The sequence below is a fragment of the Corvus cornix genome, chromosome 6 (assembly GCF_000738735.6).
Source record: "Corvus cornix cornix isolate S_Up_H32 chromosome 6, ASM73873v5, whole genome shotgun sequence".
NCBI lineage: Eukaryota > Metazoa > Chordata > Aves > Passeriformes > Corvidae > Corvus > Corvus cornix.
Genome location: NC_046336.1, coordinates 27,532,311 through 28,573,316, shown reverse-complemented (window position 1 = coordinate 28,573,316; position 1,041,006 = coordinate 27,532,311). Strand labels below are relative to the sequence as shown.

General features: G+C 40.2%; 1 protein-coding gene and 4 long non-coding RNA genes across 12 annotated transcripts; 3 read left to right on the top strand and 2 right to left on the bottom strand.

Annotated features, from left to right (window-relative positions):
- Positions 1-51,938: 51,938 nt before the first annotated feature.
- Positions 51,939-280,145, top strand: LOC109144761. The gene is made up of 3 exons (XR_005602200.1): positions 51,939-52,001; positions 263,049-263,155; positions 280,062-280,145. It is a non-coding gene; the product is annotated as an uncharacterized LOC109144761 (long non-coding RNA).
- A 101,113-nt stretch (positions 280,146-381,258) lies between these two features.
- Positions 381,259-392,375, top strand: LOC120410196. Its single transcript, XR_005602161.1, has 3 exons — positions 381,259-381,546; positions 386,239-386,479; positions 392,182-392,375. It is a non-coding gene; the product is annotated as an uncharacterized LOC120410196 (long non-coding RNA).
- On the bottom strand, positions 390,575-481,250 carry LOC109144760. Of its 2 annotated transcripts, none has more exons than XR_005602160.1 (5): positions 480,942-481,250; positions 411,585-411,655; positions 407,815-407,907; positions 392,369-393,431; positions 390,575-392,244 (listed from the first exon to the last, which is right to left on the bottom strand). It is a non-coding gene; the product is annotated as an uncharacterized LOC109144760 (long non-coding RNA). The 2 variants fall into 2 exon arrangements; XR_005602159.1 differs by having other exon boundaries at positions 392,369-392,586; positions 480,942-481,246.
- A 33-nt stretch (positions 481,251-481,283) lies between these two features.
- On the bottom strand, positions 481,284-977,991 carry GRID1 (glutamate ionotropic receptor delta type subunit 1). Of its 7 annotated transcripts, none has more exons than XM_039553667.1 (18): positions 977,573-977,991; positions 975,252-975,407; positions 780,750-781,034; positions 706,009-706,214; positions 602,464-602,517; positions 590,433-590,606; positions 577,975-578,136; positions 576,619-576,738; positions 537,019-537,120; positions 535,460-535,657; positions 533,216-533,540; positions 531,693-531,831; positions 513,234-513,429; positions 504,996-505,162; positions 503,402-503,642; positions 503,053-503,139; positions 494,519-494,554; positions 481,284-486,438 (listed from the first exon to the last, which is right to left on the bottom strand). In XM_039553667.1, exons 1-18 carry the CDS (start codon positions 977,649-977,651, stop codon positions 486,010-486,012), a joined length of 3,156 nt encoding a protein of 1,051 aa, XP_039409601.1. In that variant the 5' UTR covers positions 977,652-977,991; the 3' UTR covers positions 481,284-486,009. The 7 variants fall into 7 exon arrangements, with proteins under 7 accessions (XP_039409601.1, XP_039409602.1, XP_039409603.1 ...); XM_039553673.1 differs by having other exon boundaries at positions 486,409-486,438; positions 503,053-503,144; XM_039553668.1 differs by lacking the exon at positions 494,519-494,554.
- A 109-nt stretch (positions 977,992-978,100) lies between these two features.
- LOC120410183 lies at positions 978,101-981,535 on the top strand. The gene is made up of 2 exons (XR_005602140.1): positions 978,101-978,418; positions 978,667-981,535. It is a non-coding gene; the product is annotated as an uncharacterized LOC120410183 (long non-coding RNA).
- The last annotated feature ends 59,471 nt before the right edge of the window (positions 981,536-1,041,006 follow it).

The following is a 1,041,006-nucleotide window of genomic DNA, read 5'->3' as shown; positions in this document are numbered from 1 at the left end:
AAATCCAGCCCAGCAAATCCTCTGTCTTCTCAGGGAGGGAAAGTAAGAATCTGTATTCCTGTTATGTGCCTGCTACTGATGGAAACTCTCCCATCCTGCCCTTTTCTTTCCTCTAGTCACTGGTAATATAAACAGCCAGGGTATCTGAGATGGGCTTGATGGGGAATTAGATCCCATGTAAATGTTGTCAGTGTGCTTGCCTGACTCTGAATATCAGTTTGTACCTGGCAAGGTGATGAAGAAGGCTGGAGAATTTAAATTTAGCTCCTGTTCAAGTGGCTGCTCTTTGCTGGAGCATTGATTGGAGTTGTAGTTGTGGGTGTGTGGAAGGGACATGGGGACATGCAGGGTGTGTGTTTGTGGCAATCTCAGATGGTTACCATCTAAGGAGTTAAGGAATATTCAAGGATGGCAGTCAACCCTAACATTTAGCTTATGTAAATTATGACAAAGAGAGTTCAAAAAAATCTGTTCTCTGCATCACGCTTCCACTGATGTGGGGTATGTGGGTAAAGATATCAAGGATCAAGTAATAGTCATCACTAGAGCAGTGGAGATTTCACCACTGCTGGCAGTTAAATCTATTTATGCAAAAAGTTACAGAAAGTAACAGAAAGTTACAGAAATATTTCCCACTCTGTAAGAGTTCCAAAACATGCTCTAAAATGAAGGGTTTTGGTTTGGTTGCTTTTTTTTTTTTTTTTTTGGTTGTAACTGAGAGCTGATTCCGGGGCACAGATCCTGTAGGAAATAGGCTGAGGGCTGAGGTATCCTGTTGGGGACCTGCCATGTGGTCCTGGGAGAGGGGCCCTGGGGGAGGCACAGGGTTTCCCTGCCCCTGGTCAGCCTCATTCCCCATTGGTTGTTATGTGTTCCCCTGCGCGGGCAAGGACCCTCGGGTCCCATGATTGAGCAGTTCCTCGGCAGAGCTCCGGCCATGCGGCGAGAAATAAACATCTCTGAAACATCTACCAAGAATCAGTCCATAGATATTTCTTTTCCACGGGCCTCGTTGTCTGATATGCGTGTTACAGTATCCCCACTGTAACAAATGGTGGGTAATGCGAGCAGAACGATCCCCGATCCCTAAGGACAGTGACTGATTTGTGAGTAAATTCTGGATTTCTCTTCTTGCTTTTGTTTTGTTGTTCCATCTCTAAATTATGGAGGGACCGTGGAAAGACTCTTGCCTCTCAGAGCCGCATATGGACATTTATCTTAAACTTGAAAAGATTCTTGAACAATGATTTGTAAATTTTAGCTTAATTCAAGCTCAAAAGGAACTGAAACACTTCCTGGAATGGTTGTTTAAGAACTTTGTCTACGTTTCTTGGAATTTAATTCTTACCAAAGACTTTTGGAAGACTGTTTGGACACAGTTAATTTCTGAGTCAAAATACATGCCGATGGAAGAATATTTTCGTGAATATTATTTAATTACCGAGACTGTTGAGCAATGTCAGCTGTGTCCTGGCGAAGGGAAGCCTGGCTCAGAGTCTGTGTGACCCAGGCCACATGGACCAAGCACTCTGCGAGCAGCAGCGAGGCAGTTCCCGCGTGCAGGCGGAGCGAGGCGAGCCGCAGTGTTGGCAGCAGAGAGAGGTGCAGCGGGAGTGGCGCAACCCAGCGGTGCCCACCTGGCCCGCGCAGCGCGTGGTGGAGCGAGCCCCGGGAACGCCCAACCAAGAGGGGTGGCACACGGGCGGCGGCTGGCAGCGGTGGAGCGGAGCCACGCCCAGCCAGAACGCGCGCTGGAGCAGGGCACGGGGGGGTCATCGCTCGGGGGCCCGGCTGAGACGTGGGTGTGGCCCCAGGCAGTGACAGCACAGCTTAGAGCAGAGGAGACGGCGCACAGGGAGCTGAGTGGTGTGGCCCGGCCTGGCCCGCGTGGCCCCGAATGCAACCCCAGGAGGAGTACGCAGGCACCAGCAGCCCTGACGGCCCCAGCAGCCCTGGTAGTTCCAACATGGGAGTGAGGGAAAGAGAAACCAGGAACGCAGCGAGACAGAAAACAGCAGCCACTCGGAAAAAGGAAAAAATCATCGTAGCTAAGGTTTTAGGAATAGTAAAATGGTATAATGTTAAACAAAATTATGGTTTTGTAACAAGATGTGACAAGCAAGAAGACATATTTGTTCATAGAACTGCTATTAAAAGGAATAACCCTAAAAATTACCTGCAAAGTGTAGGAGACGGGGAAGTTGTACAATTTGATATAGTGCAAGGAAAGAAGGGTTTACAAGCAGCGAATGTTACTGGGCCTGGAGGTATTCCCATCAAAGGCAGCTGTTATGCACAAAATTATAAACAATATCCATCCCAGCAGCTTCCCTACCCACAGCCTACTTTCCCCTTTTACCCTCTACCCAGTATGAACCCTTTCCTAAGTTTACCCCATCCCCAGTTTATTCCTAATCCGTTTTTCACCCCATGGCTTCCCTATACAATTCCCTTTCCCTACAACTCCTCTCCGATGCCGAGGGGGGGATGAAAAGGGGGAGGGAAGAAATTAAACCCTCTCCTGCCTCAGTTTCCCCACAAAGCATGCCCGGAGAGTCTTGTCTCCCTTCTGTCAACCTTAAGATGTTCCAGAAAATCTGTTTGGACATTTAAAGACTCAGGAGGGTGGCTTGTTTTATTTTGAAACTGTTCTTGTTATGTTTATCCACTTGTTTTCAATGTTAAGTTTTAAATCTCTTTTTGTTAAAAATAAACGGGTGAAATGTCGGGGTCCCTTCCCCCCCTGCCGTGGGGTCCTGGGAGAGGGGCCCTGGGGGGAGGCACGGGGCTTCCCTGCCCCTGCTCAGCCTCGTTCCCCATCGGTTGTTTTGTGTTCCCCTGTGCGGGCAAGGACCCTCGGGTCCCGTGATTGCCTCAGTTCCTCGGCAGAGCCCCGGCCATGCGGCTGGAGAAATAAACATCTCTGGAACATCTACCAAGAATCTGTCCATATCTATTTCTTTCCAGGGCCTTGTTGATTGATACGTGTGTTGCAGTATCCCCACTGTAACAGTATCCCTTCCCAAATGTCAGTGAACCAAGTGCTACACTTGGTGTTTTGTGAAGTGAACATGAGCCCAGGCTCAGAGTGCACCAGATGTTCCTTGGGATGGCAGGAATCTCATGCATTTGAAATGGCTCTACTTTAGCTATTGCACAAGCTATTTTTAACTTTTTACTTCATATTTATCTGTCATTATGTCCGAAATCATCTCATAACAGTCTTGGTGTCACCACTCCAAGCTCCAGACTCAGCAGTCCCAAAATTCTGATGTTCTGTTTGCCTGATCTCAGAGACAGTGGATAAAGAAGCCCTGAGGATGTGTAGGCACCACTCACCAGGAGAAATGGGATTGCAGAGGCTTTTTCTGCAGCAGGATTTCCTCCTCAGCATTTAAATAGGGGCAAGGAAACTGGTGAGATTCAAATGTACAGTCCAGCTGTGCTGCAAGCTTTCCTGGCAATGCTAGTACTTGATTCGCTCAGTCCAAGAAGAAAAGTCAGATTTTTAAACAAAAGTCCTTAAGAAAATTCTGGTCCCCAGTCTTTTCATGCTAGTGTCCCATGAAGTTCACTGAAAGAAGGACAGAAAGTAAAGACAGGAAAGGCTGTGACTTACTTTTGCTTACGTTATTGCATCCTGTCTCTCCTTGTTTCCCAGAAACCACGAGTGTTAACAAAATTTGGAGAATGCAGAGCCTGACTGATTACATCCAATGTTTTCTCTCCTGCTTTAGGCTGTCATGCAAGTCTTTTGTGACAGTGCTTCTGAGAGACGTAAGGAGGGACAAGTCTTAGGTGATGTTTTTTATGTTTCATTGAAGTTTCAGCTTACTTGGGTTTGAAATTCACACTGAAGACAATCTGAGAAGAGACAAAGGCATCTGTTTCTTACTGTCAGTATTTCATTCTCATTCAAATCATTGCAGGACAGATTCGAAACTCAGCTGACATCTTCCTGAGGTGTTGACACTGCTTGATAGTTCTTCATCTCTGTGAGATTAATAGAGGGGGAATACTGTGGTTTTTCTTCCCTCTGGCACTTTGCTCCAGCGTTTCTGTTTTTGGACACATGCAGTGCATCAGGCTGAGCCACTGGAAGATGCGGTGCAAGTATTTTGGGAGCACCCGTTCTCTATGAGACTGGCTTTGAGAAACAGCATGGTTTGGAAATTCATCTGCGTATAACACACCATCTGAGGCATGGGAAGGTTTGCAAAGCATGACAGGGGTTTTGGTTCTCATGACAAAGAGCCTCCTTTTGCAGCTACCATGCCCTGGCTCATTTTCAGGAGCTGCACAGCCAGAGGGCTCTGGGGGAGCACCCTGCAAGGCTGACCCAGCCAGGGGCTCCTTCCCTCACACACAAGCCTGTGTGGCCTCACTCCTGCCTTATCCTGGCAGAGCCAGGAGCCAGCACCCAGGAGTTCCAAACATCCCTCCCAGCCATGCAGAACAATGGGTTGGCAGATGAGAAATATCTTTGTGAGGCTGTCCTTGTGTGCAGGCGCTCTCCGAGATGGGTGACCTCAGGGAGACTCTGGAGACAGTAAAAGGCAGAAAATCTTTCAGCTGGTGCCATTTAATAATGAAAACACATTTCAGCTCCTCATTTGCAGTCACATGGATGGGCTGCCTCTTTCACTTGAAAAAGAAATCTTCCAGAGAGGAAGAATTAACTGCTGTTTTTGAAAGAGTTTTGCTACATGAGCTGTAACAAACTGACAGCACTATAAAGCTATTTATAGATCCGTAGTTTCAGACCAGGATGCTCAATAAAGGCTGATGAAGTAGATTTATTATGTGAATTTAAGATAACCTGTGCAAAGGCAGTGTTTCTCTGGGAAATCTGGTTCTTTTTTCCCCTTTTCTTAAGTAGTTCTTCCAAGCAATACTTTGACACCTTCTCCAGTGCAATGGGAATGAGGAAGGAGGGGATGCCCTTGATTGGCACTAAATGGGAAGTCACACACTGATAAACTAAGGGTGAAGAAAATTTCTTTGGAGAGTTCTGGTCCTCAGTAGTGTTTGTACATCCTCTTTGGCTCTGCTACTTCCCACATAGTGGCTACTGACACACTTCCCTGAGGTCAATAAACATTTATCTGGTTCATTTTGGGAATAGAAGCAGTGAGAATTTTCACTGTTTTCCTCCTCTTTTTTTCTCTGTCAGGGATGAGACTTAGCCCATCTTCCTACTTTCAGTGCTTTGGTTTGATCACTAGGCAGTGTCCATCTCATTCAGCTGCCAAAATATGCCTCGTTGAAAATCTGCGTCCTGCCTGTTCTTGAAATCAGGCACACTGGACTTGCTCTGCTGCTTTCCCAGAGCTCAGTTCCTGGGAACAGCATGGGAAAGTTGTGCCACTGGCAGCAGTACACATCTGCTGGCATGACTATGGCTGTGTAGGCACCCCTGTTCCTCACCAGGATGCTGCATGCCAGCGTGGGGATGAGCTGCTTCTGCTGGAACTGCCCTCCAGGTGTGCATTCCTGCATTCGACACAGCATGTGTGTAAAAGCTGCAGGATTTGCAGGTTGGGCATTTTGCACTGAAGGTTTTGCACACAGGTACAGATATAATGTCAATTCTTTCAGGAAGAGACTTCTACAGCTGGGAAAGTGGCGAAAAATATTATCTTAAACATCTAAACATTGGGCAATTTACTAATAATGAGATATATTTGGTATGTTGGCCCACAGCTTTTTCAGACCCAAGGCTTGCTGTGAGTATTATACTTCTTCCAGTGTGGGAGTCCAGAATAAGACATTATTTCTTCTAAGTGTGTAGATATAAAAATTAAAGGTCTTTTGGCAAAGGAAGGCCATGCTATTCAAGCAAAGAGCTACAGCAAACCGCTTACTCCACCACAGAAACCTAGCAAATGTGTTTCTCAGCAGAGGAATGTATCTCGGTAAACTAAATCTTTTGCCTGCACAGATGCAACAGTGATTAAGAAAGCTGTATAGCTGTGTCTGTTTATACAGGTCAGAGGGGCTTTGTTCAGTGTGGCTAATTATGTTGATTCTCAGAAATTTAGAGGCAACATGAAAAGAATGTTGGGAGGAGCTGTGATGACAATGGATATTAAGGAAAAAATCCCCTTTGAATGGGTTGTCAAGTATTAGAATAGACTGCTCAGGGAAGCAGTTGAGTCACCATCCCTGGAGGTGTTTAAAGATGTGTAGATGTGGCACTTAGGGACATGATTTAGGGGTGGACTTGGTAGTGCCAGGTTAGTGGTTGGACCAGATGACTCTAAGGGTGTTTTCTAAGCTGAATGGTTCTATGATTCTATGACAAGAGTAACAATAATTGGGAAATTGTGCTGCACATCACATCTTTCTTTTGGTTGCCTCGTAATTGGTTTTGCATAAAATGTTCCCAGTGTTTGCCTGAAGTCTGTTTACAAACACAGGAAAAGTCCTTTGAAGGCTCGCTGGAAGGGCAGTTTGGATATTTTGTTGTTACTAAAACCCTCCTGGTTGAGTTTATGCTGGTATGTACAGGCCATTCAAAAAGATACCTTCTAACAGGAAAAAACCTTCTCACAAGGGAAAAACCAGTGTAAAACATAATAAAACCTGAATTGTAGGGGGCAAAAAATCACAGAAAGATTTGTTTTGTCCATTCAAATCAAAGGTTTGTGTCTGGCTTTGTGTATAGCTTCAGGCATCCCAAATTTTCCTTTTAAAAAATCCTACCAATCGGTACAAAGGAGGTTTAGCTCCTTGCAACAGGAGAACTGTATGAGTAAAGAGTTATGTGAGGCTCCCCGAGTCCATCCTGCCAGAGAGATGACAGGGCAGCCTCCTGGGTGAGTGTGTGCAGAGCTCTTTGATAAACGGCCTGAATTTGTGGGGAGCCAGCACTAAAAACTGGCAGATTTACATTCTTTTGAGCACTCAAGCAGTCACCAGGGAATATGTCCGGCTTAAAGCATTTCAAAATTCATGAGCCAGAATCCCAAAATCATTGCGGAATTTGTGTAAAGTAATGATTAGGAAAAAAGTTGTGATCCTCTGCTTTTTGATGCTTTAAACTATATGTAACCACACTTTCTTTGTTTGTTTTCCACTGAGCACCTGCAGTTTGTCATGAGGCTCACATCTCTCACATTAACACCTAATTCTACCAGAATAAGGTTTGAAAATGTGAGTGCTCCTAGTGAAACTCATTAAAAAGTATCACTGGTCCTCTCCAACACTTTGGGGAAGAGATTATATGCTGTTTTGAGGACCTAAACTCCAGAGTCAACCCCCAGGTTTTGCAGTGTGGCTTATTCTAATCAGTAAGACATTCATGTTTTTCACTTTTGCCTCAAGTTTGCTGTGCAGTCTTCAGCTCCCTCCCGACTGCCAGCCAGGGGCTGGAGATGTCACTGTTGCTTTGACCTAGACAGGTGCAGATATTTCTGTACTAATCTTGCCACTGGCTTTTCAGCCAAAATCTACCAGAAGTCCATAACCATCCAGACTGGGAAAAGCGAGATGGATTCTGTTTGTGCCCGGGTCTGCCCTACATGAGCTGACTTTACGCATGTCCCTGCTCAGTGTGAGCTCAGCATCGCCGCTCCCCGCCCGCATTACCGCCAGCTCTCACTTGAGGGCCGCAGATCTTCAGTTTAGCAGCTCCTGCCTCCGTCAGATTCATTCCCTTGGAAAGGGAGCGGGATTGCTCTCTGTCTCGCGGTAGCGTTAATTTTCAAACAGAAGGCAGGGTGATCAATAATCTATTCTTCTGGCAGTTTTACTTAGTTTATTCCTGTGTCAGATGCTAGTTTCCTCAGCAATTTTACCACCTGCAGGGTTGATAGCATCTCTTCAGTCTGGCATGACCATTGGCCTGTCCCTAACTCTAGTGTGTCACACCAGTCTCCACGTGGCCCTGAGCCACAGCAGAGCTTGGCATAGTGGGTAAGATTAAATAATTACGAGCTGCATGTAACTGGCCATCCCTGAACTAAGCAATCATTTGTGATTAATCCCAAAGCATTCAGAAAATGGAGCTGTTTCCATCTACCTGTACAGCTCTCTTAAGTTAGGGAGCTGCAGGAGCTGAACCCAGCAGTTCTGCTTGTTACAAGCTGTGTTGTGGTGTGTTACTCATTTGCTGAAGGAACTGAAAGGTCAGATTTTGAGGTCCTTACTCAGAAAGGTTAAATACAAAAGGCCTCCCTAGTAAGAACACAGATTTAGTTTCTGTTTTAGCATAAAAAGGGATATTGTCAAAGTAAAAGCACCTGAAACTAGTGAAATGAAGGGCTTAAGGTCATGATTCTATTTTCCTTATTCAGAACAAAATTAGCAAAAGTTGCCAAACAGACCAAGAAGGATTCCTCTGCAACCACCTAAAGCATGGGCTGTGCCTGGCAGAGGACCTGCCTGTACACCTGCCTTTCCAGCTCTGAGGAAGGAAGCTGTCTGTCCCTCATGCTAGGTCTGTCATTTAATACTGTTTCAAACCATAGAACACAATGTAATTTTGTACTGTTAAGCAGCAGCAGACAGACAATGACAGAAAAAATGGGCAGTCTCTAAACTCTTAGAACAGTCACATTTTTGTGGCAGATATTCTCTGTATTTCTCTTTCTCTCTTGTTTTTCAGAGTATTTATGTACATGGAAGAGGAACCTCTGTTTCCTGAGAGATCATCTGTCCCTGCTGCTTATATCCTGTTTGATGTCATGATCTTGGTTGCTGTGGAAATGATTAAGCTGTCATCAACAGATTCAGATAGGGAATAAGCTCTGGGAGAAGATGATAAACATTCCTTCTTTTATGCAAATGTGTGCAGTTAAGAATGGCAAACAAACAAACAAGCAAAATACAGAGGCAACCTCCCTTTCCCCTCGCAATTCACTATTCAGACTGAGCACACTGTTTTAAATAAGCAGATTTGTCCCAGGGGGTGTCAGATGGTGCCTAGGAAATGTCACCCACTGCTGTGGAAGAGGCAGAGGAGAGCCAGAGGCTATGAAGGTCTCCTCATCCCTTGGAAGGGTACAAATTCCAAAGCAGATGCCAGAACCCTTTTAGTCCTGAGCTTTGAGCAGGTCATGACAGGTGCAATAAGTTGCACAGGTAAGTAAAAGTAGCACCTTTTTTGTGAGTGCAACCAAATATGCAACAGGCAGAGCACCAGAGCTGTGTCCTCTGCCCTTAAATAGCTGCCCAGGGTTGTGTTAAGCACAGCAAGTCACAGTGGGAAAAGTGATGCTCCCAGACATTAGATGAGGTTATGTTGACTCAGGAAAATGAAATGCCGCCCAGAAGTATCTCTGGGTTTAATTAATATGTGTTCAGAGTAGATGGCCATTCTCCAAAGAGGACTGGTGTTAACCACCACCTGACTGCATCTGCAATTGCACAGGGGATTTTTCAGTGTTTGGTGAATATAGATGGGGAGCGGGGCACCTAGGTTGTGTATTTGTAGGTGTAATTAGAAAGACAAACTGTGTGGGAAGAGAAAGTCAACAATGATCCTGATAATGAGTTTAATACTGCTGCGCACGTCTGCTGTGTTCTTTGAAGCCTGCAGTGCTCCTGTCTCAGTGGTGGGTGTAAATACCTTACAGTAAGTCAAACCCAGCTGCTATGACTTTCAAGTCTTGGCAGCACTAATGTCTCAAACATAGTCTATATTCAGGAAAGGGTCAGAAAACGCTCAAGAGGAAGCAAACTAGGGTTGTTTTCTCATTGGAGAATTCTCCTAAAAATTTGGGGCTTTTTTCAGGATCTCCTGGATATAAAGTGCAAAGCCTTTAGCTGCTCTTTACCTTCAGCTAAAATTATACACACAGCATAAGGAAGAGTTGATATGTGACTAAGGTGCTCTTATTCAGACATCAGTAGGACATTATAAGGCATCAGGGTTATAAAGATTAAGGGTAACACCAGGAAAATATTTCTTGAACTTTTTAAATAATTCCTGATGCTTCCAGAAATGTGTTGGGGGAGTTTCCACTCAAGAAATATGTGCTGCTGCTTTGTTCTTACTGATAGTAGCTTCTCAGAGAGGGCACGGCCTGACACGTTTTGAATCAGGGACTTCACTCTCTTTGGATGGTGCTGTGAAACAGCGCAGAGAATTCATTTTGGATGTCATTTTTGTTTCTTGATGTTATTTGAGGGCATTATGGGAATGTTTGGGTCCCAGGCTTTAGAAACCCGCCTACATCTTACTCTTTTCCCTCACTGAACATCTTTAAGACACCTCCACGGGAACTTTTGAAATGGCAAAATGTTGTATTGCAGGGTGAAAATAAGCCCATGCACAAAGGGGAGGGGGTGAAACTGAACGTCACACTAGGTTATTCCTTGCATTTCTAGTCCATAGCACACAGTACTGTAATATCAGAACTCCTGCCTCTCTCCAGGAAGGGGAAGGAGACAGATTGTATCAATGTGCTGTAGAATATTGAGCCTTGTCCGTCAGGCTCTTCACACACCTTCACATGCAAATGCACAAGAGCAGTGAGAGAGAGAGGAATGCAACCACACGGCCTCAGGAGGGATCTCAGTCCCCTGACCCAGAACAGCACCTTGTTTTCTGGTGTCAGCTCCTGTGCATTTTTCTCAGCACAACTCCTCTTTACAGCCACGTAGAGGTGAATTCTTCCTCCCTTGGATGAATATGCAGTTCATATACACACACCACAGACATGGTATTACCCAGTTACCAGGCATGTCTGACTGCAGACATGAGAAATATGTTCTCATTAAATAGCAAGACAAAGCAAAGTTTCCTTTTCTTTGTTTTTGACAGGGGCTGAAAACAGATTTAATCTTGGATTTAGTCAAAAGTGCAAGGCTCTATCTGCCTTTTTGTTTTATGCTACACAGTCTTTCCTCCTGCATGTTTTACAGCTGAGAAATTCCACTGAGTTCAGGGGAATTCTTATTTACAGCAAGAGAGGCAGCAAAGTCATTCGCAGTGGAATGTGAGAAAGCCTTAGAGTATGAGGTGGGCTTCTCCTCAGGAGCTGATGTTATTCCATTAGAAATATCACAGGGATTTCTTATATGGCCTCCTTGTTCCCACTGCCTTTTAAATGCTACACTACAGTTCTTGGTTAAACAGTGGGACACACACAGCACTTCCTGTGGCATCCTGGAGAGCCAAGAGTTGTCACTGGCAGGCCAGTGAAGGAGAACAGGAGAGGCTTGGTCCCTTGGCAAGGCTACAAAGTGCCTTATGTTTTAATGACAGAGGCTGTCAAACACTGCACAGATATGCCTCAGAATTAATATATTAGCTGTTAGCACAGAAGGTCCTTGTCCATGACTAGGAGATGTGGTTACAGAAATCATGCAAATATTGATAGCAATTAATCATGGGACTCTCTGTGTAGTTTCTCCTTACCCTTATATCCTTTTTCTTAGTTTTTTTTTTCTTGAGGATTTTTTTCTTTCACAATGTCATTTCTTTAAAAAATCAGTGCCTTCCATGATAAGTCTTTGCACTTGGAAATTATATCTTCATCATCCTTTAGTCCAGTTGTTTAGTTCTTGGGGGTACAAAGACTGCCCTATGTAATGAATGCTTCACGTGTTTTAGAAACTATTTAGTAGATGAGTTCAGAAGCAGAAGTTCACAAATTGGCAGGGAGAATAGTCACAGCAATGGTCCTATGCAAGGGGCTGAGGGCATGTGGGTCAGTTTTGGTGGAGTGACTTAAGCAAAGTGGGGTTCTTTGGGGGGTTGCAGACCTCTCACATTCCTCTCCTGGCTAATGTAGGAACAGGTTTGCTACAAAAAGAAGAAAGTGCTGCTGACACCTAATTCTATGGAGAGTGCATGGCCACTGGTCGCTTAATCACCTGTCAACACCTTGCCGAATGGCAGGGGGAGGTATTGTTTTACACCTGTGGGGGAGCTCAGCAAATGCTCATTTTCTGTCAGAGGCTGCACGTTACCAAGGAGAAAATATTCGCAGTCTCAAACCCTCTTACTGTCTAAGGCCCCAGGCCTGTGGGTGTGGTTTGGGTTGGCTGGCAGTTTTTCAGTGCCTCAGCACCCCTGTTCAGAGCAGTGAACATGGCTCAGATGGCAGGACTGTCCACAGCCCATAAGTCAGGTGCACCTGCTTCCTGCTTGTTGCAGCATAGGAGAAGTTTGATGGATTGCCTTTGGTTCACACAGTAAACAGATCCCATTAAAATCACTCTTCTGAATCTAATGTTTTTCTAATAGATTGCTTTCCTCACATCTCAACATATTTAACTCCTACTAAAGAGTTCAGGCCTCTTGGGAGGCCTTGCTGTTATTTGGCATCTTCTTAGCATGAACAGAAACACAGATCTTACAGGGACAGAACTTCCTCTGTACTGGAGCGGTTTTGTCAGATGCTATTCATGCCCTGAAATGGGAGGTTTAATCGGGTCTCCTCATTCTGAGAATCAGATTGAAGAGATAAAGAGTTTATCCCTTTTCCCTTGCTGCAGCCTTGCGTTCCTGAGCACTGTCTTCCTTGAGGGTTCCCGTTACCCTGCACCAGAGGCAAAGCCTTGCAGCAAATGCACACGAGAGGGGCCATGTGCCAGCTCTGCTGGAGCCCTGCAGGCAAGCAGCTGGAACGGAGTCACTGTTCCTTTTCCTCTCCTCCTCCCTTGCTGGAAAAATACCCATTGAAATCCATGTCTGGCAGAGGGTTGGTGCCTGGACTACCAAGATGTAGGGCAAGGGAGATGGATTGCTAAAACACAGCCAGGAGGCAGATAGGGGCTTTAACAAGATGTAAAATTGTTTGACATCTTGGTTAGGGCTGAAGGACCTCTAGCAGCACAGCACTGGGGACTGGCAGAGCTCAGCAAATGCTGCTGTGTGTCACCCTTGGTTCTACCATTCCTTCCAGGTAAGGAAAGAAATGCCTCAGGTGAGGGACTGGGAACCTCAATGGAGAATCCAAGAGACAGACACATCTAAGAGCACTGTTCTCTCTGCTGCACTCAGAGCTCAGCCATCATCCTGGGCAGACCCTACTACTACAGGCTTTGAAAGTGTTGTTTGTTTGTTTGATTTGAAGAGAAACCTAAAAGACGTAATCACCATACTGCCTCTATCTCTGTTTTAAGCAGCAGCAGAGATGAGCCGATTACACCAATCCCCCTCAAAGTATGGAGCTTACAAGAGAGGTAAACAATAATCCAAGGATTTTTTAATCACAGCAAAGTTAATTCCCTCCCTTCAATTTCTTCATTAAAGCAATATTTTTCTTTCCTGGTTTAATCAGGTTTACTCTGTGCTGATGTACTGTTTATCTAGATTTCACCTCCACAGGGTTGCCTTGCTGTTCTGTAAGTATGTCTAGCAAGTGAATATTTATCCTGAGATTTAATGTTTTGAAGACTGAATCATCAAACCACAGCTTCCATGTGTTCAGTGTAGCATCCTAGCCCCATCAGTGTTACACATGCTTCACTCCAGGCAGCAGCTCAAACAGAAAATAGATTATTCGGACTGAATGTCAGAGGACAGCAAGTTTCCAGATTTGATTACTTCCAGAACTTGATTACTCATTGATGCCTTTGTAGAGGCAGCATTCTGAGGGACGGTTTTCATGTAAATACTGTCTCCTTCAGAGTCCTGGGGGCTTTAATAGCTCACCTTCTTCCAGGTGGAAAACAATGCACTTGGTTTCTGTTTTTCTGGTTTCTATATGTAATAAGGAAAATAGAAAGAGTGATATTAAAGAGAAAGAAGGTAGAAACCACAGAAGATCTCAGAATGAAAAAAAGTTATGAATTTTAAAATGAAGCTCCAGATGTGTGTTTCTTGATTAAGTAGCAAATATCTCAAGAGCCAGGAATTCATTGTTCATGTGCAGATCCAGAAATGCTGAGACGAAAATCAAGAGATTGCTTAGCAAACGCCTTGCACCAGGTTCAGCTCCAGTCAGTGGATTTGGTGTTATGATCTGTTTTGTTGTCAGCATTTTAATCTGATGCTGAATTTTTTTGCTGTTACTCCACAGGAATCTCCTGCGTGTGCAGTGTGGAGGGGGGCACATGGGTGTGCAGGCTGGTGAGTGTAGACAGCAGTTTGATTATGCTCAGGAGAGATTCATGTGGCTGCAGTGACACAGCTCTAACCAGCTGCCAGCTGATTCCACACTCCACAATCCCCCAGGTGCATGAAGATGCAGTGGGATCTGGAGTCCCACTGAACAATTGTGGTGGTTTCTCTCCTTTCCCCTCATTCATGCTGTGACTTTGACAGTTTCATCAGGCATCAGAGAGATCTCTGATGAGCAGGGGAAGGCAGAGGAACTCCAGAGGTCTTTACAGAAATCATTCAGATGTGTATGCTATGCCTGAGTTCATTCTGGATCTGGTTTCCCTGTCTGAATGATGCACGGATAAGTAACAAGTATCTCTCTAGAACCCAGTTTATGTGGGCAAAATCTGAGATATAATGCTGTCCTCCTCCAGAAGGCAGCTTGAGAAAAAGAAAACAACCAACCAAACCACAGCCTTATAATAAGCAGATTTTTTAAATTATACCTTGATTTGCCATTCCTTCTTTCCCAGTTTTTTGGTTGAACACTTTATCACCCACACATCTATTAATTTAAAGTTATCTATTTGTCTGCTAATTTCTTCACAAAAATCTTTGCAAGAATTAGATTAGAATCATCTTATTATAGATGCTGGTTAGTGGCATAGTATCTCAAACTGAATAGCTTTGTCCTTTTGACTGAGTCTGTCTTCTGACTCAAGGCTATGTGTAGCTGCTGTTGAGAAAGCAAAAAGGAAACTAGATTCCACTGATTGTTTCAATGTAACTGCTAAAATATACAGCTAGAAACCAAGGGAAAAGCTTTCATTTTCTTCAGAGATCCGGAAATCAGATATAAAGAATGAAAAGGTACTTTTCAGCTTTAAATGTGCTTTTTCTGTTCTGATGTGTCACTTGACAAATGTCAAAATGATGTAACTGCAGTGGAGTTTAAAATCAGGGAGCCACTGAGTGGTTTGGTACAGCAGTAATTGTTTCCTTTTCAAGTTCTTACAGATAATTATCATGAGTGACAGCAATAAGTTTTAGCGGAGATACCAATTGCCGGAAGGGTTATATCATGACCCTCTCTAATGATGATGTTGGACTGGTGAGGTTCAGTTCAAAATGATACAGTGTAATTGCTGTTTACCCCAGTGGGTGTGCTGGACAGCAAATCGGGAACAAAATGCTGAAGAGAAAACCAGGGTTTTTTGAGCTCACATTCTGTTTAACAGAAAGATTGCTTAGAACAAGAATCCACAGGCTCCTGGATCAAGCCCAGTGCCGAGCAGAATAAAATCTCGATTGAAAACTAAAATTGCAGTTCTCAACTGTATGCTGATCGTTGCATTTTAAAACCAATTCCACCAAAAAAATTCCTTAGATGGAGCTGCTCCTGTGATGGACAGCACTGGTTGCACCTGAAAGCTGCAGAGCTCTGAGGTCAGCATGGTACCCGCCCACTTCTCACTGCAAAGCTCTGGGAAGGGCTTTGCGCTCTAGAAAAGCCTTGTTGAAAGAGGTGTCCCCAAACCACTTTCTCAGGAAGCCTAAAAGTCAGGACCTGTCAAATAAGAGGAAAGAGAAATTACGTGCTTAAGGCCATTAACAGCCCACAACACAGATAAAATAACAAGAATTAACAACGCTGAAAGCAGGATTAATCTTAAATAGAGGGTTAAAAGTGTCAATAAACACGCAGTTTCCCACTGACTGAAGTGATCAAGTGAAGAGGGGTAAAAACTTGCTCTGCGTCAAGTTCTTCCTAATCAGGGCAGATTCATTACAGCTGGCTCCAAATTACAGGGAATTGAGACAGGTGATCTTGTTACTCTGTTGCTGAGGGGATCTGCAATTAGGGCCTAGGGCAATGTATTGGCTATTAGTGTATTTTTAAGACATTTTAACTATGTCTTCTGCCACACTGCACGCCTGGCTATGTGCACGAATATTAAAGTTGCATTGAGGAGAGGACAGCACTGATGCAACAGGTGCAATCAATTCTCCTGATTGTGTAAGTTATTAGGAGCTTGCTGGTTCTTTTGGGTGAAAGGTCAGGGTTGAGGGGAAACAGCTGTACCTTGTTTATTAATTAGTGGATGATGATTAGGGGAGGAGATGAAAAGCCAGCAGAGCCCTTGCTTGGGGGCTGGTGTTGGCAGGTGACTGGGAAAGGGTGAGTACTTTTTTAGGAGGCTTTTTGGCGTTTTCTTGTCTGGGCTTTTTTGTTTGTTTGATTTTTTAAAATAATGTCTAAGTAATAGGCTAGATGTATTTACCAAGTGTAAAGTATCACTGCAAGGGGGGCTGAGAGTCTAGGGTCTCTTTTTCTTTCCTGTGAAGAGAATGCTGTCTCCTCCGGTAATTGGAGGATCTAATTGCTGATGCCAAGTGTTGCTGGAGTCTGTATGATGGCAGTCTGCCTGCCTTCAGGAGGGTCTGGGAGCCTTCGTTTTGCTTTTTTACTGTGAAAAATGTAGATTAGTTTTCTGCCCGTGGCTTCCTTGTGCTAGCAAGTTGTGGTCCCTCTCTCCTCTTCCATGGTGGCTTTTCTTTTCTCCCTGGAGTTACCCCAATCAGCAGTGACTGTGTTGGGCCTCTCAGCCCCAAACTACTGCTCTTTCCAGGGCTGTTGGGATGAGAGAAATGAGATACAGCACTAGCTGTGATCCCATGAGCTATTTTTTGGTTTCTTAGAACACTTTAAACTTCTGTCTGTGTTTGAAAACATATTTTGGCAGACTTGTGGGGAGCAGGGGCTGCCTTAGTAGATGGAAAATATTGTCCATTTAGAGTTCTCCATCGCAGCATCCCTGAGCACCCTGTGCTGCTAACACACTAACTGGATTCCATATGAGTGCAGCTTTTCTGTGTGGAGATTTAGGAAGCATAGCATGAGAGATAATTAGAAGAGGTTAAGATGCAAGATACAAGGGAACTAGTGTTTCTGTCTAATAGAAATAAAATTCTTCAGATTAAACTGAAGAACTGTTTGTTGTGGGGTTGTCACTAATTTATTATTCTGAGAGAAAAGTAAGCTCCTGAATTTCATATAGTGCAGTACTTGGCTTGCTGAGCACTTTCCATAATGACTCATTTGTAGCATTCTCCTGGTGCAAGGAGGGGAGGATGATGTTCCTAACTAGACATGGTCTGTCGTTTCCTGTGTTGGCAATTGTATTGTAACTCATAAGTTGCAGATGGAGGACTTGAAGTACTCAGCAGCTTTGTGATAAAAGGGGGAAATGTAATGCTTTTATGAAAATAACCTTGAAGGTAAATGAAAACCTACATCCATCCAAGTGCAGGTCTAGTAAATGTTCCCTTGGTGCACATCACAATAGAAACATTTAAGCAAGCTGTATAGCAAAAATTGAAAGAAATATTAAGTGTCTGAAGTCACTGTATTACCTCACTTTTTTCAGGGCTATTTTTGTGTCAAGTAGGTTGATTTTCATAGTTTTAGTTGCTGTCTTGGTAGTGGAGCAGTTGTCTTGTCCTGTGGTCAGGTGGAGAAAACGCAACTGCAGAGATACAGGGCTTTTTCTATGTAAGAATATTTAATTTCTTTTCAACTTCATAACTATGTGTGCTATTATATGAGTATTCAAAATGTTTCCCTGTACTGCCTCAATTTCATTACTTATTGTCATTTTGGAAAGGCAGATCTGACCTTCTGGGCTTTTTCTTTAGAAGTGATTTATTTACAGCTGGCTATTAATGAACATGAGGAGGTTTCAAGAAAATTAGAGAGGCAGGGGCTTAGGGCAGTGGGAGAAGAAGGAAGAAGAACCCAATAATGTGACACTCAACTGGAGGTGGTGTTTTGGATGTGGGCCCTTTCTATGGCTGTTAGAGTGGCAAGAGGTGTGTGTACATATGTATATAATGCCTTAAGGTCCCTTAAGCAACCATGGTGTGAAATAGCCTGACTCAGGCAGGTAATAGCTGAGTTTATTGGTGCTAGAATGGGAAACTTGGCCTGAAGGTAAGGATGGAAAAGTTCATTCAAGTTTCTGCCTCAGTACCTGAGAAAGTGCCCTGTCCCTAACGTAGAGGACAGGTGACTTGCCCAGTAATTCTCCTGCCATGAGAACTTAGTTGTGGAGAAAACCTTGGAAGGGTGCCTGGTCTGAAAGAAGTTTAAGGACAGGGCCCTGTGAACTGGACAGTCAATTCATGGCTCAGGGTCTGGGAGACACTGTTAGCAGCCTGAGGGCTCCCAGAAATGTGTGGGCAGCCCCAGGGCCTACAAGGACAGAGGTATGGGGAAGGCACAGGTGTTTTCCTGCTCTCTGGACACTGAGGGGAATCACTGCCAGATCAACATCGATTGTAGCTTTGTGGAGAGGAAAGGGATGATGAATTATCAGCTTGATGCACCATCCTGGTCCTATATTAGCTTCTTCTTTTAAGTGATGTAGATGTGAATTAAAGAAGGAAAGAGGACAGGAAAGGGTCACTCCAAAAGCAGGTGCAGTCTTTTACCTTTCATCCCACAGCAGTGTCTCTAGAAAGGACATTTTCTGTGTTTCTGTATGTTATCTCTACTAAGTTAAACTTTCAAAAGCCTATGGACAGGTGCTTAGACACAAACATTTCATACAGTGCTTTGGGTTGGATGACTTAAAAGTCATCTGGTTAAAACCCTCCTGCTATGGGGAAAAGGTGGAAGCATTCTAAAAAATAAGCAAGAACACCGTGCTCTTGGCAGTGGGAATGCGTTTCCTGACTGCTGTTTCTCTCCTCATTCAAAAAACCATGACTCTCCAAAGCTTGTTTCAGAATTGCTACTACCCAGCAGAAGTTGAAGGTAGGTCTGCCTTTCCAAAATGACACTAGGTAGTGCAACTGAAGCAGTACAAGGCAACATTTTAAATGCTGGTATTTAAATAATGGCCCATATAGCTATAAAATTGAAAAGAAGTAAAAATTATGACTGTCACACAAAGCTATCCCTTTAAGGTTGAATAATAATGACGTGAATGACTTGTGTGAGTGGTTAAGAGACATTTCCATATATTTTTGCTAGGAATACCAAGGCATCTTCTCTGAAGCTAAAATGAATAGAGGAAATTACAAAACAAAACTGATAATATTTACATTAAAAGATCTGAGGTGCTATCAAGTCAATGTCTCCTCCCACAAACTATTACTGCACAGAAATAATACATATGAAAATGATGGGGTTTTCTTTTTTTTTCTTCTGCCAAGTTCCTGGGGAATGAAAAGTGAAAATAGTCTTCATTGATACATATGGAGGTTTTGAAGCAGCTGTAAGGGCTCAAAACGGCTTGTGCAGGGTTTAAGTGTTGCCATGGGCCCATAAATTTCTGTAAATGGACATGGCCCTAACACTGGAAGATGTGGTCCCAGTAAGAGAGATGAATGTTAGCAATAAAAGTTAATTTTGTCAGCATTAAATTCTTATGTCTCATTGATAATAGTAAATTCCCTAATAAGAACAATGATGAGATTTAGTATCTCTCAGCAGCCAATGCTCTCATGGCCATCATTGAAATGGCCATGTTGGTAATAACACTAGGAAATATTTAGAAGACAGAAATGCAGTGGAGGGTGAAATTTTTGTGTAGATAAAGTGCTCTAGAAATCACACAAATGTTTTTTGACTGTTCTCAGTTCCTTGGTATCAGGATATTTGGACTAAAGTGATTTCTAGTGGCTTATGATACCTTCTGGGTCATCATGCTGTTAGGATCTCTCTTACTATCTTGGCAGATTCTCACAGAACTGGGCCCACTTCTAATTTCAGTGACCTTGGATGTGTGTGTGGGAAATGCACTCAAACATTAAACTACCTTTCTAGGTAAAAGACTGAGATGCTGGAGCCTAGTTGCAGTACTAGGTTTTCATGAAGATCTTATTTTAAAATAAATCAGGCACTCATTTTTCTTAGAAAGCAAGGCAAAGCACTTGTTGCCTTTTGTTTCCTTTCCTCAATTGCTTGTACAGCCTGTTTTCTGTAGAATTTAAATGGTAGCACTTATATTACTTTCTTTCCAGTACTATTCTCAAAAATAAAATTAAGTGTTGTGACTTGAGCTCAGGCTTAGATGGTGGTTCTTAAAAATATGAGCTTGGGTGCAGCCAAGATGAAGTATTTGCTTTCAAGAGAGTCCATCTTAGAAAAAGGTAAGGATACTTAAGAGTAGCAGATAGCAGAAATCTGCATTTAAGTAGACTCATGATGGGGCAGATTACATGTGTTTTCCTCTGTGTAAAGCTTGATATTAGTTTTTTTCATAGCTTAAATCTGAAGTTTTATGATGGAGGGTTAGTGGGTACCTGCAGGGATCAGGATGATTTACTTGGTTATGAACTGGATGTTGTATTGGTGAGGGTGGGGGGCAAGACCAACAAAGGGAATTGTCCTGAAGCCCTGAAATTAAATCAGATACAGTTCCCATGTTCTTTTTTTCAAGAAGATCCTAAGCAAAGGGGATTGATGAATTTAATTGGACCATGTATGTAAAGAGCTTGAAGGCTGAATTATGTAGTGTTTTGAGATTTTCTTTAGTGCTGCTCATGTATATTCGATTTATGTAATTGGGATTGAAGTGGGTGTACTTTCTGACAGCACACTCTCCAAACAGCAGCACTGTTTTGGGACCCTGATAAAAATGAACCAAGTGTCAAGAATTTTTCTAAACTCTGAGTTTATAATGAGGGGAGAGAAGGGAGGTCAATGCCTTGTGGGTCCTAAAAGCAGCCAAAATAAAACCACCTTTTTTTTTTATTAGTCTTGCTTGAGAACAGAACCTGCTGCTCTGGTCAGCTCATGTCTGTGGCCAGGGACACCTCCTGACCCGTGGCCGTGGAGGCAGAAGTGCCACCATCTCGTGTCTCAGCAGGTGTGGCTGGGCAGCAGATCCTGCCAGTGTCACCTCCCTGAGGGCTCTGAGGGGTGCTGGGAACCTGCACACAAGTGGAGTTGGGCAAGAGGGAGGAGAGGGGAGTGTGTGTGTGTGTTTTGGTTTGTTTTTGCAGTGCAGGGGGTGCCAGGGGTCCCTGCTGTCCCTGTGGGGCTCTGGGAGAAGGTGGGAGGAGAGGGGAGTGTGTGTGTGTGTGTGTGTGTGTGTTTTGGTTTGTTTTTGCAGTGCAGGGGGTGCCAGGGGTCCCTGCTGTCCCTGTGGGGCTCTGGAAGAAGGTGGGTTTGTGGCATTGGTAGAACTGTGTGCCAGGGCTCTGTGGGGGCACCTGGAGCAACAGGGGGTAGGGGCCCTGAGACAGGGCTGTCCCCACCTGTGGGATCCTGGAGTGCTGGACTGGGAGTCCTGGGGCTGGCTCTGGGGTATTACTCCACAATTGCCTTTACCAAAAGGGTGGCCAAGCAGTGGGACAGGCCACACAGAGAAGCGGTGGAATCATCATCCCTGGAAGTGTTCAAAGACATGTGAATGTGGTGCTTAGGGAAATGGTTCAGTGGTCGACCTGGCAGTCTTAGGTTAATGGTTGAACTTGATCTTAGAGGGGTTTTCCAAACTTAATGATTGTGTGATTTCTGGGGAGCAGTGTGAGGTGAGAGGGTGCTGTGGGACACAGCAGGGCCAGGGCAGATGGTCTTTGGGTCCTGCCACAGTGCAGCTGCTTTTGAATCTGAACTGGTTCAAGCAGCTCCTTTTATTATTTCCCTCAGTTAACGTTTGCTTACAGGCTTCTTCAGATGCTGCAGAGCAAGTCAGTCATGATGAACTGCTACAAGGCACAGGAACAGTACAAAATATCAGGAAAAAACAGTTTCTGTGACAGGAGTGGAACATGAAGCTCTGAAAATATAAAAGGGTAGCATCAAGTGTCAGAAATAATACTACTTTGAACTTTACAGACCTAGAAATTTTTCTGTAAGTCAAGCTGTTTAGGATCATAAACAGTTATTCTCAGTACTGCTGGAACCACTGTCACACTCGTATCATCATTTTGATGTCTGTCATGCATCAGAAGGCAAACACAATTACATATCAAGAATATCTCAGAGCTGTTTAAGAAGTCAATGTTAGTCACAGGATGCTTTTGATGCTCTTCTCCTCATGACTGTAGAGTTCTAAGTGTAGTGAGGATGTTCTAGTTAAGGTTTGAGAGATGGTTGTTGGAGAAACAGGGCAGACACTTCCACTTACATGTCTAACAAATGACAGAGTCAGTGACCTCTTGTCAAACTGTGGGGAGATGATTAGTAGTACTGTGGGCTCTGGGAATCTAAGGTGAAAAGGTAACATTTCATTTTGGAAGAAGTAGAGTTTTTTAAATGAGCCTTGTGCTGTTTGGGCCATGTTTTGCAGTTACCATGCATCAAAACACCCCTGGTTTGGATTCTGTCCCAGTGATGCAGCCCCCTGCAAGAGAAGCTACTTTGCCTCAGTAATTTTGTTTTGTGGTTTGAAGGAAAATGGCTCCTATGGTGTTGAAATTTCTTCCATGCATGCTCACATTTATGTGCTGATGTAAGACAGAACCAGAACTGCCCTTTCATCTTGGCTAAGGGTGTGTGCAACAGGTTCACTGTGTTGTACTCAATCTATTGTTTTAAAACTTGGGGGCAGAAAAGGTAAGGACAACATTAAGTCTGTTTTGATTATTAGGCCACAGTTGTTTCAAAGGGACTTTTTGAGAACCTGAATGTGTTGAAAATCCTTGAGAAGTCTACAGCAGTCCTTGGCATATTTCCTTCTGCCTCTCTTTCCCATGCCCTTCAAAACCAAGTCCTACATCTTGGTGTTGAGATCATCAGTGGTGATCAGATGCTGCTATTATTGCTGCTGTGTTATTCTTTGGGATTGTTTCATCAGTGTGTAAAGTCAGGCTGCTATCTTTCAAATGTTTTCAGCGCCTTTTTTGTACACAAGAGTCCCTTCAGAGACAACAGAATGGCTTGGCAAGTGCAGTGCAGCACATGTAGAAGCACTTACAGAATGAGCCCATCAGTATCATTAATATGCAAGATGGAAAAGCAGATCGTGAAAGCTGTGTGGAAAGAGCAATGCGAGAAGAAATACATTCACACGAAGAAATATTTCATACACAGGAAGCAATGTTGCACAGAAACAGGCGATGCTCCAGTAGTGGGGATTCAGGAGTGAAATTGCCAGATATTTGGAGAACCCACTAATCCTTAGCAGTTCTACAGACACAAGAAAATTTCCTTAGCAGTGTTGGGCTTTCAAACTGGTGTGATGGACCATTTAAGCTTTGGCGAACTCCTTGTATTTGTGAGCAAATTGGAGTTGTAAGTATTGATCTGGATCTTTTTGTTCTGTTGGGTTTAGTGCTGTGTGCAGAGGAGAGAAAGCGAACTGGGTACTAAAAAAATCCAACACTGAGGGTGACTTTTGGGAGGAGTTTGAAGCAGGAAGTCAAAAGGTTTATTCAGCTAAAAGTAAAATATCAAATAATATGAGAGAGATGTGTAGTCAGTCTGCCAGAGGAATTTCCAGAGAAGGAAAAGGAGAATGGATTGTGGTTGGAATACTGTTTTGACCACTGGATATAATCAAATCTTCCTGATTTAGCTTAGGTTATTTCTCACACCAGTAGTTGTCTCCTTCCTTCTTGCTACCTCCTTTATTTTTACTTGCTTTTTGATGGGGAAACTTTTTTGTTTTAAATAAGTGGTCCAAAGACTGGATCATGTCTTTGTGAGGGAAGTGTGGAATTCACTTTGGTCTTTAATACTTTCCTCCAAAAAGGTTATAACAGCTGTAATATTTTGAAAACAGATTTAATAATGAAGAGTCAGTGTATCATGATGCCTTCCTGAGAAGGAAGTAATAACTAAGAAAGGTTTCTGTTGGATACCTGGAAATGCTGTTATATGCCAGTGTGCTGACGTGGGATGTGCACTCACTTTATGGCTGTTACGTTACTCATGTACATAGCAATAAACGAAGCTTTTTTCCCTGCTGTAAATCACATATTTACAAGCACAATACAATAATGCAGGTGACTGATAGTTTGAGCATAGCTTTTGTTGGCTGTTGCTAAAAAAAAAAAAAAAAAGGCCAAAGAAATAAAACTGAGCTCAGTCTGATTGAGGTGCTTCCTCATGTGGCTGGCACAGCCTATGAACTCTTTATGCCACCATTTAGGAAGTTTTCTGGCCAACCACAGAAAGAGAAATCAGCTCCAGCCAGATTCCCTCAAGACTGATAAAATCAGAAGTTTTTCACCCAACAGCAGGTTATAAGATGGGCAGATGTAACCTTGGCTGTTCCACCAAACACAGAGATGTGAAATGGAGTAAGGTGACTTCCTTCTTTTCTCTGTTTGATCCCCTAGTTGTTAATGAATGCATGGAAATAAATGCTGACTACAAAACAAATCTTGTTAAATTTGGAAATTTCACCTCACCAATGCTGCACTTTTGTTGAAGCAGGAAAAATAATACAGAAAAATATTGCATTTCAAGGCAGTAATTTTATCTGGAATGATATATGTAATATAGGAGACAAAGATGAAAGGGTTAATCAGTGTTCTGCAGACACAGCTGATTAAGCAGCTCTACTGTCAGCAGAACTAAAGTCAGATTTCCATATTGAATATATATTGTGGTTCAAGTTTTCTAGTAACAACTAAAACACCTTTTGTTTGGAGTTTCAGTAATGTCTCTTCTTTGCACGGAGTCCAAGATCTGCCTATCATGAATTGAGCTCACATTACAGCCTTTCAGGAGGTAATTATTAGGAATTACCTCCTTTGCTGGCTGTAGTTCCATTAAATGTTTAAGTACTTAACCTTGTCAGATCTTGTTGTCAGATTTAACTGAAATAAGTAATTGGATTCAGGAGATATCCTGTCCCTTGGTCTTGTTATGGAGTGGCTGAAAACACTTGTTTGTTTCTCTGACTGGCCAAATGGCTCTAATATTCTCAGCAATATTCTGCAACAGGTAACTTCAGGTGCCAAAAATAACAGGCTCCGTTTTAACCAATTTCTTCAGTGATCTCTACTAAGCCCTGCACATGGAGGATAATGTACAGTAAGATGTAGGTTATTGCTCCCAATGCAATCTCTACAAGCTGTATTATTCTGGTACAATTTAATAGTTTTCGGTTTTGTCTGCTGGGAGAGCTTATTGAGATAGTTTTGGTTTTTGTGAAGGTCCCAGGAAAAGGCAGCTGTACAATGTCACTTGTCATACTTAAGCATAATGAAATGCTGGCTGGAGTGTTGCAGTGGCAAGGATAGAGCAGTGTGCTGCATTGTCTGTTCCTGTCTGGAAAAGCCATTCCAGTCTGTGTCCTGCTTCTTCCATAAAAGTGGAAGCTACTATTGTAAAAGCAGCCAAGTTCTTTCAAAGTGCAGCCTGGTTCTCCCAGGGTGGGGTGCACATCTTCTGTCCTGCAGAGATAGCTGCTGCTGGCGTGTCGTGGTGGGCAGTGGGGGAAGAAAAAAGATGGATTTGCTTTGTTGTTCTTGGTTTTAAAATTCTTAGAATGAAACAAACCCAAACAAAACCCTGAAATCAAACTGCAAACACCAAAACCTCAAACCCAACTCCCCCCACCCAACGACAAGCCCAAAACCTTCAGCTCTTTCCAGGACCACTTTGTTCTGGCAGTTCCACACAGCACACAGTATTGTGAGAAGTGAGCAGATACATTGGATGAAATTGAGGAGCTGGAGGAAATCCAGGTGTGCTGCCCAGCTGAATGGGGACACAAACCTGTTTTACACTGCAGAGGGCTGTGGTGCTGAGCCATGGCAATTTGTCCAGTCCTGAGTCTGAAGAGCTGCAGACCCTCCTGCCTTTTGTGTGCTGTGTCTCGTGGGACCGTCTGCTTTATGCCACCAGATGGTGAATTTCTGTTGTGAATGTGTGGTGAAAGGAAAATTTGGTTCTGCACCAGCACCTTCACAGCTAACTAATTGAAAAACATGTGTGCCAGGGATGGGTGAGGAACTGAAAGGTGAAGTCTTTACAAAGGCAGGGGAGATGGGAGGTTGCAGTACAACCTGAGCCCTAGGTCTCACATTGGTAAACAATTGTTTCCTTAATGTTGATTTTGTCTTGGGACTTCTCTGCTGGTTAAAGATATCCTGAAATGATTTGATGGACCAGGGAACTGAATAAGAAGTGATAAACTTGAAGTCTAACTTGGTGTTTGTGTTCTTCCTTCCACATCTGATGGGGCTCAACAGTTGTCAGTATGGCTTTGTACAAACAGGAAGAAAAGCCCTAAATATTTTTAATAATAGGGTAAGGATCTTGTGTTTATGAAACATTTAATGCAAGATCTAGCATTTCATAACCACCTTTAGGCCACCCCATGAAAGGCCCCATGAAGCAGTTCAATTTTAGGTATGTTTAGGAAACAAAGGGAATGACAAGAACTCAGTTGTCCTGGTTATAGATGTGGTGGGTGATAAGACCTGAATCTATGGTGGCTGCTTGCTTTTAAAAAGAAAGCTGTGTTTTTATAACCTAGGTATTTCCTATTAACCCTGTGATGTTTACAGGAACAAAACCTACTTTTTATAAAAACTTATCTTTTATTTTAATCTAGTGTACAAAAAAATTTTAATTACTTTTATTGTTTCAGACAAATCACACAGGTTTAAGTAGCAGTGTCAGAACTTAATTAGCATGATTAACAGGGAAATATGCATAGACAGTTTTAAAGAACTTAGGTTTTGGCCTCCAATCTTTCAGTCTTTCTATTTGAGAAATGTTCTGCCTTAGGGTCTGGATGCCTCTGAGTGACAGTAAAATGCATCAGCCTTTTGCCTTATATCACTGGTTCAAGTAGTCAGGCAGGGTGGAGGACTGAACCAGTCTGCTTTTCCCAAACGGAGTTCTCCAGCAGCTCTGAGGACTGTTACAGATAGAGGAGATGTAGTTCATGCTTGTTCTCTTGCCCTCGGCCTGGGCAGTTGTTATAAAATGTTAGTGCTGCTTTTAGATTTTTAGAATTAGTCAGGAATTTCTATAGCAGTGTCAAGCCATTAAGGAGCCATCACATCATTATGGTCTGAACTTCCAACTTCTGAGAAGCAGCTTGGAGCTGAGAACATTCCTTGGATCTTAGTTTCAGATTTGCCTTCCACCAGCTTTTGTACAAAAGCGACTTCAGCATGCACACTTGTTGCACGTGAGCACATGTTCACTGGCCACATTTGTAACAGTCATATGCCAAAATGCATTCAGTCAAAATGTCTTTGCATGACTTCCCAGGCAAAATCTCTTCACAGCTATCAGATGTTTCAACCCCCTTTTAAGGGATGGTAATGAGCTCTATGTCATGTCTGGAAGCCAAAGAAGTTGGCTTTGTTGCACCTCGTCCATCTCTGTGGTCCTGGGTACTATTTACTTTGTCATTCCTAAAAACACCTTTTGGGCCTTTAGGTGCTTCTGGGCAGTTGTGACTGGTGAGGGAACTGGTGTCTGGTCAGCTGTTTCAGGTGACTTGTGTAGTCATTTATCAAAGGGCCTGTGGTGCTCACTGCTTTCCTTCCCAATGGCTCTGAGTGTTCCCTTCTCAATTAAAATTCCAGCCTGTAGAAGAAATAGTGGCTGCTGCCTTCATGGCTGTAGTAGTTCCATGATTGCTTGAGGAAATAGGTGGCCAGCTGGGATGAGGATAAATCAACCATTTGTCCTCCTGTCTTTCAAGCAAATGGTCCATTAATCACCTCCTAATAGTCTTGTTGGACTAAGTCAAGGATCTGAACTGTAGCACTCCACTAAAATGGCAATTCATCCTGCAGCTATGCAGGTGCTGTTAATGGCACCAAATGGGAAAGGCTATGAAGAAAAAGAATTCTTTAATTTTTTTTTTTTTTGTATAAGGCAGAGAGGGAATGCATCCTTAAGAAAGCAGTTTTGCCACAAGTTTTCTTCTCCATAGAAAATCCTCTGACATGGAGTTACTCAGCCCTGCAAGGAGGTGTAAAAATGCATTCTGTAAACAAGCATGTGTCCCACTCTTTTCTAGTCAAAATAGTGAGTTTTTTAATTAAAAGGTGTTATAATTTTGTTCCCTCTTCCCTTTCAGTCTAAGCACCTTTTTTGATTGTATATTTTTCAAACCATTTCAGTTGTGAAGCAGGAGAGGTTACTCTGGGTTGCTATTTGGACACTTGAGTCTTGAAGGTACAGGAAGACTCCTTCAAAGTTGAGAGCTGCTAAACCTTTCTCCTCCTAGAAAACTCCATCTGTTCATCTGAACAAGCCCTTTCAAAGGATGCAGGATGCACTTCAAATCAGACTTTCTTATCTGGAGGAGAGTGGCTTACACAGAGGTTGCATTTCAGACTTAAATGCAGGGCAAGGAACAACAATCACACCTAAGGCCTTCTCAGTGCAGATATTCAGACCTGTTCCTTTACTTTGTGTTTGGAATTTCCATTAAATTAGCTCAATACTTGGCTTCTTTCCTGATGTCCTATCACGCTTGTCTGAAGATATTTTCTGTGATCCATAATGAGCCTTGCTGCTATTCCAATACTAATCACTGCTGAATATCAGCCAGGTTAAGAGGTAAAGCAGGGAGCTGGGTAGTTTGAATTGAGAGAACTCTGGGCCCAAAGAGTTTGTCCCAAGTTCTTATGACTTCATGTCTTGTATTTGAGACTGTAGATCTGTGTGGTGGGGAAGGAGTTACTGGGGTTTGTTAAAAAAACCCAAAACATCATATTTATTAGCTTCGTTTTACTTTCATTTCATTTTGATGTAGATGCAAAGTGGTACATGCTGAGAAGTTAGTGGGGAGGAGGGCGACATTGTGGAAGAACAGTGAATAGCTCTGGGTGAGGTATTTCATCCAGGGTAGGGAAGACCCCCTTCTCCCTTAGGGGGTTTGTGCACCTTGTTCCTCTTGATACCATTGATATTGTTAGAAACTTTTCATTCCTTCGTGACAGAATTTATGTCCTTTATTTCTTCATATTTACACTGAAAGCAGATGCTGTAGAATTGCACAACTTGTCTCTTTATGTACAACAGTAGGAGCTACTGACTCTTCTCTTATTTGGGAAGGAATTTGTCAGCCAAAGCCAACCACTGTATATATTTCATGTAAGTTCCATTTCCTAAAGTGTAAATTAGAAGCTTTTAAAGCAAACTCATCTTGTTATTTATAACAATCGTAAGTGGCTTTAAGATGTATTAAAGCATTTATTAGTAATTAAATATTGATGTCTAACAGCTACTGAGCTTCCACAAGGATAAAGGAGACAGATATGGTCTGCAGGGTGTTATCTCAAATGTTGCTGAAATGTTGAGCACACAATTACCATCTTATTAGGATAATAATGTTGAAAGAACTGTTCAGACATTTAATTGGTATCCAACAACATGTGATTGTCTGTTGATTAGATATCAATTGCAACAAGGCACAAGCTGACATTTGATAAGCATGGTGAGTGATAGCTTGCTTTTGTTACGCCAATTAAATGTCTAAATAGAATGATAAATCATTAGAAAAATCTCTAAAGTGTTTGGCAGCTTGTCAAGTGATCTGTAAACATGGGGGGTTATGTCTGTGTGTGGGAACTTGGACATTTTCTCACAGATTGGGACTGCCTTTAGCACAGACACTTTGGATAACCAAATACCCAATTTCATTGAAGTTATGCTATTCCTCACTAGCAAATTAATTTGTTGAAATGGAGGTATAAATATTTACAGAATTGAGTTAAACACAGTAAAACCAGATAGTTCACAAGATCTTCTTACCCAGCAGACGTCCTGTCTGAAAGTTGTTCCTTGCTATGGTTTAATCTATGTATATCTATATACGTATCTGCCTACACGTTGATTTACATTTCTCCATGTAAATTAAGATTTCTTCCTTTGTGAAGTTGACTAGAGCTTTAAGACAGAGTAGTCTGAAAGTCTTGCAGGAGAGAATGTAATTTTCTTTTGCCATGCAAGCAGGATGTTATTTTCCCACATGCTCTGTAGAACAAGGATTTTGTTTCAACCTTGAAACCACTCGGTGCATGTTATAACTGTGACAAGAGTTTAATATAAAAAGTAAATTAATGAACATATAGGAAAGGGAACTTCTGAGGGAAGGAGAGAAATCTATGGGCATAAACCTCGATAAGGCTCTTCGTTACCTGGTATAAATGAAAATATTTCAGGTGTTGTGTTTCAGCCCAAGGCTTACTTGGTTTAGTTGTGTTCTCATGCTGCAGCACGGAAAGGTAAGGGATGTGTGTTCCTGGAAGTCTTGTGGGAAGATGCAATGTCCTGCTCTCTCTGTAGTTAAGTTTACAAACACACCCAGTGCACCTTTCCTCTTCGGAAAGAAGCTCCAAAGGGAAAAGGGCAGAAAAGGAGTGTGTCCCATCAAGTTCCAGTATAGATTTCTTCTGGCTGCCCTTTACTGTGACACTTGTGAATACAAAGGCAGAAGCTCTTAGTCCTGTGACTGACACTTGGCAGCCTTGTCTCTGTGTTGAGCCAGGTGAGGGTGGCCAGGACAAGAGGAAGTGCCAGTGACCCACAGGGACCACTATCCCTTTTCCCCTTCTCTGTCCTGAGCTCCTTCGTACTGCCTGGGGTTTCCTGAGACAGCTGATGGCTGATGTGGGTGCCTCTCCTCTTTCATATTTGCTACCCTGCAATGGATCTGGCTTTTTGGACTTCGCATCTGCACTAAAGAATATATGTGGTTTATACTATTTTTTTTTTCCCAAGTTAACTCAGAAGGAACAAAGGAAGCATTTCTGTCAAATGACAGATGATGGTGGTGTTTGTCTGAATTTAGTTCCCCTGCATGTGCAGCTGTGTAGAGCTCTATCTTTCAAAATGCCACCATATTAACTTCTCAAGCTCCTGAAGGTTGTGTCCTATGGCATATTTGCTCAAACAAACAATGCATCTTGCCCAGAGCAGTGAGAATAGCTGTGTGGGTAGCATTTTGGTGCTTTTGTCTGTATGAAATGAAATTATATTTACTGCCTATGAAAAAAAATTAATTCATCACAATGCAAGAAGGCTTGTCATTGAAATGTTGTAAATGTCAACAATTGTTTTTATCATGATGTAATGTCAAAATTAACTTAAAATAGCTCTATTACATGCAAATGAAATGTTTCTTTGGGAAATGATCCATTCTGTGTCAACTTAATTACCTAAACTGACTTTGATTACTTTGATGTATAACATCTTGCTGTAATTCAAATACCTTAAATGAGTTCTCTGTAATCATGGTGATGCTTTCAGCAGAGGGAAGATAGATGATTATGTGCTGCAACCTGTACAGCAGAGCACGTAGCTCTTGGCTATTGTTTGCTCAGCTGGGTTACTGGCATTTGTTTAAAACAATGTTGCTGTCCCGTGGCTGGGAGGATGGGCAGGTGTGTGGTTTTGATTAAGTTTGGAGTCCTTTGAAAAGTTGTCGCTAGAAGAGTTGCTGATAACTTTGTATGAAGTGTTCCAAGCGCTACTGAAGCCAACAGCAATCTCGCTTTTTGTTATGGTATTGAACAGAAAGGTTATTCCTCTCCTGTTTCAGATACTAAATATGCAGTCTTGCAGCTCTTCTGTGCAAAACGTTGCTTCTGGGGAGAGAAATGTGCCAGATGGAACATTACAAAGTTGTTGTGTTTGATGGTTTGTTTTGTTCGGTTTGTTGGGTTTTCCTGGTGGCGTGGTGTTTTGTTGTTGTTTTTGTGGTTTTGTTTTTTGATTGGGTTTTGTGAGTTTTTGTTGTTGTTTGGGGTTTTTTTCTGTGCTTTCAGGAAAGAAAGAAATCCAGACAGACATGAACTCTGTGACTTATTTTTTTTGTTAGAGAGTCTTGCATGGAATCTGGGCTCATTCTGTGCAGACCTGTCTACAGTGAAATGCATTATGTGAAACTGTGGTGATTCACTGGTATATAATTTTAGAATAGAAGAAATAAAACCAATCTGATGTTAGAACATTCTATTTCAATGTTTCCCAAATGGTGCTTTATTTTCTTTTGGCTGTGATTTGAATGTTTTGTCTTTAGATATATTGATACAGACTGGAGAAGTAAAAATCAAAATAAGGCTTTCCAATTCCCCTGCAAAAGTGTTTTGATTAGTCAAAAATGAATAGAAATAATCCCTCCTTGCTTTCCCACCTACAATTTGTCTTCAAAATGTTTAATCTGTATGGGGTTTTTTTTTTCTATATTAGATGAAGCAAGAGAATTGAAACAGAACTTGTTGCCTTACTGCTGCTGTCTGCATTGCCTCAGCTGTGCTCTCTGATATGTGCCTCTTCATATTGAGTACTTTGTGCTTCACAAATATACATCAAATAAATACATAACTGCTGTTAATTTTATAACTCTTACAGTACAGCTTGTACTGTAAGAGAGAGTCCCAAAAGTGTGTTGCTCTGTCAGCTCACTGCACTGCAGGAGGTAAGAAGTCCTTCATTTCTCCCCCTACTCCTCTTGCAGACCAGATTTTCACCCCCCCTGTGTCCCATGCTGAGTTTCCTGGGTACTTGAAAGATGTTGCTGTGAGTCCTTTTGACCAAGAAGTCACCCAAAATGAGGTAAAGTTGTCACAGCATCTCACTGTCTCTTCACTATCCTAGGAAAAAAATCTTCCCCTCAGAAAACTTTGGAGAAACACTCCTGCTTGCAGCAAATGCTTAATTTCTCCAGTTAATTCGCTTCAGTGTAGCTTTGAGCAATCAATCTCATGCTTGCATTGTTGGGGTAACTTCTGTGTCTATCGGAGGATCTCAAGTTTTGCTTGTGGCTTGTCAGGAATGGTTGGGGAGGGGAGAAATCCTGTTGTGAGCTGCTGGAGGTAATTAATGCTGACAAGGGTGGTAATTCTCCAGCTGGAGACGGGAGATGGTGTTAAGGGGCAAATTTCTGGGCCCATTCAGGTCACTTTTGGTGCCAGTCTGAGGCTGGAGGTGAGGTGAGAGGCGAGTGCCATTTCCCATCGCCTGCTGCTGATGTGAGACAGCCTCACAGCAGGCACTGTGCTCACACACTCCTCTGATTTGAAAGGACATGATGAGAACAAACAGGGCTTTAAAGAGCCTTCCCACTTCATCGTTCTTCCTAACCTGTGACATCCTGATCCACCTTAGGAAAGGAGCCCTTTTTCTGTTGTGTTAGCTGAGATGGATGGAGCTGGATTCTGCTGGGATCTTGAGTTTTCTGTTGTTTCAATTTGTTTCCTAAAGTACTCGCTTTCCATGAGGAATTTGTACAGAAATGCAATTTGCCAGTGAGTGAGTTTGTGTTTTCAGTTAGCTCTTTTCCTTATAGTACGTGATATATGACAATGAGATACCAGTGCAGTTCTCAAAATCACTAAAATGGAGCTGTTCTGAGTGGGGAAAGAGCACTAGCTCTTAAGTAGCTCAACTGTTGATCATTTTGCTTTAGCAGAGGTTGCTTCTTGAGAATTTAAGAAGTGTTATCACCTGGATGTCTGCTCTGCTCTAGCTGCACTGTAAATTGGCTGTGTAAGACACAGTGCTTTAAAAGAAGTACTTTTATCGATGTAAAGCATGGAGTGGAGATGGTGTTGATGGCATTAGGAATCCCCAGTTTCTCAGCCTGTACTTCGAGGAACGTGTGAAGCTTGTGTTCCTGCTCTCAGTAGGATAGGTGTGACCCTCTTCCCATTACAGATGACTTATCCTCAACTTAAATGCCCTTTCTTCCTGGCAGAGGTTTCAAACACTCCTTTTCCCTGGTTGGCTCACAAAAGAAGGAGGCTGCTGGTGCATTGCTGTGAACAGTGAGAAAAGCAAACCTGCACCTTTTGAAATGTGTGTGTTGGGACTATGGACTCCTGTTAACTTCGGTGGCTCCTAGATCATAGGTGAAACTGTATTCATGTTCTTTTGGCTTAGTACTAGCAGCAATACCTCAAAAATAACATAAGAAGTAACAAAAGATGTGGTCATGGCAGACTGTTAATTTGAGTGCTCTGTCTTAACAAAGAATGTTCATTAGAAAACTCAAAATTAAATGTAATTAGTTGAGATGCTGAAAACTACCTACCAGGAAAGATCTTTCTTTTTACACAACCTGCTTAAACTTAGAGAGGGGCTGAGAAACTGAGAGAGTAGGGGAAAAAGAAGGCAGATACACCCATTAATCTTCTTTGGATCATAAAAATAAAGGTGGAAATACCATTTACTCAACTAGGATTTGTTTGAATGGTATGCACTGACACTGTAAAACCCATTACACAGGTCTGCCTGGAGAGAAAATAAAAACACTTTGTAAGAGATGGATAGGATTCTTTTATCCAAAAGCAGATTTTTTTTTTTGCCCTTCAAAATCTGCTGCCCAAGGAGCAAATTTCATCAAAACTGTTTGATAGTTTGGGATGCTTGTGTGTCACCTTACAGAGCAAACAAAACTTCACTTCCAGAACTGCCACACTACTTGTTGCCATAATTGTACTGAAGTTGAGTGGAATTAGCTAGTTAGCATCTGTTTAACACAGAATTATATTCTGATAAGTATGTAAGAAGCATCTCTTCTTCAACACAATCAATTTTGTTCTCTTTTCTTGGAGCAAAACAGCCCAGGTGCTTGTCTTGCATCCTCTGCAGCACGTATTCCAGCCCAGGAAAAAATGGTTGTACAGAGCCAGAGGAAAGGATCAGAAGCCTTGCCATCTGAAAAGTGTATCTGAATAATGAATGAACCTTTTTTTTTTTTTTTAAATCAGTTGTCTCAAACCCAGTCAGCAGCAGTCAGTTTAAAGAAGCTTGCCCTTGAGCTGAGAGTAAGGATGATGAATTGCATAAAGGAGAGCTTTTCAGTTTGAAGTATTTGAAGAAAAACTTTTGAAAAAAATAAGTGTAAATTCCTGAAAACAAACCAGCAAAAAATAGACGGTCTTCTGTGACAATGATCAAAGCTCCAGGACAGAAGATGAGCTTGCTGTTCTTCTCCATGCTCTGTTTTAGCTCACTGTTTATAGGTAGGTGTGTTGAACCTGTCATCTTGAAGGACTCTGACCCACAAGCACTCAGATCTACTGTTTGCACTCCTCACCTTCTCCTGGGGAAGAGAAATGCATGCAGCTTCATTATAAATACAAGCAAGGACTGCTTAAAGAAACTAAAACCTCACCTTTCAAAAAACCTGGAAATCACAATCTAGAAGCATCCCCAAAACTTGGATTCCCAGTACCTTTCAGTGAGTACTACCACTGGACCAGATTTATGAAGTGTGTCTTACTTTTCCTGATGGAGTCATCTGATTTTGTTGCATTTAATTGATTTGACAGTGCATGTTGCAATATGGGGACCCAGTTGAATACCTCATAACTTCCATGTGATCCCTGGACTGCTGGATCTCCCTTTGGGATCCACAGTATTGGTCTAGGTGGAGGAAGGAGAAGGCTGGTGCAAATTTAGATCTTGTCTTTATAAGAAATATGGTCATACCTAGGAAAGAAGCCATGCAAAAAAGTTTGGTTACAATCCTTGTGGTAAAGCTGCTTTAAAAGCTCAACCTGAGCTTGAGTGTGCAGTGTCTGGGGTGTACTTTTGCTGAGTGCATTTTAATGTTTTCAGTTCTGAAAACATCTGTATCTTTTAGTGTAGTCCTATTAGACATCATCATTCCATGGATAAAATCTGTACCTTGCTGAAGCTAGCAGCAAAGCACCTACTATTTTATTGGGTCATGATTGACTGCCAGCTTATTCTGCATTTTACTGACACTAGATGGCATTTAAAACTCTCATATTAGCTGGAAATGGTCCATTGTCTAGGAATTCTTTCCTGTAGTAGTCCCAGTTCAGTGTAGTACCCTTTTCTTTGCCTCTTTTGCTAATAGAAATTGAATTCCATACCATCAGACTGTTTGTTTGTTGTTTATTGGATTTAGTGCTACTTGCTGAAACCCAGATGCATTTTCTCTGCTTTTATTCCTCCTCATGATCCTGTATATTGTGAAAATCCTTAACTTGCCCTGTCCTTTGCATACAGACAGTCCTCCACTCTTTCAGTGGTTGTAACACAGTTGTTATCCCTTCTTACAGTTACAAATTGGGGTTTTTTTTGACCCCAACATTGTGCCCATTGTGGAAGTGGAGTGTTATATGGACAATTCTCACCTCTGTTGAAAAATAAAGTGAGGCTGCAGTGGTTGGTGGGAAATGGAGCTTATGTGTAAATTTATTAGGCCTATATTTATTATTTCTAGGCCTTGGATTTTCATTTGAGACACTATTTCTTCCTCTGCTGTGCTTTGGAAGGCATTCTCCATTCAGCTGATTTGTCTCTTTCCTTGCTTGACTGTCTGCCTCCAGTGTGATGTGAGAAGTGCACTTGGACTGCAAAACTTCTGTTGAAACTTGATAACCTTTTTTACCAAAGAAAGTCCTAAGACAGGTGTTTATATTTCTTCAAGATTAGTCATGATGAAGTGGAAGACTGGAGAAAAAGAGGAAGGCTCTCTGCAGACCTGCACCTTCTAATAATTGTGAGGAGTTTGCAAATGCACCTCTCCCCCATGAATGTTTCCAAGTCCAGGTACCACCTCACATCCAACAAAAGCTCATGTTCTGACAGCCCTTCTGTCCCAGTTCCCAGCTTCCTTGGCACTGCCGTAGCTATTTGCACTCACTGGTATTTTTAATGATAAAAGAGAAATAGTGGAACAACATCAAGCTAGAAAGCAGGGGAAACACTTTTTGATTTTTCTAGTCTAGTTAGTACTTTAGTTCACTGATGTTAATATCCCCAGGGTGAAGGTACGTGGGCAGAACACCCAAAATTTCTGCAGTGCTGAGACCTGTTTATGCAGGCCAATATTTTGCTTTGCGAAGCTTGAGTTAGTTTCTCGCAAAGCTTTTGGTGTCTTGAGCTCCAATCTTACCATTGCCCTGAAAGTGAGTATCTCTTACTCCACTTTGGGTTCTGAGATCATGAACAAGGACATGTTAAGCACTGTGTTATGTAACCATCTCCTCTTGTTGCGGCCTGACCCTTGAACCACCCCTGCAGCCTTGGGTTTAATTCATGATAATGCTTCTGAGATGCACTGGCTCCATTTAATAGTAGGAAAAAAGGTCCAAGGCCAAAAGTTCAGCCTTCTCTGAGGCCTCCAGTTGAGTCTGGAGTTCAGCTGAGGGCCTGTGCTGCCTGCTTACCCATGTCTTGTCTCTAATTCTAGTCTAATTCTCTATTTTCCTATTTCTCTAAGTCTCTAATTCTCTATTTTCCACCTGTGGTGCTGACGGGGTGCTGGGCAGCCTCCTCTTGCCCCATTTACTTGATTTGCTGTTTGCTTTGGTACATTCAGGTCATTTAAATATCTCCACAAGGGGCTCTGAAAGAATTCAAATGCTCAGACACCTCTCAAGTTGAGAACTGCGCAGATGCCCAGGTGTGTCAGGCAGCGGTGTACCAGACTTAATGAATTCCTAAATTCCATAAGAAGGGAGTGTTCTTCTCCGTCGCTGATAAATGCAACAAACCAAAGGTTGAATTGCAGCCTAGAACTTCAGTCTTCCATCAATGTGCTTAAATATATACAAGTTGCTGTACTAGTTTGAAAACAAACCAGTGGGAGGCACCAAGTCAGAATAACAATTTAATGGGGAAATTAAAGAAAAGGGGAAAAAAAAAAAAAGAGAACACTGGTTCAAACTGACAGAGTCAAGATACAACCTGAGTCCCTGTTGTAGCAGTCTGGTAGAATGGTGGCTGCAGTCCTCCTGAAGTGGTGATCCTGTAGAAAAAAGGGTCTGCTCCTCCTCAGGTCCAGTGGTGGCTGTGTAGCTCCTGTCCTCTGGAAATCCAGTGGAAAGGGTTGTCTCTGGTGTTCAGAGTCTCAGATTATATCCACGATGGAATGCTTGGTTCCTCCCTCTGGGTGGAGCATCTCACAATGGGGTAATGAGTCATGAGGCCAAGTGTTGATTAGGCTCATTAACAGAAGATAGTCCAGAGGGAGTTATCTCTGAGTCAGGTGGCAGGACAATGATGGGCCATTAACAGAAAGATAGTCTGGGGGGAGGAGGCAAGGAAACACTGCCCCTCCTGATTTCAACAGCTCATGAGGATGGTGATAGAATACACTGCAACCCAGGACAGTTGCTTACATAAGCATTTACCAATACAATGACGGCTGCACCAACTTGTTCTCAAGTTTGATTTGGTGTTTACAGATAAAAATTTTCTTCTGACACAGCCAGGAGATTACACTGTTTGTGTGACATGGGAAGAAAAAGATTACAGTAATCTTTTCTTGTTTTACAGCTTTATGTAGGAGGAGAAAGATTATAGCATGCTTCTGTAGGAACGTGGAAATGGTGGGGGAATTATCTGCAAGGTTTTGAATAGCGACCTGGCATACATTATAATATTGTCACACCACTGCTTTTGCCACGTAATCAAGTCCCTTGTGAGCCACTAGGCACAGCTCTTGAAAGGGAAGAGAATTATCACTTATTTGAGTGCAGACAGTAGCAGTTTGAGTAAAATCAGGCATTTCAGTGGCATGAAGGAAAATGCCTGGCTGTTTAATAGAAATGCAGATTTTGAATGAACTGACAAAGACATCCTATTACTTGAATGTGTACATTCCTTGTTTTTTCCTCCTTAAAGAAGTCAGTCAGGAAATAGGGACACATTAGCATTATAAATGGTATTGGCAAGGAAGGGAAAGGGCTAGAATGATTTATTTTTAACTTTATATTCAGTGAAAAGCTGTAGATACCTTTTTTCTATTATTTTCTTGATATTTGGTGTTGTTTTACTAGGGGTTTCAAATGAAAAGTGTGTGGCCTCTGATCAAAGGATCAGAAAAGGGTGTTTGGTTTCAGAGAAGGAATTCTTCCTTCTTTTTTTTTTTTTTCTCCCCTTCATGGAAATCTCCTTTGTGAGCTCTGATAGCAGCGCTCATCAGGGGATGTCCCAGACTTTGTTGCAATTACATGAACAAAACCAGTACTAAGCTGAGATGTTCTTCCAGTCCTGCAGGATTGTTTCCTTACAAGTGTCTGAGGTCTCTTCTCTGAGGAAAAACTTCCTTCCCTCCTTTGCTCCCACCCAAAGTCATGGAAGGAATACCTTGGGCCACAGGGTGACAGCCCCGTTGCCCTGCATACCTAAGTCACTTGGAACACCATCGTTTTCTAGAGCCAAAGCATGACTTTTCTAGTGGGTTTGGGTGGGTCTTCTTTCTTCTTTCCTATCTTTACTAATGCAATATTCAACCATGTGGCAGTAGTCCGAATTGGTGGATCCCCATGGAGGTTCTGGTGCTAACTTGGTCTGGAGCCAGTTCTCCTTGCCTGGTGCTGTTTCAGCAGATCTTTGACTGGGCAGTGAGGGATTTTGTTGGGCTGCGGTTACCTGTGAGACTTGTTATTCAGGAGACTGGAGGACAGCAATGTTATCACGTTGGGGTCTGGTTTCTTCAGCGATCAAGCAATGTGGGAGTTGCTCCCTCTGCCTTTGAAGCTGGATAGAGAATCTCTTATGAAAAAATACTCTTAGCTACACACCTGGGACTCTTGTATTAACACTATAAATCATCAGAGACTTCTGCTGGGTGGATGATGTAATTTTTCTTGCTTTTTTTCCTGTTTGATGTTTATAAAAAAAATTATTTGGTACCGGAGAGAAGATGGAAATAGGAGTGCTAGTAAGAAGGCCAAGAGACTGACAGCAGGAGTGAAAAGCAGACTGTAACAACTGGTGGAACAAAACTGTGAATATTAAAGAATCTTGTTACCTTGGTAATTTAGAAACAGTGGGCTGCAGTGCAGAGAGGGGAATAAAAGGAGCTTGTAAATATGAGCAGGTCAAGCCAAATCTGAAGCAGGAGGAACTTGTCTATAAATGTGGTGTATCCCAGGAGAACATTAAAGTCTCTGTTAAGAAAACAGTTAATAAAATTCCTGGGCAGCACAGCTGCAGGACTGACATGATACATAAGGTTCCTGCCTGTAGCTGCAATGCCATCTCTGCTCCAGGAGGGCTTGTTAAACACCTTAAGTGCCTGGTGCTGCTGAGTTTGCAACCTAATGTTTGCCCACAGTGGGTTTCCCTTTTATGTTAAGGACCTTTGACTCTTCGGATGTTGCAGGTTTCAGGTTGGCTATTGGGTTTCCTTCATAGATATTTATTAGGTCTTTGCTATTTCAGGATACAGATAGAATTCTTCCTAATTTTCCTTTCTTCATTTTCCATGTTGTTTCTTTACTTCTGATCCCTTCCCAGTATCTTGCAGCAGAGGTAAACTAGTATTTTGCTTTCTAGTGAAGATCCAGTTCAGACACTCAAGGGTATGAGAACCTTAATACTATGCTGGAGCTGAAGCCTGCCATGGAAAAATCATTCATTGCAGGCCAATTGCATTCAGTAAATTAGACTGTTTTATGCTGATTCTTACCTGGCAGAGATACCACTAGCAGTGAATCCAGTCAGAAGTGTTTTTCCTTCTCTACTCTGTTTTTGCTGTCGTGTTCTGCTTCTATCAGCAATAAACTAGTCTGACTGAGCCACTCTAATAGCAGAAGTAAGAGATTCTCACTAGAATTAGGGACATTTTGTGGTAGTTTCCCTAAGAATTGTGTGATTTTTTTTTTTTTTTTTTTCCCCCCTTTTTGCCTTGATGGATGTTTTTCTGCAGGTTAAGAGTTTGAGACTGCCTCTTTCTTCCAGTTGTTAAAACCTGTTTTAGAACAAAACCCAGAGACCTTTGAACTGTAGAAGATTCTGGGCTGCCAGAATGTTCCTGTCACTGCAATGTCACAGCTACCATAAGGACAGGCAGCAGTGAGAGAGCTGCTGCTTCTCTTGTGTCTCACCCAAGCTACACATCTCAGAAACTTTCCTTGGGGTGTAGTAGGAAGAAGTGGTTTGGGTTTGGTTTTTTTTTTTTTTAATGTAGTTGAAAGAGAAGGTTATTTTTACAGAAGATCCTAAAAATACACTCTGAAATATTTCTTCAACTCCACAGAACTTTCTGTGATTGAAATGTGTTTTAATCAAGTCCCCATGGAAAGATTATTTCCTCTGCTGAAGAAGATAGGAAGATCAATGTCCCACTTCCATTCTTATAGCCAAAAGACACAGAGTTGATTAAAGCTGCTTTGTACACCCTGCTAAAGCTGAAGAAAAGCAGTGTTTCCTTTTAATTTGGAGATGCCAGAGGCTCCATCATATGGGATGGACAAAGGGCGGTCTGGGAAGCTCTGATTGCAAAATCTGAGATTTACATAATTGCATTCATGTTTACTTTTGCCCTTCAAAATCCCAAGAACAAGAAGAAAAAGGTGCCCCAATGATATCTGTTAAGAGTTGCAAAACATAGTCTACAATTTAAGTTGTTAATGGGCATCCCCATTATGTTGTAATTTTTATTGATTTTTACATGGTATATCCATTTTATGCACAGCACTCACTGAATGGATGCAGTAGTCAGCAAATTTTAAAATCCTCTTATCTGACCCATTTTTATCCTCTCAAGCCAGTTGTATAACAATGAGATTTTAAATTGTCATAAATGAAAATCAAAGTAAGTGGAGAAATGGGCAGAAATAATTGGTAGAACATGCTGTTGTTGTTTTTCCCTTGCACTCTGAAAAAGCATGTGTGAGCCAAGCCCTACCAAAAAGCTTTCATGGTACTTCTGCTTCTTTACAATTGCTTCATTTTCCCAATAGCCCATATAATCTTGCATTCTATCCCACAGAATGGCCATTACCAGATGCGTCAGAGGATAATTCAGAATCTGTCAGGGAGATAATCAGCTAACACTGAGAAGCAGAAATTTTTTTAGTCCTACAGGCTGAATGTGAAATGCAGCCTGGAAAAGGAAATAACTGTTTTACCTACTAGGTAGTGGGGTCACCACTGGCTGAATGCCTTGTATTCACCACTAGGGTTTGACCCCAAGATTTACACCCATTCTTAACTTCATATCATCAAAAAAATCCCCAAAACCCCCTAAAAACTTTGGGAAATATTTGAAGAGCTGGCATTTTCCACCTCTTTTTAAATTATTTATTTCTAATTTGAAATTTGTCTGTGCAACAATTTCTTTCTCCACTGGGCAGGATAGTTTGCAGTATTTCACGTATGTCTGCATGCACACAAATGTGCAGAATAATTTTATGGATTGTTGGCTCAAAGAAAGCTTCTGCTCACTTTTGGAAGTCTTAGGTTAATAAGAAAATGTGGGTTTGGTATCTAAAATGATACTGGGGAAGCTATGAAATAGGATTTAATGCTTATGAAAAATAAAGCCTGTTAATAAAATTGACAAATTCCCATCACCTCAACTCGTGGTGGGGCAATTATCCTTTGTGACGTTTCAAACAGCCCTTGCTTTATTGCTCCCATAAGCCTCTTGACAGACCATGGGGTTTTATAGAAATAAAGCTTGCTCTGCCTTGCCTCTGTCCTTCAGTGCTCTTTAATCAAATCAATGAAGGGACTTGAGGAACTTGCAGCTCTCAGCCTTGTTTTGATTTCTTTGGTGCTGTGACTGAGGGTGCCCTGTTGCCCTCTGAGGAGCCTGCACAGCAAGTGCAGTCCAAGATTGTTGGCTCTGTGACTTCTCATGTAACTGTCATACATACTGACTTTTGATGCATATCTCTTGTAAAATTTGCAGACAGGTCCTCTGGGGATCAAAGAAACCTCAAAATAGAAGCAGAGAAGTAAATTGCTGTCAGGGCAGAGGTCAAAGCCCTTCCTCTTTCCTTCTTCCATGTATATAGGGCAAGAGCATGTTCTTTTACATTCTTTGAAAACTCAAATTCTCTCCTAGGCAGACAGTGTGGCACTATCCTTGTGGGGTTTTACCTCCAGAAGCTGTCACTGAAGACAAATCTGCAGGCTATGAAGGAGAGACAGCACAGGATCAGCCCTTTGCTGTCCTTGGGGAATGACAAATATTTTTTGCTGAGGAGGAGGCGGATGACAGAGATTGCCAGAAAGCGCTTTTTTATGGTAACTGAAGTAATGAACTCAAATGAAAGGAATAAAATAGAGGTTTAGAGTGGAAGTGCCATTTCTGTTTTAACTACAGTGTTGCTACTGCAAAGCTATAAATTAGAGCAGGGTAGTTAGGTAGGGTGAAATAAAGGAAGAAAGGCAGAGACCTTGGTGATAAGAAACTGAGAGGAGCCCAACCTCTGGTAATTGCTGTACATCCCCCACTGGCATGGTCTGCTCTCAGCTGGTAATTAGCAGGGTTGGCAGAAAGATGCAAGGAACAACTTGCACAGGAATGCATGTGCTTTCTTAGCTGGGAAACTTGGTTTTGCTGATGATTAAGTGCCTGGTTTTCCAATCTTGGACTAGAGATTTGTAGCTGATTCCTACAGCATGTTTTTCTGACAGTGATACTTAGAGAAATCCATAGGCCACTGTGCCTATCCAATAGACACTCCTCATATTTTTTACCTTCAGCTGTTCCAGGCCCATCTTTGTGACCCAGAGTTGTTGAGATCCTGGTATTATACCATTTTTCTCTGCCCAGGCAGGGAGAAGTCTGTGGAACTCATTGGCCTAATCAATCTCAGTATCATCTATTTTTTCCCCTTCTGCTTTATTTTCTTATGGGCCTTTCTAAGAGTTCATGGAAACCTGGGGGGTGCTGGTTTAAGAGAATGGGGAAAACACAGAAACTTTTCTTAAAAATCAGAAAAAAACCTCAGAAAATATTAATGTGGGTCAATTGGTAGTTAATAATGGCTTACAGATAAAGGATGAACAACAGCCAAATCCCACAGAACACAGAAAATCTATTTCTTTTGATCGATTTAGTGTTGCAGCAGATGGAACTGCAAGACATTCAGATGCAACCTCCCTGACTTTTTGCTGCTCTGTAGTTTACCCCTGCTTTATTGATAGTGCTCACTGTAGCTGAGAGGGTACCTATAAACATTAAAAAGAAGGTGAGTTGAGGAGGGAATAAAGGACTGAGTTCTAGCATGTAAGAAAATGCTTTATTTTCTCTAGAAACCTTTAATTTCCAAGAACTCTCCTGTATTTCAATTACTTTGGGGGTTCTAGGCCAGCCTTCCAGCTTGCCTCCATTCATTAGGCTCTCAAATGAGACTGCTATGCCAATTTACACTTGTGAGAATGTGTCCCTGTGTATAAAGTACCAGCTGTATGTTGTCCTACAACTGCCTGGTGCCTGATACTCAATGAAGGGAAGAATGGAAGTGGAACAAACAGCGATAACCAGTCATACTTGAATATGTGCAAGGCTGTGGGTAAAATTCAATGAGCTGAACTCGGTCAACTTCTGGATGTTCTGTCAGGTAGCTGAAAGCCTCATACGTATAAGGATGAATGTCTGTCAGAACTGCTTCCTTCTTGTGGCAAACCAGAAATGCTTCTATAGTTCTCATGTCACAAATGAAACATGTGCTGCTCAAGGTTAAGTTGTTCTTGTCACAGAAAGCTGGTGAGTGTCTCGTAAGTGGATGTTCCTGGAGAATTGATTGCAGGTAACTTCCTACAACCTCTTTCATTCTGAAAAAATGCTGAGTCACTTAGCAGACAGAGGTCTGAATTTTTTGAAGGAATGATGAGATGACTTCAGTGAGTTTCTGGTTAAATGTGTCATCTGCTACTGCGTGATTCAAGCAGGATGTCTCTGAAGGACTTCTAGTCACCTCATAGTAGAACACTTGCTTTCCTTGCAGGGGAAGGGTTACAGCCTTCTTCCAAATTAGGTAACCAAGCATTAGTTCTCAATACAGCTTGATCTCTACTTACTTTTCAAGTTACTAAATAGAGTGTCCCCAAAAAAGCTTCTACAGTTTAGCTTGGACTTTTTCCTACTCCTCACCCCAACCTGCTGTAGTCCTCATGCCTAGTAATTCTGTGTAATTATGGCCAGAGATTTATGAACCTGAGTCATAATAGCTATTCAGCTTTGTCCTACAACACAACAGGATAGAGCAATAAGCAGGAAACTTGTACTGAAATGGATGGGGGTTTTTGGGCAGAACTTCTGTTCTGGAATTTGAGTAGGACAGAGCTCTTTTCCCAAAGTGCATAGAGACTACAGGTATCAATTGCTTTCACTTCTCTCTGCAAATCTAGTCCATGGCAACATCTTCCACTTCTTTGCTCAGCACAGGGCTCGAGACATCTCCATCTGTTGTGTCATCCTGATGCACTGGCCTGCACCAGAGAGAGATTGCTTAAAGCCCACACGCAGTTGGCAGCAGGGCCTCACTCCTGCCTTTCTGAGAGCTAATGGGATCACAGCCCGGGATCAAAAGGTTACAGTAAATCAATAGTCACAAATCTGCTCTCATAAATCTCTGTGCAGAGAAGAGCTACATCAGGGCCTCTGTGCAGGGTCTTACAGATAGATCTCATTCATAAAAGACTTTGCCTTGTTATTGGGGTGCAGATACCTGTTTTGACAGAGTATCAATGGGTTGGTGAGCAGCTTCGATCAAGCTGTTTGTGCTGAGCTTGCTGGAGATGATGTGCACTTGCCTGTCATTGCCACAACTTATTCTCCCACTAGTTCTCTTCAATTTAGTTTTTATATTAGTTCTCATACAGTAAAACTTAAGGGAGTGGGAGGGAACACCCCACCTATCACTGCAGGAATTTCTGGGAAAAGTGAGATACTTTTTTTGACTGGTCTCGTTGAAGAATTTGGATAGCCACGTGTGAATTATTTCAAGGGACAAAGATCTTAATGTGTGGATGTTTTCTGTGCAACCTCATCTTTTATGGGATGGGGGCAATTTTACAGGGACAACTGACACATGAATTAGGTTGACTCTTAGAAGTAAGCAAATATCTTGTGTTCAGGTGTTAGATGTGTCATCACATCTCATCTGGTCCTCTTAAACACTTTTAGAGTGATTTTGTACAATTCAGAGACTACTTTCAAATTTTTGGGTAAGATTCAAGCCTAATATACTCTCTGCTGCTGGAAAGCAAGGAGACAATGTTCCTCCCATGCTTGGTGTATCTGGGGTCAAAAGCTTTCCTCATTGTACTGCAATGCCAGCTTTATTTCAGTGGTGGGGTTTAGCTGGTCCAGTTCTCTGCCCTGCAGATGGGCAGGAACAGCAGGTGCACTTCCTCTCCCCTCTGTGTCAGAGGGCCTCCTGTATCCCAGGAATACTCTTTATGGAGATGTAGCTCATATCTGAGGGCAGGGATAACAAACCTGGTGTGACCAAGTACAGGTCAGTGCTGCTTGGGGCACTGCCGGAACAGCTTGCAGGAGCACACGGCAATAGATCATCCTTTCCTGTCTGCTCCATTTTTCTTGAGGAAATAAATCACTTGGCTGTAGGTGAGAAGCCATGTGGCTTTGACACATATTCACTTCCCTTTTTGTCTTAAAAGGACTGGGCTTATGAAGGGACAGGACAATGCTGTGCCCTTGATTTGCTATTGAACATGGAAGGGATTTAAAATAGGATAAAAGATACACCTAGGAAGTGTGCAAACTGCAATGCACAACTTCATGTGTTTTGAACTGCAACATACATAGGGCATGGACTTGGGGCCCTTTGCAATGCACTTACCACAGAACCTGCATGAAAAGTAAATATTTTTTTACCTATAACTTTTTGTTCAGGAGATGAAAATCCACTAAGCCACAGAAAATGGAACTTTAATTTGGTTTCTCTGGAAATCTTTGAGTGTCACCTTTGGGTTTCCAGAAGTTTATCTCCCACTGTGATTTTATTGCTTGGTTCCTGGCCTGGATTTTTCCAAGGACTTGAGCTGAGACCGTTTAGGAACCTCAGGTCCAGTAGTTGGTGAGCACTAGATGACAAAAGCCAGAGCATCTAAAAGATTTGGCACTGTAGTTGAAGCTGTACTGATAAGCTAGCAACAGAAATAGCAGAGGAAAAGAGAAAACAGATGATTATCACTGGTGTTACTGACGTTCCTGATAAATGCAGTTTTTTATAATCTGAATTACAATCTCTACAGTCTCAATGTTGGGGGTTTTTGGGTTTTCTTCCCTCCATTGAAAAGACTTTTACAATACGGTGGGAGTATCTGTTTACTGCTGATTATCTGAGCCTGAGCAGCCTCTCTTGGCCAGCCTTTCACTATTTCAGATTTGTCTTGTGCTGCCAGCATATACAACTCAGAGCTGGATTTCCTTTCTGAATCCAGCATTGCACTCACAGGTTCTGTAATACACTACAAACATCAGGTTTCTATGATTGTTTTTTCTGATTTTGTTTTTTTCCCCCCCCCAAACTCTTACAGGAGTTGTGCTTTCATGCCACAATAATTCAAGTGACCCTCATCTGAACAGGGATTCAGGGATTTGTTCCCTGAATACTGCTTACAGATAGTTTTGTTTCTTGAGTTAGTGTTGCTTCTCTTTAATATTTTTGTTTTGTCAGTTTAAATCATGTCATTTACAAGTACAGAAATCCCTTGTTGTGCTCTTTTCTTTGGCATAAAATGCTATTTGAAACAGAATTCTGTATTTTATCTCCTGAGATATTAACTTTTTCCCACATGTGCTTTTAGGCACATGAAGAGTCTGCCTGCAGTTGTTCTAGGGCAGCAGGAGGTCTTGTCCTATGGAACTTACTACTCTTCCTTGATTAATCATGAGCTCCTGGCAAATAACTAAAACAGTGAGGGGGAATTAAGGGTGAGAATTCAGGATGCTCGGCACTGCAGGGACTGGTGCTGAGTGACTTGACTCCCCAGCTAGACCAACACCCTTGATGTCAGTCTGAGCTCCCTGGAGGTGAATTGGAGCATGTCCCTGTAGTCAGGTGCAGAGCCACATTTCAGAAGGAAGGGCAATTGGCTGGGTATAAGCAATGCTTTGTTTCAATATGTAAAGATGAGTCCATGTGATTTGGCTTTTTTTTTTTTTTTTTGGATGGACTCTTCTCTGAAAAGCTGTGTGACCTCTGTGTTGCTTTGACTGCAAAACCTGACAGATGTGGATAACAGTTCTTGTTTCAAATTTGCTTTTCTGTGTTTTATTTGTGAGCTTTTAGTATGCCTTTGCTTAGGCCACGGAGTTAAATTACTTTGCTTCTGTTTTTATCACCATGCCAGTGTGTCAATGAGTTGGAGTCTGCACTAACTTACAGGATTCCTGTTTCTGACTCCCTTCACCTTTTCAGTTGTGCTTATAATAGGTGAATAAAAAAGCAGGAAATGTAAAACTATTAAAATTGAGCTTCCAGAACTACTGCAGGGATGGGGAGAGAAAAAGCTGCTTGTACTCAGATGCTGGAGGCAGTGCAAGTTTTATGTTGGTGTCTCTGCATATATGCAATACTTGAAACTGCTCTGTGTTTATCTTAGATCCTTCTTAGGCTATTTATGACTCTAGTATGTCTATTTCTGTCTTTGCATTTAGGAATAAATTAGGTTTTACTTTAGAGTGCTAATGGGACTAATGTGTATTTTAAGTACCGAAGAGCCAAGACATTTCACTAGGCAGACAAATATTATTTTATTAAGGAGATGGGAGTCAATAAGTAGATGAATGCCTTTGCAAGAATTCATTTAATAATGGACAGAGCTATGAAATCAATCAGCTAAAGTGCTAGTGGCAGACATCCTGGCTTAAACATTCACTCTGTGTTGGCTGACTCATGCTTGGAAGTGTTGTAGCTTCACTTGGGACAGTATTTTTTTACTCAAGAATATCAAACATTGAAATAGATTTTTTTTTTTTTTTTTTAATTTCTCTGTGCTTTAATTAGACTTGGGAAATAGTTGTTTTATGATTTTCTGGTGCTGGGAGTCCCTTAATACAGCCAAAAGCTGGTCCTCCCTTTGAGGTTATCCTGTAGTTGTCATAAATGTGTCCAGCTTCTTTTAATCTAGCAAACAGCTGTGGGGTTTTTATCCTTTTCATTGTTTTCCTCTGAACTCATAATCATAGCTATTTTTCTAGTTATATTCCTAAAAATTAACTCACTAATAACCACATAGCTTCTCGAGCCTGGAAACTTAACTGACACAAACTGGACCATGTGGCATAAACTCAGGAATGAAGTTTAGTTTGTATTATGAAACTGATAGCACAGTGTTACTTTCCTTTGATATTAAAGGTAAACTAAATATTAAATAAATTTTTGTCAAGGGACAAAATCAGTTTTGGAAAAGTTCAAAATTATTTTTTTGAAAGTGGTCGTGTTTTTCTATCAGAAAACAGTAGTTTTCTGATAGTCCCATGAGTTTTCTTCTAATCAGAGGATTTCTGCCTGTATATGGTCCATATATCTATATAAACACACACATTATGAACCTGTCTCTCTACAGGAATACATACATACATAAACACATATATTTTTATGATGTTATCAAGTTCCAGCTTTCCTTAATACAGAAGATGTGCAGACCAGCTTTTTGGATTATTTTGCTCCAGATGTTTTAGCCTATGACTTTCCAAATTTCATTTTGTTGGCAATTTCTGCTCATGTTTCTAATCCCTCTAATCTGGAGTTTTCATTACCATGCTGTTTACTATCTTCCTGATCATTATTAAAAGTATTAAATAGGACTAGCAATGATGCCTCCAAACCTCAGTCATTCGTCATTTAATATTATCTTTTGTTTGCACAACTAAGCTGTCTTGTATTTTGTAGGGTAGATCTCACCTCCAACATGATAAGAGTTAATTGAGAGGAAATTTATGCAACACAGTTTTGAATCTCTAAAAGCCACATCTTTTAAATCTGCTAATAGCCTCCATCTACTAATCTTGTTTTGCCAATAAAAATAGTAATGCAATCAGCTCAGTTCAAAGAATCTGCCTGTTGCAAGCTCATTCTCTTCTAGAATTTGAGAGTTGAGGTTGCTGCTGGTTCAAAGATGTCTGAACCTGTTTGCTCAAATGAAAAAAAATGAAGCTGTGTCTCTATTCTGTAAGAACAGAATTCCAGTGGCAGAAAAATGTATTACGTGTTCTAAAGCTGCTCTACAATTATTAGCTGTGCCAGAGCATAAAATAGTGTGTTGGCAGGTCTCTGGGCTTGTCAGGAAATTTATGAGAAAAGGATAGAAATCTCCACAAGGAATACAGGAATTTAAAAGTATTCAGGTGTATCACCTTCACTTCAGGTGTAACAAGCGAAGTTTGGTCCCATGGTAGTCTTTCCAAAGCAGAAAATTAATTTCAGCAATAGTTGCAGGTGGACGAGAACAATGCAAGATGCTTGAAAACTTTTACAAAAAGGCCATAGCGAAAATTTTACTCCTGCTTGTGAGGATTGACACTCCCTTCTCTCAGCTGCATTTGCCAAAACTGTTCTGTGGTACTGGCTGTTACTGGTTTGTGAAGATCTCACTTACAGAAGGCTAGTTTTTACTTCTGTGGCTTCTTGCTGATGGTCCAAGTAGTTATTTATTCTCTGTTCATGCAGTGAATGTCTTGTGTCCTTTGGCTCTGTCAGTAGGAGCTGAATTTCAGAACTGATTTGTGTGAACATACTGATTGGGAATTCAGCTTTTCCTGCCTGCTTGCTTGAAGACATTGCTGTGATAGAGCTGTCTGCTCCTCAGAAAAATGCTGCAGAGAAGTATGATTTTCTTTTTTTTCACCACACCGGGCAAATTTTTGAATTCTAGATCAACTGAAAAATCGATTCTGCCTGGCTTTCACAGAAGAGCATTAGCATTGCTGGAAGGCCCCATTTCTCAGGGACTTCAGCAGCAGCACCCACCATAAGGCAGAGGATAATGTTCTTCTCTGTGGTCTTTGTTTTCTAACCAGATTATACTGAGTTAGTGGGAGGTTTTGTCTCCTTTTCCAAAACTGAATGTCTCCAGTTTTGTTGGATCAGTCAGAGACCTCAAAGCAGCCAGTCAGGACAAGCAGAATTTCTGTTTTCTTTGTTAGGGTCACTCTACTCCGGTTACTTGCTTCTCAGGCCCATCTTCTCCTAATCACAGCATCTATTACTCAGCTGGAGGTGAAATCTGGATATTCTGTAGTAGCAATGTTCCACATTGAACAGCCATGGCAGGAGTAAGACATCTGTAATTAGTTCATAAGACTGAGGAGAGCATAATGCAGATGTAACCTTCTGAAGGATTTGACCAACACAGATGCGAAAAAGTCTTACAGAGCTTTCTAAATTGAAGTTTTAGGCCTTTTCTTCTAGATTATTTGGTATTTAAGAAAGGCTAGAGAAGAAGTAGGGAAAGGAAGGAAAGAACTGATCTAGTCTGTTGCTTCTCTCTGCAAACTACAATTATAATCACATCAGGAGCACAATTCATCTTCAACATTTTCTATTCTTTGTTTTTCACTGTGTGTGTTTAGACATTTCATCTTGTTTAGAGACTCTGGCTTCAGTTACTTGCTTTTGTAAGTTTGGAAAAGAGGTGAACTTTTGGAATAATCAATGTGTTGCCCCACTGCAAAGTTAAGATGAGGTGCATTTTGCTCTTATCTCTGTAGATTGAGCCAATTAGTGCTTATTGGTGCTACTTAGAGAAAATCTGGTTTCATTAAAGTTAGTAGTGACAATAATATGCAGTTAGTTACTGACCTTTTGGGACAGCAGCTATTTCAGAAGAGAACAGATTAATTTTTAAAGAGCTTCTGATACCCTATAGTACAAAAATTTGTTTCAGACTATACATCTGCCTGGTTTTGTTAACACAATTAAAACGCTGTGCCTAAATAAAAAGTTCTGCTTCTCTGGCTGGTGTTTTAGTATATCCCTAAATCCTTCTGGACAGGAAAGGAATGGCAATGCATGCTTGCATTGTTTTAGAAGCACTGTGCAAGGCTTTTTAAACTTTCCCTTTCCTCAGATTGTTCACCAGGAAACTTTTTCCAGGTTTCTTTCACTCTTGCTTTATTTGCAGGCTTTTAAAGTATAGATATTGGTGTTCTCAACAGTGCAAAGGCTATGGGGGTGGGGGGGGAAGTTACTGTGGTTCCTAATGTTAGCTAAGCATATTTCTGACAGGCCATGGGGGAAATGGTTTTAAAGAATTGTCTTTTTTGTTGTTGTTGGTTTTTTTTTTTTTTTTGTAGGTGGGAAGAAAGCTGTGTATGGATGAGTCAACCAGAGGCTGACTGACATCAGCTCAAACAAGGTACTGCTTTGTGACTTACATGAGCTAAAGTCATAGGAGAAGTCAATTTTTGAAGAGAAACCACTTTGTTACAGTTTTGGATATGCTGCTGGATTTTGAGTGTTGGAAATGTTTGTATTTTTTCCTTGCCTTTTCACTGTTCCAAGTGAATTCAGTGAGGCTTATGTTTATTGTTAAATCTTTGTATTAGGAAGATGCCTGACTGAAAGGTAAGTGTTCCACTAATGAACACAAAAAGGCAGATTGCAAATAGTTGGAAAAGCACGGGATGCAAACTGTTCCTGCAGATATCAAGGTTCTGCCATGTGTGGGATAATAGATAAAATACTGTTTTGTCATGTTGCAGTAGTAACATCAAAATGCCCCAGAACTGCCTCAATGCAAAGGAACTTGAGTCACAAACAGATTGTCTCACACAGAGAATTGTATCAGTGTTACATTTAATTTAACTTCATCCATACTTGGAAGCTGTGCCTATATAAATGCTTGTCTCACCAGGATAATTTGTTATAATGTGGTTTTTTGAGTTCTGCTTTAGCTTGCTAAATTGAAAGTACCAATAGAAGGATGCAGAATGCTGTGGGGGTGACAGCATAAACCAGAATGCTGATGGCTTGCTAAAGCCACAAGGTAGCCTTTGAAATATGTGTTCAGATTCCCAGTTCCTGGCTTTGTCTGTATTCATCCTTTCCCTGGCTCAGTAGGTTTCCAGCATGGTTTAGGTTTTGAGGTCCAAAACAGTGACTTAATTTAGCCTTTTTAACCTTTAAATTTACCTTCAGTTCTTACGAACCTGAAAATGGCTAAATACATCTGCATCTTTCGTCATTTTGGGTTCTTTCACCTGGTTTTGGGCTGTACAGGTTTGAAGTGGATCTTAGTCTATGTTGACCTTGTCTGCATGTAGACAAAGAAAAGGCTGCAATTCAGTGTGAGTGGGTGTGGAGGGAAGCCTAATTTAATTCACTCTGTGGTGTTGTCAGAACAAGTATAGTGCTGGGAGTTGAAAAAGAAACTAGAAAAATCATGGTTGATATTCCTTTTACAATCTTTTCTAAAATTGTGATGCAAATCTGCAGGCAGTCTAGAGTAACAATCACTGGATGTATTTTCTTATTCCATTATTCATCTCTTTCACAAGATTTTTTTTTTTAATGCCAAAGACCCCATAAGTCTTCACTACAAAATAGGATATTAAGGCAAACTTTTATATGTCTCAAAATAGTATGGAAAACTGTGTCTCTCAGTTATTTTGGCCCTTTTTTTTTTTTCCCCTGGTTAATGAAGAATGGTCTTTACAAAACGTTATGTCCCTGTTTTAATTTTACCCTTGTTTTCTTTTGACTTGATATATGCTCCTTTCTTATAGGTATAATTTATGTTCTGTGATGTTAATTAGAAGGAGCACACACAGCAAGCAGGGTAATTTAGCTTGCATGTACAGTTAGAAATCAGATTTTTAGGCAAATGACTGCATTTTTGGCATGGAAAGCATAGGGACATATGGCCATGTGACTGAATGTAAAAGAGCTAATTTAGTTTGTAACTCTTCTGACCATGTCTCAGAATTAAGGTGAGAAATAAGCCACAGGTTTGTATAAATTAAGGCTGTAAATTACTACAGTGATTATTTTGTGAGCCCTAACCTCTCCTGCATGCTGGTTTTCAATCCAATACCTTTGTTTGAATTAGACCAGGTGCTGTGTTTAAACCTATTCAAGTGTGATTTCAAAGTGTGCAGAGATGGAGAATTCTGGGTAACCTATTAATGAACCTTACCATAACAAATGTATCTCTTACTTCTTATCTGAATATGCCTGTCTTCAGGTTCAGGTATTGCAGCCTTGTTCTCTCTTTCATTATGACACTGAAGAGCTTTCTCTGCCATCAGATTCTGCTGTCCCTGAAGATTCCTGTTACAACATGATGAAACCTTCCCCTAGCCACACCTCTAGGATAAACAACATTTGGAGATTTTCCATTCAAAATCTTAAGTAATTATTATGGTTTTGTTGCTTTATAAATATTTTCAATTCTTCCACATTCTTATTAAAAGCTGTGCATCAGAACTATACGCAGCATTCCAAGAAGACTTTTTCTGTAGACAAGTACAAAATGGAAATACTTTACATCTCAGTGTTTCTTTGCTTTAGAGTGTGTAGCTCTTTCAAGCTGTCACAGTCTGTGCTCAGTTTTCAATTTTTGGATGTCTGATACATGTAAATTGGCTATGAAAATTCTGCCCTTAGCTGCACCTTCACTGCTGAAGAAAGATAGGCACGAATAGTTGCTGTTATCAGAAACTTCAAGACATTGGAAACCTGTATCACCATCTGAGGTATTTAAAGATTTGTTATATCTGTGGTTTTGGTCACAGGTCTACAGCAGTATTTCAAAAGATACAATCTTGGGTGTAGAGCCTTTTGAAAGCAGGCAAAGAGGGAACTAAAGGGAGGAAGATGTGAAAAAAGTTGGTAGCAGGGATGCGAGTTTCATACAGTGATTAAAGTTTGGCAAAACATGATGGAGATTGTGATGCCATCTGTTCTCTCTGTCTCCATTTGATTACATCCTCTTGGGATCAGTGACAGCTTGATATTCCAGTGGACTTGGGGACAGCACTGCACAGTAGATCAGTAGCCTTGATGGTAAACTTTGCTCCTTTCCATCCTGCTCTTCTCCTCTTTAGTGTCAGATTAAGGGCTGCAAAGCCAGGGGTGAGGCATGAAAAAACCCACTTTGTCCATGTTTTGTTCTCATGTTAAACTTCATCCCTGCCCTCCTTGTGTCTCTGTGTTGAGTTGTGCCCCTGTCCCCTGTCACTCATGGGTCAGAGGCTGCCTGACTGCAATCTCTTTGTGATGCTTCATTGTTTACCACTCCACTTTTTAGTCACCTGTAGTCTTCATGGTAACAATTTTATGGATAGCATTTTATCAAGTTATTGACAACATTTTAAAATAGATGTTCATTAAGCAATCACTTTGCCATTCACACTTAAAACAGTCTCTTAACAATACTTATTGAACTGTTAAATTTTTATTTTGAGAGCTCTCATCTAATTAGATGGATTTAAATTGATTTATGGCCAGTCACACACTCTTTGATATTTTTAGCCATATTCAACTACTCTTACACATTAGAGTAAAGTTTATATTTGGTACAGCAAAAGAAAAGTAGGCTTATGTCAAGGGCTTCTGAAAACCCTCCCTCAGAAAGAGTTTAAGTGGCTAAACTGTTGTTTCATTTAAATGACAAACACAAGAAACTAATAAATACAGCTTACCTAAATAAATCAAAGTCAGGATGCTTCTGTTGAAGTGCAAATCTGCTGTCATAAAAGTTTCTATAAAGTTATCTAATTTCCATAAGCAGGCTTTCTATTGGATAATGATTTATTCATCTAATGTTTCTCCAGAGGTCTTAGCTAGCTGAAAGAGAAGATATCTTGAATAAAAAGAAATCCTTACTGTTTTTTAGTTTCTGTAGAGAAGGTTGATGCTACTTTCCAAAGATGTGAGAATAAATGTTTTGTTTCTATTATAGTTTTGTTTCAGAAAAAAGAGGTATCTCAGTCTATTCAGCTCTGTGGTCCATGAACTTTCACTAGTCATATCTGTACTTTTGCAGCTGTTTCATCTCTCCAAGGTGTGAGAGGGGACCTTTTAGGTGTCCTGTAAAACTCCCAGTTAAAATTGTGTTCGAGACGACCAGACTGAACGAGAGCTGCTCTTTTGTTTCAGTCCTGCAAATTGTATAAAACAAGAGGCAGGTAAATGCTTAGGTTTGCTACTTGAGATTGGTTTTAGTTCTGCAAGTGCACGTCATTCTTACTGAGTGACAGTGGGAAGGGCAGAGAGATAGGCTGAGGTGAAATCATTGAAGTAATTGTGATTGGGGGAAAATTGTGGTTGCAGGCTTGAGCTGTCTCTGCTATTGTCTGCAATAAAAGAATTTCTTACTTCTGGTTGCTTTTTTTTTTTTTAAACTCTATTATTCTACTGGTGTTAGCAGTGTACATTGTAATCCTTGTGGTAGACTTCTGACTAAATGCTTAGGTAAAGCTTTTATTGTCCATAAGTGGAGATGAGAATGAGTTCATCAGGATATTTCATCTCTTGGCAAAGCAGTAGGAGTACTTGGAAAGGAATAGGAGGAATACTGGTAACATTAAGCTTTGGTGCTTTTGGAAAGAGGGAAGGAATCCTGAAGACTGGTGAAAGCACTCAATGCTCTGCCAGGTGTCATCCTGCTATGTTATCCAATAAGCAGCAAACAACAGCTTAAAGGCAGAGGCTGGCTGGAATATTAGTCAGATCTGTTTGCAGGCAAAATAACTTTCTAATATTCCCAGGTGGCTGGAAACAAAAGCAGAAGCATATCCACAGGCCCACCTTTTCAGGGTGAGATAATGCACTTCCTTGCTCTTAAAGCCACAAGCTGCCTTCCCAGAGGACTGTTCTCAGAAGAGGCACATGGTTGTGACAAATAATGGACCTGAGGAACTCTTTGCTGCTTAAGCACAAGCAATACATGGAGGTGATGAGAGTATCTGTGCTCACTGAGCTGTGCAGTGGAACTGCACTTCAGCTGAGGTACCCTGTCAGTGAGCACTAAAACTGCTTATAAAAAAGTCCCCCACTGCTGCAGATAATGTTATGACCGTGCCTTGAATATGACAGAACATCAATGGCCCTTGCTGAAACAGGACTTCAGATAAAGTGAGCCTCAGGCTATATGTACTCATTGTTATGGTCCTCTTTCAAATCTGGCATTTCAGAAAATCACTGCAAGTATTTTCTGAGGTGAGCCCCTTGGCTGGCTGGTATTTGCCAGTGCAGCACTCCTACAACACAGTGCAGCTCCTCAGCTATCACAGGAATGCTTTAGACTGCTGTGTCCTCAATAAGCGAGCAACCTCTCCTCTGCAAAGTCGCGTCCAGAAAATGTTTAGTGATGAAACAGTTCATTTCCATAGAATGTTTGGAATATCTTGTCAATGCAGTGGTCTTGCAGTGAAGTGAGTAATGAAGCTCACTTGAAGGGACTCATTTTCAGAGGAAGCTTTGTATCCCAGGTGAGGGCAGAGAAACCTTCTGAGAGGTTGTGCCTGGCATTTGACCACTTGCTTGTGAAACCCTCTGAAATCCAGGCACAGTGAGAAACTTTTGTACACTCTATCTTCATATGGATGAAAGTTGGGGGGTTTTAGTTCTTTTTTTAAATGTTGTGGCTTCAAAATTATGGTCACAGATATTTAGACACTCCTGAAAGCCAAGTATGGGATGTTTCTTGTAGTTGCTTACTCTTTCAAAGGTAATATCCAGGTCTATGTGGAAAGGTTTATTAGCTACTTGCTTTCTAGTTATGTAATAGAAATGGAGTTTGATACACATGCAATTGCTTGAGAATTGACACATTTTAAAAAAGTGTCAGATTATTTTTTTTCTTAACATTAGGTTCAGAGGTACCTGGATCTTCACAATAAGTAGACATTAAGTTGGATAGTGTGCTGCAGTGGGGCATAAATGTGTTATTTTTTCATTACTTCTTAAAAAAAAAAAGGTGCTTTGTAGAAATAATTTAAAAGAAATGGAGTGTGATCAGTCTTCATGGCTTGAATACTATGAAAAAAATTCCAAGTGATATTCACAGAGTCACACTCAACTTAGGATGTGAGGCTTTTTGTGTGTATTTGCTGCTCAATGGGGACAGTAGGAAATGTTTGACATTATGTAGACAATATTGAAGTGAAGGAAAAAGTTGTTTCTGCACTATATCTTTCTGTGAATTGAATAGCAGCACTTGTGCTGTGGCATTGTATAAATGACAAATATTATTTAAATGGTGTGCTTGCTACTGTAAGAGTAAAACAATGCTACCTACATGATGCTAATAATTTTTAGAGGTGCTGCAATTTCTCAGTATCTTTCAAGGTCTCACTAAAGAATTTATATGAAATGTCTATTTTCCTGGGATTTTGTCTTTCTTAGATCCTGTATACCTATATTCATTGTATCTGGCTTGGTAATGTTGTCTGTCTTTTATAATCTCTATCACCTTCCTGGCCCATCAGTGCATTAGCTGACTGCAGGGCTGGTGATTTTGCTGTGCCTAATGGAAGGCAAATGCTTTTTATGTTCTTTTTTAGCCAAATGAGGTTGGGTGAGTTGTGAATTAAGCAATTTGTACGAGAGGAGGTGGGTAGGTTTACACCGAGCGTGAGGCCTAATAGCAATCTCCAGGAAAGAGCTTGAAAAAGATGCAAGTATTGTGGACATTTGAAAACTTCTTGAAATTGTATTGACCCCAAATTGGATCCATTTTCTGTGGCAGAATAGTGTTCTGCTGGCTGTAGTCACCACACTTTTGCTAAAGCTTCAGTCTCTTTCTGTGAAGAGATTCTTCAGTGATCCAAATTTGCCAGTAAGATTTCCCTGGGCACAGGAAGGAAGTCCTTACTGTAGTGGTTGTCTTTATTCAGCCATATGCCAACATTCTTTTCACTTGTTTTAAGAAGGAAAGAAGCTGGAATAGGTGCTGATTTCTAAAAGGCTGAAAATACAAAAAAAGGGTTGGATTAGCTGTGTTAAGTTGGTGCCAGGAGGAGGAGGTTTGGTTCTAGTTCTTGCTCTTAAAAAAAAAGTAAATAAGACTACTTAGCTTGCCTTTTAAAAAAAATTTTATTAAAGCCATTAAACTGTAGATGCAATAGAATTTAGCAAAACTACTCTCTGTAGAGCTAGATAGCCAAGATATAATGAAATATAAATCTATTATCTTTACACCAAATGGGACAATCAAATGCAGAACTAATCCTCTGTGTACAATAGTAAATAAAATGAGCAGTATGTATTAGCTGCTGAGGAGGAAAAAACATGTGGGAAAGGAAATTTTGGCATCACATTTTAATCCTGTGGCATTTTTACATTCCTCAAAGGCACTGGCCATGTCCATTTCTGGACCTATAACATTTTAAAGAGAGGAGCCACCCCAGCTAATTGATTTTAACTATTCACTGTCAACTTTCAGGTCTGGAGGTTGTTTCTCTTTCTTTTTTTCAAACCCTTTATATTATTAAAAAAATACGTAGAACTTTGTTCAATTGACTGCAGTGCTCAAACAGTTTACAGCTTCTCCTAAATTGATTTTACTGTTCTAATTAAACCTGCTTCTGAAATCTACTGTATTAGTACAGGCCACATGAAAATGAGACCCTCAAATTACACCCCTTTCACATCTTGTATCTCTTGTTTTTGGTAGATGAAGGCTCAGCAGCAGTGACTCAGAGCTGTGACTGGATGACTGAGAGCCAGGTAATGTGACAGTGAATCAGTCACCTCTGCTTTGCTTTGCCTGCCTTCCAGGGCAGTGGGGGACAAACCCACAGCAATCTCCCTGCTGGCTTGAATTGGTGTATTCCTGTTCCTGTGGTCACACATGAGCTGCCATAACACATGGATCCCTTGGTCAATCTCTTTCCTGTCAAATTGTTCCCAGAGCTGCCAACTTGTAACAGTGAAGGGACAGTCTAAGAGAGGTGTTGTGGGTTTGATTCCAAATCATTATCTCATTGTGTGCCTTTAAAACTAAAAGGTGATCATTATGGAAACTATTTTGCATGATGCATTAAGCATAGTCTGGATCCTTAGCAAGCAAGAGAGCATCTGGAACCAGATAATTCTGAGGAAGGTGGAAAACCATCTGTGCTAGGCAACCAATCAAGCCCAGGACTAAAAGCTCCTCAGAGTCCCAATGGGAAATATTGAAGTCCAGCCTTGAAGTGTCAAGGCTGCTTTGTCTTCCTGGGATCACTGCTTGCTATTCAATGCTTCAGCTCTTGTGGCTCAGATCAGTCACACCAAACACTACTGCAAGCCTTGCTGCATTCTAACTGTCAGAAAAAGTTTGCAGGAATAAGTCCCTCAAAGTTTGCAGTAATGAGTTGCTTAACTGTGAAAGATATGTGAGCAGTACAGACAGCAAAACAACAGGAGGGGAGAGGTGCTTGCTTCTGCTGCTTCACTGAAAGTATTGATGAGGACTGTGATTATGTTGGTACAAGAGCAGCATTGGTCAGAAGGGGAAAAAATTAAGAGATATACCTTTCTAAAACCTGTTTGGAACTGATGAGATAGCAGGGAGCTAAATGCATTATTAAATACCATTTTCAATAAACAGGTTTTGGGGCTAGTTTCACTACTACAGAGTTGGCTTGTATATCATAAACAGTCCTTCACTATAACCTAGAATTAATCATCTCTTCCTTGGAGCTATTGCTCCAAGTACAAAAATAAATACACCAGAACAGATAAAGGAATGTCAGCATTCATAAGTAATGCATTGTGTGCAGTTCTTTTATGGCACCTGTGGCAAAGTTCCAGCAACAAAAGCTTTGGTGCTTTTGAGCTGCCTGTTATCTCTGAGGGAAGTAATTATGGTTATTTAGTGCAGGAGACTTAGATTTAGAGACTGCAATAGCCATGAGGACTGCGTGAGCTATGTGTGAGCAGGAAGCATGTATCTGCTAACTGTATGGATTATTACTCACGGCAGGCACACAAGAAGATCTTTAGATTTTCAGGCTCATGTTTTCTATGAAATGTTTTGATTGTTCATTGGGTATGTGTCAGTAGAAAAGTGATTCACACCCTCTAATTCATGCTTCCCATCAGAAGTGCAGGTTGATGGTGCTCTACAGGAGCCTGCATCTTTATCTCCCTGCAGAAATGCCAGCACACTCCAAGAGTCCCTTAAATCCTCAGCTTTCTGCCGTTTAGAGCTGTGGTTCTCTTTGCCTGTTGTTTCAAGGCCAGTACAATGCGTTGACTGTCTGTGCTGCCAAATTGCACTAGGTATGCTTGGAAAGGTGCACCCCTCTTTCCTTCCTGGCTCCCTCCCTCTCAAAAAAACAAAACAAAACTCCAAACAAACAAAACCCCCAAAACAAAACAAAAAACCCCCCAAACAAACAAAACCCCAAAACAAAAAAACCCCCAAACAAAACAAAAAAAACCCCAAACAAACAAAACTCCCCCCCCCGCCAAAAAAAAAACAAAAACAAAACAGTAGAGAGAACAAGAGTTGCCATTTCTTACTGTTCTGTTTTCTTGTCTCTGGTAATGGAATAAAACTAGGCAGACTCTGATGACTCCTTAGACCCTATTTTATCTCCTATCTCAGGCTGTTTTGCTCTTCTAAGAGCCTTGGAGGGCCCTGGTTCTTCACAGATTTGGTGAAGTAAGGCCATGCGTGTGCTGTGGTCGGACAGTTCACCCTTTGTCCTGCCTCCATGGTCATATTGACTGAAGCCCTCTGAAGGACTCTATTTCCCTGTCCAGGTTTTCCAATGGAAACTAGATGTTCTGGGCAGCAGATAACCACCTTTTGACAGGAAATTAAGACCCCAAAGTTGGGAAGTATTCCTGGGTTCTTTGCTGCTTGCAATAGTAGCCCCTATCTTTTTCTTCAAAAAACACTCTCTCCTGCAATATAGATTATTAATTTTGGAGACCAGAAGAAATAAAAAAATGACTTAGTAAGCACAGAATTAAGAGATCAAAACAAATTACTTGGGCAATTTGCAGAATGGGGAGTTAAATAGATTACAGATAAAGCCTTATTAATTAGTATCAAATCTGCTTTGGTGCCATATGGATCACAGTACTTTCTCCCTTTGCCTCTTCTTCCTGTCATTATCTCTCAATTTCCTTTTCTCTTTCTGATGATTGCAAGTGATTGTGTTACTCTGAAAAGATTAAAAAATGGCTTAATCATATTGAGGGAAAAAGTTATGAATCCTCTTGACTTTAATAGCAGCGAAATCTAAACCCAGAAAAGTGCTCTAATTGGCAGGTAAAAATTGTTTGGGTCAAATAATCTTTATCTGATGGAGAAAAGATCAGCAAAGTGGTCCCAATTAATTCTGTGGTTCATTTCATCAGGTCAGCAGAGTGTAGTGCTCTAGTTGTACTGTAATTAGCATTTAATGTTTTACAGAAACATGCAAAAGTGTGCTTGAATACCTAATTTTTAATTTTTTTTTTTAAACAATGTCCTACAGAAAAAAAAACCAACAACACATAAGTGTAGTACAGGAGTTCAGAGAAAGGCAAAACTGAATTTGTTAAAACAATAGAACTTGTGGTTTGGGCTTTGGAGAAACTTGCTTAATTCATCTGTTTCCCTATTTTTTAACCTGTTTAATTATGTGCTGTGGTAGTAATTGAGCTCAATGCTAGAAAATTTTATGTATAAGTAGATTCTATCTGTTAAAAGCAAAACGAAACAACACCCCAAGAAAACTTTTATTTCTAGATTAAAGGAGCAAAATTTTGATGAAATTGCCAAAACTTTGATTTTGAAGAATATGCACAGGAGGAGGCATCCATAACTTGACAGCCCCCGTGAGTTTTACTGTTTGATGAATAATCCTCTCACAGCTGCTCTTCCATGGAAAGCTAGAGATTAAGTTCTCCACTTTACCTTTTCCACTACCAGTTTTAACCTCCATAAGAGACAAGAGATTTTCAAGTCTAGGAAAAAATATATGGGACCATATAAATTGACCAACAGTCAAGTTACCGCAGAGCTGGTGGACTTGCAGCTGCTCCTGTTGCAAAATACATTTGTATCATTTCTGTAAAAGAAATATATAGGTGTAATTCTGCAGCACAGAAGGAAAGTTGGGAAAAATGTGCAGTTATGGCATTTTTATATGTACACTGATGTATGTATTCTTATTGTATTATTAGACACTGAAATCACACTCGATGTGCCCATGATGAAAATCAGCAGATTTGATTTTTATGAATGCTTCCCTCAAGAAGTGAAAGATCAGAAATTATGTGAACAAAAGCACATGCTGAAATACACAAAAAAAAAAAAAAAAAATCCTCTTTATTCCAAGTGAAAAGCTGTATCTTCCCAAATCTTGGAATGCTCGGGGAAGCAGCAGCTTCTGTGAGGTGTAGGGTGAGTAGCAAGGTTGTTAAAGAATTAGAGAGGACAGGGAATATTTTTGAAGGAGTGGGAATGCTGCGTGGAAATAGACAGCCATGATGTAAAGTTATGACATTTGGCAATAGTGTGCAGCACAAATTGGGATTTGTAATGATTCCAGAGAGCCTTCCCAAACCTTTATAGAACTTGAATTAATCATGTACCAGAGAAGCACATCAGAGCTATAGGAAACCAGCAGACATTATGGCTCTGTTCGCTTTATATATTGTTTTAAGTTCTGCTGTGGCGTTTGAGGGCCGGAATTCAGAAATTGGACTTATGCAGGAGCGTTATATATTTGTAAGCTCTGTATGTGAATGTAGCATAAATTTTTATTCAAGAGTAGTATCTTGCTGATGGTGAGCGCAGATCGGAGTGCTCAGGTGGATTTTTGGAATTTGCCACTGTGGTAAAAAAACCCCCATATATATACATATATATGTATAAACAGCATTCAGGCAGCAGATTCAAAGAACTTATAAACCACCTTCTCTTGTGTTAGTTTTGAGCATGGTTTAGATAAATCTATCTCCATATGTAAAATAGCATCTTAATTGATATTGAAGCATTACCTTTTTGTATTAATTTAGGTTACTTGAAAACTGGATTTGTGCTCATAAATAGAGCAGCACATCAATAGTACTAGAAGGACTTGTTGATCTGGAAAGATTAGTCAGTCTGGAGACTGAACATTATCTATGCTTCAAGAATCTTGTTCTGCCCGTTGCTTCATTCCCTCATTGGAAATTCAGAACACTATCAGCTTGAATAAATGTCCAAATTCCTGTTCCACCTTGGAATTTTTTTTCTTTCCTTCATCCCACAATATTTCAGAGAACATGTTAGAACAACATGGACGTTTCTCACACTTTGATTTAGCTTAATCAAAAGCATTTGGCATTGCTATGTGTACTGGCACTTGGTTGCTCCTTCCACATCAGATCCTGATTGCACAGAAGCCTGCATCATTCTCCATGCTTCCAGGGCTTGCCCTAAAAGCGCACAAGGAAATATGTACTATGTAACACCTGTCTTCTGTCTTAAGCTAAATAAGTGTTAATTAAAAGCAGGAAAGAACACCTAAAGTTAAAAGAAAGGAAAAAAAAAATCTTTTAAGGCTTCTGGGTTTTGATTTAATTAAAAACAAAACAAACACAAAACCTAAACAGAAAAAAACCATGGGAATTGCATGTCCAATGTAAAGGTAAGGGAAAATAATTACATCATGTTTCTGCTTCAATACCCTCTAGTCCATCAGAAATGCTTTTAGTGCAATGTATGTAATTGCTGCTCAGCTGCTCTGATTGCTCATTACATGACAGGCTCTTACAAGGAGAAGGGATCATTTGCCTGTCAAGATTTAGTCACAGTCATTAGCACTCACCTTTATCTTGACAGAGAATAAAATGTTTTACTATAAGCTGCTAGTGATACATTCCATGCACTGCTGCATTTCCTAAACAGGGAATTAAAACTGCTATTACCCTGTACCCTTTCCTGGTGTATGTGGACACTAATTTTGTTTCACTGAGCAGTATTTTCTTATTATTCACCCTTTCTGTTACACTTAGATATGCACAAGCACAACGTAATGAGAAGGTCACAAGTGCTATGTCAGAGTAAGGATTGAGATGTGAGATAAATCTCAGGTGTTCACTTCTGATGCATTTTGGTTACATAATTTCATACTGACTGCCCAGTGCCAGAACTGTAGTGCAAAGAATTCAGGCTCTATATAATGAAACTATATAGAAGAAGGATTAAATATATTTTACTCATCTTTGGTGATATGTGAAGCTGTCTGGTTCTTACCAGGTGTTTTGTTCCTGGTTCTAGTGCCCCTGCAGTGTGAAGGTCCCACAGAGGCAGGCACATGAGTAACACTGTTCACAGTCCTGTGATTTCCTTTGGATGGAAATAACTGCACTGCACTTGAGTGCTCCTCCACCGCTCACTGATACCAGCTGGTGATATTGACAGTGCTCAAACACCCTCGGAGCTGTAATTTCAGAAAGGATTTTTGTTGGTATAAACTAATACAGCTCTGCTGGCTCAAAATTTTGATTTAGTCTGAAGCCTTCAATTATTAAACAATTGTGTTTTTACACATTGGGAAGTTCAACTCTCAAGTACCCTTAAAAATTTAAAAGGAGTGAAGTCCACTGTGTTAATTTTAGATCAGCCCAGTGAACAGGGAGTGTGTGATCTCCTCCAGTCCTAATTTCAGGGAACTAAAATTATTGCATCAGGAACATCTTCCTTCCTTGTCATATCTGTCCTTTTATGCCTTTTTCTGTTGACATTAGTACCAAAAGTGCCAGCAATAGTGCTTTATTTAGTCAGGATTGTTTGAGGTTTTTTTAAGGATAGGTCTTGACCCATAGAGAAAATCCATCATGAAAGAATCAGCTTAGTTGGAGAAAGCTTTAGTCTGAGAGAAGGGGGGTATGTGTTTGTACTGGGTTGTGCTTATGGAAAACAGGATAGAAAAATGTAAATACATTTGGAAATCATAATTTAGTGCTGTGCTACGCTGAACTAAAACCTGCTGTTGAATCCTTGTCCTCAGAATGTACTATTCACTTTACCTGCTGAGCTGGCCTCTTAGGGCTGTTCAACAAAGTGTTCTGCATTGCATTTGGGCTGATTTTTTGTTCGTTTTCTTTTCTGATTACTGGAATGAAGAGAAGAATGAGATTATCTAACAGTATTGGACACATATAAAATCCACCCCTTATTTTACTGAGGCTGTAGCACTGAACACAGACCTGCCTGGGAAGAGGTTATGGAGAACACCTGATGGTGAGACAGGAGTAAACTCTCTCCCAGAATCTGCACAGCACTGGGCAGCTGTGTGGGCTAGTGATGGAAGGAAAAAGGCAGCAGGAGGGCAGGGAGTGGTGTTGTTCCTGTGCTCAGGGCTTTGTAGTGATGCAGCTCTTGTATGGACACATGGATCTTGCAGTTTTGGAAGTATTTTAACACTTCCATGAAGCATACTTTATGCCTAATGTGAATTTGGCCTAGATGTCTACCTGTTTAATACTCTTCATAGTTGCATCTGAGGGAGAGTTAAGGCTTTTGTTTAAATTTTTTTAGTGTCAGGAGTGAGCTGGGAGAAGGCAGCCTACGCAGCATACAGCCCTGGGTGCCTTCTTCAGTGAAATATTGTCAGGCATTCATTGGCATAATACCAGCACCTTCAATTCAGTTTTGTCGATGTTTTCTTCCACTGAGTAGCCAGGAACAGACATACATAATTTCCAAGTGTGGAAGAATGCTCACAGCAACTGAAAGTCTTTAAGAACTATGAGACTAAGTGCTTGTGAGAGTGCCTGGGGAAGGAATGAGATGTCTGCAGCGTGTTGCTTGTGCTCTGTTTCTGTTTAGAAAACTACAGCCAGCCAGTTAGGAAGCAGAAGCAGTGGCAGCTCAGGTGCTCAGTGTGAAAAATGGAGTACAGATAGCACAAATAGATGTTGTTTGATGTATTAGTTGCAGTGGATTGTTTCTGCAAATCTTTGTCTGTATTGGTGGTTGGTGGAATAACTCAGTATCAAGTTTATTAGCAATGGTTTTTGCTCGTGATTGGTTTGTGGACAGAAAAATGAGCTCTGTTAGTTATGTAAATGGTGAATACCTCAGCAGAGGCATTTTGTCAAACTGCCTCACCATTTTCCAGGTATTAGTCAGAGCAGGATCTGACCAGTGCCTGCAGGACTCCCTATGGCAGTGGGAGAACTGAAGCCTTCTCATTCTGTAGGCTGACAAGACCTAATTCCATAGAAGGAGTGTGTCCTTAGTCAATCTAACATTTTTATGGTTGCTTTCTTTATCTTTATCATAATCTTCCAGCGTTATGTTCAGTTTCATTTTGAAATAAATATCACTCAGTTTAGGTTGAGGTTAAAGAGGGACTCAAAATTTGTAGTGAATGTGTTTCTGATCAGTGGTACTGAAACCATTACAGGAAGTCACAACATGCCAACTGCAGGAAGGGTGAGCATCCTTTAGCGCTGAAACTGAACCAGCTTGTTTGTCTTTTTTACCCAACTGCAACCTGGTAGGCCCAGGACATCTAGAAACATTGCTCTGGTGAAAACTCCAAGGAGCTTTCCTCTTTGGTTTGTGCACTGTACCTTCATTCATTTATGTGCTTTGTGTTTCCCTTGCTACTGACACTGCAGGGTATCCAGTTCTGATTTGCCACAGGAACTGTCACACTTTTGTTGCCTCCCACCCTCCTGTGTGGCTGCTAAGAACACACTGGAGAGAGGAGAGTGGGGAGAGTTATGTGACCAACTGAGCTCTTTGCATGATGCCTTCCTGAACCTGACTCACAGGCTGCCAGGGACAGATCTCCAGGTAAAACAGAAACCTGAACATTTCAGTCTGTGCATACTGAACTCTTAGTGGTGAGTTTTTCTTGTGTTTAAATGAAGCACAACTTGAACCAGGGCAAGAGCTATGTCAGTGCACAAGTGGAAATCAGGACTCTTTAAACAGCATAGCAGTAGTCTTCCAAAATACCCTGATGCTGGGCGAGAACCCCAAAAGTTGCTATTTTCACCATAACTGGTGAGCATTAAGAACATGGATCATTTTTTGTGGATTTTCTTTTCCATTTCTCAACCACATCTGAAGCTGCCATTGCAGAACAGAACAATTCTTTCCAGCTATTCACACTGGATAAGTGGACAAATCTTGTTAGGCACACTTAACTTGTCGTGGTTTGTGATTAAGCCAGAAAGCACTTTTTTCCTCTCTAAAACACGCATTATCAAATGAGATTTAAAATTCAATCCATGTAAAGTAATTCATGGAGCCCAGGAGATTATCCTGGGAAATTTCATCTGATGCTGGAACCCTTTGGGCTTCACAACAGCAGCAGTAGCAACAACTTCATAGTAATAGCCATATCTACACAAAGCAAAACAGAAACAGTGGTCTGAACAGAAAAAAAACCCACTAGATCCAAGTATCTATGCTATAAAGCATTATTAATCCAGGAATGGTGCATATTTCTTGTGGCAGAATGACATTCCTAAGTTTTTCTAGGGAATGTTTTCTCAAAGCCACGTTTAAGGCAAGTAACACTTGCAAACAGATACAGCTGGTAGCGTAATTTGCTTGTATTTTAGTTATAGCTCCCATTTCTTCTTAGAAGTTCTGTTTCTGTGCTCCAAAACACTAATGCTAACAGTTTAAAAATAGATTTTTTGACTGGAATACAAGTACTGTTAGGGAAAAGGATTTGTTTTGCCCTGTGAATTCTACAGCAGAGATTAGTGGTGTGCTGTAACAGGTTCTCCATACAGTGAAATGGGCCTTGATTTTGTATTGTATGGTAGTATCTGCACACTCTGCTTGATACTGGTCAAAAATAACTGGCCTGTTTTAAATGTATCCTCCTTAAGTGTATCCTTTATTTCCAGATCTGAGGTGGAATAAACAAGGGTCATAGTTCCTCAGCAGTCTGAATTTGTGAGTCTGTTGAAAAGTTAACACAGCATGAGGAAAGAAGCTCTGAGAGTTAAAAATTATGTTCTGTTGAACTGTGACTTCTTCCTCATTTTACTTACAGAACAACAGTCCTGGAATTCCAGCATCTCAAGAAAGATTTAAAGAACTTTAGGATCTTACCCTTTATGACAGAGCTGCAAAGTCTAAATTGCTCTGAATCCAACAGGACTTAATTCAGGAATTCTTGGAGAGCATTCTGTGACGTAGATAAAAGCTGGGACACTGCTCAGCTGAGAAAGCATTGACAATATGTCAGCATATGAGCACAGAGATGTGACAAAAGCAGTAGGTGAAACAGCAATGTGTAACTGAGATTGCTAGAGTGAGTAGTCTGAATTCGGAGGGGAGGGAGAATTTGGAAAAAGAAAAGGATCACAATCAGTTTCAACTGAGCAAGCAAAAAGAGATTTCATAAATATTACATGAAAGAAGAAAATGAAGGGACGTGTGTAGTCTTCTTTAATAGAGGGGAGGAATAAATTGGTCTCGGGGAATTCAGGAGAGTTATACTGCTAACAAATCCTGGTCCTTCTTTCAGAGAATAGTGGGAATATAATTTGGACAGCATGGTTTTGGGCACCAAGACTCCCCATAGGACCAAACCCCACATAGTGCCAGTTGCTCTCTTCCCATAGGCGCATCAGCTGAGGCTTCATTTTTCAACACGCTGGTTCCCAGTCCTGACAAAGCAGGAGCTGTGTCAGTGCAGCAGTGCTAATCTGTCTGACAGCTCTCATGCAGGACAGTTGGCATCTCTGAATTTTGCATCAGTGTGACCTGGAATGAAATACCAAAAATGGGCAAATGTCTGACAGAACGGAATTAATTGGGACTGAGCTTGCAATCTGTTTTCCTTGGAAAAAAGGAATTTTTACCAGTGCAAATACTATATAATTATTTTTTTAAAAAAAATACCTAACTAATGAACTTCCATATGGTAACACTGTAAAAAATTTCCACCACAGGGATCAGTGTTAATACCAAAGCAGGTCACTCATCAGCCTCACAGAAATTGAGGAGATCCTTTCTTAATGTCTCCATGCAATTTCAAAAACAGGTTTACCGTTTTGTTCTCTTTAAAATGAGAGTTTTCAGGTCCTCACAGTAAGATTTGCAGACAACAGTTTGTAAGGATGAAATAAAGTGAAAAAGTAATGAAGCATCAGAAAAAACAGCACAGAAAAGGGTTCAGAGTTTCTTTCTTTGTCTCACTTGTTTCTACACTCCTATTTTAAATGCAAAGCAATGCCTTTTCCATATTTCATGCTGACATTATAGTTTTTCTGACGTTTAAAGTATACTGTTTTTACTGTAGAAAAAAAAAAGAAAAGGAATAAGAATTATCTGAGTGAAAAATTATCCAAAGAAGAGTCAGAACTAGAACAGGTAGTCAGGATGTGCATGTGGTCCTGGAGATGTGCCCTAAACATGGAAGTTGGATTGGAATCTCACACCAACGAAAAAAAGAATGTATAACTAAAACTACTCAGAAGCAAAATCTGAGGGAGAAAGCCAGAAAGGCCAAGACTAAAGAGAATTAAAAACCAACCAAACACATGTAAACAACCCTAGCGAGATTTTATTAATATACTCAAAGTAAGGAAAATGAAGAGAAATACAAGCCCAAGTATGTAAAAAGACTGAAATATTCTTTCTGTTTTCATTTAAGTCATTCCTACTTATATTGGGCATGTATTTAATGAAAATGGGATTAATGAGAAGACAAAAGTGCAGGTCAAATACACGAAATAGTAAAGAATGGTGTAAATCCACAGGGACAGGACCAAGAAAGTCACCCTAAGGCATTTAAAACCAGGCCAACTGCTAATGAATTCCCAAAGGAATTCACTTATTTAAAGGGACTCGAGTAAATTTGCAGCTGATCATCTTCACTCTAATCCCCAGGAGTGTTGTGTACTAAATTATTACCTAGGCAGTTGTTGTGTAGCTTCTGGATAGAGAGGCAGTAAAGTTAAATCCAGCCAAGGTATATTTACGAGTACCAGATTACATTAATTTATCCCTCACTCTCCTTTTTTTTTTCCCCTTGGTCTTGTAGTCTTGTCTCTAAAAAAAAAACCAAGTTACATTTTTAAAAGACAGAAAAGAAGACAGTGATAAATGGTCATTTTGGCCAAGTGGTAAAGTTACCAGAAGGACTCCATGATAATATGTTGCGGGAATTACATCATTCCATGCATTTGTAGCTGAGCAAAAAATGAGGTTGAGGATTAAACCAAAAATATTTACAATTGAAGAAAAAGGTCTGGGTCGTTCAATATAAGTCTGCTTAGGAAGAGCTGCAAAATGACTTTTCAGTGCTGAATGACTAGGTGATGAAATGGCAGATGAAATCCAATGCTGATAAATGTAAAATAAGGATACCAGGAAAAATAACTTCTAAGGCATATGCCGTGGTAAGTTTTACCTTAGCTACTCCCTTTCAGAAGGACCTTCTTTAAGGTCACTGAGTGTAGTTCACTGCAGACATCATTTGTGTGCTCAGTCACACTGAAAAGGCAAATAGACTCATAAAAATTATTAGGGGAAAAAAGGAGAACAAAATAGAAAACATCTTTATGCCATCTATAAATCTAGGCTTTCCCTGCCCAGTGAACTCAACAGGCAGTTCTGGTCACTCCTTGAAAAATGGCATAGGGAAAGCAAATACAGAGAAGGGCAGCAGAGATGCTGAGAGGTAGGAATGCCTTGTTTGTGCAGATCTGGCTAGGCACACCCTGAGGACTTGCAGAGGGAACACAGCTGGGACACACAGACACAGAAGGCACACAGGACATTTCAGTGATTCCCATGGTGTAGTCAGTGGTGCTGAGCACTGCTGCATTCAGTTATAGCTCCTCCTTCGTTCAGCTGGAATTGAGTATGGATATAGCCTCTGTGAAAGTACATGCCTTGGTCCATGAAACTTCACTTGTTTAGGCATAAGTATATTTTGGTAGGGTTTTAAAGAAATGTCTGTTATGGTAGGTATTGAATGTATTTGCACAAAGTGATCTCTGCCCTGTGGGAAATTAGATGCTTTAATAGTGCTCTGGGTGCTCCTCCGGCACGACTCACATGAGTCTCAATGTTTTGGTCAATGTTATGATTCTGCAGTATGAGCACATCAGTCCTTGAAAGAGGACTGAGTCCAGGAAGAGGAAAGACTGGCTGATTAGTGAGTTCTATTCTGTCAAATGTAATGTTATCTTTACCACTGACTTCTGGGTTGAGTTGGTTTTTTTTCCTACTGTGAATTTTTTTTTTTTTTTTTTTTTTTTTTTTTTAATAAAGCTGTAATGTCATCATTTTTGGTGTTAGGGACCATAGCTACTAGAATAGAGGACATATGTAGTATAGGTATAGAAGAAATTGTTTCTCATGGGGAAAGTAATTAGCTGAATTAGTATGAGTTCTAATGATCTAAATATATTTTACAGGGGTTAGGGGTAATTGCTCTTGCTTCATTTGCTGGGATAATAGTGACTGGCCGCAGTTCCGTGGTTCACAGTGAAGTCTGCTGTAATGATGCTGCTAAGAAAGTATTTTACTTATTTATGTGAGGGGCACAGCATTGCCTGGCCAAACCTTCTGCCTTCCCCACTGATTCCCCAGCCTTGCTCACTGAATGTAGCCTGAAAGCTGCAAATCTCACAGACCTGTGCATGAGCTTGTGTCAGTGCCTATTACACCACGCTGGAAAGGTGTCAGCCTTCACCATTATTGCAGAAAAGGCACTGAATACTTCAGCCTTCTCCATCTCACTTTCCCCTGAAACAAAGTTTGTGCTAAAATGCGGCAAACTTAGTTTGGACAGAACAACTCCATGCTCTATTCCTTGAATAATGGTAGGAAATTGTGGGCATTTTTCAGGTTAAAAAGCAAGACATGAGAGTTAATTTTTACATGTCACTGCTTGGACTAAAGGTTTGGCAGAATCATTTGTCAGAGACATACTTATTTTTTTGACAGTAAGACCTCTGTGCATACACTGAAATCTCAATGCTGCTACCATTCATTGATATTTTGAGTTTGCAGCGTCCAATGTCAGAGTCAGGCAGAGAGTCCCTTGGGACTGAGCCATCTCTAAGGCAGGCAGCTGCAATATAGAGGCGTTGGAATTAATCCTGAGAGGTTGTCCTTGTGCCTCACATGTGTCACAGGGACCCCTCCTGACACTGGAGACCTGGATGACAGATCTTGGAACAGGCATAATCCCAGTTCACAAAAGGCTATGTCCAGTGATGAAAAATTTGTCAGGAAAAATTAGGCTTTGTCCCAGGCACTGCTTTTAGTCAGCTTAATCAGCGGTATGTGATTCTGTGGCACTTCATTTGTTTTAAACCCAAATTAACCTCTGTTACAGAGCTTCTGCTTAGTTTCTGTAAATTAACAACAGGATGTGACTTTTTCCAGCTGAGGTTACGTTAAAAAAAGTACACGTGCAGAAAATAATAGCCAGCTAAATGGGAAGCTTGTTATGCTTCTCTAGCAGTTATGTTCCTAATTACTTATTTTAAAGACGAAGTGAAGCTACGAGTTTTCTGTTACCTTGGTTGAAGCAGCTGTATATTGCTGCCTACTTTTAATATAATTTTCCTTCTCCTTTCCCTACTGCTTCTTCACCTCCAAAATGACCCACCCCACTCAAGCAAGCACTGAAAACACGGTGCAGCAGGACACCATTGTCTCCTCTCTGCAGCGACTGGGTGAAGTCAAGGCCAGGATCTTGCAGAGCTGGGAATAGTACAGTTCCTTCCCAGGGCTGGTGTGCTGTTTGCTCCAAGCCATCTGGCAAAAGAAGCACTGCAGTTCACAGGAGTTCCTAAACCTATAGCTATAACCTGTACAGGAGTGGGGTTAGGGCACGGCTCAGCTGTGGGGAATAGTGTGGTGTTCTTCTGTCACCTGCCTCTGTGAGACTGAGGCTCCTTGCTGTAAGAGTTATTCCAAGTGCTGGCTTCAATTTTGAGATGGCTCTTCTGTTATGACCACTTCTTGTCATCCTTCTGCATAGTGAGCTGTTCCTGCTCCTCCCACCAGTGAGTTCAGCACACAGGCTGCCCTTAGAATTGATCCATCTGTTATTTGTCCCATGGATGTCAAAAGAAAGAGGCCAGATATGGAAATGGGCAAGTACAAGTCTTGTACAGCGGCTGTTTGGAGTAAACTGGGGTAGATAACTGGCAATACATGTTAAAAGAGCTTTTCCTTTGACCTTGTGAAGTAAGTAGGGGAAAAAGCATTTGAAAGTTAGAAACAGACTAGGAGAGAACAGAATATAAATAGATTTATGGCAGTGTCAGTGAGTGAAGATGGAAGACAAAGTACTGTTACAATGCTGCTCTCAAGATGAAAGCTGTTAGGCAGAGCGAGTCCTGTGCTGGCCATCTCAGCATGGTAAAGCTGCCAGGACACAGTTCCTGGCAGCACCAGTGTGTAATCTGAAACCCAGAAGCATTGGAAAGGATAATTTACCCATCCTTGTGTGCACTTCAGAGCTGGTTAAGCATGCAGGTGGGCAAATTAATCCTTATGTTGGAATTAAGATTTGTTAAGAATCCAACTGTTCCTTTTTAATCTGTTGTAATGGAGGTTTCTAAATATGCTTGTATTGCAACTGGTTTCCAGCTTTGTCTCACGAATCTGTGGCTCCACAGTGAAACACAGTTTACAGCACAGCAGTCACTCCTGAACTATGCCTTGAAGTCACATTGTGAGAGTGCAGAACTCCATCAGCTGTAATTCCAAGGAAGGATTGTGGTGATATTACAGACACTATCATTGCCAGTGAGTAACAATCTTGAATGCAAAAGGCCCAAACCTTTGGTTTCATTTCATTACGAAATTTTTAAAGACTGAGCTAGTTACCTGTTTAAACTGTTTTCTATGATCATATCAGTAAATGGAAGAAATCCTGAGTCTGCTGTGGACCGCTGGAATTTACCAGCATATGCATTTTAAATAAATATTTGTGGAGCAGCTCTTCAGCTTGTGTGAAATGTCAGAGTATTAAAGGTAGCTTCCCTTAGCTGCATGTCTCTCAAGACTCTTCAATCTCTAGCTGTGAAAAATAAAAAAAAACAGTAATAAAAAAAAGTTGGGAGGAGGGGAAATGTGCTCAGGCTGTGATTGCTTCCCACCTTAGTGGTGGACTTAGATGTGCCACTAGTGATATGAAGTAGCAAATGCATTTAGATTTCACTGTCTATTACACTCCTTTTGCACTCAAGTGAGTAACAGGGATGGTAGGGAGCCAAGAACCTGTATGTTGTTACTGCTCATGCAGTATTTTTGAACTCTGCTCTTTGCTGGAGCCACAGGACTTATTTCCCACTCAATGCACCTAATCAGTGAGATTATGCAGAAACTCATAGGCCCAGCTCTGGAAACTCAGGAGAGAGGTGCTCAGGAACAGCAGAGGGTGCAGGGTACAGTGGAGCTGTGAGATCTTTTCATGGGAGGCAGATTTTAGCCAGAACACTCAAGGGAAAGCTACCCACAAGGGAATGTTTGTCCATTTGGTTGAAGGAGAAATGAGAGGAAGGATGGAGACAAGGCAGTTTTGCAGCTGCCCTTTTGACTGAGATTTCTTTAATGATTCAAGTCTCCTCTCTGCTGTGCTGACAGAACGGGATTACAAGAAATGTGGGTGGAGAGAGAGGAGGAAGGCATACTGAGTAGATTTTAAGCAGGCCAGCTTCAAAGTTTGGAAGAGCAAGCACCTGTAAGTACATTCATGAAAGCATTGAGCATTTAATTTAGAATATTGATAGGTTGCATTTTTCTGCTGAGTTTTGCTACTGAAGTAGGAAGTTACACTGGAGTCCCTTCACAGCATGTCAGTAATAGCACGTTATGCAATATCTGAGTCTTGATGTCATGTGTGTCATTGAGGGCTTCAGAAAGGTGGTGAAGAATTAAAGACAAAGCACAGACAGAGCTCATTCAGTCACACCAAAGCTCCCCTGTAGTATGCAAGTGGTACAGTTGGTAAAGAGATGGTGCAAGGCTGTGCCAACCTGTACCTTTCTGTGAACACTGGGGTTGTGCAGGGTAAGCAGGAACTCGTTGTGAACTTCTATTCAGTGGCATCTGCCCTGAGCCCTAGAGGGAAATAGAATGGTAACAATTCACTCTGAGCAGAAACTGAGGGAGTAAGGCTGCAGCTGACTCCCTGCCAGCAGCTGCTCAGTGTGATTGGGACCATTTTACGAGATTTTCATGATGTTGGTACAACTGAACTAGTGGGTGCTGAGACTTGTAGGATTTGTTATCTGTTCTTCGCTATAGGAGAATTGCAATCAAAACAAGTCAGGTGTTCCTAAAGAAATGTGGGACTTCACTCAGAGAGCTGAAGTAAGATAAAAACCACGAGAGCTCAACATTTCTCAGTGGGATGCCAAACCTGAAAGTGTAAGATTAGATCATTAGATTCAGACAGTGGTTTATGATCTAATAAAAACACTAATGTGGTTTGGTGCAGCAGAAGCAATAGGCGTGGGAGAGACCCTATGTCTTGTGTGAAGCAGCACGTAAAAGGATGAACTGTATGGTGTAGCAGATGAAACTTCACAGAGACAGTCAGGAGCTGTGGACTTTGCAAAGTACAGCTGGAAGGGCCAAGTAGATTTCGCTGCGTGGAAGAGAGGAGATACAATGTGCTTGGCTGGTTAGTGACTGAATATTCAGTGTATTTTTGCTCTTAATCATTCATCTGCTTAGTGTCAATGTCAGCTCTGTCAGCTGCTGTAAAAATATTTTTAACTGGAGAGCTGATCACCAGTGAGGTGATCACTCTGATATTATAAACTGCTGGTATTAGTAATTTTTGGCTGTTTTAGCATCCTTTATATCATAACATAGGTCTGAGAGGGGCATCATTCTGTATCAGAATAATTCCAGTAAAAAGTTTTAAGTACTTTAAAAGTATTCATTTAATTACTTTTCTTGATTGAGATATCATTAAACGAAGATAATTAAACAGTTGTTCGCAAGCCCAAATTCAGGTCTGTTTGGCAGTGAATTAGAATGAATGTGGTTCTCTTGGTCTAGTTCTCTTTTGTAACTATTCAAGGACCATCTTTTCCTGGCTATATACTCCAGGGGAAATATACAGAGGATATTCAGAGTAGAAAATGCATTGTAAGGGCACTTAAACAATGTTTCCCTCTCCCCTCATACTGACTGTAATCATGTGAAATGCGGAGAGACTGTTAAGGTTGAACTGGAGTCGAAGTAAGTATGCTTGGATAGTTAACATGCTTACTGTGTTCATTAATGGACAGATAAGCTAGTCAAGAATGAAAAATCTTTCTCTGTATTCTTTCCCTCTAGGAAAGAAAATGGAAATAAAGTGCTAAGTTTGTATGGAGAGGTTATAAGTAGAAACTGGGGAAGATGAATTATAGAGGATTTTTTTACTCTAAACTTTTTCCTAAATGTCTTTTCTATTTAGTCTCTAAAAATTCTATGAATACAAAGTTTTTTAACTTAAAAAATGTTTTGACAACATTTTTCATTCTTACTTGCTGCACAGTTTACAAACACTTTAAAGCTTTTATTTTTATCATCACTGTGAAGGCTGATTTTTTTTTTTTTTTTCCTGGAAGGTAAGAGGAGGACAACTTCTATCAAAGGCACAGTCTGTTTGCTATAAGGCAGAGAAATAAAATATCTGCAAGTTATCTCAGTTCTTAATAATCACTCAGAAAGGACTACAATTTTAAGGCCAATGGTGAACATTTGGAGAAACTTCCGTGGAGTAAAACTATAAACACCTGATTGGAATTAGTGTGTGAACAATTCAGCAGCAGAATTTTCCATCACATTTTTTGGGCAGAGACGATGCCTTAATTTTTCTGAATGTGCCTAGAACATTTGTGTTGTATGTTTGTAAGTGAACTGAATCTTTAGTCTCCTATGAAAGTTATGGTATTTACCTCCTGACAGGGAGATTCCTAAAATCTTATTACCTAGGCTACATAAACTTTTTCTTCCACTGCAGATCAATCCCATACATGGGAAGATGACCAAGTCTTCTGTCCAGCGCAGCCTCTGATTGAATAGATGAGATGTGGTTCAGGGAATTGTGAGCTTTAACTTGATTTTACTTCTGTGATATGACAAACAACTTGGCAAGTCTGTTGATTTGGAGTTTTTTACCTCACTAGAAAAGTAGGATTGATGCTCCTGCTGTTATCTCCATCCTAGGGAAGTATCTCTGTAGATGGCAGGTTTGGACCACAGGCATATTTTCTATGGCTCTTTGCTGAGGTCATCTGGATGTATTTGGGCCAGTTCTATGCAAACAGAATTTCCTTTGAGGACTATTTTATATATATAATTTTCTCTTTGCATAATGCTACTTTAACTTAATGGTAATTACCGCTATCTTTGCCCACTTTGCTAGTATTATTCTAGCAGGTAAGTACTAGAAAAGGACCCTGAAACCATGGACTAGCTTTGCTTTAAGAGCTGGTGGTTGGCTCTACTTACCGTTCAAAACAGCGTGTCAAGTCAAAATCAAAGGCAGAGTGTTTTGGATTAAATCACGGGGGGAGCTCTACAGTCTGCCAGGGAGAAAGTCTGATGAGTACAGTGTGATCCTGATGCCTTTCCAACGGCCTGATGTTATCCTGCCTGACATTATCCTATTAGGTACATGATGTGAAATGGCATTGTGTTGCATGCGATAAAACCATGTTGCATTAAAAGCTAGAACGGTAATGACAAAGCCAAACAGGCTAACAGTAACTTCCTTGAAAGCCAACAAATAAGAGTTTTCTAATCTAACTATGGATCTTCCCATTCAGCTGAAGTTAATATAATTTCATGGAGGCTTAGGTTTTTACCATTACATGTACCTTCACACCCACACACAGTTTATTTCTGGTTCTGCTTATGAATTTATAATGTTTAAGGTTTAATAGGAAATGCACTGGCTGAGTCAATTAGTGCTGCAGCTACTACTTGTTTTAGCCCAACTGTAGCTGTTATAAAAGAAAATGTTATAACCTTCACAGCTGTCTCCTGTATCAGTCATGAATAAAACAGGATCATCTGCAAGTTCATCTGGTTTGCCAACCCTCCTGCGTCTTAGCAAAACACACTTGAATTTGATACTGCTTCTTAAAAAAAATCAGAATTATTTTGCCATCCAGCCCTTCTCCAGGCTATTGCAGCAATCAGCATGTCCAGACCTTGCCTTGATCCATCACGAATGGAGAAGTTCTATGACTTGGACTTGTATGAAATTATCACTGGCATTAGGGGAAGAGGGAGGTTGGCCTGCGCCTTTGTAGTACAAGTGAAATGTCCCAAGGATTTTCCCATACGTAATCTGCCACATTCCACTATTTGCAGCTTTCAGGATGAACTCATGAGGGGCTGCTCCTTTATGCATTAATGGCAGAAGCAGAGCACTTTTTTTTTTCCCCACAATGTGTGTGTTTTACTGAGTCGTTCCTCAGTTTATCATTTGCAGGTGTCATGTAATTAAAGTTTAGTCTAGCCTAAGGTTTTTTTAATAGTACTTTTCCCATTCAGACTATCTCAGGGTACTTGGTTGGATTGGAGAATGATTATATAGGCAATTAACTCAGTCATTATGCTCCCAGCAATAGTTCACACACAGCTTTGTACATTATGACCTGAATTTTATAGATGAAACTAATGTTAGTCTAGACATCAGGGTCATTTACTCCTCTTTTCAAAGAAGCCCTGTGGGACATTTAAACTTCTACTTAGAGGCCAACAAAGAATCTGGCTTTGATTGCTATTAACAGAGAACAGCAGCTGGACTTGCCTAGATGTTAAATGCTGCAGTGTCAACAGCTGGTTATAAAACCATGTCCCTACTCCCTCTAAAGCCCATGACCTACTCCCCCAAAAGGAAGAAAGTCAATCAGTGAGCAGGACTGCGATGATTGTTAGCTTGGAATTGCGGTTGGCTCTCTTGGATAGCGTTATAGCTCCAGATGCCCTGAAAGTCCTTTGCTGTTCTTTGATGATGAGTATTCATCTGTGATACTGTGATTTTTAGGCCCAGCATTTTGGCCAATAAATTTATGCCCATCAGTCACACAGGGTGGATAATGAAGCATTCCCATAAAAAGCCTTCTATGAGAGGATCTCTCGGTGAAACAGTCTTGAATTATATGTGAGGAGCTTGTTTGTGTGATTGACTTTCTGTTTCAAGAATGGCATAACCACGAAAAGATCCTTTTCAGTCTTAGAGTCCAGAGTAAGGCAATGCACCAGATCCTGCTTGCTCCGAGAGTAGGATGCTGATGTCCTGATTGACAAATCATGCAACTTACCCTCTTACTGTAAGAACAGAACTGCTCTGTGGCCACGTGGGCTTAAGGCATTTTATTTGGGGTAAGGTAAGAGCTATTGAGGTCTGTACACTTGGGAGACCCTCACTGAGGGCAGGGAACACCATCAGTCCTGGTCAAAATTAATAAAACTCTTCCACATGTTTGAGATGTCCTTTGCTCATCTTCTCCATGATGGTGAAGGAAGCACCAGGAGAGGGACAAAATTAAGTATTTTCTGAAGAGAAGGACACACCTGGAAGGAATGCAGGTTCCTGCTCATTGGCGAGGAAGGGAAAAGAAATTAATTGTGAAATGTGTTTCAAGAGCAAACAGTTCTAGAGCACAAAAAAAGGTCAAAACCAGAAAGAGTGGATGTCTGTCCAAGAAGGGGTAGGCTCCACATCCTTGGAAGCAAGTAGAGATGGAGAGAGAACAAACTGAGCATCTTCTCAGCAGTGGACAATTTCTTTCACTTTTTAGGGAAGGGAGAAAGTCATTGTAGCTGTGCAAGTTAGAAAGGAATTTACAGATGTCATAAACACCCACTGGGCCTAGCTAAGATGATTTTCTACTGCATGTCTATAAGCAGTTTGAAGACTTGATAGTATTTCTGGCTGTGGCTTTGCAGCAGCAGGAGCCATGGGACAAAATATATCTGCTGCAATTTTCGACTTGTCAAAAAAAAGTTGATTACCCTACAGTTCATGTATAATTTCACAGCATTCATTCATACTTTGTCTTCGTGGCACCTCATCTGTTTTGTGGCTTGTCTCAGATGTATGTAGGGAATTTTTTTTTTTTTTTTGCACTCCTGTGTAAATGAACCAGTTCTTTAAAACTTAGCTCATTGACACAGTCCCTTCCAAAGAGAGTCCAAATTGGGTTTGTTGACTGGAAGGTGATTGCTTTGATAGTCTCTGTGATCTGGCTATAAACTGGAAGCGCCTGATGAAACCCAGGGTAGTTTAGAAGAGCTGGCATGTAAGAAGTGCTTTCATAAGAGAGGATTTTTTGACAGCAACATTAGGCAGTGAGATTTCTCTGAATGCATGGATCTGGTACTTGTCTGAGAAATACCAGTGCGGCAGCTCTTGGTAAAACTGTGTGTGTCACCAGCTGCATTAACACATGAATGGAATATTATTCAAACCTCAACGAGCTCTAAAAAGGGGAAAAAACAACCCACATCCCTCTGGCTTGCAATTGATATTCTCACAGGTGAAAGTGGATTTGTTTTCAAATACTGTCTGAAGTCAGGATGCAGCCATCAGTGTCCAGCTAGCACCAGCTCATTTTAGTCTCTGGAATTTTTTTGGTATTTTTTTTCAGACATTCTCCTATGTTAAAATATTCTGTCAGGGACTTCTCTTGCCTGACGATTTTTGAAGTAATGTTATCCCCATGCTTGTTTTTAATAGCCATTTGGCACCTGACTGCATATATTTTCTTATATATCGTCTTCCATTCTGTATGCACAATGGTTTGTTTATTTTGTTGCTATTCATAGGAGGGTCTCCCACAAGGCTGTGGGCACTGGTAATGATTTTTAGAGAACAGAAATATCCTTGGAGGAATTTCATAAATGGAAAATAACACAGATGATAAACAGATGCAATGAGAGAGCTAATATATGTTATAAACTGGCTTTTCATGCCCACATCACTCAGAGGAACCTGTCAGTCCACAGCTGAACTATTATGGATCTGTCTCAAGGAATATATGCTTTATCCTCCAAATATGATTATTTCTCTTGCCAAAAGAAAATGGCAGTAGACCTACATTTCTTAGGCAATCCAAGTAGTTTTAATATGGAAAACATGGAAATCTCTGTAATTTACATGCAACAATCATTGCTTTAAGTGCTTTCCATAAAGGACACCACAATCTATAATGCTTTCAAAGATAACAGAGGAGGAATTAATAAGTTTGCTGGGATGGGATGAAGCCAGTCATAAAGACTCTTTTTTAAGACGTTGTAGATGTTGTATATGCGGAATTATCATTGAAGAGAATATTACACTGAAATGCTGTTGTGATTCCAGCATGATAATAACAGTTTAGTGCTTAGCCTGTCCCAAAACACTGGCAGTATTTGAATTCAAGACCAATTGCTCACCTGGCCCCGGGTGACACAAGTCAACCCTCTTCATTTACGCTGGCAGCGTGCTGGAAAGTTTAGCAAAGCAAATGCCTCCTTCATTTAGGCTCAGCTTTCAAAACTTTTGTCATGTACCTCTCCATGAAGAGGACAAGCAGGCAAAGAGCTTCAAGGACCTCTCACTCCTTCCTAACTTTCTCCCGTGGCTGGTTCATAGGGATCCCAAAGCCAGAAGTGCTGGGACATACTTTTGTACTCAGAACAGGGATTTTTTTGTGCTGTCTTCTCAGAACACAGCCGTCCCCTATGTAGCTTTTGAATTCTTAATCTTCAGGGTCCGTATTTGTGTGAGCACACAATGTGTTTGCAGTGTAAATGAAGGAGGGCTGAACGGACATCTGCTTGACTTTTAATAATTGCTTACATTTCCAAATATGTTAGTTCTAAAGTATCCAATCTGTACCCAAATCTCAAACTAGGCATTCACACACATAATTATAGAGTAAAGCAAAACATTTAGATTAGGAACAGATGCCTCATATTAAAAGCCGAATTTTGAGTGTGCTGCTTTTCTTGCTTTAAGAGGGCAATTGAGCTGTGTGAGTCATTGTAGCCTTCAGGTCAGGTGTTGGGGCATTATCTCTGGACAGAGCCTTCTTTCTTTCCAAGCCAAACAAAATGCTAATGGCAACTAACTGGTAACAATGGGCCAATCTATGTTTAAGGTAGGTCTTTTCCCTCATAAAGCTCTAGGCCTACAGCTCTTCTATGTTAAAGATAGCTTAAGAACACAGGATGAAACCTTTCATCTGGAATAAATGGAAGTTTGTCCAAATGAATTCACAGGTGTGATTTATAACAGCTTCCTCTGCTCTCCAGCACTTTCCTTTTCTGCCCTGTCAGTATTCAAATAGACAAAATTATTTTAGCTGCAGGTTGCATCTCCATTCAGCTGTGTACCTTAGACAGTTGTTTTTTCAGGTTCTCACTGTGAATTTGCCCAGGCTATTATGTAAGCATGAAAATGTGGGCTGGTGCTTGTAAACAGTTTGCATACTTTAGGTATCTTATGTTTATGCTGGGGTAAGGCATTAGTAATAAGCTGTCTCTTCCCAAGACAATGAAGTGGGGTTTTAAAATTCCAAACATGGGAGCCAGCATGAAGCAAGCCACAACTTTTGTACATTAGATCAAATTTTTTCTGTTTCAGTGGTGCTGGCTGAGATCAAATGTCATGATACTGGTGGGAACTCCTTTTTTACCAATATCTGTTAGAAAAACTCTGTCAGGAATTGTGATTGGGCATGTATCTGTGGATATAGATACAGGTATTGGGCAGAATACCAAATGCAGTTAATAATCAGCTCCAGCAAGTTCCTCATAGAGAGGAGCACCTAACAAGGGACAAACGATCAGCAGTCCCCCACTCCCAAACAAATTGGTTGTTTCTGATTTTTATCATGTTTATTCCAATAATGAACCTTTTTTATTTTTTCCACTTGAAACACAAATTTTAACTTCAAAAGGAACATTTCCCTGAGCATGGATCAGTGGTCAATCCAGAAGGCACTTTGCATGCACCCACATTTTACTAGATAGAATAATTACAGCCTAAAATCTGCAGCTTTTCTAAAACTGGGAATGTGATTAAACCCTGTTAGTTAAGAGAAATATGAGATAGTTGGCAATTTAGAAGTTACTTGTATGTTTTGTTATACTGTTTGTATGCTCAATATATGCTCTCCTTAATAACAGTCAATAGAGAGGATCAAATGTTGTGCTGATAAAGACTGGTGAAGCTCTGTTGAAGTCAGTCCAAGTGTGTCCATTTACAAGTGTTTCACTTCTTTGGACTCACTAAAGGAAATTTTCCCCTTTTGTATGTATAAACTGAATGTTCAAAAAAGCCTGAAGAAGACGAACAACGGATTTGATTCAAACCAGTAAGGAATGAGGGAGGATTTCTTAAAAAGAAATGTTTGCTCTGGTCCATAAAGCAAGGAGGATTCCAAATTTTCTTTGGTCTTCTGCCTCTCCTAATCTGGTTAGAAAATCCTGATGCATTTTTATGGCAACAGAGCTCTGATGTTGCCAGTGCTGCAGAGTCTGGTGATGAATAGTCCCTGACATTTTACCTAGCAGTTTTTTCAGCAATATTTAGCTAAGTCTTGGAGAAATAACTTTAAAGGATTATTTGGGGTTCAAGGTGACATTCTGCCCTGATGGTGTCTTTCTCCTGCTTGTAATTAGTTTAACTGGTTGGGAGTGTTTGGGGGCAAGGTGTAAAAGCTAGTTCACCCTGCTGTCTGCTTATCGTTCATTTGAGGGAGCATTGGCTTTCTCTGGAGCTTTCTCTTCCTCTTTTGCCTGGATTCCCCACTCTGAGTGGAATTTAAGCATTTGTTTTCACATGTCTCCATCACAGCAGAGCTTGGGAACTTTGCCATGTTGCATACTTGAATACCATGTAGGAAGTGATAACATCCATGCATGTTTATGGTGTTCGTGCTGCAAAAAAGTCACACATTCTGGAGAGCCATGGCTGGATGTGGTTATTTCTAAGGAGCTTTTCCACATTACTCCTCAGTTTCCTTCTCTTCTGTCTCCCTTCTCTAGAGGCTGCTTTTGCCAAGTGTGGCAGTAGGAATGAAGTTCTTCGAGCATGTGCAGAGAGCTTAAACAGCATCACTGGCTTATTAAAGCCTGCTTATTCTGCATCAGAGGCTTCAAATTTGGCTGTGGTCTCTAGCCAGACTGGCACAGAGTTCATGTTCTCTTTCAAAATCTGCTGGGTGTCTTGGTGGAAACACAATTTTGTCAGTAATAAAACACGTTCTCCCAGCATCCAGGCCTCGTCCTCTGCATTGATTTTTTTTTTTTTTCCCTTCCCATTTGACAGTCTACTAATCATAAGAACAAGATTCTACTTTTGTGCTTACTGATTTCTAACATCCTCCTGGTGCCACACATAATATCCTTCTACATAATATAGTGGAATATAGTTATTTAATTATAACTCAAAGAGTGCAATTCAATTTATAAAGATACTTTCCAGCAACTTATGTATCAATTATCACCCACAAAAATAAAGTAAGAGCAAAGAAAACCCTCTCCAGCAAAACTGGGATTTATGTATCAGCCACATTGTTGGTTTAGCGGTGGATATTTGACTAATTGGAGTGTCTGTCACAACGAAGAGCTTTCCTTAGCTGGGCTAAGTTAGAGAGCCCAGGAAACCTGAGGCAGGGCCAGATGTGAACACAATAGATGGAAAGTTTTGAGGGTTAACAGAAACCCTCACTTCTTCATCCAAAGTGCTCAGACAATTTTTATTCTATTCTTAATAAGCACCGTGAGTATTTTTGTGGAATCAAAATTGTTTCCTCATTGTCAAACACCTCAGCTCTTTTTTGTTGATCTGGACTGACTTGGCAAAACACCAAACTGGGTTTAACATATTTTCTGTTCCTTTAGGGTCCATTCATCGCTGACAACTGCAACTACTGAAGGGCTGTGTAGGGAGATAAAAGGGTAGGTGGGGCAAACAATCTTCCCTTGCTAATACCTCTAGGGTGGCAGTGTGGCAAACCTCCCCTCCTAATGCTTTCTAGGAAATTCCTGATGTTCTCTAAGTAATTTTTAAAGGCCTTGCTTTGAGTTCCTCCACACTGAATGAGAACCTGGTACACTAGGGAGAAGTATGTACTCCTTCTTGCTGTTCTTACTTGGGATCTAATGTGGATTTCTCTTGTTAATGGTGGACCTAAACCTAATCTCTGCATCTCCTGGAGCCTTAAAAGCCTTTTATACTTCCTCTGTTTTCTTATATTCAGTGACTGATAGCTGAAAACTGATTAATTCTTATGAAACTCTTGTTTACATGGAAGGTTTCACCAGCACAATTTTTATGAAGGACTGACTAAATGATTAAAAAGCTCCTTTAGAAGTGATTGGTCAAAAGTCATAGGTTTTCCAATGCATCAGTACCATGATTCTCATCAGGAGTCTTGCTTTTAACGTTCTGTGTTGCTCGTGGAGGAATCAGCCTCTCCTGTTGGGCATAGCACCATGCTAAGAGGAGCTCAGGCAGATAAGGCAGATGCCAAGAGCTTTGTAGCTGACTCAGGCTTCTCCACTCCTGGCCTGTTTTGAAGCAAAACCTTTCCAGGATCCTACCTGAAAAATCAGGGGATTTTTCTCTTGTGTTGTAAAATAAGCTGAATTCCTGGCTCAGTATTTTCATGGTATTGCAGCTGGACAGCTTAACACATCCAAACAGAATTATTTGGAAATTGTATGTGAGAGCTTGCTTGTTTATTCTCATTCTCTTTTGAAACACAAACACATTTCAAGATGTTAGAATTTTCTGGGGAGCTGAAGGTCTGAATTTTGGTTAGTTCTAATGCAGGGAGCATCTGTGGCTCAGTGTGTTCTGTGGGTGCTGCAGGATTATTCCTGTAACTCTGTACCCCAGTTGTAACATTGATAGCTCTGCTCAGTGCTCAGGCAGCTTCTGTCTTGCAGCCAGGCTGTTTTCAGCTGAAGTAATCACATCCAGAAGTTCATCATCACTTTTAATAAAGAGAACAGAAGTTTGACAAGATAAGAAATGGTTCATTTACACTTTCCCTCAGAAGAAAATGAAACAAAAGACTTTACTTATTTTAATGGGATTACAGATTCTCTTGAGCATCTGGGGTTAAATTTGCAAAAAGGAACCTAAATTGTGAATTTTTCTTTTATTATTTTTTTCCAGAGAAAAAACCTCTTGCAATAGTCTGTGCCCTATACTCTGTGTCTGAAAAATCAGCAAACAGGCAGTAAACAATCCAACAATGCTGATCTCTGTACTGAGGTTTTGGCCCCCATACTGTAGTGTGTCTTTTGTTCCTGAGGTGGGCAGGCTCACTGACACAGGTGCTGTGGGACAGGGACATGGAGAGGTGTTCAAATGGAAAGCAAACACCTTGGAAGTGGATGTCTCTTTTATCCCTGTCCTGACATGCTGGGCTGCACACTGTAGCATTTCTCCTGCATGCTCCAGTGTTGCATTGATGGTGTAATCTGCTGCTTTTCTCACAATCACTTCTGTTTAGCTGGAAAACTGCAAGTGGTCACCACGGGGGGGGCTGGCCTGCTGCAGTCCATCCTTTCCTCTTTGCTGTGTTAGACATTGGTTGAAGAGTTTATCATTTAGTGCAAAAGGCAGGCGTCCCCACCGTGGCCTCTCAAGGGCTCTGCTTGTGTTTACAGTGCCAAATGTCACCAGATCCAAAGACACCAGGCATTCACCTTGCTGCTTGTTTCCTTGTGCTGAAAGGAGGGAAGGTCAGTCGAGTCAGACCTGTTCAATGCACAGTGGGAACAGCCTGTGGTGAAGGGTTATGAGCTGAACAGGAAACCTTCTTTCTTATTCCTGGGATCCCAGAAATACTCCTTTTGAGAGGGAAGAATATTCACAATATTGCAATGGAAAAAAAAAGAGAAACTATGTTTTGGTAACTATGGTTACCAAATTTTAGTTTGGTTTGGTTTAGCTTAGTTTGGTAACTACGGTCTGTGTCACCATTCTGTGCCTGAGATGTAATCAGTAACCAGCCCCTGGCAGCAGTGACCTGCAAGACTGAATAAACCAGTTCATTTGAAAGCTCTACGCTGTGCTAGGAATTGAAAACATGCTCAGCTGCCTGTTTGCTCTGGATCCTGACTGGCTGGCTTATAATACCAGAATCATAAGCCTGTTTTGTTTTGATTCTGCAGAGGGTGGAAAAAGAGAGACAACAGGAGGAGGCAGGAACTGTTTGTTATTTATGACCATATGTCATTGTACGAGCTATGCAGAAACCAGAACAGTGACTTTAGAAGGAAACTCACTGAAAAGATTTGAAAAGGATTTAATTAATTCCTCCCTCCCTCTCTTTTATCTCTGTCTGGAAAGAGCTGGCCTGAGTGGCTTTTATATGGTTCTGTGCAGGATCAGGTGCCATACCCTGGTAATTAAAATTGGGATTGAGGAGGATGTGGTAAGACAAAAAGCCATTTTTCTTGGCACGCACCGCTGTTACAGTATTATAGTTTGCTCACAATTTTATCCAAATTTTCAAAGCTTCAAAATCTCCTTCAAACCACCTCCTCACAAGAGGAGGGGAAAAAAAAAAGGCAAAATTCCACACATTAATTATCTTCTTCAAACTTGCACATCATTTCAGAGCCTGTTCTCATTATAGGCGGTTTTGAGAGGACCTGGCTTCAATAATGGGTAAATCTAGACATTCTGAACAGGGAGTGTTGCTTCTCTAAGTTGTTCATACCTGTAACTGGCACATCCCTGCTGTGCAGTGTGTTCCAAAGAAAACTGTCACTAAAAGGTGGCAAGCTCAGTAAGTGCTGTTCCATAATCAATATGAAGTGAGGAGAATTTGTACCACTGTGTGTCAAGAATTTGAGAGAAACAAAGATTTGTTCCCAAAGAGAAATGCAGGCTGAAATGATACAGGATAAATCAAACAAGTGCAGAAGCACTTACCTGCACTCCACAATTTCTCTTAAAAGTGACTGTAGTATGTTTTTGACACTGTTGGGGCTGCCCAAGGCAGGGCAGCTGCAGACGTCCTGGGCTTCTGCTGCTGCAGGCAGGGGTCAGCTGCAGCCTGCAGGGAAAGCTGTCGGCTGCAACAGGCAGGGGTTGGCTGTAGCCTGCAGGGAAAGCTGGCTCCTTCGCAAGGAGTGAACCCCAAACAAAGGTGGCATAAAAGCGTTGGCAAAGGATAAGAGTGGGGTTGCTGTCCAGGCTCCAGATGATTTGCAGCCTGGGGAAGCACTAGGGACAAAGACCACAAAAAAGCGGCAAGCACAGCATTATATATAGGGGTGGAACAAAGGGGAAACAACCAATGGGGATCGACTGAGGGGGAGGAGTGGATAACAGGGGAATAACCAATGGGGATAACTTAGGGGAGGGAATTATGTGAGTAGACCAATGGAACATCGAAGAAAGGAGAACTTTCCAGAACTAATACAGAAGCAACTAGGGGAAATACGTAAACATGAACTTATACATAAAACTGGGTGGAGAAGTCCTGAACCAATAAACTTAAAACATGTAAGAACTGCTAGGAGCATGGGAACTTGTCGTAAGCGTGGGGTGAGAATCGGACTTCTGTGTTCTGGAGGCCTGTTCAGCAGTCCTCTGAAAGCTCTGCTGTAGTGGCCACAGCCACATGCACTGCAACATGTTTTATTATTTGTGGACAGTCTAAACAACAGTCGCCATCACTGCTCTAGAACAGCAAAGGAAAAAGAGCCTATATAAAAAAAACCCCCATTAATAATATACAACTACATCCTTTGCACTGTGTCTCAGCATAGCCAGCTTTGCTATGTTTTTATTTGTGGGAATCTTTCCAAACTCTGTCAGTCTGACTAAAAGCCCTTTGCTACACAATATAGCTAAAGAAAGCCAGATCAAGCTATTCTGTAGCTTGAATTTCTTATCGTAGTAAGTAAAAGTCTGCTGAAGTGTGTGAAAGGGTAGAAACAGCCGTTTGGTCTCCCAGCCCACTAATTTCCAGTCCACCATATGGGGATTGTAGTGTAATAGCATTATAGGTAGGCAGGGGATTTGTCCTCTACGTGTAGGGTGGCTGCTGCTTGCACAGTTTATGCAAAACCTCACATTTATTTGAAGCAAGAAGGATATCCTGGTTACTTAGTGAGAGTAAGGCAAAGCCTTACTCTCATTAAGGGTAGAAGCATCATTGCTGAGGTGAAAGCATCAGCACAAGTCGCTTAAATAACCCCAAATATTTTTGTCACGTTCTGCACCCTTTCCTAAGAAGTACTTCACAAGAAGGGTTCTTCAAATGCTAAATAGATTGTAATATTTAAATTCACATTCATATGAAATTTGTCACAGCTTCGACACCATAATGAGCTATTCAGAAAGCACAATCAAGTCATGTTTACAATGCTTTTATTGGCATTCTGCTGTGAGTTACAAGGTGCTTGACAGCTTTTTTCTCCTCCAAGTTGTCCTTTTTGCTGTTTAATAAATACTTATTTGTGTCTCCAGCCAGCAGAGCTTAGTGTACTGTCTCAGCTACTGTGACAGCATCATGTTGCTTTATCTTGATGAGAAGGTGTCCTTTGCAAGCAATCCTGGGGATGGTCACAAAGACAGATGGGAGGCAATGGGTGCAGAGGTGGAGGGCAGAACTCATGAGTGCTCAGCCCAGTGCTGGTGCTGTTTCACTCCAGAACTACTCTGTGCTTTGCCGCTGGTGAAGGGCAAGTATAATTCAATGTATTAAGTATATAAGTGGCTTTGCAGGATTAAATTAGTTATTTAGCTATGTGGAAGGAGAGCCAAAATGTCACCCTGCCTTCCACCTGGAGATGAATTTGTATCTGTAGAAGCTGTTGTTGGAAGAATGTTGAGATTCTTACTGAGATGGCACGGGTGAAGTTTTTCTGGTTGGACTCTAGAGAAACAGAAAATATGTCTGGAGGCTACTGGAAATGAACCTTCTTGATGTCTGACATGAAATGAAGGCTCCAAGGAGATTTAGCTGAGAATAAAGTTGTGATAGAGGTATTAAAATGTCCTCAGAGGCAAATCCCCACACATGAATTTAATGGCTTTTGTCAACTGAACTCACTGTGTGTGTCAGCAGCCTCCCACCACCTCAACAGGTATCTCAGGACTTTGACCCATTCTGGTCACAAAGTCAAAGGCAAGGGGAAAGTAGCAAATGGCCTGAAAAAAAGTGTGTTTCCAGAAGATATATTTGATGAAGTTGTGCCCGTTTTTCCTTATTTATAGCACTTGTTGACTTCTTTGAATGGGAAGGTTTACCTTTGCAGCCAGGGATGCATGTGCACCTTTTCATCTGATGTCTCACCTTGTCTGACTGTCTCAGAGGTGGAGACTACCTTGGACTGGTGCCTAAAATGAATCACATGTAACAGGAAGAGTGGGCCAGCCCTGGTGTGTTGGTCACAAGCAGGTGTTGCTCCTGGGAACACACACATCCTTTTCATAATGTGCATTATTGCTGGTGTAGGCACAAGGCTGCCCTCAGAGTTTGTCTGTTTTTCTCTGCCCAGGCAGATAGTGGGAGTGCTGGAGTACCAAAAAGCTTGGTAAGTCAAAGAGCCTAGATATATATCAATGTAAGAAGAGTTTCTTAAATCAAGGTCCAAAAAGAGTGAGAGCAAAAACACACTCAAAACCCTACAGACCATTAAGCATTGTAGGAGAGCAGTTCATTGAGGAACAGCTCATCCAGCAAACACCTGCACTGTGTGCCTTTGGCAGTAAATGAGAGAGAAATTGCTTCCCTTCATGCTACACCCCTCTCCCCTCTGCATTACTTCTTGAAGCACAGGACCTGTGAAGAATGCCAGTGGTTTAGCAAGAAATAGTTCTGATCCACAGCAAATAAAAGAACTCGGCGTACTCTCCACCGTGTGTGGTAGAGATGGATGGAACACGTAGGGTGATGCACTCTTGCTTTCTCTGCCTCCTAAATCTACCAAGCTAAGCATTCACTTTGAGATAAGCCAGTGCTTTGTACAGAAACCTAGACACATGGGAACATGCTGTCCTGCGGAGTGACAGGCGGGCGATGAAATCCCCAGAACGTGCCTTTGCAGAGAATGGGTCCTTGGTGCAACCTGACAACTCTGTCAAACAGCAGTTTGAAATATCACCAGAGGAGATGTTGTCCTTTGCCTCCCCTACATGGGCAAAAAAATAAAAAAAAGCTTTGTTTGCTTTCTACAGTGACATCTTGCTAGTTGTAAATGCGAAATTTCCAAAGTCTGTAATTCACTGCCTTAAAAGCACTCTCTCTGCGTTGTGTTGGCAGCTCTAGATAGGGAGGTGTGACATGCCACGAAGGCTGACTATCAAATGGTGGTCAAAAGACTTGGGAGTGAGAAAGTGACCCAGACAAGTGCCAGGATTCAGTCAGTTTCAGTCTTGAGTTGTCATTACTTGATGTACTCTACACAATTACTTTGTCTATCACCTGCAGTGACAGTCTTGTATTTACTGAGAATTATTTTCACAGGAGTTTCTGAATACGAGGCATTAGTTTATTTCAGATTCTCTTATTTTCAAAGAAACCTTCTGCTATCTAGCCCTTTCTGGATTCTCTTCTAAGCTTAGCTGAAAAGGAAGACACTACTTTCTTGAGGAACTCTTGAAGATACCAGCATGTATTGGACTGTCAAGCAATTGAAACAGCTTCTGCTCTGAGCTGCTGGATGTTACTGGTGCTGCAGAAAGCGCTGCTGAACAGGACATGTACCTGCTCTGTCACACTGTAGGTCACTGTCCAGCACAGGAACAGCTCCCCCTTGGGGGTCTTCATGGACCTAATACATTCTGTTATGTTCTATTCAGCTGAGAGGGATAACTGCTGCTGCCACTTAGTCAAATATGCTGGAAGGCATTAAACAACGAGGTTTCCATCTTGCCCAGCAACTAAATTCTCCATTGCCCAGCCAGCAGGCAGTCAAAAATGCTGCAAGACTTCCTTTAGTGCCACACTGTGTAGTGTAGTGATTGGTTTGTGAGGAATGTTATTTATTATTTGAACCTACAGCTCATAGGTTGCTTTGTGCTTGCTAGACACTGCAAGCAAGTTTTCAGGAGATAAGAGGCACTGAGGCCTCACACAGTTTGCGAAATCGAGCCACAATTCAAAGTTACAGCATGGTTGATTCCCATTTATCCAGGTCCACAGGTTTCTTTTCTTTTATCTCATTGTTCACAGGGGTGCAGAACTGCACATGTGAGAAACAATTTGAACTTGACTTTTGGTGAGACTTTCAGAAATAGATGTAAGCATGTTATCCTGTACTGCTACCTTTCCAGATTCTTGTACCCTTATTTTGTTTGGCAGTAGGTTTTTTTTATGGCAGAAATGACTCACCTAGCTGGTTCTTCAGGGTAAATATGAATTAAATTAGGTTTTTCAGGTGTGTATATATGTTTATAATCGTGTATTTAGCCAGAAAGAAACCCAAACCACTCTAGGATGCTACTAATGGCTTATGCAGTTATAAACAGTATTTTGCTTGATTAATAATAAAAATCAAGATTTGTGGAGATCAGTAACCTTTCCCCTGTTTGGGGGGAGAGGAGAAGTTTTTCAGAGAGACAGCAGGTATTTTTGAAGGCAGAATGTACACCTGGATAAAGCTTAGCTTTCTTTTCAGAAATAACTGAAGCGCTTTGGCTAATATTGAAAGCAGCAACAATATTAAATTAAAACAACTAATCAGGCCAAGAGAGATGCCAGGAACAGAAACCATCATTCCAGAGAGTAAATTTCTAACTGAGCCCAACTGCTCAAGAGGCTCTGGTACTAGAAAGCATCAGAAAAGGCCTCCTTGTTCCGTGATTTTGCCAGCCTCCTTTCCTCTCTCCTCTCCCTCTGCTTCTGCTCTTGTCAGATGCATCTGAGTTGCACATTCACAAACCAGGGAGTTTCATGGGTCAATAGATCTTTTTTAGACTCTTTGAGATTACACAGTATTACTAATCCACTTTGTTGTTTTAGTCCAGTGAACCAGTGACCTTGTGAAGGAAAGAAGTGCTTAAAAAAAAAAATAAACCTCCCCCAAAAAACCCAACCAAAACAAAAAAACCCCAAGACATTGGCCTCTTTATTACATTTGTAATATTTTATAACATTTAAATCCATTAAAAGTAGAGTTTGGGAGTGCAAACAAGTATAGGAAGGTGGAATACTTGCTAGTAAATTGCTTGGCTTTTGATCCTTAAAATTCCGATTGTTAAGGATAGAGATAAATTTAAAACAGGATCTCATTTTAAGGGAACCTGTCAAGATACTCTCCCATCATGTGTGGAAAACATCTCCCCTCAGGCTCTTCATTATATAATAATACCCTAAGTATTTTGAAATTGCAATCTGTTTTGACTTTGGTTTTAGCTTTTATTTTTAAAAATGGCTACTTCTTAAATGTTAAATGTAGTTAGTTTGCTTAGTGTAGGATAATACAGAAAACATCACTCTTGTTTTAGTGTGATAAGATAAAGGAATTCCAAAGAATATGTTTGAAAGGAAAACCTGGAGAAATAAAGAATCTGAAATCCTGTTTAAGAATGCTGGAAAATTAGAAAAAATGTATATATTACATATGTTTATATAATATACATTACATTATATAAATTCCGATTCTTTTTTGAGTATGTAATCACATAAGTGAATTCATCAAAATATTTCTTTCTGGTTATGCTGAAATGAAGCCAACACGTGCTGCCAGTATGCATTGTGTGTGCTTGTACAGTTTGTGTGCCTGTGCTCACATAGAGTAATCCACCTAATAGAACCTGAGAAAGATGGAACAAAATGTCCACTTCTGTCTTTGAAATTCCTCTGGTAGCTTCACTGAAACTGGCAGGCTCCCTCCCAAACTCCTTCGCTGCAGTCAGAACATATTACCTGTGGAGGGAAAAAAGAATCAAGCTGACTAATTCTGAATGCAGTTTTCAGGATGCCGTATGAAAAAGTTTATTTAACTTAGATATTATCAACATTGCGTAGAAGGGTGTGATGTTATTTTCAAAATAACTTTTGTTCTTTGTTTTTGTGCATGCTTAGTTATCTTAATTTCAGAAACACAGATATTATTTTGAAGTCTTGCCCAGTGCATACGAATATTTTTATCTGAAATGATAGAAGAGCTTTAATTTGATTGGTGGCAAAGAAGAAAGGAAGCTCAGGCTGGATCAGGCTTGTATGTCTGTCAGGCAAAGGGTGCAGGAGAGTTAAGGGCAAGTGCATTGACTTGTTTGACTGAAAGATAGAAAACATTAGGAGCATTAGCTTTAAAATGTGATTAGGAGTGCTTGTAAGGTAGTATTTCCATCTTACAGCAACTCCCGAAATGAACAGGGACAGCTAAATTTTAGTACACAAACATTCTGCCTTTCACGTGTACAGTGATTTATTCAGCTTCTTAAATCACTTTATCACTTCACTGTTTAAAATATTGAACCCAGATCAGATGTGGTGGACTTTTCCCAGTGATATCAATATTTAGCTTAAACATCAGCAAAAGCAGTCAACACTGGTCCCTGTTAGACTTTACCACTGTGATCCTGAGAGAGCAGAGGCAGGAAGAGCCATAAGCTGTGTGAACAGCTCAGGGGTGGTGGGAGCTCTGGCTTGCCTGGTTTTGTCACAGAGGAACCCTGGGCAGGAATTCAGACTTGTATCTGCACAGGTCCAGCAGATTGTTGCACAGTGTTGCTCTCAAACACAGCCTTAATTTTAATAAGTCTCCTCCAGAAAGTCACTGAGCTGTAGCAGTGTTTGGATGGGCTTTTTACGTACAAAGTAGAAATTATAATAACCACCCTTTTCAACACCCATGAAAAGGAACCATGTCCTTCATTAGCTTACATTAGAAGTATCTTGCTAGCTCAAATATTTTATTTTAGCAACAAGGCAGGGGGTTGAGTTATTTTTGCATTTTTATTGGTGTCCATAATTATTTTTCCCTGGTTTTGCTCATCTTTTCACCACTGGCCACAGCGTGCTAGTGGTTGCCCGCAGGTCAGTTTGCAAATGAGACAGCTGTTCCGATTTGGACACAGAGTGGACAGCATCTCCCTGGCAACTGGAGCTGCACAAAGGCTGCCTGCATGGCTCTGCCTGATACTTTTGTTTCTTCCCTCATTTTCGTACCCATCACTCACGTGGGAAGGGACACTGCAGGATTAGGTAGGACATAATGCACAGATAAGTAAGGAATGGAACCTAAGCAATGGCATATGCTTTCATTTCCTGCACAATGGGACCCTGATACCCTTTCAAAACTTGTTTTGTGCTAAAAACGTATTCTTGTGTGCTCAAACATGTATGCATGTGGATGGGCTTCATTGTGTGTGTGTGAAAACACTCTCCAGGCACGTGCCATCAGTGTAGGGTTTGCTTTAGTTACCTACAGCATTGAAGCCAGCGCGGGGAGCAGGGGGACGTGAGCTGCCTTGTTGAATAAGAGACCTTTATGCACGTAAATTATAGTTCTGCTTTTTAAATTCTCTGTTAGAGAAAATTAGCAGTTGTTTTTGTTGGCATAAACCACTGTTGAATTATAGGAGGCCTCTCTTTCCTGACATCAGCATCCCCCCTGATGCCAACTCCTTCACTCACCAGTGAATCAGTGGCAACTAAACACTTTGAAGCCTTCTTTTCTCGCTGTGTGGACACTGTCCCGACCGTAGGAAAGGGAAAACCTGAGGTCATGTGTGAGCTTGGTGTATTGTCTAGAGACAGAAACAAGGTAGTTGTACCTGGAAAAATGTCTTGAAGGATGGACTCTCCATTTGCTGCCAGTGAAGCTATCAGTGAATCCTCTCCACTCTGCCCCTGTATTTCCTTCTGAGAACTCCCAGATGCAAAACTGGAGAGGAAGGATGTAAAAGTAAGTTACCATGGGTGTTACCAAAACCTATGGTGGCTGTTCCCACAATTAACATCTTTCATCCTGTCGGTTCAATTCTCTCTCCTCATGGAGATTTGCCTTTTAGACACCCTTGAAAGCATTTTAGTTACTTTTTTTCATTGGTTTGTATACACTAGATGGCTTTGGATGTAATTGCTGACAGATGCCTCGTTAGCTTAGGAGTGAAACATACACTACAGGAAAAAAAAGCCCTGCCAAGAATCCTTACCTAATGACCCGGCCTCTGCTAATTGCTTGCTACTGCAAACAAGAATTTCACTTGCCCCATGTAGTGCTGAGTGGTGCAAAACCTGAAACAAAACCATGCTCGTACAAAAAGATATTTTTGGGGGATGTGCATAACAGCAAACCCAAGACCCTTCACCCTTCTTGCCTCGGGGTGTGATTACTCCTTTCTAGTGCAAGTGGGTGCTAATTACAGCTTTATGGCAGCGCGGGTGGTTTGGGAAAGCAGGGTCTTGTAGCTTTGCTGCCTGAGAGCGGATCTTTGCTCAGGACACAGGGCTTTTCTGTCAGGAAGAAGTAAGGAAATAGATTTCCCTACAGTCATGAGGTCTCTGGCATGCCAGAAGGCATTGTACCGCTTTATTAGAGAAAGGGAATAGGAAAGCAGCATGAGATGGATATGACTAATAACAACGGGAGCCCTCCGGCCTGGGTTTTTGGTTCGTTCTTTTTCGGTAGTTTGACTCTCTCTTGTGAAGGTTAACTAGGGAAAAAGCCTCTTCTCCACCAGCAACCTTTCCAGACTGAAATATTGCAGCCATGTCTCCTTGTTCTCTGAAGGTGGCAGAGCCGATTTTTTGGTTGAACAGCTTTGCGAAAAATAGAGGCAATTCTCCTTCTCTTCTGAGAATTTAGGATTTAAATAGCTTTAGAGTCGCTTCCATGTAGGAAAGTAGCACACATGTGGGCTAGTCACCTGTGTTATTTTAATATAAAGGTACTGTGTTGGAAACCTTAAATGGAAAGGCAGAGAACAAGAGAGCAATCCTAGTATAGGATTTTGGAAACCAACAGTTAATACAATTAAAATGTTTGGGGGAGAAGTTTTGGTGGGAGACTTAAAAAATCTAGCTGGGAACACACAACTGCCATCCATCTATGGAAGCTTTGGAAAGTATCAGCAGCAGAGTAGCAAAGTAAGTCGGTGTCTGTGGCAGCTGGGCTACCCCTGCCTGTGTATCCAAACATGGAACAGGCTAGTTGGTGTAGCTAGGACTTTTTTGGGGGAGGTGGATCAAGTTCTATGGGCGCTGAGGGCTTCCCAGGTGTCCAAGAGAATGGGTCAGGTGGTTGCTGGCTCACCTATAAAAAGGCTCCTTATTTCCAAGGGCAGAGGAAATGGCTCAAACTGGGTGGCTCATGTGCTCCTCTCTTCTCACTGTGCGCTGGAAGTGAAAGACTAATTCTCTCGGCATGCCTACTTAGTGTTTCATCTCTCTTGCAGAAGTTTTAGGGACCTTTCTGTGAGCTGGTGTCAATATTTTTGTGCCAGCAGCTGTTGAGAGCTCGAGCTCCTGGGAGGAGCAGGGCTTGTTAAAGTGCAGTCCCTGGCTGTTGCAGATAGGCTGCTTGATAGAGTGCTGTTTCTTGGTGATTTCTCATTCCTCTGAGGTGGCAAATGGAACAATGGAAATAATTTATGCTTGACTCTGATCCACATCTTTTGTCAGCCCTTGGCATATATCCATTAGGAAACAAGTTGTCCTGGCTGAATTCCCTAGTGGAAAGGAGGTGAGCACTTCATTTAATGCCCTATCAGTGTATATCACAAAAGCAGTCTGGCATTAATTGCACAGCAATGGTTGCAACAAAGCATCTCCTACTCCAGCGATGGGAGGAGAGAGGGTGTCACAAAGCAAGCCTGAAGTGCCTGGAGTTTCCTCCTAAACCTAATTAGATTTAGAAGATCTTTCTGTTTGGAATAGACTTGGATCTGACCCAAGAAGGGCAGCCTGAGGCAAGGATGATCAGTAAAGACAGATTCAGAGAGCTGGGGGAAAACAGTCCAGCTCTTGCCTGTGCTGCTCTTGACTGAGATCGTTGTTAGAAGTCCCAGCTTGCACCAACATTAAAGACTTTCTCAAATGCTACACTGAGTTTAATTTGTAATCTCTAGTGAAATCTTTTTTTCCACTGGTACTTTTAGGAGGAGAAACAATCAAGAAAAAGTTCTTCATGGGAATGCATGAATCCTACAATATCCCATGGAAAAAGCTCTGTTTTTACCTGCCTACTTCATTTTTAAGAAACGTTTTCTGTCTCTCCCTCATGGAAAGGAGAAGCAGGGAGAAGGACTTTAAAAAAGGATCAGAGTTCTCAAACTTTAGTAGTGATCAAAGCAGAAGTCTCCAAAGGCCCCAAGAAGATTATTTTAATAGGAAAAATTTGGTTTTGTATATCCAAAATTGTTTATTATTGTTTATTATGCCTTGCTCCATGCCAGAGGAAATATCTGTCAGTGTCCAAAAATCTTTCAACAGCAGCACTCTTGTTTTTACAATTTTCCATTGATTTACTTCCTGCTGCCTGCCAATCACGTAATTCTGGTTACATGCTTCATCTTTCTGCTTCCCAGGGCTCTTTGTATTTCTCTTGAGTTCTTCTTCTTCCTTTTCAACCTTGTGTACGTGTTCCGGTCAGTGAAATCAGAATTCATTCAGTTTTCTTCTGGCTTCCCTGTTTCAGACATCAGTATCCTTGTCTTCCATGTTTTTCCTCTCCTCAGAAATCCAGAGGGACAGTTGTGCTTTACAATGTGAATGCCTTCCCCTGTTTATTTACTGTTTTTCTGAAATCTCTGTGACTTCTTTTGCTAAGGAATTAAAACATCCACAAAGAAAGCAGCAATCCTAAAACTTAATCTTTTGAAAATTAGAAAAAAAGAATGAAAACAATCAACTGATTCTGTGCTTTTTCTTTAGTAGTCTCTTTTGCTTTTTTTGATAAACTTTATGGATATCTATCCAGCTGTGACAATTCCTCACTAAGTCTTGGGAGGAAAGCTAATCAGATCAAATGATGTAACATGACATTCAGTCTCAATTCTGAAGAGTAACAGTTTTGCAGTCCCTGGACATGCAGCTCCAGATTCTGGGTATTTTTTACTTATTGGAGTAGATAGCTACTTTAGTTTTCAGCGAATTCACCATGTAAGTATGGAATCATACTCGCATGTGATCGGGGAATGCAAGATGCCTGACTGTCTCCAGGTCAGTGATATATGAGAGCAGAAACAAGACAAAAGGGCTAAATTCTAAATCGTTAAGATTAATCAGGTATCTGCACCAAGTGTAAATTACCTCAGAATTGCTACATTTGTATAGTTGTGGAAAAACCTCCTGGTTCAAAGAGAAATAAGCAAAAATGATTGGGGATTCTGGAAGAAAAAGCAGCAAACATTAGTCATAGGGAAATAGGATCATCCTTTTTTATTTGCTTTTAAGCAATTTCCTAGAATTTTTTACCAGAAATACATGCTCACATGAAAGTGGTGTTTCTCCATTGAATTTTAAAAGGGTATTCCCCCCCCGCTAAATCTAGCTGAACTATTGGTTTTCTCCTGTTTTCTCTCAGAATTGTTCTGCACAGCTCATACTGCTACCTTTAGGCAAATTAAGAGCTGGGGAAGTTTCTCTAAGAGGCATTCACAGTCCTCTTTTAAAAATGCAACGAAGATGCAATCTTTAAGGAGGTGGAAACAGCACCTCAAATTCTCCAGGGATGTTTTGACTCAAGGAGCAAAACCTATTTTCCCCTCAATTGACTCAGTAATGAAAGGATGGAATCCTGGAAACATTTATTAGCTGTTAGGTGAACTGGAGAGAGACAAGCACTTCGGTGTGGTCTCACATCTTTATCAATTAGTAAACGCAGGTGTCAGAGAGGCACGGGACAATACAAATCCTGTAGCAGCAGTGGTGCAGTTGCCATTACCTGCCTGACTTTCTGCAACCTAAACAAATCCCCTGCACGTTAGTTTGGAGAGAGGTGATATTTTAAAAATCCATTTTTCTGAAATGGTTGCTATTGACAGAAGATCGGTCTTCTCAAAAGTGTTAGTAACTCATCAAAGCACATTACCAGCTGGCTGGTTTCAAAGATGTCTCAATGTGAAATCTAAATTTGATTCCACTGGTGTAATATGGTGTTTGTGTTTGTCAGAGATTAATTGCAAACAACGTTTCACTTGCTTGCAGTGTTGCTTACAGCAGTTTCAAGTTGGCACGCTCAGACAGGCAGGGAGAATGAGAAGATAAACTTGCAAAATCTGCAGCTTGGTCGAGTGTTGTGGCTCTGCCTTTTGTCCCTTGTCCTGTTTGTGAAGGGTCAGTCAGCAGAACCATTGCCACAGTCTCAGTCTTCTTAGGGTGATGGGCCAGCCCAGAAGCTGCATGCTGGCACCAGCACAAATAATTGCAGTGCTGACATCATCTGTCAGGAAATAAATACATGAATAATGGTGAAAGACAGCATGTCTCAAAATCCAAGCTGAAATAATGAGTCGACCCTTGTCATTATTTTGTTAAATATTTTCCTTCCACTTGAATTTGAAGTACCCACCGCCTTTCTGTGACCTTACAAGATATGTCCCTTGCAAGATTTCTGGCAACATTATCACAACTGAACGTTGTTCCTACACCTGGGGAGCCTGACTTTTACAATTAAGAACTATTTTTTTCTCGACTTTTTCATACACACCTCTCACTTTACATGTTTGCTTCCCTGGGCTTCATTCCGTGGCAGCTGGGGCAGCACGCCCAAGCAGCCTGTTCACAGTCCCTTTTAGCAATTCTCTGTCAGCCTTAGCAGGTTTCTGGCCACCACACACCCTTTGGGCATGTTATTAGTTTTCCTTTGTTTATTCATCCCTCTGCCAGGGTAATCCTGAGATTAGGGTACGTGAGAACATATGTTTGGTGCTGCCGTATAGAAATCGGAGGTACCGATGGGAGGCTGTTACCTCAGAGAAATACCAAAGCGAGACCATCATTAATCTTTCATTTAGGATCCAAACCCTGGATCCAGGCATTCTGTTCTTTTGCCTGGAAGAGAGATATGCAAAGCATGGATGCCAGAGATTAATGTACGCTATTTCCCATGTTTCTCTTTTCTTCCTTGTCATTTCCCAGCTCTGGTGTTCCGCTGCAGAGTAAGTGAATGTAGAGTTAAAGGCACTACTATCCTTCTCAGCCTATTGAACAGCACATCTGTAGTTCATTAGCATCCAAATACCTTTAAGCTGATTGTCTCCTTGGTCACACTGCTCCAGAGCTTACAGGATGAAAGTACCAAAAGTTCAGAAATAACGGGTTGTATTGTTGCTGGAGGGAATATCTGATTAGTGGAGGCTTGCCCATATGCTGTATAGAGGAAATAAAAAAATGCAAAGGAATTTTCTCTTTATTATTCATGTGTAATCATATTTTAAAAATACTAATAATTAGGCAAGTGTTTCTGGAAAACATGAGGCAGTTTATTCATAGTCTTCCCATGTTTTGCAGAGCTTTGATTTTTATGTAGGTAATTAAGAAAGAGGTTATGAACTCTAATAATTGCTAGGCTGGTCTCTTTTAAGGAATTAGTTTGAATAGGAGTAAGAGAAAGGGTTCTTGCTAACTTCTCTCAAAGATTCCCACCTGTGCCAGGCTGGAGTTGAAGTGAGGATGGACTCATTAAGAAGAAAATGGACTAGAATAATGGCTGTGTTTGGTTAGCAGGTGTATTAATCTGTGGTAATTGAAGCACAACTGAAGTGTAACATTTTTTTTATCGGGAGAGGGGCTCTAGTCATTCAGTAATGGACTAAAAGAAGACGCTGCAGTGTGAGAGTGAAGTGCTTAACGTGAGTGCCGAGCCTGGGCTAGCTGGGTGCTGTGCCTCGGCAAAGAAGTGTTTTACGGATTTGTATGAAAGAATTTCTCATGCCTGTTCTCCCCAGGTAGCAGCATCAGAGGTTCACTCAGCGATATAAAAATATGGTAACCAAATGGTGCAAAGAGATAAAAGCTGCTATCTGCTCAGAATAAAAAGGTCACTGGGGTCATGAAAAAAACCTTAGCAGGAGCCATTTGCATTGTCAGCTCTTTCCGTGGAAATCCCTGACTGCAAAACTTGGAAGTGGCCCAGCCCAGCAGCTCTGGGATTTACCTTCATAAGGAAGGATAAGAAAATCAATCTGTTAAAGTGTTGGCATGTCTTGCCCATGAAAAATTATATATTCTGTCTCCTGCAGCAGAAGAGCATGGGAAATACCTGAGGTGGTGGGTGGGCGAGAGGCAACACCCAGTGAGCGGCAACACTGATCTGGGGCCACAACCTGCCAGGTTCTCTGTGGCAGCCCCATGCCCCCAGGTGTGGTTGGAGGTTCTGTTTCTCCTTGTTTTGCTGACTCAGGCCCTGGCAGCTCACGCAGCCAGGTTGATCTGCAGCAGGAATATACCCAGGACCTGCCAGCCCAGCCTGTGCGAGGAGCACAGCGTGGCCTCTCCTCTTGCTCAGCTGAATGCTTTATGCTTTGCCTGGTTGCACTGCTGGGGCATTCTGTCATTTTTCAGCTTGCTGAACACAGATACAAGTAAGTAATGTATACATTTCAGGCCTGCCACTGCCTGGGGTTATTTATGAATTAGTATTTTCCTTTATCATTAGGTAAAAGTAGTTTAAGCGAATACATACTGAACGCATAAATCTGCCAGCTCCGCTCAAGTAGGGGACAGCAGCTGGAAAATAGCATGCCAATTTAGGCAAATTTCAGGGAAAATATTTTTTCTATTTTCATGGCCCGGGGTCAACCTGATTTGAAGGCTCATTTCTGATGCAGTGGTACAGAGGTATAGCTTCTTTAAGGAAAATAAACCAGGATAGCAAAGCCTGCTGAGGGTATCAGAGAATCAGTGATGCAGGAGAGCTGATCTGTCTCAAGATGCTCTGCACCAACCCAAACCACATTTAACTGATGCACTGATTTCTGCTTCTAGATAAAGGAATCTAAAGGGGCTGGAGATCAGCTGGCTATTTAAAATAAAACCCCATTTTGTTGAGACATTTCTTTCTAAAGCATCACAAATTTAGTAGACAAGAAAGAGAAAGGCAAAGATAGTGTTATAATTTGTTATCTCCATTTTACATACAGGGAACAGAAACCTGGGCTGTATTTACTCCATCTTTTGTGAAGCAGGCAGACCTACTGCAAGCTGCAAATTCAGAGTTACTGTCTGTCTAGACAGCTGGAAATGAGTCTCCTGTGCTGACTAAAGGCTTCTCTCCAGCGAATGCAATATATGTCCCCAAAAGTGCCTGGCAGCCTGGCTCTGTATGGCAGCAGCACACAACCAATATACTATTTGCAGAACTTTGGATGTAACCAGTTTTCTGCAGTGTGAATTTCCATCACGTGCTGACTGCCTCCTTCGTATTTTTGGGGAGAGAAGATGGATGGATCTAATGTCGCACTGTCCACAAGCTGTGCCATGGCATAAACCTTGTCACAGAGATTACATGGTTTGTTGCTCTGTCCTCAGAATGCAAATTCATTGCCTTAACAAAAGGCTTCTATTTCTTGTCCGTCCCCTCAGCTGTGTCCCTCTGGCAGCTGCCTTTTGCTCAGGTGTAGTTTAACACCTCAGCAGAGCTGGCGTTCAGATGCTGTTAAGGCAGGCAGGTAAATTGAGTGTGTCTCCTTCATGGCACAGTTCCTCCCCAGTGTGTGGCAGTGAGCTATGCTGCTACTTGGAGCTGTAATGCTGTAAAGACTTTGAGACCATCTGTTTGAAAAAATGCCTCTTTTACCTTGCTGGGCATGTCTGATGGAAGCCATCACAGCAGAACAAGGTACTCTAAAGCCATTTATCTCATCTAATGCTGCTGCTGTTCTCCCTTTATCTTTTTATCTTTCATTCTCTCTTTCCTTTGTGAAATATCAAGAAACAATATCAGCACATTACACTAATCAAGGAAGCATCTGTAGCACCTGCTTTAGCTTTTGCATCCGGCCTGAATAAATGCAAGATGTGACAGGTTTGACAGATGTAGTTGCCACAGAAAGGAAAGAAGGACTTGCACTCTGGGGCCAGCACGGGAAGAAAAATAGGAAGAAAAGAGTGAAAAGGACATCCTTTATGTCACACTGGCAATTTACATCCAGTGCTTTCCCTGTTAGCATGCAGCAAAGAGGAGGGTTTTGCTCTGGCAGTGACTTGGGGAAAGCTAGGGAGCGGTCAGAAGGATGCAGTACATCTCTTCCCCCCACAGTCTCGGAGGAAATGGACCCATGGTCAGCTCTCTGAGTCCAGCTCTTGTTCTGTAGCACTGGCCAGGAGGTCTTATGGACAGTGTTTTATATAACTGGTGGAGGTCTAGCCCAGGGCCCTGCACTGATTGACTTGACAAGGCACCCCTGTGGGCAGAGCTGCTGCTCTGCACTTCATCTCGGCCTGTGGAGAGCTGCAGAGCAAAATGTGTGGCACTCTGCAGTCTGTCCCTGCTCCTGCCCCACGCTGCTGCCATGGCTGGGACAGACTGTCACAAGGACAGGCCTGTGCTTGGGAGGAGGCAGCAGCCCAGCTCTCCTCTCCTCACCCTGCCTGTGCTGCTGCCTTCTCCTGCAGGGAAGCCAGAAACACAGAAGTGGGGTTCTGCAAAATCTGTTTTGTGCCATAGAAGTATCAGCCGTGTTGTAAATAGAGCAGTAAAGCTCCACTGATCTAGGAGAGAAGCACAAAAAAAGGAGAAAGCTGTGTATGTGTGTTTTGTTTCTTTTTTTTCTAAGTACCAACCTTAAATCAATCAGATATATTGGGTGGTTACCAGGAGTGGCCAGTAAAAAGACAGAAATTAGTAAGCAGATACATTTCCCTGCTAGGCACAGTGTCATTCCATATGAAAGCAATCGTAGGAGATGTTCTGACATGTTCATAGCCCAGAATGGGCTGTGCTGGCCCAAATTATCTATAACCCTGTGAAAAAATCTCTTCACTTTGTAAAGATTATGTACTGTTATGAGTAATGAGGATTATATTCGGGGACAGTTAGAAACTTTAACTACTGCAAGCATCTGAAGAGAAATCGGTGTGCACAGACTGGGTTATGTTTCTGTTTAAAGGCAAGAGCAGATAAAATACTGCTATAACCAAGTAGTATTAAACTGCACATTAGCAGGGCTTACTATTCTCAAAGGTACTTTATTTGATCAAAAGCAGGCTTTTGCCTCTAAAGTTTACGTGTCTCCATCTTTCTTTCCTCAACTTTAATTCATTTTATTGAAATGGAAAAAATCAAAGTGCTAAGGTATTGTGGACCCAGTTCAGTCAGAAACTTTAAAAATATTTTTAATCTTATGCACTAAGGAAATCAATAGATGTGTTGAATCTTGATCTACAAAGCACATTGGAATGAGGAGGACAAAGTGACTGGGAAGAACGAATTAGAGAAATGACAGTTCTGGCTGCCATCAGTTTTCTGCAGAAGTGACATGTTTATCATGGAAGTCACTCCAGCATGCAGCTGCATACCCAGCGAGTGTCACATATCTGGGATGACGCAATCTCTCTTTCCCTCGTGTCAGATACATACGCCAGCTGTAAAATGGCCTTTGGAGACAAGCAGGTTTGGGCTTTTTTTTGAGCTGACAACACATTATTCATGTGTTAGACACTGTCAAGATGGCTGTGATTGCTGTCAGACTAGGGAATCTTCTTCCAATTTTTTTATAGGCAAGCATGAGCAATAGCATGAGGGTCAAGCCTTTTCTTCCCTTCTCCTTTCTGTTGTTTCCCCAGTTCTTCAGGCTGTGTAACTTTTTGAACGTGACATTTTGATGAGTAAAATACAGAATACGATTCGTGAGGAATCCCAAAAGTCAGGCAGAGCATGGTACTTGACTTTCATGTCCTGTTCACCTTCAGCAATAATTTGGTGTCTTAAATGGTTTCCATCCTGTAAATTTGATGATGCGTGATATGGGAAGGGGAGGCAGTGTGAGGGGGCAGGCAAAAAGGAAGGATGAGTAATACAGCAGCTCAAAAATGTGGTAACTACTAGAAAGTTCCCTTGAGGTGGTTGTGATTTTTGAAGGAAATAGTTTCCAAGAAGCAAAAAGAATTTTCAGACTCGAAAAAAGAAAAAAAATCCTTCTTTTAGGTTTTATACTTGACAGAACTTGCAGGCAGTTGTAGTAGTTAGTGCGGCATTTATGTTAGATATGAGTTTAGTGCTGCAGGGTCCAGGCCACAGAGTGGAAAGAAAATGGAGTGTGCCATAAGCTTTGAAAGCTCACAGTTGTTCGGGCTCTTGTGGAGATGCAACGTGAGGGCATCACAGCAGGACAGTCTGGTTTTGGCACTAGCACAGTCTTCACCATTTTGTTAGTTTTTCTTCTGTAAACCAGAGGTATACTTTAGTGATTAAAGACAAAATCTGTTATGGATTATTAGTTGTGCTCCCTGCTTGTCACGCAATTTATTTACATAACAGTGCTATCTTTAATTTGAACTAAGTGTGTAAAAAAGTATGTTTGTTGCAGGGTATAAGTGCCTGATGAACAAAGTCTTGAAAGAAAGCAGAAACTACGTCAAGAGGAAGTGCTTTATAAATAACTAACACATTTAAAGTCCATTAATGTTTATAAGTCATTTGCATCCAGGCTTAGGTTTCTGAGCATCTGAATTGCTTTTAAAATATATGCCTTGCAAATACTTTGGAGTTTAAGTAGTTAGGGTTTTGTTGTTTGTTTTTACTCCCTCAGGACCGTGGAGCAGTTGGGGGACTATGAAAAAAAAAATTAATGTTGCTGGTAGATAAAATGAATATTATAGAGGGATAGCCTACGCAGTCCTTGCCAGAGCTGGGAATGTGAGACCTGCAGGAGGTGATTTAACCTTTCTGACTCTATCAGTCATTGACAGACTGAAGTTTGCTCAGAAATCTTCATTTCATTCCTTTTCATGATCCAGTGGTGCTACTAGTCACCCATTTTGCTGAGAAGGGTGCACAAGGCTCAGTTCTTAGAAAACATATCCTGCCAAAGCCAAGAAGAAACAAACAGGTACTGCAAGAAGCATGCCCTGCTGTAAAAGAGCTGTGAAGGTAAATTTTCATCATTTGATTTCAACAGATTTTACAAAAATGCAAGCATGTTTACCCAAAGAAGCTCAATCAGACAGAGAGTTGAGTTACAAGTAGGAAATCTCAGAGCTAGTTAAGAATTTGTCCTGGAAACTCCTTGGAATGGTTAATTAAATTGTTTTTTCTTGTCTCCCTCTTTCAGTACTTCTCTGTGGAAGGAAGAAAATTTACTTCAGGGAAATGTTTAAAGTAGTTTAAAATTTATCCAGGCCATGTAAATCCTTTTAGTTCCATTTTTATGCCACCAATGATTTCTGTGAGCTTTCAGTTTGAAATGCACTTAGGCAGTGTGTTTGTAGAAATAAACAAATGAAAGTCCCTCTTTTTGCACGTTGTTCTTTTCCCACTAAAGGGGTGCAGAAGAAACATTATATATGAGAGAGACATGGGGCAGATGAACCTGAAAGGGACCAGGATTTGCTATGTTTGCTGGGCCTAGGAGACGTCATTGAGAATGTATCTTTATTTTCCATCTTTGTAAATGTTTGCCTTTACAAAATTGCTGATAAATTGATATATAGCCTCTCTTATACAAGTCCATCCTCATTTCAAGACCTGTAGAGACTTCAAGTCCTGCATAGGAAGTAGTATAAATTGTGTGGTAAACTTTCAGGGCAGCTCAGTCACAGCAGAACATGAGAGACTGTCAGTTCAAATGGCTGAGAGTGTGGTGGGGAGCAGACTGACATCGTTGTTGAGGTTCTTTAAAAAAAAAAAAAAAAAAATCAATCCATGGTACCTTTTTTTTTTTTTTTTTTTTTTTTTTTTTTTTTTTTTTTTGTTATAGAACTGGCAGGAATCAAAAAAGGATGCCTCAAAAATAAAAAGGCTTGGAAGATGTAAAATGACTAAACCATAGTGCTTGGGGACAGAATATTCAGGCTGTTGGGGAAGTTTTGCAGTTTATAGTGGCATTTCTGTTTCTGAGCTTGTATCATGAGCCACTTCTCCTGTAAGGAGCTGTGGTGACAGTGGAGGTGGGAACGAGCCAGTGGCAGCAGTGATGATTCGGCAGGAGGTAGAAATGGGTGGTTTATTTAAATATTCAGGCATGGCCACTGAGGTGTCTCCAAGTATGGTGGGTTTATGCCATTTACTCATCCACGGCACAGTGAGGTCTCATCATCCGGAGGTACAGCAGGGCCAAAAACCTAACCAGAAAAGAGAGGATTCCCCAAAACCCAGAGGAGATGCTCCAGCATGGCTGAGATGTTTTCCATTTTCATATTTTCACTTTCAACTAAGAAATTGAAGTGGCTTGGTGAAAATGCAAGTGTTCAGTTGCATGCCTGGAAATTATCTTCAAGTGACTTTGGAGCTAAAATGTAGATATAGAAGCAGGAAAAGTACAAACTCTGATTTGTCTTAGGATGTCATTATGGGAAAAATCCTTTTTTCCTTTCCTCTCCTGACCTCATTTGAAATGTTTCTGAACTGCCACCTGTAAAAACAGGAACCAAGTTGCAGTAGATGAGAGTGCCTGAGTGTATGACTGAGTGTTGCCTATGTTTGTTGGTACAGTTACTCTAACTTTGGAAACAAGATGCTGTTTTTGACCTGAAAAGCATTATCTTCTGCTTCCAAAGTTTTGAAAAGAAACAGAGAGTTCGGAATTAATTTCAAAACATCATTTCTATTTAAAGTACATTTTGGCTAAATGTTTAACAGGTTTGGCATTTTTAAAATAAAAATACTTTGTGAATATTATTAATACTGGGTAAAATGTAAATTATTTTGGCAGCTGCCTTATATATCAGTTTTTCTTACTTAAAAAGAAAAACAACCAAGAAAACCCCTTCTTCGTGGAGATTTCTGCTTGTCCAACTCTAAGCCTTGTCAGATGCTGTCAGCTAAGGATAATTGCAGAGCAGCAGGTCAGACAGGAGAGCTCAATATCCATATTGCAGGCTTGTCTCTTTTCCAGATTTGCTCCATGATACCTGGAGTATCATCACAATGAGTCAATCTTGCTTTGGAATTACAATACAGCATTTTTCTTTAAGACCAGAGAACTGCTGTGATAGGGATCTACACAAAACCAGAATAAAACAAAATCAGCTCCCCCAAGGAAACAATCCTTCCACACACAACAAAATAAGGAGCTTGTTTATTGATAAAAATGGGAGTTTGTGTTGGGATATTTTCAATTATGGTGACTGGTTTAAGTTTCCGTAAGGCAAGTGAATGCTTAAGTTAAAAATTCTTGCAAAGGCAGAATTCCCTTCTTCTCACACCTGTGCCACCTGCTTTATCTGTATTTATACACATGTGCTATATTTATATATTTTTCTAGACAGTTCTCATTATTACCACCAACCAGGGTTGGGAAAAAGAAAGTACAGATGATGAAATAAATTGGAGTGGGGGATGAAAATTCTGCTTTTTCATAGGAAAGCTGTCAGATGGATTAATGGCTGGGCTGAGCCAAATAGCTCCATTATCAGATCAGATAAAGACCTCTCCCCTCCCTGACTAAAATAATTGAGAAAGGGGGCTCTGATATGGATTTTGTGAGAGATGAACTCCTTGAGAGTAAATTAAGACAGGATAATAGAGTCCCTCACTACGCATGTGTAACCACCACTCTGATAAATTGGGATGAATGTAATCTTATCTAGGCCAGCAACATCCAGGTCTGTCCAAAACCCAGGTATATTTGTATCTATCAATACAGATGTGTTTTATTTTCTTGCAGGACTAGGTGGGAAGCTACAGAGCATATGAATGAAATGGAAAATCACTGCAGTGGGTATGCCATACCCACACAGACAGAAAACTCCATTATCTTCCACTCAACCATAAATAACACCTTTGTTCAGGAAAAAGTGTGTGTGGGGAAGTGCAACAACTTCTCCCAGCTGAGCACAAGGAACATAGGGAAGAAAGCAAAGCAATGAAGGGAATGAATTCAGTGACCCATCCTGGGGGAAGTGTTTTGGGAGGAATTCTAAACCTCTGTGCCCACAGGGGTCACTCAGGCTCTGAAGTGCCATGGAGAGCTGCCTGGATGTGAGCATTGGTGCTGCTGGGTGCTGTAATGCCTTGGAAGGAGGTGCCTTGCACAGGCACGGTCCTGCCCCTCATGTGGGACCAAGGGAATCAACTCCTCCCAGGCCTCACAGTGATTGCACTGTGGGCAGGGATGGAGAGAGGCTGCTAATCTCTACTTACCTCATGGGGGTGTACTGAAAAATTAATAAAACAAAGTGAAAGGGGAGGTCAGAGAAACTAACTGAGAAGATGAACAATTATAAAGGAGGGGGGAAGAACTGGCTGGCTGTGTGCAGAAGGGCTGCAGATGAGATAGGAATGCTCCAAGCAGTGATTGCAAGGTGACTTGGCAATGTTCTGCAAATATTTGAGGGAATAAACATCGCTGGGGAAGAGAAATTAGTACAACAAGTTTTATCATAGAGAGCAGGGAGATGATCTGCCAGAAAAACTTTTTGAAAGACATTAACAAGTGGTGAAATGAGCTTTTCAGGGGCAAGAGGAGGTGTAACACTGGGTGAGATTGTTTTAAATGAAATTGGAAATCAACCACAGAAAGCAGTCCTGCTTTGGGTGAAACAATGAAGGTGTGGTGTGCTGATGAAGGGATTCTCTAATGTAGGCTAATGTAGGTTTTGATTCACCTGTGCACCACTACTTCACGTAGGTTTGTCCCTCAGGGATGTGGGTTCTAGAAAAATGTAATAACTAAGAAAAGCAAGTTGGACAAAAAGCATCAGCCCTTTGACAGCATGAGAACTGAATGTATAATCATGCTCAGTCTTGTTCAGAAGCCCAGAATAACAGCTTGCAGTTGTGTGTGTAGGGGCTTTGTCCCTCATTTGCAGCAGGAATGCTCCATGTTGATGACTTTTTTCAAATTGTGGATGTATAAAATCACTGAAATTTCTTGATGTACACTGATTCTTTAAAACCAGAGTGCAGCACATCTTTGTGACACTGCTTGTCTTCAGAAAAGCTGTGTTAATTCCCCACCACTACATTTATTTGTATCTCCCGATTTTGTTGTTTGTTACAGCTTCTAACAATTTATACTGTGCCATGCTACAACTATAGTTGTCTCTGGCTCCTCATGCCAGTGGACCCATGGAGGATTGCTCTCAGCAGAGTTGGGTTTAAATCAGAATCTCTGTCAGATTAATAGGTTATGAGCAAGCACAGAGGCAGGAGTTTGCTCTCTGGAGCCCTGTGATTTCTGCCTTCTCTGCCTGGCAGTGCTCCTGGCTGCTGGGGGAGCTGGCTCCCTGTTTCTGCTCACCAGGTGGAACAGCAGATGAACATGTGTCTGAGCATCCCCCCTGGCTGGATCTAAACTGCTTCTTTTTCAGGAGTACTTTACTTGTCACAAAAATATTATCTGTATTAAGATCTGAACACTGATATTTTTTTCCTTCATCTGTGTTCCTGTGTTTTTCTGCTGTTTATCTGGGTATGCTGTATGTCATCCCTTTCAAAATACTGTATCTTCCCTTTTCTTCTGTTGAATCTCTGCTTAGGGATTTGATTTCCCTCCTGATACCTGGTGGTCCAAAAATGATTTATTGGTGAAAGCTCTTAAGGGGGATCTGATTACCTTCAATGAAGTCCACAGTCATCATCACAGCTTTTGTTTGCCACTGTATCTATCATTCCTGAGTCATAGTAACAATTCAGAGATCTCACTGCAGACAGAAGAACCTCATGCTTGTCTTTACATATCTCTTTCCAAGCAAATGTTCCATACTACGAAGTGTCTTCTCTCTGTTTTGCCTTCATCTGTTTTTTAATTTAGCATAAATTAGTTACGTAGCCTTGGTAAGAAATGCTTTAGCAGAAATCTCTCTTCAAATACAGAAGAATTTTCTCATTATCTACCCTGCCTTTATTCTGTTCCCCTTTGAAGAAAAGAAGGGATAGATGGGTGTGAGTCACAGCATGCTACAAACTGCCACCAGAATGCTCTAGCAAGCATTTCCTGTACCAGGGGTAGTCCATCTGACCCCTGTTAATTGCAGTGGTGCTTTCCTCTTGCTTGTTTGCAGATGAATGCTTGAAATGAGGTGTAGTGCTATAATCTGTTCTGAAAAACCTCTCCAAGAGGACTGGATTTGTGGATGTTGATTGGCTTTCCCTAGCTGGGAAGCCAAGCAGAACAGATTAACACACTTAGTGGTAACACACTTCTGAATCTCAATGGGTGCAACTTGTTCTTCCTTCTTCAAAGCAATTAACTGTATATAAATTTGATTCTGTATGGTGTATGCCTTTTGACTGTTTCAAGATCTTTTCTTGGGGATGGTGAGGTTTTCAATAAAACATGAAATAATTTACGTGACCGGATTACCCAAGGTCCTTTTTCTTACAGCCCAGTGTGAGTAATAAAAATGTGAGACCTGAAATATGTCTGTGATCTCCAAAGCCATAATATCCATGCTACTTAAAACTTATTTAAATTGAAAAGAAAAAAAAAAAAAAGAGAATGGAAAAGTGAGCTGGTTTTGCTCCATGCTTCTATCTGAGAAAATGACCTGCATAACAATCAGATGCATTTTACTACTTAATTCTTTATTACAGGGTTTTGGAGAGCCAAATTATTTTCTATCTCCCATCCAGAGGTTTTGCTCTGAATGTTCAAGTCTGTCACTCTCTTGTTATCTTGCTTTCCAAGTTCTCACTTTCAGAATATTAAAAAAATGAAATAAAATTTGCTGCTCTGTATTTATATAGAGGGAAATGGAAGGAAGGCAAAATAACAGGAAAAGCTTGTGGGAAAGCAAAGCAGTGCTCGCTTCATCTCCTATTTCTCTGCTGTGACTACATGCCCATTTTGTTTCCCAAACATCTCTCAGCTGGGTTCCCTCTAGGCTGTCTCAGATGCACACATCCCTTGTGTGTGCTTCCTGCAGGAGCGGCACCGGCTCGTACCCGCGGATTGTGTGCCGGTGTCACAAAGCATGTCCTCTCTGTTTGTTAGCAAGATGACCAGCACTAGCAGGCTGCTCAGAAATGCCAGCTTTAATTACAGATTTTGCTTTCAAGGGGAGCACACAGATTATGCCTGGGTATCTTAAAAGTGCCTCTCTCCTTTTGAACTCTCGTTGTTATGTTTTGAAAAATAATAAGGCTTCTGTTCTCAGGGTTACTGGTCCTTGCTGTCACCCTGTCCTGGGAGGAACCCAAACAGAAGCAAATGACAACAGACAACCTTGTGAATCTTGAGCTGGATGATGGTAGGAAATCATGCAATTTCCCATTAAAAAGAAATAAGAAAAAAGCATTGGGGAGTAAGCTACTTGTGTTGTTTTCTCCAAATAAAACTGACCCTTTGGTTCTTGAAGTTAACCATTGTAGAGGGTGTCTGAGAAGTGCTCAGTGTGAAATAGAGAGCACCACATTCCTCAGCTGGCATGACCCACAGCTATAGACTCATCACTATGCACAGTAATGTGAAAACAACTGGCTACTAATTTCTTCCTGGATGATGAACTACCTTGTGTGTAATCATGCTTAATAAATGAGTACATAATAGTTGTATTAGTTACCATTTTGGCAGAGTAAAGTGAGTGAAAGTATAATGATGATATGATATATAGGCCTATAAGAGTTTTAGAGAAATATAAAGCAAATTTGAGAACTGGGTCACAGAAAAACATATTGCCTGAGGTATGCATCTATTGTATTATCTTAAAAAAAGAAAAAATATATATAAAATCACATACACTTAGCACAACACAGGTCCAGGCATTAGGTGATGACGTACTTCAGATTTGACAAACTCAGTACCAATACTGACTTCAAACTCTTACTGTTTTGGGCCAGTTTTACTGCAATATATAACTCAAATTGTTGAGTCTTTCTATGCAATGCTTGAGAAAGATGGCTGGAAATTGATCTGCTTGTTCAGAGTTTATTCTTCAGGGACTTACACAAAGAGGCATTGTACATGGTGAGCTGACCAAAGAGTTCAAGGTCAGTCCAGAAGCTTGGCAGGGCTGTGTTCTTTCACCCATGTTATTCAATTATCTTGCTGACTGGATGTGGAGGTGAGCCCTTGGTGATTACAAAGGAGAAAGCAAAATTTGGGGATTTTATTAGTCTGTTGACAGCTTTTTTAGACTTTGCTGCTGACCTTGGGTATAATCAAACACACAGAATTTGTAGAGAAATCACTGCTTTAAAGAGGAAATAGAAATTATCCTGAAATAGAGGGCTAAGGGTTTCATGGTCAATGACCAGGAGAACTTTTCTGATGTCTTTAAAATTATAGGGGTAAGAAAGGCTGGAGGAAAAAGTCATTTAAGTGGCTTTCTTTCAAACTAGCAATACTTAATCCTTCGTAATTTTCTTGGATTCTTATCTTCTCTATGCTGGTATAATTCCACTAATTCTCTGTAACATCTCAAAAGAATGAATTGTCCCTCACTCAGGAGGTACTAAATAAAACCAAAGAAGGTGATTTTCATCACTCTGAGCTGCCTACTGACACTATTTTTAGCCATGGAAGGTGATGGCTGCACTCCAGCTTTGAGGAAAACAGAGATGAGTGCATTGATTCATTCAAACATTTATGCACATTCTTAATGTTTTTCCTGGCTCTCAAACTGGTCACTCAAAAACAAGTTGTTGGTGGTCTTTTGGGGGTCTTGTTTGTTTGATTGGTGTTTTGATTTCTTTTTTGGTTTTGTTTTCCTGAGACAGCATAACAGGATGTGCCCCAGGCTGCGTAGGTTCTCGAAAACAAAGTGCAGGGCATATATTCAAGGGATGAAAATCCACAGCCCTAAATTTGCTTCTTGTTGGTTTATGGGCTCAAAGGTGCGAGAAGAAGAGACAGAAGTCAAGAGAGTAAGTTTGTTGCTTGTTTAATTGGTAGGGATGCAGTCAGGTGAGGTACAATTCTGATTTGAACAATTTATTTTTTGTGCCATAACTGTCATTGCATTAATAAGATGAGAAGAAAAAGATTTAAATTAATTGTTATGGGTTGATTTTCTTTATGGATCTTTTAGGAACAGGTCTAAGTTAAAATCTGTATATTTTTAATGACCTTCTGCAACTTTTAAAAGAAGATTTCTTCACCTCTCCTTTTTTAAACAATTTAGTTCTCTGGTTAAGACTTTTGAGTCTACTCAAAAGAGTACTTCTAGAAGAGTCAAGCTGCCCTCATACATATTCCATTGCAGAATATTGACATCATGTGAAAACGGTGGTGATTAGTCCTAAAATACTCTAGAGTAAGTCACTGAATAGCTACTGCCAGGGAAATTAATTCTAGCTTTGAAAATCTATACTTACTCTGGGTTGAAAAACAGGGAAAAGTACTACATGAGATTCAGGCAGTAGAAAAGTTTTCTTTTGAAGGTAAATAATATTTTCTCATCCATTGCAGCCATTTGGAACTAGTTTTTTAGTCTTAAGAACCCCTCTGGCACTCCCCAAGTTCTCTTCCTTCCCCACAGTCCGTGGGTTTGATTAGTGCCGTAGGGGCTGGATTTAGGTGACCAAACACACACTGATCAAAGTCTCACTTGAGAGCCACCAGAAAGAAATAAACACTTCCAGGGCCTGTGTCCTCTCTCCTAAAGTGTCTTTATGAAAGTCAATTCTGTTCTAAATCATCTCTTTCCTTCTGCTGACTCCCAGGGAGTTTCTGGTCATTAGCACAGGTTTGGGTGTCTGTACAACAGCTGCCTGAACCTCCTGAGCTCCTTGTCACTGTGTCTGAGACAATGTCCACCATGGTCATTAGCAGGTTCCTTAGGCTGACTGTATGAAAAAGAAATAAGTGGAAAACATCTAAAGAATAAAATGGAAACATTTGTGCTTTGATTAAAAAAATGGTAACATTTTCTACTTTGGTTAGAATTTCCTCCATAAACAAAATGCTTGGTGGTTTTGTCTGGTTGTAACGCTAAGGATATTTATGCTAAATCTGGTCTTTGAAATACGAGAGTCTGTGGATCAGGGCAGTGGTCACCCTTTTCAAAAAACCAAAATTAACTGCCCTTATTATAGATTAAAGAATATTCTCACAAAAAACCAAACAAACAAACCCCCAAAAAACCAGAAAAACAAAAAACCCCAAACCAAAATTAAAAAAAAGTGAGGGAGCCATGTAGGCTGCTCAGGGTATTTTCTAGCTTATTTTCTGATTAAAAAATGACTGTGGCAGAAGTCAATATGCCTCGATCTTATAAATCCTTTGCTACCTCTACCCAATTTTATCCTGATTAAACTTCTCCTAGAATAAACATTAAATACTAACTCAACCAAGAACCACGTGACTGATGGACTGAGTGAAAAGTTGTATTGTCTTATTTTAGCTAGCCCTGGTTTATTCAGGAGTGACAGAAGCTGCCAGCTAGAGGGGCAGTAGTTGAATATCCATGGCAGAGGCAGCAGGCACAGTGGTAGAGCCTGTCTCACTTGTGCCACCCTCCCAGAGGTAGATCCAGCTGTAGTGAGAGGGGGAGAAGTATTTTCTCTTCCAGCTCAGTCAGTCTTTGGATCTTTATAGGAGCTGGGGAACAATTAGAATCAATGTAGCATCAAATCAAAATAGTGGGAATATTAATAGGAAAACCAAATTATTCTGTATTAAAGGAAAATGAAAAGGTTTTTTAATAGTTTTGTGACAGTGAGTGCACCCAGCATGTGTTAGTTTTGACTTCAAGAGAATAAAAGAGCAGCAGCCAAAAGGCACGGAGTTAGCCTTGTTCCAGCATATATTATGAATAAATGAAAGAAGAAGAAATGGCATGATCATCCTGCTCAGGTACTGAGAGGTTCCTCTGTGCTGCTTAGCAGGACAGGGGAGGGTGCTGGTGTGCAGTGGTGTGTATGACACAAGTGGAGGGGGTTGCTCCAAGCAGCTCTTGTGGCTGGAGCAGAGCGTTTCAGAAGAAACCTCTCAGGGCTTTCTCCATGTAAAATAAAATGCCTACAAGTTTTTTCTCTGGAGGAATATAGCTGTGGTCTCTTACACTCCATTCAGCCTGCTGCTTCACAGTGTGTTTCCCAGAGCACGGTGCATGTTGTAGCACTGGCTGGGAGCTGCCCAGGACACAGTGCTGGCAGACAGCATTCATCTTCATTGCATCATCTTAAAACTGCTGGGAGGCCGCTGTACCAGCCTAAACATGACTTTGGGTTTTTGAAAATTGGAAAGTGCTACTAGTCACCTGTCTAGGATCAGCTTTCCAATATCCTGATGATTCAAAGTAAAAAGACTGATATTCCCTTTCAGTCTGAGGCTCTGTTTTATCTCACAGTTGAGATTTTTTTATATTTAAAATGTCTGTTTTGCTATAATAGCATAAGTAAGGTTAGACTAGAAAATGGTTCCTGTTCTGTAAGGATACAGTTTGATATCACTAAACAATATGCAGTAAGAATGATATGGATGCATTACCAAAAAAATGTTCATGGAAGTTTGCTTCCATCAAGCTAAAAAAGTAATGCAAATATAAGAAAATCTCTGTGGGAGAAAAGTACATAAGGAAACTTTCAAAAGAAATTGTTTTTAAAATAGATCACTGAAGAAAAGATATTTTAGGCATTGGTTGTATTGTTAAGACGTAGCATGAGAGTTCATATGCCTGATCCAGGCATTGTGCCACAGAACATCACACTGGGCAGGGAAAAAGAATCACAGCTCTATCTTTTTCTCCCTAGGAAATACTAGGGGGTATTTTTTGAGGGGTGAAGCCATGCAGATGGTTTCTCCAAAGCATCCTACTCGAGTCACAAGAGCTATTTGCAGTAATTTGTTTCTCCCTGTGTTGAACTGGTTCTGAACAGGCACAGTGCTCATCTAAATATTTTTATTTCCCTCCAAAATAATAGAGAGATGCATTTAAATGTATGTGACAAATGAGTTCATTCAGTGCTGTTTCTGTTCATTATTCATAACAGGCCACTGAGGATAGGTTTGCAAGCAGTAGCACTTCAGATAGTGCTGACAGCCCTGTGACTTGAAATATTCTCGTGCTGTACCTCTTCCTCTAGTCTGGCTTTTTTTGACAGTCACAAAGCTGAAAAGCTTTGAAGTCCCAGAATCGGACTGCACTTCATCTACTTCTGGCTGTGGCCCATGCTGGGAGTCTGTCCCTCCTAAGGAAGTGCTTGTCTTCACCTGGGCAGTTCTAATGGCTGTAGCTCCACCACGATTTTCCTCGAGAGCCTGGGATTCACTATTTGGCCTTTTTTTTTTTGGTGTGTCTTTCTTTTTATATCTTCATTTCACATGACAGGAGGATGTTTCCTCTTTACAAGTATCTGGGCCCAGGGATGAGAATTCACATTTTCAGGCACATTCCCATCACCACGGATGTGTCAGAGGGAGGCCAAGGGCTGGCTGTGTGGGAGGCAGAGCTGTCTGCTTTCTGCATTGCTCACCTCCCCTGGGTCAGGCCCTGGTGGGAGGGCAAGGGGGAGTAAGTGGAGTGGGCTTTGCCTCTGATTATGCTGTGTTGACTTGATTGGTGTCAGATAACAGCATCTCAACATGTGTCAGTCCAGCAGCTTTTTAAAAAGCAGAATTGCTGTTTAAATCCCTATTGGAGATAAAGTAAGACTTGAAGATCAAGCTCAACTATTTTCTTTCTGTAACTTTTGCCACCAATCCTTTTGTCACCTGCTACAGCCTGTTTAATGTAGTACTGGGGCCATTTTTATGCACCCTGCCAGTTTTACTGGTCTGCTTTTTTCCTGGAGTGCAGAGAGAAGTGGATGTCTCCAACAGAGTGAGATCTGCTTCTCAGATTCTCTGTTTCCTTTATAGCTTCTCTCTAACAAGAAGAGAGCTTGTTCTAACTCACATCTGCTGATGGCAGATTTCAAGGGCTTCCAGCCTGGGATAAGGAGTGGGCTTATACTCCCCCAGTGCATTCCCTGTGGCTGAGTGTCATTGGAGAGGGCAGCTTCAGGCTGCCGTGAACCTGCTGGAAACTTCTCTCTGTGTTAAGACTATATCTAACAGAGTAGTTTGCCAGAGTTTCCCGAGTGGTTTAAAAGGAGCAGAGTGTGACAGCATGACAGTGAATTTTTTGGTGTAGCTGAAGTCTTGTTCTTGTTGCCACCTTCATTCCATGCTCAGTTTCTCAGTAAATTCATTTGTATTTTAGCTCCACAAAAGTCTGCTGACCTCACAGAACAAGTGAAGGAAAAGCAGTCACCTTTCCAGTTCTGGAAGTGTTGAAGTGGTTCAAACTCCAACCTTGAAAATGCTCTAATCTACTGACATTTTATTTTCTTTCCCTTTTTTCTGGCTATCATAGGCATCATAAAAAAAGCTATACTAATTCAAATTCTGATTTCATATGTCTGCCAATGAAAGATTTCTCCCAGAAAATACCTCTTAGTTACAATTAATCTTCAACTTAGTTGTTCCTAAAACAAATTCAAATGAAGTTTCTGCCATTTCTGCTACAAAACTAAAACCCAATGATGAATAACTTTGTGTGGGCAGTCCTTGACGCTTTTTCTTTTAATGTGATGTGTGGCAACTTATCACTACTCGTATTTCTGATTGCTTCAATGGCTTTCAATCCAGAAGATAGTATTAGTACAGCACATTTTTCTGTTTGATACAGAAATTTGGGGTATGGGATATTTGACTCAAACCCAAACACTTGCACCCAGCATATTCTCATTGATTTTGTCATTGCAATATCCCAATCACTTAGGACACCGTGGTTTTTTTGCTTGAGTTGCTTTTGCAGGTGATAGCATTGCTCACCAGGAAGAAGTTGTGCCTTAGGTGTGTAGTGCCTCAGGAACAGGAAACCTTTCCTGACTGGTGTGGTGAGAGAGGTTTGCATTGCTGTGACAAAGGGGGATCTGATGTGACAGGCTGCTGTACCTGCAAGAGGCAAAGGTCTGCCCAGGACAAGTAGCGAACATACGAAAAACAAATTATTTCGAAGGCATTTCTGCGTGCAGGGTTATCTTGAGGTCTGGAAAAACAGGATCAGGATGAAATGGAGAGTGAAAACAAGCAGTGTAAAGAAAAGGAGGCCCTCTGGGCTTGCCTGTCCTGTACAGCCCTTAGGAAGGATGAGTGATGCCTCAGCCTGTGTGGGGACAAGTGTTGCCTGTGCAGAGAGTGAGGTGCTGCCACGACTGGAGAGAACATCTGGAATCCTGGCTGCAACTCTGATCACCCACAGTGCACACCAGAGGACTCTGAAGCACCACAGGCACAGTCTGCTGCATTGACAGCCCTGATATGAGGAGATTAGAAAGGCTTTGTCTGTTCATTTGAGCCTAATGAAGGCTGAGAGACAATATGGAAACTGTCTGTAAATACATCAGGAAAGACGAGAGGTGTGTGGATGAAAGGAGTGTGCTGGCGTAGAGGCCAAGAGCAGGTATGGTGTCTGTGAATAAACATGGGCTGTAACAGACAAGCAAGTTCTGATCTATAAAGGATGGAATTCTGACAAGGTGGAGACAAACTGTAGCTTTTGGGGAGGAATGTGACTGGTTTAGGGGAGAGTTTATTTCCTAGGTTGTCTACAATAGCAAGGGGACCAGGCTCAACTATTTTATCTAATCTAATCTAATCTTTTGTCACTGTCCTGGACTTGCTCTGAGTTGGAGCCCACCAGTCAAGTCAGTCCTCTCTCTCTTTACCTTCTTCCTCTGCTCCCGCTCTCAGGAGTCTCCTATGCAGGGATGTATACCCTCCTATAGCCAGTGACATCTGCAAGAGGGGACAATGTCTCCTTGCAATGTCTCTTTTTGCCAGTGATTTCATCAGACCCAATGATAAATCTGCAAAATATTTGGTTTTCTTTCAGTATTTTTCTAAGAAAAAAAGTTGAATCCCATAGGCTGGATTTTTCAGTGAGATCTTCCTTTATTTTCTGTATAGGGAAGCCCTTTTAGCACCTGTGACTCTTTGTGTGTCTCCCACATTGCTTCTGTGACGATCTGTCTAATGTTAGACACTGATAATTTACTAGATAAGAAAAGGAACATTACCTGGCATAGTAATAGGAATATAAAATGAAATGAAATTGATTGACTTGGATTTAGCTATTTGACTACGCATGTAAAGATCCTCTCCCTTACCCTAAAATTCAGCATCCCATTTATTTCAGCTGTGATACTGTACCCTGTTTATTTTAGCTGCAGTACTTTGCTAATAAATAAGGCGTGGGACCTTAGTTCTAGATGCTTCTCTGAAACACTTCAGCTTGTAGCTTTTAATCTAGCTAGTTAGATAACACAGTAATTACTCACAGGAAAGATCAATGCCTCCAAAGCTCAGTGCATCCAAGGAAAAGCTTCAGTTATCCTACAGAAGAATATGTTTCTGCATTGACCTACCCAGCAGCACCAGAGATCCTGTTTTAGCTGAGGTGGATGAGTGCTTAGAGGAGTGAATCTGGATTGAAGTGTGGTCTCTCATGTTTTACAATACTAAAATCCCTTTTACTTGCTGTATCATCCATTACTGCATTTCAGCTCCAGGCCTTTTCATATTTTGTTTGTAGCTGTATAAAAATCTGTTTAGGGTTAAGGAGTTATGCCCAACTCTATGGTGTCTGGTTTTATTTCTCCGCTCCCCATAAAGATAAAGGCAAAGAAAGGGAAAGTCTCAGTTTGGGTATATTATGACAGTATGACAGCCCTGTCTCTTAACAGGCATGTGATTTAATCTTAGGTAGCTTTAATATGTGGATACAACTACTGGCATTGTTTCCAAATAGGTTTTCTTGCTTCTGTTCTTACTATTGATCTTAATTATGGTGGCTAAATAGTGCCATATCACCCATATGGTTTAGTTCTTGGAAATTTTCTTGAATTACAGCTGAAGTAAGGGTGTAGGTACTGTGGCAGCAACTTAAAATCTCGGTTTTATAAAACCAAGGACAGGGCCGGCTAACAGAATATGAAAGCAGTAGGTATCTGTAGACTCTGCTTTCTTCTCAGCCTGAGAAGTAGCTTCCATCTGCACAAGGGGTTCCCCCCATGCAGTTCTGGTTCAGCTTCACAGTCTGTTTGCTACTACTTTCAACTTGATTATTGTTTAATTTGAGATACTTCACCTAAATGTTTGTTACCAAATGGGGGACACAAAGCATTGGAATATGAATTCAAAGAGACAGGAACCGAGAGGGAAATCAATGCTGGTTTTCCAAACTTGATGTTACTGCATCCTTGCTGAAACATTCGGAAATCTGCTGGCCTCGTTTACTGTCTCAGCGGGGTTAAGGGCCACAAGATGTCAGTGTAGCACCAAACATGAAGGAATGGCAGGAGGGTTTTCCGCAGCCCCTTAAATTGTCCTGCTGGTAACAGCCTGTTGACTCTAACTACAAAGAGAGGCACAGGGGTCAGGAAGTGGCCCATGTGATGAGGAGCCACTTCTGAGCCTGGAGCACGGGGAAGCAGCCGGGGAAGGCAGGCAGAGCAGGCACTTCCTAGGGCTGTGTATGGAGGTAAAAGGCTGCGTGTGCCTGCAGGAGCTGGGCAGCGCAGCTCCCAATTTCCTGTAAAGCACAATCCTCTGGGCTTGCCCGGCTCCGTTAGTCGCACTCAACCTGTTGGTTGCTATTAACTAGCAGCAACAGTCAGGAGAAGCGTGTTTCATTTCACAGGTCCTACTCTATTACTACGTATAAGGTAGTAATCCTTGATACTGTGGGGGCACGTTATTGAATAGTGGTGAGAAAAAGCAAGTGATAGAAGAACAGTTCCCTGCATTGTCCTCTGGGTGACTGCTAAAGAAAATCTGGTTCCTAAGTTCTGAGACTGATCATAGCTAAAGAGACATCTCCAAAAGCTTGGGTTTGTTGTTATTTTTTTTCCCCGCTTTTCTATTTCTTGGAGAAACTATAGTATGAAAAGTACAGTATGAGTCCAATACTGAACAACCAAGCTGTTTGGAAAAGGCATCTTAGCACACTGGAACTGTGCTTCTCCAGGAGTCACTGTTTCTGGATGCAAAAGGAACTGTTTACCTGTGTGTATCTGTACCCCCAAGTGTGACAACCCAGAGAAAATGGCACTGAAAACAATGCAGAGGTGTCTGGGCCTGATTCTGTAAGTTAAACCAGCTGTACAAGCTAGTCCATTCCCTCACTCATTTCTTTGTTCTCTTCCCTTTGCTCTTGCCTCAGAGGGGGTGCCTCTCTTGGCCTTGCTTAGTTTTCCTTCTATGGTTTCCTTTTCCAGTTCAGGTTTGTTCAGTCACAGTATGGATGATTACAGAAATGAGAGAGAAATTGCAAATCATGGCCTCACTGTTGGCTATCGGATTTTAAAAAATAATTAAAGGAAACCAGATATTTTATGATGTGCCAGATGAATAATTCCAGAACATATTTTATTAAAGAAGATGAAGTGTGGTGCTAATCTTTGGGAAAGTTTCCCTTCATTAATACAGAGCTGTTAGCACAGTTGTGGCCTGGAGCTAAAGTTGTGACTGAGCACCACTCTGAGACTCAGACATCTGTGTTTGGGATCTGTTTGGCACAGGGGCTTCCAAAATAGTCCCTGTCTCTCTTATGGACTGAAGCTAAAGCCAGTGCTACAGATATGAAAGACTGAGAACCTAAAATCCAATGCTTGGCCACCATTTTCAGTTTGTACCTCATTAAATCTGTGGTTTTTGAATTATGATTTTCTAGGCCATTTGTCCATGAAGACAGGTTATGGATATCACTGAGAATTGGGAAGTGGGAGCCATGGCTGGGAAATGAAGACCCCAGTGGGAGCTGCTAACCCCTCTCTGTTTCTCCAGGGCAGAGACAGAGCTCATCTGTAATGATCGGACATAATGACATGCATTTCTCTAACCCATATTTTCTCACAAAATTTGTGTTTGGTTTAAACAAATCTCTCAGTGTTGTGATTTTTAAAGCTGCTTGGGAAATCTGAACTGAGGGTAACAGAAGCCACGGCGTTTCTGTCTTTAAGCTAAGTTTGAAGCAGTACTTCATGCAGAGCTACCAGTCTCATCCAAAGCAAACTCAAGCAATCTACATGACAGAAATGATTTCTGAACATCACCGAAGTGTGATTTCAGTGTACATAAGTATAGTTTAGTTTCAGTGATGGAAATTGTGAAAAAGGTCAAACCAGATAATAGTGACACAAAGACCAGACTCGCTCAAGCACTTTTTGTCTCTGTGACCATGCAAGCCAGCAGCTACTGAATGTTGCAGGGTGAGTGCCGAGCTCTCAGCTTGGATGTTTTTGTACAAACCACTGGTTCAGTGACAAAATGATGACCTGATCAAACTTGTTTTATTGCTATATTACTCATTCCCTTTTTCATTAGATCTGTGCTATGGTAGGATATAACCCTCAGAATAACCAGGTAGTTTTGTTTTGCACACTAAAACCTAATCAGGCATTACCTAAACACTTTCTTAGCATTGTAAGTGATAGCAACATTTGATCCCATTTCTGCCAAAATCAATACATGAAAACTCACAACGATCATGCTTTAAATGAACTATGGCACTTATCAATTATCCTCTTCTCTGATTTTATGAACATAAAATATTCGTCTTTAGATTGGGGCTTTTAGAACCCACATATATTTGGACTTTTTTTGTGGTGAGAATACAAAGTGCTAAGTCTTCACTAATGTAGGGGCCCCTCTAACAGATGCATGTTGATAGATACTCTGGTTTTTATTACAGCTTGTTAAATTATTACTAGTCTGCTCAGCCAAAGTATTATGCCTTAGGTAGAGGAATTAAGTATAATTAGCCTGCTTTGTTATCTTCATTATGGTAGCAGAGATGGATGAGTAGATTGTGCTGGCAAATATTCTTGACAATATTTTAAGGTTGTTTCTCTTTAGTACTAGTTAAGGACAATCTGGTGTTGGTGAAACATAGCAAAGTGAGCTAGGAGAAAGGAAAATCAAACAGCTTGGCTTGAGGTAACCTTCTTTTCAGTTTTGTCAGATGTACGTTACACTCCTTTTAAAAGCTGCTCTTTGATTTCATGTAAGTGCAGCAATCACATATTGCTATCACCCCAAAGGAAAATGCAAGGAATCTTCTAATCATATGGTAGATAAGAAAAATGTGAGTTACTTTGAAGGCCTCATTTGAGAATGCTAAACTGAAATACGTGTCCTGTGATTAGTATCTATCCATAAATCCAGGCATGAAAAACTGGGAGTGCTGATGCACCTAAAAGAACACATCCAAATGATACAGAGAGAGCTTTATGCAGTGCATTTGTCTGGCAGAGACATGAATGGATTTCTGTTTCTCCTCCTTTTGTATTAAAACACTTTGGTTCACCACACAATCCAGTCACCTTTTGGTGTGAATGGAGGTAATTGCTTCATTGATGTCCTAATTCCCATCAGGCTGTATTGTTTTCAGTGACAGATGATCACTGTATACTTGACCACAGACTTAAAAACCCCTTTGTCCTTCATGTTGCTCTCATATACTTCACACCTGGCACAAAATCTGCCATCTTCCTTTGTGCTTTTGGGAAGGTGTCATTTGCAGGAAGGCTGGGATTCAGAGGAAATCTTTGTCATTCAGGCTTGCATTGCTGCTTTATCCTTTCAGTTCCCTGTTCCTCTTCAAGCCCATTTTCCCAGCCACTCCAGAAACAAGAAAAAACCTGAAATCTTCTTTGACCAAATACCCACCAACCCCACCTCTGCCAAGCTGCAGCTCCAGGAGTTAAAGGCTCTAAAAAAAGTTTTGGTCCTGAATTTGAGCAATCTCAATTGCTCAGTAGAACCTGGTTATTAAAAGTACACGCTGCTCCTTTCAGGGCTAGCTTTGGACTGTATATGATGTCAGCAGCTGCTTGTCCTTCCCTATCTCAGTCTGGTTCTAAAGAAACGTAGCTGTGGGCCCCTGCCTGCCTGGCACTTTGTGTCCTGCCAGGTGATGCAGCAGCTCAGAGATCAGTATTAACGAGTGTGGGAACAGAGCCATAGCTACATGATGCTATCAGCAGGTTGTGCTTTCCTTGACAAGGGATGACAAATTGTCCACGTTGTGTCTCCTCACTGATTTGCGTGCGTGCGTCATGTTTGTTTCCAGCACAGATGTATTTCAGATTTGCAGTATTCTGATGTGGCAAGTAAACCAGGCTGAATGCCATGCAGATGAAGGCAATCTCCACTTCTTTGGCAGCAGAGTTTTGCAGTATTGGTGTGTTTATAAATACTCTGAAATGGGACACTGAAAACTAATTACTGTAAAAAAATGCAAAAAGTTAATAATGCCCAAAGAGAGCTTATGGAAAAATGGAAGTGCTGTGTTCAAGAGCTCTCCAGTGTAATTGCCCAGATAATCCAGGGCCAGATGATATCAACAATATCAGTGCTGCTCATGTCACTGCATTGTCCCACTGCCACCAACAGCACTGCTGGGAGTGCTCAGCCTAAGGCTGTCAGCACTGCTGCCCTACAGAGATTCTAGGAAGCTTCTAAATGTCATTAAAGCTCTGCTAATCCCAGAGTCACCTCACCAGCAATGGGACAGCTGACTAAATACAGCCATTGTAAACCTGATTTCAGGTACAGTTTATAAATAAAATGGGATGGATAAAAGTGTTTCTGATATGTGAATTACTGATGACAATGTATTTGTGATTTTTATTTCTTACTCTACTCATGCTGGGCCAAAACCATACATACCATATCAGGGTCTGTTGCAGATTTCAAAACATGCAAATTTACCCAAGGATAAGGACAATCTTGTGTATATCAGTTTAGGTCAATATTCAGGTCAATAGCATGAAGAAATTACTACAACGGCTGAGCTAAATTTCAGTGAGGATTCAGGTTTGGGTGGATCTGAAACTTGTTAAAAGCTGGATAAAGAAATAGGAATGGTGTAGAATTGCACTGACCTGTATGAATACCTGTAGTCCTGAATGCTGCTAATAACTGGTGTTCTGAGCAGAAGTGTGTGTTCAAGTATAGCTGCAGTTTAATTTAGGAGAAAGGCTGAGTAGTAAACTTAAAGTAAGCTGATGGGAGGCTTGTTCCTCCTAGAAGTTTACAGGAAATCGACAGCATGTGTTTTAATAACCCATGTAGGCACTGATTTGCACTTAGCCTCAAATAGAAGTGCTTAATTTCCTTTATTATTACATGAAATGCTTTCCTCCTCTTTCTAAAGGAAAGCTTCAAAGTTGTCAACCCAAAGTGACAATAATGCTGTTTGGAAAAATTATCTGTGGCATGAAATTTCACACCAAATGCTATGAAGTGAATAAAATCATCCTGAAAAATAGCACTTGGAAGGCCATCTCAGCATGTTTGAGTGATTCATGCAAGATATAGTCAAGATTTATTTGATCTGAGTTTTTCCTAAGAGCATAAAAATTCCTAATAGCTAGAACAAAAATTCCTCCAGTAACATCTTTGGGATACTTGGGACGCTTGTTGGGAAACATCCTGGAGATCATTTAGGTTTTATTTCACCACTAATAACATGGCTACATCATTCCGCGTCTCTCATCTTTCTTGGGAATCAGGAGGAAGGTAGTCTGCCTTGTGATTTAACCCAGAAGACAGGTTGTGCACAAAGCAAAACCATGCTGGGATGTGCATGTAGGTACTCATGAATCATGACCAAATCTATCTTTAATTTCAAAATCAGCAGCCACAGCCATCCCTTTCAGTGAATTTCAATGAATGCAGAGTATTTCAGAAATAATCTTATAAACTGCATTTTTACGATGGAGAGCTTTCTGTCCTTCTGGCCCTTTCTTGGACATTCTTTTCAACAGATCAGCAATACCAAAAAAATCTGTTCTTTGCTCTTTTACTTTCTTTTTTTCGTATTTTCTTGAATAAAGCCAAGTAGGTATCTGAATTAGGAGCTTTTCGTGTTTGGGGCTTTTTTAAAATAATAGCCTGTAGAAAGAGGTTTGAACACCTGCCGTCTCTTGATGGAGTGTTACAATTTGATTTTCCCAAGCCCTGATGTTCTTTCCCTTTCCTCTCTCCTCTTTGGTGTCAGGCTAATATTTGTACCTTTTTTGATAAGCAGACCTCCACAGGGACTTCTGGGCCTTAGCCCCAGCATTCTCAGGCTGTGTTACTTTTGATAAAACCAGACAGTTTTGTGATCGCTAAAAGCTTTGAAGAAAAATTCCAGAAAAAGTCTTTTTTTCCCTCTTCTCTTTTTTCCTTTTTTTGGGGGGGATTTAAGGCCCCTTAACACTTCTCCAGAAAAAGGAATAAATTTTTTAAAAAAGAGGAAAAAAAAGGGAACGAAGTGCTGTTCCCTTGGAGCCCTGAACGAAGCAGAGCAAGGAGCACAGAATACTTATGTGCCTGATAAATGGCTGTGTTGCTGCAAGCTAAAACTCTGAAATGGAAAGACAAGGCACTGAGGTCTTATCTTGTATAAAGGATGATGATGTACACATGTTTTAGGGAAATCAGATTGTTAGGCTGACTTAGGGCTTTGACTTACCTGGAACTTGATTAATACTGCAGATTACATATAAAATAGTTCACATGATGGAAATCAGGAATAGTTCTTTGTGGAAAAGCAAAAGCATTTGATAATCCCCTAACCAGCCTATGAGAAAGGAAGGTTTACTGAGCTGATTCTGATGCCTTGAGAGGCCACCTAAAAACAGAGACTAGACAAGAATAAGGGAACAAAGGTAGGTATTTATTTGAAGGGTCTTCAAAGCTACACCCTGGGGAGCCAGAGGCTATTGCCAAGATGGACCCCAAGTTGGACAACAGGTCACGAGTTCTTCACACTTTTATAAGTTTGGTTCATATGTGTATCGGGGTTAATTCTCCAGTTAAAAATTGAGTTAATGATGCCGTTTCCCCAAGCTTTCCTCCCCTTTTTAGAGGCTTTGGTTTACACATTTTGGGCCTAGGACAGTCTGAGTGTCCTTGAAGAGCAGGCCTGGAGAGGCTTTGTTATGTCTACCTAGCATGAGAGAGCAGAAGCCAACAGGCTGCAAGAAGCTTCAGAGTTATACTCTAGGCAGTACAGGATTTGAAAAATATGAAAGTTAAAACCTAAGGCATGAATTCCCTTCCATATGAATCCAGTGATGTGGGACTACTTAGGGAAACTCTCTTAGTACCCTGTAAAGAGGCCAGCACCTCATTGGAGCCATGCAGCTTCCCTGGGGATTTTAATTCTGGGGAATTTTTTTTGCCAGCTTCTCCTCTAATTATATTTGGATAATACTTCCTAGACAGAAACACTGGTTGTTGGGAATGTGGTAAGAGATTTTACAAGTCCTGCACTTTAATTTATGCCATGTGGAACTCCTGCTTTGTTTACCTGCAGAATAATGCATGCTGTTTTCCCCTTTGAAACTTTAAAAGTATTGCTTACAATTGGAGGGAATGAAGAGTAGGGCTGCAGTAGAGCATGCATGAGACTGGAAATGTGAGCTTTGAAAGGTGGGGGCCAGACCATAGATTGAATCAAATAATGGAAACGTGAGTTCCACCAGAACAGAGCAAAACAGGGCCAGGAACTGGGAGATGTACAAATCCTGGTCATCAGCAGGGACCCAGAATACTTCTGGAAATGATCCCTCAAAAGCAGAAGGGACATAAAAAAATGAGAAACCAGCAAGAAAATAAAAAGCTTGGAAAAGAAGAGGTTAGGTTTTCACTGTGTCTCCTCCACAGGATGGGGATTATGGGTAATGGGGCTGAAAAGGCGTGGAATGAGCAGTCCATTTTGAACTGGATCAAAGCTACTGATTTTGGACAAAGTAGGATTTGTCAGGATTGTGACAAGGTTAGAATGTGGGCCCTGAACTACTTTAAGGCATGCTCAAAGCTCTGCAAAGTGAGAGAAACTAACCTACTGCTACAGCTCTCTCAAGGAAAACTGCTGTGTGACAACTTTAGGAATTTAGGACAAAATGAGCAGGGAAAAGCAAAAATATCTTTAAAATTTACTTTGCTATTTTCAAAGTCCCATTGTGTTCCAGAAATTTCTCATTTCCCCATTTTTGCACAGAACTTATTGTCTCCCAATTACAATAAGGCATTCAAATTTCACTTAAAAGCTGGCCTAAAAAGCAAAAAACTCAAAACCTCTCAGAAAATTGAATAGCACCAAAATCATAGTATAGTGAGAGGCTTCTGTCTTTCTTAATTAAAACTCCCAGCAGTTAAAATAAATAAAGTGATTTGTATTTGATCTAACCTTTTTTAAAAGTTATGTTCATCCACCAAAGTTAAAAAAAAAAAAAAAAAAAATCCATTGTTCCCCCTGATGTAATTCATTCTGGATACAGGTACAGATTTTCTGCCCTTTTTTCTTTTGGTTTCAGCATTCACCCAGCACAGTATCTCTTGATCTGTCAATTTTTCTGAGCCTTAACTTAGGGAAGATAGAGTTATTGTTGAAAAGTCTATTGTAAAAAAAAGATTGATCTAATGCTAACAGAGGCATTAAACCCCAAGGAATTGAAAGACACCTGTGGATTTAAAATAGACCACTTTCTGTGCCAATAAACTGTGGAAAGAAGAGTTCTGTTTACTGCATCTGGCCAGCAGTTGCCCAGTACCAAGGTGTACGCTTCAATGCTGCATCCAGGCAGGAGCCAGTGCTTCAGAGAAAAGCTTGGAGCTTCAGCCCTTAGCCAAGCAATCACCAAGTCATTTAAGCAGCACTTCTGATCCTTGAGACAGCTGTACAGGTTACATAAATTTCCTTCTAGAAAGGCCAGTAAAACTACCCAGGGCAGCACCTAAGCTTTCCCTGTGCAATGTCACAGAGACAGACTGGCTTTCTGCCTTACAGAACATCCCCATTTTCCCTCCTGCTGTGCTCTCCCAGCTGAACCCCCCAGGCTGCAGAGATGCTCTCGTTTTCCTTCTGCCTCGGTGAATGCCTAAGCAGAACCTGCTCCAACAGAGAGAGTAGGGGACTGTGGACTGGGTCGGGGTGGAATTTGCCATTCTTAGTGGACAGTGAGGATTTGCCTACATGTAAAATTGCCGTTATGTAGTGGTGCTTACAGGGCAGGAAGACGCTTGGCCTCAATACGCACTTACTTTGTCCTGTCAGTGCAATAAACTGCTGTAAGGGCCGTGTTTGGAGTGAAGGAGCTCAGAGACTCCAGTCATACTCTGGGATTCTCTCTCTTCCTAGCAAATAACAATTAGTGGTCAGTGCACTACAGAAAGTTAAACCATTGCCAAGCCTAGCAAATCTGTGGAAAGGCAAAAGACAATTTAATTCTGCAAAATTTCCCCCTACTCCTCCAGATGAAACCCGTGTCTTCTCTCCTTCTCTCAGTGTTATAATCTGTCATACACTTGTGGTTCAGACAAGGACCAAGGACCTGAGTGCTGAATCTGGCTGAAGCAACTCAGTCTGCTACCAAGCCCTGTGTTCTCCCTCCCCCGTGGCAAGAAGTTGCCAGGTCTGTAGCAGGGTCGCTAGAGAGGAGCATATGCAGCACCTCAGCAATGACTGTAGCAGCTCCTGCATAATTGCAAGCATGTTGTCATTGACTCTTCAGGCTAATTAGGCCAGAGAGGTGAGATCACACTGGTTAAAGAGCCTGTGAGTGGGAATGGCTGAGATGTTTGCACACATTCACTTCTGTTGCTTTTCTTCAGGCTTTCGGGAGGTCAGCCAGGGAGCAGGGAGGTCAGCAGGGTATGGGAACAGCTTTAAACACTTCAGCTGGTTTCACCAGAGCTCAGGAGTCAAGCCCTAGGCTTATCCTTGTGGGCTTGATCAAATTGCCTATGGTTTCAAGGTCTTTCTTGAAGATATTTTTTCCTGAAATTCTACTTCTTAAGGAAAAGTTGGAATATTAAAAGTCAGAATTAAAAAACACAGTCACACAACAGGAAATTTGCAGGTCAGTTTAAATCCTTCTCTACCTCACCTTCCCATAGAGCAAAAGCCTTTTTTTCTGTCCTCCTGAGAATACAATACTTTTCAGACCCTTTTTTTATTTTTTGTTTTTAGTTCCTTTACCAGAATAAGTCCTCTTCACTCATTCTCCTTTATTTAAGAAAATAGCATTACTCAAAACCACCGGTGCCAAATTTTCAGCTCCTTGCAACACTCCTCTGTAGCAAACATCATCCCGGGGAATGTTCCATCTCCTTGTGCCTGCTCTGTTTGCTGGCCTGATAACGTTTGGACAACAGGAATATGTGACCAAGGATTCATGGCTTGGATTACAGCAAGGGATGGGCATCCAAGTCCAAACTTTTAGACTTGCTTCTCTCCTTCCAAGCGAAAAAAGAATGCCATTGCTTTCCCTCTAGTTTTCTGTCTCTAGGAATGCCTGGTTAGAGTTCACATATTTGTCACTGCCACCAAAGCTGTGTCGTACCAGGCAGAATGATGAAGAAATGAAAAGAGCTGGTTAATTCCTTTGTCGCAGTTCCCCGGCTGTGGAGAGGCGACATCATGCTAGAGCATCCCCTGGTAACCTCAATGTTGCTTGAGCCAGAGCAGATGTGGATTTTCTGAGAGGCTGAGCTGTGTGACAGGGAACAAGCTGCTGGGATAGTGTGGACATCTGGTATGGGCTGTGCTTCAGAAGATGTACAGAAAAGTTGCTGCAGTTTCTGTGCTGCCTGTAGCTGCCCGAAGCAGCACGGTGGGGGAACTCTCACCCCTAGGATGAACTGTGGATGGCAAGAACAGCTCCTCTCCTGTCTTTGCCAAGAGCAGCAAAACCAGGATATGAGCTGGCAGAGGCGCAGGCTCAAATGTCTGTGCAATTAAGATTTTTTACAGAGATTTCTGTGCTTGTATAATAAAACCACAACTTTTGGAAACGCAGACATAACTCTTCCCCACTACATTCATCATGGAGTGATGAGGCAACTTTTGATTTTTTCTTTCTGATGCCATTTCTCTGATCCAACAAAAAAGGAAAGGAATCAGTAGAGATAATCCCTTGGGAGCACAGTATTTAACAGTCATTTGGCTGGTGATATTTACCCTGTTTTAAGAGGATTAGACACAGTCATAGTCCAGAATACTAGTCAAGGTATCTCCAGCATCAGTGATTGCTTTGCACAGCCTTTGCCCTTTTAACCACCTCTTTTGTAACACTGGGGGCCACTCCTGGTTCATCCTCTGTGCAGGGCCCAAGGTTTTTTGAAAAATGAGTGTGAGAGAGAGAAGCTCTGCAAACAAGACCTATCAGTGCAGTTGTATTGAAGTTGCTATCAAGGCATTTATTGGTATGCCAATTGCACTTCAGCTTTCCAACAGTACAACTTCCTTGTTTTTCAAACCCGCTCTTGCTTGTAGCATTTGAAAACACACCGTGGACAAATCATTTAAAGGCAGTAGTGCAAAATGCCAGCAGAAAAATAAACGGGAAAGTAGGAGAAATGAAGAGGTTTGTCAGTTCTTGGTTGTTTCTTACTTATTTATTTATTACTTAATTTGTATTTGGAGTGGAAAGTACGTGTAATCGTGTGGAAAGTAAATTGACAGCTCACTTGTGGGTGTTAAAGAAACACCTAATTTTTCTGAAAGAGGTGTCTGTTGAGAGATGATAAGGTAAATCACATTTCCAAGCTGAACTCCACTCTAGAACCTTTTGTAGGGGAGTGAGGGTCCCTCCAGCCCCAGTGGTAGCACCGGGGCCAGAAGATGATCCCGACTCTGTGTTGGCAGGGTGTGCTGTGAGGCACAGAGGGGAAGGGGGACTCTTCTTCTTTTTGTTTTCTTTCTTTGCTTTTTCTAAGCCTTCTGCATGTTCCCCTCCTTACCTCTTCAGCTGAGCTGCCACTGTGCCTACCTGGCTGCCCAAGCAATGCTCGGCTGGCAGCTGTGCCGGGCAAAAGCCTGTGGAGAAGGAGTGTCTGAGACCATGCCTGTGGCTTTTATCTGTGTTATAGAAAGGGAAACTGGTATTATTCAATCAGTTATCTGAATTCATGAATGGGTGATGAGAGCAATACTGCAGCTCTTGGTTAATGTTCACTGCAGTCAGACCTGCTCCCGTAACTGCACCAAAGGACAGCGTGTTTAGATTCTCTTAAAGCCTTGGCAGAAGGGAAAAGGAAAACCTTTTATCACTATGTCTTTATCTCAAAAGTATGAAAAATGGAGCAGGTTGAAAAAGAAGACTCGAAGGCTGCTACATCTGTAGCAGACAAACAGATGGGGAATACAAACAGAGGAGGGATCAAGCCCAGGGCAAGCAAAGAAACAGTCTCTGCTGAATGCATTTCTTGGTCTGGGTCAACCCTTTTAAGCAAATGTGTCAGATGTTTGAGGCAGTGCACACCTCTTACATCATACATGGAAACTGGGATGTGGGGCTGACTTTGGCTTGAAAGGTTTGTACAGTGTTCCGTGTTCAGGACTGTGCTAGTGTGAAATGACGCTACAATAAATGGCAAATACTGCCTTTCGTGCATGTGCTTGCTATTCCAGCTGCTTGAATAAACATTCCATCAAACCTCAGCCTGGGGATTGAACCTGAGCTCAGATTATATTTTGTTTTGCCTACCTTATCCCTGAGCTTCCCGCTAAGGGTGGAACTGGCACCTTGAGGCCAGGCTCAGTCAGTTATTTATTGTGGCACGCAGTAATTAGACATCTGACTTAGCAACCTCGAGCCCAGGCAAGGTATCTCCGTGTGATGTATGGAGGGTGAGGAGTTAGTTGTCTCGGAATGGGAAAAAAGGCAGAGGATACACCGAGTGGGGAATTTCAGTCAGAATTCGTCAGGCATCAGGCAGAGCAATAAAGATCCTGGAAAGGTTTTACTGCCCATCAGGGAAGTTCTGCACATTTTCTCAAATCTAAAAAGATACAGTGGGAAAGACTAGGAGCTTAATGGCTCATTTTCTGGCTTTCATTAGGTCATTTCATCCATTCTGGGGAATATTTCCCACCTATTCTTAAACCCTCTTTTCATTTACATTTCATGTGCTGCGTTCTGCAAGCACATCTGCATTAATTATTTTCTTGAGTTGCCCAAATATGAAATAATGGACTGAAATGATGAAAATGTTTCATCGGCTAAGACGTGCATTTTCTATTAAATTTAAATATGTGCAACTTTTCTTAGTCTAATAAATAAACTTCTGTTGAAAAATCACTCTAAAAATACTTAATTTAAAAAAGATACTAAATTAATTACTTTATCTGGATTTTATAATAAAATAGTAAGAAAAAAACATTTCTAAATGCTGTAATTGTAACAGATTGTTTTTCTTTCTTTTTGTTCAGGCAACTGCTTTGGTAAATATTTCCAGTTAGTCATAAATTCATTATGAATTTGTACTAATAAAATAAGATTTTCTCATAATTATTTAACATTACATGGAATATTTTTGGGAAAAGCTATAGAAACAATAACTGTGATTACATGAGCAAACAGAAAATCTGAAAGGTACTCAGTGGGTATTTTTATTGCTTGTTGCATTGTGGGTCCTTTTTTGGTTGGAAATGCTGACAGGGAATGTGTGTGTGTGTGATATGAATGCAGAGTTGTGTCCACAGCTAAGGCTACGGTTGAGTGGGTGGGATTTGAAGTGTGCTAAGAATGTTGTAGGTTTCCAAAGGAAGTTTTTAGCTCTGATAGTAGCCAAGCTCTTAGGATGAATTACCTACAGGGGTGTTGGGAGGCAGTGGGAGAGTTGGGGAGGCTGTTTAGGGGAATGAAAACCTTTATCTCACTTGCCAAATATGAAATGAATTGATGGAGCAATTTTGGCTCTCTGAGTCAGTGAAAATGCCACATGTGCTCATTTGCTAAAAGGTACTTTTCTGCCTGCACTTGGAGTGCTGCTGAGTTCGGTGGGAGGAGTAATGTATATAAACATGCATTTCATGTGCCCCCAGTGCCTCCAGAGTGGGGCCCCTGTGCAGAGCCACGCGTGTGCTCAGGCTGTTGTATGTCACCTCTATCTGTGTGAGCATGGGGACCGGGGGAGGAACACCAGTGGGGTGGTCTTGCCTCTGACAGTGACTTGCTCTACGGCCTGTCTCACTGTCTCTGTGAATTTTATGTCCTTGGGTTCTAAAATGAGGATAATAGTAAACACCTTGAAATGGGAGCCATGCAGCTTAATGAGGCTGTGTTTGTGAGGTTTCCAGCTACAGAATGTGCTACAAAACTCCAAATAGTCACCAAAAGCAGGATTTGAAGGGCCGAGTTAGTGACACGAAGTACAGGATGCATAGCCTTTGTAACATTGGGTGACCATCTGGAGATGCTGCAGAAGAAAAAGGAAAATCTTACATCATCATTAACTGTAGATTGAGTCTTCTGTCTTCTAAACCAGGGGGGTAGGCACGCCCTGCCCTGGACATCAAAGGGAATGAGATGCTCCCCCGTGGTTACCCTGGTCTGGGCAGCCTCACTTCTGGTGCTGAGCTCTGCTGGGAAAAGTTATTCCTATGCTTTAAATGAGAGCTGTATCTGAATTATTCTGCTGGATGTGAGCTTTTAGAATGAATCTGTGTAGTGCTCTGCCCCACTGCTGATCCACAGCCAGTGATGCTGGAGTGTGGCTGGCAGCCTCCTTTCTGTGCCAAAATGCTTGAAGGAGCACCAGCAGGGCACTGGCCAGCCTGATGTGCTTCCTTTCTGGCTAATGCCAGTGTCACTGTAACATTAATCAGGGCACAGAAGAGAAATGAGCCCTGGAAATGTTAGTGGTATACAAAATTTTCTTTACTGATATGAAATTTTCCTCAATTTAAATAGAATTTTTCATGTGAAAGTTTTGTAGGCCAAAAGAATTTAGCCAGCTGTTCTATTGTGCCAAGGTGCTGGCTCGCATTCAGGGTATGTTTTTTGCTGTTCTGAAGTCAAATAGGAAAGCCAATATTCCTTATCATATTTAATGTGTCTGCCTTGGGAAAACCAAAAGGCTCCTGCACCAACACAGCCTCTACAGCAGGGCCATCTAGGTCTGCTCTTCTGTGAGTTTTAATATGCCGGTGCTGTGCTCACGGCTCTCGTTCTTTACCTACTTTCTACCTGGCGTATCAGGAAGAAGGTTTTTTTCCCTCCCCTTTTATACAGTGCTGAGCTGATAGATGTTTTGAACAAGGTAGCTTTGGTTCAAATTGGGTGTACTGCTAGGGCAGGGCAAACTGGTGAATTGTAAATGCTGCTTTGGAAAGATATGGGCAAGGCACCGCATGTCGTTTGAACTCTAGGAGACCACTGCATCTTCTCACAAAGAGAGGAGAAGGAGGAGGGAAAGGAGGAGGTATCTGTAGCAAAAATACCTGGCAGTGTTACAGAGCATGATAGCCATAGCAAGAATGAGGGATCTGATGTTAAGCTGGGCGCTGGGGTGGCAATCACCTCACCTAGTACTGGAAAGCTGCTTCTCTGCTCCCGTGCTCTTAGCCCAAATTCCCTTTCAGAGACAACTCATTTGGCCTACTTCAGTGTCAGCTATCAAATGAGATTAATTAGGATCTAGGAAGAAGCTTTGGTCAATACAGACAAGCAGGACATGACTAAGGAGAGCCTGGCTGTTTCTTGGTCATATCAGGTGCTTTCCACCTGGGTCCTGCACTGGGGTCACAATGAAGCAGGGGATTTTTGCGCCTGTTTAGAAACACTTCAGCTATTCCAGGGAGTGCTGGTCCTCTGGGCCAAAGGACAGGGACCTGCTCAGAACCCCCTGGGTCAGCAGGGTAAGGGCCACATGGGGAAGTACATGGACACCACATACAGCACAAGCTGTAAAGGATTCTGTCCATCTGTGCAGTAAAGCTGCTGCTTTTGGGGACCGTTGACACTGGCACATGTGCTGGCTGTGTGACTGGAAGGGGCTCACAAACACACCCTGTTCTGACACTGGAAGAAGCTGGATAATTCACTTCAGTGAAGAAGGAGAAGCCAGCAGATTTCAGTAGTTCTGTACCACCTTTCTTTATGTACCCTGAGCACAGTTCTCCTCTACTTCACAGTGCATAGCACTGTATTTCCCAGTGTAAGACCCTGATCTGAAACCAACTCAAATAAATAGGAACATTTTACACAGAAACATAATTGAATGAAATTTTTATTGCGTTTGCTTCTCAAGTTGCTCCAAAATTCACTTCACAATAAATTCTTAGAGCTGGAGGATGATTCCATAGGTAAAAAAAAAAGGGGGGTGTGTTGGGGGTGTATGTTCCTAATGCAAAATCAGGAAATGTATAATTTCTTTCTAGTTAGGAACCTTGTTCAGGTTTTCCCTTCATGGATTAAAATACTACTACTGCTGTTACAGTGCACATACTGCAACACGCATATCAATCAACAAGGCCTGTGGAAAGAAATAGATATGGACAGATTCTTGATAGATGTTTCAGAGATGTTTATTTCTCCATCCACATGGCCGGGGCTCTGCCGAGGAACTGAGGCAATCACGGGACCCGAGGGTCCTTGCCCACGCAGGGGAGCACAAACCAACCAATGGGGAACGAGGCTGAGCAGGGGTAGGGAAACCCCGTGTCTCCCCCCAGGGCCCCTCTCCCAGGACCCCATGGCAGGGGGGAAGGGACCCTAACATTTCATCTGTTTATTTTTAACAAAAGAGATTTAAAACTTAACATTGAAAACAACTAGATAAACATAACAAGAACAGTTTCAAAATAAAACAAACCACCCTCCTGAGTCTTTAAATGTCCAAACAGAATCTCTGGAACATCTTAAGGTTGACAGAAGGGAGACAAGACTCTCCGGGCATGCTTTGTGGGGAAACTGAGGCAGGAGAGGGTTTAATTTCTTCCCTCCCTCTTTTCATCCCCCCCTTGGCATCAGAGAGGAGTTGTAAGGAAAGGGAATTGTATAGGGAAGCCATGGATTAGGAATAAACTGGGAATGGGGTAAACTTAGGAAAGGGTTCATATTGGGTAGAGGTTAAAAGGGGAAAGTAGGTTGTGGGTAGGGAAGCTGCTGGGATGGATATTGTTTATAATTTTGTGCATAACGGCTGCCTTTGACGGGAATACCTCTAGGCCCAGTAACATTTGCTGCTTGCAAACCCGTCTTTCCTTGCACCATATCAAATTGTACAACTTCCCTATCTCCTACACTTTGCAGGTAATTTTTAGGGTTATTATTTTTAATGGCAGTTCTATGGATGAATAAATCTTTCCCTGTATCATCTCGTGTTATAAACCCATAGTTGCTTTTGACATTGTACCATTTCACAGTTCCTGTGATTTTCGTGGCTATAACTCCTCCTATCACGTGCTTGCGTGTTCGTCGTGGGTGCCGGTCCCGCGTGGCCGCCGCCTCGCCGACTCCTATGTCTCAGCCGGGCCCCCGCGTTGCGGCTGCTCCGCGCTCTCCGAGCGGCGCTGCTCCGGCGCGTGTCTGGGCTCTGCGCGGCCCCGCGTTGCCATCGCCGCCGGCCCTGTGCCCTGTGAGCGGTTCCGCTCTGCCAGCTCCACACTGCTTTGAGAGCGGCCCTGTTTCAGCTCGGCGCTGCGCGGCTTCTCGTGTCACTGTGGAAACCGCCGCTTCTCCCTCCGCAGGGCTCTCCGAGCCGTGTGCTCAGAGCAGCCTGCCACGCCAATGCCCAGTTCCTGGCTGCACACGGCCCACGGCACCCGGGGCACCTGCGGCGTCGCTCCCTCACTCGTGGCCACGTGGCCGGGACCCCGAGGCAGGGATGGGGTCCGCAATAAGGCGCGCGTTCTTGAGGGGGCCGGGTGCATCCAGCACAGGCACCTCCGCCGGCATGGCTGCAGTCATGTGCTCCCGGGATGGCGGCCGCGCGGTCTCAGCCACGGGAGTACGGCCATCCTCTGCTCTAGGGGTAATGGGACCATACAAACGCTCCTCAAGAGCTTCGCTGATTACAAGGGATGCACAGAGAAGTTCTATCACCAATGCATGTTTTGTTTGATCCCTTATCTCATCCCAGATCTCGTGCCAAAACCAACCGTGATTAATTCCAGTAATTCCAGGGGGATTAATATCAAAAAGTAAGTTCCGAGAAATAGAAAAGAAATTTCTGAAAAGCCAGTTAAAAACTGTTCTAGATCTCCCAGAACAAATACTTTCTTGTTTTGTTGTTCAAGGATTCCTTTAACTTCTAGATACATTTTTTTCTGTGGCTCAGAGAGCCACATTTCCCACGATTCTTCCATAAGTCCAGAGAGAATATCCAAACCAAGGTGAGAAGAGAGAGATCTAGAGTGGTTTTTACTCACGAATTTTCTGTCCTTAGGGATCGGTGTCTTCCCCACAATTCTCTACCATGTGTTACAGTGCAGATACTGCAACACACGTATCAAACCAGGAGTCCCGTGGAAAGAAATATCTATGGACTGATTCTTGATAGCTGTTTCAGAGATGTTTATGTCTCCAGCCGCATGGCCGGGATCTGCCCAGGAACTGAGGCAATCCCGGGACCCGAGGGTCCTTGCCCGTGCAGGGGAACACAAAACAACCAGTGGGGAATGAGGCTGACCAGGGCCAGGGAAACCCCGTGTCTGTCCCCTCAGGGCCCCTCTCCCAGGGCTACATGGCAGGGGAAGGGACCCTGACACACCGTAATCAGGCTTTTTGTTTTTATTGTGCATTTAGAAGGTCCATTCATTCATAGGATTAATTTATCTAACTGGAGCTAAAAGCAACGTGTCTTTCATTATACAAATAACTATGGAGGCTTTTCCTGCAAGTAAGTACATAAATGCTATCTAAAATTTCTGTTGTCATTCCTGACTAGGAAATACAGGCAAAAGCTAACAAAATGGCCAACTTCAAATAAGCTGAATCTTTCTGCTTTGGTTGTGTTTTCTTTCTTGATCAAAACCCAGTAAAGAATCAGTGGCCTTCCTGCTCTATGTGTGTTCCACAAGCTTTCTTATTTTTCCTCTGTAACCATTATAAGCATCTGGCAGGGGATGAACACAATTATATCCCTCTTCTTCTTGTGCAATCCCCTTTTTCATTCTCCCAGTTCCCCTCTCAGCTTTCACCGGAGCACCAGCCATCTGGTTAAGAACTGGAATGTGTCTCCCAAATGGAGACCTGGATTTGTAAAGACCAACCTAACTGTAAGTTTTTTGTTTTTTTTTTTCTTTGCTGCTGATGAATAGAACATGGGCTTGAAAGTGGGATTGCCTTTCTGCTGATAGACTCCAGGACTTATCTGTAAACAAAAAAGTATTTATGGTAGTAGGTGTTAGTTGTGGCTTTTCATAGCTGCCTTGAGGTATCGAGGAACTGTGGGTTTATCTGTTTTCGGGGGTTCTTTTTGCCCCTCATCTCTCCAGTATCTGTATATCTGCTGTATAAAACAGACTAGGAGAACAAAGGCCATTGAGGATCTCATGGATGTTTGACTCATCAGAGCTTTTTCTGCCCACAGAAAGTTTGGCCTGGTTGAAAAATACTGTTTATAAGTGGCAGGAAAAGCTTTCAGTTTCTCTGGTCTAGTTTGAGATTTTAAAACTTTTAGAGAGTAAGGAATTTAGAAGCATCTTTTAAAAATAACCACTTACACATCCAGCTATTAGATTGAGAAAAGTGTCAGGGAAGAAACCTTTCATGAGCTAGCAACCAGATTTGTTTCCCGAGCAGCTTTCACTGCAGTGTTAACAGTGTCTAATGTGGCAAGACCAACATTCAAACAAAGGTCCAAACCACAAGAAATATCAATAGGGAAAAATACATTGTTTCTTTCTCAGAATTTCTTTTGGTGAAGACTTTGCATGACTTGTGATTTATTGTCTAGTTCTGTGCTCAGAAAATGCTTTGTCTCTCAGTTTTTTTCATATCAGCTCTCCATAATGTATGACTATTGGATTTTATTTATCTCCTAATTTACAGTCTAGAATCTTTAAAACAAGCTTAGGTGGTTTTTTTCCTTTCCTTGGTTACCACCAGCAATAAAGATTATTCAGGCCAAACTAGAAAGACAAGTCTTAAATTTAACAGAGAAGGAGAACAAAACAAATGAAAAAAATTGAACATTAGCTATTCTCTCATATTTTACTCTTTAAATGTGCCTGCTAGTTTCACTTCCAGCCCAAGCCAGTGCACTCTGGCGCTTAAGAAAACACGGTAAGTAAATAGGAGGGGAGACATGGAATGAAGAAAATGTTTTAATCAAGTCAGGTTTACCTGCAAACAGGTAGGCTCAGCTGGGCTCAACTCTTACTGCTGAAGGATAAAGGAAAGGATCAGGGATGGTGGGTCCTCTCTGAGTTGTGAGCTGCCCAATATTGCATCCCAAAGCAGGACTAGCCCTGCCAGCTGACCTGCTCTGGTTGGATAAGTCAACTTTGCTGAAACAGTAGGGTTTGGTAAACATGGATCATTTTAAATGAAATTGCTGAGGGGATGATTATGCTGGCAGCTTAGCAGCCAGATACAAGGGACAGTGACTTTTATTGGGCACAAAACTGCTTAACTGGGTGGGTTTTTTTTGTTGTTGTTCATAAGTAATGCCCTAAATGGGATGTATCCATTTTGTATGGCTTTTCTGGCTCTTTCTGTGTATTAAAGAGAGCAGTCATTTTCACTGGAGGCCTAACTGGAAAAGAGAAAATGGTCATGTGGTCTAAACATCCCATTGGGGAAGGCAGCAGCGATGCTCTCAGGTCTCTGAGAAAAGAAGCTGCAAATGTGAGACTGGAGGAGGAAAGGAGAACGATACAGATGCAGATAACTTGTCCAGCTATGGAAAAAGTAATGCTTAGGAGTATCAAAGTCTGTTCTGTGGTTAGTCAGCAAGTGAAAAGAGGACATTGGACCAGCACAAGATGATGACATTGAAAACAAAGATTTTGAGGTAGAAAATGGGAAAGGAAGTTTTGCTGACAGTAATGGCCAGATGGTGACATATAAACTTTTTTTTAATTCCACTGTTCTATTCTTTAATATTGAAAATTTTTCTCATCATGCCAGTTAATCAAAGTAGCTGCATATCAGGGCTACAATTAAGACAATCGCACAAAACTGGTTTTTTCTGGTGGAAGGTGTTCTGTTGAAGCTAGCATGTCCTTGCTCATTACTACTAAAAATAATAAATACATAAATAAATGTGAGATCTTCCAAAGCCCAAGGCTGGCTGTGTGCAGCACATGGTTCACCTGCTGGCGGGGTGTGTGCTTCTGGGCTGTGTTTACTTTCCCTCCAGTAACAGTCTGCACTGATGTCTTTTTCCAAAGCAGAAGTGAAATCCTCCATCAGAGATGTGCAATGCATTGGAATTGCTGTTTTCTGGCCGGCCATCCTTGCTGTACCTCTGTGTTAGGGGGTACTCACAAATACACTAGCAGGAGAATAGTAATTCTTTTTTAGGCATCCCATAAATCAGCAACATTTGTATTCTGGCTTCATCTCTCTGTATTGTTTGGTGCCTATGCAATTATATTTTGTCTTCTTCTGGGGTCACTGTTATTGCAATTTTTTTAATTGCAGCTGATGAGTCGTGGGCTTTTGAAATCATTAGTGGTTCCTATGAGATCTAGAAACAGAATAACATCGTTTCTTCCTTGCTGTTCTTAGTCTTCCATGAAAGTGAAATCTATACAGAACTTAATTACATTTTATATCTTATGTGTTGTTTTAACTGAACTAATATTTACAAATGGATTTGACGAATATCATTGCATTTAAAGGAAGGACCCCCTCTGTGTTGTCTTTTTAAGTTGCTGAAAAGAAATCAGAAAGAATGAGTTCTTCAGCAAACTTTAATTACTAGCTGATTTCATTGACCTGCTAGGCTGGTGGCATCTGCCTTCCAGTCTTTTTCAAATCATTTCTCTTTCATTTAGATGTTTAGGGATGCATTAGCATGTGGCCATAATAATTACAAATTATAATGTTTAAAAATTAGGGGGTTTCTGCTATCAAGAGTTTTTCTCATTCCAGCCAAAGGCAAAATACAAGCACAGATTTCTGTTCTCTTCGTTGTACTAAGGGGATGAGATTTGCAGATGAGTGTAGGAGGAAGGAAGCAGCTGATGGCAAGTTTGAGGAAGAAAGGAGGCATTTTGTGGGGACTTTTTGAAATCCCTGACTCACGTCCCTCTGTTAGAGGGCACTCTGGTTTCTTGTTTCTGGCCACAGTCTGAAGCAGCTCTTGAGCAGAAGAGGTTGAAGTCTTGGTTTCTGTTGCACTTTATGATTGCAGTTCTCTGACTTAGCCTTGTCCATCAGTTTTATGTTTTGCCTTCATGTTTCTAAACTTTTAAATGTGGTAAATGAGGTGACTGCAGGCATTTAATTAACAGATACTAACGAGTTCATCTGCTGTATTCAGCCTCTTTACAAGTAACTGCTTATGGCGAGAAAAGACAACTGTGTGTTGGTAAAAGCAAACTGTGCATTTTCATAAGTGAATACATCTGTCATTAAAGCAATCCTTGGGGTGCTCCCTGAACCCTCTCTGACCAGTCTTTTGACCCCCTCATCTGCCTTCAGATGTCTTGTTAGGGAAATTGATTTTTTGGACTTTTTTCCAACCTAAATCTTCAGAATATGCAAAGGTATGACCCATCTTACAGCCGCTCTACGTTTGAGATGGGAACCTTCAGCAATTAGACCAATTACATGAAGACGACTGTCCTGTTCCTCTCCTAAATGGGATAGAAGGAATTTGGTTAAACTAAGCAGCTGGGAGATGGGAAAAAATTGCCCCTATTCTTTCTCCAGTCCTAGACTTTTCATACACAAGCCCAAGAGAGGAGTTGGGGTAGAAGCTTTGAATTATTTCTCATTCTCTGGCTGTGAAAGGTGAAGAGGTTGGTTTTCCCCACACAGCCAGCACTGCCAGAGCTTCACACTTTGTAATAAAATTTCTGACTGTTGCAACCCATCTGTAATGAATTCTTCAGTAAGCAGAGAAGTCCACGACACCTCAAGCGTCCCTTGCTTGCCCTGGCATTCCTGACTGCGGAGCCCTGCTCTGTTCACATCCTGCAGAAATGGAGGCTTGGTGTGTGCAACGCTCAGAAGTCTCTGTTTGCAAATATTGGACTATGACTTGCATTTTTAACTCTACCACTTGCTTGTCATTCTCAATTTAATAGTAGCAGCTAAGTAAAAGTTACTTTCTGAATTTTTTAGGAAATATAATGATCAAATTCATTTTTAACCTGGCTGCTTTCTCTGTCCTAGTTTTAGCTCCATACCTTTGTTGCTTTTTTCTTTCCTTTGTCACCTTTGTAGGCAGCTGAAATGTTCACTTTCCTTTAGTAATCCAGGCCTTACATTGTACATTAGGCTGAATCAGGAAGGGAAAAACCCCTACACCAACCTGAAGACAATTCTTGCTTGATAAGTGAATTAATATCTTTCCAAGGAGAAGAGAGAGGAAACCAAACCACAATTAATTTAATAAATTTTCCATCTTAGTGTTTCAGGGGAGGTTGATGCCTCTTACGTAACATGGGAACTTGCCTACCTTTGTTCCAACACAGCTGCTCTTAGCCAGATGTGACCAAGAGTTGCCCTCAGGGCAATTTTTTGTTTAATTGGGCAGTATATCTCTTCTGGGGCATGTAAAGTGTGACTGACAAACATGTGCCATGAACATGACTGCCTCTGCACTAGAAATATGCAAATAGATCTGCCCTGCTCCAACAGCCACTGGCATCTTCTGGAAACTTTTCAAACATATTAGTGAATATTTAGAAATATTTCTGACCTGAGTGTTCTATTTTCTCTCATTTTATTCTCTCAGCATCCTTTATTAGCACAGTCATTTACAGGAAAGTTGAGATGCTGCAGGGATTCTTCTGTTGGTTTTGCCTTTGCTGATGCTGTTATTGGTGTCTTTTTTAGTATCACTCACCTTTATTACTTAACTAAAATTTGCAGTACCCTGGCTGTGACATCTACTTCATCACTGCTGCAATGTATGAATTTTTCCAAGAGTTTACTTTTCTTCTGTTTAAACAGAGCTGTGTTGATGTACGTGGTGAGAGCTGTAGGCAAAGTAAGCTGTGAGTGTCTGTTATAAAGGTGATTTTTTAATTACTTTTTTTTAGGTAGAGTGGGGTGCTGGTTTCTAGTGACATTGCTGTTTTTCCCCGGGAGTAGGATGCAGGTGTGGCTCTTTGAGGAGTTGAATGAATCAAAAATCCCCATTGTCCACACCAAATTTATTTTTTGTTCTGTTTTCTGGTGTGATTCGGAATGGTTACTAACAGTGAGGCCAACATGCTACAAAGCAACTTGGGAAATGGTGTACCTTTTCTAAATAGACCATTTAAGAGAAGCTGCTGTAGTACTGTGCTTTCATTTTTTTATTTGGTAATTTGATTTTAAATGAAACAAATCCAGCATTCAGAGTATAGCTTTCTGTGTGTTGGGTTCACTGTATTGTCTGTGCCCACTTAAATCCCAAACTTGTAGCATTACAGTTTGAAGCAGGATGGAGTTTTCTGAATTAAGTGTTAAGGATTGCAGAGAGAGTGAGGCAAATTCAGCAGTCACTACTGCATCAACACAATGGCCATGAAAGTAAGTTTTATTGATCCACACCTAAATAGGTACATAAAATATTTTTTGTTTTATAACTAATCCCTGTAGAAAAGGCTAAGATATATTTCTAAATAAAAATGTTTCCTGAAAGAGATGAGTGTAATTCAATTCTGAAATATTTTCCTTTTGCAGTACTTATAAAACAGCACTAATAAAAATCCCAGAGTAATTGGTCACAAAACAACAAGCTGGTTTATGAAATACACTCTCTTGTGTAAATAGATAACCCGTAGATCCTGAATGAAATTGCCTTTCCTAATAAAGGATCCCTGTTTACTTGCACTTCCTTCCAGATATCTTCTCTTGCTGGTAGAAAGCAGCCTGTGGCTGCCTTCCACACTCCCTCAGCACTGTGCCAATGAAAGCTGCTTCACTCTCATTCTGTTGTCACTCGCAGGACATTTTGTGGTATAAATCAAACTTTCCTGCTTCACGTGTGAAACCTGCATGGAATTAAACCAGGCCTGTGTTTCCTGGGGAAGTGTCAGATGCAGACTGTTCTGCAGTGTTCTTCTGTGCCAAAGAGTTCCCAAGTAACAAAACAGCTGTGACAGGCTGGGGTTTGTGTGTGTTGTGGCAGGGAATCCGTCCTTGTCAGGCATTTATAAGTTCTGCCATGGCCACTGTAAGGAGTTTATCTATCCAATTTGTGCTCACAGATATGAGGTCTTCAGGGAGGAAAAGGCTGCATTGTGGCTGAAGCAAGCCTGGCACAGAAGCCTTCCTGCAGTGTGAACTCACACTGTCAGAGCTGAACTACGGTTCTGTTCCTGGAGAAGCTGCATAATGCATTAAAATAAGAGCTGAGAAAGGCTGAGCAAAATTTTGACTATTTCTGACACAAGGGCAAAAAGACAATTACACGAATACTTGTTTGAATTTCTGCAAAGGGCTGATATGGTAAATGTTGTTACATGCAGGCAATCACTAATGCTTTTGCTGCTGTTTTTTAATGGGGTGTAGACTCCTGGCAATACCCACATCATCTTTAAAGCAAGAATAAAATCAAGTAATATACCATATGCATTCCTTTTTATATTAAAATGTCTTTTGGGATACCATCCTAGACCAAAACAGTTTCTCTCCTATGTAAACTAATTTCGTTGAGCTTGCTTGGATATATACAAAATGAAGATGAAATATCTTTAACCTTTCACAGGTTTTTCCAGTTGTTAGAGTGGAAAAAGACAATTCTTTCTTCTTCATCCCTGCAGACAGTATTTCTTGAATAAAGCAGGAAGCCCTTCCATATTGTTTACCAAGTAATTCAATGACTGATGAATTTCAAACTGGTATCAAATATTTCTGCAGTTCTGCTCAATGAGTTCAGTCAAAACTCAGTTTACCTCTGAAAAATATTTTAGGTGAAAAATTTCTAATCTGGCCTAGATGTTTTCCAAGTAATGGATCTGACACATTTCTTTCAAGTCCTTATTCCAAAAGGCTGCTGCTTGCTTTTCCACTGATTTCTACATTTCTGCAAATAACTTGGATTAGCAACAATCTGTCACTGTGAGAAAATAACGATTTGGTTAGCTTTGGAAGGTAAAACACCCTGTACTCTTGCAAAAGGGGTCCCTACTTCGTCTTCTTGACTTGGTGATTTTATCAACTGGTAATTGAAGAACGAGGGATGTCAGCAGGTCGCCTGCATCAGCTAAAAGGAAACACATCTGGAAAAGTGGGGGAATTTATAAGGAAAAACTGTTTTGAGGGAGTTGACTGTTTTCTCTTTCTTTTGTTAGTTCTTCCTGAAAGGAAGGAAATGTCATCACAACATGCATTTCCAGAAATCTCAAAACCAGCAAAGTATGAGGTTTATGGGCGTATTTTTGTGTCCACTGCTTTTCTCTAAATACAGTAGTAATAGGCACAGACAAACCTTTTTCAGCTGTAGTCTCTGAAGACTTTCCAGAACAAATATTTAATGTTCCAGTTTTTCTTTCAAAGTTCATCTGAGCATAGAAATCTCACCAAGAGCTTCAAAAATCATGGGGAGTTTCCTCAGCAGTTTTTGGTTTAGCACTATATAATTCCTGAAATTGTGTTTTACAGCTCTCCTCAATCTTACAGATACCAATTTCCTACAAAATGCTTATAATTTTTTTTTTTTTGGTAACAATTGGTTTGATCATGATTTGAACAGCAAATCATCAGGCCTTTTGGATCTTGGCCTCTGTGTCCATCTCGCATTACTTGTGCTCCACTGTGGGTATGTAACAGCTTCTCTTTCTGAGACAAAATAGAAAAGAGATACAACACTTGCATGTATTTTGTGGTAGAAGAAATAGCAGGAAGGAAAGGAAATTTAATAATCTCTTTCAAAAAGCATGAGAGAGAAAAGTTCCACACATCCTTTGTCTCTTTTAGGTGACCTTATTAAATTTTTTGGAAGCTAGAAGGCAAGTTAAAAAGAAAATCTAGCCTACTTAAACACTTGCACTGCTTCAAGGAGAGTTCAAGATATAGTGCAAGGCACAATTAACATTGGCCCTGGCAGTGGCTGTAAAGTGTAAGTTTAAAATGAGTCATAGAAAAAAAATATAACAAGTAGTTTTACTATTACTGTCAAAAATGCACTTTATTATTAAAAAAAATAAGTAGACTTAATTTATTCTGATTAGGATGCCTGTTTTAGAGAGGAGCATGTAAAATAGCGGCCAAGCACAGCTGAATTTTGACTCGTGTATTACTTTTATTACCACCTGAAACCCATATTTAACCTCCTAAGTACAGGAAGCAGGATAGATGATGTGAGAGGGGGACTTCTGTATTAGTTGTGTTTGAAATATTAATGCCTTCCAGTTGGTTTTTTTTCTTTTTCCTATACACAAGCAAAAGGAAAAAAAAAAGTGCAGAAATAAGAGATAGTCTGGTAGACAACAAGGAATGAGGTGACAAAACTAGTGAGAACTGTGGTAAGATAAGGGATGCAGCTGGTGAAAGAGTGGTCCTAAAGACTGAAAAGAGAATGGGTGTGATTAGTGAGCCAGCCCTGCAATACCAGTTGTGCTAGTGACAGGAACCTGGGGAAAAGTGGAGAAATGGGAGCTCCTGGGGCAGAACCTGAGGGTGGATATCTAGGATGGCAAAACCCACGGTGGAATAAAGGTTTTAATGGGAATTTCAAAATTGATGGACCTGTGCAAATCAGGAGAAACAGAAAATGCTTGTAATGGGATGGAAGCAAGATGGTAAAGCATGGCTGAAATAGACACTTCTGGACTGAAACTGCCTAGGGAGAGGGCGGTAAAGGAATTTTCAGGTACAAACTACACTAAAAATTGTTATCAACTATACAAGTTAAGGAGAATTAGAACAGAAGGATAAAAATTGGTCTGTAAATAAGTAAGATTGAATTGGCAACCTTGCACTAGAGAGCTGAGAAAAGGACCTTGAAATGGTTCTGCCCTGCTCTCCCCGCCAAGGCAGCACATAAACAGGGATGACTGGGAGCAGGGTCAGCCTCTGTGGGAGATGGGCATTTGGTGAGCTGGCAGCTCAGAGGCAGGAGCAAAGTATTTTAGGACAAGAGGAAAATATTTGAGGGGCCATTGAAAGAGCGGAGAAGAAAATGGCCTGGGAGGGCAGTGTGGAAATGGCAGAGAAACTTTCAAGGAGCTGAGGAGGGAATTTCATGGTGCAGAAACACCTCAGCTTGTGCAGTGGTGGATGTGCCTGGACACAGTCAAGTGCCTCCCTTAGTCATGGGTTAAGAACAACAAATTAAGAGGATTAAGAAGGATGTGTGAGGACTCTTTGGGATTGCTCTGTTATTATAGGGCTAAGTAGCTGAGGCTCTGTGGCATCACTGTTGAGGAACAGAGGAATGATTAAACAACCTGGGGCAGTGCCCATTGTATTAAGGCTCTTGAGTTCAAAAAAGCTTTGAAAATATGTCATCTACTCTAAAGCATTTAAATACTAACAGTGTCCTCAAGTTACAGGTAGAAAAGTCATCTGGAGTTTATTTTAGGAACAGCAGAAAAAGCCTTCCAGGCAAAGGGCTGTGTGTTCAAAAGAGTTATGAAATCACTGAAATAGAAATCAGGAGTTATGAGTTAAAGTAATGCAGAAGAATCTAACCAGGAAGTAAGGCTGCAGCACAGAAAGTCAGGACAAGGTGATAATTATTTCATCATGTTGACCTGGACACCAATGTGGCTAAAGAAGGGCAAAAACCTTATCAGTGATATAGGTAGAAAAGAGGAGGGGCGTGCAGGTGTTACTCGTGGCCCCAGAATAAAATGCCTGTTTTCAGCAAGGGAGAGATTACTGAACCTGAGACCAGAACAGAATCGCCGATGACGTGGAAATACATTCAAGGTAGAAGAAAACCCAGAACAAATCCCAACAAAGAAGGCAGGGAATGACTGCAATCACTTGGTCATGTGTTAGACCAGCTCTGAAGGAGGGCATTGAGCTCAGACTTGCAAGAGAGTTCCAGGATGCCAGCTGGGGTGCCCCAGGAGGCCGGGTGTGTACCTGCAGCCTGCTCTAGTTCCAGATAAAGGCTGTTGTCTCGAAGCACAGGGAACACTCAACCCTCAGAGAAGAAGGGTGATGTTTCCTGCTGGAGCAATGGGCGCCAGACCAAAAACAATAAGCTTGCTGCTGGATAGTTCAGTCATCCTAAAAGGCAGGTATGATACCATAGCCTGATCCAATTGCCCAATACAACAGGGAACTCAGAGAGCTCTTTGCTGACTATTTTTCTATTGTAGCCAATAACGACATTCAGTGCAGGTCTAAGATGCTGCTGCTCTGACTTCATTATTCAGTGGCTTAAATACTTTGACCTAAGATTCTTGACTCTTGATCCTGTCCTGTCTAAAATGAAATCTGTAACCAGAAAACACCTTGAAGCAGCACTTCAGAGCTCTGTGATAACCAATGAGCCTTATCAGGTCAATGAATTAAAGCTGTAGCAGAACTTGTTAGCCAGAGCCTTGCAGTCAGTGATACAACGTAAAGTCAATTTTAGAAAACTTCCTGTGCTTCCAAAAGACAGCTGCAGGCTATAAAGTTATTCTAGTTTCTCCTAATTTTTGTACACAAGGTAATGGAAGACAACTGGAAGGGTTTCTCACATGTCTCTCTTACAATTAATGCATTTGAAGGCATTTGCAAAGTCCTAAAGCTCCACTGGTTCTTGAAGATGTTTATTGAATATGAGAAAACAAAACCATACAATTTGCCTCAGAGCCTAACCAGTGGAGCAGTGGGTTAAATTAAATGCAGGTCTCTATGCTAACCTGTTTCTCTAAATCTGGGAGGGAATCCTCAAAAATAGGCTATTTGTACAAAACTCTGGTGTTGAGGGGGTCAGTCAAAACCAGCACACACGCTGTAGTGCAGCCACTGTGTGAGATTTGGGTGGGATAGTTTTTTCTGAATAGTATCTGCATCTTTTCTTACCTCTGGAAGGTGTCTGTTCCTAGGTAAGCTTTGTCCTTTATTTATGTATTCACGTGCTTATTTTTGGAAATTGCTATTTTACGTACTCGTGTACCAAAGTTGCTGTGCCTCAGCTGTGGACCGCACTGTACTGGCATTTAGTACTTTTGCCTAAATTCATGCACTCAGAAGTGAGACCACAACAGGATGGTGTAGGTGGCTGTGCTGAAGGGTTTTGCCTTTTCCAAGGAACCAGAGGTGCTGGCTGCACTCATGTTGCTGCACAGCTCTCTCAGCACTTGCTTCTAAGCAGAAATTGGCCCAGCATGCATCGATTCCACACTAAGGATTGTCTGCTTTCCCTTTTTTGGCAGATATGGGTCTCCCAACTGGTTCTCCAGAGCTGGTTCAGGAGAACTGAGTCTCCAAGGAACAGTAAATGCTCAAATACTTTTCATTCTGAAAACTGTGAAACAACAGCTTCATCAGGAATAAAAACTAATCACAAAATGCAGTAAACAAGCTGATAAATGACCAACTGAGTATTATCTAAGTATTCATTTGATTGTATAACACTGCTGGTCTCTCAGAAAAGCCACACCTTTGGATGAGATCAAATGCCCAAGGTGAAATCAGTCGAGGTAATTAGTGAGCATCTGAGAAGCATCAAGAAGCAGAACTGTTCCATTGTGGTATTAGAGGTTAAGTGCCCTGGCCGTGAGTGTCACAGGAATGCAAATATGTCCACATCTTAAACCAGAGAGAACATGAAGTATTAAACATAGACTGCTTAATTATCCATCTGTGAAATCGCACAGGCTGCTGTTGATTATTGTTTTAACCCTCACATTTCCCTGTCGATGTCTGTGGGGCTGCTAAATATATGTTGCACTGCCTTATTTGTTTCAGAAAAAGGGAAGCAAAATGGATGGAGTAGGAAAACAGAATAAAGATCTTTTAGGCAATTCTTTTTCTACATCCCAAAAGAGGGCTGAGAGCTAAAGGGTTCTGATCCAGATCAGCAGGGTGTTACAACACCGAAATAATACACTGTGTTTTGAACGAGAAAATGCGTTGTATAAGTCAAATTAGAATTCTATGCTGAGTCACAACATTTTAAACCTTTTAATTTACTTTTGTAAGGTGATCCAGCTCAAGAGACGTTTGACAACAAAAAAAAAGAGAACCTTTTCGAACACATACTTCCTGTTAGCTGCTTAACAGACTTTTTTCTTTTCAAAGCTGAAATAAATAAAAGATGGGAAAAAATCAATATGTAAACAGGTGGAGAAATTTATTGGCTGAGAGTGTGGGCAGAACTAATTTAGATAAGGCTATGCTTCTGCAGTAATCCAAGGTTTCAAAATAACCTCCTTTCCAAATGTTTGACCTTATGAGTAATCCACAGTTGATGAAGGTGTACCAGAAAAGTTTGCTTCTGTTCTGGTACTTTGATTAAGTAAAAATTGATTATGTAAAAATATAGGTATTACTTGTTTTAACCAAAATTTTCTTTTGGTTTGTTTTTGTGGGTGGTTTTTTGTTTTTTTTTTTTTTAATTTCTCACTGAAATGTTATAATTGCCTAGCAGCTTGGAGAATGTACCTTCTACTGCCTGGCTTCAGGGAGAGCTCTGAGGAGAGTGGAATCTGTTTTGCCATGTGCTCACCAGAATCCATACAGGAAACCATTCAAGCTGCTCTCCTGTGGCCTCCTGAAAGGCCTGAGACACGAGAATGTGCTACTGCCCCTGTGCCAGTTGTTAGCCTAAATGTTCTTCCTGAAACAAGATACCAGTTCTTTCACCGGTATCCCATTTAGAGGTTTTATTTGAAATTAGGCAGAGGAAAGCATTTCTGTCCCCATGGTTTCAACTTTATAAAAGTTCAGTAGCAAGGATCTTTTTTGAGACAAAAGTTAAAAGAACTTAGAGTGTGATCCTTTATAAACAGTTTTTCCATTTGAAGATGCAGCCTAATTGCTGCTCATTCTCATGAAACAATTGTATCTGACAATCCACCTGTTAAAATATTTTCAGTTTGGGGCAAAAACCAACAACTACAGAAATCAATGATTCCACAGAAATTGTTACACCTTTCAAGACTCATTACAGACCCAAGGTATCAGACTTTCAGTGTCCCTCCCACAAAGATACTCAGTTCTGCAAAAAGTATGGGGACAAATAAGGCAAGAATGTTACTTTAGTAGGGCTTGCTCCATAGACCATAAAATCTCTAGGATTTTATTATTTATCTGTCTGAGTGGCTGTGCAAACTTTATGAAACTTCAGCACTTAAAACTCAAGTGAAAATGAGTAATATTTAATTGGTGTCTTTTTCTATACTGTACTGGGCCTGTCACCACTGATTTTAAATAAATGACTAGACTAGCAAAAAACTTAAATTTTCTCACATCCTCTGCTGCCTCATTATAAAGACATTTCAGACAAGAATACCATAATTTTTTTTCAAGTCCTTTTATTTCCTCAGATAGTAACAAACACTGGAGGGGGAGAGGCTTCTTGGATGAACCTGTCTGCCAGATACAGGAGAACGTGAATCTTGACTTATCAACAGAGTTATCAGATCTCTCAAAACTTAAGTTCTGGCCTGGGTAATATGCACATATTATTTCAGACCACTGACTAGCAGTATATTATCAGAAAAGGAGAGGAGTTTGAGATCGGTTTCCTTCACACATTGGCAATAAAAAAAATCACTGTTTTTTTATGTTCTTTCACACTTCTCAAAACAAAAATTCTCTCACAGATGTTTTGTTCAGAGCTCAGCTTGATAGGAAAAGACATATGTGGGGAATACATGAATCAGCATCTCCACACTCAGACTTGTTTACTGCCACATGCTGTAGAAAGTCTTGGCCAGAAGGTAAGGGGCATCACCACCAGGCAGTGACAAAAGTGTGACTCTCTATGATTGAGTGTTTTCCTCTGGTTCTAGTACTAGGAATTTCTGTAGTTTTCTTTTCACTCCTGTACATCTGTGTGATGAGAGACACTCCAGCAGGAGTGAAAGAAGCACTGCATGGCAAGGGTTCAGTGAATTCAGCCCTCGGGTTTCCCTGGTGGAGCCTGGGCACTGGGAGGAAGGCTGGCTGCTGATAGGAGCGTGAGCAGCACACCAATCCACTGCATCCTTTAGAGATGGGTACTTTCAGTTCTTCTTTCCCGCAGCTGTAATCCCAAAAGGAATAATTTCCTAGAGCTGTGCTGTCAGTGTCAGTAATGGGGATGAGATTCTTTCCTGCAGGAATGGTGAGAGCTCAGTTCAGCGTGGCAAGCCCCATCACAGAGGTCCCTCAGCAGCAGAGCATTGCCCCAGGCATCACTGAGTGTGGGAGCTCAGCAAAGTTCCCACAAATCCTTTTAGAGTAGAAATCCTGTAAAGGTCATAAATCCCAGTCTGGAATAGATGTGAGGATGCCAGTCACAGGTATTTGCTTTAATACTTCAGCCCTGCTTAGAAAGGGAAAGGTTGCTGCTGATTTGAGGGCCTTTCTGTGAGTGCCCCCATGAAGATGGTGAGGTCTTTCTGAAGAGAGAGCAGCCAGCCACACAGCTGGAGTCCCCACCAGGCATTGTCCTGAGTGGCTCTGTGTCACTGGAATTGTTTGGCATCCTGTACCACAGTTGTAAAATCTCAGTCTGGGAAGAGCATCGCTGCATAGTACCCTGCTGATGTCAGATACTGTTTGTGCTACTTCAGAACATCACTGTAATGGGCACAGAGCAGGGCTCTGGAGCTTGTGCTCTGCTTTTCTCCTGCCTTCTGGAAAACAGTGGGTGACCTGAGGCTAGGAGTCAAGAGCATCTAAATATCAGCAATTCTGTAAAATTCCTCTCAGGCTTTTGGTTTCTTTCATTAAATCCCAGTATTAACATTTGCATTCCATCATGGGGAGTTGCAAAAAGGAATTCTAACGTTAAAGAACTTGAATATCTGAATTTGCTGTCCTGAATACTCTGTCCTTTCCTAACTGCAATCCTGAGTCTGTGTCTTTCTGAACTGATTGCATTCCATAGGTTATTTCCAAGTGTTTCTGTCTCTTTTCCATCTCCTCTCAGAGATGCAAAATAATGGTTTCCTCTTTGAGAAACTTAAGAATATCGTCAATTTCTCATTTCTTATTGTATTCAAGTTCCAGTGAAGTATTTTCAGACTAAAGAAGCAGAAATTTTACAGTGACAGTAAAACTGGAAATATTTATTTGAATCTATATTATCTAAATATTTTACTTCTGGGTTCCAAGACACAAGGAAATTGTTCTTTGTTTCTTTTGCTTGAAATCATAATTACTACACTGATAATACCTCATTTTCAAATACACCAGTTTCCTGTTAGTAGACTCATTTTTATCATCAGTGTCTGGCCAGTTCAATCAACTGTTCCCTGTAGGATATTTTTCTGTGTTTCTGTGTATTTGTTAGAGAGGAAAACAAACGAAAAAAAAACCCCAAAACCACACATTAAATAATCCATCAGAAATCTCAGGAGGCTGAAAAAGCCCCATATTTCTCTTACTCTTTTGTTTGTTTGTTTGTTTAGAAATAAAATACCAGAACAGAGCTTCTTCTCCCCTCAAACTCAATACAATTTATATAATAGGGTATCCTATTGCAAATAATTTAAACATGTTGAAAATAAAAATTAGGTTTATATAAACAAGGCAGGTTGAGTAGCCTGAAGGGAGCATAAACTGAAATAATCTTATCACAGGCACGATTTAGACTTTGTTTTGGTTTACTTTAGAAGATGTATATTTTTAAGTTATGCTGTATTAGGTATTTCTTTGCACATCATTTAACATTAAAATACAAAATAAGCAAGGTAGTGTCTCATTTAAATATCCATAAGTGGCTGACTCTGTGTGTCTGTGTGTGCTTTCAGAGCTGTGCTGTATCTCTAAAGAGATGAAAAATAATTTATTATTAGTGCATATTCTTATAATCTAAATATCACCCCAGAACAGGAAGTTTTGGCAACACAAAGTCTGTCTTGCACACTATTCCAGGAAAAGAATTGTCAGGAGATATTTGCTTGTTCTGTATTGTGAGTTCTTAACCTGATGAAAGGCAAGGTGACCATTTTCTCATACCTGGAATGTCAAGGTTTCAAGACGTCATCAGGAGTCCAGAATGTGTCTTCTGGTGGTCACTGTGCTTTCTAAAGGAAATATATAAACTAAATCAGGAAAAACTGGCCTGTCTCTTTACCCCATTACTGAAATGAAAGTGGCAGCCCATATGCTGCTTTAAGATCAGCTGAAAGTAATGATTATAGTGTATCATATTTTGTATTTCTGAAAAGAAAAAGTAACTGCACTTGGGTTGGTTTTTTTGGGGGGGATACATTTTTTTTAACCCAGTAGCAAAACAACTTTTCTCTCAAGGAGGATTTCATATTTTTGAAGATGGAAAACTAAGGGCTGAGAAATATCTTATTTCTTCACTTCAGAGTCGAAAAACCTACCAGAAGAGCTTGGAAAATTACAACATATTCAATGTTTGATCCATTCTGTTCTCAGCCTTAAAAAGAAATGATTAAAAATTCATTTTGAAGTTAGCTTTGCATGTATCCTGTAGATACAAGCCTGGTTGACAGAGTGGGTTCAGATTTGTAGACATCTTTGTACATGTAAGAATAAATAAACAAGAGGGCTAAGAATAGACCAGAAAGTGCAAACCCGTTTGTTGGGTTTTGCTGACAAACTCTCGGGAGTGACATGTAATACATTGCACCTGATGCAAATTTATCATGGGGAGGTGGCTTTAAATATTTAATGTGATTGTACAGGGCAGTTTTTCTCATTAGGGATTAACACAGATAATGTAGTTTACTTTGCCTGTGCAGCTTCTTTAGATAAGTTACTTCTGAATTTTACTGCTTCAAATACTCATAAGATGAAACCTAGAATAAGCCATAACCCCTGGTAGCTGGAAATCTGACTAATGAGCCATTCTTATACCTTTGCATGCTATTTGCAGGGCTCTTGTGGAAATTGAAATGCCCAGGTCGATCCTTTTTAGAAGGATGGGTGGTGGAGGCTTGGAACTCGCAGTCAGACACAGGAGTCCTGCCCTTTGCCAGTGTATTCACTGCAAAGCGAGGACGCTCTGACAGTGCTGCACTTCTGAGGAGCTACTGCAGTTCAGAGAACTGACTCAAAGTTGGTTTTGAGGACTTTACATTCTCAGTTAATGAAAAAATGCCATAATTAGCAGACTTAGCAGGAAAAAAGCAATAATAACTGGAGAATGCTTTCAAGCAGCTCATTTATTTATTGCTCTTAAAAGACATCATTAAACTCCATAAAGTAAGAGAATATGCACCATCAGAAGCTTAATATTATTCTATTACAAGACAAATTTTGGCTGTAGTGTTTTCACCTTCCTCTTTTTTCCTGTGGGCTTTCTTCTGTGTAATGATGAGGATTAGTTGGGAGGGCAGAGGCTCCTTGTTCAGATGAATGTGATGTAAAGTCAGTGTCACTCCAAACCCAATGAAAAGTGACTCAGGGTTGATGGAGAATTGCCAGTCCCATCTGGTGGTGACACTTATTCCCTAAGTGAAGTCTGAGCTGAGTGTATGTGATTTTATTTGGGATGTACCTTCTGTAATTGAGGCAGAAATGACAGCATAGACATGAGAGAATCTTCATACCCTCCTCGCTGCTCTCTACACTTCAGCCACTTTCCTTCAGCACAGTTTTCTTTTCTCCTTATTCCTAAATTCGGATTTGAGTGTAGCTAAGAACTGCAGGACATATTCCTCCTCTGCTAGGGTGAGAACTGAACCAATGAAACAGTCCAGAATGCAGGAGGGAAACTGAATTATGGGAATTCACCTGGCACTTCACCTGATACTTTGCCCTTTAACGTGTAGGATTTTTCTGACACAGTAGCCTCATATTTTTCAATTTCCCTTCTTTAGCAGGCTGATGGGCTTGCCTGTATCAGGTAGCAGAAATTAGGATGCAAGAGTGGCCTGTGGCCTCACAGAGTGAATGGTGGTGTGCTTTGTGTGGTGCTGTGCTTGGGAGCTGGGGGGTGCTTTCTCTGGAATATCATCTAAGCATTGCTTCAAAAGGCGAAGACAGTAAGTGAGGGGGGAGGAAAAATAAAATTAAGTTTTAAACACACTTAGGCTGTAAGATTTGTTTGAAGATCAGAAAAGATGACACAGGGCTAAGAGCCCTATCCCTGGACAGCAGTACTGGAAGGTGAAGCAAACAAAACAAACAGCAGTGACCGTTAATTGTCAAGTATTTGATATGTGGGATTCTGGTTCTGTCGTCAAAATAGCTTGGTATCTACAACAGCCACTGTTGCTCCATGTTTTAGTTTCAGCTCTCTGGAGCAAAAGTTCTAGGGAGAAAAGGCCAAGGTAGTAGAAGTTTGGACACATGATAGATAGATGCATGGCGGGGGGGGGGACAGGAATGGGGGACGCAGGATTATTTAACATGTGCTGACAGAACTAACACGGCATGTGAAATCCACATTTCAGTACCTGTCCTGAAGCCTCTGGTTGCCATCAAGAATGTACTAAGACCTAATTTTTGTCTAGACAAGCAGTGAAGACCAGCTGCTGTGATTTCTCTAACAGTTCATGCTACCATAGTACTCCACTGCATTATTCATGTTTCCCTGACGCATGAAACATTTGGTGTCAAGTCCAGAACATCTTTCAATTTGAAAAAAAAAAGAGAATGGGAGGGAGAAAGAGTGAGAAAGACAAGAAAAAGGCACCAGGCCTTATGCAGAACTGTGATTAGTTGTGTTGGCATAACTGCCAGTATGAGTAGGGATCTTGAGTTCCTTACAGAAATAAAACCAGAGCAGTTAACTTTTTGCTTCTTTGCTCTTTTTCTTCCTCTGTGTTTTTTGGCTTCTTAAGGTGTTGCTGAAGAACTAAGGATGTCCTTGAATTTCCATTCTTGATGATGAGGCTAAAACTCCTCTAGATGGGGGAGTTTTTCAGAGAGACACTGCATCTTTGGCTCCCAGCATCATCCTGACAGTGTTGCTTTGTGCCACATTTCTGATGTTCTCCAACTTACTGCCTTTACACGACACTTGGGCACATTCTTTATTTTCCTTTCTTCCTGAAAAACCTTCCCACTCCCCTTTCTCTGTAGGCTTCAAAATTTAAGGCTGCACATTGTAGCATATATGATACTTCTGTATGCCTGCCCCAACAACTGGGCTCTTGAATGATATTTATCATTAATTTGGCCATCTGGTTCTTCCCTGCTGGTCAGCTGTCAAATAAAAATTCTCACTTTACTGTGCATGTCTTTGAGTTGATGGAGATATTTGAGCGTTTTCAGGAAATGCTTTAGTGCATTGATTTTATTGTCCATGACTTTTTTTTTTTGGTGATGAAAAATGTCATTCAGGGAGCAAGAGAGACCAAAACCTTCCAAGTTTCCCCAGAACACCACAAAAACATTGAGCGGTGCTAGTGGAAGTATCCTCACATGAGTTCAGCCTTTCTGCTCATTCTAAATCACTTTGACACAGGGCATTAAGCAGTTTCCTGTGGTGGTTTCTCAGTCCTTGGTCTCTGGTGAGATTGCAAATAGAGGTGAGAATTTCTGTCAGCTGTGATTGTGTTTTGGAAGGTAGAGACGCTCCTTTTTAAAATTCTGTAGTTTCTCTACAGTTTTCTTTTAGCAGTAGCTCACTTTCTCCACTCCCTCCTTGCGACTTGCATGAAAACTAATTAATGATACAGTCTAATTAAGTCTTTTCTTTTTCTTTCCTGGCAAAAAATGAGATTCTTTTTCAGTAATAGGAAGATCTTCAGAAAATAAAAAAAAAAAAAAAAAGAAATCAAATATAAATATTAGCTTTCTCAACTGTTCTGCTAAGGTCAGAATTATCAGAGAAAGTAAAAGGAAGATGTCCATGTCTTAGTAAGGAAACTTTTTTCATCTTTTTGGTATCAAAACTGGACTGTGAGGTTTGGGTTTTTTTGGATAATTCAACCCTTTCTCACTTTCTTCAGTATCTTGGGACAAAGTACATGGTGTCTACTTGTTGCTAAATAGAAAAAAAAAATAGAGACATTTTGGGGCAATCTTTCTTTTTCTTCTCTTCCTCTCCTTCTGTCTTTGTTCTTTTCTACTGCATCTGCTTTGAATTTTATTTTTTTATCTTCATTTTATTCCCGGGCTTAATTTTCTCAGAAAATTAGGGTAAGGCTCAGTCTGTGACCAATATTCTGAAGAGACATCTGTGTTGTAGTAACAGTGGGGACTGTGTTCTTTGCTCATATTAACCAGTTTGTGGTAGTGCAGTGTTTTTAAATTTGCAGGAAGGACAGCAGAGCTTGCAACTTAGAATAGTGATGTTAGGGATTAGCCCTTGTTGGATTCAAGTTGTTAAATAAGGTGAAGTCCACAAATCACGTGTTTTATCTCCTATTTCATTTGACTAAGCCAAGCCAGTTGTCACACCTGTTCTGTGCGTGTGTGGACAAGGAAAGAGAAGAAATGAAACAGGATGAAAAGGAGTTTTGCGTGTCTCTTCTGTTGGGATTATGGTTGGAAGCTTCCTCCTAACATTCTTGCAAGATCAGAAAGCTTCTGTGTCCAAAGCTGAGGTTGCCTGGAATGTTGCACAAGCACTATAATTTAAAGAAGAAAGACTCCATAATTTAAAATTCAAAACAGACAATCTATTAACTATTTCATTTAACATAAAATTTTGAAGAAATATAGAATGGAGTAGTAAAGGTACTTTGCCACAGTTTATCATTTGATGTGGATCTGGGAAATTGGGGCTTTCCTGGTCTCTTATCTTTTCTTCTATTGCAGCTTCTCTAGTTCTCTTCTGGATTTTTTTTTTTAACTGGTCTGCATAGACAGCTTGTGAATTGAAGAGTTTAACAGCCTAAAAACAGGTCCTCCAACATCTGCAGTTGTAGGTGAAGGACAAATCAGCTCTTATTGGAAACTGGAGGGAGCAGGGACCACGATGGTGAGCACAGACTTGAATTGCAGGAGTATCTTTAAAAAACCATTGAATGGCTTCCTGAATTCCCATTTCTGCTTTTCAAGCTTGCTGTGTCACATTAGGAGCCTTTCTCCTTCATCAGTTCATTGCCATGAGAATAAATGAGCTGTCACACACTGAGTACTCTGGGCTAAATCCTGCCTTTAGATGTCTGAAATTTTATTTGTGTCAATAGAAGTTTCATCCACATGCACATCCATGCATTTTTGTGCCTTTGGGATGGCATTTGCTTAACATTATGGATTTAGTAGATGGAGATTGGGAGGAGCTTTAATTTTTAAGGGAAAGTCACGAGTTACTCATCTGCAAATGGGATACTTCTTACTTTTTAAACCATCACATGAATTAATGAAAAAACAAATTTGCAAACAAATTTATGGATTTCTATAAATGGATGGTCTTTGCAGCAGTAAGTTAGATCAGATTTATTTTGTGTTGCACGTGCATTTTGAAAACCTATGATGTTGCAGCTTTCGTATGTACAGCAGGTATCTGTTACAGCAAAATGTATTAAATGCAGTATTGAGCATCAGAGGTGGCCAGATGATTAGAGCTGGACTTAGACCTTATTGAATCCAATCAAATGTTTTTGTTGACTTCATTAGAGATTTATTTTTTTAATGATAGACATAGAAATAAGCTGTTGCTATTATGATATTTTCTGCTTCATTGCTAACACTGAAAATACAAGGATCTATAGCTACTTCCTAGAGTAAGTCTTTGAGAGAATGTGGAATTCTTCACAAGCATTAACTCTGTAAAAATGTATTGTCTTTGCAACAAAGTAAAATCCCACTATCTAGACCAGATAAAATAAAATTTATTATTACAGCACTGAAAAAAAAATAAAATCAACTTTTCTAAGGCTAACGGAGTTCCTGAGATGAAAGTGTTGTATTTGAGAAATAATAGATATCATGAAAAAGTAAATCAGTTTTAGCAGAAATAGTACTCAGTGAAAGATCAAGGGGGCTGGGGGAGAGTTTGGTGACAAATTTGTTGTGACAATGCTGTAATAAGGTGTTTTCATTAGTACTGTGTTTCCTCCTTCCCCTTGCTGCCAGAGCATGGTGGGTTTGTGTCTGGAAATGAAAATAAACCTTAACATGATGGATCAAAACTTGGAAAGAATATTTCTATTTACTTTTGGGTTTTTTTAGTTTGTTTGCCTGAGAAAGTAAACTCCCCTGCACCAGACCCTGGCAGCAGACTTGTGATAAGGACGCTGAATGTGCTAAACCAACACCAAGATGATCTATAATACAAAGGTCAAAATAAACTTTACAGGGTAAATAGGAAGGATGATAAGTGCAGCTATTTCAGAAATTTTTAGAGTGACTCAAAGCCTGCTGACTAAAATCAGTGGGAGCCAAGGCTGGGGCATCAAAGAAATGTGAAGGAAAAGTTTGTTTCTAGAGATTCTCTTGCTCACCACGCTATTCTTTTTATTTTTCTCCCTGCTTTGTAGGTAGGGTTGGACTTTGTTAATTTGTTTTTTAAAGTTCTTTTGTTCTTATTCCATAGTTCTCCTCTTAAAAAGCAATAATTTGAGAACTGAATTGCTTCCATCCCATTGGAATGAAAGAAAAGATTATCTGATTACCCTATACTTCGAGATAAAGTACGTTAGTGTTGTTTCCATTTTAAACCTAAAAACTTAATAAAACTGTGTGCAGAAAATTACAAACAGAAAATACTAGCAAATCCTCCTGAATAACAAGCATATCCCCCAACATTAATTTTTTTTCAAGAAAAAAAGCTAAACAAATCTAATAAATTAATTGACAGCTTTAGTTACATCAATATATATCAGGGATAAACTGCCAAGAAAAAAATTAATCGAGAAATAAACATTGCAATATTTATGCAACTATCCTCAGTATTAAAAACAAAAGGACAGACCCCAGAAAATGTGTGATGAATAATGGAGTTCTCTCTAAATGGAATTAGTTGTTATTTTAAGTTCTCTGTGTCACATCACGGTAGTTTGTTAGGATGAGAAGTGACAGGGAAGACTGGGAGGCCAGTCTCTCCCAGTGAGTGCCTGTCTGCTTCTCATGCACTTTGTAAAGGTAGCAGGAGCTTCATCTGGGAAGTCCTGGCGTAAACAGCCCTGGATTTTTTTAGAGCTGGCTTGGTTTGAATCTATGATTTCAAAATTTTGGAGGAAATAGCGGTCAGAGAGGGTAAGACTGCGCTAGAAGCTCAAAATGGAAGCAGCATGTCTGAAATTTGGGCAAAGAAGCATTTTCCACCCATCTTGCCCAGTATTCCAAGCGTATACTTGAAGGACTTGGCAGTATTTTAAGTATCCATTAACACACTTCCTTTTTGGAATTACTGCCACTAAAAGGGTTCAGGCTCAGTGGGTATATTCAGTGTACAGCTGCAGAAGCTGGCACCAGCGCCACCACCTGAGCTCTTCTCTCGGTGGCAGCACAGAGGTCAGCCTGTCACCCAACCTTGCTGGCCTTGCCAGCCTTGGAAACATTCACCTCTAGTCTTTAAAAAGGACATCGTAGCTGAGCTGTGGCAAACAGCACAGGATGCCTAGAGCCACCTGTGTCTCCATACAGTGACACAAGCAGCTCTTCCCCTGTGCTCTTTGTCACTGTCTGCTCTGTTTTGCTGAGCAAGGGAGGAAAGAGGAGAGAGAGGAGCTCTGAATTACACATTGCTGGCCTGGAGACTGTCAGGTTTGCACACTGGACCCAATGTGTCCAGTATGGTGGCTACATAACATCCTTTATCAGTCAGGTTCTTAGCTTCAGGGCACAAATAGCATTACTTATGCTATGGAGGAGGCTGTGTCACGGGAGCCAGGTGTATAAATAATATTTCTGGAAATTAATTGTGACCTTTTGTAATGCAGCCATTGACAGTAGCCCTAGAATAGATGAATCTGTGGGGTGTTTTTGCAAAGAGTGAGACATGCAGATATATGAAAATTTTTCATCTTTATTTATCCCTACCTGTCTGTATTTTCTGAACCAACACCCAATTTTCAAAATGCTGTTTGTTCCTCTGACCATAACTAGGTCCTGGCTAAATAACTTATGGTTTTTTTGAGTGGTATCAAAAGATATGCTCACTTCCAAGGTGCTTGGAAAAGTGTCAGGTGATTTTCATTATACCACCTACCCTGTTTTGCATGAGGAAAACAGGCATTCAGGAGAAGTTTGTAGAAGTTAAGAGTTCTCAAACTGCCAAAATGACTTTCAGATTTCAGAGCCTGATTCTGCCTCCTTTCTTGGAACTTTCTGACATCCACAGGTATTCCTTTGGAGTCTGCAATATTTCGTGAGCTGGAGCACCTTTTTTATCCATTCTCTGTCTCTGAAACAAGGGTGGATGTGTCTCACTGATTCCATTTCCTGAGAGGAGGGCATGTTATCCAGAACTTCACACATGCACAGCGTGTATGCCCCACGCAGTACATAGCCAAGGTTTTAGCTGAAGCTGTAGATTTTCATCCTAGGATGAAAGGCTAAGTTAAGTTTCCTGAAGAACTTGCAACACATTTGAATGATGTCACTGCTATTTTTCTTCCATGTGTTCAGGGACTCTGAATTGCCATAACTTTTTCTAACATTAGCAGCCCTTCAAATTTCTCTCCTCTGTGCCGTGAGTTCCACACATTAATCTCTCTTAGATATTCTAGGGAAAAAGAACATGTTTTCATTTTATTTGCTCTTTCTGACATATGTCAAAAATGTGCTTGTATTTATTATTTTTTTTTCTGCAAGGAAAGAAACCTTTTAGCTTTCGTTCTTCTCTCTTACAGAAATCAGCAATGTCAAGTAAAGTCTTCCCTTTTTACGCTGATGTATGTCCCTCATGATAAAAGTAAGCTATGACTCATACATAGGGTACTGCAGAAACATCTCTACACAAATGGGCTGAGGTAAAAGCACTCACTGGAAGCTTCTTATGTATGTGTAAGAGATGGTCTGAAGATCCCTCATCTGTGGGATGCAGCGTGTGTCCGGATTGAAAAACTGGCCAAGGTGTGAGTGGGTCTTGTATGGGGCTTTAGCTGAGGACGATTTCTAGTGAAGCTCTGGCACTGACTGCAGTGCAGGGCCACTCCAGGATCCACACCACAGATATATGATAGAAGATCCCATCCTAAACAGCTGCATCTAGCACGTAGGGTCTCACAGTGAGACAGGGAGCAAAGATGTGGCAAAAATATGCCCAACTAGAGGAGCTGGAGAGAGCTGGAAAGGGAGGGATTTGACATCTGGGAGCACTTCAGTAGCTGGGAAACTCTGTGCAGCCCCTTCAGACTGCTGACAAGGGAATGACAGCTCAGAAAAAGTTGACTAACACCAATTTGACAGAATTTGCTTTTGACAGACCATTTTGTAGTTTTAATTCCTCCTGAGACTCTTTTAATAGCATAAAATATCTCAGTTATGATTTTACTTATCCCTGTAGCAAGCAAGGGATCAGGATATCAATGTTGACTTCCAGAGCAGTAATTGAACAGCAGGGTCACCCCTGACAAATTCTGTTCATAGGTAGATGGTTAGGTGCAACTCTGGACTTGTTCTGTATCATTTTATCATGGTACAGTGATCAGAAATGTATCACAAAATATAACCCTCCAGGCTACTCATGCTAAAAGCAACTAAATAGTAATCATATCATTTTTCTCTTGGTGCATACCTAATGGGAACAGAGTACAAGTAATTATTGTACAAGGGGAAAAGCATCTGTTGTGAATACATCATAGGAAAGACAAGTAGTTGAACTGTGTATTTGAGAGTGTTTCCAAGAACAATAAATGTACTATATGTATTCAAGCTTGAAATGTGTTGCTATGGTAGATACATTGGTTACTAAAATAGCAGCACATCAGTGTAAAAAAGGCTTAAAAGTCGTTCTGATATTGTGGGGGGAAGCAGTGTGGAGCGAGGGGGATCTGTCTTTTTAAAGTAAATACGTACCTGAATGCTTTTTGCTGGCACAAAGGCATTTTGAGATTATCTGGTCTATTTACAGCTCCTTCTTTACCTGCCTGATGCAGGGGGGACTGGGAAGCAGGAGGACAAGGATAACATCTTCATGCCTGTCCATACCTCCATCAATCTGTTCCCATTTTTCCCCACCTCTGGTCAACAGGCTGTCTCCCATCCAGCACTGAGCAGAGCCTTGTTTCCAAGGAAGTGCCCATTCTCCCATTTGACAGCAAGCAAAGCTGTTCTCTGTCACTGAGCTCTGCTGTATCTGCATATTGAAGGGATTTTTGAGATTTTTTTTTATTGAGCCTCACAGTGACCACTTTCTTTGAAAAAGAAATCTGTCACCTGACTGTGTAAGCAGACAAGTTTCCTGACTCCAGAGGCACTGCAAACTATTAGTAGTGGAAAAAAGTGATCTGTCAGTATCTAGTTCCCTGGAAAGCTCATGGTCTGTTCAGGTGTTTAGAGAAAACAGCTGTAATGGAAAACTGCTGGACACTTAAATAGTCTTTAGAAATTACTCAGGTGCCCCTGAAGAGCTCATAAGCCTTTGCACAGATGTTCTGAACTGAGAACTTGGTGCCAGAGGCACAGTTTTCTCCCAAATTAAAATTGGTGTCAGATCTCATCTTGAATGGCAATCTTAGAAGAAAATGTCAGTAAGATCTAGTTCAGCCCTTCCTTCAGAGTAAAAAGCAGCAGTGTAGGAACCTCTGTGGGGCAGCAGCAGAGCATTTTCTCAGTTGTTCACCTTCCCATCGCATGCAGTTTAAATTTCTTCTTTTGAATTATGCTAAGATGTAAAAAGGCCCAAATGTCACACAAAATGTTGGGTTTATGTAATTCTGAGATTAGTGGAAGAAAAAAAAAATGCCAAGAGAAAATCCATGAGGAAAATCTATTTTGTAGTCACAGAACTAAAACACAGATCTAGAACAATATTCCAGATTAAAAATATTTTTATGCTTTACATAAAAACATGTACACACACACAAAATGTGTCTGATGCCAAGTATGGTAGTGGTGCCCAGCTTTTATGGATGCAGAGGTGGTGTCCAAAATGTAAAATGACTTTCAATGAAATAAGTTTTGGAAGGGCAGAAAGAATGGCCTCACTTTGTCTCTGGCTCTGAAACATAGCGATGACTGTGTAATTGTCAATGAATAATCCGTATTTTTATAGTTTTTTGTTGCTGGATGCATGTGAAGAAACAAGATGGCCCTACAGCACAGCTTGCTTTTACTGTTCCATTCCCTTTCTCCTCACAGAAGTCCACTCTGTAACATGAGGCTTTCCTGCTATGTTATCCATAGCAGGAAAGCCTCAGGATGCTTCCTGGAATCCTGCACACCTACCTCTTTATCAATAACCACAAAATAACAAATCTACCTGTCATCCAAATTCTTCTAATAGTCTATGTTAACTTCTATAACATTTGCAAAATGAAATTTTATCTGTAAAATAAATTGAGGGGGAAAAACCCCCAAAGATTTTATGGAAACAGGTACCACAAATAATCAAATACTAAAACAGAGGAGAAAAGACTAAAAAAAGAGAGAAAATAAGAAAGAGAAAAGAATATATTTCTTGCAATTTTTCTTAAAGCTTTGCCATTTCAGCATATGACAGAGCCCAGTCCTCCTTGGCCATGTGTCTCAGGTATTTTCGTATGAAGCTGAGCTCTTATAAAGATACTCAATATTTGTTCGATGATTATTCCTCTTTTAAATACTGTTGTGATTTCTGTGAACCTTCCATCCAGGTGGTTTTTGAATACAATATAGTAGTTTTATTAAAGGAAAGAGCTGCAAGCAGAACTCTGAAGAGATCTTATTCATGCACAGTGCAAGAGAAGGAACAGAAAGTCAATTAGTTAGCTGTAAAATTCTTGAGGAAAGCAATTTTAGGGGATAAATCCAGAATTGGAAGACTGGAGAGGAAGTGCACTGGGACTGGGTGATTAAAATTTATCAGGGAGGCTAGAGACCAGCAGTTATGTTCCACGAACATACACCATCACCTCCCTAATCCACTCAGCTCTAATAACTACAGCTATAAAAGGACTGTTAATGAGGGGCTAGTCAAACTAGATTGAAGGGACTTGGCCAGACCCCAAAGAGACTTGGTGCAGCACCCTTTCCATCAAAGTTTCTGATTGTTCTCTAGCCAAGCAGTAGCACAGCTGAATATTGCAGCAGCAGTTGGTTCTGCTGACTGTGTTACCCTTAGTGGTTCATTAGAAGTGCAGCGTCAGTGGTAGAAAATCAGCAGTGGTGAATGTTTAGCTGGTGAAAGAAAGCTGGTATTTCAAACTCTAGAGAAAGAATGAATAGCTGGTTTTATTTCATTTTTTCCTCATGAAAGATAATGCTGTAACATTCCTACCACTGAAGGAGGTGAGGATATTAGATATTTGCTGTAATAGATTATACTTCTTTTTCCTTCTTCCCGTTTTCTTTGGGGAAACGGATGTGAAGCTTGCATTTTCACTTACTCTGCTGTTGACCTCAGTCATATTTACTCATTGCTTGGTTATTTTGTTTCTTTTAAGATATGTTTCTCTTTCCCTGTCTCTAGTGTCTTGATGTGTTTTTCCAAATAAGTGGCTGTCGGAATGAGCTAATAGTGAGAGTCACAGATGGACAGGCTGCACTTCAGAGTTGGCAGACGGGGACTTGAGACAGGAAGATAAATCTCTTGCAGACTGCTGGGTTTCTGGGGAGAGTTGATTAGGGGGTCTCTGAAGTAAACACACACTGCTACGTATCTGAGGAGTGGAGAGATCAAATGATACTTTTGGTTGGATTGACTCACTGCTGTGGGCCAGTGATGGCACAGAGCAGGGTGGCCCATGGGAGCAAAGCTGCTGTGGTCACAGCCCTGCAAAAAGCAAGCCATGGAATCTGAAAGCACCAGGGAACAGAGTCAGGGACTTAAGGACTTAGGAGATAGAGACATCCTGCTTTCAAACACACTCTGTCAATTCCTGCCTATTCACATTTATGTTTTCTTCCTTCTTGTGTGGAAGGAAAATACCCTATATAAATAGGCAGAATGGCATTTAAATGTCACCACTTGCTGTCCTTTTGACTTGAAAGGAAAATGAGAAAAAGGATTAGTTATACCAGGGCTAGAGGTGGGAGTCCTTTGCCTTTCCCTTCCTCCTCAGTGTCAGAAGAACAGCCCAGAGAGAGCTGTGGCTTGGGCTGAGCTGTGGCTGTTCTGCAAACACACTAACACACCTGCAGACGCAGTCCTTGGTGACACTGGCCTCCCAGGAAAGCCTGCAGATAAGCAGGAGACCAATTTACTGGTTTGGTTCTTTTAATTCTGCTTCCCACCAATGCCCAGTGGCAAGGCTTGGGAAATGTTATTTTTACCAAAGCTGAGGATTTTGTGCATATTATTGAACAAGCAAGAGTCAACATCCGAAAAAGAAATTAAATTATTTACCCTCAAGCTTTGCAGAAGTCAGCCAACATGAAAAACCTTGCATTTTCAGAGCACACGAGGATATGCCTCTGTTCTTTAACAGTGTTTTATATGTCCCTTACAAACTGCCACTTTCAGAAACATCATATGTGTTCCTTGGTAGTTGTTGTAATCAAGAAGTTTTGTAACCTTCTTTTAGGAAGACAGAAGAGTGGGAACCACTTGCAGAGATACTTAGTTTTTCTTTTCCATGAGTAAGTCATGGCAATACAAGGGGATGTGGTGGGAATGCTTTTAACAGAGCTTCTACAGCATTGTTATGAAATGTGGGAGGTCAGAAAATATCTACTTCATATATGCACCATTGTGCTGATCCTTGCTTGTTTCCCGCAAGACATCCGTGATGGTCTCTTGTGATCTTTCAATTTGAAAAAAAATGCAAAGAAGGAGGTTTTTTTCTGACCTTTAAAAATATAATTTGTATAGTCTCAAGCTTCCACTGCGAACATATTTTGTGACTGCGCTGCATTTCCCTCCCTTCCTGTTCAGCTCCAATTTCTTTGCTTTAATGTTCTCTGTTTCCCCCAACAGCAGCATCATCTGTGGCCATACACAAGGATTGGACTTTTCCACATTTTCCTTGCCTGCATTGGTATTGACAGGCACATGCCTATAAAAAGGAGGCACCTTGTATTTCTTAAGCCGTGTCAAATCCTGAGGCAGTTCTTAGTGTCTTAGGGCACAGAAAAGCAAAGGGAAAAAATTAACTTGGTGAAGTGACCACTCCTGTTTCTGAGTCTCACAGTGAGTGTTGGTGCTTTGTTTATGTGCCACAATAAAAGGCAGGGGGTTGGACTTATTTGATATTTCCCCCTGTCACATAATGAAAACCTTAAATTGATAAAAAAGAAAAATCAGTAGAAATTGAACCGAGAGGAGATAGATATATAAGGCTAAACTATATTCTTCATTTTGTTCCTGCTTTGGAGTTTGGTTGGACTTTGGCCTGAGCAGAAGAAATGCCCAGGAAGTTTGGACGTGGGAAGACACGTGGAACAGACACCATGTGGCCTTCTGGCCATCTCTTGGTGGATGTGCCCTCTGTGCAGGCTGAGATCCATAGAAACGTATTTACTAAGTGGCATTTGCTGTTTCTAAAACACAGAACACAATGAGTCCTGCTGTAGCCCATGATCAGAGAGAAATTTCTTTACTGTTATTATTAGTTAAGCATTACTTCAGTATCAGCTGAATATGCACAGCTTGTTAAAAAATTTTTCATGTTTTAAAAGTAGATGAATTTTAAAGGGTTATCCCTTCAAAATCCCTTTGCTACCCTTTAGAGTTAGGGTTATCCTTCTAAGGATAAAAGGATAGCAAAGACTCGTGGCTGTCAAAAAGAGAAATTAGTATGTATGGATTTATTGACTTCATTTCACTGGTAAAACCTGCTTTTGTGAATAGCAGTTGTCTCAGCCCCTTGCTGGTCATTGGTTTGTCACATCCTGCTAACAATACCAATGCTGTCCCTGTGCTGACAGGGCAGGTGAGGAGTACTGGGACTCCTGAAGACCTTACCAGATCTTTGGTCTGGGCACAAAAAATTAATCTGTTTTTTCTATATAACTTCCAGGGAAGTGATGATAATTCAAACTCTCTTTGATCCCTATGTGTAGACATAAATTTGTGATTTTAATATAGGTCTGTGTTCGAGTAGCTGGAATCCTCAAATATAACATTTTTAGGTTCTACCTTTTAAAGGCTCACAGCAGTAAGCTTTATTATTTATTCTTGGAAAATTGCATTTGGCAAAAATAGAGGGTGAGCTGAGATTTGAAGAAAAATCCAGAAGATGAGTGCAATCTTGAGAGACAAAGCGTGGAAGAGTGTATGAGTGTGTTTTTGTGTCTCTTCACACATCTTACGTTAAAGTTAATAGAAAGGTACTCCCATTGTCACCCACTTAACACAAGTGTTTTCCAAAGATAAGGGAAGACTCTGAAAGTTTCTTTCTGAAGTCTCAGAAAGTTTTTTTTCCAAGCTAATTCCAAGTGTGGTGCATGAGCCTGGTTATAGAGTGAGGACAGTCACCTAGAGATGTCAGGTTACTGTAAAAAAGAAGTTAAAGTTTTTTTTCAATGTGTATTTATGCCATACTTCTTAAAAAAAAACCTGTAAATTTTTTATTTTAATAATAGGCTTTTCATTCTCAATAATTCAAACATTTAATGTTCTATCAAACTTTAGTTTCCTTTTTAATAGTATAAACTACATAACATGCATAGTATAAGGGAAAATATTTTTTGCTTTCATATATTCAGGGACACACTTTAAAATGTTTTCAAGTACACTTTTCAGGGAAATAGGAATTGCACAGAATATTAATTTCCCTGATTACGACTCAGAACTTATCTAAACACTTAAAAAGAGGGGAAGGTATATAGAGAAAATGTTGCACTTTGTACTGAACCTTAAATCAGACTTTAAGTGTTTGCAAGTGTTTGTGTTCATATTGGCTTTCGTGAATCTGAGGCCACATTTATCATTCCAGCTTTTTTTAGGATGGCCCTAATGCTTCATTGCACCATACTTGAAAGAAGGAAATAAATTTCTAATAAGCAGCCTCGGAATAAGCATCGAGAGCAAAACAGTTGCCTGCCCACTTAAATGAGAGCCAGGTCCCAGCTCAGAGGTGCAGGGAAGGTGTGGTGTTTTCTGAGGGTGGGAAATGGCTTCATCAGAGAGACCTTTCTCATCACTCCTGCCTGAACTTAATGCATCGAGGGGTTGGCATTAGTTTTCATAAGCGTTCTGAACCAGTGACATGTGCCGTGTTCATCATCAAAAACAGCCATAAGTCACACAAATGGTTTGATTTTGTTGTTATTTTGGAGTTTATTTATAGGATTTGTTGCCTGCTGTACAAACAAGCTGTATTGTTTGAGCTGCCAGTGTAGGACATGCAGACAACGCCAAGGTGCACGCTTACTTGCAAATGCTTTTTCTTAGAGCTAGTGGCCATAAAAGTTGCACATAAAAGTTCTTCAGTGTTGACAACACACGATTAGAGTTGCACAAGGAAACCTAACTGAAGATCTTATCCTTTTGATATCTGTTCAGGATTTCCACTGGTGCCAAGAAAAATTGTACCTATCCCGTATCTACAACAAAGCAGGCTGTGCAGGCTAACAAATATACTTTTTATAAAGGAAGGCAAATTTCTGAAAAATCTGGGTGGTTTTTTTCCCCCATTATTTCCTCCTATATCTTTTGGCAAAGTGCACTTGATTCTTCATGAAACAAATTTTCCATTCTTCATTAGTGCTCACGCTTGACTAGAAAAGCCATCACTGCCAGGTGTGTGAGCCTAGGTTGTGTGATGATTAGCAGGAGGGTAATGAATCAGCCTGCGCTTTACATCTGTGGGATAAATGATGGGCTCCAGCTGAATGTAAACAGTGTGTTGTTCTTCTGTTTTATAGCATTTCTTCCTACCAAAACCTTGTGCTTAAGAAAGAAAGAGGTTACTAAAATCTCCAAAAAGTAAGGATGGGAAAACTTAATGTTGCTTTGCTTTCAACAAAGTCTGAAAACTATTTTCAGCAGGTAAGTTTTGTAAAATCCTTTCTTGGTTCATGATCTTTTTCACTTCTAAATATGAATGTTATGTAAAGCTTTTTTAATATGGTGAAAAAGCATTTACTTTTTCTCATAGACTTCATAAGGGAATAGTGTAAAAACAAACCCAAACCAAACCTTTATATTTTCATAAAAGCTAGATTAAATTAAAGCTTCAAAAGTTTCGAGTTCTGCTCAGAAATTCTGATTTTTATTTACATTGCCTCTTTGTCACCTTGGAAACAGTACTCTATGCAGAATAGCACTGTGGAAATGTGGGTTCCAATTGCAGTTCTTAAATTTCTCCTTTGCAGAGCACCTCCCAGAACCTGCAGATGTAGAGAGAAACTTTACCTATGAGTATTTCAGTCTTTTTCTCCAGTGTTGGTGTTTACATTTATTGTTTGCAAAAGGGAAAAATTGACCCTGAAATGCACACGCACATCTTGCTCCACAGTCGCCTTCCTGTAATACAACAGAAACCTTTCCCCATAAGGCAGAAAACTGCACTACATGAGCAATACAGGCTCTTGTTGCTGATGCTGAAGTATTAGGTTTTTCCTGAGACACTGATGGAAGAGAATAGAGAGAGAGACACATATTTCTGCAAAGCAATAATTCAGCCCAGAATTTTAATATAAAGAACACCAAGGCAGTATCCTGTTATCTGAATTTTAATGACTGTATCTTTTTTATTCTGTCAGTTGTAGCAAGGATGTGAGAGGTTTCATGAAACATTAATGGCTTTAACTGCAGTCCTCTCCCTTTCCTTTTTTCTTTCCTTTTTGTGTTCTCCTGATGTGATGTAAAATATGAATTTGTGCAGTGGAACTGCTTTCTGCACAGGGCTGTATTGCTTGCTTGATCTTGCAGCAGTGACTGTGGTTCCTGTTTGGGTTGGGAGCTTCCACACAGGCTGCGTAGGGAGAGGGAAAGGGCTGGAGGTGCTTGGAGAGGGAGATCTTGCTGATGACAGATCATAAACAATTTTAAATGCTGTCCATATTTTAGGGACTTTTAAATAAAGGGCCAGCTGGATGCTCTGCAGTAGCCTCAGTCTCATCTGTAGACTGCTGGTTGGTGGCTGGATGAACTGCCCAAAAGGTGAAAAGCCACAGGGGATGTCAGATTCTCTCTCCTCCCCAACCCCTGAGAAATAGGACTGAGAATGGGGTAGAGAGGGACTAAACCCGAATAATTTTCAGGGTTCATTGGGTGCAAGGGCACACCAAAGATGTGGAGATTCCTGTACGTGCCAGGCACTGCAGTGGGGCTGCTGGGCAAAGTCCTGAGGGATAATGAACTCCTCCGACAGCCAGCCTCTCAAACCTAAAACCTGTGCAAGGAGTTGTTGGCATTTGACTGAGTGCTCTCCCATTATAACTTCCAGGGGAGTGTTGTAGGAAAATAAATAGTTCCCAAGCCAAGTGAAGAAACCTAGAGGCAAACAAGCATAGTTTTACACAGGCACTGAGGCCAAGCGTGTTTGGAATCCAGTAGGTGAGGTGCTGCAAAAAGCAAATTCAGCACTCTGATCCACAAGATGCATAATAGGAAATGCTCCTATTTATTCAGAGGAAGCCTGCTACAAGCATAAATATGCATTGTGTGATGCCATAATATAGTGACTATAATGTGGCAGCAGCAGATGTAAGCCCTGATGTGTTTATTTTCATCCTAAGACAGTATGACACTGACACGTTCGGTGACAGGGCTGTCACCACGCCACTGTGACATGTTTGTGCCATGCTGTGTGCCATTTCCTGGGACTGGGATATTTGCTAGCAAATGTTCTGCCCTCTGTGGACATCATCCTGAGAAACAAACCCACAAGGCTTTGAGGAGCAAACACACCCACAGTGGCTCTCAGGCTCTGTGCTCTCCTTACCTCCCCATTCCTTAGGCACCTCCATGACTTGGGAATAGCCTGGCCTCCAACAGTTTCCCTTTTGTTGTCTCTGGAAAATAGATGGCAAAAATATGGCTTACTCTTCCAGAATCTGGAGAGCAGTTTTCTTCGCTCTGTTGGAGTTTGTGTCTGTCTGGAGGCTCTGGATGAATTGGGGATAGCAGGGATACACTGAATGAGGCTGAGGCCTGCTACCATGAGTTCATTTTAATTAAAGCAGAGGTTTATATGGAAAGGTGGATGGACTGATGAAGCATTAGCTGCTTTGTTTTGTTTTTCAATAAGGATTCTTTCAGTTTTCTGTGATTTGCTGCTCTGGGAGCTGTGAGGAAGGTCGGACAGGTGCACTGGGTGTATCACGGCCTGTGCGCACCAGGTGTATGATGGGCTGCGAGAAGGAGCTTGGGATTTTGGGTCTGCACTGGTACAGCAATATTTTGTAACAGCACAGGCTTTCAGCACTGAATTTGGTTAGAATGGGCACACTGAACAGCTGGAGAAGCAAATGGTGTGGCAATGTAGTGTGCAGTTTAGCCATGGACCAGTGGAGTCTGCTGCCGTCCACAGAGCTGAACTGATAAATGTGGGTGTCAACAGGTCTGATGCATATTTAGATTTCATCCATTAGAATGATCTATTTGGGAATAAGCTTGCAAACAAATAATCAAGTTATGTTCTCTGTGCAACAGACTTGACTGCTGGTATACTGCAGAGCTTTGATAAAAAGAACTGCAGAAAAAGTAAGGCCCAAAGAAAGTCGATTTGAAATAAAATTCAGTTCACCCTGACTATGCTAATTAAGGGAGCTTACACATTTCACCATGAGTAACTGAGATGCAGTGGTAGAGCTCAATATATGTGGGAGTTCATTTAGTTATCTGTAGTTCTACCTTTTTGTTTAACAAATGCTTCTTGATTTAAATGGAAATCTCTAATTGCAAAATGATCTCTGATGCAGCGTGTCACAACAAATACACACATTCTGTTACAAAAAGAAAACTTTGTTTATATTATTTTCACTATTGTCCCAGGCTTTCTTAATTCTTCCACTTTCCTTCATTCAGCATAAAGTTTACAGTATGTCCATCTGAAACAACAACAACAGCAAAAAAATGGGATGCCTGTTATCAATGAATCAATGGCATTTAGAAGTGGGATGTAAACAAATCTGGTGTAGTAATGGTGCATGGTTGGTTTGAAATCTGAGTTTTCTTCCTGATACAACTAGAAAAGATTTTGATGGAAAACAAATACAGAGAAGGAGACATTTTGTGCTAGGTGACATGAATGCATTTCCCTGGACTTTAAAGAGATTCTCCTTATTGCAGAACCAGAGATTAAGGGTTTATATGACAGGCAGTTAATAGAAGGATGTTTGTGGGAGGAATGTCTGGTTGTCCTAGAGTAAAAAACAGAGGGAGAATATAAAGTGAAGGAAAGGAAGGGTAAAACAGGAAAAGCCAGATAAAACGAAGGGGAAAACCCTCAGAAATGGAGTTAGGCCAGTCTGAGGGCTTCCAGGCACTGCTGTTTTGAGGAGGAGAGTGGATTTGCGTGCAGTGTAAAGAACAGTAGAAGCATCCTGTGCCTGGCTTGGTGTGTCCCCTCAGTGCAGCAGCAGAAATCCCTTCAACATTAATCTGGATTCGCTGAAAGCAGTACACGCAAGGAAGGGAAATGCTTCTGTTGCTGTAATATTCTTTGGGAAAACAGGAAGCACTTGTAATGGAAAATGTGCAATACGAGTGATAAAGAAGGTCACCGAGGTTCAGTCCTGCAGCAAAATGACCTTCATTTGTTTTCTAAGTATGAAGCAGGAGGGAGATAATATTTCCACTGTGTCAAAGCTGATTGCTCTAGAACTAATGTGAAAACCCCAAATTAAGAGGAAGGACACAACAGCCAAAGAATAGAACACAGACTAAGACAATACTTCCTGTACCATTTATTAGATGCTGTTTGTAGTTTCAGCTAATATACATGCAAGGCCTGATCATATATAGAAAATCACAGTACACTGAAAAAATGTTTTTCTGATTCTATTTAGGACTTTAATAATAACTGACAGCTTTATCACAATATAAGTTAATTACATGTAGAGCTACATTTGCATAACACCACAGCTGCCATTTGAAGCAAAAGCACACTCAGATGTTTGGTAGATCTAAGCATTTTGTCTGGATTTCAGAAAACGTGGCTGTTAGGAGATTTAAGTAGACCATGAAATAAGACAATTTCCCTGCTGGTTTTGCCTATGTAATTTATTCAGCACAGGTGATGAAGAGATACCAAATACTGAAGGAGGTGTATTCCTATTGCCCTGTGGTCACTGGGGAGTCTGTTTTTTTCCATTTGGCATTAAATTCACTGCAAAGTTACTACTCAATGTGGTATGCTCAGAATGTTTAACAGATGTAGGGGATTTTGGGGGTTTCTGTTTTGTTGGGTTTTTTTTTTTCATTTTTTTCCTTCTGCCCAATATCAAGTCCTCAAACAGGAAAATAATGATATAGTATATAGAATTCGTCTTTCATAGTGATGGTCTTTGTCATTACTGTATAAACCTGTAAATTAATGTCCTGCCAGGTGTGTAATATTTTAAATAATAGCTGGCTGTGGAGGCAGGAGGTGTCATTTGCCTCAGGACAGACAGACAGACAGAGGAGAGCTCCAGGTCTGTCCACGACGAACCATTTCCAAGCTCATTTTAGATGCTGTATGGTGCCACATCCTGCATCTGTCACACTTCTTTGCAGCCCTGCCTATGAAGCCTGCAGTGAGACAGGGATCACTGCCATCACTTCCTGTCTCTGGTGGAGCTCCTACTTCTTCCTGAGTTAGTGTGCTGAAACGTTGACTTTTTAGAAACTCCTGGCATGTGAGTAAGCGCAAGAGTAGCAAGAAAAATAGCAGCAGTGTTGAATACATTGGTTGTTTCCAACTCAGCTGCTGAGTATGCAATGCTGTTGTTTCTGACATACTACTCTCTTGCATAATACATTTGTATTTTTCTTTTCTTTGCACTGAAAATGAGTCATTGTGCTTATGGGCCTGTGTGTAACTGGAGCCTCATTCACCATTGCACAGAGCACAGTCCCCAGACAATGAGCTGAGCATTAGGTTTCAGACAGGTTTTGAGTATGTTTGGGGATCTATCATCTTCACACAGCTGCTGCTCTCTGTAACAAATTCGTGTTAAGTACTTGCCCTTAAGTGTTTCCATTGCTGGAGATCCAATTTCCAGAAAGTCAGCTGTCCATTAAATACTAGTTGCACAGTTTTTTGGTCTCAATATCCCTTGTTCAATTTCCATTGAGAAAACTGACTTCAGCTGAGTTGCTCCAGGTATAAATCAGCGTGATAGAAGGCAGAATTTGTCCCTTTCCTTTTCAGCCAAACTGTGTGCTTTGAGTGTCTGGAAAACCATAATCTTCCCTCTTTCTGCCTTGTTTGATGCTTATCAGAATCCCCTGAAATGTACAGCTGAGATTAAATAATGCACTTTAGTTGCTGCCTCAGTGATGTAATCCCACATCTTTAAATATTTGCACTGCTCTCCATCTTGGTATTTCAACATTCTGCTGTTTAAGTACTCCTTCTACAAGTGAAATAACTGTAAGACTGATGCTTAAAAAACACATATGGGGAGAGGTGCTCTCCTCAGAGACCAAACAACTTTTTTCCCTGTTTGCCTCTTGCCTTTCATTTTTGCCTTCTAAGCAATGTGCTTTTCTCTCCAACCCTTGCACATTATTCATCCTTCTCACCTCATTTTCAAGGCCTTCTCCTGAGCTTGGAATTTTCCCTGGGACCGGATAGTCTGCCACCACTTTTCCCTCTAAGACTGTCAGTATTCAGTGCTAATTCAGTACCATATTTCCACTGCTCATCGGCAATTCAAAGCTTTTTGTCCAAATTTCATATTAACCTGAAAATCTAACTATCAAATGTCAGCTTCCTTTTGGGTCAGCTGGTAGAAACTGATGTAATAGGCTGGAGCTGGGAAAGTATGGTGCCTGGTGGCCTGGGTATGTGCACTGTATTCCTTTGCACTAATCCAAATGGAAAGCAATGAATAGAGAGCTCCTGAAAGTGAGATATGGTTTGGTAGAACGTGTTCTGGGTGCATTCCACATCAGCACGTGGAATACTCCATGCTCCCCTCCCTGGGGCTGTCTGGCACTGTAAACAGGCAGCAGTTGCATGTCTGAATTTACACCAGAAGTAGGTTAACTGCAAGGAGAGACGAGATCAGCCCCAGCTAATCCCTGGTCCTGAAGCAGCGGCAGCTCTTACCTTCTTAAAGTGAAAATGGGCTGTGCATAAAACGTAATCTCTGTATTAAAGATGGTATTTATGTTGAATATAAGTGATGATAAGCCTTGTGGATATATGGCAGAGTGCCAGGGTGACAGCAGCCTGTTCTTGCTCTGGTAATCAGGAGGGCTGGCAGAACTCAGTGTGGGGCAGATATTTACTCTTGTCGTGTGTACAGGAGCCACCCAGTGCTGTTCCACGTACTCTCATTTACTAATGCCTATCCTACAGTGAATGGAACTGACTCTCCCTTTCTCACCAAGTAAACAGGTATGCAAACAGGTCCCCTGGCAAACCAAGCAAACAAAAATGAAAACCCTGATGGAATCCGTGTGATGATGGAACGCAGTCAGTTAGTGAAACCACATGGATTTCTGGATTTGTCTAATACTCACCCAACTTTCACAGATGTTTAGAGCTTAGGAAAATTTCCTTGACCTGGGTTCAGATCTGGGTTTAGGTTCCCCTGCCCTACGAATTTTCTCATTTCAGGGAAAGCTATTGGAGAAGATCAGATATTTTGAAATTCTTTTGTACTAGAGGTTTTGGGGTGCAGAAAAATAACCTGTAACCACTTCTGCTTACTTCCTTGTTATTTCAGTCATTTAAGCAGCTATTCTTAGGTTCAAGCAAACAAAGCTTTCCTGTTTTCCATAGCTGCATAATTAATCTGTAAGAACTTTGACATTTCAAAGAATGTGCTGTTCCTAGCCTTTGCTGGTATCTGCATATTTCTCTCTAGATTTCTGGCCTGATATTTACACTTAATGAATGAACATGAACCCAGACTCTTGAGGTCTGATCGGGTTTTTTATGATTGACTAAGCCACAGAGGATAAACATTTAGGTATTGTTTCCTTTATTAATATCTAGTCCAGTCCAAACTGCAGTAGTGAAGAACTTGCTGGATCCCTTAGGAGTTGTGAACAGTTCAGGATTTGGGTCTCTTGGCTGCAATGGTGAGCTGGAAAATTCTCCATTTTGGTGTTGACTGCTGTGCCTCAAACTGGTGTAAATTTTGTTACAGCACAAAACTTTGTAGCCTTGTGAGGACCATGGGTGAAAGAACAATGAGCCACAGCTGGGCGTTTCTAGGCCCATACAATGAATGAAATCACAGACCATTGGTTGTACATCTCACAACGTGTGGTTTTATTGGGAGAGGGCTGAGAAATTAAGAAATTTGCTTTTCATGACCTTCTACCTTGTTTTTTCATGGGAGTGTGAAGACTGGTGCTGCTACCCCAAGGCATGTGGTACAAAAATAATCACATTCCCCCAGTCTGTTGAAAGTTCAAAGAAAAATCAGTGTACTTTTTTGCCCCTTTTTTTTTTTTTTTAATATTTTGGTATGCTAAAGGGAATGGTGCACGTGCCCCTCTGAAGAGCAGTTGTTTAAGAACAGTGTTTGGTACCTGAAGCCCAATGGAAAATTGCAAAGAGTTGCCCTTTGCACCCTGAATTTCAATCCCCAGGTACCCACTGGGTAAGAAGATAGTGTGTAAGTCAAGGCAAAGATCCAGTGAGATATCACCCAGACTGCAAAATCCTGGTCAGTAATTATATAAAATCCTGGGTGGCAATTATATAAGATATTGCACTTCCTGGTTAAACTTGGATTCAACATGTGTAGCTGAAGAGGGTAAACTACCTCAGCATTTATTGGTCTATTTATTTAGGCAGCACTAGTCCCCCCACAGATCAGGTTGTTCCTGTAGGTCTGCTGCAACAAACAGAGGTGATTGGCATTAACTTCAGTGGTCTTTGGATCTAGCACAGGAAGAGCTGCAGGGAATCCCTGGAATGCTAGGCTTTAAAATGCTGGGCAGTAGTGGCTGGTGATCAGCTAATGATGAAGTGCAGACCGTGCTTGTTAGCAGTAACATTTTCCTTGGGAGGCCTTAGCAAATCAGCCCTCAAGAGACTTCAGTGCAGCTACAAGAACCACCTCCTCCCACCTCAACACCTGTGGGCTCTGCTCTGTCCTGCTGCATTCCAGACAGGTTTCTGTGGTGCCACACCAGCTCAGCTGTTGGCATGAGCGGAAGGGAGCTGCTCAGCAGCAGCTGGCAAGGGCATCCCAGCAGGCCAGATCTAACCTGGTACCAGACACTGAGCCCACTGATCCAGAAAGGGTTGTCATTTCAAGGTTAAGTGCACAATGTGGAGATGTTATGTGGGAGAGCCATTCCTGTGTTCATAGAGTGTGTGCCTAACAGGTATTTAGCTTTACTACATCCGTACAACTTTCCTTCAGTTAGTAATGCTGTACAGACTGAGTGCTGAAAATGTTATTTACGGCTGAGGAACAGGATAAGTGTTTAAGAATAAGCCTTTGAGAGTGGTGTGTGCAGATGCTGGTGTTGAACCATCAGTGAAAACAGTCCTTTAATAAATATGTAAGGTATTTCATTGAAATCACATATAATTTCATACCCTGGTAGTTCCACAAAAGGCAATGGAGTGGTCTGTGCTGCTAGAATAAAATCAAAACATTAAACTTAATCTACTCATAAAATCAGGGAAAAAATGCTAACTAGCTCTCTTTGGTCTCTGTATGTGAAAACCTTCTGTCTCTCCTGTAAATACATACACACATACTCTTCCAGGGCAGAAAAACTGGAATTAAAAGTGGGAAGGAACTGCTGTTGAACAGAAAACTGCACATGTGGCGTTTCCGAATATATCTTAATCTTTGACTGTGGGGGTAACTCTCAAGAGTGGTTCAATTTTGGGTTTGTCAGTCTTCTGGGAAGAAGTTGTCACCATCTGCAAAGGCAGCAAAAAATCGGATAGAATATTTATAAGAGTATGTTTTTGTTTTACTGTGTAACTTTGATAAAATCATTTTCTTAATAACATGTAGCAGTTTTTATAGGCAGGAGGTGACATCATAAAACATTTTAATGAGAATTAGGTGAAGGTATTTGTAGAATCTGTATTTCATTCTTGAATACAATAGAGAATAATTCACTTTCGATCATTCGACCAGCAGTCTGTTTTTAGGGGGTTTTTTTGAGTAAAATAGATGAAATCTTGCATCTAGATGTTTTCAAAACATCATTGGATCTGCTTTTATTTTTTCCTCGTATCATCTTAGAATATGCTGTAGGACTACCAGCACAGGTTAATCATGAGCAAGATACACACACAGATAAATTCAGTCAAGAAGGATTATCAGCGGGTCACTGCTAAATTTGAATCATGCTAAAATGGAAATTCTTCAAGTATATGACAATTTTGTTGTTCTTCATAAAGCAATGAAGTAGCAGAGTGTCCAGTGCAAAAAGCTTAGCTTTACCCCTGTGTAACTGAGCTAAGAATTCCGAGTGAAGGAAAAACTCCTGTGCAGTGACACTAACATCTTTTTCACATGCTGAGACAGAGTTCTAATACAATTATCATTAAACATGTCATAATATTTGCAACACAGATGTTCATTTTTGCAGTCGTTTAGACAGGTTATAAGAAGTAAACTTAGAAACCTCATTATTCTTTACTTTCTTTCTGAATCTATTGCAGGTAATAATTTTTCTCCCGACAATAGGCTGTAATTTTGTTATGGCTGGAGAAATTTCTGTATCAATGTACTAACAGGCATAATTCTCTGATAGCATAATAGATCCATAACAGATTAAGTTAATTTTCTGTAGTTGCATTGTCTGTGATCTGTGCTCGTTAATTAAAGTGAAACAGCGCAGGATTATGTGTCTTCCATTAAACTGCTGTTGCTGGGGTCTGGCCTCATGTAGGGGCTGCCCCAGTGTCAGGTAAAGTCAAATCACAGCTCCCATTAATGTCACTGCACAAAGTCTGTGTCAGACAGCTGCTGCTGTCATAGGAAGGTTTGTGTTCTGCCTTAGTGGGGTAGAGGGGAATGATCTGTCAGGCCCCTGCCCCAAAGAACACCCAACATAAAGAGCACGAGAAAATGGGCAGAAGCAGGAGGGGAGGATCAGTGTTGCAAGGGTACTTAGATTTCCTGCCAAAAAATGCCAGTATTTCAGATTGTCCTTCAAATTTTAAAGGATTACATTTGACTTAACGGAAATTACTGAAAATTGCTAAGAAATATGGAAATATTTATTTTCTTAGCATTTTAAATGTAAACAAACAGTAAAAAAAAAAAAATCTCAGTATCATAAATTGGGTTAGGCTGGGGATATTATAGAAATATTTCCAGTTCACTTTGTTCAAAATCCCCCTGAGTGTCCGCTCACTCTCAAGTATCAACATTGGAGTGTTTTAATACCCAATCTGCCTTTCTTGCTGAGATCCTTCAGACAACTTGCACATATAAATTTCAATCAGCATTCTCTACAGGACTTTTTGAAAATACTACCGAGATCAATTTAAAATAACATTTCCAATGAAATTGTAAGCTTCCTACAATTATTTTCAAAAAGTACTTCTCATATACAATTATGTTATTAAATTGTTGTCCATATCATAAAAGGAAAGACAACAAAATTGCTGTTAAGTGGAAATACAGAACAGTTTTGTACTCATTAAAGAACAGGATTGCAGAAATGGGATCTTGATATGACACATCAATTTTAATTTCCACAAAAATGTACCTGCTGTATATTTTGGTTTGTGTGCTTGTTAAGCTCTGAAATTCTACAGGCTGGCCTTGTCTTCAGAAATGCAGGAGTTAGGATCACTGAAATGGAAGTGGGGAGAAATGTGTGGGAAGCAGGTGGATATAAAGAAGAGATACACCCTAACACCCCCCAGCATAAATAGACCACTGCAAAGAATAAATTTGCTCTTCCTTATTAGATTCCTCTTCCTTATTTTGCTGTCATTCTCCCTCCATCCCCCTAACCCCCCAGTTGCCAGGCAGTTGCATCCTACTCTTAAAGAAAAGCTTTACAGCTCTCCTCTGGCCTTCGCAGGCAGAGTCACAACCATCTCGTACAAGTGGCTCTGTTGCAAAGCTTGTGACGTGTGCCAGAATAATGTGCTTAATAACGATGCTTAACTCAACACTTTGGCTAAGGGATGCTGCCAAGGTGATATTGCCTTGGACAGACGAGGCTGGGGGGTTCTGAGCAGCTGATAGAAGCTTCCGAGAGGCAGAATATGATGCTAATGGGATTCCGGGGTTAATTAACCCCAGATAACGAGGTTAATTAACAGGGTAGCAGTCAGAAATAGAATATGACAGGTTACTGATGGCTTACCACGTTCTTATATTGTGTCAGACAACTCTGCATGTCAGGAGATGGGATTCCAGACCAGTAACTCATTTAGGCTTGTCTCTCATCAGCAGGAAATAACTGTTTGATTAGTTTCAGTGGTCAGGAATCATTTGGGCGACAGTGATTCCAAGATGAGTAGGAAAGGAAGGAGTGAGAACAGCAGGACTAGATGTAAAAGTCCTCACAAAGAAAATTTTAAGAAGTGTTTGATAAGTTGGGTTTCCAAGGTCATTTTGGGGATTGAAGTGTACAAAATGCTAAACCAAACCAAACAAAGAAATCCCAGCAGTTGCTCTGAGGGACTGGGCCAGAAGAAAATCAGTGATGTCTCTGATGAAAGGGAAAGAGAAACTGAACAATCATAAGAAGTACTGTGGTTCCATCAGGAGTTTAGAAAAGACTGGACAGTGAAGCAAAAGAATAAACAAGGTAAAAATGAACCAAGTATAAATAAGACACAAGGTTAAGGATGATTGGCATGAACATGCTGAAAGAAAGCTGGAAAAGCTGAGGCCCAGAATTAATTACCAGAACATAAAAACAGAGTAGAGGGCTGGCATCCTCACAGAGTAGATCTCAGTGCAGGAACAGCAGCCAGCCCAGAGCAAGGAAGGACTGAGATGGAGAACCTGTAGGCTTGAAGTGACAGGATATGAGGATTTTCATCAGACTGAAGAAGGATTCCTTCTTGGCCCTTGATGTACTCAAACATCCCCACTGAAAAGAGCAAGCTTGTGCTCTTGCTTGCCTGGAGATTCAGTCTGGCTCACTGGTTACTGCTGAGCAGTCTGTTGCAGCAGCCAAGTTCTCTCTGCCTTGGGCCCTCTCCTCCAGCCAAACACCATTATTCACAACAACAGTGAAGTGTTCAAGAGTTCTGCTTTTCTTTCAAACACGATCTAAATTGTTTTCCAGGTTTGCAGGCTGGGTGTCTGCCAGCTGTTTTGCAGAAGCATTGTCTCTTTAGGAACCCAGGATAAAAAAGAATTGGGAAAATGATAAATCTCAGTTGTAAAAAAATACAAGAAAAAGAATTCAGTAAATTTCTTCACACCAGAAGAGTAACTTGTTGAGAAGCCTGCACTAGTCTTCCATTTCATCAAAACAATATCTAGAGCAGCTATGATGTGTTTTCCAGATATCTTCAGTTGAACTGTGGGAAAATCTTCAATAAACCCCTGTTTGTGATTTCTGACAGCCAACAGACTTGTCCAGCAAAAAGTGGTTTAAGTAAAAAAGCAAATATGCAAACCAGTTCTCAGGCCAAATAGGTTGCAGCACTTCCAGTGAAATCAGCATGGTTTCTATAATCTGTAGGCAAACTGCAGTTCCTTGCTTGTGCCAAAGATGTGGCTTTATACGGTGATCTCTAAGTTCTTAGGAAGCCTCAAGTAATGCTGTCCTGCATGGCTGAGAGTGTGAGGCCAGCACACATCTTCCTGCAGAGGTTTCAGCTTGGGGCTCATGTTCTGTGAGGAGAAAATTGCCACTTCCCAGCTGCTGCTCATGGTCATGTGTGGTTTGAAAGAGACCCAGAGCTGCCGAGGAGGTTTGGGCCCCATAATATCAGGCTTTTTCTCTTTGCTAGTAAAACCAGTTATTCTCACAATAAGATGCAGTACTTGCCAAAGGAATAAAAAATGGCAATTTTTACCTTAACAGGAGCAATTTGGGAAACAGGAGTCATTTTAGGAGCACACTCCAACATGGCTGGAAATGCATTAAAGGTGTTGGCATTTGTTGAAAATGAGGAGGGCTAGCAATAGCAGCAGCCAAGTTGAAAGTGAGTGCTGCACTGAAGGAGCTCAAGCACACCAGCAAACCTCGAGCAGGGTCTGAACCTTGCTGCAGCCTGAGCAAGGAGACTTCAGGGTAGTGTTGCTTTTGTCCAATCTAAGCATTAATTTTTAATAAATGTGACTTCAAAGATTCATTCCTGTCCACTTGTATGTGCACCTTTGCCACTTCCATCCAGCTCTCTCATCCCATGTTTAAGTAAATACTGTTTGCAGTGGTGCTCCTGTGACAACCCTGGTGAGTCAGTGGCAGCAAAGGCCTGGGACTGGGTTGATGTTTATCTATGAGATACTGGAGTCATATCTAGCAGAAAAATCACACTTTGGTGGTTGCAGAGAAGATGAGCTGGTGTCTTGGAGATATTGTTGAGACTGCTGGGAGTGCATTGTGGAGCATTAATACATCTTCCCTACACAGACAGTGTCTGGTACTACAGGAATCTTAGCAATAGCACAAGGAGTGAATAACAGCTCTGGAAACTGTGATTTCTTTGTCTTCAGCACAGGCACCTCCTAAGCAGTAGCTTTGGGTCCCTTTCACTGTCCTTTTCATGAAATGGAAACCCCCTTTTCCTGCCTTCTGCTCGTTTGTTACTGTGGCAGGTGACGCTCCTGATGCCCCTCCCTGTCCCATCCTTTCTGTGCCAGGGTCAGCAGCACAGCCATGGTTATGGGGGGTGATCATTACCTGTACAGTTATGCTGAGCTGTATTCTGTATTACATTGTTACTATCAATAGTTAAAGCAACACATCATCTTTAAAGTACAGAACCACTACATTTTAGAATCCATTAGCGCTTTAAAAATAATTGGATATCTTCTCATCTCTGTTAATTTGCAGCCTTTGGTAATTCACACTGGGTGATCTAGTCATTAGTGCAAATTATATTTAAGAAGTAAAACTTAAATATATTCCGTTCTACAAAACCTTCCAAGTATGGTAGGAAAACAATTGTGCTGCCTGTTACTTGATTCACGTGGTATTATATTAAAGAAACCCTGGTAGAATTTAATTTGGTGCTCTGGGTTTATGGTGTATCACAGGTTCTGTTATCCTCAAAGAAGTAAAATTTAATTATAACTGAAACACTAAAACAAGCATTTTAAAAAAAAATTGTCAAAAGAAAGAGATTTACTTATTTTCTTTTTCTCTTCCAATATCTTGTTGGAAAGAAGAAACCATCTCTCACTGAATTTTTCAGAGTGGAATAATAAACACACAGACAGACTTGCAACACTATTGTTAAAGACCATAGAATTATTGTTTCAAAGAGCTACACAATTGCTACAGTAAAAAAATTCTTGCAGCTCTGGTGCCAGTATAATTTCTTTTTGCCATACAAATAAACAGGTTTTTAGCTACAGAGTACAGGTAATAAAGGTGTTGTCAGATCAGAAAAGAGGGCTTTGCATTAGCTGATTCTGAAAATATAAGTTGATGTTTTTCAAATGGATAAAATCAGAAGAAAAAATGCTTCTGCAGCTCTGCAGCTTTGAAAGCAAAGAGTGCTAATGGAGAGAAGGAAACTGAAGTTACAAAATAAGTTGAAGGAAAACAAGATATCGGAGGATGTTCTTGTACACATGTTCTTCTTCTTATAGGGCTGATATAAGGACAAAAATACATCTGCAGATCTTTACTTTTTACTGTGTGAACCATTTAATACAGGATCCCAAACAAGGCTGGTGGTAATAAAGTGTAAATTCATAACATACCTCTTCGAATTAGCAGTCAGAAAATGACAGGTAAAAAAAGCAGCCCTGCTATTTCCAAATTTTTTGTTTGTTAGTGCTTTGGTAGCTCTAGATCAGCCTCAGGGCAGGAAGGGAGGCTGCAAATTAAACCTGCAGGGTTTAGGATGCAAATCTCTGTTCTGTATTCTGAAGAGTAAAAGGACAATTTTCCTAAGTAATGAAGCTGGCACAGCAGTGCAAATTCTTCTCTGTTCCTTGTCCTTCTGTTATTTATCAGGGAAATTAACAGCTGTATTTACAGCCTCTGAAGTGCTCGGCTGAGGAGGAGTCCTTGGAGACTGCCGAAAGACTCCTGAAGGATGGCATCTCACACACCACTCAACTGTTAATTCAAAGGAAACAAGACATGAAATGAGAGCAGACTATGGGCACAACATCAGCATGGCAGCATCTGCAACAGTAGCTGCCGCTGCTGTTGGCATGTGAGACCCGGCACGATCAAACAGCTCTGTCATGGTGGGTGGATGCACCAGCTCCCACATGCTGCTGCCAGCTTCCCAAATTGTCACATTCCCCCGTTCTTTATGTTTTAGGACTAAAGGCTTTTTTTCACAGCCTTCTAAAAGTGTGGTATGGAGAATCGAAGTCAGCTAAGTGTTTGTTATTTCTATATCATGGGTAAATAATTATTGATATTGCTGGGTTTAAGTACCACCCGTGCTGTGTTTAAGCTGCAGCAGGGGTTGCTGTAGGTCACAGGGTTGGCAAGGGGAAGGAGGAAACTGGTGACAGCAAATGTCAGGTTTTTTCCACATAGAAGAAATAAGATAATTTACAGGGAGACCCACTATAAATTATCCAATGAATAGACATAGTATGACCTCCCTTACCCTGTCCTGATTTTCTGTCTTTCTGAGGGAGCAATCTTTCCTCTGCTTACTTCAGTTGCTGCAGCGTGGAGTCTGAGGCTGCCCCTCACCACTGTCCCAAGAATTCACACAGCAAGTGCTTGCTTTTCCTCTTGAACTCAGTAAGTGGCAGGTATTGGCCCTTCCCAGCTTGAATGTGTAAGGTGAAAAGTCTTCAAGGATACTTCAGGGAATTTCACAGGGTCACAGAATCACAGAATATCCTGAGTTGGAAGGGGCCCACACCTATCCATAAAATAAGAGGAAGGCAACCCTGCTTTTTAGTAGCAATTGTCAATTGGCAGATTAAATCTATAGTAGCTATGGGAAGCTGGCCCTTATAAGGAGCATTTATAGCCCCTTTAACCTGTTCCAGGGGAAGCTCTGTGTTGGCACAAGAGTGGTTGTTCTAAAGGTGTTACAAGCAAGTGTCTCTATAAAGTGGGCAGAGAGGTCAGTAAATGACTGGGAACTATTGCAAGGATGATATAAATTTTGTGCTGGCCTCCTCTGAAGAGTCAGCTTCAGAAAGAAACTAAGTTTTGTAATATAGCCCAGTAAAAAAAAAAAAAAAAAAAAAAGATGAATTTGCCAAGTCAGAGACTGTCAGAGACAGGAAAATTCTGGTACACTTGATAAAATAATACAGATTTATTCACACAGATATGGGGGAGCAAATCCCAGCAGTTTATTTATCATAAGCTAGTGTTTGGCTATGCCTCTTAGCATAGTTGTATTAGAAGATTGTAGAGTTCAGCAGCTGATAGCTTGTACTAAATCTGCTTTTGCTAGCCATGGTAAATCTGACATAATTGTCAGACAACAAGATGCCATTTCACAAGCATATGCTTAAGCCATTGCAATGAATTATGGCACAGTACATCCCCATTATCCTCAGTCTAACTTGTTGATTGAAAACAAAATAATAAAGTGTCTACTAAAATGGCAATGGAGCCAGACTCTGACCCATATTTAATGTTGTTAAATTACAGAATGACATCAGTGGAGCATGGGTTGTCATCTGCTGACATCTTGTTCAACAGAAAACTGAAAACAGGGTTGTCTGGGCTGCTAGAAGTGTATGTCAGAGTCAGTGGGTATTTGTGGACGTGCAGAGCGATAGATAAGACAAAACAAAGATACCCAGTGTGATTTAAGGCCCCAGAAGCTGCAGCTGCCTCATGAAAATGAAGCTGTGCATGTCTGTGCTGGGCAGCCGTGGCTGTGAACGGCACAGTTGTCAAAACATGTAGCCTTGTCTGACTGTATGTGTCATCACTCAGGTGTGTGCTGGGGAGAACCAGGTGACCCTCTTCCAATCCCAGCAGGCAGGAGATACAATGAACTGGTGCCACAGAGTTAAAATCTCCAAGGGACTGCAATGAACAGGGTCTAGAACAGAACCAAACCAGAACAGCTGAAATCAGAAGACAAAAAGGGAGTTGTGCTTTTTTTCTCAGGGAGTCAGTGCAACCCCAGTCTGAAAGGGATGACTGTGTGGTCCTGTGTCTGCACTCCTCTGGAAACAGCTCCATGTCATTCCAGGGGAGCTATGCCCAGCTCCCATCAAGTGCATGTTTCCTCTGCCATTGGAAATTACCTTGTCATTATTGGGTGATGCTGTTCCTTACCTTCAGAGGAGTTCTTAATTGTAATGGCTCTTTCAGCTCGTAGGAAATGGCATTTTCTCCTCTTTCTGTGGAGTCTGCTTTGTGCAATGGAGAATCAAACATTGACTTTAATCATAATACGTTTTCTCTGGCATGCAGTGGCTAGTCTGATATATTTAACTCCAGCACCATTTCCTTTTCTGCTCCTCCATTCTCCCCCAAAAAGGAAAGGAGATTCTCAGGCCTGTCATGGAGGTTGAACTGTCAGCTGGTGAACTCCATCAGGTTAGATTATTCTTTGTTACATTTTCTCCATAGCCTCATACTTTGCAATAATATGCTATATAAAATGTAGGGACAGAATTAAATCTTTAGGAAGCAGTGATAATTCAGTAGATATTTCACTCCTTTCTCAAAAGCAAAGCCTTCAGGTTGCTCCTTGGGGCTTTTTGTTGTTTCTTTTTTTCCTTTCTTTCTTTCTTTTTTTTTTTTTCCTGAGCTTATGTTTATTTTCAGCATCTGGAGATACACAAAAGCAAAAAAAGAGAAGGAGGGAAAGAGAGGAAATGGATGAGACAGGTCTTAAGGTGTACAAGCATTCAGACCATGAGGTTAATGGATGCACCAGCATCCTGCCTAGCTGTGCTAGATCACTAACACTGTCTCAGTGGTGCCATTTGAGAGTTGTTTTGGGACATCAGCTTCCTTTAAGAAATACCTCACCTCACCACTGACCTTATTTTTTAAACATAATGTTAGAGGATAACCTAGAGGATAGAAGGTAATGGATAGGAACTAATTTAATCTGAGCAGTTGTGAGTGTTGGATGAAGCTGTTCTGACTGCATGTTGACTTTCCAGGTACTGTCAAGGTACAAAGTTTTGTTCAGATTTCAAAACTGCCATCAGTTCAAATTGCTGTGACAGCACATCGAGTCAAGTAAGGATGTTCCAAGCCTCTCCCTTAGCCATCCTGACAAAGCTGCTATTTAGCATCCCCAAATGCTGGTGTTCATTTCTTGATCAAATCAATCTGGGTTTCAGATGTGGCAGAAATGCCATGCAGGAACTGAGATTACTAATATTTTTTGTTACAGTTGTTTTTTCTTATTTTGCCTTCAAATTATGACTTCAGAGAAAATCTCTTTAAAAATGCAGCTGGGTTCTACTTCATGCCATACTGGTGTAGCTTCATTAATTTGGTGCTTTTTCTCCTTATTTCTGTGTTAGCATCAAAAGAATACAGCTAATTATTTATGGAGCATGGAAACAATTCTGAACAGGCCACACTTGCCTCTAGCATATCCTCTCAAACTAAATATGTTTTGATATCTAAAAGAGTCATTAAGAAAAAGTTCCTTTGTTACATGTCTCCATTTTATTGATGTTTGAAAATGCTAATGGTGAAATATATCATAAAAGAGTAACTTAATTGTGCTTGTAGTCCAACAGAATACAGATAATACAGGTTTCCTCTACAAAATGAAGTAGTTTGTTAAAATATCAATGTATTAACGAGAGATCGCTGAGTGGTTTAGTAGCTATTGTGGGAGACTGCTAAGGGTTTCTTGCTTAAATAATCAACTTTCTGCTAATGATGATTACTGCTCTTAGGAGGGAGAAGTAGCATTAGAGAAAAATATCTTTTTTGTCTTTTATGTGTCATTTTCCAGTATTTATAAATTACTTTATAGCTCCTAGTTATAAGTACTAGTGATTAAAAATATTGAGCTATAAAGTCAGATTCTTTTAAAATTAAGACACTTTCTGGGGTGGAAGCATATGTAAGCATATTTCACAATCTCTGAAAAAAGGTGAAAATTTGCAAAAATATAGATCTTAATTACTTGATTTTCATGTGCCTGTGATCTATAGTACCAACTGCTTGCCAAACCTCATGTCATATTATGATCCCATATGTAATATAATTGGTTTCAGCTACAGACTGCCCACACAGGGAGTTAAACGTGCTCAGTGCTCTTTTGGAAGAGGCCCCACATAGCAGAGATGATGGTTCTGCTCCAACAACACAGTTTTTGTGCTCATGCCTTCAGCCCAAAAGCAAACCCCTACTCACAAGTGTAACTCATGGCAAATACTTGGTTTAGGTTTCTTGGTTTAGGGCCTATTCCAAAAATATCTTCCAGCAACCACTAATTTGGGTCTCTCTCTTCAATCCAGTCCCCAGTTAATAAGTATCCAAGTAGTTTTGGTTGTTTGCTTCTCTTTGTGACATCTCAAGACATTGGTAGGGATAAAAGGTCCACATTGGCGGGTTGTGGGGTCTTGTGAGCATCATTTCCCCCAAGCACTCCTGGGAGGTGTGGCACACAGGTAGGGGACCACAGTATTTCTCAGCCTCCCCTTCTCCTCAAAGATATTAAACTCTGCCATTCCCCCTCCAGGCTTTCAGTCTGCATCTCTCTGAGTTCCTCAGCCCTCTCCAGGGAACTAAGTTTGCCAGGGACCCTGTGTTTTCCAAGCTACCTTTCACCTGTTGCTGGATGGCATCCTATAGCTCACCTTCACCAGGAAGTGACAATGTATTACGGTACCAAATATCACCGTGTCCCGCAGCCGTAGGGAGGAGAGAAGATCCAAGGCAGGAATTGTGCAGCAAGATTGATTGATTTAATTATTTTACAAACTCTTTTATAGACTTTTTTCTTCATAGTCTAATTGGACAAGGATCACCCACCCCCTGGGTGGATTGGCTAAAATCCTAAAGCATCCATTGTCAAAATATTTTTCTACTGTACCACAAACAGTTCTACAAGGTCACAGGTGTTCATGGTTTATAGAACTTCTGCTGATCTCTTCATGACAGAGAAAAGTATCCCACGGGCTTAGAAAGAAGCAAGAAAATTCTTGCCAGCAGCGATATTGTATCCACAACAATGGATGTCACTTCCTTGCTTATTATGTGGTGACTGGGATATGGAAATCACCCTCACAGAGCATATGGGGGAGGTGAGAATCACAGAGAGCTGCTTAGTCCTGAAGTGGGATACTTTAGAGATAACACAAAAGGAAATAAAATATTTAACCTGAGGGAACTTATGTAGTGTGGCTCAGGGGATGGGAGAAGGCTCCAGGGCACAGAGGGGGAAACTGTCAGGCTGGAAATAGTGGGGTTACAAGGATAAGAAAAGATGAGCCTGATGTGACAGAGAAGGCTTGGATATACATTTCAGCTTTGAGTGCTTGGACAAGCAGAAATTTCTAACAGCTTTTGGCTTCTTCCATTACCAGGTTTTCAGTGCAGCACTCTGAAAACAAGTGGTTAAACCAGCAGTGGAATAAATATTTTTCAAGCTACATCTGAGAATCTTCATCTTTCCAGGACAGAGAGCCTCCTGCACTGAGTAGAACTGCGGGATCTAAAATTAACAAATGCTTTGTTCCTTGCTGTTTTTGGAGAGAGCTAACAAGGAAAAGCTCTTTTACTTTGCCTAAAAATGGGTTTCAGGTCTCACAGTTGTCTAGAGAAAGGAGAAGGGAGAGGAAAGGAAATGACATTTGCATTTTAACTACAGACAGGGGAAACAGATGTTGGCAGAGTTGAGTACTCAGAAGTACAAGGGATGTTCAGGCAAAGTTGCCGTGGGTTTCAGTTTGGTTTTTTTTCAGAGTGGAAAGAAGGGCTCTTTGTTTTGTTTGTGTGTTTACTCAGAAGGGACAGCACTGGGGGGGCAGGGGGAAGAGGAGGCCTTGAGACAGTACATGAAAAGGAACATGAAATGTGCCCTAGGGTTTGCTCTACCTCCTCACCAACAAAAATTTGTGCCTGGCTCAGGTTCTCCAGACTTTGTCTGAATGCTTTCAGCAAGTTGAAAGCAACCTTGAGGGGTGTCAAGTGGGGCGGAGAGACTGTCACACAGAAACCACCATTTGATTAGTTTGGATACACAACTGCCCTGAAATCTGCTGGCTGTGAGCAGAGACATTAAAGTAAATTAAGATTTCTTCCCTGTTTAACTCTTCAAAACCTTAACTTTTCCTTTCCACCCTTTAATTGGGAATAAACCAGCACACTGTTCTTTGAAATATCACTGTAATCAGCCTTTCTTTGTCCCCTGCCCCTGTTTCTGGCAGGAATACAACCAGTGAAACTCTGTGGTACAGCAAACGAGCGGTCAGCTATATAGCAAATTACTTTTTTATGGACTTGGGGTAAACAGAAACACATTTTTAAAAAAGTGAATAAAGGAAAAGGCAGAAGTAATGTAATGTATTGTATAAATTCCAGAGATTAAAGAAACTCTTTTACAGTTAGGAAGCAGCAAAAAACTATCAGTGATAAAATTAGAAGAATATTCATAGTACTACTACTAATTAATGTGTGAAATATTCTGAAAAAAGCTTTTGAATTATGTATGATAGCTCATTGCTTAACTAGAGACAAAAAAACTTGGCTTTTAATTCTGGCAAAGCTTTTATTATGCAGGCTTTTGGTAAATCACTCCCTTTCAGTTTACCCTTTAGTGTCAATGGGGAGCAGAAGAGCCAGAATTCAGATGAAGCCCCAGCCCTTGGCAGGGAGGTTGGAATGAGCTGATCTTCCAGTTGCCTTCCAGCCCAAACTACTCGATGATGAGATGAGGCATCACCCCGACACCCATTTCTCTCCCAGGCAGCAAAGTCACCTCCAAGGACCAGAGAGATGCTTGGGACTGGCCCCTCATGCTTCGACTCCAAGTGGCTGCTTTCGCTGGCAGCAGAAGCTCCCAAGTACTCAGCAGGCAGGAGCAGCTGAAAGCACAATTAAGGAGTAAGGCTGGGGAAGCGTTTTGCCCATTCTGAAACCTTGTGTTTCCCTCCCTGGCAGAACCTGCCTAGTGCAGATCAGGACATTCCTTGCTTGACTTTGCAGCAGATCTGCTGAGTCCTCCAGGCCTGCATCTGCCTATTACCACATTTGTGCCACGCACCAGACATGGCTGGATCTGGAACTTTTTGCAAGAATACTCTGTAAGGGAAGAATCAGCCACTAGCTGTTCCAAAGTGTGTTCGTGTGTGTCACAGGGGCAGTGATAAATCTGTTCTGTTCTTCCCATCTAAACATACGAAAATATGTTTTGCTGGTTTGGTCTGGTGTTTTTAACAGGTGAAGGGTCGCAAGACTCTGAGAGACACACATAGACAGGCATTAATGAATAAAGTATTCCATAGTGTTGCATCTAAGACCTAGACAAAGTTTTCCCAGCGCCTTGGTTTTCTTTTCAGTCCTATTTTTATTTACATAATTTGTTAACTTCAGTGCTTCTGGGCTCCTGTTGGAACAGAAGATGTGCTCATCGCACTGGCGTTGGTCACCATAGTTACTGGCTGCTGCAGGGAGGAACGCTGCTCCTATCTCTGCAACTTCGGGGAAGTGAAATTAGACATATTATAACCCGAAAGAAATACACGAAAGCCAGACAATTGAGGTTATGTTGTGCTGGTTTGCAGCGGTGTGTCTTGAATTACAACCATCTTCCAGGTGATTCATGCAGCAGACCATTACTTGAAAACAAGGTGCTGGTGATTAACATTCACGGGGAGTAACAAAAGGCAGGAGTGAGTGCGTGTGCTCGCTGAACACGGTGAGCTCGATGAGGAGTCAGGCTCCGCAGCCCACATGGCGCAGCCCACGCAGGGATGATGTGCACAGCACAGGGATGATGTGCACGGCGCAGCCTGTCTTAAAGGAAATGTTCTTGTCCCCGTTAATCCCATCTGCTGCTTCAGGGAGTGGTTTCTGTGCCACAGGAGCAGGCAGGCTGGGGCAAGGGAAGAGTGTGCTGCTGTGGGCTGTCCAGAGATGCTGACAAATGCAGGCAGTGCTGCTGCCTCTCTTGGCAAAAATGGAAATATTCACAAACCCTGATCTTCGAGCTGGTTTTTTCTCAGCATCTTCCACTTCCTCCTCTGGAGCTGTGTGCTCTAAGCGAGGCGGGTGCCTGGTCTCAGGGAGCTGCACAGAGCTTTCACATGCAAGTCAAGCACAGCATCAGCAAGGCCCTTCCCACTACCTGTTGCTCTAATAATCCCTCCTTGCTGCTCTGTGCTTTCCAGCCCAAACTCTGGCTGCTGCCTGCAGAGTTAATCATTGCCTGAGTTGTTCTACAGACAGGCAAGTGGGTGTCTGGTCAGAGATTCCCCAGCAGCCAGGCCACCACGAGGGGAATGATTTTGCCTTTGTGCAGCTGGTCGATGGCCACTGGCCAGGCACCACTCTATATTCATTCGATTTTCACTGGGCAAGTCTTCTTGCTGATATTAGTGCTGAAGCAGAAGCGAATCTGCAGCTCCTTCCTTTCCCTAGTGACATTTTGATCTAACAATGCTATCTTTCATTATTTTGGGAGGGAAAGTCCTTTAACTTCTGCTCCTCTTACTCTGTCACTACTGTTTTGTCAGCCTTGTAGCCAGCTCAAGAGACATCTGAGCAGCCAGAGCCTGCTTCAGGCTGCAGAAAGGCAAGGGAAAGCCAACATGGCTTTCTGAAGCTGAATTTCTTTTAATTTGAACTTCATGTTCAAGTGGCAGAAAAAAAATCTAAGCAGAATTAAAACTAAGTCAGGATTGCCCATCTCCTGTGGATTTGGGAACACAGTGACCATATTTTGCCCTGGTGAGTAAAATAGTGACCATTTGCTTTAATTATCTTAAAGATACTCATATAGAAGTTCCATGTCTTTTGGAAGTAACAGTTTAATTAATACTTTGAAGTCTTATCTGGTAAAATCTAGCAAAGCTAGTTCATTCTTGCTGCCTATTTAGGGATAAAGGAATATTTTGTATGGTACGAATACTAGAGCTTGTGCAGGACCACCATAACAAGTTGCTCTGGGTTACCAGGCTCCCCTTTTTGTATTCCCCAAAGCGTCTCACTGATGTGTCTGCTTCACTACTCTTGACAAACTACTTCCACAGAGTAACCAATTTCTGTCGGTACCTTGAGCAGAAATTTAAGAGGCTTTGCTGTACTGTACAACTTGAATGCTCAGCGTGTATCACCAGGGCTTTTTGGAATTAGTTTCAGCCGAAATTACTCACAAAATGATGAGCTCTTTTCTTCCTAAATTCAAACACTTTGAAAGCTAAGGTAAATACTTCTGGATAAAGAGAAGAATGATGGAACCTCCAGGGATACTGACACCAAGATTTATGGCTGAAAAAAAAAAGAAACTGCCTTGCTCCTGGAGATGCAGAACACTGAGTTTTGCTTCAATTGTCTTCATTAGTGTGCTGTAACCAAAATTTCTCTTCTCTCACTTATTTTATTTTTTTCCATAATTAAAAAGGTTTTCTGAGAAAACAAAAATACATTTAGCAATAAAATAATTATCTATAATTTTAAAAGGGTGATGTATTTGGAAATTCCCAGACTTGAAATCACATTTTGTCCTCTTCATCATCTAGCCTCTCCTTAGAAATTTTGACCTTAATTAAGTTCAAATACACATAAATGAAAAAGAAAGAATAAGCAGAACTTCAAACTTTAAAAGATGAAAGTATGCAAAAAAGCTAAGCACAAAAACGAATGCAACCTCACTGAGATTTTTTTGGAGAGCAGACTACAGCCTCAGCTGGGTCTCAAGGCAGTGCTGCTCTGAGACGAGGGTGATGGAGGAACTGGACCTTGTGGTGCTGCTGAGGGCACAGGCAGCTGCTCTGCTCACAGAGAAGCCCAGAGCAGATGAGAGCAGACAGAGAGGTCAGGCCGTGGCATTCAGTGTGAGACAGGGAAGGAAGCCTTAAATGCACTCCTTGCTGAAGCTGCAGTGCTGTACCCTCAGCAGAAGCTGTTGTGGGTTTGGGGGTGGCAGTGAAGATTATTTTCTGTACATATGTCTTTCTACTCTTTTTGGGTTTGGCATAAACAAGCAAACAATACCTGTTTGTTTGCTGCTAAGCTATTGTAATTTGTCTCTAAGAATTGGAAAGTTACCAGAAACTTGTGTGCAAAACTGATTCTTGTTTCCCTCAAGACCTAAGCAATTAAAGGCTTATCTTTTTATTGCCAATTTTTCTAGAGTCATTCCTGTGCACAGTTCTGAGACCACTCTGAAACAATTTAAACAGTCTTAATATCCCTGCTTCAGGAAGCCACAGCACTGTGGCAGCTCCACCTTCAACCTCAATGACTAGGAGTCCTTCTGCTGCTCCTACAGATCTGTCAAACATATCTGATCAATTTTTTTTTAACTTAATGATACCAACTTGGTAGTGTTTAATGAGGATATTTAACATTGTCTAATGACTTTTCAGTAATATTTTCTCCAAAGTGTCTAGATCAGTGATCAAAATATACTCTTAGAAAGAATTTTGTTGGCAATAGACATTTTGTAGCTCACCTGTAAGGCCTGATGGTTTCTTTTAAAAGTATCTGTCTGTACTCTATACTACAGAACAGGATGAGACTGCAGGAAAACTCCAAACCCTTCAGTTTCAGGAAGGAATTTCCTAACCTAGAGCTGGGAATTTTTAGAATTCACATCTCTGAGGTGCAGTGGTGAACAGGAAAATGATACACATGGCTAAAGAGATGGCAATGCAGCCATGCCTTATGTTAGTATCTAGTTTTAATGTAGAATTGATATCCATCATTTTAATCAGTGTATGACATTGCTACAGTAGCAAAATCTGGAATATGATGTTCGTTCTTTCGCAGTTTTGGTAAATATTTTGGCAGGTGTCTTCATGCCTGTTTCTATCTCCAGTCCGTAGTGCAAGTGCTACCTCGCAGGACCCTGTGCAGTTCAGTGCCCTCTGCTGCACCTGCTGTCTTTCTCCTCCTTCCTCTCCTCACTGACTGGCCACTTTGGTTTCCCACTTTGCTGGTCCTTGCCCACCAGTAGTTTGTGCCTTCACCCCAAATCAGTCTTGACAATAGGAAAATAATGAAGCTGTTTCTGTCACCCTGAGAAGATGTTTTCCAGGACTGCTGTGTTCCCAGCCCTTCCGTGTGCTTGGTGTTTGTGGTGGTGGCTTTTGTCTTTGCTCTCTGCTGCACAGTGATTTTTGCATGACAGGGCCCTACACTCGTCATGTCCCTGGGCATAACTGTAATGGATATAATAAACAAAATAACTTATCCACTTCCTTCCACTTGGCTGAGCTTTGCTTTTCACTGTCACTTCTCCCCATTCGTAATATGTGAAGATAGGTCTGAGTGAAGAATGTGTTCTTTATTACCTTCAAATCCTTCTCTGGAAAAAAGAAAGCCAGGTGGGATATTCCAAATGTCCACAATAAACTGTGTTCAGAGGAGGCTTCACTGGGCCGGTTTCAAGTAGTATAACCCTCAGTTCAGGGCTCTCCTTCTCTTCTCATCACAAGTGATTGGAAGGATGTTTATTTTTACCATGTCTCCTGATCTTAAACTTCTTACCCTTAATATGACATCACTACAGCTGCCATGGATAAACATGTATTCTTACACTCCCTTAGCATGGGGAACATTGAGAGGGTGACCCTACTGTAGTAGAAAAACAAGGGTTGTGTCATAGAGGGATCCATCCTACAGTAGTGGGTCTAGTACAGCCTAGGGTCTAAGTACATGCCATAAGAAAGTAGCAGTCTTTGAAATTCATTATCAGTGGGCCTGAAAAATATCCCAGAGGAGCTTTTCCTTTTTGGTTAGTATCTCTTCCCTCCTTGTCAGCTGTGTTGGCTGCAGTTACTTAAACATCTTTAGGGAGAAACAGATGTCAGCAATAAAGGCAATAATAGAGCTGATTCAGTTTTTAGGTATTTGCCAAGATCTGCAAACACATATCTTGATGATACTCTGCATTTGCCATGATAAATGTGAAAGCATTTAACCTGGAAAGCCTTCAAGACAATGCAGCTATTTCCACAGGGATTTGATGTAACTGGACCATAATCATCTTCAAAATCATCTTGTTTTGCCTTTGGCAAAGGTTGGTCTTCGCCTTTTGAGCAATAAGTGGTATTGCCTAAAGACAGCCACATCCAGGAATCCTCCCTTGGAAATGGCATCAATGTGACTTCCAAGATTTTTTTCTCTCTTTTTAAAAATTTTTGCAAGGAATGGAATTTCAGGGAGAAGAATTGGTTGTACATACTCTGAATAATTAATTCTCATACTGAGTATGTACCAGTGCTGCATTGCATGGGTTAAACACCACAGGAGGTGGTGATCAGCACATGGAAATGTATTACTGGGAATAAATTCAGCTACAATACTGTGTTTATTCTCCTCTTGGGGCTCGAGTGCTCTGGGAAATGAGGTCTCTGAGCCAGCCCCTGCAGCCACCCAAGGCATTTACTGCTTGTGTTACACAGTCAGGACAAGTGTGAGGCAGAGAGATGGGATGCAGAGCCCAGCTGAGCCCAGCTCTGCCGCCTGCGTGGGAACGAGCTGAGGGCAAAGCCCAGGCCAAGCAGGAAAAGTCTGACTTTTCACCACTTCCCCTTGTTTTGGATGTAAGAGGTGCTGCTGCTGATCCCTGCAAGGCAGTAATCACATGCACTCCCAACACGAAGCAAGGTAATCAACTGACAAAGTGAAATAATCTAAGAAACCATTAGCTTTCTAATGACTCTTGGAAGTCTCATTAAAATTGGTCACTTACTGATTGTTCACATTACTGGAAATTTGAGCAAAACGTTGTGGGCTTTTTCCATGGCTGAAAAGTTAGGACAATTTTCTGTTTTCTACAAACAAAATTAAAAAGAAAGAATAATGGATTTTTCTCAAGAGGCTTTAAGAGCTCCATTTGCAACCCCTCCCTTTATTATTATAGTAATCCCAGTACCAATATTAACTTTTCTCTCTCAGTTCCTCCATTCCAAAACACTCCCCTGCCCAAAGCCAGTCATGTTTAAGTGTAAGGTTTATTACCCATGCTTCTCTTGGCCAAGGAACTTGACAGTTCCCTGAGTTTTTAGTTCATGTTTCCTGATCAGACTGTCTCCTGCTAATTACTTTTTCTGCCTAATCATCACTAGCCAGTTTTACTCCCTGATATAAACTCCCTTCATGGATGGCAAATAATATGGGAAGTGAACAAGAGAGGGCTCATTCTCTCCAACAGGGTGCATTGTAGGCTCCATCAAGGAGAGAGAAAACCATTAGTGCAATACAGAGTTTACAAGTTTTGTGTTTTCCTCAGAACTTAGAGAGTCTCAGTTCTTCTCTGGTTTAGACCTAACTCCTCGATGACTAAATTAGGATAAACATTCTTTGCAGACATTTTGGCCTCTCTATTTTCATGACTGCTCCTCAAAGTGCTCAAAACCTCTTTTCCCAGACTGGAGGAATCATATTACAAACCAGGGCAGTTCTCCCCAGCCCCACACGGGAGCAAAATGGTCTCAGGGCAGTGAGGGGGACTGTCAGAAGAGTCTGCTTTGAGATTTGGGAGCTAGATAAACAAATTGACATATGTATTCCTGAGTAGCTGAAAAGACCCCTCAGTTTAATGCTTCAGTGCCTTAACTGTCAGTGCATCAATAATCAACTTAACAGGTGTATTTGTAATATTCTTAAAAATAATGGAGACATGCTTCTCCATTTTCACTATCACGTTTTTTATTTGTTTGATAATGGAGTGGAAAATTTTTGTGAGCCTGGAAAATGCTCTCTAATTTGCTAGAAATGCAGAGAATTGCTTCCATCCTGTTATACTGCGCAGCATTGAGTGATTGCATCCAGTTGACTTCCCCAGCTGTTAGATGAAATTTCACTGGCACTGGCTTTTCCGTGTTGTCTGGCCTCAAGCAGTTCTGTGGTTTGTTTTTGATAGTGTCCATCAAACTGAATCCATACTCTCAGGCAGCAAATGAAGCTTGATTTGTGCCAAATACATTGTACATTTACAGGTAGTGAGTGGGCTGTCAATGCATGTTAATAATAGGGAATTGGTTGTTAGGGAGTAGGAATTTAATAATGCCTGGAAACTATCTTCTAGCAAGAATGCTGGAAATAAATAACTACCTGAACTGCCTCTCCAGATGAGAACTGTCTGGCATGGTTTGCTAGAACTTTGCTACTGGGACTATAGAAATTGAAGTATTCTGTGTTTTGTGATGTATGCAGCCTGTCTGTGCATGTTACACCTGGAAGGGCCAGCGAACTATAACCCCTTTGATGGCTGCAATACTGAAATCTGGTGTGTAGCTGTATGCCCTCGTGGATAAATACCACAGGATAGGTGACACAAACCCTGCCAACGTGTGTCATCCATTGCCTGGCTCAGGGACCATTCCCATGATACACTCAGACTAAACTCTGCTTTTGCTATTCACTCCAAATAATGCCTGAGTTTGCTGAATTGTTCTTCGACAAACAGTGCTACTACAGCCTATGCTGAGTGGTACCTCTTTGCCCATGTGCATTCATTCCAGAAAGCTTATTCGAGGAGCAAAGCAGTATGGTAGGTTTTATTAATGCAGCCTGAACCTTTAGACAGTCTGGAGGCTTTATATTAAAGCAGTCTTTTTTTACCACAGTAATGAAATGTAGTCACTGACTATTTTATCTCTACATGTAGTGTCAAATTTAATAAAATTGCAATGATTTCAGACAGGCAGCTTCCCCAGAAATCTGATTCAATATTCAGATAATCATGTCCTGTTGTGTTTCATTGTCAAGTCACAACTGAAATCCTTGGTCTCACTCCTAAACCACAAAACGATACGTACTGGATTTGGGATTCCAGATAGCCAGGGAAGCACAGGTGTTGCCCTTGTTATGACAGACTTGCTGCTACTGTGCCCTCTTCAGAATAGTTCCAAATATCTTTTGAGGATGTGTCTTGATAAGAGCGACTGGGAAAAACATGCACCAGGCAGGGAGTTGGAGGATCCTGTTTGAGGGCTTTGTTGTATATCTGGAATAAGGATTCTTTCTAGCATTTTTCTTATCAAGGTATTCTGAGTATTACATTAAAAAGAAACACAGGCTTTCAGTGATACACTGCAACTGAATAATGTTTTATTATTCAGCTCGAGCTATCTTTGTCACTAAAAATACACTGTATGTAAGTACGGATACCAAAGTGACTGGATATTTATTGATATTTTATGGTGTAACTTCAGTTACCAGGCTGAGAAAAAACTTGCAGAAATTGTTGTGATATAAAGGTGACCCTTGAATCTGAGCTCCTTAAGCAAGTCCAGAGCCTTGATCAACGGAGGATTTTCCTTGCTCATAAGTTTAATGAAAGTACAGACTAAGCTTCTTGTGCCAAAACCCAGCCTTTTTAGCAAAAAGAAAAATTCTACAATAATTTCTACTGCTGGATTTTGAGTAAGAACTTTCCCAAATGCATTAGTTTAGTAGCCCACTAACAGTTTCTAAAGTACTTTATCTGAATTCTATTACTTTTTTTTCAAGAAAGTTGTTTTAGTTTTTTTTTTTCTGCTACATTTTGTGAAATTCTGTTTGTCCAGTTTTCATTGATCCAAAGCATAAAAATCTTCTCTTTATTTCTTTTAAGAAGTTTTTTTTTGCCATTCTTTTAAAAAAATCTTCAGGAGCTATGTATGCACTCAGATAACTCAGAAATAGATTCTCTTAGAACTCCTGTCTTGCCATGAGCTTGCCCCTCAGTCAAGGAAAAGTGGCTTTGACTCAGTTGAAAAAAATGTGTCTCAGATGTTGAAAAGTCAGTGTTTGAGGAGCTCATACTGTGCATGGGCAACAGATTTGCCACAAAATTAGCAAGAAGCTCCTGCAGAGTCCCTGGTGTGGAGGGAGTTCACCAGTGCGAGATAAAGAATTCTCGGGGACTTCTCTCTGAACTACACCTAATCAATTCTAAACCACAGCTGAAACCTTTGGCCATAACACAACAGAGTAATACCAGAATACTGGAGTTTGGTTTTCCTCTGGATTTGTATTGTGGATGTCAGATTCTTAGCTTTTCCCTTAGAGCCTCTTATAACCCACCAGTGAAGGCAGGACAACAGACTTCTTTCTTCTCATTTTTATGTTGTGTGGCTGTCCCTGCCTCATTCTAAACTGCTGAAATAAAACGACAGTAATAAAATCATCTTACTGTAGAGGTTGTGGTAGATAGCACATTTGAAATACACATAATAGAAACTGGAGAAAGGAGAAAAACAGGAAAGCATTGGTAGCCGAATTCTGAACCTCAAAGCCAATTTAATTTAGTTCAGGATCCTAATTGAAGGCTCTGCCTTTATTTTGCATTTTTGGAGTTGATATTTTGTCTCACTCTTGCATGCATCACAGTGCCATTTTACCTTTTAAAACATTTTAGAGGTATTCAGACATTTTTAGATAGTGGAAGTACAGTACAGCTGAGGAACAATACCAGTGTACATTCACTTTCAGAGTTCCATTTTTCCCTGGGATTTTAAGGCAATGTAAGATCTAAAAGTTGTTTGTTTATGTGCTGTGCAGACTATGGCCTTGACTTTCAAAAGCAGTTTTGAAAGCTTCTTTTCAGCAGCAGTTTTGAGGTCTGAGAGCATGTCAGTCAAACACACAAAGGCTGTAGCTTGTCCTGATTGCTTCTGAGTGCACCAGCCTTGCTTCTAGGAGTCTGCAACTTGCCCTTCATACGTGAGCTTTTTATCAAAAAGGTATATTTATCTGGAAGCTAATCACAGGCTTTATTTTAATATGTGTATGGTGGGGAGCTGAGTAGAGGAACTGTAGCTTGTTGATACTGCCAGAGATTCGGAATAGAAACTATGTGAGGCTTTTTCATCTCCATCCCTGTAGAAAGCTTGGGGAGGAGGAGCTGTAAGAGCAGCCACAATGACCATGAAACCAGAGAGCCCCTCACACACGTGAGCTTGTGGCTCTGCCTGGAATTGTGTCTGCTCTGAGCTCTTGGTCCAGCTCTGGCAGTTCATTTTCCTGAGCTCTGACACCCTTACTTTCCACTCAACACCTGGCAGCCACTCAGCAACACTTCAAAGGGAAACTTCCCAATGGAATATGTTATTAATTTAATATCCAGTGCCAAGGTTAGTTGTCATTCCTCCAAGAAAAATGTGATCGAACCATGAATCTTGCCATTGTATTTTTACAGAACTGTTATGGTCTGGCATTTCTAATCATGTCCTGGTGGTACAGTATAACAGAACAGAGATGAGATGTTTTCAAAAGCAAAGCCAGGGTTGTTAGCTGATAATGCTTTCCTTTGGCTTGATGGTATTGCAAGGAGTTTGATATCAGCTGGAGATTAATAATGAATAATGTCTGTTCAGCCTTGCCTTTTTTATGATGATGCTTCTGAATGCAAGTGCATCTTATCCAGTGGGCTCAACACAGCAGACATCTCTGTTCTGGCCTCTAGATAGATTACGTTTTATATAAAAATATTTTCTTTCATGGTCTTTATATGTGTTCAGCCAATAAAAGTAGACATAAAATTGTATTTTACTTCCCAGAATGCAAGGAGAGGTAACAAGAATGAATGAATGTGGAAAATGTACGAGACTGGTTTTAATATGAAATTAGCTTTTGCAACAAAGAGGTGGCCCATAAAAACTTGAAGTGTCTGAGTTTGGTGGGTACGATAAATTCAGGTAGAGGAACATATATATATAAGTTACTGTTTGTCAGGTAGCAACAGGCTGGGAATATCAGGATCAAAGGAGTATTAACAACTTGATAAATTCCTGAGTTTTATGTGAGACCACCAAACAAATCAGTGATGACAGAAAACAAATAAAGCTAGTCAAAGATAATTTTGGAGGTGACATTAAAATCAGTCTGTGCAATAGTGATGAATTGGGAAATTTGACAGGCTGAACCCCCAAAAGGTACTTGGAGCAAAATCTATTAACAGAGAGGTGATTTTATAACAAGTGAAGAACATGAAACTGTGGGACACGATGCATGTGAGTGTCTGCACAAGGATTGCTTCTCCATCCATTCAGGTTGTCTCTGTGCTTCTTAGGGATCCTTTTAACAGAGGCCTGATCAAAAAGTTGCTATTAGAAGCACAAAAAGACAGGGCTAGGTTGATGAAAAGGAAATTTGAAGTTTATTATAGCAATTTTACCAAAAGAAATGAAGACAAAAAGAAAATGAACAGGTTTTATACATTTCAAGGAACAGCAAATGCAGGAGGCTTCTTTTTTGATAAAATACCTGAAAAGGGATGAAGTTTATGAAGGAAATGGCAATTTCCCCCCCTCCCCATATTATTTTATAGCCAGATTTGCAAAAGTTTATGCTGTTGATATAAGATGGAGTGTCATCAAATCACTGGATAGTGAGGAAATTCAGAGTTTCTACAGTTGGTGAATAAGGCAAGATCACTGGCTTGGCATTTGCTTCTGATCTGGTCATTTTAAACACTTCAAGTTAAGAAGAAAATTATTGTTAAATAAATGAAGCAATGTGGAAAATTAAGCCGAAAATGTGCCATAAACTTTGTATTAGTCAAATTCAGGAGGCAGGTAAGGACAGCAAAGTGGGGCTACCTGGATCTGAGAACCTAAATATGACTTTTGGGGGTGAAAGGTTATAGATATTATAAGATATTAGAGATATTATATGTCTCTACATGTATGGAGGTAGTCAAGACTGTTCTTTGTGTGAACTTAAAATTCAGGAAGGATCTCCCTCCCCTAACTGAAATTGGATTTACTGGACAAGTTTGCAATTTTAAGGTTTAAGTAAAATATCAATAATGCTGTTTCTAGGCCAGCCTGCTTTCTCTTCATGTATCTAAAATATGGAAAGCTGTCAAGAAATGGTCAGAATCTTCATAAATACTTTGTTTCATTTTAGTCCTATAAATGAATTCGTTAACTGCAGTGTGGATTTCTGTTGCTGGAGGTGAGGCATGTATCGATTAACCTAGTAAAAATATTATTCATTGTGCCGTTTGAGATGAAGATATAGATCTGGGATGTGTAAAACTATGGATCTGGGCTTGTGAAAATGAAAGTCAAATATTTTCAAACCTTTTGACAGCTGCATTAGCATCAGTCATTTGAGAAGCTTTACATGAAGACCTAACTAAAGAAGCATAATACCACTGGAAAAAAATATATCCTAAGCAGGAAAACTGGAGAAATAGTTACTTGTACAGAAAAAACCCACAAGGACTGAATACTTTTTGAAAGATTGAATTAGTAATAAAGGTAAATGCAGAACTATTTTTAAAAGTTGCTCTGGAAGTTGAAGTGAAGTATGCTTTCCCCGGAAATTTTTATCATGGGGTCAGAAAGAAAGTAGAAAAACTTCCTCTGGCAGAAGTAAAGTTTTTCTTTACATGTAAGGGGACTCTTGGGAGTCTTTTGAGGCCAAAATTAGGAGGTATGGCAACTTGTATTCTTTTGAGACAGAAAGAAAATAATAGATAACATATTATAAGCATCATAATATAGATATTAATAATAAATATGAGAAGCCAGATTTGACTTTGTCAAGTCTTTTATCATCTGGCCTGGGGGCCAGTGTGAAACTTGGTGTGAAAAAATAATGTTCTTTTCAAACCCAGTTTTTCAGAAAGTGCTGAAAGTCTGCGCTGCTCTGCACAACCCATGGCATCGACCAAGCCCCAGGTGTGGCTCTGCTTGGCTTCCTCTCAGAGCCAGGCACACACAGGGGTGACCAGACACTGTCAGGGGCCTGGCTGAAGGAATGCCAAACAAGGCTCAACCCTATATATTGACATTATAAATAGATTGTTAGATCTGTAAGATATGGGCTGGTAGCATTTATTTTCTGGTTTGTATTGAAAATGTATTTGTCTCTTTAGTTTCACTGTGTCATTTTATGATTTTCGCTTGTTCACATGATTAAAATTTTCTCTGTCTTTTCTCCCTGTATACTTTTATTTTAATCTGGGGATCTCATAGTGATTCTCTATTGATGGATCTTTACATGAACTTAGACTATGGTGAATGAACCTTCCTGGTAACTCATAGAAGGTTTTCTCCTTGAGGCAGATCTTCATGGAGCTTTTTGAACAGGTACTTAAGTCAGTTCTTTCACAACCTCTCTCGTAATCCGGTCCTCTCCGTGTGGCAGAAGTTGTTACACTCAGAGCCTGATTCTGTCGCTTTACTGCTGCTCCAGGCTGAGGTACCTGACACTTCACGTGCTGAAGGTGGCACGTGGCTCCTGGCTCCTAAATCTGGCTTTGCTGCTCCACGGTGCTGTGGATCTTTGAGCAGGAATGTGTGTTCCTCCTTTTGCTGCTCCGGGCTTGGGGCCCACGAGTTCCAGCCTGGCACAGAGACAAGAGGGTGATTGGCAGGTTTGGGTCTTTTTGAGAGACAGCAGCTCGCCCCTCCTGCTGCCGTTCTTCGCTTCTGCTTTGGGAAAGAAGAGTGCAGTCCAGCTCACTTCTCTGGAGAGCTTGAGAAATTCCGTGAAAATAAACAGGGTTGCAGAGGTGAGGTGTTTCGTCTGAGTAGAAGCACAGACCTGTCCTACCTGCTGAGCCTGGGACAGCAGTGCACAGTTTGCTGGGACTTTATTGAATTTCCTGGGGGATTGAAGCGCAGCCCTTAGGTCTGGCATTGATCCTGGCGCTGGAGGCTGCACCAGGATTGTTTCTGTGGGATCACATCCACGTTTCGCAAATGAGTCACCGCAGTAAACTCTGCTGTGCGCAGAGCAGTCCCTGCGCCAAAGCGGGGCCGCCGTGGGAGGGGGCACCAAGGGCTGCTCGGTGTGTTGCTCTGAGTCCCTAATTTATCCATGGAAGCAACACATTAATGCCATCAGCAAGGGAAGAACAAGCGTTGTGGCGATGATTTACGTGCTGTGAGAGGAGGTTTCCACAGGTTCCTTTTGCTTAGTCACCCGCAGGATGCTCATTTGAAAAGGAACAAATATGGAGCATGATGATTACTGCAGGTAAAGCCTGTTCAGAAGCTGTTAGGTACAAAAATCAGATACACATCCACAGCAGTCTCACACAGCACAAGCAGCCATCTTTTAACATGGATATATGAATCTTCTTTTTTTCTCCTGCATATAGAAAAATATTACATGAACATGCTTCTCCTCTCTTGGAGGAGAAGAGAAGGAGGGATTTTTTTACCTCTTTGCAGCAAATAAAGCCAGTATGATCACCCTCTTTATTGTACTATATCCACTTATACTCCTATATCCATTTACATACCAGAGATGTGTCTTTATGAAGTTCTTCAGCATTAACCCTCATGTGCAAAGAGCTTGAGTGGGCAGTCTGTCAGCCAAAATGTATCAGAACATTTGTAGTAAAAGCATCCCTTGTATTCAGGTGTGGGAGTGTGTCTTGTTTGGTTCAGTCTGGGTCTCCACTTTGGGTTTTGTGTTACTGTACCATCCCAGTTTACACCCTCCTGGTTTCGTGTTCATAACCCTGCTTTCTCTATTTGTCTCCTCCCAGACCCCTGCCAATCGCTCCGGCACCCCTCCCAAGCTTCTAGAAAGTTCTGGCAGGGGCGTCGAGTGATTGGTCTTGGGGGGAGGATCCCTCCCTTCCTTTCCCAAGATAGGTTCCCTTGTGTGTCCCTCATCCCGCAGACCCGTCCTTCTCCTTCCCTGATTCGATGCCTTTGTCATCCCTCCCCTGTCGCCACCCCCCCATAAAACCCCTGGCAGGCGCGTTCAGGGTTGCTCATTGCTGGACACCCCCAGGGGCGAGGTCCCCTGTTCGGAGACACAATAAACCTTCCGGATTTCATCCGCAATTGAGCCTGCCTCCTTCTTCCACCACCTGCCTCTATTGCCACGGTCCTGTGGAAGGACCCACGAGCCAGACCTCTGGTCTCCCGGATTCCGGAGGCTGGCCCCCGCAGTCTGCTGCGTCCAGAGCTGACCGGGCAAAGTGGGAACTGCTCCAAAAAGGACGCAGAGGCATTCAGGAAAAACCTTCGAACAATAAAGAAAACCTCTAAGCTCAACAAAACCCCAAGAGGCAGTCTGGCAGGGATGGGGCAGCATGGGATTTGCCTGTTGTAGGCTGAATACCCTGTCTGGAGGCACAGGAGCAGCTGGTGACTGATTCCCTGGGCAGCAGCATCTGTAGGAAGGTGGTCAGTGACAAAGAGTTGTCCCTGTGAGGAAGCAAGAGTCGTGTAATGTGCAAGTAACAAAGTCTCCAGTTTAGATTATTTTATTTATCTGCAGCTTGGTCTCTTACAGATGGGAAACTTTTCTGTTGCTGAGGATCAAAGGTGTGGTTCACATTTATTTGATAGGATATAGAGCAATATTTACCTTCATATTACCCCACAGTAACATGAAGGACAATAAAGCCAGAGACATGAAATGTGTGAAATGAAGACTCTGCCTGTATGCAAATTCATCCGTAGATTTCCAAGTCTCTCCTGCATTCTTTATTTCCACTTTCTTCTTTCTGGCCCCAGAGAAACTCCTTTGGGAAGGGCCTTGAAATTACTTAGCAAAATGGGATGCTCTCTTCACTCATTTTTACTGAATAAATGCTGCTTTCAGGCCTTAATGACATCAACTATCCAAGTTCCTACCAACCAGTGTGACTGTAGGCAGAGTTGGCAGAGGTATCTTATCCCATCGAAGGCTTAATGAGGGAATAGGGGCTGGCTATGGGAGCACTGGTATGGAGCAGAAGGCTATTTCCACACCTGCATTAGAGTAGCTGCTCAACGAACACAACTGCTCTGCTTTCACACAAGAGGTGCAATTAATGCTTTTTAATGGAAATTAAATTCTATAGCAGCTGGTGATCCAAAATGTTGACCAAAAAAAATGGACCCTAATGAACTGTGCAATCCTCTTAATTCAGTTAGTTTACATAATTACATTTCTACCTCCTACTCAGCTTAATAATGGCACCAATGCCCTATCTTGAAAACCCATCTTCATGCGTTAATGGAAAGGTTTAAATTATGTTGATCCACTCTGCTAATAATAGTGATCAATAGCACTGCTTCATCTCTGTTTGTTTGCAAAGAACTATCTATGTTGCTGTGTTGTTGTCACTGTAATTGGGATCTGCAGTTCCAATCAGCTCTTCCAGGTGTTGCAGAGATGGGGAGGATTGTTTCTGTTCTGGCTGTTTGGGACAGTTTGAGGTTTGTTTTCTTCCCTTTTCCTTTTGCTTCCTCAGTGTCTGAGAAATCAGTGAGCAATCCACTGTTGTTCTGTAAACATCTCCTTGGGAGCAGCTTAAGTTTACAAAATAGTAGCTTGATGCCAACCAGCTGGTGAGAGCAGCTCTTCTCATGCCACGTGGTGACACGTGAAGTCAATGCCAGGTCACTGTTTATACCAGCTGGGTGTCTGGCCTTACAAACCTCCAGATGCCTCTGTCTATCTGGGATCTCTCTCCTGATGTCAGGTGTCACACATGAAATCCCTATTTGTGCTTGGTCTTTGCATATTAAGTGCTTTAATTAATTAATTTTGAGTTAAATATTTTTAAATTGAATCTTAAAATGAACCCATCAGCCCAGGTACAAAAATCCAGTTCCATTATCAGTGTTTTCAATTGTTCAAAATAGTTTATTAAGAGACTTGCACCCTTCCCAGTTAAAATTTCCCCAGTTAAAAATCACTAACTTGCCCTTTTCAAACTTCAAACCACCGGTACACCATAAGCGCTACCTTTCCTGTGTTTACTGTATACTTTTACAAGTGTTTTGAGGTGTGTTGGGTGTATTTTAATACTTTTTTTAGGTGTTTCCACTTGCATTCTGATTCCAAGGCCAAAACCCCCAGTCTAATAGCCAGCAGCTATTTTTAGCCATGGCCTACTCTGCAGGCAAGTTCCATGGCAACCTGAATACCTGAATTTTAATGAAGGCATTGTAGCCCCCTTATCTCAACTAATACCACGCCTCTGACAACGATGAGCCATTGGTGGACAGAGATGATCTATCAGAGGGAAAGCACCAATCACTTTAAACCGAAGGGGTGGGCTGTGGGTGGGCTGGGGGCAGAGCAAAAACTATAAAAAGAATGAGGCAGAGAGGCGGGGTCTCTTTTCCCCTCTTGCTCTCTCCAGACTAGCTGTGGGAGATGTCGGTGCTGGGTGTTAAAAGCCTACTCCTATTAAGGAGCCATTAGTAATTTTTTTTTACTTTGGACCAGCTAAAAGTCAGCCCAGCACTGCAAGCTCTTTTTCTCTACCTGAGGTCTAGTGCTGTCTCAGCCAGAAGATCTCAAATCCCTGCGCTCCTGGGGCATACCATCTACTGAGCTATAGGATCCCAAATTTTTATATTTTTCTAATTTCTGTAATTTTTCAATTTTTCTGTTTTCAATAAATTAATCTAAGAGTTGTCTCATTTCTCACATCAGGCCTGTGACCAACATCAGTGCACAAGGACAGACAATGGTTTTGAGAAGTGCAAGGTCACAAAATTGTCCCTCCCATTCAAGAAGAAAACCCACTTTTTACTCCTGAGCTTTGATACGTGTTTTGCTGGTTTGGGTTTTTTTTCAGACTGTTTCAAGGTGAAGGATTAAAACCTGGAATTTAAAAAGCATTTATGAACCTACAGGCCTAATGTGCTCTGCAGGAAGTGTTTATAATTACTCGTCTTCTTGAACCACTCTGCATGTATTATTGTTCTTGTTGCCTTTACAAACACCACCGCCCCTTCTGTTCAAGCAGCACACGCTCACATGCTCAGCAGTGGTGAGCTCATAGGCTGCAGTAGCTTTGTCTATTTATTTAATTTAGAAATTGTTGGGGAAGATGAAACAGGAAAGCATTATAAATATGATTGCCTGACAAAAGCTTTTGGGAATATGAAAACTACAGGCGACATCGAAATGAAAGCCACTTTTGAAATACCAAATCTTAGTTACTGAACAACTGGAAAACAATGGTATGGCCGACTGAAGGTAATCCCCTCTTGATTGAACAATACCCTCTGCTAGCAGGCAGGTCCAAGGGTCAGAGCAGACCCTACTAGCTCAGCAGAAGGGGTCCAAAGAGTAGTTTTTAGGAGTTAAGATGTAACACTCTATGGTAATATAAGAACTCTTATAGGCTGTATGTAAATGCTATAGGATTTGTATCTTGTATTAGATTGGTTAGTGACAATTAGAATATTCAGTACAGAAGATGATTTATTGTATTGTAACCAGGACTTCACCATTCCACTCTTACACACTCTTACTACTTCTTCTTCGCTCTCATTCCTCTCACTCTCTCTCTCTCGTTACTTACCCACTTACTCTCTTGCTCTCTTGGGCCTGCTCAGAGCTGCCAGCTGCAGCTCTAAGCAGTGCCCCTATACCCACGCCCTTTGCAATAAACTGCATGTTCCAAGATCTGACTATAGAGATCTCTCGTCACCGACCGTCTACGCCCAGTCCAGACTGAGCCCCAAAGCTCTTACAAGAAATGAAAGAGATTTTATTTTTAGTGTTGTAAGTCTTTGAAAAACTAGACAAATAATGGTTGAGCTACCAAAGGAAAAAAAAAAAAAAGGACTTGTTGATCTTAAACCCCAGAAGGGTTTTTTCTTGGTGTTATTTTTCACTGTTATCCCTGCTCATCCTGCAATGTTATTGGAGGTATCACTCTAAAGGAAGCCAGGAAAAAATCCTGCTAATGATGAACCAGTATGCCATAAATCCTGTCAAATCCCCTTCGTATTAACGATACCTTTATCACTGCCACTGAAGCTTTGCTTTGCTGCTGTTGTTTGGCCACTGTCCCTCTCTTTCAGGGGTCATTTCAAGTCATTCCCTTTTGACTTCTTCACCATGCACAGTGAGCCATGCAAAAGTATCTGCCAAAAATTCTGTCAGCTTTCTTCCCACATGTATCTGCAGTCGCCTGTGCAGGCTTCGGTCACAGTTTATCGGTGGATCAATCAGTTCACACTCACTGGCTGTGAGAAGTTTCAGTTACAAACAGAAATCTCACCAGCCTAAAACATGGCTGTGTGGGATACTGTGAATACTCTGGGAAAATACTGCCATGGCAAAGAGGTTGAGATGTAGGTGTTGAGTTTTCCTCTACTGGAACATATCCAGTGGTCACTGCTGGATAGCAGTGCAGTGATGCTGCAGCTCCTTGTGTGGCCATGAGCTTCCTTCAGTGGACACCTCACATGCTCTTGAACCATGAAGCTGGGCCATCAAACCTAACTGCAAATGGGGACCTTCACCTTCAGACGGAGAAACTTTTTCACAAGCTCTGGAACAGTCCGAAGTAGCTGCAGGCAATGGCAAATCACTTCTCTGGGAGAGGCAATGTACAACAGTATTTCAAGGCATGAGGAGAAGGCAGGGCTCCTAATTTGGAAAACAATTGCCTCGAGACATCCTCAGGAAAACCAACAGCTTTTTTCTTAGCACTTCAGTGGATGGAGTGAGTTTTCTCTGTCTTTATTTGGTGTGACCAGGCAGTGTGCAGGAGATACTGACTTCTATACAAATGGTAATCCCTCAGTTTTGAAAGGAAGGCAGAACATCTCAGAGGCTCACCTTGTTGGTGCAAATGCCTGGAAACCTGCTCAGTAAAGGTTCTGTGAATGTGAAACAGAGAAGCTACAAAAGCAGCCCCACCTATTGCAGATCATCAGAAATACGCAAAGTATTTTTTTTCAGGATGTCATAGGTTAGCAAGCATAGTCCCGGAAGTGATGTTGTTGCAAAGGGGTGCTTACAGCTTCCTCTGTGACCTAACAGAACCTATCAGATGGCCAGTTTGAATATGGACAATTCTTTAAGCCACTTAAAATTGTGACCATCTCTGTGATCCACACTTAAGAATAGACAACCCTGAGGCAGAGCCTCTCTGTCTCATTTCCGATGCTGGGACAGGTGGCTGCGGGCCCTGTGCGGGGGCCAGTGGGCCCGGCCCAGGCCCTGCTCGGGCCAGGCCGGGCTGGGCCACGGCCATCCTGGAGCCGATGACCTCCCTGTTCCACCCGCGGAACCTCCCCACAGCCCTGCTGTGCGCAGACAGAGCGGCCCGGCTCCCCCTCTCCAGTGCGGCCAATATTCAGCTGAAGCTGCCCCGCTGTCCAGCAGAGATCATGCAACCAACAGCGATAAGCAACATTCCAGCTGCAAGGCCGAGGTGAGATTAACCCTTTTAGTGCTGTGAAGAGCTGAAAACCTGAGGGAGAAGAAAGAGGAGATGTTTAAAGCTGAAATTCTGTTGTGAAGCTATGATATATCAGAGTATCCCGTTGTAATTTCATGAAGATATGGGGGGTGGAGTGTTCAGCTCGTAAGCAAAAGCACCTGCGCTGAGATAGGCAGATGCTGACGCAGCTGTAATTGCATGAGAAGTTTGGACAGGGAGAGATGGAAGCGATGAGGACTTTTGCTCCAAATGGGAAAGGAGAAAACCTCAGGTCCTAGAGATGCTCCCAGAGATAGTCCTAAAGATGAAGATGAGGAGGACCCTTTGCTCCCAGGGAAGGAGAAGGGCCCCTGTTCTTAGAGATTAAATGCTTCCAGAGATGGGTGAAGAGAGCTTTTGTTTCTGAACAGCTCAACCTTAAATTTATACCCCAGTGATTCAAGAGTGGACCCTTGAAAGCAGTTGTGGGAAAAGCCACAAGTCAGGGGAAGGGACTCACATGCAGGCAGAGAGACTCCTCTTCCTAAATGGACTGAACAATATTTGGAAGTGGGCGGCTGTCTCGTTGTGATAATGTTTTCATAGCATGGGCAAGAGAGATTCCTCTTCCTAAATGGACTGAACAAGGTTATTATGGCAGTGGTAAACAGACTGAACATCTCAAGGGTTGTCTTTCTACATTGTCAGTGGGAGAAGGAAGGAAGGGGGGGGTGGGGGAGAGGAGGAGAAGTATTCTGAAGGTGTGGTATGATTTTTTTCTTCTTTTAGGTCTGTTAATAAACTTCTTTATATTCTTTCAAGTTTGGTGCCTGCTTTGCATTTCTCCTAATTCTTATCTCACAGAAGGTAAATAGAAATATTTTAGACTAAACTACTAAACAGAGGAAAAGAAAAAAAAAATATATATATATATATAGTTCTCATTAGTTAAGTGCAGCCCTGATGGTATGAAGAGGATTGTGTTGACTTATTTTATAGGAGGATTTAGTTTTGCAGTATGTGTGCTTGGATACTAAAAAAAGCAGCAGGTTTCTTCACAGAGTGCATAATTTTGCAAGTTTTATACTTACTTCAGGCTGATGATTTCCTGATTATACTGTGTCCTTTTGCTGCAGAAGCTGTTGATCTTTGCAGGAAAAAAAAAAAAAAGACAGGACTGAAATGTAGAAACTGTAGTGCTGTTATTCTGTGGTGACAGGAAAGATGCACCAGCATGCAGGTTTATTCTTATGTGACACATAATTGCTCAGAAACTATTTTTAAAACCAGGCTGAAAGAAATCACAAGGGTGGCATAGATAAGCTGTCATTTGACAGACCTGCTTAGGTTGCATGCGGGGAAAGTTTTGAGTGGTGTAGGAGCCATGACTGCAGCTACCAAGGAAGGAGGAGAGAGGGGAACAGAGCATCGCTCTCCCAGCCTGCTCAGCTCACATTAGTGACCACGTCACCCTGCCTGTAATGTCCACTGCTTCCCCACTGCAGCATGTAGTAGGCTCACCACCCCAGGGAAATTCTGGCTGAGCAAAAGCTTTCTAGATGCTCTGCAGACCCATGTCATTCTGTTCTAACTGCAGTTTGCAGGCACTATAAGCATTTGTAAGTCTCCATAGTGCCAGACATTGCCTCTACTTATAAACCTTCCATCACTAATGTTCTTAGACTATTGTGACTGCAGCAACCTTATCTCTGCTGTATCTTTGGTTTTTGCAGTGCTTTGTGCTAACAGGAAGTTTAGAATGCCCAGCTCTCAGGGAAGCCAAGCATGCTTTCTTTAATGCTTAAGAAACACTTTTCAGCTTTTCATCCACTTCATTGTGTTCCCCATTTCCTATGGAAACCCTTGATGCGCAGCTCCAGGAAAGCAGGATTCAAAGGCATCTCCTTTATTTCTCATGCATCTGGCAGTCCCTCCTTCAGTGAGAATTGATAATACCTGAGTAGGATTATTTCTGTGTCCTGTATTCTGTGGGTATCTGACATGACAGTCAAATGTCCTTCCTGCCAGCCCCTTCAGCCCTCATGAGAGTGAAGTATCCTTACCAAAAGAGGAACAAAGTTCAGGTGCAGCTGAACATTCATGCTTGTGTCTGCTCGGGGTGAGAGTGAACAGCCTCAGCTCCAAAGGTCACCTACCACACTGACAAGGATCTCCCCATGCCAAAGCTCATTTTACTGAGGCTGTCAGTGCTGGTGAGAGCAGAGGGATTTTGAACAACCTGTTGATATGACATTTAAAAAGAAAAGGCTTTGGGTTGCATTATGTCCAGCCTGGTACTCAAAGTCCCTTTAAGCAATCCTAGATTGCTTTAAAGCACAAAGCACGCAGAGTGCACCACTGCTGCTGTGCCATTCACAGAGTGACCCTGTGATGTCCACCCAGAGAGGCAAAAACCAAGCTTAGACTGAAAGCTGCAGTCCTTAAGCTGCAATATGAGACAACAGACCTTTGCCAGAGATGTGACACTCCCAGGAGAAGCTCATTCCATGGGCCACCTTGGTAACCATGCTGATTTCATAGACATAGCACAAGAAATGTGTCCTGTTTCACTATGATACGGTACATTAAAAACTGATTAGCCTTTATAAGATGCAAAGACACTGTCAGAAGGGCTACCTTTTAGTATCTGTGCAGCTCTGCCACGTTCAGTCAGCCATGATAAACCATCCATCTTGGCTTTCATCTGGCAGCCAGCAAGCTGAACAAATATGTTTATACATAAGGCACAGAACCTCTGTGATGTAACTAAGAAACTGAATTATTACTTCTGTCCCTGAAGGCTGACTGTTGTTTAAAATTCCAAGTTATTCACTTTTATACACTTTGCAATACAATTTATTCACTTATTCTCCTTGTAAATTTTCAAATACAAGTATCAGAACATGATCAAGGGTACTATGGAAACACACTGATTCAATTTAAAGAGCAAGCAACTAATCCTTATAGAGCCATGCTTCTATAATTATGTACTTATAGTTTCAGAAAGTCACGAGTATACTTGGGGGAAAATGTTCCGTTAATGTGAATTACTCTAATTTCTCTTGGGTAGTAGTAGGACAGTCCCTAGAAAGTGTGAAGGATAGGTGGTAACTCACAGTGTCCTGCAGGAAACAGCAAGAGAATGCCTACCCAAAATAGCTTGTTGTCTCTATAGCCAACACTCAGAGAAAAATGGATGAAAAATCGTTATCTTACCTACTTTCAAATGTGCTGCTGAGATGGAGAAATGAAGTGACTTGGCCAGAGACATTAAGAAAATCTGAGGAAGAATTTTCCACTGAACTAAAGAAGTCTCCTGAAAAACTTTCTGTTGGAACCTACCTTGTACTAGAAAATTTGGGGGCATTTGTTTGCATTTTTTTCCTCATAACAAGGGTGTCCTTTCCACATTTATTTTCTATGAATTAAAAATGAAAAAATCTGACATAGTGTTTCAGCAAAAACATTTCAGATTGCAGACAACCTTCTTGGAAAATTTACAGAAAAACATACAAAAGCTTATTTTATGTCATGGACATTCTCTAGTAAACATTGCTAATTTTCAGGTAGCTCTGGTATTGAGGCCCCAGAATTTCGGTAATCACCAGGCAGTCTGTAGCCCTAATTGCTTCACCAACAGTGTTCATCCAAAAGCAAGAACGACTGAAACTCAATTCTTGCCCCATGTGTGTGATCTGTGAAACAACAGTGAATATTTGTGGAGTCACTTCTGCACAGTCTAGGAGAAATAACGTGCCTGAAGGTTATATATCTATTTATTTTTTAATCTAGGTTGAACAGCTGACTGCGGAGTGTGCAATCCACTAGGGGAGAGAAAAAAGAAAACTCACCTTTACCTTATAATTAGCATGAATGAGTACAGTGGCCTAGGGACAAAAACACTGTGCCAAGCTCTTGTGCCAGTGAAGTTTCTGGCACAGGGATGGTTCCCCAAGAGAAGACCATGTGAATTGGAAAAAACATTGAAATAATTGTATCTCTTATCCCAATCCTTTTCTCCTTATAACAGTTAGAATCCCTTGCAGACTGCAGTAACACAGTTTTTCCTGGCATGCAAATGAACAACTCCAAGTGCTGCTCCAGCAGAACCCTGCATTCCCTGAGGCTCTGGACCACTGAGGACACAGCACTGGACAGCTCTGTTGGCTTTGTGCTGCCCAGCATTTGACCCATTGCTGGAGGGGCTCTGCAGAAGGTGGCTCACAGCCTCCTTGCACAAGAGAAATTGCACAACAGTGGCTGGGATACAACTGAGAACTGGGCCAACAGTGACCTGGAGCACATTCAGACAGAAACTGTCTGGTTTCATGCTTGTACACAGCTGTTTCTTGTAGCTCTGGGAGTTATAAAATGTGCTCTGCTTTTGCTGTCAAAGACCCTAATTTAAAACCATATTCTTTAGGACCTGGAGTGGCTCCTAAAAAAAAAAAAAGGGTGACAAAAAAACCCAACCACCACAAAAAAAAAAGCTGGACTAAGATAAAGTAATTTGTGTCTATGTGCTTCTCTCATCAAGTTAATAACTCATTCTTGTAGTTCAAAATGACACAGCTTCACAGAGATCATAGCAAATAAGGATTTAAATGGCTAGCTACAAGGGAGAGGGCTACACCTTGTAATGCAGTAGTTCACATTTCATAGGCTCTAGAAGATGATTTTTTCAGATTTGTAGGACTTTTTTGCATTCTTGAAGAGGCACAGGCAATGACCCCATTTAAAAACAGTGTGACAGAAGAGAGGACCTGTGCTTTTTTGAGAAACGTATTTTGCATGCACAAAATGATCATTAAGTGATTTAGTTCTTTTAATCAACTTATGCTTGATGTAAAGATACAGCCTGCCTTTGGGTTTGTCATCTAGGAACAGGTGACAGAATAAAATGCTAGCACATAAAGAGACAGGAGGACAAAAAATCCTCCAGCTTATATAAATTTCCATGCTGATAACACACCAGAGGGTCAGTTCGTTGCCAGAAAAAGATAAGCGTTTAAGCAGAATAGAAGCTTTTTCCTCAAAATTGCCTAAAACCCCAGTTGTATATACATTCTGACAGGACTGAGCACTTGTATTTTCTTTCATCTTCCTTGGTGCTTTCTTCCTTCCAGTGTCTTCTGCAAGGTAGAAGAGTGGTACAGGGCTCTATGGGGGCAGCCAGTCTGTCCCCCTGTGCTTACTTACTGTGCATCACTTCTTGGCCTTTCTGGGCTGACACCTCCTCAAAGCTCTGGACATGGTGGTTTTCAACCACCTCACTGGCTGGAGATGTGCTGCCTTTGTGCATTTCAAGGTAGCTTAGTAAAGAATTCTTTGTGTTTTGTTACTTTTGGCAGAATTGGGTGGTTCCCCTATGGCTCTTCTCTGAGATGCATGACACAGGATTCCAGGGATTTTTTTATATGTATATATTTTATTATTTACATCCTTGGGCCCAGATGCATAAAAATTTTTCAGTACCCAATTGATTAGATTAAATTATGAGACAAATATGGAATCTCTTTCAACAGCACGTGAAGTCCCATAAACAAAATTGAATGCTGGAAAGTTGTCCTGAGTGAGACTGCTGAGTTTGTTAATGCCTATTTAGCTTAAAATGATTAATGGCAAAATGAGTTTGGGGCAAAGAAGACGCTGATAAAGATTCATATAGTTCATATCTCAAGCTGGGTCTTGTGTTAAACACTGCTAAGGCCATTCTGAGCTTAGGAACCGAAGCCACATTTGGTGTCTCTGTTACTGCTATCAGCTACAAGCTGTGACAAGCAAACAAAACCACCACTTACTTAAAATATGAAAGAACAGGAGACGAAGTCTTGGTAGTTTAGCATGGCTTATCCAAGCCAGCTTTAAATATCTTAGAAACTCTTGCAACTTAGGTGTTTATGTTTTCACTGCTTACCTCAATCAACACAGCGATTGGCTGTAGAGAGCCCTGCAGCTGGCACAGCTTTGAGGAACATATGTTAGGAAAACATCAGTTTGCCTGGAAGCTGATTTTAATGGGCTGGTTTTGTGGCTGCTGGCAAGATGGGGAAAAGATTCAGAGCTCTTTTTTTGGGCTATTTTTTGAATTGCAAAACAAATTTCCTTTCCGTGCTTTATGGGTAGATAGAAAGGTAGATAGAAACCTCTGATACTGCAGAGGAAAATGCAATTTAATAAGATTACTTAATGTTCTCTGCTAAAGTAAGGGAGAGCTTCTAGCAGTTTTATTTTTTGTCAGGGCTGTAAGGGAAGACTTAAGAGATGTGAGAGGAAAACCAAAAAGACCAGGCAACTATATAGGTAATCTACCTGCCTACAAATAAAGAGAAGTGATCACTTATTCTCAGGGAAAGGGTGACAACTGAAGACTTAGAGGTGATAGACTGAAGACATTCCAGCAAAATATTTGGAGAAAACATTGTTATTTATAAGTGAAGGAAACTGCTGTGCCGTTTATCAGCAATTTGTGGAACAGGTGGATCATCTCTGTCTGCTGTAAGTTAACCCATGATGAGGTACTTTGTCTTTCTGAGAAAGGGTAGGTTGAATCTGTAGTGTCAGAGAGTTAGAGGGAGGCACCAGCCCTTACTGGGAGGTGTGTTTCTGACTCAGAAATGTGGAAGAAAGTGAGTTTTTGGGTTGGTCTTTCTGCTGCTTTTTTTTTCCTCTGCCCTGCACATGCTTCTCCACCCCACCTCCCCCAACATTTTTTTTTTTCACGGAAGTGTTGGTCCTTAAAAGCAGACACTGTTTGAAAACCACTATCCTCAGGTATGGGCTTTCATTTTTTAGATGGTAGGGTATAAACTCTGAGCATGTACCCACTCAGAAACAAAAATATACTTAGTCCTTCTCGAGTAGCTTTACCATTGCTGCCCCAGGGTTGCTGTTGGATAGGATAACAAGGATAGCAAGGATAGCACTGTCTTCACTAGCCCACTCCACTCTGCAGTTGTAAAAACCTGGCATTCTGGTTTAAAAGGACAAAAGATACTTTATCAATTACTAGTTAGCACCAAGTACTTGTGCTACAAATGGTGCCAGAACTGGGGAACTAGTTACAAGAATTCATGTCCTCTACTTTCAGTTCTAGAGTTTGAGTTTAGTTTTTAGCCATACATTATACCGTCTTTCAACTTGGCAAATGATTCAAAAAAGTATCTTCCCGATTAAAAGTGATTCAGGGATATAAAATGCTTCAAGATATGTTCAGATTCCGAGATTATCATAAAGTATGAAACCTGAGCAGAATGCATGGGAATAGCCCTGGTTTGTAGTCACCTGTCCGGTGTGAGAGAGGGAATACTGTATCCCTGTGCTTCATTTAGTTTCTAGAAGGATCCTGGGTTCTCAGAAGTGTTTGCTGAGCCTACTGGCAGTGAAAACAGAAATAGGCAGTGACTGATTTAATTAAATGATAAAAATCTATCACCACCCTGCCAGAAAAGGTACTCGAGAAAGAGGCAGATGGATAGCTGTCATTTCTGCCTTTGACAGGTGCCCCTGGGTTCCCTCTGGGGCTGAGGGAAGGCAGCACCAAGGGGTGGCAACATGAAGGGGGAAGTGATTTATTCTTCTTGCTCCGAAGAATTTTTCATGTGTTGAAACTGACCCTCATAGGGACAGTGAATTGAGGGAGCTCAGCAACACAGAGCTGGAAGGACACTTCTTCCCATGTGGTGTGGAGTCCATAGGCTGCTGCTGTGCTCTCACATACATCAGGGTAATGACAGAGCGCTTACTTTCTGACAGGAGAAAGAAAAATAATCCTGAAAAAATCTGAGGTAAACCTAAGGTTGTAGGTCAGCAAAACAAAATGCTGAAAAATACCTTGGTGCAGACTTCAGACAAGCAAGGAAATGGGGGGATTCCCATGGCTGGTGAGTCTAAATGAAAAAGCCTCCTCTAATCTCTGAGGGGTCTTTAACCCTGGTGCAATATGAGGTGGTGGAGACTGAGCTGCTCTGTTGCTGATGTGAGGATCCCATGCTCAGGCATTGGGGTCCATGTACCATGGTAATCACACAGAAGAAGAAAATAATGAGAAAAGCTACTAAAGCAGCAGAACTTTTCAATATCTCATGCAGGTAGCCAATTACATGAAAATATTTAATGATTGGAATGAAAACTGATGCTTACCAGTTTTTGGCTGCAATCTGATATTATCCCTTTAAAATATTTTTGTGGAAGGTCAGTGTTCCAGCTAATTTTAGCTGTTTATTTTAACTTTTCCTCCTGAATGAATTTGACAGTGCACACTTTTTTCTTCCTTTAGAATTAGAATGTATTTTTTTTCTTCCTCTGAAGAAAAGAAATATAATTACTGCAGTAAAATTGTATTATTGGGAAAAGGATGTCTTGACAAGAGACTTTAGAGTTGATCAGTAGGTCTTGAACAGCCTAATCCCCTTGCATCCCACTGCTTTTAGAACTTTCTTTTTAATGTGACCTTAGATTGATTTGATATGCATGTTTTATATATATATATATATATAGTTAAGAAAGGTTGAGCTGTGAAGAAATTAATAAGTAGAGTGAAGCAGTGTGAGATTTTACACCAGCTGAAGTGAAAGTTGGCCCTTTGGGAGAATTCAGGAGAGCCAGAGATGTCTTTTTACTGAGCCTGTTGTGGAGAAACAGCAGTGATGAGCTCCAGCTGTCTCTCTCACTAGAGGCAATTACAGGTGTACTTCCCCACACTTGACATCTCATTTTCTGGATCTGTAAAGCTGGGATAGCACTTAGTTCATTAGCTCCCAGTGGTAGTGTATATATGATTTTTTAGGTTTTAATGAAAGTTAGACATAAAGCCATAATACATTCTGAGCTTCTCCAGTGCAAGGAGACAGGAATTGTTCTTGACAGATCTCATGCCTGCTATATTTTAATATAATGGGGTAAACACTGCTGTAGCCTATACGAGCACCAAGAGGGAGGAAAAAGTTGGTGTCTGTGTGGGGATGTATGGGATAATATGGCTTTGTAAGTTTATTACAGTCAGTCTTGAAGGAACCTGTTGGGATTGATGTCTTGTTGCACTAGACATGGTATGCAAAGAACACCAAGAAGGAGGGATGTCTTGATGAGAAGTGATCATCCTCTCTGGATCGCAGTGACAAGGAGGAGACAAAAAGTCAATTCCCTTGGCATATGCTATTCAGTCTTTCTTTTTCCCCCCTTTTATTATGTCTCCTCTTTCCTGTTACACAGTGGTTTTCCCCAAAGAGTAACAAAAATATGACATACTCATTCTCTTCCGGGAAAGGGTACTATATTATTCACAATACATGGAAAAAAATCGGAAGGGTGCTATTTCTTTGTTTCTTCTGCAACTTAGAAAAATTGAATAAAATCATAATTTTAGTATACCTTTCTACAAAGCTCACCTAGTCCCAGAAGAAGACCTGGAAAAAGGGACACCAAGAAAGAGAAGTAGACAAGTAGACTGAAAACTAGAATAAAGAAAAGTAACTTAAATACAGTTGGGACCTTAGAACTTCTCTCAAACAGAATTTTTTCACTAGATTACAAAAAAAAGTTCTGTTTGGTAAGGATGTTAAAGTTTCTTTTGTGGCAAGTGATTTGTGGATGTCAAGGTTTCTTCCCAGTCAGAGCAATTGCAAACATGTTAATAGTGCCAAGTTAATCTCACACAGCTCAAATTGCCTCCAAAATTAGTAGTTAATGTTCATATATGTTAAATAAATCCTCTGTATCATGATGAACTTTTTATCAACCAGAAATGTTAGATTGTAAAAACGGTGGGAGATTAGAATACAATAACAGAGCTGAGACTGAGGAAACACGTTCTTCAATTAGTGTACTCATGCATGTCCTGCTTTTCTACTAAAACGCTATTGATTGAAAAATACTCTGAAGGTCATTCTACACCTCAGTGAAGTTGTTCATGAGTCAGAGATTAAAACCTTTAAGCATGAAAGAGCAGCACAGTTGGAACTGCTGCCGGTGGATAGATCAGTCAGTGGGAATGCAGTTTGGTCTCTGTCAATAACACCACTCTAAATAATGTGAAAATTGCATGTTATCCTGGTAGGTACAGGTGAAACAAACCAATGAACTTACAACTGGGTTTCTTTGCTGAGAAACATGGAAGAGTTTACACAGGAAAAAATGTAACATCCGCCTGAAATTCCAGCATTAGCTTCTCCCAGCCACCTGGCTCTAGTTGCACTGTATCCAAAGTGGATTTAGTGCAGACCAATACCATTGAATATTAGATACCAGACTTTTCCCCGAGTGCTCTCTGCTGGCATGGATGTCAGGCATGAAAATGAGAACATCACAACAGCAGCCACAGCCTAGGACATCTGTGAGCTGCTCACACAGGCCAGGTAAATCCTTGGTATGGAATGTGTTCTGCACAGAGCTGTTTGGCACAGAACAACCCACAAAGTCTGGAAATGGCACATGCCTTTCTTTAGATCTTCATGCCTTCTCAGCTTAGCATTGAATGTCGCATCCTGGTTTTATTCTCCAGATCACATTTCTAGTTTTCACATGGGCTGTGCCTGAGCTCTCGTCTACCTCTTCTGTTCACATCTCTTTCTGCCACTCATCTCCAGGAACCACCGCTCTTATCCCACACCCTCCACCCTGGCTTTGGTGCTGGCCAGGGACTTTGATCTGTGTGGTGTGTGGGAGGTTATTCTGTGTCTCCTGAAGAAATCCAGTTCCTTCACTAGGAGAGCCATAACCCCTTCACAGGACATTCTCTCCACATAACTAAGAAAGGCATGTGTTATTTCTGCACCCACAGAACTGCCCCTGGACCGCCATGTTCCAGAACTTCTCCAGATATGTGAGGAACAACAGTTTTCCAGACATTTGGAGAGTTCATTTTCCCTTGTGCAGATCCTACTGCGCTACGCACCATGATACCTGACAAAGTTCACACAGCAGCTGCCTGAACATTCTTAAAATTTTATTTTATCTACAGCTGAGAACTCACTCATATTGATTTTTGGGTTTCATCTTTACGAATTCTCCGAGGGCCTGGATGTAGCTGTTCAGTTCAGGCGGCTCAGAGTGCGGCGCTCAGAGCTGAGCACGAGAGGCGGCCAGTGGCGCTGGCGGTGCGTGCCCGCCTGGCCAGCAGGTGGTAACCAGCAGCTGCAGTTCCCAGAGGAGACACCGCTGACTCCAAGGGATGCAGTGTGAGGCACTGATATTCAGTGGGAAGGAGGAGCATGGAAATAGTAATACCAAAAAGATGAGCTAGAAATAGCCAGCGGTAAACTAGATCTGATTTTGTTGGATGGTATATGGGGGGAGGAAAAAAGCCCAGTGGGCTTTTATGCTTCAAATGTGGGCTTCTCAACACACAGCTGTGGCGTGCTTACTCCTCTTTCTTTAGCTCTAGGGGTGGCAGTACCTAGAATAATCCACTGGGTTCTGACAATGGAATATACATACTCCCCCAAAGGAAAAAACAGACAGCCCTGAAGAGATCAGGCATGGAGAAGAGTATTGCTCAGACAGTCTGCAAATGAAAGGCTAACAGAAGTCCATGGATTTGTAGTGGAATTACATATGGGCAGAAAAAGGGGTGACAACCTAAATTTATGACAGAAAGATGTGAACACTCATCTACTCATAAAGAAAATGAGTAGAATAAAGTTGTTAGTCACACAGGACAAGATCTTCTCAAAGTAAGAAGTCAAATTATTAGAAGTCTCCAACATATTTAAAGATTGGGAAAATTTTTAATGTAGAAGAATACGAAGATGGACAGGCTACCAGAAATACAGGCAAAGAAGAGGTAAAGGTATGATGTCCAGTTGCTTTGTTTGCCTTTTTCTGGTAAAGCAGTAAGATGCAGTGAGGCTTTGTTTTTCAAACATGTTTGGGGAGTGTTGTGTCATGAAGCAGTGCAGGAGCTCAGACATCTGTGCCCAAGTTCACACACAACTGTGCCTGACTCCTGAAATTTGCCAGGTAAGCTGATTTTCTCCTAAAGCATCAAAGTCTTTATAGCTGAGACTTAATAGTCCAGGGGCTACCACTAAAAGAAGAATTGTGAGATATACTGAGAGTTTAATCATCCAAGTAATCAGGACAAAGATGGTATTGCCCTGTCTGTACACAGACACGGTTCTCCTCTTCTGCGAATGTTTAAATGACCAAGTTAAGGATGATGCCTGTTAAATGTCATCAAACGGAACAATTCAATGGCTGACAGAATAATTGAATAATTTAGATTGAATAGGATTTCAGGAGGGCATCTTGTCTGTTTTCTTGCTTGAGCTATGGTCAACATTAAATTCAGACCATACCAAGATTTTTTACAAATGCTTAAGTATAAAGTATCTGGACTAGCAAGTACAAGTACTTTTGTAAACAATTGAGCAACAAATCTTTCTAAAACGTACTGAGAAATCTGATCTTAATAAAAACTTTCTCCTAAATTCACAATTATTTCACTTTAAATAGAGGAAGTATTTCTGAAAACTGTTAGCACTCACCTTCACCTTCTGCTGAAAGTGCATCTTTTCCTAAACCAGCACAGTTAGATACTGTGCCTAGATAAGAAGTTACTTCAGCATCCCTTGTGGTCAGACATGTCTTTTTTGCCTGAGATGGGAGAATTTTGACCCCAGTTAAACATGGCAAGGACTGTCCCTCATCCCTTGGGAAGAGTGTATAGAACCACAGCTCAAGCTGTCGTACAGGAGCTTGCAAACCTCAGAGTTTGTAGAAACAATGCAGGGAGTTTGTGGTTTGTCTGGTGTCTCTGCACCAATAACCTGCACTTCAGTGTGTTCCCGCTGTAGTGCTTTAAGACCTTCTCCTGTGTCCCCAGCTGCACTCGTTTTAGGTTTTGTATTGTTTGTTTTTTCTCTACCGGTTTTCTTCTTTCACTTTTCTTCTTATCTTCGTACCCCTTTTTGTCCCTCAAGGCACAGCGTTGCAGCCGCCAGCAGAGCCTGATGCAAGGCTACCATAGTACAGTGAACTGTTTAATTCTCCTAGACATTTCCCTATGGCAACTATCCGTAAAAATTTGTTTTGCTGAGGGCAATTCATGTCATCTAATATAGAGCCGAAACAGGAAATCTTATTTAAGGTAAGAAGGCTGTGCACTTCCCATATCACAAGCATGATGCTAAACTCATTTTGACTATCACAGATTTTCAGTTTTTCTCTGAGATTATTTCTCCCTCTTGGCCCTTATTTGAACAGAAATAACTTCTCATATTCTCCCACCCATGAAGTGAGGTTGTCAGTTTAAAGGAACTTTTATTCCTCCTGAGCAATGCTCAAAAGCAATGTTCCTCTCCTCCTTGAGCTGGGCCCATCAGGAAAACAGTGTGGACAATACCCTCTGAGACAGCTGTCTCAGTAAAGGAGAGCAGAGCAAGGGCTTGCATTAATATTGTGAATGGATCTCAGAAACCTTCCAGAATAAGGAAATCTAGTATTAATGAATTTGCAAGGCCAGTGAAATCATGCTCCATTTACAACTGATCAAGCAGCAGGGAAACCATTCCCAATTTCCCTGCACGTGAATTTTTGCTCTTATCTTGGTTTGGTTTTTTTTCCCCCCTGTAATACTCAGTAGTTCCCAGGGATGTTGTCTGCAGAGAGCAAGGGCCACTATGTTATTTACTGCCATAACCCCGCACATCCTCCGTGTATCTCAACTACCCATCTAGACTTCTATTTATAGCTACTGAAAATCAACATTTCCAAGGTATAATGTAGCCTATTCTATACAGAGAGCTTTGGTGTCTGCTCCTGTGGGACAGTCTTTGCTCAGGAGAGGTCGTCTTATCTCAGAAGCACACATCCACCTCTATGGGCGTGTCCCTGCTTTGAATCCTGCCCTGTGCCACTTACAGCCGGTAATTTCCTTCAGTCTTAGGGTAAGGAAAAGGAGGCCATGAATTGTTCTGAAAATCTCATTTCTGTTTCACTCCTTGAGTCACATGATGAGTGCCAGCATGATGTCATGCTGGACTTCATGCATATCAGTGCTTCTCATAGCTGTGTGAAGAACTGCTTAGTTCCTGCAGCTAAGGAATCATGGCACTGGACATGTTGCTCTTTCCAGTTTGTGTTTGGAAAGAATTGACTTGTGAGTTGAGATACCACGGGAATAAATGCTTCAGTGTTCATGGCATAACAAAGTCATCTTCTTTTTAAGCCAGTGTTCTTTTACATGGACAGATCACAGGCATTTTTCTTCAGCTGGGTGAGAGGAACAAAAATGTAAAGCAGTTTCTTTCCTTCTTGGGAGAGAATACTCTTGAAACAAATCTGATGTAATAGGAAATATGGTTGTCCCTCAAACACATTATAATAACCTCATGGTCCTTTCTTAGATTTTTTATGGAGAATTGGACCAGAAAGTCACGAATGAATGATTCCACCCCTCCTAGTCTATACATAAAATATATCCCAGGTGGCACAGCTCCCCTTGCTTGCAGCCTAAGCTTTTGAAAGCGGGTGGTTGTCGTGAACTCCGGGTCTGTTTTTTTTATTTAAGTGACACCCCTCTACCCCCCATACATATTCTTTTAACTTTTGCAAGTTTAAAAGAAGGCTTGGAAATGTAAACCAGGCACAGTGGGAAGCAGCTGCCTGAGCTTGCAGATGACTGAAACGCAGCTTTGAAATGTGCAGCAGGCTTCCCAGGCAAGACAACTGGTGCGGTAGAACTTGGGAGTACAAGGAACTTGGGAGCAGTTCAGGCCTATGTCTTGTTATGTATGGCCCTACTGTCTTCCAGATTTCCCCTAAAATCAGACATTCCGTTCACCTTAGCACACTCTGCTAGATTGTTACTGAGGCAGCAGCTACATGAGTGAGAAGATGTAAGAATTATTCAAACTGAATACATTTTTCCAATAGATAATGGATTTGATTAATGTAGCCTCTTCATCTTTGAATTGAATGTAATGTCCATCTGCAGATCACTGCCTGACTGAGTTAAGTTCTTACATTACTGCCTATCATAGAGTACATATACACATCATTTTCTCATTATTAAAATTTATTTGGCAATTTTTGTTAACATATTTTTCCATTTCCTTTGGCCTCATTATGAAGAAGTCATTGACTCCACATAGCTTGTCTAGCCATGAGGTCTATTAGAAGTTACTGGAGCTTTTTCAGAGAAGATTTATAACCAAACAAAATAACAAGAATCTTATAAAATGTCTTCTTTTTATTCCTATCCCCATGGATCTTGCAAAATACTGACCTGTACCCATGTTGCAGCTATATGTTAAGTATATATATTATATATCATATATATTAATTGCTTTAACGATATCTTGTTCGAGAATTTAACATGAAGTTTATTAAAAACATAATTTTTGAATTAAAATGGCATCAGTGTCAAATATACCATCGCTTTCATTGCTCTGAAATAGCTGTAATTCTTAAACACTCTAATAACATTATGAATCTACCAGCACTCCAAAACATCTTTATCAGAGTGTTGCTGTGTTTGCCCAAGCTGATGGATATTTAGAAAGGAATAAAGGAATAACCCAAATGGTGATATTAGGTGTTCTATAACTGCTCGCCCACACATCATCCTGCTCTCAAAAGCAAAGCTCTGTCTCTTGTTGTCATGCTTGATGCTTCATTTACAACTGATTTTCTGAAAATGCTTCCATTGACAGTTTTGGAATTTGCTCTCTACAGATCATCATGCAGGTAGCACTCATTTTCTGCTGTGTTTCCTGCAGAGCCAGTGTGGACAGAGGGCACGCATAGCAGAATATGATTATGCTTCCTTGTGGAGAAGCATTCCCCAAGAACTGGTCACCTGGCACAGGGAGCCTGGCAGTGACTGCTCAGTTGTGTCCACTAGAACAAGCCTTCATTTGTTGTAGGTTGGTTAACAAACATCTCTTATAATCTTCGGTGCCTTTACAGGTTTTAATGTTTTTTGGACATGCCATCTCCTGCTTACAGCCCCTCACATATCTAATTTATCTATTTTAAGCACAGAGCATTGTGACTTCACTAACTTTTATATGAGGCAGGTGCATATATCCTGTAAGATTTCCCATTAATCTATGCTTCCCATTATTAGGCATGAAGCTGCAACTTTATTTCTGTCATGGTATTGAAGATGTTTTGCATCTCTTTGTGTCCCCAAGTGTTGACTGGAAGGTGACAGGAGTTATCTGTGTGCTTTCCTTTTAATGTAGAAGGAAGCATTAGTAAGTTCCCCTTGTGCTGTGTGGCATCATTGAAGTTCTCCATTTGTGCAAGGTTGGGGAGCATGAAAAACTTGGGGTAAAATGCAAGTGGTTTCCTAGATGGGTCATTGTTTTTAATGGTCTCTTTCATTTTAGTAATCTCATGAAAAGGCATATGATGGTCAAAACCAGATTACCTTTAAGTGCTAAGACTTGTCAAATTATAATTTCTTTCACAATGATGTACAATATCAGTGCCTTACATTTAATGATATGTAGGCAAATTTTTAAAAAAAGGTGTAAGTTTCATCAATTTTTTTAAAAATACTTCAGTATCAAAGAAAGTACTCACTTCTGAAGAAATACAGTTTACATAACCAGTCCTCAAAAAGCTTTGTTGGAACTTTTCCAGAGGGGCAAAAGTACCTATTTAATGACACGATAAGAAAGTGAGAGAATATTGCATTAAAAAAATTAAATTCCCCTTTTCTTCTGTACCTTTTTTGACCTACAAGTCAGCAACTTGTCTTCTCAAGAAATATCTGAATGGACTGCAGTCAAACTGCTGAGGTACTGCATGTAAAACTCAATAAATAGGCCTTGATAGTCGCTGCTCTTGCTTTATAGAATATATAGCATGAATTCTTAGGAAATCCTGCATTATTTGAACACAGAAAAATTGTAAATGATTTTATGCAATGGTACAGGACCGTTAAAATATTCTTATATTGGCTCATATTTATTATGCAGTAAATCTATCGGTGCTCCTCTTAATTCTTCTCCTTCACTCTTCCCTGCTTTTTATCTAATTTGAATCTAAGTGTAACAACATGGCATTTACATATCTATATTTCAAGCACAAGCACGTATAAACATTGCCCTTGCTCCTTTTTCAGGAAGGATTTCTCAGTCTCTGGGGTACGATTACACTCCGTAGTGTGTGTCAGTTAAATTTGTCAAAGCTTGAGAACAATGGCAACATCCCTGTTCACGTCTCCTTGCAAACCCTGCTGGGAAATGAGCCCTTTCTGCAGCTTAGCTGCCAGGGATCAGCCATGTGCCCTGCCAGGCTGGGGCTGTTACAGTCAAGTCGTGAGTTATAACTTCAGGAGCAGTGACTGCGCCCATGGCGGGCACCCTTGCTGTCTCCTGGGGAGCTCTGCGGGACCGCAGGGCTCGAGCACAGCAGCCAGAGAGTGCCTCAGCCCATGCTTTGGGCACTGGGCGCTGCAGGGTTCTGAGGATGGAACCAGAGGAAAGAAACAGCCCCCCCCTCCCAAGAGCATCCCAGGGCCCGTGCTCTGAGCTCCAGCTCCTCTGGGTGTGTTTCCAAGCAGCTCCATCCCTCTGTTGGCAGCAGCCTCCAGCGCTGAGTGCCCCGTGCAGTGCCTCGCTCTGTAAACAAAGCAAGTCCCTCTCACCTACGGTTTGCTTCTCTGCTTTCCTTTTGGCCAAGGTCAAACAGTAATTCGATGAGCGCAGGATGTGCTGCTGGCTTTCTTCTCACACAGCTGATGGAAACATTTATCCGAAGGTTTCTCACTTAGATCACTACAGCAATGGCTTTAATCCAATACTTTTTAAGTCCATCACTAACAGAGGGTTACAAAGACCACCATCTTTCCAACAAACTCCCTGCCCCCAGGCTGGTAAAAATGCCATCAGTCTTCCAATAAATTCAGTTCTCTGCATTTTCATTATTCTCTGCTGTTGTTTTTAAGACATTTAAAGACATTAAAAGCGCTCCTCCAGTGGGTGTGCTTCCTTGTGTTTTTACTCTTTTGTGTTTTGTTTTAGTTGAAAGGCTTGATAGCTTTAGGGCAGATGTCTTCAATATTTTTGATTAAAAATGTGACCTCTAGTAGATAGCTTCTGCTATTTTTTCCCCTACTTGACTCAGTTACTGCAAAGATCACATATTGCACCTAAAGAAAAGGTTAACTGCCCAAGACGTGTTACCTATTAACTTATTAGTCATGATAATCCTGAGCCTTCACTATGAAAGTGTTTCTGCTACAGATCCCAAATGGAATTTAGTTTGTCCAGGCTCCAAGCATGTCTGGTTAATGCATATATTTTTTTTTTGAAAACAGTTAACAATTTTCATGTCATGTGTGGTCTTTAATTCAAACTGGGATTGGAAACAGAACTGCTGTGATGTACAGAAGGTCACTTAAATCTTGAAGTTTCAGGGTGTACCAGGTGGTCATATTTAGCACTTGGAGCAATCACCATGGGTGATGGTACTTTTGTACTGAGTCTCTTAGCCTGCAGAGCTCGTGACCTGCTGGAACAGGCCACATAGAGTGAGCAGCCCCTCTGCCCAAACCCCTCAGCTGTCCAGTCCACCCCTGCCTTGTCTCTGTGATGCTGCTTTTTACAATTGTGTTTAGTCAAAGTATGTTCAGCCACACAGCGTGTGAAAACTGAATTTCAGGCGCCCGTCCGCTTTTTGGGTGCCGGGGAGCTGGATGTGCAGCTCTTCAGGCCAGAGCTAAGCAGCTCAGAGGAAGTTCAGCAACCCAGTTCCTAATGCCTAAAGGCTTCTGAGATCAGAAGGAAAGGGATTGATGAGTTTTGTTCTTACAAAGGTGAGTAGTCCTGGGGTAGACGTTTTGGGGTCTCTTTTCGGGTTGTGCATTGAAAGTCCTCAGCTGTTTTTCATTCGTGTGTCAATGCTCCTTTTTGAATCCCTGAGTCACATCTGGGAACTTGGGCAGAAGCAGCACTGCCTGCATTAAATACTTGGCAGTAAGTTAGCACTTTCTATGCAAGAATATTCTAGTGCATTGCAAACATTAATTACATTTTACAAACCCTCTGAGGAAAGACGGAAAGCTAACTCTGCTTTTGGAAGACATGCTGATTTTGTTGATTGACTGCATGCTGAAAGAAATGTAAAATCAACCTTTATGTTGCCCAAATATATAACCAATGTAAAGTTAAAAGAAAAAGCAGCAAGATTCCAAACCCTGCTGCTCCAGTGCCAGAGAGGAAGGAATGAAAATCAGTTTGTGACTAGGAAGGAGTACTTTGATAATTGGGAATATCACATTACATATGCTACCTGATGGGTCTCTTTTTTGTCAGTATATATGACACTGTTTTTTCTAATTATCCCTGACATTTCCTTTTGGGCTTTATTTTTGTTTTGTATATACACATTGGAGAAGAAAGGTCTGTCAGTCCCTGGGAATCATGTATAATTCAGAATAACTATTAGCCCTTTTATGGATAGAAAGCATATTTAAAACATAGGTACAGAGCAGCAAACAAAAAAGGGAGGGGGAAAAAAATGAAATGCAATTAGTGTGCTTAGCATACCAAATACAGATCCATGTTCTCGTGTTCAGTAACTGTCTGAAAGCATTAAATATTGCATTTGGGTATTGGCCAGCATGAAGGAAAAGAGGAAGCTCATAGGAATCCTTCAGGGAAGTGTGAGATATCATAGGATCTTGTCCAAACCCATTCTCACAGCCATGCTCCATTCAGTTTGTGGTGTGGAAGTTGGCACTGCATTCCTGCCACGCTTCCCCGTAAGCCTGAGCCTGGAGCAGCTCATTCCTTGCCTGTTGTCATGATCCCCATTCCCAGCCTGCCCAAGTGAGAGATACTTTGATCTTTAGTTTCCAAACACAACAGAGGAATTGGCAGATGTTATTAAGACAGAAACAGCTTTTAAATTTAGCGTGTGTTTAGTTGTTCTTTTTCTACAGTCCCTTTTGTAATACATTGTTCTCTTATTATAGCTTAGATATTCCTTCTAATGATAATAGAATCCTTTTGGGTTTTCAGCACCTGTCTGAAGGATGTGGTTACTAATTTGGAATAACAGTCAAGCTGCTGGAAAACATCCCACTAGAGGTTAGATCCATGTTGTGTCTTAACAGAAAGAAACAGCCCTTGGTACTTTGATATTTTTTACTTACAGGAAAAAGATATTACAGAGCTAATGTACAATGATTTTACTCATTTAATTAGAGATAGAATAGTGCATTGGACTAACTGAAATCTATAAACTCTGAATTAGTTACTTTGGATGGTACAAGCGCCAATGTAACACAATAGGTGATCAGTCTAAGTGGGGAGCCTGACAAACAATATGATATTTGAGCTGGTTGTGGAATGAGAAGGATATAAGAGAAGTGGTATTTTTGCTCTATTTGTGGCCATATTTTTTTGGTGCAAGGCAGAGTGATTGAGGTTTGGTTGAGCAAAAAATGTATGTGTGGCATGGGGCAGCAATCTGTGGAGGCACTTGCTTTGTACTGGGAAACATTTCAGTGGCCATAACTGGCAAATGGATTCATGTTGGTCTGATTCCTGACAGTTCCTGCATGGCAGTCAGAGATACTTAGGCATTAATAGCCTAAGCAAGCACTAGCACTATAGCATTTGAAGCAAGCCATTCTTTGTGAAATACAAAGTGTGTACAATAATATACAATTTGCAATAATACAAATTATTGCATTGACTTCCTTGGGAATTTAACAATTTCTAAATTGTTAAATTGCAATGAGTTCCTGTGTTGCTGTGTTTGTAAGCACAGCCTGAAGTCGGGGGTTCTTGCCCCTTCAGACTGGACTTGTGAACTTCTCATCACCTGCCAGCACTGGCCTGATCCAGCTTGAGTTCCATGCAGATTTTATTGTGTCTTTATGTAGGTCCTGGAGGGAAGGGGAAGCATCTTCGCAAATTAAGGTTAAAGTAGTGAGATGTTATTGTTTTATAAGAGCAGGATGAGTCCATGCAGTGCCTGAATGTGACTGTGCAGCCCTGATGTTTTCCTGTGGGCTTAGCCGCCGTATCACCAGCTTTTGTGAATCCTCGTCCCATGGCCTCCAATTGCACTGCTGTTCACAGGACCTGCATACTTCCTGAAGCAAGAACTCTGATTTAATTTGGTGGAGAGTTTTGAGTGCTTGTGAATTGTGGAGTGGTTGTGAGGCTGAGAGTGCAAACCATGGGTTCTTCCTGCTGTAATCTCTATTATCGAAGCACAGAGCTCAGCCACAGTTTTCTCAAAGTCAAAGCAGGCGAGGGATAGCTGCATGTTCTACAGAACAGCAGTCTCTCCCAACTTATTTGTAAGGCTCGAGATGATAATTAATGAAGAGAGTAACACTGAATTTTAATTGGGCTGTAATTATAATACAGCAATTTATAAAGTGAGACTTTCAAGACTGTTCATCCCCTACAGCATTTTGTTCCTCAGCTAAATCGAACTATAAAAGTTAGAGGGAGATAAATAATTGGTTCTGAAACATACTTATCACAAGTGGGTCAAGTGTATTTGTGTGTGTGGGCACCATTTATTATGATTTACGTGGAGGAAGCACCTCTGTGTCAGATCTGATAGCCTGGAGAGCAGGCAAGAGTGCATTTGCTAATAAACAGGCAGAGCTGACACTGGAGCAGCACTGGACTTACCAGAAGGCAGGAGACTTCCAGCTGGATTCTGTCCGTGCCCCAAGACTCAGAGAATCTCAAATATGACCCCCAAAATTGCCAAGAATATGAGTGGGATAGATGCAGGGATTTCCTTCCCCAAAATATTACAAGCTCCATCTAAGGGAAAATTCAGTCCACCTAAACTTGGATTAGCCGAGAGAGAAAGCAGTGAAGCTGATGTAGTTCTGTAGATAGGGGTCTTCTTAACTGGGCTTTAGATATTAAGAAACTGCAGATCAAATCTCTTCCCCTTATTTGGATTTTTGCGTTAGCAGCATGAACAGTGGTGGATTTTTGCTGCTTCAAAAAGGTGTCAGAACTTATGAATGGGAAAATCTCAAAAATGTCCACTGCTGGGCTGGCTCAAGAGATGTTTATTTCAGATACCCAACCATTTGAAGATTTTGATCTCAACTTCTCCTGTGAGATCTCTAATTTTTCTTGCTTCCAACTGGGCTAGAAATGTTAGCAGGGCAGAGTTTCCTGTGCTGTGGAAGAAAGATGTAAGAATGGTGCTATTGCTTGCTTCTGTCTTTATTTGTAAAATTCCAGCTGCAAATGCTGCTTTTCCTCAAGTAAAGGCATTCTCTAGGAGAAAAAAATCAAAAGATGGCCAGCTGGTCACAGTAGGGGTCGGCATTAAGGATTCCTGCAGGAGGAAGGTAAAAACAATTACCTGTCCTCAGGCAGAAAAAATCCCAAGAAAAATAATACTAGCAAAGTCCATAATCCAGGTTGAATCATTAAATAGGTCAGGTCCAGAAGGCTGTAAAGACCCCTGCCTTCAGCTAGCTCATTAAGAAGCCTCCCAGATCCCACAGGAAACTTCTCTTGTTTACTGAGTTTTCAACCCTGAGATGACAAATAATGGAGGAAAGTAAATGCCTAAGTATGTTGGAGCAGGCTTTTAAACCTGAGCTTGTAAAAGCAAGTTGAGAAGCTGGAATCCCATCACTGTAGAGCTTCAGGAGAAGTTTAGAAAAAAATCTGAAATGGAATAGCAGATATCACTTGGGAGACACCTAAAGTAGTTAAATTACAGAGGACATTGGCAGGCCTACTTTTCTATAGTTTGTGGTTAACCAAAATTTTGCCATTTTATGGGCTATATTTTAAGATGTAACCATTATTTTCCAGCAATTAATAATGAAGGGATTTCTGACTGGGTTTTTCTGGAAACTGCTGTGGGCTAATTTTGGTAACTTCTCAAAAGGAGTTAGGACAAAAAGGAAATAACAAATGCCTCAATTTGAATAAAAGAATGTCATTTTAAATTGTTGTCCTTATAGAAATACAAGAGACCTTCATGAAAGATCTCCCAGAGAGGGAGATCACTCGCACACACAAACTTCCACCACTAATTCTGCATGAGCCATTTCTGCTTCATACAAGGAAATATCCTTTTAGGAATCTTTGCATATACCAAAAGAGAAAGCTTTGGATACAAGGAAAGCAATATAGGTGGTTATTGCAACTGTTATTTTGTATGGTTGCATTTTTTGTTACTCCCATAGAAACCAATCATTTCAGTTTAATGTGGAGTCAGAGGAATCTTTTCTGTGCAGGAATTGAAAATATCTGAAATGACTGACATTTTGTTGAAGGAAAAAAGAGCAGAACATAAATCTCTCAGAGCTGAAGCTCTCTACTCAATAAAGGAAATAGTTTTTAGGAAAGAAAAACATGCTTCTTTTGTGGTGCTTGATTATGATTTCCTTTACTGTTGGCTGGCAGAGGGGGGTTGATGTGTATTGTTTTGTCTGGGAAGGGGTTCTGCCTCTTCTGTACCCGCAACATCAAAATTGAGAATTATCGCAGTTTACCACGGAGAACTTAATGAATTCAGACTGCACGAACACACCGTTTCCAACAAGGACTTGTGTTTATTTGCTCGGTTCATGGTGTCGTGAAACTGTGTCTATTCTGGAAACTATCAAGGCTATGCAATTTGGCTGCTGATAGAAAAATTTTCTTCCTTTATGTTTCCTTTCTCTCATGTGGAAGTATTCAAAGTTATTGAAATTAGTAAAAATGCTTCAGTTTGTTTCTTCAGATGTGTCAGTTAGCAACAAGTCAATTTGCAGCTGCCACTCATGTTTAACCAAGCAAGTGAGCTAGTGAGCCAAGAAAACAAAATTGTGGTTGTATGCTGACTGGGTAAAACTGTGCTCTTGTTACAGTTTCCATTCTTTCAACTTCTACAGGAATTAACCGGGCATGGACACTGCAATATCTAGATGGGTTTTCCACCAAGGGGAAAAGCTTAATTAGGCTGCAGGAAGCAGCAGCAACATGTATTCCACAGTGCTCCACAGCGGGTGACATGGTGTCATGAACAGCTCTGAGGCTCTGGGTGAAAATTAGGACAGATTTGAGCTCACACTGTCTTTTATGGTGACTGTAAACTCTGAACAAGTGCACACTAAACATAGCCAGGTTTATCACATCCTCCCTTACTGGGGCTTCCAGTAATGATATCCAAGAATTGGACTAGGTCGGATACTCCGAACTCAGGTAGTGCTGGGAAAAGCAACAGCTCACTGAAATGCCCTAGGACAGGCCATATGCCAAAATGCAGCCAAATGCCAAAATGCAGCTCAAGGGTGCACTGTGAGTCTGTAGCCCCTGGAGACCAAAGCCTTGGTTAGCATGATAAAATAACAGGATTGCCAGGAGATATTGAGAAATCCAAAAATACTGCTTGCAGGCGGTGTAAAATCAAGCCTTAGAAAATGTTTGACTGTGGCTGAGTTGGACTATGAGGGAAAAGACCCTTTGTACAGAGGGAGAGCTAGGACAGGAAAGACAAGTATGATTTGGAGTTGGAGAGTACATGTCTGATGTCAGACTGCTGCTAACGCAGCCTTGAACTTTCAGCCCTCCATATCTCCTTGCTTTTGATCACCTCTATCATAAAAAGGCCAAAATGTTGCACTATTAAAGTCTGCAGTGCCTGTAAACATGGGAAAACTGTTACTTGTCAGCAATTATCATTTTGGTTATTGCAGAATAATCCTGAACACCTTTCAAAATCCATATACACGTAAATCTGGCATGCATATGCATATTTGAAACGGTTACTAATCAGCTTTAATTGCTCAGGTCTGTGGTTTTAGGATGCTTCTCGATGTTGCTTCTTGTTCTTTAAAATACTACAACAATTTGTTGGAAGATTATAGTTATCTTTGACTAGTTTAATGAGCATAGCCCATATGGAGAATCTAATATGCTGCACGTTCATGCAGGAAACGAAAGCCAGCAGTAAAACCCAACACCATGGCAACTTTTTAGCAACAGAATATCAGCAAGAATTTTCCAGGATTTTCTAGGACTCTGAAACAGATAGTTAAGGAAAAATCTCCCCATGACAGTGAGAATTTTTTCTGTTTGTTTCCTACAGATGTAATTTCTCCCTAAATTATTGGTTTTGTTTGAAAGAATTTATTCATTTTTTTGACAACAAGGCTATGACGAAGTGATAGTTTACCTATTCTTACTAAATCAAAATGGCATACGGGATTTATTTTAGTGTGCAAACTTGAATAAAAAGAATCTCTGGAGTTTTAGTGATAATATTTTAAATAGCTTTCTTTTTACTATTACTTTCCCAGAAAATACTGTAGCCCTCAATTTATTGAGGGCTTTGTCATCTTGAAGAAAAGTTATTGTAGAAATGCAAGTAAGGAAGCCTTAGACATAGGAATTGTTATACAATAGATTATATGTTAACATACTGAAGCTACTCTATAACTAAAAGATTGTAATGACCTTGTTAATTTAGAAATTAAAAAAAGTTTTGTATTTTTTTAATTGTTCAGATTGTTACCATGAACTTTTTGTGTGTGTGTGGTTTTATTTTTATTCTTTTAGTTTCTGTTGATTTTGTAATGAAGTGCAAGATTGATTTGTGGTAATTACTTGACAGTACTAGCAAGTGCTGATACTGGTTTGCCATAGACGTAAAGAAAGGATTTGTGTTTCTAGAATTGGAACCTTAATATGCAGATCACATACAAGCTTGGAAGTGCCTGAGAATGGAAATAATCATGTAAAACTGAAGTTAGAAAAGATACAAAGACATGCATGAGGTAAACAAATTCTAAAGCTTTCCTCAGAGCAATGTTTTTGTCAGAAGACTTTCTTGCTGCGCCAGGTCACGCTACATGCAAAGAAGAATTTGTGTCAAAACCAGGATGGAAAAGTGCTTTGATGATAGAAGATGAGCTTTGTCTTGTTTTTTTGCTGAAGAAGGGCCAAAATAACTTGTAATAATTTGAGGAGCAGGTCAGAATCAAAGTTAGTAAAAGGATCAGAGGCCATGTGATTCGCAGCCCGGGCTCACAGCCTGCAAGGCTCTTGCAGATTTCCCGGATCTGGCTGCAGGGCTGTGTGTTACTGGAACCTGCGGAGCTTAAGCCTCTTGGATGCTGCTGTTTCATTGGGCTGGCTGATACAGTCTGCAAATTAATTAAGGGTATAACCAGATTGGCACTGAATTTGTGTCCTCACAGGAACACAGCCAGCTTCCAAACAGATTGTTTCTGCCCTCAGAAGCTTTGTTTCCAGGTACAGCCCAGAAATCGGCATATTTGCTTAGGAAATGATTTTATTTTTGAGTAGTTGTCACAAGGAGCTTGCTATAAAATTCTGCTGTGAGTTAATATTCTTGGAATTTAGTTTAAGATGCTGGTCTTGGCAGAAACTTGTTATGCAAATAATATCCTCCAGATGTGAAGTGTATTATGGAAAATACTAAAGAAATCATCTCTATGAGTGCAGCAAGAACATACAAAGTAATCTATGCAATGTCTTTTTATAATAAGAAACATAAAATAGGAATAAGAATTGAGACCAAGGAAATGTACATTATATTGGTCTCACAAAGCATTGACCCTACCCAAATTCTGAACAGGGATTTTTCCTGATACTTTTCCTGGAATAAGTTCCTTATAAAATAATGTGAATTACTCATGGATGGATTCACCTGTAGAATCCATGCACTCATACTAGGTGGGCACTAGAAATGAGGAAAGACACACTTTAAAGAGCTCATAATACCATTGGCTTGGTATTAGCCCACAGTGAGTCAGAGAGGTGTGAAAACCATAAGTCTAGGAAATAGCAATGAGATCTTCTGTATTTCAAGATCATTTTTATATAATTCGGAAAATGAAAAATGAAACAGATTATTTGTTTATACTGAAAGAGGAATGCATTCCTCAGTGACAGCTTTTGTCTTGAAATAGAGAGGCGAGGACCCTGAAAATATATCCAGCATAGCAATCAGCTTTGAAACCCTCAGAGTTCCTGTTGCAACATGTGAAAATTTTGATCACTTTTTCCAGCAATTATTATATATCAGGAAAAAAAAAAAAAATTAGCTCTCACTGTAACGGGGCTTAAGGCACAATCATGCTTGATTGAGCCTCATCGTGGTGATTTCCACCCTCTACTATGCCACAAAGCCCCATCTCAAGCCAAGATGTAATTTTTAGGCAAGAGGGATAAACGTGTTACAGGCTGTCAGGATCCAGCAGAAGTGAAATGAAGAGTTCAGCGAGGAATGCTCAGTCCCAGCTCACAACTTGCTTAACAAATCCCAGCTCTGCCATACTCAGGGCTGCCCCAGCAGGCTGGGGATCCTCACCACCTCTGCAGCCTTGGCTTCAAGGGTCATGACTGAGAAATCTTTTTAAGAAGGCTGATGAGATGATGTCAGAAATAGTCCAAGTCCAAAACTGTTTATCAGCAATATTTACTTATTTTACAAAGATTTGCCAGGTCCTTCAATGGATCTTTAAATTGGTCCTAGAATTAACCAGAACTCATGATGCACTTTATACGAAATGCTGGATCCTGACCAAAGATGCTCATAACCTGGAATATACCCTTGTCTTCTACCTTAAGAGGGTTTTGTTCCTCTTCACATCATAATTGTAAGCGTTTCCATTTGTTTCAGCCTGCTTTTTTTTTTATTATTTTAGCACAAAAAGGAAGGCAGTTGTAACTCAGAAAAGTTACATCTATATCCTATAAAGCTCTCATTTGTTTCTTTCTTCTGCCGGCATAAAAATTTGTTTATTAAATATAATAATAATAATAACAACAACATTAATAAAGTAGAGATAAGCTCTTTCTTAGCTGGCATTACTTCAGATTCCAGTGTATTTTTCCCCAGCCTCACTTCATCATAGCTCCATTTCCCAGTGCATAACCAGCATGTGTCACACTGAATGAAGGCTGGCTTTGGAATAACACATCAGTAAGATGATTGCTCTTGGAACACACAGTGACCTTACTCTATAATTAAATGTGAAACCTGTGTGGAAAAAAATTATGTTAAAAATCTTAACTTGGGCTCATCAGAGACTGGTAGTGCAGAGACAAATGCTGTCACATTAACCTCAGTTGCTTAGTTTTGGCACCAGAGGACTCTTGCCAGGTTTTGGGAAACCACAGGCTGAAGTGGGAGTGCAACGGTTCAGCTTTCCTGTTCAGCTGAATTTGTAATGGATAGAGCTTTAATCGACAAAACTTTTATAATTTCATTATCACGAAGGATACCAAGCCCTCAGATTCCTAGAATGGCATTTTTAGATGAGTTCATTTGGAGAAAGTTTTTTCTGAGATAAGAAAGAAAAAGGAGGGGACTATGCCAGGATTTCTGGGTGCCAGTGCACATCTTGAACTTTTTCATAATTCATTTCAAGCATGCTGGAAGATACCCTAACAGAATCAGTCCAATTTTAAGCTAAATGCAGAATATATTGCAATATTCTCCCCAAGTAAAATGGGTTTTAGGGAAATTTGAATTTTTTTGTAATTTCTTTAGATTCATTTGAAAAAGTCTGAAATTAGGAAAATAATTTTAAATAGTAGCTCCTAACCCAACTTTTTCAGTCAGTACATCATGAACATTTAGATAAGTGAACTGGCTTTCTGCAAGGTGAACAGAGTGAAATTATTTTTTAAAACATTAGAAATGTATCATGTTTTCCCCTTTCAATTTCCCTTCGCTGTCCCCTGACCTTTTTAGTAGAAGTGAACAAAGTTTGTGTTCATCCAGGACAGCTTGTAGACTTCCAGACTTGTAATGATCTATTTTTTTCTTGTAAGGTTACCTTCATCCCTACCAGCCCTTCCATTCACTCAGTTCTCGTAAGTCGTAGCCACATCATCCTTCAAATCAGCCCAGCATTTGAAGGCTGTGAGGTGCAAGCTCCTGAGACAGCCGACAGGATCTGTTTGTCTGATACCCTCTGTGTCCTCTCTTGAACTGGCTCCCCCACTTCCACAGCCATCTTTTCACTCTCTCTCCAGAGACAAGACATTCACTTTTGATCTTGTCTGTGTCTTCTTCCTTCACACACAACTTCAGCTTTTCAGAAAGGCCATCGCAGTCACCTGTCAGTTGGAGGAGCCCACCTGATTTCCTTCCCGACTTAGCTTTGGAGTTACACTGTGAAACAGCAAACAGCAAAAGGAGTCACCTCAGTCACCATCTCAGTCAAGACCAAGGCCCTCTGAGATGTTCAGTGAGAGTTTCTGGGTTTTTTTCTCCCACCACCTTTTAAAATCTTTAATTTCTGCTCTTTGACTGTGTTAAGTTGAGGAAGCCTAGTTCTGTAGCAGGTTCAGCTTAGAATGCTGTATGTTGCTGAAGCACGGAGTCAGTAGGAAGTGGATGGCTTTTATCAACAGCTTTTTTTGGCTGAGGAAAATAACAAAGAAGTGTGAACCTTGGCTGTGTGTCACTGCTATCAGTGTTCATTTTGGTTTTGACATCAAAGTGCTCTAAATGACCAAGAAAATGATCTGAGAGACACCAAGAAAATGTTATGAAATTTTCTGTGACATTGCCAGCTCCTTTCACTCTCTTCCTTCACGTCTCTGCAGAAATCTGAAGTAAAGTGGTATCAATGGATGAACTCTGAGTGTCCTCTTGGGCAGGTTAGGTAAACCTTGAGGGTCAGACTTTGACTGGTCCTTAAACTGCTTTTTACCAATAACAAATACTGCATTTGGTAGTCTTTTAAAACCCTGACAAAGATTTCTTTTTTAATTTTTATTTTTTACTGCCACTCCAGGCTATCAGTCAGGGGTCTCCCTGTCCTCCCTGCAGGAGGCTGTCTGAATAGAGGAGCTCACCATGTGGAACAGGCACAGTTGTCACCCTGCCTTACTCTGTGATGTTGTTTCCTGTTTCTGTAGAATCCTCAGGTACCACAAAGCCCAGCTGGTGTAGCCCATATTCCAAAAGGCTTTCACTGGGTTTGCAGTAAGGGAGCTGGGCAGGCAGTACTGCCTTGAGGGTCAGCTGGCTGCTGCTGTGTGATCAAACCCCTCAGGAATGAGAGAGTCAGGGTCTGATAGGCCACGTCAAGTTTCCTTGGGTTAAAACTTTGCCTCTTCCTATCCAGCCAGCAGCCAGTAGAGAGCAATATTGCACACACATGAGAAATTAGTTCACTAAACTGTATTATTCTAAGGGGAATTAGCCACTATAATTATTGTTTTCCTTCTCAGTAGTGCTGTAATAACTAAGCTATACATAAAGGAGTTTAAGCTTTGCTAATTTTTTCATTCTTCTCAATACTTACTTTTTATCTTGTGTGTAGTCAATGGCTTGTCAAACCAGCAGCTGACTTATTTGGTATTACATATTTGAAATGATTTATTCACTAAGAACCCACTAATGGGATGTAACACATAAAAATTAGATTAAAGAAAAAATCCTTTAATCAGCTAGTTGAATAAAGCTTTCTGCTTCTATGATGAATTTATATAGGCTCCCTATTTTGTATAAACTAATATTATTTTCAGAATTCAATTTGGATTAGATTACCACAAAGGAGTCACGGAATTGTAATGTGTATACATATTACGTTAGTACATTAGTACTTTGGGATCTCCTTCAACTCATATTTTACCATCTCCATTATCAAATTTAGTCCAAATTTTTCCTGATATAATGTTTATGATATAAATATATACGTGTTATATATATGTACATACAGACACACATAAAAAAAAATATATAAATATCTATATCAAAATGTACAAGATGACTCAATTTCTGAAGCAAAATTACTTATTACCTTAATACCTGTCCATAATCATAGTTTTTAATCTAGAGTCTTTCAAGTAAAGAACAGATGATCAAACTTGAATAATTTATCCAATACGTCCTGGAGTCTCTGAACATGGTGAAGAAAAAAAAAAACCATGGATACACACTAAATATATCTATACAGTTTTATAATAGACCCTCTGTTTGAGTGACCCTCAATAAAAAATAAAAATCCCAGCCCATAAACCAGCACTGGTCTTCTTTCACACATCTTTTCTCGAGCAGAAATGATTCTGAACCAAAAAATGACAACATCTTTCCTCATTTGGGTCCAGACTCTGAGAGTGGCCTCTGCCTCCCTGGTAAGTATTGCAGGTCTAGCTTTAGGATGTGAGCATCTGCTCCCAGGATCTGAGAGCTCGTCCCTTTCCTGACTGGAATACCCTTAATGAAATAAAAGAGCAGTAAGATCAGCTACATTACTCAAGATTATTACTTTCTGCCACATTGTGTATTCATACTATAATTTACCACCACAGGAGATCACAGGAACAAACTCAGGGTTTCACAAAGGCCTTTGTGGTGTTGTGGCTGCAATCAGAGGCAGCTACACCATAATGAGGGCAATCAAATCCCACACTCCAGCACGCTTGGGGCTTGCAGAAGGGGCTGAAGGGACCTCCCTCCTCTTCCCCACCCACCCACCCAGGAGACAGTGCACAAGTGGTTGTGAATTACATGGATTTAGGATTTTATTCACGTATCAAGAGCCAGAGGCTCCTGAAGGCTAAGGAAAAGATGAATGGAATAAGTGTCCATCAAATCCACAACAAAATTTCCTTTGCTTTGGGAATTCCTCCCAAACTGTTGAAGATCTATTGATTTAACTGATCATCTGCCAGAGAGAACATAGCAGTGGCCTTTGAAGCAGAGATACTGCAAAAGAGGAAACGAAATTAAAATGTGGGGGAGAGCCAGTATATGTCTGTTAACAGAAATAGACTGGAACATGTTTTTGCTCTTCCCATGGAAATCTTTCACTGACTTCTGAGGCATGAAGTTTTTTCTCTTCAGATTTCAGGGGATCTTTCAGCTTCCACCTGTTGAGTCTTAGTTTGGTGGGGAGTGCTGCTATTAGCTTTGGGATATCAGCATAAAGCTCACATATCCAAGAACATCTGACTTGCTGGGAGTGGAGGAAGACATTTGTTTTTTATAGATTCAGTCCAGCTTGTCCAAAGACATAAAGGGTCACAGATGTGCACAGTTGGCTGAAAAGAGCAGGGTGTCCCTGTCTGAGTCCTCAGAGCTGGGCAGCAAAGCTCAGCTCTCTGTAATGACTTCCCCTGCTGTCCCTGTGCCTGCTGGCCGCCCCCCCTGGGTAGCACATCTGCTGGCCTCTGTTCCTTCAATGTGCCTTGTGGTCAGCAATCTGTACCATATTCTATGCTATTCCTGAATAAAGGCAGCTCAGTCTTTTGCTCCATTTGCTCTATTATTCAGAGTTTTCTTTTTTTAGGCACTGGTCTTTATTAAATTTTAATCTTCCGAGACATGATTGATACAATGACTGGAGAAAATAAAAGAAGACTGCAGAGCTTCCTCCTTAGGTCAAAAAGCTGTGACAGGATAGCTTGGTAACATGAAGCAGAAAAGAGCTAACAAATCTCACTCACTCATTTCTCCTTCTCTCTGATGAAATCTTTTCAAAAGCTCATTAGCTAAGCCCAGATTCTTACTGTCTCCATCAGCCTACCTAAATGAAGGCCAGGAAGGACCCCAGGAGGTCATGTTGGACACCAGAATGTGAGATGCAGGGTCAGCTGGAATGAGGCTCTGCCATCTGCTAAGGTTTGTGATAGCAGCGTTTCCCGGGGGGGCGTGGGAGCTGGGAGGTGTCTGTGCAGTGGCTACGAGGGGAAAAAGGAAACCTGAAGTCTCTGCAGTGTATTACTCTCAAAGTGCACCTTTTTGCAATGAGGGGTCCTGGCTTCTAGCTCTTTCTCAACATTTCCTTCTATCAAAAAGAAGGAAACTGAACAAAGAGGTATTTTCAATATGTAGCAGGACAAACGTGAATAGGAAAATAAATAAAGGGGCATCTGGCCAACTTTCTCCTACTCCCACTGCTGAATTCTGGCTTTTCTCTCTTTTTGAAATGGTTTTACTATATTGTATGAGGGAGGGATGATGAACCACTGCAAGTTATTTTGGACGACTTTCTAATAAATCAGATTTATGAAGAGATCCAAAAGTAAATTAGGATTAATTTTTCAGGGAAAATTAATCTTGAAAAAACTGTGGAAAAAATGTACCTTTCAGAACTTTTTGAGATTTTCTTCCAATGACAACCTTTTGTTTGTCCTAGGTTCCATCCAGACCATTAGTAATTATGATAACTTTAAAAAATAATAAAAGAAGCCTCTTAAAAAATTCCTACAGCCAAACCTGATTTAAGGTATACATGTATGGAGACACTTCTATTTGAGGAAAGGTCAGGTCCTGTGTGCTTTGAGTACTCCCAATTCAAACGTCCTTCAGAGGATGTGAAGGGTTCTGAGAACCAAACAAAAGCCACCATCCCTCTCAGGAACCTTCTCTCCATTTAACATCATCTCTTGATATTAGCATGGACTCAGTTTGCAGCCTTGAGAACTCCATTCATTGCTCCAGTGTGGGTGTTTTCAAGCAAGAGTTTGCTTTCAGTCTGAATTTGTTGGGGGTTCCAGGTAGATACCCCTGGGACTGAGAGTTTGATGCTCATGATGAATTCATTGGAGAGGAGATGGATGTTCCCATGACAAGATGGGCATCAGCTGTGTTTTTCTGGCCTGCTTGGGATGCCTCCCGTGCAAGCCCTTCCCACCCATTCTGTGCTGCTCAGGCATGTTGTGATGGCTGTGTGCATCCATAAATGCACAGAATTAGCTCATGATGCTCAATTTAAAAGAAATTGCTGTGCAAAGAGTCAGTCAGGCTCTGACCAGCATCCAGGACCTGCTTTGACAAGATGGCAAAGCAAGCAGCAGAAATACCCTGTTGTTTCCTTCGTGTTCTTGAGTTCTTTTTCCTTTGTATGGTTTTTGAAATATGTTTAACAGTAGAACTGCATCATACTACAACTTCTCCTTGCCTCTGAGGAAAGCTCCAGAGGCTTCATCTAGACAAAAGCAAAAGATTTGTACTGTGAACGTCTAGGGAGAGATTCAGAGGACTGAAGTTGACATTAGCACCTTCAGAGGTGAGTGAAACAAAGCTTGAGAGGCAGAGAACATCCTCAGCATTAAAAGAATGAGAGAAAAAGAGAGAGATTGTCCCCAGCAGGGATGATATGGGGATATGCTGGGTCAGGTAGGGAGTCAATCCTGAGCAAATTTCTCCTTTCAGCTCATGGTATTATAAAAGGTTATTTCGAATTCTTATTTCGGATTTACGGTAGTTAGTCTAATCAAACTGGTTGAATAAATAGAACTGTGCTGCTGTCATCTACTGAACTAAAAAATCTTCTCAGTCTACCGTGGTGATCACCTTCTTACTGGTGTGCATCATAATCACACACAATTAAAATCATAAACCCAGTACTTGATCTACGTTAGGTGCCGTTTATTTTTCTCACTCCCCCCAGGGCTGCCAGTCCTGTGGGACAAACCTGTGTGTCTGTGAGTGTCCCAAGCACACAGACTGGCAGGGTTCTGTCTGCCAGTGCAGCCCAGCTCTGTCCCTGTACTCTCCATTGCTGTCAGCGTGGGGCACTGGTTTCTCTGCTTTGTGCATCGTTGTTCCCAGGCTGCTGCAGTGATTCCACAATGTCAGCCCAGAGCCTTAATGCAATGAGAAGAGAGAGAAAAATAGATATTGCTGCTGTCTGAAAGTTCAGAACAGCCATGTTATTTTGACTTAGTAGCAGTATGATGTCAGAAGCCACTTGGATTGCAAAATAATCTATGGACTGGTGTGTGTTTCTGCTGTACTTCATGTACAGCCTATATGTATGGCACAGATACATTATGAAATGACAAAACAGTTCAACACAGTGAATAGGCAAATGTCATAGAGGAATTTCACATCGATTCAATCCCATTTACAGCTCATAAATTCACTTAACGTTTCCACACACTTCTGCCTTTGCCACTGCCTGGCACGAATGGTCTGATTCTGAGGAGACGCTCCCAGATTCTCCCCTCAGCCTGTATTTATGGCAGTGGGGATGGGAATATGTAAATGGGTTTTATGCCTTCTTTTTGGTCACCAGAGCACAGAGCTGAGGCAGAGAGCATCCCAGGGACACAATCAGCAGCCATCCCTGTGTAAATGTTAACGGAGGGGAGCTGCAGCTGGTGTGCTCCTTTCCTGGGAAGGGGCAGTGGCTCCTGCTGAAATCTGCATCCACCATGTGTTGGAGGGAATCCTGGCCATCCAAGGGAGCCCCTGAACTCCCAGTGAGCCATGTGCTGTGTCTGACACCCTGTGCTGCCAGGTGTCTTGGCACACCGCTGTACAAGCTGGTCTTGTTTTTTGGGAATTCCATTATCATTATCAGTACTCTGGAAATGTGTAGGCTGCGTGTGTACAACCAGCAGAAAGGCAGATAAAGCAAAGGTTAATTGGATAAAGCTGTTAGTGGTCGTTATGCAAGGCAGACAGGAATGTTAGTTTTCAGTGTGTGTGCATGTTCTCCTCAGCAGATGCAAAGGCAGGTCCTACCACTTCTGGCTAATAGCTCTTCTTGTAGGAAGCATAACCCTGTCTTCCACTTAAGAGTGAGGATGGAAATTGCTAGAGTGAGAGAAAAGAATACCATTATTCTGATGTTTTCTTTAGGAGGAAAATATAATTGTGTGAATGCACTAATTTATTCAGAATTCTGTGTGTAAGGACAGTAGCAAAAATAAGATACATTCTCCTAAGACAATGGGGAGCAGCATGTTATGGATTTAATATGGAATAACCCATAGAATAATCTGTGAAAACTCTGTGTTTATTTCAAATGTCTCTTACTTGTTATCATAAAATCCAAATACATCCTATATCACAATGTGAATATTATATATTAGAATATTTTAATTATTTAGAAAGGTTACTTTAGAAAAAGTTGATGAAATAAACATATGTGATAGTTTTACATTGCAAATATATTTTGCTATTTTATTAGGCCTGTAAATTCATCTCAGCAGCAGCTAAAGCAAACAACAGAGAAAAGTTACTTGTTTATAGCTACCAGGGCAATTAATTAAGAATAGGGAAGGTTTAAGCTCCTTATATGCATGGAGTGAAGGCCATGATATTTCAAGGTGGTTTTGAGGACAAACACTTTTTAGAAAGATTTTGAAATGCCTAATCAAGCTCATGGATGTTGCATATCAGAAACAATCCCTTTCCTTGGAGCTGTCTTCCTCCCACAGTTGGCATCCTTGCTGCACCTTCCTGCTAGCTCACTTTTGCAAAGAACAGATGTGGAGATAAAACTACTTTTTCACCTTCAGAGCTGTTTTTTACAGGTCAAAGCTAAAGGATTCTGATGAAATGTTATAATGAAAAACACACTACATGCTATGTAAATTCTTAGGTGTGGAAAAGCAGAAGTTATCACTTGCTACTGCTGTGAATCTGGCACCTTTTAATAGAATAATTCTCTTTTAAAAGAAAAAGCAAGAATTACAGTTAATTCTGTGCTGTACAGTGCACTGGGAGTGATATATGAGTCTTATTAGTATATACAGATTTATGAGAGACCATACAGTCCTTGAGAAGAAAAATCTCTCAAATTATTGCATTTTACCTCTCTAACCTTTGCTCTTATGCAAGGTCAGACTGCATATTTAAAATGCGTGCTTGTCACATGCTTTCTGTAGAGATTAAGACTGCTGAAGACTGGGCTGAATTTGCCACCCTAAGCACCCTCAACACTTCAAGCAGCATGAAGAGTTTGTCAGGTCATGATTCCAATTTGCCTGAGAGACAAGAAATGATTGCATTCTCTGGTACTCAGATCCCCACTCAGGCAAACAGAAACTTTTCCAGAGATGGTATTTAAGACAATTAAACCTTTCTTAACCATTTGGTGCTTCTCTCTTGGTGAAACCAACTAAATATGCATAGAAGTAGCAAAGAAATAGCTAAATAATTGTTATTTGTACTGGTGGAAGAAGAAATGTAGGTGTAGACCTGCTAAAGAGAAGGAGACAGTGGAGGCAAAAGGGAAAGGTAGAAGGCGAGAGGAATGGAACTGAATTTCTTATTTTCCTCTCAGTAGCTCGTGTGTTGTAGTAGCCCATTTAAGCATTAAATTTTGCTGTATGTTGAAAGTCATCAGCTATGGGTGTGGGAAGATCCAATAAAACTAATTTCTTATTGGCAGATAAAGAAAAACTTTCTGAATCTACAGGCAGGTTGTTAGGGGAGTGTGTCAAAAGGCAGAGTTTACCTAAGCTTGCCTATGAATAGATTTGGGCAACTGGAGGTTTAATGAACAGGGTTGCTTTTAAAATTGAGCTTTTCATAATAATTTTCATAAAGAAATGCCCAAGCATCCCCCTCAGCAATGAAATTAAGCTTTCCCATCCAGTCAGAGGAACGCTGGCAGTGCTGCTGGCTCCTGGGCCGGGTTGGTGCAGGGCTCGCTGCCCACAGGAGGTGTTTGGTAAGAAACCAAGCACAGAGGAATTAGTGATTTAGCAGAGATGACTCCATGACAATTCCTAGGAAACAGCAACTCACTTAAAGGAGTACAAATGAAGAAAGCTATTTCTTATAAGCTTGGCCACTGCTTCTCTTTAATGATCTGGATAATCAATTCATACTAAGGTTAGAATGAAGGAAATCCAAGCATAATCTCGTTTTGACACAGAGTAATTAGGCACTCCCCAAGAGCAGATGGTTTTGTATTATAATTATAGTGCCCCCAAATGATCACTAAAACAATACTCACAATTCCTCTGTGACGTGTCTTGACAGATTCATAAATTGAAGAAAACTTTCCTAGGTCCCTTACTGCTGCTGTATTCTTAAGTTTCATTTAGAAAATGCACTCATGTGTATATGTTAATGACTTTTCCTGCTTGAAATCAGTCACTAGAAGTGCCCTGCAAAGGTTAAATCTTTGATTTGTCCTGTGTGCAGGCACCTGGGCCCTGCAAATGCAGTGTGGAGAGGATGATTTGCGCAGGACGCAGTGCACTGGTTTCCAAGGAGACACGTGCATCGTGCTTGGGGTAACAGAGACCTTGGGAGAGTGAGGGTGGGTAGAACAGTTCTCTGTTTATCAGTTTCCTTACTGATGGGGAGCTCAGAGTAAGAGCCTGGTAGCTTTCTAATGACGGTCCCGCTGGCAGGCGTGACCTGTCAGCTGTGTCAGTGACCGCTCACAGCACCGATGCTGAGCTGCTTCACATCCAAGTTATTTCCTGTTAAAAGAGACACATGTGGGCCTCCTTGTGTGATAAAAAATCATCGTGGTGTTTGTCACCAGTAACATGCAGTGATTAAGGGGCTGGTTGCTCTCTCTGCTGGTCACCCTACAGCTGACTGGAAATGGGGCTGCAGAGCTGCTCCTCGTTCCTGTGCCGCCCACCCGCTTCCAGGCTGGAATAATCTCCAGAAGGACATGGCAGGGTTCAGATTAGTGAGGCAAACAGGAAGATTCTTGCCATCAAGAATCAGAATAATACCCCAGTGTAGACACCGCCTTTAAAGCAGCAAAAGCTTGTGGTGGAAATCCCCTGGAAGAGTGCTGGAAGTGGATTTAGAATAATCTCACTGAAAATTAAATAGAAGTGCTGTCTAGACACCTTGTTCTGAAATAATCTTTTATTCTGTGGACAATTTAAGTGGATTTTCTAGTCAAATTGCATTAAGCCTGAGTTTAACTGTGTGCCTGTGAACATATATATGAAATAAGATACCAAGCTGGAAAAATCGGTGTTTCAAATTGTATCCAGCAGAGGTACAGTGTAACAACCCAATGTCATAATGGCTTCAGTGACAAGCCATACTACGGCTAAGTGGAAATTTTTTTATTCCTCCTCAAAAAGTGAAGTTATTTGTAGGTTATTTTGGTGGGTGTTCTGAATGGAGTGCACAAAACTGCAGTGATGTAGCTGACAGGTAATAGGAGGGAGATATGGACTATAAAAGCAATCACATTCCCATCACAAGGTAGGTTGTAAAATCTGGATTTTTCCTTACACTGTGAATTCAAGCAGTAGCACTCTCTGGAGCAGATCAGAAGGTAGCTGTAAAATACACATTCACTATCAGGTGCTGCTTTTAATTCCTTTAATGTAAGATGTCTCTCAGCTTATCCATTCTCATTGCCCTCCAGAATTCAGCTGAAGTGTAGATAATGTGGATAGTCATGGGGTCTTTTTTTTTTGTCTGTTGATAATAATGTATTTATTAAAAGACTTACAAGAAGCCAGACCTTTCTAATTCATTGTTTCAGTAAAGGAGGTGAGCATAATAACTCCGTTTCTTATATGTGCCCTGGTGACAGTGCTGTGAATTCTCTTCTCTCTCAGCTTAATTCAAAGATAATTTTCACAACTTGATTTAGTCTTGTACCTTCTCCAGATGTGTTCATTGAGGTAATGGATGGGCAAAGAAAAAACAAATCAATGCTCACATCGCAGTACATGCTGTATTTGGCTCAGGCTAAATTATATGTAGTATTTTAAGTACATCTATCTTGCCCTGAAGAAAAATAAGTGGGAAAGACAACCCTTTTGGAGTTGAGTGATTGCATATAGCATTTTCTGCAGCTTCTTTTAAAATTCCACAGAAATTAAAGGAAAATCTACACAGAATAAAAGCGTGAAAGAGAGAGTGCAAGGAAATGAAAGACTCTCCTAAGACAAAATCTAATTAGTTCGGGGCTTATGGTTGAATGTTGGTGTGATGTGTTCAGATGGCACTCGGTACACCAAGTATAACCTGTCTGCATCAGGGATGGCAGGAGGCAGTTGTGCTGCATTGTTTGTGGGTTGATGTTGCCTGCCAAGAGCAGTCAGCGTAATAGCAAAGGCGTGGGGCATTTCTAATGTAGTAAACACCAACGAGTGTGGGTAAATGTCTCCACGGGGAAGACAGAGGCAATGCCCTGAGGGGAGGAGTGTGGGCAATGCAGGGGAGGAATGTCTGTGTGGGCAGGGGAGGATGGAGAAGAGCAAAGTGAACTCTCTGAATGAAGCACATCAGAGCAGGGTTTTATTTCGCAGAGCTCATGTTCCTTTTGCAATCACGCCGAGGCAGCTGAGCACGGTCTGAAACCTCATTCTGGTTATTATTATGTGGTTTATAAACCTGCTGATTTGGAATGCATATGGTCATTTCAAAACCATGGCTTTGGCAGAGCACTGTGACCACAGGAGGATGATCATTATTACATTTGCAGTTGTTACCATGCCAGTGTGGGACTGTATGAGACAGAAGTCCCCAGTGCAAGTCTTTTATAACCATATTGGAACAGTTAAATAAGAGCATGATTTGAACGTTCTGAGCATTACTGTTCCATCAAAATAGATGGAGAAGTTCTTCTGATCACATAAAATACATCGTGACTACAGGTTGATTTCTTCAGAATTTCATTGAGGAAAAAGGCAGCATTCCTGCAAGACAAAACATTACAGTTTAGCATTGCAAAACAAACTGCTTCAAATATCATTTAAAGTGGGATAAAAATGAAATATTTATAACAGGGAGGGGAAGAGGCAACATCAGAAGGAAAAGAAAAATGGGATGTTTGGATGAGATGCGAACATTCCCTCATCACTGCCCCTGCTCCCTTCATTGGGAAACATCTTCATATCTGACCTGACTTTAAAAGAGGTCTTGTATCTTCTAGTAAAAAAACAAAACCAAAAAAAAGCAAAACACACATTTTTATCTTTAAGAAGATGATGGTATTCCTTTCAGTGTTTTTGAAAATTATGTCACTAGTCTAATCTATGAAGACAGTTTATGGTGGTCTTTAACAGGACTACTTGCTGTGTTTGCTTCCAATCTCATCCTCACAGGGTGAAGGCAGGCGATGTAGATCAGGTCACAGCCCTGCTGCTGCAGCTGGGTATTTACCTTTCAAGGCAGCTGTCCATGGAGAGCTGGATTTCCTGGCCAGCAGGGCTTTGAATCAATATTAGGGAGGTGTCCTGCAATGGAGCAGCCAGAAGGGTGCCAGGCTTTCCCTGCTGCTGGAGCACAGGGACAGCCCCCTGCCATCCCCTGGGCTGCCCGTGCTGAGGCCAGGCCAGGCCAGGGCCAGCAGGACAAAGAGGACAGGGCACAGGGCACAGGGCACAGGGCACAGGGCACAGGGCACAGGGCACAGGGCAGCTTCCCCCAGAAGGCAGGAGCTGCACTACATCACTGAGTTCTGAGAGACATCCCCAGTGTGCAGAGTTAATCAAGTTCTGGCCTAATTAAACCACACTGCTGCTGTTACACTTTCTTCCCGTGGTGTCCAAGACAATAAGCTGCAATAAAGGAGACCTGGCAGTGTGGTTTTATGCATCTTTTAGCAGGTCAAATAGCTGTGGTATATGAGTGCTGACCATACAGAGAGACAAAAAGCTGAGATTTGTTAACTTTATCCCTCCTGCCAAGTTAAATTTGGTACCTATTTGACAGTGCTAATTAAAGCATCTTTCATTCTTTTCCATTCCCTACTAGATAAATACTTACAACCAGAACTATTGAACAGCTGAAACCTATTTAAAATTACTTCTACTTTGTCATATCCAAAATTTTGTGATGTGTAAAATACTTTAAAGTCAAACGGAAAGTCTCCCTTTTAAAGACACTAGAATGTATTTATGCTGTCAGTCTCTCTGAGATCTCTAATGATCGCCTAAACACCCTGAGCACCACTAAACTAGGCTTTATTTGTACTTCTGGCTTTGTGGAGAAATCCAGTAGTGTTCAATGACACATGTAAAATTTTCCCTCGCTGCCTTTCTCAGTGCTGTAGAAATAACTATACTAAGCTGCAAACAAGAACTATAACAACACAACATATTTAAGAAAGTGATGTAGTTTTGTACAAACATAGAACTGACAGGCAGAAATCATTAACAAATAATACTTAATTCCTTGTTTATTTCTACTGAAATTAAATTCAGAGCTTAATTTATTTTTTCTCTATTACGAGACAGTGTAAGGGTATAATGATGGCACGTTGTGTAATTTTCTTGTGAGTTTTCCATACCTGGTATTTCTTTGTAAGTTCAGAATTCATCCGGAACCCCAGCTTGGATTTCTTTTTGGGGTTTTTTTTGTTGTTTTGTTTTGTTTGTTTGGATGTTGTTGTTGTTTTTTCCAAGCAAGTTTCAGCTTGCTAAAGGAAAGGACTTGTAAACCAATTCTAATAATTCAACAGCTAATAAACTAAAGGATTAAAAGAATTTGAAATGCAACCACTTTTTAGTAGTACTGTGATCTCATGCTTTGCAAATAATCTTGTTCATGAATGGTTACTATTTACATTTACCAGTGTGACACATTCAATGCAAGGCTAGACTTTTTTATCAATTGGTGGCAGAAGAGCCCTCTGCCTGGAATTCTTTTTCAGTTTTGCACCCAAAATCATCTTGGAAAAAAATAGAAAGTGCTTTAGAAAATGGACCACATAATGGCCTTGTAATAAAGCAATTCAGGTACAATTAGTCTAAAAGCAAAAGAACAAAAATTTTATTAGCTCTTATGAGAACATAATGTGGTTCTTTGTTTTCATTCTGCCTGTGGTATGCAAAGTAAGTAATTTATTATTTCTGTGGTGCATTCTTTTTAGTAACCACTGTTACCTCTTAATTCATACATCAAACACCCAAAGATCTGCTTACTAAAATCATTCCAATTTTCCCCATAAGCTACTCTTCCCTTTTTGAGGAGAACATCAGAAAAAAAAAAACCCACACTAGAACTGAATGACCTAATTTTTTTTTATCTAAGGGTGACGAAACTTTGTATTTGTTCTTCTTAATCGCCCAAGGAGCAGTGAGCCCCTCTCACTTTTCTTACTGCTAGAAGTGCAAAGCAGAAGCAGCTGACATCACAGAGTGGCAGGAGTAATTTTTGATTGCTTCCACTTCAGGCTTCTGAGCCCTGGAGATTCTTGAGGATTTTGTCTTTCACGGTGCAGCTGCTCAATATTTGAGGACCTGAAAACTACCTACAAAGAATCTGAAACCTTGACACCTGAAAGTAGATACGTTCTGGGAAATGGGAACTCAAAATTGAAGGCTACCTAAATCAAGAGTCCCTTTTCCACAGCACAGAATTCATACAGCTGTGTTAAACCTTTTGCCTTGACAAGTCCATCTTTAATTTTTCCACAAATTTATCTCATCTGAAAGAAACACAATGCATATGTGAGAGTCTCTTGCAGGGTCACCATAACTGAAAATTATGATTTCACTGATGAAAACAGTGAAAGCTCCTCATGGGGAGGCTTCAGATTGGCTCCCCCTGAGCAGTTTGGCACCAGGGAATATCTAGAACCCCTTTATTGGCTCTGCAGTGTCCTTCTGAATTTGTGTCTCAGAAATGCTGCTCCCCATATCTCAACATTCAGCTACTCTGGAATCCAGGATCTGAAGCACACAAAGTACCCAGATGAGGGAGGGAGGGCAGGAAAAGAGATGGAATTTTGCCAATGGTCATAGAGATTCCCATTTAAAAATCCCATTTTATATTTGTTGAAACTACTGAAAGGGTATATTTTTCTAATGAAAAGGTTTTGGTTGATTAAACAGAGAATAATTGGAATATTTTTGTCCATCCAATTAGACAGAACGAGAGGCCACCAAATGTTGAGGAATCAATCTGATAATGGAAAGAATTTGCATTAAAAGGTGCCTGAGTCTCATAGAGGCAGAGAAACTGTACATGAAAGTCATGACGATTTAGCAGGTTAGCTCTAAGTATTCGTGTGACATATATAATTTAGAAAGAAACTTTTTATATCTGCTCTTAGCTAGTTTTATGATGATTTGCTAAAGAAATCTGCCATCTCTAGTTATGCTAGAGGTCCATTCATCTGCCTGCCAACTTCTCTTTGAACCTGATCAGCCTGACAGTAAGACAGACCTCAGAAAACTCTTTTACTATCAAAGTACACAAAAACACGTGCCCAAATAATTCCATACTCTACTAGAGGGAAGGCTGCAATATCAGCTCAACTGTGCTGGGAGATTCCAGAGAATCAGCTCTTGAGAAACCTGTGGAAAAGTAGCCTGTGTAGATGCTGCTAATTGTGCTAAACTTGCCTTTTTCTTGTCCAGTTTGCTATCATTGATTAGCAGAAACAAATTCATCTCAGACTTGGGTGTTTTCCTCAGAAAGGAGGAAGGTTGCTATGTGGAAGGAAAGTCTGAACCAACTGACCAAGTGCTGCAGGACCCCTCTGGTGTTTATGACATGAAGAGGTTTCCAAGGCTTGGCACGTTTGCCATGCCAGCTGTAGGCACGTTTTGGTCAGATTGGTGGCTATTCTGACAAGTCATGCCAACCTTGCAATGACACAAAGGACTGGATATGTGTTGTCAGATGCTATTTTCTGTTCTATTTTCTCCCCTCTTACCCTGGTCCCTTCTCTTGCTTCCAGGATTTTACAACATCTGAAATGACAATGTCAGAAATGACACAGAACTGCATCACGCAGGATGTTGCCACCGCAGGAAAAGATGATTGAGGCAAGCTCAGGCTGTCTGAACATCTACAAGAGCACTGTCATGTCTCATTCATTCCCTGACCACAGCTGCAGGACCAGTGATTTTTCCTAGCACTGTGCTTTATTTCTGGAGAGGAGGCTTATTTGAATGAAAATACTAATACAAGCAAATAAGTATGGGGCACGCTGAACTGAGATGGAACCATTTGGCTTTCTGACTTATTTCCTGTTCAGTAATTCAGGAGATATATATGCATTCTGTCTCTGAGTGATTTTTCTTCTGATGGGACTCACAGAAGTGTGCATTTAGAGTGGGTAGCCCTGAAAACTCAGCTTCTCACACCAGGGTGCTGATATGCTGAGACCAGACACAATGAGGTTCCTCTGCTCTCTCCTTTCCTCTGCAGAGTCTCTGGTATGGGTCAGAAAGCCAGGAATCACCTTTCTGACCATGCAGCCTGACCTTGGGCATCCCAGAGAGCTCTTGCCTTCCCACAATAGCTCATCCTTTCTCTCCCATGAGCTGTATTTGTCGCATCGTCACTTTATTCTGTAACACATTCTCTCTCTGTCCTTTATCAGCTGTGGTTGTTGTGGCCTTTCATGGGCTACAGGAAAAAGAACACAATAGACGCTGAGAGAGATGTCATGGAACTTCCACACATTCATTCCCAGCACGCTTTTGAGCAAGAACTGGGGAAAGGGCCATGATCTGTATGAAAAATGTGTATGGTGGGGGAGTATTATTGTAGCTGCCAGGTACAATAGCATTTACTCAGGGAACACTTATGAATCAAGAGGATCACTGCATGCAATCTATGAGGACACACATCTCAGGGGTGAAAGGAAAACTGCTGTTAGTGTTATCGCGTTGGTTTCCTTATCAAGAAAAGAGATAGCAAGTGTACAGTGTTGAAGGGGATGGAGGAAGTCCAGTAAATGTGGAATAATAGGTGTCTTGAAGTATTAGATCAAATCAACCTACTGGACAAGTTTTGTAGAGGTTATTTCTTATTCCTTGAGTTTGCTGCTTCTGAAAATAGTTCAAGTCCAGTATCGCACAAGGCAAGAGGCTGCTGTCATATTAAATAGCCCGAGGAAATGTGAGAATTACAAAAATAAAAATTAAATTAGAAAAAGAAAGACTAAAAAAGACAAGCTTGCATTCAGACTGGGAGTCTTTGCTTCCCTCTTGCTCTGACTGCAGAATAGCTTCAAGTGAAGTCAAGATGTTGATAAAGTTAAAGCAAGAAGGGGAGATGGAGTAATTTCATTTTCTAATTAAGTATGTCCTTCTTTGGAGGTAAAGTATGTTAAAGGAATAACAGGAAAACTAACCATGAGGTTACAGAAAAGTGTTGAAGACCACCTCATGATTCCAGCAAGCCTGGACAGTGGGTGACAAGGTCAGCAGTCTGTTGTAGGAGCTGGAACATGGGAGCACTCCTCCTGCTCTTCACTGCTCCCAAAGATACAGTCAGAGCCAGATTCTGGCCCACCATTTGTCTACCACTGCTTCCTCCATCCACCAACCTTCATCTGGTGAAGTTTCCATGGTTTCTTTGTTGAAGACTGAAGGCTGCTCTGTGGCTGGAACAAGTAATAAGAAAATGTATTTACAGTCCTGCAGAAGTTTTAGTGGGCACTTTTGCAAACAGGACTCCAGAAACACAGGAAAAGAAAATTATCTAACACTTAAAAATGGTTTAAAAAGACTTTATAAGAAGACTTGTATGAAAAATTTTAAACAACTGCTCCTTAAAAAGAAGATACTCTATAATCTGGTGGCATATGGTTTCCTATGTGCTCATACCTTTTGGTCTTCTAATCCTAATTTGTGTTCTCCCCTTGCTTTTTTAGCTAATGTCCCTATTGGCTACTGAGGGAATATTATGAGACTTCATGGCTCGTTCACAACTTCTACAGGATAAATCTACACTGAGTTGTAGCTGACTTTCCTCCAGAAAGTAAGTAATTTTCTTCTATTTCACACAGTTGCTAACTAATGTTTTTAGGGACTGGATATATTTGAAAGTTACCTCTGTCGAATTTGAATTTGAAATTGCCCAATTGCCAGAAATTTTTAGTGAGTGGACTGGAACAGACACATGTAGATCAACAGTGCAAGTCTTGGTTTAGCTGGAAACCAGAATACAAATGAAGTAAAAAAGATATCACTTCAAAGAAGGGTCATCTTGGGAACTGCTGACTGTCTTTCCCCAAGTGTTGCAAGTCAGGGCTTGCTTGTCCAAAAAAGAGAGGCAGGTTGTTAAGGAGTTTGCTTTATCTTGCTCATCACATATCTGTTCTAGTTAGGGATTAAAATAAAATATTTAAGGTACCAGGAAAACAAGATGACTTGCAGTGGCTGTGCCCCAGCAGATTTCCCCAGCCTGCTCATGTATTTTGGTGAGACAAAGTGGAGCAGTTGCTGCAGCACAGAGACTCGGTGCCAGAGGGGCTGCAGGACATGCTGCTGCCTCCCTTAAGGCTGCAGATACCTGCTGCAAGATGTGCTCATCATTTTGCTATCCCTTTCCTTAAATAATAAATGTGATCACTGTTTTTTCCTGGCCTACATGGCTAGGAGTGCTGGGCTTTCATGTGAGTTGGGGTTTTGAGCAGGCTGAGTTGGGTTCTGTTGCAGTGAGAGCTGTGTGATCACCTGCTGTGCTTATTCATGGGACCCGACATCATCCAAGACCTGGATTTTCAATAAAATCATGATACACGTTTTTTCTTCAATGAAAAAAATATATGCTTTCAGGAATAATTTTTAAAAATGCAATTTATAATTTATCTCCTTTTTGTTGCCAGTCATGTATAATTAGTTTGAAATTAATGTAACATAGTTAGTCTAACTATTAGTGAGTCACTTCCAAGAATAATTCTTGGCTTAGGGTTTGTTCCTTTTGTGAAATTCAAACAGACCAGGTAACTGCTCTCTGTCCAGCTAAACTCTTCAGAATGATCCTTCTGGTAAATCCAGGAAAATTGCTAATCACCACAGAAAATGGACTTTAAAATAGGCAGTTCTCTCTCTACAAAACAAGCATGTTTAGATATATTTGTGGTTCTTTGCTGTGGAGGTATACAAAACTTCAACTCAAATGACATGAGGCATCCAAGTAGCCAGCATTTAATCCAGCCAGGTGTGAGATGTGTAAGGCTCAGGCAGCTGCCTAGGATGGACTGTAGCTAGCTAATGGAGAGAGATGGGAATGGCCCAAGCATCCCCTGTTTCCCACAGGGGGAGATGGGCCCCTTCTGTGATACTTGTGTTCTTCACTGACTTGGAGGGAAGCCTAGAGAAACTCCCTCAGGCAGAAATCTGCCCTAGCGAGGGAAAAGGATAGTTCACATTAAGGCTTTTAACTTCTTTTCACCAGGGAAAAAAAGAAAACCCCAGGATTGTTTGTGAGTCCTGCATATGCATATTTGCAGAGAGGCACACGTGTGCCTCTGGTATGTTTGCCAGGCTCTGAACCACTTTACTATAATTGTACTTTACAGAGTGGAAGGGCTGGGCTGGTACTTGGGGTTATGGCACACTGGCACTTCTCCCAGCCTGTCGACACATACAATTGAACCTTATTTTTCATTCCTGCTCCTGCTATGAAAAATAAGCCTTAAAAACATTTATTGAAGTGCAGAGTGATGCAGCAGTGTCCACCCACATTTGCTGCCTGAGCCAGAGCCAGTGAGAGATGTGAGCTGGCCCTTCCATTTCTGTGCTTATCGTGGGGGTTATGTGATAGTGCAGGAGTCAATATTAAGTGCTGCTTTGCAAAAGAGTGGGGAGGAATCTCATCAGGAAGATTTACACACCTATCTCTGAGTGGTCCTTCATTGCCATGCAGATGGAGCTGGGTAACAGCACCTCTCCCTCTTATGAAGTCGTAAATAGCATCCCTGCATATCCCACTCATCTCACACGTAATTTTTAGGCTACAAATAGATGTAAACTCCAGATTTCTGTTTTGTTACTCTGTTAATATTATTTCTTCATCTGCTTGATATGATCAACATTTTTACTACCTTTGGTGTTAGATTTTCTTGCAGCAAAAACTTATCTTAACTGTGTTCCAAATTAAACTTTCATGCCTTTTCAGCCTGCATACATTTTTTTAGTCAAGGATGATACTGGAAATATTAAGGAGTTATTAAAAATTATGATTAATCAATTTTATTACAATAGCACTTAGAAGTCCCTGCTGAGACAGGAGACCTATTGCACTGGGCACTGTAGGGAGACATAAAAGACTGAGTTTCTGCTTCAAAGAGCTGAAAATTGAAGCAGAAAAGACATGTTTCTCTTGGCTTCAAGGGAAACAGAATAAGGGCTTTTGTGATATTCTTGAGCAAGCTGGAAGCCCCATGTTTCATTGAAGCCTTTTCTTTTTCATTCCACTGTTTCATAAAAAATATATAATGAATGAAGCTGTATTGAATTTTCAATTAAAAGGATCTCAGTCTATCTCTGCTCTATCTCCCCACAGCCTGCTCCTTTTGCTCTCTTCATTCTTCCTGTGCAGGAGCTGTTCAACAGCCCTATGTTCTCTGTTCAGCAAACCTTTTCAAACAGCTACATTTGTGTCTTCTCATCACATTTCTAATATTGAATTTTCACGTTTCAAAAGCCATTTTACTTCTCATTTTTGTTAGCTCTGTAGTTATGTGAAAATAGTCAAAACTTTCAAAGTAGTGAAGAAAAGGAGCAAGAAGGGAATGTCCTCCCCTCTGTCATTCTCCTCTCTATCAGCTCTGTTAGCAGAGGAGTTATCAAAATGCTGCATGAGAACTGCAATGGTTAAAGACTATGCTCTCTCTTACCACTAACCTTGAGTCAGTTTTTCTTCATTGTACAACAAGAGGAGAAAAAAGGAAGGGAGCAGAGCTGAAGGTTATTGCCTCTGTTGATGCAAAAGCAGAGAGAAATCTACCTTGGGAAACGAAGTAGAGATGGCAAGCTACCAAGTTCACAAAGTAAATGTTCCTTCGTGCTTGGGTTTAGCCTTATGCTTCTGAGGTTCCTGCTCTGCATCTGGTGACTTGTCCCTCTGAGTTCTCTCCCACCAGTCTCAGAAGTTGGGAAGAAGTTGAAATGAGAGGGTAAGGAGAGGCTCTGTGTGGGGGGCAGCCCCAGAGGGTGCCAGGCAAACTTTGAAGTGACTGATTAGTGCAGACAGAGACAGAACAAGTTCCAGCCAAGCGTGATGGCTGCTAAGAAGAAACGGCCTTGTTTTAACTTGATTATTGTTCCCTGATAATCTGTGAAACGAGTGGAATTCAAAGCAGCATTGGTCTGAGTGTTAATCTAATGCACAGTGGTTCCTTGCAACTTGCTCTGATCTCCAGTGCCTTTAATCTGGCAGTAAATTTTGATTTGGTTTCTTGTGATGATATACCTCCTCGTGGAGATGGACAAAGGAGAGCTGAGGGAAACTGCCCAGGCCAGTTAAGTATTGGAGGACCTGCTTGCAGCCATTGTGAAGAAAAAAAAGACAGCTTCTCAGGCTTTATAATCTATTTTCTCTTATGACTAACAGGCTGACTGTTTTAAATAGAGTAAAACAAGTGGCTAAATCACTTTCTGAACAGGAACTACTGAACAGGAACGCAGTATCTCCCATGAATTTCTGTAGACAACAACCAAGCTCCCTGCAGTCTCTCTCTGACACCAAATCCTGTTATTTAGTCTTCTGTGGAATCTGCTGAATTATATTAGCTGACTCAGAAACTCCATCAGGACTCCTGTCTGCTTCGAGGCATCTGGCTTTCTGGTGTGACCACCACCTCCCCCTCTAAGTGTGAGGTGTCGCCGTCCCAAACCAGTTGCAAGGCTCGTGATGCCCTCTCAGGTAGACTGGGTGGTCCAAACCCAGGCAGCAGGACTGGGAGCCAGCTCCTTCCCCACATTTCTTGCTGTCAACATTTTCTTGCTTCTCCTGGGGGAGGAAAGCTGCAGCCTTCCATGTGCAGCTGTGCCAGGCTCTGGCAGAACTTTGTTCTAGGAGGGGCAGCCCCAGCTTGCCCTCAGCTGGGTAGTGCTGCCCAGTGGCAGGAATGTGGCTGTGTCTCTCTTCCCTTCGATTCAGCGCGTGCTGTTAACAGCCTTGTCTTGTACTCAGCCTAGTGAAAACTTGGGATCCGTCGGGCTCGGCCACTTCAGTGCTTCTTTGGGAAATACAACCAGGCAGCCTCTTGCCAACGGCTCAACTATGGAGCCAAGTGGAGCCTCTGAAAATATTTTAGACTGTGTACATTTCTTCCCCATCCATAAATGCTAGGAAGGTAAAAAAAATTTTTAAAAATTCTTTGTAAATTGAATTATGCTGCTGTGATAATTTTGTAACCTTCTATTCTCATTCTGTACGATTTCAAAACAATGAGCAATTCTTTAATGGAAAATTAATTGGAATCTTTCAACACTTTTTAAATGCTTTCACTGTTTTTCTCTCTCCTGTATCAGGAATTTTATTTTAATTGATATTTCCCATTTCTGTTGGGTGAATTCACATCTCTTTTTCAAAAAAAAATAGAAAGGGAGTGGGAATATTACTTACTGATAATCACACCTGGGGTGAACCTGTTACTGTTATGCTTGTGGATTATTTAGGAAATAGCACAACAGCAAGGTGGACTGCTCTTAGCTACTTACTCAAATTGGCAGCAGCTGAAGCTCGCAGAGGAGTCCTTGATGCCACATGCCTGGGAAGGGGCTAGGGAGCCGTTCCTGTGCCCTGAACACCTGCTGCAGCTCTGCTCTTCTGTCCTGGGGCCACATCAAGGCCCTCCAGTTAGCTCAACTGTCAGTAATGGTGTATTGAACAGCAAGTTTCAATAAACAGGGTAGTTCAACAGATGTCTGGATTAAACCTGAAGCAAAGGTGAAAGCAGGAGGTGTCTTTCAGGAAGAAAGGACAATGAGCATAATAGGAGGAGTGGATTATTTTGTTCATTCCTTTGATGCCTTAGAGTGTCTGTGTTCTGCTGTTTCCAGGTTCTTGGTGCATGCCTCCAGTTAAATTTTCATGGTACTTCTCTCCCCACTTAGCCCTGCTGTGTTGCCCTGCCCTGTAGCACCAGGCATCAAAACTTAATAACAGAACAAACACAACAATCACTTTAAACTAACGCTGCCCCTCTTTGTGAGTCACATCCTGGGCTGCTGACAAAGATGATCTTGGAAGTAAATTTAAATGCATATTTACTTAAAATGTCTATGTGTGTATCTAAGTAAGTAATTTCAATGCTCTTTTTCTGTGCACTCAGTTCTCCTCTTAGGAGAAAAAACTCCTCGTTCAGTGAGGACATGAATAAAAGGAAGAGGGAAGAGGCACAAACATGAATTCTTGAAGAAGAGCTTTATACACATAATATGCATCTTTAAGCTCAGCTTCCTGCATTTTCGGAAGGTTTGCATCAGCCTCATGTTTAACATTGCCGTAATTTACAACTGCAATTTGTAATATTATCCTACTTCAAAAGCCAAGTGCCTTGCGGATGAGTTAAATCAAGATTGTGCTATTATTGTTTGGTGAAATATTTATAATTAGTTGGTGTTGTGACTTAAGAAAATAGCAAGACAATGCTAGTGGTTTTTTTCTCTCTTCACACAAATGCTGGGAGAATGAGTGTGAATGGCAGAATTGGCAAAATATTGAGCTTGTAAATGAACACAGTAATGAAATTAACAGGTAAGTTGATCACAGTATGAAGTCATACCGATCATTCACTTGGCATGTGTGGATTTAGTACTAATTATTTATGATACTTTATACTGTGGTAATGAATGTTCTTTGGTATGCTTTGGAAAGCTAATGAAGTTCTACTGCCAGATTCTGACACCTTTATTTTTAATTATCTATCAGTTGTCGTGTGCACGGCCTCCATGATTTAAGGAGTACCATGTCTCTCAACATGGAAAAGAGGAACAGCTTTGGCTGTTCAAAAAATTGGACAAATATGTGACATAGGACAGTCTGGTTCAAAAAAAGGGTTTGCACTGATGTTCTATGAAAGTAAGAAATAAATCTATTTTGATTCAGAAGTCTTGCTGGAAGAGTTAATCAAAAAGAGCTCCAGCAGAGGACACAGAAGCATTTAGAAGAGGCACAATGAATTTTGACTGCCTTTGAATCTATTTATCAAAGCCATAGCTGTTCCCATTTCAACGGAGGTGGAACAATAATAAATATCGAACAAAGCAACTCAATCTGTATTCAGAGCATTTCAATACATGGAAAGTTAACTGTAAAAAGAAAGCAGGCTTGCAGAGTCAGACCTATTGACTCCTGCTACTTCTATTCCTCATTGAAAATGAGTGGTGAATGGCGCACAGAGATCTGCAAGATATTTACATTATTGCCATTAACATATAACAAGAATCTCATTCAGTAATGTGACTTTATTATTTAACAGAATCAATAATCTTTTACATCATAGGAACCTACTTCAGCTGTAAACCTTGTCACTTTCTTTCATTTTAAGTGACTAACTTTACATGCCAAATTTCAGGCTCAGTAGGGCCGTGTTATTTGCCTACCTGCCACTTATCCCTCTAGGATGGACTTTTTGCCTTGAACACTGTACGACTAGGAACTGCTTCTTCTGTGGAGGATGGGCAGCAGGAAGACTCCAGTTTCAAGTGGTGAGTTCTGGCTGCCACAGCTGCCATCCCCTGCGAGCAGGCAAGTGTGGCACCAGTGACTCTGCAGTCCTCATTCACAATCTTTTTAAGACCATAGTGTCTGCACACCCCTCCCTCTCTTGGATTTTTCTCCCACTGTCACTATAGTAGATACTTAAAGAAAATCACTGGAGAGAGTTCCACCTGGCTCAGGCCAGGCACAGCTGAGGCTGATGCCTGCCAGGCACTCAGCAGAGGTTATCCTAAAGAACGCTCCTTCAGAGGCGGCCTGGGGCCTGCATAATTTCTATTTCAACCACAGATCCAAAGCAGGTCCTTGATGACACAAGGGGAAAACAAATGAACAAAACCTGGGTATTGGGTCATTATAAAATGCAGTTGAACACCTAAAGGACATCATCAGATCGCTGACAAAAATAACTAATGTTCAGTTCATTGCTGCTGCTGTCTGGACAAAAAAACCAAACCACGACAGCTCTCGCCCCACCTCTCCGAAAAAAGCCCAAACCAAAAATTCACTACCCCTCTCAAGACAGCTTAATCCAAAATTGTAGTGTATATGTCTTCTGGCCAGATCTAAAGTGCTCTGAGACCAGTGGCAGAAACCTCATTGCCTTCAATGCTTCCTCTGGCTTTTGGGTCAAGTCAGCCAGTCTAAATGAGTCTTTTATCTCCATGATTAGTGCCTTTCAGCAGATGATAAAAATTCAGTCTCTCTCTTTTGTCTTGAAATTTCCAAGGCTTACGGGTTTTGTCTGATTTCACCTGAGTATTCAGCAAACAGCCTGGCACATCACTGTTTGCTTTTGGTGATTTGATCTGTCCTTCGGGCAGCCATTCAGGCGTTTTTCATTTCAGATGTCCTCATTCACAGTGTGCTGCAACACTTCCTCAAAGCTGGTTCAGACCCTGGGAGCAAAACAAAGCAGTGGATTTTAATTTTGAGTTGCAGCTGCTGTTGTCAAAGTTCAGTGCATTAAGCATGGATTTCATTTTCATTGCTCTCTCACAACACCAGGAACTACATTAACTACAAAACACATGTGCTTAAAGTAAGTAAAGTAATGGGGAAATATATTGTTCTCGTTATTTGAAACGTCGCACAAGATCTTGGGGTTATTTCAGCAGCACAATGAAACCAAGCTGCAGTTTCCACAGAGGCATAGTTAGGGATGCTTAAAGTGAATAGATGAAATGTTCTTTTGTTTTCTTTTGCTGTTGCTTCACAGCAACACAGCAACCAACTGCCTCCATGCTGTAGTTATGAAGTTATGGAGCCTTTTTCTAGCTGCCTTGAGTTTTGTGGGAGTTCAAGGGAGAGGATTGGATGATCCCCATGCCTTGTTTGCAGCAATATCCCCTCTATTCAAATTGACCAGCTTTGTAGCATCTTTGACCCATGTATTTTCTCAGCTCAAAATCCATTACACGGCAACTAATTACCATGTTAAACTGTAACTTGAATAAAATGGAAATGGGAAATGGAATGGGTTGGAGAAGAGCCCACAGTCTTGGCAAAGGATGGCCTGGACATCAAATGTACAAATGTGAAGGTGTAAGTTCCCCAGCTGGCTTAGCCAGAAAGAAAAGGTGGTGCTGCACACCCCTGTGAGGCTGTCATGAGTAAAGGTGTCCAGGCTGTAATCTCAGTCTCTGCTCACTTCCCCAAATGCTTCTGTTCCCCCTGGTAACATTTTTCATCTTTCCTACTCTACTTTTGGAGGGTTTTTCTCACCCTTTTCATTCCCTAGCTGTGTCATTGAATAGGTGAGACAATGCCTGAGACAGCCTCAGTGCCTGGCTGGCAGAAAGGAGGAGGGAAGATTGGTGTTGCTATGGGGCAATGCAAAGGTTACTTCAATCCCTTTAGTATCATTTTGGCTGCAAAAGTGTTGCAGGGGAAAGCTGCAATAATCCTATTATTTCTTCTATTTTTTTTCAACCCTTGACTTTAAAAAATAAGTTCTCTAGAAAGAAAAACAGAACACATTACAGAACAATAACGTAAAGTGTTGTAAAGCTCATCCTGTGTGTCTGATTGCTCTATTCCACATTCTCAGTTAATCTCTTTCTGTGGCCATCTCTGCCACTAAGGTTGTAATACAAATCAAGAGTTGTTCACCTCCACCCATCTCCAGGCACCATATTTAAGAGATTAACATTATGGAAACCAGTTTCAAGTTTAAAGTGTCATCCTGAGCATTTCAGCCCTGGAATCTCATGCAATTACTTATCTAAATCTTGTTAGTGGTGGATTCCTTTGTTGCCAAAAAAAACCACAAAACCAAACACTATTTGAACTGATGACTACAAATGATGAAATTCATATTATCATATTACCAAGCACAGATATGTAATAAAATGATAGTTCTTTTTGTGTCTTGTTAAAGAGGATTTTAAGGCACCAAAACAGTTCCCAATATGCAGATGTTCATGATAAAAAGAGAAAACATTTTTGTTCTTGTCACCCTTATAGGAAGTCTCAGTCCAAAAGGCAAGGAATGAATACAGAAGGCAGAACCACGCAGGTGGAACTGTGGCACTCACAAGTTCTTCCACCATTTCTGAACTAAATTTTCAACCTAGGCTGCCTCTGCAAGAAGTTTCCTTGGTTGTGGTAGAGCCTTCACCACCATGCCCTGTGCAGCTCATGCTTAGGACTTAGGTACAGAATGCTGTCAATCAGGCAATGTAAACTGGCTTGAAGGATCACTCACAAATCAATTAACTCAATGATAAGTTAAATAAGAAATAAAGGTTGGCCAAATATTAAACAGCCCTGTGTTCCCTCTCACTGACTTCTTATCTCCACTTGTCGACCTGGTTGCATGAAGTACAAAAACCATCCTTCAGGTTTCAGGGAACCAAAGAGTTTCTTCCTTGTAGAAGGTTTTGAAGACCCTTGCCCATGGGGCTGGGTTCTTGACATTTCCATGGACATCTCTTCCAAATATGAAGGTTTGTTCTCTCTGTAACAGTTTGAAAACTTTGTTTTGTTTTGTTTTGTTTTGTAAGCCTCCATTTTCGTATCTTTGTTGAGCTTTTTTTTTTTTTTTTTTGAAACACTTCAGAAGCACCATAAACCAAAAAGCACTTTAAGGCCATAACTGACTATGAACTAAAACCTCCCTTCTGCAGTGTATGGATGTCCCATGAGCTGACTGCAAGACAGCTTTCAATGAATAATCTCATCATCCTTCGCTAGCTTTTACATCCTTTTCCAGAGATGGAATTCTGAATGCTATTAGTCTGTTCCTGGGATTTCCTTTAATTCTGTCTGTGTGCATCCGGTGGGAGTCTGTCAGTGTGCAGAAGTTTCTCATTCTCCTGCCACCTATTACAGACAATCCCAACTGGAAACTCATTTGGGTGACTTGAAACTGCAGAGATGTGAGGAGAAACTGAGACATGTCCCATATTTGCTGTGAACTGGTCTTCCTGAAGTGCAGATGCACAATTAGAAAAAGATATACAGGCTTAACATCCTGCTTTGCTGAGTTACAGAGCACAGACAGACACATATGAAATATGAAGGATGTCTCTTTGCCAGCTTCTGAATAAACTATTAGTTACTCATCTGAATGATTGGTTTGATGCAGTTTTGGATTAGTGTCTCATGACATGTTAGGTCAAAACTGAAAGTCTGATGCCCCAAAGTACTCATGTTTTCAATGCAGCCCAAGGCAGAAGTTTATAGACTTTTCAAACCTGAAATTTGGTGCCTTGGGAGGTTTGTTTTATACAGACAGGCTTTGGAAGCCCGAATTCACAAATAATGAGATACCCAGGAAATGCCAGGGAATTAAACTATTCCAGAGGAGGTTTTCCATAGAATTAATAGCAGAAAATCACATTTGTGGTATGATGCCATTGTCTCAACTAGAATCCCTCAGCGTGAGACAGATGATGCATGGAGAGAGTTGGGAACTGCATAATGCATGAGTTGAGAAAGAATAGTTTTTACTTAAATGTAAGGTTGAGAAAAACTGCACAAAATTTAAGAAAGAATGAAACAAGCCAAAGCTGTTTTTTAAGGCTTTACCTTTTTAGATATTTCCTAACCAAATTAATACACGAGCACAAGTAAACACAGTGTAACATGAAGCCAGTGTGCATTATGAAGCCTGGCAAAAATGATGGCAATTCATCACTTCATGCTTCATGGCATTTCCCAGCTCACTGCTGTAGAGGGATTCCTTGTGGAACAGGGGCATATGATACCCCTGGGAAGATTGGACAACCCAGGGTTGCTGAGGAAAAACCCCTGAACTGGCCCCTGGCTGCAGGCAAGCCTGGAAAGCACCTGGCTGCAGGCAGCCCTGAAAGTCCTTGGCAAAGCAATACACTGGTCGTCTCCCCTGCGGATTAGGGGCTGTCTAGAGGGACTAGGGTGTGAATCTTTGCAAAAGTAGATATGAGCTTGTGTAGGTAAACAATAAAGGGAGAACGATGCTCAAATCATATGGGTCGTTACTCTGGCCAGCACTCCAGCACTCAGGCCCCCCTCAAAACACTGACATTTCACATCACTGATAGAAACTGCTGTGCTCTCTGCCTGGAATATCTAGAACACTGTCCTCATAGATGAGAGAGGGCTTTTGATTCAGCTGCACATGTAACATGAGCATGCAGAGTCAACTTGTGCCTACCAAGTAGCATTTATATGTCATGGAAAGATAATCCAGGCCATACAATGAAGTATAAGCATTGCTTTTGTTTGGTTAGGTTTTTTTCCCCTTTTTCCCCTTGGTTTTTTTTATTTAGAGTCATCATTGTATTCTTGAATCTTTCCTTTTCACTGTGGTAAATAACATCACCAGTAACAAGTTGAATGTGCAGCTGTTGCCATAAATGGGTCACTATATTGCTACTAGGAAAATATGACAGACTTAAAAGCTGAGGGTGGAGAAACACAAAATAAAACATCAGATGATTCCAAAGGCTTTTACAATGTTGGCCACTCTTTCAAACACCATATGTTCAATATCATCTGTACCCACAAAAAATTCTGGTATTTCAAAAGCTGTCTGCAAGCTTTGCAGCACAGATGCTGTACTTTCCCTTGGTATTGCCATGGAAATGGATAAGTTCGAAGGCAGAGTAGCAGCTCAAAATCTCAGCAAACTTGGATAGTCTTTTCTCTTTCCCAGTCAAGACTGGGATTAGTTATCCTACTGCTGCACCTGTAGCAAAGGAAACCTTAGATGGAGACCAAAAGGATGTATCTCCTTGACAAGGACAAAGATAGACCTGATCATATTGGCCATAAAATCTCAAAAACCTCATGAGTTAATCATATAACTATCATGAAATATTTAACTTGCAGTCCACTGAGCTTATTCATTATCCCAGAAATAGTCAGACAAAGAGGTTACTATTCATGTGTTTGAATTTTGGGACAGTCCTGTACTGTTATAATTTATTTTCACCTGATAAGTCAGAGCTGCACAATGATGACAAGTAGATAGCAGCAACCTTGGTAACACGATTTGTAAAAGCACATCTTCCCATAATAATGGTGTGCATGCATGTGTGAAGAAAGAAACTTTGGGGTTAAGAGAAGATGTCAGGGAGTTAATGAACACTTTTCCAACTCACGTAAAAGGACAGTAACTCTAGACATGGATGATAAAGAGGTTTCCACGGCAATAAGTAAAGTTATCCCCCTCTTACACTTCCATCACCTGAACTCTGCAAAACTGCAAGTGGCACAGGAGGTTTATATGGTAATATATGTGAGAAAAACCCTGACTGAGCAGTCTGCCCTGAGTGGAGCCATAAATGCTCTGTTGCTGTGTAGTCTGCCATAATAATTCAACATTTTTTTCTTTACAGTTATGACTTCCTTTAGCAATGCAATAATTTTTTATTCCATCATAAATGCAGTTTTGATAAGGCAGAATACTGAAAGTGTATTCATATTTACTCTATATCTTACAAGCTTTATTGGAATTATTTTGGTTTTAGATTTGTCCCTTGCTCATGTATCCCAGAGCTTTCTTTATAGCACCAAACTTAGAATTGAATTTTTACTTGGGTTTCTTCCTGTTTTATGCCACTCACCATAATCATCAAAACTGAGCCTGAATGCCTATGGATTCCCCCACCCCATCCCATATGGCTCAAAATGCCTTAAAAATGAGTAGAATCTTTATGAGTCCTTAACAACTGGGAAGACAGAAAACAAAGAGGAAATATTTAGCCTGTGGTCACAGAATGAATGACAGAGTTTGGAATAAAACTCTAATTTTTCAAACCAGTGAGAAGACTTAATGAGTTCAGGGCTGTGTTGTGCAGACACAACCATCGTGCTGGAGCTGGCATGGGCACTTCTGGTTGGATCACAGACACTGTAACTCATCTCCCATGCCTTGCCCACTTGTAGGAGTTTTACAGAAATTGCTTATACTGGGATTAATATTTACAGAGCTGGTTACAGAATAGGCAAGCATTAAAATATGCCAGGTAAAATAGAGGGATAAATATGGAGGTGAAAAGGAAAGAAAATTAAATGATTAGGAGAAGGTTATTTTTTGGAAAGAAATTCAGATGTTTTATTTACATTTTTTATTGTTAGACTGTTAGTTATTGTGTCACAGTGAGTCTTGGCCAGCATAGGTGTCTATACATACTTCATGCCTAGAACTCAGAGCACCAGTGCCCCTCTCTGTGCAGGATAACGACTTAAGATCTGCCAATGTTTGGCTTCATGCATTAATTTTCTTACCAAAAATGGGCTGTCTGGAAGAGGATGTTCAATCTCACTTGAGATATTACCTTTGGGAAAGCAGAAAAGAAAAAGGGTGGCCCAGCTGAGTCAGATCTGATAGGGACATGGAAGAAAATAATGGAGGGTGTCTTTATTCAGGGCTTCCTCACAAAGGCATCTATTAAAAACTAACAGTAATAATAACGAAAAAAGAGAGGGAGACTGGCCCAGAACAAGAGAGAGCAATGGAAGAGGAAATAGTCCAGTGCTTTGCACTTGAATCCTGCTGTGGTCTGGACTCATAAGAAGTATATCCTTGGTCATTAACTTTTATGAAGTGCTGATTTCCCTTTTGGCTTCCACCCATCCATCAGCCCTGCAGCAAGGGCTGCCTTTCTCTCTCAGCTGAGCCAAGCAATTGCTCAGTGTGATCCTCCAGTACAACATTTTCTCGCTACCAACCTCTCCCCACCACCTAATAGCCCTGAGACAGCCGTGCTCTGTCTGACTGAACGGCTGCTAATGGCCCAACTGTTCTTAGGAAGACATTGAGGGTTTTTGTGCCAAGAGTTTAAATGTTGCTGTTATGTTTAGTACTCACCGGGTACTTGGTGCAGTGGAAAGCCAGCACAACCAGCTGGGTGCTCTCAAAGACATCTTTCTTTCCCTTCCTTGTGTATGTAGCTTCTCTACTCGCTATGAATCACCTGAGGCTTGTGTCTACAGCACTCTGAAACGTGCAAGTCTGGGCTGGTGGAGCTCTCCAGGGCCATTTAGTGTTGGTTTTCAGAAAAAAAACCAGTTCTGAGATGAGAAAACTTTGACCATCCCATGTAAGTTGTTTTCTGCTTTTTACAGAAGAGCACAGGTGGGTCTGAAGCCTGAGTTGCAGTAGTATAAACCACAATTTCCTTCATAACCTCACCATTATTCCACAACTCACACCATTTAAAGTATCAGACTGAAAAAGGTTCATGCTGTGTGCTTTGTAAATATTCAGGGAAAGAAAAGGATATACCTGTAAACAGTATTCTATATAGAAGGGGTTCTGACACTCCTCCTAAATGCCTAAGGAATGGGGAAACAAAATTACCTGTTGATAGTAGTCAAGGGATTCTCTTAAAAAAAAACCAACCCAACCCAAAAAAACCCAAAAAAACCCAAAAAAAACCAAACTAAAACTAGAATCCCCAGAAAATGTCAGTCATCTGATGACTGGAGGAAATGTGGATCCATGCCTGGGACCTTGTTATCACAAACTGGCCATGCAAGGGAGTATCCAAGGAAGGCAGAAATTCCTAGAAGGGAAGTCTGGGGTGGTTCAAAGTACCTGTATATCCTTAAATGACTCTTTAAAAGTCACCAGATCTTTTATTGTCTTTGTTTTTGTCACACCAGGAGTTTTAAAATCACACTTGTGTGGCAACCAGAATGATAATGGGCAGAAGCATAACGGGAGTTGAAAATAAGGCAGCCATTCTTAATGGCCAGAGTGTACAGAAGTGCTGCTAATATTCAGCAACTAAAAAGGGAACTTTGAACAATTTTCTCTCAGGAAAACAGTCAGTGGTTTTTCATCAAACGTTGTAAAGAAACATGGATTAAAAAATAGGTTAAGAAAATAGAGAGATAGCTTTATAAAAAGGCATTTTTATTTAAGTGTCTGCTCTAGAACAAACTGAGAGAAACAAGAGAAGGATATGTTTTTATACTATGGAAATCAAATTAAACCCATGGAAGAGATCAGGTTTTTAAAGATCTAAATACATGTCATCTCCCATACATTTTTCTCTCAAAAAAACCCAAAGAAAACACTTTAATTAGGTATTCTTTTTCAGATTCTCTTTCTTAAATAAGAAAGTCTCCCTTTTTAGACAGAACTAGTTTTTGCATCTTAGTGATAAATTGGCTTCTGTAGCCTGAATTCTAAATCTCTTCACTGAAAATCCAGACTTGTTTTGGGGTTTATGGATTCAAGAAATAAGTAAAGAAAAAAAGTAGTGCATTAAGACTTCAATAAACTAAATACTTTTTCCAGCAATACCTTTTGCAATACTTAAGACATAAGATGAGACAATTTATACTCATTGTGCACCATTTGAGTGTGTCATTTCTGGGTCACTTCACTGCTAGATGTCACTGGACGTGACCATCACATCACCCTCACTTTTCCCCTTTAACAGTGCCATGGCTCTGCCTCTGTGTTTGTACACAGTAGCACAGTGTCTGAAATGCAGCAGTAAACATGACTTTCTTTCTGAGCAGGTATTTCTCCAGGCTGTACCAGACTGATTCTTAGAGAGGAAATAATTAATCTCATGTTTCTACTGAAGACCTCAGTGGCCCCATGTGTAAAGGGGGGTTCTTCTCTCACCCACTTGGTCAAGAAACTCAGCACCTCTTTTTTTTCCCTCTTGGCAGCACTGTTCTCACAAAAAGGATAAACTTCCCAGACACTCGCTGTCAGGGAGCACCAACCATACAAGTCCTTCTCTGAGAAACCTGGCAATAGATTGCTGGAACAGAGAAGGAAGTCAGTGATGCTAATAATCCTCCTGCAGCAGGGAGAAGCTGATATTTTAATAAGCATTGCCTTTTAATATGAACTTTTTCTCTCTCATGTTAGGAGGATTGTTTATATATAACAAGGGAAAAAATCCAATTCCCATGTCTCAAAAAAAAAAAAAAATTCCTCCTGTGGGTCATCGGAGCTGAAAATAAACCAAGCTGGCTGCCTCTGGGGATTTGTTGAACTTCAAGTGCCCATGACTCATTCCATGATTACAAAAAGCAGAGTAACTTTCAAATTTGCTACATGAGAGACTGAAACAAGGTCTTCCATGCAGTTGCATGCTGGAGAGAGGGAAAATGGAGAGACCATATCAACTCTAGTATAAAATGTGGCTCTGTTTTACTTCCCTAGCAGGCGGTGCCCACTGGAGCCAGTGGAAAAAGGTTTTTTAAAAAATCCTATCTGATTTAAAGAGGGGAAATCTAAAAGTAGCTGTGCATGCACTTTACAAGGCTCACCATCAGAAAGCAAGTGAACTCTTTGTGCATTGAGTGTAGCGGATGTGGAAACAAAGATGCTGTTAAGAAGAGCTTTTCTGAATCCATAAGGAAAGAGCAAAATGTATGGCAAGACTCTTTCATCCTCATCCTGTTGAGGGTGGAAAAGAAAGATCATTTGCTTCAAGGAGAGTGCAGATTGAATAATACTCTGGGAGCATTTCCAAATGTAATGGTAAAAAGTTCTCAGAAACAAGGAGTGCTCTAAACATCACACCTTTCCTGAGTCAGTCACTGAAGAGTTAATGCTGCTTCTCTCCTCCCAAGGTGTGTAATTAGAATAAAAGGTTGCAGCTGTGCCCTGGATAAGCCCTTTTTAGCTACCTCCAGTCCTATATGAAATGTAAATTGTGTCTTTCTGGGTTGGAGCTGTGCTTGGTTAGTGCTTGTCACAGCTCTTCTTCCTTAGGGGTTACACAAATATCTTTCTGATTTGTTGCAGTCAGTGAAACCTGGATCTCTGCTCCTGACTGAAGACTTGTTGGGATGATGGTCTTCAGCTGCTTGGAAGCTGCAGGTGAACTCTGTAAGTACCTCCCAACTATTCATAACTCTGCAAGTCGTAGGTGGGACACTGCAACATTTCATTTACACCCCAGATACTGGAAATTTGGACCACATCTACAAGAGAGTGAGAGAGGTGAGAGAGTGTTGCAGCTTGAAAAGAGGATAAATCAGGGAATAAGATTAATGTGTTTGTCTGTGGGGCAGCCTGTATTCTTCAACAGGTGGAGGTGTCTGATAACCAAGGCCTTCAGCTCCTTTTGTGAGTATATCTGTAGTTGCTTACACATGAGGTGGTCCCTGTACAAACTTCTAAGTCTCAAAATCAATGCCCTGGTAAAAAGGATAATGTAGATTAAGGCTGCTTACTTCCAGTCCTTGTTCCACCAGTCTTCTTTCATTGCAGCAGGAGGCACCTTACTGAGAAAGCTGGGAGTTAAGTGAAAAAAAAAGTGAAAGTCTCAGACTTGAAGAAAAAGAATGGCTTATTATTTTATACACTTTTAATGCATTTTTGTCTTTCTGGGAGAATCATGAAGATTCATTACTCAAGAATCAGTTCTTAAGGGAATTAATAAGTAATTAGTAGCATGATGCCCATCTGTTTCTGTATTTTATGCCTGCATGCCTCAGTGCCAATCCCTGCAGTGGTGTCCTACAATCCACAGCAGTGAATTTGGGGTCGCTGGCCCTGGAGGAGCTGCGTAGGGTCAGTGAGGGAAGGTGCTGATAACGTCCCTGGCCTGGTCAGGCGTGGGAGCTCGTGGGTGGCAGCAGTTCAAGAACTGGCTTTGTGAGCACAGGTGATATGGGTCCCTTCAAAAGAGGTTCAAGTGACTCCTCCTCTGTATAGTCACAGCTGTAAAGTAATTTGGCTTCCCTGTGAAGCCTTGGATTGTTCAAGGAAAATAGAGAGGGCAGTGGAACATTTATGGATTAGGAAGAGCTGTTAGTGGTCATGGTCTGAGTTTCTATCCTTTTTTTCTTTTAGTGTTCTTGATTGTTAAACTGCTGTGCTTGATGCAGGGAGGGGCACAATTTGCTTTCTGCTCCTTCTGCTAGAAAGAATTTAGAGGAATGGGAAAGGAGACAGGGGCAGGGAGACCAGTCTTCTGTCTAGTGAAGGTGGTAGTGTCCATGATTGTGGATATCATCTGTAAAAGGCTGTCCAAGGAGGATGGGAAGGACTGAAAGAGAAAAGGAAGAGATGTTAGAACTGAAATATCTTCCTTCTCATTTCAGCCCAGTTACTGAATCCACTGAAAATCTGCTTTTAACTTCACCTTCTCTACTGTGTCTTTATTTTGAAAAGCTCACCTCTAGTAGACGGTATGATACAGTTTTGTAATGGTTGATCCAATGGGATCGTTCCTTCATGAAGTCTGCACTGAACACAATGCTTTGGGTAAAGCATTCCCCAGAAAGCAGGCTGGCTTTCATCTGAATAGGAGTTGTCTACTCATTCTCTGAGTAATTTCGTTTCTAACCTAAATGAGATCTGTAGAATTGGCTACGTAAGATACTATGCATCTGGTGTTAGTAAGAAATCCCAGTTTCTGTACAATTTCAGAGTAAAATGCAAAGTAGTCAGTGTGAAGAGTAGACTGAAAAAAATAATTAAATTAAGATTCAGGTCTAGCTTTTTCCACACTTATTTCAAAGTCTGTTGTCATAGCTACTGCAGCATAAGGCTGGCTTAGTTTGTTCACTTTTTCTTTAAAGACATGTTCACCTTTTTAAGAAAATTGAAGTAAGTGAGCAAATACCTGGAGAGAAAAAAATCAAAGTTGTCCTTTGTGCAACCATAATTCTATTATGATTTATTATTTGGATCAGGGATAGTCAGCCTTTATCAGTTAGGAGTCCTTTGTTCCTCAGGCCACCAAACCAGAAAATAGTTCAATGAATATTAAAGTACACTGTAGAGCAAAACAGTTGCAAACTTCAGCATGGTTGTGTCCCCTCAGTCTCGCTTGTTAACACAGGTTATCTAAACATATTATGACCTCAAACTTTTGGTTTATAAGAACAAAATAACATTTCTATTTCTGGACTCAGGAAGTACCCAAGGTTTAGACATATCTGAAAACATTGACCTTTTAAATGTGGCTTAAGCTGTGACAGATACATAGTATTACTTAGCTCTTTATTTATACTGCTCATCTTATAATATCAATCTTTTACTCTGGAATTAGTTTTTACATCCCATTATTGGACAATTAAGATGAAACATTCTGCTTAGGTGAAATTGTGGTCTTTAGATCGGACTGGAAGTTGGAAGTTAATGATTATTTTATCGCAGGTCAAGTGTAATTTATGTCACCTGTCTGAATCAGCTTGTGTGCCTGGCCTGTGAGCTTGCTCCTGTATCCCTTGCCTCTCTTGTGGCACTGCCCCTGTGCATGACTCATTTCTTGAGCGAGTTTCTTCACAGCTTAGGGCACTCTGCCCCTTAGCTGAGCTCTATCCTGGTTTACCACATTTGGGGAATTCCCTCTGGCCAAGAATTCCTTTTTATATACAATATGTCAAATAATAAGCACTGGCGGAGATCTTATCTCTCATTGCTGTAATGATCTGACAGATGCGTGTCTTATCTCAAGAAAAGATGGAGAAAGGAATGTCTTGCTGTGCAGATAGAAAATATCTCTAAACCCCAAGTGTCACCCACAACTTGATAACATACCTTGTTTCTGCTTTGCCTGGTGGCAAGCAGCTTTTCCTTGCCCAGTGTGAATACTTTGAATCATAATTTAGTCTGATTTTTAAATGTTCCTAACTCTAAAATTTCATATATGTAGTTTCCTGAAGTCTGCAGTGCCAGTAGCTGTTTTATTCCTTTACAGGGAAACTTTTTTTCTATAAAAGTGAGTGAGAAATGAGGAGGAATGAAATGAGGTGTTAATCAGCTTCAAGACAGTTTTCTAGAACTTTCAACTAGGCAATTCTCTGACAAGAGGGAAAGCAATGATTGTGCAAAATGCTTGAGGTTGCAGATAATCCTGAACCTATGAGATATCATTTGTAAAAACTGAAACCCATGCCATATTTAGCTTTCTGCTCTCTTTCAAGGCAGTTATTTTAACTTGTTTGCTGTCCATAGGCTCTCTTGCTGGCTTAGAGATATGTATATAGTTCACTGGATCTGGACCTAATTAAACAAATTCCATCTGGTTTTGCCCCTGGCTTTTCTGGCTGATAGTGATGCAGTAGTTCTTGGGGACTGTATCTCCCCAATTTTTACTCTGCTCCAAAAAATGAGATCGTTAACTGTTTTCTTGTGTGCTCTTTCAAGGCACACAGAGTGGTTCTTCAGACAATCTAGAGAGAAATAAATGAATGTTTAATGCAGTTTTTTACATGTGGCAATAGTTACATGCTATACATTGCCAGCTATGAAATACCTGACTGCAAGTGGAAGTTCTTTCGTTTTCTTAATTATAATGCACTCGTGTTCTGGAGCTTGGCTCTCCTAAGCACAGTCCTAGAAACAAGCACACTGTTGGTTAACTGGCTGGGCTGTGCTCCTGCTGTTTTGTCTTCTTTTTTGTCCAGTATAAAGCTGAGTATGACCTGTTGTTCAATATTTCATGGTTCAAAAAGTGAAGATTCCTATGGCAATAGCAATGAGCGTGGGTGGGTTTGTGTGTTTTGGTGTAAGGGTTGGTTGCTGTAATGCTGAATGATCAAGCTTTAAGAGGGTTGTGTGCTGTGATGGGGCTGGGAGGGGGCAATGTGCAAATCCAGGTAAGTAAGCATGCAATTACTCGCTGATGTCAAAGTGAAATTTTGTAGAAAAATCAGTTTTTGTTAAGCAATCACTTTTTAAAGACACCAAGCCACTTTTTGGTGTAAAACTAAAAGTACTGAATGCACACCTGTTCTTTCTTCCTCCTAGACACTTTGTGTGCCTAGCATAGCGTGGATGGATTGGTTTCCCTTACACCTGGCTGCTTGAGGGGTGGGCAGGGAGATAAATTTAGCAGTTGCTATCCCCACCAGGGCCCCTTCATGTTATCCAGCATCTCTTTAGTATTGAAAGAGCTGTTTCAGCTTTCCCTGAGCTCCCTTTGGCTGGCAGGAGGGCTCTCATGGCAGACTCAGCTGTAATGCGACAGAAAGGCCACGCTGTGCTCTCAGGAGGATGGGGTTAATGGCAATCCAGCCAACCCAGAGGGCAGCTTGATGTAAACCCCTTGTACAGCACAAAGTGCTTCCACCTCACCTGCACACGGGGCTGTGGCAGTGTATGCTTGACTGCTGCAGATGGCACTGGGAAGGAGGACAACTGTGCACCAGAGGCCCCCAAGGCACAAGAGCAGCAGCCTCCTCCCTTCCTGCAGACAAGCAGGGCCAGGCCATAGTCAGCAATACTGGTGCATTATAAGTGTCTTAATTCAGCATGTCACACCAACTTGCACTTCACAAAAACTGTGATTTCACTGAAAAAGCTTTGAAGTCAACTGTAACGAGAAATTTTGCTTGCCAGCTGTCTCTGTGTTGCTGTGAAGTTAATATAGCCAGGTATAAAACACTGCTAGGCAGCCAATCAGATCTGGAAATACAAATTTTGGATGTGCCTCCCTTTTCTTTCTCTAAGGAGTCAGCATCCCCCATTGCTGCTCCAAAAAGGCTCCTAGGAACCTCTCCTCCAGCAGGGTGGTCCATGAGGTGAAGAAATCCCTGCTGAGAGTGAAGATCTTAATGGTGATATGATACTAGGAAAAATTTCTACTATCTTATCTTGTCTCTCTCCCACATAATGACATGGCCAGAGAAAACTTGGGCTGCAGCATTGTGGCCAATATTTTGCAATATTTTGTCCTTTAAGCAAAATAGAATTGCAGCAATAGCTTTGGTGTCCTGTCTGATTTAGTAGAACTAAGACTGCTTGGCTTTATGAGGATAGATGAGTAATCTGGAGTAGATTTGGAAGGAACAAGACAAAGCTCTCTTTGCTGGTAACAGAACTGGATGAAACATGCTGCATTTGAACTGTTAGGTGATTCTTGGAGTCCTGGCAAAGACACTTTGGGAAGTTGAACTGTATTTTTCTGATTAGATCTGTAGATATTGAAGGGTTAATGTTTGATTTGAGCTTTTAGCTTTAAAAAACAATCTACCTCCCAATGAATATGACTCTTCTTTGGCAGCAAACAATCTGGCTGCTTTCTCCTCACTTTGAAAACTCAGTTATGGTGTCCCATTTAAGAGGAAAATTGTTAGCTGGCCCAGGTAGGAGGGGGGCTCTAAAAAAAACTATGAAGTAGCAAGAAGGAAGAATAAGGATATTTTCAATCTCTTTTCTAAATATTCCATTAAAACTAGAAAAATCATAAGTTCAGAGTCTTAAACAGAGATAATATTTCTGGTTTTGGAACTTTTATTAAGATGTTGAAAACAAAGTATCTTCATGTGACTAGCTGTAACTTTTTTTTATAAGCTGCTGTGCCCATTTGGAGGTGGAAAAGGGTGAGAAATTAAGTTAGTTAGGCATGTGAGTGATGAATCCACCAGAAATTTAATAGTAACAGTTATCATGAAGGTCGTTAATGATGAACTTTTACAGAGTAAAACTCAAACTTTCTGGTTAGTCAGTGAAAAAGACAGCTTTTATCTGAGGTGTTCTGAATCACCACTTGGCAAACACCCCTGAGAGGACAGAGTGTAGACTGGTAGCTTAGGTGCACAAGTTAAACAGCAACATCTCAGCAAGTGCTCCCTGAGTTTTTTCAGCAATGAAATATTTGGATGGTTTTATGTGGGATATTTTTTAGGTAAAGTGATTTGTTCTGTCGCAGAAATATCTCAGTAGGTGCTCATCAATTTTAGGAGATATTTCTAACTTTATTAATATTTTGTGTGGTTGTTCCCCAGAAATTCAAATTCTTTTTCTAAATGACATGTCTCAACCTTTCATTTTTAATCCTTTAATATCTTGTCAAGGCATTGTGTTCTTTGACCTTGTGCACCCATTAAACACTGAGAGCAGTTATCACATATGGGAATATTCACCTCCTGCCATCCCTGAGCAGTGCAGAGCAGTTGTTCAGGATCATTGTTCATGTCTCCATTTCACTTGCATGTGTAAGCACACCTACTTTTCAGTTTTTAGATAGTGCAATAGTGCTCCATCAGTAACTTAGCAAAGCCTGAGTGACTGGGAGACTCTGTGTCCCCAGGCTGATTTCCCTTCAGAAGTTCCCATCTGAAGGTGCCCAAGGGTGGGGACTGCAGGCAGTCCAGTCAACCACCCTAATGACAGAAATTCAATATCACATTACTCAGGTGTGTGTCAGGCCCTGTACAGGTATTTTGCTTCTTTAACAGATAAAAAGGTTTCACAGCTTGAGCTCTCTCTAGGTGGGCAGCAAGCAGCATGGATGACACAGAGGCCTTTAGGAAGGTTGCAATTAAAGCCAGCTTTGATCATCCTATCCTCTGTTAATTTCTATCACTGGCAGGTATCTCAATCAAAAGTGTAGTATGAGAAGGAAAAGGAGACTGTGGCATTCATATAAATAAGGCAAAGGCTGGGGATGTTTAACCAAAAGCGCTCAGAGAACAGAGCTGTGCAGAAGGGCCCCGCCGTGAGGCAGGTGGGTTGGCTCCTAAAGAAATCTGCTCAATTCTAAACTAATTGGAAGGGAGGAAAGAGGTAGATACATAACATGGATGCTTTGTGGCTGTCTCATGTGAACTGGAGAAACCCAGATAAGTTGTTGATTACTTGAGCTTATTTTTATTTTTCTAAAGAATAATAGCTTCATGGAAAATCAATTTTCCCGAGGAAGCAGCCAAGGGATATCCAAGACAACAAATAAGTGTACAGCCATAAAAAAATGTCCTTTGCAGGTAGAATTAGTACACTGGGGGATGGGATCTTGATGGGAAATTTAACACCAGAAAAAAATCATCAGAATAGCTGAAGAAAGCAGATATAAACAAGTTCTATAAGAAGTGCTTTGGACATATGTGGTAATCCCAAAGACCTGCAAATAGGAAACCAACCAAAGTCAGGGCACCCCACTGCTGCTGGGTGCAGGAAAAGCCAGGTGTGTTGTTCAGGCAAGCTCAAAGAGACAAAAAATAAAAATAAATTTCTAACTGGTCTGTAAAATCCTCAGCTAATGTCAAGACAAAAGTAAACTGCATGGCAGAGGTGAAAGAGAGGGAAAATTCAGCTTGTAGCACCAGTATCTGTTTGACGTGTGGTAGAGAAGTGGTTTCCCCTGCACAGCAGGGAACAGCACTGATATGCACAAGTGAAAATGTTGCCAGCTAGGTGCTGCGTGGCACATGCATCACAAAAAAAGGCAGTGGGGGAAAAAAAAGTGTGATTTTTCTAGATGTGTGTTTCCTTAGGGTACTCTACTTGCCCACTGCAAAAGCTTCAAGCACAAAACTGACTCTCATTAGGAGTAACACCAAAAGTGATGGATGATAACAAAATAGAGGAACTTTTGTGAGGTGATTTGTGGCTATTTTGAGAAATGATAGATGTGACCCAGACATGTGAAAATCTTCCAAAGGAAGAGACTGAAATTACCCAATTTACCCAAACAAATGGAGATTCTTTTGTGCTGGCTTTGGCTGGGATAGAGTTTTCTCTTCGCTTAAGCCAGTACAAAGCTCTGTTCTGGATTTATGCTGGAAGCAGTGTTGGTAACACAGAGGCATTTTTGTTAAATCTGAGCATCACTTATACAGAGCCAGGGCCTTTTCTGCTCCTTGCCCCACCAGTGAGGGGCTGGGGGTGCACAAGGAGTTGGGAGGGGACACAGGCAGGACAGCTGACCCCAAGTGACCCAAAGGATATCTTGTATACCTTGAGGCATCATGCTCAGCATGTAAAGCTGGAGGAAGAAGAAGGAATGGGGGAGGGATATTTGGAGTGTTGGTATTTGTCTCTTCAAGTAACCACTGTGCACAATGGAGGCCTGCTTTCCTGGGGATGGCTGAACCCCTACCTGCCCATGGGAAGTGGGGAATGAATTCCTTGTTTTCCTTTGCTTGCATGCATAGCTTTTGCTTGCCCTGTCCCATGTGTTTTCTCCCTTTTACCCTTCAGATTCTCTTCCTCATCCCACCCAGGGGTGAGTGAATGAAGGGCTGGGTCATGCTTAGTTGCTGGCTTGGATCAAATCATGACATTTGTCCAGAAGTGTAAAAATATATTTATTCCAAGCTTGGTTAGATAACTCAGTCTGCTGTTTCATTTGGTTCAGCTGGGCAAAAAAGGGAGAATTTACTGCTTTCAAAACTCCATTTGGTAGAGGACATTTCATGGGCTATCTGTTCAGCAAAAGAGACATTCCAGACATGATACCATGTACATTTTGCATGTGACAGGATCTGAGAAAAGTGCAGGATAAAACTACTTGCATGGCTACAAAGGAAGGGTTGAATGTTAAAAGCAATTAGAAGCAAGAGTTCTTTCTGGCCCTTAGAAATGAGGTTAGGAATGATTAGACAGCAGTGATGTTACTCTAGATAAGTAGAAAACAAAGCACTTCTGTAGCACATTAGGGACAAGGATGTGGGTGTGTCTCTAAGGAGCAGCTGGAACAGAGAGAAGATGTTCTGAAGATAACTACGTTTAGAAAACAGATTGCTAAAAATCAGATGTCGTAGCTGGAGAAGTATTGTTGCAAAAATCCTCTCTGGTGGGATTTGTCTCATGAGTGCAGATGTCAGCTCTGCTGTCCTCAGCTCTTGTCACTGTCTGTAAGAAATGTGTCAGGGTGCTGCATTGTGTGGCTGTATGGTTAAAGTATATAACTAAATACAAAAAAGGTGTTCTCAGCATAGCAGCAGCTTTTACATTGCTGGGATTGCTGTGTTTGATCTTGAGCCCACAAAGGTGAAGCCTAAGGTGCAATATTGTTCTGGAAGGAATTTCCAGGGGCCAATCAATTCCTGCACTGTTTCAGAGAGATTGAAATAAAACCAACAAGAACAAAAGATAAAATGTGGAAGACTCAAAGGAACAAGTGAATGAAATACAATAAGTGGTCTGTATAAAGATGTTGTCAGAAATAGCAAAAGAAATGGGTGAGGGTTTATGTAATTGTCCTGAAAGCAGCAATGCAGGCAAGATTTCCTGTAATGAGTTCAGGCCAAGGTAATTTCCACCTGATGCCATGCCATCTTCATTGTGGTTTGTGGATCTGCTTGTGCTCCTGAAAAATTTCAGTGGTTTTCAGTTCATCCTTCTGCAGGCAGGCAGAGAAATAATCCCATGGCCCAGTAAAGCAAGCAAATAAGGCTGGGGGAGAGGCTCAAAACTTTTTGGTTTTGCAGAGCATTCAGACCTCACCTTTATGGCCAGAGTTTTACCCATGCAATTTGACATCCTGAGCATGATGCTGTAGTCAATAACACCTGCAAGCATCTCTCCTGATCCCCAGCATTACCAGCCATGGCAAAAAGAAAGATGCTTGTATGGAGGAAGGCAGCAAAGATCCTGTTATAATAAAATGCCACAGGTCCGGAACCTCTGAAAAGAAACATCATAGCAGGAATGGGAAGCTGGCGTACCTGGAGGTCTGTAGCAAAGCAGCTGAGTCCATGTGAAGTTAGGGAATAAGCATCTGTCCAAGTGACCTGTCAGACACCTGAGGGTGGCTTGTATTACTGCAGCCACACCTGACAATGAAAATACTGGCCTGAGGTGCTGAAGCAGCCGGCGAGGAGAGCACTCGTTGGGGTCCTGAGAAACCATTAACAAGCACCCACTGGGCAGAGAGGACACTCTGCAATTACAGCTGCCACCACAGGGTCCTTGGATGCCACTAGTGGCCATGTGCTTCCTGCACAGGCCTGCTCAAAGACTGAAAGCCCTGTGATGCTTCTACGCAAGATTAATAGGCAGCTTCGTTTGTAACGACACCTCCTCCCTGCCTGTGTGCCTGAAGTGGATATCCTGTACTTATGCCCACAGTGGTGACTTCAGATTAATGTAATCAGGTCCTTGTTTTTCTGTCCCAGCTTTAGATCAGCCTTACTACGTTCAGTACTCTGACATCATCTCCCCAACCATGTTTAAGAATCCTGTGAGTTCCCAACCAGCTATTTAAAAAAAACCCCAAAACTAATCCTTACCTGCAGACAGCAATGGTTGTTTGCATGGGAGGAAGGCAATTCATGGCCCAGGCAATGACTAAAACATCTGCACCTCATTGCTAACAGGCTCTGTGCATTGAGTGTCCTTCCCAGTCACTTATAAACTCCTGGAAAGCATTTCTGCAATGCTTTCAGTCAGTAAAAATTTGCAGGTCAAATTTGGTAAAAGGGGAAGGAAGTGAAAATTATGATGAAGATAGCATAGCAATTGGAATAGTGAAGGTGCTACTAAAGAAAAGAATAAGAAAGTATGATTTTTTTTTTTTTAAAAGGAGAAGAAATTTCATCAAAAGGTGGTTGCATATATCAATGGTTGCCTGATAGTTCACAGAACATGTAATACAGGTTTTCAGTAGTGATGGCCAGGAAAGCAAATGCTGTCATTAGGGATCATTTTACGATGTAAGGGGTGAAGAGTAGATAAAAATATTGAATTATGAAAATTTCGAATTTTTTAAGATCTTAGGGATTAAATTAATAGGTTTATGAATATTTTTTCAGAACTTAATAAATAAAATCCACATTTAGCTGCTATGCTATGGGTAAATTTAATTTGAATGATTCTCCTCTATCTCTCCTGCAGGCGTTCATTTACCTGTACTGAAATTAACTTCCCCACCTCATAAATAAGCAAGTAAATAACAGGGCTTTTCACATAAGCAGAGGGGAGCGTTGGCAGAAGTACCTGTGTGCAAAGGGGAAAGGACAATTTGGAGACAAAAGCCGCCTTCTCCAAGTCTGACTGCAGGGAGAGAGGACTTCTGAGCGCTCCTTCCCTTGTGTTCAGCCAGCTCATGCTGAGAAGTTCAAAAACAAGGTTGAAAGGAGAAGGGAAATGTTGAGAAGTTAGTGGGGAAGTGGCTTAGAGTGGCTGAGGGGTGGCAGCTGGACCCACATGAGAGAGATCAGCCCCAGCTGTTTCGCCTGCAGACTCGGGGTCTCTCTGCACTGTGATCAAGTGCTTCCCCCGTTGTTCCTAATGAGCTGCCCTGCTGAGACATGTCAGACTCACACTGTCCTTTTCCTTGCCTGCCTTTGAAGAGAGCCCTCATCACCTACTAAAATACCTCTGGACAGAGAAGCTCCTATTTTCAAGCTGGTGCCTGCAAAATTGTCCAGACTGTGTGCTCTGTAAACAGCAAGGTGATTTGGGCATGGAAATGGAGGAATCTGTGTTACACACAGGAGTGGATTGCAGTTCTGGCTTGGCGTATTATAAGTTGATTTTGTCTTTTTTCTGTATCTAAAGCACTTATTTTATCTCACATTTATTTCACCTTCTCAATTTTCCTGCTAGAAAATAATTTGCTGTCTCAATTGCAGCTCTGTAATTCCCCAAAGCCACGGAAGTTTGCTTCCTTCAGTGCCTGCGTCTATCCAGCCCATGCTGTGTATCCGAGCTATTGAATGACACAGCAGCTGAGTTAACGGCTTTGTGTCACTTTATTTGAGCTCTAATACTTTATCCACAAACTAAGTATGATATTAGAGGCAACCAACCTGAAGATAATACCTGTAGTTTCAAATAAGCACCCTATTAAGAACAGTTTTTAGCAGTGTCCTGGTATGTGTGTTCTGAGATCAGGACAGGGGAGCCCTTGGGCAACAGTGTTATTGTTAGAAAGGGATTATCTTGGTTTCATTTCTGTCATTTCTCAAGGCTCAGTTCTCTTAGTTTTGTGGTTGGCTTGTTTGTTTTTTTCTTTTTTTGTTTGTTTTGTTTTGTCTTTCTTCCTAGCTAGTCTTTTCCAGCTCATTGCGTTTTGAAGCAGTGTTGTGTGAGGAAGCAATGGCAGCACTCTCATCTGATGCCACAAGTACTTTCAACCATTTTTGCCCCTTAGCACCACCCTGGAATCCTTTTCATTTTCAAAGAAGAACATGTTGTATGAGGCTGGTGGTGTTATTCACCACACGGGCTGCTCCCATTTCTGCACATCTTCGAGCTTTGTAGGTGACTTCCTGCAGTCTCTTTGTGAGGACTTAATTGAGTCCAGTGCTCATGGCTGAGAGGAAAGTACAGAGAAGTTTCTTAGTAGGGATTTGTGTAGGCTCCCAAATTTAAAAGATTGTTTTCTGAACTCTAAATCAACTATATGTTTGAAAAGCCCCAAAATAACCAAAATAGCCAAACATTGCCCCCTCTCTGCCCCTCCCCCCCAAAAAACCAAACAAACCACCCCCGCCACCTTGTCTCCTTTGTATGTACAGTCAGCAGTCCCCAAAGTATGGTAGCACAATGTGTTAGGCTCCTAAACACTCTAAGTCTAATCTTTTAATCTACATGTTCCTTTTCTCTGCCATGAAGTCTGGACTTCAGGCCTTGTTCGAGGGCTTTAACCTTCTCTACTCATGGTTCTCACTGGTAAATTCTTGTCTCTCTTTTTTTTTTTTTTCTTTTTTTTTTTTTCTTCTTTCTGGTGTTCCTTCCCTCTCTCCCCCCAGCTTTGGCAGAGCTGTTGACTGTTCTGAGGGGATTTTCATGTTTGTTTCCATTTGGAGTGCTTTCCTCTGTCACACTCCCAGTACTACTGCCAAGGTGCCCGCCGGGTCTGCTTCATCCAGTGGCTGCTCAACAGTGCCTGACATGACCCTCCCTGCAGTAGGACACCAGCATTCCCAGCTGCCTTTTGCCAGAGTTGTTTAAAGCACAGCTCTCTGCAGCTGGCATGGAGAGTTTGGTAAAGAGACAAAGCCAAGCCTTAAGGGAGTTAGAGGAACTGGGAGCTTTTACACAGGGAAGCAACAGTTTTGATTGAAAAACTATGGAGCTGATAGACTCCACAGGAAGCCTCTGGGCCCTGCAGCAGTTTGTGGCCAAACAGACTGATCACTTTTTTGGTGACTTGAAGTAATTTATCACCTTAGCATTTCTATGCAGCCTTTTCATGCTGACAGTGATTTAGCTCGATAACTAAAATTAGCCAGTGTCACTGCCACAAATATCTTGATACTTGCAGCCTAGCAGAATTTAAAAAGACACCTTTCCTTCCCTGTCAGGAAGGCCTTATTCTCCAAATGGAATCCTGAGTTTCTGAGAACCAGGATCCCAAGCCTGACATGAAGCCAAAGCAGTCAATTATACCTCAGGTGACCAGAACTTAGGTGCCTCCTCTAAAGGTGCCTTTCTCTTTTGATCTTGAGTACAGGTCTCAGACCTAGATCCAAAGGACTGAAAACAATTTGTTTTATGATGGGGAGTAAAAAATATCAGTAGGTTTAGCCAAAGAGCCAAGGATTAAATTAACATCAATATGATTTGTCTTCCAGAGAAGGGCTGAGGCATATTGGCAAGAGAGCTTGCAGAGACCTGGCTTGCAGTCTCACAGCTTGGCTTGTGCAGTGCTTGTAGTGCATGGCCACTTCACATTTAGCATTCTCTCATCTGCCAAATGCTGCTATTAGATTTTTTTCTTTACTTTTTTTCTTTTAATGCTGTTATCAGTTTATATATTCCAATATGTAGCCTGAACATCAGTGGATCTCACTATAGATTGCCTCTTGTTGACAATTGCACCTTTCCTAACTCATAACCTGGGAAGTATTGGGACCCGTGCCCTCAGGCCAACCCTTAGAGTGCAACTGTTCTGCAACAGAGTTTTAACTGGACTCTTTTGACAAGAAATGCTTTAATTGCCACAAGGATCCTTTAGTGCTAAAAGTTTTGTTCTCTCTCTTTGCCTTGTTTTGTTTCACTCAGACGGAAAAAAAGGAAATGCATGTTTTCTTTGTTAGGAAATGAGAAGTGACAAACAAAAATTATATTATTGTATAATATCTTAAAATATTTGACATTTAACAATGTTTACAAAGAATAGTATTATCAACTACATGTTTTTGAAGGGCATAATTACTTTTACATGTTTGATGAAAAATCAAACAGCAGTGTATTTTTATTTAAACAAATAAGTATTCAAGCATCATTGGATGCACATAGGATTAATAATAACATAGAAAAATATTTCCCTTAGGGAAAGTATGGAAAGCTGTGGCATTGTTCCCTCTTCCTATTTTTACTTCCTGAAATATTAAATTCTTCCAGTTCTGCTTTGCAAGAAGACACATTACTTGGAATCTGCGTGCAGTCAGAGGGAAAACCCTGATGGGAGACAAGCACTTGCCATAAATTAGCAGCTTTATGAATATTTGAGTTGGTTGCACTCCTGGAGCATCCTAGTGGGTCAGCTCTGCTGTGGCTGCACAAATGTGCTTCTCTGTGGCGTGCAAGTAGTGTGAAAAATGGATCCAGGCTGACTGGAGGCAGACTCTCTGTACGCTGATTAACATCTGAGCGTGATGTAGGGGAAGATTAAAATGAGGATAAAGGATATTTTCTGTTAAATTAAAAAAGAAGAACATGTTGTATGAATTGCCCTCCTCTAATTTTCACTGTGTATGTATGTAGTGAGATAATGTGTGTTAATCCTCATGAATCAGCCAGCAATATGTTAAAAAATTTAACTCATTTCTTCCCCTTGTGGGTGGCATTCTTAAAGATTTCAAATACCCTGGACATATGCCTTCAAAGGAGTAAGACTTGAGAGGGTAATAGCTGTGAACTCAGCACTGTATTTCACCTAAGAAGCTCTGAGTAATTTACAAGCAGCCTGTTCCTCAGGTGTGAAAGTGTTACTCGATCACCTAGGACTATATGAGGAACCCGCAAGGCACGCTGGTCACCATCTGATTTTGTTTGTTTGTTTGTTTCCTATTGTGTAGATAGAAATTTTTGGGTTTAGAATGAGAGAGATGACCTGAGAAAGTCAGGGTCAAGTTCTAGGGATAAAAGGGTAATTAACAGAAGATTGATTAAGTAATGAAAGACTGAAATTCTGTGCAAAGGGGCCTGGATGACACAGTGAACTTGAAACGCAGAACAGCACAGGTTGTTTCATAGTTACTGGAGGCAAGAGCCTTGAAAGACAATTTTCCTTTTCCTGAACATTGGATTTTTACTAATAAAGCATTAGTGTGTAGGCAGCCTACTCCTGTCTCCATTGCTATGTGATGTTGATCATACAGCAAGCCTCAGGACTGATGTTGCCAGTGAAAGAAACTGTTGTGAGGGAATTGTGTATCTTTCAGTCTCATTTTTAACAAAATAGCTGCTACCTTTCTAAGTCTCCTTAAGTCTGGCAGATGTTTTTCACCCTTCCTCCCTAGAGTTATTTATATTGCAACCTTCATCTTCGGTAGAGACATACATAATTCAAAAGATATAATTAGAATATTGAATATAAACACTTAGTGATAACTTTATTATGAATGTTATTGTAACAACGTGAAGCGGTGTTCAGTCTGCTTGTAATGCTACTGGTTTAAACAAGAGAAATGGGCTGCCTAACTTGGAACACCAGTCAGATCTGGGGCTTCACATGGGATTGGCCTGAGAGCAGGGTTGTAGCCTACTTCTGTCAGACCTTTCCAGGCAATTTTCTAAAGAGGGAGGAGAAAAAGCCAAAATACATAGAATTGCTGTTGTGATTTGTCTTAAAAGGAAACGCGTGCGCGTGCAAGTTTATGAAGCACACAGGTATTTCCTTTTTGGAAGAGGTTTTCTTTGTTACACATTCTTCCCACCCTTTAAAGCTCTTAGATTAATCCTGATGCAAAATAGGAGAACCTATTAATTACGAAAAACCCTTCACAGGATGGAAAACCCATTTTACATAAATCCTTAATAGACATATCTTCTCAGTGTAGCAGAACTTTACTTTTCATGCCTCTTGACAGGTCCCAGTTTGACAAAGGAGGCTTAGCTTCACTAAAAAAGCAAATCCATTTTTTTGGGGGATTCCAATTAATACGCTGACATTGTGTTATAAAGCTGGAGGTGTATGAAATTATTCCCTGGGAGTTTACCACCACGGGAAAAGGTGATTGATTCTGCTACCTGGAGAAAGTAATAGATAATGTATTAAGTAACACAGGGATGGATTTTTTTTGTTCCACCTAAGCAAAAGACAAATTCCATCTTCATTTTAATTTTTACATGAGAGGCAGCACCGCACAGAGGCACAGCTGTGAAACTCAAACTTCTGCTGCTCCATATTGGGACCCCAATGAAGCAGAACATTAATCTGTACAACAAACAAATGACTATGATTTACATAATTACATTTAGTCACAATTTATAACATATTCATAAGCGCATGAGTGAGAATGATGCATTTGCTGTGTAAGGGATAGAAGGTGTGGATCAGCCTGGGCTTTGCCAGGACAGGAGTAACACAAAGAAATGATTTTCCGGTGCATTAGAAAATTCACACTTGTGGTTTTGGGTCCAGCTGTCCTTACCTGTCCTTTCTGGTCTTTTTGTACTGATGGGTTTTATTTTTGGGAGTGACTGTGGGCCGAGGCTCTTTTGTGTAAACCTATGGTAATTCTTACAGTGGCAAAAATGTGTCTTTCTCCAGAAATGTTTCCGTTGACAACTCATGATTTACTTGAAAATGAAAGAAAAGTGACTGGAAATCACAGGGATTTCCAATAAATCTGTCTTTTATCTTTATCTATGGCCCTTATGATTACCATAGTTGTACTACACCAGCGATTAAAGAGCAGAGTAAAGCTTTCATAAAGTTTAAGTCCTCTTTCCCCAGAACAGTATCAACTAATAATCTTAGGCAACATTTTTATCCCTACTAATGTTTGCTTTCTCCTGTCTTATGTTTTTTCTTATTTTTCTTATTTTTAGCTCTTTTTTTCTGCTTTACTCTCCTTTTTTTCCTCTTGATTTTTACAAGTCTAAAGGGAAGCACTCATACCACCAAATGATAGAGCTGGTAGAAATACCATAACAGTTGCTTATATCTCAGTCTCCATATTTCACGTTTTCCTGTAATTCTGCCACTTTTTGAGCAATTGGACAACTACTTCTGAGATTTTTTTTTTCCATTTTTAACTTCAGTTGTTTCTCTGGGTTTTAGAGTTCTCACATAAATGCCTCACTCTGTAGTTCTGAAGAACATACAACTATAACTCAGATTTTGGAGAAAACAGAAAATTAAATGATATAAAAAAGACTCTCATCTGATATAATCAATTAAAATAAAAAGGCAACATTCCACTGAAACTATTCTTTTGTTTTCTCCTGAAAGTTAGAGCCCTGTCAGATAACTCTCTGTCCAGAAGGAATCAGTCTCCTAATCAACATTTTTGTGTGTGTGGTGGGTTTTTCAATTGGTTGTTTGTTTGATTTGGTTTTTTCCACCCAGCAACTTGCTGAGGGATTATCACCCACTCAGAGAGCAGATCAATAACACAGCTAGGAGTAGCAGGTTGGAGATTTCACTCCTTTTCTCTGGCTTTGCTGGGACACTTAGCTGACAAGGTGCTCGGAGATTGCATGTTCAGCTCTGGAAGTCTGAGGGGTTCAATGACAAAGGATGGACTCACAAAAAGGTAACACTTTAGCGAATGGGAACTACTTAGATGGGATGAAGAAAAATGTCTTGGTTTGGGCTGTACATGACTTCACTTGTCCACTTTGCCAATCAGCAAAGAGCCTTAGATGCTAATCTATTTCTCATGAGTAGTGCTGCATTTAAACACGAGGCGAGCAAGAGGGCTGACAGTTTTCCTTTTGAATCAAAACCTTAGTCTAAATTCAGCTTTGGGAACACTGCCTGCCAGGAGGGCTAATATTCCTACAACTCTGAGTTACTCATGTCTTTTTAGACTGTTGTGTTGGGAAGAGAAGCAGTCAAAGAAATCCCGAAGAGAGCTTTTAAATGCAATAGCAATGTTCATTTCCAACTCCCACCCATTTTATAAGAACTTAAATGTAGTAGTTCCTAGAGTAATTTTCATGCAAATCTATTGCATTCTTCATAAAATCCAAATAGACACATTTCAGTTGCACTTCACATGGCCTCCCTGTTTTCAGAGATTTAAAATCCCAAAATCTCATAACTCTTCATGCATTCCTAAGCACTGGGTTTGGTTGAGGTTTTTTTGGTTGTGGGGGTGAGTGTTTTGTGGGTTTTTTTTGTTTTGTTTTTTGTTTTCTTTTTTCGTAAAAAAAAAAAGTATATTGTGAGAAGAAAAACTGTTCCTCAATCAATTTTTTTTTTTTAAATCCTGGAATCTAAACTTAGTGAATTAAAAAGACATCTTGGAAATGAATTCACAATTGGTGTACATTTCAGACCATGGATACTGGGGTTTCTTTTGTTCTAATCCAAGTAGTTAATCTGTGGGGGAACATGAGAAAAGTTCTGTGACCTCTGGAGTACTTCTGGATTCAGCCTTTTTTTCTCAAATAAATCTTTTGCCTTTGTGCAACTCTTATTAGCTCTCTGGTAGTTCCAATGATATAGTGTAGCTTTATGCAAAGCAGGACATTATTTTTCCTTTCAGTGGGGTATCTTGTATTGGTTTATCTTGTGGTTAATCTCTGGCCAAAGGCAAGGAAGTGCTTCCACACGGAGCTACTGCAGTCTGCTGTACATGAGGTTCCCTTGAGGGATTTGGTACTTGCCTCTGGAGTTTTTGTAGGGGTAATCCTAATTGATCCTTTTGTTTCATTCTGTTCTTGAGAACTGCAGGCATTCATTTCGACTGGCCACCTGGCTCTATGACTGACCAGGACAGCTGAAATTTGAACCATCAAAGAATAATTAAGATCATGAAAATTCAGGCCAAGCTTTGAAGGCATGTTTTCCTTAATTTAGTTCTCGACAAGAGGTCAGATGACTCCTGGCCTTCCTTTTTTGAATATTGTCCCAAAAAGCCTCAGGCAAATATTTCTAAAGTCCAAACTTTGCTAAAACTTATAAAGAAATGCATTGCAAAACATTTGTTCTCTCTGGACTCAGTCCTTTCAGTCACATGTGAATGATGTGATACTTGATACAGAGGAAATAAACATTACAGAGATATCAGGGGCACCAATGGAAAATGTCAGGATTTAGAAAACAATACTTGAACAAGCGAAGAGAATGAAAATGAGGCAGTGAAGGGTAAGAAAAGACCATGAAGAAGGCTGAAGGAGTGGGGAAGACATAACATTACAAATACATAAAAGGCTTCTCTATATAGAGAAAAAAATCTATGGAGAGAAGAGTTATATTGTGGAAATTGTTTCCTGAAGGAAATGGTAGAAGTTTTGTGACTGAAAATCCTCTTAGGGAAGGTTAGGTCAGCAACTAACAAGGTTTTGAAATGACAATCCTACAATTCAGTCTGTTATGGACCCCTTTATCCCATGGAAGCAATTCCTTTTCTTTTGTCATTGCATCTGGTGCTGCATCTCTGTCTGGGCTGTGCTTGGTTCTCAGAAGTGTGGTGCAAATTGGACTCATTGTTATGAGAGGGGGAGGGATTACTGTGGCTTCCATAAGCAATGGGAAAGGATCTAATGGGAATTATTAAAATGTGCTTGTCTAAAATACCATTAAAGTTCCTCTGTACTGCCCTACTGTGAAAGGTTTCTTTCAGAGAATCTTATAATTATTTAATCTATGGTTCTAAGTAATTTTGCTAAGTTTAAGTAAAATTTAAAAAATAGGGTAAATACTTTTTTGGTGGGGGTAGTAGAAATTAATATATAATAGAAGCATATTCTATATATGATCAGTAACCTTAGAGCTTAATACTGGGTAGTGAATTGTTTTACTACATGCGGTAATGTGTTATTGGAAAATAGAGATGCCTTTCCCCATATGCTTGTATCAATGAAATTGTATAAAGAAGATCCTTAATGCCAATCAACCTGATCATTTAGTGCTAATAAAAAGCTATCTTCTCATTTTTATTCACCATGCAATTACTGAACTGTGTTTCAATAGGAAGCTGACAAGCCCCTTGGAAGCAATAAAATAGACAGGTTCTTGGAGACCAGATTCCAATCCAGCCTTCTATGTTTCTATAATCTTTAACAGGTTTTAGAACCTATGGGATTTCTAACTGACTCCTGTAAAAATGATCCACAGTTGTGAGGATTAAATAACACTCGGAGAGAAATGTGTTCTCAATCCAAAACTGACCAGATCTGGAATGGTGGTGATATCTGTCAAAGAAATGAGAGTAAAAATATAATGAACACTTCTTTTCTAACCATTATGAAAGGGATATCCATGCTGAAGAGACAACATCTGTACTGCACAAGAGAAATCCAGACGCATAATTTCCTTCTGTACATCGGGATGCTCCAGCCCTGCCAAGAGCCAGGTTGTGGCATTTTGGGAGGATGAGAGTGAGAGGAGGAAGGAGAACATACTTTAAAAGACTGCTTAATAGGATTTAGTCTTCATTTCCTGATGAAATGATAACTATTGTTTTGGGCTATTCTTAGAACCTAAATTTGCTTAAAGTATCCCAGCGCCCTGATGACCAACTCACAGCTGTAACAAACACTGCAGGATGGCTTTTGGTTTTGTTTATAGAATTTGGGACTTGGCAAAAAAGATTTAAAACCCCCAAACACTGAAATGACTAGGAAAGGCTTACAGCTTTCTGTAAAGCTACTGTGGTAGATGTGGGGGAGCAGTGAAAAAGAATGAATTTACCACACAGTAGAGTGATTAATATCATGAGTCAGTCATAATTTATGCAAGTGCTGTGGCAACTCCTTGCCTCTGAGATTTGTGAGCACAGCCCAAGCTCAGCAAGGGAAGTGAGCTGCTCATCAGTCAATGCAGGTGATAGTGTTAGCTTTATCAAATCTCTGGGAGTCACAGGGCAATTTTATAATCCAATCCAACGTGCTGCATGGTGGCATCCAAGAGGCATTCTAGGAGGTTGTCTAGGCCTTCCTTCCTTGTAACTTTGAGGAAGAATAATAGGTTTTGCACATTTCTCTCACACTGTTGCAGTTGCACTTTTTGATGTGGTTATGGTCCCCATCTCAAAACCCAGGGTCCTTTTTCTCCAATTTGCACAAGTGGTTCAGATCGTGCTTACTTACAGTATCCTGTGCTGCTTCCTTACCCCTATTTCACAGTTATGCTCTAGCAAATAGAAGGCTATGGAAAATGAGTAGAACTTCAAAATTTACCCTGATGTTCAAGTGCATTTGCCCTAATGACCCATGAAGAGAGTAAGGCCTGATGGTTTTTCCTTTTGGAGTAACACAGCTCAGAGTGTACCTGCTTCCCCTCAGAACGCTGTTACAGTGGGATTATCATGCTTGATGGCAGTCTAAAATTCATCTGTACCACATCCTGACCTGATGTGCTGTGCAGCCTCAGTTGAGCCCTGGCCTGGCAGAGCTCGGGCCTCCGACCTGTTCCTATTTCTTCATCTAGTCTGTTCCCGCCTCAGACGCATCACAAAATGACAACGTGTTCACCCCAGGATCAGTTTCCCTTTGTTGTCTATTGACTTTAGACTCTGCCCATATCCTGCTCTCTCTCTTGAAATATTTCCCTTTCAGATCTTAGTACTGAGAAGGCACATGAATTATTCAAAGAACGGGTGTATGCAGCTGCAGTAATCACAAAACTCTTCAGAAGTGAAACACCTTTTTTATTTTTTCGAGTTTCAGTAAACTCTAAAAAAAAAGATCTTTTCTAACAAGCTGGCAAGAATGTATGCATTATTGAAAGAAAGCAATAATTCGGTAACAGTATGATAACACAAATTAGAAGTTATCTTTTATAGTACATTGCTGTAAGTTATGAACTTTAAAGGTCACATGACAGGCTGATGGAAGATGATGTAGTATATTCAGTAAATGTTTACTGCTCTGGAGGCCTGCATCTCTTCTCAGCTCTGAGGCTTTCTTCAGCCCCAACACACAGTAATTGCCATTTTCACGAAGTCCAGCTTATTAGAGTATCTGAATGTGTCAGGGCAATGGAGGGCATGTTGCAGCTGAAAGATCAGTGGGAAAACAGCTTCCCAGGAAAAGTACCCTGTAATTGAAAAGAATGGCTAGTTACAAATTAGTAATTTGCCTTCCCTGGAAATTACTGGGTGTGATTACACTTCAGGCCTGTAGCCATTCCACTTGCTGTTGGCCAACATCTAATGTTTGCTCATCATGATCCCATTAAACCAGAAAAAAGCCTGACAGCAGACTCCTGTGATGCTACTTGGTGTGCTTTTCAGAAAGGGGATGGCAAGGTTCATATGGAAATGAGTCTTGAATGTTGGAAAAAAATTTATCTTTGCATGGCTCACCACCTCATTTTTGCATGTGTGCAATAAAATAAATCAGTAAAAATTCAGAGGCAGTCCAAGTGCCAGGAAAAGCTGAGCACATTATAGTTTCACTTGAGTTCCACAGAAGCGGCAAGGCGGACAAGTTTCCTCGGAGCGTTGCCTGGAGATTATCAGTGAAAGTTTTGCCGAGTCTCCACAGCACTGGGCAGTTTGAGATGCTGTCTTTAAGGCACTCTTTGAATCTTTTACATTCTGAAGCTCAATATCCATCTATTTTTTGTTGCCAGAGGTCTGGAGACAGACATGGTGAAACTCACTGAGTAACTTTTCAGCGTTGAAGCTGCTATCCTAAGCCCTCCCCCTCCTTCCCAAACCTTCAGTGCCTTTTGTAAGGCACTGCTTTGAGCGGCAATAAAAATGCTTTGCTGTTCAGCAGAATTTGGGAAAACTCAGCAGTGAAGTGTAGCATCTCTGTCCTTGAAGCAGATGCTGCCTTTAGTATGGAAGGGGTATGGAAGCTTCAATTAGATATTTGTTTCCTTGCTTTTCCCTTAGGGTACCAAGCCCCCTGCCAACACAAGGGAGTTAGAAATAGAGGAGGTGGATGAAAGGCTCATACACACATACTGCAGGAACTTCTTCAGGACTTAGTTTGCACCAATGGAAATCCCAGGAGTCTAATGACAAATCAGTAGGGCTGGTATTCTTTATTGACATTATGAACCCTCAGTTTAGAGGTTTTTATGATCAAGAACCATAATTGTATTTTAAATTTCCTAATGCACACTAGTGGTAGAACCAGTATTTTAAACTTCAGGGCCTGCAAGCTGAAACAAAATTCAAAGTAGAAGCAATTTCAACTGAAGGGGCCTTTTTCTTGGAGTCAATGCACAAAGGAGGAGGCAGCAACACTCTCTCTTAAAGGTTTCTGAACAAGAGAGGAAGAAATGCTTTGGCTGATTAGAGGCTGTTCTGCTCACTGTGGGAGGAAAGTGTGCTTCCTCTTAGACTGATGTTTAGTTGCAAGGACTGTGTGACCCAGCCTAATCTCAAGTCTATAAACCTTTTATCTGTACAAGAGCGCTTGCTGCTGAATCATAGAAAAATAGAATGGTTTGGGTTGGAAGGGACCTTAAAGATCATGTGATTCCAACTCTGCTGCCGTGGGCAGGGAACCTTCCACAAGCTTCAGTGCTGAGGGAGGAAAGGAATGCACAAAGAATTGACCAACCAGTGCTGAAGTGCATAGGGCCAGGGAAGCCTCATTTGTCAAGTGAGCCTTCATTGACTGAGCAGAGTCCAAATTCCCCCAGGAATTTTGTCAACAGTGCTTGAAAACATAGCTCTAAATACTGTAACGTGTTTCCTCAGGAGCTGCGTGCAGAGCCTTTGCCACCTTGCCTCTGCTGTGTTGGGAGTATGGCCAACAAGACAGGGAGGCATTGAGTTTAAATATTTCTCTGCAAACTAGATTAACTAAAAATGCTTCTCAAAGCACCTTGCCCTATTGCCTCGTTGCAGCTAAAGCCATCAAACTGCTGCATCAAGCCTGTGGCACAGCCAAAACTCTCATTCAAAGCCCTGTGGGCCTGGCACAGAGCATGGCTTTCTATCGCTACCTACCCAGTGGTGCTGCCTTACATCCCACCTGCCTCCCAGGAGGAGTTTCAATGAACTCTTCACCACCATCCTGCAGGCATTAGCACAGGAACAGCTTCTGGTTTTCCTCAGATTTCTATTTTTGAGGAATAAGAGGGGAATATTGCAATGTGGCTTGGGTACCTGGGCAGCCAACAGTGCTTCTGACCCCTGTGGAGACAAACATCAGAAGGAGCATGTATACCCATGTGGATGCTGCCTCTCTGCTCATCTTCTGTTGGAAAATTGGATAATAACTGTTGGCTGTGACTTGGGGCACATCAGTAAGTCAGAGTGAGTTCTGCCTCGACAGCCTTAACCTTATGCACACTCAGCTGTACATGGAATACATAGATATTTTAGCAGTGCAGCCAGCTTCTGTCCCTACCCCACCAAAAGGCTTTTGTTTAAGGAACTTGCTGTTTCTCTTTCTTACACTGCAAGCAGGGCTCAAGGATATGCAAAAAGGGGAAATCTATCTGAAGTAATAGCAGAGACCTTTATTGAAACTGGTCCTTTCCCTCATTACCTTCTGCTGAAGCTGTGATGGGTAAGACTTAACTCATAATCTTTTGAAGTTCTGTGTTTTTTCCTTTTTCCCCCCTCCTCGGTTATCTATCAGCCACTGAACTGAAACTTTGCTGAAAGTTATTTTGGGGAAAAAGTGTTTAATATTTCTATAGTTTCCATTAGATGTGAAGGGATTCAAAATCTTAACAAAATAGTTTATTACCTTAGATCATTCCTGTTCCTAATGGTTTCCTTTTTGTCCTCAGCATCCCAAATTCTATGGCTTTAAAAAGTCTTTGACTAGATATTCAATTGCATTATGTTTTATAGTACATTAATTTCTCCTGTTTTACCAGTAACTTGCTAATTAATCTTATAAAAAGCATAGAAATATGTCTGGTACAAAACTGATAAACAGGCCTATTCTACTGAGCAGCACCCAATCCCTGTGTACACAGGCCTTCCTTTCAGACCTGGGTAAACTTTAAGACTTTGGTCCTGTTTTGTGACACAGGCTTCTAGAATCTTTTGTGTGTTTTTAAGATAATTCTTTCCTCTTGAAAGCCTTTCCCTGCTTATCTGTTTCCCTTTTTTTTTAATATTGTATTTATTTAGTTGCCAAGCCATATTTATAATTTTGCTTCTGTTTTCATTATTTACTACATTAGCAACTGCTTGGTTCAAATCTTCCCACACATCAAAGTGCAAGTCAAAATATTCAAGTGAAAATGCAGCTCAGATTTCTTCTATTTACGTTATTAAGAACTAAGCCTTGAAGGCAGGAGGTAAATTATTTGAGTAGTTACTGAATCATTGCCTCCTAAATATAATTAACTCATGGTAGTGAACTTCTATGGTCAATTTTTAGTGCTAGAAGATCAGTGTTAGCAAAGCTGGAGCTTTCTCTTGCAAAATCTCTTCCCAGTTACTCTGTCACGACTCTGGATTGCATCTGCCCACTATTCTTATGCTCAAGTTTGAGCAAGATCACCAGATAAGGTAATACAGACTTTGTTACTGGACACCTCAGAAAGATATAGTGAGTGATTACAAATATTTATTGTGGAAATTTCTCCTGACCTTCCGTTGATCACTCTCTACAATCATTCTAACACAGATAAGATCTCTATTGTCCGTGTGCTATTTGACTGATAAAGCAGACTTCCCTTGGCCGCAGGGTACACCGTGGATCTTATTTCTGGGATTTCTTTCTAATCACATTTCAGTTTTCTTTCACTGCTATTAGCTTGCACTGTGTTAAACTCAACTGAGATATTCTTTAAAAACAAAAGTCTCCTGCCTTTCTCTTACAAGTGTATATATACATACATATTTTATCAGGTGGTTTCCTCTCCCTTCTTGTGGTGTCGTGGAGTGACAGCTTAGAGAGGATGTCCGTGGGCACTGGGCAGTCTGCTCACACAGGAGACTTCAGTGCTTTTTAGTTTCTGGAAGGGCTAAAGCAGGAAAGACACACATTCTGCATGGTTACACATTTTTATAGAGCATTGTAGGTCTTCTGTTAATACAGTTTAGAGGCTCAACAGTTTGCTTTTTGAAACAAGTACTTTGGATAAACATGTCTCACCCTTCTAAATTTTCCATTCCTTTGACATACAAGATACAATGAATAGGAAGGAATTTTCTTCTGTAAGTGAAGGGGAAAAAATATATTCTATACAGTTTTTAAAATCAACAGAGAGGAATTTGTCAAAACAATTGAACAGGTTTTTTGGGGGTTTTTTTAGGAAAAAATAAGGGAAAAAAAGCCCAAACCTCTACACTCTGCAGTTTTTTATTATAAATAAATCATAAATTCTGTGCTGGAAAACTACGATTTCTTGTCCCTTCAGTTGTCATTGTGGAGTTTGCCTCATGATTGCACAAAGGGATAGCCCTCTTCCCCATGTATGCATGATTTATTTTCAGATGTTCTGAGATAACATGTGAAACTTCTCCTACTTTTTTTACTTAGTTAGCAAATACAGTGCTCTAGAATTCAAATAAGTAACACCTCTCCTCCAACAGCTTTCCAGGTCACTGCAAATACCCACCACTGCAAAAATGAGAGCACAGGGGGGCTGGTTTGTTTGCTTTTACGTAGAGCCAAGAGTTCTATGTATATATCCTGTGTATGACCCTGCCAGTTAGAAACAACAACAGCCTGTTTTTCATTTGTCATTTGTTTGCTTCTTCTAGAAACTGGGTAATGCTAAAATAGTGGCCTCTTTGCCCAGGTCAGAAGCGTGGTGACACATTTTTATGGTGTCATAAATTTGCATGCCTTTGCATGCCCTATAAGACATGTTTTTGTTTGCCACTTGGTTGACCTCGGAGTACATGGGATTTGGGCAGCAGGTTGGCATGTGTCACTTGATCCATTCTGGATGAAGTCGAAGAGGTGATACAGGTCCAAGTAAGGTGACACAGGAGTAAAATCCATATTAAAATAGGCCTCAGGTGCCCACTGGATGGGGAGCAGTGCAATTATCCCAACAAAGTCGGTGTTTGTGCACTGCAGCACACAAACACTTCTTGTGAGTTGCCTCTGAGTGACTGTAAATGAGGAAGTCCTGCAAATGTTCAGTGGTTAGGGTTGAAAAGAAAAAAAAGAGAATACATAGAAGCAACAGTCTCTTGGAATGGAGCCTTGTGGCTGCTTCCCACAGTTTCCCTCTGGATTGCCATGGGACAGGGCGGGTGAAATCTGCACTGCCTTTGTTCAGCTGCTTCAGGGCATGCTGCAAAATACCAGAAGTGTGGGTTTGGGAGCTGCCCCCTCCCTAAATTCACCTCTTTATTGTCCAGATGTGCAACACCGTTGAACAAAAGACAGCTATAAGTTTTTTCTTCATTTTGTACATACAGGTGTGGAGAGAGGGATGAGGAAGGTTTTGTTTTCAAAGAAAAAAAAAAATGCATAGGGCAGTGTTTCTCAGCTTGGTGAAATTTGCACATATACACACAGATATGTACATGCACAAGGTATTCCATACCTTACACTTCTTTGTGACACAACCCTGCATCATCTGAACATCTAAAAAATATTCTTTTATTACAGTAAAGTTGCTGAAGGTCCTTTTCTCATTTACTTGGGGGAATGAGGGATGGCAAGGCTGAGGGCCACAGTCAGATCTCCTATAGTATTAAGACAATCTTGTTACCCTGTTTTTGTGTTATTTGATTTTAGCAGCAATTTATTGGGCTTAAGGGGAAGTGGATGTTGACTTTTTTCTTTGGAATTTTTTTAAATCATAGAAAGGAGTTTAATTTTCAGTGTTTGAAATTGAGAGATTAAACTCCATGTACATTTGCACTTTAAAGATCTATCTGCAGCTGTAAAACAATAAAGGGTGGGTTTTGGTGCATCTCTTGTGTTACTCCTTTCTAAAATTTAATTTCTCAGTTTATGGAACCTGAGGGGGGAGGTGGAGGTGTGCAATGCAGTGTGAGAGGATAGCTGGTCAGGGTGGAATTCATCCTGGGTTTATACCCTCTACCATCTATGTAACCCCTTTGACTGCAGCAGTCGTGGCAGCATGTGACTAGAGGAACATGTCTGAATAAACTGGATTATGTAAAGTAAGAATTCTGGGGCATGAATTTGTGTGGATTATTGCCAGAGTGAGATCAAGAACTCCCACTTTTGTACCTTCCTCTGTTCTTATAGGAAGTGTAATTTTGGCAGGACTGGATATATATGTTAACAGAAAATGTGTATTTTTATAAAAGCACTGTACATTCTTGTGGGTTCAGCCTGTTGCATGGCCCTGGCAAACAGATTTGTTTCAGATTTGTTCTGGGAAATCTGTAGCTGGAAGAGGGCTCAGCAGTGTGGTCTTGGCCCATTTGTCACAGCTGCTCAGGATAAGTGAGTGTCACAGCCTCTCGTGGACACCTGCCTGCTGGCTCCTTGCCAAGATCCTTCCATGTGTCATTCCTAATAAACCCTTTCCGTGATACTGTCACAAGAGAGGGGGGATGGCACCTAGGGCAGGCACTCACATCTGGGATAGGACCCAAAATTTTTGGTTGTAAGTGCATTGACAGGACATTGGATGTCTCTGAATTATGCTAAATTTCTATTCTATTTTGTTAACTGTGCACAGCCTACATAAATGCATGGAAAAAAAGATTTTTTTATTTAACAAAGTGGGAGGTTTGCTTTTTTCATTCCATACAGAAGTAGATGTGGGTGGATTTCAATACGTGGGCAGTTTTCAAGAGTAACAGAGGCACAAGAACTGAACAAGGGGAAAACAAGGACACCACCAGTCCATACTCAGCCAAGCAATTTAGGCCATGCCATGGTGGCCACAGCAACTGGACTTGAGCCTTGTTTCAGCATGTTGCTAGTCACACCTTACATTTACTGTGTCAGCTTCAGCACCTGATGGATATCAAACTTCTCACTTTTAGATCAGCCTGAATCATATTCTGTCATAGCCTTGGGGAATATTAATCAGCATTTTATTACATTTGTCTGAAGAAGCCGGAAATCATTATTGTAATTTTCAGCTAAACATTATGGAGTAACAATGAGATTGAACTACCATATACTTACTGATTAGCATTAATGGTAATTAGGAGGAGAGGAAAAAAAAAAATTGCCAGTGATAGCTTTTCCCGTATGATTCTGAACAGGGTAGCATAGAGCCATCAGAACTACCTTACTTTGAATACTTTCTAAAAATCGTTGCTCAGCATTTCAGAAGTGTAAGTTCTTTCCTTGTGAAATACAAGTCAGATTGTATTAGACTGGGATCTAATTTAATGTAGCTCCTACTACTCCCTTCATTTCCCAAAGCACTTTCCAAAGCAGTAACAGGAACCAGTAGTGTGATACAGGAGCAGGTAAATCTACAACTTATGTGCAGCAGGCCAGTTCCAGGCTTGTTTTTAGCTTGTGTAGCTCCACTACCTGTGGTATGGGACTGATTTACACTAGTTAGGATTTGGTCCAAAGCCAAAGGTGTGCACATAAAATGGCAAAGCATATGAAATGCTATTTTAAAGAAAAATGAAAGGTTAGCCAGGAGAACCCATTTATTCCTATTACTTTTTAGAGCCTTGTGATCCAACACCCATGGAATTTAATACGAGGTTTTGGCTCGGGTCCCATGTGAGCCATAAGATGCTAAATTTTTCTCTGAAAGACACTAGCAAAGGAGATTTCATCCCATCCACTACAAGTCCCTTTTACAAGTGCAGGTGTGTTGCAGGCACAGAAAAGCACGTGGGAGAACATGTATCATTATATGTTCAGAAGAGGAAAACAAAGCATCGTTTCTAAAATGATTTCTTGTTTGTCACTGGCACTTTGCACTCTAAGTGAGAGGCAGATTTGAGGACAAGAAGCTGATCTACCCAGGTACTAGCCTGAAGTACTTGCAGAAGTATCCTTAGTCTCACTGTCTTTGCAGACCCTCCCTGACAGAGATCAAGAGCTGAATGAGGAATTGTTCTTGACACCACAATTCATCTTACTTTTTTGCCTCTCTCTTTTTCAAATATCTTCTCCCACGGAGGGCAGCAGATGCACATCTTTACATCAGCTGCCACTGGTGTGTACTATCCCAGGGAGCCAGCTTTTTTTTTTTTTTTTTTTTTTTTTTCAGAGTTGTGGATGCTAAAAAGCTAGGGGCAGAGGAATTTTCCAGCTGCTGTACAATTCAGTGAAGTTTTTCATTTCTCATGCAAGCTAGCTGAAAACAGTGTAGAGATTTTTGTAAACTAATTCTCTATCTCTGCACCTGCAATTTGTTTTCCAAGTCTTGTTGTGGTATATGGGAAAAAATATTTTGCATGGGTGTTAGAGAACCTCAGCCAATCCTTCTAAGGGGTGGCTGGTCAAAGGACCAAGGACCTCCTGCCACCCTTACGTACAAAGGTATATAAACTAGCTTGTAATTAATAAAATAATTCCATATTCTCCTTGGATCTGTGTCATGATTCTTGCCCTTTCCCAGTACAACAGTGACTTCGAGTCTCTTCCCTTTTTCACTGAATGAAAGGCTCATAGATGACAACTCTGTTTCCTAATGTTAAAGCAAACCCAGTAGCCACTGCAGGTGAGTTGGAGTTAACAAATTACCTGTCCATTCTTCTGGCTGTTAGAAACGTCACGTCTGTTTGCTTAGCACCTTCTGAAAATCTTGTGCTTGACCCCTGGTGCTGTTGATATCTGAATCAAATGCCTTCCTTCTATTGTTTGGACATTTTATTTCTTGACTGAACAGCACGACCATAAGTGTACCACAGGAAGGAAATGCGAGCCTTGTTTAGGGATTGTGCATGAAATTTGTTTTTTCATGAACTTCTTCAGTATTATGTGTACACAACAATCTCCCTTTAGCTGTACCTCAGTTTGAACTTTCTGGTTTGAAAATAAGAATCATGTTATTTCATAGTGTACTACATATTTTGCTTATTCATATTTTAAATTTCTTGGGAAGGGCAATTGCTTTTTCTGATGTTTTTTTTCCCTAATAATGTTGTACATTTTCTACACTAAAGCATTGATTCAAAAACATTTTTCTTATTTAACAAAACTGATCTTTTCATCACTTTTCCCTCTCATATATGCAAAATCTGCTTAATAATACTTTGTCCAGCTTTCCAAGAGTGTTCTCTTAGCACCTATCTTTAGCAAATTGGAAAAGCTGACTGATTCCTCCAGCATTTCAGTTGGAGGCTTTGGAAGTACTGATTATTTCAGCCTCAGCTTTATCAAAAGATCTTCACATTCAGTCAAAAAATATGCAGCACTAGGATCTACAGTACTGCTATGTCTCCAGAGAAATGGGAAGTGAAGGAATCTCCTGTGGGAATTCTTCATGAACAGACAACAGCAGCATATCAGCTATTTTAGCTGCTTCTTTGCAGATGGTTTGACAATCTGCTGCAAGCTGTACCCCAAAATGCAGCCTTACCCTCTCTGCTTTTCTTCAAGTGATGATGTGTCCAGATATCTAGCTCCAAAAAATATTCCCCTTTGATCCACTTCAAATGACACTTTTTGTGTGATGAGCTTTCTGCAGATGCCCACTGATCAGCAGGATGGCTCCAAACCCTATTGTAATCTGCCAGGCAGAAATAGATAAATCTATTAGCCCAGACTGGGCTTGTTTCATCATTGTGACAGCTTCCCATGAGCCTGCATTCATCAGATTCCCTCAAAGCTCCCTGCTTCCACATCATCTGACAGTTAAATTTCCATGACTGGACTCTAGGTTACTACATCTTTAATCTGCGTTTAATTGCTCATTAATAATCCAGGTACTTATCCACCCCCACCACCCTCCTCTCTTTTTTTAGTTTTAAATTGATTATGGGATGTTTACTGGGATACCAAACCAATGGCTAAAATTGCTGCCATGAATGTTTTTACGTGAACTTCCTGAAAATTTTGCCAATCAAAATAAAATAAGCAGTTAAATATCTTTTGTTGCTTACTAAAAGATGCTGAGCACATCTAGTTCAGCCTAGCAACCAGTTTCTGTTTAACAGAGGTGGCAGGAAGATTACCATGCTGTTGTACATGCTGCCACAGCCACTCTGGAGATCCCATCAAACACATGGATAAGCACTCTCTCTGCAGATTTAAAGCAATTTTGCCTCTCTTTGCCTCCTGTGTTAAAAGAAGGAAAAATAAAAAGGTCAAAAAAACAATGAGGGGAAAAATACTACTTGTAACCATATAATGATATGTTGTCAGAATTGTACTATGTAAAATACATAAATTACATCTATCCCAGTGTGTTGTGTATGGGACATGAAACTTTTGATTCAGTCATGTGAGAGGACAAGTGACACAAATCAGGTTTCTGTATGGCATCCACGAGAGCTTTCCTGGCACCCAGCACGAGCAGGCTCTCCTGTGGACTTTTACTGAGACATGTAGCACCTTTAACCCTGGTGGGCCAATTCCTTATTAGTCCTTCAGAGCTCTCTGTCTCACCCAAGCCAGAGTCGCACCATTTTCTATCTACTTTTCTACAGTTCAAGTCACTGGGGTTCATTTTCCACCTTCAAATCACTCTGTTGAATAATTATAAAAGCTAAAATAAAATTAGTTCCTTCAGTTCTTTACAGATGGAAAAATGAGAGGCATTGATGACCAGGGTATTGCTGTGGCTCTTTACTAGAACTGTGTGTTTAGTAGAGTGGCTTTAATCCCACAGTCAACAACAGTCACAGTGGGTTTGGTCACAGCAAAATATCCAGGGTTGTGTGTCAGCATTGCAGCTCTCCATGGCTGCAAATCTATTCATAATGACATGAGATGATTGCATCAGGCCAGCGTGAAAGTATATTAAGGCAAGACATTTTACCTCCTGCAGAAGAAAGCAGTAGATATCTAAGAGTTGTATTTCCAAGGTATGTTCTCCTAAACTCCTCTGAGTCGCAGCTTAAATCTTCAGATGTGTCGAGTGCCTGCATGGAGAGGAATCTCAGTGGGGGTTTTTTTCCAGTATGTTATTCCCAGAACTCACATAAACTTTTAGCATCTCCAGCATCCCGTGGTAATGAGCTCCACAGTTTTAATTGCATTTTGTGTGAACTTTTTTATATGCTTTCTAAAATCCATGATCTGTTCACTTAACTCCTCTTAATCCTTGCATTAGAAGGAAAGAGAATAATTGTCTTCTGTGCACTTTTCCATTGGTCCATTGATTTTATAGATCTCTGTCATTTCTTCCTTACTTATCTGTACTCCAAACTGAAAAGTCTCAATCTGCTTAGCCCTTCCTCATATAGAATTGTTCCTTACCCTGGTAAGATCACCATCTCAGCTAGTTCTTTGAATAGACATTGCAGTAAGTCTAAACTATTGGAAGATTTTTATTTCCTTTTTTTAAGCTGGCTGTAAAATTATACAAGAGGTAACAGCTCTGTGGTAAATACTTGTCTTCAAAGATTTTTTAGTAATCAATGTCTCTTAAATTTTCTGCACGGTGAGAGGAAGTAGTGCTCCTAGTCTCCAACTGCTGCATAAATATTTTTCAGCCCCAGGATCCTGAACTGATTGAAGGTATAGCTTAGTGTCTGTTGCTCTCTCTATTAATCCACAGATCTCATCAGATATCACAGTCCTCAGGCAGAAGACTTCCATGGAAGGCGGAGGATGTGGAAGAAGCATTGTGGCCAATTAGCTGAATAAGAATATCAATTACTTCATTATTAAAGCCACTGTTTCTTTGTAACAGCAGAGGGAACTCCCTTGTGAGCAGCAAAACCTGATTCACGGCTTCTGGTGTTTGTAGTGAGCCTCTGGCCCTTGCCTGTTTCTGGTCAATGTGCCACTTTGTCCCATCTCAGAGCTGCAGTCTCTGACAGCAGTGACCCGCCCTCCATTCCACCCTCCCAGGGCAGCAGATCCTTCAGCTGTGCTTGGTCTCCTCAGGGCAGCTTCTCAAATGAAGTTCATTCTCTCCATAGGTCTCCAGAAATTAGTCTGATCCTTTTAAGCCACTCTGTCTTTAAATGAGGTCCACACACCTTCTAAAATGCAAACTTTTCTTTTTCAGAGGTTTTCTTATCTTCTGAAGGAAGGTGTGATACTAACACATGGCAGCATTCCTCACACTTGTAGCCCACCACAAACATGGGACAATAATTGAGGCTTTTGAACCCAAACTCACAGGCCTGTGTGAGAATCCATCTACTGTGTTACTGTGTAACAGGGTTGCACCAGCTTTCCAGGCAGGCACTACACAGCCAAATTATTGTAAATCTTCATTCAAATTCCACCTCAGGAAGGGACTGTGTGGGAGCAAACATGGCACCAAAGCTGTGGCTCTACAGAAAGATGAAGAACAATCCTTTCCTGCAGGGAGCTCCTGGGCTGGGCATCCTCTCAGCAACATTGCTCCAAGGGACAGGAATTTTTCCCCAGCTGCCAAATATTTCCAAATGCTGGACACACAGGCATCGAGCTGTGAAAGGACAGGGTGTTCTCTGATTTGTGTTTCTCCACACCAGTGGATCTCTCTGCCAGTGATCCACTCTTTCTGTGTTTGGCATCTGAGGACATGCTGGAGCAGAGAGGGGCAGGGACAAGCAGTGTGGCAGGGAAAGGGCACATGCAGTAAGTCACACTGGGTGTAACATATGACAGCTTGCAAGTACAGAAACAGAAATGGATAAAAAAGCAGCAGTTAGCTTTCTCTGTTGATCTGAGTCACAGAAGAAGACTCTCCAATATCTTCACAGGACACTTTTTTTTTCCTCTTAGTTTGAGGGATTGAGTTCTCATCAAAATAAAAGACAGAAAAAAAAAACCCAAAAAGAAAAAAAAAACCAACAAGAAACCAAACACCAATCAAACAAGACAAACATGAAACTGGATATAAATTTTTAAAAAATTAAAACAAAAGAGAGGAAGCATTTATATCAGCCTAACAGTGGAGAGAGTACTGTGGCTGTACCCTTGAGATATGCTGTCCATATTTGATCACCTTGCCTTAAACTTCTCCTTCGTGGCTCCCCAGGTGAACACTTCAGTGCTGATATGAAATCCCTAAAAGGACTAAGGTCCTGGCTCCTCCCTTCCATTGATCATACTTTTGGTGAGGAGTACATTTAGTGATTAAAGTGCCTGCACTCATTTTCACTTGTGACTTGAGTAGGAATATTCAATTTAAATCTTAAAATCTGGCAGTTAAAAGCTGTCAGTAATTGATTCAGTACTCAGAATGGTTTCCCTTTCCAAGCAATGGTTCAGATTGATTTTTATTTCTAAATCCACATCACTGTGTCTACCCTGTTATGAATTACAAAGAACCTCCCTGGCTGGTTTCAATCCATTCTAATCTGTCAGTCTTCGGAAGAGACTACAACCAAAGGCACTTGAAATTAGATTAATTTCTACTAAGGAGAAAAGAAATTACTGTTTTATTGTTAGCATCTGTGTCAGAACTTTCTGAGCACCTCTGGGGTATGGAGTTATCACTCTCAAACCTCTGGCCCAACACTTACCATGAGTGCCACAAATTTACTCCACCTCAGGTAATATCTGACTAACAGCAGGGTTAGATCGAAGCATTTTGGGTTGTGGTTAATGAATGTGTCAATATTTCACCAGTTATCATCTACTGACCATGGCAAAAGCAGCAGTGCAGCTGCCTGGGGTCTCTGTGGGTCTCGGGGTGCCGCTGCTGTGGGCAGGCTTTGATTATGCTCCCCAGCCCCTTTCCCTGAGGACATTCACTGCAGCCATTGCTGTCTCCTTATGGGTTACGTGGGGTGTGACCCTGAAAGTCTTTGCCTTTTGACACCCATGATTTGTGGTGGGATGTATAGCTCTGCTCTGGATACCTAAATCACATGGTTTGTGTTCCTTCTTATGCTGTCTGCTAAATCTCTCAGTTTTAAATCTATGACTGCTCAATCAAGGGAACAAAGGAGAAAATGCTGACTGCATTGTAAAACTCTCTGAGCTGTGAGGCTCATAGATCAGCTTTATTTGAGCAGTAACACTTTTTGGAAAAGCTACTGGCAGTATGTCCCTGGGTTAGATGCGTGGTGAATGTGTAATTTCCTTTCTACCTCTTCCAAAAGGATGCAGATAGAATAGCAACCCAACACTGTTAATAAGCCCTTTCTTCTGTAAAGACAAGTTGTTCTCTTCCTCATGCTGGAGAGTGGCTTTTTTATATTAGTGTCCTTTTCAGTTGCAAGAGGATTTCTGGGAGTGGAAGGCACAAATAAGTAGTGCAACACAAATTAGCATAGAGATGGCAAAGGTTATGTGCCTGGTCAGAGACCAAATTAATTACCTTCATATTTCATGTTTCACCAGCTTTTCTGCTCACCTTCAGGTTAAGCTGGCGTGGCTGGTAAAAAAAAAAAAAAAGGAAAAATAAAACTACAGCATGAAGTTGTGTGCAAACTCAATCATTTTGCCTCTGTAGGAGATTCTTACACCTGCCTGATGACAGTCAGCCATCAGAAGGAAAATCAATATATCTGAATCTATTTTTTTCATATGACTGGACCTGTGCAATACAGGGAGGATAGCTGAGCAGAAAGGTGGCAAGCCAAACTAAATTATTTCTGGATGAAAACCAGTTTTCTGTGAACAAATGAAAATAATCCCTTTAGCACTTTCTCGCTGAAAATGATGCTCATTCAGGTTAAGGTACTGTTGTAAATTGGGGCTCCACTGAATTTTAAGGTAGTAGGAGCTAAGAGCTGCTGGACCACTATACATAACCTAGAAATAAATAGTTCTGTCTCTGTGAGATTTTTGCCTCTATTAAATTTAAATCTCACAACATGAAGTAGATTTCATATAGTGGGAGAAAATCTTAGGAAAATTTTAATGGGGTCTGTTTATGTTTCACTCCTATTAGACATTTCATATCCATAAATATCATCATGCAGAGTTCCTTCCATGGTCTAGGATGTGGAAGAACATTTATGGCTCACCGAGAACAGGAAAAAAATCTCTGCTATCCATCAGGTAGTTGTTTTTCTGCATGGGACATTTGGGGTATATGAGCTAATCATTTAAGAGCAAAACGTTTTTACAAGTATTTTATTACTTGCTGAATTTCACTGCTGCATCCAAGTAGCCCATTTAATAAATATTTACTGAACAGTAAAGTACATTCAGAGTGAGTTCAAAATAAGGAACTGCACTGAAATCTGAAGGAGATGAACATGCTGAGGGTTGATCCAGTCCTGGATCTGTATAAGAGTTCTTTGTTTAAGCACAGTAGAAGAGAATTTGCATTAGTGAAATGCAAAATAGAGAAATTAATCAGGAAACATATTTTCTGAATAATATTCTACCGGATCAACTTCTGATGGATTTGTTGTTGACAATAATGTAAGATTAGCATATGCCACAATTCCACCTCCCTGTAACAGATCCATGAAGGGTTTGAGCAGGAGCATCTGGCAGGGAAGAGTCTGTAGCAAATCAGAAGGGTACAATTACTGGGAAGCTATTTGAGAAGAGGTGGACTTCAAACATGCTCATCAATCAGGGAACTCTGGAGATGAAAACAACGTCTTGGGAAAAGCCTGAGTGAATCTCAGTCAACATCTTGGATAAAGATGGGTTTATAATTTCAGGGCTTTACATCTCCATGAGTTCTATTTCTGCGGTACTCATGAAACGCAGTGAAAAGATGAAGTCAAAATGGTTTTTTAGATATACTGTTACCAAAACATCCCTGCTACTCTTCTTTTCTTACTTTGACAACCCCATTTCTCTCTCCAGATACTGGGCCTTGTAACTCTTTCTTCTTTTTAGACAAAAGTGCCATGCTGAAAATAAATAAGTAAACACCTCTCATTGCTACCTGAAGGTTCAAACACTTTCTAATCATCATTCCTTTTAAGCTGCTGAAACCACTCTATATTTTGCCTACCTACACCTGTGGATCAAACTCTGATCTAAGGTATTTTGGCTTACTTTGATCAGCAATGCTGCAGCTCATGTTCTGCACTCTGCTCTCGCCAACTGGTACATTTAGGAAATAAAAAAAAAGAGGAAAAAAATCCATGATAACGAATTTCCAAAGAGAGCCCAGGAAGGTGTTCTGGCCAGAGAAAGTACAACAGAGGGATTAGAGTATAATCCCAATTGTTGGTTGTATCAGCAAGGCTGAATTTTTCCAAGGACATCTTGTACTCTATTTTCCATGCTGGTGTTACACTGTGGCCATACTTGATTGACCATATTTCTTAATTTTGAATATTAGTTATTTATTTTGCAGATAAGCACCAAAATACCAGTTCTGGGTACTCATGCCAGGTTATGCATGTACCAGTGGTGGTCAGCAGTGGGGAAATGCATGTCCACCTTTAGCAGTATAGAAGTCTAAGTCAGCTCACCCAAAACAAGTGTTTCCCTCTTCCTCAGATGATCGTGTGGTCAGTGGCAGAAGGGAGGTGCCCAGACGGGATTTTCATACCCCCAGGGAGTGTGACAGCAGGCAGACTTACTTTAGACAGACATTTATCTTTTGGGTAGGTAAGATTAGCCCTTCTTCAGGTATGCAAGGTCTGGCACACAGCCTAAGAGCACCCTTCTGAGTATTTTCATCTGCGTGAGGGGAGAAATAACATCCTCAAATCCTCCAGCAGAAAGGGCTCTTGTTAGAAAGCGGTGCTAACAGCTGCTGTAATCTTTTCCTAGTGAAATTAATCCCTACAAAGAACTCCAGCAAAGCTCTGTTCACAACCTGTACTTTGCTCACATCCTCTCAACAGCATCGAGCAGACATTGAGTGGTGCTCTCTCCAGCAGTTTGGCTGGCATCCTTGGCATGTAAATAATTTAATCAGTAAATTGTGGGATCTTGTGTTTCCTTTAGAGTCCATAGCACTACGAGCACACTAAACTTGGAGAGTTAAGGAGACTGCTAATCAGAAAAAATCTGTGATAAGGAAGTAGTAGTTGTGGTCTGCAGAAGGTGAAATAGTCAAAGGTTCTCATTGGCTTTTGGTGTATCTTCTTGGATTAATGTTTCATCATCTTAATGTGGATTAGATCCATTAAAGCCCCAGAAACCTGAGAGGAAAACAGTTCCTGAAAATCCACAGATTGTCACTGTAATACTTGCAGCACAAGGATTGCTGGTTACACATAGAAATATCTGGAGTTTTTACCTCACAGTGAAAATTCTGAGTGAAACTACAGTGAAGGCAGAATCAATCCCTTCCTTCCTTCCTTCCTTCCTTCCTTCCTTCCTTCCTTCCTTCCTTCCTTCCTTCCGAATTCCTTCCGAATTCCTTCCGAATTCCTTCCTTCCTTCCTTCCGTATTCCTTCCTTCCTTCCTTCCTTCCGAATTCCTTCCGAATTCCTTCCGAATTCCTTCCGAATTCCTTCCTTCCTTCCGAATTCCTTCCTTCTGAATTCCTTCCGAATTCCTTCCTCCCTTCCTTCCTCCCTTCCTTCCTTCCTTCCTTCCTTCCTTCCTTCCTTCCTTCCTTCCTTCCTTCCTTCCTTCCTTCCTCCCTTCCTCCCTTCCTTCCTTCCTCCCTTCCTTCCTCCCTTCCTTCCTTCCTTCCGAATTCCTTCCGAATTCCTTCCGAATTCCTTCCTTCCTTCCTTCCTTCCTTCCTTCCGAATTCTTTCCTTCCTTCCTTCCGAATTCCTTCCTTCTGAATTCCTTCCGAATTCCTTCCTCCCTTCCTTCCTTCCTCCCTTCCTTCCTCCCTTCCTTCCTTCCTTCCTCCCTTCCTCCCTTCCTTCTTCCCTCCCTCCCTCCCTCCCTCCCTCCCTCCCTCCCTTCCTTCCTTCCTTCCTTCCTTCCTTCCTTCCTTCCTTCCTTCCTTCCTTCCTTCCTTCCTTCCTTCCTTCCTTCCTTCCTTCCTCCCTCCCTCCCTCCCTCCCTCCCTCCCGCCCTTTCTCTTTGCTTTCCTGATATATTTTTTCAGCTACTGTGATCTCCTAATGTCAGACCTCATAACAAGAGGGGTAGTGGACATGATAGGGATAAATGAAGCCAATAATTCCAGAGAAGGGAAAACAATCCCACACAGATCAGTCATATGTTCCAAAGCAGCGAAGAATTGACTGCAGTAAGACAAAGAGACAATCTAAGATTAATAAGTCAAAAGTTATAAATAAACACACAGTTTAAAGATAAAAATATCTGGAGTCACATCATGTGTGTTGATCAGGATGTGTACATTTTTAAGTTTTTGGTCCAAAAAATAAATATAATTCAGAATTCTCTAAAATTTAAAGTAGCCACCCTATTTTGTCTTACAAAATTCATTAGATTGACTCTCTGGTTCATAAACTGAGACAAAAAAGAAGCACTGATGGTAAAGCAAGACAAAGTGAGCCTACAGCCTGTGATGTGCTGTTTCACCCATGACACCAAGGTGCCCAGCTAAACATCACTCATATCACCACTTCCTCTGATGTACCTGAATTTTCCTCAGCTTTTCTGTGTATGCAGTGGATATTTCAGATGATGATGTATTTTTCACATGATGTAAGTTGAAGACTGCAGTAAGATGAGTTTGTAACCAAAACCATCTGACTGGAAGGTCAAAGCGTAGGCTGCAAAACATTACTTGCTCAACTCGTTACCTAAAGGCCTAAAAAAAGGTCAGAGACAGTTCAGCTACATATAGAGAAGGTGCATGCCCCAGGCAGCAGCAGAATCTTCTATTTTTCATGCTAGAGAAAAGATAATTACATTATAGATATAATTTTTGCCATGTAACCAGGTGGGTTTTTTTTCTTTCCTGTATCTTTTTCTTTTCTATATCTTTAGGAAGTCAATTAAGTAATAAAATGCATTTAAAATTAAAAGTGACCCTCTGTTAGCCAGACATTTTCTAATAAGAACCACATTATCTCCTACTGAGTATCACACCAATACACCTGCTTTCTCTGGGAAAATTTACATTAATATAGATAATTCTACCTTGACTTGATGTAAAAATGAAATAATATTTTCAACTACTGATAACTATTTTTTTCAAATTATAATAGGTAGGAAAGAATAAGGTGTAGTTATAAACTCTTTTATCCCACATGAAAAATAGATGAGGCTTCACTGAAATTTGAAACACTAAAATCTACATGAAGGAAATTATCATGGAATATTGAAATCATAATAAAACTTGGATTTTAAGTGCAAAATACCAGTAGTTTCAATGCAGAAATATTAATATTTAATTCCCAACTGGCGTTAATATTGCCTAAAATGGAATATTTAGAGATTACACAAGCAGAATCTAAGGCATTTTTCCTCTCTCTAGGGAGACTGAAGATTTAATTGTAACAGAGACACATTTTAGTTGCAACAAAATAGTGAGCAGTGCCTTGCTTTTCGTTACATAGCCCCTTCTCTAACCCAGTTATTCTTTCTGTTCTTTCTCTTATAAAGCCACCCAAAATGTAATTTCAAATTCCTCAAATGACATTCATAAAGGCTGCCCAGAGAAGCTGCAGATGATCCATCCCTGGGACTGTTCAAGGCCAGGTTGGATGGGGCTCCAAAACACCTGGGATAGTGGAAGGTGTCCCTACCCATGGCAGGGGGGTGGAACTAAAAGGTCTTTAACGTCCCTTCCAACCCAAACATTTCTGCAAGTCTGTGATATCACCAGTGGCACTTCATGTTCAGATGGAGTGCAATATATCCAGTCTTGAGAACAACAAATGTCACACAATTCAGATGAAGAGTGCAATTCTAAAAGAGTTGGTTTGTGGTTCTTGAAATTCAGGATACACTCAGCACACTTGCAGAGATTTCCAGATGTGAGACACCTGTATCTCACCTCCTGTGGGGTTTCTGGGACATCACTGAAGTCCTGCCTTTGCTTTTACTCTACAGAAAAAGTGTGCAGTGTGAACAGGGACACAAACACAATACCTCATATTTTACTCTGCCTTGTGTAGGGACTGTTCCCCTGCAGTTCAGGGAAATCCAGGTTCTCTCTTTACTGATGTTAGCCTTTTGTCAGAGAATCGTGGCTTCCCCTTTAGAAATTCAGCTGGATACAGCAGTGTAGAAAAGTTGAAATAACATAGTTTTGAAAACAAGTGGATATGGGGTTTTTTTAGAAAATGTTCAATAGTTTATATAGCTCTAAACCATAAAAATAACATTGTTTTATGGAAAGAATTTACTAGCAATATGGCAGCAGAAGTTCTAAAAGGGACTGGGGAAGGGGGAGAGAAGAAATGTATACTGAATGACAGGAAGCTGCATGCTTTCAATGCTTCCTAACAGCTACCTTCTGTGCCTGTGCAGCACTCAAGTTAGAAGTTCAAAGATTGATTAATCATCCACTCAGATGCACCATAAAGTTTTAGAGTTTTTCCCTTGGTAGATGTCTGGAACATTTGGGGGAAAAAAAAAAAAAACCAACTAGGCAATTTACAAACAAGGACAAGGAAACCTAAATAGCTGTTATGATTTAAAACCAAGCATTTACTGATAAAAGCTGCCTACTCACTTTCAAGTACTTTGATCACAGAGAATTGAGGGAGCTGACTGCAGTGTGTCCTACCTTCCTGAAGACTTCTCTAAACTGGGGCATGCCAGTCCTGTGAGCCATTAAGTGTTTCTTGGCATGACGTGTGATTTCAGACTGTGTTGGTTTAGTAAATGATGCACTTTCATATTCAAGAGTGCTTCTGAAAGGCTACCAAAAAAAAAAAAAAAAAAAAAAAAAAAAAAAGAAAGAATAAAAGCCCCGCAAAACAGAGAAATTAGATCTATGCTAATTCAGATGAAAGCAACACTGCTGAAAAGCTGCAGGAAAGTATTTTGAGGAAGTTATATCCTATTGTTGTGGTGTCAATGAAGACAGTTTGCAGGTGTCAATGAAGAACTGAAATAGGTCTGTGCACTTGAGTCTGAGACATCACTGTCTTGAAGGCCAGCACCTGGTCATTGGTCATGATCATCCTTCTGCATCCTCTTCTTCACTGGGATTCTTGCATGGGAAATCTAATTTTAAGTGCATCCTTGACATTTTCTCCCTCAGCAATAATTTGACATTTTCCACATCTTATTACTTATGAAACCTGACATCATGTCAGTCTTCCAGCATGAACCTTCAGCCACTGCAGTTCTACTTAATTACAACCATGACTGAAGGAAAGTTGTTAGCTGCTCTTGTACAGCAAGCACACTTACAGATAAATGATGACGTTTCCAGATCATTCTTCTAAATTTATTAGCATAGTAATACAATAATGAAAATATATCATTTTATGTATATTTGGCTACACATGCATACACGTTTAGCTACACATTTTGCAGCACATGCATCTTTGACAGTGAAAAACTGTTCTGACTGTTTTCTTTTCAATCTTGTTAAGGTAAGCACTTCCAAAGCTATCTACACCATCACTTTGCAAATACCTCTGGTTTTCAGTTCCCACAGGTTACCTGTGGCTTGGTTACTGCCTTGCAGGCAAGGATTTACAGAAACAGAAAACTCTGCCCTAAATAGAAGTGAAAGCAGTGTGACTAATTTATAACAGATCCTTTTGACTATTGTGCTTTGATACAGCATTATCAGAGAGACACAAAAAACCCCTCTCTTGTGCTTGTGTGATATCTAGAATTTCAGTGTTTGCACCTGCAGCTTTTGGTATTGCTTGTGGCTGTTTGGAAAGCATTAAGTAATAACGAATCTAAAGATGTTTTCTGACTTGTTTTTACATGAAGCAGAACTTACATAAATGGTCTGATAGTAAGGTAGTGCTGAGAAAAATGTATAGAGTGAAAATCCTTATTGCTTCTCTGTAGAAGAAGCCAGGAACTCTTCAGCAGCTTCCCAGGGATAGATGTCTGTGGCCAGAGACACGCTGATGGGTCATGGTGGCTGAGCCACACTCAAGGCAGGGATAGCAAATCCTGTCCTTACCCTGCTGCTCCAGAGGCTGCTGAATCCTGGATGAGATCCCAGAGGCTTTGGGACACCTTGGCTGAGCTCCAAGTGTGGCTGGAGAAGCAGCAGTTGTGTCAGTCTCACTTTGTGCCCCTTTCCCTAACTCCAGGATTTCTGCTGCTTCCCAACAACAGTGTGAACGCTCTGGCAGATCACAGGTAGCATGTTACACTGCATGTAGCTTATTCTCCTGTTTTGCTTTCACAAAAAATCCAAACCCTGGTGGATTTATTTCCCAGAACAGATATTTTATTGTGCTGATTGAGGAATTTTAAAAGTTTACCCATGCTCCATATTCAAGCAGTGGCACGTCCCCACTAGCCAGAGGTGAAACAATGCACGCTGTTCAAGCATTTTGGGATGGGGAGCTGGCAGGGGAGTCCCAAACTTCAGGGACAGGCTGGTTGGCTGGCATGGCTGTGCTCTTACCCATCTGCTGAAGTGGCAGAGTGCCTGCTTAAAAATTACTCAGCGCTGCAAAAGTGGATTGTGCACTGTAGGTGAAAATGGCAACTTAAACATTCCTATTTGTCTTGTGAAGAACAGGCATTTCTCAGGAATTTTTCATCTGAGTTCCTTTACATGTCTGCATGTGTGTGTGTATTTCTGTTATACATATATATGTGTGTGCATGTGTACACATGGAGATTTATGTCTCTTGCTTCTTCCAAGGAGAGAATATTTCAAACATTTATGTCCTTAGAATTTTAGATTCCTGTTTCTGTGCCCTTCACATGTAACTCAGTGCAGAGAGTGAGGACTGCTCCACTCCACTGAGCCAGGCTTTAGCCTTAGCTGGGAAAGACACGCTCTGCCCTTCCCTCTTTCTCCCAACTGGCTACTGAAATCTATACTGGACTATTGCTACAGTGTGAAAAACAAACTCTTTGAAGCTGTTGAGCTCCAGAACCCACATTTCATATAGTAATTGAAGAGTTTGGGGTTTTCATGCCGGCTGTTCTGCTTCCCCTAGTGACTGAACAGAAGCAGCTGAGACTGATTTCTTTCCCTTACTACCATCACTCACTTTTCATCTAAAAATGTCAACTGAGTTTCAGGGTGAAGTCTGGATTCATCTGGTCAAATTAACCTTCTCAATAGTCTTAAAGGGAGAGCCGACCTTTGCTGAGGTATAACCTACATCAAAGGCTTTAAGGAAACCTTTAGAACTTACAGATGGTTCTGTGAGTGAGCTGCTGTCTTGAAATTAGGAACATTATTTGTTATATACAGAACTTTTGTCAAAATACAACACAAAACCCCATATTTTTCTTATCATCTTGAAACAGAACCTTTAAATGGAGCTTTAGTTTCCACTGTAACAAAAAATTTCAAACTGTGAACCTGTTTTTCCATCTTATATGATTGGTACTTTATGCAGTGAACTTTAATTTGAAGCATATAGTTTTCACTTCTGTCTATGAGGGATTAATCTTGAGTATGATCTTATTTCTTGACTTGGCATTTTGGGAGGAAAGGGAAAGCTGAGAGGAATCTCTGTGTGTCCCAGAAGAGGGAAAGGAGAAAATCCATAACTGACATCCATGGTTTTTGAAGACTGAACCCAGTCTATTGCAAGCTCACTGTTGGATTGTATTTCAGCAAAATGAAAATGGGGAAAAATACTGGTGGAAATGATAGAATAGCTAAATTTGATACAACTGCCTCAGGTTTTATATTGGATTTTTTTTTAGTCATCACAATACTCAGGGCAGCACTGTGTCCCAAGTCTGTTCAACAGCAATTTGTTACTTTGCCCTTTTGGGTTTGGAATCTGAGTAAATGTTGACTCTTGACTTACCTTGATCAGTATCTTATATTATAGAGGCATTGTAAGGAAAACATACCCAGGGTCAGCTGCAAGAATTCATTCAGCCTAAACCTTGCACATATGACTCCTTTTTTAAAAAAGCATGAATTGCAGGAGTTGCAGTTCTCTGCTATTCACAAACATCTGTCCCACTTTTCCTCCCAGACTACAAGGAGCAGTTTAAAGAGGTCCAGGAGCATAGAAATGCATCACTAAGCCCTGCTCTGAGCTCAAAAGTATTGCTGACATTTTCCTTTTACTGCAAATGTTGAATAGATGGTTATTTCAGCAACTGAAAACCGGGGGGATGATGCTGAAATTTAACTGTCCCTGCAAAAATCTCAGCTGGGAGTAAAGTCACAAAGCAGAAATTGAAAATAATCTGAGAAAACTAGAAGAATGTATTTCCATGCATTAATCAAAGAAACCTTGCTCCAAGTGCAAAACAGCCTTGGGAAGTGGAGAGTGGCAAGAAGGAGTTATCAGTAGCAGGTTTTAGTATCAGTTTGAAATTTAGGTTCCACAGAGATGGACTGAGAATCACAAAGAAATGAGCATCTGTTCAGCTTCCAGTGATGCTAAGCAATCTTATTCCTCTGGCACAGATTTATTTATATGAAGTGAAGCACTGAAACAAAATGTTGTCTTAGCCTCAATCTGTTTTTTATTTTTAATTTTTTTTCAATCCAGCATCATGAAAACCATTTTGTTTTGCTGCAACTGTAAGTTACATTTCCATTTTCATTTTTGGCATTGTGGAAAATTGTTCTTACCAAGTAAATATTGATAATTTATAAAGGAAAGCTGACCTGAAAACTGAATTTCCAAATTGTGTGGAAGTTCAGGGTCTGTCCTGAATTTATAAACTTCTGCTGACACAATCCTCTAGGAAAATAATCTGGAGCTACACTTGCATTTTCAAGTGCTTCTGTATGTGAACTCAAAAGCCCAAGGAAGATTTCAAATGCATAGTTTTTGGTCAACTTAGAAATTGAAAAGCAGCTGTGTTTCGTATCAGATAAGCCCCCCAAGGTTAAATACTTGGTTTCAAAGTAGGTTGTTTTAGATCTGCCTATAGCCCAAGGATTTCAACAGAAAGATTCAAAGGTCTTAATGAAAATTTGATCTTTGTCTCCTGAGAGTGCAGGGTTTTGTGCGAGAGTTCAGCCAGCCTGCTTGGGTTGGAACAGCACTTAGAGCTGTGTTTCTGCACCTCTCCAGAACAAAAATGAACGCATAACTTACATTTTCTGCAGCCTCATTAAAATTGAACCAACTTTTGAGAACGTTATGCCATAGTTCCATACTTCATAATAAACTGTTTATTTTCTCCCCGTATAAATGCATGTGAACCATTAAGCTTTCAACAACAGCACCTAAATAATGAGGACGAACACATTTTTATAATGAGGATAATTGTAATTGCAGAACTTTCCAAGTGATGCAGTGAATTTTCTCTCAGCTGTAAGATTGGCCTTTCTGTAAAATAAATGCTTTAGTTTATCTATAAGTTATTAAGCTCATTACAGAAGGGACTGTATGAAGTTTGGTGGCCTAAATTTTCCAGAACAAACTGACTAAAGTTTATCTTTTGCTTAAAATCTTTGAGTCTTTGAAAGTATCATTTACCTTATCATTGAAATCCATTGCATTTTTGTCACACAAATTTTCCTCTGCTACCTGCCACGTTATTGCTAATTAATATACATTAAAATAATTTATAATGAAAAACAGGAATCAGAATTTTCTGCACAGGAAAAAAAGCCACTGGTGTCCAGGAAAGGCTAATCCACTCTCACTAGCTGCTGTCCTCGTCAGGGATTCCCTGCTGTGTTCCCTATTTCCAGCCACATGAAATGCTAAAACTCAGGTTTCTCTGGGATGTAGGATAAAAGTCACACAGCTGCAATTGAGTCATTACTTGAAATAACGTTTTTTTTCCTGCTTTTTTTTACATATTAGCCACAGGGTTAGAGGTGGCCAATTAGACAGGGTCTGTTCTGGTTCTTCATGAAGACAGGAAGACAATTAGTAAGAACATCTTCCTGCCTGCTCCTGCTACACAGGCTGTCACATTGACTCCTTTCTTTAGGGCTTGGGTCATGAAGGCTTGAGAAAAGCTCCAGTTCTCCTTCACCCTCCCGTTGTCCTTTAAGTTACTTGGCAGAGCTCCACAGAATATGTGGGTGGTTATCCTCAGAGGTGCAATGAATGTGTCTTCTCGTATTTATTTCTAAGGATATATTTGATTTCCCTTTCGAGGTCAAGGCACGTAAGTGATCATACAGCATTTGGTGCTTCCAATTAGTAGCCTTTCTGGTCCAAAATCCAATATCAAAACCTAATGAATGGCCCTTCAGGGTTTAACTGAATTGCCAGAAAAAAAGGAACAAATCTTCCCACACTCAATGAGGAATTTATTTTCTTTCCTCTTGTTTTTTCCTCAGCTTTCAGGAACACAGATGCATAGGGCTTAGCTGCTCAGAGTAGCAGACAGATTGATTTGTTCATGTGTCAACATAGCAAAACAAACAGAATGGACATCTAAAGAGGAAGTATCAGAGAGAGCTGAAGAGATGATGAAAAACACTGACTGAAGATACACAAAATGATGTGATTATTTATGTAAGGGCTTCCACCCCCCACGCCCATCTACCTGCTGCAGTTCAAACAGGTTTTTCCTTTGAGTCAGTTCATCCCATAAAATATGAATTAGGATCCAGTGAAACGTTTATTTAATTAACAGTCACCAGGCTGAGATAAAAAGGAAAAGTCTGTCCTATCAAAATATGCTAAAAATAAGGATGGCAGCACAACAAAGTGATTGTGTCAAGGATCTGAGCTTTTGTGCAGAGCTCTCCTGAATATTGGTTTGGTTTTTCTGTCTGAGTGCTTTTCTGTAGTGTTGAACAGTCAAACTGCAGCCCCAAGGCCTGAGGCGATGGATGTTCATTTTCACCAGACACCCAGCCCAGCACTCTGTGATTAGCACCTCCAGTCTGAGGCTCTAGCAATTTGGGCTGCTAACATGCTTTGGGGCTGCCAGTTCTGATATGGGCATTAGTCTGTGCATTGTCCCCTTTAATGTCACTTTTAAATGTTTAATAATCTGATTTTGATAAATGGTCTGGATATTTATCTCCTTCTTCACACAGAGGGATCCCATTAGTGAATTCAATAATTTCAAGAGGGTCAGGCTTGCTTGCCAGAGGCTCAGGTCGAATTTAGCACAGGATTCATTTCTTTCCATGCACTATGCTCCTACCAGAGGTATCGTAAGGGCCCATTTTTTCACCATAAAACAGACTGCAAGCTGCCAAATGTTGGTGTAAAACCAGTCCTGCTGAAAGGATGCCCAGCAACCCTGAGGCCCTTCAGCCCAGCTAACCCTTTGTTTCCCCTGACACCCTGGATGTTTGAACATTGATTACTTGTTCCTGGCTAGGAGCCAAGTGCATCTTTTCCTTCAGAAGGACACCCATTTCTGCTTGTCTCATGGAAGAGAAATTCCACTTAAGTCAACAGAGAGATTTCAAGTAAAACAGAATACAGCTAGTAGACTTTTCTTGTAAGGTGCTGCTGCACAACCTCAAGACAAGCTTTGTTAGTTACATAAATAATACTAAATTACTGTTGTACTGTGTGACTCTTTCTTCTTGCCATTCACCCATTTGTCCCAAAAATAAAATTTATGTTTAAATTACAATTAAATCACTCTCGACTGTTTATTGCCTGTGCCAAAGTAGTAGCTGTAGGTTTGAAAAAATCATCTGAGGTAGGCAAGTTTCGAAAGTCCCCCCTGAGACTGCCAGCACACACTTCACTGAATCACATTGATTTAGCCTAAATAAATTCCCATCTGCAGGTGGCTCTGGGCACACTGGCCTTCTCCAAGTGCTGTTTTAATGAGTTACTTGGATTTGATTATGGTGACTCAGAGATCATTAAGAGGGTGAGGAACTGCCAGGCCACATCCTGGACCAAAACTAAGGTATCCTGAGGACTCTGTGTCCCAGGCTTGCTGTGATGTCTGTCTGCTGCCATCAGTTTTCTTGGGCTGCTAAATTAGTCTTGTAACACTGATCTGTCTTGCAGATTTTAGTCAGCTGATTTATGTTTAATATCACTGACTTTTAACTCGGTGTTTTTTCCCCTTTTGCGCTCGTGTAAATTCATACAGTGAAATCCTTCCGGAGCACTGGCTCGTGTCCTAGATTTCCCCTCTGCTGATGATAAGAACGTACTTGAATGGTCCCTGTAATTTTTCTTTCCATGGACAGGAATGGTATTAAAATGTAATGCAGAAAATTATAGGCAAAACAGGAGTAATGAATGACAGCTTTTGTCTGCTCTGAGATTTGCTGTGTGGTTATAAACTCATCAGTGTATCACAGATGAGTATCTTGCCCTATGTGGCCCATGTTCACTTTTTTTTTTTGCCTGGTGCCTGTCATGAGGAGCAGCTGTAAATTCCCAGGGAGAGAGAGAGACCCTATGAGGTACGAAATCAGGTGTTTAATGCAGTACCCTGGGCTTCTCTCCTAAGTAGGAAAAGCCTTGCAGAGGACACTGAACATGGTACCTAGTAAAGACAAAAACTCTCTCACAGAGGAAATGCCAGTGTAAGATAGGTTTCTTTGTGCCAGTGGTCCTTCTGTTTTCATGAGGCAGATGCCTCATTCACATTCATATAACACAAGGAAAAGCCCAACCTTTCTAGCTTGTGAGGTTAAAAACATGAACTTGGGCAAAAAGAGCAGGGCAGATCTTTCCCAGCTGCATCTCCAAATTACTTCCCTCTGGCAGCCTGCTGAGTGCCTGAAAACTGGCACTGCTGATGCCTCTCTCCAGAAAGCACATCGCTGGTGCTCTGAGTGCCAGAGGGGGGGAACACTAAAGAAAATGGAGTTCTGCAGCCTCCTTCCCCCAACAGAGTGGGCACCACCTTTCCCTTCCCTTCCCTTCCCTTCCCTTCCCTTCCCTTCCCTTCCCTTCCCTTCCCTTCCCTTCCCTTCCCTTCCCTTCCCTGCCCTGCCCTGCCCTGCCCTTCCCTTCCCTGCCCACCGTGACCTCCTCCCATGCACTGGGCACAGGGCACAAGTCCCTGCTGCAAACAGCAGAGCTGCTCACTTGGCTCCCTGGCAGCCCCAGCCAGAGCCTGCCAGTGGGGCTCACATTTTAGAAATCACTATTTGAGAGCTCAGACAGGTAGGCAGGGAATCAAGATAGACAACACGAGACACAGCTTGATTCCCCCAGGATATTCAGGGTACAAGTTGGATTCACAGAGGCTTTTTTTAGCTATGGCCATCTTTCTATGCTAAAAGTTGCCTAGTTCTTTTTCCTTTCTTTTTTTTTTTTTTCCTACCCTGCAGATAGACGCAAGTTCAAAGACATTTACAAAATAGATCTGAACTAGTGTAATGCTTATTATTATGGACAAGTACAATCTTATATCGGGGAAGTGTTTAGCCTGAAGACTTGCATTTTCCCTTCTGCTTTTCCTAAAATTGAAACATACACAGCAATGCAAGTGATCTTTCACCAGCGTGAAAATTCTGACTCAATTTCAACTTGAAGTCTGAGAGCTGCTGAAAGCACTCAGTGAACATTGTTATTGGAATTTATCATGCCTATCTTAAGGCATGCTGTTGAGTTATCTCAGTACCTTGGATTCCTTCTCTGGGTGGTGGGTCTTTGCTAGAGGAATCACCCAGGTTTCTTTTCCTAGCTTTTCCTTGACTCTTGACACAAAACTGAATGCTTAAGTGACTCTTCTTAGAGAAATCTAGGCCTTTGTACATGGTTATTTTTAAATGGTGAGTAGTGATTTGTGCTGTTTTGGAGTGTGTTGTTTTCCTAGTTTGTATGCTGCCAGCATCTGTGCTTTTATCTGATTTGAGTTTTTTATGTGACTGTGACCACCCTTGTTTTCTGCTTTCCTATCAGAAAACAATGACTGAGCCTTTAAGAAGCCTGTGCTGAACAGTCACCCCAAATGCTCTCACTATGTTTCCTGTTAGAAAGTGTTAGCAACTCCTGCAGTGGAGTTTCCTTTCTTTTTAATTTTTTTTTTTTAAATATTTGATCTTCTACTCATACTTTAAAGAGATGTTCAGCTCCCAGTTGTCATCATCTACAGCACTACACGTCTCACAAGTAACAAAAAAGTGATGCAGGTGCCTTATATGAAGAAAATATTTCTGAGGTGAAGGGATGATTTGTTGACGTCGGGGAAGCATCCTCCAGTTAAAATTTTACTTAAAATAGAAAGAGCATCCTTTGTAGCCTAAGGCTAACTGAAGCAGCTGCAGAATATCTTCATTAGTTGAACCACCCTGTATTTTTTTCATGGGAAGGCAATATGGGGTGCAGTGTGAGTCCCTGTGCCTTGTCTCAGATATGGATGTTGGTATCCACTACACTCAAATTGCCTTGGTCTCGGGAAAAAACATTACACAAAAAGTAGTTAACAGAAGACTGCCCTGGCTCTTAGTGCATCCTGTGCCCCAGAGCACAGGCAGGCTCAAGGGTGGGAAGAGCAGGTGACAGGTCCCTCAGCAGCCCCTGAAGCTGTGCTGGGGCATGTCCCTTTGGAGAAGAAACAGTGGCAGGGAACAGGTGTAAATGTCCTGTGTGTTAAATGGCGATGGTTTTAGTCAAAAGCACATTTCCTCCATTAACCCATATTTTTCTTTCTTAAAGAAGTGGCACTGCCGTTCATCTTCTAAACAAACACATAACCAGGTAATTCCTGGGAGATGGAAACACTTGTGTTAGATATGTGTATCCATGAGCACATAGGAAGTGGCTGTAAGCCTAGAGAAGCCATTGCCATTTCATGTCAATTTTTTGTACATTTTATAAGTCTGTTTTACTCTCCTGTTTTCCCCCAAATGATTGTTACCTTAGCAACTGCCAAGTTGCATACACACGCTTGCTCCAAGAAGCAGAGCTTAACAAAGTAAAGTATCAGTGTTTAAGGAGCCACCAGGAATACAGTGTTTATTGGAGGCCTTTTAAATCTCATATATACTCACCTACATAAGTGGTGCGTTCTTTCATTTTAAGTTTTCCAGAACTTGAAATAAAAAAAACCCAAAAACAACTCCCAATCCTCTTAGCAGCTAGTCAGCCATAGCATCAATTTTGCCCTTTCCTCTTCTATCAGCTCCCCAACTCCTTTCAAAAACGAATACTTCATTCATAATAAGGGTGAGTGAGCCTGCAAGGTCAGTGATATGTGTGGACCAGGTTAGGACTGAGCTGAATTCGGTAAACCAGGCAGCTTCGTGTGCCAGCTGGTTCATATTCACTTCTTGTGTCCATCTGAGAAACATTTTGTTCCACGTACAGATTATGACTTTTGGCATGAGGAACATGTTGGGATAAAATTCAATTTCATTTTGAACTTTTTACCAACCACTTAAATCTAATTGTTATTTTGTAGGATTTTAAGAAAATAAGATAGAAAACCATCTTTTGCTGTCTTATTCTGTGTACTGTTTAATTTAAATGTGCAGGAACTATAACCTTTTGTACAGTAAATGAATACAGGTGCATTTTACATCTGTTGTGTTTTACTCTTCCCCTTCCCCCACAAGGCAGCCCTCCATCTGAAGAAATACATGTCAGTTAGGGCTGTCACAGGAGCATGTCTCAGTTTGTTCCAAGCAGCTTGTCAGAGAGGCCAGGCTTTATGCTCCTTTTCCAGGCAATTTCCTGAGATGTAATCAGACAAGTGATTTATCCAAGGTCGTACACCAAGTCGTTGGCTAAGCCAGGACCAGGAGATCCTGGGATGCTCCTCTTTCACATGCTTTTGTTTTCTTTACTTCTGCCACAACACTCCATTCCTATGCTGAAGTCCCAAGACAGTGATCCTAAAATTGAATATTATTAATATCAATGAAGTTTTTTCTGCCCAGAGTCTTCAGGGTTGTTTTTTTGTTGGTTTATTTAGTTGGTTGTTTTACAGCAATTGTCTTCCTGGATTTGCTTTTAGTGCGACACTTGACTGGAAAAAATCAATTCCTTCAATTTAAATATCCTGCTGAATACACCATTTGGAAGATATTTCTTACTTCATTTTGTTCTAAATTCACTAGAGGCCACTTCTGTGGGACATTATACCTGTAATCTAAAGCATGAGCCACTAAGAAGAAATAGACATCAGGAAATTACACCAAGTGTAATGCATTTAATTTGAAATCTATTTCAAATTGGTTTTCCTATACAATGACTGAAGATCATCAATTCAAGTCAATTTTGTGGAGGAGTCACATAGCCACACCACTGGTACTCTCAGAGAACCTGTTCTTGGGACTATTGAGGCTTTTATGTATAGTGTTACACAGGTAAATAAAGAAGTGGGCAAGGCTAAGCCTTTTAATTTTGTACAAGCCTTTTAATTTTGTATGTGCTTGAGTCTCAGTCATCCAATTCTATGTTAGCCAAGGGAGGGGAGAAAAACATGAAGGGCAGGAAGAAGAGGAAGAGAGATATTAAAATTCAAAGCTTCACTGCCTTATTACTTTCTCTTACAGATTGCCCCATCATAGGCAAAAAGTCAAAATCAGCATTTTAATAAACTGCATTACAAAGAATTTGTTTCCCTTTCCTACAGGTGAAACAGAAGTGAGTCCTCCATTTATCACAGCACCTCAGCATTCCAACATGGTGTTCAACCAGAGTTTTATTTTATTGAAACACAATTTTAAAGTTAAGGCATTTCTTTTTTATCCTCTTCTCTTTCAGTCTTCTAGCTCTGGTCTTTTGCAAATATTTATATCAAAATCTTTTGTGTGGTTGAACATTCTAATCACTTTTCTTGGGCCTATGTGCTTTCTTTCTGAGCATGCTGTAAAGGAGTGCAGGACCTTAGAGCTCAACACTGAAATGGGCTATACAGTCATTCTCTTGAAAAAGATTTTATAAGAAAAGAAAATAAAAGAACAAATAGATTTAAGTCTGTTAACACTGATGGTTTTCATTGCAGGGTACTGCAATTCTTTCAACCTGTCATAGGTCTGTTTGGGGTGTCAGGGGGTGAAGTACCTGTGCAAAGATGGCAGAGAACTAAAGCCAGAGGAGAATAAAACAGCAAATAATTGTGTATTTCCATTAAATGTTAGGAAAGGAGTAAATAAGATCTAGCTTGACAGCTTGCAACCAAAAAATATTATCAGAGAGCAATAAACTGCAGCTGCAGTTAGTGCAAAACATGATGTCCAGCCATGTTTTTTCAAGGAAAAATTTAAATGAAAAATGATGGGGTTTTTCCAGTTACAAAAACATGGCACCATAAACCATTCTTTGGAAATATTCTTTCATTTCTGATCTCTCTTCCCAGTTCCAGAGAAGACCATTAGCATTGTTATATACATAAATCAACATTGTATATTCTTCACCAATGGTCTCTAAAATGTGACTTCTCAAGTATAGGTCAAAGGTGAAAGCTGTATCCTAATAAATAAAAAAAGTCCCCATCTAACTGAATTCGTTTTCTTGGGCAGATAACAGCAGAAGCTTGGGTACTGTACTGATGTAATGATGAATCTCACTGATGAACTAATTAGCCTGCCTACGCACACTGTGTTGTTTCTCAGTGCTGTATCTGATCAAGATATTTGAAAATAAAAGTATTGTCATGGGACAGAAGAGCACTGATCCTCTTGCTTGCCAAGCTCCAGTTAAGCTGTAGTCTGCCTCCCTTAGATTTTCCTTTTATTCTGTCACACATAAACAACCTTAGTTTGTATTTTTTACCTCCACTTTTTTGTTGCTTCTTGAAAGTCAATAAAATGTAATGGTTATCAGGAAGGACAATAAGCTAGAAAGTATCAGATACTGAGAAATTACTTACTAAATTTGGTATTCACATTCTTCACAGGTATGATATAATTTTCCAGACTTAGAGCTGTGTAAGGGCTAACATTTGCCAGACTTTTAAAAATACTTAAATACAGGCTATGCTGAAGCTGAAGAATAATATTTTTTATTTTTATTAATGTAAATAATGGATGAACTAACCACTGTGACAGTAGCTCTGCATTAGCAAAATTTGAATACATATGAGTGGAATATATATTTACTTAAAGTACTTTTAAGTGGCAGCTGATATTTTATGAAATGGGAGGTGCTAGTCATAAATTAATAATCTCAGCACTGAAGTAGCATACTTTGCTTCTGGAGGGGGTACACAGAAGCTAAATGGTCCAGTTCATACAGATGGGTCTGCATTAGGCTGAATTCAGAAAAGTTCAGTTGCCACTTCTTCATATGTGTTTCACTGCTAAGTCTATTAAACGTTCTGGCACAAATGCAGCAGCTGGCATTCTGGATGGCTCTCTGTGGAAACGGACTTGAAGAAAGTCTCTATGGATCTCAAGCATCCATTTCAATGGTTCTTCCAGAAGAAAGGAAGTAGATCTTCTTCTGAAGTGCTGTGGGTAATCTTCCTATCTCACATCTTTGGGGCCACTATTGTTTATGGAAATAGCAATGTGGAAGAAAAGAGATGAAAGCACAACAAGATTTTAGCCCAAGTCCCCAGCAAAATTCAATTCAGATCCAGTTGTCATGAATGAAGCCTTTTTTCGAGGCTGGGATAAATCACACATTCCTTTGGTTCCACTTCCAAGGCTTCACTGAGGATTTGAGGTGTAGAAGATCTATCTTCAGCCCAACTTCACTCCCATGGCCATCCCAACCTTCTTCACTTCTGTGCTCTGGGACACCAGTGCCCAAGAGTGTAGATTAACAGCTATCTACCATTTAATAGAGTTGGTGCTACTTTTGAACTTCAATCCTTTGTGCAGCCAAACTGCAACAAAACAACCATTCCAAACAGTAAAACGGAATGGAGTGGAAACTTGATTTTGTATTTCTGAAGTGTCAGAAGAGCTGCAGGGTAATAAAGAGGCTCTTCGGAGAGCAAAGCATCTTTAAATTCATGGGTCCTTTTTCAGTCGAAGGTGCACAGGCTGAGCAGCAGCCACACTATCTCAGACAGGAGAAATCTGCCAATCAATCATTCAATAATAGTGAGTTCAGCACTAGCAGAACATTTTGTCAGATCTGTGCTAAAGGAAGTGGGAATTAAAAAAGTTAAAAGTAATATTGGGCTTGAGGGCTTTTTCTAGAGCCCACTGTTTCAAGAGAAAGACAGGTTTAAGCTGACTTCAGGATAGTGAGGATGTCATGTCTCATGCCAGACATGACTTTTGTATCTGACCTTTTTCACACTGTGCTTTTAAATTTTTTTTTTTTCACTTTCTGGTAAGATAGTGACAGAGAAAAACCCAAGCACTATATAAATAAGGAAGGGAAAAAGGAGTAGGAGTGTGATTCAAAGCAAAGAGGGCTATCTTGTGAATAAATCCTATCTTAGAATAGGATCTATTCACTGACTCGACTGATGCAAACAATCATTGGTGGCTTTCTCTTCCTTCCTAAATCCTTGACTAAAGAAATTAAGTTTAAGGCAACTCAAATGCTCTTCCCAGCCTTTACCTGAGGAAGGTGTAAAGTTTGAGGTACAAAGTTACAGAACAGTGTGAAACCCACATCACTGGAAGCAGTGAGACTTCCCCACAAAATGAGGCCAAATGACCCAACAAGTTCTGCCTCTCCAGAGAGAGTTCCTGTGGTTCCCATATCCCTCCCTCTGCTCTCCAACCTCTTCCCTGGGCAGCTGAGAGATGGAATAAGCAGCTCCTGGAAACAGAGTCAGAGCAGTGCAACAGCAAAATGGAGGTGATGCTGGCACCCTGAGTGTTTCCTGCATTGCCAGAAGTTGGAGCAATGGGTTTCAAAAGGAAAGGGGGACAGAGAAACGAGCACAGTAATTATCCCCACCAGTGACTGTGGCAGGGATGGAAACAAGCAGAAACTAACACCTTGTTATAGTCTAAGGTGCTACTGTGTGCCAGTACTGACAACAACACTGCATGTAAGGCTAAAACAAAGCTATTTAAAATGAGGGAAATCCATATGATGAGCTCTGTGGGGAGGTCAGAAAATCCTGTAGCAGAAGAAATTCCTACTATGCAAATGGCTGGAAAAACAGGTGGCAGTTGGGGGGATGAGGATTATTGCTGCTGCTTTACTTAGAAATCACCTTGTCTGCACCAGATTTTAACAAGGAAAAGTGAACAAGATCACTTCTTAGCCAAGGGTTTATTTTGTACATACACATCCATGCATTGCAATCTTCTAAACATTTCAGTTTTTGCTCCCCTTTCTAAATCTTCCACATTACAGTGTAGTTATGATACGACGGGCAAGGTGTGATTATTTTATTTTTCCTCCATTGCCTTCTCTCAAAAAACCTATGAAATGAAACATTACATAGGTAAGCTACCTGCATGCTTGATAATTTCACTCTATAAATGGAAAAAGAAAAATAAAGCAGAGGAAATTGTGATTCATGGAATCTCTTTGTTCTGCTGATCTTCTTATTCCTTGGGTAGTTCTTCTCTCAGTTCAAGGGAAAAAAAATCACTTCTCATCCCGTTTCTTCACAAATGCAGCTATTTTACTGCAGAAAAGAGACATCACTGAGAAGCTGGAGATTTACCCAGCTCCCAAATCTAGTCTTGTGTACTGCTCTAAGTGTCTGAGCAATTCTCAAGAACTATACAACCTCTTTTTGCAATTATTTGAGATTTTTTTCCTTATCTGCTTCCATTTAATCATCAGGGTTGCAGCAGAGAAGAGGAGCAGATGATGTGCTAGAGGGAGGAAGTTGGATTGGGTTGCCCAAAGAAGAACCATGGAAATGTAGTAGCCATGGACCCAGCCTCAAGCTTTTCTCTTTCAAAATGCTTTCCATGATAACTTTTCAGCCAGGTATATCCAAGAATTACTACTAAGCTAAGAAACACTGCAGTAAATACCTGTTTTACAAAAACTACATTGATATTTATATCCTACCTTATAATGAAAACATCATCCAAAATTTTTATTCTTTCCCTTTAATTTTATTTTGTTCTGGTTATTATTAATTTATGTAGCCGTACTTATAATCAATACTTGTATCTCTCTGAACTATGCCTCATTTCTGTTCAAGCATTTTTAAATTAAGGCATCTGAAGCTAGAAACCAAACTTCTGTGGCAGGTGAGAGTGTGATGACAAGCCTTTGCCCACTTGTAAGTTCATATTCATTGGTAAGATCATATTCAAGGGCAAGATCCCACCTAGGCCAATGTGTGATAATCAGGCACTGAAGGGCTCACAATTTCTTCTCATGAGAACTTCCTCTAAATACCATCCAAACATGAACACATTTAGCAATAAAGTTAAGTTATGAGAGCCCTTGGGGAATCTTTTTGCCCTATGAGCCTGAGAACTATAATTTCCACCTCATTCTTAAGGAGAATGGGAAACCTTATTTCCTAGGAGCTACTGCAAGTGTAGAGTGATGCTGTGGGTTTTGGTGTGGGGTTATTCCTACATCATCACAGTTTCTCTGAGACAGGGCAAGGCCACTCCTGTCAAATAGTTCTGCCTGGAAAAGGCAGTGGTCCCTCTTTATGTTTGCTCAGAGTTTTGTAGAGTTGAGTAACCAGCTCATTGCTCATAAAACTGAACAAAACTACTTTAGCATTTGCAATACAATAAGGATTGATCAGCGGGAGATGGAAAGTCACCTCTGTCTTTTCTTGCACTGTAAGATAGAATCTGCCTTACATTTATTTGCTGTCTTTTCACCTGTTTAAATCTGCATATCTCTAAACAGTGCTTATTCAGGTGTTTCATAAAACTATGTTTATTAAATTTAGGGAAACAATTCTCCAAGCATTTCTATAAACATGTAGGATGCTGATAGATATCTGGAGTACCTGACAATTTATGGATGTTTAAGGGAGCTCAATTACATCTTACAGGGCAAAATGAACAGTACTCATAACCAAAATATTTATCACGAGAACACTGAAATACCTTCCTGGTCTAGAAGATAATGGTGGGTGTTGTAATGACAAAGCATGACTGGCTCTGAACATTTCAAAGTGGCAGGCCAAGCAGCTGCAGTATTTCTTATTTTGGAGGATGATAAACAGAGCTGTGTTATGAACCCTTCTCCTTCTTGATGGAAAAGAATTTGTTTCCACTAAGGCTGCTGCCTCCATCACCTTAGTAGGAAAAAAATAATAAGAAATGTTCTCAGTTAATCCTGAAGGCTTTCAGGATGAAAGTCAGCAAGATGAATGAGCACAGAAAAAAACACCATAATACGTGGGCTTATTTTTTCCATGCTCTGAAATGGAAATTAATCCATGTCCTGAGTATTGGGAGATGACCATGTAAAGGGTGAAAGGGAGGTTAGAAATGTGGGATTTTTGAAAATTTTATTTATGTCTGAATTATTCAGATAGCCGCTTTCCTAATGAGAGAGCTGTGGGTGAGGAGCTGCAGATCTTTGTCCAGAACATGTGTTTTTTTCAAATACATGTAGTTTCCTGGAGAAAAAAATCTGAACAAATTCAGCAACAAATTCTGAAAAGCATGGAGGCCCTCCCCTGATGCCTCATGTTTGTTTTACTGCTAGGCCTTATAGTCCTCTTGTAAGCATCGCCCCTGGGATTAGGTTAAGCAGTTTAGGAATAATAAAAAAAAAAAAGGAAAAATGACCATGAGGAAAAAAGATTACCATGAATAAGAGGAGCAAGGAGAGACCCAGAAGGCTGCTGTGATATACAGCCCAGAACCCAGGGTGAAGGTCACTTTGCCATTGAACTGTGGGTGAGGACAAAAGAGGAGAGTTGAAAAAAGAAAGCTGAGACCTGGAAACCACCACAGGACATTGAGGAAATTGTACTAATGTATATAAAAAAAAAGAAGTGTATGAGGAAATGACTGTCTGTATTACTGAGGTTTTATTTGGTCTTGAGCAGGGTTTCAAAGAAGGGAAGGGGACGGAAATAGGAGGTGGGAAGGCATCACTCTTGGAGTACCAGGCTGTTGTTCTGGAAGTGGGAAGCAAAGTGGGAACACCATGAACTGGAAGGAAGGCTCTCCTCTATCCATTTGAGATAGTCTGGAAGTACTTTAGAAGCCTAACCTTCAGAAACTTGGTGTGGGTCACAATCTGGTCTCCTTAGGAGAAATCGCTAGTACAGATCTGCAAGGATATGTTCCAAGGGTTAGGAGGAAAATGACAAGATATAAATCTCTTGAAGACAACCATTAGAGATAATTGAGAAATGGATGGTACAAGGAATGATGAACTCACAAGATGATACTGAATTCACATTCATCTATCTCATCAAGATCTATAATTACACAAAATTACAAATTAAGTGTACTTTCATTAGGCTCACACGTAAAAGGAAATGGCTTTTCTAATGATACAAGTAAATCTGCACTGGAGGCCCCTCTGTGCCAGCGCCAAATCTTTTCTGGCAGCTTAGAAGGGCCCCATTACCTTTTTAAGGTGAACTGGAAGAGCTGAACCCCACACTAAATTTGGAAATACATTAAGCATAACTAATTACACTGAAACCTCCCCTCAGCCCATCTCCTGTTTTGTCTCTGCCGCTGGGGCTCTCGTGTCTCATTTGTGAAGTAAATTAAGGCCATTGTTCTGGGGCCCTTGTTTCACCTCGAGTTCAGTCTTGTGTAAAAACATGGAAGACGAAAATTTAAATAAATAAATGGGATTATTTTGTCTCAGTTTTTGCACAATAATATTGCAATTCTCTGTGAAACGCTTCTTCTCCTATCCCCACAGTCTCGATTGCTTAGCTAAACAGGGTAAAGTACATTTGAATAAGAGAAAGGAGAGAAACAAAAGTACTCCTCTGAGTTACCTGGATGTGTGAAATAGGTACAAGACCCTTATCTGGTTGCAAACCCTGGGGCCAAATCCACCAATTAACATCTAACACAGGACTAATTGCAGTCAATTTGAGTTCCTGTTTGATAGCTGGAGCCCAGTGGGAGCAGACATTCTTAGTGGGAAATCCTTTGGAAAGCCCTTACCTGGACCGGACTGCCGTCTAAAAAGGCACCAGGGCTGAGCTAAGTTGGATTGGCATGGATGTGTTATCTCCATGTCGGAATGGGTGGAGTTAGGTAGCCTTCAAATCCTCTTAAAACAGTTTTCCTTGGATTTTAATGTAAAACAATGGCAACTTTAGGAAAACTTCTTTGTTGCAGAAGCAAACATCCAAAGAATGTGACAAAGTTAAGGAAGGGAACAATTTCAGGGCCTTGCCAATTGCCTTGTCAGAAGCTCTGCCTTGTGTATCCCCACAAACTGCAGTCATGGGGACCTATCCAGCAAGACAAGCCCTTCATGGAGAGCTATCCAGTAGGACACCACACTTCATCTTTTGGCTCAATGCAGAGCATGTGGAAAGCTGAGAAAAAAATGCCTGAGTAAGTGCCGAGACTATTAAAGTATTACTTGGAGAGATGGGAAATTAAGGGATTGTAATTTTGCCTCTGTCTTCACCAGAGTTAAGATCTCAACCAAGATATCTAAGTCAGTTTAAATATAACTAGAGTCTATAGTGAATTAAATTAATTATATTAAAACATAAATTATGCCAATGAGATTACTGTAGATTTAAAATAAACATAAAATCTGATAAAGTGTGTGAGTCTCGTGTATGAGAGAAGTTTAGCACTCCCTTAGATATTGCAACTGTAGGCTGCAATGATGAGTAAAAAGAAAAAAAAAGGAAGAAAGGGGATATTTATAAAGCCTTATGATCAGTATTTTCTGATTTCTTGACATATTTTCACAGCTTTAAAATATCCTACTTTCCCATGGAATTTACCCTGAAATAAAACAAATATCATAGCTGCAGCATCCTTTACAGCAGAGTTATCATAGGCAGGCAAGGGTCTCTAAAAGGTTGCTGAAATCAAATATGTATCAGACATCTGTCTAATCCCATTAAAATAGAGCTTTAGAAAAGATGACTTTAAAATAATCCCTTTGGATCAATTTGCCAGTAAGTCCCCTTTTGCCACACCCTCCTCAGGTTGCATTACACAGCTCATTTTCTTCCTGTAATCCTACCAGCCTCCTGTGTACTGCAGATCAAACAAAATGGAGAATTAGGAAAGCAAGGAGATAAAACTAAATAGGCAATTTGCAAGTGTGTACTAAATCAGGGATGGCATATTGCTTCAACTGAGGAAGTATTAATTTTCTTTTGCTTCTTAAATGGACAGAAGCATAGTGAAGAAAAGCAAAATTCAAGTGGGATAAAGGGAGAATAAGGAACGTGTCCCCTTACTCCTCATTCAGAACATAAGAAATACTGTAAATATTTAAACCCTCTTTTTCTTATTGCTAGGAACACAGTGCTATCGGCAGCTGATCTGGAAAGAAAGCATTTCATTTTTCAGCAGAAACCCACATTTTCCCTTTCCTAAGTGTTAGAGAAGGTCTGTGCAAATATGCTTTTCTCTCAGCAGAGTGCAGATGAGCAGCAGGCAGTTCCTTGTCTCTGTGTCCCTTATCTGACAAAGTCATCATTTATTAACAGCTCTGTTGACAGAGTCACCTGGAGCCCCATACTTCCCCCAGTTGCCTTAAATCCAGATTTGTCCAATGGTCCCTACAATTAGAGAACCAAATTTGGATTCTAGCCTTTTCCTAAGGATTCATGTTCAGGGCTCACATTTTTGCAGCTTCTTCCCAGCAGAATTAGTTCTCTTTTTCCTCTCCAGAAAGAGCTCATCTTTTTCCCATCTGAGGAGAGGAAGGAACAGGCCATTTCATCAGCAGAGAGCACCTTCCTCTTCTCGGGGCTGGTGGACAAGGGTGCAGTGGTCACCTTTTTAGGGAGGGGCTGCAACTCTACCTCTGCTGACAGAGATCAGAGATGCTGGGTGGCAGAAAGAAGAGAGAGAAGCCCATCTTACTGCTTCTGTTGGAAAATAAGAGAGACATTCTGGAAGGGCTTCTCTAGAACTTTTAAGGATTTAGGGGCATAAAATTTGTCAGATAAAGTGTATTCAAAGCCAAAACATTCTAAAAAAACCATTTTAAAGTCACATCTAAGTTCATAACATAGAGGAAGCTGACGAGTAGTAGCTTTTACATAGTTAGAAAACCTAACTGTAGGCTTCAACAAGCACATATGTTTTAATTACTCACACTTTTATGGGGGGAAAGGAATGTATCATAAACTTTCTTTTAGCTTGTCTGCCAGTGGGTTTGCCCCACATGGGTATCAAGGACATATCAGTCTCCAAAGAATTTGACAACTTCGTCCTTTGCCTTTTTCCTATAACTGAACCATCTACAATTTAACCAGTGGTTTTAGACATCTTTTTATCATGGAAGAGAAAGGGCAGCACAGTTTTATAACTACACATTTATTTAAATGCCGGCAAATTGTCCAGGGCTCTTTTCATCCCTGTATGACATTGGGATCACCACTTGGGTGACTGATCCTTCATTACACTGTCTGCTTTTTGTTGTCTTGAAATCATCACATTTATGAACAGAAATAGCACCCGAGATAGGAAAATGTTATAGAAAAAGATGTGTTAAGAAATTAATATTACCTTTCCATATTGTGGTGCCTTCAGTGAGAAATGTCCTTCTATGTGTACACCTGAGGGTAGTTTCAGCTCAGTTTTTGGGTGTTGCGTTTACACACCTTTAGATGCAACCAATTGCTGAAAAGTGAATGAGTAAATGTTTGCTTTAAAGGAGCCTTTTTTTCTTTTAAACCAAGCTCAGACTTCCAAAAGGATTGAATTTTACTGCCAATTAATTTTCAAATAGTCTATATTGAATAACACTAAAGGCAAAAAGAAGAACTAAGTCCTGGATATCCTAAGTCAATGAGAAACTGATTTTTCAGGTCTTCTCTTCTGCTGATTCATCCAACAGCTATTGAGATTTATATGGTGTTGGAGAGAGACGGGAAAGAACATTGATCCATTTGTACATGCATGAGACACCCCTGCCAACTGCAGTTAACTCCTTCACTCTATTTTTTAAAGCCTTAACCTCATTCATGGCAGTTCTCACCTGGTTAAATGCACCCACCTCTACGGGTTTCAATCAAACTGAGCAGCAGGCAAAGTTCCAGTTGTATTCCTTCAGCCAACTAATACCACATTACATTATCTCTTCTGGAACTGATGCTTTGCACTGAAGATACTCTGCTCCCTTAGTCCATTCTTACTGCTTTCCGGAAGCAATATCTCTGCTGTCACCCAAAATCTTCATTGAACTCTGGAGTTTTATAATTCAATGTATCACCAGCACTTGTGCCTTGAACTTAACATTATACATCTGCAAAGCATGGTTGGGTTATCTCACATATTTAATTTAATTTCTTTGTCTCCATCTCGTTGTCGTGCCTATTTTAGTTGTGCATCAGAATAAATCAATATCCTGTTTCACAGGAACTATCACAAAATGCAAATAAACTTCAGGGAAAGGACTCAGGAGGAAAATTAAGATGAGATAAACCCTCAGGTTATAACAATATCTTATTTTTATCATAGTCCCTTAAAAAAAAAAAAAAAAAGAAAAAAAACCAGAAAAATCATAAACATTTGTGTGGCTGTGGGGAAACTTGCACTCCACTTGTCTGTGAGAGTTTTCCTGAGATTGTTGCTATCAGGCACGTAAATTTCTACTGGGAAAGTTGTGTGGCTTCTGTCCTTTGCCACCAGCTTCTCAATTGCTTCCTAATTTTTATGTGATACCACAGTTTTTACAACTCCCCTTGATGCTGGAAAAAAATGGATACACTGGCTACTTTGCCCTACCCAAAAAAGAAGGACAAGGAACAATTCACATACGCTCCTCCTTTGTGTTGACCACTGAAATGAAATGCTGACTGGGCACAGAGCTGTCTTGGGCAGTCTTTTATTTCTGGTTTCCTCTGATGGTGGATTTCTGCTGTAAACTGAGAAGACTTCTCCACACAGAAGATTGTACTGCAAAGAGATGATGTTAAACCTTGCAGGGTTTTAATTTCTGAACAACTCAGAGGCACTGGGCCTTGCTGAGATGGGGTTCCTGTGTGTCCCTCTGGACGAGTGGCACACCCAGCAGTGCCACCTGCTTACACCCAGCTCACACGTTCCGTAAGTGCAGATGCCTGGGTAACTGCCTCAAATCCTCAGTATCATGCTGATAATAGTATTGTGAGCACAGAAAGGTGTTGTACAGTTCCAATGTGCTCTTTGTGGCACCATAAAGTTTGGTGATCCATGCCTCAGGTTTTCCTCAAGGGAAGGAGCTGAATGAAGACATAAGAAATGTGGCAGTACCATTTCAGGTGAAGCCAAGCATGTGTTTTCTGTGCTTATGGCAATTGCAACTGTCTCTGGCAATATGAAAGGCAGAAGTATTTAAATTAATATTTAGGAAGAAGTCTGAATTAAGTTTTTGTTTTCTGTCTCTGTGCTTTAATATTACATACAGCTAAAGCATGGTATATAAAGATACATTGAGAAGAATTATCAAACCATGGATTCTTGAGAATCATTTAAAAAAAATCTTTAGAGAAAATGTCAAGGTAGAGAAGCTGAAGAATGGGGCCGGTCGGAAAACTAAAGTTTTAGACTGTGGTTAAAAGGAAAGCCAAGAAATCAATCACAATTGTTAAAAGTTGCTGCAAGAAAGCGCTGCATATGACAAAAGAAAGGGCACACTCAGAATACATCAAAGAAAAAAAAGGCATGATCAAGACATCTTAGAGAGGATGTGATGTCCTCCAATTCTTATTCTACTGCAGAGTAGAAATAAAGAAATGACAAATGGGGAGCATTTGGTTCACCTCAAGCATGTACAAAAAAATTTAAAAGAGAAAATTAGAAAATTAAACATGATCCATATCTCAATTAGAGCTAAACAAATGACAAAATAAAGTTACACATCAGAGTAGTAAAATGCCCTTTGCAATAGCATGACCCTTAGGGATAAAACTGAAATGCTCTAGATATTTCACTGTTTTCAGACCGGCGAGTAATGATGAAGAAAATCACTCCCATGAGAAAAAATAAGGGGGAAAAAAAATGGTAAAGAGAAAAGAGAAGGGAAAAATTAAATTTCATCTTTCTCATGAAAGTCTTTTTATGTTTAGATGTATGCCTCAGCCACAGTTAAAATTTGCCCTCTGTAGCTCTGACTCCTCTTCTGCCAGATGGAGCACCATACTCCCTCAGCTGGATTTCTGCAGAGAAGAAGTGACATCCAGTGACTTTTCCCCCCTGTTTTCCAGGAGTTTGATCCATGTAGGCAGCCCACCTGTTGCTGCTTTTCAGGAGCAGTCCCTTTTTTCACAGCTGAATTTCCTTATCCCAGACAAATGCTCATAAATACATTGATGTATCCCTTGCTTTGATACATCTGTCTCCTCTCCTATGGACTCACTCCCTTCTGCAATAGTTTTGCTCTTTTTAATTCCTTCTGCTCAAATGCAAGCCATTGTCCACATGCCTTTTCAGGACTTTGTGCATTAAGTATTCAAGATTACACCAGCTGTTTAGAATGATGTAATTGCTGCCATGTGCTGCAAGGATGAGAGTGGCAGAGTTATCTCCAAGCCATACATATTGATTTGCTTTATGAATTCTAAGAAGAATTTTAAGGAACTCAAGGGGGACCTCGCAGAGCTAAGGTGATTAGAGGAGATGATGATGCAGACGTCAATTGGGAAGAATAAAAATGCAACACAAACTGTAAAGAAATGAGTTGTATGAAGGAAACCCTGTCACAGTGAGTGACTCAGCAGAGGTATCAGCTCTGTGCAGTGAGGGGAGTGGAGCAGAACCATCATGATTATTGACAATATATGCTTGTCTGTTCCAGTGAAGGATGCTCCTGTGAGCAAAACAAATGCAACTCTAATGTTCTCCCCACAGAAAACCATATGGCAGCAGAGCTAGAAAGCCTTGAGGAGTGATTACTGGATTAGTACAGGAACTTGTAGAGAGAAATTCATTTGACATTATCTTTGAAGTGTCTCAGAACAAGTTCTGTTTGCTTTAGTGGGAACTATGCATATGAAGTGTTTTAGAAAACAGTTGTATAGGTTGGTAAAAATGGATTTATTACTATTGAAAATACGATGCCTTATTTGGACAGCTGGATGAGTGTTCTCATTTAAGCTTCTGCATTTTAATCTTATTTTCTTTATCAAGAACACTTATTGGGGAAAAACTTTAATAGAAGCTGTCTCACAACCTACAAAATGGAAGGTATTCAAGCATTTGATCTTTAAGAGTACATATATTTCTTTCAGTTTGGGACAAACAATACTGAACAAAATTTCAGCCAGAAGTTTCTGCATGTAATTTGACTGTGACAGCTGTAAATTTTTGACATTTACAAGAGGTACTGACTAATAATAAAAAATGTTATTTCATATAGATGCTGGAGCACACAATTGTATATATGGGGTTTTTACTCAAGTGCAGTACTGATATGGACATTCAAACAAATCAACAAATTAAACTCAACTCTTCTTAATACATTATATTCCTTGCCTGAAGACATGAATAAGGCAAGCAGTGAAGTTTTCTTTAAAACATGAGATACATATCTGAATAAGAACAAAGAGCAGCCTGGCTCTGTTGTGCCCAGATGATATTCTTTAAGTTTCTTAACTTTTAGGAAACTTACACAGCAACTTAATAATATCTCAAGGCTGTAATAAATGCCTTGATTCAAGTCAAGTTGAAATCAATGATAAAGTCAATGAAATCAGTGTAATGCCAGTGGAAATGCAGTCAGGTCCAACATTCTGGCAGGCAATTGCTCCTGTACAAAATGCTGGATTATGTCATCCTTATACTGATTTACTTCATCAGAATCAAGCCCCATGTACTGAAATGCCCCTAGAGGGCTGTAGTTTTGATTCAGTCTAAACTACTCAGACTAAAAGGGGGGAAAGACTTTTCTAAGCTTGGGCTTCCCTAGACCTCCCATGTTTTACTGCACTCAGTCACCAGAATAGTCATCTCTCTCACAGTCATATTGGCTCACTCATTTACAAACAATCTGTCCATCTTTCAATGGGATGTGCTCATGTAAAAACCGGCTAGCATGGAACAAGAGACATTTTCAGAAGATTATTTATAATTCATTAATTTAGAGCAAAGGATTTGTGCTTCAGCCCATGTGAAAGATGATTCCATCAGGTTAGTAAGACTACTCTCAGGCTGAAAGTGTTGCAGATTTACTGTTAGGATTTTGTTCCATTTATTTAGAGTAGGAAATGCCTAAGAAATTAAATGGCACAATGCATGATGTGTAGTTGAGAGCACTTCTGTGCAGCAGTGGGATACAAGACAAGATCTTCCTGTTTTAAATGAAGCTCCAGCAGTATCTCTGAAAGCAAAACAAAGGGAAAAAAAAGGGAAGAAAGATTAGAATCATAACACTATACTTGTACAATTTCTTGTTCCTTCAAAATTAACAGAAGCCAGAGTAGAAGATAAATGATCAACATGTTAAAAGTATGTCTTTGAACTGTTACAACCCACTAGGATAATGAAAGAAAGCAGCTTAGTTGGGTAGATATTCCCACTCTGCCTTTGTAGATAGAAATTGATTTTTTGCTGTTGTTTATGACATTAATAGGGACATAATGAATTAAGGGACATAATTAATTAAGCCTGAATTTCAGTGGAGGCTCTAGAGAAGGAACCTAAAAGTTCACAGGAGAGTGGTTGCATCTATGCCAGCAGGAATTCAGCTTCAGAGGAGTGGCTTGGTTGACCAAAACAACTCATGCAGAGTTGTTATCTACTGATATTTTGCATGTCTTGGGGGGGGTTATACCAGATGAGAGATAACAACGTGGTCCTTGAGGATAAAGGCCTCTAGGGTTTGTGATTTGAAGCTTTGTGCAAGGAAGAAGCATTAGGGATGTACTGAGAGAGCTTTGTTGAGGCGACAGGGCCTCTTGGGCTGCGTGACTTGTGGCATGGAGCCATCCCAGGCGTTCATTCCTCCCAGAAGGAATCTACCCTGGGAGCATCAGGTCACTCTGAGAACTGAACCAAAGGCCTGTCAGGGGTTTCACTTCACAGCTGCCTCACTGGTGTCCAGCAAACCACTTGAACACAGCCAGGCATCCCCCATTCTGTCTTCAGACACTGTAGGGATTTGTAATTTTCCATAAATAATGGCATAATAGGGCATTTTGATGCAAATTGGTTTTGAGCATCTCTGCAGAACAATGATAAAAGGGAGAAAAAATAAATCAACTGAGTGGGAAATAACAGGGAATCTGTCTAGAAATGTCACTAAGAGGTTTCACATTATTAAATAGAACTGGAGTTGCCAGTGAGATAACACAGGAAGAGCCAGCCCCAAAATTCCCTGCATGTCACACTTCAAAGCAGTGCAAGCAGTAATGCTCACAGTAGCTCCAGTTCTTGATTTTGACCTCATTTATCCCAATGGAGCAGCATGGGGCTGAGTTATAGGAATCCTTATTTCCACCAGCATTAGTAAGATCAAGATCTTGTTTGCAAATGAGGGAAATCTGACATTTGGAGCTCTGCAAAGAGCAGTCAGTTGGCTTGTGCTTTCTGTCAGCTTTTATATATGCACCTAATGAATGGTGGGAAACGATTACAGTGGAGGCATGGAAGTAAGCATGGGTGCTATAGCTTACAGCTTATAGCAATAAATAAGAGCTGATATAAATCAGTGGCATTTTATTGACTTCAGTTCTGCTGGTCTGATTTAAATCAAGAATGAATTTTGCCCTAGGGCCTGCAGAGAAATCTCTGGGACTGAATCCTGCCGTCTTGGCTCAAATAATTTTTTCCTAAATTTCAGTGAGAGTCATGGTTGAACAAGGATCTCGGGATTCTGCTGTCACATAACACAAAAAACAGCTCTCATCAGCAGCTCATTTAGATTTGAAATGTATCTAAATGTTTCATGGAAATTATAAACTTTAAAATAGTTCCTGTTGTGTTTTTAATGCTGAGGTATTTCCCCTCTTCATATGTTCAGAAATGTCACATTCTTCAGTTAAAAAAAAATCAGAAGCATATATTAAAAAACCTCCAAACAAAATAATTTTTTTTTGGTGTGTTACCTAAAATGTAGAAGTTGCACGTTGAAGAGCAACAAGTAAAATACCAGTGGGTTCAGCACTGTAGGTGGGGAAGCCAAGCAATGTGAGGTTTCTTCATTTTCCTTTCTTGCAGCTTTTTTTTTGGTGTTTTCAATGCAGACCCATCAACTTTACAGAGTGTCAGACTCTGAACAGAACCACACATTAAGATAATTAGTAATTATGGAGAAAGGAAAAAGGCATGAAAACTACATGAATTTTTTAAGAGACCTGGTAGTCTCCAGCTTTTCTTCTTCCCAGGGTAAAGTAACTGCATTGCTTTTGAAATCACAAACTAAGGCGAGAGTATAATTCCATATTGCAGTTAAGTGCTAAAGCAGATCTACATTTTTATGATCTTGTGCCTCATTTTCAGGAGCCCATCCCTGTCTGTGTGTAAAAGAAGGATGGCAGGTCAGGCTCAAAACTTGCTCAGAGAGGGCAACTTCCATAACCCAGCATCCAACATGGAGCACACGCGCCCCGCCCCGGGATGGTAAAGGCTGCCAGGGCCCAGGGGAGAGTGAGCACCAGGGCTGCCCTCACACCTGGGCCTTGTGAGCCTTAATTAGGCTCAGCTGCAAAGCACCAATCAACCCTGACGAGGTAACAAGGTGTGAGGGCAGGAGGGACATAAATGCCTGAGCCACCATGCCCTCTAGTCTGCTACATTGGGATTCCTTCTCTCTGTTGTAAGGAAGCTTATTTCTCCTTAGATTGAGCCAGGAAAGGTATTGTCTCATTTGTTTTATGAAATATGTGGCTCTAAATAGGCATTTGAGGGTGGTGGGGTTGGGTTGTTTTTGTCAGAGTTTGCTCAGAACAGAAATACAGTTCAGGTTAAATAGGAAAGATATTTCTCTTTTTTTTTTTTTTTTTTTTTTTTTTCAGGGGGATGGAGAGAAAGGAGAAAGACGACCAATGTAAGTAACTAGCCAGTTTAATATAATCCTCAAATAGGCATTTCACTTTCTGTGGGGAATAGGAGATTGTGTTAAAAGTAAACTTGTATGAGTTCCATAACAAAACCATTATTCCCCTAAGAAAAAAGGAGGGACTTTATTTTTAAGATGTTGCTGTGATGGTTTTGGTTTCCTTGCAGTTTTGATCTGTTGGAATTGCTTGACCAGTTATTGTACACTCACATATTGATTCAGGCAAATGCCTGTGAGAGGTCTTTCTAATTCAAAGAAAGTAGTCTCCTGTAATGTTTTCCTATTTCTTCTTCAGAGCACGTATAAAAAATTCTCAATTTGGCCTTTGACTGGATAAGGGGCTCTGAAGAGGTCTGAGTGTCTAGTTTCCATTGAAGCCATGAGATAATGTTCTGAGAGCTTGTAGCATTTCCCAGGGTTATGTTACTAGCTCCTGCTGAAGTTCTTACACGTATTTTAGCTGCTCCCATAACTTCGTGGCTCTGAAATGTCTGTCCCACTCAAGAGTGTGCTGCTTTCACAAGCATGAGCAAATTGTCTGGTTTTGTATTGTAATATCTGTAGGCTGTGCCTTTTTTTGTAGCAGATAGATTTTAGTTTGGGTTAGGGATGAGTAGCTCAAGGAAAATAGTGAAAATATCTGAGCTTTATTTCTTAATGATGCTGTGCGGGGATATCCTTCTGTCAGAAATCCAGCCTTATGTGAGTGGTTATGTGCTGTCCTCACCCAAGTTTGTCCTGGGAAAACTTGTGTGTCTTTTGAGATGTGGTCATTCAGAGTTTTCTAGGAAGAGGAAACTCCTGTTTAATTTACTTTAAATGTATTAAATGCAATTCCCCCTAGGAATCAGCCACCCTGGATCCCTTAGACTCCCTGTTTTCAGAGCAGCCCCTTTCTGCTCCTTTCCCTCAGCACAGATTGCTCCTTTCCCATCACCTGTTGGGCTGTTGCTCATATTCCCTGACCTGGCTCATCACTAAGGCTGCAGCCAGCAAAGCCAGGTTTACTTTGCTGCTTCAATTTTCTGGGAAAGTGCAGTATTGATCCTGAAGCAACTCACTTCATTGCTGTGGTTTGCATATCCTGATGATGAATCCAGACTGTACTGCCTGTTGCTGTGCCTTTAGTGCACAGGCATCTCAGGTGTGCAAATGCACCCTGCAGAGGGGTCAGGGCAGTGCAGGGCATGCTGGAGCTGCCTGTGAACACCGTGAGGAAGGGCAGTGATGTCAAGGACAGAGACAGCACTTGGCTGTCAGGCCTTGCTCTCCAGCACATTCCACAGCCTGTGCTTTGTGTCACATTCGCTGCCTGCACCTGCTGACTCTGAAAGCACAGGCTTTGCCCAGGGAGGGTTTCAGATGGTCTGTTGCTGTGTTTAGGAAAACAAGTCGCATTATTTTTCTTTTTGAGGTTGTAAAAATAAGAAATAATTAATGGAGGATAGGAAGTAGCTATTGAAATCAGAAATAAATGTATGTTAATTGGTCTGTTTTCTTCAATTCCATTGGAACACTTTTGTGTAATATCCTTGGAGTTCCAAAGTGCCCTTTATCTGCCAGAGAAAGCTATCCTTTGCCATTACCATTTGCTTAGCCCTCAAGTGAAAACGTGTCGAAGAAATGAGCAGAAGTCAGTGACGTTTATCAGAGTGGAATGATTAATTCTGAGTTATGTGGCTTAGGCATGGAGAGACATGATCAATGTTTCAGCTGAGTGAGAGGAGAAAAGCTAACCCTAAACTGCCCAGGGGAAACAGTAGGTTATACAGTGAGGGGGTATTTTGGCCACGTGGGGTAAAGCAGCTTTGGGAACAAACATGACAGCAGAAGAGGATTCTGTAAAACAAAGAGCTTACACTTGGAAAGGAATACCGTGTGATGATGGTCTTCCCTGTTTCTTTCGACTTTGAAAGGAGTATATTTAGTTCCTGTGCTGTCTGGGTGAAGGTGGGATGGTGTGCATATGATCTCAGCCCAGTTTTTGCAGATGAGGTAGGTGCACGTTTCCATGTATATGGATGATTGACTGAGCTGCGGCAAACTTTAGACTCTGCTGAGGCTGATGCATGTGCTAAGCCTGGGATGCCCCAAGATGTTAATTTCTGTGATATTTCACTTCAGTGACAGAAATCTTTGGATTGCACATTGCTCCTGATTTATAGCCACGTACCTCCATTATGAAGATATGTAATATTCAGCAATACTAAAGATTTAGAATGCTTACCTAAAACCCCAACTGAGCTGGGAAGAAGCTTCTAATGTCAGTGTGGGTAGTTAGGAAAATGCCGGGGATTTGGGTATTTTAAGTCTTAGTACACAACTGCACTTTAGTGTTCTTTGAACCACTCTTTCTGTATTCTCTGAGGGAAAACACAATGATTTGTGGACAACATATCACTCTCTTAAAGAGTATTTAAATGTTTTCAGTGACAGGAATAGTGAGGGACTGTTGTTGCTGAAAAACATGTCCCTGCTTTGAGGGCAGAACCCTCCTGACACCCCCCAGCTCCCTGGGATGAAAGGGTGGGATAATGCCTTAGGGCACAGCAGGCTCATGAGGGACATGTGACAGTCCCAGGTAAGGCAGAAGGATGTTCTGGATTGCAATGGGATGGGAAATAGCCAATTGCAGGCAAGCACAGAGGATACTGAGAAAATGTGGAGGTCAGCGTGTGACACCAGATCAATGTCCCTTAGCTGGGTGGATTAAATAGCTTAAAGACAGGGTCTAACATTAAAGTGACAGTGAGGAAGAAGACATCCTTCCCTTGGCATGCAGAATTTAGTCCAAAGCCACAGCCCTGTTCAGAGCATGCTCCAAGCACAAGGATCACTGTCAGTTCTGGTGACAGCAGCCACCTGGCTGCAGCAAGGTGATACAGGGACACCAGGTTTCCAGTGCTTTTTTTGTATCATTGTCTTGATTCTTCTTGATAGGTCAGGTCTGCTTTTTGTAAGGGCCATACTCTTCTGTTAAGGTGGAAACATTTATTTATTTATTTGTCTGGTTTTCCCTGCAGTGGGACTGTTGCCATGTGGCACGTTACACGTAGAGCTGTAAAGGACTTCCCTTGGAAAAGGTGTGTCACTGCCACGGGTTTGTTAATTTATATGCATGTGAGATCACCCCATCTGAGCTTAGGCAAACTTCGTTCAGCAATTGAACTGTATTATATTGGCATCAGTGATCTGAAGAGCTCACTGATGGGTTGTGAATGATATTGTGTTTATCAATCTAAGCCATGATTTATTGTGCAAGCTTTCCTGTTAATGGCTGTTTTCTGGGATGTGTGGCTTCTGAAAAATGAAGAGTTAAAAGAGCTGCATTTATCACTTGGCAGTTTTGAAAGTTCATAAAGCTCTGAAATAGCTGAATATTGTCCTCAGTTTCAGTTCCAAGCAGCCCTAGAAGACCTCAGAGAATAGTTTTTAATGGAAACACTGAGAAATCCCTCTGTTTTATGCTAAAACCAAAAACACATAGAATATTTAAAATATTTTTACTTTGGGTCTACCTACCAATATGAGGAAGCAAATAAAGAATTACCAGAAGAAATGTCCCTGAAAGAGCAGTCTGAGTATTCTTCCTTTTAGCAGGCCACAGCTGGAGTGTTTACCAGGCTGCCTCCAGCTGAAGTGTGCCACTGCTGTTGTACAGGGGATGAAACACAGAAGGAAAAAAAAGGGAAAAAAACCCACAAAACAAAACCCAAACAAAAAACCAAACAACAAAAAAAATCCCCTGTGACTTACAACATTTGCATATGCAGGGTTTTCTCTTTCTTTTCAGTGTAGCTGGTTTGTTAGTTTGCAAATTGATGGGAGAAGTTGTGTTAGTTTTGTCTTGTTGGACTAATTCTCTTGTATTTTATTTTTGATTTTAGCTGAAGTGAAAAACTCAAAGCAAGTTAAGACTTAAAGAAAGCACCACTTCTAAACTGTATTTAGTGGTTAGTATTAAGGAAGATAATTGTGGAAATAACAAGGAGATACTGATGCTAATGTTTGAGCCTTTGTTCAACATGCCTCAAGAGACTAAATTTTCTGCTTTAATTGATGTCAGAAGAGATACAGTAATTAAATAACAGTGTTTAGAAATCAGGCTGAAGATGTTTAATGGGTTTAGTTGGTTTAAAGTTAATGCTATTTGAGTGTGGTTACTGTTTTCTTAATTAAATGTAATTTCTACTACTGAGTAAGCTAGGACATCTAAATACATCCTTTTGCATCACAGCTCTGTTTTGTAAACCCTGTCCCTTATCCTTCACAAGATTGAGACAGTGGGAGTTTAATCTCCTATGTTTCTGCCTTTTGCACCAGCTGAAAGGCACAGATCAGTGTTACAAGGCCTCATGGAAAATCCCATCGCTCCTCTCTACAGACTTTGTATTCTCTGCAGAGCCTCATGGTGTGAGGAGAGGCAAGGAAAATAATCATGTATAGCAGCTGGTGGGAGCTTCCCCTGAGCTGGGCAGGGACAGGTTCTCCAGAGGTGATTGTTTTCACAGCAGGGTGCTGGGCTGTTCCCAGATTTGCCTGGTTAAGTGATGTTTGGGATGGGTGTTAGCCTCTGTATTATCTCCTGGGTCAAACTGGGAGGCTGGGATGTCCCTTACCAGCTCCACAAGCTGCACCTTGCCACATGTGACCCTGCCAAGGCCTTGCAGCTTCCTCCAGCACAGCCAAGGGGCCTTCAGCCCCTTCTTGTTCCTCACAGCAGCCCACCATCCACACCCCAGCTGCCTCCATGCAGCAGATGAGTCCCCTGCCTTGTTATTCTCAGAGAGCTTCTCCCAGATGTGAGCAATCCCAAATGCAAGATTTGACCCTTGTTTCATCTTCCCTATTTTTACTTCTTTGGTTGTGTTGTTAAAATACTAGTTTATTTTGGGGATTTGTGAGAAATGTCTGAAGGTAATTTTGGTAATTTAACTTATATTTTCACTGCCTGATGAGTTGGTTATGGTGAGAATGGAAGCAGATGAGATTGTTAGTACAGAGAGTGACTTCAGCTATTCCAGAGCTAAGTCAGCTCTTTCATGTAGCCAGTGGGAGGTTACATTTAAAACTCATGAAGATAACCCTGAAAAGACTAGATTAGTTCTGATGTGTTATTTCAGCCTTTACCCATTATACAAGCAGCAGATGGTTCATCATGTTATATCTTATTGACCTACAGGAAGTGATAGAAGAGGTGTTTTTGTCACTCCTACTTGCTATAAAGCCTACAGAAGTTGCTTTTAGCTGTTAACCAGTGACTTCAAATTGGGTATCTGTCTTGTTTAATGAGGAGAGGAAAAGAGAAAAAAAAAAATCAATGAAAGTAGGGTTTGTAAATATATTATCTGAATCCCCTGGGCTTATTAGGTAGGATAGTCTTGTAGACAGCAAGATCCATATGGAAATCCTTGAGGTAATTTCATGCAGTGTTGTTCCATACTTGTAATTCTTTGGCAGTGCAGATGATTTCTGATCTGACCAGACTAAGTAAGTCGGGTGAGTCACCCATTAAGAGGATTAAATGCTTCTGGCTAGAAGAAAGCAGAGACCAAGCTTTCATGTGTGGCATGGAAGCGAGCTGGTGTGATAAAAGGAATGCAAAAAACAATCTAATTTTCATTTCTGACATGCTTAGGTAACAGAAGAATTTGTAGCTGCTCTATTTTAAATGGGAAACATAAATGGCTTACAAAGGACCATTCAGGAGTAAATCAAGTTTTGAATATAAAAAAAGCAACCTTTGTAACTTTTCTGTGAGTTATTCTCCTGAAACAAATGTAGTCTGGAGCTGTCTGTCTCTTGAATGTTTTATAGCCTAAGAAAGTTATATCAAAAATCTGTGCTTTGACAAAATTCTGACCTTAGGGCATAGGAACTCTACTTTTTTAACTTGTACAGAGAAGTGGTTCTGTCCAAGCCAAATTCAGAGATACGGCGACTGGGAAGTGTGGCTGCAGCTCCTGGAAGTGTAGACAAAACCCCTCAGATATGCAAGTGCCATAGTTTAGTAAAGTTTGCAGATCAGCCATAAAGCTGGAAGGAATTTATGGATATATTAATTTCAATCAGCGGGGCACAGGTGGCATTTACATGTGAAGGACTGAGGCCACAGGGATGAACAGACAGGAAAGTGGACTCTAAGAACTGGTACCAATCCTGATTCATATCCAGCTTTGATCTCTTTGGACACCCTGAACCTGCAGTGGGAAGTTGCATATATTTAATGTAAATAATTTCTGAATTATGAAGACTCCTAGGGGTGGCTCTACTCTGCAAATTGCTTGACAGGTTATATCCCCAAGGAAAACTTTGGAAAGCAAAATGCTCTGAGGTATTTAATTTCCTTGGAGTGGGTTTTGAGAGCCTCTCTTGAGCCAATGTCTGTCCAGCTTTACTGTTCCTCCATGTGTGCCTTGAATGGGTCACCTTTGTGTTCCTCCTGCTTCAAATCTCACTGTTTACAGGAGGATTGCTGGTGATGACTTGTGTTTTCTTGCTGTAGTAAACAAGCCAGGTACTCTCATTTCACACACAGGGAGAAGTGAGAGCACATTTCAACAACCCAGAAAAGACAGTTCATTTGGAAATCCTCTTGAATTTATGGTTGGTACTTAAGGAGAGATGCCTCAAAAGCAGGCAAATGTAGTATGAGGCCAAGGCAACCACGGGCCTCTTGGAGATCTCATGCCTCAGTCAATCCTCTCTGCTGTGAAAGAGGCACAGTTGCTTCCTGATGAAGTAAGGTACTTGCTCAGCGAGTTTTGACTGGTGCTCAGTGTGTTTTTCAGCTGGGAAATTTCTTGTCAGCTCTGTAACAGCTTTCATTGACTGAGCAGAGAAGTCCAACCCAGTCAAAGACAATGAAGCAAAAAATAATTGACTTAGAGTAATGCCCTTGTCATGTGAAAGCCTGCTGTAGTAAAGAGTACAGCAAATCTTCTTAAACATTTTTCCTACTTAAGTGCATTTTGAGTTGCTGAAGAAATGCAAACAAACAGCAATAAATCAGGGACTGAATGAAATGTGTATTTGAGCCAATTTTCCTGTGCATCCCAGCAGCTTTACTATAACAGTTTGGCATCTATCTCTTTTATCCAACAAAGCTTTGCCTTCTAAATACAGCATAATACTTTTTTTTTTTTTTTTGCAATCTGAGTTAAGTCACTCAATGTCAAGATTTTTCTCTAGCAAATCCAGTTGGTCTATTAAAAAAGCAGTTTATTATACATACATGAAGCTTGATACAGGCTTGGACAGGGAACAGAATGAAGCCCTCCTCTGCTGTTGTGGCACCACTGTGCTACCCTTTGCCCAGAGAAACTGTGGATGCCCCATCCCTGGATGTGTTCAGGGCCAGGTTGGACAGGGCTTTGAGCAACCTGATCAAGTGAGTAGCAAATGACTGAATGAAATTATAAGAATTGGGTGGTCAGAGACCAGACTGCAGTTTCTTGGAGAAGGTACTTACTTGTGTTAGGGAATCCAGCCTGCTTGGTCTGTATCCCTTCTCATATCCTGCAGCCACATCCCAGAGTCCTTGAAGTGGATCCCCTTCCACCTAACCCTCTGTTCCATCTGCCTTGCCTGTAGGAACAGGCATGATGCCCAGTCCACTGGGGTCTGGGCACTAATGTGTTGTGTGCTATGAGTTATTCACAGCCCCACTGGACTCAGTGTAGGAATGGAGAGATTGCAGTTCAGAAAGTGTCTGTAAATGTGTTAGCTCTGTAGCGTGCTTGGACTTGAAATGCAGTCGTGGGGAGAAAAATAACTCTAATTTACTCACTGAAGGTCAGAAAGGGGGAGCAAATAGTGAAAAATAGCAGAGTGGTGGCTGTAGGAGGTACTTTATCTGATATTCTTAGAGAGAAGCCCTGCAGAGCTGTAGGTATGTTGAGTTCAAGCCAGTAATTTTTTTTTTTTTGAACTGTGGGGTTAACTGCAAAGCTGTGTGAAGTCACCCTGCACTCACAAGCAGTGGTTTGAGGCCTGAGAGCTCAGGGCCTGTCTGGCTGGTGCCAGGCTCCCTCCAAACTGTCCTGCCTCATTTTCCCTTCTCAGCAGGTCTCAGCCAGCGTACTCACTGAATGACAGCTTGGGACAAACCATGGTAATTTTCTATATGAGCTTTGCTTTGAGCAACCTGTGCATGTCGTGAAAGATACCTGCATTGCCCAATTGTTTTTCCTAAATTACAAGCATCTAGTCATATTGAGAGCACATTTCCTATTTGAGAGCTGGATATGCACATGAGTGGTTTGGCAAATGTTTTCTGAATAATGGACAAACAATTGGAAAAACCCAGTGTACATTGGCCACACACACAGAGCACAGGTGTGGTATGTGAGCTATGTTATTTTTTACTGATTTTTTTTCCAACAGGATCTAATATACTTTTCCCTTCTCTTGAGGAGAGACCAGGGAATATGTTCTGTGGTGTATTTCTATTTGATTTCTTCTCTCACTGAATGGGGTTTACATTTAAAAATTATCTGCTGCAGATAAACTTTGCCAAAATGGCCTATTCCCTCATGTCAACCTGCCATTATTTTTCTCTCTCCTTATGGTATCCCACTTTTTTTTTTCCCCCAACCTTCAAAGAGTAGAACAGTATTTCCAAAATCCCAAGCTACAGCACATTACCCTAGGAGCATCTTGCAGCCAGAGCTCTGCAAGGTGAGGCATGGAAGGGAATTCCCACTGCTGTTAGAGTACAAACAGACAGAAAATATGCTGTGCTGTTATTTGAAACATCAGTGTCTTCCCTTTAGTAAAGTTAATAGATGTGTGCAGGATCAACATCAGTGAAAAGGTGGTTTCTTCACTCTACTATTGCTGGAAAATGTTATTATTTTCTTTTTGAATTAATGGCTTTAAATCCTTTCCTCCCAGAGCAGTGAGTGCTGGAAAATAGCGCACCTTGGAGGTTGTCAGAATTAGGATTTGCTCACCCCTCGGCGCCGAACGCTCAGTGGCAGTGAGCTGTGTCTCCAGCCAGCTGTTGGCAGGGCCCTCAGAGCCCACGCAGGGCACAGCCCAGAGGTCAGATAACTCAGTATCATTTGCTCTTTCTGGTAGCTCTGCACTCAACAGCAAGAGCTAAACCTCAAAATGAGCTGCTGCTATGAATGTGGCTGTAGGGGGAGTTGCTTGTTCTGTGCTTGTTCCCTCTGGGTGTCCTTGGGGACCTTCCTTTTCCTCTGCTGCTGTTCAAGCCAGGATCCATGGAGTATTTAGCATTGCCTGTGTCATGGCTGCTTCCCTGTGTTCCCAGTGAGGATGGCATGGGCTGGCTTTGCCTGGCACAAGCTGTGACTGCTGTGTGTGACATGGTTTGATAGCCTGACCCCTCACCTTGGGGCTGCCAGGCGCCCTCTGCAAAGCTGTGCTTGCACAGCCCTTGACTGCAAGCCAGAAGGCCCGTGGGACCAATATTTGATTATTTGCCAGGTGGCACGTGAAGCAGACTGTGTGGTAGTGCTGGAATGAATTCAGAGGCCAGCAGAGCTGTGCCCATCACCTGCCCTGACTTTGGAGGAGAAGGGAAACCAGCCACCTTTGCCTCTGCAGCTGGAAACAACAGACCTACCCCAAGTTCCTTCAAGAAGTGATAACACTTCTCCTCCCAGCTCACCTTTCCCCCAGGTGCTCCAGGCCGTTACCATTTTGAGGTATTTGAATTAGAAAATATTCATGTTTATTCTTTTGGGTGCTTTCTCTCCCCACCTTTTTTTTTTGTGTGGCTTTCTCAACATGATATTTGAAATTATATCTCGAGGTGCTTCAATATTGAATGCTTTCCTCGCAGCTAACCTTGGCAAGGCACAGGCACAAATATACACATTTTCTATTTTGATGTTGTGTGCAGTAAGTGATATCTATGCTCCTTCATTGCTTATTTTTATCCACTTATCCATTTTCATCCTCTGTTGCTACATTGCAGCTTTGCTAACCCTTTCCCTTTCTGTAGCAAAAAAAGGACACTCAGATGAAGAGATCTTTTTCAGCTTTTGCAAAGTTTACGTTTTTTAGGTTGTCCTTTTCAAAAGTGAGATTACTAAAGGTAAAAAAAGAAAAAAGCATGAATGATTCTATTACACGCAGTGAAAACTTTAAAGGGTAGGTTTTTAAGCTCTCTGGTGTGGGATTTTCTGGTGGGGGGAGTAGGGGGTGGAGTGTATAAGAAAACTATTGAAAAAAATGAGCATTTGCTGTTAAGGACGTAACTGAGAATTCAGGGTTCCCCAGCATGAGCATTTGGATGATTAGCAAGGAAACAGTTTGAGTATCCTTGTGAAAAACATAAGGTGACCAGGCAGAATTTGGCTTGTAATGATAGCTTCTTCTGGAAGTTACTACACTCTATTCCTATTCCACAGATTGCATGTGTGTAGCTGGAGGTCAAAGGTTACCAAAAGTCAGAAACAATCAACAGACTGGGATTTTTGCTTTCCAGAGCTGGCTTTTTACCTTGGGCAGGCATTCATTTCTCATGTTGTTGGATAAGAGACATGTTATTGTTTGCTGAGTCATTCAGTAGCTTGAGGTCTGAGCCGGATGGGTCCCCCCCACATTACCCATTGAGGAACAGAGGATTTCAGCTCTCCCAAGAACTCTGTGACTCTCTGTGACAAGGAAGGCTTATGTTCCTGGTGGAACTGGTGATGTTTGTTTCTGTAGGAACTGGTGAGGTTGCTGAGGAATGGTTTGCTTCTCCAAAGGCAGGGCAGTTCTGTGGGATGGAGTGGGGCTCGTAACACCCAGGATTTTTACATCCCACCACCCCAGCACACAGGTTTGTATCTGTCTCCATCTGCTCCCCCCTACAGACTGAGCCAGCTAGGTGAAACAATGCAGCATTTGCATTTCTTGCTGTAGGGCTTGAGAAATTCATGACCAGTTACTGATGCTTATTTATATTTGGATGTAAACACTGCATCAAATGTGCTTTTATTGCCATTTGTTCCAATAAAAAGGTAAAAATACATAATCTAAATGTAAATTTGGCAGTGAATAAAAGGGGGCCACAAAAATAGCTAGAAAGTTATCAGTCTTGCTGAACATGAAATACTATGGAAAAATATCGTAAATGCATATGGAAGGAGAAATGGAAGAAAATACATTTGTTTTGGGAAAAAAATTGCAAAGAAGGAGACAATTGTACTCCATTCTGCCAGAACATAATATAATAAGCTCTCCTGATTCTTCAGGGTAATTTTCTGTAGCTTTTAAAACAGTAAACAATAAAAAACTAAGAATGCAATATGGATTACTCCTCTCAGGAGTGTCTGCAACTTTAGGCTTTCACAAAACCCTTGTCAATAGAACTTCTTGGCCTTTGTTAGGAAAAAGAAAAGTGTATTTGCTGTTCAGATCATCTTCAGAAGAGCAAAGCAAGGCAATAAGAAGATACTTAAAACAACAGGTTTTCAGCAGCACAGAGCATTCTAACATGCTGCTTCTAAAAATCTGCATGGCTGGTGTGCAGCCCAGAACTATCTAAATGTAACTTCATTCAGAACTTTAAAAACAAGCCCACAAAATCTTTGTGTTAAAGCTGTGTCCTTCCCTGTGCTGATACAGGCTGGCTGGTGCTGCAGGGTAATGCGCTGTCTGTTCCCCTTCATGTGGTTGAGACCCTGGGTAATTGCAGAGGAGCAGGACTCCCCTGGTCCCAAAGGGAACTCCTGAGCAAGCACAACTAATGAAACTGCTTTCTTCTTGACTTGGGTCACTTGGGTCAATTCATTTTTAAACTTGGTTATAGATGGAGTGTTTTGCTGACTCTGCATACACCAGAATGATTTCTCTGCTTTTTTTGCCTTGAAGCCTTTCCCCTTTTCCCCACACTGAGTATTTGGCAGGATTCACCTGCAGAAAACAGCTGCAGCAACCATCACCTGGGTTTTGTAAAGTGCCAGCCTTTGTTTTCTAAGTCCCCGTTTCTGTAAAACTCCCAGGAAATTGCTGACCTTTGAGAAACAGGAAACAGGGGCATGGTTCATGTAGCATTATTGTGTGGTTCCTGTAACAAAAAAAAAATCCCTTGGCTTTTTCCTATTCCTGCATGGATAGCAAGTGGGTTTAGTGGTCATTTGGGGATTTGCAATTTGGGTGTATCTGAGTGTCCTGTGTGCCAGGTGAGCTGCATCTCAGAAATAAACTCAGGGAATGTGTGCAGAGCCCTTGTCTGTACCTTGTCAGCCCCAAGCCAGTGCTATGTAAAAGCTCATGCCTTTGTCTCTTACAGACCTTAAAGTGGCTATTTTTCAACTTTGAAACACTGCTTGAAATCATTAATAACCTGGAGTTATAGGGTGCTTCACAATCTGCTTTCTGGAAGCTTTCCTGACACCTGGAAATAACCTCCATGTGAGGGGACAAACCAGGCTTGGTTTAGAGAGTTTTACATGCAGTAGTATTAATTTTGGAGGTTGAAAGTTCTCACGACCTAATCTGAGAGTAAAGAAGTATTTATCCTATCTGATTGCACTTCAGGGTGGGTTTTTGTCCTTTTCTTAGCACGTGGTCATAGTTGTGCTGCTCTAATGTAAGCCAGGAGATAGTGCTGAGATTAAAGAGTTCTGAGCTGCTTGACAGTGCAAGTTATAATCAAGACATAAATTATTTTTATTCTAGATTGGAACAGCAGATTAGAATAATTTAGTATTTTAATAGTACTTTATAATAAATGTATTGGCTTTTATTACTTGTAAAAATACTCAGAGGATGCACCAAAGACTTGAAAACAGAACAAATACCAAAGCAAAAAGGAATTCTTGCTAACAGAGTGATATATTTGAGTAAGATTCCTTTGGTTTACACCAGTTGTTCATGTTCTTGGTTTTATGTTGCAAGTCTTGTATTTGGATAGTGGCCTTTCCTTCTATAAAACTTTTTTTTTCTTTTTAATTCTCCCTTGTTCAACTGCAGAGCAATATGACTTAAGGTCCTGCCATGTCAGAGGCAAAGGTTTTAAGGATTTAGTCACTGTTGACATTGCTGCTGTGCTCCCAGGCCCCTCAGCCTCATTTTGAGAGACCAAACATTTGTGTGAATCATGAGGGCGGCATTGAAACAATCAGGCAGGGTCAGGCCAGGAGTGCTGAACGGTGTTGTCCCTTTCATGCTGGCTTTTGTCCCTTCTTCTGGGAAGCTACTTACAGTGTCTTTCTTTCAAGGAGAGCGTTTAATTTTGGTTTGTGTGGAGCAGCATGGAAATGGGATTGAAGGGATCAGCTACTGAATTGTGTGTCCTTTGCCTTTTATTAGAGGTGTTAGTCCACATCTTGATGAAGGATGTATTATGTGATCACAAAAATAGAATAGATTTAACTCTTTTTAAATGCCTTTTATCAATTTCCTCTTGCCATAAAGTATGAATTATTGACAAACCCCAGGCCTTCTGTCACACCTACTCCTCTGGTTTAACAGCCCTCTCCTACGTGCCCTTGTTGCTATGGTGCTCCATTTCACAGCTACAATGCCTTATATATTGTAATAAGTGACATATGCTCAAGGCAGCCCAAAAAAGTCAGCACACTAGCAATTGATAACTTTGAATTCTTTACTTAAGTAAAAAATTGTGAGGTAGTAAGGCTACCAAAGGATTGACGGTAATGGCAAAGGTGCTCAGGAGATAATTCCCATGCTACCTTCCTCTTGAAAAAGCATTATGGGATGAGGGATTTGACTAGAAGTGAATAAAAAGACAGTTTTCTCAGATGTAGATTATCATATTTTATTGATGTTTTTGGCTAAAATTAAATAAACAAACCTATTTTCTATGCTGATTTCCTTCTGTCTTATAAGTAAATATTAGCAGGAAGAGTGCTGATGGCTTAAATGTGTGTGAGATCTCAGATGTTTTTGTGCAACAACTCGAAATGAAAAGTCTGGAATTTTTCAGATAGGAAAAAATACCCAAGCAACTTTCCATTACCTCCTTTCCTATGATAACAACTTGTATTCTGCACCTTCTTTTGCATAGAACTGCCAGGGTTATTTTAAAAAAAAAAAAAAGGAAAGCAAAACTTCAGTCTTGGGAATTGAGTCTTTAGTGTTGTTCCAGGAAAGTTTTTGAGATAGTGCTGTCCTCGTTTGAGAAGCATAGGCCATTAAGACAGCTGTCCATGTAAAAAGCATTTTCAATCCCCAGTGTTTGAGCATGCGCCTTCATTGTAGTGCTAATGAAAAACTTAGTAAAGCTACATTTATTCACTGAATATTAAGGTTTGTACATTATTATTCATGCACAATAAAGTGAAATAATATAAGCATAAAAAGTAGTATTTGACATGAGTTGCTAGAAAATGTCAAAGAGAAATGGGTCCAGGTGTAAATCAATTCTTACTATGTTAAAACACATCTGTGAGGGGTCTTTCTAGATGAGTATTAATGCTAACACTATACTGAAGCAAAATATATCACCCAAATTTTAATTTTTTTTTCTTCAAAATATGGACTGTAAAAGTGGGAAATAAACACAGTCTTAAAGATCATGTTCCCACAAATTAATGGAACTGAAGCACAGGCCAGCAGTTCTCCTGATGCTCAGCTGGACATGCTCTGTGATGGGCAGCCCACCCTTCTGTCAGCCTGAGTGGGAGCATTGGGAACCACATGGACAAGACACATTTTAGAGAAAGTGTTGAGTGTCTAGTCTTGGTGGACATTGAATTTTCTGGCAGTGGTGAGTCCCCTGGAGGGCAAAACCCACTTAGGATATCCTGCAACAGGAGGGGTTTGTCTGATTTTTGTCCCATTTGCAAAGTCCTCTCATCACTGTTTTTCAAGGTTTAGTTGCCCAGCCCTTTTCTGGCTGCCCAGTCCTTGTTCTGAGCTGGTTCTCAGCCCTGCCAGCCCCACTGCCAGGCAGGTGCTGCTGTGACCCTGGTGGGGAGGGCAGGCAGGTGGTGGCACACGACTCCCCAGCGGTGGCAGTGCTGCTGCTCCCACTGTCCTGCCATGAGCTGTGTCCTGCTGCCAGCACAGAATGAGGCAGACATCCTTGTCTCTGTGCTTTTTCTCCTGTGTCACCTTGTGATGTTTATCTAGTGAGCAGGAGTAACCTTAAAAATAACTCTGGGGAAGAAGTCTAACTCCGGCTTTGTTCTGTCTTTAACCTCAGGCAGACTGTGTCAGCAAGAGACTTTGAAATGATTTTTTTTTCCCCCTCATACCAGCTTTTTTTCTACCAGGCAGCACTGTACTGAGACCCAGAGACACAGACTGTATTCCCAGCTCTGATGTTTTTGGTACCTCTCTTTATCCCTTTCCAAACCTTCCACTGTGTATCTGGCTTGTCATACACCACCCCTCTTGGGCATCAATTTTTTGCTCTTTGCTGCACAATTTTTACGCTGCCTACCAGGTCTCTACTGGGGTCTCTGGTTCCATGCAGAAGATAAATAACAAAACTAAGGGGAAATTGCTAATAGGACCAATCTCAAGATTTCTTTTTTTTAAAATATTCTACCAAAAAGCCTGAGTAAAAGGCAGGAGGGGTAGATAGTGAAAAGCACAGGCTTTATTTTAGCAAGAGTCAAAGTGATGTGTGTGCATGCACAGCAGCTGCCAGGCAGAACTTAACTCCATGGAAATTTCTGATCTCTTAAAATACGTTTTCAACCCAAAATGGACAAAGGCTACATTTTGAGAACCCTAGAACTGACATGTTCCTAGTTTTTGGTATGTCAGATCATTTTTCAGAGTACACAAGAGAATTCCTTGCAGGGAAACAAAACTGAAGTCTTTTTGGAATAGGGTCAAGGCTCTATGATATAAACGTCAAATAACATCCATTATTAAGCAGGCTGTATAAATAACAATTGCCACTAAGTTCTTTCACTCATTAAATCATTGAATAATTTAGGCTAGAAGGGGCCACTGGGGGGGTTGAACAGTCAGCTTGCTGAGGGGTTCATGCAGCCCTGCACTGACCACCTGTGACAGAGAAGCCACAGACATTTTGGACAACCTCTGTAGTGCTTAACCTTTTCATGCTGTTCTGTTTGACTTTTTTCCCCTCTCACCTTATAGACAGCCATGATTTATGAACATTTCTTCAATCTTTCACTGACCACTTCTGAGAAAGGTCAGCTCCATCTTCTCTGGATCCCTCTCCAGCTGATTGAAGACTGTGGCAGGTGTCCCCCTTTCTTCTCCTTGCCTGGAGGCTGAGCAAGCCCAGATCCATGGGCCCCTCCTGAGCTGTGTGCTCCATCCCCCTCCATGGGGTATCAATACCCCTCTCCTAGGGAAGGACAGTGTTTTAGGCACTACATGTGTGATTGAACCTTCCAGATGCCCAGTAGTAGGAAATAATTAATTTCCAACCTGCTGGCTGCTCCCTTGCTGAAGCTGCCCAAGGTGAGGGTGCAGGGCTTGCATTTGCCTTTGCTGAGCTCCTTGAGGCTCCCCTGGGTTTTTTCCTCAGTTATTTGGTCCTTGGTAGAGGTGCCCCTGTGTTGATTCGTAAGGATGCCACTCATAGCCAGCCCCTGGTTTGAACCACTGCCCACCCAAACACTTCAGCCCCATTCAGGCTGTTATCCATGCCCAATGACAATTAATTGTTACAGTGCTTCTAAGAATTATTCTTTCTAATTTAATTAAAAGTGAAGGCAAACAGAATGGAAATGGGAACAGTGGCATGTTTTCCAGACCTGAAATGGTGTTTCGGCATGCCTTAAAACTGGTGTGAGTTATTTTGATATAGTTATCTTTCCTTTTCCTGCTTTTCATTTAAAATTCAGAGATTGCTAGAATCAACTTCTGAATTATTGAATTTTTAAACAAAATTAAGTAGGCACTGTCTTGGCTGTTCTGAAAGTAAAATTAAGACATAGGAATGATCCTTTGAATTTGTAACAGAGAATTTCAGGATATATATATTAATTTTTTTTTTATTAAAGGAAAAAGACAGATATGGTTGCCAGCCTGGACCTGAAATTATGAACACCAAGGAATAATAATACACTGTTGCTCAGTTTCTTGCTTCTTATTGGCTTGCTTGAGTGTTATGGCTGCTCTGGAGTACCAGTTCTGCTGAGAATGTGTTTGACAGCAGCCAGACAGGTTCCCTCGGCAGAGCCGGCATGAGGCCGGCATCAGCGCTGCTACTGCTAGGAATTCCACGAGGCATCTCCCCATAGCTGGTCTGAACGTTGTGATGTCCAAGATTTATCTTGGTAATTTTAGTGCTGGCCCATTGGAAATGTTTTTTAGCCTTCAGGCATGCTGCTGGTCAAAGCTTTCCAATGGGATGTGAGCCACAGACTTTCTCAGTCGTCATAGCTGAGTTAGTTTGCTACTCAGCTATGCAGAAGCAGCAGGCCTTTAGGCTAATTAATAAATCATCAACGCATTTGTGGTGTGAAAAATGAAATATTTATGCTTGCCAGAGTAATGTTTCTGTCTTGCAGCCCCATGCTCTGTTGATGCCTGATGGAGGATGAAGTAAATACCAGCTGGTGCAGAATGAGCAGAATATAATTACTTTCTACAAAGTTAACTGAATATTAAAAATAGAATTCAGAGAAGCTGGCAAAAAAGGAAAAAATATATAGATACATGCCTGTGAGGCAGGACACAGCCAATACATGAAGGGAACACTTGCCTAACTGGTGCTGTGGGGCTAGGAAACCTGCAGGATCCATATTGTGTACAAATGTGTCACACAGAGGCCTTTTCACAGAGCAGTTAGTGGCCAGCTGGAATAGTTAAAAGGCCTGAAGGGAAGCCAAGGATGCTCTCCTTTTCTGGTTGGTCATCATTGGGGGACCAGTGAAGGACTTAAAGCATCAGCTGTTGTTGCTTTTCAAAATTGTGTCCACTAATAAAAGAAAGAAAATATTACTTCTAGGTTTTAAGGCAACCAGGAGCTAGTTTCGTTCTTTGTGTTCTGACACAATAGTAGATTTACTGGGGCTGTGCTGGGTGTCATTTTTGCAATCACTGCCCTAGTCCTTCTCCACAGAGTTGAATGTATGAGCACCAGGCCAATCAAACCCCTTGAAGAAAAACATTATCATGCAACAGAAAGAGGATTTAACCCCTTATTTGAAGTGGAACCTCTTTAAAATAATCAGCTAAAAGTGATTTACACAAGTGGCTGATTTTAAGTGCTGGCAGTTGCAATCAGAGGGATTGAAAGGGTGAGCCATCAAAAAGGCTTTTCAGACAGGTGGAGGGGTGGCACTGTGCAGGTCAGGCATCAGCCTTCCCCTGTCTCCCAGTTCTAATTTCAGGGGTTTTTTTCCCCTGGGCAATTTAGTCTGACTTTTTCCCTTTTGTTTTGTGTGTACAGTCTGGGGTTGTGATAAAATTCAAATGTTCAAAATCCAGGAAGAACACTTGGATTTTTGTGATTTTTATTTTTTTTCATTTACTTTCACAGCCTTTTCAGAGATTTTGTTCAGGGGTTCAAGTCCTGTTGAGTAAATGAGCCTCTGAGCCTGTCTGGGCCAATCCTCAATTCCAAACCCTTCTGACTGGTCACACCGCCTGTTGCATTTGTTCAAGTCTGAAGATTTGTAGCAGAATCTGTATGGAAGGATGGACTTCTAATGTGGATTACTGGTCTAGTTAGTGAAGCATTTCTTTTAAAATAACAAAGAAACATAATTTTCCCTTTTGGTTGTGACATTTCTGAAAGCAGGCAGTGGCCTGAGGTGGGCACACAAGACAGTAGACAGGTTATCAGGCTGTTCCTCTTAAGGGGAGTGGTTGGCATCAAGAGGAAGAAAAAAGGTTTGCGAGTTGTGGGGTTTGGTCTGCTGGGTTTTTGTTCTCCTGTTAAAGATTTGTTGTGGAATATTCTTACAGCATCACTGTAGCTGTTTAACAGTTGTCCCTGATGTGTCCTCAGGGCTGTTATGATCCAATGTCCCTATGGGATAAAGCAGTCCCAAGGCACTGCTCCCTGCCCTCGAGCACCTTGCTGGAGGAGTGGAGGAAGCTGGAGGTTTTGCCCATTTTCTCCCCATCACTTCGAGTTTGTGAGCACCAGGGCAGTCATGCAGAGAGGGGAAGTGACATGCAAGAAGCTGGAAGTCCTATTCCCAAACAGGGAACAAACAGGATGCAGCCAGGTCCCCTCATCCCTGTCAAACTGCCTGCTAATTAAGATTTGAAGGAGCCAGTGGTATAGGAACAGAGAGGGATGGATGTACCCTTTTGCACTTGTCTGACAGATTAAAATCAACTGCTTTCAAGGAATTTGAGAAATAGATATAAATATTTCAGGAAGAAGTAAATTTAAGATCTTCAAATGCTACTTTAAAAGGATGCTGGACCATTTGAGAATACTCATTTTAAGTAGAAGAGTTACAGAAGCAGCAAATGATCTCTATTTGCAACAGGGATTAGAACTAAATGTCATATTTTAGGTCCAAGCTTCATGTTTGCTTCTATAAGAACAGACAATTTAAATGTCAGTTATTATAGCTTGTCAATAAATTTCAAAATCTAAGCAAATCTGGAAAACATGACTGACAGCTACAAATTAATTTATCTTTGTTAAATAAGCAGCCAGCACTTCACTGCCATTGCTGACATGCATCACAGTATAACACTACTAATTCAGAGTGTGAGCTGTTGTTTTGTCATGAAGTACAAATTATGCAGATTCTACTCATTGCCTAGGAAGAGAGAAATCTTTGAAGTTGTGATGCCCTTTAGGAGAAGAAATCAGTTATCCCAAAAGCTCTATGGTTTTATACTCACAGAGCAGTGGTATGGTTTAAAACAAAGCACGCCTTCATCAATGCATAAAATCATAACTACTAGTGGGGATGGTAAAAATCACTATTTGCTGCTTAGTAAGAAAAGAAATAGTGTGGAAATAAAGGCCTTCACAAAGTTAGAAGTGAGTTAAAAGCCAGCATGAGCCATTGGTTGGTATGAATATGAAGCCATTAATTTAATCACTTAAATAAAGACACAGCAGACTAAATACAGGGGTGTGTGTGAAACACCAGGCTCTATCCATACTGGGGTGTTGTACCTGAAAATAATTCTAAGATTAATGCCAGTAGCTGGGGTTAGAATTGCCAGATGCTTTTGCTGCAGATTATACAATAAACAGTGTCCTTGACAGCAGTGTTGTAAAAAAGAAGAGAAACAGTGTAAGAAGGGGTTTTATTCAGAGCAGGTGGCCAAACCAGGATGATGTAGAAATTCCCAAATTGCTTCAGCGGTTCTTAGAATGGTTGGGATTGAAGGGGACCTTAAAGACCATCTAGATCCAACCCCCCTGCCATGGGCAGGGACACCTTCCTCTAGACCAGGATGCTCAGAGCTCCATCCAGCCTGGTCTCAAACACATCCAGGGATGGGGCATCCATGACTTCTCTGTGGCTGAAGAAGTTCTGGTGAAGACCGAGGCAAAAAAATCATTGAGTACCTCAGCTCTCTCCATATGCCACTTTATGTGTGCTGCTCAAATTCTCTGCAAATATTTGACCTTTTTTGGGTTTTTTTAACTCTTTTCTATGTTTAGGTGGGTGGGCTTTTTTCATAATTTTTCACTGTTTAGCAAAACATTATGAAGAAGGAAAATAAATTCTTGTTGTTTTTATCATGAGGCTGCTTCTCCAGAGGGATTCAGCCTGATGTGTGTTCTCCCATAGAACATGCTAAGTCAATCTACAAAATTTACAAAAATGCTCAGTTATTTCAGCTGGCTGTTAATCCCAGGGTTTAATGATGATGGTGCAAATGTCAGCACTATTAATTATTTCATAGAGATGTCTAGAAATGTTTCTGTGGTTTGAAGCCTTTTAAGAGACCAGTCGACAGAAGTTAATTTTGGGGCTATAAAATACTCCAGTTGAAAATTTTTGTACTTCAGTAGAAAGCCTGAGAGGAAAGCAGAGAGAGGTGTGATTTGTAGAGCTCAGAGGGGAAATAAAGATATTCTAGGAGACTGGATAATTGGAATAGTTGATTTTGTTTAAAATTATTCCACCACAGTATGACTGCTGTATTCTATAATTTATCTGGACTTTGAGAGGCATTGTGAAACCAGGTTTGAAAGCACCTGAGCAATAATCTGAGGGGAGAACATGGCAAAATGGACACAGTTTCTCTCTCTGCTCTAGCAGCCACCATGTAATTTAAAGTAACCTTTTCCTGCTACTTGCCATTCATCTGGCTCACCATCCTTCAGGTCTGCTTGCCATGGGATTGTGGTACCCTTTGGATCTACCTGGTGCTGAGCATTTTGAAACTCCAGCTGTTTCTTGAGGGCCCAAAATAAGAGGTGGCCTGTGTTTTGATGACACCTGCTATGTGCCACTTCTAGGTGGCAGCCTAGGGGTGATATCCTTGCAAGTCAGGAAGTGTTTTGAATGTTTTCAGTGCTTCCTTAGCCATTTTCCCTGACTAGTCTCACAAACTAAAGTTTTCTGTTACTGTCAGTCTTTTCAATGCCCACAAGCACCCCTGTGATGTCTTTACTTTTGACCACTGGAGCCTTATCTCCTCAAGCATTAAATTAATGTGTTACGACAAATAACACACTATTTAACACTGTTAACCTCTTGGGTTGGGAGGTTCAGAGCTTTGTCTCCTCTGTCCAAGGGCCCAGAGTCACTGTTCATTTGATAATCACTGTAGTTAGCTGATCAAATTTGCATGCCATGAACGTGTCAGGTTTGAGTGTTGTTTTTTTGGTGTGGGTTTGTTTATTTTTTCTATTCTCCTGTCAGATGAGGGAAGAAAGAAAGGTGATATAAATAGAACATGTAATGAAATTGGTCTGAGCAGGAAACTCATCAATCTAGAACGCATAGGTGATGCAAACCCAACAGGTAATAGATAAAAGGTCATCCTATTTCATGGACATTGCTTCAGATAAAATACCTGTTGGAGTTAATAATTCTCACAATAAATCTTGCTAACATAAAGAGCTCACTTGTACAACTGTAGTTATTTTTACATCAATGACCTTAATTAACATGAACTGTTTGCTGTACTGGATTTTGCTCTGTCACCTGAGCGTGGAGGTCCCCAAAATGACCACTAGGGAAAGGAGTTTGTATTATTGCAGTATTTAATTTGTGTCTGGTACCTTAAATTCCTCTAACTTACAGTGAACCATATCAGATGGACCAGTAATTAGGTTCAGCATCAAACACAACATTAGCAAGGAGCCATATAAAGCACTCTCAGTTTGGAGTCAATCAGCCTGGTTTGGACTTTGACTTACCTCAAAAAGAGGTTTTGGACATAGACAACATCTATATGTTTGGACACCTATAAGTTTTTCTATGCTTTTAGGTGATATGAGTTGGCCTAATGAGAGCTCCCACCTCCCACTATGAACCCAGCTTCCACATATCATGCTTATACAAGTTAAATTTATTAGTTAAGCATAAGATTAGGTCTGAGCACCTCTCTGATCAACCCTTCATGGGGCCATGTTTATTCTGCCTGCACCACCAGGGTTTTCAGGTCAAACATGACACTCACACTCACTCTCTCACTCTCTCTCTCTCTCTCTCTCTCTCTCTCTCTCTTCCCCCCTCTCTCGAAGCTGTAGAGCCAGACTGTCTGGAAGAGGGTAGCAAAGAGCTGAGGTGGGCAGAGTTGTTTGAATTTAAGTTTCTCTGGTAATGGGTTTTTTGTCAGCATAATGTGTAAATACAGAACATTATTCTGATTTATGGAAAGCTTGCTTTATTTCTACACTCTCTTGTGAAAGAGCTGAAAGTTTTCTGCTTGCACTGGGGAAGCCTGAGAACCACCCTGGGGGATCAGAGGCTGAGTGTTGGTATTTTGTCTTAGTCAGCCTCTAAAATGAGCTTCCTGGAACTAACCACGAATATAAAGCATGTCTCCTGCAAAAATTATCCATCTCTTCTTTTCCTGAAAACAAAAACCAGGTAATTACAGGGAAGACTACAGGTAATCTCAAGGTTATTGCCTTGCTAGCTGTGACTTCATTCTGATATTTTTCTTGTGTTTTCTGTTCAGAGATAAACCTTCCTTCCCTCTTAGGTTGGCAGTCTCTTTCATGGCATCAGACAGATCCTGCTCTGGGTATCACAGCAGGCATTTGTTCCAGGGCTGGCAAACACCTTTGCTGCTGCGTTCATGAGAGAGAGAGGCAGATTTGGAATTAGTTTTTGAGGCTCCAGGACTTAGATTAATTGGTCAAGAGGTCTGATTTGAACTGCTGTAATTGTGCAGCCAGCAAGTGTCCACTGCATGTGTTTATTCTTTCCTACTTTCAAGCCAGAGGGCTGAGATCAAGTTTCTTAATTAGTTTCTGAAAATAGGAAGAAACCATTGTTCAGTCAGTTCCTACAGAAATGAGGGACGCTGCATATGAAGCAGGGCAATGGGCACAAAAGTTACCTACAGATGGAGGACAAAGTATGTACTCACTTAGTGTCCTGGGTTGCAGTGTATTCTATCACCATCCTCATGAGCTGTTGAAACCAGGTGGGGCAGTGTTTCCTTGCCTCCTCCCCCCAGACTATCTTGCTGTTAATTGCCCATCATTGTCCTGCCGCCTGACTCAGAGATAACTCCCTCTGGACTATCTTCTGTTAACGAGCCTAATCAACACTTTGCCTCATTACCCCATTGTGAGATGCTCCACCCAGAGGGAGGAACCAAGCATCCCAGCGTGGATATAATCTGAGACTCTGAACACCAGAGACAACCCTTTCCACTGGATTTCCAGAGGACAGGAGCTACACAGCCACCACTGGACTTTCTGAGGAAGAGCAGACTCTTTTACTACAGGATCACCGCTTCAGAGGACTGCAGCCACCATTCTACCAGACTGCTACCACCACCCTGCCTAACAGGGTGCTAGGTTGTACCTTGACTCTGTCAGTTTGAACCAGTGTTTTCTTTTACTTTTTTTCCTTTTCTTTAATTTCCATTAAATTGTTATTCTCACTTGGTGCCTCCCACTGGTTTGTTTTCAAACTAGTACACTTAGGTATCTGCTGATAGCTGTGCTGCCAGCAATAGCTTATGGGTGTGAAGAGGTAAAGCAAGTTCTATTTCTGGAACCTTATAATTTCTAAGCTTTTTTCTTTTTCTTTTTTTTTTTCCCCCAAGACAATTCTTGCTTTCTGAGTAAAAAAAATAACAAGGAGAAAGGGTTACAGTACCTTAGAGTAGGGTACTTGTGTGCAAAGTACCTAAGAAGACTTCGTAATGAAAAGCAAATGAAAGATAACTTATAAAACATTCTTCTCTAGCATACAAGATTTTGTGGTGTTTAGTTAAAGGCAGAACTAGGTGAATGGTTATGCTTTATTAAGTGACATTAGTAGAAAAGGAACTATGGAGAGTACAAGAAAAAAAGTTGTAGGAAGCTAATAGAGTTACTTGCAAATTTAACATGGAACATTTCAACTTTTCCTAAGTAGAGATAATCAGACCTTGCTAATCCGTTTTACAAATTCTCACCACGTAGGGATGATTATATTAAAATTGCTTCTTAGTATAAAGCAGAATTCCCTACCCATACTAATATGACAGATCTCTCCTCAAACTATTTGCTTCAATGAGTGTTCCTTTAGTATGGTTCAAGGCATCCCAAAAGCTTGCAGTGAACTGACAAAGGTGCCTTTGAATACTTTAATCATGCATAGCCATCTTCACCCTCTTTAGACTGAGACTAATCTAGATTACATGATTGGTTAGCCTTTCAGAATAAGTTGACCCTTAAATTAAAATGTTGCCTCTTTGAAGATTACCAATCAAATTAAAACAACCAGTCACACTTTAACCTCTAAAATAAATTGGGGTTTTTTAAAGTGTTCTCTTTTAATGATCAGTTCCTATAAAATAATTTGTAATTGTCAGCGCTCCACACTACAGAAATTCAAGCTCATTTGAAGACTAGGACTGCAGTGGGCCCTTCATTCAGCACTTTCTCATCTTTAGAGCTATGGTTTTGGTAAGATCAGAGAAAAAATTAGGATAACACCACTCTCTAAATTGGGTTCACGGTTGAGATGAACTGAGTAGAATGCCTGAAAACCAGTTCTCTTCTGACCACCACGTGAAGAATTCTAACTGCAGAGTCAAGATCTCTTCTTCCACTGCTCACTGAACTCCAGCACATTTGGAGGACTTTCCAGCATACATCTAGTTCAAAGCGTTTTGAAAAGTTTCTGCTTTTGCACCCTGCCTCTGAAGCTGGCTGTGTAATCCCAATGCTGGCAAGCTCCTCTCCTCTTCTTAAGTGGCTTTTTTAGGTGGTATCACCCACAATGGAGGAGGCTCCCTGAGCCCCTGGTGTGTTCTGGGACTCCAGAGACCAATGTTTCTTCCTCCTCCTCCTTGCAAATTTGTTCATCAAGAGGCAGCAGATAAAACGAGAACATACACTCTTTTTTCTTTTCTTTCTTTTTTTTTTAAATTTTGTCTTTCATAAAATCTCTTAAAGTGTTCTGTGAAGTACTCTTAAGGTACAGCTAGAGCTAGCTGGCAACAGCTATTATTATTTTTTTTTATTTTTTCACATGCACATCTCAGAAATACTTAACCATAAGAGAATTTCATCTCTATATTGACAAAACTGGTAATTAAGAGCTGATGTAAAATTCTTGCATGAAACTTGCACATCACTCCTTCAATGTTATCCTTCAGATAGTAATTACTATTACTCATGTTGGTTTAAGCCTCAACATTGACAGTGTGAGTTTGCATCCAAAAAATGTGATGTTTGATTTAAACCAGTGTTTTTCAAGTATGCTTGCTGAAGTTGTGAACTTGGGGGATATGCTGGGTGCTCCTACAAAACATCTAATTCAACTTTTTTTTACACAAAGTGATCAGTATCTTTAAATCAATACAATATTTCAAAATAGCTTTAAACTGGAAATATTTTTCACAATAAAAATGTGTCTGTGTGTCATGATGCTGTATGTGAGATTGGGGGATCTGCTGGATCTTCATTCTGGTCTCTTTTTCTTGCCAAGGAGAAAACTTGGGGATCTCTGGGAGGGGTTTCTCCTCTCATTCCAATTTCTGACAATTTTTGAGCTATTTTGTTGCACACATCGTGCATATGAGCTTATGCCCACTCTGGTCAGTATGTATCATCTGAATTATTCCATCAATGGATAAATAACTATAATACAATATTATATAATGTATAAATAGCTATTTCAGTATTTCATAGACATGATTGTGTTCCTGGGTATAGTTATTATTTTAACTCAGAGTTAAACTGTGTCTTGGGCTTGAGCATCATAAGGACAGACCTCATGAACAAGGGTTTATTCAAAAGCTGAAAGCACAGGCATGCCCTGGTAGATGTGGCTCTACTTAACAATTTTAAATTAACTCAGCTGAAGCTCTGTTTGAGATGTTTAGCAAAACCTAATCAGGGTGTGTTCATCTGGATGTTATTTCTTCCCAGTGAAAGCAGGAGAAAACAGTGCATGAGAGAACAGAGCATCGACAGCAGTATATAAAGCATAAAAAAAAAAAATCAATAATTATAAATAATAGAAGGTACTGTAACAATGAAATAACCTTTAATGCCAGTTCTCTATCCACTTCTATGAACTTCTGAGAAGATACTTTAACTGCTACTTCCTTCTTTAACATCTCCCTCGCCATATGTGGGGTTATACACAATTTTTTCTTAATGGATCTAAAAAGCCAATAATACAATGGCCTGAGCACAGAAGTGCAGTCAGAAAGGCTTTTCTTTCCCACTCGACAGAGAGATTCAGAGGCTCTGCTATCTAGCCCAGTGTATTGATCTCTGCTTCTTACATGTTAAGTAGGAAATTCTCTCCAGAGTTTATTTGTACTGACACTTTGTTGCCTTGAGGTTTCAGTAAATAGCAGAATTGCACAAAGCAGTTTCTTCTTTGTAAAAATATTCCTTTTAAAGAAAAAAAGGTGTCTATTGCTTTGCAGTTGCATCTTTTCAAGGATCTTCCCTTTTTTTTTTTTTTTTTTTTTTTTTTAATATTACTTTAGACTTGGAGCTCTGGAGGCAGTTCAGAGCATCTCTTGAAAGACTGGATAGAAAGTTTATGTAAATGAGCTTTGTACTTTCATCTCTCTCCTAGTACACCTTGACAGAATATTCTTCCCCTTTTTCTCCATGGTCATCAAAAAAAATGAGAACTGTGTTCTCTTCTAAAGGTTCCCTTGCTGTTCTGTGATTTTGTGGACTCCACAGGTTTTATTAGTGTAAACTGAAATTGCTTTCAAAAGCTCTTAATTGGTTTGTCCTGGCTTAGCATATGCCTTGTAGTATTTTTGCAGGTTTTGTTTGGTTGTTTGCCCAATCCTCCCACAACTGTCTAGTTGATCTAGGAGACTTTAGATCAAGTGTTGAAAAATGACATCATGGCATTCTGTGCCTCTTTGTTTGAGCTGAAAACCATCTGTCTGGAGTCTCCAGGGGGTCACAACCCAGCCACTTCAAAGAGAGGTTCTTTTAGTGATTTACTCTCCGGATTCTACTTAGGGTCTATAGATAGATATGTGTCTTCTCTGGCTCACAGTAAATAATTCACTGTACTTTGAGGAGAAAAATACATAATTATATATATAATATACAAAAGCCCACAACAATATTGAATGTGCTTTGAATTTCTATCATTTTTACTTGACTTTGGGTATGCCAGTAGAATGGAAATTAAAGTGCTGTTAAATGGCATTAATGTTGACCACAAAGCAACTGCTTTCAGAACACCATTCTTGTGGGCAGTATTTTTGCAAAATGGTTTGATTTTGTTGTGACCTTTTCTCTTTTATTGTTTGAGGCTTACCCAAATGTATAAAATTGATTTTTTTTTCTTTTTTTTTTTTTTTTCCTTTGTGCAATTACATGTTGGGGGAACTTCTTCAGGGACCTATAAACCTGACTGTGTTATGCTTTTTTTTGTAACTTATGGCCATTGCAGTTTGGAACCACTGAACAAGGGAGGTTCAAATGTGAATTGAAAGTATCTAACCTGGTGAGAAGAAAGTTCTGACTGACTGTACAGCAAATTCCTCATGTATCTTCTTATGCATAAGGATGATTATTGTTGGTCCCAATGCACATGGAAACCTCACCTTCTTCAAAAACAGCAATTTTAGGGACACACTTGAAGCGTTCTTTCCTGCTGGTGTGCAGTCCTGCCATACGTTTGGGGAAAATGGGAATGCTACCTGGAAAGATTAATCCTTGGCACACAACCCTGAAAGCAGCCAAGTCTGGGAGAGATTATGACTGAAATTTGTCTTGATTCAAGTTTCTCTGAAGGGCAGAACTAACCTCAGTAATGCATGGAGAGCATAGGGGACCTCTGCAACTCAGTGGGTCATGCCCCTTCTGGAAACAGCTTATCAGTTTCTGTGTTTATTCAGTTTTAACTCAATGGGCTTAAAAAAAAAAAAGTTTTGGAACACTCCCTCCCAAGGCATCTCAGAGAGCAGTAAATGAGAAAATATATTCAAATATGTTTCTGTGCTCTTGCATGACAAAAAAAAGGTCTTTTGGGAAAGAGGTTTCACAAAAACATTTCAAGGAGTTGGGCACCTTTTCCCATTTTTCAGTAAGTCACAGGCACTACAGGGAATCCCAGAAATTATGTTTGGGGGGATTCTTCTGCTTCATGCTGGAGAAGCCAACATTAGGATATGGTTGATTTTGTAGATACTTTGGAAATAATCTTATAATTATGTGTAAAGACCTTGTTGAGTAAGGTTAAGAGCATTTGCTGTTATCCTTTAGGGAGAAGTTGTTAGAGCTGAGGTCCTAATCTCTTGCCTGGTTCCTCTCTATATCAGGTTGAATTTTATTCACAACAGATGCTGAAAAGTGACAAAGTGTAATTTCTCCATCTACTGCAGAAAATTGCTCATAATTTTTTGATAGCCATTTAGTCTTGATAAGGTCACATCTTCCAGCTAAACTAGGCTTAGACATATTTATTTCTCTGCATTTAAGGCTGATAGCAAACACTATTTTAATTTTAACAAGTATTTATAGTCCAGGTCTGCACTGCAGTTTATGCCAGGGCTGTGGCTGATTCCTGGAAGGTGTGAGCTCACCTGTGTTAAGGAATGGACTGCAGGATGAGTGGCCTTCTTTGAGGAATCCCAGGAAAATAAGTCCATGTACTTGACTCAAAGAGACAACAGTTTATCAGTTACTTAGATGTGCACTGAAGAGCTCGGTGGGCTGTGTTTAACTGGTGGCTTGAGATGCTATAAACAATGGAATTGAAAACACAAGCACTCCCTGATAAGTACAAGCTCCAGTCAGTAACAGGTGATCTTTTACATTTGCCATCTTTGGAGGGAAAAAAAGTCCAGTGCATTACAGAATTAATTTTATTGAAATGCTTAATAGATTTTACTTTTTAAAAGCTTCCAAGTAGTTTACCAGTTTGCAATTCATCAAGAAATGCATTTGATGTTCCTCCAAAAGGCACTTTCATCACTCCTTCTTTGAGAACATAACTGAATGCAAAGTAAAATATCCAATTGCTAGTAGGTTGATGGGACAAAGGGTTTTTTCCATAGGGGAAGAGAACAGAAATAACTCTAAAGGCAGCTTTGCTAGGCGTCTGGGGACAGAGCTGCTGCTTGGGGTGTAGTGTTCATGAGCTGTCCATAGCAGGAGGGAAATAAGCAGTGTCCCTCTCTTTTCCATTGACTTGCAGTCTGCACTGTCCAGGAGCAGGAAATGAGATTGCACTGGCTGGAACAGAGAGCACCAGGCTGGTCCCAGGAGGTGCACCAGGCCCACAGCCTCCCCCAGGCAGTGAAACAGCCAGGCTTGGGTGACATCTGAGGGATGTGGAGTCCCAGAGAGACCACCTGGGAATTCTGACAGCATTACATCAAGGTGAGAAATGCAAAATCCAGCATAGATGCTAGAGGTCTATTTCCCTAATCAAACAGATGCAGATGAGGTGAACAGGACTGGGACTACCAACAACACTGTTTTGACTGTCAAAAATTAATATATTTAGCATATAAAATTAAGCTTATTGCAAATGTGTTAGATTTAATGTAGGATTTTTATCAAAAGTGCAGTATCTCTTCATGCATTAGATAACTTAGCTTGCAGGTCAGGGCTTTGCCTCACTGTTGGACTTTTATTGTGACATTTGATCTGAAAGCCAATATTTGAAATGAGGGCACAGAAGCTTTCCTTCAGGCCTGCAGGTAGCTAAAGTGACAGCTCCATGTCCCAGCTTCACACCAGAGGTTCAAAATTCTGCACAACCAATGTAACCTGGGGTGTTTTGCTTCACAGCTAAGGGACCATGATCCTAAATATTATTTACCTACTTAGTAGTAGTTATTTAAGAAATAGTAATTAGGCACATTGAAATAGTTAACACATATAAGTAGTTTATGTTAATGTAATACTTTTAAACTGACATCAACAATGTTCTTATCAGACCCATTTGTTGATTACTAATTATTTTAGTCTGAAAGTATTTTTGTGGGTATGGGGAGAAGTGACTTTAGCAAACAACTTCAAGTGCTCCTGTAGTGAACGTATACGGTGATGTCAGATAGAACAAAACCTTTCTGGTCTTGTGGCCTTGTCTCAGTTCCTTTGAATTTAATTATTGAAATTACCTACTATTGTTCCTAAATTAAATATTTAAGCTTTCTAAATGGCTGCCGTCCTGGTTTAGTTAAGGTGAGGTGATTGGTACTGACAGAAGAAGTGAGTTGGATCCTGGTATTGGGGGGGATCACAACTTGTCACTGTTTTCTCAGCACTGCCACCCCTGTGAGGGCCAGTCCAGCACTCTGGTACTGCCCAGGCTAGGAATTTCCATGGAGATTTATTTGCAGTGTCCTGGCTGGGCAGAGGAATATCTGGAGCCAGCTTCCACCTCTGGAAGTACCATAAAAGTGAATATCCTTTCTGCATTACCCGAGGTTTTTTCAGTCTGTGTTTTTCACTTCTCTGATGTTTAATGAGATAATGAAGGAAAGTCACGAGGGGAAGAGAGTCAACTTAGTAATGCATTCTTTGTTTTTGTATGATTTGAATGGAGCTAGGTGTGAATTTTATGCATCTATCTGTCATTCTAATTATGGGGGGAGGGAGGTGGTGTAGATATCTGCAAAGTCCGAAGGCTGTAAGGGTACCCCGTACACAAGAACTTAAATTAAGGACTAATAAAATAAAGTACCAGTTTATTGCCACTATGGTGCTGAGCAAAAGGGCTGGGATTGTCAGATTTATCTTTGTTGCATGCCTTTAGCTTTTTTTAAAAGGCAGGTGATTATGTTCTAGCTACATGTTTTCTGATTTTGGTTTTTTGGGGTGTTTTTTGCACGCATCTTAAAACTTTTGAGAGCAAGTAGAAAAAAAAAATTTTTTAAATAATTTTAAAATGAAGACTGGGAGACAGTCACATTTTCTTGAATATAACGTGAGATTCTAATGATAATTTAAATTATTCATAAAGCCTAAATAATTAGTCACTCTAGTTTTCAAGCAGACAGACAAGCAATATATACTGCATAACTAAGGTTAGAATTCTGTTTTAGGTGTTAAGTAGCATGAACACATTTATAAAATCTTATTTTTAAGAGATCCACCTTGTGCTTGTAACAGCACAGCCATCACATATTTCTTCTCAAATTTTGTATCATCAAGCACAGATTCCATGCTAACAGACTTTAATAGTTAGAGGAACTTGAATATTTTTAAGCCCCTTCACTTGCTGGCCAGGCTGCATTAGCCCAACATGTCCCTCATCAGATCTCCAGGAAACACCTGAAGAATGAGGCAAGGGCAGACCGATGTCCCCAGGGTACTCTGCCATCCATAAAGGATGTATGGCAGCTGATTTCTGATCCACACATGCCGTCTTTTGACTTCCATGTCCTCCGTGGTTTTTGGTGTTCTCCATGGCTGTGTCTTGTTTGGTTTTGATTCTCTGCAGCCTTTTAACTGCAGCCATTCAAAAGCAGAGCTTTTTCTCAGTGTAAATTCACACTAAGGGAAGAAACACTTCCTTTTGTTTGTTTTGAAACTAGCAATGATACGCTCATATCCTTCTGTTGTTCCTAATCACTGCTTTACAGATAGCTGTGACTGTTTCTGACACACACTCTTGCCCAAGGCCCATATTTTATCATCCTCTTCCAAGTCATGTTCAGACACATTAGGCTCTGGAGTGGCCTTGTTAACGTAGTCCATCACGGAGAAGCTGATTGATACCCGATCATCCTTTGCACCACCTTTTGTTTCTCTATGCCCTTTCATGAGACATAAAGAAGCAGGAAAGCAGCACAGCAAGCAGTAATCATGATACAGGCAAAGCAGAGATTTATGTATTGCCTAATGAAGGCTTTTCTTTGTGCTCTGTGCCTGGCCTAGGATTGCTCATATCAGTTTTCCTTTATTCTGTTGTTGTTTGACTGTTAGCACTGTGCTGAAGCTGCCCTAAAGCTGGCTTGGAGGTATGGCTTTTCTTGGTCATTAGGGAGGATGCAGAGGCAATCTTTTCATATGAAAAGCTGTCTGAGGGGTGGGGGCTGAGGGTAAAGGTCTCTCATGTTCATTTCTGTCACTGAATTTCCTCTGCCTTTTTTTTTTATGCCTTAAATATGATTTTTAATCATTTAATAGTCACGAAGTGGTTCTTTCTGTGGTCCTGAACACGTGCTCCTCTCCTTTGAGAACTGTGTTTGCTGTCTTGAGCAGATGTCATCCATCCCCTCCCTGTTAAGCCCCTCTGAGTCATTTATAACAGTGTCTGCCTGTATTGGTCCCTGAAACCTCTTCTGTAGCCCTCATCTCTTCCGTAGAAAATTATATTCACATGTCACACTTGACCCTATTCTTCAGGATCTGGCCTGGAAATTGTAAAAATTCAGCCTGACACGGAGCCTGGCACTTTCCAGTTTCTATTTCCTGGGCAGTGTTAGAGCTGTGGATGGCACATGGCAGCCAGGAGTGCAGGCACCCCACTCCTGTGATGGGTGGCAACCACTGAGCCACCTGCTCTGTGCCCATTGCTGCCTGGCACAGAGCAGGGTTTGGGGCACGGGGGGCTGCCGAGGCCCTTCCCAGCTGGGGTGTGTGTGGGGCTGGGACTGCCGCTGGCTCTGAGCGATTGGTGCTCACCTCTTGGTCCATGATGGCTTCTGCCACTAACAGCTGTGACAGTGTCTTTGTTATTTCCCTAATCCCCTCCCCAGGTAAGTGTTTCCAGCACAGGACATCATTAACATTCTCTCACATCATCAGAGATACCAAGTAAGAATTTATTTTTCTGGCGGGAAGTCAAATATGCACTAAAAAGAAATGAGAACCAATTGTGAGTATTTTAAATCAAAAACCTGCTAGAAATGGCATGGCAGTATCCTGTTGCCCACTTCTATGGGAATTAAATATGACTCCTGACTTGTAGGTACTATTTGAGTATTTCCCTGTGCAATATGCTTGGTAATGCAACAAGGGCTGGAGCTCAAATGCATTTTCACATGTAAAGATTGTAAGGGAATTTTCTCTAGGAAGAAAAAAATAAAAGAGGCACTGGAGAGCAGAGCAGCCTATAAACCATGCAGAGACACAGCTCAAAAGTGACTTTATTTTGAAACAAAGGAGTTGCTTATTTCCATGAAGCTGAACTGTGTTTATTTCAACTCTGATAAATGGAGACACATGTGACAAATGAATGTCTTAGTAGTTTTGGACAGGGAAACTGATAAGGTCCTATCTTGTTTGCATCAAAGTCCTAAAATCCATAGAATTTAATCAAACCAGAAGTGTTCACCGAACTTTATAACAAAATAATACCTTCTATTTTCCTTAATAAACCTGACTTCAGCATTGTTAACATTTGGCCTTCAATTTCTTTAAAATTATTTTAAATGTCACCTACTATCAGTATAGAAGGAATGATTTCTAGTAAGACACCAGGATTGAATCACTCTGTAATTATAATAATTGTATTTACAGAGGAGGAAACAGGTTCTCTCATAGGGAGAATATTTTAATTTGTTCTGCTGTTTGTGGTGTCTCCTTTTCTTTTTCTTTTATTTTTTTTTTCTTTAATTCCCAGTGGGTAGGTTAAAAAGTAAAAAGACAGAATTTTCCCCAGGAGACTGATTCTCCCCAGGCAGAATACATATTTTAAAGTGACTACCATCAATGTGATGTGGTAATAGACCTTCATCCCTAATGCAAGCACTGGCAGCAACTGAGGCATCCGAGGCATCATTTACTAGAATATAACTGCAGATGACTTTTTGTGGCTTTTTGTAGCAATCTGACTTCAATTCAAACCATAATCAGCTAATCACTGGCAATTTTCAGATATGAGTCAAGCTAATTTCAAGACAATCCGCCTTAGTTTCATTGAGCAGCCCTGGGGATGATGTTTATGTTGATGTCCATTAGTATTCCAACTGACAGTAATGTAAGCTCTGCAAAAAGGAAAAAAAAATCCCACAAAAAAAAGGCCTCTCTAAAATGAGCAATAACAAAAAGTCTGCCAGCCTTTCTGCAGAAGTGCAGAAAATGGAAGTTTATTTTTCACCACCTGTGTTCTCCCAGCAGGAGATCTGAACCTGGGATGGAGCTGTGTAAGTAAGCAAAGGGTCATTGAGGATACTCACCCTGACTGGAAGGGGTACTTTAGCTTCTCTTCAGCACTGAACGTCAAAACATTTGCTGTGCCTAAAATCATGGAAACTAAGAATGGGGTTGGAATCAAGGCCTCACAACATGTCTGTGACTTTTTGCAAGAGCTTTTAGCTTCAAACCACCAACAACTCCCCTGCCATGCACCACTAAGGTATGTAAATGAGTCTAGAACCTGATAGATTGAGGGGTCTCTTTCCTTGTGTTTTGCCTTTTAACCATTACTTGAATTGTTTCTCTCTTTGCAGCCTGTAGACTTAGATACACACAACACCCCATTTGCAGAGAAACATCCCCCACAACACAGAGGTGTGGGTCTTTGAGTCATGCAGCCAAAGAGATGCTGTGAGACTGAAGTGGATAACTTAACCAAACGAGCAGATTTCTTTTATGGAAACACTCTATAAGTCCATTAGTTTATGAGCAGAAATTGGGTGGGTAAATCCTGTCCCTGGCACTGCTGAACACAGAGGGGGGTGTTTTTGGCATCTATTTCATGGTGGGGGGAGTAAACACTGAGGTCCATTTCTTGATGCAAGATAATATTGTTATTGCAGTACTAACCTTGCCAGGGAGCATTTGTTTCATTTTGCCATCGTGGTTAGCAACTGCAGCTTTGGAGCTATTGCCAGTGCTTCCTTTGCCTTCAGCATGCCAGTAAGAGGAAATTCAAGTGCTGTGGGATCTCTTGGCCTCTTCTTGGGAGCCTCGGAGAGAAACTTCTCAGTGCCTCAGTGCCAGAGACATGCAGGGTCTGTCCCTCCCACCTCAGAGGCCTTAGTGGTCTTGGCACCTCACTGTGGGGGAGGAACAAGACAGAATTTTCACCTAAACCCTGATGGGGAATCCACAGGGAGAGGGACAGGAGTCTCTTATTGCAGCTACTATTATTTGATCAAGCTTGAAAACAGCAAATCCCACAAAACCCCATGAAATATGCAGCACTAAAAAAAAATCTTTATTCCAAATCAATCACCACTTAAGCAGACTGAAATGAACAGTAAAAAACTACACCCCCAGTGTGTTGAGCAATCAGATATTCAGTGCTTCATCTTGAGTAACACCAGCCAGGAAACACTTCTGTGGCCATCCCCTGTTTGGATCTCTATTAACTGTGATCACTGAGGAAGTGGACCTGGAGTCATAAACAATTTTATTCAGTGTACAAGGGTGGTGAGATGGCAACCAGAGTGATAACACAGCTAAAAAGGGAATACAGATTAATAGAAAGTGTTCAGAATGTCATTTGAAAAAGCAGCGGTCCTTCACCCTTGATAGCGTGTTCAGCTGGCTGCATCTCAAAAACATGAAGAGCAGAAACAGTTCTACAGAGATAACATGATTGGTTCTGTAGGAAAACTTCCATGAGGAGAGAATGTGAAATGACAGTACCTGTTTATCATGGATGAGATAAATCAGGCAGAACAAGCTCCTGTTAGACAAAGTAATTAACGGCATCCTTGTTCTCAGAAAGGTCTTCTTTAAGGAGATTTTAAAAAATAAAACATGATTTAATTATGGTGGGTAACAGCAGTTGTGAAGCTTGCACTGATCATGCAACATAAACATTATATTGCATGTCACAGCTGCACATTAGAACATAGGCAACATTCTTGTGCTATCATATATGTTTTTATGTGGCATATGGCATAGAATCTTCTGATGTATTATATTGGACCACATTAACTTTTACTGCAGTATTACACTGTGATAAGTTGTGTGTATATATCCACATTACAATACATTATGTATGAGATGTACAATGTATGCACACAGTGTTATAGGTCCATGTCTATATAAAACATAATTAAAAATCTAATCTTAATATATTAATACCAAATTTCTTTTTGGTCACATTTAACAAAAATATAGGAGAGAAATAAAAGAGAGGAACCTAAGATGGATGAGAAGAAACTCCCTAGGTGTGTTAGATATAATTATGTAATTGCTATATGAGTTCAGATTATATGAGTATGTATATTTTTATAGACTCCAGATGTTGGACTATATGTCTAAAATGCATATTTCAAATATATATACACAAATAAAGCATGTTATTATTTTTGTATTTATAAAATCTACAAATCCTATACACGCAGATATTTTTATATATGACATACATAGAAGAAGAGGTGCCATCATGCTCTATGGGTATATGGATTGATATAACAGCAGTTTTTTCCACGCAGGTCATTCCATAATTGCTCATTAGGAAGGAGGCTGCCTGAAAAACAAAAGACTGGGTAGCAGCAAAAAAAATAATTACTGTGGAGTACTGGACAAAATTTTTTCTGTGTGTCAATCTGAGACACAGTTGAGATAGTTACACGTTGCCAATGTCTTACAGCAGTTGCAAAAGAAAGCTTCCAAGGCCCTTTTTGAGGTGGCTCCCACAACACCCAACCACAAATCCCAAGATCTGTCCAGCTGCAATAGTTCTAAATGTCATTCCTTTGTCATTGCATGTTGATGCTGTAGCCAGAAGGGCAGATTTGGTGCTGTTTGCTGGGGCCCGTAGAGGTGTTAAGAACATTTCTGTGCATTTGGGAAGAAACTTCTGCTGCCCAAAGAGGCTCCCAGCTCCACAGAGTGCTGCAGTTGATCCCACAAGGCACCTCATGCCACTTTGGCCTGATGGGGAGTGTGGGAAGGTGTAGTGCCAGTGTGACTGGCCCACAGAGTGATTTAAAATACCTTCCGTGCAGATTTTGCACAGCAGCACTGCCAGCGCCATAAATATTCATGGGAAGCAAATACAAGAGGAATTTGTGCACAATGAATGTATTTTAAAAGGGTTGTAAAATACTCAGAGAAAATATGTCCAGCATGAACTAGAGGCCCAAGTCTGGGAGTTACTGACACATTCCCCCAGCACTAAGCACCTGATTGCAGCTCCTCAGATTCCTGAGACAGGCCTAGGTCCTGAGCAGAACAAGTACCCATAGGCTTGCTCAGTACTTTGTGTATTCCAGCCCTACCAGGGTGCTTGATCCAGAGATACTCTGCTAGAAGCTCTTAAAGCACTCTCTGACCTGTGGTGCTGCCATATGTCAAAGTCAGATATTCAGTGAGAGAAATGTGGAATTCCCCTGAATAAATAACACAAATGGAAGATTATGAATACAGTTTTGCTATTAAAATGAGAATTTTGTTCCACATTTAAGTAATTTGTCATTAAAAAACACAGCCCAAGTAGTAGATCCAACAGTACGAGAGAAAGGTAAAGTCATGTTTGGTAGCAGGAATGCTAAGCTGTTTTTACCTGGGCTCCTCTCAGAACTATCTTTTAGCAGGATCAAGATTTATTGAGCCCTGCTTGTTTGAGATGAACAGTGGCTTCCCCTTCATAGCTTTTTGCTGGGGGGGAGGTATTCATTCCAAAGGTGAGGAAATGAATCAATATCCATTCCATTGGATGTTGATTTATTGCCATTCTGAATTCCTCCTTCCTTGAAAAATGATGAAATATTTCCATCATTTGTGTGTGCGCAGAATGCACCCAGTAAAGCCTCCAACAGGATCAACATTGTTAAAGGACGGTTTCAAGCCCTGGCAAACACAGAGGTCACAGAGCTCTCCTCAGTCAGACTGATGGGTGGAGTATCTCAGGAACACGTGTGCAATACCTGGGCACTGCACCTGGAGGGCTCTGAGGAACAGAAAACAAAGGCTGTGCTTCAGCACAGACCCCAGCGAAGGCGAGGGCACAGCCAGCAAGCAAGAGATTGAAATGGGAAATTAAGCAGCAGCAAAGGCCAGTGCTGGCAGTGTCAACCCAGCTGTTTCCTGTGCTGCAGGAAGGGCTGGGGACAGAGTGTCCCAGGCTTTCCCATGTGCAGCTGGCTTGCCAGGGTGCAATTCCAGCCACCAGCCCAGTCTCATCACTGTGCATCAGCTGTGTGACCTAAAAGGGGGCGAGGAGCTGAGTGCAGACAGACCTGCATCATTACCTGCAGTGAAAATCCCAGATCCAAAGCCTTCAGGTGCTCTGCAGTGATTAACAGTATCACAGCATCCTGGTGATACATCTTCCTAAAAAACACAGGCTGGGAATAATCCTAAAGTTCATTAATTTATTAATGTGTCAGATGGCCACCCAAACACCTGAGCTGAAACCAGGAAAAGTCTTTAGCAAACTTCAGTTGCCTCCAGGCTAAAGTCTCAACTTGGAGTGCTACTGGGATGGCTGGGAAGGGGGTCCACAGAGGCACAGTTGTCTCACATGTGCTCTTATTAGCACCCACTCCTCTACTGCCATATGGCACCTTCTGTTGAGATATGCTGTAAACAAAATTGCAGAAGTCTAAATAATATTTAAGTAAAAGCAGCATAGGCCCAAGTGCTTCTTGGTGCAACTGAGAGTTGTAATCATTCCTTTTCATCATTACAGCTAAGTCTGCTCAGCTGCCCTTACAGTGAGTTTCATCTCGGTCTAATTCTTTTCTGAAGTTAGAAGAGAAAGTTCATTTGACAATAATCAATGAATCACACACTATTGGCACTGGGTTAGTTGAGTGCTGATGTGGATGGCAGCTCAGCTGGCCTTCTATTGTAGTAAAGAGATTGAATTTTCAGTAAAACTGGCATCCTTGTAGAGCCTGCGCTGAATTACGGCGCCTGTGGGAAGTCAGCCTTTCCTGGCAAGGAAAAATGAAGTGAAAAGCAATTTTCAGTTAAGAATTTCCTTTCTTCAATGATGAATTCTGGAGCAAGTCTTCAAGTTTATTTGTGCCAGACACCCACAAACGCAGGGCTGTGCAGCTGCAACCCTTCTGGAGTAATAGGTCAGTACAGCAGTACAAGGAGAGGTGAGACGATGAAAGTAGTAGTGATTACAAACACTATTCACAGAATCACAGAATATTCTGAGTTGCAAGGCACCCATAAGGACCTTCAAGTCCAGCTCTAAAGTGAGTGGCCCATACAGGGATTGAATCTACAACCTTGGCATTATTAGCACCAGGCTCGAACCGAGTTAATCTCAGGGTCAACTCCAAAAACATTTCAAGGGGATTTTTGTTGTTTGGAGAAGATAGCAATATGTGAAGCAGGACACATGGGCAGCAGTTCTAGACAAAAACTAACCAGCTTCAGCATTTGTTTAACACTGGCAAATCACCAGCTCCTGTGGATTCCATCAGACACTTCTACTGATTCCTGTCATGCCCACACTAAACCCACCGTTTTCCTGCCTCTTTTCAGTAACTCCTTCCATAGCATTAGTCACAATAAAGGACTAAACTGTAATCACTATAACTTTGTGGTACACCTGCATTTAACCTGACAGAACAGACAGTCCAGAAGAAAATAAAAGAAAATCTTGCTCTAGGTTGGGGAAAAAACTTTTTCTATTAAAAATGGGTCTTAAACCCTGTGTGAAGTTAATTGCCAATAACTTTTTTTTTTGTCCCGCTCCCTTCCCTGTAAGGATGCTTTTTAACTTTTCCCTGCAATTGACCTAAGCCTTGTCCTCTGCTTGCCATGGCTATACAGTGTGTGTGTCAATCAGCTGCAATGACATACATTTAGTTGCAAGTAATTATGTTTGGCCAGATAAAATTGTACAGTTAAACTTAATTATCACCAGATGTGTTTCAATATAGCCTTTCAACCTCTGAATTATCCAATATACTCTCACTCACACTTTTACTTTATCTCATTAATTGACTCAGTAACTAATCCCAGGCAACTATCTGTACTGTAACCATAATGAGGGAGGTTAAGCTAGGCCATAGGACTACAGGCTAGGCTGTGGCTTTGCCTGAGCTTCAGAAGCCTGAAAGCCTGGCTTTTGAAAGGGCTGGCTTATGGTCCCGAGTTACTCCAGTACCTTAGATATTACCTGTTACCTCCCAGGCACAGCTCCATTGGAATGTGGAGGTGGTTTTGTTTGCATCTCCGTTGATGAGTCAGAGGAAGCTGGGGACAAGAAAAGAGCTGAATACATCAGTGTTCCCATTCACTTGGCTGAAGAGAAAGCAGAGGAAGAGCTTTGCCTCAGAGCTTGACTTTTGGTTCCCAGGACAGTCCCAGGGACACTTACCTATGTGGAGTCCATGGATCATTGCTGGTCTTGGGGCTTTCGTCCCAGAAGAGCCCCTCAGATGTGAGGAGCAGGAAGATCCTTTGAAAAGAGAGGAGCCAGGCCACTGCAGCCTTTCTTCTGTCAATGCAATTGAGTTCCTGCCTTTTTTATTTTTAATGTATCTTCCAACCACTTCTTTTTTAAATTTGCACTTCCTCTAGTAATGATGTATCCCACTGGGGGGAAGAAAGGGAAAACTTACTGTTTACCTTGGAATCTTTGCTGAATTGATTAAAGGTATGATAAAATACCCAAGCACTTATTGCCATGATTTATTTAATATGGCTATATAAAAGACATTCCAACACCAAATTTTATTCAGAAGAGATAATTCAGAAAGCATATGTTTTATTAAAAAGATAATAAAATGAAAGCAACAAATCTTCATAATTCAAAGTATACTAATGGCCAGATTCTATGATCAATAGTGAGCTCTCTCTTCAATAGTGAGCTCTCTCTTCATTTTGGGTGCCAATTATTGGTAGATAGGGTTACTACAGTAAATTCATATTGGACATTTCTTTCATCTCCCTACCAAGAATGATGTAAAAATGGAGTCATGAAAATTCCCTGCCTTAGAGAAAACTTAAAATGACGAAGGTAACACATTTTTGAAGAGTGTTGGCCCAAAAGGCCTAGGAGAACAAGGTTTAAACTGAAGAGGTGGAAGAAGGGTGGGAGGAGGGGTGTGGAATGATATTGTCAATTAAACCCTGGGTGAGGGAATGAAAAATGACATCACCTGCATATTTCTGACACCCACGCCAACACACAGGGCTGATAAACACAGCAAATTTCAGCTTGGTGAAGTGGGACACTTAAGAGTAGATTTAAAGGGACAGTTTCTCAAATATGCTGTTTTAGGGGACAAAGAGAACAATAAAACGGCTGTGTTGTATGTTTGATGCTCATCCAAAATGATTTTGTCTGGCTCATGAAATAGTAAACTTCTTGCCTTAGAGGTGGTCATTCTTCTCATCCTTTGCTTATTCCTTTCTTTCCCTCCCGCAATATCAAGCTCCTTAAAGAAACAACAAAAACCACCACTTTGAATGAGTTACCTCATCTTCAGGAGGCTTTTATAAATGGAAGGATTAGAGGTACACAGAGAAATTAAGGATAGGAAGACCAGGAAGACAGGCATTTATTTTATTGTATGTGTGCCATGTCACATAAACTGGCAGATGACCTCAAACTTGTGCTGATGTTTCTCACTACAGAACAGTGATCTCCCTTGAGAAGGTGAGGATAAATCTCCCTTGGAACTCCACAGGATTTTAGAAAGCAGCTACTGAACCAACAAGCCAGGAGTTCATGGCTTGCCTTTGAGTCCTAACCAACAGAAGCATTTAGAAACCTTGGACAATCTAAGCCTCTGATATGGGGGTTATCAACATCTGGCTTTTAGTGAGTGTGCACAGACCTTCAGGGACAGGAGATGGGCACAGGGCAGCAGCTCCATGCTGAAACCTTACAGCTGAGGTAATGCTAACCTCAGACACCCATGAGTTGTGACTGCAGTGATGAACAGCAAGACACCTGGGTGAGTGCCTGGATGGTCACACCTTTTCCCAGCTCTGTGGTCACTGCCAGTGAGGAAAAGCAGAGAGCAGGGAGGGCCCAATGCAATGCACAGGCTCTTGAAAATCTCAGTCCTCAGAGAGAAGGAAAAAATCTAATAATAATTACAGATAAAATGTAGTTTGTTCAGGAAGCACTGGTTTCCAAATTTAGAATGGGCTCCTTCTACAGCAGTAAAAGCCCACTACAGTAACAAAAATTTTAAAATTCCCTGTCTGTTGCTCAGAGTGGAGTCATGAGTCAAGCACGGTGTGAGCTTCTGCCCTGCACACCTCTCCAAGCCCCTGGCTCAGGAATGTCTCATGCAGCCTGGCTGGCTGGCAGCACCCCAAGGGCAGCCCCTCACCCCATGTGCCTCACACAGTCCTGCCCAAGGTCCCCCTCGTGCCCACCACACGTGGCTGGGTTTCCCCAGGTGGGGCAGGGCTCACTGCTGCCCACTATCCCCAGCCCCCTTTCTGATAAGATCGAACACAAAGGGCATTTTCAGCACCATATTCGTGGTTATAGCCAAAGAAAAGCAATTTTCCCCTCAGGAGGTGAGTCCTATGAGCTCCTTTGCACAGTAACCTCATTGAGCAGCTCCAGAAGCACAAGGTTACTGCACTTACTTAATATGCAACCCAGCACTGTGTATTTTCATACTTAATATGCAGATCTAATTGCTTGCCTGCATTTTGATTACCTTCTCTTCCTGGAATTTGCTCTTGTGTGGCTAATCCTAGTGAACTTCAAAGCATGAACTCGGTGGCTTTTATTTTTTTATTTCTGCAGTTTGTGTCTGAGGCCAATGTCAAAACTCTTTGTAAGGAGCAGGATTTACGTTTTTTAGTTTAGAAAAGAAAAAATAAAGTCTCTTAGCAGTCAGTTGTCCTCTTTTTTTAACCTCAGGACCTTTATGTTACTGACCTGGAAGGTTACCCATTTGGTCTGGCCTTAATTAGCACTTCCACATTGTCTCCTGCCAGCAGCATCCTCAGTCCTGCCCACCTAATACCAGCTTCAAGAATGGCTCATATGTAATCCTTTTCAAGACAAGGGCTATTCTTCATTTCTGTGTAAATGCAAAGCAATTTGTCTAAGTATTTCTCTGTCTCAAACTGCTAAACCCAACCCACACAAATGCATTTCCCTGTAAGTGCCCCCACTTCCCACACTCTCCCTCACTTTTCACATCTTTTCCCATTATCCACCTCACCAGCAATAAAATGCAATAAATTTGTTTGCCTCTTTTGATGTGGTGAGTGTCTACTTTAAATGCCACCTTGTTTAGAGATTAAAAAAACAGAAAAAGGAAAAATAGCCACAGAACAAACTAATCTCCCTTTCCAAATATAAAATAAAAGCTGTCTTATTTTTAGGCTTTGCAGCAGCTCATGTGTCATTTTCATCATTTCTTTCTCTCTCGATGACTGAGAAGCAGTGAGAGGAGGCGAGAAAAGACTTTTTTTTTTTTTGTTCCCCCTGGAAAATACATATTCAGAGCTTTCCCTAACCTGATTTCCTTCTGTATTAAATCACCCATAGCCAAAGCTAAAATGAGCCTCAATAACCTGACGTATTTGTCAACTTTTTGTAAAATGTGTATCAGTGATTAGACATTAATATAAGAGCATCAGCAACGTGAATCATGGAGGCTGTAATTTTTAATGTTGTAAATCATTAGATTTGCAGCACGTGGCAGCAAGCTAAGAGAAGCAGGGCTTCCAGGGGTGGTTGAGAGCAGGCTGGGAAGTAGGGCAATTTCATCAGAAATGAACCGTCCCTTTAGCCCGAGAGCAGAGGGAAGAAGTAGTGCAAGAATCAATTTTAGACAATACTGGGCCCATTCAGTATCTTGCATGAGTCACACAGGACCTGACTCCTGCTCAGCTGGACCAACAATGAGCTGTTCCAGCAATTCCAGGGACAGCAGATCCAGCCATTAACTCTTTCAATTTCTTGGATTCCTCATGAATAAGAGGAGATTTTTTTTTTCCCTTTTAGTTTTTTTTTCAATACCCTTCAACAGGGAGATACCAACACCAGATGAGCTTCGAGCTCCTGCCCTTGAGACTTAATTTCCCCAAAATGACAACTAATACCTTCACAGAGAGCAGCATTTCTGGCAGGTATCAGCTCAGTGAACACAGGTGGTAATTCATTCTGATGTCTGTATGTCTCTTCACAGGAGGTTTTGTTAGCCAGTGTACTATGCTAGTAGAAACATCTAGCTGGGCTGCACAATTACAAACACAACATTCTGTGCCTTAAATATTTGACTTTTAGGTTAAACTGCCAGGAGAAAAAGGTGAAAGCTTAGTTCATACTACCACAGCTGCTTTGCATCAAAAAGCCCTTTCGGTGTGTAAATACTGAATTTTTCTAAAGGTGTTGACTACCCTAGGAGAAGAAAGCATGAATACATCCAATAAACACCCTTGAAATCCATTCTTCTGCCCTCTCAGCTGTGGTGAAGAAGGTTATTTGGGGAATCTGCCAGCTGATGCACTTTACAGTGATGTTATTTGCCTGTTGGGACCTTTGGCTGTTGATTACAAGTTCCAAGCGTAAGGAGCGAGGGCAGCTGCAGAAGGCCTGGCTGTGCTGTGCTGTGCTGTGCCCCGGGTTTGTCGCTGTGCTCCTGAACAGCAGCTCAAGATCTGGCACCACACGCTGCTGTGAAGGGGTGGTATTGCTTTGCCCTGAGCTCTGTGTGCCTCTCCCCACTTTTAGCCCTAGCACCGGGCCTATTTGCTTCCCTGGTAGTTAAGCTGAGTATTCGCTGACTAAACCATAACTCCAGCTCCTGCTTCTTCCTTAGTCTTGCTCCCCAAGCTGTCCCCAGGCCTCTTGCTTGAACCTTTGTCCCAGCTTGCCATCAGCCATGCACAGCCCCAGTCCCTCTGTGTTGGACACGCACCACCCTCTGTCACAGTCCTGCCTTAAAAATAGAACTTTTCCTGTTTCTCTCAAAGACTGCCAATGTTTCTAGTGGAGGAGCTGGAATAAATAGCACATAGCTATTAATTAACACTGGTGCTTCATCTGAATGTTTTAAAGTCTGACAGATCTATTAATAGTAAAGAGTCAAGGCACCTAATTTCTGGGTACTCTAAAATTCAATATCAAGTCTGTTTGACTGTCCTGGATTTCTGTTGAAAATTATCATGCATAAGTTTCTGCTAAGCTGTGTTTCTTTGTCTTGATGTTATCAAGTTTGGTGCTTATTTGTTCAATGGATAATCTGGATCCTGCAGCAGACTGTCCTCAGGACTGATGCATCAAGATCCAAAAGGATTGAGGAAAACGTCACTCTGCCAAACTAAAACCACCAAGCCCCACAACAATCTCCTGAGATTAAAAAAAAGAGCAGAAGAGACAGTAAAAAGCAAGAAGTCCTGGAGGATCTTTTTCAAGACTCCAGAACTGGACAGGAGTCACAATTTTCCTTTAAGGACTGGAATTAACCTCCAATCTTGTCAGCTGTTGGTAAGGGTTTTGCTCTATCCTACTCATCAGCCACAGCTGGTTGAGGCCCTAAAGCACAGGGCAGCACAGAATCTACATTTAGCTGGTTTTAACTCACAGCAAGAGCATTAGGACAGGAGTAGGTGCCCTACAAGTCTTTTCTTCATATAGTGGAGGAAGTAGTTTTCTGTCATTCGAGAAAAAGAGAATATGTGGCTGGATAAATGATGATGACTAATAACATGCCCAATAATAATAGTAAGCAGACTTCAGGTGCAAGGTAACATTGTATTTTCCTTTAATATTCACTATTTACCTATCCTCTTGTAGAAGGTCTCATCACAATTAGAAATTTCAGTTCTCGTTCATTAGCACTTAAAGCAGCATAATGTTAATGCTAATTGGACAGAGCAAACAGACATCCTGCTTTTAGAATGATAACTCCCTCTGTGTGCATTACCCTTCTTCTCATATGTATAGTATGTATCTTGCACACTGTGTCTTGTAAAAAAAGAAAGAGAAAAAATAGAGAAAACACTATGTTTCTGAAAGCTAGAATAAAGATGTAACACAATATCTTAAAAAATACAGCATTAAAAGTGAGAAATGCTGAGAGTGAACAAATGATTTTGTTAATTTTTGCATCCATGCATGATGGAATTCACTCTCTCATCACAGACTGGATTCGTTCCTCTGTTGTGCACTGTTCTGGACATAACGCCACAGAAACTGATAAAGATAAATGGTGATAAAGAAGCAGGAGCAAAGATAGAAAAACTATGAAGGATGAGGTTTTTATATCCAAAATAGGGACCTGACTTTTAAAGATAACTACACCAAATAAGATCAATAAAGGAGTAAATTAGACTTGAATTAGGTCCTGCAATGAATCTGTGGGACTTTGTTATTATTTAGCTAATTCCGTGCCAGCCTGAGGAAGCTGGAACAGGGGTTTGTGTGAACAAGGATCCCCAGGTCACACCAAGGGCACCAGCTGCATGAATTGCCCTGTTTCTTTAGCCACCAATCCAGTACACAGGAAAAAGTGCACATTGGGTCCTCTGGAAAAGCAGAAATCCAGATGAACCACAGGGACTGTGGGACCAGAACCAGCTGGAAGAAACGCTGAAGTGTGGAATGATCTCCCCAAGGACAAGATCTTTGCAAGCCAACAACCAGGGCTGTGCCAGGACTAAACCCAACTGCTTGTTCAAAGACTATGGAAGAGTCCTTAGCTATAACTGTGAAAATACAAATTACCCTGTTTTATTGTATAAACTCGGGTTTTTTTCTTTCAAGTGTAACTCAGGAACTATACACCCCTGAAACAGATGAGTATGTTTCATTCATCCTGAAACTTCTCTACACTCAGCTCTCTCTTATAAATAATAGCTCGTTCCTCTGATCAAACAGTGCCATTTGGAGCACATCCAGAACTGTGGATCAAAATCCACACCTCTTGGGCAGTAACTCATGCCTTGGGAAGCCTCCTATCCGTGCTAAGAAACCATTCAGAAGCATAGCTGTCTAAACAAACAGGCTAAATAGAATTTATTATTTTTTAGTATAGTTTAATGCTCTTGTATTTAGCCATTTTTCAAGTAAAATATCTCTCTCTACAATAATTAAGTAATTCCAGGTGCATATGAGGGACAGTGCAAAGGCCAGTGTCCAAAATGATTTTGATTTAATATTAATGTAAAAAATATCATATATTTACTATAGAGAGTTTGAAAGAATAGCATATATATAGGTGTCACGTATATTAAAAAGAAAAGTAAAAGGAAGGGACACTAGGGAGAACTAGAATTCTAAACTTGTTCAAAGATGATAGAATTTTGAAATTGGATAATTTTAAAGCTTTTCTCATTTTAAAGACAAAAACCCCATGATATAAGTACCCTCCAGCAAAGGTGCTTCCTTAAATACTGAGTCTGTATCATAATTTTCACAGCCAAAAAAAAAGAGTAACACAAGAGGCACTATTCTCCAGAAAAGACACTTCTGTAAATTTTATATATTCTCCACCCTGGACTTCCATTTCTGACATGCAGTCCACATTCTCTTGATATGGAAGGATGGAAGGAAAAACAACATTTCTTAAAAATACTTTCTTTGATATGGTTTCAAATCAAATTTAGTTTGGAGTTAGACAAGACTTTCAGTAAGAAGGTTCAAAAGCAGATTTTAGTCACAAAATACCCCAGAGGCCTGCTGTATTTTTAGTATCTACAGAGGCATCTCCAGGGCAGGAGCTCTTCATTCTTTCTCTCTCATTTTCCTGACCTCTTGATTGGGAGAGTATTTTCTAGCCGTCAGGATGTTTTTAATGAGAAATATTAAAAACTTCATTACTGTGAGAAAAAGTGGGGGGTTTGGGAAAACACACAATGATTTTGTATTTAAAACTAAGTCTTTATAAAGACTCTGCTCTTCCAATTCACTAGACATCTCTATTCACAAGACCTAAAAAATGATAATTACCCCTGACATGCAGTTTGAGTTGAAAATTTAAACGATAAGCTTTACATTAAGACCACAGTACAGGAAAGGTTTAGTAATAAACAGAGAGTTTATAACAAAAAGTCTTTATAATAAAACTTATAGAAGAGATAAAACACTTCAGCAGAATTTTCAATAGTATTTTTTCACAAAGTTTTCTGTAAAGAACCTGCACCTAATTTTATCTCCAAAGACCAGGGGTGTTAACCACTGATTGAGTCCTTATGTCAATTATATCCAAATTTCCCAGATTGCCTAAAAATATCAGTCATTAAACTCAATGGCAGCTAATCTAGTTACATCCACAGAAACAGAGTTTTCTATTTATTTCTTTTGCCTTTTTCATCTCCATTTTTATCCCTCTTAACGAGTTTGGGTCCAGAAAAGATGCTCTCTAAAAACTGTACATGTAATTTCTCAGCTCTAAACAGGAAAATATACTCACAGTACACATAACTGAATTTCTTTTCCCCCCACATGGAGAGGTTGGATCCCATTTGCAACACTTTGACTCTAAAACATTCCTACTTTTTCCTCCTGGGGGGCACTGATAAATAGACTTTGGTGTTATTGCTCCACAGTGACTGAAGTGTGCAGTTCATTGACCTAAGTTTTGAGGACAAATTGCACACTAAGGCTCCTCGCTTTCCATAAGGGTGAGACTATTTTTTTTTTTAAACCTGCCAAAATATTATTCCTATTTTTTAATGACCTTATAATGGGTTCAGCATACTCTTTCCCATATTGAAGAGCAATGGCAAAATTACTCCACTGTTGCCCAGCATGTCTGATGCCAGAGCAGTTAAATTAACATTTTTTGAGAGTATTAAATACACCCATGGGCACAGTTGTACACATTCGTACAAGTTATTAACATAAATAAGAAAGAAATTACTGTAACACTTGAGCTGACCTATGATCAAATTATCTGCTGACAAGTCCCACCATATATCAAATAACTTGCTTTTATTCTTTAGCAAAAGTGATGCTTGACAGAGGCACAGTTACAAAACATTGGAAGAGGAGTAAACAAAAATTCTCCGGCTTTACAAGAAGTAAAAATTTTGCTATTTTACAAAAATAGATTTTAAAAAATATATACCCTGGGAGAAAAAAAACCCCAAATCACTATGATCTTGATATATGCCAGTTAAAATTCATCTCATTCCCCCCACTTTCCCTCATAAATCAAAACTGAATGCAGAGATCCCAGGGATGAGGAGCAGGTGGTAAAACAGCATAAAAATCTCTTTTCTATACTTCCACAGAGAACCAAATTCATGTTGAAAAGAATGGGTCATTTTTACTGCTAGTTTAGCCACATGGCTCCCAGGTACCAATTTTGTGAAGTATTATCCATTTTTAATGTGGGTCATTTGTTTCCTCTGCAGATCTCCTTGAGACTTACGGAACCTACAGTCATGGATTATTCCAGTTATGCTTTTGAGCGTAGAATGATGATTGGACAGGTTATCTTCCCTTTAATCTGCACAAGGCATGGCAGAGAATGCAGAAATTCTATCCTCTCTAACATAAAACAATTCTCCAATCCCAGCACCTGAAAGAGACATGGGCACTGATACCCTGTAAATTGTCCATGCCTCACATTCCTCTAGGCCAGCTGTAACTGCTAAAACCAAACCTACCAGGCAGGTAGCTCAGAAATAAATGTACACAGTTGGAGATTTGCTATAGAAAAGCTTATAGCTTGGATTCACTTGAGAAGTAAGAGCCTTGTCCTTGAACAGAAAATCTCTTTCCCTTATTAACCTCCAACTCTTCTCCAGCTTCTGTCCCAATCACATAAAATCATTTGGTTTCCTTCATTTTTTAATATCTGCTCTAAATCCCGAGGCACGTGTCCCAGGTCTCTGGCCCTAAGTACTTCGTGTCAAAAACCTAATGATATCAAGACTAGCAAGTCATGTATCCCTGAGAGCCAAGAGATGGAACATGGATGTCACCAAGTCATGGGTGTCACTGAGACCCTGGACTAAGCAGTGACACAAGAGCCCTCATGCCACCACCACAGAAGGCCCCTGGGGACAGTCCAAACCAGAAATCTCAGATGCATTAAGGCTTCTAGTTTTTCTACATCTCTACTTATGTATGTAAAGAGAGCTTGGGGTGGCTGCTGAGACATTTGCTGAGCTATTGCCAAGACAAATTGCTGTGCAATCCTGGGACCAAAGGCAGGTCTGAGAGTTAAATTCTTCTTGGTCATGGAAGGTAATGTTCAATCCTCAGGCATGGGAAGGAAAAAATATCACGACAAAACACCCCGAGAGAGCAAAGCAAAGCAGTGCAAGGCTGAGCAAGCATTCTGTTTCCATGATCTGTGTGTTCAATCACACAGCACTGGAGAATTAAGTAGTATTCAGCAGGCTGAGAGCACTGAATAGAAATTCATATCAAGTTCATTCTACGGTATCAGACATGGTTTGTCACCACATAAGGAAATGTATTTGAGCTACATGAAGGTTGATGCCTTATGTTTTTTAATAAAGTGGAGGACAGATTACAAACCTTTGCCTTCAGCCCCAGCAGTAGATGGAAGCTATTTCCTTTGACATGCAGAATAACTTGCCTTTTTTGAAGTTACAATAAGATAATGTAAAAAGCTTTGAATACCACATAATGTGAAGTGGGAAGGTGTTAAACTACAGCATCTGAAAGAAAATACTGCTGGATGTAAAAGAAGGTAGGGCTCTAGAGAAAATAGACCAGCAGAATAAAATCCAAAATGACCATGTGGTACCAGTCTAAAGGGAAGAGTAGACTGATGTTTGCTCCTTTAATTATGGTTTCTTGGAAAGTTCTAACATTTTAATACAGTGCTCCTCATTCCTATCTATGCTCCAGAAAATAAAAAAAAGCAAACCCTTCCAGAGCAGTTAAATCAAGACCTGCTTCCTCCTGGCCATGCTCCTCAGCCACCAGGTCTCTTCCCCTCAGTGATGGCCCTGCCCAAGGCCAGGCTGGCCCAGGCACAGGATGGTGACATATCTCCCTCCTTTCTCAAGTGCAGTCAGCAGCCAGGAGGGATGCTGCAAGCATTCAGCTGCATGGCATGGGCAGATTCCTTGAAAGAACCCACTCTGGAGCACCCCTCCATCTAAACAGTAGATATGGAAGACAGGCAAGGATAGGCATCAGGAACTCAGCTACTGGCCCAGTGAAGAGAGAGAAAAATGTTTAATTGTCTCCAGGAAGTTCAGAAGTTCACATCAGCCCTGGGATAAAGGCAGGAAGGTTGTAGGTGTTACAGGAATTATGTGACACAGTTACTGACAAAAGTCTACTAATCCCTTAGGGCACCAAGTATTTTGAGACCTTTAGTATGCTTTATATCCAGTCTGTCTAAAACTCACAAAGCTTAGAGGCACAGCTCCCTTCTAGGGCATCTGTTTTGTTTTGGGGTTTTCCTTTTTTACTATTGCACATGCTTTAATTTAATTTCTTCACTTCAGCCAGTGTTGATGCTCCCTTTTTAAGAGAGCTTTCGAATACTGCAAAGAAAGACTTTGCAGAAGCAGCTTTCAGAAAGCTGTTTAAAGATCTGTATCTCAGTGGCCCTGACATCCTCCCACCACAAAGCTTTCCAAACACAAACGTGCATTTTTATGATGTCTCAGAAGAGGCATGTCAGCCTTCAGGGCTGGCTCCTCACAATGCTGAGGAGGCTGTACAGCAGATGTAGGGAACTAAATCAAGCCAGTTGATTCCTGTGCAGTGTCATGGCTGTAAAATCCTCCACGAGGAACAATGTGGAAAGCAGTTGTATTTGTGCATTCATCATACATGCCATGACAAATGACAGTTTTATGGTTAAATGCACTTGAATGGAAGGTTAAGGTTCATCTCTCTCCTCTGCCCTAGACTTCATATATCACCTCAGGTAGAACTAGGAGTCAAATAGTACCTTAAACAGCAGATTTACTTTCCCCTGCCTTGTATTTTCAAGTGTGTAGTAGCAATTCTTCCCAAGCTTGTCTCTTTAGATTAGGCACATGTGCCTGGAGGTTTGCTTGGGGCTTGGAGCAAGGGCAAGCCTCAAGTCAGGCAGGGACCCTGGAAACTGTAGTGAAAGCAAAACCAGCAGCACATAAAGCAGGCAATACCTGAGCTCAGTCCAGCTCCAGGGAAGACAGTGTCACGCTGTCCTTTTCTGGTTCTGAGCACTTCCCCAAGTCAGCTCTCAGCTGCAGAGAGCTCCTACAAGAAACCAGGCCCTGGCGCTTTTTCAGAGTTGTATCAGAACTAAGGTTGAATTAAGGCCCTGACAGTTCCTGTGGCATTAGACACATAACAGACAGGTTTTATTTTCTTGTTTAAATATGTGAGTTTCAAAATACTCATAAATCTGGGAGGAGTAAGTACACAAATTCTCTCTATGCAATGAGGAATGCGCTGGCCAATAAGTTTGTTAAGGCTAAAAACTGAAAAAAGAAAAAAATAATTAAACCAGAATGCTTCTGTCATTCTTGAAGTAAACCCAAAGATAGGATTCTGAACTTTTATGAAAATCAGAAGGCAGTGAAAAGGTGGGGATTTTTGCCAGCTGACTGTTCAGCACTTTGCCAAGTTGTTGGTGTCTCCTCTCCATCACCTTTGCATGTTATGAACAAAAGTATTTCTCAGTTGCAGAGGTTCATCAGTTCAGTTGTGTTTATGTAGCCCTCAAGAAACCAAAGAACTGCATACTTTAAGTACATGCAGATTTCTGGAAACCACGACATTTTTTGGAGCTGCTCGTTTCTCTACGGGTAAAATAAATTCTGAATTTAATTGAGTGGGTTTTTTTCCAGCCACGGTGAAAGATAAGGGGGATGCTGGTTAATGACTACACAGGGGCTGGGCTCCAATAACATTGTGGGCATGGTGGAAGCTGTAGAATGCAGAGATATTGCACATGATTTGTAGGTTGCGAAAAGAGAGTTTTGTACATTTTGCCCTGTGTACTAAAAGAAAGGATTTATTTAATAGGCTGGTGGGGATACTTTAAATGGATAGCACTGTACCTTGAAAGTACTATCCTTGTCTACTTAAATAGATTGGAACTATGCTCTCTTCCTTGTTGCTCCCATCCCAGAGAGATGTTTTAGAGGCCTTGTGTGTTTGTTCTGCAGGCACAACCGTCAGGCAGATTTTGCTGCTTTACTTCCAGCAGTTAACCAAATCCACATTTCTCCACTAGTAATAGCAGCTGCAGTTTGGCATATTGAATAGGAATCAGAGAGAGACAAAAATCACACTCAAGGAAAGCACAGCAGTGTCTTCAACTAACAGCACTTACCACAAGAATAATAATAGAAGATATGTTAAATGGAGGTATAATTCAAGCAAAATAAAAATGTGTTTGCTAGAAAAGATTGTAAGAAACAATCTGGGCATTGATTATCCATGTCATAAACAGTTTAGGGGAAGAGAGAGTCCTGAATCAGTATTTCCCATGCTTTTTTCTCTGCTGAATTCCCTTAGTAGTGTAATAAAAAATTCCTGGGTAGCTCATACCCCTCCTCAGCATGTTTCCATTTATTTGTTGGGGGTTTTTTGGTTTGGTTTGGTTTTTTGTTTGTTTGGTTGGGTTTTTTGGGTTTTTTTTGTTTTTTGGGGTGTTTGGTTGGTTGGTTAGTTGGTTTGGGTTTTTGTGGTTTTTTTTTTTTTTTTTTTTTTTCTTGGTCGGTTTGAGGTTTTTCCTCCTTTAATTTTTTTTTTTACTCTTTATATCTGTTTTTATCCTCTCTCATGCTTTCAGTCCTCTTTCTCCATCTCCTTCCTCGTACATTTATTTTCTTGTTGGCAGTTCTCTTAACTTCCTTTCCTAATGTATTTATTTTTCCAGATATTTTCCCCTCTCCTGGTTTTTTTCAGAGGTGCTGGAGATGCAGACAGTGCTGCTAAAGCTCAGGGCTGAGCTGCTCCTCGCTAGGAACAGGGTGAAAAAAGGCTGAAGAGAGCAGGAACAGCTGCCTGGAATCTGAGCCTGTCACCTGCTCCTTATCAGCTGCTCCTTCAGGAGAGTGCCCTGGGGTCAGGAGGAGTGGAGAGTTCACTGGGAAGGGGGGAAGGATGTGCAAAGCCCTCACTGAGGCCCAGACCCAGATCCAAAAGCTTTTCACAGCCATGAATTGTGCCCTACCCAGGAGTGGTCTCCTGGTAAAAGGAGGCAGTAGTTGCCAGGTTTGGGAATTTGGAGCATTTGGAACATTTTCTCAGACATGCTGTTCTTCAGGCTAATTATTTCACATTTTTCATCCAAGATGAAGGTCATTTGATGCATTGAGCTATCATCCAGGGCCTTGGGGGCTTTGGGGGGACAACTGCACGTTATGAACATCAGCTGTGTTTCTTCCCAATTATGCTAAGAGATGCTAAGCCCTAAGAGAGACCTAAAGAAACAAAACTTGCCAGATTGTAGGGGATTGTATCATTCAGAGGCTCTGACAGGCGCCAGTTGGATCAGCCATCATGCAATGCAGCTCCCATGATCCAGGATTAATCAGCCAGAGCTCAGCCCCTAGAAAACCCCTGCAGAGCAGAAATTGCCAACCAGCTTCTCCTTCAGCCCTTCAGCTCATCAATACCTCTGAGGCTTTAAGAGTTATCCTGCTTTAATAAAAATGCAAAGCTACTAATAGAAATCTCCACATGGAAATTCTTTGTGCTGATTCAATTTCCTAATCCAATAATTTTATAGAGTCTTGAGGAGAGCAGGTATATCTTGATCAAAATCTTGGATTTTTTCAGAACGGGAAAGATGCAAAATGTAGGAAAACATTTGTGCATTGAGGCTAATAAAAGAGCCAAAAAAAAAAATATTTCATTGGCCTTCAAGGCTTTTGGAAAAGCCATTCCTGTGGCCAGAGACAAGCAGTGCAAATATGACTGTGTATTTACACAGGTTCTAGTGTTAGAAATCACCAGTGTGGCCCTCAGACCAGAAGATCCCTGTATCACCATCCACTGGCTGCTGGCACCTCTGTGGTGACAGGCTGTTACAGCAATGGATGAAGAAGAATACTCAGTTTTTTGGTGGTTTACTAATCTGCAGTGAAATGGTTAATTTTTGGGAGTTTCACTGCACATTCATTACAAGGCAATTTGACTGGAAATTTAATAGGATTATTTTTGACTGGCTGAGGTTAATGGTATTACCTGTTTGGCTTTTATGAAATCTCAGTAATTTAGCAATATTTATCTGAGTCACCATAAAAGTATAGAAATTGATAGTAAAATTAGAGACAGCTGGGAACAGGAGGAAATGAGACAAATTAAACCAAACCCATGCTCTTAGGAAAACACAATTGCCAAATTAAGTATGTTTGGATAACAGTTTAAATAATCCAATTTAACACTAATAAAGGTACTTTAGACCCAAGTTCTGCCTGATTTTATATATGATTGTGCAGAGGAAAACATCAGTCGAGAGGCAGAGAGCCTGGGCCCCACAGGGATACCAAGGGAATGGGCAGCTTGGACACCTGTAACTTTCCATACTCATTTCACGTATTCCTAATAGTTTTTCACTAAACTACAAAGGCACAGGTTTTGTCCTAGAGAATTGCTAAGGGACAGCATTTATAATGAAAAAGTATATAGAGCAACAAATGGTTTTGGAGTTTCTTAAGGCTTTGATTATTGTAATATTTCTAATTGGTTTCTGGGTTACACAGAGAGTTAGAGACTGTTTATCCCAAAGGTTTTGCCCCTGTCTCATGGCTGCACCTCTGTTTGAAAGCGATGATTCAGGAAATTCTTTTTTTTGACAAAATCATTATTTAGATGGAGGTTCCAGCTAAAGTTTTTGCTTTTTATTTGTCCCTTCATTTTCTTTGGATATGGGCAAGCCAACTGAAGAGAATACTTACAGGTTTTACACTGTGGTGCCACTTGGTGAATTTTACTCAATGGCTGTTCAGACAACGTTCAATGCATATAAATCTTCCATTCCACAAGCAGAACTGAAAGAAAAGGAAATTTCTTTTCAGGGATTGAGAGCTTTGTTTCACAGTACAGTACACATGTACAGTATGTGGCCAGGAAACAAAAGTCAAAGAAATATAAAGAGAATTGTTACATGGCATACATCAAAAGATGTCAACAGCTGTTCCAAAAAGCAAAATAACTGAGTATGACTATCACCCACAAAGGATCATGACACTGTAACTTTCACATAAGATGCAATTCCCAAAGATCCTTGACTCTTCTTGTTGTTTTATTGTTAATGTTTTATTCCTTTTTCTGTATTTTCATGTAGCTGTGACACTCTTCATATCTTGCTGTTTACATCTAAAATGGGTACCTGAGATTTTGTACATGTAAAAGATCTGTTTGGATCCATGCTAGAAGAATACCCTCACAGGAAGGCCTGCAAGAAAAGGAAGCAAATAGAAAAGGTGCTTCATACAGAGGCCTGCAATGACTGTCAAGGTGTGAAACCTCTCCAATCTTCCCCTTTGTACAAGCAATTTCACAGACATCACTAGAGCAGGCCACTCAAGTTATGTTCATGAAGAAGCTTTTCCTGTAAGCACCTCTGATTCAGAGCCTCGTGAGTCCAGGTCTCCTGAGGACTTTTGGTAGATTTACAACAGAGAAAAGTTGTATGTGTTGACTTGCTGCAGAAAAGAAACCCCCAAACAAACCCATGTATTTATATTGCTGCATAAATGTTAACAAAAATATGTTCAACTCTAGAGCTATGACACTTGGAGGATTCCCAGGGTGCAATAGCTCAAGGAAAAGAGTACTGATACTTAATTGTGGGGACATTTGCTATTTCCTATCCCAAGATTGTACATCCAGAGCTCATTCTATGGCTGAACTCCTAGACACAAGGATGAACTTCCCTTATTTAGGCTAAATTGAAGAAAAATATTTTAAAATCAGGTTAAATTTAAGATTTAAAGAAAGGAATTTGTTCCTTGCAGCTGGTTTTAAGAGCTACTTTATCAAGAGATTTGATACACTTCATGATTTTGAAAAAGGAATAGCAATAAGGTCCTGTGTCTGGACTTCTGCCTGTGAAGATATTGCCTATATATGCTGGCAAGTGCTCCAGAGCTGGGTCTATGGGACTTTCCTGGCTAGTGCCAAGCTGGAAGAGCATCTTTTCTTCTTCTCTTCCTGCTGGAATTTGAGCAGCGAGAAGAAGGAAGGGTAAGCCAGGGAAGTTCATTTCTGGAAGGAAGACACTCATTAAGTTCAAATGGGTCCTGGGAGACAAAAAACTGCTCCTTGACCAGACCAAGGGATAATGGAATGTACAGAGAGTGAAATGCAAAAACAGGAAAAGGAAACCTGTGTTAACATTCTAGTTCATACTGCCCTTGTGCTACTCCACACCCCTGTGTTTTGGTTTCCAGCAGTGAGCAGGACAGGCAAACCAGGCCCCTTTCAGATAGAGTTAAACTGAAAGGTGTGCTCTGCTTGCTCCCTACAGGACCAGGCTAGAAGCTGCCCAAAGCAATATCTCCTAAAATGTGCACAGGGTGGATTTCAACCACCAGCTGCATGCCAACTCCTATCATCTTCAGATCTTCTCCTCATTTGCTAACATCAGCATAGTCCCAGAGACCAGGGCTTCTTGGGATAACAGGAATGGGAGGATACCCACAGTTGACAGTCTGGGACTTTGCTGACTAAGAAACCTGGAAGGGTAACGTCCAGTGAAGCATCAAAATAACAACACAAAGCCTTGCTCCCTCTTTAGCCAGTGGAAAAGAATAAAATGTAGTAGAGGAACTGGAGTGAAAGGAAAGAGCTGATGACCTGGCACAAAGGGGAAGAGGGAGAGGGAGGGGAAGGCCGAAACAAAAAAGAACTCAGACATCGTAGCTTGAAACTGTGCTTATGTTTTACACCATAGTGAGTGTTTTATCAAACATTTCCTTTGATGCCAAAGCAAAACATCATCTCTCTCCAAAAGCTCTTACCCTATAATGGAGTCTGTTTAAAATATTTTTGAAAAAATGCTGAAAATGCTTGAGGTTACCCCATGATCAAATTACAGCTTAGAGAGTTAGACTCATGGTCTATTAGAATTCTGGTTAGCATGCACATTTTATCACAGATGTTTTATTAAAAGGGGTTTCCTTGTCATTATCTAATGACTTGGTCTTTCAATCATGATAGGTCCCGGGTTTGTGACGTGCTCCTGAGAGTTAAACAGAAAATAAATATTCCAGTTCTTACCTGCTGCCCTTCCAGTTTGAGGTGGAAACACTAAACAGTCTCATGGATGTATCTGATTTGATTTGCATTGCTGAGAAAGTAAATCTTACCAGAGAGAAATCTAAGCAAAAGGATATGCTGCTTTCTTTTTTTCAGTCTGTGTTATTCCATGCTGGATGAGATTATACCGTGCCACATCTTCAATTTAACTGCATTCCTCAGTTTCTCTGCTCCCCAGTATTTTCATCCAAGGCCCTAAAAGGGGTTGCAGGTCTGCAGATGTTGGCTTGTGGTGCCTGAATGTTACTTGACTGAGCAATAGAATGATGGGATACTTCCCCCATGTCTCGGAATGAACAAGGAAACCAATTAGCTTACATGCATCAGCTGAGAAAAAATAAAGCAAGTTGGACAGCACCCAAGCAGAGATACTCAGCAGGAGGAGGTGCAGCACCAAGCACATCAGGAGGACAGCAGCATTTGAGAGGTTTGGTTCAACCAGGTGACAACTTAAAGGTTTCAGGAAACTGGATGGAGATAAACTGAGACTGAAGAGTAGATTCATCTGTCTTCAGCATCCAGTAATGGGTACCAGATGCTGGAGAGCTGCTTTGGTCACTGAGAAGCCTAACTCAGGCCATGACCTCCTGACAAGGCAGAGCTCAGCCTGCCTGGCCCCAGTAGACTGTGGCTGATCCCAGACTGCAGATCTACCCTGGTGCTGGGTAACTGAGGGCGGAGCAGCAGGATTTGGCACACATCAAGACCCCAAGGAGTAACACCCCCATGGTTTACTGTCTGATGACAGCTCCATCCATCACATCCTATCATTCTGCCATTGCCTAGAGGTCTCGATTCAATAAAGGCAGTGAAAAGGAGTCTCTGCATTACTGCTGGTAGTGGTGGAAATGGAAAAGATTTCTTTATGTAATCACGTAATTTATGAAAATACTTTTCAGTATTTTCTGAAAAGTTCCAAAAGTCAGGAGTTCTGCTCACAAGAGCAACTGAACTCACATACTGTTCCCATGGCCAGTCCTTACAGACTCCCAGACAGGTAGATTTTTAGCAAGGACTGGATAAGAATTTGCATAGCTAGATTTCAAAACTTATTTTTAAGTACTTTCATGCCAGCAATCAGGGACTGGTTTCCACTCCCTTCCCTTTTCCCACACAAATATGGCTTTGCACCTCAGAGTCCTAGCTACTCTGCTCGAGACATTGCACTCTGCTCAGCTGCCTGCCTGGTGCAAGTTTTGGAATGAGAGCCACTGAAGAACAGTGAGGAAGGCTCTCCTCCCAGGAGGATTCATGATGGGAGACCCGCACTGCAGGACATCTGAATATATCTGTACCCCAATCAAAACCCAGGCTTAGTTACTGTTACATTGCAATACTGCAAGATGTAAAAAGAAATAACATATAAAATGTTATACAAGCAAAATAAAGAGAAAAAGAAACTTACCAAAAATACAGAGGCAATATATATGTGACTCATCATCCCAAAACTGTTTGAATGCCATGCCCACCAGAACCCTAGAAAAATCAAGAAAAATAATATCATTTGTGTTTGTTTACCAACCAGTTTAGATTTATTCAGTTACAGGGATTTTTTCCCTTTTCATAAAGAGCACATTAAGGGAGGAGCACATTCACAGTGTGCAACATTCACACTAATAGGGCAAAGGAAGCTACGGTAAATTGATTAGGGAATTCACCATTCAGTGCTTCCCTCAAGTGTTGCATCCATCTTTTACTGATTAATAATGAAGCATTAATGAAAATGTTTCTGTGTCTCCATGCTCCCACCAATTAAATGTGGTGCAGAAAAAAACATACAGCCTTTGGAAATTTTTATTTGTCTCACTTGCCAGACAAGCAGTAGAGTAATTCTTTACTGGGAATATTGGTAAAACAAGATCTGCATTTAGGGGTTCAGACTGGTAAAGATGGATTCTTAAGCTGACATTTAAGAATCACTGACTCTCAAATACCACATTAGCAATCAAGAAATCAACAGTGTTTAGAAGAAATATAATTAGCTCAGCATGCTCTGCTTGAAACAAATACTGTAGCTATCAGCTGCACCAAGTGCCAGAAGAAAAGAAATAGGGAATTTGTTTTCCATTGTAATACATTATATTTTACTTTATTAAAGCCATAAGAGCTTGAGACATTAATATTTCTGAGAAACTGCTGGAGCCAGCTTAGATCAGGGTGGATTTTTCTCCATTAGCTGAGCGAATTCTGGGAAAGCAATCTGTCTTCTTCTTGCTTGGTCTGTACTAAATGCATTGCCATGACACTGGGCGAGACAGCCGGGCAGGATGTATGCAAGGTTATTAACGTGTTTTCATTTCATTTATGTACAGAAGTTACTGAGATTGTGCTTGAGACATAATTGCATTAAGCTTTATCTAAATTGACCTTCTTATTCTAGACTTAAGTGGGGAGGATGTCAAGCAAACAGGCCATGAAAGGCAGTGCTGCTGGGTACAGATGGCAAAGCTTACAAGTAAGGAGAGAGCAGAAATTGGAATCAAAGTAGTAAATATTTACTCAAAGCCAGTCAGCACTGGAAGGGCTTTAAACTGACTGCTGCTTTGAAACTTGTTTGTGTGTATGGTGGTCTCAGACCACTGCAGGGTTGAAAGCTGCCACCCTTCCTGGATTTCTTAGCAAAGAAGGTGTAGATTAAATCCTAAATGTGTTTGGGAATTGAACTGTACACACAAGGCTGATCGCTCCAGTACATAATATAGGATGACCATTAGCTCCTACTGTGCCTCTTCTCCAATCAAAAAGGGGCTTTCAGTTCCTCACTGTCTATCACTTTAGCACTTCTCACAAGTACCTTTTGTGCATTTGGAATTGGAGAGAGAGCTGAAGCATGAAATCACACTTCCTTAGCTTGCTCAATGCCAGCACCACACTTTTCTCATCAGGGAATAAGAAGGAAGTAACACCCTTCATGGCCTTGGACCTCCCCAGCACTAAAGGCTCTGTCCCTGCCGAAACCACAGGGTGCAGTAACAGGTCACCCATCACTTGCTGACAAAGCACCACTTCAGCCAACAGGTACCAAGAGAGTGAGAAGTCTGTTGATAAAAATTTCATAGAGCCAGAGACTGACAAAGAGTTTTCTAAAATAAGCAAAAAATTTGAAAAGCACTGGGTTGGAGAAGAGTGACAGAAACAGGAAATGTGCATTTTTAGGAGGAGGGCAGGGACACAAGTTGCAGTGAGTGTTGTGGTGCTCTTAGACTGCGAGCCAGTGTGCCTAGGTGCCCTGGTCAGATAAATAGCAATGCATTAGTTTTAAAACTCTGCTCTGAAATGTCACCTTCATCTCCATTGATCTCTATTACCAAACAGGTCCTTCACTGTCACTTGTGACAAAAAGCATTAGTCAATGAAAAGCTCTAAATAACTTGAGGAAGACAAGAAAGCTCTTCTCTCTTAGCCACACAAAATAACATTAGAAAAAAAAGGCTGAGAAAGTAGGGCACTGAAAAAAAGCATCTCATACTGAAACTAAAAATTGAAATATTCTATTCTAATCCTGTCACATTTATCAAAAATATTTGGTGGTAGGGTTATTTTTTTCTCCTCTAGAAAGGATGTTTCTGTCAATGAGGAAATAGCCTAGTGAAATGTTCTTAATATTTAATCCCCACACTACACCAACTGCTACACCAACCAGGGCAGCTGGTGCCACAGATCTACTGCAAGACTGAAAGTTACCCAAGATGTCCCAAGGCTGAAGTTGCATTTGAACCACTGAATGATCTCCACCAAACCACTGAGAAAGAACTGGTGGCTGGCAGATGGCAACAACCCAGGCGACTTCAGCAGCCTCTTCACACCAGGTGTCCTCCATCCCCTCTTACTGAAACACAAGCACCCCGCTCCCTGGCATCTCTGCTGCTGCAGGACAAGATATTCCCCTGGTGTGTAACCAGCAGGATGTGCTGCTCCTCTGTGTGCTTATGAGCACACCCTTGATTTTAGGATAGGCAGCTCTCTGGCTTGTGCCACAAGCTGTATGTGCTTCCCCACTTCAAACCCAAGCGTGCATCCACCACTCATGGAACAGACAAAACTTGTATTTTGGGTGAGACTAGGTCACAGACTTGCTCACAAATCACACCCTGGAGCTCTGAGCTTGGGAAATGTATCAGCAGTGTTTAAGCACAGCTGCTTACGGTAGGGAAGAGGGCACTGTTTAAATTTATCCCAATTGCAAAATGAGCACTCTGTTTTCCTGCCCTAACAGTCTATTGCAATATTTGTTCCCTGAGCAACAGACTTGGTGCTCAAGATAGGCAGTTTTGCTACCTGTACTTGGTGCTCAGTCCAACAAACATTGTCAGCAGAACCAGGGTGGGTCAGTTGTGATGTCCAAACACTTTTGTCCATCGGCCTGCAGTCAGCCTCCCCTGGGCTGTGCTCCTCCAGCCACGCTAGCTGTGGAGTACTTGCCTGCCATAGTGCTGACCATGCCACCGTTTGGGGGGCATGCAAAGTAAAAACTTGGTTTTAGCAGAGCAGTTGTCCATCAGGAATAAAACAGGTGGGTTTAGGCAATGATTTAGAAAGCTGGTTGCACCAATTCCTATGACCAGTTTGGACAGGCACAGCTACATAAGAAAAAAGAAACAACCAACCAACAGAAAAACCACAACCAGTTTTGGAGATGTTTTTGTCATTACTTCAGGACTGAGAGCAATGGCCCTGCTGTAACCACTAACATATCCATGAACTGCCATCATATCCATCTGTCAGAGCTCGGTGTTTCAGAAGCTGTCACTAGAGAGGAGTTTCCAGGGAATTTATGTTTCTCTGTTCTTCCCTTAAATCTTAAGCCAAAGGCAGACGAAGGTGGCTGTAAATCCCCCTGGTGCTGTCCACTCAGAGGGACATCTCCACAGAGCTGAAGGCTGAGGCACAGTTCAGAGCAATCCTTTCTGTGACACAGCTCTGAGACTGATTTGCTCTGCTGACACATCCTTCATAGCAGAGAAGACAAATGGAAGCAAGAAGAAGATGTTATGAGGGAGGGGGTGCATGTACTGGCTCCACATCGCCCAGCAGGATACAAAGGGAAGGTCTGGGCTCTCTGAGGTCTCCCCAGAGCCACCACCCTGCCCTGCAGCTTTTCTTAGATCATGCCTGTAACCCTATACTCTGCAGCATAAATGTTGAACTACAGCTTTTGTTCCTTGTTTTCCATAAATATTGCAGTAATTAGCCGAATTTAATTACAGTTATCATGAAATAACAAGCATTAATCAGATTCTAGGAGCAGCTGTATTTTGCTCTTTTGAAAGCAAGAAACTATTTTAAAACTATTTCATTAAAAGCATAAAATTATTTTAAAATCAAAGCAAAAAGCATTCTATATATAGAGTGGCATTATCCCAATGCACACAAACACCTCAAAATAATAATAAAAAGGCCATCTTGATAGGATGATGTTGCATTAAGGACCTTGTACAGGGACAAAATCAAAAGTAACATTTAGCTGGATAGTGCACTGGACCTAAAAGAGACACAGAGAGAACAACATAAAATACAACAGTTTTCTCATCTTTACCATTTAGGCTGCTGACATGTGCTTTCTGTAGAGATGCCCATCTAATTACAGAATCATGGAGTTCTTTAAATGTGCATAAATTGCTCTAATTCACACATCAGTTCCTCCTTTGCATTGCAAGAAACGTGTCGGTGCAATGCAGATCAAGCCCTTTATAGATAAAAAGCAGTTTGCTTTTGAGATCCTCTGCTCATTAGCTTTCCGTTTTCCCTCCTCCTCGTGTAATGTGGGATCCATCTGGGATCAGACATAAAAGAGCAGAAGTGCTGTGGAAGGTTCCCACCTGCAGGCCACTGAGGACAGTGGGCAGGACAAGGTGTCTTCAGGGAGTTTCTGGGAAGTGCCTGCACATGATCACACTCGGTATGGTTTGTTGCCTGTCTCCTGCACATGTTCAGGGTTCTGAACCCGTGGGATTCTCCTGGGAGGTTTTTGTATGCATAAAACTATAGATGTGTGAATGAGTCCTGATTTAGGCTCAAAATTAAGACACTGCAAACTGCACAGCACGTGGAGCATCAGCTACTCATTGTTATTCACAGGAATTAGGATTTAGATCCCATTTTTGTCTTCTGAAACTGATTATCTCATCTTACATGAGCACCCCTTCTAAGCTGAAGGTGCTGTTGTTAGGATACAACTATTGCTACTTATGATGAGAAAATGTACCAGACAGCGCAGCAATTCCAGAAAGATCTGTGATGTCATGCAGTGACCTGGGCAGCTGCACCACAGGCAGAGGGAACATGTGGTTACTGTACCCCACACATCACCATACCTGGGAGCAGAGAGAGCCCCTCACTCACGCTACAAACCCCAGGAGCACAACAGCCCGCAGGACTTCTCACTACGCACACACAGGACAGGCCCACCCGTCTGCTTGTCCACAGGACTTGCAGAAGCACTTTAACAACTGGTTCATTCCCCTCCAAGCTGAAGTGTCCTATAAAATGTGTCAAGGCACGGTGGCAGTGCTTTACAGACAGGCAGTCCGGGGCACAAGGCCAAGGTAAGTTACAGCTTTGCATAACTCTCAAGTTGTAAAACAGCTTACACAGATTGCTATTTTAACTCCGGTACTTTTGACTCTCCTCCTGGCTTTGAAACCAATCCTGCTGCTTTCTAGAGCTTCTCAGGAGAAGCACCCCAAGTTGTAACATATTTCATAAGTGCAGAGATATTAAAATGTGAAGTATCAAGTCTCTTCTTATCCCAGATGAAGAGGCTTCCCGTGATTCTTCACTACAATGACACAGAAAGAGAAATACCTACCATTATCAGACGAATACCTGGAAGCAACATAAGCAATATAAACTCCCTTCTCCCCCTTCCAAGTTAGAAGTCAAAGTTTAAATCATACTTTAGGAGCTCATATAATATATTTATTCCTCCAGGCCACACACTTGCATTAATAGTTTTCCATTTCTAGCTCCTGACACACTGTGGAGAGCACTTTGCACTGGTTATTTCCTCCCTTGCTTGACAAATGAGCCCACCCCTTAAAGATAAGTTTGAGACACAGTCCTGTCTTCCCAAAATCCAGTTATTAACTTCTATACATACTTCTTAGAGAATACTAAACATCACAAATACTTGCTGGGGACACAGGTGGCTTTGACAAGTAACAGAAAGTACACGCAACAAAACCTACACAGATTTGGGGGCTGGGACTAGATGATGGTCAAGGTCCCTTCCAACCCAAGCCATTCTATGATTCCAGGATTCCATTCCATGATTCCACCAGGTTGCCAGGGAATCTGCCTGCACTGAATCACGTTTACACAGGGAAAGGAAAGGGAATGTTAAATATCTCTGACTTCAAAGGCAAGAAGGAAAGGGCGTGTGCACACCCTTATACACACACACACAGACACACACATACATATATAGCCATCCTATATACACACACCAACAGCCTCCTCCACTCTGTGTTCCCCTCTCTCTTTGCCACAAACAGACCCCTGCCTTCCTTCATTTCCATCACAGGAAACTTGATCCAGGGCCCAGTCCAAAGTCTTCACTGCCTGAAAAGTTTAGACAAGTGTAATGGTGAGGGCGAGATGCTAAAGGAGAACTACCCAAAAATACACCTGCCTTCTGATGCAAGTCCCACTGCCTCCTGTTTTTCTTGGATGACTCCCCATGCAAATTCGCACGAGCAAAGCCTTATTTAGCAATTAGATAAATCCCAATTGTCACTGCAGGAAAACAAAATGGTTGATTGAAGCAACTCCTCTGAATTCTAAAAACAGTGCCTGGGACTTTGATTTTAAAATGTCCTGTGGTAGGTAAACAGAGAGATGGAATAGTTCTTGGATGAATGAGTGCTGACAGCCTTAAAAAAAAAAAAAAAAAAAAAAAAAAAAGAGAGAAAGTAAAAATCAAGCTTTGGTTTTGGAGCCTGCTGTGCAGCGGAACATTAACCTACTTTAAGCAAAGTTTGCTAACCAAGTAGCAGAGAAAGCAAGCAGGGCATGCTAAGGGGAGCTGCATGGAACTCCTTTCTCATGCCTTCAGAGCTGCAAGGCCTGAACACAAGAAGAAAAACCCAACTGAAAATCTGGCTGCCATCCAAAAGTTTAAAGCCTTTGAAAGAACCCTGTGGTGAAAATGAAGGTACTTAACATTTTGGTGTTTCCCCATCTGTTTGGAAAAAGGAAAAGGCTGACTTTAATTAGATTTAGTGGCCAAAAATTGAGAAGTTTTATGTGTGTGTGAATTTTGGTAGTGGTGACTGTAGAAATCTCCCCCAGGTTGTTTGCAGGGGCTCACATACCAGTTTGTCTCTATGGTGAGATACCAAAAATTATTACTTATTGAAATGTGTAATCCCTGCTAAGAATGGCACTGCTGACATTTCCATCTCCTTCAGAGCACTACTGACATTTCCTAACTATTGGAAGGGATAAATAACTACGGACCCCAAAAGGTGCTGAACATTTTTATCTTGACAAAAGAAAAACATTGGGCTGTAAAGGGGGAAATAGTTTTTAAGATATCATTTTCCTGGAAAAATTGTTTTCTTTTATGGATTATTTTTTACAACTCTGTAATAAAGACTTCAAAAAAGGACTTTCCAACTGCATATGAAAAAACCTTATATGCCCCTCTAACATAACTCCCTTAACTTTTCACTTGTAGCTTGCTTCTTCATGCTAATTATCATGTGCCCTTTAATTATGGGAACAAATTCTTGCAGGGAATGCAATTAAAGATGTAAAAGAGAGTTTCACCCAGGTTTCCTTTTTCCCTCATGGAGTTTCTAAGTTTCCAGCATTTGATTTTTAAGAAAGCTTTTAAGTCTGCCTGTGTAGCATCATAGTTTACAGAGCAGGAGTCTCTCTCATATCCCAAATAGCAGCTGATGAATTTCAAAGGCTTCTTTCTGAATAAACATCTAAAAGTCTGGATAGTTATTGAGCTCACTCAGCCTCCTTTTCTCTGGAAAACAGAGAGCTGTGTGTGCAGACACAAATTGTGTCACAGGCTGTCCAGCAGCTGAATGTCAGGCTGCTGATTTTAGACAGGTGAGAATTCACGTAAGGAATTTTAATATTTCTATTTCAGAAAACTAGATGTGTACAGAGTCAGAGAAGACAGAACACCTCTTGGCTTTTTACCTAACAACTCTGAAGCCCCTGAAAGGCTTGCTTTTGGTTAGGAACAGTAGTCAGATACAGATGTTGATTGCTTTTTATTTAGCCCACTCAACTGAAAGCAAGCTCAAATATTCTGCACTAAGTTTTATCTCTGCTTGAAGCCTAGAAGATGACATTTCTATTTAGTGCATACACAATTTAAAGAAATGCAGTGATGAAAAGGAACAAAACAAAACTCAGAACTGCAGGGTCCTTTGTAAAAACTCCGCCCTTCTGATTTTTGGCTAAACTGTAAGAAGGAATACAATAAGGGTTGAGGAGGAATGATAGACCATAAATTATTCTGAAGTCTGAGGTGGAGGAATCAGTGTCATTGCCTGGACAGAGGCTGAAATAACAATGCAGACTCTGAGTTCTGCATCCTGTCTCCCCAGCAGTCCCTGCTTGGCTATGTAGGAAAACACGCACTGAGTCAGGGCTGTCACAAAATCCTTGGCAGGATCTCACTATCTACAGGACAAGGATTTTCTTTTCCTTTTTTTGCCTCCCTCTGACATCTGTGGACTTTAAATCTCAAATACCTTGTGGCTTCCTTGGGAGACAAACAAATAAATGCACATTGGGTGCACAGGATGCCTCTGCCCTGCAGCGTGCAGCGTCCAGCATTTAAGGACACATTTGGTGGGAGGGTGTGAGGGAAAAGGCTACTTGGTACTTAGTTGCTGGCTGGAGTTAAACCACAAAAACAGTGGACAGTCTTATTTTTCTGCTTATAAAGTGACTGGGATGCCAAAAGTACTCAGTTTTTCAGAATTTTTCAGATTATGTGCTTGAAAGGTGCTTTTTGGCAATGGGCTTGCATCCTTCTTTGCACAGCACTCAGGAAAACGTTCCCCAACTCCCTCACTGCAATGACTGGGTGTTTGACGGAGAGAAGTGAATCTTAGACAGGAAAAAAAAAGTCCTAATGAATGTTGAATGAGCAACACAGTGGTGACTTTAGCAAAAAGCCATACAACCACTGTGAAAAACAATCCAGAATAATGGTGTTTGTGAAATCACTTGTCCAAGTATGGGGAATTGCTCAAAGAGAGTCAGACTTTCCCTGGGAACTAAGTTGAATTCCACTTAAGGTTTCCATCTTTAATTGCTACCTCAGGCGTGAATGTTGCCCTGACTTAGGAGACCACTTCAAGCACCAAAATCAAATCTGAACAGAAATTTCAAGCACTTAAGGGTTTCTTTTTGCCTTTTTTCAGAATGGACCTCTCTTTTTGAATCTGAATATCTTTCCGGGGATAAAAAAAATTAAAATATTAATTTGTGATGATTCTCATAAGATAATGTTTAACAAAAATGATTAAAAATGAGGGGAGAAGATGGGGAGGTTTTTGAAATGTTTAAAGGAAAACTCTTTTTCAAACACAACTGAATAGGAAGAGAAACAACAGGGAGGCAGGAAGAGATAAGGACAAAAGCTCTGGTCTGTTCAATTTTTGTGTGAGGTTGTAATTATTCTGTTGTACGTGGGAAGAACAATGGGACACGGAGGAGCTACACAGGTAAATCCTGCAACTTTCCTCTGTGCAGGGAGGAGCTGCTGCAGCCAGGCTGGGCTGCTGGGGAGCACATTTGCAGGGGTGCACAAGTTTATCACCCCAGTTATCCTAGAAGCCTATCACCAAGGGACAAAGCAGAAGTTGCTCGCTGCTGGAATTTCCCTAAGGAAGGGTGTTCAGGGTTTGCAGTGCAGACCAGGAGCTCGAGGTCAGGAGGAGATGTGCTGCACCACAGGTGCACTCCTCGGAGCTCAGGGGCCAAGGATGGAGGTGGGCTCTAAGCCATCATCCCCGTTTTCATGTGATCTCTAGCTGATATTTTAAAAGAAAATGACTTCTGGCCTCACCAAGAGAGAACTCAAATTACACAGAGTTGGGTTCACCCATCGAGGGCATACAGATCTGAAATTTTTCCCTCCTTGTCCTTGAAAATTAATCTGACTCTGCTCTCTGCTCAGCATCCTGGAAATGCCTTGCTCATACAGAGGTTACATGAAAGATCAGGACTGAAGCCAGCAGTTTCTCTCTAAGCAGCACTTCTCCAGGCTCTGCAAATCACTTCCAGAGGAAGTTTTCCTGTCTGAATTCCAGGGCCCAGAGCAGCACCAACAATTAAGTTGCTGCTGTGCTCCCCAAGGACTCACTGTGCAGGGGACAAGTGATCATCACCCGTGGGCTGCTACTAAACACATTTTGGTTTTTTTACACCTGTGTCCGTCCTTCCTGCTGAGCTACAAGGTGAAGGTCCAAAGCACAGTTTGTATGGAGATGCCAGGAATGGGATTCCTTCTCCATACACTTCCCCAGGGCTTGGGGAAAGAGCAAGCTGTAGTGCTGCCTCACTCCCGCCTCACTGAGTGGTTTGGGGAAGCCAGAGGACACTTTTAATGAGGGAATCAAGGGAGTTACTTTCATTCTTTATGATCTTTATTTAATGATTTAGCTTCAGAGTAATGGAAGATGGGTGGCTTGGGAAGGTAAATTGTGACTGGGAAAGACATTGGAAAGGGAGCAAATATGCTGTAGGCATCAAAACCACCAGAATTAATTAGACCTATAAGTTCATGGTACAAGCCAGTTTAGACTTATTGAAATGGGAAATCAAAAAGAAAAACCAACCAAACAAAAAAATCAAAGTTTATTGAATCTGATGCATTCCCATCACTGAATTTTTTGGGAACTTTTTTTTTTTTTTTTAATTGACAGAAAACCATTCAATTAGAAAATTATCATCTTGAGGAGTAAGAAAAAGTTTGCAAGTGATGCAAAGGCTGGTTAATTCATTGCTTTAAAATAGCTTTCTAAACCACAAAAAAGTGATTTGGATTTTTTCCAGTGTAACCTCTACTGCTAGGGCTCATCTAGAAATACATGCTTTAGTTTTCCAGTTAAATGGAAACCTATATGGGAGAAATGTGGGAGGTGAAGGAGGGGTTATTGCAAATAATTCTGGGGTAAAGACTGGCACGTGCTACAGCTCTCCCATGTGTTTTGTATGTTATGTTCTGGATCAGAAGCAACAGTCAAAAAACCTACCAGCGCAGTAGCTTTTAATTAGATCAGAAGAAATACAATTCTTCTCCTTTTGTAAACAGCATATTGGGCTCCTTTCCACCATTTAATTTTATCTAAGAAGACAGCACCACAGTATTTTCAGATGTCTACACGCACATGCCAACGTTTCAGAAGTTCTTTCAATTTCTGATTAAGTGAATAGATTTTATTTTCAAAAATTACTGTTCCGTTAACAATGCTTGAGTTTAAAAGCAGTGTTTCTAAAAGACTCAGCTTTACTTTCACAGCAGAAATGAACAGAAACGACCTTTAGAAGTCGAAAGTTGAAGGGACTGCGTCAAGTTTCAGTCTGAGGATTTAACCACTCTCATTTCTCCTGTCTCCCCACTGAGAGGAAGTCCCACCTCACAAAGCATGGTGAAGGGCTTTCAGCCTGGCAAATAGAGGATGCAGAAGAGTAAAACACCAGTGGGGGTGGATTTATGTCTTTTAGAGGTCATGTCAGGCTAATGACAGCCTGTGATTGATTTCTGGGGTCCTTTTACCACAGAGGACAGCAATTGTAACTCACACCATACCTGTGCTCATGACAACAACTGGCAATAAGTAGTGTTTATTTTACAAACCCTAACACTACTAGATAATGGTTGGCAGTTCAGCTGCACAGCCCTACATTACACAAATGCTTTAGCACGAAGTATACAACAAAATCACCCATAGGAAATAGTACAAAATGCAATGAACCTGGTAAATTCATAACCTGAAGCTGTTTGAAAGCTGACATGGTTGAAATAGCACTTTTTTTTTACTAGAAGGGTGAATCTACTTTCAGTTTCGGAAAAGGGATATTTTGTGGGTTTTTTCCCCAAAAAAACTCACAGGAGTAGGAAGTCAGAAAATGACCAGCTAAGTTGCCAAGCCCTGTTGCACCACATTTATTGATCACCCTGCTGCACACACATTTTGTTTTGATTCTGGCCATGCTGGGTTTACAGTGTTATTCACTTCTGTACAAGTTTCTGAAATGGATGCAGGGCTTTATGGGCCGAATTGACTCAGGCTTTGCGTGAGTGTTCCTGCTGATTCCAGTGGCACTGGCCTAGCTTCTCCCGGGTCTCCACACCCAGTGGAGGTCACAGCTTACCTTGAACTCCGCTGGCAAAGCTCCCAGTGCATTTCCCATCCCCATCCACCTCATCTCCACGGCACTAGCATCGCAGCAGGAGTTCTCTGTTGCACAGCTTTTTGAGTTTTAGCAACGAATCCTAAGCTGCTGTAGGTATGAGTGTTAGTGCATGAATAGAATAGAAACATTTGATTTTGTCATCAATCACCCTGTTTATATGTTGATGTAGGGGAACAAAACCACATACTTATTGCTCAGTAATAAGCATCACTGAATCATAATGTTACTGATACCTAATGTTTAATTCGGTCCTTTCAAAGGCTGTTTGTTTCAAGTCTTTGTACATTGATGACTGTTTATGCTTAAGGATATGAGAGTGACAAACTATGGCAGAATGAGTGCTGGAAATCCACTGGGATAATAATGAATGATCAATTACTATGTGGTTGTGAGGGATTTGTTGAACTCTTCAACTACTCTGAGGCATGCACCACGATGCAGACCTCAATTTACATTCACCTAAGTACAATGACTATTAAATTTTCCTGTACAGAGAACCTCCCTCTCCTTCCTTCTCAGGATATAAATGAATGTGCACTCCTCTCTGAATAGAAGTTCTTACCTAAAATAGCTTTCACAGTAGTGACCGAGCTGAGCTACAAGTTAATGTACAAGCTACTATTCTTGAACAATCCAGATTTTTCTCTGAATTTAAAACCAATTTTGCTTCATAAATTACATGAAAGATAACGTTTCTAGAGTGTAATGTATCATGAAAGTAGATTTAATGTACTGCTCACGGAAGTTACAGCAGTGGCTGTAAGGGTCTGAACACTGAGTAGCACAGGAGTTACATGAGGCAGAGGATGCTCAGCTCTGACAAGGTCTGCCCGGCTGCAGTTTTTGCAGCTTCCAAGAGTCACAAAAAGAATCATAGGCTAAGTCACATTGGAAGAGGCCTTTAAAGCTCAGCAGCTGCTGATGGAATACAGGTCAGGATCTGCTGCATCAGGATGTCAGAGGGTGCTGTGTCCTAACAGCAGGGAAATCCTTGCGTCAAGGACGCATAATCAGAAGACATGAAATATCCATATTGTGCTAAATAAATTAATTGTGATGGGATCTATTATAGTGAATAGCAAATTAATTAATAATAGAGATGCCTGAAATGCAGCAAAGTGTTACTGAGCTGGGGAGCCTTTCAATGGAGGGAGCAGTTAATGGAAAAGTCATGTAATGGTAGAAAGAACTTAGTTACAGGCTACAGTCACGGCTTGTCTGTGATGATAATAATAAGATTAAGTGTCAGAATCCTACAACTACGATTGATTTTTTTTCCCCCCAACAGAAAGAAGGGGCAAAAATGCAGTTTCTCATTGCTCTTCCAGGTTGGTCCATTACACCAAGAGGAAACCAAGCTTGCGTGTCAAGGGGAAGGGTCAGCTCTTTTCTCTGCTTGAGCCAGCGAGCAGGAGCAGCAGCAAGCAGCAGTGGCAGTGCTCTCACCATGCCTGACTCATGCAGTAATGAATGTGGTGTGTCACTTTTGGAGACTGCACAGTTGACAACCCTGCCTGCAGCTCTGGCTGCTCCTCAAAGCACAGCGAAGGTCACAGTCAGCGACTTCCCGATTCCAGGTCACCGTTGCGCAGAAAGCTCCCCTCCAGCAGTATATGCATTTCACACCTAGCTGCTCCTTTTGTCAAGCTGTCATATTTAATTAAAATGCTGACAGCCTTTGAGGATCTCTACAATGTGCAAAAAATACATAAGATCAACACTTCACACTTCTACCAGCGACTATTTTCTTCCAACAGTAATTTAATTTGCTACCTCTGCTTCTGAGGTTTTTAAATTATTTTTTCCTTTTGCTGTTCTTCATGAAAGGCAGAGGAAGAGTCTTCTAATCAGTGCCTTGGACTCCATTGTGCTGGTCTGCTCTCAGCCAGGACATTCTCCACCCAGAGAAACTCTCCTGCTGCCCTCACCATTAGATTTCTGCAGAACTTGGGGTGCTGAGAGGAAAGTTCTCACTTTGCACTCTCTCTCCAGCTACCTGATCAAAGAAGGATTCTCTTTTAAACCCACAAGTTCTTTACTTGGCATTAAATCCATAGATGGTTAAGGCATTTAACTCTCTTTGAGGTCTCCAAAAGCCTTAATCCACTTCTGTGGTATTAATTCAAGTGCTTGGTTTCCTGACACTGTTCTTTGGGCTGAACCACGAGGTGATGACTTCACCACCATGTGTAATCACAGACAAACCCTTTCACATCTCTTTCTTCCAGGCACCATAAACCCTCAAACTCATCATCTATTTTATATGATGTTATATATCAACTAATTATCATCTCTTTGTTTTTTTAAATACAGCAATAAGGTGCTGTTGTAATTACAAATAATTTACGAGAGCTAGAATTTCTCTCTGCTTTCAACGAGGTCTAGGACATATTAATCTTTACCAGCACAGGGCTATCAGCACCATAATTTTATGCGTGTCCCTGTCCCTGCATTAACTCGTGCTTTGTTTTGGCCATTCATGCATAGCTATGGGGACTAATGACACCTTGTGATGTTGGGTCCCAGTTGCACCAGATGCTCTACCTCAGTAATTTCTATTAAAGCCACCTCTGACCATGCAGACAGACAGACCAGGCAGGCTGGGAGGAGGAAGGCTCTAATCCTCAACACAAGCCCTGCTGTAACACAAGAAACCAGAGACAGCATCTGAAACAGGCCTGATCCTTGTGAGCTCCTGTCCAAGTCCATCTACCCCTCCAATTCCTGCATCCTCTCGTCCATGTGCAAACTTGTCCAACCTTAGCTTGCTCAGGCCACCAGCTTGGCTGCTGTCATGATCTGCTAATACAAGTGAGGGTTGTGATGCTTCATTTATAGATCTCAGAGTGCAAAAGCACACAAGGGATTTCAGTTTTAATCAAAACAGTGCACCTTCATTAAGTGCCCAAAACACAGTAATGCGATAGAGGAGAGAAAGAGAGAGAGAGATAAAGGAAACAAAGTAAAAGGGTAGAGAGGAAGAAAAAGGGGGGTTAATAGCTACCAACAGATGAGACAAAGTCCTCATGGCCTTCTGCCAATAGATTTGTCTTCTTTCCATGAGGAGATCTCAATCTGAGTTATTTCAGAAAGTCCCTTTATAGTCCTTTTCAGAAACGAGGGGCAACTGGCCAAGACCATATCTATGTTTTGTAATAACATTGCAAAACTAGGAGCTAGTGCTGGCTATCACAGGTACATACCAAGCATGCCTTTCATAGGCAGTGCTGCCTGCCATGGTTTGCAGCCTAGCAGTGTTAGCTGACATGAGCTTAGCAGTGCTCTCGCTTCTGCTTTCTAGCTGTATCTCCACATCTCCCTCCTTTCCCCAAGAGGTGGGGAGATCCACAGCCATTGTTATGGGGCCCATTGCTTTGGGAAACAGGTACAGGACAGGTGTACAGGACAGGTCATTCCTTTCTGCTTCAGCGCAGTCCTTCCCGCCTGGGCAGCAAGAACGGTGCAGTCCACTGTGACCTGCGCTAATTATCCTCACGAATGTGTACCAGTTCCCAGTGGGCACACCCGCAGGCAACACTTGGCAGACATCCCACCTCAGCCAGGCCAGGACTCCTGTGCTCAGTCTCTGTCCTTGGCAATGATTATGAGGCAGATGAGGGATCTTCGGACTGTCTCTTACAGCTGCTCACCAGGGCAAACCTATCCCCAAAAATATGACAGAGGACCTCTAAACTGAAGATAGTTCAGGGAGAAAGCACTGAGGAAATAGGACTATTCAGCCCCAGCACCTCCCCCCTCCATGAGGAAGTCAGTAGGAAATCACTCCCTACACTGTGTCTCTGCTGGCAGAAGGGTAGGCATTGCTTCAGAAACAGCCTTCCCATCCACTTTGGGAGCTCCTCTGGGAGCAGGTCAGTGCCCAGGCTGTAGGATGGGGCAGGTGGGCCCTCTCCTCTGACCTGATCACCTTCCATTCCATCAGCTCAAAAGAGCAACACCTATTCCCAGCCCCAGTGCCTCTGCTCCATTGGAAATCAGGTGCAAATAATTTCTAAAGCTGTTCAAGGGAGACACCTAAAAATGGCCAACATACTCAAAAATAGTATCTTTCAGCAATTCATCTCTATAAAATATGCTCAAGGGAGCATTATGGTAGAAAATGGATTTTGCTTTGCAAATGTAATGATTCATATCATGATTATCTGTGCATTCATCCAGTCGCAGCAGAAGAACAATGCCATATTACACATCTGACCAAACACAGCTAATCAGTATAGATTGACTAAAAATTGAGATCCTCACAGAGGGGTTTTGTTGTTCTTTTCTTTTCTTCCAACTCAATGTGTATAGTTACATAAATGTAGTACAAGACACCAAATTGGTAAAGAAAATTATGTTTTTCTATGACGTCTGAAGTAGAAAATCTGTGTAAATTACTCATTTTGATTGAAATACTCCTCAGGTGTTAGAGCACTTATTCTATAAATACATCTAAAATATATATATATATATATATATATTTATATAGACTAAGTAAAATAAAACTGGCTGAAAGGTCTAAAACTCAGGAGGATTTACTTCAAAAATTATTTATATCTGTTAATTTAGAATATGAAATATCATTCAAAAACTTAAATTGAGCTGAAATTCTTTAACACACATGAGGATTGTTTAAGGCTCCAGACCCCATTTGCTGATTTCAAAGGTCATGATTTTGTGAAGATGCCTGTGCAAAACCTGGTGCAAATACATTCACATTCTTGAAAGAGAAGCTAACAGGAGGTCATCCAAAAGTGAATGAACACACTTAAAAAGGGGAAAAATGATAAAGGAGACAAAGGAATGTGCTTCAGCCCAGTCTGCTTGGAAGTACCTCTCTACCTGAAAGTTTTCAGAGGGCTTGTGCCTGCACAGTTCTGGCTCCTGAGTGGGCTCCTGAGAGTCCCCATGTGCACTTAAGGGTCACAGGAATGTGGGGTGCTTCACCCAGCAGCAAGTCTGCTTAAAGCTGGCTGAGAAGGTACACCAGAGGCAGATTATTCCCTTGCAGCCTCTGTTCAGAAGCAGCAGAATATCCTGCATTCCTAAAACACAAAATACAGGCCAGTCAGCTCTGCAAAGGCCTGGATCCGACTCTCACTAATGGCTCAAATTGATTGTGATGTAGCTGAAGTTCTACATATGTTAGGAATTAGGAAACACGAAGCTGCCAAGCCCTTTGGTGTCTTGTCAAGCTCCAGGATGCTCGGTGCACAGGCACTGAAACAGGCAGGTTTTCCAGATGGCATCTGGGCACCCTCATCATGGCTACTCCGTGGAGGGAGTCCGTTCACAAAGGCTGCTCCCCGCTGGGGACTTGCAGACTCAGATCCCACCACTTAGAGGCTGAGCAAAGTGCCTCACGTTTCCTAGGAAGGATATTATTTTGCACACCTCCTGGTTTAGACAGCTCCAGAGCTGGTGCCTGTTCTCTGCTGATTAGAGCTGAGAAGTTTGGCTGCACCTCCGGCCAGCTGCAGGGTGGAGGAGCCCAGTGTCCTCTGCTGTGCTTGTCACATCTGTTTCCTGATTCCCCCAGGAGTCACCAGGTAATGAAGAGCAAGTTGTTCTCTGTCCTCACAGATTTCTGGCTGGCATCACAGGACTCTGCTGCCTGGCAGAGGTCCTGTCATTGCTGTGAGAGTCAGCTGGCAAGTGGCACTGACCCACAATGTCCAGTCCCCACTCCCAGGGGCTGCACGTTGCCCTCCCCACACCTGCCAGCTGGGCTGCAATGCCCCGAGGCAGAGATGTCCAACCCTTCCTGTTGCAAGCAGAAATCTTGGGCAGTGACAGCTCTGCTTGTAATATCGTTTCCTCAGCTTGGACTGTTCACAGGGATACTGTTCTAGAAAATGTCTGAGAGCCTCATGGGAATCTCTTTGGCCTCTACCATTGGATGGGGACTGCTGGCCAAGAAATAATTAAAACAAAGGATGCTCAAGATCTTGGAAAAGGGAGGAAAAGGAGATCTCTAAGTTATTTTATACACTGTCAGAAACTGGATTTCTGGGTGATTCCATTGTTTCTTCAGGTGGTTTTTTTCATTTGTTTTGGGTCTTTTCAATCATTAAAGAGTGTCATAAAATAGTCAAGGACCTCATAACACACAGAACTATACTTTGGCTTGATTCAAGCATGTACTCTTAACTATGATCACATAAAAATACACATCAAAAAGATCAACTTTCATGAATCTGCTTTTTTATTTTCTTTGTTTTCCTCTTTTCCCTTGAATATACTGATTGTTCTCAGAATTTTCCAAAGTCATTGAGAATCCCAGTGACATGGCAGAAGGAATTGAAAGTGATTCTTACCTAGCACGTGTCAGCTCATTGTCAGCTACCTGCTCTTCAGATGAGCTCGTGTTACTCCCATTTCTCTGTCAAGCCCTGCTTTTTTATCTGCACATCTCAGCAAAAGCCTCTCTTTCCCCTTCTCTCCCACACTGTAGTTCCATCATAAATCTCAGAGTACAATGAAGTGTCACTGTGTTTATCCAGAACCAGCAAGGCAGGAATATATCAGAGCATGCAGAACAGGCTCTTAACTCTTCACTTGTTTATTAAACTGCTTGAAATGCATAGGGAGAACACGTCGATGCTGCTAAGGTTAATGACATTGATTCATAGCAAGAGGGAACCAGTATTTACAGTCAAATGATCCTTAGTAATTGTTGTAATAAAGTCTGCAGATAAGCTTTCAAGGTACCTGGTTATGTACAGCGTCTCTCTTCAGCTCAGCTCAGAGGAGGGACAACACATGGGGTCCTCTTAGAGGAGTGGCAGGTGCTGGAGGAGCAGAGGAAATGTCCAGCACACACCTAATTGTCACCAGCCTAAGCCATCATCCCTTCTGTGATACAGGGCAGGGAAAAGCCCACTACTCTCCCCAACAACCCTCTGATGCAGAGATTAGTTCTTGCACCTCCCGCACTACAAGAGATGAAGCTGAGGACCAATGCATGCTCCATTTTCTGTGTGGTTTATAGCACAGATATATGATGAGGGGAAGAAAAGTGGGCTCCACAGAAACAACCATTCTTTAGAACAGATTTGTGTCGTCAAGCAGCATGTGGGAATTAACAGCACTCACTGTCACTGTTCAGATAATGCTGTCCCTTTCTGTAAATGAATATTCTAGCTATGTAGTTGGTGTCAAAAGGATGAGATTTTCCGGAGAAATTATTTTTAACCTGCAGCTTCAAATACAATGCAGACAAAGTTATCGCAATTCCCACCAGTGAATGAATGACATCACAGGAGTTGCGTGAGGACAGGTCAGGTACAGGTGAAAGAAGCAGAAGCAGCTTCTCATCTGATGGTTTAAAGTCAACAGGAGGCTACATTCGGCAGGGGGACTGTTTTAAAATAACAACACCTAAAACTGGGGCTTTTGGTGTCCTTAGCTTTCCTCTCCAGAGATACTCACTGAATCACATGCTGCTTCTACCACAAACTAAGAAAACCACCTGAACTCTTCCTGTCTCAAAGATCACTGCCTTATTTTAGCTGCAGTAACAGCTCTGAGTCAGAGATGAGATGAGATTCAAATCTCCTTTGCAGACTCCTCTAAGCTCTGGACTATTAAGTGAAAGGAGAGCAGCCCAGGGCTGCTGTGTGTGACGAGAGCATGCTGTGCTGGCCTGCCCCAGAAAATGTTGTGTTTGCTGCTGAGAGGACTCTGCCATCACATACAACTGTGTAGCTCAGTACTCAGGCAGTTGTGTGTGTGATGAAACACAGAAACTGAGGCACTTGCTTTTCTGCCAGCAAACTTCCCAAGTGCCTTTAAAGCTGATGTGTTGCCAGGTGAGACATGGGAGACCATCACCCTGCCAGCAAGCATGCACCAGCCTGAGTGAAGGGGTTCACTACAACACCAAGTGGCAGCAACTTTGTGTCAGGGTGGGGAAAAATCCCTCATACTCTGACTGCTCTTTGTCCCCTGAAAATTCTGTGGTTTGCTGGGGGTTGTTTCTGTGCTTCCCTATCCAGCCACCTCCAGATGAGAGCGGCAGTGGTGATACATGGCTGCAATGTCACCCTCTTGTGTGGCTAAAGCCACATGTTCATTTAGGTAAAGTAACCACAGACTGGCCGACAGTTCATTTAGTTGGCCTTACTACTTCAACACCAGTTATATCCTGGAGTCATTCTATGTAAATAGTTTCTATCTTTTAAATTTTGAAAGTTATATTTTTCAACTGTTTCCACGCAGACTGCATAGAAAAAAATCATCATTTTGCATAGGACACATTAGTGTGACCTTCACTGACATGAAGTCAGATGCACTGTTCTCAGAAACAGAATTTCCCTCAGTATATGTGTTTGGAAGAGATATAAGTGTCGCCCTGTTCTGCTCAAAGCCCTAGAAGAAAGAGTGAACCTGTGATAAAAGAAATGCCTTACTCCCATTTTAGGCTTTAAAATGGCACTGTTTTTTTACAGACATCCTCTCTGCCTCTGAACACACGAGAAACACCCTTCCTGTGCATTCCTGCATGAGCCAGTCTGGATGTGAAGAACAAGCAGGAATTGCTGCTTAATTTCAAGGACAGAAAATGGAATGGGATTTGGACGTCATTTAACCTGCATCTACACACTGTGCTAAAAGAAGATTTGAGCTCTGGCTGAAAGGGAATAATTAGCAATAATTAATTTCTGCTGCAGATCATTAGCAATTTACAACTCCTACGAGCAAATGAAAGGAAAACCATGGTTCATCAAACTCCTAAAATTAGCCCTAACCAAGTCTCTAACACCAAGGATGGCAGCTCTTCCTAAAGGGCTGGAAGGCACAAGAGCCCTCCTGTCCAGCAGCTGCTGGCTGGCTGCAGTCCAGCACACGGAGAGGGCTGTGCTTGAATTCCAGCACACTCATGACACTGATTCCCTGGCACTGGCAGGTTGGAGTCAGGGAGTCTCTGAGGCCTTCAGCTATTCAGTTTTCAATACCTACAACTTTAAACACCATCAGCTGCATTCCTGGTGGTTCCCCTTTTTCTCATTAACAATTTTTCAAAGTTAGAAACCGACTCACTACTGCAGTGGATTATGTTAAAGCCCTCCAGATTTAGAGCTTTATTTGGGAAAATTAGCTGAAACAAGAGTTTCTGTTCAATAGGTCTGTAGGATAAATGACCTCAGTTATTTTCTATCTGGTATTAGGGGCTTGAGAGTTTTCTTTCAGGCCACAGGAATGCGATGACGGATATAGTTTATTTCTCTGCGTATTCTGACTTCTCTTGACAGATACCACAATTATAATAATAATAATTTCCTTCATATGTTACTTGGGGAAAACCCCAAAGTAAAAAGATAACTACTGTATAAGCATGAAATAGGTTGTATTATTTGAAATTAAGTCCTGTCAGGATGCTAGAAACTTCAGCAGAGGGCTTTACTGCAACCCTCATTTTGCATCATGCCAAGATTCTCTTCAATTAGGAATTCATTAACTGAAACCTGGAGCAGGTCTTTAATAGCCTTGCCCTGCCAACAAAATAAACAGTCCACATTTGAAATCCCTTGAAGAAAAATTGTAAGCCAGAAGTTCACTGGCTTACAGAAACACACACATCTCCACCTGAGTCATACCTGGAATTTATTACTCATACTGATTTCACTGAAACTCTTACTGAGAATCTATTAAAATGGATGGGTACTGTTTAATCAGCTCAGCTACAAGCAAGACACTGACTTGTGGTGTAGAAAACAGACTGAGCTCCAAGTTTTCTACAGCACAGGCTGTCCCCATTCTTCATTACAGATGTTGCTATGATTAGACTGGGGGCTTTAGGCTTTCCTGTGGCTGCTGGAAGCAGGTAGGAAAGGCATTATTTATCTTTAACTGAAATGCTCAGATAAGCAGAGCTTCCCATCCCCATCTTGTGCAGCCTTCTAGACCAGCCATGACCCAAGAGATGCAGGGATGCCCCAGCCCAAAGCCAGCTGGAAGCAGAGAACAGCCCCCTGGGACCCCTTTCACTGCTGAATGGGGTGGAATGCTCAGGACAGGGACTCCCCTGCTTCCCTGCAGCAGGACTGCTGTCCCTCAGCAAAACAGAATGTTACCCTGAAGCCAGGATCTCCAGTGCATTTAATGGCAATTAGTAAAAACCACAGCAGCATCTCAAAACAAAATTTTCCGTATCACCAGCTGTTACCTTTTCAAATGCATTCAGGATAGTCTATGTACTGTGCATATATATCAGGATTTTGAAAGACTGCTAAATTAAGAAATGCAATCTATTTCTGCAGGGCTCAGGTTTTAGCTTCAGGTAGAATGTATTCATGAGTACAGATCTCAACCCAGGAAAGATAACTTGAACTTTTAGCTTGAACTTTAATAATAGTGAAATGCCAGAAAGCACATTTTAGATTCTAGACTTGCAGATTAAAACACTGTAATCTCTTTACTCCAGCTACTGCACCATTTTATTGCTACTTTTGTATACATTTACAGATACTCAGTATCAATACCTATGTGGACTGTTAAAATAAGTGATTGTTTATGGATATAGTCTGCAATCTGAAGTATTTTTGGCTGAATTCCCAGTCTCCTATATGAAATTCTTTGAGACCCATGGAAAAAAATAATTATTCTATTTCAGGTTTCCCATCTGAAAAAAGAGTGAGAAAATAATGGAGATAATGCCTCTTTAGACATCCTTCGTCTTACAGAATTACATATAATAAGAATAACCTCTTTGAGAATGAAGCACTTTTTACAGTATAAATTTGTGCAGAACTAGCAGCCTTGGGGGATCAAGGATAATATTGCAATATAAATGATAATTAATTTATATTTTACTGGGGAGTTTTTACTATAAATATATCCAGAACAGCAGTCAATGGGAGATCATGCTATGAATCCCCAAACCAGATGCAGTTTAGGTAATGTAGGTAGAAACACATGCATTTCTAAATACAAGAAAGCAGCAAATCCCTGTTGCCTGTAGTTTTGATCAGCCAACACACATACCTGCTTCTCCAGAGCACCGAGCTCTCTGTGCAAAGCTCCCTGCCGAGGCAGTGGGAATGGGGCTTGTGCAGGACAGGGCTCCCCAGCCACCAGTGCCAGCAGCCCTGCTCCCAGCTCTGCTGAGCACAGCCTGAAATTACATGTGCCACCTGCATCTGCACAGGGCACAGGTCCCTAAAAGCTGTTTGAGAATCACAGAATCAACTGAGTTGGAAGGAACTCACAAGGAGCATCGAGTCCAACTCCTGGCCCTGCATAGGACCAGTGCCAAGGATCACACCTTGTGCACAGGAGCATTGTCCAAACGCTTCTTGAACTCAGCCAGCCTTGCTGCTGTGACCACTGCCCTGGGAGCCTGTTCCAGTGCCTGACCACCCTCTGGGTGAAGAACCTTTTCCTGATATCCAGCCTCAACCTCCCCTGGCACAGCTCCAGGCCATTCCCTTGGCTCCTGTCACTGTCACCACAGAGCAGAGATCAGTGCCTGCCCCTCCTCTTCCCCTCACGAGGAAGTTGTGACTGCACTGAGGTCTCCCCTCAGTCTCCTCCAGGCTGAACAGACCAAGGGGCCTCAGCTGCTCCTCATATGGCTTCCCCTCAAGGCCCTTCACCACCACTTTTGTTGCCCTCCTTTGGACACTCTTTAATGCCTTTATACCCTTCTTAAATTGTGGTGCTTCAAAACTGACCCCAGCACTCGATGTGGGGCTGCCCCAGTGCAGTGCAGAGCAGAGCAGGACAATCCCCTTCCTTGCCCGGCTGGAGATGCTGTGCCTGAATGCACCCCAGGACACGTTGCACTAAAACTGTGCTTTGAATTCCAGTCCTCTGGGAAGAGCAGTTCTGACCTGCCCATTGTGTCAGCTCTACCTGGCATAGCATTCTCTCATTTGGGGAGCTGTTTCTCCCTTCTCCTTTATCCCAGCTTTCCAACTGGTGTCCCCCCCCATACCCTCCCTAAGAGCTAGTGAAAGCAGCCTCAGCCCACAGCAGTGTCCGAGGATCTTCCATTGCCACATTGTCATCATGCCGAAAAAGCCTTTGGAGCGTACTCTGTGCTTTCAGTCACAGATCTGCTTTATGGCTTTTTCTTTCTTTTTCTCTCCAGGGGAAATAAAGGAATAAAGAACCTTTTGAAGGACGGCGGCTCCTGGGTACTCCCAATCAGCTGCGAGGCAGGGAGCACAGACTTAGTGACACCATGCAAAATGCTTAAAAAACCAACATGAATGTGATTGCTGTGGGTGAAACCAGCAGCCCAAACACCTCCTAACTGATCCTGCCTCCCCATGCCATCTCCTCTGCTGAGGCCAGAACCAGCCATGGCACCTGCAGCACTTAAGGACCACGATTAGGACACGTACCTGCCTACCAACCTCTACTTGGTGAGCTTTGTGTGGTGTGGTATCAACATGCACTACACAGCCACAGGCGTGGTAGTGCTCTCCTTTCAGCATTTTCCATGGAGACTTTATTTTTCCATTTTCACGATTACTTATTACTATTATATTGGTTCCTAGAGCAACAAATGTAATTTGGCAGAGTCAATTTGGCACCTACAAAACCTGAAACCAACTATACCACAGTGAAAGAAAATGGTCTCTGTATCCGTGCCGAATTTATCATTGCAAAATATAAAACATTGTATCATACGACGTTTTTTCTATTGTATTATTCCTTTTACTTCATGTATTTTAAAATATTACTAAAAACATTTTCTAATTTAAAGTCAAGTAAACCCCATAAGTCAATACATTCTTTTAAATGCTGAGAGTAGAGTTTTGAATCTTTCAGAAATAGAAAAACAAAATTACTGATGTCAGAAAGTATTAGCAAAATATTTTATTGTTGTCAAGTTTGCATATTTTGTGGAAAAGTTTCATGTAAAAAGCTTCACTCAGTCCTCGGCCTCCATGAATTTTCCCTTTACAGTCTGTTAGATGTATATCCTTCATGCTACCCTCCCACAGAAAGGGTCTGTTAATGGGTCACTGCTATGGCTGAGAAAGACAAAATTAGATCTGTCTCAAAACTAAATATTTCATTCTTTTTGTTTACCTCCATCAGCCTTATGTAAGCATTTCTATTCAGCATCCACAAACTCTTCTGAATTCCTTTTCCTGATTTGTATCCATTTCACGCTCCTAAGGCAAGGATACTGTCTTTCCTCAAATATTACCTCTGCTAATACATCCTAAAGAAACTATTTGAACAGTGTCTAGGTCGTACAGAAATAAGAAATTATGAGCTAAGTCTCCAAGGAGGGCCTGGAGCTACAGAGCCCACGGCAGAGTCTGTTTGGCAAAACTTCCTCTCGGAGTGGGAATAGAAGAAATGAAGCTCACTTTGCTTGCCACCTCATATTTGCTACACCCCTTCTTTAGCCTCATCAATAGCTAAAGCACCACCTCTTGTGCTACCTCACCTGGCAGCTGAGCTCAGGCCATCAGGGGCTTTTTGGTGTTTTTAAGGCTGGCAATGCAGTGGCTCATGTGACAGCAGACATTTGAAGTCACATCGTTTGTATTAATTGCCTTACGAAAAAACATGAGCCAGAATTGATTTTATAGTTTTGAAATCAGATTCTTTGTAATAATTGTTTGATGAACAACATGAAGCAAAATTGATTTTACAGTGTCAGAGACTGATTTATTCAGCAGTGCATAAGTCATCACCCAGTGCCTGTAGTTAACTAGCACTTTTGAATGTCTTTTCCAAACCCTTCTTGCATCCACTTGAATATGATTACAAGTGCTACATATAAATCAATTTGCTTAATTATGATTAAAGGTTTCGAAAGAAACCCTCCTGAAGTGACTAAATCCATCTAAGTGAGAGGAGAAAGTGCAGAAGAAGAAAGAGTTAAAGTAGCAGCAAAAAAGTTCACATCAGTGCAGCTACTGCTCTGCAATAAATAGGGACAATCAAGGATTTCCTGTTGGAGTCTGACAAAGCAGAAGCTTTCTACATTCATATCCATTTTTGAACTTGCTTTGCAGAGCAGGACTCAGCCTGGAGACTCAGGGCCCATTTTGGATCCCCATCTAAGCCCCAAGGCACTCGAAGGTTTTCTTGGCGTTAATTACAAAGGCTGTCAGCACGGAAGGGCTTCCTCTGTCCAACGCGTTGGAACCAGATACAGACTGACACTGGATCAAACATCTTTGGTTCAGCCTACAGCAACAGCATTTCTGTCCAAGCCAATGCAACTTAAGACACAACCTCTTAATTACACCAAAAGTGTTAAAAAATTTATTTAAATGTCTGTTACTCCACTTTTTCATACTGGTTTAAATTAAGTGACTTTTCTCAAGTTGTATCAGATTTGCAGCTCCTTAATTATTAGTAATAAGAGTATTATCGTAACATTTTAGTAAGCCCTAAATAACCCCTTTGTTTTCTGCATATACTAATTTTAAAATTCTAATTTAAATATATAAATAACACCAGAGAGCAATCAAGATTTCTTCACTGTGTGCCTCTCACAGGATAATTTTCTCATACATATGCATTAAGACCAAAAGATGCATTCTGCATACTGACAGTAGTTACACAGCTTGGTGTTCTTGGGTGCTGTGATAGGTCAACGCTTTTTCATATTGAGTTTTTAACTAAGCACTTTTTTTTATATATATATAATGATAAAATATTACTTGCTTTGGTAAGTTCACTTTCTTATCAAAATTACAAACAGCAAAGTATCTCCATGTGAATAAAACCACCAATACTTCACAGAAAATGACTGTGTCTTTCCCTCCTTTCTCTTCTTTATCTGTCATTAAATTATATTCACACTTCTAGCACCCCACTCCACCAAGTCCCATCACAAGAGAAAAATCGTGATGCGTTATTGAATATAGAATCCAAGGATGGCACACACAAGCACAAGGCACTTAAATCATCTCCCCAGAGGAAACACAGTGGTAATTCAGAATTAAAATATTTTTTCATTTGCTACTGGAATATATCAGCTTTTGATTTGCAGCTGAAAACAAAAAATATTTTCAGCTGAAGTTTTTACGGAAAGTTCCACATTTTCCAGCAGTCACTTCTATTGATGATATAAACACCAGCTGAGAAGCATTTGTAACAGCCGAAGGATATGCACAAACTTGCAGCATTTCTGGAAGAGAAACTTCAATTCTGTAAGAAGCTGTTAATAACAAACTTTATTACTACCCCATCCATGATTCATGGTATGCAGACTACAGCCAAACAGAGCCATGTGGGTGAAGGGAGAGGACAGTTCTCTTCACAGATGTGATTGCTAATAAATTAGCATGGTTTATATCAAACACTGACAGAACTGGTCTCCTTGCACCACTGAATTATCCTTAATAACTTAGTGAGAGCAACAATAAAAATGATTTTGTTATTTTTTCCAGTATCTTAATGTTCACCTCAGGGCATTTTTTTCATGAAGGTGTGTTTAAAAAGCAAGTACTCCTTTTCAGCAATGACTTAGTGAGCTAGGCCTGATTTTCAGAAAGGACCAGGCATTCTTCAGTGAACTGAGCTATTTTTTTAAATAAGAATTTAATAACACCACATTTCACTGAGCATTAGTGTTTGTGGAAATGCCCTACCCTGTATATCCTGCCAGCAGATGAACTACTCATTGAATGCACTAACGTCAACACTGCTGTACATCCAACACATGATATACACTGGTCCTGTAAATATGGCTTGTGGTTTTTCAGAGCAGGAGCTGAAGGAGAAGTAAGGATTTTTGTGGGGTTTGTAGGTCCTGATAATCCTTAGGCTCCAGCTGCCTAGCCTTTAGGGTTTTTCTACAGTTTGAAGAAAAACTGTTTATAACAAGGGAGTTTTGCTAAGAGAACCATGACCAGTAACACAATTAAAAGTAGTCCATGGTTCCTTCCTGTCACATAGGAGGCCATTAGAGACAAGATATTTTCTGCCTGTGGATTTAATCTTTGCATTATTTAGAGAAGTGTTTTGTTGCCAATAAGGAGGAAAAAGCAGTGGGAAATGAAGGATGAGGTTTGCTTGGAGGTAAGCCTGTGTGTGATCTCTGCCCAGAACACCAGCAGAAGATTCCAGAAAAACTCACCTCCCCCATCCTCCATTCCCAGAGAGCCACAAGTCACAAAGCTATCATTCAAATGATATTTCCCTCAACCATTTATAAAAAATTTAAATATTCAGAAGAGGGAAGAAAAAAAACCTCACATATGCAACAAAATTACCAGGACAGCCATTTTGCTGCTAAAAGTAGTATCCTCATTACTGACCTTCAGAAGAGGTGGGGAGGAAAGACAAGAAGGTGAAAATCAATAACCCTTCTTGCAGACAGCAGAGAGCTGTCACGAGTTATGCAACCTAGGAATTTTTATCCACTCCCCCCATCTTCCAGAAAGACATAATTAATTTACAGTCATTTTAACCTGCAAATGACACTTGTACGTTTCGAGGACTGACAATCAGCTTCCCGTGCTGGCAGCGGGGGGCAGAAGTCTGAGTGTTGCAGCATTCATGTGGATGCAGTGGAAAATATAATTGATGGGACTTCCTACTTTGTTAAGTGCAGTAGCTATAACTGCACGCAAGGCGTGAGGGATACACACATTTCCTCAGCAGGGAGAATCAAAAGAAAATAAATTAAACAGTCCTTTAAAATACTGCCTTAAGGAAGAGTTCCCATAATGCTTGCATCTCTGTTTTAACTCATGGGATGTGGTGGTGTGTATATGTACACAAACTGTCTGGTGCACAATTTTATCTGCTTCAGATTGCAATAAAATTGGGACATGATGTACGTAGTTTCTGCTAGAGCCACTGTAAATTGCAAAGGTTAATGATAGTTCTGTGAGGAGAAAAAAAAAAAGACTAGGAACAGTAGATGTGTGCATGTATTTGTATAATAATTCAAGGAACTATGGGTGACAAGGTCTCCTTTACTGAAAAATTGTTTGACTAAAATGAGCCCACTTTAACAAGATTGTAAATACCAGACACCATTTTCAACACCTAGAATGCCCAGAAAACAGCCTTAAACTTACAAATCTCTCCAACTCTCATCACAAGTGCACTCAGGGCTCTATGGACAACACTGTTAAGAGTTGAAACTGCCAGTCTGAAGAGTGGGAGAGCCTTACAAAGGCTTAGACTCCTGCTTTATTGGGCCAGACGTTTTTGGTGACCCACCCAGGTTACTGAAATAGCATTAAAGCATTTTAGTTGGAAAGTGTCTTTGCTGGTTTTGTTATGGAGAGCATATTCACTGCAAAGTTTGTCTTCAGTCAGAATCTGCAGTCTTGTCAGGTGACCCTGCATAATCACAGAATTCTATTCACAGACTTTCTGGTAAATTCCTTACAGCTGCACATTTCCATACCCTCACCCCACTCCTTTTTGCGTCCTCTACAGCCTGGCCTTGAATCCAGTATGGTGAATACCAGGCACTCCAAGAGAACAGCTTCAGGTCAGGTTTTGCTCAATAGCAAAAGAAAAGAGGCAGTGCCATTCAGCTCGTTAAGCAAAAATCCTCCTCCGTTTACCTGAAAAGTTTCCTTTATTTGTTGGGGAAGGAAGATCTTTTGCACTTTGGAAAAGCACACGTGCAACCAGCTTTCCTTTCTGCCAGTTCTGCCAAAGGGTCCCTTCCTTTTTGCACCCTTTCCCAGTTTTACTTGTGGAGTCAGCAGTACCACACTCCTCTGAATTTTGCTGCTTTGCCAAGGTGCTAAAGGGACGATATTCTCTTTACAAATGCACCTGCTGCACGATTGTGCTCTCCACGTCAAAGGAAGACCCTCTGCCTAAGAAATATCTGGGAGTGGCAGGCAAGGGAGACACCCACCCTGCTCTGGGTTGGGGAATATGCACACGAGATGCTTTTTCAAAAAAAAGTTAGAGAAGCAAGCTCAAGCATGATAAATATCTGGTTTAAACTGGTAGAGAAATGAAATAAGTGATAATCGATTCACTAGTTCCAAGCTCAGGTACTTAAAAAGTTTTCTTGGTTGTAAAATGTGAGGTTAGCCAGGAGTTTGTTATATTTCTTGAGCAGCATGGCAAATACGAGCCTGCCTTCCGGGGGTGGGAGCCCTCCTCTTTTGAGGGAGCAGCGGATGCCCTCGGGGCAGTTTGTCATGTGATACTGTACCACAGAGCTAAAAATAGGGAATTGTGTCAAACTAGATTTATAAGAGATCCCTTCCTCTATGTGCAGACAGCTGGATTTTGGATTTATTTAGCTGCTTCAACTGCATAAAAGTGTTCCCTCCTGAACACCTTCAGAGGCCATAACAAAGTCCAGTGTGATACAATTGTAGTGATAGAACCGTCCCACTGTCGCCTACTAGGACTAAAAAAAGAGAAAGACAACCTAACAAACAAAAGCCCAAAACAACATTCTAAACACAAAACCTGAAGGGAGAATAAGGGTAGATCTGCAAGAATATGCAGCAAATGTCACGAGCACCACTTTCTGATCCAAAACTACACATAACCCCAGACATTTTAAAACATGCTATCAATTTTATCAGGTCAAAAGCAGAACACACTTGCTTTGGTTTTGGTGGTTTTTATGAGCCCCACTTCAGCTAATCACTTTTAATCACAGTTAAATTTAGTTTCTATTTTAATTTTTCCCTTAGAGGATCTACAAAGTGTTTCTGCTATGCCCCTGTTTATCTCCTCACCCCAAGAGCAGAAGACATGACAGTAAGGTATAAAAGTTTTATTGGCCTGTATTTTGGCTGACCAAATTACTCATGAGCAGTGAACTCATGAATAAGTTATGAAAGTCATTACTACAAGTGCCAATAAAACCTTTTTTATACGGGATTGCCGTATATTCTACATATGCAACTTATTTTACAGGACAGGCAAAACTCTGTATAAGACACTTTTTAGAGAGTCTTAAAAAATTTTATGGGGATCATTTCTTCTATCTTTGCAACTTCAAACCAGGCTTTAATTAAAATAAGCCATACTGTATTGTGCTCAGAGGTACAGAAAATTTAAAACATCTCTCAAAGTTACTGCTGTCAGCTTTTACTTTCTCAGAACTCACAACTCACCAGAATCTGAAGAAAGTGCTGTCATGCTAGAAAATCATAGTTTTCCTCTTCCTGTAAGTGAAAAACTTCTAGATAAAATTCTGGATGGTCAGGTAGTTAGAAACCTTGCATTTATCAAAAATCCAGGATCAAATATGGTATATTCTGAACATTAATCATTACAGTTTTCAAATGGATGGAAAATTCCAAAAGGAAGAGAGGGACATGTTAGGTTAAACTAGTTTTATCAGAAAAATGCCAGCTTTCTGATGACACTTGAAAATAACCAAATCCTAGGAAGATGAGTCAGGAGAGTGTTAATGAGGATATCTATCCTGCTCCATTTTCATTTACCCCACAACTATGGGACAACAAGAGGGGAAGAAGAGCAAGAAGGATGAGTGTACAGGCCTTTTTCCCCCCCCAAAGATTTACAAACCAGTCTGCTTTTAGTCAACACAGTTGTGATAGAAAATATGTTTCTTGATACATGACCCTGTTCAGCATTCCTCACAGAGTTAAATGCTTGCAAGTATTTTTTTCCTCGCTGAAATGTCAGACAAAGGCACAAATCCCCAGGAGCTGGTAATTGGCATTGTTTTCAGGGAAGCTGTGGGCACACAGGGTGCAATTAAATATACATATAGATAAAGATAGGTTTTTCCATCTGAATGGGTTATCTACATTTTTTTTTTCTTCAGTAAGGAATAAAAGTAAGAACTTTATCAGCACCCGAGATAGACCAGTCTGAAGTAAACAATTTGAACTCTGAAAGTGCTTTCTTTCCCTCAGCAGCAGAGGCTCTCTCCACAGCTCTCTACCACCTTTTAGGCATTTGCAGGCAAGGCAGAGGTGAATCCAGCCCACAGAGTCTAATCCTGGCTGCCAACTTCTCCATGAGTTTGCTCCACACACCACCATTTCCACACATGTAAAATTAGGAATCAAAGACCTTATAAACCCAGTAACATTATTAATTCAGATCCTACCAGGTCTGCGACTGCAGAGTGGACATCAGCAGTTAATTTATCTGTGATTTTCCTTCTAGCAAGAGTAACAGCCAATGACAGGGCTTCTGCTGATGCTGGATCTGCAGCGTGGAGCACATTTTGACATATTTGCAAAAATATGTTAAGGTATTTCCTGGTGATTTTTTTTCAGTTATCAGTTGCAGTACTGTAATACCCTTTGCTTGCCTTTGTTGATTTCTGAAGTGATTTGCCACTGCTTTCTAAATACCGACATATCAAAGAACAAGAGTGCAGACATCAGCAGTCCTTGATGATTGCTAGTTCTGTGTCCCCAGTGTAATTCTTTCCCAAGAAGTTTACAGGCACAATTTACTTAAGCTATCATGTTTTGTCTTACTATCTTTCAAACTCTGAGATGTCAACTGGACTCCTGTGCTCTTGCCCAGGGATTTCCAAGATACACAGTCAGTGGGGAAAAGGAAAGAAATGCCAGACACGTGCCATGCTCCCACTGCTCTCCTGACTGCTGCATGGAGCAAAACCTCCATCCTCCTGCCAGAGATCCCAGGGTCCTGCTGCGGAAGGGGGCTCCTCAAAACAAGACTTAGCAGATGTGACAGGTAATGAAGGAATGGCACAACGTATCCAGCAGCTGAATGAATAAAAGCCCTGGTAAAGCACTCCCTGCGCCCAGGCAGCCAAGGCATTTCAGCCCTAGAAAAACTGGGCTGCTGACTAAAAAGCCAGCAGTGACATCTTCCCTTCAAACCCATGGGGAATGCTCAGTTCACAGCACAGGACAGCAAGAACACAGGAGGAGGGGCCATTTTACAGGATTTAGTCTGCTATGAAGAACTAATGTGGCTGTACTCTGTGTCTTACTGGCACGGATTGAAACCTGCTGGACAGTCATTCGTACACTTTGATGGATCTTCACTGACCATCATTTAAATCCAACGTGTGTCCTTTATGTTAGCAGTAGGAGGCAGTTGGGGATTCACAGGCCAGAGCTACACAGCATCCAAGCTGTGGGCACATGGAGCAATTTAGATTATTTCCATAATGGCTGTTCCCACCAGACTCTTCTGAAAATGTGATCTCTAATCCTGATTTTTTTTCCAGCCTGCCATCTTCTAGCCTGTGCTTTGCCTCTTGATCTCTCATCACGTGTCAGCGGAGATTTGCCTCAACCTCACAAGCAAGTTGGTTGACTGCTTTCGGAATTTCCTTTTCTTTCCAGTTAAAGTGAAATGACAGGGAACTGCACAACCGGGGAACAGAGCAGAGCACCAACGGTGCTGAACTACAAAAGATGGAAGCACTTGGGAAGAGGGCTCAGCTTGTCACAGCAAGCTCTTATCATCTACGAATTAGGAACTTACACCTACACTTGTTGAAGGAGGGGAAGGAAAGCAACACGAATCTGAGTTACAGAGCTTTAGCAGAAGTTAAAGGAAGAGGTACAAAAATTGTTAGTGGGAAGGGAAGAACAGTAGGGAATTGGAGAACTGTGGAAAGGAATGTTTACACTAGGTGGGACACAAATGAAAAGAGCTTGCTTTTAAAATGCACACCACCACCACCAAAAGTAAAAAAAAACCAAACCAAATCAAACCAAAAACAACAGCAACAAAAACACCCAGAAAACCACAAAACAAAACACCCCCCAAAAAGCAACAAGCTAAACTTAAAAAAAAAAAAAATGTTTAGAACTATATGATGTCACTTAAGAATATCTGGACATGCAAAATATTAGACATTATCTCCAAAAACCTGATATTTGGGATGGTGTCTTGCCCTCTAAGTCCTGAGCCCACTCACTTCAATAACATAGAAAAAAAAGACATGCAGGACAGACAACTTTCTTCTTTTATGTGCTTTGTTCTGCAGCCTCATCCATGCCTGCTGTTTGTTTTGCTCTGTTCAGGTGTGGTTGTACCTGCAGCATAGTTTAGCAAAGCCCAGCCTGGCCCAGCAGATCCAGTGCAAAGCCAAGCAGTAATCCAGACACCAAAGCAGGAAGCTCAGCACCAACTCACTCTGGGTTCAAAGTTCAAAGCCAAGCTACATTGCAACCTGCACTCCAAGCATTCCCACTGTGTTTCACAATCCTAAAATGCTCTTCTCTGTTTTTCCCTCCCAGTTTTACTTGCACTGATCTGACGTGCAGCCATAAAGATGGAAAATGAGTTGGAGGACGCAGAAAAAACATTAACATTTTACTTATGCCTTTTTTATTTATACCACGGTGACCCAAAATAACTTCTGCACATAGATGTAACTGTAAACACTGACTATATTTATGCCAATTATTCTGACTAGCTCATTGATTTTTAAGGTAATTCTTCATAGGTTTAACACTTCCCTGAACTTTTCTAAACTCCAAGAAAGTCCTGCCTGTCAGCAGGGGCAGCCGCTACTTTGCTTGAAAGGAAAAGATACTGAGGGATCAGGACTTAAGTAACCAAAGTAAAAGTTGTAATGGTAAAGGAGATCATGGTCTGTGGTCAGTCTTAAGCACTGTGTTTTGGGAACAGTCCTTCAGAGATCTCTGCATTCCTTGTCAAAAAAAAAGCAACTCAGGAAAACACAAATCATTCTCCCAGGAGACAGTACTGAAAATACTCATGATACATTCCCTGTGTAGGGCAGCAGTTTCAGACTTTCAGACTTCACAAAGGTTTTTCCAGCCCCTGGGGCTGAGACAGGCATGGTAGGCAGCAGCTCTGCCTGACGTTTCTTCAGACAAACAACCAGCTTCTGCTTGCTTCTGCTCCAAATCTGGGGCACTTTATTCATTCCTCCCAACTGAATGCAAATCTCTCCCCAGAAAACCAGACTGAGCAACACTCGGCCACAGCCCCCCAGGGCGGTTCCTTTGTGACAGAGCACATATACGTACATGCAGCAGAATCTAAACTCAGTTAAGTCAAGGGTTTGCCTCAAGTCTGGAAAGGCCAATGAGTTATTCCAGATAAGGCACATTATCTCACATAGCTCATGGAAAGCAGACACAGGCCTGCCGCATCCATTGATCCCTCACCCCCAGCTCTGAACCACCAGCTGGCCACGCTGAAGGCAGCGCTCCCGAGCTCAGCACCAGGCTGGCACTCAAAGCCCTGAATCCCAACCACCATATCTTAATCCATATGTGCTCAAGCAGCATTGCAGACTGCACAACAGATGGCTGAGAACAGCTGTCTGTGAAACACCCTGAGAAACATGAATGAGCACCAGAAGGAAAATAGAGATTCCCAGGGACTTCTTCCTCAGCAAAGGGGTAAGTTACCGCTTGATCTTCCAAGAACCAGATAGCAGACAAGCTCTTCTGCTCTGCCACAGAAACTTCTTGAAAAGTGATCCGTATTACGAAGATACACAAGTGGTTAACAGACTTTGCAAAGTGTGTTCAAGAGAAAATGAGAACAAAAAAAATATTTTAAAATTGCCACTTTTATTCCACTCAGAATATGATTTCAATTCAAAACTGGCTTATAGTCCAGTACAAGCTGACACAAGGCTTGAAAGATGTGCCTGAAACATCACCCTGAAGAACATTTTCACTGACTTCCTTAGCAGAAATATTTTATCAAACATTTCATCAGAAAAACTAGACACATATTTACAAGATTAAATTCAAAGCAGAGCTATTGATTTTGAATCACCTTCTCAAAAGACAAAAAGAAAGATGAAAGGAGATGAATGAGAAAAAGCTAAAATATGCCCACGACAGAAGTACCTTACTTTTTTTTACAGGGCTATGTTTCTGTATGCCTGAGAAAATTTAAAGTTAAACCAACGTTTAACATAGGCAGACGCTTGCCTAAGTCACTTCATGCCTTTGGTAACATGCAGGGAATGGTGCCTCCTGAAAACTCCAAAGGCTGGAGTCCCTGCGCAGAAGGAGCTCTGTGGCAGCAGCTTTGGAGAGCCAAGCAGAAGCAGCAGGTTCCATATCCAGGAGCACCTTGTGTGCACAGTGGGGATTTCAGCTGCTTCCTAACCACACTGAAGCACAGCAGCAGGCAGGGCTGTGGGCAGGAACTGGCAGCAATGCACTGGGCTCCTGGGTCGGCTAAGAGCGAGGTGGGCGGCTGGACAGAGTCTGAGGCTCTGGCTGGGTAACTGCGCGAGGCTGCCAAAGGGGAGAGCTGAGGCAAGAACACTCTCACAGACCTTCCTGCAGCTCTCAGGACCTCAGCAGGGGTAGGGTGGCAGAAATGCTGAAAAGAGTGGCCTGCTTAGAGCAGGAGAGGAATCTGCACAGCAGTGGGGTTCTCCCAGCCTCAGGAGTTAAGTGTAGTTAGCAAGGTCCTTAGGCAGAGCTTAGAGCTGTGGGAAGAATCCCAGGCCAAAGGATCCCAGCACCCAGGCCGGTGTGGCTTGGGTGGATGAAATCTGCTCACTAATATAGAATCATTAAGGTTGGAAAAGAATTCTCAGGTCCTTGAACCTAACTGTTAACCCCACACAGACCATTAAACCATGGCCCCAAGCGCCACATCCACCTGCCTTATGAATAGGGATTGTGATTCCACCCCTTCCCTGGGCAGCCTGCTCCGATGCTTGACCACCCTTTCAGAGAAGAAATTTTCCTGATTTCCAATCTAAATGGCCCCTGGCACAACATGAGGCCGTTTCCTCTCCTCTGTCGCTTGTTACTCACACTGACCTTAACCTCAGGTAGTTCTAGAGAGCAAAGAAGGTCCCAAAGGTCTCCTCCAGGCAGGAGAAAAGGAGGCACAAAAGGAGTAAATGGAGGCACATTTCCTGGATTTTCGTGCATTTCTTTCTTTGCCACTTTTCTTTTCTTCCTCTAACCCCTTCAATTAATAAACGTGGAGAAGTCCTTGGCTGTGGCACCACTGTATGTTGCTACCTCACTTGTATTTATGGCTAGTGCTAACTTGCAGTTACATTCACTATTTTCAACAGAAATCCCTAGAAATGGAATCTCGCTCATATTACAGCCAGTCAGTTCCCAGCAAGCTAACAGACAATGCTTCCTCATCTATTAAAAAATGTGCATTTAGCCAGCTAACATATGTGATTTCCTGAACACAGCAGCCAATACATTGAGTGTCCAGTGAGTACACCTCACGTCTGTGAGGAGATTTGCTGATAAATAGCGATGCACTAACTGTTCCTGTCGTGCACTTTTTGATACAATTTTAAGCGACAGACTGGGATGTTTTGTTCCCAAACAAGACTTGGATATCTCTCCAACAGCTGAGAGACCACAGAGAGCTGAGAAAGCAAAGGGTTTAGCTTCCAACAAGCTCCTTGAAAGCTCTTGTAATTTCATTTGCTTTCAAGGAGAACATTCAGTGGGAAAGAGTTTGACTTTTCTGACCGGCTCATATTGCCAGCTCTGCCACCAACCCTGCTGTGAGACCTTTTGCAAGGCTTTGTTTCACCATGTCCTCTCTGACTCTTCACAAGTTTTTCTTACTTAGAAATAAGCTCTTCGGGAGGCTTTTTCTTACCACGTATTTTTGCAAGTCTTGGCACAATTCATCTTTAATCTCTAGATGATATCAAACAACACAATTGTGGCACTGCAGGGTTGAGAGCCAGACCCAGGCAAGGGTGCATCCGCCAGGAACTCTCACCAGCAGCACCTCCACTGCTTGGGCTGGGGCCAGCTCTCAACAGGATCCCTTTCCACGCCTGAAGAGCCCATATTTTGCAGACACAGACCAAACACACTCTTGGGTGGTGTGAGCATTTAGCCAAACAGCAGAAGAGGGGACATGGCTGCCAGCCATAATCTTCCAAGCTTGCAAAGCACCTCAGAGACCCATTCCCAGAGACAAGTCCTTCCCTTCAGCTTCACGTGGCTGCACTCGTTAATTATCCCCTTTATTACTGTGGAGGGTACACCGGTAACCTGTGCATCTTCTGCAACTACATGAGTGTGGTTGGGTTTTATACTAATAGCTCTTTTCCAGAAATTTGAATCTTGTACCAAAAAAAAAAAAAAACAAAACCAAAACTATTGCTCTGAGTTACACCCAAAACTGGATGCAGAAAAGCACAGTGGACCTAATTTGGCTTCATTTTGTGCATGATCAGGCTGTGTTAATTTTGGCAGAAATTAGCGCAGTGCTGGGATTGCTGGAGCCTGTCACTGTGCATAAACAACCCTGGGCAAGAGCCTGAGCCCTACATTGCACTTCTGTACTTGACAAAGGCAGTAGGAGCCCGTATGTCGCTTCCTTGCAAAAGGCACACACAAAAAGACACAACCCTATTTAAAGGAAAATTAATGGCACCTTTTATCCCTGCCACCAGTCCTGTGGTTGCTTGAAGAGCAGATGGCAGTGCTGTGTGCAGCAGCTCTGCTCCTAGCCAGGGCCTTCGGAAGCACGTGGCAAGGGATGCCTGCAAGGGTAGGCAGACAGCTGTCCTGAAGAGCAATAGGATTCCTGCTCTCCTTTGTCTTGCTCAGAGCAGCCCTTTCCCCACACTCCTATTTGACATAAAAACAATGAGGTCTTATGTACAGTTAAGCATTTTTTTATTCTTTTTTTTAATAGGACTTTTAGAAGAACCATTCATTCATACAGACTGCTACTTCAGTAATATTTAGAAGAATTATTTTTCTTTAACTACCTCTATCTCTGCCAAGAACACTGGTGCAAGATTGCTGTGCTTTCAAATAGCCCTTCCTGAACCTGAGGGGGGAAAAAAAAAAAATCTAATTTCCATTGCGAGTGCTTTCCATTTTTAATTTTTTTTTAAGCTTGAAATGCAGCCTAAATAGTTTGTGTGGCTCTTTTGAGAAAGAATACACGGTAGCAATGCCTTTCATGTTGCAAGGGTGACCAAGGCAGGATGTTGGATAACTTGCTTTTAATCTGACAAGAAACATACTGCAAAAATGTCTTATTACAGTCTGTGCAGATAGTCCCTGTATTCTTTGAAATGTGAAAAAGCCAAAAGCAGCAAATGGTTTCTACAACTCTCACGTAGCTGTTTTCTTCATTCTCTGAGCAAACTTTAGGAAATCTTCACCTGGGCATTTTTTCTCCCCTCACAATTTATGTGACCCAGTGAGCATCTTCCAGAATTCATGGAATTACAGTCTGACTAGACAAGTTTCAAACTACTTGAACATGTGTCTCAGACGGAAATGCAAAAGAGAACAAGCTGTGGAAGATTAATATTTGGTCTTGCAGCATTTCTCTAGGCAATTCTTCCTTAGCCCCCAGTTGCACTTGCACATCTATCATCAAATATTTTCAGGGTGTGATCAACAAGCTATGAATGAGGTGGCTTGTCCTGCCTGCTTACCCTCCTGGCTGCATTGTAACAAAAGCAGAGATTTGCAAAAGCAACCTGCAATGCTAAGTGCCCATCCTTCTTTCAGCTTTCCATCATGTAAAGGATCTAAGCCATACATCAGGGAAATGCATGTTACCATCTGTCCTACACTCGTGTTCTGAGATGCACTTGCTTGCAAAATCACTGGATTATTTGCCATCTTCTGACTGCTGCTTATCTGCTGCCTTTGACCACCCATTGTACTGAAGCCCTTCCAGTGATTTCTGACAGGCTGCTGTATTAGTCCTTCTACAGGAATACTTTGTGTGCCTCCTTGTAAGTTCTTAACTATACGGATTCCATATTCTACTAATTTATGACTGAAACCCAGGAGGAAACTTATATAATTTAGCAAATCCCCAAACCCCCTTGATTTTTAACTGTTGAGTGGTCCTTGATGCCAACACCAACCACCAGCTCTGACATTGGCTGGGCACGCAGCTTAGCTACTCTGTGTGGTGGTAAATGTTCTCTAATCACTACATTAAACTTACTGAAGAGGTTTGTGCTTTGATCAAAAGAAACAAATGAGCTTGGACTCAGCTGGGGACCAAGCTGGTGATCTGCAAGATGAACAAGTAGCATGGCAACCTCTTTTCCAATGAATTCCAGTTACAGATCACCTACAGGGCTGAAATGGTAACCTGAAGCCTGGTTTGGTTTTGGGGTTTTTTTTTCCCCCATCACTGCAAATTTCCCCATGACTTCTTTTAAAGATATTCCTTACTATAGCAACAATTATTTTTTATGCTTTTCACAATAACTGAGAAAATCACTGCCATTCATTCCCTTTGTGGGAGCTGCACAAGTGGGAAATATTGATTTCTTCAGTTATTGTTCTGCTTGGTATTACTGCTTGGCACGTTTCTGCTTTCATCTCTCATCCCCAATATACTCTACATTTCTAGTAGTCGAGCACTAGTGAGCATTGTCATAGCTACATAATCACATTTAGCTCCAAATAAACTTTTTGGGCATCTGGAAAGCGTGACTGCTTTTAGTAGTGCATGTGCTTACCACATGCCCTGAGTTGGTTGAAAATATCAAATATATAGGATTATAAACATCTTTTGTTGAGCTTTGCAAAAAAAAAGAAAAGCTAAAATTATTAACTTCTGACACACATACAACTCAGAGTAAGGCAGATCATAGAAGAGAGAAAAAAAAAAATCACTAAAACCTTGACCAGCTGTCCTCCCACCTGCTTTGTCTTTGCAGGCAGATTCATGATATGGTTTTATTTGCTCAATAACTTTCTGAATTACCAGACACAGTGCAGTGCACTTTGGACCCTAATAAAGCTCTGCTGTCACCTCTGAAGCCAATGCCCTCTCCTCCTCACTGAAATGATCTCCAGTAGAAGCTAAGCCACCCAGCTCTGCACCACATTCCTCCCGTCCCCATGGACTTTTCTCCCCCAGTGCAGTCCTAGAAGATTCCTGGATGCCCAGGGTGAGCAGGAGCCCCCCACACCACAGCTGGCCCTGATGCTTGTGCAAGCCACAATGGCAGAAAGGTGGGAACAAAACAGTTCCAGCCTTGGTGAGCAATGTACTTATCACAAGGGATAACATAGCCTCAGGCTCCTTGTCAAGAAAAAGGAAATACAGCCCACAATGAGTTTGAAAAGCTTATTAAATGCAATCAGGAAATAACAGCCTGTTCAAACAAGGAACAAAGAAATCTCCCTTTACCCCTCTGCACAAGGCCACCCTGCCTGTGCCTTGCCATACGCACAATAATGAGGAAAAAATTTTGTTCCTCTGCTGCAGGTTCCCCGCAGGGTGATGGTGTCTGAGAAACACCTCTCTATTAGCCAAGACAGGAGTAACAGCCACAAGATGTAGCCTAAGAGGCAGCTGAGCACCTTTATTGTTGATGTTACCTGCCAGCGTGAGGCCTTGCTTCCCTAAAATGGATCAAGGAACACCAAAGCTCCTTCCAGTGCAGACAACATCTGGAACCATTTGCACCTATTCACTTTAGAGCAGAGTCAGGAAGAAAGAGCGGGTTTTCTACTCTCAAGGTGAGTGTTTATTTATTTGCCTCGATCTCGAATGAGTGGTAATTCCAACTGATCCCACCTTGGTCGAGGGTGGAAGAATTGGGTCACACTCAATGCAAGCATCTTCCTGGGTCGGTTGATGGATTTTCCCCACATCTCACAAGCACAAAATTCTATCTACCCTGAGATGAAACTCAACTGCCATTCTCACAGAAATATTCCTGCTTAACATCTAGGTAGTTTTTAAGTTGTTGAACCACATCTGTGCTGGATGCAGCCCATGCAGAGGGACTCTGCTTTGCCGTGGTACTACTGCCCAGCCCTGAGCTACCATCCCTGCACTGGTCAGTGCCAGGGTGCTGGTTTCACCAGGAGCTCTGCCATGGCATCACATGGCATGAGGACAATTACTAACAGGCACTTTGACAAGTTCAGCAAATGTAATTGTCCTTGTTTTGCCTTGTACTTTAATGACATTGATTTCCCCCCTTTATTTTAGCAGTTCCAGCTAGGCTTTGACTTCCCCAGCTTTTTGCTTCCTTTGAACCACACTGCTCCCGTTATTGCTACAGTCAGTGATGCTTTAGTGTTTATTTTGAATCCTTTTATGAGTATGCCTTGAGTATACAATGTTCTTCTTGACTATAAAAGACACAGCCTTTAATTTGAGACATGTTTGTAGTTTAAATTTAATCTTTGAATTTTACTGGTTTCTCTACATCTATTAAAATGGTTGAAGAAACGTATTACCATTTCTATACTTTTCTTTAGATTTGGGGTATTTCTGTACAGACTGGGTAGATGCTGTTGGGTTTTTTCCTTCATTCTTCTTCACTCTGTCAGAGCCAACATCCGTTGCATAGTTTCAAAAGCAGGTACCTAAATTTCCTCTGTAGCCAGGGGAGGTACATAGGAAACACAGAGACTGTTCAGAGCACCACAGTTCAATGCTGACAAGATAAACCCACACGTTTTTTGATGCCATCTAAAGCTGTCATGTCGGTGTCTGCCCTCTAAAAAGCCCTCAAGAGAATGCTCTGCACTTACGTGGGACAGGTTACTGCAAAGCAATGGGATATACCTCCTGCTTCAAATGCAACTAGTCCTGCCAGAAACACCATGGAAGATAAAACACTGTTCTTTGTTACAAAAAAGAAGTTCCCCGTTGTCACACCTGGTGTTAAATTTTCATACGTATGGAGTTCTCCCATGTTATTCCACGAGTGAGAAAATCCTTCTTTGCAATACCATTATAAAGATCCAACACTGTTGGCCCTGGGTCAGAGATGGGAGGAAGAGGAAGATGTGCTTTGCCCAGCACAGACCATAGCAGGAGAACTTGGCAGCTTCTGTGTGCCTGCTGCAGGGCACGATTCCCCCTCAGTTTATTTTACTCCTGCACCTGTGCCAAGGGGCTGTTTGAATTCTGCACTGGTCCTAAGTTCTGGTTCGACAACTCTCCAAGCTGAAATAATTTATTTATCTAGAGAGCAGCTCTTTCTGCCCTGTTGAAAGCACTCAGTTCCTACCTGGCCTTCTCCTGTAATAGGGAGGAAAGGACAATTCATCTCCCGGGCTCATTCATTATTCATAGATCTCTAATGAGACTGCAGCTGAAACAGCCAATCTGCATCAGGTGAGACAATGACTACTGCCAGGAGAGGACCCCTGTGAGACCAGGGGTTCGTTTCACACAGTGCTCAGTGCTCAGCTTGTGGCTACAGCAGCGCTAGAAGCTGAATTCACACTGAAGATGCTGGAAGTTAATTCAGCTCTGGGGGCTTCTAAAGAAGAAAGAGGAAAAAGCTGAAACCAAAAGAGTCTGAAATTAATTTTCTAAATATACCTGGGAGCTGTGCAGAGAATGATAATTCCCAGAGAGTTGGTGAAGTTTAATATTTTGCTTTATTCCAGTTTGGAAATGGTGGGAACCTTCAATGGCTCAGGAGCCCAGAGCACCAGACACTTTTTTTCAGAGTTTTGGGATTCTTGTCTCCCCTTCAACACACAGATTGTCTGGGTCCTCTCACTCTGAGAGATGACCTGGAAGTCTTGGAGCTGCTGCCTTCAAGGAGGTCATAATCTTGGGGTCTTACACAGCAAAGTAAACTGGTAAGGGGCCAGAGAGGACTTGGACAGTCTCTCAGCAATCAAAATAGCCCCCTGAGATAGTCATATCCCAAAGAATCTGCATGCACTGACAAACTTCTGCTGCACGGGGGGGTTTTGTAACACTAATGACATTCAGGTATCGAAAGCACTGACCCACTGTCACTGACTTCTACAGAAGCTGCTACCTCTGGAGTGCTTCTTCAAACAGAAAAACATCAAGGAAATATTTCCAGACCCTGCACAGGCATTCAGAAACCTTCCTTCCAATGCCAGTGCTCCTGCCTGGTTTAGGTTTCACTATCAGGATCACTTTAGACAGGAAATCAAAACTTTGAACACAAAGGACAGCTCCTGAATCTTTATCACTAATTATCTTACGAGGTCGGAGTGGAAGGACCTCTGGAGCACCTCTACTGGAGTTTCACTTCTCTGTGCCCAAGACAGACCCCTTTGAAGCACTGCCTGCCTCGCTGCCATTGCATTTCATTTGGCAGCCACTGACCATCAGTCCCACGAGCACCTTTGAAACCCCAAGTTGTTCTTGACAAAACCCCTGACAGCACCATCAAATGTAACTTATGAAAGCTTTCCCAGTAAACACAGCCATGTGTCACTGCTCGCCCTCCCACCAGCCAAAAGCAGCAAGCATTTTGCTTTTGTTCTTCCTTTTCAAAGAGAAGTTGTGAGCAAAAGTAGAAGTGTGAGGCTTAACTGGGTTAATCAGGTCAAGAAAAGAGGGAACAACTGAGACAGAGCAGAAATGGCACACTTATTTGCCATGGCCAAAGAATAAGAGCAAGGCCCAGTGACCCCCTAAGGCAGAAGGGGGACAGGGAAGGGTAACACTGAGCTCAGGTCCTGCTCTCAGGTACAGGTGAGGCACCTAGGGTGAGCTTGGTCTGATTTGCCTCCATGGCCAGGTTTCAAACCTGACAGAATCAGTGGCAGCCCTTGGTGGGCACATGGCTCCTGTGAACCCAAAGAGAGAATTATGGTCAGTGTCCACTTCCATGTACTTCACCATCATCTGCCATGCCCAGGAATGGGTTCTGAGAAGGGTCAGATCAAGGCAGGTCAAACAGCGCCCAGAGCCCTTCTCTGGATTTATAGTGAAAACCACTGTACAATCACTCTTCAACATGGTTTTTCCTTCAGAAATTTCCTTTGTTCTTTTTCCCTCAGAAATTAGCATGCACCAAGTGACTAAGTCTATTAGAGAAAATTGACCTTGGAGTCATTCAGCTAAGGATTTGCCAAAGCCCAACGGTATTTATTGTTCTTATAAGCAATGAGGCATATGGTTGACTTTTCCAAAGACCATTTCAGACAGCAAAGTAAATGACCATTTCTTGAAATGGAAACAAGAGATATTTAAGAACCTTTAGTCCAGATCTGGGCAGGAAGATTTCATCATAAGGCTATGCAAAAATGCACAATATGTGGAAAATTAACACTTGAGAGATCACATGTTGCGGTTCTCAAAGGATGTTACCACTCCACCCATACTGCTAAAGCACAGAAAGGTCAATGTCAACAGATGGGCAAGTATTTGTCAAGTGGCTTTCATACCTCTGCTCCAAAACTTAAATGGAGATGGTCTAACAGAAATAGAGGAGGTTCTTTATTTAAGAGGGGCCCACGGTCTAACACAAAAGCCTGGAGAAATTTCAGTTTGAGTGAAGTTTGTAACTCAGATTTGAATCTGCAAGAGATTGGATTAGACAGCAGGTTCCAGATTTTCACCTTTTTTTTTTTTCCTCTCATTACCAGAGATCGAATACCACCTATAAAATGCTAAAATAGTGCTTTGGCAAAAGCACAAACCAGAAAAATGTCATTGACAGAAATTTAACCCAAGGCAAACAGTGTTTGTTATCAAACAGCAAAAGAGTTTGCAAAGGAAGATAAAAGATTCCATATCCTCAGCCTCAAACCAGAGCGACACCTCTGTATTTGACAATCTTCTAGTGTTAGTCAAGAATGTCAGAGCTTCTGTGCACAAGAACAAGGCAAGCAAGCAAAGTTTAGGAAAAAAAAGTAAAGAAAAACCCTTTTGTTTCTTCAGCACTATTTTGATTACTTATCTCTGCTTCAGATGTCAAGGAAGGCCAAACTTGCCTTAAAGAGAGAGTGTAATAGACTTAAATAGTAAAATGCAACATCTGTGTTTGAAAATAAAACTCAGTACATTTAACAGACAAGCTCATTTAACAATTTGATGAGCATGGGCACCAGTGAAATTTTTTGTTAGTAGAGTAGGTCATTAGTCTCAAAAAAATCCAGAGCTAGGTTTTTATACAGACATAGCATAAAAGATGTTCTTCAGATATGCTACACTCAGCTGACTGCCTGTGGCAGGAGTTGGTGCTGCCTAATGTTAGGGCTACTTTCCCAGAATTTAAACAGCCCAAGATTTTAACCAAATTTTTTGGTTAAAAAAGAGGTGCAATAATATCCAGGCTAGGGAAGTGCACAAAAGAACAAAGCATGAAACAATGCAAAGAATCCCACTGCTCAGAGGAAATCAGAGCCCCATTTCTCCACGTAAAGATGCTCTGTGAGCTGACATTGCACATTTCATGGGGACAGAAAGCATGTTTGCCCCTTTTTTTGCCACATACAAAGACTTCTATAAACAGGGTTTGCAACCTTCTTGGCCAGCCAATAGTCCTTAAGTTCAGAGCCCAGCTGCTGCTGTCTTTTCAAAACAAGTAAACTGCGCTGCTCTTGTGTTTCCAGTGCTACAGCCAGCCACCATCAGCTGCCAGATAGTCTTCACAGCTATAGAGAGCAACACTGGCCCACCTTGGAAGGCAGAAAAACCTCCACTTCTGAACTTCAAGCTACAAAGGATTATTTTGTGCCATGCACTCAACCGGAAAGAGTGCCAAAGCATGTTAAAATACTACAAGAAAAACACAACCATTATGGTTCTACACAACAGGAACATTCACATGGAATATGCCAGGCATGACTGGTTCAACACACATTTTGCTTTGCTGGAAGTATTAAAAATGCACTGGGATACCAAAACAAAATGCGCCAGTTCCTATGGAACATCATTTGCTGCTTTTACAGAGACATTTCTCCACCAGAAAATAACACTTTGTTAAAGCTCAGCTACTTGTGGAAAGAGAGTCACTTACAGCAAGTTTTGTTTGCTAGGTTTTTTAAAATATTTAAGTTGAAAGAGTGGAATACTATGACCCTGCTAAACACAGCTCCTTTTAATGAAGGAGAACATATTTTTTGTTTCTTCAGAAGATAAGTTAAATTAAAGAAACTAGAAACTAAGTGTTGTAAATGAATTTGGTTTACGTATCTGCTGGGCATCTTGAATTCCTGGAAGTTTCCAAGACAAGCTGTTCAAGCTGAGATCCAGAACTAAAACCTTTTCATTTAAAACATTATTTTGCAATACAGATTCATTTCAGCAACCAATTCTGTCGAAAACATTTCAGAACCAGGCCAGTGTGTTAACCTGAGGAGCAATTCTCATGCACAAGATACTCTGCATAGCAAACTAAACTCATTTCATCCCATTGCCAATGGAACAATTACTTGGGTTTTTAGGAGTCCCTTCCCCTGCTCTGTGTTCATGATACAGAGTCACTTGCGAGTAACTCAGGATTAACTTTCTTTGACTCAAGAAGCTCGTTAGGTGCTGGCATTACAGTTTTCTTTGAGCTGCTAATCTGGTGGTGCTAATTAAGGCTTCCAAAGACTGTTGCAATATTCTAATTACAGCAGCTACATGTCCTTTAAATCCATTTACTGTAGAACAAAGTGGGGTTTGCGATCCGCGTTCCTCAGTGCTACGCTCAGAGCGGTATGCTACCACTTACCCAGGTCAGGATTATTTTAAAATTCCAATGATTAGACAGACAAAGGAGGAAGAAATGAAGATGGCAGTAGATATTGAATATCAGGGTTATTTTAACTAAACATGCTCCCAGAAAACGCATTCTTGCAACTATGCATCAAGGTACTGTACCCCTTACAGGCACCTCCTGAGTCCCAGATGCTCCAGGGATGACAGAATACTTTCCTCCCACCCACACCCTCCTGCTCTAGCCCCAGCCCAAGAACACCTCCTGGTCCTTGGGTTATTACTCATGGCACAAATAAATTGGTCTTTCCTGGACCTCTCCAGGAGTTCAAAGTCACCTATCTCCATCACAAAAATTTGCAATACAGAGTCAGCGCTCTGCCCGGACAGCTGGGTGCATGTACATTTCTGAGGAGACGCAGCTTTGAGGAACAAAGCATTCTTTCGTTTCTGAGATTTTATTAAACACTTCATTTTGCAGTTTCTAGTTAAACTTAATGCTCCTGATCTAGTATATTCCAAAGCCTCTGGTTTTCTTGCCCACAGTGCTGAAAAGTGGCAGGTTCTCAGTTAATGGCATGTGATTTGTTTTCAGCTTATGGACTTTTAGCCATCTCCTTCATATCTTTTGCAATCACTTCCAATCTGGCAGAATTCAGATGGCCCATGTTCACGTCGCCTATTTTTGCCAAACCTGCCTTGTTCTCAGCACAGCAAGTAACAAGGGAGCAGCAGAATGCAGACAGGACAGGGAACTTCATTCCCTTATTTCCATCACTTTAAGCCTGCATGACCCACTTCAGCTCACAGATCCACAGAACAATTCTGCAGTTCTTGCCACTACAAACTGGGTTAAAAAAGAAACCTTTCAGAGGAGCAAACCAAAAATCTGAAGAAAAAAAACCCTGCACATCCAGTGCATTCAAAACAATTTGTTTTTATTTCAGTTTCCCCAATCACAAATTCACTGATCTTTCAAACTGGAAAGCTCTCTTGAGGTCCAAAAGTTTCCTTTCCATATGCGTTAGAACTAAAATAAAATCCACTACAGTGTGAAAAGGAAAATGAAATGCAGTGCAAAGTGTATGGCTGGTGACACACCAAAGGGCTGGAAACCAGAGTTTGAGAAGTTTTTTTAGCAGTGCTGAAAATAAGGGGAGGCAAGACAAATTTGTGGAGCATCAAAACTTAACTTTTCATTTACTACCAAATTACCAAAATTACGACCTGGCACACAGCTGTGAGTAAAGGATCAGGTGAAGTTGTTGGAGGGTATCCCTTTAACAGAGCAATGAACTCATCTAGTTAACTAATGGCAGGACAAAAGGTAAATTGTTTCTAATCCTCTGATGTAGAGCTGTCAGAAGGGAAAAAAAGGTGTAAAACTCAGTATCAGTAATGTGGCCCCCCCACACTCCTCAGCACAGAACAAGGGACTCACATAGAGCACTCCTAAATTTCAAAGCTATTAAAATATTACATACAGCTAAGTATAAAGAAAGCCAGGTTAGTCAGGTGGCCACTCCATGAACCTAATGACACTTATCTTTTAATGTTTCTCTTACTTTCTCTCTTTTGCAGTGTTTTCAACCATGCTGTTTGGAGGAAAATGAAAAAGAATAAAGAAAGGGGGAAACCATGAAAACAAGAAAGTCCTCAGCACTATTTCTATCCCACAATTAATATTGATTGCTTTCTGATTTTCATAGGAATTTGTCAGAATCCTGTCAGTGCAAGATTGATTTCTGTACTTCTGGGAATGGTAGGTTATCAATATAATTGCTACCATCAGTGCTTTTTCACAATCTTTCCTGACATTTCTGCTCCAGGGGCAAATTAGTGCCATGTTGACTATTTCCTCAACTGAAGCAGCTACCAATTCATGAGGATTTTAGTTTTATTTTCCCTCCCCAATAGGAAAGGTGAACACCTACTCCAGCCCCAAAGTACCATTTTTCTATTATTACTGAGCACTAAAAAAGCATTTACCAAAAGCCTAAAAAACCCAAATATCTTTCTGACACTTATTTCTGCAGGTGGTTTTTTTTTCCAAATAGCAAATCTGTATGCACACAACTTACACCTGCACAATTTTTGTGCCTCCTTTGAGAGCACAGGGAATTTAGGGAACCTTAAAGCTTATGCTGCATTACTGCACAGGTAAATAACAAAGCAGCAGAGTCAGACTGGTGTTCATCATGCAGATAAACCAAGCATGTGTTGCAATCAAACCCTGGAGGTGCTGAGCATCTCCAGGCCAAGAGGAGATTTTTAGATGCTCATCGCCTTCCAGAATCAACCTACCAAAATGTGCTCAATCCCCTATCAACTCACACCTCTGAGCAGGGATCAGGAGGTCTTCATCACCACCCTTTCATACAAATGGCACCCAGATTTTCATCATCCTAGGTACACTGTGAAAGAAGAAAGCATTCTGCAGGAGCAAGAGCACTCATCCACACATGAGCCAAATCCAAAGCAGCCTCCTAAGGCCAAGCCAAGTTATTTATGACCTTCTCTCCAACTTCCCACCAAGAGAAAAGCACGCCATAAGGGCTAATTGGGGACCTTTTGAAGCCACCGGGCTTTGGAGAAGGCCTTTAACTCCAGCCATCACAGCTTACATGTGGCTTCCCTACCTCCAGAGAGGTGCCTTGGGAACATCACATCCCACAGCAGCAAAAGCCTCAGACTCTCACTTCAATTGAGCTTTGATTCACCTCTCAAGTGTCAAAGGATTTAGGGTCTCCATTGAGAAGTAATAGCAGGAGCTTTACTTCTGTGGTATCCAAGCCTTCGTAGTAGTACATCCTCTGAAATACAGCAGGTCAGAAACCTTCCACAAAAAAAACCAAAAAGGAGTTGCTATTCTTTCCCTTTTCAATCTGAGGATCTATCAAAGTAGAAACTTTCTGTGGGAAAATATCAGTTGGAGAACAAAGTATTCCTCAGGCCAGCATTCCAAATGGAGACCAGCGCTTACCCCCTGAAAAAAAAGTCAGGACATACAGCTGAGTAGAACATGACTTAAGTCCCAGCCTGTTTGCCAAAAAGGCACCTACAAGTAACATGGCATCCTTATCCCTGGGGTTCTTTAAACTCCAGCACTACTTCTGGAGACCTCTCTCAGAACTTTAAACATTCACATGCCCAATTTCAATTCCACAGAATTCAAACAAACAAGGGGTGAAAAATCCATATATTTCTTTTAGTTCAGTGGGAGTTTGTTTGCAAGTCAAGCCCAGCTCTATAATTCTACCATTTCTCCACCTCCCTCAGAGGCTTTTCAGGCACCTCCAGCATCCCTGCCCATGTGTGGTTGCAGCCTGGGGAATGACATGTTAGGAATTCATCAGGTGATAACGGGACTGGCAGCAACAATGCCCTCACTGTGGTGAGCAGGAACTCACAAAGGCTCTGATAAAATCCTGCTTCGCTCCCTGAGACAGGTTTGCTGTAAATCTCTGTAATAGGTATAAAGGTGGCCTGAGCCAACTCAGGTAATAGAGTTTGCTGGCAGCTTGGGAAATAGGCTGAGCTGAAGCTGGACATAACACCAAGCCACCATCCCAAGGTGCACATCGTCCCCTAAGCTTTACTGTCAATGTGTAACCACAAATAATTCACCCTGAGCTCAGCACAGAGCCGCTGTTTGCGAAGAGGAGGCTCATTTGGATGTTAGCAGGGCTGGGGAGCAGCACTCCCAGCAGCATTTCAGGCTGCAGAGACCTCTGTGCCTGAGAACCGATTTGGCAGCAGCTGTGGTATTAGAAAGTTAGACACAAATTCTCTTTTACTGAACTCCTGGCCCATCAAACATACATTTACAATAGATAAATATGTACAGCACAAACAAGTCAGAGAGATTACCAGGATTAGCCAGTCTCCTCTGCTGCTGCCAACGTTTCAGGCAATCCCTCGTATACATTGAGGGCAGCACATCACAAATGCACTATAAACCACATCCACTTGATGAACCAATGCACTCACTGTGGAATATCAAAGATATATGTCAAAAGATGTATGTTTGGCAAGGAGCTGCTCCTTGCCAAAAGGAAAATATTGGAAACAGTGCACGCCTATGGATAGCATCACAAGGTCAGCCACTGCCAGGCCCAGCTCCATGCTGGAGCTGACAAACCAGTTCCAGCATGTGAATCTCTTTCAAGTGAAGCCTTGAACATGTTAAGTTATTCCTGTTAGCCCTCCAAAGCACAGTGAGGAGTTGGAGAGCCCTGTACCTCCCTTTGCCAGTTGATGCTTCACACCCCAAACCACAGGAGCATCCCTCTCTAGGACGGAGAGGAAACACCAGAAGCTACTAGCAGCACTGGAGATTAGCTTCAAACCAAACAGATTTTGAGTTTTTTCTTTGGTTTGGGACTTTTTGCCTTGGTTTTGGTGTTTTTTGGTTTTGCTGGGGGGGGGGGGGGGGGGGGGCGGACAGGGGGTGTTTCTTTGTTTGTGGTTTTTTGACTTTGAGAACTTGCCAAGTTTTGTTCCAATCCATTGCAAGTTAACACATAACTTAGTTAAGCATCTCATAGAATTTGGGGTGACTTTGGGTGGTTCTGTAACGAGTTACCGTGATCAATTAGAAAGAGACCCCTGGTCCTGAAAACTAGAGGGGTTTATCTTCTATAAAATAAAATAAATGCTCTCTGTAATATGCAGGCATGGGCACACATCCACACCCACCCACCATTTATTTAACAAATAATGCCTCATTTATTAGTATTCTACAGTAAGTTAGGCTTGTCTAGTGAAGCATTAATATAACATTTCTCAAACAAAGTTCTTGTTCTGCTTGATCTATTTGGCAATCTATCTTGATACACTCCTGTCTGTCAGGGGCTGCTGCCTCATTCATGCTTTTGCTAGACAAGGCAGGCAGCAGCCCTGGGAATTACCTTCCTAGGACACTGTAGCCCTTCTTCCTTAATTATATATGAGAACAGTTCACTGATTTCAAAACTGATGTGAAATATGAATAATTAGAACTAATATGCAGTATTTATGATCAGCATTTAACAGTCTGTAAAGAAATAGCAATGTTTAACGTGAACTAGAAATATCTCCAGTCTTTGTTTCCCACACTAAGGATGAGTACCAACTTCTCACCAAGGATTTAATACTGTAAAATTGCAGGATAACTTGCATGGAAATATATGGCTTAATTTTTGAAATTTATTTCTGCAGTACCTTTTGGAAGCAAATTTTTGAGGAGCATTTTTTTTTTTTCTTCTAATAATTTTGGATTTTATGGCCTAGGCTAATTTTACATCTTCATCCACTCACTATAAATAATATCTAATTTGATAGACACATAACATGATTCACCAAGGATATTTTCAAAGAAAAGACTTCACTAGATTCCCTCTATGGGGTTTGCTGTGCATTTTTCAAGATGCTGGCTGTCCATATATATTTTATTTTGTCAAGGAAATGATAAAACTTTTTTTTTTTACTGTGAAAACCACAACAAGCCTCTACATTATTCCAAATCACCAAACCTCTACAACACTTCACTGTCACAAGACTCTGATCAAAAAACAATCCACAAGGACTACCTGTGTAGTCAGATACAGGAAGCTCCCGACACAGCACCCCACTCAAAACCAGCAGGTCACACAATATTCGTGGTGTTTTAGGAAGCTTCTGGAGTAGATACTCCTCCTAACAGGTGACTCCCAGCACACCAGCTGTGCAACTGGTGCCATCCACTCTGATATCAAGGCCTTTGTTCCTGACCAGACAAACCATCTTCAAGCAAAGGAGCAATGCCCAAGGAAAACCACAGTGACTAGAGAAAGATGGCAGCACCTGTGGTGGTAGGGTTGGCCAATGGACAGGGCACAGACAGCTCTCACAGTGTCACTTGTCACTGAATGCCTGTAAACAACAGGCTAAAGTTCCTCAAAAACACCCAAGTCCCTCTGAGCAAACTGGAATACAAGCCCAGGCATTTCAGCACACTGTGGTTTAGAGTGGATTAAGAAATCAGGAAGCAGAAAGAAACCATTTCACTTGCTTTTTTCATGTTGTAACTTCAACCAAGACCAAATATTAGAGAACAGAAACTACTGAGACAAGTTCTCTTGCACAAGCATGGATGCCACTGCACAGAGCCCTGAGGACCTCAGCTGCCCGCTCTGGCACAGGGCTGCACAGCTCCAGCCAGGACCACAGGGTGTTCCCCCAAACAGCATCTGCACAGGGAGGGAGCACCTCTGAACAGCCTTGAGAACCTGGCAAAGGCAAAACAAAGGTACCTGCAACAGTTTGAAAGAAGGGAAGGAGCTGGATGGGGAAGTCCACTTAGCTTTGACACTAATGCAAGCTGTTCTTCCCGCAGCACAAGTCCTCTCTCCAAAGGGCAAGGCATCACTTAGCTACTACACCTGGACTTTGTGTAACTCCTAATACTCCTCTGCCATCTGCTAGTGGAATTTCAGTGTAAGAGCTCCTAAATTGCCTCTAAGTGCTGCAAGTGGTATCTTTTCCACGCAACTTATTAGCACAACCTCTTAAACAGCAAGCTGCACTTGCTTGCTAAGTTTGCACGTGTTGGCAGCAAATTGAAGCAAAGAGATGAAGCCAGGGCCTGTGGATTTAAGAGACAGGATCTGTGGTACACAAGAGCTAGGACTGTGCATGGTGTGCTGCTGAGCATGGCCTCTGAGGAGCACATTCTCTGTTTTTTCTCCCCTGCACTGTCCTTGAGTTCCTCCTTTTGAGGACAATTGTAGAGTTTCCTCTGGATTCTCAAGCAGCTTCCCCTTCAGAGATACAAGTGCTCCTGCACAAAAAAATAAGGATGATTTTTCAGAGGAGTTTTAGAGGTGTAGAAAATTAGCCTCTCTTTCAGAGGAAAGAGAAGTCTCCTGACTGTGAGCCAAGGTCATTGCTAATCAAAGAACAAGACACAGAACATTTGGAGAGGGGCCTACTTTTCAGGGAGTCAACACCTCTTGGCATGTGGAAATAAACAAAAAGATATTTCATCCGACAGCTCCACTTTTTAGTGAGGAGAAAAAGGAACCCTTTTTCTGTAAGAGGCAATAGATGTCCAGTACCTTTTCTCCTCTGTGTAAGGCAGTTCCAGGTGAGGTGTCACAGGGATGCAGGTGGGGACATATTCTGGAGCTCACACTTCCCCAGCACTGCCACTGGGTCAGGAAATGTAACTGCTGGTTAGCCCCAGACCATGGGGGAAGCATGCCCTGCCCAGCACTTACACTGTGTTCCCCATATTTTAAATAAACTGTGAGTGCCTGCACCCAGTCACACGCACAGGGGAAAGACAGACCCTGTGGTTGCTTGAGGGGAGGGAAGAGGTTCCCCAAGAACTCCATGTGAAACAGCCCCATGCTTCCCATCCACAGACATACATCTGATACTAACAAGGGCTGGAAAACTAGAGCAGAAGAGGTGGAAAGCCTTTAAGATTTTGGGAAAGTTTGACAGGTAGGGTTCTTTGTCAGTGAAATAAGATCAGTGTTTGGAAGAAACTTCTACAGATCTCAGGCCTGGGCACCTTGAAACAAGAGCAGTCACTTCTCTTTTCTGTTTAACCTTGAGATCATAATTGCTAAAGCAGCATCACTGTGTTTCTGTTGGTAATTGGCAGTCACTGAGCTGAAGATTAAGCTAGCATGAAGACTGAATTAGCACTCAAGTCTTATAATAAATTGGCAAAACCAGCTAACTAGCCTATACTACTGCATAAGAACTAAAGGTTAAAAATGGCAACTTCTGCTCTTTGGGTTCATATGTTACCTGATGCACTGAAAATAAGATCAGAGTTGACTTTACCATGATACAGCCTACAATAAAGACAGAGAGGACCTTTCCCAGCTATACTAATACAAGAGCTCTGACTCTTTTTTTCTGTGCTTTATTTTAATTGTTGCATAAAATATGCAGTGAATAATGAAAGGATGCTTGGAGATTTTGCATGGAGTTCCTTGCTAATTCTGCAGTTTTCTAAGGAGTATTTCACAGCAGTGGAAACTGAACTTTTTGTAGTTATATAATTCCAGGAGTAGAAAAACCAGACCAAGACAATGGGATATATTTTGCAGAATTGAAGAGCACCTCAGACATTGTTTTCCTCTCCCATGGAGTTAAGCCAGCTGTCACCACACTAAAACCAAGAAAGCTGCTTGGGTAAGGCTAAACAGAGAACCAATGGACTTCATCAGCTCCCTACTCAAATGCACTTGTAGTTGCAAGCTGTAATCTACCACAAATAGCCACATTTAGAGAATGCAATTACATGGAACAAAGCTGATGACTCTTTCAGTGCACAGAGATCATTAGAAAATGGTAACCAGTTGCAGCCTATTATTTCTTTGCACCAGAGAAATAAATTGATTATGCACCACCTGATTTTCCGTCACACGTAAGTGGAGGTGTGCTTATAAAAAACTATTCAAGCCTGCCAGCTCTAGCCCTGCTGCTTGCAGGACAGGCATTCAGAAGGAAGACAACTTGGCTTGAGGATGCCAAGGAGGCCACAAAAACTTCATTTGCTATGGCAGACACTAATACCCAGCACAGGTGAATACAAATTACAGCATCATTGGAGCTTGCACCAGCTTGCCCCAGACAGCAGATTACTGCCCAGAGTTAGGGCTGACAAATGCTGTCATGTGCTACTTGTACATGAAGGTCTATTAAGACAGTTTCTGAATGAGGCTGAACTTGGTACACCTTCACTTTTTGCCATCCTTTTCCAGGAAAAATAATATGGTTAACACTGAAGGACCTCCTGGCCATTTATTGGGCAGTCTGTCTCTCACTGCAAAGGGAAGCAGTCAGAGCTTACAACAAACACTGCCCATCAGGTGACTCTCTAATTCTTTTACTTTTTAATAATTAACCTGAGATGTTCATTATGTATTCATCTCACCCAACAGAGGAGAACCTAAAGAAGCTTAGGCTCACTTCAGAAGGTTTTCTGTGCAAAGGTTGGGGACATCACTGTGGGTTTCCAGAGTAACCAGAAGATAGGGGCTCCAGGTTTTGCAGCATCCCAAAAGAGCATGCTTAGGTGATTCCCAAACCATAAGCTGTAGTAAACTAAATTCTGAGGTATTTTCTATTCTTATTCAAGCATCTGTTCCATTTATTAGGAAGCAGTTATTGAATCCATTGCAGCCAAAAATGACTCCACTGTCCTTTGCCATGTAGTTCAGCTGTGCTCAGTGATGAAGAATTTTTGTCATTTAGAAGGAAGATTTTTTGAAAGCAAAGGTTTTGCTGCAGAAAATATTCCAGCAAAGTTTCTTTTATTTCAGTTCTATTGTTAACTCTCAGTACAGGAATAAACTAATACCCTTTGTAAATTTTTTCCAATACTATGCATTCAAAGAAAACAGGATTTTCTTCCCATTTTAACTGGGGTGGGGAAGTCTTCCAGCAGTGATAAAACTCAGCTTATCCACAGAGGCACCATTTATTTTAAAAGTTCTTCACTGAATTTGTAAAACTTTAAATAGGAAAAAAAATTTTGACCATGAATTGAAATATCAAGTAGTTCACATAGAGTAGAAAAAAACCAAACCACCCTCAGAACCTCACTTTAAAAATAAAACTCAAAAGGAATAAGTCAAAGTTTTGGCTTTAAATTAAGACAAATCTTGGGTTACTCCATGCAGATCAACTTAACAAAGCCACAGGGCTGAAGTGCTCCCAGACAGCCTTGGAGTGACCCAATCCCCCTCAGGAGCCCCCAACCTTGCCAAGGCAGGTCACAGCCCCGTGGCTGCTGAAGGTGCTCCTCTCCTGAGATATCACGGGCATCGCTCTGCCTGCCAGGCAGGTGCTGCTTATCTCTGGCACAAGGCTCTGCCCAGAGCCACGACCTTGAAAAGCAATTTTGTGGATCACTATCTGTCAGGGCTTAGATTAAGGGAGAGCATGTGCTGGTGGAGAGACTACAGAAATCATATTGGCCATTTCAGAGATACCAAGAAAACCTGCTGTTTCCATCACCCATCCACAGAGAGAGGATGTATCTTAGGAATCTGCAGATGATGCATCTCAAAGATCAGTTCTCTTTCCTTTAACCTGCCTTCTTACTTGCATTAAAGGGTTAAACACAGTCTCTCTTGGAGCAAACAGTAGATTCCCCTTTGGATTCACAGAAAGACTTGCTCCTGCTAAGCAATTTCAAGCTTTTCAGACAAAGGAGCTATAACCAAAGGAAATTTTGCAGCAAGTAAAACCTGGGGGAAAATAAAAAAGCATTGTTTCTAAAAATATTTAAATAAATACTTTATATAAAATGCTTTCAAAGAACAAAACCAAATAAAACACCATTAGAGAAATTTATTTTCCAGATGTCATGGTGGCATGGTCACAGCTTCATTACTGTCAAAAAAAGCTTAATTACTATAGACTTTTCCCAGCTCCATCCACCTTTCACTTCCCATGCAGACAGCCATATTAAACATAAAATAGAATGGCTTCTCTTCAGGAAGTGTAATTAAAGAAAATTGGGAATATAACTAAGGAAATGAGCCCTTTAAGATTCATTTAAGGAACAGCACACTGGTGCTGGGAATCTAGCAAGGAACTGTAAATCCTGGCTGAAGAACAGGCACAGGAACTTCCAGAGAGATTGTTGGGAGTCTTCCAGAGGCAATAAGTGATTGATAAAGACAGACAAAAAATGTTACACCAGTGGACACTCAAATCCAGGATTTGCTCAGGGAATTTTACCCTAAAGATGCCAGGTGAACTCACACAGTGCCAGCAGTTGGATGTCTGGAGAAGGGAGGCTCCACAGCTGGTGGCTTGGGGTCCCACCTGGGTCACCATAATGTTAAGGAAGCCTCCCAGTGTGACCATTCCTGAGACTCCCTGGCAGTTACACTCCCAGTTCCAAGACTTTCACTGCTGGGGCTGAAGCCCCTTCACATCAGGCAGCTCCAGTGACCCGACAGGTCCCATTCAACTCCTGCAAATCCCACACTCTCAGCTAGACCAGGTTTCCTCACCAGCTCAACCCCAGGCTTTTTAATCCCAAATTGCTCAGGCAATGTTGTAATAATAATAAATAGTATCTGGGAATATAGGCAGATTATTAGGTATTAATTCCTCCTTTCTCCAGGACAAAAGTTTCTTGCAAAGAAATAGTGCCTGCCAGAAATACCAAGCTGAATTAGAGATGTTGGTGCCAAATCATTCTCTGCTCTTAAAAGGCCTCGGATTCAATTGACCACTGGCCTTACTACAGATAGAGGAATAAGTGAATCCATGCCATACGTGAGCAGATCATGCCTCTGGTATATTTTCACTCTTTCACCTTTTGAAACCTCTATTTGTGTAACCCTCCAAGGCATTTTTCCTCATTCTACACAGAAATTGTTGGGGCTTTTTCCTGTTTAGGAACCAATGGTAACTCTTAATACTGGCTCTCAGCATGCTAGGAATGGCTGTATTTTCTTACCGTTCCTAGCTTGTGGAAGTACCCTGACTGGAGCTCTGAATCCTATAAAAGCTCAGATTTCACAGCCAGCATGGAAATCCTTTCAGCAAGATCACTCTGAAAATATATTTATATTAGTATACATCTCTCTCTCAATCAACAATCAGCTCCCACAGTGAGTTAGCAGTGACCAGGAGGGTCACCTCTGCCATGCTCTAATTGTGACACCCATAACGATTATTGGCATTGCAAAAACCACAGTGACAGTAACTGACCTCTCATCTCAAACAGGGAAAGGGGTTTTTCCTGCTTTGAGATGCAACCAAGTGGTTTGTACCCCTGAGTGCTCAGCATACAGACAGAGCCACAGCTTTTAGAGAGCTGCCCTGGGATAGAGAAGGCAACAGTCATAAACTGTTTCTGGCTGAAGGAAACCTGAGCCAAACCAAGTGGCAGATAAGGCAATGATTCTTTATCCTGGCCAGAACAGGCAGATTACAGCAGTTAACAAGCTACAAAAGCGGCATTTGGTTTTTCATCCTGAGCAGAAGACATGCCCCAGGCCCAGCTCCTCCATAATTAACCCTTACAGCAGGGTAGGCCTTTTAGACATGCCTCAGACTAAAACAATCTGGTGACTTTGGTAGGCAAGAGAGGCAATGCTGCAGAGGAAAAATTCTGATATTCTGGAATAAACTTGTCATTACATTTGACAAAAACTATTTCATCTTCCATCAGAATCACCATTTCTCAGACGGGGCAGTGAGTCTTCAGCAACAGGCATCACTAAAGAGGCTTCATTCCCCTAATTAGCTATTACTACAAATAAAAATATATCATATCACCTAGGAACTGGAAACAGAGGGTTTACCCTGAACCCACAAATCATAAGATTTCAGTTTAACAAAGAAGGCATTGAAAGTATTGTAGTCGGTGACAATAGCTAAGAAGATAGCAAGGTATACAAGGTAGGAAGAGGAAAAAGCTTCAAATTTAAGCAGACTTAAAGGACAACAAAACCCCTTTCTAGCCTTCCCAGATTTTCAACAGCATCTGACACAGAAGCTTTCCACAAGATGACCAGTGAGGGACAGATGAGCTTCTTGCCATTTCCCCTGCCTTGGTCACTCTTGACTCGGCAGCACAGAGGGAGCTGGGGGTCAGATTTCAGCTCCCAAGAAGATCATTTGCCTGCACACTCCAGAGGGGAACCTCCACCTAGCAGTAAGACAGCAAGTTCCTCATCACTGCACCGCACTTTCCTCTTGAAAGCATACGGATAGCCACCAACATAACAGGCACTGAAGTCAGATGAAACAAACCCATTTTCTCCCCTCTGTATAGGCTGGTCATAGCTGACAATTGTGCAACCCAAACTTTCAGACTTTGGGCTTTAAATACTGCACTGGGGAGGGCACACAACTCTGCTGATCCCTTGGGCTCCATCCTTAACACGTTATTCCCCTGGGGAGAAGAGCTTCCAAAGTCTGCTGTAGGGGCTTCAACTATGCTGGCACTTTTATATGGGTGTTTGACATAAAAACACTGACATCACCACAAATCCATCTGATTCTGGCTGGACAAATAACAGTTACTGGAAGCCAATGTCTGCTTAAAACAGTTTTAGCTTTATCATGAACTTAGAAAAATAATATTGGTGGTGAAATATCATTACTCTTTCCAAAATACAGAGCAGCTCTGAGTGACAGGGAATTATTACATTCTTCCAGACAAGAACACAAAGACAAGTAGCTTCTTTATGAAATCTCTTCTCACAGAGACACTGGCTCAGCTCTGAGCCAACAAGTATTTTGGACCAGAAATTTTCAAAGGAAACACTAACAAGGTTCTGAGGACAGGAACTGACCATGGGCAGAAGCTTTAAGGGGTGGGAGGTGTCTACAGCCAGGAAAAGCAGAAGTGATGGAGAGCTGGATCAAGTAAGGAGGATCCCCATCCAGTACTGTTTGCTACTCATTCATCCCACACCAGAAAATTTCTACATGGAGTTCAGGCCCACCAGAGTTTTACTGACCCAGACAGAGACAGTCAGGGGAGCACAACACCATGGCAGAGGGGAAGAGGAGCTGGGCAGGAGCAGAGCCAGGAGCCTCTGCACACCATCAGCCCCACAGCTCAGCAGGCTCTGGAAAGGCAGCCCCACTGCAAGCTGGCAGGGAAACCATGACTGAGAGCAGGGAAACACTCAGGTCTGGCTCTTTTTCTAGTCCCATCCTCTCAAATTACCAGCACAGGCTGTGCAGCAGGGCCTGTGCAGGAACAGGTGTGTGAGGCAGGACGAGAACCGCGCACGCACCACGCCGGCTTCTCAGGAGGAAAAAGCCACAGTTCTTAAACCCTGTGGCCTTTTGAAAGGGTCACAAAGGATGAGCCAGTTGACATAACAAAAGTGCATTTTCAAAAAAGCATTTGAAGCTGTTTCTCAAAAGTTCTTCTTAGTGTAACTCGGTTGTTAAGAGATAGCAAAAGATCTTTTCTTGGATTAAGAATGGATTAATCTTTTAGCAACTTATCTCTTTACACAACTAAAAAATAAAAAGTAAGGATAAGCAAGTGGTCAGTTTCCAAAGGAAGTGCATTCCAAGAAAAGATATCTCCTAGCTTTCTGGCCAAAAATAGTCCTCATTCCAGCTTCATACTTCAAAAATATTCATATAAATTCTGAAGGTCTAGAGGAAAACAATAGCTTTCTTAATACATAAAAACAGCTCAAAGATACATCTCAAATAGCAGTAAAGGATTCATTCATTTTTTGGCAAAGGGAGGTATTTATTTAATATACCACAACCCCATTTTTCTGATTATTATTCAGCATTGAAAGAAGAAAGGCCTATACTGCTGTATAAGAGTAAATATTTCGATTAAACTCCACCGGGATGTGTCAGAACAATTCCAAACACATCTATATTTTAATAATGTATCAGTGAGATATCAATTATTGTGTACCAATAATCCAATTAAAAATGCACTCTGAATAAACTGTCTGGCCCAAATCCAAACCTCCAGACTATTTAAACAAGCTAATGGAAACATTAGGTGTCAGGCTGCATATTTTGTTTTCTAATTAAGGTAGTATTTGGCTGACATAGAACCAATTTACATGTAAAAGCCAAACAATTAAAAAGGTCACACAACTAAAACTTTGGCATTTCACACATGCAAATTGAACTACCCAGCAGAAAACAAACCCACACAGAAAACAAGAGTGAGTTACACTGCACATGTAAGCACAGAAAAGAGCCACAGAGACATACACCCAGCCTGTGATCTCATCAGTGTCTGATAACTGCCTACAATAAAACCTAAAAAGAAAAGAAGTGTGCAACAAGATTTTTATGAGTGGTAGATGAAGATTCAAGCCAGCCTTCTCTCTGCAGACACCGATTGCCTGTCCTCTGGATCAGACTGACCACTGAAGTATTCACAGCTGGGATCAATCCTGGGTGCCCCAGCTCAAGTGTGCTCTCTTCTGGGTCTCCAGACAGACTCAAAGTGCCTAGAGAGGCTTCAAGGAACATGAGACACGCAGGCTTGGTAGAAATCAGACCCCAAATGCTTCTTCCCCCAGGGGTGGGGAGGAGAGGTCTGGTCTGGAGCAGTAGGGGATGAGCCCCCAGGCTCCGGTCAGCCCTGCAGAGCCCCAGCAAGGGCCAAGCCTCTGCCCAAGCCTCTGCCCAGGCACCCCAGCTTTTCAGCCAGTGGCGATGTTCAGCACGAAGGGGACTGTGTGATGGCTGAGGAGGTAACTTACTAAGAGGGGAAGAAAGAAAAAATCAAAAGAAACGAAAGCAGCGATTGCCATGTCTCAGAGCATGAGAACTTTCTTAATTTACCTTTCATCCAGCGCTGACCCCATGGGTGAGGCTGTGCTCTGCTGCTGCAGCAGCTCTGGTGCAGCTGCTTTGCCCAAAACCAACCTCAAGGAGATGCACAGGCCAGGCTGAGAAATCCTCTTGCTTACACTGATGATCATTTTAATGCAAAACTCAAGGGACAAAGTTGCAAATCTTTACTGGCTAAACTGAATTATCCCCAGAGACCAAAATTTAGAATTTTAAATGATTTTACTATTAATTTTCTGCTGAATTGCCCCACACACATCCCTCATCATTTTTCCACGCCCTCAGCCGCACAAGTGTATCAGCCAACAAGAATATAGGTATTCCTAAATCCCCAAGTTATTCTGTGAAAAAAATAAATTACTCCAGTGGAAGAAACATCATTCATGGGAGCCATGTCAAATGTACAACAGATCACTCCTTCAGGAAGGAAAAGGATTTTCATGCAGGCAAATCCCAAAAAGAGAAGGAAGGAGCAGTTAGAAAGCATGGATAAGCTCTCTTGGATAACCACAACTGGGATCGTCAAAGTACAAGGGAAGACCAAAAGAAAAAGCCCAGTTAGAAATCTCATCTTCCTGGGCCACAAGGCAGACCTCCAACTCCAGCAAATTTTGCTTACAAATAGAGCAGCCCCAGTAAGGAGTCACACCTGATGTGCAGGCACACAGGACAGCAGCAGCGCTGGGAGGAGTGGAATGCTTCTCTTTCCCACTGCTTGCTTTTCCTTCAGCTATAACCAGATGGGGATTTTAGTCTGGTTGGAACATCTGAGAGAATTGCCAACTGTGCCTGTGACAGTGCAGAGGGGTCAAGCCTGAAGGTGACATAATTAAATCGCATTTCATAGAAAATTATCCTCATTTACACCAGCCATAGCAATACATCAAAGCTTTTAGTTCTCTAGAAAGTTGAGTAAGAGTTGATTATGATTGAGTCACAGAGAGGACAGATCCTGCCAGACAGAAAATAATTCCATGATGTTAAGGCTCAGACCTGGTGGCCATTTTCTTTAGACATTATTCTTCATTACAACAACAGGAACACCTACACAACCCACAAACAAACAACAAAAATCCCAACCTTATAATCCCCCCAAATCTTCATATGCCACATGTATCACACCAACCTTAAAAACAAACATGCAAAGGAAAGCCAGAGAAACACTGCGCATTTTTCTCTTCCTGGCCAAGATCAAGAAAAGGCATTTCAAACACTTGAGAGTAAAACTAAAAATCTACCTAAAGACAACAACAAAACATTTTAATTTCAATGTTTTCTGACAGGCCTATTATGTGCCCCATTACTCAAAAGTGCTTTAGATTTTTCAGCCAGATCAATTCACTTACACAGGACAATTCTCTGTGCTTTTAAAATTAGTGCACTTTGAACAATAGCCACAGTACAGCAAACAGATTTAAAAAATTATTCCTTCCTTATCCCACTGAAAACAGCAACATCACCCTTGTGTTTAAACACTAATGTAATATTTTAAAAATCTATTCTATGAGGAGCTGCAGAAATTATTGAACTAAATTAACTACAGAGGACTGAAATGTACAAACAACATTAGCATTAATAGAATATAAGGAATATTTACTGCAGTTTATTTCATGGCCTCTGCATTAATAGTCCTTGAAAAGCACTTTCTCTCCTCTACACACAGCATTAGGAGTGAAATAATAGCTGTTTACAGTGCTGAAAGGCTTCTGTACTGCTTTTACTTTTGAACAGTTGGATTTTTCCATGGGATTTAAGGTCTCTGTGGCCTATAAAGGTGGGCTATACAGGATATCTAATAGAGGACACAGGTAAACATTAGGTATTTGAAGATTCAGTCTATCGGAAATATTGTGCATTTGTGAATTCTGACAGGGTACATCTCTTTCTATATTATGTATTATACCACAACAGAGACCAAAGACCCCGTGGCATGAAGCTCTGCTCAAAGACAGAGCAAAGTGGCAAGTACTTAAGGTATTTCAGGTAATAATTGTGGTTTAAAATCCTCTTTTCAGTATTGCCTCCTGGCAGAGGGATGCAAAACTTGTCTGAAGTTTTCCAATTATTAAGATGAAAACGTATTCAAACTAATGAAACTTATCAAATTTAAAAAAAAAACCAAACAAACCCCAAACCAAAAAACCCACCTTCCATAAATATTGGGGTAAGGGTTTGAATTAACAATCCAAAGCAGTGAAACAGCTTGGAAATCTCAATCATGCCTCTGATGTGACATGCACAAGATAATGTTGAGCTGACTTCTGCTTTGACCAGGAACTATCCAAGGGGCTCTGTAGAGTTAAGCTTATAAATCCCATAGAAACTTAATAGTTGGGAGATTTTAAATGCCTTAGACTCCATTATAGCACTAACCTTTACCTTTTTTTTTCTTGGCTGTCAGAAGACTTGAGCTATTTCTTTCTAGTGCTTGAAAAAACAAAGGCAAGTGACATCTAAACATAATCAACATGTGCCAGCATTCAATCTCTCAATAATGACTTAATAAGCCCATCATAACTAAAGCCAGGTAATTTAATGCTAATTATTTCCAATTAACTGCTCCTTTTAAAAACAAAAGCAAAGCAAAATTTTAATGTTTCTTTATCAACTACAAATACTTCTAATTTGCAAATCAGAGTAATAATTTTGATTTTTGCTGGTGTTTATATAATTGACCATCTCATTTAAAACCAAAATCCTATACAATTCCTAACTAGATAAACTAGAGACCCTCAGTTCCAGTGTAAGCTTTGATCAAATCTCAACTTTAGAAAATTTCAAATAATATATTCCAGTGCAAAAAACATCCAGAAGCACAGGAAAAGCAGAGCAGGAATTTTTTTTTTCCTGGTATTTCTTTTCTTAATACATTGTTATCTTAGCTGTTCATCAAATCCCACATATACAGAAGCTTTTGTCTTTGAGAAAATAAGCACCCCATTGGTGAGGAATAAACTAGAATTTTCCCTTAAAGTTTATGAATTTTTTTTTTTTAATCTATCTTAATGCTTGTTCTTGTAACAGCTTGAGGTCAAGCCAGAAAAACAAAGTCCCAGCCACTGACATGAACCCACCAGTCCCAAAGTGTTTGGTGTTGAGCCTATTCCTGCCAAAGGCACCAGTGTACCCTGACAGGTGCTGCTGACTCAGTGTCAGAGTAAAACCAATTCCTGTTGCCCATCCTCAGCCAAACTAAACCTCCAAGATCCCAGGTCAAGAGAGATGTAATTCCTGGCTGCTGGCACTGTGCCTCATGCCTTGCTCCCCCCAGGCTCACTGCTGGCCACATTTGTCTGCTCCACCGTGGCTGTATCTCTCACTCCCTGCTCATGCATTAGTCCTGCTCAGCTCTGCCTTCACCCCTGTGTGACAGCATTCCCCAAATCCCCTCCCTTCCCTCTCCCCGCAGGACCTCTGCAACCTTCTGCAATTCTTCCCTGAAAAGCAGAGAAGGGTTTGCCTTCAACAATCCACACAGGTAAAGGGATTACATGATAAAGAGTAATTGTATTGACAGTCTAATTTAACACTTTCCCTTTTGCATGCTTTCGCTGTGTGCTGTTTGAGTTGTTAATAAAAGGTTTAATACACTTTTCATGGCACTTAATACTGTGGAACTAAGCAGCTTTATACCTAAAGGTCTGGGACTTGCCCAACTGTTTCATATCCAGGCTGGCACTTAAGGATGCTTCTTTTGCAACTTGAGGGCTTTTCATGGCAAAATCCCTATGCCCTAGTGGAAGTTTTGCTCTGGGGCCAAGCAAGTTGTTTACCTGTCCCACATTCTGGTACTGGCTCTCCCTAGTTCTGAGATCTTTCTATCACTGCCTTCCACCACCATTTTCTGGATGTGATATTCCAGCCCTTAGAGGTGTACCTCAATGCCCAAATCCCACTAGGCAGGGCACAGGGAAACCTTCACCTTTGGTGCTCCTACAGATTTGTGGCCAGATACTCCCTCCAATCCAAACCCCTCTTTCTGTGCTCAGGCAGGTGGTCTCCCTGAAACCACAGGACCTTTGCAGGTATTGTCTCAGAATAACTGAAGTCATTCACTGCACCAGCCTTCAGAGCAGCCCAGGGACAATCAGCAGCTGCATTGAGCTGTCAGGAGCCAGAAATGACATGTCTATGGATTAATGACCCGGCTTGTCAGGATGGCATGCATTTGCTGTGTGCAGAAGATGAAACATCTACTTTCCAAAAAGCAGGATTTGCTTTACAATAGACCTCTGCATTGCCCAGAGCACCGACATTTTTCTGTCACTGAACATAAACAAGCTACAGTCTGGAGTAAAATATGGTTTACTAAGTCCCTGAATTGATAGAGCTTCATATTCCTCCGTGGCAGATGTTACAAATACGCAGACAGACAGTGCTTATTGATCCAAATGGTTTGCAGAAACTCCACTTGAAAGCTTATGTTTCTCTGCTTGACATTTTGACATAAATGACAAGACAGAGCTAGGAATGCAAATGCACAAGAAGAAACTGTTCTTGTGTTGTAAAAGCACATTCCCCCTGTCAAAGACTTGGGTAAATGTTGCACAACTAATCACAGCCCAGAAAGATGTGTGAGCCGACCTACAGACACAGAACAGGAGGGGAAATCAAACAGCACGGACTTAAAACAGCCTGATAGGATCTGCACAGCCCCATACAGCCACTACTTGTTCTCTCCATGTGCCAGGACCAGTCTGACAGCAAGTTCCACCACTTAGAATCACAAGAATTTCAGGAAACCTTTATGTAAATAACGACAGCAGCATCCAGCAACTTGAGTGTTCCCCAGTCCACACTGCATTCATACTCCAATACAGAATTTTCACCATTTTATTTCCTCACCAGCCCTTGTCAATGGGCCTGCACCCTCAGCACTCCTCTCTGGACACCTGCAGCCCCCTAGCTCTCCCCAAAGTTGTCTCCAATTCCCTTTCCCCAGCAGTTTCCCATCCCAGTGCTGCTCTGGGGGTCCCTTCCCTCCCCTGCTCCCACAGCAAAAGGCAGGAGGTCTCTGGGAAGCCTGCAGCAAACACTGCCTTTAAATGCCACCTCACCCCACTGTAAGCACAGCTGGGGGCTCTACTGCCACCTTAGTGTCTGCTAGACAGGAAGCTAAAAGCTTTCATAACCAAAGCACTCTCCCAAAAAATTGGTTCTCGCCATCATCCAAGCTGGCTTTAGAATCAAGCAAAACACTGCAATACATTTTCCTGGCCAGCTCTTAAGTGGCAGCTAAAATGCAGGAACTGCTAAATTTCAACAGCCTGCCCTTGTCAGGAGTGTCTCCTGACATGCTCTCTGCCCCGCAGCAGCAACAACAGAGCCAGCACTGCAAAGCAGCATCCTCATGGATGGGCAAAACCCACAGCACACACGGACACATTCCACTGCCTCATCCCCAGCAGGACACCCCGGCCCTTCTTCTGGGGGCAATGGGCAGCAACCAGGACCAACCCACTGCTCTGGAATCCTCAGTAATGCCCCAAAATGAAAAAGGGCCTGCAGCTGCAGATAACCTGTAACCATACCCACTACAGCAGACTGAACACCAAACATTTCAGTGTCTGCTTAGATCTACTCGCAATTACCCATCTCAGCACTTCGGTGGGCTGGAAAATTTTGCTTCTGGTAAGCATTTAACTTGACAGAATTGCTTCAATATAAATCATATAAAAACACATTAACACATTAAACAAAAGTCTTTCTTTTTTTTTTTTTTTTGCTGCTGATATATAGAAAAAGCTACATAAATCTGGGATCTCTTTTCTTCACAGTTCTTTGTCACAGCATATAGACCTATAGTTCAGTGTAGACCCTGGTGCAGGAAAGCACTCAAGACTTAAGGTAAACTTAAAGCAGCTAAGTAGTCCACAGGGTGTTTGGCCAGCTTACTCACCTGCTTACAATTAGGCACATAATTCATTTGAGATGTGTTTTAACTCCATCAATCCCTTTTTTTCTTTTAGCTGCAATTCTCACCTGAAGTGTCAGACTCTTCTACTTAACCACTTTGGACATAATTTCATCAGGAAACAAATACACACATTTTACAAGATGAAAAGAATTGTAGAAAAAATTCCAGGATGCGTCCTTTCACGACTGAGTGACTTTTTAGAATCAGAGTCTAAAAGCAGACTGATAATTACCCACAGCTATAGGTAATAAACCCTCAGATTCCATCTCCCCTCCCATACAGTTTCAGTTATGGCACCATAACAAAATGTGGAGTTTCCACCTAGAAATGCACAGCACAGTCACATATAGCAGATTAGTCAGAAATCAGATTCTGTCCCAGCCAGTCATCCAAGCATTTGAAACTTTGGCAAAAGGAGCAGAGATTTTTTTTTTCTTTTTTGTTCAAGCTTTTTCCTTACCTCACTGTGTGTATTTATGATTCTGAGAACTTCTCCCCCTCCTTATGTGATATAGAGGCCAAACAGACCTCCTCAAAACTACAGAGCTTTGTAACTACAACAACAGAACTAGTTACTGAAAGATAAGACATCTTTCAAAGAAACCTGTAAAACAATAAATTAAAGAAGACAAAACAAAACAACTTTCTCATAGTTCTACTCTACTACAAGGTGATGTGAAGCTTCTGCCAGCATTAACTGTTTCCAAAGAAAGCTATCAGCTTCAACGGGGATAAAAGTAAGTAATTTAGGCAGTACCCCTGAAAGCACACAGTTAAAAGAAAAACCCAATTAAAAAAAAAAATCTCTATGAAGACTGAGAGTAAATTCAGGAGAAAACAAAACTCAGTAAAAATCTGAAGCTTTATACATTACTTGCTTCTCTCAGTGGTTACCTTGCAAGCTTGGAGAACCCACATGTCTGTTCTGCATCCCTCCAACACCAGAAAAAGCAGCATCCCTCTCTAGGAACCCAAAGGTGTATACAACTCAAAGCATAAAGCCTAAACTCTTCCCCACAGCCAGCGAAGTGAGAGGTTTATGTGGAGCTGATTGAGGCTGATTTGTCCCAGCTGCAGACCTAAACAGTCCTTGGGACTGTCTCCCAGCAAACAGCTCACAGCTGCTTTGGGTGAAAGCACTGATTAAAGCTCATTCTCCCCAGCTGAGCAACAATCAAGCCAAAAAACAGGCACCACCACACAAATAATTTCAACTCTTAAATAATATAACAACTGTTTCTGGTAGAACAAATGCTGTTTTTATTTGTTTCCTAAAAATTAAGAAAAATAATAATTAGCTGAGGCAACTGCTTGTATGATGGAATTGAGGCTTCTCATACAAGTAATACAGCTTTACTAAACATGAGTTGTAACGAACCTTTTCTCCCTCCCCCTTCACCACATGTCAATTTTTACCTTTAATTTTGCTTTTCTTCAGAGTTTTCTTCTGACTTTCTCCTTGCCTTTCCCAGGGCTGCCAAAGGATGTGGTTTCTTTGAGAAATGTACAACAGGGTCCCCCAAATGTGTTAAGATTTATGCCACTCTTTAGCTGCTCACATATAAGTTCAACTCAGTAAAGGAAAATAAAAGAAAATAACAAGGTCTGAACACTGTCGTTGCTGTACTGCCCCACTAACATGATTTCCTCTGAATGCTCCTCTTGTCACCAACCCAACAGCTTTAAACCTGTCTCAGAGAAGAGATAGTCCTAAATTTGAACAGATTTAAGGAAGAATTTTCTTTCTTTAAGCAATCCCAGCATAAAGTTTAAACTGTAATCCACGTTGCATGCTCAAAATTTTAATAATATTCCTCTTTCTGGTTAATTTTTGAGACGTTTTCCTTTTCAGAGCTACCCCTGAAGACCAGTTTATGGAAAGCAGTGCTCTTGAGCCCATTATTAAGAGCTAAACCTTCACCTGCTGAAACTCAGTATGCTTGACCCATTCCCTGGAGGGAAGCTGATTTACACAGGTGAGAACCCAGGTTTAAGTGGTTTATTCTATCAGCAGACTAAGAAAAAGTGAGCTGTTTTGCTGAGACTTCACCTACAGTGCAGCAATGGTTATCAAAGCAAGGCAGATATGGGGAACTTCACTTTGCAAGACAAGTATTGCACACATGTAGTTGTAACCCAGCATAAAAACATTCTATCAAGTTTCAACTCTGAAATTAAAAAGCACAATTACTCTTTTTTTTTCCCATTGCAATAGGAAAACATGACATACTAAGAAATAAGAGCAAGGCATTCTTCAGATCAAAAGCAGATTCCCCATGGAGTGCAAGCAAATAGAAGAAACCGAGTCACATTTTTGTAAGAAAATAATTTCTAAACTAATGGGTTGATAGAACAAGACGCACTAGAAGTGCTGTGCCACAGATGTCACTTTTGTGAAAGCTCATCATCAAAAGAGCACAATAAAAGGAAGGTACATTTCATGTACAATCACCTTTGCAGTGTAAACATCCTGGAGGAGCTGCAATATTTGGGATCATATGTTATTCCCTATTTTAAGTACACTCAGGGGAAGTTCCATTTGAAAATCAAGGGCACAGTTTGGTCTTCAAAGTTTTCAGAAACTTCTGCCGTTTTTCTATTTCAACTTGCCAGATATTAAAGGTGAAGGGTCAAATCTGCAGGTGGTGTAAATAAGCACAGCTCTGTGAAAGCTTTCACCTTATGCTCATTTACATCACATGGAAATTATATTTCTCACTTCTTCTGTGAGTAATTGCACATGAATATATATATATGCATGTGTGTGGTGAATACATATTATATAGAAAGTGAATGCTTTGATCCATCAAAAGGAAGATACAAATATAAAACAGGAGACAGAATACGAAAATCATACATTCTGCATTTACTTTGAAAACTGAAAATTATGGGGAAAGAAACATTGCTTATGTTCAAGGAGAACCTGGTGATTTGCTTAAATAATCTAAAACCAAACCACTAGCACATGAAGGATTTAACAGCCTCCTGTCAGGGCTGACAGGCCCAAGCCATGACTTGCTAACTTTTATATAAACAAATAATTACTAGCCAGTGAGAGATCCATTGCAGATTCCTACTTTTGCAGTGTAGACCCTGGTGCAGCAAAGCACTCAAGAGGTAAGGTTATCTTCAAGCAGCTGAGTAGTCCCAGAATTTGTCGAGCTCATTCACCTGCTTAAAATTAGGCACATATTTAATTTGCGTTTTAATTCCACCACAAATCAGCAATCCACTTCACCTGTGCATAAAGCAGGTGCTCCCTATAGGGCTCACACACATGCTTAAATACTCCTCTGAGAGGGCTGCGTGGTTTGATTCTTCAAGATCCTGCTCATTTTAGATGTAGCCCTGCAAAGCAGCCAAACAGGTGTGTAATATTCTGTGCATGAGAATAAAGGAGATCTGACGTTGCTTGTAAGTTAAACCACACTCCCAAACTTTACAGCATGTAGCAAGATTAAGCCAAGAGGAGAACACTGAAGAATGTTTAAGTTAATCCCCCAAATATATTGTATTCACAATTTCTTCCACAAATGCAGGTCAGTTAAAATTACTCAGTACAGTGTTTTAGTCCATAGTATGAGAAAGGTCTAAGGAGAAAGCAAAGGTGCCTCAGTAAAAGAAGGTTTCAAGCCCCTGTTCTGGGCTTTGCTGCAGCAAATCAGCAGCATGCTTTGTTTTGTGAGGAACAGCTGGGCAACAGCTCAGGAAACCTCCAACAGGTTTGTGTGCCACAACACATTGCACCCTCGTGGCCACCCAAGCACCTCCTTGCACCTCTGCCTCAGCATGTTCCTCTGCTGCTCCTAAAATCTTAAACTGGTCATGAAATGAGAGATTTTTCCAATGCAAATCTTTGCACTCTTTCGCCAAAGCATCTTTACAGATTCCTGTGTGTGCTTAGACTTTTAGTGCAGATATTTCTGTCATAACTAATACATGTATTTATGGAAGATTTTTTTTTCCTGTGGCCATAGGTTTGTTAGGACAACAAAAAAGAAAAAAATATGACAAAAGAAGAAAAAAAATCCAAAGTTTTTGTGGGCCAAGTCTCTAAAAAGCATAAATCTAGTCAGCTTTATTATTCATTTTAATTAGTTTGAAGCAAATAGTGAAATTTGTGCCAAGCTACAAAATTGCCCTGTCTTCATGAGGAACCAGCTTGCCAACAGAGACAAATTAATCCCTGTAAGAGTACTCCCTCTGTAAGCTCACCATCAACATTCCTCATTTAAAAAGTAGTAGGCTGAGCATGCTCTTCCATAAGGCCGGTTTTATGTCACAGTTTGACTTTTCCTCCCTACTGCTTAAAGTGGAAATGTAAAAATGTGGGGACTTTAATCACCCCATAAATATATGTGTTGTGTAATTATGCAAATCAAATTAGGAGCAGTGAATGGAATGTTTATTTATCCAAAAACCTGACCCGGATCGCCTGCTGACTTTCCTGGGATGTGAATGCATTTTTACCTCTGTTCAAACAGAATTTTTCACCTTAATGTAGACAGTGATTTTGCTGCACCAGGATCTACAGCCTTTTCCAAATAGCGGTGTTCTAATAAAGTGAAGAAATCCAGCTACAAAGGGAAATTACAGCCTAGTACCAGGGATACATTTGAGAAGACACTAAATTATCCCAATCTTGAAAGAGAGTGATGGTCCATGAAGAGGAGGCGGGGGGACAGGGATCCATTATGTTTGGCATTCAAACTTCTGTTTGGGAAGGAAGCAATGTGTTAGATTTTGTTTTGGTATTTTTCTGTCATATGAAATTGCACTGGTAATATTTGCATGACAAGACATTAAATTAGCTGTATGTGTTGCTCTGTCTTTGTCCTCTGTGTTTCACAGACAAAAGGTTTTGTACAGCCATTTGTACCACGATTATAGACATGGCCATTAAAATGTTCCTCTTTACAAAATCAATGGAAAAAAAAAGCAGAGCTGTGCTTATAGTCTTGTCATTCAGGGATATGATGTCAACAGGGAGCACTGCATCCATTATGCAACAAATTCAGTGAAATCTTAAAGAAAGAGATGGCACCAGAGGGCACAGTCACTGCAATGCCATTATCTCCTGCCCTTACAGTTCCTCCTTGCCTCACTCCATTGGTTCCTCCCCATTTTCAGTCATGTACACAAGAAACAAAAAAAAAGAGCTGAGCAGTTTTTCTTAAAAGCTTTCCCTTTAACCTAAAACCTGTTCATCAAAGCATTTATATATATAATATATGTCATAATATATATAATATATATTATATATATGTATAACAAAACCCAGAAAGTTAAATTAAAAGAGCCACACAGCACAGCAGACACGTAAAAGCACAATCCAATAATCCTGTGCGTAAATTTAGAAACTGTGTGGAAGTTTAAATCCTTGTTAGATGGAAAACGTTCTCTGTTTATTGTTTGTTGGATTTTAGTTATAATTCACCTTTAAAACATTTTTTACTGCTATGCTAATACCAGCTGTTAAGTTCTCTGAGTGAATTGTCATTTTGGCTATAAAACAGGATTCTGGGGAAAGGAAAGATCTGAGCATGGTGAATTTTTCTAGCAAGAAACAGATAAATTTTTTGCTCTTAAAAAAACCATACCTGTAAGGGAATAAGTGTTGAAATCCATGAAAAAAAAAGAAAAGTATGGCCCTCAGTCCCAGTAACAGGTCTTCTTTGGCACTTGAGAACGACCACAAGTAGTTTGCCTTTTTATTCATATAGAACAAAATTTACAAAGTCATTCATACATTTTTGTTTGTTTTTTGTTTTGTTTTTTACTTACTTCGAAAATTGGGAATATTCAAAATACACTTTTACCCCACTTCATTCTTTCATTATTTACAAGTATATACAAGAAAAACGTAAGAGTTTGTTTCCTTTTTTTTCCTTTTTTTTTTTTTTCGTTTCTTTTAAATTTTGTATTAAAAATCTCTGCTGGTTGTTTTTACTGTTTGTTTTCGTCATATGGATGTTCCATGTGAGGGCTCCATTGCTTCTGGAATGACTCCCCCCGGCACGGACTGGAATGACATTGGGATCGGGGTTTTCACGGGGCTCTGCCGGAATAGTCCTCCGTTGGGTGACCTGTGTTTGCACTGTATGGAGGGCATGGTGGCTGAGCTGCTCAGTGGCAGCGGCAGGTTGCTGCCCGAGGCAGCTGTCAGTGTCCTGCTGGCACCATGAGCTGTCTGTTCTGGTAAAAAGGTGGTGACAGAAAGTTGCGTGTTCTGGTACTCGCGCACCGGCTCCAGGGTCTGAGCTGGCTGCATGCCACCGATCTCCAGCGCCGAGATCTCGATGGATGCGGGAGAGATCTGCTTGTGGGCTATGTCTTCATCAATTAAACTGTTCATGCGTCTGTGGACCTGCTCCAGATTCACTTCTTTGTCCTAGTGAGGAAGAAACCAGAACAATCAGTCCAAACCCAATCTCCAACCCCGTCTGGTCCCCCTTCCTCTCCTCTGTGTGACCAGAGTTGCTGATCACTCACTACATCACTTGGATTTCAACTGTGCCTGTGCAAAACCTCAAGCTCCACCAACCTCAAGGTCCGCTGACATCTCCAGATGAAAAACCTGCTGAAGGAAATGCTGAAGAAAACACCAGCTCAATCTCAGCCCACTGGAGCTCCTCATGTTGTCAATCCCATCCTCCTGGGAGGTAAACTGATGGCTGTGCTTCAGCTAACAGGGTCTGGCACCAGGGACCAGCACATCCCTTGAGCCCTTGGCTCACCTTTCACAAGCTCAGAAAAAAGCCTATGGCAGGCAAACAAATGAGCTGGGACTCCAAATTCCAGTGGGCAGCTCAGCCCCTTGTCACCACATGACAGCTCCCCACTGTCTCATCTATCTGCAGAGCATTTTCTGAAGAACAGATCAGCAAAAAAGCCCTGACTTCAGGGCAGTTGCTTCATGTGTCCAAATCTACTGGCCAGGGGTTGCAGTGGTGATGAATTCTTGCCTTCCCATCAGGAAGCCCCGTGTCACCTGTGTGACACAGAACATAGACCTACTGGAACAGACCTGAGAGACACCTACTCTGAGAGCCCTGGGGAGGGGACCACACATTTGATTTGTGTTTGGAACAGTTGCATGAGAGACCATAAGATGTCTGTCACCTTGACACGTCATATGAAGAAAGTCTGTCTGTAGTCAGAGCTCAGTAAAACAATTCTGGTCTTTAGAAAATGCATCAGCATCTTCTGAGAATGTGTTTCCTAAGGTTCCCAGAGCAGTCTCTTCAACTGACTGTCAGGACCACTTACTCAACACATTTGAGCTTCCATGAGGAAACATAGCAAAAGGAGTTGTCTTTAAATCCTGAGGTAGCAAAGACCTACAGTGGGCTGTTTATCATCTCAGCACGGCATTCAAGACGCTCAAATTGTGAAGCAACAAAACTGGCAGAGTGAAGTCAACCACCTGGGATGCTGTATGACTGAATTTTAGCAGCTAGCATTGTATTGCCAATAAAAAGGTATTACATTATATCATTTCTCTACATTTCATAAGGACCAGCTGTGACTGCAGTTGTAGTTATTTGATGCAAGTGTAACAAACAGCAGAATAGCAGCAAAGCATAACAGCCTAACAACCCTGGAACTGGAGCAATTCCCTGGTCCAACAGAAACCTGTAATGACATTAGTCAGACAGCAAGACTCCAACCTAGGGAGCAGGACTACCTGAAACTTTTGTGTTCCAGTAACCCCTGGCTGCCCAAGGTCAGCTTGTGCTTAAATGTTGGTTTAACTTAACAGCAGCAGCCTTAATGATTCAGATCTAGGCTCAGGGAATGAAGAAGTACAAGGTGTCACTGCCACTCACTCCTCTTAATCTTTTGCCACTGGTGTTCAGGTGGAGCACAGAGTATTACAATCTTTTTCCAATGGTATCCTCTGCTCTGCAGCTTTGCTTTCCCCTGTAAATTGACAAGCCAACTTCAAAGTTCTTGATTCCAGTCAATGTCAACTACAGATTCAATTTAGCCTTGTGATTTAACACCCCTTCTACATTACTCAAGAACCATTGAATTTGCTGATCCCTCCATGGGTTTGGAAATGAATTAGTGTTACATGATGTACAGTCCAAACCTGTGTCCTTAGCTTAGGCTAAATCCATATTGATTTCACCTGGAATACAACTGCTCCACAATTACAGGGCTGAGCTGCATGTTGCAAATTCTTTGCTAATCAGTGGAAAATGAATTCCTATTTAATTTATGTCATAAATCCACCAAAATCCCAATGAAGCTCCCAGAAACCTGGGGGATATAATCATCCTCACCAAAGAAACAAATAATTTTTTAAAAAATCTTGCTTTTTCAGCCAAATCCTCTAATCAGATAATTTTGAGTTAGAGAAAAATCAGTGGATAATAAAATAAAAAATAAACTTTTTTGACATGAAGGGATCACACAACACTTGATCAGATAACCCCTGCAGCTGTACTAAGTCCTTCCTGACAACAACCACACCTGACTTGTCAAGCCCTTCATCCAATACATTAGACAATGCACTAAGCTGATGATAACTCAGAGGCTCTTTTCTAAATTCTGTAGCTAGTAAAATTAAGGATTTATGGTACAGTGGCCAGAGGATTACACGGATTTAATTCGTAATTTCCTCAGTTCCTCTTTCTTGAAGTAAAATTGTAGACTTGGGGCAAATGTGAGAAAAGTTCTTGCATTATTCCCCAGTGGGAGTAAGAGCTTGACCTCTTTGGGTGGGTTCCTTTTGAACAGATGTCCAGCTACTCACTGCTGCATTTTCCTCACCTGTTTGCCAACAAAAGCTTGCTGCAAAGTTCTGCATGTCCACAACTTCAGCTACCACCATGTATGATGATATTGTGTCTAAGGAGCTAACCCCCAGAAGCCCATAATGCAATGCCTCTTTAGGTATCCTGTACTATTTCTTTTCTAAACGAGGCTGCTAGCTGTGATGTAGACTCCTAGCTGGCATTCTGGGTGTCTGGGACTCATATTCTTGTCAAGCCTCCACTACAAAATAAGAAAACAAAGGAGAACTCAGGTTAGAACTGAGCAAATATTGGAGTAAATATTCCTAAATGAGGCTGTGGAGAAATGTTCATAACTCATTAGCATTTTTATGAGCTTTTGCCAAATACTGATGCCTTCTTCAGATCATTTCAAGTGAAAATATACATCATTTTATTTATATTTTAGTTTTTTTGATTGCAAGTACATCCTGAGTGCATTCATCCTGCTTTGCTAGTGGAACAAGTAAAATGTGACTTGGATAAAGCCAAGCCAGAGGGAAAGGTGAGGTTTCAATAATTGCAACAAGCAGTCATTAATTGTTTGCAGAGCGAAAATAAATTTATGAATGAAGCAGGATCTTCACTTGAAGCATCTGTGCAAAAAAGGTCATAAAATTCAAAGCATGAATTAATCCTGGTTGCATATTTAGCTGAGCCCTTTTAAAATGTAAATATGAAGAGGCACAGCTGGGATGCTCTTAATACACATCTCCTGGTCCAGACCACAGGGATTATTAAGGACCACATTGTTTGGAATGTTCCCCTCTCCTGGCCTAACAGGCCTTTTCTTCTGCTATGCACAGTCCACCTCGGGACAGCATTGCTCAGAAAATGGTGCATTTGCAGCTGCTTATGTTTCACAGTACAAACTCATGTTTCACTGTGCTAAAATTTTCCTTCTCAATAAAAATTAAAACCAGCTCCTGCAAACAGACATCACATTCTATCTGTATCAGAACACTTTATGAAGTATGTAGAGAAGTAGATGCTTGGGATCTCTTTAAGAAGTAGGGGTGAGGATTTCATTTGCCTACTTCTCTTCCTTCAGCATTAAGGACAACTTTCTGGCCTTATTAAGATCAGAGAAAACTTTTTAAAGGCTTTTGACAGACCAGGAATTCACATTATTCCTTCTTTTCATTGTCAAAATAAAATGTTTGCAAAGGTTATGGAAAACAACTCGTCTCTGAGGAATTATAAAATCACATTTTTAAAGGTTCTTCCCTTTTTCTTTGTCTTATTGGACAAAGAGCAGCTAAATAACCAAATGTCAAGGTTTGCATGAGACTATCTTAATGGTGACTGAATGATTCTTCAATTACTTTAAAAAAAACTAAGAAAAAATTCAGAAACCCTTGAAAAGATTAGTTTGTCACTGCACACTGTAAAACTGCTATGAATACTAAGATTTCCAGAAGTGAAGGTTTTGGATGGCTTTATGTGACAAGACAACCTTTCAGAATTTGTGAATTCTGTAAACCTAATCTTTTTGTTTCCTTTATTGTTCTTCTGGGAAATTCAGTAGCATAGCATATGTTACTGAAAACTAACAAGCTAAATGGAAAAAAGTTTAAACAGCAATAAAGCCAGAAAAAATAAATCCTAAAAGTTACAGTGTTTTGCTCCATTGTCAGCTCCACATTCTCCTTTATTTTTAGTTCTGTGCTTCTCATTAAATATCAGTAATTTGTTGAAATTTCTTTTTTGCACTTAATATACAAAATCTAGTTAATATTATAAATATGTCACATCTCAGCCATTTCATGCCAGTTCAGCTTCACTTCTCATCTATGGCTGTGCTGGAGACAAGTATATGCTTGTGTTGCCAGAAGAAGATAAAATATTTTTCCTTTGCTGGCTTCATAATTCTATTTTCAATATTAATGTTGTACTCCAAATAGATCAGTTGAAGAAATTAATCAGTGAAGGAAAGAAACGTGTAAGGAAAAATTAATTACACACCCAGGCTTAACCTCTGCAGGCTTGAGGAAAACAGCTCACCAACCACTGCTCCTGGTCAGGAAATTCTCTTATTCATAAATACCAAGTGAAATGTCACCGTCCCCCAACGAGTTTGAGTTCTGGAAGGGCTTTTGAAGGGCAGGTTTCTGATATGTCCCAAACACTCAATTGTGAGCAACAGGTTCAGTGGCCTATGACTGACTGCACGAACACACCCTGGCTTGGAGTGGATTTGCAGGATGCTCACCAGAATGATCTGAAAATAACTAAACCTGCATGGCCACACCTACAAGAAACTCTCTTTCAAGTCTGGCCTTATCACACAGAGAGAAATTAGAGCAAGATACAAATGCAAACAGCATGATTTACAGAGTAATCAATATTTTTTTTTCTAGCTTATTTTCTGTGCCTCTTGACAGTGGGTTCTAATAAAATCCCATGGGCAGTCATATTGAAAGAATATGGAACTAATTGGGACGTCTGGAGTCAGTTAACGTGGTCAAATTCAAGGGTGTTGGAAAGGAGGAACTGGCTGATGTTTTCAAGAAATTGCCTACATCACCCTGAACACAATTAATTAAAAGGTAACACTGCTCAGCTGACAGGCTTGCAACACTGGGGATTTTCCAGGGGAAAAATTTTTTGAGAAAAATATTTTTATTAAAGACACTTTTAATAAAAGGTGCAGCATCTGGTTTTTTGCTTGTGATTTCTCTGAGCTTATCAGAGAGCTCAAGAGAAGCCACTTGAAGACGTAAAAATGCTACAAGATGATGAAACAGTTCCAGCAAGGCAAAAAGGAAGATAAATGCCCAAACTGGAAAGTCTAATATCTGCAGAAATGTGATGCTAAAACTATGCCAAAACTGTGATAAGTTGCATCTGCATCCAGCACATGCAAATAAAAGCACACTAGACTAGAGAAGAAAAAGATAGATGGCCCTGACCCCAGAAGGACTCAACTTTCAGAAATGTAGCCAACATGGGCAGACAGGCTCACACAGGGAGGGAATATCTTGAATATGTCAATACCTCCCAGTCAGGTGCCAAGAATGAAAAGCCTGTTAAAGTAGTTCTCAGTAAGACTCAGGAGACATGCAGGAAACAATGCTGTTAAGGTAATATAGCCTTAATCATCAATCAGGGCACATTTCTGGTTTGTTTGTTTGTTTCCTGTCCTGGGTGACAATATGAAGGATTATCTTTCGGTGAGAGAATGAAACCAAGACACAAATGCTAATATTAGATTTTCATTCTGTACAAGAACTATTTAAAAAAATGTGGTAATTTTGTGATTAGGGCTGGCCTTCAAAATTTGAGACAAACACAGTGTCAGACACTTGCTCTTCCGCCCTTGACCAGGAAACATGCTAGTTTCTCTCCCACTCCTATAAAAGTCCTCTTGACTCATATATGTTGTGTTCATAATGACACTGTCAGAGGTCATGAGACACAAGTGCTGGAAGTCACACCTGTACCCAGTTAGAGAGAAAGGAACACTGAGGCACTTCCATGCACAGATAGACGTACTGCAAAACTGAAAAATAAGGCAGAGAAATAAAATTGAAACAGCAAAGTTTCCATGCTCAGGAACCCACAAACTATTCTCCTCTTACTCAGCATCAAAACCCACAGCTCCACCAAGCAACCACCTTCAGTCTTTGAGGTTTAAGACATCGTGAACTCAAACATTTGCTTGTTAAGGAGAAATAAAGCAACAGCAGCTCTGCTTATGTACAGTTGTTTAGGATTATTTTGAAATCCTGTATTCACCCAGGGTCACTATCATTACTTTCAGTTACAGCCACCGCATATGCAAAGCTGTAATTTTAATTTATTCCAGGAGGCTCTGACAGACTGGCAAAACCAGGCATAATTGGCATGCTCAAGAAGAAAAAGCAGTGATGGTATATGTAATAGATGTGCTGCAAAACAATGACAGTAGAGTATGGTGTTACATTAATACAAATAACCCCTTTTTAATATGTGTGTGACACTCATTATTCCAGAGATTCTGCAGCCGACAATGCAGTGAAATGCAGAGAGACGTGTAAACAGATGCAGTGATGATCTATGTCTGCTGTCATTAATTTAACACAGGTAACTGACCCAGTCAAATGGCACTTAATGTTACATAAAATTTGCTGAGTGGTTTCTGAGTGTGCTCTGCTCGAAGCTGGTTTGACCATAACAGAATCTTATTAGAAATATGCAGGGATGCACCTCAAGAGTCTACTTGAAAAACTGCTTTTAGAAATAGGCCCAATCCTGCAATCAAGCTTCTGCTCTTATAAGTGGAAGCTCTACCATGTATTTTAAATCAGCAATTAGCTAAATTATTGTCAATAAACCAGCTGCTAGAAGAATGCACTGAGACTGACATCAGGTGAGGTCCAGTTGGCTGTTACCTGATTGAAAGAATAAAAGAAATGAAAGTTTTGCAGTATGTTAATTTCATTCAATGTGGAATCATCTGCAAAGAAACAAAACATAAAAACTGTGTACAAGAGGCCACCTTATTCACTAGGTGATGCCCTCCTTCACCAGAGAGCAGAAATTCCTTTATGAAGAGACAGTAACACTCTTTTTCCTTCTAAGTAAACCTGAAAAAAAAGTAAGATATTACAGAATACTGCGAAGTTGATGTTAATGTGATAGAAAATTGTTTCAAATACACTGCCAAAGTTTATTTCCAGCTACCCACAGAAAGAAAATAGGTGCAAATAAATTATTACTAAAAGCCTAGACACCAAACAAGAAACAGTGACTTGCTACAGAACTAGTGCAAGTAGCAAGAACCTTCATGAAGAAGTTCACATCTTCCCACGCGCCTATTGCGCACCTTACCCAGGTTGGCTTTATCTAACCTGGAATCACACCTAACCAGGGGTCTAATTCTGACATGTCCCACGGGTCCTGCCTGTGAGCCTTGCTAGGAATGCTCCAGACAGTTACCTCCCCAGCAGGCCAGTGAAGCTGACAATGCACACCACTTCAAACCAGCCAAACCTCTCTGTCTTATTTATTGTCTTCAGCTGCATCCCCGTCTCTGGCACTGTGTGAATAAATACACAGGACACAGTCCTGATGGGAGAAGAACCACACATGAGGTGACAGCAGGTCTCTCCACAGTGTCTTGCTGTGATCTGCTCCCACATTCACCACCATCCATTAACTAAGTGCAATCACAGAGATCACAGTCTAGTCTTCACAATTCACACCAGACCTGCCAGGAAAGAGGCTGTGATAGCATTTTCATTTCTTTCTTAGTATGAAAGGGGGCATTCAGCCTCATGCTGAGATATTCAAGGTTTAAAATCCTTACCAACCTTGGTTCACCAGCTGGTAACCCAACTACAAAGAGAATGAGTGAGCGGTTCACATGGTTCAGATGTTTCCACAGTTTTCATGAGGTTAAAAATAAGAGAATGCAAAGAAACATTTCTCAACACAAGCAGCAAAATGCAGTACAGAATGAGTGCTGGTTGATGAGCATGCCAATGTCTCTGCAAAGGAACTTGGGAGAAAGGAGAACTTGCAACCAGAGAAACCTCTACTGTGTACACACTACAGACTGCAGTTACAGGCATTTCCAACAACACAGAGGTCAGGAGCAAGGGGAGTTCCAGGGGAAGGTAAAGATGAGGAGAAAACTAACAGGGATTCATCTGTGCAGGCATTTTCAACAGGAAACCAATTATCTGTATATTTATTATAAATTCTCACCATGCTTCTGAGGCCCAGCCTCACATCATTGGCCATCTCCAGATGGAAAGGGAAAGGAAGATGTGGGGAGAAAAAAAAAAAGGATCAAGATAGTGAGGCTAATAATGTAATTAATATTTCACTCTTTTCAGCAAATATATACTTATTATTTCTTCTTTATTATATCTGAAATAGCATTGCAACAAAGGAGGATGGCCCTCAAGAGGGTGGTGTTTTAAGAATTTGACATCATCTAAAGTTATACTGTGAGGTGACAGATTACTCTTTTATGAAGGAAAAATTAAATTCATGAAGGTTCTATTCCAAAGCTCACTAAAACTTAATGGCTTCTTTACATTGCTTTACACAGTTTTTAAACCAAAATTATAATCTAGTCCATAAGGGATGTAATTTTTCACTCTAGTGAGCCCAAATCAGAGCAATGCTATCCTTTAACACTACTGAATTACTCTACTGGAGCATCAGGCATAACAGATTGCTCCACACCCTCCTTCTTCACTGCTCCTGTCTAGTCACATCCAAATCTCAAAAGTTCCCATTTTTTCCTATTATGCCAGGAGTAAAAGAGAGTTGGCACAGGAGACAAAGAATTGCTTCTACAACCTGTTTGATGCCCAGTGTTAGCTGACTTACACAGCCTCTTGTCTCCACTCCAGCTATGGGAAAGTCTTACTAAATCCTTACTCCTGACTATTAGGCACATTTTTTTAAATTAGAAAATGAATTTTGAAAAGGTTTCTGCGCCTCCATTCAGGGCTGTATTTTGGAAACTACCCAAGCTCCTATTTTGACATAAGACAAGACATGACCAGCCAAACCATTAAAATAGCTCAGCATAAAAATCTGGACACCAGTTTCCCAAAAGATAACTCTTGCATACTGATTAATTCTGAAGATACAATACTTCTTATGTTGAGTGAGTTTGAGTAGCTCTTTTCTATATATGTGCCTAAAAATATGTGTCTGGAATTATGGAAAATCATAACCAAGCCATTGATTAATTTAAAAAAAAAAATATTTTCCACAGTATTGGAATCTGTGATTCCTTAATATTTTGCTGATATTGACCACAAGTTATTTCAGGTACTATAAAATTATTTAAATTCAATTGGCAAAAAGGTTTATAAATTGCATGGTAATATTATTGCATTATAAGGTCAATCTTCAGCAAACAACTTCAATGCACAATTAACTCCCAGTTTCTGCTTCATACATGTTGGTTTCAAAGCAACTGAAGTTTGATCCTTGCCACTAAAAAGAATGGAAATGTTTTGGTGCTCTGGGTGAGATCAGAATACACCTCTTATTCAATTTTATGTACATGCTTAAATGCTTAGTCAGATCAACACCTAAGGCATTTTACAAACCACAAAAATGCAAAAGAAATTTGAGAAAAAGTCACATTTTATGCTTCTTTTTTTTATTTTAAACTTTTACTGATTTTGTTATTTTACACCCCCTTCAAAAAGTCGACTTTAAAATACCGCCGTAGGCTGAGATAAGACATACAAAAATTAGCTCTGTAAACATTGTGTGAAGAATCTAAAAGAATCTGACACATTAAGGCTCCAATTCAGTAAAATACATAAGCTCATGCCAAGCTCATGAGTAGCCACAGAAGTTCTCTGGGATAGGCAATGTAATGCAAATTAAGCAAGTACTTACACTCATCACCAAACTGAAACTTTAAACAGGTTATTTCTTTTTGATCTCCCTGCATGGCAACATTCATTTTTTAAGCTTATTTCTGTTGAATAATTTTCTTCCACCCCTGCTAAGGTTCATGCCAGATAAATCCAGATTATATCCCTAAGGATCCCATTAGCAGGGTTTTCTTACATGACAGGGAAAAATTAAACCAAACATAAAAATCCCTTCCTTGCAGTTAGGGAAATATGCTTGTACAAAACTCAATTGCTTCACCACTGCTTTGGGTAGAAAAGCCTGGGCACAGCGACATAAATCACATGGATGACATGTCACTTTTAAATCCATTACAGCCTTGACCAAAATCTATGGTGATCAATAGCAAGAGCTGACTGATTTCATTCGATTCTGGATGTGCACCCTGCCAGGGACCAGGAATTACAGGATTTCTGCTTTACTATAGGCACCTCCAAAGAGAAAATCTTGTTTCTTCACTCACATAAAAAGCCAACATGGAGTTTGTTAAGATGCCCTTCCAGCTATTATCAGTTCTGTACAAGGTAATTTATATATTATATGTTATATCTTCCTTTTTTTTGTTTTTCCTTTGACCAGTTCTTCCAGCTTATACTTTATCATCAAACAACATTAAACTTTGCATTCTGGGATGACTGATTCCTAACACCCACTTTGCTGATTTAAAAATGCTAGTTAAATGAAGTTTCTCAGCTTATTACATTCAAAGCTGGTTGAAACTGAATTTCTAGATGGCATTAAAATGCATTATTTTGCCAATGCTTGCATGATTTATTTTCCCCAAAAACACCTTTATTTATTCTTAGAAAAGTAGAATACAATACAGTGGTACAAACAAATGATAATTTATATGCAACTGAGCAAAAAATGTACAAGGATTTCAGACATGTCATTAAAATACAGAAAAAAAAATTTAAAATAAAAACAAGATAAAATATAGAGAACATGCAATGAAGGGAAAATAAAATATCGGTTTGATGATCTCGTGTTTCCTTTCACTCTCAAAAGGAACCATCCTGGGGCAAATCAAATTGTCAGATAAAAAGGTAACACCACAAAGGACACAAGGTCAATGAAGTGACAAGGAAAAAGACAAGGAAAGTGAAAATAATGGTGAAAGCAAGAGACTCTTTAATAATCAAAACCAACACTGCTGACACCATGCTGAAGGTACAGAAGCCTCAATTGCCATGGAATAGTATCTGGCTGGAGAGCTAAAGTGAGATGAACACAGTGCAAACCACAATTCTTAGCAGTAAAAAATTTGGATCCATTGGACTCTTGTCTGCCAGCTCCTATTTCCATTTGTAAGGTACACTGGGATTCCTGCTCTTCTAATACCAGAAAAGAGTCTTAGTGGGTAACTTTCACGACTGCTAAAGCTGGAAGGATGGATTTTTGAGGTAGGCTGGGTAGGGACATCAGTGGACATAGAAACAGGGGAGTTTAAGGCAGATCACAAGAGGCTGCCCCGGCCAGAGATACAGGGCTCCTTTCTTTCATCTTGCATACTGCCAAAATACTTGTGACAATTTTTAGAGCAATTTTGCTACCTCCCACTATCTCGTGGAGCTCACAGAGTCTAGACTTTCTGAGATTCAAGACATCATTAAGCTTGGAGTAGCAGGATATAGGAATTAGAAGGCGCTGTTCTAGAACACAAGACCATTCGCACTCTGGACAGTACCTGAAATGCTGCCCCCTTTTAATAATTTAAAAATAAAAAGGACAGAAAAGTGAGAAGAGTCTATTGAATAAAATGATTTTGTAGAAGCATGAGAAAGCAAAGAAATCACAAACTAAGCTGTGAAGACTGTGATTGTTAATGAATTATAAATTTGACACAAGTTATGAGACAATGACCAGTAGCAACTCAGGAGGTGGAAAACTATGCTATGCCTTAATCAATAAAACCCCCAAATCTTCTAGCACTACAGAATTCCAAACACACAGTGACCAGTTTCTGAAACACTCACATTGCTAGGAATAGCACAGCTGGTTTGGAAAAAAAAGATTTCTGATTAATCATATCTATTATCTGTGCAATGAAAGAATCAAACCAAGAATTCTTGAGGTCATTCTAACACTGTCTTTCAAGAGCTACATTAAATATAAGCGAACCAATATCACCTCTTGTGAGAGATGCAACAAGTATCAGTTCCCAGAAAAGAAAAAATCATCCTGTATAAGTGACTAATTTTGTTTAACATGGGGTTGCCCGTTAATTTTTTTTTTTATTGACTAATCTCATGCACAGTGAAAAAGATGAGAGTTTAACTTTCTTTCCATGAATAGGAGGATATTTTATCTTTGCTTACAAGTTTCCATTGTTTTGTAGTATGTGGATGAACTAGGAATGCTTTGTAATGGTTCTGAAGAGATCTCAGAAGTAATAATCTTCAGAGGAATAGCACATCACACAAAGACACAGCTGATAAAGCACAGAGGATGCTGGGGAGCCCATTGCAGGAAGCAGCCACGCTGGTTCATAACGACAACAAAGATGTGAAAACTGCCTTTCGTTCCTTCAAAGGGGATAAAAGATACCAACAATCTGATGATGTGGCAAAGCCCTTGGCTGTTAAATGATCCAAATTACATTATGGCTTACTGATCTTGTGAAATAAATGCATAGAACTCATACAAAAAGTTACAGAAATTCAGAGGCAATTGTCAAAAGTTCAATATTTTTATGGTACCAGGTTTTAATAACTTTAGCTGATTGCTCAGTCATTTAAAAGGGATGTAAAGTGACTCCATGTAAAAAGACTCCATAATAAATACTAATTTATCACAACTCTCTAATTTTCTGAAGCTTATCAAAGTCAAAAGATTAGGTATCAGTATTTCAGGCTGAGTAGCAGCTGTGTAAATTCCAGATTTTAACACACAGAGACAGATGTATGAGCTGCCTAAATTTCACTGTGTGTATCATATGGCTGGGAACTAACAATGATGAGAGGGTGATTATAAATTCCAGAATATCTTTTTGGAAAAAGATGGCCTAGTGTAAGTTTTTCTGAATTAGAAAGTAATAAGGCAATTTTAACATTACCAGATATTTTCCAGCGTGAAGAGATTGCAAACTTGAGCCCTAATAGAAGAATGTGGCATGATGTTGCAGCAGTACATTTTTTTCTGATGCTGGAGCTAATCTTTCTTTTGTTAATCTGATCTGATAAGGATTAAATGAAGAATTAATAGGGGTAACATTAAGATTTGTACAGCAGAACTCATTAGAAACATTTTTACGAATCTCCTTCAAATAGAATAAAAATACCTTGTATCAACATCCTGAAAAAGATCAACCCAACCTTCACTGCTCTAGCAAGAAATTTCACTATTCTTTAAATGATACAATTGTGAACCAATGGCAACATGGAAAATAAAGGGAATTCATCTTTCCTGGAGGTTTGTCTTAATGAATTGACTTAGTGCATAGGAACAATACTATTTTTTTTTTTTAATTTTGTGGGGTAGAGTTCCTTCATATGCAAAAAATGTAAAAAAATATTCTAATTGGAAGCAGTCTCCCCCTGACATAACTCTTCCTATGAACTCTCTACAAATGCAGATCAGGTTAATACAAAGTCCAGGTTACGTTGTCAGGTTTCAAAAGACAGGCTTCCTGTTCCTCCCAGGTGCATGGTTAACACTAAATTCCTCACACTCATTGTAATTAAGATCTGTGATTTATACCATGCAGACATCCGAGTCATTGGACATCAGTGTATTGGCTCTGCCTAACCTCCACAAAAGCCTAAGGAATACAAAGTGGAAAAAGAAAAGACAACAAACTGGCAAAATCCACCACCTTAATGTCAGCTGAAAACATTTCTTCAATGCCAATGAAGGCAGAGCACATTCCTCTGGCCACAGACTTCACAGACCCTCGACATAAAAAAGAAGAGTCTCTAAAAAAAGCTTTTTCTCTCTCACCACCAAGCAGCACGCCACCCAGCCCTGTCATAAATCTGCCATAGTAGTTGTGCATTCATTGTCCCACATTTCTCTTTTTTTTTGAGTTGGCAATTGTTGACATGATACAACCAACCAAGTGGGTCATGCCAAACAGAGAATGCTACACAAGGGCTTCACAAGTCAGGACAACTCCTCATTCAATTCTGGTTCCACCATAATTTTTTCCAAGGGATTTATAAAGCTCCTGACAGGGTGAGGGGCACAGAAGCCAAATGTTGCCACATTCTCTTTGCTTCACGGGCAACACCGAAATCTAATCTTAGACTGCAAGAAAATCAGCCTTTTCTGTGACCATCCACAAGCTCTGCTTCACAGAAGAAAGCAGTTGGGAGACATCCCAGTTCCCACAATTTTTAGGTGATATCACAACGCTTGTGTTTTGCCAAAGCCTTCCCAAAAGCAGAAGAAAATCAGCAGCATGACTTGAGTTTGCAGCTGCTATTGAACTAATGACTTGGCTGGAGTAGCAGATGCAGCTAAGAGGCAGATTTTAATGGTCTGTGTATGCTACTCGCACTGAAGCTCTGTCATTCTGGCTCTTGCTGTAGAAATGCTGGGTAACACACAGTGCTAGAAATGAGATATCCTGAATACACTCCTCCTGGCATCGAATCCTCCTTGTGCTTTTGGTCCCCTATGCCAGGCTCAGCCACTGCTCCTGGCTCAAGCAGAGTGCGAGCACCCAGGGCTCCACACTCCCCTCAGCCCTGGATCCTGTCCTTTCCACAATTTTGAAACTTGGTTCTTCTAAACACGTCAAAAACCTTCAACCTATATTCACCATCTCTTTTGAAACTTGGTTTCCTACCTTAATTGCAGTAGCTATCAGATATCCCACTTCAATCCCTCCTTACTGGTAGCACATAAATAAAATGTCTGGCCACTAATCTGCCAGGATATACTGCTACATTCGTTTACCAATTTAGTTGAGTGGATGTTGTGGTCACTGTGACCAGAGCCCCCAACCCCTGGTCTGCAGTGGGGCCGGAGCAATGTGGCCATGTGGCCACTGGCCTAGGCAGAGGGTTCCTGAGGATCCTGCCTGTCCCTGGCTCTGGGCAGCAGCCACCCTTGCCTCGGGCTGCTCTGATCGATCCAAAGGTGCCTCTAGCTGCCTGCCTGTCATTGCACCCAGCTGTCCCTTTCAGGGGACCCCTCATTCCATCCCATCCTGCCTGGCATACCCTCCGTACACCTTCCTCCTGCTGGCTCAGCCCGGCCCGGCCCCGTGCCCTCTCACTGGGAACATGCACTTCCTCGTCCGCCCTTTACACCTGCTCGTGCCAGGGCTCCCACTGACTCTGCTCCCCCTCTCCTGGCAGCACCCCCGTCACTGATCTTTCTGGAACCTGTCCATGCTCTGTACCTGAGTTTAATTTGCCTCTAACCCAGCCTAGTTGTGCTCCAAGGGCAGGCCCAGCCCCATACACAGCGATCTCCCCAAGCACAGCTCTACCATGGGGGTAACTTCAGATTCCTTTAAAACACAGAAGGTCAAAAGTATTCTGTTTTTGTCAAAGAAACTGCAAAAGAGCACTACAGATGTACAGAGCTACCTTGATCACTGTATGGAAAGGGGAGGAGGAGGAGGATGGGAAAGGGAGAAAAGATGGGATGGGGTAGGCACAGGTATGCAATAATCCTTCTTACAGTTATTAAAAAAAGAAATGAAGGGGACAGGTGAAAAAGAAAATATTTAAACTCAGGAAGACAGAGCCTTTTTCAGTAACGGAAACTCCTTGCAATAAAAGAGTGGATTACTTCACCTTAGCTACATGAAACTGCCTTTAGGTCGTGTTCTCATCTCACTCTACAAAGATACACAAAGGCAAGTCCCTGAGCGTAGAGACGGGAACACCACCTAGTATGGCCAGGTAAGTGCTTGTGCACACAGCATGAGGACACTTTGGAAAGCATCTCTGCCCTTGCCCAGCAGGATTTCACACCTACTGCTGGGCTTTAGGCCTTCGCAACGCTAGCATGGGAGCACCTTTGGGGTTACAGCAGGAGCAACTTCTACAAGGCAGAAGGGCAAAATGGTTATGGAACCGTTTGGGTTGGAAGGGACCTTGAAGATCCCCAATTCCAACCTCTCTCTCATGGGAAGGGACATCATCCACTAGACCAGGTTGCCAATTTGCCAAAATTGCTTACCGGTGACAGGTATGTCAATCAGTCTAGTGCTCCTGCAACTTGAGAAACAGAGATTAGAAGTGATGGGCTATGTACTATTTTCCAACTGTAGTGCAGCTCACTGCTATTATTTGCTTGTAAGAAACATCTATTCTAAGATGATGAAAGCACCTACGAACACCTCAGTGTCTCCAAAATTACAAGAGGTTAGTTTGTTAAACATTTAATCTACTTAAACAAATACAGACTTCATGCAAGACAGATCTGAGTATAGACTGATAATTCTATCTTAGCATTGCTAACTATCACTGGCTGCTGTGAATGGAAACTCCAAACCCAAGAAATTCTCAGATATAATTTCCTAGATAAAACATGTTATATGAAGGTCAGCTTCCTCAGAGGCTCCTACTTTTAGACATAAAACTGACTTTAAAAGAAAGGAAGCATTTAAACAGTGTCATGGCAATATGGCTTATTCAATTATTAACTAGCTGATTTATTTTTAATTACTCATGTACCTCTTCAAACTCAGCCTAGGTCAGCCATGAAGGAGAGCAGCTACCAGATGTCTGGCAGCTGCAGAGCCTGCACAGGATGGACATGGATCTCCCAGCCAGTGGATGGGGGCTCAGATCAGAGAAAACATCACCACAGATGGCACAGCCGGGTGGCCGTGACTGGCCCCCCGTCACTCGCAGCAGAGTGGCCGAGGGCATGTTTCTGAACCACTCTCTTACCCCTAAAGGTGGTCTCTCCAGGTCAGGGTTGAGGCACATTGGTGGGGCAATGAGGGGAAGTTTGCACTGCTGCTGCCCATGCTGTATCTGCTCTACAAATAAATAGAGGACTTTAGTCTCCAGGGCTGTCAGTTTGGCACCTTCCATGTGCACAAAAGACACTTTCGTTTGTTTGCTTTTATTTTCTTAGAAACAACCACCCAAACAGTTATATGCAAAGCTTAGTATGGCAAATCAAAATAAATCAAATTTATTGCATGAGAGCACCTAAAATCCCACAACTTCCACTTGCTCTCTCTTTCTTTTGTGTTTTCTACTTTTAATTGTGATAAGAATAAAAGTTATGGACCTCTTTCGGTGTTTCTTGATGACAACGGTTGCTGTTCCACCACAACTCCAATGCTGCCACCAAGCAAGCAAGAAGAAGGCCTATTGCTAAAATGCAGAAAACGCCTGCAAAACTGTGCAGCTTGAGTGCCTTCCCATCTGTCTGTGCATTGGTATGGCTATTCAGGTCACAACGTCCCATCCGTGGCCACCACTTCTGTTTAAGAACATCCAAATCTCCACTTTCTTGCAACTCTAGGATCCTGCAGAAATTTCAAAAGACAAGTATTATTTGCAATGACACTTTTTTACAGGTTTTTTTTGTCTTTTCCTTATGCTTCACAACTCTTAAGTCTACCATCCCACAGTTCAAAACTCCATCCCCCTGCACCACCAGTGTTGTGTTCTTTATCTGAAAACTCCCTTACACCAAGATTTCTTTCTACTCACAGCAGCAGGTACACTCCACTGGGTAACTTTGGGAAAAAAAGAGACTGTCAAAAATTACACTGCAATGCAAACAGCATTTCCAAGGGAAATCACCACATTCCAGTTAGTTATGGCTGGTCTGGCTACATTCAGCTGCAGCAGCTGGTCCCACTAGTGAAATGTTCAACCCACTCCACTGCTGCTCTCCTACAGTAATTCCAAAAATATGTGAGGCTAAACATGCTACTGTTTGTGCACCACTTAGTGCAAATCTGTTTAAGCAGCGACCAACTCATTTACTTCAGCAAATGTAGTTTATTCGGAAGGATTTTACTTCAGTGCTGTTACTTAATGCCTGAATTACTGTGTTAACAGTTGCTAATTAATCATTGTTTTGTCTCTTGTGAAGTGTCCCTTCTCTGCATGAATGATTCATTTTGGATTTGGTTTGATAACTGTTTTAGCTGTTTACTAACAATCTTTTCTCTTGAGGCAGCTTTGTCTCTAGTTATGCAGCTGGAGTTTTGCTCCTGTTTCTAAAGGAAGAGCAAGATGAGGCAACCTTGCTTCAGTTCCCTGCCTGGAGCGGAGCACCCGCTCACCTTCTGCTAAGGCCACACATGCCTGCACAACTGCATGTCTTCATTTCAGGGTGCACATTCACATGGACAAGAGATACCCAGCTGATAACTCAGAGATCACTAAATGTCATAGTTTTATAGTCTCCTGGTCTTGGCAGTCCCATGCAATTCTCAGCAATTCTTGTTTCCCTGTACCATTGTGAGTCTTTGACCTGTCCCTCTCCCCTAAAGGATAACCCAGGGCATTGCTACTTGCTTACTGCAGGGAGCAACACATTGCTTCAGAGCCTGCAGAATGTGGCATGAATCCAGGATCTCTCTTCAAACTCCCCTCTACCTCACACAGAGCTCTGAGGACATCAGTCCTCTGCCAGAGGCAGTGCTGCCTGAAGGTGTGAGGCCACACATCACCTCCACTCCCCTCCTCCCAAACCAGATGCACATGGAGCAGAAGTAGCAGCAGCTTTGCTGGAGCTTGAACTCATAATCTCTCTGCTGTCATGTATTCATTGTTCTCTATTAATGAAACACCAAAATTAATGTGAACCACAAACAGTTGCTGGCTGCAGAAAGGAATCCTATAAAACAAGGTTTGCTTCAGTTTACCTCTGGGAGAAAAGATCTCTGTAGGGACTGCCATGCTGGAGTGCTATCCCATATCCTTTGCTGCTGATGCTGTTTCCAATGACTGTCACAGAGCATTCATCATCTGTCAGCGCAGCATATTCCACCACCGTCACATCCCACAGGAAAGCATAATTTCCTTTCTTTGCCTGTAAATACAGCATGAACACAATACAGTCTAAACTAAACTCCATTTCTAGGTAGGGCAAAACCCAAGCCAGCAAACAAATCCGGATCTTGTCATTATTCTTTGGTGGTATTTCATCAGGTCACAGTTTACCTGCAGACCTTCAACATCTTAATACATTTCTAACACTCTTCCCTCCCAGCAGGACCTCACCTACTTCAAACTTTGCTAAAATATCTTCCTTTTTTTAGTAGGAATACATAGAATAACAGAGCCAACTATGAATGTAGGTAAGGCTTATGGAACAGGTTATTAATTAAAAATGAAAGCTATTGCTTTAGATGATGGAATTTGATGCATGTTTTGTAGGAGACACAGAATGTGAGTGGTTCCATGCATTTATGTGACAAGACTGGCCTAGTATGAGCATTAAGTGATGAGCATCACAGGCACCAAAATTGTAACTTTGCAGCTTTGTTCATATAAACATGTAAATAAACAAATTTCCCTTCCAAATAAACACAGCCGTTCTGAGAGCTATGTTAGTCCTGTAACAAAAGGCATGCACTGAGCTGAAAGTGTTCCTTCTTTTCTTCACAGGCAAGAAGATTCACAAGCATCTACTATTATCTCACTTTTGAGGTAAATATTGTTTTCTTTTAACACACACCCCATGCAGATATCCTTAAACATCAGCCTTAATTGGGACTGAAACCAATGCCTGCACACAGTGTATATAATGAATGTAAATCACCTTACTTAACACAAGATGTAAGAAACATATCTGGATAGGGATTCAGTAAAGTAAAATAAAATATCATCTTGTTGGTTAAAGTAACCATTGGCTGCCTAATAGATTAAAGTAGCTGAAGTCCTGTATATATTTCTTTATGTTACTGGTTCACAAAGCTCCCCTAGCAAACGGCTACAGCTCTGGCACAGAATTAGTTAAACCTTCTGCACACTTTCTGTTTTTATGTAAGCTCAGTTTTGAATTCACCTGTAAGTTTGAAAGACTCCATCCATTTTTTCATTACACTGGATTTCTCAGTTGAGCAAATAAGATAATTTACTTCACCATAGTTTGATATAAACCATACCTTTCTGAAGTCCCTTACAGTTGCTTACACATGGCAAAAAATCAAATGGGTGAGGTATCTTCTAGTAGGCAGAATTCAGGGAAACAAAGATTTAAATTATGTTGCCTGGACTGTCTGTAAGGTACTTGCTGCAATCCACCTCCTTTCCCTGCTTCCCTTTTAACAGCATAGAGGCAATCAAAGATCCACAAATTCATTTGCTTCTGGGTTAAAACAGAGTAGAAATGTTATATCCTTTCTCTTTAGTAAGATTTGAATGAGTCTGTATGCTGAACCCTTGGAAAATATTATTTTTATTATTCAGGCACGTTGTGTTCCATGGTAAATAGGATAAATAATAATACATAGCATTTTGCTACCTAAGACAGGAAACTGTCAGCATTAATAATATGTCCTCATGGGAACAAAAACAGCAGCCCTTGTTACTGTGCACAGAATTTATTCAAAATCCATGCTATTAGAGAACAAAACTCCTGCCTAATGGATATATAGCAATCAGACACCCAGGAAAGATTTGGCCTTAGTCACTGTGGTAAAATGTGTTTTACATTTCTCTGGGTATTTTTTTTTTGTTGGTTGGTTGAATTTTTGTCTTCTTTTTTTTGTATTGTTGTTTTGTTTTGAGGGTTTTTTTTGTTTTTTGGGGTTTGTTCAGTTTAAAGAGCAGTATCTATCTTTTGTTCTTTCAGAACTGGTCAGTAAATCATCTTTTCAAATTTACAATTTAGAAAAGAACCCTGACAACACAATACATTCCATGCCTATATCTTAGTAATACTTGGGGAGCACAATGTTCCTCAAATATTCAACTTCCATTACAATGCACTGGCTAAAGATAAAAATCACATTAATGATTCTACTTTTCAAGCCTCAATCTTCTGTATGTTATTTTATATAGAAGAGCTTTGTACACTGACTTTTGATGCTGGACAGCGGATCTTTTGTAAAGGTCTATTTCTCTTGCATTTTTGGTGTTGCTATCCTAAATTACATCCTGAGACTGTAAATGGTCAATAAACCAAGTCTGCCAGATATCTTCACATCTATTTTACATTTTTTTAATGACATAAATCATTCTATCCAATGTCATCACATCTGTAGAGCATTGTTTCTCTGACAGCCTGATCATTTTAGCATAAACAGGAATCTGACTTTTAAACTCTTGGTTGTACGTATGTCTCAACTCCCAGAAATCCCAAGTGCAAGACTGCATCCCCTCCCTCTCTGATTGCCAAAACCAGAATCTCCGAAGATCCCCTTTTCCTAAGGGAAGAGTTAGTTCTTTCCAAACTTCTTCCACTTGCGAATTTTTCTTCCCTGAAGAGTGGAGACCTCACACTATTAGTGCGTTCATTGTGTGGAAAGTTTTCTCATAACAAAATGTTTAGTTGCTGTCTAAATTCAGCATCCTTCACTTCCCTGTTAATATCTGTTGTGACAGCTAAGCAGTATCATTTGTTCAATTTAAGGAAAAGCTGTCAAACTTTGAAAAACATATGTACAAGACACATAAATGCACACATACATGTGTGCTTGAAGTATGCTGACATTTTATATACCTTCACTAGGCAAGCAGTAAAAACCAAATAAAATCAAATTGACATTTATTTTCCATGAAAAATCAACCTTTAATTTTAAATGTAGTTTAAATTTTATTTCTTTTTTTTTTTTTTTTTAACAAAAGACTGCATGTGTGCATATGTGCCTGCCCCTTAACCTCCAGGCCATCAGGGTAAGAAGAATGGCAAAAGGGCCTGTGGCAAACATCAGCTGAGAATAGGTGAGATAGCTTGAATAAATGACTGAAATTAAACACAGTGAGCTCATATTTATACTTCAGTCCTCTAACTGTACTTCATATTTGACTCTCAGCATACAGGCAGGCTGTACGACAAAACAAAAATGACTTGGTTAAACTTTCAAAAACCTCCTTATCAGAAAGTCAGCCAAAGCAGCACTCATTTATTCCACCCAGGCAGAACAACTACTTTGGCTTACACCAAGGACACCAGATTTATCTTCGGTTCAAGAGATTTAAGAAAACAGATAGAAGAAAAAAGAACCCTCTGGGCAAAACTCATATTAAAAAAAATATTTCTTCTTCAGAATCTTAAAAAAATTAAAAGGCCGAAGAAGATTGCTTCCTAGACAAGAGAAGGACCACAAAGAAAATAATACTCCAGGAAAGCAGTAAATTACCCCATAATGCTACTCTTCACTGCAGATGGAGATAGAAGAATATTTGTTCAAAGAGGCCTGGCTTACTGATGGCTAAATGATGTTGCTTCAAAGAAAGCATGGTAAGAAATAATAACATGAAAAAAAATTGATTCCAGATTGATCACTGATATGTCTGTGATTTATCTGAAACTATGAAGAAGCTATCACACTAAAGACAGAAGTGCCAGACTAATGCAAAATTCATCATTAATTTGCTGTCAGAAGAGAGTGCCACTGCAGCTGATCCCATTATATGGCTGGTACCACAGAAATATCAAAAAGTGACCTTTACATTGGCATTAGAGGAGTAGTTCAAAAACACGCTTGGATAACATTTATTATCTATAAAAAGTGCTTTAAGAGAAGCAACACAGTTCTAATAAAAAGAAAAACATGCCATTTAATCCTATTGAAATGTTCCAAACACTAAAATAATTACGGAACCACTGTAGGATGCAATAGATTCAGGTTTAAGGAAGCATTTGCTCTTGCTTCAAAGGCTGATGGATCAAGAAATGAATAAATTTATGAAGCTCCATGAGAGCAACTGCAATTCACAATATAAAATTCATTGTGGACAAAGTAGATTTTAAAAAATCATATTAAATGAACTTTTAAATTACTTCTGCTCTCAAAATTAGAATGAAGAGAGGTGGCTGCTCAAGAAGATCACTCTGATTTAATGCTCAGTGATCATTAAGGAAGCAAAAAAGAAAAGGAATAAATTCTTACTGTGCCATTGCCTAAATCAATGATGCATTCTCATTTTGTGCTCTACTTGGTTTTGATCGCTTTTGATCAAAAGTGATATACAGGAAGTAAAGAAACGATTCAGAGAAATTTTGGCACCAAATTGGTTGGACAGGGGAACAAACAATCTCAACCAAAGCAGGGCATTATAAAATGCATTAATGAGTTTAATTCTGCTATCTGTATATACAGCAGATGCAGGATCACATGACATGGGGATCATATGAGTTCATTCTTTCAAAGCAAAAATGGGTGCTCCCAAAGGAAATAAAAACCACAGGTTATTATGTATGTTGGTGTAATCAATAATTACCCTGAATAACTGATTGCCACTGGATGTAATGCAAACATCTGAGATCCTGAGATCCTGCCTGTAGAAACTTTCCTGTGGCAGCATTAGTCAATCCTCACCTGTGGTAGTCCCAGACAGCTCAAAGTGGCAAAACAGCAGTGCGTATGGACTGGTGGTTTGTGTGGTTTCTGCTCCTGCGCTGTGCAGAGGTACTACTGAATAGGAGGAGGTTTTCCATCTTCAATGACCACTTTCAACTATCTTGGGAACAGCAAAAGCAACTTTCCCCCCACAGCCCTCGGCTCTCAAGAGTCCTCCTGTCACTTATGCGACACTGAAGTGCATTCCTGCCTTTTCCGTGGCTCTCCCAGTGCTGCAAAAGCTGTGCCTTGCCCATGGGAGGTGGTCACTGTGGCTGCAGGGATGCTGCTGTGTCTGAAGAGACACCTCTGCTATGGCAACCAAATGCCATAAAAGCTCACAGGACTTTCTTCCACTGCCATCCTTTCGTTTTCAGACAGTCAAAGAGAGTAAGAAAATCTCCATGAACTGGAGAAAGATAAATGGAATGGGGACAAACCCATGAAATACCTGTCTGTGGCATAAATAACCAGCACTCCCTGTTTTGCACTGAGGTGGCATTGCTTTGTTTGGCATGTGCAGCTGAACTGTGATACTGAATGAAGAAAAGGAAAGGAGAAGGAGGGATGAAAGAATAGTAGTGATTATTTTCTTTTTTTGCATTCTGTCAGGCAAGTCCTCATTCAGAAAAATGCTTTATGGATCTTTTTATGCTAGAGAGTTTAGAGTTCCCATTTCCTACGAAACACATTTTTAAGTCATATTTACATCTCTTTCATGCAGCAGTATGTGTTTATGGATGGAAACTCTTATTGCCTTGGCCGACATCAATTCTCCTTTAGAAAAAAACCAGAATTTCTAGCCATAATACTTGACATGGAAAACTTGTCTGTTTATTCAGAGAACTCAATAAGCTAGGAAGAGTGACACTTAAACTATAAGCACAATAGTTTAGTTGACAATGTTATTAAATATTAATCCCAATTTATGTAGGTGTCTAATCAAATAGCGGCCTCGGTCATCTTTGGGGACAGAAGTAAAATTTAGTTGTTGTTGACATTAATTGAATGAGCTGATCTAGTTATAAAAAATCACCCTACAACACTGAAATCAAACTTAGTATGAAAAGTTATTATCACATAGATAGGATGGAGCTGCCAGCTCCATACAGACAATATAATTGGTATTCTCAACTGCCTGCCAATCTACAGTTACATTTCTGGCTTAGCAAATGTAGCTATCATAAATGGCAGCATGCACTAGGCTTACAGAAGAAGAGTATTTACAATTTCATGGATAAAGAGCATCCACTGCCATGAGAATGTTACAAAAGAAAAAAGAAAAGTAAAATACTCTACATTTTTCTAAGGTGAACTGTTTTATTATTGGCTTAAATGCTAGGGTACGTAGACAAGTACTTAATGTCTCTATTTTTCCTCTAAATGCTACGAAAACATCTCAAAAGAAGCCTCATTTTAATAAAGTGCTGAGAAGATTAAGAAAAAAAAAAATCAACCACTGCTGTGGATACAAAATGCTGCTAGAAAGGATTTTCTTGCTATTTTCTAAGTCTGTGAGAGACTTTTCTCTCTCACAGAAGAGGTAGCAGAGTTATGTAAACAACCAAACACCTGCAGCCTTGAAAAGTCTTGTTTATGGTACAGTAGAAAAATATTTTTACAATGGATATTTTAGGATTTTAGCCAATCACCCCCAAGGGGTGGCTGATCCTTTGTCCAATTAGACTATGAAGAAAAAAGTCTATAAAAGAGTTTGTAATATAATTAAATGAATCAATCTTGCTGCTCAATTCCTGCCTGCTGGATCTTCCCTCCTCCTCCTCCCTATAGCTGCGGGACACGGTGATATACCGTAGGAACCAGGCCTGTGGTAATATTTGGTGACCCCGACGTGATTTGCACTCTCTGGTGTGTCCTGCTGCTGCAAGCCAAGCTGAATTCCTCTAGAGGTACGCTGCTCCCCTTTCCCCCCGGGACCGGGAGGTCCAACAGGACTGAGAAACGGCGAACAGCGGCTCACAGAATGACGCTGTCGTACTGGTCTGGAAAGGTGTGTTCAGCATATTGCAAACCTCCATTCCTGAAAACTCACTTCTGGAATTATTAACTTGGGCTGCCTTGCAAGGGATTCCCATGGGCAGAGACACTGCCCTGGACTTTGCCTTATGGCAGGAACTTGGCTGTGCTGTCCGACACGAGCTCCCGTCTGGGGACCCAGCAGTGTTAGAATTATACCAAACCTGGCGTTTGTTATTTATTCTGCTGACCAACCTCGACTGTGGCAGCAGAGCTGGCTCGCCTGTTTCAGTAATACACTGCAGACCTTGCTATTGCCAGAGCTCTACCTTGTCCCATGGAAGAGAGGATTTTGGAGCTGAGGGCAGAGGGCTTTGGGGAAGATCAGCTGAGAGACAGGCAAAAAGGCAGGGTGAACCCAAACTTTTGACTGAATACTCCTATGTTAAAACATGAGAGTGTTTGCATAAAGATTTTATCCAGAAGTCAAGCAAAGAGTAGGGAATCTTTTGCTAAAGGAATTTGAATTGGGAAATGGGATGGCTTGCATTACTTGTGTTCATCCTCTTTACGGCACTGTAAAAACAGGAGATTTGGATACTTTCCCTCTGACTCTTCCGAAATGGTTTCAAAAATTCAAAGTAGAAAAAGGAAACACAAGCCCAAACCATTTTATTATTTCCCATGTACAAAAGCATAAAGAACTAGTAAATCAGTGTTTCACTGACAAGAGTGTCTCTGATCAAACATTCACTATGGTAATAACAGCTTGTTTTATGAAAAAAATCAATTGCTAGATAAAGAGGACACTTTTCACTAAAGGAGCAGCAGCACATCAAGGCTTTCAGCATGCCTGCATCCCTTCTGTGTAACGTACTCCTGGACGTGTGTTTGATGTAAGGTACTGTCTGGTTTTGTTGAGGTTCAAGATGGAGAGCAGAGGGGAGAGGCAGGCTATGAGAGAGAGAGAGGGGATTTGTAATGGCCAATATTCTTTATCACAGTACTCAGAACTAAGATGCAGCATCCTAAGCTGTTATACACCTGTCCTTGAATCCCACATTAATTCTCTGTTCTGGAAAAAAACATGTCGTTTTATCTGAGAGAAATAAAATTTTGGTAAAACACGCTGTCATGTGAATGCATTTTTCAAAGTCTGGAATAAACAAAGAAAAATCTTGCATTAAATTTCTGTTTTAAGAGAAATGAGTATACGTTCTGCGAATCCCTTGATTCTTACTCATGTTTCCAATCATGAACTCAGAAAAAAGAAAACAAACTCAAATGAGCAAGGGACAAGAGTCAGTACTGGATAATGTAAAGAATTACATTCAAAAAGGCATTATCAAAGCTCCCAAGAAACTGAGAAACCTTAGGACCAGATCCAAAGAAGGACTTACGTACTGAAGACTTAGGCAGAGCTGAAGTACTTTAATTCAGAACAATGACACCAAATACGAATCTTATCTGCCATCGAGATACTAAAAGGAACTTTAAATAAGAATTTAGGGGGCTTTTAAATGACTATAATTTTTTTCCTGTGACTTAACGTTAGCTCCACAGAAACAACATTGACACAGAAATTAAATGAAAAGCCCTGTGATCCAGTCTTACCTTCCTGATGCCTTCAGAAGGGTTTGATACGCAATTATCTGCCCCATTATTCTTACTGATAGTCCTCCACAGTTCAGCAAATGTGTTATCCTGCTCCAAAGGGTTGGTCCCTTTTGCTTTAAAGTATTCATACACTGCTGAGTCCCTGACTGTACCATAAGATATATCCATTTGTTTGGACAGATCCTGAAATGTTCTGAAATTCAAGCGACATTGAGAAATTAGTATTATGTAGTACATTAACAAGATTGCATTAATTAAATGGTTTCTTTCTATGTCTGTCATTCTTCAGAAAACACTTACCCTTACCAAGTAACATTTCCATTTCATTTCTCACCATAAAAGAAAACGAAGTAGTTATTTAATTGTACTGAGATCATATGATTTTAACTACACCCAAGCTCTGTTTCACCCCAGTGAAGATTTCTTTTTTTTGACAGATAACATTCATGTTAAATATGCCACCATGACTGCACAAGAATATAGTGTGATAAAGACTTACCTGAACACAGGAAAAACTCAGATTATAAATATAAACTTCCAGCCCCATCAACTCCACCAGAAATACCTTGCAGAATTCAGTGGAATTAGTTGCAGTTATACCAGTGCTTCCTCTGACTCCAAATCAATACAATTGTTTTAAACAAACAAATAAAATCTTGCTTCCAATTTCCACTAAGTCTCTCTTGCTCTCTCTTTTCACAGCCTCTAGTAAAACAGGCATTTTTCATTCACACAGAGGCCTAACTTTCATTTACTCATCATATACCACTCTGGAAGTGTAAATGGGCCTCACCCTGAGTGGCTGTGAATGCACAATTTATTTTCAAATTGTACAGAATGTAATTCACTCCTGTTTTACAGCCTTTTCTGCACCAAAAGGTGTAAATCACTGCCTGCATCAATGAAAACCAGCCCAAGCTTCAAAACATTTAAGGTGGTATCACTGCCATCAGAAGCAGCATCCTGGCTGTTTTCCCCCTCTCAGACGTTCATTCCCATTCCCATGCCTTCTTCCTTTGCCATCAAGTATCACCTCTGTGCAGTGCCCCCATTTTTCCACCTGAGCATACAAATATACAAACACACATTCGACCACTGACCACCACACACAGCAGCAGGGACCAAACCGGATCTCATAAATAATGGCTTATTTTCTGCTTTATAAATGTGTGACTTCACATATTAACAACATGCTTCTGATATAGCCAACTAACACTGCTTGACATCATTTAAACTAAAGCAACTCTCCCTGCCTCACCCCTGCCCCCCGCCTCCTTTCTTTTTTCCAAAAACAACCTTTCTGAAACAAAAACTTCCTGATCAATAGATTTGAAAGGCCTACTGTCACCACCTCTCCCACACCTCCAGTTTCTGGAGCCACAAAAGCAGAACATTTTGGTTTGCAGCTCGTGCAGATTTTTCACAATGCTCCTGAGGAACCTTCCCTTGGCCCATGAGCTAAAGCTGTTTTCCACAGCTGAAGACTTGTCATAGACAATATTTTTCTGCCACCCTCTTCCCTGTTTCGCTGGGGAGATGCCACTGCTGACACCTCACATGCCTGTAAGATTCCCTGCTAAACTATTTAGAGCAAAGCAATCTGGGCATATACACAATGCCACATAAAATATGTAGCAAACTCTTCCCTCTTCTCCCTCACATCACCCTCAGGCCTCCCAAGTTTAGCTCCCAAAGGCACCCTTTTCTGGGACTCCTGGCATGGGAGCCCTGTCCCCAGGCTGCAGCTCCACAGGGCTGCCTCTCAGCACACCCCTTGCTCCAAACTCTTCCAACTCACAAGCTGCTTCAAACAGTTTAAGTGGTTTAAGTTCTTAAATTGTGTTAAGGACTTTTTATCATTTTAAGCTGTTAAGCAGCTTTAAGTAAGACTGTGTGAACAGTTTCTCTCTATATACATTGCACACTTGTGGATTTAGGCTAACTCTAGGAGTTCCACCAAACCCCAAACCTCCTGTTATTTCCCTAGCTCTGTATATGGCAATTGATAAAGTACAACACAAACATCCTGGAAGTTGCTGGAAATTCAAAATGCTAATGAAAAATGGGAGAATTTTTTCAGATTTTATTTCTTTCTATAAGAATCCTGAAAGGTCTATTCTGCTCCCCTAAATGTTTCCTGTACATTTTATGGAACCCTTTTTCTTCCAGTCTTGATCTACATGATTACATGCTGCATTTAGTTCTGTCTTTATTTTTTAAAGTAAGTTTCATCACATCCTAGGGAACTGTTAAATCCCAGGAATAGATGATTTGGCTGTTAAAAGACACATATCTGCCTACAGGGCAAAGAAAGGTACTCGATATACACAGGAGGGTTTCCTGTGGCAACCCTTCCACACCAGATTTAGTGCAGAGATCTTGGTGTGTGTAAGAAAGCATTTTTGGTAGAAGCACAGAAGCAGAAATATGTTTAACTAATATACTTTAACACAGCTTGCAGCTGGTAACAACTTTACAAATGCCTACTGCTACTCTGTTTGAAAGTTTGAACATGAGGGTTCGGATAGTTAGAAAAATAATTAAACCTGCAATTTTAATACTATCAGTATTTTCTGTTTTCCTTTATTGCCATGGAAGCTTTTACTCAGAAATTGCATTTTGTTTTAGCTAAATTGCACTTTATTGACAATCAGTATTTTTATTTTAGCGAAATTACATTTTATTGACAATCAGTACTGCACAAAAGCACAGTACATGTTGCTTTACGAGCAGCACAGTTTGTGCAATTCTCTAAGCATCACAGGGCAGAGCGAGCAAATCTGGGATTTAAATCAAGCGCTTGCAATAACCACACAAGCATACAGGTGGCAGGGAGTGAAGCACAGCTGTGGCCTGGGTGTGGAGTAAGGTAACTACCCCTTCAGCCAGCAGCATTTCCTTGGGACAGAATATGTGGAGTATTGTGTGTCTGAAAGAGTTCTTGCAGCGCACTGTTGGATGTTTTGGACCACTTAGCCAAAAAAAAATCCCAGAAATTATCCTGACAGGGAGTGGTCTCAGCCACAGTTCTTACCCAGTATAAAAAATAGCTCTGTGCTGTATTTCTGCAGTGCAAGTGGAGATGATGCTCAGCACCTCCATGGCCAGAAAAGTGGTCTAAAGATTTGGGCATGGTGGGCATGGGCACATACATAAGCGATATTGAATGGAGATTAATATTTCCTACTCTTACAGGGTGAAGTAAGACAATCACAAGGGCAAGTTTTAAATACTGTTATTTTAACTCCCTCAGATTTGCCTTTGCCAGACAAAATTATTCACTGCTACTTTTCAGATACTGGCTGTATCTTACAATTTTGTCATTTTCCAAAGATAGCTGCTGTCATTGTTCTTAAGCTTTATTTCTGCAACCAGCTGTTAGCTGGACCCGTCTCCTTTAGCCACTCAAATTCTTGTCTCACCTTCCTATGGCAAAGATTTCATGCATTTAATATACAAAATTATTTGCAACAAAAACGTGCAGCATAAGAAGATGCCCCATTACCACCTCAGTTATTGGATGTCACACGCCATTAAAGGCTCTTTGTAAGTGTGACTAAAGATAAAGCCAGTAAAGCAGAAAAAAGCCAATGTTCCTCACTTACAGTTACAGGAGCACAACTTCAATTTGTAGATAAATACATCCACTGTGTGATTGCTATAATTGACAAGTACACGTAAACCAATTGATTTAAGTAAATGTATCTGCAGTCAATGTAAAGAAAAATTTTTTCTTTTAAACCTGTATTACCAGCCAAAATATTTAATGCCCATATTTATGCTTACTAGATGAATGCAACAACTGATATGTATTCCCAGTGGAACTGCAATTTCTTCATGCAGAGTCAAATGAAAACTGGGCCCTCTGCTTGTTTTGTTTGTTAGAAACTTATTGACATAAAACAAACGCTGCAGAAGACATAGACAGGCAATAGCAGTATTGGCATTCATAATTAGACCACTAGAAGTAATTGCCAGAAAAACAATACTGGTTAAGATACACTTTTTGAAGATGTTTTCTTACTTGTAAAAGCCTTGTGTAGCTGTAGATATACAGACTAAAAATATGCTGCCAGTGTGGGTTTATTTTACTCTGTTACTGCTATATGCCCAAGACTTCTGCATGAATAAAAAGTGACAGACTAAACTTGACACCAGGTGCTTTGAGGTAACTGCTGATCAATTAACTCAGCAGGAGGTACTGGATCATCAGATGCGATCAAAGCATTTTTCAAAAGAAAAACATGTTCCTGTCATTTCAGAAGAAAAAAAAGGGGGATTTTTTTTTTTTGGTAGTGACCCTGAGATTTTTGCTCAATGCAGCATAATGTTCTAGGTGATGGCTGCCATCAAGATAAAGTGTCCCAGATATGATGAGGCTTTTTAAGCTGCTCTGCCTAAATGAAGCCTTAAAAATGTATACATAAAATATATAGTACAAGACCTAAATTTCTATCTTTAAATGCCTTGAGGCTAGTTTATTTTCTTTTAAACTTTTTTCTCCAAAAGTTAGGAATTCATTACATCTACAGAATTAAATATAAGTGCAGTTCCTAACAAGAACTGTTTTCTCCACACAATTATGTGAGAGGGAAATATGTGTTCCATGGACTGGGAAAACAGTAAACCCAGTAAACTTCAAAGTAAAAATAGAAGTATCTGAACTGATTTGAACAAGCTTATACCACCACTGCAAGCCTAAGAAATACGTATGAGCTGAAACCTAGAATATAAAATCCTATTTGAAAGGAGATTTATTGGATAAAGTTATACCCAGTGGAAAGCAATGAGCTGAAAGAGAATTCTGCCTACTGTGAACTGCAGAAAAGTGCAGAATTTTGAGACCTAAAATTGCTCAGAACTCCTCCCTCAAAGGAAGAATTTTCCATGACAATGAGGACAAATAAGAAAACGGTGTTAGTTGTTGTCAACCACATCAATCCACCCACTGAGAGATGAACTTGGAAGCCAAGCAAGCCTTGCCAGATCAGATTCTCATTTGTAGATGCCCCCAGAGAGAAAAGAATCAAGGTTGAAGTGGTACTGCAAGAGTACAATGTCTACATGAGCAGATCTTACCATTCAGAACCTCAGTCCTGACCTGAGTCCTGATTCATTTTTATATCCTCTTATGAATCTGCAAGGCAAAGGATTTGAGCCTCAGTCCATTGTTCACAAATGGACAATCTTTGGAACTACAGTTTTATGTAAAATTTATGAGTGGGAAGGGTAAAGCTTGTCTTCAGACATCCAAAACGGAGTTCAAACTTTCACAAAAAGACATCCTCTAGAGCTAATCTGCCCAAGTTGAACAGTTTAACTGGCTGAAGAGCTGGAAGAAAACAAAAATTCCCTCTGTTATGGATATAAAGTACCACTAGGGGATGATAGTCTCATTGACACAGACTTGCATGAAGAGTTTCACTGTCTTGCTAAATGCGAGTTAAAAAAGCACAAGCCCACTTAGAAATGGAAAAGATAGCAGTTAGTGTCTCTAAACATTAGTGCAACTGATATTTCATGAGCTTTCAGTTGTACAAGAAAGGGGGATATAGTGGCTGAACAATGAGGTAACATTAGAACTGACCTATCTTTAGCACCTACAAGTCTAAAAAGTAAATATACTTTAAAAAAAAAAAAAGTATTATGACATATTTTGATAGATTTTCAATGCTTGTTCCAGGTACATATAGGAATGTTAAACAATGTGTGTTAACCTGGACATACATCAACTAAAAGATGGACTACTTTAAAGATTATTCTTAGTGGGGACAATAAAACTGTTCAAGGTATTCTTAGAATGGCAGTAGCCTTAGCACAGAGAATATTAAAATGAAAACAAGTTTATCTCCTCATCTTATAACCTTAGACTTCAGAAGAATTGGGTCCATGATTTTAATATGGACATCTCTGATTTTCTTTGAAATTATGAATAAGAGTAAGCTGGGCTCTTAAATCAATCCTTAAATTGTCAACCTCTCTATAGTGACGTGATCAAATTCCGCATTGTTCCATTTCACTGCAAGTCACTTTAAATGCTCTTAATTCTGTCTCAGTGCAGTGATGTGCAGAGCAACGGGTTTCTTCACCAAATACTCTTAAAAAAAATTTAAGTTTAGCAACAGAGGGAGTCCAGTAGAGATCAGCAGCAGTAGTTGCATGCTTAGTATACACTTTTCTGGGTCAAGTCCTTCCCCAGCAAATATATACTGCTTTATAGTTCATATGAAACTCATTTTAACTGCTCTCCATGAAAAACACCATCCACTTTAAACAAAAGGTTTAGCAGAAGAAGCCACATGGGAGTTTCTACAAGGGAAGCCATAAGTATTGACAGATTAGACGACACTGAATCAGTGGAGTTGCAGCCCTTCACAGCAGGACTGAACATTTCCAAATCACAGGAGGAGACAAAGTGCAGACAGTCAGGGCTGTGTCTGCTCTTGTCCGCATCGGTGGGGCAGGAACAGCTGCTACACAGGATTTCAAAGAAGCAGGGATTTTCTCCAGTGGCAAAACCAATCAATTGTCATGTGTCACAGAACACGTTGCCATGTCAACCACCTACTCTTACTACACTTAAAACAAATAGTGATTGAACTCCTCAGCAGGTAATGGCACTGCAGCAGCTTTTTTCATGATCATAATGGTCACTGCTGCCAGTGTGGCGGCATCTCTGAGACTCTCACTGGATTGGGACTCACTGCCCTATACTAGGTGCAACCAAAAGTAAAACGTAACATTCAGTTCTAGGGAAAGGAAGCTAAAGCCAGCTTTATTTCTGCCCCAGGAGGGAGGGGTTTGCCACACATCCTGCATGCCATGTGTGATGGCAACAGTTCTGTCACCCACCCAGTGCAGGATTAGGACCCTCTCTCCCCTACTGCCCCAAAGAAACTTCCTTTGTAGGCTACCTAACAGACTCAACAGGTAGAGCAGTACTGCTGAGACCAGCCAAACTAGTCATGCACACAAAAGCACATGCTTGAGGTTTCCAGGACTGGAGACAAAAATACAAACAGGAAGAAAAATGAAAAACAAAATAGACAGATCATATTTACACAAAGCACTAGAAGCACTGAACTTGTACAGCCTCCAAACAGATTTTATTTCTTTCAAATGACTTCCAGTAGCCTCTGTTCCTAAATGCAAAGGGAAAGACAAGTAAACTAAACTAAACTGTTTTCTTAACTCCTGATACAGCAATGACTTCCCTGCAGATTGTTTTCACTGGGACTCTGCTCCTGCAGAGCTACTGCCTGATTAAGTTTTAAAAGAAGGGAACAGAATGTAAACCCACTGAAATGCAAAGACAGTCAAACCATTAATAAATGATACACTGTCATGTTTATGATTTTAGTAGTCATTAATTACTAGCTACACACATTGTATTGGCAAAACATTTGGAAGCTTTGTGCGCTTTCTTAGAGTCTGAGATGCAGCAGAAATACATTCTATTACCAGTACTTGAATCTGCTTTACTGATCTCAGAACAATCTGCAGCACTTTTGCTGAAGTCAAAGTGTGGAGGATGTAGGACAAAACCCAATACAAGTAGGCTGTGTCCCATTGCTCATGTAAGTTCTTAGTATCTTCCAGCAGTTTATTTAGGAAACATGCCCATTTTCAAAAAAGGACTTAACATTATTTCTGGCTGTGAGACTCAAATTTGGATCCAAAAATCAAACTGGATTCTCATCATAATCAGTAAAACAGGTTCTTCTGTAAACAAAATTAGACCTCTGGGTATCCCTATCCACTGCTATTTCTAAATTATGCCCTCAGGACCACCTCAGCAACTCCAATCATCTGCAGTGATCTGTGTGAATGTGACTTGACTTGTCACTGGATCCTAAAAGTTCATTTTGCCTAGAGCTGACACTGGCTCTACTCCAGTACTGCACATAAAGAAATCCGTTAAACAGCTAGAAATAAGCTAAACATCTCCTGTTTGCCAGTCCAGTGTTTCTAACTATACTTCCAACCCTTCTCCTCTCCAAAACTCCTCCAGGCAATAAAAGCATAAGTCACTTAGATTGCGGATTTTTTCCATTAGCTAGCATTCTTTTTTTTATTTTGGTGCTTATTTGTAATTTATTTTTTCTTTCTGGATGTCCCATGTTCTCTGAATTGTTATCACATTGTAAAGAAACCACAATGGTCCTTACTGTGCAAGTTATGATTGTTTAGCTTGAAATGTTTTCAAAAACATAAAATAGCGTAATAAACAATTCTGTTAATAGTGGTAGCAATGGAAACTAGTTTCTGAGCATTTGCATCTCAAAGCTGGATCCACTGGGCCCCATAGCTTGTGATCCCTGGATGAAGTTTCTCTTGTGACTGTTTATGATGGTATATGAATTCATCTGATGTCTAATTAAGGGATGAAGTCAGAGGGCAGTCTTTCCTTTATATTTACAAGGGCTGTTTACAGAACCCCTTTTAATCACTCCATTTTTCCATATTTCTAGAAACTTAACTACCCTGAGATATTACCCAGTTTGTCCACCATGTTTGCAATTTAACAATGAAAAGTATCAGACTGACAAAGAGACACTCAAGAGCATATAACACATTAGAGTCTCTTCTCAGATGCAGGCCCGGGTTTTCAAAATCTGGAGCTTTAATTTGTATGCTCAGATCCACATTTAAACTGCTACATGACTGGGCAGATTTTCAGAACAGATCAAGGAAAGATTTGGCACAACAGCACATCTGTACAACACTGGCAGATTCAGCTAAAAGTCTGGAAAGGGATTCAGTGCAGCTATGAGCAGTTGCTGTTCATCCTGCAAATCCAGAATAACCAGACCCGCTAAAAAATCTGGGTAATCCTGGATCCTTTATCCATACTCCATATTCCATTCAACAGCAAACAGGAAATTAAAATGCAAAGAAAAGGTGAAAACATCTCAAGAGCATGTTTGGAAGAAAAAATACTCCTGTTTGGACTACCTTTGGGTATTTTCTTGCTTTACTTTTAAACCACTTTGCCACTGTGGCCTTTCTCTGAGTAGCTTGAAGGGTTAACATGTCAATTAAAGAAAGGTATTCTACTCCTTAAATTATTAATTAAAATAAGAACTGCAGCTGGTGTTTAACAGCACCTCAGTCCCAACAGCAGGTTTTAGTCACTTCACCTAAATCAAATATATCATAAAGTTGGCATGAAAATCATATTGTCTGAATCAAACACATCTGGCAACTGACACATGCTTTTACCTATAATGAAAATAACAAACTACCTATTATATACACAGATGCACTTTAAATTGTTTGCTACACTGATGTCTTCTACCGCTCCCATTCAGAAGCTAAAAATCCTAATGAAGATTAATGATTAAGATGTAGAGGGAAGAAATTGCCTTCTTCCTTTTCCACTGCTGTTTTAAGTAGTGATAACGCTGCCGTTCTGTTTTGCGCTCGGATGACAAAGAGCAGCTTTTTAATTAAATAGAATGGGGAAGAGATAATCTTGGCTTCTTGGTGCTGGCTTATAAAGTCTTTACTTGGGGTTAGTGGTACTTTATACAATGACTGTTAGGCTATCATTAAAGTCCATGAAATCCCAGTGTGGAATAAGGTCCTACACAACTCTTTACTAGGTTTTGATTTACCAGGAGCTGCTGCATGTCATCAGTCTCATAGCTGGGGTGGAGGGGCTGGATGAATTCAGATCTGTCAAAAGTACAATGTGACGCTGGAAAACAGCTTCACACCCTTGCCTTACCACAGGGAGTCAAGCAGAAGCTACCGCTGTTGACAGAAAGAAGAGGAGAAAACAGAGGGGCTCTGAAGAGGCACCTTGATTGCCAGAGCATGTGCTGCATACTCCTGGGAAATCCAAATATAGGGCTCTTCATTAATACTGAAAGCACATACAGCATTCATCAGTTATCACTGATGTCTAAAGTGCACGCATTACATACGCATATTTTAAAGTCTGGATGCACACTTGCTGTTTTTCAGAGGACCCAGACTGAGCACACAGTGTGTGGTGCACTTCCCATCTCATCCTGATGTACAGCAAGGTAAACAGGAAGAGAGGCCTTACTGGAGGGGTACACCTTACCCTTTGTCCTCTCTTCCTGCTCACCCTGAACACAAGTCTCCCTGAATACTGAACCTCATCCTAGAAAGCACCAAAAAAGCACATCAAAAACAACTGGCTGTTCATTATATTGAGATTAATTATTTTATTCGGGTAGCCTAATTATATACTTTGAAATATGAGCTTGGAAATTGCATTATTGCCATATGCAAGAAACACAGTATTTAACATCCACCCCATTCTAACTGATGGTTTTCTGTTCTTTTCTAGATAGGCATGACTATTCATTAAATCAATTAAATTAAATCAGTGGCACATTCTCTGGTTCTAATGGTTTAGAAGGCAAACAACTTCAGTGCCTGTGATTACATTTCTTTTAATGCAACAAACTTTGTCAGCTGTATCAAAACAGCTTTTCTGAGGCAACACCATTCTCTCCCTCATCTCCAGAAGAGTCTGGAAACACTCCTGTATTATATTATACAGGGGGCACACGCACAGAAGAAGAGAACATTGCTGAGTAAGGCAGATGAGCCCAGGAAACGGAAAGAACACGTGCAACCCTTCTCTTAGCACCACAGTACTATTCCAGTAAAGTTTTCTTTCTCTCCAGAAAATACTTTGCAACATAAGAACTGAGAGGAAAGCACCTATGGCAATAAACAGTAGTATCTTAGTTCCCAAGGAAAATAAGTTCCTTTCTCCCCATAACATCCATAAGCTGCATTGATTAAAAATGTTTTGCTGGGCTTTTTGTTTGGTTTGGTTTGTGGCTTTGTTTGGTTTTTGGGGTTTTTATACATCATCAGGACTAGTTTCTAAATCTCTTTATAAAGATATTCAATTTTTAAAGCCTTTTCTTTAAATGGCAAGTTCACAGATTTTCCCTTCATGGCAAGATGGTTGATAAATATTTTAGAATGTATTAGAACAACTTTTTTTCAGCAGATGAAATATCATCCTATGTTTCACTTAATGTGTTAAGAGTGTCAGGTGTGAGAATGAATGATCTTCTGTCATGGAGACATTTACGAGGGGAGTGGCTATTTTAGACTAAAAGTGTTTGCAAGATGCTGGAGCTCAATATCCTGAGGCAGAAGAAAAACCCAAACAAGATTAACAACATAAAAATAATGCATTTCAAAAGACCAGACTCTGCAAACATCAAGAACTCGAGGAGAAAGCCTCTTGGGGTGTTGCTTTAAAGGATAAAGGCTACAGAAGGGCTGACAGTTCCTGAAAGATACCATATTAAAGACACAAATGCAAACTATCTTAACATGAGGAACAATTAAAAGAAATTATAAACAGCTGCAAGAGCTGCTGCAAGAGCTCTTTCAGGACCTAGAAAACCAAAAGCATTCTCTTTAAGTTTCAAAGGGTAGTGCAACCATTTGACTAGCTAACCCTACATACTATAAATGTATGGGAATTGTGCAAATGCATGAGATAAAAAGAATCAAGAAGCAAAAATAAATCCTCCTCACAACATCAGTAAATTTAGTTTGCATGATTTGTCACTGCAGAAAGTGATTTGGTCATCCCTTGACTGAAGTTCCAGTGTCCAGAGCAGAAGTTGGAAAAATTACCTTTGCTGTCAGGTGGGTGAGAAAATCTGATGCTGAACAATCATGGTACAAAAATGACAGAACCCCTGCTCATGTGAGGATGTTGGTGACGAATTATGCAAGGTGAGAAGACAGTTTTTTTACATGAACAAATGAAGCATTTCCCAAAATATTTCAAGAGATTAGCAGAGTTGGAAGCCTACATGTCTGAGCTGACAGTAATTAAAAAACAGGTACAACTTCTTGTAAGTGAGAACAAGTGACTTTCAACTTCATCTCATGGTTTTGCAGGAATTAACTTACTGCCATTAAGTGTTTACTAACTATTGGTAGTTTTGTGAATACAATTTACTTGTTCTGGCTTCAGGAATGCTCTCAGAGAGACCTTCTGGTAATTTGTAAACACTATATTACCCTGTAACAGAATCACAGAATCATAGAATAACCTGCATGACTTTTATAATACGGCCCACTGTTACATTAATGACTGATCAGTACAGATAAATTATATAAAATACAAGTTATTTTACAGGGGATTTGGTTTGGTTGGGATTGGTTTGATTTGGTTTGCAGGCAGCTGCTGTGCATTAAGATATCTGCCTGAAAAGTGGAAAAACAACCCCACTGGCCAGCATCTTTAATGATTGTTCAGACATAGAATCATTTCCAAATAAGAATTCACTAGAGTTTTTCTTCTTACTCCTGTTTTTTGTCTTTAGAGATGATGAATTGAGTAATTAGGAGACATCTGAAGCTTTAAGGCCATTTCTGTTTGATTTGCTATAGTAATAATTATTTTGCCTTTTTAATATCCTGCTATATTAGATCATATTATCAGTTCATATAAGACGTTATATCAGCTTCTTGAGAGAAAAATAATAGAAATATAAGTATCCTATTGAGCAAAAATCTTCTATTACTGTGCTATGTATTGTTTATCCCTTAGGAGTCAAATAGAAAATATAACCCAACAAAACAAGTCATAGGTGCTATCCATGTAATAAAAAGAAACCTCATCCTACCACAAGGAAGGTGTAAGTCAGGGGCCAGTGGGATTTAATGCATGCAGAAAGCATACAGCTACTCTACAGACAGCCAGGGAATAACCTATATTGATATGAGACAATCTAACCCAAAAGGTGACTCCATCCGAGCTGAGGAGAGACTATGTATCAAATATCAGATTTAAACCAAACCTTGTACATTTTGATGGGCTGTCCTGAGGGCTGCTATTCTTGCTAGATTTTCATCCTTTCAAAGCAAAAGAAAAAAATAATAAAGGTTTTATTACCTGCACAGATGGTAGATTTTGCTAATGTCGTATCCAAATCATTTTCTTCTCTAAACTGTACCTGCATCTGAATTTTAATGCCTCAACCCACCTCAGTCACAGAACTTCTCAGAACCAGAACAAATGAAGAGATGCTATGATATAGGTGTCTCAAAAGTCAAGCTGGAGAGGTGTGGAATCACAAATCTCTTGGTTTGCCATTGATCTCCAATATATGCCACATTTTTTAATGGCAACTGGAGAGATGGAACACAAGCTTGATTTTCAGCTGTGCATTCTCATTTTTCTCAGAAATGTCCCTGGGAAATATTTGCACTTAGATGCTTGCCGGCTTGTTCAATTACAGGAGTAATTAGGATCTATTTGAAACCGTGCTTGAACGGCATATGCCAACATTCAGAAAGCTTTTCAAAAGGCTCCAGACTCTGTGGCTTTCCCAGCAGCACCCACTGGGCAGCACCATCAATAGGAGTGAAATGAAAAGACAAACAATGGGAGCTGGAGCACTGGCAGCAGACCAGTGTCTTGTCCTGAATAGAGCCTGAAGGCAAATGCTGGCAAGCTCTGGCCCTGAGCACTGCTGCCCTGCTGCACCCAGCATCTCCCAGGAAATTTCACCCCTGTACTCCAGACAGGGAATGTTCTGGAAAGGAAAAAAAGTTTTGAGTTCTTGCTCATTCACTTGATTCTGCCTTACACTATTTTTTAGCCTTCGTTTTTATGGAGGGACCTAATCTAGTTATTTAATGATTGAAGCTTTTGCTCACAGGCCTTTAATAATAATCACAATAATTACTTTTTATCATGCTCATTCATACATGCCTCCTGCCAATGTGCCTGAGGTGCTGCACAGACACTGCAAAACACAGTACAAATTAAACATAAGAAAAGAAAATCCAATGAAATATTTAAAAAGCCACATATGATATTAACAAGACAAAGGCTGCTTTCAAACATGAGGAATTTCAAGACAAAATTGCTGTGAATACAGAGGGATTCTGGTGAGGTTCTTGCCACCAACCCTATCAAATCCACTTAACTACAGCAGATGAAATGTTTGTTCATTTCCCTCTGGCCAGCATCTTCCAAGTACTTTTCTCATTTATTTTAAAATATTTTGAGATTGCTTCTGTTTTGTATGCATCCCAGAAAATCTTTTTTTTTGATACCTGCAGTGCTACTATAATATGGTCATTTATGGCCATCATCTTTAAAGCAGCTAAAATGACAACATGCCATATAAGAAAATATTATTACTGCGTTATACAGAAAGAGAACCAAGACAGAGATGAAGCTAAGCTTGCCACATCAAACAAACCTTGTGGTAGAAAAAGAATGTGCACCCAAGTCTTCGTGCCAGCCTATCACCCCAACTAAGCTGCACTAAATCTTCAGCTGTCACCAAAACACAAGAAACTGGGGGATTAAAATAAAATAAGATAATCCCAAATCATGAAACAACAGCTGTGATCTTAAAGCAGATGTATTATGCATTTGTATGCAGTCTGTTAATGCATATAATACAAATGCTTCTCAAGGCATCCACAGCATGGGGAAATGTTAAGGATCAATTTGATAAAATCTTAAATTTAAATCCTTTTGAATTTGCAAATAGAATACCTTTTTAATGTCCTATTTTTCTTGCATGATTCTTAACCTCTTGTCAGACAAGCTCTCCTAAACCTGAGTTTCAGAATATCTGTGCAGCTATTGAACTGCATGTAGTCTGCTTGTTAACAAGAAATGAAGCTGGAATGTGAGTCACTGCTAATTAAACTCATAATTACAAATGGAAGGTCAGACAGCAGATCCAAGAGCTGTTTGAAAATGTAGTAAGACAAAAGAAAGAACAAACTCGCATGTAATAATTCTGCCTTACCTGGCACACTGACCCATTAGAAGACTCCTCAGTTGCATACAGTACTGAAGGCAAATATTAGAATAATAAATGCAAATCATTTGGGTTTAAATGAGTTTGTAGAGGATTAGCACAGGCACTAAACATTACCTAGATTTCTTATTTAAAAAAAAAAATTGAGAATTGATCATTTACAAAGTTAGAACATGGATCACAGCTCCCTAACCTGAGCTCCAAAGTAGTTGCCACCAGCACATTCACATTCCCTTTTTCATCCTGAACTGGATAACATCTCTCTCCTCTGCCCAGAAGGGGCCAGGAAATCTGCTTGATGTTTCACTGCCCTGCCTGTGGACCTCCAGAAACACAGAAATCCTGAGATAACCACGACATTGCCTTTGTTCCCTGGTTGGGAGGTGGGGCAGAGAGAAGATGGGAAGTGCAGGAGGTAATTTGGACAAAGGGATTAGAGAAGCAGCATTAAAAGATCAACAGGGAGCAGAAGTACCAACCACTAGCGAGTGAAAAATTGAGGGTAGCCAAGGAAGGAACACCATATTTCCTGTTAGCTTTGATCTCCTGAGGGGATAGAGGTTTTCATGTGGGTCTCAAACTCCACATTCAGACCCTTCCCACCACTGTGTCACACCAGGATGAATGATGGGCATGCAGAACACAATAGGAGCAAGGAAGCATGTACTGCCATGCCAGACCTGAAAGCCAGTGCATCTTCTTGTTAGCACACTTGACATGAAGCCCTTGAGGTTTTGGGAAAATCTAAGGAGAATAGTTTTTCTTTCCAAGTTAAGCATGTTTCTTACTTGGGATCTAGGCACCTGGACAAAAATTCCTTCTTTGGGATTTACAAAGTATCTGTCAGGAAACAAATTCAGGTGGCAGATCAAAGCTGCTTTCTGCCACGCCTCTGACTCTGGTATTTCACCTTTCTATGAGCCACATGCAGCCTCTGAAACTCACTGCAGGGTGGAATAGCCTTGTGAGACTTGCCAATGCCAGATTTAAAAAGCAAAAAAAGTATTCTCTTATCAGCAGGCTTTCATCTCACATGATAATTCTAAAAAACTGCCTTCCAACAGTTCAACTTCGCTTCAGTGAATGTCTCACCAAGCCCCTTCTAATAAATATTGTTTATGATTTCTATGACACACTTGTTTTGCAGTGAAATTGTGGAGGCAGTGATCACTGGATTGATTGACACCCAGTTATTCAATCAAACATACTTTTTTACATAGTGATTTCAGTAGTCACAGACCACACATGCCAAATTTGATACTGAAACAACTTCTATTAGGCATTTTGGAGAGGGCTTGGGAAGAAAATCAGTCTCGTAATGAAAATCTTAACTATGTGGCAGCTACTGCAGCACCATAACACTTATTTCTCTCCTGCTGACAATTTGGAGGCAGCAGCACTGAACACCAGAGGACTTCTCTATGGAAGGAGAGATAACAGCACACATTTACTGAGAGGATGCGGGTTGTTTTCCCTTAACAATGGAAGTACACACAGATGGATTTGGTAGTTCTCAGCTGGTGAGCAAATATTCCGCTCTAGCTCATTGTGCCTCTTTGGGTGGCAAAAATGGATTTCACATAAGTATTCCTTTCTGGGTTCATGAAAGACAGAATGTGGGCAAGCTGAGTGGCAGAGATAGGCAAAAGCAGCCACTGAACATCGTATGATGTAAAGCCAGTTTGTACTGGCAGCCAAGGCACAAGGCCACGATTAATTCATGTAAGGCAGTTATTTCCTTTCTCAGAAAAAAATTTTGTTCTAAATCTGACTAATCATACTATAAGCTGTTTCACCTAAAGAGTGGGGACATGAAAATATATCCATCATAGCTCAGAGATGGATGAAGGTTCAACAGAGTTTTCAGAGAAACTACTACTTTACCCTACCTCCTCTCCCCGAAGGCACCCCAGGAATGATTTGGGTGCCTAAGCCACAGCATCCAGGACCACTTTTGACACCTCAGGCAATATGAACAATCCACATTGTGCCTGACAACACCTGCTAGAGACCCCTGCCCTTACAGCCAAGTAAGTGGAATGCAGGCAGTGAAACTTCTGGCAACTTAAATTTCTTTTGGCATTTATGTTTTGGCACCTGAATAACTCTGCTGATGTTTTCAAACCACAATAGACTGTTTTGTGACTTCTATATCCTCATCTTGTATGAGGGGATATGATAAAGGAACCTGGGAAGTGGCAGCTACCATTAGGTATAGAACGGCATTTAATTACCACTCTCCAGCTGCCATCTCTAACGGTACAAGGGCGCCTGAGTTCTGTACTTGTGAAACAATCCCAAGCAGTTCCTTTACCAAGTAACTTCTCTCCTCCTCATGATTCTTAGCAATGTCCTTTCATGTTAATAAGAAGGGGAATTAAAACCCCTTGTAAATGTTGTAACAGCTCAGACTCAAAGGCCTCCTCTAAAAATTCATAGTTTTGCTCTTAAACCTCTTTTTTTGCAGATTCCTCACGTAATTACACTCCAGCTTTTGTCCTCCTCTGAACTTTGCTGAGTTTTGGAAAGTGCTGATTAGACCAAACAGAAAATTTCTTCTGCAATGAAAGAAATAGAACCTTCAGAAATTTTTAAGAATATCATTATTCAAGCTTTCTGGATAACTATTTGTGTCCTGCTTTTCAAGAGCAATTTATTCAGAGCTTAACCTTATTCCCAATACATGCAAGTCTCACACACAGTTAGTTTTATTCTACACAGTTTCTCATCCTGCTTCCAGAAATTACTTGGAGTACTTATTTCTTTTACTGTTAAGACCCATTTATTATGGTCCAACTAACAGAAAGTGAATTTAAAATCAAAGTCTGTAATAGTTTTGCTTGGTTTTATTACTATGATGATGATGATGCTATATCCACACAAAGCATTACATTACCTGCAAGTACACATTGACAAGCTAAAAATTGGAAATTCTGTTGAACTCATGTTTAGAAGAAATGCACTTATGTCCTCCTGTGCAGAAATCACAGAGAAGGCAAAAGCATTTTTTCAAGTGCCCGCCTCACCTCAGTGACAATTCTTCTGTTTCAGGAAGTGAGCACAAACATTCAGTGCCAGTCTTCCCAATGCAATCCCAAATGAGAGCAGCAGCTTAACTGTGTCACCCTCTAACACCTGAAATCCTTGGCTCAGCACTTTCTAGGAGGAGAGCCTGTGTTGCACTGCCACTGCTCCACTCCATCCCCATCACATCAAACATGAGCTATCAGGCTCTAACCTGGTCAGCACTGGGTGTGAAAGGCCAGTGACCCTCCCAGTACTCCACACCAGTGTGAAGGTGAAAATTTTGTCCTCGTCTTGTGAGAAAAAAAGTGAAAGCCTTTAGCCTTTAAATTTGCTGAAAAAAACCCCAAGTTACACACACACAAATTACAACCACCCAACCAGTAGGACATGAAAGACCTGTCTTCTGGAAAAATACAGAATTAAAGTGCCACTGTTCCCCCCATCAAAACTGCTTGGGGGCTGTTGGAGTGAAGGTGAAGAAGGGGAGAGCAGAGAAAAACAGCCACTGCAAATAAGCAGAGTATTTTATTAGAGAGTTTTCTCCTTCTTGCAAGAATGAGTGCGCAAATGGATAATACCTTCCTGTGAAATCCAGGTTTCCAGCTTTGTGTTAAGAAGAGACTCTTACCTTATGGGATTATCCATCCTTGATACTGTGAGAAATGCTGCTAAATTCGCTGTGTAGGAAGAGCACACAATGAGAGTGAAGAGCCACCAGCTTCCCATTACAATGCGCATCGCCACAGAATTGACAGTGGATTCACCCCCTGCAAATAAACAGAGGAAAGTAGGGTCTCTCAGCAGCTCCTATTTACAATCACCCCCTGTGCCCTGTAATGTTAAACTTTGTTGGAGTTCCTCTCTGCTTCCCCTTCAGTCTGCCCTTTCACTGTGGGAAAAGCACTGCTTCTGTCAAGGCTGATAATGCGCAAGTATTTTCGCCAGTCAACCTCTTGCCCCAGACAGTGTTCTACAAAATCATCTTCCAAAATATTTCCCTTGAGAATTATTGAGGATCAATCTAAAGAACATGAAAAATGTTTTAAATAAAGTTGAATGGTGAAGCACAACGAATATGCAGGAATTAAATCATTACAGTGCTCAGAATATTGTAATATTCTGTTTTCAATTACCCTTTTAGAATTGGAAAAAAAGCCCCACGGAAATGCCTAATGGTTTGTGTGCTATCTTTGCTGTATTTAATTCTGCAAAGACTGAAGCATTAGTGTCATTACTTGTTACTCTTTACAAGATTTCAAATCATGCAAAGATTTCTTTCCAGCGGTCTTCAAGAAGAGTTATGCTTGAGCATTGTTGGAGACTAAACCTTAGCACAGAGCTGGTCCTAGTTACTTCAGCATATGTTTGTGCTGATTATATCTTACTGCACTTAAACCCATCAGGGCTGCCACCTTAATGAGATGAGGGACCAAGTTTCACAGCAATAGGATGGATTTTCCAGCTGAAGCTTTAGAAACGTACAATCACAATGAGAAAAAAAAAAAAAAAAGTTAACAACTTACCCATATATCAGCATTCAATACAACCTGCCTTCCAAGAATACAACTAACATTATAGATATGGCACCAAAACTGCACGGGCAGATTTTGTAAACAATTAGTTACAAAAGTAACTTTGTTAATGGCAGCAGTCCTACTGAATTCAGTAGGATTAGTCCTATGCTTAGAGATTCCTGAGTGTAAAGTTAGTTACATACTCAGTTCAAACAACCAAGAGATGAACTGTCTCACGTGAGTTCAAAAACATATACATTTCTATTTCTATTTATAAATTAAATTGAAACAATTAAAAGGGTGCTAGTTTCAGAGCTGGAGAAGTGTTGCAATTCTGTACCAGGCACCACTGGAGTTTATCTCTAGCGTAACAATTTTCCCAAAGAGGAAAAGCCTGCTAGTGCTTTTTCTGGAGTTACTGCGAGAGAGAAAAGGCATAAAAAAAAGACATAAACCTCCAAACTTGCCTACCTTTCTCACTTTTGATCAGCTGGGCTAATAAAACACATTACCTCCCCATATGGGCCTTCTCTTTCACCTTTAGCCCATCCTGGGCAGGACTGACCTGTCCTGACCCGCTGCCCCCAAGGCAGAGCTTTCTGGAGGCCGCCAGTGGTGCTGGGGAGGGGGTGAGTACCTTGCTGGACAAAGGCCCCGTACACCACCCAGATGGCGCTGTGCAGGGTGGAGGACACCGAGGGGCTCGGCTGGGCCGCGCTCTGCGCCCGCACTGCCTGGATCCGGTTCAGCACAAAGATCAGCACCCCAACAATCGGGATGGCCGCCGCAATGCAGGCCCACACCGCGAAGTCGAAAGGAGCGAAGAGAGAGAAGATGTTGATTTTCTCCTCAGGCTTTTTGATCAAGATCCCCACGGAATAGTCCATGTAGCGCTTGCTGAAGTCCACCACGCTCTCCCGTTCGGGTGTTATGGTGATGGCTGAGATGGCCAGGTCTGCCCTCTGCAAGGCAAACACAACGCATCACATCGCTCCCTGCCACCAGGAGTTTGGGCTGCGAGAGCCTTAAGGAGAAGCTTTTTAAGAACCAAGTGACTCCATGCATTTCTTTCTGTAACTTAACACATTTAGATGCATTTATATAAATTGTCTAAAAATAAAACCAGAATCAGTTTTCACCATGAAAACATTAGTTAATTGCAGTGGTCTAAAGAAGAGCAATGGAACACAACCTGTCAAGGTACTCTTGAACAGAAAGCATGACCTTGACTCCTTTCTGGAAGAAGGGCAGCTTGTTAACCTTTATCCCTCGCTTCTTTTCCAAAGGAGGCCTAAAGCTCCAAACCATATTAACCCAGTGCACTGTAAGCAATAAAGAAACACCATTTACTTAGCTTGTGTATTTGATAGCAGGGTGGGAAGAGCTAATGTTTGTTTTTCTCCCTGCAGAATTGCCAACTTTCCATATTCATGAAGAGATTTCATATGACAGCTGGGGAGAAGATTTTGTTTATTTTTTAAAATGAATAAAGTGATGGAAAAAGCTCGTAACAGGAAGAATGCACAACGGCAACTTTGTTCCTGAAACTGCTTTGACTTCAATATTTAAAACAAGCAGGTTTTGTATGTAGATAATCCTTAAAGAGTATGTACACTTGATGAAGGGTAAGATAGGAGTTAATAAATAAGATTCCCAAAGCTTTTGAAGAGCTTCAATTAGATTTTCAATATTTTCTGTCTTAATAAAAAGAGTTTTCTTAAAAAAACCAGAATATACATTCCTTTTCCTATCTCTAATTGTGTTGGGAATGTAAAGCAAATATTAGATGAGGGAGGTTTGCTTTGAAATCCTTTAGAGTCTGTGGAACAAATGGTAGCAGAAATACCATCTAAAAAATACAATAATAGATACTTTATTGCTTCAAAGAAAGCAATTTCCAAAGAAATTTAACAGGATTTCTTACCTTATTTTTAAATCAATGAAATTCAAACAGTTTATGTCAATGCAAAATAAGTTAAAAATTCTTTATGTTCCCTGGCGCCAACCAAGATCATCCCATTATCACACACATGTTTGCTATTGCTTTAATTGCTTCTATTTCTTCCTAAACATCTCCTTACAGGTACTGATCCGCCTGCTAACTAGATAATGAGAAAGCTTTCACTTTCACTAGTAACTCCACTGCAGAAGAGTAAGCTTTTCTACAAAAAGCAGCAACATGAGATATTAATTCCTTTGACTCTTCTTCTTGATTAACGCTTGTCCCATGTCAGATTGCGAGAACATGAACAAAATACACTTATTTAATTCTCTGGGAGATTCTAACCTACAAACGCTACCCATTTACTTAAACGGAGTTCAATTAACTTACTCCTGGATTTGTCATACTTTAATTAAGAAATTTGGTCCTCTCTGTTTTAAATGAATGAATGATCTTGAGACCAGTCTAAATTCTGATCCCCTGTTACTGGGGCTACTTTTCCTGTTTGGGTGCCAAACTCATTATCATTACTCATGGATCATTATCAAATACATTGTCACAGAATGACAGAAATAAGGTCCCATCTACAAAAATGTTTCAAAGACATAATGACAAAAATAAAATACTAGTAGTTAATATTTTATGGAGAATATTTTATTTTTTCTCTATTTTCTATAGTCATTCCCTCACACACACAAACATGACCTCTACTCTTATAGCAATGTAAACACTTAGATTTACACCAATATAATTTATGTTGAGAGCAGCTGGAAGCAAATAAAACAAGAGATTGTCTAGTTCCTATCCTGTATACAGGGTCTTAAATTGCAGTTTATATCACACTCAAACCATCCATAGCTCAGAAGCATTCTGCACTGCTGCCTTCATCCTAATTCATTCTCTTGTAATTTTTTTAAATGCAACTTCTTCTCTGTGTACCTTATTGATGAGTTCTCCGATCATGCCATTCCAGGAGCTGTTTTGGAGCTGGTGTCCATATTTGCCATCAGGAGCTTGATATATCTCATACTTGAAGCCCAAATTCTTGGCCAGTGCATCCAGGACGTCAATGGAAAATCCTTTATATCGTTTTGGCTGCCCAAGGATGTTCTCTGCCACCATCACAAAAGGTTCTTCCTGAGAACAAAACAGTATCTTAACTGACACTTGAAACAAGATTTTTAGTTTGCTTCTCTGAGCAAAAGGGTGTTTTCTGAGTTAATTCTGGACAACTTGGAGCAAATTTTGAGACACTCATAACCTTCTGAGGCAAAAATTTTAGGTCATGTGGGATACTGTGAAGCTTCCCAACCAGGCACCACTGCCTCAGCACTTGAGCCCTATTCATAGCCTTGGTTTTTCCATAGTTCTTGAGACGAGGCAAAGACTCCAGAAGAAATTCAACCCCAGATTTAGAAAGCCATCTTCTACATACAAGGCCTAATCTTTTATCCAGGAAACATACTGAAACACAAGCTAAAACCACAGCAATTTTGTGAACATTTAAAATTTTGAAAATTCAGAGAATAACCTTCATGGGTACTGGTTTCTGGAGTATTTTAATTTCAGAAGTCTGTTTTGGGACCAAGGAAATGCAGCATTTTGTGGTATGTTTTCTGCTGGGGATGGGTCTGCAGGGGAATCCCAGGGATGTTGGTGGCATGGCCACTGCAGTTGGCTGCCTTTTTAGCCTGTCACAGAAGGGATCTGCTCACCTCTCACACCAGCAACAGCATAAATTGAGGAAAGAAAACTGGGGGCTGGAGGGAGTGCTTTCATGTACATATGTACTCTTAGGTACTCCCTATTAGTACCATGATTCAGAAAAAGAGAATTAAAAACAAACAAAAAAAGACCTCATATTCTGCAATCTGCAGATAACAATACCTTAGCCAGGAATGCATTCAAGCCCTAATTTGCCCCAATTTGCCCCTAATGTAGCACTTGCCTGAGAGGAGCTCTTTACCACTCCAGAGTCTTACAGAGAGTAATTCCAAAAGCGTAATGATTTTTTTGGAAAGATGACACCATTCTAAAAGATATAGTTTATCTCAATGGGAATTTATGAGCTTGATGCAGGAAACACTTGATTAAATTTTACAGCCTGCAGTGTACAAGAGCCAAGATTAGATTATCATAATTGGCCCATCTGATCTTAAAATCCATGAAATGCTGAAAACTGCCTATCCAAGCTGGAGCATGGTATCTGGAATACACCCCTGTGCACTCAGGCCCTGTGCTGGTTTGATGCCTGCTAGGAATTACAATGCAGAAAAACAGCATAAGCAAACAAACAAATGCTCTCTATCACTGACACTGCACAGCTTCACATAAAATAATAAAAGGCCATCATCGATCTTCTTTGCTTATGTAACTGATCATCTAAAAATACAGAACTGAAAATGATAGGGGAAAACACTGCGGGAAGTGCCCAAAATATTCAGTCAGATCCTTTTTATTTTGAGCATTTTGTTTCCTGAACTCAGAAAGGATCATACCAACACAGTCACCACTTTGAGTGTCACTCCTTGTAAGTCGTTGCCCAGACGTCGCTCTTGGAGGCTGCCATTCAGTCCTTTCTCAGAGTCCCACGTCGCCAACTGGAACAGAAAGTACAGAGAGTCTGAAGCACTGCCAGGCAGCAATCTTTAGCATTTACAAAACATTTAACAGCAGCTTGACCCAATCCAGAGCTGATACAGAGAGGCTGAGAGGTGTGCGGCCGTTTTCAGTGTAGAGTCAGAATTAGTGCAATTCAGAGGACAGACATAAACAAGTACCTTGCCTGAATGTATTTTCATTGATGCATGCAATATAAATGCCCTATTATCTGTAGTATTTGTCATATTACTTCACTCAGTTCGTTCTGAGATTACATGTCTCTTCAGTAAGTTTATATTGCCTGAGAGTCCTCAGGATTACCTGTGGTGGCACTATCCCAGATTTCTCTCTCTGCTCAGATTCCTGTCTATTTTCAAATAATTCCCTATGTTTATCAAAGACCAACCTTGTTTCCACAGTGTTTTAGCTCACCTACATTCATAAATTCTTGACACAGGTTCTACACTGTCAAACTGTCTCAACACGTATTTTTTTCAACTCCTATCTTAAGTCCTATTTTCTTTGTTGCCCTACTTCTACCTCATCTCTAAAACAGTAACAGCCTCTTGAGCTCCCAGGCTCCTGATGAACAACTATCGCATATCTACCACTACTTCAAGCATCTACCAGATGCACCCAGATGCACCCAGATGCACGTTTTCAGGATATCTCCCTGGGACACTACATCGAAATATTTTATTTTCCAATTAAATGTATCATTTTAAAAATCAAATTTACTGCATTTTCTGAAGAGAAATACAGTCCAATTCAATAGAGCAGGTTCAATAGAAAAGTCAATCTTAAGTGACCTTTGGATTATTCAAACTAAATATGCTCCTGAGCAGCAGCAGCAGCAGTCAGACACTCTTTTTGCCTTCAAACAGAATCCACAGTGTCATTTTGCTCAGAAGAGACATAAATAGTACCAAGTAGAAAGTGTTTTCTTCTTCTTCTTTTCAGCTCTACTCTTAAACACCAATACTATGCTCACATATTTGGAAGCAATGTTGTTAGCTGAAGGCATGCCCTGTAGAAACTAAACACAGTCCAAGATCTGTGAAATATGGATTCCTCCTGCCAGAAGCTAATTTTCATGTAACAAGTCAAAATCTTGTTGGAAAGAACGTATTTCAATGAAAACGCCCATGGGTAGATGTCTTACATGATTTATTTCTATGACTTCAGCTTTATCCTGAAGCCTCACAAATCAAATCAACAAATAAAATGTGATGGAAGAGAGCTGTATAGTTTTATTTTTGTTTTGTTGCACTAAACTGATAAACAGGGAACTAGAAAAAAACAAGACACTCAGTGAATATTCAGCAACTATCACAAATGATGAAAATTATTCCATAGTCACTAAACCTTGAAAGCTGAGACACAGGAGAGGAAAGACTTAAGGTACTCCTCCTCTCATCCAGATGACCTGGAGGATGGAGGAGGAGAATGAATGAGTAATATTCAGCTTTCTAATGACACTCCTGGAAGCTAAAATGTCTCAGATTGCACACTGTCCTCCTGTGATGGCAGGTTAGAGTGACAGAGGAGTGTCTGCATATCCAGTGGCTGTAGCAACACAGGCAGATAAATACCTGTAGCCATGGTATCTTTTGAATTTGAATTTAGATGCTTGTTCTGAAACATGTCCAGATGTTCCTCAGCCCTTGCTACCGCCAAACCAAATGGACAGATCTTTCCTTTGACATAAATCAGCATGGTTCAACAGACTTCAAAGATCAGTGCAGGTGTGTGTAGTATCTGTTGTGTCTCAAATCTGTAAAGAAAGCTCACTGTTTAAGCCTTCTTCCCTTGTTCTAGGCATATGATTAATATTTTTGCCAAAATGGCTTGCAAAATCTACAGGTGATGATTAAATAGTCATTAAAAAATGGGAAATGTAATACATTCATGTTATTTCTTCACCACTGGTGGACTGACATATCAATTCCTTCTCCCACACCTTTCAAAATCTGCTTTCATATAAGGGCCGTAGACTTCTTGAATACCCTATGTTTCACATTCTGCACTACCTCGAAGGGTTCCAAAATATACTGGAGACAAGACAGTGCAAACCCATAAATTTATTCTTTTTTTTCAAAAGGAGCAGGCAAAGATTCTTCTTTCATGCAGCAGGGGTAAGTGCAAGGAGAAGGAGCATATTTTGCTTCAGAACAGTACACCAGAGTGTTCTCTATGGAGGCATAAACTTTCCAGTCTCTTAGAAGCAAACTGTACAGATAAAAATCATAAATGGAACATAAGGGAAACCATTTCCTGAAGGGATTTTCCCTGTGCATCCTTGTGCGTTAAGAACTGTGCCAATTTTATCTTCTACGTCTTGCAGACAGAATTTTGTTTATAGGACTGATGTATTTACAGATATGTATATCAATTTGTGACAGCTGACCTGTCATGATCAGCTCCTGAGAAACTAATTTCCAGCACTGTTACACACCATGAGTAATGGTGTTAGGCCATTAGAGTTTCATTCTTTGTAGAAATACGTACAAATTTCCTACCAGAAGTCTGGAGCCAAAGGTTATAGCACAGCCATCAGCTGATAGGAGATAAAGGGCTTTTAGATCTGATTATGAGAAACAACTGCTTGCAGAATCAGCACTTGCAGGATGTGTTTAAAAAAAAAAAAAATCAATGGTCTCTGGAACATGTATTTAATAGCAGTCTGGGTGCGATTTTTTGATTCTCAAGTCACCTGGTTATGTGAGTTCAAGTTTTGAAATCAGCTACTTTATGAAAGATTTTCAGCTTAAAGCTTCCAGCTTCTCTTTCTAAAACAGCCCTGTTGCTGGGAATCCTCTAGTTCTAGCCATAGAGCAGAAGCTAAATCATCCAGTAAAGACTACCCAGAGGAAACAAATGTGGAATTCAGACAAAAAAGTAATTTGTTGGAAAATTCTGATTCAAAACATGCTTCCAATTTTTGTCAATATTTATTGCATTTTCAACTAGAACTGCAAGGAAAGGTTCGGAGAGAGAAAAATCACAATTTTAACATTGTTTTCACCCTCCACAAGCAATGCAGGATGAAACAAAGACACTTACTCAAAACACAAGCAAAACAAATGTCTGTCACAGGCTCAACCAAATGGAGATGCAAATTATCCCAAACTGCTAGTAAATTCAGTTGAAAACAGACATTAGCAAATAAAGTGTTTAATGTTTCTATCACAGTATTGAATGTGATTATCTACACTATTTTAGTTCATGATGCAGTAGTTACTGTCCAAATAATGCATGTCACTGCTATCTAACACCATTTTAAGTATGACACCATCCTAAACATGATCTACTTTTCAGGGAAAACATGATTCGCATAAGAAATTAAAAAAGGTAATTTTCAGCAGAAGTATATTAATGTTTGAAATGGTTACCATCTATCCAGAGTATACATCTTCTATTTTACCAAAACCCAAAAACTTTGATTGGGTGACTTCTATGGAACTAAGGTTACACTATCCAAAGAAAGTAAATTTGGGAACCTCTGACTTGAAATCTGAAAAACTTCTAAGAGAGAGGAAAATGAAAAGAGTGCAAGACAGGCAGTTCTCACACCAGGAGACAAAGACACCCACATCAACCAGAGCACATTATCTGTGAATACGAAAGCTGTTCTGTCCATGGAGTTAAATAAGTTAATCTATGCCACTCACAGTCTAAAAATGCTTTTAGATTAAAATTGGACTCAAACAGATTGCAGTTCAATGACAACTTGTTTCTTAAGCTTGAAGTCAACAGAATTTATGTCAAATATGGTGTCCCTGTACCATGTACATGTATTTTACATGTTGGTACCTCATTCCCTTTGCAAGCCTTGCAACATGGCTAAAAGCAGATTTTAAGAGAACCTGATTAATAAAACAACACATAAACAAGAAAATTAACGTTTACAGGAGACAATCATGAAATAAGGGAGCAGGCCGTTAAATAAATGGAGTAAATTGGACACTCCTCTGTTGCAGTTCTAAGGAATAAAAGGAAATTCATTTAAATGCTAAACCAAATTTAAGTCCACAATTCCTTTTCAAATGCAGTATAACAGTAATCTACAGAATTTGCTGCCATTCACAACAAGGTAGTAGTAGGACTAACAGTTTGAATTAGTAGTAGCACTAGTAGTAGTAGTAGTAGTAGTAGTAGTAGTTAAAAACTCTTTCGCATTTGTGTAATCCACAGTAATATAAAACAGGATTCAGAAACAGAAAAGGTATTAAATCTCTTACTCGCAAGCAAATCCAAACACTGACGCAATTCATTTCCATCAGAGCTACATAATTATTAGGAATATTCTAACATTTCTACTCGAAAACACAAGCTTATAGTCAATATAGGGATAAGATACTGGACAAGATCACCAGATGAACTGATTTAAGATACATTCTGTGGTCCAGCATAACTCAACCCTGTTTGCAGTGAAATACCAGCCAGTCATCTACATCTGGATATTCTATTCTGATATTTTGCATTTGTTTGTATTAAAAATGTATCTTGCTTCCAAATAATTGCAGTGTGACTGGAATACTTGTGCACCCATAGCCACACTCCAAAACATGTTAAAACTGTGAAGCAGAGGATTAAGAACCAAGTCTCAATTGATACATAAACTCCCAATCTTTTGGGTGAAAATTTTATGCCATCCTGTTCAATGCTCAAGAATCTCAGTTTGCCATTAAGTGGCACCGTAAGGATTGTATCTATTTGATAAAAGGTCAGAGAAGGACAGGGACATCATGGAAAGCTGCATAAAGTTACAAAAATGGAAGAGAGAGAGCCTCATCACTGCTGCTTCTCCAAGAGGACCCTGGTTTTGTGTGCAGGACAGTGAAGGACATAGATGGCTGTTGATGCTTTAATGGGCCTTTAAGAATTCAAGATATTCAGGGAGAAGAATGCCAATTTTTCCCATTTTAGTGCAATTTTTTTTGCAAATTTATGATGCTGTATCAATGATAATAAAATTTCTCCAGAGAATCACAGGAGAATGAGCATGAGGCAGTAAGACCTAAAAATTACCAAGTCATTCTGGAAACACTTGACTGCTTCTTCAATAGTACTGAAGTTTTTCAGTACATAGGTGGCTGAAATGAAGAGGACAATATGCTTGTATCTGAATTTTAGTGTTATTTGATATGAGGTCTTATGAACCCTCAACTAGGGCAATTTTTTTCCCGAATAAGGACAATATCACATGATTTACAGATTAGCTTCTATGGAACAATGAAGAATGATGTATCAAGATGAGGAGAAAAGTTCTGTGTAGCTTAGAGCAAGTCAATATTAAGATCTTGACTTAATAACTTTTTTACGTTTTGGAACAGGAAATAGGAAATTACTAATATTAAAATGGCTAAGATGCAAAGACATCTCAAAACTGGGGAGTACTGAAAATATGTCAGACTAGTGCAGTTAGAAAAAGAAATGGGAGTGGTAAGAACTCCGACATGGCACAAAAATATGCATCTTGCATAAGTAGAAGTGAACACTTATGGAACAGAAAAATGGGAAATAGAGATACTTCAACTGAAGAAAAAAGCACAGAAATTCATGAACAAGTTGTGCAGGGTGATGGTGAGATGTAAATGATGATGAGCTTGTAAAACGGTACTGCTTCAAAAGCACCAGTGTGGTCCTGGACTCCACATCTCATGGCACAGGCTGAACAGAGCAGCCACAACACAGCTGAGAAGGATGTACAGCCTTAACACTGTGTTAAGCATCTGTCTAACAAGAGTTGGGCATGCTGGAAGAATATCAAGGGAGAACAGGACAACTACTACTGTGACGGAGAATTCAGTTCATACAAAAAGGATGAAAGATGCAACTGTGAATATTTAAGATAATGATAAGTAAGAAATGGGAAAATTAGAAACAAAACTAGATATAAGGCAACAGAACTACTGCTGCAAACTTCTTGTAATCTACAGAGACCCTTTCACATGAAATACAAATTGTTTCCTAGAAACATTTATTCGTTCTCAATGCAGACTGTAAAATGAGAAATAGATAAAAAGGCAGGGATTTTTTCCGTATTTCTAAGCCAAACAATTTTTCATGGGAAAGGCTTGGCACATCTAGGATTTGAGGAAGTACATATATAAAGGAAATCAGAGAACACTCTGGTGGTTTTTGAATTCACCAGAGATATCAGATCTAAACAATTTTTCCACATAATGCTGGATCCCAGCCAAAGGTGATTAGGATGGTTTTGTCCTATATGGAACAATTTCATACAAGTCCCAGCATGCAAGATTTAACCTGTGACGTCCTCAGTTTGCCATTTCTCAGGTGAGTGGATAGATTGCCATCTTTAATGCTGGTATAGGGGCATATTATCCACAGAGTTAAAAGGTATTGGCGTAGTCTTTTCAAAGAATTGTCATAATTCCTGAATACTTGAAAACGTCAGCTGCTTTCATCTCCAAAAGAAAAATCCATTCCCCACTGCTGAAACAAAGCCATTCCTAGAACTCTGCCAGAGAGAAATTCCATCAAAAGCGCACAGGAGCAATTTGAGGTTCCAGCCTACAACCGTTAACTTCGCAAGCCTACGTAACACCACTGGGTCCCGAGAGTCACACTTCTATGAAGTTAATTGAGCATAGACCTAGAATAGAAAATAGAGAAAGTTCAAGAACGGTGAAGGAGGGATTGGAGCAGGAAAGAGCAATTGACCTGAACTGACATATCTAAGGAAACAGATATACACCACTGCTCGCCTGAGCAGCCAGCGAGACAAATAGCAAATGTCTAGGACTAGGATGGCACATGAAGTCTGCCCTTGAAGCAGCATAATGCCCTTCAAGCCATGTGAGGGAATGGGCTCACAATTAACAGAGAAAAGCAGCACTAACGGAGTCCCCACCGTGTAGATAGTCCCATGAAACTCTGATTTAGAATTTAAGAAAACAAATCTCCAGTTGTGCCAACAACATGCACTTTGGCAAGAAGCTGCACAGCAACAAGCGGAGAATTTACACAAGTTGGAATAAAAATTTCAAATTAATTCAAACAGCTCAAAACCAATGCAAAATACAAAAAATTACACTGCATTGAAACAAAGTGCAAATTAGTATCAGAAGTATATTTTTGCAGTTTAAGATCAATTATAGTATTTAACTGCTATTATCTAGAGAATAACTAGAGTCTAGGATATAGAGTCTCCCTCTCCATGTCATTTACAATACATAATAAATAGGGAGAACCTAGAGGGGGAAAACTACATTAGCTAACCCAAAACTGTGGGGATAATTTCGGAGGACAGAGGCTTTGGTAGAGCTATTTCAGCATTAATATCCTTATTCTCAAGAAGCCTGTGTATTTTTTCAGGTCTTACTCTACGAATTCTGCCATTCACTGCAGCTAACAATTTTGACCCCACCTACCATAACTCAGCAGTATCTCGCTCTACTATTTTTATGGTCCTTCATTGCAGAGAATATCAAATATTTTGATGTGAGAGGAAATATTTTCCCTTATGTTTTTCATTAGCCAAAGATCAATTCAACTAAATGTAATGACCATACTATTAAAAGCCAGCTATTTTACATATAATAGAGCTCTACAACGTAAATGAAAATTAGACACATTATGCCTTCTACTACTAATATTAAAGAAGTCAAGGTATTCTCACATACTGCTTTCTGCAGAATTGTGACTGAGAAGTTTCATGCAGAATTGAAGCAATAGTTTTCTGTAACCCTATAGGTTTTATTAACACAGTGTCAGACTTCTTACACCTCTTGGGAATGGATCAGCACCACATACTTTATATTGCACATACATCATATTTAATATTACGTTGACGGACATAAATTACGAGAATGATCTCTTGCTGAAACAAGATAGTGCTCCATTATGTGGCAGAATGAGACATTATTGTGCTAGCAGGTAATGAAGGAGCATTGATACCAGGTCAGGGTTGCTCCTCTTTACATGTTGTGATAGCTGGTGAGCATCTCTGACCTCTTATGCAACACAGAAAACACCTGTGTTCTACTGTGCTGAGCCTGGGCAACGCACGGCCAGGGGAGCAAATCCACACTTGGCAGAAAAAGGAGTTGAAAGGACATGACAAGATAAATGTATTCTGTAATTCATTATATAAAAGTATAAATAGGCCATCTTCAGCTCTTCTAGAATAAATTGCTTCAATTAATACTAGTCTTTGAAGGAGCAGTGACTGCAACATGCTGATGCTATTAGTGCAGCAACACAGACACTGAGAAAGATGTAATACTAAATGAAGCAATCATGAGAGTGATGAAAACAATATAAACAAGAATCTTATCCTCTGATGGCTTCTTTATGAAGTGCAGGGAAGTATTACTCTGTCCCCAAATTTTTGTATTTCATTTCCTTGACATAAAATCAAAATGCGGCGAAGAAGGTGTTGAAAACAAATTGGAGATATTTTCTACTAGACTCTCACAGGCTTCTCTCTTGAAAAGCAGGCAGGAACCTTCCACCCCTGTTCATCTGCACTTTTGTCACTTTTCAAGGCATTAAGATACAAACAATGTGCCACAGTGCTGTTGCTGAATCAGATGGCAGCATTGCTATAGCATCACCACAATTCTTTTAAGGGTCAAATAAATTAACTGTGAGTACCCAAGGTACTGCTGAATCAGGCACTTCCAGGGGCATTGTAAATTACCCTTTGATATGAACAACCAAGTCTCCAAGCATAAAATTAGAACTGATAAGTAATCATAAAAGTTAGACCAATCCAGGTATAAAGTCCTCAACAGATGTCACAAGTTAACTGGCTAAAAAACATTGCCACTGGGTTACCTGTTTGAAAGACAAACAAGCTCCTCTTCTTTTTCCTGCAGTTTAAAAGACAACGTCATTGTCCAGTGAGATCCAACACATCCTGGACTCCAAGGATACTCTGAATGCTATGGCAAATTACTGAACATCAGGTAGCTCAAGAGTAGCTGCTTGTGGGCAAAACTGAACCAATTCCCTTTACCATTTCTCATCATGTGTAGGTAAAATGGAAACAAATCCATTTCACACAGAGAACAGATTGTTTTCAAAGCTTCCAAGTGCTTTTTTGTGGCCAATTACTAGCTTTTGAGAGCAGAACTATCCTCGTTATTTATGCAATAGTGAACTCAGCAGACTGTTTGTAAACAAAACAAAGTCATCATTGAAAAGTTGGATCTAACAACAAATATAAATTCATGTTGATTTCCTATAGGTTCTTGTCCTGCTCTGTGGAGTGTAGTAACCAAATAACTCCCTGTTGTGATGTTCTGAGATTTTACTTGGGAGGGAGAGCAAGAGAGGCTTGTGCAGCTGGACAGCTGTCAGGACCTATTTTTTCCAGTCCTTTTATGCGAGAGCTCTGGACGTAGGAATTAATCGGCACACTACAATGGGTTGTGTCAAAATTGCTCTTTTTTTTGCAATTCTTCACTGGATTTCTTGGACATTTCCTGAGCTGAATGCTTTTGATGTCTCACATTCAAGAAACCCATCCATATTTCTGCAGTTCTAACAACAAAACTTTTCCTAGCCTGGCTCCTGAGGCACAGACCACGGTGTGATTTCACCAGCTGTGATTTTCACCTTCTGAAGCTTGGCCAGCATGAATTCACTTTCTGATTCTGGTTAAAGGCACTGAGTCATCTCAGAATGAAAGCAAAGTTCAACCCACTCCTGGGTATCACCTATCAAGCCAGTTCTCAATCCTATATTGAAAACTGCTCTTCTCTCAAACTCCAGACACTTTTGAAACGCTCCACAACATCAAGAGCAATTTTTTGTAGAAACTCATTGAAAAAATAAGTATTGGTATTATCTAATTACCTCATGATATTTTGGTGGCCTTGATATAGCAAGGACAATGTTCTAGAGAAAAAGATATCCTCATAGATGGATTCATAAATGTAATTTATAAACCAAATTCAAAACTTAAACACAAAGAGGTCAAAGTCTTAGATGAAATATTGGTACTTAAAAAAAAACAATTAAAAAACTAATAATATATTAACAGAATTGCTGTTAAGACAAGCTAGTACTCTCTCTTGGCATCAGTAAAAACCCCATGTAAAAACCCCCAGTAAAAATCCCTGCTAAAGATTTCAAGTGAATTTTGACCAGCTCTGGTTATTGGCACTGGAATCTACATCCACATGAATGGAACACTGAAAATTCTTGTAATAAATTTAAAAGTTCCATTTTTACTGAACTTTCCCTTATTTTGATCTTTACCATATGACTTCGTATTTATCCTTGCTTCTCATAGAAAGTGACACAAAATGGCTTCAACAAATTGCAGATTTTTTTCCTCTACAACAAAAGCCACTGAGTGAAAAAACCATAACTTGGTGTTAGGTAATGGATAATTGCCTCTCCAAGAAACAGAAGAACTGTAGATAGTATCAAGGAAAACATGGATTTTCTTCTCTGTAATGACAGGCATTTAATGGTTTTAATTAACAACAAGCTATATTGAGACAGCTTTCAAAAATATATTTATCCCTTGGGCTTTGTTACATACATAGAACAGGTTTTGTAAGGCAAATAAAATCAGCTTGCTCACAAAGCCAATTAGCAGAGAATATACAAACACCAGATCCACAGATATTATAGTTTATATAAACTATGTACCAGTTGCTAAGTATTCACAAGGAATATAACAATACACTTAGCTCATCTTTGCACAGTCTTCATGCAGAAGCTGTGGTAAGCATGAAAAATATTTGTCCATGTTACTGTCTACAAACCTTTTTCTTACTACCTATTGCCCTACTTCATTTTTCCCTGCTTCAAATCAACATTCAGGAGAATTTTTAGCTTTTTAAAAAAATACTGGACAATCAGAACTTCTGAGCAATTTTGCACAGTGACAGACAGTGCACATAGGGTATATAAGAAAGATTACAGTAGTAAATACATTTCCCCAGCTCCACGTACCAGCAAAACTCCATCAGTAGAAAGGATGTGGTAATTTCAGCAAAGTAGTCAAAGGTAAAAAATAAAAGCAGGTAAGAAATACAGCTTGTACTATGTGTAATGCTTAAAGGCTCTCCTTTCAGATTCCTTATTGCAGCTTTAAAAATAAACACTGATCTCCAGGAAGCTTTATTAGAGTGCCCTACATCATTTGTTTAGGAGGATTCAATAATTTAGTAGGTTTATGTAATTACTACAGAGCTTATTTAATATAGCACCTGATGCGTTGTTGTTTTCCAAGTCTTGAGAAAAGCTTCTAGAAAGGTCAAAGCTGATCAGATTAGAAAACAAGACATGATTTATGCGTGGTCCAAACTTCTCAGCGGAGGGAGAGAAACTTTGGGTCCATGGAGGGCCACAGATAAGCAGCAGAATCTCTGCTGAGGGAAAGGCAGCAGCTCTCTGGGAATGACCTGGTGGTCAGACCTCATTTGAAGATCACCCTACCTTAAAACATTACAAGATTTATTCCTGCACTCTAAATGGCTCTTGGTCACTGCAGGGCAGGTGGTTCTTCAACAATGAACAGCAGAGCATTTGTACGCAGAATTACAGGTAAAATGGGCAATGCCCTCAGAGAAATATGGATGTGGAAATATGGCAAAGAATGACCACAAACATATCTGAGGAGGAAAAAACCACACACGTTACATTCATTAAATCCCTTTCTTACTGCCTTAACCTGATATTCTTTCTGTTGCTATGGTGATTGTTATCCAGCCATTTATACATTTAAAGAAAAAATCAGTATTCCCTCTCATGAAATTCAAAGTGTGAGAAATATCTCCTTAATGCAATATAAAGACTATTTCCTCAGTGGACCCATCAGACATTCATTTTCCTAAGGTCTTCCGAGTCCATTTAAACTTCTCTCTTCCACACATTGTGTGGCAATGAATTTCAAAATATAAGCAGGCAGTCTCCAAAACTGTACTTCTTCCTATAGGTTGTAAGCCGCCTACCAGTTCATTTTATTAAGTATCATCTAGGTTTCCATTATGAGAAAAAATGAATAATTGTTCCCATTTCATCTTTTAATCTCTTTTATTTCCTAAGCACCTAGACACACTCCCTCCTTTTGTCTGCTCACTGAGCCGAAAAATTGTGGCCTGTATGTCTCTTCATATAGAAGCAATCTGATATCTCTAGTCACCCTTTTTCCTCTTACATCTTTTCTAGTTCTTTCATGAATTTTTTGAAAGGGGAAAAGAAATAAAAATCACAAATAATCCAACCCAATCCAAATTACAGACTAAAAATCAGACCATGGAAAATTGGAAAACTGACTTAGGAAAGGCAATGTTTGAGTGCATTATTAAGCCTGTATTTTAAAACGATCTTAGAAAAGTTGTCTTAAAATTCTTCAACACTGCATTTCAGCATTAAAATGCAGAAACAGCTGAACAAGGAAAGTAGAAAGCAAATGTCACCAACAGAAATTGTATACATTTAGATAATATATACTTAGGAAATGGAAAATAAAATTTTACCTACTATATGCACAGTAAAATGTAGAATTATTTAATGTTTCTTGGGGAAAAAAAAGCACTTTCATTTATTAGAAAAAAATGGTAACACCCTCCATTGTATTTGCTGGGAACTCTTCCTAAATCCCTTCCCTTGCACAAGCAGAAGGTGGTACATACAAAGTAGGAACTATGAGCCTGCAGTAATCCCCCTCCTCTCACTAGGTCTACAGTAAAACAATTTGTTTGTAATTGATGCCTGCAACTTTTCATAAAGTTAATGGGAATTTGCAGCAATTGCTGAATTTCCACTGTTTCTGTTTCCATTAAGTCCATCAGGCCTATAAAAGTGGTCCAGCCAATGTGGATTTTTTTTGTAACTCATAGAATTGCCTTATAGATCCCAGAATGTCTGAAGGCTACAGACTTTGCTCAAAAATCAAATTAATTTAAGGAAACAAAATTAACAGTGTGTTAATAATTATGTGTGTTTGTCCACATCTCCATGGCAAAATATACCCAGCTGCTTTGAAGCAGGCTGGGGACAAGCACTGATTGCTCAAAGGCCCTACAGTCTGCTGGCTGTCCATCAACTTAGGAGCTCGTGATACTCGAGTGAAACCTTGCTCATTACTGAACTCTCAGGGCCTGCATTAGGGACTGACAATGAGCCTCACTGCAGACTTCAAACTGCAGCAGCTGCCGGGAGGGATGAGTGAATGGGTGACAAATACAATCATCACATCAGCCCAGGAGATGTTCATAAAACGCTGCTAATTAGCACTGCCAAGTTGACAGTTGAGAATCTGTGCTCTGATGGACCTACAAAATTGTCACGGTCAAGGACTGGGAAGAAACTCCAGTAACTGAGGTCCTTCCAGAACTGGCAGCTCAGACCATAAAAAAACTACATCTGTTCATTGCTCAGAAGCAGAAGAAGGCCTCCTACACTGAGGGCTGTCAGGCTGGTACCAGCACAAGTACACACTCACTTTTAGAATTCAGGAAGGGAGAAAGATTTGACTGTTTCTCATCCAGAACATATTGAAAAGCCTGGCTAAGAAAGATGGTTTGGGTACCCAGGTCACAGACCCTGCATCCAGAGTGACAAGATGCAACTCTTCAGGAGGTCCTTTAAAAGGCGTATTAGAGATAGCTCCCCCAGTGGGTGACCTTTCCTTCACCCTGCTGAGCAACACAGGCTAAATCTAAGATCATAAATGAATCAGCTAAAATGTACTCCTGTAAAAATATACCCCTTCCCACATTCACCTAGGGCTGTCATAAAAATGGCATTTCTTCATCTCTCCTTTAGGAAACACAGCTGTCATTAAATATATATGTATTATATACATGATATATGTAGACAGATATATAAGTATATACGTACGCATAAAGAAGCATGTGCAGCTATCCCTCATAAGAATCTGGGTGAGTTTAAATTGCCTTTCAGTACTAAATGTCACAGTCACTATAGAGAGCTACAATTTTAAAAAACTTACAGGGCTGAAAATATTTTTCTCAATACTCCTAACTAGTTTTCATAGTTTTTAAACCTAGTTACTTGTTCTTTTGGGATGTTTCTATCTCCTTATGCCAAATCTCCTGGTCTTGAATTGGTGCTGCATCAGTTAGGAGAAAGAGTATCAGATCTCTCAAAACAGGAGTTTGCTGTTAATGGGAATAAATCGGATGTTAATGACTTTCATGAGGACTTCGAGCTGTGTTAGTCTGGCAACATTACAGAGGCTGCATGTGCACACAGAAAATCAAAGAGAACCAAAGCTTATTTGTATAATGGGCTGCACAGCAATATGTCAGAACCTTTTGGTTAAGGAGTCTCACAAGACTAAGAGACCAGCAATCACATCAAACAATGACAGCCACCAGCACATCACCCCTGTCCTCCTAACAGCCCGCCATATCAACACAGATTTCTTCACAGGCACATAAAGGTCACTTAGTGGATGCTGGACAAAGTGCTGACACTACAGCTGACGCAAGATTTCACATTCAATATTCTTCAATAAAATAAACTGACACTCTTCCCGTCTCTGGCAGATATGGCTTAGGATCTGATAATCATTTCAATGATCAAATCATTTCAATTTCAATAAATTGCCACAGCAGACTCGCTATTAACGTGTTCCAGGCTATCACACTGTTAAGCCAAATAGATGTAAGAGGACTAACACCAGACCCATATTTTAACCAGACTTCCTAGGTAACAAAGTAGCTGCATATGAAAGAAATAAGGTAAAAAGGAAAAGAAGAAGGCATATTATACTGGCTTTCTTGCTCTTCACAGATTTTCTATTTTTAACTTTTTCCATGGAAGTGCAAAGCTAAATTGAAGCCTGCTGTGAATATATTTAGGAACTTCAACAGATCTGCACTCATTTTGTTTGAGCTGACCTGTGCTCCAAACCCTTTTTGTTGCTTCATAATCAACACCTTCTATGTAGCAACACAAACCGACAGGATCTACCTTTAACTGCCACCATTCCTGCCTCATAATTCCTGATATCTGCTCTAGATCTTGTCAGCTTTCTCCCAGGATACTTGCCCTAACACAACGTGAGCATGAAACTTCTCAGGCTTACTGCACACCATGCCATTCCAGCTGTGGAACTGCTTCCCAAGCATTGGCACTCACTTCATTTGTTTATGTATGACTTACACAGCTTTCTGTCACTGCCAAGAAAGCATTCTGGCCAAGCATCTTAACACCACTCTAAATTTGGACTGGTTCTGTTAAGGCTGTGACCCAGGTGGCTCCTTCAGTTTAGGGAGTGCCTTAGGCTCCAGCCTGCCACCAGGGTGGAATTGGAAACAGGAGCAGTGCTTCATTTTATAGTTCAAGGGGGAATATTTCCATAACTAGTCCAAATCAAACAGGAAGATGGATGGAAAAGTGAGGAGAGGAGACTGAAATGGTGAAGTAGAAGCCTTAGGTTTTCATGAGAGGATTATTATGAAATAGCATCAGCATATGATATATTGACATATGTGCAGTTCCTGCAGCTGAAATATCAGAATGAGGAGCCGTTGTTCTTCCACTACTGTAACAATTTGATTACTCCTGGTTTCACCACTAGAGTGATACTGGAATTGGTTTAAGTACATTAATGCCACTGGAAGTCATAAGGGCTTTTAGCAGAACCTATAAAAAGGGGAGAGTTCATATGTTCCATTATGCTGATGATGTTGAAAAGCAAAGTGTGCCAGCCAGAATGCACCCCATACAACCCCAAACCTTTAATTAAGAAAGCCTGATATTAAGTTGCACTCAATTACAACATCTGTAATTTGCCACTGTGCTCCCAGAACTAGGCCATATGCTTGTGAGGCACCTTTTCAAACCCTCTTTTGGGCACACTATGACTATCATACAATGCACTTGTATTATAATTAAATTTAGTATAATTACTTTACAGAGTGATCAGTGACAGTCTATTGTTCAGAAAGAATTAATCCTTTGAGCCTTCCAACATCATTTTAGTTCCTGGTTCTAAATGAGATTTCAAAGAATGCAATTTATAATAACCAAAATCCCCAATGCATACTTTAATATAGCCTTCCTTTGTTCCAGCAGCTCACTAGTAAAATGCTTCTGAGTTAGAGCGCTCCTGGCGTAATGATTTACCAACGCTGCACAGGACCATTCAAATGGGGAAGAAAGCAAGCAGGAATGTTTAAATGATCACTTTGATGCCTTCTCTTTCTGCCTCCTTCCCAAAACATGGGTGTTCTAGAACCCTTTCAGAACCAATTCCACTGTTACAATAGAATCCTTCCCCTAGGAGAACGCTTGCCTTTCCAGAAGCGGCCCAAGAAATTCTCTCATCTGAAACATTACATTAATTCATGGATATAGTTAAAGGAGGTGTGATGGCTGGACTTGAGAAAAATCTAGAACTGCTACCATACGAGAAACCAGGAAGTCTGATTTCCTCATAAAATGAGCTGCTTTTCCACAGAGCAAAATCTAAGTTGAGCAGTGTCAAAACATTTTGTTTAGACATTTTTAATTCAAGGAAAATGTTTTGACAAAGTGGAATCCTTGGAAAAATGCTTTGCAGATCTCATCCATTCCAGTATTGAAACCTATTTCCCTGTTCTATATTCACTGCAATCCTAGTTCTCAATTTCTTTCTCTGCACCAGTTGTTAAGCATATTGTGTATCCCACTGAATAAATTCCTCCAGTTGCACTCCAGTCCCTCAGGACCACCATGCATAGGAAATATATGAGAACCTGACCCACAATACAAGGCAGAAGATATTAAAACAGGTCAATATTGTGGTGTTTTTTAAATTATCTTGTCAAACCCTTCAGGCCAGTTGAAAAATTCTAAATTTCAATTTAATATCTTTTTACCAAAATAAAAGTTTTTCTTGTGCAGCTTTATCCACCAGAATATCATTTCAATGAAAAACTGCCAACTGCCGACTGTAGCTATCACTACAGCTGATTTTATTGATGTGATTTTTTTCTAAACACCATGTTAAAAAGCTCTCTTTCAGTCTACTTGACTAATTAAGTTTTCTCAGCTATCAAGGCTCAGTCCTTTTTACTGTCAGCAAGCTTTGTTTGTGCAATCAAGGATGTTGGCCACAGATCTTCTGGAGGTGACATTCCAGGAAAATGTCACTGTTAGGATGATCAGCACTCAATAACATGTGATATTGAAACTGAATCAAAAGACATGGCAGAACACATTTTGGGCAAAGCCTGAAAAAATCTGCATATTTCACACTTCTGCCACCTAACAGAACAAAAATTTGCTCAAAAAGCATATAATTTTTTTTCTTTATTGGCTGAAGTAATTTAGCAAAATAAAAGAGAAGCACTGGCAGTCATTCCGTTCATGCCTCGTGTATGAGGTTAGCTGGTTTATGAGTTAGTTTGCGAACATCAACTGCAATGTCACCAGCAAGTGTGAGTAAAAGCTTTGGAGACTCCAGATGCCAGAGTAATAAGGTTATAAGGCCATCACATCTCTAATTTTAAAGAGACAAATCAGAAAGCTCTTATAACTATCACCCTTTTTTTTCTGCGTGGATCTATGAAGGGAAATATTTGTTGGAAAACGTAAGACGTATCAAATGCATTTTCTGGGAGAAATAGAAGGTTTTAGGTACTGATACTCAAAACAAGATCAGAGTTCAGCTTACCCTCTTCTCTATGGTAAAGTATACGATAAAGAAGAGAGGGACATAAGCGAAGTTATAGGAGGAAACACAAGTGCCAAGAGTAGCTTAGTGACAACATCTCTGGGTCCTATCTGACTTCTTGCTGAACCTAAACAGTAACATTATCGGGTTTATCAACTTTCCCCTCCATAAAGATCTGGCCATGTCTATCCATACATCAGAAAAGGCCCGAATACACAAGAATAAATGCAGAGAATGAAAAAATGTGGCACCTTCAGCTGGAACAAAAGCCATCAACTCTGCAGGTTCAATCTTAGTTGCACATTATGTGCCTTCCTCCTGCAGGTTCCCTGTCTACTCTTCATGATAATTTTAAAGTTTCATATTACAATATTCATTCTGAATACTCTTGATAATCAAATAGTTCACTGCGTAAAATTTCAACTACATTTTCACCTATGAAATAACATTAGAGGCATTTTTCTAAGACAGTGCAGTTCACTAGACTTGGGTCGCCTCCCAGAAGTGGAGATTGAGCATTCTTCATCAAGAGATATAAGAGGAGTTTCCCAGGTGAGGAGTAAAATAAAATAAATGCATATTTAAAAAAAAAAACCAAACAAACCCCCCAACAAACAAACACCACTTGCTTTGAAAGGTTTGCCGACAAACTTAATACTAATTTACTGCAGAAACAACAGTGGAAAATGACAGCTTTTAAAAGAAAAACAGCTAGAAAAGGTGACAGGAGGTTTGTGGGGACCTGCTACACCTGATGATGTTACATAGTGGATGGACATAAAAGAGAGAACGTGAATGTTTGTATGGACACAGTTTAAATTGCACAGAGCAGTGGCACAGAAGGTTGACAAGAAGAGGAGGGGAATGCCCAGGAAAAAAATGAGCGAGAAGGCCAGGAGGTGGAAGGAAGATGGACAGAGGAAGACAAAAGGAAAGGCACTAAGGGCTGAGTAGACAGAGTTGCACAGCACAGAAGAGATGGCAGGCAAGCAGGGACACGCAGCTTATTTTCCTTGATGGCAGTCAGCAGAAGCATCACCTACTGCTGATGCACCTGACAGGCTGACCAGCTCAGTAACCCAACAGAATCCTTTAGAAAGAGAGGAGTATTTGTTTGTTCCTCCCAGAACACCCTCCAGATGTCATGGCAAAATACTATTAGTTGTGTCTCTGATGAGATATCTAATAAAGAGCCTCTTCAAGGTTCTTCCTTCCACCACTATTCAGGTACCATTAGGTCACAAACTTCAAATTAGTACTTGATAAAGATGCTGTATTTTAACATAAAAAATTTCTCTACAGCAGTGTAAGCAGAACTCCACAATATAAAATATCAAGCATTAACATCTGCAAATATGATTTGTATTAGACTGTATCAGTTTACTCTTGCAGAATAAATATTCAAAGGAAAACCGTGGACATGCCACAATTATACTACTTCTGTTCATTTTCTCCCTTTTTTTCTTAAAAATTGGAGATGTTAGACAGTTTTGAAAATGTCTAACTCTTGAACTATAAGAGTAGCACTGACATTATAATTTAATCCACGGTACAATAAACAAGTTCAGTAAATTCTCCCATGCTCATAAACAAACAGTATTATCTTTTGATACCAAGAAATGCTAATACATGGTTAAAGAGAGCTTGCAAGAGAATTACTTGTAGATTGACACAATCATCATATTCAGTCCAGATTTTCTCTGTAGGCTGGAATTTAGGCCTTACCAGCCATGTGCCCTCGGAGACAAGCATGAGGGGCTCACTGGAGTCAGCAAGAACTGGGGATGTTAACAATGGGCAAAGTTTCAGTCCCAATTCAGCAAAGAAATTAAACACGCCAACAGTCACTCTAAATGTTTAGGTTAGACTCAGGTTAAAGGCCCTGCTGAATCAGGACCCCTTCCTTGAAGTGTTAAACAACATAACAAATAGATATCATTATTAGCCTTTTTCATAAGCTGCCTAGGTAATTCCTCTGATGTACAGAGAAATCTGACAAGAACAAAACCCACAAAATAGACCTTGGTTTGGGTAGTCAGAATCTTATGAGCAACATAAAATCAATTGGATAAAAAAACCCCAGCCCTCACTTTGAATTTGATATGCTACTGCTTTCTATGCTTTCTGACTGTGAGCATGACTCAGGTAAAATGGGAACACAAGAGGCCTAAAATGAAGCCAGATCAGAATTCTTGTCTTCAACTCCCCCAACAGTCTTGAGTTCACCACAAGAGGTGTAAGACAGACAAGCCCCACTGCTCCAAGATGTGGTAAAAGACAAGTTTTTCAGAAGGAACCTAGTGTGCTTAAGACAATTAAATACTTAGTAGAACGCTGATATTCTCCTACTTAACCCCCATTTATTAGCATAATGCCAAAAGGAACACAAAATTTCATGAATATGAGCAGTTAATATAGCAGTCCTGTTTACAATAATTGCATTGTATTTACTGCATCCACAGAACTGTACTCGCTAGGTTTTTAGCAGCAACACAAGTGGGTTTTGAAGTCTTTGTATGAATTTCATGGTGTTGTGGAAATAAAACTAGCAATGCCTAAGCTAATTTAAAGCTAGGTTAGATATGGTTAGGCAAACTGTTATTACACAGCCAGCAGAGCGAATAGAAGCCATAATTCTACTGGGAAAATATTCCAGGCAAGATCCTTAACTGGCAAAATCTGATCAATATCCCTTGACTTGACTGCCCTTCCACAACTGCACAAAATCTGAGGTTCCAGCTCACTCTTCAGCAGTGATATCTTTGCTAAGTACTCCTACTGATTTTCTGTATGTGCTAACAGGAACAGTTCAGGAACTGGCTCTTAAATTATTGCTACAATATTCTGGACATCCATGTCCTAGATCACATTACCAAACTATCATAGTGAAATCTCTGTGAAACTGGTATCTTAGAGATTAATTATCTTATTTACAGCTTTCTTCTTTTGAAAGCTTTTTATTGGCCTCATTTGGTCATTCTTAAATTACCATTAAGAGAAGTGAACAGCAAATCAGTCTCTCTACACCTCCTACAGTACAGTAGAAGCCTTAAATTGTTTTAATGTAATGAAAGCTGTCAACATGACATTCCATTTATAGAAAAGGACAGTTTGGAACTACAGCACAAAATAAAACTGCACTTAAATTTACAGATCTAGAGACATTTCCAATGGTTTTTATATGAAAGGAAAAAAAATTTTTACAAATGTAGTCTTAAATGTAATGTTTACCCAGCTCAGCATATTGCTCAAGACATAGGGTAGACTCACAGGAAAATAAGAATATTAGTGGTCTTTCTTTTTTATTCTACACTGATCTCCTCAATTCTCTCCTCAGTTCATTAGAAGATGTTGAATATAGAAAAAGCATCCAAACATCTGACAGTGTGACCCACTACACCAGCAGAAATATGACAAGGTTAATCGTCTGGTTTAAAGGAGTCTGACTTCCCCTTGCAGGAGATTGCTGCTATCAGTTTTCTTGTTGAAGAACAGTCAATAATGTCTTCTAATCTCTAATAACAGACACAGGACAAACATTCTATTACAACCTAAATAAATGAGACAAACTTTAATTTTAGACCTGTCTATCAAAGGGCTATTCCAGTAATTATTACCACTATGCTTGGCATTTTCTTTTTTTACTTTTCCAGGTTAATGTTTTTAGATACTCCTTCAATTAACTGTCATTATGGTTAAAAACGAGGTGAAATTATATTTTGAGATGAAAACACAATTTGCCACTTATCCTCTGTTTTCTAACTTTAATTTCTTCCAACTCTCTTCTCCCCTTTTCAGTCACTTCTGTATCTTCCCCCACACTGCTCTCTAATTATTCCCCAAGTCAATTTATGGGGACCTTGTTCTCGCCAACAAGGAGGGGCTGGTGGGGAATGTGAAGCTCCAGGGCAGCCTTGGCTGGAGTGACCATGACATGGTGGAATTGTGAAGTGTTAGGACAGTGAAAAGGGTGCACAGCAAGCTCACTACCCCAGACTTCAGGAGAGCAGACTTTGGCCTCTCCAGGGATCGGCTTGGTAGAGTGCCATGGGATAAGGTCCAGGAGGGAAGAGGGACCCAGCAAAGCTGGTCACTATTCAAGGATCACTCCTCAGGAGTGATGCATCCAAAAAGAGAAAGCCAGGCAAAAACACCATCAGGCCCGTGTGGAGGGCCAAGGAGCTCCTGGACAAACTCAAACACTAAAAGGAAGCCCACAGAGGGGTGGAAGCAAGGACAGGAAGCCTGGGAGGGATACAGAGAAATTGTCTGAGCAGCCAGGATCAGATTAGGAAAGCCGAAGCCCTGAAAGAACTAAATCTCATCAGGGACATCAACTTCTGTTGTATTGCTGTATTCAAATAAGTTGTTTCTGACTTTCTGAACAGTCACATATAAATTGTATAGCACCACCTGATCTCTACACGTATTGCAAAGCAAGATATTCAGGGCAGATACAACACACAGAAAAATAACCATAGCTCAGAATACATAAAACAATCAGACTTTTCCAAGAGCATATAAAACACCACCAAGGTTCTGCACCAGCTTTTCACTTCCTGCATTTTGATATTAAATATACATTCTGCAATATGAAATTAAGACACATAGATCAAGTCTGAGGGGAGAAGTCAGCAAGCTCGTATTTTGTTTCCACTATTTATGTACAGGTGTTAGGCACTGTCACTCTTGTGTTTCAGACTGTTCTGTCACAATGAAACAGGAAAAAGTGAACTGAACAGATCCCAAAATTCTGAATTAAAAACAAAAATGTAAACAACATTTCTACTAAAACCAAGCTCCAAGTGTTTTCACACTAGGACAAAGAATAACTATTTTTGAAACAAAGTTTTCTATTTATTAAGGCAAAAAATATCAGATAAATAAATATATTTGGATATTTCCCTGTACTGCTAGGTTTGGACCTGATTCTGAGCTGAAAAATAGGAAGCCCAAACAAGGTAAATCAGAGGCAGCTGAAACCCAAAACATTGGGTTTTTTCCCCCCCATGACAGAGACCAGCTGTGAAAGACAGTTCCATTACCACATTTTGGAGATATTACACTTGATTTTAAGACCAGAAGAGGTCACTATGACGACTCCATTTTGGATTCCTGTACTACAAGGACTGAAGATAAACACTTAGGCATGTAGTCTCTATTAAAATAATAGCATGTCTCTGAGACATCTAACTTTGACCTGATAAGTGAACTCATGGAAATGTCATGTCTGTAAATAGGTTATTCTACCATTTATTTTCCTCATGTAGAAAAACTGATGAGGAAATTCATGCACTTTGCTCTTCTTTAAAAATAGAGAAAAAGACATGCACAAATTTGAAAGTGCCACTGCTCTGCAGTCTTTGTCCAATATGAGTTCTAGAATACAGAATAATTATTATGGCTGTGGTGTTGATAACATTGATCAAACTACCCTGAGCATTAACAAAACACTGCATTTTCTGCTTATGAAACTGACCCCATGGCATCTTTTCACTGCCATTAAAGTAGAAGGTGACAAGAGAACAGCACTGAGAGAACACAGATCCTTTGATTTTAACCACAGATCTCCCAACAGCACAAATGGCAGCTATTGTTGTGTAATGAAAGAAACACTCTTATTAATAATTTCACTCTTTTCATCTTCAACCTACTAATTTTCTACATGTTTCCTAAGAATTTATTTCTCCTTTATTACAGTTCTTGATTCAACCCAAAGTTAGCATCTTGTTTCAAAGATCCTGGATCATTCTACCTCATACTGGCAGAAAGCTTTTAAACAATCATCAATTCAGTATTACATCTACTGTGCTATTAGCATGGAAAAAATCTTACTGTTCAAGAATATTTCCTCTGGGTCATAATTACAATACGAATAGATTCCTGAGGGCATAATCTAACAAAGTACTGAAGTTGAAAGGTTGTTTAAAACCTTATTGAGGTAGATGTCTACCATTTTATTTCAAAAAACAACATCAGATGTTCGAAACACATCAGAAAGTTTTAATGTTTTAATTTATTTCTTGTTTTGAAGAAAAAAGAACCACATGCAGTTGAGAGTTTCATCAGTCGGCATAATCACTGTAGTATAGAGATTTTCATCCTAAAGGGCCCTTCATCTTTTTGCACATGTTCAAATATTCAGTAATTTTTGCAGTGAATAGTAACAACTACTTCACAATGTCAACAGTTTGAAACATGACAGGTAAATCATTTCAAAGTACACAACAGTTGGAGAAGGGGAAAGTCAAGGGAGTTTTCAGGAGGATGGGAACTAGCAGCTTATATTTATCTCAATAGAAGTCAATTTGCATCACAAATTAACTGATAGAGCTAAGAATCTGCTTCAAACTCAGAGAAACAACACAATTGAGAATAAACTTCAAGGAGAAGCTAGCTAGGCACAAATGGGCTAATTTGCACTGTAACACAAGCAGAAAAGTTAAACAAGAGTTTATGTCGAGTTTTATACACATAAAGGAAACATGACCTCGGTTGGGAAAGGGACAGAGCCAGACTGTGATAAGATCCAAATCAATTTGCACTTCATTCACTGGACTTTGGTCACCTTAAAGACACACTATTTTCACAAGGAGCCAGGCAGCTTCTCTTCTCAGATGTCCTTTCTCCCCCGCCCCCCTCCCCATATTCTCCAGATATATACCCTAAAACATGCATAAAAAACCAACCTACAATACTGATGCAGTTGGAAGAATTTTGGTAAATAAGGTAGTTTCTATACATTTGTATGCTGGTCCCCTATATTTAATTAATAATTTAAATTATATAAGTGGGTCCCTTACAACTCAAGGTAGTCTATGATTCAATGTAAGTCACTATCTACCAAACACATCTATAAGGAGAATTAGAAATTATCTAGCTGGGAGATGTTCAGGTAGAGCACATCCTCTGTCATTGCAAATAAACAGGTTTTGGTTCTTTTAAGCAGATTACTACAAAACAGTAAGAGAAAATATTTATAAAAAGAGATTAAATGATAGAGTGAAGTAATGACACATTTGGAGGCAGAGGGAATTTAAAAATCCATTCAACACCCATTTCCAAGGCAGCCTCGTTTTCTACTAAGGAAAAATAAAGATCTGCAGATGTACAATGGTCTTCATATGAAAGTAACTTTAGGGAGACCATATTTCTATGAAGACAAAAGGCTGCAGTAGGAAGAAAGACATTAAAGTCCAGCTAGCTAGAATTCAATGTTTTAGTCTTTGCAAAAGAAAAATTAAAAGAAAAAAATGTTTGCCCATTTTCTCTCAGATAATTAAAAGAAATGCCAAGTGAGAGTAAGTTTTAATAAAGGAGATTTTATAAACGAGAATCAGAGACACATTCATGAATAGAAAATACCTGGTTTTAATAAACTCTCAGCTGAAGCATATATATGCCTGGTAATGATGCACAGCCAATCAAAGGTGTTTGGAATGGCTGCAAAGAGAAGCGACAGGCAGGGAAAAACAAGCTAAGGACTGCTCTATGCTCTGTGTGTTTATCTGGATGACCTTACATGTGCTGCCTTTCTGAAAACAGAACCCCCACTTGCACTGGTTGTACTCGCTGCCTGCCAGTTACAGTGGAAGGAATTATTGCTTGCTATTGGTGAAACTGGGGTAAAATTTAATTTGTTTTTTACATAAAAGCCTTACCTTTACATGAAAGAAGCTAATGTATGTATATATATACACACACAAAAAATCCCTATATGGAATTAGTTCCTGAAACTGAAAATCGCAAAGATAAAAATGATGGCCAAAACATTTCTTAGCTTTCTGAAAATGAAGAAAAAAGTTGACCTAGAAGATGAACTATCCCTTAAGTCTATGAAAAACTTCTATTATTTTTAAAAGATGCCATCTGATTTAAATAAGAAATATTTGCACACGTGCTAAGATAGCCTGCATTTTCTTCAAATCCAAATTTGCCCTATTTTTCTTTCTAAACTATTACTGGACAACCTGTTGCCCTTTTTTTTTGACATTGTCCAAAAATATCTATCAAATCCTCATCGTTTGATAGATGATACAGGAATGTAGCAATTTCCTATCCTGGAGGAAACTGAAGCATCCCAGGTGTGCCCACGTTTCCAGTGTTTCCCAGTGTGTCTGCCCACCCCCTGAGCAGAGGTGAGGCTGCTCTCCCTGTGCAGTAAGCACACCAGGAGTGCCCCAGGTGTGTTACCCTGACGGGAGCTCGGATCCTCTGCTGAGGGCAAAGGCGAGCGCTGAGCCCTGTCTGTGCTCCAGCCAGGCAGCTGTGCCAGCTCAGAGAACTGCGTGGGACACTGCAGGACTGTCTGCAAAATATTATACAGAGATAATACAAAAAAGCCTCTTCCTCACAGCAATATTAAGTTCTATAATAGAATGTACAGTCTGTAAAGCATAGCAGTGTTTCTAGCCTGTAATCAGCTAAAGGAAGTGCTGATATTGTCTCTCAGGTTTATTGATGACTTGTATCCATAAATTCTTTCTGGTTTTCTCATATCCCTGCATTTCCACTGGGCATGTCTTGTTTCTCAACATTGTATTTTTGACAGCCTTAGTCAGCACACCAAAGTAAAATAATGACTTTTAACTGCTGTGCTTTTTTCATCTTAAAAACGTGTCCATATAAAGCCTTCAAAATGCTCCCAGAAGAATTGCTTTTTGTTGATTTGTCATTTTTTAAGTGACTGACAGGAAAATCAGATTTTAATATGCCACAGAGAAAATTAAGAGACAGTGAAATCTATAGATGCAGAATACATGTATAGGAGTTTGCATGCTTTACAGTCTTGCCCAGAATTTAAAGATTCAGCATGTTTATGCAAATGGCTAACAGCAACAAAAATAGGGAGACCATTTGGATTTACAATTGAGCACATTGTGACATAAAAAAAGTCTGAGACAGCCAAGACCAGACATCCTTCAGTACAAATACATCAGGAAGGCAACAGAACTAGTCCTGAAGTGGATTTCAGCAGAGATGCTGTCAATCAAACCAGTATTTAAATCAACAGACTTTGTCAGCTTGCTTAAGTTGCAGGCCAGCTGGAGGTCCCTTCCTCAAGAATCACTGCATCCCCAGGTTTCTGGGATTGCTCAAATTAGCTGCCTGTGCTCCTGGTGCTCTCCCCACAGAGCATTGTGCTGCTGCCTGGCTCTGGGGGCAGACACTGACCTCTGTGGAGACAGTGACAGGAGCCAAGGGAATGGCCTGAATTTGTGTTGGGGAAGGCTTAGGTTGGATATCAGGAAAAGGTTCTTCATCCAGAAGGTGGCTGGGCACTGAACCTGGGGCAGTGGTCATAGCACCAAGAAGTGTTTGGACAATGTTCTCAGGCCCATGGTGTGATCTTGGGGCTGCTCCTGTGCAGGGCCAGGAGTTGGACTGCATGATCCTTGTAGGTCCGTTCCAACTCAGCTCATTCTGTGATTCTGTGATTTTGAGATGCCTACAGAAAAGCAAAGAAATTCTGGAACTAAGATAGATCAAACTAACAGCCATCCCAATTTCTGTCTTGGGAGACATTGCTAATGCCTGTTTTTGGTGACGGGAAGCATGGGGAACAGGGAAGGATTTGAAGCCACGACAGGGGGCAGAATCATGGCTGTACACAAACACACAAATGGCTTTGGGTTTAAGGTGAGTTTACTTCTAATAGAAAAGGAGGAGAAAAAATCCCTTCCTTTTCTCATTCATCTGGAGCAGTATTAACCCACACACTATCTGTCTGGACTGGACCATGCAATACCTACTGAAGAAAGCCAGAGCTAGGAAAGGGAGACATCCTAGAGTGGTGTTTCAAAACCAGAATTAAAACAGCTCACTTCAACTAGAAGGTCAGGCTCTACAGAGCCTTGCTAGTAGTCTGATCCTATACTTCTAAGTAGGGAAATACCCACAGCTATTTGGAATTCAGAATAGATAGCATTTCTGAAATAATTAAAGCCAGAGAGGAAGTAGGTACACTGATGTACCTGTTTTATACCACCTACATCTAGAAAGTTAATTCAGCTACAGGAAAGGATATTTAATCTCTGCTGTAGCCTAACTGCTGTGGAGCAATGAAGATTATTAATGTGGGCAGGCTGAGCTGGGAGACACAGGAGAGAAGGAAGCTGAAGAGATCCTTGCTGCTCCAATTCTTCTCATCCTTCTAGGAGATCCTGCTAGCTCTATTTCTTTGCCAAAAAAGGGGCAGCTTATCTTCAAAATCCAGTATCAATACTCAAAAGACCTACCATAAATCCTCCTGTACAGAGACAGAAGCAAAATGAGAGCAGGTTCTTAAAGAATATTTTGCTCAAAATCTGTGAGAAAGAGAATGATAATCTGGCAGGCAGCAGGAGCAGTGGGCAGGTGAAGATCCTCTCTGAAGTGCTGTATATTATGAAGAAACAGGCTGTACCGTACCTGTTCTTGGCAACTGATGGATTTTAAGCAAGAAAATTTGTTTCCTGATAATATTAGGATCCAGCTCTGGGGTCCCCAACAGAAAACAAAGATGCGGACCTGCTGTTGCAAGTCCAGAGGAGGCCAAGAAGATGATTGGAGGGCTGAAGCACCGCTTCTAGGAAGACAAGTGGAGAGAGCTGAGGTTATCCAGCCTAGAGAAGAATCCAGGGAGACCTTATAGCACCTTCTGATACCTAAAGGCAGCTACAAGAAAGCTGAAGAGGGACGTTTTACCCTCATGGAGTGACAGGACAAAGAGGAGTGGTCCCTTCCAATCCAAGCTGTTCTGTGTTTTGCCTGCAGTGTGCTTGCTAAAACAGCTCACTAGCTCTGCAGTAACTCTCTCCCGTGAACTTGAAAAATCATAATAAATTATACTAAAAAACTAATGCAATTGCAATAATTATTCTAAAGCCCAAACTACTTACTGCCTTAAAAATTTGATTAGTTCTGAAAAATGCCTCTCTAGTCTAATCTGAGCTCCTTTCCTTATGAAATCTGACTCTCACCAAAAAAGAAAAGAATGTATTAACAAAAGGCCATCCAATCCATATTTCCCATTTGGCCTTCTCTACTGGCTACAATAAATGACTGTTTTGCACTGCAGCTTGGGAATGGAAGAAATAGAACAGGAGCATGGTATGTGGATAATTAAAAAGATTCAACAAGAGTCATCATGGAGCAAGTGTTATGATGGTGTTAAGTCCTGTCTGACACAGTAGGATTGGTAATAAAATCTTGTCATACCACCCATAGGAAAAATATACAGAAGTACATTACATAAAAAATGAAAACATATATGAAAACTTCTCCCTTTCTTCTTCTGAGATTTAACACTAGGCATTATATACTTTTTCTTTACTTTTTTAATAAATCAAACCCTAGTTAGCTGCAGATCTTTGAACAATTCATCTGCCATTCAAAATAGAAACAGGAGACATACGGATTTGTGGAATGGATGGAATCTATTTAATCTCTCAGTTCAAGTATGACAATATGTTTTCTATTGAAAAGTTGTGGTTGGGCAGCAGAAGTAGGTACCAGTCCTACTTCTGGTACCTACAGAGCCAGACTGCACAGAGAGTCACCCCAGATTTCTTGCCAAAATGTGGGGCATTGTGGCTTCTCTCCTCAACAGAGAGAAGTTTATGGGGTGCAGGACACAACACACAAGTGAGAACTATCAACTAGGTCTGAAACTGGGGGATGCATGGGAGGAAGAGAAGCAAACTCAGAGAGCAAGCCTCTGACATAAGAAACTCTTCTTGAGATCCCAACAAGACTAGACATCTTGTTTTAATTAAGAAAGGAACTGAAATGCGCTGTAATAAGAGCCACACTAGAGCAGCAGAATCTGTGGGCTATACCCTAGATTCAGATTCATGTTTTCATTTTAAGCCAGCTCAGCCAGCAAATCTGTGTTTTTTGCTTCACTGGTTACTGTGCTCCTATTTGAGTTCAAAAAAAGAAGAAAGCCCTGAATGCTGAATGGTCTTTCAGTGAGTCTATTGAGGAGCAGTCCTCCACTGAACACTCAGAAACCAATCAGAGCTAATGAAAAATAACAACAAAATCTCAGCGCACTTCCCTCATGCTCATAAAGTAAATGTTTTGTGCTCTCTTTTGCCCTCTCTTACCCTAGAAAGAAAACCCAAAAGCCATCAAGTAATAAGATTTGTTTCTCTAGTGCAATTACCTCGCAGTATTACTGAGAAAGTTTGGAAAACCCTACTATGGAATACTTCACTCCCCATTATTTTAAAATTTAGGAGAAAAGAAGGAAAAAAGCAGACACAGCTTCAGATTCTATTCCATAAGGGAGCTGCTTTCTCCACAAGTTTGAGCTGTGAGCAGCACTGTTTGTTACACCTACCCTGAAAGTCATACCTTACACCTGATCCAGAGAAATATTCATCCCTATCTTGGCAAACACCCTGGAGAAGCACCAATATTGAATGTTCTCCAAACTTAGATTATGACAGCATTTTCCTGTCAGAATGGCAAAACTGCAGTAGCAGATTTCTGTACACACAACCACATGGTTTATATATATTACACAATAATTGTACATTTAATTACCTCGATATCTCTTGGTGTAACAAAACCACAGCCTCCAGGTGCTACTGAAGTGTAAATAGCTACAGTGGCCTTGTAGCTTGGTATTGAATAGCATCTTGAAAGAGAACATGAGCTCAGTTTAGATTCAATACAGCTCAGACAGCAATCTTGCAAAGCAAACTTGTGCCTTACTGTATTATTAATCTTATGGCAGAATAAATTGCACATAAAGCTTTAAGAAAATTATAGATGGTGCTAGAACTACTCAAACTGAAATGTTCTTATACAATTAAATATCACCCACGCTCCTAGTTACTAAATTTTATCATTTTTTCTTCCATGTAAGCAATTGGTGATTGTTGTACTTGTCTAGGACTACTTTCTGGTAAGGCTCCAGGAACCAAAAGCATCGGTACCTTCAGTCACCTCCCTGGCCAACCACAGTATTTGGAGAGCTTTAGGCTACTTTGTAAAAGTACACCTAAAAGTACACCTGTTTTTGCATTTAGCCAACATCATGTACATTTAGATGACGATCCTTACTTAAAAACAACTCAGACAAATGCCCAAGAACTGGTATCAGCCAGATACCATCCCTAGATTGTGCTATTTCAACTCCTTTAAAACATATCCACTTCTCTCAGAGCAGAGAAAATATACCAATGCATAAAATTTGAAAAATTTAAGATTTTAGAATGAGCAATGCAGGGAGATATTGGTCAACCTGCTGAAACCAGATATTCCCTCAACAGGCTGGCGGACTCGCCAGTCCCTCAGGCAGCCACAGAACACAAAAGTGTAACTTCCACCTTCACCACTACACAGTATCCCAGAACACAGGGCATCTAGGAGAAAAAATTTGACTCCCCATTTTTTTCCCCTATAGTTCTGTGGTGGTGGGAGAAAGGCAGGATCAGAAGACAGCTCAAGAATTTCAGACACAGCAAGAACAAGTGCAAGTGTTGTCCTAAGTAAAGCACAACCTTTTGGGACCTTTTGGTGGTATTCCAGTTGAGAGGAATTTACTGCCATAGGAAAGCAAGCTCTCTTTCTTCTCATTCTGCTTCTATTCAGGGAAACTGATCTTGGCAAGTAAATGAAAAGCAAATAACTGGTGTCAGATTTAACTATTTTTATGCTCTTTCTTTGCCTAAAAGAAAACCTATATCTGGCTACCTGCTTTGGTCAATAATGAACAGCAGGATATTTTCCTAACTCCTTCACAGAGAATCCCTGGATTATTTGTTTTTCCTGTACTCCTCATTACATTTGCTTTCCAATAAAGCCAAATATTCACAAGTTCTTCAGACCTCATCAGTAAAGTCTGTGGGAGTTTGCAATTTACCTTTTCATAGGAAAGATACTGTTGTGAGTTAAGCAGATGTTTGTGCATCACACTCATTAACATACTAAAAACACAGATGTACTATGGCATGCTCAGAAAGAATATTCCATTTGAGTTATGTAAGCCTGTCTTCATTCCAGTAAAATGATGTCTCAAAATGCAAAACAAGTTTTATTACATATCATCTGTGTATTTTACCCAAATACATAAACTCATCCACTCCCACTGCAAGAGATATTGTGGTATTGGACCAGGCATATTTTGGAATTCTTTCCTTGACACAGGCTCACATTCATTATAGATTGTACCTATTTTAAGGTAAAACTCAGTGTTTCCTGTGTAGTTTGAAAACAGAAAGTCCTCACCTTCAAGGCAGTTCAGTGAGAAACTGGAACAGCAGCAGGCAACCTCTGCCAAGTACTGTAATTGCAGTGAATTAGCTAATAAAGATAAAGAACCCTCATCACAACACTGATGCCCTTTTGAACGTATCTTTCCAAAAAGGTAAACTGAGGAATTAGGATTATTCTTTTTTTTTAAGCATAATGAAATTAAGGAACCAAGCCAAACCAAGCCAGACAGTTTGTGGCATTTTTTGCCACAGAAGTTCCTCATGTCCCGCATTTGGGCTAACCACTAAGAAATCTTGTCATTAAACTTGTCTTTTAAAACGTGCATGTGGAAGTATTTACTCACATACAGTAATACAGTCTGGCATGAAATGGCAGAAATAAAAATACAAATAGAAGGGGAAATCTAGATAACTTCTATTTATGTTGTTTATTTTAGTAAGACTAAAGAGAAACCATAAGGTTCTTTCATTTTTCTTAACTACAATGGAAGCATGACCAAATAAATTAACTACCTATATTTAAAGATCCACTTTTTGACATATTGAATATATCAGAGCAATATACACAGGCAGGCACCAGAGTTACCCTGGATTTTAATATTACTGCTGAAATAAATTACTTCATAAATTATGTTTGGCCTACATGTATTTGCAGTTTATCAAATGATACAAGGCAGCGACCATTAGAAGAATTAAATACATTTTTCAAATACTGCAGAGAAGACACCCTGAATGGTGTCCCTTAACATCCAGTCCTTGCAACTGTCCCTGACACTGAAATCGGGCCACAAATGAAGAGATGTTAGATCTCCTTAGTTTATGTCTTTATAATAGCTAAGATGACATCTATTCCATCTAACAGTTAACAGTATTTTGGCATTACTATTATTATTATTATTATTGTTGTTTTCTTTCAAAGCAATTTTGCTAAACAGACATTATACAAAAAAATGTTACTCTGGCATTCAACAGAAAGTTCTGGAATAGGTGTGAATTTTAAACAACAATCATGGATCAAAGGTATTTCTCATGGCAGGAAATTAAAAAAGACAGACTGTTCCTCTTTTCTGGAGTAGTGAGCTTACTGCCTTTGTTCAAGATTGATACTGTGAAAAAGAAAATTGTAAATAATCTCCATTTTTGGATTTTCAAAAAAGGTAAAAAGAATTTGTGTAGTTTTTTTCAAATACTTTTCTTTTCTTTGTTAAGCTCAGTAAATCTTGACCTGTTGCTGTATGAAAATACCTTTTTTTCATAGTGTCCACACTTTAGCACAGATCCTTCATGAGCTGAGCTACAGAAAGGGGCTTTTCTTGTTATCCCACTCCGAATACCCTCCTAGGATTCATCAATAAATTGCAGGAGCTTTGGCGAAAACTCCAAAATTAAAGATGCAACTGTTTTTACAAGGCTGATTTTAGCATTCCTACTATCACAATTTTATGCACGATTGCCTATATGTGAAAAAAGGAGAATGTTATACCCAAGATTCATTATAACCTGGTAGGTATGATATGGTATGTGACTTATAAATTAAACAGAATTTCTAAGCATACAGGTAGTGGTGCATGTGGCCTGTCGAAACTTCTGCAGCGTCCTAATTGTCCTGGCCCCACTCTTAGCTCAGATATGGCTGCTTTTTAAAATCTACCCACAAGCTTCACACTGGGAAAATGTCATATAGACAGTCTTCCAAAGGGGAAGACCAGCATGATCTTACTCTTGGAGAAGTTCCAACTCAAATTTGCAAGACATCCCTTTGACTCTGTGTTGACACTGGCATAATTTGCAAATACAAGTAACAGTTTATACACAAGCATAGTCTCATGGGCAATGCTTTCCAAAAAAACCATAAAATGGAATTAAGAACAATTTTAAAAGAACTATCACATATCTGCAACAGAAAACACATTTTTTAAATTGCCTACCTACTTTTCAGTGAGTGTAATAATTCAGCTAGAATTTTACAATGAAAGCATACAGAACATGAAGTATATTTCAATTAGAAAAAAAAGCCCAGTTTGCAGAACTTGGGCAAACAGCGACCCCACTTCATTTCAGGAAAAAAAAACCAAAACAAAATGCTCAAGGTTATTATGTTCCTTCTTTAGTTTTCTTCTATGATTTAAAAATTGATCATAGCCATTTCCTATATGTTAAACTGTATTTCTCACCATGAAAAATTCAACTTATGGAATATGCAAGGAATGCATTTAATTTTATTCCTCATATACATCATGTACAGAAAATCAGAACTAAAAATTTAAGAGGGTTTATTATTTTGAGCAAAATACTTCAGTTCTTTTTTCAGTTTGACACAACATGGTTATAGGATGAATCTCAATGGTCTTTTTCCAAATTGTTCCACCGTGACACTCAATCAACTGAAGCAGAAAGTTTAACCAAATTTAAATATGTGGAAAATGCATTCTACCCAGAGGGAGAGGACTATTAGCCCTTCCCCTTTCAAAGTAATGGGGGGTTTTCGTGGTCAAAAGTAGCCACGACTTCACTCTTACATTTCTGCTGAAAGATACCTTGGCCAAACAGGTTAAACTAAAACACTACACCCAAGTGCCTGTTTATGAAGCGCTCAAACAGGAGGCAGGAATCTGTTTTACAGCTAAACTCAGGCAATTAAGTTATGTATTTTTCCATGTAAGTAAAATTGATTCAATTACAGTAGGAACCACATAAGGGAATTCTTTTGGTGTATATAAAACTTTTAGCAGCATATGATGGGATTTGTCAATATTCTTGGAGGTGAAAGCACTTGATACTGCAGATCTTTAAAAATACCATTCCTTTTTGCAATGAATAAGAAGCATAGGATTTGTCATCATGATAATAATAAGATTCTGTCTAAAAGTAACAATCCCAAATAAATCACGGTATCAAAATGCAAAAATGTGGTTCCAACAACTGTGAAACATATCACAAAAACTACTTAAAGTGACTTCTGCAGTCTGCCTCAGAAGTGTTGTAGGAAACAACTATAACTGTTTACAAAGCTGATGATATTTCAAGAAAATCTAATTTAAAAAAAATTTAAACATACCAACTGACAGAAATGAATAACCAATCATAAACATTATCATTTTGAACAGAATGCTTCTTATGAAATACAAAATGTGTGCAAACCATTAGTTCTGCCTTCATTACAGCCAGCTTGGGAAAGAAATGCAGATTGCTTTAGAAAAAATATGTTCCCTATCATAAAATAAGCTAAATACCCACATCATTTCACACTTACAGAAGATCTTCCTGCCAAGGATGAAGATGAAGATTATAATAAAGCTCCTTACAGGCATTATCTAACTTAGCCTAATCACATCCCTGCAAGGGATGTTAGCTGTTACGGTGTTCTCTGCACACATGGTCAAACAAGAACAAATATGTTTACACCTCAAGAGCTCGTGGTGAGGTGGTGACTTGCTAGGAATGCCACCCTGGAGTTCCAACTCCCTTAGTTTTGCTTTCCCAGCTGGGTAGTCCAACTCTTACACTGTGCAGAATCCATCCAAGTGCAGGAACATAAGAAGTATGAACCATCCCAGATGTTCTGAAAGTTCCATCAAGGCTTTCATTAATAAGAACTAATAATACAGATGGTGGCTAAGGAATGAATTAATGTAGCCCTGCCTTCCTTTCCCCTTTTGATCATTGGACTGTGAAAGTAGGACATCAGCTTTATTCTCGGTCTTTCCTTTTTGATTTATTCTGTTCCCTTATCACTTTATATCCACTTATTTTTCCTATTCTCTTAAAATATACAGATACTCTGGTTGCTATTTCTGAAGGTGTTTACAGACACTGGGAACATAAATCATAGTGGTAATCATCAAGCACTAGACATTTAAGCCTTTTCAGTTTCTCTAGCAATCTTCAACTTTCAAATGCCCTGATAAGCCACCACACAAATCTCTATTTTAAGCATGAATACACGATGCTTTCTAAACTTCCACATGTACACAGTGAATAGAAGGCAATTACCCAAGCCTTTTGTAAAACAAGGTGATATACCTTAAGGGACATATCCTGTTCTTTTATGTTTAAACCAAAGAAATTAGAGCATTTTCTGAAGTTTCCTTTTCACTAAAGTACACCTAAAGGAAAAACAAATGGTAACACAAAAAATACACAGAAGCCTTTGTGAGCCTTTACCAAAAACACATGGTGTTAGACTTCTGTAAGAAAGGAGAAGATAGACTAAGTGACTTGTGGAATAAAGACCCCACACTAAGAAATCAGATACATACATTTATGTGCACTCATACCTAAATCACAGCTAGAGGAAGGAAAAATGGTCTGTGGAAAGACCAGATCTCAGGACAACTGGAGAGTCAAGATGCCCCTGCAAAACAGCTCTGAAAATCCCTGCAGATTTGTTACTGACTTGGACATCCTCCCAGGAATCTTTCTGGTAGAAATGATCCCCAAGAAAGTTTGTAAGTGATGCTGAGTGTTAAAAGTCCAGTTAAAAGCTTTTGACTGGATTCCGTCTAAGGTTCAACACTCAACGTTACAGTCTTTTGCCTTACCCTGTCACTGATCCTAAGTGCAAAGATTTTTTGTAGGGTCTGGACAGGGATGAATAACTACAGATGTTCTCCATACAGAATTAAATAAAACCATGTAGAAAGAGCCCTCTGTTTTCTACCCAAAATACATGCCTCCACAGCTAAACCTGAGCAAAAGCTGAAATGGAAACAGCTGACAATAAATCAGAGCTGGTCTCTCACTCAAGTAATATAAATAAGACAAGCATGACTTTCTGAGCCTTTAAAAGTACTTCTAAGCTGTAACATATTTTTGCTGCAATAATAAAAAGTAAGGCTGCCTAAATAATTGAATTCCAGTAGTTCCATGGTAATTTTGCTCTAAGAGGGATCTTCTCTTCCAAGTTCTTCTCCAAACTTCCGTAGCATACTGCTGACTTTTTATTCTCTCTATATACTAGACTGAAAGGATAACTTCCAGAACCTCATTTTAGCTCAGAGCAGTATTCTGCAACCATTAGCTTTTTAGCCATTTAGAATTATACTCCCTTTCAATTTTTCAGAACTCTATAGTGTTCTGCATTTAACACCCAAAGAGTTAAGCCTTCTGTATTAACCACCTAGTAGCACCACCTCAAAGTAGCACATTAAGGATCAAAAGTAATCAGTAGTATATCAGGTCAGCCATTTTAGTAATTTTCCCATTTAGTAATTTTACTTATTTCTTTGCCTCGTGGTTACTTTTGAGCGATATTTTAGCTATCTCCACCTCACACTTTTGGATTATGTGTCAATTTGGTCAGTGTGCTGCACATACCAAAGTGAAAGCATTTGTATCTGTGGTACCATATTTGAAATGCACATTAGAAAACACCTAATAATGTATACTCACACACCCCAATTTCCCTGTAAGGCTCAAACCTGTGCTCTGTGGTGTTCATGCCAATGTTACTGAAAAGTAAATATCAAAGCATCAAACACTTATGTGACTTAAGCAAAGTCACTTGGGAATTCTGTAACAAAATGGGACCAAACTTGACACTTTAGCATGCCATAAATCGAGTCTCTTCTGATGGGAGAGAATAAGTCCTTGCAAGGAGTTTGAGAGAGAAAGCGAGACGTCTTCTGTAGTTTCAATGCTTCTAGATAGTTGTTTGTTAAGTCCTATCAGAGGAACTGAGCCACTAGCGTGACCCAGGTACAGCATAGAAGGAGGAAAAGTAGGAGTGAGAGCAATTATCAAGATTTATACAGCCTTTTAAAGATATTTTAACCAATAGTTACTAAAAACATACATTATTTTCATTTTCCTACCAATTATTCAGTAACACGACTAGGAACTGAGGAATTTTCTATCCAATCAATCCAAACCACTTTTACTGCAGAATATGGAGTAGTAGAAGAAGGAGAAGAAGGTCTAGAGAACAACAACAATCCTCCATTTTGGTATTTTTTACTCTTATCCATTTGCTATAAAGAGAAGTCTAAAACCTCTAAATTTTTCACCCTGTGACAATCTTATATAGTAGTCTATCACCTAATTCACACCACTGTATTTTCTAGTTCTTGTCTGACTGTTGGTAATTTTTTCCAAGGTTTGAAGCTAAAACAGTGTTGTTCAGGGGGGTAAGAACCCTTAAAAACAGGCAGAGAAATATTCTCGGCACTCTGGGTTCCTACACAAACTTAAACGGCCCATGGCATCCATGCTCTAGGGATAACACAGCACTGACAGGACACTCAGGCTTTTCTGGAGGGGGAGCTGGAAACAGTGGGATAGTCTACAGCATCTCACACAGCACCAGATACTTCTGGCTTGCATACTTGCGCATTAAGTGAGGAGCATACTTCTGTCTGAGAACCAGGATTGATTCCTACACTTCCTAAACCTTGTTTTATTAAATAGGCAACACTTTTTCCAAAATTAAGACAATAAGATAGTCTTTTATAATTCACATAATGTTTGAAACTCAAGATTTCCTCATTTTCAATCATCTAGAAATGAAAGTGGACCAAGAAATAGCCTTTTCTGGTCACCACAGTATAAGAGGTTGCCTAGCCAAACTAAAGTGTTCAGAAACATATTTCTGGCAACAGAAAATTTTCAATTATATCTCCTGGAACTTTATGTATTTCAAATACTTGTCTCCCTTCTGTTGAATTTCTAATAGATATTGCACAGCTTTGGCTCCGTGTCCAGAATCCTTGTGCCAAATTAGACTGAAAGAATCTCATGTTTAGCTGATAAAGATGATTATATAAACACACGTTCTTTGCTTGCTTTTCCATTTACACTTCTGTAATTCAGGCAAATCAAAACAAATCACAGAAACCAATGGCCAAATGAAAGTAAGAAATTACATATGTTTTAATTATTTGTGAAATCCTCTTCACTCAGCTCTGCTTAATGTAGGACCCATTGATCATACCACAGTAATGTCTGTATTTCAACCAGCTGAGCAGTTTAGGAACTATTTATAGCATGAGTTCCTATGAGAACCTCACTGTTCAACTGAGAGTTTCATGTATTTTTGGAGCATCCCCTCTGCATGAGCATGTTCAAGGTAGCCTTCTCAGAGCAAGACAATTTTTGTTAATAAGCCCATGGAACCACTTTAACTGCCTTCTAATCCTTGGCTGTCCTTGTTTTATCAGCTACCACTGATAGGTCAATATCTGTCCTGATATAGCAGAGTTCGTTTTGGAAATTATCTTCTCAAGAGCTTTCTATTTATCTCAAATTCTCGCAGCAGCTATGCTTAAAACATCCTAGTGTGTTTATGTGATTTATATTCTCAGCTAGCTTCCTTAGTAAGACAAGTGCCAATTGTGTTGTATCTTCCATATTTACACTACAGTAATCCTATCTTAATTAACAATAAAATACATAAGCTAAATTGTGCACTCTTCACTATTATATTCACAGGATGCTTATGGCATTGCATCGTTACTGCACATGGGAAATAACTTGCAGGATTCCTGCCTACCAGTATAAAACTAGTTTTCAAGACTTAAGTGTGTAATAAATTAGAAAATATTTCTCATAAAGTAAATGTCTTCTGCAGCATAGCACTAATTCATTCTTAAAGAATAACATTTTCTCCTGTGAGGCAGGATGTATATTATTTAGAGGAAAACAAAAGAGAGAAGGAAGCAGCATATCTTTACCCTCCGCACGTCTTTGCCGAATGTTTCGCTGTAGCTGGTGCCCAGTATTTCAAACTGGACATAGGGGTTGGCTCCATCTTCTCTGAACTCCATCACACCAGTTAGCCCAGTTATATGGCCCTAAGGAAATAAGTTTCAGGCATTTTAGAACAGAAGAAGTTTGCCTTCATAAACACTCCTCCGCATAAAATGTGTGCCAAATATGCTTTAATCATGTTTACGGTGAACTTAAATGTGGCAATTACATGTTCTTCAGTAGCTCAAACCCAGCACCACACAAAAGACTAGCTTTTAAAGTTTTTTCAGAAAATTACTTCAGCACTAACACACCCAGTGTTTATGGCCATCAGGTCATTATTGTCCACAGAAACAGACCCTAAAGAAAAAGAGAAGGGCCTTAGGGGATGGTGAGACAACAGCCCTCCCAGTGTAACTGAGGGCAGCAGGCTCAGTTCTGGGCTTTAGTGCACAGGCAAAAGAAAGGGTCTGCCTGCTGTGCTCCCAAGAGAGGCAGGAAGTAGAGATAAAATTGCATCTCTGTGAAAGTATCACAGAGTTTGATTATGGCTTGTAGCAAAGAAGCTTGACGTGACACTGAAGTTTGAATTAATTTAGCAACAAAGGATGGCATCATTAGGACTTGTCAGAATGATCAAATTGCATCATTTTACTAGAGGAAAATGATTTCATCAATGCATATTTGGGAACGGGGGGTTTCTTCTGAACAATTGCAAAAGTTAGTATGGTAAAAAATCAGGGATTTTTCTACTGTTACTTTTGATCAAGTAACTTTTATACAAGAAGTTCCATGTGTCTGCAAAGCCACAGTTCTGTCCATATTTGAGTATTTCAGCATGGTGCAAGAGAGTGTAACTGTTAGTGACAGCTTAGCCAAATCAGATCCTTTCTGCTCTGCTCTGGGCTACAGTACACAAATGGATCCTTACCAATGATCAGCTAACTTACAAAGCTATCTCAGTGTAGAAAATGGAATGTAAGTCTTAAACCCCATCATTGGCTGCCCCCCACCACGAGCTCCTTAAATTGTTTTCTTGCAAAAATTCATGAATCAATTCCCATGACTACTCCTAATCCTACTTCCTCCACAGAAGGCAGCTTTGAGAACAACAGAAGTGGAACACACACCACTGGACTCACACTGCACTGTGTGTAACTTGTTTATCATAAATCATTTGCTTGTGTAATAGCTGTAGATTGTCCCTGGTTGTTGTAGATCACCTGCTTGTAATAAATCAAAGAAAAGCTGAACAGAAGTGAAAACCCTCTTCAAATGCTCAAGTAGACATGAAGCAGCTCTTTCAATTGCTCACACATTGGTGGGTTGTCTTTTCTCACCTTCTTAATAGTCTCTAGCATGGATCTTCCCCCATTCCAAGGTTTGGTGGATTTCCTCATGCAGTTCAGACTTGCCATGCTGTGCCATTTCCTGTCCTCCAGTTTTCTGTGGAAAGCATTGGCCAGCATGAGCACACTGTCATACAGGTACAGGTTGGAAACCTGCAAACAATAATAAGAATAAGCCTCATTTTTTTATGTGAGCACCTTCCAAAGAAACTACAAAAACCAGCAAACAAACAGAACAAAAGAAGGCATAGGTAAGAACTAAAAGCTGGGTATGTTTGACACGTTCAACAGTCAAGGCATTTGAGACAAATGCCTGTGCTCCTAGGTCCCTCTGGCCAAGGGATTCTGGCACACAGGCACTGCCTGAGCATTACTGCAATGCAGTGCTGTAAAGAGAGATCACACTCCACATATAAACTCAAGCTACAGAGGGAGTACAGCTATCTGTCAGTGAAAGACAAGGGTTGCTACTTTGTCAGTCCTTTCAGCAAGGAGGGGAAGATAGAATGGACTTAAGTTCTTGGGAGATTTTATTCATTTGAGCAGTTGGTAATTTCTGGCACAGCAAAATCTAATACGCAACTGTTTAAGAACAGAGGGAGCAGAAATGACAGTATTATTTTGGTCTTAACATCTCTCCACCAAATATACAGGACACTGGTTACATGCTGCTTTCTCTGGAGCTATTGATTTTAGCCTCCTTATTCTTCAATTAACATGAGAGATACAGAAATAAACAATTGATGACAAAGACTCCAGTAAGAACAGAACACCACACTAGTAATGTTGAGCTATGTATTAATTTTTCAAACCAAGACATGTCCAGCAATACATGATCAGAACTTTGACAGGCAGTGGTATCCACCTCAAATGGTAAAACTTTAGCAGTGGAAGTTGGCTGAGACAAGTGATCTAAAAAAATAGACACTCTTCGCCTGTTTCCACAGTTCACGTGCACTCTTCATCAAACCTATGCACAGGGGGTTTGATTTAGTCTTTACTGAACTCAAATCTTCACTTTACCTCATTGTCCAGATACATATTTTTCTATTATTAGTAGTAGTAATAATAATTTGTCTTTATCTCCTGATTTTTCTAATACACCTTAGAAAGTAACGCCTAGAGACCAGGAAAGGAATACAGGTGGAAGTTAATGCAGCTGCATGCTTCCTACAAATGTGACTCTAGGTGTCCCAATAAAAGCATCACTCTTTGAAAGCTTAAACATATATTACTGTTGAATCATTGGCTGGAAGTAAACTTCTGATGTCTGTAAGATGCTAATCTTCAGAAACAAAATGTTTCATGTTCCATGATCTAGAGTTTGACATAAATTGAGAATATAGGCACTTTGAAAAATCTTCTAGTATAAGTAAATCTGAACAAAAGATATATAAGCAAAAATTAATTTTGAAAGAATCAAAATACAAAGAAAAAAAGATGTTGCAAAATACACACTTTTTAAAGTGACTAAACATAAAAACTGATCTTAACACGAAAACAGTGCAAAACCTAGAAGATACTATCAGGGAGAATCTCTCCCATCTGGCATTGCCATCTTTTTCTCCTTCTTTTTGTTCCAGCCTTGCTGAACAAGCACTCCACATTGCCTGTATTTGCTATTTTATCCGGTTAAACATTTTCCTTTTACAATGGTTTCCAAAGTAGCTATATGGCATACTTCCTCTCGTTTTAAGAAAAGTAGTCGAAGAGTTAATAAGAGTCCCAGCAACCAAGTTTCTTCTGCTCAATTGCATTTGTTTCCCTATTCTGCAGATATTTCCAAACAGCTTTCAAATAAAGCAACCAAGCGGATCCTTATTATTTACAAGGGCACTTTTCTTCTGGGTTAAACAACTCTTCATAGAAAAAAATCAAACCAAACCTCAGATCCCACGAGATCCAAAGATCCACCCCAAACCACACAGCACAAAATCCACTTTCTTAGAAATAGGTTCTACATACATAAGGAAAAATTCCATTTCTTCTAAGCCTTTGTGGTCCTCTTTGTTCCCAACTGAATTTGTTTTTACACACTCACATTTAACTAACAATTCAGTGGCTGTTGCCTTGGAACTCCCACAGACCAGAAATGCTTTGTGTTTTCTCTGTTTGGCACTGCTCTTTTGCAGTTCTGGAGAACTGCAGCCTCATTCCCAAAAACAGTGCTTGGTTTGCTAGCAGAGAGCTCTAAGGCAAAATATAAGATGCACTTGGACACACTGTTTTCTGCTTTTCATGTGCTTGGAGAAGACGCCACAGTTGTGCACATATGACTGACCAAGAGCTTGGGAGAATTGCACTGAGGATCTTCGCCTGCCTGACCTTGCACCCGACTCAAATTACTTCCCTCTGCAGAGCAAAACAAAACAATCCTGTGTTTGCCAACCTAATCCTCATAGTTCAGTTAGATTTATAATGGACTTTGCATCACTATTGTTCCATTAATTTCTTTTGAAAGAATGATAGAGACAGCAAGACAGGGTCTGCACAAGAGGAGTCTCTCACTACATTTGTCCTTATTCTACATCTGGAGATTCATACCACAGCAGAAGAAAATGTTGCAGAGAATGCAGCAAGTTACTTTTTGCCATGGAAAGAATATTCTGCATTCTGTTGTACACACTCATCCACTGGTATTTTGCCACTCTGGTTCTCTTCTGCTGAAAGCCTCATCTCAAACATGAGTAAATGGTGGGTTTTAATCAGCAAAATTCCTTCCTTCTTATAATCATACTCTATTTACTCCAGTAAAAATGACATGCATGCATAACTACATTTTACTCATTACTCACTGAAGAGTCAATATCCTATGGAAGAGTAAGTTGCATCTTATTCACACAATCAACACTTCTATTTTAGAACAGAAAATATGCAATCTAGGAAAAAAAAACAGCATCAAAATTTCCACAACTAAGGTTGGATCTGTAATACTAAGAACAAAAAATTAAGACACAAATATTCTAGTCTGATCTCACAGTAGATTCAGGGCTATAATAATTTCTTTTATTACATTTAAGTATAGCAAAATCTCTGCATATGTCCTGGATCATATTTGCAACATGAATTTGCTGTAACCTCCAGAATAGCGATGCTGTGAAAAGAAAACTGAATTAGCAGACATGACCTGTATGCACTCGTTACTGCACCTGCACACATATTTTAATTTTCAATGAACTGTCAAATTCCCTGGGAGTATGGACATGACCACTGAAAGGGAATTTTTGAGATACCCAAGGGTTCAGCTGTACTCTGATTCCACCAGTACTGTCAGAGGCATGAGAAAACAGTGAATTTAAAATATTCGTCTTCAGGTAGCTTTCAGAATTGGTACCAAAGCAAGAGAGAAGAAAAACAAGGCAACATACTCGGCTACTTTGGGTTTTCAAAGCTCTGGAGCATTTTTTATTTCCCTTATTTGGATATTCACAGGGGAACAGAGGATAGAAGGACATACATCGACCTGAAGAGATTCCCCTTAATAGAATAAAAATTCCTAGACTATAACAAAGTATTTCGTTACAGTCATGTTTGGAGGAAGTGACATTAATTTTTAGTTCTTCTTTCACTCCACTGCTGACAGTGTAAGAGCTGGAGGTACTGAAATGGTTTTTGATCTATCTGCCAAAAGAATGATGGTGACTGCTTCACCAATATGTTAAAGAATATACCCTGTAAGTGAATAATTTTAGGCATGTTCTGGTTTATCTTCTGGAAATTATTCCAGACTTTATGAAGCTCTTTTTTGCACTGGAGACATAAATCCACCATACACTAGTAGAGCACAGCAGAAATTTTCAAGAATGGAAATCTGTCACAGTATTAAATGTCATTTCATAGAAGTTTCTATGTGAATTTCATGAGATTTTCCAGAATGATTTTACTTTTAAAGTTATATATGAAGAAAGGTTTTAGCTCCTTCACAGGGACTAATCATAGACAAGTGCTCTTCTAAGAAGGCCAGCAAGCCACAAAGACTGACCCCAACTCCTGAGCAGCCAGCAGAGCCAGGAGTCCTGCCAGAGAATGCTGAAGAGATCAGCTGGAAGGCAAGCTGACGCTGAGATGCCACTACTTCAAAAACTCGTTCCCAAGCTGGGCATCTGTACCCTGCTGCTGCCAAAACCGCTCAGTGAGTGGCCACAGCAGTCAGCTCCAAAGATGAAGCAGATGGAAGAGGAGTTCAGACCAAGCGCAGCCTGCCAGAAATGCCTGCTGCCTGAGAAGGGAGATCATGGCGACTGCTATGCACACCCCAGCATGCCCTAAAACTGTGTGGCAACTTTCAAAGTTCAAGTACTGCCAGGTGCAGTTACACACTTGTCTCTAACGAGAGTGCATCTTATCAGGAGCAGCAAAGATCAGTGGTTTATTTATGGTATAATGGTGTGCTAACAAGGACATTGTTAGAGTGGAGAGACTGAAGAAAATTTGACCCGTTTCATTTTCTTAAATATGTTTCAAAGAATGGCAGAATGTCTTGGGTTGGAAGGGACTTTTAAGATCATCTAATTCCAACCCCCCTGCTGTGGGCAGGGATGCCATTTGCTAGACCAGGTTGCTCAAAGCCCCATCCATCCTGGCCTTGGACACTACCAGGGATGGGGCATTCACAGCTTGTGACTGGAGCACTTGCCAGTAAAGACTGAGGCAAATAAATCATTGAATACCTCAGCCTTCTCCTTATCCTGAATAACCAAATCTCCTATTTCCATTCAGAGAGGGCTCATATTTTCCCTCATTTCCTTTTTATCACCAACCGTACATATAAAAGATTTTGGGTTTTCCCTTGACATTCAAGACCAGACTTAATTCTATCAGGGCTTTAGTTTTCCAAACCTGATCCCTGGCTGCTCAGACAATCTCTGTATTTCTCACCAGCTTCCTGACCCAGGTTCCAGCCTCTGTAAACTTCCTTTTAGTGTTTGAGTTTGTCCAGGAACTACTTTTCATCCACGCAAGCCTCCTGGCATTTTTGACTGATTTTCTCTTCCTTCTAGATCCTCCTCAGACCACTCCTGGCTGTATCACTGGTGCCCACATGGATCAACAGCAAAACATAATGGTCAGTGGACTGTATGAGGCCTGGCAGTCTCTCGGTCACATCACTGGTACAATGTCAAATCAACAAACAGATGCCTCCATGTCTCTCAGAAGAAAGTCACCTGCCACTCTCACCTGTTGCCTTTCCTTAGCTGAGCCAGTTGTTACACATGGAGCAGATGGGGCCACCTTACTCAGCTCCAGCCCCTCCCCTGATGTGAAAGGTCTTTTCAGCCTGCAGAATGGTGAAGTGGCTCTGCAAGGGCACCTCAGACTCTGGGGAAAGTCTCTTGCTGTTACAAGCTTTCACTCTCCTCATCACCGGCCCCCCTCCCTCCCTTCTGGGTGTGCCAGCGGGAAAGTTTGGGTCTGTTTGGCTGTGGTTCCACTGCAGACTGTGCTTGGAGCCTGTGCTCTCCAACCCATTCCCAGCCTCCCTGATGTTCCTCCCCCTTTCCATCATCTCCTGCAGCTCAGCCAGGTGTGTCTGTAGGTTCTGTGCCTAGGCACAGCTTTCACAGGCAGGTCCCTGCACCAGGAGTAGGGCCTGGCATTCCTGGAGACTGACGCCTGCACTGCAGCCTCCCCCTGCAGCAGCCCCAGCTGGGTGGAGGCACACAGGTGCCACACCACATCCCTGTCACCACTGCCCCCAGGGCTGCCTTGGGAGGCTGGGAGCTGGATGCTGTTCCTCCTGGCCCTGCCCACACCTATCAGCCTCTCTCGTGGGCAGAGCCCACTGTGAGACTGTGCACCAGTGACTATGTTAGAAATACATAAATACACAATGAGCTGCTCAGGAAGAGTGAAATCACAGCCAACAGTCTGGCATTCATGGGAAAAACAGTCAGAAAACAAACATGCACATTAAAGACTCAAATGTCAGCTTCAAACTTACAAGGGGCTATTTATTTATTTATTATCGCTGAGGCAAATGAAATAGAACTACTAAAATTACTAATACCACCAAAAAACAGGCCTCAATTGTATATTTATTCTAGCCTTCTGACAGTGAGGAATCTAACTAGTGTTTTGTCCACTCTAGTTTTAAGTATCTCGATGAGCTTTCCAAAGATTTCTTTGCATGACTGCGCTCTCAGGATCTCTTTTTAATTGATAAGCAGCTCTTCTTTCCTTTTTAATTTTCTCCTGTTTTTACATAGTTACTGTCTTGGGGTGACTTTATGATGTGTATCCCCTATCTATGCCCAGACATGATTCCTGTGCCTTTCTGTGTCTTTAAGCTGGGTCCAAGAGAAAGGAAGAACAAAAAAACGGAGTGGTTTGGTGTTCAAGGACACAGATGTACACTCTCCTGTGTTCCTGGCTGCTACAGAGCAGAGGAAAGCACCTACTTTTCCCAGCTCTTGGCTCCTTTTCTCAGAAGAGAGAAACGGAGAGTTAACTGTCTTTGTTTCCCTGGGACTTTGGCTTCTTCTTCTTCTCTTCTGGAACTGTTCAGAATACCGGAACATCAGAACCTCACTGGGAGACCTTACACCAGCCCGGAGGGGGGGCCCTCCATGCCGAACTCCAGCTCCAAAGGGGAGAGAGAGAGAATACAGCCACAGAAAGGACTAAAATCTTACCAGGTTTTTCTCCACAGCGATAGGTTTTATTATTTAGCATTATTCTTCCCTTCCTCCCCCCCCCCCCGCCCCGTGCCTGTGTGCACTGTGTTTGTTAAATAAATAGGGGTTTTTTTCCTCTCACTTTCCTCCAAGGAAATTTTTTTTTTCCCAAACCTGGTGGAGGAGGGGTGGCTGTAACCTGCCTTCTATCAGAGGACGTTCATTTCAGATATTCCTCCGAATTTGCCTCAAACCAGGACTGTTACACATATCACAACACTCTTCCCTTCTTACAGGTTCTATTCTGTGAATGCGCACTGTCCTTCAGTTATTTATTATGGGCATTTAACATCGTTATGAGTGTTTTCTTTGCCAGTATGTTTTGTAACAACATGTCAACAATAATACAAGGCCTGGATTACCCTGTAATGCTCAAGTTTGTTAGCTGGAGGCATTGGCTTCACTCACTAAACATCTCAGGAATTTGGCACAGCTAACACTAACTATCCAAGGAAAGTCTAGTAGGAATGCCTTGATAGAGAAAACTGAACTCAACTAAGAGTAAAACAGAAGGACAAGAGGCAATGCTGGAATTGCAAAACAGCATACAAGATCATAATTTTATCCTATCTCATTTATAAATAAATATAGGTACAAATTAGGTTTCAGAGGCAATAAAAAATGAAAAATGGAGATACTGATGCTTTCTTATCGCCACTGTTGTCTGCTTCCTGATTGAGCACTGAACAAAAATTCAATGAAATAATTATGCAAACAGAGAAACCCAGCAGTCAAAAGAGGCAGAGAGGAAAAGATGACTGCAGAGCCTACCTGGGGTTTTAGCCTCCAGCATAGTCCCCCACAGCCACGGGACACCCGCAGTGCTTTGGGGTTTTTAATGAGTTCTTCTGCTAACACACCTTGTAGAAAACACACGTCATTGGGCTTCAGGGAGAGATTTGTGCTTTGCAATGGGCAGTAAAGTCAGTTCAAGGATACTTTACATTCACGTTGTACTCAGAAACAATTTTACTGTGACTGAACATCTGGCCAAAAATCCAAATTAAACTTTGCTAAAGAGACAAGCAAATATAGGTTTGCATTGAAAGAAAAGGAAAAATGTGGCTCATCAATCCTTTATGGGAGAAAGTGAATGCTTTAATAGGGTTTAATCAATATTTACTGCCCCTCAGTAGCACTTTACAGTTGTGTAATAACAGCAGTGTTAACAAGTCAAGTGAGAATAAGGCCATTTAGTTGGACAAAACTGCAGGATCAGGCCCTTAAGTTTAGGCAGTCAAACACATGCTAAAAAAATAACTTCACTTACAGTAGTTAAATTGCAGTGACTCCTGAACAGAAGATAGATCAGAAATAAAACCCCAGCTTTGTAGGAGCAACTGCTAAGAGATGCCTACACAGATGTCTGATGGACATATCGCTGAAGAATGGAATTTTTACTCAAGGAGATCATCAGCTCTTTCAATGAATATCCTCCCACACTTCTCAAGATCTCCTCAAATACGTCAAAGCAATGCCTGGAGTAGTTCTTCAGTAGAGAGGCTGGACTCTCAATCAGGAACAACCTCATTAATTTTGTGACACAGTATGTTGGGGTTTTCTTTTTGCCTTTTCAATCCTATTATCTATTTTGGACCATGCTGAACAATTTCAGATACACTGTGTCCCTGTAATATATTTTAATATCTTTAGAATCTAACATGGATTGAACTCATCAAATACATAAATGGTAAGCAAGGGCAAAAACAAGTTAATGCGAATGACATTTCTAAAGAGAATTATTTCTTAAAAAAACGTAAACAGAAAAAGATCTGATTTTGAATTTATGAATGCATCGTGACTAACCTGATGAAAGAAAAAAATACCTTCATTGAAAATCAAGTTTGTAGAGTGCCATCAAAACGAATACTTAAAGAGAAATACTTTGGAAAGAAGCAAGTTATACAGTAAAATTTCTTCAAATGGAGTCTGTAAGAACATTTGTGAAATAATCTACAGTTTAATAGCAATTATACCATTGTATACCATTCAAATGCCATGTGGGGATACATACTAGGTCTAGCTAGGACTAACTAGATTTAACTATAAATCCTGAAGTGCTTCAGTGCTTTCTCTCCAGATGAGTCAACACTGACAACACTGATGGCCCAAACCACAGGATACCAACAGTCAGTGGAAGAAAGCAAGTTCTAAACTGTGTCTTTTCCATTTACCAGAAGTAAATGAGATGGACACAAAAAATCCTACCTGAAGAATAAGAGAGCAATGCAGTCCTCTGAAGACAAATAAAATGGTCAAGACAGGAAACTTTATAAAGCTTTTTCTCCACTTGAAGCAGAAACCCAATTGAGTATATTATATGTGCAAGAAATAAGGGCATGAGCAAAATTTTGACAAGTGGGTTGATGGAATAAGATTGGATTTCCACAAAGCATTCAGAACAGATGAGTTTTTGGATGAGCTTGCAGAACAGCCTGATCTTTAAAAGGCTTGTCAGAATGCCAAACCGGGATGATCACCCACTGAAAAACAACTTTCCAGGATATGGTACTAAAGACACAGAGAACAAAATCATTCCAAAAAGATTTTCATTAATTTAGCCAGAACAAAGTTAATAATCCATGACGTAAATGTTTCTTTTTTCACTAGCTTGTTAAAAACGCTAAATTCTCCCCTAGAAAAATACTACAGCTAGAGGTTGACAGAGATTAGCTTATTCTTCTTCAAAGTCATTAAATAAATAATTAACCAACAATAGCTGGTAAGTTACCTTGACAACAAACAATTATTAATATGAGACTGCCCAAGGGAGAATGAGGCAGGGATTTCCAAACTGTGGTGTTAATCAAAGTACTTCAAAGCAACACAAAGACTCGGTGCTGGCAGGCAGGGCACTGCCTCTGGTGGATTCATGCAGTCTGATACAGAGCTTGGAGCTCCTGCAGCCTCTGGCAACGGGGGTAATTCAGTGATGTACTTCTGTACAACAAAAGGTCACCACTATTTTTTTTAAGCAAGAAAAAGGAAACAGAAAATTGCAAGTACCTGAATTACAGGACCATTAATAACACGTCAGTCACACTCGGAAATTAATATGAGCCGTAAGTCCATAAGGTGTTACATAAGGTATACTGGCAAAACCTATAAAACATAAATGAAGCTATACACTTCAGGTATAACTGCTGTCTTGGGTTTTGAGACAAAACTTCAGGAGGAAAAACTCCGGATTGAGTGTCTCCTCCAAAGGGATAATGGCCTCCCTTTTTCCTCCACCAGTAAGACAAGTGGGTCACAGCAAGTGAGAGTGGAAAAAAAACAAACTGTTTATTAATACCAAACAAAACAGGGTAGAACAGGGGGAAAAAATCCTCAAAATACAGCAAATTCCCAGAGAGGGAACAGACACGCGGGCTCGGACCAGCCGGGGCCATCCCGCGGGCCCGCTGGGGCCGCCCCTGCAGGCTCCCCGGACCGGCGAGGAGGGAAGGGAGGCAGTGAGGCAAGGGGAAGGAAAGGGAAAAAAGAACAAGAAGAAAACCAACAGAACCTTTTCCCAGCTGGCTGGAACACAAAGGAATCCCAGAAAAGCAGCACAGCGCTCCCGGGCACTCCCTGCCGAGCCCCGCAGCCCCCGAGCCGCTGGGCTGAGCCGTTCAAAGGCCCCGCACCCGGCCCTGGCTCCGCCCGGCCCGGGCCCAGCTTAAAGGCACAGCGGCCTTGGGCACGGAGCGGACGGGTAAGGAATAAAGCGGCTTCATAACGTCACCCCAGGACACCTGTGCACGAGAAAAGCACCCTGCATTCAGTCTATAGACACTTAAAAATATACTGGGGGCGGCTAATTCAGGGAGCTCTCACGTGTGCCCTTTGTCTTTCATGCCAATGGAACTGGACATGAAAGTTATGGAATCAGCTGCCAAAAGGTGAACATTTTACTTCTGCGCTTCTTTGTCTCTCTCTCTTAAGTTCATAGAGAAGGCACTAATGGGCTAAGCAGAACATTACCATACCATTCTCTCAAAGACAGTTTCTAAGGTGGTATCATATTTCTGGAAGATAGAAGCTGAGAATGTTTTGCTTCCCAAAATCCACATTTGGGAATCATCAGGAAGAGGGTCCTTATCTAAGGGTCCTTATCAATGAAATTTAGTAATAGGACATGAGGCTGTTGGTGCAGACCAGATACAGTTTTAGCAAATTAGAACTTGCTCAGAGGCCTGTCAGAGCCCTTCAGATGAGCCTCTGAATTAGAATATGCACAGACGAGCACAGGCAGCAATACTCAAAATCCCGCTGTAATGGAAGATTATTCCCCAATGAGTGATTTGTTGGTGCAGCACAGATAATTTTTCATCATACTGGAAATTGCTTTGATCCTCTGAAATGAGCGGCCTTTGTTCTCATTACAGCATACCTCAGAGTTACTAACAAAGATCAAAAGTGTCTTTTCTTTCTGAGCCAAGACAGGCATAGATTTTCCCCTGTCCAGAAAGAATACAGCCACATTCAGAACTACAGGGGGTGTGATTGGCATTTCCCAAACTTTGCCATGGCTGGGGCAGAATCTGAGCCAGCAGAGCTTCTCTTCAAGGAGGAACTCTTCATATCTGTCCCTTAAAGGATTTCAATTTCAGCAGCTACAACTTTTTAGTAGAGTGCAAATAAGTAAAATTAACACCCCTATCCCCCTGGGACATCTGAATCCACCTCCATTCCTGACCATCTCCCTGCCTCTCCCCTGGGCTTCTATAAGCCTCACACCTTGTTCTTGAGAAACTCTTCCAAGCCAGGACTTGAGTTCCCTCTTGCAGGAGCCCTGACCCCACACCACCCTCCTGACCAGGCTGTGGCAGCCCAGGCTGGTGACAGCCCCTCCCCAAGCCCTAACCAAGCCCCTTCTCGATCACTCCACCACACACACCCACACTGGACAACCCACAGGCTCAACCACTGTGTCCTCACTCAACCCATCTCAGTTTAAGACTAAGTTTGCAATTAGAAGATATCAAGCAAGTTTATATTCTAAGTCCCACTAAAGTTTACAGCTATATCCAACACCTTCAACAGTGATACAAATGAGATTTTTAACTGTGTCTGAAGTAAACCAAAACACACAAGGCCCATTGAAAGTCCAAGGCCTGTGTTTCTAAATTATTGCACTATCACTGGAAGTAGCACCTATTAAATAATATTTAAATTACTGCAAGAAAAATTCTGGTATCTGGGATAAATTGCCAAGAAATGTCAAGATGGTGCTAACACCAGAGTCAAATGTGTTATCAAACCCCGACACTTGAACTAGCAGTGCATATTTCACACGCTCAGACAATTATCTGCTGCTGGAAACTTCTGAGACTGTTGAAAAGGGACAGACTGAATACATCAGCTTGATTCAGTCCATTACCTAAATATGAAATGCTCTACAGCCCAATACCTATCAGAGTTCTGTTATCCTTCCAGATTAACTCTTTCACAACAGAGGTCTAATAAGCATAAATACAGTAAGCAAGCAGTAATACCACAGGACTATGATGGCACAATATTTTTCAAATATAGAAGGATTCTTAAGACAATGAAATATGCAAAATCAGCTCTGGGTTAGTGTAACCACTTCATGGACGTAACATCACAACTAAAGCACTCAGTCCTGGGAAATAAAATAAATTGATAAACTCAAGGAAAGCTGACCAAAGGTTACATCCTCAGATTTATCTGTACTCATTTGATTCCCCCTCTGAGTTAATACAGCCGAAGAAAACTGTCCCATGGCAAAGTCCTAAGATGGGATTTTTTCTGCTGTGCACAGCTACTGACCTGCAGCATCTGAAGATAGCCTTCCTGTGGATCACACAGCAGGGATGAGATACGGTGGTTGTTCCTCATGCACCTCTGGTTGTTGTCCCTTGAGAGAGGGAAGATTTGCCGGATAACTGTCATCCTCCCCAGAGCACTGTGCACCAACTCTAATATTTCATTATCAGTGATTTCCTGTGAACGGAGACACAGCCATTTAAAAACATATATTTGTCCAGACAATTTATGTTTTTCTTTCATTATTGGTTAAATGTTTCTAAAAAGACAATAGGAGAAAAATATTACAGATGCACATGCTTAGTCTAGGCCAAATGTTATTTTATGTTTAATAACAAAAATGCTATTTTTTTATACATCATATGAAACCAAAGAACACAGCCTAGCACAGTACCATCTATCTTGGCAATACTACAATTTTGCAGATATAGTTCCTCGAAGGAAAGCACCAAAATGGTCTCAATAAATTTCTTAAAAAAAAATAAAAAAGAGCCTTGAAATGAAATTTATATAGAAAGAATTTTTGTTTGACAGACTAGAACCTCACTATATCCTCAGGACAAAATAACAATTGAAAAACATAACAGTCTTCAGGAAATATGGCTCTTTCACCTGTGAACAATGGTACAAGAAAGCACTTTTCCTGTTAGTACAATAGATCATTTCTGCAGACTAATTCTGATAATGACTCAAGGAAGTCTTTTGAGCTTGTCTGTATTAGAAAATAAAAAATAGGAGAAACTTTATGGAGGGGTTTGACACATTTAGGAACATCAGTTCCTGCACACAGAATAATTTGGGATAAGATATAAGGAGACCTCAAGGACAGGCTGCTTTTCTTTCCAGGCTTCACACTTTCTAAAGCGCCCCTTCAGACACCCCAACCCTCTAATCCATCCTGGGGCAGAGCCTGCATCTACTGCTCTTACAGGGAGACTGAAGCCAGCTCAACTCCATGCTTTACGCATTTTGTATTTAAAGAAACACACAAAACAAAAACCCCTTTTTTTACCCCAGTTTGAAAATCAGAGGCTCAGCTGATCCTGAAATCCTAACCAAGGTGCAGCTTGTGATGTTTTTTGTCCTGGCAGGAGTTCACTGTGAGGAAAGGCAGGCACTGCTGCTGCACTCACCCCCCAGGCAGCTACTGTCCATCCCAGCCCCTCATCAGGGCCACCAGCAGCATCTGCAAGTCACATCAGCCTGTCCCCAGCACAGCTGGACTGCCCTGGCTGCACAGCTGGGCCAGCCCAGTGTCCAGCCTGCACAGGGCTCTCTCAGCCCCTTGCAGTTCAGGGGGCTGAAAATTACTCATGTTGCTGCAATTACTTGGTCAACAGGGCCCATACCTTGTGTCATCAGCAGAAGTGAACTTGGCCCTGGACATTTAACATTCAAGAAAAAAAAAATACTTTGTTTTCTTGCTATTTTCTCTGTCAAGCTGTGAGTGAAATGACCATGGGGTTATAATAATTACTTGTTATGGTTGACTAGTACTGTACCTTGGCTCAATTTAGAGTTTCTTTGCCAATTTCCCATCTTTTTTTAGGAAGGTGAATTTTTAACTTTGCAGAAGGTGAAATTCATTGCATTAATGACAGACCAACTGGTGTGGCATGAAAACAGTAAATCAGAAAACAAATATATTCTTATAGAAGGCAAAGATTTTGAGGCTTAATAGAAAATGCAGCACCACCTGCAGCCTTGCAAGGAGACAGTGTAGCAGACCCCCAAGCTCTACAGACCCCTCCAGATTTCTCCTCTGTGGAGCTGAGGGCTGTTAAAACCACACAGCGTGTCAAAGCCGAAGTCTGAGGGAGAGACAGTTTTATGGCACAGCTTTAACTCATAACCTCCTAGACTGCATCCCTTGGTAGGCACACTCAGACCAAATGGCTGAAAACAGAAAAAAAAAGCACCACAAATCACCCAAACCTTCAGTTCTGCTCTCACCACACACATTTTGTGTCGCCTCTAGGTGATACACAGCCTGTCAAAGATGTCTCAGAAACACAAATGTTGGTCATTTGTGGAATGGGTTTATCTGTTTATTTATCTGCACACACAGAACTTCAGTTAGTCTGCAATACCACGTCATATTGCTCAGGGGAATACTTAAATCCACTTTAGTCGTGCTCAACTATCATAACACAAATCGCAAAATAAGACAATTATGTTTCACATTACAATCTCTATTTTCCTAGAGGTAATGACAGAAAATTATAAATTTTAATGACATTAATAATTTAAAGAACTGAAACATATTTCCAGAGAACACATCCCTGAGAAAACTGGAGGATTAAACAGAACAGCAGTGAGAACAAGGATGCCTGTGGAGACAAGCTAGCGATTTATTTGGATACTTCAGTAGTATTAATACTGTTTTCTGGGTTATTCTAACTCCCCTCAATGCACTATTTACATCTATAAATGAACACTTGTTGAAAATCCAGAAAACATCATTCAATTAGCTATTTTTCTAGAAGGTTCACCACAGCTTACCCTGTAGATAGATTTATTCAACATTTACATTTTGCTGGCTTCTCTGCATCCCACATGAAGACACACACACACACCTATGGATACACACATATATGTAAATAAAAAGATCAATCTTTTAAAGAAAGGACCCCATCCACTTTTCTTACCCCAGAAAACATTCTAATACAAATGTGCACAATCACCTGTCCAACTCCCATCCTCATTGTTCTCCCACACATCCAGAACTACCTCACTTCTTTTTACCCAATGCTCCTCAAAATCTCTGCAGGGATGTAGTCATAATTAAAATTAATTAGCTCTAGTCCTAGAAATAAGGCCTCTGCACTGGGTGTCCAGATGTCTTTCTCAGATCATAGTGAGTGCTTATACAGTAAGAGATCCTCTGATTTAACAAAATATTATTCCATATTAAAAAGTAATTCTCTTGGGGGGAAAAAAAGCACACAAAATGATAGTAAAAGCTGGACAAAGCAAACAAAAAACCCCACCACTGATTTTAGTGTGGAACTCACTGATAAAACAACTCATCCAAGCTCATCTCTGACCTTGCTCCTGGCTGACAAAGACTCTTTCTGTGTAATTTCACAGCATTAGAATTAGGTCAGTTCTAAGCCCTACAAATTTCTTTGGGCAGGATGCAGGTACACATGGAGTACAGTTTCATGTCTATGTATAACTTTCAAGCATTTATCAGAAAAAGAAAACCCACAGATTTTTGTGGAGATAAATAAATCAATAAAAATTCTGTGGTGTTAAAGAGAGTGGCCAAAGGAGACAAGTGAGATTTCCTTAAGCAAGTAAAAGAGTACCTGGAATACAATTAGAATAAAGTGTAATTGCAAATTGCTACATTTTGCACTGAAATATGTCATTTACTAAATCTTATGAAACTTCCACATTGTGTTCCTTGTATTTCTACTCCATTTTTAAACTTATTTTTTACTCTGTATTTTTGTATAATTTGAGAATATCTTAAAATGCTTGCCCCACTTGCATTCATAAATGATCATTAAAAGGTCTGGATTTTTCCAACGAAAAGTAAGACAAGGGGAAGTGTTAAAGATTTACTAACTTCTGGTTATCAAAGTGAACATAAATATCATTACACAGATAGATGCTTTAAAATGAAACAAAGAAAATAATCTTAGGTACCTCCATATGAAGAGAAAAAGTGAGCAGAACCCCAGTCCTGGCTCTACCCAAACAAAAATTAGGCCATAAAAATTTGCACAGGGCCTAGCTGCTGATCACCCAAAATGCATATAATAAAGGCATTTCTAGAAAAATATTTTCAAAAAAAGTGAAAAAACCCCACTGCATTCATAAGGTTTTTTTTCTTCCAAAGTGAGTTTTCCCAGTGTTGCTCTACAGCCATGCTCTAAGAAAACTCTGCTCATCATTCATTATCTAACACCTTCCTACATGCTGCCCTTGGGGAAAAAAGTAGCTTGCTGAGATAGACTTTATCTGATAATTACTATTCTATTTTCTGCTCAATTTTTCTCAATTTAAAAAAAATATTTTATAAAGGAAAATAATAAAGAAGTGCCCAGATGACAGCTGAGAAGCCACTTGATTCTCAAATCAAGAGGACCAGTACCTGCAGACATATACTGGGCATGTGTGATGTGGTGAAAGGAAAGAATACAAATATTGGCAGAAGCAAAGGAGATGTGGGATAGAAATGGAAAGTAAGAACCAGGATGTTGATGGGACACTTTCTTGTCCCTCATAGAGAAAACTGCCTCCTATAGACAATGAAACAGTGGTGAATAGAGACCTGTAAAACAGCAGAAAAAAGAATTGAGCTTGAGTCCAGAGAAGGACTAGAAGAAAGATGCTTTGAGTGGATGTTCTGAGAGGGAAAAGGAAAAGCATCAATAGCCATTTTTCTGCACTATGCTCTGACTGATCACCTGGGCTGAGCTTGGGAAAGTTCTATCTGTCCACTAAAGATCTATAAATTAATCTGCTGGCAACACCACCAGCATCATTTGGAAGGTGTCATCTGTCCAAAATGGAAGAATAAGGTCAACTGCTGTCTAAAATTTTTGACTGGTAGTCAAGAGATGAGGACAATGTCATCCCCACGTGGCCCAGAGCTCTCCAAGTCCCTTAGCACTCTAACTTCCTGTCTAAGGCTTCTCTGATGAAATGTGTGCTCTTGCTATATTTCCAAATTTTTTTATTACTTTTCCTTCAAAAAAAATTCCAAGAACTTTTCCTCCTACTTCACTTCTCCCTTCTCCTTTTCAGCTAAGAGAGCTTTTCTGGCAAGTATCATCATAGCTGGGAAGAATTTAACCAAATACATTACAGCTGCATTTGCTTTAGTAGTTTCTCTGTGCTTACTGACTCAAATATTTTCAAAGCAGTATCTTATTGAGGACTGAAAAGATAAAATATTTAAAAGCAACTTTTTCTGGGTTTTAATCAGAGTTTAGTTTGATTTTTTAATTAAAGCTTACAAGAATTTCAGTTGTCTTCTTACCACTGAATACTTTGCCTTCCTATGGGCTTGGAATTTGTATAATACTCTATTTCTACAGCTATTTGTTTCAAACTTCTTATTGAAAAAAGATTTCCACCAATAACAAACTGGTCCCTAACTTTTTTTTTTAAGACTGTTTTTGCTTATATATATATAAAAGCTTTTGATGATTTTTAAAAGCCCCAGTTATTCAGCTCATGTTCATACACGAAGATCAACTGGCTTTCCACATTCTATGTGTAAAAAAAGCATCTTTGAATTTGCAAGAGCCATTAAAAACACTACTTATCTTTCTGCTATCCACCCCACAATGCTGCAGCATAAGCTGTTTGATTTTTGTTTGCTTGCTTTTAAATGGGACAAATAACAGCACAAGTTTTTCTAAGTGATAAAGCAAAGAGCCCGTTTTCAACCTTAGATTCAAGTTTCTCTGCATAGCATTAAACTGTACGTTGAAATACAGGAATTCAGAAATTCAGTCACCCATTGAGCAGTCCCTGTGAACACCTCCTCACTTTTTAAACCATTGTGCCATCAGAAATACCCACAGGGGCTGGCACTTAACCTACAAGGAGGACTTCTTTATCCCATAGTACATTCCTTTCTAGTGCCTACCTGATCTTTTAGGCAGTAAAATAACAAAATTTCTACTAGTTCTTCCCACTATTCCTGTGGTTGCAGTTTGAGAATTTAGAAGCGAATACTGAATTTCAGCATTTGTTAGTCCATATGGTAAACAATGTGGTGATTCTAAAACTAAAAAAGAAGTTATTTTGTGTTAATGACAAATGTTCCTTTGTGTCTGTTCTGATGTGGATTGATCTGAATCAATGAGAATCAATGTAATGCAAAAGCAACAAATGAAAACAAAAAATCAAGAAGGAGCTCTGATCTTTAGCTTTCAGACTTATTTTTTACACCTTACAATTAAATCTATTTTTAAAACACTAAAAGTGCAAGAAATTCATTACTAGGCATACTTCTATCCAAAGCACACACAGTTACCACATAATCCTCCATTACAAATGACTGATATCAGGAAACACAACGCTCAGTTCATCCCTGGCTAAGTCAAATCGCTGAGGTGATCCCAGGGGTGGATTTAGCTGACTCAAAAAGAGTCATTCCAGCTTATTCACTGGTAAGCAGAGAAGGATGGAGGTCTGTGATGACTGGAAATCAACCATGAGTCACAGATCCCAAACATTCTTGTTTACCATGAAAAGTACAGAATAAATGCTTCGATAAGAAGTATGTGCAGTGACTCTTTGCATAAACTGCCACTGTCATAACCATATTGAAAAAAGCTGTGTGGACAGACCTAGAACAGAAGGTGCAGATCAGAAAATACCCAGTGGCATTCCAAACACTGTTGTATTTGTCCTTGCATACTGACACTGAAATTGTTTAGCTGGCTTATATAATGTGAGTAGGATGCTGAAAAATAAAGAATAAAAAAGAAGAGCAGAACCAGGTATGAAGAGAGATAATGGGACGGAAGAAGGTAACCAAGGAAGTTGTTCCTATACGTTCTCAGATCATAAACCATTCTCCAATACTAGATCTAGTTTCCACTGCAGAAGATTAAATTGTATTTCCTTTATATTTCCAGAGTGAAAATGGGATCATATTCTTGTTTTATTTGTACTGCTATACCCAGGTTTTTCAGCCTTTTCACATGGGTCATATTTTACCAAGCTTTTATCACACTTAGTGCTCTCCTCTACATTTTCAACATTGTTCTGCATGTCTTGTTTTTTTTTTCAAAGTGTTTTGCCCAAAACTTGCAATATTGTTCCAACAAAGCCAAGCTGATATCAAACAGAGTGAAATAATTGCCTCCCTTATCTTACAATGGATGTTTCTGGTATCCTATCTGAGGACTACATTTGCTAACTCAGCAGGACCACAACAGGACTGATTGTCACTCTGATTTTATCCACAAGCATTCTAAGCTGCTCCTGCAGATGCTCACCACCTATACCCCATGTTGTAGCCACAAGCAAAACACTCATCACTTCTCTGTATTAAATCTCACCTGGTGGAATGCCTCAGATTCATCTAAATAATCTGGAACTACCAACAATATGTTTTTAAAAGTCTGGTCATAATTAATAGTCTCTATGAAGTCAGAATCAGGGAACTAAGTAAAAACATTAAATTCTCATTTTTCAAGTAATCACCTCTCACTTTTCTTTATCTTCTGCTATACCTAAACTTTTTCTTATTACTTTTCATGGTCTCTGGTATGAGTCCTTTTGCAACACAAAGGGATTATTTTATAATCCCTTACTTTGTTACACCTTTACAGTCTTCCCTAGCCCTTTTTTACAATCACTTTTTCTTTAGAATTCATCTCTGATTTCAAGTTCTGTGAAGATAAGCCACTGGAACCATAAGGATACCTTGTTATGCCTTCATCTTCAGAGAATCCCACAGTTCTTTTGCCACCCTTTGCTTACTGTATTATCTTTCCAAAAGCATTAATAGTTTCCCAAAGCTGTGAGGTTGGACAATCTTTTTATTGATGTCTGTTAACCCTTCTGTCCTCTTCCCACCTCTCCCTCTTCTCCAAAAAGTGCATGTTGCCATGGCATGACCACTTTCACACCAACTGTCTTCTGGCTTCTAGCCCATTCTTCCTCAGCCATAATGAAATCTGAACTGATGACTGCCTTAACTTTTTAAGCACGTACAGATAACGTCAATCAAAGGAAATTTGTGAAGCCCTGCCTGTATCTCAACCCTACTTTTTCAGCTGCCAGGGAACTTAAAATCTTCCTTTAATTTCTTGTCTTTGGGGCATTTTTGTCCAAAAAAATGCTCTTTCAAAAAGAGTCTTCCTCAGTGTCTTCTGTATATTTCCAGGCAAAGGTTTTTCCTTCTCTTCAGCTTCAGAGCAGATATGGATGGTTTTGACATGTTACGCTCTTCATCCTTACCTGCCCTTCACAAAAAGTGTTCTCCTATATCAATGAGTAGTCTTGGGCTTTGCCTGACCCTGTCTTACAGCTTTCAATTAAACTTCTGAACAGTTAAAAAAGAAATCTAAAAGAGGGCATCATAGTAGTGAAACAACTCATTCGAATTATCTTCCAAATTCTGTACCATTCCACTTGCAGGAAGAGTAGCTCATTACCTTTTCTACTGATTTACACATAAAAACAGTGAATGTTTAGAAACCTGGAATCAGAATTAAATACATTGATAGAAGGAATAAAATCCTGTGTTTAATTTGACTATATTTTTGTTCCATATTCCAGTTTTGCAGAATAATTTATCTTTTCTTTACCCTTGGAATGGAGATTTCAATTTCAAAACCATGAAATGTCCCACAAAAAGGGAAATACGGTTTCTAATTCTATTTATACCCCCAGACCTACTGCTGCTGCTAGTAAAGAAGCAGACACAGGCTCCTGGAGCACTGTTCCTGATGCAAGCACATCCAAATTCAGTTTCAAGTATTGCTCTTGTACCTCTCCCACAGACACATGCCCTGGGGAAGGCACAGCATTTTCTCAGAAAAGGCAGAAAAAGAGAAGAGGGGAATAAAAAATGTCATGAGGAGCCAGCAGAGATGCTTGATGTCAGGTATGAAAGAGAAAGAAAAGTAAGAGAAAAGTAAAAATAATAAAGAAAACTAGGGAAAAAAACCCAGGAAACAAACATCCAAAAAATAGGGGCCATCTGCAACTGTGCCAGTCTTGCCAAAAGAAGCAGCAGCAGATGGCTATCAAAGCTGCTGGGTCACTTCAACCATTAAAGGTATAAACAGCAAAGGTTCCAACAGAACACCAGATATGTTCTAACAGATCTTCCATTGGGTCAAAACTGCAAGCAATTGGCAGTTCCCAACACAATCGATGATAATAAAATGTTTTGGACTATTCTGGAGACACAGCTAAACATGGAGTAATCATAATTTGGAAGAGTTTGCTTTTACACAGACAAGAATCACAAGTATTCTTGCTTTTAACAAGCTACCTGGCATGTTTAACCCAGAATTCAGGTAGCATCACTACCTAAATGAAAGCAAGGGATTATTTAGTAATTCTAGATGAAGAAAAATAAAAGTGCAGATGATGAAACATGAATCAAAAAGAGGGTGGGTAGTTAGAAACACATTTCTTTTTTTTCCCCCTCTAATCTCCACTACTTTTGACAGATCTGCAATTTTGAAGCATAACGTTTGAAACCAGAAAAGTGGACACACAAATATGTATTTTTAAACCAGGAGGGTTTTTAGGACTTTGGCTCTGAAGAGCACACATGAGGGCATGATACTGTCTGAAAAGACCAATCCCTGTGTATTCTCTTCTCCTAGAAAACCTGCCAGGTAATGTTTCAACCTTCCAACCCCACACAATAAATTCAACTCCCAATTCGCCAGCCTTTTTCTAAAGATGACCGAGTCCTTTCTCACCAGCATGCCATCCAACCTGAACAGTTACCTCAGCACAGACCCAGGCTATTGAAAACCAGCAAAGAGCATTTTGTCAGTACAGCTGTGTAATTCAAGATCAACTCATGTTCCACATTTGTTCATTTGCTCTGTAATAAGTTTATCAGCCATATGCATTTAAATTAGCTCAACCAAACCTTGGTGGTCTTGCTTAGGTAAGGAAAAAGTGATAAAATATTTCTAACTCTGAAACTTAACTCCTATTCTACCATATGGGAAGGTGCACAAAGGTAAAAAAAATAACCAAACACAAGTGTTTATTGGATTGTCAGTACAGAGAGAGTAAAGTAGATTTAATTAAAGTAAGAAGACAATAAAATCTCTTACTGCAATGATACCATGCTATATAGTCATTCTTACTACAGCAAGGTAAGTCCAAGTTTCAGATGCTCACTGGCTTGATGAGAGGTGGGAAACAGAGCTCACTGTAAGGTGTTCTGGGTCAGGAATCTCAGCAGTTCAAACTGTGCAAAGCCCTTAAATGGTTCCCTGAAGTGCAAAAGGCCTGAAAAGCCTGTTTACAATCCAGTGCTCTTCATACAAGGAACCTCAGTGGAAAAAAATTGTCCCTGTGTTCTCTTCCTGCTACTGCCCCTTCAATCAGCCAGCCCTGCACTTCTGTTTCCTTGCAACGGCATCATTAGGTCACGTGGTGAACAGGGAAATAAATGTAGGGTCCTTAATCTATCCAGGACAATAAAAGGACTGACTAAGGTTTTGGTCCATTTGCATAATGGACCTTTACTCTTGTGGAAACACATCAAAAAGAGATGATTTGACTGCTGGGAATTAAGGGTTAATTCCATTCCACAAATCACAGTTAGAATCAGCATCATCTTTTCCATCAAATGTTCATGCAAGTTCCCACTACCACCAACAGGAAACATGTACATGGAAAGCATGATCAGTCTGTCTTCTTACTAGCATCGGAGGATGCACACTTAAATAAGAAGCAAGCCCTAAGAAACCTCCATTTTTCTATGGATGCATCCATGGGGATGCTCAATGCACCTTCTTTTCACAGCAGCTTTAAGCACACACCCAAACTCCAACACTTCTGTTAAAGAAAGGACAGCCAAGACATTTCCTCTTCCTTTTGCCTGCAAAGATTTCTCCAAAATTTCATGAGTCTAAAAAGCTTCTATAATTGTCTGTTTGGACTTAATTGCATTTTGAGACATAAATTGTGTGCACTGGTATTTTTCACTAGAAAGTTATACTCTAAATTCACACGCTGCTCTCAAGCTTCTCTACCCAGTCTTTAGGCCCAAAGGAGACAAAACAAAAGCTTGCAAAAGAGAAGCAGAACTGACACCCTGTGTGATGTGTTCGTGTGTGTACGTGAGAGCACACGTTAGCGCATGAGTGCCGAGGGCTTTTATCACGATGTTACAGACTCAGGCTTCGTGAAGTGAGGTTTAACATCTGAACAATAACAGCAGCAGTAAAAAATTCACAAACACTCCCTCTCTGTAAATGTTTAGGGAAATATGCACTGCATTATCTTTATGTGAATATAAACACTGGCTCTCTGGGCATCTTGCTGACGTTTTGTAGTGGGTCATTACAGCAGCTGACAAACCAGGAGGTACTTAAATGTAACAAGGACTAGAAAGAATTTATAAAGCCTTTACAAGCAGCGATTTGACTCGCTTTCCCTAACCCCTCTTTAATTACAGAGCCTCTCTAATGCCACTCTATACAGTTTATAGTTACTATTAAAAGTTGCCTATCCAAAATTATTAGCTAGGTGCAAAGAAAGGAGTGAGAAATTAACAAAGGAATTGGCTGTTAAATTAGAAGCTATGCATTTATAATATAAAAATAAGACAGTGAACACTGTCCTTTTTAAATTAGATATTTTGTATCTTTTAATAAATCATTATTTAAACCAGAAATTTATAAAACACTGCCATTTATCAGTGATTTATAAATGACTATATATTGTGCAACATTTCATTGTCTTTTAAATGAGAATCTGAACAGATTCCCATTAGGGTATCATGGCACTAAGGTAAAATAAATAATCATTGTAGCAGGACAGGATACCATTTGCTGCAGAGGGAAAACAGCACATTTTGAATTTAAGCTATTCTGGATCTTGGCCAATACACCAACACAGTTCTGCACTAGAGAAAGCCCGTGTATCATGTAAATACATATTTCAATGGACTAAACTTGCAAGTAGCCTCAGTGCTCTTTCCTCTCCTGGCATCTGTGTGCAGGCTTTCACAGCAGTGGAGGGTGAGCTTCTGGCAGAGAGATGCCTGTATTTGAGATTTCTTATGAGATATTCTCTGCTTCCTAAATAGCTAATGAAATAGTGTCAGCAGGAAGGTAAAAAAGAAGTCTCCCAGCTGCTTTGAGGTATACTGGAAGCTTTCTCTTGACCTCTGGTGTTCAACATATGCCAATTCAACTAAGACAGACAAGCAATGACACCACTGAGTTTGAACCTTGTGCCATTCAAAAAGCAAAAATGCTACATGTATGCTCAGTTTGGTGTGTCAAAACATATGAAACAAAAGATGGTGATGAGTGAATGTAGCGAGCTGTGCTTTCTCTTTTGACTTTCTTACCTCATTTACATAGACCCAGTGACTATCCTTTGATGCAAGGTTGGTTTCCACAGCCTACAAAAATAAAAAGAAACATAATAATAAAAATAAATAAAACATGGGAAATATATTCCAGAGAGAACTTATATAAAAATGTACTGTAAAGCTAATTTTTATTGTTTTCAGTGCTACTGACATTGTTTCAGTATAGTTCTTTTCATCTCTTCCTCTGCTGCTTCATAACTAATTGGTGGTAGCCACCTTTCTCTGACTTCAGTTCCTAAACCAAAGTACCCTGACTGTTTACATGTACCACAAAAGCACACTGGGGCAGGGTGGTACCTCAGCATAAGGGATCCTGTGGAGAATAACTGCACAGAACATGCCGTTCATGAGATCTAACTTATCTGAGATATATCTAATGCATCCTACTCGGCTGGCTTTCTTTTCAATATGCCTCCCAAAATATATTGTCTCTGGCTCACTACGCCTCTGATAGCTTATCTGTTAACTAACCTAGTTAATTCAAAACATGACTGTGAGATGCTCAAATGAAGTCCATGTGTGTCATCCTCTCTTCGTATTTACATAAGGCTCAAGACAAAGTTATGATTCGCATGGTCACTTTTTTTGTCTTCCTGGTACGAACTCGGATAATCACTATATATGATAAAGAAACAGCCCATCTCAGCAGTTTGAATATTTATCCATACACATATAACCCACCAGGAAGTTAAAACTGGGGAAGACTGCACTACTAGTACTGAGGGAGAAGCTCAGTGGAAGGATCCAGCAACATACATAGAAGTTCCCTTTGTTTGACATAGATGAGTTCACTTCAAGACACTTAATAGTCCAATAAAATGATAGCAAGCATGGAGAGATGTACACTGCACTGCCAGTGATATTGTTAATGCCCTGCTTAATACATGGTTAAACAATTACTGCTGTGTGTTCATCTCTCCTAATAAAACAGTGCACACATGTATTTCAGGAAGCAGTTCATTACACAGTTTTGAATGTTCCTGCCTTCAACCACTTCTTTCCTCTGCACCAGTACGACCCCATTTATTGAAAAGATATTCTTATCTCTCTGTTATAAATGGCCCTATGAACCCAGTTAAAAAAAACCCAAACAAATACAGACGAAAAAAATACTTCGAGTTACTGGGTTTTAACCTGGATAATTTCCACACTATTTCAAAAACTACTGCACTAGTACAGAGAGGCTCTGTAGACTGTAGCACTGGGCTGAGCAGGAACATCATCAACCACCTTCCTCTTCAGAACACATTTGCATAATAAGCCTCTCAGATATTTAGTGTCAGATGGGATGAATCACCTTCTCTTACGACACCGACTACAGATGACTGGCTCAGAATAAACACCCACGACTTCTAAGGCTGCAGTGGAATGACAAGAGATCCATCCTTAATACAGGCTAAGGGATATCCGATCCCTTCAAAAACATGAAGCAGAACTTCACTAAGTAACCAACACCAGCATCTTTAACAGTAATCTTAGCTTACACCGTGTCCTTAAAAATGGTACCAATTACTTGCCTAAGTAACTGTGTTGTAAAATTTTGCTCATTTGTGTAGCCCACACAAACATACGAGAAAATTGTGGGCAACATACATACCTCCACCTATTTCTCATGTCCACAAGCTGAAATACTCCTTTAAAGAGACAAAAATCCCAAGAGAAACTGCAAACTCATCAAATGACAAAAATCACCACAGACGGAACACAGTAATTCTCTTCACCATAAAGAGCATTATAGGAAAGTAACAAAACCTGGTGTCAAAGCAGACGAGACCCACTAGAGATAACATTTCTGACAAAATAATCCTCTCCTAAACATGCACTGAAAACTTGTCCCCTTGGTAATTGCCTCCCTTGCATTTCTTTAAGCTGGGAGGAACATTAAGCTGACCACCTAATCGAGGAACAGCAGCTCTTAGGAAAGGTAGAAGTGATGAACAGGAGGGCAAAAATGTGTACATTTTCTCCCTATTCACCTCCCAAACACATTCAGACAAAGCCAAAAGAGCCAGGTGCTAAAACACATAGAGAAAGAGCAAAGTGCTTCTAGCATTAGCAAAGCAGAATTAAATAATGCTCAGGTGCAGAGTTATTGCACTGGCTACATTTTGTGATTCATCTGCAACAGTGAGCAATTTGTATGAATAAATGCTCAGTCTGGGGAGACGCAAGAGCCAGGGAATTTGAAATGAATTACCATATCTCATTCTTCTGGGTTCACATTTCTGGGCCAAAGTTTTTAAAATGAGGTGCCTAAATTTAGGCTGCTAAGAGTTTATCTTTAGTCATCAGAGTGCCAGACCATTCAGCGCTCCTCCTACAGAGCTGAAGGGAGGGAGGTGAAACTTCTTGCATTTTGTGCTTCAGATTTTGTACCATGTTTACAGACTTGCCATCCTAAAAAATCTTTAAAAAAACCCTATTGAAAAACAGCTCTCCGGTTTCAACTTTCTGGTAGCACCAGTGTATTGCTGGAGGCTCATGAAAGTTAAGCAGTGTGAAAAGCAAGGTCCTGAAAACCTGTGTTATCATAAGGAAATTTATTGAGAATTCTCTAAGAAAGAATTTCATGTTCGTAACTTACCAAGGTTTTTTACTTTAAAGAGGAAAAAGGTATCAGCACTTGGGAGATTATGGTCACCCATCCTTAATTATTCAAGCTGTTCAAGATCTTGCCATTTGTTTGAGATTGTGTCCATCCATTCAAAATAAAAAAAAAAAGTCTATGAAACATCCTTGAAGGACCTATTCCATCCTACTTGATAAATGTACTCTGTATAAAGAAAGTAGGCTATGAATTTGTGAGATCATTGCAGCTGAGTAAAAGCGCTGCCATCTATTGGGGAAGGATTCACGGGTTTAAATATGTTCTAGTTTTGTATGGAAAAATTATTAATATGGGTGAAAAATGTCCCAGTTCTTTTCATACTTTCTATGTAGATGGGTTCTAGGTGACACTTGGGAGTAATGCTTCATAATATTTCTATCAAATAGAAAATCTGCTTTTGAGATAAACAGCACACTGGAAATTAAAGAGCATCCACTTTTCATTTGTTTTATCTCAGCAGCAAATAACTTCCACAAATTTGAGAAAAAAGAGGTTTATTTGAGATTGTGCCCTTCTCCCTCCCCAACTACCTTTCAAGAGCCAAATGTAAAATGCAGAACCCAAACATGAGAATTGTAATTCACTCGGTGGACCACGACAAGTGACAACATATAAATGATACTATCAGAATCAGGCCAGAACTGGAAGACGGGAAGGGGAGCAGTGAATGCAGGAAACTGTTTAAAATTTCTCAGTAGAAAGCATTTGCAATAGAAATGAAATAAGAAGACACTGAAAATCTAAATACGAGTATTTCAGATCTCATAGCAACACCAATAAAAGAAAGGAACAACAAGCATCATGAAAAATAATCAAAGATAGTTTAACGTATATAGTTTTGTTTACTTTTAAATGTATAACTTAAAATAATTTACTGCCAGTAATCCATGACAACATTATTTTATTGAAATACAGTGGAAAACAAATATTTACATTGCCTTTATGAGTAAGTAACTCGGTTCATTATTTTATCTAATGGCAGTTGCAAGATTAAAAGGAGAAGTTAGGAAAGTAAGCAATAAATACTGCTATGTTCAGAAATAATTCTGCAGAGAAAAAAAAAAAAAAAAAGGGGGAACAGAAACAATCGTTTCCTGACCTTCTAAGAAAGTCTGAAACTGAAAACCTCTCCAAGCATATAATGGCTGGCCAGTAATAGGGAAGGTGCTTTTCCACAATACCTGGCTGCTTTGCCAGGGTCAGCACCTTGCTGTTCCCAGCAAAATCCAGGCTGCTTAAAAAGGGATGCAGGGCTGAGTGGCCAGACACAACTGAGAGGAGATGCTGTGGGTGTTCAAGCAGACCTGGGCAAGCTGCGTTCCAGTGACAGCAGGATGTGCTGAAGAGTTCAGAATTACATGCAGCACTGTTATAGTTACAAACCTGGTGTCTCCTCACTGTGCACCCAGGGGAACAGGCAGTAGGAATGTCTGGAAGTCCTGTAACCAGCCCTGGGATCCTAGAAGGAAATGTCTTGCAGATGGCAAAGAGATGTTCCTGTTGTGTCTCAATTTTTGGAAACAAGGGTTGCCACCCTGAAATCTATGATATAAATGAACCACCAGGCTGTTTTTCTAGGAGAGATATCAAAGTAGCAAAAGTTATTACTTGCACATCCTTTAACTTAATGGTGAGGATAAGGAGCATCATAGCTTTCCACAATGAAAAAACAAAGCAGAGGGTAAACTGGGGAGTTCACGGTTAGAAAATAATTTGAAAAGGGTGTCCTTAGAGAGGCTGGAAGAACTTAAAACCAAATCTCTTGGCAACTGCCATGGTTTAACCACAGCCAGCAGCTAAGTACCATGTATAAACTTGCTCACCTCCCTCACCTCTCCCAGTGGGATAGGGAGAAGAATCAGGGAAAAAAAAGTAAAACGTGTGTGTTGAGATAAGAATGGTTTAATAATAACAACAACAACAACAATCTTAAAAAATGTAACTGTAATGAAAAGGGAGAGAACAAAAAGACAGAGGAAGATAAACCCCAGAACAACAATGATGCACAAAAGAGCTGCTCCCTCCCTGCTGACCCCTGCCCAGCCCTTTCCTGAGCAGCCATTGGTGTTCCCAGCCAACTCTCCCGGTTTATATACTGGGCATGATGCTCTATGCTATGAAATGTGCCTTTGGCTACTTTGGGTCAGTGTCCTGGCCATGCTCCCTCCTGGCTCCTTGTGCACTTCCTCAAGGACAGAGCATGGAAACTGGAAAGTCCTTGATTTGGAGTGAGCACCCCTTAGCAACAGCTACAACATCAGTGTGTTATCAGCGTTATTCTCACACTGAATACAAAACACAGCACTGAACAGCTACTAGGAAGAAAAATTAACTCTATCCCAGCTGAAACCAGGACATGAAGTGATGACTGATTACAGCTGTCATCAGGGAGCAGATGCACCTGCATTGCAGTGAGTGCTCTGTGGCACCGGATCATCCCTAGACCACAGCTCCGGGCCCCAGGTCTGGTTACAAAGCTCCTCCTCCACAGATGTACTCCCATTGCAAGACCCCCCACTGCAGACCCCCACCATCCAGACAGACCAGCCCCAGGGTGCCTGTGCTAAGGAAACTTCCCTGTCTGAGCATCCAGGAGCCCCTGTGGCCATCACACTCACACCACCTGAGTGACCACCTGAGGGACAGAGGCCCCCTCACAGCTGCACCCCCCTCACTCACACAGATCAGGTTCCCTTTCTGACTTGATCCCAGCTTTCCCATAGCAGTGTCTCAGACATCCCAATCCTTAAAATAATTTAATCTTGGTGCAATAACTAAATAACAACAGCTTGAGCTGGTGCCTTTGAGGAGACACCACAAACAAAGGAACTCCTGAGTTTTATCCCCTCCCAGTGTAAAGAAGGAGAAGTGTGGGGGTCATTGGCTTCTGCCATGTCCCTCAGTGTCCCTCAGCTGGCCAGGCCACAAGTCCCTGGGCCCTTTGGCATGCCAAGGGTTGTCAGTTCAGGGCCTCTGGTCTCAGGCTCCCACCCAGAGCTCCTGCACCAGATGTCTGCCTCAGCACTGAGAGCAGAAGCCAGGCACAGAACTGCTGGCCGTGGAGTATCTAAGGAAACAGCGCACAGAAGAGCTGAGTTCTTCCCGGAGAACAGCATGACAATGACAGATAAACCCATTTTTTACTTTTTTTTGAAAAAAACTTTTTTATTATTATTCATATTGAAAGTGTGAGCAAAGGAGGGCTTGGGGAAGTAATCAAGTCTAAATCTCAGCTCTTTGCAAATCTTTCATAAGGGATCAGTCTCATTAATTCATTACCTGCTCAATTTACATTTTCCCCTGAACAGGTTTCAAAAGAAAACTGTTTCCAGCTCTTGTCCCAAGTAAGGTTGCTTCCAAAAGCAGCTTTTTCTTTTTTTTCTTTTCCCTTCACATCTTTGGAGAAAATATTCACTTCCTGTGTTTTCTTTCCCTCATCCCTCAAAAACAAGAAAATTTCTTTGGAATCATTTTGAAATCTACTCCAAAAAAACTGCAGTAGGGAGAAAAAAAAAATCACTATCTTCTTTATAGCATTTTGTAACCTGAGTCAAACTTAGGTCCAGCTGCTGGGATTCATTGGAAGAGATGGATTTGTAATTTTTAAAATAGCTTTGTTCGTGATTTAAATGTCCAGGAAAGCATCCTAAGAATCAGGGAACAGGTTTTGAACCCAAAGAAGAGCTACAGACCAAGTTTCTACTGCATTACAACTGACAGTAATTAATTGGACAATATCAAAGTGCACCTGTTTATCTGAGAAGCTTTGTATTCATCTTGGATACAAATAAGATAGCAGATATGAAAAAGTCAATTTTGGTTGAACAGATGGGTTCATTCTACATCCCCTAGATACCCAATTTATATTTAGATATTTCTTCAATTAAAATAGTGCGGTTCTTGTCCAGGTGTGACTTGCACAGGTAATAGCAGTTCACAGAAAAACAGTTTCTCTGTAGCAGTAACTAAGATTTTTGTACTTCCCCAGTACCGTCTTTCCTTTATATTTTAAATAAATACCTCTTGGCTCAGTATCTCCAGAGGAGCATTATTAGATTAAAAATAAAGTAAGCATTACTAGCCACAATAAATAAATTATTTATATAAATATTATAAATCTTTCAGGATACTAAAGAGCACTCCAAACTGATACTATTTCTAAAGCTTAATTGTTAATGGTACCATTAGAACAGAAATCAAAACAAAATTTTCCAGTACAACATCCCAACTCTAGATAAAAAGTCATAAAACTAAGATAATTCAGACTAAGAATCTCGAAGAGAAAAAAATCAGTTGCAGTAAACTGGATCAAACCTTTAAGCTTATTTTATTATTTAACACAGGCTAACTAAAATTTCTAAGTATCACTTCAAAGTGAAATATGAAATTTTTCTTCTCTAACCAGTAAAATGGGACCTTAAAGAGTTTCCATGATGTATTTTTTCAGATCAGAACATTTTCTGACTGTCCCTTACTTACTGAACCTCATTTTCCAAGAATTTGAACTTTTAATAGAAAAGTTTTGCCTGAAATTCTGTATTTTTTCTGGACATACTCCCAGAACTGTGTATGCACATGCTTATTCCAAAGCACCTAGCAGGCTCACCTGTGTTTCCCTGAGCACCACACCTCGTGTCAATGGTGGAGTTCATTTCCCTACACTTACACCAGAAGCTGTCAGCTCTGAACCCTGGTACATATGAGCTTCCTACAAGCCATTAATGAACCACAAGCATAACCTGCCTTTAGCATCCACACTTTTTGGTATTTCTCTATGTGTATGACTTCATTCTTGGTCGGCACTCTATAAACACATCACTGACAGCCCTCTCTCTGCAGGGACATAAAGTCTGAGACTTCTGCAGAACCACACTGCTGAGAAAAGCTGTTCTTCCCTCCATGGTCCTGATGAAGCACAAGTAATAACTGAAAGGCTATCACTGGTATTTTAACCATTCCAGGCTCCTCCATTTATACAAGCCTATAAACCTGGCATATTCAGCCTGAATCTCCCACAAAAGAGAGGCCAAATCGGGCATGGAGATCTCTATGCTCTCATTAGTCTGAGTCAGCTCTCCAGGGTTCCTGCTCCCCATAAACTCTGTAATATTTCATTTATGTTCTCTGTCCTAACGATATGTGATGGTCCTTTCTCGACCTCTGTCTCGGCTCCTTCACAAGATAAATAACTCAGCCTAATAGGGTGGGGAAGAAAAATAAAAAAGAAGGGTGGGAAGAAGTAAGAAAAAAAAAAAAGAAAAAAAAAAGAGGAAAAAATAAAACACATCCCTGAGCAAATTCCCAAATACTGTCCACAACTGAATTCCATTTTTGGCTGCTAACAAGGCATTTCACACAAAAAAGAGTAAATATGACCCAAACCTTCACCCGCTTTTTGCACCTACCCCTGGAGTTGATGAATGCTAATTAGAAGGTGTACCTGACATTTTGCACAATGTAATTTGGTAACAACACAAACCATCATATACAATTTAAAGTTTGCGCTGCACTAGTTGCCTGTTACTTGGGTCATAGGTGATCACCAAAAAAAATAGGCTGAAGGAAACCTACATAAAAGGTAAATGTTAATCAAGAGAAATACTGGAGGTGAAGAAAACTATAGGAAGATTATGAGAAGACTGCTGAAACTTCCTCTGGCTACACAGCTGCATTGTTCTTGAGTAACTACTGTAATAGATGTGGCACTGCCTATCGTTTTAGCCTTAATCATTTCGATGTAATGCCCTGGGATTTCTGTTTAATCTGATTCCCATTTCATACGTAATGCTTATTAGAGTCAATCTCCGCTGCCATTCCATTTAGTGCACATTCCACGGAACGATGCATGAAAATACCGTATATGGAACTCTTCCAAAAGCATTCAGTAAGAATTTACTCTTCAAAGTTCAAATGTCACACAGTGTTTATAAACATGGTAACTGTTGACCATTTAACTGCATGGCACAGTAGTGACACTGGATACTTGCACGGCTGTCAGAAAGCAACATTTCCGCAAAGACATGAATCTAATGTTAACTAAAGAACAAAACCTCCCAGAAATATGGTACTTAAAATTTTACCACAGCTACATGCCAAGTTGAATTTGAAGACCTAGCTATTAAATTATTAGCTATTAAAAGAATAGCTAAATTTTGCTCACTTCGAAAACGCTTTTTTTTTTTAAACAACACATTTGTATATCCATATTCTAATAAAAAGCCTCAGCTTTTTGGAGACTTTTTACAAAGAATTTTGTAATGTTTTGTTGAGAACTGTACCCTTGAAAGAGTCACACTCCAAAGAAAAAACTGAAATTCGTCAGAATTGCCCAGCACTTGGACGTTGGCTTTTTTTTTGGTCTGTTTGATTCTCCTCCTATCTTCCATTAAGAGGAGAAACTGCCATTGAAACAATACAGCTGTTTAAGTCTTCTGTTTGGAAAGCCTACAGGGGGTTGAGTAGACATTGGTCTGAAGGTTGAAAGTGCTTTTTCAGGCATAGACCCTAGGCAAAGAAACCTATTTTAAGTATGGACAATTGCTCTCCATCCTTGTAATGAGCACCATTCCACAGTCATGATACAACACTCAGTGCATACCACCAGTCCCATTCACTGGGCTTTCACAGCTCTGCTCAGAGCAACAGCTAAAACTCCAGCTCCAGCTTGCACTGCAAGTTCAACATAAATATGTAGAGTTTGCACAGAGGTTTCCAGAGTTTGATCTTTTTGCAGGTATAAACAGAAGATGGTAACTATTCCATTAAAGATATAAACTTCTTACCTCTCTAACATGCACGCAGCACCAAAGACCTAGCTATTAAATTAAGGAGTGAAAATACAATTTACACATTCCTAATTCTCCCTTCCAAAAGGCTTATGTTTTGTCCTGATAGAACGATAGCTGAAGCTCTGAGAGTCACATACCACAAACTCTGAAATGAAAGAATCAGGTGTAGGATGAAGGGACCACATTGATTTTCAGGAACTTACAGCTGAATACTGATTTACTGCCTCTAGCACAAAGCTGCTGATCATACTGATGAAGCTGCTATTTTACGTAGGTTATGGGGTTTTAAACTCTATGGACTTGGAAAGGTACATCAACATCAAAGGCTACCCTGTCCAATATTCATATTTGCATCCATTCACATACATTCTATCTCTTCTCTTAAATTTTTTAAAAATCATATCTGGTTTTAAAGGAAAGATGGCAATAGTCAGCCTGAAACATAATCCCTTTCAAAACAGTCTTTTTCTGCCTACAGCACTCTTCTGCTTTAAATTGCAAAATAAATACATAAATAAAGCTAAGTCCTTACAGGTCTGAGGACCTTCTTGTCAGTCACAGGGCACTTTACATGCACAAGCAGTACCAAAGGCTGAGTGAGTGTTAAAGAACACCTTGAAGATCACCTTAACCATCTCAAACCACAAGACTCTTCCTGACCAGCCTTGCCAAGAGGAATGAATATTTGCTGTCCTTCAGACTGTCTGAGGACACAGGCCTGCTGTGCATTTGCCAAGTGATAACTTTCAGGATGCTGTAGGAGGAGGAAACACTTGGGGATCAGCAATGGTGGTATGGAAGGGCTGCCTCTCCCTCAGTATGTCCACAGCCTTAAGGACTTTATGCAAAGCCTCACAAGCTTATGAAAGGCACATGAAGGCAGCAGTCACCCAGCATGGTGTGCATGTGCAGCTCATGCCAACAGGGAGCAGACACAAATAAATTTACTTTTTGTTCACAGATTTTTCTTTCAAGCAGATGTTCAAATATTCACCACTTGGGTCCAATCCTGTCATGTTTTGCACCTATACTTTCTGAAAGCTTGCAGAGATACACTGGAAGCCCCACAGTGATCTCATTACTGCCAGTCTGCATCAGCTTTTTCTTTGGCAGCAAGAATGATATTAAAAATATACATTACAGTAATGGGGCATGATCAGATTTGACTGGAAAACATAATTACTTTTCCTAAAGGCTTGCACACAGTTATTCAGAAGTGTATAGCAAAGTTACTAATTTAAAAAAAAAAAAAAACCATATTTCATCCTTGGAAAAAAATTTCTGCTTCATCTAACTAACACAAGCTCACACAATGTTTGCAAAGTTATAGACAAATGGGTTTTGAGCTCAAACCTTTCCACACTGTCTGGAGCAACAGCTTATCTTCTGACTCAAGGGACACCTGCATGCAATTCAGACTAGGCCTTGATTCTGCTCTTGAAACTAAATAATTTCTAGCATTTTAAGTACTGCAATTTCCCCCCAATGTTTCTGAGGTAGAATTTAGACAAAATACGGATTTTTGTTAGAATTTCCATGTACCTGAGTTTCCCAAACATCCAGAGGAGGAAAAAAGGGAAACTGATAAGTTTCTAATTTTAGAATATGAGTTGGTTTGACTTGTGATATACTATCCTTAGCACGGTTTTCTATCAGTCCATCCATGCAGGTATGAAAGGATCCACAAGGAAAATTTCTGTTATGTTTAATTAAAGTAGCCTACACCTCACTGACAAAAAAACCGAAATCCACTATATGGTACATCATTTATGCAGGATAATTTATGTAGAGGGCTACCAGTCTATGTTTTAAACCTCTAATGATTTGCTTAGAGAGAAGAAAAACAGTCCCCAAATATTATGGAATGCACAGAGTTTTAATATAACAATTACGTTTGTGGCAAGTTATGACTAGAAAACAAAAAATTGTCTCAGTGTATATCCCATTCAAATTTCAGGTTAATGTATGAAAGCATCCATCAAGTGTTAATTTCTTTTTCTGAAGATGAAGTGACAGCAACCTGTTGTGTAACAACACAACAAACAGTGCCGAACAATGAAGTTGGCATGAAATCCATCCTCCTTGAGGGAAAATCTGTGGGAGATGGAAACAACAATCAAGCCTGTTAGTTGATAGCTTTATCCATAAGGTCTGTGCTGTGGTCAAATTTCTCTGTTTGCAGAATCTACTCAGGCACACCAAACTTTTGGGCAAGGCCATGCATTTGACCACATATTCCAGTTACCTTCATCTGGGACTGATACTCTTCTCTGCAAAGAGAAACAGAGATGCTGCAGAGAGCAAACACATGAGCAAATAAAGAGACCACAAGAACTCAGCAAGCACAGAGGAAGATAAAATCCAAGGGCTGAGACCTGTGGGTGGTGGGGACAACACAGAGAAGATTAAAAAACATAAATGAAGAAGAGGGGAAAGAGGACAGGGGAGGTAGGAAGTAACCACAAACTACATGAAGGAAAAATAAACTTAAGAAGATTGGTGATTCAGACAATCCCAGGAACTGTTGAATTGCATGAGGGACAAATTGACTGGCCTGCCATCAGAGAGCACAGAAGGAAGAGGTCAGCTAGCTAGGACAAGAAATACAGCCTTGAGACAGAAGAGAAATAATAAAGAAAGAAAAAAAGTCTTTCTTCACTTAGGTCGGTCAGGTGTCACTGTAAAGTTACTTCTGGATAAAGTAAGATTTATATATAGGTGAGATAGATGTACAGTGCAAATTGAACTAGGATGCAGCTAATGAAGAGGAACAGACAGATAAGACTTGTGATAGAAAGAAACAGTCAGCAAATGCAACCACTGAAAAGTATTTTCATTAAGTGAACATTTCTTAGCTGATGCTTTTAGGTAAGGCTTCTGTGTAGGGTTTGAGGGACTAAATCTGAAACTACAAGAAGAAAATTAAACATTAGAAAGCACACAGGGCTCACAGTCTCTAAAAATACTTTTAATTTGTAAGACTATAAAAAATTTTTAATGAGGATATACTAACAGCCATTTCCAAAGTGCAAGATGTAAAAACATCAATAAGAAAGGGAATGATACTTACTTAGTAAGATAACAGACAACAAAAAATAAACAGGGATATCATGGAATCTATGTTATGTGAGGGAAGTAAAGAAAGACTACTTGGGATAGCAGCCTTATAGTCGAAGCTGAATAAAGAAGACTAATCCTTACCTATTAAAATAATCTGCAGGAGTGGTGTGAATTTAATAAAACCTAAATTCTTGAAGTCAGAGAGAAAAAACAATAATATATCTTGTAAGAAAGTGCAATCGTTATTTAAATGAAGCTAAGTACAGTCAAGGTTCGTAGAGTCACAACAGAGACCTTAAGAAATTCCAAATTTTTTTTGCCATCCTTACATTTTGAAGGTTTCATTTATCCAGTTTACCCAGCAGTTACTCCTTTGGAACTTGGGAGCTTTAGTTGCTTATTTAATAATATCAGCAATGAACCTGACAAATACTATCAAAGGAATTAACTATGATAGCAAACCAGGAAGTACGATAAATACAAAAGTATTTAGAGAACATTTAAAAATTGATGGTTTCTGAAGCCAGATAATATAATTACACTGAAATTCACTACTATGAAAAACAAGGTCATGCACTCAGATAACAAAGTAAAGTCTATTATTTGAAACTTCAGCAGTTTGAAAAACACCAGAGGTGTAATTACATTATCTGTGGCCTAGCAATTTGTACACTCATGAACAACTAGACCTTAAGATATATATAGATATAGACATAGCTGGATAGATAGGTATAGATAGATATGGATGTGTAACAGATGAAATGTTGTCAATAAGAAAGTACGAATACCAACAAAGAGAGACTTCTGTAGTCACTGGCAGGTTGGAGTAGAGTTTAAGTTTGATAGTTGAGTGGTAGAACCATAATAGAATATGTTTCCTGTATTTCAAGTACTATATTAGGTACTCCAAGAGGACAAAATAAAGCATCCCACCTGCTGAAATCATGTGGCCATGCTATGAAAGACATATGGATGCAAGTATTATCACAGATATATTCTAGCCTAGAATGAAAAGGTTTCTTAGTCCTATGTGGAGACTTTATATTCACCTCACAACAGTAGTGGCAGGCCAAAACACAGTTCCATTTCAGAAGACTGCACAATCGGTTTATGAAAGTGATTACAGAGTACATATTTATGGCCTCTCTTCTCAGGGGGCAGAAGCATGCAAGCCAGGAGTTCATATCTTATCTCGTACCACTGAGACAATAGAGAAACCCAGCAGCAGCCTCCTGGGTTTTATGAGGAAGACACAAAAATATGCACTTTACATGTTATAGACTAAGCAGAGCTGAAAGAGTTAACACTAAAGCCCTATTTCTATTAGGAACTCAGGCATTCAAGGTTTAATATCTCAGATGCTGCAAATTGCATCTCCTGGAACTTGGCAGGCATCTTGTCAGCTTCAATGTAATTTGTTTTTCCAAACCCAAATTGTTTTTAAAAGATTAAGGTGTTCTAATTTTTTAAAGCATTAAGTACAAAAGCAGTAATCCTTTACCATTGTGATAAGGATTGTCTACCATAATGTTTATTATTTACTAAAGCTTGACTGCCAAAGAAAAGGAACTCATTTTTCAAAGTCCATTTATTTATGTAGCTGAATTGCTATATTCTGAATTTGGGGCTGAGAAGACTGATTACTTCAGCTCTGAAGAACTTGCACAAAAATAAGTATGATTCAAGAACTAATAAAATAATATGGGATGAATATTAGCTCCATTCAAGTCAAAGTGGGCAAGATTTCATCCTCTGGGGTCTTTTTTTTCTCAAATATTGCTTCAAATCCTTGAGAACTGATGGATTTAGAAGACTATTAAGACCCAGTTTGCCCAGATGTTTTAGTAAAGTAAATCAGTTAATAGGTCCTTATAAAAGATTATCTATTACCACAAAAATACATACCAAAACTAAGTAAAGAAATCTGGGGCTCTACTTTCTTGATGAAAGTAGGTATGACAGTTCTGGGGAGGGGGAAAACCCACCCACCAGGATGTTCAAATCAGGCTGATACCACTCCCACTGCAGAAAACCAAGATGACACAGAAAGAGTTTTCAATAGAAAAGAGCAGGAAAAAACCCATAAATACAGTATGTCAGGACCTTTTCTTGCAGTTGGAAATTGGGGCAGAGAGATCAAGTCCATGGTAAACATCACCCACAACATGTAACAGAACAAGGAGCTCAAGTCACTCATCCTTGTCCAAGACCTTCAACAGTATCCTTGCTTTAAAACCCTGGAATATTTCTTGCCTTCAGGAGAAGAGTTTGTCACAGCAAAGGATGTGCTTAACCTGCTGCTTTCTGCCCCAGAAGAGGGAAAAAAGAGCACACACCTGGAGATACAGTGTCCCAGAGGATGTGACCAGAAACACATCCTTACTGTTGGCTCACTTGGTATCTCTGCTTGAAAAGTGCTTGAGAGATGTGTTCTGGCTATGCACATTTATCTGTGCCTTTTACCACTTTCTCCATTACAGCATTCAAACTGAAAACTAAAGCTTAGCTTATAAGAATATCACTGCAAGTTTGCACTTGCAAATTCCACCCTGCAGCATCACTCCTGCAGCTACTCCTAAGTCTGTGGCTTGATTGTTAATTGAACACTGGAAGGTGGCAGAAGGATTGTTCCTTCATGAATCTGAAGCTCATAGCCAGAACTGTCAATCCATAATCCATACCTACCCCTTCCCTGGGTAAATATACACATTTATGTATGTAAAGCTTTTTGTGGATATAGTCCCACACAGATATATATATATATACACACACCCACATCTGTCTGGGGACAGGCACATAAAATAGAAAAAAGGAAAATGGAAGTAAGAAAATCGGGTCAGTAGTGACATCCAAAGCCAAAAGGGTATTTTTACCCTTTTGGGTAAAAATAATCTCACCACACTGAACAGAGACTCAAAAATTGACTCCTGGATTTATCACACAATTCCTGGGAATATGTGAGCAAATTTTCTCAAGTTTGACCTAACTTGATAGTATACATGTGCATTTTGATAGATACATACACAATATATTCATACATAAAATGTTGCAAATCTAGCACTGAGACGGGTAGGAAAACCACTGTTGCAACTGTTCAGGGATCATACAGAACAGCAGGATTGTATTAATAGGTATGCTAACAAGTACAAAATGTTGGCACGTCTTGGCCATTGATTTTAAGTTTGGCCATATCTAAGTAAGATTTATTGGTCTAAGTATACACTTACCTGGAAATCCAATGTAAATTATCAGAGCACAGAGTTTGTTTCTGTTCTACCTATGTGTCATGCCTTCAATCCCTTCTGTAGCTTTAGGAAAAGGAAAACAGAGGAGGGCAGTCCTTTTGAAACAGTTTGAATAACCACATTTTTATGTCAGCATTTGTTGGCTTCTGGGAGAGAGATGCCTCTCCCATGCAGGGCGACACTTCTGGGACAAGTGGCAAGGAGCCATTTCCCCCACTAGATTTCCTTATGCCTTGCCTTTGAGAGCACATTCCAGCCCTTCAGTTAGCTGTGTCAGAGGAGATAGCACATGGCTGAGCTCTGTGCAAATTGCCTCTCACAGCAGCCTCGTACCATGCTCAGACATCACCCTCCCTCACCTCCCATTGTTCCCTGTTTCTTTTCATTAAATCTGTTCAGCAATTCTCTCTAAAACCTGTGTCTTGGCTGTCTCTCTGTCGGCTGATTCCTTCCTGTCCCTCTCAACAAGCACAAGACATGACTCACCTGTCTGTGCTGCACAGCTGAAACAGAAAAACTATCAGTCAAGTGAGAAGACTGCAGCACATTCCTATACCATTATTTTGCTTTCCCTTAGCTACTCTGTACTCCTATTCCACAGAAAGATTTATTTCCCAAATTAATTAAAAGTACACAGCCTGTCTTCATTCTGAAACTCTCACCAGCTATTTACTCCGTTCCAAACCCAGAGACAGATTGAGCAGTTTGCTCCCAGCTGTAGATAAACCTCTACAAACATCCAACTCTTCCTCCCCCTCTACAGCATCTCTGGCCCCCTGTGTCCTCAGACAGATTGAAGAGTCTACTGCAGCTGTGTGAAAACTCTAGCCCATTGGCTCCCCTGCTCTTTTTAAAATGGAAGACAACCTGGAATTTTGAGCCACGTGTCTCTTGCTTTCTGGGTCTTGCCTAAATAAGGTATACTCAGCGCAGTAAGGTGTACTCAAAGAGATGAATTTGTAACATCAACTTTCATTTACTCAGTTTTGGTTACTCCAACAGCTCTGTACTGTTGTCCTCGTACTCAAGCCTTCTTGCCCAGAGACCACTGCCACTGTTCTTGGGATGGAGTCCATAACAGGATTCCCCAGTCCTCACTGCACTGTGAGAAATGAACAAGCAGAACAAGTCTTTACCAGCTTCCAAAACCCAAACAAAGTTATTTTCTATTCCACCTACCTACCGAGTTAAAAAATGAAGAGGGCATTTCTTTTCTTGGGCTCAGTAAACATAAATAAATAGCCATTGCAGTTTGCAATTCTCATTTAGCCTAACTACAGATGCTCAGTCTTAGTTGAGGAAAAGCTATGCATACATACTCTGCCAAATACCCTCTACAACAGGGTACACCTTTCAGCCAAGCCAAGTGCCATAATTTTGTCAGAAAAACCCTACTTGTTCAAAAAATCCAGAATAGTAACAACAACCAAAACTACTCCATGGCATTGTTACACAATTCTTGTTTGAAATTCCACTGATACAACCTGTGGTGGGTTAAGAGCAACCAAAAAATATAATCTCAGAATGGATTTTAAACTGTTTCATTCCTGTAATTTAAAAACAACTAGAACATCATACAGCTTTCACAACTTTCACATGGTCCTGAATCCTTCTCTCTGACTACTGAGCATTATTAGTTAACAAAACCTGAGCTTTCATTTAGTAACTGATTAATTGCTCAATATACTGATGCTTCTCAAGCTCTGCTTTTGAACTCCATGTCTGTGCAGCTTGGGAAACCACTACGTGCAATCTTGAACTTTCTATTCCATCCTATTTGCCAAGGAAGGCTCAAAACCTTTCTCAGATGAATAATTGTGGTAATAACTGAAATAAACTAAAATGTCTTGTTTTTATCACTGCTTGAATTACTACCACAGAAAATGAGGAACCTTGGGAAAAAAAAAAAAGATGTTAGAAGCATCTGTCTGATGCAAAAATCAAAGTTCCTTCAATGTTTTAAGTAAAGTGACAGCAACTCAAAAATGGCTATAAATTTTCAGTACCATATTTTTTAAATCAATAGGATTTAAAATGCATGACTAAATGGGCTGATACAAATTCCCCTTTTGAATTTACATACATAAATGTTTGCAGAATTATCCAAGTAATTATGCCACCCTCAGTTACATGATACACATCATATACAGTCTAGATAAGATAGAAACATTGATAAATTACTGATCAATCTTTCCAACAAGCTTTTCTTTTCCAGTAATCCTATGGCAAGCACGGGTACAAGAAGAAAATCAGAACAAAGCACCGCCACTCCTTCCATCCGAGTGTGTCAAAGGCACACAATGCATAAATACCATGTGGTATTTTCAGAGCAAGGCAAGACCTGTCAGCTTTTCCTCAGCCTCCGCCCTGACAGAGCTGACAATGTGTTGCCACCACCAAAGTGTTTTCAGAAGACCCATCACCTTCCCTCTCTCTCCCAGACAGGACTGCAGCACTGAAAGTCTTTGTGCCACATACAACTCCAGGCTGAGGAGACAGACTCGATATCAGGAGCTGTGTTTGATGCAGAAAGAGCAGTAATTGAAATTTTCACCCATGTTTAAACAGAGAAAGCGGTGGGGATGGCTGAGAAGAGAGCAGCAGGAATTCCCTTCCATGCCCTGTGTAGGGTTTCAGAGGAAATGCTGCAGGAATATCCACCATAATTCCAGCAGCTCTGGGGGCCTGCTAACTTGTTTGCACCTCCCTACAGCTGCTGTACACTACATTCAGCCTCTCTGACCGTGTAGTTTCCAGTTTGCTCCTCAAGGAGCTGTTTTACAGCCCTTTCTGGAACACCTGCACTGAGGATGCTTTCCAATACCTCTTCCTTCTTTCTATTCAGTGTAAGGGGAGTTGGATACTGAAAAAATTACTCCCCTCAGCTTTCTTTAGATATTACTGCTTTGATCAGAAATCTACTGAAATTAGTGGGTCTCTCTTCAGTTGTTTTCAACAAACATGGGGCCAGATTTAGAAAAAAGAATATGAAAAAAGCAACAATTATGTCTTTTTATTAGACCCTATCATAATCATCTTGGCAGAAGAAATAATCATTTACATGAGAGGACAAATTAATATCTAAATAATAAACTCTCCATGCTCCAGAGTCATCTCTTCACAACTGAGCCCTCTATGCATAATGTAAGACTGCTGAGTCGATGACTTTGAATAATCACAAGTGACCTGAAATAACAGCAAAGAAACACAGAGAACTGAATCTTTACCATCATCTCCCACAGGGACTAGAATCCATTGTTCCACACTGTAAAATGTTGTTTGTGTAGATAATAATTTTATCTTGTCTAACTTTAAAGTTCACATTCATAGGCTTTTTTGATTAATCAAATGGCTTTGACAGCCAGAAGCTTCTTTCCAATGTTAGAGAGAAAGTGGTGGGTGCCAATTTATGATTATTCAAACTAGTAATCTCCTGTGTCTCTGACTGCTATTACTCCCTTGCCTGTGACCCAGTCACTTAATGAAGTGAAATTAATTTACAGTAATAGGAAATTCTCAGAACTACATGAAAGCACAAGCATTAATATGAGAAGAACAAATGGCTATTTCATGCAAGGCTGACCACAAGCATTGTAAAGAAATTCGAAAGGACTTTATACCTTTTTGAATAGGTATGGTATTAGCTGGAACAATATACTGCAGTAAATACGATAAATCAAATGCCTCTTCAAATCAGAAAGCACCAATACAATTTTCTCCTTTTGTCACACAGCAGAATTTCTTCATTTGCATATAAATCTATGACACACATATATTTTTATAAAGGTAAAAGCAAGATCTCATCATCCCTCAAATCCCTTTTAACTCTTCTATCATAATACCAAACTCCCAGCAGCAAAGCAGTAACAGGGAGGTTGACATTTATTTTGCTTACTTGTCCTTTAGAAATGTATGTATCAGGATGCATTAGCACTGAAATAAATATGGGTGTATCTTAAATGGCTAAATAAAGCTCCCATTTTTGTCCAAAGATATTGTTTCTCTACAAAATTCTATAGAACTGTGCAACTGTAACTCAAATCCCTTGCATTTTTTAATTTCCTTTCATATGGCAAAGTATCGCTTTTCTAAATTTTGCATTAACGTTCTTTCCCCACCTCTGCCCAAAGAAAACAAGAGGGTGTGGAAGCAGAGAGGAAGAGGTTTGCAAGAGCCACAGCAGCTGAGACTGTGTTTTTTTCCTCAAAATAAATTCCTTTATTTGAGGCTTTAAGCAGTTCGGATCATTTGCTAACTAGCTCTAATATTTGTTTTGTTCTCCCTCATATACTCTGTATTCTTATAATAATTTGTCAAGCCTTCTTAGGTCCCCCAGGAGCGAGAATGGTTTTCAATGCAGGAGTTAACATGATGATCCTTCAGTGTGTCTGGGGGCTGAGGGACAAAAGCCACCACTCGAGTGTTGGTGTATTCACATGCTCTTATTGCACACATATGGTGGGGATGCTCCAGCAACACACTGCGAACATCCTTCGACATTTCTCATCACCCTCTTCCCCAACCTGAAACAAGCTGATTTCTGGTGCATTGTCACATGCTGCAGCTCCTCCCCTTTCTGTTTCGCTTTTCCCTAGTCCCAGGATAAACCTTTTCCCTTCAAAAAACCTAAAGTGGCAACAGGATGCTGTGGTGACACTTCTGCTTCAAGTGGTGGCTTTTCTATTTTGCCCAAAGTTTCATATTATCTCCAGGTGAAATCAACCTATCACTGCACAAGTCTTGGCTTTACAATTACCAAGGTTGGTAAACAAGCTGTTTTGCACTGCTAGCAAAAATCTGTGCCAACTGCTAACCCTGGATGGACCTCTTTTTTCCCCAAGAGACTGTTAATTTATGGAGATACTGCATGGAAACCAGGCTTACTTCCTACCACACCTGGGGATCTTTATGCAAGGTGTGGGCTGCTACCCAAGGTGTTACCAGCAGATGTAACAGGTCCAAGCTTTCTTCTGCTTTTATCCTTACGTGCACACTTCTGTAAAGGAAAGAATCCAAGCTGCATGGGTAAGTGGAAGGGCACTCATACTCCTTGGCAAACACAATGCAAACTCCAGCCTCTTTCAGGTCCTTAAGCAAACTGACTCTGATTGACAGACAGCCACAGAGAGATACATGAAGAAAAGGCTTTACAAGATAGAAAATGATTCATATCTAATGATAATTCAAATATTTCTCTCTCTCTTCCCCTCTATTCATTTACTTGTTCAAATAAACTGAAAAGCTCCTCAGTCTACTTGATATTACAAATTCATCCTTTCAAAAACTGCTTTTCAAAACTGTGATTTAATTTCTTTTCTGGCAGTGCATCTAAATCTTCTGTAACCCAAACACAGTATACACACATTACCTCACTAAAGCTGAATGGGATGCGTTAGGTCAGCAACGTGTTCAAAGCACTCTTTCCTCAGGAATCCTAATAGATAAAATGAAGAATCTTCAACTGCTAGCTGGTGGAAGCTCAGAAAATATATGCAATGAAAAATATTTCAGTATTATGAATAAATAAAAAAAAGACAAAACAGAATCTTAAAGGAGTTAACTGATGGGTAGTTTAAACCACTAATTTCAATTTTTAACTAATCTCAAAAAGCCCAGAAAAATCCAAAGTATTAACAGTTCTAAAACAGACAAATATAAAATAATTAAGGGGTGGTGTAGGGAATTATATACCATGGATCAATCATGTCAGGTAATAATTTATCAATGACTGGTCAGCAAATAATTAGATATTTAAGAATGTCTGTATCGGGGCTTTCTGAGGTGGTTCAGCTTTTTTTTATTTTCCTTTAACAGGGTTACTGGTAAGATTCAGAAAAAGCAATTACTGATACAAATTGTTCAACTATATACAATGTTTGTTCTTCTAAGAGTGATTTTACACAGATTTAGGAGAAGGAACAGTGGAAGGATTAGCGACTGGTTAACTCCCCTTGCCCTGCCACTGTGCTAATTCTGATTAAAAGTGTGGAATAATTTAGACACCCTGCAACAACCACAAAGGCTAGGTTACCTTTTGCTACCCTTTAGAGTTATACATTGTGAAGTTAGAAAGTATTCAGGCCAACTCAGAGATAGTTAAAAATGCTTTAGCCCACACATCCCTCACCATTTGCCTGTCCAGCATAAAGGTGTTACTGGATTCACAGCAGCTTCAAGAAATATTTAAATCAGTATTTGCAAAGGTCCTTCCTGTCACTTGTACTTAGAAAAAACATGTGGTTTGTTCACCAAACAGTCCATGTTTCTGACACATGAAGACTACAGGTTACAGGGAGGAAATTCAGTTGAATTATTACACTTTAAAGAAAAAAGTAACTTTGCACATTCATAAATGTGCCTAAAAATACTAATTGCAAATTGAAGCTCCATTCCAAAGCACAGTGCATTCATCAGGGGGAAAAAATTAAACCTAAACTGGTAGTCTTCAATTTACCTTCTACATTCCATGTATCAGAAAGCATCTATCTCTTCTAAAAAAAAAAAAAAAAAAAAAAAAAAAAACCATGACTGTAGAGGCAGTAGCTTGGAGTATTTTTACTGTGAATGTTTGTCTATTTAAGCAAAATACAACCTTATAAAAATAAGCAACTGTCCTGAGATTGATACATATTACTTTAAATCCCTTGACCTTCATAGATTTCATTTGTAACCTTGAGCAGGTGATTCAGTATCCCAATACTTGGTTGGCCAGAGCAAAAGAGCATAAAAATGCTTTCTTAGATCATAAGGTGCTGTGTGAGTAAAATTTATTTTTTCTAAGGACTCAGAAACTGTAAGTGCAAAACCTCAAAAAGTACACAAGACACAGATGCATGCTAGAAAGTTCTCATTTGAAATATAAATATAGAAATCTTAAATCAAACTCAACATTAAGAAAAAAATATTTCTTCAGCTCTAGCAACTGAAGCAGTCTGGAAATTTGTATGCATGAAAGTTAAAAATATCTAACTCCTGTTACGATTTGCCTCATAAATTCCCCATATAACTGTATCTCAGCATCTGAAGGTTGATCAGAAGAATCATGAGACACAGAAGACTGGAAAGACCCAGACAAGCCAAGGTCCTCTCTGAGCAGCATGCAAAAAACAAGACTGGGCTGAAGTAAAGAAGATCCCAAATCATTAAAATACATGAAACTCAACACCTTGTGGACACAGCTCCTCTGCAGGCAGTTGCATGTGATTTCTAATGGGTAAAGCATAATGTATTTAGAAAACCATCTATAATTTTGGGGGGTTAATGGTTTAAACCTTCCTGCAAAATTCAGGCATTGCCTGAATACCAGTGAGTCTGGAGCTTAATAAAACTCTGAGACTGTGATTTAGCTGTACACAGAAATGTTAACTCAGATCCTGCACAAGGAAAGCAAGTGTTGGGGTGTGAGCCTCTAAGCAGCAAGCGTAGGTAAGGTCTGCCCCTGAAGTTTGCTGCCTGGGACATACACAGGCTGGGTGTTAATATAATTGTAACGAAACATCTTGCTTTTAACAAGTAACTAACACAATCCATTACATTTGCAACAATTAGTAACAACAGGTGAAAAGCTTATTAAGGCCTGGAATTATTGTTTCTTTACCCTCTCCCTCCCTCCTCCCTCTCCTCAGCATTTACCCAGCTGCTGTAGAATGGTTAAGGTTGGAAAAGGCCTTTAAGATCATCAAGTCCAAATAGTTCATTTTTAAAAGGGCTAAACTATGGAGCAGCTTTTCAGAATGAACACTTCTTGTGAGCTTCTTCAGGTACAAAATTTGTATTCAGACATGAATTTGCAGTCTCTTTTTCAGTGGGGTTTGGGTGTTTTCTTTTCTGGGTGTTCCAATAGCAGTTCCTTCAAGAGCATTCATCTAAAGCTATTTTTGTGCAAAGAGATAATCAGAAGAATGCGTAATAAAGGATCTTTCAAAAAACCAACACATTCAATATATGTGTACTCAAATGCAGAGCTAGAATACTATTCTCAGGAAAACGTTGCTCATAAGGATTACTGAACAGAAAGGCTTCAGAGAAAAATCAAGAACACCTGAAAAATCTTCTGGAAGCGGACTTTTACATATTTAAACACAACCTGAACAAGTCTTTCTTTGCCAAAAGGAATGCACAAATTCCCCGTGAATTTACTCATAGCAGGAAATGAAAACAGACCTTTTGTGTTCCCCTGCAGACTTGGCAGCAGAAACTCACAGCCAATTCACACTTGAATGACTCCAGAGCTGATCCAAAGCTCGCAGTCCCTCCCGCACTTCCAATGTGCTCTAAAGAAAAGCTGAGCATCCCACAATTAAGTAAATACAGAAAGGTAATGTCTGATATCTAAAAGTGACAGGATGGGCAGGACATGTTGATACAGGATATAATGGCAGAACTTATCAGGATCACTAACAGCTTAATTTTGGAAAAGATGTAAAAAGAAAAAACAACCTGCAAAATTTTTTGGTTTGGATGAATCATCTGGAAGTGGAAAAAACTGCATGACATTTTCTCTGATAAAGTAACCACTCAGACTTGTTGGTCTGCAGCTTTTGAATAGGTTTATGAATGTTTATACATTATGAGATGGTTAAGATTTACCACCTGTGTGCTTCCTACTAGGAAACTGATGCATTATAGCAATTGCAAGACCATGGAAAATTTAGAGTTTCATTACTCAGAAGTACAACTGAATATAGAAATTATATATGTGTATTACTGATTTTTATATAAAAATATTCCTCTAAGTGGGATTTCTTGCCTTTCTTCAAATCTCTGTATTCATCATTAGCTAAAAAATCATCTTTATGACTTCAATATTTTGACAAAACGTGACTTCATTCCACTTGTGAACAGAAAAACAGCATGATAAAACTGTTTCATACTGTAACATACTGACCTCTTCACATCTGACTCCGATCGAAAACACTCTTGGTCAATAGAGATCATTTAGCACATGTCTAGTTATACTAAGATCTTTGCTGGCTAAAGTTATACCAAGCCAGGTGCTGTGAATAAATATCTACATTTTAACATATTTTTAAATCATACAGGGAGAAGGTAAGTAGAGTCTGGGTATGATGGTTTCTTGCTAGGACCTGTAGGTTGTCTGGTTTACAAACAGAAATGAAATTCATTCAATAATAATCTCTGTACAATATTTCCTGTGTTCCCCCAGCACTGTACATCAGTGCTCTGGTACTTGGGCTATTTACAATTCACGAGTAGAGCTGCAGTGAGCTCACTGATTCTGAAAGGCACAGTATATTCAAAATTACTCAAGCACTATCCCAGTAATTACACTCTGTCCAGTCAATGCTGAGGCAGTAAAAGGCAATGTCCAAAACCCAGTAACCTTCTGGGTCCTATGCCATGGTGTTGCTGAATGCCCTCTCCTACTAATGTCATCATACTTGGAGTACCAACCTCTACTGTTGCTGGCACAGGATTTTGGGAAACAAGTTGAAATCTTTGAGATAGGACAGACGTTTCTGCTATTGGGTAGCACAGCTTCCAAACTCCTGCGCTGTCCCTTCATGAGGTAAGGCTACCAGTTTCCTGGTAGACTGTACACACAGGGTTTTGCGGGCATCCTGGAATGGTTCCACACTTCCACAGTGCACTGTGGAAATTCAGAGTAGTAACAGCAGAGCCAAGGACACAGGCAAAGACAGGAAGGTGGAGTGTTTTTCCAAGGTCAGAGATGTCAGTGTTGGACGTAAGAAGAATGATACTTGTATCTACTAATGGAGTGGCTTAGGTTTTTTCCAGTTTCTTTCCCATTTGTTTAGTTTCGGGTTTTTGTGTCATTTCCTTTTCTTTATGGTTTCACCAGTCCATCCAAAAAGCCCTAAAAGTAGTTACAATTAAGTGCCAATTTCTGACCCATAAACATTGGTTTAGAATAACAAATGACATTCAGTTTGAATGACACTGTAAATGCCTTTTGGTCTTAACTGCCCAGTTCTTTAGTTCACAGGAAAATAATGTCCTTTCACTTGAACAGAAAGGGGGAAGTTTTCAAAGACTGCTCAGGAAAATATCACTAATGACTCATAATATTAAATCTCTTTTAAAGCCAAGGATATTTCCTTGATGCACAATTAGGTTTTTCATGCATTTCATGCAGTCCTATTAGTGTCTAAGATACTGTGACCCCAATACTTTGTTTTTTGTAAGCAATTTTCATGAAATGATCATTACTGTAAACCTGAATATCCCATGTCATTAGGTAAGCCCCAGTCCCTCACAGAGATCTGTACAGCACCCAGCAGCACCTAATGACTTTTTGTTTGGGTAAGAAAGCTAAATGGGGTAATGAGCAACATTTTATTTCCAACAACAATTTTGCCTGGCATTAGAAAAATTAGTCTTTCCTTGTGTGCACTTCTAAGAGACTTAGCTAACTCCAGGTATGTAAAATTAGGTGCCTCACCCAAGCAGCTCACTTACAAAGCCAAGTCAAAAGAAACAGGCATGCAGCTCCGGAGTGACTTAGCCTATTAAAGGCAGGTCTAATGAAGAAACACTTTGAAGTTGTCTCTCTGTTGATTACAGAAGAAACCTTGCTGATAAGTTTAGAGAAGGACAGACTACTGTAGATTTCCCGTGTTTGTCCATCCCTATATACAACGGCTATAATTGTTTATTATAGCTCCAACCAAGACTGTCAAGTCAGCAAGACATGACCAACATGACCAGCAGAAGCAGTAAGTATAGTTCTTCCAAACTATTTTCCATTATAGCTCTTCTCTTTTTCTACTTTTAATGACAGGACCTATGGCTCTGCATTCCAGCCCCTAAGGTGCAGACTCAGTAAGGACCAAGGGAGCAGTGCTAACACAAGGCAAGAAGAAAGCAACTACCAGACACTTCTAGAGGGACTTGTAATGCAGGGGCCAAAAGGTCTCTCAAAATTAGCACAAAACATGAAGACCATTTAGAACAGATATCTGCATATTTATGCAATGCACAGTAGAGAAATCTTTGAGCAGCCTTTAAATACTGAGAGTTGGCTGTTGAAGTTAAGATACAATTTAAAAAGGAAAAAAATAAACCAAAGAAAAAAGCTGTCCAATTTGTGATTTCATGAAGTGGACAGCTTTTCATTACACCATGTTTTCATGGCTGTGAATCACACCATTAAGGAACAACTGTGGTATGAATCATACAATGGAAATCTCACTGTAACTCATTTCTTGTGACCGCCTGCACTACAGAGGATACAGAAGAAATGTATTCCTGCCTGAACCACACCAGAACTACCAGCCATGCCCTTGATCCAGAAATTAATCATGATTAATTCTGAATTAGTTATCTCTCAGTCCTGTTTTTGAAGATATCTCTCTGTTCATTTTCAGCTAAACGCACACTTAGGTACTTTCCTGAACAAAAATCTCCTTTTTAACTGAAATTCCTGGGTTTACGTATTTATGTGTTAGTACAGCATAAAATGCAAAAATACATGTAATATGAAAACCTGAATCATAAACATTTAAAAACATAAACTCCTTATTAAATACTGATTTGAATTTAAAAGTGCCATATTGTATAATTCAAAGGCTCTATATTTGCTAACTTGAAATACATCCACTTAAGAATGTAATGTTAAACAGGTATTAAAAATGCAACAGTCTCATGGAAAAGAAATAAATCATATTGTTGTAAATCATGCAAAATACATACTAATCCAAACTAAGGAATAAAAATTTTAGTGTTAAAAGGCTAAAAAATAAGGAGCCTTAAAAAAGGCTTCAATATTAAAATTCCACTGAAAGGGGTAACACAAGAAGATTAAGAAGAAAACTGTGAAACTTTATTTCTTTTTGTGTCCCTCTAGACATGTCCCTCACTTCCACTTTGTAGCCTTTCTGCACTTTCTGTCCTTTTCTTGACCATCTCTGTAAAGGCAGAAGGATTTCCAAGCAGATGCCTCCACAAAGCTCTACTTGGATTAGAGTGCTATTTTTTTAAATCCTATTACAGAACAAATAAAAGTGAATCATATACATAGATAATGGTGTTATTAACATTTAAAGTCTACCAGGTAATACAATGCCATGTAAGCCTCAAAAGAAAATACCCTCTTGCTAAACTGGATTTCAGATGCTCTATGACAGTGCAATTTCTCTAATACCATTAACAGCTTGTGCAGTATCTCTTCCTGCCAAGCAAGAAAATAAATATTTGAGGATTTCATAATATCTATGGTAAAATTTTGAGAGCAACTTGGACCATGTGACATATCTCTAATACAATGGTTTTCTCATGTAATATGTCCATAAAATAATTGACTAATACACCAATTAAATATATTGATGTTTCCACTCCAGGAGACTATTACAGAGGAAATTTTAATGAGTAATAAATCTCTCATATGAAAACTCAGGTTTTGTTTCTTTGTTTGTGTTCAAAACTCTTCTTTCAAGAGTAATTGCAAAAGAAAAAGAAAAGCTCCCCCATTTATCCCTAGTATAATGTAACAGTAGGATTCTTCCTTCATAGTAATTAAAGATCACCTTTCTTTTCAGAAAAAATTTTGCTGAGGAAGACAGAGAGGGGGTTATGTTATACATGATTAGGGACATCAAATATTTTACTTATGTGACACTTGAAAATGCTTTGTTCTCTCATGAAAACACACTTTTTTTTGTGATTGGTGCAAAATCTGGGTTTTATACATGAACAGATATGCCTTATATGCAAGGAAAGTTATATGCTGCTATAATTTCTATAATTAAATTCCTTTGCTTACAGCTCAGTTAATAATGGTGTGGTTTTGTTTGGTTTTCTGGCAGACAAGTTTAAAATGCATAAAACAATTTCAACTAATTTAAACAGTATTTTCTGAAGAAAAGTTTTTTTGAAAAAAGTTTTTAAAAATAATGATAAATTCAATTTTGGGTCAACTGACAAAAGTCATTCAAACCAAGAGATTTGTTTGTGTCCTAAAATGTTGCTGCTTTTCTCCTTTTGACAAAATGTTCTTTTGAAATGAGAGAGAAGTCAAAACACCGCATTTAAAAAAACATCAAAGCATTTTCTTTTCTCTGAAATACTCTTTTATTTTGAAATGACCAATAATGTCTGTATTTTATGCAGAGGGATAGACTGTAAAATGGTTGGAGGTGGTGCTTCAGTACAGTTCTTACTTTGACTTAACTACAAAAAATGTGTGAATTAAAATAACAATAAAAGTCCACCAAGCAGCTTACAGCAGGGCTCTGGAAAGTGAAATAAATCCCTCCTATTCATTTTCCATCTCTATTTGTGCTGAGCTTAGCCACAGCGTAATACTGGCATTTGTACAGCATGAGACAAGAGGAGAGACATCGGAATAATTATCAGAGAATCACAGAATATCCTGAATTGGAAAGGACCCACAGGAACCATCCAAGCCCTGGCCCTGCACAGGACAGCCCCAAGGATCACATCACCCCCTGTGCCTGAGAGCATTGGCCAAACGCTTCTTGAACTCAGCCAGCCTTGGAGCTGTGACCACTGCCCTGGGAGCCTGTTCCAGTGCCTGACCACCCTCTGGGTGAAGAACCTTTTCCTGATATCCAGCCTCAACCTCCCCTGGCACAGCTCCAGGCCATTCCCTCGGCTCCTGTCACTGTCACCACAGAGCAGAGATCAGTGCCTGCCCCTCCTCTTCCCCTCACGAGGAAGTTGTGACTGCACTGAGGTCTCCCCTCAGTCTCCTCCAGGCTGAACAGACCAAGGGACCTGAGCTGCTCCTCATAGGGCTTCTCCTCAAGGCCCTTCACCACCTTTGTTGCCCTCCTTTGGACACTCTTTAATGCCTTTATACCCTTCTTAAATTGTGGTGCCCCAAAGTGGCCCAAGGACTTGAGGTGAGGCCGCCCCAGTGCAGAGCAGAGTGGGACAATCCCCTCCCTTGCCCAGTTGGTGATGCCTGATGCTCCCGGGACAGGGTTGGCCCTCCTGGCTGCCAGTGTCCATTAGATACTGTGAGAAAAGCATTTGAAAAATACCTTGTACTGAGTTTCATCTATTGATGAATTGATGTAATGACAAATCTACAGAAGTCCTCTATAACAAACTTTTGGACTTGATATAAATTGCCAAATCATATCAATATTAATTCAAAAGGCTGAAAAATAAAAATGTGGTAACTGAAGACATAAGACTAGATGACAAGACCAGGCCAGGCCACAACATTTAAAACAGTGATTCTACAAACTCCACAGAAAACCTGAAATGGAATAGTATTTCACCCCTGTAGCCTTGTTCTTTTTGCAGTGGCATTCCAGTCATTCACTTTGGCACAAATTACTATTAATTTTCTTTTCTTTAGGAATAAAGAGGTTTTACTGAAGGCTTCAAAGAGTTAAGCCAAAATTTAGCTATTTTAAATGTCCTCTTTTTCATTTTCTCCTTGTCACTTGTGTATTTGTTTATTTAGCATCTCTTGCCAGATTTGAATTTTCAGTGCTGATACCTCATCAGTCTGTAAGAACTTCAAGGAAAAAAAAAACAAATTGCAAGAAAAAAAAGTTACAATTTTTCAACCCATATTTATGACTGAAAACTGCAATATCATATCATCAATGATTCTGGAGAAAGGAAGGAATAGGTTTCACTACTGTTGGCTCCATAGTAAAAGTCAGTGTTTCTTCTGGGGAAAAGCTTACCAGCATTTCCTCTGTATTATTCTGTAGATCATTACTCCTATACAACTCCTTAATAAAAGTATAACATAATATGCAATTTTTAAACTCCTCATAAGGTGTTCTCAGCCTGCTCAGTTTCATTTCAGAAGCCTCAAGTAAGTGTTTATAGGCAAGTAAGTGTTTGCTCTTTGAGTTTTTCCTTATATTTTTTTAGTGCTCATGCTTTAATAATTTCCAGGGGTGAAATTTCACCATCCAATACCACATTGTCACCTGAGAACTTCAAGAAGACTCACACTACAAAAAATTACCAGACCTCTCATTTCTTCAAATGAGGCTTTAAACTGCTGTGAAACATTTCTCTTCCCAAAGGTTTGCACAAATTCTGCCCCAAGCATGTAGGAAACGAAACCAAACCTTTCAAAACATAGATCTTCTAAAGAGAAAATGTCACATTTTGCCTAGCAATAAACAAAATACCCCGTTTGTCAGTGACAGGAAGAAAGATTTTGTTGTATCTATTAGCATATACAGATTTAGAATTAATGTTAGCACTTTTATTGCACCTGAAACATGAAACTCAGGAAAATTTACACAGCTTCATGACTAAAGTTGAAGCTAGGACTTTTTAATGTATGTTACAAAAATTATTTACTTTGATATCATCTTTTCCTTCCTGTGACGGATTAGTGGCTTCATTCCAACAGAGGAAACTCAAACACTACCAACATTGGAAGTTTCCCTTTCCTGCCAAGGCTTTGCTAATTCCAGAACAGGCAGAGCTACACTTTGTGTCCCTGTGGACCTAAAGCATCCACATTACATAAAAACAGTGATCACAAATATTTAGGAGGTTCTGAATGTATTTCAGATTTCTTTGTTCAAAGATATGAGAGCCAAAACAAGAGCTGGGAAAAAGTAAGAGAAAGCAAGAAGAATAAAAAGCATGATGATACAACAAAAGAGAAAGGCAAAGATTCTTTCTACTTTATTGAGTCTTAGGATGCTTTCATGCTTATAAACATCAGGTATATTTAAAAAGGATAACTTGTCCTATAGAGGTCACACAGGGCACCAGCAGAGATAGGAGAGGTGCTCTTTAGCGTCAGGCTAAGATTTCCTATGCTGGAAGCTCAAATTTACTGCTTTTACTGCTGAAGGGTCTCTATTAGTAGTCAAGATAGTTAGCAAATTCTTGCAAGCAAAGATTCCTTCTGATATATAACTGCCAGCAAAATTTTACTACCCATATTTCCTACCAAATGTTCAAAAAGTTATATTTATCTAAAATTATCCTTCACACAGTTGAATGATAGGTCTTAATGCTTTACTACTTCACTGCAGCAAATATGAAATAAGTGAAGGGATTCAACATTATTCATGGAGTAATTTTTAAGAGGGCTTTTACTGTGCATCACATGCATCAAACTGCATAGGCCTGAATTTTTAGTTTCTTTCTGCTTAACCACTGGATCAGAAAATGACAATTTTTTTTTTACTATAAAACAATTAATAAAACATTTCTATTTGCAAAATACGTATTCCAAACATTACTTTTAAATCACAAGGAATTAGCTCTTTCCCAAATCTATGAATGATATATACAAATGAATAATAATTTTAGTTATGAGAGGGCTGCTGAAAGATTAAAATAATAAAGAGAAGTTACAAATGTTGGGAACAAAGCTTTTGTTGGGAGTACATTGTATTCCTACCCCACACAGCCTCAATTAACTTCCTTGGTGCTGTGCATATCCTAGAGCCTTGATTAAATTACTTTATTATCTCACATGAAAATTTAATTTCAACTTTCCCCTCCCTCCTTCCTGAAGTTTGTAAAAATATTATTTTTCTGAAAATGTAACAACTGATTTTAAATAAAAGGCTTGGTTTAGCAAATGCTAGAACCACTTGTTTGATTATTTTCCCAGCATGACATTCTTCAAAAAAAGACTCTGACAAATTTTAAGCTTTAATTTAATGACACAACTTTGATGAAAAAGTTAACATCAGAATATTGCCCTACATCTCTAGTGCTGCACACAGTGCTGTTAATCCCTAGTAGGTTGCTCTTCAAAGTTTTTTTAATGCCTTGAGATATTTTGTTGAATACCTCTGCGTAAGTGCCAAGTGCATTATTCTGAAGGAAGCGTGGGATGAACTCGGCAATCATGCAAATACAGACACACAAACGCAAGCCAGGGAGCCCCCAGGACTCACACAGCAGGAGAGTTTTGTCCCAAGCAGAGGATTCATTCAGATCTCGAAGGCCTTATTTGTGATACAGACAGACGCTCAGGTTGTCTGGTTTACCCCAAATCCTGCAACAAGCACTTTATGTCAGTTGTGAGTAGCCAGAGGCCAATCCTCTGGTAAGAAAAGGTCTGAAGTACCAGAATTTGCATTGTACCACTTCTTCAGAAGACTTCTAAGTCCAGCCACATGTTTGTCCAGCCAAATGTTTGTCCAGTCACACCCCAAAGTAGATAATGCTTTGGGAACAAAGGCAGGCACTATTAGATGGGTGGGGGTCATTTCGTTGCACTGCTATTCTCATTGGATATAACTCATTTTGACTACACAGCGAGGGTGTGATTTACACTGATCACAAAAGTCATAACTACCAACTCCCACAAGAACAGAACAAATAACAAAAATAAAGGATATATAGTCTCATTAAATCTGGAGAGATTAAAGCACTGCATTATCAGTAGTGATAAAGCCTCTGATGAAGAGGTATTTCCTGTTCTGTCAGAGATTTCATTTCTTGCTCATCACTGTGGATACTTCACACCCCCAAATAAAAAGACAGATAATCTCCTGAGCTCAGCCTAACAACAGGTAGAGTTCACAGTAAGACAATTCCAATTTCTGAAAACAGGAAAAAAATTAAAAGCAGCTTTTTCTGAAAGGGGATTATTTAGTCTGTACGTCACCTATATGTGTACCTGTAGTATGGAATGTTTCTAGTTACACACTCCTTACTGGACTGCAAGGGGAGTGAGGCAACAATCAAATGTGTGTCAGAGAACACACGTCTTCACTTGACTCTCGGCAACAATATTTGAAATGGAGAAATCCACACTGACATAAACAGCATCATGCAAAAAATTGGCATGAATTGGATCTCCAGAGAATAAAAATCAACACCATCACCACCTATCAATTCTTTGCCTACCCCAACCCACACTAACTTGAAATTTTTTTATGGTTAAACAACTCATAGTCATTTCAGAGTAGTGAGACGTGAGTTCAGACTGAGCACCATCATGCTGCAAACACAAACAATGAACATAAGCTTAGCAAGTTAAAAAACACAGAGAAAAAAAATGGCACTGCAGGGATCTAGAAGTTTCAGGAGTAAATGGAAGAAGATAGTTCCTGCTAGAATGGGAATCATTCTTCAATACTATTTGCTAATATTGCAGCCATGGATAGAAAGAGATTATTAAAAAGCTGCCTTGCTGGTGCCCCTGCTAGCACAGCATCTGAAACATGGACAAACCTGTCAGCTGCACCATGTCCTCACAGCTACCACTGAAAAACACCCTAATATGGTTAGAACACATTCAGGAAAGAAAATGGCTACAAATAGGATGCAAATATGTCCCTGATCAATGGAAATACAATGGATCTTCATTGTGGAGAGGATGTAGACAGCTTTCTTTTTTTTTTTTCATTGAGTTTATTGAAGTGAAATAAGACAGTCATTCACTCAACCTCTGCAAAATGTCTTTTCTAGTGAAGAGCACAATCTTATAAATGTTTCTAAGGGCTTTTGCAAAGGAAATGTTAAATAACATCTACTGTACTTTGGAGACTTGTGATTCATACTCCACCTCCAACAATCCTTGGTTTCTGTTATAATTAGGAAATACTATTTGTTTTCATTGGTAGTGCCTAGAGACCCTATTCCTTGGCACAAGGCACTGCAGGAATATGTAGGTGACCTTTTTAGTGTAAGCTCACCAAAACCACTCTAAAAATAGAAATAGAAATATTTCTGTCTACCACTTCTCGGAGGGAACATAAGTAGCACAAGAGTCTCTGCACAAATTAACGATTTTATAAACGTACTCAGTGCTGAAGATGCTGAGCACTTCAGTGCAGGGAGAACTACACAGCATATGGCAGTCTGTAAAAATCCTGTTTATAGTGACCACAAGCCTCTTTGTGCTGGGAACAAATGGTGGTCTGGGATTGAAAAGGCAGCCCAAATCCATAAACTACAGCTGTGCTCTACATGATTCGTTTCACACGAGTCATTTGCTGTCTCTGTCCCCTACTTCCCCACTGAAGAGGCAGGAATCTCTGTCATCCAGTGAACTTTAGGACACTGAGAGTAATTAGGAAGTCTGAGGGAAGGTGGGATGTGAGGAGCTTGGCACAGAATAATCTTAATGGACAGATGATTTAAGCAGAGAATACAGAATTCTTTAGCACTACTCCATCCTGTGCTGCTTGTTTCTAGGCCTCTTGCACCGTGCAAAATCTCCTCTTTTAAAGGGACAAATAACAGTTTCTCTGTGCTGTTTAAGCGACTTTGATTCTTGCAAAACACCAGCCCAGGACAACTTTTAAGTGACCCTGATCAATGGGAAGTTAGATCTCACAAGGCAGCTGAGAGTCTCCCACAAGCAACAGAGGGGATGCCAGCGGATCAGAGCAATGGGAGAGCCATGGCAACAAGTGATCTTAACCAGAACACTGCACCCCTTGTAATTGCCAACCTCAATTGTAACACAGCCAGCACTTCAAAGAGTAAAATCTCTGACCTTAGCACTTGTTTATATCTACTGCTTTAGAGTTTTCTGGAAAACACTTCCAACATTTTTGTATTCTTACAAGTTGGATTTACAAAGGGAAAAATGAGAAGGGAAAAGCAGAATATAGTAATTATGTAAATAAAGAAACAAACAAACAACCCAACAACAAACCATACCAACCCAAACAAAAAAACCTAGGGAGCAAAGCTCTGGCTCAGTAAAATATTTTTACTGTTGATTTCTAACAAGCAGCAAGTTTTCACTTAAAAAATAAATAATGAACAAAAGCAGCACATCCCCACCACTGCTACTTAAGTCTTTTATAAGTCTACATTATGCCCTAAGCAGGTGTTCATGTTGAGTTTCTCTCAACTCCTGACAACAATGAGTTTTCTAAAAAATATGTAAAGGCATTCTGAGACTCTGCATCAAATGTTCTTGTCTATTATCATCAGACAGAAACGTGCTTTCAAGTTAACCAAAAGATATCCGTCCATCAGCCAAAACTGTCAGTATTAAACTGGTGTAAGAGCACACTCACACTGGTAGCCCAGCATAGAAAACAAATGTGACAGACAGAATTTAGAGTTTCTTATGGATAATGATAAAAGGCAAAGATGTAAATCCCAGAGGGACATAAAAAGTCCACACATTTTCACACGTTCATTAGTCAGAGAATTTCCATTTTTCCATTTTTATCCTACAGAGTCAAAATACAATGATGACTTGCAACCTTAGAAGTAATGGGAGGTATAAATATGCTCAGAGCTCATATCAGTTTTAATAAAAATAATTTTCTGTGGAAATTACATACTGAACAAATAAAGATAAGAATTAATGGGTTCTTTCTAATATTGCAAGAACTATTTTCTGAACATTCTGTTTTCTCATAAAGTGTGTTAATAAAAGAGAACAAAAACTCCATGTTGTGAACACTCCTGAAGGGCAGTGAAAACTTTTTAGATGTGGGAGTACAATATTTCACCTATGCAGGTAATTTATAAATCTCTTGGACATATATTTCGGTTTATTTTAAATGGAGTGCTTTCTCCATAAGATTTCATCTCCTCCTGGTATTTATCCCCTTGACATTTGTGCTGTTACTATAATGGGATTCAGTTGCACACGTGAGTTAAATTCTTATAAAATAAAATCCCATTTAATGGAAATTTTCCCGGTAATTAAAGCAAGAACAAGGACAAATACAGAAAATGCATTGTTTGTGGCATGCAAACAAAATGTGCCTGCCTGGAACATTACACAATCTCAACAGCTCTAATGTAATTCAGAGACTGAAGAATTGAGGGGAGCAAGAGAATAAACAAGCCGTAAATTCTCACAGCCTACTGCAAAAATAATATTGAAAAAGTAAATTTGATTCTTTGATTTCAACTGAATTTAAAAGAACAGTGACATTTAAAAGTCACACTGTGAAGAAATAAATGCAGTTCTATGAACTACTGTTCGTTTAACTTGTATCTTATTTTTGTATCTGGCAAAGAAAATGAATCTTATTAGGCATGTTTATGTTCTGTTTAGTTTTCTCTAATGTTGTACTGGATGGCTAAGAATTTAGGGATATTGATTTGTTTTAAAACAAACTGTTCAATTTAAAATTAAAAAAAAAAAATGAAAAAAAAAAAAAAGCACAAAACATTTCTATTGGTCTTGGGTTTTTTCAAAAAGTTTGAGCTATCCAAAGCATACACTGTCAGCACAGAAACACCACTGCCTGGAGAATGACATCACATTGAATGGGAAGAAGCCTGATTATTCTTCAGCACTGTGATAGTGGCAGGTCATATCCTACCTCTGTGTCATTAGAAATAACACTTTCAAACAACTGTCATTGTGCTTGGCTGAATATTTTGTGTAAGTGTTGCATAATCAAAATCTCTGGACTTTGTCCATTTAGTGCTACTTAAAAACTGAACAACCAACTGTCTCTGCAGTATCAGAAAAGTGCCAGCACATCGCCATTCATGGCACAAATTAGGAGTGAAAGAGTCAATTGATGAAAGATAAGATGTGATGCATGCAGAATTAAACTATCTTCGGTAAAGCAATATAAGTTTTTTTAGGTAAAAGGCTAAAAGGGGAACAATGTCAGGATGATAGACTTAAACACTATATTTTAGTCAAAGGAAAATACTGATATTCCTCCAAGGAAAACAAATCAAAGACATCTAGATAAACAGCCAAACTTTAAGATGCTTATTAAGTTCAACTTTTACATCACCTTAAGTCCACTGTCATAAATTTACTGTTAATTTATTGTATGCTGAGGGGTAAATAATTTCTCTAGTATCAAACTTCAGGGAAAAAGAGCTGTGCTGTCTCATCAGTCTGGATATATATTAGAGAGATTCACTACCCCAGTACATATGGAAAGAAAAACCCACACTACAATTTCTGATGCTTTGTCATTTGCATCTGCTGTTTTTCAGGGGACTTCTGTTCTATAACCTAACTTTAATTCTCTTAAAAATACCATTTTTTAAGTTAATGAATTCAAGAAACTCCCTTGTCCAAGTTTTCACTACTTAACTGACAGCAAAGCCAATTTATCAAAATAGGAGAAAAAGAAAAAGTAGGTTATATAAGCTCCTAAGTAGCATTTAGTATAAGTGTTTCAAATACAGCTGGTCCTTTTGATACCAGGGTTCTGGCATCTTTATAAACCATTATTAACCATGTGCATTTAGTATTAGCAGAATTTTGGCTTCCAAATGAACACAAATAACAGCCATTCTGCACAGAAATCCTGTTTTACAAGTCACTGTGGAGCTATGCGAGACCAGACCATAAAAATTATTAACCAGAAACCATGCTCAATTTAATGTTTTTCCAATTAGCAATTTAGATTATATTCTAGTTAGTCATATTCTACACTGTAACAGAACTGTATTTTAACTGAAGAGCAGTAGCAAAGGACAACTCAGTCCTCAGAGAATGAATCTTTTATCAGTAGAATCTGCACTTTGGACCCTGTGTCTACTGTGGGAAATGTGAGCCTAGGGACTTTTCACACATGGAATGCTGTGAAAATCCAAATTCTGAAAAACCAAAAGGTGATAATAAAGTTAATTCCCTCTTCTAAATTCTTAGCCCAGACAGGAAATCCCTTGACTTGGTACCTTACCGGTGTCAAAAAAAAACCCCAAATTGTCAGGGAAGGGTGGGTCACAAAGGGACACACCAAATCCAAAACACATGGTTGTAGACACAGCAGGTTTGTCCCTCTGAAAGGGTCAAAACCAGTTCTGCTGGAGACACAAGGAATCAGCTTCTGCAGGGGTGATCAGCTGTAACAGAGCATGGCAAAAGACTTTGAGCCAGCCCATTGCAACAGAAAAGGAGCATAAAACCTTTTGGCTCTGCAGTTCAGGAAGAACACTACAGCTGGGTTTCCCTTGCCTTCCTTTATTACCAGAAGAAAATGCAGAAAGCAGGAGCTATGTGGTTACAACTTAAAAGTTGTCCAAAAATTCTCTCCAAGGTAGACAGTAAAAGCAGAGCAGAAATGAATCTGCCTGAAAGGTTGTTGTTGAGAAGACTCCTAAAATAGATCCTGAGAACATCTATAAGCTCAGATACATGGCAACTGTGTTCCTGCTCTCAAGATTTAAACTAATGGTGCTGAGTAGTCCAACTATTAAAATAAGAAGTATACATTAGAGTTTAAAAATAGTTACAATTAAATCTAAAGTAGCTCATTATGCACTGATGTTTATAAACGCAATTCAAAACCCACAGACTGTAAAAAACCATTATTCAAGCAAGAAAAGACAACTTCTTTTTTAAACATCAAATCAGGGATGAAAAAAAAGCCAAATACAACCCAGAATAAAAGACAGCAGATATACCAGTGTGCCAGGGTCATGAGAAAACTGATTCATCCTTCAAGTTCAGAGCTGGCTTCAGAGTCAAGCCTGTTCTGAGCCTGTAATTGGACCACAAGAGGGCCACTAAAATATCAATTGTCTTATCATATGATTTAGCAGTCCTTTTCTGGTAGATTATAGAAAACATGAACTTTGCTTTATCCATAAACAATTTACTATGAAATTGGGGGGTCTATTCTGCTTCAGCCTGCAGCAAGAACTTCTGCTAAACGTCACTAAGGATTAGATGAATCTGCCAGAAGGAAGGAGCAGACCTGATAGAACAGACATCCTCACAGTGAATTACTGTACATAAGAATCCCTTTTGAAGTACTATACGTGGGGCTGTCTTTGGGTTTGGGGATTTATCGGAGAGAGGTAAGGGGGAAAGCAGAAATTTAGGATTGTACAGCATTTCTGCAATCTTTTTGTTAGCAGAGCGCAACATTTTAAGTAATTTCAAATAAAACATGATACTTTCTAAATTTCTTAATGACCTAAAATAGTTCCAGTACGATGACTTTTCAGTGAAAGAAGTTGAAAGAAGTCAGCTGTGTCAGTCAATTGACTCCTCCACATGAGAAGAGGCTAAATAGAATGCAGCTTTTCAGCTGGAAAAAGATATGACTGAGGGAATGTAGGATAACCGCTCTAAAATTTTAAACAGCCTGGAAAAGGTGATAGGAAATGATTATTCACAACTCAAGGACCAGACAGAGCCAAATGATGTTATCAGCCTGTAGTTTAAAAAAAACCCAAACCACTTCTCCACACAAAGCACGTTAAAGTATGTAACTCACCTCCAAAGACTGAGGAGAAATCAAACGATCTGCCTCCAAGCCTGGAGGAGGCACATTCACAACTGCTGCCTCCACCATCCACACAGCTTTTTGCCCATCAGAGTCACCTGTTTAAGCCACAAGCAGCCAGTTTCTCCAGGAGAATGTTGTGGGAAACAGCGCCAATGGCTTTACTGAAGTCCAGGTAGACAACATCCACAGCTTTTCCCTCATCAACAAAGCTTCATGAAAGGAGATCAGGTTGGCCAGGCAGGACCTGCCTTTCCTAAACCCGTGCTGGCTGGATCCCATCCCCTCATTGTCCTGCAGTGAGTGTAGGGAAACTTGTCCTGCTGCTTGAAATAAACTCATTCTGAGGGTGAAGAGAGGAGCACCCATTCCAAGCCTCTGAATCAGATTCCCCGTGTGACTGCTCCCATGTGCAGGGGAGACAGAGCAAGCACACCCAGCACCAGCTCTCCACTCAGCGCTGAGCCCAGGGAGTGCAAACACTGATCAACAGATGGCAGCCCTCATTTGCATCTCGTCAAGATTCATGGCCACAATTTTCGATGATTAAACTATCAGAAAGATATAACAAGCTCTTTAATTGGGAGAGAGGAAGGGGAAAAGAAATGATCATGCTTGGCCTCCGTGCTCGTGACAGCCTGAATGACATGCTTACATGATAGCTATTTAACAGCATCATTACTTCCAGCATGTGGCTGCTGGTGGCTGGAAGCTCAAGGCCGAATCCAAGAACACCCCGTGAATACAGAGCACCCCAGAGACAGAAGACAGTCTGCAGGCACAGCCCTGCTGCAGCCTGACTCTGGCCATAGGGCAGCTCACTCTGCAGCCTTCACACTTCTCCTCACTTTGAAATTTTGCATCTGCTCAGGACAATTTTGATGCATCATTCCTGCTCCAGCTAAATGCAGGTCCTGGAACCAGTTTGGCTGTATAAGTCTGCCAGACCCCGCTTAAGAGAGCCCAAGAAGGAATCTCCAGCCAGTGCCATGGCTGTACTTGACCGTGTGTCAATGCCTGGTCACATCATTCCTCTCCTTTTCTCTTGCACCTTTTCTCTGCAGGAGGCATTCATGTGCTCAAAAGAACTTCAGCATGAAAGACTCACCATACTTAGCGATGAAAGTCTGTCTCTAAGTCTCTCTCAAAGTGTGTGCTTCTAATTCTATCCTTAATTCAAATTGCAGGCTTGAGTTTTTCTCCTGTTTTTAAACATAAGCTTAAAGCAAAAGCAGAAATGTCATAAGAAAAGCTCTGAAAGAAACAGAAAGTCTCTTACATATATCAGTCAAGGGGATATATGAAGACGAGAAATCTTAGGTTTCAAAACTGAGGAGAATTTTTAATTACATGTATTTGAAAAGCTCACTGGTAAAGATCTCAGGTATTTGCAAAGAACCTAAACCAATAAATACCAGTATATGATATGCATAGGAAAGTATGTACAGATAATGAATATAAAACACCTGTGATATAATATTATACATCAGGCATTTTATATTTATTATGTATGTGATATAACAGTTGATTCTAAAAAATGTTACAAACCTAGTATTTTTACGTTTTTCCAACTATCAATGATGTTCTGATAGCATTTCATCACCTTAGCAAAGCTCCCTTGGAAATTAAGCTTTGTTACTCCAAAGTTTCCTGATGAATGCAGAAGGAAAGGACAATAGGTATGGTAATTATCTTGTACTCAAGAGATTTAACTTCACTACTTATAACTGATAAACATTTAATTTTAGAAAAATTTCCTTCATTTCCATTTTGCCTTATTTTCCTCACTCAAATACACATGACACATATTAACTGTGCATAAAACAAATAATTGCATAGTAAGTTCTTTAACCTGTCATCTTAACTCACCTGACATGGTAACAATGCGTAGATAATTTGCACAATGTTATATTCTAATTGTGTATTTCTGCCTTTTCCTAACTAACACCCACCTTGCATTTTAATACAAGCAAGTTTAGCTTAATAAGTTCTCATGCCATTCATTAACTGAGTGGTAAGAGATGCAATTGTCTTTTATTTTAATGCAAACAAAGCATACAAAAAATAACACGTGCAAAGAGACCACATCCATGAAAAGTTTATGCTTACAAAATAGTTACAGATGAGAGGAAAACTGCAGACATTTTCCAACACCATAGTTCAACTTCTTAAACAAGAAATATTTACTTTTATCAGGAAAGCATCAGAATCTCTAACAGCATATCTAGCACTGCTGGAGACTTGGGTTTGTGTGCTTGGTCACCAGGACCACTCCACATTTTCAGCTGCTGAAAGCAGCAGAGGCCACTAGACCAGTTTCCCCTCCTGATATTCTAATGGTGTCTTTGTCAGGGGAACCAAATGTTTATTGCAAAAGAGGATATAAACTGCCTACCCTCCCTGACATTTATTGAACCAATACTCAACATTAAATTTCCTCTCTGGCATCTTAGAGTAAGATAAATAGGGATTAAAATGGCAGCAGAGCAGCAGAGGAACTGTGGATTTTTATTTATGCATTCATTCTCCCAGAGCTAAGAATAAAGATGTACCAGAAAACAATGTGCACAATGAAAAGTTAACATTGCCATCAAACTATAGGATTTCTAAAAGAAAAGGGATAAATCAGGCTCTCTCCTAAAAGCTGAAACTCACTCGATAATCCCTAATACAAATTACCTAGTACAAAGCTGCTAAAGGAATTTTATACAATAAATGAACTTGAGCAAGAAGATGGTGCTGGTAGCAGCATCTACAAAGAAATATGAAGAAACAATTAAAAAGAAAAAATAATCTTATATTTCTCTTACTATCATAGAAATTACCCTGACTCTTTTCATCAGGTTGTTTTGGTTTTTTTCCTCCTAAATTACCAAGCCCATTTTTCTCAGCTCCTGTCTCTGCACCAGGAATCCCAGAGCTTTCATTCACACTCTCTGTTGACAAAAACATGTCTGACCAGGACTGATGGCCTTGTCCTCCTGAAATCCATGCGGATTTCTTTTCTTCACAGAAATGAAGTGGCCTCAAGAGTTTCTGCCTTCTATAAGAGAAATGCACCCTAGATCTGTGTCTTCCTATAGTCCCAGACAACATCTCCCTTTTTTCCACCATGCAATACTTAGATTTTTTTTTCCCCCTACCACACACTGGATTTATGTTGAACTTAGCTATTTTCAGAAAATTCAAAATGCTATCACATACTTGCTAAAATGGGTTTAAAGAGTAAGGAGAATCAATCAAGATGTTGAGGCAATATTCAATTAACAATAACACATACTGCACAATGGGGAAGCATACACATAACTAAAGCATTCGTTGGAATATATCACTTGTTCTGAGTCTTTTACAAAAAGAACTAACTGAGCAACTAAAAAGATACTTCTTTCTGATGAGTACTTGAATTCAAGATTTGAATATTTTTAATCTGCCTGCCACACATACTGAAAGATTAACTGTCTGGTTTTGCATCCCTGGAAAACAAGGATTTCATAATTGTTTTTCATTTATAACTTTGCCAAAAGATACTTCTCTTTAAGCTTCTGACACAAATATGTGATGATAGGCATGTCTCTCCAATCAGCAGGTTGACTGTTAGAAAATACGCAGTTGTAGGAAAAATAATGTTTAAAGAGTCGCTGTTATCCTAAGAATCTCCAGACTATCATAATAATTTGTCATTTTATAGATTGTTCCTTAGCCTTAAATCTTTACGAAAAGACAAAGATATGGAATTGAGATCTTTGCATCCAGAAACCCCATGAGACTGCTCAAAGGATCTTGAAGTGCTGCAGTCAACTTCCTCCTCAGCCTTCAGCTCCACCATGTCTGGAGAACGTGGATCCACAGAGGACAACTACTCATAAGCCCATTGCCCACAAGTACTTTCCTGGAGAGTATCTGGATAAAGAGGAACCTTCCAATGGAATCTGTGTGTAGGTGGGAATTACATGTACAAAAGGTGTTACAGATGTGTGAGGGGATGGTGACACACCTCAAATGATTGTTTTCATTTGGGTTTTCTCATTTGTTCAGGTCGCTGTCCCCCAAACATAAGTACTGCAATCACAGCTTTATTGACCTGGGAATACATGAGGCCATGAAAGGAAAAATTCTCCTTTCCCCACTCATTTTTAAATCCAGCCAGTGAAGGCCATCACACTCCCCACTCAGACTTCTTGTATCAGAGGTGTCCCATTACTGCCAGGATTCCCCCTTTTCTTTGATTCTTTCTTTTGATTCCCCCTTTTCTTTTTCAACATAATTGGTTTTGAGCTTCTAGTTTTGTCATGTGCAGCCTAACACAGATCTGAAATCAGAACAGTGATTTCACTTAAACGTAACCATCCTAATTCCACTGCATGGTTGCTTATATCTTCATTGTTTTAAAACATCATTGTCTAATTAAATTCAAATTAAAAGGGAATAAAAGTACCTCATACCTTATTCTGTTTCAAGCAGTATTACCCACCAGAATATGGTGGACTTCAAGTCAGATCTTCTAGAATAACTAAATATTTCTGAGTTGCTGATACACATTAAACTAATAGGGGTCCCTGCTTACTTCAGCTGGTGGCTGTATAATTTTTTCCTTTGAATAACTTTAAAGAATTGCTGACACACACAATAATTCTCATGCTCTGTACTCTTTTAGAGATTATGCTCACTTAAAAAGTATTTTATAACATCACAGGCACTATACAGGTTCTTTTCTATGGATCCTGCCTTCCCCAGTGAAGAGCAGTGGTCAATAATCAACTCAGAACACTGTTACTGTAAATTCTTTTTGACTGTAAAAAATTCATCCCATACAAAGAAGTTACCAAGTGCTCTTTTTAGTGAGCAAAGCTTTTAACTCTCTACTGGTGAATAATGGAGAAAAATAGAGGGCAAAAGAAACACTGCAGAGATTTTGTTACTATTATTATGGTATTACTGGTCATTTAAAGATAAATTCTAATTTTAAAACTCCAATTCTAAGAGTAGCTCTAAGTGGCCTATATATTAATAGTCATAAAGGGGCTACTCTGCCTGACGCAGGCTGGCGTGGAGCCACTGCCCTTCCCTGCCCACAGCCCTCGAACAAGGAAAGGCTCCCTGCCTTGGAATCAGCCTCCCTGCTGCAGGGCTGCTCCATCCCAGGCAGAGCAGCACTTCTACAGCCTCAAAACACAATCAGGTCACAACCTAGTTCTGTATCTTGGTATAATGAGGTATTTTTCTGTAGTTTCAGTATATTCTGTACCTGAACTAAATCTTGTTAAAGCCAGCAGAAAAGTCCATCCCGTCGCCATTAATGAGTTTGTATCACATGCTTTGAAACCTCTGCAGGTACAGCCTATCACAACTATAGCCAGAAAATAATGTTTCACAAGTGAAACTGAATCTGGATGAAAATTAAAGAAATAGCAACGTTTGTTTAGATAAATGAGGCTTGCTCCGATTTTGACACATTATATATTTTCAGTATGCTGCACTAATCAATAGCAGCTAATTAGTAAAATGAAAAGAGCCAAGTCTACCTAAGGAGAAACAATTCTCGTGCTACCATCTATTTCAAAAGTCAGCCTGGAAAAAAAAACTGCTTTGAGCTTTATAAATATAGAGACAGAATTGAAAAAAACACAGATACTGTTTTTATTCTACATATGATAATGAATGAAGCTATCAGAGATGTTTTTATCTAAATACAAGCAGCTAACCAATGGCATTTGAACTTACTACTCATAACACAAGCAAACAACTTCTATTTTCCACAACCCATGATAAACAGAATCCACATAACTTTTCTTTATAACCATGGTTGTTACTTTTCCAAATGCCTTTTGCATAAATGATTTGCCAAAACATTTCTGTGGGAAAAAACAAACAAACAAACAAACAAACCCCAAATATCAGAAAAAAACTAAACACTGTCCCTCAGCTAAGACTAGGTCTCCAAATGAGTCTAAAAAAATGGAAATACTTTCTCCAAAATGAAAAGGCAAAGACAAGTCGAACTAGTTTACTTCTGTGGTTGTCAATATTTTTCACCGGAAAAGGTTCCAAGTCAGAAGTAGTCTCATATGAAACAACAACAACAAAAAAAATCCAAAAAAACCTGACCCAAAACAATCAGCCAACCAATCTCAAACAATCCAAGCTAAAAAGCCCCCACACCTATGAATATGGGACCAAATTCAAAATTACAACATGAAAATAAGCTGCCTTACACAACTCTCTTAGTCAGCAAGTTAATAGAACTGGGTAATTCTATTTTGAGATCAATTTCATATCTTTATAATCTCCATAATGGAGTAATAAGAGGAGATATAGAGTGAAAAAGAGACAACCTATTAAAAATGTGGTGCCATGCGACAGCACTATGACAGCCAGTGCCCAAAGAGAAAAGTGCGAGCAGATAGGGGAATCAGCCACATTTTCTGCAGTGTGTTAAAAATAGCCAGGTGGAACATGCCAGATTTTTAATATATACTTTCTCATCTGATGCATGTTCCCTCAGCAGTCACTGCAAACCACCCTCCACTAGATATTTACAACAATGTTGATTTTCTCCAGGAGTTTTCTGCTATTAATAATTCCCATTCCCCTAAAGAAACCCTAAACCAAACGAAGGGTTACAAAATGAAGAGACAGGCAATCACACCACTGCATTATGCTGCTCAGGCTCCCAATGAAGAGTCCAGGAAATTTACTATCAAAATTTTTTTTCCAGACCTCCAGTCTTCCAGTCATTTAAAAGCTTCATATATTACTCTGGAGTTCCTTTCAAAATTATTTTTGTAATTTCCTTTATTTCTTTACAGCATAACTCTTTCCCTTTGTTTATCTCTTGGTGTATAAATCCAACTTTATTTACATATATATACTGCATCTATTACTGACTGCCATGCTGCAGGCATTACTGTGCTGCACTTTAAAATTCAATCAAGGCAATCCATTTAGGTGCACAGTTGTGTTCTCTATAATTGGAATTAATCTACGGGGAAAGGTACTTCCCATAGATACACTGTGCTATCATGCACCAGCCAAATACCAGTAGACATTACCTTCGAACATAAACAATTTTTATGCATTTATTTTTAAACCCTACTATTTCTGTGATATAAATCTCTAGGTGGGAGTCAAATTTTCCTGCATGTGAGATATTTTTGTAGATTTATAATAGAAACTATGTAAATATTGATCTCTTTAAAGTCTTTCCTAATAAATTTCTTCTACTTTAGCCTCTCTGTCATGTACTTCTTCAGCTTTCAGCTTATTTCTTCTTTAAGCTATTATGAATTCCTGTAGCAATTAAAATTGTGAGAAAAAACCCCAAACCATTGGCCACAAGATCCACATACATTTTGACACAGATAGGCCATGCATGCATCACTTTCCAAAATGCTTGCACATAAATGACATTTTTGAAGATACACTCTTCTACATGGCAGTGGAATTTAAAAGGTATCCTGCCTCTGTTAAGCCAAAACAGTAATTTCCCACCACGGTTGCAACTGCACTGACCATTTAACAGTCTGCTAATTTTTAAAATCTCCATCACAGAATGTACTTTCATTAAAATGCAGGAAATTAAAACAGTTTATTGGAGAAAGCTATTGTATACCCCAGTGGGAAGCTGCAGATTTTTCACATTTGTTTATTCTGCAGAAATGAAATACTTAGTGCTGAGATCACGAAGGTGACTTGGAGAACTAAACATACCTTTAACTGCTGAGGTCTGATGTCTCATAAAACTGCTGTTCACAAACCTCTGTCACCAAAAAGCTCAGGAGACCTTCCTTGACTACAGAAGATGGAAATTTAAGCCTCTAGAGAAACTTCCAGTTAAGCACCACACTGTTTTCACATTATTAGCCTTATTTGTTATTATAGAAAAATGGTTTTGGCCTGTTTCCCAACCATGTAGGAACTACAGCAATTTAACACCACCAGCAGCAGATCTGTTCAAAGACAGAATTGCTACTCAACAATCAAAGAGGTTAAACAAGCATAGCTGGCAGAAATGCCTTGAGTCGTATTCTCTCCATCAGGAAAATAAACAGACCAGCAAGAAATGCAGGGGAAGGTGACCAGAAACAGAAAAAAAAACCTGGGAATGAGCATTAATTATTTCAGCAGAGTCTCCAGTCACTGAATACAAAGAAAATGTTATATGTTACTGAATTTGTGCCGTAGGAGAGACAGGACAGAGTGCGGGAAGCAGTTGGTACCTACAGTACATTCCCAATAAATAAGAGTATTACTCGAGGAAATGTCACCCAACTTGGCTCACAAGATCTTTTAAATGTCTTGATCCATGTTAATAGCTGATAGCAAACAGTCACTGTCCTCTTTTAAAGCAGCTGGTGATTACAGATGGCACATTTTAAACTGCTGCTTTCAGAAGCTGGGAACAGATGCAGAGTGCTGCCAGTGCAGTATTAATTCTGCTGTCCAAATCTACAAATCTTCTAATTTTCATCAACAGGATTCTCATTCTTAAAAGTTATTGGTATCTGACAGGGAATTATGTAACTGATTAAATAAATCTGAACATTTTCAATTTCCACAAGTTTCATATCAACTACATTATTCAGCAATGTGCTTTAACACAATAAACTATAAAGAAATCTAAAAGGTTGTTTTGTTTTGTTTCACTACTTTGGCAGAGCCAAGTAGTCTTAACTTCTACGGTTCTGTATAAGCATTTCAACAGCAGAAAAATGTTGCAATTTCAAAACCTTCTGGACAAATGTTCTGGGTGTGATTGAGGGAAGGGCAGTATTTGAAACATTTATATCTGACAGCCTAATTTTCAAAGCCATCAATTTTGCATTATAACTGTAAGATTTAGAGTCCCTGATGGTGAAAAGATCAATATGAAATTACAAATTGTCACTACTTGCATGTGTGCACACCCCCCCTCCATGGAAACCACTAATCTGACAACAGGAGCGCAGCCCTTTCACAAACCATTTCCCATTAAACACGACACTCGCAAGGCACAATTAGTTCAGCACAGCATTCAAGAAAGGAAATAATACTTTTAGACATACTCCTTTCTACCTGAATGCATATACCAAATTACATGTTGTAATTAGTCACTAATTGATGAGGTAATTCACAGCATTATGCAGTGACATTTGAGAAACAGTACCTACAACATAATGGTTTGAGACAGTATTTTCCTATGACAAGCGCCCAAGAAGTGAACAAAACAAGTGATGTACAACACAATTCAGGACTTTGCTGCTGTGAGCCCACAATCACCTCAGACAAACTTGTGAAGAACATAAAGAATGAAAATTACTGCAGAATATTAAAGAGGGATTTGAGCAGACAAAGGTTGGTACAGTGGTAGTGAGAGGTCCCAGCCATTCACATGAAGTACAGACATTGTAGTTTCAGGAAAGACCAAATAACAATTCAGTTACCAAAACACTGTTTTGTCTTTCCAGCATTGAAACTTATCAGCATTGAGGCTCTCTGGAAATTTCTGATTGAACTCTGGGTCTCCATGGGAATTTTTGTTTGTACAAATTATTGATCTTTCACAGTGAACTTCAAGCCCTCATTTAAATTCTGTAATCTAATAAAAAGCGATAATTTTCCAAAGCATTTTTGGAAGAGGGAAAACCACCTTGATTTAACAGATTATTCCTGGATACATCCTCTTGGGAAGTTTTAATTAAGACATGCTAACATACCAAAGTGAGCTTTCTTCAAAACCTCTCCAGGTTTTGAAAAGCATTCCCAAATACTAAATTCGATCCTGCTTCACTGCATAACCACAGCAGAAAAAACATTGTTTCCCAGGATGCATTCACATGAAACTTCAGCCCTGATTTAATTTCTAATCCAGTACATAAAATATGTCTGATTCTGAAAACATCTGCTTTTCCAGAATGAAGGTGTACATCTCAGAGTAACATATTGGGAATTTAGCCACCATCCATTCAGTTCTGATTCAACCATGATCTCTACAAGTTGAAATCCCACTGACTTTTAATTGAGAAGCATTTTCAGGTTGCAAGTTTTACTAAGTTATCCAAGTATCAGCAGAATAAAATTATCTTGGGCTTTAGTACTATTTCTGGATCTGTAGTATCAGAATTTGACCCCATATCTCAATCAGATAAAACCAAGTGCAGCAAATGAAAGTTCTGCACAAGAAAAGTCTATAGGGATCAAAAGAAAATATAAGTAGAGCAAACAGGCAAATGAGTCCTTTTTTTTGTAATTTTTAACTTAAGGCAAAATTCCATGGCTTTTGTACTAAAATAGCACCAGCACAAAAATGTTCTAAATTAGGTTTGCATTAAAGACTTAAAGCACCTTTCAGGACACCCATTTTAAAGGCTTTTAAACCAAATTATGTTTATATTACACATCCAGTTTGCCTCAAATGCCTTAACAGGATTTATATCTCAAACCTTAGATGAGAGAAACTTCACAACTTCTACAACAGCTTCCTAAAATTTTTGTGTAAATTTAGCAGCAAGCCTGTCAAATTCCTGCCGATAGCAATGACTTTTGATCACTGCTGCAGTGGCTCTGGAGAGCTGAAACTGGGAGTTTCTGAGCAATCTCAGTTTCTTCTTTTTTGAAAAAAACTCAACCAAACAAAAAGCCAACACCTAACACCACAGAAATAATTTGAGTATATAATAATAATAATAATTCGAATAATGAATAATTTGAATCTTTAAAACTCATTAAGAAAAAAAATAATTTTTTGTCAATAGCTGAGTTCTTACGTTTTCCTAAGATGAAACAAATATAGAAAACTCTGCTGGACAAAGATTGCTAGGGGATCAACAAGCTGGTGTAACTTGGAATTGTAAGGGAGACACTACAAAAAAATCTGTTGTTCATTAAGATTGAGCCATTCCAGCTATCAAAAATGAGCAGGTTTTCATACTTGGAAGTCAAAGTAGAGTTCAAGAAAGAGATCTGCAACAGGGAGCTTAATGGTACTGTAAAAAGTAAAGACCAACCAAACAAAAAGCCCCACAATAAACCCCAGAAGTCTATAAATACCAGGACTGTTTCAAGGATACTTTCATTAATGCACCATCACATGCTGCAAATGGAGTAGGCTACCATTATCCAAACTATTTCTTTCAAGACAGCTCTCGAGGGGTAACAGGAAAAGCAAGTTAGATATGCAGTGTCTAAATGGGTCAATTTTCAGACAGTGTTGGTAACACGTGAAATCAGAAATATATACACCATAGATGTGATTCATCTCACTATCCCAAAATCATTGAATTTCAAGATTGAAAAGCTCTATTTTCCCATTTCAGCTAGTGCTCCACACTGCACAAATTTCACTCTACAGACCTTTTTCTAGTGTTTTGTCAATTCCAGTTATAAAAGTCTCGGAATTGGTTTATACTATTTCCCTGAGATGACTCTTTCACAACCTAATATATCTCTGCCATAAAGGGGTTTTTGCCACACAGTTAAATTTCTCCTTTGCTTGTTTTTGTCTGATGGGCATAGTTCTCTCACCTGAACATAGATCTGCGTGTGCTTACATTTAAACATTACATTAAGATTCTGGCACAAAACACCTTCAAATATGCAACAAAATGAGGTAATGGAACAAAGCTGGCTTGGGGGGGGGCCGGGGGAGAAGATTGCATTATTAAAGAGCAATTCACCAGCATGATAAAGTTCAAGTATGTGAAGAGAAAAATGCTGCTCTATTTAGCCTTGAACAGAGAAATCAATTTTTTACATCTAACGACAATAATGAATTTACTTAATTCCACCAGTACAAGCAAATTCATATAAAACATCAGGAAAAATGATTTAAATTCTGCTTCAGTTTGCTTTATAAAAGGGAGACAATGCTTCGCAAACCAGAGATTACTATCTGCTCAGAGTCAATGGCTATCCATGAGGATAAAAATTATACAAAGGCATAATATATCTGCATTTCTTTGAGGAGTTGCATAGAATACTCTGCTTCACACTTATTTATAAATGCATACAAAATACTAGACTGCAATTTTGCAAGTTCTGTTCCATACTTATGCACAGATAAACAGTGCTCACACAAAACCATGCCATTAGCTATTTGATTGTTCATTTTTATTTTAAAAATGGTCTTTTTATTTTAATTATTTTTCATGCATTTTAGCAAGACTTGCTAAGTAATTTGATTACAGCAAAGAGAGTGTTGCCATTTAATCAATATTGAAAGTTGAGCAGCAGATGTGAATGAAGAAAAGATGACATTAGAGGAAGCCATAACAGTAAAAATACACTGCAACTTCATTTCAGACTTTCATAAACACATTGCAGGGAGGGAATCTGTAAAACATTCAAATTGCATTTGCTCATGTGCTTAGATTCAACAGGCTGCTTAATTAACATTTTTAATATATTTTTAGATATGGATAATCATAAACAAATTATTGTTAAAGAAGCCTACAAGCTTCTCTTTGGGTGTTTAGAACTTCACTTTCTGTTTCTGGAAAAACAGCACCAATATTTGTCTGAAAACAAATTAGCCACCAATGTTCCAAAATTTGGACTGAATATTAGAGCTATGAGTAATGATCTGAGTGTTCGATCAGCCACTGTTTGGATAACATAACATTAACTGAGATTTCAAAGCCAAATCTTTCAGCTTCAGAACAACTGATTGACTGCAGCTATTTATTCTCAGCATCAACTTAGCTTTGTGGAATACACAGGAACATTTTCTACTGGAGCAGAAACATGCAAAATGGCTTTAACAGGTAAATAATTTCCTGGGTGCAGATAAACCCATTGATATGGAGAGAGACCTGGAGAATGACTCAGTGCCACCCCTGGTACGCACAGACCTGGGCACATGGAAGCTAGAAAATCTAAATTAACCTGCAGATATGTTAATGTACAGACATACAGGAACAAGTGAAGTGGAAGGGTCATATTTAGCAAGATGAGCACAGATCATAAAAACACAAGCTTGGAATCACTTGTGCTGCATTACTGTGATTCATGATTTCGGTCTTTTGCTACAGAATTGCAGCAGGCCTGAGAAAGATGCAATTACCTCTTTTGAAGAATGAAGTTGAAAAGACTTGCTCCTAAAGGGCAGTGCACACAGTCTGGTGCTTAATTAAGACTCTTAGTGAACGGTTTCATTACCTTACTAAACACCATTCTTCGTCCCACTAATTTTCCAACGTTTCCATTGTTACAGAGTAAATTGCAATTAATAAATTGACTAACCCACATTAATTAAAGACGGTTGTTATGTAAAGTCTTTCAACCACCTCAAACCAATCCTCTGAATCTTCAGATACCCAAAACTTGGAAACATTATGAAAATTAGATAGGAAAAACTGTGGAGGTTTCGTAATTCTCCCTTTGAAAGTCATTACAGTTTTTTCCACGGTTCCTGGCAGGACCACCATAATTTATTTTTCAGCCTAATGGTCTCAACTTTTTATTTTATAGCCCCGTATCTCTCACTCTTCAAACGCTTTCCCTATTACCTTTCCTTCTATCTACCAAACACAAAGCTGGAGAAAGTCTCAGGGTAAAAAACTAAATTGCATTTCAAATTCAACAGTCTGCAGTTTCTGTAAGTGAATACAAATAATTCTACAAGCCCGGTCTAGTAAGGAAAAGAGATGTCTTCTAAATTAGTATAGAATCATCTCACATATAAAATATTTACTTATTTAATAACCACTGGTGATCTATACAGACAGTCCTGTTAACCATCAGCTTGTTATAGCTTAGCCTTGTGAACCAAGAATTTATATAAGTAGTATGTTAAACACTATGTATTTGCAGCAATCAAAGCAATAAAAAGGAAGGTTGGGTCAATTGTTATTTGTGAACAGCAGCACTACATTCAACCACTGCCTCAGTGCCTTTCTAGGCTGTACAGGGGTGGATGAAGGCACAACAGCAAAGCATGTCCAGGAAAGCACTTCAGCTCAGCGTGGGAGAAGGCAGAGGAAAGCACTCAAAGCTGACAATACCACAGAATTTTCCCTCCATGTCTTTTCTTCAGAACTATCTCCACAGGACACCAGCCTTTTTACATTCTCTGAGTGGTGTAAATGCACAAGATGAGCACCTGAATCTGTATTATTAACAAGCAAGATGATCTTTTCTTTTTTTTGTAAGTCGTAAGTGTACATACAAATGTTTAAAAGCAGTAATATGCAAAAGGCTATATTAAAGGTGAAAGCATTTAGTAACCACATTAAAGAAATCCCCAAACCCAGACAAAACCGCCTAATTTTACTGAAGTCCTCAAAGTTAATCAAAGCATTAGGCTAACTCTTGAAAGTGATTTTCATCAGAAAAAGCCTGTGTCTTAAAGCTTATAATAGTCCCCAGACAGAGTTCATGCTCTCTCTTCGCTTGGTTACTTATGTTGCTTATAGGTAAAATTTGGTTTACAAGTTTGCATAAAATCCATTTAGTCACAATCACTAAAGCATGGAAAATTTTGGTTTTCCTTCAGATGAAAGGAGAATAGGGAATGAAAGAAGAGACTTTTTTTCTTCCATTCTTGTCAGAATTATTTATCATTAATTTAACAGTAATGGGAGAGCAAAAAAAGAGAATCCCCCAAACACCCAAACTCAGCAGTTCCCAAAAGATTAGGGAACGATAAGCAAGCCAGGTTCAAAGCCATCAGAAATGAGAGGGAGCACATACCTAACTGCACAGCTGACATGAGTTTCATCACACAAGTGTGATGGAGTGGACACAGCTTTGGGGCATTTGGTGGCAGATCAGAAGTTGTATCTTCCCTCTGGTGACACTGGTGAAGTTGCATGTCCGATCTGGTGAGAGCTCAAAGAGAGAGGCAGCTACTCCAGCTATCCCAAAGAAATACACATCAAGGTTTACAAATGGAAGCCAATCCATCCCCAGCAAATTCCAATGATTAAGCTGATTTGATTTACTCTTGTTCAGCCAAGCCTGTACAATATCCTTGAAACCTGCTCCAAATGTTACCTAAGTAGGAGGTACTACTCAAACTGTGTATATAAGACTTGAGTTCTGATAAATGAAATTCAATCAAACCAATACAATTTTGTTTCCTGAGTTCAGATTCTTCTAGTTCTGGAGAAGTAATGAAGATTTTTCTTCAGCAATGTTTTCAGCTGACATTTTATGATTGACAGAATATTTTTAAAAGATAGCTAAAAACATTTTAAAAGCATGAAATTGTGCAATCCTTTAAATAAAGCTTTAGTTTTATTTACTCCAGAAAGTGTTAACTTACATAAGAAAATATTAACATTCCATTGTGTTGGGTTGCACAAGTGTTAAACTGGTCAGCCCTCACTAAAAACATTTTCCATGAGAAGATGACACTGTAATGAAATGTTCCAACTTCAACGGTTAGTTAAAAATTTTTAGGTTCCCTTGCCCACAGTTTCTCATATAAGTCACACTCTCCACCTAAAAAGGAAGAAATGTTTTTTGTATTCTATTTCATTATAATACTTTAAGTTCATGAAAAACATTATTTCTACAATGGCACTCTAATGTTATAAAAGTTATTTTAAAAATTAAAGTTTGCCCCATTTTGAAATGGAATCTGGGTTATGCAATTAGGAAAGACACAATTTCAGATGTGAGGCAACACACCTGAAAATAGATTAAATCTATTAAGTTTTAAGGTGTGGACAAAGGCTGCTGCTCTGGCTCCTTCTCCATCAGGTGGAGGCACCTCTGTTCTGTGCCACCCACAGAGCTGTGCAGACCTACTGAGGCTGGTTTGCTCCTGCAAAGTCAATGCACTTGATCAAATTTAATGTCAAGTTTTACTTTCAAATCATGATTTTAGAAAAGTATAGTACTTTGAAATAAAAAGCTAGAAGTCTGGAAGGCAAAGAGCAATTTTGATTTGATTATTGGCTGCTGTATCTAATATTAATACTTCAAAATTACTGACTTTACCTCTTCCTACTGATTTAATAATCAAAATAATTTGTCTTGAAATTCCTCTCAAGACTGGCTGCAGATAAGCTAAGCTGCCAGTGGAGCATTCAGATCAGGTGGATATCTGTTCTTAACTGCAGGTTTAATGCACAGACCCACCGCTGGCCGAGACTGAGCCCGCCCGCAATAGTGGTGGCACTACTGGGATAACAGATTTAAGAAGGGAAGAAAAACTGCACAATTGCAGCCAGAGACAGGACTGGGAATATGTGAGAAAACAACTCTGTAGACACCAGTGTCAGTGGAAAAGGAAGGGGAGGAGCAATCCATAAAAGACTAACAAACATCTGAAAAAACACTTGTGGAGAAAAAGATGTACAGGTGGGGCCATATCTACAGATGATATTGAACGGAGCCATGAAGGAAACAGTGTTATTTTAAAGAAGTCACAATTTGGGTTGCTTGGGATTTAGGCATCTGTGTGGTGGGGCAGCACTGGGCACCTGGCAGGCATAGTACCCACAGTGGAATCCCCACTGCCCTGAGAAATGAACCTTTCCTGACAAAACCAGCATTGGACTGATCCTGGTCTCTGGGCAGTATTGGCTAATCCAGTTTCCCAAGAAGGATGAACTCACATTGCAGAGCAGCCAGCAGTGGCTGGGGGGAGCAGCATTACAGAGCACTCTGTAATGTTAAAACTGCCCACAGCTCTGGCCAGTGACTGCTCAGGAAAGACAGGCATTAGAGGAAACAATTAAAATAAGGAACCCTTGTATTAGGACAAATTGACTGAATTGATTTTTTTGTAGGAGATGAAAATCACGGGGAAGTTTCTGTGATGTGTTTCAATACTGAGTGAACGACATGTTTTGATACTGAGAGTCCTGCCTTGCAAAGAGGGAATCCTGGGTGAGGCTGTGCTGCACAGTGGACATCAGAGCAGGGAGCTCCAAGCTAGTGCAGACGGAAACAGAAGCTCAGTAACATAAGAATAATCCCACCTGGAGGGTGCAATTGCAATGTCCCTTGGGACCATCTACAGTGCTTTCCACTCCACAGTAGGAACATGCCACAGCTTGCTCCCAGCTCAAGGTGGAGAGACTACGTTATGTGTTGAAAATGACTCAAATATACTAGAGAAATTAAATTTCCCAGAAATGTAGATGTTTCAGCATGAGAGAGCAGGCTCAGTCTACACTGGGATTTAATCTGAAAGCAAAACATTAGAACTGATCAGGTCCATTTGATCCAAACCAAATCCACTCTCCCCAAGAAATTTCACGGCCTGTGCTATTCAAAGGCCATGCTCACTTTCTGGGAAGTGGGTATTCCCACTAGAAATACTCTCATCCAGCAGAGCCCAAGAAGGTAACACAAGATAATACTGTCTCATAGCCTTAATTAATTTGATCTTTTCTATATGTACCAGAATTGTTCTACCAATAGAAATTGTCATAAATTAGATGAGATTTTACCTATTACCACCATAGCTGTTCTCAGTTACACTAAGCTATGTCTGCTGAGGTCTTTTAAGAATCAGATTTAAACAGTGGTTTAGATACCATTCAGTCTCAATTATTACTACAAAATAATATATGGCATTTTGCTGTTCACAGCTTGAATTCATGGAAAAAAATACAGTCCTTTAGCTTATCCATGATAATTGCCATTATCCAGGGATACTTCTATAAACATGGATTGCCTCTGCAGCCATGACACTGATGCTGCACCCGTCCCTTACTGCAGTCATACAATTAAAACTGAATCTCCATTTCTTTTTACATTACATGTTGTTGATTTATCTAACCAATGCCTCCCTGACAAAGCTCTGAGAAGCAAATGAGCCGTGGAAAACACCTCAGCTTAGGCTGTTTTCAAATTTCATTAAGTGAGATAAAGCACAGGAAGAGTACATGTGTGCTGAGCCTTCCAAAGTCCTGATAAGGCATTAATAAACTTTATCAAATTCTGATTATGGCTGTCTCATTATGCATATTGTTACACTTTCTACAGATAGCACCATTGGTAAATTAAGTGCCAGAAGTGCAATGTTTGAGTCTGCTCACCTGAGTGAGCAGTGATAAGTAACAAAAGGCAACAGACACCATCTCCCTATTTTTCCAGCATTCATTGGACCAAAGCAAATTTGTAGATGTTTAAGTTCTCTATTTATTTCTAACAAGTACATGTCACTTTTTAGGAGGCAAAAGTGCACAAAATACAGTACTTTATTATCTAAATTCTTCAAGCACTTCACCTGAAAGCCCAAGTGCCACCTCTAATCATAAAACAGCATACACTAAGCAAATTCTTTTGCCAAAATCTCTTACATTCTTTATTATTACATCGTATTAGGAAACTGCTGATTCAACAGCAGCTATTTTGCTGCAGAATGGATAAATTCTTAAGTAGGCACAGATGTGTCATGCAGAAAATATTAGCAAAATACTTTACTATTATGATATACGTGCAAAGATAGAAGGAAATGCATTCTTATTAAGTAGTCTTGTTCATCCTAGGGAACAGGAGCTGTGTAAAACATTAAGGTACCTGCCTGTACACAGATATGCTCATAAGCAGGTCAAGCCATGTGATTGCTTCCAGCATTTTATTCTGCTGTTAATTTGGCTGTGTGACCCTGGGAATTCAGCCTGTCTTTTCTGCATTGCTTGTAATGACACTGAGAGACAGAGATGGGAACTGTTAAATGACTCTAGATCTACAGATTAAAAAGTTCTACACACACACAAAAAAGGTATTTTTAGCTCTTTCTCCACATGAGCAGAATGCTGGTTGACAGCAGTGTGGCAGAGCCAAGGGAAGTGGATCTTCACTGATGAGTGAGAAGTGGCATTGCAGTGACTGACAGAGGTATGTGGGACATGCCAAAACTATGAGAGAAGTTAACACAGATATCATGCAAAACAAATGCAGTGGCCTGTAAAACAGCAAGGAAAAAAACCAATGATAAATAAATCTAAGTGAACTTAGCAATGTTCCCATTAAACAAAACCCCTAGGGCTGCAGCAAAATGGCAGGAGAGGAAATACAAGAAAGAAAATATTCTATTTCCAACACCATGTAACAGGTAAGTAAGACAAACAGAACTTAGACCTTATGGATCTAGAACAAGAGCCTACTAAACTGGATTTCTCCTTTGCCCAAAAGCTCATTAGCTTTCACAGGGTCACTAAAGGACACAAAAGCCATGTATACATATATAAAACAGATTTTTTCCCTTTAAGCGGTAAAAAGTGTTTCATGAACCATCAAGAAAAAAGACAGGTAAAAAAGTCATATTTTATTGTAGCTGATCTCTCCAAAAAAAAAAAAAAAAATCCCAACCCTCAAAACCCTCCCTGGGTGCTTTTGCTTTCTTCCACAACAATTTAGACATTTTCTAGTGAGAGGGCCCTTAGGTATGTCCAGTTACTGCTGCTTCAATTTTAGCACCTCCAACACTTACTGGTAATACTTAGGTTTAATTAAAGCATGAGGATTAATGAATGTTTAGGGGAATGTAATACTTAGTGTCATTCAAGGACAACTTTGTTTTCCAAGGTGGCAATCAGTCTTACTCCAATCAAAATAAAATCAATAAAGTGGAACTCAGCAATCAGACACAGCATTATTAATTCCAACAGTAGTCATCCTTTGTTAATAATGAAAGAGTTAGCTATGGTCAACTATGTGAATGAATCTCAATAAAACCCCCTCTGATGCCGTCCCTACTGTGCCAGTTTGGCCAAATTTAGAAATAGATCCCCTGAGAGAAGGCAGGTCACCACCCCTCCCCCACCAGGTTCAGGAAAAAAGAAATTTTCCTCAAAGGAAAGTGAAAGAGATAAAAACTATTTATTTAACAAACACACGGGAAAAGGAAAATAATGCTAAATCATAAAATCTCTCGCTGTGGAGAAAAAACCTGGGAAAGTGTCAGAGTCCTCCCTTTGGTCTCCTCAGAGCTGGGGCTTGGCCCAGGGGCAGGCCCTCTGTGCCTGGTGGAAAGTCCTCCCGATGTGCTCTGATACTGAAGCAGTCCAGTGGAAAAGGGAGAAAATCTGAAATTCCAGGGAAGGAAAAGAAGTTCAACTCTCAGTCTCCCTTTGGAGAAAAAGCAACTGAACAACTGGCCAAAAGCTGACCCGGGAGCAGCGAGCTGGGTGCTTCCTCACTCCCCTGCTGCAGCTGGGAAAAAAAAAATTGCTCTCTCTGTGTGACCTTGAACAAGCTGCAAACTGCTTTGAAAAAGTTTTGCTCAGTTTTCCTTCCCCCTCTCAGGCTCAGTTTAGAGGCATAGGAAGGATCAAGAATTAATTTCTGGGCACAGGGCAGCGATATGGGATACACATCATAAAGTCACCCCAAGACACCTACATAGAAAACCACTGCTTGTTACACTTCTGGAACATAGGGAGCAAGTTCACCTATCCTTTGTCCCAAAGAGTGCAAGAACACACCAAATTCCACACTTTTATCTCTTCTTGATTTGCAATGACAATTTACTGCAAAAGGGGACAGAAACCTGCCAATACTTCTTGGGGAGATGAGTGGTGGGCTGTGAGCATCTTTTTATTTTAATTATTTCAGCAAACAGATGTTACCTCAGTCACTGGGCTGCTCCATCCTGGTACTACTCGAGGCTCCTGCCTCTGCAGGTGATTCAATGGCTGCAGAATGTGTCAGAGGAATGTGAACTGAATCCTAAGCAGGACAGGGCTGTTGCTAAAGCTTATGAACAATGTGGGTGCTGAGCAGAGTATCAGTAGCACAAACACACTTCTGTCTTCCAGCTGTCCAGAAGACCACAGCCCCCCCACTTTTTTATGAGGCGCTGATTTTTAATTGTTTTATTACCATAGAAATATTGGAAGAATTACTCCACACAACATAAGCTTCGTAGCATTGGCTTTCTATTCAACACACTTTCCTCCTCAACTTTATTCATGATGTTCTAGTCAAATCTCTGACATTTCTTGCAGAAGCTTTTCTTTTATTAAGAACTTATAACAACCATAAAAATCTGCTCTGGGCAGAAACTCAGCATATAAAGGCTCAGTGAGGGAATACTCACACCATTTAAAGTGAATTTAGTATTTGTAAAGGCACTGTAAATGAAAGAACCCTCAATACCTTCAGTAATTTTATAGTTCCAATGATAACACTAATGCAAAATGTCTCCTCTCACTTTTCCCTCTCCTCCTTCTCATTTTACTTCCTTCTCAGTATTCTTCCACAATGGTACAGCACAGCCTCTTCCCAGAATGGAAAAATAATTCAAGATGATGGACAGTTCATCATTCAGGCTTTCTGCTGAACCTATCATTGAGGAAGGATCCTTCTCCATCCTAAAGGGCCTCAGCCACAAGGAGCAGAGGGAGGTGCCTCAGCTCGTCTGTGTGAAGCTTCTCAGAGGCTGTACCTACTGCCTGTCCCATAGGTCTGATGCTACATGCAAGGGAGGGCCTTCTGCTGCAAGAAGCAAAGTGACCAGAAAGAAAAAAGGCTCTCAAAGGCCCAGCCAGGACCGTGAATAGGTCCATGGGTTCGTTTTATGTCCAGTAATCCTATTAATTACTCCTTACGTGGTTTAGCTCCTCTCTACATCCTGCCACAATCCTTTCTCAACTGTTTTATCCTTAAAAAAACCCTTGAGAACACAAAAACATTAAAAAACCCACACCCTGACAGTAATATCGTGCAAGAAGTCAGACATTCCTGTGCTATGAATCGCATGCAGGCCATCAGAATGCTCTTCCAATGTTCTGACAAAGATTTGCTTAATCAGTTTGTCCAGTCTAAAAAAAAAAGTAGAAATTCTACAGGCAGAAAGATGGCACTCAGAAAATATTTGGTATGTATACAACCAGGGATACAATTCCCAGGACTAAGAATTTCCAACAAAATTGTGAGAATCCATGGAAAATGTAGTGCATTAAAAGGATTAATTTAATTGTTCTTTCAGAAGTCAAAGTCAGGACACTGTAATTTGCCAAGCAAATGGTCCTCAGCACCTTGTACCAGGTCTGACTGCATGAAAAAAACTGAAGAAAAAATGCTTAAAATCCAGTTTGAAAACCCTGTTTGGGATTGAAGGATATTTTTTGTTGAATATATTATTTTTTAAATCTTCTTACACAAAGTATCTTTTAAAATTTCATCTTTTATAAGCTAAAACAATTACTAGAAAATCAAACCTTTTATTTCACTTATTCAGCTCCAGTTAATAGCATTTCATAATAATTATAGAAACTTAATCTATCTAGCTACACAGCACCCAGAACTGTGAGGAATAACTGATTTTAAAAGTCTTGGAGTGTGACTATTATTAATTGATCACTTAAAGAGTATTATTAGTGGTTCCTTTCTAAAGAGTCCAGTACTGCTTCATGGGGAAAATCTCTATTTTAATGGAGACTATTAAATAAACTAAGAATGTTGCAATTTTTATGGTTAAATGAAAAGTGAAAAAATACAAATGTTTTGGCTGCCATAATTTATTGCATTATTTTAATCTATTGTATCCATTGCAATGCATGAAAAATGTTGACTTTAAAGAATTAAGCTTTTTTGTTTTGCGTCCCAACTTTATTATCCTCTCTTAGCCCTAAAAGAAGATAACCAGGATAAGGCAACAGATTATACATAAACAGAAGTAAACAACAAATGGGTATAAATCAGATTATTGGGATGCAAATCAAGGGAGTGATTCATAGTATAAACCTTGGAAATAAAAAACTATTTTAAGCCTTCAAGGCATCCTACTTATTTCCATTATATTTTACAGAATATTTTATAAAGAAAAGTTTTGATATATCTCTGTCAGTAAAATTACTGTAGGGAGAGCAGGTCACATCCAGCATCACTCAGTTTTCATTATAATGCCAAAACACTTCATTCCTTTTGCTACACCCTATCAGACCCAGGGAGGGAACTGGTGACACCCTCAGGAATGATTATTACAGAGTCTCCATGCTCACAAACCTCTTCATACAACCCCAAATTTGTGTGGATGTGTTCAGAGCCCAGCACCTCACCTGCTATTAGGTAATTCCTCCCATTTCCTGCCAGCAACTGGTGAGCAGCTCATCCCTGCAAGCCTCTGGTGTGCTCTAGAACAGCCTCTGTCATGTCCTCATGTGAGCCAGGACCCACTGTTCCCTCTGCTCTTTGGGTACTGCTATTGCACCTGATTACCAAACAGCTGCCTCCAGATGTTTTTATCGGGATCAACATACTCCACAGGAAAATGGCAGAGCCTGAGAGAGAAAACACTTCAATTCTGCCATAAAGAACTGTCAAAGGAGGTACAAGAATGAAGGAAATGAAAAATTCAAAAGCCAGAGAGGGCCATGAAGACCTAGACGTTGCTTTATATGGATGGAGTTCAGTTTCCTTGCAAGCACCTTTTTCCAGCCTGCAAACCCCAGCACAGGCAGCGGCTTCTGCAGCAACTCCCCAACCCAGCCTGTGCCCCCATGCAGTCTGCAGCTCCCTCTGCCAGTCGTGCCAATACTTTGAAGCCACCAGCAACCCAGAAATGCACTGAAAAAAGTTGGTAACATCTTCGCTCCTGACTTTATGTCCAGAAATCAGAAGGCAATACCATCATCACACCTCTCTACTCATAGAAAAGTCAAACTAATTTGTGCCCTTAGGCCTTAACGCCAGTGGGGGATATTCTGACTCCCTGCCCTAGAAAGGTTCTCGAATTATCATCTTAAGGTACAAAAAGCACCCTTACAAGCCTCGCAGTTTACAGCTGACACCAACAAACCCTTTCCTTGCATCCCATGACAGACACCCTCCAGCCCATGACAAAGAGCAGTGCTGGCAGTGTGGACTGAGGCACACGTTTATCCCAAAAGGTCTGAAAATGTCTCACAGAAAGTTCTCAGGTCTCCAGGAGATGAATGAGGTTCCATTAAAATCAGGAAGGGAGAAGGGTCAATGCTGAGCACCATCTTTAGAGGATGCCTTTATACAGAGAAAGATGCCATGTAGGGACGCTCAAGACAGCCAAGGAAAACCAAGGTTTTGGTTTTCCAAAAAACTAGAAACACACAGCACTGTGTATCTCCCGGGCCAGAACAGACTGCTGAGCCTGTCCCCCAAGAGGGAAAACTGCAGGTGGGAGTAGCAGATGCCTATAGGAGAAAGGATGGATGCTGTCAAAAGGGTAGAGAGCATCATCTGATGTGGGCTTGTAAGTGACTTTCTCTCATTTTTCTCCTGAAGGGTCCAACCCACAGCAGATATCATTAGTACAATATTGTTATGCATTTCATGTTTGAGTACATGCACTTTTAAACATTTGAAGTTCTTCATTTTTCTTTAAAAAAAAAAAAAGCAAACAATATCTTCTGATCAACTGCTACAGACAAAATAATGAAGTGCCCAAATTTGCACTGCTGAATACTTTGTTGAGATAATTTTTTTGTTGTCAGAGCTCAAGAAAGAAAAGTACAATCAATTTAATCACAGGCTAATAGTGGGACTGGAGAAGAAAATACAAATGATGGTGAAAACCACTGTTAGAAGGAAAACAATAATCATAAATTAATGAATCAGGGGAGTATTTTGGACTCACAGCTATTTTCTACACATTTGTTAGCATTTTTCCAAAGATACAATTTTGCATTTACAAAATGATCTGTTAATAGAAGCAGTCTTCTAGTTTTAGAGGATTCCTCCCTTAGCCTAAGGATATTTTGTCAGTTCTTCTGAAATAGGAGTACTTATGCTGTGTTCCACAATTGACCAGAAAATTTCCAAGTCTATGTTTTAACCTGTTTCTCTGCTACTAAAAACCCAGAAGTGCAAGGCTGACAATACTGGGTGTTTTTTGACACACACTTAGATACGTTTGTGCTTCTAAGTGGGTGGAAAAGACTTCCAAGAGCACAGAACTTTCCAATTGCCCGTGAAGCTCATCAGTGGCTGGCAAAGAGCCAGAGAAGGGCAGTTGGGAATGAACAATCCCGAGGTTTAACACACAGGGGAAAACCACTTCTATGTAGCACCCACAATGACGAGATGTCACATATTTAGACTGAAAGCATTGCTCTGAAACCAAGCATTTTATCTGGTGCTCCTGGGTTTAGCAGCTACAGCGCTGAGCTCACGGATCTCACACCACACAGTGCGTGACAGAGAGCTGGCACCTACACCTGCAAGCTAAATGCTGACACGTGCTGCTCTGCTGGACCACTCCCTGCATTATACATTTTCACACAAATAGCAAATTTTAAAGTTCACCTCTGTTTTAAATCAGACTGTTAAACAGATCTGGCCCTCAGTTCTTACGCAATACTACTGTGATGCGGCAGAACAAAGCAGAGTTGTAGACGAGCTTTACTTTTACAGAGAACACAAGAAAATGGTTGAGAATTGAATTTTCTCACCATTTTTGAAGTCCAGATTATGGAATAACTTTTGCTGTCTCAGGCACAGGTAGCAAGTTTATAAATACATCAGAAAGAGGATAAAAAGGAGGGTCAGTATGATTCAGTGACTGAATTACAAGCTCACTGAAAAGGCCAGTTGCATGGTTCAGTGCACAAGGTGTTCAGTAATTAGATAGCAACTGTCTGAGGCCAAACAGAAAGAGGAAAAAAGTACAGCTACCTCACCCACCTATGGTTTTTTCAGAGACACTGTTTAACACCGACCTTCCAGGCCAGTCTCTGCTGTGCTGCCCTGTGACAGGTGTGCACAATTTACAAAAAGGCACAAGAGCAAGGGATCTTCTAGGGACAGAGGCAAGTGAGCCACCAGCAGCCAAATGCTCACGGTGAACTCTGCGGGACAGATCTATTATTGGAAAATATGGAGGGAGGCCTGAAACAAGATAACAGGGGAAACACAACAAAGAAACAGGAAGCCACACGCTGCATCACAGACCAGATCTGTCACACATCAGAGATCCCACACCACTGTCCCCTGCAACATCTGCCTGCCCTTTCCCTGACAGGGATGCCCCTCCAACATCCTGTGGAGAGAATGTTCAGACTGTTATGTGATCTCTAGTTCTCATTCTCCCTCTAATCACTGATTCTGCACTGATCCTTCACTTCCCACTGCTGTCAGCCAGCCCTCCCTCAAATTTCTTTAAACATCCCTCAGCAGGACCTGCTGTGCCCCTTCCTCTCAATTGTACAGAATCCTATGTGAGCTTGAGGTTCTCCCTCCTTAATCATCTAATGATGCTGAACTCTCCCTTCAAGGTGTTTTTACATGTGTGCACTCCTTTCTTGTGCCACCCCCTCCCTCCCAAACCTTGTTGATGAGGATCATATCTCAGTGTGTTCCAGCAGCCTGAAGGGCCAACCCTGTCCTGGGGTGCATCAAGCCCAGCACTGCCAGCTGGACAAGGGAGGGGGTTGTCCCACTCTGCTCTGCACTGGGGCGGCCTCACCTCCAGTGCTGGCAGCAGTTTTGGGAACCAAAATATGAGACTTAAACCTTTTAGAGAGTGTCCAAAGGATGGCAACAAAAATGGTGAAGTGTCTAGAGGGAAGACTCTATGAAGAATGGCTGAGGTCCCTTGGTCTGTTCAGCCTGGAGGAGACTGAGGGGAGACCTCACTGCAGTCACAACTTCCTCGTGAGGGGAAGAGGAGGGGCAGGCACTGATCTCTGCTCTGTGGTGACAGTGACAGGAGCTGAGGGAATGGCCTGGAGCTGTGCCAGGGGAGGTTTAGGTTGGATGTCAGGAAAAGGGTCTTCACCCAGGGCATGGTTGGGCACCACTGGAATAGGCTCCCAGGGCAGTGGTCACAGCACCAGCCTGACAGTGCACAAGAAGTGTTTGGCCAATGCTCTCAGGTAGTTGGGCGATCCTTGGGGCTGGTCCTCTGTAGGGTCAGGAGTAGGCCTTGATGATCCTTGTGGGTCCCTTCCAACTCAAGATATTCTACAGTCACTTCTCTTCTTCCTTCCTCCTCCGTGCCACTCCCTCCCACACTTTGGTCACCCCCATGCACTATGGACCAGGCAGGAACTGAGCCCTTTATGGTGCTGCCCCACGAAGGGGTCTGTCCCCCAGACCAGACCTGCACCAGGTATCTCCCCCAAAGGTAGACCTGCACTGTACATTTGTTCCACATCTTCTGTCTTCTACCTATGGCAGGAACTAAAGCAGTAGTGAAAAACATTACTTGCTGCCACAAAAAAAAGCTCTAACAAATATCAGAACGTTCAAACTATTCTGTAAGGTGAGATACCTGTTTTCCCTGAGCTGATATTCTGATGTTTTCCCAAAGCAAAATACTCTGTCAGAGATGCTAAGAACATCCTCTAGTATTATAAAATTGATCAGTGCAGCCTTCAAAGGTAGCAGTTATAGACAGATCAATTAGGTCCTGCAGTAAGTTTTCAGACTAGGGGAGCAAGCTCACAGATGAAATTATGAAAGAAAAGAGTGCAGAGATGCAGAGAAGGGCAGTGAGCCCTTACCTCCATATCCTTAACACTGAGGCAAGTGCATTTTAACCCTCAGCTTTTCTAAATGATGCTTTTCATAGGGTGGGAAATACAACCTAGACGGCACAATCCTTACTAAAACTGAAGCTTAGCTGACAAGTTTGGGGACAAATATTAGAATTAAAAAAGTAATCTACTAAAATTTTTGAGGCTGATCTAAATCTTATTAAAATTCTACCAAAGTCTATCACTCCAATAAAGAGAAGGATCTTAAACAAATCATGCCACAAGCATTTGATAAACAAGACTTGAAATACTTCAATGAAATCCAGAAGGTAAACTATGTATCCTGTGAGTACAACAAAGCAAAAGCTGGGCAGAAATTTCAAAGTTTAGTCCCACACCATGTAGGGAAGTCTTTAGTGCTTCCTGATTATTTGCTATAAGCAGAATACTAAAAACAATGCTAAATACTAGCACTCCAGTATGTGTCTCTGCTACAAATGTTCTCCTGAAGTTCATTCCTCAGCTCATTAAACAAAACTACAACTCTCCTATTCATCCTTTGCAGTATCTTCCCACTCACACAAAAGTTATTACCATTTATATTACATAGAATTGATATAAGCTCACCTCAATTAAAAAATTCTTTTTCCAAAGAGCTGGCATTTCTTTTTTCCTTTAGTTTTCTGTTGTTTCGGGGTTGACATCATAACATTTCCAGTCAATTAGCAAAGAAAGTCTTTGCCAAAGAGCAGTCCTAAAACTTCCCCACAGCTAAAATTAAAATGTATATAATTACTCAGCTAAAGGTTTGAGATATGATTGTTTATGTATTAAATTGGTCTTACAAAAGGGATAGCCTATTAGGGAGCAACATAATTAAAATATAAACAATAAACAAACCAGGTAATAAAGCATCAACTGGCTTTTCATTATAGAGCACCTACCTTTTACCTGGTATGTTTTATATATTTTGTTCCAGTTATGTTTTTTAATAACACAAATTAATTCATTCCTTTAACAAGGCTTTAAAGAACATTATTTTCATGTTTATGGAGTATTGGTAGGGTAATTTTTGGGGGGTTAAGATTAACACCACAAAAAATATATTTAAATCTTTTACAAAATCAATTTTTTTTTCCATTTATAAATACAGCAGTCACCACTTCAAGGTCAGCTTCAGTTTTCTAATAATTATGCAAAATGATCAGAGATTACAAGGGAATCATCTGTACCTAAGCTGAAGCTCTATGCTATAATGCAGAGACAACAGGGGATAAAGGTTGGCTTTCCAAAGAAAAATACATTTTGCTGTTTTTCTTTAAATGAAAGAATCAGACATTCAATGGAGTCATAGAACTTCTTGTTACAGAGTCTGCTCCTGAATGAAAATGTACAGAAAAACATCTTGGACAAGCATCTATACATGATAACCATGAGCATTCAGCTGGATGAGTGCGTGGAAAATTACTACAGAGGTCTAACGGGCTTCATGTGTGCGAACATGAACAGAAGCATGAAGGAAAGGAGGAAATGCTGCTCCATAAGCATGAGCCACCCTTCTGAGCAGCAGAGCACTGGTGGGGCACAAGCAGTCCCTGTTGGGGCAGAACCCCTGTGTCCCCAGGATGCCTTCGGCACCCCGGCACAGCTGTCCAGGCTGCGAGGAGCCTGAGGAGCTGCTGCCGTGGCTGTGGCTCCGTGGTGGGCAGCCAACGCACCTCGGCAGATGGCCTGAGACACAGCAAATGTGGTGTGGCTGCCTGAGCCGAGCGCCACGGGTCAGGGGCCTGCTGGGAACTCCCCTCCTATTTCCTGCCAGCCTTATTAGGCCTCTTTTCTGTCTACTCTTAACGAAGACAAACACCTAACACAAAACAGGGCCGGGCCACTGTCCTGGGTTGCAGTGTATTCCATTACCCTCCTCATGAGCTGTTGAAATCAGGAGGGGCAGTGTTTCCTTGCCTCCTCCCCCCAGACTACTTGCTGTTAATGGCCCATCATTGTCCTGCTGCCTGACTCAGAGATAACTCCCTCCGGACTATCTTCTGTTAATGAGACTAATCAACACTTGGCCTCATGACTCATTACCCCATTGTGAGATGCTCCACCCAGAGGGAGGAACCAAGCATCCCATCGTGGATATAATCTGAGACTCTGAACACCAGAGACAACCCTTTCCACTGGATTTCCGGAGGACAGGAGCTACACAGCCACCACTGGACCTTCTAAGGAAGAGCAGACCCTTTTCTACAGGATCACCGCTTCAGAGGACTGCAGCCACCATTCTACCAGACTGCTACAACAGGGACTCAGGTTGTATCTGGACTCTGTCAGTTTGAACCAGTGTTTTCTTTTAGGGTTTTTTCCTTTTCTTTAATTTCCCCATTAAATTGTTATTCTGACTTGGTGCCTCCCACTGGTTTGTTTTCAAACTAGTACAGCTGCGAATGAGATCCGCTCTGCGCTACGATTCTTCTGCTACTGCGCAGCTCGAAATGTAAGGCCTTTTTAGGGGTGAAAACTTCTGTGCAAGGTGCAGCAGCACTGAACAAGTTTTATAATGTTCTTATTGCCAGCACAGTCAAGGACAGTGCTGAGACAGGTGACACAGAGTAAACAAAGCTCACTTCTTTTACATTCCCTGCATGGTCTGCCTCCAATCCCTGCCTTGGAGTGGCCCCGTGCCGTTAGCCATTCACACCATCCAATGTTCAACTCTTTCCCCATAGCCTGCTCCTCACCTGAAGTTGCCATTTTGCAGCACATCACAGTTAAAGTTTTGTAGGAATGAGAACAGCTCACAAATGAAAGCAAAATATAGATGAATATTAACTATAATAAGTGAAGAAGCTCTTGAGAAAGAAAGAGCTGCTACACCAAACAGGAGTTCTTAAAATAAATAAAGAGTCAGGAGAAACAAAATATGTTCAGTTACCAAAATTGTTTCTATATAGACTGCTGTAAAACTTCCCATATGGGATAAACAGATGTTAGCACATACTAGGCAACAACAGATATCCCTTGCATGACATCTTGCACCTTATTTGATTGGATTATATTTTTATCAGCTAAAAATAGTGCTTGCTAATATAATGTGAGGAAGGAGGGCCTATACGTTCAAGGAACCAGCTTCTGATATTTTTAGAACTATTTAGAGCATACTCTAGCATCTGAGGCATTTCATATTTTTTGTGTTCATGTGCATTTTTAGGCTCAAAATGGTCATTTTTCCCTCACACCCTTCTTGGTAAGCACAAAAGAGACTCCAATTGCTTTTAGACACCAACTCAAAAGTGTCTCTAACATCCAAAGCCCCCACTCCAAAGTGCCCCGTATCCCATTTAATCCTGTATTTTAATCATTTCTTGCAATATACATTAAAAAAAAAAATACCCAGAGCTAAGTGCCAGATGCCTTTGCAACAAATTGATGCTAAAATCAGATAGGAAGTTTGAACTGACAGCTGCTCTTGCCCTCCTTAACCAACAGAAGAGTAAATAGTAAGCTGAATCAAAATCTAATCAATATTCTCCATGAACATTCACTCCTAGGCTTCCCTGAACACATTAGAGGATAAGAACATATTAGACCTCTTAATTTTTGAACACAGCAATGATTAGATTTCACTGTTGACCAGTAGTTTCCTGGGAATACAGGAAGAAATGAGGCTTATTATTTTACTATACCATCATTAATTTCTTTCTTCAATTTACAGGTCTTCATCACATTGTCAAAATACCCAATTAAGAAAGATGTGAAACAGGGATTGGTTTATGCCTTTTGACTGTGCTTGCCCTGGTGGGCCCTTGCTCCCTGATTTCTCCCTGCAGCATTAACCCACCTCATCGTGGGGAGCTCCCCCAGGAATGCCACACCAGCCATTTCCCAAAACATTTTAACAGGAAAGTTTCACTTCAAAGACAGCCAGTGCAATGACAGCAGCTGTGATGGATTACAGTCAGACCTACATTGTGCCTGAAATACTCATGCCTCCACATGAGGGAAAAGCAGAAGGAGAGTACATAAAGATGTGCTAATCCTTTTCCCCCCTTATTCCTGAGTGATCCCAAATATTGGCTTCCCTGGTAACATCCCAGAGCCTCTGCAGAACTATGTCTCCACTGACCTGAAGGTAGGTTCTCTGAAACATCACTTCAGTGACTGATGGAGGACACAGGGCAGGAGAAAATGCAAGAAACATCATTTGCTACATCAGAGCAAGGTGCAGTAAAGCTGCTTTATTGTACTGACACAATACAAAGGAGTTTGTGGCAGTAATTGGAAAGAGTATTTAAAAGTCTGACTGTCAGGCATTGTGGGAGAAACAATTAGCAATGTGGTTTTAAAATGCACCAGAGACTGTTTTGAGTGAACCTCAAAAGAAAAGAAATCCTTTAAAGTTTCAAAATATTTGGATCCCAGGTGAGTTCATCCCAACTTTTTTTCTTTTGCAACAGCTTTATCCCTTTTTTTTTTTGAAGTGGATTCTGTCCTCCTTCCCATCCTCATTCTAACTAGACCTAATTACCAAAATCATTCTGAAAACTTTTGTTCTCCCAATTACGATTCTTCCCTGACTCACTTTTTTCCTCAACGATGACTGTCTGCACCATCAGAAGAAGCTATACCTAACGTTATGTCTCATGACATCAGTAATGGAGAATAACTTACCATCAGTATTGTATTTAACCCTACACAAATACAACTGTATGCATCATTTCTCTCTAGTTATTGTTTAATACTGCCACTTGATCTTAACAAATAAGCCTATAGTAGTTAATAAGAGAAACTGAAAACATTGCTTCCAGAAATGAGTACCATATAATACGGAATACCTTCCATTATACTCTTATTGCTCAAAATGACATTTTTCGATTCTGCAAACATCTTCTATTCTTTGCAATCTCCCAAAGAACTGGTGCTGTACCCCTTTCTACACACACCATTTCTGTTGCGCTTGTTCACATCCGTTTCCTAAGATTTGCTCCGTTGACTTCTGAGGTTTGGTGAAAGTGAGAAATGGTGTATTTACCCTTTTTAATTAAAAAATATTTGGACCCACAGATCTAAAGATTCATTTTTGTTTCAGATCCACATTTTCTCCTTGCAAAAGTGTGTCCATAAACACACACTTGTTCTATTATTAGGGAAATCAGGGGAAAATGCCACTGCTGTTTACAAGCAGAGCAGCAGCATCATCCACAATTAGGAACCCAACCCAACATGGGCAACCTTTGCTTTGGTTGGAAGCAATTGGGATACAACATCACGTAATTATACACTAAGAAGCTACAGCTTACCAGTGTGAAAAGCCCAGCAAGATGTTAGGAGCAGTAGCACCCTTCCACAACAAGTACCAAAACCAGCTTTCAAGGAAGCTGGACCAGGGAACATGGCTCACACACAGGGACATGCACAGTGTACTTCATGAGTACATTAAAATAACCTTTTTCTATTTACATAATAACTTACATAAGAGGCAAATGTCAGGAAGTCACTTAAAACTCAAATATGTCTGTTTCTGAGCAGCTTAACTGACATGTTGTTGCTATTCCCGGAGTCTGAATTCCTGGAAACCAAGAGGTTGACACAAATGAACAGTTTACATTTTTAAGCCAATGTAATTGGATTCATCTGAGATAAAGATTTTGATTAATTGTATTCGGTGCTCTACTTAGAGGAAGTGCATTATGTTACCGTAGCCTCAGCCCCGGATTGATTTGTTCATTTATTCTAAAAGGCAAATATTATCTTTTTAAGTGATACATTGGTTCTGGCTTTAACTTTGGAAGCGAAGGGCCAGGTCTAGCAACACTACTATGTTGGAAGACATGTTGGAAAGTAGCAACTGTGATGTTTCTGCTTCTACCTCAAATCTGGCTAAAACAGGTCAACAAGTTCAAATTTCTAGACTGATAAGTCCCACATGCTTTCATTATATAGTCTTGCTCCCTTTTGATTGTTTAGCATCTTAGAAAGTGTGTGTGTGCTCATGTGGGCAGGGAGGGGATACTGTTTAAAACAACAAATAGAAGTGTGGAATTACCTTAGATGAAAACATTTTATTTTGGGCAAAATGCAGCTATTTATTTGGACAGATTTTTTTTTTTTTAATAAATTTTTAAAAGATTCTTTGATTTAATTTGAAGTGATTCTGTATCTGACTTTCAGGCTACAGATCAAGAATTCCCCTGTCAGATGGTCAACTCTGTATTGAACTTGAAATAAAGCTGCAAACAACTAGGGTTTAGGTGAGGTTTGGCATTTTTAAAAATCTACTAATGAGAAATTTCAGCAAGAATAAGAAAATAGAGCAGTATGCTTTGGCTATGTTATCCTCTTCAACAATTACAAGCAGAGTCTTTGTAAAGTAAGAAGGGTCTGAGTTTCTTTCTCCATCAATGTTTATTTCAATGGCATCCAGAGTTTTTCACACCTGTCACTTTGGATATTCAGTTTTGCTATCTGCTTCAAGATGGGTGTTTTGGGTAAGGAAGAGCATAAGGCAAAGCCAGGAAGAGAAGCAAAGATAAACAGCAATGAAGCAGTTGTCCTCCTCAATAGGTAACAGCTTTCTGACAAATAAGGTGTCAGCCCATGCTCATACAGTTCATGTTGAGATTCATTTACCTGACAAATTACTCCCCCAAATTTCTAGCTTCATTATTTCCTTAGATAATTATGCCTGCATTTTTTATTTCTGGAGTGATTTGTGATGGTAGCAAGCATCTGGCATTGTGTTATACACAACTTTCTTTCCAATTAATGTGAGGAAACAAATGTCATTTTCGGGATGTTTTGTTTTCTGTAAAGGTTATGCCCCAGGTAAGCTTCAAGTATAAATGTAAACACAGACACACTTTTTCACGCACTCAAATCCAGTCCAGTGAATGCAAAATCAGTTGCATAACAGAGTATGTGTAACCTTTTCACCCCTCTATGATTATTATAAACATGGCATGAGCTCTTCAGAAAGAGCAGTAGGAAAAGGTTCTTCAGGAAGACTTGCTTTCAGTAAAAGCCAACAGGTACTAAGCCCTGAGGGCCTCCCTACATGCCAGGGTATTGCTTTGGAAGCATTTATTGACTTTTCAGTGCATCTCGTTTTTTGTCTTTTCTTCTCCTCACTAATTTCAGTCCTCTGGTAGAGCTCTTATCCCACTCCTGGTTCCCAAATTGAGGATGGAAAACCAAATGTCTATGGAGATATTTATTATGCACAGAGATAATTCTGTCCTAGAACTAGCTGTGTATCTGCTGGAGGGTATCAAATTCAGGAATATCATCACTGCAGATACTCTCTGCACCCAAGTAAAGGTGTCTAAACTAACTGAGCCAGTTGAGGAAAAGTAGCAGGGATGTCTTTGAATCCTTCAGATTTTCAAATCCTTTGTTTCAGATCTCGTGTTCACCTTACAACTACATGGACTAAGCAGGTAGTTTGGCCAAATTTCTCTTGACAGTTCACAGTTGCAATGAGCCCCTTCTTCATCTCTTGGAATGGTATTTTAGAGGCAGCTTCTCCTTCCTCTACATTTTTTCTCAGTTTTGAAAGTGTCCACCTTTCATTTACCTTTTTTTGTGGGGGCGGTGGGATGTTTGTTTCAGCTCATTGTTCAGACCTGAACTTGAATATTTTCTCATTGTGTTTAAAATTGCTTCATGCCACCACTAACCTATTTCTACTGCTGTTTCCCAAGATAAAAATGTCATCTGTGTAGACCACATGCACTCTGTGACTTTATCAAGTACTTGTACACTAACTGTATCTCACAAAGGAAGATAAAAACAATTCCAGACAATCAAGGAAATCAGTGTTTCTTTGGGGGTTTTACCTATTTCCTAATAGGTACACTGGTTGTTCTACCACCCCCTGGATATCCACTGGATATCCATCCCCTGAGCTTGCTTGGCAACAGGACCACTACCCCGAGCTGATTATTTTTCAAGTGTCAACTTTGAAATCGACAAAAAATATCCCAAAAGTTTGAGGACACAGGAGTAGAGAGCTTTACCTTGGATGTGAACTTCTCTTTATGAAGCCATTAGCCCTTTTGGGCACCTCAGCTATGCCAGGCCATGCAATATTGAAGCTACCTCCCCTGCTCCTCTCTGTACTTCAGCCTGCACCGGTGGACACAAGGGCCAGCCCAGGTACAACTGGTTGCTGCAGCACCACAGGACACCGTGACAGCCCCTCTCTGGAACAGGAGCATTTACAAAGGTAAGATTAACAAATCATTCCTCTGACATAAGAATTCATATTCTCTAGAGCTTTTGTATTCCAGACCTTCACACAAATGAACAATTGCTGAAGAGAGAAGCCTGAAAAAAAACAAATTTGAATTAACGTTCTAGAAGTGTTAGTGCTAGGGCTGAAGGGTTTCTGACTGCAATTTAGCCAATGCATCTGTGTCTGAAGTCTTAACATTTGTAGGAAATGGCACATAGGAACTCACACATAATCTACCAGACATGCCAGTGCAGCAGGTCTCCGTTCAGTCCCAGCTGAATACAGCTTCCTGACAGTACCTGAGTTCTCCCTGGTGAAGTTCCATCCAAATAAATATCCAAATTCAGTGTGTAAGGGTTCTCTACAGACTAATTCCTCATTAAAGTACTACCTGAGCAGTGGAGCCAGTCAGTTTCCACATCACTGCTTGTGATTGACGTGGCTGCGGCATCAAAACAATTTTACTGCACCACCATAACTTCAACTCAACATAAGAGGAAGAAAATCATCTGTAAAGATGAAAGGTACACTTTAAAGAAATATGTAATTTAAAAACTGAGGATCACAAATTGGCCACTGAAAAAAAATATCTTGACCTAAACTCAGCTGTAAGCCAACTTTTGCAGTGATGGGCACTATGCATACAAGCTTGCAAATACCAGTAAACTCAACTGCACCCCAGCGTGAAGGAACTGAAGGGAGGTTTTAAGTCAACTCCACAGCTGTTCATCCAGTGTCTTGTTCCTGACAGACTCAATCGGGTACTGTCTGAGCTCCTAAAGATGCCCAGATCTAAAGCTATGATGTTTATTCTTTATTTTCAGCTTTCCAAAATACATGAGGGTTGCAAGATAGGGCTGTCAACCTCTAAATATAACAGGGGATTCATACCCTGTTGTCCACTGTCTGGTTTCTGCTTTTCTGCTTACAGATCCATAATATAAATTAAATGCCACGAAACTGCTTATTATCTTTTTGTTTTCCATTCAGACTCTCTGGATGTGTTATTTGCAGCTAATTTTATTTCCCCCACTACTGTCTGAAATGATGGGAGGCAATTACAGGTACATTTACTAAAACTAGGTATCCTTTTCAATTATACTCACCCTGAGCTTTGAAAGTTGGCAGTTTGGTCTTTATTATGGGAAAATAATTTTTACAAGGAGATATTGAAATGGAATGAGTATTTGGGGGAGAGGAGGGAGGGTTTTTTCTGCTTGTGGCTACCTCATTATGTGGCTGAAATTGCAACTATTTGTAATGCTGTCTTTGTACAACACACAGCACCAGTGTCAGCATTGTTCAACATGCTTCGACACAGATTTATTACCCAGAAAACTTTAATAGTGGTAAATGTTTAATTTATGGCTTCATTTAAAAATATTAATCTAATAGGAAGGCAGATGGATGGAAACTAGTTTCCATTTCCTCTTGCAGGGCACTATGCAATGTTGTGAACGTTGCTGTCTTCAGCCAGGAATATTGGTCTACTGAGGTCAATACAAAATGCAAATTTACTTCAGTGATACAAAAGTCAATTCTTAAAATCTGTGATGTCCCCAAACCTTTCAAGACAGTTTATTAATGTCAGTTGATGAAGCCCCATAAAGCTGCTGCTTCTTGTAAAGAAGAGACTAAAGCAAGGTGGAAGAGTCAAGAGTTCACTCTTGAAGGAAGAAAGAAATGCAAATATGTTCAGCTTTCTTGTGTGGTTTTTTTTATAAGACAAATGACCACATGCAAAAGTACAACATAAAATTCAATAGAAACATAATGACCTTAAATGGGATTTTGTCCATCTTTTAACAATTGAATTTTTTCCACCCACGAAGAAGCATCAAGGGTCACACCTGACACAGCTACCGCTGAACATCAAAGGCAGTCTCTCAAAAGCTCAGTGTGCATCAAACAAAAAATTGATGTAAAAAGTGAGGACTAACTCATCATATTTTGTTGGAGTAAAGGGCATTCAGCTGAATCCCTGCAGAAATTTTACATTGCAAAAACTGAACTATATTAATTATTCTCCCCATTTACTCATTTCAGTCTCTCAACAAACTCCATGACAGCATAAGCCTTTCAATAAACCCAAAAGTGAACATAAACAAGTGAGTGAGTTTCCGTAATGAAGACGCCCACACATCCATTGCATGGTAAGACAGTGCCCTGTCACAGTTAAATACCACAGAAGTCCCTATGCCTGTGCAGAGCCTACAGGAAAGGATGGTATTAAACTACTGCTGTGCTCCCCTATTTCAATCTTAAATTTCAATCTTAAATGATCTGAAGTGACTGAGGTATTTAACATTTTTTAGGTCTGTAACTCCTGCATGTATGTTTTGCTTCCCTTGCAACAGGAAAACGTAGAATTCCATTGACAAGAGTGCCGTAGGAACCAGGTAGTTTTTTAGAGGATGGTTGTAACGGAGATGATTATTCTGTTATCAGCATCAAAAAGAGGACTTAAAAGAGTACACATTGGTGCCTGCAGAATACTATCTCAGTAGCAGTTTCATGATCCGTCAGGAAAAGAAACATACCCACTGAAAGCCATGGAAACCACTTCTAGGAAAGAGTCAACAAATCCTTTTTGTCAAGTCCTTGAAGTCTGCCAAGAGCTCTAAGATAATTAGCAAAGGTTTCTTTGACCAGGCAAGGCAATCTAGGAGTTACTGCTTTGGGCTGAGATGAAACAGTCGAGAGCTAATTCTGTGACTGCCACTGGTCTAGTGAACAGTAGTGGGCAACTCAGTGTGCTCTCCTCTATTCCCCCTATTCCATGAAAATTAAAGCCAATTGTGACAGTTTGAGAAACATGCCTGTGTCTGCCCATGAGTTTCTGTGGTTTTAAAACAGCATTTATCCTCATAACCTTCCAGACAAAATAAAACTTCAGAGCAGAAACATATCACCAAGGGGAAAAAAGCTTAGAGAACTAGAACATGGTCATTGTTAGGCTGCTGACAGCAAACATTCCTCCAAAAGAAGGCATAATCAAGAAGGAAGCGTTGATCATGATCACCTAAATTATCAGCATACAGATATATATATATAAAATATATATGTATTTTTATATATATACAATATATTCTGTAATATTTTTATCTTTTATCTGCCCATCCCCCCAAAAAACCAAACTTGGCTGAGCATTTTGCAGGCCCAGTTAAAACCAGTGCTGACAACTTGGCCATCACCTGCACCCCAGACAGCCCATTTATAAGTAGCTGAACTAAAACCCAGCTGTGCTGCGTCAGTGCTACAAACCCAGATTCAAAATGCCTTGATAAGACTCACAACACAACAGCTGCATTTTGCGTACTGCATTCTCCCCTATATCTGTGCAGAGAGATTTACAGTTTTTCATGAGACTTGGGATGCAACAAAGCCCAAGTGGTCCTTTTTCACACTGTTCTGGGCAGAGCCTGCAACTGAAATACAGAAATATCAATAAGAAGGTTTACAGCCTGAAAAATAATGTGTCTTTTTGTTTCATTGCTGCTGTGGATGAACTCCTAAACAATACCCCTTACTGACAGAGAACCCCATTGTTGTGTCCCCACAATAAATTAACCCATCGCAGTACTTCAGTGACTGATCAGTCCCTTTACAACCACATTTATTCTACAAAAACCTAAAATAAGGAATAAGCTGGTACATTTGGAAGGGCTCTAGACACTGGATACCATCAGTGTGATATATCTTCAGAAGAATTTCTCACAGAAGTAACCAGGGGAATAGAAGAAAGCACTTAACTCCCTTTAACTACTACAGGATATAATCGTACCTCTCTACCTCATCTTTACTACAGCACAGCACTTAGAAATAGCCCAATAGAATATTTTGTCCATTATTTAGACAGAGGACAGCTATATGGAAGCTCTTCTTTTCCTTGCAGCCAGTCCTACTTTAGTCATGTGAAAACACTCTACAGTCCAGCGAGTTAAACACTGGCAGACAAGCAGCTATAGCTGAAACACAGCTGGGAGCAGCCAGATCCCAATCCTGCAATGTGTTTATCTGCAAAAAGTGAGAAAGTTATCACCCACTGCTGGCTTCATTGTTCTCATTTCAAAAGTTGGATGGAGAGAGCAGGATATCATAAGGAAGTAGATTTGGGGGGGGGGGACCAAAAACCAAAAAACCCCACATTTCTTAATTTTAGGCATTGGTTATGAGAAGGAATGGCAATTAGAACAAATTATCTAAATGCCTCACTAGTGTAGGGAGGTGCATTTTAATATAATCAAATTATTGCCCTAATTTCAAAAAATAAATTTGTTCTTTATCACTTCATGTTAATTTGGTCAAGTATTACCCCCAATTTAAAGCTGAATTTAAAACATTCGTGGTTTTCTTCTAAAATCTTCAAATGAATATGTTTTCCTCAAAGCCTGCTAATAGCAATCGAAGGAGTCTCCAGCTATACTCCCTTTGTTCTCCTTTTTTTCTTCACAAGGGTTTTGCTAGCCTAATTAACTCACATCATGCCATTTTACAAAAACTGTATGCCTCAAAAGCATCAGCAACCAAAAGAATTATAACCACAAAGAACCAACCTACACAGAAGGACCACCATGAAAAGGTTAGTAAAGACAAATCAGGGATTAAAGCAGGAATGCCCCACAGTTTACTCATGGCAGAAGGTTGAGCTCTATGATAAGGATATTTACCTTTGCAACATTACAAAAGAGCTACACACCGTGAACCTCTCCATCCTAACAACTGTCTTTTAAAGAACCATGCAAAGCTGAATGAAAGCTAAGACTAATTCTGGGAAATATGCTTGCGTCCTATAAATCAATGAAAAAGTTATTTTGAGGTTGACCAGGTAACCAATGAGCAAGGTGGGACTCTATTTTCTAAAAGAGTTTTGTTAATTTTCTTAGAGGGGGATAACAACCTGCAGCTCCATTCATCAAAAAAAGTTGGCATTTCAAAATCTTCCCACAGATACCAGAATCCCAAAGGTCAAGCCCTTTTTTTACCCATCAGCCTCTTTGCCTTTCCTCATCTTGAGTTAGTCACAAGCTTTTAAAAGTCATAGCTGAGCACAAATGAACAGGAACATGTGACGTAGTCTTCACAAAGCATGTAGTGAGATCTATTCCAAATTACAGACACTCATTTAAATTTTCACAGCTGAACATGCCCTTATTCAGTATTTGGCAGAAAACTGCCGAAATCCATTCTATATCCACATCATTAACTTGTGCTGGGGTTTTATTCTTCACTTTCTGAATCCACTTGTTCCCAAATCCCAGACAACTTTGACCCTGCAGGTTGACATCACCTTTAAAATTTCTAATTTTTGTGTCCAAAAACTTGACTGAGGTCTCTCTGCCAGGTGTCAGCTGGTCCATCAGGATCAGGCAGCTAAGATCATACACCCATACACTTTTAACAGATCCTTTCTTACCCCTAGGGGCTTTACATCTTGGGTCACAAATTAGAATTTATTGCTACGGGAGTCTGTGGTGGCAAACATTTCCAATAGGCTCAAATTAATAAATAAAAGGCTAATAAATAAATAAATATTAAAAGAGTATCTTTGCCTTTTCTCTTTAATATTTCTAATCCAACAGATGGATGTTGAGGAGATGCTGAACAGTAGAGGATGGCCAAGCTTGCCTATTGTCCCCTAACATCTCCTCCTGCCACCATCACAGACAGAATGCCAGAAATGTTGGTATGACCCAATAGGGAAGTTTTTATTATTATTGTTATTTCTCTGAAAACATATTTTTGAGCTCAGTCATGCATTTTATCCCAATTTGATCACCAGCTCTAGTTTTCCTTCTCAGTTTTAGTCTCCAAAATACCTTCATTTTGTTGTTCTGTCTTATCTTGATATAAGCCATTTTACCCTTCCGTGTAAAGATCATGTTTGCTACTAAAGTCTTCTGCCTGACTTTGTCCAGCCTGTGACAAACTCTGTGCAGGACTGCAGCTAAAAGACAACTGAAGGAAGAATAACTTAGGATTTGGAGCTACTTCATTGCAGTCAGATAGCAAGAAGCAAGCTTTAAACCAAGCATGATTCCATGGGTTTAAAAACCAGATGAAATGTCTAAATATCATACAAAGTACTACACAGGCGAAGTCAGAACTGCACCTGAAGTACACAAGTCAACATTCAGTGCACGAAGCAGCCCAGCACCTTGCTATTCAAGAGAGGAATATTCCTTCTATAGACAGACTGGTTTGAATGCAGCCTTTTGTGACAGACCCAGACACACACACACACACGACACCAAGGAACCAGGTAACAATAACAGAAAATTAAGCCATCGTCCTATTCTCTACTTGACTATTTAGTAAGGTCTGGTGAACTCCTGGGAAGAGGCTGGAGCCTGTTTCTGAATTCAAGCTTGAAAACCTACGCAAGGCAAAGAGAGTATTTCTACACCCTCATCTAGAAGATACTTTTGTCTAATAAATATATTCATGGCTAGAACGCACCCACGTCCTTGTATGATGATGTAAGAGCTCACTCTCAGTCAATTTAAACACAAGGAACAAAGACTGCAGTATAATTACCACATATGTATGCCTAAAGTGGTAATATATCAGTGTATTTGCTAATCCTTACCTATTTTCTTCTCAAGAATCTAAAGTCTGTGTGGTTAGGGCTCTTCTCAATGCATTTTTTTTATTTAGTAAAAAATATGTGGAAAAATACACATTATTTAAGTACAGGATATCCTACAGAATGTTTACTACATGCAGGATGTATATTTAATATGCATATACTACATTTAAGAATATAATACATTTTAAAGTATTATTTCATATACATATATCATAGTTTATGCATATATGAAAAGTAGTGCTCAAATATCTGTAAGAAAATGATGAATGATATCCAGACGCATTAAGCACATTATTACTTCAGATAAATAACCCTTAAATTATTCTGATTTATTATTCAATTTTGCTAGAAAGCATATTTACAAAAATAAGATAGGGTTTTAAGACAAGAAACTGGATATAAATCATTAACCAGACAGCTACACTTTTCTCACTCTGAAACTATTGAACTAGAAGTATTAATGATGGCTTAGAAGTGTAACTGATGGTGAATTTTGAAACTTATCATTACAAAGTGAAAAAAAAAAAAAAGAGCAATACGGTGTAGAAGCTCATTTACACACTAAGATTTAATATTTGTACCCAATTACTCCTGTACAACTGAAACCCTTAATGAAACCTCCCCCGACATTGCCAACTTTAGGCTGCTTAGGGCACAAAGAAATTGTATCTCTTGTACAGCATGTTTTTTTCTTATAGGTTCAAAACCACTTTAAAAAGAAGGTGATGATCCCTATTTGACAGATGGGAACAGAAGAAACAGAAGCAAGTTAAATTAATTTCCTGAAGTTAGACCTTCTGCCACAGCCTGGGACAGAAAGCTCTGTTTCTGTGTCAGCAACCAACCAGAAAACTTCTGGTGTGAAGATTAATTGTATGGTCTCCTTTTAAATAGAGGTGCAAAGACCAGCCATTGCTCGTGGTTGTCACTTAGGAATATGTTTGATCTTCAACACATTTTAAGGAGCAGGTCAGTATCATTAAGTGAATTCTTACTAAGTGGAAATTAAGGCACACAGCACAGTGATGGCCTGCCGAGGTCCAGAGTCAGCCAGCAAGCGAGCCACAGAGCTGGAAACTGAAATCAAGGCAGCTCAGTCCAGCCAAGTGCCAAACAGCTCAGCTCAGGAACACTTACCAAGGGCCCAGAGGGCTGAAGTAAAACTCCAGATCAATTATGTACTCCCTGCTCAAAATCTGGGGTTTTTTTCTTAAGTACTGATTTATTTTTCAAGTCTTCATATTTGAGAAACAGAAATATTTCTTCCCCCACCCAAAAAAACCCATATAAAAAGGTGGGATCTCTATGTAACCAGATAGAGAATTCACAAAAAAGTCCTAAACTGCAAATGAAGCGTAAGTTTTAAATATCCGAAACCCATGTACTACCATTGTACTATCTATTACAATGTAATACATTATTCATCTTAATTGCAAGTATCTAATTTCCAATGTAATGCCAATATTCCCATAAGCATGAAATATCCTTCCCTTGATTACAGATTTTAAAATATATATTTTATTGGGTTAACTGATGTCTACTCATCAATAACTCATTCAAATGTGCTGAATAACCTTGCTCTTCCACACTTCTGTTTAGGTCTAACTGGCAGATAATATGGAAAGGAAGATCAATGATGGACAGAAGTGAACTGTTCCATACCATGAGTTGCCCATGTCTTTAATCATCACTGTTGTCAAAGACAATGTAACTAAGAAAATCTTTAATCATTATTAGTAAACTTGATGAGTATAGAAAAAAACTAAATTATAACAGGCAGGATTTGAATGATGGCAACTATCAGTCATTAATGTTTCAAACTGAAAGGCATTTTCCATGTATCATATATTACACCAAATTAAATACGTGTCAGCCAGTCAAATAAAGGACATTGATTCATTGATAGAAGCCCCAAAGACAAATAGTACATCTGAATGAGTCCATCAGTCTTTACAGAGTTATTTAAAACAGAGTCACAGTATGTAATGAAAGGTTGAATTTGTCTTTGGCTGGTTAATGCGTGCTGTTCCCAGTTCAAATCAGATGAGAGTTTAAGAAAGTTATGTGAGGTCATACCTGTGCTACACCACTTTCCATTTGGTAATTTCCATCCAGTAATATTCTTTTGCACTGTTGCCCACTTTTCTTCATCACCTTATGATTAGATAAGTTGCAGACATATTTTACCCTCCCTTTCTTCCATTTCTTGGTACATTTAAAAAAGAAATGTCTCTTCTAGAGCTCACCAATGGGGTCAGTTTGCAGAACACCAAAAACAAAGCCACAGTACTTCTATATTAAGTGAAAGAACTTGAATTCCAAGTGAGAGGGATTCTGAAAAGCCAAGGAAAAGTAGTAGGAAGAATTTAAATTATGGAATTGTATTCAGCAAGATGATTAATAAAAGGAGATGTAATAGAAATACTGTGAGCAACAAAGTATCTAGAGACAGCAGCCTTTGTTTTGTTTGCCTCACAGCACAGTAATAGAACATTTTTCTCACATGACATTAAATAAACTGAAATTTTATTACAGAAATCATCAAGATCAAGAATTTAATGAGCTTTTAAAAAAATAGCTGACACTAAATCAGACATAAAATATGTGTAGAATTTAAAAATTAATTATAATAAATATTCTGGAACTGATTGCAAACTAAATGTTGCACGTCCTCTCTCAAAGAGTATCAGTAGCTTCAGAACAGGGGTTTACCTGCTCCACAGTTCTCCTGATTTCCTTCGGCCCATGTAGAGCCAGGCACCAGCAAAGCTTGATTTCATTTCATTTCCCAGCTTGATACATCTCTGGGATGTGGTGTGGCCAGGCCGTGGCTACACTGCAAGGTCTTCAGAGCACCCATTGTCAATTCACCCATCCCAGGACATCTGATGCCACCAGGAAGGGAGGACTGAGATCACAATGATTCATTTCTTGGGTCTCAGCAATTGCTTTATGCACTCCAGGGAATGCGGGGGTAATTTCAGACATATGAGCAGCCTGCCACATTGACCATCTCTCAGGAGGTAATTACTTTTGATCAATACCAACTTATTTGCTGCAGTCTGGCAAGTGTTTGCCTAAAACCAGCACACTGATAAAAAGTGATTACCTTATTTGCACATTGTTGGGGAAGGAACACTGTCCCCACTACATCACTGCTGGGAATTCGCTTTCTGAGGTGACTGAGTGTACCAGCAAGGAAGTCTGGGAGCTTGAGAAGAAAAAAGAGGAGGATTTTCAAGGCCTCTAATTTGAACTCCATTTTTAGGAATGAAAACTTAGCCCTGGGAAATGAATACAGTCTGGCCTGGCAAAAGGTACAGAGTCTGTCTCAGATTTGAGGTAATGTAAATGTCAACATACAGACCTGAGGCCAGAGGAGCAGAATTTCCTGTGGCCTGATAGAAACAGAAACTCCAAAGTCTTTAAATGTCTGGGGTATGGGGGACAAAGGGAACCCAATTCTGTGTTACAGTTACAGTAATTTTTTATTTCTACCAGTTGTGACAAAAAACCCCAAGCTTTCAGTATGTGACACAAGGGTAAGAGATGTTACAGCAATTCCCTGAGCCTGCAGTCAGCACAGAAGAGTAAAGTGGCACTGGGAATTCCCCTGGGCCCTTTCTGAACATGCATTTTTAGAACTGTCTTGGTTTGAGACAAATTTGAAGGAACGTCCAAAATGAACGTCCCTCTGTTAGAAGGCAAATTTCAGCAGCCCCTTCCCCACCAGGTTCGAAAAGAAATTCCTTGGAGGAAAGTGAAAAAAACTATTTATTTAACAAGCAAAGCGCATGCAGGCACGGGGAAAAAAAATGAGTAATGTTAAATAATGAAACCTCTCACTGTGGAGAAGACCTGGGAAGATTTTCAAAGTCCTTTCTGTGGGCGTGGCTCTCTCCTCTCCAGAGCTGGGGTTCGGTGTGGGCCCCTCCCGACCACGATGTAGGGCCTCCTGGTAATGTTCTGGTCTTGCTGAACAGTCCAGAAGAGAAGAAGAAGAAGCCAAAGTCCCAGGAAACTCCTTGCTTCAGCTACAAACAAGAAGCTAACTAAAAAACAAAGAGTTTTAACTCTGTCTCTCTCCCTAGAGAGATGGAGAGTCTCTCCCGAGAAAAGGAGCCGAGAGCTGGGAAAAAAGCAGGAAGGTGCTTTCCTCAGCTCCACAGCAGCAGAACACAGGGGAATGTGCGTCCTCGAGCAAAAAACCGCTCGGCTCTTTCTTCTTCCCTTTCTCTCGGACCCAGCTTAAAGACACAGAAAGGCACAGGAGTCATGTCTGGCATGGAGCAGGCAACAGGGAATACAGTATCATACAGTCACCCCAGGACAAGAACCTACAGCCCTGGATGCATTGGTATCAGCACAGGAAAACCTGATCACAGAAATTAGGAGCATTACTTAAGGACATGCTCTGCTCCAAAACAAGTGCTGGGAGTTCATCCATTCACACCCTCATAACCATTACTTTTCTTCTACCCACAACAGAAAAATCTTTGTGATGTAGCTCTGCTGTGTGAGGTCCTAGAGTCATCTCATCTAAATTTTCCCTCCTCTGAGATTTCCTTGAGTTTTTTTCCAATGGCATTTATCCCTGATTGACAAACAGAGTTGATTTTAAGTGTCATGGAGTCAGATTTAACCAATTGTCTAATTGATATATGACCTAAGCTTTTGCTATAAAGCACTAAAAAACAACTCATCACAACAAGGTAAACTGCACCAATGGAATTATAGTGTTCTGCTTTATTAATAGAGGGCTCCATTTCACCTAATTTCTCTCACACAATAACCACATGGCTCAGCATCACAAAAAAACCCATTGCTAAGCTGGCTTAAGTCAACAATCCAGCTCCTTGATTTCTTTGGATCAAAAAAAACCCACAAACCAGTGAAAAGCCTGTGACATGCGCTGACAAAGAGATAAAGCAACTGAATTGCACTTTATTGTTGAAAGAACATGAAATAATGATAGCCCTACTACAAATCAAGTGATAGAAAGGCCTAAAAGAATGTTCCAAACTGCATGTGTGTGAGACAGCTCCATCTGTAAATGACCCTGCATCCAAGTATTCCTTATTGATCTGCTTCTCCCGGGACCCGGCCGAGCTTTGTGGGCAGGCAGGACAACTAATGGGTCATGGAACAAGTTGAAATAACAAGCCATAAAGTTAAATCAGAGATTAGTTCAGTTTAGTAGAACCTAGCTATCAACTTTCTCTTTAGGAAAAAACACTGTGGTAAAACACTGAATTAAGACAGCAAAATAAAATCTGTCCAATGACTTTGGCACTCTCTGCACACATTCTGTAGGTAGCTCAATAAAGATATGACAATTTTGTGTTGGTTGCTTGGTTTCTTTGACATCTAAAGGCAGAAAGTGTGACCTCATCCTAAGTATGACTTAAATCATTCATAAATTAATATCAACTTAAATTCTTATTATCAATTTTCTCTAGGAGAGGCATGCCATTAAGTAGAGCTCCTAGCATTTTTCAATCATCTAATTTTCTCAAAAGGAGCATTTTCATGGCTAAAACTGTTTTTGATCCTATAAATAAGAATCATCAAACCAATTTTGAGATCCAGTCAGACAAAGCAAGCATGGAAGTTCCGCTATACTTTTGTTAATGTATTATTCCAAAACAGCTATTGAGAACTGCAGAGTGTGAAAAATAAGGATGAATACTGGGATCACTTCAGGGAGGATATAATTGTAGACCAAACAAGGTAAAGCAGAACCCAAATTTCAGAGGAAAATAAAATATTGCCCTTACCAAAACTCATACATTTTATCGGACAGAGCATTTTATTGGCTGCAATTACTGATTTCTCCATCAAACCCCTAAATTAAAGATTTTCTTACAGTCTTTCTTATAGTCTATGCATATAGATTCATACTTATACTATTTAACTACAATCAAAGTCAATATGCATTACTTTTATTGTATCTAGGAATAGCAAACACAAAACTACGAGTTCAGTTCTATACAAACTTGTATATAAAACTTGCGTGCAAATTTGAAGAAACTCATTTGTAACCTTAGCAACATAGCTAATGAACCAGATTTCTATTGGTAGTATTTTTAATAGCCTATATCATACTTCATTTGCTAATCTTGAAGGGAATTTACTATTTACTGGCAGAACTAGCAGCTAACTCCAACCCTTCTCACTGAATTACATTTAAAATTCACTATTTGCTTATAAATATTTAAATTAAATACAAACAGGATTCTAGCAAGGCAAACCAAAAAGACTCCCAAAAAACAAATACAAGTCCCTGCATGCTCTATCCAAACTTATCATTTGCTCTCCATCATAAGTTTGCCTTCTCAATGCCATAGAGCTACATAATAGAAATATAGATAAAATAGAAGACCAACAGTTCAAGCAATAGTCAAATTATGAGAAGCAGAAGATTCAAGAGGTTTGTTGAACTCCTTCCCTCCGTGACACACTTGTTCTTAGACATCAGTGGATGTCTCCAAATATTCATCTCTCTCTATTCGTGTTAATGTCTTCGACACAAAACAAGTAGCCCTCAATTTTCAGACTCTGCAGTTTCAGATTTCTATTGATCCCTGAGGGCTTAAGGGTAAAATTCATCCTTGTTTAGACAGCCTCCACTTAATCCTGCTGACCTACTCAAGAAATGAGATATAATGGTAATATAACATTATGAATCTGCAGATGGCATTTCCCTTAATTCTATCAAAATTCTGTGACTCTGCAACCCCTCTTGATGCTCTTCAGCCTGTTATGAACTTATTTTTTAAGCACTGTCAAGAGCCCTCAGCAGCACATTCTGAAATCTCATCTTTACTCCATACTTTCTCTTTTGCTACTATCCCCTGAAGTCTGATTTTGTCTTTGATGCATAGTCAATTTTTTCCAAATATTTTCTCCCAAATGATTTAGAAGACTTTCAAGGGAATAAGAGAAAAAACCAGCTCCTTTCTTGCTCTCAGAAAAAAATCTGCTCATTTTGAAGAAAAATGCAATACAGAAGCAGAAGGCTGTTCACAGAGATGTCTGAAGTCTCCTTTGACTAGACATTCCTCTAATTTGAAAAGGAAAAGACAGATGGCCCTCACCTGTGCCTGTAGAGCTCTTATTTTGGCATCAAATAACAGGGCTGCCCTCAGAAAGGAGACCAATGGAGAGCACTTCAAAAGCCTAGAACAGAACAGGTGCAAAGTGGCAATTTCCACTTTTCACAGATCCACTGAGAAATTCACTGCCATTTTACACCTTGTTCAGCCTAACTGTGGTCATTGACACCAGGAGCCTGGTGACACACCCTGGTGGAGCTAAAAAGACTGAGTGGGGACACAGGGCAAAAGGGAAGTATCCATTTTATCACAAGGTCTGGAAACCTCTCAAACCAAGAACGTTTCGAGTGTTGGAACAGAGAAGTTTTACAGAGAGCACCAAGAGGAACGCAAGGTCAAACTCAAATGAGGGGACTGGCACCAAAACTCTGGCTACCTTTGCTGCCAGAATTCTAGATGAATAGGCTCTACTTTAACCTTTCCAGAAGTCGTACTGCCAATAAACAGCAGCAGGAAATGCACAAACCCAGCCATTTTGATACAGTTCCCTTGTGCATTACAGAATTTCATGTACTCTTGTCAAGAGCAACAAAAAGAGCTGGAGGGAGTTTGCATGGGATTTTCCTCAATAACAATTTGACATTCTTTAGGAGATTCAGCTGATGAGCGGAAATTCCCTACTCGAATGAGGGCATAACACACGCAGCACTCCGCTACTCCATTCTCTCTTGCTCTTGTCTCACATGCAGAGGATGCTCGTCTGCCCAGCTTTTTAAAAGACAAACCCCATTCTTGTGCAGCACCAAGGGAGAATAGCACAACACTGACGGACAACGTGCACAACAACAAATAGGCAGGTTCAGGAAAAGGGCAGGGCTTCAGAATCATTAATTTGCTTCCTAACATTAACACACTGTATAGAAATTGGTCATTCTTGATAACTGAAGAATTTGTTGATTAACAAAAAAGGCTTTCAAAGTTTTCTCAAACACTCATTATATGGATAATTCAAACCCAGGACACTGACACAAATATCTGACTCACCCAGTCATCTAAACTATCCCATCTCTATCTAGCTTGCCTCATTCTCTTTACTTTGCTCTCTGATTTCTTAGGAACATCACCGGATTTTATCCTCACACTTTTCCTGTGATAGGAGAAAGTTATCCCTGAAATATTCATATAATTATGAATTTGCAGTAGATATACTGCAAACAGATTCTCCATATCCCAAGTCGTGTTCTAGAAGATTAGCAACTGCTTTAGGACTGCTTATATTAACAAGTAAATAATGAGCATTAGCAAAAGCAGTGGCACACGTGCTCTGATTTCCCATGCTACATTGTCCTTATTAAAACAATTGAAACATTGCTGTATTCTTATTCTTTAAACTTCATTTAGTCTTTTTAAGAACTTGAGTACCAAAGTACTTTTCTAGCTCACAGTTTTTTATTCTGGGTTTGGTGGGTTGTTTTTTTCTTATTACAAGTCTCCATTGCTAGGTCTCCTGATCCTTTCACAACTGAGTGATAAACAATGAAATCCAGAGCCCTTGGAAAGTTGCTGCATCTTGGCTGGAACCCTTTGCTGAAGTAATGGTGATTCCAATAAACAAACAGTCATTCATTTGCAAATCAATGCCAGAGTGGGAAATTGAGAGGTGCCATTATGCTCTAGAACCATCGGTCTCTTGATTTAACTGTTTGCCCACAGCCACTGAGGGTGTTCACAGCACCAGCGCTGTGGTAAAACACAGTTCACTGCGTTTACTTTTAATTACAGCAGCCAGCATGAAAGCTTCAGTGGTTTAGCAAGGTCTTGTGGGTTTTTGTGGTTTTGGAGAGGTTTCTTTGTAATAATTTTTTGGTCAAAGTGACAAGAATTTACTTGAACTTTATACATAAGCAAAGCTCCTGGACACAGCATAACTGGGTCATTACCTCTGTAAAGATTTATATATACTCTTAATTCTAATTTTAGATTAGCAATTGCAACAATGCAAACATAAAGTGCCTATGTAGATCATTTTAACATCAGCAGCACTATTATTTACTGTAAGAATCTCTGAAACTCTTTTATTTATCACAAGTAGTGAGTTAAATTTATCACAAAGGGAAACTTTGGAAAGCAGAGTGAAAAAAAAGGAACAAGAGAAAGACATAAATTCTCTGGCTAGAAAAGCTGAATTTCATTTTTCAAAGTAGCAAAACAAGACTAGAGATAAGGATTACGCACACCATGTTGTGGCCACATCAATGTGACTGCTACTCCCCTGACATATGAGGCAGCTGCTATCAGCAACACAAGGGCCAGTACAGCCAGGTTGATATAAACACATTCATAGATTCCCTACTTAAACGACTATAGAACTCAGCACCCCCTTTTACCTTCTCAGTAACTCCTAATTCCATATAGCCAGCTGGGCCTTTCCTCTGCAGGTGCCGGGAGGACCGGCCTCGAAATGCCAAAATTGACTGTTCAGCCTCAGGTTATTCACAAATTTGTCGATGCTTTGACACTGCCACTGAGTCATTTCATTCAGGATTGCTTTCCTTATCATCTGGGACTGCAGCATTCCACAAATTTCATGTGGAAATCACAAATAGCTGTTTCTGCTCAAGTCACCATTAAACTATGGAGAGTTTTGGGACCAAAGCCTGGCTGATGTTATCGCTCACACTGAAGCATTCCTCACATTCCCTGAGACCTCTGCGCTTTGCCAGGATACAGCTTTTTCCTGCTCACTCATATTAAGGATTTGACCTTTTTTTAATTTTACTTTTTGTGTCTTCATCATTCACAGAAAACTCAGGGCCAATGAGCCTCAGTGAGGTAGTTTTTCCACACTGTTTCTGTTCCATTTGGTCAGCGTTGCAAGTCCCCTGCATGAATAATGCTGAACTCCAAAAGGCTTTTAAAGACACAGTTCTTCACTCAGTTTATGCTGCAAGGTGCCAACACTATTTGCAAATATCAGTAGAGCACATCAGAAATGCGAATGTTCTTAATGAGGTGAAACAGAAAAACCCTGAACAGCTCACACTCTCTGGTTCATTTCTGCTCCAATATCTTTATTCTCCTTTTCAGCTGCACAGAACACAAACATTTAGTCTCTGTTCTTCCATATTTCCAGACACACAAATTCCTTCTTAAGTTACTGACCTGGACATGGTATAATCTGCAAGTTGTGTGTGTGTCTGCATATATAAAATACATACAGTACATACATATTTTTATACTTATGTATCTATTACATAAGTACATATATTTTACTCAAACATGCTCAGCATTAACATAATAGCTATTAATTGGCTCTATTAAGTAATTAATTATTAATTAATTTTATGGGGTTTTAGGGTCCTCCTTTTATTACCATTTTGTCTCCTTGGTATTATTTTTAACACTTCTGCATGCCACAGATTTTTCAAATTGGACATTTCCACTGCTTATTTACCCTGGATGCTATAACCACCTTATTTACACAGGGGCACTTCCAGTGTTAGGGTGCTTCCTGTTCATGGGAGCCATCAGGGATGACTCTGTCTTGAACTGCACACTTTTATTAAGAATTCCTGACTGTATCCCGGCTGAAATGCTCTATTTGCTAGGTGGTTCTTACTCTCAATCAAGACGCATTCAGAACTGACATTGATTTTTAAAATACCTTGCATGCTGGTACAGTTTAGCAAATGAACACTGTGGTGTAATGGGTTTTGTTTGGAGGGCTTTTTAATGTGTTGCTGTACATCCCAAAATATTCTCTTTAATAATTTTATGGAAAAACTTTTTAGGGAACTTATAACATTTTCAAGTCAATATACTTCCATTAAACACACAAAGTCATTGTATACATCAAGGCTTAAGTTTTTCCCCTTTACAGTATTATCTAAAAATAATTTTAATGTGATTTTTTCCTTTGGAAAGCTGGAAGCAAAATATGAATTATATATCAAGATCAATCACTCAAGGTGCTTTCCTAAAGAGTGTCCTTGGAACCCAGTTGCTATTGCACACACATTAATAAAGTGCAAAGCTTTTAAATCTGATTGCTTCAAGTTAAATGGATGGGTCAGTGCCAAACAAATTGATCTCTTTCACAGTGCATAGTCTATAGCAAACTATAAGTCCCTAAAAATGAAAACACTCAATTCAATAAATAAAACAGAGATTTTTAAAGCTCCCTGAGCACCTCTTAAAATGCTCTGTAGGCCTGTATGTGCAAGCTGCGTTGTTTACCTGAAACTAAAGCCAACACGCACTATTCAAAGAGAGTTTTAATATTTGACACAGCACGCAGAGGTTAAAGGCTGCATGTCTGACAAAAGGATCACTGGAGTGACAGGACAATCAGTTCTGTCAAATGAAACAACCAGGGGCCAATGGTGGCAAAGACATACCTGGCAGTATCAAATGAAAGGATGACCTTTTGGGCAAGTTCTTGGTTTGGCATTTAGAACTTCAATCTCTGTTTCAGGTGAACTCAGTAAATTGCCTACTTTCTCTGTAACCCCATGCCCCAGCTGGTAAAAAAGGGACTACTGACCCTCTACCTCCACATTTAATGTTCTGTAACTATAATCATTAGGTACCTGTCTCAATAGAAAGAGATAAGCCTTGGAACTTGATCTCTGAATAAAAGCTGTGAAAACGTATCTTAACAAAACCCTGAACAAAACCAGTGAACAAAAACAATAGCAAAACCAGCAAATCGTGTACAGAAGCCTGATAATATTTCCTTCTCTGCAATTTTCAGCATGAAGACTTATCCAGTAAAAAAGTATTACTAAAAACTAAAACTATCAGAAATCATCCTTGGGACACAAAGTCCTTCCCCACAAAGGATACTGTCAGAGCCACTTTTATTCTTTTAGCCCTCACACTGCAAAGGAAATGCTCTAAGACCTGAAAAACTCTTTTCTCTCTCAAGAAATTCTGCACATAAAAGAACAACCAGCAGCAAAACATGTAATTTCCACTGTCTACCAATACACAGCTCTGACTGCAGGACAGCACACAAAGAAGCTGCACATCTGATGAGAACTGCAAAGACAAACAGAGCTGATTCCTGATTTGTCACACTGGAGCTCACACAGTGCCCACCCAAAAACGGTGATGTAAACCCCAGCCCACACAAAGTGCTCCCACTGCCTGTCTCTCCATTCCACGTGTACAATGCCTTCCAGCCTTTGGAACCTTTGAAGACATCTTCCACACAGCTGCCCTCATAAGAATTAGATCTCACTACATACCTTTAAAGTAGTTTCTTCTTACCCTGTTTCTCTTCCCTGAGACCAGAAAGTGTTTTAGACCTGTCCTTTCTCACTCTTTCTAGTCTCTAAACTTATCACCCCATTTTTCCTCTCCCTTCCACCTGAGGACCCTTTAACACATGGCTCACTTGACTAAAACTGTTCCTACTGACATTCACTTTTTTAGCCACACTCCAAAATTGTTACTGTCTCTTGTTGGACTTGCCAAATGTTTTTAATAAAACTGATCACATTCCTTCTTGATAAACCTCCTCTTCCCAGTAGCTCACTCCTGGCTTTCCTCCTATGACACTCCAGCACAGTCTCTCCAGGGGATACTTTCTGTGAAATTCTTCAAGTTCCCAAGGAGGGTCCCACAATCATTCACACTGTAATCTTCTTTCTTTACATTAACTCCATCCAGCAAGCAAACTAGCACAAAAAATCCACTGTCATTCATATGCTGATGAGTCTTGATCTACTTCCCTGTGAGGCATTTTTCATATTCTGGTCAGTCTAAATTACTAGGGAGGATCTTGCTTTCAAGATATCCTCACTAGCTTCATGTGGATAAAGAGATTTCTCAACCCTCTCCCTAAAGGGGAAGAAAATCCTTTTTCTCAGTCAAAATGGATAGCCCAAACATCAGACCTGCCAATGTGGACTATAACACAAGAGTCATCTTTGACTCTCACTTCTCATCCAGGATAAGCCCAAAAATCTCTGAGATTCTTTAGAGATAATCTTTCTAATAAACAGGTCTTTTTACCCATCTGTAATGCAGAAATTCCTTTCCCAGCTCCGATGATATTACGTATTGATTACTTCCAAGTTCATCTTTCTGACCTTAAGAATCACAAGCTCCTCTCATATCTCAGTGAAACTTCTGCTGCAAAGAGGATCTCTAACCTCTTTCTTTGATCATTTCACCCAACTCTTCATATTGCTTCAACAGCTCCCTTGTTACCTGTCACATCGAAGATATGCTAACGATCTTCACTTCCAGTATCGCACAATTTTTATTCCAATCTTTCAGGTTATCTCTAATTCACCATGAAGATTCTGGCCTTGGTGTCAACATCCTTCACCTACCCTTATTTATGAAAACATTTCCACAAATATTTTAAAATCCTTATTTTACTTTTAGTTCAGTGTAATTTCTTTTGTTTTCAAAATGATTATTTCTAAGATCCTGGAATGAAGACACTATTTGTGTTGCAGACATCAATCCCTTTTACTCCCCAGATGTCCCTATCTGCCATTTGTTGCACACTGCAAATTCTTTAGGGACACAAATTCATACAGCACTCAGTAAAACAACATCCCAACTCATAACAAGCCACTTGAGTACAACAGGCATAAGCACACCAGTTATAACAGCACCAGGAAAAATAATTGTTAGCACAGGACTGCACTCCCTTTTCCAAACAACTCTTAAACCCTTGCTAGTTTGCAGTATTTGCCACCCTCCAAGGTACCGAGGTAAATGAAGTGACACCTGGCACTATTTCTCTGGCACAGAACACTCTTTGCCTCAGGAAAAGACAAATCTCCTTGCACAGTTTCCACACTGTCTCAAGTTATAAGCTTAATTTAATCGGATCTAACCACTTGTCCTTGATGAACAAGGCTCCCAAACATTTCTCCCCCTGCATTTGCAGAGAGCTCCCTCAACCCTCTATTTTGGATTTTTTCGGAACTCTACCCTTTGAACTGTGAAGGAACAGCATAACATTCAGTGTTGTCTCCTACTCCAACAAGGCCCATCCTCATACCTGCACTGGGTGCTGCCTGCCTGGCACAGAACCAGAAGAAAAACACAGCACCAGTCCTACGATGCCTTCCTTGGGATTAATCTTAAACCCACATAAATCTCACCTGAGCTCCTCTCTCATACACAGACAGCACTAAACTGTGTGCTGCCAGCAATTAGTAAAGGCTTAAATAGATTTTTTAATTAGTTTGAAACTAAGTCTTGGGTAAATATAATTTTATTTCACCTGCTAAAAATTGCTAAAAACCTCCTGTGAAAAGATGCCAAGCAGGTGCAAATTATTATCAGCAATTATTACTCATCCCTTCTAAGGCTAATGGCCTTCTTCTGTGACTTCTGGGACAACAAACAAAATGAATCAGTGATTTCCTCAATCCAGCACACCCGGTCTGGAAGTGCATTGTAGGGGAGCGATGATTGTGCAGAGTCCTGTACTCCAAGTCAGCCCCCGTGCTCAGAAACATGGACAAAGTCAGCATGTACCTCTGGTGTGTGCATGCTGCTGCTGCAAGTTCAAAATTTCAATATTGAATAATTACACTATGTATGTTCCAGTCCTCAAAGCCAAGCTTCCCGAGAAGAGTCAGCTGAACAATTCACTAAATTTATATGAAAAAGTACAACTGGGAGATGGCAATAGCTTGTTTATGGCCATTACTTTTTCTGATTTTTGTAAGGCAAACATATTTTCTCATGTACCTGTGCTGCTTCTGCCAGTGCCTTACAATAGGCAAACACTGGTATAGTGATGAAATGCAACTGCAGGAGCCTATTTTAAAATTAATCATCCATAATTAATTAGTAATATCTCCTTTCTGGTAGGTTATACCTAAATTGAAGAAAATTATCCTTGCTGAGAATGATGAAGTCATCTAAAGATTTGCAGTATTTCAGAGAAATATTTTGCATATATTTATGTATTATAATGACCACAGGTATGTCAGAGTATTCAATTCCACTTTGCACTATGCTAAAAATTCATATACATACGAACCTTATCTTTAAATTGCACAGTATTCAAGGGGTCACCTGAAGTGAAATAATTTGGAAAACAGATCCATGAAGGAATAGGTGGAGGTGGGGTTAGTTTTTGATACCCTTGTTCTTTTAATGCCCACTAGATTTGTCCTGTCTCAGCTCTTACAAGAGCCAGCACTGAGTGCTTTAAAGGCAGTACTAAAGGAAATGGATTGTCTGTGGCCCAGTACAACACTTGTGCACTTCCAAATCATTACTAGATCCTATTCCTTCAAAAAAACCCCAAACATAAATGCAGCCTCTCCTGACAGCTAGAATCTTCCCTATCTTGAGGTTAAATCTCTTCAGAGTTGTAGATCAGTACATGAAAAATAATTTTTAAAAAAAGTCAAAAAAATTGGTTTGTTAAAAAAATTAGTGAAGCTCACAACACAAATGAATTTTAATTTAAGATATTTTAATAAAATTTTCAGCTGGATGTTTGGCACAGTTTCCTTTGGACTTGACACCCTTATGTGTGGACAGCAGCAAAATTTTGCAATCAGTCACGTTTTAGCAACTGAACGCCCACAATGAAACAAGGACCCAAAAGTGCACAAAGGATGAAGCATTTGGAGCAGGAGGAATGCCTGGTTCCTGTACATACAGATTTAATGACATTTAAAAATACATGATCCTCTATGTATATGTGCCCAGTCATCAGATTCAGAACATGAGCTGAGAAATCAGGTTCCTTCAGACCAGACATCATTGCTGACACCAAGAGACTTGGCAAAACTGCCAGTAAAGCATATTTAGACTCAAAAGGGCTTTGTGTACCTCTAGCCCCTGTATCCAATTTCCATATATTTTTTCTCAACTGACCCATAAAGCCTCACAAAACTGTTATCAGTCATTGTTAGAGACATACAAAACTGGATGCAAGCCTCCTGTCTCTCATGATTGCAACATTCAGGTTCAAAATCTCATGTAACATTCTAGTGGAGTTTAAAAAAAAGGTAATTTAAAATCATTGTCACTTCTACCTGCAGCAGTAAAAGGAATGCCATTGAAATGAAGCTATGTAAGCAATTCATAGTCATTTGTTTAACAAGTTTTTTCCCTCTCTTCACAGTGTCTACAAATCCATGTAATTGAGCATTCCAAACACATTTGATTGGTATCCCTTTGTGAATAACCCCATCCCTTGGATTAGTCATAGTGAAGCAAAATGTAGGAGGGTTTGTGTTTTGGGAGGTTCTTTGGCCCAGTGGAAAAAAACTTGCTTCAAAGACAATTTATCCCAAAATGGGAGGGCTTTGTTTTCACTTAAGTTTTAGCAATTCAGTGAGGTTTGCTTGGGCTTTAATTATAATTATTATTCTCTTTAAGCACAAAGAGTCTTAGCATATTGAAAATGTCAACAATAGCAGACAAGATTCTAGCTCTAAGGAAGAAATAGAATACAAGAGGAGGATTTAGAAAAAAATAAGGCGGGCATAATTTAACTTGAACTACTGAAAGAAGAATGTATTATTTCTACAGTTCTGTTACCAGCACTCACAAATCACTAGCAGCTCTTTAAACATAGAAATTGCCTTCTAAAAACAGAAGAGGCATAATATTTTTTCCCAAAATTATTCAACAATATTTCGAGATGTTTATATATGGCATATAAAACAGAGATATGGACTAATATGTTGAATGTTTGCAACATCATAAAAAGAGAGAGAGAGAGAGAGATGAAGTGCTAAGTGCCAGAAAATTAATATTGAACTTTTTTCCTCCTAAATTCTGAGAAGTGAATGTCCCTGGAAAACCATTTCGTACAATTGCTTGTGGGTGCAAACTGTTCAAAATGCCATAAATAATTCATTCAGCTCCAGTCAAGCAACAGCATGTCACCAACTGCAGAAGGGAAAAGGAAAAGGCTGAAGCACTGTTCTCTAACAAGTGCCATCTGAGAGTGCTCTGGGAGGAAGGAGCTCAGCATCTTCAATGACCAGGATTGAAGGAAGGCCACAAATCACTGTGAAATGATCCCAAAAGCCCAAACCAAATGCAGGATATCCATATTATTTTAAAGAATCAGTCAGAACACTTAGCAGGAACTAGAGTGAAAGAGAAACAGAGAAGTCTTTGCTTTCCAATGAGGACATGGAGGTGATTATATAAACAGGGCAGAGATAAATTACAGCTGTTTAACACCCTTAGTGTTATACTGGAAATTTTTAGTTTCAGCTCAAATTGGAATTGCTGTGATACATGTAACCCTGCTGCACTGATAGAGCAGTTTTGTATTAATTTTTAAAGGAATTAATCAGCTCTCTTTTATTATGTTTTGGGGGTTTTTTTAACTTACTTACTATCCCAGGCATGCAAAGAGTTCTGCTTTAGGCTGCTGTGCTGCAGGGATATGCATATAACCTTCCTGCAGTCAGCTCACTAGCTTACAGGCGAGGCAGGCTCACAAGGAACTACAGTATTTTCAGAGATCCACCTCAACAAAAACATTTTTCACTTCAGTGAAGCTGCCAAAAATACAAGTAATGCTGAGTTAAAGATTTTGTAAAGCTGATAATGCCTTCTTTTTTCAAGTCAATAACTACATGCAACTGGGTTACAGCCTCCATTTCACTGGTTTTCAAAATAAAAGTTGTATATAAATACTGCAAAGAAGGAAGACTAATGTCTATGAATCAATTGGTATCACCTATATTTATAAAGACAAATTCTATTAAAATACATATCCCAAATAAACCATGTGTTCTGTGAAGAATCAAGAAACCAAACCCTCCCCACAGGTCAGGAACTGCACATCTGCCACAGGAAACTTGAGAAGCCTCGAACTACAAGATCTTTTCCTCCTCTTCAGATAGCTTGTATATGAAAAGTACAAAGTTGAAACTTAACTCACACAACAAATGTTTCCTGGTAGGTCTTCAGAAGGGCTCCGGGGTCATCTAGAACATCCTGCACACCAGTTCAGGTCTGACTGTGAGCCTGATTTACCAAAGTGTTCTGTCTAGTGAACTCTTGAACACCCTGCAGAACGATGCCTCCCTGAACTCTCTTGCCCAGCACTCCCACTGTCCGACTGACCTCCCTGTTAGAAAGCATTCCCTGTTTAGCTTTGGGTCATTACTTCCTGTTAGACAACCTTAAATAATTCCTCCTCCTCCTCTGCTCATGTTTCCTCTCAAGTACCTGGCAGCTATATTCTCTTCAGCAGGCTGTATATAGTGTGTTCCTGACACCTCTCCTCAGACGTCATGCTCTCCCATCCTTTCAGCATTTTTGTCACCTCTTTGAACTTTTTTCCATTTATTCATTTCACTGTAAAGCCCTTAATGATAAAAGCAATCCTACAAATAATATCTCTGCTTGCAAACAAAAAAACATATCCATTGCTAAGTGAAAGAGGCAGGTGAAACCTCACTGTCTCAAGGAGGGGACCTTTTGAGTCTCAGCTTCCTGTGTCTGGGCCAAAGAAACTAACAGAAAAGCTAAAAGTGCTAAATCTTCCCATTTCTGAATTATTAGTTTTTCTTCTCTTCTTTCTGTATATCACCTTGCAAGAGGATCACGTAGCTTTCAAAACATAAAATTGTTTTCCTGGCGCACACACACCTGTTACAATTGAAACAAGTGTATCTGGGATTTTTGCTGGTGGAGAAGGGAACATTTTTCTCAACTGTTTAAGGAGGGACACTCTTTAGATTAGGTTTGCTTCAGTCTCAAAGAGCCCTTTTAATGGAAAGATAGTTAATGTTTTACAAATGCATTTACCTTCCCTGTTCTGAATAAAGGATGATTCCAAGTTTATAGCAATACCATTGGAAAGATTTTTTTCCTTCTCCTCCTTTCCATTCTTACAATGAAAGCAGTTTCATAGCAAAATACTAAATTTGGAAACTTCTGAAATGTCAATAATTTCTGCTGCAGTAACTTTGACACATGACAGAACCAGGCACTGAGATGTTAAGGCAGTTAAATGAAAACTATGCCTAAATAAAAATTAGAGAAATTGAATTCTTCTAGGATTCAAAAGTTTTTCACTTATGAGATGGCACAGTCCCCTAACTTTGTACATCCAAAATCAGATGACATCTCTCTGGCCCACCCAAGACATGATAAGGGAGACTGAAACCTGGATATGCAGCCTTAGCAGGAAAAATTTATCACTTGCAGTATCAAACCAGGCAAAATAGATCTTGTACCAGCTTCCAATGGCTGATATCTATGACTTATGCTAAGAAAAATCTGTTAAAACTGTTTGTTTCAGGTTTCATAATCCAAAAACTGTTCTTATTTTTGTTCTGCATTCCACCAGAGGGTTGGTGTTCAGCACCTGGTTTTTATGAATATATGCTATTAGCCAACACACTTTAATAAAAATCTGGTTGAAGTTTGTCAGAGATTTTTTCCTTCTTACGAAATATAAACTCAGCAAAACTAAAAATCTTATTAAGAAACCTCTTTCACATGAAATTTTCCATTTCCAGAAACAGAGCTTTAAAACCTTTCTTCTTCAGCTTTTACTTCTCATTTGAGTTAAAAAAAAAAAAAAAGAAAAGAGAAAATAAATCTGTTCAAAATCTAAACATGAAATATTTGCATTTTCTTCTAATGTTGCTACTTATATTTTTTTCAGAGGGCTATTTTTTCCCCCAGAATTGAAAAGAACCTCAAACAATTTCCAAGGTGCAGAGCAAGACTGATAACACCACCAGTCAGTATAGAGCTATATGGCACCTATAGCATGAAATATCAACTGTGGAACTGAGTAAACCCATCAAAGGCACTTACTGCCACACACAGTGATTGATGCATTTCAGTAAAATACATTAAAAACGTGTATTTCATTTAAGCTGCAGGTTGTTATTCTGGACTCCCTGAAAACGTGCTGTAGATAATTAGCTGCACTTATTGACTGAGATATTGAAGAACTGCAGTCACCATAACTCTCCACAAAATGTAAGTTCAGCCTCTGCCCGGGAAAGAATCTCCCCTACACTGTGCACCTCGTATCGCAAGCCTTTTGAGAATTCTTTTCGAAGATTTAAATTTTCTTTTATAAAGCTTTTCTGAATCAATCAAGATTCAATATAAGAAGATTGCCAAATAAATTTCTTTTCAGTTCTGCCCACTGTTAAACTCCTGCAGGGGGCTGGAAATATATCAGGGTCATTAGTCTTAATACACAGTGCTTAAAGGTGAAGTGAGTAGTAAAAGAGTTTAATACAGTTTAATACTGGCCTCTACCCTCGAGAATCCTCAGGGTTCTGACAGAGCACTCACCTAATTCATCAAACAATCCTTGAGCCCTGTGTTCCCAAGGGACACACCTTCCACCCAGCTGGGGTTTGAATAAAACATTTCCTTTGAACACCTGGTTCTTTGTTAGGACTTCCTGGAAAGCCAAGCAATGTGCATTTCTGCTGGAGGCCTCCTATGAAAACAACTGACTGAGATGTGGAGAGCTACATACACTCCCACTCCCTCATTCTTCTACTGGAAATACCTGTGTGTGCACAAACCTGAGGAGAATTTATCCCTGTTCTTAGTCTTTTCCAAACTACTTATTTGCCTCATTTATTTAGGATAAAATTTACCCTGTTATTTAAAAAATCACTGATGAACATAAATGTGGATAATTTACTAATGCTGTTATGGTTAAAAAAAAACCCTAATGAGCTAATTTGAGTTGATTTTTTTTTAATTTAACAGGCTTTGATGCAGCAAAACTGATAATTGGAAACAGGTCCCACCCACATTTTAATTTCTTGGTTCAGTCATATCCCCTGGTTAATTAAAAAAAAAAAAAAAAATTAAAACCCCTGCTTTATTGCCAAATTCTTAGCTAATGAATACACAAACTTAAACTGAGGCTCAAACTCTCATTCTCAACTCTGACATATAAAGCACTGTAAAATAATTCATTATTTAATATTAAGAAAGCTGGATAAAACTAATTAATGCCAAAACTTAGCCCACAGCACAACATTAATTAAAAGTTTGCCCAACAGCTACCTCCCTGTTCTAATTAGCATCGCTGATTTCGAGAAACCACTAAGAAATTAAGACAAACATATAATTCCAACTTCATCTTTCATAAAGATCTCTTTGATTCAACTTTCAAACATCAATAATGTGCCCTTTTAATATGAATTTGGAGACTTCCAAAGCAAAGACAGCTCTCTCAAGCACATTATATTTCATTTCTAATAGACTGTTGCAGATTTTCTGATCACTTGTTAACAGTGGTTGAAATCCAGGCCAAAATTATTGATACAGAAGACAACCAGACAAAAATAATTACACCCCACTGAGCTGTATATTATATGATATAATATCTGGCCCACGCTGCCCCATTTGCATTAGCCACAAAGCAACCATTCCATGGAGCATGTGATATTTCAATTCCCTGGCACTAGAGTCTGATAATCTTATTTGGCATTAAACAACCAGCACTATCAAAAGGGCAAAACATGGGTCATAATACATGTTTCTGAAATGTTGATGATAAAAAAAAGCTGTGCACTGACCTCATTAATAAAAGTCTGGGCTCCCCGTGGGCTGAGGAGTAAGATAGCCCTTCGCAACGTGTCCCGATAGCGGTTCAGCTCTTCCGTTTTCATGGTGGTAAAAAGGTTGGAAAATACTCTGCTGATGTTCCTGTCCACTTTTTGTAATGATACATCAAGTCCCAGTCTTGAGGCCTGATCGAGAAATCCCTGCAGTCCACGTATATCTGTAACACAGGAGGAGGGGAAAAAAAAAAAAAAAAATAAAGAAAAAAGAGAAAAGAAAAAAGCCACTGCATCAACCTCCACCAGTTAGGAAAGCAGCACTAATTAGGTAGGAAAAAAAATTCCTGCAGTGCTCTCTAAAGAAGAGTATTCCACATAGCCATCTTCCACAGCTCCCTTTCACAGTCAGTGCCAACAGGGAAACTCCATCAATTACCTTTCCCTGAGGTCTGACAATGACTCTTAGGAAGAGCCAGTTCATTTATCTGGGTGGCTCTGCAAACCTCCCCAGAGGCTCAAGGATACGGGGTTTAATACTGCACAAGCAACAAAGTCCCGCCCCAACAGCATCACAATTCAAATGCAGAAATCCAAGAACAGGTAAATAAGCAGGGGATAAATCACTCACCCCTAAACTTCTCTCCTTCTACCACAACCTCACACAGCTGCTTTTGCCAAGAAAAAATTACAATATCCAGAACATACACAGCCCTTCTTTTGACTTCCCCTTTTTTTTTCCTGTCAATAACCTACTGTTATGTAAATAACCTACCTAGCCAGATGTTTACTATTTATCCATAAACTTATAAAAGGATACACAAAGCCCCAGTCTATTGGAATATATTACAGTGTTAAAATAAAAATAAAATAAAATAAAATATAAACAACAAGTGGTTCAAGAAGAGAAATCATGCAAACAAGCCCCTTCAAAACATATTAGTTTAAGCTCTGTGCCTCAACCTCAGGATGATTGAAAAAATAAATTTTCTTAACCACACTTGACATTGAGGAACACATTTCATATGTTCGTGCTAAAATCTGCTTGTTCAAACTGTACTCAGTCTTCATGACTCTCAGCATTTGTGTGTAATAAATGTCTGAGTTTTTATTTTGTAGTGAAATTTAGAACAAGAAAAATGTCAAAGCTTATATTGAACCAGGTTGCTCTCAAAATTAGCAGTGACTCGATCACAGCTGTACCATGTCCTTAGAAGCCTTTAACTTTATGGGAAACATGTCTAACTTATCCTGCAAAAGAAAGTATTGAAGCCTCTCAAATTCATTTCTCATACTTCTGTCATGAAATTTCAGCTCATGGGTGAAGCCGAATTCTGTAAGTTAGAGCACATTTACTGATCCCATAATGAAACCTTCTCTTCAGAAAACTTCACTGTAACTCTAACAATCTCTAAAAACTACATTGTAACAGCTGGTGGGTAGTTTTGGGGTTTTTTTAAATCCTGAAGTAAACACGTTGTGTGTCCTGGGTTGCAGTGTATTCTATCACCATCCTCAGGAGCTGTTGAAACCAGGTGGGGCAGTGTTTCCTTGCCTCCTCCCCCCAGACTATCTTGCTGTTAATGGCCCATCATTGTCCTGCTGCCTGACTCAGAGATAACTCCCTCCGGACTATCTTCTGTTAATGAGCCTAATCAACACTTGGCCTCAGGACTCATTACCCCATTGTGAGATGCTCCACCCAGAGGGAGGAACCAAGCATCCCATCGTGGATATAATCTGAGATTCTGAACACCAAACAGAACCTTTCCACTGGATTTCCAGAGGACAGGAGCTACACAGCCACCACTGGACCTGAGGAAGAGCAGACTCTTTTACTACAGGATCACTGCTTCAGAGGACTGCAGCCACCATTCTACCAGGCTGCTACCACCACCCTGCCTAACAGGGTGCCAGGTTGTATCTGGGCTCTGTCAGTTTGAACCAGTGTTTTCTTTTATTTTTTCCTTTTCTTTAATGCCCCATTAAATTGTTATTCTGACTTGGTGCCTCCCACTGGTTTGTTTTCAAACTAGTACATTGTGACACTGCTAAAGTCAGATGATGGAACCCAGTAGCACTCCCTGCTGCCCCACCTGAGTGGGCTCGTAGACCATCCCCAAACACGGTGTCTCATGGCCACAGAATATACATATGAAGTCCTTTTTATCCCCCTTAAAAGTTGCCATATGAAAACTGATACAAGTAACATCTTGTGAGGACACACCAGTTTAGCTCACATACAAGTGTAAGAGCTTCACACCTCCATCCAAACATGAGAATGCTTGTTAATGGGATTAATTCAGCTTCAGAAATCAGCTGAATTGCAGAGAGACATCAGAAATGGTAGAAACTAATCTTGGGCTGTGCCAAGCAAAGCAGCCTCCCTACTGACTTTTTAATTTTGGTTTAGTTGATGTGATTGTCCAGCCAGCCACACCCTCAGGAAAGGTGCACTCAACGAGGGCTGTGCTGATCTTTTGCTGCTCAACTTAGACAAGTCCACAGTAGCTTTGTCACACTGTCATAAACCTTAGACTTGCTTACCATCCAAAATCCCAAGCCAGGGTGGAAAGGAAGGGATTTATTGTTATTCAGGAATTTCTGGAAAGCGACAGAGGACTTTAGCATGTGTATAACTGCTAAATATTGCAGGGGTGCTGAAATAATGACAGTGACAAACAGATATCATTTACAGGTTAAAGCATTTCACTAAAGTTGTCAAAGTAAGTTTGGATTTTCTTAATTTAAATTCATTAGACAGTATTCTTTACTATACCTATGCAGACTTTACGGATACATGCAACAAAAAACACAAAGATTTTTCTTTTAATGATGTTTAGTCCTTCAAAATTACTGCAGTACTTGACAAGCAGTAAGAAAATTCCCTTTCTCATGGTTTAGTAATGACTTGTCTTTTTGTGCAAGCCTTCCAAGAAAAGCTGTTTACAAAATATTAACTGAGCTGACGTTGCTCTGGGGGGTTTTGCCTCACGTTTTCAGCTGACCTGATGAACTACTGGTTAGAGACATTCTTGTAGGCCAGTGCAAAATACTTGATATACTTGGTAAGGCTATCTGGACTTGGAAGGGCATTTTATACTCCCTTATAAACCTTTCCCTCAAGGAACACGAACTGTTTTCTGTTTTGAGAAATGGAAAGGATTCTGAGTTTTTCCAGCTTGGTGAGAAAGCACAATCTGAGAGGGATGAGATTGTCCAAGCTCAACCGTGCAACTTATACCTGTGAAAAACTCACAATCTGTGAGTTTTTCACAGATATAAGTGAATGTGAATTTATTCAGTGTTGGCAATTAAAAAGAACTGTGTGATGATATCTTCCTGAATGCCGACATGCCTGCTCCTACTTGACACTGGGAAAAAGAAGGAGGCTTGATGGGAATTCAAAGGTGGAAGTGGGAACTGAAGAGAATTGTTTGAGGAGGTGACTAACAACTTTAGGTGCCTACATAATGGAATCTTTTTTCACAAGTAATTATTCACAACCATTACCAAGAGGGCAATCATTTCTTAAAATGTATCAGTACACAAATACACAAACACATGCCCATATGCAGGAGCATCTGTTTATAAGACATAACAAATTAGGCTCAGTCTTATTTTATCTGACATCATACAAGGAAGTGAGCGCCCTCATTTTTATTTTTTCCTCCACTTAGATGATCACAAGTCCATGCAACATTAAAGAAAAACAGAGCTTTGCTCCACAGCAGCTGGAACAGAAATACTCACAGGTAAAGTTATGAATTTCTTTCCACTCCTCATAATTTAGGACTGCTAATCCTTCATTTTCTTCAATGCTAAAAGGAGTTTTATACAGTTCACACAATTTTATAAAAATAAAGGGTTCTATAAAGAGTTTTGTCTGTTAAAACACATGTTTAAATAAATGTTTCCTGTCTCTTGTAGTCTTAACATTGACTTTTTATTAAAAAGTTCAGATTCTAACACTAGAGAGTTATCCTGGACCATTACTCACGAAATAATTCCTTGTGCCCATTCATTTCACACTTCCTAGAGAAAGTATAAGCAATCCAAATTCTCACTTCTGTCTGGAACACCTGACAAAGGACAGACCAGTTTGTTGCAGCTACACAACCTACAGCTACCTCTGCCTTCAGTCTGCAATTACTTGTTTTTGCTCAGACTGTAGCCCACACTCGGCCTTTGAAATCACATAATCCTATTTCATTTTCTAATTGCCCACCTGATTTGTCCATGCTCAGCATGAGGACTTTCAGAGGCAATATTTGAACATTTCCCCTTAGAGAACATCAGTTTCTTGAAGATGATGAAACACACCCTTCAGAAGGAAAACCACCCTAGAGAAAACGCACCTCTCATAGAAGGGATCCATAACACCATACAGTAATTGGGTAAGTTTACAATACTCTGGTGTCAACCACAAAAATGGAATCAGCAGATTGGAACCAGAACTAGAAAAAAGTGAGGAAAAAAAAAAAAAGGGCAAATTTCTTATGAACATTGTGCCCCTTCTGCTACATCTGACCAGAGAGAGAATCTCTCTGTCTGAGAGCCTTCCTAATGCTGACAGATAAACCGTATGTGCAGGTCTGACAACAGAAGAACAGGACAATTTTGGGGATAACCATTAAAAGGAGGGAAGGACAGCTTTGATACACTGCTAAGATACGAATTCTGTCACTGTGACTACAAAACTAGTGCTTGCCATAAATAAAGGGCTTTATTGTACTATAAGGAATAATGGAATATGTAACTTCCTGCTGGAGGTTAGGTTGGTTACTGTGCTGGCTGATTGGAACACAAACATAAAAGAATAGTACTAAATGTGGCATTAGCTACCTGTAAAGCTTATTGTCACCTACAAAGCACTTCATTTTTATTACATTACTAACAATCCTTTTTATACAAAAAAGTTCACAGAGTTTACTGTAGCATTCATCTTTCATGAATTTACAGGATCTGATTCTTGGCCTTGACAAAAGAGCTTAAAGCTATTGTTTCTGTGTAAAACAGCTGTGTGGCTGGGCACAGCTGGCCTTTTAGGATGGCTCATTGCAGAAAAGAATTTCCAGGAGGTAAAGAGCACTATATCATCATTTCAACACCAGTTTCTAACCCCACTTGACAGAAATAGAGGCAGCACATGGCCAGGAAACATTTTACTTTGGGTGGAAAACAGCTGGAAGCAAACTGAAGCACCAAGTTGGAGCTGAAAGCACAGCTAAAGAAGCACCAGGACATAATTTCACAGCCTGTCATTCTAATCCAAGCAAATTCTGGGAGGCCTAAGTGTCGTCACCGAGTTCTGTTTTCAAATAACCTACGCAAATCCTTTCACTGGTACATTTGTAAAAGGGAAAAATAAATAAGTGTGAAAAACGATGAGATCAGGCAGGATATGGTGAGGTTTGGAGTTTTCTCATTTGCAGGTTGCAGGCTCTATACTTCACACATTTTTTTTCTCAGTGTCAGTTTTATTTGAGCATTATTTTGACGATATTTAAAGTAGTGAGAAGAGTGTCAAGAAGGCTTGGATAGTTTCATTGTTTTAGCATTTATACACTTATAAGAATATATTTACCTTTTCCAAGAATTAGGAAGGGTATTCAAGGCATTGTTCTTTATACTTAAACTCCAAGAGAAGAGGAAAAAAAAGAGATTATTTCTTCTCTTTCATTCAAAGATATGCTTTACTGTCATTTTGATTCCCTTCAAATTGCACAGGATACTTCCCATTTATTATTTCATTTCTTGGGACAGAATAAAACACACATTTCTAGGATCCATTGATTTGAAAGATAACATATAAGCACTCTGGAACAGGTTTCCTAAACCACTTCAGTTTCATGGGTTTCATTCTTTTTATTTTACGTTGGCTGTTCTCCCTCATTTTCACAACTGCAAATTGTTTGCATTAGAAGTAAGGGATAATATGCCTGGTGTTAGAAACAGAGACACACATCCTGATGATTAGACTCTTGCTGCATTGTCAGCTTTCTGAATAAATTATTTTGAATACCATCTTTGTGTCCTTGCTGCAGATAATAACCTACTCGAAGGATCTGAACATATTCTAGAATTTTAAAAAACTGGAAGTGGACATATTTCTCTTATTCTCTTATTCTTCAATCAATAAATAACCAAATTTTATTTCTTCAAACAATAGAAAGAAGATTACTATTTATGTTTCCAAAAGGGAATTATTTTGTCCAAATCATCTAGAAGAATAAGACTTTGAGCAAGGACTGAAACTTTCAATCTAAAATACTCACAGAATCATTTTAACTGCTCAAATAGAGTGAGTAGACCAGAAAGTATAACAACACAATCTGTTACGATAGGTATGACTGCATAAATATTAGAACATAAATGCTTATTGGAGCCAAGAACAAATGTGAAGTGATATTAATAAAATATATTTTCTACTTTTTTTCTCTGCTCTTACCATCTCTCTCCAAGCATGTATTTCTCACTTCACCCAAATCATTTCTTCAGGTGTCTTTGCCTGCCGTATTCCCACAATCACTGCTAAGATAATTTTTTTCTACAAACATTGGAACTCACAATTTCAAACTATGTCTGATTTAGTTGCCTCACTCCTAATTAAGTTTTAGTTTGAGAACTTTCTGCTAAAAAAAATATCCTTGGCTTCTTGCATGCTTTTAGATACGCCAGCGTTCACAGTAACACCTCTGCAATTATATCCCATTTCCTTTTTCTTTTTTTATAAAGAAATGAAGTCAGTAACTCAGTAGTTGTTATTATAGCAAGCAGATATAATATCAAGTACAATAAATCCATTAATTAAATTGGATACTTTCTATTATTCAGTTTAGATAAGAACAGCTGGACCAAATGAGACCAGACAGGAAGTTCTGCTGAGCTCCGTGACCCGTCTCTGACAAACAGAGTGCAAACCAGGAGGAACTGTGGATACTTCCCCTGAATATTCTCCCAACAATTCAGTTTGCAGTGCGGGGAACTCCTCAGACAAATGTGGTTTCTCTGTATTTCTATGCACTAATGGTCTACGTAACTCTCCATAGCTTTCTCCTCCACAGAACAGCTCAGTTTCCCTTTAAGCAAATGTAAACTTGGAGCATCCAAATCAGTTGACAACAAGCATAATAACCTGGGAATTTTTGGAATCCCACTAGATCTCCCATTTCCCAATTTTCCCTTTCTCTCCTGGACAGTTCTACTAACAGGGATCAAACACAAAGCAACATGCCAGCACTTGCACTGCCTGACCAAACAGGCCTAGAAGCTGCATAGTCCCTTCTCAAAGACATGAGAGAAAAGCAAGAAATCAGAAGAAATCAGAGATTTCAGGAAAAAAATAAAGCAGGCTATCAGAAACTTAAACTTTGAAAAATGCATAGAATATTGATTCACCATTTAAACTGAGATCACAGACTGACATTTGACCACCTCTCCACAGAAACAGAAAGTCCTACCATGTGTGTTTCAGTCCAAGCATGAGGATTAACCAAGTGCAAACTTCTACTCCGAACTCCTTGTAATATCAAAGGTTGAAGTTTCCATAATGGCTGCAGAAATTTTCTATACTGCCCACATCAATACTATTTTCAGACTTTCAAAGATAAAAGCTACTTTGAATAGAGCCAAATCACAGGTTATTTCCACTCCCAAACAGATGGAAAAGGGACAGAATGCACCATAAAGCCAGATGTGTTGCATGCATAAACAGATGTTTCCAGACACATCATAAAAGGTTAAAAATACTTAAGTTACTCTGCACAACTGATGTTTCACACCTGAAACAGCTGATCCAATCTGAAGGTAACTGGAGCTTCCCAGGAGGCCCAGAAGCACAAAAGCCTTTTCAAGGCTACAACAGCCCTTTCACATTTAGCATGAAAGGTCAGCTACAGGTCTCTCCTGCTGGATTTTAACACTTGGCATTCAAAAGCACAAGGAAAAGCACCTCAGGAAATTCATTACTGTTGGAAAAAAACATGGACATATGCTATAATTGATGTAAAAAGGGAATTCACTGAAGAACCAGCATTTCAATTCAAATCATCCATTCAATTCTTCCAAGTGCAATAATTGCCAACTGTTTGCCCAATGGTAAAGCTCAGAAATGAGCTGTGACAGCTTCTCACCTCACTACTGCTGTTTATACATTAAAATACCTTTCAAGACACTACACAGTGCAACTGCCATACCTTCTTGTGAGACCAAAAATACCTGTATTGGCAGAAAATATGCTTTTACTGATGTATAGACTCAGTTTAAATGAAATATTTTTTGCATAAACTAATTTTAATCATTGCATTAAACTGATGAGTTTAATATTTGCTGTGACTGAGTACCAGCAAATCTAAACATCAATCCACCAGGACCTTAGGAAAACATATCTTTTACCCTTGAAGGGCTGAGATGCAGCTTCCTGAAGCCATATTGTTTTTCATGAATATCTGAGTTAATAGTAGTCACTTAAGATGTTAGGACTGTACACATGTCAGCTTTCACACAAACGTAGCTGTTACTGTGTGGTAACTTGGGTTATTGTATTTTGACACTTGAAGAACACCCTTCAGAAATAAGACCAGTGACCCTAAACTAGGGATAAGCAAATACAAATAAAAGCATTCTGAAACAAACCAAATGTGCAAAGAGCATGCCTGAAATAGAGAGGAAAATGTTCTCTTTTCTCATTCAGAGAAAACCAGAAGTAACTTGAGAATTTGAGAGATTCATTCTCTGCACGTATAGCTAAATGTCCAGCAGAGAAGTTAGAAGCACATCCCTTTGGATTTAATGGATTGCAGAGTGAGTTTCTCCCCTGTTTAATCAGCTTTAAATACTGCACATTCCAATCTCAAGAGAGACGGCAATGAAATTACTGCAGATAAAGAAATTAAATTGCCCCTTGAGGAAAGGCTACTGGCAGGAAGACCTTATTCTTTCATATGTGTGACAGTAATTATTGCTTGTGTTCATACAACTCCTTTCAGCTAAGGATCTCAGTGTACTTTATAAACACCTGGACAGCATAAAAAAATATAAATACATGTCACAGGAGCTAGTTGCTCTTATCTGCTTAACTACATGCCAGCAAATAATAATTCAACTCTTTATTGGTGCGGCCTCACTTTGAATACTGTATGCAGTTTTAGGCATCAAAATATAAGATCTAAAGCTATTAAAGAGTGTCCAGAGGATGGTGAAGGGCCTTGAGGGGAAGCCGCATGAGGAGCAGCTGAGGTCGCTTGGTCTGTTCAGCCTGGAGAAGAGGAGACTGAGGGGAGACCTCACTGCAGTCACAACTTCCTCGTGAGGGGAAGAGGAGGGGCAGGCACTGATCTCTGCTCTGTGGTGACAGTGACAGGAGCTGAGGGAATGGCCTGGAGCTGTGCCAGGGGAGGTTGAGGCTGGATATCAGGAAAAGGTTCTTCACCCAGAGGGTGGTCAGGCGCTGGAACAGGCTCCCAGGGCAGTGGTCACAGCTCCAAGGCTGGCTGAGTTCAAGAAGCATGTGGACAATGCTCTCAGGCACAAAGTGTGACTCGTGGGGTGTCCTGTGCAGGGCCAGGAGTTGGACTCGATCCTTGTGGGTCGCTTTCAGTTCTGCTTATTCTGTAATTCTGTGATTGAAGAAACCTTCTCTCATTTCTCTAGGTTCAAGTAAAAGTTGTGTGTCTGGGCACACAAATCACAGAGAGGCCATCAGAGCTGACAGCTCTAATGCTGTTGGCACCCTCCAGGGATGGAGTCTTCACTGAGGAAACAAATTCTCTACTAGGTTACTATTTCTCAGCCAGTCTCACATTTTTCATAACCAAGTCGTTAATGATGTTAATTTGGTACTATCTCCAATCGCCTGCACTGCCACTTGGGCAGGTGCCCCAGTTTCACTCCGTTGCTCCCTCTCCAGAGCATTCAGCACAAGGTGAGTTCAGGGGCTCTGAGCCCAGCCCTTGTCTGGAGCCTCATCCCCAGGAGCCCTCCCTGACTGGGTGGGCAGCTGGCTGCAGTTCTAAGGCTCTGTGTCACCACACCACAGGCACCAGAGGGACACCGGCTCACCAGGAGCCTGAGCTGCACAGAGCTCACTGCCCTGCCAAGCCCATCCTGAACTACTTGGCCAGTATTTGCTCATGTGCTGGCAAGGCAAGGACAATGGTGGGCATATTTTTAGCTCAGAAACAGGGAAGGAGGACCCTTTGGCTGATCATTATTTTATTTACATGATGTCCATCAGGCCATAATGAGTATGTTAGTACTGGAAGTTTAATTTCCTTGGATAGCTGTTTGACTCACAAAGTGCATTTTTATATAGACATTGAATTTTGAAAATGAGAAAAAAATATGCATCCTTCTTTAATTTCCTACTTTTTTTTAAAGGCCATTTTTCCAATATAGTCTCCATAAAACTCTGCAGAAAAATGCAAAGGGATAAAAAATCAATTGTAGATTCCTCTGTTCTCCAGTGTTTTCTGACAAGAGCAAGATGAGAAGGATCCCTACTGAGATAACAAATCTCTTGGCAGGAGAAAGAGGGAGTTGAAAATAAAAACTAAGTTCATGTCACATATAATGACCACAAATTACTCCCTCTTGTAGGAATATGCCAATAACAAACAAACAAAAAAAAAATCAATTGCCAATTATTCATTTCCATTATGACAACTACTATAGTACAATGGCAAATATAAGTGCTCCATTCCTAACAACAGAACTCTGAACGTGGGGGAGGGAGGGGGAAACACAAAAACAACATGCTAGAGAACAAAATTATAAAACTTCTTGGTTTTTTTCATCAGCTGCATCTTCCTCAGGCATCCCTCTCTTAGCTCCATGCTTTGGGAACATAATGAGTAATTATTACTGAAAAGACAATGGGTCACACTGAGGTGGAACACTGCAGCAGGACTACTGTCAGAAGACTCTCCACTCTTCATACTGTAAACAAAATCAGCACATTTTTACAAACCAAAAAATGAGATGTTGCAGGCCTTAGTCCCACAAACATTCAAGTCTGTATTTTGCTCTGTGTGAGGAGACTCAATGCCAAGTCTCCTCCCACGTACAAAATCACTCAACATATGAGTAAGTGCTCACATAGTTACTACACGCTGCAATTTATTGCTACGATGATGATAATCAGGACGAACACCTAAAACACACAGGACACACACCTTTCTGGATGTGAAGTCCTTCTTTCTCAAAACAGCAATAAAAAACCCAAGCAAGAAAAAGCTTCTCAGCTTTTAAATCAATGCACCTCTGCAACTCTTCTCTGTAAGCTAGAATTCTGATAGTTTAGCAGCTTATGTTCATGATGGAATTTGTGGCCTTTGTGAAGGCACTGTGTACTTTTTTTTCTTCTTTTTACTTTATTTCTATAGAGCCACAGCAAAGAGAAATATTTACAGGCCTAGGACAACAGTGTCTCCTCACTAAATACTCAGCTGTAGAAAAGGACAATGGTAAGCAGATACCTGAGGAGACAGCCCTTCGCATCCAAGAGCAAGATGTATTCAGGGTTCTCTGTTTACTTCAGTGGCAGCAGGGCGTCTATTTGCATTTTTATGAAGTTGGGGCTTACTGTACCATCTCCTTTATGTGTATTTATGAATAACTGAATTGAGAGATCTATATGCATCAGTAAATTTTAATTTGGTTCTAAGACTCAGAGACCAAGGAACTCCCTCAAAATCTGACAAGCTTTTATCCACTTATCACAGTCATTAATCTGAAGGCCATTTAGGAATTCCAATATACCCTAAAGTTAATATTTCAAGAGGTCTTACTTTTTTCCCCCTAATTAACTTAATTCCTTAGCTAATGTCTTCTAATTTACTGGAAAGGAGGCAGGCAACTCCAAAAGTCACCAGAGGAAATGTTATTAGAAAAGGATGTGAAGGACACCTCTGGCTGAGCAACACCATGCAGGTGCTGCTATCTTTGGTGGGTGCTGGCACATCCACACATCTGAACATAGCTCAGAGCAGAGCAGACACTGTGCTAATTCCAGTTACTTTAAATAAAGCAATGGCTTGGAAGAGGACAAGATGTCATGCCAGAAAGGACAAGATAATGTGTTACTGCCAGACATCTCAAAACCCATCAATCAGGTAAAGAGAAAGGACTAACATAATTACTGACTTCTCATTTTTCTGTTCTTGTGGAGAAGCTGGAAAAGGGAAAACAGAAACCCCTCCTTAAGAAGAGATTACAATCACTACAATGCAGTGAAAGGAAAACAAAAAATATTAAAACTACAGCTAATAAATTCACATAACTTCCACATATTCCATTTTCTGAGGGGGAAAAAATTCTAAATCTGCTGAGTTCACAGGAACAATTCAACTATGTGATGTTTTATAAAGACATGGAAAGTCTATTTGAACTCTAGATGAACCATACAGGGTTTTTATTTTTATTTCTACCTTTCATTCTGCTCTTCACTCCAGGCAGACTCAATCTCAGGTTTTTATTCTGGGGACACAACACATCAAGTTCTTCCTCTTTATAGTTTGAAGATAACTTCCACATACTGCAGTTAATCATAAAAGGAGCAGATGAGAACTAACAGTTCTCATTCTACTAGCTCATTAATGCACCAAGTGTAAATAAGGCCTCTTTTAGTTGTCTTAGGGTTTGAGTTTATTGATCATGATAATCATAGTGCTTTTCCCCTACATAATATGTTCAATCACTTCTGCATCTGAAATATATTTGGTTATTATAATTAATAACTTGGGGCAGGGGGGAAGCAGGATTAGACACTTCTTGTCAGAAGAACGTGGCCTGGAAGGCCACTTAAGAATGCCAGCTGGAAATCTTTGGAAGGCAAAATAACACTGAATGGGGGTTTTTGCTTTGTCATTTTATCCTCCTAATTTCCTCCTTTGAGCAAAAATGAGGTTCATTCAAGTTCAGGCATTTCTTCAGATCTCTTCATTCATTCATATAATCATTTTTCTCACTATCAAGAGGTTGCTCTTGGTCACAGAGTGCATTAACAGATGTCATCTGCACCTTTTTCCTTCTCACCCTAAACATCCCCATACAAGCCATTCACCTGAGAGTTGGACTCGATGATTCTCACAGGTCCCTTCCAACTCAGAACATTCTGTGACCTATTTAGATGCATTTCCTGCCATGGCACTACACTGACTTCTACAGCAGCAGAGACAATACAGCTGTAAACTTCAGGGAATGAGACAGCGATGTAAACTGCTGGAAACACCGTGACTTCAAAACCTTCTAGCAAGAGGTTGCAGATACAGTTTCACACTTCATTTCTTCTGACATGTCCCCAGAAACACCGCTGCGCGTATCCAGTGACAGTACTCGAAACCACACACCCCAGCCACCTCCGAGGCTTTATTACACTAGCTACTGTTTCCATGAAAAAGAAACATTTTTTTTCCCCTGGAAACAAGTGCTCAGTGTTTGTAGGAACAGAGGTCTTTTGCTCAAAAGACTGGAATGAATGATCAGCAAAATGTGCTTTAACACCGGAAAAAGAGAGAGCTGGAAGTTGAGCTCTTGAGATTTAGGAGGTCACTGAATGCATTCTTTAGACAGCAGGACCAATTTTTTTCTTGTTTTTTATGTAGAAAGAGTCTAATACTAAAAATACCGGTTTATCAGTTTCTGATTCTATTATAATAGTATCCTGATTTATTCTTTCCTTCACCCCCCTATCACCAAGCCTTACAAGTAAAAAAAAAAAAAAAAAAAAAAAAAAAAAGACATTTTCCTGTGCTTTCTGAATTTAAATGATCTTCATTCTTCTGGTTTATACTTCAGTGATTGAAGCCTACCATTTTAATTGCCCTTTAATGAGTGGAATAAACCCCTGTTCTCTTACAGAGACCCCACTCATCTCTATATGAAGTGATCAATGATTTATTGATTCCAAAGTGCTGAGAGATTTACATATATATACATAAATGTATATATAAATATGCATATATAAAATGGGTATGTATACATATAGTAAAAAAAAGTATCTATAAATATGTGTGTGTATATAACATATGTCTATAGATATAAGGACTCTTACCCAGCCTTACAAAAATAAGTTTGACCAAAACCATGAAAATCTGCTTAAATCTCTGTAGCACAAGAGGCAGGAGGGGGTAATAGTATTCCATTGCTATAGCAATAAATAACAAGCAATAAAAACATTTCCCTTGAGCAGCCATGGTACAGTTTAACTGCAGAAGCTGAAGGAGGAATATTAGAATGAATATAGCCTAGTTAATTGAGAATAAACATACCAGGGGAAAAAAAAGAGACTTCTTGAACTTTGCAGTATACTGATGACAATTTGAAGAGACAGTGAGTAAAAAAAAAAACCTACTTAGAAAAGAAGAGAATGAATCATGTGAAATTTGCAGTGGATTTAGTGAAGTGCATAGTCCCATGGGCTAAAGAGATGTGAAGAGAGATAGCAAGGTTGACTGTGAAAATGAAACAACTGGACACTGAAGAGTGCCATGGGAATATTGAGGCAAATTCTTCCAGCAACTACTAAAGAACAGAAAGGAAACAACCAACACAAAGTGAAGTGTATCCTCAAGCCTGCTGCTTCATTTACATTTTTGACCTGGTTCTGAAGAAAGAAAACAAATGAACAAACAAACAAAATTCAAAACCACCCACAAACCAAAAAGGAATTTAGAATAATCGAAATGAACTGTTCAAAAACTTTTCCTTTTTTCTGATTTTATAATTCACTCCTGCAAGTTATTTTTGGTGATGTTTATCTGACACTGCCTTTGATGCTTTATATCTTAATTTGTACTCTTCCTTTTTTTATCCAACCTATCCCTTATTCCCAAAGCAATAAATAGTCGCTTTGACTTACAACTCCCTTCAGCCAACTGAACAGGATTATATACATATATACATACATATATATATATATAAAGCTGATAAAAAATGAAAGTTCATATTTTGTAAGGCTCTTTATGTAAGACAAGGGTTTGAGCTTTTTTTTTTTAATTTCTAACTGTAAATTGTATTTACAATTTTAGCATGACGCTGTCAGTGGAAAGATTAAAATAAGCTCCAAACACAGCCTTTAAAGATACAAGCAGCTGTTTGTTGCATTTTCTACATAAATAATAGGACTGAAGAATCAAAGGAACCGGTGTTACTGAAGGGATTTAAAACTCAAGGTTGAATATCGTTCTGTTTTCAGACAGATACTACTGCTTTCTCCTCGTTAAAGACTTTCCAAAGGTCTGCATACACACTCAAATGTCTGATGTCTCACACTCCTCAGATGTCTGATGTCTATTTTTGTTGCAGCCTGCACTTCAACTAATTTGAATGTCTCATATTAGTGTTCTAATTATACATTTCATATAATCTGATTACTGTTACAAACACAAGGGTCAAGCTCCTTTTAAAGTTGCCTAGTTTCTTTTAGCCTCTACTGAAAGTAGCTGAAAGTGATTTTAAAATGACAGTTATTGTATCCTGAAAGTTTATTAACAGCAGCTGATACAATTTTTATGTCTTATGCTACATGGAAAGCAGTAACTGTATAATTTTGTTTCAATGGGCACATTTACTAATGGCAACTTAAGAAAGTTAAGAGTTTATTTTTCTTCAGAGTCGCAGATATAAAATTTTAATGTCATTTTTTCGGTGCAGGTCTCTGGATTAAACTGTCCCCATCCACTCACCTCTCACCAGAGCACCCTCACTGCTGCTCCTCACTCACATTTCAGTCATTCCCTCCCATAAAATCATTAATGGTCTACCACCTTCTCCCCTTTCCCCCAAAAAACACCCTGTTCCACCCTTTAAAATGTCTCTAAAACAGAGCGAGGTGCCCTTAGGACCTGTTCCCCTCAGTGGAACAGCAGGCAGAGCTCTCCCATGCACTGCAAGTCAGCAAGGATGGCCACTGACCTGTAAGGAACTTGGCCAGGCAGGGAGCTGGAGAGCCCCCAAAGCCCTTCCTAATTCATAGGGTCTCACTCTTGCAGGTCATGTTACCCCAAAAGTGCCCTTGCTGCAGGTGACTCTACAGCATTCTTCACCAGTGGTGCCAGAATCCTTTCACGTGTCCCTGAAGGTCTCTGCAAATCCTGTCAACTGCACATGAGCTTTGCTTTTCCCACACCTCCCAGTGCTGCTGCAGCAGGGGATGGCAGGATGCAGGAGAAGGCAAGAGAGCTGCGAGAGCAAGGAAGGAGAGGAAGCAGAGGGGTTTATTCTGCAAAGGCATGCCCTTGACTGGAGAACCGCTGCCTTGTAGGATGGGACCTGGCTGTAACTTGGAAAGCAAACAATCAGCTCCTGAGGGTCCAGTGTTCCACTCAGCAGCAGCAAACTCGCGCAAGGGGTTAAGAACTCATAACGACCAGGCTAGGATCATTCCCTACAATAACAAATCCATTCAGAAGAGGTTTTTTCCCAAGTCTAACAGTACCATTTTTATATGCTGCTGCAGTATTAGGAAGGTACGGTTCCATAGCACACCTCCAAATTTCCCTGTCCCTTTGGGTGGCATGGTACCCCGCCTCTCATACGGACTCCAAGGCTCAGTGTGTGTGAGTTCTTAGCTCCATATCCCACTCTGCTTCCTCTCCATTTGCCTGACAAGGGCTAAGATCAGAAAAGACAGCTTGGTCTGATGTTTCCAGATGGAGAAAGAAGCAGGCAAAGCGAGTCCATTTGGATAGAGTTGGGATGGCCAGCTCACAGAGAGAAAATGCCAGCTCTCCATAGGGGAGCAGATTACTTTTTTTCACGGCTCCCTGCTGTCTTGATCCTGAATAATCTGTAGCTAACTGTGTTCATCAGCCTATGTTCGTCAGGCTGACATGCCCTTCCCTGCAGGTGGCCATTCCAGCAAGCATCATCCAACTATTCTGCAAAAGCAATAATATTAGGAAAGCAATGGCAAGGAACCTTTTGGTACTAGCAGACTTTGATCATGATAATGCTTATTAAATCTGATACGCTGGATGAATACACACAGTTTTATTACTCATCTAAGGAATTGTATTATCATGCATATAAATAATTACATTCTGATATTAACCTCAACCAAGGGCTGTGGTAAAAGAAATTAAAGAAATTAAAGAGATGTAGGCAAAAACTTTGAAAATGCTGTCAAGTCAATAGAGCCATGATTTAAGTGATAAGAACACTCAGTCTTTTCATCACATACAGATAAGGTACAGTTAGAGAGAGTTGGATATTTTGGCCACCAGTAACAACATGCCTGGAAATGCAAAAATTTAACTTGTGATTAAAATATGATTTATATCACTGACAGTGGTAAGTCTTAATCAGTTTTAATAACTGTAACACTGCAAAACTAAATTCTGCATGTTTATTACCAGTGAAAGTAGGCATGTGATTATTAATTTTTAAAAATAATCCTGAAGGGCATGAGCCAGAAAACAAGAGGGAACACTTCCAGACTCCATTTTTACTCTTAAAAATGCCTAAATGATGCAAAGGAATATCTGTAACTATGATTTTAGATATGTAATTCCCAACAACTACTGGAAGAAAAGTAAGTATTTTCAATATTCTAGCATTTAGTTTTACCTTCAAAAAAAGAAAAAATCTTAATACCCACAGCACATTTGAATAAATAACTTGCCAATGCTCTTCATGGTTTTATGGGTTTGCTTATTTTTCATTATCAAGTTATCATGAATTTACTTCTTTGTGGCAGCCTTTCTTGCATGTCATCCACCCAATGATAGGTCCTGTCAGCACTTCATGAGAGAGGATTCATTCTCAGAGGAATTATGTATCCAAACAAAAAGGAAAAATGAGGAAAGAAAAAATTAAGAGTAAAATGATTTAGTCTTTAGAATTGCATTAGAAGTAAACCAGAGGAGATCCTAGAGGCTTCCTATGCTTAAGCTATTCACCTCTGGCTTCTGGCAGGTCTGACAGGATCCTCTTCATTGACATAGTTAGAGGTCTGATGTTGTAAAGAGGTGACTTGTGACAATTTCAGAACTTTCCAGCCTATTCCCCAATAAAACTCTTAAGCTGCTGGATACTTTTAACACTACTCTAAAACAAAACCCTAAAATTTAATTCTGGATGTCTCTGCCTCCATTCACCATCTAAATCATTTAGAGCATTATTTTATATGGTTATTGCAAGGACAAAATGCTTTTAAGTGAGTAAATTATCCACATTCTACATTAACAGCATCGGTATTCACTTAATTTAAATAGTTCATTAAGAAACACATTCAAAGGCTCGGAAATCCCTTGCATTTTATCTTCATTAACATCCAAGCATCTGTGGACCTGGCAGTGTTTGGTTAATGGTTGGACTTAATGATCTTAGAGGTCTTTTCTACCTTAATGATTCCATTCAAAGCCAACCACATAAGAGGAAAGGCATTCACACATTTACAGTTCTCTTCTCTGCCTCGTCCACCAACTACATCTCTGCATAGCCCAGTTAAAAGCTGAATATGGCTTCTCCTGTTGTACTACAATGCATTTTACAAAAATATTTCAGCTGCTATGCCTGGACCAGGGCAATGTGCTGTGCTGTACTCAGAGATATTTTAAAATTAAGTGAAAGAAGTATTTTTTCTTACCTGAATTTCCCTGTTTCAGATCTGCCCTGGAACACCAGCAAGTGTTCCCATAAGCGACTGTAAAGCAGAGCATGGACTGAAGAAAGCTGACTCCATCCCAGCAGACTTGTACACAAGTCATCCACTGCATTTCACTTTTGGCAACATTTGTTGCTGTTTCAATCCCTGTCCTGCCTTAGAACAGCCCCAGAATTTAACCAAAGGAATGGAATTCCAGCCCCACAGTACTAAGAGACAATCAAAACAGCACCATCAACTAAATTTTAAAATTAAATAGTAGCTAGATTTCAGTTATTAAAATAAAAGTAATGAATATAAAAATCTTTAATATTCACAGACTGATAGATTAAAACCATTTGCACCTTGTGACAAAATCTATTTCCTTACATTGTTTACTGCCAGCATGAAGGGACTTAGACTTTAGAGTGACTTATTAGAAATATTACCAGTGATTCTATTCAAGAATCAATTCTTGCTGAAAATATCAAAAAACCCACTAATTAAAAAGCTATATTGGCAAAATAAAGCTGGCCTAATAGGATCCTGGAAGAATCAATCACTATAATCATCTACTGCCATAAACTCTATGGGAAGATTACAAATGTGATGCTTCAAAGGAGGGGAAAATTCTTTTAAAATATAATTTGAACTTTACTTCTGAAATACCATGACCATCACGATCCATCAGCCACAGTCACTGCCCAGACCTACAATAAATCAAAGCTATGATTCAATGGTTACAATCAATCTTTTGAGAGCAAACGGTGCTGCCATGTCCAGTACATACATTTCAGACTATTCACGAAGGAGGCTGTGTTAGTAAACTGCAAACAAAAAGTTGAGAGTGAATGCACAGGACTAATAAAACCTTACATAACAACTAATTAAAGCAAACAAACTGAGAAAGACAGAAAAGCAGCACAGAGATGCAGCTGAAGCCAAGCTGCATGGCCTAAGGTGTATGAGAGAGCATGATCATTTAGAAATTGGGAATTAAAAGCTTACTCAAAAGAGATGTTATATACCACTTTACCAGAGGAAGCAAATGACCTTGGAAGAAGTTCGAGCTGTGAAAGAGTTATTCAGGTAGAAAAAAAGATCAATTACCAGAATATAATTGGTGGCTGTTTTGCAGGAGCCTCAGAAAGCAAAGGTTCTGGGAATGGATTTTATACAGGAACCAAGTTATTTGCCCATTTTTCAGCTTGAGAAAGGTGCATTTCAGGCTACTCATACTCACAAACAAGAATACAGTTTAAAAAATCAGACCCAGTTAGGCCTATAATACAGTTGAAGTCTAATGTAAGCCTATAGCAAAAGAAAGATTTCACTATGTATATCCTAAAAAATCCACAAGTAACATCACATTAGATAATTTGCCAGGCTATTGCAGAGACTTTTTAAGCAGTATTTTTATATCTACAACCATGTATCTTGCTACCAGAAAGCATTTTGACAGTCTTAGTTGCTGTGTTGAAGAGCCACCACAGACAAGGTGCTTTAGACAAATACCTGATGCAAAGACTTAACCAGGATAGATGATTTTATACTTGCACTTTCAAAAAGTAAATCTAAATTCAATAATTGGAATAAATCTTCTTCAAGGTGTGCTCATAGAGTTCAGGCAATCTATTTGAAGTCTTCCACTTCCGTGCAATAAATTGTGGGAAACAAATCATGAAGCACCATCTCAAAGTAGCCTAACCTTCGTTCACCACAGAGGCTGAATTTTAATAGAGGAATTGCTATCATTTCCTGTGAGGAATCAGAATGGCTTTTCTCCAGTAAACTGTGGATGTCTATTAAACAAAATTATGGTAAGAAACAGAAGATGAACATTTAAATTCAATGTCAAGAGTTTTCACTTTAATTAGAGCAATTTCCAGTTTAAAGGAAATGAATATCCAAGAAAGCATTTAAAATTGATCCTTCCCTTCAGAAGTAGCACTAAAACTCAGTTAGGAGTGAAATATGATTATTTCACTTCAAATCTTGTAATCCAGAAAAAAAAAAAATATTCCATTGCATATTTATTTGGCAGTAGCTCACCAGACAGAGTAAGGTATCAAAGTTCCTAACAGAGTTCTAAAATTCCAATTTCAGTTTTGCTGCTTTCCCTCATAAACTATACATCAGTGATAATTATGGTGCCAACCTAGATGTTCTACATTTTCTTTCCTCAAATTCCAAGTATAGATATCAGTGAGGAGTACCACTATATTTTAAGGTAGAAAGAAACTGCAAACCCTCTGTCTGCATAAAGGTCATCTTCCGTCTCCCTTTTCTAATTCAAAACGAGACATTTGAGAACAGACAAAATACACAGTTCAAACATAATAAGAGGGCTAAATACCATTTCAATTCTATCTACAATTACTGCACACAATAATCATTAATATTAATAGGAGTTTAGGGAATCCAACCAAACAACAACCTGAGCATGAAACTCCCATCATCTTTGGAAGGGCTGTCTTTGAAAACTCTGCTTGTCATCTTGACTAGAATAAGAGTGTAAGAGAATTTGCTGCCCAAAGTGATACACGCTCATAAAATTAAGCAAATTGGCATGTTTTAATAAGTCATTTGTCTGCAGACAAGCCTTAACATTTCTGAGCTGCTCAAATGTTACCATATTCCAGTACCCTCCCCATTTGGTATTCCTTTCATCCCTTTCTCTCTGGCTGAACTGCAGAAGCAGAGTTCCATTCTCTTTCCTGGAGGCTTTAATGTCTGTACATTGGGTCAGCCAAAAAATAGCTGCTCCTTTCTTCGTAATATTTTTACTGTCCTCTGTCAACACTGGGATTTATTCTCATATTGTTGATGTTGAGTGTGTACTCTTTCAAGCTTTTCTAACAGCCACTGCACTTTTTCTAGTCCACACAAAATGCTGGTTATTTTCCTGCTAGGCTGTATTACCCCTAGGAAAACTCCCAGCAGCACAAATGATAGTCTGTTAGTTCAAGCTTGGAGCATTGTCCTTCCTCATGATGTTCCACCTCCATTTTCCACTCCACTCTTTTGCAGTGTTACCCTGAATGTGCTACACCAAAACCATCAATTTCACCTGCCAATGTGAGAGTTCCTGATATCTACCCACTTGTACCTTTTGCTGCATTTTCAGGAACTTCTAAAATTAGAAATTTCTAAAATTAGAATTTTATCCTCTCAAACTAAAACACTTCTCTGTCACATTCCTTGCTTGCAGAAAATCCAGAATCTATGAGAACTATCATTAATTACAGATGCAGATGCATGTGAAACAAGAAAATTAATACCCTCCCATGTATTTCACTTATACACATCTATACATATACAGGCATTCTCTCACCATGCTTTTGTGTGACTTTACAAAGTTCACAAGGAAGTCTGATAACAGTTATTTAATGTCTGGGAACTCAACAGCAGTTTGAGATGAACAAAAGCTACTGTCAGCCCTAATGCAGAATGAGTGAGATTTCAGCTGTTATCATTTCATGTCCCACCTGTAGCACTGAATAGAAAGGTGCCTGAACCATCTGGGATATGGCCCAGTGCACACCCTTTAGCTTTTGCCATTCTTGCAGTGCAAAGCTCACCACCATGGTGCTTAGACGTGCCCTCAGAAAGTTGTAGACTCAGTAAAGATGCACATAGGAGTGCCTCCAATTCTGCAGTTCAGAGAAGTTTGTGGGAAGGTAGCACAAATCTTATTTGGCTAATCAAAGTTGCATTAAATGCACCAAATGAAGGGATTCTGTGACATCCTAGCTTTTCAAAACCTATGCTCATTCACCTTGAAATGTAACACAGCAATATGAGCAATAAAATCCTCATTTTGGAAAACTACACTGTACAGAATCAAAAAGATAATCTCTCCACTAAGGAAAAAAACTCTCAATGCCTTTAATCTCCCCTCCCTCAGATACCATGATTCTTTCATTGCTTTTTCTATTTTAGATAGAACAGGAAATATAAAGGGTAAACTGGACCACCTGGAAGACCTATTATCTGCTTATTACCTTACTGACTTTGGCTCAGTGTGCAATTTCTAGTGGATTGTTCTTGAAAATGGCCCTGCATTGACAAACTCCTGGAAGGAAATCTCACCCCCAGCAGCAGCAGCAGCATCAGTGAGACACAATTAACACCAAGCTGCTGTTTCTTGAGTTACTCTAGGCAGCCACAGCCCATCACAACCAGCCTCGACCTCTCCAAGAGACAAACTGCCCTCCTTCAGGATCAGCTATGAATCTATCAGCAATCCTGGCCCAGGAAGGTTGCTGCTGAGACACCCTGCTCCATGTTTCACTTATACATCTAATTATTTAAGAACAAATCTATGAGTTAATATACAGAGCTCACCACTGATGGGAGCCTTATTAAAAAGGACCCTTAACAGTTGCTTTTTGAATTATTCCTCCTTAAAAGTTTTATTTATATGGAAAAGCCTTGCTCACTCCAGGAATTCTGCAACTAACCAATGATTTGAACTGAAGCAATTATGCCATCCTTGTCACCACGGCACCCAGTGCACTCTATTTGATGATTCCTCCCTGTTTGCTTATTTCAAGCATGCTGGTCCAGCATTCATGAAGCAAACTCCTTTTGCTGGCTTAAACATACAATCCTGAAGATTTCAACAATAGCTCACAAACACTTAGCTCTACAGTTTCCACCGATTTGTACATTTAAAAATGAAGGCAGAGCCTTGAAAATGTGAGTCTAACATCACCTGTCTGACCACATCAGCTCTTACTGCTGGCTGTGAAACAGCCTCTGAGCATGTAACCACTTTTCAGCAGTGCTAGAAAAACACCCTCTAAAGTACATGGTCCTGAAGATAAATAGGACCACACTGAATGATTCAGTAAACAAGTAACACAGATAAAATTACATTAACCCCTCAGTGAAACATGTTGCATGGGCTTCCTAAACAAATTGTTTTACAGCTTCCATCCTTTCCCCCCCATCACTCCACCAACTCAGGCTCCACATCCTTCAACCTCTGTCACCTCACAGGTGCAGACTAATGCTCCCTCAGCATATGGCAGACACACAGAGACTAAATCAATCTCCTTTTTCTCCCTGTCTCTTTCCCCAAAATGAGGTCAGACCTAATAGGAAAATAGCTGCTTTTCTCTACAGTACTGAACTACTTGGCAGTGCCTTGGCCAGGTCAATATCATTTCAAGAGCAGGGGAGCAGTGCTGTGCAGTCACCTGTCCCAGCACACCTGTGCACACAACTGCTCACACCCACTCCCCTCTCGATGCACTCCACTTCCCTGTGTGGGACTGCCATGCTCCCAAAGGGCAGCATGCCAAACAGGAACTCAGAAGGATTCCTTCATTTTTAATATTTTTATGCCCTATCATGGTAATCATGGAAGGCAGGAACTCAGGAGAAAGGGAAAAAGGCAATACGTGCAACTTCTGCCAGATTAATTTCTTTTCAGGCTGGTGGAGAGTTTAAAAAAAAATTAAAAAGCATGATTCACTTCCTATTATTCACTGTGAGATCAATTCAATTACTGCTCTAACAGTACATTGGAGCAAGGATAGCTCTCAGACACGAGAAAGATCAGTCTGACCTCTACTTCTGAAGTCTGCCTAACACTTGCTTCCAGATCATTCTCTTTCAAATGCAATGGCAGAGAACGCACACACAAGTCCAGAATGCAACTTTGCAGCTGAGGACCCACTCACTCCAGGTAAGAGAGGAGCTGTGAATTTAAAAAAAAAAATTACAAAGGATATTTGCATAATATTTGTTGTTGGAAATAAACTTGATTTGAGGAGCTTGTCTCCAGATACAAAACCACCTTTCCAGTTTCCTTGCTTGCTTAAATGTAGTTTGCTGTGGTCTCCTAAAGTAATTATTCTATGGTTAAGCACTAGCTTCAATAGTATCCAATAGGTCTTGTAGCAAAAAGAACTCACAGAAGAAAAACTACCAAAATGTGCCAAGAAAGGGGGGGGGAAAAAAAACCAATTGCATTTTCTAGCTCACTCAGTCCTAGAAGGAACACACCTTGTGATGGATCTTCCCAGGCTGGGAAGATGCTGGGGAAAAAGTCTCTTGCAGCAAGTCTTCCACATAAAAGAGTTTAGGTCAGAGACTCAGGGGTAAACTTCTGAACAAAGTAGGACAGTTAAAAATGTCAGTGAAGAACCATGAGGATCATCTCTCTGAGGGAGGCAGAGAATAGATGCATCAAGGCAATTCTGCAGTTGTCTCATAATATCTTCCTGTCTTGGGGCAGGGGGGTCAGCTACAAAAAATAAGCATCAAGTTTTTCTTTTCCAGTGGTGCACCAGCATAGAATCTGAGGATAAAGACTGAACAATGGAGACAAACACCATTTCACCTTGTAGATTTTGGTTGCTGGAGCCTTCTCCAGCCCCCACCAGCATAGGCCCCTCTTTCTTTATTGAATTCCATCCTTACCATGACCCCTGTCCTTCCAGAGCTTCCTGGCCTCCCACCTTGCCTCCTGGTCCTGCTTCATCTTCTATTTTCACTCTCACTCATGTCCCAAACCACCTCTGTCCCACAACCCATCCAGACTCTCAAGCCAAAATACAGAACTAAAATTGGTACCATTATCTCAGTGTAAGATGAACCTGCTTCTCAAGGAAAGAAACTGGTTGTGTTAGCATGACAGATCATATTCTATGCATCTCTGACAGCATTTAGATTTTGGGCAGAGCAGATGCAAGAACAATGCTAACTTTAAACAGAAGACAAGCACGTACCATCTGACAGCTACAAATGATAGAGTTTTGTAAGCTCTGCCCTGATCTGTTCTCATGCACGTGTCAATTCTCCTCTGAAGTTAACAGGCGGCCCCCCGCAAGAAGAATACTACACTTGAGGAAATCAGAGAAGCTCCTGTGTTTTGTCAAGACTGTGTGTCTATGTTGTCTTGTGCAAAACATCTGTGTTGTCTTGTGTAAAACATCTTCACAGCTGGATTCAAATTACATTGTCTATAAGGTTACACAGGTCACCCACCTTCCCGAGCACGCAAAGTGTGTTTCAGTGTGCACCTGGATTAAAACAAAATTGAAAAGTCCTTTTTGCACTGTACAAAATGAGAATCTCTGTTAGCAGGAGCAGCTCTCCAGCTCAGAGGCTGGGCAGGCCATGACCAACTGGGTGTCTAACAGGAAATGGCATTGGACTGTCTACCTTGTCCACTCCAAAGGGCTGCAGCATAAAGCAGCCAAAACTCTCCCCTTCAAAGACAAAATCCATCAATTTCATTACACAGCATCCTCCTCCAGTTCAAAAGACCAAAGCCTCACTGAGTTTATCAAAATGCCTCTTCTGCTTGGCAGATTGGGATACAAACCAGCACACATATATTAGAGACTACTGACAGTTCAAGGGAAACAAATAACACACAATTTCACCTAAAAGGATATTTAAGGGTTCTAGCATTCCCCAAGCATTTAACCACAGTTTGGCTCTTAAATTATTAATAATGCAAAGGACATTTGCAAAGCAATTGCATCTGATTTAAGAGGCAGGCTGCAATCTGCTGCTGCTGCTGATTCCGTCCCTTGTAGTTACACTCCTGTATTTTGACACAGTCATTATTTTAGCTCTAACCAAAACTTTGGACAAGGGTAAGAGAATTTTTTTTTTTTTCTTTTCACATTTCAACCCATTTTAATGCTTCAACCCACTTAGCCTCGATCTTGATCCGGAGTTTCACATTAACCCACCATGTCAAAGGGCAACTGTTGCATTGTGCTAGGCTGCAGCACAAGATTAGAGGAAACTACTGAGTTTCAAGTGACTGCTTTAAAAGTCATGACTTCGATCAGTTCTCCTCAAATCTCAGCTAGGAAAAGCCAAAACGACAGCATTCAAGGATTAAAGATTTCCACTTACTCCCTGAATAAACACAGCATAAAATGCTCTAACACAAGCAGCTACTGTGCTGTTCTCCATGCCTCAGTTTTGATCCACAGGGATCATTTTGTACAAAGTTCATTTATTCAGCTCAGACAAGGGTCCAACATATACTTAGTTCCAGGTTATTCTATAATATGAGTTTTTTTAGTAAAAACAACTCAAATGGATGATTAAACCTGTACCATGTACTTCAAATATCAGTGCTTACCACTGCCTTGTAAGGACAAGAAGCTTTCCAGCTCATAATAGAATGCTCAGTGTTGCAAATGAAAATTTAAAAGCATTCATACATCAAAGAGTTTCCACCTTATTTCTAAAATAACAGAAGTACTTAGACCAGATACATGGACATTTGAAGAATACAGAATTTTCTAATTCACACCAGTTGTTTAAAGTAGTCAGAGTTAGCAGAGCCAGCAATCCACCTCAGCAGTAAAAACTGCTATAAAAAGCTTTATAAGCTGTTATAAAATGGCCTAATTATCAGAAGATTCCTGTACACTATTTGGATGAATCAAAGATAGATATGATTAACCAAAGGTTTTCATAGGACAGTAAACCAGTATTTATCAACAAGTTGAATGTAAATGACACGAAGAAACTAGGAAAAGGAAGAAAAAAATTATCAAAAAACACTTAGAAATTATCAGCAGGAAAAACTCAAAGGCAACTGTATGTATTTACAGACCCTCAGGTGTTTTTAATATTAAAACCAAACAGAGCTGAAAGTAAATTGAAAGGCTCTTAACCTCTTAGACACCAGCAAAATATAATAAGACTTTATTGCATTACTTACACAGCACTGCATCATGGAGTAGATCCCTACATGTTACTGATATTTTAGTTTAATTGCTTCAAAGTCAAACCAGTGGTGAGAATTTTGGTTCACCTCTGAGAGCTAAACCCACAGCTAAACAAGAACAGAGAAGGGAACAAAACCAAATAAAATCACCTTCTATGTTTGGAACCACCTCACAAAATGAAACAACACCTTCCTTGGTAGATGCATACATTTCACATCAAATTAGATCTCTACGCAGTCTGTCTGATGCCCTGTTTTAGTATTTAGGAAAGCAGTACATAAATATTTAGCACATTTGAAAAACACACACATCAAATTTTGTGGAATGTGTTTAGAGAGCTTAAACAAACAATACTGGTCATAAATTTTGGTTTGTTTTATTCGAGCCAATGTGTTCCTCTCCACACCCTACCAATTATACATCATCCAGATTGCTCGTGTTTGCTCACACACATTTCTGCACATGTGTATGCAAATGCCTAAATGGAAGTTTGTGCTATATTCAGTGGGTTTGTGATTTCGTAACAACTGCTTCTAATCACAGTTATTACCATTATTTATTACTCAGCTCATACCCCAGGTGTGCACGGTGCCTTACAGGCAAACAAGACAGATGTCAGAGCTAGACAGCTGCCTGCACCAGCCTTCACACTGCTGAGGAAACAGCAAGCACTGAGACAGTGACAGGACTGACAGCATGAAGATCTCTTTAGTGAGCATAAAAATATGTACTTAAAATTAAACGCAATTTGAACGAACTAACCTTGTTCCACAGGACACTTTACCTGTCTAGTTACTACACCAAATACTTGCAGTGCTCCAAAGGGAACAGGTGGCAGTGGCTAATTGAGGTAGGACTTTCACTTTCCACACCCCTACTGTAACTCAGAATTCCAGTTTTTCAGTCACAAAAGTTCCTAGTGATATAATTGTGATGGAGCCATGCAAACTGTGATCACACTCAAAGACTTGAGGAATACCCAGTGCTCTGTTCTTTAGAGGTGCCAAAATTGGACATCTGGTTCAACAGGTGCAATAAAGTTATTTTTAATGTATTTTACTAATGACCAGGGCCTGGCAGGAAGCAGTGCACTGTGTCTTCATATGACACCTGACTTTGGAAGCATCCATGGGTGACCTATAAGACAAATTTGTACCTTCTCCTCCGATCCATTCATCCTCAAAGGCAGGGAACAGACGTACATCTCACTTAACCTCACACCAATACCCCTTTCTCCAGAAACTGCCAAATTATCTGAAGACACCCCAAAACTCTGGAAAACACTGGGGTTTGTCTTATGGCTCTTCCCCAAGTCAACCAGTCAAGAAGAGCTTAGAGTGAAGACTGTGTTGCCCTGTAGAAAATGTACAATGTACTCACACACTTGCCTCTCTGTGGGCAGTGCAGCACCAAGCCTTCCTCTGACACTGCAGGAAAGAGACATCTCCAAAGACCTTTGCTTTCAGTATCTTTGCGCTTCAGAAAATGAACACCTTGCAAAGAGCAAAACAGTTCCTCATCTTGCCAAGTAGGCAAGCGTATGCCACTTTCCAATGCAATTATTTCTATCCATGTCCACGTTACCACAAATGTCATGGTGACAACAGAGACCTCTAACATAGCTTACCCTCACTATTAAAAGAGGTACAGAATAATACCAACTACACATTTTTAAATAAAACCAACACAGTACATCTCACCCTCCTTTTAATTTAACAAATGATTAAAAAATATAGTTGGGCTGGGATTTTTTGGGGTTTTTTTAGTGTGCCTCTAGCAGTGTATTTTCTTACCTCCACAGGTTCTCCTTCTATTGTGGTTATAGAAAAGCAGTGTATGGGTAGGTTACCTATTCTTTCTTTCCTTAATACCTTACAATGGTGTTTATAATAAGAATTCCAAATAAAAATAAAATTTTATTGGGCTGTATTATAAAAATCTTCCAATAAAGCATCCTTGCCTGAGGCTAAGCATTTACCCTGGCTTTTATTCCCCTCCAGATTTTTACAAGATACCTGTTCAGCCCGTGTCAAAATCAGACCAGTGAATGCACAACAGCTGATGATCAAGATTAATTCCCTTGTTTCTTGTAGCTGGACAACATTTTGATTTAAATGGGTTGTGGTGTGCAAGTGATCTATAAAATGACTTTGTAGCAGTATTAAGTTGGAAAAGTTTCAAAAGCCAATGCCCTCTTTTGTATTCCTTCCTAGTTTGAACAGTTATTTCCAAACACATCTTTCCTTTTTGGCATGATGAGCAAGTCAGACTAAAAAGGATGTTTTCTTTGTATTTCTTTCCCTGAGACTGAACAAGGTAGTTAACCAGCCAGCATCCCTGTGCTCTGTGTGTTCTAAACAGAACACACATCAGTGCAAGGATAGAGCATTCCCTTGAAAAACAACAGAGAAAGACAAAAGAAGGAAAGAAAAAAGCTAACATTATGTCTGACACGTTTGCCATTTTCTAACTTGAATGGCTATAATAAACCACTTGCTATTTAACATTCTACAGCTGCAAATATATGACGTTTCTCCCTTGCTGTTTGAAAGAATCCTCCTATATTCTGCTGTTCCTCTCTGTGATCCATGCAATTAAATTTCCAGTGGAAGTTACTTTGAGAACTGGCAGAATTTACTTTCACTTACGGCCTCCAACTGTTCTACATGTCCCAGTGCAGGGGCCAGACTTACATGAGCTCCATGCTCCTCCCTACCTATCAAGGGTGTAGAGAGCCACAAAAAGTTCTGTGGAGAGAGGTCAGCACCCTATTATGCTGCTCAAAGGGAATACAATAATTCTATTGCACAGGATGTCAGGATTTTTTATTTAGGATTGCCACATTTCCACTTGCACAGCCATCAGCAGAAGGGGCACAGAAAAACTCATGGCTTGTACCTTCTTTGAAACGTAACTACCAACTTTATCAGGAGTAATGACAAACAAGTCTGGAGTGGCTCAGAGTCCAAAATTTAAACCATGTTCTGAAGATACTTGGACATGCATTTAAATGAATCCAGAGCACCCAAAGAACAAAGAAATTATGCAGTCATATCTCATCTAAGAATCAAATAGTGTTATTGCTTGGAAATTTTACTTGTGGATCTCACTCAGCATTTTCTGTAGTTCTAAAATTAATTTCCACACAAAAGAAAAACCAAAACAACCAAACAAAAAAAAAAGCCAACAGTAAAATAAAGCCTAATTAAATATCCCCATCTGTTCCCCATCTTTAACTGAAGCTTTTGATTGTCAGACCCTTCAGGAGCAATTCAAACATCTGCATATAGGTGTCTCGTGACATTTGAGATACAACACAGGGTCTGCAAGTGACCCTTGCCTGTTTGTGGTGGCCTGATGGAAGAAGGTATAGATGGCCACTGCAGACACGCCAGACACCTACAACCAGCTATTTTTAAGGACAGAGTTACTATCTTCATATTTTCACAGGTTATACAAAACCAGCTCAACAGAAACTCAGTTCACAGAGCCATAAATGACAAAACTCCAGTCTACATGTCACAGCTTGATTAAACAGCGGTATTAATCATGCACTTGAAGCACTCTCTAATTTAAGGGTCCATGGAAATCCAAATTAAGATGGTGATGGAAAAAAATACTGTCATTAATAATGTAAAGTAAGGGGTAATTAGTGCTCTCCAATTACTTTCAGAATAACATAATATTTTTCTAAGTATACTAGAAAGTAAATTATTGGGAATGTATGAATTTACTTATTTTGCTCTCAAAATGAACCAACTTTACACAAAATTTTTAAGTTATGAAGAATCAATCCCCACTTGCTCCCTCACTGGGAAAGAGTAAATTTGTCAAATATTTAAACTTTCAGGGTTTCATCAGATTCTAAAGCAGAAAAAATTCTCCCATGACAGAGGAAAGTGCAGCAAAGTCGCCATTCTATGATTCACTGTTCTTTAACAGCAGAAGAAGAACTGAAAGGTGAAGAAGAAAGTTGGAAAACAAGTTCAAGTAGAGTAAGTACCACATAACACATTGTTTCCACCTCTACAAACCCATCTTTCCTCTCATTTTCACACTATGTGGTATAGACCTAAAGACTTATTTCTTCCTGAAGAAAGAACATGCTCTTCTTCAGTGAAGAAGAGGAAAGGAGCGCATTCTAGACTGGCTGATAACCCAGCTAACAGAAATAAAAATAAATGCTAGATTGTCTTGAAGCTATGCACATTTTGTGAATTCCCAGCACCCGAACATTCAGGACCTAACCCATCACTACCCGCAGTCCTTTGCTAATCATTTTATTTCACTGAAAGAGCCTCTTGGAACCAAAAATTAAGGGTGTTCCCTCCAGCAGTCATTTTTCATTTGTATACTTCCATAACTACTTGCTTAATGAATCAAATCTGATTTTAAAAGAACAACTGTTGTTCTGTTTACTTCTTTCTGGTACCTCTGTAGCACTCACTTCTGACAGAAAGGTAACTGTCACATCTCCATCTGCAAATATGTACAACATGAGGGCAGAAATGTCTAGCCCTGAGTCTGGTGGTTTAATCCTGCTGGACAGAGAGCAAAATAATCATAGACACAAAAAAAGAACTACTCCCCCACCATGCTTTTTGATAATCTGAGCAGACACTTTAAAGTAATTCAAATACACAGAGAATTTGGCATTATTCATGTTCGACTATTTTCAGCTGGGTCACTTTTATAATCTAATCAGCTAAACTTTGTCTTCTGAAATCGTTTTCAGAATAAGAAATACAGATTTCTCTATATTCATTCCACATGACAAGCCATGTGTCAGCTCAGAGAATCTGTGGATAATACGAGATAAATTGCTGCCAGGCTGAAGGCCGAGCCGCCCTGTGTGGCAGTGTCAGAACAGTCTAAAGGGCAGCACATTATGAGAGGTCCCCCTCACAGCTGGGCTGGCTGATCTAAAGGGTCTTTTACAACATAAAGGATCCTATAATACTAATATTGCCAATATACTCTTAATTTTGACCTCAAAAATTCTGTCATGTCAGGCTCCTAATTCTCTTGAGGTGACTTTCATGCAAATTTGTGATGACTTTTAAGCCAATTTGGGAGAGATGAAACATGTTTGATTGACAGTGATGTCTATGTTTTACAGCAGACCTGCAGGGGACACTGGCAGGGCAAAAGAAGCTGGAACAGCATGAAGACCATCTCGTTTGTTCAGATAAGCTTATTTCTGGGACAAAAGATTAGTTCCCTCTAATGCCCCATACTGGTTTCTCTAAACCAGGATTTGGGAGGTATTAGCCACTATGTAAATAGCCCAGCAGATTTTAACTCAACATGTGGATGTAGAAGGCACACTGCCCTACCTACACTGAAAAAGGCAAAGTGAGAGTTATTCACATTAACCTGTCTCTTCCAAATCCTGAAAGACAACACAACTCAGTTTCTGAGTTTTCGTGATAGTGGCTAGATAGACAGCTGTCCACCAGAAAGCTAACTTTCCATCTAGTCATTTTGCATTTTTCCAGCAACAGGTTAATTACTACCACATTACATAAAGAAAAACCCTCCCCAATTTGCAATGCAAAATGTATATATTGTGACTATATAAAAATGTATTATCACAAATCAAATCACACACACTAAAGCATTATTAATAATCGCAGCATATCTTCTAGTCATGTTTAAAATTCACAACCCTGTTCCATCTGTTTGTCTCCAAAGTCAATATAACTGAATTTTCTCTCCATATACTTCACTAGAGAAATTCCTTTCATTCTAATGAAAAAAATCTCTGCCCTTAAAAACTGGTAGATGCATTTCAGCAAATGCACTAATAGCAATATCTGCTTCTTAAAGCATGAGTTTCAGTTTAGTGGGGTTCTTTTACCACTGAGTTTTATCCTTTAAAATGCATTGATTTCTTTTTCTTTTTTTTTTGCTGACCTTTACAGTATAAATGTCATTGTCAGATAAAATAATCCATGTAATCCATGCACAGACTGGAGAAAACCTTTGACTGATTTCAACATGATATATCCCAGTCTCATAAAAACCTAACTATATTTCTTTGACAGACAAGTTCCTTTCCCTTAGTCTGATTCAGGTGGTATATGAAACACAAAGTTTATACTAGGGAAATATTCTGAGAGTGACACTGGTGGCTAGTTGCCATGGAAATAATAAATTATGAACGTGGTAAACGGTGCCCTCTCTTCGGCGCACAGGTAACTTGCATGCACCACACCATTCCCACCAGGATGCAGCAGCCAGGGAAGGCACCAGCACTTAATTTTTCCTGAGACAAACACTAAAAGAAACTGAATCCACATTGCCATCAGACAGACAAGCGAAAAGCTGTTATCATTTTTTGTATGCATCTAAATTTAATACCTGTGCAATTCCATTCCTCTAACACACCTCATTAGTGCACAACATGGGTGAAGCCATGAGATCTCTCTCCTGCCAGGTATTTACGTGGAAACTTCTTATTTCCCTCAACAGGTATCAGATCAGGCCTTTAAGTAATTAGGTTCTTGAGAATAAGCCCTATTTTTGGTGTGCTTTCTGCAAAGTGCAGTGACCAATGCTTTACAGAAATAATAAGTTTGTCTATTCACTGTACAGTCACTGAAACATCTACACATCTCAGCAGGGGGGAAGCAACTTCTCAGCCTGCTTGCACCTCTGTCAAGCTTCATTTTTATTGCTCGTCCCCTGTGCCAAAGCTGTTCCACCGCAGTGAAAAGTAGGCAGGATACATCGATCCGAAGAGACAAAGCACAGACAGTCATTTTAACCCATTAGGAGGCAAAGCTCTATTTTGAGAAAAGGGACAAGCGACTACAAGTACAAAGCCCACTCAGCTTCTTCCTTGCCAGGGCGTGACACCAGCCCCAGGCCTGCAGCCACAGGTGTGCCCTGTCCCTTTTGCCAACGTGGAACAATGCAGAGCCCAAAGTCACAGCACTGGCTGGCACTGCCAGCAAGGCAGCAGGGAAGCTGTGCCTCTCAGAAAGCACTGGCTTGGGATCCCAAAACAAGCCTAAGCTGACAAGGCCCAAATGCCCAGCTCTATGAAGACAGGGACATTCGGGGCATGGGCTAGAAGGGAACATTTAGTGCCTGGCAAACAGGTGGAAACATCAGGAGCTTTCACTGTGTATTCCTGGTCCAGAAGCTACTCTGCTGCGTTGGCTCCATCCAGTTCACAGATTTCTACCCAGACTTTAAAAATATTCAAAAACCACTGGAAGTTAAGGTTGGAACCTTATTTATCTGCTTCATTGGCTTGGTTATGAGCTTAACCGGAGCTTTATAAATTATGTCAGTCCTTCCTGGAGCAGGCAGAGAGGTTGTACAGGGTGTTCAGTTGGAGCAGCTGCTTTTTCAATCAAGAGATACTTAATTAAGCAGAGAGGAAAAATACATAACATACAGAAACAGGCTAGCCAAGGATTCTAGCCAGGCATGGGAAAAAAAAGTGAGCTTGCAAGAAAAATATACCCACCTATCTCCTTTGTTTTAAGCTGGTTTTCTAAAGGAAACCTAAGAGTACTGTGAAGCATGTTAGAAGCACAACATTCAAGAAATAAGGAAGGACACTTCTGGGAAAAGCAGTCTGTAGTGCACTATAGATAATGATCAGGAATGTGTGCTCCATGAAATTTCAGGACAACAATTAATATTCACTTCCACAAACATATAACTCTTGAAAGCAAATGAAGCATGAAGGAAACCCAATTGCACTAAGTCCAGGAATGATCTGAACATACAACAAAAGTCAGTGATCTTGCTGTGCGATAGTGTCATGCTCTGTGCCTCCTACCAGATTATGGGACTGTTTAAATCTATTATCACTTTTTAAACACCCTCTTCTACATTTAATTTCATTGATACATAAGGAGAGCTCTCTTCTCATTCTTAATGAATTCAGCAGTTTTATTATTACTGATGAAATGCCTACAGACTCCCAGAGCCCAGGCAAGCAAGAAATCAAATAATCGCAGTAGGTGCAGCAGGCTCTCATCTGCCTCCGGGCATTCACAAGCCTCTTATCACTGGAAATGCCTGTTTGAGGTTGCACCAGAGTACAGTTAAATCCTGCATTTTTATCACAAGCTCACCTAATCTGGGCTCGCACATGGCATGCAGTTCTTCCTCTGTCATGGTGGCTTAGATGTGCTTTTTGGGACATTAGCATGGGCTGTGACATGTGAACTGAAAACACAGGTGGCGACTATGGCTTGTCCCCACAAACTGCTCAGGCTTGTTTACACTGATGGGGTGCTCAGTTCCACTCACATTTTAGTACCTGAGTCCACCAAAGCTAAAAAAACAACTCCAGCTACACTGTAACCCACATTGCAACCATTCCACAAAAAGAAATAAAGGAGCAACTCCTGCAGCACTAGTCTCCCACACAGGAAAAGAGACATAACCAAGCACAGAGAACTTTCAAAAAGGGTGAGCCTAAAAGTAAACTGATGTAGGAAAACATTAAAAACTATACCACACCATTATTGCCATGACCTTTCTGTATAGAAGGACATTTTAGTGTAGACTATCTTCCTCTGTACAGAGCTGACATAAAAAGGCTGTCTGGCTTTTTAAAAGTTTTATACATCATAGACTTAAACCATATTACAACAACTGTTTCTAGACAAATTAACATCTGGTCTGCATCTGCCTGTATAGCCTTCATTCACTCATGCACAGTTGTTACAATTTCTTTCTCTATTGTAAAAACTGGAAGAAAAAAAAAAACCTCAAAGAGAGTAGACACATCACTTGTTTCAAGTTTTTAATATCCTCTTCAAAATCACCACTGAGGTAGTCACGGTCCAGATTATTTTGACAAAAATTTATCCCAGGTTTACCACTTTGAAGTTGTCTACACACAATCAGTTCATATTCACCCCTCAGAGCTGACTGCTCCTGAATAATTTCAGGTATTTCTAAGTCTATTCCACACCTCACAGTCATCTCATAGATGACTCAGTTTCAGTGCCAATCAATGGCTTCAATTGTGCAGATTATGAACAGAATGGTAACATTAACACTAACAGCTGAGAATCTATGGAACTGATAAAATCACTTTGATGCAATGGTGATTAACCATTGCTGAACCTCACCACAGGAACTGGGCAGGGAGGGATGAGTTAATTATGTGTAATTCCACAGAGTATTACAGACAAAATACCTGTCAGCCTCAGCAAGCAGAAGTTTCCCATGCAGGTGACTCTCTTGGAGAAATCTGCAAAGGCATACAGGGGTCCCAGTGCTTTGCTGCCTCTCACCCCCAGCCAGCATCTCAGCTCCAGCTCATTTGGATGCTGCTGAAAGGAGCCTGGGCTATAACATGCACTAGCTTAGCCAAGGTACGGACACCTGCCTAGTACAAGGCCCATCACTGGCTTTACTGCAGGTTACTGTCTACAGGCTGGGCTACCGTGAGCCAGAAACAAAGGATGGGCACCAGTAACACCAAGGAAACACAAAGGGGTTTTTACATTCATCAAGAAAGTCGGAGCTAAGAGCTACAGGCTAAATGATGGCCTAAGTGAAGCCTGTGTGAGTTCTGCCAGCCTTCCCACACACCTGTGAATGATTTCTGATCTGGCCTTCACCACCACCTGTGTTTCAGAGCTTCTAAACAGGAAGATGCTGCAGAGCTGCCCAGTGGGTTTTACAGAACCAGAGGAGTACACTGGGTGCTGCCAAGCAGAAATGCTGCAGTCAATATTCACTTTGGGGAACATTCTTCCAAGCATACACCTAATAAAAATGTAGAGACCTACAGAAAGACTGCACAGCTACCTGAGAATTCTCTGGTTCTCTGGCATGGCCCTGCCTCACTGTTTTTAACCATGGATGCAGCAAAGTGCCTATGGCTTGCTCTCCTCCCTCCCCATGGAACACAGGGCTCCAAGACATGATCACTTCACCTAACACCTATGATATTACACCACCCTCTGGTTACTCATGGGCAGGGGAGATCCCTGAGGTATTTTTTTCTTTTTGTGTTTCCTGATATCAATGTTATAGTTTTTAGTTTTATGACTTTGTCCAGTCTGTATTTCTAGTCACAGCCATCCAAGAATAAGGACTCCAAAACCCATAGTACTTACTGGAAAAATGCAGACAGGTATGGGAGACATGCAAAATTATCTTTAGCTTATCTCACAGTTAGATTTCCTAGCATTGAAGTTTTTCACCTCCCTAAAAATCATATCTCACAGGAGATACTCATGTTAAATAAAAAAAACAAGAGTCACAGTAATCACATTCTGCTATAACTCCTGGAGCTGGAATGGGAGGAGAAGGAACCAAATAGCACAATACCCACGAGGAATTCACAGAGCTGGACAATACATGTGGCGGTGCAAGTGGCTGCAGCCATCCTGACCCCTGAGGATACAACTGACACTGAGCTGTGGGGGTCAGGCACTGAAATTTAGCAACTCCCTCTGTAGTTAGGGTGAGAACCCACAATTCCCCAATTCAGTGGTTTGCATACTTTTGTATGGTTGGTTAACGTTTTCCCCTTCCTTATCTTATGCATAAGTCTATGTATATTTAGTCCCCTTAAGTTAATATGTATTAGTTCTGGAAAATTCTATGTCACTCAGCACCCCGTTGGCTCCTTCCCTAAATCCCTCCTATGTGTTGTTCCCATTGGTTCCCTTGCTCTCAACCCTGCCTCCTATCCCACATCCCATTGGTTGTATCCCTTATCCCTGCCTTTCCTACCCCCACTATAAAATCCCTGGAAACCCTCAGAGCCTGGGCTCTTCGTCCCGATCCCTTCACGTGAGTGAACCTCTGCCTGGAACGTCTACCAGGAGTTCCCCTCTCTACTTCTCGGCCTCCACCTGTGTGCTCTCACACTCTGCTCGGAGACAGCTCCCTCGGGTGAGGAGCTCATCCCCACCCTGCCCCTTTTGTGTGCCACTGCTGCTCAGAGGGTCTGCAGCTAGACCTCCGGGCTTCTCTTCGAGCTAGCACACACAGATCAGTTATAAATACACTGCTGACGAGACAGGGAACTTTAAAAAGACCAAAAACAATTCCTCTGATGATAACAACCTGAATTGTACTGAATCCTCAACACTCCATCCTAAATGGCCGCTTTTAAAATGCATTAAAATTTATCGTAATAATGCCTTGCTGCCCATTCCCCTACTTACAAAGCACAGAACAGTCATCTAAATCTCCCATGATAGCATCTTCAAGACAGGAGTTTATCAGCAGTACAGGGAAGGAAAAATCCTGTGGGTTGGGATTACACTTTATAAATTTCCTGAGAGAAAGATGTCATCAATCTACATTCTTCATGAACTCTACCACATGAAAGTACTCTTTTACTCTAATAATAGCTATCAGGTTTTGTGCGAACAGCACCTGCAACAATTCTCCTACATGGAAAAGAAAAAGTTGTTAAATACAACCCCACAAAAGAAAATCAGTCAGCATTATTTTTTTGTCATGAAGCTGATTTATTTTTATCTTTCCATTGTCATCAGCATACCAGCTGTTACACATCCCTTTAAGGAAGATTAGAGATTAATAGCCCTGTTTTCAAAATATATTGGAGTACTTACTTCCTTACTCTCTAATACATGTATCCCAACACAGGGAAAAAATGGAAGGCCCATTTCTAGGCATCTCACAAAACAGGTGATGGAAAAAGTTCATCAGGATCTTCCCAGGCACTTTTGTTAGAAATAGTCAGTTTCATATTTTCCATCCTGGTTCCCGTTTGCTCTTCTGTAGAGAGCAATGGCAAAGGTCACAGTAAATTACAAGTGACTCAGAGCAGGACAGAGCTCAGGAGCCCCTAGAAGGAGGCCACTGTTTCAGAGGCTGGGCAGGTGCCTCAGCCTGGGTTTTGAGGCAGGAATGGGTACCGCACAACATGAGGGCCTGTTCAGATACCCACTAACCCACATCATTCTGCATTATAGAAGCACACTAAGCTACCCTTCATGACAAAAATCAGTAAAGAAAATAAAACTGGTTCCAGAAAGAACCCTCAGCTCTCTGACCTATCCATACCACTTTCAACACAGCAGGTTACCCCTTTCTCTTTAGCCACTGCTGGCATCCCTGTGTCAGCCCCCTTTGAAACCAGCAATTTTCCACATGACATCACACAGAAAACTTTGCCAAAACACAGACGTATAAAAACCACTGCATTTCTTGTAACTAAGCAATTAGTGGGCTTACCAAGGAAAGACCCCACATTAGTTTAGCACACATTGCCTTCAGAGATGTGATCTGTTTTCATACAATTTTGTTTTTCTTGTATGCATAAAAAGGTATGTAAAACCCTTTAAAAAATAACCCCCAAAATACGCTCCCCCTCCTCTAAATTCTTACTCTCTTTTCAAGGTAGACTTCTAAAGTCTGTCCTTCTCTGGATTACGATTTCTCTCTCCTCCTTGCCCCTCCACTACAGGAACTTCTAAAGTGATTATTCACCCAGGTTAACCTGTGTGTGTGTTGTTGCTTTAAAGAACTCTCATACTTCCTCCTTGTTATTGTTCTTGAGCTGTTCAGTTCAGCAGCATTTGAGACTTACCCCCTTTACTTCCTCAGAATTACACCTTCACTTTTTTTTTTTTATTTTCACTTTATTTTAAGTAAGTTGATTTACGTTCTTGCTGTCCAAGCTTCTTTCTTTACCTAATTCCTTTGTAATATATTTACTATTACCAGAAGAAAATCTGGAGTATTTTGTTGGCCCAGTGCATATGTAAGTAATGTCATGTTTCTTGGGATAAAACACACCATATGATTCTAACGACTGTCTTGCAGTTTGGATGGAGATCCAAACACTCTACCTGCTTGATCTTGATATGGCCAAGAAAAAGTAAAAAATACAGACAGGAGAATGAGACTGTGTATTGCTTTAAACTAAGAAAATACAGAGATCAGAGAAAACTTCCGGAGGAGATTGGCGATTGTAACACATTGTGTAAGCTCTGGGCTCAGGGCCAATCACCAGTTAAAGCTGTGCCCTGGGCTTCAGTTGGCCAGGCCAGAAATAGTGATGCTATTCTCGGGAAGGTGCAGCTGGCTTCTTTTCTGGGACTCTGGTCACTAGCAGATTGCATAAAGGGACTAACACAATTAGCACAACAGGCTGGGCAAGGATGCTCAGCACTAGGATCACCTCAGTTTCTGCACTTGACCAGGAAACCTCAGGCTCCAATTTCCTTTCAGTAATCTTCAGGCAGTGATGCTTCCAGCGTTACTTCAAAGAAGTTTTGTGCTGAATCAACACGCTGTCAAAGCCAGTTTTCATTTATTTCTTTGATACTTTGATTATATGCAATCATGTATTAAAAGAGATACTGGACTTACAGGGAGAAAAATTACAGTGAGAAAAATTCAGAGAGCTACCTCTTTCTATCAGGCTCTGCAACAAAATGCTTTCAAAACAAATCTACACTTCCTATTCATGTTATTTATTCAAGTAGGTTTTAAAGAAACATTTTATAGTAGATATACTAGTATTTTACAGGTTCTAACTCTTAACAAAAAGTATCAGGGTTTTTAGAGTGTTCACTGTGTCACCTGACAAGTCAGATGATTCTCAAACAGGAGGAAGAGAAGAAAAAACTCTCCCCTTCCCCCCCAGAATAAATTCAGTGTTTCTTTTGTATTTACTTCTAAACAAATGTTTATTTAGCTTTTCTGCTGCCCTGAGTTATGAAATTACTATGAAATTACTCAATTAATTAAGAAAGCATCAAGAAAGTCCTCATACCTGCCTAAGTCTATATTCAAAGCTACAGGTGACAAACCATAATCTAATCCCCTATTCAGTCTTTTTAAAAATTGAAGCAAACAAACACTTTCTGAAAAAGCAGTATGGACATGGCAGGGGAATGCTTAATATCCAGCCAAACTATTCTTGAGTCATGCTTTACTGTGTGCAGATGTAAGTGATAAGATACTCAGAAAACAAGTAATAGCCATTTATCCTTTCAAAAGCACAGTTCCTTCATTCTGCGCAGTTCAGTGCACAGCAACATAACTCACAAGTACAACACTTACCTTGATCTCAGCTAGATCAGTACATCAGCAGCCCAGGAGATCAACACCGACAGTTATCAGGCATCTCCATGATGATCATATTTCACAGAGGTGCTCACAATTTATCCCACATGTTTTCAACTCTGCTCACATTTTCCAGCATGCAGACTGAAACAGCATCACTTCTCTACCTGTAGTGCTCTTAGCAAGCAAGGAAGACTTTCAAAGTTGAAACCAAATAATTTGAAGGCAGTCCTAGGACATAAAATACCATCTGCCAAATACTAGGAGCATTACTGCTACAAAGTGAAATGTTTCCACAGGAAAACTCTAACAGAGCAGATCTAATGCAGCAGTCAGCTGGGATGAGAGTCTGCTGTGGCATTACAGGGTGAATTTTACAGGTCTGTCTGGACCAGGACACCTTGGAAAAAGAATGTGTTTAGTGAAAAAGCAACTTCCGCTATCCCGGATTGCACTTTTGTTCTCAAGCAGCAATGCAGCAGCATTTCCTGAGAAGATCACACACATGCAAGCACCAGATCTCTCAATGACCAGCCTCCCACACACAGCGTGGAGGATCATCAAGGGTGAATAGCAGTGGAAGTAGCAATATTGAAAGAAAGAAGCAATTTCTGTAAGAAGCCAGCTGCAGACGTGCTGGAGCAAGTCCTACAGTACAGCACTTGTGTACACCACTGTCACTTGTGCTGCAATTCCTGAGCAGCTGCTGTATCTGACCTGATGCTGGAAAGGGGAAAAGTGAAATCAGGACAATAAAAAACAAAACAAACCAGTAACAGAAAGAGAAATAAAAATGTTAAAGAACTTACAAGAAAGGATAGGAGAAATATCTCACCATCTTTTTTCCCATGATAGATCCTACACTAACTCACTGTTTACATAATCAAGTTTTATATTTGATACATTCTACTCTTGGGGCTCTTCTTGTGCACCTTTATTGGAAGTTTGCTAAATATTTACAAATAGTAATTCAGCCATCCTGCACCCTTTCCTGACACATTTGGTTTTGTTCTTATTTTTCCTCAGAAGTAATTTTCTTCACTATAATGAAGGTAGGACATCATTAGAGACCCTGCTAATAAATCTTTGTGAACAAGATCACTTCTCATACTTTTGTACAACCCAGAAAAGGACATTTCCTTAGTTTCATAGAAGAATTTATATCATTGTAAAAGGGCCATGAAAGGAACACAAGACAACCACCTGACAGAATGATTCGTGACAGCATACAAATTCCAAAGACCAGGATGAAGACAACTCTGTGGATTTTCAGCAATAATGTTGGAAATAAGCTTAAGAACCAAAAATGTTCTTTTGTGACCTTTGCATGATTCATTTGCTTTTACATGCAGTAAAAGAACCACAATTAGTGGCTCCTGTAAAAGATGTCCAAACTGTTTTTGAAGCCTATCACATTGTGATGAGTTCTATGAAAATGTTTCTGCCAATATCCCTTTCATTGCATTAAAGCTACAAGATCCTGCCACACAGTAGCCTGTCTCTCCTTGGGCCCTGCTCCCGGATTCAGATGAAAACAGATGAACACAGAAACAATTCAATGAAAACATCATTTTTAACAATGCCTTCCAGGAGACTTTAAAAGGAATGCAGCTGTTCTGCCTTGGCCACCACATGGACCCAAACATCAAAGAACAAAAGCAGAGCAGAAAGGAAAGGTCCAAAATGCAGGATTGTCTATCAATTCCTCTTCTTTATTGGAACAAGGAAGATAAAAGATGTCTTCAAACAAAGATGAGAGTTGTGTAGAGGGGTTAACAGAAAAAGGCAGAAAGAAGGAATTAAATAGGTGCGAAAGAAGACTTCATGGTTTTGGTTTGGTTGCCTTTTTTCTTTTCAAGAGAGGACCAAGTGCAAAGCCTAAAAAGGCAGGACAGAAAAAGGAAGTGAGAATCAGACTAGTGACACCATGAGAACCATCTCCCTGAGGCAAAATGCAGCTTCTCCTTCATTTGAGACCCTTTGTCTAAGGTAACTCTCCAAGCGCTCTGCTACAACTCAATCAGTCTGCTAACCTAAGTGATATTCAAGACAGATCAAATCAGATAATCCTCTCTGGCCTTAAAATACATGAATTTATAAAAGGCTCAGATAAGGAAGGAAGTGAGCAGAGGTTACAGAACAGAAAGGGCAAAGCTTAAAGAATGTTGTAATATATTTCAAAAAGGGTAAGACATAAATTCTCACTGTTTCCAAGCTTCAAAACAAATGTGCAACCATACAAGGAATTTTAAGTGCCTAATTCTTGTTTTCCTATATATATATATATATATATATATATATGTGCTTTCCAATATTATTTTCTTCCCAAGACCTCAAAAAAATACCCCTAACTCTATTGTTTTAACTAAAAAAAAAAAAAATCAAATCCAAAAATGCAGCTTTCTGTGACATCCTGCACCTTTCAAAGAAGATATTCCACAGTTATTAAATAGTGCCTGGAAGGTTTCAAAGTTTTCCAAGTATTTCCTATTTATTATTAATCATTTCCTAAAGTTCAAGAACATTCTTCTATAGAGAGGACAAAAAACTCTGAACAAACACAAGTTCTCAGAAGACAGATTTAGGCCTTTATATTTTCAAAATTAGCCAGTATTTTTATGACAGTGGATTTTTCCCTTCCAAGTTTGCAATTACACAGTTATTTTGCCTGAGAATCCATTGCACACATGATTACAGTTTTCATGACAGAAAATTTATATTTAATATAAAAAGACATAACCCAGTGGCAGAGACTTCAAGCACACAAAATAGCAATAAAGTAGCTATTACTAGCACTGGAAGTTGCCTCAGAACATTTCATGTTTCACAGTTAATGTGAGTTTAAATTTATGCTTGAATGTATATCTCTTGTGAAGTTACACTACAGCTACTGTATGAGTCATAACGTTAATTTTTCTACCTTTTTTCTACACTGAGTTTCCTTGTGTGATGTTTTGTTTAACAAAGTAAAGCAACAAAACAAAGCTGGAAAAAGGATGCACTGGCAGGAATATACAAACACAACATGCAACTGAGATTTAGAACTGCACATTCAGTTCAATGTGCTACAGCCTGTTACTCAAACATAAGACAAAGATCAAAACATTGGAATACAGCATTTGGCATACAATAACATTCTTATATTTCAGAGGGACAACTGCATCATTTGAGTTCATTTCAACACACAGAAGTCCCAAGACAGCCATGAGTGTTGTTATTCCACATGTTACCACTGCTATTTGTATTTGAAGCTCCTCAGTCCAATATTGGCATGTTGAAAATTACGCACTAAGCAATGAAACAACATTTTAATGTTCAAATCTCCTTATTCCCAAAAAGGACTTTCTTTGTCAAATATCACTGTCACAGTATGGTAGAAGTTCTTTAAAAGTATTACTTAAGTTGTTGAAAGGCTTAGAAAAATATTTAAGGAAAATATTAGCTAGAGTCCAGGAAAGTATGTCCAATAAAGCAAAACCTCAATATAAATGCATTTCCTCTCCAAGTCATTATGTTAGTACAGCACAAATGATGGTGAAGCAAGGAGCACCAAATTGAAATACAATAATTTTCTAAAGAATTTACCATAATGACAAGAGCAGCATACAAGAAAAACATTAGGTCAATAAATAATACATTTTAAATGACATGAAACACATTTAGAACCTGCCTCAGCAGCAGATTCAAAGCTCCTTGCAGAAGCCCTACCTGTGTTCTCACAACACTGTTCTGTACCAGAGACTTTTTCTCAGTCCCAACCCAAAGGTGAGAATTGCTGAGAAAGCAGCTTGATGTTTTCCAAAACTGTGCCACCAGCTAGAATTGGAATTTAGGAACTGAGCACTCAGAAGATGGGTGACTGTCTCCAGGCAGGCTGTATCCAGCCAGCTTCTGCCACCTCCCAGGTCTCAACAGCTGCCCAAAATCTCTGCCTGTCCACAGTTCCAAATACCAGTGCTGGAAGGTAAGAAGCCAGACTGCTGTAAGGGTTAGTGGGAGCAGATTGCCAGAGAAAGCAGGGATGATAGAAAGAACATGGACGATTTTTTAACTACCTTCTTGTGTTTCCCCACAGTAATAAGTAATAATGTCCTCCCCACATTATTGAAGGCCTCATATTTGAACACACCATTCAAGTGAGTGCTCTGAATAAGGTTGTATCGTTGCAGCAGCACCACATGAGTTAAAACCAGGAGCTGAAATGTATTTGGTGAAAAGCTCACCAGATCAGTTCACATCTGAGCATGCCAAAAAATCCCCATGCCAGATTTCACTGCAAATACTCACTTTGAGGTAAAAGCCTCAAACCTAGGGCACTTTGCCTTCTATTTGGGGTAGGTCAGCTCTCTGCTGCATTGACAGAACTAGAAAAAATTATGAATTTAATTTGTATCATCAAAGTTACAAATCTGATGGGAATTCGATGCCAACATATTGCCTTTAAAGTCCCTCCTTCCAGAGTTCAGACACCTGAGCATCCTATTCTTTTGTCTCCTCTTTTCACTGCTAAGATACTCCTTTCAATCTATCAGTACCTATTATTCCTCTCATATTGCCAGAGAAAAATCATTTACTTGAAGACACAGAAAAAGAAAGGTTGAGCAAACATGCACAAAGGAATTGTGGGAAATGGAGCAAAGTAGACTCATAAAAAATGAATGCTGACAAAATGATTAAAAATCCAACAAGTACTACTAGATAGATGGTAAATTCACCCTAAGATTTTAGTCTCAGTCCTTGAAGGAGCTGTACTGCTTTCACAGTAAAAAAAGACAGAAAAAAACCCCTGGGAATATGGTCTAAGAGTCTTTAAAACCCAGCTCATGGCCCCAAAAATAAACAGCATAATATTTAAAAGTCCATACAATACACATAGCAGATACTAAAGACATCACATGCAGTCAGCAAAATGTTGAGTGCCCTTCACAAATTGCAAGATCAAGCTGAAAATATGAAAAGCTAACGTGATACACTTAATACATGCAACACCTCTAAGGGCACAATGGAAGACACTGAAATTTTGGTATGCTGAAAATCATCTCTAATTTCCAGCTTCACACTTTCTCTGCTGAGCTGAGCAAGGCTTGATATTGTCATTCCAGTTTATTGAAAAATGGAACCCACAAGGACATATCCTGTGCTCGATATATCTGCACACATAAGAGCATATTTCTATCTTAAGCACACATAACAGTTTCATCCTTCTTTAATTTAATAATGAGAGGGGTAGAGGGTTACTGAAGCACTTCAGAAATATTTTCACGTTTATGTGGAAAAAAGCCACACTTTGTTCAAATTGATATAGTTTCATCATATTATCATTATGAATAATAGGCTCTCTGCAATCTTATCTAAGGAAGTCATAAACATCTGAGAGAAGTCTGATGCCTTAGAAAATGAACTTCTACTTTATCTACACCATCTGATGATGGCAGTTTAGTGTGAAGAAATACTGATTATATTTACTCAACCTCTTTCCTGACAACAATAAAAATATTAGTTTTAGAGTAATATTTGGGGAGATTTGGAAGAAAGGTTGATTTTGTTTGTCTACTTTTCTTTTTGCTTTTGTTTAATTTACAAGTGATTTATCTGCAGTGCTATATTCACAAAGGAATTGTGCAGTCTAGATCAGAATTCAGTCTTTGTGAAGCAACAGACTTTGTCATAGTCAATCTCAATACAGGTGGCAAATGATCTGGATTTCAAGCTGCTATTGTCACTAAAGCCCAGGTATCTAAATCATGTGCATTCAAGCAAATTAAATTTTTTAAAAAGCTATTATTTCTACACTTAAGCAAAACAGCCATACTGAAAACTTGGGGGCTGATCCCTGCCCAGAAGAAATATTCCAGATCACTTTAGCAGCTCCAGACTGCAGCCATCCTGACCCCAAAGGAATTGATGCAAACTCTAATTTATATCAGAAGTAGAAAGGAACAGGGTGGGTTTCACCTGTTCTCCATTTCTGTGTAAAAAAAGCACTCTGCTTCTTATTTTCAAAGAATCCTAATGTTAAAATATGAGACAGGCTGATGGTAACATACCATAAAAAAAGATTTCAAGTTCAAGAACTAGTTCCTAACTTCAATAAACACTGGTTTCAATGTTAACACATTTTGCAAACATGTGCAATATCTTCCAAATTATATTATATTGTAATCTTATGTTAGTAATCACTGGGGCTGAAAAAAAATTACAGGCATTAAAAAAAGATAACTACAACTCCTTGGCATTTCTCAGTGATTTTGCATGCCTGTAATTTATCACTGTAATTGTATCACAGTTATGCCAATGACACTCAAGCCTACTTTTCTATTTGTGGCAATATATCTTGCAAGACAGAATGTAAACTACCATCTTTTGGGTCTAAAGTTGGGATTATCAAATAATTTTTTTAACCAGACACTGGCACCCCTGGATATGCCTTCCTGCTCTAGTTATTTGCCTTTGTTTTCTGATCATTTGGGCCACCACATCCTCAATTTGGGACAATAGTTAGATTAACCCTCGACTTTAAAAAAAACCCCTAGAAATAGTCCATAAACTGTCTTTGTATGCAGTCAGAGAGTCTGTCTTCTCCATCAACCCCATCATTTAAGTTTGCAAAAAAAGTAAAATACAAATAATTAAATTACAGTGCCAAAAGCAGAAAGAGAAAACTGGCATAATAACTGGTTTAGACACCAAGACCTGAGGGTAAATCTTATCAAAGAAAGAGAATTATTTGCTCTTTTCCATCACCTTAATCTCAGGGACAATAGATATTTGCCATCCATGTCCCTAAAAAAACCCATAATGCTTTAACCTCTGAAACAGCATGCTAAATTTGAAGTTCATTTCCAAGGTAAACCCCCCAAACACAGAAGAAATAAATAGGTTATATTCTGGTAAGACTGAAGCACTACTTAATTTTATGATAAAAACTTTTTTTTTTTTGTTTAAAGTACTTAGATACAAAGAATTCTTAAAGGTTAATCCCATTCCCATGAAAGCTGGTCTCAGTATATATTTGCAAACTTCTCTATCATGCTCCTTTAGGACTTCCCAAGGTATGCACCAAAAAGGAAGCAAAGACTTATTCACTGCACAGTCTTTTATTGACAAGGTCTTTCTTTCTTTGCACAACACCTCTGCTGTGCTGCTTAATTTGTCTTCCAATAGCACTCCTTCAATTTGGTCTTTATATTTAAACCATATCAAAGGAAAACATATTTTTTCATTTGTTTTCAAATTTTACACGGCTACAGACTTTCTTTCAGAGTGCTTTATGGGGTTTGGAAGACGGTAGTTCTATTCTCTTTTGAAGTCCAAGAGTTACTAAACTACTAATTTTTAAATCTAGATTAAAAATATTTTAAATAAGCTTTGAAAATATGTACATATTGCTTTATCTCTCTTTTACCTCTGTTAGTCAGCGGAAGATACTTGCATTGTATATAGGCTACAAACTAGCAGAGGTGAAGTTAAAAAAAATTAAAATAAAAATTAAGCCCTTTGATGCTATTATAAATAGTGAGAAATTGTATCTAAGCCCTTGTGACAGAAACTCCTGAATGGTGAAGAGTCCAAGATGCTGAGTTCATCAGTATGATGTCATTTAAGTACATTTACAGCAGAACATGAGGAGATCAGGTTGTCACCAGCAAAGGGCTGTTGACTGCCTGTCTCCCTTTTGTGTCTAAAGGAAAAGTAACAACAAAAACTGAAGTGAAGTCACTTTCTTCAGAAGAAAAACAGTGAAACAGTGCCATGGAGTCTTAAGAGACAAAGAAGGGAAGGAGCACTGTGAGATACCAACCATTTATTGTTGTTCTGGTTTTGTGGTTTGTTTTTGTTTTAAATTAAGTCAGTAGGAGTTTTGCTTCCTGACAGTGGCAGAGTAGAATCAGTTTGTTAGCTTGCTGAATATCCTCTCACCAGGAGAGAACAGACCTGACTCTTTGCTGAAGCTGTGCTTAGAAGAGAAGATTAATAAGTTGTGGGAGAAAACAAAGCACAATGCAGGCACCTGTCACGGCTGTCCAGAAAAATCTCTTCTTGCTTTCTATGTAGGATTCTTTATATGCCAGATCAATGGAGGTTTTCGTTGCCCACAAGTCCAGCACTGTTCCTTCTCAAACTATCACCTGTAAGAGGAGGGCCAGAGATGCCAAACCCCATTCCACTGTATTCCCAACTGGAATTAAAAGCACCAGAATATTGTAAAGCCTCTAACTATCTGCTTTACCACTCCCGAGGAGCAAAACAGTATAAAAAACTTGTTTTGCTCCAGAAGTCACAGCACAAGAACATTTCAGTTTGCAGAATAGGATGAAGGAAGCCACTGAAAAAAATCCCCACCATCTTTGGAATTAATTGAGACAGCTGCTCTGTACGTTCTGTCCTGCTTCCCAGGAAGCCTGCCCCTTTTCTCTCAGTGCACTTGGATCAAAACACTGCGCCTGTCTCCTTGTGGGCAGAAGCGCGATAGCAATGGGAAGTCAGCATGTGAGTCTATCTGTGCAAGACATTTCCATTTTACAGCAGTCTTACTGGGATTTGATCTTCCACCTGCACAGTTTCTTGTCTTTCTGTCAGAGATGGCTCCTAAAAACCCTTTGATATCTAAGGCATCTCCCTAAAAATAAAGAAAAGAACCAACCACATCCAAATGACACCAATTAAAGAAAGGAAGAACAGAGGCAGAAAGAAAGAAGTCACTCTTAGAAGTTTACAATCTCCATCATACAGAACAAACCAAACTAAACAAACAAAAGAGAAAAGAAAACAAGCAACAGTTGAAACAACATCTTCAGTAAACGAAGATGGCTTAGCAACTGGCTGTTCAGATCTCTCTTAATTTACACCTCATTACCCAGGAGAGGTAGCAGCGAAGTTGGACACATATTAATGGTCCTCAGCACATTTGAACTCTCTTGCATTCCATTACAAAGCGTCCTGCCTGAAGCTATTACATTAGCTCTTTGTCACAGGCACCTACAAGCCCACCCACTCTATATGAATTCATATGTGCTACTACTGCAGGATAATTATCCATTCAGTGGGAAGTCAATGCTGATCTTCCCAAGGACACTTCAAGGACTATCTGTGATAACCACCAGTCACTTAAGAAAAACATAAACGGAAAATGGAATCTTTGCAGCTTCTTCTTAAACTGGTTAACAGTCCCAGAGAGTTTTGCCGAAGACAATGAAATATCCAGGCCTTTGGGGGTGGGGGGGGGTGTGTGTGTGTCTATCCTAGTCATATTAGGGAGTCTCCATAGCTTTTAGTGTATGTATCAAAGTTAACATTCCTTATTTTTTCATGCAATGCACAGAAAGTTACTTCATCTAGTTTTTCCACAGTTTGACTCTCTTATTGTGTTTTGATTAGATTGCCAATGGCACCAGAGGTTATCAATAATTAAAATCAGAATTGCTCTCGTTGTGCATCCTATATGTTTAACGAAAAATAAGAACAGTCTTCCGTAGAGAGAATGATAGGGATTATCAAAGGATTGATCAGAAAGATGGGGTTTTTTTTAAGAAAAGCACTCTGTAGCTAGAGAGATTGCAGGTCAGCAACATCCACCCAAAAGTTAAATTCCATATTCACTTGTGAAGCAACTCTGGCTGCCTGAATACAGAAAGGTGCTCCCACTATATGAACATAGTGGACAAATTAAATAACATTTTTGATGGATATTTAGGTATCGCACGGATTCACATGGCATATGAACCAAAACAGGCAGTGAGGGCAAGCTACATCTAAAACATGTTTTGGAAAAAAAAGAGGAGGGAGAATTGCGTGAGAAAAGAACACTGAGGGAAATATGACATCCTAAGGTCCACTACTCCTCCAGTGGACTCTAAGAAACCCTTGAGAGAGCTTCTAGAGCAGCTGATTAACATTCTGTCCAAGTTACCCCAACCGTAAAACCTGACACCTAACCTTTGAAGTTGAAAATACAGATCTAAAGGTCTGCAGATTTAAGTGTCCAATAAATGTAGCCAATAATCTTTTTTGTTAATATGACAGTTAATATGAAAACACAGAACGTAGCTGGTGTAGAAATTCAGACTGCAACCTTCAAAACTGAAGGTACACTGGGCTTGTAGCATTACAAGGTTTTGCTTAAGAGGCCATGGCCAAACATGTTTTATTCACAGTTCTTCAGAAAAGTAAAACCAAAATACATTACTGGACCTACTTGCAAGTTTTCAGCAGCCAGATATCTGCTACATTAAAAAGGGCTCTCATTCCTTGTGCAAGCAAACAAAACCAAAAAAAAAAGAACCAAACAGACTGATCCAGACTTTCTACATTATTCAAACTGTTGTGACAAAGATTGATCCAGGATCATCTTTTTTTTCTGCTCATAAGAAGTGCTCCTGTGCTCTTCTGCTTCCAAAAAGAACAGTTCATACTTCTGCACATTCAAACAACATGAGGGAGCACCCAGATGGAAACTGAACAGACAAGCAAGATGAAACAAAGAACCAAAGCACAGACATATCTCAAACTTAGCGTGCTAAGCAAGGCATATTGTTGTCCTCCTCCTGTTCTTCTAGTTTCCTATAGAGACCAAAAGGAAAGGCAGTGCCTCTTCCTCTAGTTCAACAGAGAGAGAAAAGCTTAATCAATTTAAAAAAAGGTACCACTGTTCTTTCCTGAGCATTCATTTCCACACTGGTGGAGCACCATCCTTGGATCACAAACAATTTTCCTCTAACATTTGATTCTTTGATTCCCTCCCCTTATTTGTCTGTGAAAGTATTTTTAAGCGACTATTACACTATTACACATGCACACAATCCACACGGTCAAGAGCAGAGGTTCCAAGTCTGGCCTGTTACAGTACTGGAGCATATCTAACTCCTGTAGACACAGCAAGTGCATGACATTTCTTCCTTACCAACTCCAGTGACAGGATCTGTACGTTCTTAACTCTTTTGATAATGCCTGAAGCTCCCTGCAACATAAGCCATTCTCCTCAGCCTGCCAAGTTCAGGAACTAAAATTTAAAAACTGAGCAATGAGAATCTTGAAAAAGAGAAAATAATTCCATTCTATCGTGACGCTTTTGCTGCTGTTGGGAATCAATTTAATCTTTGAAAGAATTTAATTAGTTGTATCACTTGTCTTAGCTGATGGCTACTCAAAACTGCCACACTCAACCTCAAACCAACTTTTAAGAATTATATATACATGTCAATGTATATATTGGGGTTTTTTCTATTATTTCTTGAAGTGACATAGGCAAAGAGCTGCTTCCCTCATACTGTGGGATTAAATCACATGAACACACCAATTTAAATTCTAGTTATGAACTGGGGGACGGGGGGGGTGTTGAGAATTGAAATAAATATCTTCTTTTGCTTAGCTTAATGATACCAGCTGGAACAAAATTCATCCATCAAGCATTAAGAAAAACTCACACATTAACTTCAGGAATAATATTTCCCACTGAAACCTTTGAGGCTCCACTCAATTTATAAATCATGAAGAGCTGAAGTTCATTCACTGAGGAGGAGATGATCATGGTACTGCTTAACTGTCTCTGCCCAAACTTCTCCATTAGAGACCATCTCACTCAGCAGCTTTGAGATTTCAAGTTATCTCCTGAGAAGCATTTCCTAGCATGAGAAGCTTCTGTGCTTTGGAACTTTGCTTTCACAAATAAATAAATATTCAAGCCATGCCTAGGACCAACTTATCTCTCTTACATTTCAAGCATTCTCTGGGTGTTGGTTGGAACTCCTAAAGTGAGTCAGTGTGTTGGGAAGCTTCTTTCTCACACAAGTAAAGCAAGTGACAGAGAGAAATTTTGGGAGCTGGAAAGTGGTGAGAACAAACCTGGCAGGTCTAATTTACAGGAATGCTGTGTGATAGCAGCTGGATCTGTAGTGATCATACTTAGTTTACCTGCACTGCAGTTAAAGGTGCGGCTGTAGCTTTCAGTCATATGTGAACCAGCTTTCAAGAGATAAACTCAATTATCAATTATGCTGTGACCAAGACAGACCAGCTGGAGAAAACCATGCTAAAGAAGCAGGACACTGAGACCTCATAAGGCTTTTGTTGTTCTTTGTATCTGAGCTAATCACATAAAAAATTGGATGTGCCCTCAAAAGCTGCGGTACAAAAAAAATCCTACTCCAAAGCTCATGTTCAGAAACATAGAGCCTTTCCCAGCCATTCAAAAAAATGCATTACAACTAACTTACCAAATCAAACAAGTTCATCTACTGAGTCTTAAAATACATATATATAATAATTAAAATCACCTGAGCATTAACTGATTTTAATACTGTCTCATTTCTGCGAATGGAGGCAGAGAGGGATTTGTCAGGAGCAGCTCCTCACAGCAGACTGTCCTCCTGCTGCCTTCCAGGCTTGACAGCTCCTTGGCTTCTGGCTCCTTAACCCACAATTGTACCTGTTATTGTGTAAAAGTTTTCTCTATTTCTGGTGATTGCATGGGTGGATGACAACTTTTTTGTTCTGAGTCATTTATTTCTTTTTGGGCCTTTAAGCTGCTCCTTTACAGTATAATCAGTCTCAGCAAATGACTAGTAATTACCACTGCTAGAACACACTTTTTCCAACAAAATCATTTTTGAGTATAGGCTGTCCAAAAACTAACTTTGCATAAAACCCTAAGCTTACTCCATTTTCTTCTGTACTCCAAGTGGAAAAGAGGGACAAACTTATTTTTATGTTTTCTTTCACTGTATCTTTACCCTGGTGAGAGGAGCTTTCCCCCTTTCTACCCCTCACTCTGGACTTTGGTCTGGAAGGCCAAGGTGTTTCAGTGATGTCAAGTTCCCTCAGATTGTACATAAGAAACCACTCCTTTCCTAGAAGAAAATCAATGAAAGTATTCTTCAGAAAAAATGATTGCCATTAGTTTCCTAACTGTAAGTTCTTCTTTGTGTAGAGTATTTACAAGGGCACATAGTGACAGGACAAGGGTGAATGGCTTCACACCGAGAGCAGGTTTAGGTAAGATACTAGGAAATAATTCTTTACTGTGAGAATATGAGGCTCTGGAACAAACTGCCCAGAGAAGTTGTGGATGCTCCCCATCCCAGGCATTGTCCTGAGTAGAAGGTGGCAAGTGGGTTGGAACTGGATGTTCTTTGAGGTCCCTTCCAATCCAAACCATTCTGCAACTCTGTGTTTTCTCTCAAAATCTACTGATGCGTAGGTATGAAATTAAAGGATGCTATTGCTGTCATATCACTCCAAAAAAAAAATAACACTTCAGCAGTGCACCTCAGTATTCAGGTCCAGTCTTACTTGAAAATAAATATATTTATACACATACAGAGTAGGATCTTGGGATTTCCTGAGGCTTCTCTCAGACAGTGTGACTCATAAAGCACCTCTCTGCCTCAGTGCGGAAATCGCAACACAGAGGCTCCACAGAATTATTAAAAGTATTTATACGGCATTATTGCTAGAAATCTCAACTCTGATTTGACTCATTTTTTACAGTACTTGCAGACTAGTTTTGCCTGTGAATGTCAATGCTCAGAAGTAGATAGGTAAAATAGGCAAATTGTAGAAGACAACACAAGAGGTGGCAGAGCCAAAAACCAATCCATTTACAAGTATTCTTCTAATATTATATTCTACAGACCAAGTTCTCTCATTTGTGTTATCTATTTTCATTCTTTATCAAAGTCTTCCCTCTGCTAACCAGTAATTTAGCAGAGAACTCAGTTCCAAAACAGTTTTAAGGAATTACACTCTTGAAAGGACACAGCCCTATTGATATGGCAATAACAAAGTCATCTCATCATCTGCAGGCAACATCCACAGGCAGCTCTTTGGGACACCCTTTCAACACATACTTACTCTGCTACTTTTTGCTTACCACATTTGGGGGTTTTGTTTGTTTTTAACACTGAGGTGATCACATTAAAGCAATTAGGCATCACTGCAGTTTAATACACCAATACTTGATCCCTTTCACAGCGTTAAGTGGAAACAGTTTGCAGCAGTTTTCAAACCCAGCAGGTGAAAAACAACCGCGCCAATCTGATCTGAGCTGACACAGCACATCAGTTACAGACATGAAACACGGAGGTTTCCAAAGGACATGCAGAGCACTCCAGCTCTCTGGAAGCGACCCCCTAGAGAGAGAAAATACTGGGTGATCTTTCATTCTCTGGCAATACGTTTCATCTCCTTAAACTGTAATTTGAGAACTGTCAAGGAATCCACCGCTGAATGATCTCATCGACAACAGGTTAACAGCAAAGACTGATGGGCAGGTGTTAAACAGCCTCAATAAAGTGCTCTGCTACAGGCAAGTACATGAGTCAACAGACTCAGTCCAAAACTTTGGATTCTCTTTTGAGGATAAATAAATCTCTCCCAGCTCTTCAGAATACCTTTGAATCTGCTTTTATCCACAATAATTGTTGGTTTCCACAGATAAAACAAACTTAACCACCACGGAAAAATCAGGTACCGTCCAAGCTTTTCCTAATAAAGAACTATAGTTTCCGATAAACATAAAAGTATGAGAAAGTTTAACAAACATGTCAAATCATATTACTTGTAAATATATTCACATATACGTGTAGGTTCACATAAATAATCAAAAATTCCTCAAAAACACTTTTAGAAGACATCTATGTGGCTACCTAACGTCAACAGAATTTAAAATAACTGAAAAACTGAAAATCAAAGGAATTGGTTCTATAAAGGTATGGGAAAACTGGGAGCATTTCTGAACAAAAGCAATTTTAAAATGCTTTTTAAAAATTGGAAAACAAAAGGCATAAAATAAATAATCCTTTGTAGTCAACACTTTTTGTTACTGTTCAGTCAGTACTAATTACTGATTCAAACAATTTAAACTGGAATGTCCAAACCGGAAACAAAAACTTGAACTCATACAAAGAAAACACATTTTCTTCTGGGTTTGTTTGGTTTTTTGGGTTTTTTTTAAAGTAGGAAATATTCCAAACTGGGCAAAAATACACTGACAAACCTGTAGAAGGGGAAGAGTGCCTACGTTTAGTGCCATCTTTCATAAATACCTCATGTTATACTTCTGTATAGCAATTTCCAGAGCAAGTTTCTCATTAAAAATAGAGTAAAATAAATGAGCTCTTGATGTAGAAGTCTAGCTGAACCAAGTCCCCAAACAGTGTTGTTTTTCTAAGGTTGAGTATTATCACCATTTTATTAATAGCATAGAACATGCAAAACATAATAAGGCCCTAGGGGTTGAGATATGGAAAGGGCTCTTCAAAAATTACAAGGGTTAAAAGGAAGTAAGGAAGGAAAATGATGTCAAAATGTTGGTAAAGTGTGCACAAAGTGTCTGTTTAATATAAAGATCAGTGTGCTGACTGAAGCTGTGCTGTACTGAAACAAAAAGTGCCTGCCTGTCAACCAACAGAAAACTAGGTGGAAATAATTCCAGAGATAGAAGTAAACATTTTCCATTTATGTTTCAATTTAGCATTTCAAAAATACAGAAAAGCTCTAGAGATAAAGTGAGAGGCCTGCCTTCAAAACACCACTAATCATTACTGCTGTTCTGGGAAGGTCAACATCCAAAAAAAAAAAAAAAAAGCATCTGCATATTAAATTTATTTGGCCTTTTTTCCCAAGTGTTTTCAGAAAGAGAGCATGCAAGAGAAATAATATTTACCTCTAAAGATGAAAACTGCATCTTTTGAAACACTTTATTGCATACGCTGACTCAAAGTGTTCCCAAATAAATTAAAAATTAAGTAAAATACAAGCAGTTTTATATTTTGAACTCATGATCAAGGTATTAAATTCTTTTCTTCAGGACCAAATAGGCCCAACTGCCCCAAATGTTTACCAGCAGCAGGTCTATACTGTCCCAACAAAACCAGCATTTCTGGCATTTCATCTTCTTGCTAATGTCTGAAGATACCAGTGTCCCTGCATTTCTCATGGACAGCAATTACTATGATAAACTATTTCTCCCTTTTGTGAAAGAAAATATTAACAATTTTCAAGACGTTTTGCAGCATAGAAATGACCCAGATCTCAATCATTCTGCAATAGATTGTAGCTGTTTTCTCACCAGCCCTAACCTGCAAGAAATATTACTGAATGTAGAGACCTGTCCTGCACAAATCCCCAACCCTAGCCATGGTTACCACTGTGAAATTGGAGAGCAGAACACATCCATTTGTGCTGCCAATCTGCACTGAATCCATGTAACTCATAACGACCTGTGACAGGGGAGAGAAAAGCTGTGGGAAAGGGACCATTTTTTGCCAAGATCTAGAGCCATTTTTCTATAACCTGGTCCCTGCCATTTGGGTCTCCCAGCACTCCTTCTGGAGCCTTCTGACACATCCCAAAGCCAAACCTGTCCCAGTGCCAAACCTTTCCCTGGTACTGCAGCGTGAAGCAGAACGCTGTCAGCAGTGGCATCCCACCTTTCATTCCCCAGGCACCAATGCATCCCCCACTGTCCAGGGATAATGCTGTTCAGAAGATTCTAATAAGCAAACCATCCTCCATAGTGCTATGAAACAATTCCAACCCCAATACACTCTTAAAATCAACAGACACAAAAATAAGAACCCTGCAAGGTGTCCCTTCTTGCCCCTTTTCACTGAGAGACATCTTCAGGAAAAAAAAAATCTTTAATCGTGAGAATAGGAAGATTAATTAAACACTTGCTATCTATACATATCCCACTCTCAAAAGAAAACGACCACTTTCATGCAGGAATCCTCTAAGTGTAAATATATTAAACTTCCAATCATCAGTATACAAGGAGATTAGAGAAAAAGAGCATTACCTAAGGCAGAATTAACTTCCAGTCGTAATGTTTGCCATACAAGCATCTGGGTACAATGAAACAGAGACCAATACAATGGGAACTCAAAATTAATATGGAACAATAAGACTGAGATTATGCAATTATTGCCATTTTAATACACACTGGAAAGCAGAAACAAGCTCTCAATTATCAAAATGTCTCAGGGAGTGGGAACCAGCATAGAAAGCCTCACTGCTGTATTACACTCCTGTCTCTTCAGGCCTGTATACCTTTTGTCACTTGCCTTAATGGTGATATCAAACACTGCACATGACAGAAGGAAAATTGTGGAGGGCTTTACTATCAATCACTTTAAGCTTCTAACAGTAAACAAGAGTGTTCAAGCAGGAAGATCTGTGCAGCAAAGCAACGTCTCTTCATGGTCTCCCGAGTGCTCATTCTTTAACATATGGACATTCAGGTTGAAGTCCTTCAAAGTGTGATTAAATCCACACTAAGATAGTCTACACTCTCAATTTCAAACACCTTAACATCACATTTAATTTTTATCTTTTAATTTAACTTAGGAGATATGTTAATCCTTAAAAAGAAGTTGAATTTGTCCTTGAGACAAGTCCTTCAGGCAATTTTACTTCAGTATCATGTAAGTTACAACATCTTTTACCTTGGCTATCATCAGGATTTACAGCCAACCATCTCCAATATTTATCAGCTGGTCTGACTTTAATTATAATATGCATGGCGCTAATGGAGCTAACTTCCAACACCACATCTATCAGACTCAGCTCTCAGAAGCTCTCAGTAAAGCCTAAGCATGAATGCTAACTAAGGTAACATGGATTTCCTTGTGCTTCCCAGTTTGTATCATGCATTAATGACAGTGCTGATTGAACCAGGAGATGGCAGGGAGAAGACACTTCCTACGTCCACTGTATGGTAAAGGCAGCTTTACCTTGGGAAGCCCCAGCCAACAGACTGCCTGGCACACACTGTGGTGTGATGGAAATCTTACACTTTCCATTTTATAGACCAGACAACGAGAAGGAAAAGCAAGAGAATATTAAGAGGTAGTCAGCTCACAGCACTCAAACACATGAACTCCTCTGGGTCTGCCACATACTTGGTCTTCACAAATCAACATCGTATTACCTACATAACCTGACCTTGCTAAAATCACTCACTCTTCAGGACAGACTGAACACAACAAATTAAATCTGAAAAGCAAAATGGTAAAGAAACTTAACGGGGTTACCTGGAAACAAAGTTGTAACTTCAAAACCTTTATAGCTCTAACAGCTACAGGTGGGACTCATTACCAGTGGGTTCTGTGTTAGTTTTTTAACACCTGCACTTGCAAAGATGAATACACAGCTCACCTTTGTGCTGTGTGCACACAAAGGAAGTAGCACAAGGAATCGTGCAGTTTCAATGAAGGTATGTTCCTACAAAGCCTGAATGCTGTGTATTAGTTCCTACCCTCCAGCTTCATAAAACTGACTTGCTTGGGAGCCTGGAAAGCTAGACGTTGATTTGCAAAAAAAAAAAAAACAAAACACACCACAAAAAAAAACCCTCCACAAACAAACACATCAAGAAATTTGTACTTTTTTTCCCAAAAAAAATCACCTTTTTTCATGTCTCTAAATGGTACCAAACCAAACTCCTATTCCTACAGATTTTTTTTGCATTTATGCTACCTCTGTATTTAGAGCTCAACTTCAAAGTACAGGTTCCAGGTGACATTCATCAATACAAACACAGACTGTCTTTGATCTTCATTTGCACATAGGTGTACACGTTTGAACATACATACCACACACATATATAGTACAATAAGTGATGACGCTTGATGTCAGCATGAGGACATGAATACAAACAAAAACTGTCCCCTCAAAATGGTCTCAGCACATATGTTCTTGTGTGTTGTGTGTGTGAGGGTTTATCCCATTTTTCTCCTATCCCTTACATCACCAATCAGCCTCAGCAGCAGGTGGGCAGCTGTAACGACAGACACACCAAATCAACAGATCTCTCCCAAAAAGCTGGCTCTGCTTTATTAGCCACTGTGCCACTGTACAGGCAGCTGCTATGTCCCTAAGTGTGAAGACTGCAGGGGAAGGAAGACAACCAGCTCCTGATTAGCCCCCCGATTAATGTTGCCCAAATGACTCCACAGCTCTTCATATCATGAGGGAAAGCTCACAAGCAAAGGACAGAATCATAACCCAGTCCTCACCACTTGCATTCCAGTGAAGCCTCAGAAGCAGCGTGTGATCACAAAGGGAGAAAGGCAAATCATTTCGAAGGCTCTGACTTGCAGCCTCAGCAAGTAAGTGGTGCATAAACCTCACTGTGTAGTGTGGCAGTAGTTATGGCTTTTTACCAATTACCTCTAATAGGGATGGTTCCATTTCCCCATTGCCGTGTGAAGCAAGGCGAGAGACAAAGCCCGTACCTAAAATAGAAACACTAACTGCAAAGTGCACGGCTGTCAGATGAACCACAAATGAACACAGAAGCCACTCCAGACTTAATAAACACCGATCTAACTTCCTCACCCTTAATACAAGGGGAACAAAATTGCCTGCGAGTACAGTGAGGCCCTTCCTGAAGCTTGTAGGTCGAAAAAAAATCCCCATTGGTTCAATAATCTCTTGCCTAATTAAGCCCTTTTGGTCAAGGTGTCAAAGAGAGGAGGAAGTGCCTTCTCCAGTAGGAATGCTAGCAAATACAACCCCTACTGTGAAGCAATAATCGGAGTTTCTTTTCAAAACTGGTGACAAAGTGGGGCACACCACCTTTTTTTGAAAGGATTCACATGAAAGGTATGAAAAACTAGATTTTAGGTTGGCTTCTGTTATTGACATTTTTACAAGAAACATTAGAGGCGAGACTTCAGCTCAACCCTCACCACAGCCATTAACTTCCTTTGTGATAAATGTTTGCCACTTTTAAAAAAGCAAACAAATCTAAACCACACATACATCCTGTGACCTGAACATTTTGAACAGAAGAGCTGTGGAAAAGCCAGAGGGATGTGAATGCTGCTTGCACGCTCCATGTGGTAACTGGAGGGTTATGGGCCATGAGTGTAAACCTGACTGATGAAGGCCAAGTGCAAATTACTCTAATTGATAAGAACAAGATGCATTGAAGTTCCTGACTGACACATGGGATCAGGCTCATTATGACTGATGAGGACATGTACATGCAATTGTGGTTGGAAGGAGTATTTATGAATTCTTCTCTGCGAGGGCCTGCAGTCACCAGACAGATTAAACTGATATATGGAAGATTCCCTTAAATTTCAGTAAAATTAAGTTTTGTCACATTTTTTAGAAAGGTCTTGGTAAAAACATATTCAAAAGGCAAAACCATCTGTAGATCAAACACTGAGATTGCTTTCAAAGCCAATGAAAATTGGTCATTTCCCCGACACTGAAACTCCAAATACTTCTCCTTGGGAATTGATGTTCAAAGCATAGAGATTAAGCATCTTGCTGGCTTCTGTGGTCTTTAAGTTTAATGACTATCTTGGCTTATTTTATTTTAAACATATGATATTTCATATCAGTAAGTCAAGTTCTGTAAGAGACACCCCACCATGAGACAGGCTGTAGGCAGAGTCTGGTGTCTGACAACATGGCTACATCCTACACAAGATTTTCTAATGAAAAACTTGCTTGTGGATGCATTAACATGTTTCAAATAAATAAACTAGGAATTAACATCACACATTACCACTTCTATACAATTACCACAGTAATTAACAGAAATAAACATTAAATGTTCAAAATACATCTTTCAGATCATTATCAGAGTCTTTCATTTCCCTTAAAATAAATAAATAAAGATTTTTCCCCTAACGCCACATCTCTTTAACACATAAAGAATTAGCTAAATAGAAAGCAGCCATCCTCCCACCCAAGACATATGGGAAAACAAAGCTATTTGCATTTATCCTCACAGGTCTCCTTTTGCTTGCCAATTTCCAGTCTTTAAACCGTAATTAAGGAAAAAAACATTTAGCTGCTTATTTTGGCTAGTGTGTTCTGCTAAAGAGAATACTCAAATCAATATTTTTTTAATCAATTTTTTTTTTTTTTAGTTAGATGGGTAACATAAATAAGAACATTCAGGAGCATGTTGATCTAAATATCTCTAAAATCACTCACACTTACATGAAAAAACCATAGGTATTCTTACCTCCTCATTTTCTAATAAATCCATGACAAAAAAAATGTGTCGCTACAGATTTCTGCTGAAGCAATACTTGAAAAGCAGCAGTGACCACAACTAGGAGGAAATTCAACTAGTCTTTTTTGTTTTCTAAACAATCATTCTGAATCCCCAAATGATTGTCCCGATTGCCTAACGCTAACTTCCATCATTATTAAAAACCAAATATCTAATTAGCTATTGTTTTGCTAGACAGCAAGGGTAATCCTTCTTCATACACTAATATTAAAAACCTGCTATGAAAATGTAATTCTCTCCTGAAAAGGGTCAGAGCTCCTCAAATACTCCCCCCTGCCTGAGGTGATTATTAGTTTTGTAAGGATGCTCCTTTCTCTCAGGTGGCACTGCCAGCCGCTCCTCTGCAGCAGAAGGGTCTCAAATTTGTTTGATTTTACTACAAAGTGATTAAAAAATTTCATGAAGTCCCAAGTAAAAGAAAATTCCACCTTCAGAGTAATTTAAAAATGTGAACAAGAGAAAGTTAGAACTTGCATTAACTATAATTAAATTAAAATACTTTTAGCAGATTCTAAACCAGCACAATAACTACTGTAGACCCGGGTTTTTAGAACTCTTCTAGAGATGGTTTACTCCATTCCAATCCATGGTACAATATGAGAATAACAATGACTCTTCCTGACATCAACTAAGGAAGATGGAACACAGAAGGTTAATTAGCACACAAAAGGGATTAAACAACACCAGAACATTAGGAACAAACTCTTTCCTAAGCAGCAGCACTCACTAGTCCTGTGACTTTGTGTCTGATGTTTGGATTACCTCACATTTAACAATGCCTGATTAAAGCTTTTAGTACCCTTGGATATTCTGTAAGAGCCTTTTCTTTTGGAAAGCCCTGATATCAAACCTAAGCAAGCAGCTGCTGCTGCTGGGTTGATTCTTTGCTAAGAGTCTGCAAAATCAAGTTCACAGTACAACCTTTTGCACAGCAGGAGTTTGGAGCTCTCTCTTGCCTTGATCATCTGTTTTTCCTAAACATGTAGAAAAGGCTTAAAGCCTCTGCCATAATAGATTGATTTACAGCATGATTCAGAACACAGGCAGGCTGACAGATGACCTCACACACAGAGTGTAATAACAGATGCTGTACTTTTTGCATCAAGTAAAACTCAACACATACTGAACAATTCAGTCTTTGCATCCATGTGGACAACCCATTCTGCAAAGTTTGGTGTGTTTCAGTTTGAGGTTATATTTAGCCTTTGCAGTCCCTCTATTCAGCCTGGAGATAGAGCACTTAGTACATGGATGTGTTTTGCAGGACAGGAGCACAAACTGCCTCATGCATCCTCCTGGCATGGATGGTATCAGGCTCTGCCTCGTGTAGGTGTTTCCTCACATCACACAGACCTTCCTGCAGCAGGACTGAAATTCAGGAGTCTGATTATTTTAGACAGGCTGCTATAAATTCTCCAATTCACTTCCTGTGATTACTCATTTGTATCTGGATTTCAAGGAGACTTTCCACTCATTTTTCAAGTTAGTGGTACGCCAGGTCTTGCATAATTTGAGAAAAAAAAAGTAATAAATTTTTCATCTTTATTATCTAAACTGGCTAAGTCCAGATTCTTTAACTTAAACAAGAAAATAGATCTCAGTCTTAAAAAAGAGTTCTTTCTCTTCTTGCCCCAAAAGTGAAGCTTTTAGCTAATTTTTACACTGTTAATTTTTTTTTAAATAAAGTGCAGTGGAGTTGCTGAGTTAGTGAAATAAAGCCCTTCTATCATCTTTACTACAGCTAAGCCCAAAAGGGAAGCAGGCAAATCTCGCTGCTAACTTTGTAGGTTTCCCTCTTGCCACTTAGCTCTACTAAGTGGATGGTTGTTTTTCTTCAAGCACAGCATGTTATGAACCATCAAACACCTTTTTGATGCATCTGTCTGAAGAGATCCTAAGTGACTTACTGCTCTCTGGCATAACCAAAAAACACTCAAGACTTCTCTTACTCCTAATTTGTTAATTTTCTGTCTAAACCAGATCCAAAGGGAACTGGCTAAATAATAGGAATCCGAAGAGGAAGAGGATGGTCTGAGATTCCCCCCAAAAGCACTTCCAACCCCTAGTGTCATCACTGCCATTATACCAATGTCACATCTCCCTGAAGCTAGTCTGTGGTTACTGAGGGTTGCTGAACTTGCCAAACTCACTTGTCTCTGGGGCTGCAGGCTCTTCTACCATAATTTGGAATTATCTTTCTTTCCAATGATTTAATTAGGATTTGTGAGAAAGAAGACTTAAATACGCCTGTCATCAGTACTCAGTCAACCCCATTAATTGGCCAATAATCCAGCATTTGAAATGTTCATCTTTCCTTGCCTCCCACTCTTCCCATTGCAAGGCTGCCCTTGTTGTTCCTATTTTAGTACCATAATATATTGTTTCACTTAATTATATCTTGTCCAAACTTATGTGGCTGCACAAGATGGGAGAGAATAAAAGATATACAGCACCACAAAGACTCCCACAGATACTACTTTATACAGCAGTGTGCCACCAAATGCTCCTTGCTAAATTGGGAGAGTGCACTTTGGGGGGTCCAGACTACTTTTAAATAATTTGATGCACTCACATATGCTTCCATACACAAGGGAATCATAAAAAAGCATCTTCAATGCAGAGCAAGAGGGAAAATTTTCACGGAAGATTAAAACACACTGCTGTTCCTTCAGCCAAGATTCCTATTGCACCACGAGAGCCTGGTGGGGTGTCCAGTTAGGTGTTGGTGCTCAGGCTGTGCTGACTCATGAATACAATGCCAAAATTTGACCTTTAATTATTCTTCCACAGCAGGAGGGATTATTATTTCTATGACAAAACCAAATGACAGTGCCTTCCTGTAAAGATTCTGTCATTTGAAGGATAAAGGTGATTACAGAGAAATGTTGGTTCTAGTTAATGGATTATTCCTTTGTTAAGAAAGTTCCCTTGACATTGTTATAAGGCTTTTGGAAGATGAGATAAGTCTTAATTCCTGTTAATGGCAATGCCATATATTAATACAAGTGGGCCAAAGCAAAATGACTTTCAGAATTACTGAGGAGCTGCATGAGGACAAGTGAGATCACTGGGTTATGGCCCGTTATGCAAGGAAGGCTTTTTTTACTTGAGGCACTGGATATTGCTTGGTCTTTTGGTACAAACATAACAACCATTCTTCCATGGCACTGTTTCTTTATTTTCCTGACTCCCCATGGATGCTTTGCTAGGAAGATACTTTGCTGTTGATATAAACAAACGGCGGCCAGAAGCAGAACAGAGGAAATCACTCTGACTTTGCAAATGAAATTCAAGCCAGCCGTAACACACACCAGTGCTGAATCGCTATCCTGAATTCCCTTCCTCATCTGCTATGCCACAGCTGAAGATTTATCCACCCAAAGGTTTGATTCTTGCTGATGGATGAGGTAGGGTTCTGGGAAGGTGCCAGGGAAGGCCATGGAACAGGTAACTTTGAGTGACATCGTGCAGTGCTTACAGGACAACAAAGCTCGTGAAGAGTCTGGAGCGTAAGTCCTGTGAGGAGCATCTGAGGGAGCCACAAGTGTTTAGCCTGGAGAAAAAGAGGCTCAGGGGAGACTTCTCTCTTCCTACAAATACCTGAAAGTAGGTTGTAGCCACGTGGGGGTCCATCTCTTTTACCAGGTAACAAGTAATAGGACAAGGGGAAATGGCCTCAAGTTGCATGAGGGGAGGTTTAGACTGGATATTGGGAAAAATCTCTTCACTGAAAGGGTCATCAAGCCCTGGACCAGGTTGCCTAGGGAAGCAGTGGAGTAAGTGGAGTCACCATGCCTGGAGATATTTAAAAGACAGGTAGACATGGCACTTAGGGACATGGTTAATATTTGGACTTTATGATCTTAAGGATCTTTTCCAATCTAAATGATTCAATGAAGTGGGGACTGTCAATAGTTCCTGACCCCACAAGACATTCCAAATTGATGAACTCAACTATTGTCTCCAAATAGTGTTACAGTAGCTGTTTCCATTTAGTGCTCTCCCATCACAGGGAATAATCAATGAAATTATTGCAAGGGATGTCCCAGCTCAATTTTTGTCTGTTTCTTGAAGCCTTCTGTGATTCCCCCGTACGGCTTTGTAAGAAAGAGTCTATTTGAGTCTTGGTTACTAAACCAAGAGACACTAAAACAAAATATCCAGTATTTAAAAGGATCTCTGTAGGACTCAACGTTCCCCAGTAGTGAGACTAATCCTATTTACTCAATTCGTACACAAAAAATAATGCATTATTTCCACTTAAACAAATGCTATAATAAGATGATGAATATTAAATCACTCTCCAATAGAACTCAGACATTCAGATTACATTGGTAATGGGCTCTGACTCTGAAAAATCCAAACTTTGAAGCATTTTTTCCTCTGCTTTTTATTTAACTTTTACAGTCCAATGATGCATTATCTTCTAAAATGATTGAAATAACTCCCAGGGCACCAGATCCAAACGTTAAATACATCAGAAGGTAAATGCAGAAGGCATAAAAGGCCCACACAGCACAATTGAATAAAGAGCAAAACTCTGCCCCCTTTGCACTTCTCTGGCTGGGAGGAGAAATTTGTGTGGCTGTGGACAGCTAGCTAGACATTAAAAACAATTTGGACAGGGTGCTGAAGAAAGCCAGCAAACCCACAAAAAGGTTTAGCCATAAGAAAAATAAATAAATAAAACACAGGATCTTAAGAAATGTGAGAAGGAGAAGGAATGGGATTTCTGTCTCAGTAAGGAAAACGGAACCGTGACGGGAAGCCACGTCAACTCTAAACTGGGTAAAACAAACAAGAAACAATCTCCAAACAGGAAAGAACCCAAAGGAGTCCTGTCCATAGCGGCATCGGAAAGATTACTGGGGGAACTGGGCAAAGGCACAAAGGAGCAGAGGAAATAGGTTTCCTTGATTCTGTATATGGACTCATGTACACATTTACACACAAGTATATACACATGCATATATATAAATACACACGCTCCTTTACTATTTTTCTTGAAATTCATACATAAATATTTATCTATATATCTATAGTTCTGTATCTAAATCTATCTATATACGTGTGTGTTTGCATATTTATATATACACATACATGAATCCTCTCCCCTACCCTACTGCTTTCATGAAAGCCAAGAGGGACTGGGAACTTATTGAAAGCTCATTGCAAATTGAGATATGTGAATATATTTTCTCAGAATGATACCACTGCCTGAAGCCCTGCATATATCCTCCAGGACAAACTTCTACTTCTTTCTGTTCAATTTCCAGCTATGCTTTTATCGAACAATTTCTAAATGGATGCATAAACATTCAGTCCCCAGCAAACGTGAACTAAAGAGACTCCTTCTGGAACGCATTCCTCAAACTCCCTGCTCAGGTACACCAAATCACCCTGACATTTCTCCTCATCCTTTTCACACACCTGAACAAACTGCTTAGCTTCGTGCCATGGGTCAAAAATCAAGAGATTCAAACTACCATTGGTCAAGGAAAGAAAGTCAAGAACTTAGGACCTTCTGCAGATGACATCTACAATTTTCAAAGACCTCTCTGCCCAAAATTAATTAATTTGCACCCTCCGGTTCAAGGCTGCTGAACTCTGTCCTTTCTTTAGACAGCGTGTGCTGCATTATTCTGTTTCAGAATATAAAGGGGGGAAAAACAGAATCACCAATAGCCACTAGTTTCTGCAAAGTTGAGCCTGAAGACTGGTCACTAAAATGAAACAATGAGTTGAAAAAGAGACAGTTAAGAATGAACAGTGAGGGCTTTTAGGACTAGAATAATGACCACTTTTGACCAGATAACTGAGCCGAAAAAGTGGTGGAAAACTGCTTCTAATAAAGCCTTTCATTTCTATTTTTCATGAGCATCCACCCAGATAGAGACTTCTGAAATCTTTTAAGATACCAAGTGATTTTAAAAATATCTATTTTGAATCCAGAGTGCAAACCTTCTGTTCTGAAAGTGTCAGTCAGGAGATTTTGAATTTTTCAAAAGAACTTGCATCACCTCTTTGCAAAACATTTTTCAAAGTATTTGAAAGGTCAGAATTATTTCTTGAACTTGCCTTGAATTTATGAGCAAGACCAGATGCCTGAAACTGTCCAAACTCTTGGTCCAGAGATCTCTGAGTGGTTTTGCTACCACTGAACTTACAGGTAAGCTGTGATAGTACACATTGAGAATAAAGGCTGTACCATAACTGCAAGATCATTTGTGTATCACACCAGGCATTGTCCTGGAAGCATTTAATAGCTTTTATGGGAAATAACCTCTGTCCATGCTTCCATACCATGCTAGGAATTATCAGGGGGTTAGAGAGGGGGAAATCTTACTGCTGCTATTAGCACACTCACATACCTTAAAAATCAAAGCACTAAAAGTAATGTATAAGTAATAACTTGAAGTGAAATTTACTTTCTTTAATTACATTTGGTGTTATATACTGTGATGCACTACTAAATAAAAAGAAATACTATAAGAAATGTCAAAAATCCATGCTTAATTTAGGTAGACCAATTACTTTAAGTGCTGCTACAGTCAGAAAAGTGATTCAAGGATAAGTATGGAAACACACAGTGCCATTTCTTCAATAGCTTCCAGATCAAATTCAATGTAAAAGTCAAAAGGTCAATTTTTTTTCTCTATCCCGTGGTATCACAAACTCCCTGTTAGACTTTGAGGACTTGGCTGAATTCTTTCTTTCCTGGCATTCTCTGCAGCTGCAATGATGATCATACATTAAAAGACACAATCTTTTTACAGGAAAGGCTCCGTTTTTTCCAGGTAGGTTTTATATTAGTCTGGAAACTAGACATCCGGTATGCAGTTATGCCTGAACAGATAGGTAGTGCAGAAACTGTGCAGAATAAATACTCTGAGGATTGTGTTCCTTGTTGGGTGAAAAGGTGCTTAGCCCAAGTCTATTCCTCCCCTTTATCATCTCATACAACAGCACCAATGCAGAGATGCCCAAGGATTCCCTCCCTAAGTGATTGCTGTTGCAGATTGATGACCCTAAAGAAGTTATATTTCTCTGCAGCTGGCTGCTTAAAATCTATATATCTTAATATTCAAACAGCAATCTCATTTAAGCTTCTCTGCAACAGTTCCAGCTGGGATGCACCAACCAATTGGAAAAAAAACAGGTATTTTTAATAACACATTATCACACAGCACACACAGAAAAAGTCAGACGCTTCCTGGTCATGTCAGGTGTGCTGAATGGGCACCTACCTGTAGATACAAAAATGCTACCAGCAAGGATTTTCTTGCTATTTTCTAAGCCCATGAGAGATTTTTCTCTCTCACAGAAGGGGTAGCAGAGTTATGTAAACAACCAAACCACCTGCAGCCTTGAAAAGTCTTGTTTATGGTACAGTAGAAAAAATATTTTGACAATGGATGTTTTACGATTTTAGCCAATCACCCCCAACGGGTGGCTGATCCTTGTCCAATTACACTATGAAGAAAAAAGTCTATAAAAGAGTTTGTAAAATAATTAAATAAACCAATCTTGCTGCACAATTCCTGCCTGCTGGATCTTCTCTCCTCCTCCTCCCTACAGCTGCGGGACACGGTGATATACCCTAGGGCCTAGGACTGTGGTAATACCTACCAATACATGTGCAGTTGGCTCAACACCTCAGGTGCCAGATTACCTCTATCTACATTAAGCAAGGTGTGCTCCCTGGAAATATGGCAGCCCCAGCGATGCAGAAGTCATTGTCTGACAGCTGAAATCATGACACAGAAAGCAGAAGATAACTTATGTTATAAACAGACCCGGATAAAACAAAACTTGAAGTAGGTAAGGTGAAAGTGGCTGATGCGCTCTGCATTGCTTCTTTTTTATTGTGACAGCCAGTGCTTCACATCACAAGTGATTTGCAGTGTTCCATGGGGACCATGGAAATGCATGCATTTCCCAATTTTCATTACAATATTCCTCTGCAAATTAAATAACTGCAGAAGTAGAAGCCTGCACAAAGGGATCTTGACAAAAGACAGAACATTCCAGGATCAATACCTTGTTGTAAAATTATTAATAGCACAATTCCTGTAATTTGCAATCAGGGCTGAGGCCCTTGGCAGGCAGGACTCAGAAATAAAACTGCCACATAACTGCTGTGGGAAGCACAACTTCCCACAAAACCAGTCATATCGAAAATTAAGTTCTTTCCACGTAGCAAGATTGATCAAGTAACATTCAAAGTTAATGCAGCATCAATAAAAAAGAACAGACCTCTAATCTTAAAAGAAAAAAAAAATCAAAATAATTTGGAAAGCAATAAATTGTGGCTTTGGGGTTTTTCCCCTGTAGGAATCATTCGCTCTACATACAGGTTTGGAAAGTCAAGTGTTCTTAAAAAGCTTCTTCTGTATAAAACTGTTATGCAACACTTTTCTTCAGCAGACAACACTCACTTATTGACACCAAAACCTAAGAATAAAACATTGCAGCTACTTTTCACAGGTGTAATACTATTTTCATTGACAAAGTGGACTAAAACCACCCCTTTTTTATCTTACATTTTGTAATATGGATATGCAGACATGTGTGAAGGAAGGCAGAGAGACCTAATCTAACTACAGAGATAAAAAGTGTTTTTCAGTAGTAACGTGATCTAGTGAAAACATAGCTATTACTCACATTTCTCTTCAGAAATATGACTTAATATTCCTAATTGTTTTCATTTTCACATCCAGCCTCCAAAACCCTTCTCAAATCCATCCTCTAACCACGCATCTGTTTATTTGCTCACCCTAGAAGCACAGTTTCAACTGTTTATTTCCCAACCTCATCTTCTGGTGGGTGGCACCCACTGCTTTTAACTTACAGTCATTTTACAGCTTGGTAAGATTCTTTATGAAACTTGCCCCACTACCAATTTTTCTGTCAGAAAATTTGATTACTGATGCTTCTACATCCAGAAGGTCAGCAAAATAAAACATTAAACTTCCCAACAGGCCTGTACACATTGTTGCAATATAAGTAGAGACACAAAAGATGCTCTTGTAGATGAAAACGCAATTCAAAACACATCAGCAGAGTTGAAGCTTTTTAGGATGACACCAACAGATCTGAATTCTGTTGCAAGTTCTTTTACAGCTGTGTAGACCTGGTTCCACAGAACACCATTTGAGAGCCATGGACAAACTTAGGGTCAGCTTGATTTTTTTCCCCAAAAAATGAATGTCAATGTCAGCAACAGAAACCTCCCAGTGTGGTCAACGGGGAGCAAGTTTCTGTGCACCTTCTGAAATTACACACAAACCACAAATGAGAGAAGTGGGAAAACAAGGGTTAAATCATGAAGATGCAGTATCTGTATGAACTCCTATCTTTTCTTATGTAAGTACAGGAGAACTGAATGGATAATTATCAACCAACCTTTCTCCTGTTGGTACAGCTCAGTAGGAGAACAGAGAATCATTGAGGAGAGTTTGAGTGCTGCAACTCTCAAGTCTGAGGTCTTTAAAAGGTCACTAGTCCAGAACCAAGCCATTATCCATTCACCATGAGTGACAAAATCTAAGAGCTGGTTTCACATTTGGGTGGAATGCCACAGTTTGCATCCTGCTTCTACAACTTCCACTTAGCCAACTTTTGACTAAAACTTCCACATCCCTTCAGTAGAATCTCTCAATTTCTTGTTGTAGACTTTAACACATTTTATTGTAAAGGACCATATCCTTTCACTGAAGTTGTGCATACATTTTTATCTGTCATTTCAGTGTAAAACAAGGCATTTTTTATTGCAACCACAAGAATATTACGGGCTTGTTAGGCTGTTCAGAAACTATTCTGTGTTTCTAACAGCCAAGTCCAGTGCTGAAATTATAATTCAAAATGTATGTCAGAGAAGGGACAAGTAATAACTTTAATAAATAATTTCCAGCTTCAATCTAACACAGCCTTGCTATAAACATGGGACATCTTTAAATTGGGCAATGCTATTTTGTCTTGAGAAAATCTGACAGTTTCCACAATGAGGACACCAAAGGCTTTTAGAGATCAAAAAATGAATAAATTAAAACACTACTCAAAGAAATGGTACAACTTTCAGAGATCACGTAGAGAAGTACCACTTATTACAGAAAACCACAAAAGCCCAGTGCTGGAAACTCTCTGTAATCACAAACACATCACCTCCCTCATCAGGGAACTCCTGCCCATTTAGCAGGGAGGTGCAGCTGGAGAAGCAGGAGCAGGGCTCTGTGGGAGCTCCATGATGAGGAAAGAGCCATGCCCTGGGAGCCAGGCATCTGTTTTGGAGCTCAGCATGCAATATCCTGGGAACTGGGTTATTTATCCTCTACTCACTGATCCCTGCCCAGAGCTGGCAAGGTTCAGTTGGCTTCTTGATGGAATCCCCTCCCACTCAATTCTTGTGAAAAAAGTTATTCTAGTGGAATTAGCCTAAGATGGATGGCGCATCCATGAGGAAAGGAGACCAAACACCACAGGGGCAGCTGCAGCACATAGCACACTCTCCACTGGAAGAAGCAGAATTGCCTGTGGCAATTTTCCATAACCTTACCATCTTACTGATACAGCCTGTGCTAAATGGAAGAGATAAATCTGATCATAACTGAATTTAGAGGTATGTGAATTAAGGGTTTCAGAATTTGCTGCTGAGATGTTAAGCCTTTGCAAAAAAAAAAATAAAATAAAAAAGAAGGCAAAGAAACACAGATGCATCGCTGGAATAAGGGATACCATAGTTCAGTAAGCAGGATGGCTAGCAGGGAAAATAGGCAATAGCAGTTTACACACAGAGCATCTGGGGTGTTTCTAAGACAGCCTAATAAGATTATTTTTTTCTCTTTCATTCTTGAAATAACTGTTAGAATAATTTTGACTCTTTAAACCTAATCCCCTGCTAAAGAGCAACTATCTCATCACTACCACAAGGCCACCAAAAGAAAACCTACCACATACCTTGTGACTTCTGCTTTCAAAGCATTCACTGTTCAAGCATTACCTAGGACAGTAATTACAGGGCAGTTTATTTGCTGGGTTACTAGATTTTTGAGTCTACAGATTAGCTCTACAAGCATCATAGAAGTCTTCTCATGCTTAAAACAATTCTATGTCATTAAAAGGAGGTTAGAGTCTCAGTTGATTTCTTACTTAAAACCATCCTCATCATCTTCAATGGTCCTGTTAAAGAAACAGCAAGTAACTATCTAGCAATTGAGAACAGAAATCTGCACCCAAAACTTTCAGAACTCTTTTAAACTCAGGATTGTTGTTTTTTCCTTTGTTGGATTTTGGGGATTTTTAAACCAGGACTAACCAAACTTCAAAAACAAAGATGCTGTTTCTCTCTGACTTGCCACTGAAAATCTGATAGTATATGAGGAGAATGCAAATAAAGATTTTTTTTGCAATGGTGGAAGACTGTATAAAATCTAAACTATATGCAAAGACACACATAAGATTATTTTTCCTACTGTGATTTAACCTTAAGTTTCCTATTTTTATATTCTGTTCATGGTAAATCACCACATCAAAAGATTATGCATCACATTTTAAAGCAAAAGTGTTAGCAGGGTTTTAAAACATACCACAGAAAATTTATTTTCCCTATTACAGATCCTATATCCTAAGACAAGAGTGCTGAACGTACCACAAGTTAAACACATGGAACAGTGTTCATATCTGCTGAGCAGGGGTGGGGGGGAGGGGGATATAAAATAAATATACACAGTGCCCTTTCCCTCTGAGAGCCTAGCACAGTGAGAGATTTGGGGTTTTATTATTATTTACACCTATCATCAGTTACCAAATTTGCTTGGGCAGAGACTCCTTTCCCTCAAGTTTCAGCCCAAAGTAAGAATTTTGCTGAAGGAAATGCGTGAGATTTAGTAAAAATGCTGGGTCTACCTTTTGGTTTAATGCCAGGAAGTAGATCACTGTGAAATTTAGTACAGATACAGAACAGTGTGAGGAAGCATGCGAAAAAAGTAATAGTTATTGTGAAAATTAATTTTTAATGAGAACAGTACTCGGCTTTGATAGAAAGAATTTTCTGGAACAGGTAGAGACCATGTTGAACTTCCTTACACACCTGTGTGACCCCTGCCGATCAATGTCAACACTTGATTAATATTTTACTGAGAAAGTGTGAGACGATTCAAACTTTGTCTGTCTCGGTAGGTGTTGCTAAGCAACTTTGCACCTTGCCTGAGAACGAATCTTCACAGCAACCTTTCCTTCAAGCCAAAGACCCGCATCCACTTGAAACACTATCTCCTTTGCGAGTGCAAAACCCAGCAAGCCATATTCCACCCTTCCCTTTCTATTTCCCTCCCCACCTCCTGGCTGAGAAGAAATGAATGGAACAGAGTCTGAAACGCTGTCCTTTGCTTACCGTAATCACTGTCGTAGAAGACAATGAACTTCTGCCAGCGCAGCTCGGTGACCAGCTTGAGCATGACGTCGTTGAGGCGCACGGGCGGGCGCGCGGCCAGCGTGTACTCCTCGTCCTCCAGGCTGGGGTTGAGCTGGCAGGCCGTGCGTGGGGAGCCGCCCGTGCTGCGCTGCACGAACAGGTGCGGGATGTGCATGGCGTCCGTCAGCGACTGCAGCGCGTTGGCCGACGCGCAGCCCGTGGACGTCACCAAGGCTAAGATCCCCAGGGTCATCAGGTCGCAGGCTGGGGAAGACAAGATGTAAAGCAGGGTTTGAACGAGCTCACCAATTCCTTTGGCCAACCTAGATGCTAAGGAGGGAACGAGGCAGGTTTTGCCCTTGCCATCAACACAGGGCTGAAATGATTTGTATTACACTATCAGCTGAAGCCTTTCAGAGGTAGGTCCTGTACCTTTACAGTAGGAGACAATATCTGCAATCTTTCCTGATATGCCAAAGTTGAGGACAGATAACGTAGCTACTCTCAGTCCTTGAGACAGCAGCTGATGTGGATGGAGATTATGGCCCTTGCTTCAGGTCATTCCTGGTGCACACAGGAACTGAATTCCCATTTTTTAGAACTCACTTCACTGCTTTAACCCCTTAGTCCTTGTTGGGTACATTGGATGAAGATTTCGGACAATAAAAAGCAACTTCCATCCCAAGGATTCGCCTCATACAGCAGAGTTTTGAAGGACTTTTTAAATTGATAAGAAAACATTCACTGGGCGTCTCAGAGCAATGCAGAAACAACAAAGGCATTCTTTAGAACCAAGACAACTCATGAATAACTAAACAATTATTAGCAACACTATAGCTGTCCTTAAAAAGATCTGGAAAAGCACGTACCATTTAAAAACACAGCATATACGTTTGACCCCATCTGTTTTGAGAATCAAGCATTATTCTCATACTGAGTTCAAAACACAGAGTGTGGAGAGGCCTGGGCAGCCCACTCTGCTGCTCAGGACATCCCACATGGCGTGTTCTTCCCAGGACTTCTCCAGATAAGACAACCTCATATTCAGCTGGAGTTAGAAAATGTTTCCAGCCAGGGCTCTCAGCAGCTATTCAGTCAGTAGTGGTGAGAAGACTATGTAAGACTATAAGGCAGCCAGTGATGCAAGGTTTTACTAACCCTCATGAGTAAGGGGAAGCAAAGTCGGCCCTGGGAGATCAGCACAGGAGACACTCATAGGTTAGGATGGCACCATTCCTGAGGGTCCCCCAGGGGCACTTAGAATTGCCTGCTCTGCCTTTGAAGAGGGCTGGGGGCAAGTTCAGGGCTTCGGCAGCTGTTTCAGACCCCAACCAGTACCTGCCCAAGCACAGCCTGCCCACAGGAAACCCATGGCTCTGCTCCCCCAGCACAGAGACCCAGCACAGCAAAGCCAGACAGCAGGGGACTGGAGATGCTCCACAGCCCTGTGCAGTCTGCACGAGCTCATTAATAGTGCAGAAACAGAAGAGCCTCTGGGGTGCAATTCAGAGCCCCCTGGGACACGCAGGGAGCTGAGCAGGACATTCAGCTTGCAGCTGGAGAGGGGAGGCTGCCCGTGCTGGTGCTTCTCCCCGCAGGGAGGGTGCACGGGCTGCGGGACTGCCAGCACCGTGTCAGGGCTGGTGGCAGCAGGTGACCTGCAGCCACACTGCCACTGCCCTGCTGCCTCAGCTGCAGGGGAAATGCTCCGGCCAAAGGCAGAAAAGAGAACACAATCTATTGAAAGCATTTCTCCTCCTCAAAACACTTTCAAGTATATCTCCACTTTCAGAGGCCAGAAAGTCAAAGGAAGTAGGTTACGAATAATTAATAGTAATTAACAGTTAAGTATCAATTAATATTAATTACATAAAGCCTCCATAGTTAAATACATAACTGTTTCTCACACAACGGCTCCACCAAAAATCTTCTTAGACCAGACAGAAAATAGATATATTTCACTTTGATATGGGATAACAGAAAGAAAATGTTTGATCTTCTCTATGCACAGAATGTTCAACATGTATCCTGATGCAACAAAGATGAAGAGCTTTTAAAATTATTTCCTTGATAGTCTTTACAATAAACATATGTCAGCTGCATTATCTAAATTTACTCTGTGTTGATTATAGTTATGTGAAATTGTTCTTTGTTTTTCCTGAGAGCTGACCTGATTTAACAGCAGGAAGGCATTATATTTGCCAAATGGGAGACCCAGGTTTGGGAACAGATTTGATTTCCCAGGCTTCTTGCCAGAGAAAACTGAACATGTCATACAGGTAATTTATTTAGTCACAGCAGGGGAGGGAACAGAGAAGTGAGAACAGAGGGAGAGAACAGCAGAGCTGAGCCATAAACCCCTGCAGAGATCACCAGCCAGCAAGCTTTGCTGTCACCAAGGGTGAGAGCAGCAAGCCACACGGGGCTGTAGCAGGAATAATTTACTTGCAAAGCAGACAGAAGGAGACGAAAAACAAAGCCCTTTCTGATGGGAGGCTGCATTTGGAGAGCCACTTACTTGTGCAATACAGAGCTGATCGCCAGTTGTGTAACAAGAAAAACCTTCATTCAGTGGTTGACACTAATCAAAAGCTGCTGCTTATTAGCAGCAGAAAGACCAGAGAGGCGACAGATCATGGCAAATGGGCCCCCTTATCTCCCAGCACAGCCCACCAAACACAGCAGAAATATCTCAGCAAAGACCATTTCAGTTGAGGCATTTTCCCAGTGTTTCATCGTTTGTGTCCATGGGTTAGATTGAAGAATTAGTCAATATGCTTCCACATTCTGATATTTTTGTCGATTGATTATGTTCTGCCTGAAAGCATATGCTACTTAGTGTTTTCTCCTCTTGCCTCTCTGTTTTGAGATAGCAGGCAATAAAAACTGGGATGACTAAGGAAAAAAAAGGTTTCATGTTTTCTGAATTGCTTTCTTTAGTCAGATTACAGAACGTGAAACAGAACATGTCATTTCTAATAGAAGACTTTCATTATACAAAAATACAATGGATTCCAAGTAGTTCAACCCCTCCACAATTATTGCACTGAAGGGTGAGAATAAGCTTTGAGCACATAAAGGAGGAAAGTATTACTTTTTACATGAGTAACACAATGGGGAACAACAACATAACAGACTCCATTAAAAAACTCATTAGCTCTTAAGGCATCTCAAAATTCCTTATCAAGGGAACATTCAAGGCTTACACAATCTCAAGAGAAAACTCTGGTGGACCACTTTTTTTTTTTAGGATTCCCCCCACATTCCTACAATTTCTTGCACAAAAAACTAACCTTAGAAAAATGTATAATTTTCTGTTTAACTTCACACTAGCTATGGATTTGCAGCAACAGTCAAATATCACTGACTCTGTAACTGAGTAAACCACTAATTCTGTCTATCAGTCGCAGTTTCGTAAACATTCAAAAGAGCATGCGATCTTTGCATAGAAATTTCAGAACCCTGATCTTGATTTTCTTGGAGCTGGATACATTTGATTTGAAATGCTTTGGTCCACATCAGACTACTAACGTAAGGGAAAGGGGAATCAAAACACCTTGAGAACTTCAGTGATCTTCAACTACTATTGTTATGGTTATATATATTTAATATTGTTGTAACTAAAATGCTACCATATTTTTTATCTTGCAGATGTATTTATTTAGATAGGCTTCAAGAAATAATCCTTTTAAAGTATTTGTTCCACAGATGAAAAGACACAAATGTTCTGGTAATCCTGCCCCAGATTTGACTGCTACTTGAACAGCAACAGTTAGTAGTTTACTGTACTGAATTATTTCATCACCAAACTTTGTTTTAAAAAGATACCAACATCGTACAAATCATACAGTAAGAAGTGTGCAGTCTAGCATGATGAAAACATGAACAACATCATCATACCTAAAGAATAAATCTTCATTAATCTATTTGAGCCAATTAAATCGTGTCACGGTGCTTGTTCAGTGTTGGCCTCCATGAACAGACCACCTCTCAAGCTTATTCTTGGATTTCATTGAAGTTTCCTAAATTATTGATTAACCCAGTTCACAATGTTTCGGTGAAGTATCTCCCCTAACCTATTCTTTTGAAGTCTGTTTTCAGAAACTCCCCTTTACACATCTGCTTGACATTCTACATCTTGAACTGTTATTTCTGTCACAGTGTTTCACAAGACACTGCTTTCTTCTCTATCTATTGCCTCTAATTTGACTCTCACTTCATAGCAATACATACAAAACTCTCTCATTCTGTGACCCACATCTCTAACTCCAGACACATTCCATTAAGACCAAAGTTAAGCCTGGAAAAGAAGCTATTAATTTGCAGACTGAGTCTTATCCATACAAGCTTTTTCATCAGTGGGACTCTTCATGGTACACGAGACAATGCAAGATTTCTACTTTGCTGCAATCATGCTTCAGGTCTTGCATTTCTACCACTGCTTCCTGTACTTCCTATTTCTGAAGACAGGTGCAGATGGGAAAGTCCTGATTTGGCACATTCTTCATGGGGATATTTGCATTAAGAGCTTTATCTCAGATCTCTGTAATTAAATCCCTCTCTCTCCAAACCACTGGGAATTAAAATACTCCAAGAGAAACTGCTATCTTGCTCCTGGCAATGTGACAACGTGACCATCTCTCAGTCTCCCTTTCAGTGATTTCCTGTTATCAGAAAAGGGTAGAAACTTGCTCCTTTGTTTTCTCCATTATCAGTAGAGCAGCTACCAGTGTAATTTCAGCTCTAACAATACATCCTCCTACTGGCATTCACACTGCCTCTTCAAACTTCAGTGTCTTTCTGTCTCTCACTTCTGGGCATCACCATCCTACCCACTCTGGACACCCTCGCATATTTAATAAATCCTCTTCAAGTTTTTAGTTGAACTTTTTTTCTTCTTTTTCAGTTTGACTAATCCTTAGGAACTCTTTACTGCACTGCAAATAGACAATTATCCAAATCACAAATGACTTGCATTTCAAAAATATTCACCATCTGAAAATTGAGAGGCTGCTGCCTTCCTGCTTGGAAAGATTTTCAAAGGAAGGAAGATAACTTCAGACATGCTGTATTACTCTGCAATGAAGTGATTAACTAAGTTGGCACTTAAGTGTCTGTGATTAGGTTTGAAAGCCACCTTCCTGCTGAGACAAGGGACTTCATGCTTGCCTCGGTACTACTGTCTCAATCTGGCACAAAACTAATTTTTCACATTATTTATCTTTGAAAACCAGTAGGGGAAAAAAATTATCACTAAAACAGAAATCCAGAGAACACAGCAGATTCTGGGGAAAAAACCCTATTTTTGGGAACCTAAATCCTAATATTCCATGAGATTATCAAGGCCTGCAATATCGTTTGCTGAGAGTGCATAGTTAGATCTACCAACTAAACTAGCAAGCAGATGCAGAATGTCATGTGCTATATACAAATGAACTATTATTTGTGGGTACTAAATTTAATAAGCAGTTTGGTTCATTAGCCTATTCATACATATAAACAGAGATACATGTAAAATTTTGGGGTGAAACACTAGAACAACCAAGAGTTAGGAGATAAAAATATAGCAGTTCAGAAAATTGTGTCTTGAATCAAGATGTAAGGCCTGTGGGAAACACACCCACAGAGGTGTTCTCAAATTAAATGGAAAAAGTCCTTCTGGGAGGTTTGTTGGAGCACTGAAATGAGATAGAAAAGACAATGATGCAAGGAGAAAGACTGCATCCACCAAGCAATATTTCAAACTCAAGAGGATGACGATACAATTCTTTCAGGTAAAGCCAAAATAACACAAACCACAGAAGTGTTTTCACACATATCTAAGCTAAACCTGAATGTTTCTGCTGTAGTACATGAGAAACTTCCATGAAGTCGAAGCACAAGCCCACAGCTAATTCAGTCATACAGAAAAATGGCATAAGACTATTAGCTATCTATGTTTTACTCCTCTTTAGGCCTCAAAAGGCCTTTAAAATTGTATGCTTTTGTGCAAAACCAGCTGATTAGGCAGAAAAAAATTATAGAATAATCTCATTTATATCACTGGGAATGCTTCTATTAAAAATATTGATCTATACAAAGACTCCTATTATTGGTTTATTAAGAACAACGTTAAAATTAGTTATCTAAGCACTCACTGAACCCCTAAATGGGGTTTCCTGAAGAGCCATTTATTTCTTGCTTCACATTTTATGATGTTTCTCAATCTTCAGCTTCTTTCTTTAACTGAGAAAGGCAATTCATAATGAATTTGCATCATTTGCACTTAATGACATGCTATGCAGTTGTTCTTCCTTTGGATACTCAGCAATAAATATATTTTTGTTTCATTTCTGTAGGCTTTTACTTACTTTTATGTTCTATACTATAACACTATGTTTCTACAAATAAAGAATTTATTATTTTTACTATGAGATCTACATGAAGCTATAGTTAGTTGTCACATAAAGACTGATAATACAGAGAAAAGATAACAAAGGTAGACAGCAAAAATCTTTTATGTAGCACTTTTATTGCTGTACCACCTTATATGTAGTGAAGATGGATATTTCCTACTCCATTATCAAAACAAAGTGCATCTTAGAACAAGAAAGAAAATTCACAATTTCTCCTCTGTGGTTTGATTAAAAAAAAAAAAAAAAAAAATCAAGCCAACCAAAACCCCAAAGTACCTCAACTTAGATGTGTACATTTTTTGGATAAAATATTTGAAAACAATAAATATTCCCTCCCTCCTCCTCTTCTGTATCTGAGAAAGGGCAGGACAGAGGTGTGCCAGCCCATTCATGCATTAGTGTGTGTACATAAGAGTTCACATAATCACTATGTCAGAATATCTCTGGCAAAGCAGCATCTAAAAAACACCTCAAAAGCAAGGAAAGCATGAGATTTTGACATGTTTACCAAAAACACTGGGAAAAATCACTTCTAAAGGTCATCCCCCAATTTTTGGGCAGTGTTTTTATTGTTTTCCCATTATTCAAGGAGGAGGAATAAGGGAATAAGCTGCTGGGGTGAGCAGCTGGCTCCATCCCTCTGGCCACTGCTCAGGGCACTAACAGGGGCCTCGTCACTGCTCAATGACATCAACTGCTCAGGAGAAGCCGTTTTTAGCTCTTCCACTTCCTTTCAACTCTTATGTTTTATGACCTGATGTCTTGTGGGCCAATTCTCAGCATGTATAAACTCTGAGAGCTCCCCTAACATTTCCAGAAGTGTCCTTTACATCTACATAATTGCCACTGTGCCTTGTTTGCTCCATCACCCCCTTGGTTCAGCATTTTCAGTTCACTGTCATTGCTGGCTGGCACACACACAGACAACTTTTGGTACGAAGGCTGCAAAATGCTTTCACTTTATAGGACCTATAATGAACACCAAAACTGCATAAATCCTTTCCCTAGCATGCACATTGACTGCAACAATTGGAGACTTAAAGCAATATCCCTGGAAAGACAAACCAAAAAGCCACTTCAGTGCATGACAGCATTCTTTGTGTCAGTACTAACCCACTAAACCATTAACCGCCATCCTTGAAAAATTAACCAGGAGCAGGAAGAGAAGCAGTCTAGACCACTCTTGTGTTTGCATTTAGGCAAACAAAGAAATTATTCCAAAATGGTAAGTAACATACAACAGAGAATAAAAACAGTGATCAAAACTAGAGTTGTGGCTTTCATTTAATTTATGGGAGTGTATTAATAACTCCCTTCACTCTTTGATGGTCAAAATAAAACACCAAGCACAAGTAACACTGCTCTACTGACAACGCAGTTTAGTTTCTGCACAACTGAGTGATGCCATCAAGTGGTCAACAAATGCACCAGTTGTTTTCCAAGTAAGGTTTTTGGGTTAATCTTCAATGCACATGCTACATTTTGTGTGGAAAAGCTACTGCCATGAAACCAGCAAAAAGCACATTCCACTGATAAAAGTGCATCAATTGAGAGCACTAGTGACAGTTAAGAGCTGGCCTTGTTTTTCCAAAAGACAGCTCTGATAGTGCTCTCTAGCTCCTCCTAAGAAGGTAAGAGTCCCTGAGAGCACAACAGCTTTAGAACTGCTTTACGGTTGATTTTTGCTATTGGTTTTGCAGTTGGGTAGATCTGGAAGAGCACACCAGGAAAGACTGCATTATGTAGCTATTAAAAGTATTTTAAAATTCTTTAAAAATTTACAAAAAACAATTTAGCATTATGAGTAGTTAAAGATGTGCAACATCCCAGAATTCAAACCTCTTCTAGTCTTTCTCAATGAATAATAAAAAGATCCTTAAAGCAACTAAATAGAACTTTGATGGTACATAAATTCTGCAGAATAACTGTACTTCTGTTTTCTCAACAAAACGTAACTCCAATTGTGAAGATTTTCTCTCAGAATTTTAGTTTGGCATGATGTTTAAAAATGTGAATAAGCGTTTCTGGTAATTTTGAATAGTGTATGGGTTCTACAGAACTACCCATTAATCACAATGGCATCAATACTATTTTAAGGCACTAGGTGGAACTGAATCAGCTTTGAGTTTTTTTTCTTTTTTCCCTTCAGCACTAGTTCTGAGGTAGAATTAGCTGCAAACCATCTCAATTATTCACAGGACATAACTGCTTTTCTGAACACTGCATATTTGATCTCTGTTCTTTGCAAGTTCTTCAAAAGTTATGTTTTCTTTTGCCCTTCAACACAGAATGAGCTGCACTTTCTCACCCTCTGCTTTTTTCACCTGCCTTTCATGACAAATCAATGACATAGAAGTATTTTTTTCACCCTTGTTACATTCTGCAGGGATGCCTGACTTTGTCACCTCCTTTGGGACCATTTTACTTGTACAGGCTGAGTATTGTTTTAACGTCAGTGTGGCTTAGGCTCAGTTTGGGCACACACAAAAGGAGAGCACTCTTCTGCCATCTTCAAAAAGCAGCCAAACACGGCAATTCCAGATAAGCTGATAAAACCTCCCATTCTTTGGTACTGAGGAACATTTTTGGATTGGGAGCAGTATTGACAACCAAGGAACACATTAGCCCTGCTTGCCTATCTAAAGGTATCTATGCACAAATAGGGCCAAAAGAAACTTTCATTTGGGGGGAGGCTGAAATTCCTCCCTCTGCACCATGCCTTTAAGCTGAAAGCAGGAGGGATGAGCATCAGCCTAAGCCTCTCAACATTGCTTCTGCACTACCTACAAAAGATTCCTGTTGTTTCCCCAGCACATTAGGAGCACGTGCCACTCGCTGCACACTCCCACTCATGCAGACATTTTAAGCAAACCAAAACACTGACGCATGATCTCCTTTCCAATCTGCCATTGTGCTCAGTAACACGCCTACTTGAAGACAACAGTCAAATAACCCCAAACATCGCTCCGAAGTGGCACTTTACATCCCCAGGCTCTAAGGAAGACTCTGGGGCACACATAAAGCTATCAGGGCTGCTGTGTTACCAGAAATAAAATGTTATGAGGCTCAAGGTAAGTTCACAAAAGCTACCGTTGTCTCATGCACAGACAGGAAGTTCTGTACTCCAGCAAGCAGCTCCAGAAATGCACAGCCCTAAAACTTATCCTTTTTGTCCTGTCGATGATTTCCCCCCTCCCACAGCTGTTACTTCTACCAGCAAAGGGGACAGCGATGTTACATAAGGCAGAGGAGACACCAGAAATCATCACACAGCCAGGGAAGCACAGCCGTGGTGAAGGAGCCCACTTACCTAAACAGCATTCATTTATTTATGCCAACTGCTGAAAGACTTGTAGTGTTTATGAATCTAGTTGTGACTCAGTATGTGTTTATAGCACATATTTATCGACAAGCTTTAGGGGCTGATCTATTGAAAGATCTCTGCAATGTATCACATACTTACAACTGCATTCAAAGATTATGCAAATATCCCAAGCCTAGCAACAGTCTAAAGCTGCTATGTCATTTTCTAAAATCAACTTTAAAAGGAACACTTTCTCCTTTCCTCACTCATGAAAGACATAACAAATGCCAAAATTATTTTTGCTCATTACTAAGGAAAAGTTCCTGTCCTCACTCAGCACTAGTATTCGTGATATAAAAACCACTTTGCCTGCAGATCTCAAATCCTTCATGACCATCCAGTGCTATAAACTGGGTAGCATTAAAATACTGCAACCTGCATTCTCCAGTTTTCCTTTTAGCAGTTGCCACTGAGTAACTTCAGACACTACACATAACTTTTTTAACATCTACTAAAGCTAATTTAACTTATTGGAGTATTACTCTGAATTTATCTCTCCCCTTCAACTCTGCATGAGACAAATCAGGGGAAAACACCAAAACTCACAAATTGTCAGGAGTTCTCATCTGAATACATGAAATTAGCCACTTGTTCAAATGTGTTTAACACCTGATAGTTCCCACTGCGAACCTGAGTGCAGATTTTCAAAAAGTCTCAACACTTACACACTTCTTTGCCAGAAGCTACTGCAAGACCAGGCCTTTTGTTTTGATGTTTAAATGAGACCTGACCTCTTGAAAGTTGTTCCCATTTTCAACTAGACATATTTTCTTTTTTTTTTTAAACTATGTCAACCTCTGTGTCTAGGGATAAACAGATATTACACGGGGGATAACCAGGCTTACCTCATACCAGTACAAATGCAGAATATTTTTTTGATACCCTATTATTAAAAATTGTTTAAAAATCGGCCTAATTAAAATTTGCACCTAAGGTTTCTCTCCACATGAAAGTCACTCTACGGTAGACACTAATTCAGACTAATCTAGAAGAAGCCATGTAGAAAAGATCTGCTTTTAAAACACCTCACATTCCTCTAACAGATACTGTTTCACTTAAAGGCTCTACTTTCAGCTGTTGTACAATTCCTTCAGTTGCACCTGATTTCAGTAACTGCATCATAGAAAATTATCAGAGTAGATAAATAATACAGGATAACTCAAGCCCTGTGGCATGATCTATACAGAAATATCATATTACACTTCTTATTAGGTGCTACTTACGCTTTATTATTAAGAAAGCTTAACTGGCTGTTATGTTTAATCTTTGCATTCATATAATCTCATTATATAACACCTTCAGGTAGCTTTCTTTAGCTGCAGACTAAAACCAAAACAATTTTGTCCCTGTCCTCTTACCACTGCATTTGAATGTATTCTGCAGAAGGCCAAAGAAGTACTACTGCACTGTGGTCAGAGGAACAGACAGTTACTAAAGCATTATCATGTGGGAACAAGTAAGGAATTCAATATCACACCTTCCTGAATCTGTTTCTACAGGGCTTTGTAACACCAATAACCAGTGCTCGTGCAGAGAGTTAAACACAGATGGAAGGAAAATGCTTAAACTAGCAAGGTAAACCTCATAACAAAGAAGTTAGTGCCTAATTCCAAGCTGGGCACGCAGAGAGATTGGTTTAAGGAAAGGAGAAGAGGCACTTCAAATACAGAAGCAGAAAGAGTAGGTCAGAGAAGGCTCCTGCTTTCAAACATCAATTTTTTTTACCAGTTAAAAAAATTAAAAGTGGCTTATTACAAAAATGAATTTCTAATGAGAAGTACCAGTACAAATGAGGAATTTTTGTTTGTTTGTTCATAGGTCACCAGATTCTCACTGAAGGCATTCATTTGATCATACAGATTTTCTGAGTATACGTATTATGGTTGCATGCTCAAGTCATAAGCCAAGTAAAAAAAATTCAGATGTTAGAGAGCCACAGCATCTAGAGCCTTCATGCAATCCTCACACTGTCCCAAGCATTAGGGAATTTTACTGTGAGAAACACTCAAATTCCAGACTGATGAAAATGAAGTTACAGCAGGATGCCATAGACAGCAGTGTCAGTTTGAGAGCCTGGGCAGCCTGACAATAACCGTGGTATTCCCTGCAGGGCTGAGGGGGGCTTGTTTCACTCGTCATTGTATGACTCTTATACTCTGATTTCTTCTCTTTTTACTGCACATCATCTTTATAAAATCACTGTCTCATCCAGAACACATGCTATATACACCAGCTAAATTGTCACATTCTTCATACCATCTATTCTTTTCTCATAATCACTGAATTGTTTTCATAAAGCAGTCTGACTATAAGGTACCGGACTGCAGGGAATCAATACCCAGGCCTGGCAGTACATTACCCTCTTGTCTGACTGATAATAACCTGCACAATTGACACTGTGGGCTTTTAAAGTTTCCCAAATCTCTCCAAAGTGAGGCATTGCCTTCTGAGGTTAAACCTCTAGACACATCACGAGAGCTCTAACACCGTATCCTGGTTCTGCAGACTCAATGGTCACTGTTAGCTCTCCAGTCCTTCCAATTTACTTCAAATGACCATTTCCCAAAGATCCAATTTCATGAGCATTAGGTCATGAGACATTTTTTCATTCAAGGATCTCTAACAGTCTAAATATAGACCGTGGATTTAGAAAACACCTTGCCCCTTGCAACATCACCTAAGGTGAGTTCTACACAGCTCTTGAGCATTTTCTACAGCATTTATTATACATGCAGTACTATGAACCACTTGTATTTTGGACCTGAGTCATCTCAGTAAGTAACTACTTTGAAATCAAATGAATATATTTCCTCACAGGCTGAAAATATTTTGCGCAACCAGGAAAACTGCCTCCTAGATAGACATGTCAGCTGATTTCTCAGGGGGGCTTTTGTCACAGAGGCTCTTCATTTTCACATGGTAAGAATATTTTGATGTAGTCCAAATCTACATCTTGAGACTGTCTGGCAGACAACGACCTTGCACATTCATTAGTCTTGGAAACTCCATGGAGATCACTCTTATTTTTTATACATACATATTTAGACTGACAACCATTTCTCAGTTCTACAAGAGTAAAGTGATGCAGTTTTTTTACTATGGTAACAGGTTTCCTTAGCGGTAGAACCCAAGGCACAATATGTTATCCTTGGCCACAGTACCAACAGAAGGTGTTAATGAAGCCCCAGACTGAAGCAGGGTTAAAGTTTGGGGGAAATTTGGCTCCTTCTTGTACTCTTTACACAATTACATCTAGATGTAATGAAGGCATGTATCACATGCTCCTTCCTCACAGCTCTCTCCTAGTGCAGGGTGGCTGCACATACCAGACACGGGCTGGATACCCTGGAGACCAAGGCCAGCATCCACTATAGGGACAAACTGCTTCTGCTGTTCTCTGAGCTACAGCAAAGCACAGCCAGGTGTTAAAGTGAGCTGCAGGATTGGACCCTGCTGAGCAGGAGAGTGATTGCTATGTACATTTAGGCCTCCACCACACAGCACTTGGGTGGTTAGACAAAAACACTTTTTTTTTCACTTCCACACCAAGTCCCTTCCAGTCTAAAACACATTTCTGTGCAATCTAACAAAAGGCAACATCTTCTCACTTAAGACTTTCCCAATCTCCTTGGCCCTCTGTGCATGCAGTAGACTGCATTGTGCACTTCTTCATGTTAGGAAGAGGGGATTCTAAATGGCAAAAGTGCCTATCATTTTCTCCCCAGTTTAATGATACATCTGATTAACTGCACTGACCACAGCTAATCAGGTAACTCACTGGACTTGACTGTCTTGGAACATCAAAACTGGATAAAAAGTTTTTTGTGAGCAATGACCAAATACCTCAGCTAAACTGCCAGAAAGACTACAAAATAGAAAGGTAGGTAATGTTCAATTTGTAGACTAATTTTAGAACATATAGAAATGCATAATGAAAAGAAAGGCAGTATTTTCTACCAATGCTCCCAGACACTTTTATCTCTGTTTTGCATCAACTGGAAGAAAACTTTCACATTTTGTGACTATACCCTTTCTAATATTCAGCACAAGATGCTCAGAATCCAACCAGCTGAACTGCACCAAGGCCCAGGAGCTGACACAGACTTCTAATCAGGGACCTGGGTGCACACAGAGTCCCATGAGACAAGCAGCTAAAACACCTATTTGTGCCCCACAATGTGCTGATGCACTGGAAGGCAAATGTGATCCAGAAACGGCAGGTGTTTTGAAGCAAAAAGGTTCTTGCCCACTGATCTTTGCTAAAGTTATTTAAATATAAAGCTCTACAAAGCAAAAGATCAACCACAAGAAGTTTCATATGAAGAACACAGGAAACTTTTTTAAAACAAAGGTTAAATGATTAACTCTAACCTTGACATTTCAATCCAGGTAATGCCTTTTTTTAAATTATTTTTTTATTTTACAACCTAAATAACTTGGGGGAAAAAAAGAACACAAAAATGCAATTTTTTAATACAAAAATTGAAAACCAGCTGAAGTTCAACACACCAGCCACTCCTATCACCACCACCATCTCCCACTCCTGCCTCCCCACTTCCCTCAAGACAGGACTCAGGTCAAGCCCTCTGGTTCTGACTCACACTTACCATCACCCTGAGCAGGAGATCCCAGGTCTCAGCTGCAGCTAAATAACCAATGCCCTCACCTGAGACTTCATAAACCCATGTTCAACTTCACCCCACAAGACAGTCACTTTTCCCAAGGGTCTGAAAGCCAAAAAAATTTGGCAACTGATTGGCCTCTATAAGCACCAGTTGGGGTAAGCGTCAGCTGGGAACTTCTTGCTTCAGTTCTTTGCTATGAAAAGTCTGAGATCTCAAGGGCAAGTTATACAAAGCCTCCAGCATAAAGCTCTCCTGTACACCTTGGGTATGTGCCAGCTAAGATGGGGACTGAATCTGTCAAACACAATCCCAAACTTCCATCACTCAGAAACCCTAACCAGCAGTGATAGGCTTTCTCCTTCACCAAGAATGCCAGTGTTTGTTTAGAGTGCAGTGAGTGCCACTATAAGCACAATGCTTTATGCCACTTACACAAATTAGGAGAGACTAAACTTTTGTTATCTTCAGGTCAATTGGATTTAGCTGGGAAACTCCATTTCTGATCTCTGCACATTTGACAGAAGGCAAGGAGTCACATGGATAATTTATACAGATAAATGAATGATAGCAAGGTCTAACTTCATTTGTGTGGTCATTTGCTTATTTCTTTTATTTGTGTTCTTCCTGAAGTACTTGCATGAAACATGCAATTGCATTCTGTTGGAGTGGTCAATACAGCATGAAGAGAAATGCATACTTGTCATGTCATTTCAGGCCCTGCACAGCAGAATCACATGTTAAAGTGTTTTTGGCTACTGACAGCGAAACAGGGCAGATGCTATAAAAAGCAAATGTCCAGAAATCTGAATTCCTATAAACTACTTCTAATGTAAATAACTGTCCATGTATCCCTTGTGCAGTGCAGGATCGGCCCTCTTCTATTACAAAGTATGATACAACAGGGGTTTGCAGCCATCTGTCACAGTTGCACTGAAAGGCTAAGGGTGAAGGTTTTTTGGGACAAAATTTTGGGGCCATCTTGTGAACATTTGTTATCCCCCAATTGTTCCCCTATCAGAGTTCAATTTTGTACTTGTGTAAGCAACATCTTCACTGAAGGTAAATACAATATTGAATCTATCATATTAGCTAGCTTGACTTGTCTAGGCCAGTGTTTCTTCCATATCTGTCACTGACACCACACCAATCTCTCTAAAGCTTTTAAAATCTTTTGCAGAGATACACAAAACCAAATTCCTATAAGAAAATATTCTTCAGAATATTGTCATATTCATTGGCTTTTGTGCTGAAGCATGAGGATTTAAATTCTTTATAATTTCTTAATCCTATCAAGTATACTTGTGCATTTTCTAATTATCTGTATAGAGTCTAATCCTTACCAAAAAAGGGAAAAGAAAAAAATCCTACTCAGATTCTAAGCACTCAATATGTTAACTCTGATTTCACAAAGTTCTTGCTGGTTTTTGGTTTTAAGCCTTGACGCTGCCTCCTATGGAGTTGAAATAAAGTCCCTCTTGCTCTCTCTTTGCATCACCGTTTTCCCTCCTCCAATTATGATTTTTTTTAATAACAGCTCCAAATCTCTGCTCTTTTCCACATCTTTAATCAGCTTTCACTTCCCTTCGAATACTTAAGTGTGTGTTGTATATATCTTCACTAGACACAGTCACCAGAAAGGAGAATGGAAAACCACGGCATTCCTAACACATTCCCACTGATCTCTCTCCAGTGAGACTTGGGCCCTTTCTTCCATAAACCCCCATACAGCTGTGAAATCCCTTATTTTCCCATGAGCACACCTTTGCCAGTCTCAGCAAGGAGTTTCAGCTGCCATTACAATGCCCACTGGCCTACTCGTGTTGGGGTCACTGACTTACTGCCTTCCCTAGCCTGGATGGGTGTCACCCACACGTAACTGTTCTTCCCAAATCCAGATTAGGGATGAGAATGTTAAACAGTATTTCTAGTATAGAACTCATGGGTCCTTAGCTTTAGCTTTTTGCTGTGCTAACCATTCGTGTTCACCTACCTCCATAGAGCTTTTGAATTGCAAAAACTTCCCACCTCCACTCTCTCCTGAACTGCTTAGATATTCTGCTGGCTTCTGCGAGCATTTGCCAGAGCATGATTTTTCCATATGGTAACCCATTGACCTATAATAGTTTTGTCTGAACATTCTGAAAAAAAAAAAGTATACCTTAGAGCAAGTGTTTCCATCTTTGGTGAAGATCACATTGTCTTATAACCCTGTGTTTAATTGGGTATTGCTTTGGGAAATCATGTTGCAGCTTCAGCAAAAGCCACAAGCTGTCTCGTAGGATCTGAAAGATATTGTAGCTGTCCTATTTTAATGAAATTGCACTTGCAGTGTTGCAGCAAAACATCTCATACATCTCATTCCAGCCCCTTGAAGAGATAATAAACAAAACCGAAAGAATAGTGAGCTAATTCTAAAGCTACCCCTGGGTTTTTTTAAGATTCAGTAGTACCAAATCTTGCCATGTCTGGAAAGACATGAAAAGCCAAACCAACACAACCTGCAAATGGACTTTACATTTTGTCTACACTGTGCAGTTCACAGCTGCATGAGCTACTGGTACATGAGCTAGGTCATTTTGAAGTCACACAGACGGTTTTTCTGTGCTACAGTGCACTGAGCAGTGCAGACAAGCTCGTAAGTGGCACATCTCACAAATGCAAAGTAGGGCAGAAGGTCTGACATTCTGGGTAAGTCCCACGTTTCTGATGCACTCAGTGCAGTTGTTATACTACAATGGTTTCCTCCATCAAAAAATCTTGCAAAATATGATTGAACTCAAGATTCAACAGGGATGCAGAACCCACCCTAGAAGCCTACACCGCTTCCTAAGGCAACGATACCACAAAAAAAGAACGATCCGGTGTTGAATTAGATCTAGTTTGCAGTTACCCTTGCTCTGGAATTCACAGGCTGAACACATGAGGTAAAAATCCCTCTAAAATATTTCAAAATCCTGTACAGAACTTTTCAACAAGGTTTTCACCCCATTATATGGCTGATATGGAAGGTGACATTATTCACCCCAGCACAGATTTCTCTTTATGCAAATCACATAGGATTTACTACTTAAAAGTGGAAATGAGGGCTTCCTTCTCATGGCTGAGATGTAAAAAATTACCACATGCTGCTTATTGTCAGCAGCAAATCCTTATGACTCATTTCTTTGTCCTCATAAGACACTTTAAATGGAAACAAAATTTCAAGATGTACAGATAACCCTTTTAACAGGGTGAATAATTTATTATACATTTACAGTGTTGTTACTGGTTTTAGAGGAACCTTTACCATATATTTCACTTGGATCATGACTGTACCAAACTTTCAGTTTGGAATATTTGTTGTAGTTCAGTGAAACACATGCAGATATATGCATGTCACATAGCTCAGTATTCTACCCCAATACACTACTGAAGAACACTAAGTACTTAAACTGCATTTCTAAGAATAGATTTCAAGGAGATAAAAAACAAAAAACAACAAAAAACAACCAAAAATATTTTTTTCTGAACCAAAGAGCAGATTCACGGTCAGATTTTTCACTTACTGCCTCCACAAGCATCAATTAAAATCACTGGGTTCACGTGCACCACTGGATAAATTAACAAGCAAATAATGGATAGAGAGCCTTGCTACTGCATCAAGTGTTCCTTTGAAGAGGAGCCTCAGAGTCTGCGGTGCTGATTCTGCTCTGTTTGATCTACCACACACTAGCTTGCACAAAAATATTCACTTACCCCTGACAAAACACTCTTCTGTTTGCATTGTCTTTGCTGGACTGTCATAATGCCCTCTCCACTTTGGAACCTCTGAGAGCACAGAGCAGAAATTCACACTCAATTTATCTTACAGCAGTGGAAACAGATCTACTATTCAGAGCTGGAATAAGAGACACCAAACTGGAATGAAAACAGGACTTTGTATTCAAATATTTATATACGTATGTGTGCACATACGTGTACATTTTCAAGTCAACTGACTGGCATAATGCTCTTCTGTGACCCCTAATAATTGACTTATTCTTTGTGGGATGTGCACTCAGCCACAATCCAGCTATGAATATCCAAGAGAAACAATGGTACTGTCAACAATTACCAACAAAGAAACTAAACTAAGTCCAACAAACCCTGCTAATCCCTCTTTGACACAGAGGAAATACCATGGCTAAATAGTGCCATTTTTACTTTTTTAAATTAGAAAAATAAAATAGTATTTGCCTCTTAGATCTTACAACTAAAAACTAAGAGACAAGCACTACAGAAAAGCCACACTCAGTGAACACAGACATTACTATGTTAAAAGGCAATAAGAAACCACCTATCCCAATATTACCTTCCCTTTTTTCCCCTTAGTGAATTAACATGAAGCAGAGCATGTATTGTGTGACCCTCCTGTCTATACACTGACAGTGGTTCCAGCAGCTCAACAGAATTAACCTGAGATACAGCTGGCTTCCAATCCACTTATTGGATTGGGTGTAGCCTACAAAAGAATCATTTTTGATGAAAATTCTTGAATTTTACGTCCTTTATAATATATTGTCCTTCATACTGTGTGGTAGCAAGCTCTGCAATTTAACTGTGCTTTCCATGAAAAAGGACTTATTTTAAAACATCTATTTCTGCTGGATACCCTTTAGATCCCATATTACAACATGCAGGTAACTCTTACTCCCTACCCTTATTTCTCCCCCATCCACATTTTTATATTCTACTATTACACTATTATCATATCTTTTCATGCAGCAATCCTAATCTATTGTGTTTCTCCTCCTGTACAGGCAGCTCCACACCTTTAACCATTCTTCTTGTCTTTCTTCTAGATTTTATCAGTTTTACTGTGACCTTTAAGAGACAGGATCATCAGATCTGCACACAGAAACTGAGACACAGAAGTACACTTGAAAAACGAGGTTGATTTGTTCTCCATTCCTTTCCTAAAAATCCCTAAGATTTATCTGTCGTTTCTTACTGTCACCAATAATCCTAGTAGTAGTTTTTGAGCAATATCCACAATAGACACAAGATCTCTTTCCTGAATGGTAATAACAGTTTTCAAATTTACTATTGTGTACGTGAACACATATATATTCTGTGTGGAAGCACACACGTAGCATATTGCAGCAGAAAATGTTTCTTGACAGCCCCACAATGCTAAGAAAACAAAATGCCCAGATTGTTGGTTTTTTTTAATCTGTCATACCAGATCAAAATAATTACTGAACTATATGCATCTTCCCATTGCTATGCCCACTTCCCCACAAATTATTATTATCTATAAAAGCAGACAGCCTGAAAAACAGGAGGACACACATTTGGTAATTGGACAGTGTCCAAACTAAAGTCAAGCACAGGTATATCCTCACCAGCTAACACGCAGATCACCATCACATGCTCTTCCCACTACACAACACGTGTTGCAGGGGGTTGTCATGTAGCCAGGAATCTGTCACTGCTCTCAGACTGCTCAAACAGAAACAGCCCCTCAGCTCAGGGGTAAATAAGTTGCTCTGTCGGTCATTATGAAGCCCACCCGGCACAGGGACTGCAGGACTAATGCACAGCCTGATGCAGAGTACCCCCAGTCCACTGGAAGTGGCTGTGTGGCACAAGAGATTTTGACCTTGAGGTCCCTGCAGGGCAGTGTGGGGAGCAGCTGGGCGTGGGTTGTCACACCGACCTTCTGGCTGGCGCCCTGCGGGGCAGTGCGTGGGTGTGCCCCCAGCCACACTCCCACCTGAGTGCAGGATTCTTTTCTGCCGTCTTCACACACACCTTTAATACATCCACCTGTACCAGGGGGAAAACTGGAGCACAGAGGACAACAGGGATGAACACATCTAATAAAAACCACTAAATATATACACCACAGAGAGCAGGCATGAATGTGTTTGTTAGGAAAGAAGAATATATATCCTGTAGAAAGCAGAACAGTCAAATTCTGTCTCTAGTAACTGCAAATAAATATGACTGTGTTCCTTCAGAAAAGTCTTTCTGCGCTACATGTAAATTCATATTTTTCAGAAAATATCAAGAACATCTTTACCTGCCTCAGTGAAATCAAAGAGCATATTATGAAGCACCAGAAAGTATTTCCTTGCCAGGTTTTCTATTTGTGTTTTCTGATTGTCTGGGTGTTCTTTTCATTTGCACCCAACTGAGCACTGCTACATCACCAGCTCCTTTGTTCTGGTCTGCTCATCTGCTGCAATAACTTTTTTGTTTTCCAGTTGGTAATTCCATCTTCTAGCATATATCATCCTGTTTGGGTACTTGATTCAATTTTATGAAGTTGCCACTGCAAATTGTTTGCACAAATGGAGAGTGATTTCTTTTTACATTAGCCCTCCCCTGTTCCAGACTTGCTCCAGCAATGCATTGGGCAATGCTGGAGTAAATGCTGGAAAGGAATAGCATAACTACAAACTGGAATAACTGAATTCAGGTGCCAAAGGAGAACCACACAGTTGCAAAAGTAATACTCATTTCATAAGGCATAGGAAACCAAGACAGCTTTTCTTAATTCCAATCACCTCGGAAAAATATTTCCTTAAACTCTTTTATGATCTGTACATGCAGCATAAATCCTCCTTTAGCCACAGTTAATTTAAAGGAGAGAAAAGAAGAGTGAGAAGCTTCATGTTGTTTCAAATAAGTGAAAAATTACACTGCAGCAGCAAATAACAAGAGTCTGTTCCTAACATCAGAAAGATGCACAATGCTAACAGGATCTGAAGAATGAGCTATATGTAATCTTGTTGTCTTCAATTTCTGCTCATCAATTGAAGCACTCCTATTAAATGTCCTTTATATGCTCCCTAATTCAAAAAATGCCAAGAAGTTAATTTAATCCTCAAAGCAGATACTCTCAGAAGTGTGTCTGGTGCTGTAAACAGATAATAGAAAAAGCAGCTTAAAATCAGAAACAGAAAATTTCAGGTTTTTTCCATAACATTAACTTCCTGCACTTGACTACATCTCTTTTGCACATCTTACACACTTTCCAAGCAGCACAAAAATTCATTTTCTAGCACAGCTGGAGGCCTGGCAGATAAAAAGTATCCCCAGCCAACTTTTAACCTTAACCGTGTATCATCCTTGGTTTTAGGAGTTTAAAATACTTTACTTATAGAAACACTTCATTTGTTTCAGAAGCCTGAATTGCTCCACATTAAAAAGATTAGGAAAGCTAAACTCTCAGTCTGAGCACCATGATCTATATATATACATTTATTTTTCCCTATTGAAATAACATTTCAAGAGCACTTGGCTCAACCCACTTGTTGCCCATCAGTGGCCAGCCTGATTCATATCACAGACTGATGATATCCCTGTACTTACTTCAATGCTGTTTCCAACAGGGTAAGATGGCAGGCAGAATGGAAACAGCCTCTCTCTTTCAGGGGCTTCCTTTGTCAGAGGTATCTTACCAACAACAGGCTGAGGCTTTATTACTCTGTTGCTCACAGGAGACACCTGCCCAGAGAGTTACAACACATGCAACTGCAGGAAAAAGCAGGACAGCAGGACCTGGAAGAGCAGCAGGTAGATAGGGACAGGCTGAACTATGGCTCCTATGCAGGGAGGGATGAAGACTGCATAGGTGATGCCCACAGGACACAGGGGTCACAAAGATTCCAGATGCTGTGCAATAAAACACCCTCATGCACAGCTGTGTGGGGCTGCACTCGAGAAAACACACAGCTGCATTTTCAACTGATTGTGTGTCTTTGGACATATGTAGCAATCTGTCTCATATCAGTATTTAGAAAGTTTATTCACAAAATCATTCATTTTTAAATCCTGATGATGTTAATCCTAGTCCGTGGTTTTCCTTCTTTGCAAGGAGGCTTTCCAGTGGAGGGATGGGAGACTGGAAATTCCACAGATGGCAGCACAGCAAGTGTCACCATCTCCTTTCTCCACCTTCTCTAACAGGCTGAGCAGTTCTTGAGGGCCCTGCAAGAACCTAGGGACAGTTGACTAAAAATTAGTCATGAAAGATTTTTTTCCATATTTAGGGAAATGGTATGGAAGTGACAGCATCAATTACAAGATGAATGCACTGTTGAGTGCTCTACAGTGAACAGGAGTGGAATCATATTATTGAATAAATCAGAATCATTACAAGAAACACACTGAAAACCAGATTAAATTTGTTTGGCTTGAAAAATCTTTCATTTCAGTATTCGAAAGTTTTTAATATCTGGAATAAGTCTTGCATGAATAATATTTAAAATATATTGTAATCATTTTTTATTATTACACATCATGAACAATATTTGATAATGCTTAAATATTACATATTTTAAATTACTGTTTTAAAATATACATGTAATAAAGTTGAGGGTGTTGGGTTTTTTCCCCAAAAGAGAAGTCATTATCCTTCTGCTACTGGGCATACTTAAGACCAAAAAAACTGAAATGAGGGTGTAATATATCCTGAGGAATAAGTCTTCTTGATTCTCAGTCATTCCAATTGCAAGACTCCACTGCCTGCTGCAGAGCAGAAATCATCTTATGATAGAATCCGTAATGTATACCTGTGCAAATAAAAATTTACAGCAACATTTCCAGAAACTTCTAGCTTTAGGTGTGCAATTAGATCCACCACATAAAGCAGGTGATATTCAGGCAGGAGGTCATCTGCATGTTTTTAAAATGAGATTTTTGCACGCCAAGTCTGAAAGCAACAGTCAGGTGCAGTAAAGGGCAGGTGCACTAAAGGCCTGTAGTGATATTCCCAGCTCACTGCAGCTCACAGATGTCCTCAGAGGAATGCTCTGGGCAGCAGCAGCTATCCCAGAACACCATGTGCAGCCCCAGGGTTAGACAAGGCTGTTATCAATGCAGAGCTGGCACAAGCACACCCCTCTCTCTTCCTGCGCTCTCCACAGCGATGGCACAATTCAGCCCACCTCTTTTCCAACCAAAAATGCAAGTTTTAGCCATGATACCAGGCAAAAATTCGAGCAGATCTAGGGAAAGGGCACATGCTATTGTTCTCATAAAACACCTGGCAGAAAAATCTTTAAAATTACACTTGGGTGGCAGGGGTGAAACTCTGGCTGTTGAAGGCAGCTGGTCAGAGGAAATGGCCAGCGAGAAACTAATGATACTATTACATGAAGATCATGGTATACCCTTTCCAGACTTCACAATAACAATCTTGAACTCAATAATATTTATATATGCCAAAATAAGCTACATTAAATTTACCACCATGCCAATATAGCAGCTGCCACTGACCACTTAGAAAAATCAAATAGAGACAATGATAATATAAAAACAATGATAATAATACTTCACCCTTTAAACACCTGACATCTTCCTTTCACTAGCTAGAAATTACAATGAAGTTTCATATTTTTAAGGCCAGTAGATTTCACTACAGCCATTAAGTCTGAGGTTCTGTACCATATTGCTATGAAATTTTATCAAATGACCCTCACATCAAGTCTAGAGCTGCTTCAATTCAGCACATGCTCAGCTTCAGTGATCCAACATTTTATCACTCTTACTGTTTCAGAATCTGTGGTTTGTTCCAGCCTCAGTTTTCCCCAACTTCAGTTTCTCTGTTTTGTAAGGACTTCTACATGAGTATGGAGCAACTTACTACCAGAAATATTGTCTCAGAGTCATTACAGAAAGATTGTCAAACTTTCTTTTTCTGAACTAGGCAAACCTTTTTTAAGTTCTTAGAGCACCAGAAACAGATGTCAGCTCAGCCTTGTAGTTCTCAACACAGTGACTTTCTCATATCCTCCATAAAGCCCACACAACTAAGAAAAGTTGTATTTTAAGACTGCTTACTGTAACAGTGGTACTACTGCTATTAATCAATATTCTGCACTCATATCTGCCACAAATCCTTAAAAGCTTGTTTAGAAGCCACAGAAGATAATGACTCATATTGTTTACTATGTCAAAATAAACCTCTGTGTTATGCAAGTATGATACACACCCTGCATTCCTAGAAACATGAGTTCCTGGCACTTAATATGATTACAGGACAGAAATGCTCTTTGCAATAACAGTAAATACTTAAGTATCAGCCCAAGTTACAAATCTTTAGTCAGCATCATTGTAGACATTTCCCGTGTAATTTATCTGAAAACTGAGTTGGTTACTCCTTAATGATTCCTCCTCCTCCTGTTTACTGAGATATTAGAAATTATTTATGTTCAAAGAAACTGGAGTTGGTTGATAGCCTCAGAAGATAAAAATCCTAAGCAGGGTGTTAGGTTCAGGTAGGTATCTGAATTACTGAAAACATAGGTCACCATTTTCCCATTCTATACCTGCATTTATGCGTATCCAGACTTCAAATACTGATTCCCTTCATCTTAGAGTAACAGCAGCATCCATCAGTTAGAGGGAAACCATGTGAGTGAGAGAAATGCCAAGCTTAGCTTGCCCATAGTTCAGAAGGGACATGAAGAGAAATTCTCATCCATAGGATGATCAAAGACCTCCAAACCCCCAGAGGTAAGGTTACATGTTCCTCAAATCACTGCTCAGCAGGTCTGCCTACACTAATTAAGATACAACACCAGAAAAGGTCAAATTCATAAAATACCCAGAGAATTAATACACAGTGACCTTGCCATTTCCTTTGATGTGATTACATGCACACTGCCAGAGGAAGACTTCATGGGTTGCATTTTATGCATATCCATTTTTGTCAAACAGCTCTTATAGAAACAGTTTTAATCTCAAGATGCATCTATTCAGACAAATAGCTTAAAAACTAACTTGAGTTACTGGGACTGGGTTTTTATGTTTTGTTTTAATAACAGTTTTCTTGTTTCTATTTTTTTTTTCCACTCACATGCTTCATAGTGACAAACTGGTTAAGGGGAATTCAAAAATAAGTTTTACAAAGAGCATTTTAATCTTTGAAGTCTCACTTTCATGGATAGCATTACTTTTCTTCTGAGCAGTGGTCTGCTAGGTGATAAATCCTGCAAGAACTCTTGAGCAGACTCTTTGGAGAGTATAACTACACCTCTCTTGTGTATTTTAGGGATGCTGGGTGTGGTTTTTTGTGGGAGTTGATTGCTTTTTTACCTAACAAAGAGAAGCCCCACAGAAAAGCGTTTTCAACCTTCAATTAATCCGAGTTAACTAGAAAAGGAAAAAATCTATTTCCTGAGGTCCACTGTTTTGTTCTGAATTTTGTTATGCATTATTCTTCCCTTCAGCCATGATTCAGATTGTTTTTCAACATTCATTTTCCTGTTTTTCATCCTCTTTCTAATAATTCTCAATAGTCTTTTGCATTATTTAACTATTTTCCTCTATATTGCAGATATTCGTGGTTCAGTACCTCCACAGAATTTAGTTTACATACTTCATTTTCTGTGCTACTAACAAAGATATTAAACATTAGAACACATACAGCATTATTCCCCAGGCTATTTCAGAGGCTTTTTCAAAGGTTCCAGCTTCATCCATTCAAAATTATTCTTCATTTACACTTGCCCTGCCAACTCTTACATCATATGGCAGTATCTCCATCACAGTAAATTTGAACCAATATTTTCAAGTAAGATTTCATGAAGCAGATTATCATGATGCCTTATTAATGCTTTACTTAAGTCCAAATCCATTACATTTTTTGAATTCCCTTAATTCAGCAGATTTGTAACTCTATCAGAAAGGTCATCAAGTCTGATATGCCTTTCACACCATACTTTTAACTTCCCCATTTTCTAGCCAAAACACATTCATCACACTGTGCTTGCAAAATACAGAACCACCACACATGCAAAGCTGAAAAGAAATAGCTTTGTGGGTTTAGAGGTGGAGCAAACGTTACCATGTGAGCAGAGGCTGAATTTGTTTAACTCTCATCTCCCATGTAAGAAAACTGACCTCTCATTGTGATTCAGCACAAACACAAATCAATCTAGGGCAATTAAGTTGCCTTTGATACAATTTGTGCAACTGTCTATAGCTCCAAAATCCAAATCAGCGTTGTATGCAATCAGCATCAATACCCACTTGGCTCTGCATCATGTTAATTCTAGACAATAAAAGTGTCCTTAAATCAACAAACACACAGAATGTAGGGGTTTTTCCTTCCGAAGCCAGACATGATGGCTGCTTCTGAGGTCAAGCTGTGAAATCTGTGGAAGCAAGACAAATTATGGATGGCTGTTCTCATCTGCTGGCTTCCCTCATACTTGGCTCTGAAATGCATGTTATAATGGCTGGGGAATCACCCTCAGACAGCTTGCACCTGGAGGCTGCTCCTGTATCCATTCAAATATAGAAATATATGCAATTACTTTTCAGGATGTATTTTGCACTGTAAAAGCAACAGGTACAGCGACTGGACAAAGGCACAGGCTGGCTGTTACTACACAGGACCTTCATCAATATTTCCCCCCTTCTTTCTCAATCACACCAGGATTTTAAAATATTCAAGAGTAGCTGCATAATGAACACAAGCCAAAGATAATTGTTTCCTGAAAGCAACCAGCTTTCCATAAAAGCAAACCAAACCAGGCTTCAAGTCCCTCTAAGTGAAGTGGATCCCCAGATAGGCAGATTACAAGGTATGCATTACTGGCTCTTTGTGCCAATAAAAATAAAAAAGAAAAATTTTCTATGAGAATACAGTAGCCTTTGTCCAGAGCACTCTGGGTTCTCTGTCCCATTCTGCCCGAGCTGCTTTCTTTTTGATCTCTATACTCAAGTGCCCTTAGCGAGAGAATCATCTCAGACCCACCAGTGGGACATCACTCCCTTGTGAGAAAAGTTCATGCTCAAAGAAATGCAAAGCACATTGTGATGTGTCGGCTCCTCCCTGCAGCACAATCAGATTTGCACAAGAATAAAAACAACATTCTCACTGGTCTTTAACATAGATTCCTCCTAAAGAACGGACAACAACCCCTGCCCAAGGGCAGCACAACCAGACCAAGATAATAACCTATTATAGGATATTCTTTTGCCTTTACTGCTGTGAATCCTTTGGGAATTTCTCTTGCCATGCTACTCGGTGGGAGTCACTTGTCCTCTCTGAAGAGCCACTACTACACTGCCACAGAGAGAGGTGAGCCTCTCCTTGGGGCACCTTGGGCTGTGTGGCTGGGACAGAGCCTCGTACAAGTGCCACCACTCCACCTGATTGAGGCCTCCTGGACAGCACACTCCGCTCAGTGCAAGCATTCCTGCACTCAGATCCTGTCCCACTTGAGCAGAGGGGCAGAATCCAAAGCAGGATGTCAGACTTCATTCATCCTCACCAGCAACAGGCTAAACTTGACACCACCAGCAGCCTTTTTCTCCGCGAGCTCCAACATAACACACCAATCCTGCAATGCTCATGCACCAGGGTTCAGCACAAGGTTCCGGGCATTCAGAAGGGCCTTTCATTGACTACTTCCAATTAAACATCCAAAGCTCTTTTCAAACTAGGTCTGTCTCAAGGATACAATTCCATTTATCTGCTTTTAAAACACTCACCAACAATACCTTTACGTTTTCAAAGTACAGATGATTAAGGAAGAAAACAACAAAACGTATTTCATAGACTTGGCATTGGTATGCAGATTGACTAGAGAGGTAGATTTAGCAGCAAAAAAAATCTTTGTAAACATACTACCAGTCATAAAAATAAAAACATTTTGAAATAATGCACTAGCTGTATTCAGCCAGATTAGTAATATTACAATTAAGGGACTTACAACAAATACAGTTTAACAATGAGAATCCCTATTAAAAGTATACTCAAAACAATTATTTTCAAAAGCTTTAGCTTCAGCAGCTGCACAGGGCAATCCACATCAGCTAGCTATTGCCAAGCACTTTTGAAAGGTTCAGTATTCAACCAAGGACAAGCTGAATTAGCTTAAGTCAGAACCATCAGTGGCTAAAGAGAGAAACAGGCTGTATCCAAAATGAACTGTTGTCTAGCTAACTTATATAAAAAAGCTGTATTTTAAAAAACAAAAGAAGGAAAAACAAGGTTTATCCATTGAAAAGCACACATTTCCTGCAGAGATACAGCACAGATAGTTAAAAAGACAAAAACAACAGGATGCTGATCAATGCTGTGGTGCCCAGCAGAGCAGTAGCAAAGAAGTACAAGCCTCCATCATCTCAGTCTTAATCACAGTTTGGTACAAGTTGGACTGAGCCAGCCTAACACCTCCTCACTGGCACACAGCCACTTCTGTGAATGGAGCTGTTGATCTCATTACAGTTTCTAGTAAATTATGGTAGACACATCAATAGCTATCAGCACTACTGTGACATTCTGAAAGGAAGTTAAGGGTTGGAAAGCTCTGGCCCCCAAGCAGCCCTTTTCCCCCCAGAAGAGTTCCCATCACATCAAAGTTGGTAAATACTGCTAGATGGGGTAATAGTGACAGACACTGACAGACTCAATTCTGTTTTGATGGCAATCCAAAATCTCTATCAGGAAATTAATTCATGCTAAAGAAATAAATCTACTCTCTTTAAGAGGTCACTTTATAATTAATTGTACTCCAGCTTTTAAAGCATTTTGCAGACTACAGTTCTCTCTAACATAATTATCTCACGGGCTGCTTTTTATGGTAAATCCGAATTGAGAACTCTAGTCTGGAATTCCAGGAGTGAGATCACTTTAATATGAAGCTTCAGTAGGTGTTTATAACAAATATTGGAAAAGGAGGTAATAAAATATTACACAGCCTTGAGACAAAAGTTAATGAGACAATAAATAGCAAGAAATTAAGAAGCTGGCATGTATTCTGTTCCAGAAGCAGAAATGACACAATCAGTTGTCTCTGAACACTACCTTTCATACTGACTGTAATGTTCCAGACCTTGTTCAGACATCTGAATTATCACACCTGGTTTCCCACAGCAGAGCTCCTCAGTGCTATTACATGGCCCTCTCCAGCCCAGCAGCACCAAGTTCTTCCATACACAGCTCCCTGCACCCAACACAGCCCCCCTTGTACCTCCAGCACCATCCTAAGAACCCCAGGTGACACGCTCACCACCACTGCCACTATCTCACAGCACGGTGACACGCTCACCACCATCACCACTGCCTCACAGCACGGTGACACGCTCACCATCACCACCACTGCCTCACAGCACGGTGACACGCTCACCATCACCACCACTGCCTCACAGCACGGTGACACGCTCACCATCACCACCACTGCCTCACAGCACAGTGACACGCACACCATCACCACCACTGCCTCACAGCACGGTGACACGCTCACCATCACCACCACTGCCTCACAGCACAGTGACACGCACACCATCACCACCACTGCCTCACAGCACAGTGACACGCTCACCATCACCACCACTGCCTCACAGCACAGTGACACGCACACCATCACCACCACTGCCTCACAGCACGGTGACACGCTCACCATCACCACCACTGCCTCACAGCACAGTGACACGCTCACCATCACCACCACTGCCTCACAGCACAGTGACACGCTCACCATCACCACCACTGCCTCACAGCACAGTGACACGCTCACCATCACCACTGCCTCACAGCACGGTGACACACTCACCACCATCACCACTGTCTCACAGCACGGTGACACACTCACCATCACCACTGCCTCACAGCACGGTGACACGCTCACCATCACCACCACTGCCTCACAGCACAGTGACACGCTCGCCACCATCACCACCACTGCCTCACAGCACAGTGACACGCTCGCCACCATCACCACTGCCTCACAGCACAGTGACACGCTCGCCACCACCGCCACTGTCTCACAGCACGGTGACACACTCGCCACCATCGCCACTGCCTCACAGCACGGTGACACGCTCACCATCACCACCACTGCCTCACAGCACGGTGACACACTCGCCACCATCACCACTGTCTCACAGCACGGTGACACACTCGCCACCATCACCACTGTCTCACAGCACGGTGACACACTCGCCACCATCACCACTGTCTCACAGCACGGTGACACACTCGCCACCATCACCACTGTCTCACAGCACGGTGACACACTCGCCACCATCACCACTGCCTCACAGCACGGTGACACGCTCACCATCACCACTGTCCCACAGCACTGTGGAAGGCACTGTCCATCTCCTCAGGGAATATGGGAGCATTTCACTTTGCAGAGGGCTGCGTGTACAGCTCATGGAGAGATTTATCCACACCTGAGCCCTGCTCAGGACGGGACATACACCATGGGAGAGTGGTACCAGCTCACCTGGAAAGGGTGCTAAAAACCAAGCAACAGGTCCTTCCACCGCACAGTTTGATCCTCCCCATCAAAGACATTCTCACTCCTCCATCAACTCTCTTTTGTCTTCACCTCTGCAACCTGAGTGGGTTTGGTCATCTTTTTTTCACCCACTCTCTCCTTCAGTATTTGCTCCCTAACTCATTCCTCTTGGCCAGATTCTCACTTTTTTTTTCTCTCCTCAAAAAGGTTATTTTACTCCCCTTTCCCCTGGAATAATCTGAAATGTTCCTTTTTCTCAGAGATGCAGAGCTCAAAGCAATTAGCAATCACTCAAGACTTGAACAAGAGTTCAACTTAAATCTTTGAGAAATTCAAGACAGGTTGTCTTTCACTGGAATTCTGTATCTCCTTCACATTATGTTAAAAGGTCCTCCCCTGTTTTGCAGGTACAAGTAAATTGGAAATAAGACTGAAAATATATTTTTCATTCTATATGAAATCCTGACATTTGAGATCATATTTTCTAAATCAGCACAAAAGACTAAAGGTCTAAGACTGCTAAATCATATTCATTTCACAGCATTACACAATGGTAGAGTAAAATGGTAAATCAAAATCTCAAACATGAAATATTAGCTAAATTATTCTCAAAAATGCATGTCATAATAAAAATAAGCAAAACAATGTAACATAAATCATAAAAATAAATCATAAATATAATCAGAAGTAAAATTTAAAGATTTTTTTTCATCAAAATAAAAATGTTCCCACTATGGATTTTTAGTAGAACTGCCTTTATCTTCCACCCCAGTTTTGCAGGCCAAAAGGCACTGCACAGTTTTGAAAAGCTTTGTGGGTCTATCCAGATTTTAGGGTACTCTAAGGCACCCACAGCATTACAGTCACTACACGTGGAAGATGAGTGTCCTTCACCCCAGCCAAATTAGACCTCTTCAGCATACACCTCACCCAGTAGGGCTCTGCATGTCCCAACTGATTTTCTGAATTTGAATTCAACGTCTATTGCAGATGTAAATGAGTTGCTAGCCACATTACAGGTTTCATTAAAGATTTAAAGAAAAAGAAAAAGTTTTGTAAGTTATTTCTATCGATAATGGAAAAATTTTCAGTGACGGTAATAGCAATGTAAACATCTAAATAGCATGTAAATAGCAAGAACATCTTGGCAGTGCCCAACCCACACTCAAACACTATTTTTTAATATAGCAATTAATAATAAGTGCCATTTGTTTAGTATTAATTCACACCAGCAGCCTACAGGATCAGACCACCCCCGAGTTATTTTTGTGAGCAGTATTTAACCTGTACTTACCTAACCATTTAAATAAATATGGCAGCCAGGTTTTAAATGATGAACCACAAGTACAAGACTACATTATTTTAAAAAGGCAATTTAGAACTACTTATATTATTATTAGAAATCCCACTGATTCTGGAAAAAAAAAAACAGCTGCAATAGGGAATCCATGGTTTCAAAATGTAATTTCAGAAAAATACTAACTACAATCTGAATCTAATTTTATTTTCTATATTCAAATTTGGATGAATAGATGCTATGAGTATTGTCTATTAAAAAGCCCATACAACAGTTTTCTATATATCTCATTTGCAATTCTTCTCTATTGAACATTTCTAGCACTGCAGCTGCAAAGGCTGCTGTATCTGCCTGGCTTTCTGACCATTTGCAGTTACACACAAAAATATGTGGGCTGCTTAATTCCTTCAGTTATATTCCTGCTACATTACGGACACTTGTGCTCAGTCTCCCACTCCCTCTCTCTCTGTTGGGGCATTAGGTTACATAATAGGCTGTGATATAACACAGTAATATGAAATATAACCAGATACAACAGAAAAAAAAGGTCTTACCAATTTCCAGTGGTGCAAAGCATATTCTCTGGATGATTGTTCTGTCAGCACGTGCCCATCGGTTACAATATGTTTGATAAAAATACACAAATGTTTCATATAAGATGTTTCATTAACACAACTATAATCTCTTCTGCTCTGCTTCTTTAATCCCTGAAGATCTTTTTTAATAAGCCTCTCCCACAGAAACTGATTAAAATCCACATTTTTCATATCTTCTGAATACAAGAAATAGCACAAAGAGTCATTCATATCCAGTGTTGGTAATTATGCTGAAAGTGCACTTTAACAGACTGTTTCAAACAGACTGTTTGATTTTTTATTTCTGGATATCCATGAATGAGCATAGTAGGCCATTAAATGGCTATTTCAGCATCAACAGGATATCACAGGTATATAATTCACTGGATGACAATTCTAGTATGGGAAAGAAATAAGAAATCAACTATATTGGTGTTATTAATTACCTTGGTACAATCTGAAATTCACTTAAAAGCAGGAATATTTCTGATTATGGTAGGTAAAGCCATAACTCCCCCCCATTTCAGGCCTTAGGTCAAAAAATTAACAATTCCATATTAAATTTAACATGAATCATCTGTATTTAAGAGTAGAATAGACTTCTCCACGATGGGCCATCTTAGCTTTCTGGCCCTTTTGCATGAAATCAGTCATTAGAAATTAGGTTTTAACTATATACTTTGCAGTCCTTGCTTCAATTTAGCAAACTCCCACAGTGGGGCTGGCTGCAGAATGGGAACTGTCAGGCAGCAGCACAGCCAGGGGAGTGGAAAGGGGCCTCTCCTGTGCTCTGCTGATACTTGTAAGAGACTATCTATGAATTAAAATGACAAGGAATAAGCCCTTGCAACAAGGGGTGTTAACAAAGAAAAACCCTGCCCTTTGCTGTATCTATTATTTCCCAAGGCCACCTGAAATCATAGTCTCCAAACAGAAGCTACATATATAGGAAAAAGTTGCCAAAGCCAGAGTTTAAAATCCTCCTGAAGTGCAGAACCAGTGCCTTGTTCCACAGGAAGATGAATACCCCAGCCGACACTTAGATCTGAATGTATGCGCTGCCGAAGCATCAGGGAGATGTGGCAGACAGCACTGCAAACATTCACTCAAAATGCATCATTTACTGTCCAATTCCTCTGTATTTATCGCTATGGAAAAACTACAAGGGAACAAGTTAACATCAGCAGCCTTCCCCACTGTGGCCTTCCCCTTTGTTCTGTGAGCAGGGCCAATCCAGCTTCTCCCAGCGCTCCAGAGAAATGTCACCCTGAAGGGCATCTTCCGAAGGTCTTGTGCAGCAAAACAAGCCTCAAACAGGTACAATTTATCATTAAACTGAAAAAGACTGAAAATTGTAAATTCTAAGTACGTACAGAGTAAAACAAGATCATAATGCACACTAGGGATTGTTAACTCACACTTCCTTGGTTCAACAACTCAAAAGGATGAATCTCACAATGGAATCCACTGCTAATTATATCTGAAACCAAACAGGAGCTTAATATGATCCAGGCTGCTCTAGCTTCCAGCATCCCATGTCTTGTTAGGATTGCATGGACTCGAGTATAAATCGCTCTAATCCAAACACTCTGCACAATGGGGACTTGTTTCCCTTCTCTGGTTCCAAGGCAAGCCCTTCAACACCACGGGGTAGGCAGAAGAGAGCAGTGTTAGCATAATTATACACACGGTCTAGAGTTACTTGCAAAAAACACAAACCTTTGCATATCAAGTTTTGGATATCTGCAGGTAATCTTGAGAGAAGTCCATCACAGAAACACTTCACCAATAGTTTCCCAATCTCTGACCCTCATCACCAGCTCCCTCACACCCAAAAGTGAATTCTGTTGCTTTCTCTGGCTTTGTGCAGGTTATCTGACAACATCCAAAAAAAGGACCTTTAAAGATGTTGAATTCATGCACATGAAAACGTCTCTTTCTATGGTTTACAGCTCAATTTGTGATGAAAGAATAGGATTTTGAACAATTCTAACAACTCTAAATCTACACACGAATAACTCATGGACAGGGCTGCCTGACCAGCCATGCCTGTCTCCAAAGAGCAGCGTTGCAGTACCCTGCTGAAGTGTGGGCAGCCATATCTTAGAGCACAGCCAGCAAAAAGAGCAAAGTGACCCTCAGTTTTGTGACCTGGTCGTATAATTAAGAGTCAAGAGTAAATTCTATCAGGTTTACTCCCTGGTAAACCTTTGTAAAAAAAAATGATAAGATTAAATTTCAGGTGCCCTGAAATTCTATGCATTTGTAAATAAAATATTCTTTTCATGCCTAATCAAAGCTAACAGAAATTTGGGGTGAATTCATTTGCAAACAGCTGATTCCAAAATGATATGTCTGTGACCTCATTCACAAAGTGAGGTGATAAATATTTGTGCCTTGTTATGAATTGCTGACCTACTGTACACAGTATTTCCTCACAGTTATCCACATAATTGTTCCTATTTAATACTTGACTTCTCTTCTGAGACTACCGCTGAAGCTGTCAGGGTTACAAGGTTTGTACAGATGTCCTGTAAAAACTAACAAGCAGAATGAAATGCCTACCACCTTCCTTACAAGCCACCTAACAGCTTTATAGGGTGGTTAAAATTTGCCTGATGTGATCAAATTGAAACCTCTGACCTAGTGTGGAGGAGGTTCTCACTCTCATTAACAGTCCCTGGGAGCAGCTCCTTACTAGAAAAACAATTTGGTCAGTGCCCTGTTTCTCAAACAGTTTTGTCACTGAGTAGATTATTTTCACCAATACAATGTGATGTTGAAATAACTCAGTGAGGGAGAAACCCAGAAGAAAACAAAGCCACACTCAATGGGCCCTGCAAAACAGGCTGCAACTTAGGAATAAAATTCTCCACTAATGAGTTTCCAAGTCTCTACAAAATCCCAATATTTGGCAAAAAGCATTCCATTTCCCATTTTAAAATCCTCTGGCATAAACTGTCATGCTTTAATTAAACACAGAATGCAAATCACATCCCCAGGAGACGACGCCTCTAGCTGCTTCTCTTTAAGTAAGTCGGTGTAGAAATCAACGACAGCAGTAATACACCACAGAGACCAGGGCAGCTGTGCAGCCCCTGGGGCTGAGCTGCCCACATGCCACTCCAAGGGGCAACTCCTGAAGAGTTCCTGGAAACATTGCTTCCAGACAGGCTCCCTGTGGGCAGGCAGCAAGCTGTCCCTCTCTGCTGCTGCCCTCTTTGTTCATAGGCTGCATCACTGGCAAAGGCAAAAAATGAGCTAGGCTGGTCTCATACACATCTCATTGCCTTCTGCTCTAAGGAACCAAGTCTCTGCTCCAAGACCTTGTCCACACTGCAGTTCCCAGTGAGAAAGCCCCCACCAGTGCTGGGAAATTAGGAGAGCTATCTTACATATGGCAAAGGGTGGACAACACTTTGTTCACCTGCTATTTAAAACTACCCTTTGGAGACAGCACCATGCAAGAATTGCATACCCATCAAAAACCCTTTTTGTCCAGTCACTGACTACCTCTCTCTATTGGGTACCTAAGAAAAATACAGACATAATATGGAAACTGAAATTGTACTGCCAGAAAAATATTGTGTACTTCCAAGTACCGTATCAGGACATTCCATGTATGTTCATTTTCTCTCCCCCTCAAATCTACCAGCTCAGGAACATCAGACATGTTTTCATAATAAATGAAACCTGGGGTTGGGAACAGAACCAAATTGTGTTTAGCTTATCACACGTGGAACGAACCACAATTCTTCCAAGGCAGTTTTTAAAAATAAATGATAAACAGATAGAGCTTCCACAGATTTGTTATGTACACCTTAGGGAAGTATCTAACAACAGCTAATTCAAATATCAGAGTGTAAGTATATAACACTATTCCCAATACTGGGAATCCACTGTTAAGGACTCCTCTTTGACTTCAAACATGATACATTTGAGACTTAGGAACTCTGTACTACAGCAGAAAAAATGCTCAAGAGTCTTTCTTATGAAAAGAGTTTGTCCAAGCTAAGTGACCGAAGTGAGAAAAGTACAGCTCATCCTACAGCCCACACCATGGGAAAGAGCCAAACACAGGGTATGCATACATTTTAAAATACACGAAGCACTGTATTCTAGAATGCATTTACTCTTTGAATTTAAAAAATGAAGCAAGGAAAATCTACTCCACACCCACATCCTTCTAGTCTGATTGATACTCAGAGTCAGTATCCTCTGCTGTAGAGCTACAACACACCCAACTCCCCCATCATCGTCAGGAATTATTTTTAAACCAATATTCTGTAATTAGGGTCCTGCATGAAATACTTAAATGTATTAACCCTTAACTTTCTGCAGTGTGCCTTTAGACCTCTCAGGGTGGCCAGAGCCACGGAGTAATTCAGTGTCTGGCTCCCTGCAGCCATTCAGAGCTAGTTAAAGCTGTTGGTTAACTTGGTCTTTGCACGGAAACATTTCACTGATGCTGTCAGCACCACCTTGGCTGAGACAGACATGTAGTACCACAGCCAGTAAATGGAGAGTAAGGGAAAGACAAGCTCCAGAGGAAGCATCAATTTCACAGGAAAAACAAACTGATTCCTCTAACAGAGATAAAAAGATGTGAAATGTTAGATGTCTTTCATCCTGAGTGGGAGAAATAAAGACATTTCCAAGTAGGTATTGCACAAGGTTCAAAAGTTGAGGAAATGTCACAAGTTCAATCTTTAATAAAAAAATCATGAACATTTATTATTGATGATCCTTAGTGGTAAATATCTTCATCTAAAATTCTTAACTGATAGGGAATTTTCAGAATTTTTTCACAGGGCAATAAGAAGAATTTCACTCGGGCGTCTGTGGCTGTGTGCACCTTTCTTCTCACTGGGGAAAATGATTATACAGTTAAAGTAAAATACAAAAGAAAGACTATGTTTAGACAGGCATGTCTATGAATGCTAAATAAGGGGGGGTGCTCTGAAGCTGGTGAAGTTCTTGGTGTTTTCACACTGGTCATGCAGCATAACATCAGCCCAATATTAATGAGCCAGAATAAGACGACCAGAGTGCCCATGTGTCAGAGCTTTCTTTAATGACTCAGCTATAGAACTGTTCTTCAGGCCAAGATTGTTTTCAGGCTAAGAATCAGCAAAACTTGAATTTCTAAAGATATTAAGATCTTTATTTTGTTGTTGTTGTTGGGGTTTTTTGGTGGCCCAAATGGCATACTGTGATTGGTACATCCAGGATCCGAACTGCTGTGATTCTAAGCATAAGGTTACAGTTTAAATCACAGTGCAGTTAGCAATACTGGAAAATACACAAATTTACCTTCCTGCATGTGATTTTGGGGAGATGCTGAGCCTAAAAAGCTGTTGAGGATTTCGATAAAGTTGCAGATATTTTGCTCCTCAGGGCATGGGGATGACAGGACAGGACACACAACAGCAATCTCGTCTAGAGACAATAAATTTCAGATCCTCTCCATTAATCCTTCGGCCTTATATAATAAGAATGAAAATCACTTTATGTATTTCTTAGGTTTCTTTTTCCTTTCACCTTCATTAAGGTCTTATTTCCCAGGAAAGCAAAAGAACCACCAATTACTGCAAACCAAAATATTTACAAATGTTAATGTTCAGACACTCCACTAGAACAAACAAGGATGTATCTTCTCCAAGTGCATCCAAATTCCCTTTTGGGTGATTAGCAACGCAACTTTGCTGTAGTGAGTCATCAAAAGAGACAAGTTTCATTTGCAAAACACAAATGCTGATTCCAAACCGCCACTGGTACACATGTATACTACTTTGGGCAAATAAATGCTATTTCAATATTTAACCGAGATTATACGCTTGTTCTTACAGCTTTTGATCTACCTTAGAATTTTCCTAGCTAAAACAAAAGATATTCTGCACATGTGCATGCACTTTTTATATAAATGTAATTTTTATTTAATTATCATTGTTATTTTGTATCAAAATACCCAGATTTATTCTCTTCAATGCATTTTCTAGTTTTCTTCAAGAAAGAAAACTAGAAAATGCATTAATGTTAAGTCAGGTCCTGGGGCTCTGTTTTATGCAATCCCCAGCTAAAATCCAAAAGAAAAAGATGGCATGCTGCTTATTAAAGCCATTTACTGTTCAGTTCATTTCCTCTTTATTTGTTCACATTGTGCTGTCGCATTATGGAGACCTTGCTAGATAATCACTTAAATTTATCTCAGAACAAAATAAGAATAAAAATTCATATTTTACTTTGTTTTTATGAATATACACGTCTCAAAGAAAAAAAAATTAAAAATTGAAGGAACAAAAAGTATTTTCTCCTCTCAAATTTGGCTGTTTTCCTACCTGCTTGCTATTGCAAAATACTTAGCTTCTAATCAAAATAATGAAAGCAGGGCTTCTATGCTCAGAGGTTTTCATTTGAATAAGCAAGGTAATTTCCATTTCAAATGTATGTTCTGCCATGCTCTCACAAAACAATAAAGTGTCACTTCTCATTTAATGCAGATGCCAGGTTATTGAGGTTCTTACACCCCTCCAGAAAAACATAAAACCACCTCAGCCCACTGCTCAGCAAGCAAGATTACACATCCAGCCTGAGGTTTGACTGCAAAGTTTAAATGTAAAGCCTGCCCAAATCCTGGTTTCTATCCTTATGTCTGACCTGGCATAGGAATTTTCTAAAGTTGCTGCATCTCAGTTTCTCCTCTCCTCACTCACTCAGGAGTATTTATGACCTGAAGTTGGACAGAGGCTTTGATATACCCAGATAAAAGATGTCAAGTACTGTTCTTATGGAATCAAGCTTATGCACCAGTCAGCACTGTCTGTTGTGCAAGATCTTCTCCATCAGCTCATCTTGTTGGAAGAAATAATGTAGACATTAAAGTGAAACTACAGATCAAAATTTTATGCTGAAGTTCATTTTTATAAGAAATCTCCTAAGAAAAATAACTTCTTTAAACAGCCGAAGCAACTTGGCAAAGAGTGATTGATAAGTCGCTTTGTTTCATGGTGTAAATCTTTAATTTCATTTGCTGCCCTTGTTACTCTGACCCTAGCAATAGTCCATAAATATTTAGGTAGCTTTCAACCAAGATGCTTTCAGCTTTTGAATACTAATGCTAGCTGCAGTGAAGAAGAAAAGGAATTGCTGTAATGGACCACAGAACTAGCTGTGAATATCTAACCTGCTGTTTGTAAGGCATCCTGTTTGCTGGAATTAAAGCAGTCATTACCAGCACACAGGAGCCCATCACATTCTTAATGAATTGTGAGGCTGTCTTGGGAAAATAACAAATATCTTTACCTGAATAAGCATTAATGTTCTAACAACCAGAAAAAAAAAAAAAAAATCAATAGCTGTATAAAGCCCAAGGCTAAGAACAGAAAAACAAGACCAACATGCATACAGATAACCTTACCAGCAAAGAAATCAAAGAGATTCTGGTTTACTCTGCATCTCATCATGCTGCCTGACAGATTATCAACAACTTTAAAAGTATCCTTTGATATAAGTACACTGAAGGCCCAGGGACGTGACCTTTTACCAGCCATATTCCCCAATTCCACAACACCCCAAGCTTATCAGACTTCAAAGAAAGGGCTTGACAGGACCACTCTTGGCAAAGAGTGGTGTGCAATAGTGTGGTGAGCCTTCCCCTGCTCCAGCCAGGAGAAATGCAAGACAGAGTCACAGAAATCCCCTGTTCCCCTGGTCAGTGAATGCAGCACCCACGTTCAGTCTCCAAGGGGACAGAGACAATCAATCCATGGGGAGGCACTTCCCTGCCAGCTGGCCAGATCTCTCAGGGACACCAGATGTAGAAGCAATCATTTGCCATTCCCAGCAAAAAGGGGTGCTGAGCATAAGTAACCATTACTGCTGGAAGAGCAGCTGTGGAAAAGTTGCCAAAACTCATCTCTACCTTGTTCCCAGCTTCTGCTAGGAGCCTTATCTAGGATTTAATTCCTTCTTGTCTCCACTACTGAAATTGCCTTAAAAAATTACATTTCTATGCTTTCAGAATTGCAGAAGGGAATTTAGAACACTGCAGCACAGCTCTCCTTGCTCTGGAAAGCCCTTATCACTTCCTCTTGAAAGTAAAAACTACCCTCCTAAGTTTTAGATGCCATCCTTGTATTTTTCTGTGCATGTAGACCTTGCTCCTTAAATTCTCCTTTCTTATGCTCTGCTTCATTCCACAGGGACTATCCAGAGCGAAGAGTCAAGTGCCAAGGACTTGCCTCTCTTTGACAGCCACTAGAATTCAGTGATAGTGAAACCTCACCTGTTCCTTTTTGATCCTTCTAAGGCTAAAATGGAGCCAGGAACCGGGCTCTGCCTTACACAATAGCAGAAGGGGAGCAGAGTCTAACATTTGCCTTTTAGAGTCACTGGAGCAAACTGTGTTGGTGCAAGTCCTCCCAAATCCTCCATCTGGTTTTTCCCTGGACCGAAAACTGAAAACTCTGGCTGCTAAAAATGTATGAGCAATGGCAAAGCAACAAGTCTAACACTAAATCAACAAGTAAAATGAAACTATTTTCTTCACATCACATTAAGAAGCATTTGCACATGTGGAAATTACTTGGCAAACAACATTTGTACTGAGCTCATGTCTGGCCTGTGCTAAAAGGTTCAAAAGTGACTTGGCTTGACAAACCCACACCCCCTGCAGCCCCCCAGCACATTTCATTCTCAAAAGCAGAGTGTATTTGTTTGCAGCTTAAGAAAAGGCATAAAAATCTGCAAATTCACTTTCCAACTCCTCTTCCAAATTAAGTTAGCAGGTTTCTGCAATACAGGAGATGGAATTATAGCTACTAGCAAGATGATGGTTCCTTAAACTCTTAAGAATTACAGCTTTTTCTTCACTTTACACAACTGCTTCCTGTTTAGACTGCATTTTACACAACTCTCCCAAGCCCACTCCCGGCTGCCCAGCATGCCATAGTGAGGTACCATTTTATCCTTTGAGTTCTGCTGCATGAAAGGGAGCAAAGCATTCAGTAGAGCTCGCAAATGGTGTGGCTCACAATAAAGAAAAGTAGGCTATCTTTACCATAAATTTCAGGCACCACTGAGATAACAAGGACCCACTGAGCGGGGCAAAGAGCACATTAGTAGGTTGGAAGTTTCATTTTCCTGTTCAAGTATAGGATCTCTGTTGTTATGGCTGCTGGTTTGCAAGTTCTCTTTTATAGACAGTTTAACATTAAATGTGATCAGCTGTTATTTGCTACTAAAAGGATTTTCATTAAGATTTTTTTTTTTTCTTGTAAAATGAAAAATCACTTAGGTACTATTTCTCAGAACACATTGATCCAGCAAAGCACAGGTCCTGAACAGACCAGAGCTGCAGAATCCTAACACATTTTCAGAACATAAGCCTCTAATATTAGAGCACAAAACCCCCTTCAGTGATATATCTTCCTTACAGTATTTACACCTAAAATCAGAGTCTGACACCCACTGTCGTCAGAAGAAAAATTCTAATATTAACACTGACACAAGGCTCCAGGGTCTCCTTAAGGTTCAAATTATCAATGGAGACTAAAACTAACATATACAGGCAACCACTAAAGGAATTGATAAAGTAAACAGTTATTACTGAATCACAAGCCAATTTCTTTAAATACCACCCATTTAACCAGTTTTCAAGGAGATTTAGTGACATACTGGGAAGAGTTAATAGTGACAATTTTTTCACCTTGAAGGGCCTAAGAAGACAGAAGACAATAATAGTATCAAACCACTAATAATGGTTCATTCAAAAGCACTCAGCCCAATTGTTTTCAATCTTTGCTTTCAGAAGTAACCAAGTTATTATCATGCACACACAAAGTTCCCAGCAAAGCATCTATAACATAAAACATATCTCCATTCAAAGCAGTGCAGCTTTACTGCTTTAGGTGCTTGAACCCTCTCCACAAAACAAATATCTAACAAGTGGGTGCACACACATACACACCACCCAGATATGGCATTTTTTAAAGCAAAGTTTGGTCATTCAATATTCAACCCTTCGTGTTCTGAACACACATCTCCACCTTAAACTTTCTTTGTGCAAAACCAACAGGTTTTAAACCCCTCCAGTATGCTGTCAATTTCTTATATAAAGATTTTGGTGGTTTGCTGTTGCTAATGCAGACTGAACATCCTTTCAGTGCCATATTCTGAGCACTGAGTTGGCAGACTGAACTGTAAGCCAAGCCTGCAAGTACCATTATCCAAAAAACCGTACGTGTGATACAAAGAAGTTTATCACAGGAAGAGTGTCTTTCAAGTGAGTTGCCTTTTACCCACAATTCTTCAAGCTTAGGAACCCAGCAGCACCAGCAGTGTGGGTACAGAATGTATTAAGCACTTAATCAACAACATCAGCTCAGAGATGTCAGAAGTCTGGCTGAACTAGAAGGGAATCATATGTGGAAATCCTCACAAAAACCTGCACTTAAAGTACTCCCGCTGGTGCACTACACAGCATGGGGAAGTTGCACAGCTTAGAAGTGCTGCCTTTCAGGTAAGTACTTACAAGGTCTCTTTTGCTTACCTCTAGAGACTTTTAAAGAGAAATTAAGGACTCCAGGATTCTTTTAAAAATGTGCAGAGGGAGTTAGTCATTATGTACTAGCCAACACAGCCTCTTTCAATAAAATGATACCATTAGCCATAGCTAACCCTCTAATAGCTGCTGGGATTTGTCATGACCAGTGCGATGCTACTACTTAGCTTTTCATTTTGGCAAGAGCTTTAGGACACTTTGGGGACCTCAAAAACTACACAACCAGCCACACCAGTGCCTCATGCAGTGCTCACTAGGTTAGCACCTGTAAACTAGAAAGGGAAAACACTGAGCCTGGCAGCCCTGGCTGGTAGCTGTGGCTGCCTAACAGACACCTGCACTCCTTACAGCTTCCCTGCCCACAGTGCTGCATTCCATGGGGCAGTTGGCTTTACTCTGCTGCCCAGCACACAGGTAACACTGGCACCTGTGTTGTTCACATCTATAAGTAAATGAACTCACTATGTGGGAGCTGACATTTTTTCAGAGGCTTCTGAGCAAGTCCTGGGAACATGCCAGAATTTGCCCATTGTTCATGATAAGGTACAAATAATATATTCGGGACAGACACTGTCTTGTGTCATTTGCTCTGTCAGACTATCCTGGAGCTGGAGTTTAATAACTGATTCACCAAAAAGTAATCTCAGTCCACATATTTCTCACAAAAAAAAGAAGTTTATGGAATTAAATCTCTTGGTATAAGCTTGATCAGATGATTACATTCAGGAAGGCAATCTTCAAGGATTTTTTCTATGATACCTTGGAAAAGAAGTTGTTTCAACCTTTCCCTTGCCAGCATGAACTTTTAATGAAAGTAAATCAGATTTCACTCAGACCTCTAAATATCTGAATTGCCAATGATGGTCTATAAACATTCAGTTCTTCAACCAGTTTTCTTAAAAAGAAGAGCTCTTTTCCCACCTTATCATTCCTAACCTATAGCCCACTGCCAACACTGCCCTCAGAGAACCAGGTTTACTTTGTCTTTATTCATCAGCTGCATCTCCAAGCTCTCTTCAGCTGCTCTGTTAGGTTTGCACAGCCACAGACAGCGATGCCTTCTTTCTTCATGAGCAGCCTGTGCTCCTCACCTGCTCAGGGATTTGATCACTGGTCTGCAGCCAACTATGACTCTTAACAAGGCAAAGAGGGTTTAGATTTACAGTCTGCTACATACCAGCAGTTATGACCAGATTCTGTATCAAAGACTTCATTAAAACCAAACAATACAACAACACACCCAGCAGATTTGTCCCATGCTTAGATCAGGCAGGCAAACTAACCCCAAGTGTGTAATGCCCCAAGTGTGAGATTAGGGTATCTATCAATTCTGTAAATTACTGCCTCCTAAATTCAGACTTAAGTTTACTCTACCATACTATTTTTCCCCCAGAAGACCTGTAAAACCTTAGACATCAAATACAGTTTTAGCATCAAAAAAGAAAAAGTGCTGTAAAAGTCACTTGTGTCAGTAAAGCGACATTGAAATACAAAGTCAATAAAATACTTGCTAGTATGTTTCTAAACTTCTCTCATCCTTTTTTGCCAGAAGCTCCCTGACTCCACACAGGAAACAACATGACAGTCAGATCAGACACATACACAACATTCACAGTATAAAGGCACCTTCCAGCTACTTTACATTGATAGAATACTCCTGAAATGATGTCGTTAGTGACCTTCTCAGTTACCTTTCAGATCTCATTTTGCTCATGATTGTGTACATCCAGCTGCTCTAGTCCCTCAAAGGTGTTTTTTCGACTGTGTTTGTCCTTTGTGGTTTTGCATAGCTGCATCACATGGAACAGATAACTGTGATCTGCATCTGTGCTCTGCTAGATATGAGACAAGAGGAACCACAATTCTATTAAACTGATCTTTTATCTACAAGTTTCCAAACACATGGTACTAGAAGATTGCATTTAAATCCAGCACTTAATTCCCTTAAGTCAGCGTTTAAATTCTTTAAGGTGTGAATGAGGTGTTAACTCCATTGCTGAATTGTTCCATATGATAGGAATCTATTTTTTTGAAGTAATTGAATTTCATAATGGGCTAATTCTTGGGGAGTAAGAATTCAGTTAGCCTGAAATATGTTTGAATTACTAGATTTTAAAGCAGCTGTACCTAAAATCAAGCATGACACACAAAGTAAAAGAAAAGCGTATTGTCAAGGTATTTTACTGAATAAAAGCTGTAAATTATAGATTAAGTAACTACCTTAAGACTCTACAGAAACAAGTTTGCAACCAAAAATGAATCCATATCTTCAGGATACAGATTTGTTTTCAAGCTGAAAAATAATTAAAATTGAAGAATAATTATTTTCTTTGTTTCAAGTATTTGTTTTAAAGCAGGCATGATTCAGGCTGACTTCAAAGCCTGAATTGTTTTTTTTCCCCCCTTTGGATAATTAGTCTTAATATTTTCCCCATTGTTTTTGTTGGATTTGTTCTAGTATAAACTAAATTCACTCCTAAAAAACAAAGTTTAATTATTTTGTGCCCACTTTAACCAAGTTGAGAAATCATTTCATAAATTTCATGTAACATATTGAATACACATCACACGCCTTTAATAGGTAACTACACATGCAGAAAAAGCACCCAGCTCTATGGAGAAACTCTGCAGGCAGGCAACCTGATCTAGCCACAGAGGCAGAGAGGAGGCTGTCATCTCAAGCAAAAATCAGTAACAGTCTCACAGGAGTAAAAAGAATTATATTTGTGCTTCAACACCTGCTTCACGTGACAGCACAGTTAAACTTCTCAGTTCCAAGGGGTCATGCCTTACATCCATCTGCCTTTTACTGAAGTTACACTTAAACAAGGCTCAAGACAAGTCTTGGAGGAAAGGGCATCCTGTGGCGTATCTTGATGTTGAGCATAAAACTCTCCTGTTAAAATTTCTGAATATTAAAATGAAAAATAATAATTTACTTTCCACTTTCCAGATGTTTATATTCAGCTACATAGCCTGGTTTACACTGTCTTTATTTCTAATCTATCTGTACGAGCACAGCTTTCTTGCAGTTCCTGAATAAGAATTTCTGAATAAAGAAAAAAGTTGGCAGTGATGTTTTCCGATCATGAAAATATTCAAATTGACATCCAGCTACATTTTTCAAAACAGACCCATAGCTGTACCAATGCAAATCACTTCTGTACCCAATCGGTCTATTATCATATTCATACAAGTTATTTGTTTTATAGACTTGAAATCCCTCTATGGTGGATTTTATTTGTTCATTGTTACATTAGCACTGTTCTGCCCTTGGAAATACCCAAGGCATTAGTTGCTGAATCTTTTTCGTGTTATCTATTTCAACAAGAAAACACATTGTTTTTCCTGTATCACTTGAAAATAATAATAATATGGATACAGGAAAGATGATTTATACAAAACAAGGTGAAGGGGGAGAAGGAAAAACTGAACACTCAGAATAAGAGGTTCAGATGAATAACTGAACTTCATGGTTTTAATAAGCATATAATGGAAGTCAGAATTCAGATATAGATCTAGATTTAGAATGAGCTTCAACTGGCAACAAAAAGGTGTTGTGTTCTGCCATAAAATTTACCTCTCCCATAATTTAAAGCAAGATACATTGCAAAAAATATTAAGATCGTGTTTTGTAGTGAAGAGCTGATAGAGAATAGGCACATAGATCACCTTGATGGAGACACATGACTTAGGTCAGGCAGTAAGTAACAAAATTTGAGACATAACGAATCCTATTATTTTCACGTAAAAATGGGGAAATTTTAGAACTCACTACAAGCTCACAAACAAAAGACCATTTAAAAAAATTTTGATCAATTCCTTATGATAATAAAGGCTGTTACAATTAATCTGAAAACATCAAGTAAAGGTCCCTTAAGTCGGTCAATGTTCAATGGCAAACCCACCTCAATTTTTAAAATTTTGTAAAGATCCTAATAATTACAGAGAAAATTAAAAGTTTTAGCTATTTTTCTACAATCTTCTCTTTAAAAATCTGCTAGAAATCTTCACATCGTGCAGATTGATTTAAACACTTCAGAAGGCATTTTCTAGAAACTTTAAACCATGCAAACAAATGACTGAATTCAGCTAACGACATGAATTCTTGTTTTCATGTACAGTTTTATTTTTTAAGCATAATGAAATCCAGCATTAAAGAAGATGGGCCATTCATTTCAGAGCTCCCTGGCACCTACTCTCAAGAACAAAGACTCCTCTAATGCTAATTCAAAGCACAGAAGCAAACAGTCACCTCTATTAAAGTCATGTTGTTAATCAAAAGACAAATTTGACTCCACAAAATTTCATGGCCACCCTAAACAGAAGGCAGACCAATTCACCTCTTTGAACTGTGAAAGAAAGAGATTATGGGCAAAATCCAATCCTCTCAAGTTATCCCTTCGGGCAAATGCCAGTTAATTCCAGAGAGTGACACAGTGGTTGAGGCTGGAAGTCCACCCACACACACCCAAGAGGATCAGCAACAGCAGGTTGCTCAGGACCATTAGAGTAGAAAATCTGTAAGAATCACTCTTCAGGATAAAGGACCTCAAGTTTTGGAGGAAAAAAAACCAGCAACCACTTGATTTAATTCTAGAGACTTTCCAGAGGAAATTCTGTACTCTGTTGCTGCTTTCATTCCCACTAAATTCTTAGACTCCCCTTGTTAGATATTATCCAAAACACAACATTTTTATTAAAAAGCACATTTCTCAGTAGCTGTTCGCTCACACAGATTGTTACACAATATATTGACAAAATCCAGAGAGATTAGGTTTTCTTAATCATTTAACATAATTCCATTTTCAAAGCAAACCAGACCTTGTTAATCCTTATGTACCTCATGTTTTACACTGTGCAGAGGTCAAAGAGTCAGCTGAAACACTGTGCACTGTTTTCTCTCTTGGTGGAACATGCATGGAAAGGATGGTGTTGAAATTGGAAACTGAAGCACACATAGATGAAAATCTCTCTCAGTTATCACAGACAGGATTATATCCAATAATTTTAGCCATGTTCCCAACTGCCCAAATGATGTTATATAGAATCAAATGACCGACTAAACACACTAAAACAAAACATTTACGATGAAACTGGAAAAATTTTGTCAGGCTACTTACTGCTATTTAGTGACTACTAACATGTAGAACACTGGTTGTGATTTAATTTTTGGAAATATAGCTCAGCATTTCCCAGCATGCAAAACCAAATGGGTTTATTTTAATATTCAGACCCCCCCAAACCAATTAGATTTAAAAATTAGAAATCCATTCAACATTTTAAAAGAAAAGCAACTAGAATATGCAAGCCAAAAGAAGGAATGAGAGACATAAAGTCAACTGCATAAATACAAGCTACAGTTGAAGGTTCATGTGCTTAGCTCAAAAGAGATATTTGACTATTTAATAGTCTAGAAATGGCTTGAGAAGCAGCAAACCATATGTCAGAGGACATGAGTCAGTAGAAGAGTAATTGTCTGCTAAGAGTAATAATGACTGAGACGTTATATCCATGACTTCTCCAATACAGATTAAATGGGATAGATACTATGAACAAGAAATTGTACTTTCTGTAGCCTGAAATTCACTTACATACTTTGCTGTTATACTAACCAAGACAATATTGCCATGGTTTAGTCTAACCTTGATCATAAATCTTCATCTTTGGCAGGATTTAAAACTGCAGATTAGACTTAATATGCATATCCTTAGCTAGGATACAAGGAGATTTTTCTCAAGGACATTCCCCAAAATGAATCATCTTCAGGTAGGAGAAGCTCTTTTCACTTATTACACTAGTAAAGATATTTGGAATTTGAACATACTGCCATTTAGAAGATTATTGTTAGATAACTGATTGAGATAGTGCTTATAATGCTATAAGTAACATGGGTTGAGCTAGTGAAATCTGTGCATGTACATTTTATGCCCTGCTGAGCCAAATTTTAACAAATTTCATAACACATTGAGTGGATCCACCTTCTTATTTGCAGAAATGTTCCACATCCAGTTCGAGAACATATTTAAGTTTCTACATTTCAAAGGAATGGTAGTGCTGAAATTTGCAACTTTGATTCCTTGGGAAACAGTTTAAGTTTGTTTCATAATATTCATCTCATTGACTCAGTTCAGCTTTAAAACTGTATGTCCATACAAGGCTCCTGTATGATATCAACAGAAACTGCTCTGAACTCTTTTGCATCTCCTAACCCAGTCCACACATACATTTCAACAATTACAGAGTATATTTAGAAGAATCCAATTTTAAATACGCGTTTTATGGCAACAAATTACTTTTATAGTACAGGTCCCAAGTTACTGCTCTTACGTGTGGTAATTCAAAATACCACATGACAGGCTCCTCTGTGGTACTGGTCTTGCTCCTATTACAGTTTCTAGGGTAACCTGCATTCTGCTCAAGACCATACAGTGCAGCTACTGTCTTAAGAGACCTCATGCCTGTACCTCGAACAGATGAATATTTAATGTGCTAATGACTAGCTCCAGTTCACAGTCTGTGCAGTTTTTTTGCTTAAAAAAAAATCCCAAAACCCAAACATAACAAAAAACACCAAACTGTACAACCTGTAGGATTCATGCCAGAATTTCACAAGAAAAGTCAAGAACAATCTCTTCCCTTACTGTATTTTTCCCTCTTCCTCAGTTTCCCTCCCCCACCAAAAAATTTAAAAAAAAAAAAAAAGAAAGAAAGAAAGAAAAAAGGTGCATGTTTACCTTTGTCAGATATCTGGATGCTGTTCCTCACCAGGACAGAAAGAGATGGGTTTCAATGCAAATAACTGAAGGGGAAGAACCAATTTACAAGCTTGGACTTATCTGTGCCTCGCCTCAATTAGTTGTTTTGAGTACAGGTAACATATACTGGCTTCAGAAGTCTGGTCCTAAATGGTTCATGGCCTGTTTAACACAAGCAACAACTCTCAGACAAAAAAAAAAACCCAAACAAACAAACAAAATAAACCCAAAAAAAAACCCAAATACACACACAAAAACAACCAACCTACATGGCAGAGATCACTTGGTTGTCAGCTCTTTGAAGCACCAAGCTGCATTAGCTACCACAGAAAACAAACCCATTTGATCTCCCAACAAACAAGAGGAAACTGAGCTCAGCCAGAAGCACAAAGACTTCATATGTCATTATTGAACCCAAATGCACTGCTTTGCAAGACCATGTTCAAGGCATGAACACATCACTAGATCTCTTCAGGCTGTCCAAGCCGAGCACATTTTGAGAACTAAGTTTATCCCACTGCTAAGGTAGCATGAAAAACTAGCAGATTCCTTCCCAAAAGAATGAGGTTACGAATGGAATATACCCCTTAAACACCATTTGTGGGCAATAAAACAAAGGAGAAGCAGGCCATTTCCCCCATAAGCAGCCACAGATTTTGTAAAAGACTTCAGTGTTCTCCAAAATGCTCCTGAAGCAAACATGAGGTCATCCTGCATGAGGAGAGTTCAGAGAAAGGATCATCAGTAACTCAAAAAGTGAATGAAGATGCTAAAACCCCTTAGTCTGCAGCTGGCTCTGCTGTTCATTGTTCACACAGGTTACACAGCCTGCAGGACAGCAAATCCTCCAAACCAAATTAGAACATTTGCTTTGCACAATACAGCAGGGAAAAAGAAAAATAAAAAGCAGGTGAAATGCAATACCACAGATCTACTGCGAGTAAGGCACTGCCCAAGTGCTGCTGATGGAGTAGGAGGAACAGCCAAGGCAGGGAACTTTGCTACTTGAAATAGTTGCTTATTAAACACAAATCTAATGTCTTTTGAGAAATTGCTTGGGCTGTGTAGAAAATGCTTTTTTCCTGAGGTCTGGCTTTCCATGATAGCTGCACCACTAAGATAGCTTTTATTAAAACTGTTCTGCACTGTTCTTCCATTTGTGAGAAAAGAGCAGCCATGAACACCTAGAAATCAGAAATCACTTCTGCAAGAATTAGGACCCTGTATGGTGAGTTCTTTGGCTTATCTCCCAAATGCAGTGTGCTAACATGTATGTACATACCGTTCTTATATTTAAAACTACAGTCAAGGCTAGACATACTTAGAAGACATAAAAGAACAAATCTGCTGGTAATTATTTAGCAGAGGCTTAGTTACTATGGTGATGAGTTTCCTATAAGTACCATAGACACGGCACCACACATTTTTGACACTGTATCTTTATTTTTCAATTATGTTAAGAAATTTCTTTGTCCTACCCTAATGCTTTTAAAACTGACCAAAGTAAAAAGCACTGAAATAGACAGATTTGACAGGTGGGAAGTGCTGAGTAGAAAGGGGTTGTAAAGAAAAATTTCTGATTTTTCTAATGTTTTAATAAATGATTATTAAGCAAATACACTACTGAATTAAACATTAACACTGATCTATTTATTAGAAGTAAATATCAACTGAATGAAACATAGGCAAGAGAGAGTAGATTTTAATATTGACTAAAAAGAGCACTCATGCTTTTTACAATCGCACGCCCTAAATTTTATTACCAATACTTACTATGACATAGGTGCAATTTTGATTTTAAATTCGAGTCCAATATGTAGGCCTGCACTGAACAGAGTTTTGGACTAGACTAGTGCTCAAAATCTCTAGCAGTTAGGGAAATTTGAAATTTTATTTGCAACTGGTGGTTTGGAAGACATACATGACACCACAGGGAGATATTTCCAGCTGGCCCAAAGGTGGCAGCACCAGCTCTGAACAGTTCTCCTGTTAATCCTACCCAGTTTGCCATTTCAAAGTCAGTACAGGGCTCTGAGCTGGGTTTTCCTAAAGGTTTGGGGTGGGATAGAGATACCCAACTGCCAGTTATGCAGGCAAACTCCTTTCCTAATAACAAACCAAGCTAGAGCCTGAGAAGTAATGCTTCTCACCTACCTACTGACCTATCCCCCAACACTTCAATGCTGCTACTTCCTTGTACAACTTCATTTTCAGAAGTCTTTAACCCTGGTATTCAAATTCAGACATGGCCAGATAAGTTAAACCTGGGGGTTTGAGGCAGGGGTTTTCTTTGGTTTTTAATGGTATTACTTGCATCACTTGCAAACCCCCTTTCCACATACAGATGACAATGGATAGGGTTGTCTGTCAAGCTAGAAGTGCATTAATTGAGATAAACAAATACTCAACACAGTGCTTGTCCACTAGACCATATTGCAACTGTATTTTGTGAAGGGATTAGCTGTCCTTTACTCATATTTCCTAGAAAAAGAAATAAAATAAATAGAAGCTGGAAAAGCTGCTTGCAGAGGGCACAGAGGTCCTGAGCACCCTGAGCTGCAGTCACTGTGGCTGGGCCAGCAAGATCCAGCCCCACGTTCTAATATTAGAATGGATTATACTCGCTGCACCGACACCCTGCTTTACTCATCTCATTGAGACAGACGCTTGGCATCAGAAGCAACATACTAGCTCAAGCATGTGCACATCACCATAACAAACTGGCATATGGCTATTTTCAGAAAATCTGCATTTGGCACACGAGGTGAATCATGTTTCCGGATTCTAGCATGTGACCTTTCTGACACTGGAACAAGGGAACTTGGTCCTAGTCCTCCTACTGAGGATTGACTGTAACCACCTGGGAACAGTTAAAGGTTTCAAATGCAACAAATATAACAAATGAGGCTGATTCCCTCCCACTCTCCCTCAGCATTTTGCTAAATTCAAAAGCCATGTGTAAAAATACATGGTCCTTTTCTTGCTGCCTGCAATGAGCTGTTCCATGCATCCTCCTTAGAAAGGTGAGGAACCCTTACATACATATTTTTTCTAAACAAAGATGAATAATCATTTACTGCTTCTAATAGTTCATGTGTGTGCATTTTGATATCCTTTTAATGTGAGATCATTCTGCTATAATGTAAAAAGCAAAACTATACACAGATAAAGAAAAAAAAAAAGCAGTGGCCACAGGTAGTGTTTTTGCATTCTTTTGCCATCTCCCAGCTGTGTGGGGTGGAAGGCACCAAATGCAGCTGACCCATTTAACATCACCCTACTTAAAACCTCTGTCCTCAGAACCTTTCCTAAATCGTCAACAAGATGGTGTTACTGTTACTGACCAATATCATCAATGGAGTTTTAATGAAGATTCTCAAATGTCGGCCTGCTGGTATGCTACTAATTAATGCTCTTTGCAGATCATTTTAGAGAAGCCAAGAACTCAGCTGATCCAGCTTAGCTCCTATTAGAGCTGGCTTTTCCAGGCAAGCTTGACATTGCTTGGTATTGGAACCTTTAAACCATTTCTGGCTGCTTGGTACATGGACGACTGTATTTGCCAGGACTCATTTCACCATTAATTAGAGAACATGATATCTTTTTGTGCACATTGATGTAACTCAGAGCAGGAAAGGAAAGGAAGATTTTAAAACCAAGCCATGAAAATACCCAGCATGACCAAGGCACTGGGAGCATTATACTTCCTCTTTCCCCAAACCAGTCACACTGGGTTTGATAGCAACAAAGCAGGAATTTTAGCTGGAATTTACTCTCTTCTCAAAATGAAAAGGCAAAACAGATCCTCTCACTGAAGGGGGGCTCTCAGGTTAGAAGCCAGCTCAGTGAGCTGTGCTACTGAGCACTGGAATTGAGACCGTCCAGACGTGAACCTGAAGTGAGGGAGAGAGGCTCAGCTCATCTTTTTCTCATCTAATTAAGTACAGGAAGCATAGCTCCCAGGAGAAGGGCCAGCAATAACAGGGAGCACAGCTTGGTGAAAGCATTATTGAGCCGCCAACTCAGGAAATGGCTATGATTTGGAAACCAGTCTTAGCTGGACTAAACTGCCTCCACGACACAGACCAACACATATTCCAGTCAAAGAAATGCAGGAGCTAGTTTAATATTAAGATATATTTTTTCTTTTATCATCAATTATCATCATTTTACATTTTGTAATAAGCAACACATTTTTCCAGATACTCTGTGTCCAGGTTATTTGGCCTGTCCCATGCTTTGCATTTCAAATGAATTCTCAACACTGTACAGGTTACTGGTCACAGAAAAGCTATCATCCCTCCTAAAACCTCAGTGTACACTGGCATTTTTTTAAACTAGTTTCCTTACTTATTAAATGCATTGCTACCAACTCTGTTAAAGTATTTCCTAATCACTGGTTGTCATTTGTCATTTCTACAACACAAAAATGACACCCTCATATAAAACAGTCTTTTGCCTGTCTCAGAAATCTGAAAGAACTTTGCCCAAGATTTATTGTTTTATTTGATGCACTGAATCAGAATCATTTCAAGGGTTGTTTGCCAGTTGAAAGGTTATTTTGCAGAAGTTAAATCAGATCATGTAATTGCAATCTAATTACATTGCTCTTATCAGTCTTCACGAAAGTTCTACTGACTCAACTTTATCAAAAAACACAACCAAAACAAGAAAAAACACCAAAAAAACCAAGATTTTTTTCAGGTTACATAGAAGTATTTTTCAGATTGAAAAAAAAAAAAAAATGGAGAGAAAAACATTCCACTGTAACCAGCCAATTCTTGGCTGCTACAACATTGCCGGGCAATGCTGACACTGGGGCTAGGGAACAGCCCTGGCTCGGCCATTGTTTGTTAGCTGCACTATCAACACAGATCAGTTTCAGGGATCTCTAACTTCCAGAAGAGAGCTAATTATTAGCAGTAAGTGAGGAACAGAAAGGAAGAGATAAGGAAAGAAATCCAGAAGATATAAGAGAGAAGTATGGAAAGCACCCAGCGGGCAGGAGATGCATGGCTGGCAAAGTTAAAGAATAAAGGGTATGAGAATGAACAAGTGTCAGGCCCAGCTCTGTTGAAACAGAATTCAAATTGCAAAAGGTGCTATGTTCATCTCTGCTTCCCACAACTTTGACTTACTCTGATTACCACATCCATCTAATATGAAATTATATGAGCACAATATTGGCTCCCACAGGACTGAGACAAGAGAAAAAGTTGTTTTAATTTTTTGTACGATTGTCATTTTGTCTTCAATTTGTCATTTATATTCTTCTTTATTAGTGTTGCCAAGGAGTAATGAGAATTGAGAAAAAGACAACTGAAAGTGCTCACCTAATTAATTTGAAATCAATGAAGCAGCTGTCACAAAATACTGAAATACCTTTCTTTTCTTTCACTCTGTCTACAACCAACATTATGCAACAGGAGGACTACACAGAGCAAGCAGTGGAGTTTAAAACAGCAGCACAGGTGACACCCAAAGATTTTACAGTCTGGTTTGTGAGTGGTACTTGTAATGACATCAGACTCTGTGCAGGCTTTAAAATTACTTCTCCCATTTACAACTCTTAGGCTATAGTCACTTCTCTTCCTGCACTATATCTTAATACTGAAATGGAAAATTTGAACTGGCTTTTAAAGTGATTTATTGTGAAGAAACAAGCATAAGCTAAGCAACCATAAGATTAACTATGTGAATGTAAGACAAATTCAGCTTCTCTCCCTCTTTTCACATTTTACTTAGAAGAACTGTCATTAAAACAATGCAAAGGAGGCAAATAGTATTGTTTAAGTATACACCAAAATCTGAAGAGATGTCAGATCTTCATCAACATGGAAGAGCAATATTGAGTCTCCTGATGAACTTAATAACCTCCTAAGCATACGATTGATATCCAAATATTTTTAGCTCTGCATTCTGCATTTCTAAGTGTTTTCTAAACAGTCTACATTGCAATCAACAATAAAACCACAGCAAGTACAGCTGCTGCATCCTGTGCAATACAGATGCCCTGCATACACAAATCACTGGTACTACCACATAAAACAAATGCATTATTTGATTCACATATATAATACAGCTGAGCAAGTCACAGCAAGACACTGGAGCGTTGTCCTCCTTTTTCACCCCCAGCAGGCCTTCAGTGCCCCAAACACCAAGTACATACAGCAAGAATTAATTAATTCTTGCCAGTCCTGAGGAGTAACTTCATCTCACAGCTGCAACCCTCTCCCTGCTCACCGCAGCAAACAGCAGCTGGCAGGGAGGGAGCCATGCACTGGGGAGCTGTGGGAGAAAGGCTGAGTGCGGGGCAAGAGGTTCCCATCACAGACCACGTTCCTCTTGAGTGCAGCAGTTGGGTTTCTTGTCCATGCCCTGCATCCATACAGAACGTATAAATTCCCGTGTTCCTGTGCACACATGCAGGCAAGTCTGTTTTCCTGTCAAATCATTTTTTAAATTGTGCACTCGCTAAGCAAACCTGTGTAAACAATCAAATCCCTAAGCGCCAGAAGAGGAAACACCACCCATGTACCAAATGGAGGGAACTGGGATCCTGCCTGGAATAAGCCCAAACCTCCTCCTTCCTTTTCTATATTTATAACGGGTGCTATGTGTAAGAAAAGGAATTAACAATCTGTCAACTTGCTTCTACGCCTTTTGATGCTCAAAGAACTGCAAACAAAATGCAAGCAACCACTGCCCATTGATTGCTTCAACCCTGTAATTTTCTTGCTTTTCCCCACCATGAATGAGATGGTCATGTACCAGCTCTAATTTATGCTAGGGCAAACCACAGAATCAGCATCAGGACTTTGCTGGCATAGCTGCTCTCATGCTAGCTAGCTGTCAGCTATAGGAAAAAAAGTAAATTGACAGGGAACTGCTAAGCCCCACTCACTGGTGACTGCATCATGAGAGTCTGGAGGAACCACTATCAGGTTCTGTGTGTCAAACTGTCCTGGAATGCTCCTGTATTCTGCCCTTACAATGTATGGGATGCAGGTCTTGTGATTACTGGCCACAATACAATTTAGCACATGGCGACGAAAGCTGGCCATGGTCAGCCCATGCAATTCACTGACACTGTCCTTCCACTCATCTTAAATGGTTTAGACCATGCTCTATACTGGCCCAGTTAGGCTCAGTAATTTCACACATAATGTTTCCAAATCTGTCAAATGACAATCAGAACAAAACCAGCAAATATCTGACAAGTATAAATACTGACATCGACAAAGATGATAACAGACTAAAATTTCAACTACCAAGCTGAAAAACTCCTGTCTTTGTAAGCAGTTTAATTCACAAGAGGAAGTCAGCCCTTAACCAACTCACCAAAACCAGAAAGTCCATTCCTAAAACTAAAACCCACTTTCTTCTAATTTACTGTATGAAGAACTAAATAGATACACACATCCAAATACACATGCACATGTAGCCACATGTAAAGAGGATTTTTTAAATATATATGTGTACACATACATACAAACAAAGCAAATATTTGGAGATGCATCTCATGCACACAAGGAACAAGGTCACCAAGGTCAGCTAGTTCGTCTGGAGGGACAAAGTGGCAGCCTGCATCAACCTTTTACTCCCCCTCTCTGACCATTTAGTATTCCAGAAAACTTTCTATAGACTAGCAATGAATTCTTATTGCTTTTTGTATCTATTCAAACTCTAAATGTTGTACCATGTATAATCAAAGACAAGAAGTTCAGGACAAATAAAAAGGGCATCCTTAAACAGGCCACTTCTGATTCTAGTGCTTGTTTCAGTCCAATAAATTGAAATGTTAATTTACCCATTATTTTGAAAATTTCTGGCGTGGTGATAATTTGAGCCTTTGTCTAGTCACAAAGGGCAAAAGTTACTTTCTTCATTTTAGTGCAGTCAAAATATACCAGAGGTCTTTTGAGCAAACAACCAAGGTTGTACAATTTTCTAGGCTAATTTTCATTTTTCTATAATAAACTCAGTTATTTATGTTCTGCTACAATGTCCTTCATTGGGTCAAAAAAAACTCCTTCATGCATATCCCTTAAATGCCTCATACTCCACAACTGAGAAGTTTGTTCAGCCTGAATTGTGCTTTACATTTTATCACTTTTCATCAAGAACCTTTCCTAAAAGAGAAAAGTCTCCTTCCTCCCACAGAATAATTATGAGGCAGTAGCTGAAAATCTGGCTGTAATGGACAAAAGAAAAATAAACACACTTTACCTGTTTTCTTTTTTGTTGTTTTAGAAATTACACGGTCTAGCTTAACCCTGCATGGCAAGTGTGTATTTGCATAGTTTGTAATCCCAGAGATAATGTTATGGTCTCTGGGGTGTCTCTGGTTTAATGCAAGATATTGGAGAATGGTATGAATATCTCTGCAGTGATTTCACACTGAATTTGCAGCGGTATGTAACAAACACAAGAAAATGGACACACACATGATATTTTATTGTCCTTCCAGAAAATAGATAGCAGTAACATTTGTAGTATGCTCACAGACAGAACCCTAGGCTTGTAAGAGAAGTCTTACAACAAAGTACTTAACTAAGATGGAAAACAGTATAACTGGTGTGGAAATCAAAATGAGCGGTTTGTCCCAGACAGTCAAAAAAAAAGTCATTAGTTACATCAAGTTACAATGAAATCTGCAAATGATATTCTTTAGAAAATATATTTACCGTAGCTATAAAAACAAGCAACATCAAGTTCTTTGTATCTGATGATTCTGTGCAGATACAAAATACTATTGTGTTTAGCCAATATAGAAAGGAGAGTGATATTAGTGTTTTAGAAACCTGTTTGTGTCTCATTTATAATCAATTTTTCTCTGAAATAAAAGGAAAATATAAATCTGCTTTATGCTTCCTTTCCTATTCTTGTTTCACTTCCCTTTCTTTTTATACTCTTTTTTATTCAATCCTTTGTTTGGGATGTTTGCTTTATGAGGCAGAATAGATGACAAGGGAAAAAGACACAATGCTATGAGCTGTTGCATTGTCTCCCCTATTTCATGTGTTCTCAAGCTCAGAAATCATTTGCAAAATAAACTCGTTTTTGCAACAACCTAAGCCGAGGGAGGGGAAACCAAAGAAAATCATGTAATTAATTTTTAAAAATTAATTAGAGTTAGCCTAAGATCACAAACACAGTAATACCATTATCAAAAACCTACCACAGAATTCCAGGAATTCTGACTGAGAATTAACTGAGTATGACTTCACCTTTCTAAGTGAAGATCTGTGAGGCATCTTGGACTTCTTTGGACCACAGCCTTATCCATTCTGCTTTTGGTTATTTTCCACTTACTCTGCTTCACTTAAATTCCAGTAAGCCAAAACCAGGCCTTGATTCAAGCTCAATATATTTATCTTGGTATGACAGAAATACAATTTAGTTGGTGCATCTTGCTACCATGTGCATAACTCAGAGACAAGAATTTCTAAGGACTTAGTAACAGCTTCTCCTTATTGCATGATATTGACACAAATTTAGATTACACCCTAGTTAATGATGCAAAACTGTTAACAACCCTCTTTAGACATTCTTCTCTACAACCTGAAATAATACATGTACTGAGCAAGTACAGATGCCCAAAAGAAAAGATGTCAAGATAACCAACTCCGAGAACCATGTTCTCCTTCTAAAATATAAGTTTCTCAACATTCCAGGTCAGCTTCCAATTAAGAAACGATACTTTGCAAATTAACAAGTGGGGCTTAGAGACAAAAGTTTTTACTTAATCCATCATGTATTTCTCAGAAAAATCACTGAAAATTCACTGATGGCAGGTTTGAATCAAACTTCTCAGGTTAAGGCCAACAGATGATTTCTTTAATTCACTGAGGAGACAGAGTCTCTCATGGGAATGCACTGTCTAAATACACTCTCTCTGCCATCTGCAGAGGCCTTTGCTCCACACAGTAATTTACTTCTGACGATCTGTTTTCCAACCAGCAAAACTGGGATAGCTCAGGAAAATACAGGATGAACAAGATAGTTGGCTGCAGGAGGAAAATAGAGATGATGACATGATGCAAGAGAGAAGGAATATGCTCTCCTTGAGCCTTCCCCACTCAGGAAAGCAGGAGGAGCCACAACAACAATCTCCAGATACCAAAACAGAGGATCTTTGTTACAAGTATTACAAAAAGTCTTAACATGAAAAAGCATGGACTCATGGAGAATTCTGAAAAAGAAGCACTCCACTATATAATTTGTGATTTGAAGTGCTATAGTAAAGCCCCCTGCTGATGCCAGTAATGAGCTTTAGGCCCAGCAGAGCCCAGCACTTCCCTTTCCTGTGCCTGAGTATATGTCCTGTTCTACTGTTGCTCTTCTCAGGAAAAATTTTGACAAATCCTGGTATTTCTACAAGGAGTTTGCTTTGATAATTCAGAAAACATTTCTAAACCTTCTAACTTTTCTGGTTTTAATGTTGACCTAGTACACGCAACCTAAGATCTTATAAGCAACTCAGTAAGTAGAAATGATCTCTCAACTTCCAATCCGGCAAGTTAATCATATGTTTACTTTTTACCACACATCTGTAAAGCACAGAAGACATTTAGAACCTGAAGAAAAAGCCATCTGTAGCAGGTAAACGTCTATTGTCAGACTATACTAAAAGAAATCTCAATTTTAAAACGAAGATTCCTGTCCATTAGACTTATTTGGTTATTACTTTAGTCAGACCGGTGTTTGTGAAGTGAAATCTAGTTTTTCTGTTGAAGCAATAACGCTGAGGTTTTCTGAGAACTGGCAAATGAAGTTCTGTAATGCTCAAATCCACATTATGCCATTTTTTAAGAGCACGAAATTTGGAAAACAGCTACTGTCACAGAACCAACACAACATTACATTGCTTTGGGTTTTTGTTGGCTATTTCTTTCCTCTAATGAAATTAAATTTGGACTGCTGACTACAGCAGTAAATCAAGACGAACAACCACACAAATCTTCCATTCAGCTAGGAAGGGCAGCAAAAATCCTCAGGAGCCAGAATTTTCCTTGTTAATGAAGTACACACATGCTATTCACAGCAGCTCAAAGTGACATTCAAATTCCATGTATAACCTGGAATACTCCTTGGGAAAATTACAAATTAATTTTTTTTAACACACACTCCCACCTGCAGCACCAAATATCTCATAGAAAAAAAAGCAGCAGCAAAAAGTGTTATTAAAAAGGCTTATTGTTATTAAAAACACTCTGAGGCCTTTCCTGATGGTTACGTAAGTACTGTAAAAGCAAGATGTTCTTGGCAATCAGCAGAGCTTCACTGTGCTTGCTACACTGGTTTCATTAACTATTACATCATGCTTAATTTCCATAATTGGCTTCAACCTCACTTTATAAGCTAGTCTAATTTAGTTTTTATGCATATTTTAATTTAATACAGTTTGTTCTTCACTGTAAACCCTTCGTGGGCCACATATTCATCCTGTACTACCTCATTTAGAGCTTTCCCTAAGAGCAAAACTAAAAGGACAAAGACCACAGTGTCTAGGAAGTGACCTTTCCTTTCAGCTCTGACAGTTAAAACTCTCATCCAGGCCCCCATCACACAGATATTTGGCTAGCAAAAACTTCTCATTTTGTGCACTCAAGATACAAGGACACACTCCCCCACAAAAAAAAAAAAAAAAAAAAAAAAAAAAAAAAAAAAAAATCACAGCTACGAAAAGCTGTATTCCTTATATTACTCTATTCTTTGGGTAATCTAGGTCTCTGTACTAATTATCTTTTCTTCACACACAAGAAAGTTTGGTTTTTTAGCCTTAACCTTCTTGGCTTCTCTGTATATTTAAGTGTATTTTCAGTCTTTCATCCAGATCCATAGTTAAACATGATCAAATATTCAGGGACTTGGGATTTGGCACATCAGACTCCACAGAGCACCCGCTTCTCCCATAAAAAACCCTCCACTTCTTGTCCCCAGTTTCACTCTTCAGCTACCCTCACCATACCCATCTGCTCTGCTCTCCTGATTCACATCTCCTCCAGATCTGCTTTTATGCTGACAGCTGTAATGATGAGCTAACAAAGGTCATTCATTCTTTTATGTACTTTCCTTCTACGCGTTCCACTTTTACTGAGTAAATTCAGAACGTTTACTGATCTAATACATCCAGTTCTCACCTTCTTTCCCCATCTCTACTTCTGTTATACCCTGTTTTCAAATGTCTAAAATTAGAGTGATATCTCCTGAGGGAAGAGCACACACTTTGTTAGCTGAAGCCTGACAACTTTGGTAGCACAGCTTTTGCAGATACAACATCATCCACAACGCTCTAACATATCATAAGTGAAAACGTGACACTAACGTAATGCAGAGCCCAACAAACACTTCACAGCCACTGCCTCTCAAAGCACAAACACACTGAAGAAAGCACTGACCTAGAAAGGGAGGAATTATTTGGATGGCATTGTTATCCACTATGTATCAAACCGTACTCACTTAAAAGACACAGATGCCGCCTATGCCGGGAAATGTTTACTAACATGATTAAGCTCAGTAGTTACTCAGAGTTAAATTCTCAGCATAACTAGGCCTCCAGCTGCTACTTGCATTAAAATAATGGGTACTTGCCCCCTTCTCCAGTGGCCTAATGAAAACACAGTGGAAGAAATTGCCACATTAACAAGCAATTCCTATGCACCTCTCTCCTTTTGAGTGATGCAGAATCTGATAATGCTCACCAGATTGGGAACAAAAGTCTTGGTCTTTAGTATGAATTAGATTTTCATGAACCCTTGGACCTTTGAATTTGAGGCTGAAATTGTCAGTATCTTATTGGCTTCTACAAAGAAGCCAAGTATTTAAAAAGCAATACAAAAACGAGAAGCTTGTGATGACTAATAAAATTACATGATGTATCAACTTTCAGAAAAAAAAATCTTTATTCTTAGACCGAATGTGATCCAGCCACAACAATTTAATATTCCCCAGTAATCCTCTAAATCTTAGATTTGTACATCACGCAACCCACAGCACTTCCCAAATCATTCTGAAAATAAATAGGTCAGGAGTCATATTTATCCGTTAATATGATACTATAAGGCTCAGATTAGGGCAGGGACATTGGGAAACTGGCCACAGAGTCACTCTTTTCCATAAGCCAAACCCATCAGCAATGACATGCACAGCTGACTAAGCTGGCTTCGGGAGCCCATGAGCAGAGTTGTGGTAGGTCTCAGAGCACCCAGGGATCATCCTGGTCTGTCAGCAAAATCCCATAATGATGGGAGATGCAGGGATGTTTCACACACTGTCCCATTATCCAACTATTTTTTGGAAGAGGAAAAATTAATGTAAGGTTTGGTGACTAAGTTCCCATATAAGATCTATACCAATTTTGGTTCTGATAAAACATGTAAGTAGTTTTAAAGGGGTAGTTTTGAGCAGGTATGAGCCACACAGTATGGGTCTAGACTTGAAAAACCTTGCATAAACTTTATCCATACCCTCCTGAACTAATTACAGTAAATTTACTCACTTGCTTTAATGGCTTTAGGATCAGGGGCCTGATTTACAAGTGGTCAAGTGAATACAAAGAGTTGCTGAGCTTTTATAGCAGTTCTAAATTATTTACCATGACAAGATAATTTCTTCTTCCCTGTCTCCTCCCCTCCCTCAAGTACTTATTAACCAGAGGTTTGAAGCTGAAGATAAACCACCAAGTAATAGAACCTTAAAGCAGTTTTTTTATCCTATTTTTTTCTCACTAAACTTTCATAATGCCTAAAGCCCTTCACAAGTCAGTACATGTTCTGTTGTGCTTGTCTCAGATGTAAGGGTCCCTAGAGGAAACGGCAAACAACTCTGGAACAAGAAAGACATTAAATCACAACAAAAACCATCAGAATAGGTTAGACTGATACTTCCAGGCTATTTCTGTAGCATCAGAGAGGCACATCCTATTCCCAATACCAAAGCCCACGCCAAAGGGGTTTTCCCCCTCAGAAATTTAAAAGCCTTTAAGTAATTTATAGGTACAAAGACTTTTGCCTGGATCCAGTTCAGCAGAGCGGTAATTCCTCAGTCTGAGTTAAGTGGGTTCCTTTCTCATCGCCAGCAACAGACTCTGCTCATTGTGGCTGCTGCGCAGCAGGAGCTTCCTGTCCTAGATCCTGGCAGAGGGAGCTGCATTCTGACAGGATTTATGCCACTTTTGTAGGAGTTGATGTTCAGCCATTGCAGCACATCAGACACCAAAGCAAGCCCTTAGACAAGAAACGTAAAAGCTCCAAAGTCTCTTTTGTGCCACCGAGTCAGGTACTTCATTCTAGTGCATGTTTTACTTTCTTTCTAAATCACAAATATCCTCTTGGCAACACTGGACAATTTATCCACCGCCAGTTTTTCAGTGCTTCCAAAAACACAGATAAACTTTATGAGACAGCTAGTTCTTGGGCTCAGTACATAACTCGTTAGAGCGTACAGCACCTCGGGAGAGCAGCAGCCATAGGATTTTCTGATTGGCTGAAGGAGATAATCAAATTGCAGTTCCAAACCCCGAGCAAGCAGCAGGGTGCTTTGCGCCAAGCTCCTGGACAGGCTCCGAGCTGCCTTGCCCGTGCCTCAGGTCAGCCCAAACCTGCTTATCCCTCTGTTATCTCACTCTCAGCCTCTCCAAACCTGAGGCAGCCAAGTGAGCCAAACTGGATCAAGCTCTGAAGTAGGGTAAGGCCCAACCTGAAAACAACTTCCACTTCCACACAGTAAAATCAAGCACAAGCAGCTAGAGGGGAAAGGCTGCTGTGCACACTTAGGTAGCTGCCAAGGGCCTATCAACCCTCAGACTATTTTATCAAAGGCAAAAGTAGAGTCTCCAGACCTTTTAAGACTCAGAACAGCTTTGTTTTTTTCCACAATAGCTGCCTACTTCAACAGGATACAAAGTTGAGGCTGGGTGAGATCTTTCAGTTCAGGTTTTCCTCTCAACTCAGAAAAGGAAAAGAATGTAGGAGTAACAGCAGGATTTGGTAATAGAGTGATAAATGAAGTTTTTAAGATTTGCCTTCATAAAAATCAAACTGTCTGCACATTTTTTAGGGCAAAATATTGCTGATGCTTCTAGCAAAGCATTTCAATTTTTAATTGGTTTTTAGTCCTCTACATTGATATTTTTAACCCTTTTATTGATCTGAAGCCCTATATTTCACTGATTTTAAAGCAATAAAAATTCCATTTACAGTGCATTACATCTGTTGACATAGATTTAATACATTGATATTATGACACTATTACTTGGGCCAAGCAAATGTTTCACTCAAACCTAAAGACTTTTTCTGCTGCTTAAAATCATTTAAAAAATATTTCATGTTTTGTCGACCCATGTTTTCTTCCTCCATTTTCAGAATTGCTAAAGTTAGCTAATAATAATTTTAAAAAACAGTGCAACATTCATATATCCTGTATATCAACATGGTCTTGTAAAGAAGAGAATCCTACCTAGACTTTCCAGCCTTCTAAAGCAATGTGTGGTTGGAGTATTTTGTTTGTTTGTGCATAAATACCTCCAATAGTCTTTATCTGTGCTTGAGAGAAGCCAGAATCACACATGAAAAACAAGCTGGAAGATGGATTCATTTATATGCTGGGATATCCATATAGGTCTATGGGTACCCTATCCTGTTTTTTGTCATCAATGACATTAAGAAATAAATTTTAACTTTTAAAAAAAAGCATTTTGAGCTTAACGCTATATAAAATAACACTTAAAAGTATACAAAGCATTAGATACCTTGTATAGTTTAATATTAGATATTGAAATATGTGCATTAAGCTAATTGTACTATTATATTATAGAAAACTATAAAATACAGTACTCAAACCACATTACCTAGAAATTACAGGGGAAGCTACTGCAGTGATCATGCCCTAAAACAGCAGAAGACTGCTTGGTTACTATTTGAAATTACTGCCTTGGGAGTTATGGCTATGAGTCAAGAACTGAGGGAATTTCTCTAGGTAGTGGCTTACCTTGTGTCACTAAATGCCCTTTGGAAAAAATGTGTAATTGACTCCTATCGTTCAATTGTTATTGAACAATATTCACTTATAAAATCACCACATGGTTTAATTAATGTTTATAAACTACCCACTGTTTTTGCTTTGCACACATCTCCACAAACACCCCTGCAAAAAAAAGTGACTTGCACAGCACAGATTGCCTAACCAGCCATGGTTCAGTCTTGTTTGCGTTGTTATATAATCGTTAATTCTATGATCCCACTTCCCCCCCAAGAACCTTCCCCTGCCATCCAAGGCACTGAGGAGAAATAGACTTGGAAAATATTTTTATTATTCAGTCTGCTTAGTGAGTGCTATCTCTTGTTTTCCAGTTTTCTCTTCCAAAACAGATGTTTACCAGGATTTTTCTATGCTGTTGGGGTTTTGTAGTGTTTGGATGCTTAATAAAATTATGTCACTCATTGTACCAGTTCTGCACATGGAATGGTGAGCATACAAACATGCAAAACATTGAAAAACCATTCAAAACCAGTAAAATCAGCCCAGATATGGATCCTCAGTATTACCTATAGCATAGCCTAGCTCAGCTCCCACCCTTATTTCTCACGCCTGTTGATGATCAGGAGTTTTGCAAAGCAAACTAAGGCATCATGACAAGTCAGATGAAATTTGCAACCTGTAGAAAGTTTGGCTTAGTGAATTTGCTTAGCATTATGTTGGAGTTTTCCTACAAATGCACTAAAAAGGCTTCACAAACAGTTTTGTCTTTTTGAAACTTCAATACAAATCATTCCCCCATTCAAATTCCATGGCTCTTCAGAGCTTTTTGTGGTTCAGTGTTTGGGGTTGGGTTTTTTTAGCTTGTTTGAGGTTTTTTTTTGGTTTGTTAGTTTTCTGGTTGTCATTTTGTTGAGGTTTTTCTCTTTCTGGGTTTTTCTCTTTTGAGGGGAAGAGCTGATTTTGTTGAGGTTTTTTCCTCCATTCTGAAGCAAGAGCTGTTTTAAGCTTTGAAAGAGCAACAAAATTGAGATCTCTTATCTTGGATCTAAGTCAAGAAGCTTGTAGATACCAGGAGCATGATAGCATCCAAGGTAATCAGCCAGAGCAACCATGCCTTGGCAGCCAATACAGAGCTTGCACTGAATCCATGGAATCCAGCCTCTACCTGATTATTACATATTGGAGCAATTCATTTTGGTTGCTGGCATAATAAGGTCACCAGAAGGTGACTCTTGCTCTGGTGCTCTCCCACTCCGCAGGTCTGCAAGCCACATTCAGCATGATGGCACATCCAACAACCTGCCAGCACACAGATGATGCTCTTTTTGATGAGCAGCCCAAATTTCCCCACAACACATTCCCCTTCATACATGCCTCACAGAAGGAGATAAAGATACACAGGGAGAAAAGCCAATCACTTCAGATCAAAAAGAGAGATTAATAAAAGAACAAATGGCAGTTAAGACACTCAAAGTCGGTGAGAACTGCACACCTAATTCCCATTTGGCACCTCCCTGACACAGCTCAATCACTTGCCAAAAGTTTTTGGTCATGAGACCAAATATTCTTACAGAAGAATTTTTCACTAAAAAACAAAACAAAAACCAACCAACAAACCACCTCTTACCGAACAAGCCTACCAGTTAAATGTCATTGATATTCACTGACTATGCTGCTTATGGTCCTTCAAAGGAGGAAATTACTTACCATCTGAGAGAACAGGCTAACTGTATAAACCCATTTTTTACTAGGTTTTATTTGATGTTTGTGTCTGAAATTTAAACCAAATACTTTAGATTTGCCCATTGACTTTCATAACTGGCTACACTCAGAACTCGTTCATTGGCATTCATTCAAATGTGCTTAATACTATAGACACACATTCTTAAGTGATTACACTTTATGGTGCTTTAGTCTTTGAGGACTGCTAATGGGATACAAACTTTTCCACTCCATTTGGGCAATTACGAACCATTTTCCCCTATGTCCTGGCTGAGGCAATGCTCAAATCCTATCTGCTTCCTGGCAAATAACAAATGAACAGCACAGGATAAAGGACCATGTAGAATAAAAGGGATTTATCTTCTCTTTTAAGAGGGAAAAGCACGCAGCAAGGTCATTTCCCACAGATAAATTGGAAATCATCACCCTTTCAGTTGATACTATTTTTCCTTGACAAGTGAGTAAGTCTTAAATGTTTTCAACTTGAAACTGTATGGTTTTTTTAAAAGCTAGCACTGAACTGCAGTTCCACATTACATTTTTGTCTTTTGAGCATCAATTTTCTTCTTGCTTCAGAAAAATCCCATTACCTACAACATCATCTTCATCTCATTAAAAGCCATACATAATTACTCAGTCTCCATGGATTATTCAAAGCACTCACATAAGCTTTCTTTCTGCTTACTCTGCTCCTTCCATTCCCCCACCCCTCTATCCATGGCTATGGCGATAAGAAAAGGGGCACTTGTCATCTGCAACAGAAACAAGGCCAGGTTCATGAAGCCTTGCCAAAGTAGGCTCTCTCAGAAACCGCCATAAGAAAAAGATCTTGCATTCCTATGTCACTGCAAGGCCTGACTGAGGAAAAAAAAAAAAAACCAGGGTTTTCTATTCTAAAAAAGTCCTTCAGGAAGACATTTCTTTTCATTTACACCAACTCATTAGCTGCCAAAATTGACCTCTGCTTTAAAACCACACATCTCCCTTCCAAAAGGCATTTTCATTAAGACGAAATGCTTCTTGAAGCCTTTGGAGAATTTGCATTTGGTAGACACAGCACACTGTCATCAAATTGTATACAATTAACCTGAAATTAGAATGAACTACAGAAAAGCAATTAAAGTAAACTACCAAAGAAATGAAAAAAAAAGTATTTGGTAACTCTTCAGTGAACATTTTTTGGAACAAATACAGGTGGGCTTGCAACAGGTCTATTCAAGAAAGGTCCAAGACACACCACACAGTACAGTGTAAATCTGTCATTCTAAAAGCTTGCCAGGTAAGTATGTCCTGCCATGCCGAATTTTGCTCAAGTTTTTCTCTGATGCTCTCTTCAGCATCTATCATCAACACTTGAACTGGATGAAATCGCATTCTTCTTGCCTTATTGATCCTCACTGCCCAGTGCAAAAATGGACATAACCAGACAATGCGTTCTCTAGGGTTTGCTTGGCAAGGTGGTTTTTGTTGTCGTTTTGGTTTTTAAACAAGACAGAAAGCAATTATGGAACCAAGACAGGACCCGTGCACTGTCTGGGGGAGGACTGTCAGTAGCAAAGCTCATAGGCTCCTTCGCTCAACAGCTTGATGCAAAGTCCTGACAAGCCACTGGGGTCTTCACATTTACTCCACCGTGTTTTAGCTTAACTCCTACAGAGCAACAGAACTGAAAGACCAGACTCATATCATAGCAGATTTCATGGAAACTTGCTTCCCATTCCATGCCTACAAAGCACCCGATAACATTCTCAGTGAGTCACAGCCCTAAAGCAGCAATCGATTGTTCTCCATACCAAAGAAGAAACACACATGGTCTTCTTCAGGCAAACTTCCTTCCCAGAGCTGATCTTAAAACTGCCATTAATAAAGGCACTGGCATCATACCAGTTGTTAAAGAGCACGACAAAGGCAGAAAAGACAAGATGATGTAATGACTTTTGCTTCTATTACGATCACTCTTCTGTGTCTTGTTTGCAAGAGCCAAACAAGCTTCCACTTACTGCTCTGGCTCCCATTTCAACCCTAAATCCTTTCTCTGCATTCTAATGGCCTTTCCTATCACCACAGCAGCACTTCCCCTTAGTTCTTTAGCCGGAAGCAATAGCCCCTGGCCATAATGGATAAGCATTGGGGATGGAGGGAAGGAAAAGAAAAGCTCCCTGTCAGAACAACTGCATTGCTGTACTCTGAGGACAGCAAGCACAAAAGGAACCAAGACCCATTGCTTTGCAAGAGTGGCTCAGTCCTAAGTTCCACACACCTCAGGGTACGGAGCAAACTGAGCACCATGATCTCTATGGTAACCAAACTGCTTGTATTCTTTTTTTTACCCAGGAGACTCCTTTTAAAATATAGATGCTTAAAGCACATTTCACAGTCTAGTTTTGAAAATGTGGATGGAAATAGAAGAGCTTTACTTAGCACTATTTAAATAACAACAAAAAAACCCTTACAGCATCAGCATGACGACATGTCCCTTGCCCACTCTCCAAAAATAGCCCAACAAACAAATGTCAACAAGTCACAACAATCTGAAAAACTAACCCTAAGTCATGTATTTTATAGCAATCCTAAGGGAATATTATGCCTGGAAAGACACCCTCTTGAGTCTTAAATAATTCTGTAGCTTTTATAAATAACCCTAAAATTCAGACCTCAAAGAAATATTGACTATCATTCTTGTGCTTCTCATTAACAGGACAAATTGGTTTCTTCTCTCTAACCTTTAGTTAGCTTCAGACAACACAGCTGAAATGCTACCAGAAATCTTAAGAGTGGCAGGTAGTATTTTCAGGCTGCCATTACCATGAACAAATACAAGTTTCATAGTCTGAGGAAATACCTAGTTCATTGAAGGTTGTCACCACACTGCCTTCCTGCAGGTCATCTCTACACTGCAGCTGTACCTGTCAAAAAATGACATAACCTTCAAACATGTTTAAGTGAACATTGTTCCATGTCCTGCCCTACTACAATAACCGCACCAACCCATCAACATTTCTTGAGAGATTTGGAAAGCACAGACCATAAGTTTTGTTCCTGCCTCTCCTAATTTCATCTGAATCCAAAAGTTTTGAGATATTTTGCAGCTTTTGCACATTTTCTCCATTTGAATTATAACTGGATCTACCACCTTGCTGTGCTTAGAGTAATACCATGGAAATTTCTGAATTCTTTAATGCAGTACCTGATCACGTACATACATCAGCAATACGGTCTTATACTACTTTATTCTGTAAAACAATAAGCAGAAGTTTAGTTAAAATAAGCTACAAATGCCACCTTTTTTTGTCTCTGTAAAAATTTCTAACTAAACCTGTGGCTTTTTTAATGGCTTGAATTATCTCATTTCTACTATGTATGTTAGAAACTCCAAGCCCACACACTTCAACCAAGACACAAAATCAGAAAAAAAAAAAAAAGGCAAAAACAACCATTACAATTTTCACAAGACACTGTTTAAATTTTTTGCACCTCATAATCAGAATGACTGGGAAACTTGTGACTGGGGAACACCTACAACATATGGATTTTAATTTCAAATCGTTCTAATCTAAACAGTTGGAAAAATTTACCTCCTCACACCACCTGCTTAACACAAGTCTCTTTTTCTACCCCAGAGTAGTATCCTGCTTTAGGGCCACACAACTACTGAAAGTGTTACATTCCGGATTTACAAGCAGGATCCTAAGATTTCTAACTGTTGACCCTCCAGTGTTTTTTAAAAAGCCTCCAAAGTAATTATCACAATAACAGATGTTGGGTAGAATGTGCAATGTCCAAAAGGTTCATCGTGCCATTTACAACCCAGTATGACAACCACAGTGCAGCATTTGTATTTGACTTTTCTTTTTAAGTACTTCTAGGTAGCAGTTTCCAAATTAAAGGATTTAACCTGTTCTGAAACAGACTCATTCACATGACCTCCACTGACAGATGGAGCTAAATTACTTCCAAGTCAAACCGGGGGGGGGGGGGGGGGGATTGGCTTGTAGTTTAGAGTAGGGGAGGAGGAGGGAAGATGTCAGGTGGGTGTTTTGGCGTTTTTAATTGTACACAGGACTATTTTGTCTGTACCTATAGGCAAGGCATTCTGCTGGCCTCAATTATGTTTTTTGTTGCAGGTACAGGGGAGCATAGCAACAGTAATGGAAAAACATCACATGAACTCTACAGATCATTGAAGGCTGCTCCCAATTTTCAAAGGGACAGTCTGCTCATACTTTATGATCCAGACATTCAGCACACTGTTATTTCACCACCGTGCCCCCTAGAGCAAAGACCAGAAGACTACCTCATCCACTCAGCTCAACAAGGATGCTGCAGCTGGAAATTCAAAGGGGGGAAGAATGATTGAGTAGTCTTCGAGAGGTTTGGGCCAATACATTCTCCCTCTCCCGTGGCCAATGAAACCAGAAGGTATAGGTTAAAACAATAAATGAGGCTTCAAAAATATCCACCTCTTTTCATACAAAATAACATGTTTTGTATTTTTATTTAATTCTGGTTAGCTTATCCAGCCACTTGGTAACCTAATACTACTATTTATGTTGTATCATGTCATTGATTTTCTAATATCTATGCCTGTAATTTGGTATTAATTTCTATGTTTTGATCATAAATTCATGATAGAAGAATAGATACAACTGACTACTACAATTCACAGACCAGTAATCAACCAGTAAATTAACCCATGTAAACATTGAATTTCTGCCAACAGCTCTCAACCTCTCAAATTATTAAGTGTAAATTACAGTAACAGATGAGGCAGGAAGGAAATAATTTTAATAATTACGGAATTATGCATATTAAGATAAGACTTAGAATCTTAATTAAACTCTGGCCTTTGCTTAAGCACTGTATAGGCAAGTAAGCAGAAGCATTAGTCACCACAGGGAAAATAAAATGGGTGAGTATTGAAAACTGCAGGCAGTTCCTAAGCAGACTTCTTCCCTGGACTATGCATAAAACTTTAAAAAAAATAATTGAAATGTTCTATGTGAATGATAGCAATAGCAAAAAAAACTGCTAATACTTTGATGCAATAAAGAACAGCATTATATATTTTCAAAGTTTCCATGCATCTTGTAATTATACAGTAATGCTTGTTTATATGCAGAACCCTGCTTGGCAGGGCATACAAATATAACAAGGAACAATTTTTCTTTCCTAGTTAGCTATCCTTAATTCTTCCTCAGTACAAGCAACTGTGTGAGGCATGGAATTTCATTTACAAAGCGGTTTCTATGCCGCAGTTGTTCTGCATGCAGTGCCACAGGTGCCCTGGGTGCTTTGCAGACAGAGCAGCGAGTCTATAGAAGGCAGACGCTGGGAAGTACCTGCTGCCTTGTTTCTGAAGTCTGGAAACGCACCTGCAAGTCTGGTTTCTGTGATCTACAGCAAATGAAAACTGCACAATTTACTCATCCCCACAAAGCGTCTCAAAACCAGCAGTGTTTATCCCCAACACTGGCACGCGATCGTACAGAAGTTACACGTGGAAAAACACACGGATGGCAGGAATCAAGGGATCAGAAACAAAATTCCTTCTTACAGTGTACTGCTGTAACTGCTGATAATGAGGGGGAAGCCTTCACTGCTCCTGATTCCCCCAGTGAGGACATGCTGCTGTGTCCATCTAGAATTGAAGGAAATACCTGGCCACACCTAGAGCCACTCAATGCTGTGTCTTGCTACTGCTGCTCCAGTGAGGCTGGGCAACATTTCCAGCTTCCTTCTGTAAGTTTAGTGCTTATGAAACGAGTAAGACAATCCTTTTGACAGAAGATATTAAGTCTATTCATTCATTCTCTATTTCAACTATACCTTCAAAAAATAGTCATATTTTACATTGCCAGTTATAAGGTTTCCTTTAAATTAATGTTCTGGGCCTGGTCACAAACCCACAGACAAAACCACATAAAATAAAAATAACCACCTAACCAGACCAAATCTCATGGGCACCAATATAAATCCCACAGAGAGCACAGCATCTCTGAAGCCAGCCTTCACCAATATATTTGCAAACACATTTGAGGGTTTTCACTTTATTCATTACCCACTGGCATGAAGCCACAGTTAAACTGCTTCTGGTAGCAAAAAAAAAAAAAAAAAAAAAAAGTGGTAGAGGGTGGACACAGAAGGGAGAAGAGGAGAACAGGTGATGGAAACTGGTACAGAAAACATTTGTCCCTTCTTTTATAGGCTAGTTCTTGTATAAAGCAACAGCTCCCACACAGTTTCAACTTCCTGAGCTAGGAGGGCTTTGCTATTCCTTCCCTAATGGAGATCAGAACCACAGACCTGGGCATGGTAAATAAATAAAGCCACATCCCAAATATACCACAGGCTGACCCAGTAACTGAGTAGAACTTTTGAAACATTATCCCTTTCCCAAAGGTATGGTTGTTCAGACTGCCTGCACAGAAGAGGAGGGAGAACAGCATTTGATCCTTTTTTCTACTTCCACATATATTTCTCAGCAGACACTACTAAAAAAAAAAAATTATTCTTTGTGTACTTACCATATCCTGCATGCAGGAATTTTATTATAAATCCACACTGGCAGACCAAGTCCACCTGAACAGTAAATGAGGATATTTCACACTCACCTGCTGCTCATACAGTACTTTTTTTTCTGCTCCTTACCAGCACAGGAAAGAAGAAAAGGCTCTGGAATTTTTCTTTGAAGACAGACCTGATCTTCAATCTCTCACCTACAGCTCCTACATTATAACACACATGATTCAAACATGAGCATTAGATTAATCTAATAAATTAGATCACCCAGGAAGGGGGTCCTGAACTACTGGGGCTGAGCTGATTTTTGAGGGCATTGTAGGGCTGCTAAAACTCAAGGGGACTGGCAGTAACAGCAAGAATTCTTATATTATTACAATTCCACTCCAGCATCATTCCAAGTAACTTCACACAAACAGAGGGATTTTCACCATCATGACTAGACCTTACTTTGAAAAGTAATGGACGGTTTGTTTGTTTTAAATGGAAGTTATCTTACTGTGGAAATAAAGATAAAAATGGTATAAACTGTTTGCACATATTAAAAAATAGGACAGTTACAGTGCAATTCCTACCATGAAAATATCTTTCAAATAATTAAGAAGCCAGCTACTTGACAGGGTACTGGTAGCCCTAAAGTAGACGCACAGCTGGACAAGCATAAATCCCCTATTTTAAATTGGACTTATCCCTTTGCTAGTCAGACAATAGTTTCAGTTTTGCAATTCCACTGCCCAGGCACTACATGAGTTGGAAATCCTCTCTCACAAACGCTGAATTCTTTTCTTCAAGCATTGTTATGAAATAAACATACTGATCTCTGAGACCTTTTAAAGATGGGAACCAACTCCACGAAAGCAAACTAAAAGCTGTGCTGGTGTGAAATACATTATTCCCCAACGTCTTCCATCAAGTATGCAAGCAGAGAGGAGACTGCATCACAGAAAGTTGGAGAATGCACATTTATACCCGTCTGAGCTGCCTTTGATCAAATGAGAACACTCTACGGCTGGGGAACAAACTCTACCACAGCAGAGCAACCAGCTGACAGAGTGTAGATGTTGTACATGTAGCTGTCTTGGGATGGAAATTCTTACAGACCCTGATTTCAAATCACAAACCAAAAAGCAATCGATGGAGAGATGCCTGCTGATAGGACCTGTCACTACTTCCCACCTGCCACACTTCTTTTAATTTTAATACATGACAGAATCACAGAAGCAATTAGTTGGAAAAGACCTCTGAGATCATCAAGTCCAACCTATGACCAAACACCACCATGTCAACTAAACCACTAAACCACAGCATTAAGTACCACATCCAGTCTTCCCTTAAACAGCTCCAGGGATGGAGACTCAAACATCTCCCTGGGCAGCCCATTCCATTTGTTACTAAAATTCCAGTTACTCATTTTCTATTAAAAAAATTAAAAATCCTATTTATAAGATCACTGTTAGCTACAGTTTAACTACCACTTATAATATCACACAGGGCAGAGTAGGTCTTTATATGAGAAAACAAGTACAAAAAGCATATGCAAAGCTTAATGGAAGAAAAAATTAAAGCATGAAGAAAGATGAGGGAATCAAACTTTAAACAAAAAAACACAGGCGCAAAATATTTGAAATAGCAGGATACTTGCTTCATAACATAACATTTTGCAGTAAGAGCCTGAAAATTTTTGAATTTGTAAATATGAATGCTGGTGTGTGTTCTATGTCTTTCTTCAAAGAAAGTATTTGTGATGAGCACTTACACATACACGTCAAGAGCTGGTTTACCTAAAATAGGCAAAATCCATCTTGCATTAGCAGGTTAGAGAGAATGTGTGTATGTGTTCAATGCATCATAAAACCCCAGTTTTCATCCAGGATGATGTAGGGGAAGGAGGCACATGATGTCAGCAGATCATCCAAATGTGGAACAGACTGCTTGCTAAATAAAATCTGTTGGGGCTGCTGAACGAAACTAAGTTAATTTGGCAGGTGGACTCCTAACCCAAGTTGCTCTTAATTCACAGACGCTTTTTGCCAGACAAGGGAGTCTTGCTTACAAGGCATTTGCAGGGTACTAGGATGGAATGCAGATTCAAATATGTTTCTTTGTTCCTGAGGAAAATTCCCTAAAGGGTGCATGGCACTGGAAAATAACAGAGCAACATGCCATCTGGAAGTTCACAGTAGCATAGATGCAAATAATTAAGAGTTCAGAGTTGCAAAGAGAATCCTTCCCCTTTCTCCCACCAGATCTCCACAGTTTTGTTTCTTCTAATTCAGCCAGACACCTGAAAACTTGTGAACAAATGCAACAAGCAAGGTCACCCCAGACAACAAGCAGTGCAAGGCCTTTGGGGCATTTTTGCCCCTTCCAGCTCAGCCCCCATGCCACGCCATTAGGAGTGCACCTTCCTTGAGCACAGAGCTCCCCCCACTGTATTGAGTGACTTCTTGTCTGCTCATCAGCATGGCCGGAAGGTACAGGAAACCAAATTCGCCATCAAAAGCAGCAATGCACCTCTCTGAGCTCTCCCAGATGAGGATGGAGGCTCAGGTCTCAGTCAGTGTGCTTGGAAGTGTACAGTAAGTACAGACATGGCAAGAGTGTCTCCAACAGGAGTATAGCATTGCCTCCTTACTGCAAAGCACATTTTTAACCTGTACAGTGCCACTGAAGAGTTGCACATCAATGTTTATATCTAAGGACTTTCCTTCTGACTCCATTAAAGTGGAACTTTAAAAAAAGAACAAAGTGGCCTCGTGGTGACTTCAGTGTGCAGTTTAAGACCTTCAGCATACAGAGATGTTAATGATTAGCATCGTCCCAAGGGCTGCACACATGCATATTTGAGCAGCCTGTTTGGTTCACAGCTCCTTAATGACAATGCCTGTGTCTCTGCCGTAGCAGTTATGCAATCATTCCTTTAGCCTGTGACCCGATGACAGGCTAAGATGATGTGAATGAATGTGACAGAGTCCATCCACTCTTTTCTTAATTCTTCTGAGATTGCCGAGTACAGGCTGGCAGGGTTTCAAAGTAGTAGAACGTAACAATTCAATCCTGCTTTTTCAGACTTAGAAATCTTAGTGTGTGGTAGGGAAGACAGAGAGGAGTGATGGGTCAAGAGAGCTGGGCTAGAAGCAGTTCTTATGAAAAGCCAAACAATTACACTGAATCTTACTTTCAACCAACATTTGAAATGCCCAGAAAAATAACTTTGGAATCATTACCCTGAAAAATGTGTAAATCACGGTCCTAGTGTGCATGACTTTATATTTAATTAAAACTGGATACAACAGTTATTGTGTGTTAAACAGCAATGTAAAAAGCACTGAAGTACAATAAATAACTACTGACTTCTGCGTGCTAATTCGTGCACAATTGTAATAGGCTGAAAATGAAAATGTGTCCATTTTCAGCCTCAGAGGCCCTTAATAAACTATCATTCCTCTTTTATTCATTTGCAAGATCTGAAGTAGCTCCTATTCTTCATTCATTTGACTAGCATTCTCCTTTACCAGTGAGGCTGATGATACCCTAAATCACGTTAATGCTCTTGCTACTCCTTTTTTCTACTTTGTACAGAAATCTTTCACCACTCCCCACCAGCTTCATTACATCCATTCTAAATCCTGTCCAGCAAACACCAGATCCGTTCTTCAACAACCAAAAGTCTGCAGGACTAAGGGTATGAGAAGTCTTGCTTTTCAAATCCTAACTTCTACTGCAGAATGAGAACAAGTAAAAAAATCCAGGTTTTTTCAAGGCTATGAATCAAATTCAAGTCCAGGGAAATGACCTGGCTGGAATAGGAAAGCAATCAAAAAAGTTCTAACAACTGCAGTCTTTTTCCTACTTGCTAAACTACCTAACCACTTCTCACTATCATAATACTATAACTCTGATAAATGGTATTTATTAATGGAAAGCCTCAACAGATTAAACTTTCAGAGTGCAACAACAAAGGACAAATACATAGCAAACCAAATACTATAGAGGACAGCCTCTTTTCCAACTCTCTTGTTGCATTATATTCTGCATCACAGCAGGACATAAATGAATGCCTTCCAAAAGTGAGGCAAGAAGCAAAGGAAGGCAAAAATGTATTTGGAAATATTCCACTTTTTTGCAGGTCATATGCTGAAAATAAATATCCTTTTAGACCACACATATCTCACAACGACCTTTCCACAGCCCCTAACCTACCAGCATGCTGCTTATGTGAGAACTACTGAAAACCACACGTGCCCAGTTCAGTCATTCTATCGCCACGTCCTTCCTCCAGGATAAACATGAAAAAGTCTACAAAGCACATCCTCATCTTATGAGGTGAGTAGCCATAGCGTAACATTTCTCAATTTTGGAGCTATAGCCTTCCATCTTACCCAAAGAAGAGTAAGCCAAGTTTTCCAGATATTTGCATGTTAGCAATTCAGCATTCCCTCACCTGAAACCACTTCTTCCCTGTACAAAAGCAAACAACACAATGTCAATTGTCAGATTTAGGAACAGGTCTATCAGCCCAGAGAGGCTTCACTAGAGCCATTCAAAGCTTCACAGAACATCCATTTTCCCAGAATTTCATCATATTGGTTGACCAAAAACACTTTCTCTAACTAACCAGCTAGTTGGGGAGTTCCCTTCAAGGAATTTAAGATAAACTCTGAGTTACATTCAGAGGACTGCTCAGAATTCCTGTTAAGGACAATGTAGCTGGATCAAAAACACATTTTACTATTTTGCTTCTCTTCCTTTTTTCTTCTCAACACCACACCACTGGCACAGCACTGTGAAGTATTGTTACAACTGTGCTTTTCAGGACATGGATATGTCCTAAAGGGCCTATCATTGATTGCTCTGAATAACACCTCTTAACTGCAAAGGAAAAGATGTAACAGGAATAAAGAGGTCACCTATTAAAAAAAAAAAAAAAGAAAAAAACCCATGAATTCTTCAAATATTGTAAAATCTGATTATTTTATTATGAAGATCACAGAGACATCCCTTTGCATGAGTTGTGAGGTCCACCTGTAAAGTACTTTGCCCTTATCTGCCAGACAGCATTTCTAGTAATTAAACCTCCTGGACTTCTGATTCTATGTTCTGCATGGTAACTTCATGCAGACATCATTTCAACATAAATTTTATGATATATTACTGATTCTTTGCCAGCTAAGAGGCAAGTTCCTGTCAGAGAAACTGAATATTGAGCAACACTAACACCACTCTGCAGCATGGAATTTGTTAAATAAATAAAAAATAAAAAAAAAATAAAAAAAAAAAGAGGATGAGGAATTTAAAAAGAAAAAGATATGCAAGCTTTTCTTACATGAGTTTTAATAAGTTATTTTTGTTTCTGGTGTAGCAGACATGGAAAAACCAGTTAACTGTGACTGCAGAAGTCAGGAAGAACTGCTGTTAGACAATTTTATTCTCTGCACAGGTTCTCAAAGAAAATATTTTCAGATGACAAGAAACACAGTCTCTGCACAGGTTCTCAAAGAAAATATTTTCAGATGACAAGAAACACAGTGGAGGACAATAAGCATAAGAGAAAAAAAATCATACAAACGTGTCTTACTTTAGATTGAAGGGCACCACAGGAGAAGCTCACACTGATTTATCCTATTTTCATGGAGCTATGAAGATAAATAGTGAAAGAACAAGCAGAGCTCCCTCACCTGTTCCATACAGCTGGAGAAGAGTCAGAGCTTGCAGTGACAAAACCACTGCAATGCAAATCATTTAACACCAGAGAAGCTGAGAAGTACAGACAATGTACTAAGGGAGGTGACTTGGCTCCCTGGGGTTGGGTCTCTACTTGAAAGCCTTCCTTCTGAATACAGCTTGCAGGGAATGAAATTACTCTATTTTGAAGAAAGGTAGAGACCGTGGTTCTCTTCAAGCATAACCCACAATCTTCCTGGTGGAAGAACTTTCATGGTAAGTTCACTACAAGTTTTAGCTTTAAACAAGCCCTCAAAAAGGCTTCTGAAAGCAAAATGGTTTTCTATTCTTTTTGGTATTCTTCCTCACTACAGAACTCTTCACACCTTTGTCAAGAACAGCCAGATACACCACAGCCATTCTTTTGGGTAGAAACAAAAGTACATAAGATTAATTGGCCACCTTCAGGCACTGAAAGAGATGAGCATTTGAAATAAACATAAGGGTAAGAAAATGAGAAGTAATTAACCTTTCTGGCTCATCTGTCTCCCTATGCTTGCAACCTGGCATGCAGCTTTGACACATCAATGAGAAAATATCTGATACAGCTACTGGTACTTTTGTCAGCCCAGCACTCCTCAGTGTTCTCTGCGAGATGAAAATAAAGTATATTCCTCCTTCTGAACCATCACCAGCATGGAGGTGAGAATAGAGACTCTATTTCCAAAAGGCAAAAACTATTAAAAAATGAATTCTATATTAAAGGAAAAGCTTTTGTGTCACATTTAAGTGACTGGTACAGGTGTGTATCATTGAAAAGTGTTCTGCAATAGCCATTTTTGAACCAATATCCTCTATATGAGGTAACAGCATGTTTGGCAGTGGGGAAATCAGCTTTTTATCCCACCAATCACCTGAGGTTTTTAACTCTAAATCAGTCATAACTGGCTGATTCACTGCAGGAATAGATTACATCACCAAAAATGAGTTTTGGGCAGAAATGTGATGAATAATTATTCAGAAACAGGCTTGCAATGAAAACTAAGTGAGGCCACTATTGAATAAATCATAGAAGAAGAAGGAAAAAAAACCAAACAGAAGAAAATTCTGCATTTTTCTGAGCATAATATCAAGACACAGTCCTATTGTATAATCCTCTGGCTTACTAACCTTGCACTTTATTTTTGCATGATGTCAACAGAAGACTCAGTTCAATACAAACTACTTACATATGGCCAATGCTTGTTCTAACTAAAAATACAAGAAAAAAAGAAAAGCAACAATCTTCTCACATCACATTGCTGTGCTGAGAGTACAATCCACTGAACAACCCCAGTTCCAAACAAACAGCCAGAGAATTTCTCAGCCAGTTACTGTCATCTTCAGTACATGGGCTGGGGAGGCACATCCACAGCTGGACAGGTGACAACTCGGACATTCAGCAAAAGGAACAGGACAGCAGAGTTGGCTGGGATAATTAGCAGTTTTGAGTTAAGATCCCAAACTTCCTAGCACAACAGTTTTCTTGGTAAAGAAATTCAAAGAGAGACCTGTGAATTCTGCATAGCTCTCCAGTCCCCTAATAAGCAAGGGCTAAAAAATTTCTAACAACTGAACTGAAACTCAATTGTCTAAATCATTTTAAACTCTACTCCTATTGTACTGAGAGGGAAGTAGAACCTCCTATGGGTGTTTTCAGAGTTCACAAGAGAGAAGAATCCTTTTTTCTTTAGTATCCTTTTTACCTTAGATAACAATGACATTGTGAAGTGCATGCAGTGATGAAGACCATAGAATATCACATACATCCAGACTCCTTCCTCTTTCACTCCCACCCACTTGCCTCACCACTCCCCAGAGTGACAATCTTTTTCAGTTTGTCATATGAAGGCCTGTCAAATGAAAATTTATTCTCCATCACCATATAAACTCCACTGATGAATGATCAGGAATCTCACCCAATTTACACAGATAAAGATTTCAGAAAAATATGAGAGCTTTTCAAACTAACAAAAGTTGACTGATTTGAGTTGCACATAATCTCTAGTCATTCCGAGCTTTAGTTTTTCTGCACAAGACGAGACAGTGATGCTCTCCTGGAGAGCACAGCCACTCATCTCGTATGCCTCGTTCCCTTCCGGTAGCACGCACACAAGGGGAAGATCAATGCTGCGCCCGCAGTGCAAAAACAACTAGTGACAGCACAACTGCCAAGCTTTAAAAAGAACCTTGGCAGCACAAATTCTACTAAAAAAAGGCTATTTTTCTTTGGTATTGCTATAGGTTAGTAGTTTAAATCCTGTCCAAGTGAACACCGCACAAAGGTTGTTATCTGATGCCTGATCTTGAGATGCTAAATGATCTCAACTCTGACAGCAGAATCTTACCAACTTCACTCTCTAGGGGCTACTGTGACATATCTGGAAGGGGTGATTGCATTTAGCTGCTCTGAGCACAAACCCACAGAAAAACACCCTCATTAGAACTGTCACCTTTCTACCCAGTGCTCCACAGAGGAGCTAAAGACTCCAGCAAGCAAGTGATCTCATCTCTCCTGCAGCAATTCCCCGAGGCCTGAGGCAGCTCACGGACAAAACTTGGAGATTACAACCGATATCTGGATTCACAGGTTACAATTTTCCCTTTGGTTACTCAAGGACATTTTATATAAGGCAATAAAAACTAATAAAGCAAAAAATTAACAAGTAACACCTCCTAAGTAAAAGGAAATAGGGCTAGTGACCTAATAATTGTGAAGAGCACATCAGATTTTGTTGTTGCAAGTGAGAACAGGAGTTTCCATTAAACCAACACAAGTGTGAAAAAGGCAAGAATCCCAAATCTGATGGAGTTGAAGCATTTAATCTTCTGTTAATATACAGCTAATATTTTTGAATATATGACATCCAATAGAGGCAATTTCACCCTAACATTTCTAACAATCTAATAAACCCCTGAAGAGATTCACATGTCTTGGGGTGACTTTACGATGCGTATCCCCTATCGCCGCTCTATGCCCGGATGTGATTCCTGTGTCTTTCTGTGTCTTTAAAACTGGGTGTGAGAGAAAGAAAAAAAAAAAGGGCCAGATAAACTTTTCAAAGCAGTTTGTGCTCCAAGGTCACTCTACTCCTCTGCAAGCTTCCACAGCAGCAAGAGCAGAGGAAGCATCCTTTTCCCTGCTTTTCAGCCAGCTTTTGGCTCTGTTTTCTCCAGAGAGAGAGAGAGAGAGAAAGTTAATTCTTTTTTTTTTTTTTCCTGGGACTTCAGCTTCTTCTTCTCTACTGGAACTTTACAGAGCTTTCCACCGAGGCCCAGAGGGGGCCCAGGCCGACCCAGCTCCAAAGAGGAGAGACCACACCCAAAGAAAGGACTCTGAGAATTTACCAGGTTCTCTCCATAGCAATAGGTTTTATTATCTAGCATTATAATTTTCCCATTGTGCATTGTGTCTGCTAAATAAATAGGGTTTTTTCCTTTCACTTTCCTCCAAGGAAAATTTTTCCCGAACCCCATGGGGAAGGGGAGGCTGTAACCTGTCCTCTATCAGAGGACATTCATTTTGGACGTTCCTCCGAATTTGTCTCAAACCAGGAAAACATATTTTACCTCAATGTTTCATTCAGGTCCAACTCCAGATTTTAAAAAACAAATACATTCTCAGCTCAAAAAAAACCCCCAAACAACCAAACCACATTCAGTATTGTTCCATTTACAGGTTACAGTTTCAGCATCATAAAGCCCCATGCAATTAGAGATGGGAACTGCCCAATAAGCAGCAATGCTTGCATCTCACTCTGGAAGGTCCCCAGATACGTGATTTACAATCTGTAACATTTTTATAGATCATAAGGCTGGTTTACATTGCTTTTATGAGATGTTTTAAAATTTATAAGTTTTCATTTTCCCCTCCCTTGGAGTCCAGTTATTAGTGAAGAGAGGCTTTATAGGTAGCAGGGAAGAAGAAAATGATCAGATTAAAAAACCAAACAGAAAAAAAACATAGAATATTTCAACTCCTTCATTCTGTAAAAGAATGGGGAATAAACTAGTTTGGTAGGTCAGTGCTTAATCTTCCAAGATATATTTGGACACTTCTGAATCCATGTAAAGCCTATGTTATAGAATATGAAATCAAAATTATAATTTATTCTAAGTACACAGTTAAAAAAAACAACTTTAGAACAAATATTTGATTTAACAAATAGGTTTTAATTGGTAAGCAAGTTTTACAGAGAATTAGAAATTTCACAAAAAAGTCAAACCTCTAGCATCATAGCTTTAATGCTATAAATTACTACTCACTGCTGCTATCACACAGAAGAAAATTCTGACTGGGTAATAAACCCCCTCCACACAAACCTAAAATACCTTTGTTCCAATATTTAGAATGGTTTCTCTCTAATTCTCCTCTTTCTTTTGTATTTAAAATACTTGAAGTGGCTAAGGTTATTTATGGGGAAGAGAGGACAAATACCAATGAAGAACTTCAAATAAATAGACTTCATACAGCTTAATAAGAATAAAGTACAGCTACATATTCAACTCTGATCAAACCAGCTCTAAGCTACACAGATAGATTAGGATCTATGACTTAATCATACATTTTCCTCAGAAGGCTTTAGAATTTTTTAAATAAACATTTTACTATTAATAACATGTAGTCTCCAGATCATTTTAAGATACTTATCTTAAGAACGAATCTTTGTAGTTGAAAATTATGCTTTTATCATTTAACCCTCTTGTTTTTTAAAATCTTATCAATCTTTTTTTTTACTAAGGTATTCACCTCTATTTTGTACAGCATTCATCCCTATTTTTCAAAAGACCAATTAAACAAGTGTAAGGAAAGTAAAAGTATCTTGTTTTTAAATAGATGAAATAGCACTTACTCTAATTATTATCTTTAAAAAAAAAACTGTAGTAGCTTAGCATTATGTTTATCTTTCAAAAAAAAAAAAAAAACTTAAGAACCATTTTCCAGTAAGATGCAGACAATTGTCAGAAGGTGTATTTTCAAATTAAATTTAATAGCTTAACCTATGTCATATAACCCTAATCAAGCACAGGAGTTTTAAAGGAGAGGTTTTCCCAACAAGAGAAAACACTCAGCATTTGAAAAAATCCTACACTACATATAAATGTAAGTGCATTCTTAATTCCAAAGATAAGCCATTAATATTCACAGAAATGAAGTTTTGTGGCAAATGCAAGGGCAGGAAATCTGAACCAACTTTCATACAAGCATACGTGTTGCTAGAAGAGCAGTCATTTACTAGAAAACAAGATTTTGAAGAAAATGTTTCCAATTTAGAGTGATATTTTCAAGTAAAAAAATGGGAGCAGAAGCCAAATGTCTGATAAATATATGTAACAACCACCGTTTAAAACAAACAACCAACCCAACAAAGAAAGCATGCAAAGGTCCTGACGTACCCAGGTAAGCAACAAGCATGCTGAAAAGAATCATTGCAATGCCCAAATATTCATAGGGTAGTCAAACACAGCCTTCCACTCACATGGAAATTGGGCAGTAAAAAGCAGATATAGAACAGATGACAGTGACAACTTCATTTAGAAATTCATGGGCTGTTTTCCAAACAAGTCTCTGTCTCAGTTTCATTAATCCATAGGTCAACCAAAGTAGCCTGACAAATGTAAATTGGCTAAAGCCAATCTCCGCGCCTTTTGGCTCAAAAAAAGTAGCTCTTCCCTCTTCAGTTCATATTACCAGCAGATTCAAGACAGAAAACAGGGAGAAAGACAGAGATAACTTTTGAGTTGAGTTTGGGGCAAAGTTCAAAATTTCAGTTTTGGCTGTAAAAGCCCAGTAGTACTTGCTCATTTCCTCACCCTCCTTTATCACCCTTCTTTCTATCCATCTCTCCTTTTCTCAGAAAGCTTCACAAGGATTCTTAGACAAAGATTAAGCTCAGAGACATGTGGCTCCTCTTTATTTCATACAAGGTCATGATTTTGTTCAGCAGCTGGACAAATACCACATGGATTATCCTGGAAGGCATTGTACATGAGGATTTCAAGATACCAAAACATGTCTCATTCAGTTTAAAGAACAGAAATGGGCCTTTTGGTAATGATTTTATAGGTTTGTGTGTTTAAAGCCTAATTTCTATTGTTTACATTCCTTGACCAAAGATGACTATCACATTTCACAGGTTATTCACTGCCTTATCAAGAGACATTAATACAATTGTAATAGTCACACACTCAGATAATCAGCATGTTCTGTCTGAAGCATGATAAACACTCTTCAGAGCTTTAGTCTAAGGGCATAACTTTTTGCAAAGCAAGGGTCTTCCACAGCAACTGCTGAGGGACCATATAAACGCAATTCTGGTAGTACCCAAAAAAACCCTTGGACCACATCAACCAGCAAACTTTAGTATTGGGTTGGGTCCGTTCCACAATTCCAGAGAGAGATCGGTCATAGCTGAAAACCTGTAATTATCAATTCCTCAGTATTCACTCCCCAAGAGCACAGGAGTTAGGCAGTGCACTACAGCTTAGCTTCCAACACTCTGTCCAAGACTTCAAGTGTTGCACCAACTCTAAGTACAGTTGCAAGTGCTTTGAGCACGTCAGTTCACAGCATGTAACAGCTGGATGTTTTACATTCAGCTCTGTTCAGCTCATGAGTACTTTATCGAACAATTCATCATCCAAGACTCCAGCACTCCAAAACATTTGTAATCTGCCTCATGTATTGCTCCATGAAACAATAAAGAGCTCAATATCTCTCCCACTGGTTTATGAGAAGGTTAGCCTTTCTCTCCCTTGAATAATACATCAGTACCACTGGAATGCTTATTCCTTGAGTTGCTTCCAAAAAAGTTAAAAACCTCCTTCTCCTCAATCCAGTGCACTACCAAATAATTAGTAAATAACCTTTATTAGAAGTGCAGACTATTCTTCCAGCTACATTTCCCTTCCAAAGAAAAATTTTGCTTTGCTCATGGTTTAACTAATATCACAGAATCCCATGCCCTCCCTGGGCAGCTGTTCCAGTGTTCTGACACCCTGAACATAAAGTTCTTCTCTAGTTCCATGCAAACCCACACACAGTTTAAATAGAGAAGAGTTGTAAAAAGTTGGCACCAGCAACACCAAACTTTGAAGTAACCTAGAAAAAACATTTGAAGCAGAGCGTTTATTTCTTCAAGTAACGTTGTTCAGTTGTTCTGAAGTTAATTTAGCAAGATGATCAAACAAAAACCTTAATTAACTTAGGTTATTCTGTCTATATAAATTAGGGGTTGTGATCCACCTACAGCTTTAAGAAAACACACTTTCTAGATTTACTTTTCTGAAAGCAAGAGTAGATCTTCACTGTTCTGGTGTTTTAAAGGAGCAAGGTGAGGGGGATAAACGAGGGTGGAGGAAAACAAATAGTTCTGAAAGTAGGAAAACTAGTCAGAGCAATTTCCAATGGATTTGTGTCCTAACAGGAGCCAATTCTGGAATCTAAAGCATAAAACTATTTCAGGAAATACAAGGGCTTCCATGGCCAAGAAGCAAACGAGACTGTTCCCCTGCCTAGAAACTCTGTTGTGGTAAAAACAAGGAAGCCCCTGCTCCAAGCATGGGGCCTCCTTCTCAGCATGATCCTAATAGGATCTCCCCAAAACAGCCCTCTCTTCTTTGATTTAGCCCTCCTGCCAAGTTCAGCTGAAATTAAATCAGACTACAAGAGAAGAGGAAATACACATGTAAAGCACAAGCAGATTTCCCTTGGTAAACAAGATACAATTGTAAAAGTAATATGAAAATTTTCTGTTAGCTAGAATTAGCATAAATCACAGTATATGTTTCTGGTTTACAATTACGCTATGTTGTGTACACTACAAGTTCTCAAAGTCATCTTAAATTTCACATTTCTGTAACTGTGTATGTATGCTTAAACGTAAAGATCCCCAATTATGTGCACAGATAAAAGCCAAAATGAGTTATACTATTCCCCCTTTTGGCTACTCAGCTTTATGCAACCTCTGAAAAAATATAACCCTGAAAACACTTTGAGTTGCCCAGTTACCTCATGCAAGAAAAAGTTTTCCTTAAAAAAAAAAAAAAAGATAAAATCCAGAAAGAACCCTTTTAAAGAAAGAAATTCAGATTGAATAAATGTGCCCAGGAATCACTACTCCCTGGTTTACTTCCTTAATATTTGGTAGCATCCTATGTTAAGAGATCAAAAATAATTTTACTTCTGCATAAAAAATGCATCATTTATGACAAGACTTTATTGTAACTTCTGGTGAGGATACGTAGTTTTATATTTCAAATGACAGTGCTTTCATCTAGTGCTCCTTTCACAGCTTTCATGCTATTTTAAGATACAAAAGACCTGCAAAAACTGCTAATATCATGGGTATATGTGATTTTTCCAGTATGTTAGATTCCTGTTTCCCCTACAGCAAATAGCTCTTCATCACTGCAAAAGGTATAGCCCAGCCCCACAGCAAAAGGGCACCAGGCATATCAAACCCTAAAAAACTTTGGCATGCTCTCAAACTAGAAAGAGCACACAAAAATCACAATTCATCTTTGTGAATAAATAGTGGCAGGAAAGGAGAAATGACACACTATCCCCCACAGTCACAATGGCACAACAAGCTCTCAGGAAAAAAAAAATATATCACCCAGGAGACAGATTAAAAAGAATCCATAAAATGTGATGAAGAGTAAAATTGGAACAGTAGAAGGGAAGATGAAAGCGATACATTCCCATAACCTTAATTACAGAGTTTGGGGCTTGCCTCACCCTCCCCCCCTCCAATCTGCATTTGCTCAATCTTACGGAATTTAAACTATCACTTTCTTTAAACATTCTTTTAAACACAGTCCTAAAAGTGGCACTCAGATTAATCTTCACTACTAAGAACATGACACGTGCAATGCAAATTGCTAAAGCTGCCCCATCTTGCACCAGAGGACTGGAGTGCAGACTGGGACCTGGGGGTTGATTATCAGCAGCTAGAGTCATTCTCCTCCACTTTCTCAGCCTAGAAAACACACAAACGTTTGTATGCAAAGTGGCAGCCCTCTGTGGGAAATGCTGAAAGCAAACTAACCACCCACCCCCAATCACTTACACAGCTGGCATTTACCTTGTCCCTGAAAGAATTTACAGATGTTTAAGTCTCATCAAAGAAGAGATTAAAAGATGTTTCTCCCATCTCAGGGAAGTGCCCTACATGTTTCACTGACTACTGTCTTAATGGAGTAGTGCTGTCATAATCATCTCCTGTCCTTTGTGAACAGTGAGAAAGGTAAGATTTTCATTTATCCTTATTAAAACAATAAAATCCAAGTATAAATAGTTTTATTCAAATGAGAAGCACTTCTGATCCTTTTAAGTTCGTCTCAATAGACACTTCACACTTCTCCTCCATCCCTCAACTTCAGTCCAAAAAACACCCTCCTTTAACAGAAAAACTAATTAATTCCCATGCTTTATCTATACTAGCCAGTAACTAAAGACAGTGTGAGGAGATCTTGCACTCTAAACAGTGAACCAGCTGGTGCTGATCACCAAGCACTCCCAGAAGAGGATTACAGGGCTTTACTTGGGAGTAGCACTGATCCAGTGCTGTGGGCTAACTGCCCCTTATCAGCTTTAGGAGCACTCCTGGAGAGCATCTTCGTGTTGAATTTAATTTGAAAAAGCCTGGTTTGTGAAGTCTGAAATTGCTTCATGACACAAACCAAAAGGTACTAACTGGAGCAGGGACCAGTTTCAAAATTAGCCTAGTGATTTAAACTCACATCTACACACTCACACACTTAAGTCCCTGTTGTGAAATCATTTTTTTTTTTTTGGTGAAGGTCACCTCAAGAAAACCTGCAGAGTATCTCCACCTGCATTAGTACAAGAAATAAAACAACCTCACAGCTTTCACCTGTGCTGAGAAGTACAAAGGAGAGGCTGGGTCCCAGCCGGTCCAAAGGCAGGTGCAACACAGCCCCTAACACACTCTACCTGGCTCTCCACTGCATGAGCCATGTCTCACTTCTAAAGCATAAAAATCAGTCCAAGATGAACTTGCAAAAAGCTATTATGTCAAGAACTCACACTTCTTTGGAGGTATATTATATTCTTCTTCTATTCTTCTTATATTCTTGCATTGTAAACATCAGCTTTCACATGCAGGCCTCAGCTTTTAAGATCTCTACAAAAAGTCACTAACCAATCTCAACTTGATTTGAGGAAAAAAAACTTTCTTTTTTTCCCCCTAGAAGGCTAAAAGAGTAATCTTACAGCTTCAGCTTAAGACTAAAAGTACAAATATACTCAGTCTTAAAAGTACTAAGACTGTTATGGGTAAACCCTTGAAAAATTTAGCAAGGTCTAGCAAATTTATCAACGTAGATATATGGCTGACTCACTAAGTGTAAGAAGAAAAAGTCTGATTTACTTTTAAAAATAAGACTTTGAATTTTAATCAAAAATTATTGATTTTAAAGTTTCTTGGCACAACAGGTAGGAAAAACAAAATACTTGTTTATTCAAGCATGTTATGCCTTAGCTTCTGGACAAAACACAGCTTCTGGGAGCTCAAACCTCTTGTGCTGTAGTATATCCAATAATCCTTTGTTAATATACTGCCCTAGTTGGGCTGGGGAATGCCTGGGTGACACCTGATGCTTACCCCTGAAATTCTGCATAAATCCATGAGGGAAGATGTTAAGCCGCAGAAATCAAGAGTGAAGAAGTGAAGAGAGAAGGCAGAAGTCTCTAACACACCTTGTAATGTTTGAACAATTGCATCCTCCCTGCATCCTTACTTGAGTCATCCTTACTTACCCTGGCTCAGACTAGATTCAGCTTGCTGAGTTTGTTTCTCCTTATTTTAGGGCTAGAGGAGATCCCTCAATTTCTGCTCTGGGTGTGAAGTGGAAATGGGTCTTTTATTGGGAGCTGAAGGCTTGGCTAGAGTTCCCAAGGGCAGTCTGCAGACCACTCACCATTAATTTAATTATTCTCCTTTCTCCCTTCCCAAGGCTACTTAAGGTTGGATTTCAATAGCAGTAAACTTGGCTAATAGAAAAAAAAAATACTTCCTAACAGGCAACTACAGTACAGCTACACTTACCATCCCTGACAATTGCACACATCACTCCTTCCACCCTTCAGGAGAGATGTGTTTTTGGGAGTAAAGCAACCCATTCTACCACACCAGAGACAGGTAACAGCAGTATAAACTCTCATTATTAGTGACACTCCACATAAGAGCTTTCAGACATGACAGTGATGAAAGATTATGGTTGACAAATCAATACTGCATATGAATAGTACGAAATAAAATAATCAAGTATGTACCCCATCAAGACACGAATCAGTCATTCAAAGTGGGAGCTAAAATAAAAACCTCTCTCTAGATGAGCTAGTGGGATCAACAGTAATCCTTCACAGCTGGAAGTGTGCACCCTACAGCACTTCATAGAGCTCAAAGAATACAATCTAAGAGTTCATTTACACACTGGTAGTTTAGGAACACTGGGCTGCCTTTCAGCTGATAGGTATCTCACAGTTTTTGCAGCCTCTGAAATAAATCCTTGTAATTCCAAGTGTGCCATTAGCATTCACAAAAGGTGAAACAGTCTCCCCAAACAAAAGCAAACTATACCCCTGAACGGTTAATCAGAAGCCTCTGCAATAAGTTAATGAAAAGAAACTTCTGTTTACTAACAGCTAGCAATTAAAGCCCCAGAGCATACACCTTGTTCCATTTCAAACCCTTGTAATTTGTAAGAAAAAACTCTCTAGAAGAGGCAGAATAAAAATGAACTGTCTGTTAAAAAGTGAGAGAGCTGTACCTAATTATAAACCACAATAAGTTTCAGCTGGTGCTTTAAAAACATTTGGTCTTAGTTTCCTAATACTAGAGCTTAGCAGTTGCATGGCCAAGCTTTTCCAACTGACCTCCTAACTATAGATGCTCTAGTTTTCCAAAGGGGATACTGTTACAGAAAGAGCACCACGAATATCAATGTATTATCTTGTAACTTGTATTTGTTTCTTACATCCATAGCACCATTAAGAGTCAGATCTTGCTCCTTGCCTTTTACAGACACTTCTCACAGGTGCAAAAGGTCTCACAAAATGAGCAGGAGAGAATAAATCCATAAGGTACAGGGTGTAATAGCTGCCACCCAGCATAAAAGCAGATAAACAAATCCAAAGAAGTTTCTAGTATACATCCTTCAAAATCTGTCCCATGCACTAGAATTCCGTAACACACACAAAAAGCTTGATTTCATTCTAGTTTACTAACAATTAAGAGCCAATGCAAAAGCCACGCTGCAGCAAATCAATCAGTATGAAAATCTAGTGAATATTACTTCAAAATATTACGTGTAATTATTGGACATGTAATAGAATTGCCTTTTTGCAGGCACAACAGTTACCTGTCCATGGTTTCCAGACAGACACCCAACACACCTAAACACCAGGTGAATAACAATCCCCTGCCCAAAGGGGGCTAGGTCTGAAACATAGATAAATTTTTGTCAGTCTTCTAACTTAGACTTAGCTCTTTCCAGCCCAGATACTTTCTACACATGGATCTTCTCACTCTGAGACAGTCCTAGAGAAGATTCATGCCTTACCTAGCTCACAAATACCAACCAAGTCTCCTAACATATACAAAAAATGTATGCTCACAATAAGCAAAAGTGATGCAAAATAAAGCAAATAAGCAACTCTTATTTGTTACCCACAGAGATAAGCTATACCACCAACTCCTAAAATGCAGAAATCTGACCTGAGAGCTGTTGTTTGAAGGAAGAAAGGCAGGCAGATGACCACCTCTCTGCAGCACCCTCAATGTTCTGCTGCAGCAAGGTCACCTCCACCCCAGGTGTTGCCAATTCCCTTTGCCCGGCCCCCTCACAGCTGCCTCTCATTGCACCTTGATGAGCCCACACCTGCTCTGCCCTGCCAGCCCCCAAGTACCCTCCCCTTCCTGCCCCATCTGTGGTAGGGGTAAAGCTGCCAGAAATCCTGGAACAAAACACTGCTGGATTCAACATATCAGCAAAAAGAATTTAACCCTGGGCTTGACCCGGCCACTGTTGCAGTCAGTGGTAACTCTCCCAGTTGATTTCAGTGCAACAAGGTCAGTTTTCCTGCTGAGGAGCTGCAATATTCCACGGTGTTCACAAAGGAGAGGGGCAGGAGAAAATAGGCAGGTTTCTGTCCTACAGTGATGGGAGCAATCAGTCTTTTTACTACCAGACAGACAGTTCAACCAGAAGAACTGCTGTCAATGCAAAAATCTCTCCTCAACAGAAGAAAAGATCTTTCTTTAGCCCAAAGAGCTGAGCATCCACATCTTTAAGAGAGGCAAAACTTCAGACGTTTTGTTACTCACCTTGCTAAAGCTTGATCAAAGCTATTTTTTCCTTCAAGAAGTCATAGTCTCCTTAGTCACTGAATCAAAATAATGTACAGAAACACAATAACCACTCATTTACTTCATAGCATTCCTATAAAATTTCTGTAAAATACTGCTGGTGGTTTTCCTAAACATCAATTTTCCTCAATACTAGGTTTTAAAGATTTACTGGAACTGGATACTGGAACTTTCACAAAGGGATGGAAACTCAGCCCGTAAGTATCTCCACAAGATGAAAAGTCTTGATAAATCAATGATGCCAAACAAACACAGGCAATTTTTTGCCCTCCACATCTGAAAGCTCAGGTTCTTGAGTTTGTCTGATTCAATAAACATGATCCATTAGATGATGAAGAAAATGAACCCTGCTACATCAAGTAATATAAAAAATTCATTTGAGATGCTGGATTTCATCTCAAAAACATGGCCCTTTTCCAGGAGGAAGTAGTAAAAAGTAACACCATTTGCTTTAGCACAATAGATCACCTGGGTATGCTGTTTGTGATGTGTAGCTAGATTTTATTCTAACTCTAAAAATTGAAACCTTTATTGTTCTGTCTTCTTATCTGCACAAATTAACATACACATAAGCATACATAATTTAGAAATTGTGTCAAGAGATTCTGAAAATAATAAGAAAAACTAATAAATTTTTTATTTAATAAATAATAAATATATGGGTAAAAGTTCACTTCATGCAGAGTGAGCTTGAGAAAGAACGGATGGAGTGACTGCATCCATCAGCAGTCCAGGAAGACATTAGAATTCCAGGTATGAAGGGAGTATTAATTTCTTCCTCACTGTGCAGATATGTAAGTAAAGTTACAGTTCTCTGGCTCGAGAAGTTCTGCATCTTCGAACCAGACAACACTACTAAACCCCTTGAGTTATATAAGCATTGCTCTCCCCACTTCATAGAAGGAAATAATGTATTAAGACTAAGAAAAAAAAATTTTTAAAATATAAAAATAGACATGCTTCAAAGGGGCCTAACTCCAAAAACTGGGGTAAAGGAGTGCAAAGAAGGGTAGAGTGAGGAAAGGTTGTTCAGGGCAATGAAGAATGAAACCTGGTTCCCAGCTGTGACCTCCCTGTAAGTGCCTGGCAACTCCCTTAGAAACTTCTGTTGGGGGCTCCTTATCTGTAGGAAAATTATCTGCTCTCTGAAGGTACAAGAAGGTCAATTCATTTACATTTTTAAAATGTGCTGTGGCATTTATGTTGCAGTGCCACAAAATAAGAAGCTTTATAAGAAACTTTGATGCAGTCATGACAATTATGCTGTTTTACTAATACTATACAACATTTATCCAAAGTAGGGTATAAATCCCTCATGGTATAATTTAGAAACTCTCTCTGACCCTAAAAGCTCAGAGTCTAAAACCTTGATCCAACACACATTTAGAACATGCATTCTAGAACCTGCACCAACATCTACAAAAAGAGAGTGAAAATACCTCCTTTTCCTCCTTTCACTGACCTTTCTCTTTCCTTCACCTGAACTTCAGCAGAATCATTATCTTGTAAAATCAGAGCCAGTTCTCATAACCACTAACTGCATTGCTCAGACAGAAATAACATCTCAACATAAATCATTCTACTTGTTCACCATAATAAATACTTAAAATGAATTCTTCATAGACGCTGTTACATTTTAAGAACAGTTTATGTAAATCACATACAATGGCAAAGAAAAATATATTTAAGACTTGAAATTGTACTGCTTGCATATCAGGCATCTGGACCCTAGCAACTGGATTATTGCCTACTCTGCCTGATATTCATCACTATCTGTGCTCCACAGAGATCCAAGACAGCAACTACCTTCCCTAGGTTTGAGGCAGTAAGATGAAGGAGGGAGGTGGAAAGAAGAAGAAAACTATACTTGAAATTGTATGGGTCATATCACTGCATCAAATACCCTTTACCCCTCCAAGGCTGTTCCCTTCTATATCTGAACAACCTCTTCCTCCTCTCCCAAGGAGTGTACACAGGAACACTCCTCAGCTCATCATCATCTCCAGGTGACATGGAGAGTGCCCATCAGAATCCATCTGAAACACTCTATACAAGTAGTTTATTTAACCTTAAACATCCTTAATCCTTAATAGGAAAGTTTGTATTTCAAAGACTGTCTTCTAATAAGCAGAAAAAACTTAAGTGATTCAGATTTGCTTTGGCACTCACTACATCGATGGTGTAGTGCACTTAGGGGTCTGAGGACTAAGAATGCAAAATTAAACACGAGCCATAAGAGCTTTGTTACCATGAAGGCCATCAAAACCTCTAAATTTGCAGACTGTTTTAAAATGCACCCTCCTTTCTAGCTGCAAATAGCAAAGTCCTGATGTGGTTGCCAAGAAACCAGTACTCGCAATTCACAGAGTTCACGTTTGAGAGATATTTGCACTCACAAACATTTACAAAAGCAAAACTGAAGCAAACCAGAAAATGTGGTATAAATTCCTCTTATGATTTCTCAGTATCACCCTAAAACAAAGCACACATCCCAAACCTCCCATCCTCAGATTACCATGCTGTCAAAGAAATGAACTTTGTTCCAACTGCTTCCTTGAAATATGGAATTGTCTCCCCAGGTACTCTGCCACACCCGGCCTGGATGGGTTTCACTGACATCTCCTCATGAATTATAGCGCGGTCACTGGGGTCCTCACCAACATCAAGCTCTTCTAACTCATTGTCCCACTTTGTGGATTACTGCACTAGTTCACTGATTAAATCCAGAGTTAATCATGATTATTGTGCTGTAAAGCACCTTGGGAGACATGACATGAAAAGTACTAAAAAATGCAGTTGAATTTGATTATGCTTTATCTTCTCAAACCCATTTATATGTTAAAGACTCTTTTATTACGTTCACTATTATGCTTCATACAAACTCCAGTCTCAATCCAATTTTCCTGCACCATTTTTCATTATTAATATTGCTGTTTGCAACCAGAGATTTGACAAGGTTGGGCCCTGTTTGTGCTAGGCCCTGTACAGACATAAAACAAATGGCATTTCCCAGTAAAAATAATTCACAAGGTGTAACAGCCAATAAAATAAAAGAAAGACAACTCTGAGACAAACAAACCAAAAGCTGGAAGAAAACCCACAGGTAAATTACAAACTATCCATGTAAATATTTTAAACAAAATTGGTCACTGCTTTTTAAATTCCCCAAAATATACATATTCACCAACTTCAGTCAAGCAATGCTAGTTTATTTTACATATTCATTCATTTTAGGGGATGAAGAAAAAATAAAATATGTAGTCAGAAAAGTTACAGGTGGTTCTGAAAATCCGAATCTAAATATTTAAGACTTCTGCAATTCACTAGGACACTGCTATGTTTATAGTAGTGCAGTGAGTAGAATCTCATTGCAACAGAACACAGCCCATACCTTGTGATAGTTTTCTGTTGTTGGGATTCCACAGATATATACTTCAGAAAAGGACATCCTAAGATGCTCCTTGACAGTTCAGCTGTTCTGGTGGTGGCACTGTTCAGCTGGAGTTACTCTGTAGTTTATCAGGGTATCCTTTCTGTACTTACCCAGACAGATGTGCTTAATCACTTCACCTTTTTTTTTTAATATTTTTTTTTCCAATTTTTCATTTCTTTTCTATTTTGTCCAGTAGTGGTGTCATTGTAGAGGTATGAAAATGAACAAAGCAGTTACTAAGCCAGAAAGGTAAATGTCTGTGAAGCACAAATGGCAAAACCCTGAAAATCTTTCAGGTATGAACAGCAATTCAGAAAGGCTACAAAGCTTCAGAAATGGTGTGATATACCAAAGTTTTCTTAAGGTGCTTTTCAACACAGTCTCAAAAGCATGAGATCAGATGACCTTCTTCCCCTATGAACAAAAAGCTTTTCCAAGAGGAACAGATATCAATAAAGACTGCTGCATATCCAACATTAGGTGATGAAACTTCCTTGTCAATGCCCATTTGCAAAGAAAGAAAGACCAAGTAACCTAGCCACAGATTTAGAAACATATCCAAGTAAAAAGTTCCATTTTCCCTTTAGGAAATATTACTTTGTTTAATAGAGAATTAAAAAAGAACTAGGAGAAAGTCAGGCTAATGGCACAACTTTGGCCTACTTCAGTTGCATTGACTCTACCAGTTCTTGTATCTTGAATCCATGCATAGCATCCAATACTTATTTAATAAAAACCCTATTTTTAATGAAAAAAGTCCTTCTTCCATTTAAATTTGTTTGCCACCAGCAGCACGTTTCCTTTACCAAAAAATCTAACTATATCTATCTACCAAAAAATAATAACCATATTATTTTAAGTTGACTGTAGCATTTACCTGCAGTAAAAAAACCCAAATAATAAAAATGCAGAATAGTAAGTGGCAATTTTAAAAGCATAAAATCCCATTCTTTCTTATCTTATTAGTCCTGCCCATCTTCATGTATTAAGGTTGTATACTCAAAGCATTATCCTATTTGTAATCTTAAAACATACAGGGCTTTAAGACCAGCCTCTCTAGATATCAGTGACAGGCAAGATTCTATCCTGCTAAGGAAGGATTATTGTCTTCCTGTTTCAGAAAGCAAGTGAGGGGGAATAATGACATAAATTAACATTGTCTGTCTCTAGAAACCAGTGTGACTTTCCCCTTGTTTTAATTTCTGTTGTTATTAAGGCTTTCATCTAAAGCATATCAGCAGAAACAGCAGAATAGAAATATAAAGTGCTACTGGAACAGGCTGATGCTGGTGATGACTGATGACTTGGATTCATCACTTTTTAGTCACTAGACAAAGAAGGGAGAAGGAATGGGGGGAAATTGTATTGTAGTAATTAGAGGTCCAGGTTTATTAGTAAAGGTTGTTTTTATGCAGTCTAAAAGAGCACTCTGTACCACAAATCACAAAAATATGCATACATGCAAAACAAGCAAGAAATTTTTCCATAACTTTTTATATAAATAGATGAAGAATAGATTACAGTACAGTAATAAAGCAAGGAGAGATAATTGTATTACTGATTTAACTGCTCACTAGCTATGCCAAGGATGAAGTCAGTTTATTAGGTATCTTCTCACACTGGAGTAGCATCCACGTTTCTTTTATATCATAGAATGTATTCTTTTAAATGATCAAGGTCACTCTTTAAACAGACTTTTTCTCCCTCTAGTTGGGCCTGTATCAGACTTTAAAGAATATAAAAGGAAACGTGATTTTATTCAGGAGTTCCTTAAATACTTGTCAAGTTTGTCACTGTTCACTATAAAGCAGACATTTGTGAAAGTGAATCAGGAACTGGCCACTTGCTGGCTAAAGAAAGCTGAGTCACTGCTTCTGATCTAACAGCAATGTCCTACATCACACTCAGAATACACATCAGTGTGTTGTTTACCAACCTAAAAGGAAAATAAGTTATTGCTCTGAGTCACGGAGGGAAGGGAAAAAACACAGAAATGAAGATGAATGTCTGGAGCCCAGAACAACCGGAAACAATAAACAAAACCCTGACACACAGAGAAGGCAGGAATTGAGTGCCAGGAAAAGACAAATACTGCTATAGATTCAGATGTCTTTCTCTGATAACAACCACGAAGATTAGTGTTCGCTGCCAGCTAAATCACTAAGAAGAATCTTCTACTGTCCTGTACTCCAGCCTGGATTATTAGATTGTATTGAACTGTATAATTAGGCTACCACCAAATTAAGTACAGCAAAAGTTCAACTGCACTTCATACAAATACAAATATGCTAAATTAAGGGGTTTGCTCACTGAAAATCAATAGTGATATAATCATGCATCACTTTAACATTGAAGATGACATGTTTCCTTTCCATTAAAAAACTGCAGATTTGCCATGATTAAAGAATCAAATGAAAAAATATGAACATTTCAGAGCCAGCGAAAAAGGAGCAGCTCAGCTCTGGTTCTAGCAGACAGAAACTCATCACCAAGAAAATGAACTGAGGAAGGAGGGTGTTTCCAGCATACCAACTAAAAAATATAATCAGGAAGAGGATTAACAGCATGCTTGTTCTGAATGATTCATGAAACATAATTTCTGCTCTTGCCCGGGTAATTAGAAGGCTTTCAACTCCAGTTCAGAGACCTCATTTGGGACATATTTTATTCTCAAAACTATTCAGCTAAAAGAATTTTTTCTTCCTTTCAAACATTGAAATCAAGGCAAGAGATGTACAAATGCAAAATATGCTTTTATCAATTAATAAGAGTCCAAAATTTTAAGTTCCCCAATACCAGTCAAGGGACAAGAAAAACCCAGATCACTTCAGGGTGAGTTTCTGAGGAAGCATCCTAAACTACAACTCCATGATACTCTTGGTTGGGAAGGAAACATATGAAAAAGGCAAACAGTATGTAATTTTAAAGAATAGCTATAGGGCAAAGCAGATCACATTCACGCACAAGCTTTTTTTTTTTAATCTGACTTTAGTTAATAAGAAAAAATAAAAAAGCAAACAAAGCATGATCAAAACTTTACTGCTGAGTCTGCTTAATTATACAACTACTTGGAAATTCATGACAACTCTCAGCACAGAAGTCTGATCTGAGTGCCTATGCTGGCAGACTTTACAAACATTAGGCTTGTGAGACAGATCTGTTATTTTTGTGCTCTGTGATGGGCTAATTTATTAGATTCATTTGCATCTTGCATTATGTGTTAATGAATGTCTTACATAGGATAATGCACAAAAATTCTAATAAAAGATGAGGAGCTTTCAGATGTAACATTGTCAATGGAGCTCAGAAAAACAGAAAGCTGATAACAAAATGAATGTCACAGATCTGTTGATGAAGCATGAAAAAGCTTCCTGAATGAACTAACTCAATCTCTTGGGAGAGCAAGAAAATACTTCTTCATACAACACCAGAAGGTCTCTCTTATTTTTAACTCTTCTCCAAGTTCTTTATTTTATTAAGCTTTTGTTGCTAGAGATTGTGTAAGCCTTTTTTCATAAGGTATCCACTAGTCGTTCCTTTCCAAATTCAGACTAATACTTTTAAATTCTTTAAGTTTGGCTTTAAGAAGTTCCCTCATTCATTGGTGTTACAACAAGTATTTGTATTGCTAAATAGCTCTAAAACATAATCAAACTTTTCACAAAGGTTTTATGTTTTGTAAAACATGCACTGCCTTATTTTGCATAGACTGCTGAGCAACAGTCACACAGCATAATCCTATCACATGGTCAGGATTAAAAAATGACAGGAACATGAAATATCCTATATTCTCATCAATCACTTCAGCCATACAGTCATAAATCATTTTTCCATCACTTCTATAGGGTTTTGGACTCCAGAAAGATTATCCGCAACAAAACGTAAGGGGAAGAAAATTTGTCCATTCTCTAATCCTTTAAAATAATTGTTTACTCTGTTCTAAAACAAGGTGGTCTGCAAATCCTGTTTCCCAGAGCTTTTAGCTAACTGAGGTAAGGACAGAGGCGTTCAAAAAAAGTTCCAATTTTAAGTTATTTCAAGTCAGAGAGGCACTAAATGTGGCATAACTTTAATTCCTGGCTCCAGAGTATCCCTTTATTACCACTTTGCTCCTTGGAATTTGTGCATCTGTTTGTGTGTATGTGTGTCTGTGCACACCCAGAGCCTTCTGGCCAACCCACATTCAGCTGGGTTACATGAAGGTTATTAATTATACTCTCTCAAAATTTTTATGGCTTCTGTTATGGTGACAGAAAAAACAGATAATTTTAGGCAACAAAGTATAACAGTCAAGATTTAATGAAAGGTAGAAAACTCTTCAACACATTTATTTGACAACACTGTTCTTGACCTCAGCAAAATCACATCAGCGACAGGCATAATGCACTCTAGAAGTCAGTAATTGAGATTATTTTTAAAGTAATAATAACAAACTTATTTTTCTGCTTCAAAACAATAAACAAGAGAAACATCAAGCTTTCATCCTTCCCTGCTCTCTCCCAGAACTGCATTTCTAGATACGACAGGATGTAGCCACTGTACAATAGTCATTCCCTATTTAATCGCAATAAAGCAGTTGGAGCCGTTTCAAAGCTGCAAAGCCTAAATGGTCTAAGGTGCTCAGGGGTGTATTTTTATGACTGTCTTTCCCCTGGCTGTGGGCATTTAACAGACATGAATTGTGGTGCTGTCCAGGGCAAGGAAACATTGCCTTCAGTTTAGAGCAGGAGAACTGCGTGGAACAGAGAATAAGCATCCTGAGCAATGTTACACATCCAGGTATCTGTGGCAGAACCGGGAGATTCTGGTTGAACTATCAAGTTCATGAAGTTAATAAATTAAGGAGACAAGCAAAAGTCTGTTTTCTGACTCCACAAAATGTGGTAGGTTTATACAACACACTGCAGTGCAGTGGGTAGACCCTAAAACTACCCTTATATTAGTTAGACTGGGAATATGGAACCAACTTCCCATAAAGCTCAGTACTCTTGGATATAACCTACAGAGATGAGAGGCAGAGCAGTGTGGACTGCACTGAAATTCATTCTGCCATAAAAATTGCTCTCAGAGTCTAAGACCATTTGTTTAAACCCAACCAACCAGGTTCCAGTGCAGTCTCAAATAAATTTGGGGGTTAGCCTTCCAGCCCAGGATGCGGGAAACCAAGTTGCCACTTTCTGCTCTGTAGGAAAGCCAGAGTCTACTTTGTGTTTCAGTTCCCCAGCTTTAAAATAAGGATACTTTTTGCTAAGGATATGATTTTTCTGCCTCAGAGGCAAATTGAAATACATCACAAAAAATCAGGGAGCATTGTGAGCATCCCAGAAAAATACTACTTTGTTTTTCCACAGATTTCTCCAACTCATTATTCTTGGTGAAAGACAACTTACCACTGCACATTAAATCTTTAAATTTACTGTTACTAATCTTTTGCATTCGAAATGTAAATATATTCAATTAAACTTATGTTGGATCTCTCTTTGTGAATAATCTCTCATTTATTTTTCATATAAACGAACTGAAGTTTTTCTTTCCCTCAAGTTACTCATTTGTAGGTTACATTGGCATATGATAATACTTCCTAGTTACAAAGGTTAGCTGTGCTGAGAAAATTGCCAGCAACATTCTGTGCAAAACAAATCCCAAAAAGCAAACCAAAAGAAACTATAGTATGTTTTATAGGGGGAAAAAAAAAGGGTAGAACAACTGTCCTATAATAAGTACAACAAATCTAATTCATATTTGCACTGAAGTGATATACCCATGATAAATAACTAGAGATCCCTCAGCCTGTGACCTTCCTGAAGTAAGGTCTCGACATTTACTTGCCCTCTCTGATGTGACAGAGCACTGATTAGCTCTTTTTGCTTCCTATGAACTACAGGGGAATGTGCCACCTTTCTTTTCCAAAGACTTTCTTTGAATGACTCTCTGGAGACTCATTTCTCTCCCCCAATACTAACAGGAATGTCTACACTATTTCTTTCTGCTCAAAAAATTATAACCTCCACTCATGTGTTTCTTCCAGTGTGTCACTGCATTCATTATGGAGCACATCTCTAAATTCTAAGACAGCAGGATGCTGATCCAGACAACTTTTGGAAAACAGACTGTCTCCTCTAGCCCTCATAATAAAGCCATCTAGGAAGACAAAGAGATAGATATTGGAAAACAAATCCTGAAAGGAGCCTCTGTTATCACAGCCAGTGAAATATATATTGAGCACAATTAATAAATCAATCAATAAATGAACAAGTAAATAAAGAATAACTCAGAAACTCAATATGACAGAAAAGAACAAAGAATGTCCTTTTCAAATCTGTACCCCTTGGACTTTACCATGTTCCAGTGGGATAAAAGCTTTTATGTTTATAAATATTTATAAAGCCTTTATGGTACATCTTTAGAAATGCTCTTCATTTAAGCATTTAATGAAAAGAAAAGCACAAGCACGAAGAATTTGATTCTGGTATATTTAAATGAATCCATGATTAATGACTGTATAAAAACTGTGAGGAGTGAAGATTCTGTCACTTTTCGTTATTTAATTTCATATATTCTTTCATTTCTTATTATTGCATTGAGGTGAATATTTCCCTTCCTGCAGCAAATCCTTAGCCTTGGGATTACACATTTGCACAAAAAATACAGGATTATCTTCACCTACAGGAAACGAGGAGATTGTCTTTGTGCTGCATACTCCATAAATGACTTTTTATTGTTAATACAGTCTTTTTTCCCACTGAGGCATGGAGAAAACTACAGCAATTACTGTCTTTTCTGAGTTATTTTTCCTATTTATGGTCAATTTTTGGACAAAACAAATGAAGTTGCAGCCTAACCTGGTGGAAAGATAGTTGCAGCCAGAAGAGCTCTGTAACAGATCTCATGCTTGTACTGGGGGAGCTTCAAACGCCTAGCTGGAATTATTTTTGAAGTTGATGAGCACAGCAGCTGAATAACCTGATCAGGTTTGCCTGGCTGAGTAAGTCCATGTGCACTGACCATTAGTGATTGCATTATATTGAACCCACATAATGTCTTTGGGGGGACTCCTAATCTTTAGAGAAGACAAATAGCATGGCAGGACCATTTGAACAATGGCCAGACAATACTGATTTAAACAATGAACATCTGCAATTTGAATTTCTCTGTTTTCATAGAGACACGTTGTATTATTTATTAACTGGGGCAAAACCAAACCAAAGCAAAACCAAAATGCACTCCTGTCCTAAAACCATGTGAGGAAGAAAAAGAGAAAGAGCAATTCAACTCCGTGATTCAAACCTCTGCTCTCTCTGATCTATGCTAAGAAATGAACACCTCACCCTCTAAAACTCACATGGATTGTGAAATCTGCAGCCTTTAAAATACTCAAAATTTAATTTGACAAGGTCTTGAGCAACCTTATCTTCACTGGCCCTGCTCTGAGTAAGGGGATTGATAACAGAATCTCCAGAAATTCCTTCAAGACTAAATTATCTTATGATTCTTTTCACATCTCTTAGAATTAACTCTTCACTAGGTTGTCTCATCTTAACCAAAGCACTTCAGTTTAAGTTGCCACTTGAAGATGCAACCACAGGCCCTATTATTCAAGGTTTCTTTTCTTACATCTCTATTTTCATTTCCTTTAAAATAACAAAGTGACCAGGGCTGAAGCGTTTCAAATTACCACTACTCACTAATACCAAGAGAAAGCAATTTCTTAGGGCTAATTTAATGCACTTCTGAATCCTGTAATTTATTTTGATTCTGTGTTCTCTCTTTCTTTCCAGGCTCTCTGCCAAGGAAGTTAAATCGGGGTTTTTTGGCTAGATTTCCAATATTCTTCACAGTTTTTTGTTTTGTTTGGGATTTTTTTTTTTTTTTTTTTGGGGGGGGTGTGGAGGGTTGAAGTCTACAGACATAGGTGGACTCATGGCACAGGGCCAAGCTGCCGTCATTAGTGAGGATTAAGCCATGTGAAGCTGGTATTACAGCAGAGAAAGTAGAGAAAATAAACACCTCTTACTGTGGCAAAGTATACTTTGAGAACAAGGATGTAGACTTCTTCTAGGGCAGATACAGGGAACAGTATTTCCTAAGAAAGAAATATTTGTTTCTTCAAGAGTGATCTCACAGAGAGAGATATTCAAGAGTTCAGGAAGAGACCCAGAACCTTCATGGCTGCAACTTGTACTAGACAAGATGCAAGGTATAAATTTTAGGCCATTTTTAAAGAATGGGCAGAATGGGATCTCAGCCCAAAAAACAGGGGCATCATGAATTAAAGTAACTTCCTTATCATCATCATCTGTAAAGCAATGAACACTCCCCAGAGGGTCCCTGCCAGAGCATTATGGTCTGGGCACCAGCAGATGCCTGCCCACTCTGTTAAGTGCAAAGCAGGCATAGACAGACACACAGACATAGCAAGGGCATCACTCAAACCTCATTTTCCATGTCTAAGGTTGTCCTGGAGCACTTCTACAGCTGAGCAATGATCCATAAAGGGAGGGCAAAACCAAACACTACAGCTACTCCTGATGGCCTTCATAGGTGTGCCAGCTAGAGAGGGATGTAAACCTCCATGCAAAAAGACAAATGCTTTCATTCTGAGCATCAAGATGACATCTGATATTCTGTGTCTACAACTGCATGTCTTTTGGTCTGTTTGCTGGCCAGAGAAACTCTTCAGAGACAGTCACTATCCATCACAGAAAGCATATTAACCTACAAAATTCAATTACATGCCACTGGCCCACAGAAAATTTACAGGTGCTCCATTGAACCTCCACAGGATACCAGCTACAGAAACAGTGTGATCAGCAGTTTTAGAATTGGGTTCAGATCTTCTTTCCTAATACTGGATTAAAGAAGGCAGTTTTTCATTAAAAAAAAAATCAAAACAGAAAAGAAAAAAAAAAAAAAGGACACAAAACAACAGAGAATTTCAACACTAATTATCTGACTTCACTTGTCACAGTATCAGATGCTGGATACTAAGCTCTCTGAAAACGCTGATTCTCAGTAACGTGCCTAAAAGGGGAAAGTGAGCTGTCACAAATCCTCATCCTTGTGTACTGAAAGCAAGAGACCAAATTTACAATTAGTACATGTCTAAGAAGGTGGGCTGTCACCTGCCTAAATCTCCTGATCCAGCCCAGTCTACTCCTATCATCACTTTGCTGCTGAAAACAGAAGAGAGAAATTGGAAGGACAGATCTCTCAAGCTCACATTTAGCTCAGAATGTATTAAAAAGGAATGAAGGTGGTGTATGTTACTTTTTCTAGAGATGGGGATTTCTACTGATTCTAGGCCAGAGTGAGTGCAAATGCTCTTCATAGGGTAAAACACTATCTTAAGCAGAAAATACTCCTGATGATATCTGCACTCCTTGGTTTTGAAGTTGCCTGATCCATCCATTGTAACTTGTTGTAATACTAATGCATTCTCTACGTCCCATCTACTAATGAATATAAACAGAGGAAAAGCTTGGTGCAGAAAGGAAAACACAGCAGAAGGAAGAAGAGTTGTTAGAAGAAGGGAACTTATGACTGCTCTCTAAATTAACAAATTACATGATAAACTTTTTTTTTTCTCTATCTATCCTGAAAAGATAATGTAATACCTTCTTTATTTTTTTGAGGTGGAGTAGAAGACAGTTAAAGGACGGTTCAGTGACATCTCCTTTTCAAGGGTGTAAGTAGTAATATGGTGCTCTTTAAGACTTAAACATTTTTAAAATATTTGGAATAGTTAATTGCAAGTTGCTGTGAAAAAATAATGATCACTTATAAAAGTGAACTCTCAGGATCATCCTGTATTAGTCAAACACTGTTCTTTCAGTCCTTGATATTGATTAGTATTCCACTTGAAGGAGGAGATAATGAAGTAGATTATTTTTTCTGCAGTGCACCTGACACAATCAGAAAAGCTGACACAGAGTATTTTCCTACTTTCCAATTTGTCTTCCCCACCTATTTTCTTTTCTTTGAAGGCCACGGGGGAGAACAAATGGGAATTAAATTAAGACATTCCAGAAAATAACTGAGAACGAGATGCATTTAAATTCTACACAAGACACAGGAGGGATAAATAGTATAAAGCAAAATTCAGATGTCGTACCCTTTGCTAACTATGAAAATACAGAGTTAAAGGTAGTTAAATGGTTTTCTAAGGCTTGCTAGTCAGTGTAAATGCTAATGTAGTAAGACAGATGTTCCACCAAAATAACATCTTTCTCACTTTAGAGGGATTTTTCTTCTGACTACATATGCACACACAAACTCTCAGCCTGTTCGCGTATTGAAGACGTCAGAATAAGCATATAAGCAACTGTGATTGTTAATTTATTCACAGAACAAAAAGCAGACAACAACCATATGCACTTCCTCCGCTGGAAAGCACCTGGGGCTGGACAGCAAGGAGAACCCTTGGTGAGCTGCTGGACCACGCAACCTTGAAGAGACTCAGCCTATGAATCCTTCTTTTATGTTGCTATTTATGTAGTTGCTGTCCAGCCAAGTGCTATTACATGGCCATGCACTCCTAGCTTCCCAAAACACTTGCGTATTCAGCCAGCTGCAGAGTAAAATAAGCAGCTTTGGCACCTGTAACAAGAGCCCACCATATTCCCAGCCCATTCCCACTTGCAGCAGAGCAATAGGAGTGGGATGAGCACAGCAGGACCCTTGCAGGGGCACAGGTGCACTCAGAAAAACAAACAAAAGGGCATACTGGTGTGGAGAATATAAACCAGGAATGTGGCATACAGAAAATGCAAAGGATTAAAATGCACCGTAGTCAGCAAAACGGGGAACATTTCTCTTCTTTGTATCTTTAAGCCTTCCTAATGAGCCAAACTCTGGGCTTTGTTGACCTCAGCCCTGCAGCAGAGGAGAAATTTGTTAGCTAGTGACTGTAGCTGCTTGACTGCCAAACAGAAATAAGACAAGACTCCTCAGGAAAGGGAGCAGAATCCCTGCTTCCAAGCATGCATTTGGGGGAACACAAACCAGAAATATAGAAACACATTTGCATTTATTTCTTGACCAGTTTACATGTCTTTTGATGAACTTGCAGAGCCACTATAATCCCGTGGTGGCTCTAGAAGCCAGCATTTTTGATATGTTTAAATTGCTAAATACTAATTAGCTGCTCATAGTCATTGAGTCAGCCAGAGTGAGAACAGCCCTCCCATCACAGGCCTTGCTTTGCTATATTAACACAAGTACCTGCTGTGTGCCCTCCATTTTTAAATTTGCTACCATTTGTGAAGTTCTAGGGATTACCCAATGTTCTCCCACAAATAGAGAAGACAACCTTTCCTTAGAATTCCCTTGAGCACTTAAAAGCAGTCTCCTGACACTATTACAAGGAAAGTCTTATTTAAGTGTATTTTTAGGCTGCTAGATGTGCAGAAGACACCTTTATCCTACTTCTAAACACACTGTTTGATGTGTAGTGTGACACACCAGCTTTTCAAGCTTGCATGTGACACTTGTGTTTACCCATATTTGAAGAAGCAACCCACGAGAAAAAAAGCCTGCCCTGAAAGTAGCTGGTTTATGGTACTAGGAAATGACTGAGAAGAACATTTGCATGTCAAGGTTTAGGATAAAAACAGTTCCCAAGCCTGAACTGAAGTTTACAGTGTTATTCCCATATCAGTGTGGTGCTCAGCCCTGCTGCTTTTCTTCCCACAGCAGTCTCACACAGAGTCCACTAAATCAGCAATGCTGCAAGGAGCTGGGCAGCTCCTTCCAGGCAAGGCTTGCAGGGCTAGAGGAAGACTGTGAGCATTTTCCCTTCCAGAGGCCTCTCCAAGTCTCATCCATGTTTCACATGATACATAACGACTACGAGGTAGAAGTAAAGAATATCCAGTCTGAGCAGGGCTCTTACAATGTCTGGGAACCATCCGTAATTCCTTTCCTCAGCCTCTCCTCACAACTCATCTTTTCTCCTGGGCTGCCCTGGCTTTCTTCCCTTTTGGAGAAGTTGAATTTCAGAAGAATTTTTTAGGTTTGGGAATTTTTAAATTGAACTTCAAAATTTTATATTGCTGAGAATTGATATAATCCCTTTTACCAGAAGACTAAACAATTACCAATAGCTAACAAGACATTGTATTCTGAAGATGGATTCCTTCTTCTCCCTGTATAAAACTCAAGTATGTTTTTTTAGTTTTTTACTAAATAGTTCTCAAAATCATGTGCTAAATCCCAAGGATTGGATAAAAGCATAAATGGGTTTCTATTTACCTGACATTCCAAATAAATCTCAGCGTACTGGAGCTGCTAAGCTATAAATAACCAACTCCAGCAAACCTTTTTTCTTTTGTTATCTTCAAACAATGTCCAATTGTCTTTTCCAAACTAAAGAAATTTGTCATTCTCTTTTTCAGTTTTGCCATCAATTCCTTCACTACCTTTGCCCACAGCACCCACTGGATAGTCTGCAAGTATGTGAGGTACACACTACCAACCCTAGAACAGCCAGTGTTTGCTCCGGAGTAACAGTCAAACCACATCCCTTTCAGGTCATTTTACTTGTCAATTATCTTGCAAAATTGCACTTGCATTTTTATTCCTTCTAAAAAGCATTCACATTGTGAAGTACTACATTAATTACACATCAGGCTGTGTTGAATTACTCATGTGGCTGGAACCACGTTTGCATTGTGTTATAATGTTTCATGCTGTGTTAAGCTGTACTCTAAAATTAAAGTGACATTTCTGAGAAATGTGAAATAATTTTTAATAAAAAGTATTTTCTTAGACTGACTGTATGTTCTAGATTAACTTTTGGGTACATTAGAAAGCACACAGGAAAAGCATGGAAAATAAAAAAGAATGGAATTAAAATATTCCTTTTCTTTCTAAATTCATTCTGTAAGCTAAAAGAATATTTCACAGAATTCACACTTTACATTTTAAGTGCCTAGTAAAACATTCTATTATGGATATAGTGTTGCTTCTACAAGATACAGCCTTTAAAATAAATTGTTAAGATATAGCTTTAAAAAAGAGAAAAAAGGAGGGTTTTAAATTCTTCTAAATTGACAATCATAACATATAGGCCAAGCAAAAATCTTGATCCTGTTCTCCGTACCATGATTCTGCCCTTGGTGTGTCATCAAAAGGTTCAAAAGAGAGGTGAGAGATGTCAGATTATCATGAAGACACAGCCATAAGTCTTTAGCCTTTCACACATTAGTAAGTTAAGAGACCTATATCCTATATTCCAAGCACTTCTGGAATATTGTTCATTAGGAGGAAAGTCTTCACCAACTACAAGACAGAGAGGCATGCAGAGATCAGCCTTCCAATCCTACTTACATATTAACTTTATTTTGGCCATCTTAGAATACCAGGGTCTCCTAGCCCAGCAAGTGCCCTGCCCAAGGGACAGTTAAATATTCAACCTTAAATGGGCTGAGCTAAAATCCCATGTTCAGTAAAAGAGCAATGTAGTCCTAGGTGCCATTGTCGGTTAGACAGAGCTAGCAGGCTAAATACCAGAATCAGTCTCCTTCTAACAAAATTCTGTTATGGGCCTGTGTATCTATTCCTGATGGTACCATTTCAACAAATTGGCATTTTCAGATCAAAAGGCATACTTTTACTCATGCTTTTAAGGGGCTGTAGAAACACTTGAGCTGCTTGAACAGAAAACATACATTTCCCTGCTTCCCAGCAAAGTGTGAACTTCTGTAGGAAACCACCTCTTCTGCTTCTTCAGAAAAAAGTAAGAGCAACAAGAATTTCTTAAAAAGGAATAAAGCATCTTTGGAAACAGGAACATAAGTTAGTACCTAACAGTATTTGACAGTTAAGAAAACAGAAGGTCAAACCCACCTCTTTGTACTGAAGCATCAGTGCTAAGGGGCATGAATGATCTGTTTTCAGAGTAGTAAATACCTGAGCTTATCCAGATACTATTTTCCTTCCTAATTTGGCTTGGGCCAATACCACCCTTCAATAAAGGCATAAAAACTGACATGAAGGATGCTGAGCACTGTTACCATTATTACTAAAAATCTACTAATCTATTAAACCTAATCTATTAAAAGTAGAATGCTACCAGTCCCACTAATTTAACACAGCAGCCAGTCCAACAAATCACATCCCAGAATAACAATTGCTCCTTATGTCCCACATGACAAATTCTGTATTCCTTCACTTTTGGCAGAAGTTGGCTTCACAAATCCCTATTTCTCTTGAGGTATATTGGGAGCTTGAAAGGAAAGCCAGAAATAGTGGTGTTCCTCCTTGGCAGTTAGCCTCATCCAAAAAAAGTAGTAAACTACATTTAAATCAGCAAGACATTTACCACATATCACAGTATAGAGTTTTAAAATCAGATATCCTGCTGTACTGAGAGTGAACCAAGCCTTCCAACCAAAACGGAGAATTCATCCCCCAGAGACACAGCCAGAGTGTCAAACTTGTCCCTTCACCAACCCAGAGCCCCATGATCAGCACCCATCTTCAAGACTGGGCAAGAGGAGCTCAAGGACCCACAAATACAAATCACAAGAGCCATGAGGCTTCTGGAGAGTCCAGGTACAAACTGAGTCTACAAAGCATCTCAACTGGGTCACACAGAAAAGAAGAAAGGCCATAAATGTTCCCTTGTAAGTGAATGGATCAGTGATCACAACAGGCCTCGGGAAGTAAGGACCCTGAGTTCAGCAGTCTGATCTAAAGCAGGCAGGGGATCTAGCATTTGATCAGGTTTCCCATCATCTCAATGTCCTGTGCATGAACAGCAGCAGAAATCTGGACTGAGAGGAACTTCACATACAAAAACTTCAGCCCCTCCATGGAGTTAGAAACTACCTCAGTAAAGGTCATGAGAATCTTCTTGGTACCCAAATATCTAACTCACTTCATGTGCTTGGTACTCAAAATGGTGGCAAAGGAGTTTTCCCTAACCTTAATTCAGGGTTTTAGGCACCGCTTTTATGTTCTGTGAACACCTTTACCATCCTCTAGACCGCTGCATTTGAATAACCTTCATCATAATGTGCCTTGTGCACCAGGCACAATCATCTTTAATTTTAATCTCTGATTGACATTAATTTTAACATTGCTAAAAGAAAGACAAAACTTACTAAAAGACTTGATAATATTTAATTTGCAAAGAGTGAACTTGATTCATCTTGAGGAATATTTCACGCTTAGTTTTTTATGCCAGGTATTGTTGGGTTTTTCTTCTTTTGGAGGGAGAGAGGAAAGGGAAAGCTATAAGAAAAAAAAGAATCTTCATGACCATAATTATGTCAAGCATTCCCCATGAAATACTAATATCTGGGGAGTTCCAGATGGAAAATAATTGTGATATTTGTTCATTGAGGATACAATAGCTGAGTTTAAGAATTAAATATGGCAATGAGTTATGTTATACTGTTTCCTTAAAAAAAAAAAAAACAACAAAGTAATAGTAACAAAAATCGCCAAAAAGAAAAAAATTACTTTACTTTTCATAGAAAAAGGATGATATGTAAATTCACTAATTGGAGAATTCATTTCACATGGTTTAGCTCTACAGGACATTCCTGTCTGAAATAACAAATGTTCAAGCACCTAATTACAAATGTTGCTATAAATAAAGTACTTTGGGCAACTATTTTAGTCATTATGCTAAATAACTTCAGTAATCATTATATTTTAAACATGCTGAAATGTGGCAAGTGTTCAGATTTGGCACCCTTGCATTTGTATTCTGCATGTGGAGTAAAGTGCTAACAAATATTTAACTTAGAGAATTGCATTCAGTTATAATTTTTTTTTCTTCCACTGACATATTCATCTCCAGTTCCTGATTCATTTCAAGTCATACTTATTCCACACCAAGCTTCCAACAATAATATGATTATACTGACAGCTCCTATCAATTATTTCTTTTCAGAGCTGTTAATTTTTGTGCTGTAAACATCATCAATAATAATGTGGGAAAAAAATTATTAAAACCCTGATAACCATTATCTCTCCATTCTGTTTTCTTCTTTCCATCACAATTTCTACACAGACAATAAATTCAGCATAAAGTACAAGCAACATTTGAAGTGAAGACCTGCCGCCTCTGCAATTCATATTAAATTTCTGTAGTTGCTTCATCCTTCCCCACCCTCAGGATTTCTCATTTCTGTGCTGAATCCCACTTTGACTTCTAGATAAGGTTAGCAACTAAACTGCAACAAAAATAACACAGCACATGTCCTGTCATTTGTAAAAGCGTTAATCAGGAATCCATTACTGATTGACAGCCGTATTTCACACAGCTCCTGTGGCCCTGCTCCTGATCGGGGGCAGGCTGCTCTGGGGCCATGAACCCCTCGGGACCCTGCTGTACCATTTTTGCAGAAATTTCATGCCTTGGAATAGAATGAGTTTCTGTGTGGAAATACAAAGGATTAGAGGATGTTAAAAATACAGAGGGGTATGGCTTTCTCTCTGAAAAGCCACAGGGGAGGGGACCAAGTGCTGCAGCAGCAAGTGGAACTACACACGAGGCAGAGCAAGGGCACTGCCTGAACGCTGAGACTGACTCAGCACCGTGTCAGGAGCAAGAAAGGTCTGCATATCCCACTCTTGTAGAATATCTTGCAACTGGTGTCTACATGAAAACAAAGAAAGTAAGATATGAAGCCCCAGGTCTGCTGTAACAAGTACACCAAGAGGACATCAGAACACAGGAAGATAGCTGGAGGAGACTGGCTGCTCCACAACTGCAGCAAAATTAGAGTGCAACATCTGATGCTATACATTAATTTAAGATTAGCACTCTTGGGGAAAAAATAATGGAAAAGTTGTTTGGGGTGTTTTCTGAACAGCTAAGATAGAGGAAACATGATGGTTTCAAAAAAAGATACTGAATTGTGAAGCCTATCCTTGGATCAGTCTGCTACACACTCACACTTCCCCTGGGCATTGCTGTTTCATCCAAATCAAGTCACAAAATAACACCTTCTTTTTTATCTTCTTGACTTTCAGTAAGAGTCACTTCCCACTTGGGTCTTATGGGACTCTGGAGCATGAGGAGGAGCCCACTTGAGACTCAGATAAAACCAAATATTCCTTGACAATATGGTTTCAGAATAGGAAAAAATATCCCTCAATACTGTTTCTTCTAGATAAGAATTACTCTGGCACTTGGTTCACTTCTGTAGCTTTGTTAGGTTATCAAAGTGACACTGATTTCATATAAATACATACATACCCCACTCATGTTTAAAAAAGATCCTAGAAGCCCTTATAATCTACAATTCCATATTCCACATCCTTCTATCTACAAGAGCCTATCCATCGAACAGCTACTATTAAAATAAAAAGCACCAATTTTACACAATTTTAATGTTATCCAAATAATTTGCTTGGTGTTACATTATCTCTCCTTATTTGGTTTTGCATGCTGTTAAAGGAATCCATAAGAGGCTTTGTTCTATTTAGCTTGTTTTGCTCACTATTAAAAGAGGTTAGAGAGATTCAACTAAGCAATAACAATCTCAGCTGACAAAAACAAGGGAAAATAAGAATAATCACCTCCAGATACTTTGCTGTCCAAGTGGCTTATCTGCTGTGTAGTCTTTGACTAGTCTACTACCACAGTCAGTATCAGGCAGCCTTTTAACATGGTGTTTGAATGTCAGAGACTATTTAGAACATGGGAAAGCAGGGATGGTTCCAGCTTGTTCCTTTTTGGTTTGCTATGCAGCACACAGTCTCCACTGACTAAGGTGATAAAACTATAAAACATCGTGACAAATTGACTGAATTTTACAAGCTTTCCCAAAGTGCTTTTTCATATTGTTTAAAGCTTTCCAGGGAAAACATGTTGGCAGTATTAGCTGGGCAAGGTACTGACATGCACAGCATTAAAATGGAGATAATACAGTGCTCTCTGTGCTAAAAAAAGCATTATTCTACCAGCCTGTAAGCAATCTGCTTCTCTGTGTGTCTTGGATGGCTCAAACGGACGAGAGTAGCTGCAAGCAGCTCTAAATAGGAGCAAGGAGAAGCATGTGTGATAAACAGCTACTCCTCAAAGCTTTCTTCCCTCTGGTATTTCAATTCTTTCACAACCTCACAGCAGACAAGCACTTGGACAGGGTCCTATTCAGTGCATGTTTGGTTTATATTCCTTCTTCAGGCTGTGCACAGCACCTTGTAGTGTTCAATCACCTTCTGCACTAACAACTGAATTTCTTGCAGCAAAGCCCTTCCTCGTTCTTCCTTGAGCACGGTGAAGCCCTCCAGATGTCTCTTAATATTCCTTAAGTTACAAAGGGAAGGACAACTTACAAAAATATGTGAATGGGATAACACATTTCTGCAAATTTGGTGACAACATAAGAAGCAGCTGTATGGGTGGCAGGCTCAGGACATCATTCCAAGACTGCAGTGCTACAGCTGGGTGAAACACAAGTGTAAATTGTCTGCTTGTATTTGTGCTCTCCTTCACATTGAGATAATACTTGAAACCAAGATACAAAATAAAAATAGAACCGTGTTCTTTACTGCACTTTCCCTAACATGGCTATATATTTCAGCTGTTGAAATACATGCTTGGAAGTCCAAATGATGAGCCAAATGTTCACCCTCACTCATACTCCAACACTCAATCCATTCTAAAGCTCTTTTCTGAACCACTCAGATGTTCACCATCTCACCAACACCACTAAACCAAAATCCTCCTCCAGTCTGGCAGTGATTTGGCCTAGACAGTTAAGAATACCATTTGCTTTTGTGGCATTTTTCAGCTAATTCAACCTACCATTGCTTTTTCCCACAACAGCAGTTATAGAAGGTATAGATAGCAAAGCATTAAATAACTACTTGGCAAAAGCTTGCTTTGTATCTGGGATGAATAAAAATGTGAGTATATTATGCCCAAGAGCTGCAGAACAACCAAAAAAAAAAAAATAATTAAGAGATTACAAGTTACAGACAACTGATTTATTTTTCTTTTGACTTCACTATTATCTGAGAAATATTTTAAATTCTTGACCTGCTAAAGTTTATAAATATCTTCCAAATCATATGGGCAATAAATCTGCCTTTTTTATCACCAGTTTGTTCAAGAATAAGCTGATCATTCTTACAGGTAGAAATTATTTTCTGCTACCCATACTCTTACTATCTCACCTGTCTGCTCCTCTCCACACCAGGGGTCATGAAAGGATTCTTACAGAAGAGAATAAAAAAAGGGTGAACTTGTTCCCTGCTTCAACCTAATATTCTCAAGCCAACAGTTTTCAGACTAGGACCTGGATATGGTTTCTATGCATTTAATTACTCTCTGTACTTTTCTCTCTCATTAACTTTGCCAGACTTCCCTGTATCAGTGTAAAATTTTACCTTCACAGCAATCTGGAGCAAGAACAGCCACATTCTCTCATGTGTTTCAAATTTATCACCTACTACTTTCCCCTGGTGAATCCTTGTGCTTGCATTAGAAGAAACAGTGAGCAGATGACTCCTCTCCATCTCAGTCAAGGTTTTATACACTTCTATCATGTTCTTCTACAGCTGTCTCTTTTCTGAAGAAACTCCTTCCAATTATTTTAATTGGATTCAAAAATTGCAGGTGTCATGGAGAGAAGACAGGATGCTATTTTATTTCACCACCCAAGAAAACAAAACTGATTAAAATTTAAATGTTTCTAGATAACATAGGCAAGACTCTTCACTAGATAAACAGATAAATTGGCAGACTGAGGTGGGAAAATGAATTTTGATTACTTCCTGATCAGAACCCAGTCTGTATTAGGCAAAAAGCATTAGGCATGTTATCTTAATAACCTGCTTGATGACCTATTTCCAGTAAGCATTGTGGTGCCCACTTTGGCAAGAAGATTCTCAAAGAGGATTCCCAAATTCCAGAGAACAACTAAAGCTCTCACCAGTGATCAGGCAACAATAAGCAGAGAGAAGACTTGGCTAGGCTAACATGGTGATATGGAGCACTTTGAAATTTCTGGAAAGACAAGCCTAGGTCAGCTCTTCAGAGTTGATGTATGCTTTCCTTCCTTATGTACCCTAATATAAACAATGTATACGTGTGTGCATCTATATGCCTATGCAAAAACAAATATATCTTCCTGCAGAAAGGAATTCTTGGTGAAAGGTGGCTTTAAGTGTCTCATTTCTGTTTCGAATTTGCTATTTACATCTTTAAACTGACTTCACCATAGGACTAGAGGTTCTTTGCTTCCTCCCCCGATCACCAAAACACAAAAATATTTTCAAGAAATCCAGAATATAAGTGCCTTTAGAAAATATAAATACACTGTAAGTGGAATCATCTACTAGAATGGAAATTACATGTCTGAGAGCGAAAAAAAGCACCTAATGCAAAACATAATAAATGTCTGTCTAGAAAAAGCATATGAATATTTGATGCCTGATTCTATTCCTTTTTAAGTTATCTCCAACACACTACTTACTTGGGCATGCTAAAATTTCTCTGAGGTTCTTTTTCAAGCCCCCATTAGCTCTCCTCATAGTAACACTTGCTGGAGAGAGAGATCTGTCATCTCTTCTGTTGTCCCTGCCTACTGCAGGAAGGTTGAGCTGGATGAGTTTCAGAGGTCCTTTGCAATCCAAACTGGGTTCTGATTCTGTAACTGCTGAAGGCAGTGTTCTAAATGGCACTGAAATAGAAGGATTTATGCAATCCAAATCACAATCTCCATGTTCTGGACAAAGCTAACCTGGCCCGTGTTCCTATACTCTTACATTTTCCATTCCCTAATAATTTTTATTTTCTATCAATATTCATTGAAGTATAACATAGAAGACATGTTGAAGAGCCTATCATAGGTATGCTGAGTAGTTGAGAAACACACTGCTCTTACAGGAAATTGTTTCTCTAAAGTTTTTCATTCCCAGTCCCAAATATTTACTAATAAAGCCTTTGGGAAACGTGCGTCTTCATTTTAAATAATGAAAATATATGTTCCCAAAGCACAGAAGGAATGGCCAAATTAAGGAAACAACTAGTTAAGCAACTCTGATCTCCATCAAAAAATGTGTGCTGCAAATTAGCACCTGCAGAAAGAAGATGCCCTCTTTTTTTTCCTCTACCCAGTTCCCATTGAAGGATCTGCAGTGCCTGAAATTACTACAGTACCATGAACTTCTCAGTGTCTTTAAGTATGATAATAAAAAATAAAAAGATGCCTCTGTACTTTGTGAATATAACTGAAGAAATTATGAATATCATTCTTCAAATAGGACCTTAGGGTGCAAATTCAGCTCAGCTGTAAGTGCATATAAGTGTATGGAATAATTCCAAGAATAAATTTGTCCCACTATCCAGAAGGGTGCTTGCTTTATTGAATTAGGAGAATTGAGTGCACTCATCCTGTCCACAGATCCATTAGTCAGTAGTTATGACAGGCCATAAGCAAAAGCTATTATTAGCACATTTACTGAAAATGCAGTTTTTCATTTGCAGAATCAGTAGCCATGATCTTAAAAATACTAAAAGAACACTGAAGTCTACCGAAAAAAAAATGACCCAGTTTCAATTTCAATAAGGTGATATATATGCAGGGTTAAAGAGGGGGATCTCAGAACATGCTAAAATTTCAGAAAATCTCACTAAAGCAGTTTATTTCATCAAAGCCAATTCCATATTTCAGGATAATAAAAAGGAGAAGCTTCCCTGCTGGATCTATGTAAAATTCTCTGTGCCACAGTGCCAAGTGGTGGCCAGGCACTAAAGCAGAATTAACCAATTAGCAAAGTGTTCCATCTGGTACAGCCTGGACTTCCTGTGTCTCCATACCTCATGTTACCATGACAGAAACTTCTAAAGGGACATCTTTAGCAAGAAAGCATCTCACTCTCTGAAACATCTTTCTTTTAATCTTTTCTACACACAAAACCAAACATGGTCACTTTACAGGAAGCCAGAGCATTCAGAGTTGGCTCGTTCCCACCATGAAAGGGCTTTTTTATATAAGCTTTGCTATACGTCAATTCAAATATTCTTCAGCTCTGAGAAGTAGAATATAATCACCTATCCCTTTGAGAAATACAGTGGATCAAGACAAATGGTTTTAAAGTATTGAAGAAAAAAGAAACCAATAGACTTTAACATAAATACATCCAATTTCCCATACTCCAGATTTCACTAATTATTTATTGCAAGAAACCAACAGAAGATTCCAGCCTAACAGCTCTGGATAACAAACTCTTGTCCTAAAAAGACAGCAGAAGCACAAGCTTCCTGCAGTGCCAGTTTTGCACTGCCGTCAGCTTAGAGAGGTATCCTCATTTTTGAAAGAGTAGATTTCATATTGAAACTGACTTTTGTCATTGCTGAAATTGCTAAGCTGCATATTAATTACTAGAGACAAGCCACTAACATGGATAAAAAACACAAAGGGAACCAGACTGCTGGCCAAACAACAAGGTTTCACAATTGCTCTGACTCATGCAGAACCTGAAATGGAAACTTAGAGATTAAAAACTTCAATGTCTCATCTCTTAAACCACCTATCTCCTTCCCAATTTGCATAATGTGAAACAGAACTCAAAATTAAGCATTCGTGTCTCTTCTGCAAGAACAACAAGCCTATAAATCAGTCTCTTCACTGTGTCTGCAATTTGCAACATTTCAGTAGTCTCCTCTCCCCTCGCAGGATGCGATACTGAGGCCGTGCACGGCGTTTGTGCGGTGGAGTTGACGAGATCACTGCAGTGCGGCTGTGCAGAGGACCGGGAACGTGCTTAGGCCAAAGGAGCCCTGCAGGAAGGAAGCCACAGCCCTCCTGGCACTGAACATGTACTCTGGCAAACTGGGAGAGACAATTCCCCATTCTTAAGACCAGAAATACAAGCCAGGCTGATCTGTCAATCTTTTATCCGTTTCTTTCCTTACTATCGTCATCATCGTCATCGTACAATATGCTCTTTCAAAACTAAATTAGCATGGACTCAGTGGATCAAAGCTACTGCTGCTATGGTTTAGGTAAATTATTGTTAGAAAATCAAATGCCAATGAAATTCCTAAGACCAGCTTGCTCAGTGGTGACAAGATACTAAATTATTTTCATTACAGTATATTGAAATATATAGCAAAATTTTATTTATTAGCATAAAAATCAGCTTTAAATGTAAGATTCTCAAGCATAAACTAATTCAGCATTTGCATTAAGTAAATATAAACAGAGAGACAGTGTTTTCTTTTTATGACAGAACAGCATTGCTACCATGCTAGGGTTTGTATACTTGCTCATAAAATTTAGTAACAAATATAACAATGACAAAGCTTTCCCTACTCAAAATCAGAAATACAGTACTAGGAAATAACACACTTGCAATGTTGTGGATATAAACTGTTCACCAGAAACATGTTTTCTGAAACTACAGTTTTGTGTATGTACATATGTACATGTCTGTGAACGGCAGACATTAAATTTAGGAGGTTGGAAGAGCTGTCTCCTGTGGGCCTGTTGGAGTAACCTTCTGGAAGGAAAAAAACAAACAAACAAACACGAAATTGGGAAACTCATTTAATACTTTTGTCTTGAAAAATATTTTAGTGATTTAGAAGGTTTTTGAGATGCCTAGAAACAGATGCTTTTTGTCCTAATGATTAGAGCACTTTGCTGGGTCACAGGAAGCTCTACAACCTCCTCCATTTTCTCAGGGTACATTCAAACACACAAATCAAATCCACCTTTTGATCTGAGTCCCATTTCCAAGTGTGCTCTCTCATTACTGAGAGCCAGCATGGTCAGGGGTGAGCTTGTCTCTTAAAAACACCACTGAGGAAGAAGGAATAAGGGTTTGGACAGTCAGCTTGAAAGGGGAATATGAATTCTTCTGCAGAATCTTACATTTTCTCTAAAAAATATTTTCAATCTTAGCACATTCTAGACAAAAACAAGGATATTATTTTAGGGGATGTACCCAAGACATTAACAGTATAACTATACCTACTCTTATTATACTTACCCTTTCTAAAAGCTTTATTGTTTTCTGACATATTCTATCAATTTCAGTTCTTTTGTTGTTGGTTTTTCTTTGCCAAGAATTCTGCAGAAGGGAGGGAAGTAAAAAATTATAATAACTGAAAATAAAGCTTAGATTTCAGTGTCTCTTCTGTCTTTTTCAGTGCAAATTACCAGATTCAGTAAAACACAGATGCAATCCAAAGAAAGATAAAGAGTTGGGATTACATCTGCTGTAATTTGCCTGATGAATTTATAGTAACTACTGATAAAAGAAAAAGAGTTGTTGGGAAAAGGAATAGATTTAAATCAAAGCCAAAAAGTAGGTCAGTTACTACTTTAGGTATGAAAGTATGCAAAATGACAAGAGATCCAGTGCTGTGTTCCCAGAGCAGGCTCTCTCCATGTGAGACAGGGTGCTCTGGAGGGGCAGTGCCGGTCACTCCCCCCCAGGGAGAGCTTGATGTTGGGGGCCGAGCAGAATGGCAGCACCACAGCTGCACTCAGAGCTCACCTCCTTGCCAGGACAGCAACACACACAGAGCGCTTGTCTGGTCCAATCAGGAGAAGAAATATATATAAAAGCATGCTAAAACCCATCTTTTATTGGAGATACAACATTTACCTGCTCTTTATTTAAAAAAAAAAAAAAAAAGGTAAAAAAGCCAACGTTCACGGAATGGAATGAGGGACAGATGAAGAATAACAACCCATGAAACTGCTGGTCGCTGGCAAACAGAAGAGATCTTCACTGCTATGTACAAAATGTGTTTGGTAGGAGGATTTCACCATTCAACCAGCAAGTCTGATTTTTTGCCGGAAGCATGGGAATACTGCACCCCTAAGCAATCCTGAAGAAACGGGAAATTGTCTCTACTCCAAAAAAGCTATTGTTACTTTGGGTTTTTAAAGCATTGTGACTATTTGCATTTTTCTAGTGTGCATACAATGCTTCCTTTTATAAGATACCGATGACACACTTGAGGGAAAGGGAAAAAAAAGTCATGGTATTGTTATGAAACAATAAAATGTGCTTTAAAAAAGCCCCCACACACAAACCAAGTAACAACTCCATATGCACAAGAATATTTCCTATCAAGCTACACTAAACCCTTTCAAAGGAGGCCTAGAAAAATTATATCCAAATATTTTTATTTATGTTCGAACAGCATGAATATACTATTTATATTCTAAAGGCAAATCATTTGTTAGATTCATTTGATAAATTTAAAGAGCTGAACATAACTCAAATAATATTTAGAGGTACTTTAATGACCTTACTCTGAGTTGCATACTGCTCTACAAAGAGTGCCTTTGACAAGTTAGGCTGCGCTTCCATCACACAGACATTTATCCTTTACCTGAAGACACACAGAAAAACAAATATGTTAATAGAAATGTCATATGGAGGGCAGATATATGACCATCTGGAGGTAAATTGGGACTACCTGGTCATAACCCTTATAACAAAAACATATCCTCTAAGACACTGTCAAAACAGTAACACTTCGTAACCACACAAGACTCCAGCAATGCAAATTGTATTTGGCAGGGTTGCCCCAAGGTTTGTTCACCAGCACTGCTGTACTTCTGAACCAGCCTTGACAGAACCCTGAAGTTTCAGCCATAGGAAGGAGAGTTCAAATGAAAAACGAAAGCGTGAGTCAACAGTGAAAAGCTGCTCTGGAAGCATGCCTGCCTGATACACTGGTGCCCACAAAACAAACCAGGCAAAGGGAGCAGGAGAGGCAAGTCACCAAAACTGAAAACTTTTTGCTGAGAAGAAGTTAATTTAACTGAGTCAGAACCTTTTACAGGAAAATAGCAATGGCACTGAAACTCAATGGAAGAATACCTATCAGTGCCCACCTATCTCTCTTGGCAGGGTGCTAGCACATACAAACCATCTCAGCAAAATCTGACAGCATACTCCAAAACCCTGACATCTGGTAAAATTCTCCCCTAAATCAATAGGGCAGAGGAAGAAGGAAAGAATTATCGATTGTATACTCCACTTTCTGCCCCTTGTATGCCCCTGTTTCAGTTTTGCAGAGAAAAGGAGTTCAGTAGGGAAAAGAGAGCAGAACTTAATCCCTGTATAGCTTCAAATTTGTGTTCCCAAAACCTCACAAAACTCAAAATATTCTGACTTTTTGCATTAATATAGGTCTTTAGACTCTGCATCTAAATAATAAATACATTGTTAGCACAATTACTATTTATGGCTGTATAAACTTCTCAGTTTTAGAAATGCCCCAAAAGATCACTGAATACTTGCTCCATTCTTGCATGATTCTGTAACTTCTGCAATATCCAATAAGGCCTCATTAAACTGAAGTTCTTGATGAAATAAAAAATAATAACTTGAAAAGAAATTAAGGTCCTTAAAGTTATACTGCTAAGGAAGACATTCATGTATGCACCCACAGCTCCTAGGAGAACTGAATTCAAATTCCCAGTTTTCTTATTTGGAAGAGGAACATAAATGCAAGAAACAACTGAGCATAATAAGCTTAAGAAATAAGCAAACAATCTGAATCCAGGAATTGAGTCTATTTCTACAGCCACATTTCATTAAACCTACAAGTAACAGAAATTGCTGCACTAATGATCTCTTTGGGTAACAAGGAAGACTCAGTTGTTTTGGTTTTTTGGGAGGAGGATGTTTGCTGTCCCTCATTACATTAACTTTGTTCTGTTCACAGGTATTTTTAAATTATTTAAGTTCCTTGGCAAAACCATTTGAAATACAGCGTCCTTCCATCAACTTCAATACAGTTTGTTATAATCTGTTTGCAAGAACTACGATAGAATACAAATATACCACAGAGAACCAGAAGTAGCCTTGCTCTACTTTATATTCAGCACAAAGCATACATTTATTAAATATCTGTGACCATGATAGATTTCAACTCCAGCATCCTGCCTTTCCCTCATGTATGAATCTCCATTTTAAGTCCCTGAGGTCTGTAGTCACCTTAACAGCTCCAGCTGGCAATACTTACTTTGAAGATTTGAAAAGAAAATTCTCCTGTTTCTCTTTGAGCCAAGATATTTTACATATCCAAACTTTACTTCACAGCTGGATATGCCCATGAGTTGCTGGATTTCTTCTTACAATCCTACAAGCAACCCTAAATTATAAAATCAGTCCTTGCCTTCACAAATCAAGTATGCAACAACAGCATCTCTAACAGTAGAGTTTTAAACGTGAAAAAGTATCTTTTGACAAGATCCAAGATGAAAATGTACATGCAAATAAAAAATGTAATTCCTGAATTTTAGAACTTATAATGCATTGTCTATAAAAGTTCAAAACTCACCTCAAACTCAAATCCTCAAAATCCTCACACGTAAATCCTGATACGTAAGTCTGGTTCAAAAACCTGAGCCCTCTACTAGAATGACCACCAAGAAAGAAATTAGTAACAGTGTTTGATCCGTGAAATTACACTTTTAAGACCTGATATAGGTGCTACTATGTCAGATAGCTGTCCTCACTCACAGGGAGGGAAAGGTCACATTCCTGTCTTCTAATTTATTAGCACTATACAAATAAATATTTGAGAAGAACATGAATATTAGATTGCCTATGCAACACTGGTGCCTTGGGCTTTTTGCTACTGAATACATTAGGTCTGAACTTTCAAAATCATTTGAAGAAAGGAGGTGAAATCACAAATGTCTTGGGAAAATACAAAGGCAGAGGAGAGAAAATTAGACAGCGAGGGACCTTAAAGCATAAGAAAATCCTTCATTTTTGGCAGCTGATGTGTATTGCATGCATTAATATGCAACAGTCCCCAGAAACACTAGCTGATGTTACAGTCACCTCATTTTAAGTACTGCTTATAGTAGGGAACAGTCCTAGCTCAGACAACTTAGTGTCTCAATAGGCAAAACAAATTATCTCCATTTATAGAACTGCTTGTCACCCAGAGTCAGAAATAGCATTGCATTAGCACCGAGCTCACAAAAGCAAGGGGAGAGTCACAGCTTGTGTTAACCACATGGTGTATATATTAAATGGCTTACAATAATTAGTGGTTAGGATTTCTTTTAAATAAATAAAACAAAAATGCACCATATAATGTGAATAAATTTCAATAAATCAAACACACCAGAGAATGTGGTCAGCCCTACAGAGTTTACTGCATGCTAACCTGGTATCTGTATATTGGTACTTGGCTTTTCACAACAGCACATCAGTATTGTTCAGAATAGAGTAGAACAGGTGTATCCATGGATAGAACATGGACTGGTATCTCCCCAGGCTTTACTTTCTACAGCAGGCGAAGGCAGTTGTCCACTTCCAAATAAATGTGGTTTCTTTAGTTCAATTTTTGAAGCAGAAGAAGGTGACAAGAAGAAGGAGAAGACAGAAAAGAAGATTAAGTAATTTTAAAACAGGAATTTGCCTTCTCAAGCCCTCATCCTGTGTGTCTTATCTGTATTCTGTACTACATTTTATGAACTAAATTATAAACCGTTAGTATTCACATGTGCATGGCATTTATTGCAAGCTAAGCTATTTCTTTAAAAAAAGATAATTAAAATTAGTTGTGGTGGGCATGAAATGCCTAAGAAATCTTTCTAAAAATGTTCCCAGAGCTTGCCCTTGGACACAAACTCATGACTGACAATTAAAACTCTCTGACTATACAAAGAATTAAAACACTTGCGTAATTCTCTGACAGCAGAGGCTATTGAATTAAAGTGACTCATTATTAGCATTTACCCTTTTGAAGTTTTTTCTAATTTGTTTTGAGTACTCCAAGAGAAAGTATGTTAGACTAGCCAGAGGTAAGGCTTTCAATAAACTGTCTTCTAAAGCAGACTAGCAGAGTTTGGTAACAACTACCTGGACTCATTCAGTATCTCAGTTGGTGCAGTCAGATAGTGAGGTATCTTCATTCCCTGGGGAACAAATCCAGCCTCTGAAACGACTGAATGGACAGCCTTTCACAATCCCATCGCCTGATGTGACAGCACACACAGTTTCTGCTGTAGCCTTGGTCTCATGCAGAGTAGCTGCCAGCACTGGACACCAGCCTGAGACATGTGAGCAAAACTTGGAGGAGATTACACAGAGCATCATCTGAAATGTGCCCAGCAACTGAGCCAATGTTGATGACTCCTCAGCAAAAAATGCAGTGATGGGTTTTTGAAGAAAAGCAAGTGGTTACCAGACTACCCAACAGCTAGAGGGTTATAACCTTTTCTTCAGGGATACATCATTAATGAAGGTGTGTAACACGAAGCACAACAGGGCAGCAATCCAACCACAACCTTGGAGGTTTTCAGAAATCACAGAACAAGCTTTTATAGCCCCAACACCACAAAAATATACTGTGCATGTTCTCTTTCAGTAACTGTCATCACCAATGGCTCAAATGGCCCACTTTGAACCAGGGGGAATTTGGACACTCTAGTATTATAGAAAGTAAGCTCAGACATCGACTTCTTTTGAAACAGCTCAATTACTTTCCTGTGGTAGTGAATTCCAGACATAAAGGAAAAAATACTGTCCCACTGTTATTGGTTAAGGATGACCATCAGCAAAGCACAGTAATTGGGAGAAAGACCTTTGCTTTCAAACACTGAAGTCAGTATCACAATGTTTAGAGATAATGTTTTGATCATGTAATGTCTCACTTTAAAACGCTATTTATGCCTCTTACTTCTGTACAAATTTTCTTTCATAAAGAACAACGTGTCAGAGCCCACTGCCTTAGAACTATCACTACAGGACACAGTTTAGTTTCAAACCTCTTAAAGTTCTTGAAGCACATAGCACTAATTACATTTATTTCTTCACTGTAAATCTCTGGGTGATTAGGCAAACATTGTAGTACACACTGGATGACAAACAGTCTGCTTCAGGTCTCATGACATGGAGAGAGTGGGGAAGAGCACATAATCTACTTCCTTATGTCAATGCTCCCCAAAATATTCCATGGATGTCTCTGGTGATCTCAGAAACAAATGGATCTGAGCAAGAACAGTGATGGCATATGCCTGTGGCACTTGAGACCACAAAGCTCAAGTAACATAGTAACACATCTGCCTAGCACCACACTTAGGAATTCTTCCTTGATTAAAAAAAAAAAAAGAGGTGGAGGTACTCAAGCATGAGCCCAAATATTCATGAGGTCCTAAAAATACCCCAGATAGTTCTGAATGGTCAATAATATTGCAGACTGCTAACAGGTTTAAATAATCAATGCAGACACCTGTCACTAGTCCATTAACCAGAAGGAATCAGTAACAACATGAGAACTGGAACAGCATTTTGCATACAGAGGGAGGCCCTAGCCAGTCTGAAAAGGGTAAAGGAATTCTGAGGACTTCAGGTAGTATCAGATAAGAGTTGCCTTAGAGTTGTCAAAAAATTCAGCAGTGAACATTTTTGATAGGGCAGCATATGTTTAAGTGTAACAAGAGATGATTTTTGAGCTTTCCCATATTATACGTGAAGGTAACTTTCACTTTGTTTTCCTGGGGGAATCTTTTCATCAGTAAGAACTGATGCACTCTCCTCCAAAGCCTTGAATAAGCCAGGAAAGGTATGGGCAAAAATATAACCCCACATTCTCTAGAGTTCAGCAAAAGAGACTTTTATTTATTAAATTAGTTGAGATATCCCCAAAATAAACATGTTATGTGTAAATCTAAAATGCAAAAAACTGAGGAAGAAAAAATGTCATGGGTAGTATTTACAATTACTATGAATATTGAATTACAGAAATCATAAGCTATGAAGTAATTTAATAAAATACACTGCAAGCTCATTTTTCATTCCTTAAGTTCATCAGAACTTAATAACACTAAATTATGTGAAAATACATAGTAAATATCTGCACATACAATTTTATAACCATCCACATTCCTGATAAAATGAAAAAATGACAATTTAGCTTCATGACAAACAGTGTAGCAATAGTCATTGATGAACAGCTTCTAAGAAGTTCTTTGAAAGTGTTTATAAATTGAATGTATATACATTATGGGGTTTACAGAATGTAGAAAAGAAAGTTATTATTTTGTGACTCCTGCTAGTATCCCAAGTAATGACAGAAATATTACGTAAATTTAAAAAGCAGGAAAGATGTTGAGTAAATATTCAGAATATGAAATAAAGGTCATCTGTATTGTCATTATAGTTAAAAGAACAGAACAAGTACTAACGAAAAGTTTCAGCTGAGATTATGAGACTGAAATTGATGAGTAGCAGGTGTAGGAAGTAGGATCATGCAATACCTGATATATGCTAAGATAAAAAGAACATAAACATATGTATAATTTGACAGCAATAACTCAATAATTCTCTCCTAAAGTTTTGCCTTTTACTAAAAGATCTTGTTCAGGAAGAATTCTGACTCTGATCTTAGTTACACATTTACATAAATACCTTCTTAGCGAGAGGACTTTTCTTACTTCTGTTCAAAATTAATGAAAAACATTGGTGAAAAAATTTTCAAAGTATGCCAAAAAATAAGCAGCAGGGAGAAAAGCATTGGTATAATAAAAGAACTTGCTTTAGATCTTGTCACTTAAGATTTGATATGACTGATAGAAAAAGGTTAGAGAGAGTCTAAGGATCACTGGGAAGAAACAAAGCTGTTCTGAGCTTGACAAGCATTATGATAGTAGAAAATGTCGATGGAATTTGGAATAAGCTGTCTGTCTGGGAATAGTTCTGGGTTGGTGACTTCATTAGGAGGCTGTTCCCTACTGGTGAGAATGATGAGAGTTGGTGCTGTTCAGATATTTGAGCTGTGAGTTAATACTGAGGGAAGAGCTGTAACATCATTTGGCAGTCCAGAGCAAGGCAGGAATTTCCACTTGGAGCCACGCTCCTGCCAGGCCCATTTAAGTTACATGAGCACCTCTTCGGCACCCAGGCTCTGTATGAGACAAGGTTTGTGCCTCAGTTGAATAGCTCCTGCCTATTTTCAGTAGATGCCTCAGATATAGATTTGACCTAGCAGACACTGAAGAACTGAGAGACTTCTTTCAGGAAGACATTGTAAAGATAGTGTATTTGAACTACAAAAATGAATACGTTTTATGATGATTTGCACTTTAAACACCCCTCAAGATGGAAAAAAAAAGTGCTTTGATTCTTGTACAGTATTGTTGAAGTGTTTTTCGAAAAAACTCAGTTTTCTGTCACTGTGAGAAAGGTCTTTGGCAAGACTTTCTTCCCTCCACATCCTAGATTTTCTTCCCTGATAATGTCAAGGACTGTTCCCTCATACAAATAAGTGCCATTGCTCTGGCTGATACACCTTGCAGTGTGTAAGCTTTGAAACTCAATACAGCGAAGATCGTGCTCTAACAGAGATTGTGCTCTCCTGTGAAGAGAGGAGGCAACAAAATCCTTTGCTAAGAAAGACAACTGGAAATTCAGCTCATTGCAATTTGATTGGAAGGAGAAGCACTTTATCTTTCTGTACAAATTACTGGCTTAGCTGGACTGTGTTTAGTTCAGATGTTAAGAGCATTGCATTAATCCTCCGAACAATTTAAAAGCCCTAAACCCTCCAGAACTGACTTCTAAGAAAACTAACAACAATACTGATAAATAACAATATATATATACATGAAGGACAGTGGCTGTATTTTTGACTTAAAATTTTAGCTCAGAGCTGGTTGATATTTTTTAATCTCAGTCTCATCCACACAAAACGTCATTTTCCTTTCCTTCCAATGAGTGAGGTTTGATTTCTTTAGGACAGGAAAGAAACACAACCTCCGGGTCCTTCAGCCCTGCAGCGCATCCAGTGGGATTCATCCCAACAATCACAATTTTAGACAGCTTGCCAGGCAATTTTTCTGACTATGCCTGACCTGGGGTACGGTGCTGGGACCGGGAAAGATTGGCAGGGAATACTTTGCCTCAAGATCAGGTTCTAGGTGACATGTCTAGATATGTAACAGGCTGCAATGTTATTTTCTCATCAGCACAATTGATGTCTCCCTCAGAAAAAATAGGAAAAAATATGCCTTGAATATATGCATAATTAAATAGACGATTCCAATAAATGTTAAATCACCATTACCTATTCAGTCTTTATTAAGAATTCTGAAAACCAAACATTTTCTCTATTAAGTGCTGGTCCTGAGAAAGATGCAGTTCTCTTTCTCTTCTTGTCCAAATACTGAAACTAATTTTTCCCTAAACAATAGTTACTATTTTAAAACATCTAATCATCATCTAAAAACAAAAAACCCAAAAACAAAAACAAAGCACCACTTTTTATTATAAAGAAAATTATTTATCATTCAAACACTTCAGAGATTCTGAAAAAAAGACAAAGAAACTTATTAAGAATAAATTAAAGAAGAAACAAACAACTTCATCAAATTGGCAGCGTGTCCAAACTCACAGCGTGTTATTAAATTAAATCAGTGGCATTTAAATGAGTGCACCTGTGTGCATACAAAAATAATTTCTTAGTTAATTAGCTCTGCAGCTATGGATGCCCTAATAGGTCAAAAGTACATTAATTATATATAAATGAACAGAAATAATTTACAGGTGGCCACAAACCAGCAAATATATCTTAACACTTCAGATTCTTGCACTAGGAGATAAAGTCAAATATTCACTTATCATATTTTCCAGGTGTAGAAAATATCATTGGAGGCAAGATGTTGTATTGTTATTGAGTGCAACGATCCAGATGGCACAGGACGGACACCTCAGACAGGATTGTCCTGGGCAGAGGGAGCTGCACGCTTGAGGAAACAGGAAATAGGTATAGCCATGTGCTTTGGAGTGCAGCACACTGAGAAAGGCAGAAAGGGGGTCAGAAAAGTATACAGAGATAGGAGAAGATGGGAGAGGGAAGCAATGGATCTGGGAAGGAATTTGAGAGTTTGATAAAAAGAGAGAGCTGCAGACATGGTGATACAACCCTCAATTACTGAAAAAAAAGAAAAGCCCACACTTAGCAGAAAGGATGCTAAATGTTAATGAAGCATCTGTACAGCCTTGCACTTGCATTCTGTTAGAGGACCTGTGCAGAGCATGAGCATCTATTTGACCAAAATATATTATTCCAGTTCTATATTCAGAAAGTAGAATAACATGTTAAAAACTATTGCATGTTCCAAACTTGATCAAGACAGAAATTCCATTTTTATTTGAATTTAAAGGAGGGATTCATGTTCAAACAAAACATCTATTCAATAATTTTTCTAAAGAAACCTCATTTTTCAACTTTTATTAACTGTAGAAGCAATAAACTGGAATAGGAACTTCCCCTGAAATTCCCTGTGAAAAGTCCTGTGTATTATTTCTATATTGGTTTGGTTTTATAAAGATATGGTGGCAACAAAAATATGTGGACTCAGAACATCCATGCACCAAAATGAGGAGCTGTAAGTGAAAGCCCCTGATATTGTGACAACTTCTGTCCCTCCAGGAGGCTTAGAACAAAAAACCACTTGTAGCCAGGATCACTAATTCTTAAATAGGAATACAGCTTAGGGACAAGTCAGGCTTGTGTTGCTCAGTTTTTCTGTAACTTCCAAAAACTGTTTCATCTCTCTATTGCAACAGATAACCTACATGAAACTGCAGAAATGGCCCACTTTATCTTCAGGAGGGAACTTAAAACAGGATGAATAGCAGAACAGCTGAAGAACTGGGGAGTATTTCTCAACAGCAATAAGTAAACAACAACAAAGAGATCTAAGAGCGATTATTTTTGCACTAATATTTTGTTGATTCGGGTTTTTGGCAGATGAAGTATATACACTCCTTTATTAAAAATCAGGTGTGTTACCGAGTCAACACTAGGACTGTTCAACTACTGTGAGCTGTGTTCTTCAATATCTTTGAAATAAAGGAATTTGTTCAGAATTTGACATCCTGATAGTTCCTTCCACACTGCAAACTCATCTGCTTCTATCGCCTCACTACGATTTTTCTCTCTGGGACTTTCCGTGTTTCAACCGCATCACGGAGGGTCGAGTGTGACAAAAGGAATCAGATGTATGTTTTCAAAAATTAGTTTGCTTGGGATGAACATAGTATGGATTGCATCTTATATTGCATTGTCTCAAGGCTGACTGCATGTTTCTTCATTCAGAACAAATAAATCAAAATTAGAGCAACAAAGCAATTCAAAATTCTGACCATCAAACCACATATTAATCAGACCAAATAAAGAAATTTAATTGATCAACCTAAAAACAATGATTTCAAGGCAATGCATGGAACTGCAATTTATGCAAACTATTTGGCTTTCCACTGAAAAATAGCACTAGTCAATCAAAAGACGAAGAAATTGTCAAGCTAACAGCATTGATAAAAGACTTGCGTAACACATTGTTGATAATCCAATTTCTAAGAGCTTTTTTAAAAGATCTGGAAAATAGCCACTAAAAGGATTAGATTTTAATGAAGATTGTTAGCCTTGACAGAACAATTACTTTATTCTACTTTTTTCCTTTCTCTGTGGATTTTCAGCAAGAAGTAACACTGAAGTACAACCATCTGCTTATGAACTGATGTTGCAAAATAACTGAGAAATAGCTCTGTAACCTTCAAAACTCTTGTCTCTCAGGTCAGTGGGAAAATCATAACAGCAGACTATTTAAAAGGTTCAGTTTTGTTAGCTGAATGTAAGGTTCTGCTCAAGAGCAGAAGAATTAGGCAGTGTCTATACTTAACTGTGGAGAGCACAAGGTCACTGGCACCTCAGTGCTGTTGCACACTGACATGTAAAGACTGGCAAGCACATCCCCGCTCTCTGATTTTCAGCCAGTTCTGAGATGAAGATAAGCTATTTAATTACTGCAATTTTAGGACAGGAAATGAGGACACCTATCAGAACCATTAAAAAACCCCCTCGGATAATTGTATTCTAACTCATTCCTTATAATGAAAACACTGAAAGATGATGGAATTGCCTTGCAAATGGGGAAACTGCACTAAAAGTAAGTGGCAACCACTGGAGCTCTCACTATGTGTTATGAGATTTTTAATACTGTAAAGTAACTCTAGTAACTATTTTCTTTACTACCCATAAAAGAGCACCTCCAGAGAGGGGTTGAAGACCAAGTCCAAGTCCAAGTTATGATGCACAATCGTTAGACCCCTCTCCAGCACAAGGGTTGTTCCTAACGTGCTCCCATCCCAGAGCAGAACGGGCCCAGCACAGCAGCACTGGGAAAAGCTACTGTACATAATGACCAAGAAACTATAACCTAAATACCAATGGTTTGTCAAGGGCACACCACCTGCTACATTTGCCTGAGTAATTCTTGATTTGCTGAAAACTAAACATCTCATTTTTTTGAAAAATTCACTGATTCTGCAGTTGTGGCAGATACCATACAACACAATTCTATCATAATCAGCTTCTCGTAACGCATCCCTCATGAGTGAGCAACGCGAGCAGTCCTGCCACTCTTCACAGCTATCATCCCCACATCATTATTTTCCAGGTTACAGAAATACACAATACTTCAAAAAGCAATCAGTCAAGATAAAAATTTTCATGTCATGCCATGGAGAGCTTTCACATTAACTGCAAAGACAGGCAGTATATCATGGGGCAAAATGTCTTTGTTACGTTTTTCCAACGGCACAGTTCAAAGCTTAAGGCTACTCAAGATGGCAGGAGAAGTATGGAGTAAGAAAACAAAGTATATTTCACAATTTGTTTATAGGAGTCACATGTTCTCTGCAGATACAGTTTTAACTACAGTGTTAAACTAATCCCTGTAATTTAAGCCAAAGGCAAGCAGCTGAGAAGGGGGAAAGAGGTGGACTATCCTTGCTACTGCTGTTTAGCTCTTCAGGTATTTTATAAAAAACTATTGCTATTCTCTTTGGAGCCAATTACTGCCAAGCAGGATTTCAAGTGTACAAGGAAATAAAAAGAAGAAATTTTGTTGCTTCACTACAAATGCTTCTCAAATTAGTAGTTGTAGACATGTTTATTCAAGATTCTACTATGATGTCTGAGGTTTTGTGCCCCAAACACATCTTTGAGAACTTCTGACTACAAAGAAACTTAACAGAAGGCGTAATCACCTCTGAAAAATAAGTCTTCTCTAAAAGAAGACCATAAAGTAAGCTGCCACACAACCTCTGCATCTGTCATAAATTACTTTCTAGAGCATAAATATGTTCTTTAACTTCACCAAAGTCAGCACACCAGAATGCAACTTACCCAGCTGTAATGCAGCAGTACTGCTGAAATGTCCTTCTAATCAATAAAGCAGCAAACTGGCCTTTTGGCTGATGTATGTGGCTATAGGTTCACCTCCCACACACTATTTCTACTCACTGGAACTGCAACCCAGAGATCAACATAATTTGATTGCCATCCACTTGGCTTTAGCAGCAAATAAAACCAAAATATATTTCCTCCATTACATTTCCTCTCCTCATCTACTTTCAAACAAAATACCAAAATAACAAAAGAGAGGCACCCTTGCCAAAATGCAGACTCTTATCCTTGCTTTGTAGTTATCAAGCTGTGAGAGGCCATTCAGTGTCACAAGAAGCCAGCACACTGAGCAACACTAAATCCTTGCTGGTCTTGCTATATTCCCACTTTCACTTACAAGCTCACAGGTATTTTAGCACTGTAACATCACTGGAATTCTTCCTACAGTGCATAAAGAAGGTGCATTTTGCTGGAAAAGGCTTACAGTATTTTGGGTTTGTGTCAAACCTCCTAACTTTCCAGATGATTATATGGGTTTAGAGCACAAATGCTATGATTTTGCCACTGTCACACAGCTGTTCCAATAGAGAGCAGAGCTGTTGTGGATGCTGGCACTTCAGCATAGTAGTGGCACAGAGCTTACTGCCCACACAGCATGAGACAGGAGGCAATGACTGCAATGAGCCACCACAACTCTGACTGAGGGGATACAAAGGAGAGTAGCAAAGAGAAGTACTCTCCTTTTTCCAAGAGCTGGGAGACAGCTTGCTCGCTTGCATTTCGTCAGGAATTTGATGGCAAGGACAAGCCTACACCTATATAAGCACGTGTGATGTTCTGCTATAAAACTGACTTATGTATTGCCAATGTTGAATTTTAGTTTAGTGCAACAGTCCCCAGTAAAACAGAGAGTGAGTCTTATCCTTTAGTCTTATCCTCTCTACTCTTGTGTAGAAATAAGGAGGCTCATTCCAGTGGTTTATAGAGGGGTTTGTCCTTCCCTTGACACCTGCACATAATTCTCATTAATGGAAATATGAGTTCAGTCTCTGTACAAAGGGGAAACCAGCTGCATGCAGACATCATGTTGCAGATGCTTGAGGGACTAACTACTAATTGCAACCTTTCAGTAACATCCACTCCTCCCTAGGAATTTTTTGTCACCTTATAAATCTCCAAAGGAAAGCACTGGTAAATGAAGCTCTCCATGGAGTATCAGCAGCGTTCTGACCTGGTCAGGAACACCAGTCTGATAGGCAGCTCACCCCAGAATGCCTTCCCTGGCAGAGTCTTAGGTAGCTCCAGAGTACCTTCTTACATTAATTTGGAATTAATTACTGCAGAACAAAAAGCACACCGCACATTAAGATGCTGGCCCAGCCCACATACTTTCCAAAGAGCCTCTGAACAAGTTCAGAAAAACAAACGATAAAAAAATTCCCAAACTTAATAAATCTCAGTGGTGAAGGCATAACAAGGATCATCTCATCTGAAAGATGCTACAGACACTTGAGACATGACAAAATACAGTTCAGGCATGCAGTAAAAATTGAAAACTCCATTTTTATATTGTTTTAAATGCAAGTACCTGAACCTAAATTTTGAGGTCATACCCAAGAGAATTATTCATTTAACTTTAATTTGCAGATTGATCATTAAATAAATAAAAATTGCTAAGTCTGAAAGATTTCTTCCACATGGATAAAAAAAGCACAAAACTAACATCAAAACTAGAAAAATAAATCATTGACATTTCATTACAAAAAACCCGAAAAACAGTTGATTACCAAACTCCTGAAAAAAAAAAAAAAAAGGCAAACAAGCAAACAAACCCAAAACAAACAGAAAATCTCCACAACCAAGGACATATCAGACAGAGAATTAAGAAAGATTTTATTTTCTACATTGCAAATCCAACTTGGAAATAAAACAACCTACAACCTTTGCAAAGCATAAAAGTCAACACAGTCTCTGGATGGCCACACCATCAAAAGACGCTGCCAAGCAAAAATTGTATGTCATATGCAAACAGTGATCTTGTCCCAGAAAACTATCCCAGTACAAGGACAAATACAATGACTTCAACAGATTTCCCAAAAATACCCAGTCAACAACAATAAAATGCAGGTAGAGACAAGTCACGGAGCAAAAATAGGATCATTGGTGCAGAGAACATAATGAAGGAGAAAGTGATACATCAAAACTCTGTACAAAAGCAGTATATGTATAAAACTCTGTATAAAAGAGTACAAAAGAAGAGAAATTTATTTCTCTCAGACTGTCAAAGATCATAATTTATTAAAGAAAGTGAAAGAAAATAAGAAAGGGCAGTGATAAAGCAGGAATAGAGGCCCACTTCCCAGGAACCTGTTCCACATCAAGGTCCAACAACCTTTACCCCCCAGAGGGACAGGCCTCTCTCTTCCATGCTTTGGCACTTTGGCTAAGAATGAGCACAGCAATGCAGCCTCAAGGGAGGGGCAAGGAGAATCACAGTTTATGTTCTGAAAATTCACCAGTAATTTTTCATCTGAGATTGCCAAGATCTTAAAATCTGAAGTCTTTATGAAAGAACCTGTTTCTAGTGTCTAAATGGGAAGGTTAATTTTAATAATTTTACTTTTAGTTTATTATACACATTTTTAAGTGACAGCAAAGAATTCTGGTGAGTATATTACAGTTTTCTTAAAGAATATTAATACTTTTTCCATTTCAAAATTAATCTTAATTAAACTCCTAGAATTTCCAAATTATTGGGTTTTCTCTTTGTGTTTTTCTGAATCAGCTCTATTTGTCTGAATCTTTGATGTTCAGACACCACAGCAACAAATGTATATGGAAAAAAGTGGACATAAAACTGTCATAAGAGAAATAGCCTAAAGGAAAAAAGCACAAGAATAGAGAAAGAATTTGAAGTGACAGAAGAAAGGCCTAATAATAATGAATGTAAGAAAATAGGGAATGGTTTGTCACATTTCAACACATGAGTAGTAGATATCATATTTACACACAACTTGTTTCACTAAATTATGTCATGACCTTGGGCAAAGACTGGTTTAATCCTCTGTGGCATATTTGTTCCAGCATCTCCAAAACAGATGTCATTCCTCTGTCTCTGTAAACACTGGTCTCACCAATCTAAAAAACAGAATTACCTAAGATTCTGGCAAGAGCTAAGACAGATTTGAGTCAACTTTACTCACTGTGCCATACGCCATTCCTGGTTGCAGGTCTTCTGCTACTGTTTTACTATCAAAATTGCAATGTACTATAAAACATGCTGGAGCTCTTTCTCTCCAAAGAAATTAAAAGTTTCATGTCTTAAACACATTCATTCTGTTGGCAGTACTAGTCCAGCATATACAAGTTTCTGATTCTGAGACAACGAAAACATTCACTCCCGTAAAACAGAAAAATATCCTAGGATAAGACAAACTGACAGCCAACAATTTCAGAAATCGAAGACAAAAGAGCAAAGCCAACCCTATGCTGAGTTAATAAAAGCCTGTTTGTGTAGTTTTTTCCTGTCAAGAGTTCTGTGTTTTAAAAGAACATAAAAACTTTGTTGGTGGTAAAATTAAACTAAAAAATGAGGCACTTGATTTTCCTTTAGCCATGGCTCAAACTTTACATTTTACTCTAAAGAATCATGCCTTATTTTATCAATTTTTAAATATGAATTGGCATGAAATCACCCATTTCTTCAGTTAGACAAAACCAGTCAGAAAAAACAGCTTAACTCAACAACAAACGATTTACCTGCCAAATGGATAATGGGAAGTTAAATGCTTGTTGTATCTCTTACACTACAATATTGACAATGAAAATTACTTTCTCATCCCCTCAGAATAACCATTTCTGGGTACCCCATGAAACAGGAAAATGGAGTGCTACTGCACATGGTGAAAACTAAGGTAATGTGACGAACCACCAGGTCAGAAGCTTTCTGGCCTTGACAGAAGAATGGAAAGAACCTTTTCAGCCTAATGCAAAGCCCAGCAATTACTACAGTGTTACTATAACACAAGAACAGGTAAGTAGCTTCCTCAGTGATGTGACAAATGTGATCTAAAGTTACAAATGTAATAATGAACTCAATTACACTTCTAACAGTAGTATGACTACTGGAGAATATTGTCACTAGCTCATTTTATTGCCTGGTGATCCCAAACACAGAAAAGCTAAATATATGCACTACCTAGTCTTGCAAATCTGCTAAGATCTATTCATTTTCATTAAAGAATGCAAAGAAAAAAAAATGAAATTATTATAGATTCCTTGTAGCTGGATGACGACAGAAGGAAAGGCAGAGAGGAAATAAAACTGCATCACCCACAGCTGACAGTGGTCAGAGAAACAAAATTATGTATCGATGCTGCAGGTGTATTAAGAGGCAGGAAAAACACACCAAGTATCAAAACTCTGCAAAGTTGGTGATAATCAAAGGGACAAGACTGCATATCCTCCAGGTGTATTATACATTGCAACCCAGGCCTAAGCAGAGTCCCAGGTGGGGTGATACACCGTGCCCCATCCCTGGGACACACAACAGCCATGGGCACCCAGGAGCAACCAGGCTCTGCTCACCTCCTGCTCTCCTTGGGATGAAGGTCTCACCAGCCTCCTCCTCACACTCTCATTTTCTTCCTTACAGTAACTGAAGGCTTCACCTGTCCACTTCTGCTCAGCTCCCAGATTGCCATCTGGAGCAGGCAGTGTCTTCTGGCATCAGTCATCACTGTCTTCCCATGCTCCTAATTACTTCTTTTCCTAACCTGGGCTCTGACTAAAACAAGCCCCAGTCTTCAAGTGGCCACACAGCACGGGGGATGCTCCCACCACTCTCCCTGAGGCTCAGTGTTCTCACACATTGGAACAACATAAGGCAGTCACTTCCAGGGTGACTGTCACACGGTGAGTGACACAGCCCCTGCGGGCAGCCGGGACTGCAGCCCACCAGCACGGCATATGGCCTGCTCCTCAGGGCTCTGTGGTGTCACTGCTGCTCTCAGAGTGCCCTGCTCATCTGCCACTGCCACTGCCAGGGTATTAGTGGGAAGCACAAGTGAGAAGCACAGTGCAGCGGAGGCCCTGTGCTGACCTGGAGGTGTCAGAGAAGACACAGCTGACACGTCTCCTGCTCTACCTGTCACATCAGCAGGGTCACAGTGCTCATGTAGCCGTGCCTCACCCTGACAGAGCCAGTTGAGAGAGCCACTTTGGGCTCCCAGCCTCCCCCAAGCTCCTGAGTTAATAGGGACAGGGAATGTTACCTTTTACTGCAATAAGATAAAGCCAATTAGCTTCTGTCAGTGGGCTCTTACCTCTCAAATAAAAAGATTCTGAGATCCCATTAATCTATCAAATACAGCCTTATTTGTTAATCTCCCCCTTTCTTTTCCTTTTTTATTCCCCACTGTACTTTCAGTTGCACACCCTCTAAGAGGATATATCCCAATTGGTAATTCTGCTCTAACCTGGGAAGTCACTACATCCAATTTACTGGAAAGGCCAATACAAAACTGCAAATGTGCAATGCATACATTCAGTAACCAGCAGTAAGAGTTTGTACAAGGAGACAACGTTTAACAGGCATTTGCAAAACTGCTTTTTGTGGCCTAAGCCTGTATCTGGAGTGAAGAACAAGGCCACAGAGAGGAAAAAGCGGAGATACTATACGAGAAAAAAGGCTAAAAACATCTATTGCATAAATAATGAATGCAAACCAGTTACAGTGGAGGGCTGCAGTAATGAAGAGGAAGAAAGGAAGTGCAGCTTAACTGGTTCCATTTGTTATCCTTCAGGATTTAACAGTATGCTAATCACAGTATGTTAATGATAGATAAATATTAAATACATTAAACATCTATAAAACATTTAGTTCTCATGCAATGGTTAATATATATCAAGAATATATTTGCCCCTAATTGATTTATTTTGCAAGTTACTATTAAATTCATACTAAATACCTAGTTCTACACATTTATACAGTTTAATTTAATGGTGTTTACCCCAGGTATTGTCATTATTAAGAAGTTAACATTGACTAGCACTTATCTTATGTTTAAAATATTTGTACTTGAATTTTCAGTTTCCTAAAACAGAATTAACTAAGCACAAATGTTGCTGTCAACCCACCTTCCACATATCCCATTGAGCACAAAAGGGAGTATGGAAAAATTAGGATGCACTTACGTAATTTAAAATTTTAACAAAATTACTTGGCACAACCATCTAAATGCACGTCAACAAACCATAGATCTGGAAGTGTTTTAGTTCCAATTGCTGAATTTTACAGAAATTAGCATTAAAAATAACATCTACCAAGACAGAAGGTTTTACTCTGGACAACTGTTTCCTCGTTTTCCCAGACAGGACCTCTGACCTGGGTTTGCTCTAGCCTACAGTATCCATCAACAAGCATTTGCTATGAATTGCAGCTGTTACACCCACTTTGACCATCAAAAATTCACTTGTGTCCTTTCTCATCCACATGTGAAGCAGAGCCATAACATAACTTCACATTTCACAGAAAAGTAATTTTTAAGTGTTTCAAGATCATTTCTCTGTATTTTCACGAGAAATAGAGAGCAAAAAGTAAACAAAAACACTGTAAGTCAATCAGCCACAAGTATTTCACCCTATCAAGTTCTCAGTTGTCATCAGATTTTACAAGGCCCATTTTGAGACCTATTTCTTGCTGGTTTACTCTTGCTAACTTCTCAAAGTAAAACAATGACCTTTACTTCAGAATCAGCAGTCCTTTAGATTCTATCAAACCAATGATTTCTTCTGACTGTTAGAAGAAAACTAATCTCTATTTTAAGGACTCTGTGCTACAGTGTTTAAAAAAACCAACCAACCAAAACAAACAGAAACCCCCAAAACCTCAGAGACCTAGAGTTAGTATTTATTACCTCTTTTATCGAGCTGAAGTATTCCTTAAGGCTGCTGACAATTTTTTTTACTGGTCCTATGTTATATGGCAAATAGGGACATAAACAGAACAAAAGGCTTTGTGGGTCCTCTTTGTAAATAGGTTTTTTTATTGCTTGGTTGTTGCAAGCTATTTCCAGCAATAGACCAAAAGACAAAGACAGAACTTTGACAGATGTGAAAGGAACAAGTTTATCTGAAGTGTGATACAAAAGATAAGGTTTCCTATGAAGTTACACATTTTTGAGCGGTGGGTACCACAATGAAAGAACCCACTGTACCATTCTAAAAGGATGTATCCCAAAAGGCAGTCCTGCTCCAGCCTGTGAAGTCAGGACGTCCAATTTACTTCTACTCTTGTGTGTCAGAAATGTATGTAGGGATTGAATAGCCCAGATTAATAATATTGTTCTCCTTCTCCTCCATGGCCTCTTTCAAAGATGAAGAAACCTGTGTCTTCTTTCAGTGTTACCCACCCTCCACAGGCTTCCACAGGACAGCTACTCCTGGCCCTGAGGTTCACTCAAAGAGGTTTTAAACACTGTGTCTTGAACACGGGCTGTTGTGAAAACATTTTTAACTATTTTAACTAAAGTGCTAAATTAAAAGTTCTTTCCCAAGCGGGGAACTTACCACTTCCTTTTACTGTTAGCATTAACTTTGTTCTTATTTATATTTGATGCCTTTAAAAAGACCTTAAGAATAATGGCCTTCTTAACACCACCTCCTGAGAAATCTCTTTTCTGTTGATACAGAAGACCAAAGCTTTTCCTTTTGCTGCTATGATCATAGAAGTAGTTCTTGTCATCCTTAATGTTTCTTTCTAAACATATCTAATTTTGAGCCACAGTTTTCTAAGTACCTCTCCATAAATCTGTGTTACTTTTTTATAGGTGTTCGTAGTAAACTAACTAATTTTCTTTTCTACATAAAACCAGTGGGGAGTTCATGATTCAGTCAAGTTAGTGTTTAATAATCTTCCTCTGCTATCCTTCTTCCACACATGGATAATTTTGAATTATGCTGTTAATGTCATCTGTTTGAAAGCAGGTCACCTTACTTTCTGCTTTCCTTAAACTGTCCCCCAAGAGATTTTGAAGTTTTATATGTCTGTCTTCTTAAAAGCCCTTGTCTCCCTGTTCCTCTAGCAGTTCTCACCCAACTTAACTTCCTCAGCGTTGGATTTTTCTGGATCAGATTGAAGGCTGTTTGAATAATTTCCATTTTTGCACTGTCCCTATCAATAAACAAGTATTTGTCAGTTAATGAACCTGATGAATTCTAAGACTTTGCTCAGCATCCACCAATGTTTGCCCCCCCATAATGCCTCCTTATTTAAACTTCACAATCTGCCTAAAATTCTTAAATTCCTAAATACCTAAAACCTTAAATTCTGTGTCAGTACAAAATCATTTAATAAAACCCATCTCACCAGACTCCTGATTTCATGATCTTCTGTAAATTATCAAAATGCCAAAATTTTCTCTTTGTGGCGCGGCATTATGGGTTTTGACCTTTATATAGTTGTTCAGGTTGTGGGCATTTTGCTCATGTTTTCCTTTAACCTCCTTTAAAACTTTTACCCTAAGGCAGTCAGCATATATTAAAAACTGAAATCTTTTTAATCAAATGCTCCATATCATGTGCCAGTGTTTCTCACCCATAGACCTACGCAGCCTATTTGGTCAGTAATTTTATGTGCCTCAGAAGAAAATAACTCGTTTAAAAATATCCAAATTTCATTGTATATTTTCCACAAAATGCAGTCGACTAGAATAGCATATGAAAGAAAGCAATTAGTGGGGATCTTAATAAATTAAAACAGCAATCCCCCTAGAAATATTATGTCAGTAGCAGAAGTCATTTTTCCAAGTGAAAATAATCATGACAGAACCATTTAAGAATACAGACAGGAAACAACATTCACCAAGAAGTTTACTTGATTATTAAAGTAATTAACAAGTTTGAAGATGCTGTATCTGAATTTATGGTAGAAACAGAAATTAAAGTGAAATTAATCCATCAGACAGTCCTAAAGGATGTCTTCACCAGATTTGGGTATTTACATGCATGCAGGAACTATTTCAGTCTATTCTGAAAAGTTTAAGATTAAGGATATGAAAGCTGCTCTCATTATCACTGATATATGTATGTGGCCAACAATGAGTCTTTTTTACAATTCTGAATATGGTCACCAGGGCCTACTTGCTGCATATGCAAAAGAGACTACAGGACTAAAGCATAGAGTTGAAAGCATCCCAAATGCCCCGAGCACCATCAAAAATGAGCAGCTTCCAAAGCTTCCAAAGGAGCAATCAGTAGGGATGGCAAAGCCCAGAATGACAGACAAGAGTTGGGACACTTTCCCTCCTACATTCCAAACTTTTGAGTTTTGTGGTTCAGACAAATATTGGAATGGAATTACCTGACCTTCTTTTTTAAGTGATCAACTTTCTTATGCCAGTGTTTTCCCTTGGGTGGATGGAAGTTTCTCCTGCTTAATGTTTAGTTTCTCTTCTTAAAATCGATAATAATTTACAGGTTATTATGTATCTACACCCTTATTTTTCTTTTTAAGCTGAAATACCATACTCTCAATTTAAAGTACATATTGTAATTAAGCACAGCAAACGAGAGACCTCAAGATCAATGTTTCATCACAGAATCACGTAAAAAAGAGCAAGAAGAACAGAAAGAAAGAAAATCCTATTACATCACACTATGAAAAATAAAGACAGGATCCTTTATAAAGATCACATTATAAAAGAGAACCTTAAGATTATTTTTGTAGTAAATCTATAGGTTTCAGTAAAACTATTGCATATAGAATGAATTTGGAAAAAAAATCTCTAAAACTAACTTTGAAACAATGCTGGTTTTCAAAACTATCTCTGACTCTTGGAATTAAAATAGTTGTTTATACAAATTTCTGAGGCTAAACGATAGACTCTATACGGGCAACAGCTAGTGAAAGGGAAAGTCAAGAGGGAAGGTCAGCTGGGTGCTTTTAGAAATCTTGTTTTCTTAATCAAAATCTTCCGGCATCACAATAGTTCCCAAAAATACATATATGTAGCATGATAAAGTAAGGCCATAAGGAACTGTCTCCAGCCATTGCTTGGGGCCAAGCAGAGAACAGCTTTGCAAAATAGATCTGAGAAAAGAAATCTCTTCATAAAGCAGTAACAGGGAACAGTAATGGAGGAGAAATGGAAGAGGGAAAAAAAGAGGCAACTGGTTTTTTTATCTATTTTTACTCCAGCTTTGTGCCCTACTGCAATGAAAGACTCTGCTGAAGTATTTCAGTCAAAATCAGTGCTCAGCCCTGTTCTTCTTCCTGAGGTATGGTCTTGAGTGTGGAACTTTTCTCAAGATCCCTTTTCACTTTGAACTGACTCATTCTGGTTCATTACAATCTCTAGTATAATTGAACTATAAAGTGAAGGGCTACTATTCCATGTGAAATTAATAAAGATAAAAGAAGGGAAAAAAGACTGCTCCAGATGGCCTACCAGAGCTGCAGACAAAATACGTGGTGATGCTTATAAAATTAAATTAAGAACGAACGGACTGTGTGTACAATAAGAGTAAAACAACTTTGCCTATTCCTGCGCAGGAACCTCACAACAAGAGGCTTCAATACACAAATTGCATCTCAAGAGCCAGGTGTGTGTTTATGAGCCTTGGGCCCTTGAAATATGATAAATTCACCATGGGAAATAAAGAAAACTAGCTTTGGAGAAAGTCTGCTTTTATCTTCCAGCAGTACCAAACCTTCCCTTCTCCCTCTCTTCTCCTCTCACTTCCCCTGGCAATTCATCAGCCTTTATGGACCATTTCAATGCTTTACAAAGTTGGGCCTCGACTCGTAGTCAAGTGAAGTCTCTGCATACAGGATCTGCAGGAGCACCTGTTCCAGCATTGTCCAGTAGTGTGCAACTTTGTGAGGATTTTTCAGCAGATAACAAGCACCAATGAAAATATTTTTCCTGTTCCCTCAGTAAAAGAAGGACAGGCTCCCACTCCATTTATGACATGAATAAAGGTTTGGGGAAAATGAAGTGTCTGGTATCCTTTGTTACCATGGTGACCACCACCTTTGGAAGGCCAACTGATTTCAGTTTGTTGACAGAATGATTTGTAACTGAGTTTCAGAGAAGTGTGGTGTTCATCATATTTTGACTGAAACAACTCATTTTTAGTTTCGCCTTTTGCCTTGTCTTTGCCTTACAGAGCAATATGGCTAAAACATGAGAAAATCTGCTGATGTTATTTACTGTTCTGAAGCCCCTGGCACTAGCAAACAAAGAGGAATGCTGTTCAGCACCAAAAATGTCTTCACTGGTTAGCAGGAAATGACTTATCACTTGGCCCCACAGGACCAAGGGGGAGGCAGTTTTAGATGCATTGTGCGTTAGAGTTTGCAGCAAAAGATTCTGCATCTTAGCTTCAAGTACTCAGCCAGAACATAGAGTGCACAAGTTCAGGTACAGATAATAATTGGAAGCTGTATGTATACACCGGACATTATCCCATAGAGGGGAGAAAACAAGGAAGTGCTAAAAATCATTTTTATTCAACTAAGCAGCATCTGAAATTCACAGCTGCTTCTTTAACAGAGTAACACCTGGTGCACAGGGACAGCACTCTGCATTGTGTCTGACCGGGTACTGTGTGCTGCAGAGAAGGGCTCCCCAGCTGGGGCAGTACCAAGCCTGGTATTCAAAGGACTCCAGGAACAGCAGGAGTTTAAATATTTTAAGGCAGCAAAAGCAATTGCTGTTACCAAGAGAAGTCCTGCTTTCCTCTAGTCCCAAACATTCCACCTAGTCCATGACACTCTAAGCTTTTGTGCTAGCATAGAGTTTTGTGTGGCTGCAGTTTCATCTGGATCCCAAGGCTGAAATAAAGTATATAGCAAAAAGGCTCATCATTTGGCTATGGAGGTATGAAAAGGAGGAGGGGCTAAAAAGGAGAGGTGGCTACAGTTTTGTTTTGGTGCCAGTGCTAAGCAAAAGCCCTCCTACCTCCCCAAATGTATTTCCAGGTTTGCAGCCATGATAGGGTATTTAATATGTGAGCTTTTACCGCATGTGAATGTTAAATGAAATTGCTACCAGAACTTCAAAATATTTTGTGCAATGAATTACTTTTTCTTAGTTTTCTGTTTATGCCAGGGTATCACAATTCCCAAGGGTTAGGGTTATTCCCATTTATTAATTTATTAAAGCAATGCAATCATCAAGAACTCTGAAGTTTGTGACGTGCTATTGCTGATCCCTCAAGCTGGTCATCTGTTTCTCTTTCAGATACTGCAGTCAACATTCTGGAAAGCACTACAGTGCCAAATAAAGAAGATTCATTCTGGTACAGCATTGCATAGCAGGAGATCATACCTGAAAGTCTTAACAGGTGCTTGGCCACCACCAAACCAGCTGTAGCTAAAACACCTTGTTAACTGTAAAACTATAAAGTAGCAAGCAAACTCTGCATATTAACATGCAGATTTCTGAGATTTATTATTTTAGGTGTTGATTGGTTTTGGTTGGAAGCCAGACTTCTCAGAAGACTTTACAAGGTTCAGTGAGTCTCAGTGGAAAAGAACTTTTGGATTCAGAACCAAGACTAGAAAACACATACACCAAACAGCAGTTACTAGCCCAGTGTCTATGAAACTCAGGGCAATAGGGAAGACAACGCTAATGTTTCTGTTCTGTCACTCCAAAACTGGAAGTGACTGCCTTCACTTTTTTTACAGATTATATCTTCCTTCTCCATTTTTTGGGAGCAAAAGTCCCACACAAACTTTCATTTTGACATAAAATAGAAGTTTTCAAAATCAGAATTTTTTGCAGTGCCAAGAACAGTAACAAATTGAGAGGAAGTTCAAATTATGCTGGAGTAAACACTATCAAAACCACACTGCTATCCAGACAAGAGAGCACAATATATCTGTCACAACTATTCCACATAGCAGAGAACTATCTTGAAGTGTACAGAGTATAATTGAAGAGGATTCTCAAATATAAAAGTAAATTCAGATTAAATATTTTGAAATCCCCACACAATCTCATTTGCAACAAGGCTAAAATATAGAAGCCAACATTCAGAGTGTAGCAAATTAACATTCAGAGATGCATAGCAAGACTTCTCCTAAGAAGCCCTAAGGTTTTTTAAAACCAGGCAATAGATGAGAATGAAGCAGATGTAGGGTGTCCAGAGAAGGACACTAAAATCCATCATTTAAAATAAGGTCTGCTTCCACACACTCCTGAGCATGCCAATGCTCTAGCCTCATTGCACTTGAAAGTAAACCCTCCAAAAGAGGTAATTAGAACAGTAGCTTGATATTTATCATGGAGATGCCATTCCCCAGCATGTCAGTTGCGTTTACTCTACACTAATACTGAGCATAAATTTCATCTTTTATTGATTTATAAATATTTCATACTATGTAAAATATTGTCAGATTATAATTCTCTCTCCATAAAATGGGAGGCAACCGTCCAGCCATCTGTTTGGCTAATGAGAACAATCACCCAGGCTACTTTTCAAGCATAACGCATCCCAGTTTGAAACTGCTTTCAGTGTAAGCACCTGTTCATACATATCAATTAAAATGATAATTACTCCGTTAGTGAATATAATCAAAACAAAATAGTTACAGCTCTATTGTTTACCAATTAAGACTACAGAGTTCACTGGTGATATATATCTGGGCTCATTTTTTTTCTTCCTTACCCATTCTAAGACTGGAGGAATTTCACACCAATTTAAGGCAATATATGTTTCAATATTCGAGAACTTACATTTATAAAGTAGCAAAACTACACATGCTCACCTGGAAGGTGTCTCTCTTTATATAGATCGTGCTCACATACCTTCCCATGAAAAAGAGAGGACACTTCTCCCATGAAAGAGAGGGCCATTCTTTCCAAGTAGAACAAGTGAACGATGGAAATAAACAAGAATGAGAACTCTACTCTTCGTACAGAGTTCTTACTACAGGGTAATTGTCTGACTTTTTTTTATACTAATAACTATTCACATTTAACAATGAACTCATTATACAAACTGGATTATGATGGCTTTTTATAGCAGACATGTTAAAGTGCACTTAACTTCAGCACAGAATATAACTCTCAGAAAACTTACATATCCTTTCACAAAATGCAATGTTGCTGTTCATGTGCTCATCACTATTCCAGTTTTGCTCAAAATTCCTCTCAATGTAGAAAAAATTCTTCATCTCTGTATTTTTTGCCATTTCTCATAATCTTTCTGAAGTATGACTGTACCCAGATGTGCGCTTGTGCTCCTGCGTGGCGACCAGACGTATTTTGGAGTACGTCATTGGCACAACCCTCCCCTCTTGCTACCCCTCACCACAGTGAATACTGTTCTCTGTTTTTGACAAGGATGCTGGAGATTCACAGTGCCATTCCCAGCTCTGACAGCTACTGAGTTTCAAAGACTCCTGTTCATTGAAAACCAGTTTATCCTTCAACAGTCACAACAACCTGAGACATTCCTTCCACCAGTGCTGTATGGGCAGCCCTATAAAGTCACTGGGGATGAATGCAGTGTAACCTTTTCACAGTAAAAACACATCCTTACTGACTTAATGTCCCTTTAGCTGTCTTCTACGTTGAAATCAAATCACACCTTCCAAATGCAACATCCTACTCCCAACACATATCTCCTAAAATGGGTTTCAGGTATTGCTGGAAATATATTTCTTCCCTAGCTGAAGCTACTTCAGTGTTGATAGACGTAATTGATGTTGAGAATGTAATTGCTGTGAATATAGATTCTAACTTTTATATGAGTTTAATTCATTTTAATGTGCACAAAAAAGGGAGCTCTTCGAAACAATACACTATATATGGTAATAGAAGTAAGTTTCTTCCTTGTTGGCATGTACCAGAGCTAGCTTATTGACATAAGCAAGAATTGCATAAAGAAAGAGATGTAAATCCAGGTATTACACCCATAGTCACACTGATGCCTGAGCTCCCCGAGCAATGCTTGTGCACGTGTAAGATATTCTCATGTTGACACTGCTTTTTTGTGCACACTGGAAAGTGAAATTTGTTCATTCCCTCTAACAAGCTGAGAAGCAGCTTCGAGTTTCCACAAAACAGACTTCTGATTCTCATTCTGTCTCCTGAAAACTTCCTCCAAGCCCATGTTCTTCCTCCCTTCTTAGGCTCTGACCCCATCAGTGTACAAGTCAGTACTGGAACTGAATTCAGGGGTCCTCATTCCACAAAGGTGAAATGAGTTAACACATGAGGTGAATTCTCTGACAACTGTGGCTACAGCAAATTTATGCTGGAATATCTGTGGACAAGAAAAGTTTGCTATTCACATCTTCTCTTGTCTTTGTTACCAAATGGAACTCGGTACATCTATCAAGAAAACTATTTTCTAGTTTATGGCTATACAGTTATCTTTTCCTCCAGGGAAATTCACCTCAAGAATTACGACGCAAAGAGAACATTTATATTTCGTATACAGTGCTGTAACAAGCAATACTGTAAAAGATCACACACTTTGCCCATAGATACTTTTCCATAGTTCACTGAAATGTGGATGTTTGGTACAATGGATACTAAATATTTTTCTTCCTCCTTTTACTCACACAATCTATCAAAAGTTGACATCAATAAACATGACTATGTTAACCAATTGCAACACTTTCCAAGATAGGAGAGGCACCTGGAAACTGACAGTGATTTTAATATTAGCTTTGACTGAGATAAATTCTGACATGGCTTCCACCATATATATAATTCTCTAAAGATTCTGATAGACAGAACCCATTTTATGTCCTCAGAGCACCAAGTGCACCCTGTCATTTTGAAAGATTTATCAGCCTGAAGTCATCCTGAGCCATCATGACAAAAAAAGCAATTGTCTAGAGTACAAGAAACGTGGAATGAAAGAAAGTTGATTTTTAAAATGGATCATATGTACTTAGTGACTTTTACTTAAAGAATTGAAAATGTTCCCTAGTTTGCTTCCACATAAATAATTATTCTCTGACAATAATATACTACCCTTTTTGCACAAAGTTGTAATTAAAAATGCAACAGGTAACTGTGGTCATATGGTGGACAAAGAAAACATTCCCTTGCTCTAGACTCAACATTTAAATTGTCACTTTTTTGTGCAAGTCTTGAAGAAATCATAAGATCTTATTGCAAAAGCGTTCATACCTACTTTAAATTCACAGAAGTGCATGAAAAATTTCCATGTGGTTTCATTGATTTTTCTGCCCATTCCTCCTATTTCAACTTGCATTTCCAATTTCCTGGTTGCCCACAGATTTTGTAATTGCCTTTTAATCAACCACATGAACAATGTACTTGGCATTGCATTTTTACTGGTTCCTGGTCTTTCTGTAGCTATCTCGTGATATTTCATTTCTGTCAAATTTCAGATCAGCTTTCATTCAAAGGCAGCAAAGGTAACATCAAATTGCATTAATGACATTAATTAACTATTTCTGAAACTCACACAAAGAAAACATATCTGTCAGGGTCCTAGCAGTCAGTGAGCATATTGAAAACTCCATCATCAGCTTCAAAGTACTTTGGATTTTCTCCTAGATAGTATCAACACCATTTTGAGCTCAACATGTCAAATATATTCTGTAACCATCTGAGAAAACTTCATCGTGATAAGCATTTGTAAAAAAAGCTTTGTTTTATTATAAAATAAAAAACATTACATGGAAAATTCAACTTTATTACTGAGAAGTATAAAAGAAGAACTTTATTAAGATTATTTGGGAGTTCATAATGGAACTGACAACACAGGTTCAATAATATTTCTTTGCTTTTCCACTTGTAGACAATGGCTGACATGCCAATGCATGAAACAGACCATATGGCTAAATTAAGCAACGGGCAGTGATGGAGAACACCAAATCATCCAGAGCTTACTTTCTGATACTGTTTCTACCACTGAACTAAGCATTCCTAACCAGAACACATCCCTGGTATTTAAATGGCCACATCTTACTGCTCCCTCTGGAGCTGTTCTACCTGAAGTCTGGCTGCTAGGATACAGCAAGTAACAGGAAGAGAGGGGAAGAAAAGAAGACAGGAGAAAGGAATCAGCCTTGGTGCTTTCCTCCTTCCTCAGATTTGCAGCTTTGGAAACAAAAGAACAGAAAACATTATTTGTATTCTCGCAGTCAACATGCATCCTTCCTTGTGACTTTCCAAGACCACAGTTCCCTGTGATAGCTCCTACTGTGAGAGGGAAGCAGAAGGTCCACACTGCATCATCTTGGGGAGCCCAGGGTTCAGCAAGAATGACAGCACAGTGTTTTACAAGGGCCTCAAGGCTTTTCCTCTACTCTGCTACATCACTCACAGCTCTCTCCAAGTCTGCTTGGTACTCTGTGGCTCTCAGCCACAGCTTGAGCCCTTCATGCAGCTACATTCAAGAAGAAATACAACTTGCTGCAACCTCATCCTTCTTTCAGCTTGCCTGCTTCCTTTCCAAGAATTCACTGAGGCCATGATGCTGCCCTTCTTCCTGCTTTTTTCTGAGAATTACCTTTAACTCCTTTCTGACTAGAACCTTACCATGTTCAATTTACTGTTTCTCAATTAACACCCCACCTAGATTCATGTAATATGTGTCAACAGTGTAGCCTGGTACCCACATACTCCTCACTGAGTGTAAACAATGCAGCTTTATATTGTTGCCTGCACTGGGATGAGTAAAGTCATCTGCAGGGAAATGGCATGGAGACTGTTCTGGGAAACAGTCTATCAGCACATGGAGTACAGAAATGAACAGCTGCCAAGAGGAAATCCCAAATGTCCCTTCTGACCCTCATTCACTTGCTTCCCAAAGAACCTAGACAGACCCAACTGCTTCAACTGCCTAGGCTCAGGGTTGCTGCACAGTCACTGCAGAGACAAAACATCACAAATAAGAAATTGCAGTCTTGCTACTTTGGCTTTCCTGTCATTCGCCCAGCTCAGTGTTTTCAGATGGAGGTAAGGAAATCAATCCCAGATCCCATGGTTACAAAGGACAAGTTCAGAGGTACTCCAAAGAAGATGTTTTAGCTGTACAGACGTACTCAGTGGCAGATCCCTAAAAAAAAGTAGAAAACTAAGAACCATATCAAATACCTGGGGCTGCTCAGAAAGTATGTCCTGAAAATATCAATGGACAAAAGTTCTTTCAACAAATCTTGATTCAGAGAAAATTAAAATATGCTAAGGACAAAAAATAACAGATACACCAAGTACCATTTTGCGTGTTTTCATGAATAATAAATAAAGCAATTAATTTCTCAGAAAATAAAACTCTGCTGCAACGCTTATGCATATGTTCTAGCAGTGCATTTTATTGAATTCCACAGATGTAATTAAGTGTGTCATTCATTTGTTCTCCATTATGGTATTTCAGTCAAACATAAACAGCTTTCAGACTTCATTTGCGAGAAAGATGCTTTGAGCCAAGTAATTTGCTAACTTCAGAGCAATAGCTCGAGAGGTATTCACAGGCATTTAACTTTTCTTCCATGTATTTACAAAGCTCTACACATGCACACATGTAGGTAAGCACCAGTTTATCATGGCACTAACATACAGATCAGTTGACATATTCTTTTCCCCCACATAGGCTGTGATATACGGTGCCTTCATGGCATGTTCTTCCTACTCCTGGTAGGTTGTGATATATTTAATCATGCCTCTGATTCAGCTGTGCTCAGTGGTTTCCATTTCATTTGTACAGCTGGAAAATGTGTACTGCTGGCAGTTACGCAAAAGAGTCTGCTACAGTGAATGACTGAAATGGAGAGGAGGGAGAGGGCATAAAGAACTTGTGAGTGGAACTGGAGTAGAGCATTTAATTCTTGTGTTTTAATAAACAAGTCCAAAAATCCAGCCTATCGAGGAAACTCCCTTTTATGTTACAAGTGATGTGGCTTGACTGTGGTAGAATTCAGCTCAGCCATCATCTGCCTGAAAAAGCCCATTTATAAATGGGGTGGTGATTGCAAAATGAATCCCTGGAAGCATTTTTTTAGAGAGGAGGCTATTGATAAGGCTGTACTGCAGAAAGGATGGACTGTGAACAAAATTATCTGTCACAAGATAACTCACTGCAAGGTCAAACGTTGACCTTGCACTGATGAGGCAAAAGAGGCTCTCGGTAGGCAATAGAAGAGGAGTTGTTTGAAGGTGGCATTGGGCCAGATCAGCTTCCTTTAGAAGACTGCAAGCAACTGTTGCTGCTTTCTGAAAGGATTAGCTACCAACACAGGACAATTAGAACCTTTTGGGGGCCTCATCCTGATGTGCCAAAAGTCAGGATTTTCCCATCTCTTGCCTACTGCACTTTCTTCTCAAGCCTCAGGAAAGCCCGCTCTGAATATTTTCTGTTAGAAAAAGGTCTGGATCTCATACCAAGAATGAATCACTTAGAACAATACAAATATGAGTCACCAGAATAATTAAGGGATCACCCATTAAGTATTCAGAGCATGCCCAAGATGAATTGGAAACGCTACCTCGTTCCTCTTCACAGGCTGCTAACCAGAATTTCCAGAGCAGCTTTCCTAAGTTTATTTGAAGCCCCGCACCATGACCCAAAGCAGCGTATATTTTGGATTCTCCACAGACAGAGGGGTGTAAAGTTTTGCACTCTGGCCTCCTGAAGGCCTCTGCTGCTACACAAGTACTTCAGTAGCCCATGTGATGCCCCAGAGTCTGTGAGCCCACTAAGACACGCTCATTTCAGTGAGAAATTCAGCCTTCAGCATGAACTCAGTGAGTCACTTAGTTCTGTCCTTCACCTTCTTGAGAGGGAAATCACACAGTGCCCAGAAACAAAAAATTATATTCAAAAATCTCTGTCTAGACCCACAGCTGCTGTACATCTGTCTATCTATCTCCTATCCCATCTTTAGCAGGACTAGAAAATTTTTAACCCTTTAGTGGGCTCTCAGTTACAAAATTAATAATGCATTTGCAATATTAAAAATCAACTTCTAAAATTACAGTCTGTGCCTTTGATTACAGCCTTCTTCCATCTGGATAATAAAGGCAGCGATTTCTGGGTTTTAAGTGAAGTTTGGTGTTGTTGATTAAATATTTACCACTGCTAAAGCCCTACTTCTTCTTAAAATGTAGAAGATTTTAAGACACAAAAGATCTCCTTTAATCTGTATCTATTTCTGTACTTCTCACACAGTGTGCAGCTTTTTAATTCTCTGGTTTAACTTAATTGAACATCATAAGTGAAATGCTCAGACAAAACCTTGCATAAATATTGGCCAGGGAAAAATCCTAAAATTGAGTCTCTGAATCTGAGAAAGCAAAATCTGAAAAAGAAACTGAACAAGTTTTCTCCAGGTTAAAAAAAAAAAGGAAAGTGAATGCTATTGAAATCACTATTTCTAGCGACTATACTATTACAGTTGTATTGATATACTATTGTCTGATTAGTAACAATTCAACTGGTTGAATTCAATTACTCCTGTTTGGGGGAGGGGGATTGTCTTTCAATATAATTTCATTTTTAGATGAATTTGCTATGGTCTTCCTTTGTATTTTCCCCCACTAAATTTAACACAGCTGTCATTACACATCATAACTGTAATTACAGGTTTCAGTGGAGAGATGACATATAATTAGATGTAATTATGCTCATTATGTAAATGTAACGCTATAAATTAAATATACAGAAAAACCAACAAAGAAAAAAAAATCACAGGGGAAAAAAGAAACTGAACAAATCCATGAGGTAATAAACTCACAAAGAGAAAAGGAAACTGATAAAGTTAAAAAACCTGTCCACTAATGTAAATATCTCTTTTTACCCCTCTTTGTAATTTCATTTTACTTAGTATAAGTCTTTATTTTACTTCTTAAAATGCTTGCAAGAATAGGACAAGATCAAACTCTTATTAGCCCTTATATTAAAAGCATTTAGAATATGAATTCTTCTCCTCTCCCAAATTGAAGCACTTTTGTTAACCAGGCAGTAAAGGTCCCTGGACTTATTCATCACTGATATCTTTAGAACCAACACACTTCTCCTTTAGCCATTACACTTCATCCTCTTTCACTGCACTGCAGACTGTACACCCAGTCTCCTCTATTTGCTATAATCATTCAGGTTCTGGCTAACTGTGGAAGCAAGTGTACTTGTCTGGCTTCTCGCAGCAGACACCAAGAGCTTAAAGCTACTCCCTCTGTAAGTGGCAATAATACTTCTGAGGGAAATCGTACAGAAAACTCTGACAAAATTAGGGGACATTAGGAGGCACTCCATTTTCTCGCAGGTGGAGTTTGGTCAGGCTCAGAGAATCTGGTCTAGAAGCCACAGGAACATGCTGGCTCTGCATTGGATCATTTAGTACTTTACCACTGTGATCAGAGCCTTGCAAAAGAAATTTGGGTTTGCCCTTTAATGTCTCTTCATGGCAGTGACTGGAAAGCAAAAACAGGTTCTGTCTCTCCTTTCATTGCTGACATTGTCAGTGCTATTGACAGAGTGAGGTACAGAACTCGGTACTTAATCAGACAAGCAAAGGGGAGATAGATTCTCAAGTGTTACTTGTTTAAAATTTGGGTAACTCTCAATTCCTAAACCTATGGCTCTACACTGTTCCTAACCTACAGGTCTTAAAAACTGCAAGAACTGTTTATTAAAGACTTAGCCACTCACATTTTATGGGGGCTTAGCTAACTGTGAAAGTACCATTTGATTTAATGACTGAATTTCTGCAAGGTGAGATGAAGGAATTTTCCTGTGTCTACAGGAGATGCCAAACACTCTCCAGCTCTCAGGAATTACAGGTGGTCAGATGCTCAGTCTTCATGCAATAGCTTCAATAGCAGCAGGGGCTGCTCACTATATTCCTGCAGGTGACTGATCTTAGAGTCTTTCCTGCAGGATTCAGCCTATAATACTTGTGAATTCTCTCTTGTTAGCATCGGTAGAAGTTTCAGACACCTGGATATTATTACATTCTGCATCATTTAAATAAATAAAAGCTGTATCCCATAAAAAAATTAATTATGCCAACATTTTATAACCATTCTCGGGGACTCGGAGGCAGAAGCCAAGGCCTATAGGTAACATTTGCTTCCAAGATCAAAATGTGCAAGTTATTATTTTGTGGCAGCATATGGGAAGCTGTTGGTAAAGTAGCAGATGCGTGTTAAAAATCCAATATGGGCTGGAGGAAAACATTTGTTATTTCCCATAGAATAATTCATCATATGTTCATAGATAGAATATCCACAGGGCTCTGCCCACCAAGGAAATGGGAACCATTTTCATACTGCAGGCCCATACTACACATATTACAGAAGGCAGAACCTGGAATGGCTGTTGTTAAAGTGTATCTTGATGTCTTTGAAGACTGACAGACTTTTTGTCTTTTAGGATAAAATATAAGTAATCAGTCATGCCTTTTGTTCTTATTACACTACACAAAAAAGCAGCTTTACCAGCTCTTTGTGTTTCAAGCACATTTCATCAAGTGCTCTTTTGCACAGTATATTGCTGAACTTGGATCTCTGAAAACTATATACTAAAAAGAGACGATGTATTTGCCTCAATGAAGACTTTACCATTCCTTGTACCCATGCACAAAGTCTGAACAAATAAAAAATAAAAGCTTTATCCAAAAAAACCCAAAATTGTTAGAAGATAAAAACCTTACTACACATTCTAGAAGCCAGCTGATATTTAAGGCCTAGTCTGAAATCAGATTTAATAGAAGTAAGAGTAGTTGACCACTTAGTCATACCCATAAAAAGCTTTTATGAATACTCTTAATTCAAATTAAACCATACATAATAATTCATGCTAAAATACACCCATCAAACCCATACACATTTTATATTTTAAAAAGGCTTGGGTAGTAAACTTGTGGTGCTTGACCAGTTAAGCAAAAATCACCAATATCACTGATTCTGTTCTGCCTGAGCTGAAAGAGCTATTAGGTTGCTGAGTAAACAGTTCCCCTGTTCCTCCTACCTGCACACTTGTTTCCTGTACTTATTCTCAGCTTTATTTCTTCTTTCGTGCCAGCACCCACACTTGAATCAGCCCACCCACTTTTCATCTGCCAAGCAATCAGCCGCCGCTCCTTAAATCTTACAGCTCTTTGGCAAAGACTCCCAACGCTGTTCTCCGAGGACACGCTCATCCTTCCCTCTTTGAACACTGAGCCAGTGTCACGCATGTATTTACAAATGCTGTAGTAGAAAGCTTAGAGCAGCAGCTCCAAATGGAATAAAACCATCTCCATGGAAGAGTGAAGAATAAATGGCCTAAAGAGTGCCATCATTTTCTACCTATACTCCTCCTCAGAGAGCCAGCTCTAGCTGGGGATTCATCATGTGTATAATATGGAGCAAGAAAGACAGGAGAATAAAATTACATTTGAAAAAGGAAGATGATTTGGAAGCCAGGATAGATGAGTTGTGCACCTGATGCTACACCCAACATTGCTATCTGTCTTTGGTGGAGAATATCAATTTAGCTGACATCACCTTCTTAGGATACATTCACTTCATTGAAACATTTCTAAGAAGGAAGAAGAAAATCTCCAGACTCTGACTCCCCAGAATTTTTAACCAAGGCTCAAAAGCAAAAGGATACCTTAGAAGAATGAAAAGTAGAGAGCGAGTACCAGACAGAAAAGAGCTCAGCAATGGCATGTACCTCTGCTACTGTGATTTTTGAGAAACAGGAAAATGTGAGGCCCTTATCCTCTGAAGGGTGCTGGAATCATTCTGCAAAGTCAAAAAAACTATTGGTCTCCAGTTAATCAGACAATGTACCAGATGTCCTTCACAAAAAGTGAAGGCGAGCATTTGAAATAAGGCCTCAACTACAACAATCAAGCACCTTGTCTTGTGTGCTAATTTAGGGCAGAGGCCAGACACAAATCTTTAAAGAAACATCACACACCAACAGCACTAAGCAACAGTTGAGCAACAAAAGTGTTTCACAGGTATCAGAGAAATTCATTGAGTCATTGACGGTTAGCAATTCATAAACTCTTGTTAACAAGACTACTGTACCACTCATGCTACTTTTACTTAAACTCACCTTCCACAGGCCATCTAGTGAACTCAATTAGCACAATCATAGACAACTCCAAGTACTGAAACTACTTTATACACGTGTTCCTTTTTACAAACAGACATTTTTCAAGAGGCCTTTGTCTTCCGAGTCTCTCAAGTAACTGAAAGTCTGCTCTGCAGCTGACTGAGAAAGTCACAGAGAGAGAAACTGAGAAGATGCCACATATGCAATTAAAGGTGACAATACTCTCATAAATTCTCCTGACAAAATAGATGGTATTCTCAATCAAAGCAAACCAGGAACTAGCTCATGGCATGTCCCATTCCCACTGTACAACACACTTGGGGCTTTTCTCTCCCCATCACGTCGTTCAGTTTAAGTTAATGACTTAAAAGTAATTAAATCCAATAAACCATGACAGATTAAATAAAAACTAATCAAAGTAAATAAATTACTGTTTTCAAACATGGCTTTTGTTTGGGCAACAGAACAAAAGGAAGTAGATGATGGCAGTGAACAAAAGTGAATAAATAAGAGAAAAGAAAACATTAGTGGTTGAGACACATTATAACTCATTAATGTTTCTGTCTGTTCTGCTGTAAAAAATACTCTGTATCAGCTAACAAGACAATCTAATGAGACCTATCAGGGGAATGCTATAACAAGATTAGGAGAGGGACCAGTGGCAAGGCTGTTTCTGCACAATGGAGAAAAGGATTTGTATTTAATTAACACCATTTATCTCAACAGTCCATTCCTAAGGAATAGTCTGATAAAGGCAATCAGTCTCTTGAACCAATTGGTTGTTTAACCTCACAGATGGTTTTAAAAGAATAAATCTGGGATAACCCTTTGTTGATTACTGTTGATTACTATTTGTTGGAACTAGCATTTGCTTGACACTGGCATTAAAGTAAGTTGGATTTAGCCTTTTCCATTCTCCTCCCAAATAACCCTTACCAAAACACATGCCCACAGTTAACAGGTAGTGTGTGCATGTGTATAGCTCAAGTCATAAGCCTGATGGACCAAAGACTTCAGGATTTTTCCAGAAACCAAGCCCCAGCAATCACAGCATGTTCTTGACTGAGTGAAGAAAACTAACACCCGTCCCTGTGGAACTGCTCCAGTGAGGCACAAGGAGTAACTGCTAAAACCTAAAGATTGCTGCCTGAGTGTCAGCAATAAAAACAATTCTTGTATTAATAAAATTAGGAGAATCCTATGAGAAGCAAATGCCATAGAAGGATTAGTTTTAGTACTGAGATTAAATGTCACAAGTTTCTGCCTCCCAGACCTGCATTTGAATGATACTTCTTGTAATTCTTCACTATTATTTTTATTATTGCTCCCTGCAAAGACACCGGCAAGTTCTTTAAAAATAACTTCGCATGAAAGTACAAAATGAAAAATGTTGAAATATTTAGAGAACAAGTACCTACACACTTCTGAAGAGTTCCTGAACTTGAACAATTTAAAACAAGCAGCATTCTGTACAGATGACTGATCTAAAAGTAAGAGAGACTGTTGTACTCATCTCTAGCTGCAAGAGCAATAAAAATACAGTGAAGATAATTCTTTTATTCGTATTTTTCAGAACAATTGAACTGACATGCTCCAATGTGAACCTCAGGCTCTTTATGAACCAGAGCTGTCATCACCCAGGCAAAAAAATCTTGTTCCTCCTCCCACCTACTTGGGCAAAAATAAAAAATAACCTGCCAGTTACTCCAACACCAAAAAAACCCACAAATACAAAATCTTCCTTTTGCTTATCTCTGCTGGAACTTTCAGGTGTCTTGTCACTTCCATTGTCATCTTATTTCTTAATTTACTTACAATCAATATAATTGAGCAGCTAATTGGCATTAATGCTTTGTGATGATACTGAAGCCTCTAAGCCTTTTTTTTTTACATACACAGTAAAAAACTATCTAACTCTTGCTGGCTATAACTTTCACTATTAACACTGCTGTCTCTAATTTTAGACTTCTGTAATATGGCTGACAAACTTGGTGCAAGACACATAGCTATGACATGCCTTTTTCAGGCATGAACTTTCTAAAAGATCATTCCCTTAGTTTATTCCATGCCCCTTTTTCAAGAGTTCTGATTCCCTTCACAAACTGGGAAATCCTTTCACAGTGGTCACTGCAAGGGACTCCTCAGTTGCAGCAGCATTATGCATAAGCAGTTTAATAATCAGATTCTACTTCACTGTATGAAAACAGGAGAAAATCTTGAGCTGCATAATTCAATTCACATGTACTTCCCTATGGCATGCAGGCTATAAGGCTTCAGATAGTCTTATGCTTTTTCCTTTTTTTTTTTAAATAAATTTTATGTGAAACTGTAGAAGTCCTGGTAAAAACCTCGGTCCCTTGGGCTGGCAGCAATTGCTGACCACTCAAGGCAATTGCCCCTTACATCTGGCTGAGACCATACAGATAACATTCTCCAGGTCTCATTTAGACAAAGGCATTCCCCACTTGGAAATGGGCCTTACTGAAACCATGAACCCGAGCCAACAACCCACTTCTCATCACCACCTCTGTGCCATTCCCTGCACACAGCTTAGCAGCAGTCAGGAGAGGCTCAGCCAGCTCTCTTGGCTCGGTGGCCCGGGGCTGCACTGGGCACATGAGGACACAGGAGCAGCTCCCCAGCTGGTGGTGGTTGTTTCCAGTGGGCTGCTGGCCATTAGCATTCCAAACAGATCCCTCCCCAGCGCTTGCTAACATGCTGTATTGATCAGTGGATGCCCATACTCAGTGGAGACCCGATTTCACAGCCCTTCATTAATTTAATTCTCTTAGCTCCAGCTAAGTGACTTGACACCTTTTTATTACATAAGGCCAAATCTTTTGCAGGCCTAATCTTATATAGTTTTGACCATTAACAACGTGCTGTTCCAAAGAACTGTGAGTTCATTTGGAGGGACTCACTCAACCTCCATGTCAGTGAACACTGGCAATCTTAGCACTTTCTTTTTTCTTGTTTTCAGCCTCTCCAAAGCATAAAGAAAGTTGTTAGTCTTGAATAAATTGCACATTTCATTTAATGGAATCCAACCTTACGGAGTACGGATTCTGAGAGTTTATTTCATCTATCATAAAGCCACTTTCAATGCATATGTTCTACAAGACTTGGCACTGTACTGCTGCAGACATGAAAGCTATTATTGTAACTGAACAATCTGATGTCAGTAAAATACTGTGCTTTTCCTTAGAGCACCTAATGCTGTCACAGGCAGCCCTTCCCACTTTTTACAACAGTGCTTGGTAAGTCTTCTGTAATCCAGATACCCCTCTGTTCAAAAGAAAATGGACAGGACTGATGAAAAACTATTAGCTTAGCAGAAATCAAAGTTGGATCAATTACTTAAATGTACCTAATAATGTTTCAGTATCTGTAAAACCTAAAACAAGCCCTGCAACGATTTATTTTTAGATTACTCAAAAAAAACCAAAACAGTTGGAGAAAAAAGGGAAAGGAATAAATGTTTCAAACTTCCACAGTAAATACGAAGTCAGCAAAAATAAACATTTTGCACATATGCAATGCTGTTACATTGCACAATGCATCCAATTCTCAATCAAAAGACAGTACTTGGCAGTTCTGAACCTACCCTGCAATCGAAGCTAATAGGATGCACATACATATTCACATTCACACGCATGGATACGCGTAAAAACAAACACTGACAATTTCATGTTTTATTATCACTAGAAGTGTGAATGCATTTAGAGGCTTGGCATCTGATAGTAATAAAACAAGAAAGAGGAACTCAAACAGCGTAATTCTAAGCAATTAGAACATACTGCACCTGTCACACTTGTTAGCCAAAGAGTACAAAAATCCTTTTACATGTTTCATGAACATACCACACTTCTTGGATTCTTCCAGCGTACTGTGGATTTTGGAGTGTGACCAAACTAATCCTTCAGTTTCATGCTTTCATCATCTGAATAAATTATACCCTAAATCTTATCTTGCAAAATGCTGTTGTATTCTATTCGATTTATGATAAACAGAGGCATTTCCCCACTATAATCTTTCAGATCTTAATGAAAGATCATAATTCCCACTGAAGTTTGCCCATGAAAAGTGTTAGAACCATCCTAACCTGCTGTGTCAACAGAGGGCAGCCAGAAGCTGGCACCGTAGATTTCCAGGTAAATTAAGAAGAAAATCACCTGATTAGATAGATATCCTTTATTTTGCAAGAAAAGTTTGTTTTCTTCAAATTGTTCAACACACTTCAGCAAAGTCAGTAGTTTTGACCAGGTAGCAGGATTTATGGCTTTCTACTGATGTTGTGATGCACACTGTTACCTTTCTGAAGGTAAGTTGATCTTCAATAACTTTAAAAAAGCCCTTGTGTCACGGAAACTGTGCAGAAATGTTAATTTGAATTTAACAGGAATTTGGTTTTGTTACAGACTCCTCTGTATTTAAAGTCACCATCAAGAGAGAGAGGGAATTGTATCTTCATCACTCCTTTCCAGTACAAACTTGCAAGATATTAATTCTAATTTTAATTTCATAATCTCTATCTTTTAAATTTAAGAGCATCTGCCTAATTTTTTTTCACAGAACTTGAGAAAAAGTGACCATGTTTCTTAAAGTAAAATAAGAGCATGAACACAATAAAAATACAGCTATGCAATGCACAAGGACACATCACCAGCAAAGCAAGAAACACCCATCTCACATCACTACCTTCTTACAACATCGTCAACCAGTATTTCACTACATACAGAAAGAACCTCTATTTCACAAGTTGGTTTTGCCCTGATTTTTAATGCACTTTTAAATGTTTACTGCAATTCAGAGGTCACACAGCATTAGCAGGTTTGTTTTTTTTTTTTAAAGGCAAATCTGTTCTCATGAATAAATACTGCACAGGCAAGAAGACATTAGGTTTTTCACATACAAGGCCTGAATAAGTCATTGGTGCATAGTGTTAAGAAGTCTTCAGTGTTTATGGGATGCAGTCACCCTTCAGTGTAGAGATGACCAAAAGCCTGAATTCTAAAGCATGGTCCTGCCTCTCACTGCAGCAAGGGCACCTGCTGCTGCCTTACTCAACTGGGGAGGATATGGGTTTGTAAAATGACTGGGGAAGAGAGATGAAAAGAAATCTGTGATTCAACTCTCTGTGACCTTTCTTAGACAGCTGAGATGCAGTTATCTTTTCAGCTTAATGATGAAGAAATCCAGAATTTGCATTATGAAAATTTTGAAAATGTCATTCTGAATAGCAAGACTCACACCAAGAGAAAAGGAATCAATTATTCCTTTTGACTAAAGTAGATGGCAGAAGCTGAAGTAATTGCTCCTTAAATAAACTACAGCATTCCCCACACAAGATTTAATCTTTTAGACTGAAAAAAGACTGCAAGTCTTGGCATATCCCACACATGTTTATTGTACTATGGCTGCTGCAGAAGGGAGGGTTAGTATCTCATTTGGTCTAGACAGATCAGTCACAACATAGTTTTAGATTTTTCATGTGGACCCTGCTGGCCAGGAGAATCTCAACAGCTAACAAGAGAATACAGTTTCAGTGTACAGCTATACTTTACCAACTTTCTCAATTATCCTCCAACTTGTGAATATTTGTTTATTTTGGCAATTTCCTGTAATTTAAAAGTTGAGTACAGTTCTCTCCAAACTAATACTAAAACTAATAGGAAAAAGCATATGTAGGTGAAATTTCTTAAACAGCATTAATAAAAAAAATTGAAATAGGAATAATTCTAAGTGTTCTTACTATGTCCTGTTCCTTCCTCACTTTTTTTTACTCAACCATGCAAAAATAGTTTAACTTTCCAGTGTAAATGCAAGTTTCCAACACAGAAAAAAATACAGACGTACATTTCGCAAGTCATCCTTGTGGTTTCTGTGCTGCTCTTGCAGTCTACTGTTCCATTAATCTATCTCTACTACCGATCCAATTCAGCAAATATGCATGTACAAGTTTTTAGCAAATACCAATCATAAAGTAAAATTTATTTACACATCTAAGCTACAGGATGGTACACCACATGCAAGAAAAACATGCAAATGGAGCATTTAAGGAAGCACTTTACAACTGCACATGACAATACATTTAAAACACACTTGATGATACTGTAACAGTCACCAGAGAGGTAAGAATCACTTGAGCTGAGCAATTAATCTGCAGTTAAAAGATTATTCAAGCAATTTCACTTCCAACAAGCTGCAAGGTGCTGAGTCACACACTTTTCTTCTCCCTTTGCCACAAATCCAGTCAGAATAGTTACAATTCTAGACCTCAAGCTCTTCTGGCTAACAGCGACATGTTGGATCCTGCCTGGATCTGTTTGTTCTGTATTGTCAAAAAACCCCAGCCTTGTGGAACTCAGCAAAGCACCCAACCACAGGCTCCCTTAAGCCTTGGTGTGGCCAGGACCACCTTGCAGGGTTGGTTACCTTTGTGTAGCCCATCAGCAGCACGAGTGCTCCAGCTGAGTGAAAGACAAAGGGGCATTCCCTCCTTCTCAGCTTTAGACAACGGCAGGCCACAGTGTGATGATACAGCCAAGTGCTATGGATATGAGATATAAGCAGGGCACAAACTCTGCACCAAGTGCCACCTGACTAATGCTCAGTTTCATCCAACTTTACCTGCATTCACTTTGCTCCTGAAAAACAGCGTTTACTGTCCTGTATGTGCCCATGCTATAGTGATCAAACCAAGCAACCAGCAATTAACATAAACACAGAATTAAAAGAGGAAGGTAGTAACAGACTCTGGGAACGCAGAATTGCCTACTGTCTTAGTGTTTAAAATTTGCAACAGCAATAAGAAACTCAGAGAGGGACTAATTAATCCTGCAAGTTGCCCTGCAGTATGAGCAGCTTTTAGCAGAAGGGAGTCACTGAAGTGGTCTTTGCATGTGTAGGAGCACATGATGTGTTACTGAGCTGCTGCAAATGAAGCTTTGTTAAATGACATGACTACTGGGGAAAGGCATAAGGGGTTAATTATAGTCAAGTGCACATGAAATATTTTGGTCTCCATTATTTTTAACCTGAAACTAATAGTGCAAATAAAACCGTCACCTTCCTGTTAATAGCACATTATAATATCATTTATATTAGTTTTCCCTTAGGAAATAATAAGCTTTCTACTCTATGGGGGCTGTTAACAAGGGAATTCAGCAGAACTTAGAGGCTTATAATTCCTCTTTTATAAAAGTAATCACAGTAGAACTACAGTCATAAGGCTTTTCATTACATTCATGTGAGATCTTCCAGCAGGCTTACTCCTATGGACGGTATGTAAGAACAAAGGTTTAATATTCTTCAGATATTGCATTCTGCAGAGTGATTTGGACATATCTAAACAGTGCCAGACAAAACAGTTAAGCCTATGACAAGTGTAAAAAGAGTAATACCACAGACCTCCATGAATCTGAGCAGCATCACCAACTCTCACTCACTCCTTATCTGGCTGCTTCCTTCGGGTTGTGACACAAGTTTTCACCAATGCAAATAATTCAAGGAAGATGTCAAATATTTCACACAAAGAATGCAAAATGAGAAAGATCCCAGAATGTTGTTTCTTATTTTTAAAATCCCTACACCCATATAATTTTGGAGAAAAAAAACCCCTCTTCTCTGAATACCACTTAACTTCAACAAGAACATGTAACATTTGAACACAGCACAAATGGTCCCAGTATGGAGGAACCTGTTTGTGAAATGATACACATTCACAAAAATACTAAACCCAAAAGTTCTCTCAGTGGTCTTATAACAGATAAGCTACCTTAAACCTAATAGTAGATAGCAGGTTATTAATGGATCTCATCACCAAATCCACACTGTATCTTGCAGTAGTATCCTAGATCAGATAAAAAACTCATATCCTAGAATAAGAAAATCTATATCAAGTCCATCACCATAAATAAAACGCATTGCCTCACAAGTGTCAAGCATTGGGTTACACATGGCTTTGAGGACCAGATTAGATGTTCTAAGACCTCTGTAGTGTTCATTGGCACACCTCATGTTCAAGTTAATGGCAGCTACACAATATGCATCACTGAAAAAGCAGGACTACAAAGACTCAGTGTTCCTCCAACATTAAGTATAATGAAATGTTAAAATTCCAACCTCCTATCATATTTTAAAATTTGGTTAAAAGCCAGCACATATTGAATTTCATCTGTTCTCTCACTGAGACTCATCCTCCAAGTGACAAAGTAACACGGTTTCATGCACCACACTGAAGCACAACCCAAATAGACATATATTTTTTCTGCTTTTTTTCTGCCACGAAGCAATTCTGTTTTCTTACAGCAATACATCTGCAAGCTGTTCTTTCAATTGGTTGTATATTTTTGCTGCCCAGTAAGATCACGGTATGCCAAGTAGCTGTTTCTGCACCAGTCACGGCTACAACCAAATTACAGACTGGGAGCAGTTGGGATTAAATGACATCCTACAGACAGTATGTGCTATTGGAGCAAAATCTACGTTTCTTCCATATTAGCATACTATAAAGTACCTGCCTTCATAATAGTTGCACAGAATAACACATAGAACGAGAGAAGGCCACCACACAACCGTACTGCCATGGTAGAAGAGAATTTTCACCTTTGTCTCTTTCTCCTTTTTAATGGTGACCTGCCGCAGTAAAAATAGTGACAGACACAGGCTCAGAACCACAAACCTGCAAGTAGAAAATCATCCTCTAATATATCACTGTAGTTGGAAAACACATCGAAGACTGGTTCACCTTTCCAGTTCCCAATCGTCCATCAGTATTTAATGAAATTGCATTGCCATAAGGAGTACCTCATAAAACAAGATGGTAAATAATACCACCATATAATACCCACACTTTATGAACAAAAACACTTAAATGTCTATCAGAAGGCTGGAGAAATGTATCTGTTTGGTATTTCAATATCATGCCTACTCTAAGCAACAGATGTACAATGTTTTTGTACAAAGAATTAGGACTGCAACTTTACTAAAAAACCTTGTATAAGAACACGGGAAAGCTCAAGGATTAACCACTAAACTGCATTTTAATATCCGTTTTATGTTACTGAAGCCAAGAGTTAATAGATTATTTAAAAGGCTCTGAGTGATATACATTCAAGTTTGGTCACATTCACATCTTCAATTTTGTAAAAATCAACTATTATCTAATGTTGGCATAATTTCGTTCCATCAAGCAATCTGTGCTGAAAGTAATTCTGGGATTATAAATCTAATGAGAACAAAAGAGGTCTTATCCTATCTGAGCTAAAAGGTACAGTGGAACGGCTCTGAATCTTCAATGTAAAGACAATCTGCTATGAAGACACTGCGAAATCTCTTCCTTGTAAATAACAGAAAATTGAGGTCCAGGTTTTTCTTTCTGGTTAACTTCTCACAAGCATTAGGCAGTGTGAATATATGGATTAAAAAGATAGCTTTATATCTATTTCACAAAAAATGTTGTTTTCAATGCTGATTTTTAAACCATGAAGAGTAACTATTCAGAAGTAAGACCAAATTTAAGTTGTGTTCAGGTCCACACAAGCAGAGTGCAGTCCCAACAAAGACCATTAGCTCCTTACTGGTTCGCAAAGTCCAGCTGGAGTGCTGGACTAATCCTGCATCTATTACATGTTTAGATTGATATTAAAAGAATGAATGCACTGCTCTTTCAGATATCAGGAAAAAAATACATAAAAACTTAAGAAAGAGCAAAACCAAATTTATTATAATAAAAGTAAAATGTCAAAGACTGCTCTATTCTGTATCATTGAATTCCAGAAAGAGTAAGTCACATACAAACGGAGGTTGAAGCCTAAGTCTCACACTTAGGCTCACACAAAGTGAGTTCTGCTGCTCACAGAAGTAATCCATTTGAAGAGAACACAAATTTTTAACCAATTTTTAAGAATACAGTATTACCTGACTTATTTCATGGCAAGGAAAAGTAGATGTTATCAATGATTTGCACTGGAATACAAAATGCACTCTGTTTAAACATAACTAGAAGAAACACAGCTTGAAGACATAACCATTCTTCTATCTACTTTCGTCGCTGTACAGACAGTAGAAAACCAGTTCATCATCCTTCAAATTAAAATACAAATATTACTGTACCTCTGCCAAGGGCAGTCAACTTCCTAATGGCAAACACAGCTGATAATTTCCTAGCTACCTCTATGGAAGCTTCACATTCACTTCACCTATCATTAGCATCAGAATCCCCAAGCACAATGAGTAGGCCCATTGCCTTTAGGAGGTAACATATCCCTCTGTCACAGGCAGCTGCTATCCTTTAATTCCTCCTATAGAGGGAGGGCATATTCTGAAGAAGTGTAAGAACAGTTGACTTTATTAACACAACTCCACATCCCCTTCCCTCCTCTGCTTCCACTCTGAACCACCTCTAAAGGTCTCAGTCAACATATTTTTAAAAGGCAGTTTTCCCCTTCCCAGCAGCTTGCCCCCAAAGGATCAGTCAACACAAATCTGCAGAGAACAAAACACCACAGAAAACAGCAAAGATTTCTAAAGACAACCAGCAAATTCCATTAAAAACAGACTTTCAATTGTGGAATTCCTATTCCTTCTGGAATTCCTATTCCCTCTGGATTTCTCCAAGTTTCATTTATCTAGTCTTCTTCATAATGGCTCAAAAATTCTTCAAGCATATGGATTGTAAATGGTATAAAAACCTGGATTAGAAATCAGCAGGCTAAAAGCTTTGTAACACTTCTAAACAGCTGGAAGCCTGCAATTCTCTCCAGATCCAACCATTCTCCTTCCTAATTAGAAAGCAACCTGAATGAGACAGTGTTTCCTTCTTACCTACAGCAGCCCAAGATTAAAGGCTAACTTCCCTGTTTATCTAAACCAATGCACCTGCCAGTTTTAGGCTTATACTGGTAACTGAGTTCCACTATTACTGCATAAATTACAAGACAACCATATCAAACAGTTCTGCTCTGTCCCTTCCCTTTTAAAAAAAACCCAACAAAACACCAAAACCAAAACCCAAAACTTATAAGCAATACAGACCATCAGGCTTTAGAATACATTTCCAACAAAGTGATGTTGATGTGGAATTTAGGATTAAAAGTAGTACAAGCACTCTAACATTGCAAAATTAATAAAACAAGCTAGATTGATGTGTTCTTGACAAATCAGAGAACAACAGACTAGAATTCAGGAAACAAGCAGTAGCTACTGTTTGTAATTAAACAGTAAATGTCTGTTTTAAACACATCAGTGTATCAACAATGGAATGTCTGATGAAGAGCCAACAGTCATGGAAATGCTTGTTCAGAGAAAGGATGCAAGAGGTTCACAGGGACAAGAAGCAAAAGAGCCTAAACTGCATTTTACCCACAGTCCAACTGCAATGTAAGAATCAAAAAATGTATTTGGAAAATACAGTAGACAAGTAAGGAGTCACAGGCAAGTTTTTCTCTCCTGGTGAGATGCTGTAATATCCTCTTGAAGCCACTAACACCATTTATATTGGAGACATCAGTGACTGCACAACAGGCAAGCCTTCTCTCCTACTTCTACTCGGAGGAATTTAGAAAACAAAGATACCAGAAATACCCATTCAGAAAGGAATAAAATAATTAAATACTCCAAAATGAGAGAAAAACAACTGTTCTTCAGCAGTAACTTTAAAATATGACTTAACTTTCAACATGGCTAATATCTTATGGAGGGACTGTTTGATAATAACTGGAAATAGACAAAGGTTGAGAAAATACTGGAATTTCCCAAGCAAAACTTGGGAACAGTAATTATGGCTAATCCATCTGGTATTTCTTTGAGTTGGGTCAACAGAACTGATCCTGTGATAGTTATTGAAGAACTATAAAAAAACTCACAAGTTTCTAGTTCTTAAAACTGATAAAGAAGATTCCTCTGCAGAATATACCAAAACAGTCATCCTTGAGCAGACTGATGTGTAATGGGAGCTCCCTTTTAATTCATGGAAAAACAAAATTATCAAAGAGCAAAGGAAGAGATTCTTCTCACTTGTCCTGTTACAATTCCTGTTTTGTGTTCACGGTGCATTGGCCAACAGCACATTGCTTTTCTGCCCTCACTTTGTTTGCAAAGTTTGCAACAAAGGGTATTGGATGTAAAAATACACGGATTAAGGAAAATCCCATAACAGTACCTGCACTGTATCTGTGTGCAGTCCTGGAAGCTGCATACTGGCATGCAAAGGAAGAGGAGAGTGCCCTTCCTCCCAGTCATAATTTTGGATACTGTAAACAGGTGTTATTTCAGTTGTGACAGGTAAAAAGATCCAAGGAAAACAACTCGAAGAGTTACAGAATGACCCAAGGCAGCCCCCACTCCATGAAGGCACTCAACTCTCAGCAGCTGTGAAATAAAGGAGCTTCTTAGTTCTCCTTGGCCCTCACACTGTAATTAATCTGGACTACCAGAGCTCCAGTGAAGCTAATTAATAGCTATTAAGGAACATGGTTAATGACACTATGGGCATGCATCAACACAGACACCCCATTTGTAGCTTTGCCAGAAATAAAGCATTTTTATGACAGATAATTTGCAGACTTGATTTCTCACAACATACTCCCTCCCTGAAGGGAATATCAGAATGCCAGGCTGTCTGCATGTACAGAAATATGCAGAGATATTTCATTTACCTGTGATTATTTACCAGTTACAGCTCTTAGAACTATAGCTGGAGCTAGGCTTAACAAAAAATAAAAAAAAAAATAAATTAAAATCCACTAGAGAACCAAAATTCTGGGGGGAAAAAGAATGTTTCTTTAAAGCATTTTTTTTTTCTTATATACCAAATATTCAATGCAAAGTATTTTTTACATTTTTATTCTTTCAACAATATTTCCTTCTAGTTTAGAGAATTCTTAGAGACAAAAATTGGGATATAATGGTTGGTTATAGCTGGAGATACGGGAAAGTTGGCAAAGATATAAAAACTTCCTAAAAACTGTTAGGGTTCATCCCTGAACTGCATCTTTTCCAAAAGCAAAAAGTCAAAATATTTTATGTGAAGACACTGCCAGAAGTGTAGCAATACATTTTTAATTCCACTTCTTTCTGTGAAAAATTTCTTGCATTTCACTCTAAATCTGTCTGTTTTCTCCTCCCACCATAAAACTCCAGTTTTTGGCAAGTATAAAATCTGCCAGTATCTAACTAAGAGTTCACGTCAATTACACAAGATGGTTTTTGATATTCCTGTACATTATGTGAAATTTGTATGCATTTCCATATTTCTAATTATAACAATGGAAGAAAATTAAATTTAGTAGACAAGTTCAAGATTTTGGATCTTCTGCATACCCTACAAAACAAAAACAGTGAAAGCACATTAAGGCCCATATTTCCAAAAGTCATGATGTCAGAAAATGTCACTGTGTTTTGGTCTCCAAAACCAAATCTTGATCCTCTGATGGAAACCAAAAAGAGGTATTCAATAGAATAGCATGGGTTAAGGGAGATGCCTACTTGATTATCCTTCTTACTACTACTATCAGGAAGATTTAATATTATTTCAAAAATCTTAAATTTCAGTTAAATTATTAAAAAAAAGTATAGAGATCACCACCTAGTAGAAGTATGTGAAAAGAAACTTTCATTATATCCTTGTCTCTGTCTTCATAAAAAAAATAAGAAATTTTTTTTTTTAATACAAAAACTAGAAACCGAAGACACTAAAAGTTCATAAAACAAACCCAAACAAGACAGATATACAAGGAAGCACGCTCAGGGACAGTATGATATAGACCATAATGCTCCCAACACTGACTGTGTCACATCAAACTTGCACTGCTTAGCAGCAGGAATTGTTTTAGAGTAATGGCAATGTGGTACCCATTTTTCCCTCACAGATAGAAAACTAAGGAGAATCAAACCAGAGGAGAAGGGAGAAAATGCTTTCCCAGTAACTTTCATTTCCCACAGATCTTTTGTATCTATTGGATTCTATAAGCTGTTCCCTGCAGAAACAACACAAATCTTCAGAAAACTGAAAAACACAGAATAAATTTCACGTAATGCAGCTACATGACAATGGCTGCATGGATCTGGAGTTGTTATTTTTCAGACCTTGCAAACAGTCCTCATTTAATGGTAACAAACTCACTCCAGAGCCTCAACTAAAAACATTAGTCTGCAGATGCACAATGCCTTCAAATAGGCATTTTGACTAACAGAGACTCCAAATTAGCTATCTTCAAGCCACTGGAACACATAAAGCTTGAAACTTGTCACACACATGCAGAGAACCAAAGCATTTGGGTTAGGTAAGTTGAACCATAGCCAACTGTAAATGTCCAGACTGCAGAGTTAATTCATCAACAAGCAACTACCAAGTACACAATTAAGAACAGAGCTTTTGTGCCTACTTCGGCCTCCCACCTAAGGAAACTCATCCTACTTAACAAAATGTTCACAGAAAAATGTAGCAAACAAAAAGTAAACTACAGCTTTCTTCCTTTCCCTACAACAGAAGTACCTCTCACTTACTGATGCAGCTACTGAAGATGCACCTTCTACAGTGCATGAAACCCCCACCCTCGCTAAGAGAGGGAACTTCACATCAGGAAGACCCAAAAGGCCATCTTTCTCTACCCAGCTCAAGTGCCATGTTCATGGTCAAACTGGAGACTGACAGTGTGCTGGTTTGATACTCACCACTGTACACCCAAGGTAAAAACAAACACTCATCATTCTTTCTGATTCAACATAGTAGAGTCTTGTCACCTTAACCCAGGAGAATTAACTGAGCATTTCATGTTTACTTATAAAATTCACGTAGCCAAGTTAATATGAAATACTTCCCTCACTTCCTGGGCACTGCCTTACCTTACTTCTCTAAAATAAAGTTCATTTGAAATGCCACTATTTTCCTACAGAAGGACAGATCCCAAAGCACCCACCACTCTGACTAGCCTGCAGAAAGAATGATTATTATTGCATACATTTCTGAAGAGTTAGTCTCTCCATTGTGTCTGCAGATAAGATATGCTGTTTAAAGATGAACAATGGAAATGAAAGGGGAATCTGTGGTGCCCAGTGGGAGGCAAGAGCCAAGCTAGAGCCCATGATGGAAGTGTTTTTATGACTGTAGTGTTTGTTGCTGCAAACAATACAAGAATTCAGCACTCATTTGAAGTGTATCCTTTAGAGTTACAGCTTTGCTGATGCACAGATGGGGAAAAAATATCTTAAAGATGTGATGCATCAGTTCTTTCACTTTAAATAGGAATTACAGCCTAGATAGAGAGGGAGAAAATATGGATACCAGGGTACATAAAATCTGAAAGCATGATTGCTGTAATAAAGATGCACATGCAGTGATTTTGAGACCTGGGTGGTCCGAGACAGTTTATATGGCTCCTGCTTTGACTTGCCACACAAGCACATTTATGCATATCCAGTCTGAGAGGAACATGGATGAAATACAAAGGTGTGGGGGATGTGTTTTCCTCCTGGTGAAGTCCTCAGATTTCTCCTGAGGAGGAACACAAGGATTTTCTTCTGGTGCAAGGATCCCTTGCACACTGACTCCCCTCATCACTAAGCAATGTGAGGGTTTGTGTCCTTTTCTTTTTCACATAAGCTTTCTGAAAGTACTAAGGCAACAGACATCCTACATCACTAACATCTGATGACTGTGTCCTGGCAGAAGAAATAGAAGAGATTGGAGGTCCAAAAGTAAAGGCAGACAAGAAAAAAGAAAAAAGATGCCAATACATCCAAAAAGGGAACTTGTTTGTGGTGCAATGATTTACACAATACAAAGCAAGTGTTCTGGAAACTGCTGTTACCCACATGTTCAGAGAAAGGAAAAAATGGAAGAGAGTATGTTTGTAAAGGGGCAAAAAACAATAACATGATGAAGAAATACATGTATTTGCTTCCTAGGGCAGTAAAGCTGCAGAACATAATGAGATCTGAAGGGAGATAAACTCAATCTTCGAGGAAGCTGGAAATGCATTCTGGCAGCTATCAAAGATACGTAGCAAGTGAAGATCAGTTTAAAAGGTAAACAGAAATGGTGCAGTCTTCATTTTTATTTTCCTTTAGAAAATTACAGGCAGATATCAAGGCCAAACCCTGCTTTGACATAGCTCTCTGAGGACAAATGTAAACCAAAGGGACAACAGCAAGGACTGGGAAAGGTCACAGAAAAGAATTCAAAGGCTTGATGGACTTGGCCAGGGCGTTTTCATCCAATTACAGGATACTGCCACTCTCAAGACACACAAAATAACAGCCTTTTATTGATATCATATCACTTATTCCATGCAAGAGCCTTCCACCTAGGTCATTTAGTAAGTTTACCAAATAAAGGCCTGTAACTCATCCCTGGTAATTGAAGAAAAGCCAGAAAAAAATAATGGTAAGACCAAGGATGATTACTAGGAAAGCCAAGAGTTATTTTAAATAAAAGTGATCCATATGAACTGATGTCCTGCTATTTTTTGTGATTAACCAACAATTTATTACTGGTTGCTCTGCAGAAAACCCCAGACACAGATGAAAATATTCTCAAAACAGGTACCACTACGCAACCAGGTGGTTGTAGCTTTTACAGGAGCTTGCCAGTTTTCTCACAAAACATGCTATTAACTTCACTTTCAGCTTCAAAGTCTGACACCAGTAGAGAAGCTATGCTCAGAAAACTTTTGGTGCAAAGCCATCAAAAGGCAATAAAAACAGCAATTTCAGAGACTCTCTCTTGCAAGTGGTGCAGCAGCCAACTCTCACCCCACCATCTGAACACACATCCCTGATGTCAAACACTGCAACTCTGTTTCCTGACCTTTTATCCTAATACATATGGGGAAAAGAAAAGCACTTCCAGGGAAGATCTCTCAGAATAAAATACTTAAGAGTGTGCTGAATATTCTTATCAGGACTTGTTAATTAATTCTCACAATTCTTGTTACAAGTAGGTAGAGCAGAAAGATTGTATTATTACAGAGCAACCAGATGAGAATCTATACAGTGATAGGCAATAAAATGGTCTACAATAGCTAAAATATTTCTGTTTAAGAAAATACAGATTTTACTGGAAAGTGACTACATTTTTTTTTCAGATAAAGACTGAGGCTTTTAAACTTCAATTTATAAGCCCGAAACTTATAAACATCCTGAAGAACCATTTACAGGTACCTATCTGCCTTTTTGAAATATCTAGGCTATCAGAAATTTTGACATTGTTAAAATGACAAAGACTACATGTGAAACAAGTCAGTACTAGTATCACCTTGTCTTTCAGTGTTCATCTAAATCCCTCTTGATGAAAGCCCTTTTAGAGTCCTTCACAGTGACACACAGCTATTATATAAAACACAAAGAAGGTTTATATAAAGCTAAAAACTTTGTCTAACCCAAGTCCTCTCCATTTCTGTGTGATAGGCTATAGTTGGGGTTTTTTTTACTGATTTCAGTCATTAGGGGGTATACAAAGAGAAAGAAAAATCCTCTGCTGTGCAAAGCTTTTCCTTTTTATGAGATCTTATGGCCCTGTGCAAGCAGTGATCTACTTTTCTTTTCAAGTATCTTTATGAAGACTCCTGGGAAGATTTCCTCTGGATAAGAAGACTTTGAGGGGCTGTAAGTCAGACACATGCTTTTGAGCCCTCCATGTCACCAGGGATCTGGGGAAGGAAAATTATCTCTCAAGACACTTTCAAAAGGGAAATCCACAGTGCTGTCTCTAGAGCAGTTAACAGCTCCATCTCTGAGGCCTCCCATTAGAGGCAAGAATGACAGCTTCTCTCTTTCTTATGCTTTAGAAGTGCTCCCTAACCAAACACAGGGCAGGTACACAGCAACCTCCCTAGAGATTCTTACCATATTTGACACCTCCTTGTTTTATCCTGAGTCTCCAGCTAATTAGTAATTTCTAAACAGAAATTGTTCAGTATCAAAAAACTCAGGCTTGCAGAGGTAAACCCAAGCACCAGAGCTATTTCTGAAGCGTTTGGCTGAACAAATGGAAAGAACAAAAGTACTTTCAGTGGAAATATGCCTTCATTCTGTTGCACTAAATCATCAGGAGCTGTCTGTACAGTAAGTTACCAGACACACATTGTTAGGCATCACAGCAGTTCTTACTGGGATTCAAGTGGTGTGAAAGCCTGTGTAGAGTGAAAGGAGATACTAAGTGGAGGGTCCAATATTCTGCGGGAAATGAGGACACTGAGATGGTCATGCAGGTACCTGATTGAAGAGTTCCAGTGCAAATGCAAACACAAGGCTAAGTGCAGCAAGAGCTGCAGGGACCTTGTGCCTCAGCAGCTGCTGGCTGAGTCACCTTGTCAAAGACCAGCCTGGCAGAGACGGGGCCTGCAAGGGAGATACCAGAGTGCGCAAGAAACTGCTGTTCAAGGTCTGGGGGGAGGGCTGCAATCAGCCTAACTGCAAGCATTTCATTCCTATAATGACTGGGTTTGGCATAAGACATACCTTACAGGAAATATGCACAAAATCTTCCTAATGGCGAGCAGTTATTTTAGACATATATACACACATATAGATATATATGAATTTCACAGAATGGGAGAAATACAGGCCAGCTGATTGCTTCAAATTCCAGATTTTGGGACTTGCTTGCCTCAGTTTGTAGCTTTTTCACTGAAATTAAAAGGGAATTTTGCCCACATACACAGACTTCAGTAACAAGTTTTGACAGAGAGACCAGATGATCAATCATGAGCAATCCAACATATCCTGCTCCCTCATTAGACCAAAGAGTCCCAAGGGCAGTTTGTGAGGTTCCTTCTGTGACTGGCCCAGAGTCAGAGCAGAGATCTCCAATGGTTGTGTACAAAGCTCAGCAGCCCCTGGCCAGCTGCCCAGGCAGCAGATCCAGCCACACCACTCTTCTGCTGCCTCCTTTTCCTTTTCCCTGCCAGGGTGCCTGCACAGAAGCCGGGTCAGCAGCACTGGGACAGCTCTAGGTGTGCCTCAGTGAGCCCTGGCACCAGCAACCATCAACTACAGGGATGGCAAAGTCCACCAAAGCTCTCAGATGAAAATCATTCCATTTGCTTCTAAGTCTTCTAAATGACATTAAGGCTTTGTTGTCAGGTATCCAACTACACTAAAAGAATTAACGGTTCCCTGGAAATTTAGTTAGGAATTTTTCCAAAATATTCTCATTATATGAAACAATAGGAACTACAGAAGGTAAAAAAAGGTAGTGGTTCTGTGCATCTACTGACACTGTCCAAGACTGATTAGCCACCTAGTTTTCAGACAAAAAATCTTCTTTACCACAAAAAGAATCTGTACTGACAGCAAGGGCTTCCTTGGATTTTACCTAGGAGAATGAGCAGAGGTAACAGAAAACATCATTGTCACCAAAAATTATACATTCTGAGGCAGGAAAATATTTTTAATAAGAAGTCTGTAACAGAAAAACTGCACTCTATTCAGCCTTCAAAATACCAATGATGAAATAAAGGAGTTTTCCAACCACTCTTTCTCAAACCTCATTGAATGGATTTTTTATAAGCAGTTAGGGGGGTTAATTTTGTTTGCATTTTGTTTTACATTTTTCTGAGAAGCTGAGAAAGGAGCAAAGCTGCTTGCATGCCTTTTCAAAGAACTTTTGTTACATTTTGCCACTGAAAGCTCTCAAAAATTCATTATGGATCTCCAATCCACTGTGGAATACATTCTGTGCTACATGTAACAGTTTTTGTGGATTAAAAAAATGTAGGCTCGGACCTCTTATCTTCTGTATGACTTGCACTATCCAGCAGCTCCAGTTCTGCCATATCTCCTGACACACCTGTTCCCAGGTTCACTTCCTGAAGCTACAGTAAATTATTAAATGCAGTGTAGTGATCTGGGGTTAGTAGAACCTTTCTCTTGTTACAGTTTAAAGATATTCCCATGAAGGGATACCAAGCTTCATCTGCATGGCTGACATTAGGGCCTGGGAGACCCCTGCAGGGAATTTTCTGTTTTTCTTCTCCCATTGTCCATACTTGGCTAGCTCTTTCTCATCTCTTAGCAATAGCTGGCTATGAGCTTGGAAAATCATCTGATACCAATCATAAATCTGCAAACATACTCTCCTTGAAAGACCTAGATACTCTCAACCCCAAATCTCTGAACTCCATAGATCAGACCCTTTAAAGCCTCCTTCTGGAAATTATTTGTCAATGACTAGTAAAACAGGCAATAAATTTTTAAAGCTGTGTTATCGATAACTTTTACAGTCAGACTGAATACCTACTTCAGTTACCATAAAAAGTATTGTAACAGATGTTTTGGGGTTTAATGAAGACCGTCAAGCACATTTATTGCCTATTTCTTCTAAAGGTGACTGAGCAATTTTCAAAAAATAACTTCCCCAGTATAGCCTATATTTTGTGCCTATATTGAACAGCACATATCAGACTGCAGTTCTTTCTCTCAGAATGGACCACTTCAAGTCTTTACAGATCAGTCAAGCCTGCTGAGGCTTGTGACTCAGCTGGAAGCAGTTAGTCCATGACAGAGTCCTGGTTGTCTTCAGCCAGCAGCTGGGCACACTGTCACCTGTGAGATGATCACTTGTGTCTCAGCTAAAGGGATGTAACTTTGACAACACTTAGCATTGTTCTAACTTTGTTCGTGGGGCAGCTCTATCTGTGAAATTATTTTCCCATTGCCTGCACCTTCCAGAAGCATGGACTCAATTCCCCCACGGTCAAAGTTTAAGCAAAATTGAATTTTGATCCCACAAGAATTCTGGTCAAGGCCATCTGCTTCTGCCACAGGAAATAAACATGAAGGGACAAACCCCAGGTGAAGTCCCAGCGGTGCACTCAAGTAAGCAGATCCTATTATTCCAAATGTCAGTTGGGAGAAAATGGAAAATATGAGGGGTGCTTCTACCCTGCCCCCAGCAACAGCTGCCTATCTCAAATCCCATCCCTTGCCATAGGGCAGTGGCAATACTGGCAAGCCTCACAGAGAGCAAAATTCATTGCTAGAACTAAAGCTGATGCTACACTTGCAATCCTTTGTCCCAGAGCTGCAGTGGAAGGATCAAGTGTCGACCTTCAGAAATACCTGCAAAAGACTTCAAGTGACTGCAATAAGCATAAGCAACAAACCAGTTGAGTTGTTCTCTTGTATAAGACACCCACTCACTGAGGCTGAAGAGCCAAGCTAACCTGGGAAGAAAGAAGAAATGCATCCCAAAGGAGACTCCCATGAGTGTGTCAAGCTCTACTACATGACAGGGTAGAAGTAACCCTAGGACTGGATGTGGTTCATGCTCACTGTAGTTACACTGTGTTGGTCACAGATCAAGTCTAAACACACATGGGCCTGGAAAGCTCTTTTGTGCACAAATTCTGAGCCTACATGTAAAAAATAACAGGGATTTTCACTATTTAGAAACAAGAGTTGCCATGAGGTTATGTGTGGTCTAAAACCTCAGCTCTAACATGGCTGAGGATCAAGCCAGGCAAAAGTTCACATGGTTATTGATGGTCGTGAAGTTATACTTTCAAATCTCTATGAACAAAAAGAAAGCAAGTTGTGGTTCTCATACTAAACTTCTAGGAACTGAAGAAAGTTGAAGAAGCATCTAATAAATTTAATAAATTAGAGCAGTAAAACATTATCAAATACAGTGATTTATTCATACTTCTGAAAACAGATAAGTTCATCAAAACACACAACTAATTCTATTTTCTATTTTAAGCAAATGGTCTGAGTTTTTATAAAGCATCAAACAACTACTGTTTGCTATCAATTGCAACAAATATAATCAACTTCAAATGTTCACATGCAAGATACAGAGGGAAGCACTTCCAAGGAATTTGCTGCAATCGGTTCAAATGAGGCAGATGGGGAGGAACAGGCAGCTCCTACGATTCAGTGAGTCAGTGACAATAGAGACTGTGATATTAGAAGTACTCAGCAACATTGTTGTACAAGAAAGGTCCCACTGTAGCACACTGCATTAACAGCAGCAAACCCTTGAGAGTTTTCCAGGCCTTGTCAGCCTAGACTGCTTTGATGAATGATATAAACAGAAGATGAAATAATCACTCACTAGTTTTCAAGCACTGAAATGCAGCTATTGAAGATTTCTAGTCTGCATTATGACAGTGGAAGTCATGCTTGGCAAACAGGCCAGTATCTGAGCTTACAGTTGTCAGACATCCTGAATTCTTATCTTCATTTGGTATTTCTCAGGCTTATACCTCCAAAGACAGAGGGTTCTCCTCCTTCACATTGTATTTCCCTACAGAAAACGACACGACTGGCAAACTCAAGGGGGTCGTTCCTCTGCTTGTCAGCACTTAGATAAAGGCTTATCATTCAAGAATGCCAGTCAATTTTTCTTGTCTTTGTAGCCAGCTAATGATAAGAGAAACCCTCAGTACTACAAAATAAGAAAAGATCAGACTATTTTAAGGAAAATAAACATAAGCATGAGGTTAATGACAATGAGCATACTGTCATTTTATGGCTGGACTCAATGATCTTGAAGGTCTTTTCCAACCTAAATCCTTCTACAATTCTGTACTTATGTTCCATGCCAGGGGGTCAAAGCTGGAAAGATCATTTGGGTCACTGACTGCAATTCTCTGCAATCACAGGAAAATACAATAAAGGAGTAAGTAGCACATGGGTCCTGTGAACACCAAGGACTATTTCCTAAATCTTCTACAACTCGTTTCAACCTGTGGGTCACAGACCAACGTAGGCAATTAAGAAAAACAACCTAAAAACCAACAACACCGCCAAGTTTCAGTAGATTTAAATGATCAATGCACTTAGAAACTTTTCCAGAGGTACGGAAATGGAAAAAATTTGAAAACAACTGCTCTACAGCCAGCCTAAAGTCTACAGTAAGAGCCCAAAGGCCAGAATCACAACACCACTCAAGGGAAGAGCAGATGAAATTCAAGCTATTGTACCAACCCCCAACAATATCAAGAAATGTTCTATGTCAAGTAGTTCAGAAAACCCTGAGAAACAGATCACAACCAAGAGAGCGCAGAGAGTGAAAATGAAACAAGCAGCAGTTCTCCACTTATCTCACCAAGGAGAAAAATTTCTTCACAAGTCCACATCTTGTTTAACCCACTTCTGATTTAGGCAAGTGCTGTGGAGTGATAATACAATTAACCAAGAGGTGCACCAGGCTAATTTACCAAATTTCTCATCACTTCCTCTGGTACTTCGGTGATCAAAGGATGCCAGCAGTAAGAAGGCAGGGAAAGAAAATAAGGAATGAAGCTAAAGACGACCACGGACCTCAAGCTATCTTTCAAGAGGAAGATCCCTTCTTGGGCCCATCTTGTGTCAGGAGAAGGCATGAACTATGTGATAACACGTCGTGAGCACTGGGAAGAGGAACTCCAATCCCAATGACACACACAGTGGTCACAAAGTTTAGTCTTCCTTACTGTGTTTAACAGATCAGAGCTTGGAAAATATATTGGGACTCCCATTTCTCCTCACCTGACTATTTTCATTCACCAGCAACCAGAGTTAAACTTCCACAATTTAAAACTTAATCCAGGATCTGCATCCAGAAAATCAATTGACCTTTCTCTGTATCAAGATAACTAGTAGTCTCAACAAGTTTACTTTCTATAGAAATACTTTTCTATAGAAAAACAAATGAAATTAGTTTCCTGTTAAAATCTCATCAAAAAGAGAATATAATTACAAGGAGAATGGCATAATCCTTTTTTAAGCCAATATATCCATCTTGAGACAACCATCAATATACTTTAGAACATTTCAAGCAATTTTATCAGCATTTAGGAAGGAAAAAGAATGCCTTGAGGCCAGTCCTGTCAGCAAATATTTCCCATCATTAACTTAAATCTCAGTATTATTTCAGATGATTGCATTGTAGGCACAATTTTCTAAAGCAGTGTGAACACTCTACTACATTGATGGCCACACTTTTCCCACATGAACCATTAGTTGCAAATATGGATACAAAGGTAATTAATAATCTTTTGGGAAGTTCACAAGCACATTTCATATTAACAACCTCTCATGAAGAAACTCACAGAACTTTGTAAAATTAGAATTTATGAGACCAAGATCAAACTATATCTTCATTTGACTCTATGGTTTCATAAAGAAAATGGTTTTGTAATACCTGTTAGAAAACTTTCTGACCAAATGCTAAGATAACTTGACTTTTTTTTAATACATATAATATCACCAGAAATATTAAAAAAAAAAAAAAAAAGAAAACAATTGCAAAGTTCACATATATACTAATTTTTTTCAGGAGCAATTTCATTTTCCCTCATGCATGTCTATTGGAGACTTAGTCCAGCTTCCTCAGATAGTTTCGATCTTATCAACAGTATCATAAGCTTTTCTTCAATTCTCAAGCTATTTATTAACATTGTAATAACATGCTAAATCTTGAAAATACCCCTTAAAATTCTCAGCTTCAAAGTGCATTTTCCAAAGGCCCTAGGATATATGACTATTTCCCAGTTAATGTGATAATCTGACAAGATATTTGCAAATTATACATTCAAAATAGCCCTGAAGAGATGGAGATACGACAGAACTTTCTAAACCTATATATTTATTTGTATTTCCTAAGTCTGATTCACCTCAGCAACAAAGTAGTTCGGATCAGATTTAAATGGCAAATAGATGTGAGCCTTTAATTTGCCTTAAGGCACTTTTCAGAGGCACTGGAGCTAGCAGAGCCTTCCCAACTGTTGCTGTGCTGTTCTGCACTCAGAAATACTCCTTCTATTTCTTCTTCAACCTCAGACAGAACAATCTTACCTTATTAGTTCCACTAATTGTCCCAGAAAGCAAACTGAGCAATCCAGGCTAACACCTTTTCCTGCCTGTCCTTTGATCATCTCGTGACTGAATTTAAGTTGAATTTAGCCAGGTAAAGTGTTGTGTGTATATAAGATACATATTTTTCTCCAGGGCCTTGTTCAGTAGTTCTCTGGGCTCCTGTGCTGCATTTCACAGTGTATGAATTTTACAGTTAACTTAGACTCCATGCACAGGTTTTGTACAGAGGTAAACTACACCCCTGGGCAATTTAGCAATGCTACTTCTGGAAGAAAAAAAAAAGAAAAAAGAAAGAAACCCAACTTCCTACGTTGTAAGTCTGTCACAAGTTCCAGACTGTAAGTTTCTCTCCCTTGAAAGCCCAAAAGAACGCATCATTTTAAAGCACATTTTCTCTTTTTACAAACACAAGAGATCTAAAAGAATTTGATTCCCTATTAATTACCCCATGTCACAGCTTATTCATCTATTCTTCAGAGAAAATATATTTCAGAACCAAAACATGACACACATCCTGCTCCACGCCTTCCTCTTACAGCATCCTTTAGATGTGCCACTTCCACTGAGTCAACACAACCACCCACAACTTCTCAAGGCAAGAGTCAAAACACGAGATTACAAATAGTCTCCCTGCAGGCCAGCAACAACAAAGACCAGTTGTCAGGATTACTAAAATCCTGTTTAGAGCCCCAGTGCCACCGTAAATGCAGGACATGAACTCCCATCTTTGATCAACAGCTATTTCTTGCATACCCACCAAGTACTTTTCTTCATGTTGAGCTGCCCAAAGTGCAACATCTCTTTGGAGATAATTAACCCAAGAAAGAAAACACAAATACCTTGAAATTACGACAGTGCATAATCCGCCTCAGGTTCACAGAAGTTTTAGGAGGTGTGTTTTTGACCAAACTACCATTTTAGTCTGAATGTATTTAGCTACTAGCATTGCCAGAATGCCCTACAGCAAATACAACTGACCACTGCTGTCATTTTTTTTTACATTCTGGATATTTTGCCATTCTTTAGAGCTATTGGGATGTCCTGAAGAAGCAGCTGTGGCTTCTTGTCCATTTGTGCTCTCCATTTCCTTATAATGTCAGTGATAAACAGCTTTAAAGGTTAAAATCTAAAATAAAATGGTTTTAAGAGACTAAGATTACCCTTCATATCAGTGAAAGCAGTATGAGAGACTTAATTCTGTAATGCAAGGCTCACTGCAGCAGGTAACACAGAGGAAGCTACATGAAACTTAAAGGCTTCCCCTGTTGGTCACTGAATGGCAAAAAGTCTTCCAGAGACACTTTTCATTTCCATAATGCAATTCCACTTCTTGTAATGTAAATGAAAAAGACAAAACCTTAGTTTTGTCATGTAGATATAAGTAAGCATTTACAAACCTTAGAATATACTCTGACAAATTATCTGTGTAGTGCTGCCAACAGATGTCATCACAATGATTAAAATGCAATGGAAATAAAATAATCCAGTAAATCATAAAAAGCATTTCCACAAAATCTATTGCATTGAGCAGTGGCAGGGAAGAGGGAAGTATGGGGGAACACCATCCTGCCAAACAAGAGAAGACAGGTAAAAAAAGACATCAGAATTGGAAGAAAAAAACCTATATTTACAAACCTCACCAGGAGGTAGAATGATGGACCTGCTGTTCATACAAAATGGGGCATGGTTAAAAGTGATGAGGTGCCTCTGAAAAGTGCAACCACAGACAAGAAAGTCTCCTCAGCTAACTGCTTTTGAGAAACTCGAGTTTTAGTTAAGAACTCCAGGCACAAAGGTACCAACTACAACTCTACAGTCCCTGACTTGGCAATAAGAACAAACCAAATGGATAACGGAGAGACACCTTCCTGAGAAAAATATTGGGTTACCGAAAAAAGCCTACTCAAAGACAGAAAAATGGCTTTTGAGGCTTGCAGATTTGATTCTAAAAGAATCAGGTATCACTAATTACATTGCCCAGATGACTCTGAGTTTATCTGACATTACATTATATTTTTGAACAGCAGTTTGAAAGCAAAGAGGACACACCATGGTCACAAAAATGTAAACTGCCCTCAACACATAACAATGCATTAAGCCTTTATGAAGGAGGGAGGGGGCGGGGGGGGGGGCGGTTTAAAGGCAAAACAAAAGCTAGGTAGTGCTGAAACAGGAGTTAACTTTTCATGTGGACTATACAACTCTTTAAGGCAGATATGGGCACTCTCATGTCAAGCTGTCCTGGGCAAGTGGCTTTCTACAAGCTGAGGCTTAGTCAACCTCAACTTCTGCTACACCGTTATCTTTCTCCATCTTGTCCTGTGAGCAAAAATTCCTTTTCTCCTCTTGGAAAGTGAAATGCCTTGCACAGGCTGATTATTTGCAAAATGATTGCTTGCCTAAGATGTGAAACCTCTACCCTTCTCCAGCCTCTTTAAAAATCCAGACCCATACTGTGCAAACACCTTGCTCAGACCATAGGAGGAACAAGCTTTTTCTATTTCTGTTTGGGTCACTAAGTCCTACCTATATCAAAAACACTGTTACTTCCACTGTAACTGAAGAACTTCAGGGCAAAAGCAAGCTGAAAGGAAAGAAAAGAAAAATAAAGTTTCAGTAAAAATAAACTTAAAGCAGATAATTGGGTTGCTCCCTTTTATTTTTTGTGCACTTCAACATCCAGGCCCTCTATGGTTTGACCCTTGAAGACATCACATCCTCAGTTCCTTTTCTCTAAGCTTCTCAGATAACTGTTCTCATTCCAAAAATACTCTCGAGTAGGATAGAAAATGGGCAATCATCAGTCTTTTCAATTAAAATGCAGCTAATATTTCACACAAGGTAATGCTCAATTTACACCAGAGTTTACCTTGGAGTTCTAAAGCATTTTTTAAATCAATGTAAAATTAAGTCAAGGGTTTGCAAACATGCAAAGACACTGAGAGGCTCTGTCTCCCATAAGCCAACTTCTCCTTCCACTATCCCAAGTCTGACCTTTATATAGGAGCAGAGAAGTTAAGAAGACAAAGGGCTATGGAAATGCTCTAGATCATTACACAGTTTCTCTACTGGAAGTATTATCAAGCAGCAAATAATTGGTGTTTCCTAAATATCGTGTAATGTGTAAAGTAGGGTCATTCACCCACTGACAAAGGCAATTCTCATTAACTTTAGAAACGTTCAGTTCTATGGAAAATCCTTTTATTCAATTTCTAAATAAGAACAAACCAGATTGTCAATGAGATTTCGAGGATATTGAAAGCATTCCATCAGCAATGTTACGAGTTACAATCACTAAGACTCAGATAAGTAAATTAAAAAGCAGAGGATTAAATGACTAGACTGAGGAATAGGATAGTTAATGAGTCCCTGGCCCCACTGGGAGTTTTTGGTTTGAGATTGGTGTGTTTAGATGAGCGAAATTAATTTCTTAGATATGATTCTGTTGACTATGTGGGGGAGAAATTGCTTTCTTACTGTCCTTTTACTCCCTCTATGAAAGGTTGCTAAGGGAATAGTTCTCAGTAAGGTCAAGCAGTAGCAACCCTGCTGTGTGTTTTAATGCAGCCAAACAACACTTGAAATTAATGCTTCTTACTTCTTTCTACCTTTAAGGACTAGTTGTTAGTGCTTTCCAGTTTTCTTACTACATAACTGAATACGTAATAGGCAGAAGGGAAAAAAATGGACAAGCACAACAGGGTCAGAAGAAAGGAACTTCACAAAAGCTGTGCTAGTGCAGACAGCCTCTTCCTGATAAGACAAACCTTTCAGGCTATAAAAAGCACTCCAAACCCACAAGCCTGAACACTTTTTCAAACACAGCAATCAAGTCTCCAAATTATAATTAAATGCAAGCTATTAGAAAAAACATAAAAGAAAGCCTTTCAACATAGTTCTCATTTCAGATATTTATTGCCCTAAAGTTACATAAATGAAAGAAAACCTGGCATATTAGCATATCATTATTATCTGCCTTTGAAATTATTACAGATCTACATATGATATAAAATGAGGTTCTCAAAATATTGTATACTATTTAACAATCTCACTTCAATTTTCTTGACAAGAATCCTAATAAGAAAGGAGCTACACTAAGGATCAGCATCAGCTGCTCCCTGGCCTCAGCGAAGAGTGAAATGGAAAGGATTCTCAGGATGACACCAAGATTTCAACCTCAGACCTGACACAGTTCTGTGTAAGGAAGTCTGCAGGACTCGGGTGCGCCCTGTGCATAAAACATGCCATTCTTCAGTCTGAAACCTGACCACTTTCAACAGGTTTCCAAATGGAAAGGACCACACAGAATTTCCGTGTGTAAGAAAAATCACTGTGAGTATTATTACATCAAAAAAAAAAAAAAGCGAAACAGAATATGTAAACCATTTTTCAAAATCATCAACTCAAATAACTGAAAATTATGGAAAAATCTCTTGCTAAGAAAAAACCAAAAAAAACAGAGCTCTGTGGACCAATTTTATTCTAGCAGGGCACTTTCAGAAAAACACAGACATTTGCAGGTTTAAAAGAAAAAGTTACATTTCCTACAATTACAAGACTCACACAGCAGCATGGTTACAAAAATCTAAGTAATATTTTTTTTCTGAGGGGCAAGTTGAAAAAACACCTCTAAGCATGAGATGACAGAGACGAATAAAGGCACAGCAGGAATTCCCCTCAGAGGAAATTTATTACTAATAAAAGTATGAGAAACATTTTCATCTTTGCCTAAAAAAAGACTTTGACTATGGCTGCTCTGAAATGACAAAAAGTTACATCTGAAGTAACTGTTTCAGCTACAGTCTTGGTGTGCTGTAGTCTTACAGTCGGGCAGTATTATAGCTGTATAACTTGGCTTTGAGGCTTTGTTTTGTTCTCCTTCCAGTAAACAACTGTGGTAAGCCACAGTTTTAATAAACACGATGACATCCCCTCTGTTCAAGGAACGTGTAACTTTAGCTACTTTCACTGTATGGCTCAACCTTAGCATGATAAATCACATCAAAATATTAAATTCATCTCATTCAGCAAGTACGAAGATGTAAATTAAAATGTAATACTTAGATAGTCAATCCCCTAATCATCTCTAGCTGGAAGATTCTGAAGAGAGAAAGGCTCAAGGCATATTCCCTGCTGGACACATTACAGTAAGTCTAGCAATTAAATTATTTGTACAGGGTATTTGGGCATGCATGTATATGCATACATCCAGATTGTATTTCACAGTTCAGGATCCTTTTCTTGAGCCATTATTTTAACTAGACCAGACTGAGGAGGTTTTGTGTACTCATTTCACATTTACAGATCCTCCTCCACATTAATGACTGAGAACAGCTGCCACAGACAAACAAAGCGCTCAGAAAAATCTTTTCTTTAAAAAATCATAAATAAGAGAAACACAAAGAAAATATTTAACCCTGAAGCACGTTCACTAACATTTTTATGAACACTGCTTATTTCTGATCTTTCAGATAATTTCTAGCATACCAGTTAATGATGTAGCATACTTTCCATAATGAAATCCCAGAAAAAGGAACCCAACTGCAGCTGCTTGGTAAATGAGCAGGATCAGCAGCAGGATCAGTGGGAAAGACCATTACATACTGAAAAAGAACTGTAGCCTAACCTGCAGCTAATTTTCTGTATGAGACCCTTAAAATAGATGGGTCACCCACACCTAACATGGAAATAAAGATATTAGCAATTAGAAGAAAGAAGAAATGCATTTAACCTGCTATGCAGATGGAGGAAGTAAAAAAAACAAAACAACCCTTTCAAACTTAACTCTTTTAACTTCAAAGCATGAAAATAATAAGGCATACCCTGTCATCCTACAGCAAACAGGGACTGAGATGCCTCTCATGGCCTTCTCTCCACTCCCAGACTCTGCCAAGCTAGGGCAGGCCCCTGTGCTCTGATCAGGTCCTATCCACACTGCTGGTGTTTCCACAGAAAGCCTCTTGCTCTGTGGGGATGCTAAGCTGTGACCCCACAGCACATCCTTGTTCCCCTGAGTGCCTGCAGCACTCGACGTGTGACAGTCTCACACCGAGCTCTGGGCCTCGTCCCAGCACGAACTGATGGGAGCCCCTGCAAAGGCAGAGCACGTGGCTGGGGTGGAACTAACCCCAGTACAGCCTGGGAAAACACCTAAACTGCACCAGGGATGTGCTGAAGTGGGACTGCCTCCAAAAGTACCAAATATTTTGCACCTCCAATTAAACTGTGATTAGAACAGAACAGCTGTTGGCTACCAAGTAACAAATAGCAAGAGGGATGAACCAACAAAACAAAAGTGGATATTGGGCCATAGTCTGCAGCCTGCTGCCATCCTCAGCACCAAAGGGACTCCTTCATGGGCTATGAGCTCCTTTCCTTCCTACTGCTTTCAACGTAACAAAAACACATGAATACTAAGAGAGGGACATTTTAATTTGCTGTTTTATTTAGCTCTGCAAACACTCTTGTTTATAATACACCAAGACATACAACTATAGAGCACAAAAACAAGCACAATGAGATGACAATGTCACAGATGTCTTCACTGTGGCAGTCCTTAATAAGTCATGGTCTGATCTCAGAGGGCCCAAGGAGGTAAAACTGTTAAACCCATTCACCCCACTGAGCAACATCTTTTAAATGCAGAGAACTAGTAGAAAAAACATGTACTTGCACAGCAAGGCTTCTCTGACCAAGGGTGGGAATCCCTACCTACACTTTCTGGTTGGCTTTTAAAAAGTGTTGAAAGCTGATATTAAACCTAGGATAAAAAGTATGTAACAATATGTGCTTTCCAGAGAGTTCAGAGTGCACCTGTCAAAACTTCCAAACAAGACCTTGCACTCCGATGAAAACAGTGTGAAATCTGTGTTCAAGCATGGAAGAAGAGCAGATAAAGGTAAAGTTACCTGACAGTGAAAGACTCAAGAGAAAACACTGGAGAAAAACTGACAGTACATCAATATAAACCAATCCTTTGCCATTCTGGCAGATGAGATTATTTTTTTTTAATGCTTTACTTTAAAAAGCTAGGTACAGCCTATAGTTTCTACCTATGCACCCAGTACCCCAAGCCAGTGCAGTCAAATCAATAAAGCCTTGTTTCATGGGGTTATTAAAAACAAACAAACGAAACTAAAACCAAAAAAAACCCTAATAATTTGTACATGTAATATTTCATGAATAACTGTAAATAGCAATGGAGCTGCTGAGTCTGGTTCTACAGTTCTCTATTTCATCTTATTTGATTAGCTTACACCTTCTCAACAAATAAAACTGCTGGAAAGCAACTGTGGTTGTAACATTAAATTTATGTGCTGAGACAAGGTAGATCAAGAACCATGTGCTGATCTCTTCTCCCTGAGATCCAGTGGTATGATGTGTGGGAATGGTTCAAAGCTGTGCCACAGGAAGTTGCGGCTGGACAAGAGGAAGCATTTCCTTACTGCCCAGGTGGTCAGACACTGGAACAGCCTTTCTGGAGATGTACTTGATGCCACAAGCCTGTCAGTGGTTGAGGCATTTGGACATGGCTCTTAACAACATGCTTGAACTTTTGGTCAGCCCTGAATTATTCAGGCAGCTGGACTAGATATTGTTGTAGGTCACTTCCAACTGAAATAGTCTATTCTGTCGGTTCTATTTTATGTCAAGTACATATCATTACCAAGTGCTACAGACTATAATAACAGATTGCATTCACTCAGTGGTATACAGCACAGACACCCAAAAACTCAGCAGCTCTGAGTTGCTCTGAAACCACAGCAGTGCGTATGGGACTGACAATAAACCCATTTATGGAACACCATTCTTGCTCTCAAACCACATTCTGATTTTCCAAATTTGTTCTGGTTTCCAGAACTGACAGCATTTTAACATCAACAAGCACACATACAAGGCCTCCCAAATTAGAAACAATTCATTTGAAATTGCTATGCAGAGGGAACAGCAAGTTTCAGCTCCAGGAAAGCTCCATAGATGTGTAAGCATCATCCACTGAGAAACAGGAGCTTCAAGTTTTGCAGTTTCTGAGTAACAGGCTCCTTTGATCCCTTCTCCTAAGGGCTCTACAAACGTTAAGTATTAGCTTTCTTGTGTCCCAGTTTTGACCTACAGCTAACTATGCCCCCTTTGAAAGCAACATTTTAAAAACTTACAAGTCTTGTTTGGGTTTTTTTAGTTTAAACATGCCATTGCATTTTCAAGCCCATCCGCAAACCTGTTTGCCACCCATATGTCATGCACACAGTCCCTTCTCAACACTAATGACAGGCTCAGAAATCCCAATTTGAACTGAAAGCGTAGAAGTTCATACCTTTGAACTTATTTGAATCCTTGAATCACAAAAAGGTTACTAAAGTACTAGTTTAAATACACACCACACACAAACAAGCACTTAACTGAAACTCAGCACATAACTCTTTTGGAAGAAAAGATACAGTTTAACTTCATGTTTGTCATTTGAGTTCATTTCTCTAAATCATATGAAAAGAACAATGATTCCCCATGTAAATTGCCTCCTGTAACAGTGAGAAAATAATTTTCCCCTCAAGTAACTGCCACATGCATAAAAGCAATATTCTACAAAATGCAATGACTGCTGGCAAGGGCAGACAACACAGTCCTGTTTTATGCAGCCAGGGTCTGTTCACTTTTTACTGCTTCATCCCTTGCCACTGGAGTTCCTTGCACCCATTTGCTGCACTTTGGTATCGAATGTTTGATGGGGCCAAAAAAATCTCATTACTTATCGGCACAACAGGATCTTGTTTATGCAATAAACATTGAACTGAATGACAAAGGAGGAAACAAAATTTATACTTTAATTGCAGTTCTCTGGCACTTGACACAACCATTAACATGACTGTCCACCAAGTCTTTGAAGAAAAAGTATCTCTGAATTTTATTTACCTATTTCAGTCACCAGAAACTACCACTTATCCTGCTATATAGACTTGCTATAGTTTCCTTATCTCACTACAGCAAAGTCCCTAGAGCTTTTTTATTTTTCCCCAAAATCTAACAACAGTTCTCAGCACATCCCAGCACTGAAAACTACTCTGTATGAAAAGCAAGGTATCTTCTCTTTGGCCTTCAGTTCTGTGAATGCACTGCTCCTCCAAGAAAACCGTACTGGTACTACTCTCCTGTGCTTCCTACCCATGCAGATGTTCTCCAACTGCACAGTAAATGCCAGGAAAAACACATGCTAAAAACTATCTCCATCAGTAATTAAAGCCTTGTCATTGTGTATTAGACATTGTTACGTGGAATAATGACTTGCCGCAATTTTACCAGCACAATACCTTGAAATGAAGGTCCCTGATTGCAACGCTCTTTTAAAAGGATTTAAGGATAATTTACAATGTCATCTTACAAAACCATGCAAAAGACACTTCCAATAAATACAATATTTGTGATTGGTTTACTTGCAATAACTATTCTGGTGGTGATATCACAATCGTCTGTTTTTATTCCAAATTAGTTTTTACTTGTAAAAAAAGTTCCATCCCTGTGAAGCTAAGGCTGGTAACATTGATTTCCATGGTGCTGCTTGGAAAGATGCTGCAGAAGAATAATGTGGATGTCAAGGCATTTTACATAGCAGCAGCAAGATTCTGTGAGCAGTCTGGGCAGTGGATTTGCTCCAGGTTGTTTTGACTAATACATGCAATATTTTACCAAAATGAGCAGGACATCCATACAGTGAGATACAATGAGATTTTGAATAGCCAGAACAACACCAAGTAACACTGGGTAATGAGACACTGCTCAGTAAGAACACATCAGCAACTTGTACATCCCATGGATCATTCTGTCTGTGTGGATGACAGTTTCAAAAGTAGGAAATTAAATCTTAAAAAAAAAAAAGACCTGACCTGAACCAACAAAGCAAGTCAGGAAATTGAGCAAAGTCTGACACTTTTCTTAGGCCTCCCATTGTGGCAAGCTTTTACTTGCAGAAAGGATCATTCTGCAGTCCTCCCAAAAGACACCTTGACGTGCCTTAATGAAGCAGTGATAGAGAACAAGTTCTTTTTGGAATTGAGAAGAATCATCAACCACTTCCTTAACTCTCCAGTATGGTATCAGTTCATCAAAGAGCAATTCGAACTGCAATGGACATATGAGCCCTGAAAGAGTATCTTAGAAGGGACAGTAGAAAACATCTTTATTTACATATATTGAGGTAGCACAAAGCTCCTGTACCAAAAAGGCTAAAAATCTGACCAGACTCTTTCCTGTGGATACAACATAGAACTTCAACAGAGAAAATTTATTTTCATAGTAGTTTTCATAAATGCAATCCCAATCTTCAAGGTTAGCAAATAACTCAATTAGAAAATCGTATCACTAGACCAAGAAAAGTCCTTCACTAGGTCATGCTTTCCTGTTTTTAACAAAATTGAGCAAAGGGACCCCATCCACCAGACTGTCAGCTCAGATCCCTGGACATTCAAAATGGTTTCATACAGTTTTACTTCTGAGAAAAGACATTGTTGAAAGCCATTGTTCAGCCAGCCAACTACTGTCACTACCATGAATATGAATAAGCTCCAATATAGGACACCGAGTTTTTGGAAATGTAAGAAGATCCAATTGTTCAGTTATTCTTTGCCAATAAATCAACCCGCCATTATTTAGAGATTTTTATTTTCCTTTGGTGTCTGAATATGTGGCTGGAATTTCATTTTAAAGTCCTTTTCTTCCCATTTTCATAAAGATTTTTTTTCATAGCACCTTGCTAAGTTTTCAGAGCAGCAGAAGGATCCTACTGCCAATAGGATGAGGCCCTTGAAACGACATATACTGCTGTTTCTCCTGGTAATATTAGCTAGCACCTAGTCTGAGGAAAAGATAGAGCAGAAGAAATTGTTCTGAGTTCACAAAAATTAACATTTGGTATAATTTTGTAGCCATAATTTGCATGTACACAACTTAGACATAAATACATATGGATTAATGCAAATTTTCATACTGGGAAAGATTCACTGTGCTCTGTAAAACTAAGGGTAAGGCTGGTGATGAATCATTTTTTTTTAATATTCTAGTCTGGATATATAAATAGCTCTCTGTTTCTAGAATAATTACTACTGAAAAACACAGCTTCTTAAATAACCTAGGCCATAATTAATCTTCGCTTCATTAAATCACAAATAATATCTTTTTAAAGTCTTATTTGTAAAGGCAAGCTGATTAATTTAAACGTTTCCCTTTTGCCAAAAAAAAAAAAAAAAAAAAAAAAATCTAATTGGAATGATTTACCAACGTAGCTACTTTTCACATCTTGTAAGCTCTGGGAAGGCGGCTCCCTCCCCCCCTGCCCAGCCCCCCGAGGGAGCTCCACGCTCACGCTGCCGCCCCGGCCCTGCCTCCCCGCATGCTCGGGGAGAGGTGACGGCTTGTGCCCCGCACCTTCCGCGGCCGCTCCCGCAAGAGCCGAGCCCCCTGCCCGGCCCCTCCGTGCCGCATCGCCCCCTCCCTCCGTGCGGGCGGGACCCTTCGCGTGCCCTGTCCCGCCGCGTCCGCGCGTGGCCGTGCTGGTGGCACGGGGGCAGCGGTGCGACCGTGGTCCGGCCTTCCCTCCGCACTGGCGGAGCCAGGAGCGCTGTGGAGCCCTCCATGCCTTGTGCTCTCCTTCGCCGCGCGGCTGCCGCCCCAGCGCGGGCTGCGCACGGCCGGGCACGGCTGGGTTGGGCCGGGCACGGCGCCGCCGCCGCTGCTGCACCGCGCCGTCCCTCCCCTTTCCTTGTAAGACAGCGCCAACCCCCGACCGAAGAAAAGTTTCCAGCCGAGCGCCAGGACAGGTCCGGGCAGTCACCGGCGCTCCCTCCCCGCCGGTGGGACGGGACGATCCTCCCTCAGCCCGTCCCCTCCACGTACCCAACCCGCCCACGCCGTGGGTGCCGCCCGAGGCGCTCACCTTCCTGCACCGCATGGAAGGGGTTGTTGGCCTCTATGAGCTTGATGGAGTAAGTGATTTTCTCGCTCTGGAGGATGTCGTCATTGAGGTTCAGATCCGACACCGCCTGCTTGAACACCTCGTCGTCCTTGGCAGCATTGCCTTCGAAAATGGCACCTGATGGGAGGAAGGCGGCAGAGGGTGAGGAGGGCTCGGCCCGTCCGCCCGCCGCCCCAGGACCCGCGCTACGTGGGTAGCAGGGCTCTGGGACGTGCAGGGCTCAAGCCGGCTCGCACGGTACCGGGTGGCGCAGCCCCGGGGACACCGGGCGCCTGTGGGGCCGGGCCACACACACGTGGGCGGCCTCGTCCCGGGCACGGGGAAGCGCAGCATTCCTCCCGGCCACTTCTGCTCCACCGGCATTTACGGAGCCCTGAACCAGAGCCACGGCGGGGTGACGGACTTGCTTCGCCAGTGACGGGAAAAGGAGCAGGCTTGCAAACTCCACCAACTTTTTGCTCGCTGCTCGCCTCTCCCTGGGATGCTGCCTTTCGGTCCGCGGTTTTATTGAGGCTTACAAGCACGCACGAACGTGAAGCCAGGATTTGTGTCCAGTAACCTGGAAGCTTTAATTTCACTGTCCTGTTTATGCAGTTAACTTGAAAACATCTGGCGATGTGTGTTACATAAAATCCCTCTCTACGGAGCGTGTGTGTGCCCACGCCAGGCTTACTGCCCTGCTCTACGCGGCGGTGGGAGATCTTTAGAGCTGGCAAAAAAAAAACCCAAGCAAAAAACGTTATTCCCCAGCCTGGAAAAGTCCTGCTGATTCACACCGTGCGTGCCTGTGGCTTGAGCCTCTGTGCACTGCCCGTGTGCATCACAGCTCTGCACACAGCAGCTCCCCGCTCCTGCCCAGCGGACCGCTCTTTCTGCCAGCACTTACTTAGCAAACAGCACTCGGGCTAAAGTTCGTGCGGGGAGAAGCCGAGGTGACACCGTCCACGCGCAAGAGAAGCGGAGCCGAGAGCGAGACCCGCGGAGGCTCCTTCACCCACACTTCAGCCCTTCCCCAAGGCCGCCCCGCCGCCGCCCTTCCTCCCCGCGGGGCTGGCCCCGGTGCCGCGGGGGTCTGCCCTGCCCTGGGGACTGCCCCTGGGCCGGAGTCCCTCGCTGCGGTCAGGGCTGACCCCGTCTCCTTAATGGCTCCGCAATGCTGTCTGCCTTGGCTGCGCCCCCAGGCTCCGGAGGCGAGCGGCGACGACCGGAGCCTCCTCCTCACCGGCCCCAGAGCCGTCATGCTGGGAAACTTGCTACAGGGCTGGTTCCCTTCTCCCCTCCCCTGCCTCGGGTCGACACGGGACTTTTCTCCCGTCTCCGTGGAGCCTCCCCTCGCCAGGATGGCTCCTGCCCCGGCCCCCTCCTTTTTCTGATCTCCTATCCTCCCCGAAAGGCTGGTGGGAATTACGGCTTTTCATTTCCCGGCCGTACCCCCGTTTCCTCCTCTATCATCCTCTACAAGTGATTCTCTCCCCCCTCTCCACCCCTAAACATCCTCATTTTCGTTCCTGCTGGTACCTTTCAACACCAGCCAAAAGGTGACTGCAGAGCCTCGCTTTTGCTTGCCAGGCTTCCCGCGGACATCACCATGCCTTGCTCCCAGAAGCCATAAAAGTTCACATCAGCCTTTCCTTTTGCCTCTTATTCATCCCCCTCTTCCTCCCACTGCTGATACAGCCTTCTTGCTGCCCAGGGGTTTTAATGAGATCTTATTCAAACCACAACAGTTGCGCGCATAGACACACACACACACAAGAGCCGCTGCAAAGCTCGCCTTTCTAACCCTTTCCCAGCCAAGTTCCCCTCTCCGCCCCCCGCATTCCGGCTTGGCTGACACCTGCTACGGCAGGAGATGGAAACCAGGGGATTATCTCCCCGAAAGTTTTCCCTGCGAGCACGTTCAGACTATGCCTCTCTCCTGCTCGGGTGATGGGGGCGGTTGTTTGTTTTCGGTGGCGAGGAGGCGGGGGATGGGGGGAAAGAAAGCCTTTCCACGCAAACAGGTCCAAGCACAGACTCCCCAGCCACATGGGAGACCGCAGCAGCGGCCCCGGCGGGTCCCCTGCCCGCTCCCAGCCCGGCGCACAGGCGGAATTTCGCCCCTAACTTTACAATCGGGGGCGGAATACAGCTGTCTTTCTCCCATCCGTCCTCCTGTCTCTCCGCGGAGTTGGGTTCCACCGCTGCCCGTGTCATTATCGCGGCTAAACGAGACGCTTCCTTTATATATTTATTTATCTACCGCGTCCCTTTCCAACCCTCCCCCCCGCTCCCTCTCTTACCAATGTGGATGATGGAGTCCGCCCGCACCGAAACGCACTGAAATATCCAGGGGAAAAGCCAGAGCATCAACACTTCCATTTCCAGCCTCTCGCACAGCACATCAGCCCGGGTTTCGTGGAGAGACAGACAGGGGGAAAGAAAAAAAAAGGCGCAAGGGCAGGTGGAGCAAGGCAGCGGGCGCGGGGGGGGAGATGCCCAAACACCTCCCTCTTAGAAAAAAAAAAACCCAAATTCCCCCAGCGCCCCAAGAATTTTCCAAGATTGAGGGAAACGGGCGATGAGGAGGAGGAGGGGAAAAAAAAAAAAAAAAAAAATCCGGGGCTAGAAAATCACGGAGGTAGATCCCGGGTTGGCAGGCGGCGCGGCGGAGCCTCCAGCGCTCGGTGTGTGCCGGGGCGCCGGCAGACCGCGAACTGCGGAGCGGCCCCCCCGCCGCCGCCGCCCGCCCCCCGCGCCACGTGACTGCGGAGCCTCGGCGCTCGGTGCCGCCGGGGCACGGCGCGGCGGGCGGGCAGCGGGGCGCACGGGCCGCGCCGGGGCGAGCGCGCAGCGCTGCGGGGAGCGCCGAGCCGGGGCCACAGCAGGGCGATTGGCTGCGATGGAATAGATTAGACAGAGCCAGAATTGTATCTATCTATATATCTCTTTCTATATCATGTATGTCTCCCCGAGGAAAGGGGTAGGGGACCGATGCTCGAAGCGCAGGCATGCGAGGCGAGTGGGCAGCTGCCGGTTGCCGGGCGCAGGCTGCTCCGCGGGGCCGCAGCCCCTGCCCGGAGGGGGCCCAGCGCTGCGCGGCCTCCCGCAGCCCCCGCCCGGCCCGGCACCACGGGACGCCCCCGCAGGTAAGGGCGCGGGGCTGCGCCCGCTGCCGCTCCTCCAACTTCAGCGACGGGGGGCGGCGCGGGGGCACCGCACCGAAGCGGGCGGTGGGGGGAATGCCCCTTCCTGCTTCCACACGCTCGAGCCCGGGACGTGATCCGTGTTTGAGGAACGAAATGGAAATGCGAGGTTTTTACCCCTGCGCTGGGGGCGAGGTGGTAGGGAAGAAAAGTGGTACAGCAAAACCTTTTCTTGTTTTGTTTTGTTCTAGCTTTCAATGAAATCTAATTCATAAATTGGACATGCTCAGGCTCAGAAGACTAATTCATCCCCTAAAACAAACGCATCAGTGATTGCAGGCACCTAAACGTGACAAGCGTCTCAATATATCGAGGATCCAGAGAAAACAAATTCATTCAGGAGCCCGAAACGTAATTAAAACTACTGCCAAGAAAATGAGTTGAGAGCAGGATGTTACCAAGATTATTAAGTTGCTGCGGGGCTGAGGCACACGGACCGCTATAGGGGTACATACAGATAATGTCAGCCTTTGGGTAACGGGAGGCAGAGCGATTCCTGGAGGTCGCCGTCTTGCAAGCGCAAGCCTGGTAACAGCTCGCCGTGGCCTCATCCTGCTCCCGGGAAGGGACTGGCGAGCCCGGGGGCTCGGCGGTGAAGGAGCGGGCCCCCACCGCCTGCTGAGCCCCGGCAGAGTGGCGACAAAGGGGCCGGCGGCGCCCGTATCTCTGGCACTGGCTACAGCATCCCTGTCATGTGTATTCAGCACACTTTTAATAACCATCACCTGTACGTGCGCTAGTAAATGCTCCCGACGCTGAGCATTGCTTGCTTGCAGGAGCGATCGCTGCAATGTATTTTTTCAATGTAGAAAGCATTTTTTTCATGCAGGGCACAGTACGGCAAGAACTGCTCAATACTAAGGAGTAGGAAATATAGATAAGGGGGCTGGGGATGCAGAAGGGGGAGGGAACACACAGTATAGATGGAGCAAAGTGAAAGGGAAGGAAGCTGAAATGGAAATGATATGAACAAGAATCCCTGTTGATCCACATGCATCAACGACCTCCTATTCAGTGGTAGTTACAAACACAGCATTCGAACAGGGAAGAGCAGGGGTAAATAAAACAAGATATGCTTTTTAAAAATAAATCACTTGTTAACTACTCTTACTTACAGTCCTTGTCTTAAATATGCAATTTCACACTGATCAATGCAGAATGATATATACTATACTCTGCATTTCACGTAATAAAAACACTTAATCCAGATAATTGGCTTCTGGGACAGAGATCAATAGAAATGTTCCTTATTTGACTACGTTAGCAAGTCAAAATTAATTCTAATTTACATTTGCTTCAAATCAATATGCACTTAGTGACTTACACAGGCTCTTTAAAAAGTTAAGCACCTATATTGACCAGAGTCATATATATGTCAGTAACAAGTACATGTGTGGGAATTAGAGAGGGGGAAAGTGTTACTGCAGAACCAAGTCTCTGACTTTCATAGAGGAAAGGAGGCTAAATTTATTTGTGTTTGAGAAGTGCTTTAGCGTCCTAGCCTAAAACCTGTAGAAATATGCAGCTATTAATCCCACGATTTATGCAGGCATCCAAACATCAGTTATAGTTGCACTCCAAGCACTTGGGAACAGGCTTGCCTCCTACTTTAGTTTGTACAGCGAGGTCTTGACCTCAGCTGGGACGCCTCTGGGTGCTATTTTAGTAATAGTAAAATAGTAATATAAAATATTAAAACTCTAAACTCAGTGGATTGGACAAGTTACAAAATTTCCTGGGAAATCCAAGAGCAGTGCTCTGAATGCAGAAAAGGATCCAGTCCCAGCCAAGGGCAGGAGAGGGGAAAAGACAAGAGACCAGAATACAGCAAAACAGACCAACTGAAATAGGCACCAAAAACAGACAGAAGGCTACAGTCAGAAGACAAAAACAAACCAGAAAAATGCACAGAAGAAATCTTAAATGCTATAAAATCTGACATGTAACACGCAAAGTACAATGAGACCTAAATGGATCCACCACAGTAAAAAGGAGGATTGCAGCTTCGGTAGCATCTCTGCAAGATAAAAAGATGTCACATCAAAACTTCATTGCATCTGGTTTTAACTCAGGTTGCATTACCTTTTCTTTCACGTTACTTGCAAATTTTTTTCCCCTTTCTCCTCTCCTTCTACTCTTTTTTTCTAAACCAAAAAAAATCCCAACAACTTTGGCTTGGATTATGTTTTCATAACAATTACTTCTTCTATGATTTCCCCTCCTTCAAAAAAAGCTATCAATGCTACATTTCTAAGCCCGGTATAAATGAGAGCTCTCCTTTCAACCCTCCCATTCCTTGTTTGCAGTCAGGGGAGTGCTGACACTTAGCAGTGGGTGTACATTGTTTAGGTGCAGCAATTGACACCACAAGGCCAATCCCTTTGCCAACACTTTGTATATTAAGAATGTTACAAGCTGCTGTGATATTCCATCATCATCATGTAGGGGGCAACTCATGACACATTATTCCACAAGGTACCACTGGATTTATAGTGCCCGCAGAAGAATGACATCTCAACAGAAATAGGCCAGGTAAAAACCCAACTCAAGTGACAGCCACTTGGTCACAGTTCAACTCTGTGGCAACAGATGCGATTCTGTGCACACCTCAGACAGCTCTTACCACCTTTGCAAACCGCTGTGGTGATTTTAACTCGTGACCTATCACGAGTTATTGCTGTGCTTATTTCTGTTGTCTGAATGAACATAGTATGAAATCTGTACCAAGTGGGTTTTGCTACAAGAGAACGGCTGGAGTAACACTCCAAAACCTACACCGCAATTAGAAACATAGAACTTCCTAGAAAGGCGCACTGAAAGGCTTGTGCAGTGCCACACTCGGAGCCTTGTGCCCAGGGCTCTGTCCCTCTGTGCTGCCATAACAAGAATGAAGCACATTTTGAAAGACATCATCAGAACTATGGCTGCAGGATATGCCTCGATCTGGAAAGCACCTCACATTTACAAAACTGCTTCATAAGCAAGAGCTCTGCAAGACCATAACACTGAGACTTTTATCATAGCCTGTATTCAGAATAAATGGAAGGCTTTAAGATTAAACATTTCTTGAGTCTTCTCCCAAGTTTCACCCATTTACTATAGCTAAACTGAGGCTTCCCCACATAAAAGTGTGTATGTATCTATTTGTGTACGTGTAGCAATGATTTATTCCTTCTGAAAGCAAATGGAACTCCTCCTCTATATCAGGTGTAAAGATGCAGATAATACCTCCAATTGTTAGCTGCTCACTCTGTGGAGTTGGAAGAATGAAAAGAAAAAACCCGAAAAATATCCTAATACACAACAATGGTAACAATCTCCCTCCTTCCCCAATAGCCAAGATGTCTACTGTTAACACACCCACAAAAAAGTAAAATTTCTTACTCTAAAATGCCATGAAATTCAGCAGCTGTGCTTCTCTTCAGAAACAGTACTGCAAAACCTCAAGCCTAACTTAATTCCAAAGTTTGTGGATGCTTATATTTAAAAATTCATTATGTCATTCTCCTGTGGTGACAGCCTGAGGTTTCAGTTGCTTTATTGAAGCTTCCTTTAGCTTATTGAAACCACCTTTTCTCTTTTCATGGTTGATAGCATAGTATGATAATCTTGCAGGAGTAAATGGACTAGAGTCTGCAAGAAAAGGCTGCTGAATTATAGAGTTCTTTGCAGGACAGTTGACATTCTTGATTAATTTGTTGTGTGCCTATTAACAATCTGAAACTTTGCTACAGTCAACACTTTATTTGGATTGACATGTCTTTTAAGATGCCATAAAGAAGGCAAAGCACTGTTATTTCCATATTTTTTACCTGATTTAATTCAGCAGAGTACACACAGCCTAGATTTGATTTAATTCATACTTATGTTTGCTTAATTTCATCACTTCAATATCTGTTGCATCTTGATAAGATTAATATATACTTCCCTACTCCTCTCTTCCAACTGTGACTTTTTACACCCTATTTTTTCTTTAATGGGCATTTTCTTTTCAATACACAAGGGTCTTTATAGGCCTTTCCGGCCTCCCACATTTTTATAGTTGCATAAATGCACTCTTAATGTAGTGCAAGGCAAGTTGTATCAGTGTTGGTAAGTGTAATCACTATCCTGGCATTTGTATCTAATTAACACTTTGATTCAGAAGAAAAGGAATCTCTTTATTCACAACATTTTAATATCACCAATATGTGTTTTATTGAGAACTCTTAACACACAGATGGACCAAAGAATCCTTTGTTACTACTGTAAAGTGTGGGAGTGTAACTCCTAGTTAAAAGAAAACACTTTTCTCCCTCATTTGTAAGCAAGCAAGCCCCTTGCCATTATATCCACTGGACACTAACTGGAAAAGGCTAAAGTCTGTAAGTTTGTTTTCCTGAGTAGAGATCCTTCCTTTTTTTTTTTTTTTTAAGAAAATAAAGTAGGTATGGTTGCCATCTTTGTTACAGCACAGTTTCATAAGAATGAAGGCTCTCCAAGTAAAAGTGTTTGTCAATTGTTTATAATTTAATAGTAGCCATATAAAGATAATCTTTGAACCAACTTCACTGGCATTCATCTGAGAGAAAAAAACAATTTACAAGATTCTCCAATATAAACCCATCTCCAGGGGAACTCCATTCCAAAACATCTTGCATGCCTCATTGACCCATCCACATAGTACACACAGTCCAGTCTCATAAGCTGTTCAGTGAGCTGCCTATTACAGATAATAAGACATTGCTAGGACAGCTGTCCTCTGCCATCACAGCAACCCAAAGAGACAGACACATCCCAAAAGGAAAATCACAACAGGAAAAACCCCTGATGTCATTCCATGTACAGCCTTCATAAATACATACTGACCAATCTCACACATAGTAACAAGCCAAGAATGACACCTCTGGTTTACAGATACTTCACTGTGAATACATATCCCAGTACTTCCACTATTATAAAACTTCCCAACACTTGACCACAGAAATATATCCTTGCTTTGTTAGAGTCGATTGAAGCTGCAGGGTGGTTATGCCAGACAGAGGAAAAAGCAAGTTACTAGAATTTAACCTGCAGTTCACCTCAGCTGGTTGAAGATTTTGGAGAAGTCACGTTCCTGCTAGCTACTTCTCACTTTACCCATCTAGACAGTAACAAACCAGTAAAGTAGATGCTGCTGCATGGTGAAGCAGAGAACCAGAAAAGTCTGAACACATACATTTAAAAAGTTCTGCCCTCCAGCCAAGACACAGTAACTGATCTCGTGTTTGTTCCTACTTCACTGCAAACTCCACCGAGAAATGATGGAAGCAGAAATATTTTGCTACAAGCCAGAAACTTGAATGCTGCCCTTTCTGCATCTCAGGCAAAGAATAGGGACCTTTTCAACTGCACTAATTCAATCCTTTGCCATCACTAAATACTGATGGAGTTTGTGCGTGCAGAGTCCTTCTAAAAGCCTCACAATGGAAAGTACTCTAAGGGGAAAGTAATTTTACCTTAAAGAAAAACCCTGATCTTTCTCAGCAGTCCATTCTAAACTATATTATGTTTAGTGACTGTCTCACAGTGGGTCACTTCTACGAGTAGGTAAGGCCTCTCTTTTGTCTTGCAATGCTGTGTCACAGAGTTGGTGGCTTGGGTTTGTTTGGGATGGGGTTGGTTTGTTTGTTTTCCAGTGTGTTTCTGCAACCATTAGTAAAAATGAGGTACAGAATTGGCCTTCTCAGTGACCCCATTAGCATTAATGGCAGTCACATACAGAATATATTCTCCCAGGGATCTGTGTTCTCTTTGGGAAAAGATTCCCCGTAATGGAGTTCATAATTCATACTCATGTTTCCAGGAAGGGTTGAAATGAAGATTTTTTTAGCAAAAACACCAGCTTCTCATTGTATGCCTGACTTAAAAAATTATTCTACCAAAGCCTTTGTTTGTTGTATTTTTTGTCCCTTAGCGGAAAGAAAAAAAAGGAAAGAAAAAAAATCAAGCCAAAAAGTAGGGTAAAGTGTCATGGTATATCTTAAATTTCCTACTCAAAGAAGGGGATACTTTTTTAAAGGCAGTGCAATCCAGCCATTGGAGCAGAGGAGCCATGATTCCTGGGCTACATTCCCACCACAGTCACCGATTCATTTCATGACTAATTGAGTGGACTGTTGCATGAACATTGTATTCAGTTCTCAATTTAAGGGTGAACAAGAACATCAAGTTCCTTTCCTCAGTTCCTGCACTCAGTCAGCTGTCCTACTTCTCTAGGAGGTATAGGGGAAACATGGTAGGTTTATTTTTGGTTGGTCAAACAAGTAATTTTAAGTAATTTCAAGTTTGTAGATCCTACAGAAATTAGGAAAAAACTATCTTATTTTAAATAATTTCAAACAGAAAATGCTCGTTATTGTACTTGAGACCAACCCATTCCACTTAACTGAGTCTGGATGCAAATTTTCAGTATCCAAGCTCCATTGTTGACTGAGTGACAGGACTTCAGATGTCTAATGATTTCTTTTCCTTTCAATTTTTTAACCATGGTGGGGAGGGGTACGTGAAACAGGGGACAATACCTTATATTGAGATGAATAAGAAAAGCTCTAGAGACAAAGCCACCCAGAGCTACAAGCTGGTTATACTCTCCTCTAAGTTACATTCAAGTGATTTCTTCTGTTCTGCTGGAGTAAGCACCTGAACTAGGTCTCCCACATGAGAAAGGGGTGTCCTGATGACTAGGTATTGGAAGAGGAGCGGGGGAAGAATATACACTTCTTTTGAGAGAGAGAAAGAAAAAAAAAAAAGGAGTAAAAACCACCTTGAAATATTTCCATATGGCCTGGTGAGAAAGGGAGAGAAGAGAAAAAGAAAAGCACACTGCTTCCTTTCTACTTTAGGCTGTAGAAGGTGTTTGTGTGCAAGAACAGCTTTCTAACCCAGGCTTCCCCATGTCAAGAAGTTTGTTTATGTCAGGTTGATTTTCTGTTGGCATTTTATGCTGCTTCCTGCAAAGAAACTATTTCTATGAACATACCCAGGCATTCACAACCCTTCCAATGGTTTGAGTCACATAAGCCACACCTTAGTGGTGCCTCATCCCTTCAACACCTATGCCTTGCCATTCCCACAGCGTCAGCTGAAAACGTAAGTGTATCATAGACCTGTTTGCAATAGTCTATAGTATGGCCAGTGGAAATAGGAAACCCAGGACCAGCTCACTTTGCAACATTCCACATAGCACCATTTGGGTGTTATTGCCATAGTGTAGAAGTTTAAGCTATAGAAAAAGTACAAATTGGTTTAAGAGCTCCAAAATACTTTGATTCCTGGTACACAGCATCTGAAAACATCTCTCTTTACTGATTCTTATTCAAAGTGAACTTTAAACTATTACTCTATATACTTGACTCAACAGTTCCGAGAAAGAGATAAAAAAGCCCAAACATTTTTTCTAAGTCTTCTGAAAAATTGTAGTTATTGCAGTAAAGCGTTTATATGAAAAGGGCAGAGAGGATAAAAAACAGGCACCACTTTAAGCATCCAGCACTCCATGAGTCACAGACCCTGTCACTGAGCCCTAATGAAACTTCACTGACCAACAGTTTCTAAAGGTCCCACGCTCTCCAATGTCTTCTTAATATCACTAAATACACTTTTACCTTGCTCCCAGTCCAAACTGTGCTGCACTATACAGCAATATATTTTACTACAGCTACATGCTATCCATCTGAATGCAAGTCTGCAGTGGAAATAGCTTTGTTTGCTGCAGTGCTGTATTATCACACATGACTAGACCAGGCAACATTGATTTTTAAGCAATGGCATTGATTACAACTCTTATTTTTAAAATGCTGGCAGGATACAGCCCTTAGATAAGCACTTCAAGACCAAATTTGAATTGCATTTCCCAGCAGCTCTCCTTTTTTTACAGAGACTATATAATAGAATTACAAATAATGCTACTGACTTCAACATGTACTGAGGATTTACACCAGCATGGTTTCAGTAATAGAAGCTTTTAGCATTCACACTTACATAATTATAATATACTTTAGATTATTGTTTTCAAAATGCAAATTCTTTTTTTCCCCCCTTCACAAGTTAAAAAAAGGTGCTTGTTTTCCAGAGAGATAAATTTATTAAATTGAATTTGACCTTTTAGAGCATAGTAAGGTAGGGATTTCTGTTCCCTGGAAACATAGGAAGATTCTTCATGTACTGCTCTGAGTCATGCAAGAGTCCACAACCAAGTAAGAAAAGCACTCTTGGAAGAACACTTTACATTAAAAAATTTATGCAGGGTGAGGGGGCAAGGAAAAAGCCCCAAACCTCAAACCCAAAATATATCCTTACACCTACATTTTAAATTACATACTGGAGGGTATGAAATCATTACAGAGTTTTCACGCTCTCAAGCAGCCCTCCGGACTTATCACCACCATATCATTACTTGACCAGTTTCCTTGGGGTAGTTCCTGCCCTGTTCCAAAAATAACCTTTAAATACCTCTCCAAGATGTCTGAGCAGATTGTGCTTTTGTGTTCCCAAGCTGGTAAAAACCTCCTGGTTATCTTACTGGTTTGCCAGCTTAATCTCAGTTTGCAAAGTGGGTTGTTTGTAACAATGCACAAGGACCATACTTTTCCATTTCTGGCTTTCTCCTAGAGGAATACGGGGATGTGCATGGATGCCATCCCCTGTGCTGGTCTATCTGCAGATCCACAAAACCTGTTACCCAAGCAGCTAAATACCCTTTTCCTCACAGAGTACATGGTGAAAACACAAGAGTAGCCAGTCTTTCCCCTTTATACCACAAGCTCCTTGTTTCCCTCAGGACTTACAAGCACCAAAATACAAAAAACACAGGTACAGAGGGATCTTTGTGTCATGTGTTACAATAAAGCAAAATTCTGTTTCTGAACCTTGTTTGGAACACTATCTCTAAATTGTTGTTAGTCATTTATGCTTTTGATGGACTTACCATTATGAATAAATTATATTTTACCCTCCTCTCTGGTTTGTTCAGATATCTTTGACCTCACCACCTACTTGGGCATATTAAGAGAGAGGTTTCCCTCTCAAGCAGCAGATTTACAGTCAGGATCTAAAGAAATCCAGTAGAAATATTGAGTGAAGATGCATCCATTATTTAATCATTTCACATAGTTCCCATAATTCACCAAGTAAAATGCCTTTAGGAGAGACAGGTGGCATAGCGGTGCTTGCCATCCTATTGTCTACTCCAAGCCTCTCTTTCCAACCTGCATTCATGGATGTTCCTTAATTAAGTGCAAACCAGTTAAAATAAATGAATAAAAGCCATAACTGCTCTACCACCTTCTTCTGTGTCAACTGAATTAACAGGGCTTACAGAAAGGTGCTCGGGAGGATCAGCAGCAAATGCAATAGTCCTCATGAACCCCAAAAACCTTCTGCATTTGATTCAGGAACAGTCCACACAACAGAATGACTTCCCCCCTCCCCTCCCCCTGCATTGAGCAAAATCAAAATTTCCATGCAACAAGAGAAGAAAACCAGACTGGCCTGGTATCACCGCAGTGAAATTGTCACTTCTGCACAGGTTCCTTGTTTCACTGCCAGGGATCCTTACCCCACCCAGTAGAATGCAGCTGCTCCCAGCACTGCTACACCACGCAGAGCAGCTGGACAGTTTTGCTTCAGTCACTCCTCTACTCCTGGCATTCTGTGACACCTACCTGGATTTCTTTTGAAAGCTCAGACTAGCTGCAAACTAGCTACTGATCACCTTTGCCTTACACACATAAAAAAAGCCTCTTAATAAATACATTCGAGACACCTCCTTAGTGAGCTTTACCTCCCTCTAATTCCACATTGAAGAGCTATTAAAGAACAATTATAACAAGACATATCCCTGCAAAACACTGCTTCTTTGTGCATTTTATCCATTCACAGTTATCCATCTTGTCCTCCATTTAAGAAAACAAACCTCATAACTTTGTTTCCTTAACCTGACAGGCATATGTAATTACTGGGTGCAATACTTGACTCAAAAGACATCTTTTCCTATTCATGTTTTTCTTTTCAGTCCAGCATGCCCAAGACACTCAACAAAATTTTGGCACTGCCTATGTTAATAATGTAGAATTTTCCTTTTCTCTGTTCAAAGTGGAAGTTGATATGGATGCATGGATTTTGTGTCATAATCTGAGGTGAAATTTGCATTATAATCTCGGCTCAGTGTTGTTTTCAGCAGAAGCATTTCTGGGCTCAGAAGCCAAAGCCCTCCATCAGCGATACCACTCCTTTTCTTTTTGCCCACCCATCCACCTCACTGCCTGACTACAAAACCACAGGAGCAGAGATAAAAATCTGCCAGGTCCTTCAGAGTCACAGATAATCAGGCAATCATGCCCTCATATTTATCTAGATAGTTATTAGCAAAAACCCGCAAGTCCAGACGTTTCCATTATGTGGCTCCACCCCCTGGATCTGTAGGCCAATCATTGGACCAACTGCCACTAGATGGAGAACAATCCCTGGATTTGTCTAACAGTGTTAAGCAGACAGAAACTGCAAGCCACCCTGTTCCCTACAGAGCTTGAGAGAGTGTTTTCTGCATGCCACCTGCTAACCGGGTACACCACGGGTTGACAGCACCTCTGTCCCTCAGTGGCAGCAGCCCGTTCGATTCCATCAGTGTTGAGCTACATATTTTATTGTGCTTTAACTAATATGGCCTCAGAGGATGCACTTTAAAAGGAGAGTGAATGATTTCTTCTGTTTAGACTTCTAAATGCTGGAGCGGAAGTTCTCACTCTCTGCAGTTAGGAGTGAATCATGTGAATGTGTGTGCACAGGATGAAAACACCCTTCTGTTGATGAAGGTGGCAACACCGCAGCTTAAACGATTTTCCATTAGCACACAATCAGACTTTATATTGCTTATAGAGGGGAAACAAATTCAGAATACTGACGGAGTCTAAAAGGAATTCTTGAACACTGGTGGCAAAACAAGAACAAGAGGCAAGCAAATTTCTCATGTTGGTTTCTGTAACCTTGAGCTCATCTTGCTGCAATGTAGTGGAATAAATCTGTACTGTGTGCAATTATGGATTTGATTTCAAGGCTGAACAAGAAAAAAATATTTAAATAACTATAGTTGTTCTAAGCTGATTCATTGTACAGCTTTACTAAACTAAAGATGGAATAATGCAATGACAAAAATTGAGTGAACAGTTACAATTAAACCAATAGGTTCAAAGAATCAGATCACCAAATTAATACAGCTACTGATAACCAAATCAGCACACAAGAAGAATAAGCTTTCTAGCTCACAGGAAAAATAATTAATTGCTTTGGATTAATGCTAGGGAGAGGGAGTTTAAAGGAAGAGTGAACTCCTTTTCAACACAAGGCCACAGCCAGCACTAGCTTCTCTGTAGTTCACAAACCAGGCTGGCAAGCAGCACAAGCAGCAGCTCAGGATGCTGTTTCAGATTTCAAGAGACAAAGTATAGGTGAGGAAACAAAGCCAAATGGGTCTGACCTCAATCTTGGCCAGTTCGAAATGCATGAAATTTCTCCAGGCTGAGTTCTTAGCTACTGCTAAGTAGCTCAGATTTTCACCTCTCCAGCTCTTTTTCATTTTCCCCACCAGTGAAAAGTTTATCAAGAATACCCCAGCAAAACAGTATTTTAACTCTAGTACTTTGATAAAGATATGTAAATTAGGACGGAATCCAGCTTTCTATATTTCATTGCTCTAAAAAGACAACAGGAATATAAAAGTCAATGCCTTGTTTACAATTTAATGACCACACTCATAGACAAAGGCAGCAAACTGATTGACTGCGCAAGAACTGAGTGTGTGGGCTCATCCCAGGGATAGCCCAGGCTGTGGACTCCTTTTCCAACACCATGTCCCTGGTTGGATAAACCCAGTCCTCTATGGCCACAGCACAGCCTCTGGCTCGAAGGAGAGACCTGAAGACCCAACGCAGGCCTTGGGGCAGGGGAGTGGCTGTGCCAAAAACTGTAGTGTAAACTCAAGTTCCACCCATAAAAAGCCATTCATGGCCACAGGTCCAAATCACAGCTCTGGGATAATTCTTTATGCATTTTGACTAACAGAGGAATAGTCATTAACAAAACTGTTATCAGGCCACTGGTCTCATTCCTCAGTAAGAAAAAGAGGCAGTTTTATTCCTTTCATGACATTGTTTGCTGGCAAACACTGGAAAACAATTATTTAAAGAACAAAACTTCCCTTTGTATGTTTGCAAGAAATTTTCCTCACAAGAGCCCGTATTTTCTAGAATAAAATATTCAAAGTAAGTATGACTCTCTATGTGTACACATCAACCCCAGAATGTCACAAACCAAAATAAATGCCATGTCCTTTTGAGAGCTGAGGAAGTCCCAGATGGCCTGTAATCTGGGGAGACATTAACCTTTGCCAAGGAATCACTAGGAACTGCTGATGCAAAACCAAAGCCTCTTCATGGATGTAGCAGCAACAAGGCCTTAAATAAGCTGAAAAGGCTCTGAATGCACAAGGAAAGGAGATATACGAAATAATGAGGGCTCTTTTCTGTGTAATACCTTCTCTTCTTCAAAGCACACTTTTGATTTGCTGATCTATTTTCTTTTAACAAGATGGTTTAGTTCATTACTTCTTACATGACTAAAAGCAGCACATTGCTTTCCTTCTACAAAAGACAGTAAATAGCATTAAGGGAGTTATATGAGAGAAGGTAGAGCAACTTTACAACAGAAAGAACCTCATAACGGCACGATACAGGATAATAGTCTTAAGGCAGCATCATAATAAAAGGCACAGTTTTTATGTAATGCTCTTTTAGATTGATTTTTCTACATTGCAAATGCTCCCATAACCATCTTTTGACATTTCTCCTGCACTGTTGGTTACCATCCATAAGCAATCTCTGTCTACCTGGCATTATTATTATTTTAAAAGCAATTTCTTTCACCTCCTTTCAGCTAAGACTTATGCTATACCTAATTGCCAGTTACCATCCTCCCTTCTAGAAAAAGAAATTCTGGTTTCTAACCATTTGAAATCCATCCTTAATGAAAACTACAGTATAATCATAATACCAGTATATGCACATTACAGGACTATGATTAGCAGAAGACCAAAAAAAAGTGGGTGCTACTTGTGTTCTCTCTGTCCCACTTGAAATGTTAACTCACAGATGAGCACTGTCTTATGATAATAACACGAGATATATTGCATACAGAACTACCAGCAAGAGGCAAAAAAAGGTATTAATTGCTTGTTTATGATTAATAAAGTAGTTAAAAGAGAAGGAATATTATTCTTGCTGGGTGCTCATTATGCATTTGATAATCTCTATTTATAGGACAATGAAACATGAGGCTTATAAAATGCCATCTGTTGGTTTCTTTTTAACGTATAGGATTTTTGACTCCAGGAGCTGCAGTTGAGCAGTGTTAATAGTGATACAACATGTAATACTAATGCTTTTGGTTAGGAGAATTTGAGCCATTAAATATCAAGAAGCAGGTTGGGTACACATCCTGAATAGTGTAACTCCTATCTTCTTATTCTAATCTACTTAAAAAGCAATTTATACTTTCATGTAATTGATTTCGATCAGTCATTTAAATAGCACAACACACACAATATTATATATTGCAATGATCCACAAATGTGACAGAAGTGATTTTGTTCTTTGATCTCCACGAGAGAAAGCATCTCATGAGAGAAGCTCTGAGAGATCTGTAACAACTACAGGAAAAATAGCAACTACTTTTTTATCTAAAAAATTAAACAAAGCCACAGGCAAAAAGGAAAAAAAAAATCTTTCTTATAACAGAGAGCTAGCATCAGATACATCTGCATTAAATTTGTCAGTACCTAAAGGATGCATTATTCTTACATATTAACCATGAAAATAAAGCATTCATAATAAAGGTCAATATTAGAGTGTATCAGCTCTAATAAGTTTGACTGTCATTGACTTCTATTCCTAATTAAGTCATCAAATGGCCCAATATCCAGATCTTACGTTCCCTTAGAGCATAATCTTCTGGTTTTAATGCAATTAAATGAAATTGTGATTGATTTTTTTGAAGTGGGTCACTGTGTATTCCTATCGGCATAAAGCTGGAGGGGTTTATATCACTGGTTTAATTAGGACTTCTGACTCCAACAGAACCCCTAAACACTCAGCTGTTCACAGGGCAAGCAAACACAGGAAGAAACAGCTAAGCACTGTCAGGGACAATTTATACTTTGGCAGTTTCTTAGGGAGATCAACCTAAGATTTCTGTTCCCACTTTCAATTGCTTTCACCTCTGCAGTCTCTGCTGTTGCCTCAGCCTCCACCCCTGCTTTGCCACAGCTCCTCGTTGTGTTTCTCCATCAGTCTGTCAGATAACTGGAAGCAACAGCTGCCCAGGACAGGAACTCTCTTCTTTGCCATTTCTCTACAGCACTTTGACCAAGCAGTTTGATGTCTGAACCAACAAGAATATAATGCCTTCCATCCCAGAACACAGGATTTGCTTCTCCCTCAAAGGCTAGAGAAATAGTAGAAATCCCTGCCTTGCTACCAAAAACACTGTGTTACGCTTAAGACAGGTTGATGTAAATATTTGAGAAAAATTGAAAAGTCTTGACAAAAACTTTGATTTTTTTCATACACCAAGAGTAACATGTGCTGTTTATAGCCTGGACTCATTCAGGCTAAGAAAGGCCATCAAGAAGAGCAACAAAACACAAAAAATAGAAACAACCAAAAGCTGTTTCATGAAAACCAAACAACTCACAATATCCGTATTTTCAGTGATGCACCCAAAAAGCCAACTGGTGTTCTCCTTTCTCTCAGAGACACAGCATATAGTAAGCACTGGAATTTGGCCAGAAGATCAAGACTAAATGCAAATGGACTGTGGTTTTTGGGTTGGGCATGGAGAAGTTCCTATTTCTGCATATAAAGGAAACATACTGGTTTTCTAGTCAATCTGCCGTCAGTGAAGCATTCTTATGAAATTCCAAGAGTCTTAAACTAATGGTAGACAAGTTCAGCAGGAGATCATGGCAATTCAGCTAACCATATGTCATCACAAATAACAGCAACCTCACTTAGTTCACGAAATGTAATTCAGTAAAAAGATGAGGAATAATGAATAATATCAAGAACATCTGAGATGAAGAACTAAAATGGCACCAATAATTCTAAATTAATATTTTAAAAATTCCTGCCATTAACTCAAAGAGCACTACTCAAAGTTTGTTCACACTCATATAAATTAATGGTGGTTATCTGAAGTTGCAGAAAATAAATAATCAATGTTCCCACACGCTGAAATCTCGTTCAAGTAAAACACAAATAGATATTGTTTTCACCACTTTAGAGAATATATAGTCATGATTCATCTTATGCTTGCTAATAATATCTCTTTTCCCCCCTTCTCTCATTTGTTAGGTTAAAGGCTGCTCACATAACATTTACCACAAAGTATTTTAGTAGTAACTACTGGTAAGGTTGTTAGAGCAATGTTACAGATTATGCAACAGTTTTTCATCCCTACTTTTCTCTTTGTTCTTTTGCAGTAGCCTAGAATCCCTATTTGCTTTGTCTTTAAAAAGTCACAGGATTCCCCCTAAATGGAGCCCTAGAGGATGATAATATCCACTGTTAGCCTGGAGAGACAGGTCTCCAGAGGAATTTTGCATCACTTTAATTAAATTGTTCTAAAGGTCACCAAGGTGCACACAGATATCAAGTAGCCAATACTTAGTGGTTCCCATGGAACTGGAAGTGCTAATCAACAGAAGCCCTGAAATTAAACAGTTACGAAAGTTAGATTTTTTTTTTTTTAATTGGTCTGAAGGGAAAGGCAAATAGGAGCTTGTACATTTCCAGAAAGAAAGAGGATCCATATTAGCACCATACAGTGTCCAACTCAAGAGTAGTGTGCTCCAAAGATGGAAAGTAAAGTACCAGGGAGTTTATTTACAGGGTGTACCTTGAGCCTTGTCAAGCTGAACCAGCGAGGCGAAGAGCACACACAGAGCTCCCTTTGGCTGAAAACCCTGCTCAGGCAGAACTTGCTGCCTTGATCTCCCCCTCACTCTCTTCAAGGGCTCCCAAAAACAGTAAAGTGGAGCCATCTGGTTAACACACTTCCTTCCCACACATCCTTTCCCTCAGCCCCTGCACATTACACTTTCGAACCTGCCATCCCTTAGACCTCTCGTCTCAAAAAACGTGACTTTGCTGTCAATTCTGCCTTTGATCAGTTGCTCTAAAGAGAAGGGATGCAGGGATCCAACAGCCCAAGCAGTGCTGACAGCCACTATTGTTTGGCTTCTTTAATCATTCCCAAAGACAGTTTCATTATCAGTGTCTACAACTCAATGACCTTTAATACACAACTCAAGTCCTTCTTTTCAGGCAGGCAGTATTAATTGCAGATCAAACACTCTCAGGTGAATGAAAAGATAATTGAAGCACTTATTTCCAATCTTAAGAAGTGAAAAATGCGTATTTTATTTTCAAATTATGAGTGATCATGGTAAAGTGGCTTAAAGAAAGCCCTTATTTATTTGGAAGTTGTAACAGTTTTACGAAAAAAAGCCATCCTGAAAACTAGTCCTAATGTGACCATCACTCACACTTTATTTTCACAAGTTTAAATCACAGTTGCATTGGAAGATATTTGTTTCAGTTGATACCTTCAGACAGCATGGCAGCCCAAGTCACTGAATGAGAGAGGAAAACAGGATCACTCAACCAGTTTCTTGAAACAGATCTTTCATTAGCAATACACAGTTTAACAACTAAAACACATCATGCTGTTAGATACTTCAGGCACCAACAGGAATTGTTTAACAAGTTATGAAGCACAATTTCCGTAACAGTGGTCACACAGATCCTACCAAACAGAGAGAACCTTTTATATGGCTCTTGATCTAGACATGGTAAGTAGGCTTATGTGCCACACCAGGCTTCACTGTGAGACAGTTCCCAAAGCACATCAGAGAATTTCTAAATTCATTCCCTAATTTCATATTATACAGCTGGTGCAAAAAATCTTCCAGAAGAAAATGTAAAAAACTCTCCCAATTTAAAAAAAAAAAAAAAAAGGGCAACTGAGTTTCCCAGTAGTAAGATAAAAGTATATTATATTCTCAAATAACCATTGCTAGTCATAAACCATATCCAAAACTGGCTCAATTCCTTATGCACTTAGTTCCAGCAGATTTTCATTTGCCTTTTTTAAACTCCTTAGCAACTTCAGTTGAAACTCTGTTATTCAATGAACATAATTAAAAAAAAAAAAAAAAAAAATCAGGCTTCTGGCATGTGTGGCAAACACATGCTTTAAAAAAAAGGCATGACTCTACCCACGTGTGCCATGTGCTGGACCATGTTCTAGGTAGACAGCTAGAATGGACTTGTCCAGGGAAGCCCAGCAGCAAAGCCTTGCATTGCCCAGGGAAACATTAACTCTCTACTAGGAAATCTGTGGAGTCCTAGACTAACTATAAGAAGGTTTCATAGTCACAAACCCAGAGCTTAGAAACCCAATGTCTTCCAAGAAATTGTCCCTTATTTTGTTTTCCTGCATATAAATATTATGTAATTTAAAGGAATTTACCTTCAGAGGAGGAAAAAATATTATTATTTCAGGCCTGTAGTTTAAATGCAACATTTAGAGGCAACACTAACACAAGGATGTTGGGAAGGAAAATTCTGAATATTTATCCATAAATCCACAACCTAATCTTACTGGTGTGAGTTCTCACTCTGTAAAGGAATAAGTAAGGTGGAGTTAATTTTTCAACAGTGACTTTATGAGGTTTATGTCCAAAATCCCTATCCAAACAGAGCTTTGACAGAGTTTACACCTTGAAGTCCAAACTAGGACACTTTGACATGGAATATTCTACATAATCAGATATGTCTCCATGTAGACACATGCATATCTAAGGTACAGCAATTCAGAACCAAGTTGAGATGTTAAACAACTGGAATCCAGCAATATTTGCAGAGTTCTGATTCCTCTTTAGTGGTGGCAGATATACAATCAGGACATTTCATAGCTGCCTTTCAAAACCTTATCAGAACCTCACAGTTCAATAGTCTTAAAATAAATAGCGCATCATCAGCTAAGTATTGAAATAAGCATTCACCACTACGCATCATCAGCCTCATTTCAGTGCCGGGTAGGTCATCAACATTTTGACTCAGCCCAATTTCAGCAGCTCTTAAAGCATAAGTGCCACATATCCTAAATTAGTTTCACATGGAGATTCCTCATCATGAATGACAGGCAGAACCTTGCTGAAGACACTTGGGGCTCAGACAGGATGTTCCAGAGAGATTTCAGTGTTGTCAGAAGAAAGAAAAAAATAAGGTGCAGGAGGAACACCATGATCATGTACCTTGGCCTGTTCTTAATGCAGAACACTTTTGTGTGACATTCCATAGAACACTTCCTAACACATAGGGTGAGTTTGAAGTCCTAGGTTAACAATTTATTTCTGGAAGTGAAAAAGTTCAGTTCTTCTTTAACTCCTAGGTAATGCTATGTTCTAATATTTTTAGGAGGCCTGACCTGCAGTAGTGAGTAAACTTGAAGTCTTTCAGCATCTGTGCATTCTTTCCCCCTTTCTGAAATGGAAATAATGATACCTCTAGTTCTAATCGTGTTAGTACCTATAAAAAAGTGCCTGGCATTACAAATCCAGATAACTGTTTCTCCTCTAAATTCTTTCACTTTACTCCTCTATTAATTCATTGTTACTAGGTTTACAATATAATTTTAATGATTTTTCCAGACTAGCTCTACCTGTTTGAAGTTAAATCATCATCACTGGTGACCATCCATTTACCTCAACTGAAATAATTTTCCAATAGTGCGTCTATCTTTTCCATCCCCCATTCCCAGGAAGAAGTCATCACCTAACTACACACACAGACACATATTGCATGATAAGGTGAAGTTTAAAGGCAAAAAATTCACTTTGTTCCAACATATTTTTTGAGGAATATTCTTCTAAGTTCAAACACCAAACCAAAACAAACAGAACAAAGAGGGCTCTGTCCAAAATAGCACCCAAAAGAACATTACTTCTAGCATGGAAGCCCCAGCATGAAACAAAGCTGGGACGCTTGTAGTGTGTTTCTATTCATGCTACTACCAGGCCAACACATGATGAACATGATTGTGGTGGCACTGCATGGCCAGCAGGTAGATGAGAAACCTGAGACAGCTCCCTGGCTGCCCTGCTGGCCCTGAGCCTGTTCCAGCTACTTATTGACTCACTAAAATTCAAGGAGTGCTAGGGGGGAAAGAAAAAAGTTTAGCACCTTTTCCTTTGAACCTATGTATTCTCTTTCTAAAGGAGTCCTGAGGACAACTATCAAACTCCTGGCCAGCAGTGACCACCAGCACCTCAGGAAAGACCAGCTGAATACAGTTTTGAAAAGAGCACACTTCACAAGCCACCACCAGAGTATGGCAAAATAACCAACCAACATTTAATCTCCTCTCTCCAGCACAGATGGTGAAACTGCTCTTAGCGTATATATGCCTTCCCTGCACTTGACCCTTGTATTCTAGGTATGGATTTAGAATAATCCAAGGGACTTCTTAGCTAATTATCCCTTTCTAGTGATGGATGGGAATCAGATGTCTTATAATAATGCTGCTATTATTAGCTTGATTGGTTGCCTTTGATACTCTCACAAAAGCATACAGGTTATCTCTAATCTGATTTATCTTGTCCAGAAAATAAATTGACTTCCTCAGAGTAGGAAGGCCTCAGAGTTGAGTCACCTACACACCTCATCAGGCAGCAATAGGGCTTGTCCTTCAAGTGAGAAATCAAGCTCCAGTAAAGCATGTCACCCTCTCAGTTCTTCCCACAGCTGGCAGGAAGGTAGAGGAGAGGTGGGTACAAGCTGAATATATTTTTTGTTGTCCAAAACTAAGTATAGCAAACATATTATATTTACTTTTGAAACCAAACATCATTGAAACTTTTTTTTAAATGCAGTGCCAGTGAAATGGTCTGACCAAATTAATCTGTGTCTTGTCCCTCTCTCCTCCCAAAAATACTCAATGATGTCTCATCACACAGACTCATTTAAGTCAGTTATACATTTCGGGGGGGGGAGGAATTGAAAAATTTTTAAAAAAACAGAGTGAAAGATAAAGACTTTGATGTAGTTTAATTTTTCAGAGCTTTCATATTTTCGCTTCAGATGATGTTCCTGCCAATTGTCATGGACTTGGCCCTTTTTTTTTTTTTCCCACTGGAGATTTCATACTGCCAGTTTGAAGGGGTTGGTCAGTGACAGGGGGCCTGGGGAGGAAGCACAGATGCCAGTGTTTCTCGTGTACTGAGACACATCAGCTTTACAACTATACCTCATCCGAATTGCATGGTTTACCTTTGGACTACGGCCCAGGCCTTGCTCAAACAAAGATGCAGGAGAACAGGAGACAGCCACCTTACGGGTAAAACTAAGGGAGTTGCAGAGCACTGCTAGAAGACAGAGAGACGTGGCTGTGCTCCTCCAAGAAAGGGGACTGAGTTGTTGAGTTAATTTCAGCAACAGCCTGCTCAGCTTTTCCTACCATCTGTATTTTGAACGCAGACTTCCCCGTTGTTACCTACACTTTCATCACCTCAAGACTGAGGTTGTTACCAACACATCCCAGATGGGACTCCATCTGAGGATCACGGCATGACTGAAGCAGGGTTAGATACCTCACTGCCATGTGCTGATGTCAGTGCTCAAGTGACAGCTCTGACTGAACTCATCTAGCAGCCAAAGTTGAAGGCGCTGGTCAAGATCTGTCCTGCCTTACATGGAAAAAGCCCATCCCTCCAAAGAAATAATTTTAGTCCATCTGCCATGTTCCTACAACTGTGGTGAGCCAAGACAAGCAAGCTGAATGCTGCTTCCACACCCACCACAGGCGCCTGCCCACGTGGACCAGGCATCCTTCAGAACTGGCCTCTTGCCCTAAGGAATTTCTGGGTGAATTGCAGAAGATAACAATTTGTTAAGGCTTCTGACAAAAGAAGTTTGCAATTTCTAGAATAAAAGAAAGGTAGAAAGGAGTTCAAGTGCTTGCTGGTTTCATTTTAAATCTAAAACAAGTAAGAGTGCCTTAAACTGCGTCCACTGCTAACATCCAATTTAGATGCATGTTAACACATCCTTCTGGGGGTTTTATCAACATATAAACTTCTCAGAAACCCAAATCTGTTCTTTTATACAGAATTATTTCAAGAAAATCCTGCAGCAATGCATCTGGTTCATCTGCTCCCTTTCTGGTAAATACCAAGCCCTTTTTATAAATAGAGACATTTTGGATGAAGGCTGAGAAGCTACAGTGCAACAGTGCCATCCCCTGTCTGCAAAAGTCATTGTCTTTCTTTTGGAAAAGCGGAGGACTGAAAGGCTCCACCTGTGCCTGCTGTACCGACATGGAAGGTAACCGGAGAGCAGCAACACAAGTGCCACGTGCATCGTGGGAACGCTGCTGGGGAATTCCTCCCCACAAGCTCAGTTCTGAAAGAAGTTGCTTTCTAGCTAGTGCCATCGACTTCGTGTCAAAATAAATTGCAAGGCGTTCCACAAATTGTACATTTAAACTCAGTTTTCATACCATCCAGCATGCAGCCTGGGGGAGGGAAAGCATTTTGCATCTTTTTGTAGTAAGCAGAAAGGAGGAAATTCCCACACACTTCTAGACATCCCTGAAGAAAATCTGTTCATCTATTCCACTGCTTTGCATATCCACTTCTGTTTCTACTGGAAGCAAGAAACGCTTTTTACTAAATGTCCACCCAAGCACTGCACCAGAACACTCCACAGCCCAACATTAAGAGTTTAAAACCTGAATTAGAATGAAATAGTGCAACACAAATAGGGGGTCCAAAGAAGTTTGGGAGTAAGCGGGTAGAGGTATGCCCAAAGGTATTTCTCCACAGAACTTTGGATGCTGTTGTGTATCCAATTAGCATTTTTCATTTACGGGGCTGCTGTAGGGGCTTCCATGGGCTAAGTGCATGTGCAAGACACATTTACTCTGACACCTTCTTTTTTTGTCTCTTTCATCCTAACTTTCATCCTCTCCGTGGTATTAGGACAAGAAGAACCTGAAATTAAGCAACAAGCTGACCATGTCATTAGTTACTCACAGTTACCAATTCCCTGCACTTAGCAGTAGAAATTCAAGCTAATCATTCATTGCTAGAGTTAGGAACAACTTAAGTGCTCTCTACAAGTGTCATCTTCTCTGAAGGTTTAAAAAAAAAAGTTCCTGACAAAATTCCCAACAAACAAAAAATCCGCAAGCCACACAACTAAGATATTGCACTATTAGTGCCAATTTCCTAAACATATCTCAGTTAAGTGCAAGTAAAGCCAGAGCCATTTGCACAATCTCCTCCAATCTTCTTCTTACAGAATAATACTAAATCAGTCCTGCAGACCAAGAGCAAGCCTCCCTTCTAACCACGGGGAAGTCTTTATCTGTCACCTGCTATCCATCCTCTCCTACAGGCTACAGTAAGACTACTTTAAAGAAAAGTTAAATCACAAATGTGAGAGGTTTCCCCTGATTACCCTGTTTCAATCACAGTTCAAACCCATCTTTAAAGCAACTGAAAACTGATTTGTTGTGTTTTCTCGTATCAGCTTTATCATGGTGACTTCTACTGAACAAGTCCAGGGAATTAGAGCCTTTTACATCACTTTGAAGTCCAAAGTATTGCCTCTTGCAATTGGCCTCTTGGGAAGCTGCTGCTGCAACAAAACTGCAGATTTTGAAGTTCTTATGCGGCTGCCCTGTGATCCCCTTGCTTCATTAGGAGCAGACAAATTGTCAGTGACCTTCTACCTTGGTTTTTCTAAACCCACACTGACCCTCCTTCTGGGGACCAGTGATGGGACTTCACTGGGACCTGGTCATCCCTGCCAAGCCATGTCACACATGGCCTTATCAGGGGAACAGAAGAAAAGCCTACAAGGAAAAGCAGAAAAGAAGCCTTACCCTTCATTCACTGCTGTCCCTAGAATACTTTCAAGAACCCTCAGCTTTCTTCTTGGTGGTTATGCATCCTTGTATTAAAATGATCTTCTAGATAATCACCCTGCATGACAGGTTCAGCTTACTATTTATGTTCCAGTTCCAATCTGCAGCTGGTATTAGGTTAAGCTCATAAAGTGATTCCATGTGGGACATGATAAAAATGACAGACATGTTGCCTGAAATATTTTATTTCTCATTTTCATAAGCCTGAAATATTTTATTAGAATCCTATCTATATTAGAAGCAGAGTCTGACAGCTAGCTAATATCTGAGCTTCCACTAAGCAAGTCAGATTTCACTTTGTTGTGAACAGGTTATTATCATCAAAGCTAACTTGATAGAGCCTTTTCACAAAGTAAATTGGGGACACAGGACATGACACAGAAAACAAAATCTAACCTCTGAAGTTAATAGATTGCTAGTTAGCACATAGTAGTTAGCTTCATCTTAGACGTATCTGGACATCCATATGTTTTCTGAAGACTGATGTGATCTCTTCCTCCTCAAATAATTTGCAATTACCTTGATTTAACTATGTCTGGGTAACAACTGGTTTTAACTGCTGTGAAAGCTCACAGCAGCAAGTGGCTTTGTGGAAAATCACAGACAGCAAGATAAGATCAACCTACCCAAATAAAGAGAAATCAATGACCAGTATCACATAAGCATAAATCCCAACTACAGACAAACCAATATGACTGAGAATCAGCTGTGTCACCTATCCCAAAGAAACAAGTTCAGCAGTTAAAATTTAATGAGGAAATATTGCTACAGGAGTCACCAGGTGGTGCTGTTAAAAATACACGTTACTAGAGAAATTATGTCTACTCTTTGAAGAGATACTGTCCTATTAAGCTCCCTCTCTGTTTAGATGTCATCTTGGAGCAGAATTATGCTAGGAAGATGTCCTGGGTTGCAGTGTATTCTATTACCATCCCCATCAGCCATTGAAATCAGGTGGGGCAGTGTTTCCTTGCCTCCTCCCCCCAGACTATCTTTCTGTTAATGGCCCATCATTGTCCTGCCGCCTGACTCAGAGATAACTCCCTCCGGACTATCTTCTGTTAATGAGCCTAATCAACACTTGGCCTCATGACTCATTACCCCATTGTGAGATGCTCCACCCAGAGGGAGGAACCAAGCATCCCAGCGTGGATATAATCTGAGGCTGAACACCAGAGACACCGGCTTCCCACTGGATTTCCAGAGGACAGGAGCTACACAGCCACCACTGGACTTTCTGAGGAAGAGCAGACTGTTTTACTACAGGATCACCGCTTCAGAGGACTGCAGCCACCATTCTACCAGACTGCTACCACCACCCTGCCTAACAGGGTGCTAGGTTGTACCTTGACTCTGTCAATTTGACGGTGTTTTTTCTTTTACCTTTTTTTCCCCTTTTCTTTAATTTCCATTAAATTGTTATTCTGACTTGGTGCCTCCCACTGGTTTGTTTTTCAAACTAGCACAGAAGAAACAGTCAGTATTTGATTATTTGACCAAATCTCCCAAGAGGCACTTCCTCATGCCGTGCTCCCCTGCTCCTACACAGAATTTATAGGCAGCCTTACTTAACTTATACTAAGAAAATACACACATTTTGCCTCCAACACAGGAAAAATTGACTTACGTAGCCCCAGCTCCAGGATAAAACTGAAGAACAAGATTAAACCCAAGATACATCCTGGATCTAAGAGAGAGCAAACTATTTCCACCAGGTGAACAGAATTACCTGGTTAGTTCTGAGACTTCCTTCTTTAAGTGGTGTTCTTTTACAGAATATGCATACTTGGTGGTTACTAAACAGAGGAGAGACCATTACTTGAGATATGGGATAAAAATTTTTACCCCTTACAATAGGTCTTTTTGAGTTCTGACCCCGAGCAGCCTAAGAACCATCCTCACTGAAGACAACATAAAACTAAGGCCTACATGGAAATGCAACTTTTCTTAGTTCAATATTGTGAGTCATGGTGTGCCTAAAACAATTATCCTGGCAAAGGCATGGAAGGACTTTATTGCTGTCCAATTAACATACTATGAAATAACTCTTTCCAAAGCAGCTTATTTTCTTTCTACTCCCTAGGAACAGAACCCCATACAACTGGAGTGGTACAAAAGTGACATTTGGATCCAGAATCATAGAAATTCTTCTTTGGTATCTTCTGTGGTAAAACTAATATACATGACATCACTAAAATTAAAAAAAAAAAAACAAACCAAAAACCTGTTCTAAAGAACTCCACCATCTTAGCAAACTGGAGAAATGTTTCAGAAGAGAAAGTAAAATGCAGAACATCTTTCAGCAGAGAAGGTAAAATGCAGAACATCTTCCAACAGATTCCTTGCTGTATATTTATTGCTGCTATTTGAAAAGTGAAGAAAAGTATTTCCTAAGGAACCATTCATACGAATTTTACATGGGCAATTCATTTTCACACTCACTTGATTCTGGGTAGGATACTGTTATTTTTGTGCTGGGTAGAACAAGGTCTACTTCAAGCCACTTCTCAAAGAGTGTGATTTCCTTCAAGGCTAAAGCAATCTTGCTGGCAGAGGGCTTCACCTTCAAAAGATGGCAAGATAAAGCCAGTGTGATGGAAGAGAAAAATATCCTGTGAGTATGGCATGTGCCTCTTTAAGTTTCATCTTTAAAATACTTGTACCATGCTAGCAGACACAGATTCTTCTCCACAAAATAGGAGTTCTTACCCTAGAATCTACTAGAAGCATTAAAAAAAGAATAAATTTTTAAATTTTTTTAATTAAAAAAAAAATTAAAAGAAGAACAAAATTCCTACTCTTTGTTACCAAGAAGTTTGCAGCATATTTAAAACAGCATCACAGAATAAATCAATTTAGATTCAATTACCAAACACCAACCCCCTCACAGCAGTCACATTATTCACATGTAAAGTGCCACAGGATCTTTCAAGGCTTTATATGAAAGGTCAAGGATTTAACTGCACATTTTCTAGACATAAAGGTGTAGTATAACAAAGGTAGAAAAAATATACAATCCTCCCCAACTGGCATCCAAAGTCTTTTATTAATCTTTAATGTCACAATGTTTCAAGTTCAGTATCTGTCAGCCCCAACTGGAAATATTTACGGATCCTGAAAATCATCAGGTTTGCAAGAAGCCTCTTTTTGTATCATTAAAGATACTAGCACAGAGTTACAGCTGTGCTTAGGCTGTCTCAGCCAGGCCTCCAAGCATGTCCATGCTGCCTTGGCCAGTGGCACTGCCATTCCTCATCTTACGCCAACAACAGGAGTCTGGGACTGCTTCACATTTAGGAAACTCCCGATGAGCATAAAAGCCCTCTGGGTTGGAGGAGGTATTTTGATATTGTTTGAATTATTTTTTTTTATTTTACATATTATCACAACAAGGGAAAAGAAAAAATATTTTTAAAAATCAATAATAAAAAAGCAAGTAACTTATTTCCTAAGGTCTTGTTCAGATTTTCTTTAAAATGCCATACAACTCCCTGTCTTTTTAGACATAGGCTCCCCACCTGCTCACTACTAGCATTTAATTAATGTACTTCACAGTTTTCTGCTTGAACTTCTCAGTAAGTCAGAGTTTTACTTTAAACCTCTCTGTAGCCCACCTTTCATGCCAACAACAGCTCTCCTCTTTCCAGTTAACCTCATTTAGGCCACTTTCAACATAGCTACATGCTCAGACATTAGGTCAGCCTGCTAAGAAGATCCAAACAACAGGGGCCATTAAAACCACACCAGGATTAACAACTCCACCAATAACTGCATCAGAAAAGGGAAGGTCAGCTTCATTTTCATATTATGCCAAAGCAAAATTTCAGCCCACTACTTAAGTGATTTTTAAAAGAGCAAAAGATCTATAGCCAACATACACAACACTGGATCATAAAAATTAATTTCCAAGTGTCCGGTGAGAAGCTAGAGCTAGAGTTTTCATACAGGAAAGAGCTTGGGAACACATGCCAGATTAAGAAATCTGCTCCAGTAGGTCAATTTTAAGAATAAAGTCTAGCAAGAACATTCTGCAAGAACTGTTGTCCTACCTCCTACCTGACAATAAATAACTTCTCGTGGTAGCAAAGAAGCCTAAGGGTCCAATACTGAAGATCCCAGATCCTCAAAAAAAGGAAAAAATTCTAAAAAGGAGGAAAGGAGGTTGCTCTCTTCCCCCTTCTTGGCTGAAAACATCCAAGCCACAGATGGAAAACAATAATCTAGCCCTCAACTAGGGGCTGGCTCTAACTGGGGAGCTGTATTTCTTTTTCAGTGGTTACATTCTGCAAGAAAACAAGAACAGCCCTTTATGGCAAAGTACTGAAGCAGCACATTGTTCTCCTTTTACTGTTTACAATCCCAGTTCACTGCCAAATCACTTTCTCAGAAGTGCAAACAGCCTGGCTTCTAACTGCACTGGCATACCTGGGGTAATTAAATACCTTGATATCATCCCACACTTTCAGACCACTCTGGTCCACAGAATAAAGTCAAAGTCGCTAAACTTTACAAGAGATGTGATGGGGAAATACTGATTAAATGGTAACTTTCTAGTGCAGACTCAGACTTTTTAAAGTTACAAATGTATGAACTCCTATGTTCATATCCTGTTAAACAGATGTTTCTTAAGTCCAGATACATTTAATTGCTAATGAAAACCCCCACAGATGGGGAAAAAAAAAAGAATCCAAGCACCAGCCAAACCACAAAGGCTCCCATCTCCTCTCTGTCCTAAGGGAAAACACATCCCACAAGCTCTGTAACCTAGAATGCTGATTTTAATACTACTCTTGAGGATAACAAATAGCATAAAGCACTTAAATACTCTTTGAAACCTCCATTTGTACCACTTACCATAAAGTGTAGTACACAGTGTTGTACCAATACTGTTTTCTTTCCATTTTAAACAAAATTAATTCCCAAGCTTCTCTTAAAAGGCTCTCAATGCACTTATCAATCATGCTCACATGCACATCAGTTTCGAAGCTGTCATTACATGTGCCAATTTCAAGTATTGATCTAACACTTCATACAGCCTACTCTGGCATTTACCTCAATTTTCAGTCCTTGTGATAACTCCTGAAAACTAAGTGAAAAATAACTCTTTGCTATGGCTTTAGAGCACACAGCTTAAGATCCAGTATTTAAACTCACATGGCAATAAGATCAAAAGCCCTGGTAAGCTTTCTTCATTTTGGTAGAGCTGCCTTCAGATGCTGGTGTTTCTGAGCACAACTGAAGGTGTCAACTGCAGCTGTTATTTTTCTCTCAAACCACACTATGAACAAAGAAAGTCATTCCATGTTCCACATCTTCACTGTAGTTCTCCAAAACACATTAGTATGCAGTATAAGTATTGATCCTGCAAGGTTTGTGAAATTCATGTTACTTCAAGCTACAGAGAGGGGGGGGGAATAAGCAATGCAGAAAACAAGGCAATGATCACTATGTCCCTCTCACTTCCTTCACACCAAACCCTCAGAAATAAGAATCCCTAAGGAACCCAACTCATGAAGTGTTCCATCACACCAAAAATCCCCACAAAAAATCTTCTTGCCAAGCTCTGAATAACTGTCCATAACACACTGCTCAAAGGAGCTCATAGTCAGATGATGGCAGCCTGTACTCTCAGAGGTGGTTTTCTACTCCACAAGAAAAAAAACGTAGAAATGGCACATTGATACTGGCACATATACAGTAAGTTCATTTCCATGCAACTTATTTTTTATCTCAATAGCAATACAAACACATTAGAAAAACTTCACCCCTGCTGAAAACACTGTTAAGCACTTCTTGTATATCTGCAGTATTTATCCCGCCAGTAGAGAAACTGCCTTTGCTAAGGAGTTTTAGATCTATGTACAAGTCATGACAATCAAGTTACTGGAATTGAAAACTCTTTTCTACCAGTAAATGCAAAAAGACAATTGAGTTTCCAAGCAACGATTCTGCTACTCAGACACACAGATGCTGAGCAGAAAGGCTGAGAAATTGCAAGATTCAACATATGGTAATAGAAAGCCCTACTTAAGCAACCATAAACTGTATTTGCTTCTGCAAAGGTAAAGCAGAGCTGGGGCTTTATTGTATATACCATCCAATAATTTGTTTGTTTGGAGTTGGTTTGGTTTTATCTTTCAGAGGTGAGCTTTAGTGCACTACAGCACCAGACTGACACACTCCCAGATCAGGGTCCTTTCCTGTTTGTGGGACAGCCTTCCCCTGGACAGGAGTAACACTAACTCCCTGCCATGGCCTACCTTACCAAAGGATCACAGTTTAAAGGGGGGGGGGGGGGGGGGGGGGGGGGGGGGGGGGGGGCGGGGCTCCAGCATCCAAACCAAGTTTTTCTAGTGTACTTATGGACTGGCTGCATGATGTCTCTGACATGCAGTTCTCTGAGGTCTTTTAAACTCTTCTTTTCCACTAGACCTGACAATAATGCATGCCCTGAGTCCCCAGCTCAGTCCCATCACCTCAGCTGCTCCATACAACTGCTGCTGTGAGGTTGCAGGCTGTCTCCTGCGGAAGCAGTTATCCTCCACAGGCTCCAAGTTACCACAGCTCCTGTGCAAAACATCCCACCCGCTGCAATCCTCCTCTATGGTCAGTGTTCCACCCAGGCACTGGGCACAGCTGCTCCTCCTTAAGCAGCTTCCAAGCCTCTTGCGTAACATACACTCTTTCTACAGACTAGGTATTAGAAAAATAGGACAAAACCCCTCAAACAACCAAACAAATCAGTCACAAATGCTTCATTCACTTATTTCAAATGAGAGGTATAAGAGATATACCTTCATCTCTTAAAAACAGCCAAAACCAAACACCCAAAAAAACCCCCAAACACAAACAAGCAAAATACAAAAACAAAAAACCAACTCATTCTCCCCCCTCATTTTACACTTTCTGTACACTTTTTAAATGAAACCCCAACTGGAAGTTGTAACAGAACAGAAAGGCAATGCAAAAGACCTTAAGTCAGATCTCCCAACAGGGACTGTGCAGACACACATATACAGTCCTTACCTCTGGGGATTACATCTTCACACCTCAGTTTTGCCCCACACAAACTCTTCATCAGAAATGAGTAGGAGAACACAATGTAGAGACTAAGAAAATAAGCCTACAAAACATTCACCGTAAATAAGGTAGGACTAGGGTTAATTTTTGCTTTGTTTTCTTCCCCACGCTCCCACCTTTTCCTATTTTAGAGAGAAAAAACACCTTGACAGGATAAAACAATTACAAACACCTTCAAGATTCGGGTTTTCTTTCCGTTTTGGAATAAAAGCAGCAGTGTTAGTTTAAGACCAGACTAAAAGGCAGAGAGAAAGAAAATACATAACATAACTGCTCACAGCACAGCAAACAGAATTTAAATTCTCCGCTTTTGAAACATGAAGTAACTATAAATCTCACTAGGAGAAGGCCATTTGCTGACAGAGATTGTAGATAGCAGGTGTTAAATTACTTACTGTCCACTGCCATGAATACAAATGTATTGAAAATTACATTCTGAAAAATAATAAACCAATAAAAGAACAGAGTTCAAACTGACTCCCTGGGAAACAATGTAAACTAGCCAAGACAACACTTCACAGACCAGAGCTGTTTCCAGACTGGCTAGGGGATGTTTGCCCAGCATGTCTTTTACATTACATTAACCTACAGCTAATATGAGACTCATTTTTACAAACACCATATTTAGATAAGCAAGTTTAAAAAAAAAAAAAAAAAAAAAAAAAACACCCCAAACTACAAACACACAGAGGATCCCCTGCAAATAAGCAGGTCATAACTGTTAATTATTCACGGTGTGCAATTACAGAGGAAATGGAATCCCAAATCTGTTCTTATGCACATACACAAAAATCCTAAAAGCCAGTCCTCTTCTACACATAGGGGGTATAGACAGTATATCAAATATGTCCACAATTTACTTGTCACCATATGAGAACTGTGTTTTTCCCAAATGGTTACCATTGTGAAAATCCACTTTCAGGTTCCTACTCATTCTGATAACACAGTCCGCAGCACCGTCCTTATCAAAACAACACATTCAGTGCCTAAACCAGGTAATTGTATGGATAAGCTTCCACTGCCACTTGTGGATAAAAGTGCTGCAGCTGGGTGGATATAAATTGTAATACCCAGGTGTAACCCCTCACAGAGCAAGCTACATGTGACCAGCGACAGTAACAGAACATCCATCAAGGGCGGGGTTGCTTATTTTTGAAAGGAGTAGGAGCAGAAGAGAAGGCAGTTAGGGAAAGCATTTGATTTTATAAACACATGCAGGTTATTCCTGCAGTGTCCTTCAGTAAGAGATCACCAACAAGAACCTCTTTTCTGTGAAGGCAGCAGTGCCTGATGTCTCCCTGGTTACACTGCACAGTGCCTCTCATTACTGTTTCAGCACATCTGAACTTTTTGCCCCTACAGAGATATAGAAATCTTTACAGAAACTGGTCACATATTTCTGCAATATCATTTTTTTAATCTTGCACCCAATAAATATTTGTTTTTGTTAGTGCCGCTAGCCGAGTGGCATTTGATAAACAATGAATACTGCAGCAGTTTTCTCATCAATCAAGCCATATAAAAGGCAAATCCAGCAATTTAATCTCCTGTTGCTGCAAGCTGTCTAAACACAGTGCTTTTTAACAAGACAGTTTTGTTCTAAGAGTACACACTCCATCCAAGTCTTGTCATTAATTTGAAAAATTACATGCATGATTCCCAACCCCTGGGAAACACAAAGCTATCTTACAACTATTCTTTAGAACTGAACTTCTTCTAAACAGAGTTGGAATGATCCCTAAGACAATAGTTGTCAAAGCAGAAAAATAAAATTTAAAATCCACCAAATGATTTCTTAAATGGTTCCCGATTTCATAAAGGTTTTCTTTGTTGGGTGATTTTGTTTTGAGAAATGTCCAGATTCTAATTTCAAACTTAAACAGAGGTCAAACAACTCAAAACAAATTCCTAAGTCACACCTATTACATAGGCTTGATTCAGATGAAAACAAAAAACACGCTTTTTTTCTCTGCTTTTCTAAAGCAGAAGGGAACTCCAAGTACTGGAGCCACTTATAGATTAATTTTATTCACAGAGGGTAAAGCTCGATGTCTTTCAGTGACCAGAGCATTTGCTACTGACAGTGGACTGCTCTATTCAAACAGGGTGCAAGCTGTTGTGATGTATCCCGTCTGCCCTGCAGGACAAAGATGCCCTTGGGTCTAAAGCAGGAAAGTCAGCCCAGAGCAGACGGGAAAGAAGGCCATTAGAGAAATCTGGAGCAGCCTTCCATGGAGCAAAGGGGGCAAAGACCCAGCCTAACTGGTGCTGAAATAGAGTCTAAGTTTATTGCAAGGATTGTATTACACAGCGGCCCCTTCAGTCCAAAATGATATTCCTCTCCACAGTTTATATCACAGACTCACTAGGCCTTCAGATGAAGAATTTTTATAAACTGTTTTTCAGTTTGTCTCAAGCTACTGCAGTGTCATCATCCTCTTGGTAAAGAGAGCTGGCAACGACTAAATACCACCAAGCAGCTGCTCAGTACTGACAGGTTTTGCTGGATTCAAACTGATGATTTACTGTGGAAGTAAAAGTCTCTCTCCTATTTTATTAATCCTTCAAGCATCCCCGTGTGCCTATTCCTTTATTTCCTGCCCCCTGCAGTAAAGAGAAGTTAGTTAGGAAAGGACAACCAAAACTTTCCTTTGAAGTGATACATCATTCATGCATTATGTAGAAATCCTTTTTATTTTGATTTGTAAAAGTTAAAATCTCTCCTGACCTGAAAATGGGAGCCCAAGACCTTCTGAATTTTTCATCATGGAAATACACTGTAACAAATTAACTCTTTAATCCATTTCCCTTTTCAAACAAATTTTAAAATGTCAAATATTTCACACTAAATGTACCGCCATGCAGAACATTTCTATCCAAGAATGATAGTGTGTCTTTCAGAATGATTCAAAATAAACAATCCATTAGTGAGAATGGCATCATTTTCTAAGGTGTTAACTAGCTGGAGAGTGAGTGTGAAAGCTGAATTTCCATGTAGCAAACAGAAAAGATTAAATTCAAACTTCAAATTCATTTGCCCCTTTCTGGGGAGGCAAAAAGAAATTTAGGTGGAACAAAAGTCCCATGCATATGTAAGAAAATTTTCCAAACACTTCTGTTCATAACAGCAGAAAATCAAGTGGCTATTTTGACTTAATTTTCACTGTTATAGGGTATAGATGCAGAAGTAGTTTAAGAATGCATTGAGAGGGGAAGGAAAAAATGCCCATGACAACAAACTGAGAAAAGCCCTATTGACCCTAATCCCCATCTCATCTGCAAATAAAAAGGGAAGAATGACAGCGAAAAAGATGGTCTAGAAGCCGCCAAGTGAAGCAGGATTGTTCTGTGCTACCTGGGACAACACTGCTTGTCTATCATCTGGGAATATTCCCTGTGGTGACAAGCCAATCACAGGTAATCCCACTTAGGGCCCACATGAAAACTTCAATTCTCCCAGCTGCCTTTTATTTTTTGCACTGAAACATCCCAAAAAAAGAGACATCCTAGGCGAAAGAAGAAATAGGAATTACTGTGCTAGGAGATAACACTTCAAAATCTGGTAGCATCCCAGTACCTATCTGCATATTCTCAGTGGGACAGAACTCACCACCATTAGTCAGTGCTGCAGTAATCACTTCTCTGAGGGGAACGAACACCAACCTGAGAATTTTGAATTCTGTTTGTATTCCAGCTCTCTTTTCTTTACTGTACTCAGGTAACATTTCAACCGGCTCACAATGTGACAATGCATCTTAAAAGTTATTTTAATCTGGTCAGGCATCTGAAATAATGATTATTTTATATCCTTAAATTTGCTGGAATAGTCATACACACTGCCAAGAGCTAAACAGGGTTTGTCTGTATAACTAGAGAGAATGTAGCATCTGACTATCCTAAAGCAGTATTTTCAGGTGTGTTTTCCCCTCCCCCTTGATTCAAAATAAAGGTTGCAATCATAAGCCTCTATGAACCTTATTTCATAGTGAATGCAAAAAACCAGATTAAGGCATTATTAAGCTTGTACAGATAGGCTCACAAATACCCCATGAAAGAGAGAGCTGAACATAAAAGAAGTCTATTCTTTTTCATTGTCTGTTCTGATGATACACTCTCTACATAAAAGCATAATTCTTTTAAACAAGCAAACAAAAAGTTATTTAATATAACATAATTGTGAACCTGAGGACTATCCTAAAGAACATTCAAAAGGGCAGAATTGGACAATGCATTCACCCATTAGCGCCTTGTAATCCATGCAGTACAAAGCTCATTTCACGTTAGTGTAACATGGTGCTTTTTTAATATAGGAGACATAAAGAACAGAATGAAAGAGTCCCCAATATTCCTGACCTGAATTGGCCAGCTATTACCTCAAAGATATCTTTACCAACGTAAACAAGCTTTTTAAGAATTTAATTAAAGCAGCACACAGCTTCTGTATGTACTGGCTCCCATTCCAAGATGAGATTTTCCCCAAAACATTAAAGAAATTTTCAACCCTGGACAGGAACGCCAACTTCCCCATCCTTCCAGACTGAGTACGATTAACAAAAGGTTGTAACTGAACCCCACGTGAAGTCAATGCTGGACTTTCTTTACAAGGTAAAACATTTCTCAAAGTAAGATCCAGGCCCCTCTGTGCCAGAGGCTGGCATAGCTTTAAGGCAAATGCTAAATAAGCCTCCGTAACTCAAGGCTTAGCAATGTATTTCTTTTCTCAAGGGAACGAGTCAGAAGTCCCTTTCCCCTCTAACAGCAGCAACAAACCAAAGTGCATTACCTAGCAATTCCTACAGCCAGACTTCTTCACACTGCTCTATTTGCCAAACAAGGAGGTTTAAACCACGTTAATTTGCAGCAGCCACTCACAGTAAAGACAATACTGAGACGTTTCAAAGGAACACTGAAGTCTTTGTGTGTATCCTGTGGTGGGCTCAGTTACAGCAATTCTGTTCTAAGGGGTCGCACCTGGAGCTCATCCTGGCATCAGAAGACTCAGGCAATAGCAAAGCAAGTCTAGGATACAGCCTGTGCTAATGACACAACTGTCCTCGACACAAGGTTGATATTTTATAAAAATGGAGGACACAGCTTTAATGCGCCACTCTCCCTTAGCTTTTTTCATAGAAATAGCAGGTCAAAAAAGAAACCCTGCTTCGGGGACACGCTGTAGATATGCAACAAGTGGAACTGGAATGCAACATGGGGATGCAGTTTGTTATCTTAGCTATCAGCATCTTATCAACATTCCTGAAGTGATAGCTGTAAATGCGATTAACACTCTTCCTTCCTTCATGAGGAATATCTGCCTTTTTTTCAATTTTACAGAGAAGTTTTTAAGCTCTGGATACACATCTTATAATTTATCCACCTGATCCTACCTTGGCCAAGAAATAAATGCTCTTCATGATAAATAGCTTCATAATGTAAAATCTAGCAGACATGGTGCAGTCCTGAAGCCTTCTTTAGTGGAGTTACTCACTGCAGGTCCCTTAGGGAGTGGCAGCCCTACTAGGAGACAGCTGTGATCTCTATTCCCTGTCACTGGGCAGGATATTAATCCTGTACCAGTAAGTGTTCGAGGGGACTTGAGCTAAATAGATTTTGAACTCCCAGTGCACTAGAGAGGGATTCACACCTACTCTTACCTTTTTTTCTCAGAGCTGCAAATGGCGCCAAAACACAAGCAGGAACAGGATTAAACACCAGCTGAGCACAGATTTTGCAGTAGAGGGAAATGAGGAGTCCTATTAGGCAAATGTGAAACTGTAAACTGAGTTGCACAGGAGTGAATTTGCACTTGACATAATTAGCTCTAGGGAGAGCACAAGTGCCTGGACAGGCTAAACCACAGCATACTGTTAAACAGAAAAAATACCTACTATCATAGCTAGCACTGCCAGTGTGCCTCAGATCTGACCATCAATATTATATATTCTCTAGGACTGCAGAAATTATGAACAAAAGCTATGGGGCAAAGGATAGGCCAACCTCTTTAGAAAGCAAGATAACTTGTACTCAAATTCTTGAGTTTTAACACCTGTGACCTGCTGAGCAAAGGAAACAGCTGGAAGAGTTAAATACAAGCCCTTCATACAGTATAATTTAGAATTCTTGCCTAGCCTTGTCAAATTCTCTGCTGTTATATCCATTAGGTAAAAATATCCAAGCTAATGTAAGGTAAAAATGAAAAATATTGTTAGTTCTTGTGTTGCTTGAGCAGTTAGGAGATGTAAATAATTGTGACAATTTGTTTGGGAGATTACTAGCACGAAGTCCTGTATAAATCAGAACTATTAAGTAGTTCCATTATCAGTACAGAGACTTTTCTTCCCCCTTTGTTGCAATCTCTCATCTTGAATTGTCACTACCCAGCACTCATTTTCCTATCACAATCTGCAGAAGCCAAGTGATAAGGTTCCATGTTTACCTTCAAGAATGCCAATTGCTCTTCTGTCAGTGCTCAGGTTTTATCACTGGTTCAGTGGCAGTGAAATTGAGTTCTGGAGGAGGGAGCCTGCATTATGTGAGAACAGTTAGATGCAAGGACAGCAGTGTTTTTGTAATTGAGAAGTCAGCTGTGAAGCCAGCATTTACTATCCATTGGAGTCATCTGTGACCATAGAGGAGAATCTGATGGCACAATGATGGACAGTCTGATTGCATATTTCCTGTGCACAGAGCTGTGAATATGTTCAGTGATTCTCAGATTCTGCCTGTATCCCACATGTGGTCTGCAGAGTAGAAACAGTAAAACACACATTATTTTTCAAGCCACATTGCTCTCTGCAGGAAAGCAAGCAATTCAAGACTTCTCATAGGCTCTCAATAGGTAGGTTGGTTTGTTTGTTTAAATATATTTGAAACCAGGAATTTTTATCTGTAGCTTATTTGAAGTTTTTGTATGGAGTTAATTTAGTGGGCGATTTGAGTGGGTGCATTGGAGGGGTAAATACACTCAGGTAGACAAAGGTGTGACTATAAAGCAATGTTGAGAAATTGAAGCAGCTGTGGGTATAGAATAAAAAGGTAATACAAATAAATTTAAAAGGCCGTAATTCCAGGGATGAAAAGGTACCTATACATGCAGGAGGATGATTCTCAAATGGATAATTTAATCACACTTTTTGGAGATGACTTGCATCAACCAGGGAACAAAAACCTAAAAAACCAAAAACAGGAGGATATATTTCCTGAAATGCAAAATGAAGATACTGAATACTTAAAAGAAAAAATCTCCCTAGTTTTTCAAATGCTTGAATAAAATTGGAACAAAAAGAGAAAAATTTCTTTGCTTCAAATGCAGTAGTCCAATAAGCTTTAATGGAGCTCAGCCCTAAGATCCTTCTATTTCACTTTCTCCTTGTTAAGGAATAAAATAAAGTTATGGTACAACTTTTCTTGCCCTCAATACCCAAGACATTTCATCTGTTCTAGAAAGATAATAATTCTTATCTTAACTGCAAGCTTATGAGATTAGTATTGCTACAGTTAAACACAGAACACTATCCCGTGTCACTGGAATGGGAGGGATGAAAGCACCGGAACTGAAGCGCTTGTACTACACGTGGGATCACTAAATCAATAGCATTCACCATCATGTGCTGCTGCATCAAAAAAAAAGGCTGAGTCCTCACAGTGTACTTAGGGGGGCTGTGAAATTGGGATCAGTGGTCCTGTCTGCTGAAGCGTTTATTACCTTTGCACTTCTCACATCTTACAAGTGAATTTATTCTACCCTCATTCTGCAGAGGGAAAACTGAGACACCAAGCAGGGTAAATCAGCTGCTGAAGGGGACAGAGGTGCTTGGTGGCTTGAGTTGGGATCCAGGTTAATTTCTTAACCTGCAAACAAAGGCTTCCAGCTGCTCTAATTAGGTCTATGTACCCAAACCCACACTAAGGAACCCACTCAAGGACCCCGAGGTGTCCATTCAAGGTGCACATGCAGAGATTCAGTTTAAGCAATATGAATATATCAATGTCAGTGATAAGATGGGAACAGTGGGACAAGACCTGCAACACTTAGTCCTCATTTATAAGGCAGCTGTATCAGAATGCAAGCAAATCCTTCTTGTTAGCATTTCCATATATTATACCCTGATAACTGGAATTAATACTCTTCAAGATGGAGTCAGTAGGTTGTAATTAGTTAAAGAACTATTGTCACACTAATTATCAAAGTCAGTGACACAGGATATTTGCTAATTGGGCAGAGAAGGTGCTGAGCTAAATGAGGCCTCAGAGCAGTGCTTCCATTGCTCTTCTTGAAATCATTAAGGACAGGGGGAAGGAGAGTCTTGCCAGAAAAACATGTTCTGTTCAAACAAACTGTAATGTGTGCAAGGACAGCACAAGACTTCCTCCAAAATGTGACTGACTCAGCAGAACCTCTGCAGAAAGCTTTGCCAGCATCTTAAACCCAAATTTGAAGCCCTCATTTGATTTCCTTGTAATTAAAGCTTCCACATCTGCTATCATTTGGCCTTCCCTCTTTTCTGCATGACATCAAGGTAAACAACTAAGTAATTATTACAGCTGTTCCCACAGACATCTAAAGCACTTATGTCGGGTAACAGATTTTGTTAAATTATTGGACTGGAGTTGTCATCTGTTACTATATTTCAAAAAATCTATCTCTCTTACATGCAACATAGAATAAAATGCTCAGTAAAAACCTGTAATACACACTACTAAAACAAATCTTTCTTTTCTACAAATTCATAATCTGGTTGTCAAATTAACAGAATCCAAGAGAGCACATGACATGCTATGCCAAACTTGAGCTATTCTCAGTTTAGAAACAATTTGGCCTCTTTGCTAAGACTCGGAGGTTTGGGTTTTGGTTGTATTGTTATGGTAGCTAATATGAAACCTGTATAATAACTTGACATTTCTTCTCTTCCTGCTGCTTATTCTCCTCACCTGAAACCACATTCTTGTGCCATACCCACCTCAGTGGTTCTGAAGCAACAGGAGCCTATGAATTCTGAAATAGTGAATCTCATCCCCACGGAAAACTATTTGACAACTAAAAAGAAGAAGTGAGGGGAGGAGAAATAAAATAAGTGTCTGCAGAATAGCAGCTCAACAATATACTTTTCAAAGTTTACCAGCGGGAGTCAGTCACTGTCAAGAAGTTCCCGTCTGTGTTCATGTCTGAGACATTGAATGGGATTGTCTCACAGATACTGTGGAAGAAGCCTTAGATGAAGGTACATCAAACAAGCCATAACTAACATTCAGACTGGATAAATTCATAAACATAGGTTTGACTAAGAGATATGCTGAAAGTTTTTCAATTTAAACAATATTTTCCTAAAACAGAACATCATAATCTCCCTCTTCTGCTTAACAACAGCAAGAAGAGCCTGCATGAATGCAGAGTTCATTTGGTATTGCAATAACAGTGTGTGAACTTTTCCAACAGCTGCAGAGTGTATCCATATTGGTAAGTGCCTTTTATTTTTGTGAGTATAAATAACATACATTCTTTAGCAGAAATGAAAGAATGAAGTATATCATCACAATTTCCAACAGAGTAAAACTTATCAGCTGGACTAAGGAGAGGGGTTAACTGACAGGAGAACTACAGATAAACATCTCCTGAATTGCACATAATGCCAAGAAAGTACATGAGGAATATTGTACTCTGAGAAAGGGAAGAAAAAACTCCACCAAAGCCATTACAGCTATTGCAACAATTCAATAGTATTTGGTGTGTGCAGTTCAATTATCCCACTGCCAGAGTGTGACTAATTTCACCCTCACGAAACCTAAGTAATCAAACTTGTAAAATTGAGATAGAGCAATTTTAAAATTAACCAAAAAACCCAAATGATTTGGTGTGAATCTCCATGTGATGAAACAATGCTTTTGTTTGCCATACTGAATCTATTTGGACCTGATCACTGCCTTTGACACCGGTTTACCAAGTTTTGGCATATGGTCCACCCTTAGTGCCTTCCATGGCTCCTCCTCCCTCATTAGTTAGAATTCAGAGCTGAGGAATAAAGGGGATGTGGGAATCTTCAGAACTGAGTGAAGTTCAGTGGCTCCCAAGACAGACAAACTCATTGAACCACAGTATCCTTATCAGCAGCCAATTGCTAGGGCTGAAGTCACTGGTGCAGTCATGGGGCTGCAGGAGGGTGGCCACCTGCAGCTACGTCATGGCAGAGGGTGCACAAACATGGGAAGACACCAACCTGCATCTAGAGTTTGAAAGTAACTTGTAGGTGGTGCTGTAAGCCAGAGAACAGCACCAGGAAAATAAACAGTTTACTTTGTGTAAGGGGATGTAATTACATAACTTACAAGGATGGGCTTTCAGAAGCAAGGGTGCACCTTCTCTAATGTGCATCTTCCACTGCACAAAGTCTAGCAACCTGGATTATAAAAGTTTAGAGTGTAACACAAGCACAAAGGTAATTGTACAGACTTTCCTCAAGACAAAGGATGATAAATGACCCAGCAAAGCATTTCATTGTTGCAGAATACTACACACACTCCAAAAAAAACCCAAAAAACACCCAAAACTATGGTGATTAAAATTCTGAAAGAAACGTGGAGCTCAGGAAAAGAAAGCTTAATGAGCTACCTCACTACAGGCAGTCTTTGTACCTATGATTAATTTGATGTTTCCACTCACATTTATTTTAGGCAGGGGAAAAATGATTGTAACTAATTTTCTAAAAGGTAAACATCCAAACTGTAAAGTGGTGCTATCTCAGATCCAAAATTTCTAACACTGTATATATGTACATGGGTGAAGAATTAGCAATAGGCTTTATAGTAAGACTGATATTTTAAAAAGTAGTTAGCAAATGTCTTGATTTTTGAATAACCAATTTAACATCCTCACCAGGAGCTGATTTCTGAGGATTGGGGCTTTCTTCCCTGGTTTATGGGTCCTGGCAGCAAGTCAAACTGAAACTTGTAGTGAAATACAACTTTCAGAAACCTCAACAAAAATACAGGGAAAACCAACAGTCCCAATTTCAGGGCTTCTCTTCTGTATTGTCCTATGCTACACTGAGCTTGTAAAGTACCAGGGAGTGAACAAAATTACATTCTCAGCTGTATTTCATTTGCCTTTGCAAAGACATCATCTCCTACAATAGAAAAAAAGTGAACCAGGTCCAAGGATCTGGCAGGCAAGTGAAGGATGAATTACTTCTATTGTGATGAACTGGGTCTCTTGTGATAACAAAAACATCAGTTCAGTTAAAAATGAGGCGTGTAGTGCAAGCTCACTCTTTGGATGCTAGTTAGACATTGATGCAATTGTGCTGTCTCCAGGTTTCAGAGCTTAGGCCCTCAATGTGCACTGCATTACACAAACACAGCAGCTTAAGCCCATCCGTTTATGTATCCTGGTGCTCCTACCATTGTGTCTTTAGTATGGATGGGAGCCACGGCAGCTGCAAAAGCCTGGAGTACGGGGAGGAGGAAGGAAATTCTGGCCCAGACACAACCACAGACATCTGTAGGACATGGCTGTCTTTCCAACTCTGCTGTTAGTCACTACATCCCACAGAGAAGAAAGGAGGACAGAGAACTTGACAAAAGTCTTTACTGAAACATGAACCATAACAAATACAAAGCTACCTGGTTCTCTAAGCCTCTTCCATGCATTCAGTCTGGTTTGCTAGGTCTCTTCTCTTGGTCTTTTATTTAGGTAGTTGATGGATATTCGAACAGCATGGAATTTTTGAATCTTCTCACACCTGTCCTTCAGACTTCCTATGTCATCCATAGGAACTTTCCCCTCTAGGCTGAATTTTACTAGAATGGAATCTGAAATTCAACATATTGCTGGGAGAATTTAAGCTTGTCTCAAGTGAACATATCTGAAAAGCACTTAATGCCTACAGCTAACCTGAACATTCATAGTTCCTTTCAAATGGCCTTAGCAGCAAGGAGAGTTCCCTTTTACCAGTGTACAGCATTGGTGCACAACCACCCACAGCTCACCTCTAAAGAGAAGCAGCATTATTCCCCCAGAGCTCCAGGGATGACGTTATTAGAGGTCTGATTCCCACAGCCAGTACACTGCAACCTTAATAAACCACGTATTTGCATCAAGGGATTACGTCCATGAGTGCAGAGGAGTGGACTCATTTAATAGTCTTTCTCTACCGCTGACTACTCTGATCCCTCCAGCAATTCTGCTCTGCAAAAAAACAGCTCCAGAATGACAAATTGATTCTTTCCTTCCTTTTAAAACAAGTCACTTCTGATTTTATGGCTACACCAGATGCACTTTCTTCACTTAGATTTAAGGAGGACAAGCTGGTTATATTTCTCTCTATTTTTGCCAGAAGCTTTGTATTTTGTGCTGGATGCCTCAGGACAGGGCTGATCTAATTCTACAAACTATGGTTGATCTGTTTTGCTTTTGCTGAGCAATAGCTCACAAAAATAATCTCTATGATCCTAACTGCAGCAATTGGGCAGGATTAGAAAGTCAAAGGTCTGACATACACAGGCATGTACCTTTGTCTTTAATTCTGTGCGCCTCCATTATCAGATGGTAATGCAGATAATCCCCCATTTGAATTTTAGATAAATAACTCCTTGCCCCTTTTTTTCTTTGCATAACTAATGTAGTTTTACCCCCTCTGCATGAATGAAAATAAACTGAGAGCTGCTACTGTGAAAATAAAGCAGTTCCCTTTTGTTGGCTGCAGGGTCCCTGATCTGAAGAGTCTCTCAGGACTATCAGCTGGCATTAGTTGGCAACATTCTGTCAGTCTCAGACGCTGCCAGTGGCAGAGGGAACTGCAAACTCTCAGCATTCATGCCTCCAGAGAGGCTCTCACTTCCTACAGTCATGTAAGGGCATACTGGTAGATGTACTGGTAATACCTCTGCTGTCTCTATTAAACATCTCATTTCAGGGTACAGTGCCACCACATTAATTGTCCAGAACACATTTTTAAGCCTTTTCCTCTCACAAATTCGAGGTTCTCCATCTCCTCAGTGAAAAGTTATATTCTAAATTTGTCCTACAGTGGAGTTAGGCAGCCACATATAGAATTTTGTTCTGTAACTGTATCTGTCCCCAGCATTGTGAAAAACAATGATTTCCCTTGGTCTCTGCTTGTGGTAAGCGTCTCAGTACAGGAAAGTGGGACCTTACAGACTTATACCTGTGCAGGTCCTACAGAAAATTTTTACTTGCACAGTGAATATTCAGACAGAATGAAGATTGTGGAGCACATACAGTGGTACTTCTGTGACACTCGAGTGTCTCAGTCTTGTGGCTTTAATCACTGACCAGTTCTCATTTTTCCCAAACTGCCAATTCCATCTATTCTGACTGAGCACAGAAACTACTATATTCTTTCTTCCATCACAAGGGAAGCTCATAGACCTTCAAAAAAGATGCTCTCTTTTCCCAACTATTTCTGTTCCTGTTGTTTCCTCACTTTCTAAAAGTTCCTAACCAATCTCTCAAACACCACAACCTCCCTCTGGTCCTTCACTCCCTCAGTCAGAGTGAAATTAGCCCTTGAGCTACAGAGACTGAAACATCCTTCTGCAGTCCTAGTGTATCTCTGCAGTCCTAGTGTGTCTCTCTCATTCAAAACATTATTTTCTCAGCTTTAGCCCTCACATAGGCAATGTGATGCATTTACATATTTGCTTTTTTTCCTCCATTCTTCTTGTTGCCTGCAATTGCTGCAGACCTTCTACAACCTCCTGGCCTCAGAATATCTCAGCTCCAGGCTGATGTAACTACAGCTTGTCTTAAACAACTTCACTGCCTTGTTGTAATTTCCCCATTTTAAAAGTGCCTTTTACTTTCATAATTTTTTTTCTCAAGGTTTCCTTTCTTTCTATTATTACTGGATTCTGACAGCAATTATCCTATTTTATTTCACATTTTATAGCCAGGTATCCTGTCTTAAAACTCAAAAGAGATGGTGAATAGTTTTCTCAGTACTAAAGGCTTGGGAAGGTCCCAAAGAAACGCTATTCCCTGTTTTTCTCTTACATCATTATCCATTAGAAATCTTGACCTTTATTTAAAATTAAATTAAACCCCTTGTATTTGAGATAAAATTTGAACATATGAAGCAATCTCACTGCACACCTTCAGAAAGCATGGAAAGAGAAGCTAAGATACATATGTATTTTAGGGGTTTCTTCAGAGCTTTCTTGGAATACAAACAATAAAACCAGATTTTTTTCTTTTAAAATTTATCCAAGAACATGCACAATGTAGTTCCACATCTGAGCTGTGGAAGAACTCTCAGCACTGTAGTTACAACATATAAGGATGGATGACCACCAGCATTTCAACTCAGAGTGATGATCACACCAACTCTTCATCACTGAGCACACCAACAGAAAAAGAACCTTGAAAGAAAGAACCTGTGAGAAGCAGAGCTGGTGGAACTGTCATCTGACTAAGGGGCTCCACCCTGCATTTTTGGATTTAAGGTGCAGATGTATCAGACTGCAAATGATCTGGGCTAGGCTCTGCTTGACAGATTGCAGGCAAACACCAGCCTCTGCAAACACCATCTTCCCAAGCAAGCGATTTATGTGGTTGTGCTGGATATAACGCAGTGTTATAGACTTTCAATGAAAGGCAGCAGTGACAAAGACAACATTCACTGCAGGATAATGGAGAATTACATGCTCCAGCCAGCTCCAAATCTATTTCCCTAAAACTTCAGGAGCAAAATTTGAACCCCTGAAGTCACAGCAGTTACACTTAGGATCAATCCAGATTTAGACATTGGTTAGGATAAGTATGCTTAAAAAAAAAATTCCAGACACCAAAAATATATATTAAAAAATAAATTTTAAAAGGAACTTTGGAGTACTTTTTCTTTTTTTATATCATCTATAATTTTTTCAGATTGTTTTGCCTGTTGTCATGTGAAATCTATGTATTTTCTGAACTTTTTTTCTTTAGAAGTGAATACATTGATTTTCTCTATATTAATTCATTTATGAGAAGTTTTTCCAAAATGGCTGAAGGATTTAACCATATAAATCTTTCTGACTCTCAGTAGGATTCATTTTCCAAAATTCTCTAGAGGCTTTTGAAAACTAAACCTCCAGTCCTACAATAAGTCTGCTTTGTGTACTATTGTGTTTTTATTTCACAGTTGTTCTACTGCACTGGCTTACGGACATGCCTATCTTCTGATCAGCACATTTTAAGGAATCCTGGAGAATACACATAAAATTCTCTGTCTCTTGTAAGGTAATCATAAGCACCAACAACAGAATGTTTATGTGTCTTATGCTGCCCAGCTCACACCTAAGGACAGAAGAATCCAGGAAACTGACTCTGAAAGATCAGCAGAAGCCAAGAATGAGCAAGGGAAATATTTCATTGGATAGTTTTAAATATCCATACATAAATCAGGGGGAACTGTGAACTGTCTGGAATAGAATATTAACCCCCTTCAATGTATTCCCTATCACGCAGCAGGGCAGCATTTTGGATCAAATTCACCCTGCTGAACATACTGAATTCCTCAGCTCTACTGAGCATTTCAGATTAATAATACAGAGGAGGCAGGTGAGGTGAATCATAAAAGATTAGAAAAGGCCAACCCATTGCACTCACCTTTCAGCTTCCCCACATGACAGCGCTCACCAAGAACAGCTGTGGTGTCAGTGCACAGGGTGAAATGGTGGCCAGGTGTGGGGGGCTGGAAAACCTGGAAGATCTCACATGGGATCATCCACACAGTGTGCCCAGTGTAGAACATGAAGATGCCTTTCATTCCTTTGTGTATCTGTTTTAAAAATAGTTTGGCAGAGCTCAGCCCAGACTCACTGAACTCAGTCTGGCTGCCATATCCAGGTTTATGACTAGGTCTATAAAGATTCAAATGTTTCCCCTCTTGAGACATAGCTGTGTTTTTCTCCAACAAAGTAACACCTTCTAGCACAATCTGTACATCTGTGAATATTTGGAAGTCCCTTATTAGAAAAACACAGTATGAACTGTCCAAATTACTGATTTAACTCAACAGGGTTTAAAAAAAAAAATGCATTACAGAAACAGGTCTGCTGAAAGAACAGTCATTTGAGCCTAGAAAATCATCACTCAGAAAGCTGTACAGCAACTGCAAACGACTCCCACTGACCATCACCCATAATGTTTTAGGCTGTAGAACAATATGCAAACCTAAAGTAAGCTAGTTTTCAAGGGAAAGATTTTTAAAAAGTTTTTATTCAAAAATTATGCCCTATGCCCTAGTTAAAATTGTACATACAGTAGGTGAAAGAAGCAAAAGTGAGAAACGGCTGAAGGTAAAATAATTATTCCAGTCTAAGGAGGTTATAATTACAAAGTGAATCACCACAAATACACACTGAATACCTCCATCATTACCTGCCTTCTGGAGTGAATGACTGAGTGATCAGATTAGTAACTTTCTCTTAAAGCCAAGATTTTCTGTAGGCTAAATAGAACTCAGCATCTCTGAGTAGTCTGGGAAAAAAATTCATCTGGCAGCATCAAAAATAATACAAAGTCTGAAATGGCAACTTGTGCTTGTAAGCTTTTTTTTTCTTTTTCTAAGCAAAACACTTCTTACTTTAGGGACACAGTTTCTATCTTACATCCTACAGCTTATATGAGATCAACTTGAATTTTCTTTTCTCCATCTCTTTTCCTATTTACTGGTAAAAAATCTGACATTCAACTCTGCTTCTGATCTCCCAGTTTAAAATATTTAATGGAAATTAGTAATAATGAATCTAAAGAAATTATCATCAAACAAAACCAACAAGTAGGTGACTGCAATGAACTGCCCCCCTGGCCCTGGCCAGCTACTCATGATCAAACAGAGAATACATCAATTGTAAGGTCACTGAAAGACAAGGGAAACACACTTGATATTGATGTAAGGGGAAACAAGCTTAGAGAAGTCTAATTGTTTGTGCAGTCAGTTCAGTGGAAGAGCTATCAAGCAGGACAAGGCCTACTGCATACCCTCAGTCTCCTATAAGACACAGAGGTCCCCCATTATCAGTGGCCATGCCTGATTAATCACTTACTCAGCCACTCATCTGCAAATGACCTGAGCTCTGTAATTGACCCCAGTGGGACCACCAGGGCTCCCCCAGTTGTGAGCAATTATTGAATGGTCCACTCTGGCATTCAGCTGTCACCCACACATCAGAGAAACCCATTTTATGCTACAAAATGCTTTGTGATACTTCCTTTAAAATGTATTCATGTGAAGACACATTTTGTGAAGCAAAATCCTTAAAAAAAACCACAATAGAGAAGCAATTGCAGTGAATTAATCTTACCTGATTCGACTGATAGCCATTATAATTACAAAGCCAGCATAGTTTGCTATAGCATTCTCTATTGATACACTTTTATTTTGAAGAGAGGTAAAGAAAGAAAAGCATTTAAAGGCACCTTATTATCTTCCTGATTGCAGATGAGGGCAGGAGCTGAGTCTGGCTGTCACTACATGCTATCTTCAGTGTGTCAATAAAAGGAGAAAATGTAACAGAACTTGCAGAGTCCCTTATTCCATGGAAAATGGTCTAGAAGCTAGTTTCACCATTATAGGCAAAAAAGTGTATAAAAAAGCCCCAAACCACTCAGACTGGGGTAGATTCAGGAATTCAACTTACAGGTTAATTTATCTACAGCACACTCAAAGTCAGTAGGAGTTTGACATCATAGCTGACATCTAAGCTTTGAACTTTGATTTAAATGCTATCTCCAATACCACTCTCAAGAGAGTTATATCATGGAAATGAAGATTTGTGTCACATTTACTTATTACAGTACAAGAAAAATATACACAATGATCCTGTCTTCCAAAATACAATTGCAAATGTAATTGCTCTTCTGAAATTATCCTGAATTAAATACTTGCAAATTCTAATCTTGTGTGTTCTGAAGACTTTAAGGTAGTAAAATAAGCTCTTTATCACAGTTTCATGAAGAGTGCAATGGAAAAATAAATCCTGTGATAAATATCTGGCAGTAAAAGGATAATGAAGCCAATATAGAGCGGCCTAAGGATTGAAACTGGCCAGGGAATAAAGAGCAACAGACTGGTTCATATTTTCCCTGCCTCTTGTGGCATTAAATCTTTCTTGAGAGAGAAATTGCACCTACCCATTTTCCTAAAAGAAGGATAGATTACTGGAAGTGATGGGTCAAAAGCCATTTATCTACATAACTGTCTAAGAGCATCATATTTTTTCAGCCTCTTCTCTTAATAATGCAACATGATGGATACAGTTATTTTGAAGGGTATTATTCCTTTTTGCCCATATGCCAAGAGCAGCTTTCGCTAAAAATACAAAAAGTATTGCGAAGTTGCTATGAGAGACTTAAAAACAAGTTAATTACTCATCTATGTGAGAAAGGAAACATCTGCCTTAAGAAAACCACCGACCAACCAATTTTCGTTTTGAAAATAGTCAGACATTATTCAAGTCCAAAACATAAAAGAACATACGGGTAGGCATCAGGTCCAATTCCAGTGTGGATTTTCAACACTCTTCTGATATTATAGCTGGACCTAGCAATAAAAAGCCCAGTATCCACAGACATATTGCATTCATCATACTGCTTAGACCTTCCCATTTGTTTATTTTTTGATAACTGAAAATTCATTTGGATTTGGCTACAGAGTAAAAAGGTTTTCCCTGATATGAAGCATCATTCTTACTGTATAAGTTTCTGTTCCAAAATAAGAAAGTACTACCCAAACAAATAATAATTTTAAAAACCTACACATACTTCTATTTCAGGAAAAAAAAAAAATCAGTATGAAAAATTTCAGACCAAATGTTTTATTTGAGCTAAAAACCACTAAAGAGATGCTCTAACAGAAATTGGTGTAAGTAATACTGAGTAATAGCAGCCCTACTTACACTGGGGAAAAAGGATCCAGCCTGTAAGAATGCTGAGGCAGAGCTGAGTCAAGCCCTGTCCTTGTAACTGCCCAGCAGAGACTCATTGAGCATGACACAAACGGGAATGTGCAAGGAGTTGCCTGAAACCTTTTGTCCAAGGAGAGAGCAAACCATGGTTGGCCTCACGACCCAGGGCAGTCAAAAGAAAAGGTCTCCCATTGATTTTAAGGGCCTTGTGTTCAGCTCTGCAATGTTTGTTTTCATGCAACCCAAGCTATTCTCCAAGTTTCCAGCCTGGCCAAACTTCCAAGCATGAATTACAATGGAAACTGGAATGCGTTCAAATGTTATTGACTCTTCAGAAGTGGAGCCAAATTCACACTAAAAAGCAGTGTTTAACAGATAGGAATATGTTGATTTCCCAACAACTGTGTAGATTCAAATGGCAACGTTAAAAAAAACAGAATTCTGTTTTCAGGCCAGGAGAAAGAGTGGAACAGCAATCTGAGCCTGTTCCAGCCTCACAAAATGCAGACTATTGTTGGGCTTGCAACACATCCACTGATAACAGAAAGTAGAAGGGATCACTGTGCAGTTTTGTTGTTATTTAAAGGCTCTTTTAATCAATAAGTTACTTACATGTGCAATTTTCCAGCTTAGCTGTAGAAAGGTAGCAGTATAGTGTTCAGCAGTGTATTGCTTATTAACATATTTCAGCTTTCTTCCTTACAGTGTGCAAACTGCTGTTACATAATGTTTAATACAACACATTTCTGTATTTTAAGCTGGTGTTTTACTTCTGAGACCCTGTAGAGGGCATTAGGAAACACAAACGCTGCCTCTTCCCAAGGCCTACATTTCAGGGACTGTAATGGGAGTAGAGCTAATGAGGATGGATTGAAATCCAGCAGATACACCCACTTCATAACACTTCTCCTGCATACATAAAGTAAAAGAATCACCATATTTCTGCTGCCAGTAAACCTACCAGATATAGCAGGATCTGGGATCATTTTCCTTGACCTGAAATAATTTCTTTTCACTTGCTTGCAAATGTGGAGTATGTGTATGACTTTGCTGCAATTAGGTTCTGTAAGTCTCACTACTAATCTTCAGTGCAGGAATACTGAAGCAATACTTCCCCTCCCAATCTCCTTATTTTTCTCTTAGCCTTTAGTATTTTCTCCTCTTGCGGGGCTTACTCTAACTTAGGAGTGTGTTTCAAAGGTGCTTGTTTCACTCATGTTATTCTCTTTCCCAGTCCACTGAGTGGCACCAAAGTTTTTTCTTAACCCTTGGCTTTTCTGTTTTATTGCACAGAAGAAAAGTAAATCACTGCAAGACTGGTGTCCATCCTGAAGGGTGATAATAACACATCTATACCCAAGAAGAGACCCCCATGAATATCCACCTGCCTTAAAATGGGTCTGAGGAAGAGGACAGGCCTGGACAAAGAGTACCTGGGGTGTTTCAGTTATGGAAAAGGTTACTTCCCTCACCACAGGAGTGGATGGTTTGTTCTTATGAAAAGCTGAAACCCATCGGGGGTCATCAAGGACAGTGACAGCTCCTTTTTCATCTCTCGAACTCTTCTATTCCCTGGATGGTCTGTTAATGGAATAAGCAAAACAGACCAAGCTGTCACATCCTCTCCCTATCTTCCTAGATTTCTGGAACAGTTGCAACTTGCAACAGTCTCAAGCTCATTTTCATTCAAGAGCATGTGGAAATACAAGGCATGATGGGAGGGGCTGTCTTTACAATAGATTCACACTGGATTAATCCAAGTGGAAAGCTGCACGCCTCTTGGTTTTTTTCAAAAGAGTGTCTAATAGGATTAATTTCAAGGCTGTGGATGTGAGTTACCATGTTTTCTTCCAAGCAAGGCAGAAAGAGCCATGGTGCCGTGCAATATGGGGCTCCCTGCCAGCCAGTTCTGCTTCAGGCTTCTTTACCAATTAATCTTGCAATGTCTGCCCCAAACAAACAGGTTACCAATGATAAATGAACAGCTAAATGCTCATTTACCATTTCTGTATCCCTTTTCCCCCATACAATCACTTGGTTTTATGCTCCGGAGCTGGCAATTCAGACACAAGAGGTAAAAGGTAGGAGAGGGACAGCACAAGAAAATCTGCACCACCTCCATTCTTATTCCAAAAGATCTCATTAGAGAACACCTGCCTGAATTCCCCAGAAGTAGGTGTGTATAAGGAAGGTGAGAAGCACAAGAGCTGCCCAAAGGCAGCTGCCACTGGTCTGTGACCTGTAGGCCACACAGAATTTATGCTAAAGGAAATGTGTGTTTGCAACAAAATCTCAGCAACTTCTCTCTGAAGGACATTGTAATTTATATTAACCATAAAACCTGGATATTGCCTTTTGGGTTGAGAGGTGTGCAAACTGAAGGAACTGAGGCATTTCATTTCAACAGAACAACTGCATTGAGAAGTGCAGTTAATGGTCATGTCCCATGTTCCCCAACTAAGTTTTGATAAAGATCTCAACCTAGAATTTATAAAAATTGTTTGCTGGAGATTCAGAGGGGCTTAGCAAAGGAGAAAAGAATCTGCTGTGGAACCTAATAGTAATAGATGTTCGCAATTTAGAGAGTCACTTAACAATGTATAGCTTTTGGAGATTCTTGAGCTAAGCAGAAAGGAATCAGTCAGTGCTCCCTACTCCATCATTCCCTGTTGCAAAACATCAGTCTCAGTCATTGAAGTGGAAAATTCTTTGAGTTACGTTTTTGCTAAACAACACCTATGCATGATAACACTTCAGTTATGAAGACATAAGTCTGAAAGGCTTAAAAGCTCGCCAGAGCAGCCAGATATACCATCTTTTTATTGGCTGAATTTCCATGCCTGCTGTTTCTCATTTCAGAATCTATGGTTATCACAGAAGAATGTCTGGTTCCTCTTTCTGCTGTGTACCACATGTGACAAAAAACACTGTAGAGCCTGTATGGGTAAGTATTTACTTCTTCCCATCCCTACCACTCCCAATGAATCTCTCTGAGGTCTGCTATAAGCCTGATAAAGTGTTTGCCTCATATATTGATACATACCACAGCAAATTTTCAGGAAGTACTGCAGTACAGATCTCAGAACTCAGTCATTAATATAATCTGTCCAAGAGGCCTTTTTAGTTTTCTGCAGGATCTCTGTAGCCAAGTAAGTAGGCAGCTAAGAAACTGTACTGCCTCTGTCACAGGATTCCACATAGTGTCAACTCAGCTGGGAAGAAGTGATCCTTGAATATTAACCATCATTTTGGAACCCTCTTCCCTCCTGGACCTTATCCCATGGCATTCTACCAAGCCAATCCCTGGAGAGGCCAAAGTCTGCTCTCCTGAAGTCTGGGGTAGTGAGCTTGCTGTGCACCCTTTTCACTGTCCTAACACTTCACAATTCCACCATGTCATGGTCACTCCAGCCAAGGCTGCCCTGGAGCTTCACATTCCCCACCAGCCCCTCCTTGTTGGTGAGAACAAGAACCAGTGTGGCACCTCTCATCACTGACTCCTCTGTCACTTGGAGAAAGAATTTACCATCAGTTCCTTCCAGGAACCTCCTGGATTACCTGTGCTCTGCTGTGGTGTCCCTCCAACAGACATTGGCGTGTTTGAAAGAATACATGAAGACCAGGGCTGTGTCTTCCACTCAGTCTTGCTGGTTAGCACTATAATGCCACTATCCTGACCCATAAGCTCTCAGCCAGCTCCTCATCCATCCCCAGGCAGCGTTCCGTGCACTCCAGCTGGACATTAATATAGATGGCAACACCCCTTTCTTGTCTCCCTTCCTTGTCCTTCCCAAAGTGCCTGTGTCCTTTCATTCCAATACTCCGGTCATAGGATCCATCCCACACATCTCCATGATTCCAATAGGATTACAGCCCTGTAGATCTGCACACATTTCTAACTCCTCTTAATTAATGCTACATGCATTTGCATTGAGGCATTTAAATGTAGCCCTCAGGGCAGCTTTAGACTGGATGGAATTCCTTTGTGCTGCTCTTCAGGGGCTCCCCTGCTGACATGTGATCCCTCTCCAGGCTCTGGGCATCTCTTGCTGGCCCTGGCATTCAGCTGGTAGGAGTGGGATGGGCTGAAGGTCCCTTCCCAGGGACACTTTAAAGCCCTGCCTGCCAGCTTGGCAAGCCTGTGACTGATAATGCTCTTCCCCTTCTCTGACAGATGGAACCCATCCTCCCCCAGCAGACTGGGTTTCCAAGCAGAATCCCATGGTCTACGTAGGTGAACATGGCCTCGTCCTTGCTGTTGCAAGCTTTCATTCTCCTGCATAACTGTCCCCTCTTCCTCCCTCTCTCCCTCTTTCCTGTGTGTGCCAGCAGGAAAGTTTGGATCTGTTTGGCTGTGCGCTGTGGGTCCACTGCAGACTGTGCTTGGAGCCAGCTCTCCAACTCCTTCCCAGCCTCCCTAACATGACTCGCCCATCTCAGCACCTCCTGCAGCTCAGCCAACTGTTGAAAATATGCAAATTGTAATTAGAAGGAAGTGCTAGGCCAGCCACATTAGCACTGATGTTGCAAACACACTGCAGCTTGATTTGCACAACAACATTTTGACAGCACAATTATGTCAGTTAAAAACAGGGGAAGAGCGCAGCTACAGCATCTTACCTATGACAGAGCTGACGAAATCGCTCCTTGTTGAGTTCACACAGAATCTGACATATATTCTTCTGAAGCAGAACTAGAGCTGTACAGGGACTTCTCAGCTGGAAAACAAGCTGTGAAGGCAAGCAAGTATAGCCAGGGAGCAATGACAAGCAGTCAGAAGCCGTACAATTAGCACACATGGATCCACAAGAGAATGACCTCCTCCTCTTTTAAACCTTCATAATTTTCACTAGAAGAGAAACTCCTACTGAATTCAGTAGGCTATTGAGGGGTCGATCTAAAGTTCACACAGCAGCTGGGATTAGTCCATGATTGCAGCAATTAAACTGTTATAATTAGGAACCTGGCTCAACTGCAACTGAATATCCCAAATGCAGCCTACTCACAAGCTTTCCTGTGCTTGTAAGTGCATATAAAAAGTTAGTAACAAACTGCTTTATTATCTAAAAATATGCAGGGTAAAAATGAAGTGACTCAGCAGAAATAAAACCTCTGCTTTAAATTATTGCTATCCTGCTAACATTTGCCTCCTCAGTCCTCTGAGAAGTCAGGCCTTGCATGAATATTTTGTACTGTGAAATCAACGAAGACACCAAGTTCTTTTTCCAAGATGAAAAGATCGAATCCCTGTTTTAAATAGGGAAAGAAAGCATTGACATTTCAAGAGCAGGACAGTTTGTACTCCAAGATGAGATATGAGCAGTATGAATTATGACTCTGATATTAAGTAGTTCTGGTCCATCTACTACTCTCCCCTCAAGTGCAACTTCAATTTCCATCTCCACTGAAGTTAAAAAGAAGACTGAATTAGAAGCATGTTTCTTCTCCAATTCAGTTCTCTTTAAAATAGAACAGGGGAGTTAAAAATGTCTTGGACAGAGGGCAAGGAACTATGTATAACTATAGCAAAGTCAGCAGTATTGTAGCACAAAAAACAAACACTTGAGATTTAAAATAGAAACTGCATGCCTGGACTTTAGCAAGGAGCCACTTACAACCCTTCTTGTTCCTTGTGTAATGGATGGGGACAGGAATAAAAACCCCACAAAGCAAGGTGTGTATTCCATCTAAGCTGTTGTGTAACCACAGAAATTAGAAAGAGCTTTTGACAGTGAAACTCCTTAAGAGTCAAAAACCTCCTAAGCTTCCAAAACTGAGTAAAGAGAACAGTTAAAAGAGTGATCCTTTTCTATCAGTTTACATATTTCCACTGGAGTCTTACATCTGCAATGCAACTGCATTTTGACAAAGTGCTGCCCAGAAACGGTGTACAAGCCCCATCTTCCCTGTGTATGCACCACAGTAGTCACTTCTACATTACACAGCCTGTTTCCTTCTCAGGTAGTATCTTCTATCTCCTACTTCGTAATTATTAATTGCTTAAGCTCCAACCATCACCCCCTTAGTTTCTGCTGTGTTAAATTAGGCCATTTTCTGTTTTATGCAAAGATCTTAAATGATGTAAGCATGCTGATCACTAGCCAAAGCAACTAACTGGGGTTTTTGTGAGTACTCCACAATTTTATTTGCACATATGCAATGAAGAATCTTTTTAGAGGCCCAAATAGTAACATTTCAATCTTCATTTTTTTGTTTCCTTTTCATCGAGGTGAGGAGTGTGCCTTCCTTAACCCCAGTGCATCCCTGGGGCCCAGGGTCTATTTCATGTTTAGTTTCCAGTTTGATGTTTATGTCCTTTCATGTGAAATGCACACTTACAGGAACAACAGTGTTTCATATTGAGGGAGCTGCAGGTGAATGGACCATGTAATTAGGCATGGATTCACGTGTTGGCAAGCTCCCAAGGAACGTGTGACACCAAGTAACTTTCCTAGCTGTCTACTATGGGTGTCCAGTAATGCCCAAAATAATCTCTTCTAATCTCTACAGAAATAGGGAGGGCCACAGTCCTACTCTGGGGCAGAGGCAACACAATACCTTCAGAGTGTGAATGTTAACATGAAGAAACATGTTTTGCTCATTTTGTCTCGTCTCCTAAGGAAAAAGGAGAATGTAAATTTCCAAATAAAAGAGTGAAATAAACATATTTCTGTAAATATTAGTGAAACTGGATACTTCAACTATATACAATTTTTTTTTTTTCTTCACATCAGGAAACCCAGAATTCACGACTATTTTTACACAGTTTCAGCTGTAACAGATCACTGCTTTTTCCTTGAGGGAAATTTTCCACAGGAAATTCACAGCTAAGTGCAGCTAGCGTGCCCCAAACACAGCCCAGGAGAACAGCAGACAAGCGGCTATCTCATGGATAGCTCACAAAAGAAAACATCTTCTTTACCTGCAGAGTTTTATCCTGAGTTCTGACCTTTAAAGAAAGTAACGCCTCATTTCTGCAATTCGGAAATTAAAATTCCAGCATGCCACCCCCCTGGTGGTTACTGAGAGCAAATACAAGCAGCGAAACACCCGGCCGGGGTCACGCAGGGTGAGCTTAGCACGGCCCTCCTCAGGCGCACGGGGTGCCCAGCGCCCTCCTGCTCGTGTGTGGGCACAGGGCTGCCACCTGTCCCAAAAAACAGGGAAAAAAACACTGGCCAGGACCCGCAAGCGCTATGGGGTGGCGAGAGCCCAGCCCGCTCACCTGCCTGAGGAACGTTCTGGAAGCCTCCGGCCGCCGTCGGGCTGCGGCGGGCCGAGCCCTGAGGGCTGCGGGCAGCACCCGGTGCTGTGCTGGCCGGGGCACGGCTCCTCCCTCAGCGCCGGGCCGGGCCGCGGGCTCGGCGCTCCCCTCAGGGGCACACCTGAGGCGCTCCGCGGCCCCACGTCCACGCTCACAGCCTGGAATCCCGGAGACACTCGGAGGGAAGCCGTCCAGGACAGGTTTGGTGAGCAGGAGTGGCATCACCAGGTGAGGTCCCCCCAGGGCCCGGGCGGCACTTCAGGCTGTGGGGTAACGACCCCCAACTCCCAGAGCCGCACCCAGGGGAGCAGCAGCCACAAATCAACCTAAACTAAATATTCGGCACGTTTCCTTCCATCTCCCCCTGACGGGTTATTGGGCTCCCTCCCTCTCCGAGGAGCTGCTCGCGGTGCGAGGGGAAGGGAAGCGCGGGGGAGGGCTCCTCCTGCCCGCCCCATCTGCCACAGGAAGCCCGGAGCCAGAGAGCCCCGCGGTGCGGGGGTGCCGTGGGTCAAACCCGGCTGGAAATAAAGCTCCAGACAGCTGCTCACTCAACCCCCTCACTCCCCCTCACCCTGCTGGGGTGGGGAGGAGAATCAAAGTAAAACCCTAGGTTGTGAGAAGAACAGTTTAATAGTCGAGAACAAAGTAAAATACAGAAATGACAATAAATGGTGGTAATTATGATAATGAAAAGGAAACAAACAAGTGGTGCACAGTTCAATTGCTCACCACCCACTGACCTATGCCAGGCCAACCTTCCCAAACCCAGATCAGCCCCCACTTCTGGGTAACTCCCCCAGGATATACCAGGCATGATGTTCTCTGGTGTGGAATATCCCTTTGGCCAGTTCGGATCATCCCTCCCAGTTTCTTTTGTGCACCTTCTCACTGGTAGAGCATGAGACAAAAAAAAAAAAAAAAGTAAAAATTCAATGACTTAGGATAAACACGACTTAGCAAAACCCAAAACATCAGTGTGTTATCAACATTCTCATTCCAAATCCAAAACACAGCACTGTAACAGCCAGAAAGGAGGAATTAACTCCATCCCAGCTGAAACCAGGGCACAGGCCCTCCATGAGCTCCCACCTCACGCAGGGGTCTTGCCACTGCCATGGGGAAACACGCATGTCCTTGTTTTCCAGCCTGGCCTAGAAGCAGGATTGCAGAGACATTTAAGCTCAGAGCCCAAACACAGTGAACCTTTGGGGATTGGGGTCAGGGAGAGCTGGTAAACACTTGGCTCAATCCCATTTGTGAATTAAACTAAAGCATGGGCTTAGCAGCCGTGCTGCAGGTTTAATGAAGCTTCAGCTTGTGCAGCCTGCCTCTCATTAACTTGGACAGACTTTCTGGAGTGCCCCAGGGTGGGGAACATGAAAGGACACTTGGTCCAAGTCACTCGAGAGGCCTCTGGCCAAGCACACACCACCGTGGTCTGCCCGCCAAGCTGTGCCTCAGCCCCTCTTGGCTGGAGGCACGCCAGGACTACTGCTTCCCACCCCTGCATACAGAGAAATAGTACAGCTGTAGCTGCAGAGAGATTCCCAGCCCCATGGTGCTTCCAGTGAAAACCAGGCATAGCTCCTGAAAAAAGACAAAGTATTATTTTTTTTTAAAAGCCTGTCTGAAACTTGGGCTGTTTCAACAACCTTTTTATAAAAACAAAGCATGTTCTCTGCATTGTACTAATTTTTAAAAGCTTGGCACTTGGTACTTGTGAGAGCAGCACTTCTACTGCCAAGAATATTTTACTCTCATAGGACAGAGATAACCAAATCTAAAAAAGCGTGTGGAGCAAAGACTTTGAGAAGATTTACCCAGTTATTTGACAGGCAGAGGAATTGCCTCATTTTGCCTTCTATTTTAACAACGAGCGCTCTTCTCACTTGCCTGGATTGAACAGGCTGATCTCACCAGCAAGCTATTTTTCCACTCAAGCATCTGTCCAGCCAACTTGGAGCAAGACTGAAACACCAGGCTGGCTTCTTTTATTGTAGGAGCAGTAATTAAGATCCCAGATGTTGCTGCTCTGCACCTGTACATTATTTTGATCAGGCACTGCTGCAGCTGGAGCTGGAATGTGACACAGCAGAATTACAGCAGCACTCTGTGCATCCTGCTGATGAGACAGTGGCCTGCTGGTGGTCTGTAGCCTCATGTCAGGTACTGCCACTGCTGGGAACAGCCCACGTGCTTTGCTCTGAGGCCTCAGCACTGAGTCACGCCCTGCCTGCTTTGCCAGAACATTTGCTGACCCACCTGCAAGTTTTCTTTTAACTTGGCTTAGCTGTAGCAGCGTTTTTTTCTTCTGAGCACATGGTCATGGATGAGTTGGTTTTACTTTTGCTTATCCTTGTATGGTACCACAGTAGCTGTGCACAGACAGGCCTTACAAGTCATTGTTCTGTGCAGAAGAAGATACAACCAACATAATGATGTCACGTGGAGAAACACAGACTTGGGGTGGTAGCAGAGACCTTGAGAGGAGGAGGCACAGGATGCAGTGGGGAGGAGTACAGGCATAAGATGACAAAAGATGAGGCACGGGCTTGCACTGGAAACCCCACAGCTACAAACAAACCAACCATTGTTTTCCACTAAAAACACAGACCTAGAGTTAGGCAAAATCACCTTTTCTTGCATAACAGAACAAAGAACAAGTTTCCACCATATGCAAGATACATCATGTATAGCAAATCTGGATATCCTGTGGGTTGCAAACCAGTGATGAAGCAGCAAGGTGTGAAAGTTTGTTGGCAAACATTAAAAAGACCCCAGGTGAATCCTGGAGTGAGAAAGGTGCAGCCATCGTCACATCCTTCCCAGCTAAAAGACCCCCCCCCCCCATGCCTTAGCACCCCTACCACCCTTCACCACACTGAAGGCAGCAACCTGAGGACCCTGAGAAGTGGCAGGGTGAGTGCAACACCAGAAGAGGGGCAAGAAGCTGGAACTGTGAGTATAAGAGACCTAGCAGTATTGTTATTGTTATTATTATTATTATTATTATTATTATTATTACAATTCTTTCTGTATAGAAGGATTTTTTCTGAAATAGAAATAGACCTAAAAGTTAGGTCTGGACTAATAATGATTCTTAAAGTTAAGATTTCAGCTATAATAAATTCTTGGCTTTGTATATAAGTATATATATATATATATATATAGTGTGTGTTTTCTCTTCCTTGATTAACAGGATTTTGAGGGTAACATGCTTTCAACCTACTCTGTGTTGTCACAGTAGTAGTCAGAGTGCACTCAGAGTTACAGATGCAGGATTAAGGTCCTTGTGTATGGAGGAGATCCCAGACTACAGGTCACTTCTCTTGAAGAAAGTACAGCAAGAAAAAAAAAAAATGGAAGTAGTAAGAAGAGAATTTAGCAAGATTTAAAAGTTGTCATGGTAATGTACTCTTACATGTAAATCAGTGTATGAATTTAGGCAAATTATACTAAGAGCTGCCACCGCTTAAGGATTTTTCTCTCTTTTGTAGGAAAGATTGCAAGTGTTGCAATTATTTTTTCTATTTGTTTTTAAAAGTGCAGATTTTCTTATTGGCAGAATAGCAGATTATTTGTTGAATTTAACTTTAAACATTTATACATTTCTTTGAAAGAATCTTCATCTTGTTGTAAACCAACTCTTCCTGCCTCCCACCTTCTAAGCATTTATATTTATATCCTGGCCAAACTTGCCATTCTGTGATGTTAGAAAGCATGCCTAGAACTCACACCATTGTTTAGCCTTCCCAGTGGGGAGGGAGCAGGAAAGAAATCAAAGAGGTGTTTAGAAACATTTCTACTAATTACATGGAATAAAGGTTAAATTTAATGAAATACCTGACATTGTGATGAACTTGCACGGGAACAAGGTTTCAGGCATACGGAATCTATTGCAAATACTTACTAAAAATACCACTCCTCAATAATTAACCCAGAGCTGGCCTCGGAGCAGAGCAGTATACATTTCTGTGAGCAGCTCCTTGAATTTGGGTCACTTTCACGTGCAATTAAGAAGCCTGACTTTCCTAACCAGGAGCCCTCACACATCCTTGGATGGACTCAGAACAAGCGGCGTGTGGCAGCCCAGGGCTTGAGCTCAGTGGTGCCACTTTTGGGGGCCGTGAACTGCTGTTGTCAGCATTCGGAGTGCCCCGAGCCCGGCTCCTGGCAGCGCGCCCGGGAGCGAGCCGGCTGCTCCGGCTGCCCCTCGCTGAGCCCCGGGGCTGCACATCCATCTCACATCCCTCGCTGTCAGCGAGGCTGCCGCAGGGAAAGCAGCACTGAGGGAAGAGCTGAGCTCCCCCGAAAGGCACCCGTGGTGCACCAAGCGGGGAGCAGCAGAAAGGCTGCCTGAGGGGGTTCCTCACCAGCCTGGTTTCGTGTGACCCGCGCTGCCCTAGGGGATATGCCTGACCGCTGCACGGAGGCCATCTCCAGCCATCAGAAGCTGGAACTCTACCCAGGGTCGAAGTGGGAGCAAGATTTGCTGCCAAGGCATGTCTGTCTGTCTGTGGCATTTAAGTATTTTTGGAAATGCAATATGAGTGTACAGATTATTCAGAGGGGACTTGGACTATTTTTTAAAAGAATACAAATTATTTATAGAAGGGGTGATAGGCATGTGGAGGCTGGGAGAAAGCAGAGAGGTGAAGGGAAATTAGACCTAGAAAAGAAGCAGGAAGGGGATGAACAGGCATATGGTGAGCTCTGGAAAATACATGCCAAAAGGATGGAAGAAATGGGAAAAGACCCATGCCACCACCCAAGTAGTGGGGTGGAAACCCTCTCCCTGCTCCATGGAGGGAGCCAGGCCTGGCCAGTCTGCCTCTCCAGGATTGTCAGCCAGGGACATGACTCTTTAAGCCCAGCTAATCCTGAAGCACAGCGGTGTCTGGGACACTGCTGGGTAACTGAGGAATTAGGTTCCAGTAAAGCTGCTTGTGCTGCCTGTGCTCACTGCAGAACACACATGGAATGGCACAGTCAGGGTGCCTGGGGCAAGATTTGAAAGGAGAGACTTGCTTCTGCAGAAACCAGAGAGAGCTGCCACTGCTCCCTCATGCACTGGTATGCAAAGGCTACTGCTCAGCAGCAAAACATTCAGAGCAAACTCTTGCCAGGATTGTGGGGCAGCAAGTTCCACAGTTTAATTCTGTGCTGTGTTAAAGTGTACTTCCTTTTGCTTATTTCAAATTCTTTTACCTGGTAATTGCACTGGACTCCCTGTTAAAAGAACAAAGGAGAGCACTGGAAGAAGCAGTCATTTTCTAATCATGTTTTCCACATAATATTTGATTTTTTTGTTGTTGTTGCCAGTCATCTATCGCCAGTCATGATTTCTTCAAGCTGGAGACTTCTGGGCTATTTAACCTCTTCTGGCTATTCCACGTTGGTGATGATTCAGGGTATAAAGCAGAAAAAAGAAGATAAAGTATCTGCCTCTCGCTATTTCCTAAAATCCATGCTGAGTTCCAAACAAGGCAACATCAGGGATGCAGCCTGTGATATAAAGATGGTTCTTGTTTTCTTCTATTTGTTTGCTAATTACACCTAAAGTTACAATTGTCGTTCTGCTCTCTGTCGGAGTTGAATAGTCAAGACTCGCCCCCGCAGGCAACAGTTACTTTGCAGTTTAACCTGCTGTAGTACACAGCTGTTTTTCCTCCCGTGCATTACTTACCAGTGACAAGTTCATTGGGTTTCCAATCAGGCCGTCATTCAGTAGAGCCTGGGCACTCAAGATTTGTACCACAAACACCCAAACACCGCAGCGTGCCGAGCACCTGCATTCCCCACCCCTCCCAGCCAGCCCCTCCTCTTGTCAGGGCAGTGATGAACCCAATCAACAGCGCAGCACTCGGCCCAAGCCGTTGGTAACTCAATAGAGTCCTCCTTTCCTGCAGGCATGAGATTGCTATTTCTGCTCAGCTCTTCTCTTTTAAAGCCTTGGAGTGAAGGTTATCAGTCCAATAGAAGACTTTTGTCTCTACCCACAGCTTAGGGGAGCGAGGAAGCTTTGGTTCTTTTGTTGGGTTTGGGTTTTTTAGGGGTTGTTTTGGGGGGGTGGGGTTGTTTGTTTTGGTTTGGTTTTGTTATTGTTTTTGGTTTTTTTTAACTTGACAAGTACATCTTACTTTTTTTCTCTAGGAGAGAAGCACAGCCCTGGTGTGGATTACTGGGAGAGGCTGTGAAATCTCCATCACTAGATGTTTCAGGA

Coding starts and splice junctions, on each gene's coding strand:
- GRID1 (XM_039553667.1), bottom strand. CDS start 977,651: ATGGAAGTGTTGATGCTCTGGCTTTTCCCCTGGATATTTCAGTGCGTT. Junction 576,739..577,974: donor TGCTAGAGACTATTAAGAAG/GTGAGAAAAGAC, acceptor TTATTTCCTTAG/GGCCATATAACTGGGCTAAC. Junction 535,658..537,018: donor TCAAAGTGGTGACTGTGTTG/GTATGATCCTTT, acceptor TTTTGTTCTCAG/GAAGAACCTTTTGTGATGGT.